The sequence below is a fragment of the Bubalus kerabau genome, chromosome 2 (assembly GCF_029407905.1).
Source record: "Bubalus kerabau isolate K-KA32 ecotype Philippines breed swamp buffalo chromosome 2, PCC_UOA_SB_1v2, whole genome shotgun sequence".
NCBI classification, from domain to species: domain Eukaryota; kingdom Metazoa; phylum Chordata; class Mammalia; order Artiodactyla; family Bovidae; genus Bubalus; species Bubalus kerabau.
This window is the reverse complement of record NC_073625.1, coordinates 139246467-140399899: the sequence shown is the minus strand read 5'-3', so window position 1 is coordinate 140399899 and position 1153433 is coordinate 139246467. Positions and strand designations below refer to the sequence as shown.

Sequence of the window (1153433 nt, the reverse complement as noted above, 5' to 3'; positions counted from 1 at the left end):
TGATCAGTCACGTCTGACTCTGTGATCCCATGGACTGCATTTCGTCAAACTTTGCTGTCCATCACCAACTCCTGGAGCCTGGTCAAACTCATGTCCATCAAGTTAACCATCTCATACTCTGTCGTCCCCTTCTCCTTGTCAACTTCCAGTGGCCGGACACTATGCTCCTCATCTTCAAGGCTCTTGCCTCCCTTGCAAAACTTCTTGAACCACCACTGCACTGTGTATTCATTAGCAGTTCCTAGATGGCACCCCACTCCAGTACTTTTGCCTAGAAAATCCCGTGGACGGAGGAGCCTGGTAGGCTGCAGTCCATGGGGTCGCGAAGAGTCGGACACGACTAAGCGACTTCACTTTCACTTTTCACTTTCATGCATTGGAGAAGGAAATGGCAACCCACTCCAGTGTTCTTGCCTGGAGAATCCTAGGGACGGGGAAGCCTGGTGGGCTGCCGTCTATGGGGTCGCACAGAGTCGGACACGAATGAAGTGACTTAGCAGTAGCAGTAGGCCAAATGCATTATTGATGTTTCAAGTTGTCTTTGCTGCTTTATAACTCATTTTGAACTCAAATAAGAAAATCACTCATTTGCTTTTTGTGTAACATCATTTCCTTAGTCTAAATAAATATAAAGATAAATAGGAAGTAATAAGTCACTAGCAGAAAAACATAAAGTGATAAATGTGCCTTAAAATGATCTATAACCACATTTATTAGAGCGTATTCCACTATCAAATGGCAAATTGCAACAATGCAAAAACTGCAATTACTTTTGCACCAACCTAATAATTATAGTATCTTTGTTACTTTCCTATTGTTGATAGTAACAAATTACCACAAATCTGGTGGCTTAAAAAATACAAATTTATTATCTTACACTTCTGAAGATCAAAAAACTGAAATGGGTCTTATGTGGGCCAAAATCAAGATGTCAGAATAGCTGCATTCCTTCTGCAGGCACTCAAGAAGAATCTTATCTTTTCCAGCTCCAAGAGGTGCCTGCATTCCTTGGCTCATGACTGCAACATTCAGACCTCTGTTCTCATTGTCACATCTGCTTCTCTGACTCCTGCTTGCTTCTTTCCTAAATAAGGACATTGGTAATTACACTGGACTCACCTGTATAATCCAGGATAATCTCTCCATTTCAAGATCCTTAACTTAGACACATCTACATAGTCTCACCTTCCATAGTCTCTCCACACCCACATAGTCTCTCCTCCTTCCTTGTTTCAAAAGTTGGGAATAAAGTGACCAATGATGAGGATACAAGTGACTTTACATACTAAATTAGTTTCTTCCCCCTGTCTTCCATGATTTTATTGCTCACCAGTGAATACTGCTTTACACCCATCATAGCCCAAAGGATATATACCATGATACGGGTCCAAATAACATGTCCTTATTACATGTGTCTCAGAAATTACTCTGGTATCACAGTCCGGTAATTGGCACTCTGCAAACATTGGACTGAAGTTTGATCTTGCTTTCTTCAAACTTTTAAAACCTAGTGAAATTTTGAGGAAGTCCATCTGTTCTTGAGCATGAACCTTCAATAGTAATTTGGGCCTCCTAAATGTCCATCTCAGAGGTTTGTATTGAAGCTGATGTTTACTGCAATTCTTGGAACTCTAGTTCCTGACCAGAGGTAACTTTGGTCCTTCACCAGATGGTGCATAAAAGAAGATTAATGGGCTCCATACCCTTGATAAATTCTGCATTTTGAAACAGAACTTGAGCTGGAAGATTTTGAGGGTAGGCGTTATCAGAGTCATAAAATCTATGGTGTGGAAAACTGTGCAACTTAAGAAATGAACTGTCCCCTCTTTCTAAGCTTCGTGCCTCTTCAAAAATGCACTTCTGTGCAGAAAATGTGAAACGAGGAGAGACTGCTTTGGGTTCCTTAGTGCTCCAGCATTTGTTTCACTTAAAGTTTTTACAGTGTCACTTCATTAATCCCTATTTTCATTTTGTTAGGGAATCATTAACATTAAAAAGCCATTTTATTATTATGGAAACAAGAGAAACAGTGAGAAATGTTTTATTCTTAAGAAAGATTACAGAAGTATATATTATTTCCAACTTTTTGGTTTTTAAAATGAAATAACAGACCTCTATGAATAATGTTTTTCATTTCCTTTAAAAAGAGATTAACCTAGATTCTTTCTGGGAGCTATTGTGCCAGTGAGCCCTTATCAACTGAGCACTATGGAACCCTGATACTTATACCTTGGAGTCTGTCTAGACTTATCATAAAAGAACCTCAACATTTTTAACATGTTCAATCAACAACCACTTAGTGCCTGCTGTCAGCTAGGCATTCCACTACAGACTAGCACTATAAATACAAGTAAGATACAGACCCTAACTGCAAGATGTTTATATTCCAGCATAGCTTTCAAATTCTATTCAAATAAAATAATAACACTCTTGCCCAATGGTGACACCAACTTAAATAAGTTTGATTTCTCTCTTGGGAAGCTCCAAGTCTAACATGGAAGGAAAATAAGAAAATGAAAAATACAGCACAGAGTGTGTGTGTATGTGTGTGTTCAGTGGAAAAGTCTTAGCAAGGACAGGGCCAGAAGGCAAGTAGCCTCATGGGATTGTATGGCTTGGAACAACTTAAATAGTTTAGAATGTGTTTGTCATCCTTGTAGGTCCATGACTAAACACTGAAGAAAGACGATTAATGCACTAAGGGAAGATGATTAACCTCTCAAACAAGGAAATAATAACTGAATTCTGGCCACTTGAGTAAATCAGTGAAGATGTTCTTTGCCGTGTTCAGAATGTTCCTAATCCCTTTTTATGTTACTCCCCTTTCCTGTTATGGGTAACAATTCCAGTGTACAAGCAATAAACACTGGAGAGGGTGTGGAGAAAAGGGAACCCTCCTACACTGTTGGTGAGAATGTAAATTTGCACAACCACTATGAAGAACAGTAGAGTAGTTCCTTAAAAAACTAAAAATAGAGCTACCATGTGATTTGCCAATCCCATTCCTGGGCATATATCCAGCGAAAACCATGATCCAGAAAGACACACGCACCCCAGTGGTCACTGCAGCACTATTTACAACAGTCAAGACAGGAAAGACTAAATGTCCATCAACAGAGGAAGGGATTAAGGTGTGTTACACATATACAATGGGTATTATTCACTCGTAAAAAAGAATTTAATAATAGCATTTGCAGCGACATGGATGGACCTAGAGATTGTCAAACTGAGTGAAGCCAGTCAGACAGAGAAAGACAAATATCATATGTTATCACTCAGGTGGAATCTGATTTAAAAATGATAAAATTAATGTATTTGTTAATACAAAACAGAAGAAGACTTACAGATATTGAAAACAAATTTATGGTTACCCAAAGGGAAACATGTGGGGGCTAGATAAATTAGGAGCTTGGGATGCACATGCACACATTACTATATGTAAGATTGATAACCAGCAAGGATGCACCGCATAGCACAGGGAGCTCTACTCAACCTTCTGTGAAAACCTGTAAGAGAAAAAAAAATCTAAGAAAGAATGAACACATGTATATGTGTGACCTAACCACTTCGCTGTACACCTGAAACTAATACATTGTAAATCAACTATAATCCAATAAAATTAAAATTAAAAAAGAACAATTCCCAGACATATAGAACTTACTATTGGTTACATATTTACTCATTTAACCTTCAGTACAAACTTTTGAGGCAGAAAATATTATGCCCACTTTATAGGTAGGGAAAATGAGACACAGGAAGGTTAAGTAAGTTGCTTAATTTAAGGCTAGGAAATGGAAAAACTAGAATTTGAACTCAGTTTGGTTCTAAAGTTGATGCTCATAACTTCTATGCTATGTTGCCAAGTCTTTGCAAGAAACTGATTAAAAAGTGCTTTCTTAGAATAGGTTATTATTGATTAAACTGCAACTAACTATTTCAGGAAGACATGTATCTTCAAATTACATGTTATTTAAATAGCATTAATTTTCAGAGGGGAACCTTATTTCCCTGTGTCTTATTTCTTGCATCTCTAGATATGCATTAAATAAGAAGTAGAATAATAGAACTCTGAACCAAGTGTTGTGGAAATAAAACAGAGATATGTAAGTGTGGTTTCAAAGCCTTATCAATAGACACATGAAAATTAATGCATATCTCATTTCTCTTACTCCAGTATGTGCTGTGCTGTGCTTAGTCACTCAACTGTGTCTGACTCTTTGCAACCCCGTGGACTGTAGCCCACCAGGCTCCTCTGTCCATGGGGATTCTCCAGGCAAGAATACTGGAGTGGGTACAGCTTGCAGTAAAATGCATCCAAGTGATGGAGGTGATAGCATATATTGATAAGAACATATTTAATTTTTCTCATCTCCTGATTTGTCTGAAAGATCTCTCAGCGCCATCCAGCTCAAAAAATGGTTATAATTCTTAAAAAACACTTGTATTTCCTTGTGTATATGAAGTTTTTGTCTTGATTGTAAAGTTAATGTTATTTCCCATTGTAGCTATTAGCATTAATATCTGTGTACAATTTGCTTATTATAGTAAAGCTTGCCTGTCTGGAGACCAGACATCCTAAAACCTCAGGCTTTGGTCCAGATCTGAAGACAACTGGAGAAAACATGCACACATGATATCACTTTGGCCCATTTCTTTTTTGTCATGGAGACCTATTTCCTGTAGACACTTGAAATACACAAATGAACAAGCCTGGATGAAATAAAAACCCAATTTTAAACCCCATGTTGTTAAGAACCCCATTAGTTCTTCAAGAGGAAAAAAAAAGGTAGACTAAATTCTAGATAAGATGACACTTTCTGTGTGTATATATGAGAAAGAGTAGCATGCAAAGGAAACAAAGAAGAAGCCAGGGAAGAGAGAAACAGAAATTAGTAGCATCTTTTGTCTTACTGATGCTGGGGAAAATGACTGTGAGGGGAGGAGGGGTCATTCATTGTTTCAGGGAATCTTAATTAAAAATAGCCTAATAAGGCCAGAGGGGCAAGATAACCCTAAAAAAATCTGTAGGAGAAATGATCTAGATACTGAAGATGAGTGGAAGATTAGAAAAAATTCTTTACCTTCAATTTAGAGATTAAGATCAAAATCCATATGAATATCAGTATTTTAACTAGAAAGCAAGGTGAAACAGAACTAAACCAAGATATAAGATAAAGGAAAGAGGAGTTCTGTGGGATAGTTTATAACTCAGCAGCATTTGGGGTTTGCTTTTAGGTCAGCAGGAAGTTTTTGCAATGGTGGATGAATGAATTTTAAAGAATCAGTAATGGGTTTACCGGCAGCCACAGTGGTGATTACATATTAATGAAGTGTAACGTTGGCAGATACTCAAACAGTGATGAGCAGAGCTACTATCAAAAGGCAACATGATGGAATACTTCCTAAATCTCAAATTTTCATTTCCTAACAGTATAGCCCCTTGGACTGCAAGGAGATCCAACCAGTCCATCCTAAAGGAGACCAGTCCTGGGTGTTCATTGGAAGGACTGATGCTGAGGCTGAAACTCCAATACTTTGGCCAACTCATATGAAGAGCTGACTCATTGGAAAAGATCCTGATGCTGGGAGGGATTGGGGGCAGGAGGAGAAGGGGACGACAGAGGATGAGATGGCTGGATGGCATCACAGACTCAATACACATGAGTTTGGGTGAACTCCGAGAGTTGGTGATGGACAGGGAGGCCTGGTGTTCTGTGATTCATGGGGTCGAAAAGAGTCGGACACGACTAAGTGACTGAACTGAACTGAACTGAACTGAACATTATAGCATATTTTCACTTCTTAACAAACAAACAAGCAAATCTGTTGCTTAGTCATGTCTGACTCTTGGCGACCCCATGGACTATAGCCTACCAGGCTCCTCCATCCATGGGATTTTCCAGGCAAGAGTACTGGAGTGCGTTGCTATTTCCTTCTCCAGGGGATCTTCCCCACTCAGGAATCGAACCCGGGTCTCCCACATTGCAGGCAGATGCTTTACCCTTTAAGCCACTTCCTAACAGTATAGTATATTTTCATTTTCTGTGCTTATTTGCTCAGTCATGTCCTACACTTTGTGACCCCATGGACTTCAGCCCGCCAGGCTCCTCTGTCCATGGGGATTCTCCAGGCAAGAATACTGGAGTGGGCTGCCATGCCCTCCTCTAGGATTTTCATTTCCTAACTATATATTTTGGCTACCTGATGCAAAGAGCTGATTCATTTGAAAAGACCCTGATGTTGGGAAAGATTGAAGGCAGGAGGAGAAGGGGATGACAGAGGATGAGGTGGTTAGATGGCATCACTGCCTCAATGGACATGAGTTTGGGTGAACTCTGGGAGTTGGTAATGGATGGGGAGCCCTGGTGTGCTGCGGTTCATGGGGTCGCAAAGAGTCAGACATGACTGAGCAACTGAACTGAACTGAACAGTATAGAATATTATTGTGTATTTGTGTGTGTCACTGTGTGTATTAATAACATCCATGCATCAAAATTGCAAACCTAAAGGTATCACTGACACTTCATTGCAAGTTGCCTTGAAAATGTTATTTTTTCATTAAAATGTTGAAACCACCTTTTGCATGTACCATCAACCCCACGAAGGGTGAGATCATATGTTCAGTAACTATTGCTTAAGATCACTGCCCTGTTAGGTGTGAAGGCCACAAGACCTTGTTTGACTTTTCACCAGCTGCTGCTGCTGCTGCTAAGTCGCTTCAGTCGTGTCCAACTCTGTGCGACCCCATAGATGGCACCCCGCCCAGCTCCCCCGTCCCTGGGATTCTCCAGGCAAGAACACTGGAGTGGGTTGCCATTTCCTTCTCCAATGCATGAAAGTGAAAAGTGAAAGTGAAGTCGCTCAGTCGTGTCCGACTCCTAGTGACCCTGTAGACTGCAGCCTACCAGGCTCCTCTGCCCGTGGGATTTTCCAGGCAAAAGTACTGGAGTGGGGTGCCATTGCCTTCCACCAGCTACTCCAGGCCAAATCATTGCCATATTAAATCCCATGGTCAATCACTATAATACTTCCTTGTGCTGCTAAGTCACTTCAGTCGTGTCCGACTCTGTGTGACCCCATAGACGGCAGCCACCAGGCTCCCCGTCCCTGGGATTTTCCAGGCAAGAACACTGGAGTGGGTTGCCATTTCCCTCTCCAATGAATGAAAGTGAAAAGTGAAAGTGAAGTCACTCAGTCGTGTCCGACTCTGTGTGACCCTATAGACGACAGCCACCAGGCTCCCCGTCCCTGGGATTTTCCAGGCAAGAACACTGGAGTGGGGTGCCATTTCCTTCTCCAATGCCTGAAAGTGAAAAGTGAAAGTGAAGTTGCTCAGTTGTGTCCGACTCTTCGCCACCCCATGGACTGCAGCCCACCAGGCTCCTCCTTCCAAGGTGAGAGCCATCTAAATCCTCACTTACTCAAAGCATGAACCATGCACCTGCAGCATCTTTAGCACCTGGAAGGACATTAGAAATGCAGAATCTCAGGCCTCCAGCAGGACTCGTTGAATCTGATTCTGCATTTTTATAAGATCTCCAGGTAACTCATATGTATATACATGAAAGTTTGAGAAGCTTTTATCTTCTGACCTCTCTCTTACTCACTCTAACTTCCCTGGCTTCCAACTATTCCTAAAATATAACCAGGGGCACAGGTATCCCACGTGGGCTAGCAGTAAAGAACCTGCAGGCCAGTGCAGGAGACATAAGAGACATGGGTTCAATCCCTGGATCAGAAAGATCCCCTGGAAAAGGGTATGACAACCCATTCCAGTATTCTTGCCTGGAGAATCCCATGAACTGAGGAGCCTGGTGGGCTACAGTCCACGGGGTCACAAAGAATCGAACACGACTGAAGCAACATAGCACGCGTGCACAATCAGGCACACTCCTGCTTTAGTGTCTTTGCACTAGCTATTCCCTCTGCTTGAAATCTTCTTCTCCTTAGGTATCCACATGGCTAATTCCATCATCTCCTTCAAGCTTTGTTCAAACATCAGTATCTCATTGAGTCCTAATCCAACCACCCTACATTATTTGAACTCATTCTTCTTGTCATGTGTAACTACCCGTTATATGCTCTACATTATTCATTTTGGTTGCACTCATCACTTTTTTTCTCTTTCTTTTTTAAATTATGAAAGTATAATAGCACATTTACAAGAGACTTGGAAAATACAGAACAAAATTACATATAGTTCCACTATTTAGTACAATTATTTCTTAAGTAGGTAAATTAGGATTTTTAGTTGGAGCTTCAATATCAAACACTCAAAAAATAATAGAATGAATATAAAGAAAAGTAGAAGGGTATAGTATACCTGAAAAACACCGTGAACCAATTCAACAAGATTAAGATTTATGCAATTTTTACACAAAAGTAGGATACAATACTATTCAAAGTTCCCATAGACTATAAACTAGGAGACACTCCAGGGACATAAAACAAGGTGCAAAAATTTCATGGTCTAAAGGTAATGAAATCATAGAGTCTGTTCTCTTATTAATGTTGAATTATGTTAGAAATCAATATCAAAAGATACTTGAAAATAACCCACATATTTTCAAGTACAATGTGACATTTACCAAGAGAGATCTTTGACTTAGCCATTGAAAGCTTCAATAAAATTAGAAGACTGAAAAAACACAGTGTGATTGCAGAGAAGAAACCATTTAAATGTGAAGCTAATATCAAATGAGAAATTAATATCAAAGGTACTTTAAAAACTCCATGTATTTGGAAATTAAATGTCTACTTTTAAATGATGGGTGTATCCAAGAAGCCATAACAAGGAAAATTAGAAAATATTTGTAACAGAATAAAAATGAATAGAGAATTTATCAGAATGTGTTGCATGCTGCTAAAGCTGCTCAATGCAACTAAATATAATGTGGAATCATGAATAAGGTCTGAAACCAAATAATTTACACTAGCATAAAATTTTGTGAAATTTGAACAAAATCTGTGCTTTAATTGATAATACTGTATCACATGTTAATTTCCTGTTTCTTTTTTTTAATGACATAGTATTTCTTTATATTCTCAGACTTGGATTAGAAGGTCATTCAAATTTTTTTAACCACTAAGATAATAAATTTTCTAGTCTTTTAGCAGTAATATTAGATGCCAAGATACATGGAACTGTATCAAAGTTTTGAGTGAACATAAATTAGAAATCTAGCATTCTATTCATACCAAGGGTTTTCCCAGGTGGTTCTAGTGGTAAAGAATCTACCTGCCAATGCAGGAAACATGAAAGACATAGGTTCAGTCCCTGGTTTGGGAAGATCCCCTGGAGGAGGGTATGGCAACTCACTCCAGTATTCTTGCCTGGAAAATCCCATGGACAGAGGAGCCTGGCAGGCTACAGTCCATAGGGTCTCAGAGAGTCTGACATGACTGAAGTGACTTTGCATGCACACATTCATAGGAAGTCAAACAAATGGAATCAAACATACTATGCTATGTTCTCATTTGTTGTGTAAATCTACTCATCACTTATTTTCTGTCTTATCTCTTGAACATAAAACAGCATAAGAACACAGTTCTTTGCCGGTTTAGTTCACCAACACATTCCGATCATTTAGATTGGAATAAATATTTGTTGAATAAGCAGAGGAAGACAATGTGAAAAGGAAATGCCTAGACCTAAGCCCCAATCTTTACGTCTTTGGTTGCGGCTATCCTTGAGTGTGGTTAGGTTGAAGTATCCTTAATTGTGGGCTTCCCTGTTGGCTCAGATGGTAAAGAATGTACCTGCAGGACAGACAACCAGGGTTCAGTCCCTGGATAGGGAAGAGAATGGTTACCCACTCCAATCTTCTTGCCTGGAGAATCCAGAGTCTGGCAAGATACAGTCCATAGGGTTGCAAAGAGTCAGACCTGACTGACCGACCACAATACACTCAATTGTACAAGGAACTAATAGAATTAAATCCCCATTCCCAATCTTTGCTGTTTTTACCTAGTCTGTTTCACCTACTTTTCTTCGTACAGGAAGCTACATTCTGACTTAATTTTTCTTTCGCTTCTCCTTTTCCTGAACCCGTAGGACTCTGTGATCAAAACATTCCATTATATTCTGAACCTTTTCAGAATATTCTCTCAACTTTCTTTTCTTACCTGAAAATTGGCTATCCCCTGAGAACACATATTCTGCAGAACTCTCACTTGGAAGAAGTTTCTACTTTCCTAACCTGCTAACCTCAGATGGTGTTGGTGTCTTCTTTGCTCCCATTAGTGGCTTTCAGACCATTGTTCCTTCTCCATACTGGCAACCTCCCTGCTTCTGTGCAGTCTCACCTTCTCTCCTCTGCCTTGTTGTTAACCTCCTGATCACTCCACCTCATGATTTAATGACTATGGCAAGGTTCACTGTGCAAGTCTAGATGCAGACTTCAGTACTCTGGTCTCCATGACCTCCACAGCCTAAGGGATATTCTCCATCTCTGCACCGCAGCCACCCGGCTTCTGTGGTCATAATCTTGATTTGTTATGTTCTCAAATTGCTCCATTTGTGACGTCATTAATCCAAATGTCTTACTCTTGGATGACAACTTCCTAAATTTAATCATCTGCTCATCTACTTCCATTACAAGCTTCCTAGCATTATCAGGATTTTCAGATAATAGTTCTCTCCATATTCTTCCTGATAGTCATTTTTTATTGCCAATTCCATCTGTATCTAGTGTAAAGTCCATGGCCCATAACCTTAATCACTCTTTTGTCAAGACCCTGCATCCATTTGCCAGCTACCCAGTCAATGCAAACCTGCATGAACTCAACTAAACAGCTTCTTCTTTTCTAATTTCTTGAATCCTGCTTGAAGAAACCATGCAATTAAGATTTTTTTTCTCATTCTGAATTCATATTCATTAAGAACTGATTCCTCAGTACTGCCTGGGAATTCTATTATGTTTTATAGTCAGATCACTTTCCATTCCTTGCAGCTATTATTTCTGACGCTCATTTGCTTGCAACTTGATGTTGCTGCCTAATTAATTAAGAAACAAAGAAGGAACAAGTTTGGTTTTCTCAGTTAGGCTTATGTGACTCTCTGAGCAGCATTCTCTTTCCCCCTGACCTGCTTCAGATGAGATTATCTACTGTTATTTTTTATTTTAATTGATTAACGACATTGTGTTAGTTTAGGTGTACAACAAGGTGATTCTGTTATGTATATACAAAAAGCCTCTTGATGAAAGTGAAAGTGGAGAGTGAAAAAGTTGGCTTGAAGCTCAACATTCAGAAAATGAAGATCATGGCATCCGGTCCCATCACTTCATGGGAAATAGATGGGGAAACAGTGGAAACAATGTCAGACTTTATTTTTCTGGGCTCCAAAATCACTGCAGATGGTGACTGAAGCCATGAAATTAAAAGACACTTATTCCTTGGAAGGAAAGTTATGACCAACCTAGATAGCATATTCAAAAACAGAGACATTACTTTGCCAACAAAGGTTCGTCTAGTCAAGGCTATGGTTTTTCCTGTGGTCATGTATGGATATGAGAGTTGGACTGTGAAGAAGGCTGAGCGCCGAAGAATTGATGCTTTTGAACTGTGGTGTTGGAGAAGGCTCTTGAGAGTCCCTTGGACTGCAAGGAGATCCAACCAGTCCATTCTGAAGGAGATCAGCCCTGGGATTTCTTTGGAAGGAATGATGCTAAAGCTGAAACTCCAGTCCTTTGGCCACCTCATGTGAAGAGTTGACTCATTGGAAAAGACTGATGCTGGGAGGGATTGGGGGCAGGAGGAGAAGGGGACGACAGAGGATGAGATGGCTGGATGGCATCACTGACTCGATGGACGTGAGTCTGAGTGAACTCCGGGAGTTGGTGATGGACAGGGAGGCCTGGCGTGCTGCGATTCATGGGATCGCAAAGAGTCGGACACGACTGAGCGACTGATCTGATCTGATCTGATTCTTTTTCAAGTTCTTTCCCCATTCAGGTTATTACAGAATATTCAGCAGAGTTCCCTGTGCTATACAGTAGGTCCTTGTTAGTTATCTATTTTAAATACAACAGTGTGTATATATCAGTCCTAACCTCCCAACCTATCCTTTTCCCCCCATCCTTCCCCCTGGTAACTGTATGTTTGTTCTCTAAGTCCATGTGACTGTTTCTGTTTTGAAAATAAGTTCATTTACATAATTTTTAAGATTCTGCATGTAAACAATATATGTCTTTTTATGTCTGGCTTCAGTATTTCATTTAACCTTTCTTTCTCTTTTTCCATACATAATTTTTTTAATTGTATAATTTTTCTTATATTGGTGTCCTATACTAAGTCCTATGAGCTCTAGAATCTAGAACAGTATTTGACACATAGGGTGGACACTCAGTAAGTAATGAGTGACCAGTCTACTGTTTCCTGTAATTACAATAATAGTCATTCTTTTGTGACTGTAACAGTCACAATGTAATAATGTGACTTAATGTGCCGTAATGTAACAACATGGTTTGTGTACATTACTTCTCTGCAAGCCTAACAGATACATTACTATCCCTGTTACAAAAGAGTCAGGTTCTGCAAAGTTAAGTTGCGTGTACACACATGCAGGGTGGAGGTATGGCGTAGGTGGTGCACAGAGCCATTTGCTTCTAAGACATTGTCTTGATGGTCTTCAGTCTGCCAGCCTTGGGCATATGGAAATAAGAGATGCCACATCCTTCCTTGAGAAGCCTATAGTCTGGTAGAACAGTCCCTGTATATATATCATTACAATAAAGTGGATCATTGGAAAGACACAGTTAATAAAAAGCTTACTAAGGTAGCACACGCATGACACACACTTCCCAATGTACTGAATAAGGAGTAATAATCAAGGAAAGATCCTATTGTGGGTGAAGACTCTATCTCTCTGGTAACATGCTAAGCCATGAGGCGTAGAAAGCCTCCCTCCCTCATTAAATCCTCTGTGCATTTGGAATATATGTTAGGTATCTCTGATAATTAAACCTACAGTAACAATTACAAAAACAAAAAGGGCAGAAACATAAAGATTGTAATAATTTTGAAATCCAAAAAGGAGAAAAACAAGTGAGGAAAAGCTGTACACACTTTTATTTGTTCTTAATTTAATTTCTTTTTCTTTTTTTTTTCTGGCCCTGTCATAAGGTATGCAGGATCTTAGTTCCTAGTTCCCCAGCCAGGGATTGAACCCACACCCCCTGCAGTGGAAGTGTGGAGTCTTAACCACTGAACCATCAGGGAAGTCGCTCTATGACAGGAAGGCAATGGCCATGTGTGACAGAGCAAATGAGCAGACTGGCGCTTAGAATCAAACAGGTTCTTGTCCCAGTCCTATAACTTCTTCATTGTGTGACTTCTTTAGGATTTCTAAGCTATCTGTTGAAAACTGGCAATGATAACAAATGCTTAATAATAGTACCAACCTCATAGGGTTGTTGGGGGGATGAAGTGATATGTTACCAGGTATGTTGCTTGGCAAACAGTTAATAATGGGAGCTGTTATTATTAATTGATAAAAATATATATCTGATTATGCAGACATATATTTTCATTAATATTTTCACTCTTAACTCTATCAGAGGCATTCAGAAAGCTTTAGCTCTGAAGATTCTAAGACAGTGTGGCTCTGGGGTGGGGCTGTGAATGAATGTGAAGATGTAACTCAGACTCACTGGGAGGGTAAACTATTTTTGTGAACACATATCAACTAAAGCATGTGAGTTTTGAAAGTTCACTTCACTGATTCATACAGACCCCACTCAGAAAATCAGATTTTGCTCTTCCCAATCATCTAGAAGAATAAGACTTGGAGGTCCCCTCAGCCCCCTGGATTTATTTTTGTCTATAACCTAGAGAAAGTGAATGCAAACAGCTAAGCAGTATCACCTGGCTAGGGCAGGCTGGAAGAAGTGTCAGATCCTGCAATCAAGTCATGTAGATCTCGTGTTTCAGTCCAGAGACGGAGCCTTTGTGAGGTAGGACTCAACTCGGAAGCTCCAATAAGCTTTTGTTGAACAGAAATGGATGGGACTGCCATCATCCTGACAAAACATTTAATATCCTGTCCTAGTACAGCTGCAGCACGGTTCAGAGGGGCCCAGAAATAGTCAGCAGGCACAAAGCAGGACGTACAGAGCGGAAAGGCCATTCTCAGGCAACAAATAGCTGTGGCCAGCACTTTTCAGAGCTTTTGGAAGAAGTGCAAATCTTAAATCCCAGAATGGTACAGACAATGACGTAGATACAGGTTATAGGAATACCACTGATAAAGGCTCCAAAGAGCCTGAGTGTAAGGCAGCTCCATGCAGGGAGCTTGATAATTTTCAGCTACACATTAAAATTAATAACATCTGTTCCCATCTAATGTGCGTGCATGCTCAGTTGCGCAGTCGTGTCTGACTCTGCGACCTTATGGACTATAGCCACCAGGTTCCTCTGTCCATGGGATTCTCCAGACAGGAATACTAGAGTGGGTTGCTACGCCCTCCTGCAGGGGATCTTCCCAACTCAGCGACTGAACTCTTGTTTCCTGCAGCTCCTGCTCTGGCAGACGGATTCTTTACCACTGAGGCACCTGGAAAGCCAGTTCTGATCTAACACAGGACATAAAAAGTGTGGGATACCAAAGAGGTCAGCAGGTGGCAGCACTAGATGATGAAGAGAATCCAAACGGCCTGAGAGAACTATGTCCCTTGGCCCTCCTGGCAAAGGTTTCAAGAAGAGTTGTATTCACAGTGTAATTATCTGTGGTTTTTAATAAATATTCATACAGTTTAAAAAAAATTGTAAGTAGAAAATGATAATTTTATTCCTTTGCTAGGAAAAGGGAGAAACAGTGGGCCCTTGCCCTTGAAAACTGTGAAAACAAACACTAATAGTTTTTTGAATACTAGGGCTCTTGCCCCTGCCTCCTTTTTTTAAATGCAAGGTTTTTGTTTTTTAATACAAAGTTTTTTGAATACAAGGGCTCTTGCCCTTGAAAACTATGAAAACAAACACTAATAGTTTTTTGAATAGTAGATATGGCTATTCTTTAGTTCATTTGTTCCATTATCCTATACTAATCCTTGTGTTTCTTCATGTTTCCATATAGATCATTACGTTAAAAAATCTTATTCCTTGCTAAGTGTGCTGAACTTTGCATAAACACAGTCCAACTGCTGAGCAGTTTCATGGGGGTTGCTGACTAAAGCAGACTTCTTGGATGTATTTGAAGAGAAAAAGGAAATTAACTATCTTTGTATAGAATAGTTGCTTCAAAAATTCATGCATATTATAATTGTTAGAAAATATCATTTTCCTAGAACCTTATGGCAAGCATTTTTAAGAATCTTGGAGGTTGTTCATGCAACAGTTGAAGTTCCCTATGATGATGGCAAGATGTGATGAAAGAGAAAATCATGAGTCATTTTATCTTAAGTTCAACAGAGGGACATGACCAGAAGGTCAATGAGTGACAACAGCAGAGTAGAGTGCTACCAAATATTACATATCAAATGAGGAAATATTTTTCACTCAAAAAAGAAAGTAATATATCTAGAGGCAACAATGGTGAGCTAAGAGATTGCCAAAGTCCCTCCTGCTCTCTGAGGTAACAGAACCAGGATGTATAAGATATGAACAGGTGGTACTTGAGAGATTTTCAAGGGAAGTTATTCCTTGACTTGGTTGTGGTTAGTGTAGGAGGTTTGAAAAAACATTGAGTGAGAAAGATGTAGATAAATATTTTTTACCACAGAACTAGGATTCTAGAGAGCACTAAGATGGATTCAAAATAAATCCATTTGGGGAAAAAAAAGGACTTAAAAGGAAGGAATCACAGAGTTGTATGTGGATAGCAGGATTGATAAAGGGTCTCGCATTTGCCCAGTGACCAAGCATAAACAAGGAACATAGTTAAACTGATAGTCTTATTGATAGGCTGCCATCTTGGAATGACAGTTAAAGCTATTAGATTCAACATACATACAGTGTGTGTGTGTGCATGCGTGCAAGCACAAATGCTCAGTTGTGTCTGGCTATTTGTGACCTTATGTACTGTGGCCTGCCAGGCTCCTCTATCCATGGAGTTTTACAGGGAAGAATACTGGAGTGGTTTGCCATTTCCTACTCTAGAGGATCTTCCTGACCCAGGGATTGAACCCATGTCCCCTGCGTCTCCTGCATTGGCAGGCAGATTTGTAACCACTGTGCCACCTGATGTATTGCTGAATTTTTCTGTTGTTTTGGTTTAGCGTGGTTTGGTTTGGGTTCAGAAGGTGTTTTTGTTTCTTTCTTTGTTTTTGTTTTTAGGGTGAATTTTCCCTGAGCAATAGAGGAAAATATTTAGCTCTTGAGGTTTTTACCTCCAGGTATAATCCCAGTTGCTCAGTACTCTGAACAAGCTATGAAAAGTGAAAGTGAAGTCGCTCAGTCGTGTCCGACTCTTTGCGACCCATGGACTGTAGCCCACCAAGCTCCTCTGTCCATGGGATTCTTCAGGCAAGAATACTGGAGTGGGTTGCCATTTCCTTCTCCAGGGGATCTTCCGGACCCAGGGATCGAACCCAGGTCTCCCACATTTCAGGCAGACGCTTTAACCTCTGCGCCACCAGGGAAGCCCCAACAAACTCTAGAGGACACTGAACTTGGATAAAAACAGTCTTTAATTACAGTTCTTTATGAATGGTTGTGAGGTATTAGTTTGATTTTGAATTCTTATCTCATTCAAATCCTAAACAATCTAGGAATTTCGATATCGTAACCTATTTGAATGATGAAACTATAGTGACAGTTTCAGCAAGAGAGACATGCAAGAATTTTGAACCTGTTCTTAAGACAAGGAAGGAAGTAGGGAGGTAATCATGCCTGGATTTCTGCTCAAAGTCAGATTTGGGGAGAGTCTGGTGAAAAGCGTGGCCTAGGGTCATGTCTGGAGAAGTCGATGGCACCCTACTCCAGTACTCCTGCCTGGAAAATCCCATTGATGGAGGAGCCTGGTAGGCTGCTGTCCATGGGGTCGCTAGGAGTCGGACACGACTGAGCAACTGCACTTTCAGTTTTCACTTTCATGCATTGGAGAAGGAAATGGCTACCCACTCCAGTGTTCTTGCTTGGAGACTCCCAGGGACAGGGGAGCCTGGTGGGCTGCCATCTATGGGGTCGCACAGAGTCGGACACAACTGAAACGACTCAGCAGCAGCAGCAGCAGCAGCAGCAGCAGCAGGGCCATGTCAGCAGTAATTCAGCATCCTCTTCAGAGAGTGATCAAGGCTTTGATGGCTCAAGAATACACTTTTCTCAAAACTTTCCAGCAAAATATTTGAAACAATGAAGAGTATTTTAGTTTCATATTCATCAAAGAGCACATAAACTTGGATAATATGTTGGCTGATAAAACTATTGATATATATTTTTAAATAATGGTGTTAAAAGTCCAAGGGATTATATAGCAACTGTGAAGAACATAGTTGAAGAATTAGAACAACATCACTTGCCAAAACCTGTAAGCTAAATTTAAGTTATACTGCCCAGGAAATCACTCAGCTTTATGCATTGTTGTATCTTTCTTTAAAAAAAAAAAAAAAAAAAAAAAAGAGCAAAAGGCCTCAGATATTTTAGAGGGGGAAAAAAGCCAGTATGCTATCAGACTTATATTTGGCATCATTCTATGCATCTCCCAGCTGCAGTGGGTCTTTTACAACTATGCCTGGGGAAGGGGTATGGGTGACAGTTTTCAGCACTTCCTCTAGTGAATGAAAGCTTTTGTTCCATAGGATCTAGGGTCTGGGTGGGGCTTCCTGGTTTTCCTGCAGAAAGGACGTTTTCCCCTCTCCAGCCTTGCACTGATGAGTTTTCCCCAGTCGCCAGTCCTTCTAGTAAGCTTTCATTAGCACCCATTGGAAGCCTTTAGAGAAGAGACTGTCAGTGGGTATGGGTTGCCCTTGTGTCTATGGCTCCCAGGAGTTCTATTATCTAAAAATTGCCTTTAGCAGTTTGTGAATATGTTTAGCTGAATTCTCCTTACCTGCTTGTGTGCACTTGACATCAATCTCTTCCTCTCCTCACTTGAGGCCACAGGTGAAGTGTGCTCAAGTCGTCTCTGCTTGTAGGACCTGTCATCTCTTGGACTTCAGGTTACTTAGTTGCCCTACAGACTTAGCTCTCTGATAGTTTCAAGAGAATTTAGGATTTTGCAGTTTATCAGGCTTTTGTCATTGTTGTTCTTAGTGCAGGAGCAACACTCTTTCCATATTTCTACATCCTAAACATAAACATAACATAAACACCAGGCTCTGTAACTTTTCTGAGTATTTAATATTTACTACCCTGTTCTTTTCCTGCTATGTTTGGGTGAGGGTCTAAATACTTGAACTGAATTTATACAGTCTGGTGTTTTTTATTTCTTAGTTATTTTTAGTAATTAAGTAGTAACAAAGAGTTACTAAGTCCTGGAAGTAACTAAGTAGTCTTAGAAGAAAGTTACAATTATTTACTATTACTAAATAGTAATAATTTACTAAATAGTAAATAATAGTAATATTTACTAAATATTATGTATAGCGATATATCTATATGTTTTTGAATTTTAGCTCTTATTTTTTGAGTGTCATGTCCTCCTCTGTCTCTTGACAATATTAAATATATTTATGTTAAAGTGATTTTTATTTATTTATTTAATTTATTTATCTGTTGGCTATGCAGCATGTAGGATCTTAGTTCCCCAGCCAGGGGTTGAACCTGTGCCCCTTGCATTAGAAGTGTGGAGTCTTAAGCACTAGACTATCAGGGAAGTCCCTAATGTGATTTCTAGATTGCTCTGTTATTTTCAATTCACCAGCACCAGCAGTGAAATTGCCTCTTGGATTTTAATTTTTGTTAACTACCTTTCTCAGGAATAATTTTTCACTTCGAGTACGAATTTGCAACCTTTTTTTGAGTAGTTCATTTCTCTCTGTGTGTGCCCATCAGCTGTCTCCAGAAACTGTATTGATGTCTCTATCCCTGGGTCCAGGATCCAGAACAAGATTTTATTTTTGTAACATGGAGGTCTTACTGCACATGTAGCGGCATTGCATATGGCATCTCCAAGCTGGTGGGTTGTCTGGTGCATGTCCAAGTTGCACAGTAGCTCTTACCCTACCCACTGGAGCAGACCTGGGTAGGGGTCACCACTTTTATCAGTCATTATCCCTTGATGTCTGATCATGTACAAATAGACACACACACATACTTATGCATGTATCCATTTGCTGTTTTAAATATTGATTGTTTCGTCATTTCAAACCTTAAGTACCCCTTTACATTACATACTTAAGCACACATTTTATAGATATCTTTGGATCTCATGTCACCAAACAAAAGAAACTATTAGGCAGAATCTCCTTCAACTTCCCATGTCTACCAGTAAAACTATACGGCACTTATCTCCCTGTTAGAAGGGCAATATCTTTTCTCTTAGCTTTAGTGTATAGGCGCTTTTACATTCTCAAGAACCTATCAATCTTCCTGCTCTTTGTTATCATTAATTTGACCTTTGCTACTATCTTCTTTCCATCAATATTTCAAAATTAATCTCTCCAATAATAAAAATTAAAAAAGAAAATAAAAAATACCTCCTCTGACAACAGTTTCTCTCTTCAGCCACAATCTCCATCTTCTCTCGGCAGTCAGACTCCTGAGTAATTTTCCATAGCTGCTGTTTGCATCAGCTCTCCTCTCCTCTCCCTACTGAATACACTTCTATCTGGCTTTTCTTCTGAACGCTCCACAGGAGCTGTTTTCACCGAGGCCACCCACCTCTCTGCTGGACACTTAAGTTCTCATCCTGATCTTTCTCACTAGTATTGGATACTTTTTACTCAGTCCCCACAAATTTCCTTTTTGCCTAAACCCTAAAATTCTGTTGTTCCTTTGATGCTAAGTCCTTTCTAGTCCTTGTTTACACCCTGTCCCTCATAATCTCTCCCAGTCACTCATATAGCTTCAATTACTACACATGTACCGACAGTTTCCCTATATATATATCCACACCACTCTCACTCGAGATTCATAATCAATCGCCGAGTTGTTGTTTTTTTTAACTTGGATCTCACAGGCACTTAAAATTCAGCATGTGCAAATAAAATGAATTATTTTTCTCCCCCAAGCTGCTATTTCTTCAGAATTCTCTATCTTCGTAAATGGTACAATCAGCTGCTCATTTCCTAAAGCCGGAAATCTGGAAATAATCTTGAATGCTCCCTCTTCCTCACTTTCTTTGCCATGCCTTGCTAATTCTATCTCCTGAATAGCTTTCATAATTTTCTTACTTCATTTCCACAGCTACCAGTCTAGTGAATATCACCATCATACTGGTATGAAGGTTAACATCACGGAGTGATTAATAACCTCTTAAATATTCTTCTTTCTAACGTATTTATCTTCACTCATTTATTCAGAAATGTTCTGTTTACATGTGCAAGATAACGCATGTGCCAGGCACTCTGACAAATATTAAAAAAAAAAAAAAGCTTTATAAACCATTTTTCAAATAGAGTAAGTGAGAAATGCATAAAAAGTCAATGAGTCAAATAGTGATGCCTGCATCAAGGGTACTACAGAAAAGTGCCAGACAAGTTGAGAAGAAAAAGTGCTACTCCCTTCTTGAGGGGAAGGGGTAGGAGGTTTCATAGAAAAGGGATATTTGAGCTGAACTCTGTTGCTTTGGTCTTAAGAGTACTGAGCTGAAAAAAGATATAAGGAAGGGAGTTGTGGAAAGGAAGGAAGGAAGGAAAAAATAAGGAGAATACAGTGAAGTAAGACCTGGAGAGTACAAGGATGCACTTACTGAATCTGGCAACTGGCGAGTGGCTGGAGGATATGCGGTATAAGTCAGCTGAGACATAACACTGAACATAATTCATGGGAATGCATTGTTTCCACGTTTCCTACCGCTCTATACATTGCATTTTGTTGCAAATGTATAGAGATAGAGAGGGCCATGTATGAAGTTCTTAACAGATTGAAAGAGGAAGGAGATCCCTCCGGCCTCTGGAAAAATTAGATATAGCCCAGAATGATGAAATGACCTTTCAGAGCACATTACTCATCACGTCTAACAACCTCAGAGTCACATTTTTTCTGGTTCCTTTCTCCACCTGTGATATTTACAAGAAAAAATTACTTTTAGAGAATCCTTGTTAGGATAGGAGGCTTCATTACCTCTCAGTACCTGTAGGAACAAATATCTACCACCTTCAAGTGATCAAAATGTTTTAGTTATAGCTCTAAGTGGTTGCTACATAAATTAAAAAAAAAATCTATAGCATCACCGACTCAATGGACATAAATCTGAGCAAACTCAGGGAGATAGTGAAGGACAGGGAAGCCTGGTGTGCTGCAGTCCATGGGGTCACAAAGAGTTGGATGTGACTTAGAGACTGAACAACTAAGTGACTGCTACATGAAAAAGAAAAAAAAAAACTTAGCATATAAGAATATGGGATTGAGGTAAAACCTCTTCCTCTGCATGATTACAGCCCAAATATCGAGTTATTCTAATACATCTTCCATTGTGAGAGCATTGGAATAAATATGAAACTGCTGCTTTAGGTTTGCAATCTGGTTCATGAATTTAAAATTTTTGATTATTATTTTAGGTATCAAATATAGTACATTTATTTCTATGAAACAAAGTAAACAAGAAAGAATTGTGAGAGGGCAATTATCTCTAACTTGAATCCTAAGATACTTAAATCATCTCTTGTTTCCTTTGCACTAAATATTGATTTCCTAATTCTGTAAGGGACACTTAACACCTCTATTTATATATTAATGACAGGAAGAAGAGTTTTATACTTTCAGCTGAAGATTATTAAGAAAAAGGCACTCGATATTGTATGAGGAAGTATTCTTTTACTTTAATGTAGTCCATAAATTATAATTGAGCATATCTAAAACAATTATAAACAGAGAAATCCACTCTGAACTAATCTTTGCTATTTATTTTTAAGTCAATTATTTAAAGAAAGGCATTTTCCCATAGAACTTTATGTTTCCCCCCTCCCCAAATCTATGTAAGTTTTTTCCTCAGAAGACTAGCTTTAACATACTCCATTTATTTTTTGAATTTATTCTCCTCATCTTTTTTGGACCTAAAATTTATATCTATCTAATTTTTTCTTAATGCTAAGATAATGTATCCTGTTTTGCATTTTTCTTCTTCAAACAGGCTCAGTTATCCAAATTAAAAAAAAGAAAACTTATCTTTTCCTGACTCTGCTACCTTTTAGAGTTAAAAACCTAATCTTTCTTCCTTTATGGAAGATCTAAATTTTATAAGCTTTTGTTTTTTCATTTACATCATTTCATTCATTTGTTCATCTATGCATTCAAAACAAATATGCACTGAATTTCAACTACTTTTAAGAGCCAAATCAACTACTTCCTTCTTAATAAACCTTTTTTGAAGTCCATTTTCCCCTCTCCTAAGACGCCCTTGATCCTTTTCTTCTGTGAATTCCCATTACTCTCTTTAATTTACTTGCACTGTTTTGTTTCATACTTTGGTTATTTGTATGTGTTTTTTCTAACTTTCTAATTAAAAGCTCTTTGAGGGTATAATCTTGTCTCCTGAATGTCTAATGAATTACTTAGACAATTCCCTTCAATGAAGTTCATTAAGTACTTAAAATATTCAATGCATTAGTTTCTAAAATTTATATTTCATCAGACAGGTTTAAAGAAGGAACTCAAAGTAGCATAAACAAATTGAACAAAGACTCAGAGATGGGAAAGCATGAAATGTGGTTTCACAACATCTAATCCACTTCTGGGCTTCCCAGACATCTTAGAGGTGAAGAACCCGCCTGCCAATGCAGAAGACAATATGCAAGAGAGGTGGGTTCGATCCCTGCATCACAAAGATCCCCTGGAGGAGGAAATGGCAACCCACTCCAGTACAATCCCATGGACAGAGGAGCCTGGTGGGCTGCATTCCATTGGGTTGCAGAGAGTTGAATGTGACTAAACATACATACACACACACACACAGCCAATCCACTTCTATTAGATAGAAGGACCTGGAAAGGAGCTAATGGGAGGAAATTGGGAGCAGCATATGGAAAACTATATTACTATGGCTACTCACCAGAAAGTCTTTTCACCTTTCTTCTGGTAACCATCCCAGGTCTTTCCTACATCAGCCTTCACTGTATGTGTAAGTCCCCTTAGCTGGTGTAGATGTATACCATGTGTCATGGGCTTGGTATAGCAAATTAACTCTATTTCTGGTTGCAGAAAAATGTCCTTCGTATGATTTGTTTTTTCCTAGAGTTAACAAGGTACTTTTCCCTAGGGATGTTGAGCTGAAAGGGCTTCTCTGGAGTTGCTAACAGGAATTCACTCCCCAGAGTCTGCCTGCTAATAAAGCTGAGGCAAGCCAAGGAATGAAAAAAAGGGAAAGAAAGATAGTGATTTCAGTCAAGTCTCTGAATAGTCATGTGAGAGTTCAATGCATCCTTAACATCCTTACATAACCCAACAAATTGTGGTTTCGTTTTATAGGAGTTTGCTTCTTGTACTTAATTGGACTTAAGGAGTTTCTGTCAGTTACATGATAAGGGGAGTGGATGATGTTGAAAGGTGGTTTGTGTTTTTACTCTAAAGATGGAAGATCACTGAGGACTTTTAGAATCAGGAAATCAGAATTATATTAGCTTTTTATTTATCCATTCTCTGATTATTCTTCTTAACACCAGTGGTCTTCACCTGTTTCTTCTACTCAAACTTTTCCACAGAATTGTTACTAGATTCAATCCAGTTTTACTGTATTTCAGTTGTATAACCTTAAATGATTCATTTTAACATGGGACTTCAGCTTCCTCATCTATAAAGTGGGGTTAGTAAATTTACCTTGTAGGGCTTCCTGGGTGGCTCAGTGGTAAAGTATCCATCTGCAGTGCAGGAGATGCCAGAGATGTGGGTTCAGTCCCTGGATGGGGAAGATCCATTGAAGGAGGAAATGGCAACCCAATCTAATAATCTTGCCCAGAAAATCCTATAGTCAGAGGAGTCTGGTGGGCTTCAGTCCATGGTTTCTTAGCAGAGTCAGACATGACTGAGTGACTAAACAACAAACAAGAAACCTACCTCAGAGTTTAGTTGTGAAGATTAGAATAATAATAATAATAAAGGGGGAGTGATTGAAATAGAGTAAAGGCTCAATGTGAAGTAGCTATATGGTATAGAAAGTAAAGTGTAAATTCTTCCTCTTTCCCAATGGGTAAACACTGATAAAGTATTTGCAGTGAATACTTTCATGTCTTATTTTTACATTTATGTGCAGTATTTTAAATTTTTATTAATGAATCTTGGAGTGCAAGGAGATCCAGCCAGTCAATCCTAAAGGAAATCAGTCCTGAATATTTATTGGAAGGACTGATGCTGAAGCTGAAACTCCAATACTTTGGCCACCTGATGCAAAGAACTGACTCATTTGAAAAGACCCTGATGCTGGGAAAGATTGAAGGTGGGAGAAGGGGACAACAGAGGATGAGATGGTTGAATGGCATCATTGATTCAATGGACATGTGTTTTAGTAAGCTCTGGGAGTTGGTGATGGACAGGAAAGCCTGGCATGCTGCAATTCATGGGGTTGCAAGGAGTCAGACATGACTGAGCAACTGATCTGAACTGAATTGATTAATGAATCATATACCTAATAAATAGGTTCTTCCTTTGAAATGTTTCATATGCACCATTTCCTTTCCATTCCAATTGCTATAATGAAATTTTTGACTTGAATATCTGGACAGATTCATTAGCCCATATTGCTTCTCTTTTAGCCTATCATGTATTCTGCTATTAGATTAATCTTTCGAAAGCATGGGGTTTTATTCATAAATAAGAACTTGCACTTTTTTTTTTACTGCCAACTACCAACTGCACTAGGTATAAGTTTCTTTGTTTCAACTGCAAAATGTTTCATAAAATTTAACATTAGCTACATACCATTTCTTTACTTTTATTCAGCTCTATTAGTGTATAATTTACATAAAATAAATTTCATTTAAGTATAGAGTTTGATGAATATTGGCTATTGTATATAGGCTTAGAAACATGACTATGATTAAGGTACAGAACACATTCATTAGTCTTAAAAGCTCCCTCATGACCCTTTGCCATTGAGAGACTCCCCAATAGATGATGCTATTATCACAGTTTTGCACTTTCTAGAATTTCATATCAATAAATCCATGAAGCAAACAGTATTTTTTTTTAAAATACTTTATTTTAATTGGAGGATAATTTCTTTATAATATTGTATTGTGGTGGTTTTTGCCATACATCAAGATGACTCATCCATGTGTGCACATGTGTCCCCCCATCCTGAACCCCCCTCTGACCTCTGTCCCTACCCCGTCCCTATGCATTGTCTCAGAGCACCGACTTTGAGTGTCCTGCTTCATGCACTGAACTTGCACTGGTCATCTATTTTACATATGATAATATATGTTTCAATGCTATTCTCTCAAGTCATCCTACCCTCGCCTTCTCCCACGTAGTCCAAAAGTCTGTTCTTTATGTCTGTGTCTGTTTTGCTGCCTTGCATTTGGGATCATCATTACCAACTTTCTAAATTCCATATATATACGTTAGTATACTGTATTGGTGTTTCTCTTTCTGACTTACTTCACTCTGTATAATAGCCTCCAGTTTTGTCCACCTTATTAGAACTGATTCAGATGTGTTCTTTTTTATAGCTGAGTAATATTCCATCGTGTATATGTACCACAACTTCCTTATCCATTCATCTGCCAATGGACATCAGGTTGCTTCCATGTCCTAGCTATTGTAAACAGTGCTGCAATGAACATTGGGGTACACATGTCTGTTTCAATTCTTGTTTCCTCAGTGTGTATGCCCAGCAGTGGGACTGATGGGTCATATGGCAGTTCTATTTCCAGTTTTTTAAGGAATCTCCTCATGTTCTCCATAGTGGCTTTACCAGTTGAATCAAACAGTGTTAGACTTCTTTCAGTTAGCATGATGTTTTTTGATTTGTTATGTTCTTTTTTTGTTGCTAACTAGTACCCCCTAAATATGCACATAATATAATTTGTTTATCCATTTACCAATTAATGAACGTTTAATAACATGTTTCCAGATTGGGCTATTATTTAAAAAAACAAACAACAAACTGTTACTATGAAAATTTGCCTACATACATTTGTGTAAACCTATATGTTCATTTCCTGTGGTAAATACTTATAAGTAAAACTATTGGTTCCTAAAACAGATCCTGGCATGTATAGTTTTATTGTCATAAAGTAGCACTAAACTATTTTCCAAAGTAGATGCACCATTTTGCATACTACCAGCAATATAGGAAAGTTCCAGCTAATATTTAGCCTTTAAATATGTTTACCCCCTTACTGTTCTTCTCTTTCTGAGACTACATTATATATGTTTGTTTTCTTTCTATTTTCTCTGTTCTTTACATAGGATAGTAGATCCCTGACTCTACTAGACAACAATTCTCTCTTTCCTCAGTCTCCTCCATCATTTCACCTTTAAGCTCATCTGGAGAATCTTTAATTTCATATATAGTATTTTTCAGTTCTTGAATATCCTTTGGTTCTTTTTATTATTTATATTTCTCTGTTTAAATAGTCCCTTTTTTTTATGTACAGCAAACAGATTCTTTTACTTCATTGAGGATTGTTATATCAGCAATTTTAAAATCCTAGTTGGCTTATTCCAACATACAAGATAATCTAGAGGTTGGTCTCAACTATTTTCTTTTTTCTTGACAATCTATTATATTTTCCTAAATTTTTATACATCAGATAATTTTGGATTCAATCTTGAACATTATGAATGTTAAGATATGGAGACTCTGAATTCTATTTTTTTTCCTCCAAAGAGTATTATTTCTTTTATTTTAGCAGGAAATTGTCTTGGTTAGATTCCAGCTACAAACTGGGCAATGGCTCCCAAATTAACTCTGACCTATTTTCTTTTAAGTGAACTGTTATGGACCTATTGCACCAAGTGTTGTTTGGGAGTCTACCAAAGACATAGGCAGACAGAATTTAAGCATTCCCTTTATGTCTATATTCTCTTCCTTCAGATTCCCCCTCTTTAACAGTTTCCCCTGGATTCAGACTTCTGATTCCCCAAGCCAAGAAATCACTGGTTTTCCTGCCACACTGACTGCTCCTGGCTCTAGGTTAACAGATGCAAAAATGAGAACTTATTCTGCAAAACTCTCTGTGTGAAGATTCCTTACAAGAATCTTCCTGGTTCTGTTTACTGTGAAGTTCCTTTACATGACTGCTTTTTTGTGTTATGTCCAAGAGTTTATGGCTGTTATATTCAGGAAGGTCAATCTAATAAGATCTTTCACAGCCATTACCAGAAGCCAGTACTTCATATTTCTTAAAAATAGTAGTGTCAATCTAGAAAATAAATTTATTCAGGCCATTAATTCTTTATCCTTCCATCCACATGTTTAACTCAAATTGATCTTATAAGATGCACTAGAAACAAAGTTCTCAATTGATCTTTTTCTAGCTGCAGCTTGGATTGCTTCTCTCTTAATCTTTCTTTTTCTTTCTCCTTCCCTTCCTTTCTTTCCTCCCTCCCATCCTTCCTTCTTTTTCTTTCTCTCTTTATTTCTCTTATTCTCTCTGTCTCTTCTATGTTTGTTGAAGTTTTGGACAATTCTTGACATCAAGCATACTAACTTATTTTAACTAACAACACAGAATATCTAAACTACATTTTCAGTGAACTCCAGCTCAAGTAGTTTTTTCCTGAACTCATACTTAATACAGACTTGACCAACTTGTATTTGAAAGCCATATTCTCATACCTGTTCATTCCTTTTCTGTTCAGGAGGGTGGTGTGATGGTGGTAGTTACCTGAACTTACAATCAGAGGATGTAGTACCAAATTAAAACTTTTATGCCTTGGATCTAGTATCTCCATCTATGAAATAGGTATATTATGTGAAATGCCAGGGTGGATGAATCACAGGGTGAAATCAAGATTGCTGGGAGAAATATCAACAACTTCAGATATGCAAATAACTGATAATGGCAGAAAGTGAAGAGGAAGAAAAGAGCCTCTTGATGGGGGTGAAAGAGTAGAGTGGAAAAGCTTGCTTAAAACAGCATTCAGAAAACTAAGATCCGGTCCCACCACTTCATGGTAAATAGAAGGGGAAAAAGTGGAAGCAGTGACAGATTTTATTTTCTCAGGCTCCATAATCACTGTGGATGATGACTGCAGCCATGAAAGTAAAAGATGCTTGCTCCTTGGAAGGAAAGCTATGACAAACCTAGGCAGTGTATTAAAAAGCAGAGACATCACTTTGCCAACAAAGGTCTGCATAGTCAGAACTATGGTTTTTCCAGTGGTCATGTAAGAGCTGGACCATAAAGAAGGCTGAGTGCTGAAGAACTTCTGCTTTCAAATTGTGGTGCTGGAAAAGACTCTTTAGAGTTCCTTGGACAGCAAGGAGATCAAACCAGTCAATCCTAAAGGAAATCAACCCTGAATATGCATTGGAAGGACTGATACTGAAGCTGAAGTTCTAATACTTTGGCCATCTGATGTGAAGAGCTGACTTATTGGAAAAGACCCTAATGCTGGGCAAGACTGAAGACAAAAGGAGAAGCGGGCAACAGAGGATGAGATGGATGGCATTACCGACTCAATGGACATGAATTTGAGTAAACTCTTAGAGATAGTGAAGGACAGGGAGGCCTAGCATGCTGCACTCCATGGGGTTACCGAGTCAGACATAACTTGGAGACTGAACAACACTCTTGAGTTGATTTAAGAATTAACTACACAGTGTATTATAAATGTGATTTTAGGTTTTTATAATTGCTTCTATATATTTCAAGTTCTTTAAGGATCAAACCCTGTGGGGTGGAAGTGTGGAGTCTTAACCACTAGACTGCCAGGGAAATCCCATATAAATTCAAGTTTTTAAGTAATAACAACAAAAGAATTTTAGAACTTAAGAAAAAGAACATTACCTAGATACCCTATTTAAATCGTAAAACTCAGGGAAACAAGCAAATGTGAAATTTATGTCATGTGTAATAAAATACCATTGACTTTTAAAGAAGCAGATTATCTTTGGAAGTAGGGTATCTCAGCTTTAGGAACACATTTGGAACACATAATAATGCCCATTCTAAATATTATCTCACAAAAATGGGGGCCTGTGTCCTTTTATTATGACTTTAATATATTTTAAGTAAGACATTTATTTTGAAAATATACCTTTCAAGAATATCTGAGCAAATTCCTATGCCTTTATATTCCCATACCTTTATATTTGATTGCTAGCTGAGATCATGATATTCTATAATAGTGCCCCCTAAACTGCTACAATATTAACAAATCAAATTGATTGCAACCATTCATTCATTCATCCAATGATTACAGACCACAAAGAGTCAGGCATACATCTTGGTGCTTATCATACAGTAATAAACAAACGGACAAATACCTGATTTTGTGGTGCTGCTGTGCTTAGTTGCTCAGTCATGTCTGACTCTGTGACCCCATGGACTGCAGCCCTCCAGGCTCCTCTGTCCATGGGGATTCTCCAGCAAAGAATACTGGAGTGGGTTGCTATGCCTTCCTCCAGGGGATCTTCCCAGTCCAGGGATCGAACCCAGGTCTCCTGCATTGCCAGCAGATTCTTTACTGTCTGAGCCACCAGGGAAGCCCAGTTTTGCGGTACTTACTTTCTGGTGCATGCGTGCTTAGTGGCTCAGTACTGTGTAACTCTTTGCAACCCCAGGGACTGTAGTCTGCCAGGGTCCTCCATCCATGGAATTTTCCAGGCAAGAATACTGGCCTGGGTTTCCATTCCCTACTCCAGGGGATCTTCCTGAATCAGTGGTTGAACCTGTCTCTTGCTTCTCCTGCATTGGTAGGTGGATTCTTTACCACTGTGTCACCTGAGAGGTCCTACCTTTTAGTAAGGAAAAACAAATATAGTCAGGTTATAATATGTATTCTGAAGCAAATGTAGGAAGTTGAGAAGACAGGATAAATGAAGAGGAAAATGCTCTTTTTATATAGTTGAGTTGGTGAAGATATCTTTTGAAAATGACACCTGAGGAAAGACCTCATACGAATGTGGGACGGAGTCATAGAGCCAATTAGGTTGGAAGAGGGGATAGTAAATGGAAAGGTCTTGGAGTAAGAGATGGTTTAGTATCCTATAAACAAGCTAAGAGAGATGAAAAATTCAGAAATAATGGTAACACAAGAGAGACTGTGCAATTGCATTATGGGAGGTGGACATTAGTTATACTCAGAGTAAATAAGGGAAAATAATTTTCGATGGAATGGATCTTTGAGGTAGTATTTTTGGAAGTGTTTAGTAGGTGGTGATGGTGATGGACAGCCCAAGAAAAGAAATCATTAGAATTTTCCTTGGAGACCAACAGATTTTATCTTTTGGGAGAAATGTAGAAATTAGGAAGAGAAGTAATGAGAGAAGCTGAATAAAGATGTATGGGATTGAGAGTATGTTAGATATGGATTTCAGGATAAGGAGCTTGCATTTCACATGATAGGAGATACAGTTTCATTAAGCATTTTCAAGAACTGTTTGATTTGGTAAAGTGAACGTGAAAGTTGCTCAGTCATATCCAACTCTTTGTGACCCCATGGAATACACAGTCCATGGAATTCTCCAGGCCAGAATACTGGAGTGGGTAGCCTTTCCCTTCTCCAGGGGATCCTCTGAACCCAGGGATCGAACCCAGGTCTCCCGCATTGCAGGTAGATTCTTTGCCAGCTGAACCACAAGGGAAGCCCAAGAATACTGGAGCGGGTAGCCTATCCCTTCTCCAGGGGATCTTCCTGACCCAGAAGTCGAACTGGGGTCTCCTACATCGCAGGCAGATTCTTTACTAACTGAGCTATCAGGGAAGCCTCTTGATTTGGTAAGGACTAGATAAAAAGATGAATTTGATCGTGCTATACAGACTGTATGGAATGGAGAAGGGGTTTGTGGATGCACTAGCTTTAGAGACCAGGTGGATTGTGGCCAAATGGATACTAAACACTATCAGACTATGCTGGTAATTCTAAAAGTTGGGATCTGTCTTTTCTGTATTAATAGCATTGATCTTTTGTCCAGGTTATAATAATTGCCAGGAAGCTGAGCAGGTGGTCTACCTTGCATTGCCACAGTTTGACAGATTATGAAAGTTTATTTTTTATTTCTTTCAGAGCTGAAATATTAATTCTCATTGCCCCTATGAACTCTTCCTCAGTATATTATTTATATTTAACCTATTTTAACTAAAATACATATGTTTATGAGAAATGTTGTAGTAAAATTTCATCTAAGCATAACATTTTATTAATACTTTTTCTTCTGAAGCCCCTTGAAAGAAATTAAAAAAATGCTAATCTCCTGCTGTGAGTCTTTGGTATTTTCAAAGAATGGAGTAATATTCTTGCTTTTTCTTTGCTTTAGGAGAACTTGTTGTTTAATTTTCTTTATATATATAATTACCGGGGAAAAAAAATCTTCCCACTTAATGACTTTCTAGACAGAAAGAAAACTGAGGCTACATACCACTGTATTGAACTATCTGAAAATATAATATAATATTCACCCTCAAGCCCACATTCCTTTTCTGATATTTTCATTTTTATTTCTGAGAAAGGAAATTTTACCATCACAACAATTAACTTGTATACATACATTTTCAAAGTCGGTTTCACTATTCCCCTGGTAATTATTTTCCCCCACTTCCACTCAATAGGTTGTCTCTTCTGAACCTTTTTTTCCCCAGAAAATGCTAATACTTTACATTTGTGTTATATTAACATCTTCTTTCACATCTATGGATCAACAGATAGGTTTGGGAAATTTTCACAAGGTTTTTATTTGTAATTGACTTTGTAGAGAGTTCCAGTATTTATTCCAAATAGTATGTAACATGGTACAAGACCATGAAATTCAGTGTGGTTAATGTCACAACCTGGAGGATCACATGATCTGCAATGTAAATTGAATCCAATTTCTTATATTTTATTGATGACTTCATCACCTATTCATATGTTTAGTGTTTCATTTTCTGTCTCATCTACATTTATTATGCTCCCTTACACTAAAATTAGCTAATAGAAGACAGATACAGCCCCATAAAGAAAAGAGAAAAGAGGGAGGGCCTAGGAATTCACTAACCATTAATTATTTTCATGTTATGGGTACCATAAATGCAACCAAATTTCATGATCAGCTTTTAACACTAAGCCCAAATGTCACTACATATATTGAAGTTTGAATCTGTGGAGGAAGCATATCACAGAGACACTAAAAATAGAATGAACCCTGAAAAAATTAATTAGTTACTCATGTGTCATGAGCTTTACATGTATTATTTTGGATAATCCTCACAACATTCCTACAAAGTAGATACTATTATTATCTGTATTTTGCAGCAGTGGAATATGAGTTTAGAGAGATATTGCACCAGGCAATAACATATTAAGTGTAGATCCAGGATTCAAACTAAGCAATCTGATCCCAGAGTCCCAGCTCTTAACTGCATATCCACAAATGAAGAGAAAAATAAAAAGCAAAATTTCTTGTTTTTTTAATTGCTTGTGGGATTCAGTGGTATGGTATGGGTTTATCTCCCTCAGGGGGTTTGACTGAGAAAGTGAAGAAAAAATAGGCAAGAGAATTTGGTTCATTTGCTTGTATTTACAGACAGTGATAAATGCTGTTTGTATGACAATTCTATTGTGTTAAAATTCTTGAGTTTTTGCTAGATTAAGATAAAAATGAGATAATAGTGCCCAGCTGATAAAGTATAGCTGTGAAAAGAATAATGAAAAAACACAATAGAACCTATTTAGAATTAATCTATACTATAAATACCAAATATTAAAAATGAAAAATGTTCAGTCATTACCTTTAGGATTCTGATATTAACTTCAACGGATGCACTTAGAATATGGTACCCATAGCCTTGGGAAAAAAGAAAGTATACAAAACTTTATATTCTTTAATTGGGTTGGCCAAAAGTTCACTGGGGTTTTTTCCCATAAGATGTTATGGACAATATATCAAATCATCCTTATTTCTATTTTAAAAAGAAAGAAATGAGGTTCTGCGGTTGTCATAATGATAACCTCTATCAGGTTACCTTAATTGTGTAATCCCATGAAAGATGAAAGTATTCAGTCAGGTACTTTCATTGATGTTGGAATAGATACTTATTTCTCATCTTTTTAAGGAAATTCTAGAGAACTCTCCATAGTCCAGAGACCTTTCATAGGATTTAGATAAACTGGGCAGGGTAGATCTGTCACTAAGAATCAGATATATGTTTTACTTGAATGAAATGGGGAGGGAGGAGGGAGGAGGGTTCAGGATGGGGAACACATGTATACCTGTGGCGGATTCATTTTGATATTTGGCAAATCTAATACAGTTATGTTAAGTTTAAAAATAAAATAAAATTTTAAAAAAAAAAAAAAAAGAAATTTCACTTTCCTGGGAGCAATGTCAAAATCTACTATTTGTCAACACATCACTTAAATGTTACTTCAAAAGAAAAGGGCAGGGGGAGGGCGGGGAGGAAAAGTTGACAAGATACACTGAATTCTAAAACTATGTCAGGAAAAATGTGGTACTAAATTCCTTTTAAGCAGGAGGAATATGTCACATTTAAGACTTCCTATATTCATTCGTGTGTGTGTGTGTGTTTAGTTGCTCAGTTGTGTGTCCGACTCTTCGCAACCCTATGGACTGTAGCCCGCCAGGCTCCTCTGTCCTGGGGATTTTTCAGGCAAGAATATAGTTGCTTTATAATGTTGTGTTAGCTTATTCTGTTCAGCAAAGTGAATCAACTATACATATACATAGTGAAGTGAAGTCGTTCAGTCGTGTCCGACTCTTTGTGACCCCATGGACACCAGGCTCCTCCGTCCATGGGATTTTCTAGGCAAGAGTACTGGACTGGGTTGCCATTTCCTTCTCCAGGGAACTTCCCGACCCAGGGATCGAACCCAGGTCTCCCACATTGTAGACAGATGCTTTAATCTCTGCGCCACCAGGGAAGTCTATACATATGCATATACATATACATATATCCCCTCTTTTTTGAATTTCCTTCCCATTTAGGTCACCACAGAGCATTGAGTTCCCTATACTACACAGTAGGTTCTCATTAGTTACCTATTTTATAAACAGTATCAGTAGGTATATGTATCAATTCCAATTTCCCAATCCTTCCTACCCCTCCTCCCTTCTTTCCCCTTAGTATTCATATGTTTGTTCTTTACATGTGTCTCTATTTCTGCTTTGCAAATAAGATCATCTATACCATTTTTTCTAGATTCCACATATATACATTAATATATGATATTGGTTTTTCTCTTTCTGACTTACTTCACTCTGTAGGACAGTCTCTAGGTCCATCTACATATATGCTGCGTCCTTAGTTGCTTCAGTTGTTCTGGACTCTTTGCCACCCTATCGACCATCCCCAGGCTACTCTGTTAATGGGATTATAAAGACAAGAATACTGGGGTAGGTTGCCAAGCCCTCCTCCAGGGGATCCTCCCAACCCAGGGACTGAACCTGAGTCCCTTATGTCTCTTGCATAGGCAGGGAGGTTCCTCACAACTAGCGCCACCTGGGAAGCCCTAGATCCATCCACATGTCTGCAAATAACCCAATTTTGTTCTTTTTTATGACTGAGTAATATGTCATATTTAAAGATTATTTTTCAAAATCAGATCACATATTCTGGTTATTTATTATTATTAATTAATGAGTAATACATTAGAGCAACTGCATTCTACATGTTGGTTAAAGTTCCTTTCTTTGACCTGAATTTTGCAGATTAAAGCATACATGCAAATGAGAAATATGAAGCAAGCACTTAAACAAGCAAAAACACTTTTCAAGACTATGTGTCAAGGATCTCTCCTAGGGATTTCCTACTTGTGAATTTCATTCTTATTAATATTATTACAAGTTGCAGTCAGTTAATTCAATGGTTCCCTTGGCAGGCCCCCGTCCCCCAACTCACTTGCATTTAAAATTCACACAGAGAAGCTGCTAGGAGGTGTGTAGGTGTAAACAATGTGGTATAGTGAGTCACACCCGTCACAAAAGCCAACACTGATTAGCTATGATGAATTCTTAAAAAATCACCAATCCAGGGGCAGAAGACGTGGGTGCAACCAGCAGGAAGAGGCCAGAGGCAGTGGCTTTGCATTTACACTACTCCCACAGACGAGACTACGACCAACACTTTAATTCGGAGCTTACTCTGCCTCTGGCTGGTGGAAACAGAAATCAGGGGCGAGTTCTGTGGCAAGGGATTTACCAAGGGGGAAGGGGAAAAAAAAAAGAAAAAAACTGAAGAAGCACAGTAGAAGGCTGTTGCCTCCAACTCCTCACTCGCAGTCACCAAGACGAAAACGCCTGGAAGGGAAGCATAATGACGCCTAGAACTGAGAAAGTCATCGCATCCGAGGCCTCGCAGCTTGCCTGCCGCGCGGTTCACTCGCACGCTCTGGCGAGGGGTTTGGTGAACGTCACACGTGACGCCGGGGGCCCTTAACCCCTCCTGCCGCCGCGGGCGCTGCGGGTGCTGAGGGCGGAGGATGCTCGGTCGCTGCTGGAGGAGGGAGGGAGAAGGGCGGAACTTGTAAAAGGGAAGGACCACAACCCACATCACGTCTGCCACCGCTGGACCCATGCCCCTGAAGCCCACCCCCAAGGCGATTGTGGCTCCGGCCCGGGGGAGGGGGCTTGCAGGGAAGGGACTGCTGTGCAAAAAACGGGGCGCAGAGAGAGTGGCGGGGGAGGCAATCGTGGCTCTGCGGGGGCGGGACGGGGTCGGGAGGATGGGTCTAGCTTGATTCAGACTCCTGCACCCAGCAACGCCACAGAGAGGGGGAGAGAGGGAGAGGAGGTTGTGCTGTGTGTGTGCCCGCGTGGGTGCGCGCGGGTGTGTGTGTGTGTGCGCGTGTCTACAGGTAGCAGCGGCGGCGGCGGTGGGGACCGGAGCAGGGGACGCGTCTGCAGCCACCTCCTCGACTGTGATTTTCGGAGGCGACTGCTCACTTAGCTGACGGATCTGTACCCTCGGGAGATCTTCTCATCCTCTCCATTTCCACGCGTCTTAGTCGTCTTCCAGTTTCAAGTGTGTGCTTGGGGTATTTTATTTTTAAATTTTTTTTTCCTTCTCCTTCTAAATCTTCTCGGGAATTCTGCATATTGAAGCAGGTGGCTCCTGGTACGAAATCTTTGGATACATTTGGCTTGCCAAGTTTTTCCTTTCCCCGTCCCCTCCCGCTTTCAGAGGCATCTGTGGTGCTTTTCTTTTTGGATTTATACGCAGAAAACGTATCTATGTTTATATACCGACCGCATAATATATAAATACATAAACGCGTGCCCAAACGCTGGGTTTTCGTCTCTCTTAGCGACAAAGCGGAATGTTTTGGAGCGGATGGATAACGAGAACAGTATTAACATTCTTTTGAGCCTGTTTTTTCAAAAGGGGAGGGAGAGTGAAGAATTGTTTAACATTCGGCCATCGTTTGGCTGCACTCTAAGCATCACGAAGTATTTATGGTTGCAGATCAGGTGCAAACGGGGCTTAGAGAGAAAGGTAAGGGAGCTTCCTGCGTCCACTGAGCTCCGGCGTTTTTCTTAATCTCGGGGATTGCCGAGAACTTCCTACTCCTCGCCTCTCCCTCTTTTACCCCACCTCCACCCACCCTGCCCTGCTCTCTCCGTACGCTTAACCCTTTTTCAATTCCGTCGGGTTGGGGCGGGGGCGGGAGAAGAGGGTTGCTGGAGGTGTTAACGTCTGTTAGAGTTTTTAAATGCTTCTCTTTCCCTGCACCGCCCCCCCCCCACCCCCCGCCTCTCTCTCCCCCTTCTTCCTCCCTCCCTTCTCCCAGCCGAGTAACTGAGTTTCCCAATCTCCTTTTTGGAAGTCATTTCATCGTTTTGGAAAAGAATGCTACCTAGCTAGCTGTTTTAAACGTTTCTTGGTGCCAACCCCTCACCTCTATCCTCTGACGAAAATAAAAGCAATAAAAAATGATGAACTTTAACGAACTGGGTGGTTTCTTTAGCACTGGGGGTCGTGGAACCTCCCAAATTGTTATTTTCCTGTAACGAACAGCCAGTACCTCTAGACGACTCCGCCGCGGAGGCAGCTTCCATTTCTTTCTGTCAGTTCATTTACTTGGAGGGTCATTTACCAGAGTTGAGCAAATGGAGCGGAGTCTAGTATAGGTAAAACTACACGACACTTAATTCCTTTTTAAATCCACCCTTCACAACACGATCAGTCCCTGTTTAACTCTGTTCAGTGGAAGCGTTTTCAGACTCGACCTTCTGGGGAGAGGTGGGAACTTGCCCTTATTTTCCCTTTCCTCCTTCCAGCCTCCTTCCTCCTCCGTGCACAGCTCGCGCCCCGGCACTTTGTAAATTGCCCCTTTTGCCCACACCTCCTGGTGGGTGTTCTCGGCTCTTCTCCGCTCCTGCCCGCTCCGTCCTCTCCTTACTGGCGTTTTCAAAGCAAAAGCATCTCCTCTTTTCCTGGGCTCCCTCTTCCCCCGCCCCGCGCCGCCCCCCGCGCTCCCCACCTGCCCCGGCTCGCCGCGCCCCTCCTCCCCACCTCCCGCGGCGCCCTGACCCTTCCAAGCCCGAGTCCGGGTCTGCGGGCTGGGGGGCGTCGTGTTGGCGCGCCGACGACTCGGCGGCGACGCGGAGCGCGAGGCGCGGTTGTGAGTACAGACCGCGGGGAAGGCGAGCCGGAGTCGGGCTAAGAGGCCGGGGGGGCCCGTCCGAGCCGGAGAGCCCTGAGAGAAGGCAGGAAGCGAGAGCGAGGCGCGCACGTCGCCCGAGCTCCGGCGGACGAGTGCAGTCGCCTCCGACGCCTTAGAGCGGCGCCCCAGTCGCTGCAGCCTTTCACCCTAGAGCGGTGTCCAGGGACCAGAGACCGGGAGCCGAAAAATCGGCAGAGAGGTACCGAAGCTTTAGGGAAAAGATTACCAGAGAGCGGGGAGGGTTTCCTGGCGAAACGCGGAGGCTGAGCAGATGGAGGAACAATGCCTCCTCCGCGAGAAAACCCTCGCTTGAGGCCGGGGCGGAGCGCGGAGGAGCTGCCTCCAGCCTCGGGCTCTCCCTCTCAGGCCCTCCGGCTCGTTTTGGGGCCGGTGCAGCCTCGTAGTTTGACAGGGCTAGGAAAGTTGCTCTTCCCCACATTTCCTGCGAAGTGGTTTTCAGTTCTGCGTGGTTCCAGTCAAGATGTCACTCCGTAGATCCCCTGCGATGAGCAGCTAATAGATTATGCATTGTGGGGCAGTCGAGTACCCTGGCAGAACAGAGAGGGAGTCCAAACATTTCCAACCTTCTCCTTCGGCTCCTGACCGGCAAGCCCAATGCTTTGTGAGTAGAAATGAAAAGCCACCTGCAATTATTTAGGTTGAGATTTTCTAGTGGGAATGATTTATTCCAGAAGAGGTTGTTAGGGTGTTATAAAGATGAGGAAAATTCTGTGTCTAATATTTGATTCATTTGTGATCATTCTGAATCATGAGTAGTTGCTCTCCACAAAGGTATTATACTATTTCTTTTTTCATTTCCAGGACCATAGTGATACATATAGGACTTAGGAGACATGAATTCGGATAACTAACCCCGTGTCTGTTACTCTGCCATTTTATAGATACTTCATATACTTTTTCCTTCTTTTCATACTGAAACTACAGTAGACTATTTTTGCTTAAATAAATAATCATGCCGTCCATGAAGATTCCAATCATAATATATTTCTCAAAAATTAATTGTGCTTAATTATAAATAGGATCGTAGATATAAAAATATCACTTGGGGAAGGTGGATGTACATGTGTAAAAGATATAACATGCCTCAGCATTTCAATCAGCCTAACAGAACACCAGCTTTCAGAAATGAGCTCAGAAGCAAGGGCCATGCACGTACTTAAAATATTAAATGTTAAGTGCAAAAACATTAGGTTTGCCGTGCCCTTGGCAGAGAATGAATATAAGTCTACCTGCTCTGCGGAGTGATTGAGTGATTCACAGAGCAAGTGGAAGTTAATCATTACTCAGGCCTTCCGATTACATGGTTTGATGAAAAGAAGTAACTGTTATCTGTAAGCCTGCTATTCTACAGTTAGTCTTTCCAATCCTCTTAACATAAGCAGAAATTGAGGGAGTCAGTCTTTCAGCCTACTGTAATAGACTTCCTGCAGTGTAGGTTTCAGAAAAGCCCTCTGAAGCAACTCTCCTTTCCATAGTCTCCCTCCTTCCAAAGTATTTTCTCTCAGTCTTTTACTCCCTTAGTGGGGCTTCATTTTGCGAAATTTCCCTTTATGTTTAGGTATAACATATTTTCAATTACAAATGTCTGAATTGTTTTGAAATTGAAGATGGAATATACATTCACAGAAGGTAGGCTGAGAACTCCATTTGCTACAGGTAGAGTATTTGAATGTTTGATGACTCTTTTCATGGTTGGCTGACTTCCCTGAGTCTGAAGTCTCTTCCAACCCTGAAATTCGTATATTTTATTCTATTTTTATTATTTCCACATGGTTATCCAGTGACAGGGTTTATATCATTCTTCACATTTCTTTAATTAGTTACAATTTTTTTAGGATAGTGAATTAGCTATAGCTAGAGAATACAGATATAAACACATGCCCCAATGTTATTGGCAACTTTCTGAGGGACAGTATTGATTAGTGGGTATAATTGATAAATACCTGTCTGGGTTTCCATGTGCTGAAACAAACCCTTCTAACATTCTTTAAAGCAAAGCATAATAATCATTTATTTCTAGAATTCCTTTTTAAAATTTTTATACAAAGGAATTTTATGAATTATCTAACAAATATTAATTTATAGTTTTTGAAAGCAAAACACAATTGGAATTAACAGTAACATCGGAAACTGCAACAGTTCAACAATACACTTTTGCCACATTTAAGTATTTTGAAGTGAAGTTTGGAATCTATCTTATTAGAATGTAGATAGAAAGTTATGATTCCTCAATTATATTTAATTATTTGTAAATGAAATCATCCGAGACCAGTTCACCTAAGTTACCTATTTTTCTAAAACACAGGTATGGTCTTACAGATCTTTTATCAGCTATGGCCAGTGGCTCTTTATATTTTGGATGCTAATATCCATAATTCTGAGGGCACTCAATTCTTTTCACAATTTACTCCCCAGTCTCCCTTTTTAGATTGAAATACCTTCAACCTGGAATTCCTCCCCAATTTGCTCTTCATTCCATTCACTTGACTCCTCCTTACCATTTTCCCCAATACTACTTGACATTTTAGGCTTCTGTGCTTTCCTTATACTAATCTTCTGTTATGGATTACTTTCTACTCTCCCCTACGCCCCCCTGCCTGATATATCCTAACTCTAGGATGGGAAAGCATTTGTTTCTTTAGAGTGCTCTTTTCTCTGTCACCCTGCTATCCTTACTCTGAGCTCCCACAACATGTTATCCATACTAGAAGTAGCCCACCTTTGACACTTGCTGATGGTTGGCTCCCTCACTGGAGAGTAAGTTCCCAGAGGTTAAAAAATATACCTAATTTATCATTTCATTCAGAATGCTTAGCTCCATGTCTGAACGTAAAGTAGACCATAAGTGAATGATAAATGTATTGCTTATAAATACATTTGGCTATGAGGCAACAGAAAATCTGGCTAATAATGGATTAAGTAAATAAGGATTTATTTATCTCTCCTAATGATAAAAGTCAGGAGAAGAGAGTTGATTAAACATTTGAACAAGGAGTCGGGCTTCGTCTTTCGTGTTGGTGGTTTCCTATGGTCCTAAGATCACTGCTGTACCCCAGGCATCATGTCTGCTTTCTAGGCCCAAAGCAGGAGTGGGTGGGGGAAGCTAACAGGGTTTTCTAGCTCAGGATTTCTCAACTTTGGCGCTGTTGTCATTTGGGGCTCATAAGTGTTTGTTGTGTGTGTGTGAGGTGTCTGGTACATTGTATTAGTAGGATGTTTAGCAGTATCCTTGGTCTCTACTCACCAGATGCCGGCAGCACACCCCACCCACTCACCCACCCAGTTATGACAACCAGGACTTTCTCCACAAGTTGCCAAATGTCCCTTAGAGGTAAAATCATCCTGAGTTGAGAACTTGAGAACGACTGGAGTCTGGAGGAAGGAAATTCCTCATTTCCTACTTCCCCCTTTTCTTTGCACTGCAGTGGTGGTAAGGATCTGTTTGATTTTTGGTTAATAAATGGCAGAGGGCTCTTGATGAGATTAAAAAAAGAAAAATGGGAGAGGAAGGACCAAACAGGCCTTCTCTTTGAGCATTTTGTCTTTCTTGTCATGTGGACATTCTCCCCATAGACTTCCATACCTACCAGAACTGTATCAAATGGCTACTTCCAGGTACCCAACAGGTTGGCAAATGTGTCTCTCCTTTGGCATACCACTACCTTGGAGAAAGTCAGAATCTATGAAAAAAGAAGGGGAAACAGATTTGGGGCTGGAAACTTAAAAGTTTTTGCCACTGTGAAAGAATAAATGAATATGTAAAAGTTCACCTAAATACTTTAGAATTTAGAAAGGAGAAAAAGTAAAGAAAAAAAGTAAATAGTCACAGAAGAGGATAGATGTCATTTTTTCACATGCTAAATATTCATAAAATAACTATGATAAAACTGTGATTTTATTTTTCTTCTGGATGATAGTTTAATTGGAAAAATAATGAGCAGAATGGAGGCATCTTACTCTTCCTAACTTTGTTTTTTCGGGGGTGTCAGAGAGCACCTTGTCTCCTTTGATCTGTTGAATAAAGCAGTAAAGTTTGATATTCATAATTATAAATTAGATAGTCGTCAATTATGTGAGAAATGTTGTCAAGGAAAGAAAATACGGATCTTTTGTTTTAATACTCCTTCCTAAGGCTTGTATAAAGAAAGCACATCCCAGTGATGGCATTTGATTAATAACGTTTTCTTGTACATGTGTATTAACATGGACTGTGGTAACTTTAAATTAGGTTGCTTAGTTATTTATCTCAGTGTAGGTTTGTGTTTTTTTTTTTTTTTTTTTTAAGTTCTATTGGATACAGTAAGTATGGCTTTCCTGGTAGCTCAGCTGTTAAAGACTCCACCTGCAAAGAGGAGACCTCAGTTCTATTCCTAGGGTGGGAAGATCCCCTGGAGAAGGGATAGGCTACCCACTCCAGTATTCTTGGGCTTCCTTGGTGGCTCAGTTGGTAAAGAATTCACCTGTAATGTGGGAGACCTGGATTCGATCCCTGGGTTGGGAAGATTCCCTGGAGAAGGGAATGGCTATCCACTCCAGTATTCTGGCCTGGAGAACTCCATGAACTATACAGTCCATAGAGTTGCAAAGAGTCGGACATGACTGAGCAACTTTTATTTTCATTGGATACACTTATAGGGAAGAATTACACCTTACAAAGATGTATCAGTATTGCTGTCATGACCCATGATCTTATCTGATTGATTACAATTTTTTTCCATGAATTTGTTGAATGCCAGGTTTTGCTTAGTTCTGTGTACAATATAGCAATATAAAATATGATGTTTATTATGAAACTTTTGCATGTAGGCAACAAAATACCCAATTAAAAGTCTAAACAGTAAAGACTTATCTCTCAGAACAAGAATTCTAGAGTATGCTGCTGCTGCTGCTAAGTTGCTTCAGTCGTGACTGATGCTGTGCGACCCCATAGATGGCAGCCCACCAGGCTCCTCTATCCCTGGACTCTCCAGGCAAGAAGACTGGAGTGGGTTGTCATTTCCTTCTCCAATGCATGAAAGTGAAAAGTGAAAGTGAAGTCGCTCAGTCGTGTCAGACTCTTAGTGACCCCATGGACTGTAGCCTACCAGGCTCCTCCATCCATGGGATTTTCCAGGCAAGAGTACTGGAATTCTAGAGTATACTGGTCCATGATTGGCTACCTCTGGCAGCCTTTGAACTGTCAGTGCTCTGGGACAGTTTTGCTATATTCTCTTGGCTCACAATTTTTGAAACAAACAATATGGCTACCACAGAGCCAAACATCACCTCTTCATACAGTCTTACCCAAAGTAAAAACAGAGGAAGTCTTCTCAGGGAAATCTCTCTTTTTATCAGAAAGGATTTTTTTTCCCCAGAAGCTATCAGCAGACTTCCTTTTATGTCTGATTGATTAAAACTATGACCCATCCAAAGAGATACATTGCATGACTAGTTTTGATTAACCATGGTCCTTTCCCAAGGCCTGGAGGAGAGGTCTGCTTTTCCCATGGACATGGCAGTGTTACCCTTAAACAAATCCAGAGCTCATGTTAACTGACAGGAAGGAAGCAATAGTTGTAACCTAGGGCACCTAATATGGTGTGCCATAAATATCACACCCTGGCCTCCTTGAAGTTCTTATATTAATAATATGGAATATCTACACTGGAATTAAGTCCTCACACACACACACAAGAATTAAGCAGTACTTGGATCTGTGGATACAAAGTGTATACATGTCAGGCTTCATGCTTCTGATACAGAATAATTTGCTTTCATGCTGTTCTAGAGATGTTTTTTTAATATTTTCTGAAGAATCAGAAAATGTAGGAATGGGCCTTATATAGAAGAATTACAAACACCAAATAATACTACATTCCATGTATAAATCCCAAACCCTACATTTCAACTTATACCTATATATCACATAACAGAAACCATAGTTAAACCAGAGCATGTTCTTCTTACATGATCTGTAAGTAGCATGTAAGATCTTATAATTTGTCATGTGTCTATCATATGATCTTATAATTGTAAATTAGAAGTAATATGAGAAATGACTGAAACTTTTTGCCAGTTATTCTCATGCAGAAGGACTTGATATCGGTTATGCCCAAATTGAAATCACTCCCTGCTTTTGGTACCTGTTCACTTGGAGAGTCTAGAAGAGGGAACTAATTTTTAGCTCACATGCCAGTATCTTGTTGAACATGATGAGTCTTTTAAAAAAAAAAAAAAAGCAAAAAACACAGAAAGCCTTATTTTCTTTTTTTTTTTTTTTGGTCTAACTCCATGGAATCTCAGAGCCAATTTTGTGTTCAGTTGAAAAAGGGGTCCTGAATTGTCTCCCTTTATCCTGTTTCATTATTTGAATCCATTCTTGAACTTAAACTTTGATTCAATCAAGATTTGATTGTATTTGGGCTTTTTATCATCAGTTCAGTTCAGTTGCTCAGTTGTGTCCAACTCTTTGCAACCCCATGAACTGCAGCACACCAGGCCTCTCTGTCCATCATCAGCTCCCGGAGTTTACTCAAACTCATGTCCATTGAGTCAGTGATGCCATCCAACCATCTCATCCTGTGTGGTCCCCTTCTCTTCCCGCCTTCAATCTTTCCCAGCATCAGGGTGTTTTCAAGAGTCAGTTGTTTGCATCAGGTGGCCAAAGTATTGGAGTTTCAGCTTCAGTATCAGTCCTTCCAATGAACATTCAGGACTGATTTCCTTTAGGATGGACTGGTTGGATCTCCTTGCAGATCTCCTTTTTATCATAAGCTGCTTCAAATTACTTTTGGAAGGAGAAAGTCTATATATGTACATGTATAAATACATGTACAAGAGTGAATGGTCATACATCACTCAATAAGTGTCTTTTTCCTGAATGAATATATGTTCAGAAACTAGACAATATTGTGTGCAATAAACTCTGAATTATACTCCCATCAATATGTGTAGTAGGGTTTCAGGGAAAGAAGATGCTGGTGATGTCTGAGTCATTTTGACAGAGATACATGTAGTAATTTGCAGACAGGTGGAAAACTAAGGCAGGGTAGATGGAGGGTGGATAGCTGAAGTCATTTTGCTAAAGTATTTTGCTTTGTGACCAGTATAAAGGGTCAATGAAGCTTTAACACCAAAGCCACACGGTAAAAGAGCTGTGAACTAAGAAAGAATGGATCTGATTTCTCTTTGTTTCAAAGCAAATTTTGTGATGGACATTGACAATCCTCTCCGTTACCTCTGGCGTTTTAGAAAGTGTGTTCAGAGTCATATCTTTGCATCGTGAGTGCTCTATTTTCAGGCTCCAGGCCTGAAGCAGTTTGCCCCACAGCGACCACCTCTGGCCTGGGCTCCTCGCCTCCAGGGAAACTGATTTTTGAATTAAACTTAAAATGATAATTAGCAGCTCCATCTGTGTTTGGGGTCAGAAACAGATGCTTCTACTTTTTGTTTTAAGAAGGCATATTTGAAAGTGAAAACAGTGATATTGAGTTTTGAATACAGTAGTTCACATTTTAGTGGGCACGTTTGTATCAAGTAAAGATCATAAGAGGAGTGGGTGTTCCAGGTATTTATCTGACCACCTTTCCACTGGACGTGGCAGTGTCTTGTACTTCACCATACTCCACTGTGACATAATTATGGTTCACAGTATTGGCCCCAAGGTACTGCAAGTTCTTGAAGCTTCTCTTAGGGGATAAAATGTTTAGTTACATTTAATACTTTACAAATATTTCATTTAAACAAAGGAACCACTGATTACAGAACACATCATTATTTTACGTATGCTCTAGAAAGAAGAAGCACCCCAATTAAATCGTTATACAGTATTTTTCTACCACTTAGAATATTATACTTTAATAAAGAGCAATTTAGACTTAAATGGATGTAGATTTTCCTAATATATTAATTTTGTGTATGTGTGAAAAGTATATTAATTAACACGGTTTAAGAATTCAAAAATTTTTGTTCTTTTCAGCTTCTCATTCTTTTGAAGAATTTTTTTGACTGAGTCATATCCATACCCATGTTCTTGTTGACAGCAGTCTCTGTGAATGTTACTGATGCACCCTTTCTTAAGAGTACTTCATGATGGTCTTCAGGATTTCATTCCAAGCAGCTGATAGCTTCTGAAAGGTTTGATGCTGGTGTTATGTTGATCTTGCCAGAATGTGACAGTGGAAGATTTTCAGACAATAACCAGCTCTCATATTTCTTCTTTCACTTGTCCTGAAATGTCAGGAGTGACGGTAGTCTGGTCATGGCAAGGGGAATGCAACCAATTTTTGCATACAAAGTCAATGGCCTCTGCTGCTGCTTGGCTGTACCGAATTATAAAATGCGTCCTGATTCTAGAGATGTTAAAGGTTAAAAAAATAGTGTGTCAGAGTCAATGAAATATGACAACTTTAATGATATATGCATCCTCACTTTTAAACAACCTAATGGAATAATGATAATTAAGCAAACTGATTAATTTCTAAGCTTTTGGATAAGAGAGACTACCATGTAATTCTTAGTGAGCATGATTAGAATCTTACTTAACCCTTTTTATTCTCTTCTTACCCTCCCAGTTTGCAGTGTAGAAAATGTAGCTAGTCTTCCAAATGGATAATGGTATGATAAAAAAGCATAAGACTAGGAATCAAGAGACCTGTGTTTATGGAGCAGACTCTTCTAATAACTATGTGTGTCACTTCCTGTAATTCACTTCCTCTCTCTGGGCCTTGGTTTCAATGTTTACCATATATTATCAAATTGAAATTAAATGTATCTTTTGGCCCTGAGAACTGTTTTGTGTAAAGATAATCAGTAATAAAGAATGTTCACAGTATTTTATATATATATATGTATATTTAAACTGGTGTTATATAAATATATAGTAATAGAAATATATTACTCTAAAGTGGTAAACTTAAGATATATAATATGTGTTATATAGCTTTAAGATTTTACAGCTTTTTTGGGAGGTTTACACGTGCATATCTTATTTAGAACAACTGTGCAGAAAGTTCAAAAGAACAGAGTTAGTATTGAGGAACCTTCTCCTCAAACATTCTGAAATGGAAAGATTACTGAATAAATCAAAGCCAAATAAAGGGTGTAAAAGTGGGAAGAGGCAAGGAGGTAATGCATTTTCTATTAAGAACAAAGAAAACTTCCACAAGAAATTAACTATCACTATATACAAATGTTCTGCTTAAAAAGACAGTCATCAGTAAAAAGCAGGAGGAAATTGGCAGGTAAAAATGAAGTTTCTTTTTTATTTTTTGTTTTATTGTTACTCAGCCACATACTACTGATTTTAAAAGATATGAATAAAAGGAAAAGGATTTTCAGCTTAGATCAGTCAGATGCTACTATTTGTGGACATATCTTGACAGTTCTTACTGTGCAATTCCATAGACAACAGTGTTTCTTCTCTGTATTGTATTTGAAAATTGCCACTGCTCTTAAGTGGTCAGAAAGCTGGGTACTTACTTTCTGATGAATAACAAGCTCTACAAAGGTGTCCCGCTCTCTTTTCTCTCATTGTAGCTGTAGTCATCACAAAGAAAACACGATATTGCCTTTTACCCACCTATTTTGCCATAAAAGTGAGTTGATTTATACAGTATGAAGAAACCCTTTCCTAGTTTTTTCAACTAGATATTCTTGAAACTTTTTTTTTAAAAAAAGTATGGATTATATAAGATAGAGATTCAGTATTGTTGCAAGTAAATTTTTATTGAATGATTAAATTGTTTTAATCCTAATTTAATGTAGATACATTTGTCCACAAGAAAAATATTCAAGATACGAGTATTTAAGATGGAGAATATTATTAATAGTAGAGTCTTAGACTGTAAAATAGGATGTTGAGATTATATTTGCATTGCAATCACTTTTTTATGGTTAAAAGGGAAAAATCACAGTTTTTCACCCCAGATGATCTGTAATGCATATTGTAAAAGAGAGTAATTTATTTTTAAAGCTTTCAGTAAATATTCAGTGGTATTTCCAGCTGAGAAACTGACTGGGCCATACTGGTTTTTTAGTCAGTTTTAGGGCATCATTCTTAAATTGCAGGTGGCAAAACTGAGGTTGAGATAAATGACTTGCTCAGTACATACAATGATAGAACTTGCTTAGGTACATGCGTTCATAAATCAATCTTTGTGTAATATCTTCTTGCATCAGTTTTATATACAGGACAGTAATACATATACCAGCATCATATATGACATATCTGTGATTATAGAGTTATTAGTTTAGAAATATAGGCAATAAGTGCCAGAAGATACAAAGAAAAGAGTTTTATTTTTAGGAAGATTTTGTGATGAAAGTGTTACTTGACGGAGATTGGGATATGAATAAATGGGTAAGAGGAAGCAAAGCATTGCTTAAAAAAAAACAATGAAAATTAAGAATAGGACATGTGACAGAAGCAACTGGTCATTATAGAGTTTTTCTAAGGGAAAAGCAAAAAAACCCACACCAAACATTGAGAAATGTTATTGTAGAAAAGAAAGAAGTGTCCTCATTGAGAAAATTCATCTCATTCTGACCTGTGTTCAGTAGTTTGGCTTAGGACCTCTGCAGATCAGAAATATCAATAATATATTTATCCTGAGATAAACAGGTTTTTGGAAAAACTAGTCCATATTGCTTATATAAGAAGAAACTCATTTCTGCCAGAAAATAAATTATATTATTTGAAATGGAAAATACAACTTTCTGAATGTGTGTTTATGCATGTAAGTGATTGATACCAAATCAACTTGAGATCATTTGATTGTTTGTCATCAAATTCTTATAAGGAGATTCTTATCATAGCCTGCCTAGATAGTGTTTTCTGACCTGAGTTCCCTCTCCCCAGGAAGCACTGGAAACATTCTGTGTCTCCAAACGTACCTTCTTTTCCCAAGCTCCCTTTCAATATAATGTTCCAGTCAGTCCTTTCAGATCTGCTGATTATAGCACACTTATTGAAATGTCCTATTTATTTAAGAGAGAGAGGGTCTAATTGGTGCTAATCTGCCTTTTAATACCCAGCAATCATCCTCATCACCACTTAAAAAATTGTACCATTTCTAAGATCTAAGAGGTGCAATTTCAAGTGAGATATATTCCTTAGTTTCTACTAAATTGCACATGAAATCAACATGTCCCTCCTGACTTTCCTTGAATCCACTCTCTGTAAAAACAGCAGCTCATTTTGGGAATCAGTGGGTAGAATAACCAGCACCCAGGGAACAAGGAAGGAATCAGTCAGAAGAGCATGAGCATGTTTTCTATAGAACTCCATAAACAAGGTCATAATTTCTCATGAATCGGTGCATTACAACTCTGCCAGTCAGAAGTACACTGGGAATAGCCTTGGTATTCAGCTTAGAATGTCATTCCCTCACTGGTGTTCTCTTAAACTCTAAAGGAGTATGAGGCTTCACAGAACCACCTCTCCTCCTGGGGCCCTGTCTGTACCATGCAAACCCATAAAGAACAAGAGAGTGAGGCCTGGAAGATCAGTTTAAATTAGGACCATTGCCATTGAGATGAAGTTTCTGTTCATGCCAGGTGCTTGCCAGAAGAATCCTTTAGGGCTCTAGAGAGAGGCCAAGAGGCAGTCCCTGGAAAGGATGGGGGATTGAGGAGCTGAGGCATGGGAAAGGGACTGAAAAATGAACAATATTGAGGAAAAGGAACTTATTCTGTCCCACTCTTTAGCCTCACTCATGGACAGAGGAGCCTGGTAGGCTACAGTTAATGGGGTCGCAAAGAGTCAGACACGACTGAGCGATTGAGCATGCATAAGCGCTTTAGCCTCAGAGGTGATCCTATTGCCAAGCAATACAAAATGCATGATTCTGTGTATTCTTCACTCTTTCATTGATTTAGTTTATGTATCTGTCCAAGTACATGTGAGAGTTGGACTATAAAGAAAGCTGAGCGCCGAAGAATTGATGCTTTTGGACTACGATGTTGGAGAAGACTCTTGAGAGTCCCTTGGATTGCAAGGAGATCCAACCAGTCCATCCTAAAGGAAATCACTCCTGAATATTCATTGGAAGGACTGATGTTGAAGCTGAAACTCCAGTACTTTGGCCACCTGATGCGAAGAGCTGAATCATTTGAAAAGACCCTGATGCTGGAAATGATTGAAGGCAGGAGCCGAATGGAACGACAGAGGATGAGATGGTTGGATGGCATCACGGACTCAATGGACATGAGTTTGAGTAAACTCCTGGAGTTGGTGATGGACAGGGAGGCCTGGCGTGCTGCAGCCCATGGAGTTGCAAAGAGTTGGACACGGCTCAGCGACTGAACTGAACTGATCTGTCCAAAAGGGTTGATATTGTCAACTACATATGGCTTTTGTAGAATTACATGAAATAATGTAATATAGCTTAAAATATGTCCAGAAGTGTTACTACCATGATAACATTCCGCAAATATGTAAAAACACAGTCTCTGCTTGCTCAGTAGTAGCCATTTAGTACACATTTTTTCCAAATAGGAAAAGGAATATGTCAAGGCTATATATTGTCACCCTGCTTATTTAACTTATATGCATCATGAGAAATGCTGGGCTGGAAGAAGCGCAACCTGGAATCAAGATTGCCAGGAGAAATATCAATAACCTCAGATATGCAGATGACACCACCCTTATGGCAGGAAGTGAAGAGGAACTCAAAAGCCTCTTGATGAAAGTGAAAGAGGAGAGTGAAAAAGTTGCCTTAAAGCTCAACATTCAGAAAACGAAGATCATGGCATCTGGTCCCATCACTTCATGGGAAATAGATGGGGAAACAGTGGAAACAGTGTCAGACTTTTTTTGGGGGGGCTCCAAAATCACCGCAGATGGTGATTGCAGCCATGAAATTAAAAGACGCATACTCCTTGGAAGGAGGATTATGACCAACCTAGAAGCATATTCAAAAGCAGAGACATTACTTTGCTAACAAAGGTCTGTCTAGTCAAGGCAATGGTTTTTCCAGTGGTCATGTATGGATGTGAGAGTTGGACTGTGAAGAAAGCTGAGCGCTGAAGAATTGATGCTTTTGAATTGTGGTGCTGGAGAAGACTCTTGAGAGTCTCTTGGACTGCAAGGAGATCCAACCGGTCCATTCTGAAGGAGATCAGCCCTGGGTGTTCTTTGGAAGGAATGATGCTAAAGCTGAAACTCCACTACTTTGGCCACCTCATGCGAAGAGTTGACTCATTGGAAAAGACTCTGATGCTGGGAGGGATTGGGGGCAGGAGGAAAAAGGGACGACAGAGGATGAGATGGCTGGATGGCATCACCGACTTGATGGACGTGAGTTTGAGTGAACTCCGGGAGATGGTGATGGACTGGTGTGCTGTGATTCATGGGGTCGCAAAGAGTCGGACATGACTGAGAGACTGAACTGACTGACTGACTGACACATTTTTTATATAACAGGTCAGACGCAGTGCTCAGCATAGTGGAGAAGGGAAAGATAAATCAGAGTCTGTCTCAAGACATTAAGGGGATCTTTCTTTGTGCCTCCTGAGCCTTTGAAATTAGACTGTAGAGTGTTCTACATCATTGTTTTGGCTAATGCAAGGAAGATAAAGCTGTTTTTATTTTCCAAGCACATGGAAGGAACGGAAAAGCATTTAGAAACGGTGAAATTGGCAGCTTCAAAAAAATTCAAGGACTCTATCAGCATTAGAATGTGAAAACATTTGAGTCATACACTTGCTAGGGAGTGAGTGTTTAATAGGCGCCTTTGTAAAATCTCCAAACTAAGCTGTATCATTTTCTATACATGCTTAAATCTCTTAATTACAAAGCAACTTTAATTATACATAAAGTATGCCTCTTCAATCATGTTTTAATCACACATGAAAAAAATGAAATTTATCCCAAAGTTATTTTCTGCATTTCAATTCTGATTTTTAAACTCTGGCATATTCTGTACCAAAAAAATTGCATTAAGCTAATGTTTATGCTTGCACATAATCCCACACTTTCAAGGCAACACTTAAAATATTCAGAAGAGCTTCACAAGAGGGAGTAGTTTAATTCTGTTGTTGACTCAGAGCCATTGTTCTTCACAGTTACAGCTCCGCTGGCATAGGCTACATATGGTCACTTGTTTCTCAGTGTACAGAGTGATAATGCATTAACATTCTGGCTGATGGTGGAAGCTATGCTGTGCTTTAGAGAAGTATATCAAGGAGGATGTACTGCCTCTTGGAAAGAAAGGAGGACAAGATCAACATTGGAGAGCCTGCAGATTGCAGAGGGGCTTTGACTAATCACCGTGGCTTTACAATGCGGAGACTGACCTAGGAGCCTAGACTTCAAACCTTGGCTGTCTGTGGGTAGAACTTATTTTGAAAGAGCAGTCATTGGAGACAACTGTGGACTACAGCCATGAAAGGAGATTTTGCCAGCTTCTTCCCCACTGCCATTCAGAGAGGCTGTTCTAGAGCCCTCAGTTGCCTCTTGCAAGACTATTTATGACCCCATGTTTGCTCTAATTACTACTATGTAGGTCACAAGTCAAAGTGGAGTCCAGGGCTGGAGACTTCATGGCTGCATGGAGGTCCATTACAAGTACTTAAATAGTTTCTTGGGGCATTAGCATTTTCAGCAACAACAGCAAGGATGGGGGACTCTGGCCAGGGTTCAGTGAACATGACTTTTCTTTTACCTTCTGTAGTTCTCTTTGGTATATATGAAGTAAAGGAAAAAAGGCCAAGGAAGAAATTGTGTCTCTTCCCATATCATAAAAGATGTCAACCTTTATCTAATTGTATTCCAAGTGGGATTGTGTCCCAGGAAACCTTTCAAGTGATGGAGGCCCTCAGGGCTTCTCCTTACCTTTTCCAGCAACTAATCTGGTTTCCGTCTTTGGCTGTGAATGAAAAGAAACAAAACAAAACTAATACTATTAGCAGCACCAGAGGGAGCCACTTGCACAGTTTAGTCTGAAGCATCAGCAAAGCTGACACTAAGGCTTGATATGCAGAAATATTAAGATTTTATTGTTTTTTTCTAAAAAGAATAGCAGAAAAGTTGATGATATGTAAAATCTGTTAGCAGCAATTCCAAATTATGGGACTAGTAGCAACCACTTCATTTCTCCCACTTGAAATATTTGCCAATGGTAATTGCCTGGCTGCTGTCCAGAAAGTAAATCATATTTCAAAATGTTAAATAATATTTGGAGCAAGAGGTATTCTCTCTGATCCTGCCATTGTCCCTTTGCAGAAAACTTTCAGCAAGTTTGTATGTTTGAAATTTATGCCAGTATACTGTTTTTGTAATGTAAATGATGCTACCAAAAATAAAAATGAAGAATAAAATTCTACATGCATATTCCAGTGCTCAAACACATACTCTCTATCTCACATACACACACACATACACACACACACACACTCATAAACATGCAAACAGACACACACAAACATATGCACACACATGTTTGCACTAGTGAATTTGTTGTAAAACAATAGAACCAGGTTTGCTTTAAGGACATCCAGTAAGCTTGTCTTTGAGTCCCATAGTGGGAAAGAGAAAAATCTTTACACCAAAAAGAAAATAGAAAGCACGTAACTTCATTAGCACACTGACCTTTTTTTATGAAGAAACAGTCAAATGCATACAGTTCTGAGGATAGTCTCTTAAATACCACGCTGACAAAATATTTCAGGAAAATGTATTGATTCCAACTGTCTCATCTTGGAGGGGAGGTTTCTAGGTCTTCTGCTGTTTTATCTTTGCCAGTTCTAATCCAGATCATAAAGACATTGGAAAGGGGAAATTGCTTTAGTTCTTTGAACAAAAAAGGCTTTATGCTTAACAGTCCCCGACACCCCCTAGCCTTGTCCATATCAGGTAAATCTCATTACACAGAATCACAAGAAAAAATGATTCTATAAAGTAAGATGATCTCTATTGGCTCAAGTAATGGCACTTTCTTGACCTGATTACAATAAAGTCTGCAGTCCATAATGCTGACAATGAATGCTTTCTTAGGTTCCTTTCCAGGTAATAGTCATCTTCTTCAAGACAGTACTTGATTATTTGTGGTTTGTGCTACAGATGGAAAGGAGAAAGTGAGAGTGAAGATTAGTTGCACTTGACTCTCTGGCAGTGCTTATTCTTCTTTCTTTACAACCACCTTTCATTCTCTTCCTGCATTGCCACCCCAGCCAAACTACTCCCTTGAGGAAGTACTCATATTTAATCAGTGAGGGAAGTGGCTGAGGGCTGGGGGCAGTTAATGTGATCTGATCTAATATCCTTCTGCCTGTGGGACTTTAGTCATGCAGATTTGCCTCCAAGTCAGAGAAACAGGTATTGCTTACTTTTTGGGTGTTTTTTCTTCCTGTCTATCTATCTGTCTATCAGTGCATCCCTGTCTATTCTATATTTCATTTTTAAAATAATACCTCCAAGTCCTGAAAGGAGGACCATACACAGGAAAGGATCCACAGGAATTTTGCCATCTTTCAGGGGTCTGTCTGGTGTCCAGTAGCATGTCCTCATGTCCTTGGCCCCCAGATGTCTAGAGAAGTTCTGTGTCAAGTGAGAAGGCCTGAATCTGAACATATCAGGTGACCTACCCACCCCATGGGCAAGAAGGGAGAAAGAGACCTCTTCTCCCTGGGAAGAGGATGGGGGGAAAGCAGCAGTGGTGGTAGGGTGGAAGGCAGTCATCAAAGGCAGAGGGTTGGTATGAGATTGGACAGAGAAGGTGCCTCAAACTACCTCAGTGGTGTCTCCATTCTTAGGTTTCATGGGGACGTTTGACATATCAGAGCAGGAAGCCCAGAGCAGGGGGTATGTAGGACCTGAAATGGTCTTTCTCACACCTTGTTGTCCCTGAGCTACGTCTTACAGCAGCATCTAGCTGTACCACTGGCTTAAGAGAATGAGAGAGGAATGCCTGAACATTGATTTGCATATGAGGAAGCAGGCACTTATTATATAGTACTTGTCTTATTCTATTTGGGCTGCTATAACAAAGATGCCATGGACTGGGTGGCTTAACAAACAAAACTTTTTTCTTATACTTCCTGGAGGCTGGGGAACCCCAAATCACGGCAGCAACAGATTCAGTGTTTGGTGAGGACTTACTTCCTGGTTCATAGACAGCTGTCTCCTAGGGTCCTTCTTATAAGGGCACTAATCTCATTTGTGAGGACTCCACCCTCATGATCTTCAGTTCAGTTCAGTTCAGTCACAGAGTCGTGTCTGACTCTTTGAGACCCCATGAATTGCAGCACGCCAGGCCTACCTGTCCATCATCAATTCCCAGAGTTCACTCAAACTCATATCCATTGAGTCGGTGATGCCATCCAGCCATCTCATCCTCTGTCGTCCCCTTCTCCTCCTGCCCCCAATCCCTCCCAGCATCAGAGTCTATTCCGATGAGTCAACTCTTTGCATGAGGTGGCCAAAGTACTGGAGTTTCAGCTTTAGCATCATTCCTTCCAAAGGACACCCAGGACTGATCTCCTTCAGAATGGACTGGTTGAATCTCCTTGCAGTCCAAGGGACTCTCAAGAGTCTTCTCCAACACCACAGTTCAAAAGCATCAATTCTTCAGTGCTCAGCTTTCTTCACAGTCCAACTCTCATATCCATACATGACTACTGGAAAAACCATTGCCTTGACTAGACGGACCTTTGTTGACAAAGTAATGTCTCTCCTTTTTAATATGTTATCTAGGTTGGTCATAACCCTCCTTCCAAGGAGTAAGCATCTTTTAATTTCATGGCTGCAGTCACCATCTGCAGTGATTTTGGAGCCCCCCCCCCCAAAAAAAAAGAGTCTGACACTGTTTCCACTGTTTCCCCATCTATTTGCCATGAAGTGATGGTACCGTATGCCATGATCTTAGTTTTCTGAATGTTGAGTTTTAAGCCAACTTTTTCACTCTCTTTCACTTTCTTTAAGAGGCTCTTTAGTTCTTCTTCACTTTCTGCCATAAGGGTGGTGTCATCTGCATATCTGAGGTTACTGATATTTCTCCTGGCAATCTTGATTCCAGCTTGTGCGTCCCCTAGCCCAGCGTTTCTCATGATGTACTCTGCATAGAAGTTAAATAAGCAGGGTGACGATATACAGCCTTGACGTACTCCTTTTCCTATTTGGAACCAGTCTGTTGTTCCATGTCCAGTTCTAACTGTTGCTTCCTGACCTGCATGTAGGTTTCTCAAGAGGCAGGTCAGGTGGTCTGGTATTCCCATCTCTTGCAGAATTTTCCAGTTTATTGTGATCCACACAGTCAAAGGCTTTGGCATAGTCAATAAAGCAGAAATAGATATTTTTCTGGAACTCTCTTGCTTTTTCCATGATCCACCGGATGTTGGCAATTTGATCTCTGGTTCCTCTGCCTTTTCTAAAACCATCTTGAACAACTGGAAGTTCACGGTCTTACCACCTCTCAAATCTTCTGCCTCCAAATATCATTACATTGGTGATTAGGTTTCAATCTGTGAATTTGGGAGGAACACAAACATTCAATCTATAATAGTATCTCCTGGAGAAGGGAATAACTACCAGTATTCTTGCCTGGAGAATCCCATGGACAGAGGGGTCTGGCGGGCTATAGTCCTTGGGGTCACAGAGTTGGACATGACTGGGTGACTTTCACTCTTAGTAGTAGTATGCAAAAATCTGGGTGAGGGCAGAAGGCAGAATGAGTAGAAGGCCCAGTCTCTGCTCAGGAAAGATTAGAAGGTTATATTTGACTTGGACTGGAGAGGGAAATGGAGAAGGCAATGGCACCCCACTCCAGTACTCTTGCCTGGAAAATCCCATGGATGGAGGAGCCTGGTGGGCTACAGTCCATGGGGTCGCTAAGAGTCAGATACGACTGAGCGACTTCACTTTCACTTTTCACTTTCATGCATTGGAGAAGGAAATGGCAACCCACTCCAGTGTTCTTGCCTGGAGAATCCCAGGGACGGGGGAGCCTGGTGGGCTGCCGTCTCTGGGGTCTCACAGAGTTGGACACGACTGAAGCGACTTAGCAGCAGCAGCAGCAGCAGGAGAAGGAATAATCCTCAGGCAGCTAGGATACCAATGGACTTCAGAGGGAAGTCAGGAGCTTTCAGTTCAGTTCAGTTCAGTTGCTCAGTCATGTCCGACTCTTTGCAACCCCATGGACTGCAGCATGCCAGGCTTCTCTGTCCATCACCAGCTTCCAGAGCTTACTCAAGCTCATGTCCATTGAGTCGGTGATGCCACCTAACCATCTCATCCTCTGTCATCCCCTTCTCTCACCTTCAATCTTTCCCAGCATCAGGGTCTTTTCAAATGAGTCCGCTCTTTGCATCAGGTGGCCAAAGTATTGGAGCTTCAGCTTCAGCATCATTTCTGCCAATGTATATTCAAGGCTGATTTCTTTTAGGATTGACTCGTTTGATCTCCTTGCAGTCCAAGGGACTCTCAAGAGTCTTCTCCAACACCACAGTTCAAAAGCATCAATTATTCTGCGCTCAGCTTTCTTTATAGTCCAACTCTCACATCCGTACATGATTACTGGAAAAACCATAGCCTTGACTAGACAGGCCTTTGCTGGCAAAGTAATGTCTCTGCTTTTTAATATACTGTCTAGGTTGGTCATAGCTTTTCTTCCAAGGAGTAAGCATCTTTTAATTTCATGGCTGCAGTCACCATCTGCAGTGATTTTGGAGCTCAAAAAAATTAAGCCTCTCACTGTTTCCCCATCTATTTGCCGTGAAGTGATGGTACCGTATGCCATGATCTTAGTTTTCTGAATGTTGAGTTTTAAGCCAACTTTTTCACTCTCTTTCACTTTCTTTAAGAGGCTCTTTAGTTCTTCTTCACTTTCTGCTGTAAGGGTGGTGTCAACTGTGTGTTTGAGGTTATTGATTTTTCTCCTGGAAATCGTGGTTCCAGCTAATGCTTCATCCAGCCCGACATTTCACATGATATACTCTGCACATAAGTTAAATAAGCAGAGTGATAGTATACAGCCTTGATGTACTCCTTTCCTGAATTTGAACCAGTCTGTTGTTCCGTGTCCAATTCTAAGTGTTTCTTCTTGACCTGCATAGAGATTTCTCAGGAGGCAGGTCAGGTGGTCTGGTATTTGCATCTCTTTTAAGAATTTTCCACAGTTGTGATCTACACAGTCAAAGGCTTTGGTGTAGTCAATAAAGCAGAAGTAGATGTTTTTCTGGAACTCTCTTGCTCTTTTGATGATCCAGTGGATGTTGTCAATTTGATCTCTGGTTCCTCTGCCTTTTCTAAATCCAGCTTGAACATCTGGAGGTTCATGGTTCATGTACTGTTGAAGCCTGGTTGGAGAATTTTGAGCATGACTTTACTAGCCTGTGAGATGAGTGCAATTGTGCAGTAGTTTGAACTGAGAGGGAAGTCAGGAGCTTTAGATAGGAAATTAGAATGACATTGTGTGTTGTGTTACTCTTTGTTTCCCTCTGTGATTAGCAGTAAAACCCTTGAAAGGAAAATGACCTGCATGTTTATATCTTTGGGGAGAGCAAGGAAGGAGGATTTGGGGAGCAACGTCTGAGTTTGAAGTCAGATTTGTTGGAACAGGACTGCAAGGGGTGGAGTGAGTAGTGTTGAGAAGGCTGAAGGTGTAGGACCTAAAAAGATAAACAGTATGAGATATGAAGTCTGACATGGGAAAGGATTCTGGGCATTAACAGGGGAGAGTCCCTAAGACATCTGCATATGAAAAGGTCCATCTTTGAAATCTAAACAAATAATATGAAATAAGAACTTACAATAAGATGCAGAAGGAAACAAGGGGCACTGAAGCAGGAAACTGCAAAATAAAACTTTTCTTTGGTTTTGGTTCAATATCGGTCAAGCTAAATCAGAGTACTTGAAGTATCTTGAAAACCACACTTGGTTTTCAAGCTAATTGTGATTAAAGGGTGATTTTAGATATTTAGATTTAACATTCCTTCAAATAATTATAGTAACTCAGTGGTTTATAGTGAAATTCTGGACCTTCAAGTGATGCTTTCAGCAAAACCCTCTTGTCAAGTATAAAATGGGCAAATTTACAGCTCCCCATTATATAGGCATTGCTATTTAAATCTAAGGAGATGGCAGGAGATTGGAGGGGGGCAATAATTTAAGGCAATTGACAGGCATTATATCTCTTTCTCTGATCCTTATTTATTTATTTTTTAGTCCTTGACAAGTAATTTTAACAGTATGAAGACAAACCTTGGCTGTTCCTAGAAGAAGTTAGATGGAAAAGAGCTTGATGCATTGGATAATGCCCTGAGCTTAAAGTTGAATGATGTACACATAAGTCCTAAGTTTTCCATGTAGTAATGATTGGTGGAAGCTGCTTAACCTGGTGCAGTTTTTACCCATAAGATGGAAAAGACAACATGTCCTTGTCTGTCTCATAAAGTATTTGTAAGGATCAAATGAGCCAGAGTCTGAAAAGGCAGTTTATACAGTATTAAGCTCTTTATGAATATAGGATACTCTTCAATATAGCAGAGCAGAAGGCAGCATCCTCAAATAGGGTCAGGAAGTGTAGTGATTGAGTGTATAGGCTTTATGATTAGAGGGGACCATTGGTGAATTCCAGCTTTTCCATCAATTTGTTTAGCCTCTCTATGCATCGATTTCTTTATTTATAATGAAAGATAAAGCTAATTCTACTTTTGGAGCATTCAGAAGTGTAAGAAATAATGTATATAAAGTGCTTGTCAAAGAGCCTGACACATAAGGGTAAGTAAATAAAATGAATATTAGCTATTACTACGTGTGATTATTGTGCTTAACTCTGTTGAGTTTATTTATCTTGGAAATAATAAGCCATTGAACCTCACAGAAAGAGACCTCAAAGTTCAAGCACTATATTTCTGTATAACACCCATGTCTGTTTATCTGGGTATGTAGCTTGGAAGAGCGAAGGGCTGAAATCTCTATATTTTACAACTAACAATGTATAGGAAGTACATTATTTTTTTCACTTGGGGAACTTGGTGACCTGAAATTTAACACTGTATTATTGGGGTCTGTCTATCTCTCTATCTAGTTTTATGGGTTGCTGCATCCTTCAGCATCCTGTGTGCCACATCATTATCAGAAGGCTGAATGAACACACTGATTGTGCAGACCCATTTGGCCACAATGAAGGAATTCTGAGAATTTCCCTTCCCCATTCTGTGGCCCCAACCACGTTTACTTAAGCTGTGAGGCAGCAAAACCCAGATGGTTTACAAAAGAGAAAGGCAGAGGTGTTTCCTTTTACTCTTTGTCCCTCTTTTCCTATTCTCTGCTATCACCCCCTTTTAATTCTTCTCCTATTCTTTTTTACCCTAGCCTTGGTCATGTCCACATTCTTCCCATCCTCTCTCCTTTTCTTCTTTATCATTAGCATATGTAATTTTCTTTCAAGAAACATTATGCATATTATTTGTATATTTTGAATATTTTACAATCTTTTGCCAAATAATTTTTTTTCTTGCAGTTGCTTATGACTTGGCAAGTTTGCAAACAGATACTTAGAAGTCAAATGAAAGCAAAAGTTATTTTTTACCCTTATCTCTGTTCACCTTTCCTAATTCCTAGCCTCTGCAGTTCTTTCCCAAAGCTAATCTCAGTGAAGCAATAGCTAGCACTCTTAACTGTGGTAAGATACCGCCTTACTGCCTGAGAGCACAATGACATAAACTAGGTTCTTGAAAGGCTCTGGAATTTGAGGATGTCACACATTAGTGATCATTGGCCTTCTGCTTGGCTCTGATGTCCCATTCTGATTTTGTTGTTTCTCAGTTGGGGAATGGATACCTGCCTTGTGAAGAGCTACTTTGACAGAGACGGGCCCTTGAGCCTTGCCTGAGGGACTGAAGTTCTGCTACCTGCTCTTAGCACCTGCTCAAGCCAACTCATCATCTGTGTTATGATACATGCTTCTCATTTCCCCATCATCTTGCCTGCCCTAACTTTGGGTATTTTATTGCCTCTGATTCCTGTTCTGCCCTGCTCCATGCCCAAGGCCACACTGTGCTGTTGCAACCCATTTCTGTCTGTCTCCTTCACTCTATCGAAACTCCTTGAAAGGGAGATGCTATGGTCTGAATGTTTGTGTCTTTCCAAAATTCCTATGCTGAAATCCCATTCCCCTTTGAGATAATATTAGGAAGTGGGGTATATGGGAGGTGATTGTCATGGAATTGGAGACCTCATGACTGCAATTAGTGCCTTTTAAAAAGACGTTTCAGAGAGTTTCCTTGACCCTTTTGCCTTGTGAGGCTAAAAGGAGAAATCTGTGACCTAGAAGAGGGCCCTCATAGAACAAATCTGGTGCTCTGATCTCAGATTTCCGGCTTCCAGACTGTGAGAAATTTCTTCTAATAAACCACCCACTCTATGATATTTTGTTATAGCAGCCAGAACGATTAAGACAGGAGGCCATGTGGCATTTAGCTCGATATTCCTAATATCAAGCAGATTGAGAGCTTAGTCTCGTGAGTTCTCAGTAAAAGTTTGGAAGACCGATGAACCACTCTGATACCTCCTCCCTCCCTCTATGGTTTGTTGCCATGCTACAGGAAGACTTCCTCTCCACCTCTGCTGGTAACATTTAGGGTTGTAAATGTTATCTGGTGATGATCGGTGATGCGTTAATAGAGAGGGCACCTGAATTCAGTCTCTAAAGGAGAGTAAGAGATTGCCAGTTATTGAGGTCTTTAATTAGGTAATTCAAACAAAGGCATGGTGCTTTTTGTACCTATGGATAGTATGGTATGACAATACTATTTAAAAAAAAAAATCCAGTTAAATTTGACTCCAAAAACTTTTGCTGAAACTTATAGTGGAATTCTAGAAGGTATTGCTTTCTGAATTGCATGAGTGAGCTTTAGAATAAGATAGACATGGTTTCTAATCCATTCTCTCTTTTCTGGTCATTTTATGGTCTCAGTTAAGTTAACTAACCTCTTTGAGCATCAGTTTGTTGCTAAGTGCCCAATATGTTGATGTAGGATGAACTCAATAAATGTTCATTCCCTTTCATTCTTAACTCAGCTTTTTCTGGACAGATATTGACCTTCTTTCTCAGAAAGTGTGTTATACTTTTCACTAGCAGTTTGATAGACTGAATATTTTTGGTGACTTCAACCCTTTATCTTTTATTCTCATTCCTTAAGCTTTTGTAGAGATTTTTTTTCATGATTCAGATCTTGATATTAATTTCCATGCATGGGCATGCATCTATCTTGATCATTTGTAAAAAATCTTTCTGGCATTTGTAATGCTAGGCTCAGTTTTAGGATCTTGGGCTACAACAGTGAACTATACCAAAGAGAATCCCTGAGCCCATGGAGCTAAATCCTACTTTTGGGGAGACAGACTGTAAATAAGACGAATAAATTATTTGTACAGTGTGTTTAGAGACAATAAGTACCATGGAGAGAAGGCGTGTGGGGAACTTTGAGGAGAGAAGGTATCATTTCAGTTCCAAATCAGATGATCAGAATACATCTCACTAAGAAGGTGATATTTGGACAAGACTTGACAGCAGATCTCTTTAGGTGGAGAGAACAGTAGTGCAAAATTCCTGCAGTTGACAGGAGTATGCCTGTGTGACAGGAGTGTGAACATGAAGGAAGCAACTAAGGCAGGAATTACTAAGGGAGAGGAAGAAAAAAGTGAGAGGTAAAGTCATAAAGTAAGGGAAGTGGTGCAGATCATGTAGGACCTAACAGGCCCTGGTAAGGACATTGCTTTTACTCTGATTAAGATGAGTTGGTTGAAAGATTGTGACTAGAAGAGTGATGTAATCTGACAATTTAAAAGGCTAATTCTGGGACTTCCCTGGTGGTCCAGTGGTCAAGAATCCTACTAACAATGCAGGGAACATGGATTTGATCCCTGGTCTGGGAAGATTTCATATACTGAGGGGCAACTAAGCCTGTGTGCCACAACTACTGAGCCCACGTGCCCTAGAGCCTGTGCTCCCTAACGAGCAAAGCCACCACGTGAGAAGCCTACACACGTCAACTAGAGAGTAGCCCCATGTGCAGCAACGAAGACCCAGTGCAGCCAAAATTAAATAAATAAATAATAAAAAAGGATAATTCTGTTTGTGGTGTCAGGAATAGAATATAGGGAAAACAAGTTTTTAAGTGGGGAGACCAGTTACAACACTATTTGCAACCATCTAGGTAAATAGTGTCTAGTAATATGGAAGTTTTTTTTTTTTTTAAAAGATTGAATTCTGAAAATACTTTGACAATAGAGCCTATAGGGTTTGTTTGTGGATTAAAAGTAGTTTCCAGAAGAAGAATTGAGTACAGGATAACTTTAGTAAGATTTTTGGCATTAGAAATTGGAAGGATGAAGTTGGCATCGCCTGTGATGGAGAAGACTTAGGGTGGAATGGATTTTGAGAGATGAATTTCAGGAGTTCAGTTTTGGATGTATTGAACTTAGTCTTTTAGGAATTCAAGTAGAGATGTCTTTTGGGCTGTGGTACAAAGAATCCAGAGTCCGGGAAGAGATCCAGGCTTGCTATATCTGTGTCTCTCTCTCTGTCTCTATATCAGTATATATTTGGGAGTTGTTGACATACAAATGGCACTTAAGCCATGAGACCTGAATTAGATCACTGAAAGAGTAGGCAAAGATGAAAGCCCAAGATACACATTACATTCCCCAGATATAAGAGCTATGTAATTTTAGGCAAGCCCCTTTTCCCTCTGGGTTTCATTCTTCATCTGTAAAGTAGAAGTAACAATCTTTTCCTCTTAACATAGGAGATTTAAGCAATAGTGTATAGAGAACACATGGTATAACACTGAATTGATTTTGTTCTGTTCTTTCAGTGATAACCCAACCTACAAAGATGACATTGAGGGTCAAATGAAAAACAGGGCTTAAACAGGGCATCAGAGAGCAGTATGACTTTTCCCCCCTTAAATCACATTTGCTTTTGCTTTCTCAATTTCTAAATGACTGATTCAGTTCAGAAAATATTGTCTGATTACAAAGCAGACCCCTGTCAAGTATAATCCTGAGACTTTGCCCAGTAAAGCCATGTAAAAATTTACATATTGAGTAATGTGTTTACTTCTTACTTGAATACCATTCCAAAACACGAAGGAATCAAAATTGGAAATAAGAGATAAAGACATAAATGCTTGAAAATAATAATTGAATTGTTTAGACTCTGTATGATCAAATTGATGCTGGCATCAAGCACAAAGATTATTATCACTTTAAAGTCTATAGTTGAAGTAAGTCTAATATACTTGGAAAAAGTAAAAGAAAACCCAGGTGTTCATTTTGAAATGTACAAATATGTTTTTAGAATTTTTTTAGAATAAGTAATTGTGTTTCCATGGATTGAACTGTAACATTTCACCAGTCTGTTTTAATTCAAAGCTTATGTCCAGTAATATCAATACATGCTCTTATAATTGTAAAATTAAAAATTTTTGTGAGTACAATGTAGTGACATTGGAAATCCATTATTTGAAATTAGTACTTTTTGTTATTTGTTAATGGAGAGTGAGCTGCATTTTGTATTCTGTATTGTATTTGGACATATTCTTTCATTTCACAGTGTATTCCCAGTGGCTGCACAAATTACTTCTGTATGTCATTTATGTCACTGAATTTAAAAATCCTATTTAAATTTTAAGTCTAAGAAAGTTTGTACCATAGAAAATAGATTAAAATAGTTTTTCTGATGATTTTTAGAAAAGTGGTACTTTTCTCCAATTTAAAACTATAGAATTAGACAATCATTTCAAAGTTTACTAATTAAAATTATTTAAAATAGTTCTTGATATGATCAGCTCAGTTTAGTCACTCAGTCATGTCCGACTCTTTGCAACCCCATGAACCGCAGAACGCCAGGCTTCCCTGTCCATCACCAACTCCCGGGGTTCACTCAAACTCATGTCCATTGAGTCGGTGATGCCATCCAGACATCTCATCCTCTGTCATCCCCTTCTCCTTCTGCCCCCAATCCCTCCCGGCATCAGGGTCTTTTCCAGTGAGTCAACTCTTCACATGAGGTGGCCCAAGTAGTGGAATTTCAACTTTAACATCAGTCCTTCCAATGAACACCCAGGACTGATCTCCTTTAGAATGTACTGGTTGGATCTCCTTGCAGTCCAAGGGACTCTCAAGAGTCTTCTCCAACACCACACTTCAAAAGCATCAATTCTTTGGTGCTCAGCTTTCTTCACAGTCCAACTCTCACATCCATACACGACTGGGAAAACCATAGCCTTGACTAGATGGACCTTTGTTGACAAAGTGATGTCTCTGCTTTTTAATATGCTAGCTAGATTGGTCATAACTTTCCTTCCAAGGAGTAAGCGTCTTTTAATTTCATGGCTGCAGTCACCATCTGCAGTGATTTTGGAGCCCCCCAAAATAAAGTCTGACACTGTTTCCACTGTTTCCCCATCTATTTCCCATGAAGTGATGGGACCAGATGCCATGATCTTCGTTTTCTGAATGTTGAGCTTTAAGCCAACTTTTTCACTCTCCTCTTTCACTTTCATCAAGAGGTTTTTGAGTTCCTCTTCACTTTCTGCCATAAGGGTGGTGTCATCTGCATATCTGAGGTTATTGATATTTCTCCTGGCAATCTTGATATGATAGTTCAACTCAATTCTCCAAATAGTCTATTTATATTTAAAAAGGATGTTTTCCTACTTTGCTTAATTATTTGAATCAAATATAAGCATTTCTAATTTCATGGAAACAGACATTCTCTTATAAAATTAGTAATTCATATTTTATCATTGTGCATGCTCAGTTGCTTCAGTCATGTCTGACTCTTTGCAACCCCATGGACCATAGCCTGCCAGTTTTTTTCTGTTAATGTGATTCTCCAGGCCAGAATACTGGAGTGGGTTGCCATGCCCTCCTCCAGGGGATCTTCCCTACCAGGGATTGAACCAGCGTCTCCTGCATCTCCTAAATTATCTCTTGGAAACTATGGTTCGAATACCAATGCTAAATCTTTTGGGTTGCTTAGTTTTATATCATACACAGCACAGAAATGTATAAATTTATAACACTGCTTATAACAATGACTTGCAAATTTATAGATATGATTTTGTATCCCTATCAGCTATACAATTCTTCTGTAAGAATAGCAGATATTTTAAATTTCATAACAGATAATGTCATACAAGGGGCTTCCCTAGTAACTCAGCTGGTAAAGAATCCACCTGCAAGGCAGGAAAACCTGGTTCGATTCCTGGGTCAGGAAGAACCTCTGGAGAAGGGAATGGCTATTCACTCCAGTATTCTGGCCTGGAGAATTTCCATGGACTATACAGTCCATGGGGTCACAAAGAGTCAGACACTACTGAGCAACTTTCACTTTCATTTTCAATGTCATACAAAATATGAAGAAAATGCACTTTTAACTACATTCTTTAGATATTTTGAACTTCCCACATGGCACAGTAGTAAAGAATCCACCTGCCAAGCAGGAGATGCAAGAGAATTGGATACAATCCCTGGGTCGGGAAGATCCTCTGGAGTGGAAAATAGCAACCCTCTTCAGTTTTCTTGCTGGAAGATTCGAGGGGGCAGAGGAGGACAGGAGAGAGGACAAAGAAGCCTGGCCGGCTGTAGTCCATGGGGTCATAAAGAGTTGGACATGACTAAGAGACTGGCACTGGCACTTAGATATTTTGTTTCTTTATTGACTAAAAATTTTGTACATTTTTTGTCTCCATATTAATTTTCAGATTGTTTTCCTCACAACTTTTTAAATAGCTTTTATTATTTTTACTAAATAAGAAACAAAAGCTAACTTTATAATCATTAGAAAAGAAATAGTGCAGATAGAAAAATCTTACACTCCTATCATCCTGAGATAACTTGTTTTATCCATTCAATTTGTTTCTGTGGCTTTCTTTTACTCTTTAACTCTCTTCTTCTAAGAAGTGTGTCACAGTTCAGTTCAGTTCAGTTCAGTTGCTCAGTCGTGTCCAACTCTTTGCCACCCCATGAATCGCAGCACGCCAGGCCTGCCTGTCCATCACCAACTCCCGGAGTTCACCCAGACTCACGTCCATCGAGTCAGTGATGCCATCCAGCCATCTCATCCTCTGTCGTCCCCTTCTCCTCCTGCCCCCAATCCCTCCCAGCATCAGAGTCTTTTCCAATGAGTCAACTCTTCGCATGAGGTGGCCAAAGTACTGGGGTTTCAGCTTTAGCATCATTCCTTCCAAAGAAATCCCAGGGCTGATCTTCTTCAGAATGTAATGGTTGGATCTCCTTGTAGTCCAAGGGACTCTCAAGAGTCTTCTCCAACACCACAGTTCAAAAGCATCAATTCTTCGGTGCTCAGCCTTCTTCACAGTCCAACTCTCACATCCATACATGACCACAGGAAAAACCATAGCCTTGACTACTTTGTTGGCAAAGTAATGTTTCTGCTTTTGAATATGCTATCTAGGTTGGTCATAACTTTCCTTCCAAGGAGTAAGCGTCTTAATTTCATGGCTGCAGTCACCATCTGCAGTGATTTTGGAGGCCAGAAAAATAAAGTCTGACACTGTTTCCACTGTTTCCCCATCTATTTCCCATGAAGTGATGGGACCGGATGCCATGATCTTCGTTTTCTGAATGTTGAGCTTTAAGCCAACTTTTTCACTCTCCACTTTCACTTTCATCAAGAGGCTTTTGAGTTCCTCTCACTTTCTGCCATAAGGGTGGTGTCATCTGCATATCTGAGGTTATTGATATTTCTCCCTGCAATCTTAATTCCAGCTTGTGTTTCTTCCAGTCCAGTGTTTCTCATGATGTACTCTGCATATAAGTTAAATAAGCAGGGTGACAATATACAGCCTTGACCTACTCCTTTTCCTATTTGGAACCAGTCTGTTGTTCCATGTCCAGTTCTAACTGTTGCTTCCTGACCGGCATACAAATTTCTCCAGAGGCAGATCAGGTGGTCTGGTATTCCCATCTCTTTCAGAATTTTCCACAGTTTCTTGTGATCCACACAGTCAAAGGCTTTGGCATAGTCAAAAAAGCAGAAATAGATGTTTTTCTGGAACTCTCTTGCTTTTTCCATGATTCAGCGGATGTTGGCAATTTGATCTCTGGTTCCTCTGCCTTTTCTAAAACCAGCTTGAATATCAGGAATTTCACGGTTCACGTATTGCTGAAGCCTGGCTTGGAGAATTTTAAGTATTACTTTACTAGCGTGTGAGATGAGTGCAATTGTGCAGTAGTTTGAGCATTCTTTGGCATTGCCTTTCTTTGGGATTGGAATGAAAACTGACCTTTTCCAGTCCTGTGGCCACTGCTGAATTTTCCAAATTTGCTGGCATATTGAGTCCAGCAGTTTCACCCACTTTTAAATACAAAAATGACCTGTTAAGCTCTGCCATGGGATTCCCAAATGGTGCAGTGTTAAAGAATCCGCCTGCCAATGCAGGAGACACAAGAGATGTAGGTTCAGTCTCTGGGTCAGGAAGATCCCTTGAAGGAGGAAATGTTAACCCACTCCAGTATTCTTGCTTGGGAAATCCCATAGACAGAGGAGCCTGGAGGGCCACAGTCCATGGAGTCACAGAGTCAGATACAACTGAGCATCCACACAAGCTCTTTGGTAAGTTTATTTCCCATATTTATATGTGAAATATTAGATGACATAATTATTAGCTCATGTTTTAATGACATAGTTTAACAATTACTTGATTTTTAAATTGTTTCTAGTGTTTTTTTTTTCTCCTTTTACCAACAGTATGCATTACATATAGTTACTTGTATAATTATTTGATTATTTCCCTAGGATAAATTCTTGATGGGAAACTATTTTGGTGAGGCCTATACACATTTCCAAAAGCATCAATTCTTCGGCGCTCAGCCTTCTTCACAGTCCAAGTCTCACATCCATACATGACCACAGGAAAAACCATAGCCTTGACTAGACAGACCTTTGTTGGCAAAGTAATGTCTCTGCTTTTGAATATGCTATTTATATTGGTCATAACTTTCCTTCCAAGGAGTAAGCGTCTTTTAATTTCATGGCTGCAGTCACCATCTGCAGTGATTTTGGAGCCCCCCAAAATAAAGTCTGACACTGTTTCCCCATCTATTTCCCATGAAATGATGGGACCGGATGCCATGACCTTCGTCCAACCAGCCCATTCTGAAGGAGATCAGCCCTGGGATTTCTTTGGAAGGAATGATGCTAAAGCGGAAACTCCAGTACTTTGGCCACCTCATGTGAAGAGTTGACTCATTGGAAAAGACTCTGATGCTGGGAGGGATTGGGGTCAGGAGGAAAAGGGGGACAACAGAGGATGAGATGCCTGGATGGCATCACTGACTCGATGGACGTGAGTCTGAACTCCAGGAGTTGGTGATGGACAGGGAGGCCTGGCGTGCTGCGATTCATGGGGTCGCAAAGAGTCGGAAAGGACTGAGCGACTGAACTGAACTGAACTGATGCACATTTCCAGTCCTTTTAATATATATTCCCAGTGTGTTCTCTCTCATGGTGGTGGCCATATGTAATCCCTCTGGCAAAGTTTTGATGTGTGTTCTTTAATACTGAACATTACATTCTTTGCAATATTTGTTAATTCTGGAAATGTGATCTTCTTTCTCATTGCCTAAATTGGAAAAACTTTGACTACTAATAATTTAAACACTTTAACATATATTTATTAGCTGAATTAGATTTACCTACTTTTTCTAATCTATTGTCCCTTTATTCTGTTTATGGGAATATAGATCTCCTTTATGGTTTCTTTCTTTGACTTCAAGTTTAACTTCTGTAACACCAAATTATATATATTAATACATATTAACCTATATTTTCTTTAGATACCTTTATGTTTTGAGTTTAGTTTTTTTTTTTAATTTTTACTTCACTATTTTGAAGTATGAGATAAGGATCTAAATAGCAGTATTGAAAGCCTATCTTTCCATACTAATTTGAGATGTGTTCTTTTTTATTTACAAAATACATGTGCATGCAACTTCTAGACATTTTCTTCAGTTTTGTTGATCTGTTTATTTGGAGAAATGCTACATTGTTTTATTTTGTTGTGTGTTTTTCATGATGTTTATAATGTCAAGTAATACAAGTCCTGTGTATTATACTTTTTAACATATTTTCTTACTATCTTGTCCAGTCTTCTGGATGCAGTGTAGCATATTTGTTAAGTTAAAAATAATGTTATTAGAATTTTTATTAACTAGCCAAATGAATTTTTATGCTGTCGAATTTTCAGAAACAGGAACCCAGTCTACCTATCACTTTTTTCAAATCATTATGCACTTTTTATTTTGAAACAAACTTATAGAAGATTTCAAGGAGAAAACAAATACCCATTTTTCTTCTAAGCCATTTGGAAGTAAGTTGCCCATCTCCTCTTTTAAATATGTTAGTGTGCATTTCCTAAGAATAAAAAACAAGAATAAAAAAAATGTTCTGCTTCCTAATCACAATTTAGCCATCAAAATCAGAAAGTTGACACTGATATATTACTGAATCTAGCTCTCAGACTAGTTGGTTTTTGTCAGTGTTTCAGTAATGCCATTTATAACAAAAGGATCCAGTTTAGAGTCATGTTTTGTGTTTAGCTGCCATGTCTTTTTAGCTTTATTCAATCTGATACAGTTTCTCAATTTTTTTTTTTATTTATTTCATGACCTTGACACTTTTAATGATTACAGGGCAGTATTTTGGTAGTCAGTCAGTTTGTTTGATGTTTCCTCATAATTAGCTTGGAGAAAGCGATGGCACCCCACTCCAGTACTCTTGCCTGGAGAATCCCATGGACGGAGGAGCCTGGTAGGCTGCAGTCCATGGGGTCGCTGAGAGTCGGACACGACTGAGCGACTTCACTTTCACTTTTCACTTTCATGTATTGGAGAAGGAAATGGCAACCCACTCCAGTGTTCTTGCCTGGAGAATCCCAGGGATGGGGGAGCCTGGTGGGCTGCTGTCTATGGGGTCATACAGAGCTGGACACGACTGAAGTGACTTAGCATAGCATAGCATAATTAGTTTGAGAGCATGAATCTTTGGGAGGAATATTGTAGAAGTGTGCTTCCTGGGACCTAACTGGGAACCACAGCCTTGGGAGGTCAGGAAGGGCCAGAGAATACCACAAGAGAGATCCTGGGCTCTTCTTCATTGCATCCTCTCAGGTAACACTTGATTAAGGTGATGTCTGCCAGTCTTCTTCTCTGTATAGTTACTCTTTTACCCTTTGTAATAAATAATTATTTTCTAGGAGATGCTTTAACATTACATAAATGTCTCATTCCTAGCTAACTTTTAATTATCGAACTGATTTTTATCAGGATTTTCCCATGATATTCAGCTTTATTTAATAGGGTACAAGTTACTGGCAGGTTTTTCTTTCTTATGCTCATATTTGACCAGTTGGAGCACTTCTGGGTAGATCTTGTGATCTTTTGACATGCTGTCATGCTTGGAGAAATAGTACCGTGCTTTCTGGCGCAATAAGATGTTCCAGGCTCATCTTATATTTTCCCTTTTCCAGCCTTGAAGCCAGGTATTTCTCCAAGGTACACTATTTCTTTTTTCCTCCTTTTTTGGTCATTTACACTTAAATATTTTCCTTCAGTCTGTAGCTCATTCTCTTTCACAAAATCTTTCAGAGAAGTTTTTAATTTTAATGAAGTCTAAGTTATTGCTTTCATCTTTGATGTTGTCTCTCAAAAGTCTTTGTTATACCCAAAGTCATTGAGATATTCTCTTATGTCATATTTTAGGAGTGACTATTTCCTTTCAGAGGAAAATAATATATAAAATGTTATATATTATACTAGTAATATGTAATAGTATAGTAGTAATACTTAGCACCCCAAATCTGGATACTATGTATTACTACTGGAGTGTTACTCCCACCAGGCTGTCTCTATAGACAGAGCTAGGGAATATATTCATACACATTTACATCAATATTACTGTATCTTTCTACCTATTTAAAACAATGAGTTTACATTAATACTTCAGATTCTAATGAAATACCACAAGATTAATTCTGATCTTGTTCCTTTCCATATTTGCAATTTTCTTATCTGTAAGTCAGGTATATGGCTTCCAATATTCTTAAGATATGTACACATTTGATCAATTTCCCTGTATGAAGAATATCCCATTGCTGCCACTTCTTCCTCTGCGTAGATATGCTCTCTTCACCCCACCAGTGCCCTGACATTCCTTACTGGGCTGTCCCCTCCTCCTCTCATTTGGGCTCCAATAGCCTGCATCTGGGCTTGCCCCTCTGTGTAAATTCTCCTCACATAATGCTCTGATTGTTCACACAGGGTTGCCTCCCTATGCAAAACCCCTCCTCAATCTGCCAGGGTCTGACACCTTGCTCTGGGCCATCATGGATCTGGCCCTACCTTACTCTGCTTTACCTAGTTACTTTTGTGAGGAAAAATAAGGGGGAGAGAAGATAGCCAGATTTTTTACATCCTTCAGTAAAATTTACACTTAGTTGTTATTTTCTTTGGTACATTCCTAGCTGTTGTATGGTTGTTTTTATTGTGGACACTTTTTTTTTTTTCTATTTTCGTATAATGGTTAGTATATAAGAAAGTTTTGTTTATATGTTGAGTTTAATCTATAACCAACCAAGTTCTTAAGCTCTTCCATTTAGATTTGATCACTTTCAATTTAGAAATCATAATTTCATCTTCAGATAGTGATCTTTTTGCTTCTTCTTCATATATATTTAATTGGGCTTTTTCTGGAACATGAGTTTTCTTATCATTTTATGCATGAAAGTTTTCTTAAATAGATAAAAGTTCTTTGCAGTTGGGAAGCTCTAGCTTAGCTTGTATAATTTGTGTTTTTTGGAAAAAAGTTGTTTAAAGATTTCTGTAAAATGTCCTGCTTAGTATTAAGATTTATTTCTGATTTATATTCTCATTAATATACTGTATTAACATATATAAATGTATTAAATTTAGAATAGTCAGGATTTTTAAAATATTATTTAAGAATCAGCTAACATCCTCTTGGATCATTAAGATTATATTTCCTTCCAGAATACAGAAGTAGATATCCATGATTACACAGAATTCTAGAATCTACTAAATTCACAATCCTTAGCCAGAAGGTGGAGGATCAGGAGGGATAAGAAATTTATGAAGTTAAAACTATTTATTATGATTGATTCATGTTAGACAATTTTGCTGCTGCTGCTGCTAAGTTGCTTCAGTTGTGTCCGACTCTGTGCGACCCCTGAGATGGCAGCCCACGAGGCTCCCCTGTCCCTGGGATTCTCCAGGCAAGAACACTGGAGTGGTTGCCATTTCCTTCTCCAATGCATGAAAGTGAAAAGTGAAAGTGAAGTTGCTCAGTCGTGACTGACTCTTCGCGACCCCATGGACTGCAGCCTACCAGGCTCTTCCATCCATGGGATTTTCCAGGCAAGAGTACTGGAGTGGGGTGCCATTGCCTTCTCTGTAGACAATTTTAGGCCTACTTAAATTACTCAAAATATCCTTTCATCAAGTTTCCATTCATTTCCTAAAATTTTCTAAAAGTATCAAAAGCATAGCAAAGTAGGTTCTAATTTTCATATTCTTAACTTCTGAACTAATACATGAGCTTTTTGTAGCAGTGGTTTTCAAATTTTAACAGGCTTATAAATTACCTGTGTATGGAGGTTGAGAATTGGCATTTTTCGTCAAACATTCCAGGGACTGTAGGGTCATGATCCTTACCTAAGAAACACTGATTTAGAGTGGGGCAATGTCTAAATAAATGTTTCAGTGAACATGCTTTTGTTCCAAGTGGAACAAATAGAAGTGTTTTTTTCCCAGTGAGGGTATTGGAATTCACAGAATTCACAGTAGTTGGAGTCAACTGCACTCTATATATTTTACTTCTTAAAATAGGCTTGATGGTTCTCTGGGACCAAGACCTAAGTTCTTTGAATGTTCTTGTCATTTTTCAGGTTTTTAGGAAAATGGCACTATATAAAATAGTCTAAAAGGAGTTGCAAAACTACTCTAGTCTTTAGTTATTTATCCAATTTTTAGTGTTTCAGAAGCTTTCTTCTAGACAAGAGTAAGTTCAAGATTATCTGTGAATAGCTACAAAATATTGGCAGTTGCTTGAACTTTCCTAAGTATAGCATATGTTTTGGAGGAAATTATTTGGTCATTTAGCTTGATGTAAAACTGAATAGGTAGCCTGAAGTTCGTCCAGCAAATTAAAATATGTTGGTGTTCAGTTCCGTGTAACTAATGCTCTACTTTCTCTGCTGGTCTTTTTGCTTTCTGTCACTTCTAAGAGCCAGAACTGTGAAGCTGGAGGCCACTCAGGTTCCAAATTTGTGACAAATTCCCCAGGGCTCATTGGAGTGGCAGTAAGTTCTCACAGTTTGATTTCCTTTCAACCATTGAAGTGTTAGAAAAGTAGCAACAAAGACTCCCACAGAAAACAGCAATTCCATTTCCTGACTGTCCGCCATAGTGATGACTTAACTCTTTTGTTCCATAGCTTTTTGTTGTTGTTGTTGAATAATTTTAATACTTTTCTCCATATAATGTATGGTATGGTTTTCACAAACTGGCATAATCCTTTAACTGTGCTTTGAGTGTAGCCAGTGTTTCTCACATTCTTCCTCTGTCTATCCCCATCATCTGCCACAGAAAGTTGATTTTATTTTTAAAGATTTCTTTACACTTTTCAGCTGTTACTTTCACTTTAAATATATGATGTTCTGCATGTTATAAAGTTAGATCCTCTTTTAATAGTATAGTTACGAATAAAAACCTCACGTTCACTGAAGCATTATTTTGTGATATTTTAGCATTGATTCAGTAAAAGAAAGACATTTTTAGAGAAAAATGCAGTATAGTCTATGTATTAGGGCAAGAAAGAAGGGTAACATTTTTAATGAAGGAGGGTATTTATGAGGGGGAAGTAATGACTTTTTGGTTAGGCAAAAACACCAGTACCAAGCTGCTCTGTTTTTTATAACTCTGTTCAGAAAACTACTTATCTACAATGACAAGGACTAAAGCAAACAACACATAATCTCTATTAGTAGCAATAATGTTTTTCTTTTGAACATGTCTAAAAGTCCCTTTTAAAGTAAACTTATCAAATACTAGGCACTTGATGAACAAAAAGGCAGAAATGATTATTATATACCCTTTGCTAAGAAATTAAGAAATCAGTTTTAAGGGACTAGCATTAAAAGCAAAACATTTTTTCATCACCATTAAAATATATTAATGAAGAAACATGTAGAATCTATTTCCCAATAATCAAATCATTTCTGAATCTTTAGAAGTAAACACAAACTGCTACTCATCATTCATTTTCTGTTTGCTCTGGTTACTGGCTCCCATTCTTTGGCAAATAATGCATGGCACACATAGGGGTTCTGAAACATAGTTTAATAACTCTGAATTTCCTACTACTCATGACCCATATCTCATAATTTGGGGACCCCTTGCTACAGATATTTCAAATGGATAAAACTCTGTACCTGTGCTCCAGAGAATTGATTTCTTGGCATGGTTTAACTGAATGTGAAAGTGAAAGTCTCTCAGTCATGTCCGACTCTATGCGACCCCATGGACTATACAGTCCATGAAATTCTACAGGCCACAGAACTGGAGTAGGTAGCCATTCCCTTCTCCCGGGGATCTTCCCAACCCAGGCATCAAACCGGGGTCTCCTGCATTGCAGGTGGATTATTACCAAGTGGGTAAGTCTATCAGGGACTATCAGGGAAGTCCCAATGCATGGTTTAACTATGCATTCCATTAATGCTATAATACAGGTACTGGTTGTTTTCTGTTTGTGACCCCACCCCACCCAGATCAATGTTCTGCCCTCTGTCTTCTTCTATGCCCTGAAAGGCTGGCTTTGACCTCTTTCAGCTACATTTTCTCAGGTTTCCTGGACAACTGGCTTCTTGTTTAAATCTAGCAGATGTCAGTCAATAGGAGGAGAATGGAGGGTAGTAGGAGAGAGAGTTTGGTTATATTTTCCCTGCTCTTTCTCTCTTTGGACCATGATTTCTAGCATCCTTCCATGACTATGCGACTTTTAACAGGTTTTTTCCCCACCCTCCTGCTCTAACTGTACTCCAGTAGCACTGTGTATTTGTCTTGTTCTAGGTCAGGAGATGACTTCCTTCTGTTTTTCTTCTCTATAGATGTTGCCACATTTCCTTTTTGATTCCTTTACCCTGTCCACACCTCTATATGTGTCCTCTATTAAATCTTCTGAGTTGGACTCTGATTCCTGCGTGACTGACACAGCATGAAACAGCAGTAAGAGGCACTACCCGATCCATTTGATTGTCAAAATTTCATTCTCAGATATAGAAAAAGAGTGGGAAACCTAAGGAAGAGTCTTGAGACCTAATCTACCTAGCAAATGCTTACATTTGATATAGCTTGACTATTGCTCCCTACTGCTCCTCAGCACCTGCTTTCTCAGTTACTGCAACCAGCTCCTCAGCTGCTGGCATTAACTACCACCCCTGAAGCTACTGTGCCTACCTTCACAGTAACTACTGCTTTCACCTTCTCTCCCACTGCTGGGACCACATTGGCTAGAGTGATCAGAAGCCTTTTAGGTGGGATGAAAGAAGATGAGACCTTTTCAGGAACAATAGTGAGAGGCAGGTGAGGCTGCAAGAAAGCATGGGTTGGAACTCGTCTAGCACTCTTGTGGGCAGCTGCTGTACCTTTTGCTTTTGAATCTTGATGGATGTGACTTTGCTTCTAATCTGAGTTGTGCTCCTGGTACTTGGCTGATAGTTGGTTTCCCTATTCTGACCTGACTCGTTATTGGACTTACTGGACTTATTCTCTTCTTGTTTGTGCATTATTTTAAAGATTTATTTATTTTTGGTTGTGCTAGGGCTTCGTTGCTGCACTTGGGCTTTCTCTAGTTGTGGTGACTGGGGGTTACTCTGTACTTGTAGCACATGGGTTTCTCATTTGCAGTGGTTTCTCTTGTTGCAGAGCACAGGCTCTAGAGCACAGACTCAGTGGTTTCGTGCATGGGCTTAGTTGCTCTGTGGCATGTGGGATCTTCTCAGACGAGGGATTGAACCCATGTCCCCTGCACTATCAGACCAGGCCTCCCTATCCATCACCAACTCCTGGAGCTTGCTCAAACTCAGGTCCATCAAGTCAGCGATGCCATCCAACCACTCAGCCTTTGTCATCCCCTTCTCCTCCTGCCTTCAATCTTTCCCAGCATCAGGGACTTTTCCAGGGAATCAATTCTTTTCATCTGGTTGCCAAAGTATTGGAGCTTCAGCTTCAACATCAGTCCTTCCAATGAATATTCAAGACTGATTTCCTTTAGGATGGACTGGTTGGCCTTCCTTGCAGTCCAAGGGACTCTCAAGAGTCTTCTCCAACACTACAGTTTAAAAGCATCAAATCTTTGGCACTCAACTTTCTTTATGGATGTGCTCACACCTATAAATGACTACTGGATAAAACATAGCTTTGATTAGAAGGACCTTTGTTGGCAAAGTATCTCCTCATGGCCACCCCTTATGACCTTGAACTGGAGTAGCTCCTCTTGGCCCTCCTGCGGCCATGCAGCCACCGCTGCTTGGACGTGGAGATACCTCTCATCCAAGGTAAGGAGCACTGGCTGCGCTTTGCTGGAGAAGCCATGAAGAGATACCCCACGTCCAAGGTAAGAGAGACCCAAGTAAGATGGTAGGTGTTCCGAGAGGCATCAGAGGGCAGACACATAAACCAATTACAGAAAACTAGTCAATCTAATCACATGGACCACAGCCTTGTCTAACTCAGTGAAACTAAGCCATGCTGTGTGGGGCCACCCAAGATGGCTGGGTCATGGTGGAGAGGTCTGACAGAATGTGGTCCACTGGAGAAGGGAATGGCAAACCACTTCAGTATTCTTGCCTTGAGAACCCCATGAACAGTATGGAAAGGCAAAATGATAGGATCCTAAAAGAGGAACTCCCCAGGTCGGTAGGTGCCCAATATGCTACTGGAGATCAGTGGAGAAATAACTCCAAAAAGAATGAAGGGATGGAGCCAAAGCAAAAACAATACCCAGTTGTGGATGTGACTGGTGATAGAAGCAAGGTCTAATGCTGCAAAGAGAGGTTATGCATAGGAACCTGGAATGTCAGGTCCATGAATCAAGGCAAATTGGTAGTGGTCAAACAGGAGATGGCAAGAGTGAATGTCAACATTCTAGGAATCAGTGAATTAAAATGGACTAAAATGGGTGAATTTAACTCAGATGACTGTTATATCTACTACAGGAATCCCTTAGAAGAAATGGAATAGCCATCATGGTCAACAAAGGAGTCCAAAATTCAGTACTTGGATGCAATCTCAAAAACGACAGAATGATCTCTGTTCGTTTCCAAGGCAAACCATTCAATATCACAGTAATCCAAGTCTATGCCCCAACCAGTAATGCTGAAGAAGCTGAAGTTGAATGGTCCTATGAAGACCTACAAGACCTCTTACACCTAACACCCAAAAAAGATGCCCTTTTCATTATAGGGGACTGGAATGCAAAAGGAGGAAGTCAAGAAACACCTGGAGTAACAGGCAATTTTGGCCTTGGAATACGGAATGAAGCAGGGCAAAGGCTAATAGAGTTTTGCCAAGAGAACGCACTGGTCATAGCAAACACCCTCTTCCAACAACACAAGAGACGACTCTACACATGGACATCACCAGATGGTCAACACTGATCAGATTGATTATATTCTTTGCAGCCAAAGATGGAGAAGCTCTATACAGTCAGCAAAAATAAGACCGGGAGCTGACTGTGGCTCAGACCATGAACTCCTTATTGCCAAATTCAGACTTAAATTGAAGAAAGTAGGGAAAACCACTAGTCCATTCAGGTATGACCTAAATCAAATTCCTTATGATTGTACAGTGGAAGTGAGAAATAGATTTATGGGACTAGACCTGATAGGTAGAGTGCCTGATGAACTATGGACAGATGTTCGTGACATTGTACAGGAGACAGGGATCAAGACCATCTCCATGGAAAAGAAATGCAAAAAAGCAAAATGGCTGTCTGGGGAGGCCTTACAAATAGCTGTGAAAAGAAGAGAAGCAAAAAGCAAAGGATAAAATGAAAGATATAAGCATCTGAATGCAGAGTTCCAAAGAAAAACAAGGAAGGATAAGAAAGCCTTCCTCAGTGATCAATGCAAAGATAGAGGAAAACAGAAGAATGGGAAAGACTAGAGAACTCTTCAAGAAAATTAGAGATACCAAGGGAACATTTCATGCAAAGATGGGCTCAATCAAGGAGAGAAATGGCATGGACCTAACAGAAGCAGAAGATATTAAGAAAAAGTGCAAGAATACACAGAAGAACTGTACAAAAAAGCTTCACGACCAAGAAAATCACGATGGTGTGATCACTCACCTAGAGCCAGACATCCTAGAATGTGAAGTCAAATGGGCCTTAGAAAGCATCACTACGAACAAAGCTACTAGAGGTGATGGAATTCCAGTTGAGCTATTTCAAATCCTGGAAGATGATGCTGTGAAAGTGCTTCACTCAATATGCCAGCAAATTTGGAAAACCCAGCAGTGGCCACAGGACTGGAAAAGGTCAGTTTTTATTCCAATCCCAAAGAAAGGCAGTGTGAAAGAATGCTCATACTACTGCACAATTGCACTCATCTCACATGCTAGTAAAGTAATGCTCAAAATTTCCAAGCCAGGCTTTAGCAGTATGTGAACCGTGAACTTCCAGATGTTCAAGCTGGTTTTAGAAAGGGCAGAGGAACCAGAGATCAAATTGCCAACATCTGCTGGATCATCAAAAAAGCAAAAGAGTTCCAGAAAAACATCTGTTTCTGCTTTATTGACTATGCCAAAGCCTTTGACTGTGTGGATCACAATAAACTGTGGAAAATTCTGAACGAGATGGGTAAACAAGACCACCTGACCTACTCTTGAGAAACTTATATGCAGGTTAGGAAGCAACAGTTAGAACTGGACATGGAACAACAGACTGGTTCCAAATAGGAAAAGGAATACATCAAGGCTGTATATCGTCATCCTGCTTATTTAACTTATATGCAGAGTACATCATGAGAAATGCTGGGCTGGAAGAAGCACAAGCTGGAATTAAGATTGCAGGGAGAAATATCAGTAACCTCAGATATGTATATGACACCACCCTTATGGCAGAAAGTGAAGAGGAACTAAAAAGCCTCTTGATCAAAGTGAAAGAGGAGAGTGAAAAAGTTGGCTTAAAGCTCAACATTCAGAAAACTAAGATCATGGCATCTGGTTCCATCACTTCTTGGGAAATAAATGGGGAAACAGTGGCAGTGTCAGACTTTATTTTTTTGGGGCTCCAAAATCACTGCAGATGGTGATAGCAGCCATGAAATTAAAAGACACTTACTCCTTGGAAGGAAAGTCCTCACCAACCTAGATGGCATATTCAAAAGCAGAGACATTACTTTGCCAATAAAGGTCTGTCTAGTCAAGGCTACCGTTTTTCCAGTGGTCATGTATGGATGTGAGAGTTGGACTGTGAAGAAAGCTGAGCGCTGAAGAATTGATGCTTTTGAACTGTGGTGTTGGAGAAGACTGTTGAGAGTCCCTTGGACTGCAAGGAAATCCAACCAGTCCATTCTAAAGATCAGTCCTGGATGTTTTTTAGAAGGACTGATGCTAAAGCTGAAACTCCAATACTTTGACCACCTGATGCGAAGAGGTGACTGATTGGAAAAGACTCTGATGCTGGGAGGGATTGGGGGCAGGAGGAGAAGGGGATGACAGAGGATGAGATGGCTGGATGGCATCACTGTCTCGATGGATGTGAGTCTGAGTGAACTCTGGGAGTTGGTGATGGACAGGGAGGCCTGGCGTGCTGCAATTCATGGGGTCAGAAAGAGTTGGACACGACTGAGCAACTGAACTGAACTGAACTCACAAAGTAATGTCTCTGATTTTTAATATGCAGTCTATGTTGGCCATAGTTTTTATTTCAAGGAGCAAGCGTCTTTTAATTTCATGGCTGCAGTCACCATCAGCATTGATTTTGGAGCCCAAGAAAATAAATTCTGTCGCTGTTTCCATTGTTTCCCCATCTATTTGCCATGAAGTGATGGGACCAGATACCATCATCTTTGTTTTTTGAATGGTGAGTATTAAGCCAGCTTTTTCACACTCCTGTTTTACTTTCTTCAAGAGGCTCTTCAGTTCATCTTTGCTTTCCGCCATAAGAGAGATAACATCTCCATATCTGCGGTTATTGTTGTTTCTCCTGGCATTCTTGATTCCAGCTTGTGCTTCATCCAGCCCAGCAAGAATACATACATTTTGTACATATTCAATACATACACCATAATACATTTTGTATGGTGTACTCTGCGTATAAGTTAAATAAGCAGGGTAACAGTATATAGCCATGATGTACTCCTTTCCCAATTTGGTACCAGTCTGTTGTTCCATGTCTGGTTCTAACTGCTGCTTCTTGACCTACATACAGACTTGTCAGGAGGCAGGTGAGGTGCCTTGGTATTCCCATCTCTTTAAGAATTTTCCACAGTTTGTTGTGATCTATACAGTCAAAGGCTTTGGCATAGTCAGTAAAGCAGAAGTAGTTGTTTTTCTGGAACTCTTCTTGCTTTTCCTATGATCCAGCAGATGTTGGCAATTTGATCTGGTTCCTCTGCCTTTTCTAAAACCAGCTTGAACATCTGAAGTTCTTGGTTTACATACTGTTGAAGCCTGGCTTGGAGAATTTTGAGCAATACTTCGCTCACATGTGAAATGAGTGCAGTTGTGTGGTAGTTTGAGCATTCTTTGTCATTGCTTTTCTTTGGGATTGGACTGAAAACTGACCTTTTCCAGTCCTGTGGCCACTGCTGAGTTTTCCAAATTTGTTGGCATATTGAGTGCAGCACTTTAACAGCATTATCTTTTAGGACTTGAAATAACTCAGCTGGAATTCCATCACCTCCACTAGCTTTGTCTATAGTGATGCTTCCTAATGCCAACCTGACTTCGGACTCCAGGATATCTGGCTCTAGGGGAGTGATCACACCATCGTGGTTATCTGCGTCATGAAGATCTTTTTTGTATATTTCCTTCTGTATATTTTTGCTACCTCTTCTTAATATCTTCTGCTTCTGTTAGGTCCATACCACTTCTGTCCTTTATTGTGCCCATCTTTGCATGAAATATTCTCTTGGTATCTCTAATTTTCTTGAAGTGATCTCTAGTCTTTCCCATTCTGTTGTTTTCCTCTATTTCTTTGTGTTGATCACTGAGGAAGGCTTTCTTATCCCTTCTTGCTGTTCTTTGGAACTCTGCATTCAGATGGGTATATCTTTCCATTTTTCCTTTGCCTTTCACTTCTCTTTCTTTCTCAACTATTTGTAAGCCCTCCTCAGACAACCAATTTGCCTTTTTGCATTTCCTTTTCTTGGGGATGGTCTTGATCACTGCTTCCTGTACAATGTCAAGAATCTCTGTCCATGCCCATAGTTCTTCAGACACTCTTCAGATCTATTCCCTTGAATCTGTTTGTTACTTCCACTGTATAATCTTAAGGGATTTGATTTAGGTCATACCTAAATGGTCTAGTGGATTTCTAGGACCTGCAACAGTATTTCTCAACCTGGGGATCCGGCAAAGGGACTGAGAACTCTCAGGGAATTTGACTTTTGGAGGCCAGTGGAAGACTGAGCCAGACTTGTCTGTGAGTGTCCAGGAGTGTCTGGTGAGGTGTGGGTCAACAGTTTGGCCTCATCCAAACAACAGGGCGCGAACTCAGCCCAGACCATCAACAGAAAATTGGATTAAAGAATTAATGAGCATGGCCCACCCATCAGAACAAGAGGCTGTTTCCCCCAGTCAGTCTCTCCCATCAGGAAGCTTCCATAAGCTACATAACCTTATTCATCAGAGGGCAGACAGAATGAAAACCACAATCACAGAAAGCTCGCCAAACTGATCACATGGACGACAGCCTTGTCTAACTGAATGAAACTATGAGCAATACTGTGTTGGTCCACCCAAGACGAACTGGTCATGGTAGAGAGTTCTGACAAAATGTGGTCCACTGGAGAAGGGAATGACAAGCCACTTCAGTATTCTTGCCTTGAGAACCCCATGAATAGTATGAAAAGGCAAAAAAGATATGACACTCATGCCTTAGCCTCTGCTAATGGCTTTTTTTCACCACAGCCATCCCCTACCCTTTCCACTCCCTTCCTCACTACATGCACATGGTCCTGCTGCTTCCTGGTTTGCCATCCTTGCCTTCCTTGACTCTGCCTTCCCTACGTCAGTCACCCATCAACGACTGCTACCATCATCTCTGCCACCAGCTCTGTATTTTGCACCAGCTATCAATTTAGCAGTCTGTTTCCTTCTGCAGTTCAGCCCTTAAACTGAACTCCCAAATACCTAGTCCCCATAGATTATAGAGTGTGGTATTTTAAAATTTGCTTTTAATACTGCAGACAATATCAAGAGAGGTTAGTTCTCAAGGATTCATTAGTTTGGGGTTTATAGCAGGTACACATTAATATCGTTTTCTCTTGAGGCAATAGGAATATACCTTTGATCACTTTGTTATTTTGAGGTAAATTTCCTTTTTATCTCTTTTCTTCCTTTGGACTCTGTTTTGAAATCCAAACTCTATTCATTTGACAGTGGAGAAAATCTTATGTCCTGGATACATAAATTGTGCAGTAAAGTTTCTCTAATGGAAATCCAATTGCCTGGTTAAGGCAAAGTGAAGTGAGTGAAGTTGCTCAGTTGTGTCCGACTCTTTGCGACTCCGTGGACTGTAGCCTACCAGGCTCCTCCTTCCATGGGATTCTCCAGGCAAGAGTACTGAAGTGGATTGCCATTTCCTTCTCCAGGAGATCTTCCTGACCCAGGGATTGAACCCGAGTCTCCTGCATTCCAGGCAGACACTTTAACCTCTGAGCCACCAGGGACAAAAGTACAGTTTAAATAAGGTATTGACAAGCTGAATCATATACATATTGTCTTTCCTATTAAAATAATATAATTAAAAATGACAGAAATGAAGGAGATGAGCAAATGAAAGAGACCTGCCTACTTTCTTCAGAAAAAATTCTCTAGATTCTGGGCTGTATCACTGGTGCTGGGATTATAGACAGACATAGTATGCAGCGTTTCCTAAGCAGTGTATAACACTTTAAAAAAAAAATAACATGATCCTACAAAATGAACATGATCCTGATATCTGTTGCTAATTAGGAATCATTGAGAAAAGCTTTTACTTATTTTTATAGTTTTATTTTCAAAGTTTAGGGTTACCATTTTTAAGAAAGTTATAGACAAACTGTAGAAGATTTAGGAAGTATTAAAAATGACTCAAGAGTTTTAAAATGGGAGCTCTGAAGAAACCTTAAAGGAATTAGAATTATTCAGTAGAGAGAAAGATGAAGGTACAATTTGCCTTCAGGGTATTAATGGGGACCAAATGTTCCTTTTTCTTCTTTGAATGTAAGAAGAGGGAACAGTGATGTATGTTAGTGAGAAAAGTTAAAAAAAAAAAAAGACTGTTTCCATGTGGACATTTTTAGAATTCTATTTTCTGAAGTTCTTCAAAAATAGACTTACCTGGAAACAATTTCCAGCATTTCCCAAATTACATTCAGCAGAGACATGGCTTGGGTTCATTTTTCTTAGATTTTCTTGATCAAAAATGCTCGAGAAATGTTACATACCCTTTCCTCTCCTTGAATGTAAGCAAGGATGTAGGCATCAGCGTACTGCAGGCTCTGAGAAGACCTGGAAAGATGAGCTTGCTGAGGTCTGCTTAATGCTTAGGGAACAATGTTTATTTGCAGAAAGGGAAAAAAAAATTTTCCCCCATAACACACAAATCAGACTCTAGTTTTCTCTTTAATAATTGTGTAGGAAGCACTAGTATAAAGCTTGGAGAACGAACTTCCAAACCTGTTGAGGCTCACTATTGACTTTGAAGATTATATTAAGACATGGTTATAAACTCATGGAATTTAATCCTAGCAATGAATGGGAATTAAATAAGAAATATGTAGGAAACTATACAGAAGAATTCGGAGAAGGCAATGGCAACCCACTCCAGTACTCTTGCCTGGAAAATCCCATGGATGGAGGAGCCTGGTAGGCTGCAGTCCATGGGGTTGCTGAGGGTGGGACACGACTGAGTGACTTCACTTTCACTTTTCACTTTCATGCATTGGAGAAGGAAATGGCAACCCACTCCAGTGTTCTTGCCTAGAGAATCCCAGGGATGGCAGAGCCTGGTGGGCTGCTGTCTACGGGGTCACACAGAGTCGGACATGACTGAACCGACTTAGCAGCAGCAGCAGCAGCACACAGAAGAATTACCTGGAGGTTGCATAATGTCTTATGCTTCTCTTCCTATGAAATATGTATACCAGGATGGATAATACAAGGGGAAATGTGCTGGTTCCATGCATTTGGAGAAGCTGAAGTTTATTTTATCCTATTAAAAGGGCTCTCTCTCCACCTGCAAGTATGTGAAGTGTATGTTAAATCTTTTAAGCCACCAGGCCCTGATTGTAAATACCTGGATGCTTTCTGCATTAATCTAATTTTAGTATTTTGAAATAAACCTGTTTTTATTATAGAAAGCAGAAGTGCATATTAGCCCTTTTAACTTCAAAATCATTACACTTGGATTCGCATTATGTAAAAGTATATATAAACAGCAATTAATTTAAAGTTGGAGGAATGAATGTGTCTTTGTAGGCTGGAAAAATGCCAACAGCATTGGAGAACTTAACTTTGTCACCCAGTATTCTTGCAATGACTTATGTTGAGTGCATTGTCACTTCACTCTTGATTTTAAAATCATTAAATATTTAAAATTGCAATGCTATAAAGAACTAGAAAGGATTTTCAATATATGAAGAGTATTGAGTTATTATAATTGTATTTAAAATGTATTGAGTGGTTATTTTTCCCCTTTGAAATTTAAACCTTTCTCATTATTTAACCTTTTAAACCTTTTTCCATTTAAACCTTTCTCATTATGTTTACCATTTAAACCTTTCTCATTATTTTCATTATAGGGTTAACTTGATTTAGTCTCTTCCTTTTAATAAAGTAGATCACATTTTCCTTGTATTCATCTAAAAATAATGTGTAACATGAAAAGTGTGCAGTGTTCTCCAAGGAAGGAGAGACTCCTACAGAAATCTACAGAAGGAGAGAATAATTTTTGTAACTTTACTTTATTGCCACATAAATAACTGTATACAGATGTCCTTGTTAAAGGGTTTAAATTTCACTTCAGTTTTCTTGTATATTTTAAGTAATTAATGAGTCTTAACATTAGATTTCGGAGAAGGCAATGGCAACCCACTCCAGTACTCTTGCCTGGAAAAATCCCATGGACAGAGGAGCCTGGTAGGCTGCAGTCCATGGGGTTGCTGAGGCTGGGACACGACTGAGCGACTTCACTTTCACTTTTCACTTTCATGCATTGGAGAAGGAAATGGCAACCCACTCCAATATTCTTGCCTGGAGAATCCCAGAGACAGGGGAGCCTGGTGGGCTGCTGTCTATGGGGTCGCACAGAGTTGGACACGACTGAAGCGACTTAGCAGCAGCAGCAGCAGCAACATTAGATTTGAAACAACTATAAAATATATTTTCATGGTTATATGAAAACAAAAAAATTTTATTCTTTTGAAAGGTGCCTGATTTATTCTATAAATTTTAACAAGATTTTATGATAAGGATTGAAGAGAAAATGAAACCTAGTGTTCCTGAATTGAAGAATATTAACATTTTATCTCTTTTTAGTAATAGTTATAAATCTTCTAAAATTTTTACTCTGCCTAATTAATTATAGTATGGCTTGATTGAAAAACTAGGATATACACACTGTGGTTCAATAGCTAAGTCTGACTCTTTGGGACTCTATGGGCTGCAGCATGCCAGGCTTCCCTGTCTTTCACTGTCTCCCAGAGTTTGCTCAAACCCATGTCCCTTGAGTCAGTGATGCCATCCAACCATCTCTTCTTCTGTTGCTCCCTTCTCCTCCTGCCCTCAATCTTTCCCAGCATCAGTGTCTTTTCTAATGAGTCAGCTCTTTGCATCAGGTGGCCAAAGTATTGGAAATTCAGCTTCAACATCAATCCTTCCATTGAATATTCAGGGTTGATTTGCTTTAGGATTGACTGGTTTGATCTCCCTGTTTTGGAAATTAGTTATTTTTCAAAAAGAACATGTTATTTATGCTACCGCATAAGGGTTCATTATTATTAATGTATGTTTTTAAAATTGGATGAGTTCAGTTCAGTTCAGTTTAATTACTCAGTCGTGTCTAACTCTTTGCTACCCCATGGCCTGCAGCACACCAGGCTTCCCTGTCCATCACCAACTCCTGGAGCTTACTCAAACTCATGTCCATTGAGTCGGTGATGCCATCCAACCATCTTGTCCTCTGTTGTCACCTTCTTCTGCCTTCAATCTTTCCCAGCATCAGGGTCTTTTCTAATGAGTTAGCTTTTCACATCAGGTGGCCAAAGTATTCGAGTTTCAGCTTCAGCATCAGTCCTTCCAATGAATATTCAGGGTTGATTGCCTTTAGGATTGACAGATCTGATCTCCTTGCAGTCCAAGAGACTCTCAAGAGTCTTCTCTAGCACCACAGTTAAAAAGCATCAGTTCTTTGGCACTCAGTCTTCTTTATGGTCCAGTTCTCTTATCCATACATGACTACTGGAAAAAACCTTAGTTTTAACTAGATGGACTTTTGTTGACAAAGTGATGTCTCTGCTTTTTAATACAGTGTCGAGGTTTGTCATAGCTTTTCTTCCAAGGAGCAAACATCTTTTAATCTCATGGCTTATTGCTTAGGGAAGAAGAAAGTATAAACATTACTGGTAAGCTGGAAATTTTTTCTAGAGAATAATTTTATTGTTTTTCAGTAGAAAGAATATTATGCAAGTTAAACTCATAACCATTTAATATTGAACATTGTAATGCTATAAAAAATTAGAAGGAATCAAATTCTTACAAGGTATTTCACTTTTGATGCTGATCATTTGAACCTACTCATAATTATTCATGGATAGCATGTCACTCTGTAAATAATGAGTTAAATGACCAGTGCACATACTTTCTTGGCTAATAAGCTATAAATGATTCTATTGACATTTTGGTATTTATCTGCTCATGATTATATAATTTTACCTTGAAAAAATCTTCAAAAAATACAGTTTGAAAAACATAACACTTATTGTTCACCTTTTAGCCTATCTTGGAGCTTTTATTGGAAAATAATATAAAAATTATTGAAATTCAAAATTACAGTCCTCTTCATAAAACTCTGATTTAAGACATCTTTTCAGAAAGTTCAGTATCCTCTTTTTTAAGTTGTTATAAAATTTATTTCATATTTGATATTATGTTATATGTCTAATAAAATGATTGATAGATTTCTGTGGCTACTTGTCTGTGTAGCAGAAGGAGAGCAAGCAGTGCTGCTCATCAGAATGGATAGACTCTAATAGCCATAAAATGGAAGATGAAACTTAGGCTTCTGCTTGAGTTAAATGAGCCACTGATGTAATTTCATGCAAGTCCAGGATACATTTATTCCACCTTTACTACTGCCATTCTCTTCTAATCTTGACAAGGTAACTTTTGCATAGTTCATTTATGATGCATGTTTTACAACTGTTACTTTAAGTACAAATGTATAGATTTTAGTCTTTAAAAACTTCCTGCCCCCGACTCTTACCATTTTGTAAAAATAAAATCAAAAGCCCCAAAGTCTATCTTGCTTATTTTACTTTCTTCAGTTTGGCTGCCCTGAAGTAAATGGGTAATGATCAAAATGGTTAATATTTGAAAATGCCCTTGTTCTATTATTTTATTTTTTTATTATTCTGCCTGGCTTCAAAAGCTATATATTCACAACTATAGGCTGTGGAATCAGTTCAGTTCAGTTCAGTCACTCAGTCGTGTCTGAAATCATACTAAGATGATTAATTCATATATATATTATTGTATAGCTTATTTATTTTATTTAAATTATTTAGCTTATTTAATTTAAATTAAACAGCTTACTTAAATTATTTAAAAATTTTTTCTTTAGTGTTTTGTTCTGCTTCAGATATGAAAACTATAAGGAAATACATGAAAAAAAAAATTCTGTGAAGAACCATCATGGTTTCCTGTCAGTGACTTTTCTTTCATCTGGTATTATAGTAGAAAGATCTGTTTTATATGTATGACATTCCTAGGTTAGTTAAAATTTAATTCCCAGGCTCAAAAGAACTCCTCAAAAAGGCATACATGTTTCAAATTATAGAAACAAAACCTGAGACTTGGAGAGATTAGTATTTTGCCAGTGATCACACAGCTAGTGTTAACAAATGGCGGAGCTGACTCCAGTTCCGAGCTTGTTGCCCTCCCCATGCAGTGAGTTCAGTTGTTACCCTCTGCAGTAACACACTAATTCTTTTAGATCCTGCTGAGGTATGTTGGACAGTTTGCTTCCATGCTAAATGGCTTCAGATCGCTAAGCCTTTGGAACCATTGTGCTTTTTATAGATCAGCAGCCTTCTTTTACATTCTTGGTTGATTCCACTAGGGTCTGTTTTCTTTGTGTTTGCACCAGGGCACCTGAACACTGTTGAAGGGAATCAGAAAACAGAGAAGTTTGGGAACACTTTAAATTCATACTGACCAACCTCAGCTGAGCTCTCAGCATGGCTTAAACAGTTCTCCTGCCTTTCTCTAGTGTCCTGCTCCATGCAAAAGATTTCAGAGCCCTCAAAAGATTTCTCCACTTTTAGCAGATATTTGGTCTGTCCATCCTCCCTATTACTGTCAACAGATGACCCCTCTTTCTGCTTTATGGAGAAAATAAATGCTATCAGATATAAATTCTGTCAGCTTTCTTGCCAACATTCACATTCAAATTTCTTAGTGTAGCATTAAAATGAAAGTCATATTTTGTTGAAAACTTAAAATATATAAACTGTATTTTATGCAATTGTGTGTGTAGATATGAATAAGGCAAACTAGTTTTCTGGTCTCATGGAGTTATCATTCTATAGTAGAGGCCAAGAATAAACTCCCATATAAATTAAATATAAAAAATGATAGTTCCTAGGAAAAGAATAAAACAGGTGTGGGAGAAGGCAGCACTGAATAGGGTGGAAAGGAATGATGCTTCTTGGGCAGTAATACAGCTTGTGATTAAGAATGTAGAGCGAGATCCAAATTCTACCGCTTATTGACTGGGAAGCCTTAAGAAAGTTAAACTCTGTTGCTGAGTTTCCTCAGCATTTGTAAAGTTGGAGCCTTAATAAAACCTTTATACTAAGGTTAATGTGAAGATTAAATATATGCAGTGTGTTTAGAGCAGTGCCTGGACTGTAGTAATTGTTCGATGGTCATAGCTATTATATCTGTCAGAGATCAATTAGCATACTCAAAAGAGTTCAACTGAAGAGAGTTTAATGAGCCGGGTGTTTGTAGAGGTGTGGACTCAGCTAAGGGAACTCTCAGGACATGGCAGATCACCCAGATAATAGCAACAATAGGAAGGCATTACTGCCTTTAAGCCTAAAGGGACAAAGAGAAGGAATGTTGTTACTTACCAGAGGCTATGGGAGGGAGCAGTAACTGTGGTTGAGGATCCCCCCTAACAAGAACTGAGGTGATAGAGAAACTCTGCCACTGTTTGAAGAGTGTCTTGAAAGGGAAGAAACTGGAGATGGGAGTGTGGACAATACCTTGACCTCTCTTGTCCCACCCTTCAGTCTCTTAGCACTGTTCATTATCAGGACACCCAGCCAGAATTCAGGGATAAGAGAGTTTAGGCGGGGCCATCATGGGAGGTCATCCTTCCAAAGCACAAAACAAGGAAGAGAAGAATAGAGAATAAAAAAAAAAAAAAAAAAAAGAATAGAGAATAATTTGGGGGAAGGCAGTAGATGATCAGCTATCATCATCATTTTACCATTTCTCATTAAATATTAGGGGTGGGATAGATTGGGAGTTTAGGATTGACATGTACTCACTGCTATATTCAAATTTTACTTTTTAAAGAAGTAATTCAGGCTTTACTTTTCAACTTTTTAAGTTAGAGAAGTTGCAAAAGTGATACAGAACATTTCTATATCCTTCATTCAGTTACCATTTTCTACCACTTTCTGCCATTTCAAAATTGTCATATTTCATCTTATTTAGTTTGCTTTTTATGATGTGATGTACATATATATTGGGACATTATTGTCATCATTACTAAGTATATTTGGGGCTGAGAAGTCGGGCCATTCAGAGATCAGGGGAAACAGTACCAGAAAGAGAGAAAAGTAAGGATCAAAGCTCTGAAGCAGACTGGCTGCAGTGGTTGTGCAGATTTTGTAGGGTCTGGTATTCACAGAATCTATATTCCCCAAAAGACCTGGGTTCTATCCCTGGGTTGGGAAAATCACCTAGAGATGAGGTTTTTTTAAATTTTTTTTTATTTTTTATTTTTTTAATTTTATTTTATTTTTAAATCTGAAACACTGTATTAGTTTTGCCAAACATCAAAACGAATCCGCCACAGGTATACATGTGCTCCCCATCCTGAACCCTCCTCCCTCCTCCCTCCCCACACCATCCCTCTGGGTTGTTAAATGAGGAAGTGACTTGAGCTTATCTGTACCGACAACTGTACAGAGACAACGTTGGATGCTACCTGGAGACTGAATTTTGGCCAGGGAAACAGAAGCAGAAAAATTGTCACAGTCCTCTTGTGAGAGATGATGGTGTCTTGGACTAGAGTGGAGATTATGGAGAGAGAAGTAGACTGAATCTGGGTATGTGTAAAGTAATGCCAATAAGGCTTTCTGATTGATTGATCGAATATGGGAGGAGTTGGGGATGGTGAAAAAGAGGAATCAGGGATCCTTCCAGGTCTTTGATTTAAACAAGCAGATAGATGAGATTGGTATTTACACAAGAGTGAAAGCCTGGAAATAGAAGAAATCCCTGAATTTTGCATGTGTATGGGGGAATGGGGGAGTGAAGGTAATTGGTAATTATGGATCAGGACAGATGTCTGTGAGGCAAAGAAGTAGACATATTTAGGAGATAGTGAAGCAGTCAGTGGTGAATTAAGACCTGAAACACACATTTAAATGTCATTGGTATATTGATGGTAATTAAAGACTGAAGTGACTTAGCAGCAGTAGCAGTAGCAAAGCTATGGAAACTATAAAGAAGAGGATTAAGGATTGAGCCCCCTTTGAGAGATCCTACAAAGACAACATAGGAGACAGCATATAGATAACTCTCTCATAGACAACATAGGAGAGTAAGAATAAGCTGATAGTGAAGTAGGAAGGAAACCAGGAGTGTTTGTGACATGAATGTTAAAAAAAAAAACAAATAAAAACAAACAGCAGAGAAATGAATAAAGAATATGTGGTACATTTATACAATGGAATATTACTTAGCTATTAAAAAGAAGGAAATAATTCCATTTGCAACAACTTGTATGGACCTAGAGAATATCATATTGAGTGAAGTCATACAGAGGAGAAATATTATATGACACCCCTTACATATGGAATCTAAAAGGAAATGATACAGATGAACTTACAAAACAGAAGCAGACTCACAGACTTGGAGAATAAGTTTATGGTTGCTGGGGGAAGGGATAGTTAGGGAGTTTGGGATGGACATGTACACTCTGCTATGTTTAAAATGGATAACCAACAAGGACCTACTGTGTAGCACATGGAACTCTGTCCAGTGTTATGTGACAGTCTGGATTGGAGAGGAGTTTGGGGGAGAAAGGATACATGTATATGTATGGCTCAGTCTCCTCCCTGTTTACCTGAAAGTATCATAGCATTGCTTGTTAATTGGCTATATCCTAATACAAAATTAAATGTTAAAAAAATTAAATATTTTCTGAAATATGATTCTTAAATTTAGCAAAGTGATTTTGTGTGTGTGTGTGTGGGGAAATACCCAGCAAAACCCAGAAAGAAAGTGATTTAAGGAAGAGGGAATGGTATCCTGTGTCCTGTGGGGCTGTACATACCCTCTCCTTTCAGTTTCATGAAGCTTATGCTAAAGTTGATTATTTTTTTCTCTGTATCATTTATCTTCTCTATATCGAGAAATTGTAAGGGAATTAAGATTTTGTTAGCCATATGTCCTTCCAGCCACAGAAGCAAGGACTTCCTACCCCAACAGGATGTCTTCTGGAATCTGAGACTGAGAAGCGTGAGCGAGTTTGTTTTTGCTGTTCTGGTTTCCAGAAGGCTGGGCTTGTCAGTTCCATTGCACTGGGTTTTATTCATGTTTAGCTTCCACTGCGGGAGCTTTCGCTGAGTTGGGCTTCTGCTGCGCTTGGCCTCCACCTTGAGGGGCCAAGCCGAGGTTATTTCAGCCAGGTTAAATCCGAGAAGTGGAACCATAGATGTTGGGGGAGTTTGTAATTTCCCTGGTCTGTCTCGCTGCAGCAAAAATTTGAAGCAATGGATGGACCAGTGTTATAGCTCAGTTTTATTTGGCAAGCAAAGGAAAATGCATCCTTGAAGTGTGAGGGTGGGCCGACTCAAAAGACTCGAAGAGAAGCCAGAGGCTCAATTTTTGCTCCTCTTTTTATGTGTTTTTTCTCCTCCTCCTGAGCCTGCCCTGTGTAAACTGAGCTAGCCAGGAGAGCTGTTTGTTTCACCTGAGGTTCTCACTCCCGTCCTCAGACCTTCCTTTGTTCTATTTTCGTGGGCTTTTCCCTTCTTTGTCTTTTAGCCACTGCCATTCTGGACTCCTTTTTCCTATTCTAACTTTTCTCTCTTAAAAGCAAAAATTAACCAACCAAACAAATAAAAAACACAAATCTCTCCCTAAACTCCAGATCCAGCAGCTTCCCCACTGTTCCATAATTCAGTCATTTTCAACAGCAGTCTAAACTCTCCATTTCCACTTATCACCCAGGCAGTTCTTCATCCGCTTAACTGAGACATGATTCTTTTGGTAGCAAGTTATTAAATGCCCAGCTATAAGTGACTTAAAAATGATAATTTATTTTTCTACATCAGTTGATTTCTTTGCATACTTAAATATTTGTGTGTGTGTGGGTGTGCACACATGCTCAGTCACTCAGTTGTGTCCAACTCTTTGCCAACCCATGGACTGTAGCCTGCCAGGCCCCTCTGTCTGTGAAATATTTCAAGCAAGAATACTGGAGTGGGTTACCATTTTCTACTCCAGGGGATCTTTCTGACCCAGGGATGGAACCTGCATCTTTGTGTATCATGAATTGGCAGGCGGATTCTTTACCACTGTACCACCTGGGAAGCCCCTTAAATATTTTTGAAATTGAAAGTGAAAGTTGCTCAGTCATGTTGGACTCTTTGTGACCCCATGGACTACACAAGTCCAAGGAATTCTCTAGGCCAGAATGCTGGAGTGAGTAATTCCCTTCTTCAGGGTATCTTCCTAATGCAGGGATCAAACCCAGGTCTCCTGTATTGCAGGTGGCTTCTTTACCAGCTGAACCACAATTTTTAAGCACGTTTAATTTAGCAACTCAGTCGTGTTGATATTCTGTGATCTTGGTTTTCCCCTCATGGTCACAAGGCAGCTGCAGTGGATCTAAGGATATATTCTCAAATAGGACCTGTTTTTATCTCTCAATGTTTCTTTCACATTTCTGTAAGGGATGAAAAACCTTTCAAAAAGCCACCAGCAGAGGTCACTTAGATTTCACTGGTCAATACTGGAAAACATTCCCTAGCTATGAGGAAGGCATCTTTAGCCTCAGTGGTGGGAGACAGGATCTATCAACAAGAAAGAAGAGGGCAATAGCCATTGGGTAGGCAACAGTATGCTCTTTGCAACCCACTCCAGTATGGCTCCCACCCGGTTCCTCCTCCGAAAGAGCTTAGATGTCAATTAGTGATAGCTGCTTCACTGTGGTTTTTAGTTTTTGTTTACTTGATTGCCTTCCTTTTTCAAAAAAAGCATCTTCCTTTGCCTTCAGCGACATCAAGCTGTTCTGGAATTTTTCCTCATGTGTCTACTTCTCAGTGGCTTCCCATTGTTCTTAGGATAAAACCAAAGGTATATACTAGCCTACTACCCAAGTTTCATCACTAGCTTACCTTGCCATTGCAACTCTGCCAAATAACTCATTACTCCTGATCTTTTCCCTTCAGCTACATGGATCTACGTTCAGACACTTGAACTGTGCTCCCCTGCCTAGGAGCTTTCCTACAGGCTATTCATTCATTTCCCTGGAGTTCTTCTATCCCTTTATCTGGTTTATGCCTATTTTCCAATTTCAGTTCAAGAGTCGCTTCATCATTCATTTCAGTTCAGTTGCTCAGTCATGTCCGACTCTTTGCAACCCCATGAATCGCAGCACGCTAGGCCTCCTTGCCCATCACCAACTCCCAGAGTTCACTCTGACTCATGTCCATCGAGTCAGTGATGCCATCCAGCCATCTCATCCTCTGTCATCCCCTTCTCCTCCTGCCCCCAATCCCTCCCAGCATCAGGGTCTTTTCCAATGAGTCAACTCTTTGCATGAGGTGGCCAAAGTACTGGAGTTTCAGCTTTAGCATCATTCCTTCCAAAGAAATCCCAGGGCTGATCTCCTTCAGAATGGATTGGTTGGATCTCCTTGCAGTCCAGGGGATCTCAAGAGTCTTATGAACACCACAGTTCAAAAGCATCAATTCTTCGGCGCTCAGCTTTCTTCACAGTCCAACTCTCACATCCATACATGACCACTGGAAAAACCATAGCCTTGACTAGACAGACCTTTGTTGGCAAAGTAATGTCTCTGCTTTTGAATATGCTATCTAGGTTGGTCATAACTTTTCTTCCAAGGAGTAAGCGTCTTTTAATTTCATGGCTGCAGTCACCATCTGCAGTGATTTTGGAGCCCCCAAAAATAAAGTCTGACACTGTTTCCACCTATTTTCCATGAAGTGATGGGACCATATGCCATGATCTTCATTTTCTGAATGTTGAGTTTTAAGCCAACTTTTTCACTCTCCTCTTTCACCTTCATCAAGAGGCTTTTAGTTCTTCTTCACTTTCTGTCATAAGGGTGGTGTCATCTGCATATCTGAGGTTCTTGATATTTTTCCCCGCAATCTTGATTCCAGCTTGTGCTTCTTCCAGCCCAGCGTTTCTCATGATGTACTCTGCATATAAGTTAAATAAGCAGGATGATGATATACAGCCTTGATGTACTCCTTTTCCTATTTGGAACCAGTCTGTTGTTCCATGTCCAGTTCTAACTGTTGCTTCCTGACCTGCATACAGGTTTCTCAAGAGGCAGGTCAGGTGGTCTGGTATGCCTATCTCTTGAAGAATTTTCTATAGTTTATTGTGATCCACACAGTCAAAGGCTTTGGCATAGTCAATAAAGCAGAAATAGATGTTTTTCTGGAACTCTCTTGCTTTTTCAATGATCCAGTGGGTGTTGGCACATTGGTCTCTGGTTCCTCTGCCTTTTCTAAAACCAGCTTGAACATCTGAAAGTTCACGGTTCAGGTATTGCTGAGTATTTCCTAGTTCTCTCCACCTGCCCTGCCCCATGCTGCCCTCTTCTTTCAATCTTGTAGTTTCCTGCACTTTTGCTTTGTTGTATCCATCAGTTTGTGTGTTTATTACATTACCAAAGAATGCTTACTAGACTAAACCACTTGATTTTTAGCAGTCTCTGTTTTGTTCACCATTTTATTCTTTGTGCTCAGCACATCGCTTAGCTCAGTTAAAATACAGTTGTTTAATGGGTTAATGAATCAATTTCAATGTGTCTTCAGTCAGCTATACTCAGTTTTAATTTTCTATTTCCACTTTGCTGAGGATTAACCAAATCCCCAAGTCCATTTGTGTGCGTGTGTGCACGCATGCGCATGCACACATGCATGAATGTGTTATGTGACTATCTTAGCAAATAAGCTTGACAAGAATGAGTGACAACTCTTAGTAACTAAGGCACAAACTCTGACATATGTTTGGTTACTCAGAAGCCTTATATGCTAATTTTCTGGTTCTTGAGTTTGTTAAGGTAAACAGAGATTAGCATCTAGACCGAAGAGAGGTCTAGGCTTCCCAGGTGGCACCAGTGGGAAAGAATCCTTCTGCCAATGCAGGAGATACAAGTATGATCCCTGGGTCAGGAAGATCCACTGGAGAAGGAAATGGCAACCCACCCAGTATTCTTGCCTGGAAAACTCCTTGAACAGAGGAGCCTGGCAGGAGTCCATGAGGTTGTGAATAGTCAAACACTGTTGAGTGCACACACGCACACACACACACACACACACAGACCAATGAGATATTACTTAATTTCTTGTTGAAAATAAGATTATGAGAGAGTATGACAAACTTCCCTATGTTCGTATTTTTCTCTAATAACTGAAATAATCTGAAGAAATTAATGTCTGATTACGCTTAAAGAAGAAAAGTAAAGCTTTTACCATAACTATATTTATGATATTTTTATGCTATAATCATAAGGCATAAACAAACCCATTTCAAGAGTCTTTATAATAGATTTGAGTAAGAGGCAAGTCTTAAATAATTTGGAGATAAACACTCTAATAACACTTTTGTAAGAGTGTCACATACACATTTGCATTTTATTTAAAATAAAATTATAATCAGGGGCCTAAAGCAGTTATTCTGGGTTACTGGGAATTTTTAAGCTTTTACTTAAAATTAAAATGTTTTATGAGATGCAATTATTTTTTTAGCCTATGTGGATGAAAATTGGCAATGCAGAATTATATTTGGCTATGAGAATTCTTATATACAAACCCTAAGTAGTATTTATAAAAATCAATATTTATTAATTAGCATTGCTGCTGCTGCTGTTGCTGCTAAATCGCTTCAGTCGTGTCCGACTCTGTGCGACCCCAGAAGCAGGCAGCCCACCAGGCTCCCCCGTCCCTGGGATTCTCCAGGCAAGAACACTGGAGTGGGTTGCCATTTCCTTCTCCAATGCATGAAAGTGAAAACTGAAAGTGAAGTTGCTCAGTCGTGTCCGACTCCTAGCGACCCCATGGACTGCAGCCTACAAGGCTCCGCCATCCATGGGATTTAACATACATTTAGAGAGCTACTGATGTAGCCTGGGCAGTGTGGTAATGAGTTGATTACAAATTTCTGAGTTGGAATATGTGTTTTTATAAGTCATATAGGGATTTTTATGTGCTGTAACTATCCTTTGGACTTAAACAGTGTAATATAGGTATTTTTAGTTATTTGTGAAATACTTCTAAGCTGGTTTTGTGTGTGTGTATGTGCACAGTCACTCAGTCATGTCCAAATCTTTGCAACCCCGTGGACTGTAGCCCACCAGTTTCCTCTGTCCATGGGATTTCCCAGGCAAGAGTACTGGAGTGAGCTGACATTTCCTTCTCGAGGGGATCTTTCTGACTCAGGGATCAAGCCTGCATCTCCTGCAAGGCAGGTGGATTCTTTACCACTGATGCACCAGAGAAGCAGGCCCAAAATAAGAAAGAGTAATACATTTAAAAAGCCCACATGTTTCGTAACTAAGACAACCAGCATGTTCTCCAGAAAATTCTAAACCTTGAGTATTTCATTTTTTACACTCTGATTTTTCTTCCTCCTGTAATGGTTCAATCAGCTAAGACTGAACTGTTAGAATGTTGGATGTTGTGACCCGAATATTACCTCAGAGTACAAGAACTCAAGGCATGTTTTATTGATCTTTCTTGGGAACCAGTAAAGATAGAAGTCCTAGTCAGTAGACTTCAGCAATTGATTTTGCATTGATCTTTGCATTGTACTGTTTGCCAAAAGTTAGATGTGGTCTGTATTGCAGAATTTCTGTTTTCTTGGCCCAGACCAGAGTTGGGTCTACAAAAGATAAAGAAGTGTTAATTTGGTTGTGATCTGTCTTCTTGGTGTCTACGTAACTATAAAAGAGAGATTTTCAGGGATAAATCATCTTTGGGGATAGGCATTGGTTACAGGCGACTCTGATGTTCCCACAGTGTAAGGATCTGTCTAGGAATTCTTTTTTCAGACCTAAAGCACAGTTCTGTCTATTCTGTAACTGTCTTACAGAGTTGAGTTTGAAAGGAACTTAGGCTGTTTCCCCAGGGTCATCTAGACAGCATCAAACGTGAGAATGAATCAGAGAGAAAGGAGTATGAAGAGACAGAAATTACTCTAGAAATTATTGAGTGCCAGAGAGGTCCATTACAGGCAAGTCAGGTACATCACCTCCAAGCAATTAACACCTATATAAGCTTTGATGTAAGAAAATCAATCAAACAGATTGAATTGTCGATGCATGGCTGAAATCCTTGATTCTGATTTAAAAGGATGGTAAAGTACCAAATTCAGTTAGAGCTTTTAGTAGCACTTGGGGAATTTCCCAGTCTAGCTAACCATATGGTTATCTAGTCCTCTTGGGAAAATATAAGGCTCCTGAGTTCACTTGTTCCTCCCACCTCATTTATTTCTGTTTTTATTTTTTGAGCCTTTGCATTAGTAAGACATTGCACTGAGTTTTACATGGACTGCATCATTTAATTCCAACTGGGGAAGATTCTGTTCCCATGACCATTACATAGATTTGGAAACTGAGGCTTAGAAAAATTATCAGCTTACTTTGCTCAATTAAAACATCTCCTGCTCCCAAGGCCCAGTTTTCAGCATAGCCCCATGTCATACATGTAGTAGGCATTCAATACATATTTGAGAAAGAGAATAATAACTCACAAGTCAACAGTGATACTTTTAATTTTCAAGTTGTTTTTATCATTGTTCTATACACATTCATGACTTAGCCCACAGATATCGAACCAACCATGTGCTTTGCACTCACAAAGGAGACTAGAAAGAGTCACTCCTTGTGTGATACTTTCTTTATACCTTGAAAGTGTGCTGTGGTATTCTATGAAGAATTTCTCTCCTTCTGCTACTGCTCAACCCTTCTCCTCATACATTGTTTTAAATGTTCTGAACCTATGTAGGGCTTCCCAGGTAGTGCTAGTGGTAAAGAATCTACCTGCCAAGGCAGGAGACTAAAAGATACGGGTTCGATCCATGAGTCAGGAAGATTCCCTGGAGGAGGGCATGGCAACCCACTCTACTATTCTTGCCTGGAGAATCCCATGGACAGAGGAGCCTAACAGGCTACAGTCCATAGGGTCTCAAAGACTGGACACGACTAAAGCGACTTAGCATGCACATGCCTGTGTAGGTTAAATTTCAAACTACTTCACAGTTTGTTCGGTGCCTAAATTCTCCACCTTTACAGTGGCCCTGAGAATAATACATCATGGCATAGCTTTGAGAAATAAATTAAATAAAGCTTGTGAAGTTGTACTTTTCAGACTGTGGTGAAGGACCATTTTTGAAAAGAATGTTTTCCTTAAGGAAAAATTAAATGAAAAATCAAAAGAAATTTTTATGATTAGATTCAGCAGATGAGGTTACTATGTCAAATGGCTATAACATTTTTGCAAAGGTTACTCTCATTTCTGTGCTTGTCTCACAGCAGACTGATAGGGGATAGATCCCTGAGAGTACCCCCGCACATGTTAAATGCTTGCAAAGTATTTGCATTTCCGTTGAAAACAAGAAAGGTACCAATGGCACTCCTAGTTTCTACCTTTCTTGCCCGTTTAACCCTCTCTCCAAACTACTTGTTTCTTTCCAGATTTTCTCTCTTAGATTTTTAACTACTTCTTTTCTTCCTCTGCACCATTATTGCTCTTGTCAAATCTTCCTTAAAATTTAACCCTTGGACTGGAGGCTCCCTCTTTGTGCATGCGTCTCCTTGGGTCTTCCATTTCATTAGAAGGTCACTTCTAAATCCCTACTACCTAGTCCCTCTTCCCTGCCTCTACCACTTCCACCTGGAGGAGTTTGTCTTCCCATTCAGTTCAGTTCAGTCGCTCAGTCATGTCTGACTCTTTGCGACCTCATGGACTGCAGCACACCAGGCCTCCCTGTACAATCACCAACTCCTGGAGCTTATTCAAACTCATGTCCATCATGTTGGTGATGCCATCCAGCCATCTCATCCTCTGTCATCCCCTTCTCCTCTCACTGTCAATCTTTACCAGCATCGGGGTCTTTTCCAATGAGTCAGCTCTTCGCATCAGGTGGCCAAAGTATTGGAGTTTCAGCTTCAGCATCAGTCCTTTGAATGAATATTCAGGACTGATTTCCTTTAGGATGGACTGGTTGGATCTCCTTGCAGTCCAAGGGACTCTCAAGAGTCTTCTCCAACACTGTAGTTCAAAAGCAATCAATTATTTGGTGCTCAGCTTTCTTTATAGTCCAACTCTCACATCCATACATGACTACTGGAAAATCCATAGCTTTGACTAGATGAACGTTTGTTGGTAAACTAATGTCTCTCCTTTTAGTATGCTGTCTAGGTTGGTATAACTTTACTTCTAAGGAGCAATCGTCTTTTATTTTATTTTTTTTTCTTTTAGGGTTAGCAGATGAATGGATAAGAAAGCTGTGGTACATATACACAATGGAGTATTACTCAGCAATCGTCCTTTAATTTCATGGCTTCAATCACCATCTACAGTGATTTTGGAGCCAAAGAAAATAAAGTCTCTCACTGTTTCCATTGTTTCCCCATCTATTTGCCAGAAATTAATGGGACTGGATGCCATGATCTTAGTTTTTTGAATGTTGAGTTTTAAGCCAGCTTTTTCACTCTCCTCTTTCACTTTCATCAAGAGGCTCTTTAGTTCTTCACTTTCTGCCATAAGGGTGGTGTCATCTGCGTATCTGAGGTTATTGATATTTCTCCCTGAAGTCTTGATTCCAGCTTGATTCCCTCCTTCATCCAGTCCAGCATTTCTCATGATGTACTCTGCAAATAAGTTAAATAAGCAGGGTGACAATATACAGCCTGATGTACTCTTTCCTTATTTGGAACCAGTCTGTTGTTCCATGTCCAGTTCTAACTGTTGCTTCTTGACCTGCATACAGATTTCTCAGGAGGCAGGTCAGGTGGTCTGGTATTCCCATCTCTTTAAGACTTTTCCAGTTTTTTGTGATCTACACCGTCAAAGGCTTTGATGTAGTCAATAAATTCAATTAATTCTGCCTTCACGGTGAATTTACCCTTTAGCTTTGTTACTGGACTCCCAGATTAAGGCAATAACCCCTTACTGGTCTCTCTACCATCATTTTCCTTCTGTTTCAAATTATTTCCTATGCAGTAGTTATTATTCACCATTTTCATATCTCCCTCTACTTCAAAATGATTGCCATTTATTTTTCCTTTTAAAATTTCTATTTAGGAGTTGATAACAATATTTCCAAGCAGATTCAAAAATACATGTTTATTTTCTCCTATGTTTTATTTTAACTCCAACAGTGTCTTCTACCAATTCTATTAAAAATCCAGAATCTCTTAGTTTCTTCCATTTATCTATCCACCATTCATCCCTCATCTCTTCTCCGAAGACTCTTTAAAAGTCTAGTAATGGAGAATTGTTTTATATAAGAAAGGTACAATTTACACCTTGTTCTGATGCCTCTGGGATGTTATCTTTGCTCAAATCTAGCTCTGTGAAGAAACCTATTGTTCTTAAACTATGGACTGAAGATCTTCGGGGAGTACTAAAATTTCTACTAGTGATCTGTGATTTTATTGGTACACCCAAGCATTGATATTATTAAATGTTCTGCATAATTAAAACTCCACTTACACTAGTAAGAATCATCTTGCTCATAAACATCAGTAGAGCATAATTCATTCAAAACTCTTTGAAAACAAGTTAATACAAGATATAAATACAAGTATGCTTTCTCTCAATTGCTTTTGGAAATTTTCACAACCCATGTTTCTTCCACACCTAAACCCCTCAATTTATCTAAATTTTTTTTCTTAGTTCTCTTCAGTACAGATGTATTACTCCTGCTGGCTTGATTCTGTAATGATACTTCACATTGGTCAAATATCTGATAATATTTCACATATTTTACATTCTATTCCTCAACTTTCACCACTGATGTTACCATTGCCTTGAATGTTTCTTTGTCATTTTTCTGCCATTTAGTATTTGTTTATTACTGCTTTTATCATTATTATTATCATTGTCATTGTCATCATCTCTGATTTGGCTTAATGACTCACTTCCTCCCTCCAAGAAATTGTCTTGACTAACTTTAGGCAATCTGTTTTCAAAATATGACCTAAGAATCCCTCAAAGTTCCTGATATCCTTTCAACTGCATATCTGTGTGTGGACAGATTTTCTTGTAATATATCAAGCAAAACAACATATCGCAACACACTGAGTGCCGAAGCAGATATGACAACCCAGCTGTCTTATAATAAGCCCAGCATTAAAGACACTTACAAAAGTGTTAACCGATGCTACTCTTCACTTCTCATTGAATCTTTTGGTTTGAAAAGTATTTTATTTTTATAAAATATATATTGTTGATGTATATTAGATTTATTATTTTTATTTAAAAATGAAGCAGTAAATACATATTTTAAGTGTTTCAAAATTTAATTTATATTATGATAATCCATAGGTGTACCCTAAATATATTAATAGAAAGAGTCTTTGCCATACTCCATAATTTTTCAGAGTCTAAAAAAGTCCAAAGACCAAAAATTTGAGAACTGTTGTTTTAGGCATACAAGGGGCATTTTGTTAACTATCTGCTCATATTCTCCAGCTGTATAAGTAATAATAAATATCATTTACTGAGAGTCTACCATAGAGATGCATGTTATTTTATCTCTAACCCACATAATAACTCTGTAAATTAGCTTTCTTATTCTAATTTTACAGATCGTAAACTGGAGTTTAGAGAAATTAAGAAATCCTCCAGGTTCTCCCAGAAATTAAATGGTAGTGTCAGACTACCACTTGACTCCAAATCTTTAGTATTTCTTACTATTTAATACTGTCTTTCATAAATGCACATTATTACTAAAACCACCTCCTGTGGCCTGAGTTAAAACTCTATACACAAGGAGTTAATGAACAAAATGATTATTGGATACATATGGACATTTTCCAGAAACCCTTAAAGGGAAGGTTAATCTTCAAATGACCTGTTTATCTTTAGAACTATTTTTCTTTTTTTGAAATTATTTTCAGTTCTGAATTGCCTTCTTTAGACAGTGGGATATTGGTTTCACAAATCAATATGTTTCAAAGAATGAACACAGTTCATTCAGCTTTTCCTAGGATGAGCTTTTGAAGCCTAATTCTATATTAATTCACCTGTAGTTGCTTAACTTGATCTGGAAACACTTCATAATTCCATTTCTTGATAATATGCTTAGTCATTTCACCACAGAGAAATTAGGATTTTTCAAAGTTATCAGTGCACAGTTAAGCTTTGCTCAATTAACTTGCCTACTGTCATGCTTGTAGGGTGCCGTGTCCTGCAACTCAGAGAACTAAAACAGCATCACAGAGGATACTGGCTTTTGTAGACTGAGCCCACATTTAAGATACAGTGCTCAGAAAAAAAAATAAATCATTGATTTTATTTGTTCCTGAGAATTTCGTGCAGGAAGGATCACTGCAGGACTGACTCATCTTGTAGGAACCTTACATAAATTTGTAATGGAAAGATCCTAGGAGATGAGACCTATCAGGAAAGCAGGGAAAAGAGAAACACCCCAGCTTAGTGTATAGAAACACAGTAGTTACCTGAGGAAGGGAATTGGTAAAACAAGGTAATGCATTAGTGTTAGTCAAATTTGATGTAAAGACCTGACTTTCAAATGGAAATGTCCAAGGAGGCAGTTGGAAATCTCTGACTGAGCTTAAGGAAAGAACAGGATGGAATTACTATAAGTGAACAGTTTGGATTAGAAGTGAGAGTTGAGGCCATATTTCTTTTGAATGGAAATCACAAAGAAATAAGCCTAAAGGAATGACTGCTAAGCATTGTACAAATCCTGTGTCAGACTGAAAGATGAAGAAAAGAACAAGATAAAAATGGCCAAAATAAAATATAGGAGACATGCAATTACAATACACAAGTTCAAGTGAGAAAGAATTTCAGGAAAGGATATTTCATCAACAGTATAAACTGTTTCAGAGGAGGTGGAATTAAAAGAGAAAAAGAACACTGCTTGTCAACCAGAAAGCCATCAATGATCTGTGAATTGTTGGTGTGAAGGCTAGATCCTCAAGAATGAGAATAGAAATAAGATGGTAGTTTAAGGAACTAATGGAAAGACAACAATTGTAAATAAAGAAATGAAAATAAACAGACAAGGTTTTAAAGTAGACTGATGGGTGCAGTTGGAATGATGCATGGTTGACTCGAGAAAAATTTCTGTATCCTCAGGTTGTCTGGTCAGCATGTGAAACATATACCCTCTGAGCACCTGTGCTATATGGCACTCTTCTCAGAGCTTGGAATACACCAGTATATTTTAACCCCGCATCCCAATACTGTGAAGCCTAATGTCTTTTTTAACTACTTAACGATCTCCTGGCCCTGGGCTAATTAAGCACCATTTGAAGAATCATATTGTTGTGTACGTGATATGGTGTTTTAGTAAACTGGCTCCCTGGGGGGAAAAAACCTTAAAAAATGAAAAGCCATAATGTACTATTGGATTATTTTCTTGGTATAAATATTATACAATGGCCAGTTTCTAGCTACAACATCATACCATGTACATGAGTTGGGCATGTGCAGAATGGCCTCCTGGGAGCCAGTACAGCCAGCCTTCAGCATGGTCCTGGCATGTCTTGTTTTGTGTTCTGAGTATATTGATATACTTCTAACCTGACTTCATTCATCTGTACAGTGGAGAAACTATTTTGCAGTTATTATAGAGATGGAGTTTATTGCTGAATAGTTTTGGTGGAATCAAAAACAGGAGGATGCAAGCTATTGAAAAGATCACCTTAATCATAGATCTTTATATGTGAAAATAATTTTAAATTTAGATGTGAAAAACAACAGACAATTAAAAAATAAACTCACAGATGGTATACAACTTTAGAAATACTGTAATAACACCTCATTTTCTAACACCATCAGGGGATGAGCTGTTTCACATAAGTGAATTTTCCTATTGAATAGAACTTACAGATTTAAGTACTAGCACTTTTTAATTTTAAACAAGTTTATGTGGAAACTTCAAAAATGGATTAGACAATTCCTTGCCTTTTTATATTTATAACATATGTTGTGAATTCAAAAATAATGTATGATCATTATATAACATTTTAAAATAGACATATAGAGGATAAAATAAAAATCTATTTTTAATCTCATCATGTAGAGATAATTAATATTATGATGTTGGTTTATTTCATTTTTATCTTATCTGCATTCATGTTTTTAAAGAGTTGAATTATTTTGTATCTAGCATATGCCACATAATATTATTTGTAAGCATTTTCCTGCATTATTAACTATTCTTGGAACACATGATTTTTAATGGGTGCATAATATTTCAGCAAATGGATATATTACAATTATTTTAAATATATGCATACTGTTTTCAGTTCAGTTCAGTTCAGTCCCTCAGTCATGTCTGACTATTTGAGACACCATGAACCGCAGCACGCCAGGCCTCCCTGTCCATCACCAACTCCCGGAGTCCACCCAAACCCATGTCCATCGAGTCGATGATGCCATCCAACCATCTCATCCTCTGTTGTCCCCTTCTCCTTCTGCCCTCAATCTTTCCCAGCATCAGGGTCTTTTCCAATGAGTCAACTCTTCGCATGAGGTGGCCAAAGTATTGGAGTTTCAGCTTCGACATCAGTCATTCCAATGAACATCCAGGACTAATCTCCTTTAGGATGGACTGGTTGGATCTCCTTGCAGTCCAAGGGACTCTCAAGAGTCTTCTCCAACACCACAGTTCAAAAGCATCAATTCCTCAGTGCTCAGCTTTCTTCACAGTCCAATTCTCACATCCATACATGACCACTGGAAAAACCATAGCATTGACTAGACAGACCTTTGTTGGCAAAGTAATGTCTCTGCTTTTTAATATGCTGTCTAGGTTGGTCATAACTTTCCTTCCTAGGAGTAAGTGTCTTTTAATTTCATTGCTGCAGTTGCCATCTACAGTGATTTTGGAGGCCACAAAAATAAAGTCAGCCACTGTTTCCGCTGTTTCCCCATCTATCTGCCATGAAGGGATGGGACCGGATGCCATGATCTTAGTTTTCTGAATGTTGAGCTTTAAGCCAACTTTTTCTCTCCTCTTTCACTTTCTTCAAGAGGCTCTTTAGTTCTTCTTCACTTTCTGCCATAAGGGTGGTGTCATCTGCATATCTGAGGTTATTGATATTTCTCCCGGCAATCTTGATTCCAGCTTGTGCTTCCTCCAGTCCAGCGTTTCTCATGATGTACTCTGCATATAAGTTAAATAAGCAGGGTGACAATATACAGCCTTGACATACTCCTTTTCCTATTTGGAACCAGTCTGTTGTTCCATGTCCAGTTCTAACTGTTGCTTCCTGACCTGCATACAGGTTTCTCAAGAGGCAGGTCAGGTGGTCTGGTATGCCCATCTCTTTCAGAATTTTCCACAGTTTATTGTGATCCACACAGTCAAAGGCTTTGGCATAGTCAATAAAGCAAAATAGATATTTTTCTGGAACTCTCTTGCTTTTTCCATGATCTAGTGTATGTTGGCAATTTGATCTCTGGTTCCTCTGCCTTTTCTAAAACCATCTTGAACATCTGGAAGTTCATGGTTCATGTATTGCTGAAGCCTGGCCTGGAGAATTTTGAGCATTACTTTACTAGTGTGTGAGATGAGTGCATTTGTGCAGTAGTTTGAGCATTCTTTAGCATTTCCTTTCTTTGGGATTGGAATGAAAACTGACCTTTTCCAGTCCTGTGGCCACTGCTGAGTTTTCCAAATTTGCTGGCATATTGAGTGCAACACTTTCACAGTGTCATCTTCCAGGATTTGAAATAGCTCACCTGGAATTCCATCACTTCCACTAGCTTTGTTTGTAGTGATGCTTTCTAAGGCCCACTTGCCTTCATGTTCCAGGATGTCTGGCTCTAGGTGAGTGATCACACCATCATGATTATCTTGGTCATGAAGATCTTTTTTGTACAGTTTTTCTGTGTATTCTTGCCACCTCTTCTTTATATCTTCTGCTTCTGTTAGGTCCCTACCATTTCTGTCCTTTATTGAGACCATCTTTGCATGAAATGTTCCCTTGGTATCTCTAATTTTCTTGAAGAGTTCTCTACTCTTTCCCATTCTATTGTTTTCCTCTATTTCTTTGCATTGATCACTGAGGAAGGCTTTCTTATCTCTGTTTGCTCTTCTTTGGAACCCTGCATCAAATGGGTATATCTTTTCTTTTCTCCTTTGCTTTTCATTTCCCTTCTTTTCACAGCTATTTGTAAGGCCTCCTCAGACAGCCATTTTGCTTTTTTGCATTTCTGTTTCTTGGGGATGGTCTTGATTCCTGTCTCCTGTACAATGTCATGAACTTCCATCCATGGTTCATCAGGCACTCTGTCTATCAGATCTAGTCCCTTAAATCTATTTCTCACTTCCACTGTATAGTCATAAGGGATTTGATTTAGGTCATGCCTGAATGTTCTAGTGGTTTTCCCCACTTTCTTCAGTTTCAGTCTGAATTTGGCAATAAAGAGTTCATGATCTGAGCCACAGTCAGCTCCTGGTGTTGTTTTTGCTGACTGTATAGAGCTTCTCCATCTTTGGCTGCAAAGAATATATTCAATCTGATTTCAGTGTTGACCATCTGGTGATGTCCATGTGTAGAGTCTTTTCTTGTGTTGTTGGAAGAGGGTGTTTGCTATGACCAGTGCGTTCTCTTGGCAGAACTCTATTAACCTTTGCCCTGCTTTATTCTGTACTCCAAGGCCAAATTTGCCTGTTACTCCAGGTGTTTCTTGACTTCCTACTTTTACATTCCAGTTCCCTTTAATGAAAGGGGCATCTTTTTTGGGTGTCCTGTTATTTAGGTTGTTTCAATTTTTTCTTAAATTTAGTGTGCTGTAATGGTACTTTATTTATCTTTATATACATCTTTGACATTCATGATAATAGAGTCTTGGTAGTGGAATTAGTTGGTCAAAAGATAAGGTGATTGTTTTAAAGTTTTAGTGGAACTGGTTAAATTATAGTACAAATTGGTTAAACTTTGATTTCAGAAAGATTATTAAAATTAATACTTCCATAAAAAATGTATAAGAGTAACCATCTATTTGTGTTTTCACCATGAACAAGTATAGGTATCTTTGCCACTGTTTCTAACCCATGTGCTGCATGTCGTAATGACAGTCATCATCATTCACATAAGTGGGATAAATGAGATAAGTGAAAGCATGTAGTCTGCTCCCTGGCACATAGTTATTGTTTAGTAATAGCTTCATAGGTCACAGTTATGGGTTCATTCAATAAAGATTTATTTCTCATTCACATTCATTGTGGGTCAGTGAGGGGCCTGCTCTATGCTCTCATACAGGCATCCAGGCTTCTTCCCTCTGTTGGCTCCACCATCACTTTGGGCCTCAGAATTTTCCTATTTCTTTTTCCCAGCTTTGTTGAAATATAATTGACATAGAAGAAAGTTTAAGATGTACAGCATGATGACTTGATATACATATGTTGCAGAGTGATTGTCATAATAAGGTTGGTTAACACCTTCTTCTTACATAATTGCATGTGTGGTGAGAAACTTTAAAATTTACTGTCTTAGCAACTTTCAGGAGTACAATACAGAATGTTAACTATAGTTACTGTGCTGTGTACTGCATCTGTAATAAGTGAGTTCAGTCAGTGCAGTTTCATATTGTGGTTGAAAAAATTGAAAATAAAACTTGTTCTAAATGTTATCCACTGTAGTTCAACTAAAAGTATATAAAGGGAAATTCACTATGAGTTCTGTAATTGAGGAACTGATCTGAATTGTTGTATGACTAGGTTATGATAGAGCTACTCTTGATTCCATAGCTACTAAATGTATGGTCTTCATCTGAAAGATGTTTTATAGTTTTTTAAATTTTATTTTATTTTTAAACTTTACATAATTGTATTAGTTTTGCCAAATATCAAAATGAATCCGCCACAGGTATACATGTGTTCCCCATCCTGAACCCTCCTCCCTCCTCCCTCCCCATTCCATCCCTCTGGGTCGTCCCAGTGCACCAGCCCCAAGCATCCAGTATCGTGCATCGAACCTGGACTGGCAACTCATTTCATACATGATATTTTACATGTTTCAATGCCATTCTCCCAAATCTTCCCACCCTCTCCCTCTCTCACAGAGTCCATAAGACTGTTCTATATATCAGTGTCTCTTTTGCTGTCTTGTACACAGGGTTATTGTTACCATCTTTCTAAATTCCATATATATGCGTTAGTGTACTGTATTGGTGTTTTTCTTTCTGGCTTACTTCACTCTGTATAATAGGCTCCAGTTTCATCCACCTCATTAGAACTGATTCAAATGTATTCTTTTTAATGGCTGAGTAATACTCCATTGTGTATATGTACCACAGCTTTCTTATCCATTCATCTGCTGATGGACATCTAGGTTGTTTCCATGTCCTGGCTATTATAAACAGTGCTGCGATGAACATTGGGGTACACGTGTCTCTTTCCCTTCTGGTTTCCTCAGTGTGTATGCCCAGGAGAGGAATTGCTGGGTCATAAGGCAGTTCTATTTCCATTTTTTAAGGAATCTCCACACTGTTCTCCATAGTGGCTGTACTAGTTTGCATTCCCACCAACAGTGTAAGAGGGTTCCCTTTTCTCCACACCCTCTCCAGCATTTATTGCTTGTAGACTTTTGGATCGCAGCCATTCTGACTGGTGTGAAATGGTACCTCATAGTGGTTTTGATTTGCATTTCTCTGATAATGAGTGATGTTGAGCATCTTTTCATGTGTTTGTTAGCCATCTGTATGTCTTCTTTGGAGAAATGTCTATTTAGTTCTTTGGCCCATTTTTTGATTGGGTCATTTATTTTTCTGGAGTTGAGCTGTAGGAGTTGCTTGTATATTCTCGAGGTTAGTTGTTTGTCAGTTGCTTCATTTGCTATTATCTTCTCCCATTCTGAAGGCTGTCTTTTCACCTTGCTAATAGTTTCCTTTGATGTGCAGAAGCTTTTAAGGTTAATTAGGTCCCATTTGTTTATTTTTGCTTTTATTTCCAATATTCTGGGAGGTGGGTCATAGAGGATCCTGCTGTGATGTATGTCAGAGAGTGTTTTGCCTATGTTCTCCTCTAGGAGTTTTATAGTTTCTGGTCTTACGTTGAGATCTTTAATCCATTTTGAGTTTATTTTTGTGTATGGTGTTAGAAAGTGTTCTAGTTTCATTCTTTTACAAGTGGTTGACCAGATTTCCCAGCACCACTTGTTAAAGAGATTGTCTTTAATCCATTGTATATTCTTGCCTCCTTTGTCAAAGATAAGGTGTCCATGTGTGCGTGGATTTATCTCTGGGCTTTCTATTTTGTTCCATTGATCTATATTTCTGTCTTTGTGCCAGTACCATACTGTCTTGATAACTGTGGCTTTGTAGTAGAGCCTGAAGTCAGGTAGGTTGATTCCTCCAGTTCCATTCTTCTTTCTCAAGATCGCTTTGGCTATTTGTTCTGTATCCATCATAAGGTTATTAGGCTTGGGTGAGATCAAGCATTCAAAAGAAATAAAGGTGGTATCAAAAAATACTACTATATTAAATAATATACTATTTATGTTTCAAAGCTTTAAATTTTAATCATCTGTATTGCTTTCTATGTGTTTCTGGTTTGGATATATTTTACACAAAACTTCAGTAATTTATCCTTGACATTACAATGGATAATGTACCTTTAAAATAGTTACTGAAACATATCTTTAAAGAGAGCAACTTTGTCAATTTCCAAGTGAGCATTTGGTCACTAAAACATAGCAGTATCCTTCTGTGTTGTTGAAAGTGAAGTTGCTCAGTCGTGTCCAACTCTTTGCGACCCCATGGCCTGTAACCTGTACCTGGCTCCTCTGTCCACGGCATTCTGGAGGCAAGAATACTGGAGTGAGTTGCCATTTCCTTCTCCAGGGGATCTTCCCGACCCAGGGATCGAACCCAGGTCTCCCACATTGCAGGCAGATAGATGCTTTACCCTCTGAGCCACCAGGGAAGCTGTGTGTTGTTAACTATTAGTAGTTCTCCTACTTCCACTTAACAGTGATGGTTGTCTCCTCTTCTCTAATGGTTCCTGGGAAAGCAGTTCTATTACATAGGCTGTGGTATGTTTGCATGGCTAATTAGTCTCTGTCACTTAAAAATGCTTCTTGACTTGTGACACTTGTACCCATAATTTTAAAAGATTCAAGAGAATATTCCTAGGGTAGTTGGATTGAAACTGGCATTTGGGGGATGTCTATAATGCAAAATTAAGTCCTCAAACTGTTGGTATTTATATATATTTGAAAACTTAAAAAGAATCAGTAGCATTTAGTACATCTACAATGTTGTGCAGCTACAGCCTCCATCTTATTCTAGATCGTCCTTATTACTCCAAAGTTAAACCCCTTAAGTGATTTCTCCCTATTCTCCCTACTCTCTGACCCTTCAATCCCCATTCTGAATTCTGTGTTTTTAAATGCTTTTTATTTAGAAATAATTTAAAACTTATGAAAAGTTACAAAATAAAAATAGTACAAAAGATACCTATATGCATTTTATCCAGATTCACCTACTGTAAATTTTTTAACCCTTTTGCCTCTTTCTTTAAATATGTAATTATTATAATTACATATTAATTATAGATATATATTCTTCTATAATTATACCCACGTATATAGATATATTATAAACCAGTTTGAGAGTAGTCGTTAGACACCTGTGTGGTTTGGACAGATTCCCCTTTAGAACTGACTTGTCCTGTTCTATAGGCCACCAGGACTGCATCTAAAGCATAGACTTGGCTATATCTCTCATACAATCAAAACCCAATAAAAACTCCTTTTTGCTTACAGAGTAATCTGTTTTGTACAGCATTCAGTCTGCTCCATACTCTGTCTTCGATCTCCTCTCCCACCTCTTCAGTTGCCCCTATTTCCTTGTCTGTCATTAGTTCTATCCATACTGAACTGCCTCTGATTGCCTATGTTTTGAATTATTTTTCTGGAAGTTTTTTCTCTTTGTCTCCTCGTTAGGTTCATCCATGGCTCAGCTTAAATGCTCTGTCAGATCGAAGATCCCTGACCTGTTCCCCCAACACATAGAACTTGCAGCATAGGGACTAAAATCATGGATTTGTTTGGCTGAATCTGGGTCTGTATTCTTTAGCCATGTGGTTTTCATAAATTTCCTTGTTTCTTCTGCTGCTTACCTGTAAGCTGTTAGTAATGATAGCACTCATCTCCTGAAGCTGTTCATAGTATTAAATAAGATAATGCCTCTAGCTTCTAAGAGCCTAAAACTGTATGTGTTGTGTGTTAGTTGCTCAGTCTTGTCCAACTGTTTGAGACCCCATGGACTGTAGCCCACCAGGCTCCTCTGTCCATGGGATTTTCCAGGCAGGAATACTGGAGTGGGTTGCCATTCCCTTCTCCAGGAGATCTTCCTGACTCAGGGGTAGAACCCAGGCCTCCTGCATTGCAGGCATATTCTGTACCCTCTGAGCCACCTGTAAGACTCTGAAGAAGTGAATTTGCTCAGTCGTGTCCCACTCTTTGCAATCCTATGGACTGTAGCCTACTAGGCTCCTCCATCCATGGAATTTTCAAGGTAAGAATACTGGAGTAGTTTGCCATTTCCTTTTCCCTAAAACAGTATAGAAAATAGTAAGGAGTCAGTAACATGTTAATTACAGATTTTTGCAGCACACAACTAAGTATATTCTGATTTGTTGTTGTTTAGTCATTAAGTCGTGTCTGACTCTTCTGCAACCCCATGGACTGTAGCGTGCCAGGCTCCTTTGTCCATGGGATTTCCCAGGCAAGGGTACTAGAGTGGGTTGCCATTTCCTTCTCCAGGAAATCTTCCCAATGCAAGGATAGAACCAGCATCTCCTGCATTGGGAGACAGATTCTTTACCACTGAGCCACCTGCGAAGCCGATATTCTGATTAGTTGTTTATGTATCTGTCAGTCTCCCATGGAAGATTATAAACTTCTTAATGGTTAAGACCTTTGTTTATTCATCTTTATACCTCCAGCCCAGGCTTCAGTAGAGTTCACTCTTGGATAATAAACACTGCTGATTCTATAGGTAAATGTGCTTCTGACAGAATAGGTTGTAAGAGGAATCTTTGACATAACATAAAGCAAAGGTGCAATCTGCATTGAATCTTTAGCTCATAATTGCTTTTGTAATCCCAGCAAAGAAGAATTCTGATGTTTTTCTAGGGAAAAAATCAAGTGAAAGAGTAAGTTGCTTTCCAGGAAAAAAAAATACAATAGAAGTCTTTGTCATTTTAGCAATTTACTGAAGGAAGACATTGCACTTTGGGATACTTCTGTTGGTTCAGATCATCCTCGAGGAAATAAAGGTAATTTCTAGGAAATGACTGTAGTGCGGTGCAGGTAACAGGAATTGTGAAGGAAACAGATGACAAAGAGACAAAAATTCACAATAAGCTAATAGTACTTCAGAATCAGTTACTAAGATTGAAATTTATCACAGATGTACTTGTTAGCTAGGGTGCCGTAACAAGTTATCACAAACTAAATGGCTTAAACAACAAAAGTTTATTGTTTCACCGTTCTGAAGTCCTAGATCAAGGTGTCAGCAGGGTTGAATCCCTCTGAGGGCTGGGAAAAAGAATCATGCCTCTTACCCAGCTTTCGGTGTTTTACTGGCAAACTTTGGTGTTCTTTGGCTTACAGGTACATCACCCTGGTCTCTGCCTTCATGTTCAAGGCATTCTCCTTGTATCTGTTTAAAATTCCCTTGTTTATGAGGACTTGCTGTGCTTGTGTTTAGTCACTCAGTCATGTCCAACTCTTTGCAACTCCATGGACTGTAACCCTGCCAGGCTCCTCTGTCCATGGGGATTCTCCAGGTAAAAATACTGGAGTGGATTGCCATGCCCTCCTACAGGGGATCTTCCCAACCCAGGGATCAAACCCAAGTCTCCCACATTGCAGGCAGATTCTTGACTGTCTGAGCCATAAGGATGCAAGTCCTTATATGGACACAAGTCATATTGGGTTAGGAGCCCAACCTACTATAGTATGACTTCGTCTTAATTACATCTGCAAATACCCTGTTGCTTTTGCTGTAGGTCCCATTCTGAGATATCAGGGGTTAGGATTTCAACATATAAATTTTGGAGAGAGATCATCAACCTTCAGCAAAGACGTTAGCGAATGTGTTTAACGTTTATTAAAGGCAGAATTTCAATGCGTATGATTTTGTCCTTCTACTTGGCTTGTTATGGCATTGTTTTATGCTGCTTTTTGGCACTTAGGTGTTGAGAACAAACACATTTAATGTTTCTCAACTTGTGTTTATGATACTTGCTATTCCTGTGCCCTAGAGAAATTTCCTGTCTAAATAGATAGGTTTATGATTGCTTAGAGATCATGAACCTGAACTTTGCTGAAGCAGGCAGGTTTGCAAATTTTAGCAGTATTGACATTCCAAGAAAGAAGATAATGAATTCCAGCTTTCAGAAATTCAGATCTGATTATTAATGCAGAAGTTAATGGGGTTAATATAAAACTCACCAGAAGTAAAATATTTAGAACAACTGCAGAGCTATCATAGAATTTAGGGACTTGGGGAACATGCTATCCTTCTCTTAAGAAAAGATAATTAGATCCAAAATAGAGAACCCTGTATTCTCAGTCCCTAAGCACAGACACAGGATGCTGGTTACATTACACTGTAAGATAAATTTGAAAATGCTTAGCTTCTTAGTGTGCCCAGTGGTAATGTATCTTAAAATCTGACCATAAGCTTTAGAGCTGTCTCTTTCTTTCTTCTTCCTTTTTTCCAACAAAGAAACAAATCTTCCCTATCTTCTCTGTTATTTCATCCTTTTCATTATGCCTTTATGAATGACTCCATTGTTTTACCTCCTTACATCTTGACCTATATAGAAAGTGTATAGGTGAGCCATGTAGGGAATTGTGTTCTTTATGCAGAAAGAATGTTTCAAGAGTAAAATTTGTAGTTAGGAATTATATTAAATAGTTAAATAGAAAATAGCTTCTTTTAGCAAATTGTATTTGAGTTAACCTTGAGGAACTGCCAGTATCTAGCATTGTGCCTTGGGTAGAAGGAGTTTATTAATATTTCCAACCTCCTTAAACTTATTAAAATTATCCTCTATTTAATATTTTTTACTGAAAATTAATATTTTTCTCTCTTACTATTATTAATAAAGAAATAGTCCTACCTAGAATGTGAACACAAAAAATGTCACAGGGACATAAGTTCTTAGAGAATTTAATTACTATGCCTGCAGTATCTTGTTCTCAGCATTTTTCAATTATCAACTTTTAAAAAATCTGTTATTTATGTTAAGTTACTTTTATTTAACTCTTGAGTTTTTGACCAAAATAAGATAGCAAGTTGGTTTTATCTGTCCTCTCAGGAATCTTTTGGGTTGATGTATCTCTCATCATGAATAATTAAACAGTGTTGGATTGTAAATTCCATAAAGAATGCAGTATTTCAGAGATCAGTATTTATTTCACAAAAGACAGATATATTGAGGAAGCAAATCTTCTAATTCTATATAAAGCTTACTTTCAAGTATACAGTATAAGAAATTATTCATGTAATGAGAAGCCCAAACCTCTGATAATCAAAGAATCAGTAAGCACACAATAGAAATCTATTTATGGTCCAGTATCCTTCCTAATATTAAGATCTATGAAAAATGTTAATGCTGTCTCTAAGTCTGTGAATTTAAACTATTACAAAGTAAAAGAAATACTGAAAAGCTGTATTTATAATTACTGAAAATTGAGAATCTTTATTATCCTGGAAAGCATAGCACACCTTCCTAGAATAATGACAGAAAACTTCAAAGAAGACATTGTTTTCTCTGTTCATTTTGAATGTTGGCCATTGGGTTAAAAGGAGGGATGGTTTCCCCACTGTGGAAAATGAGCTTTGAAGTTCTGTAATTTCTAATTTGCAGAAAAGATGTTTATAATGAATTCAACTTTCTCTGCTTTGACCTTCAAATGTACACCTTGAATACCAGAAAGAAAAGAAAAATTATAAACTTTAGTGAAATAATTGCCACTTAAGGAATTTGAATCTTGAGTATGACTCCTCTCAGATAGTGATCCAACAGGGTCTCTTCCAGAAAACTCTCTCTCACCCCTCCCCTTCAATTTGCCCACTGCCAATGGTCTGTTAATAGGAGTATTATATAATAAAATAATGGATTTCTCTTTGCACTGGGGAATAATTCCTCATCTACTTTAAATGTGTGCATTCACTTTACAGTCCCCAAAGAAATATCCTTAAGTCAGCTTCTCAGCATGTTCTTACTGGTCAGGAGGAGAAATCTGCTGTGCACGCTGCAGCCGCCAGGATGCCAGCAGGCTAATAACACAGGGCTGCCTTTAACAAGGTGGCGAATCTCCTACCTCTGAAAATTAAGAATGTTGGTCTCTGCAGTAATCTGGCAGAGGGCTGCCTTTCCTTATAAAATTTCTTCCAGGAGCAGCAGAAAGAGTGCCACTATTAGCCTCAAACCTAGAACGAAATAAAGGAAGTAAAAAATATATGGTTAACTAGGCCAGGTCTCTAGTGAAGTTTATAGTCCTGCGTATATTTTTTCTTCTCCTCCTCCTTCTCTCTCACTGTCCCTCCTCCTCCTTCATCATTTTTTCCTGTTCAAGTTTAGTTTGTTTTCTTTCAGAATTTTAGAACCACTGTTAGCTAGTATGAGATAGAATCTTTAGTACTTGACAAAAGAAATCATCTTTCTTTTACTTGAAAACAAATTAAATAAACCTGAATCAGGAACTGATTGAACAAATTGTTCTGGAAGTCTTGCATAGCAAACATGCCATGTACTCTGTGAAATGCTACATCATCCTAAAAAATTAATTCCAATTTATTTCTTAAAAATACCTATGCATTTATAGATATGTCCAGTTAGGCATACCCATAGATGATACAGATTCAGACACATGCACACACACATATATATAAACTACCTGCACATACAAATATGCAGCATTTAAATGAAATGTAAGAACAGAACAGAAAAACAAGAAATCATCTTGTTAATGTTTTAAAAGTCATTATGTGTAATTTGAGAGATATATATATATATATGTACACACACATATACACAATGATAACCACAATTTTCCCTGGTTATTTTAAACATAAAATATATGTATTTTTTATTATATGTTCTTATGAAATGGTAGAAGTTAAGTATAGCAAGTTAATATGGTTTCTGATATTTTGATATTATATGTAAACTAAAAATAGTTTTCAAATTATCTTAAGCGCAGAATGAAATTTACTGACATAGTTACACCCTGGCTAATCAGTTTTCCAAAAATGAACAAATAATAATGATACTTAATTTTTTATTAATTAACTTACAATTTCAGGTCACACCTCTATAATTACTAAAATTTATGAAAAATAGAATTTAGTTGCAAAGTAATGTTACTGCAACAACTTGTGTTAGTGTAGTCAATGTTATGTATATATGTAAAAAGTTACATATATAATGTTTTAAACATTTTCTTAAATCATTGCATTGTTTCCTGATTAATAAAAGCCTTATGAGATAACTATAATCTGTGTGTATGCAAGTATATATATATACATGCATGAAAACATACATACATATATATATTATTACTTAGCATCTGATTACTCAACTCTCTTACTGCCATTTATATGTAGAGTTATTATTATTTTTATTTCCAACTTTCCAACTTCTAATTCAACTTGTGTATGAATTAGAATCAGCTGATCAAAAGCAAAATATCTCATATGATTTACAAGTCTGACTCATTAGAGCAAACCTTTGGGGAGCAAGTACTATATCTTGTCCAGCACTGAATCCCCAGATCCTTACATGATGTTTGATGTAGTGGGAATCTAATAAATATTTGTAGCATGCATTAATGAATGATTGATTTACTTAGTGAACAATTATCATTAATCATTCTTCAAGTGTATGTTTTATCTTTTCTGACTAAGCCCATTACTCTTAGCAAGATTTATAAAATTTGAAGGTGATATAAATACTTTAATCTTTGTATCTGGATAAGTTTCTAAAAGAGATCAACTGGTAAATGTTGTTAGAAATCAGTTAATTGGATCCATTTATTAAGTAAACAAGCCTTGTGCTTTAAAAGAATTGGCGTCCATTCCAGCTAATGGGATGAAAGGAAGGAAGGGAGTCATTTTCTTCTCTGAGAAATTAGTGAAGTCGGCATGGTGTTATATTTTATGACTGTAGTTCTCTGCCTCCAGTGCCTCATAAATATTGATTACTTGAGAGGAGAGTGAGATAAGCTGGAGAATTACCTAAGGAGAAGGCCAAGAAGAGAACAAAACCCCATGTGGCAGGAAGACATAATTCAACTGAAAGCAAGTGGATGTCTCCCTTTGACCAGCAGAACAGGGACTTTGTCCTCTAGAGACAGTAGTAATGCTGTAAGTTGAAAATAGGTTTCCAGGCAGGTATTAGCAAAAAGTCCAAATTTTATAATCTACATAAAAATGATTTTTCTTCTATAACCTGTATATGAAAGGAAAGTTTGGATATTCTTTAGTGTAACTTTTAGAAGTTAAAACCATTAGGTAAGATAACCACATACATATTGTGAATCTGTTTATCAACTCTTTGAAAATTGCTCTAAAACTGATGAGTGTGTGTGTGTGTGTGTGTGTATTTTGGTGTTTGTGAGCTTTCTTGATACTGGAGTAGGAATTCCAGGAAGAATAAATAAATAGGATGGGTACAGCCCTAGAATAAATAAATAGGTTGCGAATATAGAGCATTTTATGAAACTCTATAATAAATAGATGTCATAGCTTGTGAAAATGGACTGAAGAAACAAGAAGGACCCTAAGATGAAGGGTCCGGTGTGCTAACATGAAGAATCTATACCTTATCCATCATTAAACTGGAGTGGAAAATTAAGTTGTATTTTGAAAGGTCATTCTGATATCTCTATAGAGTATGAGTGGATAGGGTTTTATCAATGAGAGAGAGACCAGTAATAGAATATTTCAGTATACTAGAAGAGATAGAAAATTTGTTTACTTGCATGTAGAAGGTAGCATTCATAAGTATTGATTATAGATTGATTATGAGTTGGAGAAAGAGAGAAGAATCTAAGCTGTTAACTTGAACCAAGGTCATTGTGGGGGCAATTGAATGGATGATAGTGATATTGACCAAGATAAGGAGGGGAGAAGGAAGAACAGAGGAGAGTGTGACTAATTCATGTTTTGATTTGTTGAGGTTGAGGTTGTCTGTAATATCTGAATGAAATGAGCATCGGCAACCATTTGTACATATTGCTCAGAATCCAGAAAGAAGATCTGGATTAGAAATATGGACATGTGTGTTATTTACATATAAGTGGTAGGTGAAGCTGTGAAAAGGGAGATGAAGCCAAGAATTAAAATAATAATATCCCTAAGAATACATTTAAGGGATAGGCATGGAAACAGATGCCCTGTAGGAATCTGAGATTGAATAATGAAAGAAGGAAAGCAAAGAGAATGGACCTTGAAGCCAAAGGAAGAGTAAGTTTCAAGGAGTAGTAATCTATAATGTCATTTGTTGGAGATAGACTACATAAAACAAAGACAGAAAAATGAAAATTGGATTTGGAAAAGAGTATATCAATTTTAACTCTTGCGTATTGCATTCAACAGAGTCAGTTCAGTTCAGTTCAGTTGCTCAGTCGTGTCCGACTCTTTGCGACCCCATGAATCGCAGCACGCCAGGCCTCCCTGTCCATCACCAACTCCCGGAGTTCAGAGAAATAGGGCTAAAACCTTTTGCTAAAGTGGATGAAACAAGTATAGACTATTCTTTCAAGAAGCTTAATTGTGAAAGAAAGTAGAAAGATGGAAGTTAATAGAGCAGGATATGCCATGGAATCTGTCTTTGTTATGTGAAAAAATAAAATGAAGGCTGTGACGGAATGAGTTGGTGAAGCAAAGTTTCTGAAATGATGAAAGGAAACCTTTGGTAAGAGTGAAGATGAAGGAGGTAAGAAAATATAGGAGGGAGGCAGAGAGGAAGTGGAAGAGGGAAGAGATAGAACTGATATATATTTAAAAATACCAACCCAAAATATCACAAGCAAAAAAGCAGTTGATGGATTCTCATCCTTGTGGGAATCAGGGCTGGAACTGACTTCCATAAAGTTAGATCCAGAGGATCAAAGTCATTGCAGCTGTGACAATCATGGTCCCTCATGGTGCTGGTTTAATTCTGCACACAGGCTTTTTTGTGTGTCATTAGTTTGGTGGTCTCTGATAGGTGCAGATTTCAGTCCTTCCATTTTAGCAACCTCTAGGGAAAAGATTCTTCTGCTCTCGGTGTTGAAATATCAATCCAGAGAAGTTCTCTGCTTGACTTTTCCTGGCCATGTGCCAGAAAAAAGGTGGGGCATTACAGACAAAGGTGGGGGTGGGGAACAGGCTTGACAGCCTAGTCAAGACCACAGGGGATGGAAATTTGATGGGGGAGGAACCATCAAAATTATCTGGGACAAGGAAGAAAAATCAGCTGTCCGCAAAAAGAAGAAGATTTGATATGATTTGAGAAAGGGCTTACGATTGAGGGTGTAAGCACACAATCATCTTAATTTTTGTCTTTTGGGGTGCATGTGTGTGAAGTAGAAAAAGACGTTATAAAAGTGAGAATTGGAGTCAAATAGGAGACTTGCAGACAGTGATAGAGATTTGCAACTGTCATTGAAGAAAACTGGAAAGAAATCTGACCTGAATATGTAAAGCAATGGACAATTTGTAGGGTGTTTCTTATATAAGACAGTTGAAAAGTTGCTAGATTTGCTTCAGAGGGATTGGAGTATATTCTAGTGCTGTCACATATTTGTGTGAGTTTAGGCAACTCCTCTTCTCTAACCCTCTATTATTTTCATTTTTTTTTCATTTGTGCAAATGAAATGTGCAAAGCACATGAATCCTGGGGCTGACCACAAACTGGATATTGCATTATGGATTTGCAGACTCAGAATCAGATGAATGACATTAAACTGATAGGAGACAATGCATGACTTGCTTCTTGGAAAATAAATGAATGATGGGTTTCTATTTGAAATTAATATTGAACTTTCACTGAACAGAAAATGTGAAAATAAAGTTCACTTTCCTTTCTCTAGTTTTGAAATATTTTTTAAATGAACATGTTATATTGGTGATGCTCTGCACATATGTGTTCAGATCTGAATAAACCAATGGAAAATATAAGAAGAATAGGTCCAAGATGTTGCCCGTGGGGTCTGGATAGATACTAAGACAGATTTATAGCAATTACTTTCAATGTCTGATTACATAATTACCCAGTCAAGGACATCAACAGGATTTAGTCTGATTAGATTGGTAGTAAATGTGGTAAATTTTCTAATTTATCAATAGGAAATCTCTGGATAATTTGGCTAGGTGATAGTTCTGGCTTTTTAATTATTCAACTTAATTAGTCAATCACTTATCTAGGTCTCTAAGCTCTTTCAGTAAATGTTACTTGAATTTAGTAACTGCAGAGTCTTTGAAACTAAGCTGCAACAAAATTCTAAAATGTTTAGTTAATTTGTTCATCACTATAAGTAAAATAAAATCAATCGGGTATTAAGTAGTTAGTATTTCATGAGCACAGTGAGTTTGTATATGTGCATGGGTACATGTGTAGGTGTGTGTGTACACAAACCCTTATACTCTATGTACTGTGACAGGTACTCTTATAAATACTTCACATGAATTAACTCATTGAAATCTTCACCAGCATGCCTGGAGGTAGATATTTGTGTTATTATTATTAGTCTGGTGGTAATATTCTGATTTCTTAGATGAGGAAATTAAGACAGAAAAAGCTGCTGTTCAAACCAAGGCAGCCCAGCTCCAGAATCCATGCTCCCAATGATAAAATGATTATGCTCCAAGTATTTGCTATTTTAGAGACATTTTGTACACAGAATTTTATTTTTTTCCAGAATTACTATTTTCCAGTGATGATTCATAACAGCTACTGAAATATTTGTAGTAAGTACCTACTATTTAAAATAGCATTTACTATTTTTCTGACTATAACATAATGTGAATCATCATGGAAATTTTAAAAAAAATATTACATATAAACTATCATGCAGAGCTATGAACTGTTATCAATTTAATCTATTTTCTTCTGACCTTCATAGTAAGACATTAATTTTTTGTTTTGCAAATTTCAAGTAAATTTCGCCTTTTTCATTTAACTTAAATATATGGGGACTGTGTATTTTCCTAAATTTCTACATATTCTTTAAATTAAGTAAGTTGTTGGATAAAACATTTTTATATAGGTATATCATGATATATTACTTGTCTTGTATTGGGTACTTTGTGACTAATCCAGTATTTTATTTACTTAAATATTAATGTGATGATAACTGTTACACATTTTAGAAAATTTGTAAAGGTATTCACTTAGATGTTGAATTGCTCACTTAAAGTATATGAAGGTTTTAAGGCTCTTTGAAAGACATTCCCAAATTTCTCTCGAGGAATATTATTATGTCAGTTTACATTCTCACCAGCAGAGTGTGAAAGTATCCATCTCATCACACCCTCATTAGCATGAATATTTTCATTTTAAAAAACTTTGGCAGTTTGATAAGTGACAAAATTGCATTTCAATGGTACTTTAATTTTCATTTCTATATTAATAATTAAAGCATTTTTATGTCTCATGAATTGCTGACATCTTTTATTATTAACTCTATCTTATCAATTTACACATAGTGACTTTGTTTTCCAGAACCTCTCCACTATTTCTAAATTGTAATTGGTCTTCCGCTTTTGTTTGTGGTAGTGTTTGTTGTATTTCACATGTGTGTAATCAAATAAAGTGGTCCTTTATGTGTTATTTTCAATTCTGATGGCACATATGGAAACATCTTCACTCATAGATTATACTAATCTGTATATATTATTAGTGCTTTTATATTTTCATTTTTTACAATTAAACTTTAATATGCCCCCATTTCTCTTTTATATAAAGTCTGAAGAGGAACTCATTTCTTTCAAAGTAATTTCAAAATACTTTTGAAATTACTAATTTGACATGCAATACAAATGTTTTAATATACTTGATTTTTTTTTCCCCCAGTGTAGATTTACCTCTGTCTTTTGGTTTTGGTAATCTAATCATTTGTATTCCTAACACTATCCCCTCCATCTGAAAGAAAGTGAAAGTGAAGTCGCTCAGTCCTGTCCGACTCTTTGCGACCCCATGGACTGTAGCCTACCAGGCTCCTCCCTCCATGGGATTCTCCAGGCAAGAGTACTGGAGTGGGTTGCCATTTCCTTCTCCAGGGGATCTTCCTGACCCAGGGATCGAACCCGGGTCTCCCACATTCTAGGCAGATGCTATACCTCTAATGCACTATCAAAATTTTCCTGGATATAGGTTTTTACTTTCTAAGTGAATTATAGGACTATTTTTCTGCTTCTTCACAATATCACGTAGGGATTTCAATTAAAAAAAATTGTAAATCCCTTGGTATTTTGAATCCCTAGATAGAGTGGTCACGGGATAGTCACTCTTCTCTTCTTCCTCTTTCTTTCTCCATTTCTTTTCCCTTGGGCATGCTGCCTACTCTCTCAGATAATCCTTATGGTGAAGGCTTAGGTGATAGCCCCTGTTAGCCCCAGGGAGCCGGGAATGAAGGGGAGTGGGTGAACCATAGGAAGTAGTGTCAGTCGCTAAGCAGTATCCAAGTCTTTGCCACCCCGTGGACTGTAGCCCGCCAGGCTCCTCTGTTCACAGAATTCTCCCGGCAAGCCTACTGGAGTGGGTTGCCATTTCCTGCTCCAGGGAACCTTCTCTACTCAGGGACTGAACCTGGGTCTCCCGCATGGTGGGCAGATTTCCTTACCCTCTGAGCCACCAGGAAAGAAGAGCCCCATAGGGAGTAGAGTGAGGTCCAAGGAACACAAAATCATAGAAAGTCTATCTTGTACAAGAAGATAAATTCTAGGATCAAAGCCTCTCTCTTTTATCCTGAGGTGAAGTGCATTAGGGGAAAGCATCAGAATATGTGAAACAAAATTTCATTTTTATTTTCAGTCTTAGCTAACTGAATTTTAACATTTCTTTAAATAATTAACATGTTAATAGATATTATCACAGTACATATCTCAGATGTTTTCAATGACTCTCACAAATGTTTTCATGACGCTAGTGTTAGAGATATATATCTCAAGTATTATTTCTGCTTACTATTATTTTGAAATTACAGTAAGTTCTAGTCTTGTTGCTATCACAGTTAAAGCTTATTTTTTCAAAAGCACACATAATGCTATACCATAAATACAAAAAAATATTTTGATGGTTGAATTTCAATTTAATTTCTTTGTAATGCTGTGTTAATGGATATTTTGAGATGAGGTTTATAGGTTCCAGCAGACTGTCAAAGGGACTCATGGCATACAAAAACTAAGAACTTTAGATTGTAATTATCAGTTGGGGATTTGGAGCGAAAGTTGTGGAGAAAAGACTTCATAAGTCTCTTTAGTACTCCTTCTGTTTTTTTATTCCTTCACATACACAGGTTCTGTATCACTTAAATGTACTTCTTAGATACTGAGGAAGAGCTGAGTCACTGCAGCTCTCAGAACAGGCATTATGTGGTTCAAGGCAATGGCAGGAAAGAAGCAAGAGTATAATGCTAATTGTTCTTTATTATTTTATCCTTCAGTGCTCATGAATGGCTGTCTCCTGCTTAAGATGCATACCTGGGCAATACAGTCCTCTTCAGTTTTGGAGTTTCTGTTTTCTCAGTTTCTTTTCACATAAATCAACTTTTGCCTGATTTATACCAGTATAACTCATTTGCATATTTCATTAATTTTTGTTCAAATAGAATTTCCTTCTTAATGATATCAAATTTTAATTTCTAATGTCTTAAGTTAGACTTTTACTTAGATTTAAAATCTTCCGTCCTTTTTAATTATTTCAAATTTTAATTTCCAGTGTCTTAAGTTAGACTTTTGCCTAGTTTTGTTAAATCTTTTTTCTTTTCCAATATATGCATTTCAGCTTATGAATATTCCTCTGAATACTCTTCTAGGTGTATCCTAGAAAACATGTAGTGTTCTTCCTACTATTTGAGATCTCTATATTACCTTTCTGGTTTTTTCTTTGACCCATGAATTATTTAAAAGTATATTTATAAATTTTTAGACTATGATATGGAAGAGTTCAGTTCAGTTCAGTTCAGTTGAGTCACTCAGTCGTGTCCGACTCTTTGCGACCCCATGAATCGCAGCATGCCAGGCCTCCCTGCCCATCACCATCTCCCGGAGTTCACTCAGACTCACGTCCATCGAGTCAGTGATGCCATCCAACCATCTCATCCTCTGTAGTCCCCTTCTCCTCCTGCCCCCAATCCCTCCCAGCATCAGAGTCTTTTCTAATGAGTCAACTCTTCGCATCAGGTTGCCAAAGTATTGGAGTTTCAGCTTTAGCATCAGAGCTTCCAAAGAACACCCAGGACTGATCTCCTTTAGAATGGACTGGTAGGATCTCCTTGCAGTCCAAGGGACTCAAGAGTCTTCTCCAACACCACAGTTCAAAAGCATCAATTCCTCAGCGCTCAGCTTTCTTCACAATCCAACTCTCGCATCCATACATGACCCCTGGAAAAACAGTAGCCTTGACTAGACGAACCTTTGCTGGCAAAGTAATGTCTCTGCTTTTGAATATGCTTCTAGGTTGGTCATAACTTTCCTTCCAAGGAGTAAGTGACTTTTAATTTCATGGCTGCAGTCACCATCTGCAGTGATTCTGGAGCCCAAATAAATAGTCTGACACTGTTTCCACTGTTTCCCCATCTATTTCCCATGAAGTGATGGGACCAGATGCCATGATCTTCGTTTCTGAATGTTGAGCTTTAAGCCAACTTTTTCACTCTCCTCTTTCACTTTCATCAAGAGGCTTTTGAGTTCCTCTTCACTTTCTGCCATAAGGGTGGTGTCATCTGCATATCTGAGCTTATTGATATTTCTCCTGGCAGTCTTGATTCCAGCTTGTGCTTCTTCCAGCCCAGTGTTGCTCATGATGTACTACTCTGCATATAAGTTAAATAAGCAGAGTGACAATATACAGCCTTGAGGTACTCCTTTTGCTATTTGGAACCAGTCAGTTGTTCCATGTCCAGTTCTAACTGTTGCTGCCTGACCTGCATACAAGTTTTTCACGAGGCAGGTCAGGTGGTCTGGTGTTCCCATCTCTTTCAGAATTTTCCAATTTATTGTGATCCACACAGTCAAAGGCTTTGGCACAGTCAATAAAGCAGAAATAGATGTTTTTCTGGAACTCTCCTGCTTTTTTGATGATCCTTCAGATGTTGTCAATTTGATCTCTGTTTCCTCTGCCTTTTCTAAAACCAGCTTGAACATCTGAATGTTTACGGTTCACATATTGCTGAAGCCTGGCTTGGAGAATTTTGAGCATTATTTTACTAGTGTGTGAGATGAGTGCAATTGTGCAGTAGTTTGAGCATTTTTTGGCATTGCCTTTCTTTGGGATTGGAATGAAAACTGACCTTTTCCAAGTCCTGTGGCCACTGCTGAGTTTTCCAAATTTGCTAGCATATTGAGTGCAGCACTTTCACACCATCATCTTTCAGGATTTGATAAGCTCAACTGGAATTTCATCACCTCCACTTACTTTGTTTGTAGTGATGCTTTCTAAGGCCCACTTGACTTCACATTCCAGGATGTCTGGCTCTAGGTGAGTGATCACACCGTCGTGATTATCTTGGTCATGAAGATCTTTTTTGTACAGTTCTTCTGTGTATTCTTGCCACCTTTTCTTAATATCTTCTGCTTCTGTTGGGTCCATACAATTTCTGTCCTTTATCGAGCCCATCTTTGCATGAAATGTTCGCTTGGTATGTCTAATTTTCTTGAAGAGATCTCTAGTCCTTCCCATTCTGTTGTTTTCCTCTATTTCTTTGCACTGATTGCTGAGGAAGGCTTTCTTATCTCTCCTTGCTACTCTTTGGAACTCTGCATTCAGATGCTTATAGCTTTCCTTTCTTCCTTTGCTTTTTGCTTCTCTTCTTTTCACAGTTATTTGTAAGGCCTCCCCAGACAGCCAGTTTGCTTTTTTTGCATTTCTTTTCCATGGGGATGGTCTTGATCCCTGTCTCCTGTACAATGTCATGAACCTCAGTCCCTAGTTCATCAGGCACTCTGTCTATCAGATCTGCTACTGCTACTGCTAAGTCACCTCAGTCGTGTCCGACTCTGTGTGACCCCATAGATGGCAGCCCATCAGGCTGCCCCATCCCTGGGATTCTCCAGGCAAGACCACTGGAGTTGGTTGCCATTTCCTTCTCCAATGCAGGAAGCTGAAAAGTGAAAGTGAAGTCGGTCAGTCGTGTCCAACTTAGCGGCCCCATGGACTGCAGCCTACCAGGCTCCTCCGTCCATGGGATTTTCCAGGCAAGAGTACTGGAGTGGGGTGCCATTGCCTTCTCTGGATCTAGTCCTTTAAATCTATTTCTCACTTCCACTGTATAATCATAAGGGATTTGATTTAGGTCCTACCTGAATCAGAGAAGGCAATGGCACCTCACTCCAGTATTCTTGCCTGGAAAATCCCATGGACGGAGGAGACTGGAAGGCTGCAGTCCATGGGGTCGCTGAGGGTGGGACACGACTGAGCGACTTCACTTTCACTTTTCACTTTCATCCATTGGAGAAGGAAATGGCAACCCACTCCAGTGTTCTTGCTTGGAGAATCCCAGGGAAGGGGGAGCCTGGTGGGCTGCCGCCTATGTGGTCGCACAGAGTCGGACACAAATGAAGTGACTTAGCAGCAGTAGCAGCAGCATACCTGAATGGTCTAGAGGTATTCCCTACTTTCTTCAATTTAAGTCTGAATTTGGCTATAAGGAGTTCATGATCTGAGCCACAGTCAGCTCCTGATCTTGTTTTTGCTGACTGTATAGAGCTTCTCCATCTTTGGCTGCAAAGAATATAATCAGTCTGATTTTGGTGTTGACCATCTGGTGATGTCTATGTGTAGAGTCTTCTCTTGTGTTGTTGGAAGACGGTGTTTGCTATGACCAGTGTGTCTCTTGGCAAAGCTCAATTAGCCTTTGCTAATAATAATAGCCGTATTCCAAGGCCAAATTTACCTGTTACTCCAGGTGTTTCTTGACTTCCTACTTTTGCATTCCAGTCCCCTATAATGAAAAGGGCATCTTTTTGGATGTTAGTTCTAAAAGGTCTTGTAGGTATTCATAGAACCATTCAACTTCAGCTTCTTCAGCATTTCTGGTTGGATCATAGGCTTGGATTACCATGATATTGAATGGTTTGCTTTGGAAACGAACAGAGATCATTCTGTCATTTTTTAGATTGCATCCAAGTACTGCATTTCGGACTCTTTCGTTGACCATGATGGCTACTCCATTTCTTCTATGGGATTCCTGCCCACAGTAGTAGATATAATGGTCATCTGAGTTAAATTCACCCATTCCAGTCCATTTTAGTTAGCTGATTCCTAGAATGTCAACGTTTACTCTTGCCATCTCCTGTTTGACCGCTTCCAATTTGCCTTGATTCATGGACCTAACATTCCAGGTTCCTATGCAATTTTGCTCTTTACAGCATCGGACCTTGCTTCTATCACCAGTCACATCCACAGCTGGGTATTGTTTTTGCTTTTGCTCCATGCCTTCATTCTTTCTGGAGTTATTTCTCCATTGATCTCCAGTAGCATATTGGACATCTACCAACATGGGGAGTTCCTCTTTCAGGATCCTATCATTTTGCCTTTTCATACTGTTCATTTTGCCTTTTCATACTCAAGGCAAGAATACTGAAATGGTTTCTTATTCCCTTCTCCAGTGGACCACATTCTGTCAGACCTCTCCACCATGACCCTCCCGTCTTGGGTGGCCCCACAGGGCATGGCTTAGTTTCATTGAGTTAGACAAGGCTGTGGTCCCTGTGATTAGATTGACTAGTTTTCTGTGATTCTGGTTTCAGCGTGTCTGCCCTCTGATGCCCTCTTGCAACACCGACCGTCTGACATGGGTTTGCCTTACCTTGGCGTGGGGTATCTCTTCACGGCTGCTCCAGCAAAGCGCATCAGTCATGGGTGTTTTTAGAAGGAATGATGCTAAACCTGAAACTCCAGTACTTGGCCACCTTATGCAAAGAGTTGACCTATTGGAAAAGACTCTGATGCTGGGAGGGATTGGGGACGGGAGAAGAAGGGGACGGCAGAGGATGAGATGGCTGGATGGCATCACCGACTCGATGGACATGAGTCTGAGTGAACTCCGGGAGTTGGTGATGGACAGGGAGGCCTGACGTGCTGTGGTTCATGGGGTCACAAAGAGTCGGACATAACTGAGCGACTGAATTGAACTGAACTGAGCAGGATAAAATCTCTGAATGCTGTTTACCTTTAATGATGATTAAAGGTGACATGAATGCTATGTCACTATTTTTTTATTATTGTTTTAACTTTTTTTCGATTTCAACCTCTTTTGACACATGTATACTTCAAGAGTGTCTGCAGAAAAGTTGGGCATGACTTAGCAACTAAACAACGATATATAAGTTTGTGAGTTACCAATGTTTAAATGCAGAAAGAATTGAAAGTTAAAATGATAGCATTTTGTTGCCTTAAGGATTTCCCGTAGATTTGGATGCTTTCCAGCTAAGGTTAAAATTGGTGTGCATATCTATGGTTCATGTTTCTATTAAAATTATTAAATTAAAAAGATATTAGAATATAGTAATTAAGCAATCAGAATTGCATAATAAATAAAGTAGGCTATCGTATTAAAAAGTAGGATATTTTATAAGCATTTAAAAATTATTTATTTATGGCTGAGCTGCATCTTTGTTGCTGTGTGCAGACTCTTTTTAGTTGCTGCTGTGGATGGGGGTGCTACTCTCTAGTTGTGGTATGTGGGCTTCTCCATGGGATCACTTCTCTTGCTGTGGAGCATAGGCTCTAGGGCCCGTGGGCTTCAGTAGTTGTGGTATACGGGATTAGTTGCCCCAGGCATGTGGGATCTTCAGAGACCAAGAATGGAACCCATGTCCCCTCCATTGGGAGGCAAATTCTTAACCACTGGAGCACCAGGGAAGTCCATGGGAAAATCTTTTTAAACATAGTGGTCTAGAATCTGTTACAAGTGCAATACAGTTGTCCCTTCATATCCATGAATTCTGCATTCTTGGATTCAAGCAACCTCAAATCAAAAATACATGGAAAAAATTCCATAAAGTTCCAAAAAGCAAGACTTGAATTTGCTGTGTGCTGGTAGTTACATAACATTTAAATTGTATTTACAACTATTTACATAGCATTTGTATTGTTTTCTGGGCTCCAAAATCACTGCAGATGGCGATTGCAGCCATGAAATTAAAAGATGCTTACACCTTGGAAGGAAAGTTTATGACAACCTAGATAGCATATTAAAAAGCAGAGACATTACTTTGCCAACAAAGGTCCATCTAGTCGAGGCTATGGTTTTTCCAGTGGTCATGTATGGATGTGAGAGTTGGACTGTGAAGAGAGCTGAACGCCAAAGAATTGATGCTTTTGAACTGTGGTGTTGGAGAAGACTCTTGAGAGTCCCTTGGACTTCGAGGAGATCCAGCCAGTCCATCCTAAGGGAGATCAGTTGTGGGTGTTCACTGGAAGGACTGATGTTGAAGCTGAAACTCCAATACTTTGGCCACCTGATGCGAAGAGTTGACTCATTGGAAAAGACCCTGATGCTGAGCAGGATTGGGGGGCAGGAGGAGAAGGGGACGACAGAGGATGAGATGGCTGGATGGCATCACTGACTCGATGGACATGAGTTTGGGTAAACTCTGGGAGTTGATGGTGGACAGGGAGGCCTGGTGTGCTGCAGTCCTTGGGGTCGCAAAGAGTCGGACACGACTGAGCGACTGAACTGAACTGTATTGTATTGGCCTCATAAGTAATCTAGAGATGATTTCAAGTATACCAGAGGTCATATGTGAGTTATATGCAAATATTGTGACTTTTTATATAAGGGACTTAAGCATCCTTGGGTCTTGGTATGTGGAGGGTACAAGGGATGATCCTGGAACCAATCCCTTGTGAGTACCAGGGATGATTGTAATTCATTGCATCAGAGTCTGGCCAATATAAAAGTAGAATAAGTGGAAGAATATAAAAGAATAAATGAATCAGTGATCTTTGATTCATTTGCACTGAATTATTAAAAAAATGATATGTGAATAAATTGGTTTTAAGGCATTGAGCAACTAGGCAACAAGAATAGTATCTCTTCAAATTTGCTATTGGTGGTAAAATGCAGTTTTTGTTTTTTTTAATACACTTATGCCTCTCATTTTTAAATTTTGGAGAGATAAATAAACTACCTGAGAAGGCGATATCAGCTCAAATGAAATATTCAAACAATATGAATGTAAACTATAGACTACTATGCATAATCCTTATTTCTTGAGACTTTTTTCAAACTTATTTCTCTCTGGCAGTTACATAGTCTTTTGGTTTATTTTATAAAAATAATGGAGTAAAATAAACATAATATTCTCCATATTTGGGAATTTAATTTTACTAGTGCAACTCTGTACCTTGGGTTTAAAATTTGAAATACTGATATTATAACATGACAATTACAAATATCTTCCTAAGAGTCCTGGTAGAAAGAACTTTCTGGATTTTTGAGCCTATCATACAGCTGCAGGTCATTGTTAGACATATTCTTATTTATCAATAAATATTTTTAGTAAAAAAAAAGTGAGCTCCACTTATTGAGTTTATATTATATGCCATATTCTGTACTAAAGTTTTACATATAGTGAATTTCATTTATTCCTCAATGTATGCCTGTAGAGTGTTATCAACCTCATTTTACAAATGAAGAAATTGAAGTTCAGCAACATTAAATATCATGCCCCAGGTTACACAGCTGTTGAGTCACTTGTCTGAGAATTCAATCCAGGCGTGTTTATGAGGTATGAACCACAGTCTTTGCCTTCTGGATATGTGCCATATTTTGCCTGTGTAGTGAAGGAATTCATTCTTACATGCTTCCTGGTTCAAAGAATATAAAATGGCTTCATTTCGGCATTTAATAACAGGTTGCAGTTTGTGCTTATTAGATGAACCTGCTAATAAAAATGGGGATCAGTTAATCAACAATTTCAGTGTGTACTCTTGTCTGTTGCAAATACATATGGACTGGATGATGTATTTGAGTTAATTTGTGTATGTCATATTATAGAGCTGACATTTTTAAGGATTTATATATATATATATATACACACAGTGTTTCCTTGGGCTTCATACTCTTATTTTTAAATTTTTTTGGGAAAGTTTCTAAATATTTATAAAACTTGAAAGAAAATTACAATAACGTTCTATATAGTCACTGCCTCATATTCAAAATTACTACATTTCACCCTAGCAAATGATTGTTCTGTAGAATGTTCTACAATGTAGACTTGTCTGTTTGGTTCTTTGTGTTTTTTTTTAACTTGTTTTTCCAATTTTTTTATGTCTTTGCCAATATTTAGCGTTGCTAGATGGGGATGTGTATGTTTTGGTATTTTGTTGTTTAGTTTTAACCATTCTAGTCAGTGTAGACTTACAGTGACACCTTATTTTGTTTTTCCTTTAAATTTAGCTCCTGACTGAAAGTGTTGAGCGGTTTTTCATGTGCTAATTGGCCATTTGTAAATCTTTAATGGAGTGTTTCTTTCAGGTGTTTTGCTCTTTTGTTTTATTGGTCGTCTTTTTATTATTGAGTGTAAATGTTCTGTAATATATCCTTGATTGTAGTCCCATGTCAGATTTATGTTTTATAGATAATTTTCTGAGTTTATTGCTTTCCTATTAATTTTCTCAATGTTCTTCTTTTTCTTTACTGAGTAGAACTTTTTGATTTAATGAAGTCTAATATGTGTATATATATATCCCTCTTCCTCTTTTGGTTTGTATTTTCTGTGGCCTACTTAAGAAATTTTGACTACCCTCAAATTATACAGACATTCTGTATGTTTTCCAACAGCTTTCTATTTGCATTTTATGTTTAAATGTATGATCTGAGTTATTTTAGTGTATGAAATGAGATAGAAGCTGAGAGTCTTTTTTTTTTTTCTTTTCCAGTTATGGATATCCAGTTATTCCAGCACATTTACTGAAAAGACTTTCCCACTATCATTTGATTGCTTTTGCATGTTTATCAAATATCAGATGACTAAATAAATGGGAATTTGTTTCTGAGCTTGTTATTCTGTATCAATGATCTATTAGCCATTTTTAATCCCTGTATTACTGATATTATTAGCCTTGATTACTGTAGAATTTTGCTAACTCTTGAAGTCAGATAGTAAGAATCCTCTGACATTGCTATTCCTTACTAAATTGCTTTCAATGTTTTAGACATTACCATGTGAGTTTTACGGGGCTTCCCTGGTGGCGCAGAGGTTAAAGCATGTGCCTGCAATGTGGGAGACCTGGGTTCGATCCCTGGGTCAGGAAGATCCCCTGGAGAAGGAAATGGCAACCCACTCCAGTATTCTTGCCTGGAGAATCCCATGGACGGAGGAGCCTTGTGGGCTACAGTCGTCCACGGGTCGCAAAGAGTCGGACAGGACTGAGCGACTTAACTTCATACTTCACTTCATGTGAGTTTGTAAGCAGCTTGACAGTTGTTCTGGCTGTTTAAATTCCTTTGTATATACATATAATTTTTATAGTCTGCTTGTCAATTTCTACAAAAAAGCTGTAGGGATTTTATGAATGATAATATTGAATCTATGGATTAATTTTGGAGAATAAATATTTTTTAATCCACAAAATGGAATATTGCTCCATCATTTAGAACTTCTTTAATTTATGTTGGCAGTGTTTTGTGATTTTCACTCTCTTGCATAGATCTTCTGCAACTTTTGTTAAATTTATCTCTTAATATTTCATATAGTGATGCTATCATAAATGGAATTGCTTTTAATTTTAATATCATGTTAGGTATTGGTCTATATAAATATAATATTTGACATTGGATATTTATCCTGCTACTTTTAAAGAATCACTTTCTAGTCTAATAGATTTTGGATCAGTTCTTTATGGTTTTTTATGCAGATGATCATGTTGTTCACAATTAATGTTTTTACTTTTTCCTTTCCATATGTCTCATTGCATTATTTTTTCTTAACTGTGATTCACTGAGTAATATTTCTAGCACAAACTTGCATAGAAATGGTAAAAGCAGATGTTCTTGATTTGTTTCCAATCTTAAGGAAAGTATTCAGATTTTCATAATTAAGCAGGTTATTTGCCACTGTCGTTGGTTTTTTAAGAGGCTTAATCAAGGAGGAGTTTATTATTATTGTTTAAACATAAGACTGAAGATATGCTTCTAATTGTATTTATTTGGCTAGTTGACTGTACCAGAGATTTCAGAAATATACATTCATTTTTGCACTTATTTCTCAGAAATCTAAGAGATGCCACAAAAGGATATCAGTACACATATTTTGTATTGTTTTATACTTTTAAATAAATGTGCTGTATCAGGTTTTGGAAATTCTGTTTGGTTACTAAGTTGTTGAGACTTTTTTCTTTTAACCAAAAAAGAGTATTGAATTTTGAGATTGTTCTTAAAAATGTCTATTGATAACATCATATTGGCCTCTTTTTTAGTCACCACAGTTAGTATGATTGATTACATGCTGAATTTCAATTATTAAACCAACCTTGCATTGCTCAGAAAAGTTCCATTTCATCAAGCTGTATCATCATTTTTATATATTGCTGATTTCAATTAGTTAATATTTTGCTAAGGATTTTTTTTTCCATGCAGGTTTATAGGTTTGTAGATTTATTTTCTTAGAATGCCCCTCCCCACTTACTTGTTTTGACATTCTATTAAAGTTGGCTTTATAAGTTGTGAAGTTTTTCCTTCTTTTTTGTTTCCTGAAAGTTCTTTTATGGGATTGGTATTATTTCTTCTGTAATTGTTTAGTAGAATTCTTGAGTGTTAACCATCTGGGACTGGACTTTTATTTATGGGAATATTTCCCTTTAATTCAATTTCAGTTTATTCTTGTATGGCCCTTAAAGACTGTGCCTTTCATGGAATCTGTCCATTTTATCTAAGTTGTCAATTGTATTGTTGTAAAGTTGTTTATATTAATCTCTATTACCCTTAATTTCTATTATAACTGAATGATATTCCTTCTGGCATTTCTTGTTATTGTTAATTTGTGTTTTCTTTCCATATTTCCTGATCATACTGATTTTATGTGTTTATTGATTGTTTTGAACTTTTCAAGGAAGAAGTTTTTTTCTTTCACTGATTTTCTGTATTGCTTTATAATCTTCTATTTCAGATTTCTGTTCTTTATGATTATTTTCCTTTTACTTACTTTCAGTTCAATTTGTTTTTTAAAATTTTCTATTTTTCTTAAAATGGACATTTAGATACTTGGTTTTAACTTTTTTTTTTTTTAATAATAAAGACATTTGAAACTAGATTTCCTCAAAGCACTGCTTTATGTTTTTTCCCCTATACATTTTGTATGTTGTATCTTTCTTATCATTTAGTTAAAAATATTTTCTACTATCCCCTGTTATTTTGTCTTTAACCTGTACACTTCAGTACTTTTTAAATTACTGTGATTTTGTTTTTAAAGGCCAATCACATGGTCTGCCTTTGTGAATGTACCATGTTCATCTGACGAATGTACTTTCAACAATTGTTGCATGCTCTCTTCTATAAATATCAATTAAAAATGAAAGGGTTAAACTGTCATTCAGCTCATCTATGAGCTTATATAATTTTGGTCTAGTTTTCTAAAAACATCTTGACAAATTCTTAAAGATACATGTTAAAATATCCAGTTGCTATTATGTAAATGTCTTTTTCTCCTCTTTTCTGTTCATTTTTGTTTCATATATTTTAAAGATTTCTTATAAGGCCCAAATATCTTTATGGAATGTTGGTATTCCTGGTGAATAAATTCATTTATTATTAGCAAGTGCATCCATGGTAATACTGTTTATCTTGAAGTCTATTTAGAATGCTCAAACTACAGCACAATTTCAGTCATCTCACATGCTAGTAATTTTCAAAATTCTCTAAGCCAGGCTTCAGCGATATATGAACCGGTAATTTCCAGACATTGAAGATGGTTTTAGAAAAGGCAGAGGAACCACATATCAATTGCCAGTATCCGCTGGATCATCGAAAAAGCAAGAGAGTTCCAGAAAAACATCTATTTCTGCTTTCTTGACTATGCCAAAGCCTTTGACTGTGTGGATCACAATAAACTGTGGAAAATTCTGAAAGAGATGGGAATACCAGACCACCTGACCTACCTCGTGAGAAACCTGTATGGTCAGGAAGCAACAGTTCAAACTGGACATGGAACAACAGACTGGTTCCAAATAGGAAAAGGAGTACGTCAAGGCTGTATATTGTCACCCTGCTTATTTAACTTATATGCAGAGTACATCATGAGAAACGCTGGACTGGAAGAAACACAAGCTGGAATCAAGATTGCCGGGAGAAATATCAATAACCTCAGATATGCAGATGACACTACCCTTATGGCAGAAAGTGAAGGAGAACTAAAGAGCCTCTTGAAAGTGAAAGTGGAGAGTGAAAAAGTTGGCTTAAAGCTCAACATTCAGAAAACTAAGATCACGGCATCTGGTCCCATCACTTCATGGCATATAGATGGGAAAACAGTGGAAACAGTGGCTGAATTTATTTATCTGGGCTCCAAAATCAGTGCAGATGGTGATTGCAGCCATGAAATTAAAAGACACTTACTCCTTGGAAGGAAAGTTATGACCAACCTAGACAGTATATTAAAAAACAGAGACATTACTTTGTCAACAAAGGTCCATCTGGCCAATGCTATGGTTTTTCCAGTAGTCATGTATGGATGTGCGAGTTTGACTATAAAGAGGGCTGAAGGGCAGAATTGATGCTTTTGAACTGTGGTGTTGGAGAAGACTCTTGAGAGTCCCTTGGACTGCAAGGAGATCCAACCAGTCCATCCTAAAGGAAACTGGTCCTGGCTATTCATTGGAAGGACTGATGTTGAAGCTGAAACTCCAGTATTTTGACTGCCTGATGAGAAGAGCTGACTCATTTGAAAAGACTCTGATGTTGGGAAAGAGTGACAGCAGGAGAAGAAGGGGATGACAGAGGATGACGTAGTTAGATTGCATCACCAACTAAATGGACATGAGTTTGGGTAAATTCCCGGAGTTGGTGATGGACAGGGAGGCCTGGCATGCTGCGGTTCATGGGGTCACAAAGAGTGGACACGACTGAGCAACTGAACTGAACTGAACTGAACCTGGGTATTAATTAAGAAAGTACTGTTTTCTCTGCATTCAAAGAGAAAACCTTCAAATAAAATCCATAATGGTGACTTCCATTAGTTCACATAAAAATCACATATTAAACATTACTTTTATTATGATTATTATTAAGATATCTCAAGATGAGTGAAGACTTGATGTCTCTGGTTACAATTTTAGAGTTCATATTTGCAAGAATGAGATGAAGATGGCTGGATATGGGTGTTATATATAGGATAGAAAGTCAAATAGGAGACAGTCTCCTATACATAGGGGAAAGTCAAATAAAACAGAAGTATACAAATCCTCCTTACTAAGAGAGATGGAAGTCTACTTCTAAATCCACATGGATTTCTTCCAATTTATAGCATAAAAACATTAAAAAAAGATATGTTAAACAACAAAAGTTGAAAGTTTAAAACAGTTTATTAGCAAAACCCCCAAGGGCAAAATAAGAGTTTTAAAACCTATTACAGAAAAGAAAAAAAGATAATTTTAAAAAGAAATAGTTAATATATAAAACCAATAATACAAATTAGAAAAATTTTAATGATTATCATAATATTAATAAAATGGCTAGTAATATAGTATTGAAGTCTTATGGAAAACACTATAAAATAAATAAACATTATAAAAATTAAGTACAAAAGAATTTAAAGTATTTTGAAATTTTAAAAGACACAAGTTTTTAAAAAGTAGAAACTTTAAGAAATACCCAGCAGAAGTTCTGTTATGTTTTCAACTCTAAGCTTGAAGCCCCTGGTTAAAAAAAAAAAAAAAAAACTAATAGCCCATCAAAGAAGAAAGAAAAAATAACACTGAAATTTGAGCTGGAGCCCAAAACAGTTTTAGTTCTATCCAAGCAAGTAAGTCAATAAAAACAAAAATAATAAACTTCATAGGATTATAATAAAGCTCAAAGACTCTACAATGTAATATTCACAACGTACAGTATATATCTAAAACAGCTCAGCCTACGAAAGACCAAGAAACACAAACTATTCTCAAGAAAATAATGAAGGTCAATGCTCCAATGATCTTGAGGCTGAAATCAGCTGGATTTAATGAAGTCCTTATCACCATGCACAAAGTAAAGAAAATATATTCAAATAAAATCAAAGAATTCTCAGAAAAAAGCAACTACTGAAGATAACTAATAAAATATGGAATTGAAAAGAAAATATTTGAAATAAATAATTCATTGCATAGTACACTGGAGACAATGGAGGAAAGAACAGGAAAATCGGAAGATAAAATAACAGAAGTTATACAATCTGAAAAACAGAAAGAAAAATATTTTTAAACAGAGAGCTTTAAGGACCTCAGGGATGATATCTAAAGGTCTAGTATACATATAAGAGTCTTGAAAGGACTGAAGGACAAACAAGGGGCACAAAATATAACAAGGATTGTTGGCCAAACACTGCACAATTTAGTAAAAGATATAAATTTACCTATTAAAGAAGTTTAGCAAACAATAAGTAGGATATATACACAAAAGAAAAACACAGCTAGGCACATAACAATACAAATTATAAACACAAACCTACAAAGATAAAGTCTTGAAAGCAGATAAAGAAAAAGGACATATTATGTTCAAGTCAGTTTTCATTCCAGTCCCAGAGAAAGGCAATGCCAAAGAATCTTCAAACTACCTTACAATTGCACTCATCTCACATTAGCAAAGTAATGCTCAAAATTCTTCAAGCTAGGCTTCAACAGTACATGAACCAAGAACCTCCAGATGTTCAAGCTGGATTTAGAAAAGGAAGAGGAACCAGAGATCAAACTGCCAACATCTGCTGAATCATAGAAAAAGGAAGAGAATTCCAGAAAAACATCTACTTCTGCTTCATTGATTATGCAAAAGCCTGACTGTGTGGATCACAACAAACTATGGAAAATTCTTAAAGAGATGGGAATACCAGACCACCTGACCTGCCTCCTGAGAAATCTGTATGCAGGTCAAGAAGCAACAGTTAGAACCAGACATGAAACAACAGATTGGTTCCAAATTGGCAAAGGAGTACATCAAAGCTTTATATTGCCACCCTGCTTATTTGACATATATGCAGAGTACATCATGAGAAATGCTAGACTGGATGAAGCACAAGCTGGGATCAAGACTGCAGGGAGAAATATCAATAACCTCGGATATGCATATAACACTATCCTTATGGCAGAAAGTGAAGAGGAACAAGAGCCCCTTGATGAAGAGGAGAGTGAAAGAGGAAAGTGAAAAAGCTGGCTTAAAGCTCAACATTCAAAAAAACTAAGATCATGGCATCCAATCCCATCATTTCATGGCAAATAGATGGGGAAACAATGGAAACAGTGACAGACTTTATTATCTTGGGCTCCAAAATCACTGCAGATGGTGACTGCAGCCTTGAAATTAAAAGATGCTTGCTCCTTGGAAGAAAAGTTATGACCAACCTAGATAGCATATTGAAAAGCAGAGACATTACTTTGCCAATGGCGGTCTGTCTAGTCAAAGATATGGTTTTTCCAGTAGTCATGTATGGTTGTGAGAGTTGGACTATAAAGAAAGCTGAGCACCAAAGAATTGATGCTTTTGAACTGTGGTGTTGGAGAAGACTCTTGAGAGTCCCTTGGAGTCCCAAGGAGGTCCAACCAGTTCATCCTAAAGGAAATCAGTCCTGAATATTCATCTGAAGGACTGATGAAGCTGATACTCCAATACTTTGGCCACTGATGTGAAGAACTGATTCACTGGAAAAGACCCTAATGCTGGGAGAGATTTAAGGTGGGAGGAGAAGGGGAAGACAGAGGATAAGATGGTTGGATGCCATCACTGACTCAATAGACATGAGTTTGAGTAAACTCCGGGAAATGGCGATGGGACAGGGAAGCCTGGCGTGCTGCAGTCCATGGGGTCGCAAAGAGTTGAATGTAACTGAGTGACTTAACTGAACTGATAACTAAATGATGGTGGGGGTAAGGATAGCTTGATCTATGGATTCCAGATTTCTTTTGTTCTTTTTTTTTGTGAAGTGATATAATATTAACTATAATTAGACTACAATATGGGTTGCCAGTCCAGGTTCAATGCACGATACTGGATGCTTGGGGCTAGTGCACTGGGATGACCCAGAGGGATGGTATAGGGAGGGAGGAGGGAGGAGGGTTCAGGGTGGGGAACACATGTATACATGTGGCGGATTCATTTTGATATTTGGCAAAACTAATACAATTATGTAAAGTTTAAAAATAAAAAAAAATAAAAAAAATAAAAAATTAAATGTCTTTCCTTGTCACAGTTTGGTGTTGGTTCAGCCCTACTTATTTTTACTCTTTCTCTTTTGCCCTTTGCTTTTTTTCTCCTCACCATACTTTCCCTCCTAATTTACAATGAATTCCAATAAAGTTTATTTTCATTACTTAATTAATTACCTTTCTGCCATTTTGTTATTTCTCCATGTTGCAGATTCTCCATGTTGTAAAATTAATTGTTTCCCTCCAATTTCAAAGTTCACAATTCTTGACTCTTTTTTTTTTTTTTTTTACTAGACAGCTCTCTCTATGCTTTTGTTTTCATCTCCTCTCAACTTCCATGGATTTTGTGCTACCAATTATACTTGGATTTTTATATTTTCATGCCTCTTCTTATGTTTCTTCCTAAAAGGATTCTGTACTCTCTCTTTGAGAATAGAGACCATATGTTTGTCACTCTGTGTTCATTAATCGGTCCTTTATTGATCGCCTATGGTGTGTCTGTATTGTTCTGAGTATCTAGATGCAAAGATGTAGATCCTGTCTTTGCTTGTGTAGGACACGTACTCTTTCATCCCTCATCTTTACCACTGTCCAGTCCTTAACTTAACACTTTGCAATAAAGAGCAAATTACTGAACTGAATTGCCATCAACTATTTAAGTAGTCTATAATTAGGTGTACCTTCACTTAAAATTTTTTGTCATGCTATGTAGTAAATTTTGATTTAACACAAAATTTGAGCTAAACTAAACTTCCTACTTTATTGAAATTGTAGTATTATTTTATTTTTTTAGCCCATAACTGTCACTGCTTGCAGTCCCTCAGTAGTTATCTTAACCTGGCAATTTAGACAGTTGTAAAGTGTCTTGGTAATTGCTCATCTGTAACAATACTCACAAAGTTCTTAGAACAGTTTTTCATACATTTTAATGTACATATAAATTACCTGAAAATTCTGTCACAGAAGGTTTTGGTTCAGAAAGTTTTGGGTGGGCCTGAGTTTCTGTATAATGGGCTTTAAAATAATGCCTGCTTGTTCAAGAAGTTTCAATAGCAGACTTCTAGAGTATTCTGGGATACTGGGCACAGATAAAGTTTAGAGCAATAAATACTTTCCCATTTGATACAAATAAAAATGTAATTTTATGTAAGTATACAAAGTATTGAAATTTATACTCATCAAGAAGGCAGCATATAGTGCAGGTGAACAGTACTAAATTGAAGATATATACACATGTACTAAATTTTATTTTTCTCTATTTTGCTGAAAATTGGAACCAATTAGGTGATAGATATCAAATAAATGAATACTTTTAACCAAACATTGAAAAATCTGTGATGCATTGAAATTGTGAGCAGTGGCGAGATTAGCTATGTGGATTCTTCAGTCAGGGACAGACTATTTAGCCATTCGGATGTTATCTCATCCCAATTAACAGAGATGTTTTTATTGTGAGTTTGAAATATGAACATAAATGTGGCTGGCAGAGGAAAGAATAAAAGATTTTTCTTTGTGAGAATAGGTAAAAATAGATTGATATAGCTATTAATATTATTCATGTTTAAACAGAATATATACTTAATTAGAGTAAGAGTTAAAGAAATACGATTTCTTGTTTTAACTAGATGTCTTTTAGTCTTTATTAATTACTAAATCCCTTCCTAATCCAACACTGAGATTTTGAAGTCCTGGGGCTTCTGTTACTCCACCAGCAGTTTTTTTTTTTCTTCTTTTTCTCATCTTTTCTTTTTTTGTTTTTTCATCTTTTTTAGTAAAGAGTACCAAGTACTTCCAAAATAGCAGAAAAAGAAAGTTATATAGTGCTGTGAGGGCACTGTTCTCTATTAAATACATTTTGTCTGGACAAAGGATTTTTGTTTTCTGACTTTGTTATTGTTCTCTTAGAAAGCCGTATTTATGTTTTCTCCTTGTCTCTATTTCTTGCTATACTGTGTGTCATGAAGCTTCTTATTTTCTTGCTGTACTGTGAGTTTCATGGAGGTTCTTGTTTATTCCAACATCAATTACAAAGCTTGATTTGGGGTGGACACCAAAGACAATATCTATTGCATTTCAGTGATAATCTAATAAGTATGTACCCACCTTCTCAGCTGATATCCTCCAGGTTTAACTCTTCCAATTAGATATTCCAGAGTTGCAAACAGGAAATAAGATGACTTCAGAAGTCTAGTAATAATTATTTTGTAAGAACCTAGAAAATATTAAAATAAGTAAGCAAATATAAACAAAACCCAAAATCCAAAATTGGAGGGGACTTTCCCCACCTACTTCTCTTGCTTAGAAGCTTTCCTTTATCATATGACAATAGTTTGGTTTACTATTTGCTATTTATTTTACCACTATAATTAGTGATTTTCAATGTTACATTTTTTCCAGCTTTGAGATATGTGAAAAAAATGTGAATGGAAGACAATTTTTAAAATATTAGTTTTTTTATGTTAAGTGCATAGAAAAAAATTCTCAAATTAGTGTAAAGAATAGATATAGTTATACAATTTTTATCAGAAGAAAGTTGGCTTCCCTCTGGTTCATTAATTAAATGCTGAACAATCCTTAAAGACTATTGATTGGAAGTGTTCCAAATGGCTAGCCTACCCCGGGCACCCTCGTGGCATAGGAGAGCCTGGCCTGCTGCAGTCCATGGGGTCGCAAAGAGTTGGATATGTCTTCGTGACTGAACAACAACAACTGCCCAGGGCACCCTTACGCCTTAGTAGAGTCATGGCCCTGTAATAATAAGACAGTGAGTCTGAGTACCCCCAGTTTGCAAGTCCATGACAGATGACACCATTGTATCCTTTCATTAATTCTTGATTTAATAATACCTGTCATGACCTAGACTTTGAGGTTGCCAGACACTTAATGACTTTATATTTTAACTCATACTGTAATAATTTTTCTACAAATATTTTTGCAAGTTGAAACTTTTCCAGTGATAAGTAGTTCATTTCAACAGGAATCAAACTCTATTATCAAGAGTGGATTTCTATTCTTCAGTGTTCAGAAGTGATTATTAATTTTTTAGCCATAAACATTAAGCCTGTCCTTGGCAATTTTCCTAGAGACTTGGGAGGAGAACATCTTATGTCTCAAAATCTCTTAAAGTATATAAATAAATCTCCAGGTCTAAAGTGGGTAATTTCAATGAGATGTGATACCTTTATTCGTGTGTGAACTCTTAAATGACACAAATTAAGTTGGTTTGAGGTTTGTGCCATGTCAAGTCATATATTTAATAAATGCTTCCAGGGAATATGAACTACTACTCTGATGTTACTACAATTCTTGGTTTTTCACAAGAGGGCTATAAGATTTTCTAGCTAATATTTTTTCATGTGCCCACATATGTTTCAAGTATAGTGTGTGTGTGTGTGTTGCCAAATATTTAAGTTTATTCTTTATACTGAAAAAATATGCTGTTTTTGTTTTTTCTATGAAATAAGTCACCTGCAGGAGGGATATTAATAATTTGGTACAGAGTATAAATACTAAGTGTAGAACAACTGGGAAAGAGAAATAGCAAATGCCACACATCACTGAATTTTAATCTACATCCTCTCCTCTGGCAGTACTTATAAGTTCTTACGTGACCTTCACAGAGAGGTTTCATGTTAAAACATTTAGAGGAAGCAGTGAGCAGGTTAGCAGCAGAAGCTAAAATGCACTTCAAGTCTTAGAGCCTACTTATATTTGAGTTGCTGTTTGTTGTAGTTATATAAACTAAAGCTGAATTATACATTAATTACATTATATTTGGTAATTATATATAATTTTATAGACCTTTTACAATTTATGAAGCTTGTGTATAGTATCTCCTTTTTTCCCACAATTAACATGCAAGAAGATATGGATGTTTGTATATATACATTATGTATATGTATAATTATATGTACATATTATATTTATAAAAATAGCCCTATTTACAATGAGAGAATTGACACTTAAGAAGTTCAAACGATTAGCCTGAAGCTTCATAGCTACTAAGGCCTTTACACAACAACTTGGGTACTTAAAATCTTGGTTAAAGCCTACTTAAGTAAATATAGAAGAATTAAGCAATGTGGCAATGAATAGAACAAATCTAATAGCAAATATTTTCTGAGTGCCTACTGTGTGCAAAGCAGTGAGCCTCACTTTCTCTTTGCTTAGTGGCACTTTTTAAACTCCTTGGCTATTTTATAGTTGCATTTTCCATCATTATAAAGGCATGACCCTCTCCTGGGCTTCAAGCCAAATACTGAACAGCATGAGATAATGTGCAAAGGCTTATTCTTATCATCTGATAATTTATAAAAGCAAAATTGCCCATGAGAAAGATTTCTATAAATATGCTTTACATAAAAATAATGTGTAAAATATTTTACTTTTTGAATTAAACCATTTGTTTTCACTTATATTTTAAGATTGTTCATCAATTTGGCCTACTTAGTTGTTACAGAAGCAGACATTCCTAGTGCATGCCGTTCTCCCTGGGAACGCTTGTCACTTTGTAGGAAGCACATTATCTTTTTGAGGCCACCTGGGGATAGTTTATTAATTTGTTGGTTTACCAGTCTCTAATTATCCTGAAATACTTAATGCCATTTCCAAAGGTGCTACATAGAACAGCACTGTAAATCTGATACTTGCTAATTTTCACTTTATGATATCTTTCCATGGGAAATTCTGAATGCGTATCTAGAAGGCAGTCTTGGCTGGGGTTCTTTCTCCTTCACTTATTATTCCCCATTGAAGACAATTTGTTTCCTTTGCTCACTGAAGAGAAGAAATAACACACAAGAGTTATTGGCAGCAAAACAGGAAAATAGCAACATCAGAAACGTGATAATTAGGAGGCCTATAATGGTGCGTATGTGTTGTAAACTGCCAATTAGTCTTGATTATAAGAAATGTAGTTGACTTCAGTTACTGATAATTCCTCTTCCAGAAGATACTGACAACCATCAGTGGTCAGTACAGTTTCTAATTTGGCTTTTCTTTCACTGGACCACTATGGACAAACCTTTTAAGTTCAGAATTATCATCTGGAGACTACAGGGAATGTATAATCCATATATTTGTTTATTCATACATAATATAGAACATATTTATACAGCACTTATTGAATTCATGAAGAAACAGGTGGAACCTATTCCAAGACTTTTAAACTGATAGTTCATAAGTGTGCTTCATGTCCAGAAATAGTGTTTTGATTTCATTTACATCAAATTTATTTCGAACTTTTTTTCCCATCAGCTTCAATAACTCAAAATATAGCCTAAAAAGAGAAAAAATGTAAAATGTAAAATGCATATCTTGTGGTTCAAATGTTCCGATAGTATGAGGACCCTTGAAATCTCTTGACCTCACGTTCATTCTCCACACTAGTCTGCTGCCATTCACAGCCGAAGGTTAAAAAAGACCTGTTTACATCCCAGTTCCCTTGTCTTCTTTTCTCACTCACTCTTCAAACCACTCCAGTCTGGCTTCACATCAACTCTGCACCAAAATACATTTTATCAAATAACATCTTTCAGTCCTCTTTATTGTTGATCTCTCAGCAGCATTTGACCTCACTGGCTACTTCCTTTTTTCCTTATCTTTTCTTCCTATCACTCTCATTTCTTCTTTCAGAATTCCCCGCAGGCTTGTCTCCTCAAATATGGCCATTTAATGTTAGAGTTTCTCAAGACCAATAACTCCTGGATGTAAACAGATGAGGCCCCAATTCTGAACAGCAGGCTCAGAGATTCAACAGCCAGCTTGATATTTCCAGATTGGAGACATCTCATACATGTTTCCAGATTAACATGTCTGTAACTAAATAAAGTATACCTTTCTTCTCCCCTCTCACATACACCACATACACACACACCCCACACATACTACACACACACAGTCCTTCATAGCCAGCCTTCCTCTTGTGTTCTGTCTCACTAAACGGTACACTTCTTCAACCATTGCTTGAGTCAGGAAATAGGAAAATATGCTGGGCATCTGTCTTTTTTCATCTTCTTAGTTATAAATTTTAATTTCCAAATCTTTCTTGATTTACCTATTTCCAGTTCTCATTGTAACAAGCTCAGTTCAAGTGACTTACATTTCTTGCCTGGGTTAAAATCTGCAGTGGTTGATGCTCACTGAACTCTGCATTAATCTAGCCACTGTATTGCAGCCAAAGTGAACTTTTGAAAACAGAGATCTATCATGTCACTGCCTTACTTAAAACTCTATGTTGTTTTAATTTAATGCAATTTAATTATATCTTACAGTTCTTAGGGTAATGATCAAGTGTTTAATATATCCCAAGATGCCCTACGGAACATAATCCCAGCTGCCTTTCCAGCTTTACCATTCGCCACTCCTCTCCTAAGTGTCTTTCAGTGTTCCAGGTTTCTTTCTGTCTCAGGACTTTGGGATACTCCACTCCTTCCATTCTGACAACCTTCTGCACCCACTGAACCCTGTCTCATCTTCCTTCACCCAGTGAATAATGACGTACTCTTTAAAGCTCAGTGAAAATGTTGGTTCCTCAGAAGCCTTCCTGACCATTCAGAATCCTCTTGTTTTAAAGTCTTTTTTGGCTCTCTAGTCTTCTCTGTTGTTGAATCTACCACAATTATTAAACAATGGCTTAACTGACTACTTGTTTTGGCCTTCCCAGGTGGCACCGGGTGGTAAAGAGCCTGCCTGCCCATGCAGGAGACATAAGAGATACGGGTTCAATCCCTGGGTTGGGAAAATCCCCTGGAGGAGGGCGTGACAACCCACTTCAGTATTCTTGCCTGGAGAATCCCCAAGGACAGAGGAGCCTGGCGAGCCAAGTCCACAGTCTCAAAGAGTTGGTCATGATTGAAGTGTCTAAGTATGCACACAACTACTTGTCTGAAGTTTTTCTCACCAGCTATAATATATGCTCCATGGGAGAACAAATTGTATTTATATTGCTCACTGCTGCATAATACTGAAATAGTACCTTGCCATGAAAGCAGTTTTAAGTGTATGTATGTAATGAATGATCAGATGAACAAGTAATAATTTAAAAGATAACTGGCACAAGTAATATTTTAAAAGATAAAACCACTGACGCATGGTAGGAACTTAATAAATGTTTATAAATAAATCAAAGTATATAATTTTTAAAAGGTACTATTTTTGCTTAAATAAAGAATGCTCCTGGAGGGCAGATAGACAACCAGAAGGACTGAGGGTGGGAGTGAGTAGTTCCTAAAAGATTGTTGGAGTGTCAGAAGAAAGAGGAAAGTATCTGAGCTGACCAAACAAAAAACCCAGAAATTTCCATTATGGGTTATGTGGCAGAAGTCAGAAACCTGACCCTGATTACCTCAGATGCTGCTGTTGCATTCAGCCCCAGGATATTGGCAACCTGCTGGAAAGGAGGTGTCAGAGTCAAATGTAAAAGGAGAACCAAATTAGGAGTGGAAAGGCACAAGAAGGAAGTAACAACTGCTACAAATTACTAAATGCCTGTTGCAGGCTGTAAAGATGATTAAGACTGATGCTGCCTCAAGAATACCAAAGTTTTGACTAAGTATTGCATTGTATTCAATTGCCCACCTGGGCTTGGTACTTAATACAAATGAGTGAAGTGGCCTAAGAGGCAAACTGGGGTGACCCCTCCTGAGTTCCAGCCTACTGGTTTATCTGGACCCAGTATTTCCAAGAGAAGCCAAAAAATTCATGATTTAAATGATCTTGCACACTGGGTTTAGCTCATAGGGTACCAGAGTGAGATCTCTGATTTCAACAAAAGACAAGTAGGGACAGTAGATGTGTGTGCTCACTCATATCTGACTCTTTGTGAATCCATGGACTGTGACCCACCAGGCTCCTTTGTCCAAGGGGTTCTCCAAGCAAGAATACTGGAGTGGGATGCCATTTCCTCCTCCAGGGGATCTTCCTGACCCAGGGATTAAACCTGCCTTTCCTGTATCTCCTGCATTGGCAGGCAGATTCTTTACCACTGAGTCACTAACTCCCTAGGACAATAGGAATTAGACTATAATTACCATATGAGGAGTACATATAAAGTATTTATTTAAACAAGTCAGAGATAATTTCCAGCTGAAGAATTAGAAAAGACTTTGTAGAGGAAATCACCTTTGAGTTTATTTTACCAAAATGCTTCAGTTTTGTAGCCTCTATGATAGGAAGGAATGCTGATTCAGTTGTAGGAAATAGTAGGTGCTAAGACATTCAGAATGTGGAGTAGCTCCTCTCAGCCCTCCTGCGCCCGCACAACCGCTGCTCCTTGGACATGGGGTTGCTCCACGTTCAAGGTCAGGAGGGGCGGCGGTGAGGAGATACACTTCATCCATGGTAAGGAGCAGCGGCTGCGCTTTGCTGGAACAGCTGTGAAGAGATACCCCACGTCCAAGGTAAGAGAAACCCAAGTAAGATGGTAGGTGTTGCGAGAGGGCATCAGAAGGCAGAAACACTGAAAACATAATCACAGAAAACTAGTAAATCTAATCACATAGACCACAGCCTTGTCTAACTCAATGAAACTAAGCCATGCCGTGTGGGGCCACCCAAGACGGCTGGGTCATAGTGGAGAGGTCTGACAGAATGTGGTCCACTGGAGAAGGGAATGGCAAACCACTTCAGTATCCTTGCCTTGAGAACCCCATGAACAGCATGAAAAGGCAAAATGATAGGACACTGAAAGAGGAATTCCCCAGGTCAGTAGGTGCCCAATATGCTACTGGAGATCAGTTGAGAAATAACTCCAGAAGAATGAAGGGATGGAGTGAAAGCAAAAACAATACCCAGTTGTGGATGTGACTGGTGATAGAAGCAAGGTCTGATGCTATAAAGAGCAATATTGCATAGGAACGTTAGGTCCATGAATCAAGGCAAATTGGAAGTGGTCAAACAAGAGATGGCAAGAGTGAATGTAGACATTCTAGGAATCAGCGAACTAAAATGAACTGGAATGGCTGAATTTAACTCAGATGACCATTAATCTACTACTATGGGCAGGAATCCCTCAGAAGAAATGGAGTAGCCATCAAAAACGACAAAATGATCTCTGTTCGTTTTCAAGGCAAACCACTCAATATCACAGTAATCCAAGTCTATGCCCCAACCAGTAATGCTGAAGAAGCTGAAGTTGAACGGTCCTATGAAGACCTACAAGACCTTTTAGAACTAACACCCAAAAAAGATGTCCTTTTCATTATAGGGGACTGGAATGCAAAAGTAGGAAGTCAAGAAACACCTGGAGTAACAGGCAAATTTGGTCATGGAATATGGAATGAAGCAGGGCGAAGGCTAATAGAGTTTTGCCAAGAGAACACACAGATCATAGCAAACACCCTTTTCCAACAACACAAGAGAAGACTCTACACATGGACATCACCAGATGGTCAACACCGAAATCAGATTGATTATATTCTTTGCAGCCAAAGATGGAGAAGCTCTATACAGTCAGCAAAAACAAGACCGGGAGCTGACTGTGGCTCTGATCATGAACTCCTTATTACCAAATTCAGACTTAAATTGAAGAAAGTAGGGACAACCACTAGACCATTCAGGTATGACCTAAATCAAATCCCTTATGATTATACAGTGGAAGTGAGAAATAGATTTAAGGGCCCAGATCTGATAGAGTGCCTGATGAACTATGGATGGAGGTTCGTGACATTGTACAGAAGACAGGGATCAAGACCATCCCCATGGAAAAGAAATGCAAAAAAGCAAAATGGCTGTCTGGGATGAAGCTGTGAAAAGAAGAGAAGTGAAAAGCAAAGGAGAAAAGGAAAGATATAAGCATCTGAATGCAGAGTTCCAAAGAACAGCAAGGAAAGATAAGAAAGCCTTCCTCACTGATCAGTGCAAGGAAATAAAGGAAAACAACAGAATGGGAAAGACTAGAGATCTCTTCAAGAAAATTAGAGATACCAAGGGAACATTTTATGCAAACATGGGCTCAATAAAGGACAGAGATGGTAGGGACCTAACAGAAGCAGAAGATATTAAGAAGAGATGGCAAGAATACACAGAACTGTACAAAAAAGATCTTCATGACCCAGATAATCACAATGGTGTGATCACTCACCTAGAGCCAGACATCCTGGAATGTGAAGTCAAGTGGGCCTTAGAAAGCATGACTACAAACAAAGCTAGTGGAGGTGATGAAATTCCAGTTGAGCTATTTCAAATTCTGAAAGATGATGCTGTGAAAGTGCTGCACTCAATATACCAGCAAATTTGGAAAACTCAGCAGTGGCCACAGGCCTGGAAAAGGTCAGTTTTCATTCCAGTCCCAAAGAAAGACAATGCCAAAAAATGCTCAAACTACTGCACAATTGCACTTATCTCACATGCTAGTAAAATAATGCTCAAAATTCTCCAAGCCAGGCTTCAGCAATATGTGAACCGTGAACTTCCAGATGTTCAAGATGGTTTTAGAAAAGGCAAAGGAACCAGAGATCAAATTGCCAACATCCACTGATCATAGAAAAAGCAAGAGAGTTCAAGAAAACATCTATGTCTGCTTTATGGACTATGCCAAAGCCTTTGACGGTGCGGATCACAATAAACTGTGGAAAATTCTGAAAGAGATGGGAATACCAGACCACCTGATCTTCCTCTTGAGAAATCTGTATGCAGGTCAGGAAGCAACAGTTAGAACTGGACATGGAACAACAGTCTGGTTCCAAATAGGAAAAGGAGTACGTCAAGGCTGTATATTGTCACCCTACTTATTTAACTTATATGCAGAGTACATCATGAGAAATGCTGGACTGGAAGAAGCACAAGCTGTAATCAAGATTGCCAAGAGAAATATCAATAAGCTCAGATATGCAGATGACACCACCCTTATAGCAGAAAGTGAAGAGGAACTAAGAAGCCTCATGATAAAAGTGAAAGAGAAGAATGAAAAGGTTGGCTTAAAGCTCAGCTTTCAGAAAACTAAGATCATGGCATCTGGTCCTATCACTTCATGGGAAATAGATGGGGAACAGTGGAAACAGTGTCAGACTTTATTTATTTGGGCTCCAGAATCACTGCAGATGGTGATTGGAGCCATGAAATTAAAAGATGCTTACTCCTTGGAAGGAAAGTTATGACCAACTAGATAGCATATTCAAAAGAGACATCACTTTGTCAACAAAGGTCCATCTAGTCAAGCCTGTGGTTTTTCCAGTAGTCATGTATCTATATGAGTGTTGGATTTGAAGAAAGCTGAGCGCTGAAGAATTGATGCTTTTGAACTGTGGTGTTGGAGAAAACTCTTGAGAGTCCCTTTGACTGCAAGGAGATTCAACCAGTCCATCCTAAAGGAGTTCAGTCCTGGGTGTTCTTTGAAAGGAATGATGCTAAAGCTGAAACTCCAGTACTTTGGCCACCTCTTGTGAAGAGTTGACTCACTGGAAAAGACTCTGATGCTGGGATAGATTGGTGGCGGGAGGAAAAGGGGACGACAGAGGATGAGATGGCTGAATGGCATCAACGACTCCATGGATGTGAGTCTGAGTGAACTCCGGGAGTTGGTGATGGACAGGGAGGCCTGTCATGCAGCAGTTCATGAGGTCGCAAAGAGTTGGACACATCTGAGTGACTGAACTGAACTGAACTGAACTGAAGACCTTCAGATGGGAAATCATAGGTCAAGGCCTGGGACCTCTGAGACCTCATGGGCTGTAGCCCACCAGTCTCCTCTATGCATGGGATTTTTCCAGCAAGAATACTGGAGTGGGTTCAGTTCAGTCACTCAGTTGGTCCGACTCTTTTCAACCCCATGCACTGCAGTGTGCCAGGCTTCCCTGTCCATCACCAACTCCTGGAGTTTACTCAAACGCATGTCCATTGAGTTGGTGATGCCATCCAACTATCTCATCCTCTGTTGTCCCCTTCTCCTCCTGCCCTCAATCTTTCCCAGCATTCAGGTCTTTTCAAATGAGTCAGCTCTTTGCATCAGGTGCTGGTCCCTTCTCCAGGGGATCTTCCCATCCCAGGAATTGAAGGACACCTGTCACATTGCAGGCAGAGTTTTTACTGTCTGAGCCACCAGAGAACCCCTGAGTTACACTTACTTTGGTTTTTTTGGTTGTTTGTTTTTTCTTTTTGGTTTGCTTTTTAGTTTCTTAACTAAAAGCAAATTTATTGTACCTATAGTCAGCAGGAAAAAAAAATTAAAAAAAGAATACTCCAGATAAATATTGAAACCTGGCCAGATTATTAAGTATACATTTTATTATTAAAATGATGTTTGTTATTTTTTGTTTTGGCAAATGAATTTTTCTGTGATTTTAAGACATGCAGTTCAAAGAAGAGAGCATGGAATGCTTGAATGTCAATGTACTAAAGCTGATAGTTACCATTTTATAGCTAGGAAGTTTTTTTGTTATTTTTTTTTTTCCTGTAAGAATCTATACATTTCAGATTTTAACAAAATGGGGTTGAATAAATTTTCTGCAACTCTTATATTTAATTCACTTTGTCAGCATATTATTCCAGATATTTAAAGTAAACTCTCAAGACTTTATTGACAAATTGAGTATCCTCTGCTAAATTATAGCATTTCCTTTAATTATGAATTTAAGCCATATAAACACTAGAAGTAGCTCTAATTGTAACATCATTACCTATAGAAATTAAAAACTTTTCCTGAGTTGCGGCAGGCATCTCAAATATCATTTTAAGTAATCTCTACTTTGAAATTATTAGTAGTTACATTTTGTTACTTAATGCTCTAATAGACACATAAAATGTTACCTTAGAAATTTGATTCATTTAAAATATTGATGACTATATATTGGCTCCTTTGAAATTTTTTAAATGAATTTTGAAACATTATTCTGGGAAGAGGAATTTATCTTTTACCAGATTTCCAAGGATTCCATATTATAAAATGCTAAATGACTACTGCATTATTCTATGTTTTAAGTTTTATCATTCATTACATTTGGAGTTCATTCAGAAAAAATAATTTTTTTCAGAAGGAAACTGCAGTCTTCAAGGGAAGGGTCAAAATTAAAAAAGAATGCAGCAGGTCCTACTTCACATTTAGTTGTTAAAATGTAGGTTTTTTTTCACTGTTTTGTAAATTCCTTGCTTTAACACGTAATATGTTCTTTTCCATCCCTATCTTGTTTTGTATCCAAATTCTAATCATTTCAGGTTGTAACTGAGATTTTGAAGTAGAGCTGAATTCCTGAACACTTGCTACTTCACACTTCTCTGCAGGGAAGTCATTCTTTTGGGCTAAAATTTTCTCTTCCACCATAGGGAATAAATACATGTTTGCTGATGATGAGAAAGAATTAACCTCAGGCTCAGTCTATTCTGGGCTGCTTAAGCCTATGGTTCTGAATGAAAGGAGGCTGCAAGAAGCATTCTTATTATTTTGTCCCACTGAAGGTGGAGGAGTTGGTTGAGGAATCTTTCATGGTTGATAAGGGACCATCAGATACATTCAATTAAAACTTTTAGAAAATGGGGGCACAGCGCCTTTCTGTTTTTAACTAGGATTTGTAGTTGTTTGAACTGAAATTTTCATTTCTTGTGGTCATTATTATCCCCTAATAAGAGATAATATATTTGAATCCTGTGATTGCTACTGAGAATATAGTCATACTCAGTATTTCCACCATGCAATAATGCCTTTAAACAAACTAGCAATAGACTGTTTTATTGAATTTTCTAGGTGATTGTTGATTTGTTTTTGTAAATGTAGACATTTTGTTTCATATTATTTTATTGATGAAATTACTTCTGAATGTATTACATCTTTCCTTACTTTCTTAAAGTGTGTTTGTTGATGTGGTATACACATACACATCCACAGACACACATCTTGCCTGCATTCTAAAAATTATTTTGTTGTGACCATAAGTATTGCATTCTGTTAATTATGATCTACTTCTCCTGAGATTTTCTGATTACCTATAATGAGAGTAAAGTGTTGGTATCTGGAAGGACACTGGCTTGAAGCAACACATCTGGGCTTGATTTCTAGCTCTTTTGTTCAACAGTTTTGTGACCACGGACAATTTATTTACCCACAGTTCAGCTTACTCAACTGTAAAAAGAGGGTATTAATACTACCTCAGTAATCAAATGAAATAGGAGATGTGCATTGAGGGGTGCATATCTGGTACCTAATAAATGGTAGTGACAGTAATAGTGTGTTGTAAAAATTCTGCCTTCAGGACGACTGAATCCTCTGTGCTTTTTTTTCTGTATGAAAGATCTGTTAGAGTGCTCTTCTGTCTACTTTTAGTGGACGTAAAGTATATCTCTAGCATATCTCTGCTGAAAGAGTAATTGTTGTACCTTGTAGTTCCTTCCTTATTATTGCCTTGTTTTTTTCCTTCCTTGCTTTGTAATTTTGGTTCATAATTTTTAGTGTTATGATTTGCAGTGCTTTCATTTCATAGACAGGCTTAGCCAGTGCACATACTTTTTCAGTTTGATCAATGAACTAATGAATTATTCTTGGAAGCATGCGATTATTTTTTTCTCACAAATCCTATTGTCTTTTTGGGTGATTTTATGTTGTTCAGAGACTTTTCTTCTTCTTTTCTGTTTTCTCTCTCTTGAGATGATGGGAACTACCATGGATAAACACATGTAGTTGGGGGCTGCTTTCCTGTGTGGTCCCCTCAGCTCTGCAAGTCATGCATCTGGGGGATGTCACTACTTCTCCTGTCCCTCTCTTGTATCATGCTAGAGCTTTGGGGCATTTGTCAGTCTCCTGTGTTGTGTAACCTCCTCTTCTTGTCCTGCTGATTAAGAGACAAGCCCACAGGTATATAGCTTGCTCCCCCAGGTATATAGCTTGCTCCCCCAGGTATATAGTTCTCCAATCATATGAAATTGTTTTCTCCAAGGCAGAGAGCAGCCATAGGGTGACATTGAGGGGGGCAGGTTGGGTCCTGGTGGGGCTGAGCACAACACATTCTGACACCCTGGTCTTGCTCCTCCACGTCAACAAGCCCATCTCCACTGGATGTTTTCTTACTCATTTTCTCACAATTTTCCTTGAGAGTCTTGCTATCTTCCTGGTATTCTGATGTCATAATTCCATCCTCCTAAGTCCATCAGAAAGATTGTGTTTCTGAAATACGTTCAAATTTCTTTTCTGCAGGGCCCATATTTAGGAATGTTGGAGACAGGAAGTTAATATTAGCTAATAAAAGGTCTTCTTCCCTTTCTTCCCCACCACCCCAAACAAAGTAAAACTCGAATTCAACCTTCAGCTCTAGCTCAGTTAAAACTTACTGTTACAAAAATAAGTTTGACAAATCTTGATGTTTTCAACATTTAGATATTTTAAAGAAAGATTTAAAAACTCATTTTCATCCCATGTGAAGCTTTCACTGCACATTTTTCCTATTACTCTGTCTTTATGAATTTGCATTTTTAAGTCAAATTTTTGCAGTCAAAAATGTGCTTAAATTATAAATAGTATTTCTATATTCATGAATTTTTCTTTTCAATAACAAGCAAAATTCAGGATATCATAGCAGTGTAATAGCAGTTCTAAACGTTTTAGGTAAATATATGCACTTGGGAATTGTACCTCGCGTGAAAGTGTAAGGTTTGTGTGGTAGTACTTTATTGAATTTAAAAAATACTATGAAAAAAATACTGTGGTGTAATTTATTTTTCTCTGAAGCATGAATTGATTGTATTGAGGTGTTTTTCATCTCAAGTTACTCTTAGAAGAATGGATTTGCTTTAAAAACACTACTGTAGTTTAAAAATAAAAATAAATTAAAAAAAAAAACACTACTGTAAATCTAACCTCAGTGTTCAAATGATCCATAATGTGAAGGAGATAAGCATATGGAAGATGTTTCAGTACACAGAACAGAGTTTAGTCATAGGGGAAGATTTGATAGGAATCACATTCAGCTGGAATAGGAATTTACATGTGGAGCAGCGTAGCAAGGTAAATTCTTCACTTAGGGGACCACAATGTAAAGCAGACATACATAGCTTCTGGGTTTGCCTCATTATAATTATGGTGGTGTTTCATCACCATCGACTCCTAGGTTCTATTCTGTGCCTCAGTGTGAAAGAGACCTTTTGTTTATTTGTTTTTTTGTGGGGGTTTTAACTGTTTTTTGTTGTAAGCTGTTTATTTCTTCAGTAATGTTTTATAATTTTGTTAAACAAGCATTTATTCCATGACAAAATCTGGCAAAAGCTGTGTTAGTTTATATGGAGCAACAGAAATGAATAAGGTATGAATCTGCACTATCTCCTAACCCCCTAGGGCAAAGAAACGTATAGACAACTAAATCACAGAGTGGAAGGAGATGAGAACTGTGACATGTGTGCAGAGGAACAGCGATAAATTGAGTGTGGAGAGAAATATATCTGTATTTCATGAAGAGATTCTTGAAAAGGATGTGGGATTTATGGTTGCTAGACCTAGCATTCAATTAATAGCTTATGAATAATATGAATTGTTATTAGATATTTATTTTTGTATTCAATCCTGCTAGATGAAAAATAATAAAAATTTTAAATCTAAAAATTGTGACAGGTATAAAATGTTTATAAGCATACATGTCATATTTGCATTTCTTTTGGGAGCAGTGTAAAGTCATGTCAGAGGAGAGTGACTACCTAAAGGGCTCTTTTAGGGATAACTAACATTTGAGTTAAATGTAGATAATTAGAGTCTGTCATACAGTATGAAGTAAGTCAGAAAGAGAAAAACAAATATCACATGTTAATGCATGTGTATAAACTTTTAAGAAATGATACAGATGAACCTATTTGCAGGGCAGGAATAAAATTGCAGATGTCCAGAACATACTTGTAGACACAGTTGGGGAAAGAGAGGGTGGGATGAAATGAGAGAATAACATTGAAATTTATATACTACTATAGGCTTGCCTGATAGCTCAGTTGGTAGAAAATCCACCTGCAATGCAAGAGACCTCGGTTCGATTCCTAGGTCGGGAAGATCTGCTGGAGAAGGAATAGGCTTTCCACTCCAGTATTCTTGGGCTTCCCTGGTGGCTCAGCTGGTAAAGAATCCCCCTGCAATGTGGGAGACCTGGATTTGATCCCTTGGTTGGGAAGATCCCATGGAGAAGGGAAAGACTATCCATTCCAGTACTCTGGCCTAGAGAATTCCATGGACTGGTATAGTCCATGGGGTTGCAAAGAGTCAGACACAACTGAGAGACTTTCACTTCACTTCACTTTATGTGTAAAATAGATCGCAGGGGGCTCAGATTGGTATTCTGTGATGTAACCTAAAGGAGTGGGATTGGGGGTGGGAGGGAAGCTTAAGAGGGAGGGGATGTATGTATATATATGGCAGATTCATGATGCTGTACAGCAGAAACTAACACAACATTTTACAGCCATTATACTCCAATTAAAAATTATTTTTAAAATTAAAAAATATATACCAGGTGCATAGAAGACTGCCTTTTATGTAGTAGGAACTATAAAAAAAAATAGATAATTACTTCAAAAGACTACAGTTTAAATATAGTTTTCACCAAAAGACTGTGTTTAAATTTTAGATAATCTGTCTGGTCAACAGAAGCATGAGGTTTCAAATTGTTAAACACAGATAAGCATTCCTCAGTTGCCCTTTCTTGCCTATGTTCGCAGTTTCAGACAAAACTGATTGATTAAATCTGATTTTTTTTTTTCTTTCAGAATAAGTCAAATGGATTTTGAATAGCTTAGGAAAGGATACTTATTTTTATTATAGTACTTACTCTTCTGTTAAAGTTCAGCATGTTTTATGGGCTTATCACAGGCATATTTAGAAATCAAACAGAGAAAAGATCTTAACAAAGCCATGTTTCACAGTGTTTGTCTAAAGCTCCCACATAGCTATGAACTCAGCCACTAAAGCTGCTGCCATTTTGTGATGGTGGAACTTTAATAAATTCCTGCCTCTTCTAATTGTTAGGTCTGAGAAGTGTAATAATTGTCTTCATACTAAAAATTGTTAATTGCTCAGTCATGTCCAACTCTTTACAACCCCATGGACTGTAGTCTGCGAAACTCCTTTGTCCATGGAATTCTCCAGGCAAGAATACTGGCATGGGTAGCCATTCCTTTCTCCAACTCAGGAATTGAACCTGGATCTCCTGCTTTGCATGCAGATTCTTTACCATCTGAGCCACCAGGGAAGCCATACTAAAATAAAATATGTACAACATGGTAAATCATGTGGCTAAATCCAGAAAATAAAGCAATGAAGAATATGAGACTAGAGTCATTCCTCAACATTCTCTCTTTAACTTTCCTCAGTACTGCACAATTTTAGCATATTGTACTTATTTCTGTACAGATTTTATAAATCTCTGTTATCTTTTGGAGACATAGCTATCTTTGTGTTCCTTGCAATAGATAACATAGTTCTTCCCTATAAAAGACACTTGGTAACTATTAGACTGAATCACATAAACTGCCCTTTGTCTAGAGTCAGAAATAGGCAGACACTAGTAATATCAAAGAGTTCAATCTAAACTTTTTGTATGAATGAAAAAATTATTCTTCCAACTCATAGTCTATAGACTTTTTATCACATAACCTAGAGCTTTCAGTAGATAATGCACCTTACTGAGCCTTGTCTAAAACATTGCTCTCCAAGCTCTTTTGATCACACAGCCTCATTACTAAAACTTGTTTGAGATGATAAATTCAAATATATATTCTTATGATAATCCATCTAGTTAGATTTTATTACCATACTAAAGTATTCTTGCAATTCTGTGCATCACCTATCAGTTCCCTAGTATATGCATACCCCTTTTTGTAAACACACTCACAGTTGAGCTTTCTGGTTCTCACGGAGAATTACAACTATATTGTAACTGATCTTCAAAGTAAAATTCTGAATAATTCCAACTAAAAATACAACTTCTATGTAATGATGACTTCTAATCAAAGTGGGGGAAGGGATATTTCTCACATACAGGCACATTAATTAAACAATAAAGGGAACCCTTATGCATCCTAGCAGATTCCCCTTTTTGGAATCTATTTTAATTCTATTAAATATGGCCATTTTAAAATTCCAGATCATGTTGTTTTAAATTTGTATCTATTCAGTCTGTCACAAATTGCAATATATTCTACCTAGGATTTATGATTTATAAAGTTGATACTGTCTCATAAAATACCTTGAATACTTTAGTACTCAAATACTTTGAATACTACATTTACTTCTTGAAGATTCTAATGGCATGCATTGTTTAATTCAAATACCTGCAGTCATAACCATATGCTGTTTTTGATGGGAAATCTAAGGAAGGGACAGAGGCTTGAACTGGATGATCTGCTAAATTTGGTGCTTCTGAGTTTCTGAGAAGGCTTTTAGGACTTGAAGGTCACCTTTCTCAATCTATGCAAGCAATAACCACATAAACAAAAGTATTTTTCTATTTGATTTATTTTTTAAAAAAAGCATGGAAAAGGGATGCTGGAGAAAAGTTAGAAAAATTGAGACTCTGATTCTGCCTTTAAACATGTTTCCTTTATTCAGTGTAAAGACTGATATCACTCACCTGTCATTTAACTTGATGCTCTACTCTTGGCAAGGTTTATTCTCCATTAGGCTCAGGGGGTGATATCATCACTGTCCATATGATTAAATGACACTTAGTAATATGGATTTCCCAAATTGTGTAATACCTTCCTACTGTGTCATCACTATCCCCACTTTATAGCCTTAACACAGGCAAATTTGGCTCTAGAATGAAGGGTTCAGATAGATAAATACGAGAAGGGGAGGTTTTAATTTGGCACTGGCATTGTTTAACATTCATAAAAAATTGTTTTACTGCCCAGATGTTGGAAATTTATTAATTATCATATTGGCTCTTGGGCCTGGTTCTTGTAAGAACTATACTAGATGCCAGAAGCTAAATAACCTTTTGTCATTCTGCTGAATAAAGGATTGTTTGTGCTCTCCAGTTGATGAATTATCTCTGTGCCTTGTCGTTATAAAAAGAAACTCATCTTGTTCACTGGCCTGGCAGGAGATGAGAAGGCCCTAGAGAGAGCACAGAGGATTTTTCCTTTCACAAATCGTATGTAGCATGTATGCTGTGGGTACTGTCTGGAAATGAATGTTAAAGAACCCAGGACAAAGCATAGAACTTTCACTGTTACTGATACTTGATACATGATAGATCATTCCAAACTTGCAGGATTAAACATCTGCTTTTGCCCTTACTAAATTATATTAAACTAGAAATCAATTGTAGCATAGACAAAAGCACTTTTGTGTGTGCTTTGGAAGTAGAGGGAAAACTTGAAATTCTACTGAAGCTAAGCTAATACCAATAATTTTATGTTATTGTATCCATTTATGACAGATTTATGGAAACATTTGATATCAAAGAATATCATTGTGTATTAAAGAGAAAAAGCTGTTATTCCTTAAAATCATTATGTTTCCAGTGAATAAAATGGGTGAAAACCTGCAACTGAATAAATTGCTTTGTTTTTTTTTTTTTTAAATTAGGGAATAAACTTTATTTTTTTAGAGCAGTTTTAGGTTCTCAGTAAGGAATGATGCTAAAGCTGAAACTCCAGTACTTTGGCCACCTCATGTGAAGAGTTAACTCATTGGAAAAGACCCTGATGCTGGGAGGGATTGGGGGCAGGAGGAGAAGGGGATGACAGAGGATGAGATGGCTGGATGGCATCACTGACTCGATGGACGTGAGTTTGGGTGAACTCCGGGAGTTGGTGATGGACAGGGAGGCCTGGCGTGCTGCAATTCATGGGGTCGCAAAGAGTTGGACACGACTGAGCGACTGAACTGAACTGAACTGAAAATTGATCACAAAGTGCAGACAGTTCTAATATAGGCTCTGTCTCCACACTGATAGTGAGTGATAGCCTCACCCACTGTCAATATCCCACACTACATGGTACATTTGCTATTATACATGAACCTACACTAACACACCATTATCACTCAAAGTCCATAGTTTATATTAGGATTCACTCATGGTGTTGTGCATCCTATGAGTTTGAACAAATGTGTAATAGACACTTATCTACCGTTACGGTATTATACAGAAGAAACTGAACTCTCTGTGCTCTGCCTTTTCATTCCTTCCTCTCCACTCCCAACCACTGGTTACCACTAATCTTTTTACTTTCCTCACAGTTTTGCCTTTTCCATGTTATTGAAACCTTACAATATGTAGCCTTTTCAGATTGGAATTTTTTCACTTAGTAATATGCATTTAAGTTTCCTGTGGAAGACTATTTTAAGGCTTTATAGCTCATTGCTCCTTGTCTAGGTGGTGGTGCTAGTAGTATTTTTCAGTTACCCAGTCAGGTCCAGCTCTTTGTGACCTCATGGACTGCAGCATGCCAGGCCTCTCTGTCCCTCACCATCTCTTGAAGTTTGCCCAAGTTCATCTCCATTGTATTGGTGATGTCATCCAGCCATCTCATCCTCTGATGCCCTTTTCTCCTTTTGCTCTCAATATTTCCCAGGATCAGGGACTCTTCTAATGAATCAGCTGTTTGCATCAGATGACCAAAATATTGGAGTTTCAACTCCAGCATCAGTCCTTCCAATGAAGGGTTGATTTCTCTTAAGATTGACTGGTTTGGTCTCCTTGCTCTCCGAGGGACTCTCAGGAGTCTCCTCTAGCACCATAGTTCCAAAGCATCAATTCTTCAGCACTCAGCCTTCTTTACTGTCCAGCTCTCACAACCGTATGTGACCACTGGGAAGACCATAGCCTTGACCGTATGGAACATTGTTGGCAGAGTAATGTTTCTGCTTTTCAATGCACTAGCTGGGTTTATCTGGATGTACATTGGTTTATTTTTCTATTCACCTACTGAAGGACATCTTGGTTGCTTCCAAGTTTTGGCAAGTATGAATAAAGCTGCTATAAGCATCCAAATATGGGTTTTTTGTGTGTGTGTGTGGAATAAGGGTTTAGTTCTGGAGGATAAATACTAAGGACCACAACTGTGGATCACACGGTAAGAGTATGTTTTTTTAATGAGAAACTGCCAACTGTATTGCAAACTGTTGGTACCATATTGCTGGCATTCTTACCAGAAATGAATGAGAGTTCCTGTTGTTCAGCATCCTCCCCAGCATTTGGTATTGTCAGTATTTTTAGTTAGACTGTCTAGAAGTTAATCAGTTTTTTATCTTTATAAATTGGATTTGTTGATTTTTCTCTCCTAAGTTTATGTTTACAACTTCTTTCATTCTTTTTCTCTAGTTTTTGTTCTTTTCTTCTACCTACTTGGACTTTATTTGCCTTTTTTTTTTTTTTCTAGTTTCTAAGGGGGAAGCTTAGATTATTGATTTTTAGATCTTTCTTGTTTTTAAATAAATGTGTTCAATGCTATAAATTTCCCTCTAAGTACTGCTTTTACTTCATCCCACAGATTTTGATAAATCATGTTTTTATTTTAGTTCAAATATTTTAAAATTTCTCAAGATTTTTTTCCTTTTGACCCATGTATTATCTACAAATGTATTGTTTAATCTCTGTTATTCAAGTATTTTAGATTTTTCAGCTTCTTTCTGTTTTTAGTTTTTACCTTAATTTCATGGTGGCCTGGGAGCAGACCTTGTACGATTTCTATTTTTCCAATATTGTAGTGTGTGTTTATGGGACAGAATGTTGTCTGCTTTGGTGATGGTGACAAGTAATGTAGGAAAAAAAAAGTTTAACCTGTTGTTAGATATATCAGTCATATATGTCAATTTTATCTAATTAAGTGATGATACTGTTGAGTACACTGTCCTTACTGATTATCTACCTTCTGGATATATTTTTAATAGAGGGATATTATAGTCTACAACTATAATAGTGCCTTTATTTCTCCTTGTAGTTCCATCAATTCTTGCCTTTACTAATTTTGACGCTCTGTTGTTAGGTACATACTCATTAAGAATTGTAAGTCTTCTTGAAGTATTGACCCTTTTATCATATTGCATGTCCCCTCTTTTTCCTTCATCATTTTTCTTGCTCTTCCACTGTTAGCTTGTGGACGTAAATGAAGTAACGAGGAGAGAACAGAGGAGTTATGGCTTAAGTTTCAACTTTTATAGTTACGACTCCTACATCTATACCTCTAGCTTGGGTCAAACTCCATAAGCTACAGACCAGCATATTCAAGTGCTTACTGGACAGCTCCACTGGGAAATATTACAGACATCCTGAACTCAATGTATAGCATACTGACTTCAAAGATTTTCTCTAGTTCTTTTTCTGTGTCCCTTAACCTAGTCAATGATATCGGTTCACTCTAGCCGAGAAATTTGGAATAATTCTTAACTCCTCTTTCTCATCTCCCATATTCAGTCATCAAATTTTGTGTATTTGAACTCCTTAGAATGTCTTGAGTATATTCAGTTTCCTCCATCTATTCAAATTTGTGTTATTTGAATGGAATTGCCATCCTTTTTTGGGCTTCCCTGGTGGCGTCAGTGGTAAAGAAACTGCCTCTCTGTGCAGGAGACATAAGAGACTCAGGTTTGATCCCTGGGTTGGGAAGATCCCCTGGAGGAGGGCGTGGCAACCCACTCTAGTATTCTTGCCTGAAGAATCCCATGGACAGAGGAGCCTGGCAGGTTGCAAAGAGTTGGGCATGACTGAAGCGACTTAACACACATGCATGTTCGCCACCATTATCTTCTAATTGGCTTTCCTCTCTCCAGTCTTTCTACTTTTCCATTCTTTATCAAACTCTTTGTAAATATGGTTGAAGTTTCAGCCACTTTAAACTTCTTTCATAAAGGGCAATTGATCCCTTGTTTGTGTACACTCAGATTGGTTTCCTTGAATGGAACTCACTCTCATGACCAATTCCTTTCTAGTTATCTTACTTATGTAGCTTAAATGTTGATTTCTCTGGAAATCATTTTATGGACATCCAAAGTGTGTGTCCTGGATGGTCTGTAAGTTCCCATATAGTTCTGTAGTGTAAAACTCACTGCAGTGTTTCATTTTAGCCTGATTGGTTGTCCTCCCTTAGACTGCAAGTTCCATAACACTCCTTGCCTTTTTCCCTGTTATGCCTCTGGAATCTAACAAGTGTTTGACATTTAATAGGTAGCTAAAAATATTTTCTTAATGAAGGAATAAAAACTAAGACAGCTGGCAGAAAGCATTATAAATAATAGCAGGGATTTTTGTTTATTTGTTTGCACTTTTGAAGTATTTACCCATGAATATTTCTGTTATTTAAATAGGGAAAGGGGACGCATTTGAAAATGCTTGAAAGGAAAGGAAGGGGGACGAACAGCAGGAGGATGATTCTTAGGAAAGAGGTGGGAAGAAGCATGTTGGAGAGAAGGGATATCTTTTACTGTAAATATTTAAAATAGTTATTTGTTTATCTTCAGGAGCTCATTTATACTTGCTATACAAAATTCAAAAGTACAACAGATTATATAGTGAAAAGATTAATTTCCTGTGTCACATGTCACACAGCCAATCCTTTTCCCCACCCTGGGGATAATCACTGTGATTAGTTTTCTTCTTTTCCTTCTACATACAGTCTGTGTAATCCCAAATATCTATATTTGTTTATATGTATGATTTTTAAATATATTTTAGAGTCAGTAGCATAATATACACTTTTCTGTGCTTTGTTTCTGCTCTTTATCTATCATGTGTTCATCAGCATAACCTTATTCTTTTTAAACTTTCATAGAATTCCATTATATGAAAGTGTCAGATTTTATTTAATGTGTTGCACACTGTGAACAATTAGACTGTGCTCTGTCTTCTATGATGACAAAGAACATTACAATGTATACCTTACATAAGCATCATTTTGCTGACATGACATATAAACACTTAACAGAAATATTTTTAATCTTAAAAAACCTTATAAGGTGCCTTCATTGGAAACTGCATTAGTTATACTCCCACCAACTACATCTTCATTTGCCTTTACAGGCACTGCCACCAAAGCAATTTGCTGCCAGACAATTTTATTTTTGCCAAACTAATGGGTTAAAAAATATCTCATTTTAGTTTAATTTAAATTGCCGCTAATATACCTAAAAATACAGTGTTCTTTTCTATGTTTAAAAGCCATATGTAGTTGATTTTTTTTTTTATGGTAAACAATCCATATGCTTTGCTCATTATTTTCATAGTGGGCTATGAGTCTTGTGATGATTTATTTCAAAGTCATATATCATTATAAATATATATAACATAATTATACTTGAATATTTATAACAGTAACTGTAATAATTATATATGTATGTATTCAGTTCAGTTGCTCAGTCGTGTCTGACTCTTTGTGACCCCATGAACCACAGCACGCCAGGCCTCCCTGTCCATCACCAACTCCCGGAGTTTACCCAAACTCATGTCCATTGAGTTGGTGATGCCATCTAACCATCTCATTCTCTGTCGTCCCCTTCTCCTCCTGCCTCACTCTTTCCCAACATCAGAGTCTTTTCAAATAAGTCAGCTCTTTGCATTTGGTAGGCAAAATATTGGAGTTTCAGCTTCAACATCAGTCCTTCCAATGAACACACAGTACTGATTTCCTTTAAGATGCACTGATTGGATCTCCTTGCAGTCCAAGGGACTCTCAAGAGTCTTCTCCAACACCACAGTTACAAAGCATCAATTCTTCGGCGGTCAGCTTTCTTTATAGTCCAACTCTCACATCCATACATGACTACTGGAAAAACCATAGCCTTGACTAGACGTACCTTTGTTGACAAAGTAATGTCTCTGCTTTTTAATATGCTATCTAGGTTAGTTGTCACAGTCTTTGTAGACTTGGACCTGGGGACTGGAGTCGACAAGAAGAGGCACGCAGGGGACCCAAGTCTGGAGTGAAACAAGGGTGCTTTATTTGTAGAAATGCATGTTTATATATCTTTATACAAGGCAGCTTTAGCCAGTAAAAAAAAATTGAGCAAAACAAAGCCAAGCAAATAACAATCTTCAAAGGGCCAGAAAGCATTCAATATCCTGAGTAAGAGGGGCATAACTGAAAAGGTCACTGAAGGGAGTCACTGAAAGGAATCCAAGCAGGTGCCCTTTTTCATGATCTCAGTCCTGAGAAGTGTGTGCAGCTCAGCTCATTCCTGTTTTCCAGGAACTGATAAGGAATAGAGAGTCCTTGAGAAACAGCCCACAAAGAAGAACATATTGGATCCCTTAAAGTTGAATGTCCCCTGACAGTTGGTCATAACTTTCCTTCCAAGGAGTAAACGTCTTTTAATTTCATGGCTGCAGTCACCATCTGCAGTGATTTTGGAGCCCAAAAAAATAAAGTCTGCCCCTGTTTCCACTGTTTCCCCATCTATGTGCCATGAAGTGATGGGACCAGATGCCTTGATCTTCGTTTTCTGAATGTTGAGCTTTAAGCCAACTTTTTCACTCTCTTCTTTCACTTTCATCAAGAGGCTCTTTAGTTCTTCACTTTCTGCCATAAGGGTGGTGTCATCTGCATATCTGAGGTTATTGATATTCCTCCCAGCAATCTTGATTCCAGCTTGTGCTTCATCCAGCCCAGTGATTCTCATGATGTACTCTGCATATAAGTTATCTTTTATCTTCTGACTTTGCTATGAAGTTGTTTTCCCTTTGGAGAATATTTTACCTGTGTATAGTCAGATTTATCAGTTTTTCTTCTATTGCTTCTGAGTTTTTTGGGATTTGGGAAGGCATTCCTCATTTTAAATTATGTTTTAAAATTTCTGTTTTCTTTGAGTAATTAACTGATTTAAATTTACATCTAAATTTTAAATATAACATAATTTCCTTTGGTTTTAAAATATGAGATTACATCCAGTTTTCTTCAGATAGTTTCCCAGATTTTCATGCTATTTAATGTATTAATATAACACATATTTTCTTCATTGACTTGAAGTCTTATTCTTTTTATGTATGTCAGTGATGATTTGCTCAGTTTTCATATGTGATTTATAGGGTTTTGATTTGATTCAATTTGACTCTTCTTTCTACTTCTCCACTAGATCAAATATTGTTTAATTATTAAAGCCTCATAATATATTTTGATATCTAGTAAAGATAGTTCTTTCTCATTAATCTTTTTTAAACTACCTAGACTTGATTGTTTATTATTCTATCTAGTCTTTAGAATAGTTTGTCTAGCTTTTACAAAACTTCTGTTGAATATTATTATTAAAATATATTAACTTACAGATACTAACAACTTAATAATTTTGTATTCCTTAGCAAGGGCATAGTTTTGTTTTAATCCGTTTTTGGTCCTCAGGGGATTAAAAATTATTTTCATATATAGAATTTAAACTTTTTCTTATATACTTTTCTTATTATTTCTAGATCTTTGACATTTATTGCTATCTGTGTGCGCTCAGTCACTCAGTCATGTCCGACTCTTTGAAGCCCCATGGACTGTAGCCCATCAGCTACAGCTCCTCTGTCCATGGAATTTTCCAGGCGAGAATACTGGAGTGGGTTTCTATTGCCTTCTCCTGGGGGTCTTCCTGACACAGGGATCAAACCCATGTCTACTGCTTTGACAGGCAGATTCTTTACCATGAGTGTCAGCTAGGAAGCCCCATTCTGTTTGATACTACAGTGATAAACATGTGTCATTATACATTTATCAAAAACCCATAGAATGTGTAGCGCCAAGATTCAACCCTAAAGTAAATGATGGCTTTTCAGGGACAATGATTTGTCAGTGAATGTTCATTAATTTTAACCATTATTGTTGCTATTTAAAGGGAATGTTTTCTTTTATTATTCAGCATGACTGGGTTTTGTATGCATGCATGAGAGCTATTGATTTCTACATGTTAATTTTTTACTTAATCATTGATATCTTTTAATTTCCAGATAAAATAATTATAATAATATGAAATGATGTATTTTCACCTCCCTTCCAATTTGTATTTCTTTTCCCTATTTAATTGTGTTGGATAGCACCTCTTTACTTCTGTCAAAAAAATATATGTAAGAGAAAACATCACTGTATTGCTTCTGACATTAATGAAGGTTTTTCTATGGTAAATTTATTAAACTCATATTATGAGTTTATGATTTCACATAAATATAGTTATATTTTAGCATAGTAATAAAATAATTCTTTACACCACTCTTCTTATTAACAATTATAGTCATTATCAACAATGAATTTTAATTTACATAAAATCTAATATACTATAAAGTGTAATATTGCTATATATAATAATGATTTTTTCACTTTAGATCTGTTATTATGGTGAATTATACTAATACATTTCTCAATATTTAGATTTCTTCACATTTCTTGGAAGAAAACATACTTGGTAGTTTAATATGCTGCTGAAATCCATTTGTACTTAGACTGATAGGATGGGAATAGATGGAAAATTATATTGAGATGGGAATGAGCAAATGTGTGTGCTTGATATTAATATCCTTGTTCATTTTACTGAAGTAAGAGGAGTGATACTCTATTTAATTACCAAACATTTAAATCACATGCTAGGAGCAAGGATTGTGCTTAACACTGGGATTAAAAAGATGGGTAGGAGATTATTCCTATCTTCAAAGACCGGAACATAGATGAGTGAGTCAGAAAAACATTCAGCAAATTACAATGCACTGTTAATGCTCTTGCAGTTGTAGCAGTCACGGAAATTCAGGGACCAGGACAGTCTGAAATGTTTGGGATTGTTGGGGAAGGCATCGCAGGTGGTGACACGTCTTCTGGTTTAGGACATGTTTAAAGTTTGTTATGGGAAGTGGAAAGAAAGAAACACGGGGTGGCATGTAGGATATCCTCATTTCATGGTGATGTGCTGGAGACCGAGGTTTGATGTGAGAGATACTTGCAGCAGCGACAGGGTATGGTTTGCTAGGAAACAAAACAAAGATGGCTTCAGGTAGCCTGTACCTAGAAGGAAGTGCCAACTTGAATTTAAAACATATGTTTTTATAGAACAAAGTTTAAAAGTAGAATTATTTTATAAGGGCTGAAAGGAAACTTGGGACTTATTTCATTTATATGGCTACCGTGGTTGATAGCATTCTTTTCTAACCTGAAAGATGGTACTTAAAGCAACCAGGTGTAACCAGGTGGTCAATATACATAAGAAATCAAAGTGTACAAGAGTCTAGTGAGGTTCTGGGCACAATGAACATTTCTCCCAAAACGGGATAAGAGTGATTCCACTATGTAAAGAGAGAGGCATTGGGAATCAACACATTCTGATACTGTGAGACAAAGGAAGAAATCAGATGAGACTGTGTAGCTAATACTTTACAAATACTTGCTGACTGTATGCCAGACATTCCATGTGTAATATCCCCTAATCTCCAAGCAATCCTGAGAGATAATTTCATAAGTGAAGGATCAGACACACTGGGCCTCCCAGGTGGCTCAGTGGTAAAGAATCCACCTGCCAATGCTGGGCATGTGGGTTAAATCCCTGAATTGGGAAGATCCCCTGGGGAAAGAAATGGCAACCCACTCCAATATTCTTGCCTGGGAAATCCCTTGTACAGAGGAGTCTGGCATGCTATAGTCCCTAGGATTGCAAAAGAGTTGGAGACAGCTTTGTTGCTAAACAATAGACACAGTACACAATGTGCTTAAGTAACAAGGTTAGTAAGTGACAGAGTCAGGATTAGAACCCATATCTGGCTGGTTTTGGAGTATAGTGAGACACCTCACAAACCTGAAGAGATGGATGCCTTGAGATATCACACAAGTCCTGGGCATGTCCATACCCTGTGGGGCTTATGTGAAGCATGAGATCAGCGTGGAGACATGAGTAAGACCTTCCTGTGGGGCTTATGTGAAGCATGAGATCAGCGTGGAGACATGAGTAAGACCTTCCTGTGGGGGGCTAACCTTCTGTCTCTACCAACTGCCTTTGTAAGATCCCAGTTCTCCTTGTGGCTACTATACACCTACAAGTATTGAACACCCACATGTAGCAGTGACTCTACACAAGGGTGATAAAGCCTAGATTTGGCACTGTGCTTGTAGTGTGATCTCTTGTTCTTCACTAATTTTTAAGATGAATTCTCTACCCCTTTTCTGATCTCTGAGTTATACCTGCTGTCATAGAAAGTTTGACCTCTATATATTACATACAAAATCCCATACATTGGAACTTATTTCCAGAGCTTCCCAGTTCACTTATTATGAGCCTAATAATAATAATAATAATAATAGTGCTTATATAGCACTTATCATTTACTTGACACTATTATAAGACCCTTACATATTTTAACTTATTTAATGCTCCCAGCAATGCTCTGAGGTAGGAACAGTAGCTTCTCAAGTGCATGCTACAGCCTCAAGACACAGCTCAGTCTTGTCCTTGAGATGGGGTAGTCTCTTTGGTTCTGGTGATAGGTTTCACTAGCCTTGTAGTCCACCAGTGTCACCTGTGGTGGATGTGTTTTAAATATAAAAACACTTTCAGAGCTGTAAAGGCCGTGTCAGTCTGTGCTGGTCTTACTTATTGACTTATGATTATCACAAATAAATATTTTCATGATAAAAAAAAGAATTAAGCTACAGAGCTTCTCATGGCAGCGCATGATTTGGGCTCAGATCTTAACAATTAAATTAATTTGTTAAACACTTTCTGTGTTCTGAGATGCAGTAGGTGCTTTGTTTGCATTGTTAGCTTTAATTCTCACAGTACTCTGTGAGATAGGTTATTATCCCCATTTGATAAATGAAGACTGTGCACATCATAGAGGATAAAGAAGTTGCTAGTAGGTAGTGAGTGAATCTGGAGTAATTTAAGCATAGGCCTGTTTTGCCTCTAAAGCCAAACTGTTGCCTTCCATCCATGTATGGAGTGTACCCATCATTCTGAACTAGCTCAATTCATCCACACTGGGTAGTGAAGGGGAAGGAATAATGGACACTGCTGGGTTTGATGTGCTGTCATACTGGATAATAAAGAGAGACAGTAGGGGGAATGAATGGAACAGAAGCTAAACTCACTTAAGGAAGAAATCTCTTTTGGGCGGTAGCAGATACGCAATATCTCATACACAAAATCTATTTGTGAAGGTAATTTCCAGAAGTGAGCTTAGTTGGACTTCTTTCAGATGTTAGAACAAACTCCGAATTTCATCATCGGTTCTTACTGTAGCACTTTTGACTGAGAGCTGCTGCTGTTGGTCTTTTATCAGCAGAGAAAACATTACTGAGTTAATTGTCACTTAAGATATTAATCTGCTGGTTCTTTAATTTCTCACCTTTCTACTTGTAAATCTGGTTTGATGCTAAGTAAATGCTGTTCTTTTGCTACATTTCTGAAGATAGAGTCTAAATAATTACTTCATAGACTATTTCTTTACACTTCATCACTTTTCTTTTGTCAGTTGCTTAGTATATAATTATATTTAAAATATTCTTTGATTTAGTTGAAATTCTTCTCACTGCTTGATGTTCTTTTTTAAAAATTAAGCTTCTTGAAATATTTTTGATTGTCTTGGGTTTTGCTTTAATTGACATAACCTTCCAGTTTTCCAGCTGTTTTGAACCTTTCAAAATCTTTTTTTCTTTTTTTCCTTCCCAAATCCTTGTTATTGTTTTGGTATTGTGACCTATATAGCTCTTCAGTTTTAACATATACTATTAGCCTATTCAAAAAATTATATGCTAATATATTGTGACACTTAATTTTCTAAAAACGACACGTATTTCATACATTTTGTGTTTAAGCATATAAACTAAAGAATTTTTGGATTTTGTCTTCGTCATTTTTATGTTGCTATTATTTTTCCAAACACCTTAGTGTCAGGACATGTGTGGGAAAATGGGTGAAAATATATAGAAATATAGTAGTGCTTGAAGACCTTGTTTTTTCAAGAATTTTGAAACTTGGGATAAACAGAAGAGGATATAGGCAAAATATCATGGTCATGGGTATTGCAAAATCTTTTCTGGAATTTCCTATTGTTGCTTATTCTATAGGATGGTTAATAGTGCAAGTATTTATAGTATTCAGTTTTATGAAAAAAATCAATTATCGTCTTTAAATTTTTCTTCATTCTTAAGTTATTCTAGTTTACATGATGGAGTTGGTTTGATTCTTTTTTATTTTTCCTAAAATTTTATTCATTTTTACCAGTATGAAAAAAATACATACACATTACTATAGAAATCATGTTATTAGCCAGTCAAGTTCTCATTTGCTTTATCCTAGCTAAATTTCAAGCTACCTATGAATCCCATGCCTTCTTTCATTCAGAATCAAGGTAACCAATTATTTAAACATGTAATTCTCAACAGATCAAAGATCTTACCTTTGATTGGCAGCCAGTCTAAGCTCTACCTTACATTTATTCCTCTAAGCCTCCAAATAGGATATTTGATCCTCATCTAAGTCCACTGCTCTTTTTTGCCCTCATGCCACTCATCTCCTTATAAAATCCTGCATTTTATTATTAGCTTCACACAGACCTGCAAATGGCTGTTTTCTCTTATTAAGTTTCCCTGGGCTCTTCAACTAAAATGGAGCTCTAGTTCATAGAAATGCTTTTCTCCTCTAACTATTACTATATCCTTTCACTTATTGCTTCAATTTCCTCCTCACTAGATTTCTTTTGAATTTCCTTTAATTTAGTCCCTTAACTCATGAATCCACTAAAGCTACACTTTCAGATGTCACTAATAATCATTTCTTGTTAAAAACCCGAAGCTTTCACTCTGTTGTTGGATTTCTTTCACTCTTGATTACGTTAGACACATTTAAAAACACTCTTTCTTGCTTATATATTTTTCTCAGCTCTAAAACCCTATGAGCTGTAGATGTTTGATCTTTCAGATATGTATTTCAAACTTTTTTTTTTTAAATGTCATTTGTATTATTTGGTCTCTTGAGGACCAACTGTGGATATTTCAAGGTATAACACTTCTATTTTCAGGAACTGGCCAAGTGAAGGATAACTGGAACTGCATTTACATTCCTAATTTTTTTTGCTTTTTTATTCAGTTTTCACACTGTTCAGAGGACATATCCACTGGGATAAACCATTGCAATCTTAAAGCAAACCAGAATTTACCAACTGTTTCCTATTTCTAACCCATTTGTCTTCCTGTGTTTCTTGAAGGAATTTTAGTGATTAATTAGATACTATATATTGTCTGTATCATCATAATAAGTGAAATCTGCTCTGAAATAGTAGTCACTAGCCATGATTGGCTATTGAGCACTGGAAATGTGACTGGTGATTAATTTCACCTGTTTCTTTTTCATTTTTAGATGCAAATGATATATTTTGTATTTGTAGGACTAAATATTAATGAAATCAAATTCACCTGTTTATTTTGGCATTTATATTACTTATTTTTAAAGATTTTATTTATTTCCTTGACTGCACTGAATCTTCATGTTGCCTGCAGGCTTTCTCTAGTTGTGGTGAATAGGGGCTACTCCTCACTGGGGCGTGTGGACTTCTTATTGTGGTGGCTTCACTTGTTGCACAGCGTGGGCTCTAGGCATATAGGCTTCAATAGTTGCAGCTCCTGGGATCTAGAGCATGACTCAATAGTTGTGGCACATGGGCTTAGTTGCTGCATGGCATGAGCCATCTTCCTGGTTTAGGGATTGAACCCATGTCCATTGCACTGGCCAGCAGATTCTTAACCACTAGACCATCAAAGAAGCCCTCTTTTGGCATTTTTAAATGTAGCTACTAGAAAACTTAAAATTACATATGTAGGTTATATTTTATTTTATTAGGTAGTTCTGAGATAGGTTATGTTATGGTTACAACCCCCAAATCTTAATGACTCACAGCTACAAAGGTTTAATTCTCACTCATGCTCCATGTCTATTGCAGTTTAACTTAAACTCATTTTCTAAACCCCTCATTTTATAATCTAAATTCATGGAACAGCTACTGTCTCAAATTTGGCCAGTCAGTGGGACAGAGGGAAAGAGAAGTCCATGGGTTTTGAATGAATAATGAAATGCTTTAGCCTGGAAGTGACTCACTTGACACCTCTATTCCTGATTCATTGATCAGCAAAGTTTGCATGGGCCAACACAGCTATAAGATCAGGAAGTACAGCACTACTATGTCCAGAAGATAGAGAACCAAAGTCATATGACAAATAGCATTAATATACTCTACAGTCTTTTGGAAAATCCTTTGTGATTACTTTTCTCCATTGATTATAATCTCTTTAATGTGAAAAAGGCCTCAGTTGTCTATTTTCCCTTAGTTGGCTATTTGCAAATGCTGTTTTGGCAATCATTGTTTTTTATAGAATAATGGAAATAGTTATATAATCTTTAGCAGTACTTTGAATTACTTTCAGTTTCTGATTAGAATTTACTCATTATTGGGCAAGTCACACACAACTGTTATAGTTCAAATTAAATATGTATTAGAAAATTTAGAAAAGAAAATATGGCGATTTTTACTTATCTTCTTTGTTTATAGATTATTGTACTCATGATTTTTTTCCATGTTAAAGGACTATACACACACACACACACACATATATTTTTCATAGTTCTGTGTTTCCAGAGATGTGTTTCCAGTTTAGCAGAGGCTTCATAGCAATTAACACATTTTCATGAGTTGTAATCATTAGAATAACAGAAAATATTGGATTATTTGTTACCCCATGAGCATGGGGACAACCATTTTTTCTATGAGACATTGCTGGTCTTGGCATTACCTGGTTCTTCTGGAAAATAAAGCCTGTAATTTTATTTATCTAAGTTCACCTTATGCTTTTTTTTTCAGAGAGTTGATGTGTTTGAAAGTTATAGATAAACTCAGATAAAGGTAAAAAAAATAAAAATAAAATCCTGTATGAGATGCTCACTCTCCATGAAAGTGATTAAACTGTATTTTTGGCACAATCACCAAAGAAAAATCCCATAATATGCAATTATGTAAAAAGGTATAGGATGATAGTTAGAATATCACAGGCTGTGGAACAGACTTTTAGCCAAGAAGCATCTCCATGTCATCATTTGCTAACTGACCTTAGTTAAAGTACTTAAGCTTATTAAGCCTCATCTGCTCTGGAAAATGGGGGTAGTTCTTACCTTGTAGGACTGTTATATGTCTAATCAACTTCTGGCATGTATTAATTCCCCAGTAAATGCTAGCTGTTATGATAAGATCTATAATGTAACGTCATATCCTAATTGGTGACAACATAAAGAGCATATTACTTTTCACAGATAGATTCCTTATATAGAAGTGTTCTCATTAATAGTTTCTTCTTGAGAGCTTTTTCATTTTATTTTGAAATTGTGTAATGTGTTCCAATTTGTCTTTTGACCCTGAGTCTTATTGTATCTTTACTATGTGTTCTCAAACACCTTAGGTAACCCTTCATTTAAACCACTGGAGGCATTTCTTCAAGTTGTCACCACAGCTGGGTCTCTGACTTTGATCATTTCTTTCCACATCTTCCCCTACTTTGCTTATGCCACTTTCTTGGCATTTATTACATATGCCCTTTTACTATAGTCTTATGTATAAGAGTTATTGCTCTATAAATTTTAGGCTTTTAAGGGAGGGAACTTTCACACTAGGAATCAATTAAAAGTAAATGGAAAATACGTTCTGTACTAAGATCTTCAATGCCTATATCTCAATTTAAATCTCTGAAGGATGCAAAAAGGCAGATACTATGTTATTCCTGTTTTATAGATAAGGGAAATTGAGGCTAAAACAGTTAGTTGTTGTTGTTGAGTCACTAGGTCATGTCTGCCTCTTTGCAACCCCACGGAGAGTAGCACACCAGGCTTCTCTGTCCTGCACTATCTCCTGGAGTTTGCTCAAATTCATGTCCATCGAGTCGATGATGCCATCCAACCATCTCATTCTCTGCTACTGTTTTCTTTGACTTCAATCTTTCCCAGCATCAGGATCTTTTCCAGTGACCTGACTCTTCCATTAGGTGGCCAAAGTATTGGAGCTTTAGCTTCAGCATCAGTTCTTTCTGTGAATATTCAGGATTGATTTCCTTTAGGATTGCCTAGTTTGATCTCCTTGCTGTCCAAGGGACTCTCAAGAATCTTCTCCAGCACCACAATTTGAAAGCATCAATTCTTTGTTGTTCAGCTTTCTTTATGTTCCAACTCTCACATCCATACATGACTACTGGAAAAACCATAGTTTTGACTACATGGACCTTTGTCGGTAAAGTGGTGTCTCTGCTCTTTAATATGCTGTCTAGGTTTGTCATAGCTTTTCTTTCAAGGACCAAGCATCTTTTAATTTCATGGCTGTAGTCATCATCTGCAGTGATTTTGGAGCCCAAGAAAATAAAATATGTTACTACTTCTACTTTTTCCCCTTCTGTTTGCCATGAATTGGTGGGACCAGATACCATGATCTTAGTATTTCAAACGTTGAGTTTCAAGCCAGCTTTTTCACTCTGCTCTTTCACCTCAATAGTAGTACCACAAGACAGTAAGTACCCATGGCAGTACCAATAGGAAGGATTCAAAGCCAAGTGGGCCTCTATCTACAAGTTCTAAACCACTACCCACATGTCCTGTCCCACCTCTGCTCAACTCCTGTGGACCTCTTCACCCCAGTAACACTCAGCATACTGTCTTGATTCATGCTTTTAATTGATTAATAATTAAATCAAAATGTTCTTAACCATTATTACTTTTAATAGTAGTCAACTCATGTTATTCATGAAAACTGAAGGGATCAAAAACATCAGTAACTTAAGAACCACAGAAAATAATACCTTTCTTTCCATTATGTTAGATAAAGAAGACCAATCATAGAACATGCTGAGAGGGCCTGTTTAAACTAGGTAGGAGCTAACTTCTAAGCTTCAGGGCCACAGTTTCAAGCTTCCTTCTTGGTGCATGGCCTGTCTACACTATAGATAACATTTCCTCTTCTGTCTCTTTATTATCTATATTATCTATATCTATATCTTTATTATTTATATGTGTTTATCCTATGTTTGAGGTAGCTCATAAAAGTACATACAATTTAATAGAATAACAATGAAAAGATGGAAAAAGAAAAATGGAATAAAGGAAACTAAGGGTAAAAAAACAGATGCCAGGAATATGGTTTGTTTCACAAGGACACATCAAAAGACCCTGGGCAGTTAGTGGGAAAAGACTGAAAATTTGTTGCTAATCTTCTTTGTACGAAGCCAAGTAGAAATGTAATCAAATGTGAGGTTTAGTGTTCCTAATATGGAAAAAGACTGCTTGCTCAGGGGGAATTTAACATATGCAGGCATGTTTTGGTGTTGTGTAAAGTATCGTTTATTAAATACAACATTACTTTTTCTATGGCAACTTGATAAGTTTTGCTTTGTGTCACAGCAGTGAAACATAACTCACTTATTAAATGTGTATTGTGTATTCTGTCTTTTCACTAAATGCCCATCTTACTCTCTGCTACATTTAGACATCAGGCGCTAAGTGACAGGACTGAGGAAAGAACCTGCAGTATTAAAATACTTTGTAAAATGCAGGGGTAAGATGTAAGTAAGATTGTACTTAGTCTACCAAAAAGATCAGACTCCAAAACTGGAGTGAGATGGTCGAACCAGACAAAACAGTGACCACAGATGTTGACTCCCTTTTGATGATGATGATAAGACCTGTTTTCAGGATGATTTTATACATTTTTCATACTTGCTCATACTTCAGTGTGGTTTCTTTAGCATCCATTGCTAGCTTTTGGTTTTCTGTTGTCAAAATAAGAAGGAAAAACAGAAGGTTAACTGAATATGGCACTTTTTATTCCCCAAAAAGGCATGAGATTTGAATATAGCCAAGGAAGTGGACAGATGAGTTTTGACACAACTGAGAATACATTCACAGTCATCAGGTCAGCTGTCCTGATCTGAAACTTATTTGATTTACAGAGTCATGTGGCAAAAGCAAAGCACTGTGACTAGGCAGCAGAAGGGGCTTGGAAAATACAAACCAAGCTGCCTCTTGGAGTGATCTTTTTGAGTGGTGTTGGGGCCTCTGGAAATTTTACTTGGCAAATCCCTTTCTCTCAGGTCCCCCTCTTCCTCTCCTGCATGCATCTGTGGGGATGGGAAGATGGCCATTGGTCCAGCTGATGTCTCAACCAGTCACTGAGCTCTTCTGAGAGGTGATCAAGAATGACTCTCTCATTCCCACTCTCTCTTAATCCCAGTCAATTTTTGAGACGGTTAGTCTTCCCTGATAATGAGGATTTAATAATATTTTACTTGTTGTTTTTGCTTCCTTCCAGTTTCCATTCCCATTACTTTTTTCACTGAAAGAGTTAATCACTCATCAACACCTAAAGATAAAGTAGACAATCTTTTGAACTTTAATATGTAAATAATAAAACATTAAGGCAGTATTCTCAAATTGTGTCTAAGGGCTACCAATATCAGAATTTCTTCATGTATTGGTTAAATGCAAATTTATGATCCCCACTCCAGACTCATTGAAGTTTAAAAAAACAGTACTTTATGTAAACTAACATAGCAAAAAAGTAGTTCGTTCTTACTTTTCATGGTTTAAATTATTTTAAAGTATAATAATGCTTAGCTTCCCAGGTGGTGCTAGTGGTAAAGAACCTGCTTGCCAATGTAGGAGACAAAAGAGATGTGGGTTTCCTCCCTGGATCAGGAAGATCCTCTAGAGGAGGGCATGACAGCCCACTCCAGTATTCTTGCCTGGAACTCCCAGCTGCTGTCCATAGCGTTGCAAAGAATTGAACACGGCTGAAGTGACTTAGCCTGCATGCATTCATAATAATGCTATCTATCTTTCCATTAGTTGTCATACTAACTCCTACAGGTACTGTGTTTGTTAACTGGTGTCCCACAAAGAATTAAACCCTAATGACTTAAGGCATCTACTATATGTAATGACCTTTTCTATTGTGCCTCTAGAATGATACTAGTTATGTACAAACTTCAGAGATGAAGAAAATTCCTTTTCCATATTTTGAGGCTCAGAGGAGGATCCTTATTGAGAAGTAGAATTAAAATCATTTTATTGAGTTTATAAATTTGGCATTCTTATCCATTAACACAGAGATGATGTTTAGGGCAAATTAAAAATTGAAACATAAAAATTGTCTTTTGATGTTTCAAAAGACAATTGATATTGATAATCGTCTGTTTCAAAAGACAATTGATATTGATAATTGTCTGTTTCAAAAGACAATTGATATTGATATTATTGATATGTATATTGATATATATCAATATATAATTATATTGATATTGATAATTGTTTCAAAAGACAATTGATATTGTTTAGGGCAAATTAAAAATTAGAAGATAAAAATTGTCTTTTGATGTTTCAAAATGTCTTATTATCAAAGTAGATCGTGCACACGTTGGGAAAAAATTTCAAGTAGCATTCTTCTGTTAATGTTTGCTGCAGTGAAAAGCAACTCCAAAATTACAGTGGCTCATAATAGCAAAGGCTTGCTTCTAGTCCATACTGTGCATCTATTGCAAATTGTCTGGGGGCTATCTCTGAAATGTGTATTCTCATTCTGGGACTCAGGCTGATGATTAGCCCCTGGAGTTTCTGACTAATGTTACAAAGAAAAAGGGAGAGGGTGGTGGATTATGCCCTGGTTCTTAAGGTTTCTACCTGGAAGTGACACATGTCACTTTCACTCAGCTCCATTGTCAGGAAGTTCAGTCCTGCCATATTCTCAGGGGGCAGAGACTGGGAATATTTGGTGAATAGCACTAGTGATTACAACTTTATTGAAAAGCAAGTTTATTTTTAAACTCTTCCTCCTCCCTGGTTCTGTCCCCAAGTGACAACCACTTCTGTTTCTGTGTTTACTTTTTCTGATGTGTATTGATATCTCTTTATTTTTTTAAATCCACCTATACATAGTGTATTGATTTCCTGCAATGAAAGGAGAGTTTAATTTATTTACCCCATCAGCCTTCCTTCTGCTCCCTGCCCTTGACCTGTCCCCCAGCTATCTAGTAAGAAGAGGGTATACAAAGAAAGATGAATATATGATGTCAAGGAAAGAGTGGGCTTAACTTAGAAGCACAATCAAATGCTGTCCTACTATGATATCCATACTGCTGGCTTAGAAAACAGTAGAACAGGTTTTGGTCGGAAGACTGGGGAATAGGGGGAGTCTATAAAATATAAAGAATGATCAACTACCTGTGCAAAAATAAGAATATGGTAAAGGGATTTGGTAGAGAAATGAAAAAGCATAATTCATTCTAAATGACACAAAAAAGCATTTTCCTTCTAGAAAAATAAGGGCGGCGGCTGCTGCTGCTGCTGCTAAGTCGCTTCAGTCGTGTCCGACTCTGTGCAACACCACAGACGGCAGCCCACCAGGCTCCTCCGTCCCTGGGATTCTCCAGGCAAGAACACTGGAGTGGGTTGCCATTTCCTTCTCCAATGCATGAAAGTGAAAAGTGAAAGAGAAGTCACTCAGTCGTGTCCGACTCTTAGCGACCCCATGGACTGCAGCCCACCAGGCTCCTCCGTCCATGGGATTTTCCAGGCAAGAGAACTGGAGTGGGTTGCCATTGCCTTCTCCGAATATAAGGGCTAGTGGGTTTATAAGAGATGAAATATAATCCTAGTATATGATTCAAGGTTGCAACCGACTACACTTGGCAGCAGCAACATCACAGTAATAATAATTACTAGGTATGAGAGTTTGGAACTAATCAAAGTACATAAATATAGAAGTAAATTTAAGGCTGTCAAAACTTGGGTAGAGCAAGGGAGAGGATGAGGTGTGGGTGGGAGCATTAATGTCCTTTCCCATTCTGCATAATTGGGAGTCAATGCGTTGTTTGTGATTCCTGACATTTGAAGTGAAGGTTTAGCTACACTGTTTGAAATTGCAAAAGTATTAATGAAGGGACTGAGGATAATGATTTAATTATATGTATATTGAAAGATTAACTTCCTGAGAAAGGAAGTAAGAGTGGTAAATTTTCTGATACTTTGCATCTCTAAAAATGGCTTTATTCTACCCTTATAGTCAACCACTAGTTTCATTTTATATAGAATCGTTTTTTGCATTGATAGTCCATTAAATGTTTTGCTCTATTTGTTTTCATACTTGCAGTATTACTAGAATCCACTCTTATTCTTTTTCCTGCATTGGTGACCTATTTTTTTTTTTTCTTCTTAAAATAATTTGACCCCATCCTTGAACTTGATGTTGTTAACTTTTACAAAGATGAATCTATACATGGATATCTTTTTCATTCTTTTACTCGTTACTTGATGAACCCTTTCAATTGACAAGTCATGTCCTTCAGCCTTGGGGAATTCTCTTCTACTATGTCTTTGATAGTTTTTCCCCTACATTTTTTCTTAATATCTCGTTCTTGAATTCTGGTTAATCAGATACTGGACTTGCTTTTTTTTACCTCCTGCAGTACATATTTTCTATTATTTATTTATCTTTTAAATATACTTTTACTCTTTGTAGATTATTTCCTTTAATGTGACTTTCATTCCTTGTATTCAACTTTTATTTTGGAAATTTTATTTGCCTTTTTTCCAAGAGCTCTTATTCTTTTATTGCTCCATTTTTATTTAATCCATTTCTTATTTTATACATTCAGTATGTTCCTATATCTTCTTTCCAGATACTAATGAAAGCATCTTTTAAAATCTTATTCTATTCTCTAATTTTTTTCTCTCTTTTTTGGAGTTTACTTTTCCATTTGAATAGCTTGGTGCCTTTTTTCTCACTTTTTTTTCCCCCTTAAATGTTCATTAGTGATTTGTTACCTTTAATGGTTAGAAATGAGTTTTATATAAGAGTTTCCTAGAAGCTCTGTAGATGTGGACAGGATTGATCATTAGTTTTATCTTTATGTTGAACAGGAAAGAAGCCAGCTCTTGTACTGGTCTTCTGTAAATGTTAGATACTGAGATCTCTTCTATTTTCTTTAGAGAGGAACTCTCTGATTTCTGTTTTATTTTTGGCCTGGGATAAGTGATGGCTTTTGGGTAGTTTGCTGGATCTGGAATTCTCTTTAGAGACTTTCATTTAATCTAGCCATTTTTCAGTCCCATCCCTCAACTCTAGTGTTGGTTATATAGAATTGTCATTTTTATCTAAACACGTTGTTGCTGAAGGTGTCAACTGTTACACTGCTGCTAAGTCGCTTCAGTCGTGTCCGACTCTGTGCGACCCCAGAGACGGCAGCCCACCAGGCTCCCCCGTCCCTGGGATTCTCCAGGCAAGAACACTGGAGTGGGTTGCCATTTCCTTCTCCAACTGTTACACTAAGAGTAATTAAAAATCCGTGCTACATGTCTGTTATCCTTCCATTCTGATAACTATAGAATACTTCTCTTCATCTAAATGGTTGTAGCTGGTGTGATTTGTCTCCACAGTTTTGAATATTTCTTTAACTTTTCTACCTCATCATACTCACATGGTCTGTCTTCTATTTTTCTTTTGCACCAAGTGGTCTAGTAGAATACATTAATGAAAACTCAGTATTTACCTGCATCATTTTATCTAGTTCTTTTGCTTCACTGGCTTTAAACAATTCAGATGAACATATTACCTAGCTTAATTTTGTCTGATTTCTTACTTCAGTTTGAAATATCTATTATTAATTTTCTTTTCTTTTTTTTTTTGCACTAAAATGTCAGAAACTATGTCACTGAAACAAAACTATTCATCTAGAAAAAAAAATTATTGCTTATACAGCTTCCAGCTAATTTCACAACATATGTTCAGATTTTCTACTTTGTCTATTAGCATAGCACTTAGCAATGTACTACAAAGATAGCAAAAATGGATACACTAATGAAATACATCACTTGGATGTGGGGCTTCTGTCACACGAGGACCTTCTTCAAGATAATTCTTTATTTTTAGCACTAGTGTCCCTTTTTAAAGCAGTTCGTAAACTCCTGGTGTATATACATAAGAGCATATCCATCAGGTAAATAAAGCCAGTTCTTGAACAGTACTGAAGTTTTTTGATTTTGACAGTGCCTAGTGAGTGGAAAGTTTATCAAAAGATAGCAAGCATATTCTGATATTATCTTGTGTTCTGAAACATGACTAAACGAGTTTAAAGTCACATAAGTTAATTTTTTATGAGTAGCCACAGAATCTTGAATTTCTGAGAATAAGACATCAGTAAGATTGATGATGATTCATTCATTTATATATGCAGTTAACTGTTTATTGAACTCAAAATCTGTGCTAGTCACTATGTTGAAAGCTAGAAATAAAATGCCACTGTCCATGGGATTTCCCAGGCAAGAATACTGGAGTGGGTTGTCATTTCCTTCTTTAGGGGATCTTCCCAACCCAGAGATCAAACCCAAATCTCCTGCACTGACAGGTGGATTCTTTACCTTAAGCCACCTGGGAAGCCCCATAGAATTTGTACATGCTAGTAATTTATTGGATATAAATAACGAGGAAAAAGGATTCAGGAAGCACCATATTTCTAGCTTGGGCAACTATATGGTTATTATACTATTCCCTGAAATAAAAGGAGTACATGGAAATAATTGGGTTTGGAGAAATCTTGAAACAAGTTTGAGATATATTGAGTTTGAAACACTGTGGAACATCCAAAAAGAGGCATGTAATAGTAAGAAAAATAGATTAAAAAATACGTTTGACCTAGATATATAGATTTGGAAATTTTCAGTATATTGGTGGCAAATTAAGTCATAGAGTTGATGATGCAATCCATAAAGAGACTACAGAATGAAAAGGGAAACAATCCATAATAGAAAACTGAGAAACCTTAACACTGAAGACACGGGAGACCAAGAAGTCCCTAAGGTTAGGAGAAAAAAGCAGGAAGGAGTATTACAGTAGAATCAGGGAAAGACAGTGCTGTAACACAGAGGGAGAAAGGAATCAAGAGTATGGCATGATACTGACAAGTCAATATATGGTGAAGAGTATGTTATCTGTTAGATTTAGCTATAAGATAATCATTGATGACTCTGCAAAAATTTTATTGTCAGAGATGAAGCCTCAGAGGTAAGGTAAAGGCAGAGAAAGAAACAAATGTGTACCTCAGAAAACTTATAACTCTAAGAAAGTATGTGAGGACTAGCTTTCTTTGAAGCCCTGTCATTTAAGAATAGAGAGATGTTAAGATAGGTAGATAAACAGATTAAATTTAAGTAAAATTTGAAACTTTCTCACAAGAGTAACCATAAAATAAAAATGCATATGAGTTAGATATCACTGAATCATCTCTCTGGACACATTAATATGATCAACCAGGACAGCTGGGTCATGTTATCAAATCTCAGCATTATTGTTCAACTGACAGTGAAGTTATAACAAATGTTCAATATCATCTGTTTGAAAATACCTGTACTTATAAGTTGAGTAGTACTCACAAATCTGCAAACAAAAAATTATTCTGCATCCTAAATGAAGAAGAAAATAAATATCTTACCAAATTCCTTAACAAAATGAGTAATGCTCTTTAAAATATTGTTTTAAATTAATACATTGATATGCTTCAAAAAAAGAGTGCACAACTCAAAAAGTATGAAATAAAAATATAACCCCTTACATTAAGTTTCTGGCTTACTTCCTGGAGGAAACCATCCTTTTTAGAGGAGGTTTATCCACTTTGGTGCACTTGCTAGTTGAATTTGGGGCTAGGCTTGTATTTAAATTGTTCTTGGGTACAATTACTATTTTCTCTTGTGACTTTTGCAGTACACACAAGTTTGCATCTGTCCAAATCTCAGTTTCATACCAGAAACCATCAGACGCTGTCATTTGAGTTCCCATGCATTCTTAACTATGATCTTGTAAATCTTTTATTCACACAACAGGGTTATAGCCCATACTTTGAAAAAAGTACTTCATTCTAATTAGTTCCACAGGTACCTTTCTTTTAAAAAGGAAATAGTTTCCACACTGTCTCCAAAAGAATGTTTTGGGTCATTATCCCTTTGATAAATGAACTCACCGCTGAGCTGGGGTTTCCCAGAAGGGTCTCTGTGATGTACAGAAATGCTGTGTTATACACTTTGATCCATGATTGCCCTAATTTTCTCCATTTATCTATTATTATATCCATATATGCAGTCCCAGACCTCCAATGAACCACACTGATACTTCCTTGTTAATTTTATGTACTTATTTTTTTCTCAGGTTGATACTGAATAACAAGTTCTTCCTTCATCCTAGTTGTATTATGTGACAGCTTTCACAGAATCAGGTTGTTTATGGCATTGGTATGAGAATAAAGTATTTATAGACAATGGATTAATGGTTTGAATTCTTCCCATGCTATCAGTAATCAAAAGTTGTTAGGACTCCCTTGGGGTCAGTATAAAATGAAGGTGGTCTGATTACAATTCTAGGCCATTAAGAAGGAGCATGATTTCTGTTACAGAGAGCAAGAACAGAAGACTTGGTAAAGAGACCAGATGTCTCCTTTGAATGGCCTGTTAAAACAAAACCTGAACATATTTGAATTTTCCCCCCAAAAGTTCTATCCCTGGAGTAGTGATAAAATGTTGCATTCTTACTTCCCAGCAATTTGCTCATACTATAGTAACTCACTCAGTTACTGCTTTCCAAATGTGAAAGCTCAAAAAGTTCTCTGATATTGTGTCTATTTCCCTTGTTCAAATTAATGCCTGCCATAAACAAACATCTTTGGCTCCTCACTTAACACCTGCAGTTACCTTGTTACTGATGTTTCTCTGGATCTCATAGCTTATCATCCCATCAAATGATACCTAGGAATCTATGCTGCTCTCTAAAATTAATTGCTGGTCAATATATCAAGGGAGATTTTTGTACATATGACCAAGTTGAACTAGGATACAAAAATATGTATTAGATGATTTTTAAATGCATTCTGTTGTATCAGCCAGGCTTTAAAGTTTGCATGCCTTAATATAATAAAAAGATGAAAGAGAAAGCATTGAGGAAATCAAATGGGGAACTGTGCTTGAAAAGTAGAGTTTTTATTTGAGATCAGCACTTGAACTTTTATTTTTAGATCATGTGATGCTTCTGAAGTGGTTACAGAAATAACATCATCTGTCTGGAGAGCAATGATGATCAGTGAGTTTTAAGACAATTTTCTGAAGGAAAGTATAGTATATGATTTTAGTTTGATAGTAAAGCCTGGACTTTGATATTATTTATTGGAGAATTTTTCAATTATTTTTTACTATGGCCCACAAAACATGTATTATCTTATATTAAGATCCAGTATGCACAAGGACACTGTCACATGTGAATATGTGTAAATATATATGTAAATATATTTAGACTCATATGTGTATGTATGGAAAATGAAATGGAAAGTGTAAATGAAATGATTTTATTAAATGATTCTACTTTACAATGTGCAATGCCCTCTGATATATTCTATTTTTTTCTGTTTTACTGTGACCATTAAAAATAACTAATCACATCCCATTAGATTTATTTCATGTCCAAGTATTTGGTTACATGTTGAATTTTGAAAAACACTACTCTTTGGGGGCTTTCCTTGTAGCTCAGTTGGTAAGGAATCTGCCTGCAGTGCAGGAGACCTGGGTTCAATCCCTGGGTTGGGAAGATACCCTGGAGAAAGAAATGGCAACCCACTCCAGTATCCTTGCCTGGAAAATCTCATGGACAGAGGAACCTGGTTGGGTGCAGCCCATGGGTCGCAAAGAGTCGGGCACGACTGAGCAACTAACACTTACTTACTTACACTTATTGTGATTCCTTGAGAATTATGAATATATATTTCTGTATTTTGTTCTTCCTACCACAGTTGCTTTAATTTCAGAAAAAGATTTGTCATAAGATATGTTTATGCATTGAGGATTTTTTTAACCACTAACTCTGAATTTCTGTTAGATTAAAGGTACCACATGTTCTGAGTTAAGACTACAAATGTGGTTACTATTACTGTGGGTTAAAATAGTCTTTAACTATCCCTTTTTCACACAACTAGATAATAAATCTGGATAAGCTATGTGTTTAAAAGGAGTATCAAGATTTTTCATTTTACTCATCCCTATTTGTTTCCTGAATAAATGAAAGATTACATCCAGCACACTTACAAGTGATAAATAGTCCTTAGCAAAAGACACACACACACACACAAACACAAAACTTAAAATTTTGGCTAAGCAGAGTGATTGCATAGTATCTTTCATGCTGTATATATTTTTAATATAGTTTCAATAAGCCATACAGGCTTTTTTCTTGTTTACTAATCTATATTCCTATGTCAATAAAAAAGTTGCCAATCATTTTATACTAAAATTTACTTTCTCCCTGAATGAAAACAAGGCTTCCTCTTCTTAAATTATTTACAGGAGGGATGCTAACTCATGCAATGAATGTTATAAAAGTTTTTGAACCACTTCTTTGTGATACTTACATTACTGGAGAAGATGACCATGCATATTTTTGAACCAGATTTAGCCAGCTGACTACATTAATCCTTAGGATTTGGAGGACAAAGCAATCCTTTACAAATTATGTTCGTATTCCCTTTGCCTGCAAGTAATCCAACATTGTTCACTCTATTACAGAAATCAATCCTATAGTCTCTCCTAAAAACTAACCCTTCCCAGTGGGCCATGATTGGTGACATAACCCTATCTTCTACCACAGTGATTAATTCCATAGGTCATTGGTAGGTGATAGTCTTCAAAATGCAGAAGGCGATGAGGAGGTTATGAGGATCTGCGTCACTTGAATTAGACTCTAAAAGTCTGAAAGGAGTCATGAATTCTGTTGGCTTAGTCAAGATTTGCCTTTTCATATCTCAATTGAACTGATTCTTTTTGCGTTTCCCATACAGTATTGTAGTTTGTTATAATTTTTTTTTAGCAACCTTCCAGAAGATTTTTACAAGTGACATGTGAATGGTAAGTATATTTAATCAATTAAGATGGGGAAAATTTTGTTTTTAATAAATACAAATGAGGTTTCCAGCAAATATCAGTGTAATTGGGTGTTGGATCCAATAGATATCATGTTTTGATAAATAGCGTGTTTAGGCACATGCGCCTGGTGTCATGGAAGAAACTTCTGCTTTTATTATGTCCTCCATCAGTCTTCATAAAGGACTGAAGTTTGGGGAGAGCAAGAAGAGTAAACTAAAGAACCTAAAGGAATTCATCAACAAGAATAATATTAGATATCTGTCTTATTATTTCCCTTCAACACATTCATCACACAAAATTTTCAAATGACCTGAGAGTCATCATAGTCATCATATGGCCCCTTGATGTTAAGTATATTTCCTAAAAGGACTGAAAAACTATAGAAAGTATTTGCTAAATTCTCAAAGTTCACAAACCACATTAGTAACTTGTAAAGTCTTTGTGTGAACATTATGTTACTACTTAGTAAAGTTAATTTTACTAACATAAACATTTCTGGTAGGCCAGTGACTAGAACAGTAGAATGTAAACCAGGATATTATTATCAAACATCTTAGACATTGAGAAGTTCTGACTTACTAAAATATATATTACAGTTTAGTCACTTATAGGTATATCCCATAAGAAATATTTTTTAATTTAAATTCCTGACATTCTTCCAAATTTTCTCTCTACACATATTGTCTTTTATCATTGCAAACATTTCTATAATCAGATTTCTTTACTGTACTATAACTTTATCTGAAAAAACTTTATTCTGGTTCTTTCATCTAATCACTTCCACTTTTGTCTTACCCTTATCTATAACTCACAGATTGAGTTTGGGCTGGGGTTGTGGACATGAAGTGAGGTGATGACTACAGAAAGTAAAGGAATATCTGTGATAGGAAGTGTCATTTTCAGGTTCTTAACAAAGTTTTTACAAATTAAAAAAAAAAAAAAGGAATTGAAGTGAAGGATCATTACATTTGGGAAAACAGCACTAAGTCAGCTCAGTGTTAACTTTAAAGCACATGTTAGTTCTGCTACTGTCTGTATTATGGATTCATTAAATTGACTACATTCTCTTTGCCACTTGGTTAATATGTGAGATTTAAAGAGCTTAAAGCCTGGAATAATTGTTTTGTGTTTTTAAAACTATTTTGCTTGACATAAGTTCTTTTTAATGATCTCTTGTCCTGAGGATCCACACTTAAAAAGATTCTTTTGTCTTTTGCATACAGTTTGGTTTGATATAATCCATCAATTTTAAGGATAGTTACAATTACTTTCTTCAGCAGAAAATCTCTTATGCATTGATATGAAATCCCTTCCAGAGACAGGCAAGGTTTGGATTCTGATCACTGAATCAAAGCCATCCAGCTTCAAACCCCAGCTTAACCATTTACTACTCAGGTGATCCAACCAAACTATTTCACATTTATAAACTTTTGTTTGTTCATTTATATAATGGTACCAATTGTACTCATTCAGATTTCTGTAAGCATGACCAGTGATAATACTTTGCAAGAAATAGGTACTCAATAAATGGTAGTAGTAGCTGTTTTATTATTGCTGTCATTAACAAAAGCTCTGTATATAGTTCCTAGGAACTACAGTAAGTTGGTAGTAATTACAATTTATATAGTTATATAGTTATTTATTATTTGCTGGATAATAAACTCGCTTTCATCTTTGTGAAAACACTGAGAAGTCTTTTTGATGGCAAAAGTGAGAGCTGGCCACCTGAGAGGAAAGAAAGTTGACCTATAGAAATCAGATTCTTGTCAACAGATACAGGGTCAGAAAATTTATGCTGATTTTAAATATACCATGATTTTTGAGCAATTATTGGCCTCTAAATAATCCAACATAATTTGAAAGAATATTAATTTCCTAGCTCAAAGTGTCCATACTTCATATAATAATTATCAGCGGAGAACTAATATGATAGTCTGTAATTTTTCATATAAATTTGAGGGGTTTGTATGAAATAGCATCATATTTATATATATATGCTATTAATATTTTGCCTTAATCATATGTTTATAAAATACAGTAGTGTAGAGAAGCACACTATATTTTTGCAACTTAATGATTTCTATATAAGAAACTCTATTTAGATCCTGTTATTCAAAGTATAATCTGTGGATTAGCAACAAGGAAGCTTATTAAAAATGCATACTCTTAGATTCTGCCTCAGAACTACTGAATCAGACATTGTGTTTTAGTAAGAATTCAGGTAATTCAGTGCGCATTAAAGTTCGAGAGGCCTTGGGTTAGATCCCAAAGTTATTCCTGACTTTGGAGGTCTTTATTATTTCAAAATTAAAAATAGTTGGAGACTTAGCCTTGCAAATCCAAGTTTCCAGAGTGATGGAGATTATCACAGTTAACTAGTTCATTAAGAAAGAAATCCTAAAAAAAAAAAAACAACTAAGTGCACATAGATATGTATGAAAAGGAAATTATATTATTTACCAAGGCTGATATCAAATCCAGAGCAATGACAAGAGTCTCTCTATATATGAAGGGCTGTCTGTTAGAAGAGGAATTGAAATTACTCCCTATAGATGCACAGAGAATTACTATGATCGGTGAATAGAATATATCAGGAAAAGAGATTTTGATGACAGATAATTGAACTGTGCATATGTGCATTGCATTCCTCCACAAGTAATATGTTTATGTCCCTTCCCCAAGCATAGGTTACTCAGTTATCTATCAGGAACATTGTTGAAGGAGTTTCTTGGATAGGAGATTTAAACTAAAAGACCTCAGAAGAATGACCTCAGAGGTGACTTTCAACTTGAAAATTCTAGGATTTGTCCACTGAGGTACTAAAAATGCCTGTGAATAATTGGATATATGTGACAAGTGAAAAGAGAACTGTTTGAAATGAACATAAGTAGTGGTTAGGTTTAACAACTAATAAGAATTATCAGCTACACTGCCTGTGCAGATTTAAGAGGCAAATTACATGTTTAACAAAGCCGGCTAACAGAGGTGCTTTTAACTATTTTATGAGGACTTGGAAATTCTCTCCCTGAGCCCTCTGCTGGCTGATATGCTGGGCACTAATGATTTTTTTTATCTGAAAGGAGACAGAACTTACTCTCTGGGTGTAATGTTAGTTGGTGTTTGTACATAAAGAGAGGTACAAAGAGTGGCCATCAGTTGATTAAGATGGCTCCTGAGAGTTGCAACTCGTTTTGCTCTTGGAAATTTCTTTTTGATTATCTTCTTAATAGCAGCTGATTCAATTGGTTCCATGTGGTGACATTTGCAAATGACCTATCTATTTTTAAATATTTAAACTGAATCTATTTTCAAAAACTTTGCCAAAATTTATAACTATATAAAGCTTTACAAAGTATAATTGATAACTGGCAGTTTCCTAAACTAAGAATAAAAGAGAATTCAAAATTACTTTAGAAGAGAAGCAAAACTATGTAAAGGTTCCCCTGCTTCAATATGTTTAAAGATAGTTTTGTTTAAGACTGAATCAACAATGATGGTTAATTTACTGTCATTTTTAGGATGCAGCAGTAATATTGAGGGAGAATCCAATGCATGGGGGGGGAAATACCCCATTGTAGAATGTTTCCATCATCCTCCAAAGTTCCTTTTGTGCTTTTTCTCAATCTCTAACACTTGCACACCCCAAGAAACTACTTTTCTGAATTGAATCACACTTTAATCAGCATGGTTAGTATTGCCCATCCTTCTTGAACTTTAGTATAAAGTGGCTTCTTTGAGTCTGAAAGAGTCAATCAGGTTGCTGACTTTATCAGTAGTTTGTTCCTTTTGTTTGTAAATAGTATTCCATAACTTATTAGTTCTCTTGATGGTGAACATTTAGCTTATTTAAAGTTTTTGGTTTCTATAAATTAAGCTGCTATGAATTCTTAAATTTCTCTTTTGTAAATAGGGAGTGGATTTCTAATTCAACAGTAATAGTATAAATATAAAAAACTTACAAACTGCTTTTCATAATAGTTGAATCTTCTACATTCCCATTTGCAATGTCTGAGATTCCAGTTGCTCCATATCTTGTCAACACTTAGTATTTTCAGTATTTTAAATTTAAACCCTTCTGGGAGGGTATGGAAATGAATTGCATCGATGTTTTAACTTGTCTTACTCGAATAATATCGAACACCTTTTTATGTGCTAATAAACCATTTATGTGTCTTCTTTAGTGAGTGGTTTGTTCAAACGTTTGGCTACTTTATATTGTGCTATTTATCTATATATTTTTGATTGCTTATATCTTTTCTAGATATAAGTCCATTATCAGATCAGGAAAAATCCCTTTATTGTTAGTTGGCTGACACATATATTTAAATCACAAATGAGTATAAAGTTTGATACTTTTTTTTTCTTCATCAATTGAGATGCTTATAAAATTTTTAACCTTTAATTGAAGAAATTATATTTAAAGGTTTTAAAACTTATTTTGTGCCTTAGTACATATTACATCTTGGCAAATGTCCCATGTACACTTGTAGTTTTTGTTTCAATTAAATAAATAAATAAATATCCATTAGTTCAAGATAGTTGATACCTAAATCAAGTTTTTTATAGACTTACTGACTTTTTAATATATGTGTTTATTGTTATTGAGAAAATAGGAATAAATTCCATAACCATAATTGTGAATACATTTACTTCTTCCTGAAATAAGTTTTGAAGCTCATTTATTAGGTGCATGCATATTCAGTTACTGTGTCTTCCCAATAAATTATTTTTTTATCATTATGAAAGGTTATTTTTATCTTTCTTAAAACTGTTTATCTTAAAGCCTAATTTTTATGGTATTATGATAGCCATGTTAGCTCTCTTGTAATAAGGGTTTGCATGGCACATGTGTTTCTGTTTTTTATTTTTAATTTATTTATGACTTTATAATTGAAGTGTGACTCTTGTGTAAAACATATAATCCACCTCACCTTTTAACCTAATTCTAGTCTGTCTTTGAATGATTTAGTCCTCTTAAATCCTCTTAAGTCCTCTTACATAATTATTATGAGATTGTGTTGAAGTCTCCTGTTTTCTTTTATTATTTTGTTTACCCTATCTAATCCTCTTATTTTGTTCCTGCTTCTCTATATTCTTCGAATTGAGTGTATTTCAGCATTCATTATACATTTTCTGTTAAAATTTTATTTTTTTTTATTTTTTTAAAATTTTATTTTATTTTTAAACTTTACATAATTGTATTAGTTTTGCCAAATATCAAAACGAATCCGCCACAGGTATACATGTGCTCCCCATCCCGAACCCTCCTCCCCCCTCTCTCCCCATTCCATCCCTCTGGGTCGTCCCAGTGCACCAGCCCCAAGCATCCAGTATCGTGCATCGAACCTGGACTGGCAACTCGTTTCATACATGATATTTTACATGTTTCAATGCCATTCTCCCAAATCTTCCCACCCTCTCCCTCTCTCACAGAGTCCATAAGACTGTTCTATACATCAGTGTCTCTTTTGCTGTCTCGTACACAGGGTTATTGTTACCATCTTTCTAAATTCCATATATATGCGTTAGTATACTGTATTGGTGTTTTTCTTTCTGGCTTACTTCATTCTGTATAATAGGCTCCAGTTTCATCCACCTCATTAGAACTGATTCAGATGTATTCTTTTTAATGGCTGAGTAATACTCCATTGTGTATATGTACCACAGCTTGCTTTCCATTCATCTGCTGATGGACATCTAGGTTGCTTCCATGTCCTGGCTATTATAAACAGTGCTGCGATGAACATTGGGGTACTCGTGTCTCTTTCCCTTCTGGTTTCCTCAGTGTGTATGCCCAGGAGAGGGATTGCTGGATCATAAGGCAGTTCTATTTCCAGTTTTTTAAGGAATCTCCACACTGTTCTCCATAGTGGCTGTACTAGCTTGCATTCCCACCAACAGTGTAAGAGGGTTCCCTTTTCTTCACACCCTCTCCAGCATTTATTGCTTGTAGACTTTTGGATCGCAGCCATTCTGACTGGTGTGAAATGGTACCTCATAGTGGTTTTGATTTGCATTTCTCTGATAATGAGTGATGTTGAGCATCTTTTCATGTGTTTGTTAGCCATCTGTATGTCTTCTTTGGAGAAATGTCTATTTAGTTCTTTGGCCCATTTTTTGATTGGGTCATTTATTTTTCTGGAGTTGAGCTGTAGAAGTTGCTTGTATATTCTCGAGATTAGTTGTTTGTCAGTTGCTTCATTTGCTATTATCTTCTCCCATTCTGAAGGCTGTCTTTTCACCTTGCTAATAGTTTCCTTTGATGTGCAGAAGCTTTTAAGGTTAATTAGGTCCCATTTGTTTATTTTTGCTTTTATTTCCAATGTTCTGGGAGGTGGGTCATAGAGGATCCTGCTGTGATGTATTTCAGAGAGTGTTTTGCCTATGTTCTCCTCTAGGAGTTTTATAGTTTCTGGTCTTACATTTAGATCTTTAATCCATTTTGAGTTTATTTTTGTGTATGGTGTTAGAAAGTGTTCTAGTTTCATTCTTTTACAAGTGGTTGACCAGATTTCCCAGCACCACTTGTTAAAGAGATTGTCTTTAATCCATTGTATATTCTTGCCTCCTTTGTCAAAGATAAGGTGTCCATATGTGCATGGATTTATCTCTGGGCTTTCTATTTTGTTCCATTGATCTATATTTCTGTCTTTGTGCCAGTACCATACTGTCTTGATAACTGTGGCTTTGTAGTAGAGCCTGAAGTCAGGTAGGTTGATTCCTCCAGTTCCATTCTTCTTTCTCAAGATCGCTTTGGCTATTCGAGGTTTTTTGTATTTCCATACAAATTGTGAAATTATTTGTTCTAGCTCTGTGAAGAATGCTGTTGGTAGCTTGATAGGGATTGCATTGAATCTATAGATTGCTTTGGGCAGTATACTCATTTTCACTATATTGATTCTTCCAATCTATGAACACGGTATATTTCTCCATCTGTTAGTGTCCTCTTTGATTTCTTTCACCAGTGTTTTATAGTTTTCTATATATAGGTCTTTAGTTTCTTTAGGTAGATATATTCCTAAGTATTTTATTCTTTCCGTTGCAATGGTGAATGGAATTGTTTCCTTAATTTCTCTTTCTGTTTTCTCATTATTAGTGTATAGGAATGCAAGGGATTTCTGTGTGTTGATTTTATATCCTGCAACTTTACTATAGTCATTGATTAGTTCTAGTAATTTTCTGGTGGAGTCTTTAGGGTTTTCTATGTAGAGGATCATGTCATCTGCAAACAGTGAGAGCTTTACTTCTTCTTTTCCAATTTGGATTCCTTTTATTTCTTTTTCTGCTCCGATTGCTGTGGCCAAAACTTCCAAAACTATGTTGAATAGTAATGGTGAAAGTGGGCACCCTTGTCTTGTTCCTGACTTTAGAGGAAATGCTTTCAATTTTTCACCATTGAGGATAATGTTTGCTGTGGGTTTGTCATATATAGCTTTGATTATGTTGAGGTATGTTCCTTCTATTCCTGCTTTCTGGAGAGTTTTTATCATAAATGGATGTTGAATTTTGTCAAAGGCTTTCTCTGCATCTATTGAGATAATCATATGGTTTTTATTTTTCAATTTGTTAATGTGGTGTATTACATTGATTGATTTGTGGATATTGAAGAATCCTTGCATCCCTGGGATAAAGCCCACTTGGTCATGGTGTATGATCTTTTTAATGTGTTGTTGGATTCTGATTGCTAGAATTTTGTTAAGGATTTTTGCATCTATGTTCATCAGTGATATTGGCCTGTAGTTTTCTTTTTTTGTGGCATCTTTGTCAGGTTTTGGGATTAGGGTGATGGTGGCCTCATAGAATGAGTTTGGAAGTTTACCATCCTCTGCAATTTTCTGGAAGAGTTTGAGCAGGATAGGTGTTAGCTCTTCTCTAAATTTTTGGTAGAATTCAGCTGTGAAGCCGTCTGGACCTGGGCTTTTGTTTGCTGGAAGATTTTTGATTACAGTTTCAATTTCCGTGCTTGTGATGGGTCTGTTAAGATTTTCTATTTCTTCCTGGTCGAGTTTTGGAAAGTTGTACTTTTCTAAGAATTTGTCCATTTCTTCCACGTTGTCCATTTTATTGGCATATAATTGTTGATAGTAGTCTCTTATGATCCTTTGTATTTCAGTGTTGTCTGTTGTGATCTCTCCATTTTCATTTCTAATTTTATGGATTTGATTTTTCTCCCTTTGTTTCTTGATGAGTCTGGCTAATGGTTTGTCAATTTTATTTATCCTTTCAAAAATCCAGCTTTTGGTTTTGTTGATTTTTGCTATGATCTCTTTTGTTTCTTTTGCATTTATTTCTGCTCTAAGTTTTAAGATTTCTTTCCTTCTACTAACCCTGGGGTTCTTCATTTCTTCCTTTTCTAGTTGCTTTAGGTGTAGAGTTAGGTTATTTATTTGACTTTTTTCTTGTTTCTTGAGGTGTGCCTGTATTGCTATGAACTTTCCCCTTAGGACTGCTTTTACCGTGTCCCACAGGTTTTGGGTTGTTGTGTTTTCATTTTCATTCGTTTCTATGCAAATTTTGATTTCTTCTGTGATTTGTTGGTTATTCAGCAGCGTGTTGTTCAGCCTCCACATGTTGGAATTTTTAATAGTTTTTCTCCTGTAATTGAGATCTAATCTTACTGCATTGTGGTCAGAAAAGATGCTTGAAATGATTTCTATTTTTTTGAATTTACCAAGGCTAGCTTTATGGCCCAGGATGTGATCTATCCTAGAGAAGGTTCCAAGTGCGCTTGAGAAAAAAGTGAAATTCATTGTTTTGGGATGAAATGTCCTATAGATATCAATTAGGTCTAACTGGTCTATTGTATTGTTTAAAGTTTGTGTTTCCTTGTTAATTTTCTGTTTAGTTGATCTATCCATAGGTGTGAGTGGGGTATTAAAGTCTCCCACTATTATTGGGTTATTGTTAATTTCTTCTTTCATACTTGTTAGCATTTGTCTTACATACTGCGGTGCTCCCGTGTTGGGTGCATATATATTTATAATTGTTATATCTTTTTCTTGGATTGATCCTTTGATCATTATGTAGTGACCATCTTTGTATCTTTGTCTTTGTTAAAATTTTAGTGAAACCTCTTTGTTTTGGTGATTACTTTAGAATTTGTAAATTATTAACTCATCAAAGTCTACTTTAAATTAAGTAATTATTACTTACCTCTTCACAGAGCCCTTTCCCTTGTATTTTATTCTATTGCTACATGTATTTCTATATTACTAAACCCATGACACTTCATTATCAGTTTGCTTTAATTGTCTTTAAGCAAATTGAGAAATATCTGAAACTGCAGTGCACCACCCTTCTGTTTCCAAAATTATAAGGTCAAAAAGTCAGAGTCAGCACTGATGGTAGTTGGTACACCTAATTGCAGATGACTTTAATCTAGTTAAATATGAGTGCCATTGCCAGATCAACTCAGTCTACTAGAATGCTGAAAGAGTAATCCCTCATATTAACTACTAAGGAGAGGAAAGAGCTTACACTTTGAGATATTTTGGATCAGTCCCTAACAAAACCTCCAAATCTAAGGTCATGGGAATACTATGTGATCTCTCAACTTTCAGCCACTCCTCTGCAGCTGCTTTCTTGGAAAAAAATCGGAAAATCCGATGGTCCAAACAGTTCTAACATTTGTATCTCTTTCAGATATAGTACAATTTACATGCCCTACACTATTATCTAAGGCATGGTTGATTTGACCTCCTTGAAGAGTCTATCTAAGACAGACTGTTCTATCTCTGCCCAGATAAAGTATTTAACTGAGTGTATAGAAGCTGCTGTACCCATGGTTCACCTATTGAGTGCTTGTTCTTATCTGGAATTTGGTTCATCAACGCTTCCTAGCATCTACTATGCTTCATTCATCACACAGAATATTATGAATTTTTATTTGTCTAATTTTTTTTTTTTAGTTTTTTAAAAAATATAATTGACATATAAATGATACTAGTTTCAGGTGTACAACATAATGGTTAGATATTTGATATACTGCAAAACAATCACCACAATAAGTTTAGTTAACATCCATCACCACACATAGTTATACATTTTTTTCTTGTGACAAGAACATTTAAGATCTACTTTTTTGGGACTCTTAAATATATAATACAATATTATGATGGTAGTGAAAGACCCACCAGCAGTAAATACTTTAAATCAATGCTTTCTTTCTCTGTAGGTATAACTAGATAGAGATATATAGAGAGATAGAGACTCAGATATAGTCTTAAAGAAATATTTTAGCTTAATATGTGTTTTATGTTCTATGAATGCTAGAAGGCTTTTTATATATATTTTATGGCTAGTTAAAGGAAAATTATATATTAGTAGATTTTAAAATAGTATATGAAACATTCTCTCTCATGAAGAGAATACATCCGATCACTAATAAAATACATTAAAGTATATTATCAGTTGATTTCAGTGATAACATTATTTTGTCTAGGTCAACTTTATAGTTAATATGAGCATTATGATTCTCCTTAGAGCCCTAGAAATGTAGAATTATATGGAGGAAAGAGAGAGGGGCAAGGGAAGAGGGAGAGAAGAGGAAGAAAGATAGGGGGGAAAACGGAGGACTGACTGGTTATTTACGGTTGTAAATTTAAGGCAATCAATAGAATGATTTTTTCCTTGTTCAGACACACCAGTTTTAGGTCAGTGCTAGCTTTTCTGTAGACCTGTACATTTTGGACTAGATTATAACACATTAAAATAGTAGACATTTATAAAACTTGCAGAAAATTTTAGTTAGTTGCATTTACCCACAGATAAAAAGGCAAACACACTAGAAATGGTGAAATGATTCAAAATTAACTGGAATGCCAAAATAACTTGCATATATATATATTCATGTATATATACATACATATGTATGTGTATATATGTATATATGTATGTATGAGAATATATGTTTTGCCAGTAGGTAATGCTGTAAGGGGGCTTAATTCAACCACTAAAAACTGCAGCAACTAAAATTTATTTAGCAATTTACAGTCTAAAAAGTGCACTTACATATGTCATCTTATTTAGTCTGCCCATTAGTGGTTCTTACTCGTCACCCCTTAGTCTCCTTGTTGGTTACTCCACTTCATCTAGACATTTTAACACTGGAGTGTTCTGAGGTTCAGTTCTTGGTTCTCATCCTCTGTGTTTCCATTCACTACCTTTGTTATTTCATTCAGGCTCATGGCTGAAAATAGCACCTATATGCTATGGTTTCTCAAAGCTACATCTCTATTTCAGAAAGTACCTTTGAATTTCAAATTTGTATATAAAGACACTCAGTACTGCCTACTGAACACTACACAAAGATGTCTCATAAACTTTACCTAACATATCCAGAGTTGCAATCCCTATCTTGTCACATCTTCCAAAAAAATTTGTGTGTTCCACCTGTAGCCTCATCTCCTGAGATAATGTTGATTCCACCATTCTAATCACTCAGGTTGTAGTGTGATATGTCACAATATTAGAGAAGCCTGTTGCCGGTATGGGTCATCTGAGGATGTGAGCTGGCCACAGTACAAGGCTGCAGCTTTGCAGTCATCAAACATTGTGTAATGAGAACTCAGTGTGCCTGCTCAGAGTGAATGGCTGTGCAATGAAAATTTGAAAACACCTTGGTATTATTGATAATGTACATGCATTTGCTAGTTGAAAAGCATCAATAGGGCCTTTTAGAGATGCTCCAACTTCACCTGAAAAAGTATTGGATGAGAAATTCAGAATAAACAGGTATATCTGTAGGAAAAGCTAAGGTAAGTTAAATACAGGGTAAATAGACACCAAAAGCCAGGAATTATTTATCTACTATCAGGAGACATTTATTTACATCTAGTGGTAAAATTATATTCCTGAAGAGAAGAAAAGCAACAACTTTATCTAATTAAGAGCCTCTAGCATTAGCAGGACTCCAGCTATTCTCCAATCTGCTTGTATATGTTTGCTCTCAGACAAATTTTTATTTTACTGAGATCTTTGAAAATGTGATGTTAGGCAACAAGGTCACAGACCTTAGAGTCATCCTTGAGTCTTTCTTTTTTTCATACCCTCATATATTCAGGAAAACTTCTTGGGTCTACCTTCAAAATATATGAAAATCCCACACATTTCTCACCACCTCTAGTACTCTCACTCCAGTTCAGGCTATCAGCATATTCCATTTGAATTTCTGCAATTGGCTTCCTCTCACTGGTCTTCCTATTTCCACCATTGTCCTTTTATGTCCATTTTCAGCACAGTAGTGGACTGATTTTCTTTTTTTTACAAAATAAAACTTATTCTTTCCCTCTTATGCTCAACATCCTGCCAGGGGTTCCCATTTCTCATAATAGTAGAAATCCCTACAATAGCAAATAAGATCCTGTCTGATCTGTCCCTTACTACTTGTTTGACCTCATCTTCAGTCTCTTTCCCCTTTCTCTCTGCTCCATCAGCACTGGCCTCACTGCTGCTCCCTGGACAGATAACAGGAACACCAGACACTTGCTCTTCCATTTGCGTAGAATTTCTTTCTCCCCAAAAGAAGTTTACCTTTTCAAACACCTCCCACCTGTTGTAGGCACAGGCTTCTCCTAAATACCTCTGCTTTTTCTCTGTACCCTTTATAAATCTGAGTGAAGGGACCACATAGGATATGGGATTAACAATGAAGAATGCAAATTTCTGTTTATCCACCTTGTTCAAGTAGAAAGACATTAAGTTTAATTATGCTGATCCTACTGAGAAATGAATGCTTAAGGATATCATCCTTTTTACTAATCGTGTAAAACATGACAAGTGCTTATCAACATTTTTGGTTCTTGTTTCCATCTGGGGCCATGGGAGGATTAAACTTCCATGCCTTCTTGGAGTTTGATTGTTACTATATAACTTATTTTGGTCATATGAGAAGATGCTAATGGTATGCTGTTTGTCTAAGAGCTTGTATACAGTTATCCATGCTTTCTTCTCCTTCATGAACTCTGAGTTCATGAAAAAATGGAAGTGTCACAAGATGGTTCAGCCTTTATTCTCTGATCACTTCAGTAACTCTGAGGACCTGAATCTCTACTGAAACCTGTTGAACATGGCATGCACAAGAAGTCAATCTTTATTGTTATAAATAATGGGGATTTTAAAGTTGTACTTATAGCCTAACCTAATCTTTTTTGAATAATATGCTATTGTTTTAATTCACTTATCATATTTACCAGGGTTATAATAAAGAGTTCAGAAAGGTAACAGGAATTAATGAGGAAAGTCTTTCATCCAGTTACTATGTATTATCTACCCCTATTGTCTGGATATTGGTAATATAGTGATAAGCAGGATTTCCTGTCTTCATAGAGCTTATAGTCTAGGAGAAAATGGAGTCAAGTGTTGGGTAGAGGGAATTATGGGGCAAGCATCCTGCCAAATGGGAAACCCAGCCCAGGGTGATGAGGATGAGGGACCTAGGAGTGTGGCACAAAATTGGGAGGAGATGTCCAGCAAGGTTACAACCAATGTTAGGTGAGGAACTCATAAAAGGACCATTACAACTTAGTCCTGAGAAATGGGGAATGTGAACACTATCTGGATGTGGAAAAGGGTAGACAGCCAGGTGAAGAATTCAAGAGAGCAGTCAACTCAAAGTCATCTGAGCTGCCTTACAGATGGAGGATGAGGTGGATGCAAAGATGAGAGCAGAATTGTGCAGAGGTGCATCATGGAATAAGAAAAGTAGCTGAGCAGCAAACTTATATTTTCCAAACTTCCAAATCCCAGGACCTGGGCTGCTGAATTCCCACTTGTTCTGATGCCCTGAAGCCAGGAAAAGAGTGAGAGTACATTAGAAAGCTGGGGCCTTCTTCTAACAATTTTAATGGACCTAGGGAAGGATGGGACTTCCCAGGTGGCACAGTGATAAAGAATCTGCCTGCTAATGCAGAAGATGCCAGAGACGTGGGTTTGATCCCTAAGTCAGGAAAATCCTCTAGAGAAGGAAATGGCAAGCCAGTGTAGTATTCTTGCCTGGAAAATTCCATGGACAGAGGAGCCTGATGGGCTACAGTCCATGGGGTCACAAAGAGTTGGACACAGCTGAGCACGCATGCAGGATAGGGAAGGAGAGCTACTAAAATGATGGTGGAATAAACATGGACAGTTCTTCAAGGAGATGACTTTCTTTTTTACATTGTGTGGGGAAAAAGAGGAAAGTTGTATGATATCTGTCACCACAAGAAAAGGAGGAACAGTTCCAGAAACATGATTTCAAGACATGGCTCTTCAGATTCCTAGTTGTATGTTCTGTCACAAAAGATAAACTGATTCACATCACCACCAAGGTGCCTTGACTGAAAGAAGTGCTCTGACAGACCTGACAGTTTCAAATTTCAGCAGAATTAATTGGAGTGAAGATGGAGCAGATGTTACAATGAGAATTTTGTTAAGAGTATAGGTGTATGTATTGAAGAGCATTTCCTTTGGATGAAAGAAAACAATGCCAATTAAGGCTATTTTAAGCATATTAGAATTCAGTGAATTAAACTGATTTTTTCCATTAATTGTGAATAGAGATTTAATCCATCACTTTGTTAATCCTCTTCAAACTCAAAGCAAATAGAATTATTCATAGAGAAAGAAGGGCTGAGAGTAGTGGGATAATGTAAAGAATGGACTATAAGGAGTGAGATATAATAGAGAGATGTAAGCCTATAATTAATGACACTCAGAGTGGCTGAGGTCAGGCAGCTATTACACAATAGTACTGTATTATTTCAAATTAGTCTAGAGAGAGCTTGAAAGCATCCATCACCATATCTTGTTAGTAAATGGGTTAACTGATCCACATATTTCATGCATCATGATTTCAATGGAACATAGCTTTAGGATGGAGATTGAAGCTACAGATTTTAGCTTTCCCCTCAGGCTTTTACTTGCTAGGCATTGTGCTTGACCTTCCCTCACCTCAACTTCAATAGCATTCAGACAAATTAGTTAATTATATGGGTTAGTAGGTCACCCAAACTTGTATAATTGAACAAACCTTATGCAAATCAAGACTAAATTATTTGAGAATTAAATAATGCTTGCAAAATTGGATTCTTTAGTGACACTCATTAGCAGAGTTCTGTGAAATCCTTAAATTCAGAAAAAGAATTTGCTTTCTAAAATAATCTCACCCTCTACCCTATTTTAATCTCAATAGCTGATTTTCTTCTTCCTTATTTAGCCTTTCTCAAGTATTTTCTCCAATATCCTCTATATCCTCATCACACAAGTGATTAAATAGTTTCTTGTCTGTGTGCTATTGATAGCTCTATTTCAGCAGTTATCACTTTTACTCCTACCTTTTAAAATTTATTTGTGTATCTTCATTTCTAGATTGCAGATCCTTTAAGGATGAACTGTGGCTTGGGCATCTCTTTACCTCCAGGACTTGGCAGACTGCCTGGTACATAGTGTGTCTTCAAATTTTTATTGCTTAAAAAAAGAATGAACAAAACTATAAAGAATTAAACTTTTTGCTGCTTTTTGAAGACCAAAAAGAAGTCACTTATCTCTGTAGGTAAATATATAATGAATTATTCTAATATCATATGCTATCATAAGATGATAATTATGTAGAAGGAAGGTTTATGGTGAGTTTCATTCTGTGCCCCATAGTACCTTAAGAAGTTAATTTAACCCTTTTATCTTTATCTGTTAAAAAAGCATGGTAATACCTATTCCTTTTATCTACTTTAATCTTTGAAGAGAATTGAGAATTGAATAACTGTGTGTGTATGTGTGTGTAAAAATTCTGAAAACCATAGTACATTAAACATGTAAGTTTTCCATTGTGACTTTAAAAGTAGTCACCCTCCATCAGTTCAGTTCAGTTCAGTCGCTCAGTCGTGTCCGACTCTTTGCGACCCCATGAGCTGCAGCACACCAGGCCTCCCTGTCCATCACCAACTCCTGGAGTTCACCCAAACTACTGTCCATCAAGTCGGTGATGCCATCCAGCCATCTCATCCTCTGTCGTCCCCTTCTCCTCCTGCCCCCATCCCTCGCAGCATCAGAGTCTTTTCCAATGAGTCAACTCTTCGCATGAGGTGGCCAAAGTAGTGGAGTTTGAGCTTCAGCATCAGTCCTTCCAAAGAACACCCAGGACAGATCACCATTAGAATGGACTGGTTGGATCTCCTTGCAGTCCAAGGGACTCTCCAGAGTCTTCTCCAACACCACAGTTCAAAAGCATCAATTCTTTGGCCCTCAGCTTTCTTCACAGTCCAACTCTCACATCCATACATGACCACTGGAAAAACCGTAGCCTTGACTAGACGGACCTTTGTTGGCAAAGTAATGTCTCTGCTTTTGAATATGCTGTCTAGGTTGGTCATAACTTTCCTCCCAAGAAGTAAGTGTCTTTTAATTTCATGGCTGCAATCACCATCTGCAGTGATTTTGGAGCCCCCCAAAAATAAAGTCTGACACTTTCCACTTTTCCCCATCTATTTGTCATGAAGTGATGGGACCAGATGCCATGATTTTCATTTTCTGAATGTTGAGCTTTAAGCCAACTTTTTCCACTCTCCTCTTCACTTGCATCAAGAGGCTTTTTAGTTCCTCTTCACTTTCTGCCATAAGGGTGGTGTGCTGCTGCTGCTGCTAAGATGCTTCAGTCATGTCCTACTCTGTGCGACCCCAGAGACAGCAGCCCACCAGGCTCCCCCATCGCTGGGATTCTTCAGGCAAGAACACTGGAGTGTGTTGCCATTTCCTTCTCCAAAGGGTGGTGTAGTCACCCTCTATAAAATAAGATAAATTAGAAAAGGCAGATTCATCAGTTTCAACAACCTCTATTTAATATCAAGGTTGAATGTTTGAACCTTGCATATATTTTACTATTAATTCTAAATGGAATCTTTTTTTCATTAGAGGTACACTTAATCTCAATAAGTTTGAGATATTGATGAGAAAGATGGATAATTCTGTTGTTTTCTCCCTTTAAAAAAATCTAGTACACAAGGTTTATTAAATAGAAATAAGAGAAATGAATCAAATATTTCATTTTTATGTTATCCTCCAAATTATCAAATGTTTGCATTTTTATATAATTGAAATCAGAGCAAAAATTTAATTTTGAATAATTTCCTTCACTTGCATTGCATGTTGAACATTTTTACATGTTGTTACATAATTCCCTAATAATATTTATCAAGAATATTACCTTATCTTACTTAGATCAGATCAGATCAGATCAGTCGCTCAGTCGTGTCCGACTCTTTGCGACCCCATGAATCGCAGCACGCCAGGCCTCCCTGTCCATCACCAACTCCCAGAGTTCACTCAGACTTATGTCCATTGAGTCAGTGATGCCATCCAGCCATCTCATCCTCTGTCGTCCCCTTCTCCTCTTGCCCCCAATCCCTCCCAGCATCAGAGTCTTTTCCAATGACTCAACTCTTCGCATGAGGTGGCCAAAGTACTGGAGTTTCAGCTTTAGCATCATTCCCTCCAAAGAAATCCCAGGGCTGATCTCCTTCAGAATGGACTGGTTGGATCTCCTTGCAGTCCAAGGGACTCTCCAGAGTCTTCTCCAATACCACAGTTCAAAAGCATCAATTCTTTGGCGCTTAGCCTTCTTCACAGTCCAACGCTCACATCCATACATGACCACAGGAAAAACCATAGTCTTGACTAGATGGACCTTTGTTGGCAAAGTAATGTCTCTGCTTTTGAATATGCTATCTAGATTGGTCATAACTTTCCTTCCAAGGAGTAAGCATCTTTTAATTTCATGGCTGCAGTCACCATCTGCAGTGATTTTGGAGCCCAGAAAAATAAAGTCTGACACTGTTTCCACTGTTTCCCCATCTATTTCCCATGAAGTGATGGGACCGAATGCCATGATTTTCATTTTCTGAATGTTGAGCTTTAAGCCAACTTTTTCACTCTCCTCTTTCACTTTCATCAAGAGGCTTTTGAGTTCCTCTTCACTTTCTGCCATAAGGGGGGTGTCATCTGCATATCTGAGGTTATTGATATTTCTCCCAGCAATCTTGATTCCAGCCTGTGTTTCTTCCAGTCCAGCGTTTCTCATGATGTACTCTGCATATAAGTTAAATAAACAGGGTGACAATATACAGCCTTGACGAACTCCTTTTCCTATTTGGAACCAGTCTGTTGTTCCATGTCCAGTTCTAACTGTTGCTTCCTGACCTGCATACAAATTTCTCAAGAGGCAGATCAGGTGGTCTGATATTCCCATCTCTTGAGGAATTTTCCACAGTTTCTTGTGATCCACACAGTCAAAGGCTTTGGCATAGTCAATAAAGCAGAAATAGATGTTTTTCTGGAACTCTCTTGCTTTTTCCATGATCCAGAGGATGTTGGCAATTTGATCTCTGGTTCCTCTGCCTTTTCTAAAACCAGCTTGAACATCAGAAAGTTCACGGTTCACATATTGCTGAAGCCTGGCTTGGAGAATTTTGAGCATTACTTTACTAGCATGTGAGATGAGTGCAATTGTGCAGTAGTTTGAGCATTCTTTGGCATTGCCTTTCTTTGGGATTGGAATGAAAACTGACCTTTTCCAGTCCTGTGGCTACTGCTGAGTTTTCCAAATTTGCTGGCGTATGGAGTGCAGCACTTTCACAGCATCATCTTTCAGGATTTGAAATAGCTCAACTGGAATTTTATCACCTCCACTAGCTTTGTTCATAGTGATGCTTTCTAAGGCCCACTTGACTTCACATTCCAGGATGTCTGGCTCTAGGTCAATGATCACACCATTGTGATTATCTGGGTCGTGAAGATCTTTTTTGTACAGTTCTTCTGTGTATTCTTGCCATCTCTTCTTAATATCTTCTGCTTCTGTTAGGTCCATACCATTTCTGTCCTTTATCGATCCTGTCTTTGCATGAAATGTTCCTTTGGTATCTCTGATTTTCTTGAAGAGATCTCTAGTCTTTCCCATTCTGTTGTTTTCCTCTATTTCTTTGCATTGATCCCTGAAGAAGGCTTTCTTATCTCTTCTTGCTATTCTTTGGAACTCTGCATTCAGATGCTTATATCTTTCCTTTCCTCCTTTGTTTTTTGCTTCTCTTCTTTTCACAGCTATTTGTAAGGCCTCCCCAAACAGCCATTTTGCTTTTTTGCATTTCTTTTCCATGGGGATGGTCTTGATCCCTGTCTCCTGTACAATGTCACGAACCTCTTTCCATAGCTCATCAGGCACTCTTATCTATCAGAACTAGGCCCTTAAATCTATTTCTCATTTCCACTGTATAATCATAAGGGATTTGATTTAGGTCATACCTGAATGGCCTAGTGGTTTTCTCTACTTTCTTCAATTTAAGTCTGAATTTGGCAATAAGGAGTTCATGGTCTGAGCCACAGTCAGCTCCTGGTCTTGTTTTTGCTGACTGTATAGAGCTTCTCCATCTTTGGCTGCAAAGAATATAATTAATCTGATTTTGGTGTTGACCATCTGGTGATGTCCATGTGTAGAGTGTTCTCTTGTGTTGTTGGAAGAGGGTGTTTGTTATGACCATTGCATTTTCTTGGCAGAACTCTGTTAGTCTTTGCCCTGCTTCATTCCGTATTCCAAGGCCAAATTTGCCTGTTACCCCAGGTGTTTCTTGACTTCCTACTTTTGCGTTCCAGTCCCCTATAATGAAAAGGACATCTTTTTTGGGTATTAGTTCTAAAAGGTCTTGTAGGTCATCTTACTTAAATATCCCACTGATTCTTGGTATTTTGATTGTTGCTGATTTTGCTATTATAAACTATATTGCAAAGGATAGCTTTCCAAACAAGTTTTCCTTCTTTGGGATTATTAATTTGAATTAAACTTCTAGAGAAGGGGAAATTAAATCACTGGCCTAAGTTTACCTCCATTAAACACATATAGAGGAAAGGGAAAATATTTTCTTTCTTAATAAATAAGTCTTCTGTTGAGCATCAACATCTTAAAGCAAAATTAAATGAATGACACATAACAATCTGAGATATGTCAAGAATAATCAAAACCATTAAGTAACATATAAAACTAAAAAAAAATAAATTTGGGAAATAAAGATAGCTTAGCTTCAGGAAAAAAAGATTCTAGGATTTATTTCTTCAACACTAGGTGTTCGTTTCCCAGTACTTTTGCCTGAGGTGAAAAATGTAAAAGTACAATGGAAATGTTATGATTCTTAAAAAGTGCAGTAAAATTGTTCTCCAAAAGGATTTCACACTACTAATGTACTAGTTTATCCTATCAGCTTTGTGAGTGTTGTGTATACTGAAAATATATTTTATTAGACATAATTTTAATTAAATCATTATATTGTTCACCTTAAAAGCAAAAGAAGTTAAAAAAACCAAGGGCAAACTCAGGATTTTGAGCCTTCATATAGGTGTTTCTTCACAATCTATTAAGTATTAGATTTTAAAACAGACATTTTCACTTCATTTTCAGTGTATGACTTTATCTGTATCCATGTGCATTTGGTTACTGAGGGCATCTATTAAATTGTTCGTTTCAGTGTTCAAATTTAAGAACTCTTCTTTCTTTTATAGGTATATTTTAAGAGATACCTGTTTTTGTTTTCTTAAAACAGTAGTCCCTTGAGTCTCATAAAGAGTAACAAATAAATGAAAAAAATAACAAACAACAGTTTCTTTTTCTTTTTTTCTTAAATATTTATTTCCCCACCATGGTTTTCTTTTTTTTCTTTCCCTATTTAGTTATCTGTTCTTTTCTTTTTAATGCTATGGGTTTTTCTCAAATGCTTGCTGGTTCTGGTTTTCTGTTCAAATTGATGAATAAAAGATTAGATTGTTTAATATAGGTATCTGGCAAGGTTTTCCTCTTACGGTAATGGAAAGTTTGAGAGCTGTGAATTAGGAGCTGCTGACACTCATGGCTGTCCTGTTTCCTGGCGGTAGGATACAGCATGTGCAGCAAGTTCCCACTTCCACTGAAATGTATACCATGTTCTCCCATGTTCATGCTTTTTGTAAAAACCACTTAGAAAATAGCATTCCTTCATTTTTGCATTTCTTCTTTCAACAATTTGTTGTTGTTTTTGTTGTGACACTGAATCGGTTCAAAGTGCTAGTGAAGGTGAAAGTCCCCCTCAGAAAGCAATTGGTAAAAGTGCAAGCATGATAAGAAAAGGAAAAGTAAAATTTGACTAAAATTCCTCCTTAACTTTGGGAACGGGACCCCTGAGAGTGGTGTCATGATCTCTAGAGTCAGTGCTAGGTAAACTTATATTTGGTGGATCTGTACAGGTAAGAAAGGTGAGAAAGAGGGCTTTCAAAGAGAACTTTCCAGACAAAAGGAAAGCCATGTGAAGAAGTCAGAGGCTTGGCATGGTGGATTTGAAAAACCACAAGTAGTTCAGCATGCTTAGAGAAGCAGTGTGTGGCAGGTACGATGGCTGGACATGAGAGCAGGAGACTGACTTAGAGGGGGTAACCAGGGCTGTCAACACCCACATGATCTAGAAGACATTTTAGAGGAAAGGGAAGCACATTTGATTACCAATCAGAAGATGTGAAGTCACTAATTGAGCTTCTTGGACAAATCACTTGGTTATTTTCTCATGTGTAAAAGGAGCAAGTGGTTTTCCAGTGGTGCTCTAAATTGCCCTCCTGTGGATGGAGGAGCACTGTGGCCAGGCCTCTTGGTCCCCTGTCTCCTTCACGTCTACTACATCAGTTCTGTTTTTACCTGAAATTGTTTGCCTTATAATTTCATGTATTTTTTGTTGTTGTTGTTTGTTTTTGAGAGCTTACCACTACCAAAAATATTCTGAGAACTAAAGGACTAAGTATCTTGGGTCTTTCTGCCAATTTAGGACAAATAGCAACAAGTACTATTAGAAAGACATCAGACTGGGAGTCCAGAATCTGATTTCTACACTTGAAAAACCCTTATGTGGCCATAAGGAATTTATTTTTCCTCCTAATCCTTCTTTTCAATCATGAAAACAAACAGATATTATCTGCTTTCTTGTCTCAAAACTTTTTTTTTTTTTACAATGGAAATAAAATCAGATAGGCTGAAGTACTTAATACTTAAAATACAACCATGCTTATTGGTATTCTTAAGGAAAATATCACCTATACTGAAAGGTGTTTCTGTGTATGAGTCTCATATCAAAGATGCTCTTGGCATGAAGGATTTGGTTATTTAATGGAATTATCAAACTTCTTATGTCATACCTTCCTTGGTTCAAGTTCCTTTACTTAAAAGTGATATAAAAGTCTCTATAGTGGACAATTTTCTCCACAGTTTTCAAGACATGCCAGAATGGGTTTTATTTATTTGAAATTTTTATTTTAATAAAAATTAATAAAAATAAGCATTATGTGGTTCATTGCCCAGTGATGGTAACCCTGTATTCCAGAATGTTTCCTTTTTTGTTGTTCTTTTTTCATTCTTTTTTTGACTGTAGTGTCCTGCTTGTGGTATCTTAGTTCCCTGACCTGGGATTGAACCTGAGCCACCAAGGTGAAAACACTGAGTCCTAGCCACTGGGTCACCAGGGAACTCCCTCCAGGATGTTTCCTTGAATTATTCATTCCCTCTCCAAGTATATATTAAGTTGAGATACTATATATGCAGCAAAATGTATCTGTTGTTTATAGTGCCTTCCTTACAAAGCTCTGGAGAGTCGGTTTAGATGTTTGGTTTTTTGATTTTGGGAGTTGTTTTAATAGAGCATTTATAAAACCAACAGACACTCCTCTTATTAATACTGATTATTCCTAACAGCAGAACTTAGGCATGGTTAGGAGATTTTTCTCTGTCGAGGGTGAATAGGGGAAAAGACTGAGGAAAATAGATAATTCTGACTTTCCACAAATAATATGGCCATTTTAATATTGCAGATGAGGGAGAGAAAATCTCAGAGGGAGTAAAGTGTCACTAGCACGTGGAGCACTTAGAAACAGAACCTGGATCCATCTGATAGCAAAGCCAGTGCACATCACTCTGTGCTAACAAAGTCCAGTTTAATTCAGTTAAATATATTTAATATAATATACACTTATCCCTGGTGGCAGAGCCGGTAAAGAATCCGCCTTCAATGCTCGAGACCTGGGTATGGTCCCTGGGTACAGTCCCTGGGTTGAAAAGAACCCCTGGAGAAGGGAATGGCTACCCACTTCAGTATTCTGGCCTGGAGAACTCCATGGACTGTACAGTCCATGGGGGTCGCAAAGAGTTGGACATGACTGAGTGACTTTCACTTGCACACTTATACATTATCTATTGTATTAAATGTATGTTAAAAACAACAGAGGTCGAAGGGTAGTGAGGATAAGGCAAGGACAGAGGCAGACCATATTGAGACTTTTCTGTCTTTTGTTATTATTGTTATTACTATTACTGTTAATATTTTGTCTTTTACATTGCTTCCTAGTCTATTCAGGGAGAGAGAGGAGAAAGATTTTTTTTTTAATTTTGCAATATTGAGTCAAAAAAATGAAACAACATTGACATTCTGTTGTGAAATTTCATTTGAAACATATGCAGCCAAAATTAAGATTGATATTGAGTTGTATTTTGATTAGCTTGTTTTAGATTTAGATTAATTTTGAAGCTTTTGTTAAAAGCACTTTATTTATAACCCAAAGATTTTTGGAAATCAATTAAACACTATCAATAAGAAATACTTTTTGATAAAAATATAGCTGATTAATGAAATAGAAATATTCATATGTATTGGTGAGGAAACCAGAAATAAGGAGACCTTATTGCTGCCTACCAATGCAGGAGACGTGAGTTTGATCCCTGGGTCCGGAAGATCCCCTGGAGAAGGAAATGACAACCCTCTCCAGTATTCTTACCTGGGAAATCCCATGGAGAGAGGAGTCTAGCGGATTACCATCCTTGGTTGCAAAAGTGTCAGTCTAACCAACAAATAGGTAAAGGAGTACATCAAGGCTGTATATTGTCACACCCTGCTTATTTAAATTGTATGCAGAGTACATCATGAGAAATGTTGGGCTGGAAGAAGCACAAAATGGAATCAAGATTGCCGAGAAAAATATCAATAACCTCAGATATGCAGATGACACCAACCTTACGGCAGAAAGTGAAGAAGAACTAAAGAGTCTCTTGATGAAAGTGAAAGAGGAGAGTGAAAAAGTTGGCTTAAAGCTCAACATTCAGAAAACGAAGATCATGGCATCCAGTCCCATCACTTCATGGCAAATAGATGGGGGAACAGTGGAAACAGTGTCAGACTTTATTTTGGGGGGCTCCAAAATCACTGCAGATGGTGACTGCAGCCATGAAATTAAAAGATGCTTACTCCTTGGAAGGAAAGTCATGACCAACCTAGATAGCATATTCAAAAGCAGAGACATTACTTTGCCAACAAAGGTCCGTCTAGTTAAGGCTATGGTTTTTCCAGTGGTCATGTATGTATGTGAGAGTTGGACTATAAAGAAAGCTGAGTGCCGAAGAATTGATGCTTTTGAACTGTGGTGTTGGAGAAGACTCTTGAGAGTCCCTTGGACTGAAAGGAGATCCAACCAGTCCATCCTAAGGGATATCAGTCGTGGGTGTTCATTGGAAGGACTGATGTTGAAGCTGAAACTCCAATACTTTGGCCACCTGATGCGAAGAGCTGACTCATTTGAAAAGACCTGATGCTGGGAAAGATTGAGGGCAGGAGGAGAAGGGGACGACAGAGGATGAGATGGTTGGATGGCATCACCGACTCAATGGACGTGAGTTTGAGTAAACTCCGGGAGTTGGTGATGGACAGGGAGGCTTGGTGTGCTGCATTTCATGGGATCACAAAGAGTCAGACACGACTGAGTGACTGAACTGAATTGAATTGAAACAACAACAAAATAATTGTACTAGAAGATAGAGCAATATACTCCATGTTAAATTTGATTAAGTAAACTTAAAATTTAATTTGAAATTTAATATTTAAATAATTTAAATCAGACTTTTGATAAATAAATTGTTTGAAAAAGCATTATTAAAAAGCATATTTCTAAAAACAGTTGATCATTTTAGATATTCTTTTTTTAAAAGTCTATGATCAAGGGCAGGTTCCTACCAGAGCTTCTCATTCATACCCATCATTAGACTAATTTGCTTAATGGACAGTCCTGATTACAAAACAAATCCCTTATGGAAACTTTAATCCTCAAAAAAAGAGAAAAGAGAATAAGACATCAGAGAACATTCACTGGATGCTACAGAAGAATGATTGTTCAACTTTCAAAGGATCTACTGAACTACTCCATCATTCAGCTCATACTTAATTTTGGGCAGCAAAAAATTATGAGTGGTTCTTATAAGTCTTTGGGTGGAGCCAAGATAAACAAATGAAGCCACATTTTGTATCTGTAATGCCAGTAGCTGTAATAGAAGTTTTATTGTGGTTTGACATACATGTAGTGAGCACATGTGAATGTGGGTTCTAGAATTTCAGTTAATGTAAAGAATAGTAAACTTCAGTTTCTGGAATTCTGTTGAAAAATAGGACAGTTAACAATTTTCCTGATGTTTTTCCATGGTGACTCAAAGATAATAGATACTAGTTCCACGAATACATCTTCAGGTATTTATTTTTAGTATCCTATTAGATAACCAATTTAGACTTAGAATCTTAAAACTAATTTAAATTACCTACAGGGTTTCTTATCATTTCCTCACCATCATATTCTTTTTCTAATTTGAACATCATTCTTCTCTGGAGAAACTGGAAGCTAGAGTTTAATGCTTTGCTTTTCTCTTGGTCATTTGTTCATATTACCTAGTTGGCCGTAACCAATGTCATTCTTTCCTATCCTTGGTTATCTTTTTGCTGTGAAAATATCAGAGAAATTTCTTTTCTGTTATCCTTAGCAGTTTTCAGAAACATCAGATGACTTAGTGTCATTAGGTAATCATATTTTTCTTTCACCTTATTTTGTTGTTCTTCCTTTCCTAGTTTTTCTTTTTAAATACACTTCTTAAGCACAAAATTATAAGAAAATAAGCCACATAAACTTCTTAAGACAAAATTATAAGAAAATAAGCCACATAATTATCCTGATTTCTTTAGATTCCATTTTGATTCTTAATCTAGATTCTTATATAAGAGAATATTAGAATCATCTATAAAATAATATATGAATTGTTTCTTTTGTTTCATGCAGTCTGATGCTGCACTATTCAATATGGCATGTATAGTTATTGAGCTCTTGAAATGAAATTGGACACCTCCATGTCCCAGATTAGATTTTGGATACTTTGTATGAAAAATTATAAAATATCTCAAGCATTTTTGGTAGTGTTACATGTTGAAATGATATTGTTTAAAATATATTGAGCTAAATAAAATAAATTGTTGAATTTAATTTCACCTGATTCTGCCTTTTTAAAAATACATGTTAGCAAGTGTAAAATAGCATATGTTGTACACATTATGTTTCTATTAGCATTGATTATTCTCAAAATACTTCTAATCTTTAAATTAATTGCATTATGTTTCTATTGCTGCCGTAACAAGTTACCTTAAAATTTGGTGACTTAAACAACAAAATGTATTAATTTTTAGTTCAGGAAATCATCTAAAGTGGCTTGACAAGGACTGTGCTCCTTGAGAGGCTCTAGGGAGGAATCCACTTCTTTGCCTTTTGTACTTCTAGAGGCCACCTGCATTCCTTGGCTTTTGGCCTTTTCCTCCATTTTTTAAGCCAACGGTGTAACATCTTCAACTCTCTCAGTTTATCTCCTTATGATCTCTGATTCTGTTATTACATCTCTGACTCTTCTGCCTCCTTCTTATAAGGACCCTTTGAATACATCAGGCCTATCTCAAGATCCTTAATCATACCTATACTCCCCTATGTCACATAAAGTTAACACATTCACAGTTTACAGAGTTTAGGATGTGGGCATCTTTGGAGGACCATTGTTTTACTTACTATGTTAACTACATTTAATGTCATGCTTCCTTGGTTTGTTTGTTGATTACAATTTTTACAGTTTGGTTTAGGAATGATGATACATTAATATAAGCTCCAAATGTAAACAGCAAGAAGTCTGAAGTGGCATGGTGCAATGGATTCTCATCTATCTATGCCATAGACTGCATGCAGTGTGACCTTAGTTATATCAGTCATTTGTCTTCTTGGGTTTTTTCTATTTAGCAAAAGGAGATTTTTGGAGTCTATGCAAGGACTATAAAATTGTAATTCTTTGGGTCACAGTTCAAATGTACTCTACTTCTTTTAATGATTGGTTTGAATCCTGGTAAAATTAATTTCAGCTATATGATGTTTTCTATGTCTTTATCAGACTTGTGAATCCTGAGGATATGAATTCTGTATTGGTTTAATGTATTAAAGATAGCCAAGAATAATACTTGCTTCATTATCCGATAGGTAAACTTTCTGGTTTCCAAAACTAACTGTCTTATAGTCTATTAACTTTGTGATTTATAAGAAATTTTGCTTTGAACGTTTTTGACGTTATCTTCTCTGCATAATCTACTTAAGCAACTACTTTTTAAAAGCTATTTTTTCTCTTTTCTTCTCTCCATCTCTTCTAGTAAACTTAGAAACAGTGGCCAAGATTTAATTTTTAAAATAACAAAACATTTATAAGCTTGCTAATTTCTAGGGAGGGTTGGGAAATTTTTAGTGAAAAAGCGAAGTGCTAAAGCTGAAGGTCGTGATTTTTATAATGGATGGTTAAATGGTTGAACAACTTCTCATACATTGGATGTAATGTGGTTTTATCATTCTATTTGATCGCATCATTTTATTGTTTGTTTCCAGGTATCAGAAATGATTTTATTCACATACTATCAAGAAACAAGCTCTAACTCTGAATACATGTGATTTTAGGAAAACTCATCTTTTTGAAACATTCATGACATAATTTCTAATTTGATGTAAGTAATCAAAAATTAACTAAAGAAACAGATTTATGTGCTCACGGATTTTGGGAGGGAGGGACAGATAGAGAGAGAGAGAGAAGGAGAGAAAGAGAGAGGGAGAGACACACACACAGAAGCACACAGACACACACACCAAGAGACAGAATATCCATTTCCGTTTAAGATGTAACTTAAAGGTCTCCTTTATTTAATGTTTTATTTAATGTTCCCTAAATATTTTGGGACACGTAGATGATGCTCATTAGATCACTAATTGAACAATGATGAAAATCCAGGCTTGTGTTTACTTTTAATTGTGTTATTAGCATAAAATCCTATTTAGAGAAGAAAGAGTAACCAACCCATGTCTTTGAAGTCAATGAGATGGTGATGCCATTGGGATAGAACTGAATTTTTTCTTTTCCAGCTTGAACTATAGAACATTAATTTTCATGTGACTTTTCCATAATTAGGTCAAATTTTACAATACATTTTACAAATACTGGAAACATAGACTCAAATAAGCTAGTATTATACAATAAACTTTAATGGATGATTTACAATAGGATGGTTTCCTGGTTTTATTTATTTGGTACTAAGGGTATGCTTAAGGAATACTTTTAATGCTTATTATAAGATACATTCTAGACTACATTGCAGTGTACTAAAATTAATCATGATATGATAGAGTCTAATGCAGCTAAACTACTGCTATGACGATTATGAGAAGATCAGCATAAATAATGTTCAATCTTACAAATATATAAAAATGTACAATTTTAAATAAATAAGATACTCCGTAAAATAATAATGTATTGAGCTAATGACAGCTGAAATCTTTGAACCTGAAAATGTATTGTTAAGTAAAGAATAATTGTACCAATTAAATGTAAATATCAATTGTTTGTTGTTGTTTAGTCACTCAGTCGTGTTCTACTTTTTTGCTACCGAGGCTGCCAGGCTCCGTCTATGGGATTTCCTAGGCAAGAATGCTGGAGGGGGTTGCCATTTCCTTTTCCAGGGGATCTTTCTGACCCAGGGATTGAACCCATGTCTCCTGCATTCCAGGTGGATGCTTTACCACTGAGCCACCAGGGAAGCCTAAATATCAATTATAAAGTTTTTTTTTTTTTTAAGAGCTCCTTCAAAAAGAAACAAATTCTTAATTATTAGCATTATAACACAAATGTTTGGAAATTTGTAGTAATTCAGATGATAAAAGTTTGTTTTGAAATTTTGGATGCATTTCTGACTTAAGCCCCTGAGCTTTGAACATGTGTTTCATTATGTCAAACCAGCTTTAATGAAGAAGCCCTATTTCTCTATGTAACAGTCTCATCCTAAAATATCTAGTCTTGATCATTCCTTCCTTGGTTTCCATTACAGGTCTTCCCACCAAGAAATATAAAGATGCATCTGGTAAATTTAGCATTGGAGCAGATGTGTTCTCCCAATACATACCTGAAATATTCAGTATCAGTCAAGTGTTTTAAGTAGTCTTTTCTAATTAAGCAGGATTGTGTGAACAGACTATTCCCTGTAGAAAGAACCTCTTCGTAAACAGCCACCTTTGCAGTAGTTAAGACTTGAAATATTGCAACACTTTTTATCTTTATGCCTTTCATAATTCCCAATTGCCATTCATTTAGATTCAAGACTTGAGCACTTAAAATGAAGTTACATCAGGGGAGTTCTAAAGATGGTGGAGGAGTATTTTTTCACCAAGACTTGCTTTTGAAATCTATTTTACAATATTTTATAAGATTTTTTTCAGACATAGACCAATCTTTCATGACATCCTAAAATGTTTATTATGACAGAACTTGATGGATTTGACCTCATCATAAAAGTGTGCTCTTATATCAATTATTGAAAAAAATCACAATTCTGTTTTCATAATGACTTGTATTAAAAGCAACAATACTTTCTCATCTGTTATTTAGTAGAACCATGTCATTTCCTTACATGATCCATTTGGTATTAATAATTTTTTGTTTATATTGCAGAAATTGAAATAGGATGTGTAATCATATCTACCCTTGGTTTTAGCACAGCTGAAATTTAGTGACATAATCAAATTGGAATCCCATATTCCAATTGGCACTCAAGTTTGCCATTCTTGGCTCTTCATTTCCCATTATTGTTTTTCATAGTAATTTTTTACTTTTCTATTTCATTCTCTGAAGAGAGAGCCCATCCAAGGTAGAGAATAAACTTGTTTTCTTCATGTACTAGTCGACTTGTTTCATTCTTTGGTCTATTAAGTCATTCATCCACTGACCATTTGTACTGTGAAGAATATAAGATTAAGTAATTTTCTATCATCTGTGTAAAGTAAATCATCAGGGAAAGAAGTGAGTTTTATTCATGTTTTATTCTCATCCTCCTACTTTTCCTTCTTTTACTTTGTTACCTACATGACTTTCAACCCATCAAAAAGTGTGCACTTAGATGGTTGAATGGTATCACGGACACAATGGACATGGGTTTGGGTGGACTCTGGGAGTTGGTGAAGGATAGGGAGGCCTGGCGTGCTGAGGTTCATGGGGTCACAAAGAGTCGAACACGACTGAGCGACTGAACTGAACTGACTGAAACACACTGAAAATGAAACTTCAGTTTTATATTAATATCTGTATCTCTTCAGTATGCATGATTAATTATCAATTCAGAATAATGGTTAACCATTTACAATCAACACATCAATCATCAGGAGCAAATTCAGGGACTGTGGTAGTTGTTTGTATTAAAGTCAACTCTTGTGTGATATGCTTTGTACTGTGCCCAGTATGCAAGAGGTATTCAATAAGTGGTTACTGAAAGAATATGTCAACCTCTCCAAATTTCAGAAATATAACTACTTCTTCTGCCCTGTGTATTTCATTCTCAAAGGAAATTAAATTGTCCTTTCACTCTTTCTTTATAACAAAGCTGCTTTGTTTATTGCTCAGGAAAACTGTTCTGAATGGTTGACAGTCTGTTGTTGATTTTTCCAGACTTTTTTTCTGAGTTCAGTATGAGTTGAGAATATTAACTACTGATGTAGCTTATTTTACTTCTAAGATTGGACTCTCCTTGGTATCCTCTCCTATTTTGCATGAATTATGAAAAATAATGACTTGGAAATGAGATTTCCATTTCTCATATATCTAATCAACAAAGCCTCCTTATTTGAATTCACATGTGGATTTTTTAAGTTCTGGAAGGATTTTCTTCTGTGCTGTGTTTTGACGTATGGCTGCTCCATATTTGGTGGTTTGCAGTTAACTGGTCAGAACTGAACATGATCAAATGATTGCCTGTTTCACAATTTCAGAGGCATTATTGCTATATGCAAGATCAAAGGAAAATACCACTCCCCACAAAAAAGGTAGTTGAACATTACTTTTTCCCCCTATTTCAACCACATTTTTTCTTATTTAGGTGATGATTTTTGCTTGCTAGATGGAAATTTGTATATCCCTTCTAGAAAGAAATAAGGATCTATACATTTCCAGTTCTTAGAAATATGAAGTACTATAGATTTTTTAAAAAATTCTACATATATTAAAAAAATCTGTATAGACTTCTGTGCAGACAGTAGATTCTTAAATTCTGAACTCCTATACTATTTTCTTCACTTCTACATATACTTTTCTAAATAGAAATTTTTCTAAAACTATAAGGGTTCATAGAAATCATCTAATTTAAATATTTCATTTTAAGGAAATGGTTCAGACATACAATCAATTTATAATGTAATTCTATAAACATTGTGTACTCCAGATTCAGTTTGAGAAAGAAAGCATGAACACTGGGTTGAAGCTCCCCATGATGTCTTTCCAATTTCATTAACTTTGGTTCTTTCCAAAGATAAAGTATCCTTTGAATTTCAAGCTTATCATTGTCTTGCATGTTTATATACTTTTGCTACATATGCATATGCTCAAAAATAAATATAATCATATACATAATAATGTTTTCAAACTTGATATATAAATGTATCAACCCACAGTTTTCTTTCTGCACCCTGCTTTTGTTGTTTCAGCCCCACATTGCATTTCTGAATGCAGTCATGCTAACTCAAGTAGCTACAGTGCATTCATTTTTCTTTTTTACTGCATGTAAATTACAATATGTGAATATTCTATAAATTCCTTGTTCACTTATATATCCAAAGTTTCTTTTCTGTTTTTTTCTTTTTCATGTAATTCTGTAATGGTTATTTTCTGTACATGCGTAGAGACACAGAAAAGAATGCAGGAGTGAAGAAACTGGAATTGGGGATGGAAGAATCTTTATTGCTAAACTTCTCTCTGAAGTTGTACTATTACCTGTCCTTCATGGTTTCTCCACATCCTCATAAGTTTTTCTTATTGCTGGACTTAGAAAATTTTGCCAATTTCATAGTTGTGAAATGATACTTCATCATTTTAACTGGCATTTCTGTAGTAACTAGGTAAATTCAATGCCTTTTTCAGATGTTTATTGAACATTGAGAATCCTCTTCTGTCAATTATTCATTTGTTGGGTCATTTTTTAAATAACATTTTTGTCTTTATAGATTTATGAGAATTCTTTAGGTACTTGGATACTAATCCTTCTTTGATTATGTAACCAAACATTGCATAGCAAATATATCCTCTCAGTCTATGCTTTGACTTTTGTGATGAACATACATTTTTTTTCATATGCCTAATTTACTGTCTGAATAATTCATCTTTCTGTACTGCCCATAATGCCACCTGGTATTTATCAAGTTTCCATAAATGTGGGGATATATTACTAAGTTCTGTATTCTATTTTCTTGGACTAACTTCTATCTCTGAACCAAAGTTACAATGCTTCAGTTACTGCCATTGTATATTAAATGTTAATAGTCAATACAGAAATTCCCCATACCTTGTTCTTCAAAATTGTGTTGACAAATTTTGACCCTTCCCTCTTGCAAACAAACTGTAGAATTAACTTTTCAAGTTCTATGAAAGACTACATGAGCTTTCAATAATAATTACTTTAATTTTATAGATTAAATTACAGTCAAGTCTTCCATCCAGGAACAAGTATACCTGTTAATTTATTTGAGTTTACTCTTTGATTTTTAATAGATAAATTAACCCTGGGTCAAAAGTGACTGCTCAAAGTCACATAGCCAATTAATAACAAAACCAGTGGTAGAAGTAAGATCTCTTGACTCCTTAGTAGCTCTTACACTAAAAAAGGTTTAATTATTTAGTCAATTAGGAAAGAAAATCTTGGAGTCCTTGCAGCTACTACACCCACCAGCAGGAAGGTGAATTAAGCTTCCTGAGTTTACTGGGCCCTTGATAAATCAGAAGACTTGCTGTGAAGGCAAATTTCATCCGTTGCCTGTTCCTATTAGATCAGAATCCTCATTTTAAAAAGATTGCTAGGTTATTGGTAGGCACAGTAAAGTTTAAGAGAGATTGCTTACCAAATGGAATCCTGAAATTCATTGCATTGTTTTTTTTTCCTCTAAAACCTGCCATAAATGCATGTATATACAAATATATGTGTGAGTATATGTATACATATATACAAATATATGTATATGCTCCTTAGGTTCCCCCACAAAAAACCCAGCATATCTCAGGCACACTGAGGCTTCTTTTGATATCTGTAGTTATTCATGAAGCAAATACATTTGCTTTGAAATCACTGGCTGCCCCAAATTGGCCTTTTAGCTACTCTATCCCACTGGGAAAAATTCTGTAGGAAAAAGATGGAATACTGAGGAGACAGAAGCATAGATTCAGTCTTTAAAGTAAAACAGAGAAGAAAGATCAGACGATTTTTTTCAAGTAGTCACATACTATTCATGGTAATCTACGGTCAGCCTTCTTCTTTCACTACTACAGCAGCCAGTTATCTATATGGGGGGGAGGGGAGGGGGGAAGGTGAAGAGAAGGGATTTCAAAAAAAAGAAAAAAAGAAAATGAGATCCCTGCAATATCACCTTAAGCCACTAGGGGTATCTTTGTACCATTTTTCATCCTGCACTGATTTGGAGTGGAAACCTATATTAGGGGAAAACCAGGGTCCTCGGCATTTTTTTGCTAGCTGTGCACCCAGAATCCAAAAACATTTTAGAAAGAAAGAATCCACAGTTCTTTTGGTCATCCGAACAGGGCTACGAAATCGCTCTACTGGACATCAGCACCAGGGATTCATTTTTGAGGTCAATTTCCAATCGAGATAAATCTATTGGATTAGTAGGATTATCTGATTGCAGCTGAAAGAAGTAACGTTGTTTGATCATTTGTATTTCTTGCCTGATGCTCGGATTTACATGGAGGTGGCTTGGGGTCCTAAGGATTCTGGATCGTGGTTGCAGCTGGAGAGAAAAAAGGATCAATCGACACGTTTTGGAAGTGTCCGTGGGTGAATAAAAAAAAAAAAAAAAGGAATGGTGGGAGGGGGGGCGCAAAACGGGTTGCGGCTGCTTAGAGAAGAAAAAAAACAAATAAAGGAAGCATCTTGACTTGTCAAACAAGAATTACCGAATGCTCAAGATTCCAGAATAAGCGTCTAGGAACTGGTAAATACTTGGAGCAATTCAGCTTGAATTTGACGGCGAAGTGTTGTAGAAACTGTCTTCTTGAATTATTGGAAGGGGATTGGGGAAAGATGAGGGGGCTCCCTCTGTGGATTTATCTTATTGAGGGTAAGTTTGGGGTCTTTTATTGGGAGGGGGCTACCTAGGTCTGTGTGCCGCTGCGCGGAAGGTGCTGCGGACGCGGTGCTTCTGAAATGGGGAGTGAAGTGGGGGGATGTGAACCACCTCGCACATCTCCGGTAGATCTCTAGGGAGCTACCTAGATCGAGCTTAAAAACCGTGTTTTGTGGCATCGGTGGGAAAGCCGAGCAATCCTCCAAGCTCTGAACTTTGCGTTGAAAATCTCTCAGTTGAGAGATCCCTCTTGGAGCTAGTGCTTTCTCCTACTGATACTTTAAAGAGAGGAGGCAGCGATGCCTTGGAAAACCTGCATGTGGAGGGGGAAAGCCCAAGTAGAAATCTCTGCTATCTCTGCCGTTGTTTTGGCAGCTGTCTTGGCTTCTAGGGGAATTTTGCAGGGGGGATTGGCCGTTTTCGTATTGTCTCTTTCTCCCTTCCCCTTCCATCCTTCCCCTTCCCGCCTCTCACTCCTCCCCGCCGAACACTAAAGGGTTACAGGTTCACTGCATCGGATAGATACTGTAAGAGTGGGTGACCGGCCACACGTGTTGTCTTGTAATTCACTTGTACGACTTTGCATAATACAGTCCGAGGTAACTTTTCTTCGAGTTGGACCAGTCCAGGAAGGCGTTGCAGCCTTTCTGCCGAGGGCCGAGACTGGCAAGTGCGCCAGGCAGCCGGCTGTATTTCCAATGCATGCCTACCCTGGCTGCCTCGCCACTTACTGGCTTTTCTTTCCAACTGAGCGGTGCGCGCGCGTTTCCAGACGTTTTCTTGCTGCTGAATTAAGAGCTTTTTTTTTTTTTTTTTCCTTTTAAAATATTATTTCATTGCTCTCAACAAAAGCTCATCTTTATTTACGGAAGGGAAATCAATTTCAGCAGATGTAATTAAAAATAATCACTTCAATGAGTGAATATTAATTGACCAAGGAAACTTAAAAGTTGCTTTGGAATCCAGAAAAGCATATAATTCTGAACCAGTTTTGGAGTCCGCATAGATTCAGAACAATTACATAGAACGGATTTAAAATATGTATGTAGATATGTTAAATAAGTTAAGGCACTCCCCTGCCTTCATAGGCTCCTTATACCTTCAGAATGTTAGTTGGCTTTTCCTATTTATGGCCATTTCGTTAAATTTTAAACCTCATTCAGCTGCACTAGACTAAAATGGAAATAGATAATTGTTAAAACATAAAATAATGTATTTTCTACGTTATTATTTTAAAGAAGAGCATCAAATATTTTTGCAGGGGTCTCTGTTTATAGACTATGAAATATATGTAGATACCATATACCTTTATGGTTTTAGCATTAAAACCTCTTCATCGTGAACTCACTGAAAGGCAGCTCTTCAATGTCATCTAAAGCACTCATCATCCAAGTACTTCAAGAATTCCAGATACATCAGACATTCTGGTACTAATAGAGGAGCCTCACCAAACTTTCTTCTTGGATTTGTATGTATATATGTGTTTCTTAAGGCTAAATTCTGAAACAAGATAAATGCCATTCCTTTTTCCTTTTTAAGATAAAATAGCAAAAAATGAAACTCTTGTCTCCCAAGGATTCTACAGTGGAAAAGTTACTACTTATTAGTGCAGACTTTAAGTTTTTCTAGAGATTAAAAAGATAGCAAGAAATCCTGCAGGCGTGTTAGTTTTAAGAAGGTATCTCAGAGGCTGGGTTTGCCTTTTTTTTTTTTTTTTAAACAATAAGTCATGTGGTTTATGTGCAGCATGAGCTAGAAAAATGGATATTCTGTGTTTTGGTACATTCTAGCCACTGATCATAGCTACACTGTCCACTAATATTAACATCTTTTTAAAAATTTAAGTTAAAACAGACAGCTAACAAATAACAAAATATAATAGTAAATATATCATGAAGGCAAATGGGAGATGGATTAGAATCCTTCTTTATAGGCTAGTAGAGAATATAATGTTGATACTATAAAAGTAGATGGAGAGTATGATACATGAAAAAGAAAGTCCTTGTAAAAGTTAATTTACATCTTTCACAACCATTGACCCAGTGGTAATGGCATGCACAATGGTGCGAAAGCCAGCAGAGTTAGCTTAAAGTGCCTTTGTCATGACTGAACAGTATTTTCCTCTGGCAAGAATAATCAATACTTTGTGGCCCCTTGTTCCATTTTCTTTTGGCAGTGAAAATGAAAAGGTGAAAACTTTAACCCACTCTGTGGTTTCTACAAGCAGTTCCTAACATAAAACTTTGGTAAACTTTGTAGGTGGTAGATCCACTTTGGAAAGTTAATAATAATAGGAATAAAAATAAATAAAACTATATACCCCCAAATAACCAGTAAACGAAGAGCAACTTACCCAGTTACATAAATGTTCTCTATTAATAGAGTGAATTATTTTGAGAACTATTAAAAAACCTGAAGAGTTCACTTAGTTACATTTGCTCTACTTTATTCAAATAACATTTTTGGTTTGTTTTTTTTTTTTTTGGTCATGACTGTTAAAAAGAACATGGTGGCCTATGATCATCTGTCCCAATTTTGCTACAGAATACACAAAATGTGGTAGTTTGGGGTAAAGAAGCAGAAACTCTCAATTAGCCCTGAAGATGACAAGCATGGTTTCTAATGTGTGTGATGAGAAATAGCTTTGGATTCCCCAAAGCTTATCACCATGGAATAACTCACGTTGCTTCACTGGAGCTTTGCTGCACCTATCCCTAGAACCCTTCCATGTGTTCTAGCTGGCCTAACATTCAGGGGGTGCTAATACATTTGCTACAGATTTGTTTCATGATTTTGAGATATTTAAATAGTTAAATGTTATTCTACACCAATCGATTTTTTTTTTAAAGGAAATTGCTCCACTCTTAATTGAAAGCAAAATGAAAAGGGCAATCCTATTTTAATGATTTGTTGGAATTTAACACATGGCATCTCAAAATGCAAATCTTCTGTTTCTTTTGCTTTGTCAAGAAATGCTAAAACAAAACTTAAAACTTAGAGTTAGTTTAAAACTTCAGTTTTTAATATTTCAAATTTGCAAAGCCCAGAAAATCTTTGAAAAATTAACATATAGAAGACTCATGATAAATCTAGGGTGTCCTTTTAAATGCCTTTTGAAAGATAATTTAAAACATTTTGAAGTAGGTAACCTCTTAATCTTGTGGGATAGCAACATTCTCAACTGTTCCTAAGAATAATTTCTTAATACTAACAGGTTTGATTACTTTTCCTTTGTTATTAATGACATCACATTGACAATGTCAACTGTCACTCTCCTACTATAGAAGGATATGAATTACTTCTGTCCCCCACCCCAACAAAAAACACCTATATGGTAGCAAACGTGTGAAAGAGAGAGAGACTGTCAACTCTAAGCTTAACTGAAGTTAAGGAAAACTAATAAATCACTCCAGGCATTTGAAATTATCAGACGTTAACCTTTTGGAGGATTTTATATGAATTCTTTTTATAACAGTCAATATAATCTCTTCTGTGCCTGTTTCCGTTGCATGTAAGAGAAATTCTAGTCAATGGCAAAATGCTTTACTGCTGCCATGACTGCAGACTTTATAGGTGAGACATGTGTCAGCATGCTAGCTTTAGCAGTAATGCCTCTTTTGTGTGAAACCTTATGGGCCTTGCAGGCACTCTTTCATCTTGACACTCATAAAACGTTCAATCCCCATATTTATTATTTAATTTTCTTCCTATATATAGCAGCTGAACACTTCAATATATGAATGTGTAGCCAAAAACTGACAAGCAAGCGTGAATAGGACTAATGAGTTTTAATAATACACATATTAGGGACTGCTAAAGAAAGTTTAATTAAGAAAAACAAGTTAAGCATGAAATTCATTTTGGAACAAATGCAACTTAAGTTATTACTGCAGATGTAAAATCAAAAACCACAGGGATACATGACAAGAAAGAAAGTTCCGGGTTGAAACTAGACCTACTAAACGCAGTTGACATTTTAGGACCTGCCTTGAAGTTGATGCACTTGGCTCTGCCTTATGAAATCAAAGAATATACCCTATTTCAGAGTTTTCACTTTTCTATAACAGTTTTGGTTTAATATGTTAACTGTATCCAGGCATGTTCTGTACCAGTTCCCTTCAGACATAGTAGCCTTTCAGTAGCCACACAGTAGCCTTTCACTTTTCTGTGGTCAATTTTCCTAATACTGTATATGCCTACCTAATCTACCAGTCAGAATCCATGCCATCCCTTTGGGTGTGCAGTAGGTGGTGTTTCAGTAAGAGGACTGCTCATGTATCAATTTACCTGCACCTATGGTTCTGTTTGATTTGGGGCATTTAGAAATAAATTTTAGAAATTGTTTATGTTTGCCCATTTATTTATTTGGTGGTGGCATTTTACATCTGGGCAGAAGTTGGAGAGGAGACGGAATACTGGGCAAATATTTCCTTAGAATTTCGTCTGTATTTAATGTATACTTCTTGAAAGAGGGAAGCAGTCAGGCAATAGCATGAAGGTCTTATACATGCTCTTCAACAACAGTCTTTTTGGCAACATCTCTTTGATAGGCTAACTTATTCTAATACACACCTTTGGCATCACCTATGTGTAACAGTAGGTGTTTCCTCTTTGAAATACCCAGTGAATATTGAGTCTTTGAGGAAAAAAAGAGGTTAGTTGTAACATTTCAAAGTGAATTGAAAATGTTCTTGTCTTTTTTTAGATAGTTATGGTGCATACTTTCATATGGAATACTCCACGCTTGGAAATTTAACAGGGTCACTCATTAAATCAATGAATACTGACTTGATAAAAACTAACTTGGAATTATTGTTAGTATAAGTTTTTCCCATAGGTCCACCATTTCCCTTATGACAGAACTAACCAGAAAAACAGTGATTACCACATATCACACTGACAAACAGTTGTCAGTATTAAGACCTGAAAAATCATACTCAGCCATCTAATAGTTAACCATAAGGCTACAAGGAGTAAAGGTTCACTTCAGTAACCATTATGTTTCAAGTTTCAAGTCAGTGTATCTGTCATTTTTAATTTAAATCTATATTACTTAGCTGTCCAAAACTTTACACACATGTGACATTGTTATCTATCCTTTTTCTTAGGGGTAAAAAAATAAAGTCACTTAGTATCTTTACCTCTTTAACTGTGCCAAGTATTCTAATGCATATGTTGCAATGAGATTGTTGCCAAAAGTTTCTGTTATTTAAAGCTGTGGTCCTTAGTAATAAACCTGAGGAATTATTTAGTATATGAGTAATACATTTTACATGCTGCAATAATACAGTGGTATAGCTTATATAACCTCTATAATGGCAGGGGGTATTGTCTGGCTTTTCAAAGCTACGTGTTTCCTCCCAACACTCAGAATAGTGCCTGACATATTACTAGCAACTGACAAATATTGCTGAATGATTAAAAAAATCTCATCCTGGTCTTGCATGTTAACAACTAAATATGTAACCTCTTGCTTAATACCTGATCTCTTCATTTTTGCTTTTAATTTTTCTTAACCTAAGTCAGTTGTTACTTTTAATTGATATATATTTTAAAACTATGTGCAAAATTCCAAAAGTAGAAATATATTGAAAAGATTGAATTTTAATTAAAGACAAATAAGAATTGAAACTTTTTAGTGAAATTTTTATGTAGTTTATTTATTGTGATAAATTATTTTATCAGGACTCACAAGTATAATAGGATTATTCGAGGTTATAATTTACCAAAATGAATATTAGAGTTATTTTCTGCTGTGTAGAAAATGTGATATCTCAAGGAACTTTGGAAGCACTAATGCAAACACTTAAAACATGGACAGTAAGACCTAAAATATAATCATGTTTGGCATTTTGGTCATTAATTCTTTCTTCAGTTTTTAAAAAATTTATAGTTACAAGTTTCCTATTGTTCAACTTTATTTAAATGGTGAATTCACTTAAACTTATGTGTATATTAAATTCTTGTGTATTCATTGATGTTTCGTTACACAAATGGCACATGGATAGAGTATTGCTTTGAATTTTGTTATTGTTAGTACTAATAGAACTGTAATATGAAAGGAAATAAAAGATGTGAATATCTGAAGAAGATTGCAAGTATAATCGTCTGTCACTTTGGGGCAAAGCTTGAGCTCTAAGCCAAATCAGGAGTGACAGAACCCTTATTGTTGTCTGGTACCTTACATGAAAGGAGTTGGTGGTCTCAGTCCAGCTCCTAGCAGACAGTTACTCGCTAAACAATAGTAACTATAGTATTTGCCAATTCCTGCAGAAACCTAGGACTGAATGGGTATAAATGTTTAACTACCCCCTCTCTGCTAATCATCCTGCAAGGGGTCAAGATTGACTCACCCTGGCGCAGGGCCACACTGAGAAACTTAGCACTGCCTCTGCCAACGTTGTAGCCATTGTCTGCAGCACAGGATTTTTAAAGAGGACTTCAGTTAAGCAGGGCACCAGGAGTGGCAGTTCTCCGCTCTTCCCAGGCACAACTCACCAGAAACAAGAATAGACTTAAACAGTGACTTGAGAAGGTAGCACTGCTCTTAGGTTGTACTGTCTTCACTATAAAGATACTGGCAGGCATGCTTAAGTTACTTAAGGCATACTTAAGATACTGGCAGGCATGCTTCTGGACACAATGACTTGCAACCCCAAAGTAGCCCTTTTCAGACAAAAGCTCCAGTTTAATATCAAGGGAAGTAATCCACTCTACCTGGCTGTCTCTCCTGAGCTCTTGAGTGATTATTCATTTTCTTCTAGGAGAGTCACAGCATCAGCAATTGGTTTTAAATATGTGTCCTGTGGTATTTGACGTATGCATTAAAACAGTTGCCTGTGCTTTTATTTTTAAATATTCTGTTTTACAGTTGCTGGCCTTCAAATCCTCTTAATGTCCTTCCACATTTGAAAGTTAACCCTCTTCTGTAGATTTTAAAACAGCAATTAATATGTAGAGATTCTGAGAGTAGGTTCAGAGTAAACAGAAAGTAAAACTTATTTTATATAGTCAAATGTTAAATGGATTGTTTTGCTTGATCCCCAAAATAAAGGAGAAACTCACTAACGTTTAGCCATTTGTTGTAATGATGGTCTTAGTAGAAATATTCAGTTGTAGAATGCAGAAGGAAATGCTATCACTTTGATCTCTTTTTCTTTCTGCTGTCAGAAAGCTGTTATGGCATCTTCAGATCTCACTTTTTTCCCAAATGGTAACAAAATTAGTCACCAGTCTATAAGAACATGCCTCCACACCTCTGCATGATGAGGAATTTTCATTGTCCTTCTATTATCTTCACCTCTTCTCTGTTTTATCTCCTTTTGCTACCAAGTGTAATTAAGATAATGCCTTCACAGTGGTCACGTATCACAGTTGAATAAATAAAATCTGAGGGTAGGGTTAATGAAAGAAAAATAATATATAGAATGAATGGGTTAGTCATTCAAGAGATATTTTCTAATGACTTACAATGTAATTAATTGTTCTGGGGATGGTTGCTTTCAAATCAACTGTTCAAAAGCCATAGCCTCTCTTCTCAAATATTAAGGCTAACCTGATTATTATTTTTGTGATTATAATTATTCTCATCATACTTGGGATAAGATCTCACATCCCAATTTTTTGGCTTGATGCCTCACCCTTCTCTGAAGTCACACTTAACTCTTTGTTCACAGAGACGCCCAGGCTTCACAGTGTTTGGGTCTTCTCTTGCCTCTGACAGGATTTGTCCCCTGTCAACTTCCACTCATCTTTCAGAACCCAGTTTACAGATTACTTCTTCAGGACAGTCATCCTTTTTACTCAAGACTCATTAACTCTCCCCTCCAAGAATTATCCTTCTTGGCAAAGCATTTATAACTAAATGGTGTGATTGATTTACATAAAGCTTGTCTTCCCCATTGAACTTTAGTCTCTGTGAGTGTCAGCACCATGACTATCTCCTTATTGTTGGCCTTCCCGGTGCTTGGCACTAAATGATGTAATAACGATGAATAGGGAATCTGAGTTTACAAATCACTGTGGTGAAAAGTACTAAAGGTTCCTGAAGGAAAAAGGCAACAAATGCTTTGAGAGTTGCAGAGAGGGAGTGTTTTTGTGGCTGGGAGGATCTGAACTGACATTTGAATCTTGTTAGTTCAAATGGCCTTGGGGGATCCTGGCTGGAGTCTTTCCAGGCAAAATCTAATGGGAAGAGTATTCCCCAGGAAGGAAGAATCTTGGTAAACAAATTGGATTGAATTCACTGACCAGGACTCTCAGTGATGTTCTTTGTTTGTTTTTATTAGAATTGTATTTTCACTAAGATAGTTTGTTCAGTTCAGTTCAGTTCAGTCCAGTCGCTCAGTCGTGTCCGACTCTTTGCGACCCCATGAATCGCAGCACGCCAGGCCTCCCTGTCCATCACCAACTCCCAGAGTTCACTCAGACTCATGTCCATCGAGTCAGTGATGCCATCTGGCCATCTCATCCTCTGTCGTCCCCTTCTCCTCCTGTTACCGGGTATAATATCTGGAATATACTTACAATTTTTTCCTTGCTATTCTTTAAAATATTTTGTTGGTAAATTTTTTTCTCTTTTTACTGTCAAATTTTAGTTTGCCTTTTCTCCTACCATTCTATTTTCTCTACTGTTTGCTTACATCATTGGAGAAGTTCATTCAGAGTGGAAGTAGCCCAAGGAGAGAGAGAACAAGTAGAACCCTGCTTACATGTTCTGTGAAGGGAAGGGAGAGTGGGCTGTAAACTGAGAACCCTCAGAGACCTGTCTGCCCTTCCTCCTGGAAGGGGGCTCTGGGCAAAATTGAGGAGGAGGCAGGGTTTATCTTTAAACCCTTTAAATTCTTCTGCCTTATCTCTTTCTATTTGTTGAAACTCCCTACATTCATCAAACTGTGTTCTTTTTTTTTTTAATTGAAAAATGTTTCAGAGGCTTTGTGTTTCTGATTTTCAGTTAATTATCTGTTCCACAGAGATGATAATTCTAACTCGTGGTAGTTGGTGCTGGCATTAATGAAGTTATTAATTAATTGGTGATCATTGCAGAATATACTTGTCAGGACATTAGTTCTCCATAGCTATATGTTGGTATGCCCACAACATGGGCTATGATAGCACTTGAACTTCCACATGACTAATCTTGAACTTTGATAGTCCCATCTATGTGACTTTTGGTTCTAATCCTGTCTTACTTTTTTCTCCTTGTGCCCTTCTGGTACTGCTTGCTTTCTTCCCTAGATTTAGTTATTCTGTTAAATACTAAAATGACCAATTCTTATAACCTTTGCTCCTTGAAATTCCATCATTCATTTACCTTGTTTATCCTCAGTCCTGACTTCTGTCATTTACTCTTTGCCTCATGTGATGGAACATTCCTGGGAAAACTTTCAATACCATGCCATCTGCTCCAAATTATGCCTGTTAACCTCATATTTCCCTCCTGTTGGTGTCCTGTGTGTTTTTCTTTCTAAAATCTCTCAAACTGAGCACGCGACTTTATTGAGTTAGTCTCATTCAGGAGCAAAATGTCATATATCATACACAGGGCATATTCTTTAAGAGGTAGGGAGTCTTGTCTCTCTCTCTCTCTCTCTCTTTTTTTAAGCTCTGTGGTCTTGAGAAAGTTATCTTGCCATATGAAGTCTCATTTTCCTCCTTTCAAATAAGAATAATTGGATTATAAGTTTGTTGTGAGGACTAATGTAAAGTGCTTGAGACAGCTTGGCAAGTAGCTGTTTAATAATCTCTTTTAATAATCTCTAATATTAGCTGGTTTTGATGTCATTTTCACATAAATTTAGATATATTTAACTAGACTTCAAACTGATGTATAAAATATGAAAATAAAACTGTTTCTGGTTTCTTCCCCACCAGTTCATTTACTGAGGTAATGGTTTCCACATGTTTGTGGTCATATACTACTCTGTTTTTGATAACAAAATCATAAAAATTATGAAATATATATTTATGGCTTCCCTGGTGGCTGAGATGGTGAAGAATCCGCCTGTGATACTGAAGACCTGGATTCAGTCCCTGGGTTTGGAAGATCCCCTGAAGGAGGAAATGGCAACCCATACTAGTATTCTTGCCTGGAGAATCCCCATGGACAGAGGAGTCTAGCGGTCTATAGCCAATGGGGTTGCAAAGAGTCAGACATGACTGAGCGACTAAGCATAGTACATATATTTATACTCCTTCATAAATATTTCTATTATCAGATTGCAACACAACACAAAAATAGACATTAAATAATGAGAAAAAGTCAGGTTTTTTTTTTAATATCTTATAAACTTGATAGCTTCTTTCCATTATTTATTAATATCTAAAGTTGTAGAGATTCTTAAGGCACAGGTCAGAGCTACTAAAATTTATCTGTATTTCCATTTCAAAGTTATCTTCTTCATGTTTTCAAATATTTTTTCTGCTTGTTATTATATATGACAAGGTAGTCATTATTTTCAGTCTTGCAGTATAGCTGAGGAAGAGCTTATGCTAGAACTAGGAGAGGTTTCATTTCTGCTCGTTTCACATCCATATTCTATTACTAGTACTTTCTTTTAATCTATATTTATCGTGGGGAAAACAATTTAGTAGTCAGTTTTGTGAGGTTTATATTAACTAAAACATGATGAAAAATGTGTAAATGTGCTTATCCAGTGGTATTAGCTCTAATACATCACCAAACATTGAAAAGGAGCAGTAACAACAACAAAATGCCACTCCTGGCAAATCCGCTACAGTATAGAACCATCACCTTCCCAAGAACATCTCAAGTGCTGTGTGCAACATACAACCATGTGAAGTCACTGGTATGAAACCATATATACATATTATCAAGCTTAGTTTTGTTCTCTTTGTGCTTTATAAAAAATTATAATACATAGAAGTTCAACTATTTACTTCCCTTCTCTCATCTGGTCCTCTTGTGGTGGGGTATAAGCCCATTACTTTGGGGATTTCTGCTCCACAGTGCCGCCAGTTTAATTTTCTTGTGAATATATTTGATAATACTTTTCTCCTCCTAAGTCTATTTAATGGCTTTTCATCATCCAGTGAATAACATATCCAAACTCTTTAGCCTTTTAATGGAGAGCTTGCTTGATTTGGCTGTAGCCTGCCTTTCCAGTCTCATCCAGTGCTCAGCCTCACTTACCCTGTGTTCTGGCCAAACCAAACTGTGCCCTTCTCAAATGTGGCTCCTTCTTTTTCCTTTCTTTCATAGGTCAGGTTTCTCAGGGAAAAAAATAAAAGAGACTCTGAGATGAAGATTTGCTTGTTAAAAGTTTATTTGGGCTTGCCATTGGGAAAAAGCACCTGGGTGGGGGGAACCAGGAAATCACCACCAACCTCTCCCTTGGCCTCTTTCCATAGGGAGCTTGGGGCCTGGAATGGCCCCTCTGAGTGGGTCTGCATTGAGAAAGGAAGAGCAGACCTTTCTGCATTGGTGTGGACTTCTGCCTTGGAGTGTGAGCTGCCCTCAGGGAGGTTGAGCGCCACACTATTTACTACATATATTTTCCATTGTTTCTAGAATGTGCCCTCTACCCAGAATTCCTTCTGTGACCATCAATGTTGGTCTGATTCTTTGAGGCCGAGCTCATATTCCTCTTGATTCATGAACTCTGTCCTTTTCTACTAACTCGAAGTAGACCTGTCTCTTCTTTTAAAGCCTAACATTTTTTTTTTCTGATTGCATACATTTGTTTATTCATTTCATTTTTAATTACTTCCTATGTGAATTAATTGCACGTTACTTACATTAAGTGGTCAGTTAATGAATGGACTCACAGGACTCAAATAGTTTATACTCATTGGGCAGCTTTATTACAGGCAAGTAGAGCAATAGCAGGAGAAGGGTATGCACTGAATGGGGCCTGGAAACTCAGACTCAGGCTTCTTTGTTCTCCCACTCCTGGGTCTCATGGGATACCCCTTGTTTCAAGGTCTTGAACCACCACCAGTGTGAATGTGAAGCATCTTGGTATAGGAAGCCCACAGTCTGCTGATGGTCAGGTTCTTTTACAGTGAGCTCTTCCCAAAAGCACATTTCAGTTGCATGGCCAGGCTTGGCCTTTGAAAACTGCTACACTCCACTGAAACCAGATGTTACTAAATGAAATTTTATGACATTATTATTATGAAATGCAACTCTTAAATCCCATTATTATTATTAAGTGCTGTTACAAGGCTAATATGTTCTGACCTCAAAAGAACTTATAGATTCATAGATACAAAACATTATTTTTCTTTAGTTAATACAGTCTTCATTATTCCTGAATCTGTATTACAGTTTTGCCTGTTTACTAAATTTTTTTTAACCCCAAAGTCAATACTCATAGTGCTTTTGCAGTCATTCACAGACATGAGCAAAGCAGCAAAAAATGTGAGTCACCACATGAGCACACTTCCTGCTGAGATTGAGCAAGGTGATGATCTGACTTCTTGCTTCAGCTCCCACACAGAGATGATCAGAGCATGAAGACGGTAGAAAGTGCACTGCAGTGCAAGAAGCTCCAGCTCTGGGGTCAGGTAGAGGGGATTTGAATCCCAGCTCTGACATCTGTTAATGAGGTGCGGGCATGCTCAGTTGCTTTAGTTGTGTCCGACTCTGTGCAACTCTATGGACTGTAGCCTGCCAGGCTCCTCTATCCCTGGGATTCTCAAGGCAAGGAGAGTTGCCATGCCCACCTCCAGGGGATCTTCCTGACCCAGGGATCAAACCCACATCTCCTGCATTATAGGGGGATTCTTTACCCACTCAGCCACGTAGGAAGCCCATTAGTGAAGTGGCTTCAGACAAGTCACTAAACACTTTTGAGTTTTGTTTTCTCTTTTGTAAAATAAAGAAAATAGAATCTACCGGGATGAATTCATTCACAACAATGTGAAATACGTATATAAGTATATACATGTGTGAAGTGTGAAGTGAAAGTCACTCAGTCGTGTCTGACTCTCTGTGACCCCATGGACTATTCTCCAGGCCAGAATACTGGAGTGGGTAGCCTTTCCCTTCTTCAGGGGATTTCCCAACTCAGGGATCAAACCCAGGTCTCCTGCATTGCAGGCAGATTCTTTACCAGCTGAGCCACAAGGGAAGCCCAAGAATACTGGAGTGGATAGCCTATCCTTTCTCCAGTGGATCTTCTCTACCCAGGAATCGAACTGGGGTCTCCTGTATCGCAGGCAGATTCTTTACCAACTGAGCTGTGAGGGAAGCCCATATATACACACATATATACATACACACACACACACACACACAGATCCATTTCTCTTTGAGCGATGGATCCATATTTCCCAATTCAGTGTTTGCAGTGACTTTATGGCATATAACTATGGTGAATAACAACTATCGGTTGTGTAGCATTGGTCAAACTTTAAGCAGCTTTGGTAATAAGTGTGTGGTCAGTCCAGATCATTTGCAACCTATGCCTACACTTGGTAAAGGATTTTCACATAGATTTTATGATGGATATAAAAATAACACAAAATTCTTGCCCCTGAATAAAAAATTCAGTAGGAGGGGTTGGATTGAACAAATGAAAACAATCAGTAAAAACAAAGTAAAATAGAAAATATATAGGTAATATTAAAAATACGACATAATAGGCTATGTAAAGTTAGAAGTTGCAGACACCTTCCTGGGTTCCAACTCCCTGTAATTATATATTTACTGAACACATGTCACATTCCAACCTGCAGTAGAGCCATTTTTAATGTGATGTTTCTTTTCAATATTGTAGCTACTTGGAAACAATTAGTAGGCTGTACTTATCATTAAATTCTTGTAAGATTTAGCACAACAGCATGCGTATCATAGATACCCAATAAATGTTTGTTGAGTAAAGAAAGAATTGGATGAATGTGTCCACCTAATGTGAATATTTAATGTTCTAGAAATTTCTCTATATTCTTTCTAGCATCATCTCTGATCTGGGTCACTCAGGAACAAACTAGTTAATGGACCAGGTGTTACGATAAATTAATGCAGGAGATAATATATTCCCATTTTTGATGTTCTGTTTAAATGTTATTTATTTTGTTTTGTTATTTTTGTTATTTGATTTTGTTTTATTTTTGCAGTCCCTTTGGAATTGCACATGCCTTAACCAAAGAAGAATAATGGAGGAATTTGTGAGCTAGTTATCTTCACCTACTAAAAAGTCAGAGGAAAGCTAATCCAGTGTGTTTTAGTAAATTCATCTACTTGCCTGGACTGCTGAATAAGGATTTTTTGACCTCATTATTTTAATGTATAATCAATATTTATTATGAAATACTTCAAACATTCAGAAAAATGTAGGGAATTCCTCAACAAAGGTGTGTGCGCACACGTGTGTATTCACATGTGTGTGTATACACATCACCCATCACGATCAAAATCTTAGATTTTTAGAACTTGCTGTAGTTAATTGTGGTCTTTTACGGTCCCATCACAGGTTATCATTCATAGTTCCAATTAATCAATTAATGGCATTAATTAATTGCTAGAACTAATTTCATATCCTTTTCTTCTTACCCATGGATAATAAATCATGTGTTATTACATATTCATCCATCTGTGAATAATGTGTAGTTTTGTTTCACATATTTTAAGGTTTATTTAAATAACATTTTACTGTATGTAATCTTTGTTCAAAAATTTTAAGATTTACTCATGTTGATATTTAGGTCTATGTTCCTTATTTTCACTGACGTGTAGAATTTTAATTTGTGAATATATCATAGTTCATCTGTCAATATCTGTTAATGGACATTTGTGCTCTTATAAAGTTGGGCTTTTTTTGGTTACTCGTCATTATTTTAAAATGATCTTGTGTAAATGCATATGAACACCCATTCAATGTAAAATTAAAAAAGGTGAAAAAAGGTAACAAAATCTTGCAAACTGATCCAGCCACTATGGAGAACAGTGTTGAGATTCCTTATAAAACTGGGAATAGAACTGCCATATGACCCAGTAGTCCCACTGCTGGGCATACATCCTGAGGAAACCAGAATTGAGAGAGACACATCTACCCCAATGTTCATTGCAGTGCTATTTACAATAGCTATTTACAATATTTACAATGGAAGCAACTTAGAGGTCCATCAGCAGATGAATGGGTAAGGAAATTGTGGTTCATATACACAATGGAATATTACTCAGTTATAAAAAGGAAAACATTTGAATCAATTCTAATGAGGTGGATGAAACTGGAGCATATTATACAGAGTGAAGTAAGTCAGAAAGAGAAAGAAAAATACAGTGTATTAGCTCATATATATGGAATTTAGAAAGACGGTAATAACGATACTACATGCAGAGCAGCCAAGGAGACAGATGTAAAGAACAGATTTTTGGACTCAGTGGGAGGAGGGTGGGATGATTTGAGAGACTAGCATTGAAACATATACATTACCATATGTAAAATAGATGGCCAGTACAAGTGAACGCATGAAGCAGGGCACCTACAGCCAGTGCTCTGGGACAACCCAGAGGGATGGGGTGAGGAGATAAGCGGGAGGGGGTTCAGAGTGGGAGGAACACATGTCTTCCTGTGACTGATTCGTGTTGATGAATGGCAAAAACCATCACAATACTGTAAAGTGATTATCCTCTGATTAAAATAATTTTTTTTAAAAGTCATAAAAAAAAGGTAACAAAATCCAAAGTTCCAATAAGAACAGGGTAAGCATTTAAATTTCTGTTTCTATGAAATTGTCAGAGAATTTACCTAGAGTCTATCTTCTGAAGGAACATAAAACACTTTTACAATTCAATTTTAAAGGCACTAGGATCAATTTTTTTAAAAGTGTTAATTGTGAAGTTAGAGACTGTATCTAGTCTAATGATCAAAAGGATGGCCTTTAAATTAGATGCCAGTGGGCTCCTGGAGCTGCTACTGATTAGCTGAGAACCAGGGCCAAGGCACTTAACCTCTTTAAGTCTCGATACCTTGTGAGTAAAAAGGGAATAACTGTTGAACCCAGTTTATAGGGTTGTTGTAAATGAGGTGTAAAGGTTTAAAAGTTAAGGGTTTGGCATATACCAAGGAAACACCAATACATAGGAAAAATTTCCTAACAACAAATTTGAGAGTCTATATTTTGGCGCGCGTGTGTACACACACACACACACACACACACACACACACACACACGGCTTCTCTGGTGGCTCAGGCAGTAAAGAATCTGCCTGCAATGCAGGAGACCTGGGTTCCATCCCTGGGTCAGGAAGATCCCCTGGAGAAGGGAATGGCTACCCACTCCAGTTTTCTTGCCTGGAGAATCCCATGGACAGAGGAGCCTGGTGGGCTACACAGTCCATGTGGTCGCAAAGAGTTGGACATGAGTGAGCAACTAATACACACACACACGTTTAAATTTTTGGTTATTTAAACTAGCCATATTTGTACATTGCACTTGGGCAACTGTTGTTATAACAGTGACCTCTGAAAACTATTTAGGGTCCATACTATAATTCCCTGTACAGGTCAGCCCATGTATAATGTGATGTTTTTATAACCTCGAAAGCTAAACATTAGAATTTGAAAACTTACCATGGCATGCAAAATTCTCATCCTGTACAATTTGTGTTAAAGTAGCACATTAGTGGGAAACAGCAGCCCTTTTATTTTTAACACAGTTAAGGATTTGTGAGCATGAAAATGAGAGTTATTTTGTTAGGAACCAAACAAGTACTTTTTTATTGATGAGCGTGTAAGTGTGTAATGAATATTTAGAAATAACTATTGAAGATTAGGCTGTATAAAATATGGTTTTGGAGACTTTTAAATCCTCACCACAGGTTCTCTACTTTACGTGTCAAAAATGCTGCATTTTAACACCAAAATGTGACCAGGAAAGACCTAGTTGTTTAAGACCAAAATGTGATCAGAAAAGACCTAATTGCGGCCCACCACAATTCTGTGCAAGAATGAGCATTACATACTCAACAGAAATGAGTTTGTGTAGCTAAATCTTCAACAGATGCTGGAGTTCTGGCACAGAAATGGGGTGGTCTAAGCCTGACTTTTGTATGTTAATATGCTTTCACAGCAAAGGTATGAGAATTAACACAGACTGAGATATTCTTGAAGAAAGACATTTATCTCCTTATTGCCATCTGTGATGAATTGTTCAGAGCTAAGGGAACACCAGGCTTGAATCAAATCTCCTGCTGCCCTATATAGTTTTAACACAAAGTTAGGGCAGCCTCACTGCCAGACCAGCACTTTTTCAGGAATCTTCCCATAAAATGACAGGATAGAACCATCTATAATACAAATCAACACTGTTGTTTTCAAACTAAGCACTCTAAAAAGTTACTTGAACAAGAGAAGACAAATATGCTGAGTTGTTTGGTATTTTGCAGTTAATGTAAGGTACGCTGTGAAATGCATGGCACTGAATGTTACATTTTATTCTGATGTGTCTTAAGTTGGACTGGGTAGACAGTGTTAGATGTTTGATTAGTGTCAATATGCAGGATGTTATGATTAGGTATGGTTGTTCTTTTAAACTACCACATTCTTTTTTGTATTGTTCCTTTGATTTCTGTCAGATAGTAAGAACATTTCTAATTTAAAATATATTGACTTTGACTCAAAAATTCATTTTCCTGTTGCAAATTTACTGATATCTAAAATACATAGTTTATGTCTCCTGCGTTGGCAGGTGGGTTCTTTACTACTGAGCCACCAGGGAAGGCGTAAGATATATAACTAGATGGTTAAAAAAAATCTGCAAAATAATGATGCCAACTTCTGTCTCTTTTCCAAGTTGTGTCTAATGGCAATTTGTCTTTTAAATTCTTGAATCTTAATTGAAGGTGAAGGAACCGTAGCCAATGACTTTGTGTATACTTTTGAGAAATAGCAAGGAGACTGACCTTATAAGGTTCAGTTCCGTTCAGTCGCTCAGTCATGTCCGACTCTTTGTGATCCCATGAACTGCAGCATGCCAGGCCTCCCTGTCCATCACCAGCTCCAGGAGTCTACCCAAATCCATGTCCATTGAGTCGGTGATGCCATCCAACCATCTCATCCTCTGTTGTCCCCTTCTCCTCCTGCCCTTAATGTTTCCCAGCATCAGGGTCTTTTCAAATGAGTCAGCTCTTCGCATGAGGTGGCCAAAGTATTGGAGTTTCAGCTTCAACATCAGTCCTTCCAATGAACACCCAGGACAGATCTCCTTTAGAATGGACTGGTTGGATCTCCTTGCAGTCCAAGGGACTCTCAAGAGTCTTCTCCAACACCACACTTCAAAAGCATCAATTCTTCGGCACTCAGCTTTCTTTATAGTCCAACTCTCACATCCATACATGGCCACTGGAAAAACCATAGCCTTGACTAGACGGACATTTGTTGGCAAAGTAATGTCTCTGCCTTTCAATATGCTATCTAGGTTGGTCATAACCCTCCTTCCAAGGAGTAAGCATCTTTTAATTTCATGGCTACAGTCACCATCTGCAGTGATTTTGGAGCCCAGAAAAATAAAGTCAGCCACTGTTTCCACTGTTTGCCCTGTTTCCCCGTCTATTTGCCATGAAGTGATGGGACTGGATTTCATGATCTTAGTTTTCTGAATGTCGCACTTTAAGCCAACTTTTTCACTCTCCTCTTTCACTTTCAGCAAGAGGCTCTTTAGTTCTTCTTCACTTTCTGCCATAAGGGTGGTGTCATCTGCATATCTGAAGACATTCATATTTCTCCCGGCAGTCTTGATTCCAGCTTGTGCTTCATCCAGCCCAGCGTTTCTCCTGATGTACTCTGCATATTAGTTAAATAAGCAGGCTGACAATATACAGCCTTGACGTACTCCTTTACCTATTTGGAACCAGTCTGTTGTTCCATGTCCAGTTCTAACTGTTGCTTCCTGACCTGCATACAGATTTGTCAGGATGCAGGTCAAGTGGTCTGGTATTCCCATCTCTTTCAGAATTAGTTGCACTTAAATAATTATAGTTGAGCTAGCATTGGTTTTCTTGTTCTAAAATTATTTTTGTCTTATCTGTATAACATGGAATTGGGCCCATACTTTGTTTGTTTAATAAACATAGTCATTCTTACAAAGTTTATTTCTATTCCACTAATTCCCTACCAATATTTTTTAAAAAAAGGTTTTCTGCTATTGAGATCTAATTTTTAGTATATTTGATGATTAATACTATGGTTCCATAAAATGATTGAAGATCTTCAATAAAGGAAAAATTTAACATAAGCCTTCAGTATTTTTAAAAAAACTGTGTTGTGAAATGCTCCTGACACTGTATATTTTGACAAGAACTGCTTTCTGTTAAATGTGTATAAAGTCAGGAGGCAAGTTTCTCAATATTCTAATACTCGGTTATTTTACCTGTCATCTTACATCAAACCTTAATTTTCCTGTGGTAGCATTTAACTCACCTGACTCCAGCCACTATTAATGTATTTCTGTAGCTTGTAAAACATCTAGTTATCACTCTGTCTATTTTAGTTCGTTTGTACTAATTATTTATTTTCATTTTCTCTAGGATATAGACCTGCAGCTAACTGGATTTGATTTGTAAGCGGGAAATGTACAGTCAGTGGCCACTCTCACCACATTGCTACGATGGAAAACAGAATAGTCAATAGGATATGGTCTGATAAATAGTGATGATTGAAGATGCTACTTCAATACACATGAAATCAGTGGAGATACTGGCTGCACGAAGAGCTTTCTGAGCTTTTCTTGACAAACTCGCCTTTAAGAAATCAGAGGTGTAGTCTACCAATATACGGTTTTTCTCAAGTGGATACAAATACCTTTGACTCACTGTAACCAGACAACTACACAACTAATGTGGGACCATGGCAGTGCCCAGATGCACGTGGCCAGATTATGTTTGGAGAGCAGTCATGGCCTGCTTGGTACACAGGGGGTTGGGTGCCTCATTGACTCTTTGTGTGTTAAGCTGTTTGCTTCACGCTGCCCATGTGCTCTCACAAAAACTGGATGATGCAGACCCACTGGTGACTACCAACTTTGGCAAAATAAGAGGGATCAAGAAAGAACTCAATAATGAAATTCTGGGTCCTGTTATTCAGTTTCTTGGTGTTCCATATGCAGCCCCGCCAACAGGGGAACATCGTTTTCAGCCTCCGGAACCACCGTCTCCTTGGTCCGACATCAGGAATGCTACTCAGTTTGCTCCTGTCTGCCCCCAGAATATCATTGATGGCAGATTGCCGGAAGTCATGCTTCCTGTGTGGTTTACTAATAACTTGGATGTGGTTTCATCGTATGTACAAGACCAGAGTGAAGATTGCCTGTATTTAAACATATACGTCCCAACTGAGGATGGTGAGTTTACTACAGGAAAAACAGGGAGATGTATTTATATTTCTCTTTTTTATTCTAACGATATTAATCTATATGTACTGATAGCGTGCATGGCTTTTCCTGTTGGCATGTAGACATATTTTACATGCGTGCATGCCGCTCTGTTTATGTGTGTTAGTGTATCTGTTCTTATTTTTCCCTGTGCCTACTCCTTTTCTTTCCTCTGCAGCACGTATATTTAGGTAGAAATGGGTTCCTAATTTCCATTTCCTACCGAATGACTTCTGAGAAGATGCATCAACATTTCTCCATTGCATGTGCAGACTCAGCCAAGTCGGGGATCTCTCGCACTCAGTAAATGCAGGAGCGTATTAAGTTAGATAGTGGTGTTGCATGTTCCGGCGGTCTGTGATGGAGCGCCATGTTATTTTCTAGTCTTCTATTCATTTTTCAGTAAAAAGAATATCCAAGGAATGTGCCAGAAAACCCGGCAAGAAAATATGTAGAAAAGGAGGTATGTATAAAAGTGGAAATAAAAAAATGGGGGAAACAGCTTGCAGAGGAGGAACAAGATATTCTCCCTAAGGATGATTTGCTGTTGGTGGAAGTGAATGGCTAGGTGACACCTGGAATTTAATGAAGCCCGTCAAAGAATAGAAAGATGGTTGAGGAGAGCTCTAGCTGACTAGACATTGACAAAGCTCCTTGGTGGAGCCTTGTGTTGGTGCTGGTAGCATGGGCAGGATTTGAATCTCTGCTTTGAGTTTGGGTATAGAGAAGATACTTAGGTAATTACATTGCCGGCAGGGTAACCAAAGATGTTGCCTTCCCAGCTGGTCAACTTTGATCTCTGAACTTTTTTTTTTTTTTTTTTTTTTTTAGTAGATAATAGATTCCTGTTTCTTTTATAGGAAACAGGTCACAAAAACCTAGTTTTTGTTTGTTTATCCTTAGTTCTCTCTGAAGACACTATGAACTTTCTCATATAAGGGTAAATTTGCTGTAACTATTGGGCAATCACCATTATTAAGTAATGGTATATTTTCCCAGACAGTTTTCCTATTTTCAGTCATTCCTCCAGAAAAAAAAAAGGGATTTGCAGCTTTTTATACGAAATATTTACAGTCTTAAAATTGCTTTAACATTTTTATATTTATGTTAAACAATTTAAAACATAGGGAAGAACATGATTCAGAAGCTACAATTAAATCAACCTTCAAATCATCCTCTAGCCAGATTGAGCAAATGTAGACACTGACAGCTGCAAGCTTGCATCTGAATGTAGCTTGTCCACACTCCATTTTTATATAACATCCAGTAAATCACTCATAGGAGAGTATGATTTTCTCTGGCAGTAAATTATCTAAGTGTTATTTTGACCTTATTATAACTTTGCTGAATTTTCAATCTTCATACAGAAGTCATATTAATATTCTAGTGCTGTACATTCTCTCTCTGTATGCACTTCTAATCTCCTGGCTGGACCAAGTCAGATTTCATTACAACATCTGTGTGGGGTGGGGAGTGTCTAAACTGTTCGTTTTTACTGCAGTTGCATTATCTGGAAGAAGCTTCATATAACCAAGTCCTCAACTGTATTTGCATTAATTGGAATTTTGTTTTTGTTCTTATTTCTTTGGTTAGACTCATAGAATTGGATTTAACCTTCATTTTATTATTAACGTCATGATTTGGGCTGAAAGAATAGTATACTTTAGAAGGTGGATATGGAGGCAACAAAGATGTTTTAAGTAACTAAAAAAAAGTCTCTTGTTTTTTCCCAAATGAGAATAACTGCAGTAATTTACATGCTTTCAACTAATGTACAATGCTGCAGTGGTTATTATTATGCAGCTTATCAAGCATGTGTAATTAGCTAAGTGACTTTCGCCTCCTATCTCAAAGATGTTGATTCACAAAGTCATAAATAAAGATGCTATTGAAGAATGCATAAATAGAGCATAATACATAAAAATGTGTACAATCAAAAAATGATAAGGACATCAAAAGGTAAGCTAGTGAGAAAGTGACCTTTCTTTTCATACAACTTCAGAAGAAAACGGATTTGTTAAAAAGATTATTTTTCATTGTCCTTTAGATTGTTGGTTCCATCTGCTTTTACGAGATAGTTGGCAAAGAAGTATGTAAGCTGTTCTATTTACTTTGGCAAACTTTGAACTAATTTATAATTAGTCTGAGGACAAGATCTATAGATACCTACATCAGTCTGTGTAGTTTATAGTCCATATCTATTGTGTTTTTATATTAAGAATTCTAAAAAGTGGTTTACTTTGGTATTTACTATATTATTAATAAATAATAAATAAGTAGCAAATAAGTAAGTTATACTTACTTATTTGCTACTTTTATATTATCCTAGAATCTAAATAACAAAAATTTTACTGTAATTTTTTATAGATAATAGTTTTTTTTAAAAAGAAAATAAATTTTAGAGCTAGTCTTTTACATAGAGTAGTTGAATTTTTTTCCCCAAACTTTCACCTTTTTTTTTCTTCTTTTTTTATCATGAAGTGTCTATTTTGGTCATTTCCAGAAATCATGTTTTCCTGGTTGAAAAATATTAATCATTTCATGTGTATGTATATACTAATATATATATTGCAAATAGACTGTGAGTTCCTCAACAAAATTCTGGAAGTTTATAAAGGATGATTTAGGAAGTATAGGAGTAGTTGTGTTGCATTTTATCTAGGTACCAATAAAATTCTGGCTTATTATTCATCTCTTTTTTTAAAATTGTGTATGGTCATCTGCAGAGGCAGATGGACTCCTACCCTTGTGTCAATCTGTTTATGCTATATTCATTCAAAAATATTCCTTAATTGCCTATTATAGGCACTGTCAGTACTGAATGAAACAAAGTTCTCTCTTCCTATAGAACTTACATTCAAGTAAGTTTACAAAGAACAAATATTTTCTACACTTTTAATCTGTATGAGACGAAGAAATCTTTCTCTAAGAGATGCCTTGCTGTGATTTTTAAATAAAGCCTTTATAAGATTTTTTTCCTGTGCAAGTGAAGAAAAAACCATATTTTTACCAATCGGCTTCCTCTCATTTACAACAGGTCCCAGTTGTACCCTTTAATCCATCTTTTTAAATTTCCCATGATAGTTTTAGCCATATGTTAATTACTCTCTAGATATTTCTTCAGGGTTTTTATCCTTGCAAAATTGAAAGAAAGGATTAATGCTTAAAATGAGATGACTGCCAACACTTGGCCACATGGGCAGACGATATGTGATATAAATTGGAATTTGGATATAGAGGACTGACAACTTATCACCAAAACTTTATGAAGAAAGTATATGACTGTCCTTACTTTAGAAATATGAAAGTAGGTTCTGTGAATACTTTTAAATAGTATACATGTTTTCTCTCTGTCCCAAGATTCTGGCATAGTCCTCTTGACTGCAATCAGGAGTAGCTTTAATTTGCTTATGTTTCATTTTTGCATTCTCTAGTTTGCTCTCTTGTGAGAGTTGCCAACAAACAGGAATGTGGTCAAATATTAGGCAGTAAACATGAGAAGGAAGAACAAGGGACCCAGAGAATCCACTGGAAATCAATTGGCTTACGGATACCCTAGAGATGTTTAGCTTTGTATTTCTCCAGTACCTTGACTGTTATTTGCACAACTCTTGTAAGGTGAATGCAGAATCAGTTTTCGTTTCTGCACAAGTTTTTTACCCCAGTTTTATTGTATAGAAAACTAGAATCTCTGTATATGGCTCTGGTACAGTTCTTGACTCCTTGAGAATTTTATTCCTGATTTTCATAAATATTTTACTGTTGCATACTCTGTTCAGTAGTCTTTACCTGAGATACTATTGAATTCATTCAAGAGTCTTTTCCATAAAGTTAGGGTTTATTTGGTGGTTTATTGAACATAGAAACTGGTATTTTCCTAATGATATATGTATAAAAGTGACTCTTATTGCTGTCAGTGTGTTTAGGATTTTAAAGGGGAATTATATTCAAGAATATTCTTTCTTCATGCTTATACAATTTTATCTAATTTCTTTATTCACTTAACAAATGTTTATTGAGTCCTTACTCTGTGCTAGTTAGATTACCACTCTAGGCCCCCAAAATACATCAGTAAAATATAAAAAGCAAAAACATCTTTACCCTCTTGGAGCTTATATCTTAGTGTATGGGACACACTCTAGATGATAAACACAATAAATGACTAAATTTAAAGGGTTTCAAAAGATGAGAAATTAACAGAGTATGGAGGCTTAAGTGTCTTGTGGAACATGAAAATAATAGTATTGTCCTCTTCGGGTAAAGGCCTGAAGGAAATGAAATAAGTATCTGAGGAAATAACACAGCAAAGAGCAAGTATAAAGGCATTAAGATTAATTCTGCCTCCTGTATTTAAGGAACAACTGGGAGTATGGTGAATCTGGAAAGAGCATAGAGCGAGAGCAGCAATGATCTTTATATTAAAGAGGTCTTTATATTGACTTTAAATTGACTTCAAATATTGACTAATATATGACTTTATATTAAAGAGGCATTCTGGCTGACATATTAAGAGTAGATTGTAGAAGAGTATGGAGAAACTGGGAGAGCAAATAAGAGGCTGTTGTAGTTTGGATCAGACATCAGCCTGATCCAGGCACAGACCAGACAAGTAACAATAGAAGTGGAAGTCGTAATACATTACAGATATATTTCTTAATCATTTGGTTATGGATTGTTAAAGAAAATGAACAGTCAGAGAAGATTCCTAGATTTTGATCTGAATACCTAGACGAATAGACCTTTGACTGTGTGGATCACAATAAACTGTGGAAAATTCTTCAAGAGATGGGAATACCAGACCACCTGACCTGCCTCCTGAGAAACCTATATGCAGGTCAGGAAGCAACAGTTAGAACTGGACATGGAACAACAGACTGGTTCCAAATAGGAAAAGAAGTACATCAAGGCTGTATATCGTCACCCTGCTTTTTTAACTTATATGCAGAGTACATCATGAGAAACGCTGGGCTGGAAGAAGCACAATCTGGAATCAAGATTGCTGGGAGAAAATCAATAAATTCAGATATGCAGATGACACCACCTTTATGGCAGAAAGTGAAGAGGAACTAAAAAGCCTCTTGATGAAAGTGGAGAGTGAAAAAGTTGGCTTAAAGCTCAACATTCAGAAAACGAAGATCATGGCATCTGGTCCCATCACTTCATGGCAAATAGATGGGGAAACAGGGGAAACAGTGTCAGACTTTATTTTGGGGGGCTCCAAAATCACTTCAGATGGTGATTTCAGCCATGAAATTAAAAGACGCTTACTCCTTGGAAGGAAAGTTATGACCGACCTAGATAGCATATTCAAAAGCAGAGACATTACTTTGCCAACAAAGGTCCGTCTGGTCAAGGCTATGGTTTTTCCAGTAGTCATGTATGGATGTGAGAGTTGGACTGTGAAGAAGGCTGAGCGCCAAAGAATTGATGCTTTTGAAGTGTGGTGTTGGAGAAGACTCTTGAGAGTCCCTTGGACTGCAAGGAGATCCAACAAGTCCATTCTGAAGGAGATCGGCCCTGGGATTTCTTTGGAAAGAATGATGCTGAAGCTGAAACTCCAGTACTTTGGCCACTTCATGCGAAGAGTTGACTCATTGGAAAAGACTCTGATCCTACAAGGGATTAGGGGCAGGAAGAGAAGGGGACGACAGAGGATGAGATGGCTGGATGGCATCACAGACTCGATGGACGTGAGTTTGAGTGAACTCTGGGAGTTTCTGATGGGCAGGGAGGCCTGGTGTGCTGCAATTCATGGGGTCGCAAAGAGTCAGACATGACTGAGCAACTGAACTGAACTGAACTGAAGATGGAAAAACAAACAACGCAGAATAGTTTTGGGGGGGCACAATAGAAGGATGATGTTTACTTTTGAACATGTTCAATTTGAGGTGACTCTATCCATGTATGGATTTCAAGGGAGCAATTTGACATTTGGCAGAGAGATATATATGGAGATACAAATTTGGAAGTCTTTTGGCCACCTGATGTGACGAACTGACTCATTGGGAAAGACCCTGATGCTGGGAAAGATTGAAGGCAGGAGGAGAAGGGGACAACAGAGGATGAGATGGTTGGATGGCATCACTGAATCAATGGACATGAGTTTGAGCAAGCTCCATGAGTTGGTGATGGACAGGGAAGCCTAGTGTGCTGCAGTCCATGGGGTCACAAATAGTCAGACATGACTGACTGCACTGAACTGAATTGTGATATAAAAGGTAAAAATTTAAAGTTGTGAGACTGAGAATAAAAGGAATTGAATGAAAATAGAGGAAAGAAAATGATACCAGAGATTCATCCATGGGCCATTCCAACATGAAGAGGTCTGGAAGAAGAGAAGGAAAGACTATGGAGACTAAGAAAGTATTACATGTGAGATGAGAAGTAAACCAAGATATTTTTGTTGTCCTAGAATCTAAGTAAGGAAAATGCATCAAAATAGATGAGTGATTAATGCTACCAAATCAACTTTTGTGAGGTTATGTGGATCTGACATACTGGAGTAGGTAAAAGAGAGAATGGCTGAAGATCAAAGTCACTAAGCATAAATAATAATTTTAAGAAGTTTTGCTATAAAAGCGCACAGAAAAATGGGTGTATTAGCTACCATAGAGGTTGTTTTGTTGCTGTAGGTTAAGATGGAAGAAATAGAGAAATATTTATGCATAGTTGGAAGGGAATAATTAAAAATATAGGAGAAGGATGATAGACTTCTAGAATAATATCTTTAGAAAAAGATGGGTTCCAGTACACAGTTGGAGGTTTTGGATTAAAAAAAGCATTCATAGGTAATTTAAATTAGCATGTAGCTGGGTGGAGTCCATGAGTATGAGTACATGGGCAGAAGTCATGGTATGATTCTGTTCTTATTGATCCTGTTTTAATTATTCAATGCATAACATTAAGGCAAGTGGAGATAGAATTAACGTTGAACTATTTATAAGTTCTAGACATGAGCCTTATTAGTTAATGTTACAACAATCCTATGAGATTCTTATTCCCACTTTATAAATGCAGAAATGGAGGACCAAGAAAGTTAAGTATCCTGCCCAATGATATATAATCTGTTTTCCGGCCAACTGTATTTTCTTTAAGGAGGAAACTTTAGAACAGAGGGAATAAAACAAAGCAGTACAACAGCAGCAACAGCAATCTCATTTATCTGGGATCCCAGATCAAATGGAAAATGAAATTAATGGCCAGTTTGGTAGTGGAAAAATCACTGCATATTGGAATAAGTACAGCATCTGGATTGTTGGGGACTTGAATGGGAAACAAGATTAAACCAGAGATATGGCTTCATATTTGAATTAGTACCTTGGACACTTCTGGTTAAGACTTCTGAAAGCTAAACACTTTAAGCCAAAACTCTGAAGTGAAGTAGATCTAAAAGGGCTGTAAAGTTTTAAATGAACAGCATCAGTTGTCCCATTGTTTACTGACAGGCAGAGAATCTACTGAAGCTGATGATTAAAAGACTATTATAGTTGACCAATTCAGTTTTTCTGGAGAATAAATACCTTTTTTTATTATAGAAAATTGGATTGAAATTGAAAACATATGATATGCCACCAGCAAAAAGAGCTATGCCAGGAAATAAACCCCCTGTAGAAAAGGCTTCCCTTTATCTTACCCAGTATAATAATACATGTTTTAATATATTGATTTCACAAATAGAACATACTACTAGCTTCATAATTATGATGTAGTCTTTGCTTTAATTTTACTTTCCATTACAGATTTTGTTGATAATCTTTTCACCTTTCATGTTTCTCCTCCTCTTCTTTTTCCTTCCATGGTGGTATTGGGTTGGTGAAAACGTTTGGGTTTTTCTGTACAATTTTATGGGTAAACCTGAATGAACTTTTTGGCCAACACAGTACATACATGCTAAATAGTTTAAGAAATGACCAGCTTCAGAAATCACACCAGTCATACATTTCTTAGTAACAATCACATAATCTCCTTCTGGATTTGATAATTTAAAATTCTGGACTGATGTGGAAGCATAATTTCCAGTCATAAGTCTTCACATAGTCTTTTGTAAGTGGACAGAATACTTTATGTAACACTCCCTATATTAGATTCCTAGGGCTGCTGTAACAAATTGCCATTAACTGTGTGGCTTTAAACAACTGAGATTATTCTCTCACTGTTATGGAGTTGAGAAGTCCAAAATCAAGGAGCTGGCAGATTTGGTTATTTCTGGAATCTCTGGAAATGAATCTTCCTGCTTCTCTCTTAGCTTCTGTTGGTGGCCAAAGTCATTGGTACTCTTTGGCTTGCAGTTGTATTGCTCCAGTCTCTACTTCTGTTGTTGTGTGGTCTTCTCTGGGTGTCTCCCAGTGTCTCTGTGTTTTCACATGGTCTTCTCATAAGGACACCGATCATAAGATTTATGACCCATCCCAATCCAGTGTGACTTCATCCTGATTACATTTTCTAAACCCTATTTTCAGATAAGATCATTTCTTTGCTAGGGTTGCTGTAACAAAACACCACACACTGCATGATTTACAGAGCAGAAAATTTTGGTCTCACAGTTTTAAAGCCTGGAAATCTGAGATCAGGACATTGGCATGGTTGGTTCTTTCTGAGGGCTGTGTGGAAGATGCTGTTCTGGGTCTCTTCCCCTGGCTTGTAGATGGCTATCTTATCCCTGTATCTTCACATGGCATTCTCCCTTTTTCTACTGAGGCATGGTTGACATGCAATATTATATTAGCTTCAGGTGCACACCATTATAATTTGATATTTGTATATACTTGAAAATAATCAACACAATAAGTCTAGTTAGCAGCCATCCCCATACATTGTTACAAACATTTTTTTTTTCTTATGATGAGGAGTTTTATGATTTACTCTTCAGTTCAGTTCAGTTCAATTCAGTCACTCAGTCGTGTCCAACTCTTTGCGACCCCATGAATCACAGCACGCCATGGCTCCCTGTCCATCACCAACTCCGGAGTTCACTCAGACTCAGGTCCATTGAGTCAGTGATGCCATCCAGCCATCTCATCCTCTGTCGTCCCCTTCTCCTCCTGCCCCCAATCCCTCCCAGCATCAGAGTCTTTCTAATGAGTCAACTCTTAGCAACTTTCAAACATATTATACAACATTATCATCTATAGTCACCTTGCCGTACCTCACATCCCAGTGACTTATTTCGTAACTGGAAGCTTGTACCTTTGACCCCCACCTTCACCTGTTTCACCAATGCCTCACCCCAGCCGCTGTTCTATCTGGAACCTTACTTTTTATTGTTTTGCTTGTTTGATTTTTTAATTCCACATTTATAAGTGAGTGTTTGTCTTCATTGACTTATTTCCCTTAGCATAATGCCCATCTGTGTTGTCTCGAATGGCAAGGTTTCATTTTCTATGGCTTAATAGTATTCTATTGTCGATTTAGCTATCAGTGGGTACTTAGGTTGTTTCCATATCTTGGCTGTTGTGGGTACATCTTTCTGAATGAATGTTTTTGTTTTCTTCAGATAAATGCCCAGAAGAAGAATTGCTAAATCATAGGGTAGTCCTATTTTTTTTTTGAGGATCCTCCACATTGTTTTTCATAGTGGCTGCACCAATTGACATTCTCACCAACAGAGGGCAAGGGCTCCCTTTTCCCAATATCCTTGCCAACAATTTCTATTAGTTGTCTTTTTGGTAATAGCCATTCTGATAGATATGAGATGATGTCTTATTGTAGTTTTAATTTGTATTTCCGTGGTAATTAGTGATGTTGAACATCTTCTTGTAGATGACTTTTTGGTCATCTGTATGTCTTCTTCAGAAAAATATCTATTCAGATCCTCTACCTGTTTTTTAACTGGATTTTGGGATGTATTTTGTTACTGAATTATTAAATTACCCTTTTTTATGAAGATACTAATCATATTGTGGTAGAGCCCATCCTAATGACTTCCTCTTAACTAATTATATCTGTAAGACCCTATTTCTAAATAAGGTTATGTTCTGAGGTATTTAGCATTAGGACTTCAGCACATGAATTTTGGGGTAACAGAGGTTCTAGTTGGACATAAATTCTTTAAGATACCATGAGCTTTTCCATTTTTTTCCATCCACACTGAATCCCAGAAAGATCTCAAAATGGTATGATAATTATACCCATTCTGTAGTTGAAAAATTATGGCTTGTTGGGGTTAAATAACTCACTCAAGGTCACATGGCTGCTAGTTAGGCATGCTGACACTCCTTTTCAAATAAAAACTCGAATTTAACTTGATATCCCATCTCTTCAGTCAAGTTTAATTTGTCATCCAGATTCTCTCTTCTCTACTTAGAAGTTTCTTTAATTTGTGTTTAAGTAGTTTTCTATCAAGATTTCATACTATGCATTAATTTCGATACTTTTAAGTGTTTAAGTGTTTGACTTTGTGTAGACAAAATGATTCAGATTTTCTTTTTAATTCCTTGAATTTTAAGCATCTTATCCAGATGGTTGCCTACATGCGAATACAGTTTTAGTTAAGATTAAGATCTTACAAATTAAAGCTCCGGTAGCATTGATTTTCAACACTGTTTCATTTATCATATTTAGGAAATTGGACCAAGTTCTTTTAAAAATAATTTTTAATTAAAGAGCTATTTCTTTGTTTACTTTAATCCAATGCATCTGATATCTATGTAATGATAGCGTTAGAGCAATTTAATTATAGCCCACAAGTTCCATTGACACATGAAATTTTTTATAAAAATCAGTTATAAACAATGACAAAAAGTGAGACAAAAGCATCTTTCCTCTCTTCTTTTTGGCTCACATTCTGTTTTTCCAAAAAACTTCTGGGCTCCTCTTCTAGAATCTTCCTTCCAGCTTCTCTAAGTGGAAGGAGAAAGAGAGGACAGAGGGATAAGTGTGTATAGCATAGTAATGACACAGGACAAATATAACCCTTTCTAGTTGATATGAAGCAAGTGTAAGTATTGCTGCTGCTAGGAAAGGAAGAGAGAGCCCTAGGTAAACTTATTAATAATATTTATACTCCTGATTTGGATTCCTAGGTCTCTCAGGTATAGATATGTCTCCAGTGAAGGGGGTCTGTGGACAGAGGAATGCCTCTAGCCAGTGATCACTGCATTCCTGCTAAGTTCCCACTCAGGATCCTCTTCAAGCTCACCATCCTTTCAGGTAGTCAACAGGTCAGGCCTCAGTTTGCAGCTCTAAGCTTTAACTAGAGAGAATTGATAGGTCCTTTTGGCGCAGTAATTTATAAGCCAGGCAGTTCCTGAGGATTCTGAGCTGCCTCTGAGCTAGGCAGCCACCTAACCTGCCAGCACCTCTCTTGACCCACACCCAAGTCCCCACCATCACATACTGCCATGCTCCTTCACATTCGTGGCACCAGCACAGCTTGACTTTCATTCCTTACACATATAGGGAGAGACTACCTACAGTTCCAAGATTTCTTTAAAAAGGAGGAAGGGATTCTGTTGCTTAAAAAATTCTGGAAGTCATTTATTTAGGTAATTAACTTTATTTCAATGAGAACTGAAATATTTACAAATTTGGATTCAGAAGAGGAATTTTCTCTGTAATGACCATTGAAAATATTTTGTATTCCAACTCACTCCAAAAGAGCAAGGATGAGATTTTTTTTTCACGTTTTTAATTTATGGAGATCTTTGGTCATCTGTGCTGTCTAGCAAAGGCTTTTTGAGGGAAATGCACATACACACATACGCATACATATGTACACACATGTCAAACCTTGTAGAATATTTCTTGAGGCCTCAGATTGTCATTAATGGAATCTTTGACTATTAAAACAGTGCTTTTCCCTATCTATCTATCTATATATCTCTTTATCTGTCTCTATATATTAATTTATTATCTCTTTGGTGTTGGTCTTGCTTTGCTCGGTTTTGTTGTACATCCAGAAGAGCCAGCATCAGATTTCGTACATGGCTGTCCCCTCTCTCTCTGTCTGAGCCCACCGTGGACAAAGCACTCATGTCCAGAACTCAGCTGGAGGCTCAGTATGGCAGGACACATCCTTTGCCCTCAGGGAGCTTAAATGGCCACAGCAGCTGGCAAGTAATAAGAAACACAGGACATTTTTGTTAGTGACCACGTCAGTATAACCAAGTAAATATAAGCCTGATCTTTACTTAAATCTCAAAACCAAATCAGGGAACGGTTATTCCTGTGGAAAAAAATAAAAAAGGTAATGATGCTGATATTTGGCACTATGTTCCCCATAATAAAACATTTAATTAAATCTTTAAATGTGTATGGAACACAAAATATGCACATCAGAATAAAACACATCAGGCATAACCAACACTATAATTATATCAGCCCAGTTGCCTGAGCCCACCTTTGTTGCCCTGCCAACAAGCAGTGGTTTAAAACTTTCTGTCCATCTGTTAAAATAAATAAATAAATAAACAGCCTATGCTGTACCTATACAAATCTCTAAAGCTTGGGAATGCTTTGGCTACTGATACAACAGCTGCTGAGTTTCTGGGCTGCAGGCTGTCTCTCCTAGAGGTAAATTAACAGCTGCTGCTCTGTGGTTCTTTCCTCAATTTCGTTGAGCGTCTACTCTCATAGGCCTAGGAGATAACAAAGGTGCATGCATGTGTGCTCAGTCATGTCTGACTCTTTGTGATCCCATGGACTGTAGCCCTCCAGGCTCCTCTGTCCATGGAATTTTCCAGGCAAGAGTACTGGAATGGGTTGCCATTTCCTACTCCAGGGGATCTTCCCAACCCAGGGATTAAACCTGTGTTTCCTACATCTCCTGCATTGGCAGGTAGATTCTTTACCTGCTAAGCCATCTGGGATGAAAGGGGCATTAAAGAGCTGTCCTCAAAGCATTCCCTATTTTGTGGGGGTAGCAAATACAGAAAGAGAAAACAAGGTAGTAAGCACTCTGAGGAAGGGAAGCAAGAAGCATTATGGGAACACGTGGGAGAGGTGTCCGTGGTTTAGAGATGTCTTGTGATAGAAAGTTGTCCTTGATGTGAGCACCCAGGTAAGACTATGGTTGTCCTGCATGCCTTCAAAGGTGACTGTGGCCTGTGGGACCATTTTGCTGAGTAATTCTGGATCAAAATATTTCTGCGTACTCATTTCAAATGTTTGTTTGCTTGTTTATTTGTGGATATGGATATGTAAGTATAAGTACCTGTGTCTCCACCTTGTTTGCCCTAATAGCAATTATCTTTTGTTATTTCTATCACTTTACCAGGCTTTAGAAACACTGCCTGCCAGCTTCCGGGGTACTGAATCTGATCTGTCATGGGTTGGGAAACGAAACAATCACAGTTAAGAAAAAGGAAAAATAAACTTGTTCATGAGATAAAAACAAATAGTCTTGAAATGACTGTCTCTATTACAAGTAATATATAACAATTTAAATAAATTTGCTCAAAGATTTTTTTTTAACAAATTTTATGTTATGAATAACTGAGGCTCTTGAAGATGTAGTCTTTAAGTAAGTGAGGTGTTTCCTAATTGTAAAGCTATAGGAGCCAACCCTGTCCTCATGAGGTGACCCCTCAGGAATGTGTGAACATATCACTTCCTCCTCCTACTCAGGACACTGCAGACATTATCCTTCCATGTCCGTATACTCTTTCCCTCCTTCCTTCTCCAAATCCCTCACCATAATCTAGAATCTCCATAATTTCTTGCCTGAACCACTACAATAGCCTTTTAATGGGTCTTTCTATTCCCATTTCTGCTCCTGCAATACATTCTACACAGAGGGGCCAATGTGATCATTAAAGTCTGAAATCAGTTGCTACGGCCCCTTTCTTGTTCCCTCAGGAGCTTCCTATTTCTTTTAGAATAAATGTAGGATCCCTGACCATAGTCTATGAGATCCTACATGATGATTCCTGCCCACCTCTGTCCATGTCTTCTTCCATATATTTCACCCTTGCTTTCTAGATTCCAGCCTTACTGATCTCTTTTTGGTTACTGGAATAGCCAGTGTATGTATATATATATATATATATTTGCTTTCTTTTTTAAAAATTAATTTATTTTTATTTGAAGGATAATTGCTTTACAATATTGTGTTGGTTTCTGCCATATATCAACATGAATCAGCCATAGGTATGCATATGTCCCCTCCCTTTTCAACCTCCCTCCCACATCCCACCCCATCACACCCCTCTAGGTTACAGAGCACCAGATTTGAGCTACCTCTTCCCTCATACAGCAAATTCCCACTGGCTATCTATTTTACATATGGTAATCTATATGTTTCAATGCTACGCTCTCAATTCGTCCCACCAATTTCTATCCTGCCTCAGGACCTTTGTACTTACTACTCCTGTTACCTTGAATGTACCATGACTACCTCTTTTTCAAAGTCTCGGCAAAATGCCACCTTATCAAAGTAGCCTTTGATGAACACTCTGTTAAGTTAACCTCACCTCACACCTTTCCTCTGGTTATTGTCTTACATCCCCTTGGTTATCTCCTGCATTACATTTTTATCTCTATATGAAATTAGCTTGTTCATTTATGAGCTTACATGTATACTGTCAGCCCCAGAAGAACATTTCTCTTCTTCACTGCTCTGTGCTCAGTACTCACAAGGGATTCAATAAACATTATTCTAAAACATAAACAGCCTTGAGAAACAATGTACTTTGTTGGAGAAAGTCTTTGTCTCCCACCATCTGCATTTCTTTGAGTAATGTTATCATTCTTCACCTGACAGAGCAAGTAAGAATTTATGCTGTTCCTCTCTGCTATGAAATCACTACGTGTTTATGGCTCCCAAAATGAAGAAAATTTCAAAGCCAACACCAGAGTCCTTAACTAAGAAATAACAGTATTCAGTGGCTCAGTCTGTGACAGATATAACCTGGATTCCATTGCAGGGGCCCTTGGGCCCTAGTGGCTGCCAACAGCCAAGGCTCTTGGCTTTCTGCCTGTGCACGTTTCTGCCAGCCTTATTGCCTCTGCACTGAATTTATATTTTAATACAGAATGCCAGCAACGCATTTGTGTAATAGGAGCACAGAGAATGATTTTCCTTTTCCAGGCCAGCAGCTTCATTTTCCCTTCCCACCTTCTAATTTAATTTCCTTTCCCTCTTACCCAACTCCAAGTTCCCTCCTGTGACAAATATATTTCCTTTTGTAATTATTTCACTTTCCATGTCCTTGTTCTACCGTCTACTTCTATGATAGGCCTTCTCACCACTATTTCTATTAAGACATTTCATTTGAGGTTCATTTCATTTGAGGTTATTCAAGAGGCAACGCCTGAGTGCTAGATGAGATAAGAGGTCTAACTGGATTTGCTTAAGGGATTTTATATATAGTATGAAATAACTCCTCCAGGGACCTGTTCTGGGGAGCTCTTTCCTTAGGATTTAGCCTTCCATTTGGTTAGGTCATGTCACCATTAACATGTTAATGAACCCAGAGGGTTATTTAGCCCTTTTCTTCTTTTATTAGGCATTCGCAACTACTGACTTTCCTACAAAAAAACAGATATCTCTTTATAAAATGAGGCAAACCAGAGAATGAGACCTTCCAATATGTACAGAATCATAGGCAGAGTTGTGGGGACAAAGTTTGTACCCTAAAAGGACTGATGGAGGCATATTTTGAGCCTGATGGATAAGGGGTGCTTAGATTACTGAGATATCTGGAGAGGTCAGTGACTTTTCTAGTGGATGGTGGAGGCTGGATCTTGGGCAGTTCAAGGTGAAGAGGCATAGTAAGTGCACGGTAGACCTAGAATGTCACAGTTTAGTTGAGAGTGAGAGAAATCTGGCAGTAACATAGACTAAATATGTATTTCAGAACACATTGTGGAGCTGATGAGAAGATGTTAGATTCCTGGTAGGGCTGGCTTCATAGGAGGGTAGTCTGTGCAGTCAAACTGATTCCTGTACTCAGAACAGCTTCACACGTAGTAAAATTCTCTACTGTAGCCATCTTGAAATTTCTAAGACTTTTTGAACAAGCGATTTAGCATTTTCATTTGGCATTGGGCCTCACAAATTATGCAGCTAGTCCTGCTCCCTGGCTTTGCTGGCATTTTCCCCATTCTGCATACCCATAGATGCTCTTGTAATTCTGAGATATGGTAGAACAGAAGCCCTCTGTGCAAGTTGGAAAGTTTGATTAAAACTGTCAACTATTAAAGCACTATGAACGTTTGTGTGTGTCGTCTTACAGTTGCCTTCACATCTAAGGAGAACAATGGAAAAGGGACATGTTGTAATTTGGGAAAACAAAGATCTGTTTTTCTCTTATTCCTATTTTTATGCATTTGTTCATTCTTTTATGAAATGGTTATTAAGTGTCTAATTTGTCCTAGGGGCTATACTAGAAACTGAGGATAAAAACTGGTATTTACTGTTTTTATTTTTATTTTTTTAAATTTTACTGGTATTTGCCTGTAAGGGACAGTCAAACAAGGAATAATAATGATAATAATTGTTATAATAGCTACTACTTGTGCAGTACCTATCATGAGCTAGTCATTGTTTTAAGGGTTTTGAATATTAATTTAATTCTCGCAAAAGCCCTACAAAGTTGTTACTGTTAGTTTCCCTGCTTTACTGATGAGAAATGTGAGACATGGGTAGGTTACATAAACTGTGTGAGATTCCACACAGCTAGAGAATGGTGGAGCCAGGATTCACAATTAAGCAGCTCAACTCCTTTAACTGTGCCCTTAGTTACTAGTATAACAGATGTCAGAGGTGCTTTGAGGGAAGTAAATATATAGGTTCTGTGTGGCCGGGTGCTGCCCCAAGGAGGGAAGGGCTAGTTTGATCTTGGATGGGAGCTGGAGAGAAAAGGGTTTATCATCATCGTCTTGCTTGAAATGAACTGTGAAGCATGAGGAAGCGGCCCATCTCCTGAGCAAAATGATCTACTGGGGCGACGAAGAGGGAGTTTTGCCAGGTAGAGAGCAACATGTAATCAGAGAGTGCATGAGAGAGAAACCTTGATAAGGCAGCTCCCAGATCTTCATGTCTAAGGACTTTGGAGGTTTTATCTAGGTGATGGCGGGTCATTAAATATTTTGAACAAAGGCTTCACCTGATTGGATGAGCACTTTAGAATATTCTCTCTGACAACAGTGTAAATTATAAAAACCCTGGTTGAAACACCCCAGCAGAGATGACCAGAGGGCTCTTGTAATGGGTGTTAGTGACCATGCAGGCCTTACCAAAAGCAATGCCTGGAGTATAGAAAGGGGGAAATGAAGATTAGGAGATACTTATTGACAACCTGATAGAATTAGCAGGTTGACTGGTATCGTGAGGGCTGAAGAAGGGATGGAGCACAGGATGTCTCTAGGATGTCTCACTGCCCAGTGCCTCCCTTTCTGATCCATTGCCCTTACTTCCCGTAACCAGCCACCTTGACCACGCTTTTTCACCAGGACTCAAGAGGGAAAGACAGGATCGAGAGTGAGTTAGAATAGAGAAGCAAAGTTTGATAAAAGGCAAAGTGTCAATGGCAGAGAGGAAAGATAAAGGAAAAAAAAAAGAGTTGCAGATAAAAAACAGAAGAACAGGATAGAACACTGAACAAATTTTTAATCTCCCATGTGCCAAATGTGAGGAAAACTGGAAAAAATGTCATATATATAGTGGTTGTTTAGTCACTAAGTCGTGTCCAACTCTTGTGACACCATGGACTGTAGCTTGCCAGGCTCCCCTGTCCATGGGATTCTCTAGGCAAGAGTACTGGAGTGGGTTGCCATTTCCTTCTGCAGGGGATCTTCCCGACCCAGGGATCAAACCCACGTCTCCTGCATTGCAGGCAGGTTCTTTACCAACTGAGCTACAAGGGAAGCCTGCCATATACATATACACACACACACACACACGCACACACACACACACACATACATACACAACTGAGTCATCTTTTAACAATGGAACTTGAGGGAGAGATAAGTATGTCAGACAGTACAGAAAGAGATGACAGGAAAATGTAATGAGACAGAAGAAAGAATCCTAAGTTTGTAACCTACCCTTAGTTGGAACAAGTGTGAAAATGATAAGAGAAACATACATAGACAGCAAATCACAAACTGTCAACTAGAAAGAGAGTAAAATCATTTATTTATATGTAATTTACTAAAAAGAACAGACAGGTGCATAATTTATGTAGCTTTGTATTAATGACTAGACAAATGAACTTAAAATTCATTCAGTAATAATTCAGAAAATACATGTTGATTGAATTCAACATATATTTTTGGAGCATTTATTATGTGGAATGCCTCATGGTAGATGTTGGAATACAAATCTAGACTGTACAAATAATAACACACACAGACATACACATTATACACACTACACATGGGTACTTAAAATCTAGTAAGAAGGTAAATTATAAATAATCAAGTATATGAACTATAAGACTAGAGAGGTCATTAGGGGAAAGACATGCTATTGGTCCTTATAAGAATGTAAGAAATCATCAAGTTGGATGTGAATCAGAAAAGTTCTATAGAAGAGGTAATATTTTAGATCAGCCTTGAATGATGGGTAGTCTGTCAACAGAAAAACATGTAGGACTTTTGTCCAGCAAAAAGAAAGGCATAGCAGTTAACAGAGACTGAGGACTGTAGTGTTCAGTTATTTATGTTCTAGGAAATATTGAATCGTAGTGAAAGATCAATACTAGTTTAAGTGAAATGTTAGAAGGCCTAAAGGGCTAAGAAGATGAGTGATTTTACTATTAACTTTGTTGTTCAGTTGCTCAGTCGTGTCTGACTCTTTGCGACCCCATGGACTGCACCACTCCAGGCTTCTCTGTCCTTCACCATCTCCCAGAGCTTGCTCAAATTCATGTCCATCGAGTCGGTGATGCCATCCAACCATCTCATCCTCTGTCATCCCCTTCTCCTGCCTCAACCTTTCCCAGCATCAGGGTCTTCTCTAATGAGTCAGCTCTTCACGTTAAGTGGCCAACGTATTAGAACTTCAGCTTCAGCATCAGTCCTTCCAATGAATATTCAGGGCTGGTTTCCTTCAGGATCGACTGGTTTGTTCTCCTTGCAGGCCAAGGGACTCTCAGGGGTCTTCTCCAACTCCACAGTTCAAAAGCATCAATTCTTCAGTGCTCAGCTTTCTTTATGGTCTAACTTTCATATCCATACATGATCACTGGGAAACCATAGCTTTGACTATATGGACCTTTGTTGGCAAAGTAGTATCTCTGCTTTTTAATACAGTGTCTAGGTTTGTCATAGCTTTTCTTCCAAGGAGTAAGCATCTTTTAATTTCATGGATTCAGTTACGATCTGCAGTGATTTTGGAGCCCAAGAAAATAAAGTCTGTCACTGTTTCCATTGTTTCCCCATCTATTTGAAGTGATGAGACTGAAGTGATGGGACTGGATGCTATGAAGTGGTGGGACTGGATACCATGATCTTAGTTCCCCATTAATGATTTTTTGGGCAAGGGATTATGATAAGAAGTGTGGTTTAAGAAGAAGTAAGCAAGGGACAGGAAGGTTGTATGATTGGTTAGATTACAGGAAAGAAGCCTATATAGGAAAAAATGGTCCTGTAGTTCATAGGAAAAATGGCTGGCAGTAGAAACAAAAAGGATGATGAATTTGAGAGACATTTCAAAGTAGAGTTAGCAGAATTGGAAATTGATTGCAAAAATATGGGGGTGGACAGTGAGCAAGGAAGCCTTGGCAAGGTTGACAGCAGATTGGTGACTGTATGGTCCTGAGGAAGATGAGGCTGTCAATAAATCATATTCCCAGATCTCCTCCATGAATAGATGAGCTTGTGAAATTTTCAGCAAAATTGATCATGGAAACGAATATGCCCTCCTTTTCTTTCTTTTTATCAAAATGAAGGTACTAAAAAAGCTATTTATGCCATTATAGTGTGTTCAAATAAATTATTAACCTCATCAAGGCAGAGAAAGCCTCTGAAAAAAATACTATTTTCTTTCTTTTTTTTTTTTTAACCAAAGAGGAGGCAAAAGATGATTAATATTCTGCAGTGAAATTCCTCTACTACTGTCATATCAGAGCTGGACATAGCTCTAGATTTCCAAAAGAGAAATGAATAGGGTACATAACACTTCACTCAGGAAAAGGCCACCCACTGCCACAGCCTGTGTGAGTATAATTCTCACTGACAAGCCAAGATTGAGAAAGTATACAAGGCCAATTACACAGACCCAGCCTGTTTTTCCAGCTATTTAACTGTTCACATCAAGTGCTGCGTTTATCTGCATGGAAGTGGAATGGACCCAAAGAACGTTGGAGCAGCATAGCCACTTGTCTTGCTGTGAGAAGTACAGATGGGATCGGGGAGGCTCTTCCCTCAGACTCATACACCTTGATCATTAAAATCACATAAACCTCAAAGAAAGACTGAGAATACAGGATGTGGGATCTAGAGCAGTGGCCAGAATATCTGGTAAGATGAGAACATGATAGAATGCCCCCAATTGCTTTTTGATGCTGACCTGCTAAAAGAGGAAGAAAAGTAGTCCTAGGAAAAGACAGAGAAAAAAATCAAATTCATTTTGAGATTTTAGGAAAATGAATGTTTGCATTTCTAAAGTGATCATGCTGCTCACTTTTAAGAATTTGAGTCAAATAGGGAAATTACTTCTTTGGGAGGATTTCTGAAAAATAGAAAGAGGGAACAAAGTAACTAGCCAATCCAATTAGTAAACACAGCAAGCTGCCATATATCCTGCCCAATAACAGATGCAGGCCTTGGGGGAGCTGCATGCCATCTTCCAGATCATTGAACAAATGACTTTCTTCAGTGCACTAATTATGCTGAAAGAGTTAAAAAGAAAAAAGCGTCTAAGTGTGTTCTATGCCATGAAATTAAAAAACACTTTCTCCTTGGAAGAAAAGCTATGACAGACCTAGACAGCATATTAAAAAGCAGAGATATCACTTTGCTGACAAAGGTCCATATTGTCAAAGCTATGGTTTTTCCAGTAGTCATGTATGGATGTGAGAGTTGAACCATAAAGAAGGCTGAGCACCGAAGAAATGATGCTTTTTAAATATGGTGCTGGAGAAGACTCTTGAGAGTCCCTTGGCCTGCAAGAAAATCAAACCAGTCAATCCTAAAGGAAACCAGCCCTGAATATTCAGTGGAAAGATTGATGCTGAAGCTGAAGTTCCAGTAGTTTAGCCACCTGATTCAAAGAGCCAACTCATTGGAAAAGCCTGATGCTGGGAAGGATTGCGGGCAGGAGAAGAAAGGAACAACAAAGAATGAGATGGTTGGATGGCATCACTGACTCAATGCACATGAGTTTGAGTAAGCTCCAGGAGACAGTAAAGAACAAGGAGGCCTGGTGTGCTACAGTCCATGGGGTCTCAAAGAGTTCAGACACAACTTAGTGACTGAACAGCAACAATGCCCAAGGGAATTTTGAGTCTCAGGGAAGCTCAGTTGTGTGAAGGACTAAACTTGATTATTCCTGAAACCCCAAGTGCTAGCATCCTGTCCCATCATCATTCTACAGCAAGATATGTTTATTCCTCTCTATCCATCTTGTTTACCATGTCCATGTTGTTGGCCTGTCTCTGACATGGACTTCAACATAAATCTCGGTGAAGGTTAAACTTAGTGAAGGTTAGCTCATTCTTATCTGTTTTGTCCTGAAAACACTTTGGCATGAAAGCCAATGATACTGATTGCATGTTGGAAGCAGGGGAACCTGTGACTCAGTTATAAAGGCACTCAGTTGGATGCGAAAGGAAATTAGGACAGGTCTGATACTCTGTAAATGTAAGGGAATGTGATCATCTTCACTGAAGAAGAAAAACTGGAGTCCTTGGAGGCTGGAAAGATAGGAGGGATGATATCTAATCGTGAATGTGTTTTAGATCAGGTTAGAGTGGACAGACAGAAAAATGATCATATTTAAGGTGTCCTGGGCTTTGTACAAGTAGATATGAAAAGAGAGCATCTGTGCCAAGAGGACAGAATAGCCTGAGTGAGGGGAGGCATGAGAGGTAGGAAAAGAATGACGATTGTTACTGTCTCCTGGTTGGAGGTGGACTGGGAAACAGGTAAAGAATACCAGGGAAAGAAAGATTGATTGGAATTTTGTGAAGGACTTTGAATGCCAGTGTGAGGATTTCACATTTAATTTGGTAGGCCAAGGGGAGCCACCGGATGTTTGTGCAGAAGAGAGTGACATGATTAAAACTGTTTTAGGAAGATTTAATTTGGCAGTTGTCTTTGGTGAGACTGATGTTACAAGAGGCTGGGCTTGGAAAAAAAAATTAATAGGCTTTTACAATTGTGTCATCTGACAAGAAATTGATCAGTAATTTAAAAAATCTTACCAAATATTTTAAAATTTCCTGTAGTCCTATTGATATCTATTTAAAAGGCTCTAAAAGAGCATGCTGCTGCTGCTGCTAAATCACTTCAGTCATGTCTGACTCTGTGCGACCCCATAGATGGCAGCCCAACAGGCTCCCCCATCCCTGGGATTCTCCAGGCAAGAACATTGGAGTGGGTTGCCATTTCCTTCTCCAGTGCATGAAAGTGAAAAGTGAAAGTGAAGTTGCTTAGTCGTGTCCAGCTCTTCACGACCCCATGGACTACAGCCTGCCAGGCCCCTCTGTCCATGGGAGTTTCCAGGCAAGAGTACTGGAGTGGGGTACCATTGCCTTCTCCACTAAAACAGCATAAAGGATATTATTAGTTTTATCTTTTCTTTTTTCAAACAAAGAAAGGTATGCTAGGAGAATCAGTAGATGAACTTGAAAGGCTGTTTTCTGGGGAAGGGACTGGCCCTCCAGCCTCTTGCCCACACATCAGCTGTGGAAAGAGCTCTGGCTGGATTCATGGCTTCCTAGTCTCATTCTGTAACTGTGTTGCTGTGTGACTTTGAACAAGTCATGTTACCTCTTTGGGCCTCAGTTTTCACCTCATCTATGAAATAAGGTTTGGGCTCCATGATCTCTAGAGACATTTTCATATTTCACTCTTTCAGAGTTTGTTTGTTTTATAGGAACAAAGGGAATTGCAATGGAGAAAGGGTTAATGTTTGCTGCATTTTCTTCTGCTTATTTCACTGACTCACCAAGAATTTTAGAGAGGAGGATGAGTGGAACACCTCACTTCATGTGTGGATTTAATGTAGTGTGAGCTTGTTTCATTTCTTGTAACAGTTTAAATGCCATCTTTAATGTTTTCTTGCCTGCTACTGTTGCTGTTTTTCCCTGTTTCCCAGAAACTAAACCATTGCAGATGTCTGTTCCCATGACTTACAATGAATTAAGGCTACAACAAGGATATTTTCTTCTTTATATTTAAAAAGACTAATAATACCGATTTAAATAGATTATCCGTGGTGTAATATTGATATATCTTAGTTTTATCTGCAAGGGAATAATTTAAATCAGCTAGCTCTGAAGTGTAATACTTTAAAGATGTGAATTCAAGATAGCCACCACATGTAGTAAGAACAAATAGAGGCTATTTCCATTAATTAGTTAAATCTTATACAGCCTAGAGGGCATTAGACAACCTGTGGTAGTATTTCTAAGACTAATTTATAGCTCATAGGTTGTCTAATTTTTCTTAACAGGGAAGTAATAAGGTTTATAATTCTCATGGTTTAAAAAAAATGAGAATTTTTTTTTCTAGAGACTTCCAGATAGTTTAATAAGCTTCTGAGGATAGCATTATTAATAGTATTTCAGTGAGAATCTTCTTGAATTGTATGTAATTGTCAGAGATTTCATCCATGTCAGTTTGGTCATACAGATGGGTGAATCAAATAGACTTTACTCATTTGTCACTTTTCTGATTATATTTAGAGAATCATCAACTATTTCTGGATATATTCTATTATGTTTAAAAACTATTCTGCAGACAGAGTTTGAGTCATTGAGGGGCTGGAGATACCACTGTTAGAAGTACCACTCCCTTTTTCTTTAATTTTGCAGAAAAATGGACAGATAAACTACAATGGTGAAGAATTAGAGTAAAGGAATATTACATGCATTAGGACAGTACCCTTGGACTGGCCAAATATTTTTGTTGAAAATGGAAAAACTATTTCTTTTTCCTACTCTCACCCTCTCTCATATCACCACTACTAACCACCCTAGTACTTTTGCTCAGATTGCAGTTGAGTAAACAAATTTGGATTTCCTTATTGGTTTTAGTATATTTGATTAAGTGGAAACATGTGAACATTTACTCATGCTTCTACATCTTCTCCCAAGTAGCATTTCCAAATGGGTCTTAGTCTTTCCCTTCTCTCTTTGAGAAGATATAAAATACATGTTTGTTTCAAGCTACAAATCATGAACCATTTACTAAATAATCTGTTATGCACTATTTATGAATTAACTAATACTTTAATATTTTAGCTTTGATTCAAAATTAAGAGCAGCTATTAACTAGTAAAATAATAAAGTATTTAAGAAGTATTCATTCTACTTGCCAGATTTAGTCAACTACATCTGCCTCAAAAATCTTGGCAAGTTTAATGTAAAAAGAAGTTTTTAAGGAGTCTACAGATATAAATCAATTGACATTTAACAGAGTTACCAGTTTGAAAACTCAGTACAAAAGTGAAAAAACCTTGTGTTAAGACTATAGACTTGGATTAATATAAAAGATGATAGAAACATCTTTGAAATTTAGTGAGATTATTTTTCTTGTAGCTAGAAATATAGCTTTAGTAATTGACTTTATATTGGCATCTATATCATAATACATTCAAATGCATGAAGCCTCTTCTCTGTTTATAGCCTATATATCGATGTTGTCTAACAGAACTTTCTGTAGTCATAGAAATGTTCTGTATCTGCTCTGATTGGTATGCCAGCCCCTAGTTACCTGTGGCTATTAAGAACTCCAAGATATAGTTAATATGACTGAGGAACTATTTAATTTCACTTAACTTTTATTAGTACAAATTAAAATTTAAATAGGCATCTATAATTAACTGCTACCATTTTGGACAGTGAAGCTGGAGGATGAATATTAGTATCACCAGAAGAAAGATAAAGTTTATCTTGGATTTTCATACGTGAGTAAAAAGTGTCTTTGTTTTCATAAATTTTGAATTTAGAAGATAATAGCTAGAAATTATTACAAAAAATGAACTTACTCAAATGGAATATGTCAAGTATGACTATTTTTAATTTCTGGCACTTTCAGAATAAGATTCTATAAAATTTATTTTAACCAGCTGTTTGCATGATTTTTTCCTTGAAATTGTATCATCAATGTTTCAAAATTGAAGTAAAAGATATTCAGAGCAATCTGTAGCATCAAAGTTTATTATTTTATACAGGGTACTCTTGATAATTTTTTTCCAGAAATATATATACTTAAGAGCATGTTTTTTGTCATTGAAACTAGTGTGTACCAAATTTTCTCTGAAGAGTATATATCGGGGCAGGGGGCACATTCTCCCAGGTATTCTAGAATTGTTCTGTAAAAAATGACTTAATTATTTCAAATTATTTTTATTAGTTTTTTTTTCATTGTTGTTGCTCTCAGCTTACAAATTGTCTTTTTGTTTTTAGAACAAAACAAAACAAAAACAAATTGTTTTTAGAGATTTTAAATTGACCATTATAACTGTTGACTTTTCAAATCATTTTCTAAGACTGTACTGATGATTCATAATCTTCATTTCAAAAACTAACTGTTGCCAAAATGACAGAACTATCCCAGTGGGAGACAAAAGTAGATTTCCCTTGGGACTCTCTTGAAACTCACTGCCTAGGGAACAAAAACATTTTCATAAAATTGGTTCATGAGTAAGCCAGTGTCATCAAAATTGATATCTTCTTTCTTGCCTTTCTTTCTGTACTTTGATCTGCTATGGTTTTAAGCTGAATGCATTATATAGAAGCATTTGCAATATGTGATTTTCTAGCATATTGAGAGCCAAAATCTTATTATTTGCCTTATTGTGTCATTTTACCTAGCATTATTTTTGTTGTTGTTGTTTGTTTGTAGGAAATGAGTTCATTGGAGCCTTTAGTACAAAACTTTTTGCTTTAAAGGCTGTTCTTTTACTCATGATTTTCTTAACAGCAGCTTGTTGTTTTTTTTTTTCCCCCTAATTTTTAAGATAATTATGTGTCACTTATTTTACATACTTTTTTTTTTCTCTCACAAGGACTCATACTTTAAGTTTTCAACCAGTTGGCTGTACATGTCATCCAGGTGAGACTTTTTGTCTGTTGCCTGTTCAGCAAAATAAATGGTTCCTAAAAATCTGTGCTCATTGTCTGAATTCTTCGGCTGTCTTCCTGTGAGGCTTTTGTTGATGTTGTACCTGAATCCAGTATTTGTCCTTTGAACTCCTCTTTTTTGTATCTCTGTACCTTTCTCTTCTATGTGAATGCTCTGTTCTCTTCTTGTCAGATACTGCTCTCATCTTCTGTCATTTACATAGCTGGGAGTTTAGGCAGTGAAAAGTAGTTCTTACTGACTTGAGTCTGGCTTGCCTGAATAAGTAAATTTCCTGAAGCCCCAGGATCATCTGAACAGGCTTGGATTCCTCACCTCTGAGATAATGTTTCCATATAACATACTCTTCTTAGTGAAGACTATCTTCTATTCTTGTTTACAGACGTGAGGATGTCATTTGGCATTAATCTTAGGGTGAGCTCACTCATCTTTCACGGGGGAATCCCACAAAATCTCTTTCTCATTCTTTCATTATTCCTGTTTTTGTGCCTACAATTCATATGAATTTCCATGCATTTCATGGAATGCATTGAAATATATTTCATTCCATGCATTTCATGCATTTACCCTTTAACAGTAGTTAATGTGAGCATCCAAGCTGTGCAGTGCCACCTGTTGACCTTGTGATTGGTTCCAATGAAGAAGTCCTTGTAAATATGCAGATAAAGAAAGGAATTAGAGGATATGCCAAATGAAAGTTTTAAATCTATATTTACTCAATATGTAAAACACTGTATAGGTACTGTCTAATAAAATTGAGGAGAATCTTAGAGATACTTTAAGCCATGCCTGCATTTTGTCAGGCAAGTAATTTGTTTAGGACCTGACATGCCTTTAGAATTTAGTCTTAAGAAGCTAAAAGTAATATTTTAGTTACTTAATGAGGTCAAGGCACTTTGTGGAACATTATATAATAATTATTACTACTTTGTAAGCAATTTTAGGATTCCTATAATCCTTTCTTTTTATCATTCATTTTAATCACAGTGGTAAGGGGCATATCTAAGTTGTAGAACTTAACTTATTGCTTTTGTTTTTTTAAAGTCTTTTAGACAGGAGGATCTAATTATTTCCTTGTACATGGGCCATATTCCCAGATTGGAGTTGATCCAATGTTAATTAAGTTGGCAAACACCATCTCTGAGTTCTTAAAAATTATACTTCAAGAATAGCAAAGTGATCAATAGGTAATTACCTTTTTAATTAACAAATACTTCTCAAATTAAAAAGAAATATTCCATATTCAGAGGCTTAACATCATTAAAAAATATGTATTTTTGGTTTAAAGGAAGAGTCATGTAATAATAGGCTGCAAAATACCCAATGCAAAGTTATTTGAAACTTGAGAATCTTTAGATGAAGAACTCTCAGCAAGTTGTATATATCAAGTCTCTATTAGGCAACTCCCTTTGAATCATATATGCATAACTAATCCATTTATTTCCAACCCCCTTGCATCTTTTTTAATATTGATGGTTTAAACATCTGTACCTTCATTAAAAAAAAAAAAAAGCTTTACTCTGTTAAGACATTGAAGAAATCAATCTTCATTTCAGACTGTATCAGATTTGTATAATTATAATTGAAAAAGCCTTCACAATCCAGTAAATTCTTCTTTTGACTTTTATAGAAAAATTTTTGTCTAATAATATATACCAAAAATTCAAGGGAACTTGAAAAATGCTGAAGGTTAAAGAAGGCAGGAGTTGTTTGAGAAGGATTTTCTTTTTTCCAGACAAAGGAAAAGAGAAAAAAATGCATGTCTTTAGAATAATCTATGTTTCTCAGTGGCTTATGAGACATGCCTGGGAAAATGAACAAAGCAGAGCCAGTCAAGCATAATTAGGAAGCTAAGATGTTTTGGAAGGAATTACCAAGTCTACACAGACAAGGAGAAAAGTATTTTCAGGAAGTGCTTAAATGGCTGACATTCTCTCCAAAGGATGAGGAAGATTTTCAAGGCACAGAGCTAATGTTTTCCCTTATTGGCATCATGGAGAGAGAACAGTAATGTTTTTAAAATAATGAATATGAAGTTCTAGAACCCCTAACTGTAATTATTCATACTCTTACCTGCTTTTCTTTATTTTTGGAGTGAGTATGCTATATTTAAGGAGATAGAACCAAAGACCATTTCAAAATAAAGTTGGTTATAATCTATAATAATAATAATAAGAAAACTGTCTTAAAATGTGTATGGATGAGAGTGTTCTGCATTTCCCCCCAAATGAAGTGGTTCAGCATATTCCTTTCAGGCGGTTCCTATTGACCTTTGATACTTAGACAATCTTCTCCTGCCACCAGTATTTTGTGCAGTAATCAATATAACAACATTCATATTTAATATTATCATCCTTCAAAATTTCTTCTTTTCCATAGGGAAAAGCTCATTCCTTTGTGAGGTTCATTTTTGCAATGATATATGTTAGGCACTGGTGCTGCTGCTGCTAAGTCCCTTCAGTTGTGTCCTGCTCTGCGACCCCATAGACGGCAGCCTACCAGGCTCCCCCATCCCTGGGATTCTCCAGGCAAGAACACTGGAGTGGGTTGCCATTTCCTTCTCCAATGCATGAAAGTGAAACGTGAAAGTGAAGTTGCTCAGTCGTGTCGGACTCTTAGCGACCCCATGGACTGCAGCCTGCCAGGCTCCTCCGTCCTTGGGATTTTCCAAGCAAGAGTACTGGAGTGGGGTGCCATTGCCTTCTCCAATGTTAGGCACTATTATTCTTTAAAATTCCTTTCTTACATGTTTCCCTATTGTCGAACAATATTCTTCTCTCGTTTTGTGCTCACTCAGTCGCAACCGACTCTCCGACTCTATGGACTGTAGCCCACCAGGTTTCTCTGTCTATGGGATTTTTCAGGCAAGAATACTGGAGTGGGTTGCAATTTTGCACTCCAGCCTTACTTAAATTTCCTTTCAAATGTCATAAATCTTTGACTTTGTTACCTCAGTTAACATTGTATGCAGATATTAGAGTTGTTAGAGGTTGCAGCGGAAGAAACTTAGGAGAGATGGGACTTAAGAGGTGTAGTAAGGAAATGAAAAAGAGAAGAGTTATGATTTGGTGGAAGTTGGTCCAGATGGGGAGCTTTGGAGACAATTCCAAGGTAAGAGCCAGTAGCTAAATTGCCCCTTCTTAGGAGTTGAAGTTGTGGTTTGACAACTTGGCCTTGTCAGTGATCTTTCCTACTGATAACCTTGTTTATGGTTTTAGATTTCAGTGATTGGAGAGAGACAGGTCCATTCTGAAAGCAGGTTTTTTTTTGTTTTTTTTTTAATTGAATGTATGGTTCAAATCATCATTATTAGCAGGTATCTGTTAAATAATCATTCAGTAAGGAGTATTCTATTAAGAAAGCAGGTAGAGGATACTTACATATGGAGAATACAGAGTCTTTGTTTTGCCAAAGATTGTTTATGATGCTATTTGTTCATCCTAAGTGTAGATTTAAATAAATAAATCTTTAGGGCATAAATTTTCTTTCCTTTTATTTTTTAAAATTAGTTTGGAACTTAATTTTCCTTTTACTCCTGAACAGCCAAGAACAGTAAAAGACTTTGTGCTTGGCTCCTGTGTTTGTATGTTTCTGTTTGTGGATGTTTGGTGATGAGTACATATTTGTGTGAAATATGTATAAATGAGTGAAAGTGATGATACCAGGAGTAAGGGCTTCATTTCTGTCTTTGTACTTTGCAAATGTTGTTTTTTGTCCCGGGGTTATTTTTGAAGTATAATATCATTTGACAACTCAGTGAGTATAGATATTTGTAGTTATGATAACCATGGTTACAAGAGTAAATCTAGTCCAACTAGGAGTAAAATCTACTCTGGAATGACAGTTATTTACTTGAGAAATTATTTTCCAGCATGCCTTCAGAATAAGTGAAAATGAGTTTCCATCTTATAAATTTCTGGTCATTATTTTTCTTGCATTGTATATTAAAATTATGTTGTGGCACAAAAGCCTGGAAAATTATGTTTTGGTAATTTATAATTGTAAGATGGAGTTTAAAAATGTTCCTCTTTCATAATGAACTTTAATGTTTTTCTAGTTTCTTAAGCCTACAAAACTTGATCCAGGAGCAGATTTTTTTTACAGCTGGGATATAAACTTTTAGAAAATGGTTTTTATAATAGAAATGCTACCATAACTTTAAATCTAGCAGAGCTAGGAGGCAGCCTTCAATCTTCATGATTTGCTGACAACACAGAAGTTTGTTTTCAGATGCATCTGCGATGTCTATCTTGAGCATTCCAGATTGTAGGAAATAAAGTATCTTCTTCTTAGAAAAAAAATTCATTTTGCTGAGGGCTGCATCAGTGGAAATGGGTTTAGTCTGCTGTGCATGTCACTTAGTGCTTCTTGAATTTTGCTGGATATTTTGGTTATAACGTGGGGCTTCCTGAATGGTGGTTTGTACAAACATTTGTTCTGCATTATTTTTCCCCCAGAGTGTCTGGAAACCATAGCCATGAAATTTCTAGGAATAGAGTGAAGAATTTCATCTTGCTTTCCTTTCAAAAATATTGGTGCATCCTAATCTTGTGGAAAATGCCTGAAGTTACTCTGAGATTATTTTATCTGAAGGGATGCTTTTGTTGATGGTCTATATATAAACACTCAAAAATGGCATAAACTAAGTGCGGCAGCAAAAAAAAAAAAAGAGAAAAAAAGACTGGTTTACTTTTTGTTTTGTCATTTTGTCCTTTATGATCAGATGAAGGCCAGAAAATTCAATCAGTCATTATAGATTTGAATACCAGCTGGCTGTTTGATTTTTTTAAAAACTTTATTGGGGTATAGTTGATTTACAGTGTTGTGTTAGTTTCAGTTGTACAGCAAAGTGAATCTTTCATGCCTAGAAAAGCTCCAGGAGGCAGAATTTTCTTACAGGTAACTAGGCTCTCCCCATCCATTCTTTCTCTCTTGAGATTAAGAGCCAAGGAAAACAGCTGCCAGATATTTGTGTTTCTCTAATGCTGTAGGTTCACTAGTTACACAGATGGGATTTTTGATAACTACAAAGGATTCACTTTGAAGGAAGGTTTTGTAGTTGATCTTCCAAAGAAGGGTTGGGATGAGATTAGTATCTACTTTCAGAGAACTGAGTCTAATTGGTAACTAAAGCCTTTCCAGTAGCCAAAAGTTTGTAGTTTGCTCTTAAAATATCCTTAACTTTTGATACCATGCAATATTTACCATATAAAAGAGATTTGTGAGGGCTAACATTTGACATATTGGGGGATGGGAGTCGGATCACAGAAAGCTGTGTTGGCTACATTACGGACTTGAGCTTTTACTCTGAGATGAGGAGTCTTTGAAGGATCTTGAGCCAAGTATTGTCAAGAGCTAACTTTTGTTGGCTCCTTTCAATCTTAATACTATATCTAGAATTAATATCTTCATAACATGACTGATTATTTTACTGTCCTTTCATAGACTCTAGTTAAAAACCCTTATTTGGTGTTCAATTTCTCTTCATATAGTATCTCTTGTGGTTTGACCTCTGCCAATTTTTTCTAGCCTTATTTCATTCTACACGCACCCTTGCTATCTGGATTGTGCAGCCACTTTGTCATTCCTTTAGCATTTCTAATATACTTTCACTAGGGCAGTTCTTCCCACTGTATGCTCTTAGCCACATATATATATACTGCTGCTGCTGCTGCTAACTCACTTCAGCTGTGTCTGACTCTGTGCAACCCCATAGATGGCATCCCACCAGGCACCCCCATCCCTGGGATTCTCCAGGCAAGAATGCTGGAGTGGGTTGCCATTTCCTTCTCCAATGCATGAAAGTGAAAAGTGAAAGTGAAGTCTCTCAGTTGTGTCTGACTCTTTGCGACCCCATGGACTGCAGCCTACCAGGCTCCTCCATCCATGGGATTTGCCAGGCAAGAGTACTAGAGTGGGATGCCATTGCCTTCTTCATATGTGTGTACTATTAAGTGACAAAATGGGTGTTTACAATTAATCTGATAGGAAATGGGAGATTTTGTAAGTTCCTAGCTTAAGAGTTCACACAAGAAGAAACTTTGGCAAAACTTCTAGCCCAGGAGTTCATGCATGGAAGAAACTTTGGGGATATCTGATTCAAATATTTTTGTATCATTCAGAAATGGCGATGTGGGTTCTATGTGGGCACCTCCAGTGACAGGCAAAGGAATTGCAACCTATGAAAGAAGTCCAGTCTTTTTGAGCTATTTGAAACAGCTTCTATGAGACACGAATTTCTGAGACATGAATTTCTGGTGAAATTTATCAGATAAAGAAAATTAGACTTTCTAGGGCCACAACAGAAAGAAACTTCCTGATTTTCCTTTTAGTTCTCATTTAGCAGTATCATATTATAGAAAAACAGAATATATTGGGCTGGATTTTTGTGTTTTTTTTTTTTTTACTCTTAACTCTTTCTCATCTCCCATAGCTTGTTAAGCTTCTTACATATAATTCACTTATATTAGCTTATGCTAAGACAACACTGCAGGGCATTTTTTCTGTTGCCCAATGTAATAAAATTCTGAGATGGTATGATAAATGACAACTTGTCTAAATAATTCCCCAGTAGAATAAAGACAATCTACTCAAGACTTTATATTGCAATAAATGTAATCTTGCCTAAATCAATATTTTTAATATAAAACATTATAGGCTTTAAAAATTTTCAAATTACTTATAAAATACATGTTTGTTGTTTTTTCTAAAGCTAAACAATATAGTTTTATGTAAACCAGTAGATAAATATTTCATTGACCTCTTCCATCTCACCAGATAATTTACAGATAGAATAAGTGAAAAATATGGTTAAAAACGAATATTAAAGTTACACAAAATGCCCATTATGTGCCCTACAAAATAAATAAATAAATAAGATCTCCCTCATGCTCTTCAATCCTATCCCACAAATATGATTACTATGAACAATATCACAATCCTCTGTATTTACATATATTTTTGTGCCTTATGTTCTTATATATTTATATTTCAAACATTTATCATGCAAATAAGTATATAATTAACTCTTACAAAATAGAATGACGTAATAGATGCTACTCAGCAATTTTCTATTTTTCAATTAGCAATAAATTATGAACATCCAGTGACATCTGTAATGTATACCTTACTTTTTTTACACTAATTTTTAATACATATGTAATAGGATTTACCATGATTCATTTAACCATTCCTGTCTTAAAAATACAATATATTTTAAGATACATACTATTATTTTATTTAGTGCATCTATAATTCAGCTTATTTACTGTTGTTAATGAAAACTGTGCTTTAGGAAGATTGTCCTGCCATGAGTGTGCAGGAGGAACTGGAATTGGGAAAGGAGGTGCCCACAAAGAGCAGTAAGGTATTTTTTCTCCCTATGATGATCCCAGTCTACGATGGAGAGAGACAGACCCGGATGGAGCGGAGGAAGGGTTGAAGCTAAGAGATGGAGAAAGAAGCAGTTAGGGAAGCGCCCTTGGGATGACAGTAGAACCTTTAAGTGGATGAAAGTGCTTTATTACACAGTGCAGGAAGGTTGCCATTGTGACATATATATAGATTTAAATTTTGGATCTCTCCTAAAATATAACTACTTAAAAAATAAAATTGTTAATAGTAAAAATCTGCTTTACTTTGTACAGAGTCCATGAACATTACTTTTGCCTAAAAACAGATAGTTATATAATACTATAAATAATAATGAAAATATATAGGTTATTGTATGTTACCATCTGCTATTTGCTTCTTATACACATGCCATCCACACTCCCCCTATGAAGCAGGCATTGTCATGCCTATTTTATTTTATTGATGTGTCTCAGAGATGTTAAGTAATTTAAGTTTATAAAGAGTTATTATCTTTGCTGATTCTGCAGTTAAGGATGAGGGAGCTTCTGTTTACTATATTAATTCTCATTAGTTCTCTAATAAATGGGAAATAGGCAAGATGGCTATAGAAATAGAGCCCTCTCTCTACTTTTGAAATAGAGGTATTGTTGTTCCATTTTTCTGCTTTTGAATGTTTTGAGTTTATTTTTTCTGTTTGTTAGAAAAGGAAAAACAAGCACAAAGATTTATAGTGTCCTGATTGTATTTCTAATAGGAATATAGAAGATTTTTCTGAGGAGAATGATTTCAGACACACTTTTCTGGAATGAATGCTCACCAGGCCATTTAAGGAACTGGTTACAATTCAATTTCTCTTCTTTTGTTTGGTACTTTCTGTACTCAGAAATAATTTTTCTTTATTATCTTAATTTCTCATTACTGTTATTAATTAGAAGACATTTTATATCAATGAAAAGCTTGAAATATCATTCATTATTTCCTCAAAATTATTAAGAGAATCTGTCCATGGTGAGTTAATTATATTAAACATTTTTGAAAGGACTTAGTTTTATGTTTAATAAAATGAGACCCACATTTCTATGGAGTTGTTTTACTATCGAGCTTGTTAATAAATAGGTATGGAAAAAGATAGTGATCAAGAATGTCAGGCTCCTGATATGCAATTCCAAGGAAAAGGAAAACTGTAGTTTATTTGTTGGCCATGCAAAGACATCAAGGGGACAGTGTTTTATTCCCAACTTCTAAATTATTTTAATTTGTTATTTAGAAAATTGCATACCCTAGTTCTATATTTCTACTAGAAAGTAAGAAGGGGCCTTAAGAATGGCATTTATCAATTGGTTGTTTAGTAGACTGTAATTAATCGGTGTAAGGGGGAAATGCCATGTGTAAATAATATCTGTGATTCCTCCTAACTCACCCCTCATTCCTCAGTTCCAGGAGAACTCACCCCTATTGATTTCCAGAACTCCACATTTGGTTATTCCCTTTAGAAGCCAAGAGAGTAAAGGAAAGGAAGAGGGGGAAAAAAAATCGCTTCTGTCAGCTGTCTTTTCATTATATAATTAATGGAATGGTGAAGTGATCCTAGTACACTTAGAGGTAACATAGATCCCCAAAGAAAAGTAAAACTTAAGGTACCAGAATTATGTGAGAGAGTTAAATCCCTAAAGGAAATTATAACCTGTGTAGATTATGAAACAGGTTCAGAAGTTGCTGACCTTCCATAAGATCATAATCTGTCCATGACATTTCTCTCTCCTTTTGCCTTCCTTCGTTTTATTGTATTGTTTTGTCAAGCAGAAAAACCCTCACTCCTCATCTTTAGTGTATCTTTTTTTTTTAACCTCAGACTGGAATATTTTGGGTATGTTATAACTAAAAATTTCTAAGCTGAATAGAACTGAGTTCATGGTCTGGAATTTCAGAACATCATTCTTTTAAACTTTTTATTCATTTTTGGACTAGCTCAAAAATAGTTCCAGGGACATTCATTGTTAACGTCATCAGATTTTAAGGATGGATAGGATATTTGTCTTTCAGATAACACAATGACTCTCATATTTCTCTTAGATTCATACACTATTTGAGTCCTTAATAAATATAATGGAAAAGATAATGATAACAAAAATAGAAATCTGAAATAAAGAATTAGGATGGAAATGACTTCCCATGAAAAGAAGTAAAAAAAAAAAGACATTTGGGTGTCTTCTGACAGTGCTATACCTAAACTAGTGTTAGAAATAAATTCTCAGTTGTTAACTTTATGATTTAAAGTAGAACAGAAGTAAGATAAATTCTGGGAAAATTTTTTGTCTCTTTGTATTAGTCTAAGAGTGAATAAAGTAGTACAGGTTACTTTAATACATTCATAAGAAATGTGTTACCTTGGCTGAAGGCACATACTGGTGATCTGAAACACTCTTTATTTCTCAAGAAAAGGACTTGGCTCATCCATCTCTAAAATCTATAGGTCAAGGAAAATAATTAAAGAGGCCTATGAGATGTCTTAGTATATTATACATGGAATGATTAGGTGTTGTATCTAGGAGACAGTTTAATATAAAATAGCTTTGGAAACATGCAGTGTAAAATATTAAGAACAATTTTAGTTTCTTCCTACTTTTTCATTGGTTCTGCTGTTATAATACATACAGGAAACAATGGCCACAGTGATCCATAGTTGGCTTCTGAATAACATTCACATTGAATGATTCATACTTGGTATGAGTCAAATGGAAGACAATTTTTTTTTTACCACTTTCCCCTTATATGTAAGTTTTCCTTTGGTCACTATAAAATGGTGAAAGTAACATTTAAAAAGCTAGTCAAGAAACAGTACTATATACCTATTTAAGGCTACTAATATAATCAGAATTTTATTTTTAATGACCCTTATTGCTTTTACAGGCATTATTTTATAGTTGAGGTATTGTGATAATGTGATGTTATGAGCCATGTCTGTGTAGGTCAGATGTTTGTTCTCTGGAGGCTAAGCTCAGGGAAATGTCTATTATGCTTTAAAATATAGAACTGAGTTGTAGGTGAGAAGGCCATGGGGAAATTATATCACGAATTGTACTATTGTGCAGAGACATTACACAAATGTATGTCTGTGCTCAGTCATGTGACTCTTTGCAACCCCATGTACTATAGTACACCAGGTTTCTCTGTCCATGGGATTTCCCAGGCAAGAATAGGGAGTGAGTTGCCATTTCCTTCACCAGGGGAGGGCTTCCCTGATAGCTCAGTTGGTAAAGAATCCACCTGCAATGCTGGAGACTGCGGTTGGATTCCTGGGTTGGGAAAATCCCCTGGAGAAGGGATAGGCTACCCATTCCATTTGGGGGGGCTTCCCTTGTGGCTCAGCTGGTAAAGAATCTGCCTGCAATGCAGGAGACCTGGGTTGGGAAGTTCCCTGGTGAAGGGAAAGGCTATCCACTCCAGTATTCTGGCCTAGAGAATTCCATGAATTGTATAGTCCATGAGGTCACAAAGAGTCAGACATGACTGAGTGGCTTCACTTTCACTTTCTCCAGGGGGTCTTCCCCAGCCAGGGCTCAAACCCTCATCTCCTGAGTCTCCTGTATTACAGGCAGATTCTTTACCATTGAGCCACCAGGGAAGCCTAAGGCAGAGACATAAAGATGGTTTCTTTTGTGCCTACATCTCTGTATTATGCACATAAGATATAAACTTTGCTGGGTGCTTGTGCTTCTCTCTATGATTTGTATTCAGTCCTCTGAGCCCAGATAAAAATTCACCAGAGATGCTGTTTCATTCCTTACCTTTCTGCATTTGGAAGTGAAAAGTTCCAAAAAGTTCCAAGTTGTGAAACCTTGATGGTAAACCATTCACTGCAGTTGAAGATGTATGCTGTTAGGTATACTGGTAGATTTTAGTATAGATGTTTTCTTTCCTGCATCCTCGAGGCATCTAAAACTTGAAATAAGACTTTTTTTTTTCCAGCTAGGATAAAACTCTGGTTTTATGCCACTTCATGTTCATCAGTACAGTTCCTTTAAAAAAAAAAAAACCCAATATATAGATGGGAAAATGTATATGTTAGAATTTTTCTTTTATGTAGCCATAAAGGTGAAAAACCCTGGGTGTGCTTCTGTTTTGATGTTCCAGGCTGAAGTCACTGTAGTTGTGAAATGAAATAAGTATAAAATAAGTTTGATGGTTCTGTCAGCTTCAGTAGGAAGATGTTGATTTCATTCTCTAATAGGAAAAGTAACACAAATTATTGTAAAAGTAAAGGACAGTAAGTTGCAGATTTGTGAGCATTGTTAAAAGAAATACATAGAGAGATTTTAAAAATAAAGTTTTAGGAGGTTATTATCTTATATTTTTGTTTTATTTTTTAATAGTTCCCTCCTATCACTCCCTCAGTATGTGACATCAGGTCTTTTAATTCCTTTGATATTTCTATTTCTCATTTGTAAAATGAGGCACACTTTACAGGAAGGTACATTATGGGCACTCAGTACAGGAAGGTATCACCACACACTAAAGGAAATGTTGCGTAAATTGAGGAAGTATAGTCATAACATTTAAAAGCCAAAGAAGTGGGAATTTAAGGAAGAGGCCAAACTTAGCTCTGGGTTTGATACCACCGGTATTTATAAATTATTGCATTTTCATATTTGCTGTTACCAAAGATGAATCATTCATGTAAAATATGGATTAAGTGATTTTATTTTTAACAAAAATAGAAAAAAAAAGAGGAATTGAAACTTTAAAGTGAGGGATTGTCATGTCTTTGTGTTATTTCCAGCCTGTTTTGTGTGCTAAACATGAATGCTGAGGCTTTGTGAGGACTGCAGGGATAGGGGAAGTAGTATTGTTGAGCTTGAATCTTTGATATAAGGTACTTCACCCAGTGAAAATGTGATTCCACTGTATTTGCTTTCTGACAGTAAATGTGAGTGAGACACACTATTAAGAATAAAATAGCTAAGCAATAAAATTTTTCCTAGCCAGCATGCTCTTTCTGACTCGGTTACATCTAGGGAAATACTACCGATCAACAATCTCTCACATACCTACCCAACAGAGTGAGATAATTGTTTGGGGTCTTATAGTCCTGAAAGTTCAACCAGGCAGTGGACTCATTTGAGTCAAAAACTGAAGTGAAGGTATAGAACTTGGTTTGACAGCAAGCGACAAAGCAGAGGTTAAGAGGACATAGCCAGCCTAAATGTTTATGCCCAGTAGTAGTTCTTCAAAATGTATGAATCAAAACTTGATCAAAATTCATAGAGAAATAGATGAATTAGAATAATCTCTCACTAATTGATCGAACCAGTAGGTAGAAAACCAATGAGAATACAGAAAAGTTGAACAATATTAACAACCAGTTTGAAATAGTTGACATACATATAGCATTCTGCTTAACCTAGAGTAGAATACACATTCTTTTTCAAGGTACACAGAATATTTACCAAGGGAAACCATATTTTGGGCCATGAATGTCTCAATAAATTGTAAAAGATTAAAATCATTCAAAGTATGTTTTTTGACCGACCTTAATGGAATTAAACTAGAAATCAGTAAGAGAAATTCTCTAGAAAATTTCCAAATGTTTAGAACCTAAATAATATACTTTTAAATAACATATGGGTCAAAACAAATCAAAATGAATGTTATAAGGTATTTTAAACTGAATGAAAAAATGCAATTATTAAAATTTATGAGCTTACCCTTAAAGCACAATATAGGGGAAGACAGCAATAAACTCCTGTATTAGAAGGTCTCAAATCCATAGCATCAGCTTCCACTTATGAATCTAGAAAAACAGAAGTAAATTTCAATCAAGTTTAACATAAACACACACAAAATACTTAGGGATAAATCTGCCAAAAGATATTCAAAACCTGAAAAATGTTGTTGAAAGTAAAAAAGACTGAATAAACAGATATAACTTGATCATTGATCCAAATAATCACTGTTGTTAAGGTTTCAGTTCTCTTCCTAATGGTTTGTGGATTCAGTATAATTCCAATAAACATATTAACAGGCTTTTTATTTTTTAAAAAGATTGATACCTGATTCTCAGGCTCATAGAGAAATGCAAAAAATCTGAAATATCTAAAACAATTTTCAAAAATAAGAAAAAAATAGGAGAATTAGTACTGCCTGATTTCAAGAAAAATAATAAATTGAACTTCACCAAAATTTAAAACTTCGGCTCATCAAAGGATCCTGTTAAGAGAATGTAAAGATGCTACACATTGGGAGAAAGTTTTTGAAAATCATATCTCTATAAAAGACATATTGAGAATATATAATGAAGCCTCAAAAAGCAATAATGAGAAACCAAAACACAGAAAAAAACTGGTCAAAATATATGACTAAATATTTTACCAAAGAAAATTTAGGGATAAGAAACAAGCACATGAAGAGATGCTCAACATAATTACTTACTGAAGAAATGAAAATTAAAACAACAATGGTATACCACTACATATGTATTAGAGTAGACCAGTTAAGAAGACTGACCATGCAATGTTAATGGAGGGTGTGGAGGAATGGACACATTGCTGGTGATAGGTAAAATGGTACAGGACTTTGGATAACCGTCTAACAGATACTTAAGAACCTTAACTAACAGCTACTATATATGATCCTATCATCTATTTGAGTTAGACAAGTCTGTGGTCCTAGTGTGATTAGACTGACTAGTTTTCTGTGAGCATGGTTTCAGTGTGTTTGCCCTCTGATGCCCTCTTGCAACACCTACCGTCTTACTTGGGTTTCTCTTACCTTGGGCGTGGGGTATCTCTTCACGGCTGTTCCAGCAAAGCGCAGCCATTGCTCCTTACCTTGGACGAGGGATATCTCCTCACCGCCGCCCTTCATGACCTTCAATGTGGGATAGCTCCTCTAGGCCCTCCTGCGCCCGCGCAGCCACGGCTCCTTGGAAGTGGGGTTGGTCCTCCTGGCCACCGCCCCTGGCCTCGGGCATGGGGTTGCTCCTCCTGGCCGCCGCCCCTGGCCTTGGGCTTGGGGCATGGCGTATCTCCTCCCCGCCGCTGCCCCTGACCTCGGACGCGGGATAACTCCTCTCGTCGCTGCCCCTGACCTCGGACGCGGGTAGCTCCTCTCGGCCATTCCTGTGCCGTCGCCGTCTGGTACTCTCGGCTGCTGCCCCTGACCTCAGATGTGGGGTAACTCCTCTTGGCCACCGCCCTTCGGGCAAGGGGTCCTCCCGGCTTCTGCCCCTGACCTCGGCCGTGGGGTGGCTCCTCTCGGCTGCGCTTGGTGCACCCATCATAGACGGGCGGGTCACGGTGGAGAGATTTGACAGAATGTGGTCCACTGGAGAAGGGAATGGCAAACCACTTCAGTATTCTTGCTTTGAGAACCCCACGAACACTATGAAAAGGCAAAATGATAGGATACTGAAAGAGAAACTCCCCAGGTCAGTAGGTGCCCAATATGCTACTGGAGATCAGTGGAGAAATAACTCCAGAAAGAATGAAGGGATGGACCCAAAGCAAAAACAATACCCAGCTGTGGATGTGACTGGTGATAGAAGCAAGGTCCGATGCTGTAAAGAGCAATATTGCATAGGAACCTGGAATGTCAGGTCCATGAATCAAGGCAAATTGGAAGTGGTCAAACAAGAGATGGCAAGAGTGAATGTCGACATTCTAGGAATCAGCGAACTGAAATGGACTGGAATGGATGAATTTAACTCAGATGACCATTATATCTACTACTGTGGGCAGGAGTCCCTCAGAAGAAATGGAGTGGCCATCATGGTCAATGAAAGAAATGCATTACTTGGATGCAATCTCAAAAACGACAAATGATCTCTGTTCATTTCCAAGGCAAACCATTCAATATCACAGTAATCCAAGTCTATGCCCCAACCAGTAATGCTGAAGAAGCTGAAGTTGAACGGTTCTATGAAGACCAACAAGACCTTTTAGAACTAACACCCAAAAAAGATGTCCTTTTCATTATAGGGGACTGGAATGCAAAAGTAGGAAGTCAAGAAACACCTGGAGTAACAGGCAAATTTGGCCTTGGAATACGGAATGAAGCAGGGCAAAGACTGATAGAGTTTTGCCAAGAAAATGCACTGGTCATAAACACCCTCTTCCAAGAACACAAGAGAAGACTCTATACATGGACTTCACCAGTTGGTCAACACTGAAATCAGATTGATTATATTCTTTGCAGCCAAAGATGGAGAAGCTCTATACAGTCAGCAAAAACAAGACCAGGAGCTGACTGTGGCTCAGACCATGAACTCCTTATTGCCAAATTCAGACTTAAATTGAAGAAAGTAGGGAAAACCACTAGACCATTCAGGTATGACCTAAATCAAATCCCTTATGATTATACAGTGGAAGTGAGAAATAGATTTAAGGGCCTAGATCTGATAGATAGAGTGCCTGATGAACTATGGAATGAGGTTCATGACATTGTACAGGAGACAAGGATCAAGACCATTCCCATAGAAAAGAAATGCAAAAAAGCAAAATGGCTGTCTGGGATGAAGCTGTGAAAAGAAGAGAAGCGAAAAGCAAAGGAGAAAAGGTAAGATATAAGCATCTGAATGAAGAGTTCCAAAGAACAGCAAGGAGAGATAAGAAAGCCTTCCTCAGCGATCAATGCAAAGAAATAGAGGAAAACAACAGAATGGGAAAGACTAGGGATCTCTTCAAGAAAATTAGAGATACCAAAGGAACATTTCATGCAAAGATGAGCTCGATAAAGGACAGAAATGGTATGGACCTAACAGAAGCAGAAGATATTAAGAAGAGATGGCAAGAATACACAGAAGAACTGTACAAAAAAGATCTTCATGACCCAGATAATCACAATGGTGTGATCACTGACCTAGAGCCAGACATCCCGGAATGTGAAGTCAAGTGGGCCTTAGAAAGCATCACTATGAACAAAGCTAGTGGAGGTGATGGAATTCCAGTTGAGCTATTCCAAATCCTGGAAGATAATGCTGTGAAAGTGCTGCACTCCATATGCCAGCAAATTGGGAAAACTCAGCAGTGGCCACAGGACTGGAAAAGCTCAGTTTTCATTCAATCCCAAAGAAAGGCAATGCCAAAGAATGCTCAAACTACAACACAATTGCACTCATCTCACACGCTAGTAATGTAATGCTCAAAATTCTCCAAGCCAGGCTTCAGCAATATGTGAACCGTGAACTTCCAGATATTCAATCTGGTTTTAGAAAAGGCAGAGGAACCAGAGATCAAATTGCCAACATCCGCTGGATCATGGAAAAAGCAAGAGAGTTCCAGAAAAACATTTATTTCTGCTTTATTGAATATGCCAAAGCCTTTGACTGTGTGGATCACAATAAACTGTGGAAAATTCTGAAAGAGGTGGGAATACCAGAACACCTGATCTTCCTGTTGAGAAATTTGTATGCAGGTCAGGAAGCAACAGTTAGAACTGGACATGGAACAACAGACTGGTTCCAAATAGGAAAAGGAGTTCGTCAAGGCTGTATATTGTCACCCTGTTTATTTAACTTATATGCAGCATGAGAAACGCTGGACTGGAAGAAACACAAGCTGGAATCAAGATTGCCGGGAGAAATATCAATAACCTCAGATATGCAGATGACACCACCCTTATGGCAGAAAGTGAAGAGGAACTCAAAAGCCTCTTGATGAAAGTGAAAGTGGAGAATGACAAAGTTGGCTTAAAGCTCAACATTCAGAAAACGAAGATCATGGCATCTGGTCCCACCACTTCATGGGAAATAGATGGGGAAACAGTGGACACAGTGTCAGACTTTATTTTTCTGGGCTCCAAAATCACTGCAGATGGTGACTGCAGCCATGAAATTAAAAGACACTTCCTCCTTGGAAGGAAAGTTATGACCAACCTAGATAGCATATTCAAAAGCAGAGACATTACTTTGCCAACAAAGGTTCGTCTAGTCAAGGCTATGGTTTTTGCTGTGGTCATGTATGGATGTGAGAGTTGGACTGTGAAGAAGGCTGAGTGCCGAAGAATTGATGCTTTTGAACTGTGGTGTTGGAGAAGACTCTTGAGAGTCCCTTGGACTGCAAGGAGATCCAACCAGTCCATTCTGAAGGAGATCAGCCCTGCGATTTCTTTGGAAGTAATGATGCTAAAGCTGAAACTGCAGTACTTTGGCCATCTCATGCGAAGAGTTGAGTCATTGGAAAAGACTGATGCTGGGAGGGATTGGGGGCAGGAGGAGAAGGGGACGACAGAGGATGAGATGGCTGGATGGCATCACTGACTCGATGGACGTGAGTCTGAGTGAACTCCGGGAGTTGGTGATGGACAGGGAGGCCTGGCATGTTGCAATTCATGGGGTCGCAAAGAGTCAGACACGACTGAGCGACTGATCTGATCTGATCTGATCATCTATTTGCTAAGGAATTAACCAAAAGAAAAGAAATCATATGTCAATTCAAAGATAAATATGTGATTTTCATAAAATCCTTTTTAGTATTAGCCAAAAATCTTAAACTACCATCATCTACTATCCATCAACAGCTGAACAGATAATCTAATTGAAGAATATTCATAAAATGAAATACCACTTCAGTTCAGTTCAGTTAAGTTGCTCAGTTGTGTCCAACTCTTTGTGACCCCATGAATCGCAGCACGCCAGGCCTCCCTGTCCATCACCAACTCCCGGAGTCCACCCAAACCCATGTCCATCGAGTCGGTGATGCCATCCAACCATCTCATCCTCTGTCGTCCCCTTCTCCTTCTGGCCTCAATCTTTCCCAGCATCAGGGTCTTTTCCAATGAGTCAGCTCTTCGCATCAGGTGGCCAAAGTATTGAATTTTCAGCTTCAACATCTATCCTTCTAATTAACACCCAGGATTGATCTCCTTTAGGATGGATTGGTTGGATCTCCTTGCAATCCAAGGGACTCTCAAGATTCTTCTCCAACACAACAGTTCAAAAGCACTGATTCTTTGGCACTCAGCTTTCTTTATAGTCCAACTCTCACATCCATACATGACCACTGGAAAAACCATAGCCTTGACTAGATGGACCTTTGTTGGCAAAGTAATGTCTCTGCTTTTGTATGCTGTCTAGGTTGGTCATAACTTTCCTTCCAACAAGTAAGCGTCTTTAATACCACTTAGTAATAAAAAATGAGCAAACTATTGATATAAGCAACATGAGTGAATCTCAAAATAATTATGCTAAATGGAAGGAGCCAGACTCTTTCCCGCTGAAACAGTATGTGTTGGATAATTCCACTTGTATAAAACTTTTAGAAAATGCAAACTAATCTATAGTTACAGAGAGAACATGAATATCTGCAGGGAAGGAAAACTGGGGAGAAAGGACAAAGCATAGGGACTACAAACGGATAGGATAAAACTGGGGAGTGATAAACTTGAATGCAGTCTTTATTATAGGGATAGTTATGTGTCCACACATCTGTCAAAACTTATCAAATTATGCATTTAGCATATGCAATTTATTATGTGTCAATTATACCTCAACAAAGAAATTTTAAAAAATCATTGAGTTCACATCTCTATCTCAAATTCAGATATGCGTTACCATAGGATTCTTTCTCAACTTCCCACATTCCATATTTGCATATTTCTTCTCTCATACTGAAAACTGGTTTCTAAGAAAATCAGAATATGTACTCATTATTCTGTCTTGCAACATACACACACACACGTGCGTGTGCACGCCATGCGCACACGCATACACACACACACACGCATACACACACACACACACACACACACACAGTGTTTAGATGACATCTTTCCCGCTATAACCAGAGAAAACCAAAGAAGTAATTTCCAATCCTTATATCTGTTGTGCTTGAGAAGAGAGGGGTGGTCAATAAATATTTACTAAATTGATTAATGAATGTTAATTATGGCAATCATAAACCTTCAGCAGTAGTCTTTGTGATTTTTCAAAATAAAACAAAATTTTACCTTAAATAGGTTAAAAAAAAAAAGGATTTCTCGCAGTTCTTTTCACTCTTTATACATTCAAGTACACTGAGAGTGTACAACTAGATAATTGTATTCACTTCACTTCAATTATTTCTTGTTATTTATGTGGGTCATGTTATGATTTGATATACAAGTGCAGTAAATTTGTTTCTGCTTGCATTGAATTTTATGATATACAGGTATGATTTATTTGTTTATGCCTGGGTTAAAATTTGTGATAGTCCTCTTTAATTTACATTTTGAATATGTAAAGTATTTATATAGTCCAAAAAATAAAACATATGCTCAAATCTTTCTCTCATAAAAACTTCCTTCAACCTCTACTTCTACTTAGTTAATGGAAAGAAAATAATTCTCTGAATTTCTTCTTGCAAAAAAAGCAAAACATTTTTTTTCTTATAAACGTATTTTTATTTCTCTTTTTCATTTAAATGAGGCATAAATTCACAGTGTCTCTTTTATCTACTCTCTTGCACTTTGCTTTTTTTACGTAATAATATGCCTTGGACGTAGCACTCTCTCTTGACATCTTCTTCCTTCATTTTTCACCTAGATAATTCTCTTTCATCATTCTTTAACCAAATCAGTTTCCTATGGATAGCATTTAAATGGTGTCCACTATTTTGCCATGACAAGTAATGACACAGTGAATAATGTTTTGGATATATTGGTTTTTACCTTTGGAAGATTATCTTAAGGATGTATTTCTGGAATTGGAATTTCTTTTATTGTGGAAGATACTGCCAACTTCCCCTCCATGTGTTTGTCCATTTACACTGCCACCAGTAATCTATAGACTTCATTTCCCTACAGCCTCGTCTTTGAGTGTGCTGTCAAACTTTTGAAGTCTTACTGATTTGACAGATTGGGAATGGTCTCCCCTTTTATGTTAAATTTGGTCTTATTTACTATTTAGGTTATAAAGATGTTGAGTACCCTTTAATATTTGTTTAGAAACAATTGGTATCTTTTTCTCTGTACTGTCTTTCCATCTTGGTCAGTCTATGTCTCTGTCTCTCTGTTCTTGATTTTTGGAATCTTTTTTATTTATTAGGGTGATTTTTCTGTGAGATAAACTGCAGATATTTTATTGCAATTTGTAATTTTTTTCTTTTGCTTCTGCTTATGGTATCTTTTAGAACACAGTTTTCTTTTAGTTGTAATTGAAGTTATCAAACTTTCATTGTTTTTGGATATTTAGTTATAATTAATAAATCTTTAGTTATAATTTAGAAACTCAGTTTATAAAGTAATTCATGCACTTATATATCCTTCTAGTGTCAATATAGTTTACTTTCTTTTCACTTAAATGTGTTTCATTTGGAATGTACTCTATATTGAGTAATGTTAAGTGCAGAGCCAGTTTGATTGTTTTAAAAATGACTGTCTACTTGTTTCAACATAATTTATAAACTCCATCTTTTTCTTATTGACTTAGAATACTACTTTTATGATACACTAAATGTTCATATTTTCTTGAATGTACTTTCAGTGTTATAATTTGTTCCATTAGAGTGGCATCATATAGCTTTAAGATTGTAAAGGCTGTAGAAGTGTGTTTTCATATGTGACAGGATACTCACTTATTATTCTTATCTAGAATATCTATTCGTATATATTCTAGCTATTCCTTCATGTTTATTTTCTTATGTAAACTTTAACATTATTTTTTTAGCTCAAAAATGCAGTTAACACTTTTATAGACATCATAAATTATATATTGATATGGTTGATTAAAAGATGCTTGCTCCTTGGAAGGAAAGTTATGACCAACCTAGATAGCATATTAAAAAGCAGAGACATTACTTTGCCAGCAAAGGTCCGTCTAGTCAAGGCTATGGTTTTTCCAGTGGTCATGTATAGATATGAGAGTTGGACTGTGAAGAAAGCTGAGCACCGAAGAATTGATGCTTTTGAACTGTGGTGTTGGAGAAGACTCTTGAGAGTCCCTTGGACTGCAAGGAGATCCAACCAGTCCATTCTAAAGGAACACATGTATACCTGTGGCGGATTCATTTTGATATTAGGCAAAACTAATACAATTATGTAAAGTTAAAAAATAAAATAAAATAAAAAAAATAAAGGAGATCAGTCCTGGGTATTCTTTGGAAGGACTGATGTTAAAGCTGAAACTCCAATACTTTGGCCACTTCATGCGAAGAGTTGACTCATTGGAAAAGTCTCTGATGCTGGGAGGGATTGGAGGCAGGAGGAGAAGGGGATAACAGAGGATGAGAAGGCTGGATGACATCATCGACTCGATGGACATGAGTTTGAGTGAACTCTGGGAGTTGGTGATGGACAGGGAGGCCCGGCGTACTGCAGTTCATGGGGTCGCAAAGAGTCAGACACGACTGAGTGACTGAACTGAACTGAACTGATGGTTGATTGAAGATGGTTACAAATTCTTGGTTACTCATACATGAACATGTGGAGTCTAATCTCCCTTCTTTTGAATCTGGGCTGGTCATAGTGACTTGCTTGTCTAGCAGAATGAAGCAGAAGTGTCATTCTGAGGTATAAAGGCCAGGGCAGAGAAAGTATCACAGAAAGGTTCCAGATATCAAGATGTCCCAGACACCATGCTGTGAGGAGGACCAGTCAGCTCCATGGAGAGTCCATATGGACAGGAATCAAAGATCCTGGCCAACACCCCTGACTGAGTCAACAGGCTCTGCCAACTAGCCAGTCATGTGAGTGAATTTTCTTAGACATAAGTCCTTTAGCCCAACTGAGTTATCCCATATTATACTTACAGAGTAGAGATGAATCTTTTCCACTGAACCCGACTCAAATTGCAGATTTTGAAGAAAGAAAATAATTGCTAAGGGTTGTTGCTATTTTAGGACTTCCCTGGTGGCTCAAATGGTAAAAGCATCTGCCTACAATGCGGGAGACCTGGGTTTGATCCCTGGGTTGGGAAGATTGGGATTAGGAAATGGCAGCCCACTCCAGTATTGTTGCCTGGAAAATCCTGGGTTTGATCCCTGGGTTGGGAAGGTTGGGAGAAGGAAATGGCAGCCCACTCCAGTATTGTTGCCTGGAAAATCCTATGGACAGAGGAGCCTGGCAGGCTGCAGTCCATGGTCGCAAAGAGTCGGACATGCCTGAGCGACTTCACTTTCACTTTCATTGCTATTTTAAGCCACTAATTCTGCTGTAGTTTATTACATAGTAATATATTGCCAGAGCAGTTACCTTAGAGAGAATTAAAAGCAGATAGCTAAATACTTTAACTTCCTATCTTGTGCTAAGATGCCTTTCATAAATCTTTAACTTTCATTTTCCTACATATTTTATTTAAAAAATGAATATTGAAAGAGTTGTAGTTTAGTGCATTTAAACACATGGACAGTACTAGGAACATTTATCAAATATTGATCCTGAATAGTATAACATAGGATTTGTCTTAATAGAATAATTTCTAACAATTGGAAGTAATCTGGTTATTACTTTTATCCTATCTAAGTAAGTATTCAAGGCAGTTTAAAAGCTATATATAGGTCAGGTCCTTGTTATAACAAAATATCAACAGAAGGAGGAAACCCATAAAAAGAAGGGATTAAATAATTGCATTCTTTTCTTGGTTCTAAGTTTCATCTTTTTACATTTTCACTGTTTCTCAAGTTGAATGCTCTTTGCGATTGGCATGTATGTTTGAAATAGTTGTTTTCCTTCCCCCTAAAGCTATCATTAAATAACAGAAATGTCTCACAATAGAGGAACCACATCATGAAAGATTTTTCTTTTTCTCTTCAAAATAAAGTAAGAATCTATAAATGTCTAATACCTGCAAGAAGATTCTTCTGGTATTTTGTTTGAAATGGCAAATGTAGGTAGACGTATGTCTCCATTCTCCCAAGAGGTGAGGAATTAGTGCATGGAACTATTTTTACTTTAAGACATTGCCTTTTCAGTCTCTATGTCTATATAGCATAGAGTCTGTAGAGTATTTAGTGGTCACAGATGCTGAAACCAGACTGCTTGTGTTCACATCCCAGCTCTTCCACAGGAGCTATGAGATTTGGGGAAATTTTGACTGTGTGGATCACAACAAACTGTGGAAAATTCTTAAAGAGATGGGAATACCATACCTGACCTGCCTCCTGAGAAATCTGTATGCAGGTCAAGAAGCAACAGGTAGACTGGGCATGGAACAACAGACTGGTTCCAAATCGGGAAAGGAGTATGTCAAGGCTGTATATTGTCACCCTGCTTATTTAACTTACATGCAGAGTACCTCATGGGAAATGCCGGGCTGGGTGAATCGTAAGCTGGAATCAAGATTTCTGGGAAAATATCAATAACCTCAGATATACAGATGACACCACACTTGTGGCAGAAAGTGAAGAAGAACTAAAGAGCCTCTTGAAAGTGAAAGAGGAGAGTGAAAAAGTTGGCTTAAAGCTCAACATTCAGAAAACTAAGATCATGGCATCCAGTCCCATCACTTCATGGCAAATAGATGGGGAAACAGTGGAAATAGTGACAGACTTTATTTCTTTGGGCTCCAAAATCACTGCAGATGGTGACTGAAGCCATGAAATTAAAAGATGCTTTCGCTTTGGAAGAAAAGTTATGACCAATCTAGACAGCTTATTAAAAAGCAGAGACATTACTTTGCCAACAAAGTTCCATCTAGTCAAGTCTATGTTTTTTCCAGTAGTCATGTATGGATGTGAGAGTTGGACTATAAAGAAAGCTGAGTGCCAAAAAATTAGTGCTTTTGAACTGTGGTGTTGAAGACTCTTGAAAGTCCCTTGGACTGCAAGAAGATCCAATCAGTCCATCCTAAAGGAAATCAGTCAGGAATATTCATTGGCAGGACTGATGCTGAAGCTGAAACTCCAATACTTTGGCCGCCTGATGCGAAGAGCTGACTCATTTGAAAAGACCCTCATGCTGGGAAAGATTGAAGGCAGGAGGAGAAGGGGACGACAGAGGATGAGATGTTTTGGTGACATGAGTTTGGGTAAACTCCGGGATTTGGTGATGGACAGAAAGGCCTAATGTGCTGAAGTCCATGGGGCTGCAAAGAGTCCGACACGACTGAGTGACTGAACTGAACTGCCCACGTCATAGTTTGCTATGAAAATTAAATCAACTAATATTTTTAATGCATGTAGGAAAATTACCTGCATGTATCAAGCATCATGCAAGTACTTGTTAATTCAGTAAAAGTCAAGGAGGACCTTAGAAGGGGCGAATTGGTGTTTTAAGGGGAAGATTGGTGTTTTAAGGGGAAAAAAGTGACAAACTGGGCTATGATATTAAAATAGGATTTATTTAAGCAGCTGCTATTCATTTACATCCACTCCTGTTCACTTATTCGTAACATCTCTGTAGCAAGTATGAGAGGTGCTTTTGGAAAGTTTCCAAGCCTTTAGAAAGTTCCAAGGTCTAAATATATGCGAACCTTTTTGTATTGCAGCAAGTTGTTCTGTTATGTACACATTTTAGTACAGATGGCTATTTTGAGAGAGTGTAAGCAAAACTGGTTATAACAAATGAATTTTGTATTCTCAAGATTTGTTTTTCTCTCAGTATGTTATCATTTTGAGCTACATTTTTGGAAGCATATATGACAGGTGTACTTACCAACTGTGCCTGAAAGAATTATGTTTAAAAAAATAAAAAAAGGACTACTGCTGCAAATCTCTAGCTCCCTGTCCTTGTTTCATGTTGAAATTATTCCTGCATGAATTTGTTTGCTTCCTATTTCTCAGGTATGTTTATTTATAATTTATACCCTGACTACTTCCCAAATGATTTTAAGATAGTTTTTTAAAATTCATGTATAATAAGACAATTAAAATAAAAATAACTCAAACTCTAAATACAACAAAATTCTGTAAAGCAATTATCCTTCAGTTAAAAAATAAAGAAATTAAAAGATAGGGTAAGGCTCTCAGTGGTAAAGTACATATGCCTAAAATCTTAATAATTTATACTACATTCAGGTTTGAACTTCCTGGTAAGCAAGATAAAAAGGAACCATGTGTAAAATAGATAGCTAGTGGGAACTTGCTGCATAGCACAGGGAGCTCATCTTGGTGCTCTGTGATGACCTAAAGAGATGGGATGGAGAGGGTGGGAGGGAGATCAAAGAGGGAGGGGTACATGTATAGGTATAGCTGATTCACTTTGTTGTACAGCAGGAACTAGCCCTGTAAATTTTTTTTTTTTTTTTAAGAGAGACTAAGCCAAGTTAATTAGAACTGACAATTTTCTTCTTCTTGTCCTGAATTTTGAAAAACATTTTTTTGTGTGTGCGTGTGTATGTGTGTGTATAGTTTCTACCAATCCAGGAAAAATATCCTTTATAGAACTTTTACAAAAACTGCAAAGATGTTCCTTATATCACAGACCACCCTCAATAATAGTCGAGGGTATATCTTGATAATGTCGTTTATTGAAAAGTTTAGTTGGCTTTGGGGTTATTTTATTTGTTTTTAGTGAGACCTGGCTGATGTGGCCCAGATATATTGCCTTCTGCTCTGGTAACAATGAAAATATTTAATGAAGTATTTCTCTAAGGATGGTCTCCCACTACTTGCGCAGGACCTCACCTCAGTCTTAATCAGAATCTTTAAAACTGTTATTTTAATCATGCTTCTGAAGGAATTGTTATGAACACCAATAATGGCAAATAGCTTTCTTGGAGAAGTAGACCTATGGGGGGAGATCAAAGGGTAATCTAAGCTACAAGAAATTTGAGATGGGAAGACTTTGTGCACCACTATTCAAGATTTCACAACTAGTAAGTTGATTAATTTTACCTCAGTTTCGTTCTGTAAAAACAGAGGAAATTATTTTGTTTTACATACAAGGAGGCCCTTATGATGATTGTGAGTTAAGTTGCTTCAGTCATCTCTGACTCTGCGACCCTATGGACTGTAGCTTGCCAGGCTCTTCTGTCCATGGGATTCTCCAGGCAGTAATACTGGAGTGGGTTGCCATGCCCTTTTCCAGGGGATCTTCCCGACCCAGGGACATTTATTGTCTAATGTACTGATGATTACATTAAACAATAAATGTCAAAATTCTTTGAAAACCATGAAATAAAATACAGCGAGAGTCTATTTTCATTATTATCATGGAAAACAAATGGTATCATGATCTAACTGTACTAAGGAATATGTATGCCTTTGCGATCTCATGGTATGTTTGACCCTTGAATTCCACTCACTCTGATATCTCAAGTTAGAGCCTTGAATTCTGGGGATGAGGGCATCTCGGGATCTTTCTGCTTCTTACATATACTTTCAGAGAATCCTGCTGTTTTTAGACTTGATTCACAACCCTTCCAGCTATTTGTTTGCCACTTCTTGGAACATTTGGAGTTCTACAGTGAAATTGGTTGGGTTTTGACCTTCTTACTGTCAGCTTAAGAATCAGCTTTTTTAGCGAAGTACTTTGTTTCTTGTTTTTCTAGATTCTGGCCTCAAAATAATACTGTTGTCTGCTTTTTCCTCTTTTATTATTTTGAGATTTTGCCTGTTTCAAAGGATCTAAATTGTCCTTTTAAGGAGTATCAGGAAGAAGTGAGGACTGCTAATAGAAGGTTTTTACTTTGAGTTTGGTATTTTTTTAAGTATAAGTACTTTATCTTTAAAATCATTAGTTGGAAACCTGATAAAACATTCTTGTTTTAGAATGTTTTACAATATGTGTGTATATTTTGCCATAAATAAATAAATAAATAAATAACAGGGCTTCCTGAGAGACAGAGCCACGCACCATGAATCATTTTGAGAAGTACTGGATGATGATTCTTGTTAGAAACATTCTTCCCAAAAGTTTCTTATTGCTTCATGTTTCTTTCTCATAAAAACTGATAAATGTGACAGCAGATGTATGCCCAGATCTGCTGTGGGAGTGATAAACCTAAGTTTGAAAGTGCATAGATACTTTCACCAAAATTTAGGAAAAGGGTTTGGGAGAAATTAGTCTGTAGCAACCCTACCAATAAAATGTAGATAAGATGACCCAGAGGGATGGTACAGGGAGGGAGGTGGGAGGGGGTTCAGGATTGGGAACATGTGTACACCCGTGGCAGATTCATGTTGATGTATGGCAAAACCAATACAATATTGTAAAGTAATTAGCCTCCAATTAAAATAAATACATTTAAAAAATAAAAATTAAAAATAAATAAATAAACACACACACACACACACACACACACAATAAAGTAACAGAAGAGACAAGATGATTGTGGATATATTAGTAGATGCTGTGACTATACATATTTATACCACAAGTCCAAAACACCACATCCCACAACCGTTAGTATTCAGGAGGGTCTTGGGTCTTCTCAGACAAGGTCCCACTCCTGTTGTTTTCCTTGGGAATAACTTAAGTATAATCTCAATTACTCTTTTATTAATTCTATTGGGTACAATTCTAGTAGTTGCTGTATAGAAAAGAGAAACAGCTTGGGACAGACAAGTTTGGATGAGAAATAAGAAAAGTAATCTAGGTTCTTAGTGTGGACTCCAGGATAGTGACCTACAAGAATGATCATTTTTTTTTTTTTAACATGCTAGTGTAATGCTACTTCTGATTTCTATGTTGAAGCATTTTAGCTACTTTAACCTTAATCTGGAAATGGCACAGAACTCTCCTGTACCTTCAGATAACTTCTCTTGTGTTCACTCTCATTTGTGCGTCATCTTGCAAAGCTGGCAAAAATCCATCAGGGTGAAGAAGGTATTACAGTCTTCTTGCCACTCTGCTTCGGTTCAGAGCTAAAGGTGCTGCTGTGCAATGCTGAGCTTTATTTCTCAATCTTGTCTGACTCTTTGCGACCCATGGACTGTAGCCCACCAGGGTCCTCTGTCCATGGGGATTCTCTAGGCAAGAATACTGGAGTGCGTTGCTATGCCCTCCTCCAGGGGATCTTCCCAACCCAGGGATTGAACCCCGGTCTCCTGCACTGCAGGTGGATTCTTTACTGTCTGAGCCACCAAGAAAGCCCAAAGGTGCTGCTAACCTAAGACTTTCTTTTGGATTAACCTTGCCTGTCTCTCCCCAGGGACCTATTTGAAGTATACGGAGGTATATTGTTGATTCCAGTTCTAATCATGGCCTTTAAGTGGAGGCCCCAAATTATATGCGGGGCATGATATCTGTGTGTTGTTTATAATTCTTACAGGACTGCATCTATATGATTTATACACATGCAGATAATGGAGGGCCATCCTTAAAACATTTGTAAAACTATCCTGTAAAATAATAAAATTATTCAAAGAGAATACATATCCCAGGTACCCTTATTTGACACTTGTGTGAAGGCAGGCACACAATTATTGCAGCCCTGTGTTTTCCAAGGGAGAAATGTAACACCAGGAACGTGAAGCTTAGGTTGTCTTATTAGGCAGATGAATCCCTTAACTTCTGTTGCTTCTATTTTTATATTTTAACCAAAGAGTCCTGGCTTACCATTAGTGTCACTGTGAGCAATAGCCAGTGCAACTGATAATGAAATGTTCAGTGAAAATAAAACACAAATATAGAAGAATTTTAGAGTTCAGAAGGGTGTTAAATTAAGATATATGTATTTTCATATTATATTTAATTGTGATGTATAAGATGTTAAAAACAAAGTGGATTAAAGAACAGACATTTGTATTGTAATTTTTTCGAATAAGCAAGCAGTGATTTCTAAGTCTATTCTATTTGCTGAGTTCTCTTTTTGCCATGTGTCAGCTTTTTGTGACACAGCTAAAATGACAATCACTGCGTGATATAGCCATCTACCTGGCGTATACAAGGGTATGTCAGAAATATTAACCATGTGGGAGTCATTTAAAAAGCAAGTAAATATGACCAGAATCATTTAGCACTTATAACCTTCCAGAGCAGCGGTTTGAAAAATAGCCTTGGGCCACAGAGTTGTCTTCACCAGCTAACATCCTTGGTTTATTATATCAAAGGGACACTGTGATTCTTTGATCCCTGATTCACACATTTTAGAGCAGAGCTAACTTCAGATCTTGAAGTGTGTATTGTTGCTGCTTATTTGTGACTCTCTGGGTTTCTTTTGTGTGTCTTTGTGTTTTCGTCACTGCTTGTTTCATTTGCACGCATGTGTTTGTTTTTAGCTAGGCGTTATCTGTGTGTGGTTCTATATTTTGCCAAAACTCCATATCATAATGGTCTCCCACCTCAATATGCATCTTGTAGACTAAGTGTGATTCCTGAAACTCATGTGTTTTGTTCTGAATTTACTTAACTTCTTATATTTAAACGATAGATAGACAGATTTTCTTCTTCTGTTCTCTGTTGGTGTATGTTCTCTGTTGGTCTCCTTTCCTAAGCAGGTAGCAAGAGAAAGTGTGATACATGTTGTAGCGAAATGAATGGTTGTTCTTGCCATTCTGTAGAAGCCTCCAACATAGAAAGAGCGGAGGCAGGTGAATTATGTTCCACTATGTCAGCCCCAAGCTAAATGGGGCTTTATCTTTCCCACACAGTGAAAGCATCTAGAGAGAATGCAAAGTAGTTTCCATTGTACAATGAATCACTCATTAAAGTCAGTTGACATCCGTGGAACACTTGTTTCCGATATCACAGCCATTGGGGTAAAAGCTTGTTATCAAAGAAAAGCAGAGTAGTCATACTGGACTTGTCATAATTTTATATTCTTTTCAAGTGAAAAACATGCTTGGGGTCACATTAAAGACATTTTCTGTATATGTGCATTGAAATTTATTTATTTAACAGAACTTTCAAATCTTCTCTTACAGGTTTCTGATCATATGTTCATTATTATAACCTCTAAAAAGTTATCAAAACTCTTAAGTTACCTGAATGATTAAGAATCAAAACCATTCTAGTTTGAATCTAGTCCATTCAAGATTAATATCAGAATTCCATTTCAGTGAAGATCTTTGGGATCTGATGCTTTATATATTAATTCATCTTTACTTTACCTGACATTAAAAACAATTTTGTGGGATAAAAACTGCTTTAATATATCCTATCTTATCTGATACCATGAAAATGCTGAATGTTACTACTGTTTTAAAACGAGAAATTAGAATCAAAGATACATGATGTGCTGTACAATAAAGTCCCTTTGGTGACAAACATTCTGGTTCACATTTTGTGAGTCTCCCCAGACGGTTCTCTCGTTACATTGCCTTTGGAGATATCATTATGAACTGGTAGGAAGTTTGGCTCAGTTTCAGACTCAGCCATTTACTCTTTGTGTGGCTTCAGGTTAATGAACTTCTCTGAGCTTTAGTTTCTTCAGCTATAAACCAGGAGACTGTAAGAATGCTTTTAAAACATACTTTGAAGAGTCTGGAGAGTAAGCATGAATGAGTAGTATCCAGTTAAAGATCCGTTATGTTAGTTCACTTGAGAATTACTGTGCCTCTCATAGTTGTTGTAGCAGCAGAATTGAAGATAAATGAACTAATTAATGAAATATTTAGATGAACAGGATCAAGAGAAGTAAACGTAGAATGGTAAGTTGAAAAATTTGTAGAGTTCCTCTAGAACTCCAAGACAAGAAATATGGTTGATGACTATGATGATTATAACACTTAATGTTTATTATAGGCTTCCTACAATGTGTCTTAATAAAAGTGAGTGATATTATCCACATTTTTCAGATGGAGAAATTGAAATCAGAGAAGGAATATACCTTCCCTAGCATTACATGGCTAAGTCAATGCATATGGGTTTGATCCTATCTATATCTGTCTGACTTCTAAGTTCAAGCTCCCATTATTAGGTACAGACCAAACTATGTGGTAAGGGTATATGGCTTACTATTATATTACACATTGGTAGTGATGGATTAGAGCACTAATAATTCCCCTTAGAATACTGAGTCTGCCTTCTACCACTTGAAAACATTTCTTTTTGGATTATATATTTAACATATGAGTTCCTAGAGCAATGTATCACCAGATATGAGTCTTTGTCATGATTAAAGAAATGTGTAGTGTTCTTTGTCTTTAGCTGACTCTTAAATGCAGCTGCCATTCATGATTATAAATTATCCAGCATTATTAAGTATTGTAATCCAGCATTTTTGGCCATTTAGTGAAGGTCATAAGAGTAACCATTTTATTGGTTAAAAAGAAATGTATACTGATATAGTTAATATAAAAAGTGATCTACTTATGTGATTTGCATGGTAATCAGAACAAGAAGCATGTGTGCAATAGCATTTGGGATCCTAGCTAATCAAACGACAGCAGCAGCTTTTTACTAACTAGGTTGCTGTGGGTTTATTGCTGAAGATACTGTTCTGTCCGAACTCAAATGACAAGACCAATGCCAGTGTTTGCACAAGGTAAATTCTTTAATCATTTCACTCTTCATTGTATAGTTTATAATTCTGTTACCCTCCCAATGAAGGAAAAACAAGCTATCTTTTCCTGGCTATTGAAGTCTCCTTTTAGCTCATGCACACTCATGACAAAGGACATTATGGGATCTTAAGAAGAAAATTATTAAGGCTGTTCTAGTTCATTGTCAAATAGGCCCATGCAGGACTAACTTCATAAAGAAGGAATGACAAACTTAAACTCAAATAATTGCCTTCTAAGCAGAGTTCTGCTACTTAAAAATTCAGCTTTGACAAAGTCCCTTTATCTCAGTTTCCTCAAATATGAAATGAGGAGGTTGTACAATTTAAGGTTTCTCTCATCTATGATATCCTAAAAGCTGGTCTTCTAAATATGTTTCATTTCATAAACTATATTAAAATTGTTAGAATAATCTATGCAGTTTAAGGCTGATTCAGAAATCCATTTGAAGTATCTTTCAAGATGGTGACAGTCTTATCTATTTTATTCTTTATAAATATTAGAAGTTTGTTTTTCTATGAAAAATCGGAGTTTTTTTAATTCATTGTAGTAGAATTTTATTAATCTAATTTAATTAGCAGTTCCCAACTGGAGACACATGCCAGTGTTTGCACAAGGTAAATTCTTTAATCATTTCACTCTTCACTGTATAGCCTGTAATTCTGTTACCCTTCCACTGAAAGAAAAATGTCTGGGAATGCCTGGAGACATTTTTGATGGTCAACCATTGAAGAATGCTACTAGCACCTATTGGTAGAGAACAAGTGGTTGCTTTATATCCTGTAATGTACAGTACCAAACCCTACTCCCAATAAAGAATTATCCTGCTCAAAATGTCAACAGTGCTTAGGTTGAGAAACCCTAAGCTAGATATGTACTTCAGATTAAAGAGAAACTAGTCTGGGGGTCTTGTACCATATTATACAGCATATTATAGGGAAAATATATAAATCAATTCATTAACTATTTTAATTGCACAAAGCAGCATTCCGTTGTAAATTTTTTTTTCAATTTCTATAAAGAAATATTTGAAAGACAGTGAGATAGATAGTAAGAGATATTCTAGAGTTGTCAGATATGAGTTCATATCCTGACTTAATAATTTGATAGATATGACTTTGAACAGCTTATTTATCTTTTTGGAGTCTCAGTTCTCTCATCTGCAAGGTATTTAATTATGCCTTCTTTTTATTATTGTAAGACTTAACATAGAGCATTTAAAGGCTTGTAACTAAAAGCTGTTTGAAACCGACACACCACAATGATTATGCTAGCAATGACTTAAATGAATAGTATGGCTTAGTTAATTGATTTTCTAAAAAAAAATTGTGAATCAAAAATTTCTTTGCACCAGTTGTTTGAATTATTAAGGTTTTATAGCAGAAAATGAATACTGATGTATGCTTATGTTTCTTACTGAACCTGGAGAACAAAATAGGACAAGAACAACTTTCAAAAAAGTTTCTTCCCCATTTTTAAATAATCTATGGAAAAAATAATTTTATATGCTGTAAAAAAGAAAGTACTTACATATATAGAAACTGGTGCCAGAAAAATAAATAGCATTGGAAAGATACTGTAAAGAACTGTGCTGAACAAGAGGAGCTCCTAGAGATATTAAAACCACCCACAAATGAATCAGAAAAAAACTGCACTTAAAAGATGACTAGCAATGTACTGGTAGTTGAGCTGGGAACCATTTTCAACATGCTTCTTTTCTAAAGATTCCATCTTTTATGCACTATTATATCCTGTCAGTAATCTTAGTCAGAAAATGGTCACGTGTAGAGCAATGAATTTACATGCTTGAAAGCCAACCTCCTTCAAAACAATCACTTTAAAAATCTGTAAATCAGTGCTATTCTTTTCCACTTTGAGCAGCCTTTTTCCCAAAGGAATCCTGGCTGATGAGTAGGAGTGCACTGTTTGAAAGGACGGCAGAAGTATTTCTTAGGTGTTTTTCCCCTTTAGCAAGCTGTTGGGAAGATGGAGGAGTATTCAGCGTGAGGTATACTGTCATTATATTTATTCTAGGGCTTTTTCAGCACTGTAATTTATTTTTGTGCCAGAACAATATGAATTGTTAAAAAATGTACTTCTTCACAAAATGAAACATTGGACTGGATCCATATTGAATTATGCACATATCATAGCTAAGAGGATGGTATTTTCTGAATAACAAAAATCACATCTTTTTGCAAAAACTAAATACTTAAAATCTTCATCATGACATGTTTAAGGACTACTCTTCTATTTGGATCTAAAATGAATTTCTGAAAAAAAATTAATGATGCCCTGAAAGTTCACCTTGTCTTTAATTTAGAACACATGACATTCACTATCTCTTGTCTTTCTATTAAGATGCTTTCTTCTGGAAATGAAAATTTTAGAATCAGTGTCTAATTTTTAGAAATGCAGAGTCAACTTCATTGTACATAGAAACTCTTCTGGAAGGAGTATGACCAAATCATCCCCTTAAGGAGCATAAAAAGTAATGGGCATCTTGGGCTTCCCTGCTGGCTCAGATGGTAGAGTCTGCCTGCAATGCTAGAGACCTGGGTTCCATCCCTGGGTTGGGAAGAACCCCAGACAAAGGAAATGGCTTCCCACTCCAGTATTCTTGCCTGGAGAATCCCATGGACAGAGGAGCCTGGAGGGCTACAGTCATAGAGCTAGTAATTCTCTCCTCTGTAATCCTAAGGCAAAGGATAAGGAGGTTTCCTGTCACTGAGCACCTACTGAGAGAAAAACACACTTCTGACGCTTTCACATATGTTCTCATGGACTCCTTCAAGCCACCATGTAGGGTGAATGGCACTGTAGTATGTATATTTCAGAGATGAGAATATTAAGGTGCAGAGAGGTTAATCTCATTCAACTAGTCAGTAAAGGTCTGAGTTTGAGTCCAAATGTGAAGATCTCTAAAGTTAATACTCTTTCTTCTAATCACACTGCTTACATTCTTTATTGTTCTTTTATATTTGTTTCTATTAAAAAAAACAAACTTTCTAAACCACCTTAAGTCTCCACTGTTGGATGAATTCTTGAGTCACCCAGGGTTTGCGCATCTTGCTGCTGCTGCTGCTGCTGCTGCTGCTGCTAAGTCACTTCAGTCGTGTCCGACTCTGTGCGACCCCATAGACAGCAGCCCACTAGGCTCCTCTGTCCCTGGGATTCTCCAGGCAAGAACAGTGGAGTGGGTTGCCATTTCCTTCTCCAATGCATGAAAGTGAAAAGTTAAAGTGAAGTCGCTTAGTCGTGCCCGACTCTTAGCGACCCCATGGACTGCAGCCCACCAGGCTCCTCTGCCCATGGGATTTTCCAGGCAAGAGTACTGGAGTGGGGTGCCATTGCCTCCTCCATTGCACATCTTAGTGCTCATCAAATACAGTCAGTATTCAGTATTACTGACTGCCATATGGTTGGTCTTTACAAATATTTGTTAAATCGATACCAAAATTGAAAACATCATCCTTCATTTGCTTAGCAGAGGTGGTAGAATGGCATACCTGTCAAAGCATTTAGATGTTCTGAAGGTCAGTAAGTAAGTAAGTAAGTAAGTACTGACCTCTGAAGGTCAGTAAGTAAATGTGTGATTCTAGTTCTGCTGAAATGACAAGGTTTATGTAAATGACACTGAAGACTTCAACATGTATAAATGCTGCTTAATTTCTGTCTACTTGAATCACTTTACCAAAAAACCCCAGTTCTTTTTTAAATATATATTACTTTAAAACCCCAGTTCTTCAGGTATGTGTTCAGACAGTTTGTCTAGAACATAGGAAAAATATTAATACAAAAATATGTATTTCAAAGGAAAGCATTTACATATACCTATGTGGTGTGTGCTTTTCCCAATGTGCAAATGGAATATATCAACTGTAATTAGAAGATCTAAAAGAGTAGTGATCAAATCCTTTAGGTAAATTATTTTTATGTTAGGAAATGTGTTATAATTATTCAAATTTTTAAAATTTTAATTGTTAGTTTCTAGCCCTGATTGATATTAAAATGGGCATTGCCAAAGCATTTTGCCTTATTATTATTATTTATTTTTGACTGTGATAGGTCTTCATTGCTGCCTGGGCTTTTCTTTAGTTTCAGCAAGTGAGGGCTACTTTCTATTTGCAGTGAGAGGGCTTCTCCTTGCAATGACTTCTCTTGTTTCAGAGCATGAACTCCAGAGCATGTGGGCTGAAGTTGTGGCTTGTGGGCTCAGTAGTTGTGGCTCCTGGGCTCTGGAGCACAGGCTCAGCAGTTGTGGCAGACAGGTTTAGTTGCTCCATTGCATGTGGGATCTTCCCGGATGAGGGATTGAACCCATGTCTCCTCATGGGCAGGTGGATTCTTAACACTGAGCCACAGGGAAGCCCCAAGCATTTTGTTTATGTGCTTGATCTCTTTTCATAAACTCCTGGTGGGCAGGAACTGGCTATTCATCATCATAGGCCTGCAGGTGGTTAATGAGTGAATTTCTATTTTACTATACCGTTGCATGGGAATAAGGATGCAAATTGTGATGTAATTGGAAAAAGCATCATGCCGGGACCGGAGACTCAGATCTTCTCCTAAATGTCTCTTGACTTTGAGTTCCTGATAAAATCATGGCATTTCAGAAGTTATGTAAAGTTTTTTTTTCCCCTTCTGACTGTTACATTCTATTGACATAGATAGACACAAGCCTAAGAATCATCTTCCCTATTAATAGAATACACTGCCGCAATTCTGGACCAAACCATAACCTCTGACCAAAATGTGCATCATTTGAAATGAACTATATTCAGTGAGAGTTAAAAATAATACTGTGAAGAAAGTTGAAAGCATGCCTGATATATTTATTTAAAAAAATGTATTGTTTTTGAAGGAAAATCGTATTGTTAGTTTCGTTGTAATCAGAAGATGTCAGAGTTTAAGGATCTTTACTCTTATATAGAGATATGACTAACAGACCAGTCATTCCCTAACAGGGACTCTCTTGATGATGCTGTCTCTCTTTGAAAATGATCCCAGTTTTTTCTGAATGTGTCATAGATGCATCACTATCCTGAGGGTAAAAGCTCTGCTCCCGTCACAAGTTAAAAAACGAAACTACTTTTGTGTGAATATTAATTAAAATGATGATAAAGATGAGCAGTTTATTTATAATATTACTTTTAAAAATTGTATTCTTTACCAAAACATCTTGAAATCCAAGAAGAACAGTTATTCTAAAATTATTAAGAATAGATATTAACAAACAGAACACCCATTTTCTTGACTCTCTTAAAAAGCAAATGTAAAATAAATACTGTATATTGCTTAAGATCAGTTCTTTTGAACATATTCAGAAATAGGAACATTTTGGACTTAAATACAAAAAGTAAAAATAAACAGATGAAATAATAATTAGTTTGTGTTTTATATGTATTTTATTCTACATTTTCACATGACAGTAGATTGCAGATGGGCTTCGCAGGTGCTCAGATGATAAAGAATCTGTCTGCAGTGCAAGAAATGGAGGCTCAATCACTGGGTCTGAAAGATCCCCTAGAGAAGGGAATGGCAACCCACTCTAGTATTGGTGCCTGGTAAATCCCATGGACAGAGGAGCCTGATGGGCTACAGTCCGTGGGGTTGTAAAGTTGGACACAATGAGCAAAGGCGCACACACATAGATTGCAAATATCTCTTTATGCCAATAAAGATCAAGAAATATCGTACTTTTAATGGCTACATATATCTTCGTGTAATAAACATAATTATTTCTTGGACATTTAAGGTTATTTCCATTTTAATTTTTAAAGCAATTCCATAATGGAATATGTATACACCTGTAAGCATTCATGCACACATACAACTTTGTGAGCTTTTCACATTATTTCCTTAGGATAAATTCCTACAGGTAAATCTGTGGGATTGATAGGTATGCAATGTGTTTTATATTTTAAAAAATAACTAACTTTAGACTTACAGAAATTTGGCAAAATAATACAGAGATTTCCCCAACACCCTCCAGCAAGCTTCTTTTAATGTAACATGTAGTGTAACCATAGTACAATGATCAAAACCAGGATTTTATATTAGTAGGACACTATTATCTAAACTACAGACCTTAATCGAACCTCCAATTTTCTGTCTTTTTTTTTTCCTTCTGTACCAGGATCTTATGTAGGTTCTCATTTGGATTCAGTTGCTTTTTCTCTTTAGTCTCTGATAGTTCCTCAGAGTTTTCTTTTCTTTCATGATCTTGACACTTTTGAAGAATACCAGTTAGTTTTTCTGGAGAATGTCCCACAATTTTTGATTCGAAAGAGGTTATGCATTCTGAGCAAGAACTGCATCCTTCACAATGCCTGGCACTTGGGACTTTGTGATGTGCACGTGTTCTATCACTGGCAGTATTACAACCGTGAACACATGGATAGGATGGCCTCTGCTGGGTTTCTCTACTGTGAAATCGATATGTTTCCCCTGGTAACAAATAAGTACCCTGGAGGAGATACTTTGAGACTATTCAAATATCCTGTTTCTCTTTACCATATCATCACTAATTTTTGAATCTGTGAGTGAATCTTGCCTGCAACAATCATTACTGTGGCATTTACCTAATGGTGATTTTTCTATTTCCTTGCCCTCTTCATTGATGCTATACTTTTTAAATGATTTGTTTTTAATTATGGAATATTTCAAAAATGAAATATTCAGAAAACAATAAGTCAGATACCCATGTACTTCCTCAACTTGATGTAATAGGATGGTAACATTTGGCACATTAACCTTAGATCTCTTACCTTTGCATATAAATTTTTTGTTTTGATATTTCTTTAGAAATAAAATATAATAGATATACTATAGCTAAATTCATTCAGACTATCCTTTCATTCTCCTTCCTCTCTAGGAAGTTGGCATTTATTAATCACAGTCATTTTAAATCATGTACATGCATATATATTTGACCATAAGTACTATAAATATTATACATTTCAATTTTATATCTAAACCCTGTTATACATATAAAACCAAATTTACTTTCCCTACTTTTTATCTTTCAACATTAACATTTTGTCTTTTAGATTTATCAGTGTTAATGCATATAGACCTAACCCATTCATGTTAACTGAGTCGATAATATTCCACATGTTTAAGGAAATACATTTAAGATTCATCATTAATTCAACACATTTATTGAGCAACTACTATGGGGACCAAGAAATGTTTTGTTCTCTGACTTTAAAGTGGATTCCTTAAAGAGAAGAGGATTTATATTTTAGTACAGATATTATAGCATTATTTGTAATAGCAAAAACATGGGACCATGAAAACAATATTATGCTATATTCTCATAAAAACATATAAAATGTAAGGTGATTGTTATGTTAAATTGATGGGGGAGTCCTTTCCCAGTGCAAATGTATATCAAATCATCACATTACACACTTTAAATAACTTACGATTTTTTGTTAATTCACCTCAGTAAAGCAGAAAAATAATGTTACATCTCATTCATTTATTTATGTAATCTGTAAATGTATGTTTATCATATGTTGTAGGTACTAGGGATGCAATGTGCTTTCCTTAAGTATAGAAGAAAGATATAGACCTGAATATAATTGAATGTAATTAAGTGAATAGTAATATAATTGTCTAAAAACTGTAATTGGATTTTTTCCAGATTATCTTGAATTCAGATAGTAGGCAGTGATCATCAAATTTTCCTTGTGGAGAACCTAACTAGATTTTATGCAAGTGATAGTTCTCAAATATAGGAAGACATTTGTCACTTTGGTTGAGATTTCAAAGAAGAAAAAAAAAAAAGATGTTAACAGAAATAATGAACAGGGAAACATCCAGCTAAATTCAAGGCACATAAAGACACACAGTCAAAGGCTTTTGCATAGTCAATGGAGCAAAAGTAGATGTTTTTTTCTGGAATTCCCTTGCTTTTTCTATGATCCAACTAATGTGACAATTTGATCTCTGGTTCATCTGCCTTTTCTAAGCCCAGCTTGTTCACATATGGGCATGTTGAATGGGAGGTAGGGTAGTGGGAAGGCTGGGATGAAGTGAAGAAATAATCTTGAATTGCAGCGCAAGTAGAAACGGTACCTGAAAGGGACTTTCAGTTATTCTAGTTTCCACATGTTCTGTAACTACGTGTCCTATCAAGACAGACAAGTCTGGGTGAAACCCTGACTTGGATTCTTTTTGTGGTATTCCTATGAACAATTCACTTTCTCACTTTTTTTTTTTTTAATCTTTAATATAGACTCCGGGAGTTAGTGATGGACAGGGAGGCCTGGTGTGCTGCCGTTCATGGGGTTGCAAAGAGTTGGACACGACTGAGCGACTGAACTGAACTGAACTGATAGACATATTAATGCTGTAGGAGCATATAGTAGTTGTGGCTAAACACATGCATGGCCTATAGTGTTGTTGTTTTTCAGTCACTAAGTAGTGTCTGACTCTGTGTTCCCATGGATTGCCACACAAAAGGCACCTGTCCTTTTCTACCTCCCATAGTTTGAACAAATTCATGTGCTTTGAGTCAGTGATTCCATCCTCTTCTGCCCACTTCTTTTGCCTTCAGTCTTTCCCAGAATCAGGGTCTTTTCTATGGCTCTTCACATCAGGTGGCCAAAGTATTGGAGCTTCAGCTTCAGCATCAGTCCTTCCAATGAATATTCAGGGTTGATTTTCCTTTAGGATTAACTGGTTTGATCTCCTTGCAGTCCAAGGGACTCTTAAGCGTATTCTCCAGCACCACAATTCAAAAGCATCAATTCTTTGGCATTCAGCCTTCTTTATGATCTAACTCTTACATCTGTACATTACAACAAATAAAACCATAGCTTTGACTATATGAACCATTGTCGTCTAAGTTATGTCTCTGTTTTTCAATATGCTGTTTAGGATCGTCATAAACAGCATGCTTTAGGATGCTTCTAAGGGGCAAGCATCTTTTAATTTCATGGCTGCAGTTGCCATCCACAGTGATTTTGGAGCCCAAGAAAATAAAATCTGTCACTGCTTCTACTTTTTCCCTTTCTACTTGCTGCCATGAAGTGATGAGACCAGATGCCATGATCTTAGTTTTTTGAATGTTGAATTTTTAACCAGCTTTTTCACTCTCCTCTTTTATCCTCATCAGGAGGCTCTTTAGTTCCTCTTCACTTTCTACTATTAGGGTGGTATCATCTGCATATCTAAGGTTGTTGATGTTTCTCCCAGCAATCTTGTTTCTAGCTTGTGATTCACCCAGCCTGATATTTCGCATGATGTACACTGCATATAAGTTACATAAGCAGGGTGATATACAGCCTTGTTGTGCTCCTTTCCCAACTTGGAACCAGTTCATTATTCCATGTAAGGTTCTAACTGTTGCTTCTTGACCTGCATGCAGGTTTCTCAGGAAACAGGTAAGGTGGTTGTATCCCTATCTCTGTAAGAATTTTCCAATTTCTTGAGATTCACACAGTCAAAGGCTTTTGCATAGTCAATGAAGCAGAAGTAGATGTTTTTCTGGAATTCCCTTGCTTTCTGTATGATCCAGTGAATGTTGACAGTTTGATCTCTGGTTCTCTGCCTTTTCTAAACCCAGCTTGTACATCTGGAAGTTCTCAGTTCACATACTGCTGAAGCCTAGGTTGAAGGATTTTGAACACAACCTTACTAGTGTGTGAAATGAGTGCAATGTTTGAACATTCTTTTCATTGAGTTTCTTTGGGATTGGAATGAACACTGATTTTTTTCAGTCCTGTGGCCACTGCTGAGTTTTTCAAATTTGCTGGTATATTGAGTGCAGCGCTCTATCAACATCATCTTCTAGGATTTTAAATAGCTCAGCTGGAATTCCTTCACTTCCACTAGCTTTGTTTGTAGTAATGCTTCTTAGGGCCCACTTTACTTCACACTCTAGGATATCAGGCTGTAGGTGGTTATGTGGGTCATTAAGAACTTTTTTCTATAATTCTTCTGTCTATTCTTGCCACTTCTTAATCTCTTCTGATTTTGTTAGGTCCTTACCAATTCTGTCCTTTATCCTCCCTCAGATCAGTCTTGTCATGGCAAAGGGGTTTGAGTAACTTATGAGGCCATGAGCCATCCCATACAGGGCCACCCAAGACAGATGGGTCATAGTGAAGAGTTCAAACAAAATGTGATCCACTTTAGGAGGAGATGGCAAACCACTCTATTCTTGCTACAAGAACCCCATGAACAATATGAAAAGGCAAAAAGAGTTGGCACTGAAAGATGAGTCCCCTAGATTGGCAGGGGTCCAGTATGCTACTGGGGAAGATCAGAGGGTGAAAACTAATAGCTCCAGAAAGAATGAAGAAGCTGGGCCAAAGCGGAAACAACACACAGTTATGGATGTGTCTGGTAGTGAAAGTAAGTTCAACACTGTAAAAAACAATATTGCATAGGAACCTGGAATATTAGGTCTATGAGTCAAATTGGACGTGGTCAAGCAGGAGATGAAAAGAATGAACATTGATATCTTAGGAATCAGTAAGCTAAAATGGACAGGAATAGGTGAATTTAGTTCAAGTAACCATTGTCTCTACTACTATGGGCAAGAATCCCTTAGAAGAAATGGAGTAGCCCTCATAGTCAACAAAAGAGTCCCAAATGCAGTGCTTGGATGCAGTCTCAAAAATGATAGAATGCTCTCACTTTTGTTCTAAGGCAAACTATTCAAGTCGCAATAATCCAAGTCTATGCCCCAACCACTAATGCTGAAAAAGCTGAAGTTGACAGATTTTTATGAAGACCTACAACACCTTCTAGAATTCATGCCAAAACAAGATGTCCTTTTCATCATACAGGGTTGGAATCCAAAAGTAGGAAGTCGATAGATACCCAGAATAACAGGCAAGTTTGGCCCTGGAGTACAAAGTGAAGCAGGGCAATGGCTAACAGAGTTCTGTTAAGAGAACACACTGGCCGTAGCAAACTCTCTTTTCCCAGCCACCCAAGAAATGTCTCTACACTTGGACATCACCAGATGGTCAATACCAAATCAGACTGATTATATTGCTTGCAGCCAAAGATAGAGAAGCTCTGTGCAGTCAGCAAAAGCAAGACCTGGAGCTGTCTATGGCTCAGATCATCAGCTCCTTGTTGCAAAATTCAGGCTTAAATCGAAGAAAGTAGGAAAAACCGCTAGGCCATTCAGGTATGACCTAAATAAAATCCTTTATGATTATACAGTGGAGATGACAAATAAATTCAAGGGATTAGATCTGATAGACAAGAATGCCTGAAGAAGTATGAATGGAGGTTTATAACATTGTGTAGGAGGCAGTGACCAAAACCATACAAAGAAAAAGAAATGCAAGACGTCAAGGTGGTTGTCTTATGAGGTTTTACTGATAGCTGAGGAAAAAAGATAAGCAAAAGGCAAGGAAGAAAGGGTAAAATACTCCCAACTCAATGCAGAGTTGCGGAGAATAGCAAGGAGCCATAAGAGGGCCTTCTTAAATGAACAAAACAATGAAATAGAGGAAAACAATAGATTTGGAAAGACTAGAGATCTCTTCAAGAAAATTGGAGATATGAAGAGAATGGCCTAGAGTAGTTTATCATAAATATTAAAGATATCACTGCTGTATTTTGTGCTATGTTTATTTTTTCCTTATAAACATTGTTGTTTCCTAGATGCTTCCTAGAAACACTGTTGTCATTGTAAGTAGTAGAGTGAATTATTACATGTCTTTATTAAAAATTGGGATGGGATAATTTTTTCTTCATTTTAGTTTAGTTAAGGAAAATGATTACATTCTCTTTTTTCTATTCATTAACTTGTGTATTTATCTTTTTTCTTATATAATACAGTGTTATCAACTCTAGTTACTGTGTTATTCCTTGAAGCTTTAGACCTCATTCATCTTATAGCTGCAAGTTTGTAAGCTTTAATCAACTTTTCACCTCCAACCCCAGGCAACTACTTTTCTACTTTTCTGTGAGTTTGACTAATTTTTTTAAGATTCCACTTATAAATGATATCATGCAGTATTTCTCTTTCTGTCTGGTTTATTTCACTTAGTATAATGTCCTCAGGACCCATCCATGTTGTCAAAAATACGAAAAATTCCTTCTTTCTTATGGCTGAATAATATCCTGTTATATCTATATATATTACATTTTCTTTAGCCTTTCATCTGTTGATAGACACAAGTTGTTTCCCTGTCTTGGCTACTATGAGTAATGCTGTAATGAACATTGGAATACAGATATCTCTTTCATATCCTGTTTTCATTTCTTTTAGATATATACCCTAAAGTAGGATTGCTGGATCATATGGTAGTTCTATTTTTATTTTTTGAGGAACCTCCTTTCTGATTTCTGTAGTGGCTGCACCAATTTGCATTCTCAAAATGATTGTGTTTTTAATTTAAGAAAGAACAGTGTGGTGGCAGTTTGAAGAGTGACTTGAAGGGTCTTAAGAGGCAGTAAGACTTCTTACAAGGTGTTACGTTTGTTGTTGTGTAGAGGGTAATATAGTACAATCTTTTAATATATTGTTTGTATTAGTTTCCTAGGGATGTTGTAACAAAGTACCATAAACTGAGTGGTTTAGAACAACAGAAATTAATTTTCTTACAGTTCTAGAGTTCAGAAATCTGAAATCAAGGTGTCAGGAAGGCCATACTCCCTCTGAAGGTGCAAGAATCCGGTAGTTTTCGGTTTGTGGCAGTTTCATTCCAGTCTTTTTACATCAGTCTCCCTGCATGAATGTCTATACTTCAAATGCCTCCTTTTTATAAAGACACCAGTCATATTGGATTGGGGCCCATCCTGCTCTAGTACGATTTCCTCTTAAATAAATACATCTGCAACTATCCTGTTTCCAGCTATGATTGCATTTTAAGATGCTGTAGATGAGAACTGGAACTTGCGAATTTAGGAGGGACACAATTCAACAGATAGTATGGTTCTTTCTGACTTCAGGGTCACATAGTTCCTTCTAGGTATTTCCCAGCATTGTGGTAAGGATTGAGAGAATTCAAAGCTACTTTATAGTTATAATGTCAGTTTTGTAATAGAGCCAGTTGCTATCAGTGCTAATCAAAAACAAACCTCACCATTCAAATACTGGGCAAATGTGGGTTGGTGCCTGTAATTATTTCTTAATTATGCTTGCATTCATGGATCAGGGAGTTTAAAATTATTGAGTGATAGTTTTCAACAAAGCAAAGTATAAAATGTTTACAATATAATTAAAACTATGTAAGAAATATTCATGTATGTGCATGTCTCAAATTTAACACACTAAGAATAAGTGTTAATTTTGTTATGATGGTAAAATTATGATATTTCCCCCAAATTGTTAAGTTGATTTCTCCTATAAAGAAATAGAAAGCAGATGAATCCAAAACATAAGCTGATTTATTAAAACTGATTGCTATTACTCTTAGATCTTGATTTCCATGCAATTTGAAAATGATCATCACTATTCTGAACACACAGAAGAAGCTTAGTAAATGCTTAGTGCCTTGATGTGATTATTAATACCACAGCTCAGACATGACAAGGAAAGTGACTAGAGGTGGTGAATTGTTTTACAGCAGACATTCTATTTTTATTTTAACTATTGACCCATTTCTTGAAGTTGAGAGAGATAATGTTTAACTCAGTCTCATTTTAACTTAGAGTAAGGAAGAAAAAGTGATGATCATCTTGTTTATTTACAGAAGGATTATAAAGTATTATGCTAGACTTTTCTTTTTAGAAAATGTAATTTTGGAAGCCATATAAAAGTGCACTGCTTTCAAGTGTGATGAAATGAGAAATAGAAGTGTGCCACTTTTTAATTATGAGTTAATGGTGGTATTTTCAGAAATTCGGTAAGTAGCTCAGTTTAAAAATGGACAAAGTGTAGGAAGTTATTTTGGGAACAAAATGTCATTACCAAAGGTGTACTTTTTCATATATTGAACTAATAAATAGTTCAGAAAGTCCCTTGCAAATTTATCAAAATGTCATCTTCAGGTACTGGGTTGGAAAATTAGTAACTGCTGGAGTGTGTGACTGCTGAAAGGTGTCATATAGGCAGGGGCCTATCAGTTTTTAGCTTGTGGCATAAAGCAAAGATGTTAATCATCACTGTTGAGATTTAAAATGTCAGAAGATCTTAGCATAAAAAATAAAGGTTAAAAGTTAAGCATCTATGGTAGTGTATATCCCAGTGTGCAAAAAGGAAACAGAATGCTAAAACAGTACTCAACTAATTATTTGAGTACTTAAAATAATACTCAAATTACAATGGCTAAGAATGACACAGATAGCAAATGCCTTTATAGTATATAATGGCATATTCCTTAATTTTGTTCTTATAAGATGATATGCCTTGGCTTTTAATTATATAAGCAGGCAGAGGGATGGTTAGTGCATCCTTCACACATATACCATTTATCCTGAGATACATATGTGGCTATTCATATGTTTGGGAAAATATAATTTTGCTTTCTTAACAAAATTCTTAGCAAATGGAAGAAGAAGTCTAAAATATTTAATGAAATGATATAGGATCAGACTACTTTACTTTAGCATGTTTATTCACTTGGAAGAGAGAAGACCTAGATAGGAAATGACTTCATGCTTTAATATACCTGCAACACTATTTCTCCTGACACTTTATATTAGGCTTTTTGTTCAACTTCCTAACACTTTCACACTGACTTTACTCATTCGGTTCTTCCCAGGATGCAGATGGAGTCAGTACCTCATCCCACTTGACAGATGAGGTAAAGAAACTGACCCTCTGGTATTTCTAGTGTCTGACCCAAGGGCAAACACATGCTAATGCTTGAAAGACCTAAGACAAGAACTTGGGTCTTCTAGAGGTCAGGGGTCCACTACAAAGTATTGTAGATAAGATGATTTATTTAAGTGCAGAATAAGGATTTAAGGCTGAGCAGAGTTAAAGCAGAAAGGAATAGCTTATTTGTAGTCATGAAGCTATAGTACTCTTTAAGGTTTGAGCGGAGTAACGCTTGGGGTTTATATGCTACCTTTCCTTCAAAGAGAATACAAGAATATTTCAAGTGCTGTTAATCTATACCTGTGAGATAGCAGATGGTAACTATTAGAGTAGATAAAGACTGGCCCAAATGCTTAAGAGACCTGTGTAAGATCACTGTTTACAGCACAGTCTGTTCTGACACCTAATGATTTAAAAACCCTTGGATAGTTAAAGATTAAATCCTGGTAGAATTCTCAATGGCTTTGGACATGTTTTTAATATTAAACCTCTGAGAGCCTCTGTGCTCCATCAGTACAGTGGGATGCTGGTAATATGTCTTGAAAAGAGTCGACATGAGGATTGAATGGAAGAGCACATGTAAATTGCCTAATAGAGGTCTGACCTGTTCAAGGGAGCTTGCTTCTTCCCTCTCTCCTCTACCACCTGAAACACTTCTTTATAATTTCATCCTAGTTTACTTTAATCAAAAGGGAAGTGAAGTGAAAGTCGCTCAGTTGTGTCCGACTCTTTGCAACCCCAAGAACTGTAGTCCATGGAATTCTTCAGGCCAGAATACTGGAGTGGGTATCCTTTTCCAAACCTCTTTATTATTGACCTTGATACCATATTTATAATACTTTGTAGTTTTATCCCAGTTCCCCCCCCCCATTTTGCTGTTTTTTAAAAATTTTTAATAGCTGCTTTTCAGTGACTGTTAAGTTTCTGCTGCACAGCAAAGTGAATCAGTTATATGTATACATGAAGTGAAGTGAAATGAAAGTTGCTCAGTTGTATTTAACTCTTTGCAGTTTCATAGACTGTAGCCTGCCAGGCTCCTATGTCTATGGAATTCTCCAGGCAAGAATACTGGATTGGGTAGCCATTCCTTTCTCCAGAGGATCTTCCTGACCCAGGGATCGAACCTGGTCTCCTGCATTACAGGCAGATTCTTTACCATCTGAGCCACCAGGAAAGCCATTATGTGTATACATATATCTCCCTTTTTTGGATTTCCTTCCCATGTAGGTCATCACAGAACATTGAGCAGATTATTATGTGCTATACAGTAGATTCCAATTAGTTATTTACTTTGCATATAGTACTGTGTATATATCAATCCCAATCTCCCAATTCATCCCACCCTCCCCTTTCCTCCCTTGTGTCCATATGTTTGTTCTTTAAGTTTGTCTCTCTGTTTCTGCTTTGCAAATAGGTTCATCTGTTTCCTCAAATTTCACTACTTATTATAGTGTGCCTCTTTAAGCTGAATTATTTTGTTATTCTCCTTCCTGAAAAAGAGAGGTCAGTGTCACTTTATAACAACATAAATGATTATGCTCATTATTTGGGGACATTTTGTTTATTTATTTATTTCTTATAAGTAAATGATTTCATTATTCATGGCACAGAAGGAAACGTGAGTTCCAATTTTGCATTGACTTTCTTCATTGGGGGATATTTTAGAAGGAAGTAGACTTTCAGGGACTCACTGGACATTTTTCTGGTTTAGGCCTTGTCAATAAGCAATTGACTGCTCAGAGTAAGGAAATTTGGAATGATTGTTTTATTTTTAAGAACTGTTATGGTATGATAGGGGAGCTGGTTTATGGTTCATAAAGGTTGTTTTTTTTAAGGACTAAATTGATATTTTGGGAACTTTTATGGATAATTCAGAGATTTCCATTATCAGTATCAAAATTTTTCCTCGTGAATAATATGGAAGAACTATGCAAGACAAATGGCATTTTCTGACCCTATGAAATATACCCCTGGGTAATTGAGAAAACTAAGTTGCCAAACAACATAGAGAGTCTAGTTGGGAAGAATGCCTCCAAATACAGTGATTTTGCTTGAGCATAATTCGTGCTAAGACATTTCTTTGGCAATAATTAGGTTCCAGTCCTAGTTAACCCCTGATGAAATCTTTAATATATGATGATGTGGTCATGTCATCCACATAGAGGAAGAGAACATCTTCCTATTTACTTCAGTAGAATCCTGTCCATTTACTCTGAAATACTATCCAAATTTTAGGATATATGTTAAGAGAGGAAGCTTTAAAATATGGCTACTTTTTGAAATACTGGTCTGGTTTGTCAAGTTAGATACTTACTGACCATGATTTTTGCAGTAATATTAAAATGTCAATTTTTAAGAAAAAGAAAGGAGTATCAAGCATGATACCAAGTATCTTACCTACGTTATTATATTTAGTTCTTAGAATAACCTTGTAAGCTCAGTGATATTATCTCATTTTACACATGAGAAAAACTGGGGCTTGGGAAGTATTATTAGTATGCAGTTAATATCACACAACTAGTTAGACATTACAGTGTGATCTCTGAATACAATATCCATTTTTGTTGTTTTTATTTTAATTATATCCAGTCACCCAATAATCATTAGTATCTAGAGATCCATATTAAGGTCATGAAGGTTTGTTTCATTTTCTGGAGTAATAAAAAGTAAATGAAAAGTGTACAATATTAAAATTTTCTTTTGGCAGATTTCTATAAAAGACAAAAGAAAACATAAGAACAATCAGTAGTAAAATGGTCTTTTCTGAAATTTACTTATTTCCCATATGAGTTGTTGGTCGTTTTATCAAGCATGTTTACCAAGACCTTATTGCATGCCAAACATTAAGCATTCACATTATTATCTCAGTTTTACAGATGAGGAAACTGAGGTTTAGAGAGTTTAGTTTAAATAACTTACCCAGGTCACCAGGCCTTAACTGGAAAAAACTTAACTACTTTGTTAAGTTCAATAACAAATGCATTTAATAGCTTTATCTTATGCTGAAAAGGAAACCTTGTAGGGAAGAAATGTGGTGTTTTGAACACATGATTCAAAGTTACAGAAGAATTTGTTGAAGATATAAGAGTTTATCCTTTCAAAAATGGTGTCTGCATAAGAAACCACTACTGGGGAGTTAATTGGGACAACAATAACTTAAGGACTGAAGCATATTAAATGTTAAGGTAGCTTAAACATTTTTCAGGACAAAGACCTTTCTAATAATAGTTTTTTTTTCCCCCTAAAATAAAGGTGAATAAGACATGTTAAAGAATTTAAATAGTCTCAGCTGACATAAGACATAAGCTCATAAACTTGGGAGAAATGATCCAAATTAGGCAAAAATTTCTACCTCCAGGAATCTGTAATGGTAGTGATAGGAATCTGAGATTTATTTTTATTTATTTAAATAAAAAAAATTTATTTTTGTTGTTAAAAAACCTAATTGTTTCCATGTTTGATGAGGTTATTCAAGTTTGCTGTATTTCATCATTTTTTACTCAAATCCATCAATCAGAATGGTTAACATTATTTTTCCCAAGCTGCCCAGAAGTTTTGATTGGCAGCTATATCCTTTTAATTTGTAAAATGCATTGATTATTAAAGATGGTATTTATTAATGTTTAAAAATATGAAGTTTTGGATTTAGTATAAAGGAGAGAAGCAATAAAAATGAAATCTTTGTTGATTAAATATTTGGAAATGATTGCACTGAAGTCTATGTGGATTTTTTTAATGAAATATTTTTATTCAGAAATGGATGAATATCAACATAATATCCTATTTTTGTTCTTTTTTGGTCTTCAAAATAGTTGATTTTCAAAATGTCAGAATCGCAGCCTCATTTCATTGCACATACATCTCTCAGTTGAGCAGCCAGCTCAGTTTCCAGACCTGATCATTTTAATAGGTTTAGGACTTGAAGTAGCAGAAGTAAACTGAGCAATTTATTAGAGCAAATAAACAAGGAAACGAAGAGAAAAGAACAAAAACAAACTCTGAGAAGTCCTTACATAGAAGAACTAATCTGAAAGTCAAACTACAGGTAAATGGGAAAAAAGTGGTGGTAGGTAGGGCAAGTATCACTTTACCCCATAGTTTTAACCAATTATTTTATTCTTGGCATCTGCTAGTACTTTATAGCTATCATTTATTGATGCCAGGAATCAAGCTAGATGCTTTGTAAATATCTAACATTTCATGTTCTAAAAAACATTTGAGGTTGGTTTGTACATGAAAAATAAGGTTAAGTAACTTGTATAATGTTGCATAGCTTGAGGTTGAAACCATGCTTGCTTGATGCAAAAATCCATGGTCTCTTCTATCATTTTAAAATGCAGTATAATAAAAGATGTAGCAATGTTTCCATGGTGTACTACTCAGCAATAAAAAATAATGAATTGTTAATATACTAAACAAGTTTGATGAACCTCAAGAGAATAAAATTGAGTGGAAAAAAAAAAAGCCAATCCTAAAAGAGTACATACTACGTGCTTCTCTTTATATAACACTCTTGAAATGGCAAAGCTATGGAAATGGGGAACAAATTAATAGTTGCTAGGGGTTAGGGAGGGAGTGCATGTGGCAAGGGCCAAGAAAAAAGTGGATATTGTTACAAAAGAATAATGCAAAGGATCTTTGTGGTGATAAAACTGTTCTGTTTCTTTTATTTATGCAATTATTAAATTATTCATTTAGTTAATTTATTTAAATTTTATTTTTCTTGGCCTCTGATTTATAATGGTGTGTTTGTGTCAGGTGTGCAGCAAAGTGATTCATGTATCAGTTCAGTTCAGTCCTTCAGTCGTGTCCGACTCTTTGCAACCCCATGGGCTGCTCCGTACATATATTCATTCTTTTTTAGATTCTTTTCTCTTACAGGTTATCACAGAATATTTAGTAGTTTCCTGTGCTATATGCTGTCTTTGTTGGTTGTCTATCTTGTATGTATTGTGGTGTATGTATGTTCATCCCAAGCACCTGATTTATGCTCCCCACATATTTCTCCTTTAGTAACCATAAGTTTGTTTTGGATATCTGTAAGACTCCTTCTTTTTGTAAATAAGTTCAGTTGTATTGTTTTTTAGAAGTTAGATTTCACGTATAAGGGATAACATGATATTGTCTTTGTCTGACTTAATTCACTTAGCATGACAATCTCTAGTCCATCCATGTTGTTGCAAATTGCATTGTTTCATTCTTTTCTATGGCTAATAGTCCATTGTATATATGTACCACATCTTTATCCATTCCTCTGTTGTTGGACATTTAGGTTGCTTCTGTGTCTTAGCTACGGTGAATAGCACTGCGATGAACATTGGGATACATGTATCTTCCTGTTTCTTGACTCTGGTGGTGAATACATGGAGCTGTACAAGTTATAAAAGTGCACAGAACTACACACTCACACTGTCAATCCTCACATATACACATGTACACACACATATGCACATATATATACACACAGAAGTACAAGTAAACTGGGGAAATCTAAATAAAGTCAGTGGGTTGCGTTGATGGTGATACCAGATTGTGATATTGTAATACAGTATTGTAAGATGTTACCTTACTGTGTAAGAGTACAGAGGATCTCTCTGCAATATTTCTTTCAACTGTATGTGAATAGACAATAATTTAAAATAAGAAGTTTAATTTTAAAAAGGTAGCAAAGGGAGCATAGAAAGGGAATCTTCAAAAAGCTTTAGAGCTTGCTGGTCTTTCCTGTTTTCTAAACAGCCAGGGAGCTGGGATAGACTTTGGTAGACTGTAAATCTGTAAAATTTCCCAAATGGAAATGGAAAAAAAGACAGCAAGGCCTGGTAATGGAACCAGAGCTCTGCTATATTTCAAATGAGTATAAACCTCATGTAAAGAATTTTAGCCAGTCCTTTCTTTCTGGACCCTGACAGTGGCCATTCAGCCCCCAATAACTGCTCAGATATAGAGAATGCACAGGCTATCTGTTTTAGATGAAATGTGCTTTTTTTTTTTTTTTTGCTAATAAAGATACTATGTTAAATGTATAACTGATTTTGTGTATGTAACTTGGGTATACTATTCATATACAGTTATTTATCAGAAAATACATTTAATACAAATGATATTTTTATTGTGAATATGTAGTTGCTGCATACTGGAAATGTTAAGTAAATATCCATCCTTAACTTAAGAATGCCTAAATTTTCACTTGTACATCTTAATATACTCCAACAAGGCAATTTTTGATACATTTTTCTCATTATTTATAAACTGTGGAAAATTCTGAAAGAGATGGGAATACCAGACCACCTGATCTGCCTCTTGAGAAATTTGTATGCGGGTCAGGAGCAACAGTTAGAACTGGACATAGAACAACAGACTGGTTCCAAATAGGAAAAGGAGTTCGTCAAGGCTGTATATTGTCACCCTGCTTATTTAACTTATATGCAGGGTACATCATGAGAAACGCTGGACTGGAAGAAACACAAGCTGGAATCAAGATTGCCGGGAGAAATATCAATAACCTCACATATGCAGATGACACCACCCTTATGGCAGAAAGTGAAGAGGAACTCAAAAGCCTCTTGATGAAAGTGAGAGTGGAGAGTGAAAAAGTTGGCTTAAAGCTCAACATTCAGAAAACGAAGATAATGGCATCTGGTCCCACCACTTCATGGGAAATAGATGGGGAAACGGTGGAAACAGTGTCAGACTTTATTTTTCTGGGCTCCAAAATCACTGCAGATGGTGACTGCAGCCATGAAATTAAAAGACGCTTACTCCTTGAAAGGAAAGTTATGACCGACCTAGATAGCATATTCAAAAGCAGAGACATTACTTTGCCAACAAAGGTTCGTCTAGTCAAGGCTATGGTTTTTGCTGTGGTCATGTATGGATGTGAGAGTTGGACTGTGAAGAAGGCTGAGTGCCGAAGAATTGATGCTTTTGAACTGTGGTGTTGGAGAAGACTCTTGAGAGTCCCTTGGACTGCAAGGAGATCCAACCAGTCCATTCTGAAGAAGATCAGCCCTGGGATTTCTTTGGAAGGAATGATGCTGAAGCTGAAACTCCAGTCCTTTGGCTACCTCATGCGAAGAGTTGACTCATTGGAAAAGACTCTGATGCTGGGAGGGACTGGGGGCAGGAGGAGAAGGGGACGACAGAGGATGAGATGGCTGGATGGCATCACTGACTCAATGGACGTGAGTCTGAGTGAACTCCGGGAGTTTGTGATGGACAGGGAGGTCTGGCGTGCTGTGATTCATGGGGTCGCAAAGAGTTGGACACGACTGAGCGACTGATCTGATCTGATCTCATTATTTGTTTTCATGTTTCTTGCCTGTCTAGATGTTGAGTCCTAGGATTGTGGAACAATTCTTCTCCATTTATTAAAATATCTTTAGTATTAAAGAATTAGTAGTGTTAGTATTGGGAGAAGGCAATGGCAACCCACTCCAGTACTCTTGCCTGGAAAATCCCATGGACCGAGGGGCCTGGTGGGCTGCAGTCCATGGAATGGCTAGGAGTTCGACACGACTGAGTGATTTCACTTTATTTTTTCACTTTAATGTGTTGGAGAAGGAAATGGCAACCCACTCCAGTGTTCTTGCCTGGAGAATCCCAGGGACAGGGGAGCCTGGTGGGTTGCCGTCTATGGGGTTGCACAGAGTCGGACACGACTGAAGCGACTTAGCAGCAGCAGCAGCAGCAGTGTTAGTATTGTCTTTTACCTTGGGCATAATACCATGCAAATAGTGATGCTTAATTAAGGTGTATTGAAATAATTTAAAAGTGATTGGTGAGGAGGAAGAAAAGGGTGAAATAGCATGTAGAACTACTCAGAGCATGTTATTTCCAGGAAAGGAGAGGCTACAGAATCAGAGCTATAGGACCCGAGACCCAGAGAGAATATTTCTGAAGCTCTTAGACAGTGCTTTGTTGAGGGACCAGGGCAGGATATACAGCTGTCCAAACAGTTACGGAGTGAAAGATAGCTATCATCTGGGCCAGAAGGGTGGTCTGGAGACCTGAGATTCATACCTAAGGATACAATAGGAAGCCAAACAGTTATAGGATTTTGTCTTTCTCCATACCTAAAAGTAGTTCCATCTTACATCTGCTTGGAGCTAGGTGCTAGAATAGATTTCTGTCATCCAGTCTAGTCCAGAAACATGTATGAAATTTAAGCTCTTCTTGCATATAATTCTATGTATTTCATATCTCTTTTGTCTGTCTTCATTGCTTCATCTTCATTTCCCAGAACTTATTAATAAATTTATCATTTAAAGTCTTCAAGTGGCCCTTAAATTATTTCGGAGAGAATTTGATTTTGAATTCCTTAGCAACGGTTGTTTTGTTTTGTTTTGTTTTTAACCAAGATGATTTCTTTACAGATAGAATTATTCTTGTCCAGAGACCACCATATAGACTGGATAGCTTTATAAGCAATATATGACACTTACACATTCTGAACATCTAGTCTTAAGAACGTGGATATAGATAGAAATAGAGATGTAAATATCTAAATACCTATATCCATGGGGAAATACACTACTATAAATGCACCATCTCACTACCAACCAGACACTGTGTGCTAACCACTCACATAACCTTCCTCACAATCATACCTTTGTTGTGTATTAATGTACACATTTGGTAGGTACAAAAACTAAACTTTGGAAACATTAAGTAGTTGATTGAAAGAGATACAAAAATACTTGAGGTGGGATTAAATATAATGGCTGACTAGAGCCCTGTTCATTCTGTGACATTAAGTGGCTGTTTTCAGAGAAAAAAAGGCCCAATATTATATAATTTAATTTTCAATTGTCTACAATTTCTGGTGTAATGTTTAAAACTTATGTTTGGTCCTGTGAGTGGAATATGTGTCATTTTCTCAGTTTTTCCCTTATCTTGCTATATGTATATGAAAACAGCTATGATATCAGCTGTTGAAACAGTTTCTAAATTGAAATGCCACACATGCAGTCAACCTGAGTGTCCATGGGCCTTTAATGTGACAAGAGTAGTTCATTCTCACGGCATCTCTGATATAGTCATAAAACAAACATATACGAAATGCCTACTATTTATCAGTACTTTCCCTACATACTGGGGACACTAAGATGAATATGACATGAATCCTCCTCTTGGAAGGGATATGTAAGACTTATATAAGAACTATGTAATTAGCATTAGAAGTAACAGAAAGGCCATGGGTTGTACAAAGAAGGGAGAGCTTATCTGTGCCTAGTTATTACCAAACCATGGGGAAACTAGGACAGGCTTCAAGAAAGTGATGATGCTTGACTGTGAATTAAAGGAGTAGTGGAAAAGCCCATGGGCGGAGGAGCCTGGTGGGCTGCAGTCCATGGGGTCGCTAGGAGTCGGACACGACTGAGCAACTTCACTTTCACTTTTCACTTTCATGCATTGGAGAAGGAAATGGCAACTCACTCCAGTGTTCTTGCCTAGAGAATCCCAGGGATGGGGGAGCCTGGTGGGCTGCCGTCTCTGGGGTCGTACAGAGTCGGACACGACTGAAGCGACTTAGCAGCAGCAGCAGCAGTAATTATCAGGTGGACATCCTTGAGCCATTCTAAACAGAAAGATTCATGTCCTGAGAGTTCAGAGGTGTCGCAATAGTTCATTGTTGTAATAGTCACTATGGATTGACTCAAAAAGTTGAGGAAGTGGCTGAAAAAGAGGCTTGGAGAAGTACACTGAGGCCAGATTTATCAGGAACTTATACAGTAGCCAAAGGATTTAGTCTTCATGATGGTGGCAATGAAAACCATTCATGAACAATTTTTTTTTAATCAGGAGAATGACATGGTCTGATATGAATTTCAAAATAATCGCTTTTAGCAACAGCATGTAAAAAAAGATTTTTAAAGCATCTGGAAGCAGAATACTAGTTGAGGGGCTTAGATGTAACCTTGGGGAAAAATATGGGGGCCTTCAAATAGTTGAGAAATATAGGAGCCAATTCAACAGGAATTGTGAAGAGGGGAAGATTTTAGAGATATTTAGAAGAACATGTTGCTTTGTGACATGTCAGAGTTGAATAGTCTCTAAAGGCTGGGTGGTTTCATGAATAGAGAGAATATAGTAAGTGGAGCAGGGTTTAGTTGGGAATTAAATAAATTTGATTTAGATATGTTGCTGAGTTTGAGAACGCTCTGGAGACCACCAGTTAGTACTGAGCCAGTCTGTCAATACAAAGAATTTCATTCTGCAATGTTATTCAGTCTAGATGTTAAAAATGTAGAATTAGATTTTAGAAGCAATCTAAGGTTGATAAAAGACAAGTGGATGAGTTAATTGGGATTTTTGGTAAGAGAAAAATGACTAGGGCCAGTAAAAATGACTAAGTATAGGAAGAAACTGATAGATCAGCAGAAAATACACAGATCAAGGACTCAGAGGTTTCAGGATCTCAGAAAGAATAAAGGAATGAAAGAGCTGAAAATAGTTTAAAGAGTTTACAGGTAGAACAATCCTGAGTCATATAGTACTCTGTAGATTAGGGTTAAATGAGTGGGTTGCTGAAACAATTTGGGGATAAATTTTTTTATAGAAAAAGAGATTTAAAAAACTGAGAAGCTGGGGAATAGAATACCTATGTTGAAACCACTCAAAATTATTACAGGAGTTAGATTGGACAGGGAGATTGTAAGCCAAGTTATTTTTTTCTGTGCGTGTAAGGGAATGATTTGAAGATCAGTAGAAGAAATGATTAGAGAGAAGAGAAAAAGATAGTGTAGTAAAATGCTTTTGGCCTCGAGGAGAATGGACTTTTTCAAGAATGAATTCCTGTTCTTAAAATTGAAGCCAGAAGCCAAGAAAATGCCTGAGTCTGATGAGAAACCAGTTGCATGAGTACCATGACCAGAGGCTGACCATGGATGACTGAGTCATGGAAACCAGCTCCATGTTTTAAAGTATATAGCATGTTCTGTGATAAAAGTTCTTTGGAAAATACATGCTGAAGGAACATTATGATTGCCAGTAGTCAGGGAACATTCTACTAAAGATATAATGTTGGACTAATACTTGGTAGGAGTATAGGATTTTGGGTGGAGGAAAATGAAGAAGATGGAGGGAAATACTTCAGAATAACAAATATTTTGAGGCTGCAGTGAAAAGAAGATGAGGATGGAAAGACTATCTTGTCTTTAAATTATATCTTTTTCTTTAGCAGGGGTATTAGTTTTGTGCTTATTTATGTGAATATACTGCAGGTTTCTTAGAAATTGTATTTGCATATTGCATGCTGATAGTCATTTGTAGAATAGTAACTTAGCATTTATTTGAAAAAGAAGATGCCATTTTAGCAATGCTCAGAAATATACTTTTAGTATAAATCACCACTCTCATAGTTCTAGAAATGCCTAAAAAAATTTTTTTTAAGTAAAGGTTGAAAGTTAATAGTGTAATCTTTTGATTAATTTTAAATATAATCATTAGTTTTTAGAACAGTGTTCTCTGAGTTATGAAGGTGGTGAATTTTAAAAATTCTAAATGAAATTCATTTTAAATTCTAATTCTGTGAATGTCAAGCAGCAAGATGGATCAAGGTCATAGTCCTTGTGTTTTCTCAGTAACACCATTTTATGACTGTGATGATATTCCAGCATGAATTTGAAACATGTTAAGGGAAAATGATTGAAGGAGAGGAAGCTGGTTGACAGCCTGTCTAGACCTCTGTCATGAGGGGATATGTAAGGAAACTGAAGTAACTTTGGGGGTTGAATTATGTGTGTGTCTGTGTGTATGTATGCATATATAGATATATATTATAATTTGATTCTTGGCCCTAAAATTTTTTGATCTGACTTCATATTTAAATGAATATATATATAATATATAATATATATAATACATATATGATATATAATACATATTAAATATATCTACTAAATAGAGATATTTTATATATATTTTGTATTATGTATACACTATATGTATATATAAATAAAATACAAGGCTAAAGACTATTCTAAACCAAGAACTGAAACAGATGCACTCTTTCTGACCCAAATTAATCAATCTGATACCTAGGAATGAGAATTTGAGGCATGGGAAACTGGGTCAGACTTTCTGTTTCAGGCTACATTAAAAAGAAAGCTAGAATAATTCATCTTAAAGATTGCCTATTTGCTTCATGTTAAAGCATATTTTTCAGGAAAATAATGTTTACCAGTAGGGATTTTAGCTACATTTTTTCATTTGTAATTTGTTAGGCTATCAAATACATGATGACAAGATTGACTGTTAACTTTGTATAATTTCAGACTACTCTCCAAAACATATGTAGCATTTTCCATCCTGTGAGATGAGATAAACAGAGGTTGTTTTATATGCGGAGCACTTTTTTTTAAACACAACACAGTAAGGAAATAAAAACATGAAATGTTTGTTTCAAGTCAAGTTGCAAAATGACTTTATGGTCAGTGTTTGGGTATGGAGGAGGAATAGAAGAAGATTGATGTTTTGATGGATAATAATTGACTCTTAGCTGTTCTCCCTCTTCTAAAGGCAAGGATGAATTTGCACTGATGCTTCCTTGCTGTCATTCTAAATAATATATTTCTGTGGCTCAAGCTGTTATCAGTAATTGTAAGTAGGTATTTCAGTGACAGTCAGCCCTCTGGAGCCTGCCTGATGAATCTGTCCTTGGCCCCTTCAGCCCTCCCTGGCTGCTGTACTGGAGGTACGTCTCTGCACCCTCTCCCTCTCAGGATGAGACCCACAGTCTTTTGGAATAATGAACTCCCTGAGTAAGAAGCATTTGAATGTTGATTAAGCACTTGTGCTCTGGACTCAAAACTGCCAATAACTACTTACTTGATGTGCGAGGGGGCAAGTTATTTCAGCTCTCTGCACCAGATTCCTGCACTGAGAATGGGAATGCTGACAGCAGCCTACCTCACAGGAATGTGGTCAAGCTGAACGAGCAGGCATGGGATACCCTTAGCACAGAGCCGGTATGAGCTCAATGCATGTTCAGTACTGTACTTACTGGGATATTGGGAATTCATTGAACTATTCCACTCAGCACCCTTATTTTTAAAAATATTTATAAAGGATTCTGAGGTTTGTAAAATGAACTAAGACTGACAGACGATGTAAGCCTTATTTAGTAGGAAACCAAGCTGTGAAGTTTGTGAGACCTGATTTGAACCTGACCTTTGCAACTCTCTTCTCTCCGTTTTTCATTTTCAAAATGGTGATAATGCACCTTATAGGGTTTTGAAAGAATTAGATGGAAAGTATAAACATACCACTTCACATGGCTGACATCATGAATTCAAGAAATGATAACTATTGTTATTATTAATACTATTTTGAAAATTTTTATTAATTCCTTTTATGAAGTCATCTCTGCTCATCTATAATAACAATAGCTGTTACTATATATGCCATGTTTTTCCAAAAGATATTTAAAAAATTGTTGCTTATACATCATTTATAAATACATGCCAGCTGCATATTAATACTAAATGGAAGAAAGCAACATTTAAATTTATTTTTGTAAAACTAACCACAAAAATGCATGCTGCCTGTATACCTTTTAAATTGCTGCCTGAGATGTCATTGAATTATGTACTAGAAAGTCATATGTATTGAAATCTGAGGGTTATATCAAATTTAGGTATCTCTTCAGTTGAAGAAATCCACCAAAGCTTTTGTAATTTAAGGAGGTTTCTCTAGTATGAGAGAATATTTAGAGATTTTTATTAAATTGTCATCTCTGTGGGAGTTGCTGTTCTTGGAACTAGTGACAGATGAAAGCTGTGCTTTTATTATAGGGCATTCTGTATACAGCATGCATTTTTGTGGTTAGTTTTACAAAAATAAATTTAAATGTTGCTTTCTTCCATTTAGTATTAATATGCAGCTGGCATGTATTTATAAATGATGTATAAGCAACTATTTTTTACTCCCTTTAAAATACAAAGATTTCACTTGATTCGCATTTCTTTCATTTTTATCCCCTTGTGTTCTCAATGGAAGAAATGATCTTTCCTGCATAGTTTAGGTTCTTCTTCCCTGCCCCTTCCTCTGTTCCCATGAATTTAATGCTGCTTCATGCATTGTGTGTTTGAAAAGACCACATTTAGTGAGTGTTGCTATTATCTTTCTGGAAAATAGGGTTGAAATTTTCTCAGATCCCACTAAGCTTTCCTCAGCCTGTCATAAATGAGTGTGTAGAATTGACTCCAAATGGAGGGATCTTCCAGGGACAGAATGATAACCAGTGCTGAGACATGTAAAAGGTAAAGAATTGAGAAAAGACTAGATTTGATAACCCAGGGGTGGTAACACAAAATATAGTTTCCTTGTCCTCTTTTTCTCACTCCCCATTTTCATAGTAATAGAGTAATCACTTAACTGAAAGTTAACCACTTCCTGTGAGCAAATCATTTATGCTTGACCTCAGATCCATACAATTAAGATGCAAGTCATTCCCTTCACTTGGTTGGAAGGATCAAATAAGATAATGTGTATGGTGGAGGCACAAGATAAACTGTGAAGTTGACAAGGGTATGTCAAGTATTATGCTTTGTACTTTGTGAATGTTTGCAAATCTAATCATCCTTTCAACCCTAAGAGGTGCATATTATCACCATTTGGCAGATGAAAAAACAGATACCAAGGATGTATGTTAGTAATGTCTATAATGTTTGATTTTAACCAAGGTCCAGCTGATTCCAAAGCTAGTGGTTACTGTTTTTGATCATGATATGCAAATATAGGATATTATTTTTAATACTTAATTATATGAGAACTTAATTTTATTCAGTGAGTTAAAATTCAAGCTGCTAAACCAGAAAATAATTCAGGGTGATTATTAACTTTTCAAAAGAATTTTTTGCTTTTGATGACACAAGAGTGTATTTTAAATAGAACTTTTTTTCCTGGTGCAATTAAGATACAATTTGATATTTAGAGACTTCATTTATATTCAAATTTCTAGAAACGTGGCTTGGTGAAACTGACGAGTCCCTTCAGTGCATTTTCACTTTGAGCTCAGAAAGTAGATGAAACATATTTGACAAGGATAAATTTGGAGGTTAAACATCAGAATCTGCATAGTGTACTTGCCATGTTTTCAGCACAGTGTAAGTCTGAAGTGTCCCTGAGTAATAAGATGTAAGTGATGTTTATTGCTCTCATTTACTTACAGGCCATTAGCTTTCCTCATATCTTGACTTTGAAGACCTAGGCCAAGGGAAAATATGCTTGTGATGTCCAAAGAACTCAGTTTTTAAAGTGTACTGAAGTGGTCCCATTTGATCTGTGAGCTCATGTGATACTCAATTTAAAACATTTTTAAAGTGATGGTCACTGAATCAGGTTATTGTTTGCTTCTTTGTTAGTTTTAAAATTATATATAGAGAATTTATATGAAAGAAGTTTTTCTGGAAAAGATATTTAAAATTTGAAAGTTGTATGTTGTTTAATGGACTATACATTGATCTCAATGTAGTATTTTCCTGGCCAAAACAGCTGAGACCATTGCTCAGCTATTTGAAAACTTAAAGAAATGAACAATGGAATGGTATTTCAAAACCTTTAAAGGTAAATAATCCTTGTCTTACATCTATCTAATGATTCATAAGTCATTGTTTTTATAAAACTGCAGATAATATATTATTTCATACTGATAGAACTTAATTCGTGTCACCATTTTAAGCCTCTATGCCTCAGTATGGTGTCAGATGAGTCTTACCATGATGTTAGCCTTCATTGTTAGACTATCTAAGGGCCTTTTTCTTTAATGATGGAAGCTAATTTAATAATGTATGGTTTGTGTTTCATAAAAAGATAATTACAGAATACCCAATAGTTGCTTCAGCTGAAAATCAATTTAAATAAGTTACTCCCAATATTGCAATAGACACAAAATGAAACTTATTGGTAATTACTAATTGTACGACAAAATCATTAGGAACCCTGTGGACAAGAAGAGAACAGATTTGAATCATATTTTATGTATGCTTAAGACATATCTTCAGGTTTTATGAGCTGTGTGGGCTGAGGTTACTAATATCTTAAGAAAATTAAGTGCTAAATGTGTTCTGAACGCACTGATAATTTGAAGTGTTCTAAACACTATGGTAAAATGCTCCTAGGATTCTTACCCAAACAATATTGCTGGGTGGTTTTTGAGGCCTTAAGTTAATAGGTATCACTGTTATTCCTTAGCCCCTGCATGGAACATGGGCTACCAGGCATGAAACAAGGAGGATATTAAGATCTATCTATAGAGATAGGTTGAGAGTCAGTGATTCAAGAAGGTGAGCTCTGTGTTGATAGAACAGGCTTCCCTGGTAGCTCAGTTTGTAAAGAATCCACCTGCAATTCAGGAGACCCCAGTTAGATTCCTTAGTCAGGAAGATCCCCTGGAGAAGGGATAGGCTACTCACTCCAGAATTCTTGGGCTCTTCTGGTGGCTCATCTGGTAAAGAATCCATCTGCAATGCCAGAGACCTGGGTTTGATCCCTGGGTTGGGAAGATCCCCTGGAGGAGGGAACAGCTATCCACTCTGGTATTCTGGCCTGGAGAATTCCTTGGACTGTATAGTCCATGGGGTCGCAAAGAGTCGGACATGACTGAGCAACTTTCCCTTTCTTTCACTATGTTGATAGGAAGGGAGATGAATGTCAGGTAAGAACTGATATCCAGGAAATTCAGTAGTTCAACCTAAATCAAGATGGGGTGATTCTGAGTGACTCTGAAGCAGGAACTGGAGTTCTCTGTATATTTTATATCAAAAAGGTAAGCATGATGACAGAGTTTAATGTGGGCATGAACAGATCATTTACTTCTCAGCATCAGATGTCATCACACAAATAAAATCAAAATAATAATCTTCTCACTTGGTTGAGAAGATCAGAATCCAAAACTCACGAGGGGGGTGTGTGTGTAGAGGAGGAAGGAAGTCGATTGTATCAAGCTACAAGAAGAGTAAAGGGAAGAAGGAGAAAAAGAGGCATAGCAGATTCCAATAATCACTGGACATGCTCACTTGTAGAGGTGGCTAATATTCATAAATTTTAAAACATTTTATAAGGAAATGCATTGAGTTAAAATCCAAGGACCTTGTCACTTTGGTCATACTACACATTGATTTTTCATAGCATAACTCTGGAGCAATATTGAGATAACTGAAGCTGGAGAAATTTTAGCTTATTCTTCAGTTGCTGAATTAATATTGTATTGTGGTGAAGAGACATGAAGTATTTGGTTAAAAATAATCAATACAAAATAACCCCAATGATTTAATCAGTGAAATTTTTTTTTAACTTCTCTTTTTTTTAATTTTCAAAAAGGAGATTTAAACTTATTTTATTTCACTTCTGTTAAAGTCAGAGTTACTGTATTCTTAAAGCTTTTGAATTCAAATTATGCTCTCTGGTGATTTCCAAAGGATGGTTAATTTTTGTTTTCATCATTGTGTAAAATTCTGCCAGCCTATAATCTTAGGTATGCTGTTGCTTACCTGTGCTTCTCCTAGTCATGTAGATAAACTAGACAACTGCACGTCAATGTCTTACATATAACAGACACTCAAGGACTTCATATTAAATTTCAGTGATGTATTTGGTATAGAGACATGTGTTCAGGAAGGGTATTTATCATGGTTGAGAAAGTGTGTGGCACTGGGATGTTCTTACTCTATGTATGTTGGGTTTTGCTGTGGTTGCCAGGAAACTCCAAATGGAATTGACAATTATGTTGTTTTACTCAGATTTGGGACTTAGCTGTGTATTTGTGGAAGCATGGTAGGTTCCTCTGAAACAGTGGTTCTCAAAATGAGCAAAACCAGTAATTCATTGGTATAAAATATCTTATAATGTACTTTTTAATTTTTCTAAAAACTTAATTGGAATATAATTATTTTACAGTATTGTATTGGTTTCTGTTGTACAACAACATGAATCAGCCATAAGTATACATGTCCTCTCCCTGTAGCGCCTCCCTCCCACCACCCTAGATTGTCACAGAGCACTGGGTTGAGCTCACTGTTTTATGCAGCAAATTCCTACAGGCTCTCTCTTTTATATATAGTAATGGAGATGGTTCCGTGCTACTCTCTCAAATTGTCCCACCCTCTCCTTCCACTGCTGTGTCCACAAGTCTGTTCTCTATGTCTGTGTCTCTATTCCTGCCCTACAAATAGGTTTATCAGTACCATTTTTCTAGATTCCCTATATATGTGCATTAATATACAGTATTTGCTTTTCTTTTTCTGACTTACTTTACTCTGTATAACAGGCTCTAGGTTCACCCACCTCACTGACTCAAATTTGTTCCTGTTTATGACTGAGTAACATTCCATTGTATATTTGTACCACAACTTTTGTATCCATTCATCTGTTGATGGACATCTAGGTTGCTTATGTGTCCCCTCTATTGTAAATAGTACTGCAATGAACATTGGGGTAAATGTGTCTTTTTGAATTATGCTTTTCTCAGAGTATATGCTCAGTAGTGGGATTGCTGGGTCATATGGTAGTTTTATTCCTAATTTTTGAGGGATCACCATACTGTTCTCCATAGGGGCTGTATCAATTTACATTCTCACCAACAGTGCAATAGGAGAAGAGGGTTCCCTCTTCTCCACATGCTCCCCAGCATTTATTGTTTGTAGATTTTTGATGTTGGCCATTCTGACCAGAGATACCTCATTGTAGTTTTGTTTTGCATCTCTCTAATAATAAGGGATGTTGAGCATCGTTTCATGTGTTTATTGGCCATCTATATGCCTTCTTTGGAGAAATGTCAGTTTAGGTCTTCTGCCCATTTTTTGATTGGGTTATTTATTTATTTTTTATATTGAGCTGCATGAGCTGCTTGTATATTTTGGATATTAATCCTTTGTCAGTTGCTGCATTTGAAATTATTTTCTCCCATTCTTAGGATTGTTTTTTCATCTTCTTTATAGTTTTATTTGCTGTGCAAACACTTTTAAGTTTAATTAGGGTTAAGAGTATACTACAAAACTACAATAATCAAGACAGTATGGTACTGACATAAATACAGAAATATAGATAAATGGAACGAGATAGAAAGCCCAAAGATAAACACACACACCCTTTGGCACCTTATGTTTGACAAAGGAGATGAAAATATACAATGGAGAAGAAACAGTCTCTTCAGTAAGTGTTGTTGGGAAAACCGGACAGCTACATGCAAAAGAATGAAATTAGAACATTTCCTAACACCATATACAAAAAATAAACTCAAAATGGATTAAAGACCTAAATGTAAGGCTACAGACTATAAAACTCTTGGAGGAAAGCATAGGCAGACCACTTTTTGACATAAATCACAAGATCCTCTTTGACCCACCTCCTAATGAAAATAAAAACAAAGATAAACTTAGTGTACTTGTAATTATACTGAAATGAAACTAATAGATGATATTCTCTACCTACATATACCTTTTTAAAAACTAATTTTAAAATGATAACATACTTTATTATGTAAATGCATGGGTATGGCTTCACTAAAAGATAGACAAAGTAGTCGGATGCATATGCCTATGCATAGAATTGCTAAAATGGCTAAAATGCAGACAAATACATGTGTGAGATGCAGGTGTTGGAGACACAAACACTATCAGCAGCTCTGCTGTCAGTCACCCCCTTCTCCAAAATGGTAAGTGACTCTTTATAATGTTCTGAAAAAGAAAATACAAATGTGTCTGGATTTTAAAAAAATAGTTGTATTTGGGAAGATTCATATTCCTATTCAACTGTGACAAAAATACAATTTTTAAATATTGATATGTAAAAAGGGGTTAAGTTATGGGCTCAGATAAGTACTTTTTTTTTTTACATATATATCTCCAGCAAGGTGTTTTAAAAGTGCATAAGCTGAGATTTCAGATAATTCTCCTGTACAACATCATTCTTAAAAACAGAGCATCTAGCAAGTAGTGCCAAACAATGAATAAGAGGCTCCCAAATGAGAAACAAACCAACACAAAACAGTCTAGAGGACACCACCACTCTAATTGCATACTAGTTTGAAAATCTGAGTTAAATTTCAAGAAATAGTTTTCTAAGAAAGGTCTAAAATCAACAGTAGGGTTTGCAATAGTGAGACAGTGTTTAGTTGCTCAGTCATGTCTAACTCTTTGCGACCCCATGAATTGTAGCCCTTTAGGCTCCTGTCTGTGGGATTTTATTGGAGTGGGTTGCCATTTCCTTCTCCAATAATAATACATTCTAGTATTTAAAATGCCTGATCTTATGGGCGTTCTGCGGTTCATACATAGAAATGTATTTGTTTGAGTTGTGGACCCAAACTGAGTCTGAGTGGGAGTGTGCTTGGACTTTTCAAGGCCCTTTTCTTCAAATATTAAATGACACTACATGCCATAGTATTTGTTGAACATGTTTTGCAAATCAATAAGTCAAATATGTGTGCTTAGTCACTCAGATGTGTCCAACTCTTTGAGATCCCATGGACTATAGCCTGCCAGGCTTCTCTTTCCATGGGTGTTCTCCAGGTAAGAATTCTGGAATAGATTGCCATGCCCTCCTCCTGGCGATCTTCCCAACCCAGGGATTGAACCCAGGTCTCCCACATTGCAGGTGGATTCTTTATCAGCTGAGCCACCAGGGAGACCCATAAATGCTTGAAATTTTGTTATGGAAATTTTTAAATACTGATGTAAAGATTTGTTAATGGCTTCTGAAAAGCCAATGGAATCTTCTTAATTTGTTTGTTGTCCTGAGGTAGTAAGTTTCAGTAAGCTTAGACCAAGTTAATGATTCACTGGGATTTGAATTTTGGCCTCGAAAAACGATATTGTTTTCTTAGGACTTTGGATTCCTCTGAGTGCCTCATGGCTGGGAAGCAGAGAACAACTAAAAGGCCATTTGTATTTTCTATTTAATCTTAGTAATACCGTGGAATTAAAGAATCATAGTTACTTAGAGAGCCATTTAATTGTTTAGTCATTAAAATAAGGGTGTTTATTGAATACTAAACATGTGCCAGACACTATGTTATTAAAGATAGTGTAGGCAAATCACATGGTCTAACTCATATTCTAACTGGCTGTGTAGGAAAATTATTCTTGCCTTCCTCTACTGGTTAAATGTAGCTGAACTTCCTATCTGTTTTATATAGTCTTATAGTCAGTAATCAAAATTAGGCTTCAAAATCTCATGGACAAATTGCTACTTTCTGAAATAAAATTTTATTACTGGCTTTTCCTCCCTAAAGTTGTGTCAGGGGTATTTGGAACGGTGTTCTATGTGAGACTATGGCAAACAGTGAGTTTCTCCATTTCAGTATCCTGTTGTCAGATTTAGTTCCTGCACCTTCCATGTGACTGTACCAATTATTTGTGATTAATATTTGCAGCTACTACAGTTTATGTCCCATCCTGATAGATCTTGATCTCCTCTGACCGACTGCACTGGCCCACTCGGCTCCAAGGAAGTTGGACCCTGGTTTCTGCTCCGATTCACTTCCACCCACTTTTCTGGATTCTTCTATATCGTCCTGGTGGATGCATTGCAGGCTTGCTGGTCCTTAACTCAATATCTTGACCATATGAGACAGTGCTTTGCGTGTGTGTGCTCAGTCATGTCCAACCCTTTGCAACTCCTTGGACTGTAGCCCTCCAGTCTCCTTTTATTCATGGAATTTTCCAGGCAAGAATACTGGAGTGGATTGCCATTTCCTACTCCAGGAGATCTTCCCCACCCAGGGATAGAACTCACATCTTCTGTATTGGCAAGCAAATTGTTTACCACTGGGCCACTTGGGAAGCCTTCAGATAGTGCTTGCAATCTGGCAAAACCAACCCAAGGGCCTTTGTGTGATTACTTCTACATCTAATGATATGAGATTAAGCTGTGTTCCAAGACCATGTGGGGTATCCCATGAGTCGCCTTCTTCCAAAGCTACAGAGACTAGATCGAGTAATGGTAGAGCTTTCAACTATTACAAGCTCCACTCTGCTCTTAAGGTTCCTCCCACTTACCTGATGCTCCTCCCTATCTTTTGGACAATCTGGAAAGTCAGGACACACATCTACTGGAATGGCTCTTCAACTTTAACTTTTTTCGAGTATTCTCTGGGGCCAGAAAGGGGAGAGTGGGATTTGGCTCCATAGCCTTTTCCTATTGACTCTGCCAAGTCTGATCCTCATTACCCTCAAGAGAAGCCAAATTAATTTTGACATATTTCTCAAGATAAAATAATGCAAAGTTTAGATGTACAGAAAAATCAGATTTTTGACTACCAAAAGCTTACTTTTATCTCCATTTCTTTTCCTTTTTTGTATTTCATCTTAAACAAATACTAGTCTTCCTATTCTACCTCGCCCCATTCAATTAGGTGTTTTGGGTGAACTAAAAATAAAAATCCTCTTCACATGATAAAAAAACACGGATAATTTTCAAACTATATCCCCAGTAGATTATGTATTTAGAATACAGTGGTGGAGAGGGTAGAAATGATCCCTACATTCATGGAGTCCACATTCTATTTGTGGAGAATGGACACAGATAAATAACTATAAATAAATAGAAATGAGTGTAACAAAAAAAGTAAATAGATTGTTAAAGCAGGGAATATTGGAAATTTGAAGATGTTGGGTGGTTCTAATTTTTTGTTTATATTTAAAGAAACTGAGACTTAGAACTTTTAAAATATTAATCAGTTAGTTACTGGCAGAGTCAGGAGTTAAGACAGAACTCCAGAATCCTTTCTGGTCAACCCATTTCACAGGTGACACTTAAAAATAATAATTATAGTGATTCTGAAGTGAGTGCAAGTTGGACTTGTTTGTATAAAATCTTATGCAATTAAATACACTCTGCCCCAATTAAACTAGGCTGCTCACCACCTCCATCATAGCTTAACTATTTCATACCTTTATGTTGGGTTTTTTTTTGTGTTACATTCCTAGATTGTCATCTCCTCTCATTTCTAGGCATTATAATTCTTGTCCAGCTCAGACACATCCTTATTCATGAGTCTAATTCTGAATACCACATCTAGAAATAAGCTCTCAACTCCTGAAATTACCTCATATAGCATTTTTCACATACTGCCTGAATTACTGTTTGGTTTCCCACTGAGTTGAAATCATTTGGTGGTCCAAATACCATATACTGTAAATGTATATGGTGCTTTGCTCACAGTTATCAGTAAATGTTTGGTGAATAAATGCATGAAGTATGTAATAAAAATCCATGATTCTAGATCTAATAGAAATTCCCTGGTACATAAATGGTTCAAGGGCCTCATAATCTAATCTAGTTAATGAAATATTTAGTTTCTGCTTTTGTTTACAACAACACTGAATGCATGGAAGAATAAAGCACAGTGAAGCACAAACACAAATTATGTTTTGTATATGAAGAGGAGCTTCCCTGGTGGCTCAGTGATTAAAAAAAACAAAAAACAAAAAACCAAAACCCTGCAATTCAGGAGATGCAGCAGGAGCTGCGGGTTCATTTCTTTGGTCAGGGAGATCCCTTAGAGAAAGAAATAGCAACCCAATCCAGTATTCTTGCTTGGAAAATCCCATGGACAGAGGAGTCTGGCAGGGTACAACCCCTGGGGTCGCAAAGAGTCGGACACGACTGAGCACATTTATACACTATCATGCACACTACATAGTTTGCTAAGACTAGTGTGTCTGTCCTCCAGCAGTGGTTAGTGAAGGGAACCAAAGACAGAAAGTCTTGAGTTTAAGTCATTTTTGAAGTTTTTGAGTTGAACAGGCTGTGGTGCCTTAGAGAAGTACCTTAGGAGAAGTTTTAGAGATTGCAGAAGTGATAACTCTGTAGAGTTAAATTCATAGACCTGAATGGAGTATTAGCTGTAGGATCTAGGTGATGGGGAGGTGGACCTTTTGAAATTGATGATTAGGAATTGTATATATTCAAAGGATAATTGGGAGCCATTGTTGGCTTCTGGGAAGGAGAACGTGCAGTAACATTTAGGGAATATTCCTACTCCTGTCCTTTGCTCACACTTTTTTCCCAACTGGAAGTTTCTTTTCCTTTCCTCCTACTTCTCTTTAGCCCATTTTCCTTCAAATACTAGTTCCAGCCTCTCCATCTCTGAAGCTTTTCTTTTCTGATTATTTTAGTCAATGTGCATTCTGCTTCTCTCTCTATCATTTTCTTTGTCTCACCTGCATCCCATTGCATTTACTATAAAATTAGCACCCTTCCTAATTCTTTATTCTTAATTGATAATTGACTCTTTAAATATTTTTTTTTGTTTTATTATATGGTCATATTCAGTAACCCAGAGTTTCTTTTGTATAGTGATGGAAAATAAGATCTCTGTAGGAAGGTATTGTATATTATATTCTAGAATAGATCTAAGTACATTGATGCTTAATACATATCTTTAAGCTATACTGGGAAAAATATGACCCAGGTATCAACTCAGAAATAAATAAATGTTAAAGTTTAGAAGAGACCTTGCATCCTCTCCAGAGCTTATGTTGAGATCAAATATGGAATCAGTACAAATGGTTTCTATCGCACTTTTGACCATTGGTGGTGTGTTCTAGATTGAGTGTATGCTAGATTCACCAAAGCTGTTCTGAACGATATTGATCTGTCTCAAAAATAAAACGAAATGAAGCAGCAAGAACAAATATTTCCTCTAGGTGAAATGTTTTCACTGTTGGAAATTTTTGAAGAGTTATTGGCTGCTGGGTGATAACGGACAAATTGGTTTTCTTCTTGCAGAAGGACTTTAGTCATGTGAAAGCCAAGATGGCCTAGCACAATGCATATCTTTATAATTGAAAACAAAATTAATTTCATTGCTCTTGGATGCATATATTTTGCATCCTGTGGATTTCATATATCAGAAATTAGTAGATTTATTTTTCTGGTAGCAATAATTAGTAAAATTCCATGTATAAATAAATTCAGTGTACTGATGATTATGTCAAAAATTGACATCTTTAAAAAATCTGGCATCATTATAATTTCCTTAATATTTAGTTCCTAGAGATGAGAAAGTCTGATTTAAAACTGACATTTTGTTAAGCCCATTTTCTTATATTAACCTTGTAGGCATCATTGCATCACTTACTTATGTAGTCCCTGTCTTTTCAGGTATAAAATAAGTAAGCTGTAAACCTTGTTTGGCAGTTACCACTGCTCTGTGCATGGCAGATGTGCATTTTTACTCAATTATTTTTTAAAAAGCTATGATATGTTCACATATGTGGCATATAAAGTAACTGATAATTATCTCTGAGACCCAATTACCATGTGACTGCTGTATAATATACCAAGTGATCTTTGAAAATACAGAATACCATGTAAATGTGAACTTTGACTTTTTTCAACCACATTTCTCTGAAGTGCAGATCAGACATCTGCAGTGGGTGTCAAAAATCCTTGGTAACCTACCAGTTTAACTTGTATATTATTTTAGAAATGTGTTTGATAGATGAGATTTACAGGTGCACAGAAAGCTACAGAACCCTGAAGGCAAAGATGAGCTACTTGAATTTAATATGAACTAAAATGATAATATAGTACTTTATACTTAAAAGCTAACTTTTTTTTTTTTTTTTTGGCAAGACACTCTCAACTCTTTAGTTGGATTGGCTCTAATCCTTAGAACACATCTGTGAAGATGGCCTCTATGAACCATCTACTGCTTAACAGCTACTGTATAGAGAGAAAAGTAGGTGCCTGATTTCAGAAACAGCTGATGACACAACTCTCTTTTCCACAGTGGGGGGCGGGGCAAGTCAATTGAATCAAATATCTTTACTGTTTCATGCAATACATATTTGTGGTCCTGGAGAGTTTGTTACATAATTTCCTCAAGAGGATACTGTGAGAGTGGTTAAGAATTAGAATCATGAGAAGGTAGTGTAGGTATCTTTGTAACATAATTTCATGGGAAAATAGTAGTGAGTAGTTTTGACATCTTGAAGCAGAATAAGATGAAATACTGAGGATCTTGCCATCTTGGAGGTAGTGTTTCTGGTGACCAGTGGATCATCTATAAGGTCAGTCTTCTTAAGGACTGGAAATAGGTTTTAACTATAAATTTCAAGGTGGAACTGAAATAAAATTTACCTATCATCTACAGGCAATGAGTGTTTTTTTCCCAAATTCCTACATACGTAGTAGCAAAAGTCTGTAACTCATCAGAGGTCAAAGCAAAGAATGATGGGGCACATAGGAAAATAAAGAGTAAATAACCCACCCATATGTATTCAAATCCAACTTACATTTTGTCTTTGGGCCAGAAAAGCAAACATCTGCAGGCCCACTTTCATTCAGGTTGCAGGATTTTAGATTGAGCTTTCTGATAAAGGTCAAAGGGTTTTCCAGATTTATTAAGACTAATTAGAAAATAGCATTTAGTCTGAGTTTAAACTTTACGAGTACTTCAAACACTACATAAAAAGTTGCTGAAATACTGATATGATATTTATAAGTTAAATGATCTGTTTATTGAAGAGGATTTCTCTAGGCATCACTTCAGCAACCTGCTTTTATTTGTGTTTTATTGGAACTTTTATTCTTATTAGCCTTGTTTCTCCTGAATTTAATAACATGAATTAAAATTTTTTTTTCTCTAATACTTGCTATAGGACAGAATCACAGATCAATATGTGGAGTTGAAAACATGGAAAATAATGAACAAAAGGAAAGTAGGAAATTGTGGTTAGGAAGATGAAAAAAATAAGCAAATTTACCAAGAAAAAAGATTTCTTTGGCTTTGTTTGGGGTCTCCAGAGCAAATATTTTCAGGGGATACTGTATATATTACATTGGAGAACAAGATAAAAGTGATTTGAAAATTCTTATTGTGGGGACCTTAATTCATGCATGCTGCAGAATGAAGATATAGGAAAATAGTAGGAAAAAACACTGACAGCAAAATGAAGATATAGGAAAATAGTAGGAAAAAACAATCCTAGAAAAGCATGAGGAAAATCCGGAGGAAACTGAATCCTAAAATATCAACAGGGAGTTGACTGACCCTGTTAGTGATTTTGTGAGACATATATTGGTTATTGCTGGTTAAAATTGTTATAAAACTGAAGGGTTTTTTCCTCTTGCTTTAAATTAAGTAAGATCAATGATCAATTATACCTATTTTTCTATATGTTTCAGTCAGATTCGTTGTTAGGGTAGGATAGGACAAAATTTGACCAGATGAATCACCAATTAAATTTTACATAATGTAGAGGTGCTAAGCAAACTGAAAATGATTTGGACACTTGAGGGGCAAGTGGCGTGCTGAAAGCTTGTGAATGATAATGGCAAAGTCCTACTTGGTGTCTCAGTGTGTTTGGTACATTGGAACAACCCACTCCAGTGTTCTTGCCTGGAGAATCCCAGGGACGAGGGAGCCTGGTGGGCTGCCATCTATGGGGTTGCACAGAGTTTGACATGACTGAAGCAGCTTAGAGCAGAAGCAGCAGCAGCAGAGACATTTAACCATATGTGTGGAGCCTTATATGGGCTCTCCAGCAGGCTCACTGGAAAAGAATCTGCCTGTCAGTGCAGGAGACATAAGAGATGGGGTTTCAATCCCTGGTCAGGGAGATCCCCTGGAAGAGAAAATGGCAACCCACTCCAGGATTCCTGCCTGGAGAATCCCATGGACAGAGGAGCTTGATGGGCTATAGTCCATAGGACTGAACATATGGAGCCTTATAGTCAAAGACTTCCAATTTTTTTTTATAAATTAGTCAATTTTAAAAATATTACATATTTTATGGCCAAATAAAGTTGTCAATAAATAATGTATTTCAAAATAAATTAATTTTTCAGAGGAAAAATAAGGAAGACTATTTACCTTCAGTATCTATAGTGCTTTGAAAATGTACTTCTGTGATTTTCAATATTCTATCAACGTGAGCAGTATTAATACAGTCAGACCCCAAGTTTCAAAGGAGTTGTGTCTTAACATTCACTTGTTAGTCAACAGTGTGGAAGTAAAAAAATACATATATATTTTTATGTAGAAAATGGTGATTAGGTTCCCAGACTGCCTCACAAAGTCTTTCTCATAAACAATGCCACTCATGGGATACATTCAAATATGGGTTTTATTACCACCCATTTATTGCTTTGAGTTATTGATAAAGTTTTAGTGGCAAAACTCACCCTCATATTTGAATCTTCTGATCCTGTTGTTTTCCAGTGCTGTTTACACTGGTGTGCTACCTCTGCATGTTTTTGTTTCTTTTGATCGGGTATCACTGAGTAGTCCATACACTTTCTGGTTTGGATATAGGAAGCATATCTGTGAGTCAGTTTTGTCTTTCTCACTCTTGCAGTACAATCTTGGGCAATTTAATCTCTGACTTGCACTCAGTTTCTCTCTCTACCTGTAAAACGCAGAGAATAATACCTTTATTAAAGGATGTCTGAAAGCATTAGAGAGAAAGTTTGTGAAGTGCCTGTCATTGTTGTTTCTCATTCGCAAAGTTGTGTCCGATTGTGACCCCATGCCAGGTTTCCCTGTTCTTCACTACCTCCAGGAGTTTGCTCAAACTCATGTCCATTGAGTCAGTAATGCCATCCAACTATTTTATTCTATGTTGTCCCCTGCTTCTCTTGCCTTCTGTCTTTCCTAGCATCAGAGGTTTTTTTTCCAATGAGTCGGTTTTTTGCATCAGGTGGCCAAAGTATTGGAGCTTCAGCTTCAGCATCAATACTTCCAATGAATATTCAGGATTGATTTCCTTTAGGATGGATTGATTTGATCTCCTTGCTGTCTAAGGGACTCTCAAGAGTCTTTTCCAGCACTGCAGTTCAAAAGCATCAATTCTTTATTGCTCAACCTTCATTATAGTCCAGCTCTCACATTTGTATGACTACTGGATAAACATAGCTTTGACTAGATGGACCTTTGTTGGCAAAGTGATGTCTCTGGTTTTTTAATATGCTGTTTATGACTTGTCATAGTGCCCAGAATGATACTTAATATATGGTAGCCATTTATTTGTGAGTTGTGCCTACATAGAAATTTAGTTCCAACTAACTTGATAAAAAACTGGAAATCTATTAGATTATATATTTCAATAAAATAGTGAACTATAAAACTGTGTAATGATATAGGGGCAACTGGCCCTCAGGAATAACAACCAAAGATTGAATGCTGACAACATTCTCTCCTGACGTTTTGTTTCTGTTTATCTTGGTATCTTGCCTTCAGTGCCTCCCTGAACACTTTAACTTCTCTGATGACATAGTGGAGGAATGACTGTGTTAGCTCCCAAGACTGAACTAATCATCTGTGGCCCAAGAATGGAGTCATTTTGAGTTAAAGTGAACATTCATATGAGGAGTATTTATGAGGAGAGAGTAGACTGAAGTTTCTAGAAGGTGGTAGACAAGTGCTGGACAAACAACCCTGATTGCTACTCTTCTGAGTTCTTTTCTATCCTTTCCTTTCTTTTTCTTTTCCTTTATCTAAGAATATGCCCCACTGACAATTGAAAGAACACTAATTAGACTTGTTTACTTGTTTCTTATGAGATTGAGCCACAGAGACATGTTGCCCCACATGAACAGAAAATTCTCAATTTCTGAAGACTACTCATATTTCCATGATTATGTTATGATCATTATTCTCCTACAAAGAGTCCTACAATATTATAGCATAAATACCTAACAGAGGAACATACTGTTTAGAAGTGTTTTGCCAGATAACAATAGGTTTGTTGTAAAGAAAAAGATGTAAAGATGTAACTGCCAACATTTGATAGTCTACCATAGTCATAGAGGAGGCCCAAGTGCATCATCCTTGTCTATACTTATCAATGCTACTCTTCTCAGATATCTCTAAAAATACCATCAAAAGTAATATTACCACATTGGTTTTGATCATGGGGAAACTTACATATTTCTCTCCAGTTTTTATGCTGTCTTCTATTGGCTAACATATAGATACATATTTTAATTACATATTGTAATTTTATAGCTGTCTATAGAGAATTCTGATGAGAGTCAACGTGGTGCTGTATGAGAAACATAGGTTTGGAAGTAGACCAGTGATTCTTTTCTTTTTCTTTATTTTTTTTGTGTGTGGAGTTTTTGGAGCTCTGAATTTCCTGTGAAATTCTATGTGACATCAAGAAAGTTACAATATTTTACCTTTTTAACCAAAATTGCTACACATGCAAGTGTTAGTCACTTAGTCTGACTCTTTGAGACCTCATAGACTGTAGCTTGCCAGGCTCCTCTATCCATGGAATTCTCCAGGCAAGAATACTGGAGTGGATTGACATTCCCTACTTCAGGGGATCTTCCCAACCCAGGTATTGAATCCGAGTCTCCTGCTTTGCAGGCAGATTCTTTACCATCTGAGTCACCAGAGAAGCCCTCAATTTCTACATCTGGTAAAAAAGTAAATGGAGTTATAAATAGTGCTTACCTCATAAGATCTTTTGTGAGAAATATAAATAATGCATGCAAAGTATCTTGTACACAGTGTTTAAATATAATTTAGTGATAATAAAGGTTATTATATATGAATTAGTAATGCTTTTTGACTCCTGTTATCTGATTTTATGGAATTTTTAAATAAGATTGAGAGCAATATTCAAGTATCTATGCTATTTGTTAGATAGGGAGAGGGAAAACAATTTTAAATCTAATTTTCATGTCTATTCTTCTGTATAGACTATAATCTCTCTGTGATTAGAGGGTAAATTACTCACCTTTTAGTGTTACATTTATATATTTTCAGATTACTGGGGCCGTTTTGTAAATTTGTGTTGCAGTGCAATGAATGGTAACTAGTGGACTAAAAGCGTTAAAATAAGGCTTAAGAAATGAGAATAGTCGCTTAAAGGATAGTCGCTTCTCAGATTCAATTGACCACCATATTAATTCAGTTCTTAATCTATACTTTGTTCTTTATCATACCCTGTGGTCCATACAAAATAAATACATCCTCAAAAAGTAGTAGTTTGCTTTATAATTTTTTCTGTATTATGAAAAAAAATACCTGAAATTCTTAACACCAAAAACTACAACCCTCTACCTCTTAATCTGGCCAAATTATTTCTTAGATTACTATTTGGTCATACTCATAAGCCATGGTTTGATCCTTACAATAGCCAGTCTTAGGGACATCTATTCATTGTGCCTAACTGTCCCAATTTTACACACTGTCTATTGTGTAAAAAATGAGAAAATTAAGGCAAATATCCATTCTAAATAACATTTTTAGATGAACTAATCATACAATAAGACTGACAAATATATACTTTGACTGGTAATGTAGAATTACCTTATTTGTTCTGCTGCTGCTGCTGCTGCTGCTAAGTCGCTTCAGTCGTGTCTGATTCTGTGCGACTCCACAGTTGGCACCAGGCTCCCCCGTCCCTGGGATTCTCCAGGCAAGAACACTGGAGTGGGTTGCCATTTCCTTCTACTATTTGTTCTAAATATAGTCAGAATGTTTCTTACAGCTAATTGAAGGAGGTTATTCTAAAATTAATCTAAATTTTCTTTTATTTAAATTACTATCATTACATTAATTGTGAAGCACATATGACCTCATGCCTGTAAGATAATTTTAAGATAACTTTATTTTAGCTGTTGTATGTACCTTTCTGGGCTTCCTAGGTGGCGCTACTTGCATTCATAGTTGTAATCAAATTGATAATAATATGGATAGTAAGACACATTTCCCTTCCAAAAACAGGACATGGCCTTAAAAGTATGGGATACCTCATTTAAAACACATCTTACAAAGCCTTACCTCAAAAACAAACTTATGTATGACAGATTTAAAACTTAATGGCTATTAGTCCATTATATAGCTGTGCATACATAGATATTTTCAGCAACTTGATTATTGATTTTTGTAATATGTCATATTTTTATTTTCTTGAATACAAATAAGCATTTTTCTATACTTAAAGAAAGGATATATTTAAAATGTAGGTACTGTCTCATCTTAATTGTATTCTGTGTTCTACCTACTTTATCTGTTTTTCCATTTCAGAACCCAGATTTCATGATGATTTACCAAGCATAAACATAAGATAAAAGAATCCAAACTAAATGTCATGAATACAGTTAAAAACATACATCTATATGTTTTAGGACCTATCTAAAATCAACCTGACATTAAATATGTCTGTCTGTTGTTGTGAAGCCTTTTTCTTCTTGGCTTGCTTTGACCTAAATTTTCAGCCTGATATTCTTATTCAAATGTGTCATGAGGGCAGCCAGATGGCCTGATTTTTCCAGACCAGAAGTAAAAACTGTTTTGCTTTCTCATGGATTATTTGAAATAAGTTGCCCTTGCAGTGAACATAAGTGTCTCAGTCAGCAATAAAATGGGAGGTTTAAAGTCAGAGGTCTGAGTCCTCCTCTCCAAAACTGAGTCATCATAACCTCTGTGACCTTGACTTGTTCTTCTGTCTTGAAAAATGGGAATTATAATATGACCAGAACATTGTATGCCCTAAGGCTTGTGGGAAAGATTAATGTAGAAAGGTATAAGAGTAGCAGCAAGTTATTTTTTGAGGACTGGCTAATAGAGACATTGTAAAATGCCTCACAAAGAATGAGCTTTCCTGTCCCCCTAGGGGGGAGAAAATTGCCCACTATTGGAAAGTTAGAGGATGATATGAAAGGAAAAAGGAAGAAGGATTTTGCTGGTCACAGAGGTACCATTTAGGGCACTGGAGCATCATGTATTAAGTGGACCTTCGTGGCTAAAAAGAGCTAATTCACCTACCAAACTGAGGAAATTTACATTCTTCCCATCCAAAGGATGAGACTCTGCATAGCTAGTTATTCATCTTTTGGGAAATAACTTGGTAAGATATGAGCAATGGAGTAAATCAGCAAAATGAAATGTATTCCCAAATGCCAAAAGCCACATGCTCCTGGGAAATATACTAAAATATTATTGTTAATTGTATATCTGCAAAAATTCTTGTAAATGCACTCATGTTAATCACTACTGCAAAAGTGCTCTATTTCCTTATGTTTTATAACGTTCCATTTCTTGGAAAAATACAAGATAATTTTAAAAGCAATCAAAAGAGCCAGATTAGTTCATTTTAATTAAATCTTACAGAAAACTGCCTTGTTATAGCTGTGAACTCTAGTTAGTGACTTTCTCAAGGTGAGATAAGATATATTCAGACCTTCATATTACTATAAAGTACTTTGTACTCTACAGGTAGAAACAAATAAATCCCACCATTATTAAGACTGTATGAAGGAAGCTGAACAGTAGTGGTTTATGTTTTCATAATAACTTTCTGGTGTTGAACTCAGAACTTCTATCATAGTTTCATGGAGTTTTCTTGGTGTATGCACGTAACGAAAGGTCTGTTTTTCCTCTCTAATGCATCAATTTTAGGCAGAAGCTTGTGTTTGTGTTTTTGGTGTTTAGCTACTACTTGACTCTAACCCAGTCTCCAAGGATTTCTGCCATTTCTGCCAAGAGATAAAAGGATTTATCTTTTTCATGCAAAAGACTTTTCTATAAGAGCTATGACTGATATCTGGCAGAGCAATCAATTATAAAGAAACCAGAATAGACTGCTAATGTGTGTATTTGGGAGTGAGTAATAGAAATCTAATAGAAAGCAAGAGAGTTCCAGAAAAACATCTATTCCTGCTTTATTGATTATGCCAAAGCCTTTGACTGTGTGGATCATAAGAAACTGGAAAATTCTGAAAGAGAAGGGAATACCAGACCTGCCTTTTGAGAAATCTTTATGCAGGTCAGGAAGCAACAGTTAGAACTGGGCATGGAACAACAGACTGGTTCCAAATAGGAAAAGGAGTATTTAGTTCAGTTCAGTTCAGTCACTCAGTCATGTCCGACTCTTTGCGACCCCATGAATCGCAGCACGCCAGGCCTCCCTGTCCATCACCAACTCCCGGAGTTCACTCAGACTCACGTCCATTGAGTCAGTGATGCCATCCAGCCATCTCATCCTCTGTGGTCCCCTTCTCCTCCTGCCCCCAATCCCTCCCAGCATCAGAGTCTTTTCCAATGAGTCAACTCTTCTCATGAGGTGGCCAAAGTACTGGGGTTTCAGCTTCAGCATCATTCCTTCCAAAGAAATCGCAGGGCTGATCTCCTTCAGAATGGACTGGTTGGATCTCCTTGCAGTGCAAGGGACTCTCAAGAGTCTTCTCCAACACCACAGTTCAAAAGCATCAATTCTTCGGCGCTCAGCCTTCTTCACAGTCCAACTCTCACATCCATACATGACTACTGGAAAAACCATAGCCTTGACTAGACGGACCTTTGTTGGCAAAGCAATGTCTCTGCTTTTGAATATGCTATCTAGGTTGGTCATAACTTTCCTTCCAAGGAGTAAGTGTCTTTTAATTTCATGGCTGCAATCACCATCTGCAGAGATTTTGGAGCCCCCAAAAATAAAGTCTGACACTGTTTCCACTGTTTCTCCATCTATTTCCCATGAAGTGGTGGGACCTGATGCCATGATCTTCGTTTTCTGAATGTTGAGCTTTAAGCCAACTTTTTCACTCTCGTCTTTCACTTTCATCAAGAGGCTTTTGAGTTCCTCTTCATTTTCTGCCATAAGGGTGGTGTCATCTGCATATCTGAGGTTATTGATATTTCTCCCGGCAATCTTGATTCCAGCTTGTGCTTCTTCCAGTTCAGCGTTTCTCATGATGTACTCTGCATATAAGTTAAATAAGCAGGGTGACAATATACAGCCTTGACGTACTCCTTTTCCTATTTGGAACCAGTCTGTTGTTCCATGTTCAGTTTGAACTGTTGCTTCTTGACCTGCATACAGATTTGTCAAGAGGCAGGTCAGGTGGTCTGGTATTCCCATCTCTTTCAGAATTTTCCACAGTTTCTTGTGATCCACACAGTCAAGGGCTTTGGCATAGTCAATAAAGCAGAAATAGATGTCAAGGCTGTATATTGTCACCCTGCTTATTTAACTTATAGACAGAGTACATCATGAGAAATGCTGGGCTGGAGGAAGCACAAGCTGGAATCAAGATTGCTGGGAGAAATATCAATAACCTCAGATTTGCAGATGACACCACCCTTATGGCAGAAAATGAAGAGGAACTAAAGAGCTTCTTGATGAAAATGAAAGAGGAGAGTGAAAAAGTTGGCTTAAAGCTCAACATTCAGAAAACAAAGATCATGGCATCCAGTCCCATCACTTCATGGTTAAATGATGGAGAAACAGTGAAAACAGTGGCAGACTTGATTTTTTGGGGCTCCAAAATCACTGCAGATGGTGATTGCAGCCATGAAATAAAAAGACACTTGCTCCTTTGAAGAAAAGTTATCACTAACCTAGACAGCATATTGAAAAGCAGAGACATTGCTTTGTCAACAAAGGTCCGTTTAGTCAAGGCTATGGTTTTTTCAGTGGTCATGTATGGATGTGAGAGTTGGACTATAAAGAAAGCTGATTGCTGAGGAATTGATGCTTTTGGACTGTGGTGTTGGAGAAGACTCTTGAGAGTCCTTTGGACTGCAAGGAGATCCAACCAGTCCATCCTAAAGGAGATCAGTCCTTAGTGTTCATTGGAAGGACTGATGTTGAAGCTAAAACTCAAATACTTTGGCCACCTGATGCGAAGAACTGACTCATTTGAAAAGACCCTAATGCTAGGAAAGACTGGGGGCAGGAGGAGAAGGGGACGACAGAGGATGAGATGGTTGGATGGCATCACTGACTCAATGGACATGATTTTGCGTAAACTCTGGGAGTTGGTGATAGACAGGGAGGCCTGGCATGCTGCAGTCCATGGGGTCACAAAGAATCGAACATGACTGAGCGACTGAACTGAACTGAATAGAAATCTTAAAATCTAGACCTCCTCAAAGGTGCCAGAAAATCCCATTAACGTTTATCTAAAGTTTTTCTAAAGTATAAAGTGAGACAAAGATATCCATGTTTTAATCTGAGTCTATGATTATGTTACCTTATATGGCAAAAGGAACTTTGTAGATATAATTATTATTTTTTATTGAAGTATAGTAGATAGAGATTGAGATGGTTAGATAGCAACACTGACTCAATGGACATTAATTTGAGCAAACTGCAGGAGATAGTAAAGGACGGGGAAGCCTGGCATGCTGTTCATGGGGTCACAAAGAGTTGTAGTCAACTTAGTGACTGAACAACAACAAAACATATACAATGTATGTTAAATACTGCTATACTGCAAAGTGATTCAGTTACACATATCTATCTATATATATACACGTTTTTTAATAATATTTTCCATTATGGTTTATATAGAGTATTGAATATAGTTCTTCCTGCTATACAGTTGGACCTTGTTGTTTATTCTATATATAAAAGTTTACATGTAGGTGTAATTAATTTGCATGCATAGAGGTGGGAAGATTATGCTGGATTGTCTGGGTGGACTGATGTTGGAGCTGAAACTCTAATATTTTGGCCACTTGATGCGAAGAGCTGACTCGTTTGAAAAGACCCTGATGATGGGAAAGATGAGGGCAGGAGGAGAAGGGGATGACAGAGGATGAGATGGTTAGATGGCATCACCAACTTGATGGATGTGGGTTTGGGTGGACTCCGGGAGCTGGTGATGGACAGGGAGGCCTGGCGTGCTGCGGTTCATGAGGTCACAAAGAGTCGGACATGGCTGAATGACTGAACTGAATTGACTGATCTGGGTGGACCCAGTGTAATTACAAGTGCCCTGATAAAAGGGAGGCAGGAGAATAAGGGTCAGAGGAGATGTGGGGAAGTAAACTGAAGGCAGACTGATGCAACCTTGAGCCAGTGACGAGGGCAGCCTCTCAAAGCTGGAGAGGGCAAAGAAGCAATTCGCCTAGATCCCCCAGAAATAGAGCAGCCCAGCCGACCCCTTAAAACTTAGGCTAGTGAATCTGATTTTGGACTTCTGACTTCAGAACTGTCAGATAATAAATTTATGGCATTTAAAAATCCCTAAAATTTGTGAAACTTTGTTAGCAAGAAACTAATAGTTGTGGGGTTTTTTTTTCGTTGTTGTTGTTTTTACTTTTTAACTTTAAAATATATAATTGAGGTTTCAATTAGAATACAGGGATTCATACAGGACCCAGAGCCATACTCTTGGTTCTTTTCAAATAACAGAGATAGCATATACCTAAGTGATATAAGCCTATTGCACTGGAGTAACTAAAGCCGAAGGAGATATATGATCTGTTCAAGGTACACAGCTAGTTACAATAAATGTAACTTATTGCACACAGCTAGTGCAAATAAGACTAACTTTGGGGTTAAGTAAAACAGACTACAGGTATGTAATTTCTGTTAAACTGCCTCTGTTTCATAATATGAAAATATTTGCCTACAAAAGGCCATTGCTTAAAAAATGTTTTTATATGTTATGATAAGGAATAGGGGTAGAAGTGGATGTGAGGGTAAGGGGATAGAGGTGAGGAGGGGATCACTTCAGAACAAGAATTTCTACATGTCCTGCTGAATTCAAGACAAGGCAAACAGTCATGAACTGATAAACCATGACCCCTGCCCTCTTGGTACCTGTTAGGAAGGCAGACATAAACACATATAATTATAGTTAATAAATAACTTGCAAGAGCAAGATTCTGCAGAGATGTCTTCAATCACAACATCTGAGCAATGTTTCTAATAAGCTATATGGTCTTTGAATAAGATGATGACCAAAAAGAATTTAGTTTCACCAAGAGACCATCATAATTTTGAGCTGTCGTTCTTGCTCTATAGAGATTTATATGCTTTCTCAATGTCTTTAGAAACATATTTGTGTATATTTTAGAAGCCCAGGTTTGTAGATGACTTGTTACTGCAATACCATCAGTTTCTATGGAGACACTAACTATTGTGCAGTTAAGGGGGAATAAAAAAGACTCTTCTGCTTCCCTGTGGCTTTAAAACTGTTTGTACTTGTTTTCCTATTGCACACATGCAGAAATAAAATTAAAATGATTTTCTTTTCAAACAATATTATTTGAATGCCAATGGGATTCGCATTTATTTCACAAAGATTATAAACATTTACAGATTAAATACAGTCCAATAAAAAATGAGATCATCCCTGACCATCCTATTCAAATGGCAAAGATAGCGTTTCCTCTGTCGCTTAATAAATCTAGAATTTTTTTTACATTATATTACTTAAGTTCCTTTTTTAATAACTCATCCATTAAACACTACCAATAACTTTACCTTTAGTCTCTTGCACAGCTGTGGTGTGTAGATAACTTCCATTTATATTAACCGAAGTTACATTTGCATGCTAGTAGCAAAGTACCCTTTATACAACCCAATTAGTATAAAACTATATGAAAGAATAAATAAGTCTTTTCTACTTAAAAAGAGGCATGATGGTTCTGTTTAATAAAAAAATATATCACACTGGATTTCTTCCTGGATTATGATGGATCCAATCTGTTTTTCTTTGTGTTTTTTTTTTTTTTTTTTTTTTTTTTGCATCATTCATTTAAAATAAGTTTTAAAATCGTATTTGGTAAATAGCAGATAGGATTCTCTGCTCTGAACTCTTTTTGCATTGGCTCTGTGTGGACCCTTTGATGAATTTTCATTACTCCTTAAAATAGGATTCTCTGCCTCCTTTTATTTTAAGTTCTATGAAATGATGAATTACATACATATCAGTAAATATTATAGTTGGTGAAGGCATAAAACCATTCCCAAAATGATTGTAAGAAAAAAATTACTCTTGAATTCATACATTCAAATATATTTTAATATCAAAGTTAAATGTTAACAGTGAATCCATGGAGATAGTGTCATACTTCTTGGTCTGAGTACTTTTAAGTAGCACAAGGTCTTTCAACATAATTAGCACAGAATATTGAACCCTGCCAGAAGTATGGGGTTCGCCATTAAATTTAGAGGGTTCTTTATCTCTCTGAGTCTAATCATGTGTGCAGAAGACTAATTGTTAATAGCACAGTCTTTATTGCTTCATAGCTTTCTTTTATTTTAAATGGAATGGTCTGCTTTGTGAGAAATAATTAGGTTTTATAGGCCTACCTGCATAGAGCCTTTTGTTGAATGTCTTACTGTTTTGCCAATTCAGATCCTGAGAGCAATTAGAGGCTTTGGCGGAGCTGTTCCTTAAATCACACACATATTGTGTTATTGCCTGCTTTTTTATTTTTTACCTGCAGTAACAGATGCAGAAGCTTCAGTTACTCGTGAGTACACCAAGTAGTTGTTGGCCAGTGCAAAAGCTTGGATTGGGGGGCATAAGCTAGAAACAGGAACATGTCATGGGGTCTGGCACGTGGCAATGTGTCCTGGGTATGACGTTGTCTCCACAATGCTAATGTTCTCAGTCATAGAAGAACAAAGTCTTCAACCATTCTCTAAAATGACAAGGTGGTTTCACTGTTTAAAATGATGGTCAGAGCTGGTCAGACTGTAGTCTTTGGGGATGTATGGATTTATTCAAACAAAATAATTTATTTGCTCCCATAGTCAGTTGGGGATTACGCATTGTTTAGTGAGGTAAATAATGGGGACACTTTTCAAAAGTGCTCGTAACAGTTGTCACAGTCAACATTTCATCTGTGAAATTTCAATTTGTATGATGAGTCAGAAACTCCCCTGTGAGATCTAATAGAAGCATTGGCAAAAATGGTGCAAAATTCAATAGTAGTTTGGAGGAGTTTATCATGCTATGGTGGAAAATTTTGCAGAAAAATTTTGGCCACTTGGCCTACTGAGTTTCTCCGTGACACAGAAGGATTCAATGAGATTACTGTTAATAATTTAATGATGATGAAAATCGCTGTTGTTTCTAAATTAAAATGCCTGTGTAAACTGCAGGTTATTGCACTTAGAGTTGTTAAATTAGTGATGAAGAGTTGGTATTTACTTTCCAAAACTCTTTCATCAAATGACAGAAAATTTTATGTGTGTACTGTTGCATTTGCCTTGGACTTAACAGTGCATTTTCTTTTCTGTGTTTTCAGTATGTTAGCCAGCTACCATTTGCTCAGGCAACTCTACTTCGGCTACCATATAATCAATAACAGTCAGAGTACTTTCAATCTTGACAATTTTCTTTAGTGGAAAATTACTTTACATAGGCTTTTTACCATCCCAGTTGACAAACCAGCTTCACTCAAATCTCCAGTGTCAGGCATTATCAACCCCAAAAAGGCACTGACAGCTTTAGACATATGCAAGTACAAATCAATATTATTTTTCAACTAATATCCTTTGGAAACATTTTTCTTTTAATGAAATAATAGAAACTAGATAAATTTGTGACCTAAATCTAGTGACAAACCCGGAGCTAACTTTGAAAAATGTCATATGAAGTTGCAGGATCCACAATTTTAACATATGAAGTTGCGGGATCCACAATTTCAACAGTGAAATATACCGGTCGGGGGTGGACCTGTCATTTTTGATGTAAAGAAATAGGTCGTTGTGAAAGTGTTTTAATAGCAACCAGTGATACCAATAACTTTCTTTCTTTGTTTCCTTCCTTCCTTTCTTCCTTTTCCCTCTCACCCTTCTTTCCACCTACCCACTGTCCCTCCCTTTCTTCCTTCCTTCTCTCCTTCTTTTTTCTCCACACTATGTAAAGAAAAGCATGGAAAAATACCTTCATATTACCTGGCAGATTTCATTTTATGTAATGGATTTTAGACAGGTATATATACATATTATTGCTTTGAAGCATACCTGAGATCTTTGAATTCCTAAGAGGGGTTTCAGTCAGTTCAGTTCAGTCGGTCAGCCGTGTCCAACTCTTTGCGACCCCATGAATCGCAGCACGCCAGGCCTCCCTGTCCATCACAAACTCCCGAAGTTCACTCAAACTCACGTCCGTCGAGTCGGTGATGCCATCCAGCCATCTCATCCTCTGTCGTCCCCTTCTCCTCCTGCCCCCAATCCCTCCCAGCATCAGAGTCTTTTACAGTGAGTCAGCTCTTCGCATGAGGTGGCCAAAGTACTGGAGTTTCAGCTTCAGCATCATTCCTTCCAAGGAACACCCAGGGCTGATCTCCTTCAGAATGGACTGGTTGGATCTCCTTGCAGTCCAAGGGACTCTCAAGAGTCTTCTCCAACACCACAGTTCAAAAGCATCAATTCTTCGGCGCTCAGCCTTCTTCACAGTCCAACTCTCACATCCATACATGACCACTGGAAAAACCATAGCCTTGACTAAACAGACCTTTGTTGGCAAAGTAATGTCTCTGCTTTTGAATATGCTATCTAGGTTGGTCATAACTTTTCTTCCAAGGAGTAAGCGTCTTTTAATTTCATGGCTGCAGTCACCATCTGCAGTGATTTTGGAGCCCCCAAAAATAAAGTCTGACACTGTTTCCACTGTTTCTCCATCTATTTCCTATGAAGTGATGGGACCGGATGCCATGATCTTTGTTTTCTGAAGAGGGGTTTAAAGTTGTATAAATAATCACCTAATTAAAATATTGAGGGAGTGTTTCTTTTTATGGAAAAGATATGAAGAAAATAGAAAATCTAAGAATAACTTTAGTGGGTACAAAGTTTTATTTGAAACAGTCTGACATTTTTTATTATAAATGCAAATGGAATAATTATTCTATTATCAAACAGAAAATCTAACCTATCTGTCCTTTTTTTTCCTCTTTGGACATTTTGACCACCCAAGAAAACCTTGTTTGTATTTATGAAAATTAGTTGTTGTAATGCTGCTTTGTGGTCTTCAGAAATCAAGCATAATTAAGAAAAAAATATTCTAAAAAGGTTGAGATTATTTGGGTACAGTAAGGTTGGGGAGAATTATGTGTTATGATAACTTATAATAATTAAATATACTTGTAAATACTCAAACAATGTTAGTGTTAAGTAGAACTTGAAAGTTCCTTTTAGTTCTACTTTTAGAGATAAACATTGTTTATGATTTGCTGAAGACCTTTCCATACTTGTTATGCATATGTACATATATTTTATATACTTAAATGTTGACATACTATATTTTCTGTTCCATCATTTACACCCTGCAATTAATATAGTGATGATTTGTTCATACATGTAGATCTACTAATTTTAGAAAAAGATATTCTGCAATTTATTTTAAAAATTCCATATGATTAAGATTTGGACTGTTCACATTTTTTCCATTATAAATAATATTTCTCCCAGAGGGATGGTACAGGGAGGGAGGATGGAGGAGGATTCAGGATGGGGAACACTTGTATGCCTGTGGCAGATTCATATTGATATATGGCAAAACCAATACAATATTGTAAAGTTAAAAAAAAATAATACTTCTCTACTATACTACTATGTTACTATTCTACTATAATAAATGTACTCATATCTTTGAATACATATTCAATTACTTTCTAACTATGCACCAGTTCAGTTCAGTTCAGTTGCTCAGTCGTGTCCGACTCTTTGCGACCCCATGATCCGCAGCATGCCAGGCCTCCCTGTCCATCACCAACCCCCGGAGTCCACCCAAACCCATGTCCATTGAGTCGGTGATGCCATCCAACCATCTCATCCTCTGTCATCCCCTTCTCCTCCTGCCCTCAATCTTTCCCAGTGTCAGGGTCTTTTCCAATGAGTCAGCTCTTCACATCAGGTGGCCAAAGTATTGGAGTTTCAGCTTCAACATCAGTTCTTCCAATGAACACCCAGGATTAATCTCCTTTAGGATGGACTGGTTGGATCTCCTTGCTGTCCAAGGTACTCTCAAGAGTCTTCTCTAATCAGGTCAGATCAGTCGCTCAGTCCTGTCCGACTCTTTGTGACTCCATGAATCACAGCACGCCAGGCCTCCCTGTCCATCACCAACTCCTGGAGTTCACTCAGACTCACGTCCATCGAGTCAGTGATGCCATCCAGCCATCTCATCCTCTGTTGTCCCCTTCTCCTCCTGCCCCCAATCCCTCCCAGCATCAGAGTCTTTTCCAATGAGTCAACTCTTTGCATGAGGTGGCCAAAGTACTGGAGTTTCAGCTTTAGCATCATTCCTTCCAAAGAAATCCCAGGGCTTCTCTAATACCAAAGTTCAAAAATATCAATTCTTCAGTGCTCAGCTGTCTTTATAGTCCGACTCTCATATCCATACATGACTACTGGAAAAACCATAGCCTTGACTAGATGGACCTTTGTTAATAAAGTAATGTCTCTGATTTTTAATATGCTGTCTAGACATGCATGCATGCTAATTCGCTTCAGTCGTGTCCGACTCTTTGCAACTCTATGGACTATAGCCTGCCTGGCTCCTCTGTCCTTTGGATTCACCAGTCAGGAATACTGGAGTGGGTTGCCATGTTCTCCTCATCTCCTATGTGTAGGTTCCTGAGGCTCAAATGTTTTCAGGCCGTTTACACCCCCACCATCAATTTAGGAAAATTAGGGTTTTCACAACCTTCATTTATTGTCCCTAAGTTTTTTTTGGCCTGAGTTGCTATGTTAGGTTAAAATATATTTAATTGGCTTTTAAATTTACTGCTCTTTTCAGATTTCAAGTTTAACAGGTATTGCCAAACCTATTGATATGAGTATCTGCCTATAGATACAGTGTTTATAGATGATATAGACATAGGTGGAGATATAGACATAGTTATATACTTTTAGATGTAACTATAAACACATAGCTATATGGCTATAAAGACATAGATATAGCACGTAGACATAGACAAAGGCCCACATACCCATGCACAAACTTTGATTTCTCCCTATATGCCTTGATTCATCATGGGAAGCTGAGTGCATATTCTGCTATCCCTATTAAATCATGAGTGATTTGATTGCTCTTGTCAGAAATCATATCTCCCTCCTTAAATATCCGTGGTGTCTTGGACTCCTATGGAACACTTAGACTTATCCTATCTTCTTAATTTGATGTAGGCATTTCTTAGCTTCAGTATTAGTAGGTATGCTCTCTGGTTGCAGGAACTACATCTTATCCATCTTTCATCCTCTATGGATAGCTTCCGTTCAGTTCAGTTCAGTCGCTCAGTCATGTCCGACTCTGCAACCCCATGGGCTGCAGCACACCAGGCCTCCCTGTCCATCACCAACTCTCAGAGTTTACTCAACCTCATGTCCATTGAGTCAGTGATGCCATCGAGCCATCTCATCATAATCAAATAGCTTATGATTTGGCAATATTTATTAATTTAGGGAAGGTAATGTCAGTTTTGTCTGCTTATGAATTCCAATTGTTTTCTGCCACAAAAGGTGTGATTTTTGATAAATACGGTGTTTTGGAAAAAAACAGGATGTGGAGTCAGAGAATTCATCACTTTCTTGCTGTGTGATTTTGAGGCTGTTCCACTTCTTCTGTGAATGTTAGCTTAATTCATCTATGAAATGAAGGTAATAACAATATTCTTCCCAAATAAATAATAAATGAAGAATAAATAATATTTTGACAAGTGCTTTGCTCATTTTTATATAATCATAAATATTAGAGTTAAGATGTAAATTTTTATGTCAGTAGGAAGTAAACAAGGAGACTGTGTCCCCTTCTCCCCATGTGTTCCCAGTGATGTGAATCTTAAGTACATAAATAGATAAGATTCCAGTTGTAAATGTTAAGACCATATGCATCCATCAGAGATTGTTTAGTAAAAGCTGAAAGAAAAATCAACTCACAAATAGGGTTATAGTCTCTTTCCTATATGATAGAATAGTTAAATTAATGGCTAAATCTAATTAAGAAACTGAAAAATTACAGCACTGCCTGCTGCCAATACTAAACCCAATGGACTGTGAGATAGGAACATGGCAACACTTGAAATTACCTCACCATTGTTGAATATTAAGGCAATTTTGCTACCTATCCTTAGAAATAAAACAGCCTTTGCAATTACACTTTGTAATTTGTTATTGGTTCCAAAATTAACGACTTTTACCATAATAAATGGATTATCACAGATGACAGAGTACAGTTTTAATTAACAGTGACAGGCAAAATCTCTTATAGTCAGATTAAATTTATATTAGCAATTATATAAGAAATTATATTTTGATCATGACAATTTTATACTGAGGTTAAGAGTATTAATCATATGTAGCCTTACCCCTAACTTTTTGTAGGAAATCGGCAAATTATTAAAGAATTGTAAAATAAGAAACTGTTAAATATGTACTTCTGGATAAATACACTTTCATAATGACTCAGAACCTCAGGTTTGAATTTAGAATTCTCTAACTTTTGGATTTCTGCCTCAGACCTTTACTGAAGAGGCCTCCCATTTGTTGCCCGAGGCATCACTTTCCCACCCTCCGCTCAGTGTTGCACCACAAGAAATCTTGTGCTGTAATTCTAATGAATTCTTGATGCAACTTCCCAGGCTCCAAAGCTCTGTCTTGGCCAACCTTCTGGTCTGGGGATACACATATTCTATCTTCAGGAGGATGGATCAGGAAAGAATCTTACAAGGTCCGAGGTCAAGCTTAGTATTAGGGCAGGAAATGTCAGAGTTTTATCTATTCTGGAAAAAGGTCTAGAAAAGTATCATAAACTGCAAGTGGGCAAATCCATTTGGTCCTGCAGATTCGTTGTCACTTAAGGAGTATAGAATCGTAGGGAGTCATAGATGCTGCTAAGTCACTTCAGTCGTGTCCGACTCTGTGCGACCCCATAGATGGCAGCCCACCAGGCTCCCCTGTCCCTGGAATTTTCTAGGCAAGAATACTGGAGTGGGTTGCCATTTCCTTCTCCAATGCATGAAAGTGAAAAGTGAAAGGGAAGAAGCTCAGTCGTGTCCGACTCTTTGCGACCCCATAGACTGCAGCCTACCAGGCTCCTCTGTCCATGGGATTTTCCACGCAAGAGTGGGGTGCCATTGCCTTCTCCAAGGGAGTCATAGATAGGCCTTGTAAAGGAGAGGGCCCAGGGGCCCACCTCACCTGGGTCAGGGGGTGGTAATGATGATATTTGACACTCTTGAATATATCCCATAGATACCAATGGATAATGCCACAAATATCTCAGTGATAATGATGAGTCTAATATACTAATTTTAAATTGTATACACTTTATATAATTAAAAAAGAAGATGTGTGTGCGTGCTCAGTTGTGCCCGACTCTTGCAACCCCATGGACTGTAGCCTGCCAGGCTCCTCTGTCCATGGAATTTTCCAGGCAAGTATACTGGAGTGTGTTGCTGTTTCTTCCTCTAAGGGAAATTCCTGACCCAGGGATCAAACCCATGTCTCCTGTGTCTATTGCATTGGCAGGCAGATGATTTACTACTGAGCCACCCTTTATATTTAAACCAGTGCATTATGTGGTATATTAATTTTGCTTTAGAAACAAGGATTTTCTATAATATGGTGGGGTGTGTTGAGTTGTGGCATTTCTTTTTTGTTTGTTTGTTTAAATTATCTTTAACTTTCTTTTTTTTATTTTTAATTTAATTTAATTTTTTAACTTTACAATATTGTATTGGTTTTGCCATATATCAAAATGAATCCGCCACAGGTATACACGTGTTCCCCATCCTGAACCCTCCTCCCTCCTCCCTCCCCATACCATCCCTCTTGGTCATCCCAGTGCACCAGCCAAAAGCATCCAGTATCTTGCATTGAACCTGGACTGGCGACTCGTTTCATATATGATATTATACATTTTCAATGCTATTCTGCTAAATCATCCCACCCTCTCCCTCTCCCACAGAGTCCAAAAGACTGTTCTATACATCAGTATCTCTTTTGCTGTCTTGTATACAGGGTTATTGTGGCATTTCTTTTAACACATTTATAGCAGATTCACAGAGTGTACCAAATAATTCATGTGACCATAGCTACAGCTTTGCATATATGTGCCTGTCAGGAAAGTCTTGGTATTTCTCTAACAGAACTAATAACCAATCCTGTACACAGTATACAAGTATGTATATAGAAGAACATAAACTATTCGAAGCATATGTATCAAATTGTTAACATTGGTTTACTTGGAGATGGAATCAATATTTTATTTTTTTATTATTTTTTTTTAATTTTATTTTATTTTTAGACTTTACATAACTGTATTAGTTTTGCCAAATATCAAAATGAATCCGCCACAGGTATACATGTGTTCCCCATCCTGAACCCTCCTCCCTCCTCCCTCCCCATTCCATCCCTCTGGGTGGTCCCAGTGCACCAGCCCCAAGCATCCAGTATCATCGAACCTGGACTGGCAACTCATTTCATGGAATCAATATTTTAAAAAGCTTTTGTCCTTTCAATACTTTTGTAGTATATTTAAAACATAAGACCATTTATAGACTTTAAAGGTATAAATATCTACTACAGTTCTTATATGTTGAAATTTAAGTATTCATCCACCCATTACTTTTGCTTCTATACCATGCCAAACTGGTGATGGACTTATCTTTAATTAAATTTGGCATTCAGTAGACACAACTGATCCATGGATTTTCAAATATTTAATGAATGAATATAGATTTAACATGTTATTATAAGAAAATTTAAATGAACATAACAAAAGATAACAATAGAAAATATTCACCTTACATCAAATAGAAAAGGACCAGTACGTACCTTGTTGACTTCTTTGGAATCCTATAGACTCAGGAATCTCATTATTGTCATGTTTAACATTTTGTTTAATACATTATTACAATATTCCTATTCATATTAATCAAGTCAAAACAAAACAAAACCCTCTGCACTGATTTCCCAGGATTCATTCTTTTCTTTCTTGTTTGACTGTCTTAACACAGTCTAACTTTTCAGTATTTAAGTACCAAAACCTAGTTTTAAATGCAGTGTTTCTGAATTACTTCCAGTTGTTATGTACAAAAAGTGAGTCATGTTGCTTAAAGACAATTTAATTTTCTAAAACTTGGTATATGCAGAATATTACGTCTATATCTGCAGGGATCACTGCACGCCTCACGGTGCACGAGTGCAGTGTGTCAGATGGCAGGGCGTTTGTTAAATTAATGAAAACTTAATAATTAAATTTTAATTGTAACTGTAAATTTTTTACTAACTGAGATTCTTTTCACAATGAAATCCTTTATACCTGAGAGACTTTGGAAGTAATACATAGTTTTAGAAGCATCTAATTCAGGCTTTGCAAACTCAAAAGCATATATAACTGTTGCTCTACATCTGAAAGTAACACAACATTGTAAATCCAATTATACTCCAACTGAAACTTTAAAAAATAAAATAAAAGTAAATAAATTAAAAAAAAAAACAATTAAATACTATGAGAGAATAGATCAGTACTATAAGAGAATAGTAGAGAAGGAAATGGCTACACACTCCAGTATTCTTGCCTGGAGAATCCCATGGACTGAGGAGCCTGGTGAGCTACAGTCCATGGGGTCACAAAGAGTCAGACACGACTGAAGTGACTTAGCACAGCATGTAAGAGAATAGATATTATCAGTCTAAAGAAGATAGGGACTCATGGTTCCTGAGGTGAGCTGGGAGTCCACACACCTCCTAAAGGCATCTGTTAGAACTCTTGTGAATAAAATACTGTGCCAGTGAAACTAAACACTGCTATGGGCTATAAGTTTGAAACTTCAGAACTCAGACTCTCACTTTTTATACATATTTAATATTCAGTGTTTACCTATGCAGATTAGAAGGTCCATAGACTGCCTAATTCTAAATTGAGAAAACAGAAAAAACATACAATCAAGTGATGCTAACATTTGTAGGAGAAATGATAATATTGATTTTATGGTGAGTATCTGGTATTGTTAAGCTCATTTGGGCCGTCTGTTTAGATTTAAATGATTCAGGATACTATTTCACAGATATCCCAATTTAAATGTTTTCTGGCTTAAAACAGTAGGGTTATTCATTTGTTTCTGGTGGTAGGAAAGAAAAATTACTGTGTAACTTGCTTTCCAAGTCAGGGACATAAAGGACAATCTCTCAAGTCAACACACAGAGCATAGGGCTTCCCTGGTGTCTCAGTGGTAAAGAATCCACCTGCCAGTGCAGGAGACCTGGGTTCAATCTTTGATCCAGGAAGATCTCACTTGTCATGGAACAACTTAGCACACCAAGAGAAGCCACCACAATGAGAAGCCTGCACATGACAACTTGAGAATATCCCCTGCTCTCCACAACTAGAGAAAACCCTGCTCAGCAACACTCAACACAGCCAAAAATAAATATATAAATAAAATTATTTTTAAAAATGGGGCATAAAGAAAAGAAGTTCCCCCAATGAAACAAGACAGTGAAAGCTACAACTTACTGCATGTCTCTTTGCTGACATACAAAGGCAGGCTCTTGAGAAACCTGTATGCAGGTCAGGAAGCAACAGTTAGAACCGGACATGAAACAACAGACTGGTTCCACATAGGAAAAGGAGTATGTCAAGGCTGTATATTGTCACCCTGCTTATTTAACTTATTTGCAGAGTACATCATGAGAAATGCTGGGCTGGATGAAACACAAGCTGGAATCAAGATTGCTGGGAAAAATATCAATAACCTCAGATATGCAGATGACACCACCCTTATGGCAGAAAGTGAAGAAGAGCTAAAGAGCCTCTTGATGAAAGTGAAAGAGAAGAGTGAAAAAGTTGGCTTAAAGCTCAACATTCAGAAAACTAAGATCATGGCATCCAGTCCCATCACTTCATGGCAAATAGATGGGGAAACAGTGGAAACAGTAGCTGACTTTATTTTTCTGAGCTCCAAAATCACTGCAGATGGTGATTGCAGCCATGAAATTAAAAGACGCTTACTCCTTGGATGGAAAGTTATGACCAAACTAGATAGCATATTCAAAAGCAGAGACATTACTTTGCCAACAAAGGTCTGTCTAGTCAAGGCTATGGTTTTTCCAGTAGTCATGTATGGATGTGAGAGTTGGACTAAAAAGAAAGCTGAACGCAGAAGAATTGATGCTTCTGAACTGTGATTTTGGAGAAGACTCTTAAGAGTCTCTTGGACTGCAAGGAGATCCAACCAGTCCATCCTAAAGGAGATCAGTCCTGGATGTTCATTGGAAGGACTGATGTTGAAGCTGAAACTCCAGTACTTTGGCCACCTGATGCGAAGAGCTGACTCATTGGAAAAGACCCTAATGCTGGGAAAGATTGAGGGCAGGAGGAGAAGGGGATGACAGAGGATGAGATGGCTGAATGGCATCACCGACTCAATGGACATGGGTTTGGGTGGACTCCGGGAGTTGGTGACGGACTGGGAGGCCTGCTGTGGTTCATGGGGTCACAAGGAGTTGGACACGACTGAGCGCCTGAACTGAACTGAAAGGCAAGAAGGCTCATAATGTTCATATTACTAGGTTCAGATCAACAAAGGGTTAAATTAAAAACTGGAGGCTGAAGGGACTTGTCCTTTTGCCAGGGGATGTGTGTCCATCATTCTATCTTTTACCTACTCTTATGGGTAACTGCTGGGCTTCCTGAGTAGCTGAGCTGGTAAAGAGTCTGCCTGCAATGCAGGAGACCCTGCTTTGACTCTTGGCTTGGTAAGTTCCCCTGGAGAAGGGATAGGCTACCCACTCCAGTATTCTTGGGATTCTCTGGGGGCTCAGATGGTAAAGAATCTTCCTGCAGTGCGAGAGACCTGGGTTCAATCTCTGGGTTGGGAAGCTTCCCGTGGAGGAGGGCATGGCAACCCACTCCAGTATTCTTGGCTGGAGAATCCCATGGACAGGAGCCTTGTGGGCTACAGTCCATAGGATCACAAAGAGTCAGACACAACTGAGCAACTAAGCACAATGTGGCATCATGAGTACCTGCTGAGTATGCTGAGTATGGCAGCTGCTTATGCTTGTTACAGGAACTGGCCCAACAAGGTGCTGCTGAGTCCCCATGAAATGGAGCCAAGCTACCTAAGGATAAGGTATGGTTAGAGCCAGAACTTAACTGGCAATGCGGCTGTCTGGATGCCACCCCAAAGACTAAGCAACAGCATTTCCCCAGAGCAGCGACAATACTTGTCCAGGTTTAGAGTGATTCTGAGACCACGGCTCACTGAGTGGGTCAGAGAGTGAGCAATAGAAAACTGTGAGGGCACAGAATAATACAGGTCATTTTACTTTTGAATCTGACGTTTGTCAAGAACCATGGTGTATTATTTGGTTCCTGCTTTTAAGCAGCTTTAGAAAGTGAATGGAATGTAGATCAGGAAGTAATGGACATTCTTCTGTGGCTTTGCCAAATAATAATTTATAAGACATGTGGTATATGATAGTGATTTTTTGGTTTTAGTTCACTTCATTTTTATAGTGAGGAAGGTATTATACTTGGATGTGCAAGTATACCTAAGGAAACTGAAATTTAGAGAAGGTGAATTGCTTGCCTAGGAACACATAGCTAGTAAGAAGAGGGAGTCACACTCCTGGTTGTTGAATTTCAAGCCTAAGCTACCTACTCTTTATTAGCTGTGATTAAGCTCACTACTCAAGATTCTGAATCAATAAGCTTGTCTAGTCTTTTAGCACAGTGGCTAAGCTGTCTGGGTTCAGAACCTAGCTCAACCACCACATGTGTGACCTCAAGAAAGTTGTTTTACTTTGTTGGACCTAGATTTCTCAGTATAAAATGAAGATAATAGAATTCAGTTCCTAGGGATCTCATTAATATTAAATGAATTAATATGTGGGATGTGCTTAGAACAAATCATGCCTAGCCCATTGTAGCTGATATTGCTATCATATCACGACGATTACTAATTATCAAATACCACCAACCCTACAAGTAAGAACTAAACAAAACCTTATAAATAAAATTTCTTTTAACTTGAAGTATTAAAATTCAAACTTTTAAGTTAAGATGAGCAAACTTAAGTGTTAGTTGCTCAGTGGTTTCTGACTCTTTGCAACCACATGGACTGTAGCCTGCCAGGCATCTCTGCCCAAGGGATTCTCCAGGCAAGAATACTGGAGTGGGTTGCTATTCCCTTCTCCAGGGGATCTTCCAGACCAGATACCGAACCTGGGTCCCCTGCATTATAGGCAGATTCTTTACCTGCTGAGCCACCAGCGATTTAAACACTTCAAAACAGATTGGCGTGGGTGGAGAGAACTGTAAAACAGCAAGAAAAAATGAAAAGGAGATAACACACAGACATGAAGAAAGAGACAGTCAGAGAACTATATAGCAGCTGCCAGGTTAGAGACAGTGATAAACCCGAAGACAAAGACAAAAGTACAATTTAAGAGACTGCTCATCAAGCAAGATAATTAACTTGTGATTTCAAGTGAACTGTTACTTTAAACAAGATTGCATTTTCATAATTCTAGGTAGACATCAAAATATTCTCTCTTTGTACGATTCGCATGGAGGCTGATATGAAACTTTACAAAAAACAGCTGTCGCCATATCCCTGGGAATCAGAATTTAAAAAAATGATAGGCCCTAAATGAACAAAACATAGGAAAATGTATACTTTATCAGTGTTTTCTTTACTCAATAAACTATTCCCATCTTGGGGTTTACAAATTACAGAGACACATGGTTTCATAACATAGTTCTCATTTATTTAAAAATAAACTTTATTTTTTCTTTATCTGTAAAGAGGAAAGTGCTAATGAGTTACTATGTGTAAGAGTAGAATATTTAAGGGAAGGAAAAGGATGACACAAATGTTAGCTTTATTTTCAGATTTGATGCTTAGGACACTGAAAATTGTCCTCCTTTTTGGGAAAATTATAAATTCTTTCCATTTTCAAAATTATAATAATCCTGCAATATATGGCCAGATTGCCTGGCTTTGAATCCCAACTTCACCACTTACTATATGGCTGACTTTGGACAATTTATTTGACCTTTCTGTAGTCTTTAATGCTCAAAATTCTCCAAGCCAGGCTTCAACAATACATGAACTATGAACTTCCATATGTTCAAGTTGGTTTTAGAAAAGGCAGAGGAACCAAAGGTCAAATTGCCAACATCTGCTGGATCATTGAAAAAGCAAAAGAGTTCCATAAAAACATCTATTTCTGCTTTATTGACTATGCCAAAGCCTTTGACTCTGTGGATCACAAGAAACTGTGGAAAATTCTGAAAGAGATGGGAATACCAGACCACCTGACCTGCCTCTTGAGAAATTTGTATGCAGGTTAGGAAGCAACAGTTAGAACCGGACATGGAACAACAGACTGGTTCCAAACAGAAAAAGGAGTACGTCAAGGCTGTATATTGCCACCCTGCTTATTTAACTTATATGCAAAGTACATCATGAAAAGCGCTCAACTGGAAGAAACACAAGCTGGAATCAAGATTTCTGGGAGAAATATCAATAACCTCAGATATGTAGATGACACCACCCTTATGGCAGAAAGTGAAGAAGAACTAAAGAGCCTCTTGATGAAAGTGAAAGAGGAGAGTGAAAAAGTTGGCTTAAAGCTCAACATTCAGAAAACTAAGATCATGGCATCCAGTCCCATCACTTCATGGCAAATAGATGGCGAAACAGTGAAAACAGTGGCAGACTTTATTTTTGGGGGCTCCAAAATCACTGCAGATGGTGACTGCAGCCATGAAATAAAAAGACGCTTGCTCCTTGGAAGGAAAGTTATGACCAACCTAGACAGCATATTCAAAAGCAGAGACATTACTTTGCCAACAAAGGTCTGGCTAGTCAAGGCTATTGTTTTTCCAGCAGTCATATATGGATGTGAAATTTAGACTATAAAGAAAGCTGAGTGCTGAAGAATTGATGCTTTTGAACTGTGGTGTTGGGGAATGCCTTTGAAAGTCCCTTGGACTGCAAGGAGATCCAACTAGTCCATTCTAAAGGAGATCAGTCCTGGGTGTTCTTTGGAAGGAAAGATGCTAAAGCTGAAACTCCAGTACTTTGGCCACCTCATGCAAAGAGTTGACTCATTGGAAAAGACTCTGATGCTTGGAGGCATTGGGGGCAGGAGGAGAAGGGTACGACAGAGGATGAGATGGCTGGATGGCATCACTGACTCGATGGACATGAGTTTGGGTTAACTCTGGGAGTTGGTGATGGACAGGGAGGCCTGGCGTGCTGCAATTCATAGGGTCACAAAGAGTCGGACATGAGTGAGTGACTGAACTGAACTGAAGGAGTATATAGGCTCTATAAAATAAGTCAGATTCATTTTATTTTGATATATGGCAAAACCAATACAATATTGTAAAGTTAAATAAAATAAAATTTTAAAAAATGAAATAAGTCAGAAAGAGAAAGACAAATATTGCTCATGTGTGGGAAAAAAAGATACAAAAGAAGTTATTTGCAAAACAGAAATGGACTCATCGACTCAGAAAACAATTTTATGGTTACTAGCGGGGAAGTATTGGAGAAGGCAATGGCACCCCCTCCAGTACTCTTGCCTGGAGAATCCCATGGATAGAGGAGCCTGGAGGGCTGCAGTCCATGGGGTCGCTGAGTGTTGGCCATGGCTGAACGACTTCACTTTCACTTTTCACTTTCATGCATTGGAGTGGGAAATGGCAACCCACTCCAGTGTTCTTGCCTGGAGAATTCCAGGGACGGGGGAGCCTGGTGGGCTGCGGTCTATGGGGTCACATAGAGTTGGACACAATTGAAGTGACTTAGTGGCAACAGCAGCAGCAAGAAAGTAGAGGGTGGAGGAATACATTTGAATTTGGGGATTGACGTGTACATACTGTTATATTTAAAATAAGTAACCATCAGGGACCTACTGTATAGCACAAGGAACAATGCTCAATACTCTGTAATAACCTACATGAGAAAATAATTTGAAAAAAATATATACCACGTATATGTCTAACTGAATCACTTTGCTGTATACCTGAAAGTGACACAAATCAATCAACTATGTGCCAATAGAAAATTAACATATATACACACACATTAAAGAGGAGAGTGAAAAAACTGGCTTAAAATTCAACATTCAGAAAACGAAGACCATGGCATCTGGTCCCATCACTTCACGGCAAATAGATGGGGAAACAAAGGAAACAGTAACAGACTATTTTGGGGGGCTCCACAATCACTGCAGATGTTGACTGTAGCCATGAAATTAAAAGACACTTTCACCTTGGAAGAAAAGCTATTGCAAACCTAGACAGCATATTAAGAAGCAGAGACATTGCTTTCCCAACAAGGGTCCATACTGTCAAAGCTATGGTTTTTCTAGTATTTATGTATGGATGTGAGGGTTGGACTAAAAAGAAAGCTGAGCACTGAAGAACTGATGCTTTTGAAGTGTGGTGTTGGAGAACACTCTTGAGAGTCCTTTGGACTGTAAGGAGGTCCAACCAGTCCATCCTAAAGAAAATCAGTCCTGAATATTCATTGGAAGGTCTGATGCTGAAGCTCGAATACTTTGGCCATCTGATGAGAAAAGCCAACTCAATAGAGAAGACCTAATGCTGGGAAGGATGGAAGGTGCTAGAAGCAGGGGATGACAGAGGACAAAATAATTGGATGGCATCACTGACTTAGTGGACATGAGTTTGCGCAAACTTCAGGAGATGAAGGACTGGAAGCCTGGCGCAGTCCATTGGGTCACAAGAGTCAGACGCAACTGAATGGCTGAATGAGAAATACATTAAATAGTATATAGGCTCTTGAGTAAACAGGCTCTCACTTCCTAGGTGGCTCAGTGGTAAATTACCTCCTGCCAAGCAGGAGATACATGTTCAATCACTGGGTTGGGAAGATCCCCTGGAGGAGAAAATGGCAACCCATTCCAGTAGTCTTGCCTGGGAAATCCCATGGACAGAGGAGCCTGGCAGACTACAGTCCATGGGGTCTTAAAAGAGCTGGACATGATTTCGCAACTAAACAGGCAGCAGCAAATAGGCTCTTGTCACATGCTGTGGTAATTGTTCTGCAGCACATAGAAGTGTGTATAGGTTGCTGCTCATAATGAGTAATGAGAACCCATTTACTCTGTGAATGAAAGATGCCTTTCTAGAGAATGGAATCTGTGAACTAGATCCTGAGAAAATGTGGTTTAACCTGAGAAGAGAGTGGGGAGGGTATCAAAATTTGAGGGTACAGCACGTTCCCAGGATGCATGGGTGCTAAGTCACTTCAGTCATGTCCAACTCTGTGACCCTATGGACCATAGCCTGCCAGGCTCCTCTGTCCAGGGGATTCTCCAGACAAGAATACTGGAGCAGATTGCCATTTCCTTCTCCAGGTAATCTTCCCCACCAAGGAATCGAACCTGTGTCGCTTATGTCTCCTATATTGGTGGACGGATTCTTTACCACTAGGGCCACCTGGGAAGCCCAGGATACTTTGAGAAAATTCAAATTGCATAATTTTGCTGGAGAAAAATGTGGGAGTTGGCTGAAGAGAGTGCAACTGTTGGTAGAAGATAAAGAGAAAAGTGAGCAGGGGTAAGATCAGAAATGTCTGTTATAGGTGTTAAGTAGGTTAGACTGCCAGGCATTTTCAGAATAACCACATGGTAAGAATGAAGCTGTGGAAGACTACTCTTTGCTTCCTTTTACAACATAGGGAAGAGATGGAAGGAAGGAAGTTTCTGGCAACCCCTTTGGAAGCACTTCCTAAAATCCAATCAGGAAGTCAGAGTAGCCACCAGAAAATGGCCCATCAGTGGGGAAAGAAAGAAGTGGATGCGTTCTACTCAGGTGGAATCTGAGTAGATATTTCCTCACTTCCGTAAATATGAATACAGGCCTTCCTCAAATGATTGTTTCATATCCTTTTTCAGTTTATTTCGTAAGTATAAATCTGGATGTTATAATTTGTTTTGCCCAATAAGAACTTAAAATATTCATGCTTGATGGCCTCCACATAAGCATTGTTCATGCCCAATTCCACAACTATTATATAGATTATTTCTGCTCAGAATTTATTGTTAAGTCCGTGGTTCTGGTACCAAGAGAAGAATAGCAAAATAAATATACCATTTCTTTTTACCCTGGTCCACAAGCAACAGACAGTTTTCTTCGTGTGATTCATCTCATTTAGTAAAGAGCTTCAACATTTGAGGGTCTGGTATTACACCATAACAGAATAAAGGTAGCAAGAGGTACTGTTTCTCTATAAAAGGAGAAAGGTTTTGCATTCTTTTTATTACAAACAACCTTGACTTCAGTTTACTCTTCATTTTCTATCCATTGACCATTATATAGGGTTCTTATTATACTTTCTGATACTGCATTGCTAAGAAAAATCAAATTACTTAAGTAGCATGCTTTGTTTTTATAGATGAAAAGTTTATTAGTCAAAAATATATAAACTTTTTCACACACTGCATTGGCTGATAGTTTAAATGAAAAAACAAAATCTTGTTCCGTTATGTTGTAACACTAGGAAGACAGGATTTCAGAGTTATTTTTTTCTTTATTTAGCGTTAACGAATTTTTTCAACTTTTGCCGAACAAAAACAATTTAAATAAGACAGCAGAGAGTTGTATTGTAAATTATCTGGAGACTTTTTAAAATGCCTAATAAATAAACATGTTTACAACAGATAGAGATATTCATAAAACAATTCTACCATTAATATAAAAAAGCTTTGAGTTATTTTAAAAAACAAAATAAAATTGAGTTTACAGCTTTTTATTGATTTCCTGTCAAAACTGACTACATACAAGAGCTAGTTGAGAGAATGAGTTTGAAGCTTTAGAAAAGGGATTTAAAGGAATTAATCTTTACTGACATTAAAATTCTGACTTTAAAATATTTCTCATTTACTGGAAAGATGTCACAAATTTTTTATATATATATTCATTTTACCTGAACACATGAGTGTCAATAGGGTTTTTTTATGTATAATATATACTATATATACAAAATATCTGCATTTCAATTAATATATCATCTATATAAGGCTTCCCAGGTGGTGCTAGTGGTAAACAATTTGCTGCCAATGCAGCCATAGATGTTGGTTCGATCCCTAGGTTGGGAAGATTCCCTGGGGTAGGGCATGGCAACCCACTCCAATATTCTTACCTAGAAAAACCCATGGACAGATGGGCCTGGTGGGCTATAGTCCATAGGGTTGCAGAATCAGACATGACTGAAGCCACTTAGACAGCACGCACATCATCTGTACAATCTATAAGAAAGTGACTCATTTAAACTCCTGTTTCTCTCTTAGAGCAGCCTAAGCACTAATGATATATAGGAAGAAAGAGGTAGCAGAATCTCTTTGCCTACAGAAAACCTCAGATGGCACCCCTTTGGAGCTTATCAGAGCCCATTCAGGTTTATCCTGAGGGGTTACTTGATGCACTGCCTAATTCTCCTTCTTTCTAGGGGCTGAATGCACAGCTTCAACAAGACACCCAACTCCTGCTGACTTAAGAAGAGTGTTATTTTAATGATGATTCTAATGAGCTTTAGTGTTGCTGGGAGCCAAATGTATCCTTAAGTCCAAGAGAAAATGCTGCAATCAGAGTGAAGTATAATGTGGCTTAGATTATTATTTGATAAGTTGGCCTTTTAATTTTTCCCTACTTCTGTACTCATTTATTGCCTACTGTTCCAAAGTGAATAATTGCCATGCATCTTTATGAAGATATCTTAGCAACGGAAGCAAGTGAATGCACTGAAAGGACAGGACTGCCTCAGAATGTTTATCCTGACACATTAATCAATGAAACTGTGCCTTTGATCTCAGGACCTGAATTCATTTCTAGTGTTTGATTTTGCCTCCAGCAGCCATTACAAGCTACTTTTTTATTAAGTGACTTCAGCCTCAGCAGATGGTTTGTAACCACTGCTAAGCCCATCTTTGCACTGCATTGTCATGAGAAGTTCATTAAGGGAACATCTAATAAAAGAAACTTCAGTTAGACAATTTGATATGATGATGCCATGACAATCCTTAGAGTTGGTGGACACTGTGAGTGAACTTTGGTTTTAATAGAATTTGATGTGATCTGGTCTGAAATGGTTATGTTTATCTTCTGCGAGACTTTATGGTTGAAAGATTTATGGAAAAGAATAAAGGTAAATAGTTTTCATTTTTAAGCTGTAAAAATCTCTTAAGGGAAGTACATTCACTTGATATTGCTCATCCATTTTCACACACAAGGAGGTTTTTCCTGCCAGGTAAGACGGGGTGAGGTAGAAAACTAGAGGTCTTGGTCCCCGATTTTGATGCAACAGCTCTTAACCAGTCACTCCCTAAGTGATTAGGGTATGCTCCATAGTAAGTAGCACATTTTCCATGGCACCACAGTATACAAAATATACTAACACAGTATGCACAGTATACTAACATACACAGGATGTTAAAAACTGAAAAAAAGTGTTTCACAGAATAATATCTTTTGTAACAGACAGTGGACTCTACTTTCTGCTTTATTTCATTGAAAAGAGATGCTAGTCACAAATCACTAAATTGATTTCACCATCCATGAATGGGTCACAGTTTGTAAAATTCTGCTCTAGACCACATATTACGCAACTTAGAATAGAGGGAGGCATAAAATATATTTCTCAAAGATCCTCCCAACTGTAAAAGTCTATGACTCCCACTAGAAAATGTATTAGATGTGATCCTCATGGGGTAGATTCAAATCAATGAATATCCTAAATAGGTCAATGGATGCATCACTTGCCTGGATGATCCCATTCAGTATGAGGCTCTATCTGATGAAGATTATTTCTAAAAGAAGTGTTAAAATATATGAATTAAAATAAAATAAAATAAATAAAATATATGAATTTTTAAAGAAAATAATTACCAAAATATGCTTATAAAAATATCTGAAACTTTACTGTTATGTATAATATGAATTATGATTAGTAAACTGAATGTGAAAAACTTTTCTTGAATCACTGATACAAAATAATTATCTAGTTGCAGAGCTAAGTTGAGGGTAATTTATATAATGAGATTTACTTTTCATACCGCTGTCATTTTCTGTGTCCCCAGGATAGACCAGGCTTGCATGGGAATTTCTGGAGAAGGCAATGGCACCCCACTCCAGTACTCTTGCCTGGAAAATCCCATGGACAAAGTAGCCTGGTAGGCTGCAGTCCATGCGGTGGTCACGAAGAGTCGGACACAACTGAGCGGCTTCACTTTCACTTTTCACTTTCATGCATTGGAGAAGGAAATGGCAACTCACTCCAGTGTTCTTGCCTGAAGAATCCCAGGGACAGAGAGCCTGGTGGGCTGCCGTCTATGGGGTCCCACAGAGTAGGACACGACTGAAGCGACTTAGCAGCAGCAGCAGCAGCATGGGAATTTCATTGGGACAGAGACCATCATGTCTTTTAGCCCTGTTGACCACTTTTTTCCCCAAACCAAGGCATACCCCATATTCCAGGCCCAGTTCCATGGCATTCATCAGGTATTTGTTGAGTGTATCAATGTAAATGAATAGGTGAATGGATGGATGGATAAGGCTTTTTTTTTAAGGCTTGCTCTAGGTAGTTTGGAAATAACAACATTGTCTTTTTATCTCTGGTTTTACTTTCTTTTAGTCCTTCATGGACTTAATTCCCTTAGAAAATGCACCCATTCTGATCTCCTGCTTCACCTAGACTACTTCGTTATGAGGGACTTCTTGCCTGACCAAGTTCCTAACTATCTTTTTGTATTTTCCTCACAAAACTAACCTGCCTGTTATCTTGTTCTTCAGATCATTTAGTTACACACTAACTAGTGCTCACTATTTGGTTCTTTAGTCCCTTTAGTTACACATTAATTAATTCACTTTAAAGAATGAACAAGTCTCACTAAAACCTTATAGTATAGCTTTCAGAAGAATTTACATCTCACTCGTCTCTCTTCTGGGAGAAGGCATCTTATTGGATGGTGTAATTAACACTGTCAGAAAGACATGGGAAAGTTAAGAGATCATATTTTGTCAGTATCTCACAAATAACCTCGTATAGTTTATTTTCAACTTTCCTCAGAAAATACTGACACTATGCTGGGGACAGAGATTAATGAGAAATCCTGAAACTATTGAACTGTTCATGTATATATATATATACACACACACACACATATATATATATACACACATACACATATACATACACACACACACACACACACACATATTCCTTTCTATGGTCCAGGGGAGTTTTGTCAAACTGTGGTTGTGGATTTTGGGGTGCTTCTAAAAAGTGTCAGTCTCTGAGTCATAGTCTAGACCTGTTAAATAAGAACTTCTGAATATAGTAACCAGAAATCTTTATTTTAAACTATCTCAAGTGGTACCCATGCATGTTAAATTGAAGACCCAAATTTGAAACTTTTATTTTTCATGTTTAAAAATATCTGTGATAACTTGTTTGAAGATAAGTTTCAATGTCCCCTTATCCAGATGATCCAAATGTCATTTATTTTTCTTCTTGCATTATAAATGGGCTTTGGGACCATGTGATATGAAAGCACAGTTTAGTTAATAGGAATGTATGGTGAATTCTAGATTACTTAATCAAGGCTTATCAAAAGTCTACCTACATAATAGGCAGAGCAAGCTTTTATTTTATCAAAATTATTTGCTTAGGAAAGGAAAAAGATATTAAATGAGAGGATAGAAGTAGGTGATCTTTTAATCTTGTTTCAGCTCTAGAAAAAAAGAATCTTTCATTATCCCACACATTATTTAAAAGTTAAATCCACTAAAGAATAAACACAACAGAACTAAATATTTTATTTTTATCTCTATGCAAATATATTATGGAAATTCTAGACCTTTAGATTTTCCATTTGAGTTTCTCTTCTAGCAAGGGTAAGGGAATTAAATTTATTCTTTTAAGTGAATAGTGTTGAATGCCTACTATATAGCAGGACAATGTTAAGATCTAGAGATGGAGAAGAAATAAAGACTTCATACCTGCTCTCATGGAGCTTTTGATAATTCTAGGATATAATTAGTTTTGAAGTTAATTTTGAATGATATTGAAGTACAGTTGCAATAAGTATGGGAGTGGTAGACCAGGCCACCCTTAGGGGTCAAGGAAGGCTGCCTTGAGGAACAACATTTCATCACAGTCCTGAAGAATGAACAAGAGGTAGATGACCAGGAAGAGGGTAAGGTAGAGTATTTCTGGCAGAAAGAGCATCAGTGAAGAGCCTATCCTTTCATTTGTAAATGACTTTTTTTTTTTTTTTTTTGAGGATTCCTATGAGGCACAACACATATTTTGTAAGTAAACTTTATAGTTTTAGTTGTACATAATCAATTCCTTACTTTCTACTTCCAAATTTGTCAGTTGACCAAACTCTTAAGGTTAAATACAAATATGTAAGAATTTATAATAATAATGATGTGTTTAGGGTGCTTGCTGTGTGCTAATTACTGCTCTTAGTATATTTATGAATTACTTTATTCCATCTTTACAACAAGTCAATGGGATTTTCAAAGGCAAAACACACTGTACATTTTATGTAATTATTTATAGAGATTATTAGAGAAGGCCTTGAGATAGTAGAGAATTTTAAAAGCAAGAAAATATGTTTATTACTGCTAGGAAAACTATAAAATAATTTTGTATCATCTCTGCAATATGGTAGTCACTCACCTTGACTTATTCTTCTCTCTGCATATCCATTTAATCATTTTAACAGAATGTTAAAGTGACCTCTATTTGGCCAGTATTAAGTACCAGGAAGGCATTGGCGCTGAGTAGGAGGCTACTATAACTCGATGGACATCATGAGTATATGCTGGGCAAAAATGAGCCCTTGTGGACCTGAATTAGGTATTTAATTATTAGAGTTTTAGAGTCTTTCATATTTTTCAGAAATCTGTTGTAAAATGTTACATTTCTTAGAATGAAGAAATACCTGAAGCCGTGGCACCTCTAAGGGATTAGTAAAATAACAGAATTGAAAAATTGCTCCAAAATTAGTATTTACAGACTGGATTGGTAGCCTTTTCGGTCTCAGTAGTAAGCTCTGTGATAGCTTTGTGAATGCCGTCACCCTGTACAAGCTTTACTTTTTTATCCTTGTAAGTGGCCTTAGACTCAATATTCACATATTGAGCCATGAGAAACAATACTAAGGAAAGTTTCCTTGTTTAGGCACGATGGCCACATCAAATCCAGGGTCTGACAAATCTAGCACCAATGCGACCTTCACAAGCTTCTCTGCACCTCCCTTTCTTCATCAGTACAATATTATAATATTATCACTATCATTGATAATATTAATACGTATCATAAGATTTTTGTGAAGATCCATTCATTCATTCATTTATTCATTCAACACATTTTTAAGAGCACCTACTATATGTCAGGGACTATGGCTCTTTTCAGTGGAGGAAAGAAAGACAGTAAATAAACAAACAAAAAAATAATAGAATATGGAGAAAATTAACTTGAGAGGGACAGGACTATTTTAAATAGTATACGTAGGGAAGATATCACTAATAAAATGGCATTTGGGCAGAGACCTAAAAGAAATTAGTGAATAAGTCTTACAGGGGTGGAGGGAGTGGGATCATAGTGGTGGAAGGAGGAGCAGAGGCAGAGTCCTTGACATGAGCATTTGTGACGTATTCATAGAACTGAAAGGAGGCCATCATGGCTAGAGCTGTGTGAGCAAGGGGGAGAATTTTACAGAGATAAGTTCAGAAAGATATCAGGATAAGAGCATTTAAGAGCCTTGTAGAACATATAAGGCTTTTATACCTGTCTTTTACCATATATTACCACATTTAAGACTGTGTTACTTTCATCATTATTACATATGTGCTGTGCTGTACTCGGTTCCATGCAACTCTTTGCAGCCCCGTGGACGGTAGCCCACCAGGCTCCTCTGTCCTTGGAATTCTCCAGGCAGGAATACTGGAGTGGGTTGCCAGGGGATCTTTCTGACCCAGGGATTGAACCCATGTCTCTTACATCTCTTTCATTACCAGGCAGATTCTTTACTACTGAGCCACCTGGGAAGCCATATATTATTCCATATATGACTAAGAAAAAAACAAACCTTCCATGTAAACAGTAGTATAGTTTTCCAATTAAATATTTTTATTTTCTATTTATTGAAAGAGTTCATTTAGCTTTATTTAGACAAAGATTCATCTTTTTGCCATTCTGGCCTGCCACTGGGTCTTGTTGCAAACACAATAGCTTCTAATTTCAACATTGAATCATAATAGAGACTTATTGAAGATGTAAACTCAAGATATGTAGTCCTAATGGTACCTATAATTCAATTGAAGTGATGAAGCTGTGAGCCGCTATGACCAGGTTTATTCATGAATAAGCTACAAGTGCTACATCACACGGAGAAGGCAATGGCACCCCATTCCAGTACTTTTGCCTGGAAAATCCCATGGACAGAGGAGCCTGGTAGGGCTGCAGTCTATGGGGTCGCAAAGAGTCTGAAAGGACTGAGCAACTTCACTGTCACTTTTCACTTTCATGCACTGGAGAAGGAAATGGCAACCCACTCCAGTGTTCTTGCCTGGAGAATCCCAGGGACGGGGGAGCCTCGTGGGCAGCCGTCTATGGGGTTGCACAGAGTCAGACACGACTGAAGCGACTTAGCAGCAGCAGCAGCTGCTGCATCACAACTGCCAGATGGTTGACAGCAAACATCATACAACTTTTGATTTCATAGATAAAACTGTGTTAGCTGCTCAGTCGTGTCCGACTTTTCGTGATTCCATGGACTGTAGCCCATCAGGCTCATCTGTCCATGGGATTCTCCAGGCAAGAAAACTGGAGTTTTCCATTTCCTTCTCCAGAAGATCTTCCCGACCCAGGGATCAAACCTGGGTCTCCCACATTGCAGACAGATTTTTTTTATTATCTGAGCCACAAGGAAAGCCCCTATATATTAAAAAGTAAGTTTTATTATTATCAGTTAAATATTGGTCTAAATGCAATAGAAGTTCAGAGGAAAGGTTATTGAGAAAAGGGGTAATAATTTGCTTCCAGAATCATTCTTGCACCCACAAAGAGAACAGACTGACTGAAATGAGCAAAGGTGGAGGCAGAGAGTGGGCAGAAGGTTTAATTACAGGGATTCAGAGAGATGGTAGTGATTTGACTTCACATGGGAGTTCAGAAATAGTATGACGTGGTTAGGTTCTCCTGTATTTTGAAGGTTGAATTGACAAAGTTGTTGATAATTGGATATGGGGGGAATGAGAAAGAGAAAGAATAACTCTTGGGTTTTGTCTTCCAATTGGGAATACTGTGGGCAGTCGGTTTAAGGTCCATAGAGAAGGTCAGGAGTCTGATTTTAGACATGATACATTTGAAAATTATTACTCACTCAAATAGAAATGTTGAGCAGGGAGTTAGAAAATGGGTCTGAATTTTGGAGAAGTATAGTCTAGAGATACAAAAATGACTCCATCCTAGAATAGATGCTGTTTAATACCATGAAACAGGGTAGCATCACCTAGGGCAGTGTTTTTCAATATTTTTGGTACTATCCACACTTAAAATAACATTTTATGTCAGGAAGGAACACAGACCTAAGCACTAGAAAAAGATGTATTGCTCCATGGTAACTATTTTACTATGTGTGATACATTTTGTTTTTCTTGTCTCCTTTTCTATTTTTGTTCAAAAACCACAAGTTGCTACATGCCTCTAACCTTGAAAAACAATGGCCTACAATGAGAATGAGAATAGACAACATGTGAGTTCCAGGGGCTGAACCTTGTAGTTCTTCAGCATTCAAAAGTCTAATTCATATAGTATATACAAAGATTTTCAACAATGCCTAACTCAAAATTTTAAGTTTTTAAACAAGTTTTATTATTAAAATTATTCCCTCCTCCAAACATTTTTTGATTTATTTATATCACTCTTACAGTTAGAGGGCTCAGGCTAAGTGTGTGTGTGTGTCAGTCACTCAGTCGTATCTGACTCTTTGCGACCATATGGATTCTAATCCACCAGGCTCCTCTGTCGATGGAATTCTCCAGGCTAGAGTACTGGAGTGGGTGTCATTCCCCTCTCCAGGGGATCTTCCAGACCCAGGGATGGAACTCAGGTCTCCTGCATTACAGGCAGATTCTTTATTGTCTGAGCCAGTAAGGAAGCCCTCAGGCTATAGTATATAGAAAAAGAAATAGGTCATATGTTCGTTTTCTATGGTGTATAAGGTCTAATCACAAATTTGGTAAGTTAAACAGCATACGTTTATTATTTCGGTTTTGATGACTTAGAAATCTGAGTACAGTTTAGCTGAGTTTTCTCTTTCAGGATCCCCAGCTAAATTCTAGGTGTTTGCCAGGACTGTAGTCTCATCAGAAGCTCATCTGGGGAAATATCCAATTCATAGATTCTCAAGGTGTGGGCAGTATTCATTTCTTTAGAATTGTAGGACTGAAATCCTCAGTTGTGGGCTATCTGATGGGGGTAGACCCTCAATCCAGTCTCCACTCCTGGATGCCACTCCTGTTTCTATTCCTTGACCCTCTCCACAGACAGTTCAGAGCATATGTCTTACTTGTTCAAGCATAGCAGGTAAATTTTTTAAGCTCGAGTCCACTAAGAGGACTTCCTTCGTGGCTCAGATGGTAAAGAATCTGCCCACAATGCAGGAGACCTGGGTTTGATCCCTGGATTGCGAAGATCCCCTGGAGGAGGGCATGGCAACCCACGCCAGTATTCTTGCCTGAAGAATCCCGTGGACAGAGAGCTGTGGTAGGCTGGGGTTGCAAAGAGCGACTAGGTACACAGTCTGCTAAGATGGACTCATATAATGTAGCACAGTCAGGAGAAGGACAACACACTACCTTTGCCAAACACCATAATATAATCAAGGAGTGGCTATCACTTTGTTCATACTCTGTTGGTGAAAAGCAAGTGATTTGTTATGCCCTTAAGGGGGAAGGATTATAAAAGGACCTTATTGGAGATCACCTTAAGTTGTGTCCTCCTGCCCTTGTCCTTTTCATTCAGGTATTCCTCGCAACCTGAAACTTGTAAAAAAGAGTGAAATCACTGGTTCTCACCTTGGTTACAAAATAGGAGAGCACAAACTAAGGGTCAGGAAGACATGAGCTCTACTGAGTACTTTCACTCTTCTCTGATGAATATGACAATATAATTACCCTATCAAAACCCTTGTTTTCCATCTTTAAGAGGATGATGGTAGTGCCTTTCCTGCATCTTTTCTCACAGGATTCTCATGAGTATGGTATGAAATAATTTATGTAAAATTGAATTTTGAGCTATGCAGTAGTGACAATATAAAAATGATAAGGTGACAGTATTCTATGTGGTGATGATTATACTTTAATTCTCTGAACTCTCATTAGGCACCTGAGCAGATACAGCAATATTATCAATGACCTGTGGCAGTTCACCTTGCTGTAAACCTTATCCATAGCAAGCTCTCAAATATTTATTGAGTGAATAAAGTATGTTTTTCTCTTTTTGGTTTATAACTAGTTTTGTCTATCCTGGGAGCCGTAGATAAGTTTTACCTTCTTTTATAAAGTGTGTTTGATTTTTAAAGCAAACCACAAGTGTTGCACAGTTTGTACTAAAGGACTACTTTATTGCTTTTTTTTATTACCTAAAAAATGCAACAAAAGTTTAAAATTAATAACAGTCAGTAACAGGGAATAGGGATAATAAAAGTTATGTTTCTTGCTTCAGAAGCAACTCACTTTCCATTTGCTTATTAAAATATGAGAAAACTTTCTGGTGGTTTATCAGGGGAGTAGAAAAAAGAGAGAATTTTTTAAACTTAAAGCTTAAATTTGCTACTCAGCATCTTTCAGTCGAGAACAAAATTGGGAATTTGCCTGATTTGGATGGTTCCTCAATCCAGAAGACCCACAGTCATTTTTGGGAGGAGAAAGCAACAATGAAACATTAGGGGAGAAACAGATTAGAGCAGAGCAAATCTAGATACCATGACTATTTCATGGGATCGTGTCAGTTGGTCAAAGTGGTAAGCTTAAATGACCATTCTACAAAATCTTATATAATATACAGAGCTGAGTCCCCAGGAGAGAAAGATATTTTTCTTTGCAAGACAGTATCCCTTTTGTATTTGTTTAAATTTTTAAAGTTTCATCAAATACATCTTCCACTGCTCATCACTTAATAGCATCTTGTCAATAATTCCCATTTATGCCTGTCACTGATCTATCTAGTGCTGAGTTTTATGCCCTTTTAGCGTCTCAATCAATCTCCTGAAAATGATATTAACACAATCCAGGCTCGCCTTTCACCATCCACTACTTCCAAATAAATAGTCTTCTTTCAATTGAAATTCATTTCAGTAAAAGCCAATTTCTAACCTTTCAAGCTAGCTCTTGCTCAGTCCACTTTCCCTTCTTTATCACCACAAGGACAAGAGCATCCACATGCAGCATGTGCTATGGGCCCACAGTGCACAAACATGTATCTGAACTATTTATCTTTCATTCAGGGAAGAATTCTGGTGCATTTATGAAACTTTTCTGCCTTGGAGCCTCCCCTGGTGGCTGAGTGGTAAAGATTCTGCCTGCCAATGCAGGAGATGCTGGAGATGCAGGTTCAAAACTGGGTCAAGAAGATCCCCTGGAGGAGGGCATGGCAACTACTCCAGTATTCTTGCCTGGAGAATCCCATGGACAGAGGAGCCTGGTAGGCTACAGTCCATAGGGTCGCAAAGAGTTGGATACCACTGAGCATGCACGCAGAGTCTGCCTTGGAACATTGATTTAAAGTGCTTTGTGAAGCCCTACTGAACTGTACACTTCAAAATGGGGAAGATTGTGAAATTTCTGTTTTGTATACTTTGCCACAATTTGAGAAAATGAAAACTATGAATACAAAAATAAATAAATAAATAAAAGTGCCTTGTGAGATGAAGGCAGGATTATTCTGATATAATGTATTTGGCACATTTTTTTGATATTGCTGAGAAAGGATTTTTGTAATTACTTCCTCTTGCAAGCAAGAAGTGAAAGAGGGCAACAGATACAATAAACTCGGGCTCAGTGGAGATGAGGTTTCCCATTTAGTGGTAAAAGAAAGTATTTTTGAGTAGGTAATTCAGGTCAAAACATTGAAACCTTTGCCACTGATCTGAGGAGCTTAGATTCTACCCCAAAGAAATGGAATCACTGATAGTTTAGGGATTATGAGGAACTGTGAAAAAAAAAATAAACAGATAATCTTTAGTGGTTTATCCTATGATTCAAATATCTTGAGACCAGTGTTGCTTTGAAGATAGTTATTCTCATGCTGGTGTGAGGGGCTAAGGTTGAGTAGAATTAGAAGTGAGAAAGACAATGGATGTGAGAGAGGAAGCAGAGAAAAATGACCAGAGTTAGTGATAGATGTGACAAATGTATAAGATGTGGCTAGACTGTGAGTCCTAAGAAAAACAAAAATACAAAAACTTTTGTAGAAACTGTCTTAAAGGCGAGTTTTGGGAAATGGAAAAATAATGTGTTTATACCACAGGTCAATGTAAACTTTGCATGTATGCATAAGAAGACAGTATATAACAGAGGTGACTCTTCTTTTTATACTCTGTGGTTTTTGACTTTTTATTTTGCTTAAAGCTATGTGAGACTTTGAATTAGTCCAATATCTAAAGTGGTTTGAATAGTGGTTTGAATAGCACCCTTTCAAAATTCATGTGAGAGTTGGACCATAAAGAAGGCTGAGTGCAGAAGAATTGATGCTTTTGAATTGTGGTGCTGGAGAAGACTCTTGAGAGTCCCTTGGACAGCAAGGAGATCAAATCAATCAATCCTAAAGGAAATTAACCTTGAATATTCATTGGAATAATATTTCTGAACTCAACATTCAGAAAACTAAGATCATGGTATTTGGTCTCCCACTTCATGGCAAATAGATGGGGAAACAATGGAAACAGTGAGAATATTTTTTGGCACTCTGAAATCACTGCAGATGGTGACTGTAGCCATGAAATTAAAAGATGCTTGCTCCTTGGAAGAAAAGCTATGACCAACCTAAACAGCATATTGAAAAGCAGAGACATTACTTTGCCAACAAAGGTCTGTCTAGTCAAGGCTATGGTTTTTCCAGTAGTCATGTATGGATGTGAGAATTGGACTATAAAGAAAGCTGAGCCTGAGGAATTGATGCCTTTGAACTGTGTTATTGGAGAAGACTCTTAAGAGTCCCTTGGACTGCGAGGCGATCCAACCAGTCAATCCTAAAATAAATCACTCCTGAATATTCATTGGAAGGACTGATGCTGAACCTGAAACTGCAATACTTTGGCTACCTGATACAAAGAGCCGACTCATTATTAGAAAAGACCTGATGCTGGGAAAGATTGAAAGCAGCAGGAGAAGGGGGTGACAGAGGATGAGATGGTTGGATGGCATCACTGACTAGATGGACATGAGTTTGAGTTAGCTCCGGAGTTGGTGATGGACAGAGAAGCCTGGTGTGCTGCAGTCCATGGGGTTGCAAAGAGTCTGACATGACTGAGCAACTGAACTGAGCTGAACTGATTCATTGGAAGGACTGATGCTGAAGATGGAACTCCAATTCTTTGGCCACCTGATATGAAGAGCTGACTCATTAGAAAAGACCCTGATGCTGGGAAAGATTGAAGGCAGAAGGAGAAGGGGGTGACAGAGGATGAGATGGTTGGATGATACCACCTACTCAATGGACATGAGTTTGAGCAAACTCTGAGAGATAGTGAAGGACAGGGAAGCCTGGCATGCTGCAGTCCATGAGATCACAAAGAGTTGGACACAACTGAGCTTCTGAACAACAACATCAAAATTCATGTCCACCTAAAACCTCAAAATATGACCTTATTTGGAACTAGGATCTCTGCAGATGTAATTAGTTAAGATGAGTCATGCTAGATGAGGGTGGGCTTTATATCCAAGGACTGGCGTCCTTACAGGACAAGGAGAGAATACAGAGATGCACATGTAGGGGACAATGCCATGTGAAGACAGAGGCAGGCTTTGGTGTGAGGCAGCTGCAAGTCTAGGAATACCATGTACTGCTGAGAACCACCAGAAGCTAGGAAGAGGCAAGGGAAAATTCTTCCCTAGACTTCAGAGGAAGAATGGTCCTGATGACAGCTTGGTTTCAGACTTCAAGCCTCCAAAAATTGTGGCAGAATACAGTTCTCTCCTTTCAAGCCACTAAGTCTGTGGTAATTTGTTATAAACATTGTACTTAGTGCTTTGTTTGGATGAGTTTACAGAAATCTGTCATGGAGGGCTTATCATTATATGTTTTTTAAATGAGGAAACCAAGGATTTGAAGAAGTTTTGCCCTATGAACACAGTGGTAGTAACTCATGGAGACGGGATTCTTGTAATTAGAGTTTAACTCAGATCCACCAAGCAAATGCCCTCTCCTCCATTCCTTCAGCTTCAGAGCAACTCCCAGGAAATAAATATATTTCAAGATTTAAGGGTCTCTGAAAAAAGCATTTTGTGTTGAGTGATCAGAATCAGGAATAGGTCCAGGGTTCCTGTCCCAGGAAAGACATCTTATTCCTGTGCTTCAACTTCTTAGGTTTCTCTGGGCCTCTGAGGCTTTGGGGATTACTTCATTTTGTTTTCACCTTTCCCAATTCTCCAGTCTTTAGTAACTAAAGATTTTTATAATCTCTAATTTTTTTTTTTACAAGGGACATAAGTTCTGTGGGTGTTTTAAAATACACACACTTCATAAACTTGGAGTCTCAGTGAAGCAATATGCAAAATATTTAAGCTTTTTTAATGATTTCTTCTTAATTTATCATAATGTCTTTGATGGAATGCAAATCCACACTTTGGATTTTCTCCTGTTTATACAAGATGTATGCTAGCAAGTGAACTTTTTTCCTTTGGAAGGAGAAATATCACCAAGATTGAATAGAAAGCTTTAAAAATGTTTTTCATAGCCATGCTTATAGTATATACTGAAGGTAAATTCAATTTTTAAATTGCCGAGTTTCCCCCATTATATTTAACATATACATTATTGGATTTATAAATGGGTGAATTGATAATCTGATCACTTAAATTTTTATTTATTGCCAGTCTCCATATTACTGTAAATGCTTTGGAAGTCTCATTTCTCATTTGCATGTCTCTTTTTTTCAAATACTTCATTTATGGGACTTAAAATTTCTGAGTGGGGCTGGAAGGCAAATTCTCTTCTATTTGTTGTCTACTCTGAATTGTTTTAATACTAGAAAAACACATTGGTTCAAAATACAATCAATGGTTACTGATTAAGGGCCTACTATTGGCCAGACACTATTCTAGGTATTGAAGATACATTGAACAGGAGAGTAAAATATGGTTGTATGCTTATGTATATGCATGCATTTGAGATTAATTTGATTAATTCTCTGGAAAATACTAAGATATAAAAGAACTAGTAAAACAAAGTTGTTTTAGGGAATATTTTGTACATAATATTAGTGACTTCTGTTTTAAACCGCCATAACTCATGCTTTGATTTTCTGACACAGTGGAATAGAATGTGAGCTACAAATTTCACCACGTGTAATTTAAAATTTTCTAGCAACCATGCTTGAAAAATGTATTAAAAAGAAATGAATATATTAAATATATTAAAACATATAGTAACTATATATTTTATTTAACCCAATATATCCAAATACTATCATTTCAGCAAGTAATTAACATAAAAATTATTCATGAGATCATACTTTTTGCACCAAGCATTGGAATTCAATGTATATTTCACAAATACAATATCTCTCAATTTGGACTAGCCACATTTAAGGTGCTCAAAGCCGCATGTGGCTAGCGGTGACTGTAGGACACAATACCTATCTAATGCCTTGGATTTTTCCTTGCCTTTTTCGTTTAAAATGGGGACATCCTATCTTTTCTCCCCCGTCTTGTTCAACAGTCTACAAATGGAGAAGATGGGGGAGAAAAGCAAGGATTTACACTGTTATTTTCTTTGGTATTCCAATACAAGCACAAATTATAGGATGTATTAAAAGGACATTTAAAAAATATAAAGCTAAAAACGTTCCTAACTTCCTTAGAAAAATATTGTTTGGATAGTAGAAGTAGTTAATAAAATCTCTTGATATATTATTTTCTGAGAATAACTAGGTGAATGATATTTTTAGGTTTAGAAATTTAAAGGAATTTGGAAAATGCGTCAAAGCCATGATATGAACCTTGACAGATTCTTGGCCAGCAACCAAGGGATTTTTCTCGTTGGAGCAGCTCTGAAGAGGAATTTTATCATATAACCTGTAACTGTTTTCTTTCCAATATCTACTGTGTTGAGTCTCAGATGATATATTTTTTCTTTTTCTCTGGCAGAATTCAGTACTATTTTATGTATAATTTAGATTATATTATTACTAGATGGCTTAAAGGGAAAACAGTTTTTTTGCAATTCTTAGTTTCATTTTATTCTTGGTTAGTTAATAGATTTGATGAGTGTTATACAGTTGTTAATATTACAATGAAACCTGGCACTGAAATCTGGAGAATGAAAAGAGAAATGGAGTTACTTTGTAATTCTGTCTCTAATACTTTATAAAATCATAATTAAGGATAGATTATTTTCAATCTTAAATTTTTACTTCAGAAGTGCTCAAATGGTATGAAACTGTATGGACTTTGCATCTTGGGTCCCACTAGGATTATGAGTTTCCTCATTGTGAAATGGGAACCATACTACCTTCATTGTAGAACTGTTCAGTGGATTAAATGAAATAAATATGTGATATATGGCATTTTGGGCTCCCCCATTGGCTCAACTCTAAAGTATCCGCCTTAAGTTCAGGAGACACAGAAGATGCAGCTTCGATCCCTGGTTGGGGAAGATCCCCTGGAAGAGGGCATGGCAACCTACTCCAGTGTTCTTGCCTGGGAATCCCATAGACAGAGGAGCCTGGCAGGCTGCAGTCCTTAGGGTTGCAGAGAGTCGGCTATGACTGAAGCTGCTGAACAGGCATGAACACATGCAGCATTTAAGATTATCAAAGCATTGTGTGAATATTAATAAAGGTTAATTACTACTTCTCCCTTACCATAACCACAGCTTATGTTTTCTGTTAAAAACAACAGGAAAACAAAAACCAAGTTCTTTCCTCAATCTGAACAACAGGAGATGAAACATTTTTTTTTTCCTTCTTAAGAAAACTGATTTTAAAAAAAGGACTTGGTTTTAAAGTACTCATCAAGAACAAAATCCTGTTCCTATGATTTATGTAGGCATATAAATTTTTAAGTGAAAAGTGCAAAATAACATGTATTTAGGTTCTTGGATCATGACTGATTACTTTAAGTAATCAAAACATCAAAAATGAAAATTTTAAAGATAAAAATACTGCTCTTTGTCAACATATTAATTAAAAGACAGCCACTGAGGAATTTACTCAATAAAAATCGTAAAAGAATAATCATTATAGTCAGAATAGCTGATGTATAATTTTTTCAAGAGAAATACAAACTGAATTATTGTTTGCATTTATTCTATTGCACACCTCCCATTTATCATTGGCGAGGACAGTATTTTAAACCAGTTAAGATAAAATATTGTCTGTCATTTAAATTGCTTTAAACCCTCTTCAGTAGGACCGTAAATGCCCCAGTAGGACATCTTAACATAACTAGATGTTTTCCATCTTTTAATTACTATGACTAATTTTTTACAGCTCAGTTACAAACCCTTGAAAATAATGAATATGGTGACACAATCTTAATTATAATGGTGCAAATAGCACCACTCTAATACAGTGTGAGACTTACATTCAAAGGGAATTTCCCCGGAATTGAAGCTCTTCTGTTTGCTTTCCACATCACGTTTTAAACGAACACTGTGGTGCTTTAGCCATTACTTGGTTGCCTAGGATACACAGTTAATGTAGCCCTAAGATACTGCTACCAGTTAGGCTTTGAGGCCATGCCTGGAAGTGCTGCACGTAGCTGCTGCTTTAATAGATAAATTTAACAGAGACACTTTGGGAGAGATGCGTTTTGATTAATGAAATAACCAACTGTTTTTGAGTAGTTACCTTGATAGTACTTATTTTTGTTTTGATTTAGTGTAATCTTCTGTGAGAAGCTAAAAGTGACTGTTTTTAAAACAAATGCAAAATTGATTCAGTGACGTAATTCTCAGGCCATTGTCCAAGAATATAATTATTTTTTTTGTTGTTACTGAAATACTGAAAAAGATAACTAGCTATTGACAGGGAGTCATTTCTATAAACTTTTTCTTTGGATAGTTTCTTTTATTGTTACATTTTTATTTAGTCTGTGTGACATATTACAGTTCATTAAGATATTAAAAGGTTCATATATTATCATAAAATTTTATTACAATAAAAATGAACATTAGCCAGATATTTGTAACCAAGGAATTAATGAGAGTATAGATGCAACCACTGAAATGTACATAAATTTTAACATTTGTTATATAGGTTACCATATCTTTCAGATTAACAAGTTATCTTTCAATTCCTCTAATAGTACATTTTAAATATTTCACCAAATGTGAATTTGGGATTAAATGTAAGATGGAAGTAGAAAGTTGTTTTAAATCAAGGAAAATTTTGGGTTATCTGATTTTTAAAATTGATAATGATCTTGCCTTATTCCTATGGAAAATTGAATTGTCTTCTTGGCTGATTTGAATGCAAATCAAATTGGAATTGTTGAGTGGGAAAATCTAGCCCTGAACCAGCAGGTGGTGCTTGAGTTATAAGTGCATTTAAGATAGTGATTTTTTTTTTTAAATAATGTTGCACAGCCTTCAGGAATGGTTGCTTCTGTTTTCATTTATTATATAGGAGTCATTACATTTTAGAGGGAAAGATATTAATATTTAGTGCTTCTAAATTATGTCTGGAATGGATAGGCTTAACTCCTTTCTATTCTTTGCTTCCCTCCCTCCCTCTTTTCTCTAATCATTGTTTCCTGCTCCACAGTTGTTTCAGCAGTTGTACTGTCTGGTAGGAAGCCTGAAGTCTTTCCTGCAAAGCAGAGCCCCTGGGTGGTGGGAATGTAATACATTGTTTCTACAGTCACCTGCGCAGGGAGGGAGTCAGGCATGTTTGCAGGTGCAGCCCTTTCTATATGGGAGGGCTTTGAGGAGGTCCCTGGCCCTTCATCTGGAAATCTTGGTGTACTTTATGGCTCCAGTTTCCAAGTTCAATCTGCTGTGGCTTTCAACTCTTTTTGCCTGTGGTTGTTAACACACAGAGTCCTTTATTGTGATTCCACTTTCTTAAATCCTCAAAACACATATGGTCTGAAAGGTAACAAAGTTATGTCTTTTCACATTTGTTATAAGTACTAGGGAGGGTGTTTATGTACTAAATTTTCCAGAAAAAAAAAATTAACCATTTGGCCAAATTGAATAAGAAATCGAAAAGCATTGCTTATTGGTAGATTGTGCATTTTTTAATTGCAATATAGTTAATTTACAATGTTGTGTTTCTTTCAAGTGTACAACAGAGCGATTCAGTTATATATATATATATATATATGCAAATATGGTGCATTTTAAAATTAGATCTACTAATTCTAGTGAATGACCATAGTTCCTAAATAAAAAAGGACATTATACTTCAGCTTACTGCTGCTAAGTCGCTTCAGTCGTGTCCAACTCTGTGCGACCCCATAGATGGCAGCCCACCAGGCTCGCCCATCCCTGGGATTCTCCAGGCAAGAACACTGGAGTGGGTTGCCATTTCCTTCTCCAATGCATGAAAGTGAAAAAATAAAGTGAAGTTGTTCAGTCGTGTCTGAATCCTAGCTACCCCACGGACTGCAGCCCACCAGGCCCTTCTGTCCATGGGATTTTCCAGGCAAGAGTACTGGAGTGGGGTGCCATTGCCTTCTCCTTACTTCAGCTTACTTAGTGTGATTTCTTTCCATGAGCAAATCAAGTATACTTTACTATTATATTTTAATTATTATATATTAAATCTAAAAAAGTTCCAGATGGTCCACTACTTCTACAAAAGTAATCAGAGACCAATTTATAATTGCATTAACTTTAGAGAATCCCTTTGTGGTTGTTTTTATTAAGCAATATATTTTTTTTATAGTATGGATGATTTTAAGGTCCTAGAAGCTTATATGTACCATCAGATTTCTGATGTTTTTGCTTAGGTGATAACTAAGTTATATTCCTAAAGTAATAAGAATGCTGTTTCTCTATCTATTATGAATTAGTTTAGATAATAAACTATGTGGATAGTTAATTCATTTTAATATAAGCAGTCTGAATAGATCACATTTTTTTTTCCTCTCAAGAAAAGCTCACTTTCTCCTGTTTTATTTTCTGCAGAAATTTTCACTCTTAGAGTTAATTCTTCAACCAATTATTGTAATGGTTTCTTCCTGAACTCTGACTTAAAGTGTCAGACCAGTTGTATAAGCAATGGCAAAGTAAAGCAAATAAAATAATAGACCTTCTTTCTGAATGATTAACATGGCATCACTTATCCATTTCTTCAATTTTCTTTTCCCTCTTAAAATTAAACTTAATACACTATCTGTCAGTTATAAATCAGGCTACACAAATAAGGGTCTACTAGGTCTGTGATGAAGGGAATGAAATTCATTTTGTTTTTGTGAGCTCCATTGGTGGTATGTCATTTTAATATTCTATTTTCCAGGTTCTTATGATTAGGAGTAGACATAGATGCAAAATGTATACATGTTTCACTCAAACTCCGACTGCTATTGAAAAACGTAATAACCGAAATCCTAAGTCCAAATAATTCTGGGTCCAGGGAGTGAATATTTTGTTGTTTTTATTCATGGGAGCTTATTTTCATATCCTTTCTCCCTTCAGATCTTGCATATCAGAATCAGTGAAACAAATTTTCTTCCCGGTTCATCTTTGGCTACTTGAATTTACTGCAGAGCTCAAGAAAAGGAATGTAAAATACTAATGAAACAATTCCAGCTTACATCCCAGAGTGCTGCAAATCAAAGGGTTAGGAAAAAGACCCCTCTCACGAATTGATGAGAAGGACTAAAATTTCTTACTAGTTCACAAATTATATTTAACTTTTTATTCTTCCACTGCATATAAAGCTTTTCGTCAGCTGGTTGATTCTTAGCACACCAGGCCAACTCTTCTGTCTCAAATCTGCATAGAGATAAGTTTTTAGAGGAGCAGAGTCCCTTTGGGGATGAAATTTGCTTTTGCTATTTTTGTTATTCCTTTTTCACCAGAGACTGTATAATAATTTTCTGCTCTAGGGTCTTGAAATAACATTAAAGATTGACAATTCAGTTAGGCTTGTCACTCTCAGGTCTAAAGTTGACTCATACTGCACTGGGGAATGGTGATGTCCACATGACTTTTTAAAGATACCTTTTATATATAAATATTATTTTTCCAATTACAGGTGGCATTTCAAAATGTTTTTCTTGTTGGTGTCATTCAAATACATTATTAAAATTTTATCTTTGTATACCCATACTCTCCCTTCAGGTGATTTTAGTTTTTGGAGGAGTTCTTAGAAACTTCTTCCTCAGGCAGAAACCAAGAAGATGCGAGCACAGAAAATCTGGAAGACCCCATGTTTGGAAGTTAGGCAAAGACAAAAGGAAATAGATGCCCTAGGTTAGAGATAGTTGTGGGACTAGAGTAAAAATGAACTCAGCTCAATTCATTTTTAAGCTTTATATTTCGTACTTCATGCAATATGTGAAAATGAGAACTCTTTCTACCTACCTTCAATTCTTTTGTACCTTTGTTTGTTCTCCAACCTTGTCATCCATAGAAGTGATATTATTCATTGATTTCTTAGTTGAAAAAAGAGGAACTTGGTTCTGTGCCCCATCCTCATTCCCTACAAAGCCCTGCAAATGTGAACACTGAGCTTAGACAAAGCAAATAGGTTCATTATGGACATTTTATGTGTAATGTGTTGGCAAACATAATGTCCAAGGAACATAATTCACAGACAGGTTTATAGAACCAGCATCAAAGGAGTGGAGAAGAAATGCAAACACAAAAAGGGATCAGAACAGAGTTATGAGATAAAATTAAGCCTTCTCTCTTTTGTTTTTATTTCTGAACAAAAACATTTCCCTTTTCACTTCTCATAAAGCCTTCTCCTATGTAGGAGGAAGGCTTGGGGGCTTTGGGAGGATTGCTGTGTGAGAAAGGAGTCATTAGAGTAATCAAAATGAGTTTCACTTGAAAATCCACATACCAATACAAGTTTCATTTTCCCATTGTGTGGTTGGTCTTGTCATCTTCTTTATGGTATGCTTTGCAAGTGAGTTTTTAATTTGGACGAAATCTAGTTTATAAATTTTGTCTTTTGCCATTGTGCTTTTGGTGTCATATATAAAAAGACTTTGCCTAACTCCACTCACAAAAGATTTGCTCCTATATATTTTCCCTAAGAGATTTATAGACCCTGTCCTTTAGGTCTATGGCCCATTTGGCTTAATTTTGCTAGTGCTATGATGAAAGGCCGAACTTCATTCTTTTATATGTGGATAGCCAGTTGACCTAGTACCATCTGTTGAAAAAACTGTTCTTTCCCCATTGAACTGACTTGGTATCCTTGTCAAAAATTGGTTACTGCAAACCTGAGGGTCTATTTCTGGACTCCTAATTCTATTCCATCAATCTATATGTCTATCCATTTGCTAGTACCACAGTCTCCCTTGGTAGTAAGTTTTGAAACTGGAAATTGTGAATCTTGTAACTTTGTTGCTTTTCAAGATTATTTTGGCATTTTAGAGTCCCTCAAACTGCCATTTAAATTTTAGAAACAGCTTACCAGTTTCTGCACACAGCTAAAAGTTTGATAGGATTTAGGTTAAGTCTATAGGTCAATTTGGAGAAGGCAATGGCACCCCACTCCAGTACTCTTGCCTGGAAAGTCCCATGGATGGAGGAGCCTGGTAGGCTGCAGTCCATGGGGTCGCTAAGAGTCGGACACAACTGAGTGACTTCACTTTCCCTTTTCACTTTCATGCACTGGAGAAGGAAATGGCAACCCACTCCAGTGTTCTTGCCTGGAGAATCCCAGGGACGGGGAAGCCTGGTAGGCTGCTGTCTATGGGGTCACACAGAGTTGGACACGACTGAAGCGACTTAGCAGCAGCAGCAGCATAGGTCAGTTTGGAAACTACTGCCATCTTAACAATAATAAGTATTTTGATTGAGGAACATAAACTGTTCTTCCTTTTATTTAGTTTTTAAAAAACTTCTTTCAATAATGTTTTATAGTTTTCAGAATAAAAGTTTTATACTTTTTATTAAATTTATTCCTAAATATTTTGATTATTTTTATGCTTTTGTAAAGGTGTTGGTTTCTAAGTTTATTCTTTGATTATAAATTCAAATGAAAATAGTATAGTATACAAAATGGAATTTAGCTTTTATATTGATCATGTATAAAATTGTTGAACTCGATTATAAGTTTTAATAGTTTTTTAATGGAGTCCTTATTTTATAGAACAAGTTATCTTTGAATAGATTTTTTTACTTCTTCTTTTCTAATATGGTGCCTTTTATTTCAATATCTTGCCTAATTACCATGGCAGAAACCTTTAGTCCAATGTTGAATAGAAGTATCAAGATCAGACATGCTTGTTTCTGATTTTATGGGAAAGCATTCAGTATTTAATCATTAAAATAGTAAAATTAGCTCTGGGTGTTTCATGGATGTCCTATATCAAATTGAAGGCACTCCTTTGTATTTCTAGTTTATTGAGTGCTTTTCTCATGAAGAGCTGTAGAGTTTTTTCAAATGAGTTTTTGTATATATTGAAGTAATCATGATTTTGTCCTTTATTTTGTTGCTATAGTATTTTACATTAATGAAATCTAAAACCAGCCTCAGATTCTTGGGATAAATTCTACTTGGTCATGGCAGATGATCTTTTTTAATGTGTTTCTGGATATAATAGGATACTCACTTTTATAATGCAAAACACTTGCAAAACCGGGCTGAAAGACAGATACAGACCGTGTTTCACTCTTGCCCTATTTTCTTTCAACATGTTTGACATCAGCAGCAAAAATGAGGAGGTACAAATTTAAAGTATTTGATATGAAATAAACATGTCCATTGAGCTTCCCTAGTGGGTCAGTGGTAAAGAATCTACCTCCCAGTGGAGGAGATGTGGGTTCAATCTCTGCATCAGTAAGATCCACAGGAAAAGGAAATGATAATTCACTCCAGTATTCTTGCCTGGGAAATCCCATGGACAGAAGAGCCTGGTGGGCTACAGTCCATGGGGATGCAAAAGAGTCGCACATGACTTACTAACTAAACAACAACAACATATGTGCACATTAGTGGCGTGGTCAAAGAAATCCATAAAATAACAATTATGCCAATCCTAACAATCAGTTTATAGCCAGAAAAAACATTTTGAATCTGAATCTAGATGTCCCAGAAAGATATCCCTGCCTCCACTGTGAGATAAGGAGAAAAAAAATAGTTGTAGATCTAGATCTATATATCATCTGCTGCTGCTGCTAAGTCACTTCAGTCGTGTCTGACTCTGTGTGACCCCATAGACGTCAGCCCACGAGGCTCCCCCGTCCCTGGGATTCTCCAGGCAAGAACACTGGAGTGGGTTGCCATTTCCTTCTCCAGTGCATGAAAGTGAAAAGTGAGAGTGAAGTCGCTCAGTCGTGTCCGACTCTTAGCAATCCCATGGACTGCAGCCCACCAGGCTCCTCCGTCCATGGGATTTTCCAGGCAAGAGTACTGGAGTGGTTTGCCATTGCCTTCTCCAATATATCATCTACCTTATCTATTTATCTGTTTTTCATATATATTTATCTATTTATCATCTGTCTTATCTATCAACTATCTTATCTATTTATATAATATCTATCTTTATCTATGTATGTAATCTTCTTCCCACAAAAATTAAAAGCATTTTTTGAGGAATATAATTTTCTATTGACTTAGCCTTTACTTGGTAGGCAATGCAGAAACATCTTTTGATTGAGGGTGTGCTATAAGAGATGTGCAAAATCTGGTTAGATGAAAAGCACACATATCTGTAAAGATTTTAACCTACACAAAAGGCTACATACTAAAGGTCCAGGCTCTGACAACCAACCTAGTAGATCTTCTGAAAAACAAAGGGAAACATTGTTTATCTTGTCAATGGAAAGGACTTGCTTATATTAATTCAGGATTTAATAGCAAGCTAAGCCATAGGGAGCTGCTATCATGATGATAAACACCACTGGAGTCCTCCGGAAAAGGTACTTCTGATGTAAGAGACCTCAGGGAAAGGTTTCTGGGGAATCCATAATTAAATGTCACATCATGGCAAGGGCAAAGGAAAAAAATGACTCTACTTGGAAAATGATAAAATATGAATGTTGGGTCAAAATATTTTTATGCCTTGTATAAAAGGCTGACTCTTTATCTAGTGGCTCTGGACTTCCAATCAAGCAGCTTCAGTGACTAGACTATTTGCTAACAAAACAAAGATAATGAATATACTTTAGCATTGCTAGTTGCTTGTCCCAATAACGCTGATAAAAATTCCTGGATTCTTAATGGGATATTTTTCCTTCTGGGTTGATGTCACGTGAAAATTTAATAGAATGATACAACAGTGATTTGTCTCCTAACAGATAGTTTATAACATATTAGGGATAAAAGAGTTGTACTTGCTATCCTCACTTTCCCTAATTTAGTTTATTAAAAAAAAAAAAGAAAGGAAAAAAGAAACCTACCTTAACTTTTGGATGTGTCTTCTAATAAGAGAATATTGTGATTCAAAACCAGTTCATTTCTCCAGATGGGTCCAACTCACTGTGATGAACCCATAAAATATGAAGGTCTATAAATTAACACAGAGTACTACCCCTGGGGGCTGCCATAGAAGCAAAAAATTAAAATTATTGGGCATCAACTAAACTAAGTAGTTGGAATGACTTCAGTGATTTTGAACAATACTAGTTTATTCCTACAGTAAGGGTAAGTGAAAATTTCTAATCTTTAAAAAAAGTGGATTCCCACTTTCATGACCTTCTTAGGTGAGTTTTGAACAGTTAAAGAATGGACCATCTTTTGCACAAGGTACAGAATGAAAAAAGCTCTTTAGATAAATTCATATAAAACCAGATATAAAACCAATGTATTTTGAATAAAACCAGTATCCTGGTCACAGATTCTCCCTAATCCCTTACCCAACCTACTTTTCCCAAGAAATGGTGACTGGAAAGAGAAGAATTAATACAGAAGAGGAAAGAACAATCTCAGGGACAGAAGTAAAATAACACAGTGAAGTTTAGGGACTAGAGAATACAGAAAATAGAAGTAATGATGACAGGCAACAATGTCTAAAGTAAAAATATGTATTTTTTTTTCCCCTTATACTGCAGTTTATAGGCAAGGAAGCACACATATGTTTAATTCTTGGATAATGACAGATTTTGGAATTGAAGGAGAAATTAAATGAACAAATTGTTCTCAACAGTAAAAAAAAGTGGTACGTAGGTGGGAGAGGTAAGGGCTGAGGACCAACACTGACAAAGAAGAACCAAATGAAAGTAGATGAGATGTAAAATCAAGAAGGAATCAGATTATCTTCTGTGACATTTTCAAGGACTAGAGAAAAAGTTTGACCTTATAAAACACACTGAATTATTAGCATCCAAAAAACAGTTAGTAGATTTCAGAATTAGTTATGAGAAAGACTACACAGAAATTTGACATAGTATTTTATAAATTAAAGTGAAAGTTTAGTGTCTCAGTCATGTCCAACTCTTTGCAACACCAAACCAGTAGAGTTTAATTAAGATAGTACTTAAGTATTACACCTTAAATATAATAATCAATGAAATAACAATCTTTTAACTTGCTTCTTTGTTTTCATTAAGTGGCACATATTGTATTCTTGTGCCTAGCACAATATATGGTATATAACTGGCAACTGAGAACTATTTCTTGAGTTAATATAGAAATATATTTTATCCAATGCCTTCACAAAGCAGGTGATATTGTTGGCCTTCACCAGATATTACTTATATACACATTATGTGGCAGATCAAAAAACACACTGATATTCTGAAGGGTTGATAATCTTTGAAATGGCATAAATGGGCTCATTGCCATTTATTCTATTTATTGTGGTCTTTTGTAACAATGCTCCAACTCGTGGAAACATAGTCTTGTTACAACTAAAAAAGTCTAAGATACAAAGTCTGAGAAAAGTGAGATAGCTTATATCCCTGAGAAAGTTGAGTATGTATCCATATACCCACCACATCTCTCTATTTCATGCTCCCTTTATGGAAGCTGGCATTCTTGTTCCCTCCAGGCCCTCTGGTGAGCAAGCAGAACTGGGCTCACTTCAATTCTTCTATCAACCAAATCGCAGAGATGCCTTAGTTTATCCTGTGATGCCCTCCATCCTTTCGTAATATAATTTGTTTTGTTCATCTCTCTTCTCTCCAGAACCCCATTTCACTTCCTTTTCTCCAAGGATGACTGTATCATCTTTTTAGAGATGACAGTATATCTGTTTTCCCTTTAAAGGACATTGACATTTTTAGTGAAACTAAAGACTCGAACAATCATCAACAGAGACATTGGAGAAGAAGAGGGAGGAACAAAAGAACTGAGTTTCTCTTTTAATATTTTGATGAATTGTCACTGTACCAGGTAGTAAATATAGAATTTTTCTATTTGTCCCAATTGATTAAATGTAGTTAATGCTATTTCAAAATGCTTTGGTTTTCTTAATGAAAGAAAGATAGTAAAATATTCTCAAGTTCCAACTACATGCTATACATGACTGGAACATGATATATTAATATATGCAATATCTTATTTAATCTTTACAGTGATATTTTTGAAAAAAAAAGTAGCTACTGCATTCCCATTGTACTGATGAGGATACTGTGCCAGAAATATTGAGATTTTTTTAAGGGCTCATAACTAGGTATATTATGGCTATAGCTCTAGACCATTATGTTTTCTTTCATAAAGCACTACTGACCATATCAGAAAATTAAGTTTTAATTTTTATATGATATGTTGATGCAACAAATTCTGCCTGAGTTTGGCATACATTTCTCTTTCACTTTTGATTTGTGCTAGATTCCTTTGCAAGAAGGAAAGTCTTGATTTTATTTTCATGAAAGTGGCTCACTGTTTTAGTGAGGTTTTAGGAGCCTGTTCCTATGGGTCCTGTTGTTGCTGTTATTTAGCCGCTAGGTCGTGTCTGGCTCTTTGTGACCCCATGGACAGTAGTCCACCAGGCTCCTCTGTCCATGGGATTTCCCAAACAAGAATACTGAGGTGGGTTGCCATTTTCTTCTTCAGAGGATCTTCCTATGGGTCTTATTTTGGATAAATTATTTGTTAGATTTGGGTGGTGGATTGTTTGTATTCTACTTGTAAAATTATTTGTACATATTTGAATTTAAATATACTTTCCCAAAAACTTATAGAGATTGCCTGGGTAGACCTATTATTAATAGCAACTTCACTACAGAAGATCAATTACCGGGCAGTGTTTGATTCCCTCAGAATGCTGTGTCTACCAAAACTTGTATTATTATTGAGACCTTTCTCTAGATGGAAGCTTTCTGCTGTTGACCCTTAAAGACTCATAATAAACTCACACTTTAGCAATATCTGCAACAGTTGAGTTCTGCAGTCTAAATTTAATTTATTTTATCATTAATATTTGATAGCACTTTTAATATTTAAAATCACGCAAATATCTAACAAGGAGTGGTAACATGTATAGAATCTTGAGGAGCTTGTCCTGGAGTGTAGTCTAAATCATGTGCTCTGGGAGAATGATTTTGTAGTGACTAAGTACTCATCAGCTCGAGGGACAAATACACCATTTACTCTACTGTGTTATATTTCCTTCCTTGAACAGCTGCTATTTATTATTCATATTACTTCATGTCAGAGCTTTGTGTTATCAAATATATCATAGCAAGTATCCATATCTTTGCCTCCTTCACATAGAATTTGGGAGGAAAAGCAGTTTTTTTTTTCTTTTAGAGTTTTCTCATCACTGTTTTTCAGCTTTGAAACAGTATTGCCAACATTCTGTTTTCTGTATCTTAGGGAAAAGTGTTTTATGGGGCTACAGGGATGAGATAACAGAATCAGCATGCTGCTGGCCTCTAATTGGGCTGTTTGATGGAGAGGGAGTGGGAAATGTTCAGGAATAGACTCTGAATTCTCTGGTTAAGTTCTCTGTTTTCTCCTTCAAAGTTAACTCCAGCCTGTGCAGTTTCGTTGACAACCTGCAGAGCCTGGTGCTGGCAGATAGACACTCAGATTTCTGTCATTTGTTTAATGTTTAGTATAGTAAAACCTGTCAGAGGAGGCAGTTGTCGACTATGTAAGATTTCTGAACACTAGCACATCACCATTTAAAAAAAAATTAAAATAAATCAGTTAAGAATTCTGATTTAAATTCAGACAAATTTATGTAAAGAGGCACCATGATATATTTAGTAAGGAGTGGTGAAAATGCGTGGATTTGGGGCCACACTGGTCAAGGTTTATGTCTGTGCTTCACATATTCTAGTTATGGAACCTAAGATCATTGACTTCATCCTCTGAGATTCAATGAAATGAAAATAATAGGACTCACCTTGAAGGGCTGACATGAGAAATATATGCCACATCAGGATAATAGATGCTATATGATATGTATACAAAAAATGTTTTTTTTTTTTTTTATTTCCTCCTTCCTTTTCTTCCTCTTCCTTTAAACATTTATTGAGCCCTCCGATGCTATGCTTTGGTCTAAGGACATGGCGATAAGCAAAAGTACGTGTACTATCTGCTCACAGTGGGTATATAATTGGGTGGAGAGAAGTACAACAAATAAGCAGTCATACAAATAGAAGCACACTCTCGCTGAGGCAGGTGCTGCAGAAAGGAGGGACAGGTGAAAGCATATTTCAGAAGAATTTGAGAGCTGTGAAGGTCTAGCAAGCCTCTGTAAAGTGGTAACAGTTGATCTAAGGTCTAAAAGAGAACTAGGAATTAACTAAGCGTAGTAGGAAGTGAAAAACCACCATCATCCCCATCATTATCATCATCACCACCACCATCATTATCCCTACCATCACCATTATAAAATACAAGGCTCTTTGAAATGTTTTTCCAGAGAAGGAAAGTCCATCTCAAATTTTGCAGTTCATTTAATTGTGCTGTGTATCAGATCCTTGTTTTTCCATCTGCCTTTCTGTATGCATATCCCTGCCTTCAGTCACTTTTGGAAGCTGCTGATCAGCAGTGGTACTGAGAGGCTGTTATTAATCTTTTGATCTCTTGATTACTCTGTTGGGGTGAGGCTGATACATCTCTATTCACTACTGCGTATACCTTCCAACCACTAAAATCTCTCTATTCTTCAGCACAGTCGTATCAGTCATTTTTGGCTCACATCATGAACTCCAGATGTTCCCAGCATTGTTAACAGGCCATCTGTGTATCCCAGCACTAAACTGAAACTGGGAGGTCCAGTTGAGTCACTGGTGTGCATTCCTAATAATTCATTCCTGACCCTGGTAGATGAGCCCTATGTACAGGCAAACCATGGCAGACATGTACAATGGCACTTGTTTTCTTCATTTACCATGAAATGTCTGCAGAAATAGTGACTTTATAATTCAACTCTTACCATGTTTTCTGAATTTAGAGATGCCTTGCTTGTGACTAATATCCCTATTACAGTTCGGATGAAGAAAAATGGAAAATGTGGGCAGAACAATAGCTTTCTTTGCCCTTTCTTATTTCCATGTACTCATCTAAATATGTTGCCAAAGATCACTATTTTAAGTGGTAAATCCTAGGAGATCCTACCTAGTTTATGCTTAATTGAATTAACATTTAGTAATTGGCTAATTTAGTTAAATAAATGGACAATGATGTTTTCTGCTTAAGTATATCAGAATTTTCTTTTTTTTTTCCAACAGGAAAGACTCAGTTATTTATGTATATATTTATTTATTTTATAAGTTCAGACAAACATAGAATTGCCTCCTGAGTTGCATCAGTGACTAGAATAGGGAGGAAAGTAATATGTGTTATTTGAGGACTAAAATGGAATTTTAAAGATCATAAAATCTGTACCTCTTATCTTATACATGAGATTGTGACTTGCCCAAGGTCACATGACAGGCATTTATGGGACTCTCCAAGTATCAGATGAGGCCTTTGGATGCAATGTGACATGGATATTGGATGGTTCAGTGCCAGGAAACAGCTCCTCCAGAAAAGGAGTCAGATTTCTATGTATTTATGTATGACAAAGGCATATTTGAGTCATAGTCTGTTCATTCAAAAGAGATTTCAGAGTAAGTATAATCAAATATATTCACATAGATAGGAAAACTGAGATAGTGTGGTTACTAATCTAAGGGTGTATAGCTGATTTGCAGTCAGGGCACTGGACTTAAAACTAACTCAACAGTCAATAAATGCCTTCTGTAAGTGAGGCATTGTACTGCTTCTGCTGCTAAGTCACTTCAGTCATGTCCGACTCTGTAAGACGCCATAGACGGCAGCCCACCAGGCTCCCCCATCCCTGGGATTCTCCAGGCAAGAACACTGGAGTGGGTTGCCATTTCCTTCTCCAATGCATGAAAGTGAAAAGTGAAAGTGAAGTCACTCAGTCATGTCTGACCCTCAGCGACCCCATGGACTGCAGCCTTCCAGGCTCCTCCATCCATGGGATTTTCCAGGCAAGAGTACTGGAGTGGGGTGCCATGGCCTTCCCCAGAGGCATTGTACTAGATGGTGGGTTGTGAAGATAATGATAGAATTGCTCCCTGAAGATTGATGTCTTATTTTTGTAATTCCTAGCCAGCAGAAAGAATGGAAGCTTCATGCCATCCTTTAAATGTTGATCTCAGGTTAAGGGGACCCTATTAAAAACCTTCAATTGTTCTCATTATTCTCAATATAAAGTTAAAAATCTTTAACCTAGAGCCTACCTGGTCTTCTATAGCTGGCCATTCCCTTTCTGGCAGTTCTAACTCATCTCTCAATACACTCACCTCCACTCACTGGGCTCCAGCCACAAAACCCACACCCCTCTCTAACTCCTATCAGGTCTTCTACATGCGATTCCCTCTATACTAGCTGTTTCTGACACTTTTCAAGTCTAAGTCTAATGCCCTTCAGGAAAACTGTTCCTATCTATCCAAACTGTATGAAATCTCATTTGTCATGTACTCTTATAGAACATTTCAGTGAGTCCTTTCGGTTCAGTTGCTCAGTCAAGTCCAATTCTTTGCAACCCCATAAATCGCAGCACACCAGGCCTCCCTGTCCATAACCAACTCCCAGAGTTTACTCAGACTCACGTCCATCGAGTCAGTGATGCCATCCAGCCATCTCATCCTCTGTCGTCCCCTTCTCTTCCTGCCCCCAATCCTTCCCAGCATCAGAGTCTTTTCCAATGAGTCAACTCTTCGCATAAGGTGGCCAAAGTATTGGAGTTTCAGCTTTAGCATCAGTCCTTCCAATGAACACACAGGACTGATCTCCTTCAGAATGGACTGGTTGGATCTTCTTGCAGCCCAAGGGACTCTCAAGAGTCTTCTCCAACACCACAGTTCAAAAGCATCAATGCTTCGGTGCTCAGCTTTCTTCACAGTCCAACTCTCATATCCATACATGACTACTGGAAAAACCATAGCCTTGACTAGACAGACCTTTGTTGGCACAGTAATGTCTCTGCTTTTCAATATGCTGTCTAGGTTGGTCATAACTTTCCTTCCAAGGAGTAAGCGTCTTTTAATTTCATGGCTGCAGTCACCATCTGCAGTGATTTTGGAGCCCAGAAAAATAAAGTCTGACACTGTTTCCACTGTTTCCCCATCTATTTCCCATGAAGTAATGGGACTGCATGCCATGATCTTACTTTTCTGAATGTTGAGCTTTAAGCCAACTTTTTCACTCAACTCTTTCACTTTCCTCAAGAGGCTCTTTAGTTCTTCTTCACTTTCCGCCATAAGGGTGGTGTCATGTGCATATCTGAGGTTATTGATATTTCTCCTGGCAATCTTGATTCCAGCTTGTGCTTCTTCCAGCCCAGCGTGTCTCATGATGTACTCTGCATATAAGTTAAATAAGCAGGGTGACAATATACAGCCTTGACGTACTCCTTTTCCTATTTGGAACCAGTCTGTTGTTCCATGTCCAGTTCTAACTGTTGCTTCCTGACCTGCATACAGATTTCTCAAGAGGCAGATCAGGTGGTCTGGTATTCCCATCTCTTGAAGAATTTTCCACAGTTTCTTGTGATCCACACAGTCAAAGGCTTTGGCATAGTCAATAAAGCAGAAATAGATGGTTTTCTGGAAATCTCTTGCTTTTTCCATGATCTAGTGGATGTTGGCAATTTGATGTCTGGTTCCTCTTTCTTTTCTAAAACCAGCTTGAACATCTGGAAGTTCACAGTTCACGTATTGCTGAAGCCTGGCTTGGAGAACTTTGAGTGTTACTTTACTAGTGTATGAGATGAGTGCAATTGTGCGGTAGTTTGAACATTCTTTGGCATTGCCTTTCTTTGGGATCGGAATGAAAACTGACCTTTTCCAGTCCTGTGGCCACTGCTGAGTTTTCCAAATTTGCTGGCATATTGAGTCCTTTAGAGTCATATATAATAATAGATATCTACACAATTATTTACTCAAGATCTGTGTTTATCACCAGAACATAAGTAATCCCCATAAAACATAGATCATGTTTCTTTTTGTTTAATACATCACTTCTAGCATATCAAATGGAGCCTGGTAAATAGTAGGCCATCAATAATTACCTGTTAAGTGTCTGAATAGATGAATGATTCTTAGAATGACTTGTTACTGCTTTGCTTGATTGGCAAGGGAGAGTCATATTCTAATCTCAACAGCATATTTTCTCATAATCTCTTTCAAATCCTGTAGGAGATATTTCTTCATGCACTCATTCATTCACTGAAACACATTTCCTTGTATCCAAAATCAAATACTACACTACATTCTAAAGCAATTCACAATCTTGTTTGTTTAGGGAATATTCTTAGGATATGTGCAAACATTGAGGTATGATGTGAAGTTTATAAAGCAAAATTTTCTTTCTCCTGAAAACATATATTTAAGAGCCTAACAGCATATTATTGGTTGATATGCTTACTGATCTGGAAATAACTGCATTGTTTTATTTTTGTTGTAAGAGTCAAGAAGCATTCTATCTGGAAAGGTGCAGGTGATAGGAAATTTTAAGCACTGGAGAAAGAAAACAGCTTATCCCTTAGATTTACTCTGGCAGCTAACTTCCCTGTTTTTACAGAAAGAGCATTATATCTGGGCACATCGGGAAAGTGGAAGTTATAATGGAGGAAATGGTATCCACCTAGTATGTGCAGAGCCATCTTTGATACCTGGTGACAGCTTCTGGGAAGAAAATGTAATGGTGGGATGGTTTCCCTCAGAGTTTACCTCCAATGTGTTAGCGGAAACTGGTTGGACTTTTCATCTCTGTACACATTGACTGGTGTCTTCCCATATCTAAATGAGGGAGAGAGAATAAGAAAAGGATGAATGTAAAGAATTAGCCTCGTGGTTACTGACTGTAAGTACATATTATCACTATATCCAGAAATATATATATGTTTTTTAAATCAACTTTCTCCATAAGTGTTGCATTATCAGTCACTCAGTCTGGTCTGACTCTGCCACCCTATGGATTGTAGCCTGCCAGGCTCCTCTGTCCAAGGCAAGAACTTGGGTATATTTGAATTACCTATTTGTAGGTTATTATATGTGAGTGTTTAGGGATGGAGAGTTAGCTGAGACATGTACTTCTTCCCCATAGGTGAAAAGAAATGTGGCAGTTTCATCATATATGTATGCGTGTGTTAGTCGGTCGGTGATGTCCAACTCTGTGACCCCATGGACTGTAGCCCACCAGGCTCATCTGTCCATGGAATTCTCCAGGCAAGAATACTGCTGCTGCTGCTGCTGCTGCTAAGCCACTTCAGTCGTGTCCGACTCTGTGCGATCCCGTAGACGGCAGCCCACCAGGCTCCCCCGTCCCTGGAATTCTCCAGACAAGAACACTGGAGGGGGTTGCCATTTCCTTCTCCAATGCATGAAAGTGAAAAGTGAAAGTGAAGTTGCTCAGTCGTACTCGACTCTTAGTGACCCCGTGGACTGCAGCCCACTAGGCTCCTCCTTCCATGGGATTTTCCAGGCAAGAGTACTGGAGTGGGGTGCCATTGCCTTGGGTAACCATTCCCTTCTCCAGGAGATCTTCCTGACACAGAGATCACACCCGGGTCTCCTGCATTGCAGGTAGATTCTTTATCATCTACAGCACCAGGGAAGCCCAGTTTCATCATAACTATCTTTAAAAAGCCTTTGTGGGATAATGTGGAGTATAAGAAAACAGAGATAGATAAAGAAAATCAGATGCATGCAGAGTAGAAGTGGCGTTGCAAAATTGTCAGAATTTCAGCCTATTTTGATGCTTCCATATTTTTACAGAGTTTATAGTACATTTACAATGTATCATCCTCTGAGAAAATGACATGGGCTCTGAAAAATGATGAACTTTGAACTCAAACCTGTCTCTGACACCCAGCTTCCCAGTCATCATATGTATGACCTTAAGGAGATTTTTACCACTTCTATAAAAGAAGAATGATTGATCTGGAAAGATGGGAGAGATGGAATGATTATGTACATATGCATGCAAACACTGCCCAGCACGGTTTCAGACCCACACCCAGGACTTAAAGCATGGGAAAGTACATTCCTTTATCTTCTATTCAAAGTCAAGGAACAAAGTAGCATTCTTACAGCAGCAGCAAATAGAACAATCTCTTCTCAGTATCGGATGTGAACTATAAAACTAAAAGATATAAAAGTTATAATTCAATTCCTCATATATTGGCTAGTTTATCCATCATATCTCATGTTACCTAGAAGTAAAGACTGATGGGGAAGATTCTTGTACAGGCAGTTATTGAGGGAATGCTCATGCAAGAAATGGCAGGATAGGGCAGGAGAAGAAGTTAGTAAGTAAGGTGGTCTTAGGGGGAACTGAACTTTAGCCTGATCACTCCAGGAGCCCTGGAGCATTAACTGCCCCACAGAGCTGTTCCCATCTTGCTCTATGGGGTTGGGGGGCCTTTTGTCCAATGTGTGAATCATTGCAATGTGTAATATACTGGACAGAGTGGCTCCTGTTTGCCCAAAGACAGTTCTCCAAATAAAGGGGAAACTGTGCCTATCAGTAGCTACAGAGGAGAGGTCACTTGCCTGATGATGAGGACTAGGCAAGGCCACCACATTGGTCACAACAGTATCTCTTTATTACACTGTATCACACATACTGACCAAAGGAAGACACACATAGGGTGAACTCTGGTCGAGTTCCAAATGGAAAGCTTCCATCATTTTCACAAATGTGTTACTCTCCTGATATTGATGGATGATGATCCTTATAGATTATTGTCAACCAAGAAGCTTACCTGAGCCCATTGTGTTCAGCATTTTGTTGCAGCTTTATCACCTGGTAAGTATTGATTTAATTACTATCAGCCATTTTATGGAAACAGTGACAGACTTTATTTTCTTGGGCTCCAAAATCACTGCAGATGGTGACTGCATCCATGAAATTAAAAGACACTTGCTACTTGGAAACCCACTCCAGTGTTCTTGCCTGGAGAATCCCAGGGACAGGGGAGCCTGGTGGGCTGCCATCTATGGGGTCACACAGAGTCGGGCACAACTGAAGTGACTTAGCAGCAGCTCCTTGGAAGGAAAGCTATGGCAAACCTAGACAGCGTATTAAAAAGCAGAGACATGACTTTGCCAACAAAGGTCCATATAGTCAAAGCTATGGTTTTTCCAGTAGTTTTGTATTGGTATGAGAGTTGGGCCATAAAGCAAGCTGAGCACTGAAGAATTGATGCTTTTGAACTGTGGTGTTGGATAAAGACTCTTTAGAGTCTCTTGGACTGCAAAGAGATCCAACCAGTCCATCCTAAAGGAAATCAGTCTTGAATATTCATTGAAGGACTGATGCTGAAGCTGAAGCTCCAATACTTTGGCCACCTGATACAAAGAACCGACTCATTAGAAAAGACCCTGATGTTGGGAAGGATTGAAGGCAGAAGGAGAAGGGGATGACAGAGGATGAGATGGTTGGATGGCATCACTGACTCGATGGATATGAGTGTGAGCAAGCTCTGGGAGATGTTGAAGATCAGGGAAACCTGGCATGTTGTAGTCCATATGGTTGCAAAGAGTCAGACATGACTGAGCAACTGAACAACTATCAGTAGAGTTAAGCTCAATTTTCAGCCCCCTTCTCCTCTTTAGAGATATGTGGCTCAAAACCATGTGGTGGTTTTTTTCAGTCTGACCAACCCCTGGACCCTAAATACATTGTTAGCATAAACTATCAGGTGTGGTCCATGGGGCCCTCCATGAGTCACTGAGTTAGGAATAATGACCAGGTAAGAGGAGAAGGGTACATAGATACATAGACACTCTTGCTGCTGCTGCTGCTAAGTCGCTTCAGTCGTGTCCAACTCTGTGCAACCCCATAGACGGCAGCCCACCATGATCTTCTCTCCCTGGGATTTTTTAGGCAAGAATACTGGAGTGGGTTGCCATTTCTCTCTCCAATGCATGGAAGTGAAAAGTGAAAGTGAAGTCGCTCAGTCGTGTCGGACTCTTAGAGACCCCATGGACTGTAGTCTACCAGGCTCTGCCATCCATGGGATTTTCCAGGCAAGAGTACTGGAGTGGGTTACCATTTCCTTCTCCAAAAGACACTCATCACACAGGATAAGGGTTTTGAAAGGAGCCAGGACAAAGACTAGACCTCTCTGTAGGTGAGATCAAATTCCTTACTACAAATATGTGATTGTTCTTTTTTTAAAAAAACAGTTTGCATTCTCATAAAGAAAAGATCATAAGAAACTTGTTGGTTCTGAAAAAGGAGAGGATGTTGGTAGCAGTACAGTTGAATGAGTGGGAGATTTGTGTCTTTGTAACCTCTGGAAACTACATTTGTAGATCAAGCCTACTGTTTAAGACTGATTATTTACTTGGGGAAGTTTTGAGTGCAGCTAGGAGAAGTTAATTGGCATAATAAGATAGCTGCTCCTTGGTCCTGCCTCTGGGTATAGAGAATTCAGGTTGTTTGTATCTCTGATTGCAAACATGTGAAGTCATGGTATGCATAATAGCATGATTAAGTTGTGAAATTGAATTCAAATGCATGCTTATGTTTTGTTTGCATATATGAGGCATCCTCTCTGTGTTTGATGCCATCATATATCGGTGAACAGAATACCTGGGTATCACTCAGATGTACTTAGAGGTTCTGGTACATGGATTAAACCCTTCTGACTGCATCCCGTTTTGATGACCACGAAAGAGTGTGGTCATCTTTTTCTGGTCATACCCTTAGGCATGCTTTCTTTACTTTTTCACCTTTTCTTTTATTCATCTACATTCTTTCTGTTTTATTTCTTTTTCTAGGAAGCCAAAAATGCCAGGGCAGAAAAAGAACTATGTATAGGTAGACTGTATTTTATTTTATGCCAAATTTACTCAAGTTAATCAAAGACTACAAAGTAAGGATGAAAATACATGGTGGAGAATACTACAATTGAATTAAATATACAACTTGTCTCCAAAATTGTTTGGCTCATTTTTTTTTTAACTTAAGCATCGTCTTGCTATAATTTAGAAAGCAAGCTTGGTATAAAGTCACAGTACAAAATAAGATAATTTATGGCCTGCTAGATTTACAGTCATTTTTCTGTATGATCTCATGGTTTAATAAAAACAAACAAACAAAAAAAAAAAAACAACGTCTATTGAATAGATGTGTTAGGAGCTGTGTTGGCCCTGAATAGATCAATTTGTCTTTCCTAGCCCTCTGTTTCTTCATCTGGAATATAAGGAGATTGTCCCAGCTGAATGGTCTCTAAGGATCCCATCTAATTGTAATATTATACATTTTACATTGGGTTGCACAGCTTGGGAATTTAGCATGTTACTGACATATTCAATTAATTTAGACAAATTTGATGTCAGTAAATCAAATCATAACTAATGATTTCCTTAACAAGAAAGACCTTCCGTCCAAAATAAAAGCTCAACTTCATAGTTTGAAACACCAATGATTCTTATTCCACATATAAGACACCATTTCCTAGCTAGTGTTTCTACTCTGGGAATTAATTTTGATAGTAACAGATATATTCCAAACATTTCTCTTGGTGCTGCTGCTGCTAAGTCGCTTCAGTCGTGTCCGACTCTGTGCGACCCCATAGACGGTAGCCAACCAGTCTCCCCCATCCATGGGATTTTCCAGGCAAGAACGCTGGAGTCGGGTGCCATTGCCTTCTCCGATTTCTCTTGCAACAAAAGGTAATTATGACCCATTAAACATTGCTGTCACTGGGCTATGATGACCAATGCATATTAACTAAAAACAGACTGAAATGTCCCTCCATTACTTGGTTTTCTGAGAGCAACTCCCTTTGTAACAGGGTAAAAATTTTATATTACAATAAAATCTTCTGAACTATATGAAGTTAATTGGAGAGTGGAAATGTTCCTGATAAATTTTGTATACCTTCTGTTTATTCATGCTCAGTGGAAGATAACAGTGCCTGAACTAAGTAAACTTAATAAAGTTTGTCTCCAGGCTTCTGCCGTGTTCTTTTCCTCTTCTCTGTCCAGCCTCATCTGAGTTGATTCTGATATCCCATTAAGAGGCTTCTTCCAGTATGTGGATACTGGCCTGCCCTGACTTAGCCTGTACTGAACCAATCTTCCTTATCCCCTGTCCTTTTTCTCTTCCTACCCCTTGTAACCCTGCTCATTATTTTGGATTTCCTGCTGAAGCCTATTTCATGTTGTTCAGTCCTTGTGACTTTATTTTGCTCCATATTTAATGAAATTTTATTACTACAACAACACTTTTCTCGTGTCTTAGACCATAACCTTGTGCTTCCTTTATTTGTTTTAAACTCGAGTAATGAAGTTTCTGGTAACTGTGTGTCCCTGGATTGCATCGCCTCTGCAAATTGGAGGTTACTGAACTAAGATAGAAAACTCATTTCCTTGAGTCAGGGTATTATATTTTGTACTTAACAAAACATCAGCTTACAGACTGAATGGGATTTGCCAATTTTCTAAGAACTAGAATGCAATACAGTACAAGTAGTAGTGGATCTTACCAAAATAATTTTATATCTATTGAGAATTCAGAATGCACTTCAGTGCCTCAAAGGAATCATTATGCACACTAATTATTGTTGTACACTGCAGAAATAGTAGTTAGTAGAGGTTTCTTTTGATAGAAAGGCAGATAAATCAACTTCCCTGTAGTTAATTCTTTAGATGGTACATAATCCCTTTATGCAAATGCCAGTCTTCCTGCAATTTACATTGAGGTTTAAGCTCCAACAGAGTTATGATGTGTGGTAGAAAATTCAAAAGCAAAAAAGCTCTTTGTAATGTACTTGACCCTGAGATCATTAGAACATTTCAACACAATTTAACTGCCTGAGCAAAGAACAGTTCTGTTGAGGAAGTACTTTAACCATGGTGGTTGGGGTAAGAAATTAAGCATAATAGTTCCAGAGAACATATTTCAAAAAACAATTGGAAGGCCAAGTGTTCAACCATGTAACAAATATATTCCTTGAAACTGAATTCTGGTTGCAAGAAGTATAGCTTTGAATTTTAAAATATAATTTTGGTATGACCAAAGTGGTGGTGGTGATTTAGTCACTAAGATGTGTCTGACTCTTTGTGAACCCGTGGACTGTAGACCACCAGGCTACTCTGTCTATGGGATTTTTCAGGTTAGAATATTGGAGTGGGTTGCCATTTCCTTCTCCAGGAGATCTTCCCCACCCAAGGGCTGAACTTGGATCTCCTGCATTGCGGGCAGATTCTTTACTAACTGAGCCGTGACCAACGTTGGGGACTACCTGTGATCGGACTATATTAGTTATAATTAGTTATAGTTAGATCTGTGTAAGGACAGATCACTTGCTTTTTGAAAACAAAAACAGAAATAAACCTGCCATGATCCAATTTCAAATGGCTTAAATATTCCGCATTTCTGCTCATTGTTTGCCAAGGAGGATTATAAAAATAACAGGTTTTAATATACATAATAAAGACATGATGATCATAATGAAACCACAGAAGTCAGATTGGGACTTGAACCCACTGTCTTTTAATTGAGATCACAGAGAGTCTCAGGACTTAGTCACATTTTTGTAAATGTAGACATGTTTTAGATATGTTACATCCATTTTTTCAGTTCATTCAAATAGGCCTTAACTAAGTTACCTCTGTGAGTGAGAGTCTGCTGTGCTAAGAATCAGACACTGATAAGATAGGCTTCAGTCAAGGCATCAAGAGTCTAGATAAACAAGCCAACACATTTTTTTGTACATAGGAAGGAACTGCATATTCTTAAAAGACAATAACAGAAACAAAGTCATGGAAATGTGAAAGTTTAAGAGGATTTAGCAATAAAATATAATAGTTACTAAGCACTGTTCTAAGTACTATGCTAAGAATTTCATTATCTAGTGTTACAATAATCTATTTATTCTTTAATAATATTAGCATTACCTTTTATGAGTCCCATGATCATCCTTGAAGTTTACTTCCCAATTTTACAGATAAGAAGCTAAGGGTTAACCTTTAGCTTAACCAAACTTTTAGCTGACCAAACTTTTACATGTAGTAAATCATGGAGCTGTGATTTGAATCTGGTTTTGACTCCAAGTCCTATGATGTTAAAACACTGTGTTTTAATGTGAGTGGTTTTTCACAGACAGAGAAAAGAATTCTGGGAAAAGTGGCTGAAACACGGTCTCTTTTCCAGACAGGTGAAGATCTTATGTTCCATGTGTACTGTAATTGGATTTTTCTGGTCTTCAGAATTCCATTCATGAATGTGAGTTATTTCCAGGATTATGATAACAAATATCCCTCTTGCCAGACTTCTGAGTTGCAAGTAACATATGTTTTCTGGTTTCTTAAAAATATAGATTTGTATTCTTGATTTTTTTTTTTTTAGCATGGAAAACTTCCCCAGTTTTTTCTGTGAAGACTGTAGACCTCCTGAACTCTCTCCTTCCTTCTTGCCCTCAGCCCTCTGTCAACCACTCACTCCCAAAGGCACATCCTGTATCTTGTCAGAAGTAGAAATTCCTCCATGATCTTGTTTTCAGGATACCTCTCTACAATACCAGCTACATTATTCCAAGCTTACCCTTGATACCCCCAGATCTTTAAATGCTCAATCCTATTCAGCAATGCACTTGTTGATTTAACTAACTCTTCCTTGTTCTCATGGTATTCATATCTTCTTCCTGGAGTTTAAACAGCTTACGGTCCATCTTTGTTATCTCTTATCTACAACCATGTTTAATTCTCTACCCTTCTCTTCCTAGACCTTGATTGTCTGCTTCTCTACTCATTCTGCTAAACAGGATAGGAAAGGCCACAACCACATTGTGTGGCTGGCCACTCTAAATATACTGCCGACTTCAAGTGGCTCCCAGGCTGCCCGATAATTATATTACAGTTCTGTTGTTTATTTTCCTTCCTTCTGTCATTGACCTTTCCTTCCCTCAAATTGTCAATAGTTCTTCAGTCTTTACTCTCAGCTTGTTATCTTGCCTCCTATTTCAGTGAAAAAATAAAAACGAGGAGAGAGTGTTCATGATCTCTCTTTACCTTATCTTAGCTTACCTTACCTCGCCTCACCTCACCTCCTGCCAGCCCCCATCTCCACCCTCATATTGCAAGAAAGGCCAAACCCTTGACTTATATACTAGACATCATCTCCTTTTGCCAACTCCTGGAGATTGTTCCATAACAACCCCTTATTTTACCACCTTTTGTTTTTTTTTTTCCTCTTTACCATCAGCCTGTGATGATCATTTCCATCAGCATGTGACTATGATAAAAAGGCTCAATCCTTGAACTCTTTTTCAAAGCTATGCTTACTGAAACTCCTGACTTTAAATACTATCTCTGAATTTATAATGGTAAAATTTTAATTTCTACTCCAGGCCTCTCCTTCAATTCAGATTTGGATATTTCACGGCCTGTTCTCTTAGAATTCCAATAGTCATCTCCAGCATGACATGTCCATATGTTTTTTCTTGGCTTCATGGTCTTCCTTAACTTAGCTAAAAGCAGCTTCAAACTTCTAGTGGCTCAGATCAGAAATATTAAAGTCATCCTTGACTTTCATCTTCCTCTCACACCCAACATCTAATATTCCCTCAAACTGTCTTGGCTGTATCTTCAAAATATGTCTAGAATCTGATCTCTTTTCATCCATTCTGGACCAAAACACCATCATCCCTCACCTTCATTATACTTTCTCTCCTTCTATCCTTGCCCTTGTAGGCCTGTTCTCAACAACCACAGTGATGATGTTCAAATGGATATCATATCATGGTATTCCTTGCCTCAGAACACTTCAGTGGCTCCTTTTCTATCCAGAGTAAAGACCAAAGTTCACACAGTGGCCTACAAAGTCTTACAAAGTCTAGGTCCTATTTGAGTATCTACTTCCTCTCTTATTTGCTTATCATGTTCAGCTACACTGGCTTCCTTGGTCTTCTGTAAAGTAGGCATGCTCTAGCCTTAGGACATTTGTTTACTTGATGTTCTGTCTGTAAAGAATATTTTCCCTCCAATATCTACACGGTGTGGTCTCTCTCTCTCTCTCTCTCTTTTTTTTTTTTTTTTTGTCTTCACTAAAGTGTCATAATATTTTAAGGCTTTTTCTAAACTCTGCTATTTGAAATTGCAATGCCCCTTTCTCTTAACAGGCCCTAGTTTTTCCTCTGTCACGCATTTTTCCAGAGGACTTTTCACCATCTAAAAGACTATTGTTTACTTATTTATATGGTTTATCATTAGTGTCTTTATTAATGATTTTGTGTAAAAATTTTTGAACATTTGTGCACTGATGTATTCCCTAGGCTTATTATAGTGGCCTTACAAGAAATATTGGGTGAATGAATAAATCTATAGGAAATTGTCAATAGTTCTGTCACAACTCTAACCTGTGGAGGAAAATAAAATATAAACATGTGGTCCTCCTCTTAGCCCAAGATGGTGCCAAGCTTTCTTAAACATTTAAATGTTGATGAGAAAAAAGTTAGTTAAAAAAAAGTATGTGTGTAAATTGTAGAAGACAGTATAGCTAAGGAAAGTCAACATTTTTGCCATACCCAGTGAAGTCAATGATTTAGGCAAAATCATTAATAGATCAAGCCATCAGATGAAAGGTTAATGGAGAATCAGATGTCATCATCTTGACCCACTGCTTAATCTTAGAATTATTAAAAGTAGGACAAAGCAACATCATGCGACATATTCACCCTGACATTTTGGGAAATAAAATATGCAGCATCACTTATAAAATATCTTTAAAAAATTAAAAGTTGTACCTGAATCTAAAAAAGTCTTTAGAGTTAACTAATATTTTGCAAGAAATGTAGATAATTTGAGGACACTTTAAATGACATCATGATAAGACATATACATTTAGAATATAGGACATTCTAACAAAAATTCTGACTCAGTTTTTAAATTAGACTAATGGTAACAAAAAAATGGGTGAGAGAAGATAGTTATAGTAAACTAAATTTAAGATATTTAACAACCAGTGGCAATGTGCAGACATTGTTTATATTCTGATTCAGACAAAACAACAGAAAAATGGTGTTTTGGAGACAGTGAAATTTGAAAATGGTGTGGTAGTTAAATTATACCAATTATCATTGATTTTATTAGGGGTGGAATGGCCAAGTGTTTATGTAAATAAAACCTTATAGATTTCAAAATTGCTTACTTCAGTGTATAGGTGTGAAATGATATATCTGAAACTTGCTTTAAGATACTTTGTAAGTTAAAAGAAGTAGGACATGATATAAGAGTGACAAATCTTTATCAAACTTGGATGATAGTTGCTGTGGACTGAATTGCTTCTGTCTCAGATTCACAAGTTGAAGCTCTAGCTACAATGTGGCTTTGGAGATAGGACTCACAGGAGATAATTATCTCCTACAGGAGATAATCAAGATAGAATGAAGTCATAATGGTGGGATTCTAATCTAATAGGATTGGTCACCTTATAAGGAGAGGCAGGCACAGAAATTTCTCTCTTTTTCTCCCCATGCATTCACATACCAAGGAAAGGTTGTGTGAGGCCACAGAAAGAAGGTAACTTTCTACAATCCAGGAAGAGAGCTCTTACTGAAAACTGAATTGGCTGGCACCTTGATCTTAGATTTACAAGCCTCCAGAGCTGTGAGAAATCAATTTCTGTTGTTTAAGCTACCCTGTCTATGGAATTTTGTCATGTCAGCCCAAGCTGACAAAGACAATGGATAGAGGGGAATTGATGATATCAAACTCTCTAATTTTATGTATTTAGAAAACAAAAAAATTCTTCTGCTGAAAGTTTCTGACTTATGACAGTAGAAATAAAATATTATTTAAAATTAAATTCTCATTTTGCTACTCTGTCCCCTAGCCTCCATCCAGTTGATCTTATAGATTTCCTGTTAATATGTTGTTAGCAACCTAGAGCCTACAAGAGCAAGTCCAAGCTGCTTAGCCAGCCAGTCTTTCCCATAATTAAGCTGTAAATGAATATTTCCAGAAATACCTCCCTCTGCTCTCTGTTAACACATCTTTATACTTTAGCAAAATAAACTAACTTTATATTACCAAAAATGCCCACTCTCCATTTATATTTGTAATGATTCTTCAAATTCAACTCAATTTTTAAATTAAAAAAAAAAAAGGTAACTAAACAGTTACTATTTCCAATTACATGCAGCTAAATAAATGAAGGCTGTGTAGGTTCCAACAGCAGCCCTTGATTTTTCCTTCCTGGGGAACCGGTAATAACCTTCAATCAGTGTGGCTATGAAATTACTTCTGGTAGAACTATAGATCCTCTCCTATGGTTCTCACTCTGGGAGCCCCATTGGTGCAGAGATGTCTCCAGTTTTCCGTACCTTTACTGATGAGTTAGTAGTTTTGTACTTACAGACATGCAGAATGTTCAGCCCATATTATTGAGTTGCTTTTATTCTACCTTATACATTTTCTTTCCCTTTCCCATCACATTTTTGTTTCACTTTCTGCCCCCAGGATCTTGATTTTTAACTTGCTACTTCCATATTCTATTAACTCATATAATTATACACACACACACCCCTTTCATATCTTTGTGTGAATTACAGCATAGAAAGATTTCATCTATACATCTTTGCATCTTGCTTTTTCTTACTTAACAGCTCATTACAGAAATCCCGCCTCATCAGCTGGTGAAGATTATAACTGGTGAAGACTATAACTTCGTAATAGTCTCAGCAGAGATCAACCACAATTCACTCAACCATTTCCCTAGTGATAAGCATTCAGGTTTCCTCTGCTAGTTTTGCCACTAAAACCCTGTGGGAGTGGAATCACTGGTATGTGGGTTTTAATTTGAACGCATGCTTTCAAATTACTTTCTGAAAAGTTTGTGAAAGTTAACATTTCTGTAAGCAATGTATAAGAGTTCCCTACAACATGGGGGAATGCTGGGCATTATTACGCTTTTGGTCATATTCCGTTTACTGGAAAAAATAGTCATATTGCAGAATTGCTTTCATTTGCATTTCTCTCACTTTCCATGGTGGTTCATCATACTTCCATCTATCTTTGGCCATTTTGATTTGCTCTGTAAATTTTCTATGATTATCTTTGGCTCATTTTTCTACTGGAATATCAGATTTTTGTTATCTATTTTTAAAACTTTTAATATATGAAAAATAAATTTTTAAAATTATGTGTATTACAAGTAATTGTTTTTGAATCTATCATTTATTAATTGCTGAAGATATATTTTGTTCATATATGAATTTTAAATGTGTATGTAGTAAATATGTTTATTGTCTATGTTTGTTATCTTGTTTATCAAACTCTCAAATATCTAGGTTGTTTTATATAATATAAATTGTCTTCTGAGATTTTTATTGTTTTATAATTACATCTTTAATCAGTGGGAATTGGGTAAGACAGGGAGGGCTCCAATGTATTTTCTTCTAACAGATAGCCAGTTATAACATCCATTTACTAACTATACCATCCTTTTGAATGAATTGAAAAACCTCCTTAGTGATCCATTATATTCCACAATATACTGTGGTCTATTTCTGAGCCACATGTGCTTCTTTGTCAGTGGCTTTAAAATTTTACATTCATATAAAATCTTCTCTCTTACTAGTTGGAAGTTCTGTCATCTTGCTTTGGGGTCCCATAACACTTTACTTTTACTTCTCTTAAGGCAATTACCACTTCCCACCTCAAATTATAGTTGCTTATATACATGTCTCCTCAACTTCTCTATAAAATCCTTTAAGAGAAAAATCCCCATTTATCTTTGCACCTTTCACAGTTTCTTGAGGAATTTAGAAACTTTGGACATAGTTATTGAATGAATACACTAATTATTAACTATGGGTTTCCCTGATGGCTCAGGGGGTAAAGAACCTGCCTGCAATACAGGAGACACAGAATACATGGTTGGGTTCAGTCCCTGGGTCGGGAAGATCCCCTGGAGTAGGAAATAGCAACCCACCTCAGTATTCTTGCCTGAAAATTTCCATGGACAGAGGAGCCTGGCAGGCTACAGTCCAAAGGGTTGCAAAGTCGGACACAACTGAGTGATTTAACACAAATTGTGAAAACTATGAGTTTTGTACAATTTTAGAAGCCTAAAATGATGATGATTCTAGTCAAGATGTGGCAGGATTTTGTTTTCATTTTACTTCAGAAGTTCTTGCTACAGCAAATAGAATTGAACCAAGGAATTTTATTTACGTAAATCTCTTAATGTTTTATTCGTTGGTACATAAAACCAGATTACCCTTCTTGCATAGTTCATTCTACTATATGCTCATTTAGTAAGTGGTTCAGTTTAGTTTTCCTTAGTATATTTTCCACTTATTAAAGCCATGCATGACACAAATGAGTTTTTATGTCTGCAAGATTCAGAAACCTTCGATAATATTAAAACAAGCCATGGAAAAAATTTGTGTATTTTTCTTAGTCACAGTTTTTGAAATGCCAATTTTGCTGTTACAATAACAAATGACAATCACAGCAACTAAAGTTTCTAATTCGTGAATATGTTGGCATTACACAAATCTTGATATTCAAGTCAGCAAAAAAAGAGTGATTAGCAAATGTTTTCCAGGAACTACCTAAAATCATGCTGCTTTGACTCTGGGCCGATAACAGTTGTTATAAGAACTATTTTTGGTAGCCTCTGGGTAGAATAAGATAGTAAATTCTGCTTCATTTCCAGCCATTTTGTGAAGTACCCTGGGAACTCCTGTGCCTGGAGCCAGCATATTGCATATTGAGTGAGGATCTGGAATAGCTCAACTGGAATTCTGTCACTGCCGGGGGCCAGCGTGAGGCACTCCGCCCATGGCAAAGGTCATGAGGAAGGAGGCTCGGCATACGCAAAGGCGGGATCGAGCCTCAGGAGTCCCCCTGGAAATTCTCGAGCATCTACCCCCAAAACCAGAGTCTGCCTACTTTCTGCTTTGTGCTTTCACCTACACCTCTGACTTTACGGGGAGCTGTCCCCCACTACCTCTCTCTGAAAAAAGAATTAGCTTACAGCTCCAGTTAATAATTCCTGGGTGTGACAGTGTTTCAACCTACAAACTCCTTTGGAAGTCCTCTAGCCTGCCTGAATAGGTTTTTCCGGCCACATGTGATTGTTCAGAGCCTCCCAACTGTGAGAGGCAGGAGATGTTCTAAACTGTCTAAACACAGATTCTTTTGAGTAGTTAAAAGATTGATTAGAAATTGTATTGGTGAAGGGTTTTTCACTTGTTGAGCCAATGTTTGCTGCTCAGTCTCCATACTCCTTACCTACTGTGTCCTTGGCAGTGTATTGATTGATATAATGGGTGTATAGAAATGTAAAATGCAGCTTTGTCCAATGCTTTTTTGGAGGCTGGTGCCTGACTTTGGAATAATCACCTTTAGAGAAAAATAAGTTTCTTAAAATGTTAACAGGCCTCCAGGCCAGAAGATGATGTCAATCACCTGAACTTTTGCATATGATAAGTTTGAAAGCCTGGCTTCAATTAGAACCAGGAACTGCTGTCCTTGCATGACTCCACCCCTTCCCCCATTATCCTCTATGCACAACTTAAGGTATAAAACTACTTTGGAAAATCAAGTACGCCCCTTTTTTTTGTTCACCGAAATTTGGTCTCCCCATGTCGTTCCTTCTTTCACCTTCTGGCTGAATTTTTCCTCTGAGGCGGGGAAGCTCCTCAAGCCTACTAATTTTGCCTGGGCTTCTAAGATCCGACCGGGGAGGCCTTAGTGTCTCCTCTCCTTCGGGAGAACGGGAGGACGCCTGTGGCCTTCGTAGGTGACGTTAATTCCCTGCTTTGGAATTTTATTCAGCTTCTTTTCTCCACTAAATTTCCTCACTGAGCTATCCTCATTCTATTACTCTTTATATCCTTAATTAACGTTTAATTAAGCAGTTGTTTCCCGACCCTCGCCTACGCCGTCTCTCCTTCGAATACCCTGGATCAGCTGGGGCTGGACCCCGGCACTGCTGAAGGCTGACTCAATTTTACCCATTTTTGACATAATGTTTTCTTTCTTTATATTCAGCATATAAACTGAATATAAGCCAATATGCAAATTTTTAAATACTCAGATTGGCCTGTAATGATAATACTGAGATGGACTCCTTGTGTTTAAAAAACATCCTAATTTGCTTGTTCTGGTGGGGTGCTCAAAGCCCACTAGAGAACCTATTATCTCTTCTATTGAAAAGAGAGATGATGTCTCCTTGGAGGCAGGCAGAGGTTCCAAACCAGGGAGACAGGTTGATCACTTAAGCTGTATTTATTGGCCCTGACAGCTAGGCAGAGTGTGATGGGGTAAGATATCAGGGAGACAATTTGAATAATTAAGTGTGAATCAGAAGTGCAGTTGCATTGGGGTAAAAGTTAAGGGGTCCTGATGAGGCACTCTGATGGTCAAGATTTATGAAACATTGCCACTGTTAAATATGGTTATTTAGCTCATTTTGGACAGCTCTTTCTGAGATTTTTTATTAAATAGATCATCATGTTTTTGAGATAGGGACCTTCCATTAATGTTTTAATAGACTTCCTCTTCTTTAATAACCTTCATTTCCTACAGAAATACTTCTAGCCTGGTAACTCCAAAATTAGTAAAAATGAGCAAATAAGGTCTTGGCCAACATTCTATGAGCTGAGTGAATGATTTTTTTTTTTTTTTTGTCCTTGTTACTTTTTTCCTCTGTTTTAAGCTCTCAATTGAAATAACGGACTTTTACCAGGAACAAATCAATGACAGAAGACCAACCTAATAGCAATGAGCCAAGAAATATCAGCTTAATATCAAAGTCTTTGATTAAATGCTTGGAATGAGCCAGCAAAGACATGTAGTTCTCAGAGTTCAAAGCAAAGAAATAATTCCAGAAAGCAATTGAAAGTTCAGAGAAAGTTTGAGGGACAATAATCTTATAATCTGCTAGTAATTTTTAAATTAAAAAAATTTTTTTTGATCTGCTAATAATGTTAGTAATATTGAGGCATTATTCTGATTTAATCCTGATTATTTTATTTATTTCTCCAGGACAGGAAATAAGCCAAGGGTGGCTGGGGGGGGGGGCGGGGTTCTGAGGTGGTTGAGAGGTGAGGAGTATCCCCCTTGAAAAGAAGGGAAATAACAAAAGAACAGTGTTAAATCAGACCTCAGAGAATGATATTCTCTGACAAGCAAACATGCTGTGTCTAAATTTGACTTTTCCTGGTAATGAAGCACATTTGTTTTATAATAAAATGAAAAGCAGTTACTGTAACAGTGGGTTGCTAAACATGGGATCAATCTTGTGATGGTGTAAACAAATATTTGTACCTTTTAAAAATATAATACAGAAAAGGTGAACAACAAAGCATTTGAGTGATTAAAATCTAAATGAGATAAAATATAACATGGCTACATAAAATATGCAAATGATGTGATCTTTTTCTTCATTTACTATGTCTTAATGGTGGGAGAAATAATGTACTTCCAATTGATACTAAAAAGCAACCATTTTATTATGTTTACTACACAATGAGCCTGCCTAAGGCATTCTCTAGTTATGTTATACATTATTAACTGTTATAAACCATTACTCTGAATAGCACCCAAGAGGCCTGTAAGTTAATGTATCTCTTTAAGTGCTTAGCTCACTGCAAGAGAGTAACTTAGACATTGAAAAGTGACTGCTTGTTCATTGACTCTAGTTCTGCCAAGATTAGGATCAAGTTTGGTGGGGGTCAGAACATGTTAGGAAACATAAAAGGAAGAAGAGGAAGAAAGAGTCAGTTCATTGAAATAGAAGTTCTAAATACTGATTTTATGACAGTCTAGGATATCTGTTTCAACAACTGTCACAGAATTCTCCAAACAGTCAGAGAATACGGATCTGATATACCCTCCTTTCCCTCCAAGAGGTATGTCTGTAGCCTTTTTCCTGCTGAAGTTAAAAGTTAAGTGTTAGTAGCTCAGTCGCATCTGACTCTTTATGAGCCCATGAATAGTAGCCCACCAGGTTCCTCTCCAGGTCAGAATACTACAGTGGATTGTCATTCCCTTCTCCAGGGGATCTTCCTGACCCAGGGATGGAACCCCGGTCTCCTGCATTGCAGGAAGATTCTTTACCAACTGAGCCACCAGGGAAGCCCTTTTCCCTGTTACAACTGCTAATAAGGATATGATTAGAGAGATAGACAGGGTTTGGAGAACTTACTTCCCTCTTTTTCTTCTTCCAATCTGTTAAACTTATTTGGTTAGAAAAAATTTCTGCACTTCCTATACTGCTAAGAACAGAGATAATTAACTGCTAATTATTTCATGAATGTTATCTTAGCACATGATGTAAGGGAAAAGAAAAGTGAAAGTGTTAGTCACTCAGTCGTGTGTGACTCTTTGTGACCCCATGGACCACAGCTGACCAGGTTCCTCTGTCCGTGGAATTCTCCAAGCAAGAATACTGGAGTGGGTAACCATTTCCTTCTCCAGGGGATCTTTACCACCTGGGATCGAACCCAGGTCTCCCACATTGCGGGCAAATTCTTTACTGTCTGAGCCATGAGGGAAGCCCTGATATAAGGCAGCCCCCCTCTGTTTTTGTTCTAGTATATTCAAAAGTACAAATATGTGTTCACTTGTCTGATTGAATTTTTTTCTTCATTCAGCAAACATTATTCACCTATCTACTATTTGCCAGGTCTTATGCAAGGGGTAGGAAGAAAGTATCTATATACAGATAGATATAGATATAGATGTATATATATATGTATGTTCTTTTGAATACAATTGGAAAATACAAGAGAAAATCATAATTTTGGTTTCTTTTATATAACAAGTTTAATTTTGTTTTGCTAGGATACTTGTGTTCTTTTTCTTTTTTTGGTTTACCTTACTTCATATCTCATTCATTGTGAATTTTTCCCAGACCTGTAAAGCATTTTTTTTTTAATAGCATGAAGTTTCTTATGATATACAGTGGAAAAAGATATACAGGAAAATGTGTTTTCATAGTCTAAAACAATGTGAAGCGAAAGTTCCATTGTTTTTGAAAATAAAAGATAATTTAATCAGATAGGCAAGAGCTGTTTCTACATTGTGGGTTAAGCAGATTGAGAGAAATCAGTGATAATGTCCCTAGAGAGGTGGTAAATAAAATGATATGCAAAGAAACAAAGAGAAAACTTACCAGTATGAGCAAAAGGTTGAAAAAGGAACTAGAATTTCTTATGTCCTGTTTTGAAATTGAAATCGTTTCCTGTAGCCTTCTCCTTTCTCTACAACCCAAGAGTCAGCAAGTGTTTAATAGGGATAGCATCCTGTTTTAGAGAATTTTATGTGCTTTCTTAAAACAAGGATTCCATTGGTCCAGTCCACTGTGTTTGTTTTCCTTCAATTCCAGGGTTTTGGGAATGACCACTGATTCCACAAAGAGACCTACTCTTATATAATGTGGTTGGTTACCAAGAAAAGTGATTTTACATACTTTTACTATCTGCTTCAATGAGAAAAGAAAAGTGAATTGATTTCCATTTCTTTTCAGCACATTTTTTCCCCAGCATATGATTATTTGGTCACAGATCCTTCATCATCTCTGTGTTACATCTGGTATGTCCTTTAGAGGTAGATCAGGGTTTTGGTGGCATAGTTCAACTTGGTGGAAGAGAATACCCTCTTTTATTACTATTTTTGTATTATTATATACATGTGTATATATATTTGTATATATATGTATATATGCACACACACGGACAAATGTGATTTCTTTATTGTGTTTTGTCTTTTCTTCCTCTTTTCCTTGTGCTTTTTATCATTCACCTTATTTTTCTTTCTCCTCCTCCTCCTACTTTTATTAGTATTAGCGCTTATTAGTAATAGTACTAGTCGCAGTAGCAACAGTATTATCTTCTATTTATTGAATAATGACTATATATTTGGTATGTGTTTGTCATCCTATTATACACATTATGTAGAATACCTAAAATGTTTTTGTTTCTCCATTTTGCAAGGGTAGAAACAGAGGGGGAAAAAAAGGTTAAGTCACAAAGTTAGTAGAGCATGATCCCTGCATTGAATTATTCTCATAGGAAACTGTTGAAACTAAAATTTCACAATTTGTAACATGAATTTGTTAGCTCACAATTTGTTAAGAGAGCTAGCCTCAGTGGATATTCAAAGAAACAAAGGGAAACTTATCTTACAGATGCAAAAATAATAAATATTTCCATTTGTATAATTTAGGGACAAGGTTATAAATTAATGCAGGGTGTGAACTTGAGTTATTTCTGGCTATCATTTTATCATAGAGTCATTTAAAAACTCCTGTGTTAAATGAAAATGATTACCAAAGTTTTATCTGGTTAAATAATAATTTTGAAATTTTAGTGAAAAGTTATCTGCTGCCTCTCTCCCTAAAATTATCTCCTTCACTGATGCTCCATTCTTCAGATCAGTAATGGTACAATAAATAGTAATTACAGTTTATCTTGAGAGGGCACTTTAAAACTTCAGCTATAAGTGGCTGTAAATGTTTAATGTGTAATTATAATGTGGAAATAAATTACTAACCTGGAAAAACAAAAGAAGGGGTTGGCATGTTTTCCTTATGTGCTTAACATTTGTCTTTAGACACTGTTTTAGAACTTTAGGTACTTAAAACAATACTGTAAACCTAAAGGAATTTTTTACACTTGATGACCAAGTTATATTTGGCACATAATATACTAAATATGTTGGTGAATGAATGAGTGATGGACAATATAGATTGAAGTTGGCTTGTACTTAACATAAAAATATTTTCTAATATATAGGAAATGATTGACAAAATCTTGGAGTATACAAAGATATTTTCAAGGCAACAGGCATTTTCACCTGAAAGAAACTAAAACTAATAGTACTGGATAATTTATTCAGATAGTCTCAGATACTGACTTTTCAAGATCTCTCCATGAGAAATTTATTATTTGCTTTAAACTATCCAGCTAATTCATTAAATCATTCCATATATGAATACATTGTTTACTAAGTAAAGAGAATGGACACAGTGACTCTCAATTTGGAGAAGTTAAAAACATCTTACTTGATATTCTGATTGTATATGTTTTAAAATTTCTCCTTTTCTTTCAAATTATGATAGTTTCAAAATCAAGAAACTAGCCTAGATAAATCATTCGTCAAAGTCCAGCCATTAAGAGGATCTTCATATTTGATACAATTCCATCCCTAATCATTTTACTTTTTGCTTTTGAATAATATTATTTTATAGTTTAAATTGTAAGTTTTAAGGTTCCTTTAAACATTTAAATTTTCCTTCTGTTTAAGTTTCTCAATTCACCTCAGTATTATCTAAGTACAGTTATTTTTCAGAAATAAATTCCTGCATTGACTTCTAGTTTTTTCCTACCTGAAGTTCTGTCTCAAATTCATATGTATTCATGAAACATTTAGGAAAAAAAAGAGATGGAAATTAGATAGCCCAATTTGATTTTCCAATACCTGAGTTTTACCAAAAACAAAAAAAAAGAGAGAGAAAGATTAGTGTTATCATTCAGAGTATAGTACTTCACTGATCCTTTAGAAAATATCTAGTTCCTGCTATGTGACAGCAAAGATGTTCTTTGTGAAGCTCTACTTATCTGATAAAGAATGAGTTTATTCATGAATTGTCAGTTACTCAAGATGGTTCAACAGGATGTGAGAGAAAAATGGCTGAGACAATTCATGCACCAAGCAGTTTTTTAATGAGTGAATAGCCCCCTCCCCCAATCCTAGTAAACAATCCTGTACAGATTTGCTTCTTAGGATCTTGAGAAGATCTTCCTCTCGAGCATAAGGTGTTCAAACTTATGTTTTTTCAAAGGTTTATGTTCTTATGTTCTTTCAAAGGTGTTCAAACTCTTGGAATGGTCGCTATTCATCAGCTTACACTTTACATATTACATATGTCAAGTATTTCTTCAAGGCTACCTTTTAATTATCTCTTCCTAGTACTATTAAAAATTCTTTCCATCAAAATACATTTATGTTTTAATTTTCATCCTTTTACTTATCAAATGAATGTAATAGCCAGTCACAAGTACTAAATTATATTTTCAGTCAAAAGCAAAACAACAAACTTAAATTTTAATTTACCTAGGTGGGTCTCTATTAATTTGAGACTCATCATGGCCCAAAGAGTCTGAATCAGGAGGCATAGTTTTGGTTATAATGATTAATAGTGATTTTTCAGCATGAATAATGATCTTTCCCCCATTGATCCATCTTTTTCACAGCTATCAGTTTAGTATTTACCATAAAACCCTGCCAATATCTTTCAGTGATATTAGCTATTTCTTCCAGAAGAAAAACCAAGCTAGTTAGCATGATTTACCAGGGGAGCTGTAACCTGACCCGTTCCTCATCTTCCACCTTTACTTCGGTTATAGTACACGTTCAAGTAACTTAACCACTGGGCTTCCTGATCTGTACTTCACTTCTCAACATTCTCTCCAAACATACATTACTAGTGTCTTGTATTCCCTGCCAGTCTAGCTCCTTCCCATAACCCAGCTTTCAGTGCAGAAAACTCTTCTGAACTTTTCAGCATGTGCTCCCTTGGCAACTCGTGTGTGTATGTGTGTTTGTGTGAGTGTGTGTGTGTGTGTGTAAGCTGTCTGCCTTTCTAGGTGCTTAGCGCTTTGAAAGGTGAGTCTGTGTCTGAAGAATCATTTGTGAAGATCTACCTGGTACTTGGCACACAAAATGCAGGTTTAGAGATAAGCATTAGGCTGGTAAAAGAGACCCTGAATGGAAAGAAGAGTAAAAGGTTGAGTTCATGTATTTAACTTCCTTTAGTCAACTGCCAGCGAATAAATGGACAAGAGCATCTCATTAGAGTTATGAATTGAACTACTCAGGAGTTCCGAGTTAGTTTGCTTCTGTTACATTCTTCCTCACACTTTCCCTGGTGACTCAGATGGTAAAGCATCTGTCTACAATGCAGGAGACCTGGGTTCGATCCCTGGGTCGGGAAGATCCCCTGGAGAAGGAAATGGCAAACCACTCCAGTACTATTGCCTGGAAAATCCCACGGACAGAGGAGCCTGGTGGGCTGTAGTCCATGGGGTCAAAAAGAGTCGGACACGACTGAGCGACTTCACTTTCACTTTCACACCACTCACCCCATTGATAAAAGGTGGTATTTCCCTTACAGGACACGAGAAAAATACCAGTATTCTTGCTGTTTATAGTTAATGCATGCAAAATCTGTAGTTTTCACAGCTCAAGGCAGTTAATGGAGGTCCCTAGTTTCTGCTATGTTACAAAAGTGCAGCAAAATTTTCAAGTTATGTTCTTTTTCCTGGACTTCAGAAAAAGGTCAGAACCTCAAGAGACCTAGAGCAAATTTTTATTTTGCAGATGAATAAACAGTTGCTTATATATCCATCATCCATTTATTAGCTTAAAATGCCAAGAAAATGCCTGATGCTGTGACAAAATTGAAAAAGCTTACTCTTATTCTGGGAGTTCACTGTTTATTTTGAAATAATGAAATTTAATAAGATAATTACACAGATAAAACATTTGCAAAATTAAAGCTTCGTGCATAGATGATTGGTGGTTGATCTAAAGTGTGGGGTACAGATGAATTGTCTTAACTTCTGTCCTTTGCTCTTTCTAAAATTAATAGTTTTTAAAAGTTTTTTAAACTATAGAGTGATATATAAATATTTTCATTACCTCATGCTACCCTCTGATATTTTACATTTCTGTTGGTTCAATATTAAACGAATGTTTACTACAGTATATCTAAAATTCTGATCTGGTGTTATTTCTCATGGACTCCTAATTCCCTTGAGAGAAGATAGGGTGTAATGATGAAGAAAACACCATTTAGAGTGAGAGACACTTGAATCACAATTCTAGTCCACCAATTATAAGAAATACAACCTAAGACAAATTAATTGCCCTTTCTAAGTTTCCTCAACTGCAAAATAGGAATGGAATTGTTCCTCCCATATACAACTTTTAGCATATTTAGTAAGACACTGAATGTGATGCAACAAACATGGTAAGCACTCCATAAAATTGGTGGAAAAGTTTGCTATTGTTGTTGTTTTGCCACTTATATACCATCTTTATAGATGTCTCTAAAGGCGAGTGAACTGGAAAACATGCTGCCAATAACAACATTTTGGAACTGAACTTGGAGTTCACTCAGGTTACAAAGTAAAAATCATTTCTTCATTCCTTTGCTCAAGCTGATTTCTCAGCTTGCAGTGGTCTTGCTTCTGTCTCTCAGCCCTCAAAAGCCCTCTGTTTCTTCAGTTTTCACCTCAAATGTCCTTCCACAAAGAAGACTTCACTAAGACTGCACAGAAAAATTGATTCTCTTTCCCCTTTTTCCCTACCCATAGTGGTTTGCTGTTATCATTCATTTCAAACATCCTGATTTTAAAATTCTCTACAAGTCTATCTTCCCATAATATGATGGGATCTGTAAGCATATGGGGAACGTTTAGCACAATTTTGTGCATAGTAGGTTCTTCTAAACTGAATAGGAAATGAGAAATTCATTATCCTTGTGACTCATCTTAATTTTGCAATCATATTCCATCATTTAAAAACAAATCTATAAGAGTGAATGCAGATGTGATGATTAGGGTATTTGAGCACATTGAGGAAATCATAATTCTAGAAAAGTGTAGAGGAAGTAATTTTCTGGACTGGAAAGCAATGGTAAACTTACTCATTTTTTTATTTTATTTGTTATTGAGCTATAATTGACATATAATATCATGTTAGTTCAGGTGTATGTACCACATTTTGATTTGATACTTTTACACATTAAAAAACGATGACTGTAAGGGTGGCTCAGATGGTAAAGAATCTGCCTGTAATGCAGGCGACCTGGGTTCTGTCCTTGGGTCAGGAAGATCCCATGGAGGAGGAGATGACAACCCATTCCAGTATTCTTGTCTGGAGAATCCTATGGACAGAGGATCCTGGCGGGCTACAGTCCATGGAGTTGCAAAAAGTTGGACACGACTGGGCAACTTTCACTTCACTTCAAATATAGTTACCATCTGTCACATACACAGTTGTTACAGTATTATTAACTATATCCCTTGTACTGAATGTTGTATTCTTGTGACTTATCACAGGAATTTTATACCTCTTAATCCCTTTCATCTATTTAACTTATCTCCCGACTCCTCTGCCTTCTGGAAACCACCAGTTTATTCTCTATCTATGAATCTGTTCTGGTTTTATTTGTTCATTTGGTTTGTTTTTTAGATTCAACATGTAAGTAAAATCCTATAGTATTTCTCTTTGTCTGACTTACTTCACTTAGCATAATACCCTCTAAGTCTTCTTTATCCAATCATCTATTGTTGGACACTTTGGTTGCATACCTGTCCTGGCTATTGTAAATAATGCTACAATGAGAATGGGGTGCTTTTATTGTTTGTTTGTTTGTTTGTTTTTTGATTTAGTATTTTCATTTTATTTGCATAAATACCCAGAAGTAGAATTGCTAGATCATATGGTGGTTCTATTTTTAATTTTTGAGGGACCTCCACACTGTTTTCCACAGTGAATACACAAGTTACATTCCTATCAATAGTATACCTGGGGTATGTTTTGTCTACAACTCACCAATCCTTTTTATTTTTGTTATTTTGGTAATAGCCATCCTAACAGGTATGACATGGTATCCAATTGTGCTTTTGATTAGCATTTCCTTGATAATTTGTGTTTGTTCTTCAGTCACTAAGTTGTGTCTGATTCTTTGTGACCCCATGGACTGCAGCACACCAGACTTCCCTGTCCTTCACTGTCTGCTGGAGTTTGCTCAAATTCATGTCCATTGAGTACATGATGCTGATAATTAGGATACTGAGCACTTTTTGCATATACCTGTTGGTCATCTGCATATTTTATTGGAAAAATGTCTGTCCAGGTCCTCTGGTCCATTTTTTTAATAGAGGGTATGCTTTCTTATACTGAGTTGTATGTGTTCTTTCTCTATTTTGGATATCAATCTCCTATTAACATATGATTTGCAAGTATCTTTTTCCATTAATGGTTGCCTTTTTGTTTTGTTGATGATTACCTTACTGTGGCTGATTGATGTATTCCTATTTATTTTTTCTGTGGTTGCATTTGCCTGAAAAGACATATCCAAAAATTATTGCTAAGATTTATGTTAAAAAGCATAAAAAGCATATTTACTTCTAGGAGTTTTATGGTTTCATGCCTCACATTTAAATATTTAATTCATTTTGAGCTTATTTTTTTATGGTGCAAGAAAGTGTTTCAGCTTCATTCTTTTGCATGTAGCTCTCCAGTTTTCCCAACACCATTTATTGAAAAAACTGTCCTTTCCCCACTGTATATTCTTGGCTTCCTTTGTTGTAGATTCAGTTCAGTTCAGTTCAGTTCAGTTACTCACTTGTGTCCTACTCTTTGCAACCCCATGAACCGCAGCACGCCAGGCCTCCCTGTCCATCACCAACTCCCGGAGTCCACCCAAACCCATGTCCATCGAGTCGGTGATGCCATCCAACCATCTCATCCTCTGTCGTCCCCTTATCCTCCTGCCCTCAATCTTTCCCAGCATCAGGGCCTTTTCCAATGAATCAGCTCTTTGCATCAGGTGGCCAAAGTATTGGAGTTTCAGCCTCAGCATCAGTCCTTCCAAGGAACACCCAAGACTGATCTCCTTTAGGATGGACTGGTTGGATCTCCTTGCAGTCCAAGGTACTCTCAAGAGTCTTCTCCAACACCACAGTTCAAAAAATATGTTGTAGATTAATTGACCATTAATGCCTGGATTTATTTTTGGTCTCTTTATTCCATTCCATTTATCAAGGTGTCTGTTTTGCTGTGAGTACCATACTGTTTGATTGCTATGACTTTGTAGTATAGTTTGAAACCAGGGAGCATGATACCTTTTACTTTGTTCTTTCTCAAGATTGCTTTAACTATATAGGGTCTTTTGTGGTTCCATAAAAATTTTAGAATTTTTTGTTCTATTTCTTTGAGAAGTGCCATTGGAATTTTGATAGGGATATCTTTGAATCTGTAGGTTGTTTCTATTTTAAAAATAGAAGCTAATAAATGGGTAATTTGTGTTTCACTCATGTATCCATTCATCTCTTTCAAATATTTATTGAACCTTTAATAAGACTCTAGAATTTGAAATAATCAGTACTAATTTATTCTCTAGAACTTAATATTGTTAACATATGGTAACATGTATACCTGTGGCGGATTCATTTTGATGTTTGGCAAAACTAATACAGTGTTTGAGGTTTAAAAATAAAATAAAATTAAAAAAAAACACATGGTAACATTAGGCTTTATAGTTAGAATGTTTACACCTTAAATTAAAAAAAAATTTTTTATACATATTTAACACTTATTTTACACATGCTGTATTGTAAGAATGGAAATCCTTTGAGGAAGAAGATGGGGAAACAAATTAATTCTAAATAAATATATACATTCAGGTATATTTATATACCCATCTTGAGGTAGCTATGCATTCAAAATTTAACATGCTATAATTAACTTGTAGTCATTTTAGTCCTGAATTTAACCAAAAAGTAGTAAAGTGTAAAAATTATATCAGATCATTACTATTGACCACATACAGAGCAAAATCCATTGTACATTTTTATTAGAAACATAAATATATGTTTCAGTTATTTAAAGGGAGAAGAGATTTAAAAGATTATTAATACATTTGTTTTCCATTTTGTAGATGTTAAAGTTTTGACTAATTTATTCTCACCTTAAATAGTGTACAGTAGAAAGGTTTCTTTTATTTAATTTGAATAAATTCTTTTTATTATAATGAAGGAAAACCCAAAATTTTTCTCACGCTTGAGTAGAAAAATTATAGAAGATATTCTTTTTAAAAAAGATTATGAAAAAATGAATATAGCAAAATTATAATCATTGTGCTTCTCAGATATACTTAAAATCAAGTTTTATCATATGTTTAATTTATTTCTTTACAAGTCAATACATTCAAAACTATATAATCTCTTTTTTTGTTTGATTTTAGGTTTTCAAAGTTATAATTAATAGAAAAAAACATAATTATACTGTGGTTGTTGGTGTTCAGTCTTTCAGTTGTGTCTGACTCTTTGTGACCCCATGGACTGCAGCACACCAGGCTTCCCTGTCCTTCACCATCTCCTGGAGTTTGTTCAAACTCATGTCCATTGAGTCGGTGATACCATCCAACCATCTCATCCTCTGTGGTCCCCTTCTCTTCCTCCCAGCATCAAGGTCTTTTCCAATAAGTCAGCTCTTCATATAAGGTGGCCAAAGTATTGGAGCTTCAGCTTCAGCATCAGCATTTCCAATGAATATTCAGGGTTGATTTCCGTTAGGATTGACTGGTTTTTATCTCCTTGCAGTCCATAGGACTCTCAAGAGTCTTCCCCAACACCACAGTTCGAAAGCCTCAATTCTAGCACTCAGCCTTCTTTACAGTCTAACTCTCACGTTCATACATGACTACTGGAAAAACCATAGCTTTGACTATAGAGACCTTTGTCAGCAAAGTAATGTGTCTGTTTTTTAACATGCTGTCTAGGTTTGTCATAGCTTTAAGGAGCAATCATTTTTTAATTTCAAGACTACAGTCAGCATCCAAAGTGATTTTGGAGCCCAAGAAAATAAAGTCTATCATTGTTTCCATTGTTCATTTGCCATGAAGTGATGGAACCAAATGCCATGATCTTAGTTTTTTGAATGTTGCATTTTAAGCCCGTTTTTTCACTCTTCTCTTTCAGCCTCATCAAGAGGTTCTCTAGTTTCTCTTTACTTTTTGCCATAAACGTGATGTCATTTGCATATCTGAGGTTATTGATATTTCTCCCATCAATCTTGATTCCAAGTTGTGCTTCATCCAGCCTGACTTTCTCATTATGTATTCTGTATATAAGTTAAATAAGTGGGCTGACAATATACAGCCTTGATGTGTTCCTTTCCCAATGTGGAACCAGTCCATTGTTCCATATCTGGTTCTAACTGTTGCTTCTTGACCTGCATACAGGTTTCTCAGGAGATGAGTCAGGTGATCTGGTATTCCCATCTCTTTAAGAATTTTCCAGTTTGTTGTGATCCACACAATCTTATCCAATCTCTTTTCCATTCTCAGAAACAACTGCTGTAATCAGGGTATCTGCCATCATTTCCTATATATTTACCTGCCTACTCAAAACTTTTGCAAGAATATTTTATGTGTATTTAATCAAAACATACGTATCATTCTACACCTTTTTTTTTCCCTTTTTTTGGTCTTTTGTACTCTTTAGTAAGTTAACAATCTATAATGCATTAAAATTTTTTTAATTTAACATATTTTTGGTTGCTATTATGAATGGACACTTTTCTCTATAATATTTTCTGATTGCTCATTATTTTTATATTTGAAAGCTTTTGATTTTTGTGTGTTAGACCCATTGGACTTGTTATAGTTTGACATTGATTCTTAAATCATCTATGTAAATGTTAGTATTTCTTATAGATGTTGTTTCTTTTCTTATATTTACATCTTTTTTCCCCTATTTTTGGCATAAAATTTCTGTGTTGAGTAGAATCAATGATGGAAATAATAACTCATTACATGACAATCATAAAGTAACTTCTTTTTTCCTATTTTGCCTTTTAATCCACATGGTGGACCATTTTCTTTCCCTCAGAGGAAATTTATGATAGGCCACACTCAGATTACCCCCCCCCCAAAAAAAAATCCCAGACCATTGTAATTGTGACAATCCCACATTTTTATTCAATGTTAAACTTCTCCCACAGCTTGAAACTGCATCATGTCAGAAGCCTGAAGCAGACACTGGCATGTTTTCCTCTTAAGCTCTTCCCATTCCTGTTCCTCTGTGACTGTGATCCTCCTCACTCACTAAGGGTGTTCTTTTGTTGTTTTGCAGGCTGCCTGACTCTTTCAGCCACTATTTCCTTCCTTCTGCCAGCAGGTTATAATTCCCCTTAATTTTGCATCCAAGGGCATCACTTTGACCTCCTCCTGAAAAAGCTGTTTTCTCTGGCAAAACTCTGGTTGGTTAAACTTTCTTTCTAATGATCCCAGGTCAGCATTTGTACCATGAATTCCATACTCACTTTCCTGGAAGTCTTCACCTTTGGACTTCTATCAGTACAAGGGCAGTTACAGATCCAACACAGTGTGTTTGTGTTTCCAATCATGTTAGTTTCCATGTCAGGCATGCATTGGCACATGCATGCATCCCTACAGGTGGTTGTGATTTTGTGAATTTTACTGTCTAGTGCTGCATAGAGTAGAGTAGTACAGTATCTTTATTTCAAGCCCAGGATGTCCAGAAGCAAGTATAAAAGCAGCCGTGATGTAGCTGGTACTGCTAGGAAGTGCCAAGTGATAACGATGGGAACAAAAGTGAATATATTTGAGGGAATGGAGTGACAAGAGGAAGAAGAAATAAGTGAAGAAGGGAAAATATTCCCAAAATATGAAAAGGCCAGAAGATTGTCTGTATTTGAGGAGGTACTGTTAGTTTTTGAGTCACAAAACCCTAATGTAGACCAGTACATGAAGGTTGCAACAGCTGTTCAGAATGCAATAGCGTGCTACCATGTCATCTATGATGAGAAATAAGATCTGCTACCCAGACATCACTAGATCTTTTCTTGAGGGTAGATGGAATTGAATCCAGCAAGGAACCAGAACCTGTGTCATCAGTATCAGGCGTGACTGAAATTGCAGCTTGCCCTCCATCTCCTACTGCTGACAACCCTTCAGCTCTACCTTCTCCCATCTCTTCTTCCTCCTCCAGTCAGTAACTCTTCTTGCCTGTTCACTGGATGCCAGCCGTGTGGCATTATATACTGCTGTACTTTTCAAGGTACTATACTGTAAGATTAAAATGTTTTCTTTTTTTGTGTTTGTTTTTTATGTATTTGTGTGAAAAGTATTATAAGTCTATTACAATATAATCTTATATAGCCGATTTTTTTAGTTGGATATCTAAGCTAACTTTGTTGCATTTGCAAAAAAAAATGGACTTATGAACACACTTTTGGAATGGAACTCACACATATATAGGGTACTTACTGTCCAACGTTCTGCTCCCCTGCCATGACTCATTTCAGTCAGTGTTTGCTTGCACCTTTTTTCCTACTGTGCAAGGTGAGTTCCAAGGCATGCCTACCAAGGTCTTCAAGTCTACTCTTTGAAGCTACTCATCCTGAATAAGAAGAGAGATAAAGCCTTCATCTTCCCTCCTCCATGGGGAGGGGAAGGAAAATGTGTACATATAAATCATTTTTCCATATAATCAGTATTGTGTTAAGAATCACAAGCCAGCTATTTTGTCATCTCCTTTCCAAGTTTTTCACTGATGCTCTAGAAGCTCACTTTGGAATAATTTTGTTCTTGATCTTGTCTAAGAAAGAAAATGTTCAAATGAACATCTTGGTTTTTTTTTTTTTTTTTTTTTTTTTTAAGTCCTGGCCATTCTTGATTTTTTACCCAGTCTGTTACCATGTTACCATTAAATGTGGTTTTTAGCACTTTAAATATATCATACCATTCCTTTATGGCTTGCAAAGTTTCTGGGAAAATTCAGCTGATAGCCTTAAGGGAGTTCCCTTGTATATTACTCTTTGTTTTTCTCTTGCTGACTCTAGAATTCTGTCTTCAACTGTAACTTTTGCCATCTTACTTATGAAATGTCTCAATGTGGGTGTGGTTGGATTCATCTTATTTTGGACCCTCTGTATTCCCTTTACCTGGATATTTGTTTTCTTCTTCAGATTTAGAGAATTATTAGCCGTAATTTCATCAAATTTATTTTTAACCCCCGCTTTCTCCTTCTATGATCCTATGATGTAAATGTTGGTGCACTTGAAGTTATTCAGAGATCTCTTAAACTATTTTCATTTTAAAAATTTGCTTTTCTTTTTTTGCTTTTCTAATTGGGTGATTTCCTTTATTCTATCTTCTAGATCGCCTGTGCATTCTTCTGTTTCATTTAGTCTACTGTTCATTCTTTCTACTGTGTCTTTCATTTCATTTATTGTATTCTTCAGTCTGACAGCTTCTTTTTTATATTTTCTAGTTCCATGTTAAAAATTCTCATTTTGTTTATCTATTCCTTTTTCTAATTTAGTTAGCATTTTTATCACTAATGCTTTATGTTCATTATATAGTAAAACATTTCTATAGTATTATGTTTTTGAGGGATTTTTCTCTTCCAGTAGAGACCAGTTCCTCTGTCATTTCATTTTGCTTAACTTTCTCTATAAATTTAGATAAAACAGTTGCCTATTGAGGTTTTTAAGGGGTGTCCTTATGTAGGAGTTTGTGCCCATGCCTATGGTGAGAGATCTGGATTTGATGTGAAGAGGCAGTGTTCCCCTCTGCTCAGTGGCCATCATCTGCATGTTGGGGATGGAGTCACACACCAAGCTGATGGAGAAGTTGTGAGGATCAGATCTATGTTGCCTCTCTTCCCTTTGCATCTGTGGTCTTTGCACCACCATCCTTGCCCTAAAGAGAAACAGTATTGGAGCAAAAGGAGCACCTCATGACGTGGGGTGGGCTGCAGTGGGCCGGCCACAGACAGAGGCAGTGCCTCCAGTGCTCTGCCTATGCAGGTGCTGGCATTGACAGTGGCTTCCATTGGATGAGTCTCCATTATTCTTTACAGCTGATCACTCCCTCTGGCCCCTGCTACCCTCACTCTTTTGTGCAGCAGGCAGGGCCCCCACTGGCTCTTAGTATGTATCAGAGTGCAGACTGTCACAGTCCAGCCACTCCAAACGATTAGGACCACCCATGATGCTACCTGTGTATGTGCCAACAGTGGCCATTCCTACTATGATCAGACACTTTCCAGGGTCCCAAATTGCCTCCATATCCCATGGCCAAGGGCTGACCTCTCTTGCCATTTGTGGTAATCCTCACTCCAACATGAAATTGTGAGGTGAAGTATACAGAGCTGGAACACTTACTTGGTTCAGGCTGGCGTCTCTGCTGTGCTCATTGTGGGAGATTGGTCAGCCACTGGAGCAGTCCTACCCTCTCTGCCGTGCCTTGGGAGCATACAAGCATTTACATACTCCTCACAAGTTGAGTACAGGCTTCCCTTTTGTTCTGGTGGCCCTCAAAACAGCCAAGGGGGCTTATCTTCCATGTTACATCCCAGGACTGGGCTGCCCAATTTATAGCTTGAACTGCTAACTCCCCAGGCTAGATCTCTGCCCATGTAATCTTCCTTTTCCTCTGAGCTTCCTCATGGGGCACAGGTCCCACCTGATTTTTTTTTTTTTCACTTGCTACCCTCTTCCATGGGGATCTTTCTTATTGCCTTGGTTGTACAGGAGTCTTTCTGTTAGTTTTCAATAAGGTTTTGTCCACACGTTGATGTATTTTTGATGTTTTCATGGATGGAGGTGAATACCACGTCCTCCTAATTTGCCATCTTGATCAAACTTCAGCACTTTAAATGTAAGAGAAGAAAACTAAATGATTAAAAGAAACTTCCTCATATTTGATCATACTCTGATGATAAATCAAATTCCTGTGGAAGCCATATGAATGAATGACTTGTTATATGCTTATTTTGTTCTATACACAAAAATAATATGTATGACCCTAAAGTGATTCTCCAGCAAGAGTACCTGTTTTTGCCAAGCTAAATGCTAATACCTCTACAACCTTTTCTTATGATTCAATGAAAAAGAACTCATGTAGGGTGGCTTGATACATGGATTTTGGTAGAAATGTGTTTCATAACACAACCAACTGAACACAAATCAAACCTGTGACCCTGACTTTATTTTTGTCATTATCTTTATATCAAAGCCAACAGCATAGACCATACAAAGAGGTGTTGATGAATTCAAATTTTTAAAAATAAAACTCAGTCAAAATAGAACATCTATATAATTAAGTAAGCAGTGTTGTTGTTGTTCAGTCACTCAGTCATGTCTGACTCTTTGTGATCCCATGGACTGCAGCACGCCAGGCTTCCCAGTCCTTCACTGTCTCAGGGAGTTTGCTCAAACTTATGTCCATTAAGTTGATGAGGCCATCCAACCATCTCATCCTCTGTCGCTCCCTTCTCCTCTTGCCCTCAGTCTTTCCCAGAATTAGGGTCTTTTCCAATGAGTTGGGCTCATCACATCAGGTAGCCAAAGTTTTTGTGCTTCAGCTTCAACAAAAGTCTTTTGAATGAGTATTCAGGGTTGATTTCTGTTATGATTGGCTGGTTTGATCTCCTTGCTGTCCAAGGGATTCCCAAGAGTTTTCTCCAGCATCACAGTTCAGAAGCATCAATTCTTTGGCACTCAGTCTTCTTTATGGTCCACTCTCACTTCTGTACTTGACTACTGAAAAAAACTATAGCTTTGACTATATGGACCTTTGTCAGCAAAGTGATGTCTCTTTAATACACTGTCTAGTTTTGTCATACCTTCTCTTCCAGGGAGCAAGTGTCTTAATTTCATGACTGCAGTCACATCTGCAGTGATTTTGGAGCCCAAGTGATTGAAACTGCAGGCTCTGTCACACAACTTAAATTCATGTTCTCCACTCATTGTTTTGGACAAGTTACATAATATTTCTAGAAATATCAGTTTATTCATTCATGAAATGGGGATAATAACAGTATCTACCTCATGGAGTTATTGAGTAGAACTAATAAGGTCATTCATGAAAGGGTGTTTTGCCAGTGCCCAGAATATAATAGATAATAAGGGGTAACTTTATTAGATTTTATTATAACCATAAAAAGTACTTTAAGTATCCAAAGTAGTGTGTTATGTATTCTGTGAGTTAATCTTCATAAATAAGTGGTAGAATCTACCTTTGAACATTCAAATGACTTGTTGAGAAGAGCATTTACCACTCTTTTCCAAATTTCATGCTGGTCTGAAAGAGTTCATGCAACTTTCCTAAGTGTCTATTTCATGAATGAAAAATTGAGCATATGTTTGTGACTAATAATGAGAATGATGATTTTGTTAAACAATCAATGCTCTAGTGGTTATAGTACATTCCTAAGGGGTATAATCCTATGAACATTAATCAAATTTATTTTTCAATTAAGTTTTAAAGTTGATCCTTGGTCCCTGAAAATCCATTCCTAATTATAGAAGCTGGGATTGTAAAAGTGTATTTCAAAATAGCATACAGTTTCTTTAGTGCCTGCTTTTTTAGGCACCTTTTTTCATGGCCTGTGATCATATATTTATATGTATAAATATGAATATTATTCATTTGGGTCCACTCTATTTTTTCCTAGTTTTATGAATCTCTTATTTATTTTGAAATTAGACTTTAAGTTACCCAAAAGAAGTACCTCAGTATCCCTCTGATTGTTGAAAAATAAGAAAAATGGAAAAGACTAGAGCCTTGGAAACTATGCCCCAGATTTTATTAGGCAATGATTTTAGGAAACAGAAGTGAATTTTTTTGTGTGCCAATGTTTCCATCTTTTTACAGATGGCTCTTGCTGGCAGAGATAAGGGCAGAGGGGAGCCAATAAACTTGCCATCTTTTCCCTAAGAAGATATGAATAATATAACATATTGCTCCTAAAAATAATTTTTCCTATCATTCTCTACTAATATATGTTTCCTCTTGTTTATCTGCCTTAAGGTTGTCATACAAAAACAATATTTAACCTCCATATTTCTTGTCAAAGATATTATATCCCTATTGACTGTATTTTGTCTCTCAGTCTTCTCTTTCTTAACAATGAAGTCAGTGCTCTAAAAATGGATGGCAAGAATAAATTTTAAGTGGCAGGTGATGTTTGTTCAATAAGCAACATCAATTACTTCATGTTCTTTAAGTAGAGGAATAAAGGTAGAATTTAAGATTATACATTATAAGAAGAATTTAGGATAATACAGACAAAAAGTAATAATGTGCTTGAAGATTTTGCTATATTACGGTTTAACTAATAATATTTATAATAATAAAATTATTCTTATATAGTAAAAATAATCATAAAATTATCCTATTTAATTTGTATACCTAATCTGTCCCTGGTATAACAAATAATTAAAATAAGTAGGCTAGCATCACATTTAACGTTTTATTTATAAAATATCAAATATTTTAAATAATAATATTCATAACTAAGAGTTTCTTGATGAATTTTACATCAGTGATCTGTGGCAATAAATAGGATTGTTGAAACAGTAAGATTTAGATAAGTTAGAAAATTTTGATCTCATTAATTAGACATTAGTTCAGAATTTCATTTTAACACTTTATTTGTTTCTAGAAAATATTTGATTGTTCTTAGTTGAGTACATTGTATTGAACACAGACTGAATTAAAAAAAATTTTTTCTTCTTGTATAAGGTGTCTGATAAGCCTCAGAATAAACATTGTGAATGCTATAGTTTAACTAATAGCATGTGGTACCTGTAACTATTTAGGTAGAAGAGATTTGTTTGATTCTTTTTTTAGAAGGCATCCAGTTTAGGTGAAATGCTACTTGGATTCAAGTAATTTACCTTAATATTAGTTATTCTTCTTTACTTAATAAACCTTTACTGAGTTCTAAAATGTGTCAAGATTTAGAGAGTGACTTAAGGTATAAAGATGAATTTGACATGACCCCCTTCCTTCAGATGCTCAAAATATATTGCAGAAACCAGAGAAGCATCAGGCCAACTGAAAGTAGTATGGCAGGAATGGTTAATGTGGTTTGAACTAATTATTGTAGAACCTAAGATGAATCTGCATATTACAGAAAAAATAAAATTAAACTGATTGCATTTTAGTTAAATAGATTTTGAGAAGAGTTATCAGCTACAAATCTAACTGTGTGGGTCCCAGGCAATGGGTAACAGACTTTAAGGAAGAGCAGCCAAATATGTTGGAGAAGGCAATGGCACCCCACTCCAGTACTCTTGCCTAGAAAATCCCATGGACAGAGGAGCCTGGTAGGCTGCAGTCCATGGGGTCGCTAAGTTGGGCAAGACTGAACGACTTCACTTTCATTTTTCACTTTCATGCATTGAAGAGAGAAATGGCAACCCACTCCAGTGTTCTTGCCTGGAGAGTCCCAGGGACAGAGGAGCCTGGTGGGCTGCCATCTATGGGGTCGCACAGAGTTGGACACGACTGAAGTGACTTAGCAGCAGCCAAATATGTAGTTAAACAGCGAAAAATATTTTACTAGCTTTCTCTCATCAACCACTATTTTTACAAGATTATGTGAAAGGTTCACAAACTGATGCTTCTGTTTACAAATTCTTTTAACATTCTTAAAAATCTTCTGTCAGCTATTTTTATTTATTTATTTGTTTGTTTGTTTGCCAAAAAGTGCTATCCATTAACCTGGATGGTCTGTGAGTCAGGGAATTAAAATACATGAACAGACTTTAAAAATAGCATGCATAAAAAGCTACACATTTTCTAGACAGCTGTCCATGGAATATATCATTTGTTCTTTGAAAAGTCCTTATTTAAACTTAAGGTTGACACTTTGTCCTTAATTCACGCTGCAATGCTTCTAACTTCCCTACATAATAATGTGAGTTAAGGAATGTATTAGTCTACAGTTGCTAGTGCTGTCACTTGGTTTAAATATTTAACAGTGTAAAAACAACTCTTAGATGTTTCTCTCTGTATGATATAGAAATACATGCATATGTGTATGTGTGCTTATTGGGATCATCAGTTCAGTTCAGTTCAGTTGCTCAGTTGTGTCTGACTCTTTGCGACCCCATGAATCACAGCACGCCAGGCCTCCCTGTCCATCACCATCTCCCAGAGTTCACTCAAACTCACGTCCATCGAGTTGGTGATACCATCCAGCCATCTCATCCTCTGTCGTCCCCTTCTCCTCCTGCCCCAATCCCTCCCAGCATCAGAGTCTTTTCCAATGAGTCAGCTCTTTGCATGAGGTGGCCAAAGTACTGGAATTTCAGCTTTAGCATCATTCCTTCCAAAGAACACCCAGCGCTGATCTCCTTCAGAATGGACTGGTTGGATCTCCTTGCAGTCCAAGGGACTCTCAAGAGTCTTCTCCAACACCACAGTTCAAAAGCATCACTTCTTCAGCGTTCAGCTTTCTTCACAGTCCAATTCTCACATCCATACATGACCACTGGAAAACCATAGCCTTGACTAGACAGACCTTTGTTGGCAAAGTAATGTCTCTGCTTTTCAATACGCTATCTAGGTTGGTCATAACTTTTCTTCCAAGGGGTAAGCATTTTTTAATTTCATGGCTGCAGTCACCATCTGCAGTGATTTTGGAGCCCCAAAAAATAAAGTCTGACACTATCATAAATGGGTTCAAATGTTATATTTATGTCCTAAATGTGAGTCTCAAATCAGACTCAGTAGTTTATCAGCTGAAATAATTGCTATTGTGAGTTCAAATAACTGGAAGACTTTAAAGGTTCAGAGAATGTTTCTTGAACATACTTTTAAGTTGCCCATCTGTACCTTCGATGTCATGTGCACTGGTAATCAAGATAATAGTGTGTGTCTTGTTCATCTAACCAGAATGTCATTCTGAGTGGCCGTTTTATTGATGACGTAAAAATTCAACACATTTATCTCTGTGTAGTTTAAACTCCTCACTAGCATTATAATTAATTGGAGAAATCAAACATTTATTCAGAGTCAATAGAGATTTTGGCACAAATAAAGTCAAAACATCATAGAGCAAGAAGTAATCTAAGAAAAGCAAACATTTCAGAGTATTTATTTGATTTGTCTCAAGTGTAACAGCAGTTGAAAATTATGACCATATGATATTTTGAATGATAAAAATATATATATTTATGATAAAAATGGAATATTGAGATGAGTGTAAGTGAAAAAGTAAACATTTAACCTGTTTCCCCATATCTCATAGTGTACTTACTCCCTGTTCTGTTGTTCTTAGTTGCTCAGTAATGTCCGATTCTTTGACACTCCATGGACTGTAGCACACCAGTCTCCTTTCTCCATGGGGATGCTCCAGGCAAGAATACTGAATTGGGTTGCCATCCCCTCCTCCAGGGGATTTTCCCAACCCAGGGATTGAACCTAGCTCTCCCATGTTGTAGGCAGATTTTTTATCCACTGAGCCCCCAGGGAAGCCCAAGAATACTGGAGTGGGTAGCCTATCTCTTCTCCAGGGGAACTTCCAGACCCAGGAATCGAACCAGGGTCTCCTGAAGGCAGGTTCTTTACCAGCTGAGCTACCAGGGAAGCCCAGTTTCTCCCTAGTGAAAACAATTTAAAACAGTTTCTAGTTATCCTTCGAGGGAATATATGTGTACATATAAACGTGTACGTTTAATTCTTTTTTGTACAAATGAGGTGATGCTTTTCATATTGTTCTGAAATGTACCTTTTCTTCTTAATCATGTGTGTTACATAATTTTAATGTCCAAACATATAGATCTATCTAATTCATTTTAACAAATGTCTAAGACTGAATTGGTTCACTGCTAATGGATGGATGGATCTAATGGATGTTTTAGTTGCCATTTTTTTTTTATCATTTCATTTTTGGAATGACTTAATGATTATATTGTTATCATGGGCAGTTGGTAATTTCTGAATCTGAAGATGGTTTAGATTGATCTCCATGAAAGGTATCAGATCAAACATGGGTAATATAGTTGCCATCACTAGTGATGGGATTTTTGGAAAGGTGGAGTTAACTTACAATGTTTCTGTGATTATATTTATAAGATGGATGTATTTTAAAACAAGAATATCAGCCCTTGATGTACAAGGTGATTAGGAGAACACAGTGAAGAGATGTATGTTTCACAAAAGATGAAGTCCCTTTTAAATGTAAAGTAGATTTAGCGTCCCATGCTCTTAATAGATGGAGAAGGCAATGGCACCCCACTCCAGTACTCTTGCCTAGAAAATCCCATGGACAGAGGAGCCTGGTAGGCTGCAGTCCACAGGGTCGCTAGGAGTCAGACACGACTGAGAGATTTCATTTTCCTTTTCACTTTCATGCATTGGAGAAGGAAATGGCAACCCACTCCAGTGTTCTTGCCTGGAGAATCCCAGGGACAGGGGAGCCTGGTGGGCTGCTGTCTATGGGGTCGCACAGAGTTGGACACAACTGAAGCGACTTAGCAGCAGCAGCAGCTCTTAATAGAGTTATATAGCTCAAACATGGGCTGTGTTATGTGCCTCAGTTGTGGAAAAATAACTTCTGACAATTTTATTTGATTATGCTTCACTTGATCTGAGATTTAAGGGATGTCTGAGATCTCACTGGGCAACACTCAAGACAGTGGATGAATCTGCTTCTACTTGCTCCTTTAGTTACTGTTATTACAACTGGTCCTGTGAGCCCCACAAAAGCAATCCTACTGTTGGAGAATATTCTGAGGCTTTTAGTCATATTTGTCTACTGTAAACTGTGGATGGATAGAGAACAGTAAGTCAAATCAGATATGTATTTAGTTGTGTAACTTTGTGACAATTAGGTCTTTGAAAGTGCTAAGTAGGATAAAGTACATACAACATCTAGCAAAGTTCCTGACAGGCTCATAGTCATTCAAAAGTTAATTCCCTCATAATACACAGATAACCAAATTAATTGTAATGTAGTAAAGGTAATGGATTTAAAGAAAAATCTCAGCAACTTTGTTTTACTATAAAATCATTAAAAATTTATTGTACAAAACTGAAAAAACTTTGTGTATGGTTTGGTAAACTGATAACTTAAACTATTGTATTTGTGAGTGCTGTATATTTTCAAAAAGTTCAGTTCCTTCTAACAGCTCCTATTTTATCAAAGTTCATATTTTATGGACTTTTGCTTTGGGTAATAAATAGTAAAATATCTGTAGGTATTTCTCCATGCCTCAGATGGAGAACAGGAAAGGGAGCAGGTATGGCTTGGCAACTTTTATCGTGTGCTCCAAGCTCAGCTCGTTCCTTTTATTTGTATTGTTCCTTACCACCATGAATAAAAATCATTACAGGAATTTCTCAAACTATAGCCTTATATCTTGTTACCACAGTTCAGTTTCCCCCTTTGATTTAAGTATTCACAATTAATTAAATTTCTTTTTTAAAAAAATGTGAAATCACTATCCAGTATTAAAAAAAAAAAAAGATGAGGAAGTTTTATATTTACAGATACGGAAAAAGCTCCCAGATATATCATTAAGTAAAAAAAGCAGGGAGCAAAACAGTTAATTTAAAATATTATCCTTTATGTAAAAAAGAGTAAAAATGCATATAGTTTATAATTGCTCATGGCTGTAGAAATAATTTTCTTGAATTTTCATGGAGAATACAGAAACAACACACACAAAACTGAAAAGTAGTTATCTACAGGATTGGACATAAAAGGAAGGAACAGGGAGTTAGGGGTAGATAAAATGGGACCATGACTTTTCAATGTACTTTGATATTTATTGGTTGATTTTTCAACTTTGTGAATGAATATCTATTTACAGGATACACCAAATGAAAAAAAAATTTGAAATTCATAGTAGATATAGAAAAATGCATTATAAATGGCATGGAGTATAAACCTGAAGGAAATCGGTCTTGGTAGCACATTTTTTTACTGTGGCCTGTAACTTAAGACACGTTACTGAGTCAGTCTTCCTGGCCTCAATGTCCTCACCTGCTCCACGGGAACAGGATGCAGTAGGTTATCTCATGCTGTAGATGTCATTTGGGTTGTATTTTAATTGAGCTAAGAAAGTGCATAATCTAGAGCTACTGGATTAATCCCATGGGTCACTGAAAGTATGGAAATCTGTTTTCTAATATATTTTCCATCCAAAAAGTTGTCATATTTCTTTGACAAGGTCCCTTTTATAATGTTCTTCTGTGTTTTTTAAAAAGTAGAGACATTGTGTGACATAATTTCTCTTTAAAGTATTTGATTATGTAGCAGTTTTCCTTAGAGGAATTTAACTTTTCAACAAAAATTTATGCCCTGAAGGTAGTGATAGAATTTATGGAGCACCAACTATGTGGCAGGTCATGTGCTGAGAAGTTTACATCTGTAATTTTCACACCAATCCTACAAAAAGTTACTTTTATACATGTATTTCTTCTTGAGGAAATAGGGCTTAAAGATATTTAGATGACAGAATAGAAATTCTAAGTATAAAACTTCAGTGTCAACAGATGTATTAGAAAAGGTAAGGAAGATGAATATTAACATCTCTCTATGGAATATGTTAGCTGTAGCGCTGTCTAGAGGCAGTAAAAGGCTAAATAATTTCCTTAAGTCTTTTCACTGACAGACTGGGTCTGATAGAGGATGTGTATCATGGGAGCTTCTCTTGTCTGCCTACTCTCCCACAGGCATGCTGAACAGAGAGACAGACAGAGGGTAGTGGACACAATGAGATAACCACTCAGTGATGCACACATAAATGGGAGCAAGAGAAAGACACACACACACTCACAAACAAACCATACCCACAGGCACAAAAAGAGAGATAAAGGGAGAAATGCAGAACGAGATATGCATGCCATCTAAAACAAACTCAGAGACAGCCACTATAGAGATACAGTGAGATGCAGGGGGAGGCTCACAGAGGAAAATACACACAAAAATACAAACAGAATGGGACACAGAGCGTCAAAGACATTCAGAAGCAGCAAGAGAGACTCATAAATGGAGACACAGAGAAATATATATGACAGAGAAAAAAAAGCAGGTGCCTGGTCAGATAGATACACAAGGCAGAGTGAAGCATGCAAATAAGCAGCAAGACATAACTGGGCAGAGTCTCATACATTCAGAGCCATTTAGACCAAAGCAAAGTGAGTGACATGTAACTCCACAAGAATGAAACACATGTTTAACTAGACAGAAAAACTCACAGATGCTCACACACAAAGAAATAACACAGACAGAAGCAGATGTAACATCCATGTACACAAAGATAGGCACACACATAAACAGGGAGAGAGATACAGATATCCACAGTCTGTAGACAAAGAGAATAAGACTTTAGTTCTTTATGTAATAATAGTCCCTTGCTTCCCTGGCTCCTGCGCTAGACAGAAGGTCAAGAATTCCTCATTTCCCAGGCCACAGATGGTGCCACCACCCTTGGATCACTGTACTCTGTTCCTATTGCATTTTTATACTTCTGTTTATTTCATTATGTTCTAGGGAGTAAATGTCTCTCACTTTTTTATCCCCTTTGGGTATTTCTTGACAATTTTCACATCTTCCTTATGTTACACTCCTTAATTATTCTAAAACAGAAAGTTCTGAACTGCTTCACACTGGGTTCATTGTCTAAAAATGACCTTTCCCAATTTAGGATTTCCTGCATAGCCTTTTTTCTTCCATTATGTGCCATAGTAAAGTAGATATCCCTGCTGATAGCCGAACCCCAAAGAATAAAAAATTTTGTTAGAATCAAATAAATTTTATTTATTCACATCAGTATAGTGTGAAGTACTTTGAGATAAAGATTATTTCTTTAGTAGATTTATAAATATGAAAGCAAAGGAATAGAGCTACTTAGTATGTTTAATGTCACATATATGTTTGCATTGATTTTATTTACATATATGATAGTTTTACCTTCTATCTATTTAAATATTCCCACAAAATACAACTTTATTTGGAGTGGGCAACTTTGTTTCTTCTGGGCATTGTCTTCTCAAAGAGAAGGCATCGTTAGCCTTGAGCTTGCAGTCACACAGACATTTACAGCTAATATGTGTCATAGCCAAGCATGTATGCAATGTGGTCAATTTTAATATATTTATGGACAACTTTTCATTTACTCCAGTTGAGAGTCAAAACAGAAAAAAAAGAGTCAAGATTCCCCAAATAGAAAAGAATCTAGAACACAAGTTTTCCTCAAATTTTAGCCCATGGACCTCAGTCATCATTAAATTGTTGGATTCTTGGCTGAACCGTGACCAGTCTCAGGAGAAAGGGTAGGTAAGAATTGTGATTTTTAATAAGCTCCTTAGGTGTTTTTCGGAGAAGACAATGGCACCCCACTCCAGTACTCTTGCCTGGAAAATCCCATGGACGGAGGAGCCTGGTGGGCTGCAGTCCATGGGGTCGCGAAGAGTCGGACACAACTGAGTGACTTCACTTTCACTTTTCACTTTCATGCATTGGAGAAGGAAATGGCAACCCACTCCAGTGTTCTTGCCTGGAGAATCCCAGGGATGGGGGAGCCTGGTGGGCTGCCGTCTATGGGGTCGCACAGAGTCGGACACGACTGAAACGACTTAGCAGCTAGGTGTTCTTATGCACACTGTTGGAGAAGCACTGTCTGGCGAACTAAACTGTATTGATTTTTTATAGGCATTATTCTGAAAAATAAGTTCAAATGCAGAAAAAGGGCAGTGTGAGAAAGCTTTCCAAGTGTGAGTTTTGTACATTGAAATTGCCCTGAATCTATCTATTCAGTTTCCTTTCTTCCTTTTTTAAGATGATGAACCATTTTAGTCTTTTTATGTTCTTGTTCTCTTGTGAGGTTTTTCATTGTCCATCTGCTTAATCAGAAATGTCTGGAACAATTTAGTTGCCTACAGATTTCTACTCCATTTCAACAAAATTATGTTGAAATTCATTTGCTCTCAATGAAAAGTAATCTTCAGATGAATCACAAAGGATAAATGAACTCTAATTCTATGCAATTTAAACATTAGCTAGTGTTTCTTAACATGGCCAAGAAAAGCTGGGTTTTAATACTAAATAAATACAGATGTGTGTGCTCAGTCACTTCAGTCGTGTCTGACTCTTTGAAACTCCATGGACTATAGCCCTCCAGGCTCCTCTGTCCATGGGATTCTCCATGCAAGAATACTGAAGTGGGTAGCCATGTCCTCCTCCAGGGAATCTTCCCAACCCAGGGATCAAACCTGCATCTCCTGTGTCTCCTACATTGCAGGCAAATTCTTTACCCACTGAGCCACCTGGGGAGCCCAAATACAGATGTAATCCTATTCAGAGGGGAAATACATAGGGATGGTAACTTAGAAAACACGCATTGGAGTGATTATTCTCTTGTAAATGGGATTTATTTATCCAAATAATTCACCACAGGGTTTCAACACTGCAACCTCTCTTAGTGTATCTAAAACTTACAAACATTGATTCATGTGCAAATTTTTGAAACACATCTCTTGCCTGAAGTCAAGTGCGTATTTTTTATTGCTTTAAATTTTAATACATTTGTATCCAGTTTTCTATAGTAAAAAAATTCTGTGATATTCATGACATGGCTGTTTATCTAAATATGAAATACTTCACAAAATCAAATGTGATTTCCATATTTGAAAAAATGTGCTTGCTGTTTTCATTGTAAAAATATTGGAGATTAAATATAAAAGCATTTATGTTTATATGGGTACATTTTTTTTTCTTCAAAGGCATTCTTGATTGCCAATAGCAAAATATAAGTATTAAATATGTCATCTTTGTTAAGTATTGTTATTTTGGACTATCTTGCAAAAAGTTGCCTGATTTGTGGCATTTTAATGGCTTAAAGGGTAGAATGAAAATATGTGGAAGGAGAAATCAATAAAGCATGGGGCTTCTTATCCCGCATTGATTCTTGTAATCCAGTAACTATTAAATACTTGAGAGATAAGCCTGTTTTAATATGGCATGTTTGTATTTTGAAGATCAAATGCCTTAATTTTGCTCATGGGTTTCCCCAAAACACAGTTCATGCACAAAATAGAATGCAAGCTTTCACTGGTCATGCTTCCTATTATAGATATTCTTAAACTGAGAGTCTTAAAGGCTCACTGTGAGTGGAGTTAACCCTCAAGCAACTGCTTATTATAGTGTGATTTCACCTTTTAAAACATGTTACACATTATAAAATAAAGCTAGAATGTCTGAGATGATAATAGAATGAACAAGAATATTTTAATGTTCAAATCATTTAAAAGCATAATCTCATCCTGAATATCATTCTTAACCTTTCTCCAAAAATTTTTTTGGCATCTTAACTGGGTAAAGTATGAGAAATGCTAGCTGTCTCAAACCTGTCAACTCTCTTCTTGATGATTATTATTACAATGGAAATAAAGAATTGTTATGACATTTTGCTTTTAAATTTTCTGTATTTTTTTATAATGCTACAAATTCAGACCTGACATTTTTGCCAAAAATGATTAAAAAAAGCAAGTTTTTTTTTTTTTTTAAATTTTCATTTGCTGGTAATCATTTTCAAATCTATAATGGCTAGATACCAAAAGGGTAATAGTTTTATTAAATACATTTGGAATGTTTACTTGTATAAAGACATCATAAAATACCTTTTATTTTATTGTACACTTGCCCTAGTATCAATTAATCTAGTTTTTTTAATGTTTCAATTACTATTTAATATTAATTTTTAATATTTAGTGTGTCCTTAAAAATGTACCAGAGACTGTCTTAAAAGTACCAGATATATTACCACTTTAAAAAAAAAATTATTTATCTATTTTTGGCCAATCAGGGTCTTTGTTGCTGTTCACAGGCTTTCTCTAGTTGCAGCGAGCGGAGGCCATTCTCCAGTTGTGCCCGGACTGCTCACTGTGGCGGCTTCTCTTACTGCAGAACATGGCTCTCGGGCACATTGAGCAGCCGTCAGTAGTTGTGGTCTGCTGGGATCAGTAGCTGCAGCCTGCGGTCTCTAGAGTGCAGGCTCATTGCTTGTGGCACATGGGCTCAGTTGGCCTGCAGCATGTGGGATCTTCCTGAACCAGGGATTGAACTGATGTTCCTTGCATTGCAAGGCAGATTTTGACCAGTGGACCACCAGAGAAGCCCTATTACCACGTTTAATATGAGCTTCGTAATATTTCTATTCCCAATTAACAGATGGATAAATCAAGGACCAGGGTTTTCAAGTAACTTGCTTAAAGTCTGACAATAGGTAGGACAGTGGAACCAGAATTCAGCAACAGGAAATCTGATTCCAAAACTTGTTCTTTATAGATATGTAAGGATACAAGTGGATTTTAATTTTAATAATTGTCTTAAGTATATATGGATTTTTTCTTTAAGATAATACAGATACTTTTCTTTTGAATATGTGAAGCAGCCAGTTCTTTGTGTCATAACTGTGACCTTTGTAACTGGTAGTCCCCATGATTTACACTTCACTTACTAATAATTACGTAATACAAGGTTCCTATGTTACATGAGAAAAGCCTTTTGAAATATGTTCATAAACATCATCTTATTTGATTCTACAATAATCTCCTGAGATGGATAGAATGCATTGTCTTTTCCTTTCTACAGCTAAAGCAAGGGAGGTTTAGAGATGTGAAGTAACTTGAGCAACGTCACACAGATTAAATAAATGGTGGAGTTCAACCTAAAACCTAGTTCTTTTGTTACTAATGTGGGCTCTTTCACTACAGATCCTGGCAGGTGTCATTTTGCGGTGAACCATCTCATGCCTGTAAGGCCTTTGGGTACTGTGAGAGCAATTGTTCATAGCTTCATCTAGGCTCTAATGTACCTGTGGGATCCATAGCCCTGGGTCAAAGTAACAGATTTGGTTCAAATGTGGTGTTCTCCATCTAAATAGATCATGCTTCCCGACTTCTTCCAGGCTGTCTTGCTTGTATAAAGCTAGTTTCCTGCATACTCAATGTCTCTGTTAGGGACAGGACATCTATGAGACTCCTTCCTTCTGCAGAGCACAGTACTCACACATGTCTTTATTTTTTTTTAATCCTGTGTATACAGTCTTGTTTCTCTTTCCTCCTACCATAGAAGAGTTACTCAGCACATCTTATGCTCTACTTTCCCTCATTTGTAATTGTTTCATTTACTGTTTTCTTCATCATTTCAATGCATCTATGCCCTGTAACAGATTAGAAGCAGAGTGAGTAAGGAGTCTCAGATTTCAGATATAGATATCCATCTCATTGAGATTCTCTTGGATTTTAACTGCTATTCTATTGATATCCCTGAATGCAATTTTTAAAACATTTTTGTGATATTCTGTGAGGGCACAGAATAGTCCTGATGGTATGAGTTTCAGAAATACAGATCTGGGTCCACATCCTGGCTCCCTGTTTACAGAAAAAGATACTGGACTAATTTGTTATTTTTCTATTCTGTAGACTCCCTCTCCAACTCACCTGTTAACAGAATAATAATAATCCTGGGATTTGAAATAGTTGTGAGGAGTCAGTGTGATCAACCATGTGGAGTAGTAATATAGTATCAGTTTTCTTGAACAAGTTCATTAGTTTCTATTTCTTAAACTATTAAGTAAGGATAATACCACCTACTTCACTGCAATAGCTAGTATTTTGGTTGCCTATTTACATTGTATCAGGTAAGCAATTTTATATTTTTGACTAGTTCTTATAACAACTTCATAGGTAGCTGTCCTTATTAATGTCCTTATTTTACAAACCAAGAAATGAGGAAATAGAGAAATTAAGATCACAGAACTTGTAATTAGCCAAGGCAGGATTTGAACTAGATAGCAGAGTTCTAGAACCTCTGCTTTAATCAGTATGCTGAACTTCTTGGCTTAGCCTAACTGTTAAAAATATATGAAAATCCATTATTTGTTAGACACAAGATCATCCAGAAAGCTATTTCTGGCATATTGTCATTATAGATAATAGGGAAATTGTTCTTAGGTGAAGAAGTACTTTAACAGACTTACTGGATTCTATTCTGTTCTGTTGGCATTTTCCAGCTTTATATTTAAAGATGCTTGAGTAGTACAGAGCATAAGAACATTGCAAAAGTCACATAGCTGGTAGATGACTGAGTGGGAATGACCTAATTCTAAGTCCTTTTTCTTTAGAACCTGTTATGAAAGGAAGTATATGTGTGAGTGTGTGTGTATGTGTGTGCATATTAAGAATTTGTTTTGAGTCAATGGATAGGAGGTGAAAGACAAGCAAAAATTTAACCAAACTTCTCTATGTTAAGCCCTTTCCTAGGTGCCTTAATTATTACAACAATATTTAAGGGGCATTGGCATTGGGCTGCTAAGAATCTATGAAGTTAAAAAACATGTCCAAAGTTACACAATTGGCACATGAAAGAGTCAGTATTTGAACCTATATATATATATATATATATATATATATACACATATATACCTGTCTCTAAACCTATATATACAGGCTTCTTGGTGGTTTATGGTAAAGAATCCGCCTGCCAATATAGGAGATGCTGGTTCGATCTCTGGTCCTGGAAGATCCCCTGGTGAAGGAAATAGCAACCCACTACACTATTCTTGTTTGTAGAACCCCATGGATAGAGGAGCCTGGTGGGCTACAGGCCATGGGATTGCAGAGTTGGACACGACTTAGCATCTGAACAACAGCAAACAACAAACAATGAAACACATACACACACCCACATATCTGTGTCTCAACACATTCACAATACCAAAAAGTATTACTGTATATTTTAGGAAATACATTTTAGAGTCATAGGCTTCTGGGTTTAGAAATGTCTTTCAGATTAGTCCAGAGGTAATATTTAAAATATAAATTGTCTAGTCAGAAAGACTGTCAGCCTATATAGTGACGTCTCTTGGTGCTGGGAGCCCCCTGCTGTGCCAGGCATCAATCCTTTAGTTTCTTAAATCTGCTACACTGAGGACATCTGGGGAAGGGGCTAGAGCTAAAGCATCTGAGGTGCTAGAGTAGAGGTTTCTGGACAACAAGTAATTTGCTGACCTGTACAGAGCATTTTCTGGACTACGAAAAAGGCAGAACGCCCAAGAATTGATGTCTTCCAACTGTGGTGCTAGAGAACACTCCTGAAAGTTCCTTGGACAGCAAGGAGATCAAACCAGTTGATCTTAAGGGAGATCAACCCTGAATATTCACTGGAAGGACTGATGCTAAAAGTGAAGCACCAGTATTTCGGTCATCTAATCTGCACGACAACTCATTGGAAAAGTCCCTGATCCTGGGAAAGATCAATGGCAGGAGAAGAGGGCTTCAGAAGATGAGATGGCTGGATGGCATCACCTATGCAATGCACATGAACTTGGGTAAACTCTGGGAGATGGTGAGGGACAGGGAGGCCTGGCATGCTGCAGTCCATGGGGTCGCAAAGAGTCAGACACGACTGGGTGACTGAACAACAGAACATCTCACTATTTCATTGCCCTATAAGGCTGTGCATTAGCCCTAGCTGCTCTTGCTCTTATTATTATTTTTTTAATTGTTTAGTTTTTATTTCATAATCATAAATTTAACTTTGCAATCCATCTAAACTTGGAGGGAGATAAGGAAAATATGGAACCCAAAGAACTGTAGCGAGAGCACAAAGATTATAGGATATTTCAAGCAGATGGGGGTGAAGGGGTGCTCTCCTGGGCTACAGAAGGAGTGATCTGGTGGTTAAGTAAACCACAATTCAAATTGATTAGATTTGTCCACAGTCAGCAATGGTGATCTTCTTGCTGGTCTTGCCATTCCTGGACCCAAAGAGCTCCATGGCTTCCACAATATTCATGCCTTCTTTCACCTTGCCAAAGACTACATGCTTACCATCCAACCAGTCAGTCTTGGCAGTGCAGATGAAAAACTGGGAACCATTTGTGTTGGGGCCAGCATTTGCCATGGACAATATTCCAGGACCTGTATGCTTCAGGATGAAATTCTCATCATCACATTTCTTGCCATAGACGGACTTGCCACCAGTACCATTATGGCATGTGAAGTCACCACCGTGCCGTCTTTGGAACTTGGTCTGCAAACAGCTTGAAAGAGACATGGCCCAAGGGCTCGCTGTTGACAGCCATGTCAAAGAACATGGTGGGATTGACCATGGCTAGACAGCACAGGAGGCTCTGGGGTGGCTGTGTCTGCAAGGCCTTTTGCTCCTCTTTTAAGTCAGGTTGACTACTTCATTTGTCTGCACTTAAATTATTCCATACCAATTTAGTTTACTAATAATATTCAATGTGAGGAAGTTGTCCCTCTTAAGTTACATTACTTATTTTGTTTAAATTCTGTGATCTTCGTCCTTCCTAGTCTATTGGCTTGTTTTTAATATTTTTTCTGGTTTTTCCATTTAAAGGTGTTTCTGTAAATATTTATTTTTATTTAAAGTTTAATTTCAATGACTTCTAAATAAAATACTGGTTAGGGAAGTCCTAAAGGCTTTTAGTTGTAATATAATTATGATAAGTCTATCAGTTTGTGGTTTATTTAAAAAAGATCTATATTATATCTGATATTCCACACTCAGTTTTTCCTTTTTCCTTCTTGTCCTTTATTGCCATGTGGCTTATTTTAAAGGAGCTAACTAGGTAAGAAACCTGAAATCTTGACCTAACTCTGTTTTTGACCAGCTCTGGGGCCAGGTAAAGTCATTTCACGCTCTACTTTCATTTTGTTGAGGACCTGTGAAGCAAGAGGATTTGATAGTCACTCAATAGGGTCCCTTTCCAGCTCTAGTGTCTGCCCTATGAATCTGGCCATTTGATCACTGGATTCAAAAGTGTCTTTACAGAATCCAGTGTAAACTTGACATTTATTGCATCAGGTGAGAAAGAGCACAAAACTGTGTCCCCAACAGATTCGAGATCACATGGTAAGAGAGAGTCAACCCATGTGGGCTTGAGTACATGGAGTAGAAAGTACATGCTTCATTGGGGATCACAGATGATTAACAAGGACAGGCATGCAGGAGACTGGAAACTCACGGAGTCATCTCAGGAACACATGTTCAGCCACGAGGCTTACCTAGGACTTCAGCATTAGAGGACTTGCTTCACTGGTTTCTTTCCCAGTGAGACCCACTTGGATAATAGGATCTTAATAATTACCGGCTCAATTTATTTATCTAACTCATGGACCTAAAATAGAGTGATGTCCATGAATCAAGGTATTTTCACAATCAGATCTTGCTGAGGCATATAGAACTACCTGTAGTTCATATCCCGAAGACAGCAGTTGAGGCAGAAAAATACAGTAGTACTCCTTTTTTCAGGGTAAAAACTTTTTACATATTATTGTTGAGGAGATTCCCTATGATTATCCATCTCATTTTGTCCTCTCTGAGTTTATTATAAATAGAACTTTAAAGAATTAATGCTATGGGATAAAACACACAAGATGTGAGTGCAAGAGTGCGCTTCTGTGAAATAGTGACAAGACTTACAATGGGAAGAAAAGCATTCTATTTTTATTATATGGTTTTTCCTCACATATGTTTGGTAAGAACATTTAACTTAGGCTCTCTTAGAAATTTCAGTTATGCAGTACACTGTTATCACCTATAGCTGTAGTTTTCATGTTGTGCATTAGATCTTCAGACCGTCTTCATTTTATAACTGAAAGTTTTTACCCTTCTCTATTTCTCCCACTCCCAGACCTTACAAACCCTACCACTTATTTTTTTATTTTTTCTATACATTTGACTTTTAAGCATTCCATGTGTTAATTGACACCATGTAATATTTGTCTCTCAAGAGTCTTCTCCAACACCACAGTTCAAAAGCATCAATTCTTTGGTGCTCAGCTTTCTTCACAGTCCAACTCTCACATCCATACATGACCACTGGAAAAACTATAGCCTTGGATAGACAGACCTTTGTTGGCAAAGTAATCCAGTACTTTGGCCACCTCATGTGAAAAGTTGACTCATTGGAAAAGACTCTGATGCTGGGAGGTATTGGGGGTAGGAGGAGAAGGGGATGACAGAGGATGAGATGGCTGGATGGCATCACTGACTCGATGGACGTGAGTTTGAGTGAACTCTGGGAGTTGGTGATGGACAGGGAGGCCTGGCGTGCTGCAATTCATGGGGTCGCAAAGAGTCAGACACGACTGAGCAACTGAACTGAACTGAATATTTGTCTATTTGTCTTTCTGGTTTGTTAACTTAGCATAATGCCCCCCAGGTTCATCCATTTTACTACAAAGCAGACTCTTTCTTTCTTTTCTGAAGCTGAGTAATATTCTATTGTGTGTATATATGGGCTTCCCTGGTGGCTCAGATGGTAAAGAATCTGCCTGCAGTGCAGGAGATCTGGGTTCCATCCTTGGGTCGGGAAGATCCCTTGGAGAAGGAAATGGCAACTCACTCCAGTATTTTTGCCTGGATAATTCCATGGACGGAGGAGCCTGGCAAGCTACAGTCCATGGGATCGCAAAGAGTCAGCTAACACACTAACTAAAGGGTGGGGTGGTAAATACATACACTCCATTTTCTTTATCCATTCATCTGCCGATGGGCACTTAGCTTGTTTCCATATCTTGTTATTTGTGGATAATGCTGCTATGAACATGGAAGTACAGACATCTCTTTGAGATAATGATTTCATTTCCTTTGGATGTATACTTGAAAGAGGGATTGCTAAATCATATAGTACTTCAACTTCTAACTTCTTCAGAAACCTCCCTACTCCTTCCATAATGGCTGTCCCTATTTACATTCCTGCTGACAGTGTATAGAGATTCATTGTTCTCTACATTCTCTCCAGCATTTGTTATCTCTTGTCTTTTTGATAAGAGACATCCTAAGAGATGTGAGGTGATATCTAATTGTGGTTTTGATTTACATTAACCTGATGATTATTGATGCTGAGAACTTTCTCATTTACCTGTTTATAATTTGTAGGTCTTCTTTGGAAAAATGTCTATTCACGTTCTAAATATTTTTATTGTTGTATGCTACAGAGTTAAATGAGTTCCTTGTACATTTTAAGACATTGACCTCTTATTGGATATGGGGTTTACAATTGTTTTTTCCCATTCCATAGGTTGCCTTTGGTTTTATTTATGGTTTCCTTTCTGTGCAGAGTTTTTCAGTTTAATGTAGTCCCACTTGTTTATTTTTGCTTTTGTTGTCTTCTGGTATCAGATTAAAAAAAAATCATTGTTAAGATCAATGACAAAGATGTTTTCTTCTACCAGTTTAATGTTTCATATTTTTTTTCAAGTCACAATGCATTGTGAGTTTTTATTAGTGTATTATTAATTTTTATTAATAAATGTATTATTAATGTATTTTTAATAATGTATTATTATGCTTTTGTGTATGATGTAAGATGGGGGTTTATTTCATTCTTTTGCATGTAGTTGTCCAGTTTTCCTAAAATTGTTTATTGAAGAAACTATCCTTTCTCTATAGTATATTCTAGGCTCCACTGTTGAAAATTAATTGACCATTTATGCATGTTTTTATTTCTGGAGTCTTTATTCTGTTCTACTGATCTGTGTATCTATTTTTTATATGAGTGCATACTGTTTTGATTACTATAGCTTTGTAATACAATTTGAAGTCAGTAAGTGTGACACCTCCAGCTTTGTTATTCTTTCTCAAAATTGTTTGGGTTATTTGGAACCTTGGAGGTTTCATACAAATTTTAGAATTTTTTTGTTCTATTTCTGTGAAAAATGTCACTAGAATTTTGATAGGTATTGCACTGAATCTGTAGATCCCTTCAAGTAGTATGGGCTTTTTAAAAATATTAATTCTTTCAGTTTATGAACATGGAATATCTTTCCATTTATTTGGGTCCTCTTCAATTTCTTCCATCAATGTCTTATAATTTTTACTGTATAAATATTTTGCCTTGGTTAAATGTATTACTAAGAATTTTAATTTTTTGATGGTGTTATATATCAGATTATTTTCATAAATTCTCTAATATGTCATTGCTATAGAAGCACAACTGATTTTTATATATTGATTTTATATTCTGAAACTTTACTGAAATAATTTATTTATGTTAACAATTTTTTGGCTGGCAACTTTAAAGGTTTCTATATATGATATCAGGTCATTTGCAAGTAGATAGTTTTTGCTTATTCTTATATGATGGATATATTTTATTTCTTTTTCTTGGCTAATTATTTTGGATAGAACTTCAAGTACTATGTTGAAAAAAGTGGTGAAAGTAAGCATCCTTTTCTGGTTTCTGATCTTAGAGGAAAGCTTTCAGTAATTCACTACTGAATATGATTTTACCTATACACTTGTCTGTTATACAGAACTCTTGTTAGGCTGAGATACCTACCTGCTTACAATTTGACAAAAGTTTTTTTTGGTTTCTTTTTTTTTTTATCATGAAAAGATACTTAATTTTTCCAAGTACTTTTTCTCTATCTATTTAGATGATCTTTGACTTATATCTTTTACTTTATTAATGTGATATCATCACATTAATTTGTGAATATTGAATCATCCTTGAATGGTTCAATAAATCCTTGAATAAATCCCATTCAATCATGGTACGTGATTCCTTTAATATATTGTTGAATTTGGTTTGCTAAAATTTTGTTGAGGAGTTTTGCATCCACATTTATCAGGGATATTCCTATACTTTTCTTTTCTGTATCTGTTTGTCTGATCTTGATATCAGAGTAATGCTGGCTTCGCATAATGAATCTTGAAGCATTCTCTTCTCTTTTTTTGGGAGAGTTTATAAAGAATTGGTGTTAGCTCCTCTTTAAATATTTATTAGAATTCAGATATGATTTATTTTGGAAAGCAGTAGAATGAAAAGATGAAATCTAGAAAGAATAGGAGTGTCTTATGGTTCACTCTTGGGCATTTAGTCTAAGATAATACAGAATAAGGAGATAGTAAACGTTTTTAAACAGAGTAGTGAAACAACGAAAGTAGTGTTTAATAAACACTAATCTGAACTGTATTTAAAAAACATATTTTACATGATTTGTTTCCATTTTGAATTTTAAAAAATCGTATTTTTGCTCATGAATTTCTAAAACATCAAAATGAGTGTTAAACTATATTTAGTTTTCATCTGTCTTTAAAACTATTTTAAAACTCACAGTACAAAATTGCTGTACATGCTTTCACATTCCCATTCCCTTGGAGTGCTTGCAATTTTAGTCTTAGAAAGAGTTGAATGTGTGTACATTTTAGTTGACGATAATTATTAAATCTTCTTTTTTGGTTCACAACTATTGTAATCTACTACTTTGAAGATTTAGGGACTACAGGATGACTTGGGAGACAGTCTAGAGTCTGGACAACAGTGGGAGCAACTATAAGACTACTAGAATAATTCAAGCATACGGCAACGGTGGCCACAGACCAGGCTAATAATAGTTTGGGGAAAAAGTGACAGGAACAAAATTTCTCTTGAAAAATTAATGAAGTCTGGTTAAGGCAAAAGGGAGGAAGAAGGAATGGTTCAAGATTATTTCTAGATTTATAGTTTAGAAACAAAGAAAAAGCAAAACCTATGATAGGAGTTAAAACTGACTTTGAGGTAGACATGCTGGACATCCCTGATATACTGAGATGGGAATGAAATCTCCAAGAAGGAATAGCTTGTGGGCTATGTTTTTCTATGAATATAAGAATAATTAGGATATATTAATTTTCCACATGTTAATTTTCAGGCAAAATAAATCCATGTATGGATTTAATAGAAAGCTTTAAAATATTTATAAAGTCTCAGATATGCTAGTATCTTAGATTTCATTTTTTGGTGACATATTTGCAAACAGAATTAGAATAAGATATTGTAGACTCCTTTTCCTGATCTAGTTTCTTCTAATATAGCTACTTTTGTCTGATAAAAAATGTAATCCAAAACCTATATAAAGTTTCCTCTGTCATATTTATTAGAATGACTTTGCCTCTTTCTGATTTTCTGTTTAAGATTCAAATAGAGCAGAGTTTATCAGTTTGTGCTTAAATCTTTTAAATGGCTTCATATTGATTTTAGGATTAAGAAAAAATTCCCCAGACTGAAAGAGCTGCATGCTCGGAATGATGCCTGTCTGTCTCTTCATCGTCATCACCCGCTACTCTGTTCTACACCATAGTTGGCAGCCACACTGACCTTCAGGTTCCTTCTCATTTTAAGACTTTGCATGTGCTGTATTTTTCTGTCGCACATCTTCCCACCCTACTTACCTATTTGCCACCTTTTTTCCTGCTTAGTACTCACTTATCCTTCAGTAATCAGGCTACACTGCACTTATTCAGTGAAAACTGCCTGGGCTCAACCAGATCCCTTTGTATAACATCTGGTAACATTAAGACTTAATATCCTTAACACAGTTTTTGAATATGCACTTATGTGTGTGATTATTTGTTCAGTGTTCCCTTGTCCACAAAAGGAATTTTCATAAGGGCAAATGTCTTCCTTTTTTGCCCACCGTATATCTAGAGGACATTTGTTGAATGACTGATTATTGGCAGCCATGAGAGGGAAGTTGCACTATTGATGCCATCCCAATCATCTAGCCAAGTTGAGATATCGCTGAGCATCTGATGGCACTTGTATCCTCATCATACTCCAAGTACATCTCTGGATAATATGTGGAAAGCTAGGGCAGTACAGAATGTATCCTCACAAAGTACTGAAGGGTTTATATAGCAGACAGCCACATTGTCCCAGATGGGAAAGGAACATTATTCTGACATTCTTCAAGCTATGCAATATTGCATCTGCATTTTTTTTTAAATCAAACAAATATAGTGTTAAAAAATAAAATGAGCATGTGTAAATTTGGTGATGCTCAGATTAGGGGTTAACCTAGTTTACTTTTTATCTAGTTAAAATTTTTCTCCCAGATCTTATCATTTTTATTTTAGACAGGATTGCTTTTGACTTTATTTTTTTTTTTTTTTTTTTGACTGGCAGAAGGGTTTTATTTTTTTTTTTTTTTTTTTTTTTTTTTTTGGAGATTTCTTTTTTTTTTTTTTTTTTTTTTAATTTTATTTTATTTTTAAACTTTACATAACTGTATTAGAAGTGTTATAGTCAAAGTAATTTTATGAAGAAAAAACTCACTTTTCATATAAATATAAATAAGTACTTCTTCAGTTCAGTGTTATTTAAAACACTAAGAACACTATTTAGAACACTCTGGGACCAAAATTGTTCTTCCTCTCTTTCTGGAGTGTAACAACAGTGTCTCTTTTTTTTCCCAAACATCATGTTTTCATCTGTATTCTTCCCTAAAGAACTGTCTGAGGGCATATGTTTTGTGTTCATATTGGCAATTTCTTCAAATACAAGGGTAAATATAGAGAATGCTGCTGCTTTCATAACCTTGGAAATCGATTTCCATAGCATGTGTACATATGAACTACTACCATAAATAGTCAGCTTATCTAAAGGATACTGAAACGTCATGAATGAGATATTAGTGCTATCAAAATTTGCACAATAGATGGATTCTTTGAAAACTATCAGTTGTTCCAAAGTTTGCTTCTAGTATCTCATTACAGCTGTTTGCATTACATTTTAATTTTATCATAATGTGGATTTATGGCATTATTCAAAAATATTTTTTAATTGAAAAATTTTCAGGAAAATATTTTTGATATAATATTTTGATACATGTTCATATAATCGATTGTTTAAGAAGAGTGATAACTTTCAGTAGTATAGTGTTAGTAAATTAATGAGTATTATTCCAAGTCAATTACTTTCACACATTTCTACATTCTTAAGAGATATATATTGCAGTTATATTAAATAGAATAAATTTCAGTGGGTAAAATTTAATACCTTTTCAATGACACCAATTGTTGTGATATTTGATTTTTAAAGTCATTGTACTTAAATGTTTATCAATTTGGAAAAAATCAGACATAATAATATACTTCTGTTTTTATTTAAAATGTATTGAAGTCTAGTGTCGTCCTCCATATATTCTTCAGACATAGTTAGATTTTTACATCCTTGATCTTAGTTTTGTAAATAAATTTGTCCTAACAACATCCCTGAAAAGATTTAGCCAGCTTCCAGTGGCTCCAAAACAACAATGACAACATTCTTAGATTTTCCCATTCTGTGGAAACTGCCTTAGTTAGGAATCTTTTACAGTCAGTGTACCTCAAAGGCTGTTGGGTAAAGAGGGTGGGGAAAGAGTACAGCAGTGTCTTTAGCCAGGATTCTCCATCTCCATTATGATGGGTCTCACTGGAGCCAGGAGCTCTCAATAATTCTAAAATTTCCACACGTATTCTCTTAAGAAGGACACATTTCTCATGGACAGCTTTCTGAATCAGAAGCTAGTGATACCCTCAACCTACTTGCCTTTTTTTGCAGATATGTGTGACACAAAGTATGAATAATTTCTGCTGAATTGAACCTGTAATGAAGGAATTTATAATCAGTTCTAATGTATTTGAGACTTAAAGTATATTAGACCTTCATCAAAGGGAATAATAAAAAGCAGCTTTAATGTGGGTGGATAGTAATTATTTCGGTGCTCATAATTATTCTACAGTTAACTACAGAGAAATGCTGATATTTTTATTCCTTTTTCAAAATATAAAAGGCACTGTGGTCAGATTCTGAAATGTAAGAATGCATCATGCATCTTTTGTAAAGGATGATACTTTGAATTATACTTATGTTAATGGAAAAGGAACTATTTTAGATTTAAATGAGTTCAAAGTTCATGGTTAGGAGTTCCTGTACCTTTCTTAGTCCTATTGTTTCACTGCTGAATCTATTTATTGGCTGTGGGAGATATAAAATATAGTAACTACTCTCACTTTATTTCTAAAAGACATGCGATCTGCTTTCTTATTAACTCTCATAAGAGTTATGAGTGAGTTCCTCAAGGAGGACAGACCCTATGGAGTTTGAATATAGAATAAATCACTTCCACACTCAGGTTTTAGAGAACTCATTTCCTTTATACTTTGGTGATTTAAGATGCCCATTTAAACTGCTGGTTTTGAAGATGCACTATTTGTAGTTTAAAAGAAACATAAGCTATGGTTGGAATGTTGATAATGATTGTTATTTATGATGAACAGTAAATGTTTTGCCCTTTGAGGAAATCATGGTGATCAACTTGCTGGAATGCACGCACGGTCTCTAAATAGTGGTTGCCTGTTGTTGTTAGAAAATGAATGACAATTACCCCTTAAAATATTTCTACTTAAAATTTTTAAGCATCAGTAATTACATCAACAGTAACAGATTGAAATAAAGGAAAAGTGAGACAGAGTTGCTAATATTCTAGAAAGAAGAGAGATCAAGGAAATGGTTTTCTTTCCAGCTTGGGAATGATGAATCTTGAGATCATGTAGAGATATTTCTATAATCCATAAACATATTTACTCTAGTTTCTCAGTTTGCAACCTAAAACCTCTCAGATATTTGTTCTCAGTGCCTTTAGGCACATAAGATAAAGGAAATCTGTTTTCTTTCTTTTTATAATCCTTTTTTTTTCCTTGCTGGAAAATTATCAGCCCTTCTTCCCAGGTACCCTTCAAAAAATCAGATGTGTAAAAAATTCTTGATGTTAAGAAAACCCAACTGTACTTGACCCACTAAAATCTAAAATGCTACTGAAACCCACAATGTGGAAACAATTTAATATCATCCAACAAGAAGATTTTAAATAAAACCTACTAAATAGTATTCACCAGGGTTTCCCTGGTGGCTCTGATGGTAAAGCATCTGCTTGCAATGCGGGAGACCCGGGTTTGATCCCTGGGCCAGACAGATACCCTGGAGAAGGAAATGGCAACCCACTCCAGTACTCTCGCCTGGGAAATTCCATGGACAGAGGAGCCTGGTAGGCTACAGTCCACGGGGTCACAAAGAGTCGGACACAACTGAGTGAGTTCACTTTCTTTTTTCTCAAATAGTATTTAATAAATGGAATTCTTTAGTTGAGAAAGTGGCTTAACACTTCCTTTGAGTAATGATGCCCTCATCTGTTCATGATGCTGAAGCAATATCTGTATGTTTCTAACCCTTCAGATTTGCCACAGTAAAAGATGTTCCATGTAGTGTATGTTTGTAATCATTATCTCACATCAGTTAAGATCATTGCAACTTTCTGAATATGAAAAGTGATTATAAATAATGTAGCACAAAGCTGGTTCAGCTATGCCCTGTGTGGAAAAGTTCTCCCACAGACATAGTATCATTTTCCTGGTTTATCTACTAATATAGACCCAGAGGCAGATAGCAACTGAGAACTATGTTTGCCATGCAGACAACTGGGGGATATTGTGTTAATAAAATTTTTTTGCTATCTTATTTCATGTAGAACAAGAGCTAACAATTTTGTGTGTGTGTAAAGTATGTAAAACTACTGACTCTTGGCTGTAGAACCTGAATGATTTCCCAAAGGAATCATGTAAATTGCCTTGGGCACCCTAAGAGGAGAAAGAAAGATATCTTCCAAGAGAGATATAGAGCCACACACTTAATGTAATTGTAATAGGGTTTATGTTTGTCTCCAAAAATTATTGAAATAACAATTTAGCAAAGAAAAATGTGAGCTCACATTGCTGTTACTGCTAAGTCGCTTCAGTTGTGTCCAACTCTGTGCGACCCCGTAGACGGCAGCCCACTAGGCTCCCCCGTCCCTGGGATTCTCCAGGCAAGAATACTGGAGTGGGTTGCCATTTCCTTCTCCAATGCATGAAAGTGAAAAGTGAAAGTGAAGTCGCTCAGTCGTTTCCAACTCTTAGTGACTCCATGGACTGGAGCCTACCAGGCTCCTCCGTCCGTGGGATTTTTCAGGCAAGAGTACTGGAGTGGGGTGCCATTGCCTTCTCAGTTACACTTGACTAGCTGGATTCAAAGGCTGCTTATGAAACCTGTCTTCCATGTAACAAAGTGCTGCTCTAGCACAACCTGAGAACTACCCTGGCCACATTCCACCTCAAAACAAACTTACATTAAGGGTTTCCTAATATAGCCAAGAGTTAAGCAAATTAAGTAATTTAGCTAGAATTGGAAAACAGATGTATTTTGGCATCAATAAGAAACTATCCTGTACTTTAATCTGTGTTGTTAACTGGTAAATAAAACCATAATTTTTATATGGTGCCCTTGAAAATAGAAATGCAAGAAAATATATTTGTTGAGGTTTATTAATTTATTCCTTTAGGTAATTAGAGAAGAGTTAAACATTTTTCTAAGTCTAATATTTTACATGGTGTAAGATATTCAATATTTCAAATATAGTTCTGATCCAGTAATTTTAAAATCGAAATTAATGTTTTTCTATTTTTCAGAAATGCAGCAACATTGTTGCATGAACATCATATAATACTGAGGACACTTTCTTCATTTAAACAGGGTTATATTCAAGAAATTTTGATTTCTGTGAACTTGCAAAGGAGTGCTAATTGTAAACTATTGCTTTCATCTAGTTTTTTCTTCTCAATGGAATGATTACTTGCAGGACTATGAAATTTACCAGTTAATTTACTGTGTAGAGCTCCTCTGTATTGGGAATGGCCTTGACACCATGACATTACAATTGAGTAATCAATGGGTCCCTTCTGTTACATCATCAATTTCTCTATTTCCAATTTTTGATCTTTGCCAGTTATTCCTATTTTTCAAGGCTGTCCCCCTGAGCTGATGATACTCATATATGTCTCATTTATTTCCTTCTGTTTTCTGGGATGGTGTTTTTTATTCTCTGAAGGCTGTGATATTAAATGTAGTTTTGAAATTACGAACAATACATGGTAATCGCTGAAAAGACTTAGAAATCTTTCTCAAAATGTTTAACAGTCCCTTCCTATCAAGTGTGCTTAGAATTAATGCCTGCTTCTTTACTATTTATATTATTAAAATCGACATATGGTGTTCAGTCCTCTTTTTTTCCTTCCTTTTTCTATAACTGTTACTTTATGCATGACAAAATTCTCTTGCTTATGGTTATGTGGTTGGCTGTCTTTTAACTTGAGTGTTATGTGTTTGTAATGATTGCTTTTTGCATGAGGATTATGAAATGCCATACAAATTAAATGGTTGCGGAAACAAAAAGAAATGTAGGGCTTCACATGCTTTTTTGTGTGCTGAATATGTCAATTATGTGATGCTTAAAATTACTTTCATATGGTCTTTGACTTCCCCTTTGGTGTCCTACTTTATTCTTAGCAAATTAATATTGTTAAGAATAATAAAACATTTATTAAACATTCACAGTATTTTAATACAATTATTATCCTAAAACATGACCCATTATAAATAACTACACTGGGCATGAAATTGCACTAGGGCATAATTCGTTATATTTCTAAACTGATTATGTAATATAAGCCCTGACTCTGTAACTACCTTAATTAGGAACACTGACTTCTACAGTGGTACCTTTGTTCTACCAAATGATGAGATTATTTATTCATACATTTGTGCAAGTTGCAAAGGTTTTAAATCCATGGCTACTTTTTAATCAAAACACATGGGGAAATATTTGTGTAATGACAAGTAATTTTAAAAAAAATCACAGTTTTGAAAAATGTGTGACATAAAAATGCGTAAAACCTAAGTGTTAATGCTTTTACAATAAAACAGAAGAAAAAAAAGAAAAGAAAAAACCCTAAAAATTTTTATATCTCTGTTTTCCCTAATGGTATTATATTGTCCCAAATTAATGAATGAGTTTGGCCTACTTTCTTTATTGTTGTCACCAATTCAAATTAGAAAAGACACTGAATAAATTAAGTTCTTTCAGCTAATAAAACTGTTTACTTTTTTTGTATGCAGTTGGTATTAAAAAAAAATCATTTCCTTTGCTTATGATGTGACTTTCAAACCATATGTATTTTTTATGCTGGATATATTCACAAGCCAAATCTGTGAGATATTTTGGGGAAAGGGAATTTTTTTTTTTTTTTTAACAAACTAGATAACCAACTTTGATATACTCACTCCCCATGCTTTTTGGAAATAATCCTTGAGAATTTTAGTATTTGCTCTTATTTTTTCCCCTCAGTCTTGTTTATTCTTGAATTGTCTTTTTTTTTTCCCCTCCATTTCTCCGTTCTCAATCCTAGGTCCCCTTACAAAGAAACAGACAGATGATTTAGGTGATAATGACGGTGCTGAAGATGAAGGTATTTTTCTCCACCCAATCTATTTGCATGACAAGGGCCTCAATCACTTTTTCCACCCTTTTCTATTTTTTTGCTTCTTGTCTTTTTTTGAAGAGTTGTTTTTAATTCCCGTTTTTGATGTGTTTTGTCTTTTTGCTTGTTGTTACATATGAATATACATTTTTAATTTTTTAAAAAATGAATGTTAAATTTTGATTTTGATGCCAACCATTACAACGTTTTAAAAAGAGGGGCATTTTTTGTTGTTGTTTTCTTGAACTGACTTTTGATATGTTTCATTCCACATTTTGACTGAAACTTGTCCATATTCTTTGAACTAACAATCTCTTCCCTGTAGTCTCTTTGTATGCATTTTGCATGTTTTCTAATCTATGTAAATATTTTACCCAATACAAAATGTTTCATTTTGACATTTTATATTTGTTTAAAAAAAACCACACCTAATAAAGTGAAGGACAAGCTAAAAGCTGATATAAAGTGTTTCTTGAGCAATATAATTTAGGTTAAAAAAATACTGTTTTGTGTTTATGTGCTTAAATATTACATCAATAATAAAATGATATGGATGTGAAAGGCATACACCTATTTAGATAATTGTAGTAAACCTTACTTAACCACTTAAGAACCCTGAGAAGATTAAATGAATATCTTTTAATATCAAAGGCACATAATTTGAAGATGGACAAGTAAAATATTCTGAATTTCAGATTGTTGCTAACTATAAGTAATAATGTCTTCATACTGTATTAATATCAAAATTCTTTTCTCTTTCCAATTTTCTTATGACTTACAATTCTGATATACTCTGTACATGTAAGTACTCACTAGATTGATTTGAGATCTCTCATTCCATTATGTACTTTTACCTGGTATTAAATGGAGTGTCTAGAGAGGCCCATTGAGTCTTTCAGTTCATTTGCCTCCAATTAGTTTTTTTATTTTAATGCCACCCTAGTTATGATTTTGCCTCCAATTAATTTTTTTTAATGCCACCCTAGTTATGATTCTTATAGAGATGACTAATATAATCCTAGGTTTAAAAATAATTCCCAGAACCTTGGAAATTAAATCTCATGAAAACAATAATGTGGTAAGAAAGATTTTCCAAAACAAGATAATCCACACACAGGCCAGCAGAAGTGCTAGTTCCATAAGGAACAACTATGAATGTGTTCTTACTAAACAATTGAGATTTTTTCATTAATATATATACATTTAATAAAGTACTTCAGAATAGAAAATTGTAGAAACAAATTATTAAATATTTAAAAAATTTATTAGATGTTAATATTTTTATAACATTTAAGAATTATTTTGATTAAATGAAATTTATGACATTTGATTAAATATTCATTTGCCATGAATACTACCAGTGGGTTAAATGTTAAATACAACACAGTCATTAATACTTGAAATAAGTCCTTATAGCTGCCCAAGATTGTCATTTTTAATGCTAAATAGCTAAAAATAAATTTATAATATCAAAATACAAATTGTGATTTTTTTAAACCCTGTTGGAAATCTGAAGAATTAAAACATCAAAGATATTTATTCACCTTGAGGACATGGGTTGTTGTTCCTAGTGCTCTATGAAAACAGCTTACACTTGGGGACCTTGATGTAACTTTGTAAAGTCCAAATTTTCCCAGAATACTCACAATGTTTGTTTATATCATATCCCATTTAAAAAAATATTTTGATGGCTGATTTTATGTGTTACTTTTTTTTGCTTTTGGTAAAACAGCATCAAGTAAGATATTTACATGTTTACAAGTGATACCTCTGAACAACCACAGTGAACTAAGCCCTGTAAATGTAAATATACCTCATAGACATAATTTGAAGCATACTTAACATTTTCAAATAGGCATTAAAATATCCTAAACCCCAACTTAAATTGGCAGGTAGTATTTAGGTTGAGTATTAAGCCAGTCATCCTAAGAGTTACCAAATCAGTAAATATTTTTAAAGAGTTACCAAATCAGTAAATATTTTTAAAGACTCATAAGTGTAGAGTCCAAGAAATGAATCCAAGTTCTTATTTCTCTGTGTTGTTTGGGTAATTGTTTAGAAGATAAGGATAAATTCAAATACCCTCCAGGATAAAAACCTTTGAATAATAATTGAGGTTCATCAAATGAGTAGAGGGCAAAACATTTCTTGAAATGTCTTTAAATGTATCAGGGAAAGATTTGATTCAGGCAATACCCCCAATTTTAAATTTGTTCAGTTCAGTTCAGTTCAGTCGCTCAGTCGTGTCCGACTCTTTGCGTTAGATGCCCCCAAATTCTAAATTATGGGCAATTAAAAACTTCATGAATCTTTAAGAAAAAAGAAACCAGTAAACATGTTCAAGTAGTTATGTGACTAATAATTATTCACCAGGACTGTTAAAGGGAATTATGACTTCAAATATTGGTTGTCAGGCAAGAATAAATCCCAACTGACTGCTCTAGAGCTATTGGCACTTGCTACATTGGCTTAAATTTTTGATGTATCAGAAAGATAAAATAGTTACTAAAATTTAAAATCAAGATACCTACTCAGTTACCAGTTTATTCATTTATAACTTGAAAAAAAAATTTTTTTACTGTAAAAATTTTAGAATAAAAATAATCAGCAGTGTATAGTATTTCTTATCACTTAGTTCAAAGATCTAGATGCTTAGCAAAACTTTAAGACATTGTAAATAACAAAAAATATAAGCATACTTTAGGAATATTTGTAGTTTTACTAAACCTGAGCTAGTGTTTTAGTCTCTGAGAGTATTCTTTTGATTTTAGTGAGGTCAGTAGCAGCTGTTCAGGCAAAGTCAGATATCTTAGGTGAAATGCAGTTAATTTCTAAGGGAACATATGAGATAAAGTAGAGGGACAATATGGCTCTAATAAATTCATTATAAATTATTACACCTAATATGTTTGCACTAAAGACCACGTGGCTATTCCAAATTTTATTATTAAAATGATGGCATTAGTTGATAGTATTCAATAGTAGGTTATCTGGTATATCAATTTCATTTATAGAGTCTAGTTCTTTATAAAATAAAAATTTATATATATATTAAACTATCTACCTTTATTGTTATGTTATTTTTATTATAGTTGAACAATTTACTATTTATATTTACATCAGAAAAGACCTGTAGACTATGAAGAAAAGTAAAATCTAAGACGGACCCTATGATAAAATGCTATCAAAAGTAAAGTTTTTAATGAGCCACTAAAGGTGAGCCACTCTGATAAAGCACTATCAAAAGTTAGCAATTGTTCTGTAGTATAAATATGGCATTTCCCAAACTTATTATTAGCAGTATTGAGTTTTTATGTACAAGAGTGTTGCCTATGTTGGTGATTAATATACTATCTAGCATTAACTTTAGGGTTACTTCAAGCAAAAATAAATATTGTTTAGAACACAGCATTAGAATTTTATAGAACTTTCTGGAAAAGAGCTGCTGGATGCATTCAAGTACTTAAGCAAAGTTGAAATCATTGAGAAGTTTGGAAAGACAAATTGGAAATTAGAATCAGCCCAATCAATCAGTAATCCTTTCAAGTCTAATTTTCAAAGAAAACTAGAGAGATGCCACTTAGAATCCCTCCTAGAATCTACTGTCATATTTTCAGTGTATTCTGGCACTGTCTACTCCATTCTGCTATATTAGGTGTATAAGATGTGGCAGGTCTTCTCAATGTGTGCCTGTATTGTTTTCCAGGTGAACAGAATGGTTCTACCAAGATTTCATTACTGTTCACAGTTGGTGCTTTGTAATTCTATGTAATTTTAATTAAAGAAGAATTCTGAAACAGCCTCCCTCTGTGCTACCTCCAAGCATACAATTAGCAAAGTACAGTGTCTGCTGTGAATAGTCAGTTAATGATTTTGATTTAATAATTTATTATTGCTTCTTCAGTGCCAGCCATACTAGAAAAATAAGCTAAAACTGTGTGCAGTGAACAGGCATTTAAGGAGGAGAGTTTGACAATTTCAGAATTGTTTCTTTCTATAAGCCTAACATCTCTATGAGTCCCCCAAGTCTTACAAATGAGTGAATATAATTTCCCTCTCACGGATTTAAGGAGAAAATACATTTAGGTTTTTTTCACTAAATGTAGGGTGTGTCTAGTAGATGGTTTTTATGTCAGAGTATCCTCCTCTCACCACTTAAAAATAAAGACACTTCTCAAGAACACATTTGTGGGGAGAAGAGAGTATGATAAACTCACACTGATATTAGATATTAAGTCAAATTTAAACTAGACATTTAAAAATGTCTCTAAATTCTGCAGTTAGCTATTTCTCCAACTTGAAAATCTGGACTGAGGTTGAGCTACAATTCCTGATTTTACAATGATTTTCATTGAAAAAAATTATTATTAGAGTAGAAAAATTGACACATTTCTACTTGTCACCTTTTTTTAAAAAACAATGTAAAGCAGCCTCTAAATTATCACTAGTTTTTTCAATGAGTTTGTATCATATTAGTCTACTCTGAAAGCTGAAACTTCAATTGTTATGATGTAGGGGATTTGTTTGATAAAATATGTCAAAAGCAAAGAAACAAAGCTATTAAATGATACTTTATTACTATTAACATTAAAAAAGAAAGATTACACACTTGGTGTAATTTGGTTTCAATTGTGGGTAGAAGAGATCATTAGATCATTAGATCACAATTTCAATTGTGGGTAGAAGAGATCAATAGAAGGGCTATTATATAATAGTGTTTCAAGTATGTGCTGCTGCTGCTGCTAAGTCACTTCAGTCATGTCCAACTCTGTGCGACACCATAGACGGCAGCCCACCAGGCTCCCTCGCCCCTGGGATTCTCCAGGCAAGAACTCTGGAGTGGGTTGCCATTTCTTCCTCCAATGCACGAAAGTGAAAAGTCAAAGTGAAGTCGCTCAGTCGTGTCCAACTCCTAGCGACCCCATGGACTGCAGCCTACCAGGCTCCTCCGTCCATGGGATTTTCCAGGCAAGAGTACTGGAGTGGGGTGCCATTGCCTTCTCCAGTTTCAAGTATGTATATATTCATAATCATACAGATATATGTACACATATAATATTTCAATTTATATAACAGTTAAACCTTGTTAACCAGTATGCGGTCCCTGGTTGCTCAGATGGTAAAGAGTCTGCCTACAATGCAGGAGACCCGAGTTTGATCCCTGGGTCAAGAAGATCTCCTGGAGAAGAAAATGGCAACCCACTCAAGTATTCTTGCCTGAAAAATCACATGGACGAAGGAGCTTGGTGGCCTACAGTCCATTGATCAGACACAGTTGAGTGACTTCACTTCCAATGTTAACCAATATACAGTTTAGCATTTTTTGTCTCTAGAAATTAGTACATTTTTTAACATTTAAAATTATCCAGTGTTTCCCTTATATATTATTTCTAGACCCTGTTGAAAGCTACATAATCATGGTTAAGTATCTTAGAAAAGCAAATACATTTGATTAAAATTTAGAACTGTAGAAATCACTTCAACATCACTCTAAACTTTAGAATTGTTCACTTGAACTTAGCTGTATTTTTTCTAATGTCTACATGACAAAATCATAGAGTCAAAGTGTCAGTCAGTTTTCTTCTTTTAGAGGATAAGGGTAATTTGAATGAACAGATGACCTGAATGGAACTGAAAAATATCATTTGAATGAAAGTCCCCTAAATGCAACAAAGATAAAAATATAGATTTTTGCACTCTATTGCCTACAATTCATCTGATAGTACTTGAATAGTTAAATGATACTTCTTTCAAATTCTGTAAAATAATGTTATAATTATGTTCTCAAATTGGAGCATAAGTTATTCAGTGTAATTATGATGCATTCAATATGAATCTTTACATTAATTAAGATGGGGAAAAGAGTGTTTTATTTATAATAGCAGTGATAGCATTGTCCTTAGTTTTTAGCTCATAAATTCCATAGGCGGTCTAAACAATTGTTAAAAGAAGTTTTAAGAATCATTATCATTCTATTATTTCAGTACTACTGTCACATCAAAAATCAATTAAAAATAGCACTGAAATTCACACCTACTTGCAGTTATTCCAAATTTTGCAGTTCAGTTTTATAATATTTAACAAAATTTTAGAAAGAAAACAACAAATATTTATTGCTTTTTTCAGCAATAGATCTTAATACAAGTTGCTTAAGAAACACTTTAACGAAGACAACAATTTAAAGAATTATTTTAAAATCATGCCCTCTTGTTTCTAAATTGGAAAATATATTCTCTGCTTCATTATGCATGTAGAGGATAAGAACAGTTGCCAATCATTTGTTTTTCAGATATTCGGGACAGTGGGGGTCCCAAACCAGTGATGGTATACATCCATGGTGGCTCATATATGGAAGGGACTGGAAATTTATACGATGGGAGTGTCTTGGCAAGTTATGGCAATGTGATCGTCATCACAGTCAACTATCGACTTGGGGTGCTCGGTAAGAAGTTTCTGGTTTTTTTTCAGCATCATTCCATGAAGATGTGATAATTTTATTTTGACTTGTTTTGTTTTGCTTTGCTTCCTTTCACTCATAGTTCTATGTTTGCAGATTTTGAAGCAAAATTTTTTATATTTTCAATTAATTCTATAAATATTCATAAATTACTTGACAAAAGACAGCCAGGGTTAGTTTTATATTTAATGATAAAAGGTAATGAAATTATTCACATTGTTGAAGAATGCTCTTCTTAGCTTGACTGTATAGAAATGTGAAAAGCAGCAATGACAGGGCCTTTCTTAACAAGAATTAGTCTCTGGGCAGATTTTTCTCTCTTCTGCATTTCTTTTTTACAATGCTATAAAATTGGCTGAGGTTTGCCAGGAACGTAGAAACTAGTTTATATTCTCTTCAAGAATATGTGTATGGACTAGCTTTGGGAAATGATTGCCTTTGCTGTGTTGGTTTGTTTTTAGCTTATCACGTGTAATTAGAAATATTTTGTTTAGATGTCATTTGTTGAATTATTTGATTTGCAAAACATACATTGATTTCACAAAGTGTCAGTGTGTTCAATAATGTATATGCATGTGAAACAAAATCAAACTGTAGATCTTTTGTTTTTTGAAGAAAAGTATAGAGCAGTGTTATTATTTAAAATAAATTATCAAGTACTCTGAAATAGGTATAAACTTGCTATTCTACTTGTATGTTTATTTTTTTTACAGTATTATCACAATTTAAGGAGTAAAAAAATCTGTATCATTTAATAAAACTCCTCTATCTGTGGTGTTTTAAAAATACTTGCTGAGAGTACAATTATTACAAGAAGTTGTTTTTTAAATCTTAATTGATCAAAGTCCTATCTCTTACTATGCACTTAGAAGTTATAATTTATGTTACTTGAGCACAAAGAGATACTACACTCATTCTTCACTCTGAAACATTTTGAAAACCAAGTTTGAATTATGTTCTCCTTCACAATAATTGTTAATATCATTTATTTTAGCCACATTGAGAATCAGTTTATTTTTCTCATCAGTGTTAGTTATTATTATTCTAATCCCTTCTATGTAATCCTAGTTCTGTGTTTATGCCAATCTTAAAATATAAAAAGGAATAATTTTGCCAATCAAGGTTGTGTGTTTGGGGGAAGGGGATGTGTTAGCAAAGCAAAGTGAGACTTGATCTTTTTCTAGTGTGCAGTTTTGAATGTGGAATATGGTGGATAATATAATAGATACACTCTAGCAATGTAGGTATAAAATATTTCTGTAGCATTGTTCAAATACACATCAGTTCAAGTACCCATCATGTGTAATCATGCATTGGTTCAGATGTTCTTATAATTTCACTACATAGGGGTGAATGACCTCACACCAATGAAAACTCTCCATGTTAGAAGATATATAAAGAAATGTTAATAATAATCTTCTCAAATTAATCTTAAATATCCTAGTGTTGTCATTGGTTTCTTAGACAAGATTTGAATGTGAGAATCTTCACTATCTTTAATGCATGTAACTTTAATTATGGCGCTGTTTATAGCTAAATTGTTTTTAATGTTTATTATTCTCATATTTTTCTAAATTTATTAAATTGAAAATCTTGATGCAGTGACTAGTTTTCCAATTGAAAATTCAAGATTAGATGCCAAATTATAGCAATAGTGTTTTCAGAACTTGAAGATCTGCATAGTTATATACAGTGATTTTATTTTAAAAAATCTTTTGGCCATAGATTATGTTGCCTATGATTGGTTATACTCACATAAAGATCTCATAGAGTAACTTGTGCTGCTATGCTAGTACAAGTTTCGCCCATTTTAAAAAATTTATTTGGAACTGATAAAGACGTGACGTTGATCTTTGTATCCTCTTTAAATGCGTATTCTAAATGACTGGATTTCAGGACAAAAGATTCACCAGTTAAAAAATGAAGAACTTGATCTGTATAACGGCAGGCAGTGTTGGGGTTGATAATGGATAATTTTTCCAGTGTTAAGTGTTTGCTCTGGCTCTGCTACATTTAGGATTTAAACTTTAGTGGGCTCCTTTGTTCCTCTAAGAGACATCATACCCTAATGTTTATCTGCCCTTACACCATAAAGTACTAAACTTTGTTAGGGAAACATTTTTAGGGGCGTTTTGGAACCTTACCTCTAGAGCCAATATTTTCTGGTCACTTCCTAAAATATGTGTTGGGCCTTAGAAAAAGTATTTAAGTGAATTCATGAAGAATAAATTATCAAAATATTTGTTTCAGCACACTTTGTGTGTGTTATACCACAATCAGATCAACAGCTGATCTACCAGGGGGACTGCAAGAGTAAAGACTGTAGGGTTTTAATTGTTGTTAATACTTTGTCTAACAGTAACAAGGTAAGCCAAGTTTTCTTGGGTGTAGGATCCAAAAGTATTGCTATTTAGTTGGCTCTTGGGAGAAGTTTGGACTTTAAGTAGAAAATGATTTGATCACATGTCAGAGTATATCCTGAGCTGTGTTTTGATTTGAATGTTTTGGTGTTATGGAAATGAATTTTGGGGTCCAATGTATAAATTGGCTAATTATAAGACTTGATCTCAGGTGATTGATAAAACATATCAAGTTGACTGAAACAGGTAATGTAATTAGTTTTGCTTTGAATTTGCCATCCCAGAGGAAAACTATTACAAGTTTGTTTTAGCAATAAGTAAAATGTGATAATGTTTCAGTCAAAAATTTCATACAGATATCTAGCAGCCAAGTTCACAGTTTAAAGTATTTTGTTAAAAATATATATATTTTGTTTGTTGCAAAGTAGAATTAGCATAAAAGGAAAAAAAATACCTCCAATGATAGCATTGTTTCCCAACCAAGAAACCAAGACCCTGTCCTGGTTTCCTTTGAAATGGTAACGCAGACTATCTCTATCATTGCATTGGAAATGCTATATTGGCGGTGATTAAAAAAAACTGTAATAAGGTTGAAGAAGAAAAAATGGCTAGATATAGAGGATTCTGCCTGCTAACCTACTTCCTCAGGTTCTCTTAAAGTTCTCCACAACTATATCTTATTCAGTGTCACATCCTTTTAGTAAAAATTTAGACTTTAGTTGTATACGTTCTTTGTCCTCATTTTAACTCTTTGTCCTCTGTTATCTAATACATATTATATAAATTACTCTTTAAAATGTTTTAAAAATAATTATTAATAGTTATTTTTAGTGTTCTATCAATAGTATATGGTTAAAAAATCAGAATAAAAATTATAATGTTGGAAACAGTGAGAAATGCTTTGGTTAAGTGGTCTTAAGAGAGGAAAGTAGTATTAAATAATTTTTTATTTTACATAGGATAAGTATATGTACTTATGGACAAGCATTGAAAGGGAATATGAAATAAATTCTTCTGTATTAACAGGAGATATGCAATAAACATTTTTGAAAATAGAAACCATCCAAATGTATTTTCAGATCTTAAAAATGGAAGCATACCTTAACTAATTTAGTGTTAAAAATATGTTTCAGCCCCTCTCTCTAAATTTAGAATAAATTTATTGTTTTTTAGAGAAAAATAATTTAAAAATTATCTCTGTGGAGATCTTAGATAAACATAAAATTTTTATTTGATGGAAATATAATAAGATAGTTTTATTTTGATATGGATATTTTAGAGGCAATTATGCATTCATAATTCAAACACATGTGATTTATTTTAGAAAAAAATTCTCTTAAATATTTCAGAGCTACTTATAATTCTGGACATTTGGCAACTTCTTAGTAAAGAGTCTAATTAAATATTTTGCTTAGTAATCTAATGTCTCTACTACCCATCTATGGAAAAAATAATCAAGTGCTAGTTCATTTACCAGTTATGTTTGAAGAATTATATTTAGCTAACTTTATAATGTCATGTGGAGAAGGCAATGGCACCCCACTCCAGTACTCTTGCCTGGAAAATCCCATGGATGGAGAAGTTAGGTGGGCTGCAGTCCATGGGGTCACTAAGAGTCGGATACGACTGAGCGACTTCCCTTTCACATTTCACTTTCATGCACTGGAGAAGGAAATGGCAACCCACTCCAGTGTTCTTGCCTGGAGAATCCCAGGGATGGGGGAGCCTGGTGGGCTGCTGTCTCTGGGGTCGCACAGAGTCGGACACGACTGAAGCGACTTAGCAGCAGCAGCAGCATAATGTCATGTAAGGCTAAGCCATCTAAAAAAAACTTTTATTAACATTACTGAATATAAATTTTAATGAACACCTAAATTGATATTTATTCTATTGTTGTGAGACCTGTTAATTCTTATAAGTATAATGTCTATGCAATAATAATGCTTCAAGTATTATGAGACAAATGAAAGAAATAAATATAAATTTGGAGTTGTCGGTCATCAAATATATAACACTTGTTTCTAGTATTGTATATCTTCTAAGACGTATAAATATAAGAATAGTACAATCCTTATCTTTAAAGAGTTTTCAGTCTAATTGAGGGAGGAAATAGGCAATCAATAAAGAATATTGATATTCTACTTCATATTTTATAATAATATGTATTTATTAATTGATTTGTATGTACATGGTCACTTGATATATAAAAAATCAGAACAACAAAGAAAGAAAACATAGAATATCAGATGGATCAACCTGATACAGTGATGAGATTCTTATTTGAATCTGAGAAGTTTAGCAGATTTGCTAAAGTTTAGGTAATGATCATGATTTAAAAAGAAAAATATATTCATTTAAGTGACTCAATGTTTTGTCATTATTTTTTGCATTTTTCAAATTTCTTTGGCTCTGAAGCCTGAAAGAAACAAACTCTAAATATGACCTTATATTTGAGATAAATATATATATATAATATAATCAAATATTATATATTATGATACAAATATCACGCTGTCATCCAAATGTGTTATTAGTAGGTGGAAGAGGGAATCAATCAGTCCTTGAAGAGTCAAAGATGTTTTCATGGACTTGGTAGTATTTGAGCAAAACCGTGAAGGATGGGATTAAATGAAGAGAGAAAGACATTCTTTTTATTTGTATTTGTTTATACTCTTTCTGCTTCAAAAAATTGGAAGTGATTTATGACACACACATGTACATAGGTTGATAAAACCATATTGAATATGAATGCATAGATTATAGAGAAAGATTCAGAAATTTAGGCTTTGAAAATATACTGGAATTGAACATAAATATGTATCCCAATTTCTTAGAGGCAAAGTAAAAAGGATAATGGATTGAATCTCATAATTGTTATTATGAGATAAAGGAAACGTGTATATCAGAAAAATACATAGACGTTTTTTTCACAGTATACTACAAAGAAATTTATCATGAGTTGTATGTATTTGGAATACTAAAAAAAAAATAGGAATCCTGTGATAGTCTTTATGCCATTAGAAGATACAGAAATATTCTCAGAATATGTTTATATCCTAACCCTCTGTAAAAGCCAAAGACATAGTGATAAATGTCCACAACTTTTATAGTGTCATTTTAGCAAAGAACTAACCAAATGCAGTTCAAGTAAGACATTTGGTGGTTTCACATTTAATAGACTAGAACTAAAAACCAATATAAAGCAATGATAGTTAACTTGGTCCATAGATTTCTTCTGTCAAATACCAGTTGTGTTAACTGAGTTTTAATAGGGGCTGGATGGTAATCAATTTTAGTTTGAGTGCTTAAACGATCTCCTGGAATAGAGATATTGTTTGTCCTTTGGAAAAAAAGAAACTGTAGATAGATAGGAGCTTTCCAGATTGTCAATTCCATTGGTCACTTCTCTGTTCTTACCTTATCTCATCTCTCCATAGCACAGGACACAGTTACTAGTCCCTTGCGTGTATGCTTGTTTGTTTGCTGATGCCAGGATTTCCTCCTGCCTAACTATCTGCTCCTTCTCAGCTCCTTTTGTTCTTTCTTACCCTGATACCTAAATATCGGAGTGCTGCTACACAGATGTGTTGGCTCCCTTCCTTACCATGTCTCCATAGGGAAATTTATTTATGGTTCTCAGTTCAGTTCAGTTCAGTTGCTCAGACGTGTCCAATTCTTTGTGACCCCATGAATCGCAGCACACCAGGCCTCCCTGTCCATTACCAACTCCCTGAGGCCTCCTCAGACAGCCATTTTGCTTTTTTGCATTTCTCTTTTTTGGGGATGGTCTTGATTCCTGTCTCCTGTACAATGTCACGAATCTCCATCCATAGTTCATCAGGCACTCTGTCTATCAGATCTAGTCCCTTAAATCTATTTCTCACTTCCACTGTATAGTCATAAGGTGATTTAAGTCATACCTGAATGGTCTAGTGGTTTTCTCCACTTTCTTCAATTTAAGTCTGAATTTGGCAATAACGTATTCATGATTTGAGCCACAGTCAGCTCCTGGTCTTGTTTTTGCTGACTGTATAGAGCTTCTCCATCTTTGGCTGCAAAGAATATAATCAATCTGATTTCAATGTTGACCATGTGGTGATGTCCATGTGTAGAGTCTTCTCTTGTGTTGTTGGAAGAGGGTATTTGCTATGACCAGTGCATTCTCTTGGCAAAATTCTATTAGCCTTTGCCCTGCTTCATTCCGTACTCCAAGGCCAAATTTTCCTGTTACTCCAGGTGTTTCTTATGGTTCTAAATACCATCTATAAATAGTGACTTCCAAACTGCATCTTTAGGACTGACTGTTCCTCAAAGCATCAGATTTATGTACTTCCACCTACTGACATCTCTAATGATTAATGAAAATCTCCAACTTAATAGCTGAAATATGTTGATTTTCTCAGGTCTGCATATTTGTCTTCTGCATCTAGGTTATAGTAATTATTGCAGCAACAGTAATAACAATCACAGTCACATTCATTGAGAAATTCCAAAAGCTATTTTGGGCAGTTTGCATAGATCACTTTTTTTTTTTTTTTTTTGGTTCCCCATTGGAGAATCCAAGGATTGGATTATTAAATTTCCATAATAACCTTATGAGGTAGGATTGTTATTTTCCTGATTTTATAAATGAAGAAAAAACTGAGTAGAGAGCTTAAGTAACTAGTTCATACTCATGCAGATCAAAGAGTGTTAAGTGGTAGAACCAGGATTCTAGCCCAGATGGTCTTCTCTTGAGCACAACCCCCACTGATGGCATTGGTACTGCCATCCATCTGGACAAGCAAAGAAAACCTCTGCAGACTTTTTCCGATTTGTCTTTTCTTTAGGCTGAACCTCCAATTCATCAGCTTCTCTCAGTGACTTGTTCCAACATACATCCTGGATCTGTCTCCTTTCCATTTCTCCCTTTGCCAAACTAAGCCAGTTCTCCTTGAGACTCTTATATTATTTATCTCTTTCACTTTTGCTCCCTACCTATAATCCATTCTCCACACAGCAAAATCATATTATCTTTTTAAGCCATAAATTATACCAGCTCACTTTTCTGCTTAATACCCTCCACTGACTTCCCCACTGCTCACTGAGAATAGAATCCAAACTCTGTCTCTGCTCTGTCTCACAGAACCCTGTGTGAAGAAGAATTTGTATCACTTAGTATCTGTACTTCTTGTACATGTATCCCTTAATTTGTCTCAAAATGCTCTTCCTCTCTATGCCAGCCACATTTTGTTCTTCCTACACACCAAACTCATTCCCATTTTAGGGATATTATACTTGCTGTTCCCCCTGCATCAGATCTTTATGGGGCCAGTTACTTATTCTTCTGATTTGGTTTAAAATGTCCTCTTCTTGGAGAGACTGTCCACGTTTATCCAGTCTACAAAGAGTCACCATGTTACAAGTCATGTACTTTAAAAAATTCTCTCTATTGCATTGATCAATCATACCCAACTGAGTGAATGAATGAAACAGTCACTAAGTCATGTCTGACTCTTGTGACCGCATGGGCTGTAGCCCACCAGGCTCCTCTGTCCGTGGGATTTTCTAGTCAAGAATACTAAAGTGGGTAGCCATTTCCCTCCCCAGGGGATCTTCCCGACCCAGGGGTCGAACCTGGATCTCCTGCACTGCAGACAGATTCTTTACTGACTGAACTAATAGGGAAGCCCATACCCAAGTACTTCCTATTTATATTTGAATTTAAAAATTTTATTACTGTCTGGCACTCTGAAATCTCTTTAGGCTACTTTTAGTCCCCATGTGCTGTGTACTCAGTTGTTTCAGTCATGTCCAACCCTTTGCTCCTCTGTCCTTGGGATTTTCCAGGCAAGAATACTGGAGTGGACTGCCATGACCTCCTTCAGGGGATCTTCCTGACCCATAGATCGAACCTATGTCTCCTGTGTCTCCTGCATTCCAGGTGGATTTTTTACTCAGTGAGCCACCTGGGGATCCTGTTTTAATCCCTGACACATGGTATTTTCTCAGAAAATATTTATTAAATAAATTTAAAGTGGATATGAAGAGTCAATAAGTGCTCATCTGATGTGGTCATGGAGTGGAGGAAGCCAAGTTTGAGGCTGAGAGAGAAGTCTGAGTGAAAGCCAGAGGAAGAGAGACTTGGCATATTAAAAGATATGAGCAAGGCTAGCAGGAATGCTTTGAGTAAGGGGTAAGCAGTGTCAAAAAAAGGGTAAAAACAGGCAGCAGGTCACACAGCATCTCATTAAAGATTTAGGACTTCCAATAACAATGAGAAACAATGATAGGGCTTTGAGCAGATAAGTGACATGATTAGATTTGCATTTAAAAAACTGTGTTGAGTAGGCCTAGACCCTGATCAAAGTTGACATTCTGTTATGGATACAAAAAAAAACAAAAAAAAAAAACATGGCTTGTGCCTCATTAAAGTGACATTCTTGGTAAATTCTGTGAATGAGACAGATATTTTGCTCATAAAGGATTGAAGCACAAACTGAGTGCTGCCTGACTCAGGTGAGCATGGGAATCTGTCTTTTATACGAAGAGCATCACAGGGGTTTTGCTGCTTTTGCCTCCGTTTTTTGATAATGGAAAGAATCAAACCATCATTATGGAGAACTCTATTGAATTCCTGCTTAGAGGAATATGAATTAATATGATCAATATTATTCCAGAGACTGGCCTGTACAAGAAACTGCAATAAATTATTGGGTTGGCCAAAACGTTTGTTCAGATTTTTCCTTAAGATGTTTATGGAAAAACCTGAAGGAATTTTTTTCCCAAGCCAATATTGTCCTATGATGTCTTATTTAAGTTTCTGTGTTGTTAATATGACCACATTGAAACTCTGGGTTGTCCTAAAAAAGAGATTAAAAAAAAAAAATTCTGTGACACGGTTGGAAGTATGTGGTTTATGATTTCATTAAGACCAGTGATTTGGAATAAGACCTCAGAACACAGAAGAAACATTTCCCTCATTTCTAGTTACAGTGATCTGCGACTAGAATTGGACTACTATTTTCAGGCACTCAAAAGGATTGCAACTCACTAGTCCATAAACAAAAAGATATTGAGTTTCCTTTTCAGAGCAGAGACCATCATCTTAACTCAGTCATTGACTTATTCCATGAACATTATTCCATGAACATGTTACGGGCCCACTATCAGTTCCTGGTAGTTGGGGGTCTGTGTCACATTGTTGGAAAAAGTCAGACCGAAACCTTCCTTTCTGAAGCTCCCAGTGAGTAAAAAGAATGCCATTAAACAAATAAACGGAGAAGGCAATGGCACCCCACTCCAGTACTCTTGCCTGGAAAAATCCCATGGACAGAGGAGCCTGGTGGGCTGCAGTCCATGAGGTCGCTAAGAGTCGGACATGACTGAGCGACTTCACTTTCACTTTTCACTTTCATGCATTGGAGAAGGCAATGGCAACCCACTCCAGTGTTCTTGCCTGGAGAATCCCAGGGACAGAGGAGCCTGGTAGGAGGCTGTCTATGGGATCGCACAGAGTCGGACACGACTGAATTGACTTAGCAGCAAACAAATAAAACTATTAGCACAAATTTTGTTAAGTTGTATTTCCAAAAAGAATAGACTATTAAAAAAAAGAATGCTTGTGGTAGAATGTAGACTGAAGGGTTCTGGAAAGGCCTCTATGCTAGTACAGTTGTAGCTTTGGTTTGTGTTTTTCTCCATGTATTTACAAAGTTAAATATTGGAAGGTAGATAAATATTTTTAAGTAATTTTAAAAGATGTAAGATAATTAGAAGCAAAATAAGTCCTTTGAACAAGCAGCTAGGTTAAAAATACAAAAATCCAAACAAACAAACAGACCACCCACAATTAACCAGGCAAAGTTCTCTATCAGAATTGAATGAGCAAAATTGGTTTGTGAAATGCAAATATACCAGGAAAGAATCCCACTGGAGGGACTAGCCCTTAGCTACTGAATCCTTAGAGAGCAGGACACCGTTCTTTTCAGAGACAATTCAAGTGTCCTCCTTCATCAGCCTTATATCCCTGAGATAGTCTATGCAAAGTAGTAAGGCAGTCCCATTATTGTTTTTTATTATATTATTAAATGGAATATGGTCTCTTTTTCATCCAGTATCAGTTTTTTTTTTTTTTTTTCTCTTTGTTCCAAGCAAATAATTTGGGCTAGGATTTTGCTTTGGGGTTTAGTTTGCTAAGGGATCAAAAATGATCCTTTCCTTGCTCTGATGAGTCCTCAATATGAGACCAAGTCAGGATTCCCTCACCTTCCCATGACCTAGTGCCAGGGTCCTCGAAATCCCATTCACTTTCACTACTTTGCCTTCAACACATACTGCAACTTCCTCTGCCAGAGCATCTCATGAGGTCTTCCTCCTTTTCTTTCTTTTTTCTTTCTAAAGTCTTTTCTTGAACTACTTCATAAACATTCTAATTTGCTCCTTTTCCTTTGTCTTCCTATTTTTAATTGGTACAATTTAATTTTTCTTTTAAATTCCTTACATTTGTTTATTTCTATTGCTACTGACTGTTCACCTTGGGTCCCAGGTCTTCTAGCCTCTAGATTCAAATTTATATGTAATTTCATTCCACACCACAGGCAGGCAAAATAGCTTATAAATATAAGTATCATTTTTTGCTTTTTTTTTCAGTTTTAATTTCTGTTTTTTAGTTTTCCTCTGATCATCGTCTCCAAATGGTTCTCATTAACTCTAGGATCCATTGTAGATATTTCCTGCCATTCAGGTCTGCTCAGGTCTGCTGTTGCTCTTCTCTTCAGCAAACTGTATCTTTTATTCATTTCTGGAAAGTCCTGTCCACACAATCCAGGCTAACTTCTTCACAGCCTACCAGGATCAGTTCCAATATCTTACTTGCCACATTTTGCCCAATCTCCCAGACTCAACTATCACCGTACCTTCTGCAGAGCTAACCCAGGCCAGATCTGTCTCTTCTTTGTGCTCCCATAGCTTTCACTTCGGCATGCAGAAAGCCAATCCTACTTTTTATTGTTGCATGTAATAACTTTAATATAGTAGCTGCCTTGCAACCCAAACTAGAAATACTTTGTGTTATTTGGTTTGCCAATATGCTTCAGACTAGTAAGTACTCAGTATATATAATTCAAAACTCACTAATAAACATGCAAATGGATTCACTGTCTCCTCTTCTTGGGATATACATGACTTAGGATACAGACGAGGTGGAAAGGATGGCTGATGGTGGATGTGGGTAGTGAAGAGTACTACTATGTGCATACATGAGCCTTGTGTCTAGTCCCATATAAATGAGTTTAGATCTTGTTAATGGTAGCAAAATGGTATTTTGCCCACAGGAGAAGTGGCGAGAAAAGTGTCCTCAAAGCTGTAATTTATTGTAAACTGGTAAATGATTTTTGCATTTGGTGGTTGTGGTTTAGTCACTAAGGCATGTCTGACTCTTGTGAACCTATTGACTATAGCTTGCCAGGCTTCTCTGCCCATGGGATTTCCCAAGTAAGAAAATTGGAGTGGGTTGCCATTTCCTTCTCCAGGGGATCTTACTACCCAGGGATTGAACCTGTGTGGTATTACAGGTAGATTCTTTACTGGTGAGCCATGATGGATTCTCATTTCTGCATTTAGCCTGCATTTAATATTTGCTTTATTCTGTTTCCTGCTTAGCTTAGGATAAGTAAAAAGATTTGTGCTCCTGAGCATTAAACATAAAAACAGTATTAAACACCAGTCTTTGAATTAAAATATATAAAAATGGCAGAAAGGGTAACTATGGACTCTATGTGTGTAGTGGGCTATGCACTCTATATAAATTTTTTGAACTCAGATTTGAGTTGCTCTTTTGTAAATGCAAGAGGAAACAAAAGGAAAATATTTTTTGTAATTTTTTTTAAACTTTGCCTTTTGATACTTTACCTATCTTGAATTGATTTACAGGTGCTCAACTATTGCCATGAGCAGACAGTGGTGGCTTGAGAGATCATAAACTAGCTATTGATTAACCTCATCCTGATCCATTTTTTTCTAAAAGTGCAATTAGGATCATAGATTTAGATATTATTCTTAGAAAAAATGTGCATATATGAGACAAGTTATATTTCTCAACTGATAATAAATTCACCATTTAGAAACTCTTTCTAAAGAGCTGAGGCATATCCCTGAGATGAGACAGATCCAAGAGAAATATTAATTTCTATACTGGTATGAGCTAGCTTCTTGTACTTGAACTTTGAAAAACATCATCTTTTCCAGAAAAGTTAGTTCTCGTAGAGAATATACAACACACTCAAACAAAAAGAAGTTTTGAAAAGGATTTTTGTGTTAATATCATCATAATTAGGAAGAATTTTTCTGATAGAAAATATGTAACTCTTCTTAAGTTATTTAATTGTGCTGGAATTAAGTTTTTTTTTTCATTTCATATTATAAGTGTTAAGAAATATTTATTATTCCTTTTAAACATAAATAAAAACATTGCTTCATTATATAATGTTTTCCCTTGAAAAATGCCATAACTTAAACATGTTGAAAGTCGTAAGAAACTTGTTTTTCAGAGTGTATGTTCAACTCTTCTGTTTTAGGGTCAATATATAATATTTATCAAAGCAGATTGTATAGTCTACAGTTTATATTTGGATTAATTTTCTAGAAAAACTTCTTTAGAGGGACCATCAGATCAGATCAAATCAGATCAGTCGCTCAGTTGTGTCCGACTCTTTGCAACCCCATGAATTGCAGCACACCAGGCCTCCCTGTCCATCACCAACTCCCGGAGTCCATCGAGTCAGTGATGCCATCCAGCCATCTCATCCTCTGTCGTCCCCTTCTCCTCCTGCCCCCAATCCCTCCCAGCATCAGAGTCTTTTCCAATGAGTCAACTCTTCCCATGAGGTGGCCAAAGTACTGGAGTTTCAGCTTTAGCATCATTCCTTCCAAAGAAATCCCAGGGCTGATCTCCTTCAGAATGGACTGGTTGGATCTCTTTGCAGTCTAAGGGATTCTCAAGAGTCTTCTCCAACACTACAGTTCAAAAGCATCAATTCTTCAGCGCTCAGCCTTGTTCACAGTCCAACTCTCACATCCATACATGACCACAGGAAAAACCATAGCCTTGACTAGACGGACCTTTGTTGGCAAAGTAATGCCTCTGCTTTTGAATATGCTATCCAGGTTGGTCATAACTTTCCTTCCAAGGAGTAAGCGTCTTTTAATTTCATGGCTGCAGTCACCATCTGCAGTGATTTTGGAGCGCAGGAAAATAAAGTCTGACACTGTTTCCCCATCTATTTCCCATGAAGTGATGGGACTGGATGCCATGATCTTCGTTTTCTGAATGTTGAGCTTTAAGCCAACTTTTTCACTCTCCTCTTTCACTTTCATCAAGAGGCTTTTTAGTTCCTCTTCACTTTCTGCCATAAGGGTGGTGTCATCTGCATATCTAAGGTTATTGATATTTCTCCTGGCAATCTTGATTCCAGCTTGTGTTTCTTCCAGTTGAGCGTTTCTCATGATGTACTCTGCATATAAGTTAAATAAACAGGGTGACAATATACAGCCTTGACGAACTCCTTTTCCTATTTGGAACCAGTCTGTTGTTCCATGTCCAGTTCTAACTGTTGCTTCCTGACCTGCATACAGATTTCTCAAGAGGCAGATCAGGTGGTCTGATATTCCCATCTCTTTCAGAATTTTCCACAGTTTATTGTGATCCACACAGTCAAAGGCTTTGGCATAGTCAATAAAGGAGAAATAGATGCTTTTCTGGAACTCTCTTGCTTTTTCCATGATCCAGCGGATGTTGGCAATTTGATCTCTGGTTCCTCTGCCTTTTATAAAACCAGATTGAACATCTGGAAGTTCACGGATCACGTATTGCTGAAGCCTGGCTTGGAGAATTTTGAGCATTACTTTCCTAGCATGTGAGATGAGTGCAATTGTGTGGTAGTTTGAGCATTCTTTGGCATTGCCTTTCTTTGGGATTGGAATAAAAACTGACTTTTTCCAGTCCTGTGGCCACTGCTGAGTTTTCCAAATTTGCTGGCATATTGAGTGTAGCACTTTCACAGCATCATCTTTCAGGATTTGGAATAGCTCAACTGGAATTCCATCACCTCCACTAGCTTTGTTCGTAGTGATGCTTTCCAAGGCCCACTTGACTTCACATTCCAGGATGTCTGGCTCTAGGTCAGTGATCACACCATTGTGATTATCTGGGTTGTGAAGATCTTTTTTGTACAGTTCTTCTGTGTATTCTTGCCATCTCTTCTTAATATCTTCTGCTTCTGTTAGGTCCATACCATTTCTGTCCTTTATTGAGCCCATCTTTGCATGAAATTGTTCCTTTGGTATCTCTGATTTTCTTGAAGAGATCCTTAGTCTTTCCCATTCTGTTGTTTTCCTCTATTTCTTTGCATTGATCGCTGAAGAAGGCTTTCTTATCTCTTCTTGCTATTCTTTGGAACTCTGCATTCATATGTTTATATCTTTCCTTTTCTCCTTTGCTTTTCACTTCTTTTCTTTCCACAGCTATTTGTAAGGCCTCCCCAGACAGCCATTTTGCTTTTTTGCATTTCTTTTCCATGGGGATGGTCTTGATCCTTGTCTCCTGTACAATGTCATGAACCTCCTTCCATAGTTCATCAGGCTCTCTATCTATCAGATCTAGGCCCTTAAATCTATTTCTCACTTCCACTGTATAGTCATAAGGGATTTGATTTAGGTCAGCAAATCTATATAACAGTTCCCTAATTCCAGGCTACTCCACATTGAAATGAATAGTAAGTGCATACTTCCATAGTAATATTTTACCATGACTTACATAATCTTGATATTTACAAAGGTAATTAACTACATATTAAATAAACACCTATTTTTACCCTTCCATTTTCTAGAAAGTATTTGTGACAGCTTATCCGAGCATATACAATAAAATATGGTTACATATAATATGTGAATTGAGTTTATAAAAAATAGAAGGCATGGAAAAGGGGAAAAGACATAGTCTCAAAACATTTTCAGAGTTGATAATTTGGGCTCTGAGCTGGGACTCTACCAAGTTTTCTTTATTTCTTAATAACAGAAGAGTGGTGAAACATGACTATTCCGAGAAACCAAAGACATTCTAGGCATTAAGTTTTTCAAAAAAATCTTTTCATGTGTTGTTTCATTTTCAGAGGACAATTATATAAATAGAATTCTATTGTAAAAAAAAGCATAAAAATAAACAGCCCAAACCCTGTAGTTTAGGCTTAATCATGTGCCTTGTTTTCGTGTGCTCTACTAACCTACAGTCATCTGCCCCATGGGTTACTTACCCTCTACCTGTTGCTAGAGCCAGCAAAAAAAGAACTTCCAAACACAGAACAGGTGAGGACAAGGGATGTTGAAAACAAAGATGGGTTATAGAAAGATGGGTTTTTAAGGTATGTACACATTATATAGGTAAATTTTCTAATGGATATTTGTTTTGTATGAGAAAATGACTATTTTCATTATAATATAATCAATATATTTAATTTTAAGTTTTATAGTGGCCACATTAAACTACAGAGAAACAGATAAAATTCATTTAATTTTTTTCATTCAACTTATTATTTTACTCAATCAAAATGTTATGATATCTAGGTGGAATAAACAAAATCTTAATGGACATTATGTATTTTTTCTGTTTTGCAATAAAGTGTATATTTTACACTTACAGAACATCTCAATTCATATGCTTATTTCTAACACATAAAGTAAAATGTATTCCTACCAGTTGACACTGATTTGTTTTTAAAATTAAATAAAATTTTAAAATGTAGTTCTGTGACACAAACCATATTTTAAGTGCTTATTGGTTACATGTGGTTAGTGGTACTAACCACATGTAATAGTACATGTAATAACCACATGTTGTAATAACCACATGTAATAGTAATAGTACATTAGGTACTATTACTCTGGACTGTTGTTTCTTTACGTTTTGAGTATACTCTCTGTTAGGATAAATTTTTGAAGCAAGAATCCTCAGCTCATGGTTATATTTGTAATCTATATGTATATACTATGGTCCTAATATATTACCTATATCATAAAAATACATAAAACTTTAAAACTTTTAAAGTTTTAAAGATGAAATGGCATTTTAAAATAATGGTTAAGTTACTCATTTTTAGACACATTTTAAAAGCCATGTGCATAAAAATCATTGTGATGTTTAAGATACTAGTTTCATACTTTTGTCATAGAGATATTTGGAAGACTGTAGGATTAGTCTAATGTTAAGTTTTAATGGCTGTTAGGGCTGAAGATGATTCATAAAGACACCAAAGTACTTTTAAGTAGCAGTTCATTACTAATCATAGTATATTTAAATCTATATAATAGTCTTGATAATTGTAAAGATTGAATTCTAGTTAATTAGATTTAAACTGTCATGGTTTCTGCCTTGGATGTGCTTGGCTACAGGCTCTCACTTAACAGAAAAAAAAAAGTGCCATTTTGTCACTTTTGTGGCTTATTTGTACTTGTAACACCTTAAGTCTGTGAATATTTATTGTAGGAACCCTTTGAAGCCACCTGCCCCCTGTGAGTGCGATTTGTTACAATTAGATAATGTAAACAATAAATCCATCTAACTGAGCTGATGTAATGTGCAGTATGCCCTAGAAAAACAAAATTAAAAAGGGCATAATAGACCGTTAAGCAATATCCTTCCTGCCCTCAGGAATCCTCATGCACTGTATATGACAGGTGTACGTGACATGTGCATTTACCTGGTGTGTTTGATCTACAAACCCAGGGAGAAGGCTTCAGTGTCATTCTGTATATCAGAAAAGTTAGATTTCTTTTCCTTTACGAAAGATAAACATAAACATATGTTTTGTTGTTTTCTTCCTCCAATCCTTTGGATTACACTGTGACTCCCTTAGGCAAGCACTTCCCATTATGAAGACTACTGATAGAAGTGTAAATGTTCCTTATCATAAGGAGTATGCTTTAGTGACATTATGTACTGATATTATAGTTTGAGTGTTTTTCTTTTATTGAGCATTTTTAGTAGTTTCAATATATCTAATATAAGTAACTAGAAATATCTTTCATTGTCTAACAGTGAGCACCATGGTATTCTTAAAGCACACTAGAAACTTTATATGGGTTCTTTCAGTTTTGTGAGTATATAAAAACCCCATCCAGCAATCTTGCAGCCTTAAAGTGGACCCAAGTAGCCACTTAAACCTCCTCAAACTGTGCCCAAGAGAAGAGTACAGAAAACTGTGCCAGCCAAAGAACAAATGCAAGAGTGGTGGAATTAGGATCTCTGTTTTAAAAATATTCCTTGTTTCACTCACTTTATAAAAATTCAAATTAGGCTTTATTGCACTTCAGATTATGATACTCTGCTGAAAGGGATTGAGAAAGCTTTTAGTCAAAAAAGAAAAAAAACTTTTTAAGTGATGTTTCAAAATGTTGGAAGTTTGAGTTTCATTTATTTTTAAAAATAAAGTCTACTTCTTTGCAAATGTCATTATGATAATGAACATTTAAAAAGATCTTTTTTTCGTATTTCATGGTGGGAAAAACATAATCATATGACATTTTAAAAAAATTTCAGCTTGATTGTGTTTTTTATATCCTTTGCTTGGCCATGTCATATTTATAGTGGCTAATATCGGTAAAATGTATTCTGTTATTTAATATTTTTCTTTTTATTCTATTTCTTCCTCAATGTAAGGCCTTTTGTCAGTCAAAAATAACTGGTGTTTACACCCTTCTCTCCAAATCTCAGGAACTTTGCAGCCACATTTATCTCAGATGCTCATCTCCATTTAGCATGATCTTTTTTTTATATGGTTTTTGATATGTTCTTTTCCACTAATGGGAAATAGATCTATGAAGATTAGATCAAAGAAATGATAAAATTGAAATCACCATTTGCTTCCTTTTGATTATTGAAATTATCAAATTATTTCATTGATCCTGTTATTTCAAGCTTCTAAAATACTTGAAGTTTCCCAGGTGAAAGGTTACTAACCTCCCACTCTAAGATAATTTCTCTGTAGGTAACTAAGTGAGAGCCTAATGCTAAACTGTGGTTTTCCTTCATTACACAGGTCATGTTGTTGAGCAAAATACAATGCTTTCTGAGTCAAGGCTCTGATGGAAGTAGGCAAAGTTAAGCCATCTCACTGAAAATGTACACTCATCTCCTAAATTTATTATATAATTGCACCCATGAGACATATTAATTCAAAAAGTTGACAAATTCATGCAGTTTAATTCCAGAGTATTTTTTTATTACAAAAAGTACATTGACTACTGACTATGTGTGTGTCTAAATAGAAGAGTGTTTCTCTATTCCTCCAAATAGGCCAAGTTTTGCTCCAGGAATTAAAACAAAGTATCACTTAATATGACATAATATATATTTTTTTCTTGTTCACTCAAATTCTTCTTGAGATACAGGCAACTCTCTTGATCATCTATCCTCCGTGTGACATTTTTATAACTCAGATTATCTCAATTTCGATCTGTGTCTCTGCCATCGCAATACATGGCCTTCTTTTATTCCGAGGCCAGAAAAGTATCATAGAATTGTACGTAGCCTTTTCATTGCCTCAGGTCAAAGTAACTGACGGTGTTGGCTACAACAAGTGCTTTGCCTCCGTTCAGCTGCAAGAGAGTTGGTGCACATCAGGAAGCAAAGAAATATGCCATTACTGTTTCAGTCATGATGCTTTTGTCATTTAAGGCAACACTTAAACTTTATGGGTCTGATTTCTCAGAGATTCATTCTAAAGTTCAGTCTGAGTATATTTCTTTAAAAAGCTATTTTGCAATGTTTTGAAAATAAGGGCTTCTGGAGAAAATACTGATGATGATTCATTCTTTTTGAAAAACAATAATTAGATAGTTAATTTATCCTAAGCTAGATATTGAGGATACAAAGAGGAGTGAAATATAATCTTTCTGCTCTTGAGAAGCTTGCTGATCTGTGAAAAAGATAGTTGAACTTGTAAATTATATTGGTAAAAAATTCCTCTTACCTATTCAACAAGTGTTTCAGTTCAGTTCAGTTCAGTCGCTCAGTCGTGGCTGACTCTTTGCGACCCCATGAATCACAGCATGCCAGGCCTCCCTGTCCATCACCAACTCCCGGAGTTCACTCAGACTCACGTCCATTGAGTCAGTGATGCCATCCAGCCGTCTCATCCTCTGTCATCCCCTTCTCCTCCTGCCCCCAATCTCTCCCAGCATCAGAGTCTTTTCCAATGAGTCAACTCTTCGCATGAAGTGGCCAAATTACTGGAGTTTCAGCTTTAGTATCATTCCTTCCAAAGAAAACCCAGGGCTGATCTCCTTCAGAATGGACTGGTTGGATCTCCTTGCAATTAGACACCAAGTCCTATAATAGGGATCAGGACAAAGTTTCTGGTTCATAGTGATTATATTCTACATGAGAATAAAGATAGTGTATAGAAAAATTTAAGAAGTTATATCAGAGAGCAATATGTACTGTGAGAAAGATAAAACATTATGATGCTCAGAAATGGAGTTTGACAAGCTACTTTAGATTAGGTGACCAGAAAAGACTGTGCAGATTGGGGCCACTCCTGCTGAGACCTGAGGTGCCATTCATTCCAAGATCCTGGGACACAGCATTGTGCAGAAAGACCAAGAAGGATCAAGTTCCTCAAAATGTGATTAGTTATCGTAAAGGAAATCACCCCTGGATATCCAATGGAAGGACTGATACTGAAGATGAAATTCCAGTATTTTGGCCGCCTGATGGGAAGAGCCAACTCATTGGGAAAGACCCTGATGCTGGGAAGGTCTGAGGGCAGGAGGAGAAGGGGTGACAGAGAATGAGATGGTTGGATGGCATCATCGACTCGATGGACTTGAGTTTGAGCAAACTGCAGCAGATAGTGAAGGACAGGGAAGCCTGGTGTGCTGCAGTCCATGGAAAGAAAGTGAAATTGCTCAGTCGTGTCAGGCTCTTTGTGACCCCGTGGATTGTAGCCTGTCAGGCTCCTCCACCTGTGGGATATTCCAGGCAAGAACACTGGAGTCAGTTGCCATTTCCTTCTCCAGAGGATCTTGCATGGAGTCTCAAAGAATCCGAAATGACTTAGGAACAAGACTATAGAAAACAGACCAGTGGCACTGGAGCACAGCATATCAGAGTAGAGTGATAGAAATAGAATTTGGAGATGGATGCAAAATGTAAGTTACATAGCGTCTGCAAGATTAGATGAGTATTCTAGTGAAGAGATGGAAATGAGCTTAGGCTATTTAGGGGCCCTCAGTTGGTTCTTATCTCATAGCTAGGCAGGGGATCAATGAGAAAAATTGGGGAGAAAGGGTTCCTGAGCTGGATTTTAAAGAATGAATATGAATCAGTTGGTCCAGAAGAGTTGAGGGTCAGCACATGCAGGGAACATTAAGCTGCTCATTATTATTAAAACTGAAAATGAGAGGAGGGGGATCATAAAAACTTATCTGACTGCTAAGAATATGGAGGTGTGGACAGCAAAAGGGCAGCAACTGAAGACTCCCAGTATTTCTTTATAGATCCTGAAAAAATATCAAACAAAATTGTACCATTTCTCACATTAACATTTTGGTTATCGAAAGAAAAGAAAATTAAAGGATGTTTTATAGTTTTTATAATCTTCAATTTGCTAAAATCATTCCTATGATTGAAGCTTCTTCATTATATGAATATATAATGGAATGATTTGAGTCGCTGTCATATTATGTAGACACTTATATAAATGCTTATTAATTTTGGCATTGCAGATTTTTTCTTGTGTGAATTCTGCCATGATTTTCAGGACTTAAACTATTTTGAAGGCTTTTCAGAAATTTATGAGATTTAAAAAACTAGGCTGAGAGTTTATGTCCAGAAATAAAAATCCCTTCTTTGTGATAAAGACAGGTGATTCTCAGGTAGGAGTCCTTCAACATTCATTCAGCTAATATTCACAGACGACTCTACCATGCTAGACACTGTTCTAGGTACTGAGGACACAGAAGCAAACAAGTAACAAAATTCTCTCCCTTGTTGTGCCTCCAATTCAAGTGAGAAGAGAAAAACAATAAACAAAATGAATAAGTAAAATATGGAGTATGTTAGATTGTGATAGTGCGGAGGAAAAAAAAAACACATCATAGAACAGATGGGAAATTTGAAAAAGGAGTAGTGAGTCTTAATAGAGTAGCCAGAGAAGGCTTTTAATAAAGATATGATTGAGAGTCTGTATCACTAAATATCTAGAGAAGAAGGTTTTAGGCAGAGAAGAAATCAAAAGTAAAGGAACTGAGCTGCAAGAGGGACAGAAGATCAGCCTCCAAATAAGTTAGATGAGCCCTGGGACTGGAATGGGGTGGATGATGCAGAGATGCCATTGGAGGAAATGTAGCTGCTCCCTGCCCACCCACCCCTGTCCCTACCCTTTGAGTAATATGGAAAGGCTTTGAAGAGTTTTGAGCCATGATGCCATGCCCTGAATTACTTTTTTAACTGTCGTACTTTGTCTTCTGTGTTGAGAATAGATTGAAGAGAGGCAAGAGTGTATGTAGGGTGAATGGGTGGGAGGCTACTGTGATTATCCAGGTAAAATATGATGCTGGCTCAGACCAAAATAGTAACCGTAGAAGTGGCTGGATTCTGAGTGTTTTGAAGGTAGAGCTAATAGGATTTGAAAGATGGTTTAAAGGAGACAAGAATGTTTCTAAGGTTTTTATTCCTTAGTCACTGAGACTGGGAGCTTCCATGTTCTGAGAAAAATAAGGTAACAGGAGGAACAGCTTGGTGGTGGTACAGCAGGTGCTCAGGGCTAGATAGCAAATTGGAAATGCCTGTGTGCACGCGCGCTAAGTCGCTTCCGTCGTGTCTGACTCAGTGTGATGGTATGCACCGTAGCCTGCCAGACTTTTCTGTCCATGGGATTCTCCCAGCAAGAACACTGGAGTGGGTTGCATGCCCTTCTCCAGGGGATCTTTCCGATCCAGGGATTGAACCCCCATGTCTTTTGTCTCCTGCATTGGCAGGCAGGTTATCACTAGCACCACCTGGAAAGCCCTGGAAATGCCTATTAGGTATCAAAGTGGAGGTCTCTACTTGGTAATTGGATATGCAACTCTGGAGTTTAGGGGAGAGGTCCAGCTAGAAAGAAATGTGGGTAAAATTAGTGGGTCTTCATAATCTAAATAATCATAATTTCAGGGTTTGAATTCCTCTATAAGGTTTTCCTGATTTGTTTTCTCTAATCCATTTCATTCATATTTTAATTTTTTTCTTCTGCCCTCTTGTATTCTAGCAGTTAACATGCAGCCCATCTTATTTAGTACTTGGCCTTGAGCATAATTATATATCTAATGGTTTTAAAAATCATCTGTGATGTTTCCTTCTTACCTACAGCAAATAGTTAATTGATCCTAAGCTGCCCCACTGAGTGGCCATAATATTATTTTCAAGATGACTTTTAGTAGGTTATAGAATTACTAGAGTTGGGGTGTGTGTGTGTATGTATAGATATATGTGAATGTGTGCATATGCATAATATATATATATTTGTATAATATATATGTGTGTACATATGAATATATATAGTCAATCAGTTTATCAATATGTTTCCATGTGATGTTTTTATTTTTACTTGGACTTATCTGAGCATGTTAAAGAGATACCTGTTTAATATAGTAACTGTGCATATAGTCCCACCTGTCTCCTCAAGGCTTATAATTCTCTAATTTCATAGGTCAGTTAATAGGGTTCCCATTCAGCTCCCAGGCTGTCATAACTTATGACATTCAAGTATATGTTTTGGGATGGTTTTAGCCAAGGGAAGTCATGTAGCCAGTGAAGCAGAGAAAGGAAAGAAGATTGCCATACTTGAATCTGTATCATCAAAATGACAAAATAGGTCTATACTAAACAATAGGTTAGTGCTTGATATGCCTACAGCGTCAACTCTAATGCACAACAGGCACGTTATTTATGAAATGAACCTCTTGAAAATATATAGCTCTTTTAATATGAATCTCATTTCTATGTTCCTTTCAACAAAACAGTGTGGCATTATCCATCTATTTAAAACACATGGTTGCTCTTTTTTTAATATGATGACACCATAGGAAGTGTCAAAGAAATTCAATCATGTCACAAATAGAACCCAACTATTTTTAAAAATATCTTTTGTGATATTTGCCTTTTTAAAATTTAGGAAAAAAATAAAATATGACTTTCTAGAACACAAAGCAGTCTATGTTAGTTTTAGGTATATATTATTTGTAAAAAGGAGAGAGACTTCTCAGTAAAAGATGTGTTTTGTTTGCAACTGATAGTCAATAGAATTTTTTTTGTTAAAATTCTCCTAGAATGATAATTTAAATTTGCAACAGTAAAATTTAGGCCCCAATTTTTTTCTTTGGGAACATATATCATTGTCAATAATCTAAGTCAACAGGTTATTTATTTTAATAGATGTATATTTTGAATAATACACATTATTAGTATATGTAATAATATAGATAGTAATGTATTCATGCAGTCCATGGAGTCACAAAGAGTCAAACACGACTGAATGATTAAACAACAACAAAACGTATTCAATATTACATGTACACACACAGATTCTTTCATCTATGCCTTCTCTATCTCCAAGAAGATTTAAAATAACATTTGGCTACCACAGATATATAGAAAGTTTTTAATCCTGAATTAAGGTCCTGAGACACAATCCAAATATACCAGATGCTTCCTTCCTGGTAGGAAAGAAAAAGTGGTCATCTGTCTTTCTCTCACTGAAAATGAAAAACTTAGAACAAAAGAATGAATATAGCTCAATAGACTAAAGGCAGTTAGAAAAATAATAGATATACATAGAACTTAGAAATTTATGAATTGTTTTTACAGTTCTTTTCTCATTTGATCTTCATAAGATCTTTGTAAATTCGGCAGGATATGTCTTGATAATTCCAGTTTGTATGTGGAATATATGGGGCTCAGAGATGTTAGCAGGGATGGCTGTACTGATAGGTTTACAAGCCAGGGCTGGAACTAGCTACCAGGTCCTCGTTTATGATTAAAACATAAATTCAAAATGGTTAAGATAAGTCTGTATCATAAATCTACACCATCATGACTATAGAGGCTATTAAAGACACTAGAATGTTTTGGAATATAGCTCTAACTTTATAATGCATAATATATCAAATCTCAACCATAATGACAATTCTATAATGACTTCAGAGTCTTATAATGTTATTATAAGTAAGAAATATATTGGAATTTTGAAATATTATTCATACTATGAAGTTAATTATTCTTGGAGATTAGCATCCTATTACTACAACTACTATTCTTATTATTACTACATCTAATACGATAGTAGTAATTATTTGAATACTAGCAACAATATTCAGTTCAGTTCAGTTCAGACACTCAGTCATGTCTGACTCTTTGCAACCCCATGAATCACAACATGCCAGGCCTCCCTGTCCGTCACCAACTCCTGGAGTTCACTCAAACTCATGTCCATTGAGTCAGTGATGCCATCCAGCCATCTCATCCTCTGTCGTCCCCTTCTCCTCCTGCCCCCAATCCCTCCCAGCATCAGGGTCTTTTCCGATGAGTCAACTATTCGCACGAGGAGGCCAAAGCTGCACAAGCTGGAATCAAGATTGCCGGGAGAAATATCAATAACCTCAGATATGCAGATGACACCACCCTTATGGCAGAAAATGAAGAGGAACTAAAAAGCCTCTTGATGAAAGTGAAACAGGAGAGTGAAAAAGTTGGCTGAAAGCTCAACATTCAGAAAATGAAGATCATGGCATCTGGTCCCATCACTTCATGGCAGATAGATGGGGAAACAGTGGAAACAATGTCAGACTTTATTTTTTTGGGCTCCAAAATCACTGCAGATGGTGATTGGAGCCATGAAATTAAAAGATGCTTACTTCTTGGAAGGAAAGTTATGACCAACCTAGATAGCATATTGAAAAGCAGAGACATTACTTTGCCAACAAAGGTCCGTTTAGTCAAGGCTATGGTTTTTCCTGTGGTCATGTATGGATGTGAGAGTTGGACTGTGAAGAAAGCTGAGCACCAAAGAATTGATGCTTTTGAAGTGTGGTGTTGGAGAAAACTCTTGAGAGTCCCTTGGACTGCAGGGAGATCCAACCAGTCCATCCTAAAGGCGATCAGTCCTGGGTGTTCATTGGAAGGACTGATGCTGAAGCTGAAACTCCAATACTTTGGCCACCTCATGCAAAGAGTTGACTCATTAGAAAAGACCCTGATGCTGGGAGGGATTGGGGGCAGGAGGAGAAGGGGACGACAGAGGATGAGATGGCTGGATAGCATCACCGATTCGATGGACGTGGGTTTGGGTGGACTCCGGGAGCTGGTGATGGACAGGGAGGCCTGGAGTGCTGTGATTCATGGGGTCGCAGAGTCGTACATGACTGAGCAACTGAACTGAACTGAACTGAGCATAGAATCTATAGAATAAAGGGAAATCTGCTTTAGGACAGTAGAAATAGACAAGTCTCCTTTCTTTATGACACAACCTGAATTTTATTTTATTTTTTTTTTAATTTTATTTTATTTTTAAACTTTACATAAGAAAGTCTGTTATAAAATTATCTGAAGATTTTGAAAAGCCTTTTGTTCCATAATGATATTCATTAATGTACAATATGTTGAGCAAAAGGAATAGCTGTTACCTGAGATAGAGTCCAGTTATCTGAGTCTTAGAACAGAAAGGCAAACTCAGTGACATGCTGAGCATTCAAATTCAAATGCACTCTAAAAAGTTCTCCTTTGTATCTGTATATTAAAGTGTTTCTCTATATTAAAATGCTAATATATTCTTTCTACTGCAGGGTATTTTCCTACCATATTTAATAATATACAATTATTTTTATTTTTAACTGTGGCAAATCAAAAATAAATAAGTAAACAATTGGTTGTTGTTCAGTCACTAAGTCATGTCCTACTTTTTACAACCCCATGAACTGCAACATGCCAAGTTTTCCTGTCCTTCACCTTCTCCTGGAGTTTTCTCATACTCATATCCGTTGAGTCGATGATGCCATCCAACCATCTCACCCTCTGTCACCCACTTCTTCTCCTGCCTTCAATCTTTCCCAGCATCAGGGTCATTTCCAATGAGTTGGTTCTTCATAACAGGTGGCCAAAGTATTGGAGCTTCAGCTTTAGCATCAGTCTTTCCAATGAATATTCAGGGTTGATTTCCTTTAGGACTGATTGGTTTGATCTCCTTGCTGTCCAAGGGGCTCTTAAGAGTCTTCTTCAGCACCACAGTTAGAAGCATCAATTCTTCGGCACTCAGCCTTTTTTATTGTCCAGCTCTCACATCCATACATGACTACTGGAAAAGCCATAATTTTGACTATATGGACCTTTGCACTCTCACATCCATACATGACTACTGGAAAAGTCATAGTTTTGACTATATGGATATTTGCAGGCAAAGTAATGTCTCTGCTTTTTAATAAGCTGTCTAGGTTTGTCATTGAGAAGACAAAGGCAACCCACTCCAGTACTCTTGCCTGGAGAATCCCATGGATGGAGGAGCCTGGTGGGCTGCAGTCCATGGGGTCGCTAGGAATCGGACACGACTGAGCGACTTCACTCTATTTTTTCACTTTCATGCATTGGAGAAGGTAATGGCAACCCACTCCAGTGTTCTTGCCTGGAGAATCCCAGGGACGGGGGAGTCTGGTGGGCTGCCGTCTATGGGGTCGCACAGAGTCAGACACGACTGAAGCGACTTAGCAGCAGCAGCAGCAGGTTTGTCATTGCTTTTGTTCTAAGGAGCAAGCATCTGTTAATTTCATGGCTACAGTCACCATCTTTGGTGATTTTGGAGCCCAAGAAAATAGTCTTTCACTGTTTCCACTGTTTCTCCATTTGACATGGAATGATGGGACAGGATGCCATGATCTTCGTTTTTTGAATGTTGAGTTTTAGGCCAGCTTTTTCACTCTCCTGTTTCACATTCATCAAGTCTCTTTGGTTCCTCTTTGCTTTCTGCCATAAGGGTGGTGTCATCTGTATATCTGAGGTTATTGATATTTCTTCCGGAAATCTTGATTCCAGCTTGTGCTCCATCCAGCCCGGCATTTTGCATGATGTATTTTGCATAGAAGTTAAGTAAGCAGAGTTACAATATACAGCCTTGACATACTTATTTCCCGATTTGGAACCAGTCTGTTGTTCCATGTTTGGTTCTAATTGTTGCTTCTTGACGTGCATACAGGTTTCTCAGGAGGCAGGTCAGGTGGTCTGGTATTCTCATCTCTTTAAGAATTTTCTACCATTTGTTTTGATCCAAACAGTCAAAAGCTTTAGTGTAGTCAATGAAGCAGAAGTAGATGTTTTTCTGGAATTCTCTTATTTTTCCTATGATCGAACGAATGTTGGCTATTTGATCTCTGGTTTCTCTGCTTTTTCTAACTCCCACTTGTACATCTGGAAGTTCTTGGTTCACATACCGTTGAAGCATAGCTTTTAGGATTTTGAGCATTACTTTGCTAGTATATGAAATGAGTGCAGTTGTGTATAGTTTGAACATTCTCTGGCATTGCCCTTCTTTGGGATTGGAATGAAAACTGACCTCTATAACTAGCCAAAGTGTGTATATATGATATGGTTAGGTTCTGTGCAGAGGAGGAAGGTAAGAACAGGTGGAGTCTATACACCTCTAGACAATAGGTATTCATGATCTGAAGTTTTTATATAATTTCAAGCCATAAAATAGCCAATTTGTATTTTTAAGCAGCTTTATTGAGGTATAATTGATATACTAAAACCTGGGCATATTTAATGGAGATAACGTGATGAGTTTTGGCATATGAATGTATCCAAAAACCGTCACAACAACCAAGGTATTAATGAAAGTATCAAGCCATCACCTCCAGAAGTCTCCTTGTGTCTTGTTGTTGTTTCTGGTAAAAACACTTAATATGAGACTGTCCTCTTAAAAAGCTTTGCAGTGTGTAATATACTATTGTTGACTATGGACACTATACTGTACCACAAATATTTAAAAATAATTCTTGAAAAACTGAAACTTTATACCAATGAAAACAACTCTCCTTCTTCTTTCCCCAGTCTCTGCTAATACCATAATGATCTCTGCTTTTATGAGTTTGTCTATTTTATGTACTTTATATAAAGGGAATCATGTAGTAGTTTGTGTTTGGTTTATTTAATTTGACATAATGTCCTCCAAGTTCATCTGTATTGTGATAAATGATAGGATTTCTTCTTTTTTAAGGTTGAATAATATTCCATTAGGTGCATATATCCCCCCTTTTTTTTAATCCATTTATGTGTTGGGGGACATTTAGGTGACTTACATAACTTGGCAGTTTGCAAATAGTGCTTCACTGAAAATTTGTATTTTTGAAATTTTATAAATGGCATGCTTGCAGTTGAAAAAAATAGTCTTTGATTGGACAGAATAGGAAACAGTGTTATGCAGGTAAGTGACAGAAAGTAATAAAACTGAGTCTAGAACCAGATTTATTTGTTGTCTGGGTCAAGACTTATTCTTTTACATTGTAATCTGGTTAACCTGAGAATTTTGTGTAGTGTGACTTTTTGAAATTACCTACCACCTGTTCAACTTGCTATTTTAAGAAAGAAAGATTGGAAGATATATGTTGGTAATTGCCTATATAAGAACAACATTTTATTTATATCTGTTTTAACTTCAGATTTAGCCAAATATACAGCCTTGCAAAATAAGTATAACCCCCAAGATTTGGATAATTTACATATATCATATTTTGGATAATTTAAATGTGTCATATTTTGTTTGACCAACTGCATATTTATGACATGTTTTATTTTGAAAGTTAACTTTTAGCTTTTACATTGCTCAGTTACTGAACAATGTTCAGTTACTGATATAAGTTATCACATTTATCAAGTAAGAACTTGCTTAGTAATTTTGTATTCCTTGAAAAGTTATTTTTTAATATGATAAATAACTTTACCAACCCTAGTCTTGAAGTCACCCCACTAGAATATATGTTTAATATGAACAGGATTTGTCTGCCTGTTTCCGTGCTGGATTCTCAGCCCTGAATCTCTGCCTGTCACAAAGAGACTTTTCAGAAATATTTGTTGAATGAATGTGTGATTCATTGCTGCTTTTCTACAGAACTTGTAAAAAAAAAAGTAGATAATGATGTTGGTGGAGTTTCAGAATATTTCCAAGAACTTCTGAATTGCTTAGAGAGAGAAAAAAAATGGGCTTATGATTGCTGAGGCAATGGATTCTATACTCATAGAGTGAAATTGTCTCTATGTTTGGAATCCTGAGAGTGTGAAGAAAAATATGATGTGCAAGCAGTCGAGGTTGACTGATGCTTCACATGAAAAGTCTCACTGATATTGAGCTATATTTTTCTTCTGTATATATTCAAGATGTTAGAATGTAGGAATTATATTTTATTCATGAAACTAGTTTTCTTGGTTTAATTTTATATTATCAACAATCAAATATTGAACAGAAAATGAGACCCTCACGTTACTCTTTTCTTAACTCTTTGAATTGCATGACTACTTTTTCTTTAGAGATTAAGACAGGCCAGAAACTTAGTTATTGTGAATATATGTGTGTATATATATATCCATCGACCTTTCTTAATTCATTAAGCTTAAATCATGTAACACAAAGTCATTGCCCTGTCTGTCATTTTGTTACTTTTCTTTTTTTTTAGTTTCAAGTAAAACTTGAATTTACCTGTTATATAAAATTATCATATTCTTAAACAGTGAGTTTTCACCTTGTGTTGATCTGGGTCAGGTCGTCAGCACAGTGAGACCCTGAAGATCCTCTGAGGGTCTCTAAAAACTATTGTATACTTTTTTTTTTTTTTAACTGTGACAAGACCATTTAACATATCTACGCTCTTAACAAATGCTTAAGACTAGGTGGATATTATTTAAATCATCCAAACAGTTGTGACAATCAGAAGGGAAATACGTTATTATGCATGTGCCTAACAGCCCTGTCATTAGTGTTCTCTCTTAAAAAAGCAAATGAGGCACAGAAAAATATAAGTAACTTTAAATATTTATTCTGCCAGTGACTGCTGTGCACATTGGAACCCAGAGACAACCTGAAGCAGGGATTCCAGCCTAACTTGTGTGGTATTTTACAAAGGAAAACTTGAGTGAAGGTATATTTTATACTTAGTTTGACAGACAAATTAAGATTGGAAATTTAGTGATAATTTTTGAAGTAAAAAGATATGCCTGGACTATGATAAAGAAAATAGTGGTAGATAATAAGTAGGTACATAGTGGTAGGAGAGTGTAAATAGAAGGCCATGTACCTACACAGCAAGGAAAATGTGAGGTGCAAATTTGTTCACCAAAAGTATGAGCATGAAAAGAAAGAGGATTTGTTATTGCTAGTGAGAGATATAGGAGAAGGCAATGGCACCCCACTCCAGTACTCTTGCCTGGAAAATCCCATGGACGGAGGAGCCTGGTGAGCTGCAGTAATGGGGTCGCTAAGAGTCGGATGCAACTGAGCAACTTCCCTTTCACTTTTCACTTGCATGCATTGGAGAAGGAAATGGCACCCCACTCCAGTGTTCTTGCCTGGAGAATCCCAGGGACGGGGGAGCCTGGTGGGCTGCCATCTATGGGGTCGCACAGAGTCGGACACGACTGAAGCGACTTAGCAGCAGCAGCAGCGGCAGTGAGAGATATTATAGGACACCTCGTGAATGGATGAAGGGAGGAAGAGTCAAAGATGAAGCTGTGTTTTTTGATATGCCCTGCCCAGTTTTTAATGTCTCACAAGCTGACTTCACCTAACCTGTGCAGCTCCCCTTCCTCCAGCATCTCTGTGAATATCACTGCTGTCACCCCACTCTGAGAATTAGATTGAGGATCATAAACATGCAGAATCCTAATAATTACAAACATGCAGACGATTTTGCACCGTAAGCATAGAAGCTACTAGCATTATCGTCATTATTTCCCACTTTTTTCTGTAGTGCCTAAGCAATTCTAAATTTTTTGGCAAAATTTGAATTCAATCAAGCTATCCTTTTATCTATATCTGCATCTATATATCCCAAATCAAATACCAAATGTGGCAAAATTGTTTGTTGTGGTATTATAAATGGATCATTATCTCCAGTGTAGAGTTTTCCTCAAATATAGTTCATCTGGTGTGACTTCATCCCATTCCACTGAAATGAGAGTATATTTACCCTTTAAGGCAGCTTTAGAAAAATTTTGAACACAGCACCTAAAATAGAGGATTGTCTATTTTAGGAGGATTGTCTTGGCATTCCAAGGGAATGAGGGAAAATTGTTCAGGGAATGGAGGATGTGTTCAGTTACTTACAATTTTGCTGATTTAAGTTTGTAGTGAGACAGCGAAGTGGAGATGCCGATGAGCAATGGCAAACACTGATTTGTAGTTCTGGAGACACCTGTTGTGTACATAGACATTTGGATGGTTTCCATAGAGGGCATAGCTGAAGTCTTGGGTGCAAATGAAATTGCTAAAGGAGAAATATTGGGGAGCAAAATGTGTTGAAAGTAAAAACTTCAGGAAATTTCTACATAGAAGAAATCACAACAAAGATGAATCAGCATAGGTAAGAAGAGACACTCACGTGAAAGGAGATCCAAAGAATAAAACATGATGAAAAATATTGCTTGATGCTCCAAGAAGGCAATGGAAAAATACTGGTAACTTTAGTGGTCATGCATTAGGGAACATGGTTTTTAAAGAATGAAAGAGTCATAGTTCAAATGGCAAAAGGCTAAGGAACACATACTTACCTGAGGCTGGGAAGGGGGAGAGATCACCCTTGTAGACTGCTGTATGAAGAACTCTCGTGATGAAGGCATTGTGAGGGGAAAGTAGACTGGAGGCAAGTGCTATATTTGTTTTGTTTTCATGTGTTGATGTAGTGCGTGGGTGTGGTTGCAAGTGGGTAGGTGTGTTTGGAGGGGTCGTCCTGCACATTTCTAAGGAAAATTAAATATGAAAACAAGAACAATGGAGAATGAGTTTTTGATAAAGGACTGAAGATTTGATGCAACAAGTTCTTGAAACATGAGAGACAGGCTGAGGTATTCAGGCTGGAATCAGAGTACCTTTTCTGCAAATTTAGCAGCAGAGTAAGAGAAGTTTCCAACTTGTGTCATCTGCTTTTACATTTAAATTTGTTGAATTTGGCTGTAAATACTGGAAGGGAGGAACAGTGAATAATAAAGTATTTCATTGTTTCATTCTAGATATTTCTTTAACAGAGTAAGCATAGTTCTAGACATATTTGGCATGATCATTCAACATTTGAACTCATTTGACAACTTTTATTGAGTGTATGCTGCTGCTGCTAAGTCGCTCAAGTCATGTCTGACTCTGTGTGACCCCATAGACGGCAGCCCACCAGGCTCCCCCGTCCCTGGGATTCTCCAGGCAAGAACGCTGGAGTGAGTTGCCATTTCCTTCTCCAATGCATGAAAGTGAAAAGTGAAAGTCAAGCTGCTCAGTCGTGCCGACTCTTAGCGACCCCATGGACTACAGCCTACCAGGCTCCTCCGTCCATGGGATTTTCCAGGAAAGAGTATTGGAGTGGGTTGTCATTGCCTTTTCCCTATTGAGTGTATAGTATGGATTATATACTATATCAGAAAAGACAAGAAACAAAGTTGCTGCCACTTTCAAGAAACTCACTAGTAGTTTAAAATGACCAAGAGTTATAAAGCAAAGAAGGTTATGACATAGGAATAAAAACATTATCTTATGATCTGTGGATATTCTTTGAATTGGCAAAATACCTTGCACTTTAATATGGCATCTCTAGGGAGGAAAAGGGTTTGAGGGGATAAAAAAATTGACATTGGACTATGTGAAAAGGAGTTTCTTGGTGATCATAAAAGATAGTGAATTTCCATAAAATGGTATCTCACTCTTTATTTTGTTTCATGCTCCCACCACACCTGCTGATATTAGTTGAACAAATTCTATTTTATTAACAGATGTATGGTTATTTATGTTCAGTTCAGTTCAGTTCAGTCACTCAGTCATATCCGACTCTTTGCGACCCCATGAATCGCAGCACGCCAGGCCTCCCTGTCCATCACCAACTCCTGGAGTTCACTCAGACTCACATCCATCGAGTCAGTGATGCCATCCAGCCATCTCATCCTCTGTCGTCCCCTTCTCCTCCTGACCCCAATCCCTCCCAGCATCAGAGTCTTTTCCAATGCGTCAACTCTTCGCATGAGGTGGCCAAAGTACTGGAGTTTCAGCTTTAGCATCATTCCTTCCAAAGAAATCCCAGGGCTGATCTCCTTCAGAATGGACTGGTTGGATCTCCTTGCAGTCCAAGGGACTCTCAAGAGGCTTCTCCAACACCACAGTTCAAAAGCATCAATTCTTTGGCACTCAGTTTTCTTCACAGTCCAACTCTCACATCCATACATGACCACTGGAAAAACCATAGCCTTGACTAGACGGACCTTTGTTGGCAAAGTAATGTCTGCTTTTGAATATGCTATCTAGGTTGGTCATAACTTTTCTTCCAAGGAGTAAGCATCTTTTAATTTCATGGCTGCAGTCACCATATAATTTTGATGTTGTTGTTTAGTCGCTAAATCGTATCCGACTCTTTTATAACCCCATGGACTGTAGCCTACCAGGCTTCTCTTTCCATGGGATTTCACAGGCAGGAATACCGGAGTGGGTTGCCATTTCCTTCTCCAGGGGATCTTCCCAACCCAGGGACTGAACCTGTGTCTCCTGCATCTCCTGCACTGGCAGGCGGATTCTTTACTACTGAGCTACCAGGGAAGCCCAAGTTTTGATGTAGCAATGTAAAATACGTCTGTGCGCTAATGATCAAACCCTATAATTTCTTTACAGCATCAGTACAAAAGAGGGCTTGCTTTATTGGAACTTAATATACAGCTTGTGTGCTGTGAGATATAAGGCCAAATCCTATTAATATCTGTGTTGCTGTTCAGTCGCTAAGTCATGTCTGGCTCTTTGCAATGCATGGACTATAGCATGCCAGGCTCTTCTGTCCTCCAACACTATCACCTGGAGTTTGCTCAGATTCATGTCCTTGAGTCCAGGATGCTATCTGACCATCTCATCCTCTTCTATTCCCTTCTCCTCTTGCCCTCAATCTTTCCTAGCACTGGGATCTTTCCCAATGAGTCAGCTGTTTGCATCACATGATCAAAGTATTGGCGCTTCAGCTTCAGCATCAGTCCTTCCAATGATTATTCAGGGTTGATTTCCTTTAGGACTGACTAGTTGGATCTCCTTGCAATCCAAGAGACTCTCAAGAATTTTCATCTATTTACTTTCTAGTATAGAAACTCTGGCTAATTATCTTCTATTAACAAAAGCAAAGAAACAAAATAAACCGAAACACACACATAAACTCTGAAGTATCTTAAGTTATTATGATGAGAAATTTATATTGTTATATAGAAAAATACTCTTCAAATATATCTTTAAGATCCAGTAATATTCCTGTTAGTTAGATAGTTGATTTAATCCAGGAGCAATTTAGTAGGATACAAAGAATCTTAGAACTGAAAGGGACTGAAATAGAAATTATCTAGTCCAACTCTTTATAGGTTAAAAATTGAGGTGAGATATTAGAGGGAAATATATTGCTGGAATCTAGTTCTCTGTACTCTCATTTTGAGTTTTAATTTAAAATGTTTTGATATCATAGTATTCAACACTTTGTCCTTTAACCATCTGTTTAGTCATCTGTTTATCACTCACCTCTAGGATAGTAATTTTCCTGATGGGCAAGAGCTATGTTTTGCTTGCTTGTGACCCAGGTACAAGTACCATGAACATAATTGGTGTTTTGAAAATATTAGGAGAAATGAATGAATGAGCCGTCTTATCTAAAATGGATATTTATAAATCCTCCACTCAGAGTTCCATCCAGTGTTGCCAAATGAAGTCTCACTGAACAGAAAAAACTTCCCCCACTCCATTAGATCCTCTGGCCTACAAGGGTACAGTCTCAGCAGGTAACAGGAGACCCGGGGCTCAGTGTTTTCATATAAGGTAATCTGGCCCTCATATTTCAGGGACATTTCCAAGCAGTTTAGAATGAAAGTTAGAAACATATCTGGAGATTACCTTGAGTGTCTGGAATCAGAGAAGATGGGAGGATGATAGGAAGGACCCAAGCTTGGGAATCCTTATTCAGATCCCATCAACATTGCACATTTAGTTCTCTGGATACCACAACCCTGACTCTGACCTGGAAAGACAGGAAATCTGATTTCCCTGTGTGTCATCCCCTCCCATTCCACAAATACACTGAATGGAGAGAACCCTGTTGGGGAGAGAATGATGATATTTACTGAGGAGGAAATTGAAACATGGGAAGATTAACTCATTTGCTCAAGGGTACCATGAATTATGTGTGCTCACAGTACTATACCAAACGGATACCCCCCTTTCCACACATTAGCATCAATGACCTCAAACTGGTCTCACTTACCTTTAGGATGGCAGTTTTCTTGATGGGCATGAGCTATGCCCTTTATGAGTATATGAGTTACTAAATTAAATGGAAGCTTTTCTTTTAATAACCATGTGAACAGTGGACATTGTCCTTGTGTCTAAATGAATCAAGGAACCCCTCTAGTAAATATCTCCCTGAAGTATTAATAGTTTAAAACATTTTAAAACCTTCCTTTGTAATTAATATTGTTCTTTTCTACTGCTCCGTGATGGCTCCATATGGGGTTTCCCTGGTGGCTCAGTCAGTAAAGAATCTGCAGGCAATAGAGGCAACCTCCTGCAATGCAGTAAACATGGGTTCTATCCTTGGGTCTGGAAGACCCATTGGAGAAGGAAATGGCAAACCACTCCAGTATTCTTGCCTGGGAAATCCCATGGAATGAGGAGCCTCCCGAGCTACAGGCCATATACAGTTCACGGTGTGGCACTTAGTGACTAAACTATGGCCATCACCACCACCTCTGCTTCATGAGCACACAAGAAAGGAGAGGAAAATGTTAAATTGCCCCTGACATTTACAAATATTTCAGAATAGTTATCTTAAAAATATATTAAAGGTGCCTCTCTTACAGGTCTTCCTTTATCTGATTCAGTGTTTAAAGAGCAACTGTTTGAAATGATGAACTTGCAAAAGACAGTTAAATGTGTTCCTATTTTAAAAAAGAAACACTCCAATGAGAAGGTTGTTTAAAAGATATCTTGTGATTGCATTCTGAGATGACAACTGATGAATAGCTTTGTTTTGCTCTTTTTATGCCAGAAAGATTTTTATACATTACTTAGATCTCTCAATGCATTTTTCTCACATGTTGAAGATGGTAGGGTTTTTATATTACTTACAAAATGCAAATTAAACACAAAGGGAAAGCAGATATTTTGATTGAGGCCTCAATTCTGCAAATAAATGTTTTCAACAATGACTGCTACCAGCTATATTAGAAATGTTAGTTTTAAAAACAGTGATTTATTCCAAAGGAAAGTTTTTAAAATACATTAGTGTATTACTTTAGGCACTCCAAAAAAGTATATTCATTATAAAATTAGATTTTAGGAATGTACAGAAAAAGATAAAACTTTTTTATATTATGAAATTCATCCACTTGCACCTTTTCCTACTTATATTTCTCTAAAATACAGCTTTGATTATATGGGAATGTTTTTGAAAAAATAGCAATAAAGTTAACCACACAAATTATTCCCCTTAAGAATAATATTTTTATTTAATCAGTAATAAAAGCTTACATTCAATGCTGTGCACTTGTATAATGTAAGAAACCATTTATTGAAGATTTGAAACAGGCTAGGTGAATATAATGTCAAAGAGATGAATAAAGTTATTCAGTAAACAAATGTTTTCTGTTCTCAGGAAGCTTACAGTCTAGATTTCCCTGTACTGAACATTTACTCTATGCCATATATCTTGTTAATGGCAAGGCATGGTTTTTAAAGCCTTAATATCTGGAATTAGATTATAGATTGTCCAATTACTATCTGTGAGACCTTGAGCATGATATTTAACCCCTCTATCCTTTTCTAGAAAATAGTGGTAATTGTAAGGTAGTTGTGATAATTTAATAAATTGATAAGGTAAAGATTCTGGAAAAGTGCTTGGTGCACAGTAAGCATGAAATCAGTGTTAGCTATTAGTAACCTCAATCATTATTCCACATTCTGAGGTAGGTATCATAATCTGACAGAGAACTTTGGTGACATCGAGTCTTTCCTGGGCTTCCCTGTTAGCTCAGCAGTAATGGGAACCCACCTGCAATGCAGGAGATGTGGGTTCGGTCCCTGGGTTGGGAAGATCCCCTGGTGAAGGAAATGACAACCCACTCCTGTATTCTTGCCTGGGAAATCCCATGGACAGAGGAGCCTGACAGGCTACACAGTCCATGGGGTCACAAAGAGTTGGATACAACTTAGCAACTAAACAAGAAAAAACAGCAACCTGAATCCTTATTGCACATTTACAAGGTAGGTATCATAATCTCTGACAGAGAATCTTAGTGACATCAAATCTTTTCCAAGTTTGTACCCTGGAGAGGACAAAGCCATGAATTAGTCCTATGTCAGATCACCAGACTCTCAATTCCACTGGTCTTCACACTGGTTTTCAAATTAATTTTAATGAAAAAATCTTCAAGTCATGTTTCTCACAAGATAGTAATAGTATGAAAGGGAAATGAAAGTTGCTCAGTTGTGTCTGACTCTTTGCCACCCCATGGAGTATATAGCCCACCAGGCTCCTCTGTCCGTGGAATTTTCCAGGCAAGAACTGGAGTGGGTTACCATTCTCTTCTTCAGGGTATCTTCCCGACCCAGGGATTGAACCCAGGTCTCCCTCGTTGGCAGGCAGATTCTTTACCATCTGAGCTACCTGGGAAGCCCCAATATATTTTATTTTTACTGCAAATGTCATCTTTGTGAATGGTATAGTGTCTTATTTCATTGTTTTTAACATTAAAAATATGTATGTATATGTTTTGTGTCTACTTGTATGTATCAGATCAGATCAGATCAGATCAGTTGCTCAGTCGTGTCTGACTTTTTGCGACCCCATGAATCGCAGCACACCAGGCCTCCCTGTCCATCACCAACTCCCAGAGTCCATCGAGTCAGTGATGCCATCCAGCCATCTCATCCTCTGTCGTCCCCTTCTCCTCCTGCCCCCAATCCCTCCCAGCATCAGAGTCTTTTCCAATGAGTCAACTCTTTGCATGAGGTGGCCAAAGTACTGGAGTTTCAGCTTTAGCATCATTCCTTCCAAAGAAACCCCAGGGCTGATCTCCTTTAGAATGGACTGGTTGGATCTCCTTGCAGTCCAAGGGATTTTCAAGAGTCTTCTCCAACACCACAATTCAAAAGCATCAATTCTTCGGCGCTAAGCCTTCTTCACAGTCCAACTCTCACATCCATACATGACCACAGGAAAAACCATAGCCTTGACTAGACGAATCTTGGTTGGCAAAGTAATGTCTCTGCTTTTGAATATGCTATCTAGGTTGGTCATAACTTTCCTTCCAAGGAGTAAGAGTCTTTTAATTTCATGGCTGCAGTCACCATCTGTAGTGATTTTGGAGCCCAGAAAAATAAAGTCTGACACTGTTTCCACTGTTTCCCCATCTATTTTCCATGAAGTGATGGGAAAATATACTTGTATGTATAAAGTATATGTATACATTTTATGTATATTTATAATATATATGATTTTTGTATATTTAATTTATATATATAAATGCCATTTTCCCCTGAACTGCTATGCTAAGAGAAGATTTGAGGTAAGCAATAGACCACCTAGAATGTTGGTCTGCATTTACTGAAGTGTAGATAATCACCTTCCAATTTGGAATACTTAGTCGATTTTCTCAGCTAATTTTTCTTCTATTTTTAATAGATATTTAATCTTTATGTGAATTGTTTTATCTCCTATTGGGTTTTAATGAGATGTGAAGTATTTTATTTTCTAGCTGTTATAGAATTAAACAGTATCTATTGACATTAACAATTAGTTATAATTACCTGCAATAGGTGTATTTTTAAACCAGTTATAAAGAATTGAAAAGCTGTTTTCTAGGCATAAAGAAAGTGTGTGTAGGGGGTGGGTGGGTGGCAAGTTGCACATGAAATGATAAATGAATTCATAACTTCTTAAAATGCAAGAAATACATAAGATATTTCTAATAATTTTTTTTATAGCTTATCACTAATTCTCCTTGGACTATAGATGATTTTTTATAAATATCATACAAACTTTACAATAACTAGCCTATAATTAAAAGATAATTTTTTCACTGGGAAAAGGGTTATATTTTTTCCTTCAACTTAATATTGTTTTGTTTAAATAGTCTATATGTGGTACCGGATAAATATGTACTTAATTTTAATTCCCATTGGTTAGTCACTTAGGTTTCTACTGATCTTTATAGATGATAAGACAGAAAATGACAAATTTGATCTAGTTGACTCCATGTGTTGTCACCCAGTCATCTAAAAAACCTTAAGACCAATTAGTCAAAGCAAGAGACTGCAGAGTGACAGTAGCTCCTTCATCTGAATATGATGAGATGTTCACATGTTATCCGGAGAAGGCAATGGCAGCCCACTCCAGTACTCTTGCCTGGAAAATCCCATGGACGGAGGAGCCTGGTGGGCTGCAGTCCATGGGATCGCTGAGGCTCAGACACAACTGAGCGACTTCACTTTCACTTTTCACTTTCATGCATTGGAGAAGGAAATGGCAACCCACTCCAGTGTTCTTGCCTGGAGAATCCCAGGGACGGGGGAGCCTGGTGGGCTCTCGTCTATGGGGTCACACAGAGTCGGACATGACTGAAGTGACTTAGCATAGCATAGCATCACACGTTATCAGAAGCTTGTTTGAAAATTCTACTTTAGTTTATTTATTTATTAATACTATTTTATTAATAAAAATCTGTAGTGTGCAAAATATTAAATACTTCTTAAGATTTTTAATTCAGCATAATTTAGGTATGAGTTTCATGCTGTCCTAAAATTGGCTTTAAAGCCTATGCTAATTATTTGTCCTTAGTCAAGCACTTTGGGGCAATGTTGGGAGCATAGAAAGAAAACAGTGTTATATGGTAGAAAGGGTGCTGATTAGGAAACCATCCCTACTTTGGCGATAGCCTCAAGTGTGAATTTTAACTCATTTCAACTATCTGAGGCTCCCTCTTCATATATAAAATTATGACTGGTGATTAAACCAGATGATTTCTATGTTCCTCTATGGTGATGTAATTCTCAGATCCCATGACTATGAAAAATTTCCATTCAATAAATAGATGTGTTCTTTTAGAAGTGTGACTCATAGTTCTTTAATATCACCAAGTATATCTGAGCTCAAATGTAAGAGAATCATATATAATAGAAATATATTAACGTGAGCATAATGCTTTGTCTATATTAATCCATTTGTTTTAATCACACACACACACACACACATACCAATACATATTTCTTCATATACGTGTACTACTTACTGTGGAAAACTCAAATGATACAAAAAATACAAAGGGTGTAAAAAGCCCTAAAGTTTTACTGCTCATGAGCAGTCAGTAAAAATAGTTTGATAATCATCTTTCCAAACATTAATCCTTGTTTTAAGGCATTAATCCTTGCATATTAAGGTAATACACAATTTTATATAAACTGTATTTTTTACACATATACTTATATATGTATGTGTATATTATTATTTAGTCACTAAGTTGTGTCTGACTCTTGTGACCCCATGGACTGTTACCCCCCCAGGCTCCTCTGTCCATGGGATTTCCCAGGCAAGATTACTGGAGTGAGTTGCCATTTCCTTCTCCCTGGGATCTTAGCTTTATACTACAATTTAATATCTGATGGGTCTAGACCACTTCACACACATTCACTACTTTTTGTTCATTTACTTTCCTAAGTATGTTCAGAAGTTTAATTTTTTTCTGACATATTTTAGAACATTTCATTGGATCTAACCTCCTGAAACACATTATAGAATTGTAATTAATTCTGTAGTGAATATATAAATTAATTTTAAAAAGATAAACACTTTTTACAATGTCAAGTTATTTTTTTCCCACCAATAAGGACTCTTCTATTTTCAAATCTTTGATGTTTATTTCAATAATACATATATCTAGGTTGCATACATTTGTAATTATATATAAATATTACTTGATATTTTAGGATTTTGTGAATGTACATTTGAGATTTTTTAAAAAATTATATTCTATAAATAATTACTTTTCTGAAGTGATTCCTAAACAGTCACCCTAAAGAATGATTTTATACTTTCTGACACGACTGAGCGGCTTCACTTTCACTTTTCACTTTCACGCATTGGAGAAGGAAATGGCAACCCATTCCAGCGTTCTTGCCTGGAGAATCCCAGGGATGGCGGAGCCTGGTGGGCTGCCGTCTATGCACAGAGTCGCACAGAGTCGGACACGACTGAAGCGACTTAGCAGCAGCAGCTTTTCATATAACTTAAATTTTCCAAGTGAACAATTAAGTATTTGAAAATATTAATAATGTTATCCATGTCTTTTCATACTTAGATTAACTGGATGAGGACTAGATCCAAGTTGTTTACTAACAATACTATCCTTTCATTAACAGTGCTAGGAACCTGGAAGATGCTCAAATAACTCTGAGTGGGTTAAAAGATTTTGATTACATGGTTCTAGCTTAGGATTTAAAGAAGAGAAGGAGTAGCTGTCACTTTGCTTAATTTCTGGAATACTTCAAAAATTCTACCATTAAACCAGACTTGGTCTTTTGGTCAGAGTCACAAGATACTCATGTTAAAATCTTAATTACTCATTCATTTCTTACATGCTAATAGTCTTATTAAAATAGAACCTAAATTGTATCAAATGCAGTTTAGTATCTGTTGGCATTTTTTTTCTTTTCACATATTAACGTGGTAAATTAGAGTGTTTCTAGTTGATATGGAGGCTAAAACTTACACAGTTTAAAGGACTCTCTTTAAGAAGGGGTACAAAATTGTGAATGCCTAGTTGACTGTGAAAGTGAATATTTATTTAGAATGAAAAAGGAAAAGCTGCCATAGAAGAGTTCTCTAGGAGTAAAAACTTCATCAAATTCATGTTGTTGTGAATTACAGCAAATTTCTAATGTTTAACTAACCTTTTGTTTCTGAGGTGAACCCTAATTGATCATGGCATAATTCATTAGATATCTTGTTTAATTCTATTTGGTATTAATTAAAATTATTAAGATTCATATGAAATTATCTTATAGCATTTTTTTCAGGATTTATTTATAAAGTTTTAAATCAGTGATATGTTTTGTGAAAACAAATGAAAAGTGTCCTTTCCTTTCTCTGTAGTTTTTATATTTCAGTGGGCTTAATGTTGTTGCTTAAACTTGTAAGTCTTTTGTATTGAAATGATCAGTAACAACTTGACGAGGTCTAAGAAGAAACATTTATAATAGGAACAATATCATTTTAGTCTGAAAAGAGGTCATATTTTTATTCCATCAAACTGATGTGGAGAGAGAAAAAAGGCCAAGATATTTACAGATAGTCTCAAGTAAGTTTATTTGTGATCCAGTCTGCCATTATTATTGCTATTTTAATATAATTGTTTATCAGAAATACAGCAAGTCCTCAACACCATTATACCCATGTTTTTTTCACTTTGTATACTGTTCTGCTTTTAAGACACATCCATAATCACATGTAACCTGCTTCACTAGTCAACTCCTTAGACAGCTTCCCAGATTTTAACTGTATGTTGTGAACATGTTGGTGCTGCCATAGGGTGTTAGTTGCTCAATCGCATCCAACTCTTTGCAACCCCGTGGACTGTAGCCCGCCAGGCTGCTCTGTCTATGGGATTTTCGAAGCAAGAATACTGGAGTGGGTTGCTATTTCCTTCTCCAGGGGATCTGGCTGAGCCAGGCATTGAAACTGGGTCTCCTCAATTGTAATCAGATTCTTTACTGTCTGAGCCACCAGGGAAGCCCCACAGAAAGGACAGCAACAGATGACACCTTTCCTTCATAAACTGGTCAGGTAGTAAATTATTTGTGAGATAGAGACATATTTCTCTCTCTCAATGTTCCCACTGCTGATGCATTTTGGGCTTAAAGAATTGAGTTCAAGTATAAATTTAGAGTTTCAGCACATCTAAAAAGCCAGGAAACAGTTTGAACTGAGTCTTAAACAATATTGGAAACTTTTTAAAAATAATATCCTTAATAACTTTTTCTTACCAATCCAGTCCCTTTTGCAAAATAAGTACTTTTGTATATAGTGCAATACATCTGACATTAGATCCCTAAGGAAAGTTATGCCCAACCTAGATAGCATGTCCATCTAGTCAAGGCTATGGTTTTTCCAGTGGTCATGTATGGATGTGAGATTTGGACTGTGAAGAAAGCTGAGCACCAAAGAATTGATGCTTTTGAAGTGTGGTGTTGGAGAAGACTCTTGAGAGTCCCTTGGACTGCAAAGTGATCCAACCAGTCCATTCTGAAGGAGATCAGCCCTGGGATTTCTTTGGAAGGAATGATGCTAAAGCTGAAACTCCAGTACTTTGGCCACCTTATGCGAAGAGTTGACTCATTGGAAAAGACTGTGATGCTGGGAGGGATTGGGGGCAGGAGGAGAAGGGGACGACAGAGGATAAGATGGCCAGATGGCATCACTGACTCAATGGACGTAAGTCTGAGTGAACTCCGGGAGTTAGTGATGGACAGGGAGGCCTGGCCTGCTGCAATTCAGGGGTTGCAAAGAGTCGGACGACTGAGTGACTGAACTGAACTGAACTGAACTGAAAAATAAATATAACAAATATGGAGTGTCCCCAAAATCTAACACAGGGAAAACTTCATATTTATACTGTAGTTTACTGATTGGCTGAATATCATAAATGAATTGAACTATAAACTGGTACATCAACTATTTCCTGTATGTGTCTACTGAGTGCATTTTGACTAAGAGTCTTTGACTTTGTACTGAATACATGTCTTTTGATAAACTGATACAATCTTAGAAACTTGCATTACTTCAGTTCAGTTCAGTTCAGTCGCTCAGTCGTGTCCGACTCTTTGCAACTCCTGAATTGCAGCAGGCCAGGCCTCCCTGTCCATCACCAACTCCCGGAGTTCACTCAGACTCACGTCCATTGAGTCAGTGATGCCATCCGGCCATCTTATCCTCTGTCGTCCCCTTCTCCTCCTGTCCCCAATCCCTCCCAGCATCAGAGTCTTTTCCAATGAGTCAACTCTTTGCATGAGGTGGCCAAAGTACAGGAGTTTCAGCTTCAGCATCATTCCCTCCAAAGAAATCCCAGGGCTGATCTCCTTCAGAATGGACTGGTTGGATCTCCTTGCAGTCCAAGGGACTCTCAAGAGTCTTCTCCAACACCATAGTTCAAAAGCATCAATTCTTCAGCGCTCAGCCTTCTTCATAGTCCAACTCTCACATCCATACATGACCACAGGAAAAACCATAGCCTTGACTAGACGGACTTTTGTTGGCAAAGTAATGTCTCTGCTTTTGAATATGCTATCTAGGTTGGACATAACTTTCCTTCCAAGGAGTAAGCGTCTTTTAATCTCATGGCTGCAGTCACCATCTGCAGTGATTTTGGGGCCCCCAAAAATAAAGTCTTACATTGTTTCCACTGTTTCTCTATCTATTTCCCATGAAGTGATGGGATCAGATGCCATGATCTTCATTTTCTGAATGTTGAGCTTTAAGCCAACTTTTTCTCTCTCCACTTTCAACAGACTGTATTCAGCTTCATATTTTCTTAAGATTTTTTTCTGTGCCAAATGTTATGATTTTAAAAATCAAAATAAATCAACCCAATAGTATGTTAGGAACTCATGGTCGGCAGTATTAGTGACAGTACCTTTTTTTGAGTTTTAAGTAAAATTACTGTGATAGTCATTTTGCAAATTAGTTATCAAAATGTATATACTTTGATGGTGATGTACCTTGTTTTATACAATTCATAGGTTACACCTCAAACATTTTTACTGATTATATGTAACATCTTTAATGTATTTATAAAGATTACTTGTAAAAACTGATCAAACACTTAAATGTGGAAAACAAAGTAGGTAACTTTTTACCATTCAGATACCTAAGTTCTCATTTTTCCAGTTTTTTTTGAAATCTCTCTGAAAATTAGTGTATTGACCCACCATTCACTTTTTTTAGTGTTTCTTTTCCTATTTTTTACTTCTTTTCTTTTTTAAAAAAAATTATTTTCATTTTACCATTTTTATGCTATAGATTTTTGTGCTAGATATTTTTTGAAAGCAAAATACACCTTTAATATAGGGGAAAAGCTCTGTTCATAATTCAAATGTCCATTTTCCTTAATAAAGTACATCAGTATAGCTTTAAAAAAAAACAATAGTGCCTTGGGAACTCATTTTAATTAAAGTAATCAAATTACATTTGCTACCTAATTTAAACACCCTATAAACAGTCTTCAATTTGAATATACAAAGAGAGAAGCAATGCAAGTAGGCCAAATGAAAGTTCTACTTCATTATGGCTTTGCACAGGAAGACCTTTGTCTCGAAGCATGTATGAAAGTAGTAAAAATTGTTAAAGAAAAAAAAAGTATAAGTTGTGTGAGTATGAATTTGTGCTAACTCTCTGTGTATATCTAATATTTACTCATATCATAACCAGGATTCGCTTATCTATAAGATAATGAATACCTATAACTCTTTTCAAATCAATATGTACATTCATTGTTTTATTATAATAACGACAAGCCAAAGAAGAAAGCTGTATGGGAAATTCAAAATTATATTGAGTGATAAAAAATATGAAAGTTGCAGGGAATGAAATGCCATTAAAATTTATATTCATTAGGGAAAATATTGTGGAGTAATTGAAACCCAACTGGAGCGCAAAGGACATATAGGCCTGAAATAGAGGGCGACGTGGAGAAAGATGTCACTGCTGTTTTTTCAAGATGAGGTTTTGCAAGATAGTTACCTCCCTGTTTATACTTGGGCTTTCCTGGAGGCTCAGATGCTAAAGAATCTGACTGCAATGCGGGAGATCTGGGTTTGATTCCTGGGTTGGGAAGATCCCAAGGAGGAGGGAACGGCTACCCACTCCAGTATTCTTGGCTGGAGAATTCGGCAGACAGAGGAGCCTGGTGGGCTACAGTCCGTGGGGTAGCAAAATGTCGAACACAACTGAGCAACTTTCACTTTACTTATACCTAGTGGCTCAGGTCTTTGCCAGGCTAGTTTGTTTGTTTCTTTAACAATACTATGAAACCAAAAAATCAGAACAGAAGAGACTAGATATTTTGTTCAGAGTCATGAAGATTTATGCTTCACAGACCAAAGTGTGTCAATCCTGGTATTTTGTATATTAATGCACACTATCACATTTTATCACTATTAGAAAGAAGGAGTAAAAAGAAAATACAACATAGGCTATCACTTTAAATTCTTGAATAAACAGTATTTGCTAAGATGTGGATTAATTCTTTTAGAATCATTATAATTAACAAGTGATGACCATGTTCATAAGAGAGGTAATATAAGAAATTTGTATTTTAAAATTAGTTCTATTTGTGTACCAAGTTACTGACTAAAGTTGTCTCTTTGGAAGAATAATTGTTCAGTTGCTAAGTCATGTCTGACTCTGTAACCTCATGTACTGCATGCAGCACATCCGGCTCCCTGTCCTTCACTATCTCCTAGAGTTTGCTCAAATTCATGTCCAAGGAAGAGGAATTATAGTACAATTAATTTGAAAACATTTTCTTTGCTAAGGTTGTTTCTTCTGGATGTTTGCTTGTTGTCATTCAAGTGTGTATATCTAAATAAAATAAACTTATCATTTAAAATTCTCATGAAAATATTTATAATTTTTAGGATTAACTGTACTCTAAACGCTGTCTAGTAAATGTCTACTTTGGTAAGTTAACAAGAAGCTAACTAATGACAAAATACTCTTGATTTTTAAAAATTGAGATGTGCATGTGCCTGGCAAAGGAGTTTTCTACACTAAGCCCTACATATTTGAAACATTAATTTCAGATGTGTCTATGGCAGTATAATGCATTCTTGTAGTCTTCCAAGATGTGCCAAATTTTGTAATCTTTCCTAAGAGCCATAGATCAAGAGACCTGCTATATATAAAGTAAAGAATGACCATGACTATTCAAAGAGAGTTGCCAGTACTAACAATTACCAAATTTCTGTTCATCAACATACATGGCTTGCATGTCAAGAAATCCTGTAACCACATTTAACATGGAATTCTAGATAATTCTGAGTATTGCCAGTCATCCTCAATATTGGCAAGGCAACATCCCAATTCAACTCTATAAATAAATATGCCAAACCTCTTATAATTTATATTATGGTCCCAGACTGAAGGATGGGGAGCGTGCACACTATGATCCTTAAAAAAGTTAATTTCATGTTTCCTAAATCATGTTTGTTACTTTTGATGAAATAGTGGTGCTGTCCAGATTCTTCTCTCTCCCTGAATCTTCATTACCAGATCTTATTTTTCCCACAAATAGCAAAAAGAAGGAAAGATGCTATTTCTCTTCTGTTACTCAACTGTGTCCAATATTGGGATCTTGAGGCATTCCTCTTGGGCACTTTGTCAAGTGTGCAACCTCTTATTTTAATGTGAATAGGGAAAAAAAAAGCTGCTCTCCTCATGTTGCAGAGACTTCTTCACTTCTATGTAATGTAGTCGCAACATGTTTATGCTGTTGCCGTAAGTAGTAATGGTAACATTACCACATATGGGTAGCATTTTTTAGCTCTTTCACTATACATTATCTACTTGCTAGCCTATCTCATTTAATCCTAAACCACCTGTGTCTTGGAGGTGTTAATCCTGTTTTCCAACTGAGCGTGACTGAATTTTAAAGAGTGCTGTCTTTGTCTAAGTCACGTAGTTGAAATGGAAATACAAAGCAGATCTCTCTTAGATGAAAACTATCTGAATACACATGTTTTAAAAACTCGGCATTTACCAGTTGTATTTGCCAGAGATTGAAAAAGAGAAAGTAGCATACATAACTCCTGTCACAGAAAATGTAGCTTGTAACCAGGAGCTATTGTCTATAGGTGTGACAGTTCCATCTAAATTAGATCCAAAACAAGCTGTGCAAAAACAAAGAGGTTGAAGATCCTTCCAGGAATCTATCCGCATAAATGCATATGCATGCAGACCCTTCCACAGGGAATCAAAAGAAAATGAGAGTTGTTTGTATGTGGAAGACCAGAGAGTAGTAAAAGACTAGAGTGTACGGCAAATGTGGCAAGAGGTCCAATATCACTGGAAAAGCCAGATGTTGGCATATGCAATTTCATGACGAGTTTTGTGAGACTCAGTGTCAGATGAACTTTAGAGCCCACATTCCCAGGGAAGTACAAAGTACATGGGGTGGAGTCACCATTCTTTAAATCCAACAATGCTGTGGCTTGGAGGACACTGGGAACTTGGGAATCTAGAAGAGATTCTTTTGGCATTTTCTCAGGGCATTAGTAAAAAACTAAGTAAAATAAGAAGAAACAAGATCATTCATGTGGCTCCTGTTTTTATTTAAGACTCACTCTTGATCACTAGAAGAAGTTCATATAAGAATCACTGACTAACATTCTAGAAACATGTAAGAATAACAGCTAAAGGCTTTGAAATAATCTCTCAAAGGGTGGCTTTGAGAGGTATTGCCTTAAGTCAAGCAGATGGAAGCAGAGTCATGGTAATTTGAGTTGATCCAAATTTTACTGTTGATCTAGCTTGAACCCACTAACTGCTTGATGCCTGGCACATTCGTGATCAAAATCCTAAAACATTACTCAGTATTTCCTCTGTGTTCTAAATATCCCCAGTATCAAGATTTGAAACACACCGTCTTCTAATCCTAGGACTCCCTCCCATGTCAGTCTTGCAGATCTTAACATTTGGTTTCCAAATCCAAGTTAACTTCCAACTTTCTTAACTAACTTGACTTATTTTCTTTCTCTCTCACCTCCGAATCTGACAAAGTGGACACGAAATGAATATTGTTGGAATTGGCAGTATTGAACAAGCTTTGAAAATTGACCTAAGATTAGCAAAAAAAAAAGGGCAAAAAATCATGTTACCACCTTGGAAGGAGAAAAATGGGATCAAATTCTTTAAAAACTGTAGCCTTGGAAATTTATTTCATTTATTGGGCTATATTGGGTATCTTTAGGACATTACTTTTTTCTTACTTTACTGCCCAAGAACTCCAGGATCCCCTTGCTTCCTATCTCAAGCATATTTTTTAAAAATTAAATCAATAACAACCAAGTGCTAATAATAGAAAGAATATTTTTTAAAAACTATTTAAGTCTCAGTATTACCCTAGGTACAAAAACATTTCTCTTTGTAAAGTGTATATATATATATATATATATATATATATATATACACACACACTACTGTTTCAATGACCTCATTTTGCAGTTACCTCTTTGTTATACTCTTCACTTACACAGTGAGCCTGAAAAGAGATTTCCAGCCTTTTCTTTTCCATTTTGAAATCTCAGAGGACAACATTGTGCTGGATTTAAAACATGCATGAGTGAAGAAAAATGAGCTCTGTCAAATTGCTCTGCTTTGGACTGACTCATATATTTTCCCTATATCCATACACCAGACAAAATAGAAGGATAGAATGATTTGTCATTTTCTGTTCTGGGATGTTTGATTTCAAACACCTTTTTCAATGTCTGAAAAAAGTGGTTACCTTCTGTTTTAAAGTTATAATCTAGTAGTCAAGCCTATGTAGGGCCTGGGTAAAATGGTAAAGTTTGATATATCTCAGGGAGCACTGCCATTTGGATAGGTTTCCAATTTCTGACTCTCTTGTTTATCCCAGTTGTTGATTAAAATGGGTCATGATTTCTGTCATTGGTTATCCCATTGTAAACATACAAGTTTAATATTGAAAGGAGTCGGTACAGATGGCTCCCATGATAATTCCTAACTTGTACATTATTTGATTTAATTTCATTTGGAATGTCAGTTTTAAGCACTGAGCACAAATGAAAATTTTATATGAGACTCCTTATTCATCATTAGGACTAAATTGCATGTATAGTTCATACAGGTAGCTCTGGATTTTTCATTACTACAACATTTCTGTGAAGTACTCATTCTAGCTCTGAAAGTGATTTTCAAATCATTTATTCATGTCTTCACAACTATAGAAGCCACACTAGTAATGTCAGTGGTTAATTGAAATCATGGATCATGTCTTAGTTTGAAAATGTCTCTACAGCTTTTGTCTATAATAAAACCGACTAAGGTTTTGGATTGGAGAAAATCATAATATAAATTAAAAGTGTTTCTCTCCTTAAAAATATATTTAAGATAGGGTTTCAGTATGGCTTAATTTTACTTTGTTGTTGTTGTCTCACTTTGCACGGCAATGAAGCCTGAAATACTTCAGGGAAAGAGAAAAATAAAAAAGAAAGAGAAAGAAAACAAGTGAATCTTTCTAATTCACGGGCTCTGGTAGCATCTTCCTAATAACTAACACCATGAAAATGATATTATGCTCTCAAAGAGCTTACAATAAAATTGTATTTAAAAACAAAACAAAACAAAACATTCTTTTCTTGTTTGTTTTGTCAAAAAATATGCATTTGAGCCTCTTTTTATTTTCTCCACCTCTGAGACACATGTAACTGTAACCTAGCAAAATTATTTTGGTTTTTTTGTTATGCTATTGCTTTGTATCAGTAGCAGGCCCAATTCAGTATATTCAGAGAGATCTCTATTCATGTAGGTGTCTCAGAAAATATTTGTAAGGGCTGTTATTTTAGTCCTTAGGAAACAATTCTGTCATATGATGTGAATGAGCAAGATAACAGTAAAAGAGACATTTGATAATATTCTTTGAATCCATGGATACACTAAATAAAATTGGGTAATTAAAATAGCTCTTTCCCTTCCCTCATTGAAAAACTAAATTTTCTTCTCTAGGCCTCAGTTTCTTATCTGTTTATTTAGGGACTTGCACTGGATAATGTACAAATGGGGTCTCATTTTACATATTTGAATTTCTGTTTAAGATGTATAGAGCACATACACTAACATTGTCCATTCGTCCCAATTTTAGAAAATTTGGCATAAAATTGTTTATGCTATTTTCCTGATATTCCTAAATCTCAAGAGTATCAGCAGTTATGTCACTCCTACTTCCTTTCAGTCTTAATTTTTAAAAATTTGTGCTTCTTTCTTATTTTCTCAATCAATCCTACCAGAGTTTTATTTATTTTATACATCTTTCAAAGGGTCAACTTTTGGTATTATTAACCTTCACTATTTTGTTTATTTTTCTTGTTATTAGTTGATTAGTTTTCTGCCTTATTATTTTTGAGGTTTACTTTGTTATATTTTATAATTTTATTAGAACCTTTAAATTTATTACTTTTAGTTTACTTTTTCTTTTACATTAGTAAATATTTTATTAATATTTAACATTAACTCTTAGATGTATCTGAAATATTTTTACAAATAATATTTAACTTCTGTTCTACATATTTAGAAATTTCCATTATGATATTCTTTGACCCATGCATTATTTATATACATTTTTTTTGAGTTTCTAAATTTCTGAGAATCATTGCCTACTTTTTGATTTCTAATTATACTGATTTTTCTGTGTGGTTTTTAGCTTATTGATTATTTTGTATTTTTCAAATTTTCCTTTGTGACCCATTGTTATTATAAAAATATTATCTGTTTCATTCTAGAGATTCAAAAGTATTTTCTCAAATTAGTAAATCAACAACCAGATACCTTGGAGGGAAAATGAGTGCCATCAATAGACTAAACTACATTTAAAAGAGTAAATAAACTGCCCTTGTGACAATGTGACCAGATTGATTCATTAAAAGATTCGAAAAGGCAAGGACATTTGCATTCGAGCTTCTATTCTTTTATAAAGAGAAATGCTCTCTAAAGAGTTGAAATGTAAATAAGTTCAATTCTTCATAAAAGTGTTCTTAAATAAGACTTCTCCACAGTGCGTGTCGCCTGCCCTGTTTCAGTAAAAGGGCACATTGAGGGACAGGCCTGTGGGACAGAGACTTAATGACTGTCAAAGAAATGCGGGCCAGTTGCCTGTTCTAGTCAACATGAACATAAATGGGCGACCAAAGGGTATTTGCCATCTTCTTTGAGTTATAATATAGGTTTGTATATACTTGTCTATAGTTCAGTTACAGTACACAATTTATACTCTTAATGCTATTATCTGTGTTAGGGTTTTCTTAATTAATGTATTGTAACATCAGGAAAGACTTTATTATATCTCAAAATTTGAAGTACGTGTTTTAAACCTTGGAAGCATACAAAGAATAACTATAAAATAGCATACACTGGATGGTGGGAAAGATATGATTTTGAAAGAACAGTAACTACTTCCTCTTTTATATGATGGACTCTATGGATGATGTGCAATTTTGGCAAATCAAAAGAAAGAAGTAAAAGTCTATATATCTTTTTTTTTTTTAGGTATACTGTTTTATTAACATTTAAACCAATGTTATGATCATTGAAATAAAATTATAATAGACAGAGCTTTTAATGTTGAAAGCAAATAATTGTTGAAATAAAATTATAATAGGCAGAGCTTTTAATGGAGCAACATATTGAACACAGCAGATTACATAGACAAAAGCCCTGGAATTGGAAGTAAAACCCACCATTGACTAAACAGAAGTCCTTGGTTGCTGACAGAATCTCTGACTTAAGACAAAGCTGAAGGAATCAGTAATGAAGTCTAGGATCCTTAAACGTGAGCAGATATCGCAGATTCCAAACCTTAGATGGTTTTCCGAAGCAGGGAAAGTCTCTATATCTTAAAGTCTATAAATCATGGTAACCACTAGAAGGTTTCTTAAATAATGATAAAATAAAAGAAATAGCATAATCCAGAATTGGGAGGTGGAGAGAAGAGAGGGATAGCATTTTTGTCTCCTAAATTTCTTATTTTTCATAATGGTAAGTTAATAGATATTGTTGAATTGGCAGTTCCAGTATTTGGCATGCATGTGTTTATATAATTGTTCATATACAGCTGTAATATTTGTAATATTTAAAAATAACAATAAAGTTAAAGTTACTGCCAACAGAAAAGTTAAAACTTTGGATAGTGCAGATTATGTGTATATGTGTGTGTGCTTCTGAACTTTTAATTTTATAGCCTTCTATATGGTTGAAAATATTTAATTATGGCCATGACTTAATAATTTTACTATCCCTGTTATACAGGCAAAGAAACCATCCTATATACAGGCAAAGAAACACTGTTCAGATAATTAACTTGCTACATCTGTATATACTGATATCTGTATATACTGATATGGAAAAAGGACGACAATATCTTTATAAGTAAAATAAAAACATACTACATATAACTGTGTATATTGTGTTCAGCTGTGTCTGACTCTTTGTGACCCCATGGACTGTAGCCCACCAGGCTCCTCTTTCCATGGGATTCTCCAGGCAAGAATACTGGAGGGGGTTGCCATGCCCTGCTCCAGGGGATCTTGCTAGCCCAGGTACTGAACCCAGGTCTCCCACACTGCAGGTGAATTCTTTACCATCTGAGCCACCAGGGAAGCCCAGTTGTGAATATTATGTATTCTAATTGTTTAAGAATAATGAAGATACATATATGTTTCTTTTAATCAATGCATGGGAAATACTCAGAGAGAAACACACCAAACTAATAACAGAGGCTATGTGGGCAATGCTGTTTTTTGTATTCCATCATATTTATTATTTAAATAAATTATTTTCACTGAAACAATTCATTGATTATACGGTAAAATTTTAAGAGTAAAGGAGATTCTAGATAACTTAGTTAACAGTATATCTAACTTAACTTAGTTTACTCTGTGCTTCCAATGTTTAGATTTTCAACTCTGTAGATACAGGAGTGTGCCTTGCTCACTGCTCAGCAGCCAGACCAAGTCAGTCACAAATAATAGAACTCTTTAAATATTTCTGGAATGAATTCATAAATTTAAACAGATTGCTTAATATAGTATGTGATATATAGTAGGCATACAATCTGGAATGAATTCATAAATGCGGATTGCTTAATATGTGGCATAGAATATGTATGCAGTAGATGAAACCTCTTGTTTTGTTAAATAGCCTATATGAACCAATAAAAATAATTAGTTTTCAGCAATTAAAAATCATTCAGATAGCAATGCGAATGATGGCTGATGGAAAACTTTGTTTTTTTCTATTATTTTCCTACGTGTATTTTTAAAATTATCTACTTGTACCCATATTTCATTTTTAAAATAATAGAGCTATTAAAAAGTTAACTTCTGAATCTTTTCACTCAAGATTAAAACAGAACATTCTCATTTGTACCTTTATATTTTTGTCAGTGGCATATACCTGCCTTTCTTTACAGATTATGTTTAATCCAGATTTCTCTAAAATGGATAATACATTGCCTAAAGCTTCTTTATTATCATTCTTCATATCAGCAACCAGCAGCAGAAATCTTTGCTTACTTTTAGGTTTTAGAATTCTGATAAGCAGCTTGGTGCTCCTTTCTTGTAAGTTCTATCTACAATAAAATCCCATTGAGTACAAGAGTATATAATGGCATTTACTTCCTCAATTAATTTCATTGTGACTGTGCTAGAACTTGTGTCAATAAAGTCATTCTGAATGTCTTTAATAGACAAGAAGCCTCAGTCATGATCATAGTGAGGAAAAGGGAGAATTGCACATGTGCTAATTTGATAGTTATGGCTTCCGATGAGTTTCCATTTCCCTCAGGCTTTGGACTAAAGCTGAAAGCAAAAGTAAAATGCGAGATGCCAGAGGTACTTTGCTGCTCTGATTTAGCTTAAATTAAATCAGTTACTGACAGGACTGGCACTGAACAGTATGATAGTAGCCATAACCCAGTAACCTAGAAGAGGAGGTCTGGAAGTCTTCAGGCAGATGAGAGCTTGGTCACTTGTCATGGTGTCTTCCTCTTATATTAATAAAGAGAAACTGATCAGTCTCTCTAAACAGGCAAAGTTATGTTTCTCTTCAAACTCAAAGTACAACCTGACATAGCTCTTTCTCATATTCTGATGTTGGTGAGAGGAAAATTGGAAATGTCTCAAATGGTAAAATTATGATCAGAAAGGAAAAATGTAACCATTTTGCTTTGGTATAAATAAAGTCGTCAATCCAGTAATAGACTGTTGAATGGCTTGTTTAAATGCAAGAATTTAGTATAGCATTCAAGAATTACGATATTATTCTCTTTATTTAACAAGCATAATATGATAGGAAAAATAGCCTCTTGTCTCCATTTTAGAAATGAGGTATAAGTAACATATTATAAATTTGTCCCAGTTCATCGATGTGACAGCTAATAGATGCACATATTGGGAATTTGCTTAGTAGATTATCATTTACTGTCACTTTTTTAATTAGAATGTGATCTTCCATTGTCTTTAATCTATTTGCATCATGATGACAAATTTCTTTCCCTTAAGCAAAATCTTTATTTATCATAAGGCAATTTCACCAAAACTGCTATATACAGGAGGAAACTATAATAGGAATCAATTAGTTTTTGAATTTTCAGACTACTTGGCATCTTGAAAAAACTAATGAAAAATATTTTATTTTTAGTAAAAATGTGACATTTACCTTCTCAAAAAAACTCATATTTTATCTTAAATATGTAATTATTTTGCCCTTAATTTTGTAAGTATGCCATGGAAAATTTGAGTAGACTAAGGCATTGTTGATATATATACAACTGAAACTTAAGTGCAAGTATAATTAAACACTTCCAGTCAGCTCTGATGGCAGGAGTCTTCTGTGTGGTTTTAACTCTGCACATGCACCTCTTTTGCACCTATAAAGAGGCTGTAAAAGTAAAGAGTTCTACTGGTGTAAAGGAGTTATTTTTAGAGGAACTCTGGGTAAATGGGTTATGGAGGAAGGAGATTGGAAAAAAATAGAGTAAAAAGTCGGAATTGCCTTTTGAGGGGAAAAAAAATCCCACAATTTTGACTGGATATGTGGTGACAATCCTTCAGCTTCTATTGGGAGTATAACAGTAAGTGCATATAGATGATGTTTAACTAATGACACTGTTTAAATTATTTCAGAGTGGGCTGTCCATAACATGGTATAATTAGCTAGTACCAACTCCAGAGTAAGAGAAAAGTAAATGCTACTCCATATTAAGAGACATCTTTACCTTTATTTTAGAGACTTGGTATGAAGTAACTATAATTCCAACTGTATTGATACTTAACTTTTATTCTTTGTATTTATTTCGGTTAATCCATACTTAAAAAAAAAAATCTCAGTTCTAAAACTCACTTTCATCCCTTTCATCTCCTAAAGTTTTAGCATCATAGTGTACTATATGAGCACTGCATACCATTGTCTCAATGTCTTTAGGAAAGACACACTGCCTTACCTCCAGAATGCTCCACCCTCAATGACTGTGTTGTTTTCATACATACATGATTATAGCCAAAATTTATTGGACGTATATTGTGCCAACAACCTTTCTAAGTGCTTTGACATACACTAAGTTTATTCCTGACTTCATCCTTAAGAGAGAATCCTATTGTATTTGCCAGCTTATACAGATGAAAGCCTGAGACACAGAGAAATGAAGAAACTTGATGAAAGTAACTTTTCTGGGAACTGGAAATTTTGAAGTTTAAATTCAGGTAGCCTGATTCCAGACTTTATCCTGAATCTTAAACATAGAATTTTGATATTTTGAAATACAAATGCCTCTTGCAAGGATGACCTTTAATGTGGCTTCTAGACATTATTTATGCTTCAGAATGAATGAAGGAAAGAAAATTTTGATGATTATAAATTTGACATTGGAAGAGAGATGGTTCTTGGGAATGAAATATGACGAAGAACTGAGATGCTAGAATCTGGGAAACACAAGACCCTTAGTTGACAATTTGATTAGAAAAATATGTGAAAGTTATCTTATGCTCTTTGTCTGAGAAGTAAGGGGTGGTAGACTCCCTCTTCAGGTGACTAGTTTAATAGCACTTGGCCTACACAGCTGAGAGAACCACCCCCCAAAAAACCCAGATACCTATGAATACATCTGCTTCTTTTCTTTAAGCCTGTTCTTTCATGAAGATAATTTTGTAGTTTGGAAAGATCTGGTTGTAAGAATATTTTTGTGAAAAACTCTGCAAGTAAATAATAAGGCAGCTTGTTACTTTGAGAATTTCTAATAGTGGGGGGCAGGTATTTGAAAACAGTAATGACAGTAATTAAATATAGAGTCGTTATTTTTCTATAGTATATAACTAATAGGAGCTAAGGTCTAGTTCTCTGTATATGAATGAGTGGAAGAATGAATGAATGAATAGATAATGAGAGAGAATGGGAGAACGATGATGGTTTTTTGGAAAAGCAGTCATGTTTGGTATTATCTATTATGAGTAAAACTATTTTAGAAATTGAATTTTTGAAAATTAACTTACATAGAGTTGATTTTATATTCTCAACTAAGTTTTAGTCAATATCAAATATGAAACCTCAGCAGCATTCAATTGATTTGCTGGGTTTAGACAAAAAAGAATCTCATGGAAAATGTTGTGCCTTTGTTAACTCATAGTCGCTGAAAGGATCACTTTTTCAATAAAGCCACATTTTCTTTAATAATATGTATTAGGTTGGCAGTGGAGATTTATATAGTAGAGATGTTAATTATCTAGCATCCTTTTGGGGCCAGTTTTTCTCCTGTATTTAGATATAATAAGGTTTAAATTATTTCAGAAGGATATGCAATGTTTATAATGTCTTTATGGGGAGAGGAGTAAAAATGAACAAGAGTTAAAACTTAGAAAATTCCATCATTCAGAACTGTAAGTTTCCAACTATAAATATGGAATGTTTATGTTATATGTGCAGTACTATCTTCCAACAATACAGCCTGTCTATACTGCTAGGAAGATCTGAGTAGCACATGAAAGATCACTTGGTAATCAATTAAAACTCTTAAAACTGATTTATATACAAGCTGTCAAATAATGCTTAAAATGCAATGCTCTCCTTATCAAAGGCTGCAGAAATGGTATCAGATACCAGGAAAACAGTCAGTTGTGCCTCCTAAATTTAGTTTCAACCTAGGAAAAACATGTTCACTCTATTGAACCAGAAAGTAGAAGCAATTTTGACAAGAAGCTTGAGTTCATACATCTAGTAAACAGGCTGTCTTAGATGAAAAGAAATATATGCTTTACAATATTTGCTAATTTATATGTTTTTGCACAAGATTACTGAAACTACCAATTTGTGTCATTTATATTGTGGTTTTGGCTTTTATCTATCTTTGATAGATAAACTGATTTTTATGGTAATTTTTTACCATAATTCTTTGTCCAATAAAAGTTATAAATGTGTCTTTCAGATGTTAAACCAAGTATACTAGTTTTCAAGGGAACATACATTCTACATGTATTCTCTTGCCTCATGGCTTGTTAGTAAACTATTAGTTCATATGAATTATCAGGCTGAATTATCAGGTAACTGCTGATAATGGACATTGTGACCAAAGGTGGTTTATTAGGTGATGGTGGTTGGGAGGATACTTCAGTTACTCTTTGAATTGTGATAATGTACACATATTTGATTCCTAGAAAATAGTCACCTGAAGAAGCAAGATAATGGGGACATATGATAGACTGAGAAGTTTCAAATTCAGTTACTAATAATATTTAGAGGTACATATATGTTTTCAAAGTGAAGGAACCATGATTCATTTGTTTGAAGTAAGAGTTAGACTTGCTTTAGCTATTCCAACTATGGCCCTGGAGAAGGTTCTTATGTGACTTACTGCCATTTTTAAAAAAGTAACTCACTGTCCAAAACCTTAATCCTACATGGATAAAAGTCCAGATTTTCTACATATCTTAGAACTTTAATATAATTTTAAAACTGTATCTTTCTAATATTTCCAGTTACGTTCATAAATTCCATGCAATTCATATCTATGTCCTTCTCTTCACATCAGTGATTGAGAAATGGTTGGTAAAACTGCAACAGTTGGACAGTCCTGACCTTTTTATCAGCAGTTACAGAATCCTATGGGTCGGATTAGTGAGAGGAGGGAGAAATAGTTGATGTGGGCGAGTATGGAAAAGGTGAATGTGAAAATCTACAGGTATTGGATACCCAGGAAGTTAAGGGAAGATATCAAAGACAGTAATACTTTAAATGTTTTATCCGTGTAAGTTCAATTAATACCTATGTCTATATTGATATCATTCAGAGGCTGAAAAGTATCATGTTTTTGCTGCCCAGAGATTCTGGTATATATGGCATCACATAAAGTTTACTTGGATTGTTGTTTTAAAATAATTAGGATACTGTAAATTACAAAGTTATTTATAAAGTTATATTGATCACTATTCACTGATTAGTGAATAAAACAGCATTTGTACATCTGTGTTCCTGTAAAGTGTGGTTTACACATCTTTGAGTGAAGCGTAACATGGTTTAGGTTGTGGCAAAAAGAAGGATTCACCCAGAAATCAGGCTGAATCTGACTGTTTAAAGCTTTACACAAAAGAAAGTCTAGAGCAGTGACTGTCAAGCCTCACCAGGCATATCAAACTTTGGTAAAAATGTGAACTTCCCAGGGTCCTATGGCCACGAAAACTGGTTCCTTAGTTCTGGTGGGAAAAGACCCCTGCATTTTACAAACACCTCAGGTGGTCTAAGGCAGGTTTCCATTGACCATATTCCATATTTTGAGGTAACCTGACTTCCCTGGTGGCTCAGATAGTAAAGCGTCTGCCTACAATGAGGGAGACCCAGGTTCGATCTCTGGGTCTGGAAGATCCTCTGGAGAAGGAAATGGCAACCCACTCCAGTACTCTTGCCTGGAAAACCCCATGGACGGAGGAGCGTGGTAGGCTATACAGTCCATCGGGTCGCAAAGAGTCGGACACGACTGAGCGACTTCACATTCACTTTTCACTTTCAGTCACTAGTTGGACCTAAAGCCGTAATATTTCATGAGGCATTTGAAAAGTGGAAAGAGGAAAAGAAGGAGTGAGGGAGGCAAGAAAGGATAGAGAATTAAGAAAACAGAAAGAAAAGAAAATCCTTGGAATAGTTGGACTAAAAGGCAAAGGTTATCAGTAGAATCTGAAAGAGCACAAGATACTGTCTCTTCTCGACTTAAAATGTCATTTTTCATATTTTTAAGTATATTTTTACTGAGTGGTGTTTCAGACTTTTAAGGAACATAGCAATAGATCAGAAAAAAGTTAATTCCAACTGCAGAGGATATCATTTGGCTATACCGTTATTTTTTTAAGTGCAGATAAATGGTGAGTAGCATTAAATCTGAACATTGTAGCTTAAATGACAGAATCATGTACTGCTATTGAAATTGCTCTCAGATTTAGAATGAAATAAAAGCAATTCCTTTCAATTAGTAATTCCTCATATTTGATAAAAATGAGTGATTTCCTCAACATAGAAATGACTATATGCCTTTAAAACCAGTTCCACATATCAAAATGCTACTAGAGTGTCCATAAATTTAATGAAAATGGTAAGTAATCTTGAACATTGCCAGATGATGGTATCTAAGATTGCAGATGTATGCTAATTAATTGCTTAAGGAAAATGTTTGGTTTTACTCCCTGGATACCAGAAACCTATAATCTTTTATTGTAAGGAAAAATGAAGGTTCTCTTTAAATCCCTTCCCAGAGCCTATCTTAAGAAGACACTTTCTGTTTTTGAATAGGAAATGGATGAAAAAAATCTGTCTGTAGGAAGCTACATTTATGGGTGGTCAATAACCTAACCTGACCACTTCAGTGGAAACACAGTCTCCTTCATGTGGGAAGAGACCCTCAAACCAGCATGAAAGAAGATGCATTTTTCCACTCATGCTTCCCATTTTTGTACTGGCCTCAGTGGAATTATACCTTCATATAATATTAGGCATTATATAATATATATATATATATGTCAAAAAAGCTCTAATTAATTGTCTCTTTGACTAGTGTTTTTGTTGCTGTTTGCATCAGATGCCTGACAGAGGAAAAATTACAATTTCACTCTGTATCGAGAATTCCAGCAGACAGAGGCATCTGATTCAGATAAATTAAGCACACATTTGAATGAAAGTCTTTTATTCTAGACATGGCTACTTCATTGCTAGCTGTGACGTTCAGCAGTAGATTCAGAGGCCGAGAGAGAGGAAGTGCTGACCAGTACAAATACATTTCAGTTTGTGAAGTATGTTGGATTATCGGAAAGTCTGTTCAGAATGCATTTCCTAAGTTTTAGCAGATATCCTTACTTTTCCATCAAAAATATCTGGTATTTACTATACACATTACCATGTGTCTCTTAAGGCCTCTTATTAAGTTATCTAAATGTATATTTGCCATTGTATTTATCTCATTTGAAATTCAAACTTTTAAATAAATTTATTTATGTATATCAAAACCCCCAAACTATAAATTCCATGAAATTAGGGACCACATCTTTGAAAAAAACCTAATAAAGTACATCTCACCTAGTTGTTGCCTGTTGAAATAATGAATACTTGATTAGGTTGAGACAGCTTGGGAAATTAAAAAGAACTAGAACAACATATAGGCCTAGAGGTTGGTTTTAGATAAAATTCCCTGATGGCATAGATGGCAAAGAATCTGCCTGCGATGTGGGAGAACTGGGTTCAATCCCTGGGTCAGGAAGATCCCCTGGCGAAGGGACTGGCAGCACACTCCAGTGTTCTTGCATGGAGAATCCCGTGGACAGAGGAGCCTGGCGGGCTACAGTGCATGGGATCGCAGAGTCAGAAATGACTGAGCGACTCATACTTTCACTTTAGTGCCTCATTTAGCTCAGTGTTTTCTTTTTAAGACTTTTGTATATATTTTATTGAAGTATAATTGATATACAACATTTTATTAGTCTCAGATATACATTGTTAATGGAGAAGGAAATGGCATCCCACTCTAGTATCCTTGCCTGGGAAATCCCATGCACAGAGGATCCTGGCGGGCTACAGTCTGTGGCATTGCAAAAAAGTTGGACACAACTTAGCGACTGAACAACAATAACAAGTACATCATTAAGAATTCAATATCTGTATATATTGCAAAATGTATATGACAATAAGTCTAGTAAACATCCCTAACCAGAGTTATGCTTTTTTTTTTTTATTGTGATGGAGGCTTGGAAGATGTATTCTCTTAGCAACTCAGATATCAATACAGTATTATTAACTAGAGTCGATATATTGTATCTTACATCCCCATGATGTATTTATTTTTTAACTGGAAGTCTGTGCCTTTTAACTTTTTTCACCCATTTGCCTTACCTCCTCAACTACTTTCCCCACAATGAGCATTTTTTTTTTAAATTAAAGTATAATTGCTTTACAAAGCTGTGTTGATTTCTGCTATACAACATAAATCAGCTGTAAGAATACATATGTCCCCTCCCTCTTGAACCTCTCTCCTACCCTCATCCATGCCTTCAAAGTTGTCACGGAGCACTGGGTTGAGCTCCGTTTTATGCAGCAACTTTTCACTAGCTATCTCTTTTACACATGGTAATGTGTATGTTTCAGTGCTACTCTCTCAATTGCCCTGATCCTCTCCTTCCAAGCTTGGAGTTTTTGTTAGCTTATTTGTTTTTAGACTCCACATATAAGTGAGGTCATTGGCTTTTGTCTTCCTTTGTCTTAGCTCAGAGTTTTCTGATAATTCCAGCAAAAAGGGTAACTGTTTAATTTTGCTCTAACAGTCCAATGAAAGGAGTACTCAGGATGAGAGATTTATCTGGTTCTGAATGTAAGAATGTGTCAAGCTGGAAGATAGTTGAAACTATATAGTTTTTTGAAAGGAACAGAAACCATTTTTATGTTTCTTCTTTCTTCTGTTGGCCCTCAGTGAAAATGGATAGTGTGAAATTAGATGTTTATGCGCTGAGGATATTACACTGAGGAGCCACCAGAGCCAGAAAGATATTGACCATTGTTTTCCTAGGATTTAACAAAATGCCTGGCATATAAGAAGATCTCAGTAAATGCTGCTCAAGTTGAAATACCTCAATCTCAATTAAAAAGCAAGCTGGAGATAGGTCACTGACTTTTGTTCTTCAAAGCCCTGCTGCTGCTAAGTCACTTCAGTCGTGTCCGACTCTGTGCGACCCCAGAGATGGCAGCCCACCAGGCTCCGCCGTCCCTGGGATTCTCCAGGCAAGAACACTGGAGTGGGTTGCCATTTCCTTCTCCAATGCATGAAAGTGAAAAGTGAAAGTGAAGTCGCTCAGTTGTGTCAGACTCTTCACGACCCCATGGACTGCAGCCCACCAGCCTCCTCCGCCCATGGAATTTTCCAGGCAAGAGTACTGGAGTGGGGTGCCATTGCTTTCTCCGTCTTCAGAGCCCTACTAGTAGCTAAACATGTATAAGATACCTGAATCCCAGATAACATGGTATGGTAGAGTCATGTCTGGACCACCATCTTGATAATATATTGATACAAGCTCTCAATTGTTTCAGACCTGCATGTTTGCTGTTAATACATTTCATTTGGTACAAGAATGGTCTTTATAGAGACCACAAGAGCATACATGTCCTGTTGCTTCAGGTGAGGTGTGAAATACCTAATCATTGTCTTGCTTTGGCTGGAAATTTGGGGGACATTAACTAGAAAATGAAATTTTGAAACTTGGGTGACATTAAAATAAAACATAAATGTTTATTATCCATAGAACTTTTTATTTTCAAACAGTCATGGCAGTTAACTGAAATCCATGAGAAATAAATTGCTGAACAGAACCTTTGGCTTATATTTTAATCAAATGAAGACTGTTTGGAAGATCCACCGGGTGAGGCAGCGCCAGCTGCAGCCAGCGGGGCTGGGTAAGGAAACAGGGGACTGTGATCCTGGGGGCAAGGGCATGGGAAGTTGCCTCCCTCTCATGGAAGGCATTCCTCAAGAAAGTCCCCTGGTCTGCATTAAACAGGATGACAGTTTGATTTGACTGACTGGCTAGCTCTTTAGTCTGAATTGAACACGTAGGCAATAGAAGGGTCTTTACTGTGTCTTCAGGGTGGGCCTGTGCTAACGATTGAGCAAATATGATTTAGAATGGAATATGCATGAGTGCTCAGTCACTCAGTCGTGTCCAATTCTTTGAGACCCCATGGACTGTAGCCTTCCAGGCTCATCTGTCCATGAAATTCTCTAGGTACGAATACTGGAGTGGGTTGCCATGTCCTTCTCCAGGTGATCTTCCTGACTCAGGGGTCCAATCTGCAAGTTCTACATTGATACATTGACAGATGGATTCTTTACCACTGACTCACTGCACTATAGTCTGAACTAAAATGAAGCAAAATTTCTAGAATTACAAATGACTTCTGTACTATCTTGGCTATGTTCTCTTTATCTCTGTAGGCAGGCAGGATTTCTGGGAAAATGCCTAAGTGATTACTGGATTTGTCCAATGATGTCTTGACTAAACAAAATTTTGTTTCTTTTTTAAGGGGAATTTATTTTTCTACTTTTGCTATAGAAAAATGTTTTCACTTGGAGATTGTGTGTGTGTGTGTTAGCATGCTGCAGCTTCTTAGTTCCCTGAGGCCAACCAGAGGGTCCAGCATAGGATTCTTCAGTGTTTGGGGTGAGCCCATATGGCTTCAGAGGTAGCAGAATGACTGCTCTTTTATTCCCCCACTGAGGCCCTGCAGCTTGCTTTAAGGATTTTATTGTTTGGCTTTTAGTTGGCTTCTCTAAAAGTAAAGTTTTGAAGTGGGTTTTAAAGCTTATAATCTCACTAAGTATCTAGTTTATTTCTTTGCACAAAGGGCTTTTGGCTGAATAATGTCTGGAAATTTCCTTTATCCTTTGGAAGCTTTGTCTTTGGTTCTTTATCACACAGGGAGACAGAGAGGATATAGGAAAGTAGGTGAAAGAGGAAGTGAACCAGATCGGAGTTTGAGGACATTATGTCAGTTACATCATATTACTATGAAATAACCCAAATCCCGAGGTCAACAGAGCCTGGCACATGAAGGAACTCAACTTGTTAACTGCAAAAATGTATACATTATGGATTTAAAATATTGTAAGCTAAGGAGATGCTTTAAAAAAATTTATCAACATAATGAAAATTAGCATAGTAAAAATAATATTCAAAGGTTTTATTATAAATTATTTAAATGATGGAGTCATGTGTAATTTTAGCTGTTTGTGTTCTCTATTTATATAGAACAAGACAGTATTTAACATCTGTGTTTTGTTTTATTGTGGAGTTTTTGTTCTTAGTAAAAGATAAATACTTACAAATATTGTAAATGTTTTTAAAGTAGTCTTTTATGCATATTAGGATGTCCTGGTCATCTGTGAAAGCCTAGTTTTCTTAAACAGTCATGACCTGGTTTCAGATATAATATTTTCTTACTTCAGCTACATATCCTGTCTCTTGGATTGCAGACTTTGGGCAGTGACTATCTTACGCTATTGGACAATCAAGAGAACCTCCACGGTGTATAGACTGTCAGCTTTTTCACTTTTAAAAGAAGATCCTTGACACGTTTTGGTCTGAGACTTGTTTGATAATGTGGTGGCTCTTTTCTCAGAACATTGTCTTTTGTTGTTGTTTAGTCACTAAGCCGTGACTGACTCTTGCAACCCCATGGACTGTAGCCTGCCAGTATCCTGTGTTCATGGTATTTTCCAGGCAAGAATACTAGAGTGGGTTGACATTTCCTCCTCCAGTGAAACTTCCTGACCCAGGGATTCAACCCATGTTTCCTGTATTGGCAGGCGGGTTCTTTACCACAGAGTCACCAGGAAAGCCAAAATGTCTTTAATGAATAAAATAAAATATTAAAAATTACAAGGAAAACCAATTATATGGAAATACAAAATATCAAAATATTTTTAAATGTAAAGCTTAAGATCATGTGGGCATTCTTATTAACACACTGAATAACAACATCTCAGTTCCGTTCAGTCGCTCAGTCGTGTCTGATTCTTTGCAACCCCATGTATCGCAGCATGCCAGGCCTCCCTGTCCATCATCAACTCCCGGAGTTCACCCAAACTCATGTGTGTCAAGTCGGTGATGCCATCCAGCCATCTCATCCTCTGTCGTCCCCTTCTCCTCCTGCCCCCAATACCTCCCAGCATCAGGGTCTTTTCCAATGAGTCAACTCTTCACATGAGGTGGCCAAAGAATTACAGTTTCAGCCTCAGCATCAGTCCTTCCAGTGAATATCCAGGACTGGTCTTCTTTAGGATGGACTGGTTGGATTTCCTTGCAGTCCAAGGGACTTGCAAGAGTCTTCAACACCACATTTCAAAAGCATCAATTCTTCAGTGCTCAGCTTTATTCACAGTCCAACTCTCACATCCATACATGACCACTGGAAAAACCATAGCCTTGACTAGATGGACTTTTGTTGGCAAAGTAATGTCTCTGCTTTTCAATATGCTATCTAGGTTGGTCATAACTTTTCCTTCCAAGGAGTAAGTGTCTTTTAATTTCATGGCTGCAATCACCATCTTCAGTGATTTTGGAGCCCCCCAAAATAAAGTCTGACACTGTTTCCACTGTTTCTCCATCTATTTCCCATGAAGTGATGGGACCGGATGCCATGATCTTTGTTTTCTGAATGTTGAACTTTAAGCCAACTTTTTTACTCTCCATTTTCACTTTCATCAAGAGGCTTTTTAGCTCCTCTTCACTTCCCGCCATAAGGGTGGTGTCATCTGCATATCTGAGGTTATTGCTATTTCTTCCGGCAATCTTGATTCCAGCTTGTGCTTCATCCAGCCCAGCATTTCTCATGATGTACTCTGCATATAAGTTAAATAAGCGGGGTAACAATATACAGCATTGAGGTACTCCTTTTCCTATTTGGAACCAGTCTGTTGTTCCATGTCCTGTTCTAACTGTTGCTTCCTGACCTGCATATAGGTTTCTCAAGAGGCAGGTCAGGTGGTCTGGTATTCCCATCTCTTTCAGAATTTTCCACAGTTTATTGTGATCCACACAGTCAAAGGCTTTGGCATAGTCAATAAAGCAGAAATAAATGTTTTTTTTTTACTCTCTTGCTTTTTCGATGATCCAGCGGATGTTGGCAATTTGATCTCTGGTTCCTCTGCCTTTTCTAAAACCAGCTTGAACATCTGGAAGTTCACAGTTCACGTATTGCTGAAGCCTGGCTTTCATCTACAAGTGGTCTAATAGCAATCATCATTTCAAAGTTCTGATGAGTATAAATATTAATAATATTTTGGCATATCTGTAATGATTATCATGTGATATGACATTACTGATGCTTTCTATTGATAATAGAATTACAGTACTTGTAATACTGCCGTGGTTTATTGCCTGCATTCAAAATGAAACACAATGCAAAATTGCAATTAGAGGATAGTGATGATAGACATATAATCTTTTTCCTTATTCAAGTTCACAGACTTAAGTTATAAACCCCTGTCATAGAGCAGCAGTAACAGCATGATCTCCACTGTGTAAAAAGGTAAAGTTTTATTACTCAAATGTTTCTAATAAGATGTATATTTTGAGTAATACATTTGCACAGATCTATCCCCATCTCTTGATTATTCCCTTTGTGACTAGTAGAGTGTTTTTGAAAGATAATGAAAGGAGGGAGCAATCTGATTATAAATAAAGAAAATCTAACCCAAGCCCTAAGACAGTGCCCTTTTTAACTAGTGGATTTTGAAGCATTTAAGGCATACGTGCTCTAAGGCAGTGCTCTACAGTCATGGTTAGTAAGTTTAGCAGATCATTGGGTTTTGGTTTTCAAAGACTAAGGAGTATTGGGGAATAAACCATGTCTTCTCAGGTATTCCTGTAGTAGAGCAAAGAGTTTTCACAAGCTTCCACAGTCCCTGTCAGACTTTGCCATCTAGGACATGAGTGCCATAAGAAAAGTGCAAAAGATGTTTGGATACTGCAGGAAAGTGTGATTTGGTTGAGCTGGGTTCTAAACTGAATGTGTGTCCCCCCAAAATTCATGTGTTGGAATCTTAACTCCTAAAGGTGGTGGTGTTAGTAGGTGGGACCTTTGGGAAGTGATTAGGTGAGATGGAGCCTTCATGAGTGGGATAAGTGCCGTTAGAAAAGAAACTCCACAGAGCTTCCCAGCTGCTTCTACCATATAAGGATGCAAAGTCTGTGACCTGGGAGAAAAGCCCTCACCAGCCCTATTGGGTCTGACTTCTGGCCTCAAGAACTATGAGAATGAAATTTCTGTCATTTTTTTATGATCCACAACCTGTGGCACTTTGTTAAAGCAGCCCTAACAATCTGAGACACACCAACAGAAATTCATGAATCCACAACTATTTGTTGCACATATGGCAGTGACTTTCAGCTCCCTCTCACCTCCATTCAAACTTGACTTTCCAGGCAAAATCTGTGTGTGAAATGTTCATTCATAAGATCTGTACTTAAGTCCTGACTCTGCAGTATATGCTGAATATCCTTCACCTTTGGACTATTCATTTATAAAATCTGGTCAGCCTTCTAAAAAGATTTGTTTAAAGCATCAGATGTAATAATGTACACAAAAGCCATTTATTGTAACTTGTGAAACACAATGCAAATATGGGTAATAAGATGATAATAAACATAAACATACTGAACATTGTATTTGCAAATGAAAGCTAATGTAGCAAGACTTTTTATTTATTCAAAACAATTTTAAACAAAAAACATGGCATCACTATTTTTTAATGAGAAAACACTTTGGTTTTAGCCTTTCATAGTCCAAAAATATTCCTAATAATATCCTACATTTTACAGCATTGTATTTTCCATTGGTTTTAAGATATTAAACAGGCTAGGAATACTAGATGTTAGGAAACTTCTTTCTAAAATTATGACAGGAAGTCCAGTATTTTAATTGAATGTTTTATCTAATGGAATGACAGACTTATTTTCATATGATTAGCAAGCAAAAACTCAGACGTGACTTTGTAAATCAAATCTTACTACTCAATATGAAATTAGAAGACACTTACAAAGAATTTAGTGCAGGTCTGTCTGGGATAGATAAGAGGTTTTAAAGTTTAACATGTGCCTGAAAAGCATCTCAAAAAATTCCTGAGAAAAATTTAAAAATGAAGATAGTGATTGATAAATGTGATAATATTCTAAGTATAGTAACAGTGCTGAGGAGCTGAAAAATCAAATTGATTCCCCTGGAAGGCAGGAACATATTAAGAAATGTCAAGTAGGTAGGGGTTCTTGGAGGAAACAAGATTTTTGAACAGTAGGTTATGATGCTTGTGGAAACGGGTAATTTTGACAGCACATTTGTGTTGGTTCTGTATCAGAGCAGGTTAAATCACTTTTACAAAATACCTTTTCCTCTTTGTAACTTAATCACTGACTATTTACATCTCACAGTTTAAATCGTTTGGGGAGCTTCATTTTATTTAAAAATTTAATTCTGATTCATTAAAATAATGTTCAGGTGTTTGCATGTATAAAATTGAAATAGTACCTTTCAATTTAGAACAACTAATGAAAGGACTAAAATTAGACAATAAGTGAAAATTTTTAGTGAGATAGTGTTGATTTAAATTGCCATGAAAGAAATATAGAGCATTGCTAAAAATAGTGTAATTTTAAAAGGTATTATATGATTCCAGAGCTAGGTCAAGAAAACATTAGATAAGCCTGGGGCATCTTGTGTTGCCAGAAAATAAAAAAGTTCTAAAAAAAATAGGGTTTATCCAAAAGACATAGAAGCTAACCTGAAATAGCTCCCAGTGGCTGAAAGTAGACCAACTTAACCACAAAATGAATAGCATAAATAAATATATAAAACAAATGAATAAAACAAAACCTTAAATAAATATCTATAAATCCATACTGACAAAAATACATAAGTAGGTAAATGCATGAATGGGGTTGAAGTGACACCTTTTTCTAGAGAAGAATTTCAGTGAATAAGTGTAGAAAGAATGAATAAGAAAATCACCATTAAACCCCAAATTAATAATTGCTTTATTCAAGATCCACCAGTGAATGCTAAAATTGGTGAGTAAAAGTTTAAACAGAAACTGGATATTTGTATAGTCTCAAAGTATCCTCTCACCAAATGTGAAATTACAAAGCGAAAAAAATAGCATTATGATAGAGAATCCTGCCAGATACTGTACTACGTTAACCAAGTGATCAAGGTTAACAGCATCAGCAGTACAGAATCATATGACATACCTCCACTCCACTCACTGAGAAGGGCATAAAACCTGTCTAATATATCTTTGCTAATAATACAGAAACTGAAACTAATCATGAGAAAACATTAGACAGACCAACTCATGAGTCAGTCATGAGTTTATGAAATAACTGACCATTACTCTTCAAAGGTGTGAAGATCATAAAAGATAAGGAAAGACTGAGAAACCGTCAGAGAAGGGAGGAGGCTAAAGAGACATGACAATTAAATGCAATGTAGGGTTTTGGACTGGATTCTGAAAAAGAAAAATTATGTTAGTGAAACAAATTGGAAAACTTGGATAAATTCTGTACTGTAGGTAATAGTACTCACCCAGATAAATTTTTTACTTTTGACAAATGTTCCATGGTTATATAAGATGTCAACATAAACAGAACTTGAGTGTAGGATATATGGGAACTGCTATTTTTGAAACTCTTCTATTAAGTCTAAAATTATCTCAATATAATTTTTTTAAAAAGCTGTTATAATAAAACTGGCATATACAAGTGTATATGATTAACAGTTATGCAGCAATATATGTCATGCACCATTTTAAATGCTTTACCTTTACTAGCTGGATAATGTTTAACATATTTTAACTGCTATTAACATACCCATTTTAAAAATGGGAAAACTGAGGCAAAGAGGGGATACATTTTTTCCCAGTCATCCGTTTTGATAATGGTGGACTTAGGACTTCAACTCAAGATTGTAACTCTAGAATCTGAACTCTTAAACCACTGTCCAGTGGCCAAGATAAATGACTTACCTATAAAAAAAATACAGCTACTTCAGTGGTGTCACTTTTGTTTTAAGCGCCTTGGGAATTTATTTTAGAGTTTATACCACTTTAAAAAGTTAACCTGTGTATGCTAGCTAATGTTTGTACTTTGAAAATGTCTTTGGTATTTAAAAATTATTTAGGGTCACTAAGCTAGGTAGTTTTAAATAAAAAGTAAGGTGTGGTTTCTTAGTAATGACCCCAGCCATCTTTTGTCTTTTTATGGGTATTATTTTTAAATTTTAAAGAGATTTAATTTTTATCACCTTTCTCTAATAAAATGCATGACATGGATACTGATTTGTAACCGGATTTTTCACTAAACTTATAGCATAAATATAATAGCAATAAATACTAATCTCCGTCACTTGCAATAAGAGAAGCATTTAAATCTATGAATGTTTTAAATTTCATACAATCAAGTATGTGGGTTTGGATATTTGGTGTTTTTTTAAGAAACAATACTGCTATGAAGACCCTTGTATACATACAGATGACCCTTGAATAATGAGGTTAGGGCTGCTGACACCCATACAGTCAAAAATCAAGTATAATATATAGTTAGCCTTCTGTATCGGAGAAGGTGATGGCACCCCTCTCCAGTACTCTTGCCTGGAAAATCCCATACACAGAAGAGCCTGGTGAGCTGCAGTCCATGGTGTCGCGAAGAGTCGGACATGACTGAGCGACTTCACTTTCACTTTTCACTTTCATGCATTGGAGAAGGAAATGGCAACCCACTCCAGTGTTCTTGCCTGGAGAATCCCAGGGACAGGGGAGCCTGGTGGACTGCTGTCTATGGGGTCGCACAGAGTCAGACACGATTGAAGCAACTTTGCAGCAGAAACAGCAGCAGCCCTATGTATATACAGTTTCTCTGGATTCAAAGTTCCAAACCTGTGGATCCAACCAAGCTTAGGTGGTAGAAATGGAAACAAATATGTTTATATGTAGACCATTACAAATTTGTGTTACTCAAGGATCAGCTGTAATTTCTTGGATCATTTTCCATTTATACATTTATTAATTCATCTTTTTTCTCATTCATTCTTTCAAGTATATTTATTTTTACCACTACACTAAAGTCTTTGACTGTGTAGATCATGACAAATTGTGGAAAACTCTTGGAGAGATGGGAATACCAGACTATCTAACCTGTCTCCTGAGAAACCTGTATGCGAGTCAAGGAGCAACAGTTAGAACCCTATATGGAACAACTGATTGGTTCAAGATCGAGAAAGGAGTATGACAGGGCTGTCTGCTGTCACGCTGTTTGTTTAACCTATATGCTGAGCACATCGTGAGAAAAGCCCGGCTGGATGAGTTACAAAACTGAATCAAGAAAGTTGAGTGAGACATCAACAACATTAGATATGTGGAAGATACCACTCTAATGGCAGAAAATGAAGAGGAACTAAAGAGTCTCTTGATGAGGGTGAAGGAGGAGAGTGAAAGAGCCAGGGTTAAGACTAAATATTAAAAAGGAAAACAAAACAAAACTAAGATCATGGCATCAGGCCCCATTCAGTTCAGTTCAATTCAGTTCAGTCGCTCAGTCATGTCCGACTCTGCGACCCCATGAATCGCAGCACGCCAGGCCTCCCTGTCCATCACCAACTCCCGGAGTTTACCCAAACTCACGTCCATCGAGTCAGGGATGCCATCCAGCCATCTCATCCTCTGTCGTCCCCTTCTCCTCCTGCCCCCAATCCCTCCCTGCATCAGGGTCTTTTCCAATGAGTCAACTCTTCGCGTGAGGTGGCCAAAGTATTGAAGTTTCAGCTTCAGCATCAGTCCTTCCAATGAACACCCAGGACTGGTCTCCTTTAGGATGGACTGGTTGGATCTCCTTGCAGTCCAAGGGACTCTCAAGAGTCTTCTCCAACACCACAGTTCAAAAGCATCAATTCTTCGGCGCTCAGCTTTCTTCACAGTCCAACTCTCACATCCATACATGACCACTGGAAAAACCATAGCCTTGACTAGATGGACCTTTGTTGACAAAGTAATATCTCTGCTTTTCAATATGCTATCTAGGTTGGTCACAACTTTCCTTCCAAAGAGTATCTTTTAACTTCATGGCTGCGATCACCATCTGCAGTGATTTTGGAGCCCAAAATAAAGTCTGACACTGTTTCCACTGTTATAGGCCCCATTACTGCATGGCAAATAGAAGGGGAAAAGGTGGAAGTAGTGACAGATTTCCTTTTCTTGGGCTCCAAAATCACTGTGGACGGTGACTGTAGCCATGAAATCAGAAGACAATTGCTTCTTGGCAGGAAAGCAATGACAAATCTAGACAGTGTGTTGAAGAGTGGAGGCATTACACTGTGGAAAAGGTCCATATAGTCAAAGCTATGGTCTTCCCAGTGGTCATGTACAGTTGTGATAGCTGGACCGTAAAGAAGGCAGAACCCCAAAGAATTGATGCCTTTGAACGGTGTTGCTGGAGAAGACTCCTGAATGTCACTTGGATGGCAAGGAGATCAAACCAGTCAATGTAAAGCAAGATCAACCCTAAATATTCACTGTAAGGACTGATGCTGAAGCTGAAGCTCAGTATTTTGATCATCTGATGCAAACAGACGACTCATTGGGAAAATCCCTGATGCAGTGACAGATAGAGGGCAGAAGGAGAAGAGTGTGTCAGAGGATGAGATGGCTGGACGGCATCCCTGATGCAATGAACATGAACTTCGGCAAACTCCAGGAGATGGTGAGGGACAGGGAGGCCTGGTGTGCTGCAGTCCATGGGGTCACAAAGAGTCAGACACAACTGAATGTCTGAACAATAACACTAGTGTCAGACACTATACTTTGTGCTAGAAGTATAGCAGACAAAAAAGAAGTTATCCTCTATACCCTAGCATGTGTGCTAAGTTACTTCCGTCATGCCTGACTGCAACACTATGGACTGTAACCCGCCAGGCTCCTCTGTCCATGGGATCCTCCAGGCAAGAACACTGGAGTCGGTCGCCATGTCCTCCTCCAGGGACATCTTCCTGACCCAGGGATCTAACCTTCATCTCCCTCAGCTCCTGTGTTGCAGGTAGGTTCTTCACAGCTGAGCCACCCAGGAAGCCTATCCTTTACCTTTAAGGATCTCATATTCTTTAGGATAAATGCCTGCAAGTAGAATTTTGAGTCAAAATTCTATGGATATTCCAAAAGTATATGGATATTAACATATTTTGACTGATTTGCCACATTATTGTCTAAAGAAGTTGTGGCAATTTAAAATCAGAAATATCTTAAACAGTCCTGGGAAATTGATTCTCCAATATTTTCTTCTCTGTTTTTTAGATTGAATGATTTCTGTTGATCAATTTTAAAATTCACTGAATTTTCATGATATAATAACTTAGAAATTTTATCTTAGATATTATATTTTTCAGTTCAAAAAGTTCATGTTTTGGACAGTGTCTATTTCCCAGCTGATTTACCTTATTATTCAATTAATACTGAGTATAGTGTCTTTAAATCCTTGAGCAGAGTTATAATAGCAGTTTAAAATCCTCATCTATTCAATTTTACCCTGCAGTACTTCCAAATCAGTCTTCATTAGTTGCCTCTTTATTGAGTATAGATCACATTTTCCTATTCTTTTAATATAATTTGGATTATATCAATGAACATCATGAATGGCATATTGTAGACTCCTGATTTTGTTATGTTCTTCCAAAGATATGCATACCTTTGCAGATGTTGTCCAGTGTCTTCAGATAGTTTTGTGTGGTTTTAATTGCCAGAATTTATAGTTGTCACATTTGAGATAGTTATTCCAATAAGAGCCACGTGGCCATGGCCAGAAGCATAATTTCCATGTAAACTGGTTCTTGAAAGCATTTTTCAGATGTATTTTAAAATGCTTTGAACTTTAGAATAGTATTTTGCAGACAGACCATCACTGCATAGATAGATTCTCTAGACTTTGTTTAAATTTAATTACTTTGTGCCCATAGTCTATAACTAAATATGATTTTTTCTTTCTAATTTTTAAACCTATTAATGTGTTTAATAATCCAAAGAGGTTTTCTTTCTCATGAAATTAGATCAATATTAAAAAATGATAACGTTTCATTGCCTTTACAAAGAATTCCTGCTCTGTAGTTGACAAGAATTTTCTAGGGGAGATAGAATTATAAATAGATTTTTTAAAAATTAAAAATAAGGCAGAAAAATCAGACAGAAGAAATCAACTTCGATTTATGACTTTTTTTTCCTTGAACCCAATTTCTATTTCTGGGCATGCTAAAACCACCTGTCCTAATCTTAAAGTTTTACCCTTATGTGCTATTTGTAATGCAGCATGTTAGAATATAGATTGTTTCAGATTTATGGCCTGCCCTACATCTGTTCATAGTGATCTTCAGGTAAAAAATAGAAATATAGTACTTTCTGTACTGTCTACTAATATATTGTTAACAGTGAACGATAGGAAGTCTGATTTAGGTTACTTAATAAGGAATGACTAACTTTGCCATGAGCTGAAATTTTTATACCCACATATACCCATAATACACAGAGGAAACTGAAAGGAAGTTTCCTGCATATATATGTACACACATACATACATACATAAGACCCTACATTCTATCTGTACACTTATTTTTATCTCATATAAATTAAAATCAGATCAACACATATATAATCTACCAATGCAATAAAAGTCAGCTGAACTGTCACAGTGTTCAAGGAATCTGAAGATCAGCCCTATGGAATCTAGCAAATATTAATGTTTTACTGTGAAATTATGTTATGCCTTTTCCGCTGACCTCAATTTTATTCTTAAAACTGGTTTTTAAAATCAACTCCCCACACAATGCAGAACAATATTCATATCCTGTATTCTGTTATTTTTTCATAAATATATTATATCTGTCCAGCTCATTTGAAGCACTTTATTTAAAGGAAAGTAAAAGTATTTGTATTAGGTATAGTATGTGATTGAGAAGTGAAAGAATGCATTTATTTTCACTGCTATATTATAGTTTGAAAGTAAAGGAAATATTTTAAGGTATATTGCAAAGCTAAAATATTTAACATGATAAATGCTATATGGTCAGCCTAGAAATAGATCCTGTTACATGTAAGAATCTGATATATGTGTCATATTAAATACATGATAAATAGGAATTTTAAATCATTAATAAAAGAAAGGTCATTCAATAAGTGATTAAGGGATAATTATCTAAAGGAAATAAAATGTATGTCACCCATTGTCAATTCACTAAATATTCAGTTAAACACTTGAATATTTTTAAAATGTTAAAAATCAAAACTCAGGAAACAGAGAAAACACAGGGAAGAAATAAACTGCAGAGAAAAATTTAATTTTTTGAGATATAACTTTTAGCAAATATTAAAAAATACATATCTTAATTACCAAAGCATTCAGATATTGAAATATATTAAATTTCAGAAGATAAATGGACAAAGACATTATATAATCACTACTAAAAATGTAATTAATTAATCTATAAGAAAAATTCAACCCTTCTATATTTAAAGACCTGTACATTGAAATAACATTAAAGATCTATTTCCAGTCCCCAAATCAGTAACTGTTACATAATAATAATAACATCATATAGTAAATGGTATACTGTGATTGGTAAAACATTTTTTAGAGAGTAATTGGAAATTTGTACCAGAAATCATATACATAATAACCTTACTTATTATTATTTCCTTTCAAAGAATGCATTAATAGGAAAGAATCCAAAATATGAAAAAAATATACTGTATGGATTTTTTTTTTCCAATGTTACTTAAGACAGAAGTATTTCATATCACCTAGAGGCCATAGCTCAGACAGTAAAGAATCTGCCAGCAATGTAGGAGACCCAGGTTGGATCCCTGGGTCTGGAAGGTCCTCTGGAGAAGGGAATGGCATCCACTCCAGTATTCTTGCCTAGAGAATTCCATGGACAGAGGAACCTTGCAGGGTACAGTTCATGAGGTCATAAAGAGTTGGACACGACTGAGTGACTAACGCTTTCACTTTCACTAGAAGCCATCAATAGTGAATTATTCAGGTTAAGTTATGGTACATCCACATAGGCTTCTATGCAGCCATTACAAATAGTGGTCACTAAACCCTGTAAGGTCATGGCCTCTTGTTTATTATATAATGCAAAATGAAATATCAGCATATAAAATGATAAAAACAGAATTATTATATCAATGTAAAAGAAGGACACTTAAAAATAAAATGAAAGTAAATACCTCCAAACTGTGAAATTATGTGCATTATGGAGACACCATGAGTAATTTTTTACTCCCTTCTTCTACTGCTCAAATTTACTCTTATTTGAATATTACTCTTTAACTACGAAAACAACAGCTAAGTATACAGTTTTAAAAATTTGCATCTTAGTACCAGATATACCCTAATGTGTATTCTACATTTTTAATAGTTTCATCAGTTTTACCAATTATTATTTGTCTTTCCTTATGAGGACAAAGGAGCGTCACTGATAGCTCAGTTGGTAAAGAATCTGTCTGCAGAATGGGAGCCTTGAGTTCAATCACTGGCTTGTGAAGATTTCCCTGGAGAAGGGCAAGGCTACCCACTCCAGTATCCTGGTTTGGGAAATTCCATGGACTGTATAGTCCACAGGGTCGCAAAGAGTCAGACACGATTGAGTGATCTTCACTTTCGTGTTTACCTTCACTTTCATGAGGACAAAGAGTATTCAACAGGAGGCAAGTGCAGACAACCCTCTGGTTCTCAAGATTTCCATAGCACATAAATTATAAACAGCCATTCCTTTCTCCAGGGGATCTTCCCAACCCAGGGATCAAACCTGAGTCTCCTGCTAAAGGCAGAGTCTTTACCATCTGAGCCACCAGGGAAGCCTCCTTAAACTGTACATAGAGCAAAAATATTTTAGAAGCAAAAATAATTTTAATAATTCATTTTACCAGTAAAATCTAAAATATGGATGAGTCTAAAGATCAAAATGACAGACAAAATTCTTCAGCTATATAAATATAGACTTGGTGTCTCAACTCAGGAAATTCCTGGATAAAAAGTCGCGTCCTGCCTTCACAGTAAGTGAAGTAATATGTGCGTGACCAGAGACAATTCAAACTAATAAAAATACCCGTCAACCCCCTGCATGCTTTTGCAATCATGCCATGTTTATGATTCTCCTCATACTGCAAAATAGACTAAACATAGAAGAATTCAAGGAAAAATGTATTTTTAAAAATAAGGCTCTCTTATCTGATTAGATTTCACAGTTTTTCAGAGACAAATGTTTTTATACTTCTTTGTCACCAGAATAAGTCTTGAGATATTAGCCATCCAGTGTGTATATCAAAAGTTGAATAGTCAAAATTCATCATTACCATTTATTTCTTAAGGTATAGATTCTTCATCTCATTTCGGGCAAAATGCATTTCTTCATAATCTTTAAACAATATTGTTTTGGAAAGATTGAAGACACCATCCAAGAGTGGGAATATATACTTTTCTGATTCTCAGGACTTGATCACATTTAAGAAACTTTAATTGGGGGGACTCTAGTTTCGTTTCTTAGATCACAGTAGCTTTGGAAGCCTAAAGAGTTCAAAATTCACATCTCATACATATTTTCTCAATTTTGTTTCCTTATCTTCTTTCACCACTGGAGCTAAATGCTGACTGTAAAGTCAGAATCCAGTCAAAATGTGGACTTAACATGTTTAGTAATCATGATAAAATTATTTGGTAAATTTTGTCTAAAATATCAAATATTGTATATTTAGAGCTGGAACAAGTCATGAAAATTGTCACCTAGTTAACATTCTCCACCTCACTAAAATTTTGAAAGCTTTAAGTGACTTACTGAAGGACCGTAGCTAATTAGAGGCAATGTTCTGACAGAAAACCCATATCGCTCAACTCCTGTTCAGTGCTCTATGCAATACTTTATGTTGCTACTGAGGACAATTTTAATTCTAATTTTCCATGGTTAGATTTAAAGCACAATCATTTTCAAAATATACTAGGGAAACATATATTTTTTTTTATTTCTAAAGATAACCAGCTCCAAAGTAGATTTTCCCATTTTATCTTATTTTAATAACTATTTTTAAATTATTAATCTGCTTTTATAAAAATGTCACTCTGAAGATTCAAAACAAAAATAACATTGCAGAAACACTTTGACCGCTACTGTCATCACCAAAATATGCATTCTTTTCAATGAAGTAATTTATAAACTTTAGTTAGAACTTTCTAAGTGATTTTTTAACTGATCTAAGTATATCTCACTCCTTAAGGTAATGCAGATATTTAGCATCAGTAGAAAATATTTACTGCCAGTGACAGTGGAACATGTTGGTGTATGTGATCGGCATACACGAGGCAGGGAATAAAATCTTTGTGATTCACAATACCCTCTTTATTCTATTCCCAGGACTCTCAATTATCAGCATATCTGAACCTCCCAGTCCGATAATAATTGATTTAATAATAGCTATCCTAAAGCAAAATAAGATACTGAAGTGCTTCTTAATATCACAGATAAACTAAATAGTGTTGAACATATTTTTGTGTTATGCTCATTTCAATATAGGCTAATCTTTTAAATATATAGTGAATGTATATTATACTATGCAATTTTATGAATATGATTCCTCAGAACTTCTAAAATAGTAGATAGCAGAAAGTTTTTATGAAGTGTGTTTTTCTCTACATTATATTACTACATGGTTTTTTTTTTTCAGGTATTGAAGAGGGCATTGTGATTTTGAGGAGTATTTCAACCCTGCAATGTCCCAATTAAAACCAAGACTCAGAAGTCAGCCCTCCTTTCAATACCTCATTTGTCATTTGTGCATGGATTATTGACAGCAAATCATTTACAAGACATGCACAAAGACAGGGTTGTCATGAGTTAGTTGTTAATCAACTGCTCTGGCTGGAAACTTCCTCTGATTAGGGCAGAATACTACATTTCACAACAGCTATAGAAATATTTTGTTTGTATTCACTATTTGCATGTAGAATCATTTTGAAACTAAAATTGAAGGCTTCTAATTTTGTGCAGAATGACAGCTATGTATTTCCATAAATGTCTGAGCATTTTGATATGAAACTGTTATTTCTCATCCGAAGTCATAATTGTTCAGTGTGAAAGTAGGACATGGGGATGAATAATAATAATAATTTGCTTTTCTGAGATCATGGCAATAATAAGCATAATTTTCAGAGCTGCATATAAGCAAAAGGAGCTTTGACTATAGGCAGTATGACAAGATGGTTATTGAGGGGAGGCTTGTGAATTGCTGACAGGTGAGTTACCCATCTTTGAGGCCATCTTGCTTCTCTGTCCTTTTTTCTATGTAACTGCAGTCTCTAGCCAGCTACCTGCCACTGCTTTACTGGAGACTGCGACAAAGCAAGCAAAATAGAGCCAGAGTAGGAATCCCAAAGGGGTAATATAATACGTTTTATTATAAAGCTTGATGGTATGACCATTTAGTTGTGACATGCCAATTTTTTAAGCAATCTGTTTCTATTTAGAAGGATCCATTTCTCTGGGTTGTCAAGGATCCATTTCTCTGGGTTGTCAAGAAGTAAAAAGATTCTTTTTTGTTGTTGTTAAATGATGTTTTAAATCCTGCCAATTTTATGTTTAAAAAAGGTAGCTAAGATGGTTGAGACTGAAAGACAGTGAAACATGAAAAGGAATAAAAGAACCCAGCAAACATAAGGTCTGGCAACAGCCATGATAGTTGTTTGGCTGCCAGTAGCAGTAATAAGGACTAGTTGTACTGGTTGAGAAAGCTGTTTAATTCAGAAGCATCCAACAAAATACACACCCTTTGAAAGAGATATGGTATATAAATTTACACTTTGAAAAGCACCATCACTAACTCCAATTCTGAATGACTCAAAAAAAAAAAATTTTGAATTCTTCAATCTCATAGAGATAAGAAAGAGCATGTCGAATTGCAGAAATCAGGAGAGATTTTGCCAAAAATAAAATGTTCATTGTTTTTGTGTATGTGTACATGAGCATGTGTCTGTATGGGTTTAAGTAAAATTGTATGAGTTTATTTGGGCTCGGTATCATTTTTCTGGTGACGAAGTAATCATTTTCAGTTACTCCACTTAGCTATAACGTCTATAGAGTAGAAATCTGCAACCAAGCTGTCCCCTTTAGCATTCTGTGTTAACCTGGACTGTGAGAGGAAATTCCCTTTTAAAAGTGATAGTATTACCATTCACACAGGAAACTGTCTTTCATGTGTTCAGACCCCAAAACTGACCCTCATTCCTGGGACCTAGCCTTTAGATTTTCAGAGAATGGTGAGAGGTTTGTTCAGAACCACCCACACATGCTTGTCTGTTTCTTGAGTGATCAACAGAATGCATTGTGAAAAGGCTGTCTGGATCAGAGATGGAGCCTGTGCCTTGGATACAGAGATGTGAGATGCTCCTCAGTGCAAAATCTCACTGACGTTTATGGATATTGCATTAGCATCGTGCACAAAATGTTCAACTGTCTTACTCTTGAACCCTTCTCCCTGACCCCAGACAAATGCTTTCTGGAGATATAAATGTGTGAAAGGTGGTCATCTATATAAACCTGAAGAAATACACAGAGATAGCATTGGAGGAAAATTGTTATTGCACTCTGATCTTGAAAGAAAATTGATTTATTATTATGAAATAACAAAGTACTCTTAAGGCTAAAACCTTTTTTGCCCTATTTCAACCTGACGAAAAGGTTTACTTTCAAGTTATAAACCCATCCAAAGTGTGGCCTCTAATGGAAAATCTGAGAGCTCCTTCACATGGCAGTAGGAACCCCTGCACAAATAAAAGACTTCATTAAAATATGGTCAGATTCTGTGTTCTGCAGCAATTTTCAGCTACAGATAGAAAAGGAATTGGTTGCACCTGTAATGAGAGTTAAATTAAATAACCTTGGGAAAAAATTATAAGGAAATTAAATATTGAATCCTTCATCATTGAGTATTTATTTTGAAGTGGATAATGTATAGACTGGAGAAGAGAAGAGTGGAGATAGGCAGGCATGGCCTCTTTTCTGTTTATTTTCTCCTGCTCAGGACCTATTCTCCTACCAGAGCTTCACCTCCAAGTCTAGTTCTGTGAAAAAACAGGGTGATAAAGGACCACTTGTTCCACATAACACATAGATGTTTGAAAAGTTGATAGGTGATGTCAATAAAGCACTGTAAGCTTTATGGACACAGTAGTAATATTGTACAGTCTTTGTTCTTTGAGCTGTTGATCAGATGCAATGGCCTAAATAACCAAAAGTAGCAAATGCATTTGTTGATCTCTCGTTTCCCAGCTTGGAGCATTGTAGGCTAATAATATCTCCCAGGATTCTCTTTAACCTGAAGTGGTATTTTGTTGGATGTTCAAGTTATCTGAATAATCTGAAAAATCATTTAAAATATTTATAGAGAAAAAGCCTTTCAAATCCCTGCAGAATATTGCATTTGGTCAAAGCACAGCCCTAAAATAATTTCTCTTTTTTCTGTACATGATATCTTTGCCTAGTACATCCCTCTTCCACTAATGCCTAGTTTGACTTTACCTTTTCCAACAAAATTCCCAAATCCAATTTTTTCTAGCTGAAAAATCCACAAATGTTTAACAGCAGGAGTGATTTACTCCTGGCCAACATTCATGGCCATTTTCCAATTCCCCAGCACAATCCCAAAATTTACCAGGACAGTGACTGTGAGTGGCCCCCACTGAGGGATCCTGGGGACTCTTCTGAAATCCAACATATTCAAATTTAGAAAGGTTGGTCCTTTCCAATACCCAGTGTTCCACTGAAATCTAATTATACTATCCCTAAATAAACCCTCCAGCTCTGTCCTAATCAAGTCACAATAATGCCCATCATGCAGAAAAGACCAAATTGCTTCTAGCACACTGCCTCACACCTAGCAGTGAGTAATAAATACTTGATGAATGAATATGCAGGAAAGTGCACTAAATAGCAGAATATTCTACAGCCAAGGTCATAGCAATTACGTTTTGGAAGCAGGCTTCATGGGGAAGTAAGTCACCTGCATCAGTGTTCTACTGAATCACATAGATGAAATGGTTTTGTTTATCACGGAAACTTGATACGTGAGAGATATTATTTATTTTCACTTTATCAGTATTTACTTATTTTAAATAGGGGTTTCCCTGGTGGCTCAGATGGTAAAGAATCTGCATGGAATGCAGGAGATTCGGGTATGATCCCTGGATTGGGAAGATCCCCGCGAGGAGGAAATGGCAACCCACTCCAGTATTCTTGCCTGGAAAAATCCCATGGACAGAGGAACCTAGCGAGCTACAGTCCAGGGGTTCACAAAGAGTCGGACATGACTGAGCGATTAACACTACTTTAAATATATTTTACAACAGAGTTTTATACACAAATTTAAATATATTTCTTTGCTTGCCTTATTTTTATGTATTTTCATTTTTAGTTACCATTGTTTCATTGCTTGGACCTGTGAATACAGGCTACTTTATAAGTTTCTATAACATGGTCTCCAACAGTTCCTGCCATCTCTGCTTTCATTTTATGCAGCTTCTGTTTTCAGATATGATGCATTCTTTCTAAATGTGGGTTGGCCAGATGAAGGTTGAGAGGAACAAAACAGTATTAAAATTTTCCTGTACATGTTTCGTACACATCGTTTTCTTTCTACCTTCCGAAGAGCACTGTTAAGTAACTAATTGTAGCCCCAGTTTACAGATGAGAAAAATGAGTTTCAAAAAGTGTATAACTTCCCACTGTCAGCACTGTATTCAGAACTTTGAAAAGACAAAGCAAAAAAAGAAAATGACAGTTAAGAAATGAGAAATCAGTAATAGCATCTATTGATTGGAACACTTCCTATGATTTCCACATTGCTATACTATTGTGGGGTTCCTGCCCAGGTCTGTATCCCAGTTATGGCTCAGGAACCACGGGGCAGGGAAATGTGAGGTGACTCAGTGGGTGACTGCAGCAGCTAGAGGGGGAGGGTAGTGAAGAGTGCCAAACACTCACTGCCATAGCAGGCAGGGAGGTCTTAGGCTGCCTCAGAAGAAATATTGTTCTTGACAGCCTTAACAGTAGGTGGCGATCTTGTACTGCCTTGTAAATTTGGGGAAGCCCCTCCCCCCGCCTTTTTTTAAATATCTGAACTGAATCTATATTAAGTCAGTTCAGTTTAGTTCAGTCACTCAGTCGTGTCCGACTCTTTGCAACCCCGTGAATCACAGCACACCAGGCCTCCCTGTCCATCACCAACTCCTGGAGTTCACTCAAACTCATGTCCATCAAGTTGATGATGCCATCCAGCCATCTCATCCTCTGTCGTCCCCTTCTCCTCCTGCCCCCAATCCCTCCCAGCATCAGGGTCTTTTCCAATGAGTCAACTCTTCGCATGAGGTGGCCAAAGTATTGGAGTTTCAGCTTCAGCATCAGTCCTCCCAATGAACACCCAGGACTGATCGCCTTTAGGATGGACTGGTTGGATCTCCTTGCAGTCCAAGGGACTCTCAAGAGTCTTCTCCAACACCACAGTTCAAAAGCATCAATTCTTCGGTGCTCAGCCTTCTTCACAGTCCAACTCTCACATCCATAGATGACCACTGGAAAAACCATAGCCTTGACTAGATGGACTTTAGTTGGCAAGGTAATATCTCTGCTTTTCAATATCCTATCTAGGTTGGTCATAACTTTCCTTTCAAGGAGTAAGTGTCTTTTAATTTCATGGCTGCCATCACCATCTGCAGTAATTTTGGTGCCCCCAAAAATAATGTCTGACACTGTTTCCACTGTTTCCCTATCTATTTGCCATGAAGTGATGGGACCAGATGCCATGATCTTCATTTTCTGAATGTTGAGCTTTAAGCCAACTTTTTCACTCTCCACTTTCACTTTCATCAAGAGGCTTTTTAGTTCCTCTTCACTTTCTGCCATAAGGGTGGTGTCATCTGCATATCTGAGGTTATTGATATTTCTCCCTGCAATCTTAATTCCAGCTTGTGCTTCTTCCAGCCCAGTGTTTCTCATGATGTACTCTGCATATAATTTAAATAAGCAGGGTGACAATATACAGCCTTGACGTACTCCTTTTCCTATTTGGAACCAGTCTGTTGTTCCATGTCCAGTTCTAACTGTTGCTTCCTGACCTGCATACAGGTTTCTCAAGAGGCAGATCAGGTGGTCTGGTATTCCCATGTCTTTCAGAATTTTCCACAGTTTATTGTGATCCACACAGTCAAAGGCTTTGGCATAGTCAAGAAAGCAGAAATAGATATTTTTCTGGAACTCTCTTGCTTTTTCGATGATCCAGCAGATGTTGGCAATTTGATCTCTGGTTCCTCTGCCTTTTCTAAAACCAGCTTGAATATCTGGAAGTTCATGGTTCACATACTACTGAACTCTGGCTTGGAGAATTTTGAGCATTACTTTACTAGCGTGTGAGATGAGTGCAGTTGTGTGGTAGTTTGAGCATTCTTTGGCATTGCCTTTCTTTGGGGTTGGAATGAAAACTGGCCTTACCAGTCCTGTGGCCACTGCTGAGTTTTCCCAATTTGCTGGCATATTGAGTGCCGCACTTACAGCATCATCTTTCAGGATTTGAAAGAGCTCAACTGGAATTCCATCACCTCCAGTAGCTTTCGAATCTATATTACAGCTGTGTAATTCCTTGTCCCCTGCCTCTTGTATACCTGCTAGTTACACTAATGCTTAACCCAGACTGAGATTCAGAACAACAGTTATCTCCCATCCACAACTCTCTGAGAAATCAGACCCTAAAATCCAAGTCCTTTGGTTCTTCACGTAGATGTCTCCCAGCACCTCAAAGTCACATGTCCTAAATGGAATGTATTTCCAACTCAAGCTGTTATCTATCTGTTCTGACTTTTCTCATTAGAGATACCCCCATCCACCTAGTCATCCAAGCCATTAACTTGGGTATAAGCATTATGGGCAATGACATGGTGGTTAACAGCTATAAAGCATATGGGTACTGAGGTCAATTGTCATGATTTGGAATTTGGCTCTCAAACTAACAGTGTGACTCTTTAAATCTCAGTTTTTCCATCTCCAATATGGATGTAACAGTCATACCATACTTAGTTTTATTGTGCTAGTCGCGCACAAGAGTCGGACATGACTAAAGCGACTTAGCAGCAGCAGCTTAACATAGAGAAAGACCTATATAAGCACCAGCAGAAATTAATTTTGATGGTGACCATGATGATTAATGATGATCTTTGACTCTTTTCTCACTCATCCTCATGAAAGGTTATTACCAAATCCTGAAAATTCTAAGTATTTTCAGATCTTCACCTTTTGTTTATTATTTTACCTTAGTCCTTGATCTTTTTTGGTGTAAGCATTATTGTATGGGCTCCTAACGTGTTTCTTTACTCTTGATTAAACCAGCTCTGTTTGTCCTTCATGTTGCCCCTGAAACATAAATATGAGTTTGTTTTCCTCTGCTTAAAATTCTGTAGTAGCTTGCCTATTGTTTATAAATCCCAAACTCCTTCTCATGTCATAGAAGGTCTTTCATGATATGAGCTCTGAATATTTATCCAACAACATCCTTGGCCTCCTGCCGCTTCCATGCTTTATCCTTGTTCATTCAGGGTTTTGAATGAAAAGGAACCAAAGTCATTTCCCCTTTTCACACCCTTACTTATACCCTTACTCCTGCGTGAAACATCTTGTCAATGTATCCAACTTTCAAATTCCTATTCACTGTTTAAAATCCCATGAAGCACCTCCATGTCCTCTTTCCTACCATTCCCAAACCAGTTGCTTTCTCTCTTATGACACAATGGATTTGGTATCGAGTTCCATTATATCACTATCACAGGGTTTGCAGTAATAATAATGCAACAGTAAGATGATTATCATTATATAGTTAGTCTGGTCCCACCGGATGCCTACATCCAGCGCACCATTCTACAGGAAACTGGTCAGAAGCCTGGGGAACTTGTGGAGCATGGTGGCTTACCAAGAGGTAAAAGGAAAGCATGCAAGTTCGTCGCTAGACACAATTCATCTCAGACGCTCAAGTTTATAAGAATGGAATAGTCCTTGATAGCTGGCAACTTTTCCAACCACCTGGGGTTAGGGAAGGAATCTCCAAGTCATTCATTGTCCTGAAAGATTTTTTAAATTGACTCTCATTCTTCTTTGATGTTCATTAAAGATACACTCTAATAGAAATTTCAGAGTCACACAATGTATTAGCTTTTCATTCAGTTCCGTTCAGTTGCTCAGTCGTGTCCGACTCTTTGCGACCCCATGAACCGCAGCACACCAGGCCTCCCTGTCATTGCTGCCATACAAATTGCCACAGACTCAGTGGCTTAAGACAGCATACACTTTTTATCTTATAATCAAGCAATTAGAAAGTCAGACACAAGTCTCCCTGGGCTAAAATCAGGTGTCAGCAGGACTGTGTTTGTAATTGCAGGATCTATGGTAAGATCTAATTCCTTGTTTTCTCAGGTTGTTGGCAGATTTCAATTTCTTGCAGTGGCAGGGCTGGATTCATTATGAACTACTGATTTTAGATTAGGTTTGTCTGTATATCACATCTGCAAAGTTCCTTTTGCCATGGAAGGCAGTATATTCACATGTTCTTAGGATTAGGGCATAGTCATCTTTGGGGAGCATTATTCTGCCCACATACACAGAACAGAACCCAATAATTACTGTCAGGCTGGTTTGTCTGAGAACTAGAAAATTTTATGGTGTGTAGCCTTAAAGTATCTTTGGTTCTGGAAAACAAGATATTTCCTTTAAATCAAGTCTTCTGTATACCCTGTTGTAAAGTATCTGAAAGGAATAGATAGGTTTGCGTCTCCAGTGTAACAAATTTTGGAGGTGGCTTTTGTGAATTCCCCATGCCCTTGGAAAGCATTTTATTTCACTAGTATTTAGGACCTTAGTTGGCGTGTGGATCAAAGCTGGAATATGCGCTATTGGTAATTCTCTGACATTACCTCTGCTTTCCATTCTTGTTTCCATTCCAACCTCAGAATGTAGTTCCCATTCACCAAATGGACATTGATGTATATCATTATAAGGTGCTTCTCAGCCCTGAAGTCTCCAGTTCTTTCAATCTAGTGTTCTTATCTAGCATCACTCCCACCTTTTCTCACTTAATCATAATCTTCCTCAGCTAGAGAACTTGACTTCAATTCTCATTTCACTCAAATAAATACTTCATTCCTTGTCACACACCTTTTTACCTTTCCTTGAACTGGACTGTCATCTGGTGTTCCCAACCTGCCTTGGTCCTACTAGGAAATACAGCCTGTCAAATTTTTGCCGTAAACTATTCCTATGTCTTACCGAATGTTGTTTCCAGAGTCCCTGAAGATCTTATTTGTTAGAAATAATGTTCTGTTACTCACAAGAAAGTACCTTACTTGCCTTTTCCATCTAGCTACTCTTTGAAAATCTCTATTCTATTGAACCCATGATTTTTCACTTTTCTGTTTTACATATTTTTAAACTCTTACGATCTTTCTGGACTTTTTTGTTTTGCCTCATAATAAGATTCCCCAAGATTCAGCCCCACTCTTTCCCCTTCTGGCAATCCGAATAGAGATCATCACTCATGTAGCACCTTGATGCCTTGTAGTAAAATCTTTAAGAACCTACTATTTTCCTAAATAACTACTGTGTTAAATTCAGAGTGTGAGATTTAGTATTTTCCCTCAAAGAGTACTTTTCCATATCATTGCTACTCTTTTCAATTCCTACTAATATAATCATTAAATAAACACACTAGCTGAGGCCCACTGTGGCTCTGTAGAACCTAGAAATTAAGATATAAATATGAAGATCCAAGATTGGATAAATTGTTAAGCTACTAAGTATTGTCTAAATATAGTCTCAGTCACCAATAGGCCTGGTTCATCCTTATAAAGAGATTTTACTTTTAGAGTGTGCCCCTTAAATCCAGTGAGAATTTACATTTTGATCTCATTATGTCTAGGTTATGTATACTGTCATACTGATAACCTTATTTGAATGTAAAACGAGTAGAATGTTTTTGTTCTAACTAGTGAAAGGCAAGATAAACAATAAATATCTTAACAAGAGTCTTGTTCACTGAACTGTAAAAAATTTAAGGATTCAGTTCTACAAGGAAGCCATAGATTTCTTCTCTCCATACCATGAACATCTATCACTCATGTTACAAATCAATATCAATAAAATAGTAGGGTGTTCTCACTCCTTTTAGGCTGCACGAGTCATTTCAATCAATCATATTGTAAATGCCATGGTGTACTGTAAAACGTTAATATTTGGGAAAAAAGAAGTTAAAAGTCACACATAAGAGAAATGCATATTGAGATTATACTGGAATTGCCATAATTTTAAAGAGAAAATATATCTAATGAAAGGTTTTGTCTTAAAAATTAGCTTCTACTGATATTTTGTTGTTATTGGTTAGTCACTAAGTCATGTCTAACTCTTTACAGCCCCATGGACTGCAGCCATCAAGCTCCTCGGTCCATGAGATTTCCCATGCAAGAATACTGGAGTGGGTTAACAGTTCCTTCTCGAAGGGATCTTCCTAATCCAGGGACTAAACTTGCATCTCCTGCATTGCAGGCAAATTCTTTACCACTGAGCCTGAGTAGGGAAGTCCTTTACTGACATAAATGATCATTTTTCTGCTAAATGTCCCCTTATTATATGTAACAATTTTAGATTTTACTAAAAGATATAAAGTATCAAGATCTTTATTTGTAAGTTAGCCTGTATTTTTTAAGTCCAATATTTTTCCATATTTTAATCATTTAGAGGATTTTATTTTTATAGCTGTGCATTTATGCATAAATTTATGCATACACTTATGCATTTTATACATTTATACATTTATGCATAAATTACATTTATGCAATTATATTTCTTTGTACATTTTTTACTTTACATTTTGCTTAAGTAAATATAGGAAGGAGTTATGCTTTACAGTTTCTCTTTTAGATATGGGGAGAAAATTACTATAGTTTCTTAGTACAGTAGCAGGCAGTGATGTGCTGAAGCTAGCTCTTACTGGTTTATAAAAGCCAATTGCATCCATCTCTCCCCAAATCTGGACTCAAATATGTTACACTGAGAACTCAAAATGGGCCATGGTGGGAATATTCACATCATAGAAATCATCAAAAGCTACAAATCAGGCCTCTTTTTCCAGACAACTGGTTCTTAAGTATTAACCAGCATACCACTGCTGTTAGGGTATATCGTTGTTGTTGTTCAGTCACTCAATCGTGTCCGACTCTTTGCAACTCCATGGAATGAAGCACATCAGGCTTCCCTGTCCTTCACTCTCGCAGAGTTTGCTTAAATTCATGTCCATTGAGCTGGTGATGCTATCTAACCATCTCATCCTCTGTTGCCTTCTTCTCCTGCCCTCAATCCCTCCCTAGGATATCCTCCCTTATATACTAGCTGGTAGATCTGAGGAGCCAGATAATGTGGTTAATTGGTTTATTTTGTTTTTGTTGTCATCTGTGCAGTGGTTGTGGTTTATTTTTTAGTTTCCTTTTTTTTTTAACGGTTAACTAGGGACTCATCCAATAATGAAGTAAAGCTGTCAGTATGAACTGTGAGTCATTTTTTAGTAGCAGGGATGTGCATTCCTTGACAAGGCACCAACCACAAATAGTTACTATCATAAACAGACTATCAGCCACAGCATCAATACATTTTCAAAGAGATCCAAAGATGTTGAGCAAGCCGAAGTTTAAAGGAAAAAATGAAATTGTTCTGTGGATGATTCAGGTAGAGCTTAAAGAGAACATAGAAAATGATAATAGCAATAAAAAAATCAAGTTTGATCAGGGGGTAAAAATTAGTTGTTTCTAAAGATAACAGAATTATTTGAAAATATTACATGTCAATTCAGTTTAGAGAAAGAACGATAAACATATACTTCTCTGAATCTTTTAGCAAAATAATATAAATAAGAAGCCAGTTCCATTCCTTCTACTTTCCCTCCATCACTCCCATTTCAATCTCCAAGAAACTGTGGGCTTTCTTTACTTTAGTAGAAGCAAAAAGCTTTGAGGTACTGGGGTACATAAGCTTCAAAACTTAAAGGATGATCTTAGAAAACAAAATTTTACCAAACTTGATGCAGAGTTGCATTAATGATTTTTGTGATTAAAATTAACACATTGACATTTTTCACGCTAATTGGTAAAAAATAATTGTGACTTGTGTGAGTAGACTGCATTTGTTAAAGTTTTTCTAAGAACATTTTGAACAAGGCTGAAAGATGTTACCTCTATGAAACTCTTCAGTTGGGAACATGAGTGACCCCAGGTCACTGCTGTCCAGCTCTTAGTTAAATTAGAACAGTGAGATTAAACCAGGCTTGGCAAACTCTGCCTGGTAGGCCAAATGTGGCCTACCACCTGATTTACATAGCCACTGAGCTCAGTATGATTTCTCCATTTTTAAACGATTGAGAAAAATCAAAGCAAGTATAACTTTATGACATAAAATTTATATGAAATTTAAATTTCCATAAGTAAAGTTTTATTGGAACATATCCATGCCCATTCTTTTATTATATAGTCTTATGGTCACTTTCAGGCCATAATGGCAGGGTTGAGTGATTGTGACAGAGATTATATGGCCTATAAAACCTAATATATTTATTGTCTGACCCTTTACCTATAGAAATCAGCAGAAGAAATTAACCAAAGACATTTGCTTAAGCTGAGACTAAATTATACTTATTTTTATTTGATGTTTTATTTCCATTTCTTTATGTGAATTAAATTAACAAAATCAACAATTTTCTTAAGAATTTCAAAGACTATATAAGCAACTATGAAATGTCTAAGCATGGAAATAAAATGATGCATATGCAATCAACTGAGTTCATAACAGATTATGTATTCAGATTTTTCTCTTCCCCTGAGTTGTCTCCAGCCAATGACTCTTGAGCAGCTGGCGGATCTTCCGCTCCTCATGTTCTCACCTCACCAAAACACAGAAGATAAAAGGGCAAAGCTTTTTGGAAATATTAAAAAGAGGTCAATAAAAATAATGGTCAAGACAGAGAAAATAAAGAAATCACCTCATAATTATATTGTATTCTTTTTTACTAAATGCTAAAAACATTGATTTCTCAAACATGTACTTTAAAATGTGCCCAAGCTTTGTTAACTCTATTTTGGCTTTACTTCATTTATTTAATAATGAAGAGCCCCCAAATGATGAGAATGGTCCTTCTCAGAGTCTGACCATAGTTCTGGGTGCATCTGTTACATTGTAGATGTGTATATACCTTAATGTCATTGTCCTGCTTATATGCAAATATAGGTAACCAACTAGGAAAAGAAGTCATTATCTCTGGATCAAGGCTGGCCAAATGAAGACAAAAATGGATTTTAAAAACTCATGGATTTCTCCCCATGAATCCCTTTTTATTACTTTTGTTATAATTAAATATGGTTTTGAATAGCCCTATCTTTATCTCTATGCTATGCAGGTTTTCATAACTATGTAGGGGTTGTGGTGAGCAAAAGAGGGAATCTAACTTCTCATTGTTAAGAGGCAGGGCTTACTTAGGATTACCTGTCCCAATCCCAAACCATCTTGAGGTCTTCTGAGTTTCAGAGAAAGGCAGATATGCACAGTACAAAGATTCAGAGACACAATTGACACTGAGACAGAGCAACATTTATTTTGACCAAGAAAGTCATCCTAGTAAATCAGTAAAACAATTTAAACTTAATTATTTTCTGCTCAGCATTTTATCCTGATAGTAGAGGTGTGATATTTTGTCTACACCGCATCACAGAAAACTAGCTAACTATGAAGTAATTGTTTTAAAGTCACAAACATAATAATTAACATAGTCATGTTTTAGAGCCAAGACTTCTGACTCCAACGTCTTCTCTTTTGCAATTGCTCTTCAAGGAAAAACAGCATAGAACTTAAGAAAAGCACATAAGAATCCTCTCTTAGGACATTTTGACCATCTAATTAAAAAATATTCCATTGCTATCATTTAGCCTAGCAAAAGCTAATACATATATATTTTTTTTCCCTCACCTTCCAGAAAATCTGTTTTCCCATTTTTAACATGGCATCATGAAATGCATTAGGAATTCACATGTGTATGTTCTCTGTAAGATGTTCCTGTATATTGTGTGGCCCACCATGATGTGGGGAGGGGAGAAGGAAGAAGCAGGATTAATTACATAGACTTGCTTCTGAAACCAATAACTAAAAAATAGAAATAGAAACAGAATATTTGGAAGCTGGCATGATTTGTTGTTGTTGTTGTTTGTGTGATTTTTTTTAAAAGAATGTGTTTTCTTTCAGCAGCTTGGCATTTTTCTCTACTGCATGTTAGAGTTGAATAATATAAAATTACAGTTAAATCTGTTTGCAATATCATTTTGGAGTTTATTCCATTTGTTAGCTGCCCCCTAAAGAATATTTCTTATTTTGCTTATTCAGTGTTTGCATATTTTGTATATAAAACTTAGGTAAATGAGATTCTTATTTCATAGATTCCCTGCAAAGTAATAAAATATTCTATTTTTTAGAACTCAAGTAGAAAATGGTGGTATCTCTCTTCATGGTACTCAAGACATTTTGATTTGATCATTTCATTTTGGAAACTATGTTGGGAAATGATCTGAATTTACACAGGGGGTTTAACTTCTTTTTCAAGAATAGGCCCTAAAATTGTGTGGAATTTTATTGATTTACTTTGAAAATCACTGCACTGCCCTTCAAGAACTCTGAACTGAATTGAAAGGACATATTGCAGTTGCTGTATCAGAGATGGAGCCATTTGTCTCACAACATTACACAGTATATATTGAAACTTCAGATACATTTTGCTTGTCTAAAATACAACTTTTATATTTAAGTCATTTTAATGACAAGCTAGTATAAAAACTAATGATCAGATCTTCTGGTGCAGGTTTTTTTCTGATAGGTTTGCACTTGGCTTGGCATCCAAAATCTGGCTGCTTATACAGATAGCCTTTGAATAAAATGTTAATAATTATCTTAATGAATGCTCAGACTGTTTCAAGAAACCCTCCAGTTTCTCCCCTTCTACCATTCCCCATATCCCAACTACTTTTAGCTTGTATAATTTTTCTTTAATTTATTCAAAATCCCACAATTTTCCTATTCTTTTGAGTAGGACCCATGAAACAGTCCACTTAGGGATTGGACACATGACTGGTCTATGTCTTCACCTTCCTCATTAGAAGATTCAGGATTAGAAATACCTGATTCTTGGGACTTCCACTTCTTCAGTGGTTAAGATGCCGTTCTTCCACTGTAGGGAGTGTGAGTTCCATCCCTGGTCAGGTAACTAAGATACCACATGGCTCATGATGTGGCCAAAAAAAAAAAAAAAGAATGCTAATTCATGACACTAATGATGTGATTTTAAGAGAGTTTCTATAAGAATAAAGAAAAATGTGATATCTCAGATTTATAGGTCAACTTGATTCATATAGCAATGTTTTCTAATGGTAACATAAACTTACTTTTTACAAAATGGAATAAGTTAAAATTGTGTTTATTCTTACATAACACCTTTAAGTAACCAGGGCTACACAAGCTGTTTTTAAACTGGCAAGCTTCTAGCAACTATATTCTATTATTTGATTTTTGGTTCTTTCAACAGGCTATATAGCCTTACTCTTTATTTTGGGCGGAGGTAGGGTGTGGTCATTAAGGAAGCTTGGAAGAGACATGGAATAATGAATTTTGACTTGTTTCTGGGCCAGCTGAGAACATAATTATAATTGTATTAGACTATAACTATTCTGTGAACTCACAGTATCTAGTCTAAATATAATATCAGGAGCATCTATTTACTAAGATTAATCTCCTAACTATTGTGTGCCAGAGAGTTTTCTGGTGTTGGAACCAAACCAATGGTGAGACTCATTACCTTATTAAAGAACTTCTGTGAACTGTGAACGTCCAGATGTTCAAGCTGGTTTTAGAAAAGGCAGAGGAACCAGAGATCAAATGGCCAACATCTGCTGGATCATGGAAAAAGCAAGAGTTCCAGAAAAACATCTATTTCTGCTTTCTTGACTATGCCAAAGCCTTTGACTGTGTGGATCACAATAAACTGTGGAAAATTCTGAAAGACATGGAAATACCAGACCACCTGACCTGCCTCTTGAGAAACCCATATGTGGGTCAGGAAGAACTGGACATGGAACAACAGACTGGCTCCAAATAGGAAAAGGAGTCCGTCAAGGCTGTATATTGTCACCTTGCTTATTTAACTTATATGCAGAGTACATCATGAGAAACGCTGGGCTGGAGGAAGCACAAGCTGGATTCAAGATTGCTGGGAGAAATATCAATAACCTCAGATATGCAGATGACACCACCCTTATGGCAGAAAGTGAAGAAGAACTAAAGAACCTCTTGATGAAAGTGAAAGAGGAGAGTGAAAAAGTTGGCTTAAAGCTCAACATTCAGAAAACTTAAGATAATGGCATCTAGTCCCATCACTTCATGGCAAATAGACGGGGAAACAGTGGAAACAGTGTCAGACTTTATTTTGGGAGGCTCCAAAATCACTGTAGATGGTGATTGCAGCCATGAAATTAAAATATGCTGACTCCTTGGGAGGAAAGTTATGACCAACCTAGATAGCATATTAAAAAGCAGAGATATTACTTTGCTAACAAAGGTCCATCTAGTCAAGGCTATGGTTTTTCCAGTGGTCGTGTATGGATGTGAGAGTTGGACTATGAAGAGGGCTGAGCACTGAAGAATTGATGCTTTTGAACTGTGGTGTTGAAGACTCTTGAAAGTCCCTTGGACTGCAAGAAGATCCAACCAGTCCATCCTAAAGGAAATCAGTCCTGGGTGTTCATTGGAAGGACTGATTTTGAAGTTGAAGCTGCAATACTTTCTCCACCTGATGCGAAGAGCTGACTCATTTGAAAAGACCCTGATGCTGGGAAAGATTGAGGGCAGGAGAAGGGGACAACAGAGGATGAGATGGCTGGATGGCATCACCGACTCTATAGACATGGGTTTGGGTGGACTCTGGGAGTTGGTGATGTACAGGGAGGTCTGGCGTGCTGCAATTCATGGGGTCTCAAATAGTCTGACACGACTGGGCGACTTCGCTTTCACTTTTCACTTTCATGCATTGGAGAAGGAAATGGCAACCCACTCCAGTATCCTTGCCTGGAGAATCCCAGGGACAGAGGAGCTTAGTGGGCTGCCGTCTGTGGGCTCGCACAGAGTCGGACACGACTGAAGCAACTTAGCAGCAGCTGTACCATGATGAAAAAACTGCAAGAACTCTTGGGTTTTCCACCTAACTTAGCTTTAGTGGATCAGGACATTCTACCCAAGATGAACAACACATGTAAATGTCTAGAAAAGTTTAGTGTGGAGGAGAGACTTCTGAAGTACACAATGACCAGGTCAGGAAGGGCATTGCCTCTTCTATTAAGTTTATCCTGGGAGAAAAGGACCCCACACTGATGGACTTTAAGGAAGACTATGGCCTTATCAGATCGAATCTGTAGCCATCCAGAAGAGTGATGATTAGATCTAAGGAAAAGGGATTTCTATGAAAAGGGTGATTTGGAGAAAGAATAGGCCAGGTTGACTTGGCTACCAATTGAATGAGGGAAGGAAATGGAGTAGCCAGGATTAATCATGGCCCGGACAGATGATGAAGCTTTTACCTTAGACGTATATGTGTGTGTTCAGTTACTCAGTCATGTCCGACTCATTGTGACCCCATGAACTGTAGCTCCCCAGGCTCCTCTGTCCGTGGAATTTTCCAGGTAAGAATATTGGAACAGGTTGCTGTTTCCTACTTCAGGGCATTTTCCTGGCCCAGGGATTGAACCCGCATCTCTTGTGTCTCCTGTTTTGGCAGACAGACTCTGCCACTGTGCTACCTGGGCTAGAGGTCTATATGTACTAATGTTAAAAAGCCCTTGTATGATAATGATGATTTAATTTTGTGCTTTGACTATTTAAAAAATGAAAAAAAAATATAAAACATAAAATTGTTTCTTTAAACTCTTTAACAAAGGTCTCTACCACTGCAGTTTCATATTTCCCTTCTAGAAGGGACGGATGGCAGCCGCAGACTGGGAAGAGGTGATTAAAACGTGGAAATTATCAATTGGCGAAGCCAGGGTTACCTCATCAAGGTAGTTGCCTTTGAGGTACGGGATATTGGAGAAAAGGTAGGAAACTATACCTGTGGGTATATACCTTCTGAAACAATGAAGCATTTGCTGAAAGCTGGGACAGTGTGTCTTCTATTTTAAAGTCTCAAATCAGAGTCAGTGTCTCTCTTAGCCAAATTCCTTGAAATACTGTCATATATTTCAGGCAGCTGTAAGGGGATCTTTTATTATATCCTTTCAAATCCTGATGTGCCCTCTAGAAGTTGGCTTTAAAATACCTGTAGTCTTTTTTTTCTCCCCAGCACAGACTCAGAAGGCTCTCTCTCTCTTTTTTTTCATTTTCAAGTAGCTACAAAGTTTACTTTTGAAGTAGAGATTTACCTTTTCAAGAAATTTTGAAGGTCTTCGATATGACAGTACAATTTGAACGTTAAGAACTTCATAATATATCCATTTATGTGACTTTCGGTTGTCAATTTTATTTTGTTTTTTGAAAAAATCAAATTTTCTCAGGTTGTTAGTCTGCATATAAATTCTTATTTATTACATGTTATTTCATTAGTGCATGGACTTTTAAAAATAAAACAGGTATTGATGTAAAAATCTTCGATTTTCATTCTTTTTTTTTCTGTCTCCCATCTCCCTTTTCTCTGTTCACTTTTGTTCCAACAAATATTTATTCTTGGACTAATACTTATGAAACTTTGTGGGAGCCCTGGAAACACAAAAAGAAGTTATTTCTACTGTCAGGTGGTTAGAATCCCTGTTTTTCTTGCTTTTCTCTTTTTAACTTTCACCCCCCCTTTTTTTTTTCAAATACATCTTGTCTATTTTTTCCTGCCCTGTTTTTCTAAATGGACTACACTTTTGTATGTATGTGAGTAGATAGCATTTTTGCCCCATTCAGTTTTCAAGTTGTTTAGTTGCTAAGTTGTGTCTGATTGTTTTGGGACACCATGGACTGTAGCCTGCCAGGATCCTCTGTCCATGGGATTCTCCAGGCAAGAATACTGGAGTGAGTTGCCATTTCCTTCTCCACGGGCTCTTCCTGATCCAGGGATTGAACCCCAATCTCCTGCCTTGGCAGGCAGATTCTTTACCACTGAACCAGCAGGGAAACCCCCGTTTTCAAGTGGGCAAGCACAAATACATGGCATATAGGTTCATGGAATGTTTCCATCCCCAGCATGGCAGCTGGAAAAAGACATGAATGGTACATCTTTTCATTTCTTCTTCTGGATTACTTCTCCTTCTGGGAGGGAATGCTTGGGACCAGATCCGACAGTACAAAAATGAATTTGTGTTTGTGGCCTGGCTTGGTAGGCAACAAAGTGATGGCAATAAGATTTGACAGAAAAATGCCAGCAGCTGTAGACTAGAATGAGCTCCACTCATTTAGATGAAGGATAGTCTTACCAATACAGACTGCACAAAGCTGGAGAACCTTCAGTGTTTCCAGTGAGGACAAGGTGCCCTGTCTTTCTTGGCCCCAGAAAAACCCTAGTACTGCTGCTTCTGCCATATTCTTGTGGTGAGGATCCTATAAGAACTTTGGAAATGGGGTTTTGCACCACCTTGGCACCTCCTGACAATAAAGGCAAGTTCAGGTTACCTGCCTGATGCAAGTAACTGGTAACAATTCCAGGATCTCTCTATATGCTTGCTTGAGCTCTCTTTCCCAAATGGACTATCTCCATAGCAGGATGAGGCCTCAGGCCTGCTGAGATCTATTCCTACAGGTTCCAGATTCTATTCATTTTCTACAGATGAATGGCACTGCAAATGCCTTGGTTATTTCTTTATTCTTATTTTGCACAGTTTGAATCTGGAACTTCAGCCTAATTGTAAAATGACTCTAGAGCAGGTAGAGCCAAAAATTTCATGTTAACTTCCAACCCCAATTTGTACTGCATGCTTAGAGCACCATGTTAAGGAGCATGCCAAGGTTTCGTGCTGGTTCAGTGAGAGAGAGTGCTGGTCTATAAGGGATATGTTCCATCAGCAAGGCAGGGCAATAATGGCATGTGTTCCTGACATTTCCCATTCCTGGCCTAGCACTATCCTAAATCTTTAGGAGAAAGGAAGACAGACCTCTTGAGTGGCCCGCCCTGGGGTGCACACTGGCCTGTTGGATGCTGTCTGTGAATTATATTATCAGATCTGCTAGTGACGATGGATGTGATAAGAAATACATCATTTGTGCATTTCAAGCGAATGCAGAAATGTTTGGTAAAAATAACAGAAGGTATGGATCCAAGACCACTTTCTCTAGCACATTTGCCTCTATAATTGCAAGGAAGTCTTACTACATATTCTTTTCCTGAAGCAAAATGGATGTCACTGACCCTGTAGGGCTTGTGAGGTTCTTAGAACTCTTGCCCTAACAGAAATAAAAATCTCTTCCATCAGTTTGTGGGTGCTTCTTGAAATTTAATCATAGAGAACATATCTCTATGATATACTATGTGAATGAATTGTAATAAATAAATCCTAAATTGTAATAGGATTAAAGAACTCTTGGAGTAAGAAGGAACACTGGGTCATTGATTCCGGTTCAACTATTTTCTCATCGAGGGAACTGAAACAACCTAACCAACTGGTTCTTATTCATTTCAAGGGGAAAGAAAACTGGTATTTATTCACTAGCTCCTACCAACTGTCTTATAGATCAGAAGACTTGAAAGCAGAGAGTTTATGTAATATGTTTAAGATTATGCAACTAGGTTAGTAGCACAGTTAGAATTCAAATCTCACTTTTTCTGGCCCATAAGCCCGCATGCTCTTTGCATGAGATCATATTGCTTTCTTATTATTCTTCCCATCTATTCTTGTCCTTATCCAATTTACTCACTCTATTATCTAATTCTACTGAAATCTGATCTCTGATACATTTGACTTAGTAAACACCTGATAAACTAATTTGTGACTTGTGTTGGGAAGACTTAATGTCTTATGACACTTATTGTATACCTATTTTGTGATAGTCTCTAGGAATAGAAAAGAGAATCCACCCTGCTCTGAAAAATCCCAGAGCGTTACTGCACTGCCATCTATCTGGGGCTTCCCAGGTGGTTCAATGGTAAAGATTCTGCCTGCCAATGCAGGAGACTCAGGAGATGCAAGTTCAATCCCTGAGTTGGGAAGATCCCCTAGAGGAGGAAACAGGAACCCACTCCACTATTCTTGCCTGGAAAAATCCCAAGGACAGAGGAGTCTGGAGTGCTACAGTTCTTGAGGTTGCAATGAGTTGGACACATCTGAGTGACTGAGCATGCATGCATGTACACATCTATCTGAACAATCTATTGCTTTTTGTAAACAAATTTGTGGTTAAGTTATTGATATAACTACATTTTCCATCATTCCCAACACAGAGCTAAAGCAGTGGCTGTTTCTTTTTCGTTGTTGTTGTTGTTCAGTGGCTAAGTCCTGTCCAACTCTTTGCGACACCATGGACTGCTGTACCCCAGGCTCCTCTGTCCTTCACTATCTCTTTGGTAGCCCTCCATGGCATGGCTCGTAGCTTCATTGGCTTATGCAAGCCCCTTTGCCATGACAGGGCTGTGATCCATGAATGAGGATGCTGCTTTGGACTATTTTAAATCTACTTCTTCTGTAACACTAGATTTCTTTCCCTTTTTTCCCTTCTTTTCATGAAATATTAAGAATGCCTACTTTACTAAGGCTCAATTCTCTTTGATTAATTAATAACTGCTTGGAAAGGTATTTGAAAACCTCAAATATGAAGCAAATTGTAAACTATTTTCTCCTATAGCTTTTGGCATTTTTCCCCTCTAGAAACAGTTGAAGGTCTTTCCCATCATCTGGACCTAGTCATCGTTAAAACCTAAAGAAGAAGAAATGGTGGCATGAAATATCTAATTATTGCCCCTGGCCAGGCTCAGCAGGCAGGAAAGATTCAAAACCCAGCAAGCCTATAGCTCTGCTTCATTATAAAGAAATGCCACCACCAGCATTTCTCACTTCACTTTCTGAAAGGATATTTAAGTGCAAGAGTTTTTCCCCAGCAAGCCCTTGTTATTCAGATTGAAGTGTTATGTCGGATGATACCCTCTGACTCTGAGGGACAATTTAAAGTGTGTTGCCCCTTTCATTGGTGTAGAGCAATGCATTCTTGGTATTTACAGAGTTGAATATTCCACAGAGGATTTCTTTGGAGTCAAGGACAAACACTCTCCTTCCCCATGTCCCTACATGTCTGTCCTCCAGCTAAGTCATTTTCTTTCATTATCCTGTATGAAAAGTCGAGACTACTAGGTTGAAATAAGTATCCTAAAGATGGTGTAACTTGCAATTGCTTCAGCTATCTTTCAACACACTATGGAGCTAAAAGAAGCAAACAGCGCACTCTATAGATTTAAATATATGTCAGTTAAAACTATAACAATAAGGGATTAAGGGACTATTTACAGCTACTAAATTTTTTTTAAAAATATTTAAATGTTAATACCATAGCTAGTTTGAGTGCAGTGAAAACATCACACTTACCTGGTCATTGCAGCTCAGAACTGTTCATGAGCATCCTGGGGAATTCTTGCAACGTTCCAGTGCCATCCTCCATCCCCACCCCAAACCTTTAGGGATGGAGCAAAAAAAAAAAAAAAAGGCTTTGTGAAAGTGATTTTCATTATATTTAAAGAGCAACAGAAATGTTTGCATTTCTAAGCCTCATAATCTCACTTATGGTAAATTATTCTAAAGAAATAATTCAATATAAGGGAAGAACTACATGAGAGGAATTTGTAGTTATTTATTATACATAAAAATTTAAAGAACTTGAATATTTAATGGAAATAATAATTTCTAGCCCCATCACCCCACACCCACCAGTATAACACCACCTGCCTATGTCGGGTTTAAAGCTTGTCTACTGCAGAGTTGGCTCTGAAACCAGGCAGAATGCAGCCTACTGGTGGCAGATATCTGATTCTAGTGGGGTTGGCAAAGCCAGGGGCAATTAGTATTGATGTCATTACTAAAATTATATTTTTTAAAAAAGAAACTGCTTGTAAAAGACCAGAAGGAAATAGAGAAAGATGAAAATGATTTGGCTTGTTGAAATAGTGGAACTGTACAATAATTGTTTTTCTTTCATTTGAATTCTCTTAACATAATTTTAATGCCCATACAAACCTTTTTAATGGAAACTATTGGCAGGCTAAAGATATATTTTAACTTTATTAATTTGTCTAAAGGTTACAAGTAATAACATCAATCGGCCAGACTCAAGTAGCTTAAACCCAGTGTCTTAAGAGTCACCATTTGTCTTAAGAGTCACCATGTGTAAAGCATCACATAGTGCCTCTTCCTATCAGTGGAACAGGAAAATGGATCATTCTTCCATTACAGGCACACATTTGGATTAGGACATTTTCTCTCAAAATGAATGTTATTCATTTTTAGGAAACGACTAGCATATGCATCTTATTATATTAGCTAGTTACTGAGTCAAGAAGTCCTTACGGAATGATTCAACGCAAGGAATATTTGACTGAAGGGAGTCAGGAAGGCTCAGTTAAGATACAGAAAAGGTCCAGACACTGGCATTTGGTATCTCAAAAAGTAACGCAAACTTCATTTTAACCCTGGGCTTGACTCATTATCAAGCCTAGGAAGCTGTTGATCTTGTGTTTCCTTCTGGATTCTTCTGTGGATAAATTGTCCCTAGGGGATCAAACTTTACCATAGGACTTCCCCAAACAAAAGCATTGCAGATTTTCTTTCCTGTAACAAATTTTTTTCAAAAGAGATTCTGCGTTTATGCGTGTGTGTGTGTGTGTGTGTGTGTGTGTGTGTGTGTGTTCTGTGCCAGGTATAGTCCCTGGCATCCTAGACCTTACAATCTCATTTTAAGACTCACCTTGTTTGGGCTCCACTACTGAACAATCAGTTCACCTGAAGATGCAGATTATTTCTGATGGATTATATCGTTTTTCATCTGTCAGGTCAATGGGTGAGCAGTTTATTAACCCAGAGGCCTCCTAGTGTTAAACCCTTAAGTCCCTGGAATATTAATCTAGGCACTTGAAACCACTGGGGTTGATACTCAGTTTCTTTCTTCTTTTCCCTGATTGTTGGTAACAGTTACAGTGAATATTAAAGGCCACACCAGTTCAGTTCAGTTGCTCAGTCGTGTCCGACTCTTTGCGACCCCATGAACCGCAGCACTCCAGGCCTCCCTGTCCATCACCAGCTCCTGGAGTCCACCCAAACCCATGTCCATTGATCACCACATAGATCACCACATAGTTCACTCAGGACTTTACTAAAACACAGATTCTGGTTGAGTGGAACTGAGATGGTGCCTTAGATTCTGCAGTTCCAACTCCCTCAGGTAGCGCAGGTTGTGTTGCTTATCCATGGGCTACCATTAAAAAAACATAGGCTCAAAAATGAGCCACACCCTGAAAGACAGAGGAGGAGAGAATGCAGTCTTCCTACAACAAACTGAGTGTTAGCCTTCATTCTCCCTTCCAGTAATCCATATGATCATTCTAAGTCTAAAATTTGAAATTTGCTATTATTTTATTGTGCTTTTTTGTGATTTTCCTTTTTCTTTCTTTTTTTTCCCAGCGCAGGAAAAAAATGGGAAAAAAATAATGTAGTTAATTCCTTAATATAGGTCATATTTCTTTGGTATCCTTTTATTATTTAAGTTCTGTGAATGGTATGCAGGGAGCTCCCAAGTGACTTAGTTGGTAAAGAACCTGCCTGCAATTAGGAGACACAGGAGAGATGGGTTCGATTCCTGGGTTGGGAATATCCCCTGGAGGAGGGCCCTTCAGCACCCTCCAGTATCTTGCCTGCAGAACCCCATGGACAGAAGAGCCTAGCAGGCTATAGTCCATAGATCACAAACAGTTGGACAGAACTGAAGTGACTGAGCATGAGTGTGGTATGCAGTTTTCATGCAACTTCAGCATATATGTGTTACTATATTTAAGATTTTAAAATTGCTAAATTTTTATAAATAATATATAAAGCTCTCAACTAATATGTGTGTTATGTAAATACTTAGGTGAAAAAACAATCATTTTGATAGTGATGCAGCTTAAAGAATCTATAATTGGTTCAGGTACTTGATTATAAATTAGGGCTGTATTCATTTCATTGAAACTGGCAGTTTTCTTACCTTCTGAAATTGTTCTTCATCATCTGTAGAATGGGTATCATTACATTATCAGGGAGTATTGAAAATTAAAAGAGAAAATTTACATGAAACACCTTGCAAACAAAATATTTTACATTGTTGCTAAATATTGATGATTCATTGTTTTCATATACCTTGTCTGAGATCACAGTATGTTTTATTGCATTTCACATGCCAATATCAATGAACTTCATTGAACTTAACTATAAGAGAGATAGTAAATTAAAAAAACAAGCTCTTTAAACTCACCCTAATTCACCTCTAGAAAGAAGCAAATTGTTATAATATACACACAGAATTTATTGAGAGTAATCCTCTAAACAATGAAAATGTGCTAATTTTTGAGAAATAATTATTTAAGCTATTACAAGCTCCAGTGCTTTTATACCTAACATTTTTTCCTCTAGCTTTCCTAGATCTAGTAGTTTATCTCAATTACTAAGTGATGCTAATATGTAAGTATTCAAGAGGTGAAATAAATTCATATTAACCTTGTGTAGAATGGCTTCTAAAACAATGATCAAACCGTGAAAATGCTCCTAAAATATGATAATCATTTAGAAACACTGACACATGTATCTAATGAGTCAAAAATATTAATTTCCTTTTGCTCTACCCCAATATATGTAAATGTTAGCACACCTGCGGAAAAGGTTGAATCAGAGATTAGCTCAAAACTGTCAAGGAGAATATCAAAACGGCACCTTCCAGGGCATGTAGGCAAACCAAGTACTTAGTGGAGACAGGCTAATTTATCATAGTGCAGTTGCGATGGCAACAACAGTTCTTGGTGCCATGTGACCCAAAGCAGTTTCTGTTGACTGGCTCTAATTGACTGTCAGTTTAGCAAAGGTTCCACTGTTTCCAGTGAAAGGGAAGAGAGAGCATTGATACTTGTTGAAAAGGCATAATAATAATAGTGTATCTCAAACCATGAAAGCAGCCCTTTGTCTCCTTGACGTTTATTTTTATTCTGGCTAAAGGGACCCCTCTAATTTTTGCTATACAAAGGTCCCTTAGTAATTCACAGATTAAATATGCCTACCTCTGTTTATGAAGCATTTTGTCTATGCCAATAGAGTTGCAAGCAAATATTTAAATCGTTTATGATATTAATGATATTTTACTTACAGTGTGCTAAATTTTGAGCATCATTTTCTAATATTTTCTATAAAATCAAAATAAATCTGGTTGTATGAAAAATGAGCTAATAATTAAATTTCCCTGCATGTCATTTTCTCAAATATAAAAAATGGAGCCTGGCAGTGTTCCTCTCTGACCAGAAATAGCATGACATCTTTAGGGAAGGTAGACAATAGGTTTGCACATAATTTTTCTTGTCTCCTTTTCACTGTGAATTTTCATTGATGTGTAAGTAACAAGGGCCATAGAGATAGTCACACTCTTTGATTCCACAGTTCCACTCTTGGGATTTTATCTTGAGGAAATTCCAATAAAGAAAGAGTTCTGTGACATAGGGGAGAAAGAATGAAGTTTGGAGTCAGATAGATATGAATTTCAAATCCTGGTTCTGCCACTTGCTCACTGAGTGCCCTTAGGGAAGTATTCTACCTCTGTGAGCCTCAGGTTTCCTCATTTGTAAAATAGGCTAGACAGTGTCCATCCTGAACAGTGATTGGGAGCCTTATAAATCATATGTGTTAAGTGTCTGGTCTATGCCTCATGTATCTATCTGAGCTCTCAGGATGCAATGCAGTCGTTCTCAGTGCAGCATCATCTGTAAAGCAAAAACTCAGAAACAATCCATATGCTCTGAATTAGAAATATGAGTCAGTAAATTCTATATGTGTATCAACAGAATTAAATACGATGTGATCATTTAACATTTTCATACTAAAATATGGACGTATGGGGGAATATTTATGACAATATAAAAACGTCAATATTACAAATAGCAGAAGTAAAATATGGGCCTTATAATACACTATCATATGAAACAGACATTTATGAAGAAGGTAGTTTGCCAAATGAAGATAGTATATAGGTCTTATGACTCTAAGTGATTACTGTATTAATGTAGAACACCTCCTTTAAGGTATTATAATCTCTTTTCAAATAAAATTGCATAATGAAAGAAAAAATGTAGAAGTTGGAGTGGCAGAGTGAGCGCCCTCAATGGCCAAAGAAACTGGGGAGCCCCCTACATATCCCTCTTTCTCTTTCACTTAAGATTCCTTCACCCAAACTCCAATATAGGCACTGAAATGTGGTTCTGCCAACACTTCTGAACATTGCCTTTATGTCCCCAGAGCACTGCTGCTTCAAGTGAGAAATAGAAAAGACTTCACAAGAAAGAATTCATGTGTGAAAGAATATTGCAGTGTATGCACCACGGAGATAGTCAGTAGATGTGAAAGCAATCTGCAAATTGATAAAAAGATGTGGTTCACGTTTGGAATGCATTTTCTTTTGAATTTAGGACTTTGACCTTAGATATCCTAGCATTTGGAAGGAACAGCTATAAGTCACGTTCTGGTGTTTTCCATAGAACTAAAAGTTCATTATAACCTCACACTAATGACCACAGGAACTGAGAGACATGATTTTCTAGCTGAGTTTAAAGTAGCAGCCGAGCAGGTCATAGAGAGCCAGGTTCTGTGCTGACAGCCTGGGCAGGAGTGAGGAAGACAGGTAAGAAGGCGTTGAAAGAGGCAGCTCAGCTGGGTGGGTCTCTCAGTGAATGCTGACATGCTTTCCTCTCTCTACATCCCAGCTAAGCTGGTGAGTATCCAGGTACTATTATTTACTCTGGCAAGGACATGCCACATTTCACCTCATGCAAAAAGTATGTCAAGCAGAAGAATGATGCCTTTTAACAGTATTCTTATCAAGACCGCTCTGATTTTAACCCATGAGGTGATTCCTGAAGAGTCTCTGTTGAATTTTCTGTTGCTGCTTTAAAACAGAATATGTATTGAAAAAGATGTAAAAATATGGACTGAAATTCTGTCCTGCTGGTATTGGTAACTTTTGTCTCATTCATTGTTAGGGTCTCCTCTGAAGGCCAGAATCACACCACACTCCAGTGGGCTTATATAGTAGACTCAAAACAAGGAAACTACACTCTTGTCAAGTACTGCGTCACTGTCATTCCCACTGACAAGCCCAAGTGGTCTTTCGAAATTTGGTGGCACTGTGATTCTCCCTCCCTAGTTCACCCGTCTCTCCCTCGTTCATCTGTCTCTCCCTCATTCATCCGTCTCTCTTTGTGATCTCACCTCTCTCTTGGATATGGCTGAGTTCCCATTGCTCTGTTAGCCACAGATTTCTCCCCTCACTCAAATCCCTGAAAAGATCACTTTTGAATGAGAGGCACCCCTGCTCCACTTCAGCCTGTACCTTCCCTTTGCCTCTTCAAAAGTTTTAGGTTTTTGGAAAGGAAAAGCCAGCAAGGTTTTTACAGACTCTGCCTAATTTGTGGTTGGCCTCATGCATCCCCAGAGGCCATGACACATATAGTCTACCGGGAAAAAAAAAAAGGTAAAGGATAACAGAGAGGAAAAACAGTATTCGCCACTAAAATACATACCTTCATAGTCTAGGACAAAGCATAAAGTCGTGTGTGTGTGGTTTTATTGCCATATGAAAGTGAAAGCATAGAGGCATGGAGACAGGGAATGCTAAAACAAACATGAATCAGTAATGGTAAGATCCCCAGGCTGAGTGGGGAAATGATTTGAGTTCTCTTACATAGGCCCTTCATGTTAATGTGAGGTCAGCTCCAGAGATCACTGTTTCAGAAATCAATATAACTCTTTCAAGTGTATTTGTTTTGACCTAAAGTCAAAAGCGTGCCATACTTTGTGTGGGGGGTTGTTCATTAGATGCTGTGCTTATATTTGAGCTGGTATTTGAATGTGGCATGAGATTTTATCTTGAATGACATATAATATTTTGAGTTTTTTTAATAATCAGTAAAGTTACTCATAGCATTAATTGTGACTTTTTTTTTTAATCATTTACACCTTAAGTGTGACTTTGGTCTTTTAGATTAGCTTGTTTGGGCAGCATATTAACAGGGTTGAGATTTCAGGCATGAATGTCTTGGGACCTGGCTAACCTGACTTCATTCCATGGTTATAGATTAGACCTCTAGTCTCAACCTGTCAGTTTTAAATGCATTCTTCTGATCTCAGGGGTGTTTTGTAAGACTATGTGGACAAATCAGTGGAAATTGATTTCCAATTGGAGAAAGACTCAAATTTTATGACCTACATCTTATGAGTAAACAGTATCTTAGCAAATGGAAGATATAATTAATTCATTTATTTTCAAATGTCTACATACATGTCAAGATAGAACAAATTTACATTGAAAACATTGTTTACTCTTGACAGATCAGTAGACCGAAGTCTGTGTCTGCAGGCATGAAATTTGTTGCTCTTGAATAATATCCATTTAAGCTTTTCAACATTTTGTGAGGAGCATGCAAAAAGGGGGAAAAATTATATATATATATATATATATATATATATATATATATACACTCTCCTGCTCATGATTCTTTATCTTACAACTAATCAGTAACTTCTAGAACTATTTTCACCATAGGTAATACAGTCATCTTAAATTAATAAAGACCTATTTCATCTGTTAAACCATGCAGATACATAGTAAATGTGTCAGAAATAGTTATGGTGAACTGCAGTTTTATAAGCTCAAGTCATGTAATGTCATTTGCTGCTCCCCTATTCAAGCCTGGACTAGCCTTTTAAATTTTTTTAAAGAGCCATAATGCTTATGTGTCTCCTTTTATTACCAATGTCCATGCAGCTTTTTTTCCCCTTTGTTTAATGCTCATATTTAATGCCTATCCTAATTTTTATTATTCCTTTCCCATTCCTTTTTTTTTTTAATTTTTTGGATTAAAGTATCATTTTAGGCTGAATCTAGATTGTGTGGCAACATAGAACATGAATGTTTTGAGCATGATTTTAACTTCTCTGAACCTGTTTTCAAATTTATAAAGTTTAAGTAATGATTCACTCTATCTTAGGATTCTTGGGAGAACAAGATCATTGTTATTGTTGATGTTCAGTTGTTAAGTCATGTCCAACTCTCTGTGATCCCATGGACAGCAACACGCCAGGCTTCCCTGTCCTTCACTATCTTCCGGAGTTTGCTCAAACTGACTTATGTCCACTGATTCAGTGATGCATCCAGCCATCTCATCCTCTGTCACTCCCTTCTCCTTTTGCCCTCAGTCTTTCCCAGTATCAGGGTCTTTTCCAATTAGTTGACTCTTTGCATCAAGTGGCCGAAATATTGGACCTTCAGCTTCAGCATCAGATAGGCACATTATTAAAACTGGTACAGTCCAAGCATATAGTACACAGTAAAAGTTAATTTGATGATCATCAGACACAGGGGATTTGGGGTCCAATTGCCTTTTAGCTACCTCACTATTGCTGAGGTTAATGAGTGAGCTGTGAAGAACTATGAAGATATCTAATAACTTAATCCTTTGCAACACATCTTGAAACAGTAACTAAAGTTAAGATCTTATATAAGATATATTTTAAAACTTGAAATTCCACACTTTGGAAGATATTAATATTGTACTGAAGACATAATATCTCTTGTATTACAAAGCTCCAAACACAATTGGTCAAACACACCTGTAGCATGCTAGAAATAATATATTCATTCACTGACTTATTGATATATTGATCACTATAAGTAGAGTGATATTAAAAACAAATAAATAATAAACTCCAGATTAAAGAAATATATAAGGGAGGCACGTAATTACAATGCAATGTAATTATAATATTTAGCATCAAATCACTGGACACATGTAAGAGTTCTTTTTAAATGTTGTCATAATAGTGACAATAAAGAATTGACCACTTTGATCACTGATGACCTTCAAGGTAGAAATTTTAATGGAACATCTCTTTATATGTAATTTTTAACTATTGTACAGCCCAATTTTGTAAAGCCCAACTTTCAGAAAACTAAGATCATGGCATCCAGTCCCATCAATTCATGGCAAATAGATGGGGAAACAATGGAAACAGTGAGACTTTATTTTCTTGGGCTCCAAAATCACTGCAGATGGTGACTGCAGCCATGAAATCAAAAGATGCTTGCTCCTTGGAAGAAAAGCTATGACCAACCTAGACAGCATATTACAAAGCAGAGACATTACTTTGCCAACAAATGTACGTCTAGTAAAAGCTATGGTTTTTCCAGTAGTTGTATGGATGTGAGAGTTGGACTATAAAGAAAGTTGAGCACTGAAAAAGTGATACTTTTGAACTGCGGTGTTGGGGAAGGCTCTTGAGAGTCCCTTGGATTGCAAAGAGAAAAAACCAGTCCATCCTAAAGGAAATCAGTCCTGAATATTCATTGGAAGGACTGATGCTGTAGCTGAAACTCCAATACTTTGGCCACCTGATGCGAAGAACTGACTCATTGTAAAAGACCTTGATGCTGGGAAAGATTGAAGGCAGGAGGAAAAGGGGACAACAGAGGATGACGTGATTAGATGGCATCACCAACTCAATGGACATGAGTTTGAGCAAGCTCCAGGAGTTGCTGATAGACAGGGAAGCCTGGCGTCCTGCAGTCCATGGGGTCTCAAAGAGCTGGACATGACTGAGCAACTGAACTGAACTGAACTGAAAGCCCAATTAGATGCATAGTTTTGTGAAGATTACATAAAATGTATGGATAACAGAGACAAGGCTACCTTTTCATAAAAGTGCATAAATTTGACCTGATTGTAATATAGAATCAATGTTCTAGTTTATCCCTAAAGGATATCCTAGTATTATGAGGCTAACAATTCACTGGCTCCTTGAGAATACTAAAAACAGATCTAATGCTTTGATTAGAGTAATGTTTGAAGAGCAAATAAATGTTTTGGATGGTTTCTGGTGATTGGACCAAATTGTCAAAAGAAGCAAAGACCAAAAAACAAAAAACAAACAAAAAAACAGACCTTGTTTTGTGTCAATTTGGGTGTTGTTTTTTTCTTTTCTCCACAGTTGCAGAATAAGCTGACTTCCAGCATCTACTTAATTGACTGAGAATGACTTAGAAATGGAAGGCGGTACACAGTGCTTAAAAACTAGTTCTAGCAAGAAAATCTGAATAAGTGCACTCCAAAGGGATTTGAAGAATTTACATAACAGAAACTAGGAATAAATTTAGAGATGAAGGCTCTGATTTGCAGAATCTGATATTGCTTTACTGGATGAGGAGGAATTTCTTGGATTTTACTATAAAGGAAAATTAAAGGAGATAATTATCCTTTGGATTATTTTGTATTTCTCTGTGTTAATATTTTATCATGAGTATTGGAATCAGTCATCCCTGGAATTGAATTGACTGTGTAATTTTAGACAAACTTTGTGAGGAATAGGTACCTCTTTTATAGAAATGCATGCATGCGTGAGAAGTCACTTTAGTCATGTCCAACTCTTTGGGGCCCTATGACTGTAGTTGGTCAGGCTCCTCTGTCTATGAGATTCTACAGGCAAGAATCCCGGAGTGGATTGCCATGCCCTCCTCCAGGGGACCTCCCTGACCCAGGGATCGATGCCTTGTCTCTGGCATCTCCCTGCATTGGCAGGAGAGTTTTTTACCACTAGCAGCACCGAATACTAGTATTTAGCAGCACCAAATACTAATATATATATTTATATATATAAAGTATAATATATATATATATATTAAGGTGACTAGTATAAGACCAGGTACAAAATCAGTATTCATTAAATATTAATTTTGCTTGGATTTCTTATATAGATATTAATGCTTCACCTCTTAAGACAATGGCAATGGCTTTTGAATACAAAAGCAGATTTTCTATGAAACAAAGTATGTAAACATGCCTTTCTTTTCTGCCCTTTAGATTTGTTTAAGTCATGACCTAAAATGGTCAGTCCTGAGTTCTCTAGTGATGGTCAGACTGTTACTTCCTGTTAGGGGAGATATTCAGACTAAAAGTAAGGCAGAAGCACTGGTCTCCCTGATAACTCCCACCTTGTTGGAGAGGCTTCACATATATGACAAGCTGAAATACTATCATCTGAAGTCAGGAGGAAGCTACTCACAAATGTTTCTCACAAAGCAACCTCACAGTCTTCAGCCTTTCATTTTTGGTCCCTATCTCAGTTTAGTTTTGGTGAATGGCATAGAATTTTAAATCAACAGACTGTAGTTCAGATTCATTCACTTTCTTTTTGTTTGTCCTTTTGCAAGTTAAGCATATCAATAGATTTATATAGTTTCTCATCTATAAAACTGATATATGAACACTTCTGTCATTGACACATAGTAAATAGTCACTCGAGTGTAGTAACTTTTAGCATTATTTATTAAGATAAATAATATTTTAATTATTACTTATTAATAGTGTTTGTAACATGCCTATCCCATTGACAGTAAATATTCACTTGTGTGGTATGTTTAGTATTATTTATTAAGATAAATAATATATTAGTTATTACTCATTAATATCTTCAAAATGTGTTACCTGTAATCTTTTTGTTGTATTTTTATGGGGTCTTTACTGTACTTATGCTTCATCATGTGTTACAACATCAAATAACCTGGTTACCGATATCATCATAGATCTCTGTAGCTTGCTACACATCTCTAGAGGGTATTAGAAAGCAGAATGTTAAAATGTATAGAGTGGCAGCCTCTTCTAAGTCATTTGTCATCTTCACTAATTGTTTAAGTTTTCCATTGCTGCTATAACTAAAAACCACCAATTTGGAGCCTTAAAACAACCTAAGTTTATTATCTTCAAAAAGTGAAGGTGTTAGTAGCTGTATCATGTCTGACTCTTTGCTACCCCATGGACTGTAGCCCACTAGGCTCCTCTGTCCATGGAATTCTCCAGGCAAGAACCCTGGAGTGTTGCCATGCCCTCCTCCAGGGGATCTTCCCAACTCAGGGATCAAACCCAGGTTCCCACATTGCAGACAGGCATTTTACCATCTGAGCCAGCAGGAAGCCCCAATTTTATCTTACAGTTACAGTTCTAGAAATCAGAAGTCTCAAAATCAAGATGTTGGTAGGATTGCATTTCTTTTGGAAGCTCTAGTGAAGAATATATTTACTTGTCTTCTCCATCTTCTAAAGCTTGCCTTCATTCCTTGGTTTGTAGCACCCTCTTCCATCTTCAAAACCAGTGACCCAATATATTTTAATTTCATTTTCTCTCTCTGACCTTTGCTTCCATCATCACATATTCTGTGATTCTCAGTCTCATGCCTCCTTCTTTCCACTGCAAAGACTTCTATTATTTTGTTGTATCCACCCTAATAATTCAGGATGATCTCATTTAAGTTTCCTAAATTTAGTCACATCTACAAGATCCCATTTCTTATATTAATATAAAATTTTTATATTCAATATTCTGGATATTAGGGCATGGATATCTTTGGGAAGTAGGAAGGCTACTTTGGGATCATACAGCGGATGTTAAGAGAAATGTTCAAGTTTAATCTTGTTCATTTTAAAATTTATAGTATATATCCAGGAGGATATAACAGAGGAAGCTATTATTGGGTTTTTACCATGTAACAGAATCTGTGCCTGTTAATTTACATAACTTAATTAAATTATCTAAGCCACATCCATTTTATTAGGTAGGTTGCTTTACCCTATTTCACAGAAGAGAAAACAGGACTTTTAGGGCAATTTATCCAAAATAGCCCAGCCAGTGGTAGAATCAAGAATTTGAAACAAGCCCTAATAGAAGCAGAAGATATTAAGAAGAGGTGGCAAGAATATACAGAAGAACTATGCAAAAAAGATCTTCATGACCCAGATAATCATGATGGTGTGATTACCAATTTAGAGCCAGACATTCTGGAATGTGAAGTTAGGTGGGTCTTAGGAAGCATCACTATGAACAAAGCTAGTGGAGGTGGTGGAATTCCAGTTGAGCTATTTAAAATCCTAAAAGATGATGCTGTGAAAGTGCTTCACTCAATATGCCAGGAAATTTGGAAAACTCAGCAGTGGTCACAGGACTGGAAAAGGTCAGTTTTCATTCCAATCCCAAAGAAAGGCAATGCCAAAGAATGCTCAAACTACCACACAATTGCACTCATCTCACATGCTAGTAAAATAATGCTCAAAATTCTCCAGACCAGGCTTCAACAATACATGAACCGTGAACTTGCAGATGTTCAAACTGGATTTAGAAAAGGCAGAGGAACCAGAGATCAAATTGCCAACATCTGCTGGATCATTGAGAGTTGAGAGCAAGAGAGTTCCAGAAAAATATCTACTTCTGCTTTATTGACTATGCCAAAGCCTTTGATTATGTGGACCACAACAAACTCTGGAAAATTCTGAAAGAGATGGGAATACCAGACCACCTGACCTGCCTCCTGAGAAATCTGTATGCAGGTCAGGAAGCAACAGTTATAACTGGATATGGAACAACAGACTGGTTCCAAATCAGTAAAGGAGTATGTCAAGGCTGTATGTTGTCACGCTGCTTGTTTAACTTATATGCAGAGGACATCATGAGAAATGCTTGGCTGGATGAAGCACAAGCTGGAATCAAGATTGCTGGGAGAATACCTCAGACATGCAGATGACACTACCCTTATGGCAGAAAGTGAAGAACTAAAGAGCCTCTTGATGAAAGTGAAGGAGGAGAGTGAAAAAGTTGGCTGAAAATTCAACTTTTAGAAAACTAAGATCATGGCATCTGGTCCCATCACTTCATGGCAAATAGATGGGGAAATAATGGAAACAGTGACAAACTTTAGTTTCTTGGGCTCCAAAATCACTGCAGATGGTGACTGCTGGCATAAATTAAAAGACGCTTGCTCCTTGGAAGAAAAGTTATGGCCAACCTAGACAGCATATGAAAAACCAGAGATATTATTTTGCCAACAAAAGTCTGTCTAATCAAAGCTATGGTTTTTCCAGTAGTCATGTATGGATGTAAGAGTTGGACTATAAAGAAAGCTGAGCATTGAAGAACTGATGCTTTTGAACTGTGGTGTTGGAGAAGGCTCTTGATAGTCCCTTGGACTGCAAAGAGATCAAACCAGTCCATCCTAAATGAAATCAGTCCTGAATATTCATTGGAAGGACTGATGCTGAAGCTGAAACTCCAATACTTTGGCCACCTGATACGAAGAACTAACTCATTTGAAAAGACTCTGATGCTAGGAAAGATTGATGGCAGGAGGAGAATGGGATGACAGAGGATGAGACGGCATCACTGACTCAATGGACATGATTTTGAGTGAACTCCGGGAGTTGGTAATGGACAGGGAGGCCTGGCAGGCTGCAGTCCATGAGGTTGCAAAGAATCAGACGTGACTGAGCGACCAAACTGAATTGAACTGACCATTTCCAAAGTTCACACTCTTTACTGAGTTATGCTCTGTCTATAAATTATTGTAATTTAACTAAAAGAGGTTAAAAGTATTCCTATAGTATAAACAAATTTTTTTAAGATTTGCATATTACTTTATACGGCTAATTGCTTATATATTTACTAGTAATTTTACCTTTTGTTGAACTAAAAATGGAAAACATTAAATAGAAAGTATCTTTCTATTACAAATGTAGTTATTAAATATGAATGGTTTTGCTAAAAAGATTAATTTTTCTTTCATAATGGATGATTTTTTTTTAAAGATTCACATAAATTTTAGAAGAAACAGTATCAAAAAAGTTAACATGGATGCTGAAGAGTTTTGTACTTTAATCAAATTAGTGTACTGAGATGCTATTTATCTTTTAAGTTTTATTGGAGGGGCCCTACATTGCAAAGTGCCCTGAGTGGTTAAGCTATTTCTCAGTGAGCCATTGAGGAAAACAGAGCAAATCTTATATTGTATGAATTCAGCAGTTCAAATATCAATCTTCCAGTCTTATAAGAAAGACTAAACACAATTACTTTAAGGCACTAAAGTGAAATGAAAATAAAATAAGATAATTACTTACAGTTATCATGTGTTCTATTCTACCTCTATAGTCATCTAGTCTACTGATATTTCCCCCCAAGTTAATACCAAATGAATGGCCTTTTGGATTGAATGATTCTTTAATTACTAAAGCAAGTTTGTTAGAAAGCTAGTAGAAATATAAATGTTATTTCCCCATTGAGAGTACACATATAATAAAGAGACTCCAAATTTGAGTTGAAAACTAACCTGTTTCCTTCAGATTTTGCCTAAATATTATATCTTATCATACAAAAAAGGCACAGTCTAGCAAAAAGATTAGCCAGTGTAACAATGAAAAATTGTTCCTGGTTGAAGCAGCCGTGTTACCATTATACCTGCCAACCCGTTTATTTAGCTGTTTTCATCTTCCCAGCCATTTTTGTTATAATTCTTTACCAAATTCAAAATAGGAACCATTAGCTCATCTCATTTTTTATAAAAATTTTGCCAATCCCTAGCCCAACCTATAGGTTTTAAACTGTTTCTCAGATTCATTTAGAAGCCACCTAAATGTAGATGAAAGGATTGCTGAGAAAAGGAAGACTTAAGTGCTCCAGACCTCTCAACCTATGCCACTCAGAGCTTTTCAGTTATTTGTTTTGACTGAAAGACAGAGATGAAACGAGGGAGAAGTGTTTGAAAATCACTGTTCCAGCACCTCATACCTGGTTAACAAATACATTAGCAAGTTTAAAATTAACAGTTTGTAGTTTCAAACTGTGAATATAAATTCAAGGACCGTAATATAAAAGTGAACTAGAAGTTAGCATATGTATTTCAGTTTCTGGATCTAATGACTTATTTTTCAACTAATATATTTAACTTCAATTTTGAGACTCAAAATGAATTAAATTGAAAAGCACCCTGCAAGCTTGGAACTTAACATGGAGTTCCCAGGAACTGATTTCACTACACTTGTTATTTAATGGATATACAGTAGAAACATTGCAGTTGACTTCAGTAATCTACGGTTTTGGTTGCAGTGATTTTTTTTTTCTGTGTTCAAATTCAGTTGATACTAGGAATGCATCTAGACATTCAAATGACTTGCTTTCATCCATCTAAAGATTTGATTTATTTTGTGTTGATTGTGATTAAATCTCATCTATTTTACCCTAAGAAAATAATCATTTCTCAGCAACTCAAACTTAATTGAACTTATAAAGATGAATTTTCACTTCACTTAAGAGATTATCAAGGCTTTTTCCCAACAGGATTATATTGTCCTCGTTGAAGGAAGCAATTAAAGTGTATATGAATTCTATGACTTGTCCCAATTATACAGTAATTAAGTATCAAAATGAGAAAAGAAACTAAAGGCTTACCAACTTGTATTTGTTCTCACCATGATGTTTCATCTCTTATATATAAAAACTTTGATGATACAAATAATTAAAAATTGACATTATGAAGAATTTGGTGCTGTTGATCTTTGATAATTGTAGTAGTTGGGATTATTTGAATTGCTTGATTGAATGAAACAGACCCCTAGGACATGATTGTTCTTGTCACTCATTTTCTGTCCTATGTAGAATATTTTCCTCTGTGCCATTCTGAATATGTTATACCGAAACCTATATCAAGGCCTTAGCAACCAGGGTGCTGCTAGACACTTCCTAAGTCTCATGTAATATTTTGGTGGTAGTGATGCTCTTTGATGATTGCTAAATATATCAATTACAAAATAAGGTCTTAAGGAAACAGCCTCATTGATCCAGGTGAATGCAACTAGAAGTGTTTAAGGATGACTATAGAAACAGATTTTCTTCCTGATTTGGAATAAAAACCAATTTGTATAAAAAACTAAATGTTGTTGTTGTTGCTTAGTCACTCAGTCATGTCTGACTCTTTGTGACCCTATAGACTGTAGCCCATTAGGCTTCTCTGTCCATGGAGTTCTCCAGGCAAGAATACTGGAGTGCATAGCCATTCCCTTCTCCAGGGAATCTTCCTGTCCTCCCCCAAAACACTTTAATATTCATGTTTAATATTTTGGATCAAGTTTTATTAATAAACCTTCCTTGAAGTTCAAATGGATAGGATCAGGCAAACATAAGTTGTTTCCAATCGTAATAGAAGAAAGAAAATATAAATATAGTTCAGGAAATCTTCATGTTTACTAAGGTAAATTCAAGGAGAATTATTTAATCATTTGTTTGCATAACACCTCAAATGAAGGGCTTCCCTGATAGCTCAGTTGGTAAAGAATCCACCTGCAATGCAGGAAACCCTGGTTCGATTCCTGGGTTGGAAAGATCTGCTGGAGAAGGGATAGACTACCCACTCCAGTATTCTTGGACTTTCCTTTTGGCTCAGCTGGTAAAGAATCCACCTGCAATGTGGGAGACCTGGGTTCGATCTCTGGATTGGGAAGATCCCCTAGAGAAGGGAAAGGCTACCCACTCCAGTATTCTGGCTGGAGAATTCCATGGACTGTATAATCCATAGGGGTTGCAAAGAGTCAGACACAACTGAGCGACTTTCACTTTCAAATTCATGATTTAAGGTACATAGCCTAAAGTTTTGGAGGAATTGTCTCCTGGAAGAATGCAATAGTTTTATATTTTAGGGGGGGATTTGGGTACTTGGGAGAGGATTTGATGGCTTATTAGACTTGTGTTTGTGAAAGGTGTCTAGAATGACTCAATAATAAGACAATCGTTGCAATTCAAGTTGTTGTCTTCAGATGGGAACAAAATCAAAAACATTGCATTGGCAGCATGTGCTAATCAAATGTACATAAACTGACGAACAAATTACAGCAAACTTTTCAAATAATTTAAATATTTGTTTTGTCTAATATTGGATTAAGTGATAAAACAGCTCAATATGAGAAAAAAGGACAATCTATTGTCTGAACTCTTCAAACAATGTAATCAAGATTATAAAATCATTTAAAATACCAAGATAAAATAATATGTTGATGAATATTTCTAGATATCCATCAACCTTGGTGGCTAATGCATGCCACAGGTAGTGGACCAAAGATTGTAGAGGCCCATGGGCACATGTTTGTATAGCCAACTTAGTGCCTATTCTGATTATCCACTGTCATACAAACCAACCCAAAATGTAGCGACTTAACAATATATTTTAGAGTTGTCTCGTGATATTGTTGTTCACTGAGCTCAACTGGGTGTTTCTCATTTGGGACTTAAGGGTTTTCAGTCAGACAGTTTCTTTGGTTTTAGTCATTTGAAGATTTGAATGGGCTGGACATCCAAAACAGTTTCTTCACTCACACATCAGATGCCTCTGTGTCCCTCTGTGAGGGCCACTCTTTGTAGCAGAGTAGCATGGACTTCTTAACAAGAGCCAGGAAGCAGAGATGACAAGTCCCGTTCAGGGCTTCACAGATTACATATAATTTGTGAAGCCCAGAGTCAGGTAAGAATTCAGGCTCCCATGTGAAGCACGGAGCCCTGTATGAGACTGGCCTTGGCTCTATTTAAAGGTATGTCTGCAGCTGACACAGTGTCACTTGAGCTGCTCCCTGTGGAGAAATGTCATGTGCATACAGGGCTTAAAGAATTGATAATGGCCATCTTAGAAGTAAGCTAACTGTAGTAGTTTAAAAAGAAGTGGAGTCAATGGCTGACTTTGAATAACTGGAAGATTCTACATTAAAAAAAAAAAATGCATGAGACTTCCCTGTAAGTCCAGTTGTTAAGACTCCAAGCTTCCAATGCAGGGGGAATGGATTCAGTTCCTGTTTGGGGAACTAAGATCCCATATGCCACACCATGTAGCCAAAAAAAATTTCTGTCTTCCACTGAGCACTGGCAACCATTTTCCAATGGCTTCCCTTTTAGACAGAACATGGAACTTCCGTTTCACACATTCTTTCCCTAGCCCAATGCGTATTTACATTACCTTCTTGTCCACTGCAGGCATTTGTATTTGAGAATTTTTTGTGCTATTAGCATAAAGTTCTGTTGTTGTTGTTTTTTTTAGTGATGTAACTGTTTTATAACTATTGTATAAAAAAATTATGTGTACTATTCTAAAGTTTTATATATTTTCAAATTTGATTTTATGTATTTCTTATATCCCTCTATGGTTTCTCATTGTTTTCCTTTTAAGATAAACTATGGATTTAATTTAACAAAAAATAGAATTCTTTACTTTGACAAAACATGAATAAAAAATAAAGCTTTGTATTTTCTAGCAAGGTCCCCTTCATACTTAATTTCACATAATATGTTTCATTATGGTGGCATAGATTTTTATCTAGTTATTTTAATCATGACTGACCCTTTTCATATTTATATAACAACTTAATAAAAGGAACAGATGAATGAGAAAAAAATTCTGACCAATAAATATCTTATAAACCTTAACATCTCCCACAGATTTTCAAACCTATTCATATAGAAACCAGGATTTGGATATATGAAAATAAATGTTACTATGTTAAATAATCTTTATTAGTACTAAAAGTGATTTACAAAGATTCTATATCATAATTACATAAGCAATTGTACTTACTTTATTTTTTATATACTTAATAGTACTTTTGAAATAAAAATTCTAGTTAAATGCTAAGGAGCTACATTTTTTGACCATTAAAAGACTATGAAATCACAGTGCTTTCCTTTTGTAACTTTCACCTAATTGTAATCCCCCCATGAATATTAAATGTGAAAATATAGAACAATTTTAAAATTAATAAGAAAATTGGATGTCTTACGAATACCACATCATTCACCTTAAAACCAATCAACTCAATTTAGTGGCTAATTATTTTTCAACAAATTTTCTTATATAATATTAACTTTACTAGGAAATATAGCTCAAATTTTTAAAAAGCGGTTTCTCTCCATAAATCCAAACACATTTGTACACATTCTGAAACTGAGAAGTTATTTCTAGAAAATAGCTAAATGCTTTAACATTATGTTTTATAAAAGCTATTATACTTTCATAGAATTACTAAATTTAGCCCAGTGGGTATTGGCTGAATTTTTCCAAGATAATTTTTTTTTAATTAATTGCACAGCCTTCTTCAAGAACTGCAGAGTTTCTTCTCAAAATAGGGAAAATGGCAGATTAGGGGTAAAGGGAATTGGAAAAAAGAAGTTGGAAGTTATTTTTTGAAAATAACTAAGCACTTTGCCCTTTTTACCTAATGCTATGTATCTTCCCTGGAAAATAATTCTATTGACTAAGAGTATGACCTTTTTCTGGGATAGCTGTAGGTGTGCACTCATAGCAGGCAGGCTGCTTGGGGGTTAAATATCATTAGCAAGTCATTTTACCTCTTTATTCTTCACTTTCCTTATCTGTAAAAGGGAAAGACCAATAGTGCCCATCTCCTATGGCTGTTCTGAGATTTAAATAAGTTCATGTATGAAAATCTTTTGTTACAGTGACTGGAAATGCTATACACTCCATGAAGATCTTCCCAACCCAGGGATCAAACCCAGGTCTCCCACACTGCAGGTGGATTCTTGACCAGCTGAGCCACAAGGAAAGCCCTGATAACTGTGATCTTCAAGCTAAAGTAACAAATCCTGGAACTTTTAAGATTTTCCAAAGGTTTCAGAATCAGTACTTCTAAAGGAATCATTGTCCATCCTGAATGATGATACACACTTCACTCTAAGATGGATCGTTCTGAGAATGTGACTGCTTTGGAGTTAACACGTGTTCTGTTTCTTCTCCTTTTGTAGAAAAGAAAGAAAGAAAGTCGCTCAGTCGTGTCTGACTCTTTGTGACCCCATGGACTGTAGCCTACCAGGCTCTGCCACCCATGGGATTTTCCAGGCAAGAATGCTGGAGTGGGTTGCCATTTCCTTCTTCTTTTATAAGTGCACTTCATAAAAACAATATCCATCTCTTGCTACCCAAAGTTTACTGATTTCTGTGGTTTAAAAGAATAGTATCCATCTCTTGCTACCCAAAGTTTACTGATTTCTGTGGTTTAAAAGCCGTCCATGGGATTTTCCAGGCAAGAATACTGGAGTGGGTTGCCATTTCCTTCTTTTATAAGTGCACTTCATAAAGAACAATATCCATCTCTTGCTACCCAAAGTTTACTGATATCTGTGATTTAAAAGTCTCAGGGATGGTTTAAACATCTTCCAAGATGAAGCAATCTTGAGGAAATATTTTTAAAATTTCTGATTGATCTATGATTATGGTATGATTTCCCTCTTCTAGCTCGTGGAATCTTCAGTATATATCTGATAAATGAATTCAAACATCTTCAGAGCCTTAAACAAAGAAAATTTAGAAAATTGTATTGAGAAAGAGAATAGCTGAGTAAAAAAATTCTTTAACAAGTCAGTTAATTTCCAGTTCTTCCTTTTCAACAAAATTGAAGGTGATGTTAATTGAATTGTCAGCTGAGATCATTAACAGTAATTTTTTATTACAGATTACTATGTGATTTCTGGCACATAATTTGGAAGGAGTTCAAAGAATTGAATGACACTTCTGTAACAAAACTCCGTTTATTCTCATTTTTTATTTATGGATATTAGTTTTCTCAGGTCTGACATATAAAAATAAAAACTAACAATAAAAATTATCTTGAATACCATCTTATTAGAGCAATAAAAATATTCATCCTTGAGCACAAGAACTGGTTGTATTAATAGAATCAAGAACCATCCATCTCATTAAGAAATGAATTTCCACTTTATTTTGATTTTGTTTAGTAATTATCAAAACTGATGTTTATTTGTCTTAATCAAGTAGATACTAAAAATAATTATACTAAAAGTTAAAGCTGAAAAGAAAATGTTAACACTTAGATTCTCCTGATCGCAGGAAATTTTTGCTTTTTTCTTTTTATATACGTAGTTTTGTGGCAGAAAATTTTAAGAGGATGCTCAGTAGAGGTCTTTCATATGTAAAAAATTTATTCTATTAAAATACATTTTTGAGGAAGATGTGAAATCAAATAAAAATTCAAGGATAAAAAACTATGTAAAATATTTTAACTGTTTCAGCAAAGCTTGTTAATTTAGTATATTTTGTAATACATCATGGTGCATATTAAACTGATGTGACATTTAGAATCAGTCAGATACAAATAAAAGTTACAAACATTATTTTAACCTGCCAATACTTCCAGTGTATTGGGAATTACATATTTTCGAGTGTTAAATTTATGAAAAAACATTTTAGAAGTGAAATATATGAAAGTACATAGTTTTAAAAATATTTCTTTAGAAGGCATATGAGCAGATATACCTAAAAACTACAAACTGATAATTCCTTAAGGGATTATATGGTTCTAAGATTATATGATTACTTTGAATAGAAAATATGTGCATTTAATAAAATTTTAATTGGAATCTTATCCAGAACTGTTTTAGAATATTTAATGTTACGATCTTTCAAAACCTATTTTCCATTTTTAATGTTTATTTTCATGTGGAAATTCTTTGGCAACTTGATAGTCTCCCTAAAATTTAAAAAAGGATTAAGACACAGGTAGAAACACAAGTAGAAACACACCATGGGCCAGGCCTTTGGGGTTAGTTTAGGGAGAAGAGTAGGAGGGAAGGGGAAGCCAGAAACATTCACTAAAGCACTGTTTATTGTGATAGAAAATGCCCTATAGAGATGTTAACAATATAATCCATTTTAAGTACTTAATTTAAAAAATGGCATTTTAGAGAGCTGTATGTAGAAAATGAAAGTAAACCATTGAGGTTCTTTGGGGGATGTTGGTATTTTGACAGGGGTTTTGGACTAACAACATTTTGAAGAAAAAATGGTGCATTTACAAAATTCAAACAGTAATAACTCTCTGACTGACAAACCAGCCCATTGCCTTCAGGAATGAGGAGAGAAACTTCTGAGGCAGATGGTTGTTACCAATTCAGAACAATTAAAAAACATCGACCTGGATAAAATGTAGAATTGTAACAGCTATTATTGTCCAGATGTTATCTTCAGCTGCCCACCTCACAGGACCACTGTGCTAACCTGGGAGCTGGAGAATTGCAGTCCCATTTCTAGATTCAGAGTAAAAGAAAGGGAGAACCTGCTGCCAAAGCATAGCCCATCTATAGAACAAGGAAGATAATGATGACTTTCCCCATAAAGAACAGATCATTTGACAAATATATGTTGGTAAATATATTCTAAAAAGACCAATTTGAAATATTTCTAACATAATTTTTAAATTATGTTAAATTTTAAAATACACCATAGATTTAAAGTTTGAAAAATATATATTCATAGTTTACATAATAATAAATCAGCACCCAGAGTAAGAAATAGAACATTACCGTTAAAAAAGTTTATTTTTTGAAGTAACATCTATGTCATTCCTCTGATTTCTCCCACTCCAATTAGGATGCAGAGATCTTCAAAAATTATGTGTCATTCAAAACTTCTCTAACTGTCACTCATTCCTATTTTAGTACTGTCATTTTCATTAGAATCATGGTGTGTTAAAAACTGAGATCTTACTATAATCTAGTTCTATTTAAAAATATTTTTAAAGTGATCATACAATGAAATACTTCTAAAAATCCAGGCCTAAAGATAAATTTTTAAAGTATAATTTCTTTCTTTAAATGGTGTGTTGTTGTTTTTTCTGTTTTCACCTTATCTATGAATAATTAGATCAAAAAAGACTACCTTTCTAACTACAAAAGAGTTATCTCTTATATTCTGGAAAAGATAATTTCGTTTCCCTAACTGTAACTGAATTATACCATGAAACCTCATAAAGATCTAGGTCCCCAACTCTAGTTTCCCTAGATAACACTATTGTCTTCTGTTATTTTCCCTTTCTAATCATGAAACTCAAAAATCAATTTCTAGCTTCCCACAGAGATTAAAATTCACCTGAGCCTGCTTTTGCGCTTCCCAGGTGGCGAGTGATAAAGTATCCGCCTGCAGTGCAGGAGATGTGAGTTTAATCCTGGATCGGGAAGATACCCTGGAAGAGGAAATGGCAACCCACTCCAATAGACTTGCCTGGGAAATACCATGGACAGAGGAGCCTGGTGGGCTACAGTCCAGGGGGTTGCAAAAGAGTCGGACATGACTTAGCAACTGAGCATGCACACATGAGTCTGCTTTGTAGGGATTCCTGTTGTCTGATCCCAACCTTCTTTCTCACTAAATTCTGAGAATAATCCACTACAAACAAATTCACTTGTTTTGTGTATTCACCATCATCCATCATCCTTTACCACCCATCCAAAATCTATCCATGTTAAAGCAATTCCTTCTCTAGAGTAGTACACAGAGAATTTCATTTCTTTGATCATATGAGGTTTTTGCTACTGGTTCCATCTTTACTATCCATCATATGTTCTTTTACATCCCATATGTATATGTGATTAGATGCTGCATGAAGGCAGGGAACCACACTCATGTTATAAATTTTAAAAAACCGAGTTTTGTGGAGCATGGATGAAGGCAGAACCCAATGCATTATCAACAAAGGTCAGTCTAGTCAAGGCTATGGTTTTTCCAGTGGTCATGTATGGATGTGAGAGTTGGACTATAAAGAAAGCTGAGTGCCGAAGAATTGATGCTTTTGAACTGTGGTGTTGGAGAAGACTCTTGAGAGTCCCTTGGACTGCAAGGAGATCCAACCAGTCCATCCTAAAGGAGATCAGTCCTGGGTGTTCATTGGAAGGACTGATATTGAAGCTACAATACTTTGGCCACCTGATGTGAAGAGCTGACTCGTTTGAAAAGACCCTGATGCTGGGAAAGATTGAGGGAAGGAGGAGAAGGGGATGACAGAGGATGAGATGGTTGGATGGCATCACCAACTCAATGAACATGGGTTTGGGTGGACTCCGGGGACAGGGAGGCCTGGCATGCTGTGGTTTGTGGGGTGGCAAAGTGTCGGACACGACTGAGCGACTGAACTGAACTGAGTGCATTAACAGTTCTGACTTTAGAATAAACCTTAACCAAGTGTTTCCAAACCTTAGGATAATCCAATAATACAGTGCCTACATCATTATAATTTTATTGTAGCTTTACTGTCTGTTGATTTTGGTAGACTATATGCAAAAAGCCAATTGAGTCTTTTCTTACCACTTCCCCTTTTAATAAGCTCTGGCAAATCATTTTTTCTCCTGATAATTAAAAATTTCCTTATAGCTTTTCTGGACACTGTGAATTATTTAATTTTTAAAATTTTGTATATTGAAAGTCTAGTATACTGACAAAGCTGAAATATTTCATTAGGTTTGAATTCTCCCCTCTCCCAGCTCAGGCCTAACTGAGGCTCAGAAACTTACAGGAAGAGGTGGAGACACTATCAGTCTTTTCTACAACTTTTTCACCTACTTCACCTCTCTCTCCCTTCACGGTACTGCCATTGACTCTTCCCAGGCTGGAGAAAGAGTATGAATAGAAGAGGGCATGAAATTAGAAAGGCCATTCTTGGAACTGTGAGTATGTGTGTATTTTCCAAGAGTGGGCTCATTTTTGGATTGGGGGAAAAAGTGAGGACCATTGAGGGGAACTTGGCCTTCCATTCTCATCTAGTCATTCTGTGTGCCACAGAGAATATTAAAGGTTTCTTTATCCTGAGCAAGGGAGCAGCTACTAAGGGGTCCTACCCCTTGAGTCCCTGTACCCTGCCTTTGCAGTGATAGGAAGAGGGACTCTGAGAGTCTCACACTTCTCTGAAGACCTGGTCGTGCCCAGCCCAATAGGAACTGTACAGCCCTTTTCTAAGTCATCGAAATTCCCCAACATTCAGAGTCACACACAAATTTCCTGGAATACACCTGTAGATAGATTTCTATTATTTGTTTTTATTGCCATGACTAAGGAGTTTTTCTAAACAACTTTAAATATAAAACTTCTTTATTTTACATGTGGAATTTTGAGTTATCTATCGTTAATCTTAGGGAGTGGTTAGTGTTCGTATTCTTTTATATGTGGAAACTGAGACTCAGGAATTTAATTTTTTGCCTGGGGTCACACACTTGTGACAGAGCCTTTTGATCCTCTGTTCTTCAGGGTCACCATATAACCTCCTTCAGGGAGCCAGTTAAACTGATGACATTCCAGTTAGCCTTGTGAAGACTGCTATGTATCCCAACTATGTGATATATTACCCTCTGTGATCGCAGACAAACTATTGAATCTCAATGATTTTATCTGTTAAAATAAAATGATATTAATTATTCCTATCTCAGACACTTATTGAAATAATTAAAATAGTTTGTGACACGTATAAGGCACTTAATAGTGTTCGAATTGAATGAAGTTTCACAGATAATAAGTTGGCTTTTGTCTTAATTTTCAACTTGAGATCTATTTTTCTCTTCCCCTGTCGTCAATGGAGTGGCAATTAGAAGTACTCTCACAATAGATAATGTATAGTTAACTTCTGAAAGGAATAAAGTTTTAAAAGAAAGGTCAGTTATTATTATAGATACCATTCTTATAGAATTCTGTATTACAGAATATCTGAATTTTCTTGTGAAGGTCAGTTTCTATAAACATACCCAATCCAGAGGTTTTATATCAACTTGGCATATGAGATACAATCCCTTCAATCCATGTTTCATGGACAAAAGTTAATGCAGTTCTTACTTTTCCCTGATATGAGAAGAGCAGAGTGCTCCTATGCATAATTCAATGCTTCACAATGGCTTCAGATGGAGGAAAAACTTGTAACAGTTGCAAGATGATCAGTTATCTTCTTGTCATCAGGGGTTTACAGTCTGAGTACCATATGGTTGGTGTCATTTATTTTGCATTCCTGCATAGTCTTTCTTTCTTGTAAATTACCAGCTAAATTGTACATTCACCTTAAAGGAATTTGAAGTATATGGCAGGTTGTCAGATTTGCCCACACAGTATCAGATGTCAGACCACCCACTGAGAGTTTTAATTGAAGTTACCTTTTCGCTGAGTGGATGGGAATTATGTGATTTTTGATTCTGTAGTTATAATGGAATATTTTATAGATAATCACTGTCACTTACAAAAAGAGAAGAAAAACAGAGCAACTTAATTTCCCCAAGTCTTTTCTGGGAGGATCAGATCTCTTTACTAAAGTGTGTGTGCGTGCGTGCTGTCACTCAGTCAGGTCCAACTCTTTGTCACCCCATGGACTCTAGCCCACCAGGCTCCTCTGTCCATGGAATTTCCCAGGCGAGAATACTGGAGTGAATTGCCATGCCCTCCTCCAGAGGATCTTCCTGACCCAGTGATCGAACCCACATCTCCTGCATCTCCTGTTTTGGCAGGCGGATTCTTGACCACTGAACCTCCTGGGAATTCCTTATTAAAGTATATGTCTATCCAATGAGCTCTTTCAAATTAACTCCTCCCTTTAAGTCCTCCTGATGACACCTGATAGCGAGTGAACTAGTTGATGCTCTTTCAGGTAAGAAGACAATATCTATGCCCCATCTGCACTTGATGCTTTTAGAAATGATGAATGTTTTAGCTAGGAAACTTTGTGCCTACTGGGAGACTTACTCTTTAATGTCATCTATCAAAAATATAAATTGCATATTACCCCAGGGTTGGGGCCAATTATTGTAATTATTGTTGTTTATTATTTTTTATCACCATCAATGTTGCACCTAGTGACTCTGGTAGAAATGTTACAGTTAGAAGAGGAACTGTTATTTTCATATTTCCTAAGCAACATCAATTTGTATGGCTAACATTTTAGCAATAAAAAGCAAAATGTAAAACTGCAGCCTGCTGTGAAGGGAAGTCTACACATTGAATGAACACTGCAGGGACATGCTCATAAATATTCATTAAATAGGGTTTCATTGAAAATGAAATGTAAGTACCGAAGGTAATGCAACACAAGTACGTAAAAGGCTATTCCACCTCAGTGAAGGAAACTGGGTAGAATGAGATAATCTAAGAAAATAGGATAGAGTTTTTGTTTTGTTTTTTAGGATAGAGTTTATAGAGCATGCGTTTTGTACTTCAAACTATGAACCAAGAAGACGGAGAGTTAATCTAATTGTCATATTTATCTTGGTGCTTCTGATGCCCAGTTTTCAAAATAAATGGGAGCAAGGTTTTTAAACATCCTATCCAACATAATCTGAATTTGGTACATGGTTTGAAAGTCTTTGAACTTCCCTGATGGCTCAGATGCGAAAACATCTGCCTACAATGTGGGAGACCCAGGTTTGATCCCTGGGTTGGGAAGATCCTCTGGAGAAGGAAATGGCAACCCACTCCAGTACTCTTGCCTGAAAAATCCCATGGACAGAGGAGCGTTGTAGGCTACAATCCATAGGGTCGCAAAGAGTTGGACACGACTGAGCGACTTCACTTCACTTTTGAAAGTTAGGGAATTCTCTTGGAAGAGGTAATGAAGCATAATTTTTTAGATGGACAGTGGCACCCCACTCCAGTATTCTTGCCTGGAAAATCCCATGGACGGAGGAGCCTGGTGGGCTGCAGTCCATGGGGTCGCTAGAGTCGGACACGACTGAACGACTTCACTTTCACTTTTCACTTTCATGCGTTGGAGAAGGAAATGGCAACCCACTCCAGTGTTCTTGCCTGGAGAATCCCAGGGACAGGAAGCCTGGGGCCTGCCGTCTATGGGGTCGCACAGAGTCAGACACGACTAAAGCAACGCAGCAGCAGCAGTATTGTTCAAGCACTAAATGTGGCCTGCTTCTTAAAATCTCTGTGGCCTCTAGTAAGTCACTAAGATCTGCAGCTGTTTGAAAGAAAGATAAGTGAAAGTGAAGTCGCTCAGTCATGTCCAACTTTGCGATCCATGGACTGTAGCCTACCAGGTTTTTTTCCAGTCAATGGGATTTTCCAGGCAAGAATACTGGAGTGGGTTGCCATTTCCTTCTCCAGGAGATCTTCCAGACCCAGGGATTGAAACCAGGTCTCCCACGTTGTAGCAGACGCTTTACCATATGAGCCACCAGGGAAGTCTTAGCTGTTTGCTACCTGTAAAATGCATAGCACTACTTCCTCACTCACATGGTTTTGTTGAGTATGTCTGTATGTAAAAGCGTTTTATAAATGATGAAGCAGCATAAATTCTTTATTGTTATAGTTTCCTGGTATTTATTTCAGTATACTTGTGGAGCCTAGTTCCAACCTCAGTGATGGCTTACTTTTACTGACCTTTTTATGTTTATTGCCTGTATTCTCTTTAATTGCAATAGATGAATTAATAAGTGAATTCAGATAATCAATAAATATTAAGTGAGACCCTGTTAAATTGCAAGCATCATCCTAGGAGCTCAGGGTAAATCAATAAACAAAACAAACAAAATATCCCACCTGCGTGGAGCCTATTTTTATTTAGGGAATATCAACAAAACTCTAACGTAACTACATAACAAATTAAGTTTGTTATAGATGAGAAGCACTTTGGAGGAAAATAAATAATGAAGGTGGAATAAGAAGTATGGAGGGTAGCAGGAGTGTAGAAGAGCTGGGTACAGTAATTTCAAAAGAGACTGGTCATGGAAGCCTTCAATATACAAATATTTAAAGCCAGACTTTGAAGTGCATGAGGAAGCAAGTTCTGTGGATATCTAAGAAAGAGCATTTCAGGCAAAGGAAGCAGAAAGTGCAGAGATCCTGAGGCAGAAGTATGTCCCTGGTATTCAAGGACCATCAATAACTCTTGAGCGACTAGGAAAAAAGTGACTCTAAGAAAAAATGGATAGAAATAGTCTCAGAGTTAGGAGGCCAGATATCATAGGGACTTTAAGGTCATTGAAGATTTGACCTTTTATTTGTGCATAAATAGAAAAAAAGGAAAGTTTTGACAGGACTTATGACAAGATTTGACCTATGTGTTAACTGGATTATTCTGACTTTTGCACGGATGAGTTAGGTGGCCAGTCAAGAGAACATTGTAATAATCCAAGTGAAACAAGATGGTAGATTAGGGAAGAACAGTAGCACTAAGAGGGGTGAGAAGTGTGAAGATTCTAGGTGTCTGAAAGCGAAGGGAAAAGTGCAGTTGCTCAGTGTGTCTGAAGTTGCTGCCTGCACAATCTGTTCATAGTTTGGATGAGAGGTGTGAGAGGAAAATCAGAGGCAGGATTACCTGAGCAAATGCAAAGGTTTACCCCTGAGCAAATGGAAGAATTGGGTTTCTGTTAACTGAGGGCGGTTTTTGTTTAGTTTTGTTTGTTTTTAGTATGTTTGTGTCTGAGTGAGCATATGAGTACTTAAGGTCAATATAAGGTAAGTTACTTGCTTATTTTTCAACCAGTTACCAGTATGAGTTTTCCTGTTCCTACAGTTATTAAACAAGAAATGCTACTGCTTCAAGTTGATTTATATTATTGTAGCAATAGGTTAGTTCTTAGTTTTGTTTTTTTAAAGGTTGATTTATAAGGAACAAATTAGGCTATAACTCCTTTTTCTGTGTCATTTATGTTGTTATAAGCTACAGAATTATAGAAGAAAAAATATGCTGATGTGTTATGATTAATTCCAGTGTGCTAAAGAGCAGTGAACTGTGTTCAGTCAGAAAGTGAATCCATCCTCAGGTCGGAAATCTGTGAGAAAAAGAGAAAGATTCATATAATTTTTAAAAAATATTGATAGGCTATTTCTAAAGTTAAATCTGGGAGAAAAATAGAAAGACAGAAATTGACTCCTATGTTATTGTTCAGGGGAACTGTTAAGATAGTGACGTCATCCATGGTTACTGAAGTTTGTGTGTGTGAACAGATTCTTTAGGTTTGTGGTGGCAGGCAGTGGAGAGGACTAAATGGCTGGAATTACTAGTTTTTATTTGTTAATCTTGATTTGAGTGATGGTTTCATCACATGTCTTATGAGCTAAAGAGAATGAATGAGTTAGCACTTTTAAAGACCAGCTGGTAGATAACTGACTGAAGATCAGGGAACAACTCATGTGCCTGCAGGACAAGTCAGGTAGCTGTGACTCATCCCAGACGCTGATTGCCTCGGGCAGCTACTGTGGTACAGCTCAGCTCATGTGTAAATGTGGGAGTATCTGCTAACGTTCTTTTGGTATAAGCCACCTGAAATCAAGAGAGATTAACATCAGCATAAAGGTGGCTGGTATGATGGGTAGTGGTGCCAGTTATTAGAAGGAAGCTCAAAGAATCACAGATGTCCTAAACAACCATATATTGAGAAGGACAGACAACAGGAAGCCTCAGGAATCTTGGGAATCTTAGAAACAAGTAGGGGAGATACTGGTGATGAGCAAAAATGGGTATCTTGGGAATTATGGAACAATTAGATGGGGAAAGAAGGAATCAATCATCAAAGAGATGAGATGGCAAACAAGTTAAATATTCAGAGAAACACTGGAGTTATCTAGTACAGTTTTAGAATCGGATTAGAGAGACCCATGAATCAGATGCCAAAGTCTGTAGTGACTGATGGTACCACAAGGGAGAAACTAGAAGTTCAGTGAATGGCAGGAGAAAAGAACATGGAAAGATAGTGGTTTGAAAGCATTGTGGTACAGAGAAAGGACATGCTTCCCATCACCTGACTTGCAAGTAGGTAAAAATGAGCCTCCATTAAGAATACTTCACAAAAGCCATCTTTCAGTTAAGGCCATGTTTTAGTGGTGGAAAAGTGGCTGTCTTGGGGGTTGAAAAAGACAGCAGGTGTTGGAGACAGCTTATTTAGTTTGCCACAAAATTACAGGTACCTCAGACCCACTGAAGCTTGGGAAGACCCCAAGCACTTTAGGAGGGGTCAGATCTGATGTAATTAGTTATTTTTCCTTCTGGCCTTTTCCATTTCGTCTTTCAGAAACATGTGATGAGATGATAATGACCATCAGACAAATCAGTGGCGCTTTCTTGTGATATTTTATTTACTTTCCCTTAATGTAGATGCAAATCCCATTAGGCAATGACCAGATTGTTTTTGTGTCTGAATAACATTAAGCAGACTCTGTGCATTCCAGAGATGCTAATCTCACCTATTTCGCCTAATCTCAAAATCTCAGCTGGTTTTCATAGATTTTTTTGGGGGGTGGGGGAGGTGGGGGGTGGGGAGGGGCAGAGCAGCATTATGCAGCTTGTGTGATCTTAGTTCCCTGAACAGGGATTGAACCAGGTCCCCACAGTGCAAGCACTGAGTCCTATCCACTGGATCTCCAGAGAATTCCCTGATAGATTTCGTTTTCTTAACATATTTTTCAGATCATAGTTCTTTCTTTAAATGTGTATTGTAATTGAATAAGGATCATTTACCAAATAACAATATGATAAGCAAATACTGCCCTCACTGAAGGAGAAATGTTAACACCTGAAGATACACAATGTTATATCAGTATTGAGGAAAGTGAATGTGTTTGTTGCTCAGCCGTGTTCGATTTTTTGTAACCCCATGGACTGTAAGTCAGCGAGATTGCTCTGTCTGTGAAATTCTCCAGGCAAGAATATTAGAGTGGGTTGCCATGCCCTCCTCCACAGGATCTTCCCGACCCAAGGTCTCCCGCATTGCAGGCAGATTCTTTACCATCTGAGCCATCAGGGAAGTCCCCAGTATTGAGGAGGGAGGTGCAAAAGACTTTGGATTGTTTTCTAAGACTAAAATATCATTAGATAAAAAAACATACGCACAAGTAAAACAGCTATGAATGAATGGTTTTAAGTGCATCTACAGTTTATCAGGATCACAAAAATTGAGGGATAGTTTACATTCTGTGCAATAAAAAATTATCAGAGCTATTCATTCTACTTTATCATTTTATGAAGAGGTTGCAAGAAAAAGTGAATAGTAAAGATTTGCACTTGAATTATAAGGATATATTGTGATGAAACTCAAATAGAGATAGTTTTTAAATGAAGGGTAAGAATTATTGTGAGTAACTATGCACTTATCATAGGGCTGCTTAGCTTTCTGGTCCTTTTCTGCAATGGAGATCACATTGTATACCTTATCTTTATTCCTAGCAAATAAGATTTTCCCCTTATCATATATATCCTGAAAAAGCAAGTTCTGTAAATAAATTACAATTTCCTTGTTTTTGATTAAAAACAAGGTTTGCATTCTCAAATTGTTTTCTCAGAAAACCTCTTGATGATTCAGTCTCAATCAGAAAATGAACCTTTATTTAGATAAAGACCAAATCACAGAGCAGGTTGAGTCCATAGTTTTTCCACCAGCATGTCCTTATTTAAATATCTGATGAGGTTGAATTTTAAAATCTCAGATTTTTTCTTTGGAGATATAAGAGGTTATGCATGCCTGTGGCATCTTCTCCAATAAAAGAGCCAGGATTTAGTGAAGACGTATGGCCAGCCCTTGTTGAAAGTATTTACTTTTCAGTTCATGAAGTGCTCACAGCAACTTTGTGAGGTAAATATTGTTATCTCTGTTGTAGGAAGGGAGGCCCCTTCCAGGGCCCAAAACTGGGCTCTTGTCTAACACTCAGAAATGAATTGTCCAAGGAGACACATGTGCTGACAAAACAAGAGATTTTATTGGAAAAGGGCACCCAAGTGGAGAGCAGTAGGGTAAGGGAACCCAGGAGAATAGCTCTGTCATATGGCTTGCAGTCTTGGGTTTTATGATGTTGAAATTAGTTTCCAGGTTGTCTTTAGCCAATCATTCTGACTCAGAGTTCTTCCTGGTGGTGTACGCCTTGTTTAGCCAAGATGGATGTGAGAGAGGATTCTGGGAAGTAGTCAGACATGTGGTGTCTCCTTTTGACCTTTCCCCAACTCTTGCAGTTGGTGGAGGCTTATTAGTTCTATGTTCCTTAGCAGGACCTCCTGTCTTAAAACAACTCAAGCAAATGGTTACTATGGTGTCTGGCTAGGGTGGGTGGTTTCAATCAGTGTGCTTTCCCTAACATCTCCATTATATAAATGAAGACAGTGAAGTTTAGTAGTTATGTGTTCTCTCCTAGACCTCAACATTATTCACAAATAAAGCTAGCTTTTCAGACTAGCCATTGCTCTTAAATTCTGTGCTAAGTTCCTTCTTTCTGAGAAATTTAGAATCTTTTCCTTTTTAATTTGACTGCCTTAGCTCAGGCCATCATTATTTTGCTGAAATCCAAACTAGTTCTTTAAATTGTGAAGCCTTTCTTGATCTTGCTTATATCAGATCATTTATAGTTAAACCATTTGAGGCTTATAAGAAGTTAAGAGACTTGTCGAACCTCATACAGCTAAAAAAAAATTTCAGAGATGAAGTTTAGCTGCAACTTAGTGAATGAGAGATACAATTCTTAGTTAAAATCTTGGGACAAAAATCAATAATAAAAATCTAACCTAAAACTTAATTTATGCAACATGAAAATATGGAATTTCCTATCTGCCCTGAAGGTCAATAGCTGCTAGTTTCATTGGACCCCAGGATAAATGAAAAATCCAGTAAAGCCACTCCACAAAGCCAACCAATTTCCAGCCTCTTGAAGTTCAAAGTGGCTGGTTCCATCTGTTATGAGAATATAAAATCTACATAGGGCATGAGCATACACACACACACACACACACACACAAACTTTCTATAAAAGTGATTCAGGAAAAAAATCCAGTAAAACCAGAAACTAGAATTTGAATACTCTAACTTGTTTGTCTGAGATTTTATTTAATTTTTGTATATGTATTTTTGAATGTTTTTAACCAATTGTTAGTGTTAAAAGCATTCTTTTTAGTAACTAGGGTGAAAAAATTATTAGAATTTATAAACTCTAATGAAATATTGAATTATACCATGAGGGAAGGTGGTAACTAATATGATTTTCAGTCTCCAAAGACATGTATCAGTCCCCATGGATGGTGTAAAGACTTCAGCAATGTTATTCTGAGCTTGTTAAGAATTCTTAAACATATTTTCAAGGGTAACACCTCATGGAAAATATTGAACTAGTTGCCAAAACTTGTCATAGACATAGATTATGTTGTTCAAAATTATCACTAATTTCCTGAAGATTATTGGATCACTACATTAATATTAACCCTTTAAAGGGAGTAGTTTCCTCTTTTATGTTATTTTTAGTTTTTTTCCAAGCATTTATTATTTTCACTTGCAACTGACACAAGAATTTCTACAAGCAGGGTCATCTAAGTAAGTGTCAGCAAACTGCAGCCCATATAGGTCAAATCCAGCATGCTGCTTATTTTTGTACAGCCCTTGAGCTAAGAATGCTTTTTAAATTTTTATGTGGTTGAACAAAATCAAATGAAAGATCCTTCAAGACATATAGAAACTATGAAATTCAAATTTCAGTGTCCATAATTGAACTTCTATTGGAACACAGACCTGTTGATTCATCTAATTACTGCTTACGACTGTTATCATGCTACAGTGGCAGCATTGATTAGTGGAAACAGAGACCCTGTGGCCCTCAAAACTGAAGCATTTAATATCTGGACCACTGCAGTTAAAAAATGTGCCAAATCCTGATCTAAAGCAATAATTTTTAAGTCTTCCAAAATTATTTTTAATGTGGGAGACATCTGTTTCCTTTTTTCCCCAAAATGTGAGCCTCCTTTAATTTATTTTTATCAGGTCTCTCTCAAGGCCTAGCATATTCATTGTATCAGTAAAATTGGTAATGTCAACCATCAAGATGATTAAAGACTTAATTACAAGAAATATTTTCTTGAGAGAATATTTTATGAACACAGGCCTGTGTTGAAAGGATGGTCCTGGATATCTCAATTTTTAAAGAAAAAAATTGTACTTCTTCAGACTATGTTATAACTGAAAGAGTTTGAATTGACCCAAATTCCTAGGTAGGGCATTCAATCAGTCTTAATACAGTGAATGGGGGTCATTATATCAATCTCATAAGTTTGTTGTGAAGTGCAAATGTAGTAAGTTTTATAAACAAATAAAGTTTTCAGGGTACTATTTATTCTGATTTGTAATAGATTGTCAATGTATTTTAATCTTTTTCTGTGTCTACTCAAATACTAGCTGGGCTTTCTGTTGTCTGAAGGCAAAAATCAGATCTAGAATTCTATGTAACAGCTCTAACAAAATAGCCTAAGAGTGTTGCATTTTTTAATCTTTCAAATACTTATTCTGGTTTTGTAGTTTATAAATCCAGTTTCTGCATCTGCTTTCTCCTTAAGGGCACCATGTTTCATCCTAAGCATGGCCATATAGGTGTCTACCTCCTACACTTCCTTATAAGTACCGTGCATTTCATGTTTATTACAGTGTGTTTAATTTGCATTATTTCAGGTTCCTACACTATGGGTTTATACATTTCAGGTTAATAAGGCTTATAGAAGTACTTCTCTCATTTATTCTAGCATTATAAGGGTAATGACATCTAAGAAGTGTGACCCATGGTGAGTCTGTTTGGATGACTGGAATTACAATGGCAGATTGGCAGCCTGTGGACATTATTATTGAAGTTTTACTGTTGCATTTTCACATATTTTAAATTAAAATTCTCAGCTGAAAGGGTGCCTAAGATTAAAGAAACTACTTTTAAAATGAAGCAACTTGCGTAACTTTTCATGAATCAGTATATGGATTTTATCATTCTTTGAGGTTTACAAGATATATGCCTTGTTTTGCTGTACCACCATTGTTTTAGCATTATAACATGGAAAGGAAATTATTGCCTTAGTTTTTACCCTAACATTGGTGCTTTTGCTTCAGCATTCACTGTCATATGTTAGGCGGTTTGTATATTAACAAATTGAAGGACTTTGAAGTGATTCTAATTGTACTCTTTCTTGAATTAGTACATTTCTTTTCATTGTTTAGAAATGTTACAGAAATAAGATTCCCCCCCCTCCCCAGAGTAGTATGTAAAACCGTGTAAAATAAAACTCAGGTGAACACAGAGACATGCATAGAAATATAAGGCAAGTATTCTGAATTAACTTGTACCACAAACTTTAAAATTGTGGAATTAATAATTTTATTCCTTTACCATCTTCTCTTGGAGAAGGCATTGGCCACCCACTCTAGTACTCTTGCCTGGAAAATCCCATGGACAGAGGAGCCTGGTGGGCTGCAGTCCATGGGGTCGCAAAGAGTCAGACACGACTGAGCAACTTCACTTTCACTTTTCACTTTCATGCATTGGAGAAGGAAATGGCAACCCACTCTAGTGTTCTTGCCTGGAGAATCCCAGGGACAGGGAAGCCTGGTGGGCTGCCATCTATGGGGTCGCACAGAGTCGGACACAACTGAAGTGACTTAGCATCAGCGACCATCTTCTCTATTTCCATGCTGCAGCTCTCAGACCATTTAATGGGCAAGAAGACCATCAGGACTGTTAGAAAAATGACCAGATTTAAGATACATTGGTTCAAAGTAAGGGCATGAGCTGTTAATTATGGATACATAACTAACAGATAATGTTAGTTGAATTAATGCCTTTTGTGACTATATTAGCTTCTCAGGTGCTTTTTTGTTTCTTTCTTAATGATAAACTCAGTCTCATAAGTTTATGAAATAATTCACCTATCAGTGAGAGGCATTCGGGTATTTACAAATGAAACTTGTTTGTCTTGTTAAACCACTGGAACTTTGGAATTCTTTGAGACTGTGGTCCATCTTGTCTATCTTCATCTGTCTTGACCGATACTGCTAGTGTATATAAAATATCAAGGAGGCACAAATTAGAAACTGTATATTGTTCTAGGCTATGAGAGTTGAGAACAAATGATTATTTAATCATTAGCTTGGTTTTTGCAGTGCTATAGCTTGATAGGAGGGCCAGAACACTTTGCAGATTGAGGGAGGCCCTTACCCCTTTTTCTGTACTCTGAATCCCATTCAATCAAATCCTACAGAGAGGTACTGAGAAAAGACGTCACCTCAGGAGCTGTTAGCATCAGTAATTGATGACAGATATCCTTGATGGAGGCTTGCCATGCTCTCCTCCCATGGACAGAGGAGGCTGGTGGGATACGGTCCTTAGGGTTGCAAAGAGCTGGACACAACTGAAACAATTTAGCACACACGTATCCTTGATCATAAAAGCGGAGTTTAGGGATGTACCCCACACAACTTTCTATCTCTCAGCTGATTCAGGGATGATGTTTTGGGGGTGAAATGAGTAAATCAGTATTTCCTGAATTTAGCTGATCCACACAAAGACGTGATGAACCTATTAAAAGTTGAATTTTTTTTAAGCAATGAAAGTTGAACACAAAACAAAACACAACCAAAAGGTTATAAAACAATGAACCTAAATCTCTTCCCTTATCTAGACTGTATATCTTATTTCAAGAAGGTATTAGTGTAATTAGTTTTGTATGCCTCCAGAAATTTGCAGTATATGTATATATTTATGTAGCATATGGAAAAATATGTATACAGTAAACACTTTTAATCTTTTTGCTAAAATAGATTTATTTATGAGACCATTTATACATGTCTTTTTCTTCTTAATATATTCCCATCTGAGGACCTTTTAAAAATTCAAATATCCAGGCCTCCATAGGTTCTGCTTGAGTGTACCTGGACAAAAAAATTCAGGAATGTTTATATTTAAAAAGCTGACCAGGTAATTCTAATGGTCAGTTATATTGAAAACTTTGTAATAGGTATTTGATAAGGTTCCTTTTTCAAGAGTTTTAAATTCCATGATATGTCCACATAAACGATAAAACTGTGATAGTTTCATTGGTTCTTCATATAAGCACAGTCTGTTTAGTCTTGACAATTAAATAACTTTGAACTTAGATCTGCTGTGTGCCTTATACTTCACATTTCTGTAGAGAAGCATTGTGTGGGTTATGCAAAATGGGCTTACAGAAATGAGTCATTAGCAGAATATTTTGTAAAAGCATACCACAAAATGCCAAATGTGCAAATACTAGAAAAATTACAGTTCGTAATGTAGCTTAAAATTTCAACTGGAAATGTTCATCTAACTGTTCTCATGGGCAGAAGAGCTCAACTGTGTTGAACTCAACCAGCAACATTGATTTTCCATGTTCTTCTCCCTTCTGCTGAAAAGAATCAAGTTAAATCCCTAGGGAATGAAAACTAAACAGCTCTTAACATGAAGGTCCTTGTCCTATTACATTTATCTTGTAGGTTAAAATCACTCATTGATCGCTAATCACCTGTGGTTGTTTACACACAACAGTTTCCCTGGATAGCACAGAGCCACAAAGAGGATTATACATACTGCAGGAAGCAATCAATAAAAAAGGCTCATAATGATCTTGCTGAGAGGAAACTGAAAGATTTTCCCTTTGTGACAGTCTGTATAAGTGTGATGGGATTGTCAAAACAGACATAAGGGTTTCCAGCTGACAGAAACATTTTTTTTTTAAACATTTGGCTATCATATCCACTTTTCTTGTCTCACTACAATATTACAAATGAAAAAAATCATTTAAAATTTATCTTAATAGATGATTAAATTCTTACTTTACATTTTTGCCCAAATAATTATGAAACATGCCATTTGTCACCTTTAGAGTGTTACTGGGTTATTTTTGGTTTTGGTTTTGGTTTTGGTTTTGGTTTTGGCTTTTGCTGAAGCATCCACTCGAGTCTGCTTTTATCTTTTGAGAAGCTGGATGGTATTTATCTCAGTGTTCTTAGAAAATGGTTCAGTGCCTCTTCAAGTCAAAAGTGATTATTTGGTCTTAAACAAAAAACACATTGTGTATAATCAACTAAAATATATTGCAATTTATGCTTCAAGCACTAATCTGTGAACAGTAGATAAAGTCATGGTTAAATTAAAACTCACCTTTAAAAATTTCTTCTATCTTGTAGATTCTGGTCTACAGTATAGATTATACCTCATTCCCATTGGAGGAAATAATGGAACCTATTAACTCAATCAGCCTGAGTTTCTTTCCTGAGCTTTATCCTGAAACATCTATAGGAAACTACAGATTTAATATGCTCCATTCTGAAAAGCCAATATGAACAAATTAAATTTCAAAATGAATCTTTTACTCTTATCTCCCAACAGTATGATGAAGGAGACTGACCGTTCTGAGAACACTTGTAAATAGGGAGACAATATCTCATCTAAAATTCTTTGAGATCTTCTCATAACCATATCCCTCCTGATTTCATAAAGTATCCTTATAATTTCTCCCCAGATGATATTTGATAGTGACATAATTCTCATAAACAGGTTAAGATTATTGAATTTCTGTGTGCTCTTGAAACCAGCCAGCTGCTTATTATTATACATTTATAATAATCAATATTGACTTATACTGTATTATATGAATACTGACTATAGATGTTTTAATGATCATCATTTACCACCATTTATTTTCACTGCTTCTGAAACTTCACAATTCTTACCCCATTTTCTGTAATTATAGAATATTTTATTTAAAAGTTTTAAACATTTCACTTGGTACAGCTTAATAAAAGGGCTTTTGAGGCGCTTTCAGGGGTTAATTACAGGGAGAAAATAGTGGAAGTTGTCTAGCCTATAAATGTGTATAGACTTTGATAGTGAATGTCAATATCCACACACCAGATAGTTTTGCTTGCTGCTTCAATTATATGAAGATCACAGTATGGAATCATAATTTGCTTCCCAAACTACCCAGGCCTTTCAGAACATTGCCTGAAATTAAATCTTCTGCTTGTGCATGGCTTATGAAAAATTGAATGGCAGTTCATTTTCACAACACATGACAAACATAAAAGAAATTATGAATTAATTTTAAGCCCTGCTTAGTGAAGTCTTATCAAACTGATGGCACCCTTTGTCTCACTGAAGTCAGGCGTCAGTTGATATGCTAAATTAGAATCAGGCATCACTAAATGTTTCAGAGTGACAGCTTGGATCATCCTATTGGATCCCCTGTGCCCCATGGTTTGAAGCTTAAAACAAACAGTTGACTTAAAAGGTTGACTAGAGATGCCTTTTTACTTCATGAACTACATTAAACACATCAGAATGTGTTATTATGCTGGATGTTCCAATCAACAAAACCCAAAGGCTTTTGAGGGCTTGTTTAGACAGATGAAAGGATAGAGAGAAAGATTTTTTTAAAAATTTATATTGGCTTATGTGTCGTTGACTCTTCAACAGTTTTTCTTCAGTTTCTTTCAAGGGAAAACAAGACGTTAGAATTCACTGTCCTTCTGCCATCGTCTTTGGATTATTCAGAAATCAACTATGCATTTGATTAATTGTTTAGATTTTTTCTCTTCCATCTTAGCCAATTCGGCACTCATTAGACACAATGATCGGCTTCTACTTGACACTATACCATGAATACACACATATTATCATTTTTCACTGTGAAAGTATTCTACTTATGAATAATGTCCACTGATGCTATGGGACACCAGCTCTTTGTTGTTAATCAGATGCCAACACTGATAGAAAAGGCTGCCCAGTCCTCCATGTTTGTAGAACTTTGATGATCCTTCTTTACCCACTAATAAGTGTGTTCTTAGGTTTGGAGTATATTTTTCCAGGGAAATACCATGGTCAAGAATATTGAGGAAAATATATATGTACATTTATATAAATACACATTATATATATGTATGTATTTATATAAAACATATATTATACATAGACATAGGTGTGTATATATATATATATATATATATATATATATATATATATATAAAGCACTGTCTGTATTTTGGCCAGCCTGTAATGATTGTATACTGTTTTAGAGCTAAAAACTATATGGTCAGTCAAGTTTCAGTTCAGTTCAGTCGCTCAGTCGTGTCCAACACTGCGACCCCATGAATTGCAGCACGCCAGGCCTCCCTGCCTATCACCAACTCCCAGAGTTCACCCAAACTCATGTCCATCAAATCGGTGATGCCATCCAGCCATCTCATCCTCTGTTGTCCTCTTCTCCTCCTGCCCCCAATCCCTCCCAGCATCAGGGTCTTTTCCAATGAGTCAACTCTTTGCATGTGGTAGCCAAAGTACTGGAGTTTCAGCCTCAGCATCAGTCCTTCCAATGAACACCCAGGACTGGTCTCCTTTGGGATGGACTGGTTGGATCTCTTTGAGTCCAAGGGACTCTCAAGAGTCTTCTCCAGCACCACAGTCAAGTTTACATCTGTTTAATTAACTCAAAAGTAACCCTGGAAAGAGTTTGTGGTATTGGTTTGAAACAATAAAAAATGTAGAACTGTCCTCTATCATTCACTGAAGACTAGCCTAATAGCCATTATAGGATTAAGGTAAGACATCTCAGGTTCAGATGATTATGATATGGTTCAGATTTTACTCTATTTCCAGCCTATCTCAGTCTCATAATAGCACCAGCAATTACTGACATGTCACATGTTCAGTTCAGCATTATACAGTTCCAGGAATATTTTTTTTTTCCAATTTGGAGGGGAAAAAAGTCTCCATCTATTAAGAGCAAAATGCAGTCACAAGAGGTGTGAAACTTTTGTGCCCACAGGAATAGACTTGTATTTGTTTCCCTTTCTTTCATGGTTTATTACAGCTTCAAGTATTTCCTTGCATGATTGATACTTTATTAAAATAGTGATAGTCATGATAAGGATGAAAGGTACAGATCTGGGAAATAGTGTTAGGACTAAATTTTCATATATTAATTTAATTAAAAGTACAGTTTATTACTCTTAATTCTCTTTGTGGACTGACAGTGTAGCATATTATTAGCCCTGAAAGTAAAAAAGGGCATAACATTTTCTAAAACATTCTTTTCTTTGTAAGTGCTTCCACATTAATTACTTTCATCTCTTTACTCTCTTTACTCACTGTAACCCCAGCAAGATCCTTGCTGAGCCATCCATCCTTTGTTTGCATTTCAGAATCAGTTCTTCATGTTTCATTGAGGCACCCATCACTCCTACCAGGATACAAGCCAGATCAGGAAAGCATGGAAGGCTTGAAGTTAACTTCAGTGAAAGGTCATTCACAATCAGTTGCATTTCAGCTTTTTTCTTGCTTAGGTACTTGGAGTCTCTGCTCCTCCTTCAGTTGGGTAATATTTTGTGTTATCTGCTTTGTCAGAGAACTCTTAAGAATTGAAAATGAGCCAATAATTGAAGCTTTTGGAGGAATTAAACTTCTTAAATTTGAAGGGTCTTTGATTTTGTTGTACTTTACAAACAAATTTCTTTCCCAGCCATCTGATTTTCACATCTCCTACTATTATTGCCTATAAAAGTAAGAACAGCATTTAGGGAGCCCAACAAAGCTTCCCAAGTGTGAAGCTGTGACATTTTGTTATTCCAGAACCACTTCAGGAAGCAACGTTGTATTTCTACTTAACATTTAATGTTTTGCAGCTGCTAAAGAATTATTCATTGAGTAGTAAAACAGAGGAAAATCAATCTCTTCCTAACATCATTAGTAATAAATATGTTTGCTTATATTTTCCAAGAGAAGTGACAAGAAACACAGATAATGAGCAACTATTTGACAGACAAATGTGCCAGCCAATATTAGACAAAGCAAAATGTAAAATAAGAAACTGAAACATTTTATCATTTCTTATAATAAAACCTCATTTTAAATGTCCAGTTAATATTACCAAAAATTTTGGTCCCTGTGGAAGGAGAATTATAAACATGGCAGGAAGAAAGCATTGTACTCCCTTAAGAACAATCATTTCTTACAAGAAAATGTATTTTTGTATTCTATTTTATGTTAATTTCCAAATTGAGCTCAATTAAAATGAATCATGAATGATCATAAAGGAAAAAATCCTGCATTAAATAAAGACAAAAATAGAATTTCTGTCTAAAGCTTTGTTTACACACAAGTCAGTAGAAATGTTCCCCAGCATTCTGTGGCACTCTATGCTAGTCTGTAGGGAGAGACTGGGAGGAGCAGCTTCTGGTCCTGGAGAAAGTGATTGGATGGAATGCTATTAGATCTCTCTCAGAAACCAAGGGTATTCATTGCCAAGTGTGGAGTTTAACTAGCAAGTCTAGCTAGGAGGAAAGAGAGATGTGACCTCATTGATCTCTCCTATTATCAGTTTTGATAAAGCTGGAAAATTGTGAGAACTCACTTGTAAGGCCATCTTTCACCTTCTCTGTCATCCCCAGAATAGTTGACTATTCCTTTGTTCCTTCCCTGTGTTTTCTAGTCTGATGATTGGATGCAATGTATTTTAATTATCTGTTTTGTATTTTTGCTTCCCCTCCTAGATTATTAGCAGATGATAGCTCCTTGAAGGAAGTGACCAAGCCAGATTCACATTGATTTATTATATAAATAAATATATAATAAAGAAAAGAATTTGTTCTGTCTAAGAATTCTATGGGTGACTTTATATTTGACAAACTTTGATGTGAAGATAAAGTGAGACAGAGGCCACTTGTGAATAATTTAGATCCTTAAGCCCGCTTTACCTGGCCTTAGATGGAAATTTGATTGGATTGCTTTCATCCAATCTGGGCTTCATTTGACCTGATTTGAAAGTCAATAATGTGATCTGATAGCAGGATTCTAATATATGCCTCTTCTGCTTGATTTCAGGAGTTTTTTGAAAAATTCTGAAATAGATGGTGTTTTTCATCACATCTTGGCTTCCTTCAGAGAGGGTGGTGGGACCAGGAACCAGAAATCTCTCCCTGGTGACGTTGGTTGCATCTGTGCAGCTATCAGCATTTCCTCCTACACCTCTATCCTAACAAATACAGTTTTTGATGTGGGTGTAAACCTAATTTCCGTGTGCATAATGTTAGTGCCTCTGGAGTGTGCAGAGCTGGCTGGAATCTGTACTAAGTGGTTTGGGAATCAGGCTTTCCTTGTCATTATTTGCACAGTCTGTAGTATTCAGCTGCCAACCCATGCCACATTATTTGTGTGATGCTTGGTGACAGTCTGTGTTGACTTTTAGCTATGATTCTTGACATAATTTAATGAGCTAGAATGCCATTTTCCCCTGGAAGAAATATGCACATATTTTCAATGCCAATGAAAAGTTGTTTATTTTACACATATATTATTTTTCTGCATCCAGAATTTTGACTCTTGAAATGTATTAACATGATACATTCAGTATGTAAAAATGTACTATTTCCCACTTGCATTTAAAAGAGGTTTGGTCTTCAGCATAATTGAGGGAGGAAAATGTACCCCCTTGCTTGTACTAGGCTTGCTTCTTTTCTCCCTTTCCTAATTAGCTTTTAACAAGCTGTCAATCTTCCACTCTATATGTTGCATTTGTAGGGAAGGGACAGGGATGTGTTGCAAGCTCCTGTGAAAGTAGACTGCATTCCTTAAGGGAGGCAGCTCCAGGCTGTCAGGGTGGGTCTTAACGCCACAACTTTGAGTCAAATACAGTCTGACTTTTCCTGGTGCCATAAACCAGTGCTGAGCGCTTATATTTATGTGTCTGTGTCATCTGTCTTCTTCCTTAGAGATGGCATCGGCTTCTTCTGCACAGACCCACTTCCATATAACAGGAAAAATCTCACTCAGTGTTTTATTTCCTTCATTAAATTATTTAAAATAACATCTACTGTTTTAGTGGTAGAAAGGTTAGTTGCTCAGTCTTGTCTGCTTCTTTGTGACTCCATGGAATGTAGCCCACCAGGATCCTCTGTCCATGGGATTTCCCACACAAGAATACTGGAGTGTGTTGCCATTTCATTCTTTAGGGGATAGCCCCAGCGCAAGGATTGAACCCATGGAAGGGTTGTACTCCTGGAAGATTCTTTACCATCTGAGCCACCAGGGAAGCCATAGAACATTTAATAGTAGAAGTAATATGCATTCAGTCTGAAGAAAAGTAAACACTCACAACTTATGTTGTCTAAACCAAAATAGCCTGTTATTCCACCACACTGATAATTAATTTAATATTTTGATGCATTTCTTTTGGGGTTCATGTAGGATTTGTGTGTTCGTATCTATATACAGATGTTTAATTTTTTGTTATTCACAGAAAAGGTCACATTTTATATTATTTTGTAACATACATTTTTATTAGCAATAGTTTATGAACATTTCTCATGTCAGTAACTGTTGCAGTATGATTTTTAATACACTGTCATATGGCAGTATAGGAATTTACTTAACCTACTGCCCCATTAATGGATATTTAACTCATTTTTAAGTTTTTGCTATGCATAAATTCTTTCTTTGCATTTCCTGGATCTTTTGGACAGATTTCTAGACATGGAACTACCAAATCAAAGGCTACCCTGGTGACTCAGTGGTTAAAAAAAAAAAAAAAAAAAATCTGCCTGCAATGCAGGAGACCCAGGTTGGATCCCTGAATTGGAAAGATCCCCTGGAGAAGGAAATGGCTACCCACTCCAGTATTCTTGCCTGGAAATGCCATGGACAGAGGAGCCTGGTGGTCTACAGTGCATGGGGTCACAAAGAGTTGGACATGACTTATTGACTTAACAGTAACAACCAAATCACAGGCTAGGTCCATGTTGGATCTTTTATATCTATTGCAAATTACCCTACAGAAAGATGAGATCTTCTCATACTTCCACTGTTAAGAATGAGACTTTCGCTGAACTGACCTCTACTCAATGGGACATCTTGTCTTTAATCATTGCCAATATGCCAACTGGAATATAGAACCTTTTTAAAAATATTCACATTGGTGAATTTAAACAGTTCTCATATGTTTAATACTCATTTCATTTAGAAGGAAAAACCAACTTAAATAGTAGCTTACTGTCATTTTTGAAAGAGGGGTTCCTTGAATCACATTGCTTGGTTCTCCACAATGTTTCACCCATGTCATATGGCCTGGGTGAAATTAGCTTATGTTTATAATGCAACAGTGGTAAATACTAATTAGCCATTAGGATTAATATATTCCTACATATAATAATAATAAGGAAAATAATAATATTATATACATCTCTATGGTACTTTCTACATGATAGGCACTGTCTTTAGTGCTTTACATATGTTAACTCTTGTACTATATTATAAAATTATATATAAGGCATTTAGCATATGCTTGGTACCCTCAATAAACATTAACTTGTTTTTGGTAAATATTATACTTTTCTTACAACATGTGCTCCACATGGGCTCTTAGGGATGAAAAATGATTTTACTAAAACATTTTCAAATTGTCCACATAAAATTGCTTTAAAATATCCAATGCAGAAGTTTATTGTGAGCAATAATTTAAAATTCATTTTTTGTTTAATGTATGACAAGATTATGAGAAGGATGGATGTTTGAAAAAGTAGGTTACTAAGTAATATCACTATTATTGACATATCAAGTGCCAGTATTCGGTGTTCTTACTCATTGTTAGAATTGTAATATACAGATTACATGAAGTAGAATCAAATAGGCATTTAGTGAATTGGAACAGTGGAGGCAATTTATTTGGATAGTAAAAAAAAAAAATTATTTCTCCATTTTATTGAATTGTAGTATCTGCTGCTATCAGAGTTCAAAAACTGAAAGATAAAACAGTTAACTACTTGTTCATTTATTCTTCAAAATCCTGATATTTGGCTTCTGGTGGATATAAGTGTGGAGAAGGCAATGGCAACCCACTCCAGTACTCTTGCCTGGAAAATCCCATGGGCGGAGGAGCCTGGTAGGCTGCAGTCCATGGGGTCACTAAGAGTCGGGCACGACTGAGTGACTTCACTTTCACTTTTCACTTTCATGCATTGGAGAAGGAAATGGAAACCCACTCCAGTGCTCTTGCCTGGAAAATCCCAGGGATGGGGGAGCCTGGTGGGCTGCCGTCTATGGGGTCGCACGGAGTTGGACACGACTGAAGTGACTTAGCAGCAGCAGCAGGATATAAGTGTGTGTTTTATTTATTTATTATTATATTTGTTTTTAGGATAATATTTATTTAATAAGTATCCAGTGGAAAACTCTGATATAGATATTTTTTAATGTAAAAATATAATTTGTTCAATGTTATCTTCTGAAGAAGCAATCAACACTACTTGCCTTCACTTCCATTTGAAAAAAACATAACCTTTAAAATCATTGGTTAGTTCTCTGCTGAAATTCTTTTTGTTTTAAATTTATTTTATTTTATTTTATTTTTGAGTTAAAATAGCATTTTTTTCTGTAGAAATTTTTCTTTTTTTTAAATTTTATTTTATTTTTAAACTTTACATAATTGTATTAGTTTTGCCAAATATCAAAATGAATCTGCTATAGGTATACATGTGTTCCCCATTCTGAGCCCTCCTCCCTCCTCGCTCCCCATACCATCCCTCTGGGTCATCCCAGTGCACTAGCCCCAAGCATCCAGTATCGCGCATCGAACCTGGACTGGCAACTCGTTTCATACATGATATTTTACATGTTTCAATGCCATTCTCCCAAATCTTCCCACCCTCTCCCTCTCCCACAGAGTCCATAAGACTGTTCTATACATCAGTGTCTCTTTTGCTGTCTCGTACACAGGGTTATTGTTACTAAGTAGAATTGATTTACAGTATTGTGTTAGTTTCAGGTGTACAGCAAAGTGAATAAATTCTATATATACAAATATCCACTCTTTTTTTAGATTGTTTTCCCATATAGACCATTGTAGAGTATTGAGGAGAGCTCCCTGTGCTATACAGTAGGTCCTTATTAGTTATCTATTTTATGTATAGTAGTGTGTATATGTCAAATCCAATCTCCCAGTTTATCCCTCCCTCCCCTTCCTCCTTTGGTAACCATAGGTTTATTTCTTACATCTGTAACTCTATTTCTGCTTTGTAATTAAGTTCATTTGTACCATTTTTTAAAATTCCACATATAACATACACGTGATTTTATATGATATTTGTCTTTTCTCTAACTTGACTCCATGTGACAACCTCTGCAGTGGTGTTATTTCATTCTTTTTTTTTTTACTGCTGAGTAGTGTTTCATTGTAGGTAGGTAGCATATCTTCTTTATCCATTGCTCTGCCAATATACATTTAGATTGCTTCTATGACTGTGTGTTTTAAAATTAGTATCAACATTTAAAGCTCTATGAGGCAATGCGGGAGGAAGCGTAGAGACATGGCTATGAGCACACATTTTGGTGATGGAAAAACCTGTCTTCAAATCTCAAGTCTGCCACTTCAAGCTGGCTGGCACTAGAAATGTTACTTAAGTTCTCCAGGTTCTAATTTCTTTATTTATAAAATGAAGATATTTACCTCAGAAGAGAAATTGATGTGAGAAATAAATGAGATAAGGAATGTTAAGTGTATAGCACAGGGCCTGGAACATGAAGCACATTACTAAAGTAAATGTTAGTTGTTGATTTTATAATTATTACTATGTGGACAATGCTGAATTATCTAACATGTATTCTGTTGATGTGTCAAGATTTGATTTTGAGTTATCTGCAGAACATAAATGTGAAGATGATCAGCAGACAAGTAGGTATAGTTGCCTTAAACTCAATGAGAAATGCATTTGTTTGTCATTAGTGAATATATAGACAGAGATAAACAGTTTCAGGAGAAAGATGGTACCTGAAAAACCGGGTTTAAGCAGGCCCCAGGACACAGGAAGAGAATATTTTATACAGAGAGGAAGAGGGAAGTCTATGCCGTAGCAACAGGAGGGAGGTGAAAGATGAGTGTGGGTGAATTCATGAATATTTATCTATTTGTCACTCCAGTACTTGTGCTTATGAATCTTAAAAGGTAATGTGTTTTGTCTTGATTCTTACTAAAGTTTTATTTTAAAGTGATTATGTGTCTGGAAGCTTTAGTTGATTACAAAAAAACTCAAATTTACTAGCTATCCAGAAAAACCCTAGCCAGAATAAAAGAGTTTGGAGAAATTGATAAATGATGCATTTTAAAAGTTTTTGTTTTTTTTTTAAGAAAATATAAGACAGTTTGTTAAATTTTTAAGAATAATAATTTTGTACCCCGGAAAAGGTTTGCCCAATGGGAAAAGAAAGACATCTTTCTTCACTCTGTTTTTTTAACTATAGTCCTAACCCATGTAAGAAATGGCACTTACATATAGAGAGAAACAGCTAAACAATTAGATAATCAATATAAAAGAGTATTTGGAAAAATAACTCCTCATACATTCTCTCTAGACTTATAGTTCCCTTTATGTAAGGATAGCATGTTTTCAGTTCAGTTCGGTTCAGTTCTGTCACTCAGTCATGTCCGACTCTTTGCAACCCCATAGTTGCAAATTCTTAAGGTATAAATATACTTTCTGAATATATTCTTAATTATTTCAATAATTGACTGCCAAAAGGAGAGCTTTATATATGATCCTGCCTTTAGTCATTTTTCTTTCCTAGCAGAAATGATACATTTAAGAAATATAAGACTTCTTAATCTGCAGGGTGGAAAAGAGCAAAACTGTAAATAAAACATAATTAGAAAGATTTATTTTCCTATATGACTTGGGGCATTTTACAAGTTCTACTTCTTCTTATTTTATTTTCAGAATAACTCCTCTAATAGCCAGTGCTATAAATGTCAATTTATGAACTCTGAGGTAAAAGAAGCATCTGAATTGTGCTTTTGAAATCCTGTCTTTGCTACTTTGAAACTAAATATGATGAACTGTTAAATAATCTTCCATTGGTAAAACCAAGTCCTAAAACTGAAGTCATCCATAAATGTTCAGCTTAAAAAATACTAAAGAATATCTGTATAATATTGTGTCCGAAAGTGAAGTATGACATTGCAATACACCTAAAAAAGAAAATTAAATAAAGCTAGAATTTATACAAATTTATTACCATAGATTTACCAAAGTGTTGCTAGACTTTAAGATGTCAGAAGGAAATCATTATGTCTTGCATTGCTAGATCAATTACCTTTGCAGAATCTAATAAATTTTGCCTTCTGATTTTGATGGATGTTTAGCCATCTGCTTCTGGAAAGATTTCCGTTTATAGACCTGGAAAATGTTTCAACAGAGTGCTTATTAAAAGTGTTAGCAATTGAAAGATACAAATAGGTTTTGTGTGGTTACTGTGGCTTAAACAAATGTTGGGATCACATTTTATAACTAAGAAAATGAAGGAAATTTAATGAATTATTGTTTTTCTTCATTTGTTAAAATGGTCCAAAGAATATTTCATGCAGTAATCTATGTTAAACTTTTAAACTGCATTAACTCAGTGGAAAAAAATGGTAAATACTTTGAAAATTGGTCTCTGTAAATATTAAGATTTTCATTCAGCCAAGTCTGTTTAGCCTCATTTATAATAAGTATTAGTTAAGTATTTGATGACATAAAAAATTAATTACTGAAAAATATAAAATATTTTTTCATAGTTACAAAAGCATTTGGAACTGGAATGTTTAACATGTAATAAATTTAATCATTAAATAAATGTTTATATGAAAAGGAGCATTTAAATATATGTATTCATATTCCAACTTATTCTTAATAAGTCTTAAAAAGTAAAAACAAAAGATGTTTATAAAACTAGATTTATAAAGACCTATTTCTCCATCTAACTAGAGAAAATAAATATTAAAAAATTTTCCTTGGAAATTTTGTGATAGCTTTTCAATTTATTAAAATTAGTCTGATAAATTCACATAATCTGATAAAATCATAAAATGGCTAAGACTTTTGCTTGGCATTTTTAACAGTATTGATTAGCATATTAATAATAACCAAAGCTACAACATAGTTGATCTGGTCTCTTCCTACTAGATAGAACCTCTTTAAGAACAGGTATCATTCTGATCTTTGTATTTTATATCTTATAACCTTTTTGTGAATTTTAATATATGTCTTTACATATTCACATAATTTCACCACGGTTTAATGTTGCATCATCTTATATAATTCTTTCACAGGATAACTGATGCACATGCAATAGAAAGTATATGTGTCTGTGACCTAGGGTATTCTTTAGTGGACACAGTACCATACTCAATGCCATACCCGGTGTGATTTCCTTTTCTTTTTTGTAAAATAACATTGTAGCAGGAGTAGAATATGAGAAGTGAGCATTCTCAGGGAAAAATACTTCTTTCTCACTATTTAAGTCTATACCCTTTAGGCATGAGAACCTCCTTCCTACACAAACGTAGATAAGCATGTGAGCTGGGACAGGCCAATCAATCTATTGTTGTTCAGTCGCTCAGTCATGTCCAACTCTTTGTGACCCTATGGACTGCAGCACATCAGGCTTCCCTGTCCTTCACCATCTCCCAGAGTTTGCTCAAACTCATGTCCATGGAGTGGTGATGCCATCCAACCATCTCATCTTCTGTTGTCCCGTTCTCATCTTGCCTTCTGTCTTTCCCGGGATCAAGGTCTTTTCCAATGAGTCTGCTTTTCACATCAGGTGGCCAAAGTTTATTGGAGCTTTAGCTTCAAGCATCAGTCCTTCCAATGAATATTCAGGGTTGATTTCCTTTAGGATTGACTGTTTTGATATCCCTGCAGTCCAAGGGACTCTCAAGAGTCTTCTCCAACACCATAGTTCAAAAGCATCAGTTCTTTGGTGCTCAGCCTTCTTTATGGTCCAACTCACACATCCATACCTGACTACTGAAAAAAAACCATAGCTTTGACTGTATGGACCTTTGTAGGCAAAGTAATGTCTCTGCTTTTTAATACACTGTTTAGGTTTGTCACAGTTTTTCTTCCAAGGAACAAGTGTCTTTTAATTTCATGGCTGCAGTGACTGTCCACAGTGATTTTGGAGCCCGAAAAAATAAAGCCTATCACTGTTTCCATTTTTTCCCCACATATTTGCCATGAACTGTTGGGACAGGATGCCATGATTTTAGTTTTCTGAATGTTGATTTTTAAGCCAGCTTTTTACTTTCATCTTCATCAAAAGGCTCCTTAGTTACTCTTCACTTTCTGCCATAAGGGTGGTGTCATCTGCATATCTGAAGTTATTGATATTTCTCCCGGCAGTCTTGATTCCAGCTTCTGCTTCATTCAGCCCAGCATTTTGCATGATGTACTCTGCATATAAGTTAAATAAGCAGGGTGACAATATACAGCTTTGACATACTCCTTTTCCAATTTTGAAGCAGACTGTTGTTCCATATCTGGCTCTGTTTCTTCTTGACCTATGTACACGCCAATCAGTCTATTCCTCCTTCAAGACATAGTTTTAGGGAGCTCCTGCCCCAGTGAGATCAATAGTCTCAAGTCCCACACTTTCCTTCAGCTTTTATGCTGAGCCATAAAAATGGAAAATATAAGCCTCAAGCTTTTGGCAGCCGTATTGTCCACAAAAGGAGATATCCTACAAAGAGTCCTTGTAACATCCTTTGATTCTAGGATCCTGTCCAGTTTTAACCTAATACTACCATGGATTTTTTAACTAATAAAGTTGGCTCAGTGGTAAAGGATCTGCCTGCCAATGCAAGAGGCTGAAGAGCCATGGGTTTGATGCCTAGGTCAGGAAGATCCCCTGGAAGAGGGCATGGCAAGCCACTCCAGTATTCTTGCCTGGTGAATCCCATGGACAGAGGAGCCTGGTGGGTTACAGTCCATAGGGTCGCAAAAAGTCAGATGCAATTAAGCACATAAACACACCCTTATTTTTGCTTAAGCCTTTTTAAGTCGGACTTATATTACTTGCAACTGAAATATGTTTGATACAGTCATCTGTATTATGGTTGGGAGTTCCCAGTGGCTCAGCAGGTAAAGAACCCGCACAGTGCAAGAGATGCAGGAGACTTGGGTTTGATCCCTGAGTCAGGAAGATCCCCTGGAGGAGATCATGGCAACCCACTCCAGTATTCTTGCCTGGAGAATCCTATGGACAGAGGAGCCTTATGGGCTACAGTCCATTGGGTCACAGAGTTGGACATGACTGAAGCGACTGATTCTAGAAATCAGTGTACTAAAATGGACTGGAATTTAATTCAGAGGACCATTATATCTATTACTGTGGGCAGGAATACCTTAGAAGAAATGGAGTAACCATGAAGTCAACAAAAGAGTCCGAAGTATATACTTGGATGCAATCTCAAAAACGACAGAATGATCTCTGTTCGTTTCCAAGGCAAACCATTCAATATCATGGTAATCCAAATTTATGCCCCAACCAGTAATGCTGAAGAAGCTGAAGTTGAATGGCTCTATGAAGACCTAGAAGACCTTTTAGAACTAACACCCAAGAAAGATGTCCTTTTCATTATAGGGGACTGGAATGCAAAAGTAGGAAGTCAAGAAACACCTGGAGTAACAGGCAAATTTGGCCTTGGAGTACAGAATGAAGCAGGGCAAAGGCTAATAGAGTTTTGCCAAGAGAACACACTGGTAATAGCAAACACCCTCTTCCAAGAACACAAAAGAAGACTCTACACATGGACATCACCAAATGGCCAACACTGATATCAGATTAATTATATTCTTTGCAGCCAAAGATGGAGAAGCTTTATACAGCAGCAAAAGCAAGACTGGGAGCTGACTGTAGGTCAGATCATGAACTCCTTATTGCCAAATTCAGTCTTAAATTGAATAAAGTAGGGAAAACCACTAAACCATTCTGGTATGACCTAAATCAAATCTCTTATGATTATACAGTGGAAGTGAGAAATAGATTTAAGGGACTAGATCTGGTAGACAGAGTGCCTGATGAACTAGGGATGGAGGTTTGTGACATTGTACAGGAGACAGGGATCAAGACCATCCCCCCAAAAAGAAATACAAAACAGCAAAATGGCTGTCTGAGGAGGCCTTACGAATAGCTGTAAAAAGAGAAGTGAAAAGCAAAGGAGAAAAGGAAAGATATATCCATTTGAATTCAGAGTTGCAAAGAATAGCAAGGAGAGATAAAAAAGCCTTCCTTAGTGATCAATGCAAAGAAAGAGAGGAAAACAATAGAATGGGAAAGACTAGAGATCACTTCAAGAAAATGAGAGATATCAAGGGAAAATTTCATGAAAAGATGCTCACAATGAAAAACAGAAATGGTATGGACCTAACAGAAGCAGAGAGGTGGCAAGAATACACAGAAGAGCTATATAAAAAACATCTTCATGACCCAGATAATCACGATGGTGTGATCACTCACCTGGAGCCAGACATCCTGGGATGGGATGTCAAGTGCGCCTTAGGAAGCATCACTACAAACAAAGCTAGTGGAGGTGATGGAATTCCTGTTGAGCTACTTCATATCCTGAAAGATGATGCTGTGAAAGTGTTGCACTCAATATGCCAGCAAATTAGGAAAACTCAGCAGTGGCCACAGGACTGGAAAAGGTCAGTTTTCATTCCAATCCCAAAGAAAGGCAATGCCAAAGAATGCTCAAACTACTGCAGAATTGCACTCAACTCACACGCTAGTAAAGTAATGCTTAAAATTCTCCAAGCCATACTTCAGCAGTATGTGAACCATGAACTTCCAGATGTTCAAACTGGTTTTAGAAAAGGCAGAGGAATCAGAAATCAAATTGCCAACATCCGATGGATCATCGATAAAGCAAGAGAGTTCCAGAAAAGCATCTATTTCTGCTCTATTGACTACGCAAAATCCTTTGACTGTGGATCAAACTGTGGAATATTCTGAAAGACATAGGCATACCAGACCACCTGACCTGCCTCTTGAGAAACTTGTATGCAGGTCAGGAAGCAACAGTTAGAACTGGACATGGAACAACAGACTGGTTCCAAATAGGAAAAGAAGTACATCAAAGCTGTATATTGTCACCCTGCCTATTTAACTTATATGCAGAGTACATCATGAGAAATGCTGGGCTGGATGAAACACAAGCTGGAATCAATATTTCCAGGAGAAATATCAATATCCTCAGATATGCAGATGACACCACCCTTATGGCAGAAAGAGAAGAAGAACTAAGGTGCCTCTTGATGAAAGTGAAAGTGGAGAGTAAAAAAGTTGACTTAAAGCTCAACATACAGAAAATGAAGATCATGGCATCCAGTCCCATCACTTCATGGGAAATAGATGGGGAAACAGTGTAAACAGTGGCTGACTTTATTTTGGGGGGCTCCAATATCACTGCAGATGGTGATTGCAGCCATGAAATTAACAGATACTTACTCCTTGGAAGAAAAGTTATGATCAACCTAGACAGCATATTAAAAGGCAGAGACATTACATTGCCAACAAAGGTTGATCTAGTCAAGGCTATGGTTTTCCCAGTAGTCATGTATGGGTGTGAGAGTTGTACTATAAAGAAAACTGAGCACTGAAGAATTGATGCTTTCGAACTGTGGTGTTGGAGAAGACTCTTGAGAGTCACTTTGACTGCAAGGAGATCCAACCAGTCTATCCTAAAGGAGATCAGTCCTGGGTGTTCATTGGAAGGACTGATGTTGAAGCTGAAACTTCAGTATTTTGGCCACTTGATGTGAAGAGCTGAATCTTTTGAAAAGACCCTGAGGGTGGGAAAGATTAAAGGCAGGAGGGGAAGGGGACGACAGAGGATGAGATGGTTGGATGGCATTATCAACTCAATGGACATGAGTTTGGGTAAACTCCGGGAGTTGGTGATCGACAGGGAGGCCTGGCATGCTGCAGTTCATGGGGTCACAAAGAGTTGGACACGACTGAGCGACTGAACTGAACTCTACTGAACTATTCCATTGTGTATATGTACATGGCTCTCTTATCCATTCATCTGCCAATGGGCATCTAGGTTGCTTCCATGTCCTAGCTATTGTAAACAGTGCTGTGATGCACATTGGGGTACACATGTCTTTTTCAATTCTGGTTTCCTCGATGTGTATGCCCAGCAGTGGGATTGCTGGGTCATATGGCAGTTCTATTTCCAGTTTTTTGAGGGATCTCCACACTATTCTCCATAGTGGGTTTACTGCTTTGCATTCCCACCAACACTGTAAAAGGTTTCCCTTTTTTCCACACCCTCGCCAGCATTTATTGCTTGTAGACTTTTGGATAGCAGCCATTCTAACTGGCGTGAAATGGTACCTCATTGTGGTTTTGATTTGCGTTTCTCTGATAATGAGTGATGTTGAGCATCTTTTCATGTGCTTGTTAGCCATCTATATATCTTCTTTGGAGAAATGTCTGTTTAGTTCTTTGGCCTATTTTTTAATTGGGTCATTTATTTTTCTGGAGTTGAGCTGTAGGAGCTGCTTGTATATTTTTCAGATTAATTCTTTGTCAGAAACTAATCACTTTTAAAAATTATTGTTAAAGATAAACATAAAAGGAAGGAAAACTCTAGATATGGTATATTCTGATACAAAATATATATGTGCTCTCTGTTACCAAGTTTATGTAGTCATAAAAATAAACTTTGATTTAAGAAGGGGACATCATGGAACATCCTCTCCAGTCTTTTGTTTTATAGACAAAATAACCATAGTATGTGCATGCTAAGACCCTTCAGCTTGGTTCGGTTTCTCAGTTGTGTCCGACTGTTTGCGATCCCATGAATTGTAGCACACCAGGCTTCCCTGTCCATCACCAACTCCTGGAGCCTACCCAAACTCAAGTACATTGAATCAGTGATGCAATCCAACCATCTCATCCTCTGTCGTCCTCTTCTCCTCCTGCCCTCAATCTTTACCAGCCTCACAGTCTTTTCAAATGAGTCAGCTATTCACATCAGGTTGCCAAAGTACTGAAGTTTGAAGTTTCAGCTTCAACATCAGTCCTTCCAGTGAACACCCATTGAGTAATGGAATATTACTCAGCCATTAAAAAGAATGTTTTTGAATAAATTCTAATGAGGTGGATGAAACTGGAGCATATTATACAGAGTGAAGGAAGTCAGAAAAAAACCACCAATACGGTAACAGTTCAGTTCAGTTCAGTTGCTCAGTCGTGTCCGACTCTTTGCTACCCCATGAATCGCAGCACGCCAGGCCTCCCTGTCCATCACAAACTCCCGGAGTTCACTCAGACTCAAGTCCATCGAGTCAGTGATGCCATCCAGCCATCTCATCCTCTGGCGTATACTAACGCATATATATGGAAATTAGAAAAATGGTAATGTTGACCCTATATGCAAGACAGCAAAGAGACACAGATGTAAAGAGCAGACTTTTGGACTCTGTGGGATAAGGCAAGGGTGGGGTGATTTGAGAGAATATCATTGAAACATGTATATTATCATATGTGAAACAGATCACCAGTCCAGGCAATGCATGAGACAGGGTACTCAGGGCTGATGCCTTGGGATGACCCTGAGGGATGGGATGGGGAAGGAGGTGGCAGGGGGATTCAGGATGGGGAACACATGTACACCTATGGCTGTTTCATGTCAGTGTATGGCAAAAACCACTGCAATATTGTAAAGTAATTAGCCTCCGATTAAAATAAATAAATAAAATTTTTAAAGTGCTTAGTTTCTTTTTAACCTCTATATCTTTTAATGATTAATTATCTGTTCTGCTATTTATAAAATTCATAGTAGATTTGAGTTGTTAATTTTTAAAAATATTAATAAAAGCAATTAATTGTATTTAACCACATAAATGACAGTGAAAGAAAAAAATTCACATTTATAAATCAGTTTATTGACTGGATTGTCTTAACTAACACCCAAATCATATTATCTTTACCTAAAGTGATTTACCACAAGACACACTTTGTTTAAACTCCCCTAAAACATTATTAATTGTCCTATAGAAGAAGTTTCATTTAAAAAAAAAGGCACTGTCACTTTTTGAATAAAATTATGTTAACTCTTAAAATTGATTGTTATCCAAATGAGTACAGATATCAAGGTGAGATCCTGGTTAATGGTGGACAGTCCTGGATTGCCTTGATCTGTTTCAGGTGGCATCTGTTTTCCTGTTGTAATTATTAATGGGGTCTCATTTTAATATTGTAAGTATCCCAGTTTGGAGAAAAATTATATAGTCACACAGATACAGCCATCAGAGATACTTTATAGCCAAATGGTAAAAGAAAAGGCTGATAAATGAAGTATGAGGGGATATAACTACAAATGGTATATATGGAAACAATATATAAAATCTAAAATATTATCATCATTATATTCTATAATTTGTGGAAGAAAAGCATGAAAGAAATGTAGATGCTTCTTAATGAACTTTGCTATACTCACTAACTTTCAATAAACTATTCCTGAAAAACAGGAATTGAATGTCACCGCCAGCTACTTGTTTTGTCTACATCAGTGCATTGTATAGGAAAACTCGGTGCTAAATGAAGCATTCTTTACTAATCATCTACATCAGTAGTCACACGAAGAAGGTCTTTCTAAACTAAATCTTGAGATAAATGCAAAATGTTATTATTGTTATAAGCATTATCATTAAAGTGCATAGCAGTATAACCCTTTTCATTGGGAACCTTGCATTTAAAATTTATAGAAAATTTGTTTTGCGAGATGAATTTCATTTTGAACTTCCTGGATAAACTGTTAGGTTAAAGTGGAATCAGCATTAATGTCACTTTTGTGTCCTACTTTCTTCATGTATATTCTTTCAGTATAAATATAATACTTCTGAAGGAATAAAAGAAATTAATCGCTAATTAATTAGAATTATTTTTAATTTATTGTTAACCATATTAAACCACAATAAACTAGGTTCAGACACAGTGGGAAAACTAAAACCAAAGCAGCTTTTCCTGGACTTTCTTTTTAAATACACTTCCATCATTTTATTTAGATTACCTTATTCAGCCACATACACATATGCACACAAATATAGGAATGGTGGGCTGGCTCACAAATATGACAACCATCCATTGAATATGGATATAATACTGTGTATTTCAGGATCCATGAAAAACTCTTTAAGGTATCAACAGACCATAGGAAAAGATTGACAAACTTTGTTAGTAAAGGGGCAGATATTAAAGGTTTTAGGTTTCATGAACCATATATATGATCTTAGCTGCAATTGTTTCATTCTGCCATTGTAGCAAATAGATAGCCACAGATAATGTTAAAAATAAATGTGACTGTGTTCCAATAAAACATATTGACACTGGAATTTGATTTTCATGTAAATGCCACATCATGAAATAAAATTCTTCTTCTGAATTGTTCCAACCATTTAAAATATAAAAGCCATTCTTAAATCACAGGCCATAGAAAAACAGTCAAGAGGTGACATTGAGCCTGTGATTCATAGTTTGCTGAGCCCTGTCAGAGAATATTAACACTGTGCCCTGTCAGAACCAAAAAAATAATAAAGAATTGTGTGTGGCATACAACAAACTTCTCAAGTGTGCTTTAAGATACATATAATGCTTTGAAAAACAGGAGTTGAATTTTTTTCTTTCCTTAGAAAATACAGAATGTTGTAACAGTGGAAAAATTCTATCACAACAGCTTCTAATTGGTGTTTACATAAAAAGTCCATGACAAATACCCTGTCAAAAGAATGCTTTATTATGTGGAGATATAATGTCAGTTTCATGTATAACCAGCTTCCTTGCAAATCAAATAATGCTATAGATAGGTGTGACATCATGTCTAGGCATAATCATAGTTTGACTGATAGGTTGGAATATGGTATATAAACAGGAAACTAGAAAATAATTGCTTAACTTAAACTTTAGTTAAAAATAATTGAAGAAGGACAACATTACTAACATGTGAATGTATTAGGAATATCCTAAAATTGTTGCTTCTATAACTGTCAAGATATAATCTAATGATGAAGAACCTTGAAAGTGGTTGATATCATTTAATTTATTGGTTAATGAAATTGCTTATTTTGAATACATTTCTATTATATAGATCAGTATTAATAATATAATTATAGACCACTCTAAATACTCAAGAATAAATATAGCTTATCATATGAAAGTATAGTTTCAGTTCAGTTCAGCCGCTCAGTTGTGTCCGACTCTTTGCGACCCCATGAATCGCGGCACGCCAGGCCTCCCTGTCCATCACCATCTCCCGGAATTCACTCAAACTCACGTCCATCGAGTCGGTGATGCCATCCAGCCATCTCATCCTCTGTCGTCCCCTTCTCCTCCTGACCCCAATCCCTCCCAGCATCAGAGTCTTTTCCAATGAGTCAACTCTTTGCATGAGGTGGCCAAAGTACTGGAGTTTCAGCTTTAGCGTCATTCCTTCCAAAGAACACCTAGGGTTGATCTCCTTTAGAATGGACTGGTTGGATCTCCTTGCAGTCCAAGGGACTCTCAAGAGGCTTCTCCAACACCACAGTTCAAAAGCATCAATTCTTTGGCGCTCAGCTTTCTTCACAGTCTAACTCTCACATCCATACATGACCACTGGAAAAACCATAGCCTTGACTAGACGGACCTTTGTTGGCGAAGTTATGTCTCTGCTTTTCAATATGCTATCTTGGTTGGTCATAGTTTAGTGCTAATTATTAGCAAAATAGGGAATTAATGTTATATTTTTACTAAATTGACATAAATTCTTTTTTAACATGCTGCCGCTGCTGCTGCTAAGTCGCTTCAGTCATGTCCGACTCTGTGCGACCCCATAGACGGCAGCCCACCAGGCTCCCCCGTCCCTGGGATTCTCCAGGCAAGAACACTGGAGTGGGTTGCCATTTCCTTCTCCAATGCATGAAAGTGAAAAGTGAAAGTGAAGTCACTCAGTCGTGTCTGACTCTTCATGACCCCATGGACTGCAGCCTACCAGGCTTCTCTGTCCATGGGATTTTCCAGGCAAGAGTGTACTGGAGTGGGATGCCATTGCCTTCTCTGTATAGAGATCTTAAATGACATTAAAATAAAAACACCTATATATGATGAGACAAGTTTTTTTTTCCAACATTGTTATAATATTGTTAATCTACAGATTTTATCAGATTTCATCAATTGTATCATGATATATATTTAAATTTTATTTTTTTTAATTATTATCTAATATTTCATATTTAAGCATGCTTGAAAATTATGAAGCATGATGGTAAAATAATCATCTGTCAACCAGTCACTCAACTGAAGATCTAGAACAGGGTCCATAAACTATGTGCTGTATTTATATAGTAGGCAAAATCCAGCCTGCTGGCCTGTTTTGGTGAATAAGAATTTATCAGAACACAGTTGGTGAGGCAGAGATTAAATACTTGGGTGATGTGGTCTGGCCAAGTCCTTCATTTTAGAAACAAGGATATTAAGCAGAGAAATATAAAGAGACTTACCTGAGGTTATACAGCATGTTACTGGTAAATTAAGATAAGGACCCAGTTTTGTTTTGTTTTATTTTTTCCTCTTAATATTCTGCAATTGAAGGAAACAAGCAAAAGCCAGCTTGTGAGAAAAGAAAATGACAGCATTTTAAATTGGCCACATGATCTTTCATTGTCATCATCTTCTCCTCTCCCATCCTCTTTCCCCATTCTCTTCCTCATTCCTTAAAAGCTAGTGGTAAGCTTAATGTTGTGATTTTAAAAGAAATTTAATTTAACGTAATGTAATTTAATTTTATTTGTAGGTATTTCTATCCTAAAATGTATTTTATGTGTTCTCAATTAAAATGTACTTTATGAAACATTAATTCCTCCATGGTGGTCCTGATTGTGTATTTGAATGTTTCTTAACATTTCCAACATCCTAAATACACTTGATGTATTTAACATTGTTATGTGATAACACAATGTTACACTTAATGTATTTAACATTAAAAAATGTTTCTTAATATTTCCAACATACTAAATACACTTCCTGTAACATACTAAATACACTTCCTTGGTGGTTCAGATGGTAAAGAATCTACCTGGAATGTGGGAGACCTGGGTTTGAACCCTGGGTGGGGGAGATCCCCTGGAGAAAGAAATGGCAACACACTCCAGTATTCTTGCTAGGAGAATTCCATGGACAGAGGAGCCTGGTGGGCTACAGTCTATGGGGTCACAAAGAGTCAGACACAAATGAACGTGACTAACACACACACACAAATACACTTAAAGAGTGGTATTCAATTGTATTTGTTCTATTCAAAATAAAGCATGATGATACTGTTCATGATTGAAACTTATTGATAAATAACATTAATATAATCTTCTCATCCATGAATCCGAAAGAAGATTTGCAAAACCCTGCATATTAAATAGCCCACGGATTTCTATGGGGATTAGAAAAATTATTTTCTCCACTAATTTAAGCATATGAAGGACTTTCTTAATAGAACTCACTGATTCCTACCAAGCTGGATCCTTTTTAGGGAGTTAATAATATGCTGAGCATGATGAAATGGTGATTTCAGGCATCCATGTGAAGGCTATCAAAACAAAAAAATATTAGTGATACAGCTGCAGGACTATGACTCATGCTATAAAATTACAGAAAAAATAACAAATTTGAAGAATACTGTAAATGACAAATTTTAAACATCTTAGCATTAAATGTGTATGTCTTTCTGAGAAAAATATGGTATTTATCTGTATGGATAAGTTGTTTGGGTTAAACCAACCCTAATTAATCACAGCCTGCATTAAGTCAAAAAGGGCAATATCAGAAAAATTTTTGCCTCCAAACCGATGCTTAATCCTACAGATCGTAATGCATATATAAACATCAAAGCTTATTATATTTTAGATAGCTATAGTCTATGGAGAACTTCTGAAATATTATTTTTTGCTTTATTTTATTTTAGATAGATATTCTAAAATTGGATTTTCTTTTATTCTTCAGTGATATTTCTTGTTTTTTTCCCCTCTGTTTCTCAGTATTACATAAGGCAGAAATTTGTCTATTTGATTGCCTTAGCCAAATAGCTTTCACTGTTTTTTTTCTGCTTTATAACTCATTAAATTTTTCACTGCAAAACTGAATAAATTGATTTGTCAATTTGCTTTTAGTTTTCATCTCTTAATATTAAAAGCATTTGTAGATAAAATTTTAATTTCTGATTAAACCTTTGCCTATGCCCTCAAAATTTAGATATGCAGTATTCTTACTGTCATTTTTATAACTAATACCTGAGTGGAATTTTTCCCTCTGTTTGGCCCCAACAGTTGTTATGTAAAGTCCTTTTCATTTAAATTTCAGGGAATTTTGGAATGTTTGCAATTTTATTTCTAACTTTATTTTTTTATAGTACAGTCATCCCTCTGTATCCATGGGTAATGATTCCAGGACCCTCTTCCTCCTCTGCAGATATCAAAATCTGCAGATGTTCAAGTTCCTTATATAAAATGGTGTGGTATTTGCACACAACCTATGCACATCCCCCCACATACTTACATTTTCTCTAGAGTACTTATAATGCCTGCTGCTACTGCAATGCAAAAAAGTGAAAGTGAAAGTCACTCAATCGTATCTGACTCTTTGCGACCCCATGGACTATACAGTCCATGGAATTCACCAGGCCAGAATACTGGAGTGGGTAGCCATTCCCTTCTCCAGGGGATCTTCCCAACCTGGGATCAAACCCAGGTCTCCCACACTGCAGGTGGATTCTTTACCAGCTGAGTCACCAGGGAAAATAGTTGTAAATACAATGTAAAATACTATGTAAGTAGTTTCTGATGCTCAACAAATTTAACTTTTGCTTGCTGGAACTTTCTGAAATGTTTTTTCCAAATATTTTCTATCTGCTGTTGGTTAAATTCATGGTTGGTTGAATTCATGGCTGCAAAACCTGAGAACATAAAGGGCTGATTTTATTTGGCTCAGATGGCCTAAGAGCTGTCTACTCTTGGAATTTATTCAGGTTTTTTGGTATTTATATATGATAATTTTAAAATACTTTTGTGGAGTTTTAAAGCAAAGATATAGGATATTGTGCATATGCATGCTCGGTTGTGACTCTTTGGATCCCTGTAGCCCACCAGTCTCCTCTGTCCATGGGATTTCCCAGGCAAGAATACAGGAGTGGGTTGTGATTTCCTCCTCCAAGGAAAATTCCTGACCCCAGGACTTTAATTATAAATATATAAAGAGAAATACATTACTTCTATTGTATTAATTTTATTTTTAAGATCTTTGTATATACTTGTCAGTTAAATATTTAAGTAAAAATAGAAGCAAGTTATTTTTTTCTCCTGTGTCTAAAGTTTCTGCCCACTATAAACATTTTTTTTCTTTCGGTTTAAATACAATATTACTCACTTTGTAAAGGCTTATGCCTGATCTATATGTTGTATAGATTATCAATGTTACACCATCAATGTCCAAAATATCACTTAGGTTTATACTGTTGTGATTCCTGTTTTCACATCAAATTTAGATGTCATTTCCTAATCTGTCCATTTATTTTTAATTGTCCGATAGTGCGTTCTTTAGGTGTGTTATCATGAGTATCATTTGAACTTGATACTGTAAAACAATTTAATGATATATTTTCTGTTTTTGTGATTCCTTGCCGTTTACTCTGTATACTTTACATCCCTTAGCTATATGAACTAGAATATAAATAGTGAGTACCTATCTCTATATTTTTTTTCCTGCTCATCTCCTGTCCTCTTCTTTCTTTCTTTCCCCTTCCTTCCTTCCTTTCTTTTCTTCTGAGTACTGTTGGCTGTGTGTGAAAACAGAAATACACTACTGTGGAAATAATTGAAAGGAAGCTCAAAAAATTATTACCTTGAATGTATACCACAGACTTGTAGCAGTTCTTGGGTTTGGGATGTCTTTATCTATTCCCAACTTTACTAATCAAAGCTGATTATAAATTGATTTCTCTTCCATTGCAGGGCCAATTTAGGAGTTCTATAAAATAGTGTCTATACATATAGACTATTTTAAAAATGTTATAAAGTAGACAAGTCATTTGTAGTAGTTGAGATACATGCATACCTAGTTCCCTTGCATATACTGCTTAAGTTGAAGACAGACTGGCATTAAATACAGATGTTGAATATAAGGTGGATGTAGGTTTTTATAAACCTAAAGAAAAACCATATGGCAAGACAGAGGACTCAATACCATGGAGATAATGATGGTGCCTCCTCTGCAGGTGAGGAAGGGTAGACTCCATGCTGAATGGAGGATCTAAATTAGAAGAATTTCATTAGAGACGATTCATTAGTATTGACCTTAAAGCTTAATAATGGCAGTTCTTACTGTCTACTATCTTGAGCCCCAAAGTGACTTATAGTTGATCTGTCATTTATGAAAGTCTTCATCCTGAAGTCATCCTTCTGTCTTCAGCTCCTTAACTATCTGCTGGTCTGAGTAATGTGTGACAGGGAGACAGAAAAGTAGTAAGCTGTTTTTAAAAGTCTTGAGTCTTTGTACTCAGTTCATGAACAGTTTCTACTGAGAAGATGATTTTTAAAAATGAAGTTGGACTTTGAAATTCAAGCACAAGACAGTGAGTTTGCAACAAAATGAAGTTCACAGTACAGAATTCTGACCTATATATATATATATATATATATATATATATATATATATATAGTTTTATATATATATATATAGTTTTTTATATATATATATAGTTTTATTTTCTGTGTCTTTGAAGGCATTTCGGAGGTCACTATAAGGAGTCAAATAAGAAGCTTCTTATTCAAGTGCCATCTTAAATTGAAGGCCTGGTGAAGACAGTATTTCATCCTCTCTTTATAATACAATGTATTAAGTCAAACATCCTTTTCAGGCTGAGCTTACTCATCCAAGTCTATTCTTGGTGAACGTTCTACCATGAACTGTCACAGTTTAGTTAAAACTTTCAACATGGATGTTTTATTTCTCCCTTTATTTGAACATTATTGAAACTACTTTTCAATTCTAAAACAGATGCTAGAAAGTCTCAAATATTTCCTAAATAATCATTTCTTTTTTTTAAGTGGGAAATTTAGTCCCAAAGTTTAAAGTTCTGAAAGGATAAAGAATTTACTATTTACTAAACTAGGAAATTCTCTATTAATGCAAAAGCATGTGTTAGTTCCATTAACTAACAAATACATTCTTGGATGTGTCTCAGTAACTACGAAGTTATCCTTCTGGTACAGAATAGCCTAAGGGTACTTTCTAATTAAAATTTTGAAAGCTGATGCTCAGTATACCGTATCTGTCTGCAATTCTAAATTAAGTTGGGATCTCTTATATTATATTAGTCTATAATCTTTCACTGCTGTGTAACAGTTGAAAAAATGCTAATTTAGTAAATCAGATCAAGTTCAACCCTGAACTCTTATTGCTATACCGAATAAAGTTTGTGGTAGTTATGATCGAGTTGCAATTTATGGAACCTCATAATCCTACTAGTAATAAAAATAATAATTCCAACAATAATAATATTCTCTCATTTATTTCACTCCTGCTGTGTTCCAGGCCTTTTAAATATATCATATCATCTGACTCATGCCACAACTATGTGAGTTATTCCAATTCTATGATTAAAACAGCTGAGGTGAGAAAAGAGGATGGTTTTAATTAAGACAGAGATGGAAGCCATGAAGTTAAGTGGGGGAGAGGGGGTAAAGGGGGCAGTTAGAAAAGGGGTTCATTAAAGAACTTTAAAATCTTACAAGTAACTTTTTTGTAGTTTTATAAATTGCTTTTCTAATGTCTGTGAACCTTAGATAATGTGGAAAGATAAAGGAAAACACAGAGAAAATAAAAATGGCCAATTCTGTCTCACATGTGTTGCACTCCACGTGCTTAACAGATTTCAGGAGAGATTGTAGATTAGTTAGATGGCATCTGCAGTTCAGGAAAAGAGTCTGAGTTACAGTTTTGAAAGTCATCAGTGTTAATAGAAGTTGAAGTTTCAGGTATGGAGTTTTTTTGGGGGATGTGCTGTATTGGGTCTTTGTTGCTGTGCGAGGGCTTTCTCAAGTTGGCAGGGGCTAGTCTTCATTGCAGTGAGTGGGCCTCTCATTGTGGTGGCTTCTCTGGTAGCTTCTCTGGTTGTGGAGCATAGGCTTGGTAGCTTTGGCACACAGGGTTTGTTGCCCTGCGTCATGTGAAATCTTCTCAGACCAGGGATTGAACCTGTGTCCCCTACATTGGCAGGCTGATTCTTACCACTGGACCACCAGGGAAGTCCTGGAGAAGCTAATTTAAAATAACTGTGTAGACTGAGGGAAGAAAAAAAAGAGGACAAAGGCTAAAGCATGGGGAAACATTGGTATTCAGAAAGCAATAAAATTAGAGATATTAGGAGAATTAATCATTCAAACAGGGAGTTAATACCAAAGCTAACAAAAAAGAGATTTTATGATATAGAAATAGTGAAAATGTTGAATTCTGGGACCAAGTAAGATAAAACTTGAAGGTATCTAGTGGGTCTGTCAGTTGGTTAGCAAGTGAGCAAGAGGATGTGGACAGGCTTGAGAGCTCTGTGCTCTATTCAGGAGCGTGTGGTAGGAGACTAGTGGGGAAATTAGTGGAAACTTTATAGAAGCCAGCGTGTGCACAAAAGTAGAGACAAGGTCAGTAGCTAGAAATTCACAAAAGAGTTTTATTAGAGGGACTTAAATACGTGTATTTGTGGAAAGAGAATATATGGAGACAGAGAGAGAGGATACCAAAGGAAATCTTGAAGGAGGATCTTGAAGGAAGATCCATACCTCTCAACAGGATGTCCCAAGGGGCCTGCTTCAGATACTGACATAGGGCCCTGAGTGAAAGGAAGACTAGATGCTGAAACCCAGCCCATCCCTGCTTGCCCAGCCATGTCAGCTGGAACAAAGGGTGCTTTTTTTTGTTAATAGTCCAAATGGGGCTGCTTTTTCGATTTAGTCTTCTCAGAAAGGACACCTTTTATAATTCATCCTCCCAGAAATGATGACTTCTTTTTTTGACTTTTAATTTGACTTCTAACTTGCACAAGTATTTGCTAGTAGCAGCCCAAAATTTAGCATGAAGCTGGTAGTTTTGTTTTTATTTCAATTCTCCATGTCATGTTATAAAAAAATCTTTCAAGATTCAAGCACAATTTTAACGGTTACTGTCAAATATCTTATCGAGGCAAGAATTTAGCACACATTTTGAACATCTTTGAACAGCTATATAAAGAAACAAATGATTAGCAACATCATATAGACCTACCGTATAGGTCTTCCCTCGTAGTTCAGTCGGTAAAAAATCTGCCTGCAACACAGGAGACGTGGATTCGTTTCCTGGGTCAGGAAGATCCCCTGGAGAAGGAAATGGCAACCCACTCCAGTGTTCTTGCCTGGAGAATCCTATGGTCAGAGGAGCCTGGCAGGCTACAGTCCACAGGGTTGCAAGAGTTGGACACGACTCAGTGACTAAACCACAACCACCACCATATACTTTTGTATCTAGATGAAATGTATTTGCTTTTTTAAAAGCACAGTAGCAAAGCAGAATCTATTTGTCATGATTATAAAATTTGGTTGGGGTTCCTTGCCTCTTGCAAAGAATTAGTAAATCTGTGTGTTTTCATACATCTTACACACAAAATTTTATTTCCTTTTTTTTGTTTTCTTGTTTTTTAGAAGTTTTATTTGGAGTATAATTGATTTACAATGTGTTCATTTCAGTTGTACAGTTAGGAGATTTAGTTATACATATGCAGGTATACTTCTTTTATGTACTTCTGATTAGTGAGGGACAACATAGAGTCCTATAGTTTAGGGATCCCCAGCTCCCAGGCCATGGAACAGTACTGGCCTGAGGCCTGTTTAGAACCAGGCCGCACGTCAGGAAGTGAGTGGTGAGTGAATGAGCAAGCAAAACTTCATCTGTATTTACAGCTGCTCCCCATCACTGGTATTACCACCTGAGCTCTGCCTCCTGTCAGATCAGCAGCAGCAAAATAAATGTAATTCACTTGTATCATCCTGAAACCATCTCCTCCCACCACCCACCTGGTCCACGAAAAAACTGTCTTCCAAGAAACCAGTCCCAAGTGACAAAAACTTTGGGGACTGCTGCTGTAATCCTGTTACCAAACTGAAATGACAGAATGTCAGCATTGGAAAGTACCTCCAAGTCTTCTACAGCAGCCTTGGACATGTTACATTTGACCACATTCAGAGGGTGTGGGACTTGCCTGTGGTCACATAGCTGACCAGTAGCAGGGCCATACGACTTCTGATTCCCCAAGAAGTGTTCTTTCCACTAGATCAGAAACAAAGACTTAAACTTATACTTTTTGTGGCAGAACATGAAAGGACTTCTTCACAGAGCATCATGTGTATCATATTCACCTTATATGAGGTAGAAGCTTGAAATACAATCAATCCTCTTGCTTTCTAAACTTGCCCTACTTGTAAAAGTTGGAGGAATCAGCTGTAATTCTGACTTTTTTCTTTAAATTTTTAATAATGGTTCTTCCTAAATGGATAGAAAGGGGCATGGTTAAATGTGGCAGCTTGATTTTTCATGATAGTCTTCTACATTTATGTCCTTGTGTTCAAATAACATTTTTTTGAAATTTTATGCCAATTTTTTTTAAAGTAAGAATATTGTTTGAGTTATATTTAACATTTTGAAATAGTGCATGAGGATGGGATTGGCAATCACATAGATCAAATTTAAAGAAGACCTTGGATTTTGTGGTAGCTGTCTAGATATCATGGTCTGAATAAGAACACACACAGTCATAAAGAACTCTGTTGGATAGTTGTGAAGAGCAGTGTATCTTGGTTTATATTTTTGGTCATTGTTTTCCAAATTGTGTTTCTTGAATTATTTACAGGTATTATTTGAATTAAGAAGTCTGTGGTCTATAAATGATGCTATACTTTATTATAACTTCTTGCTACCCTTATGTGAAAATGTATATAGAAATATTCCACAGGTGGGAAATATTTTTCTTAGAGTTTTTTTTTTTCCTTTTCCTTTAGGATCTTTCATTAAGTAGCCAAGTTTTAACACATCTTTGGACACAAATGATATCTTTACCTGAAGTAAAAGTCCTCTTGCTGCTCTAAAGAAATTGCTAAACTAGCTGAAAAGAAAACATAACACACTTCATTACAGTAAATGCAAATGTTATTGATAATACTGTTTAAAAACTTTAAATATATATATATAAGTATACATATTTTTATAGTATACATATTTTTATAGTATGCATGTGTTTGTTGTGTGTTAGGTTTGGGGAAAGGGGCTATCAATACAACTATCTATTTTGAGCCAAGCTTATTCATGTCTTAAGGATATTTCAATTTTATACAATTCAGTAGTATTTAGCTTATACTCTTTCTGAGAATTGAAGATTTTTAACTTTGAGTAGTGTAAACTAATACTTGAGATACATATTATTTTCATCACAATTTGGTTTCTTGTCTCTCTCTGTAACAATAGAGCCAGTGATTTAAAATCCCTCATTCCTATGCTCAATATCTTTCTGTTGTTGTTCAGTCACTCAGCCATGTCCAACTCTTTGCGATCCCATGGACTGTAGCACGCCAGGCTTCCCTGTCCTTCACTGTCTCCTAGAACTTGCTCAAACTCATGTCCATTGAATCTATGATGCCATCCAACCATCTCATCCGCTGTCGTCCCCTTCTCCTCCTGCCTTCAATCTTTCCTAGCAGCAGGGTATTTTCTGAGTAAGCTCTTCACATCAGGTGGCCAAAGTATTGTAGCTTCATCTTCAGCTTCAGTCCTTCCAATGAATATTCAGGAAATACTGATTTCCTTTAGGATTGACTGGTTTTATCTCCTTGCGGTCCAAGGGAATCTCAAGAGTCTTCTCCAACACCATGGTTCAAAATCATCAATTCTTTGGCACTCAGTCTTCTTTATGGTTCAACACTCACATCCATACATGACTGCTGGAAAAACCATAGCCTTGACTAGATGGATCTTTGTTGACAAGGTAATGTCTCTGCTTTGTAATATTATGTCTAGGTTGGTCATAACTTTTCTCCCAAGGAGCAAGCAACTTTTAATTTATGGCTGCAGTCACCATCTGTAGTGATTTTGGATCCCAAGAAAATAAAGTCTGTCACTATTTCCATTGTTTCCCCATCTATTTGCTATGAAGTGATGGGACCAGATGCCGTGATCTTTGTTTTTTGAATATTGAGTTTTAAGCCAGCTTTTTCACTCTCCTCTCTAACTTTCATCAAGAGACTCTTCGGTTCCAGTCAAAAGTCTACAACTCTGCCTTTCAAAGCACACTGTCATGCATTCTCCTTATAGGAGTTAACTTGTTTTCCTAAATCTCAAAGTGTATGACATGAAGTAATCTGAAGATGCCATGAGATATATATTTTTTGTTTGTTTTGATTTGAAATACTAATATGAAGTAAAACATCAGTCTTGAAGGAACTGTCATCAGAAGCAAATATTATTGTGTTACCAAACAAATAATATAAAGATAATTAAACAATAAACTAAGAAAGTATGTGAATTATTTGTACCACCCATTTTTTACATTACTTAAAAAATAGGGAAACTTATAGATATAATTTAAGAACGTTCAGATGACCCAGGTGGGTGCTGAACGTATATATACATTCCATACACTAACTCTAGCTGCCTGTATTACCACACTCATTGATAAGCAGACTTTATGAATTGTTATTTGCTTGTTCAGCAGAATCAACAATGACAATCTGGTAGATTTTAAAAGACAAAAATTGAACAGAATACTATAGAAATAGATGAAATATTCCCTTAAAATAGTGTCAATGTTATACATAGACCTTACTAAACCCCCAAATTGAGAGTAGTTTCATTAAGTAGGATACATTTTGCAAGGTAAGTGTACAGACTTGATCTTCCCTGTAGCTCAGATGGTAAAGAATCTGCCTGCAATGCAGGAAACCCGGGTTCAGTCTCTGGGTCGGGAAGACCCTCTGGAGAAGGGAATGGCAATCCACTCCAGTATTTTTGCCTGGAGAATCCCATGGACAGAGGAGCCTGGTGCTCCACAGTCCATGGGGTCACAAAGAGTCGGGACAACTGAGCAACTAATGCTACTACTATACAGAAATATGACATGAACCAAGCCTTTATGTGCATGCATGCTAAGTCACTTCAGTTGTGTCTGACTGTGACGCTATGGACCGTAACCCACCAGGCTCCTCTATCCATGGCATTCTCCAGGCAAGAATACTGGAGTGGGTTGCCATGCCTTCCTGCAGGGTATCTTCCCAGCGCAGGGATCGAACCCACATCTCTTATGACTCCCGCATTGGCAGGCAGGTTCTTTACCACTACTGCCACCTGGGAAGCTGGAACCAAGCTTTACATTTATTCAAAGAGAAAAGTCTAGGACTAAATAATGCCAATGCCAAAACTTCTTTAGGAGATGAATTGGAAATGAATATCTGAAAATTGGAAATGAATATCTGAAGCAAATAATCCCACAGTTTCTGGAACAGTTTTATAAACTTTGCCTGCAAGTCACACTTAACATCTAATAGCAAGACAAGGTCAACAACAGCAGGGTCCTGGGACATCAGCGTGGAAGGGAAGCTCACTGAGATTCAGATTTACTGGACTGGACATATGTAGAAGATGGATAACAGCAGGGTGGCAAAGCAGCTGATAGACTAGCTTAAATGAAGTGATTGTAAGCACAGTAGGCGAAAGAAGTACTCTAAGGCCTTCAAGCAATGTGGCAGAACTCCTGACTGCTGGACAGTGATCGCAGCAAACAGACCATACTGGCCTCCAGCAGACAGAACCTGAGAGCCTCACTTCCTGTAACCCTACCCGGCACACTCTAGGACTCTTGCCTGAACTGGAAGAAGGTGACTCTGATGAGATGTTTTAATAGTATGTTTTCTCTTAAATACTTTAAATACTTTATTGTACTAATTTTAACAACTAATATTTCCACTAAAAAGGAGTTCTTGTCAAAATTTATCCTTTGGCATTTTCATAAGGGCCTTTTTTTTCTCTTTTAAGTCACCATAGAAGGCAATGGCACCCCATTCCAGTACTCTTGCCTGGAAAATCCCATGGATGGAGGAGCCTGGTGGGCTGCAGACCATGGGGTCGCTAAGAGTCGGGCACAACTGAGCGACTTCACTTTCACTTTTCACTTTCATGCATTGGAGAAGGAAATGGCAACCCACTGCAGTGTTCTTGCCTGGAGAATCCCAGGGATGGGGGAGCATGGTGGGCTGCCGTCTATGGGGTCGCACAGAGTCAGACACGACTGAAGCGACTTAGCAGCAGCAGCAAACTTCCCCTATTACCTCTGGTTAAGTTTTTACTTTTTTGACATAAACCTGCTTGGAAGTTTTTAATAAAGTGTGTCAAACAGAAAATAAATACTTTATAGTCAAAAGATATTCAATAAATGCTTTACTGAATCCTAGGCTTTCTGGAAAGTTATTACAGAGTGAACTTTGATGTTTTCACTTTCTCAAACACTCTATAATTATTGAGAAATCATCTTTAACTAGACCTAATTGAACCATCCATGGGATTTTCCAGGCAAGAGTACTGGAGTGGGTTGTCATTGCCTTCTCCGAATTGAATAAGAAAAGAATATATAAGGAGGCTTAAAAAACAAAATTTGCTTGTTACTGTCAATGTGTATATAGGTTTATATGTATTTTTCACTTTGTTTATTTTTATTTCCTACTTATTGTGTAAATGAAAATGACTTGAGTATGATTTCAGCATCAAAATGTGACCAAACATAGGGAATAAAAATTAAATTATAAGCAGTTTTATTTTTTTGTAATCAAAATCGCAGGGACAATATGCCATGTGCTGTGATTTTAATTATTTGATAAAGGAATGCAGACCAGTTCATCTGGAAAAACAAATTATTTCCTAGTATTGAATTTTATATGTACTTTATTAAATGAATCCTTACAGAGAGTTTTAAAGTAACATAATTGCAATGTAATTTTGAAGAATAATGGGAAAATTTCTTCAATATTTTTATCACCCATTTATAAAAGCCGAGAACTAAATGCCATTAGTAAATATTTTAGGACTTCCCTGGTAGCTCAGACAGTAAAGAATCTGCCTGCAATGCATGAGACCCAGGTTGGATCCCTGGGTTGGGAAGATCCCTTGGAGAAGGGAATGACAACCCACTCCAGTATTCTTGCCTGGAGAATTCCAGGGACAAAGGAGCCTGGTGGGCTACATTCCATGGGGTCACAAAGAGTCAGACGTGACTGGAGCAACATAGCAAGCAAGCAAGTAAATATTTTAGAGATTTTCTAAACCTTTGATAATTTATGCTCTAAATTAGCCCATGGACAGAATATAAAAAACTAAAGCATGAGTTAGCCTGTTCCTTGAACAGTCTGTCCCAGATACTATAGATTAACATGAGTTTGTTTTAGAATTAAACTATAGTCAGTACAGGACTAGATTCTGTGATGAGTCTGAAGTGCCAGTGTTCTATGCTGTTGATTCAATAGTCATGCATATTGTTTAAACATGATGTAAGTCTATATTAGAGCTAACATTTGTTATGAAAATCTGGGAACTCGATTTGTCTTCTCACCACTTTTGCACAGAGGGGTGCCTCAAGTAGAATGTAAATTGTTACCGAAAAGGAGTTTTGACTCATCCCAAGTAATTGCACAATAATTTATTTCAAATCTCAGAGTTCTGCTTCATGAAGCATGGAGAGGATGGATATTTGTGCTTAAAAAATTTCACTATAAAATAGAACCTTTTATGGCCTATTTTTATTATATCACTATAATATTTTTAAAATGAACTATATACAGTTATTTTGGAGAAGGCAATGGCAACCCACTCCAGTATTCTTGCCTGGAATATCCCATAGATGAAGAAGCCTGGTAGGCTGCAGTCCATGGGGTTGCGAAGAGTCGGACACGACTGAAGCGACTTAGCAGCAGCAGCAGCATATACAGTTATTTTAATGCATTCAGTAGGTACAAAATCATGTATTGAATTTCTGACAGAGTTTCTCTTTTTAACTCTTTTCATAGATTCTGATACCTAAAATAATAGGAGTAATTTAGATTAGTATTTTGTAAATACATATCAATTAGAAAATATACTCTAGTTTATTAAGCTCCTAAGATAAAGTAAGCCCAGTCCTTTTTGCTAAAGACCAATAGAGTACTTGTGTTTAGTGGTGGGTGATTCAAGTAAACGTTAAGAAAGGCTTGTAATAGTCTATGGTAAGTATTATGAGAGAAGATATCCAGGATGCTTTGTGAAAACAGAGGAAAGTCACCTCAGCAGCCTGAGTCCTGAAGGTTATTTCATTGTTAGTCATTCTAGCTAGAAGGGACAGCATTTCACTGAAATTTGAATCCAAATGCAAGAAGTTGTATGCTTGCAGTCCAGCTGTTTTATGGGTAGGTAGGAAGAGATTAAGGAGGAAGGACATAGAAGCCAGATAATTAGGTCTTCGCTTGCAATGGAAATAAAGTTGGATTTTATTCAAAATTATAAGTGAACATTAAATCTGGGACATAGGAGGAGTGGCTCAGATGGTAAATAATCTGCCTTCACCGCAGGAGACCCAGGTTCAGTCCCTGAGTCAGGAAGATCCTCTGGAGAAGCAACTGGCAACCCACTCCAGTATTCTTGCCTGGAGAATTCCATGGACAGAGGAACCTGATGGTCTACAGTCCACTGGGTCGCAAAGAGTCAGACATGACTGAGCTTTTCATGACCAAACTTTCACTTCACTTTCAGACTCCGGAGCTACTGGAAGAACACAGCATGGAAGACCCGCCTAGATCTGGATTTAAATCCTGGCCTTGTCAGCTAAGAGTTAAATGACTTGGGCAAGTTATTTAACTTCTAAACAGGTGTCCTTATCTATAAAATACTTGTGTAGTGTATAGTTACTGTGCAGTAGGTGGTAGTTGCTACTGGTGATGCTGGCTGCTACTTCTTAAAAAGTAGAATTGAAGACCAAATTCTAGAGGTAATAGAAGGATTGAGTGCTACTGAAGAGCTGACTGGAAATAAAGGTAGAAGAGTAGATTTGGAGTTCGGTGTTTCAGACGTTAAATTTGAGACAGAGAGTGCAAATCTAGTGAAAATCAGTTTGTGAGTTATTGGTAGCGGTGTGTTAAATGGTAAAGCTGTGTGAATGGTGATTCACCACTCGTTCTATTGCCTAGAAAGGATAATAGATAGGATATAGATAGCAAGATCTTAATGGTGAAAACCTGAATACACTCTCTACTATTTAAGGGATAGTGTGTAAAAAAATAAAAACAATGAAGACTCTGAATGATAGAGGGGACCATAAAGAAAGAAGGGGAAAGCGGTGTCAATAAAGAAAGACTCCAGGAAGGGAGCTGTTCATACTAAGAATTGCCAATGAGAAGTCAAATGTGATAAGAGCTGAAAAATATCCACAGAAAAGAGCAACTAGGAAATCACTGGCAACTTTCAGAGAGTGAAAAGGGCTAAAATCAAATTTCCATGTAATGGGAAGTAATTGAAACTTGAAGAAATGGAGAAAGAATATATAGACTTGGCTGAAAATAGAGAGAGAGAGAAGAGGTTAAGAATATGTTTTTCTAATTTGAGCATATTATCACACCCCATGGAAAGAAAGAGCTGTTTGAGGATAATTATACAAAGTGGTGAATAATTTGGTAATAGAAATTTTATTTGGAAATTTCCCCTGGATCGCAGAGGAACAATAGATGTGAAATCCTAAAGTGAGGTACCACGTCCCTCATAAAGATATCAGCTTAGATTTCCTAGGCTTCTCTGAGGCCATGGCATGGGTTCCCTTTAGTCACAGGGGCTTCCCTGATAGCTTAGTTGGTAAAAAAAAAAAAAAAAAAATCCACCTGCAATGCAGGAGACCCCGGTTAGATTCCCAGGTTGGGAAGATCTGCTGGAGAAGGTATAGGCTACCCACTCCGGTATTCTTGGACTTCCCTTGTGGCTCAGCTGGTAAAGAATTCTCCTGCAGTGTGGGAGACCTGGGTTCAATCCCTGGGTTGGGAAGATCCCCTGGAGAAGGGAGAGGCTACGCTCTCCAGTATTCTGGCCTGGAGAGTTCCATGGACTGTGTAGTCCATGGAGTCACAAAGAGTTGGACACGACTGAGTGACTTTCACTTTAGTCCCAGGGCACAGGGAACTAGTGGTGCCCAGCGCACACTAAGTGCAAACCTCCCTATGCATATCCAGTAAGAAAGTCCCTTCTCAGAATTCACCAGGGCTAAGGATGTGTTAGCATTACCTCTGAACCCGTATGGTTTACAACCAAGAACCGGCATGTAGGCATTGGCTCTTACCGAGGGGATTACCTGAAGTACAAATGAGTAGAGGGGTCTATGGAGAGTGAGTGTCCAGGAAATCAGGAGCCATGAGAGGAGCGATTCATGGCCACATGTGACAGCTACAGTGGAAAGCGCCCCCCTGGGGAGCTTCTGAAGAACACACAGCAAACCAGTGAAGATACAACAGGCTAGAAAACATAAAACACCTTACAACAGCATTAACCAAGTAAGAATATTCCACTTGCCCTTTCCTAGTGGGAGAGGAGAGAGTTAAAAAACACAGTCTAGGTATTTCCCTGGTGGTCTAGTGGTTAAGACTTCACCTTCCAATGCAGTGGGTGCATCTTCAATCCTTGCTCAGGGAGCTGAGATCCCACATGCCTCGCAGCCAAAAAAAGAAAACATAAACGAGTCGATATTGTAACAAATTCAATAAAGACTTTAAAAATGGTCCATATTTAAAAGAAAGAAAGAAACACAGTCTGCCACATTCCTTTCCTTGGTGGCCTGCCTGCCTGCAATAGAAGTAGCTTCAGCTTAGATAAAAGTTCAGAGTTTTGACTATTATTTAGGACTGAACTAGTATTGAGTAGATATAGGATTTGTGATTTAAAGTGATTAGTTTTCTACAAGTAACTGGAAAAGTTATGGATTGTTTGGATTTTTATCACGGTAGTGGTGGAGGAGAGGGACTTTTCCATTCAATAAATGTAGAGATGGGAGACAAAAATAAGTTGTGTCGTAACTGGACGCACAAGTCGTGCTTATTCAGCTTACTGGTACATGTTATTAAATAAGATCCCAAGAGCGTGACAGTAATGAAGTCCGCATTTAGGAAAACTGAGCTTGAGCAGAAAGCTTTCACATATGTGGAACAGGAGATAATGAGGGACAATAACAGTTAGATGTAGTTGAAGGAGGAGATGAGAGATGAGAAATAAGTTGGAAGAAATGTCCTATTTTCTTTGGGAATTGAAGAGCCTTCCTGCTGAGAGTTAAGACAGTGGGAAAGTGGTGGGTAGACTAAAAAAGACTGAGGCAAATGATAGAGGTTTGGAGTTTAATACAATACTGCAGTGGTTCTCAAAGTGTAGTCTCTAGACTTGGAGCATAGCGTCTCCTGGTAACTTAAAAAATGCAAATTATCAGGCCCCAGTGACACCTACTCAGTCTGAAACTCTAGGCACAGAACCCAACAATCTGTGTTCTAACAAACCCAGCTGGTGATTCTCACACAGGCTATCGAGTTTGAGAACCACCCTGGTAATATAGAGTGCTTTAAAAAACAAGGTTCTGTGTTTACAGTAGAGCAAAGCAAGGAGATCCAACCAGTCCATTCTAAAGGAGATCAGTCCTGGGTGTTCCTTGGAAGGAATGATGCTAAAGCTGAAACTCCAGTACTTTGGCCACCTCATGTGAAGAGTTGACTCATTGGAAAAGACTCTGATGCTGGGAGGGATTGGGGGCAGGAGGAGAAGGGGACAACAGAGGATGAGATGGCTGGATGGCATCACCGACTCAATGGACATTGAGTTTGGGTGAACTCCGGGAGTTGGTGATGGACAGGAAGGCCTGGCTTGCTGCAATTCATGGGGTCTCAGAGTTGGACACGACTGAGTGACTGAACTGAACTGAAAGTCATTTGTTAATTCAGTGCCTTTTGCAAATTATTCAGCCTGTCTGTGCCTTAGGTCAGAAAAGGCAATGGCAACCCACTCCAGTACTCTTGCCTGGAAAATCCCATGGGCAGAGGAGCCTGGTAGGCTGCCGTCTATGGGGTCGCTAAGAGTGGGACACGACTGAGCGACTTCACTTTCACTTTTCACTTTCATGCATTGGAGAAAGAAATGGCAACCCACTCCAGTGTTCTTGCCTGAAGAATCCCAGGGACGGGGGAGCCTGGTGGGCTGCCGTCTATGGGGTCGCACAGAGTCAGACACGACTGAAGTGACTTAGCAGCAGCAATAGCAGCCAACTCATAGTATTCTTATAAGATCTATATGACTCAATGCATCTTCAGTCTTTAAAACAGTCTCTGGTATATTGAAAGCAAATTCTTATTATTGTGGAAAATAAAATGCTCAGTATTCTTGAAACACCTGGTAGTTCTGATTAATCTAATGTGCTATGCTTTGAGATATTTGCTCCCTTAGGGCATGGATTCATTGTTTTTATCCCCAGCCAAAAGACTGTGAGCCCAGGAGCTGTGTCATTTTTTCCTTTTTTGTGTAATGTCTTTAGCAGCATGAGGCAATGACTCAGGAAATGGGGGAAGAGTGAAATAAAATGTGCAGAGCAATGCATATAGAATTAGTCAAATTCTGCAAGAGTTTTGAACAAAAACATGATAACTAATTATTGAGGAATAAGATTATGTTTTTGAATTTTTTAAAAAACACTTTAAGTATTTCTTTGAAGAAATATTGCTAGTAGACCATATCTAATGTAGTGACCTGGTGAAGGACAATTTCTGTGTTAACTAGAGAAGCCTAGTTTCTGGTGCATTTGAAAGAAAATATCAATTTGTGTTGATTATTTTTCCATTTACGTAGATCTACAGAGCTTCACTCTTCAAGTCTTTTTCAAGTTTTCCAAGACCCTTATCCTTTGATCATAATGTTAGCCACATAGATGATTCCCCAGGAGCTCTGTATTTATTATCAGTGGTAAAACTACATTTAAAAATCTCCTATTTGTCTTTTTCGGGCTATACTCTAATAGTTTGGAAATGTGTGATAAAATACCCTAATGACTACACCTTGAGAACTGAATCCCATTCTAATTGTTTTGATGCATGAGCTAGCAGGATAATTGATTGACACTAAGACCACTCAGTAAACAGCCAGCTAACAGAAATAGATTAATCAAAACATATGGTAACTACAACTGTGCAGAACAACTTGGAATCTGCAATGTAGCCTGAGGGTAAATAATCAGAAGTCTGCTCAAAGAGCAATTAGACTTAATAAGTCTTATTATGCGATTAGGATTAAGAGAGGCTAAAAGATAAAATTGTAAAGTTTTAGGAAGGTATTTGATGAAAGATTTACTTCATTCCTAAGAAAACAGTTCTAGTATTTAGAGTAAACATTGAATTTTTAGAGATGTGATTATATGTATGTTTTTATAACTTTGCTATAAACTTAAGACTTTTCATAGTGCTTTGTGTTTTTTATAAAATACATGTACTTTTGAGACCTCAGATTTTGACTCATTCATTCACCTAACAATAATTCTTAAGCACTTACTATATACAAGGCTCTAGATAAACACTGTTGAGAAGAGGTAATACAAGCCACAAATCCTGACCTTTGAAATTAGATTTTGGTGGAGAATTAAAATTTTTATAATTCCAGATGAGCTATTTCAAAGACTAAAAGATGATGCTCTTAAAGTGCTTCGCTCAATAAGACAGCAAATTTGGAAAACTCAGCAGTGGCTACAGGACTGGAAAAGGTCAGTTTTCATTCCGATCCCAAAGAAAGGCAATGCCAAAGAATGTTCAAACTATCACACAATTGTACTCATTTCATGTGCTAGCAAAGTAATGCTCAAAATTCTTCAAGCTAGGCTTCAACAGTTGGAGAAGGCAATGGCAACCCACTCCAGTACTCTTGCCTGGAATATCCCATGGATGGAGGAGCCTGGTAGGCTGCAGTCCATGGGGTTGCAAAGAGTTGGACAGGACTGAGCAACTTCACTTTCACTTTTCACTTTCATGCATTGGAGAAGGAAATGGCAACCCACTCCAGTGTTCTTGCCTGGAGAATCCCAGGGACAGAGGAGCCTGGTGGGCTCATCTATGGGGTCGCACAGAGTCAGACACAACTGAAGCGACTTAGCAGCAGCAGCAGCAGCAGCAGCAACAGCAGCAGGCTTCAACAGTATGTGAATCAATAATTTCCAGATGTTCAAGCTGGATTTAGAAAAGGCAGAGGAACCAGACATCAAATTGCCAACATCTGTTGGATCATAGATAAAGCAAAAAAGTTCTAGAAAAACATCTACTTCTGCTTCATTGACTATGCCAAAGCCTTTGACTGTGTGGATCACAACAAGCTGTGGAAAATTCTTAAAGAGATGGGAATACCAGACCACCTGAACTGCCCCCTGAGAAACCTGTATGCATGTCAAGAAGCAAAAGTTAAAACCAGACTTGGAACAATGGACAGGTTCCAAATTGGGAAGGGAGTACATCAAAGTTTTATATTCTCATCCTGCTTATTAAACTTATATGCAGAGTACATCTTGCAAAATGCCAGGCTGGATGAAGCGCAAGCTGGAATCAAGATTGCAGGGAGAAATATCAATAACCTCAGAAATGCAGATGACAGCACCCTTATGGCAGAAAGTGAAGAGGAACTAAAGAGCCTCTTGATAAAAGTGAAAGAGGAGAGTGATAAAGTTGTCTTAAAGCTCAACATTCAGAAAACGAAGATCATGGCATCTAGTCCCATCACTTCATGGCAAATAGATGGGGGAACAATGGAAACAGTAAGAGACTTTATTTTCTTGGTCTCCAAAGTCACTGCAGATGGTGACTGCAGCCATGAAATTAAAAGATGCTTGCTCCTTGGAAGAAAAGCTATGACAAACCTAGACAGCATATTAAAAAGCAGAGACATCACTTTGCCAACAAAGGTCCATATAGTCAAAGCTATGATTTTTCCAGTATTCATGTGGATATGAGAGTTGGACCATAAAAAAGGTACAGCATCGAAGAATTGATGCTTTTGAACCATGGTATTGGAGAAGACTCTTGAGAGTCCCTTGGACTGCAAGGAGATCAAACCAGTCCATCCTAAAAAAAATCAATCCTGAATATTTGTTGGAAGGACTGTTCTGAAGCTCCAGTACTCTGCCACCTGACGCAGAGAGCCAACTCATTAGAAAAGACCCTGATTCTGGGAAAGATTGAAGGCAGGAGGAGAAGGGGACGACAGAGGATGAGATGATTGGATGGCATCACCAACTCAATGGACATGACGTTGAGCAAGCTCCAGGAGATGGTGATGGGAAGCCTGGTGTGCTGCAGTCTGTAGGCTTCCAAAGAATTGGACATGACTCAATGATTGGATGAAAACAAAGTTCAAGGTGAGGAAAAATAGAAAATCCTTAGGGAAAGGTATAGATAAAATACTAGCGAAGATAAAAAGAAGTGAAAACTTTTGTGGGGACTTCAGAGAAAGCTTTAGAATTGAGTCCCAATTCTTAAAAGTTTAAACAATCTGTAACACATATTGATAAAAAGAGAAATGTCTTATTTTACACTATTGTCTAAGATGGCCCTATTTTATGTTTTTCCCTTCCATAATAATTGAAATTATATATTTGATTTTGTAGTCTCATTGTCATTTCCTAGATACATGAAACTAGAAGTAAAGCCATGAGTCATAAATCATAAATGATCAGTTTTCCACTCTTATTTTGATTCAAGACTCAATAATGTTCTTCTCTCGTGCCACCCTAAATATTTATTATTAGGTTCAATGAGCTCAAACATGGAGGTGACCTATGGTCATATCTTTCTAGAAACAGAACACTGGCTAATGGGATTTATATATTTCCAAGCCTGGGATCTGAAATGGTATCAGCATCATAGAAATGGATTGTACATTTTTCTGAAGATGAGTCTATTTGCACCTTCAACTGTCTTCAGATACATCATTGTTTTTTTTTTTGCTAGATACCTTGGTCTGAAAATAATCTAGTTTTTATCTCACCAATTTGAGGATTCAGGGAAAGTAGACAATGAGTTCACATGGAGATTTAATGGAGGAGGCTCAACAATGGGGATCTCCTCCAAACCTCTCCCTTTGATCCCCTCTACTACTATCCACCACTGTCCTTTCCGATCAGTGAGGAATACTTGACTGGAAAATCGACTATGAGACAGAGAGAATGCCAAGACAAGAATTATTGTGTGATAAGAAGGTGACAATCTGGTGTTATGTAGACCATGGAATAATATTGGTTCCAGAATGAAAATGTAATCGATTTTCAAGGAGGGAAAATGTACTAATACTTAGAAGTGTAAAATAATTCTTCTAAGCATGACAAATATGTGCAGGATATCTCTGAAAATATGAGAAAATGGAGATTCAGACAGGGTGTTTGACTTCCCCAATGTTGCACAGGCTAGTATGAGCTTTTTTTGGAGACAGTATCTTTTGATTCCTCTTCCAGTGCCCTTTTCTCATGTAACCTGAATGTCCAGGGCTTCTCTAACCATCTTGTCAACTCCTTCCCACTCTAGTCATCATCTATCATATTACCCTTCATCTTTTTTTGTGGCATTTTTGTGTTCATGTCATTTTGATTGATTTTCTCATGTTTATCTTTATTCCACTATAGACTAAGTCTCCTGAGAACAATAATATATCCTGTTCACTACTGTTTCTGCATCTGGTTATCACTACTGTATCCCAAGCACCTGATACACTATTGGTAAACCCACAAGAAATATTTATCAACTGACTATTTACTATAACAAAGTGGTTGCATGCATGCTTAGTCACTCAGTCATGCCTGACTCTTTGCAACCCCATGAACTGGAGCCTGCCAGTCTCCTCTGTCCATGGGATTAAGTTTTGACAAATCAGGGTAATCACAGCTGAGTGATATATTGATACATTGAGTGCAACAAGAGTTATGGAACTAACATAAATATTGCCAAATTCCCACATTTGGGTTTTTATTTTTCTCTCTTATTTCAGGGCTGCCCAGGTGGCTCAGTGGTAAAGAATCCACCTGCCAAGCAGGAGACATGGGTTTGACAAGTTATTCTTTTACTGATTCTCTATCATGGATAAATATGCCTTACTACAAGCTAGTCTCTCTAATTTTTTTATTTTCAGTTAGTTTTTCCAAGCTACACTGAAGAGCACAATTCTGCAAGCCATGATTCTTTCCATGACATGGGTCCTTAAGGAATCTATGACTTTTCATGTTTCACTATCATTTTCTCAAGTAAGCATTGGCATTTCTTTTCATCTTCCCTCATAAATACTGTTTAACTTTTTAATAATTTGATTTTTGACCACTTGCCAATTTGTTAAGTTTATATGTTGTCACTTTACAGATTTGTATCCAGGTTCTATACTCAATATCTGAGCAGAGAAATTCACTCACACATTCATTCCTTCTTGTGTTCTTTCATTTAACAAGTATGCATTGAGTATTTACCATGTGCTAGGTACTATAGATATAATGTGATCAAATACAGTCAAGGTCCTTTCTTCCTCGAGTTTCCAAACACACACACACACTCACACGGATATGTCTACGACTACAATTGTGACAAATGCTATGAAAGTGAAAAGTGAAAGTCACTCAGTCGTGTCCAACTCTTTGCGACCCCATGGACGATACATTGGAGAAGGCAATGGCACCCGACTCCAGTACTCTCGCCTGGAAAATCCCATGGACGGAGGAGCCTGGTAGGCTGCAGTCCATGGGGTCACAAAGAGTTCGACACGACTGAGCGACTTCACTTTCACTTTTCACTTTCATGCATTGGAGAAGGAAATGGCAACCCACTCCAGTGTTCTTGTCTGGAGAATCCCAGGGACGGGGGAGCCTGGTGGCCTGCCGTCTATGGGGTTGCACAGAGTCGGACATGACTGAAGTGACTTAGCAGCAGCAGCAGGACTATATATTCCATGTAATTCTCCAAGTCAGAGTACTGGAGTTGGTAGCAACACCCTTCTCCAGGGGATCTTCCCTACCAAGTGATCGAACCCAGGTCTTCTGTGTTGCAGGTGGATTCTTTACCAGCTGAGCCACCAGGGAAGACAAATGCTCTAATAGATAGATATCCATGCTATGTGAACCTATAATAGGGCTATTGGACATCACCAAGTAGATAAGAGAATGCTTCACAGAGAAAATAACACAAACTAAAATTTGAACCATGACCATTTAGTAATTAGGCAAACAGGGGAAGAAAACATAATTCAAACGGGGATGCAGGTGGGGGGAATTGCCTTGATTTAGTGATGAGAGGGTTTATGGTAAAGGATAGGCAAACTAGAAATTTACTAGTGTAACCAAAATTCAAAGGATAAAGGGGAGCTTTATCTAAGTTTGATAAGGTTGGTAAAGATTGAAGCATGTAAGATCATCTGCAGCATATTAAGGAGTTTCTTAACCCTAAAAGAACTAGGAAACAACTAAAGATTTTTAAGCAGGAATTTAAACATTTCATATGAGAAGTTAAAGGTGCCAAAGTTGATTTTTAGTGATCAGATTTTACTGAGACTGAGAATAATGGACAGAGTCCAGACTCTAGAAGCATGAGGGAAGGAAATTCATGCATTCAATTTTGGCCATGTTGAGTTTGAGATGTCTTTGAAATACCCAGGAGTAGATGTAAAGTAGGCAGTTGGTTATACAGATTTGGAACTCAGAGAGTGTTATGGCCTAGAGATATAATTGTATGAATTGATTTTGACTAGCTGATAACTGAATCTGTGAGCATGGATGAGATCACATAGGGAGAAAATATCAAGTTAGAAAAGGAAAGAGAATTAAGGAGCAGTTTTAGAAGATTGTCAACATCTTGTGGCTTGAAGGAAGATGAACATGCCAAGAAAGTTAGAAAGAAGAAGGAAAGAAATAGGAAGAAGACCAGGAGACAACTGTCTTGAAGCCAAGGGAAAAGAAAGTACCAACAATGTCAATGTTAGGGGATAAAAGGTCATGACTCTTGTGTTTACAAGTAACAAATAAATGGTGTTTATTGACCCATAATGATCATGTCCAGCATTGATCTGGCTTCGTATAAGCCTCAGTCAGATACAATGTCACCAAGAATCATATACCTCCTCCTGCTTTCTGTGACATTGACTCTGTCTTCATCCATGATTGACTGGATGGAAGAATGATTGATAAGGAAATATTAAAGATGGCTTCCAGGAACTTCAGCTGAGCTTTTGGTTAGCATGCAATACTTATAAAGATGGATCCCAAATTCTAGCTTGTGTATGTGATGACATATTGGCATTTTTCACTAAGATTAATAAAACAGTTTTGGCAGGAAATTTTTAATTTAGTTGAGTTTAAGAGATATGTGAGCCATCCAATAGGCAGTTAAAAGTAAAAGTAAGTGGTAAGTAAAGTTATGAAAGTGCATGGAATTATTTATAAAGACATAGAGAAACTGAAGAAGGCCGCATTGAGAGACCCCAGCATTTAAGGATTAGGTACAAATGAAACAACCAATGAATAAGAACAAAAAGTAGTCAGGAAGAAAGAAAATCAAAAGTATGGGATATCACTGAAGCCAAAGAAAAACAGAGTGATCAGCTTTGTCAAATTATCCTGAGAATCAAGTAAAAATGAGTAAAATAAGGACCAAAAACATTCATTTTAATTAATTGGTGACATTAGGAGTTGTTTCACTAATAAACTAATGGCAAAGGCAGGTGACAATTAAGTCAGATTGGAGTGAATTAAGGAGTGAGTGGGAAAATAAAGAATGAAGAAGGGATGGCAGACTAAATATATATATATATATATATATATATATATAACCCTTCCAGAAGAGTGAATTGTAAAGAGGAAGAGGTGAAGCAGTAACTAAAGGAGAAAGTGGGATCAGAGAGGTGATTTTATTTGTTTGATGAGAGACACTTGGGAATGTTAAATATAGAATGGAATAATCTAAGAGAAAGGAAGAAATCAGAAATACATAACAGGGAAATCAACAGATGGGCAGGGATGAGATTCCGAGTGTGAAATAAAGATTTTATAAGGCAGGTACAAGGTCACAAGATTATTAAACATTAAAATTTGTTTTAAAAATGACTCAAAGAATCTAGGTTGAATAGGAAAGATGTGAAGATATGACAGAGTTAATAGGTAAGAAAGGTCTTATATAAAGACTCCAGTGAGACAAAGGCTTTGTTTAGTGTAATTGAGCACCAATATTTAAAGAATGTTCTGTTGTAACAAACTTTGGGCTAATCCTGGTACACAATGCAAAATTTTTCAAGATAACCATGAGACTGGAAGTCTTACCAAGGTTACTATAGGGACATTATCTTCCTATATAACCATGGGACTATTTTTGCCTTCCTGTTCTAGTCTTTTCATTATATCCTTTTATTGATTGCATATGTATCTTTACAGATAAGTCTAGATTATGAACTCCTAGAATTCTTTCTTTCCTCTTCTTAAGGATACCAAAGATTTTTTGCTTTTTTTTTTTTTATAAAAGAATACTCTATAAATGTGTTCAAAGTATTGAGCTGAGATTCCTCATTTACCATCTTAATCATGACTGTATTGATACTTTTGAGGTTAATGTTAAGCTCCCAGGTAGTAGCAATGGCATAAATTTACTTCCATCTCATCTTCTATATTGAAGCATGGTGTCTTAAAGGTAAAAATGTGTAGAAGTAATGTGTTATTGCTCCCGATCCAAACCCACCTACTCAGTAAAAATACAGTGGGTTATACCAGCCATTTGTGCCTCTTGGCCAAATTTAAATCACTGGAAAGTGAATTGGAAAATTGAAAAATTACTTTATAGAATTAACATATAAAAACCTCATTTAAAACATTAACTATTAAGTAAGAAATAATGTATACAAAACTACATTGATTAAAAATACATATTATCCTAAAATATAGGTCCTTTTAAGTTTCCTTCATGTTATTTTCAACTTTCATTTTTATTTATATTATTTAGTTTATGTTTATCATTTTTAATGACTGCAAAAAATGCCACTGGGTTGATGCATTATAATTTACTAAGATATTCCTATTTTGTTTGACATTTGGTTATTTCTATTTTTTTCCTTATTATAATACTTTAATGAATATCTTTGGAAATATAGTTCTTCTTTCTTGTTGGATTTTTCCCTTGGATATATACCTATGAGTATAGATTGCTATATCAAAACATAAAGACATTCATATGATTGTTGATATGCTTTCAAAAAAAGATTGTATAATGACACACTCTTCCAGACTCATCAGGTATAAAAGTTCTTGCTTTAATATATATAAAATAGCTTCTCTGTTTAATTTGGTTGGATGGTAGTGGATGTTATTTCAAGTTACTGTAAATATTCCTCTAATATTTGAGTACTGTAATTGGTCTATTTATATTTTGTAGAATATAAATTATTATCAATTTTATTTGAGGAGAAATGACTTTTTTATCATTTAATCCATACATTCTTCTCAGTCCAGACTTCCACAACTATTAATTTCAGTTATGTCTATTATACATAGTTTTACATAAATTATTTTATTAAATTATATCAAATCTTTACTTGCAGCCTATATTTAAGACTATATTAGTGTCTGACTCTGGATCTCATAGTCACATGAAACTTGATTTGAAGCCCAGATATGAATCTCTAGTTGCCTTGCTGATGACTTAAACTTCCAGTTTTCTCATCTGGGAATAATAATAACTACAGTATAACAATTGTGGGAGGACTAAATATAAAATACTGAAGTATTGTGTTCAACAAAGTTCAGCTATTCACTGATTTAGATTATCAGCCAAGCAAGTCAGGATAACTGATTTTATTTTAGATCATTGTTTTTTATCACTCACTTGTAGATTCACCAGGCATTTGAGTTGATAGTATTTGAATGGTTTCATACCATGAATTGAGCTTCCCTCCTGGTGGCTCAGAGATTAAAGCATCTGCCTGCAATGCAGGAGACCTGGGTTCAATCCGTGGATTGGGAAGATCCCTGGAGAAAGAAATGGCAACCCACTCCAGTATTCTTGCCTGGAGAATCCCATGGACGGAGGAGCCTGGTGGGCTACAGTCCACAGGGTCGCAAAGAGTCAGACACGACTGAGTGACTTCACTTCACTTCACTTCAGTGGCTCAAACAGTAAAGAGTCCACCTGCAATGCAAAAGACCTGGGTTCAATTCCTGGATCCTAACGATCCCCTGGAGAAGGGAATGGCAACTCACTCCAGTATTCTTGCCTAGTGAATTCCATGCACAGAGGAGCCTGACAGGCTATAGTAGTCCATGGGGTCATGTCGAGTCAGATACAACTGAGTGACTAACATACACATACACACACACACCAGGAATAAAAGTATAGAATGTTGAATCTTTTTAGTGGGAATATTGACCCAACACATTTCCATATAAAGTTGTTTTAGCTCAAAGTGCTAGAGAATTTTGGTCATTGCTTATAGGCATCACTGACACACTGTATAATTCCAGCTATTTCTATGTTATATTAAAGCTGAGATCTTATTTCATTTGATTCATTATATCTGTTGTTCAATGACATTGGCCAGATATGTCTTCTGTTTTTTATACTGCTAGGTATGTTTTGATGTGCTGTTTATTTTAATGTTATTACATATGTCCTTTTTTAAGATAGTTAACTTATATCTGTGTTATAGTGCCTGCTCTTTGCATTGTGTACCATGGTACCAGGCATATTTTCTTATATATAATCATATTCTAGCAATAATGCACATATTTATATAGCACTTTATAAATTTTGAAGCATTTTGCAAGCTTTGATTTTTCTCTTTGATATAAATGTTGACAAGTCATACACATATGAATATCATAAATACATAAATCACCTGCCATGATGTTTTCTTTTTATTTCAAGTAAAATGATTTTAATGACACTTTTGTGCCACATTTATGACTTTCAAAACACTCTCACTCTCAGGTTTTTTAAATCTCTTTTGATATTCACCTCAAACATGTCAGGAACAGAGAATATGTATTAGTGTCAATTTACACATGAGAAAGTTAAGACTCCAAGGCATTAAATAACATATCGCATGGTCATGTGTATAAAAAGTGAAATAAATAGGTCTAGAATCCAGGTATCTGACCATTAGCTCTATTCTAACTATTCATGTATGCCATTCTTTAGTTTGGTATAAATGTAAATGCCAAGAATAAGGCACTCTAGTTTCTAAGGACTAAAAGAAAATAGACAATTTCGCTGAGAAACATACTAAGAAGGTTTATCTAAAGCAATAAAAAAATAGAAACTACACAATTTATATTTAAATATTTAATTATTCTATGCATTTTTTTTTCTTGAGAAAGAATAGGACTAATGGGAGTAAAAAGAAAATACTTTTAGGAGAGAAAAGTAGAATTCCAATAGCCTTCTATTCTAACTCTACCACATATCTTTGAATGCTTGGTTCATAGAATTTAAGAACCCACATATAAGAAGCCAGAGGATGTCATGGATTGTAAATTTAGAGTAAGGGCCGTTAACTCTATAAGATGAAGAATGATCATTCTAGAGAATAAAAAAAAATAGGAATGAAAAGTAGTAAATGACTGATTAATGGTCATCGTCAGACATGCCTTGTATCAGTTTTGAGTCAAAATGCTTCCTGTCATATTGGTGAGGGTGATCCCTATTGGTAAGAGATTGATTTCATCTCTGTCGTAACTGTGAGTTTCTGTGAGGGTAGTACTGATAGGTACCTGGAACATACAAATAACTTGTAAGTATTATTTTCTCTTTTTTAAGTTAAGTTTTGATTGCAGTTTACTTTGAAAAATACATTCCAAATTCTGGCTCACACATTACATTCTTTTGTCACCACCAGACACTTCTCTGTTGCTTGGCAACATGATACAACTCCATTCCTAGAATGAATCTTGAAGAGGTATTGGTCACTAGTGAGTAGTATGTGGATAGTTGTCTAAAGATAGTGAATAGAGTTAGAATAACAGAGACACTACTGAAATTCTACTTGTTTCTTCATAAAATCATTTTTATTTTACCTATTAGTTTTATTTTTTCTCCCTGAAGGGAACAAAAAAGGAACAAAATATGAAATAATTAAATTTAAAACTACAAGTTATTGATTTCTTCTTTTTTTCCTTTGTTATTTTGGATAAGCTCCCTAGCATATTTCTCATAGACATTGTCAATTTTTTTTTAATTTTATCTTCATATTTGAAGAGGAATGCATTACTTGATTTTACATGTACTTATCAAAATGTATATCAATTGGAATATAATAAAAAATAGTAAGTTACTTTACTTAAATCATGACTACAGGGCACCTTAAAATTTCCCTTTGGCCTTAAATTTCCCCAGATAACTGTCCCCAATTTGCCCTGGATGTATGAACTGTGAGTGGAGAGCACTGGTTCCACTCTGCTCAGGAAATGCTACGGATTTCAGTTTTGAGTTCAGTGTGTGCCCAAAGGATTACTGTATAAATTCCTTACGCGTTTTTCATGAACTTCCTGAATCCGAAACACCTGGATCTTTGTTTGAAAGGCAGGATCTTTGTTTGATCTATCCCAGGTTAGAATCATTGGCGCTGAATTCTAGGAATTTGACCTCAATGTCCATCTCTCTACCTTCCTCTTGGCTCCTGTGCTTCAATCTCTTTTGGTCTCTGACTCACGCCAAACCTGTCTCCACTAGATCTTGGTGGCTCAAACAGTAGAGAATCTGCCTGCAGTGCAAGAGACCTGAGTTCAATTCCTGGATTGGGAAGATCCTCTGGAGGAGGAAATGATAATCCACCCCAGTATTCTTGCCTGGGAAATCCAGTGGACAGAGGAACCTTGCGGGCTATGGTCCATAGGGTTGCAAAGAGTCGGACATGAATGAATGATTAACACTTTACTTTCAGAGTCCACACACAACTCTTCCTCTGCCTGGATCTCTCATTTCCCAACTTTCCCATGAAGGATTCCTTCTCCCCATTCAAGTCTCAGTTCAACTGTTACCTCTAGACAACAGAGTTCGCTGATACCCCAAAGTAACCCCTACTGTCGCCCAGGAGTTCCTGTCTCATTAACATGTTTTATTTGTATCAAAGTAGTTAGCAATGCCAGATTTTATTTATTTCTTTATTTTTGACATTTAATATCTGTCTCTTTTTTGCTCAAGTTGAAACTCTACTAGCACAGGAACTTTTCTATGCTTTGTTCACGGCTATATTTGTAGAAGGTGCTCCAACAAGAACAGGTAGAATAAATGACTGAATCTTTTTAATAAGCTCCTTAGGTTACTGTCACATATCCTCAAAATTGACACCTTGGGGCTAGAGGATGTCTCAGGAATAGCGTATATTTCTCAATTAAAACCAAGCAACATGATGGCTGAGGTGATTTCCAATTCTTTGGCATAAGCAGATCTTCTCAGAGGCAAATCAAATCTAACTGAACCCCCTAGGAGTGCTCAGTACATCCAGGAGCCCAGTGGCTGTGAGAAAGTTTACTGGCTGTGACTGAAGATCCTGGCTTTGGGTTCTGGCTCTCTGGTTTATTATATACCTTCATTAAAGGCAAATAACCAAAGATTGTAGACTTTAGGGACCTCATCATGATGCCATATCTCTCATAGTCAAAATTTCTGCATATATCAAATGAGAGAATGAGACCAGATTAGTAATCCATACTAGCTTCTACAAAATGCCAGTTCATTAAAACCTAAATATTGGCTTACTCAAAATAATGCAAGAAATTGCAAAAGCTTGTATGGTACAAAAATGTAGGAAACTACAGTTCTCTCTCTTGGAGATTCAAAATACACATTTGTAATTTTAAAATAATAAAAAAATCCTTTGGAAATAAATTTCTTAATATTATTTAACTGAGCATTCATCAAACTTATCTGATCATAGCACCTTTTCTTATCCTGCAACAGCTTGAACTAATATTCCACAAAATTCAGTTTGAGAAATGCTGGATTAGATTATCTTAAAGCTATCTTCTGGTACATGTGGTCCAGAATTGTCTGGTGCCACGTTATAAGCACGCTTGCCATCCACTCTAGAAATTCTGTAATCCCCCTGGGAATGACTATACATCTACAGTAAGAAAGAGCTATGGTGATTTGAAACTTTCTGCTTTATTTGCTGAAATCACTCGTTAGTATCCACAAGGTTTGGAGTGATCCCGGATAAGATTAGCCCCCTTCTATGAGAGCATGTGCAGGCAACCTTCCCACTCCATCCCAATAAATTCTAAATCTCAGAAAGCTGTGCAAAATTAAAAGATTTCAGGCCAAGGAAACCTTTATCCATGTAGCAGAAATTCATTCTTGTGCCAATTGACAGGTTAAGAGAGAAACTCTTGTCTATTTTTATAGAAAATATACATTGAAAAATTAAAACAAGGAGTTTTAAAAGTTTTCCTTTAACTGTCACTAACACAATGTTTCCATACTTCAGATGCCTCAAATGAATTTGCTCTTTCATTTGTATGAAAGAGCATACAAATGAAAAGTATGCCTACATATGCCTGAAGTCATGCATTTGGTAATAAGGTGATTTTTTAAAACAAATACCATATATTACTTCATGTATGTGGAATCTAGAAAAAAATGTTTCAGATGAACATATTTGCAGGGCAGGAATAGCGACACAAACATCGGGAACTGATGTGTAGAAACAGTGGGGTAGGATCAACTGGGATATTGGAATTGATGTATATGTGCTACCATGAGTAAAACAGACAGCTAGTAGGAACCTGCTTCATAGCACAGGGAGCTCATCTCGGTGCTCTGTGATGAACTAGAGGAATGGGATGGGGGACGGGGGTGGGAACAAGGTTCAAGAGGGAAGGGGCAATATGTATATGTCTAGCTGATTCACTTCATTGTACAGTAGAAACTAACACAACACTAAAGCAGCTATATCCCAATAAAAAAGAAAAAGAAGCTATTACATTATGGATTGAATTGAGTCCCCCAAAATTCATACGTTGAATTCCTAACACCTGGTACCTTAAAGGGTGATCTTCTTCAGGAACGAAGTCATCACAGATATAATTAGTTTAAATTAATAACATTAGGATGAGGTCATATGTGGAATAGAGAGGGCTTCTAATCCAGTATGAATGGTGTCCTTATATAAAGGAGACATTAGGACAGCAAGACAAACATGTACAGAGGGAATGTGATGTGAAGAGATACAGGAATAAGATGCCATTTACACTTTAAGGAGAGAATCCTGGTATAGATCCTTCTCTCACAGCCCTTGGAAGTAACTTACCTTGCCAACATTTTGATTTCAGACTTCTGGCCTCCACAAACATGGGATGGTAAATTTCTGTTCTTTAGGCAATCCAAATCTTGGATTTAGTTTCAGCAGACCTAACACACTGGTACATAGGATCTAAATGTTGGGATCAAGTCTCTTAGTCCTGTAGGTACATTTGTCCAATTCTCAGATGAATTCCTCCCTTCAGAATATCAAATGCATGAGTGGGCCTAAGATGTTTCAGAGCAAGTCAGTGAGTGGTCCTCCCCAGACCGCTTTCTTTGGTTCTTGTCCCCATGGAATAGCTGGTTTAACTCAAGTCTTAGAGTAGAGCCCTTAATGACATTTCAATGAACTTTCCTTTAGTCTTCTAGAGAATTTTGCTTCAGCTGAAGTAAAGATTGGAAGAAATTACAAATATTTGGAAAGATAAAAGGCAATGAAATTGCTTTGAAACTACACTTTATCCGGTCTCATAAGGTTGACCAAACAACATTTTGGGCAAAACTGCCTAGATTTTTGAAGTGGATGTTAGAAGTGGCTAATATAGAAAATTGAAACAAATCTTCCCTGAAATTACCACTACCATTTCTAGTGTTCTTTGAGGACTGGCATAATGCAGTTCCTTCCTCTTAGCCTACAGCAAAGAGGTCAGAGCTTTAAATGGTACTTGTAACAAAGGGAAGAGTCAAATTGCTCTTGTCATTAATTAGTTCAGATGTTACTTCAAATTGACTTTGGCCCTATTATTGAATTAAGAAATTCAAATCTGAGGGAATCAACTGTGGGAGTGCTACTAGCTCAGAAAATTTGAGCTCCATTTTTTTTTGCAATTAGAAAAGGAAAAAGTGCCCATGTTTAAATTCAGTTTAGCACTAATCTTGATATAAGAGGGTTGACAAAATATGGAAATAATTATAATATGAAAAATATTATATCAAGGCTTGAATCCAAAAGCTTATAAACATTTCCATGACAGTTTCTATGTTTTGTTTCTCTGTTTGCAGCTCCTTTCTACATCCATTACCTAGTTTGCCTTAGTGGAGTAGTATCATCTGCAACACCATAATTGTCACCATTAACTTCATTTTCACCAATAAAACAGTCATTCAGGGCCTCATCCTCTGAACCTGTGCAAAGAGTAATGTGCAGACCCAGCTCTGCCCTGTGGTTACTTATAACTGTATCATTGTATTGAGTATATGCCATACTGTGATTCAGTTGGACTTAGCAAATGACTTAATAATTCTTTTCACTTTTATCAGGAAAGGAGCTCTTACTGTCGAATACTCTCTTGCTTTGAGAATTAATGAGTTTGTCTATTAGTTGTGGCTTCACTGTCAAATGTTCCAAATGCCTTTCTTTATCAATACTGCTATTTTACAGTGTATTTTCACTTTTACTAAAGCGCATAGTCTCTACTTGGATACTGTGCCTAGAGCAATAGGAAGGATGCTCAGATACATTTTGGGAAAGCTCACCATTTTGCTATCACCGAAAGAAAAATTAGATACCTGATTACTGAATATGCCCACTTTTGAAATGTAGTTTCATATGTTCATTTCTTATTTTGTTTCCAAACATATGAGAGATCTGGGGACACAAACACTGGAGTAAACAGGAACAAGTATATAAAATAAGATCTGTCTAGTCTGATAACCCCTATCAGGAGGCTGGTACCGAAAGTCGTCACAGTTTGCTTCTCTCTGTGGGAAAAGAGTTGCAACAAATGGCAGATCCTATTTGAAATGTTCTTTCCTTGTGGGGAATAAAGTTTCTGTGTGACTAAGGGGCAAGCTCATTCTTAAAAAGAAAAGATGAGATGCTCTTTTATATTCTCTCTTCTACCATGCTTCTGTCAGGCCTTTATAAAAACCTGCTGTTTTCTTAGGGCTTTCCTTAGCCAATTCTAGAATGAATGAAGAAAAATTAAAAGTTGCTTTGACTTTAACTGGAAGAATGAGGGTGAGAAGGCTTTACCTTCTTCACACAAGCTTACCTATCATGACTTCCAAAGGGTACAACTATTTCTTCCAATAATTATTAATAATTCTTCCTGGAAACAGTTGTGCACAGAGAAATTAACATTCTTTCCTGTATTTTCTTTGTTCCATGTACAACTTTCCTGAATTCCACATGCCAATAGTTCTGTTTTTAAAATGTATTTATTGCCAAATATGTTTTATGTACTGCTTTCTTCAACTGAACTGATTGATTCTACTTTAATTTTCCTATTAGATGCACATCTCTCTTTTTCTTTTCCTTCAGTACCACTGCTCTCTGCTCAGCATCTTCATACCCTCCCTGCCATTTCTACCTACCATCTCTGTCATCTCAATCCATCACCTCTCTCGCTCGCTCGCTCTCTCTCTCTCTCTCTCTCCATCTCTCTTGTGCAATCCACTTTTGTTTTTCCCACTTAGAATGTGGAAGGAAAGATAAGGCAGGAAAGACCAGTCAGCTGATCGGCAAGAATGTTCACGAGGTGGCACCTAATTTGGTGAATGCATCAGGCTTTGGCTCAGCTAACTGCCTTCCGTCACATCTCTCACAGGTTGTTACTCATTAACTAAGCCTACAAAGCCCGAGGTATAAGGCAGCTATTATCATAGAATGAGAAAACCCAACACTCAAATCAACTGCTATAACAGCACCAGCAAGACTTACACATTCCTTACCTTTAGGCAAGTCTGCACCTGAAATCACAGGCTGTACTCAAAACAATCTGAGTCAGTTTTTCTTAAGAAATGACCCCTACCTAAGAGAGCTTGAAGAACTCTTTTCCACCGCACAGATAACTCGGACAGCGGTGTCATCATGCTTCAAGTCTGTTGCCAAAACCCCCTCTCCCATGGGCAGGTTTGAATAGACATTCAGGGATGATATTTTTTTTCCTCTGATGTTTTGTTTTCTCCTTACCTCCATATCTGAGCAAACTCTTTTGGACTGACACTTCTTTTTCAATTATGATGACAGATGAGTTGAGTCATAGTCCAACCTAGTAGTCTTCCCCTTTAACTTTAAGAAGACTTTGTGTTGCTTCAACCTTTCCCACTATAAATGTTAGAATGTGTCCAGCCAAAAGTAACCAAAAATCCCATTCACAGTGGATAAAACTATAAAGACATTTAAAAAGAAGTCTGAGAGTTTGTAGTCTCAGGGCAAGTATAGAAAGCAGCTCAATTATGTCATGGAAGATTCTTCTCCCACCCATCCTTTCTCCCATTCTCAGGAATTTGGTTTTGCCTCTCATGATCCTCACAGCTTCAAGTTGTCATAAAACAACCAACAGATCAAGAAGGGAGGGACGGGGGCTCTCTGCTCTCTCTTATAGGACCTTCACCCCACCTCATCCAAGCTCTGCCTCCCTCCTTACTTTTCTTTGGGCAGACCTGGATCACCAACTCAGCTCTAGACAAATTACTGGCAGAGAAGAACAGAATTGGCATAACCAGTTTGGAATAATCATGATCCATGCTCAGCAGCTGGGCATATCGCCCAGGATGAGAATGAGGGATGGCTTCTCTTAACTAGCAAGAAGTAGAAATGGCTGTTACATAGGCTAAAATGAATGACTGCCATACCACACCCCACTGGGTGATTATATAGTTATTCTCTTAGGAAAAAGTGACTTCATTTATTTTTAAGTCTTTGGGTGCTAGGCAACCTCACAATTTTCCCCATGTACTGCTTACCTGTCCTTTCTCATTCAGACTCTGCCTGTTAGCTATTTTTCCCTCTCCCTATCTTGGGTGAAGACACTTTATAAAGAGAGTCAATAGTCCCTTTATAAAAATACATTTTGTTTTTTTACAAACACACTTAAGATTGCAATTGTTTGAAATTTTTTACAAACAGCTTGCAAATTTTTATGTGACTTATATAACAATTCCAGTTAACAATGTTGCATTGCCTTAAAGATTTATTTTTCAGAGAGTCTTAATCTATTTTGAATATTATTTGATGCAGCCAGTATCATGAAAATTGTTTACTCTATTGGAAACTTGATGATAATGGTAGTTCAAGCAGTATGTGTCTTCTTGAGATAATGTCATTATAATTTAAAGGGGAAATTAGTAAACAACTCACAGCTGTTTGGTATGAAATGTGTGTGTATAGTTTTAAATATTCATAAATATTTTATCCTAATAAAATATATTAATTTTATTTTTTCTAAAGAAAAATAGCAAAGGATATTAGAATATAAAATATGTTTTTGAGTGTGTTTTCTTACTTAAAATATTTTTTTAAGTATACATTCATTTTTAACAAACTTTATTTTTTAGAGCAATTTTAAGTTTACAGCAAAACTGAGGAGAAAGTACAAAGATTTTCCACAAACTCCCAGAAGCCACACATATATAGCCTCCCCTAAATGGCAACCCACTCCGGTACTCTTGCCTGGAAAATTCCATGGACTGAGGAGCCTGGTAGGCTACAGTCCATGGAGTTGCAAAGAGTCAGACACGACTGAGCGACTTCACTTCACTTATTATCTACATGCTCCTCCAGAGTGGTACATTTGTGACAATTGATGAACCTATATTGACACATCATTATCACTCAAGTCCAGAGTTTACATTATGGTTCATTCTTGGGTTGTATGTTCTATGGGCTTGAACAAATGTATAATGGCATGTAACTACCTTTTAGAAGGGCTTACCAGGTGGCACTAGTGGTAAAACACCTGCCTGGTAATGCTGGGGACATAACAGATGTGGGTTCGACTCCTGGGTCAGGAAGATCCCCTGGAGGAGGACATGGCAACCCACTCCAGTAGTCTTGCCTGGAGAATCCCATGGACAGAGGAGCCTGGTGGGCTACAGTCCATAGAGTCTCAAAGAGTCAAGCACAACTGAAGCGACTTAGCATATGTGCATGCACCAGGCTCCTTTGTCCATAGGAATTCTCCAGGCAAGACTGCTGGAGTGGGTTGCCATGCCCTTCTCCAGGGAATCTTTCCAACCCAGGGATCAAACCCAGGTCTCCTACAGTGTAGGCAGATTCTTTACCGTGTGAGCCAACAGGGAAGCCCAAGAATACTGGAGTGAGTAGCCTGTCCCTTCTCCAGAGGAACTTCCCAACCCAGGAGTCAAGCCAGGGTTTCCTGCATTGCAGGCAGATTCTTTACCAGCTGAGCCACCAGAAATAAAAAATACTTTTAAAATCCAAAAAATATATATATTGTCTGTATGACTTGTGTGCATTTGGTAAGTTGTATGTGGTTCAATATTGTAAATCTATGACTGTATTCAGTCTGAAAATATTGTGCCAAATTCATAATTCATTAAAAACCTCTAGAGCAGAGAGCTGTCCAAATGAACTTCTGCGATGACAGAAATGCTCTATATCTGCACTATCCAACACAATAGTTACTAGCTTACATGTCTCTTGAACACTTGATATGTAGTTAATGTTACTGGGAAATTGATTTCATAATTTTATTAAATTTTAATTAAATTTAAATAGCCACCTGTGGCTAGTAGTTACTGTGTTGGATATCATAGGTAGAAGGAAATGTCAGGTACAAGGGAGAATATTTCTGTCATATATTATTGAAGGTTCTAGACACCCCTTCTCAGAGTGTGGAAATGGTCTCTAGTGCAATGGACCCCCCACATATCAGAACACACAAGAATTACCTGGAGAACCAGTTTTATGTAAGCTCCTCAACATCAGAGATGCTTGATTCAGTAGGTTTTGAATGGGGTTTAGGTTCAGGTCATTCTGATACAATTGTCCTAAGAACCAGATTTGAAACATACCAGTATCATTTCCCCTGCCTGTCCATAGAAGCCAGCACCAGAAGCTGCTCTCCATTGCAAAGTGCCTTTCAAACATTCTGTCTTTTTCCTACAATTCATAGTAAGCAATAAATTATCATTCTCCACAACAAACATACACACCCATATATATTTATGAATGTATGTTTGTATAATATATATGTATATTAAATATGTATGTATACACACCAAAGGGCTTCCCTGGCAGCTCAGCAGTAGAGAATCCACTTGGAATTCAGGAGCCACAGGAGACGTAGGTTCGATCCCTGGGTTGGCGGTGGACTACTTCAGGGTTGGGGTCACTGAGTGTAGCAGTGCCTGCATGGGACCTTTTGAAGGAGGTCTCCATAATCTTCATTACCTCCACCATAGTTTGGCCCCAGGTAAATAACAGGGAGGGAACACAACCCCACCCATCAACAGAAAATTGGATTAGAGAGTTACTGACCTAGGCTCACCCATCAAACAAGACCCAGTTTCCCCCTCAGTCTCTCCCATCGGAAAACTTCCATAAGCCTCTTATCCTTCTCCATCAGAGGGCAGGCAGAATGAAAATCAGAACCACAGAAAACTAACCAATCTGATCCCATGGACCACAGCCTTGTCTGACTCAATGAAACTATGAGTCATACCTTGTAGGGCTACCTAAGACAGATGAGTCATGGTGGAGAGTTCTGACAAAATGTGGTCCACTGGAGAAGGGAATGGCAAACCACTTCAGTATTCTTGCCTTGAGAATCCCATGAACAGTATGAAAAGGCAAAAAGATAGGACACTGAAAGATGAACTCCCCAGGTCAGTAGGTGCCCAATATGATACTGAAGATCAGTGGAGAAATAGCTCCAAAAAGAATGAAGAGATGGAGCCGAAGCAAAAACAACACCCATTTGTGGATATGACTGGTGATGAACATAAAGTCTGATGTTATAAAAAGCAATATTACATAGGAACCTGCAATGTTAACTCCATGAATCAAAGCAAATTGGAAGTGATCAAACAGGTGATGGCAAGAGTGAACATTGACGTATTAGGAATCAGCAAACTAAAATGGACTAGAATGGGTGAATTTAACTCAGATGACCATTATATCTACTACTGTGGGCAAGAATACCTTAGAAGAAATGGAGTAGCCATCATAGTCAACAAAAGAGTCCGAAATGCAGTACTTGGATGCAATCTCAAAAACGACAGAATGATCTCTTTTTTTCCCAAGGCAAACCGTTCAATATCACAATAATCCAAGTCTGTGCCCCAACCAGTAATGCTGAAGAAGCTGAAGTTGAATGGACTATGAAGACCTACAAGACCTTCTAGAACTAATACCCCCAAAAGATATCCTTTTCATTATAGGGGACTGGAATCCAAAAGTAGGAAGTCAAGAAACACCTGGAGTAACAGGCAAATTTGGCCTTGGAGTACAGAATGAAGCAGGGCAAAGGCTAAAACAGTTTTGCCAAGAAAACGCACTGGTCATAGCAAACACCATCTTCCAACAACACAAGAGAAGACTCTACACATGAACATCACCAGATGGTCAATCCTGAAATCAGATTAATTATATTCTTTCCAGCAAAATTTGGAGAAGCTTTATACAGTCAGCAAAAACAAGACCCAGAGCTGACTGTGGCTCAGATCACGAACTCCTTATTGCCAAATTCAGTCTTAAATTGAAGAAAGTAGGGAAAGCCACTAGACCATTCAGATTTGACCTAAATCAAATCATTACAATTATATAGTGGAAGTGACAAATAGACTCAAGGGATTAGATCTGATAGACAGTGTGCCTGAAGAACTATGAACAGAGGTTTGTGACATTGTACAGGAGACAGGGATCAAGACCATGCCCAAGAGAAAGAAATGCAAAAAGGCAAAATGGTTGTCTGAGAAGGATTTACAAATTGCTGTGAAAAGAAGAGAAGTGAAAGGCAAAGGAGAAAAGGAAAGTTATACCCATTTGAATGCAGAGTTCCAAAGAATAGCAAGGAGAGATAGGAAAGCCTTCCTCAGTAATCAGTGCAAAGAAATAGAGGAAAACAATAGAATGGGAAAGACTAGAGGTCTCTTCAAGAAAATGAGAGATAGCAAGGGAACATTTCATGCAAAAATGGACTCAATAAAGGACAGAAATGGTATGGAAATAACAGAAGCAAAAGATATTAAGAAGAGGTGACAAGAATACACAAAAGAACTGTACAGAAAAGATTTTCATGACCCAGATAATCATAATGGTGTGATCACTCACCTAGAGCCAGACATCCGGAATCTGAAGTCAAGTGGGACTTAGGAAGCATCACTACAAACAAAGCTAGTGGAGGTGATGGAATTCCAGTTGAGCTCTTTCAAATCCTAAAAGATGATGCTGTGAAAGTGCTGCACTCAATATGCCAGCAAATTTGGAAAACTCAGCAGTGGCCACAGGACTGGAAAGGATCAGTTTTCATTCCAATCCCAAAGAAAGACAATGCCAAAAAATGCTCAAACTAGCGCCCAGTTGCACTCATCTCACACGCTAGTAAAGTAATGCTCAAAATTCTCCAAGCCAGGCTTCAACAATACATGAACCGTGAACTTCCAGATGTTCCTGCTGGATTTAGAAAAGGCAGAGAAACCAGAGATCAAATTGCCAACATCTGCTGGATCATCGAAAAAGCAAGAGAGTTCCAGAAAAACATCTACTTCTGCTTTATTGACTACACCAAACCCTTTGACTGTGTGGATCAGAACAAACTGTGAAAAACTGGTATACCAAATATGGAAAATGGGAATACCAGACCACCTGACCTGCCTCCTGAGAAATCTGTATGCAGTTCAGGAAGCAACAGTTAGAACTGGCCATGGAACAGCAGACTGGTTCCAAATAGAAAAAGGCATATGTCAAGGCTGTATAGTGTTACTGTGCTTATTTAATTTATATGCAGAGTACATCATGAGAAATGCTGGGCTGGATGAATCACAGGTTGGAATCAAGATTCCCGGGAGAAATATCAGTAACCTCAGATTTGCAGATGACACCACCCTATGACAGAAAGTGAAGAACTAAAGAGCCTCTTGATGAAAGTGAAAGAGAAGAGTGAAAAAGTTGGCTTAAAACTAAACAGTCAGAAAACTAAGGTCATGGCATCCAGTCCCATCCCTTCATGGCAAATAGATGGGGAAACAATGGAAACCGTGAGAAGCTTTATTTTTTATCTGGGCTCCAAAATCACTGCAGATGGTGATTGCAGCAATGAAATTATAAGACTCTTGCTCCTCGAAGGAAAGTTATGACCAACCTAGACAGCACATTATAAAATAGAGACATTACTTTGCCAACAAAGGTCTGTCTAGTCAAGGCTATGGTTTTTCCAGTAGTCATGTATGGATGTAAGAGTTGAACTATAAAGAAAGCTGAGCACTGAAGGATTGATTCTTTTGAACTGTGGTGTTGGAGAAGACTCTTGAGAGTCCCTTGGACAGCAAGGAAATCCAACCAGTCCATCCTAAAGGAAATCAGTCCTGAATAGTCATTGGAAGGACTGTTGCTGAAGCTGAAACTCCAATATTTTGGCCACCTGATGCGAAGAACTGACTCATTTCAAAAGACCCTGATGTTAGGAAAGACTGAAGGTGGGAGGAGAAGGGAACAACAGAGGATGAGATGGTTGGATGGCATCACCAACTCAAAGGACATGAGTTTGAGTAAACTCTGGGAGTTGGTGATGGACAGGGAGGCCTGGTGTGTTGCAGTCCATGGGGTCGCAAAGAGTTGGACACAACTGAGCGACTGAAGTAAACTGATATTTACCTTTATTAGTAAAATGAATTTTGACCTTTTAAATTACATTCTGCTTTTTGCAGGTTTTAAGAATCTAGTGGTGACCCATTAAAATGATTTATGCCTCAACAATGTGTTAGGACTCAAGTCTAAAATAAATCATTATCTGGATAGTCGTGATTCAATTCCTGAATGTTTTACATAGGACCTCAGGGTAGAGACACAGAGACAGCAAATGGAGAAAGATATTTTGTTCCACTCTACATTAACCCATGGGCACCCCCGCATAGCTATAAATCTGATTCAATAAATGAACCAGTAGCTTTTTGTCTTTTTTAAGTGAATCAGGAATAAACCACATAGTTATGGTCTGATTGCCATAAAAATGAAACATAAATGTCTCATTTAAGAATTATTTTATATGTAAAATACTTATCTTAAAATATGATGATGAAAATCAGTATAATAGTAACTTTTTATGCTGAATGTTAAATGAGTAGTTTTAACACACTCTCAGGTACATTATGTTAGTTTTAATATATATTTTTCATTTTATATAGATCCAGAAAAGGCAAGAATTTATGAATAGCATACATATAGTCTAAAGTTCTGTTTATTGTAAAAATCCAGATATTTATCATAGATGCTTAGTCCAAATAATGCAGCAATGTTTGTGCTTATTTGTTAAAAAAGAAATCTTGGAAGAGATTTCTGTTTACAGCAATCTTAGTCTGTTTTTCTCATGTCGGAATGGCTTTTAATTTTATCCATGTGGGTTACAAATCTGAAGCAATTAAAATTAATGATGGTCTGGTAAAATATGACAAGAGGCTATTTAATCCCTGGGGGATAAATGGTTCTTCATTATCATTTATTATTCCTCCTGTTTCTTGTTACAATATGTAAACAAATAGAAGAGGGACACCTTATAGGCATTTTCATTATTTTGATGTCACTGAGACACAGTTAAATACTGGCATAATGAGTGGTCTCCGCACAGTTGGATCCCATATTCAGTGATATAACATCTTCATCGAGATGACTTGAATATGCCGTGGGAACATTAAACCATCTTACAGATCAATTCCTCATGAGTTCACTTGTATGTGGCCAAGAAAATTCACCCATTTAGTTATTCATGCTGCTACTTGTGGTTTGTAAAAGATATACTACATGTGCACTAAATGGTCTGTTCTGTGCTAACTGTATTTGTAACATCACATCAGATGGAATTTGGACATAAGATTCATTCTTCTTGTTGCATAGTAGATCAAGTATATATACACAAACACATATATATACACACACAAATCAAATTAAAGTAAATGCTTTTTTTGTTTCATGCTATTATATCTAAATATTACACATAAGTCAATAGAAGTGAATTACATAAAGGATTTTACATGTTTAACTCTTATTGAAAAACTAAAATAAAATAGGAAAAATATATATGTATTTCATATTTTACTTTAAAATTGTGAAACATTTAGACAATATATTGGTAGATACTAGCTTTGTAAGATTTTCTTTTGTGTGAATATTTCCATATTTAATCTTGATAAAAAGCAAAAAAGCCTTAATTAGTAATGCATTAACTCTATTTTAAAACCCATTAGAATTTAGCTTTCTATCTTACATCTGATGGCAAAATTTTAAGCTCTTGCGTGATTCATTCCTTTTTTACACTGAAACATCTTGTGTAGCAAAGGATCTGGGCAAAATTAGGTGACAGCATTAATCCTTTCTTTCTCTCTACCAGCATCTAATTCCTTTACTTTAAGTTGGAATTAAGGATATGTGCTTTGCCTGAAGAAGATGAAATTTTTTTGTTTTTAAAATTCTTAACAATTTTTGGAATTCCATGAGCACTTTACCAATGTCAAATAATTGTAAAAATACAAAGCAGAAGGCTAGACCAACATCAACAGCTTTACAGAGAAAATGTCTGAAGCTTTAATCCTACAAAGAGGAAACAGAAGGAGAAGGATGGAAGCTGGTAGAGTTGGGCAACAAATCTTCAAAAACCATTAGATATAAAAAATATTGAATTGACATGTAAATGTCTAATGTTTTTTATCTTTCATTTTTTAAACATGCTCATTTCTGTGGATTTTCTTGGACCAAAGAATTCATTTTTTTCTACTCTTAGTTTCCTAAAGATTATCTAGCCTACCAGCCTATGATTTGCAATATTTGGTTGCTTATGAGAGAAACTAACTAGGACTGGCTTAAGCTAAAAGGAGATATTGTTTGAAGATTATTTGGGTGTCGTGAAACCCAAAGGCCAGAATGCCACAGCTCCCAAGGAAGGTACTGCAGCCAGGGACTTGGAGTCTGATAGAACTCTCTGCTTCTCTCTATGTGCTCACCCCATTCTTTCTGTAGACCAGCATTCTCTCTTTCAAAGGCTTATGGAAGAAAACATGCCACCCCTCACCCCTCACCTCCTTGAATTGTGTGTTTCAAATCCAGCTGCAGAAGGGAAAAGGAATGAATGAATCTCTATGAATCCCAGTCCTAAATTCCTTAAAGGGAGACTCTGAGCTAGAATTGGTCATGTGCTTACCCTGGACCAATCATCTGTGTCCGCACGTCATCCTATTGTACAAATGCTGCAGGGGACTTTCTGCCATGAATGAAGTGAGAAATAAGGAAAAATTGTCATTAGTTGGTCCGACACTCCAAAATGCCCCTGTTTAATGGCAGACTATTTTGTGGGTTTTTTTTTTTAATTGTAGGAATGACTTCAATTAGTTTCAAAATATCAACAAATATATATCAAATTCTCAAGGGGAATATATCAGTCTAAGCATTGGGGTATCTATGTTGTCATTTTTTTTTTTTAACTGAAAGTAAAGTTTGGAGTAGCAAATGGTGTCAAATAGAAAAATAATTCTTACTTCTGTTCAATGGTTGTGGCTCAGCATCTACAATTTACGTGGTACTTTGTTGCCATTCCACATATATAAAATTATCTCTGTCTCTATTTTAAGATACTTACTGTATATATAACAACAAAGAAATGATGGGTGTTTTGACTTGGCTCTTCTCAAACTTTAAAGTGCATCGGAATCACCTGGAGGTTTATTAAAACAGTTTACTTAGTCTCACAGCCAGAGTTTCTGATTCAGTAAATCTCGAGTGCATCCCAAGAACTTCCTTCAGGAATTTTGTCAGCAAAACTACCCTAAAAATGTAAAATATAAGCTCCAAATCCGTGTGTGTGTGTGTGTGTGTGTGTGTGTGTGTGTGTGTTAGTCACTTATTCATGTCCGACTGTTTGCAACCATGGACTGTAGCCCACAGGCTTCTCTGTCCATGAAATTCTCCAGGCAAGAATACATACGAAGTTTTTCAAATAGTGGGTTGTGATGTGTTCGTGTATGATTAAATCAAATTAGTGGATTCTTTTTTCCCAGATGAAACAGGATGCATTATATGAAGGCATATTATACTTAAGGTAATTATTATACTATGAATAATAGCATAATATAGTTTCACAATACAGGTCATTGTCATAAAAATTTACAGTAAACTGCATCAAATCATTTTTAGAAGTGGATGAGATATATAAATGATAAAATCTTGGAATGGGGCTACAGCGTACTTTTGTACAAAATGATGATGGGAATAGGAATATTCCTATTCAATATTCTGTTCTATAGAGATCAGTTATCCATCAAAGATGGCATGAGAGACTCATATTAATTTATTAGAATTCTGCCTCTACTGATGTTTCCAAATTCATGCACTTCTGATCTGGATAAAATACCCAAAATCACCCATTAAAAGTGAATTTTAAACTGTGTTTCAGAATCCTAAGACTGTATTAAGTTTGCTAAGAATTGCGAAATTGAGGCCTATGTGAGTAGGGCTTTTTGTTCATAATTCTACTTTAATTAAAGCCCTTTATCAAATGGATTCTAAGGTTAACAGTGGTTCTTGAGTTCTTACTATGTTCATAGCACTATTCTAAGCAACTGTTCTTCTTCATAATTATCCTGTGAGGATTGTAATATTATCATCACCTCCATTTTCAATTAGGGAAACTGAGGCATGGTGAGTTTAAGTAATTTGCCCAAGTTTTCAGATTGTGTTCTTAACTATTATGCTATAGCTACATCTCATAGCACGACTATACCCAAGCACAAAACAAATAAATCTATTTTTTAAAGTTCCTGATCTAACCACATAATGTAAGAAAGAGACTTTCAAAGCTCAATGAAGTAAAATAATGGAACCAAGCTTCATAGTAGCAGGAGACCCAGGGCTAGAATTGAGGTTCACAGTTGGTTTAGTACTGGTCCCATTAAACCAAGAGTCATCCAAGATATTGCCCACTGTCAATAAACTTTGACCACTAATGTCCCATGGGCAAATAATACCATCAGTGCAAATGTCTCTATGGATTGAGCCACACTTGAGGTTGGCTGAAGGGATGGGTATGGCTAGCTTTCATGATCTGCAGAACCTCCTGACAATTATATTCATTTTACAGAGGAGGAAAGTGAGGCCCATCACAGATACATAGCTTTTCCTGTGTTATATTTTAATAAGGAGCATAGGTAGGCTTTACACTTTGGACAGCTAGCCTCTAAAGCATTCATTGCTTTCACCTCATTCACTGATATTTCACTTGCCAGGTCCTCCATTGTCAAATTAATTTTGAATTTGGAATATGCTTACTTTAGAGTCAGCTTTCCAACTCATGTGTCATTTATCCAAGCTTAAGGCACACTGTTACACCTTTAGAAGAAAACGTCCATGTGCCTTGCATGTCTCAGTAGAGGAGGTAATTAATAATGTTATGATGTTTTCAGCAGGTGGCTAAAATATTGATATATTAAGAAGAAATGGTAAAGTATAATCTCAAAGTCAAACTTCACTTGATTATGTGTATCAAAAAATATCATTTCTGTTAAAACCCATTTATGGCAATTTCATCCCTTCCATTCCCAACTAGGTACTCATCACCTATAGTCCATTTATCTGAGTCCTCAGAGCATATGTGGATGTATGTTCAGGATTAGATCTATTTACACTTTTATTCTCACCAGGAGTTACTGCCTATCCTACCTCTGCTCCCACAGAGAAACCCAATGGTCCTGCTGATTTCAGTTCTCTCAAAGCTGCCAACCCCTGAAATATTGGTATATTCTAGACTCTAGACAGAGATGAAGGGAATATCTTTTACGTTTTGCACACTCCAATGCCATACCAGACATTATCCCCTGGTTCTGAAAGCATTGTTACCCATAACAAAGTCTATGAAAGGTTCCATACAAACAATTTTTTCTGCTGCTGGTCTTCAGCTCCTAACTCCAATCAGAAGCTTTACACACCAACAGAGAAAGCATGCTTACTTCTATGATGGCCAGTAACAGTCTTCAGACATAGACCATGGTTTCTTCTATGGAGATAACAGTCTCTCTAGGAGCCAGTATCTCCAGACATGTGGTGCAACTCTGAATGTCCCATAAAATCAACTTGGTTACTTGATAGAACAGTTGAACTCTTAGAGACACAGTTGATTAGTCATATCCATTGCAGAAAAGTCTGACTCCTTAATTTTCTCATAATAGAACTCTGGTTAGTATTTTTCCCAGTACACAAGAACAATTTGCCCCAAAAGGGGATTTCAAGGAGTTTTAAAGAAAGCTTTTAAATGACATTTTTTTTCCCCATATTCTACCCAGCAAAATTTTAAAAATTCTGAGTGGATTTTATTTGAAGTACTTGGTCATAGATGACATTCGAGAAGTTCTAGGAAATTATTTTAACTTTGATATCTCTGAATCTATGTCATAAATAACCAGGAATATAATTTCAGCTGTATACTTATAATAATGGAGAAAAATTACTAAGAATAAGATGATGCAAATAATGAACATTTCAAGAAGGTATGTGTGAAAAATTGGTAAAAATCACTGGTTGAAAGAATTAATATAATTTTTTCAAGAATTATAGCTAAAAGGGTAACTTTATTCTCCTGCTGACACTTTGTATTTTTAAATCCTAATAACGTTTTGGGAACTTACCTCTTAATTTTCTTTCAGAGCCAATTTATAAGACAAAGAGATTAATTTTCTTTCTAGTTACACTTCGTTTTTGCCCAAAGCTGGTATTAACCAGCATGATCACTATTATATTCACAAATGGAGCTTCAATTGACATTTAACTAATTCCAAAGAACTGAATCCACCCTTGAATAATGAAAGCATATTACTAATAAGTACAAAGGGTAAAGCATTTCAAAGTAGAGTGGCATCTTCAAAAGAATAGTGAAAACTTATTTTAAACAATGTGGTAATTGCATGTTTTTCTAAAGTTATCAATTTAAAAAAATAACAATTTTTCTTTTCTAATATAACTAGATTTTTTAAAGTCCATTAAAACAAGGACTTATAATAAAGAGTTGTATGAATACCTTAAACATTTGTCATCCCTAAACATATAAATATACATTACCCACGTTACTGTGCCAGTCTTTTGATGTAAGACCAACAACTTTACTTTGCATCCTATTTCATTAATGGGAATCCTTCACATTCTTTCTTATCTATAATACCCTGACTACAGACTTCCAGTTTCTAATTATTTGGAGTAAAAATCTAAAGAAAATTGCTCACAAATATGAGAAAAAGATATTCTATATGTTTTCTATCTTAATTATTATACATATGTACCTAATGTGGCCACTCTTCCCAGGTGGCTCAGTAGTAAAGAATCCACCTGCCAAGCAGGAGACACCAGTTTGATCCCTGGGTCAGGAAGATCCCTTGCAGAAGGAAATAGCAACCCACTTCAGTATTCTTACCTGGAAAATCCCATGGGCACAGGAGCTTGGAAGGCTACAGTCCATGGGATCACCAAAAAAATCAGACATGGCTTGTAAACAAAAATACCTAATTTACAGCAACATATTAGTTTTCATAATAGTTACTCTATTCACATTCATCTTCACTGTCAAAATAAATGTTTATCCAGCATAAACAATGTTGGAATACCTTTGCCAAGCAGACAGTTCCACTTGCAGAAGCAAAAGTGAGTGGATGAATCAGAGAAAATCCTACCACCTCCCAGATTCTGTAGGTTTTGGAAAGCTGTCAATAGGATTTACAGAGTTCAGAGAGATTGATGAATCCACAGAATTAAGTCAAGCTTGTATAAGAAAATTCTAGTACATTGATTGAGAAATTATCTGTGTGTATTATGGTAAAATATGTTAAACATATAGTGTGAGAGTCATATAATGAGGACAAGCATGCAAAGAACTCATTGGGTAGAGATGAATAGAGAAGAAACCATGACTTCAGTGAAACTTAAATGATAGGTAAATTTAAATACTTAAGATGAAGGAGGGAAGGATAAAATTGACCTGAAAGGGGCAGTGTGGTAAAGTGTGCAAGTGCAGAATGTGTCAGATGTGTTCAGTGGTAGCCAGAGCTAAATTATTAATACTTGAGTTAGGGGGATGGGATGGTACATGGTCTTCTTTTGGGCTCTTCCAAATCCCAGAAGATCTAACAAGCCCAGTCAGGGACTGCCTCTGTAGTGTTTGTTATGTACTATTTCAGCCTAACACACTCTAATCCCAATTCCAGACCAACCCAGCCCATCCCTTCTTAGTTCACTCCTGCTTCATCAGGCTTAAAAGCAAGATTTAATTCTACCAAGAATTCATCAGCAAAAGACCTTTGAAAAGCATGCTAATCTAAGTTTCCATGGAAGATAAAGTAGAAAAAACAGATAAGGAAAAATTAAATTGGGCTTTCCAACTGCCCTAAAAGTTTTAATTTTATCCTTCAAGATGATGAGAATGATTTGAACTGGTTATTTAATGAATTTAAAAAGGCTTATTTTTTTTAAAGTTGTACCAGTTTATACTGGCACCATTAAAAAGTGCAAATACTGTACCCAATTTTGGAACACTTCTACTTTTTACATTATTTTAGTTATTTTGAAATTCCATTTATTTAAACAAAAAGCCACAAAAGAATAATTCATCTATTTGTCCCACCCCTAAACCCTTGCCCCTGGGTAAGCACCAATCTCTTCTTTGTATCTATTAGCTTGGTTTATTATGAGTGTGTGTGTGTGCACATATTATGTAAGATTCCATATGTTAAGAGAGATGATACAGCATCAGTCTTCTCTGACTTATTTCACCTAGCATATGCCCTTTAAGTCCATCTATGTTATCTCAAGTGAGTGATAGCTTATGGTGATCAGGTATCTTTTCAAATTAGTACCTTTATTTTCTTTAGCAAAATGCCTAGTAGTAGAATTGCTGGATCATATGGTAGTTCCATATTAATTTTTTGAGGAACCTTATACTATTTTTCATATTGACTGCACCAAATTACTCTCCCTCTGACAGTGCAATAAGGTTCCATTTCTCCACAGCCTTGCTAACACCTGTCATTTCTAGTCTTTTTGATAATAATCATTATAACAGTTGTGAGATGATATCTAATTGTTTTTTTTTTAAATTGGAGTCAAGGCTATGGTTTTTCCAGTGGTCATGTATGGATGTGAGAGTTGGACTGTGAAGAAAGCTGAGCACCGAAGAATTGATGCTTTTGAACTGTGGTGTTGGAGAAGACTCTTGAGAGTCCCTTGGACTGCAAGGAGATCCAAGCAGTCCATTCTGAAGGAGATCAGTCCTGGGTGTTCTTTGGAAGGACTGATGCTGAAGCTGAAACTCCAGTACTTTGGCCACCTCATGCGAAGAGTTGATTCATTAGAAAAGACTCTGATGCTAGGAGGGATTGGGGGCAGGAGGAAAAGGGGACAACAGAGGATGAGATGGCTGGATGGCATCACCGACTCGATGGATGTGAGTTTGAGTGAACTCCAGGAGTTGGTGATGGACAGGGAGGCCTGGCATGCTGCGATTCATGGGGTCGCAAGGAGTCAGACACGACTGAGCGACTGAACTGAACAGTTTCTTTACAATATTTTGTTAGTTTCTGCTGTACAACAAAGTTAATCACCTCTCTCTCTCTTTCTTTCTCTCTCTCTTTAAACACACACACACACACACATGTCCCCTCCCATTTGGGCCTCACTCTAACCATCTCCATCCCACAAATTTTTAGAGAAATACAAATCAAAACTATAATGAGATGTCACTGCACATCAGTCAAAATGACCATCATCAAAAATCTACAAATAATAAATGCTGGAGAGGGTGTGGAGAAAAGGGAACTATCCTACACTGTAGGTGATAATGTAAGTTGATCTAGCCACTATGGAGAACAGTATGGTTCCTTAAAAAAACCAAAAGTGGGACTGCCATATGACCTAATTCCACTACTGGGCATATACTCAGAGAAGACCACATTGTGGTTTTTATTTGCATCCAGACATGGAACAACGAACTGGTTCCAAATTGGGAAAGGAGTACATCAAGGCTGTATATTGTCACCCTGCTTATTTAAATTATATGCAGAGTACATGATGAGAAATGCTGGGCTGGATGAAGCACAAGCTGGAATCAAGATTGCAGGGAGAAATATCAATAACCTCAGATATGCAGATGACACCACCCTTATGGCAGAAAGTGAAGAGGAACTAAAGAGCCTCTTGATGAGAGTGAAAGAGGAGAGTGAAAAAGTTGACTTAAAACTCAACATTCAAAAAAAGAAGATCATGGCATCCGGTCTCATCACTTCATGGCAAATAGATGGGGAAACAATGGAAACAGTGACAGACTTTATTTTCTTGGAATCCAAAATCACTACAGATGGTGACTGCAGCTGTTATTAATGAAATAATTAATTTCATTAGTTTAATGAAATTAAAAGATGCTTCCTTCTGGAAGAAAAGCTATGGCAAACCTAAACAGCATATTAAAAAGCAAAGTCATTACTTTGCCAACAAAGGTCTGTCTAGTCAAAGCTATGGTCTTTCTAGTAGTCATGTATGGATGTGAGAGTTGGACCATAAAGAAAGCTGAGCACCAAAGAATTGATGCTTTTGAACTGTGGTTTTGGAGAAGACTCTTGAGAATCCCTTGGACTACAAGGAGATCCAACCAGTCAATCCTAAAAAAAATCAGTCCTGAATATTCATTGGAAGAACTGATGCTGAAGCTGAAGCCTCAGTACTTTGGCCACCTGATGCAAAGAACTGATCATTGGGAAGGAGCCTGATACTGGGAAAGAGTGAAGGCAGGAGGACAAGGGGACAACAAAATATAAGATGGTTGGATGTCATCATGACTAAATGGACATGAGTTTGAGCAAGCTCCGGGAGTTGGGATGGACAGGGAAGCCTGGCATGCTGCATTCCATGGGGTTGCAAAGAGTTGAATGGATAATTAATGATGCAAAGCATCTTTTTATGTACCTGTTGGCCTTCTGTATGTCTTCTTTGGAAAAATGCCTATTCATATCTTCTGCTCATTTTTAATTGGATTGTTTTTGCTATTGATTTGTATGAGTTCTTTAATATTTTGTTGTTTAACCACTTATCACATATATGATTTGCAAGTATTTTCTCCCATTCAGTAGGCTGCTTAATTCTTTCTGCTGATGTTTTCCTTTGTTGTGTAGAAGCTTTTTTTAGTTTGTTGTAATCCCACCTTTAAATTTTGCTTTTGTTGCTTTTGCAAAAAGCTTTATCTTTACTCAAAATAGAGGGTATGTTTAAAAAGAAAAGTATGGGAATCAGAAAACATTTTGAAAAAGTTATTTGTTATTGGTAGCTTTGTAGTATGCTCTGAAGTCAGGAAGCCTAATTTATCCATCTGTTTTTCTTTCTCAGTATTGCTTTGGCTATTCAGAGTCTTTTCTGTTTCCATATAAATTGTAAATTTTTTTTGTTCTAGTTCTATGAAAAATGTAATTTGATAGGGATTGCATAGAATCTGTAGATTGCTTTGGGCAATATAGTCATTTCACATTAGTGATTCTTCCAATCCAAGAACATGGTATATCTCTCCATCTGTGTGTGTGTATGTGTGTGTTATTTCTTTAATCAATGTCTTATAGTTTTATGCATACAGGTCTTTTGTCTCCTTAGGTGGATTTATTCCTAGATATTTTATTCATTGTTACAAAGATAAATGGGATTGTTTCCTTAATTTCATATTGAGGGATACGGTTTCAGCATATGAATCTGGAGAGGATACCAATATTCATTCCATAACAACCTGAAAAGCCTGTGAAAAGGGGTACAGCATAAAACCAAAAGGAAGTAACAAGGAATTGAGGAATGGTGAGGCTGAGGTGGCAAGAGACAATTCTGTGAGCCCTTTTGAGGTGAGGAAGATGGGAAGAAGGATTTAGTGTTTCACAAGAGTAATAGGGACATTAATCAGATGAACAGCATCATAAATGTTAAGGACTTATAGGAAAGAGAAAATTGCGAAGGTTCTTTTCCTCTTTTGAAAATAATTTATTTTATTTTACGTTATATATTAAATGAGAATTATTTTAGAATAATCAATAACACTAGTGAAGTAGAGTTCATTAAATCTTTGCTAGTCAGTGAGTGGTCCATATGGACCAGAAGCATTGATATCACCAGGGAGCTTGCTAGAAATGCATAATTGAGGTTCCTCTTCAAATCTGCAGGTGTATTGTATGCACATTGAAATTTCAGAAGCACTACTCTAAATTAGAAAGTCAAGCTTTTGGTGAGTAGATACATATTAAAATAAGATGACTTTAAGAAACCCTTAGTCTCACGTCCTAAATCGTGCTTAGCCTAAAAACAAATTTAAAAGATTTTTTATCTAATAGATATTTTATCTGCAGGAATACAAAAAGGGATATTTTTAAATTCTAGCATATCTCTTTATGTAAATTTCAGTGTAAAATATGGTTTGTTAAAAGATGGACGGGGAATAAGATTTTCAAAGAAAAAACATATTTGCCTATCTTACCTGTAAAGCCTACACAATTAGATACTTTTCCTTGAGTTAATAGGATATGAACTGGCATTGTTTCACAATTGAACTTATCAAGATAATAATAATTTTGATGCAAACTAATATTTATAAGTATTTGTAGTATATAATCAAAGATTATATGTACAGTATTTAATGGGATTTATTTGATATTAGCATGCTCTGTAGTGGTTTATGGAGAAGGCAATGGCACCCCACTCCAGTACTCTTGCCTGGAAAATCCCATGGATGGAGGAGCCTGGTAGGCTCCAGTCCATGGGGTTGCTAGGAGTCGGGCACGACTGAGCGACTTCACTTTCACTTTTCACTTTCATGCATTGGAGAAGGAAATGGCAACCCACTCCAGTGTTCTTGCCTGGAGAATCCCAGGGACAGAGGAGCCTAGAGGGCTGCTGTCTATGGGGTCGCACAGAGTCGGACACGACTGAAGCGACTTAGCAGCAGCAGCAGCAGTAGTGGTTTATACTTTCCATAGAACCAAAGAATTTTAATGTTTGAATAGACCTTGTAAATGACCTAAAATAATTCACATTCAGTTTTGCAATCCTTTCCTCATTGTCTATGTATGAAGTTTTGAGTATCTGTATCACTTAAAATATGTTTCTCAGAATTTAACCAAGCACCAGATCCACAACAATGATCACTTCTGACGAACTGAAACTTGTAATTCAATTTGTGTAGCTTGAAGCTTCCTGTTAGCTTTATTACAAAGACCGTTTGTAATTGTTAAAATTATGTTTAACCAAAATTATCAGAACCCTCCCATGACTTCTTGCCAGTGTTCTCTACCAGACTAGGCTTGTGCAGTTGAATTTATGAAAGTAAAATATAGCTGCTGCATTATCAGGTGTTTGGGCATAGGACTGACTTGTTAGTATTTGTCAAGATAAATTTGAATCTTGACTCTCAAGCCTCTATGTTTTTTGCTATCTGCAAATTTTAATACATTTTATATCATTCTTTAAATAATAGACAAAAATGTTCAAACCTAAGGGAGTACACTGCTAAAATCAAGATATTCTTTATTAAAAATTAAATTAGTTTGGAAGAAGGTCCAATGTGAATTTATATTGGCTCTTTCTGTTGGTTAACTTTCTGAATGCAAAGATGCTAATTTTTAAGCAATAAAAAATATTTCTCCTTTGTATTTAAAATGGAATGATAGTCATCAAGATTTCAAAATGCAGAAATACTTTCATGTATGTCATCAAAGAACAACTCAGTCCAAATATTAGCATCTGTTGTTTAAACAGAGTAAAAGACCATATCGAGACAGGGTGTAATATGGCCAGATATGGTTACCATGGGAGTCATAACTGTGTCTTAAATTATGTCCGTGTTAAATCTCAATCATAACATCATTTTACTGTAAGACTTTTTAAATTTAATTAACTTCAGATTTTACAAATTATGTCTTTATTACTTCTGGAGAAAATGATAAAAGCCTCTAAAGATTATTCAGTGTATTTAAAATAACAAGTCTACCTGGGTCAAATCTAATAATTAATATTTCCCTAATGAAAATAAAATGAAGATTTCTTCTTATTAGATAGTATTATATACTATTTTCATTTATTAATATTACTTCACCTCTCCAATGTGCCTTTTATTCAAGGATATAATCATCTGTTGTAATTTCATCTCTATTTCATTGATGGACAAACTGGGATATCAGAGGTGTAATGACTTTCCTTGAGTTGTATGTCCCATTAAGGATGAAGGCAGCTTTATTGTAATCTATGACCTCTGATATAAAATAGCACCTCCATTCTTCATCAAATTGCTAGTGATCCCTTTAAGTATCACTATTTGGAAAATCCATAAGTTCTTGATTTTTCTTCATCCTGTCTTTAGATTCTAGTGTAAGTGCCAGAAATATAGTAGATGTTCAGTAAATATTGAATATATTTTGAATATAAATATTCAATAATATTGAATATACTGACAAACTAGAATATATATGACTCTTTCATTTAGAAAATGATTCCAATTGCAAAGAGCAAATAAATCAACTTTACTTATTCCCTCAACTTGCTCCTGTTTTATCCCTTATGAGCACACAGCATAAGCCCATAGTTGCATTTGCCTTATCTCACAATCCCCCATCCCCCACCCACACAAACACATGCTTGTTCATTCTTGCCCATATGAAATTGTTCATGCTCTTCTTGCCACCTTCAGTGATTTTCTTTTTTACCATCAAACTAAATTTATATATAGAGAAAAAAGAATGACAATTAAATGTATGTGTACTGGAGTGAGATGCCCAAGTCAAATATTTAGCTCTTTGATTAACCAGCTGCTCCTGCTAAGTCGCTTCAGTCATGTCTGGCTCTGTGCAACCCCATAGATGGCAGCCTACCAGGCTCCCCCATCCCTGGGATTCTCCAGGCAAGAACACTGGTTGGGTTGCCATTTCCTTCTCCAATGCATGAAAGTGAAAAGTGAAAGTGAAGTCGCTCAGTCATGTCCAACTCTTAGCTACCCCATGGACTGCAGCCTACCAGGCTCCTCCGTCCATGGGATTTTCCAGGCAAGAGTACTGGAGTGGGGTGCCATTGCCTCTTCCGGATTAACCAGCTATGTAACATTAAATACTATACTTCACCTGTGTCTCATTTTCCCTATCATATAACAAGGATGATGGTAATTTCTGGCTCCTAGGCTGTTATGAAACTCAAATCATCAAATAGCTAGCAAGGTTGACTGCATCATACTTTCAGCTGTAAGATCTTGTTCTCATACTCCTTTGTGCCATATAATCAAGCTACCTTCTCCAACTTCCATTTTCATCTCCTCCATAACCTACCCTTGTCTATTATAGACCATTTGATAAGATTATCAATACTGCCCTGGTTGCCAAATCTAATGACCTTTCTCAGAATTGGTTCTTTTTTTCCCCCATAAACAGTTTTAAACACCCCAATGACTTTGTAAATGCTTCCTCTTCTAACTTCACAACTCTTTTGAGGATCTTTTTCTACCTCTTTAGATTATATTTCTAGTTTCAAGACTTCTATTTCTATTCTAATCAAGAGTTTTACCTTTGTAACCATCAGCATATAGTCATCAGGTCACAAAATTAAATTCAGTTATATTTTCATTTTCATTATTCATTCTGTCTCTCATTTTCTCTCACGAGTATCTCCTCTGCTCCATCCTCACTGACATTCTCTTTTTTATTATTTTTAATTGGAGGATAATTGCTTTACAGTGTTATGTTGGCTTTCTTTAATCAGATCCTTAGTTGCCTGTATTTGAAAAAATCTGTCCAATCTGTCTCCTTGTCTTATTTACCTCGTGCACAAACATGATCTATGTAAATCACAGATCTAATTGTGTGTCCCTCTCTTGATTACACATTTTCAGTTCTTTCCAGTTTCCAACCAAACCATACCTTATTTTGTCTGTTCACCTGGTTGTGGACTGAATTGTATCTCCTCCAAATTCATATGTTGAGACGGTCACTCTCAGTATCTCAGAATGTGACTGTATTTGGATATAGGGCTTTAAAGGAGGTAATTAAGTTAAAATGAGGCCAGTAGGGTGGGCCTATATCTGATAGAACCAGACGCTTTATAAGAAAAGGAAATTAAGACACACAGAGATACCCTGGGTGCCTTTGCACAGAAAAAAGATCACGTGACGACACAGTGAGAAGGTGGCCGTGTAAGTCCAGGGGAAAGGCATCAGGAGAAACCCAACCTGCTGACACCTTGTTCTTGAGCTTGCAGCCCCTAGACTGTGAGAAAATACATTTCTGTTGTTTAAGACACCTTGTCTCTTGTATTTTGTTTTGGCAGCTGTAGCAAACTAATACACACCTCTTACATCCTTCACAGTTTCATGCTTTAATCAAATGAGTTGTTATTTTCAATTTCTGTACTTTAGATGATGCCATTCTTTGATTTTCAAATGTTTCTATTCTCTTCCCATCAATCAACAATCTTCTCAAAAACTGTTTTGTGAAACATCCCCTGAATCTTTCCTGACTGTGACCTCCTGGAGCGCTTTGTTTCACCTTCCCTTATGGCACATATTACTTTATATCTTAGGACACATTATAGCTTATCATGTGCATGTTTAAGTCTCTAACAAGCAGTCATTTTCTTGATAAGAGAAACTGTGTCTCCTAAGATATGTTTGCATCATCCTCTGTTTTCGGCACACTACATGGGACAAAGCAGTGCTGAATGTCATGAAACAAGAACCAGTTTTTCATGTTCTGAGGATTTCATATGTGGAATCTCATAAATATTGTAAACTGTAGAAAGCAGGAGTCAGGTCTTCTTATTGTACATATACCTGGAGATGCAGGTAGATTCAAAGATAGATAAATCTCTGTATGTACACACACATACACTTGTTAATATGAACATGCACGAACAAAATGATGCTGAAGGTGTGCAGTTTTTAGAATTGAGTTCTCCAGAGTGATCAGAGTGAGTATTGTGGTTTTGCTGGCCCAAATTAGTCCTGACTGATTTGGGGTGTGTGTGTGTTTGTGTGTTTGTGTGTGTAGTAGGAGTATGGGGGATGCCACTGCGGGGTTTTGTAAGAGAATCTTACTTGATGAATGAACCCCAAAAGGGTTCTGTATTAATGTGGTTTTTGCTGGGTTACGTTGTGATTTTTGTTGTTCAGTCTCCCAATTGTGTCCAACTCTTTAAACCCCATGTACAGCAGCACAACAGGCTTCCCTCTCCTTCACCATCTCCTGAAGTTTGCCCATCTCCATTCTTGCAGCAATAAACATTTTGGTCTAGTTGTGTCCCCATTCTATCCCCTCTTCATTTCTGCCAGGCACATGTCACTGGAAGGGAAAAGGTTAATGAAAGGACCACAGAATATCCCCTAGTGCTGCTCAGATGTAGCATATGTCTCTACTGCTCACATTCATTGGCCAAAGCATGTCACATGTTAAAGCTTGATGTTAGTGGTAAGGGAATTATACACCTCCCCCAACAGAGAGGGACCCTTTATGAATAGGACTATATCATTGTTTGACTTTGAAGAAAATATGTGAATGTAAATGCAGATACATAAAAATCCTAAATTCCCCTTGCTTCTCATCCCAACATTTTTCTCCACATGTTCTTTTCTGTTTCCTCCTCACCTTTACCCTTGCCCTAACTCCATAGACTCATTCTTGGCTCTTCTGGCAGACATTCAGGTTTGCTTGTACAGGTATGCCCATCCCTAGAGGAGGAGAACATATCCTGAGTGTGTTCAAAATACTGATCCTCACTCTACTGTACAAATCGGGCTCTGTACAGTTAGGAAGAAACACAGATTAATGTAAGACAACAGGACTAGGGCCATATCTTCCCTGTATAAACACCTACCCAATAAAGAAGCAAATTTCTTTATGAAACTTAGGGTTCTTTCATGTTCTTGGATATATATATATATAGACAGTGATTCTTGGGAAAAATTGAAAACCCCCTTTCAAATTAGAGGCTTTTCTTTTTTTTATTGATTTAATTTCATTCATTTATTCAGTCCCTCATCTAATGGTATTGAACATCTATTCTGTGTTACATTCTGTGTTCCACTATGAAAGATACTGAATAACTATTAATTATAATATATAACAGCTTGCCTTCTCCGACAGAGTGTTTAGTATATGTCAAATACCATGATAAGTGTCTTTAAAAATGCATTATTTCTTGAAATTTTTTCAAAATCTCTATCTAACTCTAAGAGATAGATACTATAGGGTTATAGTAGAAGAAACAAGACTTAGAAAGGTTGCATAACATTGCTACATTTGCTCGCTAGAAATTGGTGGAGTTAGAGCATGAATTAACCAAGGTTTCTTTGACTTCTGAGTCAACACTCTTAAACACTAAGTGTACAATAGTTTGATTCTTCGGGAACCTTATTATCTAGCTGGTGGTGAGGGAAAGTAAATATCTAGGTTAAATTAAAAATAGAAAATACAATATAGAATTTGTAAGGTGTGTTTCATGGGAGAATAGAGAAAAGTAGGGGTGATTAATTTCTAACAGGCAACAGAAGGGGGACATGGGAATCCTTTATCACAAGGGCAATGAGTTATCTGAGCATAAAGGATGGTTAAGACTTCCATAGGCAGAAGGCATGTATAGGTTGAGCCAGATCAGAGAGGTGTGGCCATGTGGAGAGGACAAGGCACAGAACTGGGTGATGTTACATGAATAGGACACTTAGGTTAGAGAAGGTGAGGATCCCAAAGGACCTTAGTGACTACCATAGTGGAATTTGGAAACTTTTATGGATGTCAATAGGAAGGTGCTTCTCCTCTAAATCAGTATCAACTTTTTATAAGTATTTTAGGGAATGTGAAATGACAACTTTAAAGATGGCTTACAAACAGGACTTCCAAAAAATTTTTAATTCAAACATAATACCTCTGAAGATTAACTCTGTGATGTTTAAGGACAATTTAGTCTCTGAAGTTCAAATGAGCATGAATGTAATTAGCCATGTGCTCCCTCAAAATGAGGATAGATCTGTCTAATGTAGCTTGTAATTTGCCAATTGCATGTAAATCATGTTCTCCTGAAAATCACTGAAGTTATATAAAGGAGCAGTCCTTTTAACAATATTAAACCAAAATACTAACACTTTTCAATTATTATTTGATTTTTTAAATTTACAACATAATAATGCAAAGGGATAAAACTCTTTTCAATTGAACTAAATATTATTTAAATACTTCAGGAATAATTCTGTTAAGACATCTGTATGTGTAATAGTATCGTCTATTCTATACACTGTGTTTCTTCTGATTTGATTGTTCTTTTCTACAGATAGTCACGATTCTTTTGACAGATTTTACATAATGGCCAAATTGCTTATTAGTTAATATCTTATAGCAGGTAAAAAATTGAATGAGAAACCTGAATTAATGAATTAAAGTTGGGCTTCATCAAAATTTCTTGTTTCCTTATGAAAATTGATGAGTTTGTTGATGATTTATTGCATTTTCCATTTGGAAGCATTTTATTTAGTGCCATTAAGTTATCATATAAAATATAAAAGGCTAGAAAAATTGATACCATGTTTCTCTTAAATCTGATGATAGGATGAGAAGGTAAAATCTAAATCTCAGTCTTCAAGGTCAAAGAGGAATTTCTTGCCTGATTCAATTACTATTCAATTTGATAGCAGTAAAGGAGTTAAGAGCATCTCTCTTATAATTTGGCTAGACTTTCATTATAAAAATAGAACACATTAACAGGAAACCATTAAACACAATTTACGTGTGAATAGCACCCTTGGTAGAAGCTTTGCTTCTGCCATTTACAGGATAAAGTAAAGGTACCGGTTTCACATCAATTACCAGTCACTGCGGACAACATACTTTTATTAACTCTGTGGTCAAAAGCATTCATATTTATATTTTAAGAATGACACAAATCCATTCTTTTCAGTATTAATCTGCGTCTCACACAATTACTGCCCTGACATTTATTGGAGTAATAAATTGGCTTTAGTGTTTGTTGGCTTTTCCCTTCCTTTTGGCCATCCTGCTTTGCTGTATTGTGTAATGTGCCTTCATTTTTTTAACTGACTGGAGGGAAAATGGTTCCAATTTCACATTAGTGAATGTGGCCCATTTATTTTAATTCCTTGGTACCCCTAAGAGGAAAAAAAAAAGTATAATCAGAGTTTCAATTCAGAACAGTAGCTATAAACACAAAATGCAAACTAGCTTGGGGGTTTAAAGATTCTATTTATTATCAAAGTTTTAGTTTATGTTTCTTGGATCCATAACTGTGCCGAGTGGTTGTAGCTGTCTAATGGTAACGAAGAGATCCAGGTTCAAGTCTAGGCTGTGCTTCTCTCTTAGTAACTCTGGGACCCTGGTAGTTCTGTTAATTCGAGTTTTATTCTCTCATCTGTAAACTGGGGATACTAATAGCTCCTTTCAGAGTTATTGTAAAGATATATTTAAATAACAAGTATTCAACAATACTCCTTGAAGCTCGCAATGTACTGAAACACTGAGCTAAGAAAGTTTACATGAGCAAACAAAACCCAGAAAATGCTCTTCTCCTTTGGAACTTTTCTTTTGTCACAGGAGAAAACAAATGGCAATTTTATGGTACAGTGAAAGTGAAAGTCGCTCAGTCCTGTCTGACTCATTGCGACCCCCAGGACTATGCAGTCTGTGGCATTCTCCAGGCCAGAATACTGGAGTAGGTAGCTCTTTCCTTCTCCAGGGGATCTTCCCAACCTAGGGATCAAACCCAGATCTCCTGTATTACAGGCAGATTGTTTACCAGCTGAGCCATAAGGGAAGCTCAAGAATACTGGAGTGGGTTGCCATGCCCTCCTCCAGCGGATCTTCCTGACCCAGGAATTGAACTGGGGCCTCCTGCATTGCAGGTGAATTCTTTACCAACTGAACTATGAGGGAAGCCTTATGGTATAGAGTAAATGCTTAATATTTCCAGAACTTTCTATAGCCTGTAACTATAAAATGAGATGGCATATTTTAAATGCCAAACTGATACCAATATTTCCAGAACTTTCTGTAGCCTATAGCTATAAAATGAGATGGCTTTTTTTTTTTTTTTTTTTTTTTTAGTGCCGAATTGATAGATGTAGGGCCAGAGCTTCTGAAAACATCCTTCAGTGCTTCTCAGAGCCCCCAAGGAGCCTCTCTGGAGCTCAGAGAACTTGCTAAAGTTCTCACAATTCTCTGCCCAGCGTGACAGCAAGTCTGTGCTTCTGACCTCGTAGTTGATGTAGCCCAGTGCTCCCATGGTGGCCCTGTCCACCTCCCTTAGTACCTATACTCCAGCCTCAGGGAATTCCATGTCCACTTTACCTCCTGCCTGATAGACAAAATAAGAATTTACAACTTCTTTCTTGATGAAATCTATTTTTCTGGTTGTTATTTTTCTATCCTTTGCATGCTAAGTTGCTTCAGTTGTGTCTGACTCTTTGTGACCCCATCGACTATAGCTTGCCAGGCTCCTCTGTCCATGGGATTTTCCAGGCAAGAATATTCCATTGGGTTGCCATGCCCTCCTTCAGGGGATCTTCCTGACCAGGGATCGAACCTGTGTCTCCTGCAGTTCCTACCCCGCAGGAGAATTCTTTACCGCTGAACCACCAGGGAGCCCCTTAATCTGATCTTTTTTTCAGTATGAATGACTAGGAAATCTCACTGGTTTCAAAGGAAATACCATTTCCCACTGAAAGGGCACATGTCCTGACACTCAGCTTCCCACAGAACAATTAACAGAACAGATCGGTCTTGACTAACACTGTGGGTACATATTGTCTGGTTCATGTCATCTTTATCATTTCGCCTTCAATTGGAGGAGTTCTAGTGTTCCTTCTACAGTCCTTGAATAAGTTTCATAGTTTTTAAGTCAGCAACTTGAAAATTTGCAGTTCTGTTCTCACTGTCATTGTTTCAGAGAAACCAGGGTCAAATTTTGGTCATTACTCAGTCCTACAGTGAGAGTTGGGGATGGTCTGTTCCCTTTTACTCATCTGGAATTAACTCCTGGAATTAACTCCTGGAATACTCATCTGGAATTAACTCCTGGAATTAAGACTACATTCTGTTTGTCATGTTGTGTGCAGTATGGTTGAGACTGTGGGTACCACTTTCAAGGGATGTATTAATAGTAGAGATGCTAGATTTGAATATAACAATTAATCAAGAGCTCCTCTTCTTTCCTCTGAGGATTTTCAATATGATATTGTAAGAGAAAAAAATAATTGCCCCCTTAATCCTTTTGAATTCTTAGCTGAGGTTGCTATAATAAGAGACATATTAACAAGAGAAAAACAAAGAAGTTGATTAACAAGTATATATGTATACCTGGGAGAACCCAGGAAAAAGTGAGTGACTTCCTAAGGTGGCTTAGAATTTTAGTTTATATAGTATCATCAGCAAATAATGATAAATTTTTGAAGAAATGACAAAGAAAAGCAGTTTTAGGCTTCTAAGAGCTAGTAAGTAGAATATGTTGTATAGATTCCTTTGGTAACTTCTCCAGACTATTAAAGTCTAAAATTGCCTCTGGGAATTAAACTTTGTCCTTTCTGGTAGAGCAAGGAGGAGAAACACCTTTGTAAATTTGTGTCCTCCTTTTAGGAGGGCAGAGAACTTTCTTTTTATCTATTTCTTCTCACCTGCTTTCAACTCAAAATAATCAGTATGCCAAAGTGCCATGTTTGGGGATAGCACAATCTGCTATACTTCAACATGAAGTTACCAAAGCAGGGCACAAAGTTTAGAGCAATAAAAGTGAATCAGATAGTAAGGAGGAAACACAGGTGCTTTATTGATATTTATACATGGCAATAAATGAATCATAATTGTCATCTTTAAATATAAAGAGCAGTTTCTGCAAAAATGTGAGGGGATAGTAAATTCAGAAACGAGAATAACTTTAAATTGTGATGCACATGACAGATGAAGTCTTTAAGATTTTGCACAAAGTAGTGCCTCTTGATGAGTCCATTTCTTGGTTAAAGGGTATTTTCTTGGAATGATAATAGACACTTGGGATTTTGAGTGTCCTTGAATGAATTCTTTATTTCTAACAGTCTTCACACTGTTAATACTTTATTATAAAGCATTTGAAAGGCTTTAATGCTGGCATGATTTGCAAATAACTGTTTTTGCCTTCCAAATAACAATATAATTGAGTTTAAGACCAATATGCTCACAGTTGGATGAAATAATTTTTTAGAATGCTGAAATAACAGTATCTTACTAACTCAGAGGCAATTATGTCAGTCAGTGAGTTTATCTTCAGGAAGATCAAACCCAATACAAAGGTGTCAACTTCTAATTAGCTACAAGGTCATCTAGCAGTTATTGAAAATTATTAGCGATTGAATAGACCTTAAAATTTCAGACTAAAGACAGAACCTAAGCATATGTGATGCTTCAAAATACATTCTTTAAGCCAGAGAAAACATCAGATAAATCTCCATTTTGCTATTCTCATTTAAAAGCGGTATTTTCTAAAGGTTATGTTTAATACTGCTATGTGTTTTAAGTAAATTGAAACTTTGTCAAAGACTGTGCAAGTGTTGAAAAGTTAACAAGATAGTTAACAGAGGATCTCAAAATTGAAAACAAACCAAGACCCATGGAAACTATAAAAAAATTAAAAATCACCAAATAGCTTCTAAATATCTTAGGATAACCACATTTTTCTATATAAATGAGTGTTACATTTATCCTTTTATTTGTCCTGAATAATAAAGAACAAACTTATTAACATATCATCTTAAACATTTTGCTATATCATCACAAACTTGTCAGATTCACCCATATTTTGCTTAAGTTTAAACCACTCAATTCCTTCCCCGTCTATATTGTTCTCTTTTTTGCCATCTGTGGACATTCTACTTGTGCTTCAAGGCCCTATTTAAATATTATCACTGTTGGAAGAAATAGTCACCTCCCCCTCACCTGTTACACTTGATGCACTCTTCTATTAAAGCTTATTACTGTCTCCCCATACAATTGCATTTCATTCTTTACTTGTATTTCACCATTAACTTGTATCCAGAGGAAAGAGATCGCACTTTATCTGTCCCTTAATCTCTAATAGCATGTCATAAAAGATAGAGGGTTTAGAGCCAGGTAAACAAGGTAGGATTTTGAATCTTAGATCACAACTACTATGTCTCAGAGAAAATCATTCAATCTCTCCAACTCTCTGTTTGCTCATCTATAAAATCAGGGTAATAACCTACCTCTCAAACTTGTTGTGGGAATCAAGTGAGTTACCATATAAAAGCACCTAGCTCAGTACCTAACCCTGAGTAGAGACTTAATAAATGAAGATTACTATTCTCGAGGGAAGAGTAATAGAAAGGAGAGTATTTCCAAGTCTGAGTAGCAGTGAAAGTGGAAATGGTCATTAGAAGAAGGACCAGCAAACAAACTGAGTACCTGGAGAAAATTTCCAGCAACTCACATATTTGAGTGATTTTCCTATGGACAAAAACAAGTCTTTTTCACTCTGTGTCTCAAAGTGGTCCATTTATACACCATATTTTTGCTCTATTTATTTAAAGTTTGCCCTACCTATAGTTATAAAGATAAAATTATGTCAAATTACTTTAATTTTATGGCCATCAGTCAAGAAACAGCACATTATATTCTTACAGAACCTGATTTCAAATTTTATGCTATATATAAAAATACTTGAATATTTAACCATAGACTCAATATAACTCTAGATTTTTAAAGAGACTTAGTTTTTATTTATCCAGGCCCCTCATTATGCAGAAGTCTATGGTTGCTTCACAAACATTTTAATAAAATTTAGGTCTTTGATGCATACCTGTGTACCTTAATCTCTGGGTTGTATAGATATAAAAAATCATTTCTTTGGCAACTTGTCAAATACCCTATTTAGCTGAATTCAATTCACATGACTGTCTCTTTAGAGGAATCAGAGATTGGTACAGTCTGTGGCCATTTCATAATGGATTTACTGAGAAGGCCCTACCTGATTTCTCAGGTGGGAAAGATTGAAGGCAGGAGGAGAAGGGGACAACAAAGGATGAGATGGTTGGATGGTATCACTGATTCATGAACATGAGTTTGAGTAAACTCCGGGAGTTTGTGATGAGCAGGGAAGCCTGGTGTGCTGCAATCCGTGGGGTCACAGAGTCAGACACGACTGAGCTACTGAACTGAACTGAACTACCTGAGTTCTCAAGCAGTGAGATTCCACAGATTCATTTGGAAACACCCTTAAGACAAAATTTAAATTGCCTTTAGAGGACATTAAACACAAGGTTCTCCTTTCAAGACTATGAACCACTCAAGTATGTTAATTGGTTTCCCTACTTTTCCTTTACCTCTGCAAACTCATTTGTAGGTTAGAAAGTACAGGAGTGAGTATTGCCTTTGATTAAAGTAGCCAAATATGCCTGTGTATAAATCTGATCCCATACAAAGTGGATTGTGTTGTATAACTTTAGTGTGATTGTGTGTATAATAATACCATATTTTTTAAAAATAGGACCAAACCTATAACTATACATATGTATTTATTTTAAAATATAAGAAAGACAAATAACCCTAAATGTAAACAAATATTATTTAAGAGGATATCACCACAACAATGTTTTTGTATCAAAAATGGAAACTTCCCAATGTCACAAGAATGGGATAATATTTAAATCACTTATTTAATAACACCAAATACTAGCAGTAATAATAAATATATATATGTAGTTGAATTTAAGCAAGGAAATGTGTTCCCAAATATATCTATATATTATGCAAGTAGATTATAAAATTATATGAACATTATGATGCTATTTTGTTGCAAGTAAACACTTTCAAGAATGCAAATAGAACTAGAGATAGGTACATAGAAAGGCACCAATATCTTCATAGTGAATATCTCTGGATGATAGACTTATTGGTGATTTTTGTTTTTCTTCTTGCTCATTCAGGTTTTCTGTTCTGAATATGAATCGTTTCATACTAGGAGAAAGGGAGAAGTTAGTTTTCACAAAGGAAATAATGCTCCAAAGTTTTAAGCATTTAACTCCAAACATTTAGTATTTGGTTTAAACACTTTAAAATGTTTGCATAGGTATATACTAGAATGAATGATTGACTTTACCAGAAAACTAGCAGTATACCTTGACTCTTACTGTAACTCAGTCCTCAAGGTCTCAAGTCACAAGATTATATGATGAGTTTAACAATGTTCAATGACCTGCTTGTAAAACTTGAATTAATAGTTTCTAAGTTGGAGATGTCCTGTTACTGAATTCTGTGCTCTAATACATCATGTTATGGTAGCTTCTGTTGCTCTTACGTTTTAACTCACAGGTCATTTTGAAATTTTTGTTAAAAAGACAAATATCTTATATAACATAAATTTGTAGGTCACACATCCATCTGAACCTGTCATTTACTCAAATCGCAAAGCCATCATGTGTAATTTGTCTCAATTAACAATTTTATGGTTAGTAATTAACTTTACTGTTAATTGATTCTCTCTGCAATAAATGCTTGAGGAAGTGAAATGAATATGATGTGATTTTTTTTGTCAAAGAGAAAAATTTTAACTTGAGATTTGTGCAAAAGCTGCATTGCCTTGGAAGGACAAATTTTTTTTCTTGCCAAAATTGACACCACAAGATTGATGGGATTTCTATCAGCTCTTTTTGAAAATTGAAAATTATGTCGATAATTTTGGTATTATTTTAATTTTTACTTTTTAATTTTTTTCTCATTAGAAATGTAATTTTACCTAATTTTTTAAACATTGATATCTAGGTCTTGATGTAATACTCTCCCTAAAAGGTGTGATTAAATGTGCTTTCATAAGGAAATCTATTACACTAACAGTTTGAGGAAGCCTGTATAAATTTGTAAAGGATTAATTTTATATTATATCTGAGTCATTCACTCATGCAAATGCTAATTTGAAAGCTTGGTTTGTTGTTGAATGACTGAATATATTCCAGTGTAGCAGTTTGAGTTTTGCTCTTAAACACTGCAGAAAAATTTTCCATTTAAAGACCTCATTATGCTTATGAAGGTATGGGAGGGACACATACAATGCAGTTAGAAAACAATACCAGCAAATTAGGCTTCATATTCTTACATGAATATTTGGAATTTGGAAGTAATCTTGTGTCCTTTAGTTGGTGCTAAGGGAAAGATCTAGGGTTGTGGTCTGTGTTTTTATATTGTGTAGCAGATTCAAAGAGAGGAAAGGATTTAAAAGTACATACTCCGGAAAGTGATGAGATGCGTTTAAGAGGAGGAAACCCTTTTACTCTTAAGGTCTCTGACTGGGCCTCAAAATTAGACTTAGGAAGGCAGATTAACAGGAGAAAAGCAGGCGCAGTTATTTAACGTAAGTTTTATGAGACATGCGAGCCCTCTGAAGGAAATGACAACCCAAAGAAATGGCTAAGCCTGAGCATTTTTACTCTAGGTTTGATGAAGAGTGGAGAATCATGGAAACCCATGGTAAGACAAAGGGTGTGCAGGAAGGGAGGTAAACTGAGGGGAAGAGCAAGGCCTGCCTGTTTGGAGTCCTCTGAGTATACCTCAATCTTCGCAAATAGGATGCTCCTCCCGTGAGGGTCTTCTGACCCACTCCAGGGGAAATGAGGGAGGTCAGAGAGTCCTTCCAGCTCCTGCTGTTTCTGTGACCTGCTTCAAGGGAGGGGATTTATGACAACTGAGTTCTTTGGGGAGGCCCTGCTTTTAGGCAGTTGATTATTTCAGGAACTCACATGCCTTTAGCTCAAAATAAATCTGATGTCAAAGTGGCTTATTTCCGAGTGTCATATCCTAATTCCCTTCAAGCTTCACATCTTTTCCATGAATGATTTAACCACTGAGTATATCTCTTTATCCTTTTTTTTTTTTTTTTCTCTTGCTGGCTTTTTCTCCTTGGTTTCTTCCTTTTAATAAACCTGTCCTGACACTGGTTTCTAGTAAATGAGTGGATGGAGAAGGGTGGGCAGTGGTGAAGACAAAACAAGATTGTGTGGAGAGAGAAATACACCCATACTGCTTGCAGGTCCCCACAGCACCTTTCTCGTATCTCTTGGTGTCACTGAATGATGATTTACGAAGACTGTCGCTGGTCAGTTATGATGCATTCATGGGTGAAATGGAAAAAAAATAAAGTAATAACATTTCCTAAAGCTAAATATATTCAATTTAAAGAACTGCCCTTTATTTTGAGATTATAAAAAAATTCTCTCAAGTTAAAACTATCCCTTTGTTTAATGAAATGGTAGTATTTGTAGAAGAAAGGTTGTTTGTTTTGTTTTTTATATCTCCTTTGGGGAAAGCAATTAGATGGAAATTCTGTTTTGGTTTCCCAGATACATTTTTTATTCTAATTTAACTATTTTATGAAACACAACCATATCGGAAGCCAGCTAATAGAAAGTAAAAGAAATAAAAGTAAGGCAGTTTCTCTCAACATTCAAGTTAAGATGCACACCTGGGAACTGCCAGACGCTGTGGTTCTAAGTGTGTAGAGAAACCAGATTTAAGACTATAAATCTTTATGCAGAAAGCCTGAAAAAAGTGATGAGAGAGACATGGGGAGAAAAAGAAAGCGATCCAGAGGTCATCACATTTCTGATTTGTTGTCTGTAAGTCTAGCTCTTCTCTTGATTTTCCTTACATGAAATAATGCATTCCTTTTTTATTTCAATGAGATAGTTTGTGGTGGCTTCAGTCACTTGCAAGCAAGAGTGTTTCCAGGTAAAGGAGTTTCTGGAAAGGGCAATCTCCAGTTTCTTTGAAGGGCCCTTGAACATTTTCTTTCAAGAGCAATGCCCAAGAGCTTGACTTGGTTATGGTGGTGCAAGTCTCAGGAGGCTTCCATGATGCTGCCTCTCCAGCTCTGGGCTCTGTTGCTTGCTGTTCTAAAGATGGCCAGTAGGTGGCAGAGATCTCTACCTCCTTTGTCATATTTCTGGTGTCTATCGGTTTCTTCGGAGGATGCAATGGCACCTCACTCGGGTACTTTTGCCTGGAAAATCCTATGGACGGAGGAGCCTGGTAGGCTGCACTCTATGGGGTCGCTGGGAGTCGGACACGACTGAGCGACTTCACTTTCACTTTTCACTTTCAGGCATTGGAGAAGAAAATGGCAGCCCACTCCAGTGTTCTTGCCTGGAGAATCCCAGGGACAGGGGAGCCTGGTGGGCTGCCGTCCATGGGGTAGCACAGAGTCGGACACGACTGAAGCGACTTAGCAGCAGCAGCTTGGTTTCTTGGTGCAGGTTTCTTATTAGGATAAACCTTTTATGTCTAGCACTCCCCCAGTCAGACGGGCAGCACTGAGGTCTCTTTCAGCCCCAATGAAGCAGCTTCCTCTGTTTATTCTGTTTGCTTTACACAGCCTTCTGCTGTGGGGCTGGGTTAAAATTTAACGTGTGTTTGTTACTGTGATATAAAACAATTTAGGAAATCCTAGAACTGCAAAGTGAAAGGGAATGTATGAGCATTTAATTTTCAAAAGCTGTAGGTACAGAAACAAGGTGGTTGGGGGCTTGTATGACTATATTTTCAACACATTATTTTCATATACTTCGTATCTTGGGAACTCTTTATTAAAATATGCATAGTATTTATTTCTATTTTTTTGCCTTGCCTTTCTCTTCTACTGATGTATAATTTTCATATTTCTATTGTTTTAAAGGCAATTAAATAATAAGTCTTCCTTAAGTCAGATTAGGAAATTTATTGTACATTTATGTATCTTTATCTTCATAAAGAGAACAATGTTTTTTTTGCAGAGAAAATTAATAATATTAGTATGGTTATTATCCACAGTTTAATAACTAATTTTTAAAGCACTTTAAATCTGTATATACATGCAGATAATTGATATGCTAATTTTAGAACAATTCAAACTTATCTTCTGAAGTAGTCACTTGACAATAAACTGGTAATTATGTATGCACTGTAGTAATAATTAAAATTCAAAATTTTCAGTTACTCTCATTGACTATACCTCACGTTGAATAATTAGAGTTGTACCAATATGAGTTTACACAACATAAAAATCTTAGAGTTTTTTCACAAATAAATCCTAATTATTAGAGATTTTTTTCTGAATTATTTAACAATGTCACAACAGAATCCATGCCCAATGAATACCATCAAGCCAACAGTTATGGCTAGTGGTGAGTTATCTTGTCTTTGGAAAGATGAATTCTCCATTGCCAAGACACCATTTAAGACTAGCTTGCAGGAAGATGCAGCAGAGAATGTAATCTTTAAACACAGCCTAGAATATTAGCTCTGAAAAGTCAGGAAAGAAATCTTTCAAATGAAAGTCCTGGGGTGAACTGCTGAAACACCACTGTCCCTGAATACTGAGGCAGAACTAGATGCAAGTTGGGGAAATCATAGTTCTAGCTTCCTCTTCCAGAAGAACATTCATTTGATATACAATATAATTTTTGACCCTGATGCAAAGTTTCTTGAGATTCTTTGAATCTTTTGAGTACATTCCAGCTTACTATTATCTTTCACAACTTTACAGGACCTTGAAGGAGACAAATGGAGACTATGGAAAGTGCTTGTAATGATCTCTTTTATAATAGATCAAAGTGTTGGTTACAGGATTGTTCACTTTGCAAAAGTTCATTAGGCTATAAACTTAGGATTGGAATGCTTATCTCTGCATACAGTGGGCTTCCCAGGTGGAACAGTAGTAAAGAATCTCCATGCCAGTGCAGGGGACGCAAGAGACATGGATTTGATCCCTGGGTCAGGAAGATCCCCTGGAAAAGGAAATGGCAACCTATTCTAATATTCTTGCCTGGAAAAATTCCATGAACAGAGGAGCCTGGTGGGCTACTGTCAGTCCATAAGGTTGCAAAGAGTTGGACATGATGGAGCACACATCCACACTCTGCATACTGTATGTTTAAATATACTTTTACTTAAAAATGAAAAAAAAAATCTAAAAGGATACATTTAATTTACTCCCATAAATTACTAGAAGGGGGAGTAATTGAGAGATAAAAAGGAAAAGGCAAAAATAAAAAATAAAAACCAGGAAGTAAGAGAGGCACTATTATGCCAAATTACCACATGGCATATGACTACCTGCAACAGTTCGTATTCTTCCAACAGCTATGGCGTGCCAGGAAGATGTTCTGTGTTCCGCATACAGCACCTCATTTAGTTCTCCCCAAAACTTGATGAGTTAAGCATTATCATCTCCGTCTTACTGATGAAAAAAATGTAAAGTTCAGCAAAGATATATGATTCTAGGGTCCCAAACCTGGTCACTGCAGGAGGTAGGATTCTGTTTGGCGATAGGCTCCTTCTCCCTACATACATACATACATTTGGTAATCATAGGAGGTCCCTCTTCTCAGGCATCAGAAATGCTGGCATCTGCCTGCTGTTTGCAAGGGTCAGGAATGAGGTATGGGTAGAAAGGCATAGAATGAATATCATGAAATCTCAAGGGGATTAATGCCCATTACTTCCTTTGAGGTGGAAATCCATCATCTCAGTGTGGAGAGGCACTGCTGTTAAATTCTCTGCAAACAGCCATCTGTCTGAGATCTCCCTGGAGTGGCTGCCATCCAGGATGACTGTGTTGCTGCAGTCTTTGAGTGGTTGGAGCGCTGTAATGTCTATGTTAATATCTGGGAAATAGCAGCAGCAGCCAGACCACTCCAATGGAACAATTCAAATTGGGGTAAGTTTGATTGAGCAAAAACAGTCGTGCTGACTGTGTGATGAAGAGGCAGAATTGGTAGCAGTGACAAGCCCTGCAGTCAGCAGCTGCAGATTTTATGTGAAGGGCAGACTGATCTGGAAAATGGGAAGGGTTGACTGCCAACAACAGTTTGGGGAGTTTTGTTCTGTACACCCCACCCCTCCTTTTATACCACTCATCATATGTAGACACTTAGGAAATAAAACATACTTACCATATCACAAATTGCAGATGAGCATATGTAGATACTAGTGCTGAGAGAAGATAGAAGATAGAACTAGTGTTCATTGCAAAAATCTAAACAGGGCTTTGTCTACTACATCCAGAAGGTCATAACTCCCTGGTGTTCCTAGTAGTGAAGTCGCTCAGTTGTGTCCGACTCTTTGCGTCCCCATGGACTGTAGCCTACCAGGCTTCTCCATCCATGGGATTTTCTAAACAAGGGTACTGGAGTGGGTTGCTATTTCCTTTTCTAGGGGATCTTCCCACCCAGGAATCGAACTCGGGTTTCCCACATTGCAGGCAGATGCTTTACTCTCTGAGCTACCAGGGAAGCCCTGGTGTTCTTAGTAGCCCTTTAAGAATAACATGGACTTGACCACAGTTAGACTTCCATAGTAGAACATGTTGTAGTTGTTGTTTATTTGCTAAGTCATGTGTGACTCTTTTGCGAACTGTAGCCTGCCAGGCTCCTCTCACCATGGGATTTCCCAAGCAAGACTAGTGAAGTGGGTTGTCAGTTCCTTTTCTGGGGAATCTTCCCAACCTAGGGATCAAACCCATGTCTCCTCTTGGCAGGTGGATTATTTATCACTGAGTCACCTGGAAAGCCCCATGGTAAAACATAAATCATCTGTTAAGTCAGAAAATACTTGAGTATCTGTTGGGTATAAAGCTTGGAGTGATAGGTATTTAGGGGAATAGAAAGAGAGAGGTCCTAAGACTTGTGCCAGTAAATGAGTACTACATGAAATGAGGCCCACAGGAGTACATGGTCTCTCTTCTGGAGAACTGTTTATCTTCTGGGTAGGATCAACTATATTTTCAAGAATGTGAAAGAGGCTAAGATTGGGAATACTTTAGGTTTATGACCCTTATATAACTTCTCAGAGTTACACTTTCTGTATCCCACTGAGAAAAATTTTCTCCTTGTATACAAGATAGTCATTTGTAGGTGGTCCTCTGTAGATCTCCCCAGGGCATTCTGGCAAAAATAGAATGAATTTTTTTTTTTTAAGTCATCATTCAGAGCCATGAGAGATTCTGATGTCCTCTATCAGAAGCACAGGAAAGGCTGGTAAAAGTCAGATTTCCCACGAAAGGGCACTATGAATCAAGTCTTTCATAAACACCGATGACTCCTTGAATCATTTGTCTGCTGATTTGCAATAAGAAATCATCACCATCCTGTCAATCTAGCTGTAGTTAAACACTTGGCTCTGCAGGAGTGCCATTTGGAGTTTGTGGCATCTTTCATATAAAACTCTTTAGAAGAGAAAATAAACACATTCCATTTTATTAGCATTTAATTGCACAAGATAAACAAATAAAAATTAAATGCCTACCTCTAAATCACACCTGTCATTTTTCATGAACACACAAGGTTCTTTCTTTAGCTCTTTTTGGCTAATAATCTCTTCTTATAGTAATAATAATAACTACTATTTAGTACATGCTTCCTGTGTGCCAAGAATTAGAGATACTTTATTACATGTTATTTAACTACATTCTCAGTTCCTATTAATCATAGTATTATGAAGATTTTTCTAGAAATCCATTTTCTATGGATTTTTGTGGATTTTTCTAGAAAAATATTTTGAAAAAATGGTTAATGAATACATAGGCCAAACTTAGATTTCCAAATGAGGGTATCAGTTGCTAAGAATCATTGAGTAACTAGCCTGTAATCTTTCTGATTTACAGTTACAGAGTATGACTTAAACATGATTCAAAAAGCACAGACAAGAAATACAAAGCATAAAGAAGAAAATTATGATAGTCTGTTCTTTGGAAAATGTTATACACAAAACTGAAAGGAAGGTCACAGCTTAAAAGGAGATATATTCAGCATTTAAAATTGATAACAGGGATTGTTATCTAGAATACACTAGGAATTCCTTTAAATCAGTGACAATGCCACAGATTCCAAGAGAAGTCATAGAAGTATGACTTAGTTGGCAAAATATTTAGGAAAGGAAAGGTGCAGAAAGGGAAGCCCAATGGATGATAAACATATAAAATGATGTTTAAACTTATTAGTGAGGGAAACGCAAATTAAAACAATGAGATGCCATTTTGTATCAATCCGATTGGCAAAAACTTGAAAGGAATAACTAACTATCAGGGTTGCTGAGGATGCGGCAACACGGGTGCACTGTTGATAGGAGTGTAAACTGGGTTAGTTTTTCTGAAAAAGTTATTGCTGCAGAGAAGCAGTTATAAGACTGCTCTGTGACTTTGGTTACACAGCAGAACTTAACTATGTGAAACTCCTTTATTTAAAAAGTCACAGAGAGACAGCTACTTGTATTTTGTGGGAAATATTTTCTTACAAGAGGGAAATAGGGTATTTTATCAGTAGCTTTAAACCTTTTACTAGAAATTTAAGTTAGTAAAAAAATTGAAAAAAATTTCAGATATCCTCATTTATTCAGTCTTCTATTCCCAGAAGCCAAACACTAATGTCCACTATTGTGCCTTGAGTGTATGTGATACTAACAGTTTTGGATGAATAGAAAAATTAAGAAAAATGTTTTTTAAAAAGTCCTAATTAAAGTGTACATATAGCTATATGGCTAATTTTAAAAATCATAAGTGAAAAAAAAAACACACCTAAAATGTAGACTATATCACAAACCTTACTCATTTAAAGAACAGATAAACCTAAAACCCTACTACATATTTTACACGTCAACTATCAAGCATAACAGAGTCTGAGGCAGGAGCAGTTTGAGTAAAGGAATTAGTAACAAAATATAGTCAAAGCTATGATTTTTTCAGTAGTCAAGTACAGATGTGGGAGTTGGACCATAAAAAAGGTTGAGTGCTGAAGAATTGATGGTTTTGAACTGTGGTGCTGGAGAAGACTCTTGAGAATCCCCTGGACAGCAAGGAGATCAAACCAGTCCATCCTAAAGGAAATCAACCTGAGTATTTACTGGAAGGACTGATGCTGAAGCTGAAGCTCCAATAATTTGGCCACCTGATGCGAAGAGCTGACTCATTGGAAAAGACCCTGATGCTGGGAAAGACTGAAGGCAGTAGGAGAAAGAGGTGATAGAGGATGAAGTGTTTGGATGGCATCATTGACTCAAGGGACATGAGTTTGTGCAAACTCCAGGAGAGAGTGAAGGACGGGGAAGACTGGTGTGCTGCTGTTTATGGGGTTACAAAGAATCAGACACAACTGAATGACTGAACAACAACGACAACAAAAGGGGAGATAAATAGCTTTATAATACTTGTCCTGACCATGTGCCACAAAATGTTAAGAATGATTAACCCAGTTCTTTGCACTTGAGATCCAATAAGCAAATAAAACCCCCTCGATTTATAGCCTATTAATAACAAAGGCAGAACTTGGAGCTAAGTTGCAAGACTTTCAGCTCCTAATCTTACCCTCTTTCTATATTGTGTATTTGTATACTAAATATTTCCAAAATTCATTCATGCTATAAAGATCATTATAACTCAATTTGAAAATGTTTACTATGTAGCAGTTGTGTAGGAAAAATGGATTGTCCTAGGTTTTCATAAAGAATATAGCTAGAAGGGTAAGCCAAATAAAACTTGGTTAAATTAGGTGTAGTTCCATTTGAAAAAATAAATGCTAAAACAATAATGAAGTTTCACCAAGTCTTTGATGCAATGTAAACTTATACTAATATTGTTGAATAGTATAGCACTCAGCAGAATTTCTGAAAAAATATAATTTACCTAGCTGTCTACTCAAAGTCCTGGCAACTACTCCCTCCAAAATGTATCTTCTTGAACTATCTAAACACTCCAGTCCTTTTCCCTCATACCATCTTCTTTAACTTTGTGTTTGTTTAGTTTTCTTCTTCATAATATAGTTACTTCTGTTCTCATTTTGATCTCTGCAGCTCTCAGTTCACTTCAGTTCAGTCACTCAGTCATGTCCAACTCTGCAACCCCATGAACCGCAGCGTGCCAGGCCTCCCTGTCCATCACCAACTCCCGGAGTCCACCCAAACCCATGTCCATTGAGTCGGTGATGCCATCCAACCATCTCATCCTCTGTCGTCCCCTTCTCCTGCTCTCAGTCTTTCCCAGCATCAGGGTCTTTTCCAATGAGTCAGCTCTTCACATCAGGTGGCCAAAGTTTTGGAGTTTCAGCTTCAACATCAGTTCTTCCAGTGAATGTTCAGGACTGATTGCCTTTAGGATGGACTGGTTGGATCTCTTTGAGTCCAAGGGACTCTCAAGAGTCTTCTCCAACACCATAGTTCAAAAGCATCAATTCTTCTGCACTCAGCTTTCTTTATAGTCCAACTCTCACATCTGTACATGACCACTGGACCATAGTCATGACTATGACTATGTCATAGCCTTGGCTAGACGGACCTTTGTTGGCAAAGTTGTGTCTCTGCTTTTTAATATGCTGTCTAGGTTGGTCATAACTTTTCTTTCAAGGAGTAAGTGTCTTTTAATTTCATGGCTGCAGTCACCATCGGCAGTGATTTTGGAGCCCCAAAAAATAAAGTCTCCACTGTTTCCACGGTTTCCCCATCTATTGGCCATGAAGTGATGGGACCGGATGCCATGACCTTAGTTTTCTGAATGTTGAGCTTTAAGCCAAATTTTTCACTCTCCTCTCTCACTTTCCTCAAGAGGCTCTTTAGTTCTTCTTCACTTTCTGCCATAAGGTTGGTGTCATCTGCATATCTGAGGTTATTGAGATTTCTCCCAGCAATCTTGATTCCAGCTTGTGCTTCATCCAGCTCAGCATTTCTCATGATGTACTCTACATATAAGTTAAAGAAGCAAGGTGACAATATACAGCCTTGACGTCCTCCTTTTCCTATTTGGAACTAATCTGTTGTTCTATGTCCAGTTCTAACTGTTGCTTCCTGACCTGTATACAGGTTTCTCAAGAGGCAGGTCAGGTGGTCTGGTATTCAGTCTCCTTCAGAATTTTCCACAGTTTGTGGTGATCCACACAGTCAAAGGCTTTGGCATAGTCAATAAAGCAGAAATACATGTTTTTCTGGAACTACTTGCTTTTCCGATGATCCGGCGGATGTTGGCAATTTGATCTCTGGTTCCTCTGCCTTTTTTATATCCAGCTTGAACATCTGGAAGTTCACAGTTCATGTATTGTTGAAGCCTGGCTTGGAGAACTTTGAGCATCACTTTATTAGCATGTGAGATGAGTGCAATTGTACAGTACTTTGAGCATTCTTTGGCATTGCCTTTCTTTGGGACTGGAATGAAAACTGACTTTTTCCAGTCTTGAAGCCACTGCTGAGTTTTCCCAATTTGTTGGCATATTGAGTGCAGCACTTTCACAGTATCATCTTTTAGGATTTGAAATAACTCAACTGGAATTCCATCACCTCCACTAGCTTTGTTTGTAGTGATGCTTCCTAAGGCCCGCTTGACTTCCTATTCCAGGATGTCTGGTTCTAGGTGAGTGATCACACCATCATGATTATCTGGGTCATGAAGATCTTTTTTGTACAGTTCTTCTGTGTATTCTTGCCACCTCTCTTAATTCCATCTGCTTCTGTTATTTCCATACCATTTCTGTCCTTTATTGAACCCATCTTTTTGTGAAATGTTCCCTTGGTATCTCTCATTTTCTTGAAGAGATCTCTAGTTTTTCCCATTCTGTTGTTTTCCTCCTACACTGTTGGTGGGAATGTAAATTTGTGTATCACAATGGAAAAAAATATGAAGGTTCCCTAAAAAACTAAAAACAGTGTTGCCATATGATCAAGCAATCTCACTTCTGTGCATATATCCAAAGAAAACTAAAAAAAAATTCATTAAAAAATGCTTGCACCCCAGTGTTCACAGCAGCACTATTTACAATAGGTAAGACACGAAGGACTCTAAATATCTACTGACAGAGGAATGGATGAAGAAGGTGTGGTGCATATGTACAATGTAATATTACTCATCTATAGTAAAGAATGAAATAGTGTCATTTGCAGTAACATGGATGGACCTAGAGATTGTCATGCTAGGTAAAGTAAACCAGAAGAAGAAAGATAAATACCGTGTGATATCACTTATATGTGGACACTAAAATGTGATACAAATAAATGTATTTACAAAACAGAAAGAGACTCACAGACATAGACAACAAACTTCTGGTTACCAAAGTGACAATGGGGGACAAAAAGAATGCTGGAGTAGCAATGTTAACTTCTCTGAAGTAGATGATTTCAGAACAATAGAGATTATCAAGAATTAAGGGTATTACAGTTGAAGCACCTGCTGTGTGCCTAAAATCATGACAGTTTTTTTCATTCACAGTATCCCATTTATTCCTCACAAAAATATAATGGTCAGGAAGCATATACTCTTTGACTATAAGGAAATTAATAAAGTGCAAAAATGCATTGCATTGGTTTCATTTTATTAAATTAATTTCATTAAACAGGTAACAAAGAACTATCACTTGAAAACTGTAAACAGGAACTCACTGCATCATTATGGACTTTGCTCATCTTATATCATACTGGTTATTGTCATATAAGCCTATTTAAAACTGCTGCTCTCAGTTAGGCAAGACACCAAGGAAGACGTGTGGTCAGCAGAACCTTTCAGGTCAGCCTGTTGGTTTGTGTGGTCTGTGGTTGGTTATCTTGTCTCATAGGTGCCTGATGATCTTGTGTCTGTGTCACGTGTAATCTTGGTGGCAATTTTGACTGCTTCCCAGTGTCTCACAGCTCTGCCACATGGCTTGATGTTGTGTTTGGTATGTGCTTAGCACATTTCATCTGCCTGCCAAGTTTGCATTTGCTCCACTTAATGCAGCTCCTGCCTCGATATCCTGCTACCATTTATCATTCACAAACATCTCACCCTGCAGAGTAGAGCTGGAGCGAGCGTGGCTTCCGTGTTGCTGGGCTGGCTGGAATCCAGGGTCTTGTTGCCAGTGTTATGCGATTCCATTTAATAATAGAAAGGGCTGATGGTGTGGCTGGTGAGACTGCCTGAGAAATCCACATGCTAGCAAATCTACATCCCATTATCACTGCCCTGAACTTCAGTGTTTCAGGCCACTGACTTCATTCTTCGTTGCATGGTCCTTTGGAGAGCCAACTGTATACATTCTCCATTTAAAAAGTAGACAATGTGTTATTTGGTCTGATGTGAGAAATGGCATGATTTTTTTAAAATATCATTAAAGTCAAGATAGTCAGTGTAATTCATTTTTAAGTAAGTATCAATTCATTAACATAAGCAAGAAATTAAAATATTACTTTTATAGTATAAATATTATTCTTTAACAAATTGTCAATCAACTAAAGAAACTTAAAGCCCAGATTGTACTTAAAAACAAAATAAAAGAAGCATGCAGGTAATTTAGCCAGGATATTCATGCCACAGGCCTCCTCTACACTTCCTGGCTTTGCAGATTTATTTTATGCATATTAGTTGTATTTAACACACTCTTAGGTAGTGATTTTTGTATGTCAGATAGTCTTTTAAGCACTTTACAAATATGACAAGATTTAATGCTCATAACATCTGTGTGAATTAGATACTATTATTATCCTCATTTTATTGATTAATAAACTGAGACACAAGAAGCTTAAGTTGCAGAAAGTGGAAGGACTGAGAATCCACTGAGGCAGAGCTACTGCATTATCTCAGTAGATAACCTTGTCTGTGTTTTATCATCTCACCCACAAGAGTATATCCCCAGTGCTAAATTTCAATATTACTTCTAGCCAAACTCCTCATTCTATGGAAATGTATTTTATTTTCTCTAACAAAACATGGAAGGACACTGTGGATGTTTACTGATTGCAGAGAAACTTGACATGATACAAACAGTTCAGTTTTGACTCCAAACTAACAAGTAAATGGGGTGGTGAAGTTTAGCCCATTGTTCACAGAAACTAGGCAGCCTAGTGTGGGCAAAAGATGACAGACTGGAGGCACTAGGCGGAAGTTCTCGTCTCTCTGATGTTCTGGAATAATTGAGTTATTTTAAGTATTAGAAGAATACGACTCCTCAGAGTCCCTTCAACAGCAAGGAGATCAAACTAGTCAATCCCAAAGGAAATCAACCCTGAATATTCATTGGAAAGACTGATGCTGAAACTGAATCTCCAATACTTTGGTCACTTGATGAGAAGAGCTGACTCACTGGAAAAGACCCGGATCCTGGGAAGGATTGAAGGGAGGAGGAGAAGGGGGTGACAGAGGATGAGATGGTTGGATGGCATCACTAATGGACATGAGTTTGAGCAAACTCCGGTAGACAGTGAAGGACAGGGAAATGTGGTGTGCTGCAGTCCACAGGGTCTCAAAGAGTCAGACATGACTGAAAGACTGAGCAACAACAACTAAAAGGTGTTAGAATATAAGCGTGTAGTTTCTGGAGTCAAAGCAAGTCATCAAACCAGCTTCCCCCATTCCTCCCCTTTGAGAAATAGGCGCACAGCTTGTCACTTTATGTGATTGTTTTCACCATCGGCATTGTTCAAGGGTCAACCATGCATCTAGACAGTGCCATCGCACAAAATCCTATTTATAAACAAGCACAGATGAGGAAATAGGAAACAGAACTACTTAGATATTAGCTAAGGTTGATAATGAAGGGTGAACTTCATTTTGTAGTGTGTTTACTTAGAATAATTAAGTTTCTCAAGGCCAGTATGTCACTAATGCTATTTTGCATGTTTTAGCACCTTTTGCTTCCTCTGAAGTAAACATGTGAAAAGAGTAATTAAATAGCCATAGAGGAAGTCTAAAGCAGTGGTTTTGGGCATATTAATTGGGTAGTGATTTCAGCAATAAACAAGTACCCTTGACAGTGTGATGAAACATTACCGAAGAACAGTGCTATGAGGACTGGGATTGTAATAGGTTGAAAGAGAAAGTATTAGTGCAAAAAAGTCAGGGCAGAGATGATACCTAATGTTAATGCCTCCGGTAGTAATAAAAATATATTGAATGAATTTTATGACATAAATACATTTGCAAATATGGAAAATTATGTTTCTTTTCAAAGAATGTTATGAGGCATGAACCTCCTAAAGAATAATAACTAAAATAAGATAATAAAGAGAGAGTGTGGCAGTCAGTGTGAATCTGAAGAATATAATCCTCACTGGGTTTTAACTCTTATTTAATTTCTGTGAACAAGTCATGGAGCTTTATTGCCCCACTGAATTGTCAGGTTTTGGTCAAAACTGATTTTTTTTAAATCTATTGTCTAGTTGTCCTGTGGCCAGTTGGGCGCATCTTATGCATTGTACCAAGCTGATTCATTGAAGGTCAGCCATTATAACTTCGCTTGATTCTCAACTCATTCACCATATTGAGAAGGAATTTACCTATATACTTTGCCCTTCTTGTGATGTGGGACATGTACTTTACCTCAAATATATTCCCATTAGAAGATTCCCAGTAGTAAACCACTTCTACAACTTATTATAGGAATAGTCTTCTAATCATGTAAGCACATATTAAAAATAAAGTTTAATGCCAACATCTACCATCTTTCTTATAGAAGTTCTATTCAGAGTGCTCCTGCATGTGCTATATAACTATATATAGGGAATATTCTAAGTTTGCCCACTGGTTTATTTAAAAAATTTTTTTCTTCCAAAAACAGCTACTACAAAGAATTAAATTATTTTGCTTTGGAAAAAAAATTTACTGTTCTGAGTCTAGAGCTGTCTAGAAATTTCTTTTGTTTCCTGAGAGTTCAGGTGACCTTTCATAACCCCTACATATTCTTAAAGTGGTCTCCTTTCTCATTGTTTAGAAATCTTGAAGAATTAAAGAAACATACTCCAGCTCTCTTAATCCCTTCTGTACCCACAATAGCCAATGATGCTTAATTATTTTGTGTTTTAAATGGTTCTTTAGTTATTTGTTGTGTGTAACCCTTGAGGCAAAGATCATGTGGTATTTTCCTTGTATGTGCTCCACACAATCTATCACAGTCTTGAGCATTGAAAATTGCTCATTGGATGTAAACATAATTCACTTAGCGAGCTCTAGTTTCCTTTGAAGTTGTTTCACATAGTATAGGATTGCTAGGGCATGAGAAAACAAGTAGACTCTCTGAAAAGCCAGTCATTTGGGAAGGAGGTACCCAGTCTCCAATGCCAGTAACCTCATAATTTTACCTTCAGTTCCAGGATATAATTTTTTTTTTTAAACCTCAAAAGGGGTTATCTTATGGAAAGGGCTGTCCAAGATTCCTCAGTTACTTTCTGTAATTCCAAAAGCCTTTCATTGGCTCCAAGTGATTTTCCCCCCGTGAGAATGAAGCATTCAAAGGTATCGAGTAAGAAAGATAACATTCAGTAGGTTAGTGCAGCTATTGGAGCTCACTCCTTGCAAAGGACAAAATATGCATACCTGGACAAATGAGAAGAGCAATGGGGTGAGTCTCAGGACCGGCAAGCACAGCCAGGGTTTCCAGCCATGAGCTGCAGTGTGTTTGGAATCATTTGTGTTCACAGAGGCTTTGTAACAGGCCTGTGACTGCCTGTGCTTAGGAAGATAAGGAACATTAAGAGGTAACCATTTTCTGCTTAAGAATGTGAGAAACTCCAGTAAAATAGGCAGGACCTTCATGTCGCCATAACGGTAGCCGAAAAGTTTGTTGAAGTTGAGCTACTGATAAGCCGAGAATAGAAATAAGGCCAATCCTCGGATGTTCCAACCACTTTCCTGAAAATGATCTTTCTGAGGTCAGTATTCACAGTTCTCACAAGTCAAAGGCATTTTTCTCTGTCCTAATTCTCCTTGACTTTCCATAGCAGTTGACTCCGGCTCCCCACTATTCGTGATAGGCTCTAATTTGACATCCAGCCTGCTACATTCCTCTGTCCTCTTTCTTTTTTGCCTACTCTTTTCTTTTCAGAGAAAAGATGCAGGAGGCTAAAAAGGCTGAATGTCCACTGTGGATCTACTTCTAATTAGGTCTGTGTATGGGAAGGGGAAAGATGGGGAGGGAGGTCTATTATTCCTTGGAGAGGTCAAGGACACCCTTCAAAAGAAACCCTGAGCAAGTGACAGCCAACTCTGTACAGGAGGAGTGAGGAATGAAAGTTAGGTGGGAAAACATGAGCAGATTCTAGCCTCCTCTGAAAGGGGCCTCCTGTGACCCTGAAAGAGGATGTTGGTGAAGTAAAGGATAAGAGAACCAACACACATGACACACAGTAGGTCAGCTTTTGCTGGGCAACACATTCATGCATTATAAAAAGAATAATTGATCAGCTGCATTAAAATGGAAAACTTCTGCTCCTTGAAGGACACCTCTGAGGAAAATGAATAGGTAATCCACACTGCAGCCTTCCCTGGTGACTCAGTGGGAATTCTCCGCCTGCCAATGTAAGAGAAATGGGTTTGATCCATGAGTCTGGATGATCCCCTGGAGCAGGAAATGGGAACCCACTGCAGTATTCTTGCCTGGGAAATCCCATAAACAGAGGAACCTGGTAGGCTATAGTCCATGGGGTCCCAAAGAGTCAGACGTGATTTAGTGACTAAACAAAAACAGAGAATCCACATTGTGGGAAAACAGATTTGCAAAATATGTACCTGAGATGTCACTGTCTCCTTTTATCTCAGAAAAATTCTTTAGGAAGAAATTATGATTTCCCCTTTACCAGAAGATGAAAAAACATCAGAAAATTTCAACTTTTTGATAAATTTTATAAAAAATTTCAAACATCAATGAAGTTGAAAGAACTTTACAGCAAGCACTCCTAAATCTACCATTAAATTCAGTCATTAACATTTGTATACTTACTTTACTCCATATTTATCCATCTATTTATCCCTCTATCCATAAATCTATCTTAGTTTTTGATGTAATTCAAAGTAAATTTCAGGTATCAGTACATTTCTGATACTTCAGATGCTTTAATATGCATATATAACCAGAATTCAATATTTTCCTCATAGCTTTTTTTTTTCCTGTTGATACACAGCACAGACACAGATGCACAAATCTTAAATGTTTTTTTAACAAAGTTTTGACAAATGCAAACAGACTGTGTAACACTGACAGCATGCTTCATCACAGTCATTGCCCAATCCAAAGTACAATCACTGATTTTTTTTTTTTTTCAGAATAATTTTGCTTGTTTAGAAATTCTTGTGAAAAAAAAGTGAAAGTGAAGTCGTGTCCGACTCTTTGAGACCCCTTGGACTTGTAGCCCACCAAGCTCCTCCATCCATGGGATTTTCCAGGCAAGAATACTGGAGTGGGTTGCCATTTCCTTCTCCAGGAGATCTTCCCGACCCAGGGATTGAACCCGGGTCTCCTGCATTGTAGGCAGACAGATGCTTTACTGTCTGAGCCACTAGGGAAGTCACCAAGAAATTCTTGTAGATGGAGTCAAAGAGGATGCGTTTTGCCTATAAGGCTTCTTTTATTCAGCATAATTATATTGAGAACTGTCCGTGTTGTTGGCATATTAGTATTTTTCTTGTGTTGAATAGTATTTCATTCTATTATTATTATACTGTATTCTGTTTACTTATTCTTCTGTTAATGGACACTTTAGGTTACTTGCAGTTTGAGGTCATTATCAATAAAGCTTCCATGAATATTGTTGTACAAATCTTTTTATGAATATAAATTCTTATCTTTTTTGTATAAATACTAAGGAATAGAATTTCTGTGAGTTATTTCTCCAAGTGACTACCATTTTCTGTAAAATAATACATGTCAGTTACAACTGTTCCACAATCTTACCAATACTGGTGTGCTCAGACTTTAATATTATTCATTTTTGTAGTGTTTGTAGTAATTTTAATGATTATTTCCTGGATAATAATGATCTTGACTGCTTTTTGTGTGCTTTTTTTTTCCCCTCAGCTTTGTATGTGCTTATTGGCTGTTTATCTTTTTTAGTGAGAAGTCTGTTCAAATATTTTTCCCACTTATAAATTGTGTTGTTGGACTTTTTATCATTAGAATGTAGAATTATGTATATTTTGCATAGTTTTTCTTTATCAGGTATACATTTCAAAGATATTTTCTCCCACTTTGCCTATTCATTTTCTTAAAGGTATCTTTTGATGAGCAGAAATTTTAAATTTTTGATGTATTTCAATTTATCAGTTTTTAAATACTCATTTCTATCTTCTAAGAAACTTTTGTTTAGCTCCAAGTCCTATAGATATTTTGGATTTTTCTTTTTGTATTTTCTATTTTTCTTTAAAAGCATTAATGTTTGGATGTCACAATTGGGCAAATGTTCAAATTAATTTTTGTATATGATGTGAAGTAGTTTTTGAATTTTATTTTTTTCCATGTGGGTATCTAACTTTCTAGTACCCTTTGCTGAAAAGACTTTTCTTTCTCTATTGTATTGCTTTGGTTCTTCTCAAAGACTTTTACATAAATTACTCAAGATTTCTCAGGCCAAGGAACAAAAGCCAAAAATCACATTTGACTGAATAAATCAATTTATGTTCTTTCCCAAAACATATATGCCTAATGAAAAATAACTAATAAAAATAATAAAAAGTTAATAGTCACTGTGCTATTTCTTAGCATAGGTTGTTCCACTTAATTTTCAAATCCACTCTGTTAAATAAGGAGAAGGAAATGGCAACCCACTCCAGTACTCTTGCCTGGAAAATTCCATGGATGTGGGAGCCTGGTAGGCTACAGTCCATGGGGTTGCGAAGAGTTGGACACGACTGAGCGACTTCACTTTCTTTCTGTAGTTCCTTTTGGAGAAGGAAATGGCAACCCACTCCAGTGTTCTTGCCTGGAGAAGCCCATGGACAGAGGGGCCTGGTGGGCTACAGTCTATGGGGTTGCAAAGAGTCAGATGAGACTAAGCAACACTAACTAACATACACACTATTAAATAAACATTTTTTATGATGCTTGCTTAGAAGTAAGGAAGCAAACTTAGAGTGGTAGAATAATTTGTTAAAGTCACACAACTCCTAAGTAACAAAACCAAAGCTTAATCCAGGTCCAGTTGAATCTCTAAACTGCATTCCTAAGCAGTGTGCTGTATCATCCTGAAATGAAGATCAATATTGCTAATCATACATTTCATATGTAAGAATTGGCTTAACGTTAGGTAGGACTGCTTCTGCTACCTAGCAAAAAGTCATCTGTGAACCTGCACAATACCTGGAAAAAAGCTGGAATTTCAAACCAGCATTTTTAAAAATCGTATCATGATGGCTTTAATGACTTACATTTTCATGATTTATATTTTACTTATAGTGTTTAAATAAATCTACTTGCAAATATGATTTTAAAATAGTGTCAGTTCAGTTCAGTCACTCAGTCGTGTCCAACTCTTTGCAACCCCATGAATCGCAGCATGCCAGGCCTCCCTGTTCATCACCAACTCCCGGATTTCACTTAAACTCACGTCCATCGAGTCGGTGATGCCATCCAGCCATCTTATCCTCTGTCTTCCCCTTCTCCTCCTGCCCCCAATCCCTCCCAGTATCAGAGTCTTTTCCAATGAGTCAACTCTTCGCATGAGGCCAAAGTATTGGAGTTTCAGCTTCAGCATTGGTCCTTCCAATGAACACCCAGGACTGATCTCCTTTAGAATGGATCCTTTAGGTTGGATCTCCTTGCAGTCCAACTAAAATAGTGTAACGGAGGGTAAAAATGGAATGTTGAGATTTTTTTTTCCTTTGTTGAAACAAAGCAAGCCATTCAGTGCTCTGAAATAATTTCTGTAACCAGAGTTCTGATCTCAAATCAGACTTTCTTAGTTTCAGGAACTCTGAAGAAAGGCACTATGATTTAGAGTACTGCTAGGGTAAAAACTATTTGTTTGGAGACTATTTGGTGATTATAGTCTTAGTGTTTCAACAATGACCTAAAGAAAAAGGTATTATCTCAATATGTGTGAGATTTATTGCAAGCATATTACTAAGAACTGTACCTACTGTTTTGCAAAACATGAAAAATTGAGGCTGTAAACAATATTTTCTTAAATATAATTCAACAGTGACTTGAAATTGCTTTTATACATATAAAGATGACAATAGTATTTCCTCAGATGGACTCGAATACAGCAGTTTCATTCTTTAAATAATAATGGAAAACTGAACATTGGCAGAATAACATATTTACCCCTGTTTCATTAAGAGCAGGCACCAATGCCTCTAACAGAAGCAAATAGATTAAAAAAAAAAAACAAACAAACTCTTTTCCTTTGTTTGTGTGAATGTTTTTGCATCTTTAGTGCATAGGAAATGGGGCTGTGCAGTATTTCTGGGCTCTGCTAATGATCTAGCTGCAATCTCCCCAGTGTAACACTTGTTAGACTCTAGTTACCTCCTGTTTCTGTGTTTGAGCCCATAATTTGGGTTCAACAGGCTCATGCTTTTCTATGTTTACATGGGAAAAAGAAAACAATCTCAGTGCAAACTTCTAAGTATCTCTTTCTTCAAAACTGTATCTTAGAAAATACAGATTTATATCTCTCATATCTCCCATGCTGCCTACATTTTAAAATCAAGGTGAGAATTTTTAAAAATTGCTAAATGATTGTATATTTATAATGTATCAGAGGGTGGATTCCACTGCTAAGCCAAAAAATTGCTTTCTTATTCCTTAGTTTTATTTAGTGTTGTGTCACCTATCCAACAAAGTTTACAAGAGCTAATAGTGAATATCTATGAAAATTGTATAGTATACTTAAAATAGTTTTTGAAAGATTTGGGGGACTTCCCTGGCAATCCAGTGATTAAAATTCCATGCTTCCAATGCAGGGGTTGCAGGTTTGATCCCTGGTCAGGAAACTAAGATCCCACATTATGAGCCACGTGGCCAAAAAACAAACAACAATCCACTTTGAGTGTAAACAAAAATTGTTAAGGCAAGTTATTAATGAAAAATAGGTGGAATTTATAGAGTTTTAAATATTTCTATCTTCATGCTGAAAGAAATATTAGATAAAATAGAAATGTTAAAAAAACTATAAAATAAATGTCATTAGATGAGAAATTCTTGTATTTTTCTCTGCCTTTACTTACTATATTTCTTATATTTAACTTATAAGCACAAAATAAGATTACTATATTCTGAATATATATATTAAGTGCATTCAGTACATATATTCAGTGCATTCAGTGCATATATTCAGTGTATTCAGTGAATAGAATATATATATTTTAAGTGCATTAGAATGTAATCAAGTTGCCCTAATGTGAAATATTGGCTCTATTAGAAATACAAGGATACTTCATTTAATTGCACTTAACAGATATTGCATTTTTTACAAAGTGAAGTTTTGTGCAACCCTGTGTTGAGCAGGTCTATTGGTGCCATTTTTCCAATAACATTTGATTGTATCCTGTTTCAAATGTTGGTAATTTAGTAATATTTTTTAATATTTCAGACTTTTTGTATTATTATATTGGATATGGTGATATGTCATCAGCGATCTCTGTTTGACATTACTTCTGTAATTATTTTGGGGGTGTTGCAAACCATGCCTATATATACAATTGACCAAAAATGTATATGGCCAAACAAATAAGATGGCAAGTGATAGATATTGCTGTCTGATCTGACTGCTCCACTAACCTGCCATCCCCCCAATCTCTCTCCCTCGCCTTTGGCCTCCCTAATCCCTGAGACACAACAGTACTGAATTTAGGCCAATTTATAACTCTAAAATGGCCTTTAATATTCAGGTGAAAGGAAGAGTCACGCATCTCTCACTTGAAATCAAAAGCTAGAAATAATCAAGCTTAGCGAGGAAGGCATGTTCAAAAACTGAGGTGGGAAGAAACCCGAGGCCTCTGGAATCAGAGTTAGTTATGTTGTGAATTCTAAGGAAAAGTTCTTGAAGAAAATTAAAAGTGCTATTCCAATGAGCACAAAAATGATAAGGAAAAAAAAATGATAAGGAAGAGATATATATAGCCTTATTGCTCATGTAGAGAAAGTTTTAAGGGTCTGGATAGAAGATCAAAACAGCCACAGCACTCCTTTAAGCCAAAGCCTAATCCAAAGCAAGGCCTTAACTCTCTTCAGTGCGGTGAAGACTGAGAGAGGTGAGGAAGCTTCAGAAGAAAAGTTTGAAGCTATCAGAACGTTGATTCATGAGGCTTAAGGAAAGAAGTCATCTCCGTAACGCTAAAGTGCAGGTGAAACAACAAATGCTAATATAGAAGCGATGGGAAGTTATCCAGAAAAATCTACCTAAGATATTTAATGAAGAGTTTCAGCATAGATAAAATAGACTTACATTGAAAGAAGATGCTATGTAGATTTTCATAACTAGAGAGGAAAAGTCAATGCCCAGCTTCAAAGCTTCAAAGGGCAGGCTGACTCTCTAGTTAGGGGCTAATGTAGCTGGTGACTTTAAGTTGAAGCCAATGCTCACTTATCACTGGCTATACCTAGGGCCGTTAAGAATTACGCTAAATGGATTCTGTCTGTGCTCTATAAATGGAACAGAGCCTGGATGACAGTACATCTGTTTACAGCACATTTCTCTGAATATTTTAAGCCCACTGTTGAGACCTACTGCTCAAAAAAAAGAAAAAAAGATTTCTTTCAAAATATCAGTGCTCACTGACAATGTACTTGGTCACTCATGAGCTCTGATAGTGAGATTAGTGTTTCATGCCTGCTAGCACTAAATCCATCCTGCAGCCCATGGATCAAGGAGTACTTTCAAATTTCAAGTCGTATTACTTAAGAAATAAATTTCATAAGACTACTGCTGCCATAGATAGTGATTCTGCTGATGGATCTAGAGAAAGGAAGTTGAAAACCCTCCAGAAAGTATTCACCATTATAGATGCCTTTAAAAACATTCACAATTCATGGCAAAAGGTCAAAATAAGAACATTAACAGGAGTTTGCAAGAAGCTGATTCCAACTTTCATTAATGACTTTGAAGGGTTCAAGTCCTCAGTGGAGGAAGTACCTGTATATGTGGTGGAAATAGAAAGAAAACTAAAATTAGAAGTGGAGCCTGAAGGTGTGACTGAGTTGTTCCAATCTCATGATAAAACTTGAATGGATAAGGAGTTACTTCTTATGGATGAGCAAAGAAAAGTGGTTTCTTGAGATGGAATCTACTTCTAATGAAGATGTTGTGAAGATGGTTAAAATGACAACAAAGGCTTTAGAATATTACTACATAAACTTAATTGATAAAGCAGTGGCAGAGTTTAAAAGGATTGACTCCAGTTTTGAAAGAAGTTTTACTGTGGATAATAAAATGCTATCAAACAGCATTACATGATACAGAGACATTGTTTGTGAAAGGAAAATTCAATCAACACAGCAAACTTCATTGTTGTCTTATTTTAAGAAATTGCCATAGCCACCCCAGCCTCCAGCAATCACCACCTGATCAGTCAGCAGTTATAAACATCCAGGCAAGACCTTCCATGAGCAAAAGGATTATAGCTTGTTGAAGGCTCAGATGATGGTTAGACATTTTAGCAATAAAATATGTATTAATTAAAGCATATATATATATTTAGACATAATACTATTTCATCCTTAATAGACTACAATGAAGCATAAACATAATTTTTATATGCAGTGAAAAACAAAAAAAAATTCATATAGCTTACTTATTTTGATATTGACTTTATTACAGTGGCCTGGAACTGAACCCACAATATCTATGTGGTACACTTGTATATTTTTATGAAGTGCAAATTTTTTTCATTTCCCTCAAGTTAGTGAGAAGTCAGGATTCCATTAACAGAAATTCATTTTACAGTAAACCCCAAGATTACATATCTATTCTATCAAGTAAAGGATTACAGTTTTAGCCAAGGTCAGATAGACAGTTCTATATATAAGTGAGATGGTAACTGAGAATTGAGATATGAGTTAGGATTTAGTGATAGATTGAGAATTGTCCAAATTCAGTTATTGTGTTGATACCATATGCACATACTATTATATTTGCTTGAGAAGATTGTAAAAAAAAAATTATAGACAATTCCCATCCTTTGGGATTTTACAATCTGATAGGAGGGATAAGAAATGAATAAATCTTAAGCATACACATATACCTACACACACAAGTACACAGTATGTATCAAGTAAATATAAAGAACAGCCAGAGAAGACAGAGTGTGCCACTGAGAGTCTGGAGACCTTGTGCCAGGTTCTATCCCTATCACTGTGTTGTTTGTACAGCTAAATATTTTTATTGAAAAATGTTAATTTTTTCAGTTTTATTCTTCCAAAATATTCAAGATAGTCAAAAATAGATATAATTTACAAGTTATTTCCTTCAGACAAAGATAGTTGATGAAATTTATGTGAAGGAAAAATTTTGGAAGGAAAAATAATTTGAAACCATGCAGCACCCTGGGGTTCTAAACGGGCACTCTGAAGTCTGAAATGTTTGCTAGGTGTAGGCAAAAATTGGAGCATGAGCTTTCTAGAAGGCAATAAAAAGAAGATTTGATCAAGTTTACCATTTGAAAGATCTAAATAAAGCAGTTGCACAAGAAGAAACTCATCTATTCTCAGAACTGGGCAAGAGGAGATGTGTTAAACCTACCCTCAGGAAGAGACGTTGTAGGACGGAGTCAGCAGGCATCCTCAACTCATCATTGTGACCATACAGCAGACTCCCTGGGATTGATGCCATGACACCCTTCTAGATGGGCTGCTGGTTTAATATTAATTGATCTAAAAATCAGTTATGTGGTTTTGGGCTGGCCCCTCACCCTTTCCAAGCTTTAGTTTCCTTAGGTGCACAGTGAGAGAATTAGATTGATTTAGAGGATAAATTTCAGCTTAATGTGCCAAAGAGAGGTGAAGTCATTGGTGTCAATGATGGTCAAAGAGTCTCTGGGGAAGAGGTGTGAATTTGGTCACACAGAAGTTAATATCCTCCCAGAAACATTAAAGAGACTATTGGAAGTGGGGTAACAGAGAATGATCAGGGCTGGAGAAAAACTTGTAGGTAGTGTCGTGTGTCACACATTAGAGCTGTGAGTAAAAGAACTCCTCCTGGAGACAGTATATAGGTAAGAGACAAGAACCAATCTATAAAGGAGTATCTGAGAGTCCACATGGAATGCCAGGATTAAGAGATGAAAGAGGAACCAACAAAAATAATAGAGAAAAACAGAGGTCAAGAATTTTAAAAGAATGTTAAATGATGATCTTGTGAATGATAATGAAAAATAACACGTGAGGATAAGATACATTACTAAGTATGATGCAATACAATTAATGAAATCAAATTAAATACATAAAGAATTTTGTTAGATAAATACTTATAGATGCTAGTTACTACAAAAAGCTTTTAAAAGTACTAGGGAAAGAGTTATTGCTACAATAAATGCATATGTTGTATGAATCTGATAAGTAAAAAAAGAGAAAGAAAGAATACATTAGACTATAATAAACACCAAAAGACAAGCAAAATTTTCTGCACCTTTGAAAGAGATAGATTCCAGCTGACTCACAAATCCAGAATGACCTTCATATAAGTAGAAGCATTGGAAATGATCCCCAAAGAGCAAAAGTGACAGGACTAGTACATGGGGGGAGAAATGTGATTTTGAGCATCAGAAACAGTGTGGACAAAGACTTGTGAGTGGAAACGTTTGAGACTTTCAGGAAACAGCTAGTAACTATATTGGTCACATAGAAAATTCTTATATTGATACAAGGCAGCAGTTATTGATATATTTGAAATGTTAGATTGACAAATGCTGGTGTGAGAAAAGTCAATTCATTGGATGATAGGAAGCTATTGAAGTTTTTGAGCCAGTAAATGGCATGATCAGAGAAGTTCTTCAGAAGACACATCCTGGCCATAATAGGATAAAACAGAGCAGATTAGAGTCAAAAGAATGGGAAGTCTCAGAGGAAGTCCAGTTGTGGCAATAGTGTATGTAGATGGCCTAGGCTAGGGGGAGTCACAGCAGGAATGGAAAGAAGGGGATTGAAAGGGCTAGCTAGCACACTTGGCCAGGGATTGAATGTCAATTTGTAACTACTAGAAAATGACTGTGTGAACGAAGGCTAAGTCCCTATCTCCACTGCCATCTTTCTTACTTAGTAAAAATGGATTTCAGTGTTTTGCTTCTACCTGTCTCAGAAATGCTGTCAGAACTGATTACACATATTTTCCCAAAGTAATCTAAAGTGCTTTAATGCCTTGGAACTGGACACTATGTAAATACGATTATTCATTATGTGTAAAAGAGGAATACAGGATGATGGATGTGCCAAGCCTACACAAGGGGACTGTGTAAGAATATTGAGAGGGAAAGAAGCTGGATAATCAATATGCTGCTTAATGTGGAGGGCTAAAGATATTGATAGAAGGATACTGAGTGAAAGGGAAATAAAAGAGGGTAATGTATTGGGGAGTTAAGACGGATGAAAGACGGGTATGTTACCTTAAATAACAGAGAAAATGTCAGTTTTATGGATTCTCTGCTAAATATTAAGCAATAAGGAAAAAGTTTAAAAGTCATTTCGTTTAGATCATTGGTATGGTTTATGAAAAGAGATGAAAAGAAATTAGAACAGTTTTACATATAGGTGTCTACTGCTGCTGCTAAGTCACTTCAGTCGTGTCCGACTCTGTGCGACCCCATAGATGGCAGCCCACCAGGCCCCCCCATCCCTGGGATTCTCCAGGCAAGAACACTGGAGTGGGTTGCCATTTCCTTCTCCAATGCAGGAAAGTGAAAAGTGAAAGTGAAGTTGCTCAGTCGTGTCCGACTCTTCGCGACCCCATGGACTGCAGCCTACCAGGCTCCTCCGTCCATGGGATTTTCCAGGCACGAGTACTGGAGTGGGGTGCCATTGCCTTCTCCGGATATAGGTGTACATTCTAAATTTTATACCAAAGGTAGTCAGCACTTCTATGTACAGTCACATTAGAGAATAACTCTTGTGATTAGAAACCAACCACTAGAGTTCAAAAGAATGGGCACGGATATAGGCTACCGGCATTGACATTAAGGAGGCAAATGTAAAGTACTCAGAAAAATCACTTTAGTATCAGGTTTTTAGCTGATACTTGTATCAATGACCATGAAAAGAAAGGAATTCAATTCCATGAAACTTGGACTGTGAAATGTCTATTTTTTCAAATTTTCCTAGCATGATTGTGGATCGCATTGACCTAATATTTATCACATGTTAAAAGTCTACAATCAGCTGTTGGAACTTCTCAGGTGACGCTGGTGGTAAAGAACCTGCCTGCCAATGCAGGGCACGTCAGAGACGCAGGTCTGATGCTTGGGTCAGGAAGATCCACTAAGGAAGGCATGGCAAATCACTCCAATATTCATGCCTGGAGAATCCCCTAGCCAGGCTACAGCTGATAGGGTCACAAAGAGTCAGACACGGCAAAAGAGACTTAGCACACACACACAATCAACTGTCAGGCAATAATGCATCATTTAGCATCAAATAAGCAAAGTCACTATTAGACAACTAATGTTGTGGCTGCTTACAGAGAAGAGGCTCTGCTTGGGATTAAAAAGGTGAAGTTAATTACGTCGGTCTTTTGGGACTTCTGTCTCTCTAAACGTTACAACCGCAGCCTCTTGGGATCTTTTTCAGCAAGAGTTTCTTTAAAGCTTTTCTTCTCTCAGCTGAAGGTGTCTTTTTTAAGTTAATTTTTATTAGAGTATAGTTGCTTTACAATGTAGTGTTAGTTTCTGCAAAATGAATCAGCTATGAATATACATATAGCCACTTCTTTAGATTCTTTTCCCATAAAGGCCGTTACAGAGTATTGAGAATAGTTTCCTGTGCTAATAAGTGGGTTCTTATTAGTTATCTATTTTATATATAGTAATTTGTATGTGTCAATCCCAATCTTCCAATTTATCCCTTTCCCTTCTTACTCCCTGGTAACCATAAGATTGTTTTCTATATCTGTAACACTATTTCTGTTTCATAGATAAGTTCATTTATACCCTTTTTCCTTTAAAGTGTACTCAGGAATGTTGAAGAACATTCTAGAATCACAAGAGGGAAGCTATAATGGTGAAATGGGGACTAGAGTTATTGCTCTGAGGGTGAAAAGTGTCACTTCTGTCTGTTTCTCTGACCAGTTGAGCATGATAAGTCTCATTAGAGAAAGAAGAGAGTGCTAGGCTGACAGGTTAGATATTGGGAAAAGGCTTGGCCAACTCTGGCATCCAACAGTCAGAAGCATTGTGAAGATACACCCTTCCCAGTGCTTCTCAGGACATTGTTAGTATAATTATCAGAAACTGCAGGTTTTTCACAGGGGTTTAAATGTGTGTGTGTGTGACATCACACACTGATCCCACAGTTTCCAGAAGAGTCCTATGAGATGCTAATGTTCCTTATATTTCCCTCACAGCCAAATGCAGGAGGTAAGGAACCCAGGGAGCCCTGTGATTCCCTTCTTCTGGTTCTGCTGCACCAACTCTGTTTTACATGTTTTGCTTGATGTGGTTCCAGGTATTATTACACTAGGAAATAAGATTCTATTCTTAAGATGAAGTAACTAGGAGCCGAGAAATAGAAGTGACTCATACAAGTTCCCACTGGTTTCCCATTTCGGAGCACAACCTGCAATATTAGACCGATTTGTAAAGGGACCCATGTGGACAGAATTTCATAGCCCCAGTGTAAGAGACAGAGTAAATGAAGAGTTGGTATGTCCCTCCGAAGAGGTGCCAAGCCTGGGGTTTTACTGTTGAGATCGTTCCATTCTCACCTTCGTTAGCTGGTCAGCCGACATGTAGACCAAGGAGAGCTCCCTTTTGTTTTTTGTGAATTGGCTTTTGCTGTAGTAGAACTAACTGGCTGCAAGGTAGATTTCTTACAATCAATTTGGAATGGCTCTGACTTTCTCTTACCCTTATATGTGGCAATCAACTCTACATGGATGCCTGGAAGATGCTTCAGGGATTGGAGGATGTGAATGGGACAGAATAGCTTATAAACCAGGGCATGTCACAAAATCTAAAAGAAGAAAGTAATTAAAAAGAAGAAAGTAATTATAGTACCCAGGGCTATGGGGAGAACTAATGGGATCAGACTAATAGAAGGAGATGTTGCTTGAGAGTAAGTGGCATTAGCCTGTGTGAGAAGCTCAAAAAGAATATGGAATTATGCTTTTTTGTGTCATTAAAATATTGATCCCCCCTACTTAGAAGTCAAAAGTATATCCCTGGTAGACAGATGAACTTTGTATGTTTTTTTTTTCTTTAATTGAGGTGTAATTGCTTTACATTATTGTGTTAGTTTTTGTTTTACAATGAAGTGAATCAGCTATATGCATACATACATTACCCTCCCTGCTGGATATCCCGCCCACCCCACCGCCATCCTACCCCTTTCGGTCATCACAGAGCACCGAGTTGAGGTCCCTGTGCTATACTCAGGAAGCATATGAGCTTCCCTCATATGCTTTTACTCTATCTAACTTTCTGTTTGTCTGGATAAAGATGCAGGGAAATACTATTGAAAAGAGATGTAGATTTATGTGCTTGACAGTAATAGCTCTAGACATGGATTCTCTGCCTTTCTGATGCCAGTAAAGACCCTCTTCTCCTCTGTGGAGAAATTTAGTTATTCATATAGCACAAACTGTTTTAACACTTAAGGCTCACAAACTCCAAGCAAATCTTCAGCTAGATGTTAATTTCTTTTTTTACTTGCAGCCTCAAACTCATAATAAGATGTCACTGGACTCGTTTCCCTATGAACTGCTTTCTGAATGTGCTGGGTTGGAGATGTAAAATGAAGTGTCATTACAATCTGGGGCAAAGAGAACACACGTGTAGGAGAAAAATACTCAGTGCATGAGGCTGTAATCGATGTGTAAGAGAGACTCTGACACAATTCTGGCCTCTTTTGATAGCATGTTCTACTTTTCCTTTTCCTTCGTAAGTACACAAATTATTTTCTCTGGAGACCTCAGAGTTAACAAGAAAATTGATGATTTTTTTTTTTTTAATTAAGCAAGGAATATACTTGAGAACAGGACTTCCCAGATGGCACTAGGAATAAAGAACCCACCTGCAATGCATGGGATGTAAGAGATGCGGGTTCAGTCCCTGGGCTGGGAAGATCCTTTGTAGAAGGAAATGGCCACCCACTCCAGTATCTTTGCCTGGAAAATCCCATGGACAGAGTTACAGGCAGGCTACAGCCTATGGGGGTTGCAAAGAGTCAGACACGATTAAGCAACTTAGCAGGTTCATACTTGAGAGTGGACTTCCTTGGTGGTTCAGACGGTAAAAAATGTGCCTGCAATGCAGGAGACCTGGGTTCGATCCTGGGTTGGGAAGATCCCCTGGAGAAGGGAATGGTATTCCTTTTCACTTCAGTATACCTGCTTGGGAAATCCCATGGACAGAGGAGCCTGGCAGGGTACAGTCTATGGGGTTGCAAAAGAGTCAAACACAACTGAATGACTAACTTCTACTTTTCATGCTTGAGAATACATAATTTGTAATAAATATCAATACTAAAAAACCCATGATGCAAAGTTCACTGAAACCTGTTCATTTTTTAACTTGAAGTGAATAGCCATATTTCTTATTATAACATATAATTTAATGCATTAAATAGGGTGTTATACAGATATTTTTTAATATGGTAATAAAAATCAAATGGAACCAACCAAATTTATATTATGGTGAACCTTGAGGCTAATATTTTACCATATCATTTATTTAACCTCTCATGTTACTAGTCATTAATAAGAGAATGGTGAGATAATTAGGTGCTTCTAGTAGAGGGTTTACAGCTTAAGCATCTGTGTCACTGACACTAATGACTGATATCTGTGAGATTTTCAGTAATGCAAATCTGACAACAAAATTCACAACCAATAGACTTCTAGAGGATTCCCAATTTGGCTTAACCACCAGAGATTATTACATTACAGTACCAACTGCTTTGTGAAAATAGCAGCAATACTCTATCAAAAATGCTTCTAACAAAATAGATGTCACAATAATGTTTTATACCTAGCTAATCACTACCTTATCCAGGGAGAAATATTACAGAATGAGGTTATTTGTACTCCATGCCTCAGATAAGATCAGATCACATCCGTCGCTCAGTCGTGTCCTACTCTTTGTGACCCCGTAAATCGCAGCATGCCAGGCCTCCCTGTCCATCACAAACTCCTGGAGTTCACCCAGACTCACGTCCATCGAGTCAGTGATGCCATCCAGCCATCTCATCCTCTGTCATCCCCTTCTCCTCCTGCCCCCAATCCCTCCCAGCATCAGAGTCTTTTCCAATGAGTCAACTCTTCACACGAGGTGGCCAAAGTACTGGAGTGTCAGCTTTAGCATCATTCCTTCCAAAGAAATCCCAGGGCTGATCTCCTTCAGAATGGACTGGTTGGATCTCCTTGAAGTCCAAGGGACTCTCAAGAGTCTTCTCCAACACCACAGTTCAAAAGCATCAATTCTTCGGCACTCAGCCTTCTTCACAGTCCAACTCTCACATCCATACATGACCACAGGAAAAACCATAGCCTTGACTAGACGAATCTTTGTTGGCAAAGTAATGTCTCTGCTTTTGAATATGCTATCTAGGTTGGTCATAACTTTCCTTCCAAGGAGTAAGCGTCTTTTAATTTCATGGCTGCAGTCACCATCTGTAGTGATTTTGCAGCCCAGAAAAATTAAGTCTGACACTGTTTCCACTGTTTCCCCATCTATTTCCCATGAAGTGGTGGGACCGGATGCCATGATCTTCGCTTTCTGAATGTTGAGCTTTAAGCCAACTTTTTCACTCTCCACTTTCACTTTCATCAAGAGGCTTTTGAGTTCCTCTTCACTTTCTGCCATAACGGTGGTGTCATCTGCATACCTGAGGTTATTGAGATTTCTCCCAGCAATCTTGATTCCAGCTTGTGTTTCTTCCAGTCCAGCGTTTCTCATGATGTACTCTGCATATAAGTTAAATAAGCAGGGTGACAATATACAGCCTTGAGGTACTCCTTTTCCTATTTGGAACCAGTCTGTTGTTCCATGTCCAGTTCTAACTGTTGCTTACTGACCTGCATACAGATTTCTCAAGAGGCAGATCAGGTGGTCTGGTATTCCCATCTCTTTCAGAATTTTCCACAGTTTATTGTGATCCATACAGTCAAAGGCTTTGGCATAGCCAATAAAGCAGAAATAGATGCTTTTCTGGAACTCTCTTGCTTTTTCCATGATCCAGCGGATGTTGGCAATTTGATCTCTGGTTCCTCTGCCTTTTCTAAAACCAGATTGAACATCAGGAAGTTCACGGTTCACATATTGCTGAAGCCTGGCTTGGAGAATTTTGAGCATTACTTTACTAGCATGTGAGATGAGTGCAATTGTGCGGCAGTTTGAGCCTTCTTTGGCATTGCCTTTCTTTGGGATTGGAATGAAAACTGACCTTTTCCAGTCCTGTGGCCACTGCTGGCATATTGAGTGCAGCACTTTCACAGCATCATCTTTCAGGATTTGGAATAGCTCAACTGGAATTCCATCACCTCCACTAGCTTTGTTCATAGTGATGCTTTCTAAGGCCCACTTGACTTCACATTCCAGGATGTCTGGCTCTAGGTCAGTGATCACACCATTGTGATTATCTGGGTCGTGAAGATTTTTTCTGTACAGTTCTGTGTATTCTTGCCATCTCTTCTTAATATCTGCTGCTTCTGTTAGGTCCATACCATTTCTGTCCTTTATCGAGCCCATCTTTGCATGAAATGTTCCTTTGGTATCTCTGATTTTCTTGAAGGGATCCCTAGTCTTGCCCATTCTGTTGTTTTCCTCTATTTCTTTGCATTGATGGCTGAAGAAGGCTTTCTTATCTCTTCTTGCTATTCTTTGGAACTCTGCATTCAGATGTTTATATCTTTCCTTTTCTCCTTTGCTTTTCACTTCTCTTCTTTTCACAGCTATTTGTAAGGCCTCCCCAGACAGCCATTTTGCTTTTTTGCATTTCTTTTCCATGGGGATGGTCTTGATCCCTGTCTCCTGTACAATGTCATGAACCTCATTCCATAGTTCATCAGGCACTCTATCTATCAGATCTAGGCCCTTAAATCTATTTCTCACTTCCACTGTATAATCATAAGGGATTTGATTATGATACCATAATCAGATTTGATTATGATACCATACCTGAATGGTCTAGTGATTTTCCCTACTTTCTTCAATTTAAGTCTGAATTTGGCAATAAGGAGTTCATGGTCTGAGCCACAGTCAGCTCCTGGTCTTGTTTTTGCTGACTGTATAGAGCTTCTCCATCTTTGACTGCAAAGAATATAATCAATCTGATTTCGGTGTTGACCGTCTGGTGATGTCCATGTATAGAGTCTTCTCTTGTGTTGTTGGAAGAGGGTGTTTGTTATGACCAGTGCATTTTCTTAGCAAAACTCTATTAGTCTTTGTCCCGCTTCATTCTGTATTCCAAGGCCAAATTTGCCTGTTAATCCAGGTGTTACTTGACTTCCTACTTTTGCATTCCAGTCCCCTATAATGAAAAGGACATCTTTTTTGAGTGTTAGTTCTAAAAGGTCTTGTAGGTCTTCATAGAACCGTTCAACTTCAGCTTCTTCAGTGTTACTGGTTGGGGCATAGACTTGGATTACTGTGATATTGAATGGTTTGCCTTGGAAACGAACAGAGATCATTCTGTCGTTTTTGAGATTGCATCCAAGTACTGCATTTTGGACTCTTTTGTTGACCATGATGGCCACTCCATTTCTTCTGAGGGATTCCTGCCTGCAGTAGTAAATATAATGGTCATCTGAGTTAAATTCACCCATTCCAGACCATTTCAGTTCGCTGATTCCTAGAATGTTGACATTCACTCTTGCCATATCTTGTTTGATCACTTCCAATTTGCCTTGATTCATGGACCTGACATTCCAGGTTCCTATGCAATATTGCTCTTTACAGCATCAGACCTTGCTTTTATCACCATGGAGCCAAAGCAAAAAAAAAAAAAAAAAAAAAAGAATACTCCATGCCTACTCCTATACTATTCCCAAAGCACACATGTAAGAATTTTTATAGTTATAGCATTCTGTCAGAGTAATATTATTTTTAGGGGGATAGTGTAATGTGGAAGAAAGTACCTTGAAATCAACATTAAAAGCCAAAAAAAAAAAAGCTTAGGTGTGTCTCCTGCCTTCAAGACTTAATATCATGCAGTGAGGGACAAATTTCTCACTATCCCTGAGTCTCAGTCTGCTCATCAAAAACCGGATTGGAGTTCCTTGTTCCACTCAGTTTCAGGGTCATTATGATGATTAAATATGGTGATGAAATTGAAAGAATTTTATAAACTGTGAAGCAAAATTATTGTTTTAATTTTTAAAATTTATGCCCTTAGTGGGCTTACAAACACAATTTCACTAATTGCCGTACTAATTATAAGTGCATCTTTTGACACTGGCTATATAGTTTTGACTTCATATTTATAGTACTTTTTCCTGTTGCTTTTTTTTTTTTTATTTTATTTTTAAACTTTACATAACTGTATTAGTTTTGCCAAATATCAAAATGAATCCGCCACAGGTATACATGTGTTCCCCATCCTAAACCCTCCTCCCTCCTCCCTCCCCATTCCATCCCTCTGGGTCGTCCCAGTGCACCAGCCCCAAGCATCCAATATCGTGCATCGAACCTGGACTGGCAACTCATTTCATACATGATATTTTACATGTTTCAATGCCATTCTCCCAAATCTTCCCACCCTCTCCCTGTCTCACAGAGTCCATAAGACTGTTCTATACATCAGTGTCTCTTTTGCTGTCTCGTACACAGGGTTATTGTTACCATCTTTCTAAATTCCATATATATGCGTTAGTATACTGTATTGGTGCTTTTACTGGACTTTTATTAGTTTGAAATCATTCTAAGTAAACCAGTGATGCAGATGCTTAAACTGTACACCCTCACACTCTATGAGAAAGACTCTATGATTATCCCTTCTTTAAAGATGCAGAATTTAAAGCTTAACAAGGTTAAATAATTTGCCCAAGGAAATCTGAGCAAAGACCTATCCCTAGAAATCAGGCTCTTAACCATGATAACTTACAGCCTGTTTTCCCAGAAATACATTTAGATAATTTACACTGATGTAATTGGTGTCTTGGGTGGTTCCTTATGTCTGCTCTTTCCCCTCTTCATGCTACATTCTCTTTCAAATGTATTTTCTTACTAAGAGCAGAATAGTTTTTCTTGCTCTCTTTTATAGATTCAGGTTTTGGAGGTTCTGAAAGCAAGTCATATGGATGGGAACAAAGATAGACTGGAAGATCTTTTTTAATCTTTCCCATCTGAGAATATTTTTTTCCTTTTATTGAATTATATGTAATACAGAATTATCATTCATATGTCATTTAAACAGTCTACTTGGGCTTTTTCCTACTAATTCAGCGTTATAATTTTCTTAAAAGTTAAGTAAACCATAAATCTTTCATTGGAGCAGGTTTTACTTTCAATACAAAGGGGAATTCAAAGTTCTCACCTTAGAAGTTCTCTGAGACTAGTATATATAATGGGATTTTTATGGTTATTCCTTGAAGATAAATGGCCATTTCTGTTTCTATTTTTCTGTAATGAACCATTTAATAAAACATTAAATTCCTCTATGTCATTTGCTAATAAGCTCAAGTGCTATATTTTAGACTTAAGAAAACCATTCTCCTTTCAGGCATTTTAATAAATTGAGAAACCTTGTCATTTATTATGGTAAACATGAACTTCATCAAATTAATAATAAGGGACTTCTAATTTATCTTTGGTTGCTTTCATTTTCTTGGGGATGCAGTTTTTATAATATGACTTTTAAGCCATGTATATATATTTTTTTCATTTTTCTACATTAAGATTAATTATTTGCTGATTGACAGTTTGAGTTGAGTCCTATTTTCCTCCCGCCTAATTACATCTAATCGTTTTGTTATCCTTCTGTAATTTCATGACAATTCTACTGAAAGTATTGTGACTGTAGATTGATGTTACACAGCCTCTTATATTCTTGTGATTTAGGGCCTATTAATGGCAGACTGGGGAAAAAATAACAAGAACTTAATTGGTTTTAAATTGGCCTTAAATTGTAATTAGAGGAGAAGAGAAGTAAGTCATAACTTAGGTGTTTTTTATCACAACAAAATTTAGAGGCATTGATGTGTCAGGGCACTGTTTTTGTGGGGGGAAGGGACACTTCCTAGTAATTAAACATGTGTTAATGCTGCAGTGCTTAGCAGAAAAAGAAGCCAGCACGTGTGAGATGCTGATGAACCTTAATTTGCAGGGACTCTGAACATCTCATACTAAGAGTCCAGCTCTAGGTCTGGCGATAGCCAGGCAGAAAGGTGAACATATAATTATATATATATATATATATATATACACACACAAAATCTTTCACCAAGACACAGGACATAAAATTGAGTTGCTTGGCAACTGGATTTGAGGAATGCCCCTCCATGTAGTTTTCTAATCCTTAAATATTTTTGTTATATAATTATATATATATATATATATATATATATATATATGCCTCCTTATATATTATTATTACCACTGATAGCCAGCTCTGGCTCAAAGTAACCTTGATCCTGCAATGGTCTTGGTTTGGATGTCCATGGGAGGGCAGTCTGGTTGCCACATCTGTCATCTGTTGATTCTCCAGAGTTGTTTCTGGTCATCTAACTTGCTAAGTGAGGATCCATTTTTTGTTCCCTTCAACTGTCCATCTAAATCTGTTGCAAGCCTCAATAAAAAAAAAAAAATGACCTTCTAATATAGAGATGAGTCATCTTCAGTCAAGGGAATTATTGTTATTACATTTGCTGGATATAGTTATAAAATTAGATCCTCTGGGGGTGGTGGTGGTAAATTATTTCCTTTAATTTGCTAAAACCTCTTACCTCTTTTACAATAGAAAGGAGATAGACTTAGATGATGAAAAGAAGTCCTTGTGGAATCAAAAATAGAAGAAAGAGTAAAATATTTGGATTAGTATTGGTTGCGAGTATTGGATTAGCATTAGAAGGAGAGGAACAGACTAATCAAGTAAGAGGCAGAGGTGAGAACAGGATCCAAGCCTTTAGCTTATTTATATTCTCAAGCTTATCTTGGAAATGACACTTTATAGCTAAGAAAAGATTGCTTCCGAGAGTGAGATCAGGGTAAAATGGCTAAGTGGACAGTTAGGAAGAGAAGAGCTCATCATTATAAAGTTGACCTGAAGTCATCAGTTTCTTCCCTTTGAGGGGGTTCTCCAGGGAGCAGAATACTGGCAGGGGTGGCAGCAGCTTTTCTCTCACGTGAACCTCCCGATGTTTAATGAGCACAAAACTCTTGCTGAAATGTCTGCCACACTGGATGCACCTGTAGGGCTTCTCCCCAGTGTGTACTCGCCGGTCCTCGCGAAATCTCGTACAGTTATTGAAACTTTTCTCACAGTCCACACACTTGTAGGGATTCTTGCTAGTGTGGACTCTAGTGGGCGCTTAAGTGCGAACTGTTGGTGACGCTCCTCCTGCACTCACCGCACTGGTAGGGCTTCTCTCCAGTGTGGGTTCTCTGGTGTATAATGAGACTGGAGCTCTGGCTGCAGCATTTCCCACACTCTCCACATGTGTAGTTTTTCTCTCCTGTATGAATTCTCTGGTGGGCACCAAAGTTGGAGGAGTCGTTAAAGCTTTTCCCACAGTTGAGATATTTAAAAGGTTTTTCTCCCGTGTGGATCCTTTGGTGTTGGACTAGACTCCTGCTTCTGCCGAAGCACTTCCCACAGACACTGCACTTAGAAGGGTTTTCCTTCTGGTGGGTCATGCAGCACATGAGACGCTCACTCCTTCTAAAGCTTTCTCCGTATCTGAGGAGCCGGAAGGGCCTCTTCCCCACAAGAGGCCTCTGATGCACTATGGCTTTCCCCAAATCTCGAGGCTGATGCACCAGTTTTCCCTGTCCAATTCCATGAAGGTTTTCCCACTGTCTTCCTGAGATGTAATCCCTTTTACGATATTTACCTGAATCAACATTCTGAAAAACGACCCTTTTAGACTTTTCTATGAATGCCCTATGCTGCTCCATGTCCTTACAGATTACCTGTGTTGTATCCTCTTTGATACTACTTTCAATTTCAAAATCACTCTGGTTTTGCAGTAAACCTGGAGGTCCCTGGAATTCTGGTTCTTGAATGATTTCCTCCTCACTCATTCTCTCCCTGCCAGAATCTTCAACAAGTGCCTCCTGGGAGTCCTCCTAAGGTTCCCAGCCTGTAGGTTCCTGAGGTTCAATTTCCATGTCGTCTCTTTCTTGAACTGAAGATTATTGGGCTTCTTCTGGGGAGCTGGTGGGAGAAGCAGATACCCGAGAGTTAATCAGGGCATCCATCTCCTTGTAGGATCTGCAGGAGTCTAGCACATGACCATTTTTCACTTTGCGGTGACTCTTCTGAAGGCTTTTGAACTTGGTCTGGCACTGTTCCAGAGTTTGGAGGAAGCCACACTCTCGCAGCTGCTCAGCCACGGTCCCATACCACTTGCTCTTCCGATGACAGGCTTGCAGCACTTCATAAGACCAAGTCTCATGGAGGATGTCAAGGAAAGTCTTGGTTTCCTCGTAACCCCCGTGCACACCACTCAGGTTTTGAAATATGACAGGGCCACCATGAAGCTCAGGCTTCCAGATAAACTCAATGCCCATTTCATCACCATCAGACTCCTCTGCAGCTTCTTCTTCCTCCAACAAATTGATCTGTTCTTTAGCACTGATGCCAGTTCTCTTCAGTCTGGGGAGAGACAGATCTCCCTTGGCTTATCTGTGGATGAAACATGTGCTGCAGGATTCAACAAAGCACCCATATCCTCAAAGAAGGCACAGGGTTCTAGCACATGGCCATTTCTCACTTTTCGGTAACTCTTCCGCAGATTTTTGAACTTGGTCCGACACTGTTCTGGTGTTCGAAGGAAGCCACATTCTCTCAACCGTTACTAATCCAATACCATGACACTGACTGTGATTTTGAGGGAAGAGAGTTGTAGCTAAGATTTCTTTGCATCTGTAGTGAAGTGACTGTAGAATTCAGTAACAATACAGATGGCAAATGGTAACAAAGCAGATAAGAATATATTTACCAGTATTTTTTATGCCGCCTTTGTCAGGTGAATGAACTCAGAATCTTTTATATCATTATTCATGTAAAAGCAGGATGTGCATAGGGAATTAGGCAGAGAAGCAGTTTTTATTTTCACAGTTGAGTTTTTAGAATTATGAAAACTTCACTTCTTTAACTCCATTTGCTTGTACATCGTTTTGACACATTCTGTAATGAAATTTTATGGCAAGGTAAAGCATTTATACTGGAAAGTACCTATTTCAGTTAAATTAGATAAAAGCACATGAATTGGACATCATTCCCATTCCACTGCAGATGAATCTCACTTTTACAGAATTTGGAAAAGAGCATTAAGAGTGCTATGTTATAGCACTAATAAAGAGATTTATGTATTTCATCTTGCTTCTTTCATGCCATTTCCCAGAGCCCATGAAATTGCATGAAACACAATAGGTAAATACTCATAAATATTTGTTGAAGAATTCCTAAATAAGTAGATGAATACTAATCAAAAAAGACCTGACTATATGGCTTGCACATATAGTCTTGCACATATATATTTTAAACATTAATAAAATATTATTCTCCCATCACTAATTTTAACTGACCTACTTCTGCCAGAAGGTGTGAGGATAGTTTGGAAATAAATATGTGTATTGCATGATTACTGTGGAAAAAATTTATTCCTTACAGTAATCTATGCCATTTTTTGAAGAATTTTAAGCAGCAAATTTCTATGCAGGAATATCTAAAGCACTGAATTTGTCGATACTTCCTTGTCTATAGATAATTTCTGGTACCAAAGGTTCAGCATATCCTCGGGCAAGATATTGAGAACTTTTAAAGCAAATGCCAGGTCTTTCACATTCAACCCTGCAGGCTTGAGGATGAAATGTGAGTAATCTGATCTACAAATATATTCACATATGTGTATAACAGCTGTATGTAGAGAGAATATGAGCAGTTTCCCGTTGCTGTTTAATACTTTTCTGAGCTTCCACAATGTGCCTGGTGCTAACTGGGGCACCTCAATTATTCTCCATCTGTGCTCACTACCAAAGCTGCCAGCCATCATACTGCTCGGGCCCTGACGCCTATGGCAGAGAGCCTGGCAGGGTAAACGGTGCGATCTAGTATTTCTTCCTGGGTAGCCTTGCTAGTTAATCTAGTAAAGGGATCTCTTTGTGCCCAGTATTGACTTAGACCATGAAATAAAGCCATAGGTTAGCATGGACTCAAAGGCAACTTGCATAGAAGAGATACTATGTTGGAATTCCACATAAGAGTATTTTCAGTGCCAATGGAACAGGATGGCTTAAGAGCAAAATTGCTATAAATGAAGGTGTTCTAGGGGAGTGAGGGGGAAGTTTAGTAATCAAACTTGTGAATAGATTATAAAATGCATCAGCCTCTACTCCCAGTTTTGTTGTTGTTGTTTAGTCACTATGTCATGTCAGACTCTGTGACCCCATGTACTGTAGCCTGCCAGGCTCCTCTGTCCATGGGATTTACCAGACAAGCATACTGGAGTGGGTTGCCATTTCCTTCTCCAGGAGATCGTTCCTACCTAGGGATCAAGCCTGCATCTCCTGCTTGGAAGGTAGATTCTTTACCACTGAAGCTCCTGGGAAGCCATTCCCAATGTTCAGTTCAATGCAGTTCGGTTGTTCAGTCGTGTCTGACTCACTTCCTATTAAATAGTGTGCTATATCAAATCAAATAGACTTTTCTGCAAAAACCCTGGGAAAACCATATTTTTTCTTTAACCTAATAGCCATGCTGCAATCTTGAGACTACAGTTGGTGAAAATTAAAACCTATGACTTCTGGCAATATTTGAATCAAGTCATATGCCTTGTGACTTATGATGACCCCAAGTTGTTTCATGAGAATCCATAAAGTGGCAAGCTCTGTGCAGTAAGCTCTACATGGATTATTATTCCTAATTCTTTCAATAACTATGCAAATTAGTTGTTATTACTAACTGACAGGAAGAAACTAAGGCACAGAGGAATTAAGTAATTGTGCTGAGTTTGCATGGCTATAAGCATCTAAGCTGGAGATTTGAACCTGGCTGTATATGACAGTATAACTCATATTCTTGTACACACTGTGTCTAAGGACTCAAAGCTCTCATGGATTTATAACTGATTTCTGTGACTTCTGAATTCTCATCTCTGTCCTCTTTAAAACTGCTGATGAGTGTGTGAGTTGGAGAAAAAATTACTTAGCTCTCCTAAGGACATAGAAAGTAGTAATCATGGTACCACCAATGTTGGACTAGAGGCCTTCAATTCAGAGTCATTTTTATTTTTCATTTCTCTTTCCACATGGTACTCAGTATATACTCTGTAATAAAAACTTGAGTTGGGGGACTATGGTAGGGGGAGCAGTGAATTGGAATGTTTTCCCTTTTCCAGCTAAACCTGAACAAGCCATTTTATCTCATATGTTAGCAGATCACATAACTTCGACTATGTATAAATTGGACTTTTTGAGCTGATGTGAAAATAGAGAAAAAGGAAAAAAAAGAGGAAGGGCAGGAAAAGAGAAAATGGGAAACAAACCCTGGAAATGATTCAAAAGTACAAAAAGAAGAATCAGAACATGTGTTCTCCTCTACTTTTCTTGAGCAGTAAGATTTAAAGCAAGTAGAAATAAACATTTCCTTGAGGCTTTTTCCCTTTACTCTCGGTCCCCAAGCAAATGTTCATTTTTCTTGAAGGAGATTGCTGATCAGAATCAAATTCTCCCTTCCTCTTTCTTGCCACATCCCATCCTGCCCTACAATTCAACTTGCTTACTCCTACACCTTCAAGATTCCTCCACTTTCAGTCAATCAATCATGAGGAGAGCCATGCTGTAATTTTGCGCTTTTCACAATCTTAACTTACTTTACAATGGGATTTTGAGGTGCTTTTTGCTGGCTTGAGCTGATAAGAAAAAAAATATATATATAAGAGTGTTGGCTTCTTGAGCTTACATCAATGTTGTGAATTATATAATGAAACCTGTCTGGGTTGGAATTCTAAAACTATTATCCTCCTAGCACTGAGATAGAACACCAAAAGAACTGCTTAGGATCTCTTAGCCATTTATAGCTTGATAAGTCAGTTTCCTTTCCTCTTAAAAAAAGGTTTGTTGAGAGTTAGTTATTCAACTTACCACATTGTCAATATTTTGCATTACCAGCCCTTGGGGAACACACTAAATCCTAAGGTATGATTTCTCCATAAGGTTATTCTGCCTCTTAAATGAGGTCTCAATATCTATTCTAGTGGTGTTTGAAAAGTTTTCACTTGGGATCTTCTGTGACCTTGGTGTTGTGTGCCATTTGTGCATCATTAAAAGGTTGTAATGAAGTTCTGCCGCACACAGATTGTAAAAGGTCAAGCAGAAAGTTAGGAGCCAATGAGGTTGGGAAGAAAAATTGTGCTTGCTGCAGAAGTTGAGGGATTCATTATATTGATGCTATGGGGTTTTCAGCAGAGTAATAACTGGGTTAGCAATAGAATGTAAATCTTCTCAGCCACTTAGTCTGAATCTGCTTCTTCTTGATTTGTGGGGATATATTTTTAACAGAGTACAAGGAAAGTCATTACACTCAGAGGAAAGCCAGTAGAATTGGTAAATGCACTATAGATGTTTCAGCCATAAAGAAGAGTAGAACCGGAGGAATAACAGCATATCAGCCTTCCTAGTTGCCACTCAAAGAATTATTGTCAACCCCTATGAAATAATTGTCTCAGAAGAACTTTGCATAAGTGATTACTTTTATTCTTAAAAGGATATACATTGTTGTTTTTAGCTTCAGTAGTCCAGAAGTACAAATAAAGCTAATTAAACTGTTTAAAATAATCAACAAAATTAATTAAATGGATTTGAGATAAAACATATACAAATAGTACCAACTTCAAGCCAATTTATTAAGGACCAGTAAGACAAGCTAATGAGGTCCTGACTACTGTAAAAGGAAAAGAAACTTTAAAGTTACTGGTTCTCTACTAAATATTCTCTGGATGCATTTTCTTAAAATGAAATTCTAGAAATTATGTGCAAAAGTGCAGCAGTTGATTGCATGTCTCACAAGCTTACATATGGAGTGAAATAATTTCTTCTTTAAACAAGCCCCAAACCATCTGTTGACTTAAGTCAATTCTCCGAATTTTACTTGGAAATAATTGGAAGTCTAGATATTCTATAAGACTGGCTCAATGTGTTTATTTAATTTATTCATGAGGTTTTATGTATGTGTGTATGAGGGGAGAGGGATCAGTTCGGTTCAGTTCAGTCGCTCAGTCATGTCTGACTCTTTGCGACCCCATGAATCCCAGCACGCCAGGCCTCCCTGTCCATCACAAACTCCCGGAGATCACTCAGACTCATGTCCATCGAGTCAGTGATGCCATCCAGCCATCTCGTCCTCTGTCGTCCCCTTCTCCTCCTGCCCCCAATCCCTCCCAGCATCAGAGTCTTTTCCAATGAGTCAGCTCTTCGCATGAGGTGGCCAAAGTATTGGAGTTTCAGCTTCAGCATCATTCCCTCCAAAGAAATCCCAGGGCTGATCTCCTTCAAAATGGACTGCTAGGATCTCCTTGCAGTCCAAGGGACTCTCAAGAGTCTTCTCCAACATCAAAGTTCAAAAGCATCAGTTCTTCGGTGCTCAGCCTTCTTCACAGTCCAACTCTCACATCCATACATGACCACAGGAAAAACCATAGCCTTGACTAGACGGACCTTTGTTGGCAATGTAATGTCTCTGCTTTTCAGTATGCTATCTAGGTTGGTCATAACTTTCCTTCCAAGGAGTAAGCGTCTTTTCACTTCATGGCTGCATTCACCATATGCAGTGATTTTGGAGCCCAAAAAATAAAGTCTAACACTGTTTCCCCATCTATTTCCCATGAAGTGATGGGACCGGATGCCATGATCTTCATTTTCTGAATGTTGAGCTTTAAGCCAACTTTTTCACTCTCCACTTTCACTTTCATCAAGAGGCTTTTGAGTTCCTCTTCACTTTCTGCCATAAGCGTGGTGTCATCTGCATATCTGAGGTTATTGAGATTTCTCCCAGCAATCTTGATTCCAGCTTGTGTTTCTTCCAGTCCAGCGTTTCTCATGATGTATTCTGCATATAAGTTAAATAAGCAGGGCGACAATATACAACCTTGACGTACTCCTTTTCCTATTTGGAACCAGTCTGTTGTTCCATGTCCAATTCTAACTGTTGCTTCCTGACCTGCATAGAGATTTCTCAAGAGGCAGATCAGGTGGTCTGGTATTCCTATCTCTTTCAGAATTTTCCACAGTTTATTGTGATCCATACAGTCAAAGGCTTTGGCATAGTCAATAAAGCAGAACTAGATGTTTTTCTGGAACTCTCTTGCTTTTTCCATGATCCAGTGGATGTTGGCAATTTGATCTCTGGTTTCTCTGCCTTTTCTAAAACCAGCTTGAACATCAGGAAGTTCACGGTTCACATATTGCTGAAGCCTGGCTTGGAGAATTTGAGCATTACTTTACTAGCGTGTGAGATGAATGCAATTGTGCGGTAGTTTGAGCATTCTTTGGCATTGCCTTTCTTTGGGATTGGAATGAAAACTGACATTTTCCAGTCCCGTGGCCACTGCTGAGTTTTCCAAATTTGCTGGCATATTGAGTGCAGCACTTTCACAGCATCGTCTTTCAGGATTTGGAATAGCTCAACTGGAATTCCATCACCTCCACTAGCTTTGTTCTTAGTGATGCTTTCTAAGGCCCACTTGACTTCACATTCCAGGATGTCTGGCTCTAGGTCAGTGATCACACCATCGTGATTATCTTGGTCTTGAAGCTCTTTTTTGTATAGTTCTTCTGTGTATTCTTGCCACCTCTTCTTAATATCTTCTGCTTCTGTTAGGTCCATACCATTTCTGTCCTTTATCGAGCCCATCTTTGCATGAAATGTTCCCTTGGTATCTCTAATTTTCTTGAAGAGATCTCTAGTCTTTCCCATTCTGTTGTTTTCCTCTCTTTGCATTGATCACTGAGGAAGGCTTTCTTATCTCTTGTTGCTATTCTTTGGCACTCTGCGCTCAGATGCTTATATCTTTCCTTTTCTCCTTTGCTTTTCACTTCTCTTCTTTTCACAGCTATTTGTAAGGCCTCCCCAGACAGCCATTTTACTTTTCTGCATTTCTTTTCCATGGGGATGGTCTTGATCCCTGTCTCCTGTACAATGTCACGAACCTCATTCCATAGTTCATCAGGCACTCTATCTATCAGATCTAGGCCCTTAAATCTATTTCTCACTTCCACTGTATAATCATAAGGGATTTGATTTAGGTTATACCTGAATGGTCTAGTGATTTTCCCTACTTTCTTCAATTTAAGTCTGAATTTGGTAATAAGGAGTTCATGATCTGAGCCACAGTCAGCTCCCAGTCTTGTTTTTGTTGACTGTATAGAGCTTCTCCATCTTTGGCTGCAAGGAACATAATCAATCTGATTTTGGTGTTGACCATCTGGTGATGTCCATGTGTAGAGCCTTCTCTTGTGTTGTTGGAAGAGGGTGTTTGCTATGACCAGTGCATTTTCTTGGCAAAACTCTATTAGTCTTTGCCCTGCTTCATTCTGTATTCCAAGGCCAAATTTGCCTGTTACTCCAGGTGTTTCTTGACTTCCTACTTTTGCATTCCACTCCCCTGTAATGAAAAGGACATCTTTTTTGGGTGTTAGTTCTAAAAGGTCTTGTAGGTCTTCATAGAACCATTCAACTTCAGCTTCTTCAGCGTTACTGGTTGGGGCGTAGACTTGGATTACTGTGATATTGAATGGTTTGCCTTGGAAACGAACAGAGATCATTCTGTCGTTTTTGAGATCGCATCCAAGTACTGCATTTCGGACTCTTTTGTCCGAAATGATGGCTACTCCATTTCTTCTAAGGGATTCCTGTCCTCAATAGTAGATATAATGGTCATCTGAGTTAAATTCACCCATTCCAGTCCATTTCAGTTCACTGATTCCTAGAATGTCGACATTCACTCTTGCGGTCTCTTGTTTGACCACTTCCAATTTGCCTTGATTCATGGACCTGACATTCCAGGTTCCTATGCAATATTGCTCTTTACAGCATCGGACCTTGCTTCTATCACGTCACATCCACAACTGGGTATTGTTTTTACTTTGGCTCCATCCCTTCATTTTTTCTGGAGTTATTTCTCCACTGATCTCCAGTAGCATATTGGGCATCTACTGACCTGGGGAGTTCCTTTTTCAGTATCCTATCATTTTGCCTTTTCATACTGTTCATGGGGTTCTCAAGGCAAGAATACTGAAGTGGTTTGCCATTCCCTTCTCCAGTGGACCACATTCTGTCAGATCTCTTCACCATGACCCTCCCGTCTTGGGTTGCCCCACGGGCATGGCTTAGTTTCATTGAGTTAGACAAAGCAGTGGTCCTAGTGTGATTAGATTGACTAGTTTTCTGTGAGTATGGTTTCAGTGTGTCTGCCCTCTGATGCCGTCTTGCAACACCTACCATCTTACTTGGGTTTCTCTTACCTTGGACATTGGATATCTCTTCACGGCTGCTCCAGCAAAGTGCAGCCACTGCTCCTTACCTTGGATGAGGGGTATCTCCTCACCGCCGCGCTTCCTGACCTTCAACGTGGGATAGCTCCTCTAGGCCCTCCTGCACCCGTGCAGCCACCGCTCCTTGGACGTGGGGTTGATCCTCCCAGCCGCCGCCCCTGGCCTCGGACTTGGGTAGCTCTTCTCTAAGAAACCTTTTTTTTCAGAAGGATAAAGAGTCGGTAAGATATGTCATAATATTAAGACTATTATTAGGCATTTTAACTTGACTCAAATCCATTGATTTAAGTTGAATGATTTAAAAGTTTTAGAAAAATAAAAATGACTTTTTGGAAAGCTTTGAAATTTGGGAATGAAGGACAATGGGAGTTACAGAAATTTTTTTCAAAAACTTGTTTTGTTGTAATTATCAAGGGATAAAGTATTAGACTAAAACTTATGGTAGAAAAGCACCTGTAATTTGATTTGCAATAGGTGGCATTCTGTTTTTATAAAAATTGATTTATTTTCTTTATCAAAACTTTATAAATGGCTTCCTCAGGCCAGGTAGAGTTTGAGTATCTCTCCAGTTCAGTTCAGTTCAGTTCAGTCACTCAGTTGTGTCCGACTCTTTGCGACCCCATGAATCGCAGCACGCCAGGCCTCCCTGTCCATCACCAGCTCCCAGAGTTCACTCAAACTCATGTCCATCGAATTGGTGATGCCATCCAGCCATCTCATCCTCTGTCGTCCCCTTCTCCTCCTGCCCCCAACCCCTCCCAGCATCAGAGTCTTTTCCAATGGGTCAACTCTTCGCATGAAGTGGCCAGAGTACTGGAGTTTCAGCTTCAGCAGCAGTCCTTCCAAAGAACACCCAGGACTGATCTCCTTCAGAATGGACTGGTTGGATCTCCTTGCAGTCCAAGGGACTCTCAAGAGTCTTCTCCAACACCACAGTTCAAAACCATCAATTCTTTGGGGCTCAGCTTTCTTCACAGTCCAACTCTCACATCCATACATGACCACTGGGAAAACCATAGCCTTATCTCTTGCCATCATTCAAATATAGTAATGCCAATATTTAAAAAAAAATTTATCCAAAAATTCTAACTGATTAAATATCAACTAAGAATTCAATGATTTGAAAGTGTTCCTTGAGAGGAAAGCAATAATTGGATGAATGGGAATGTTATATCACAGTCCTTTAGAAGTAGAAATTCTATGCTTCATTCATTAATATAGTCTCATTGTTCAGGGGAGATAGATATCTTTTCTATCTAGATTTTTTTCTCCAAAATATAAATACTATTGAAATCATTGTCTTTGTGATAAGGAAACATAGTCATTTATTGATATGTTATTTATTACTTTAAAACTGCTTTTTCTATTAAAATTTGTGTAAGCAAAATACTTTGGTTACTAATTTAACACTGATTTAGTATTATAATTATGTATAATAAATATTGTATTTATTATGTTTGCATCTAAGTATTACATTATTTTAAATACTAATAATAACATCCAGAGTTTTTTCTTGGCAGTGGTACCTATCTCATTTGTTTATTCATTTATTCTCTCATCCAACAGTTTCTTAGTAATTTCTCTCTATCAAGCTGTAGTAAGATAAAGTGGAGAAATAAGCAGCAACTTAGATAGATGAATGGGAGTTTGCTGGACAAATAAAGTTATTCCAAGGGGCAAGAATAAAAAATATACCAATAAGATGGTCTGAAAAAGTATGGCAAGGGTGCCTAATATTAAAGTATGAATTTCAGGGAAATGTCCCACAATGAGTTAAAGAGATAGATAAGGTTCATCACACTGTGAAATTTCTCAACATATGAGCATGCAAATTCTTCTGAAAGGCATAGATCTTTCTTTTTGATTTATAACGCTGTAGTTTTAAAATGGCATAGCAAAATAAAATTTCAATATAGTTGTCCCTTGAACAGCATGGTCTTGAAATGCAGGAGTCCACTTGTATGCTAGATTTTCTTCAATAGTAAACACTAGAGTACCGCACAATCCATACTTGGTCGAGTCTGTGAATACAGAGGAACCATGAGTATGGAAGAAACTCAGGTACCCTGGACCCAGGGCTACAGAGAGTAGATTTTCAACTGTGCAAAGGGTTGGCACCCCTAACCCTCCTGTTGTTCAAAGTTGAACTGTATATCAATTTTACTCTAAGATATGAGAAAATTAAATACAGTTAAGTCCCCTATATATGAAAGAGTTCCATTTTGAGAGCATGTTCATAGTCCAATTTGTTCATAAGTCCAACAAACTTAGCCTGGTACCCAATAAACACAGTCAGCTGTATGATAAGTTTATAATTACTGTACTCTAATAGGTTTATATAGTTTTCATGCAAATAACACATTCAAAAACAAGCACAAAAAATAAAATATCTTTAATCTTATGGTATAGTATCATGAAAGGTACAGTACAACAGCTGGCATATAGGTACTGGCATCAAGTGAACAGGCAAGAAGAGTTATTGATTGGAGGAGGGAGAGGAGGTAGGAGATGGTAGAGTTGAAGGATCATCAGCAATAGGAGCAATAGGAGACAGAGGGCGAGCTGCAATTTCACTCATGCCTGACATTGGTGGACTACACGTTTGCATCTTTGAAAGTTTGCAACTTGAAGATATGTATGTAGGGGATTTACTGTAGATGCAGAAGAACTAAATAACATAATTAGTAAGGTTCAGTTCAGTTCAGCTCAGTCGCTTCATGTCTGACTCTGCGACCTGATGAATTGCAGCACGCCAGGCCTCCCTGTCCATCACCAACTAACTCCCCTAAGGTAGATACTATAAATGTATATTGAAATATACATCATGAAAATAGAAAATATACATTTTTCTCAGGTACTCTTGAAACATTCATAAAAGTTGACCATTATACTAAGTTATAAAGAATATCTTAGTATGTTATAAAGTTTTAATAATACTAACATTTTTGTATCAATACATAACAAAGTGAAAGTCAAAGTGAAGTCGCTCAGTCCTGTCTGACTCTTTGCGACCTCGTGGACTGTAGCCCACCAGGCTCCTCCGTCCATGGGATTCTCCAGGCAAGAATACTGGAGCGGGTTGCCATTTCCTTCTCCAGGGGATCTTCCCGACCCAGGGATTGAACCCGGGTCTCCCGCATCGCAAGCAGACACTTTAACCTCTGAGCCATCAGGGAAGTCCCAAAAGACTTTCAACCTGGAAATATCAGAATTATCTATTAACCAAATCCTGAGGAAAAAGGAACATACAAATCCTGATTTCAGAATTTCCAAAAATTAATATAAAACTCCATATATTCAAATCTGTGTGATACAAATAAATCGATAACATAAAATATTTTAATCTTAAATATTTATATCAAGAAACATGAAAGAATAATATAAATGAGTTAATTTCTCAACCCAAAAACACAGCAAATAAAAATAAAAGCACTACAAAGAAGTAAATAATGAAAAAAGAGACTGAAGTTCAGATCAGATCAGTCACTCACTCGTGTCCGACTCTTTGCGACCCCATAAACTGCAGCACACCAGGCCTCCCTGTCCATCACCAACTCCTGGAGTTCACCCAGACTCACATCCATTGAGTCAGTGATGCCATCCAGCCATCTCATCCTCTGTCGTCCGCTTCTCCTACTGCCCCCAGTCCCTCCCATCATCAGAGTCTTTTCCAATGAGTCAACTCTTTGCATGAGGTGGCCAAAGTACTGCAGTTTCAGCTTTAGCATCATTCCTTCCAAAGAAATCCCAGGGCTGATCTCCTTCAGAATGGACTGGTTGGATGTCCTTGCAGTCCAAGGGACTCTCAAGAGTTTTCTCCAACACCACAGTTCAAAAGCATCAATTCTTCGGCACTCAGCCTTCTTCACAGTCCAACTCTCACATCCATACACGACCACAGGAAAAACCATAGCCTTGACTAGACAAACCTTTATTGGAAAAGTAATGTCTCTGCTTTTGAATATGCGATCTAGGTTGGTCATAACTTTCCTTCCAAGGAGTAAGCGTCTTTTAATTTCATGGCTGCAGTCACCATCTGTAGTGATTTTGCAGCCCAGAAAAATAAAGTCTGACACTGTTTCCACTGTTTCCCCATCTATTTCCCATGAAGTGGTGGGACTGGATGCCATGATCTTCGTTTTCTGAATGTTGAGGTTTAAGCCAACTTTTTCACTCTCCACTTTCACTTTCATCAAGAGGCTTTTGAGTTCCTCTTCACTTTCTGCCATAAGCGTGGTGTCATCTGCATATCTGAGGTTATTGAGATTTCTCCCAGCAATCTTGATTCCAGCTTGTGTTTCTTCCAGTCCAGCGTTTCTCATGATGTATTCTGCATATAAGTTAAATAAGCAGGGTGACAATATACAGCCTTGACGAACTCCTTTTCCTATTTGGAACCAGTCTGTTGTTCCATGTCCAGTTCTAACTGTTGCTTCCTGACCTGCATAGAGATTTCTCAAGAGGCAGATCAGGTGGTCTGGTATTCCCATCTCTTTCAGAATTTTCCACAGTTTATTGTGATCCATACAGTCAAAGGCTTTGGCATAGTCAATAAAGCAGAAATAGATGTTTTTCTGGAACTCTCTTGCTTTTTCAATGATCCAGTGGATGTTGGCAATTTGATCTCTGGTTCCTCTGCCTTTTCTAAAACCAGCTAGAACATCAGGAAGTTCACGGTTCACATATTGCTGAAGCCTGGCTTGGAGAACTTTGAGCATTACTTTACTAGCGTGTGAGATGAATGCAATTGTGCGGTAGTTTGAGCATTCTTTGGCATTGCCTTTCTTTGGGATTGGAATGAAAACTGACCTTTTCCAGTCCTGTGGCCACTGCTGAGTTTTCCAAGTTTGCTGGCATATTGAGTGCAGCACTTTCACAGCATCATCTTTCAGGATTTGGAATAGCTCAACTGGAATTCCATCACCTCCACTAGCTTTGTTCGTAGTGATGCTTTCTAAGGCCCACTTGACTTCACATTCCAGGATGTCTGGCTCTAGGTCAGTGATCACACCGTCGTGATTATCTTGGTCATGAATATCTTTTTTGTATAGTTCTTCTGTGTATTCTTGCCATCTCTTCTTAATATCTTCTGCTTCTGTTAGGTCCATACCATTTCTGTCCTTTATCGAGCCCATCTTTGCATGAAATGTTCCTTTGGTATCTCTGATTTTCTTGAAGAGATCTTTAGTCTTTCCCATTCTATTGTTTTCCTCTATTTCTTTGCATCGATCGCTGAAGAAGGCTTTCTTATCTCTTCTTGCTATTCTTTGGAACTCTGCATTCAGATGTTTATATCTCCTTTTCTCCTTTGCTTTTCGCTTTTCTTCTTTTCACAGCTATTTGTAAGGCCTCCCCAGACAGCCATTTTGCTTTTTTGCATTTCTTTTCTATGGGAGTGGTCTTGATCCCTGTCTCCTGTACAATGTCACGAACCTCATTCCATAGTTCATCAGGCACTCTATCTATCAGATCTAGGGCCTTGAAAGAGACTGAAGTTAATTAAGTATAAACCAGAAAAAAGGAAGAGATAGTAGGCACATCCCATGTTGACTTTTTGACACATTAATAAACTAAACAAGCCACTGGCTATCCAGATCAAGAAAAAAAGAGGGAAATAAAAAATAAAAATAATTAAAATATATATTACCATATATATATGTATTTATGTACATAAACATAAATACTGTGAATCAAAGAAAGCAAAGTTCAAAAATTTTTATGTTGACAAATATAATTTAAACTCCCAGCAACATCATCTCTAATGTTTAATATTAAATATTTAAAATATGTTTGACATGTGAGGAATCAGAAAAGTATGACTCATAATTAAAAAAATGACAGTTTACAGAAACAGACCTTGAGAGATTCATATTTTGGAACCAGTAGAAAAGGACTTTAAAGCCATTATTATAAATATATTCAGTGATTTAAAAGAAAGGGTGTTTACAATAAATAAATATGTGGAGAAATATCAGCAGAGAAGCAGAAACTATAAAAGTGCACCAAATGAAAATTTTAGAGCTAACAATTAGAATGTCTTAAATTTTAAAAATCAACCATGGGCTTAAAATGAAACTGTAGAATGCAAAAGAAAAGATTACTGAACTTGAGGATGGACCAATAGAAAGTACCTGATCCAAAGAAAACAGGGCAAGTTTGAAAAAAAAGTGAAGAATATCAATATTTTGAGAGACAATGTCAAGTAATCTATGTTACATGTGATATGAGTCCCCAAAAGAGTAGAAAGACAAAATGGAGAAAAAATTTTGAAGAAATAATAGTTGAATGCTTACCAAATTTGTTTTAAAATATCATTATGGATTAAAGAATTTTCATCAATATTAGAGTAAATAGAGAACCTCATTCAGGTAGATCCTAGTCAAACTGCTAAAATTCAGTGCTAAAGAGAAAACCCTGAAACCAGCCAAAGGAGATAAAATATCATTACAAACATGGAAAAAAAAATATAATGAACCATAGCCAGGTATGAATGAGGTTGGAATGGCATCTCAAACATGTTGAAAGGAAGGAAAAGTTGAACCCTGGATTTTATATCCCATGAAAACATCTCTGAAACAAAGGATTAAATACATGTATTTTTGGATGAATGACAACTGATAGAATTGTTCATTGGCAGACTTGTACTACAAGAAATGCTAAAAGAAAAAAAAAGTTATGGTGCTAAAGGAAATGACACCAATGGAAACTTTGACCTACAGGAAAGAACAGAGGTCTCTGGAGAATGATACATTGGTGGGAGGAAGAATAGAAGAGACAATCAGCTTTTTAAAAATTTCTTTTTAAAAATTCTGTCTGTTTAAAATAATAATATAGTTTTATTCCATATGTAAGTGTGAAATATATGACAATGGCACAAAGGATGGGAAAATAAATAAAATTAAGTTCTTTTGAGGTTTGCGTATTTTAAAAGTACTAAAATTTATTATCAAATAGCATATAAAAATGATGATTTGTGTGTGCACAAGCACATATGTGTGTGTATGTGAGAAAGAGGGAGAGAAAGAAGGAAACAGAGAGGAAGAAAGAGATGAAGACAGAGGATGTGGTAAAAATATTAATAGATAATTTAATAAAAGGGCTTATAAGTAGTTATTAGTCTTTCAACTTTTTTATAATTTGAAATCTTTAATAATAAAAAGAGAGGAAAGGTAATAGCAAATATAAAGTATCAATAACTGGATATTTTAGGGATAAAGAAGAAACAAACAAGGAAAGAGTCTATGAAAAAGATATTGAAAGCTGCATTAAGACAATGCTTTATTCTTAATATAGTGCTGGAATTTAGTAGGTGTAAAATATTTTGGATTAATTCATTGATGAACAGGAACTCGAGACATGGGAGATTAGAAAGAAGAAAAGGAAAGGAATTCTGAGTATTAATCCACCATCCTAATTTAGCAAACATGTGTGCATACTGTGCGTGCTGTCACTTCAGTTGTGTCTGACTCTTTGAGACCCTGTGGACTGTAGCCTGCCAGGCTCCTCTCTTCATGGGATACTCCAGGCAAGAATATTGGAGTGGGTTGCCATGCCCTCCTCCAGAGGATCTTCCTCACTCAGGGATCAAACCCCCATCTCTTACATACCTTACATTGGCAGGCGGGTTTTACCACTAGCGCCAACTGGGAAGCCCTTCACATACAGTGTATGTAATTAAGAACATGAACTGTGATGCCAGATTCATAGTTTGAGTCTGAATCTTGATGCAGTTACTTACAAGCTATGTTGTTGTTGTTTGGTCACTAAGTTGTGTCCCACTCTTTGGGACCCCATGGACTGCAGCACTCCACGTTTTCCCTTCCTTCACCGTCTCCTGGAGTTTACTCAAATTCATGTCCCTTGAGTCCAGTGATGCTATCTAACCATCTCATCCTCTGCTGCCCCCCTTCTCCCTTTGCCTTCAATCTTTCCCAGCATCAGAATGTTTTCCAGTGAGTCAGCTCTTCACATCAGGTGGCCAAAGTACTGGAGCTTCAGCTTTAGCATCAGTCCTTCCAATGAATATTCAGGGCTGGTTTCCTTTAGGATTGACTGGTTTGATCTCCTTACGGTCAAAGGGACTCTCAAGTCTTCTCCAGCACCAAAATTTGAAGGCATCAGTTCTTTGGCCCTCAGCCTTCTTTATGGTCCAACTCTTAGATCTACACATAACTACTAGAAAAACCAAGCGGAAAGCAGAAACACTTTAAGACATTATTTTAACTCCATCTGGGTAATGTGGTACACTACTTCTTCAATGACCGGCAGTGATCCCGTGTCCTCATAATCATGCTTTTTTATAATGCCCTCTCCCTGGATTTCCTGATGGCTCAGACAATCTGCCTGCAATGTTGGAGACTGGGGTTTGATCCCTGGATTGGGAAGATCCCCTGGATGAGGGCAACCCACTCCAGCATTCTTGCCTGGAAAATCCCCGTGGACAAGGGAGCCCGGTTGGGATACAGTCAGTAGGGTCTCAAAGAGTCGGACACAACTGAGTGACTCAGCACAACACAGCATGACTCTGTGTGTGAGCACAGTCCCTGGTGAATATCTTCTAGTGAAGAGAATATGGCTAATGTGATGAGGTTATAAAAGAAAGTGACTTCTGTCTTATCCTTGTTCCCCTCCCCACCCCAACCAGCTCTCCTGACTTACTTGATCTGAAGAAGTCAGTGGCCATGTTGTGATCTTCTCTTTGGAGAGGTTCATGAGATGAGGAACTAGGGTAACCTTTGATCAAGCCCCTTGAGGAACTGAATCCTACCAACAACTACATAAATGAGCTTGGAAGCAGGTCCACCCCCTAGTTGAGCATTAAGATAACTGCAGCCCTACTGCGTACATTGAAGGCAGTCCTGATAAGACTGAGTCAAAAGATCCAGCTAAGCAATGCCAAAGAGATAATAAATATCATTGTTTGAAGCCATGAAGTTTGGGATTATTTTGTTGCATATCATAAAATAACTAATACACTTGGCTTTGTAAATGTGTATTTTTACAACAAATTTGAATAGTTGGAAAGTTTAATGATATTTTTGAAACCTTAAAAGGGTTATTGCTGCTGCTGCTGCTAAGTCACTTCAGTCGTGTCTGACTCTGTGCGACCCCATAGACAGCAGCCCACCAGGCTCCGCTGTCCCTGGGATTCTCCAGGCAAGAACACTGGAGTGGGTTGCCATTTCCTTCTCCAATGCATGAAAGTGAAAAGTGAAAATGAAGTCGCTCAGTCGTGTCCCACTCTTAGCGACCCCATGGACTGCAGCCTTCCAGGCTCCTCTGTCCATGGGATTTTCCAGGCAAGAGTACTGGACTGGGGTGCCATTGCCTTCTCCAAAAAGGGTTATTACAATAGGCTTAATGCCAACTTCACCACTATACAAATGATTGTTAGAGTCTAATTATTCATGGTCTCACTAATGTAAATTTGCAGAAGCAGTTTATTCTTTATCTTTTTTTTCTTCTGTTCCCCTCATTTATAACAGATGATCTAGTAACTAAAGTAACTTGAAAATGATGGACTTTTAAAAATTAAAATATTCTAGAAGAAACTGCCACAAATAAAAAAAAGAAGTTATTTTAAGACACTGTATTTGACAGGGTATTTGATACTTCAAATCTGTGTAAGTTACGTGTCAACTTATTCCAAGGTTGAATATACTTTTAAAAAGTTTGTTTTCTTATTTAGTTTTTTCACTGTTGACCATGATGTCAATTCTATCTAAATATAGTTTTTAGATGGATTATGGAGCAAATCTTTGTGTATCTGCATGTGTATCTCTTAATTTTAGTTGTCTTTAGGTTTTCTACTGTGTAAGGTTAAAATCATGTCTCTATGACACCTTCTTTCTTTAAGTGCTAACTTTAAGTTGGTTCTTGCTGTGGGCAAAGTGTGTTTTGGCAGGACTTCATATGTGAATGACTTGTTTGTATTGAAAATTATGATCTATATTCAAAAAATCAGGACCAACAGTCTTTCAAATGATTTAGTCTGGTATTTGATAGAAGAAAAAGTTGATAGCAAGTAAGTTCTTCAAATATACTCACTGAAGCTAATGTGTTTTTCTCAGATTGTGATGCTCTTGGTGATAAAAATAATAACATAAAGAATATTTGATACAATCTAAAAATCTTTTTCCTTCCCTATATTCCTGAGTTCTCTGCTTAATAAACATTATAAATATTTCGCTGTTGCCCTGAAAGTATGGATAGTTGCCAAACATAACTCCTTCAGATAAGGGAAAAAAATTCAAAACCATAATCTCAAAGGAAAATAGGTAAATAATGATACTATGTTTAAAGTCATCAGAGTTGGCAAATCTTGACCTTTTTTATTCTGTTGCTGAGAGAAATGAATTTGATAAATTTACCTTTCTACCTTCCAAGCCTCATTAAATTAATCTTATTACAAGTGGGAATTTAGTAAAACTAGAAGGCAATGGCACCCCACTCCAGTACTTTTGCTTGGAAAATCCCATGGATGGAGGAGCCTGGTAGGCTGCAGTCCATGGGGTCGCTAGAAGTTGGACACGACTGAGCGACTTCACTTTCACTTTTCACTTTCATGCACTGGAGAAGGAAATGGCAACCCACTCCAGTGTTCTTGCCTGGAGAATCCCAGGGATGGGGGAGCCTCGTGGGCTGCTGTCTATGGGGTCGCACAGAGTCGGCCACAACTGAAGCGACTTAGCAGCAGCAGAATATAGCTAGGGGGCATATTTTTACTGACTATAGAGACAGTCTGAACTATACTTTTATTTCCTCTGAGTATTCAGAAAGAGTAGATCAATAATTACAAATTCAATATCCAGAAGTGATTTTCTTCCATTTTAAATCATTGAAGAGATTTTTAACACTGTTTGTTTAGAAAATGTGGTTTAAAAGTCCACATGGAAAGTTAGTGTCACTTTTCTTCTCAGTGACATTACAGAGTTAGATGAAGTCTTCATTGGGTTAAAATAGGCAGATCTGAGTAGACTTCTATGAAAACAATTATTCTCAGGTCTCCCGTGCTCTGATGGGCATGCACTGTCCTACCAGAGGAATTTCATTTGGCAAATTTGTGATGTATCTGTGCAGACCAGCTCTGTTCCCTAGTTTAAGTCATCTATTACACTCTGTGCCAGGGTCTCCAGATATCTAAACTTAGACACCCTTTAAGAAATGGGATAATCAAAGTCATCATTTGAAGAAAATAGTTTGGGGCATTTGAAAAAAAGCTCAAAAGGACATAAATATTAAAGAAAGTAAATGTAGACTGTTCAAGTACAGAGAATTGTCTTGAGAATCAGAACAAAAAGCCCTGGAAAAGCTCACCCTAGTTCTTTACTTTGAAGCTCTACAGGATTTCCTCTCAGCAGGCTGGCCTGAGGCAGAACTGGGAAGTAGGTGAAGTTGGAGTACATTTTTTCCCCCTTGAGTCTTGTCTTCTAGCACTACATGTGAATTTGCATCTTAACTTGGCTTCCTTGTTTTCCCTACTGGAAATTGACATTTTAGGTGCTATGAAAATAGCTGAGAGGGAAAAGAGTTTCTGAGTATGATGACCATTCAGTGCTTCTCCAGATTTGCTAGATAACAGCTCCCTGCTCTGCCTAAGCACCTAGGGCCCTCTCTTGAGGATAAGCTAGTGATTACAGTGAAAATGAAAACATATGAAATACATAAACATCTATTGAAAAGCTTCAAGTTTGTCCCAGCCACTAACATGAGTCCAGTCTGCTAGATATCCTAATCTCTATGGACCCCCCTTGCTAAACCGTGTATGTTCTTGATTTGAACCTGATATGTCTCTTTTGCACTTAGAATTAGCAAAACATTATGCACTTATCAGAAATGTTCACCTTGGACTGACTTTATTTGCAGGCTTTTAAAGTTTGCTTTAAAATATTAATTTAGAAAATGTTAGTGAACCTGAAGAAGTTATATTTGATAAAGAAATGATCCTAGCCACAAGGTCCCTTTTTAAGAGTGTTTTCTCTTTTTTTAATTGCTTTTGTTGGAATATAGTTGCTTGCCAGATGGTGCGAGTAGTAAAGAACCCACCTCCCAATGCAGGAGACATAAGAGATGCAGGTCCGATCCCTGAGTGGGGAAGATCCTCTGGAGGAGGGCATTGCAACCCACTCCAGTATTCTTGCCTGGAGAATCCCGTGCACAGAGGAGCCCTGTGGGCTCCAATCCATAGGGTCACAAAGAGTTAACACAACTGAAGCGACTTAGCATATTAGTACACATAGGTGCTTTACAATGTTGTGTTAGTTTCCACTGTACAGCAAAATGAGTCACCCATACATATACATATATCGCCTCCCTTTTGGACTTCCTTCCTATTTGGATCACCACAGGGCATTCCGTAGAATTATCTTTAAAAAACCTTATTTCCTCTTCATTTTAAACTCTTAACATGATGTTTATCTAAAATAATAGGGTAGAAATGCAATTTTTATTTTTAATGTAAAAAAATCAAACAAAGCATTTTGTTGAATAGCAGGTACACACCACATTAAGGTGTGTGGAGATGGAGTGATACCTGTAGTATGCCAGGTACTGAGAGAAAAGAGTTGGTGAGATGAAAAGAGTTACTGCTGTACATATGTGTGTATGTATGTGTCTGATTCTGTGCTAAACTGTGGGGTAGAGATGAAGAGGATAACTTAGTTTCACAGAAGGGAATCCTCATTCGCAGACAATGAACGTGCACAGGCTTTGGAAATGGATAAAAAATGGGATTTAATCTTTCTGTAAATCCAGAAGAAGCTGTATGATATTGAAGTCCGAATAAGTGTAATCTGGCATAAGGCATGGAATAAGTCATATGTTACCTGTAGCAGTACCTCACAGGGCAGTGAGGTTAAATACTTAGGAATAACTTGATTACCTTGGATACAGGTGTGTCCTGCAGTTTTTAACCAGAGTGTAATGTGATCAAAATGGCCTTTTGGTAATGTAACTGATAACTGGGCACAGGTTAGAATAGAGACGAAGAGACAGAATGAGGGAAACAAGTTAAAAAACTATTGCAGTGACCAGATAACTGATGATAGTGGGAATGAAGAGAAGGGGAATACCCTGGGAGATATTTTGAAGATGTAATTAATGAGACTTTCTGTTTATATAAATACAGTGCATGAAGGAGGCTATGAGGCTCCTAAGATGCTCAACTGCATGTTTCATACACTTTTTTCCTGTATAAAATAAAAATAAAATTTATATTATCTAAACATATATTTTCTGTAGCAAATGAGTATTTTAAGGTTAGATGAAGGAGGAATACAACCGAGTTGATAGTGGACTTCCCAAGTGGTGCAGTGGTAAAGAATCTGCCTGCCAATGCCAGACTGCAAAAGATTTGATTTTGCAGGAATCAAAAGGGTTTGATTCCTGGGTCAGGAAGATCCCCTGGAGTAGGAAATGGCAACGCATTCCAGTATTCTTACCTGGGAAATTAGATGGGCAGAGGAGCCTGGCGGGCTACAGTCCATGGGGTTGGACACGATGGAGGAACTCAGCACACATGCAGGAGTTGATAGAGCTCGTGAAGATGTGAAACTGAACCACATGGGGGACAGTGTGGGCAGCTCATTGCTTATACAACTGTCTAGATAGCTTTTGGTCTAGAAGTCAAGAGATAATAAAGAAACCACCTTGGGTGTGTCAGAAGAGTGACAAGAAAGTAGTATGAACCTCATTTTTGTTATTCCTGAAAAAGTTGTATACTAGTGTGGTTGGCTATTAACACATGTAGCAAAGGAAAACCTTTCCCTTCTTTCTTTTGAGAGAGAGTTAGAGGCAATGTGGAAGGTTGATAATTTCTGCAACTCTAAAGGGGAAACTAAGACAATAATTAAATTGATATAAGACATATTAACCAAGGAAAAACAAATTTAATTTTTTATGTACAGTATCCCCCAAAATATGAGATTCAGAGAAGTAACCAAAGCAGGTAGCTTTTATACCTTTTAGGCAAAGAAGCAATAAATTAGTGTTGGATTGACAAGGGTTTTGAGCTTAGGGTAGCTAATTAGTGAAGAAGTAACAAGGTTAATTTATATAGGCTTTTTGCCCTTGAATTCTCTGTCTCTGGAGATAGAATGTCTTTTTACCTCCTGGTACAGGGAGAGCCTCCCCTAAACATGGAAGATTCATTTCCTGTTTTTAGGAAAACAAAGGAGGATCAGAGTGTCCTTTTGGTAACTGCTGTTTCTTAAGTAACTTTAATTCAATATAATCAATATTTTGGATGGCATATTTTGCTCCTTTTACCACAGGATCTGGAGACAGAAAGAATAGGTTTTGAGTTCCAACTCTTAAACTTACTTCTTATATGACCTAATATAACTAAATCTCAGTATCCTCATTTGTAAAATGGAAACAACAAAGGTTCGCTATAGGGTGATTTTGAGGATTAAATGAGACAGCTAATATGCAATACCAAGTGTTCAGTTCAGTTCAGTTGCTCAGTTGTGTCCGACTCTTTGCGACCCCATGGACTGCAACACACCAAGCTTCCCTGTCCATCACCAACTCCCGGAGTTTACTCAAACTCATGTCTACCTAGTCAGTGATGCTATCCAACCATCTCATCCTCTGTTGTCTCCTTCTCTTCCCTCCTTCAATCTTACCCAACATCAGGATCTTTTCAATGAGATGGTTTTTCGCATCAGGTGGCCAAAGTATTGGAGTTTCAGCTTCAGCATCAGTCCTTCCAATGAATATTCAGGACTGATTTCCTTTAGGATTGACTGGTTGGATCTCCTTGCAGTCCAATGGACTCTCAAGAGTCTTCTCCAACACCATAATTCAAAAGCATCAATTTGTCGGCACTTAACCTTCTTTATAGTCCAACTCTCACATCCATACGTGACTACTGGAAAAGCCATAGCTTGGACTAGATGGTCCAAGCTATGGCTTTTCCATTTGTCTTTTTAATATGCTGTCTAGGGTGGCATTAATATGCTGTATTTAGTATGCTGGCATACTAAATGTGGCATTCAGTAATTGATCAGTCCATAAATAATAGTTGCTCTTGTTATTACCATGTTATAATATGGACAAATGAACATAGAATAATGATTTGGGACATGGTTAGAGGCAATATGGAAAGCTGATCTTTTCTGAAACTCTAAAGGGTAAACTAAGATTATGAAAGGTGGAATTAAAAAGAACTTAGATAGAAGATTTCTGCCTAAGATTTTTCTATTAACTTGAAAATAAAAGCCTTATAGCTATGCATTATAGTTGGTTATTATTTGCTAAATAATTTATCACATGCACTTCATAATCACTGACATTTTAATATAAAATCTGTATATTAAATAATAAAAAGTTTATTATATTAAAATGTCTGAAATAGCTAAATATTTAAACTGATAAATTACTATGAAGTTGGTGTACTCATTAAGAGTAAGGGGCATGGCTAAGATATGATTTTTAAAAAGAGAAATTCTAAACAGGAAAACTTCTGAAATTTTTGGTGACTATGTGAAAGAATAAAAGGAATTTGAGGCAGCTTCCAGTTTTCTGTTATTGTATCATTTGATATGAATTTTTAAAAAGATGACTGATGATTTGATCCTGAAAGAGAAGTGTTGGCAGAATACTGAAGGACATAGGTTTGTATAGAAATAGAGTTAATTTAAAAGGTGGTGTTGAATGCTTAGTTATGTTGTGTGGAATTTGAGGCAAAATTGCCTATCCCACCCTAGATGATGTCAAATGGGCAACTAAAAATATGAAGCTGGTGAGAAGGTTAAGAAATAGTCTCAAGTCATTCTGTTCTTTATTAATACAGGCTTTCTGTGAGAATCCATACTAAGAATTTCTTTTAAGCCATTTATATACCGGTTAGATCTAGTTGCAGGATCAAGAAAGCCAATGCCTTCTAGAAAAATTTAGACAAGCACAGATTAGAAGGCATTCCATATAGAAGAGATCTGAATGAATAAATGAGTGGAAGAGGTGCATGGTTGCTAAGAAATGAATACAGTTGTGTTTCTTGGCTACAGAAAAGGACAAAGATAGCTGAGAATCTTTGGAAAGTAAGTCTGATGTAGGAAAAAACTTTTGTATTTATTGTATTTAATACAGTTGCACTAAGTAGTAGTTGCTTGCTTTTTTATTCCACAAATGAGAAATTTGAGAGTCAGAGAATTCATTGGCTTGTCTAACATGTTTAACCAGAAAGTATGATATGAGGACTCCGATTCCCAAGGAGAGATTTTATGTCTTTGGGGAAAGGGACAGAAGGAGGTTTTGCTCTTCCATGAGCTGAAAGATGGTGTTGTTATATAGGATCTAAAAACAGCAGAAAGCTAACTTTGGCGTGATGATGAACAGTTTGTTCTAAGATTGCCAGGTAACAGGTCATCCAAATCAAGATTGGAAAATGTAGGCTCAGGAGTTAAAGGTTGACAAGTTATAATAATAAAACTATGAAAGTGATGGGCATATTAAGGGCACTGATGATAAAAGGATGTGGTTCAGTGATGAGGTCTAAGTTATAACTTGGCAATACAAAATTTGAGACCTGATAGATTGGTAAAGCTATTTAATCGCTTCCCACCATGTTTTCAGTCCACGACAGGAACAGACAGAACAGAAACTCAGACGCTGTGGATAACAGAGACAAGTATTGGTGTGGTTGCCGTAGCATAAGGTAATAGGTTACTAACAATTGTGTGGGAAGACCCACTGAAGGAATTGACCATAAGAGTCCAAAATAAGTTCATGGCCAGACCAGCTAAGAAGAAGCTAATGGTTTATGAGTGATTGGGGAATAGATGAGTGAATCATTACCACTGTTAAGTGTTCATACCTGTACAGGGTATTTGACATAAATGACTCAGATTGAAGACATTAAGTCTGCTGCTCCCATGTAAAAAGTGTAATATTCCCTTCTTAATAAAGTGAGTGACTCTCAATAAAACATACCTTCTTATGTGGAATTTCATCTGTATCAAAGGGTTCCATTACCTAAATAATTCCTTAAGTTCTGTTAGTATGGTATTACTATGAACAACATGTAGCTCAACTATTTAATCAGTCTCAAAAGAAAACAAATCAATAAAAAATAATATTTTAGATTTAATGAGTTCAAGGAACATAGACTGTCAGAGATGGAACTAGAAAATATTTAAGTCATGCTTTGTGTTTTTTCTTTTCCTGAATGAAAAACCACATAGAATTATATTAGGGATACAGGGAGGCATTCCTTTAATACCATTTGAATAACAATGTAATCAATCATGAAGTTTATATGCAAAGTTTACATATTTTAGTATTTTATTTCACTAAGATTAAGCATTTATGCTGCATATATTTTAGTAACTCTTAAGAGATAGAATTCAGAGTTCTTAGGGAGTGGTCATTTTAGAATATCTGAATAGTATTGGGATGAGTGTTTAATAAGAGGATAGCTATTTGAGCCCAGAACTGACAAGATTTACCTAAAATCATTTCCTTCATTGGTAGAAAATGCTAAACCTTGAAATCACTGCTTTGGACCAAGACACTGATTCTCTGCTTCAGTTCTCTTCCTTCTAGAAGTCCACATGGGTAGCAAGCAGTAGAGCCTGAAAGATTTTTTTCCAACATTTTGGAAATCCTCATGAAAACCCTAATTTACGTCTTCACATTTGGCTAAACATATAGCAATCCTAATTTCATGCTAATCAGAAACTCAGATTAATTGTTAGTGGCATCACTGAAACTTTTGACATGTGAAGGATGAAGCAGACTCACTTACTGAATCACATGTCTGGTCATCACAGTGCCCATTTCAATCACTTATTACCACAAAAAAAAAAAAAATGCAAAATGGGAGTTAAAGTCTTCAAAAACATAAGATCTACAGGGAAAACAATAAAATGGTCCTTTATGGGTTAAAAAAAGGCAAAAAAAAATGAGAACCACCATTTAAAAGTACTCATAATATCCCAATTTAAAATGTAAATATTGCCAGGAATGACACAATAATCTGTTGGCTCCCATCTAATACAAAAGCAAAGACCAATTATCAGTTGGGGGCTTTCCAGGTGGCATAGTGGTGAAGAATCTACCTATCAATGCAGGAGATGTAAGAGGCGTGGCTTCGATCCCTAGGTTGAGAGGATCTCCTGGAGTAGGAAATTGCAACCCACTCCAGTATTCTTGCCTGGAAAATTCCATGGACACAGGAGACTGGCAGGCTCCAGTCCATGGGATTACTAAAAGTTGGACACGAATGAGCAACTAAACACACACACAAACAACAGAGCAAAAAGCAGAGACCAATACAATATACAGAAAGAATGTCAATCAAATTGAAGGCAGTGAAAAGGTCAGGAACAGGACTCTTCTGGGAATGTTTGTAACATAAGGTTATTTGTACTTTAGTGTAGAGAGTGTCTTGAAATAAAAGACTTGATTCCAAAAGGAGGATGGAAGTAAGTGATAACTGCCTCAGACAAGCTCTGTTTAAATCCTGGGGGGCAGGGAAGAGAAAGAGAATCAAACAGACTTGCTAAATCACAATTATTACCCATTTTCTATTGACAAAGATGATGACGTGCTAGTACTTATTGTTAAGCTTCTGTGGTTTAGGTGTTGCTTATGATTAATGATTTCACACTAATTTAATTATGTTTATTTTAATAGAAACATAGACATGAAAAAGAAAATATTTAATTCAAAACTATTTTTCATAGTTATAACCAATTAAAATGTGAAATGAGTGAACTTACTTTCAGAGGTATTACTTATTTTCTTGCTGAAAACATATTGAAAGTCTCGAACAAAATGCAAGTCACAGTATTCAGGATCAGATATGAATTTAACTTTAACAAATTACACCGGATTTACTTTTCTAAAGAGTAGAAAGCTCAGTCATTGCAGTCCATGTTGACAGCAGAGAAATCACCCACATTATCCATAACAAATGAGGTGTAAGCTGCTGGGCTTCCTCATTGAGGCCTCACTAGTGGATATAGTCATGGATGATCTTAGTGAGTAAGGACCACAGCGGATCTTCTGAAAGCACAACTTCTCCCTTCAACTCAGCCTTAAAAACAAGGTTTAAGGAGGCTGAGACACAGCCTTGTCCAGAAATATGCTGATGGCCATCATACTTGAGCCAGGAGCTTCTGATCAATCTTAGGGTTATACAATGCACAATTCAAAAGCTAATTAAAATTAAAAGCTTCTTCACAACAAAGGAAACTATAAGCAAGGTGAGAAGACAGCCTTCAGAATGGGAGAAAATAGTAACAAATGAAGCAACTGACAAATAATTAATCTCAAAAATATAGAAGCAACTCCTGCCGCTCAAATCTAGAAAAATAAACAACCCAATAAAAATGGGCCAAAGAACTAAACAGACATTTCTCCAAAGTAGACATACAGATGGCTAACAAACACATGAAAAGATGTTCAACATCACTCATTATCAAAGAAATGCAAATCAAAACCACAATGAGGCACCATTTCACGCCAGTCAGAATGGCTGCGATCCAAAAGTCTACAAGCAATAATTGCTGGAGAGGGTGTGGAGAAAAGGGAACCCTCTTACACTGTTGATGGGAATGCAAACTAATACAGCCACTATGGAGAATGGTGTGGAGATTCCTTAAAAAACTGAAAATAGAACTGCCATATGACCCAGCAATCCCACTGCTGGGCATACACACTGAGGAAACCAGAATGGAAAGAGACACATGTACCCCAGTGTTCATTGCAGCACTGTTTATAATAGCCAGGACATGGAAGCAACCTCGGAGAAGGCAATAGCAGCCCACTCCAGTACTCTTACCTGGAAAATCCCATGGACAGAGAAGCCTGGTAGGTTGCAGTCCATGGGGTCGCAAAGAGTCGGACACGACTGAGCGACTTCACTTTCACTTTTCACTTTCATGCATTGGAGAAGGAAATGGCAACCCGCTCCAGTGTTCTTGCCTGGAGAATCCCAGGGACAGAGGAGCCTGGTGGGCTGCCGTCTGTGGGGTCACACAGAGTTGGACACGACTGAAGCGACTTAATAATAGGAAGCAACCTAGATGTCCATAAGCAGATGAAGGGATAAGAAAGCTGTGGTACATATACACAATGGAGTATTACTCAGCCATTAAAAAGAATACATTTGAATCAGTTCTAATGAGGTGGATGAAACTGGAGCCTATTATACAGAGTAAGTAAGCCAGAAAGAAAAACACCAATACAGTATACTAACACATACATATAGAATTTAGAAAGATGGTAATGATAACCCTGTATGCGAGACAGCAAAAGAGACACAGATGTATAGAACAGTCTTTTGGACTCTGTGGGAGAGGGTGAGGGTGGGATGACTTGGGAGAATGGCATTGAAACATGTATAATATCCTATGTGAAACGAATCGCCAGTCCAGGTTCAATGCATGATACAGGATTCTTGGGGCTGGTGCACTGGATGACCCAGAGGGATGGTATGGGGAGGGAGGTGGGAGGGCGGTTCAGGATGGGGAACAAGTGTATACCTGTGGCAGATTCATGTTGATGTATGGCAAAACCAATACAATATTGTAAAGTAATTAGCCTCCAATTAAAATAAATAAATTTATATTAAAAAAAAAAGCTAGTGTATACTAGGAACCTTGTTCAGTTCTAAACAAACTTCTCATCCATCACTCTTGCCATTTCTACAATTACCCCCACTTGAAACAAGTACATTCTTGAATTTAATGCTATGGAACCAGAGCAAGATTTATTTACCTTGATGTCTCCCGGAGTGATGCTAACGACCCATAGATGAGCTGTAGGAGCTATTTGACAGAAGAGTATAGGATCTGCCATAAAATTTCATCCCAAATATGAGTGATATTCAAAGAGTGTCTTTATAATAGTTTAACTTAATTTTCAATATTTCTGAGAAAAAAAGCAATTCCATCAATATTTGAAAAATGCATATTTCCATTTTTTAGTTGTTTAGGGACCCTCCATACTTTTCTCCACAGTGGCCGTATAAATTTACATTCCCACCATCAGTGCTGGAGGGCTCCCTTTTCTTTACATCCTCTCCAGCACTTATTGTTTATAGATTTTTTGATGATGGCCATTCTGATCAGTGTAAGATGATACCTCATTGTAGTTAAATCCAGAAAGAAGGGATTATATGTATACATATAGCTGATTCATTTTGCTGTATAGCAGAAACTAACACAACATTGTAAATCAACTATAGTCCAATAAAAATTAATTTAAAATGTGTATTTTCATGTCCTAAGATCTGGAGAAATTTAGGAAATAATCAATAATTTATTTTACTGAAGCATACTATTAAGTTATTATATGAAGATAATGATTTTAAACAACATAAAATTGGTTGATTGTGTTTCTTAATCAATAAATAGCAAATCAATTAAAATGATAATTGGAGTCTCTAGATTAGAAACAATTTTGATTAAGTGCTCCTTTAAAATAAATGCCAGACATGATTGAAAATGTCACAAAATGAATCAAAATTCTTTTCTGATATTCATTTTGGCAGTGTAACCTGCCCAGGAATTACACATTCTAATTAAGGACAGAATGGAGCCACATAAGAGTAGACATTTCTGCAAATTAATATGACTCTTCCTTAAGTTTTTACTAGTAAACCTCATAAGCGTTTGTGTGTTAAAATATCATAAAATTTACTTTAAGATATTTATATTTTGCAATTAGAACTAAAAAGAAAAAGAGGACACAGAAGTAATCCATATGTAGATTATTGATTCTTATGTGTATCAGTATTTAGATATGTCTCCATGCAACTGAAAATAAGCCAATAATATCTTAATTTCATTGCTTTAATTAACTTTATCAGTATCAAATCATGCATGGAAATAGCTAATTTAATACTAAGTATATACACTTTACACTGTTCTATGAAGAATCACTGTGGGTGTAATAACATCTGAGATAGTAATTAAACTAAGCAACAGCATTTTATTCTACATATCTCTGCCCATACTCCATCATTCAATTAGCTTGTAATTACTAACCCAATTAAATTATAATTTATATTATATTATATAACGTTATTTGTCCAGTATATATCATCCCTTGTCTCCAAAACTGAATCAGTGAAACATACCAAAATGTTTTAAATTTTGAAAACAAATTTTTTCCAAATAAATTTTGTTCTTCTTAGAAGTGATACAGGCATATTGTAATTCTAGATTTTAGAATATTTTAAGATCAGTTCTTTAACCGTTAGACCCAATTTTCCTTTATTGGTTTAGCTGCTTTGTAGGCATACAGAGAGAGAACTTCAGTTTCTTCTCATCACTCTGTTCAAACTTCAGTGAGGTTTCCTGAACACTCACAGTGGGTCTGGATTCCCATCTGATTCCAAGGATTCAGGATGGGTCAGAGAAGATCCAGACAGTGTTCCACTGTGTTCAACCAAAGCTTTTATCTCAATTAGAAAAGCTTCTCTATGTTCTCTCTGCCTAACAAACTACTATACATCTTTCTCAATACAATTAAATTGTCTTATCTCCTATGAAACTTTTCTTGATGCTGCCAGGGAGAGTTAAGTATGAGTTCCTCCCTTCTCTGGGACAATAAAATGAGAGTGCTTGTATATGTGTGTATGTATATGTGTGTGTGCCCATGTGTCTGTTTATGTTCCATGTACATGTATGTGTGCATGTTTCTAAAAGTACTGTGGATTTAAGGCGGATAGCCTAAAGTTTCATTACAAGGATTAACTTGTAATATTACTGAAATACATTTGAATCATCCATACTCACTGTAATTTACATGATGCTAACGAAAGTTAATATTCAGGACCTCTTATCTGCATAGGCCCTGTGAGCACTCCCTGGAGTAGGATACAGCAACCCATTCCAGTATTCTTGCCTGGAAATTCCATGGACAGAGGGGCCTGAGAGGGGCTACACAGTCCATGGGATCGCATAGTCGAATGCAACTGAGCAGACACACAATGTAAATACTGATAGTTACTGGAAGGTATATAACGTTACATATTGAAACATTTGCTTGTATTTCTGGTGAAGAGATCCCAAAAGAAGGCATTTGAATCCCTAATGTTTCAATATTTGGTATGTTTTACTTTCTAGTTCTAAATAAATATTTACTTTGTGCCTAAAAGGAAATGGCAACCCACTCCAGTGTTCTTGCCTGGAGAATCCTAGGGAAGGGGGAGCCTGGTGGGCTGTGGTCTATGGGGTCGCACAGAGTTGGACACGACTGAAGTGACTTAGCAGTAGCAGTAGCAGTAAATTAGTGTTTGGATTTTTTTTTCTTTTTCTTAAAGAAGTTACCCCAGATTGTATAATCCTTAGGCACCACAAAATCTAAATCATCCTCTTTGGAAACAGCAAAGTAGATGCAGGAGAACTATTCACTGAACTCGTGAGTAAGCTTAACATTTGTTCTGCACTCATCACTGCATTCAGTAGGGTCTTGCCAAGGTTCCATATTAGAACTATAAAATTCTTTGCTTTTTTTGCCCTTGTTTCCTCTTCATATGTAATTTTTGCAAGGCAAGTTTCTGGAGACTCAAAAATAAAGACGCTGTAGTAGAGAAAAAAGAAACAAACAGTGAAATCAGAGAGATCAAAATTCAAGGTTCAAGTCCCACACCTACCTTTTATCCACCTAGCCTTTAATCATAACTAATCAGTTTAAAATTTCTGATTCCTTATTTCTACATGTATGTAATGCAAACAGTAGTCCCTTCCTGGCAAGGTTTGGGATGATTAGAGATGACATATTTAAAATTTTTCATAGATCACAGCTAATCAAAAACTGATGTAACTGCCATTAGAATTATTTCCTCTGAGTGAAAACTGTTTTGGGAAATGGTTTCTGCCCATTTCTCTTTCATAATTCTAAGGGTAACCATGAAAGAGTCTCAGTTTGGTGCTAATGTACCTTTAACAGCTCTCTTTTACAGTGGGTAGTTCTGAGCTTACCCAACAAGGAAAGACCTCTGAGTGCCATTTTTATGAGAGAGACATGGCATTTCTTAGCTCAAGCTATTTACCTTACCCACTAAAAAAATACCACAGAGAAGGCTGACAGAGAGCACAGAATATTTTAAATCAAAACAATCAAACATGTAAGACTAAAAGATCTCCTCTTCAGGTGAAAAGACAGCCTTCAGAATGGGAGAAAATAATAGCAAATGAAGTAACTGACAAAGAACTAATCTCAAAAATATACAAGCAACTCCTGCAGCTCAATTCCAGAAAAATAAACGACCCAATCAAAAAATGGGCCAAAGAACTAAACAGACATTTCTCCAAAGAAGACATACAGATGGCTAACAAACACATGAAAAGATGCTCAACATCACTCATTATCAGAGAAATGCAAATCAAAACCACAATGAGGCACCATTTCACGCCAGTCAGAATGGCTGCGATCCAAAAGTCTACAAGCAATAATTGCTGGAGAGGGTGTGGAGAAAAGGGAACCCTCTTACACTGTTGGTGGGAATGCAAACTAGTACAGCCACTATGGAGAACAGTGTGGAGATTCCTTAAAAAACTGGAAATAGAACTGCCTTATGATCCAGCAATCCCACTGCTGGGCATACACACTGAGGAAACCAGAATGGAAAGAGACACGTGTACCCCATGTTCATCGCAGCACTGTTTATAATAGCCAGGACATGGAAGCAACCTAGATGTCCATCAGCAGATGAATGAATAAGAAAGCTGTGGTACATATACACAATGGAGTATTACTCAGCCATTAAAAAGAATACATTTGAGTCAATTCTAATGAGGTGGATGAAACTGGAGCCTATTATACAGAGTAAGTAAGCCAGAAAGAAAAACACCAATACAGTATACTAACGCATATATATGGAATTTAGAAAGATGGTAATGATAACCCTGTATGTGAGACAGCAAAAGAGACACAGATGTATAGAACAGTCTTTTGGACTCTGTGGGAGAGGGCGAGGGTGGGATGATTTGGGAGAATGGCACTGAAACATGTATAATATCATAATTGGAACGAATCACCAGTCCAGGTTCTATGCATGATATAGGATGCTCAGGGCTGGTGCACTGGGATGACCCAGAGGGATGGTACGGGGAAGGAGGTAGGAGGGGGGTTCAGGATGGGGAACACGTGTACACCCGTGGTGGATTCATGTTGATGTATGGCAAAACCAATACAATATTGTAAAGTAAATAGCCTCCAATTAAAATAAATAAATTTATATTAAAAAAAAAAAGAAAATTTCTTCTTCAATAACATTTCCTCTATCTGGATGACTGTACATTTTGGATACAGGAGAAAGCTAATGTATTCTATCTGTATACCCTCCATTCCTTTTCTCTTTTTTTCTTTTTAATTGGAGGATCGTCGCTTTACAATGTTGTGTTGGTTTCTGTTGTACAGCAATGTGAATCAGCCAAAAGTATACATATATACCCTCCTTCTTGAGCCTCCCTCCCACTGGTCCCCTATCCCACACATCCCCATCCCACACCTCTAGTTCATCACAGAGCACCAAGCTGATTTCCCTGTGTTCTACAGCTGCTTCACGAGCATACCATCACTTGGTCCAGGAGGCTGAGATGATTTGGAACTCTTGGAAATCACTGACAGTGGTAACAAGATAATTCAAATTTCTCCTGTCCAGAGCAACTCTGGGCAGTCCATCTTCTGAATAATTAACCTACAGAATATTCTGCAGCTGTTCAGTTCAGTTCAGTTCAGTTCAGTCGCTCAGTTGTGTCCAACTCTTTGGAACCCCATGAATTGCAGCACACCAGGCCTCCCTGTCCATCACCAACTCCTGGAGTTCACTCAGACTCACGTCCATCGAGTCAGTGATGCCATCCAGCCTTCTCATCCTCTGTCATCCCTTCTCCTCTTGCCCCCAATCCCTCCCAGCATCAGAGTCTTTTCAAATGAGTCAACTCTTCGCATGAGGTGGCCAAAGTACTGGAGTTTCAGCTTTAGCATCATTCCTTCCAAAGAAATCCCAGGGCTGATCTCCTTCAGAATGGACTGGTTGGATCTCCTTGCAGTCCAAGGGACTCTCAAGAGTCTTCTCCAACACCACAATTCAAAAGCATCAATTCTTCGGCGCTCAGCTTTCTTCACAGTCCAACTCTCACATCCATACATAACTACTGGAAAAACCATAGCCTTGACTAGACGAACCTTTGTTGGCAAAGTAATGTCTCTGCTTTTGAATATGCTATCTTGGTTGGACATAACTTTCCTGCAGCTGTTAACAGAAGCTAATTTGTTCAAACAACTGCATATTTTAAACAGATTCCCCCAAAATGTACTTTTTATATATCTTATGTGTATATTTGACTGTTAAACCAGCTCTCTGATGGACACATCAAGTGACAAATTACAGTGAAAAATACATTATTTTCTAAGAAAAATTCCCATTTTAAAAATGAAATTATGGAGAATATATTGTGGGGAGGAAATGGAGCATTGCTCTACTTTGAAAGTCTTGCTCGATTACGATCGAAATGCATCAACTTAGATACCCTAATTTTACAGGAGTTCAATGCATTACTACATCATTGAAATCTGTGAAGTAGCTTTACTAACTTGGCTTTTAAGTGAAACTTGTTTTGTTTAAGGGAAGCAGTTTACTTTCTAAAGTTGTGATGCTAGAGTAAGTGATATAAAATAACTTTATAGACAGTAGCAAATGCTCAGAAAATAATCGAATAACATGAACAAAGTTGGCATATTTAGACCTTTAGGTTCAATCCTCAAATTTTTGGTTCACAATAATCAGGCAAGGAAGGCACATTTTAATGTAGCTCAAAATATCAAAAATTTGGTCTCTAGTGGGAACAAAAGGCAAAACCATCTCACAGATGTGCAGTTATTCTCTAATGAATTACAAAGTTAATTCTAAAGTGGATCCATGAGGAGCTCGTGATGGAGGAACAAAATCAAACACACATCTACATATGTTGTATAGCCTTTTGCCTACAGATGAAAAATACTCAGTACTGCTAAAACCTTAAGTAGAATATTTTAAAAATCTAATTTATATGATGGATTCATTGCATTGATAGAAAAAAGTTACTACTTAGTAAGCTTTCCAAGGAGAGCAGCAAATGGAAGACTTCGTTTTGCTAATTTATTTATAACGTAATGTTGCAAGAGGGTGACAAGCATACATGTTAGAGTCTCCTTTTTGGAGAAAAGTTTTCAAATACTCCGTTGTGTTATGTTCTGGAGTCAGCAGAGTCTACTCATTGAAGAAAACAGAGGTGTCCAATAGCATATGTTTACAAGCATTAATAGTAAATTGTTGTCCTTCCGAAGGGTTCTGGGCAGAAATTTAGACTATATTATTTCTGAAGGCTCTTACAACACTAAAATTCTATGTGGTTTCAATTTTGTAATCCTAGTCATGTATTAACATATATAGGATTCTTCCTCACAAAAAGCGTATAGACATTTCAAAAACAAAAACAAACAAAAAAATGGTAATCGGCTAATGGAAAGAGCTTACTCTGTAAAGTCAGAAGAAAGATCAAAACTTAAATCCTGCCTGCCACTTCCTACCTATGTAACATTAAAGTTATTATCCAATCTTCGAGATCCTGGTTCTTTTTTCATAATTTAATATTAAGGATGGAAATTACTTTCCCTATTTTGCTTTATAGTCACTGAAAAGGAGGCTTCCCAGGTAGCACAGTGGTAAAGAGGCCACCTGCCAATGCAGGAGACACATGAAATGCAGGTTTGGCCCTTAGGTCAGGAAGATTCCCTCGAGAAAGAAATGGCAACCCACTCCAATCTTCTTGCCTGGGAAATTCCATGGACAGAGGAGCCTGTCAGACTACAATCCATGGGGTTGCAAAGAGTCAGACATGACTGAGTCACTGAGCACCAACTGAAAAAGAAATGGACTGGCAATTTATTTACTGCTGTTTTTCATTAGAAGCAACATTGGATATGTTATTTTAAGAGAAATTTTATTTCAGTCATACTTTGCAACTTCCTACTCTGAGAGTATCTTGCATAATCCTTCCCCACCTCCAAATCTAAGGAACACTTGTTTTAATATTAACTGTATTTCTGTAAATGCAGATTACTTTTCTTTATTATTTTAGTGAAGCAAAACCCATGATATAATTATGTGTGTGCATGTGTAACAGTATAAATGTAAATGTATTTTTCTCCTCTTTCTTATCTGTCAGATTGCAGTACTAATGCACTTGGCTAAAGACTGTGCATGATCTCTGTATATTACATCTGATTCTTTCTACTCTGCTATCATAATTTCTGTTCAAACAACCATTGCACCAATGCCTACATTCAAAACATAGCCAATGGGATGGAGATGCTCAGTCATAAGAGACAGAATGAATTAGCCCTTTTCTATCATTCTGGTAGAGAATATATGTCAGAAATCTGGTTGCTGTCTTGGGTGGTTGGCTGAGTTTGAAGACTGTTTCATCAGTGAGTGGGCTGCACCTCTCTGCTGTGTATTCAACCATGAGTTTTCAACTGGACAAGAAAAAGTCTGCATTGCTCCACATTGGTGGTATCAGAGAAAGGCATGCATTGTATATTTATTTATAACTGGGGAAAAGAGAGATACTTAAATTATAGAAGCCTACCTTGAATTATTTAATCAAATTTAAGGACATTTCTGCCACCCAATTTGTTCATATCAGAGAACAATGGAGGGTTCTAATATGAGGTATTTAGGCTATAAGACTGATACTGAATGTACATTGTAAATGTACAATAGCTACAGAGTTATTATTATTTGGTTATGGGTGTTAAAATGAGAGCCTAAGAAATCGATTTCATTATTCAAGTTATACTTTTGTACTTGCCTCTCTATGTAAAGTGAGAACATCAAACAAGTTTAAAAAGAATGTTCAATTAGGAGGTTTTCCAATGAGGCAAAATACACTTTGATATAAGATGTATACATGTATTCTCCATACTTTCTTGATATGACTGCCCATTCTTCCTTTTTTATACACATCCTAATGTTCTTTTACTAAAACTTTATTTAGATCATTGAGCCAAGAGGAAGTTCATTCAAAAGAAAGTAGCAATTAAAAGAGGTAGATTGTAGATACTCTATCACGCTTATTCATTCTAGCTTTAGCTATCATTCTTTATTACTTTTGGTTGAAAATAAGACCAGTATATAAGCAGTTGATGGCATGTTATTCAATCATTGAAAAATATTACTCAGAAGAACTGCATAATAGATTGGAAATGATTTTAAGATGTAATAGTAAATTGAATAAAGGATATATAATAAATCTCAAACATGGTTAAAGCTTTGTTTATAAAACTTTTTAAAATAAGGAAATATACCAAAAGTAGTTTCTTTTCCTGTGTATGGTAAAACTCTGACCCTATTTTATGCTTTTTCTATTTATTTATAGTTTTTTTGTTTTTTTTTTTTACTAAACATAGATTTTGTTCTTAAGGGAACATATATTAGATGAACATACATATGCATGATATAGTGGAGTGGTTAAGCATGTAGATTCTGGATCCAGACTGACAGAGCTTAAGTGGAGAGTCTTCTTCAGCAAGTTGTCTCATCTCTCCTGACCTTCATTTCTTCATCTATGAAATGTGCACACTCATTGGTCTGTTGTGAAAAAACATGTTAATGTATATAAAGCAATTAATATAGTGCCTGGCCCTTTGGAGGTAATCAATATGTATTAAGTATGATGGTTAAATTTATAATTTAAAACACATTGCAAATTGAGGACAATCTGACATTCAGTGTACTTTGAAAACACATATTTAAAATCTATAATTGTATTTATAATATTCAGTAACATCCGGATTTTGAGGTAGCTTACTTAAAATTTGGAACATATTAGCTATTTGGAACATAGTTAAAATATGGATTTCTTAAGTCTTTGAATATTTAAAAAATAGATTCGGAAAGTTCATATGCTAGTCCTAGTGCCTGTGTAATTCATTCTTTAAAAACTCTCAAACCCTTGGAGTACTTTTTCTTATTTTGCAACCAGCTCATACCCTGATCTCAATTTTTTTCCTTTATAACCACAGCAAATAAAATGAAAAGATACTGGTAACAGGGTTTCTGACAAGAAGAAAGAAAGAGAGTTGGTAGACAGATTCTTAGGACAGGGACATAACAACAACTATGTATTGTGGAAAACAACAACAAAAAGCTCAAGAACCATTCATTCTGCAGAGGAACAAACAGTTTCTGGGAGAAAAAAAAATACTATTTTTTATTTTGCAGTACAGTGAATACAAAAAGATGATACTTCTGCTAAATTTTTAGTAAGTTACCATTCAATGCACTATTTCATAAAGCAGAAACATTTTTCACACATTTTAGAAGATTTTTTTTTTAATTTAGTACTTTTGTGTGGGAAAAGATATGGGAAGAAATAATTACATGAAAAGGCTGATTACTTAATTTCAAACAACTGAGTAGTAAAACAAATTCCAAATCACAGTTTTTTAAAGTTCTCTCCTTTTGCATTTTTCATATATTTTTCTAAGATTGTACAGGCACTTACTTTACAGCTATAGTCAATTTATTTAATAATAGTCGTTCCTAAAGAAGAGTTGTTAATAAATAGGTTACAGGAAAATTCCATCTATCTTTTCATAGTCCATTCTCTCTAGGTTTTACTTAAAACAAAAACAACATACTCTTTCTACTCTTGAAGATGATATGGAGTAAAAAAAAAAAACAAAGGATAAGGGAGGAAGACTCAAAAGAGACTGACCACATAAATTATATTCTTATATTCTTTGTTCTCTAAGAATTCGGAATACAGATGAACACAGATAACTGAAGTAAGGATGAGATGATGGTTGGGTTCATCAATATTCAAAGGAAAAAGTGATTGGAAAGGATTATCTGATCTAAATTAAGAGAGAGTGATGTCAGCCTCTTAATAACTTCTCAGAAAATACTGTTCCTGACATTTAATGCTTCAAATTTTTCCTGTAATCTTTTTTCCACTCATGATATGCCATAAAAGTCTATCTTCTATAATTCAATCATGATTCATGTTTTTATACTAGAATGATGAGCTTCAGTCTTGATATCTTACTCAAAGTCGACTTCAAATATTTAAATAATGTGAACTATCTCTTTTTAAAAAACTTAATAGGGAGACTGAATTGTAATTCATCTTTTTGTCAAAACTATGACTATATTTTCTCAACTATAAAATATCTTTTTGATTGTAGGAGTTATCACCAAGTTAGAAACAATCCTTGAAGGAAAAACAGCACTATCATATTTAAGATATATGTTGGTAGCTGGTTGTGAAATGTGGTCCAATCTCATAAAAACTGCAATTATAAAAATACAAAAATTATTTCTTAAAATTTGCACCTTAGAAGTGGATAGATGGCACATATGTGATCAAGCAAATGTAATAAATAATAGGTTGGGTGAAGAAGGCTGAGCGCTAAAGAATTGATGCTTTTGAACTGTGGTGTTGGAAAAGACTCTTGAGAGTCCCTTGGACTGCAAGGAGATCCAACCAGTCCATTCTGAAGGAGATCAGCCCTGGGATTTCTTTGGAAAGAATGATGCTAAAACTGAAACTCCAGTACTTTGGCCCCCTCATGCAAAGAGTTGACTCATTGGAAAAGACTCTGATGCTGGGACGGACTGGGGGCAGGAGGAGAAGGGGACGACAGAGGATGAGATGGCTGGATGGCATCACTGACTCGATGGACGTGAGTCTGAGTGAACTCCGGGAGTTGGTGATGGGCAGGGAGGCCTGGCGTGCTGCGATTCATGGGGTTGCAAAGAGTCAGACACGACTGAGCGACTGAACTGAACTGAACTGATAGTTGTTATATGCATGCTTACTGTATTCTTTTTACTTTGCTGTATATTGAAATTCTTCCAAATGAAATGTTAGGGAAATTATGCATCTTAGGATGGAATAATTAAAACCTCCTAATTCAAATTAAGAAAAATAGCATTTATTAGACCTTCAATTACTTTACTGAATTATCTTTCTATTATCACTCAGCTTCCCTGGTGGCATGTGGGAAACTCAGTTTCCATATCTACTTTTGGAAAATCCCGTGGAAAGGAAATGGCAACCCACTCCAGTATTCTTGTCTGGAGAATTCCATGGACTGAAGGGCATGGCGGGCTACAGTATGTGGGGTTGCAGAGTCGGACACAATTGAGCAGTTACACAGCAACAACAAATCACTCACTCATGAGTATGTCTTCATGAAGTTGTATTCTCATAAATCAAGTGTGAATCAAATAATTTCTTTGGCAGTGTATGTCCTGTCAGTAATTTCACTCTTATCCACTGGGTCTTGTTCAAATCCTTCCTTGTTATTTAAAACTTCATGCTGAGGAATTTTCATAACACACAGCTCTTCCTCTTAAGCGATCTCCCACCTTCTAGTTGTATTGTAGTCACTGTGTCTGATTCTTAACATTTTGAGCAAAGATCCTTTGTATTTTGTCCTTCAAAGCAGAGGATTACAAAGTGGAAAAGGAGAGCTTGAGGAAGAGAGGGAAGAAGACATTTTTTAATCTTTGAATTAAAAATCCAATTTTTATCTATTTTTTCTATATTTTTACCTATTGTTACCTAGCTTATTGGAAGTAAAATAGATAGTATACTCAGTTTATTGGCAGCAAACAGATTTTAATATATCAGAATCTAAGTTCAACTTTTTAAAATGAATTTATCTATTCTATAGTTTTTAACAAACAGTATTTGAGCTCCTACCATAGTCAAGTGTTTGAATAAAAGTCTCCTAATTACCATTACAGAAAATACTGTCAGTTGATTTTCAAGCATATGAATGTATTTTTGGATTAAATCATTAATATCCATCTGTGTGTGAATTTTTAAAAGTTAAATAGTATATATGTATATATATATGTATGTGTTCAGTTCAGTTCAGTTCAATCACTCAGTCGTATCCGACTCTTTGCGACTCCATGAATCGCAGCACGCCAGGCCTCCCTGTCCATCACCAACTCCCAGAGTCTACTCAAACTCATGTCCATCAAGTTGGTGATGCCATCCAGCCATCTCATCCTCTGTCGTCCCCTTCTCCTCCTGCCCCCAATCCCTCCCAGCATCAGAGTCTTTTCCAATGAGTCAACTCTTCGCATGAGGTGGCCAAAGTACTGGAGTTTCAGCTTTAGCATCATTCCTTCCAAACACCCAGGACTGATCTCCTTTAGGATCGACTGGTTGGATCTCCTTGCTATACATATATATATATAGTGTAAGGTAATTCTCTGACCAAATGTACCAAATACCTCACCAACTTCTTACCTCAACCACAATCACTTGGTCTTTTCATAAATATTTAATGAAGCATGTGTGTGTGTGTGTGTGTGTGTATGTGTGTGTGTGTATAGTGAATATATATACAATTTTGGATTATAGTGACTGTTAAACAAGTGATCTTAGATAGTTTTTTCTGATTTTGAGACGTTAATTCAGTTATTAATTGCTTTAAAGTGCTGTGCTTAGTCACTCGGTTGAACCCTGCAATCCAATGGACTGTATCCTGCCGGGCTCTTCTGTACATAGGGATTCTCTAAGCAAGAATACTGGAGTGGATTGCCATTTCCTTCTCCAGAGGATCTTCCCAACCCAGGGATCAAACCCAGGTCTCCAGCACTGTAGGAGGATTCTTTACTGTCTAAGCCACCAGGGAAGCTGAATAACTTTAATATGTACCCTTAATGAAAACAGTCATATAATAAAATATTCATTATGACCTTTGAAATGATAGGATAAAGAACTCCAGTAGAAATTTAGAGAAGTGAATATATCATAATGTTAAGTCTAGAAAACAGTACAAATTTTATAACTCAATATAAGCAACTATATATATAATATACTTGCTTAACATTTTTGGAATTGGAAAACTCAAAAATTTAAATAGCCTTTGTATCTTTGTGGTAAAATTCATGAAAGTTTTTCCTCCTATTTCCTAAAACAATCTCAAACTTTTCAAAATATTCAAAGTATTATTTTATTTGAAATAAATATTTGAAAAAGAGCCTTAAATAATATATAATACCTGGATCCACTTTTTTTATAAATCAAAAGCTTATAGCAGAATCTCTATAAAATATATTTTATATTGTAGTCTTTAATTTTTTCTAGTTATATACTTTCAAAGATAAAATTCAGAATCTCTTTTAGCATCCAAAATGCAATTAATCTGGTGATGTGATATAAAATCATTTTTTTTCATAGACTATTACTTTTTTTCAAACAATAAGGTAGGAGTTTGTTGAAGCACTCATCCTCTTAAAGCCATTTTGTTTTATATTTAGCACAGTAAGAACAAGCTGATCCACCTTTCTATAACAGTTAGAATTACAAAGCTTGCCAGTGCATACATGGATTGCAAAAGGTATAAAATGCCTTTATTTTCTTAAGCTACATAGTGTGAAAGACAACAGAAAATGTGTACTGATGCCAAGTTTTAAGTGATTTAACTAACAAGTACACCCCGCTCTTTCACTCTCACTGCAAGTCCAAGTACGGAGTTTAGATCTTTGCATAGACTCATTCTCTGGGATTTTTTGTGACTCTATATCCTGGCCTTTAAATGTAGTATAAAATTCTGTGCCACAGTTAGACCTGTGGGCACTATAAAATTAATTTTAGCATGTTTATGTTTGCCCAAGTTCCTGTAATACTCTCCCCAAGTGATTGTAAGGATCCATTTCCCCATGCTTTTCTCATTTGAATAGTTATGAGAGAAAATTATAGTGATGTATGGAATTCTCTTAATCCCAAGCTACAAAACAGAAAAAGAAAGCAAATGAGTTCTCCATCTCAGGAAGGATTTTTTACTGTCATCTTTTGCTTTGTATTCCTGTAGTGTGGTACCATTTGCTACTCAAGGCAGAGACTTTTAAATCATTATGAATGCAAACAAAGTTTTAATAGGTTTTACTAAATGATATATATTTACCATTCATTACATTTTGTGTTTTTCCCTATAATGCCATGATGTAAAATAAAGTAATATCATAGACTGATGGGGGAAAATCCATTTTGTTTCAAGATTGACTTTGTATTGACCTTAATACCCTAATTTAATAGTTAACTTGAAAAAGCTTAAACAGTTCAATCTAGGGGCCAGCAGAGGTTCAGATGCCTTCCTCCAGGAGAGAAAGCAGTAAGATTCAAAGACAAGTGAAAATTTAAAAGTGACTAGAAAGGAAAATAGACTACTTAGGAGGAGGCCTCCAGAGAATAAAAAATAAAAACCTTCTGAAAAGTGTCCATTTTGCAACCTTAATTGTCGCAATTGAAGGCCTTGCTTATCAAACTGTCCAAAGAAAGAGAGTGGGGAAAGAAAGATCATCAGTCAAAGCAAAATGATTTTTTATTGTTTAAAATTAAATAAGTATCCAAATTTTTCAAAACAGAGTAAAGAAGTTACCTAAAATGCATCAGCAAGTGCTGGACCATCTGTAATGAAGACCCGTTTATGACAGATTTGAAATAGAAGTTGAGGATACCACAGAACAGAACTACAGTCTCTTTTTAAAACATCAATGGCTTTTAAAATCTCAGATGCTTTCATGGCTGAGATTAATAAAGACCAAGAATCTATCCCGAACACACACAATGACTTCTATTACAAAAGGAAAAATGAAAACGCTGCTATTGCTGACACAGTCAATAGATCCCACCTCAGTGTATACTGTACTTTTCTATATTTTTAATTTAAATGCACATAGTTCCAGGGACTGAAGCATGATCAGCATTCTTTCACTTCAGAGCATAATGGAAGATGTAGAAGTTTGTCCCATAAATAAACATATAACCTGTCTTGGGTACCATTTGCTTAAAATATTTCCCCTGGAAGCTTATCTAGCCATTCTCAGTATGTGGTTCTTCTTCTAACCTGCTCTTTATTTCTGCTTTCCTTCTTTCAAATAGAACTTGAGCAGAATATCACAAAATTGTGCCTTCTGCCTCAGACTTGTGGATGTATAGTCCAGAGTCCACAAAAACAGCAGCTTTGTTAAAAAAAAAATAAGAGAATATATCAAAATATTTACATTCAGAGTTTCATAAGCTTAAAGAAATGCACAATTTATAAGCACATAGTCTTTCCCAGGGACCTGAAAATATTTCTTATTCTTTGTGTTTGTAAGCCCTGGGGGCAAAAGGAACCTATACTTAAAAAATTAAAAAGTAGTTAATAAATACTAATTTAACAGATCTTTCAGCAGCATTTTTATTCTTATTGTAAAGGGTGAGGGTACCAATAAATCATTTAAGAGAGCTCTGCAGTATTCATGTGGAGTGTATCACAGATATGTTTTATTTAATCCAGTTATGTTCAAGATGTAATTCTCTTACTGATAGACATCCAGAATTTCTATGACAAATTCACAAAGGCATACAGAAAGCTAAATATGCTGCACAAAATTTACCTTAGAGACTGTATGAACAGACCATTCCTTCTTTCAAGATAGCATATAGAAGACCCAGGTTCTTGTGATGGTATGCTTACTATATCCAATCATTTTGCTTTAACTCATTAACTCTTTGTCAGCCAAAAAGCAGTTCAATAGACAAAAACTTGGTTTTCATTAAGGATCTACCATTTGTCTCATAGCATAGGCATCCACTCAATCATTAACTTTTAAAATGAGGAATAAAGTAAAAACTTTCCATGCATAAAAGACAGACAAGCACCATACAAGTAGAGAGAAATCAGCCTGCCTGTTGTAAAGAACATGTATCTTTAATTGTAGTCATTTCGTTTCTGTGTCAGAATCAACAAAATGTTCTATTTATATAATGCAAATTATTTTGACTTAGAATTTTAAATAGGAAAAAGAAATAAAATAGAGAGTGCCTTAAGAAAGATTTTTTTTTTTTTTTTTTTTGCTCTAGAAACCCTTACAAAGATATTTCAATGGGAAAGAACATTTGGATCAATTTGTGACTTGGCTATTTGAGAACCAATTAAAAGCAACTTTTTGTAACCAAACCAATAGAAATCAAGTTGCATATAAGGGCTCATAAGGATTAAAAACCTTAGAGGACTGGCAATATTTGTACATGATCCACAGCAAAATTTAAGAAAATAAAAATTTCTTGCAGGAAATCAGAGCAATTTTCCAGAAAGCCCAGGGATTTCTAACCACTTTCCATTTAAAATGTGGTCCTCAGAACAGCAGTGTAGACATCATTGGGAATTTGGATAGAAATGTCAATCCTTGGCCCTTGTCTGACCCATCCAGGTGATCTGTACTACTTTAAAGTAATAATGTCTCACCTTCAAAGTTATTTGCCACCTCCTCCAGATTTTCACAATTGTAAATAATGTTGCAGCCTTGATGCATTGCTAGGCCTTAATCTGTGTAGCCTGAGGAAGCATAGTGCTGAAACTATGAGGCAGAATTTCTCTTTTCCAGACAGCTCTGACCTACCCAGAGCAATGATTGATCTGAGATGAACTGGTAACGGAAAGAAATTAACCTGGAGCTATGAAACCAAGATAAAATTTGCGGTGGTCTCTAATCAATCTGGCAAATGGATTATTTAAGGGCTTAAGTGCTGGGCTTCTCTAGTTAAACTTTTTAAAACAGCTATTTATTTTCATAGGAATCTATTTTTATTACCAGTGCTTCATGTGAGTTGTGCATTTATTCAACTATTATAGAATGTATTTCCACTCTGAATTTTCAAAAATTTCTTAAGGTGATTTATAAATTAGACCTACTGATAGGAAACACTTTCCACTTTTTTAAAGGAAAACTCAAATTAATATTAAGTTCGCCTTTAACCTTGGCCTGTTGCAGAAATATTTGCTTTAGCTAGTATAGTATTTAGCCTATATCCAAAACTAATCTTTCACAGTGTTTTCTTCTTTAAACTAACAAAGAGATGAATATTATCACTACTATTGTATTATCACTACTGTTGATATTATCACTACTATTATAGGCTCCTCATGCTGTAGTCACTATCATTTTTAATACAGAAATATAATTCTCTTTTATTATTTTTATTTTTTTCTATGTGCATGGCCTGCAGAATCTTAATTCCCCAATCAGGGATTGAACCTGTGCCCCCTGAAGTGAAAACACAGAATCTTACCATCTGGACTGCCAGGGAAGTCTCTAGAAATATTATTCTTTAACATACTTTGATAAATTATTTATTTTTCCTTTCCTTAGATACTGGAAAACATATTTGTAACAGTGTTAAACTTTGGTTTTCGAAAAGTAGTAAAATTTGTTTTGGGAGATTTTCCTTGAATTTTAGATATATTATGAAACTTTATAAAGTCCACCTAATTTATAATGTCAGTTAAATTTATGAATATGTTTAAAAGGTAATTTATAATTCATTAATTACTAACCAATGATTCCCCTGCCTCTATAAATTATCTAAACTCTAATATCATCACTACTATTATAAGGCTCCTCAAATATGGCCAGGTTCCAAAGTAAAGAGCAAAGTAGTTGAATCTACTCCGCAAATACTGTGCCAAAGAAATCCTGAAGTAAGTGAGTTGAAAATAAATCTTTGACTATCTCTGAGGTTTTGGACCTCTCGATTTATGAAAGAACAGACAAATATATTTAAATTATAAATAAAAATACAATGAATTTTGAAAAGCATGAAGAGAGAAAAATAAAATGGATATGTTGTGTTCAATGCAGTCCTCAAGTACCTAATAGCCCCTTGACTATAGCTAAAAAGTGGAATTATTCAGAGAAAAGACCAAAAACAGGTGACTCTTTAGAGCTTTTGAGACAGTAGTGGACGGGCAAATGCAAGGAGGCAGCTATGAGCTGAGAAAGACACATAAGGAAAAGCAGAGGGAAGGGTGTATGCGAAGGATTATGTATGAGTGTAATAGGAAAAAGAGAGAATAATCTCATTTTCAAAATGGAGGGCAATTGCCATTGCTATGACAGATAAGATTTGTTTTATTTTTAGTGATTATAAGGCAAAATTTTTCAGATGGGAACATGAGAATTTTGGTTATCAGAAGGTATAATTTATCCATAGGTACTCTGAGCTGTACTTCTAATTAAAAGCTGTTATCAAAATAAGTTGCCATTTGGTAATTTAGGAAAATTAAATGGAAATGATAATTTCAGGATCCTGTGTTTCACATTTTTGAGACAAACCAAAAAGTTATATTATTCATAAAATTTTTCTGTCTCTCTTTTTCACTTCAGGAGGAAAGGGATCTCTGGAGCACTTTGGCACATGTTGGTACATGACAGTTCTGGTCATTTCATAAAGATATAAAGTTAGTCCATAAATTTGACTTTATAAAAAATTGTTCAAACCTACAATATAATTTTTTCTGTCAGTTTATGTAACTTTAATATTTAGAAAATCCTTTTAGTCAATGTCAGAATAATTTAGTTAATATATATTTATTACTATACATATTTATTAAAGTATAAAGATTGAACCTCCTGCCTGCTTCCTCTCATCCCCAACAAATACCTATTCTAATGTGTTTCATAAATTTCCTTTGTTTCTCTCAGATGGTCTTCGCTGTGCTCTCATATATCTAAAGAAGAAAATATAATAAAATTTAGTATTATGGTTTTGGAATATAAGTAAGGAAATTCTATTTTCCATGGAAATTGAGTTAAGGAAATTTGTCTTTATCATATGGATGTACAAATCTGAACATTATCCAAGAAAGTAGTATGAACACTATGTCCTAGTGTTCTATATGTTGTTTTTGTTGTTTAGTTGCTAAGTCTTGTCCAACTCCTTTGTGACCCCATGAACTGTAACCTGCCATGGGGATTTCCCAGGCAAGACTACTGGAGTGGGTTGGCATTTAGTGTTCTGTGTAGTATTGGTCTCCTACATTGCAGGCAGGTTCTTTACCATCCAAGCCACCAGGGAAGCCCCATATTCTGGTATACTGCATGCTTGCATGTGTGCTAAGTCACTTTACTCATGTCGGATTCATGACCCTGTGGACTGCCAGGCTCTTCTATTCATGGGATTCTCCAGGCAAGAATACTGGAGTGGATTGTCATGCCCTCCTCCATGTAGTATAGTAACTCTAATACAAACCTAGGGGAAACAAGATGATTTTGCATAATTTTTTATTTAATTTTTTAAAATTTTATTTTATATTGGAGTATAGTTGATTTACTGGAGAAGGCAATGGCACCCCACTCCAGTACTCTTGCCTGGAAAATCCCATGGACAGAGGAGCCTGGTAGGCTGCAGTCCATGGGGTCGCGAAGAGTCGGACACAACTGAGCGACTTCACTTTCACTTTTCACTTTCCTGCATTGGAGAAGGAAATGGCAACCCATTCCAGTGTTCTTGCCTGGAGAATCCCAGGGATGGCGGAGTCTGGTGGGCTGCCGTCTATGGGGTCGCACAGAGTCGGACACGACTGAAGTGACTTAGCAGCAGCAGCATAGTTGATTTACAATGTAGTGTTAGTTTCAAGTGTGCAGCAGACTGATTCAGTTACACACACATATATATATGCATCTGTTATTTTTCAGACTTCTTTTCTCATTTAGGTTATTACAGAATACTTACATATTTTCTTAAACTTTTTAGTAACTTTATATTTAATTAATACTCTAGAAAGCAATTTAGTTTGAAACATAAATGAAAAGATGGTTACTACCTTTTGTTTTCCATCTAATATGTTTAAACAATTGTATTTTAAGGACTCAATACCTTTTACAGGAACTGGTAGCTACAGGGTAAAGTCATCATCTTGCAGTTTGATCAAAGCTTATGTGGCTTGTAGCTCAAGTCCTTCCATGTCACTTTGCCTTAGTGTCCCTATATGCAAACTGAGACTGTTTATTACACCATATGCTATTCAGATTTAATAGGCATCCATTGGGTTTCATTTTGGTTGGACTCATATTTGAAGGTTATGGTTTCTCTTAATCTACACTAAATCCTCTGAAAAATTTTACTTGAAACTTTCATTGTGAACATAATTATCTTATGGAGTAAATGTGGGATTTTAGGAAGGTCTAGGCTTTACTCCTTGGAAGAAAAGTTATGACCAACCTAGATAGCATATTTAAAAGCAGAGACATGACTTTGCCAACAAAGGTCCGTCTAGTCAAAGCTATGGTTTTTCCAGTGGTCATGTATGGATGTGAGAGTTGGACTGTGAAGAAAGCTGAGCGCTGAAGAATTGATGCTTTTGAACTGTGGTGTTGGAGAAGACTCTTGAGAGTCCCTTGGACTGCAAGGAGATCCAACCAGTCCATTCTAAAGGAGATCAGTCCTGAGTGTTCTTTGGAAGGAATGATGCTAAAGCTGAAACTCCAGTACTTTGGCCACCTCATGTGAAGAGTTGACTCATTGGAAAAGAGTCTGATGCTGGGAGGGATTGGGGGCAGGAGGAAAAGGGGACGACAGAGGATGAGATGGCTGGATGGCATCAGCGACTCGATGGATGTGAGTGTGAGTGAACTCCAGGAGTTGGTGATGGACAGGGAGGCCTGGCATGCCGCAATTCATGGGGTTGCAAAGTCAGACACAACTGAGCAACTGAACTGAACTGAACTGAGGCTTTACCTCGGAGAAGGCAATGGCAACCCACTCCAGTACTCTTACCTGGAAAATCCTATGGACAATGGAGCCTGGTAGGCTGCAGTCCATGGTGTTGCTGAGTCGAACACAACTGAACAACTTCACTTTCACTTTTCACTGTCATGCATTGGAGAAGGCAATTGCAACCCACTCCAGTGTTCTTGCCAGGAGAATCCCAGGGACAGGAGAGCCTGTTGGGCTGCCGTCTATGGAGCCTCACAGAGTCGGACACGACTGAAGCGACTTAGCAGCAGCAGCAGCAGGCTTTACCTATCTACTAGTGTAATGCCCTAGGCAATTTTCTTCTCATTGAGCTTCAGATTCTTCTTTAATAAAAACAAAATAATAATAATATCTATCTCACTAGATAATTCTAAGAAATAAGTGTATATATAAAAAACTGTAGTAAATTTTGAAGTTGTACTACATATTGATATTAATGCCAATCAGTAATATCACTCTGAAAGCTGCCATTATGAGGTTTATTTTGTTCGTGGCTCAGTCCATAAAGGATCTGCCTGCAATGCAGGGATCCGCCTGCAATGCAGTAGACCCAGGGTTGAATTCCTGGGTCTGGAAGATCCCCTGGAGAAAGAAATGGCACTCCAGTATTCTTGCCTGGAAAATCCCGTGGACAGAGGAGCCTGGAGGGATACAGTCCATGGGATTGCAAGAGTCAGACACGACTTAGCGACTAAACCACCAAAAAGCAAACAAAATTTCACATTTACATTTGAAATAGCAGGATTTAAAAATACGCAGTGTGTTAGATAATATTTCTAAACATATGGCTTTCCTTTTCTTAACCACACAAAATTCACAAGGACTTCACCTTCCCTGTCTCATAGCACAGACCCACACTGGTGAGTGGTCACTGCTGCATTTTCTTCACTGAACTCCTGGTCTACTTAATGAGATGCTTCCAAATGGGGGAAGGCGTGATGTCAATTAAATGGAAATCAGGAAAATGTTTATCTTTTCAAAAGAATCCTTTGTTCTTAGTAAATCCCCTTCCTCTTTCTGGTTACTGGCAAAACTGGCTTTATATTTGATACATACTTTACATCTCCACTTAGAAGTCTCTGTAATTGCAAATTTCCTAAAATTGACAAGTTCTTATGGGCCTCAGGATGAATATACATGCTGTTCTTTTTGCCTAAAATAATCTTCGAATGCCCAGCTTCTTAATTTTTGAGTCTCAGGTTATATGTCATCTCATTCAAGAGTATGTCCTTGACTACCAAATTCAAAACACATCCCATCTATAGCACTCTTTTCTTCTCCCTTGTAGGACTGATCTCACTGTGTAGTTATGTGCCTGTTTATTTACTTATTTGTTGTTTGCCTGCTCCAGTTTACTTTGAACTCCATAAGAAAGGGTTACCATGTCTGTTTTCTTCTGCTACATATATCTAATGTAGTACCTGGTACATAGAAGGCATTCAGCAAATGCTTACTGACTAAATGAATAAAAGGAATGGAGAAAACATAATTTTTAGTGCTTTGTGAAATTAGAATTAGTCCAGAAAAACTGTCTCAGAAGACTGGATTCATTTCACTTCAGTTGCACAGTCGTGTCTGACTCTTTGCAACCCCAAGGACTGCAGCACACCAGGCCTCCCTCAGTTCAGTTCAGTTCAGTCACTCAGTCATGTATGACTCTTTGCAACCCCATGGGCTACAGCATGCCAGGCTTCCCTGTCCATCACCGACTCCCAGAGCTTACGGAAAGTCATGTCCATTGAGTCGGTGATGCCATCCAACCATCTCATCCTCTGTCGTCCCCTTCTTTTCCTGCCTTCAGTCTTTCCCAGCATCAGGGTCTTTTCAAATGAGTCAGTTCTTCGCATCAGGTGGCCAAAGTATTGGAGTTTCAGCTTCAGCATCAGTCCCTCCAATGAACACCCAGACTGATTTCCTTTAGAATGGATTGGTTAGATCTCCTTGGTGTCCAAAGGATTCTCAAGAGTCTTCTCCAACACCACAGTTCAAAAGCATCAATTCTTCAGTGCTCAGCTTTCTTTATAGTCCATCTCTCACATCCATACATGACTACTGGAAACCCCATAGCTTTGACTAAGTGAACATTTGTTGGCAAATAATGCCTCTGCTTTTTAATATGCTTTCTTGGTTGGTCATAGGTTTTCTTCCAAGGAGCAAGCATCTTTTAATTTCATGGCTGCAGTCATCATCTGCAGTGATTTTCTATTCCAAGAAAATAATCTCTCACTGTTTCCACTGTTTCCCCATCTATTTGCCATGAAGTGGTAAGACAGATGCCGTGATCTTAGTTTTTTAAATGTTGAGTTTTAAGCCAGCTTTTTCACTTTCATCAAGAGGCTCTTTAGTTCCTGTTTGCTTTCTGCCATAACGTTCGTGTCATCTGCATATCTGAGGTTATTGATATTTCACCCTATATTCTTGATTCCAGCTTGTGCTTCATCCAGTCTGGCATTTCACATGATTTATTCTGCATATAAGTTAAATAAGCAAGATGACAATATACAGCCTTGAAATACACCTTTCCCAATATGGAACCAGTCCATTGTTCCATGTCTGGTTCTAACTGTTGCTTTCTGACCTGCATACAGATTTCTCAGGAGGTGGTAAGGTTGTCTGGTATTCCCATCTCTTTAAGAATTTTTCACTGTTTGTTGTGATCCACACAGTCAAAGACTTTAGCATAGTCAATGAAGCAGAAGTAGTTATTTTTCTGAAATTCTCTTGCTTTTTCTATGATTCAACGGATGTTGGCAATTGGGTAGTTGCAATTGTTGGGTAAATATTTCCTTGTGAATCGTTTGCTAACATTTCAGCTCAATATACCTTAAGCTTAAATCACTATTATTTCTTTTATGCCTGTACCCTCCATCACAGGTGCTCATACTTATACACTTACTGACTCTTGTAATGGCTCCATCTACCTTTATAGTAAATTTGGTCTGAAAGTCCCTTCTTCATTCTTATGTATATTTGTCTCTTATCTGAAAATTTTCATTAACTAGTGACTAGATTCCATGACTCCAGTTTCTCCATTTTTATATCCATGGACAACAAGGAGTTCAAACCAGTCAATCCTAAAGGCAATCAACCCTGAATATTCATTGAAAGGACTGATGCTGACGCTGAAGCTCTAATACTTTGGCCACCTGATGTGAAGAGCTAACTCATTGGAAAAGACCCTGATCCTGGATAAGATTGAGGGCAGGAGGAGAAAGGGGTGACAGTGGATGAGATGGTTGGATGGCATTACCAACTCAATGGATATGAGTTTGAGCAAACTCCAGGAGCTAGTGAAGGACAGGGAAGCCTGGTGTGCTGCAGTCCATGGAGTCACAAAGAGTCAGACATGGCTTAGCGACTGAAAACAACAGCAACAACAATTTACATGCTGGTTTGTTGTTGTTGTTTAGTCACTAAGCTGTGTCGGACTCTTTTACAACCCCATGGGCTGTAGCCCGCCAAGCCCCTCTTTCCATTGTATTTCCCAGGCAGGAATCCTGGAGTGGGTTGCCATTTCCTTTTCCAGGAACTCTTGCCAACCCAAGGATGGAACCTGTGTCTCCTGAATTGGCAGGCAGATTCTTTACCACTGAGCCACCTAGGAAGCTCTTATATGCTGATATCACCCATTTATTTATTTTTTAATTTAATTTTATTTTTTAAACTTTACATAATTGTATTAGTTTTGCCAAATATCACCCATTTAATTATTAAAACCTTAAGGACAGGGATTCTCTTCATTATCACAGTTCCTAACATAATGACATATTCATAATCAGTTCCTGCTTAGTGCTTATTTACTTACCTATGACCTAAATCAAATCCTTTTGATTATACAGTGGAAGTGAGAAATAGATTTAAGGGACTAGATCTGATAGATAGAGTGCCTGATGAACTATGGACTGAGCTTTGTGACATTGTACAGGAGACAGGGATCAAGACCATCCCCATGGAAAAGAAATGCAAAAAAGCAAAATGGCTGTCTGGGGAGGCCTTTGTAAGGCTGTGAAAAGAAGAGAAGCGAAAAGCAAAGGAGCAAAGGAAAGATATAAGCATCTGAAAGCACAATTCCAAAGAATAGCAAGAAGAGATAAGAAAGCCTTCCTCAGTGATCAATGCAAAGAACTAGAGGAAAACAACAGAATGGGAAAGACTAAGGATCTTTTCAAGAAAGTTAGAGATACCAAGGGAACATTTCATGCAAAGATGGGCTCGATAAAGGACAGAAATGGTATGGACCTAACAGAAGCAGAAGATATTAAGAAGAGGTGGCAAGAATACACAGAAGAACTATACAAAAAAGAGCTTCACAACCAAGATAATCATGATGGTGTGATCACTGACCAAAACCCAGACATCCTGGAATGTGAAGTCAAGTGGGCCTTAGAAAGCATCACTATGATCAAAGCTAGTGGAGGTGATGGAATTCCAGTTGAGCTATTTCAAATCCTGAAAGATGATGCTGTGAAAGTGCTACACTCAATATGTCAGCAAATGTGGAAAACTCAGCAGTGGCCACAGGACTGGAAAAGGTCAGTTTTCATTCCAATCCCAAAGAAAGGCAATGCCAAAGAATGCTCAAACTACTGCACAATTGCACATGTCTCACACGCTAATAAAGTTATGCTCAAAATTCTCCAAGCCAGGCTTCAGCAATATGTGAACCGTGAACTTCCTGATGTTCAAGCTGGTTTTAGAAAAGGCAGAGGAACCAGAGATCAGATTGCCAACATCCACTGGATCATGGAAAAAGCAAGAGATTTCCAGAAAAACATCTAGTTCTGCTTTATTGACTATGCCAAAGCCTTTGACTGTGGATCACAATAAAAGGTGGAAAATTCTGAAAGAGATGGGAATACCAGACCACCTGACCTGCCTCTTGAGAAACCTATATGCAGGCCAGGAAGCAACAGTTAGAACTGGACATGGAAAAACAGACTGGTTCCAAATAGGAAAAGGAGGACGTCAAGTCTGTATATTGTCACCCTGCTTATATAACTTCTATGCAGAGTACATCATGAGAAACGCTGGGCTGGAAGAAGCACAAGCTGGAATCAAGATTGCTGGGAGAAATATCAATAACCTCAGATATGCAGATGACACCACTCTTATGGCAGAAAGTGCAGAGGAGCTAAAAACCCTCTGATGAAAGTGAAAGAGGAGAGTGAAAAAGTTGGCTTAAAGCTCAACATTCAGAAAACAAAGATCATGGCATCCGGTCCCATCACTTCATGGGAAATAGATGGGGAAACAGTAGAAACAATGTCAGACTTTATTGTTTGGGGCTCCAAAATCACTGCAGATGGTGACTGCAGCCATGAAATTAAAAGACGCTTACTCCTTGGAAAGAAAGTTATGACCAACCTAGATAGCCTGTTGAAAAGCAGAGACATTACTTTGCCAACAAAGGTCCGTCTAGTCAAGGCTATGGTTTTTCCAGTGGTCATGTATGGATGTGAGAGTTGGACTGTGAAGAAAGCTAAGCGCCGAAGAATTGATGCTTTTGAATTGTGGTGTTGGAGAAGACTCTTGAGAGTCCCTTGGACTGCAAGGAGATCCAACCAGTCCATTCTAAAGGCGATCAGCCCTGGGATTTCTTTGGAAGGAATGATGCAAAAGCTGAAATTCCAGTACTTTGGCCACGTCATGAGAAGAGTTGACTCATTGGATAAGACTCTGATGCTGGGGGTATTGGGTGTAGGAGGAAGAGGGGATGACAGAGGATGAGATGGCAGATGGCTGGATGGCATCACCTATTCGACTGACGTGAGTTTGAGTGTACTCCAGGAGTTGGTGATGGACAGGGAGGCCTGGCGTGCTGCGATTCATGGGGTCACAAAGAGTCAGACAGGACTGAGCGACTGAACTGAACTGAAGGGACTTCCTTGGTGGCTCATCTGGTAAAGACTCAATCTGCAGAATTGTTAAACAACAAAAAAAAAAAGACTCAATCTGCAATGCAGAAGATCCTAGTTGGATTCCCGGGTCGGGAAGATCCCCTGGAGAAGGGATAGGCTACCCACTGCAGTATTCTTGGGATCCCTTGGTGGCCCAGAGGGTAAAGAATACATCTGCAATGCAGGAGACCTGGGTTCAAATCCTGGGCTGGGGAGATCCCCTGGAGGATGGCATGGCAACCCACTCTAGTATTATTGCTTGGAGAATCCCCATGGACAGAGGAGCCTATCAGGCTACAGTGCATGGGGTCACAAAGAGTCAGACACGACTGAGAGATTAAGCATACACACACACACGTACCCTAAGATCCTGCAGTTGTTATACTCCTTTGTAGAGTCAAACTATAATGTGTAATAATGATGAATTATATTTGTAGAGTTGTTTTCAACATGTCTTCAAATCCTTTGTCTCATAACTTAGCTCTAGTTGGTAATCATTCAAACATCATTTAAAACCTACTGTGCTGATTCTTCTATCTCTTTCAGGCAGTCTGCCCTGAGGATATAAGCAATAGTATCTATTATTTATTTTTTTTAAGATTCCTTGTTATACCCTATTAAACCTTGATAAATATCTTCCCTGTGTGTTTCCAGGGAAAATAAATTGTGTTTCTGCTCAGCATTCCTTGGCCCTACACACACACAAAGAGTAGAGTATGTGTTTTTAAGTAGAAAAGGGAAACAGCAAGCCATTCCCAACGAGTAACATTTTTCATCTCAGCAGCTTTGTGACTTGGTCAGCAGTGGTCCCACCTTTTGCAAAGCAATAGCCTAATCAGAGTGAAAAGAGGCAGAGGGATCAGGCTGATCAGAGGAGACTTGTCTGTAGCATCTAACCATTTCTCTTTTGCCCCAGCAAGGAGCAAAGAGAGTTCATCAGGCATGCAGCCTCATATCAAATGTTCTGGACACTTTCTTTGGGGCATTTTTGGATGTTTGACTAGACAAGCCTTTTTCTGCCTCAACACCCTTGTCATGTTATTTCTTCATGGTCAACATGACTGAGATAAGATAATGTTTGAGGGTGACTTGACAGGATCTGAAAAATAGACAAATAGACCTTGAATCTGCTGAGCTTCAAAAGTTAGTTATAAAGTTGCTTTGTGAGGGGAAAAAAAAAGGAACACAGTTATGGAGCTGGATTTAGTTCAAGAAGAAAAATCCAATTTTAGTAGCCAACAGGTAGCCAATGAAAATTAAGTTAAGGGCATTTGTTATATACATCTTGCAGATTACCTGAAAAGTCACTAACAATTGCTGAGATATATGCTAAATTAGATTGCAAAAACGCAACAGGGGAGTCACTGTCTTGTTTAAGAGCCCCTATATACATACATAGGAGAAGGCAATGGCAGCCCACTCCAGTACTCTTGCCTGGAAAACGCCATGGATGGAGGAGCCTGGTAGGCTGCAGTCCATGGGGTCGCTAAGAGTCGGACATGATGGAGCGACTTCACTTTCACTTTTCACTTTCATGCATTGGAGAAGGAAATGGCAACCCACTCCAGTGTTCTTGCCTGGAGAATCCCAGGGATGGGGGAGCCTGGTGGGCTGCCATCTATGGGGTCGCACAGAGTCGAACATGACTGAAGTGACTTAGCAGCATATACATGCATATTATATATGTAACATTTTACAGATACTACTTATAAGCACCACATTCAGGGAGTAAATTTTCAAACTATTTTGGCAGTAGAATATTTTTATATGACACTTTTAATGGTTATTGAATGTATGATATAAATTAAAATGGAACTACTGAGATTAAAACAATTATGGGAAAGAATTAGAAACTCCATACACTTAGCCTTCACACCTGTCTCCCATGGTAACCCCTGAAAAGTCCTCTACACAACATGGGTTTATTTAATCAAGTACCAATAAAATCTATATATTAATACTTAATAGTGTAAAACTTTCTAAAGTCTAGTAAACAATATAATCATGGAAGTGTTATTTAATAGAGCACTAATTAACCTGTGTAAGTTATATGTCTTACCTTATTTTTATAGCAACAAATCAGAAAGTCAATAAATATTTCACAAATGTTACTGAATGCAGAAAGACTTTGAGACAAATTTGACAAATGATTTTTAAGAAAATGAGGCTCATAGTGGCTTTCTTCTCATAAATTTTCAAGGAGGAAAATTTGGAAGTTAAAGAACATATGGGCAGTTAAAGAACAAATGGTTTCTCTGCATTTGTCATAACAATTCCATTTCCTGGAACTTGCATAGAAAACATATTCTTCCATGTGTTAATCATCATAAGGGTCGTGAAGAATATCAGATGTGATAACAGAGATCAGTATACTCACAATGACCTCAGATCAAAGTAATCTGAAATTAAGAGATCAAAGACCAAATCATACAACTAGACAATGCTCTTTTTTTCAAGCTGCTCATATATTTAACTGTGTTAAAGCAATTTGCAAATACCCAGTGTACAGTTATTTGAAAAAATCTTAACAAAGTAAACTTCTGTTAACATTTAAATGCCTGAATGGCAAAGCTGATCATCCACTTTGGACTTTAGAGGGAGGTCAGAAATCGTCCTCATCATTTCCACTCCCAAAGAGAAAGAGTGAAATAGACTCCTTCTTTTCTTCATGCCTCAGGCATAGAAGGAATTCCTGGCCTCAGAAATCAACATGGTACAAGGCAAGAGAAGTCACACACTGAATACTCCAGTCAATCTCCAGTCCAGACTAGTTTTCTACTTAAAGATTTCCAGGAATCATGCTTACTTGGTTTTGGTACAGAGTCAGGATCGATTATATTTAAATTTAAAAAGGAAGTAGGTAACAAATAGAGATTTTCAAGCATTGATTTAATACTAATCTATGAGAGAGGCATTCAGGGTATAAGTGGACTAGAGTATCGCCCCAGAAACCTGGGAGAAGTAGGTGGGTCGTTTAAGGTTTGAGCCTCATTTTTTTCTCAGTCAGTACTATCAGTAGACTCTTTCAGGTTCCCAATAACACAACTGCTGTATGAAATCCATGTACATTTTTGTAGGCATCATGAAAATAAGTAAATCCTAAAATAAGACTGTGACAGAGTAATTATTAGTATTATCATAATCCTTAATAAAAATAATAAATGTGAGTTTTCAAAATCAATATCAAAGAGGACATGAACATTGATGATTATTTTTTGTTGAGGTAGAGTTGATTTATAATATTAGTTTCAGGTATACAACATAATGATATAATATTTTTATAGATTGTACTCCATTTAAAGTTATTACAATATAATGGTTATATTTCCCTATGCTGTACAACGTATCCTAGTGACTTATTTATTTTATACATGGTAGTTTATGTTTCTTAGTCCTAAACACCTATCTCACCCCTTTCCCTTTCTTTTCTTCACTGGTAAACACTAGCTTATTTTCTTTATCTGTGAGTCTGTTTCTGTTTTATTATATATATTTGTTTGTTTTATCTTTTAGGTTCCTCGTATAAGTGATGACATAGAATAGCTGTCTTTGATTTATTTCACTAAGCATAAAACTTTCTAGGTCCATCCACATTGTTGCAAATGGCAAATTCTCATTCTTTTGAAGGGTGAATAATATTCCACTGCACTTTTTTTTTAATCTCTTTATCTGCTGATGATCACTTAGATGGCTTCCCTATCTTGGCTATTATAAATAATTCCACTATGAACATTGAGGTGCATGTATCTTTTCAAATTAGTTTCCTGCCCCCCTTTGGCTATATACTCAGGAGTCAAATTCTTAGATGATATAGTAGTCCTATTTTTGATTTTTTGAGGAATCTCAATACTGTTTTCCACAGTGGCTGCACCAATTTACATCCCTACCAACAGATTATGAGGGTTCTGTTTTCTCCACATTCTCACCAACATTTGCTGCTTCTGGTCTTTTTGATGATAGCTATTTTGATAGGCGTGATGTGACATCTCACTGTAATTTTGATTTGCATTTCTCTGATGATTAATGATGTTGAGCATCTTTCCATGTACCTGTTAGCCATCTGTATGTCTTCTTTGGAAAAATTTCTGTTCAGTTCTTCTGTCCATTTTTTAAGTGGGTTGTTTGTTTTTTCTGATATTGAGTTCTATGAGCTGTTTATATATTATGGATATTAATGCCTTATCAGTAACATCATTTGAAAATATTTTCTCCCATTCAGTAGATTGTATTTTTGGTTTCGTGGATAGATTCCTTTGCTGTGCAAAAGTTTTTAAGTTTAATTAGGTCCCATTTGTTTATTTTTGCTTTTGCTTTCTTTGCCTTAGGCAGCAGATCCAAAAAATATATTGCTATGATTTATGTCATATAAATATTCTGCCTGTGTTCTACCTATGTTCTTCTCTGAAAGTGTGATACTTCAACTTAATTCTTTTTTCTCAAGATTACTTTGACAATTCACGGATTTTTGTGGTTCTATATACATTTATTCTATTTTTTCTAATTCTGTGAAAAGTATCATGGTTATTTGATAAGGATTGCATTGAATCTCTAGATTGCTTTGTGTAATATAGTCATTTTACAGTATTAATTCTTCCAGTCCACAAACACAGTATACGTTTTCATTTGTTTGTGTTATCTTCAGTTTCTTTCATCAGTGCCTTATACATTGCCTCTGTCCTTTTCCAAGTACAGAACTTTTACCTCCTTTTTGAGATTTATTTTTAGGTATTTTATTGCTTTTGATGTGAAAGTAAATGGGATTGTTTCCTTAATTTTTCTTGTTCCTGATCTTACAGGAAATGTTTTTAGGCTTTCACTGTTGAGTATGATGTTAGCTATGGGCTTATTATATATGCCGTTTTTAATACTGAGATATGTATAACCACTCTGTGGAGAGTTTTTAATCATAAATGGATGTTGAATTTTGTCAAAAGGTTTTTCCTCATTTATTGAGTTGATAGTATGGTTTTTATTCCTCAGTTTGTTAATGTGGTATATCACATTGATTGATTATGTATATTAAGCCATCTTTTCTTCCTTAGGATAAATCTCACTAGATCATGGTGTATGATCCTTTTACTGTATTGTTGAATTCTGTTTGCTAATATCTTTTTGAAGATTTTTGCACCTATGTTCATCAGTGATCCTGGCCTGGCATTTTCTTTTTTTTCTGTGATATTTTTATCTTGTTTTGTTATCAGGGTAATGCTAGCCCCATAGAATACATTCAGAAGCTAAACACTGATGATTCTTTTTGCTTCATAGCACTTGCAGCATTGTATTTGAGTTTGTATTATGTGGAAACTATTCATTTTGGGAAACACAGTTGAAGTAATTTTTTTTAATAGTGAAAATAAGCCTCTTCTCAAATTGATAAGCATTTGCTCTATTTTCTCTTGACATATTAATACCTGCTGGCATGGTTCCAGTGAGTGGCTGGTTTCAGCTTCATTAGGTTGACTGAAATTCTTGTAACCTGTTCACAGGAGCTTGTCAACAGTCAGTTAGTGTCAATGTTGCCTTCTTCCTTTTTCTGCGTAGATGAGAATTAACTAAAATTAGGACAGCTGACATAGAACATTAAAGAAGCATCTGAAATTTAGGAACTCTTGGTTTCATATCCTTTCTCTTGCTTTGCTGAGCAATGACAAAGAAGTTGAAATCTTATCTGAACACACTTATACAAGGTGCCCTTCCCACGATCTCCCTCTTTCAACTGAGTTTAACTCTCTAACTCACCCAGGCTGGGCAGGCTACTTATCTTTTCTATTTATTTATCCTCTAATACTTCACCATAATGCTTTTCACATGGTTCAGGAGCTATGTGAGTGAAAACGGAGATCATGTAACTTTGTCATTATAACCTCAGAATCTATCCTTGCCTCTTGTCCATTGGAGGCTTTCGATTTTATATTAATATAGCAACATTAATTTTATGAGTGGTAAAATCAAACCATGCCAACAGATAGCACTCTTGATAAATAAGAATGTAAATAAATTATTTTTGGAATGAGGTAGCTCCACTTCTTCATGCTTCTGCTTTCAATTAGATAACACCATCAAATATAGATAGGAAATTAGGAACAGATGGCATAGTTCCCCTACTCTGTCCCTGAAAACCACTCTTAAGAAATCCAGTTCTCCTATCATTGATACTTCCTATCATCACATTCAATTATACATATTCATTTTTTCTTTTACGATCCAGATTTCTGTATGAGAATCAGCTCATCTAGTAAATTACTTCACAGTTAACTTATGATTAATAAGCATGTGTTAATGTCAACCGAATAGCTTGGACTTTTTTACTCTTACAGAGAATACATGCATTTAAAATGACGGAAAGAATAAAATACTTAGGAATATATCTACCTAAAGAAACTAAAGACCTATATATAGAAAACTATAAAACACTGGTGAAAGAAATCAAAGAGGACACTAACAGATGGAGAAATATACCATGTTCATGGATTGGAAGAATCAATAGAGTGAAAATGAGAATACTACCCAAAGCAATCTATAGATTCAATGCAATCCCTATCAAGCTACCAACAGCATTCTTCACAGAGCTAGAACAAATAATTTCACAATTTGTATGGAAATACAAAAAACCTCGAATAGCCAAAGCGATCTTGAGAAAGAAGACTGGAACTGGAGGAATCAACCTACCTGACTTCAGGCTCTACTACAAAGCCACAGTTATCAAGACAGTATGGTACTGGCACAAAGACAGAAATATAGATCAATGGAACAAAATAGAAAGCCCAGAGATAAATCCACGCACATATGGACACCTTATCTTTGACAAAGGAGGCAAGAATATACAATGGATTAAAGACAATCTCTTTAACAAGTGGTGCTGGGAAATCTGGTCAACCACTTGTAAAAGAATGAAACTAGAACACTTTCTAACACCATACACAAAAATAAACTCAAAATGGATTAAAGATCTAAACGTAAGACCAGAAACTATAAAACTCCTAGAGGAGAACATAGGCAAAACACTCTCTGACATACATCACAGCAGGATCCTCTATGACCCACCTCCCAGAATATTGGAAATAAAAGCAAAAATAAACAAATGGGACCTAATTAACCTTAAAAGCTTCTGCACATCAAAGGAAACTATTAGCAAGGTGAAAAGACAGCCTTCAGAATGGGAGAAGATAATAGCAAATGAAGCAACTGACAAACAACTCATCTCGAGAATATACAAGCAACTCCTACAGCTCAACTCCAGAAAAATAAATGACCCAATCAAAAAATGGGCCAAAGAACTAAATAGACATTTCTCCAAAGAAGACATACAGATGGCTAACAAACACATGAAAAGATGCTCAACATCACTCATTATCAGAGAAATGCAAATCAAAACCACTATGAGGTACCATTTCACACCAGTCAGAATGGCTGTGATCCAAAAGTCTACAAGTAATAAATGCTGGAGAGGGTATGGAGAAAAGGGAACCCTCTTACACTGTTGGTGGGAATGCAAACTAGTATAGCCACTATGGAGAACAGTGTGGAGATTCCTTAAAAAACTGGAAATAGACCTGCCTTATGATCCAGCAATCCCACTGCTGGGCATACACACTGAGGAAACCAGAAGGGAAGGAGACACGTGTACCCCAATGTTCATCGCAGCACTGTTTATAATAGCCAGGACATGGAAGCAACCTAGATGTCCATCAGCAGATGAATGGATAAGAAAGCTGTGGTACATATACACAATGGAGTATTATTCAGCCATTAAAAAGAATACATTTGAATCAGTTCTAATGAGGTGGATGAAACTGGAGCCTATTATACAGAGTGAAGTAAGCCAGAAAGAAAAACACCGATACAGTATACTAACCCATATATATGGAATTTAGAAAGATGGTAACAATAACCCTGTGTACGAGACAGCAAAAGAGACACTGATGTATAGAACAGTCTTATGGACTCTGTGAGAGAGGGAGAGGGTGGGAAGATTTGGGAGAATGGCATTGAAACATGTAAAATATCATGTAGGAAATGAGTTGCCAGTCCAGGTTCGATGCACGATACTGGATGCTTGGGGCTGGTGCACTGGGATGACCCAGAGGGATGGAATGGGGAGGGAGGAGGGAGGAGGGTTCAGGATGGGGAACACATGTATACCTGTGGTGGATTCATTTTGATATTTGGCAAAACTAATACAGTTATGTAAAGTTTAAAAATAAAATAAAATAAAATAAAAAAATAAAATGACCTGTAAGGTTTAATCAGAGGGCATAATCCTGACTGGAGTGTTAGGGACGCAATGGCAAGAGGTTATGACTATATGTCTACTGCTCCATTACAAAAGTAGATAGGAGTTAAGTTTGAAAATGGATAAAATTTAAATGTGAAAACCCCCAAATAAATATGAAAATCATTATGTTTGACTGAGATGGGATTTCTACTAAATATTTTGTGATTTTTTTGAATAACATAGCTGATAACCATGGAAACCACTAGTCTGTTTTATTAGTATGTTTTTAGGTTTTTGTTAGGGGTGATAATTTTTGAGAAAACTTGGTGAATTGTTATTTTAGTGGAAATTCTCAACATTCTTCTTCTTAATTAAGAATATTTGTTAGAATATTTTTAAATATAATTGAATTTGTAGAACCTATACTAGTGGCATTTAGAAGCTCTCTGACACTTTCATAGGGGACCTTAAAAGACAAGGCAACATCTTTCTGAGAATATACTGGCGTGAATTAAGTAATTAAGTAAACATACAAGCAGACAAGTGTTGTGTGTCTGTGTGTATATGTAATTTTTTAACTGATAACTTGTGGCTTTCACCACCACCAAATATTCGAAGGGTTTCAATTTTCCCACTCTGAGAATGATTCGATGGTTAATGAGACAACTGGTCCATGAGTACCACTGCAGAAAGATGCTAGCTACACATAAATGATTATAATTATCCAATTTTATGAATGTTTTCTTAATAAGCAGATGGGAAATTTCTGTCCATGGCAAGGAATTTCAAAGGCTTAATCATTTCATTTTTGTAACTATTCAAAATTTCAAGTATAGCTCCGCTTAGAACTCAAATCACTTTTAGAAATCATTCATATTTATTCTTCAGGGCAAAAATTAGTGAATGAATGTGAATAAGTTTGGACGGTCTACACACCAGACAGAAAAGTAAAATCTTGGCAGTTTTTTGATCCGTGTAGATTGACAAATAAAATATTAATAGCCAAAAGGAAGCCTTTAAAATAATTTGGATTTAGATCTGCAAGGAATTGTTTTTCTGTATTAATATAATGTACGTGAGTCTTTTCTATCAAGCTTCTGTTAAAAACAGATAATTGCTCTAGTCACTCACTCAACCTTTTGAATAGTCAATCATTAAATCCAAAATGATTTCAATTGATATGAGTATAGGGCACAATTATGTAGTGTTTTGGAGTCAGTGTATCCAGCTGTGAATAAAAACACAGTGTATAATGGAAAATCTCTGCTCTAGGTTTACAAAGAAAGCAGTTAAAAGGGTAACTGAAGTAGCTCCTGGGGTTTCATAGAGAGATCAAGTCCTGATGGAAGTGGTCAGAGGTGTGGCACAGCCTCTAATTAGGAACAAGGATACCCTCTCATTATCACCCCACAGCAGCTCCCCCTAATAGGGCAGTGATTCATTGTCAGTGGATGAGCGGTACATACGTACAAGCATAACTGCCCACAGTTCAGTTAGTGTAGCTCTAAGCTTATGTCTGGATTAGCTGTTTTATCTGTCTTTCCTCCAAGTATTTTCTCTGCAGCATATCACTGAAGTGGTATTAACATTCATCTGATTAAAATCAAAGCATTTCCCTATAAATGTTGGACCAAAGCAAATGCATTCACAGGAAAAGTAAAAAGGAAATTTAAATACAAATCGCATGCATAATACTGCTAATTTGTTACTACTTGCAGTAAAGCTCTTAATGAGATTATCCAGGATTGGGTCTGTTTCCACTGAGAGTTTCATTAACCCCCCTGAATATTTTTCCTTTGTTTATACAATGTACTGAATATATTTGATTATCTGCATTTCACATCTTGTAATTCAGTGTTTGCAAGTTTGTAAAATTTGTGTTTATCATAAAAGAAGAAATTCAGATGTGCATGATATAATTGTTCTTTGTATAAAATTTATATACATGTCTATGTCTATTTGCCGGTATACGTACTTACAAAATTATTCGGTGAAGGTAAAAGGTGGAGGATATTTTTCAAATTCAGGGAATTCGGTGCTTCACATGCTGTTTCAAGTGGGGAGGACAATAAGAAAATATATAGGAAGTTGGATGTCTGGTAGTCTCAGTTTTCTGCAGTCCTGTTCAGACGAGACACACTAAATAGAGTCTAGAGTACTTCTCAGACTTTCATGTGCCTCTTAGTTCCTTAGGCTTCTTGTTAAAATTCAGATTTTTGATCAATCAGTTCACTGTGAGGCCTGAGTCTCTGCATTTCTAGCCAAATCTCACAAAGGCTGCTGCTCCATAAATTGATAGCATTTTGAGTTGCAAAAGGATTGTCTGTTAAACTACTAATAGGTAGAATCATTTCCAGTTTAATGAACAGAGCATAAGGCAAATGAGTGGTATAACCAAAATCCAAAAAGTGAATAATGTCTTAAAATACCTACGCCATTCGAAAATGTATTACATAGAAGCCTGGCTATGCATTTATCAGGAATCTTAGCTTTGATAACTTGAATAAGATCTCATTAAATAAATGAAAATGCCACAAAATGAAGTTGGGCTCCCTGCTGGGAAATTCTGATAGTTACTCATATTAAAGATAAACTGCTTTATTAAAACTGGACATTTCTATTAAAACCAAAAGCAGTCCTTAAAAACAACTGTATAAATCAAAAGGGAAAATCAAGGGAAAACAGTGGGAGTTATGAAGCAGACATTTTAGTTCCAGTTCTGCCATGGAACCAGCTTTCATTATCTATAAATTGAAAATGATAATTATCTGATCCAAATCTCATAAATGTGTGATGAAATCTGAATATGATAATCCACATGTATGCATTTTGAAATCATTTATAACATATAAGTAAAACATTTTTAGAATTGCAAATGTTATTTGCTGCTGCAGATACCAGGCCCTGATATATGCCTTGTGGTATATGTGCTAATTTGCAGTGTTTAATTTTGTTTATGATCTCCAGATTTTAACACACATGAGGGAGAAACTGGTCAATTTTATTTGGTATTACATTTTCAAAAATGCCCTGGTTTCATCCGAAAATGTGCTTAGAGATTCTCTTGGCACAGATTCCATTTAAACGGTGTTAATGTTATTCATTCTCATTGAAGTCTGTCCCTAGGGTTCTGGGATTAAAGGAGAGAATGTAGTTCCATATCTGGGTAAACAGCTACAGGAAGTGATTAAAACTTATTAGTCTTATCAGTAATTATGTTGACTTGCAATATATGTGCCATCATTTTAACCATTTAGTTAAACATGGTAAGGAAATTGAGAAGGACGCTTTAATTAATCTCAGAAGTAAAAAGTTCAAAAGAATTTGCTAGCATGACATAGGCACCTTGCAGAAAAAAAAAAAAAACTTACTGTTTAGTCAAAGAGAGCTAAAATGTGAAAAAAAAAAATCTGTGAAATTAATTCTCTCAGGCAATGAACTTGTGTTCCAAAAGTTGCAGTGTTTCTCAGTGTTCACTTCTGGATGCGATGTAGTGCCAATGTGTTTTGCTGAGTTAGGGATTTCTCATGGCAGCTGTCAAGGTTGATGTATCATCTTTAAAGATGTTCCTTAAAACTTTGCTCTGACCCCTGGCTACTCTTAGACCTTTCTGTGGATCACAGAAGGCATACTTTAGTTTATTCAGGTTTTGCATTAATTGAGTATGGAGTTTGTGTTTCTTGTTGAGAAAAAAAAAATGATAAGACAAATCTCCCTTGAGTTTTCCAGGATTTCACTTAAAATGAAAACTCGCAGCGTAATCTTGTGCTCTCATTGCTGCTCCCATTTTGCTGTGCCAGACTCTAGACAACTCTGGAATCTTTCAACATGGGCTAAATTTTGCATAAATCAACAAATCCCTATGTTAAAAGTGTTCAGTTGTATGTACCACATTATAGATTTGTAGTCAATGTTTATCAAATGGATACATGACTAGAAGAATGACCAACTGACTGAGTGAATGAATGAATGAATAAAGACATGTTATTACCTGTCCTCAAGGGAAGAAAGGTGCTTTTACTATAAGCCATGCTGTATGTCAGAAGTGCCCTAATAAATAAAAGACAATAGGACCAGTGAAGAAATTGCATTTGCTTTTACGGGGATATCAGGAAGTACTCACAGAGAAAAGGGTACTTGAATAGAGTTTCAACATGTAGAAAGTTGTGAGAAGAAATGGCATTTCAGACAAAGGGCATGATCACTGTATTTTCATTGTACAATGAATATCTTAGTAAATAATATGTTCTGTAATTTTAAAAAATGATGAATATTTCTAAAATTGAAGGCAGACGTTCAGACTTTTTACTCTCTGAAGAGGCCTTTGTGGTTGCCATTTTTTTCAATGACACAGGTATTGCTGACTGTAATTTCTCCTGTGTTGATCCACACTTAAACAAAATCACAGTCAGGCTTTCTTTTCCCTTTTGGTTTAGCTGTTGAACATTCATATGTGTGTGCAGTGGGGGAGTGAGATGTTCATTTTTTTCCCCTTTGCTTCTTAATATAATCATCTCGTAAAACTACAGTTAAAATTAATAAAGATCTTTTTTCTAAAATTAGAAGGATCTATTTGCTTTGACAAGTTCTAACTGTTTATAGTGTCAGATTATTTTCAAAATATTACAGATGTGGAAAAGGGGTAGAATTAGTTTTGAGTAAAATTATGGCTTGTCGGCAGATAACACAATCAACCTTTCAAAAGCAAACACCTCTTTCCAAGTATAGTTGTTAGGAAATGAAAGCCTTATTCAAATGCTAAATAAGAAAAATGAGGATGGGAATATAAACTCCTCTGGAAAAAAAATAACAAAGAACAGTATTTTAGGCATGGTTTTCAGAGATTTCCAACTCCAGGTGCTGCCTAGTTGCTGATTGGTTCATTGGATGGCCTTGATGGTTTTGATATCTCATCAAAGTGGGAAATTCAAGTTAATCACAGCTAATAACATGATTGAATGGTGTCTGATCTATTTGAGGATGGAAAATCGATAGTCTATTAGATTCGTCAGGAGAAGATGGGGAAGGGAAAGCAAGCTGTATTTGCCTTCATCACCACGGCTACACTAATTAAGCACCGCCTTCAGATGGAGAGGAGCCTGGAGAATTGAACTGGTAATGAGATTCAGGCTTGAAGTAAATGAAGCAACTTCACCATAAGGCACGCAGACAGACAATTAAACCTCTTTATCAATGCAGCTTTCATCCAGAAAGATAATCTCATATGGCAGCTATAAAATAAGTGGGGGACCAGGAGGAACTGTAAATCTTTTTCTCAGCTTGCAGTTCTTACAATTTCCACACTGTTTTGACATTTGGGTTTCTTTGCATTAGAAGTTAGTCATAGTTAGTAACATTTCATTTGTTACATGGAGGTTCCTGGTGTGGCACGTTTGTTGAAACCTTTCAAGAAAGGTTTTGATTAAGTATAAAACTGATTAGAAATAAAAAGCAATTTCCTCCAAAAATTTTATACTGGAAAGGGAATACTATAAACAGTGCCAATAATCGTTAGCATTTCAAAAATCCTTTAAAAAATATTTCAAAGTAGTTAATTTTATAGATAAAGGCTCATTTTTGCTTATCCAAATATCACCTTTTCCTCCAGTTAAAAATTCTCTGTTGGGAAAGACCATCTCAAATAGTCAGAGAATCTTCTCATCTAAATTTCTGGAACTGGAGTAGATTTTATTTTAAACACAATGGGTTTAAAATGGGGTTTTATTGGCCAATAAGTGTTCAGGAGAATGGGCACATATAAAATATACTATTTAATATTATAAAAATAAAATAATATCAATCCATCCGCATTTTGCAAAAGAGATATGCCTTTTAATCCGAGGTCTTTTGTTATGTTCTGGTGTGTTAGTGTTATGGTGAACTGCTGCATATAACATAAAAATATTATCACCTATGAGAATCACACCGAAATACCTCACCAGCTATATTCTTAGTGTAGTTTGTACTGTGTGACTTAGCTGTGCATTTACGTATGAAGTTTCTAGACATATGTTTTAAGATTTGCAGGGAAATAGCTAGAGACGTGACTTAGCAGCAACAGCTAGAGCATAACAATATCTTTCCTTTTTCTTCTTTCATTTCTCCGATACTTAACATTATGAACTTCACAAAACATATTTATCATTTCCTTTTTCTATATATTGGTTATTGGTAATATTTTCTAGCTTAGTTTTGGTGTAAAGGCAGAAAAATAAAAACACCTGGCTGTTTCATCTCATAAATTATGATACTTCACTTTATTTTTTGTTTACTTATATATTTAATACAATTTCCCATTTCTCAGCCTTTCACAATGGCTTCTTATTTCGTCTTTCAGCATTATGAACCATCCTTCCTTAAGCTTTTGTTATTTCCTTATTTCCTCTTCAGTTGTTCATTTGTCCTTCTATCCATGTTGTATGGCTTGGCTGTTTGAGCTTCAGAAATATTATAGTAATGCTTCACTTAAATTGAACGTGTGAGCTTTAGAAATATTATAATAATATTTCACCAGAACTATTTGACTCAAAAGCTTTTACTGAGTACTTGTAGAATATATTGTGCTGGGGTATATTCATCCAGGGATATGGATATGTGCAGTTGTTCGTTCATTTACTCAGAAAACATCTGTTGAACTCAGTGTTTTACATGTGGTGAATACCAAGGAGCATAGCACACTGGGTATTCAAAGATAGTCTTACTAGGCATAGATTCAGTCTTTGCATATATATATAGCATTTATTTTTGCTGTAAAATACATGGATGTTTGCATGGCATCATCGACTCAGTGGACATGAGTTTGAGCAGTCTCCAGGAGATGGTGAAGGACAGGGATGCCTGGCATGCTGCAGTCCATGGGGTTGCAAGGAGTCAGACATGACTGAGCAACAACAAAAAATGTATTTTAAAAATTCAAAATACAATATCACATAATCAAAGTTAGATATATTAAAATTAAATATAGTTTAAGTAAAAATGAAAAATATATATAGAAAAATATTACTATATAATATAGTAAATATATATTTACTAAATAATATAGTAAATATATATTTACTAAATAATATAGTAAATATATATTTGATGAGATGTAGTGGTACAGAAAAAGTTGAGGTTTTTTGGTTTGTTTGTTTGTTTACTTTGTTCTTGCTCAGGAGTTAAAAGTTTCAGGGAGGAAGTAGGATTTGAGTTCAGTCTTGCAGATGAGTAGGCTTCCCTGGTGGTACAGTGGTAAAGAATCCACCTGTCAACACAGAAGATGCAAGAAACCTGGGTTTGATCCCTGGGTCAGAAAGATTCCCTGGAGTAGGAAATGACAACTCACTCCAGTATTCTTGCTAGCCCGGAGGGCTATAGTCTATGGGGTCACAAAGAGTTGAATGAACTGAGCACATATACACTTGCAGAGGTTGTTGTTGTTCAGCCCCTCAGTTGTGTCCAGCTCTTTGCCATCCCAGGGACTGCAGCACGCCAGGCTTCAGATAGTAGGAGTTTTGTAAGTGACGGAGAAGTGGAGAGACGCCCATATTCATGAAGTCCTGCAAGTCAGCAGGGTTAGTGTTGGTTTCTTTTGGCAGGGTCATAGATTTTGTTGAGATGGTTGGCATGAAATTGGGGTCAGATTACAGAGGATATAAAGTACCATGACTGAGGAGTTCAAACATTATGCTGCAGCCAAAGATTTCTTCTGATCAGGAAATTATATGACATTATGAGTTTTCAGGATATGGCTAGTGGTAATTGTTGGAAAGAATGTGTGTGTGTGTGTTCAGTCACTCAGTCGTGTCCAACTCTGCAACCCCATGGACTGTAGCTGGCCAGTCTCTTCTGTCCATAGCATTTTCCAGGCAAGAATACTGGAGTGGGTTGCCATTTCCTCCTCCAGGGGATCTTCCTGACTCAGGGATTGAACCCGCCTCTCCTGAACGGGCAGGTGGATTCTTTATCACTGAGCCACCTGGGAAGACCGTTAGTAAGAATATGCAGCATAACTGTGTTCTCCGATTATACCTAGCAGCAAAAAAGTGAGGATTCATTGAGGAGGCTATTGCATAGATACTTGTTCAATTGCTCAGTCGTGTCCAACTCTGTGATGCCATGAACTGCAGCATGCCAGGCTTCCCTGTCCTTCACCATTTCCTGGAGTTTGCTCAAACTCATGTCCATTGAGTCGGTTATGCCATCCAACCATCTCATCCTCTGTCATTCCCTTCTCCTCCTGTCCTCAATCTTTCCCAGGATCTGGGTCTTTTCCAATGAGGTGACTCTTCTCATCAAGTGTCCAAAGTATTGGAGCTTCAGCTTCAGCATCAATCTTTCCAATGAATATTCAGGGTTGATATCCTTTAGGATTGACTGGTTTGATCCCTTATAGATATAGGTGAAAAATAATATATACTTGTGTCTTGGCAAGTAAAGTGGAGTAAAAGAAGAAGAATCACCAAGAGGGAAATTGGAAAGTTTAATTCATAAGAGTTAACATGTCACTGGATGTGGAAGGTGCTAGAGGGAAAGGAATTGAAACTGACTGAGTTTCCAGACTGACTAGATCAAAGGGTTTTATTGTCAACTTAACTGTGTTGCCATATTGTTTTCATTCTGGGCTAGTATCTTCATATTGAGAGAATTATTTTCTTTATTGGATATGTACAACTCTTAAAAGTATATTTCCACCTTTTAAATTTTAGCTAGCGAATTCCTGCCATTTCTCCATTAGAAAATAATAGTACAGAGGACACTTAGGGACCCTTGGAAATGTATGTCATCAGTGACATTGGTTTTGGAGCTATTGTATGAATGGCTACAATACTCCACAGCCATAAAGTGTGTGCTGGGTCACATGGGTAAACTGCTCAAGAAAGTGCAGGCTCAGTCTTTGCCTCAGATTCTTGAACCCCTGAAAACAGTGCAATAACTACCATTGATTGGATATCCATACTGCACCTGAGCAACTGATAAGATCTTTACAAAAGATATCTTACTCAATCCTTGGAAGGAATCATTAGTCCTCTTTCACAGATGAATAAAATGAAGTTCAACAGATTAAATCACATAACCAAAATCTCACTACCAGAGTCATGGAGAAAGGATTTTAACTGATGTTAGAATCTAGTCCTAATTTAAAGTTTGTAAGACATTGTTTACTTTTTGAACTTAAGGAGTTCTTTGATATATGCCTACTTCTTTGAGAATTTAGCATTATTCTATATATATAATATTTTCTCAAAAATTCAAGTGGTTACATTTTTCTATTATACACTGAGGCTACAATTTTTCTATCAGATTTCTTCCCTCAATATTCCTGGGTCTAGAAGTAAATTATAAAATTTATCATACATCCATACTCAGGATTCCTCAAAAAATATTCTCTTCTTGTCTTTTATCATCCTTTTTGGAATTATTTTACTTCATTTCACTTATTCAAAGCAACTAATAGCCATGAATTTCTGTAACATTATACTTTTTAACAGAACATTTTATTTGAGATAATTGTAGATATAGTTGTAAGAAATAATGCAGAGGCTCCATGTTACCTTTACCCAGTTTCCCACAATGATAATATTTTACAGAACTATAGTAGAGTATCTCAAGCAAGATATTGATATTGGTTCAGGCAAGATAAACAATAACTGCATCACCACGAGGACCTCTCCTGCTTCTTTTTAGAGCCACACCTACTTTCCTCCAGCTTCACCCCATCTCTAATCCTTGGCAACCACTAATCTGTTTTTCATTTCTATAATTCTGTCTTTTCCAGAACACTGTATAAGTGTAATTTTGTAAGTAAGATTGGGGATTGGCATTTTCACTCAGTCTAAATCTCTGGAAATTAATACAAGTGATATCATATATATTTATATTTCTGCATACTAAAGTGTGAGCCATATCTTTAATATTGAGGGAATCTATGTATTTTATAAATGTAATGGTATGTTTATAGCAAAAAAGTCTCTGTAAATTTTTAATAGACATGTGTGTACAGTTGCATACTGAGTATTTTAAGTAACCTCTACACTGACATGTCTTATTCTTCCTAAGCATTTAGAATTAATTGACTTATTTGGAAAAAGAAATGAAAAACAATTAAAATGTAAAACAGGTGTCTTCTAATAATTTAAGCTAACATTATTGTACTTTAGGGGTGATTTGTCCTTCTGGGGGAACTTGTAAATGATAAGCTCCTTTATCTAAAGTTTTAAAAGTATTTTTCCCCATGTCTATTTGCAGTCCCCTTTTGAGTAGGCATTATTTCTTGTTCATCACTTTCTAATTTGGATTTAACTAGCTTAGAAGTCATTGTTATGTTCTGTTGAATAGACATATGGCTTTTTTGGAGTTGCTCCTCAATTTTTCTTCTCTATGCCTAACTTACAAGGACTCCTCCCTCTTGTTTGACCATGCATGTTTTAATAAGCCACTTAATTTTCATAAACATTTTATTTGACCCATACTATCAAAAGTTCTCTTTCTTTTCCTTTGAGAGAGTATTTTTCTTTATTGCTGACCTTTGAAAGAAACTAACATAGTAAAAAATGTTTCTTTATCCCTCTTTATTTGGGCTCAGTTGAATTTTTATCCAGCTTGGAAAAGAGTATTAGCCATTAACGTGTTGTACCTTATTGGAATATTTATGATAAGCAAAGACGTGAAGATATATTAAGCATCTAAAGATTCCTTTCAGGGTTACATTCAATGTTACTCTCTAGGAAAAAATGCTTTGAAATTTAAATGTGGAATCCTGTCTGCTGATGCTGTAGCATTCGTGTCTGAAGTAAAAATCATAAGCTGGCCATAAGTTCCTGAACCATTTCTCACTTGGCCGACTGAAAAGGCAAAGGCCTTTTTGTGAATTAAAGACATGCTAAATAACTTCAAAAACAACTGAAACATTGCCTTCACAGAATTATGTGAAGGGTTCCACATTTTTCAGTTTTCAGAGTGGTATACACTTGGTTTGTCATTTTTAGAAGCATGCATTCCTCCAGTGCATGCTTCCCCAGACTTGTTAAAGCCTGAAACTACCGATGTTCACTTAGATGGCTTCTTTTTGGCGAACATTTCCCTGATTGGTAGTTATTTAATTCTCTTTTCCATCAGGTACTGTGCTACATTTCCCTATAGATTTGTACATTCTTTTCCATATCTCTACCTTCCTAATGAACTAATCATAGCATTCAGTTTGGCTGTTTGCATTATTACTATAGATGAGTTTTATTTCTGTCTAGATATTTTAAAGGGATATTTGTTTCCTTGTAATTATTTTTTTCAGGTAAGGTTAGATATAATTCTTCTTGTTTGGATCTAACATCCATAAGAAAAGTATAAAAACCTGAAATCAATAGAAAACAAATGTTTTTAATTTTTTACTAATTGACTTTTCAAGTATTTTTTTGAGTTTAAATACATTGTAGCAATGAATGAATATTATCAAAAGAGAGCTGTTATGACATTAACTTCAAGGACAATGCCTAGCACATAGTAAGTTCTCAAAGAATAGTCCAGTGTATGAACAAATGAATAAGAGAGAATGTTTGCTTGATGTAGACTGCCAAAACATGTCAGTTTGACCAAGGATCCTGCTGCTGCTACTGCTGCTAAGTCACTTCAGTCGTGTCCAACTCTGTGCGACCCCATGGACTGCAGCCTTCCAGGCTTCTGTGTCCCTGGGATTCTCCAGGCAAGAACACTGGAGTGGATTGCCATTTCCTTCTCCAATGCATGAAAGTGGAAAGTGAAAGTGAAGTCTCTCAGTCATGTCTGACTCTTAGCGACCCCATGGACTGCAGCCTACCAGGCTCCTCCATCCATGGGATTTTCTGGGTAACAGTACTGGAGTGGTGTGCCATTGCCTTCTCCTCAAGGATCCTAGTCAACGATATTATTTTCCTAATATCATGGCTCTTTGCTTAAATTATCTGGATGAATGCCTCAATTTGTCAATGCATCTTGACTATATAAACATAGAACCTTAGAACATTTTCTTTTACTCTCAGGAGATCTAGGGTAAAATGTTGATGGGGTAAACAAATTTAAAGCACTAATCAAAAAAATGTATTATTCCAGAGAATAATCCTTTTCTGACTTATGGTAAATTGTTACTGCTGCTTCTTAAAGGTCACATTCAGAAAGACTCAAGACAAGTGCTGAGAAATATTTATTGTCAGTCCTTCTTATACATGCTTAGGTACCACCTGACACTGAGCAGCAATAACTATGTCCTCATGAATCAGCTGGAGTAGATCATTTTTTAAATTATCATCTTTTTTAAAAAAAGCATTTTAAAAATCTAAGATTCTGTGATTTTCTTAACTATCAACTATTACTTCTGTTAATTACTAAAGGCCAGTCTAAGAGGGGAGGTACAAACTCATATTCCACAATGTGGCCAGGTAAGGTAGTAAAGTGGGCAGGGCTATGTCAGTCCCCAGGGAAAGCAGCAGCTGCTTCTAAGCTCTGATAAGTCACATATAAAAATGCAGAACAAGTATCTCCAGCTCATACGATAGCTTCAGAGAAGCTGAAGCTTTGAGTTTTTATGGAAACTCTCACCTCCCAATTCTTAAATATAGGAATTTAGTTCATGTGTTTTTAAACCCACTATGATTAAAGCAAATGAACTACAGGAAGATGCATAATATAGATGAAGCTTAGCAATATATTAAATATAAAATAAAATTCCAAAATATTTTATATTGCCTTTTTAACTTTTTGTGGAGTTAAAGTTATAAAAATATACTTTTAATGGATATATACATGTGCAATAAAACTCTAGAAAAAGGAGAATGATGAATATAAGTGATACAGAATGATAATTATATTTGCTGGAGAAAGGAAAAGAATACATTATTAGATACATGTAATTAAAATCTTGTCTTATGGATTGAATGGAGGGTTCCTGAGTGCTATTACATTATTAAAAATAAAATATGAATGAATGAACACATGAACTTACTCATAAACTTATAAGGAAAGTATGTCACAAAGTTCAAATTCTTTTCATATTTAGTCTAATTAAAAAATGTATTAGACTAAGCTAAATACATGTATTGTTGGATATACCAGTGAACCTAGTCCTGAAACTACCAATTTTCAACCTAAGAGAAAAACCAAGCTAGCAAGATGATTATTATGTAGGTGAGAAGTTAATATGTAAGATCAACAGTGGTTTAATAGAATGACTAAAGAAGGGTCACAAAGTAATATCTGAATATTTGCCAAATTAACAGATAGGCAGTCGGCACTAGATAATGAATTAGAATAATTTCTAACTATTTGGAAAGATGTATGTATGAGGTATAAGAACTGAGTCTTAATGTATAGGTAGGTGGTTTATATGTAGGAACTTAACAAGATCAAACTGTCCAGTTGAAAAATAAAGCCACCTGGATATTGAAATATATATATAGACAGATATTAATTTAAACTTTCTCTTACTCCATTGCCATATGTATAATTTTTTTAACTCCCTAATACTCCAGAAAGCTGTTATGAATATAAGAGCTAATTCCCAAAATAAGAGTTTGAACTTCATGGATACAGTCATTAAAGTAAATATAGGAATAGTCAGTGTCAATATTGTTATTATATTGAAGTGATCAGTGAAATTCTTATTTGTCTCTTCTGTTTTAACCCAGTGCTATTGCTGGCTCAGGTGGTAAAGAATCCACCTGCAATGCAGGAGACCTGGGTTCGATCTCTGGGTTGGGAAGATTTCCTGGAGGAGGGCATGACAACCCACTCCAGTATTCTTGCCTGGACAGAGGAGCCTGGCAGTTCCCCCAGTCCATGGAGCCACAAGGAGTCAGACACAACTGAGTGACTAGGCCCAAATTTCAATATTTGCTAATATCACTCTGTTCTGCTCACTGTTCGATAGATTTGGGACACAGATTAACTGTCCAGGTTGGACAGAGAATGTACAGTATACCTCCAGTTGTATTGAAAAGTCATTCTAAAATGTCACTTATTACTCCTGCTTCTCTATTAAAGGGCTTCCCTGGTGGCTCAGAGGTTAAAGCTTCTGCCTGCAATGCAGGAGACCTGGGTTCGATCCCTGGGTTGGGAAGATCCCCTGGAGAAGGAAATGGCAACCCACTCAAGTATTCTTGCCTGGAGAATCCCATGGACGGAGGAGCATGGTGGGCTACACAGTCCATGGGGTCGCAGAGTCAGACACGACTGAGCGACTTCACTTTCAGACAGTAACCAAATAAATTAATGGCTTGGCTTTTTTCTTTGTTAGTTGATCCTCAAAACAACTTGATACAAACCACAAATATTTATGGATAAATATAAGCAAATATGCTGTTCCTATAGAATATGTATATATAAAACTATATGTGTACATGCACAGAATATTCTCTATAGCTTTTGATTTTTCACTTTCAAGGGATATTAACATTATCATAGAACAGATACATTAGTAAGGAAAGGAAGATGAGAAAAATAAAAATAGAAATTATTCTACCCCTCATACCAGATAACAGTTGCTTTTTTATGTTCTATACCATGTGCAAGTGCTTTGAAATTTTTTTCACTTGAAGGCAGTAATCTTAAGAGCATCTGCTTATCAACACTCTATAAAACTCCAAAAGACACATTTTCACATGCAAGTAAAATATGGTATTAATTTCATACACTTTTAAAAAATTGATCTTCAAAAAAATCAAATGATAATGTACAGAGATTTTGACTTCCTAAGGTTTCTGAAGAAAAATGGTAAAGTGGAAGCAGTGCACAAAAGATATGCTTTATTTCCAGATAACAAAGTTTTATGAGACATATTCTTTATTATTTAATTCAGATATATTCTTGTCTAGTATTTATTAGGGTAAAGTGTCAGTAAAAAGTTATTTAAAACTTTGTGGGACTATTACTTTCTTATAATTTGCACATCCCCTACTTTGAAAAGTTGAAAGTGATAGTTGCTCAGTTGAGTCCGACCAGGCCAGAATACTGGAGTGGGTGGCTGTTCCCTTCTCCAGGGAATCTTTCCAACCCAGGGATTGAGCCCAGGTCTCCCACATTGCAAGCGGATTCTTTACCAGCTGAGCTACCAGGAAAGCCCTCAGTTCAATTCAGCCGCTCAGTCATGTCCAACTCTTTGAGACCCCATGACTGTAGCACTCCAGACCTCCCTGTCCATTACCAACTCCCAGAGCTTACTCAAACTCATGTCCATTGAGTCAGTGATGCCATCCAACCATCTCATCCTCTGTCATCCCCTTCTCCTCCCACCTTCAATCTTTCCCAGCATCAGGGTCTTTTCAAATGAGTCAGTTCTTCACATCAGGTGGCCCAAGTATTGGAGTTTCAGCTTCAGCATCAGTCCTTCCAATGAACATTCAAGACTGATTTCATTTAGGATGGACTGGTTGGATCTCCTTGGTGTCCAAGGGACTCTCAAGAGTCTTCTCCAACACCACAGTTCAAAAGCATGAGTTCTTCAGTGCTCAGCTTTCTTTATAGTCCATCTCTCACATCCATACATGACTGCTGGAAACCCCATAGCTTTGACTAGATGGACATTTATCAGCAAATAATGTCTCTGCTTTTTAATATGTTGTCCCTATTCCCTAGATAAATGAATTTAATTTTTTTTTGTCCTGAGAACTTTGCAACAATTATTTCTATAAAAACAACTGAAGATGCTCTGTGTTTTAGATATGGTGATAGGAACTAATGAGCTTAACTTCTACACAATTAAACAATTGGAGCTCAGAATTAACCTCTCTAGGTTTGCATCCTGGCTTTGCCATTTATTAGTTGTGTGACTTTGGAATAATCACTGAACTACTCTGAGACTCAATTTAAATATTGGATGTGGATTTGGATCCAAATAGAAATTATGTCATAGAGCTGTCATATAGATTTATATGGTGCCTAATATTTAGAAATATATTGATACTTTAAAATACTTCTGATATTTGATAAGCCCACTGTTAAATTTTTATATATCAGTCACCGTACATCGATGAATCAACTTAAATCTTAAGGGCTGGACATTTGAAGGGTCTATATCAGCCCTTTTTTTAATCACACTATAAATCTTTGGAAATCAGGATTTACAACACCAGTTCAGACAAAACTTAGCTACAATACAGCTGAAGTAGGTGCCACTCTAATAAAGGTAATTTTTCATTTTGCCAGACGCTCTCTTCTCTAACTTTATCTCCCATTCTTTCTCTATTTTTAGGTTGAATGGTGCAAAGACTAGCTAGAAATTTTCCAATATATTTAAAGAAACTACTCTGTGGAACATAAATTTATTTCTACATCATATTTATTTAGACTGGGGTACCAGTTTTAATTCTTCAGTGTTGTACATGCACAAGCTTTGTTTTTTATGCCAGCTGATCCAGACTGCTTGCATTTCTTTTCTTTTCTACCTTTGTGGCTTTTAGAGTATTAGAAGTGTTTAGGCATTTAAGTTCCCAGAAATGCAGCTTACAGGAACAAACATATGTCATAAACATTAAGGGAGAGACTTCATGTAACTCATTAAAATACCAATCTATGAATATCAAGTTAAAGCCCCCCATAATATGAGTGAAGTTGTAAAAGTGATCTCTTCTCTCATTTTGCATAATCCTCTGTTTTAAAATGGTATATAAACAGTTTCAAAACTCCCAGGAGTGCTCTAAATATTGTAAAGTGATTGCTTCATACCAGTTTATCTGATACCTCACTCAATGAGGCTTTTAGTTTCAACTCCATCAAGTCACAAAAATAATTACTGTGTCAAAAACAAGCCACAAAATATAAATAAGTTTTCTTTCCTTCAAAATCTGTTTCCTCTTAAATTACAAACTTGGTAAACATGATTTTACTCACTTTCTAGTTACGTTTGTCACATTTATATTGTGCTTCATAGTTTACAGGCATTTCTAAATTATCCATAAAGTGCTGTTATCATTGTCTACCTCAGAGGTGTACCCAGCAAGCAAATCTTTTTGTCTAATACTCATTTTTACCTTGGCTGGAAGGTTCTAACAATGCTTGTAGGTCTCCTCTCTCAGTGAGTAGGGTCTTCCAATTCACAGTCATCTCTGACTCTCCAGATCTTAATCTCAGAACTATACTACAAATTAGTATGCATCAGTTTTCATCTGTTAAAGGCCAAGAAACTGCAATTCAGAGTGATTTGCTTAAGATTTTGAAGCCAATAAAGAGTAAAAGTTGGAGAGGAACCTAGGTTTTCCAGACCTTAATAGAGACATCTATGCTGCCTAGTTACAAAAGACTGTTGATTTCATTGATATCAAAAGTGGTTTTGTGACTGTAGACTGTCTCTGTCAAAATTTATTATGATTTTTGTTTTTTTTTCTATTTGCAAATTAAAAATCAAAGTCAGCAGAGTATGGTCAATGGAGCAGTACACTGAAGTTAGATTTGGGTTCAAATCCTGGATAGCTGCTTGTTAACACTGTGACCTTGGAAATGATATAATTATCCTGAATTTATTTATTTGCCAATGAGAAGATTAAATGACATACCTAACGGACTTAGATAAGACAATTATTGGCACTTAAACTCAAAGTAATAGCCCTTATTCTGTAAAATAATAAATAAAAATGTGGGAAAAGGGGATTAGCTATCAGAGAGTATCCTGGCCTGGTTCTTCATACCACTAACTGCTGTGTGACCTTGAACAAATCTTACTGTCTGGATATTGTTTTCCTCATTGGTTAAACAGATATAAAACCATATTACAGAATCCATATAAAGATAAATGATTCATGGAGAGGTCCTTTCAGCAGAGAGCCTGGAGGTCATGGAGATAACTTTTGAATTCCTGAACCAAGAAATTAAAGGTATAAAAAAGTCTAAGAATAGGTGATAAGTGAAAGTGTGGCAAGGTTAACTTAGATACTGGACAAAGATATAGGAAGCCTGGGGCTAGTCTTCCATCTTAGAAGATGTAATAAAAAGAAAGACCCTAGGGTTTGAAAGCTTGGACTATAATTTCTCTTCTACCTCTAATTTGGTATGGAGCCCTAAAATTGTCAAGTAACTTCTCTGATCTTCAAAGCCCTATCTGCTTAATGAAGATATGGAACTGGATGACATGTAACTGTGGTCACCTCCAGCACTATGGTTCTATGTGTCCATAAATCAGTTGACAGCATCATAAAATCTATTCCCCTAGACACTTAATATTTTTAATATTCTACTTTTAGAATTTTAGGGTAAGGGATGTTTTAGGGTAAGGGATGTTTTAGGGTAAGGGAATGAAATATTCCCATATGAAATTCTGTATATGTCATCTACCTCCTTCAGTTCAGTTGAGTTCAGTCGCTCAGTCATGTCCGACTTTTTGCGACCCCATGAATTGCAGCACACCAGGCCTCCCTGTCCATCACCGACTCCCGGAGTTCATTCACATTCATGTCCATCGAGTCAGTGATGCCATCCAGCCATCTCATCCTCTGTCATCCCCTTCTCCTCCTGCCCCCAATCCCTCCCAGCATCAAAGTCTTTTCCAATGAGTCAATTCTTCGCATGAGGTGGCCAAAGTACTGGAGTTTCAGCTTTAGCATCATTCCTTCCAAAGAAATCCCAGGGCTGATCTCCTTCAGAATGGACTGGTTGGATCTCCTTGCAGTCCAAGGGATTCTCAAGAGTCTTCTCCAATACCACAGTTCAAAAGCATCAATTCTTCGACGCTCAACTTTCTTCACAGTCCAACTCTCACATCCATACATGACCACTGGAAAACCATAGCCTGGAATAGACGGACCTTTGTTGGCAAAGTAATGTCTCTGCTTTTCAATATGCTATCTAGGTTGGTCATAACTTTCCTTCCAAGGAGTAAGCGTCTTTTAATTTCATGGCTGCAATCACCATATGTAGTGATTTTGCAGCCCAGAAAAATAAAGTCTGACACTGTTTCCACTGTTTCCCCATCTATTTCCCATGAAGTGATGGGACCAGATGCCATGATCTTCGTTTTCTGAATGTTGAGTTTTAAGCCAACTTTTTCACTCTCCTCTTTCACCTTCATCAAGAGGCTTTTTAGTTCCTCTTCACTTTCTTCCATAAGGGTGGTGTCATCTGCATATCTGAGGTTATTGATATTTCTCCCAGCAATCTTGATTCCAGCTTGTGCTTCTTCCAGCCCAGCGTTTCTCGTGATGTACTCTGCATATAAGTTAAATAAGCAGGGTCACAATATGCAGCCTTAACGTACTCCTTTTCCTATTTGGAACCAGTCTGTTCCATGTCCAGTTCTAACTGTTGCTTCCTGACCTGCATACAAATTTCTCAAGAGGCAGGTCAGGTGGTCTGATATTCCCATCTCTTTCAGAATTTTCCACAGTTTATTGTGATCCACAATAAAAGTTTACAAAAGAAGAGTTTCTTGGAATATTAAACATCTAGAAAATACAGCCCAGAAGAGAAACTACTAACCCCTCAATTCCCAAATTTAGTAGCCTCCATGGAACTTGTATCGGAGAAAGCAATGGCAACTCACTCCAGTACTCTTGCCTGGAAAATCCCATCGATGGAGGAGGCTGGTAGGCTGCAGTCCATGGGGTTGCTAAGAGTTGGACATGACTGAGCGGCTTCACTTTCACTTTTCACTTTCATGCATTGGAGAAGGAAATGGCAACCCACTCCAGTGTTCTTGCCTGGAGAATCCCAGGGATAGGGGAGCCTGGTGGGCTGCCATCTATGGGGTCACACAGAGTCGGACACGACTGAAGCAACTTAGCAGCAGCAGCAGCATGCAACTTGTATAATCACTTTTATAAGTGTTGCACTGGACAGTATAAGAGCTTTGGAAAATAGTCAAATGTAAGAGATTTTTATCATTATCATCTTTGTCACCAACATCACTCCCACCACCACAACCATCATTATCAGCTACATCAACATTCATACTGTCTTGCATTTATGAACACCACTTCTATCTATATACTGCAAAATGTATTGTTGTTGTTGTTGTTTAGTGGCTAAGTTGTATATGATTATTTTGTGATTCCATGGACTGTATTCTGCCAGGCTCCCCTGTCCATGGGATTTCCCAAGCAAGAATATTGGAGAGGGTTACCATTTTCCTTCTCCATGAGCTCTTCCCAACCCAGGGATCGAACTCACATCTCCTACATTGACAGGCAGAGTCTTTACCACTGAGCCACCAGGAAAGCCCTCAAAATGGATTGTAACATGTAAAATTTTGGGCACTCACAGGCTAAAATAGCATTTGGAAAATATGTCCCCTACATCCCAGAAAGCTGACTGTTGATTTTGGACTTTTATTCACTTGGTTCAAGTGTAGAATTCAAATGTTCTTCAGTTCAGTTTCTCAGTTGTGTCCAACTCTCTGCAACCCCATGAATTGCAGCACACCAGGCCTCCCTGTCCATCACCAGCTCCCGGAGTTCACTCTGACTCATGTCCATCGAGTCAGTGATGCCATCCAGCCATCTCATCCTCTGTCGTCTCCTTCTCCTCCTGCCCCGAATCCCTCCCAGCATCAGAGTCTTTTCCAATGAGTCAATTCTTCGCATGAGGTGGCCAAAGTACTGGAGTTTCAGCTTTAGCATCATTCCTTCCAAAGAAATCCCAGGGCTGATCTCCTTCAGAATGGACTGGTTGGATCTCCTTGCAGTCCAAGGGATTCTCAAGAGTCTTCTCCAACACCACAGTTCAAAAGCATCAATTCTTCAGCCCTCAGCTTTCTTCACAGTCCAACTCTCACATCCATACATGACCACTGGAAAAACCATAGCCTTGACTAGATGGACCTTTGTTGGCAAAGGAATGTCTCTGCTTTTCAGTATGCTACCTAGGTTGGTCATAATTAGGTAATGACAATTGCACTCATCTCAGATACTGGTAAAGTAATGCTCAAAATTATCCAAGCCAGGCTTCAACAATACATGAACTGTGAACTTCAGATGTTTAACCTGGTTTTAGAAAAGGCAGAGGAACCAGAGATCAAATTGCCAGTCATTATTTGACCTGCAGTATATCTGAATCTCTAGGGCAATAGGCCTTGCTGTTAGCCATTCACTTCAGTGACTTAATAGCCTGCAGCTTTCAAGACCCTGTAACTTATACACTAGGAAGTGCCATAGAGCCAGGGAAATTCAAGTTCAACTTGAATGATACTTTTAGAGTCAACTGGGTAGCCTTGCATGTGATCTATAGTTAGTAAAACATGGAGGGTTCAGGCCAAGTACATATGCTCATTATTTCTGCTGTTCTGGAGCAGTGACTCTGACACCATTTGAAAGAACAAAAGCAGTGAGTTCTGTCTGAGAGCCACTTGACCTTTTCAACTCTACTTGACCTCCACTCTGTTCACAGGGCCTAAGTGGGAAAAGTGTGCCTGAAAGTGCTGTTGTCTACAGCAGCATTTTGTTTTGAGGTCACTGACCCGTCACATTTCCACCTAATAGGGTGATGTCTACTTTATGTGAGAAGATTGTCAGTAGGGCACAGGGCAACATTGCCACATCGGTTCCCATCTGTATTCTAGACAAGTTCGCAAGTGTATGAAATTAGCTAATACAATCAGTGATTGGGGCTTGAGTTTCAAATAGCCCTAGAAACTAGTTCTAAAGTAGGCTTTCAGCACAGGGGAAAAAAAATTAAAGCTTTTGCTTCATAGCTATGGGAATAAAATTTAGTCTTGAATAGATCTTGAATAGATTCATTTCTGGATCTTCAAATCTTCTCAGTCTTCACCACTGAATATATTCATCAAATATAAACAACTAGTTTTCACTTTCAAATTTCAACATCTCTAGGATCTTACAGAATGAGAACTATATGCCCAACTATTAAACACTCATCATTTAAGGTACATGGAATTTTATGGAGACAAAAATCATAGCTTAGGATGTACTACTAGAACAGATGTTTCTAATTCCTTTACTTTGCAGAACTAAACCTACATGCGCATAAAAAATGAGAACCTGAACTCACTTTTCTTGCACTTGTCATTTTCTTTTTTAAATTAAACAGACTTTTCTGCTTCTAGTTTACACCCACACTCTGCCCCATCTATTCTTTTACCCTATTTCATATATGTGGAAAATGTTCCCATCTTTCACAACTAAAGACTATTCTTTCCTCTCTTGGAAATCCCTTTACCTCTAGACTGGCTCTTGATCATGCTGCCTTGAAATGTCCCATGGAATAAAGGGAATAGATAAAAAGAAAAATGAGTAAACGTTTTCCCCAAGCCCAGTCATACTGACCATTTGCAGTCTCCATAGTGAAAGTCACTCAGTCATGTACAATTCTTTGTGACCCCATGGACTATACAGTCCATGGAATTCTCCAGGCCAGAATACTGGAGTGAGCAGGCGTTCCCTTCTCCAGGGGATCTTCCCGACCCAGGAATCGAACAGGGCTCTCCCACATTGCAGGCAGATTCTTTACCAGCTGAGCCACCAGGGAAGCCCTCAATCTCCATAAAAACATCGCAAAGTGTGTAATGCTGCCTGTGTCTAATTGGTTTTTCTCTTTTCAGAGGTAACCTTATTGAGAGAAGAATTTTTTCTCCTAAGATTTTAACCCATTTTGAAAACTTGTTTTTTTCGCATGTTCTGTAAGAGCTTGAGCATGAAAGAAAGGCTTAATAACCATAAAATAAAAATAGCAGGTTCCTACAAAAGAAATATAACCTTGCTGCATTTTTTCTTGCTTTATCTGAAAGCAAGGTTGTGCCCTCTGTTAGCTGAAAATCCACCAGGATCCCTTAGTCTTTTATTATCTTCTACCTAGAGGGGGAGATTATTTTTTTCCACATCTCTGATGACATTTTCAAAATAATCCTTGTTCTATAATAACCTCTTTGGGGAGAAGGAAAGAATGCAATTTATGACATCCCCATGATTATCATGTGGCAAATTTGCCCTTCAGATTCAACAATGACATTGTTTTTAAGCCAAAACCTAGAGCTAGATCTTCTAAAGCGAAGATTGCCTCTGGTTTCTCCCTCACGTGGAAAATCATGCCTAGCCTTGCTTAGTTGATGGTTTCTAAATAACAGAGTGGAGAGAGATTTCTCTTCTTTTTCCTTTATAGCTGGATCTGCCATACTTACACAATGCTGATAGATTCTGTATTCACATATGTACCAAATTTTTTTGTTTCAGCATCAAGTTATTTAAAAATAAAAATGATAAATAAATACATATCCTAGCTTTCAAATATATAAGCAGAAAGTTTTTAAAAGGGTTAAGGATACATTCAAATATCCACTAGTATTTGAGCATAATTTGGAGCTCAAGGATGGGATGCAAAATGCTACCAGTTATGCATTTACATAGTTGAGAAATATAACCGTAGATGTTTAATCTGAGATAAATTAACCGAACATGAGGCTCTCTGGTATTGACTCCACCTGTAAGGGAAAACTATATCTTTCTTCCCTTTTCTCAAGACTTCTGAGACCAGATGAGTGGGGATTTTCCTACATCAAGCAATTCTTTAGTTCTCAGCAGACAACAACTGGGTGTCCTACAAAGTTAATTCTGATACTGTCTACCTGCAGATAGCTTCAAATCCCTCAGATTAAGGGCTCAGTTCTGCAAGAGTGCCCCCACTGCACATGTCAATTTCAAATTCAGGTTGTCATGGATACTGCAGACCAAACAGCTATAAATTCAAGTTTGCACAATCCCCTCCTCAGGTTTAATAATGTACTAGAATGACTCACAGAACTCAGGGAAACATTTACTTACATGACCTGATTTATAATAAAAGTGAACTACCTAGGAGCAGCCAGATGGAAGATGTGCATAGGGCAAAGCATGGCAGGGATGGGAGGTGTGAAGTTTCCTTGGTGTGTCTGGGTATGAAGTGAAAAATGTTAATTGCTCAGTCCTGTCTAGACTGTAGCCTTCCTGGGTCCTCTGTCCATAGAATTCTACAAGCAAAGATGCTGGAGTGGGTAGCCATTCCCTGTTCTATGGGATCTTCCTGACCCAGAGTTCAAGCCCAGGTCTCCTGCATTGCAGGCAGATTCTTTACTGTCTGAGCCACCAAGGATGTCTGCAAGCACATCCTTCCAGAACCTCCACATATTCCCTAACCCAGAAACTCATCAAATCTACTTGCTTTAGAGTTTTTCTAGAGCTCAATCTTCAGCCTGCTCTGCCCTCCTACTTTCCTTGAGACAGTGGGTGGGACTGAGAACCCCTCCAGTCACTTGGTCTTTCCAGTGACCAGCCCATCCTGGGGCTATCCAGGGACCCCAACTAGTCACCTCATTAGCATGTGCTCCAAAGCTCCTTATGAATTACAGAAGACGCTCCTATCACTAAGGAAGTTTTGAAGGTTTCAGATGCTCTGAGAAATCAGAAACAAAAACCAAATATGTTTCTTAATATACCACACCAGCTCACCAGGATTCATAATTTGGGATTCCAAGGCAAAGAGAGAGCCATTTGTACATAGGTTTTGAAGATGAAAACCAGTGGCAAAGGCAGAAAAAAATGATGGCCACCTGAACACTGGAATTCATTGATGGTGAGTTACCAGAGATTAGAGAGCTCCCGCAGGTGTTGCGGTGGTCAAAGATTTCTGCCCCTGGGCAAGCAGTGATGAATTTGTTGTCAAGTGGCTGTTTTGTTTGCCGTTCTACCTCGAGATCACTACCATATTTAAAAAATTTTTCCTTTGCCATCTCCTCATTCTTATAGTGCTTTTTTAAACCTTCTTGCCTCATAGTCATAAATATATGTATTTTTCCCTTCCAAGCTATTGTACATTTGTTTCCTTTTTACAGAAAATTTTCTCTGAAAATTTCTATTTCCATTGTTATTAGTGAAGCTCTTGCTTCCAGTCCTCATGTATGGGTGAATATCATAGCTGGAACCCACATGACCCATTCTGCCTATAGCTGATGTCTCGAGAATCTGCAGTTACTTCCTAACGACTCCTGCACTAATCAGCACTTCCCCTTAACTTTTAAAATCTGTGAATATATACTATGTACTTCAATGGCCTTCTCCTCCCACATACTTGAGGGGCTTTCCTGGTTGCTCAGTGGTAAAGAATCTGCCTGCCAATGTAGGAAATGTGAGTTCAATCCCTGGGTAGGAAAGATCCCCTGGAAAAGAAAATGGCAACCCACTCCACATAAATACTTTGGCCCATCTCAAGTCTTATCTCATTTATGAAACATTGTGTTATGAACTGAGTTTTCACCTAAAATTAGTATGTTGAAGTTCTAACCCTCAGTTTGTTGTATCTGAAGATAAAGCCTTTGAAAGGTGAAAAAAAGAAAGTGCAAATGAAGTTGCTCGGTTGTGTTGGACTCTTTGCAACCCCATGGACTGTAGCCTACCAGGTTCCTCCACCCATGGGATTTTCCAGGCAAGAGTACTGGAGTGGGTTGCCATTTCCCTGTCCAGGGGAATCTTCCCAACCCAGGAATCAAACTTGGGTCTCCTGCATTGTAGGCAGACACTTTTACCGTCTGAGCCACCAGGGAAGTCAAGATTAAGTAATCAAGATTAAATGAGGACGTAAGAGTGGGCCGTAATCCAATAGGATTGGGACTTTGTAAAGAGAGGAAGAGATCTCTCGTATATATACATATAATGAATGCTGTAAGTTCTAGGAAGGAGAAACACATTATTCTATAATAGCATGTAGCAAAAGAACCAAGTTTAATCTGCATAGCCTGGAGTTCCTGGAGGTTTCTCTGAAAAATTTAAGCTGTAACTTGAAATTTCACAAAGAATTTACCAGGCAAAGAGATAGACAGTAGGTGCAAAACATCTGACTCAGGAAGGAGCTTGGGTATTTGAAGATCTTAACAAAGGATAGTCTATCTGAAGATTATTGAATGTGATGGAGAATGGCATGAAATGAAGCTGGAGAAATCCAAGGCAAATTACAATGTGGCTATGCAGGAAAAGGCAAGATTTTTATTCTAAGAGCAATGAAAATCACTGAAGTATTTAGAAGTATGATATGAGTAGGTTTATCAGTTGCTTGGGAAAGTTGGTATGATATAGGACATTCGGGTATGGACATAGTCCTTTTGGGAACTGGTCAAGTAGATAGTCAGTGGAGGTTTTGAATAGGGTATTATATAATCCAGTTTGGGACTCAAAAGACAGTTTGAAGTCTGAAATACCTTTGAAGTTGTCAGAATATACACGTGTATATCCATGAGAGTCTATATGAAGAAGGTACAGTGATCAAAGAAGCAGGCTAAGATCCAGCACTGGGTCTGGAAAAGAAATCAAGAAGTATCCAGAGAGATAGGAGGAAAAATGTAAGACTGAAATCTCAGGTCACAAGAAATGAGGATGTTTCAAGAGAGCTGGCACCAGTATTACTGTCAAAAATTGTGAGGGTTGTTTAACATGAGGCAGAAAATGCCCATTGAATTGAATAACACAGAGGTTCTACTCTGGGGAAAACATTATGCAAGGTGTTTTACATGTAGCTTTAATTCTCAAGTGCAGTAGATGTTAATGTCATGAGGCAGATGAAGAAACTGAGCATCAGCGTTCAAGGTCACACAGTAAGAAAGGGTGAAGGCAAATCTGGCCTTCATGATGCTGAAGACATGGAGACTTATACTTCTGTTCTGCCACTTAGCCCAAACCAGTTGTGTTATTTTTGTTGTTGATGCTTGTTTGTTTGTTTTGGTATTAAAATCAAGGCCACAGAACTAAATTCTATTTATTCTCTTACTGCTTTATGTGTATGTAGTAGCCTTGTCTCTCCCACTGGATTTATAACTTTGCTAAGGGCAAGCACCAGAGCGTAGTGTAGAGGAAAGAAAATAGACTTTGCAACCTGACAGACCTGGGTCACAGTTTAAAAATTATAATGTCCATGAAGTGTCTTGTGGAGTGACAGATACAGATGAGCCAAGTGTCGGATGCGACTTTCATTATTTCTTTGTATCCCTTTCAGCCCACTGTGCTGTACAGAGTAAGGTTAAATAAATATCAGATTTAATTCTTAAGGTACTTTAAGTGATAATAAATTCTTTATCAGTTAATTGTACCCATCATAATTGCTAATTTAGTTTAGCAGTCAATCCACTCCCAATAATGAAAACTCGCCTTACCATGGGACCAAGAAGAGAATAGAAAATGAGATTCTCAGCCTTTCCTTAAACCTGTGCAAATGCCACAGTAGAAAACTAGACCCCTGAAAATCATGAACTCCTTGATAACAAGTTCTGTGATTTCTCTAAGATGCCATTTCCACTGTACCTAATCTAGCACTAGGCACATGGTATTTACACAGCACTTACTAAAATAAAATAAACAAATTGCATGTTGATGAAGAGGAGATTTCTTGGCCCCTAAAGACATCAAAAGTTTTCTTCTTTGAACTACAAAATGTCAGGTGCTAGAATGGCATTCTAACTTCCTAACTACTATCCTCACTTCTCTTTGTAATACGTTTATATATAGTTTATATGCATGTACAATTGGGCATCTTATCATCCTTTCCAAAAATGTCATGAAAATAATATGATTTCAAAAGTTATTTTTGACACATGAACAAGTTAAAAATATTTCTTAGACTGGAGCCAAGGCTTAATAAGTACTTTTATCATCATGACTCATCAAACAATATATTAGAATACTCTGTGAGTATTATCTGAAGTTATCTGAATGGTTCAATCATGCCCAAGGATGTGGAAACTTATGTGGGACCAAATGTAGATGCTTAAAAACTCCTCAATTGCCTGTTTTCCACCCTTTCAAAGCTTTACAAATACAGTAACAAACAGATGATCCAAGTCTGTGCTCATTTTCTTTTTTTTTTTAATTTTTAAATTTAATTTTATTTTTTAACTTTACAATATTGTATTGGTTTTGCCATATATCAACATGAATCTGCCACAGGTATACACATGTTCCCCATCCTGAACCCTCTTCCCTCCTCCCTCCCTGTACCATCCCTCTGGGTCGTCCCAGTGCACCAGCCCCAAGCATCCAGTAATGTGCATCAAAACTGGACTGGCGATTCGTTTCGTATATGATATTATACATGTTTCAATGCCATTCTCCCAAATCATCCCACCCTCTCCCTCTCCCACAGAGTCCAAAAGACTGTTCTATACATCAGTGTCTGTTTTGCTGAACATAATATTTTATTTTTAAATTTTACATAATTGTAATATTTTAAAACCACTTGATTCTTTGTTATCCTTCAATATTTTCTGGAAGATTTGTTGACCTGTGATTGCTAATTTTCTGGACAGAGTGACAATAATATGCTTTGGATCATGTGAAGAGCTGTGAAACTGTGCTGTTGCCTCCCTTATCCCATGCTTCTGCTAAACTGGTCTCGTCAACATCTTCAAACATGCCAGTTCTGCTATCTTCCCCTGAAATGACACATGCCTCCTTTGCATCCTACTGCAGAAATCCCCTCCTTCCAAAGCTCAATTCCCAGACTTCCCTCTCTAAGAATGTACATGTATCAAAGATGCAATAGAGGCTTGAGTTGAATTTAATAACAGACAGCAATTTTCTTCCTAACTTAGTTCCTCATGTACTATTAAGAATGAATAAATTGGGTTCATTAGTATCTCTTTCTAGAACTTGAAGAAGATATGCAAACTGCAGGTGTATTGCAGGCATCTCAAACACATTAAATGTTTACAGGGACCAGGCAGTTACAAGAAATGAATATGGTGTTCCTGATGGTCAGAATGTAAAGTGGGGGTGGTAGAGGCTGTGATAAAACTAAAGAGCATATGCTTGTATTAAGTAGCAGCACCTGCTATTTTTAGCTGATTTTTGCCATTCTTTGTTCCGTCATTTACTTAATGCCTAGAAATATGCCTGACATGTAGTAGAACCTCTATACATATTTGTTGAATGAATGCATGAATGAGAAACCCTTGCTTCCAAATCTCCCACTTTCTCATAAAGAAGAGAAATCCAAAATTTGTATTGGGACATTAAGTTTTTAATTTTGATGAAAGTCCATTAAAATGAAAGGTCTGCTCTGACCAAATCCATCTACCAACCACAGTTGGTCAGCAGTTCACTAGCCATCCTATATTTGATTTTAAAGGGGGAATTCTTTTTTAACAATTTTGTAAAAGGTAATAATTCAGGTAATATTTATAGCTTCTCTCTGGCTGGAATCATCAAAAATAGTTAAATAATAATAGAAAAAGAATGGATAGAATAGATAGGAATTACACTTAACATTTTCTGAAACATTTTCATCTGGATTCTCGCTTGATCCTTACAAGAGCTCAGTTAAATGGAAGGAAAGTTACTTTCACCTCCATTTAACTGTTTTCGAATACATCCAGTCTCTTCACTGCTGTTCTGATTGAATGGTGATTATTTATTGACCCATTTTAAAAGCAGCCCCAAAGTCAGTGTAGTTCTCGTCTTTGTACATTTAGTCAAACTGACTGACCTTAGAGAACCCCAAGTACAGTGCTTTTATCTGCTCAGTTGGTAGCTTGTCACTTGTCCATTTTGGGACGAGCTATTTCAGTGGCTTCATAAAGGAGCCACCTGCCTGGACATTCAGGAAGGCTGGGTTCTTTAGATATGGTGCTGCATAAAGCAACCTGAAAAGAACATTATAAAGCATGTCCTGATTCCTGCCTTCCTCACTGCCTCATCTAGAAAATGTGTCTACCTGCCAAAGACAGCAGGATCAGAAAATCAAAATAGAAACAAGAAACAAAGGAAATTAGAGAGAAATTTATTTTCAGAGTGTGTCCTTTCCCAGGTACATGAAGAGCAAAAGAACAACTGTATCTGTTTGAGTCTATTACCTAGACATTATAGGAAACAATCCTCAGTGCAGACAAGTTCAAACACGTATGGTTAGCCTGTTGTCAGACCTGGAAATGAGAGACTTAATACAAGCAGATGAGTATCACTTAAAAGTAGATGAGTTTCCACTCTGATTACATCTTCATTTGGTTTCAGAAGTCCTGGTCTGCCCAGGAAATTTTATATTCTGTACCTTCATGACTTAGAAACGGTGAGGGCCAAACAATCAATGTTTTCTTTCAGAACTGAAAAAGGTAAGGTATCCCAGACAGCTGGTATGGAATGGATGAATCAATGAGTTTTAACATACCACCTGTTCCCCAACCAGGTACATAAAACACACACACACATTCATTCCATTGTAAAGAGGAGATAAAAACACCCACAGGCCACAATGTAAATAAATTCTTAGGAAACGCTAAGAATTTTCTTAAGTTCACAAAGATGAATTTAGCAGCCAAAGTGCATATAACACTTGAGTTAAAATAGACATGTTAGGCTCCTTGAGGACTTCAGCATTTTTTCTTTAATTTTTTTTTGGAGGCTAGTTGCTTTACAATGTTGTGTTACTTTCTGCTGTACATCAAAGTGAACATCAGATATATATATATATAGTTTTTGGATTTCCTTCCCATTGAGGTCACCACAAATGACAGATGTATAAAATGTGTTGCCTAGAAAGGTAGTAAGGACTTCACTGTCCTTTCCTAAACAAGCCATTGGGATATATGGAAATCAACAGGTCAAAACCTGCTGAAATGTGTTCCATATCTGGACACCCATTTGTACCCATTTCTGAAGTACCTTGTTGCCCAACCATCACAAAAATTAGCTGTCTTTGCCTTTGCTGCATTCTGCCTATGATGTTAAAAAAAAAAAAGAATTTCCATTTATAGTCTTTTCCAGAGTTTGTCAGGACAGAGAGTATAAGCTTCCTTGAATTTATAATAAAATGATGTATGATAACATTTATGTCTACTTTCCAATCAACCTTTGTAAAGGATTTGGTATAAGACTTGCTTTTGTTGTAATATAGCATCCAGTAGCCTGAGGTCTGTAGAAAAGTCCTGTGCCTCTGATTACTAGAAGAGATATTTACTAAACAAACAGACCATTGAAGGTGATATCATAGCTAGCTTTCTAGTAAGTTTGTATATGTAAAGAGTTCTAAAAACTAAACTTAGGCAAAATAAAATTAAATAGTCAGATTTAGACAAAACAGAATTAGATAGCTAAGCATGTGGCAATAAGTAGAATAAACATGTATTTCAAATAGTTATTTTAAAGTATGTGTTTTCACTTAGCAATTCTACATCTTGGAATTTTGTGTGAAGAAATTACAGGACAGTGCACAAAAACTGAAATATAAGAAAAATCACTTCTCTACAGCTCACAACAGTAAAAACTGGTAGTGCCCTGTGCCTTTCAAAAGATTATTATTTAATAAATTATTGTACATCTATATAATGTAATCATTTCCATCATTAATGATAACATAACACAGAAAGAGGACACAGAAACGATGTCCATCATACACATTAACTGAAAAAGCAGATTATAAAAACAGTATAATTAATTGCATTTTTTCTTAAACTATACATGTAAAGAAAAATATCTTGAATGATAAACACCAAAGTATTAGAAAAGATTATGTCTGGAGGGTGTAATTAGGCGTTATCCTTGTTTTTCTTTGTATAATTTCTGCTAATGGTATACCCAATTTTTATATTCAGACAAAGGAAAGGAAAATAAAAGAAAGCATCGTATTTCTATCTTAAATCATAAAACTAGAAAACCAGCTTGCAAAAGTCACAGACTGACTATAAACCAGTTGGTAACTCTCAAATTCACAAACTCAGGTTTTCAGATAAGCTGTGCTTCACATCTCAAAGACTCCCATCCCTCTGAATTCATTCAGTCCTTGATTTTGGTAGTGTTAAAATGGTCTGAGCTAGAGGAAATTAAGGAATTCTTTCCATTCTAGAAGATGTTCTTTGTCTTCCTAAATTATTAAGTTACTTTTCAGTTCAGTTCAGTTCAGTCGCTCACTCATGTCCGACTCTGTGACCCCATGAATCTCAGCACGCCAGGCCTCCCTGTCCATCACCAACAGTATTTCCGACTTCAAAGATATTTGCTGTGTTTACTCTCCCCTCCTGTATTCCTTGTTTCTCGTAGGCAATTCTAATATGCTTGCTATCTAGTTATTCCAGGTTCCCACAGAATAAGTAACCAACAATTGATGAAGACCACCAGAATGGTCATAATGACAAACTGGAAAGCTATCCTCTTCAAACTTCCCTGAATCTTTGAACAGTTTTTCAAATGTCTGTCCCACAGAAGCAAGTATGTTCCTCTATGTGGTTCTTCTATATGCTTTCTGTTTGTGTGTGTGTGTTTTGTTTTTTGGTGTTTTTAAAATTGAATTATAGCTGATTTACAATATTGTGCCAAGCCCTGGTGTACAGCAAAGTGACTCAGTTTTACACACACACACGTTCTTTGTTTAATATTCTTTTCCATATGGTTTATCCAGGAGATTGGATATAGTTCCCTGTGCTATAGATATAGAGTAGAACCATATTGTTTATCCATTCTATACTGTTCCAGAGGAACAACTCTCAAAATGAGTTCAAGACAAAAACATTTTTATTAATGGTCTGGCTTCCTCTTTACACTTCCTCTAGGATATCACTTGTATCTCTAGTTGCAGTAAAAAGTGCTGAGTAATCCCCAGTGAAACAGTTGATTCAAAGATAGATCACTAGTGAATGCTAAAGCCCTTATGTGAAAGTTGAGGGTAGGGAAGTACTAACAGAATAATTGTAAGGTTTCAAGGTATTATTCTACAGACTGCTTGTTAAGTGCAAGTGGGAAAACTTACTTTTACTATGGAGAAATCCTGTGGGAATCACCTTAACCAAGAGATCAAATTTAACTTTATTACTAGTGGGATTAGCTGATATTATATGCCTTCTAATTTGAAGTAATAAGAAGTAACAGTATTGCTTACAGAGTATGCTTGCTTAAGATTGTTCAATTTAAAAATAACCAAAGCTTTAGATATAACTTCTAGTTCACTGGAATTGCAGAGGACAAATGCACAGATTAACTCAAACCAGGAGGAAACAATCAGAGAAATCCAGACTGTAAGCCATTCTACAAAGCAATTGGCCTGGTCTTTTCTAAAAATCAGTATAATGGAAGAAAAAAATGGTGGGACATAACAAACAAAGGCAATAGGGAACCCTTTATTGGGTATTGGTTTTTAAAAAAGAGTTATAACAGACACTTTAATGACAATTGGGAAAATTTGAATTTGAATTGGATATTGGGTGATATTACAGAATTATATTTTTAAGTGTGATATTTTAAGTATTTTAAGTGTGATAGTGAAATTTATAGCTACATAAGAAAATATGCTTATTCTTAGAAGGTGAGAACTGAATTATTTGAGGGAAAGACTTATGTATGAAATTTACTTTCAGATAATTCCTCCCAGAATGAAAGAAAAAGTAAAAGAGCAAGAGAGAGGACAAACAAATATGGCAAAATATTAATAACTGTTGACTTTAGATGATGGGCATATGAACATTCATTTTATTATTCTCTCAACTTTCTGTTGTTTGAAATTTTTCATAACAAAGAGGGGCAAAAGGGAAGGTTAAACCAAAAAAACAAGCTTTTTATAGTAATGCTTGGCATTCTGATTGTATTTGTAAATCTGTATCATAAAGATAGGATATTTAGAATTTTTCTTTCATGGTTCTTTTAAAACTGCTTCAGAGAAAATAGTTTGAATATTCTTGTAAGATTGTCTCTCTCTTGAGGGATTCATGGATTTTTATTTTCCCAGTCTGTTTGTAACCTCCTATAAAGCTTCTGGAACATTTTGGATTAATTATCAGTAAACATTTACTAAGCACTTCCTAGAGTTCAAGCACTCAACTAGTTATCATAGACTTCACAGTGTTCAGAGTAGATTCTGTCACAGCCTCAGGTGTCAGGAAAAGGATTCTGTTCTTTATCCAGTAATGAGATTATTTTAAGTGATCTCAACAAGGAAATTCAATCTCATAAATGATTGATATGTTCTAGGTATAATATTCAGTACTCCTTGCCAAGACTGAGAGAACTGTAGGGAATGTTTACCCAGCACAGAATCCAAGAATCTGCTAGGGTCACTCTGTCCTTTGGCCATAGATAAGTTAGGTTCAAGCTGTAGTCCATGATTTGTGGAAAGTCCAGCACCTCACAAAGTTTGCTGTGAATTCCTGGGTACCATAGATTCTCACTGTCACCTCAGACTCTACTCACCTTCTGTCAGTGAATTCATTCAGTTTTTATTCCGTCCATGTCAGCTCAGACTCACTCCTTGATTTTTTTATATGAAAACAAGGATTTGATGATTTATGGAAATTTTCTGAGATGTCATGTGGTCCATACCTTTTATTGTCTATTGGAAGGGGAGAAATGTAAAGCTGAAGGGAAAGCAGCCAAGGAATTAAAACCTTCACAGATCATTAAAGAGTCCAGATCTTATCCTGCTTCCTTATCTTTAGGTTGAGCCTTTATGGAAAAATGTCTTTCTATCCTTTGACATCTAGATTCCAACTGCTTTTTAGGAAACTCCATCATTTTAATTTCTCTTTCAGGAACTATCTCTGCTTTCCCAACAATACAAGTCCCATACCTAAGAAATTCAGGGTGAATTAGTCCCTGGATCACCCGCCAGTTAATTCTTAGAGAATTTTGCCTTTGGAATCAAGCATAATTTTGACTTTTGTTGGGAGGTGGGTAGAAGGTTCGGTGCTGAGGAGATGGAGGATGTGGGGAGAGGCTTTGGCACTCCCAGCCAGGCAAAATAGTTTATGATGGACAAGACCTCCCTCACAGTCATATCTCCAGTAGAAACCTTACAAATTACTCCTCCAACTGTATGAACAAATTCACACACTTCTCAAAGATGAACAATAACTTTCTGGAAACAAGTTGTCAATCCCATGAGATAAAACTTTTTCTTACCTGCCTTTTTAATTATCAAGGCATTCTTTCTCACAATGGAATGAATATTTCTTATTACAAAAATAGTGATTTTTAAAATCCTTCCCCTACCAACTGCCCCAAACAATACATGCCCCCTCCAATACCATGAGCATACACAACCTCACACCACAAGCACATACACACCCCCGCTTTCCACCCCACCCACCTACCACACACTGTTTTTATTTGAGCCTTTTTAAGAATTGGAAATAGACCTGGGTAGCTCTTTTGGTTATTCCAATACCCAGACAAAACTTTGCAGCCATGACCAATAAGAACTTAAACTGTTAATAATTTCTTAGACAAGGCTTTCCTCAGTTTCGATCTTGAAGGTGAAGGAAGAGGACAAATTATTTTATTGAAGCTATAGGAAGGCATGGCTGTGATTCAAGAACAGAAATAGGAGAATAACCTGAAAAGTGGTCAACAGACTGAGAATCAAAAAGACCATATTAGAAAGTAGTGAACGAGAAGGTCAGTTTGCAGCACCCTGAAGAATGAATAGATTATGAGGGACGGGTGAAGTAAAAATGAACAGAGTTTTTACACAGTCTATAAGAGAAACAGAGAGAAATAGGAAAGCAACATGGCCCATATTGTTTGGTTATCACCTCAATACTTCCATGTACATGAAGCCATATACTTAGCCAAAAATTATTAAATAAATAATTTTGGGCATCTTTATAATTTAAATTACAAATCAGACCTTGAGCACAGAAAAGCTATATTCCTTTTTGAACCTGAATGAGATGTCCTGTCCCCTTCCTGACTTTGTACTGAGAGGCTGAGAAACCGACTCCGTGGTGGGTGCCCAGTATGACACTACATAAAGAGACTGAGGTGTGAGAAGTAGTAAGAGAAACCTGATTTATCCTCACTTTTCTGGACAGCCCCAAAGGAGCCTGTAGCTTCTGAGTAAATGACTTGAAGCTAGATAGTGTGGGCCCTGGCAATTCTGAAGAAACTCTTAAGCAGTCCGGGAAGTGAAGATTGGATCAATTTATCAAACACAGTGAAATGCTACCTGACCAGTGAAGGAGAAGCTGGGTGCCCAGGCACAAGCAGAGGCCAGGGTTTAATCCTGCCTTCCTAGATATCAAGCACATTCTCCAAAGGGTTTGAGGGAGATTCAGGGCTATACCTTTTTGTCTGCCTGGAAGGGTTGGTGCTCTCCCCGCAAGAGCTTGCTATTTATACTTTCTTTTCAGAAATAATCATAGCTACTTCTGATATAAAGGCAATTTAATGTTCTGCTAAAGTTCTGAGATTATTAAAACCATTTTCCTAATGTCTTTATTATAATAGCTATCATTCTGATCATCCCACTTGTAACATTATTGTTTCTTAAGATTTCTAATGCATCTTAATCAGACATATGGTTTCCTAAGTTAACCACTTTTGAGGCAATTTCATGAAGATTATATTACTCAGAACCCTTATTTTAAATCATATATTAGGTAAATGTCTGAAAATACTGAGTAAGTAAACAGGGTTACAACTTTTATTTTGTATTTTCTTTTACAAATAGAATTGTGAGTAGTTAGCTAGAACATGCTGGAGAAGGCAATGGCACCCCACTCCAGTACTCTTGCCTGGAAAATCCCATGGACGGAGGAGCCTGGTAGGCTGCAGTCCATGGGGTCACGAAGAGTCGGACACAACTGAGCGACTTCACTTTCATGCATTGGAGAAGGAAATGGCAACCCACTCCAGTGTTCTTGCCTGGAGAATCCCAGGGATGGTAGAGCCTGGTGGGCTGCCGTCTATGGGGTCGCACAGAGTCGGACACGACTGAAGTGACTTAGCAGCAGCAGCAGCAGCTAGAACATGCAGTAGGTTTGTTTTCTGTTATATCCTAATGGCAAGCAGGTGACAGGAAGGTGTAATATTTTTTAAAGGTAAATAGCATTGAATATGCTTGGAGAGGGGGTTAGTTGCTTAGAGAGTACATAGTTGAAATCAAGTATTTTTCTAACCTTCTGAAGGTTTCAGTGATTCCTATTAATAATCCAAATATATTTTTGAAATAGCAAGGTCTATTATTGTTTACTCTCGTTCTAGGTAAATGGGCTTAAAGTTTTAACAGTTTTGACTTTTAAAAGTATATTCTGTCATCTCCAGATCTTTCACAGAAAAAAATGTACACACCTATGGGGTTCAAAATATAGCCTATTAGTTGCAAGGGTGTGCAGGGTCCAGTGCTGAAATAATCACTGAGATCATTGATGCTTTAGCTGAACTTAAACTTAAAATTGAAGTTTATCTGTTGCTAAGTATATAGCATAAAATTTACAGATTAACAAGTATCTTGACTAAGTAATCCTTATTTTTAAACTAGTAGCTTTTGGAAAACCAAGTTTTAAGATTCAGACCTAGATCAAATATGGTGACATAAATAGAACTTACTATTAGTGTTTCATTAGAAATCAAAATTCAATAAAGTGAAAAGTGACTGTTATTTGCGGACTACTTTTACATTTTATAATTCTACCTTCCTTTTGTTTTCTCAACAAACATGGCTTATTTCTAGTCTAATATGTTTAAAACTATGCACATATGTAGGGTGCTTTGATCTTTGCTCAATCTGAAAATAACTCCAAAATTGCAAGATTGAAGTAGTCCAAAATTGCAAGATTGAAGCAGTCCTCAATTACTGAATATTTTGCAACTCACAGGATATGGCATATATCTGTAAATGTGAAAATATGTGTCTAATGTTATCGATGGAGTGTTTACATTAATATCCAGAACAGGAAAATAGAGCCACACTGCAATACCTACCATGTTATTGGTGTTTGTTACCTCCATTTTTCAGATGCTAGCAAAAGGAACCAAGTCCAATGAATACGCAAGACTGTTTTCATGAACCCTAGTGCTAAACTTATGTGTCTCAGTAGTATCAAATTTGGACTTAAGTCATTGAATTCTGAGGCTACAGAGCCAGGTAAAATATAGGAAAAACTTTATACTTACAGGGTAGACAGAGCAACATTGTTCTGAACGGTGGAAATTATTCAATTACAACTTTTTTAGGAAAAGCATACCTGGTATAGACTGCCTGATTATTACTAGAAGAAAGGGAAAAATACTATTTTCTTGACATTTTTCACTAGGTTCAGGAGAAACAACTCAGTTCACCATGAATAAACTAGCTGTCTTCCATTTGAAAATATGTCTTCTCTAGGCAGGTCAGCTTTTCGTAAGATTTTAGGACAAGAAGTTGGATTCCTGTATTGGGCAGAACACTCTGGGCTTCTTAAATATCTCTAGGGTCAGATAGTATGATAAATGGGCTATCACTCAGAAGTGTAATAGGACCTCAAGGCCATTTTGGCCCCAGCCCAGACTGACCATTAGCAGAGTCTGCAATAATCTAACCCTGAAGTTATCCTACTGGACAGCTCTATGCCTGGGGATTTAACCAGATACATATTACTATGTATGAAGGCACTGTTTTTCATCTCTTGGTTAGAGAGAATTTTAATGAAAAATTATTTAGTAAAAACAAACTTTGAAAAGAAAATAGTAAGAGTTTTCAACTGAAGATACTCTTAGCTCAGTGAGAAAACTTCTCAAAAGATACTGAAAAGAGCAGGATTGATGATATGCTCATTCATACATCTGTTCATTCAACAAATAACTACCAGTGTGTCAGCTCTCAGCCAAGTTTCAGGTGCTGTGGTGAAGGAAATGCAGTCACTGCCCTTATGAGAGTCAAGGTTTTAGTCCTAACATTCTGCTAAAGATGTTAAAGTGTTACACTCAATGTTTGAAGATGCATACACTATCTTGAAAGTGTTAGGTCAATGCATTGCCTCCCCCATTGCCCCTCCATCACCAACGCTATGCTGTATTACTTTATCTTAAAACAATGTGTGTGAGTGTGTATAATTATAGTTTATCTTGTCAGTAATGGAACCAGTTTTCCCCTGTTCAAGTGAAGATTTTGCAGGAGAAATGTGATTTCTGCCTTTTCCTTTGGTCTCTAGCAGAGTAGGATGCATTTTCTCATCAGAAATGCATTCTCATTTCTCATCAGAAAAGAGGAGAAAGAGCTCAGGGTTAGAGCTCTCATCTTTTTTTTCTTGTCACTTATTGCCTCAATTCAAGGAAATTTGTTACAAATAGGTTAAATTTGTTTTTACTTTTAGTGCAGTAGCATACTCATAGTAGGAGAAGGCAATGGCACCCCACTCCAGTACTCTTGCCTGGAAAATCCTATGGACGGAAGAGCTTGGTGGGCTGCAGTCCATGGGGTCGCGAAGAGTCAGACACGACTGAATGACTTCACTTTCACTTTTCACTTTCATGCACTGGAGAAGTAAATGGCAACCCACTCCAGTGTTCTTGCCTGGAGAATCCCAGGGATGGGGGAGCCTGGTGGGCTGCCGTCTATGGGGTCGCACAGAGTTGGACACGACTGAAATGACTTAGCAGCAGTAGCAGCAGCAGCATATGATGATTATATTCATATAAAACTTACCATTGTGTGGGCAGCAATTCTTAGTAGGAAAGAAGAGGATAAGCCACATCTAGTGCTTGCCCTCTAAGTGCTTAAAACGATGAAAATTTAATCATTGTAACTAGAGAAGAATCAAGGCCTTTTTACTAGAAAAAAAAATAAAGAAAAACTACAAATACTTATTCAAGATATTTTCTGTAAAGAAGTATTTCACACTGTTCTAAAGTCAATTATGCTCTAATTCAATGCATAAGAAATCAATTTAAGTTATATCATTGGTATACAAAGATATGTAACAAAGTTAAACAGGTAGCTTTACTTAAGGATTCAGTATATTAATTGTTCAAAGGATACTAATATGCTAGATTTCCCAAACTAATTTGACTGTAGGATATATTTTTTCTGAATACTTATTAACTTCAGCCTCACAGAACACATGTTCCACTGAATAGTTTGAGAAATGCTGCTATAAATTTTTACTTTGAATAGTTGTTCCTAGAGTATTATTCTACACGATCTAAAAGAAAATGAAATATATCAGCAAGCACACCACAAAAATTACAAACAAATATGAATTACACAGTTCTTTAAGGCTCTTTAAATATTATACTGCTGCTGCTAAGTCACTTCAGTCGTGTCCAACTCTGTGTGACCCCATAGATGGCAGCCCACCAGGCTCCCCCGTCCCTGGGATTCTCCAGGCAAGAACACTGGAGTGGGTTGCCATTTCCTTCTCCAATGCATGAAAGTGAAAAGTGAAAGGGAAGTCATTCAGTCATGTCCGACTCTTCGCGACCCCATGGACTGCAGCCCACCAGGCTCCTCCATCCATGGGATTTTCCCGGCAAGAGTACTGGAGTGGGGTGCCATTGCCTTCTCCAAATATTATCCTAAGAATGTAAAAAACATCATTTTGCAGCAAAGAGGAATTCTTTAGGAGTCATTTACCTAGGTTTTGATCAGGACTCTACCTAATTTACTTCAGGAGTCACTTACCTAGGCTTTGATATAAACCAAATGACTGTGGTAGAGAATTTGGGCTTCTCTCATAGCTCAGTTGGTAAAGAATCTGCCTGCAGTGCAGGAGACCCAGGTTCGATTCCTGGGTCGGGGAGATCCCCTAGAGAAGGAAATGGCAACCCACTCCAGTATTCTCACCAGGAGAATCCCATGGACAGAGGAGCCTGGCAGGCTACAGTCCATGGGGTCACAAGAGTCAGACACGACTTAGTGAGTAAACCACCACCACCAAATGACTGTGGGAAAGCACGCTAGTTCTCTAAACCTTAGTTTTTTCATCTGTTCTATGGGGATATTAATATCTATTTTGACAACCTTGCTGAATGATTGAAAATCTCAAACAAGTTCATGGATGTGAAATAACTTTCAAAATTCTCACATAGAAGGACTATTATGTTCCACCAATACTATGTGTCACTGAATGTCCTGGGATAACAAAAGACTAAATGTGCATAATAAATCAGTACAGACATATTAATTTTGACATTTCTTTGGGTAAAACAAGAGAATAGTCTGTACTATTTCGGCTATTTTACATGTAGGGAAAGTTAAATACTGAAAAGTAAAGTTATTTTCTCTGATCTTATTGGGCAGAATGGGGCAATAACATCTATTTCAGCTCCTGATTTCAAGAAAGAAACAAAAACAGGTTTACTTGCACATATGGTACCCAAACTGTTCTGGAAATCATTCATCTGGTAGTATTTGGTCAAGTGTCATTCTGCTTGTTAGCACCATTAGCACAGAAGAAATTGATTACTCCAGTTGGACTGTTAATCCATTTGACTCAAAGTTAGAATTGACATTGTTTTCCAACCATTCTGTTAATCTATAGGCATCATTCCTAACACTAGGAAATCTCAGGTCCCCTAAAATTTAACATAATGCTTATAAAACACAAATAACTTGACATTGGGGTAAATAAAATAGTGTAATAGATAGCAAGTTTTGTCTCAGTAGAATATGCCTGTTTGCATGTGTGCATGGTAAGTGGTTTCCCTCATGTCCAACTCTTTGGGCTATAGCCCACCAGGCTCCTCTGTCCATGGGATTCTCCAGGCAAGAATACTGGAGTGGGTTGCCATGCCCTCCTCCAGGAGATCTTCCTGACACAGGGATCCAATCTGTGTCTCCTGTGACTTCTGTATTGCAGGTGGATTCTTTACCACTGAACCATAGGGGAAACCATGCCTGTGTGGGAAGCCCAGCCCATGAGTGTGTATACATACATACATACATACATATATATATATATATATATATAAAATATTTGTATTTTACCTGTATATATACAGATAAATATAGTAAATATATATATATGTAACAGTTTAAAAATATATATATTTAAAGTGCTTGAAATTTGGTATAAAAATTTAGTCACCAATGAATATGATCTCCTGTTAATTCAAGTTGCTTGAAATTTTTTTTACCAAACTTATGCAAATTATTTTTAATAAGGTTAATTTTTAATTCCTCGAGGCTTAACTCTAAGTTGCAATTCAGAATGATATCATTATTATTTTAATAGAAGTATAGTTGGTTTACAAATTCTATTAGTTCCAGATATACAGCATAGTGATTCATTTTGTTCAGACTATATTCCATTATAGGTTGTTGATATCATTATTAAGTTACAATTTATTCTATAGTCACTATTTTTTCTCCCCCTTCCTCCTCACATTCACTCTTATTACTAACTTATAGAACTCTTGGCTTAATATTTAGTTTATTCTGCATAATGGTACAAATCTAAATGTTTTTATGAGTTTATCAATTCAACTTTCAATCTCTATTTCTTCAACTTTTGGTGTTCACTAAAATATAAAAAAGGAAGGCCAAGTGCTATGTAAAAAAATTAAATCACCTAGTTGATTAATTTCAACAGTAGACTTGAAACATTTTTGTTTATTTGAACTTAGTTTTCTAGTTGTTTTATAATCATGGCTAAAGCGTGTATAAGCCAAACATATTTTCAATACCCAGTCTCAAATTCTTGTGCTAAAAAATTAGATTCTATATTCTACTAACATTATTATATTATTGCTTAGTCGATATCTACAAGCCAGATACATTTTTTTAATGAATTGACTTTATTTTTTTCAGAACAACTTTAGGTTCACAATAAAATTTAAAGGAAAGTACAGAGTTCCCATGAACCCCTGTTGACAGATATATACGGCCTCCTCCGCTATGGCCATTCCCCACCAGAGTGGTACAACTGACTTGTTACAACGAATGAACCTACACTGACACATCCCAATCTCCCCGAGTCCATAGATTACATTAGGTTCACTCTTGGTGCTATCCATTCCATGAGCTTGGACAAACATAGGACATGTATCTACCATTGTAGTATTACACAGAATAGGTTCACTGCCCCCAGAATTCTGTGCTCTGCCCGCCCCCTAAGCCCTGGTGACCACTAAACTCTTTATTGTGATCATCATTTTCTTTTTCAGACTGTCACATAGCTGGAATCATCCAGTATGTAGCTTTTCCAGATTGGATTCTTTCACTTAGTAATATGCATTAAAGTTTCTTCCATGTCTTTTCGTGACTTTGATAGTTCATTTATTTTTAACAGTGGATAATGTTTCTTTGTCTGGATGTACCAGAGTTTATCCATTTCCTCTGGAAGGACATGGTGGTTGCCACCAAGTTTTGGCAATTAAGAATAAAGCTGCTATAAACCTTTGTGTGGAAATTTTTGTGTGGATGTAAGTTTTCAGTTTATTCTGGTAATTATCAAGAAGCATAATTATTCTGTTGTATGATATGAATGTTTTAGTTTCATAAGAAACAGCCAAACTGTGTTCCAAAGTGGGTATCATTATTCATCAGCAGTGACCAAAAGTTTCTTTTGCTTTAAGTCACTGTTAGCACTTGAGGCTTTGGCCACCCTAATAGGCATGTAATGCTATCTCATTGTTTTAATGTGCCATTCCCTAATTTTTTTCATAAACTTTCATAATCTTTTCATAAGCTTTCTTGTCATCTATACACCTTTCTTAGTGAAGTGACTGTAAAAAGATTTTTGCCTATTTTTAATAGTGTTATTTCCTCATTGTAATGTTTTAAGAATTCTTTTTAATGTTTTGAATAACAGTCTTTATCCATTGTGTCCCTTGCAAATAATTTCTCTTTGTTCATGGCTTGTCTTCTCCTTCTATTGACCAGATACTTTTCTTCTGTGGAAATATTAGCTATATTTTTCATGTGATTTGTGATATATTATTTCACCCACCTTAAAGACATCCAGTATTTTAGACAAGCAAAAAGTATTTATAAGATTTTAAACATAGAGTTGATCCATTGTTTCTTGCCAGATAATCACTTTATATGCTAACTTGACTATCTCTAATCTATTTTCTTAGTTTATTTTAGATATGTTCATTGTCACAAGTTAGGTTTCAAGAGATATTTTGTAAGATATACATAATTTCTTTCACATAGAACTTGAGTCAAATAAATAAATCTTTATGTTTAAAGTTTTATATTTCAGATAACCAGTGGTAAAATAAGTATTCCAAGTATTTTATATGTATTATTTCATTCAGCCTTCATAGACAAAACTCTATGAGACAAGAACTGTTATTATTATCCACATTTTATGGATGAGGATATAAGACAGAAAGAAAGTAACTTTCGGAAGGTCATATGACAGTTCCTGGGCTGCAAAAGTATTGTTCATACTCCAGCAGTATAGTCCAGAAACTTGGGGCTGAACTATTCCATCCCATTAACAGTGGGTCATATTTCTCCTCTCTGCAACATTAAAATTTGTGATTGTTCTTGGTTAGTAGTATCTCCTTTAGTTTTCTGTCTGGTAGGTGATTATCGGTTTTTAATCAGTAATTTTTTTTTACAGAGATTAAATTTTAAAGAAAGAGCTGAGGAGGAAGAACAGGTTACTTCATAAATTGTACAGGCAAAAGTTGAAAGTTTTTTTTGTGTGTGTGTGTGACATCTTTTTTTTTTTTAATTTTATTTTATTTTTAAACTTTACATAACTGTATTAGTTTTGCCAAATATCAAAATGAATCCGCCACAGGTATACATGTGTTCCCCATCCTGAACCCTCCTCCCTCCTCCCTCCCCATTCCATCCCTCTGGGTCGTCCCAGTGCACTAGCCCCAAGCATCCAGTATCGTGCATCGAACCTGGACTGGCAACTCGTTTCATACATGATATTTTACATGTTTCAATGCCATTCTCCCAAATCTTCCCACCCTCTCCCTCTCCCACAGAGTCCATAAGAAAGTTTTTTTTTATTAACTCATTTAGAAAAAATATATATATATTAGTTAATGACTCAGTTCTTGGGGATAACAAATTTATTTTTAATCTCTACATTAAAGAATTATCATTTATTATTTCTGAAATAATTAAATAGCCAAAGAATACAATTTGAGTAAAAGCAAAATCTTAAAATACATATGGTAAATGTTGCTTAATGGCTTCTTAGCTCATTTTATAATTGTTGTTACACTTCACTTAACATTTTTCTGGTCTTTCTTTGGTAATTAAGTTCTTCTGGCTTCTCCATACCATTTAAGTCATAGTTTTTTTTTACTGTTTTTCATTAAATTAACAAGAAAAAGACGTTTCTTTAATACAAGCAAATTATTTTTCGCGGGGTTAACGGGAATAGGATTACATCCTTCAGGAAATTTACGAGTAATTTTCCTATCCAGTGATAGAACAGATGAGAGGAGCATTGCTCAAGTGTCTCCTGATATTTCATCTTGTCACGTTAGTATTCATTAGATGCCAAAATTCAAAAGGCCTCCCATGAAGAAAATAAAATCACGTGTGTGGATGGTCAGCTATTCAAGGAGGAGCAATGGGTACAGGAGCAGGAAACTCAGTTTGATGAGAAAATGGTTTGAGTCACTGAAGATATAAATAAATCTGAGTACAATCTAAGGCCCTTATGGGAATGAAACATAGATGCCTAAAAATGTCTCCCTCACAATATTCTGTAGTTAGTACATCTGAGACACATATCAGCTAGTGATTCATTAAATGAACAGATCACTATGTTTAGCACCTAGTAAGTGTAAGATACTATCTTATTTTTAGCACTGAACTATATAGACCAGGTACCAGTTTAATGAAGCCTGCAGTCTGGTGGGGAAAGGGAGAGACACATAATAAACAGATTATCAATAAATGAATAAGGTGATTTCAGATGGTGATAAGTATAAAAAAATAAAACAACATGAATACATAGTGACTGATGGCCAATTTAATACATAAAATGTCATTATTTATATTATTTATTCTGTGTTTATACCACATATATAGAACTAAAATTCACAAATGCTTAAAATCTAGCTTTAGAAATAAAACACACATGTATACCTGTGGCGGATTCATTTTGATGTTTGGCAAAACTAATACAATTATGTAAAGTTTAAAAATAAAATAAAATTAAAAAAAAAAGAAATAAAACATTGAATCCTCTATGTACGCTGCTGATCTCAGCTTCTCCCTTACCACCGCATCGAGAATTTGCCACCATTTTTAAGTCTGTGTTTGTCATTTGCTTGATTTTCCTAGTGATTTTACCACACACATATATACCTGACAACAGAGTGTCTAGTTTTACATACTTACAATGCTACAAAAATGAAATCATAGCTTTTCCCATTTGTTTGCAACTAGATTTTTTTAGGTCTACATTTTGTTTCTGATATTCCTCCATGCTGATGCATATTCACACATTTTCAATACAATGTATAATATTCCTGTGTGTGAATTCATCACAGCGTATTTATCCATCCTGCTCTCTATTGACATTTGGATTGTTTTCAAGTTGTTTGTTTTCTTCTTGTTTCTATTACAGCTACGATAGTGCTGATTATTTTAAAAATCAGACTTTTAATGTGATGCATATGTGTTTCTCTATGGGTATGTCCCTATATGTGGAATTTCTGCATCATAGGGTATGTGTATTCAAATTTTCTAGAAACATTTTTGTTCTTTCAGGTAGTACCTATGCACACTAGAAATGTGACTGTTTGAACACAGAATGTTCCACAAAAAGAGAATACAGGCAAAGGCCATACAGTAGGATGAGCTTGGTTGTTCTAAGAAGAGAAAGAAAGGCTAAAAAGCTAAAACATAGCAAGAAGTCTAAAAGCTGGGACAGGGCTAGATCTAATAAAATCTTTGGAACATTTGAAATAGTGATCAGGATGAGAAGCACATGATTGTACTATACCTAATTGTCAGTAACCTTCAAATATATATACATTAATTTATATCAATAATATATGTTGATAATATTAATGTATTATAATATAAATGTGTGTATTATATAATGTATAATATATGTCATTATATAGTACAAAGATATAAAATAATTTATAATTTATAAAATAATAATTATATACATTTTACACTGCCACAGACAGTTGAAGCCACAGTTCAGTTCAGTTCAGTCACTCAGTCATGTCCAGCTTTTTGCGACCCCATGAATCACAGCACGCCAGGCCTCCCTGTCCATCACCAACTCCGGAGTTCACCCAGACTCACGTCCATCGAGTCAGGGATGCCATCCAGACATCTCATCCTCTGTCATCCCCTTCTCCTCCTGCCCCCAACCCCTCCCAGCATCAGAGTCTTTTCCAATGAGTCAACTCTTCACATGAGGTAGCCAAAGTACTGGAGTTTCAGCTTTAGCATCATTCCTTCCAAAGAAATCCCAGGGCTGATCTCCTTCAGAATGGACAGGTTGGATCTCCTTGCAGTCCAAGGGACTCTCAAGAGTCTTCTCCAACACCACAGTTCAAAAGAAGCCACAGTTAGCCACTGGGAAATTTGTATTTTATGAAAACTCCAAGTTATGACACCAGAGTAAGGAAAGCCACAGAGGCAAGAGTGGTGATGTTTGGCCATAACTTAGCAATTATTATTCCTGCAATATAAGATGCAATTGCTGTCTCCAAAGATGTCACCTCTAATCATCTCTCTGCTCTAAGTGGCTTGGTGGTTGTGTACCCTGGTTAAGAATGAACAAGCAGAGATTTGTTTCAGAATAGAATTTTGCTTTATTTATTCAGATGAGATGCTGATGGAGATGACTGGGGTTGAAAGCCTCTCCCCACAACACAGCCCTTGGCACATCCTAGAGAAATAGTATGAATTTATGGTCAGCTATTGGTTCCCAATCTGGCCCCCTTACACAGAGGGTGGGGAGAAAACTGAAGAAAAAGGCAGACCACTTCAGATTGGTAGGTGGCAGATTTAATTAGCAAGGAAACCTCCTCAGGAGGCTGGTCATGGGCGGCCACAGGAGGAGTAGATTGTTGCACCTGCCTATTAGAATCTTGAAAGGGTACATAGAGACCTTACCTGGGTTTGGTCACAAATACCATCCAGATGGTCTCAACAGCATGTTGCTCTCAAGTCTGTGTCCTTGAAAATGGCTCCCACTGTGGGCACAGTGGGCAGGATGTATATTCCAAGGACAGTAAGTGGGTGAGGAGCCTCTGATAGCTCAGGTCCAGTTCTCAGAACAAGGTGGTCATGTCCTCTCAATTACCTCTTCCAACAGTTATTTAAACCTCCAATGTGTTTATTTTTCTCCATCAGATATGAGTTTAGGATGTTTTAACAAACTCTTCATAGTGAAAATTAATTACTGATTAAATAACATCTACAGACTGAATACAGCAATATTGCTTGATTAATTAATGTGTCTACCTTGTATTCATAGAAGAAATAAGGCATTTAAGATAAAATAGAAAAAATAGGTAAACAAAGAAACACATTGCACTTTAAAGAAAAAATAAATCATCAATCTTAAATCTCTGACATTGCTGCTTGCACTTTGCAGCACATTGATTGCACCATAACATCTTATGGAAAAACCCAGATAATAACATTCTCTGTTTTGAAGGACTAGAAAATACCCTGAAATTTAAGACACTAGCATTATTCTTAGTTTGTAAAATTATAATATATTTTAGTACTTTTTTGCACCATAATGCTAAAGTACATAGTTACATTATTTAAAAAGATATTAAAATCTAAACTCCATATCTACCTAAAATATTAACACTATATCATTCAGTACAGTTCAGTCGCTCAATTACGTCTCACTCTTTGTGACCCCTTGGACTGCAGCATGCCAGGCTTCCCTGTCTGTCACCATTTCCTGGAGTTTGCTCAAACTTATGTCCATTGAATCAGTGATTCCATCCAGCTATCTCATCCTCTGTCGCCCTCTTCACCTCCAGCCTTCAATCTTTCCCAGCATCAAGGTCTTTTCCAATGAGTCAGCTCTTCTCATTTGGTGGCCAAAATATTAGAGCTTTAGCTTCAGCCTCAGTCCTTCCAATGAATATTCAGGGATGATTTCCTTTAGGATTGACTGATTTGATCTCCTTGCAGTCCAAGCGGCCCTAAAGAGTCTTCTCCAACACAGCGATTCAAAAGCATCAGTTCTTAAGCACTCAGCCTTCTTTATGGTCCAAATCGCACATCCGGACGTGACTACTAGAAAAACCGTAGGTTTGACCATAGGGACCTTTGTTGGCAAAGTAATGTCTCTGATTTTTAATAGTATGCTATCTAGGTTTGTCATAGCTTTTTTTCCAAGGAAGATGTGTCTTTTGATTTCATGGCTCCATAATCTATAGCGTACTCCTTTTCTTTAGTAGGGTTTACATAAAACAAGTTTAAGAAAGAAAGAAAATTCAGTTCATGGAAACTGAGCTTTAACAACGATGAAAAACACCTTTTTAAGAGACTTGAAAACTTGATTCTTGAAGAAGCAGACATGATTCTTCAAGATGTTTTATAGATGTAGCTTCCCAGTGACCCCCCTGATAATTGAAATTGCTTTACCATTCATCCCCAGTTACAGAAATAGCATTCCAGAAGTAGCCAGTATTTTTCATTCATGCCAAACTACAGCTAATGCTATAGACTATTAAATTGAACCAGGCTGTGTGTAAGGATGTGATGAGTAGCATCTACATATTCCCAGTACCTGAAGAAGCCCTCTTTAGACTGAGGGAAGACAAATCATGCATGATGGGGCCTGCATGAAATCAGAGCATGAGGGTGTCCCCTACAGGCCTACTGAGGTACAGAAAATTGTTGCCACGAAGAAGTGTAGGCTCCCTTTTCCCAGCTCTTTTGATTTTAACAAAAGGGACTGAAAATCTGGATTTGTGTGTAATAGCTTCCTTTTTCTAGATTCTTGCAAATGATCTTTAAGACATTGCACACTATGTGGGCAAAACACATCACTAGCTGGATCTGACCCATGAAGTGCCAGTTTAGAGGCTGTGATGTAATTCAGCCTGAAGATTTACACCTGCTGAAATCAGAGAAAGGGAGGATATGGGAATTAATTAGATTATTGTGAATAAGAGTTTCTTAATATATTTGGAAAGACCTCCACTTCAAACACTGCATATGAATAATGCATGATAATGAGATGAATATTATTGTACTTTAAACATAAATGTACTACCACATTAAAATAGCTTCTAAATCCTCCTCTTGTTCTTAGTTGCAGAACAAATTTGCATGCCCCAATTACCAACATTCTGGTGTGCATTTAGCAGAAGAACACTTCTACAGAAGAATGTGTGTCATTCAGTGAAGAACGTGACATAACAGGCTTTCAAGCTACTAAACTGAACAATGAATTTTTAATTTTGTCAGTGACAAACATCAGCTATTCTCCAATTTGTTTAAGGAGTATGGGTGTCTTCCCACGTTTGCACTGTTTTTCTAATTTTTTTAAAAAAAAAAGACCTTAGGAAAATGCATCATTTATGAATGCACTGTTTTTCTATTCAGTTTCAGTCATATAGATTCCAATCAAAAGTGACATAATATATCCTGGACAATCTTACAGAAGCCATACATTGCCTATAGAAGTTGCAGGGTGAGAGTAATTATTCCTAAATGGTAGGTACTTCCCCATTACTTACAGATGCATAAATAAATAAATAAATACAATCTTACAACACTGTCCCCAGCTAATTTGGAAATATATAACAAATTGCCATGATCCAATCGCTACATTTACATTCTTTCCTACTTCCTACTCTTTTGCCTATATTCCTTTAAATTTATTTTCAGCAACATATAATTAATACTCAGCAGCATAACTGGATTTACTAGCAGTTAATTGTGTCCTCCCACTTAAATACATAGATCTTGATTCAGACACCATCTACACATATACATGTATTCTGAGAAATTTTATGTTATAAATCCAAGTAGGATTATTAAAAAGGGGTCAAAGATATTAAGAATTATTGATAATGACTCTTTGTGTGATTTCAACCCTTCATTTATTCATCAAATATTTACTTAGCACCTGCTGTGTGCCTGACTGGAGTACAGGTGTGTACAACACAAACAGTAAACCTTTTATTATGTATACTACACATTTCCACAATTATATTATTCTGCTATTATAGACCTACCAAACGAAGTACAAGTTGCCATATTATACCATTTGAAACCTGGTGCAACAGTACATGAGCCCATTGTGACATTTTCCCCTCCTCTTCTTCTATGTGTACGAATAGAATATTTACATTTGCAAGGACCTAGTGAATAAGGAAGTTCTTAAGGTTTGACTTAATCCAATAGTCATGACCTCATCTAGCTCTCATACGTTTGTATTTAATAAAGAGTAAAATCTTTCAGAGTAATGGTAAACCCATCCCTGATTTCTACCAGGGTTCCGTTGGCCAGAATTGGATCACAGATATGTCCTGGCCAGAAATACTGAGCAAGCATCAGTAGCATCTGGCACACTTACTTAGCATCCTTTAACACTCTAATTTAACATCCTCTCTTAAATGTTCATCTTTCCTCATACTACTCCTTTGAAATATCTTCTTTTTCTGACATCTCCACCTGTTAAAATCCTACATTTCAGTAGTGAACTGAAACTTGTCTTGAAGTCTACATATGCCTCTCCTTCCCAAGAGGAGAACTTCTGCATTTTAAACATTCAGTCTGTCACTACCTTCTTTTCTCATTTTTAGGCTTTGTTTAATAGTTATTAGCATGCATCTTTTCTTTTGGTATCAAATTATAGACATCTTTGAATGTAAGAACAGTTGTGTTGTCGTTGTGCTTTTTTTAATGGTTTTAAAACCTTTTATCACCTTCCTAAATGATATAGGCACTGAACAAATATTTCTGAATAAAAATTTAACCCAGAGAATTCTAAAAATATGTTACAAACCTGAACATCATATGATAGATAAAAGGTCATTTGTTTTTAATGACATTTTCCACATTGCAGGTGCTCTCCTCTGCCTTTAAATTCCCTGGGCCATACACATGTTTTTCCCAGGTCTGGAAAGATCTCTACTGCCCATGTAATTGCCTCTTTCTTTTCTAAGTGTATGTTTAATACAGCGAGATTGTAATATCATGTATTGACAATAGCAGCCTTTACACTTCCCTGGTAGCTCAGCTGGTAAAGAATCTGCCTGCAATGCAGGAGACCCCAGTTCAATTCCTGGACTGGGAAGATCTCCTGGAGAAGGAATGGCTACCCACTCCAGTATTCTGGCCTGGAGAATTCCATGGACTATTACATGGGGTCAGGAAGAGTCAGATGACTGAGCGACTTTTTTTGTTGTTGTTTATTTTTTATTTATTTATTTTTAAATTTAAATTTATTTATTTTCATTGGAGGCTAATTGCTTTACAATATTGTACTGGTTTTGCCATACATCAACATGAATCCGCCATGGGTGTACACGTGTTCCCCATCCTGAACCCCCCTCCCACCTCCCTTCCCGTACCATCCCTCTGGGTCACCCCAGCGCACCAGCCCCAAAACTGAGAAACTTTTACTTTCACTTTCAGAAGCCTTTACACATAGAAATCAACAAAAGTAATCGTCGTTTTGAAATAGTGAGTTATATAAAAGAAGTTCATTCCTCACTTTCACTTACACAATCTTAGAAATATATATATTATATATAATATAAAAGCAGTTATATATACATATATAAAACTTAAACTTATATATATATATATATATATATATAAACTTAAAGTTTTAAAGTAGTTATCAGCTTCCCTGGTAGCTCAGCTGGTAAAGAATCTGCCTGCAGTGCAGGAGACCCCCATTCGATTCCTGGGTTGAGAAGAGCCACTGGAGAAGGGATAGGCTGCCCCCTCCAATATTCTTGGGCTTCCCTGGTGGCTCAGATGGTAAAGAATCTGCCTGCAATGCAGGAAACCTGGGTTTGATCCCTGGATTGGGAAGATCCCCTGGAGGAAAGCATGGCAACCCATTCCAGTATTCTTGCCTGGAATCCCCATTGACAGAGGAGCCTGGCGGGCTACAGTCCATGGGGTCCCAAAGAGTTGGACATGACTGAGTGACTAAGCCCAGCACATATAAACTGATCAATTAGTCTCTACTTGTTAATATTTCAAAATTTTACTTTCTACCTTAATTACCTCCTGACAACGTCTACATGCATTTGAAATAGTTGCTCATATTGAACATGCTGATCATGTGCACTATTTTTCAAATATTCTGATATCTTGGCCATTGTATGTGTGTGTTTGCATTTCTCTGGAATGTTGAATTGTCCTCAGGCCTCTAAGTTAGAACATATTTATGTTCCCAAATAAATTTCTCATAAGAATTTATCTCAAACAGATTAAGTTTCCTTGAATCTCTATAATTTATTCTTTGTAAACCTTTACATAGTCTTCAGAAAACAAGCACAGCTTGGTTCAGACTTATTCAGATCATTGCTATGTTGATGGGTTTTTTTGTGAAATCTAGTTTTTAAAAGTATTTTTGCATCAAGGACTGAGTGACTGATTTAAATGAAGTATGCTTCCTGAGCCATTGGTATATTAAATGAAATCCAGATATTCCTAAACTCTTTGGACAGAGTTCCTCTTCTTCTCTTTAATGGATTCCCACACTTGGTTATTGTTGTTCAGTCACTAAATCCTACACTACATATGGACAAAAGATTTGTTTCAAAAACCCATTTCCTAGTTAAAAGTTAGCTGAGGAAAAAAAAAAGTCTCAAACATTCATTAGAATTTTTGAACCTCACAATGTGAGTAGAAAAGAAAATGATTATGAAGGAAAGAATACACATACAAAAACACCTCTGTATATCAGCTCTCCCATCAAAAATTTAAGAAAAGAAAGAAATTTATTATTTATCATACATCAGATGCAAATCAACCGACCAAAATAGGTCTAATTTTTGTATTTTTCTGAATTGCAAAATGTACAATGGTGGAAATAAAATTATTAGCTAAAACTCTAAACTATTTAAAGAAAAGTAGAGCTAAACTTTTCATCTCAGTTCAGTTCAGTTCAGTTCAGTCGCTCAGTCGTGTCCAACTCTTTGCGACCCCATGAATCGCAGCACGCCAGGCCTCCCTGTCCATCACCATCTCCCAGAGTTCACTCAGACTCACGTCCATCGAGTCGGTGATGCCATCCAGCCATCTCATCCTCTGTCATCTCCTTTTCATCTAGGCTACCCCAAATGCATCATATACTAATCACTTAGCAAAATATAATATCTACCTACCTACCTATCTGTCTATATACAAATACATAAATATATCATCTGAACCATATTTAGCATACTTAGGATTCTTCACCAGAGGGAAAGAAAAGCTGTTCTCAATTTCAATTAAACAACAAGATAAAGATGAATAGTACTTTGTTTACTAAATATATTATTTTTAAAGGACATATCATTCAGGCCTGGATACATGGTATTCACTGAGAATCCAGAGAGCTCTTTCATATTATGAGACCACTTTTAAAAATTTCATGTTCAACTAAGAAATCCAGATAATTAATGTAATGATCCTAAACCATCTACTTCTGTATACCACCTGCTATGACTACTGTCTGTTAAATATACAAAAGCCAGTATGGTCATTTTTAAAAGTTTATCAAATCATTTTACTTATATGCGTATAAGTTTGCAATAGATTTTCATGCATATAGAATAAAATATGAATTCTTTGCCAGTCTCTACTAGATTCTGTATCATCTAGCCCTAGCTTACATTTCCAACTTTACCTCATTCCTTTCATCCCCCTGTCTGACTACACTCCAGCCAGCCTTAAAACACCAGCTCATGTCTTTGTCTTCCACAGGGCAACTAGGTTCTTCTAGTTGGTGACTTCTCCATCTATCTTCAAGTCTTAGTTTAAGTGGTTCCACTTTGAAGAGGTTTATTTCTGATGCATCACTCTCTTATGTGTTCCCCAACATGTCATAGGACTTACAACAATTGGTAATTTTGACAAATTATGAAGGCTGCATTTTATGGACAATGGTCATGTACTTAGTATAAGCAAGATAACATTACAAGGACAATTTTAAACTCAGTTTCCCTCAGATTTAAAAAAAAAAAGTAGGAAGACATGGTGATATTCATTCTCCCACACATATTTAAAATACCTATAGGTATAGATATATGTCGGAGAAGGTAATGGCACCCCACTCCAGTACTCTTGCTTGGAAAATCCCATGGACAGAGGAGCCTGTTAGGCTGCAATCCATGGGGTCGCTAAGAGTCGGACACGACTGAGCGACTTCGCTTTCACTTTTCACTTTCATGCATTGGAGAAGGAAATGGCAACCCACTCCAGTGTTCTTGCTTGGAGAATCCCAGGGATGGGGGAGCCTGTTGGGCTGCCGTCTATGGGTTCACACAGAGTCAGACACGACTGAAGTGACTTAGCATAGCACAGCATAGATATATGTAGTGTTTTGCTTACAGAGAAAATTACACTGAAGACAACACATAGTCTGGCTGGAGAGCTTATCTTTTTTCTTTATTTCTAATGTCAGTTCTACAACTTAATAATTATATTCACCCATCCATCCATGCTTATGCTGAGTCATGTTCAACTCTTTGTGACCCTTTGGACTGTAGCCTGCCAGGCTCCTCTGTCTTTGGGATTTTCTAGGCAAGAATACTTGAGTGGATTGCCATTTCCTCTTCCAGGGGATCTTCCCCACCCAGGGAGGGAACCCATGGTCCTGTATTGCAGGTGGATTATTTACCCCTGAGCCATTAGGGAAGCCTAATTACATTCATATTTATGCTTAATTTTTCATGATTTAACAATAGTAAACATCTTGAAATGCTTACAATTTCATTAAATATAAATTGAGTTGAAGATGGTATATCACATTTACAAAATAAAACTACAATATGTTGTAGAATATATGTTTTTTAAAAAATAAACTGAACTTTGAAACTTAAGGATTTAAATTTTTTGAGTGCTATTTATATTTTTATGTTTATATGTTTTTGTGGAGTAGCATTTTCAATTACCAAATTTCAGTTGCCAAATGGTTATTTTTAAGTTTTTTATTCCTTTAGCAATACTAGATTATAGTAGCTTTAAGTATTTGGACACAGTCAAATTATCAGTATAATTTGGATAAGAAATAATGGATGAATATAAATTTAATCACTTCAATTAAAAATGCAGATAACATGAGTGAATTCATCTAAATTTATTCCCATAAAAGCGTCACTATTTTTCCAAATGCCATCTAATTCAACATGGTTATCTTTTGTCATTTACAGAAAAGTGAACTACAACATAGCCAAAATAAAATATAACTGTGATTCATTTCCATATGTGGTTAGTGGCTAATGGCAACATTTTGAAGGTAACTCATCTTCAATGAATTATATTAGGTTATTAGAAAATTAAGAAGGATCTAAAACTATCATTATTCTTTAAGATGGCATATTTTTCTTCTCAAAGCAGAAATTAGCAGAAAGATCCCAGGCAAAACATGGTTCATAAAAGAGAGAGTTTATGCTTCTGAGAAAGTCAATATTAAACTGATTTTAAATAAATTTCTTTAAAGAGTGGTAGTATAATATACTTTAGGATTCTACAATGGAAAAATGAGATTGCATTTCTGTGGAATAAGTGGTGATTTTTCCAACTTAATTTAGGGCTCTCTGTCCTCAAATAAATTGTTCCATGGATGACATAAAGTAAGTCATTTGGGACTTTCTACACAGGGTTTTTCAAATCAAGCTTTTGTGAAAGAATATTACTACAAGGAATTTTACTGAACCAGAAAGTGTAAATGAAGGATCATTGATGAAATGTGTTGAGAGGGGGGAAAAATGTGAAATGCTGCCGAACTAAAATGAACTTTGTTTTGTCTCCAGGGCAGTCCTGACTTAATGAAATGCAGCTATGAGTAGAATAAATCAGCCTTTGCATAGAAAGTTGACAGAGAAAGCACTTAAAAAGAAACCACAATGTCCCCAAGATAGAATCTGTGTGTGTATATGTTTGTGTATATGTGTTTGTGTGTGTATATAAAAGATTTTCATTTTCCTTCCTAAATACATCTGATATATTTGAAACATTTTTGTTCCTCAATTATTGAGAGATCAAAAGCCCATCATTTTAACATCAACTGGCATAACTTGAATTTCTTTTTTTATTAAAAACTTGCCCTTACTATGTCTTTTTTCAAAGACAAGACTTTGGTACTCTAGGTGGAAGCTGTTTATGTTTCTTTCTTTCAAGAGATGCTTGACAGCTGCTCCCTGGAGAGGAGCTCGGACTCTTTAAATTTTTATTAGGCTTCGGTATTTGAAATTTGGAGAGTAGACATTAGCCTTTGAGGTGCAGTGTTTGATGGTATGAATCTTTTAAGCTGGAGTACTGTGAGAGAAAATTTTAGAGATTTGCTACAGACCATTTGTCAGGGGACAATGAGGCATTTGTGAACAGTATACAGTGAAAATACGCTTGCAAACTTTTCATTAGACAATATAGGAAAATCTTACTGGTATGTTTTTCAGGTTTCAGTGATATGTCAAATAGCATAGCTACTGAGGATGTAATGGATTTTTTTTTTTTTTTTACCATTTAGTTCTCATTTTCACACAAGTCTCCTTGGCTAGAGTTGTTTTATATTGTAGAAGTAGAATATAGCACAAATTTTAATGAAAATAAGCAGAACATGCAAAGTGAATAACGGTATATCAAAATGAATAAAAAAATAAGGGTGACAAGAGCTAGAGTGCGTGTGTGTGTTCATATCTGTGTGTGTGTGTGTGTGTGTGTGTGTGTGTGTGTAATACAAAAGAAGCCTTGTGTGATTTCCAAAAAGCAAAATAGACCTTAGTGAAATCCATTTTATGCACATACAGAAAGGAATGTTATTCCTTTAATTTTTTTTTGTTTACAATGTTTCTGTCTTCATTTGTAATCTAGTATTTCCATGATAACATAAACTGGCAGGAGGCCAAATTCAAGGCACATGTTGATCATTTCAAATAGCAGGGTACATAGGCTGTGAGAGGAAAATTCACCAGCTTTAACCAGCCAAGGCATAAAGAGCAATGGTAAAGAATTAGATGAGAAAAGGTTTTTCTTTAAAAAATAGCATCATGCTCTGCTTCTCTTCTTCTCGAAAGCCTGTATGGGGTAAAAGCAGCTAAAACATGCTGTATGCTGGATAGTGGCTTTGGGTATGCCATTTAAGGCAGTCAACTGCTGTAATACTATAGTAAGCCTTTTAAACTAACAGCTGTTCCCCAAATAGTTCATTTCTCTGGGAAATATATCCAGGAGATATCACAATTAGGGTCTGCTGGGCTCCAGGAAGTGTGTTCACCCTGTTGCGTGGAGTCTTAGCTCAGATTGCCATAATCATATACCACGGACTGGGTGGGTTAAACAGAGGACATTTATTTCTCACAGTTCTGGAGGTTGGGAAGTTCAAGTTGCCAGCTGATTTGGTTCCCTGATGAGGGTGCTCTTGCTGGCTAGCAGCCCAGTCTCCTTCTCACTGTGTCACATTGTGGGGATGGGGCTGGGGCAAAGGGGAAGGGAGATAGAGACAAAAGAGAAAAAGAAGAGACAGAGGCAGAGAGAAAGACTGAGAGAAAGAGAGGAGCTATCCTGTTATCTTCCTTAAAAGATACTACTTCCATTATGAGTGTCCCATCTTCAGGACCTCATCTTAACATAATTATCTCCCAAAGGCTTCCACATCCAAATATCATCACATTGCGGGTGGTTATGCCTTCAACACGTGATTCGGGGGAGATACACAATTTAATCCATAGCACCTGGTTTTCTTTTTGACCTATTTTGTTCTCTTTTTAAAATTTTTTATTTATGTATTTATTTTTGCTGCACTGGCTCTTCATTGCTGCTCAGGCTTTTCTCGAGTTGCGGCAAGTGGGGGCTATTCTCTAGTTGTGATGTGTGGGCTTCTCACTGCAGTGGCATCTCTTGTTGTGGAGCAAGGGTTCTAGGTATGAGAGCTTCAGTAGTTTCGATTCCAGGCTCTAGAGCCCAGGCTTAGTAGTTGTAGCCCATGGGCTTAGTTGCTCAATCTCATATGGAATCTTTCCAATTTAGGATCAAACCCATGTCTCCTGCATTGTCAGGCATACTCTTCACCAAAAGCCCCCTTGTTTTGTTCTTTTAATGCTCCTAGTTTTCTGAATAAAAATAATATGATCAAATTTGAATGGAATATTTAGAAATCCTTTTCATTCAGTGACTTTATATAATTAGTCATCCGTCAATGAGAAAAGTTAGATTTTCTTATAAAATTATGTTATAGGCTAGAGAATAAGGTTCAATTTACAGAACCTGATTGTATACATTGAAGGTAATAGTTTTGAGAATGACGTTAAGACATAGTCTAACATAAAACATAAGGGGGGCATCTCACTTAAGGAAGTCCTTGTACTTCAGAGGGAAATTTAATCTGTAATGTGCAAGTTTGACAAAGTATGAAACTTATAATTTTAACAAAGTCTGATTTTTGCACAAAATTTACAATTAATGCCAAAATTTAAAACAAGTTAATGTTTGAGAAACACTTACGGAGAGCAGTATTTTTTATATGGGTGTATATGTATCTCATAAGGTGAGAGGCTGGGGAGGTGGGAGGGGGTGAGGGAAGCTAGGACAGAGTATATGTCCTATAGTTTGATAAAGCCATTAATCAAACTATCAAGACTTACTTAGTACAGACGTCAGGCTCACTATGTCTGAGCTCCTTGAAAGTGGAAGTGAAGTCGTTCAGTCGTGTCCGACTCTTAGCGACCCCATGGACTTCAGCCTACCAGGCTCCTCCATCCATGGGATTTTCCAGGCAAGAGTACTGGAGTGGGGTGCCATTGCCTTCTCCGACGCTCCTTAACCCACCTTAAAAACCTACCTCCTTCATTCTTCAGGCCTTTCTGGCAACCTTCTGTGTTAATCTAGACTGTGGTAACAGCTGCTCACAATTACAGGATGCCTTCACCTTTTTTTTAGTCTTCCTTTCTAAAAGCTTATTTCTGAAATCTCCACAATGTACATGAAAGACATAAAAATTTCCTTTCTGCAGGGTAGAGAAGAATTCCCTCCTGAGTAACCACTGAGTCAATTCAGGAACAGCCAGGTTGATACTCATCCAGTATGCAGCGGACATCATTGTATTGGTTGTAAAAATAGCTTGAGTAGCTCCCTAGGGAACGGCTGCTACCGCAGAAGTAAGACTTCCTATTCTTTATCCGCAGTTCTCCGGATTTATGGCACTCTGAAAACCAAGTGTGAAGTAAGATACTTGAGAGATTTTCACCCTTGCTGTCTGTACCTGCCTGACTACAGTTAAGTTTTGATCCATATTTAGAATTGATAAGAGTCACTCAACTACCAGCCAACCAACCAACAAACAAACCAATGAAGGGCCAAATCCAAGGAAATAGTAATTTTTTTTTTTTTTAAACCTGAAACACTGTATTAGTTTTGCCAAACATCAAAACGAATCCGCCACAGGTATACATGTGCTCCCCATCCTGAACTCTCCTCCCTCCTCCCTCCCCACACCATCCCTCTGGGTCGTCCCAGTGCACCAGCCCCAAGCATCCAGTATCGTGCATCGAACCTGGACTGGCAACTCGTTTCATACATGATATTTTACATGTTTCAATGCCATTCTCCCAAATCTTCCCACCCTCTCCCTCTCTCACAGAGTCCATAAGACTGTTCTATACATCAGTGTCTCTTTTGCTGTCTCGTACACAGGGTTATTGTTATCATCTTTCTAAATTCCATATATATGCGTTAGTATACTGTATTGGTGTTTTTCTTTCTGGCTTACTTCACTCTGTATAATAGGCTCCAGTTTCATCCACCTCATTAGAACTGATTCAAATGTGTTCTTTTTAATGGCTGAGTAGTACTCCATTGTGTATATGTACCACAGCTTGCTTATCCATTCATCTGCTGATGGACATCTAGGTTGCTTCCATGTCCTGGCTATTATAAACAGTGCTGCGATGAACATTGGGATACACGTGTCTCTTTCCCTTCTGGTTTCCTCAGTGTGTATGCCCAGCAGTGGGATTGCTGGATCATAAGGTGGTTCTATTTTCAGTTTTTAAAGGAATCTCCACACTGTTCTCCATAGTGGCTGTACTAGTTTGCATTCCCAGCAACAGTGGAAGAGGGTTCCTTTTTCTCCGCACCCTCTCCAGCATTTATTGCTTGTAGACTTTTGGATCGCAGCCATTCTGACTGGTGTGAAATGGTACCTCATAGTGGTTTTGATTTGCATTTCTCTGATAATGAGTGATGTTGAACATCTTTTCATGTGTTTGTGAGCCATCTGTATGTCTTCTTTGGAGAAATGTCTATTTAGTTCTTTGGCCCATTTTTTGATTGGGTCATTTATTTTTCTGGAGTTGAGCTGTAGGAGTTGCTTGTATATTTTTGAGATTAGTTGTTTGTCAGTTGCTTCATTTGCTATTATTTTCTCCCATTCTGAAGGCTGCCTTTTCACCTTGCTAATGGTTTCCTTTGATGTGCAGAAGCTTTTAAGTTTAATTAGGTCCCATTTGTTTATTTTTGCTTTTATTTCCAATATTCTGGGAGGTGGGTCATAGAGGATCCTGCTGTGATGTATGTCAGAGAGTGTTTTGCCTATGTTCTCCTCTAGGAGTTTTATAGTTTCTGGTCTTACGTTGAGATCTTTAATCCATTTTGAGTTTATTTTTGTGTATGGTGTTAGAAAGTGTTCTAGTTTCATTCTTTTACAAGTGGTTGACCAGATTTCCCAGCACCACTTGTTAAAGAGATTGTCTTTAATCCATTGTATATTCTTGCCTCCTTTGTCAAAGATAAGGTGTCCATATGTGCGTGGATTTATCTCTGGGCTTTCTATTTTGTTCCATTGATCTATATTTCTGTCTTTGTGCCAGTACCATACTGTCTTGATAACTGTGGCTTTGTAGTAGAGCCTGAAGTCAGGTAGGTTGATTCCTCCAGTTCCATTCTTCTTTCTCAAGATCGCTTTGGCTATCTGAGGTTTTTTGTATTTCCATACAAATTGGGAAATTATTTGTTCTAGCTCTGTGAAGAATACTGTTGGTAGCTTGATAGGGATTGCATTGAATCTATAAATTGCTTTGGGTAGTATACTCATTTTCACTATATTGATTCTTCCAATCCATGAACATGGTATATTTCTCCATCTGTTAGTGTCCTCTTTGATTTCTTTCACCAGTGTTTTATAGTTTTCTATATATAGGTCTTTAGTTTCTTTAGATAGATATATTCCTAAGTATTTTATTCTTTCCGTTACAATGGTGAATGGAATTGTTTCCTTAATTTCTCTTTCTGTTTTCTCATTATTAGCGTATAAGAATGCAAGGGATTTCTGTGTGTTGATTTTATATCCTGCAACTTTACTATAGTCATTGATTAGTTCTAGTAATTTTCTGGTGGAGTCTTTAGGGTTTTCTATGTAGAGGATCATGTCATCTGCAAATAGTGAGCGTTTTACTTCTTCTTTTCCAATTTGGATTCCTTTTATTTCTTTTTCTGTTCTGATTGCTGTGGCCAAAACTTCAAAAACTATGTTGAATAGTAATGGTGAAAGTGGGCACCCTTGTCTTGTTCCTGACTTTAGAGGAAATGCTTTCAATTTTTCACCATTGAGGATAATGTTTGCTGTGGGTTTGTCATATATAGCTTTGATTATGTTGAGGTATGTTCCTTCTATTCCTGCTTTCTGGAGAGTTTTTATCATAAATGGATGTTGAATTTTGTCAAAGGCTTTCTCTGCATCTATTGAGATAATCATATGGTTTTTATTTTTCAATTTGTTAATGTGGTGTATTACATGGATTGATTTGCGGATATTGAAGAATCCTTGCATCCCTGGGATAAAGCCCACTTGGTCATGGTGTATGATCTTTTTAATGTGTTGTTGGATTCTGATTGCTAGAATTTTGTTAAGGATTTTTGCATCTATGTTCATCAGTGATATTGGCCTGTAGTTTTCTTTTTTTGTGGCATCTTTGTCAGGTTTTGGGATTAGGGTGATGGTGGCCTCATAGAATGAGTTTGGAAGTTTACCTTCCTCTGCAATTTTCTGGAAGAGTTTGAGCAGGATAGGTGTTAGCTCCTCTCTAAATTTTTGGTAGAATTCAGCTGTGAAGCCGTCTGGACCTGGGCTTTTGTTTGCTGGAAGATTTTTGATTATAGTTTCAATTTCCATGCTTGTGATGGGTCTGTTAAGATTTTCTATTTCTTCCTGGTCGAGTTTTGGAAAGTTGTACTTTTCTAAGAATTTGTCCATTTCTTCCACATTGTCCATCTTATTGGCATATAATTGTTGATAGTACTCTCTTATGATCCTTTGTATTTCTGTGTTGTCTGTTGTGATCTCTCCATTTTCATTTCTAATTTTATTGATTTGATTTTTCTCCCTTTGTTTCTTGATGAGTCTGGCTAATGGTTTGTCAATTTTATTTGTCCTTTCAAAGAACCAGCTTTTGGTTTTGTTGATTTTTGCTATGGTCTCTTTTGTTTCTTTTGCATTTATTTCTGCTCTAATTTTTAAGATTTCTTTCCTTCTACTAACCCTGGGGTTCGTCATTTCTTCCTTTTCTAGTTGCTTTAGGTGTAGAGTTAGGTTATTTATTTGACTTTTTTCTTGTTTCTTGAGGTATGCCTGTATTGCTATGAACTTTCCCCTTAGGACTGCTTTTACAGTGTCCCACAGGTTTTGGGTTGTTGTGTTTTCATTTTCATTCATTTCTATGCAAATTTTGATTTCTTTTTTGATTTCTTCTGTGATTTGCTGGTTATTCAGCAGTGTGTTGTTCAGCCTCCATATGTTGGAATTTTTAATAGTTTTTCTCTTGTAATTGAGATCTAATCTTACTGCATTGTGGTCAGAAAAGATGCTTGGAATGATTTCTATTTTTTTTAATTTACCAAGGCTAGATTTATGGCCCAGGATGTGATCTATCCTGGAGAAGGTTCAATGTGCGCTTGAGAAAAAGGTGAAATTCATTGTTTTGGGATGAAATGTCCAATAGATATCAATTAGGTCTAACTGGTCTATTGTATCGGTTAAAGTTTGTGTTCCCTTGTTAATTTTCTGTTTAGTTGATCTATCCATAGGTGTGAGTGGGGTATTAAAGTCTCCCACTATTATTGTGTTATTGTTAATTTCTCCGTTCATAGTTGTTAGCATTTGTCTTACATATTGTGGTGCTCCCGTGTTGGGTGCATATATATTTATAATTGTTATATCTTCTTCTTGGATTGATCCTTTGATCATTATGTTGTGACCATCTTTGTCTCTTTTCACAGCCTTTGTTTTAAAGTCTATTTTATCTGATATGAGTATTGCTACTCCTGCTTTCTTTTGGTCCCTATTTGCATGGAAGATCTTTTTCCAGCCCTTCACTTTCAATCTGTTTGTGTCCCCTGTTTTGAGGTGGGTTTCTTGTAGACAACATATGTAGGGGTCTTGTTTTTGTATCCATTCAGCCAGTCTTTGTCTTTTGGTCGGGGCATTCAACCCATTTACATTTAAGGTAATTACTGATAAGTATGATCCCGTTGCCATTTACTTTATTTTTTGGGGTTCGAATTTATACACTGATTTTGTGTTTCCTGTCTAGAGAATATCCTTTAGTATTTGTTGGAGAGCTGGTAATTTTAAGGGCAGTTTTTAATTGAGAGAAACATTTTTTTAAAAAATTCAGCTCTAAATCTGATAAGACTCACATGTGTATTCACTAAATACACAACTCAATTTTATAAAGCCCAATTTATCTGATTATGCAGACATGAAAGATAAAAAAAGAGAAACAGGATCTAGTGAAATCTGGGAGTGGAAAAGAGAAAGAAAGCTCAATAGGGAAAATTATTTTGGTGGAGAGAAATATTTATAAAGAGAAGATCACACAGAAGAGCTAAAATTTAGAGAGGCAGGAAGAGACAAATTCTCTAAGCTATGAGGCTGATGTGTTAATCGAGTTAGGCTGCTGGTCTGACTCCAGTTCATTTGTACTATAACCGTCAAAGGAAGTGATCACCTGTTATCCTTCTCCTTTGAAATTGCAATGAGCTTCTCAGCAATTATACACTAGCCATTGCTCTTCAACTATTCCTATTACATTTAGTTTAACCTTGGGTAGGCATTTAACAAGATGCCATGACAGCCTCCATAGGGGATTGATTTCATTCTCTTAGATGCATTGTTAACATCCATAGCAATATCATTTCATAGATACTTTGGATGGACCAGATGAAATCAATTTCTTATGGAATCTTCTTTTTCATGCAAAGAAAAGTATTCAGTTTGTTCCCTGATTTTAGCATGGATTCTTTTCCTTTTACCCAACTCCAGAGCCTTCACATAGGCACACATGCACATAAGCACAGGCTTTACGAACAGAATCCAATACTTGTTTTTTCTTTTTCAGCTTCTATTTGTAAATAACAACAAACTTACAGAAGATTTATGAAAATTACACGAAAAACTTCAAGATTTTTCAAATGTTAATATTTTACCACACTGGCATTCTCTCTCATTATTTTTTACCTCAGTCATTTGTGAGAACACTGTAGACCTGTAGATCCTAATCATCTCTTTCTCCAAATGCTTCAGTATTTCCACCTCTCCAAAAAACTAAAGAAGAAAGAGAGAAAAAGAATTTTTTTTACACTTAACTATAGTAATCAGTTATTTAAATACTGTTTCTATTAGTAAAATTGTTTGGCATCCTTCACCACCAAAATACTTTATTTACAATAAAATTGAAGTTAAACACCTGTTTTTTTTTAAATCTAGCATTTTTTTTCCCACAAGACATTTACTTAAGTTGCTGACATCTCATTTTTTCCTATTCATTCTTATACTTTTGTGAAGTATTTTGGAAGAGATGACTGCAAAGCATAATACCTTAACTGAACATTTTTGTTTTTAATCTCTAAATTCCCATATTCTTCCTAAACTTCATGCTTGACCCTGCAAATAGTGTGATGCTATCTCACTTCCAAACAGATCAATATAAAATACACTTTTAACAATGGCATCTGAAGAACTGAAAATGATTTATTTTGGTCAGTCAGTGTCAAATTCCAGAACAAGTTTTGTGCTTCTAACATCATTGAAATCATGTCAGCTTGACTGTCTATACATAAAGTTGTTGAATATTAAGTTTGTTAATAAATATAAAGCACTTGAGAAAAATATTTGGCAGGTTTAAATTTTATATGAGAGCTGCTATTATATTTTAATATAAAATAATTCTTCAAATCCATCTTTCCTTCCCATTATTTTCCTACTACTCTCTGTGGTTATGTCATATTCTTAGCCACATAGGTTCAATGTCAGAGTGATCATCAACTTTCTCTCTTGTTTCCCTGCCACTTTATTGCTACTTCTACCTCTAGGCAAACACATCTGATTATTTCTACTTTTGTAATTGCATTTGTTCCCAATGTTACTGCCATCCTTCTGGGCTAGACCTCACCACATCATGTGTCTGGTAACATTAGTTTCACAGTTTCAGTTCTTCTTTCCACCCAGTTTTTCTATACAGCATTATGAGATTCCCTTCCCCAGGTGATCTTCTTCCAAGGTATTGGAAACACAGCATCCTGCCTCAGCCTCTTCACACCAAATACTCCTGCTCACTGGAACATATTTCTTTTTTTATCTGTCCATTAAATGAGAGTATTTGTGAATACACTTTGTGGAGTATAAAGTCCTCTGTGAGATTTTATTGTTAGGCTACATTGTAACTTAAGCTGTGGGTTTTAATCAGTTGTTAGGAGAAAATCCTATTAGTGTTATATACAGTCCGATTCTTGAATAAATGAGACAACACCAGAAAAAAACTCATAAAAATCCCTGAAGATTAGTGTGTCTTTAAAGGGTTAACTTAACTAAATGTCAATTTTATTACTTCCTTTAAATATAAATTTTTTCATTTTCATTTTTATGTAGAAAATAGTGACCAATTTTAAGAAAACTTGATACTATAGATTTGTGTTTTCTTTATCTTTCCGTTTTTCGACTCAGTTGAGTAAAGCATTGTGAAAGCAATTCCAAATCTGTGATGGAAAATCATATGAATAATATTCAGGCTCATGGATCATAGCTTAGAAATGCAATAACAATTAAAACAATTCACCTGAAAACTGTTACTCACTGTCAAATTTTCATACGTAGAAGTAAAATATTTACTTAGCAAAGAAAATATTATGTTTGACTTCCACATAGTTTTGAAAGTTATGACCAACCTAGATAGCATATTCAAAAGCAGAGACATTACTTTGCCAACAAAAGTTCATCTAGTCAAGGCTATGGTTTTTCCTGTAGTCATGTATGGATGTGAGAGTTGGACTGTGAAGAAGGCTGAGCGCTGAAGAATTGATGCTTTTGAACTGTGGTGTTGGAGAAGACTCTTGAGAGTCCCTTGGACTGCAAGGAGATCCAACCAGTGCATTCTAGAGGAGATCAGTCCTGGGTGTTCTTTGAAAGGAATGATGCTAAAGCTGAAACTCCAATATTTTGGCCACCTGATGCGAAGAGCTGACTCATTTCAAAAGATCCTGATGTTGGGAAAGATTGAGGGCAGGAGGAGAAGGGGACGACAGAGGATGAGATGGTTGCATGGCATCACCAACTCAATGGACATGACTTTGGGTAAACTCTGGGCATTGGTGATGGACAGGGAGGCCTGGTGTGCTGCAGTTCATGGGATCCCAGTGAGTTGGACATGACTGAGTGACTGAACTGAACTGATTCACAGATGATATGATATTATATACAGAAAACACTGAAACCCCCATTAAAAACTGTTAGAACTAACAAAGGAATTCATCATGTTGCAGAATACAAAAGCAAAACCAAAAAAATCTGTTGTGTTTCTATATGCTGAAATAAAATGAAATATCAGAAAGAGAAATTAAGAAAATAGTCTCATTTAAACTCATTTAAAAATGCTTACAAAGTAATAAAAAAATTCGGAATAAATTTTATCAAGAGGTGAAAGACCTATATATTAAAAACTAATATACATTAATGAAATAAATGGAAGAAAACAAAAATAAATGAAAAGATACTCCATATTCATGGGTTAGGAAATTTTATACTACTAAAATATTCATACTACTCATAGCAATCTACAGATTCCATGCAATTCCTATCAAAATTTAAGTGGCATTTTTCATGGCAAAGATAAAAATAATCCTAAAATTTGTAGAAAATCATTAAAGATCTTGAAAAACCAAAGCAATCTTGAGAGGAAAAATAAGCCTGAAAGCATTACCCTCCCTGATTTCAAACTATATTGCAAAACTATTATAAAGCAGTACTGTCTTAGTGTAAAACCAAACACATAGGTTTTGTTTTGTAAAACCAAAAACATATGACAGATAATAGGGACCCCAGAAATAAACCCACACATATAAAGTCAGTTAATATATGATAAAGGAGGCAAGAATATACAACAGGGAAAGACAGTCTCAAGTAATGGTGTCCGGAAAACTGAACAACCACTTGCAAAGAATGAAACTTGACCATTACACAAAAACTAACTCAATATAGATTAGAGACTTGTAAAGAAATCCAAAACCATGAAACTCCTAGAAGAAAATATAAGTAATAATCTCTTTGATATAGGTCTTGGCAACAATTTTTTAAATAGGACACCAAAAGCAGAAGCCACAAAAGCAAAGCTGTTAGCCAAGTGGACTAAAGCAAACTAAAAAGCTTCTACAAAACAAAGGAAACCGTTAACAGAAAAACAAACAACCTACTGAATGAGAGATATATCTACACAATATATACAATATCAGATATCCAAATAGTTGCAGAGTTAGACACTAATGAAGTGGATTAGCATGCCCAAAATATTATTAAGTCAGTTTTTGTTATTTAATTGACATTATTCAGAATCTAGCAAACTTGTGGAAAAAGAGCTTAGTATCTACTGAAGATACTTTTTCTACCTAGGAAGTTTTGTGGAAAAAAGCTATAGAGCTAAGTAATAAAATAATAGAATACTAATTTCAACACTGTGCATGCTGCTTAGAAATTTCAGCTATCTTGATGGTAGTAAGATCTTAAATAAATAGGCCTAGTTTTCTGATGAATAAATTTATAAATTGAGGAAGAGACTGTGCTTCCCAGGTGGTGCTAGTACTCAAGAACCTGCCTGCCAATGCAGGAGATTTAAGAGACACAGGTTTGATCCCTGGGTTGGGAAGATCCCCTGGAGGAGGGCATGGCAATCTATTCCAATATCCTTGCCTGGAGAACCTCATGGACAAAGGAGCCTGGTGGGTTACAGTCCATAGGGTCGCACACAGTCAGACACGACTGAAGAGACTTAGCAAGCATGAGGAAGAGAAAACCATTTTGAATTTTTTAAAAGTAAGCTTTTAAAGTTTAATTGTGTTTATCTGTTTATTATAGCATATTTTTCTTTACATTGATTAAGTACATGGCTTTAAAATAACAATCTATTAAGAAAAGCTGATTAACATCAAATGTTTGTATCTTTACATAAAATACTTTTGAGACACATGAGGAATACTTTATGCCAGGCTCAATTTCTCTCCATATGTCATATTTCGTCAATTCAAAGACACTTTTTCCCCTCTATTTTGACTCAGATACCTTACAGTTGATGGCATCGTACAATCACTATGAGCTAGACAGCAGTTGTGATGTGATTATCACTGACTCTGCTGTGACTTGGCCATGACTGTTTAGTCTGTTGTCATTTAGGTTGAGTCATGTGTGTTATAGGAGATGCACAAGTGGACTTTCATTATTATTTAAAGAGTCTTCCACAATAAAACATATATATATATATATATATATATATATATATCATTCAGTATTTAAAAATAAATGAAGAAACACCAGAGGCATTAAAAATGGTGAATTCTTATTAAGCTATAATGAAAAACAGTGATAGCTTACAATACCCAAATGTATTCTTAAGGGAAATTAAGGGATGACTGATTTATTGCTTCCCATCTTGAGTATATCCACAGGATGCCAGGTATTCCCCCTACTGTTGAGAAGTTCAAGATGTTAATAGCCACTGACCAAGATTCATTATGTGTTAAGGAGGACTTTGAGCGCTAAATATTTCCAAATTTTCCTCATTGCTTTTCTCTGTAAAATCTCTTGAGCCTGTTGATGAATATTTGCACAAATACAAGCCTGAGACATTTTCACTTCTATGAGCTGTCTCTTTTGTGTTATTGTTTCAAATAAAAGAAAGCAATGCTATAGCACACCAATTTTTAAAAGCACTAGAGTTCTAATTGTCATCTTTAATTTTCCTTAAGCCCAATAAACAAGGTGTACAGATTAGATCAGAAATTCTCAATTTTTTTCTGCCACAACATAAACCATGGTAAACACTCCCAGACTTTGACAAAACACCAAAACTATTTTGTTAAAAAAGGCTGTTTCAATGTGATCCAAGATTTTCATCATTGTGAGGGTCAGCTTCCATCTGCTTCCAAAAAATCAAGAATTCTAGGGATAGAAGGGCTTAGAGGACTAATTCAAATCTGCATCCAATCCAGGAATCTTCTGGCATGTAGTTCCACAGTAACTTCAGCAGTCATATAAAAAAGCAGTTAAACCTAAGAACAATACAGTACCTAAACCGAGGAATAAGCTGGCCCTCCAGTATCTTGTCGTGTGTGTCCCAGCTATGACTCTCTGAGAAATATAAACATGATTGCCTTGTACCCCTCACCCACAAATAGAAGCAGGTCTCATATTCTTTTTAGGACTTTTTTTTTTCCCTTCCCCTGTGTCTATTTCCTCAATTTTTCTGTGCCTTACTAACATGAGATGGCTTCCAGATTCTGACCTCATTCTTTAGTTTGTCAAAATGAAACATCTAGATCCACATCAAGTAACCCATGTATGGACTGGGTTTGATGGGACTATAAACTCTAATCATAAATCATTCTCACCAGAGCAGTTGCCTCATTCACTAAGAAAGTCATCTATAAAACCATATTTTTGTTCTGCTTTATAAGATCAACTGCTAACAACTGAATGATATCCCATTCTGTATCATGAAATTGGTTTATTGAATTTATTCAAGATTTTGTATTTATTCTTTTAAATTTTGCTTCATTATTTTCCAAAGAAACTATCAGATTGTCCTCAACAATAAAATGCCTATGGAACCTGATTAAGGATTTGCGGTAAGAAATGTGACAAGTTTAAAGCATTCTTAGGGCTCTTCTGCCATCTTGTGAATATGCAAACTCTCCATGGCTTAACATATAGGATGTTATAATAGCCTGTAATTCAGGGCAGAAGCATCTGATTAAATAAGGATGAGGGAAAGCAAAGAAAAAAAAATCACTTTAATTCTTCCACTGTTCTCTTGTCAAGCATAGGATTAGGTAAATGATTTATCACTTTTTATTGACACCCAATCCTAAGAGGAAGATATATACAGATCTGTTCTCTTTGTACTCTACCATACTGGATTTAAAATCTGGGAGCTTAGGCTTGCATCTTTTTCCCTGCATTTGCTAGCCATGTGTTATAAGCAAGTTCCTTGAATCTTCATTTTAAAGTGGACAACAAATGAGACTAAACCTTACAAAGAGAAGTCTCATTAAGTGCTATTTGTATTAAGATTATTACTAACTACAGGACACCACTATCTACTGCACTAGAATATTTTCTATTAATGGGTAGGAATGGGGAAAACACCAACCTTCTTCTGAAACTTAAGTTAATTATTTTCTTTTCTTCTCCTTTCATGAGATCATCATTCATTACCCAAGGTTATTTCTAATCTCTCTAATAAAATATACGTTTTTTTCTCTAATATATAAGGAGCTTCCCTGGTGGTTCAGTTGGTAAAGAATCTGCCTGCTATGCAGGAGACCAGGGTTCAATCCCTGGGTGGGAAAGATCCCCTGTAGAAGGGAATGGCTACCCACTCCAGTATATCAAGTACATCTCCATATGAATCAGAACCTAGGAAGCTTTATTTTCTTTTTTGTATATCTTTTAAGTTTTTATTCACTTTTCCATCAACATTTCTCACCTCCTACAACCTTTAATAAGATCTTTTGAGACTGAAAAATAAAATCTAAACAGTGCTTTCCTTGGAATTTTTACTTCTTTCAAAACTACTTTGCTTTTGTGCTCTGGTAAAGGCGTGCTACAGTGCAGAGCAGCACATGGATGATCCACTGTTGTAATCTATCAGCAGGGCTCCCTGGCTCCAAGATGGATTGTTGTATTACATCATCAGCCCAGAGGCTGACAGGAAAGAAAGTGCTTCAAACAGACTTCTTTCATAAATTGTTTTAGTTCTAATGAAAGAAAAAATGATTCGAAAGGGTATAGATGAGTAGGAAAACTTACTATACCTTCAGCTCTGTATTGAATTATATGTACATGAGAGCAGCCACCTAATATTTTCAGTTCTCAAGATAGAATTTTGTTTTTGTTTTAACACAGTGAAACCAGCTAATGTGTGTAAGTGACCACTGTATTGGGAAGAATCTTGAAGAAATTTGATCATCTTAATTAAAGAACTTTGGTTTTTCATTAACATTTTATACATATAAGTTAGTTGCTCAGTCATGTCCGACTCTTTGCAACCCACAGACTGTAGCCAACCAGGCTCCTCTGTCCACGGAATTCTCCAGGTTAGAATACTGGGACAGGTTGCCGTTCCTTCCTCAAGGGGATCTTCCCAACGAAGGGATCGAACCCAGGGCTCCTGCATTGCAGGAGGATTCTTTACTGTCTGAGCCACCAGAGAAGCCCTTCCCACCAGGAAAGCCACCAGGGAAGCACAGGCATGTATACTGTTGCTCTATTAACCCAAATGTTTAATTCACAACTTTCAGCATTCTGTATCCTTACCAGGTAACAGATTTATCACTGAACTTAAATATACCTGTTTTATATTTATACATGAAAAATGTGAAACAAAAATTTGCATTCTTATTAAGGAAAAGAAGTCATGAGCCATGTTATCTGTGTACTTGATATTTAGTAGGGTTTTCATAAGTTTGTTGAAAGAATTGGTAGACTGCTATATAATTAAATCTCTCATTTCTTTCTTTTTCTAAAGAAATTAGTTTGAAATATATAGTAACATCACATATTTTAGAATAGTGAGTCAAATGTTTTTGCAAACAAATCAAAAAATACAAAACTTTATGAAAAATAATTAAAAATTAGGTGTCTATTATCATCAGAGAGTTGTATGAAAAATATGAATTTTGCAAGATTTAATGTGTATTTTAATTTGCCTACTCTGTTATTTTTTATCCTAAATTAAATAGCATCATGAACAAAATGAGTTTTAGGACAAAGTCTGTTATATCGATTATCCTGAATATGCTCCCTCTGCATCATTTTTCAATTGTAGAATTTGCTCATTGAAAATAAATAGCTGCACATTATGCTATGGTCAAAGAGAACTCTGATCTAGAATGTGCCATGTGTGCTCATTCATGTATGACTCTTTGCAACCCCATGGACTGTAGCCCTCCAGGCTCCTCTGTCCATGGAAAGTTACATGCAAGAATACTGGAGTGGGTTGTCATAATATGTGCTTGTAAACTAGTTTCTACCCTTTTCTATTTAATAACTCATTTAGTGTTTTTTTAAGAGATCTTTTATGTGGAAAAATTAAATATTAAAGTATTTAATTTCCTTCTAAGGCCACTAATAAAATAGGCTGAAATGAATTCATAAGCATTTTTCAGAACTCTTACAATGCCAGCACCTCAAATCATATTATACTTTAATTTGAATTTTCAGGTATTACATTATTCCCAAATTTGAAACATTTAGTTACATCAATAGACTTCTTTCATAGTCCCAGGACTCTCCTTGCCACCAATTTTCTCACCTTTCACTCCAAGTTTTGTGGCCTTGAGAAGCTCACATTCCTCATGTCAGGGTCTCCAGCTTGGGTGACAAGGTTTCAATTCTGTGATTCTTCTCCCAAATGTTTATTTCTATGCCCAATGAATCATTCTGGTCAATATAATAATGTCTTCCTAATTTACTTGCTGAACCCCACATTTTAATGCAATCTTTATATAGGGTTTATATTCAGATATTTGGATCTTTCGATGCCAAGAGTTTTCCCAAGGCTTTCTATCACTTTGGAATCTCTTCTAATTTTTAAAATATCCACTCACTACTTAAGTGGCATGGATATTGCACAGAAGATTATCATTAAAGTTCCATTCCCAGAATCCTGTGGCATCTATTAACCCCTTCACCTCTCATGTGCAGTAGGCATTAGTATTTATAAAGTGCCTCAGTATTTAATTATTTTAAATTATTTGTGAGGTATCACAATCTTTTTCACCATTTTCAGAGTGAGGAAAATGAGACTCGGAGGTTAAAAGACTTGCCCAAAGTAATATAATCCTAGTATGGTCCATGCTATGCTAGAAATATTTATAATGCCTTCTTAACACCTCTGCCATGCTTGCCATTGGCAAAATTGCCAATAAGAAAATCTTTGAAATATTTCTTTTCTCCCACCTGTGGTGAAAATATTAGTCTTTCCCATTTGCTGCACTCAGTGTATGTTTCCTATATTAAATCCACATCCACAGCCACAAACAAGTCAGGGAATACATTATTATGAGGGTTTGTACTTAACACATCCATGAGTTCTGTTTTGGGTTCAGATTTCTGGATGTAAAATCAGTTTTGTTGAATATTGTATTTTACTGTGTAATTTAGAAGTCATGTGGGGAAATAGGAAAATGCAACTGTATATTTTTAAGTGGAAAATACCCTTCACCTTTTACCTTACAGTACCCAAGTAAAGCTTCATTAAATATATTTATATCAATTAAATATAAGAAGCAGTCAACCTCATTAGAACTGATTCAAATGTATTCTTTTTAATGGCTGAGTAATACTCCGTTGTGTATATGTACCACAGCTTTCTTATCCATTCATCTGCTGATGGGCATCTAGGTTGCTTCCATGTCCTGGCTATTATAAACAGTGCTGCGATGAACAATGAGGTGGATGAAACTGGAACCTATTATACAGAGTGAAGTAAGCCAGAAAGAAAAACACCAATACAGTATACTAACGCATATATATGGAATTTAGAAAGATGGTAACAATAACCCTGTGTACGAGACAGCAAAAGAGACACTGATGTATAGATCAGTCTTATGGACTCTGTGGGAGAGGGAGAGGGTGGGGAGATTTGGGAGAATGGCATTGAAACATGTAAAATATCATGTATGAATCAAGTTGCCAGTCCAGGTTCGATGCACGATATTGGATGCTTTGGGCTGGTGCACTGGGATGACCCAGAGGGATGGTATGGGGAGGGAGGAGGGAGGAGGGTTCAGGATGGGGAGCACGTGTATACCTGTGGCGGAGTCATTTCGATGTTTGGCAAAACTAATACAACATTGTAAAGTTTAAAAATAAAATAAAATTTAAAAAATAAGAAGCAGTCAAATAAGAATTTCCTTGAATCTGTTACTTACAGAAACATTTAGAATTTTTAGAATAAAATTCTTCGTACAATATTTAAAACTGTCTTAAGTTAACTATAGTTGTACACAGATATAAAGAAGATAAATCACTAATAGCATTTTAAAAGTTCTAGCCATCCAGGGACTGCCATGGTGGTCCAATGATTAAGACTCTGTGCTCCCAATGCAAGGGGCACAGGTTCAATCCCTGATTGGGGAACGAAGATCCCACATGCCATACAGCATGGCCAAAATAAAAATAAAATTCAAATCGTGATGTATGGAAAAACAGAATTCTGCATTTATACTGAGAAGCTTTTCTGCAGGCCATCAGCTGTTAAAAGTCCCTTTCTCTAATGAGCAGACTGCCTGCCTCCTTGGGAAGGAGAAAGCCATTATAGCTTAGTATTCTGAATTTTTTTTTTTTAAGGAATGTTGTAAATTGTTTTGTCTGCTCAAGTGCAGAATAGTGAAAGAATGGTGAATGATGACTTTGTGATATAGATTGCTGTCCAAAGGGAACAGAACAGAGGCCAGGTACATCATTTTAATTGGACCTAAAAATCAAAAGCATACACTTGAAATGCAAGTTGTATGTACAATCATACAGACACTCATGCACACTCACAGTTAATACTGATATCACTTGGCCGTAATTTATATGCATAACATAGGGACAGGAAAGAGTTCCTAGTGATGTGTATGACTTACCTCAACTGAAAGATGACTCAGGTTTGATGACTCAAAACTAATCCATGCATGCTTTTAACTGTTCAGTGCTAAATTTTATGGAAAACATCAAATAGAGTTACTTAGTCAGGCCTGAATAGGAGATTTTTATAATCTGACAAGCTATAAATATTTAATTTGAAATGATGCTATTGTACAACATAGAAATAATTTAGAAAAATATACTGATTTAACTGTGCACTATACTGAACATTTGAAAAGTATTTCAGAATTTGAGGCTAATATAGACCCTCTACTTCAACCACAAAAATATTTATGGAAAATATTTGGAAGGAAATATATCAAGTGATTATTTTTCTCTGACAGAAGGTATTTGGAGTAATGTTTCTGCTACCTTTTGCATTTCATTTCTCCCCAGTTACATATTTTATAGCTTTTGATTTTATAAAACTACTTTAAAAATAGCTAACTAGAATACTAAACAACAAGTAGAGTACTAAATTTTAAAATCTACTGAGAAACATTGATCTGTATTATGATTAGAAGGAGTGGCCATACTTGGTGATAAATTCTCTTTGATTCCTTCATTCATAAGCTCCATTACTGGTTTTAGAGATATATCATATGTCATAACTATGAAAAAATAACTAAGTACAAGGCACTGTCTTCAGCAAGGGAGAACACACTACTGAAATTTATGGAACACAATTATTTTCAGTTTTATAGATAAGGAATAATTATTTGGATACCAAGTAAGAAGTGGTTCATATATTAATAAGTCTAAACATTTTTTAAAATGCAAGATTTTTGATTCAATATACTTCCATACAGTCAAAATATCATTTACTTATGACCTTTCATTGTGCTAAATTCTTAAGAAATATGAGTAGTATTGACTATAGAAATAAAAGCATCATTTCAGTTCAGTTCAGTCACTCAGTCATGTCCGACTCTTTGTGAACCCATGAATTGCAGCACGCCAGGCCTCCCTGTCCATCACCAACTCCCAGAGTTCACTCAAATTCACGCCCATCGAGTCGGTGATACCATCCAGCCATCTCATCCTTCTCCTCCTGCCCCCAATCCCTCCCAGCATCAGAGTCTTTTCCAGTCCTGTGGCTACTGCTGAGTTTTCCAAATTTGCTGGCATATTGAGTGCAGCACTTTCACAGCATCATCTTTCAGGATTTAAAATAGCTCCACTGGAATTCCATCACCTCCACTAGCTTTGTTTGTAGTGATGCTTTCTAAGGCCCACTTGACTTCACATTCCAGGATGTCTGGCTCTAGGTCAGTGATCACACCATCGTGATTATCTGGGTCGTGAAGATCTTTTTTGTACAGTTCTTCTGTGTATTCTTGCCACCTCTTCTTAATATCTTCTGCTTCTGTTAGGTCCATACCATTTCTGTCCTTTATCAAGCCCATCTTTGCATGAAATGTTTCCTTGGTATCTCTAATAAAAGCGTAGTCACAATTAATAAACTTTTGCTTTATTCTACATGTTGGAATCAGTGTTTAACCATGATGTAGTGACATTTCAGGTAAAAATACTGCTTTGTCATGCATTTGACACATCCTGGGAAAGTAGAAGAGTGAAGTGAGGAGAACACAGGCTCCAGAATCACGCCCAAGATAGATTCTCAACTCTGCCACTCACTAGTTTCATGAATTGGGGCAAGTTTTTTAATCTCCCTTTGCTTCAGTTTTCTCATCTGTAAAATAGGTACAAAAAAGATAAAGGGCTTAATATTTCCTGACACAGTAGGAAACTTATGATGAAAACAAACAATTTTTATAATCACTAGTGATTTCTACAAATTATGGTTGTTGATAAAGGAAGTTCATGTATACTATGCAAAGTATTGCAAATTATTTATAAAGTAGGCAGTGTATTATTTATTTTATATCTTCCACTTAAAATGCTATCTCTGTATTCACAAGAATAAGCAGGAAGAAAAGCAAAGTATTAAGCTAATCTAGGGGAAAAGTTTTTTCCCTTAATCTATTCAGATAACTGACCCACAAAGCATGCCTTCTTTTTTTACTTGATTTATAGTTATAATTTCCTCCATTCTCCACACAGCGTGTGTAGTCAGTTTAGGTGTTATTCAATAGACCTGTTTCAACATCTACTGTGATTGATTTATTTAGAAATACCTGCAGGCCAAAATGAGAATGAAAATAAATGGAACAGATGAAAGTGCCCTGCTGCAAGCAAGAGCTACAAATTGAGGTTAAGAGTAATTGCTTTGGCATAATTGTTATTTGTAATCTTAGAACAAATGCAAATCTCCTATTAGGAGCAGTAAATCCGGTGCTTAAAGAAGAAGATGAGTATTTCACTGCCTGGCAATGGGAAGCCATAGCTGAATGCTAACTGCAAGGACATTAAAATTTCCTCAGGTCCTTCACTTGAACTAATAATGCAGGGGATACAGTGGATCCAGGAGTTTACCTCAGAAAATGAGTATCGAGGTATGATTTATTCCTTTTGTGTATTTTTTTTCCAAAACGCGTTATAAAAACTTTGTGTTTGCAAACTCTTCATGTGCTCTTTATCAGAAATACTTTATACTGACACTGAGTCTGGCTTTCATAAAGCCTGATGTGCTTTTTATGATTATGAGTCTTTACACCTTCATCACTGAAGTAGATGATAAGGTGAAGTTATTATCTTTATTTTAAAGAGATCAGAATAGAAATATTGAGAGGTTCAGTGACTTTCCCAAGGTTATAAAATCATTCTGATAAATCTGGGGAAAAGCATAAAGTATATGTAATTCAAGCTCATTTCATCTACCATATCATTGTTTTTCAGATCATTTTTTAAAGTCGGTAGGTAATTATTAGTAGTGAAATTATGATAATCACAGCGATAAACTAAAGGTTGTCATTAGATTCCTCAAATATTCAACAATTGCAGGGCCAGGATTATGATATAAGAAAGGCTGTATTTATTTTTAAATGAATTGCTTGCCTCACAGGAGAATAGTATTTTAAACTATTCAATTAAAGCTTAGATAGGATTAAATTGAGTTCTTGGCTACATAATAGGTTATGAAGAATAAGTGAGATTTCAAGGTCATGTGTATCTACAAGATTATTTAGAAACAAAGAAGTTGCAGAAAAGACTTGAGTAGATAAAACCAGATGTGTGTATTTGAGAAAGTAATGAGTACAGTGGAATAGAAAATATATTGTAGTGTTGCAATTGAGTAATGAAAAACGTCAGTATTCAGACAGTTTCTGGTATACACATAGTCAGGGTCAAATGTCAAGTGGATTTTTTTAGTCTCCCTAACTGATCACACCATCTTAATACTATTTGCTAGATGTTGGCAAGAAGAAAGGTTAGTGTGATATAATTGTATTTTAAACTTAAAACACTTACTTTGTTGATTTTTAAATCATGCCTTGTCAACCCTTGAGAGGAAGGAGGGCAATGCAGAGTCCATGGCAAATCCAGAGTAGTTGCTTTAGGCAAATGGGTGTGTTTCAACTCTAGAGAAATGGAACATGTCTGGGAGTTATCTCCCTAAGAGTGCTACCCAAAGGTGATCTCAGCTTTCCCACAAGATCCTTACTGGTTTAAGAATAGAATTTTAATTTGAAATCCATTTTTAAGGGGCAACATTCACAAAGCCACCCTCTGACACCTTCTTTTAACATATGACCTCCTCCCTCCAATAGAACCTACATAGGAAAGCTTTTGCTCTGCCCTCACAGTTAATCATTTATGACACCCTGGATGGGGAGGGACATTTTTGCCAAAACAGTGATAGAATTATAGCAATATAGTCTCAAGCTGATTCAGTGAGACCATCTATTTTTCTTTAATAAAATAAAAGAGCTGTCAAGCACTATTTATACCCCCTGCTGCCATTTCTATATGGAAAGAATGCAGCCCCTTCTTTCAATCTAGTAAGAAGGCAAAAAAGTCACAGAAGAGTTAGAGACGAAAGAAAAATTAAACCCAATGCAGAAGTGAGAGAGCCTTTTAGCATGCATTCGGGAGATGAGAGTAAAATGTCAAGGACACCGATATCACGGGACTCATTCCCTCCAAAAAGAAACCACCAGTGACTGAGGAAGGTTTGCAGCTTTATCACCTTTTCTTTCTCTTTCTTGTAGTCTACAATGTGTTGTCCAATTTTTGTGTGAATCTGACCTAGCTGAATGGTTGCATTTAGCTAACAAAGAAAATTAACAAGTGCAAATTTATTTTTGAACAGTTTGTAGAGAAATGTCATGCAATTATAGCCAAAACAGATGTGGCATTCAGAAATATTTTACAGGATACAAATAGCTTTAATGAAGGGGCAAAGGTGCTAATCTTTATCCTCTTAAAGCCTAATATTAATCTACTAATGATTTATACATATAAAGCCAATGTGGGAAAATCCTCACTTATAATTTTATTCCTATGAAGATGGTAAATCTCACCTTCATCATCATTTATATGCCTCACCCCATAATTAAGAATCCAGTTAACTTAAGATAGTACATATATTCTCTGAGTGCCTACTCTGTACCAAACATGATGTCAATGACCAAGATGTTTATAAAAATAGATAGTATTCCTTACTGCTTAGAGATCATAAGCAAGTAGAAAACTCAGACTATAAGAAAGAAAAAGGGCAGCCCATGAATTATAAGGTACAAAAACCTTGGGAACTGTGGAAAAAGAATATGTGTTTGCTACTTAAAAAAAAGAGAGACCGAGATATTTAAGTGGGTTTTGAAAGATCAGCAAGAGTCTAACAAGTGATTGGAGTGCAGAGAAAACAGATTTACATTTGATTTATTTCTTTGCAGACAAGGAGCAAGATTTCACTAAGTTTTCCTGTTTTCCATGTGAGAGACATGGTTTATAAGAAATTACTGTGTACCTTGATCTGCAATAACTCGATGAGTGACACTTCATAATGTTATTCACCTGTATTTTTCAGTATAGCAAACCTCCTCCTGACACAGCATTCTGCTGCCACATGGAATGACATAAATTTACTGAATAAACCCTCTGTGCTCACTCTGCAAGGCATTCTTTGTAAGATTTCCTTTGTATTCTGGAATTCCACTTCCAGCCTCCGATCTTATCCACTGCACGTATGCACATATTCCTGGCTATTTATTAGGTCTTGAGAGCTCTTTGCGGGAGTTCCCTCATCTGAGAAGTATTTTCTGAAATCATCCATTCCAAATCTAGATTCAATATTTCTCCTTAGGGCCACCAGCCCATGGCTGTTACCTTTATCATATCACTTACTTCATTCTATTTCAGTTGCCGGTTTGTTTTTCTGTGTCTTCTGTTAGGCTGTAAATTCCTTGAGGGCAAAGACCAAATAATATCTGATAAGCTTTTTTATCTACAGCATCTGGAAAAGAGCCTACCCTCTGGAAGGTACCAACTCAATTAATATTTGTTGGCTGGGAAAAAGAAAAGTAGAAAAATGTAGAAAAAATGACTCTGAATAAACTTGGGATCTCATCTGATCTTTAGTTGGCCAGAAAATCATAGGTGATTACATTCACCTCACCCATAGGTCATGTCTTTCTCTCACCTTCACTTGTCATATCTGTAATGAGCATAACATACCAATCTTTCCTTCTAGATATTTCTTTTCCTTTGCCTCTTCTTCTTCTTCTTTTTCAAATCTCTACTAACATTGCCTTAATGCAGTACATCATTTTTCACCTGGACAATATTGCAATAAACTCTTAACTGGTCTCCCAGTTGCAATAAATGTCTATTAAATTGAAATGGTTGAATTGCTTAAAGTCACACTCTTATTTTGAAAATAAATCAGCTAGAAAGTACCTGCTACCCACCAACAATAAGCACTATTATGTGCTTTGGGGGAGTCAGAAGAAACAGAGCATAGAAACTACCATTCTACTCCCAAACCACTATAATGTGGGCATGGAGAACCATGAGAAAGTGCTTCTTAAAGTGCACCATGCATACAAATCACCTGGGGATCCTACTGAAATACAGATTCAGTAGGTCTTGGTTGACACCTGAGATTTTGGATTTCTGATAAGTTCCTGGGTGATGCTGGTGTCACTGGCCTATGCACCATTCTTTCAGTAGAAAAACATTAAAACCCATTAAGTGACTTAGAGTGGCCTTATATGAAGATTCTAAGGGCAAGTAGAGTTCAGAGGCAGTAGGAGATAAAATGAGAAAGTCTCCAAGTTGAGGTAAGTATATATGCTAAGAATCTAATACAGTTATGTAAAGTTTAAAAATAAAATAAAATTAAAAAAAAAAAAAGAAGAAAATAGAAGTTCATGCCCTTTTCCAAGTCATTTGTTAAGACTTGGCTCATTTCTCCTATCCTTTCTAAAACCTTCCTGAATCACCCCTCTATAATCTCACTGCTGTTCTTTTTCCCAGTTCCTTATCTGTCCTCTGAACTGCACTCAGAAAGATCATTCTAAAATACAAATCTAATTTTGCCACTTGTATATCTTTCAGTCACCTGCTATATAAATTTCATACTTGAAAATCCATCCCACAACCATGCCCAACTCTCTAGCCACACTTTCCACCACTGCCACCACATGGAAACTGTGTTGCCAGACTTTACTTTGAGCTGTCTTATCCTTGCTTTTCACAGGCTGCACCCTTTGTTGGAAAGCCCTGTTCCCATTGTCTGTCCTGTTTTTCTTGTCTTGCAAGGCAGAGTTAGATATCTCAATGCCTCTCTTAGTTCCATAGTACATAATATAATATCACATTCATATGTTTTATTTCCACTGATGCCATCACCCCCATATGAGCCTCTATTTGGAACGATCTGAAATTCATCTGTCTTTGCAGTTCCTACCTAGAAAACTTTGTTCAAAATATAGACAGTGCTTCAGTAACTATTGGCTAAGAGAATGAATGAATGAATAAATTCCAACTATTCAACCAGTCCATCCTAAGGGAGATCAGTCCTGGGTGTTCTTTGGAAGGACTTATGCTGAAGCTGACACTCCAATACTTTGGCCACCTCATGCGAAGAGTTGACTCATTGGAAAAGACCCTGATGCTGGGAGGGATTTGGGGCAGGAGGAGAAGGGGACGACAGAGGATGAGATGGCTGGATGGCATCACAGACTCGATGGACGTGAGTCTGAGTGAACTCCGGGAGTTGGTGATGGACAGGGAGGCCTGGTGTGCTGTGATTCATGGAGTCGCAAAGAGTCGGACAAGACTGAGCGACTGAACGGAACTGAACTGAACTGAGTTACTACTAAAAGATAATTTATAACAGCACTAATAAACAAAATCAGTGCCTATTGTGATGAGATTTCAATATGCTGAAGATGTAAATGTTGGGGTGAAAAGGGAGGAGAAAAAGAAGGTAAAGGAGGGAAGTGCTAGGAAACACTACAACAGGAGCAGGAAGACAAATATTTATCACTTCTGCATTGCCTCTGTTCCCTTGTACATGCCCACATATGCACATGCCATTCATAATTTAAGCTGCCCTAAAAATGCTACCAAATTAAAGCTCATCTCCAGAAATCAGTAGAAAAGGCAGGAAAGTGTATGATTACTCCTTTTCCAGGTCACTTAATATTTGCCTAAGTCCTGAAAGTTATGCCTCAGATATTGGATTGAACTGAACTGAAAGGTCTCATGGTGAGAACAATCAATGTTCCTCTTATTTACAGAAGGCATGGCTAGGCTTATGGACAACATATGTGAATTATTATTTTTCAGTTGAAAGTGAAGCTCAACCTTGAATGTCAGGGAACAATTCAAAGATGGTTCCAAATAAAAATAAAGCATACCTCATACCAAGTCCTGAGAAAGGCCACATAAATGATCACATTGGTAAGAGAAAATGTATTTAGCATCTTTTCTGGACCACCACTCAATAGAAAAATACAAAATCCAAAAATATTAGACATAATGATAAGCAATCAGACCGATGGAAAGATTACTTGCCATTTACAATCAATAAATTATATTATCAAAATTATTCTTACTCAGAACTTACATCGTTAATAGGAACCTGACAATGAGTAAAAGAACTTAAAAGTATTCAGTCTATCTCACCCCAAACAAAAAGCACTAAACCAAAAATTACAGTAGCAAAATCAATAGAACTTTCCCTAGTGGCTCAGCAGTAAAGAATCCACCTGCAATAAAGGAAACATGGGTTCAGTCCCTGGGTCAGGAAGACCCTCTGGAGGAGGAAATGGCAACCCACTCCGGTATTCTTGCCTGGTCAATCCTACCCACAGAAGAACCTGACGAGCTACAGTTCAGGGAGTCACAAGAGTCAGACATGACTTAGCACTAAAACACTACCACCAGAAACATCAATGGGAAGTTATATGGTAAAGTATTGTCACATTACATAAGGATTAACCTCAGGGTTACTTCATATTATTCTTCTATAGCAATTAAATATATGTAATTTTTCCCCACCCCCCAAATTATAACATTGCTTTTCTATATCATCCTTCATTTTAATCATTTTTATCCCCAGTACTTTAGAGTGCTTAGCAGGTTGTAAGTTCAATATGGATTGAAGTTGAACAAAAATGATTTGTACTAAGTTACCATATCAACTCTGGGAGTTGGTGATGGACAGGGAGGCCTGACATGCTGCGAATCATGGGGTCACAAAGAGTCGGACACGACTGAGTGACTGAACTGAACCATATCAGTCAATCAGAGCATCTACCTATATTCCAAGTGCTGCAGTGAAGGACATAAAAGAAATAGGGAACTTGGACACTGCCTTCCTTCCTGGGCATTAAAATGTAGACAAAAGACAATACTAACAGTTGAAATAGTGAGGAACTCTGGAAGCTAGTAAATACACTCTATCGTGTAGCTCAGAAGACAAGTGCCAGTAGGATTCAGTGTTCAGAAGTTCTACAATTCAGGCTTGGTTTTATAGGATGGGGATAGAAAGATGAAAAAAGACTTTAGGAGGAGCTAGATATAAAGTGCGGAGAAGGCAATGGCACCCACTCCAGTACTCTTGCCTGGAAAATCCATGGACAGAGGAGCCTGGTAGGCTGCAGTCCACGGGGTCGCTAAGAGTCGGACACGACTGAACGACTTTACTTTCACTTTTCACTTTCATGCACTGGAGAAGGAACTGGCAACCCACTCCAGTGTTCTGGAGAATCCCAGGGACGGGGGAGCCTGGTGGGCTGCCGTCTATGGGGTCGCACAGAGTCGGACATGGCTGAAGAGACTTAGCAGCAGCAGCAGCAGCAGCAGCAGCAGCAGATATAAAGTGAAGCCCAGAATGAAGAAACGTAGGGAGGCCTGTAGGAGTAAGGTGCCTGTAACACAACTAAGACTTAAGGAGGGCCCTTTTTGAATTGTGACATGTACAACCTGCCCAACTGTATTCAGAGGCCCTGCTGTAAAGCTCCTTGAATACACTGTGCTGTTTTAAGTCTCCCTGAACTCACTTGATTCTGTCCTTTGAGACCCAATGTCTCTGCCTCTGTGAAGCCTTTCCAGATCCTCAACCTTCTATCACACTCTGTACATCTATTAACAATTCTCTGCATAGGCCATGACTGTATATATTCAAGCCTACCAACTTCTCCACTCCCTTCTCCACATAATCTAAAACAGCATTGCTTAGTACAACTTTCTATGATGATGAGAATATTTCTGTACTTTCCAATGCAAGAGCCTCTAGCCACCTTGGCTATGGAGCACTTGAAAGGTGGCTGTTACAGAGAACGTGAACTTTTTATTTCATTTTATTTTAATAGATTAAAATAAAAATTTAACCAGCCACATGTGGCTAGTGGCTACTGTATCACACAGTGAAATTCTAAACTATGTGCTTCTTGTGGGAAAGAATTGTTTATTATCATCCATAGGTCTCAGTGTGCTCAATTGTGGTATTTATTCAAGAAAGTTTTGCTGAATGAATGCTCAAATCTGGGTGATCTCAGTGTGTTTTTGACAATGTAATGAACACAAATATTAGATACATGAAAAATTTACAAATCTTAATGACACAATTAGCATTGAAACATGAGAATGGAAAGTAATGAGGGATGGAGGTATATTTTTAAATAATTATTGGCAGTAGTGGCCTAGAATAGAAATTAACAACAAAAAAAAATCAGCTGAAATATTGGTACTCCATATAATTTATATGTGTAGGACAGTAAAGACTATGCCTCCAATGCAAGACACCCAGGTTCCATTCCTGGGTTGGGATGATCCCTCAGGGAACGGAGTGGCAACCCACTCCAGTATTCTTGCCTGGAGAATTCCATGGACAGAAGAGCCTGGTGGGCTACTGTCCATGGGGTCGCAAAGAGTCAGACGTGACTGAGCAACTACCACACACACATCCTCTTATTTCGTACTTTTCTTCATTATATCTAAGTCTTCATATACTAAGCTTAACCTCCTTGAGAACAGGGCTTTTTAATCTCACTGTATCTTCAGATCCTAACATAAAGTCTAGAACATAGTAGGTGTTCAACAAATGTTTATTGGATAAATGAAATTAGTGATCAAATGGGAATTAGTAAAACTAGTAGAGCTGATGCTCAGAAAGGAAAGATAGCTATTGCAAAACTCCTAAGTGACTCTCATCAATAAATCATCCTGTGGCATCTATTGTACGTGAGCATTTACACCTTGTGCTTGAGAAACCTGTAAGTTATTTCAAGTAACTTTTCCTAAAACAAAATCACAATTATCTTTTTCTCCCTGTCCCCCATCCATTGTTCTATACAGTCCCATTGATTTTAGTTTTACGTTTGGTGTTAGCCTCTTTGGCTCTTTCACTATTTTAGTATTTTTGTCATCTTAAAAGAATAAAGTTGAGTTTCTTTTACTTTCTCGTGGTGGGTGGTTAACCTATGCAAGGAGAAAAATGTCACCATAGACTAATCAGAACAAATTGAAGGAATTTTGCCTAATGCTTGTGCATCAAGCTTGACGTGTTAACTAGCATATCCAATTTATCATTTCTGATAGATTAGAGTCTGCTTTATATTTGCCAGCCAATGCAGCTTCTCAGAGCATAAATTTTTACCATGTTGTCATGTCAGAAGGTATTGTTTTCGCTTTTCTCTCAAGAAGTGCCATCGTTACCTTTTTTCTATCATCTAAGAAGCTCAGAAATCAATATGAAAGCAAGTCTTTAATTGTCATTGCTTAAATAAGACATAGTAATTCCAAAGATATTTACTGAGCACTTACTACCCAAGACCATGTTCTAAGTGCTTTGAGGGATATAGAGGTAAATAGTGCATGAATCTGCACTCAAAGAATATATGGTCTCTTCTGAAACTTAAGATATCTATCTATTTATATACTTTATATATTATATATATATATATATATATATATTAGTTACAAAGCAGAAATGAATAAATTTAGTACAGTTGTTTAGAACAGAGCCTTGGATTTGTATCTTGTCTCCTGTATTAGAGGATGTGTGACATCAGACAAGATGCATTAACTTTGAGTTTTATTTTCCTCATCTGTGACATGGAAAAGACAGATTTTTGTCTCTGGATTCTTGAGCTATAATCTGAATAAAGCCAAACCCTCTGGTGGAGGATGATCAAGGCCAACCATGTGCATACCTTAACGTAGTTCTGACCCTGGCACATGGATGAAACACTTAGTATCTGGCACAAAACAAGTGCTTTCCAAGTTTAGACAGATGTTTTCACTGTATGGGTTACCTGAATTTTATCTGAGACAGAAAGACTGATAGAATTGGAATGTAGAAAATGCAAAGGCGAGGTGGAAGGAGAAGGACGTTGACTGTACGTAATCATTCCAAAGGCCAGGAGATTGGCATATTATTAATTTTCTTAATAATTATATTTATCTAAACATTAATGCCTTCAGAGTATGAAGCACCATGCTAGGTGCCTGGGGGAGGGAGGGATGGCACAAATTTAAACGCTCTCTACTGTTACAAGGCTAATTAACTAGAAGAGGAAAATGTGTACAAACATAATGGTGGGGTATAAAAAAGAAAGGGGCCATAGAACAAGGACACAGAGAGGGCTAAGTGTGAAAGTAGCCAGTTTTTTAAAAAGTTTTATTTGAGCATGGTTGCTTTACAATGTATTAATTTATGCTGTATAGCAAAGTGAATCAGCTATATGTATACATGTATCCACTCTTTTTCAGATTTCTTCCCATTAAGGTCACCACAGAACATTGAGTGGAGTTCCCTTTGCTATGCAGTAGGTTCTCATTAGTTATCTATTTTATACATAGTAGTGTATATATGCAGAGAAGGCAATGGCACCCCACTCCAGTACTCTTGCCTGGAAAATCCCATGGACGGAGGAGCCTGGTAGGCTGCAGTCCTTGGGATCGCTAAAAGTCAGACACGACTGAGCGACTTCACTTTCACTTTTCACTTTCATGCATTGGAGAAGGAAATGGCAACCCACTCCAGTGTTCTGGCCTGGAGAATCCCAGGGACGGGGGAGCCTGGTGGGCTGCCGTCTATGGGGTCACACAGAGTTGGACAGGACTGAAGCGACTTCGCAGCAGCAGCAGCAGCAGCGGTGTATAAATGTCAATCCCAATTTCCCAATTCATCCAACTCCTTCTTTCCCCCTTTGCCATCCATATGTTTGTTCTATACATCTATGTCTCTACGTCTGCTTTGCAAATAAATTCATCTGTAGCATTTTTCTAGATTTCACATTCTTTATATCTCAAATCAGCACAGTCTTAAACACAGATCCAGTCCTGTGGAAATAATGGTTGATTATTTTATCCTCATCTAGTAGGTAGATCAAGGGCCAGAGAGAAGAACAAATTCAAATCCCATCCTAGTGATATGCTTAAAAGCTCATATCCCAAGGCTGGAGATTTGTAAACACAGAGCAACTTAGTGGAAATTTGGCAACCATGACAGAGAGTCAACCAAATCCAACAGAGTTCCAAAAACACCTGCATACTTTAGGAGGTGGGACCTCTATCTGGAGAGCTTCTTAGAAGTCATGAAATGATGGCAGTAACTATTCCTAGTTCCACCTTGGCTTGATGGACTCCTGGGAGAAATTTTCCCTAATCCCTAACCTCTACTCATGGTTCTCTCATTGGTAAAACTGTTATTGTGGGTTTACCAGGACAGTGGGCTCCTAGATGCCAAGGATAGTGCTTCAAATACCCTTGTATCCTCCACACTAAGCTCAGCTCTTAGAGCATAGTAGATACTCATTACATATGTATGAATGAGTGAATCAACACACATATTATTGAATGAATGTATTCTAGTGTTTACTCCATAGTAAAATTAAAAGACTTGTAAAATAATTTTAAAAATAACTCTTTGAGTTTAAGGATATAAATACTTAAATGATATTTATCAAAGAGAACAAGGTTTTGAAGGTAGAACTAACAGCTGCCGAATGATTTTAATAACAAAAATGGTATTTGTGATAACATCATGGCATATTTGTATTGTGCTTCATGCTTTTCCAAAGTTCTTTTGGTTTACAGCTTTGTATTTTTATGAAATATGGTCATTTGAATTTGTATAAATATCTTTCACCAAGAAATGTTTCAAGAAAAGGAAAAGGCACAAAATAATAGCCAATAATAGTAAACATAAAAACAGTAATAACGTCAAAAACACAAGCTATCTTTCATTGAGTAGTTGATATGTTCCAGCTAGTGTAATAAATACCTTTCATGGGCCATCTTCAGAGAAGGCAATGGCACCCCACTCCAGTGTTCTTGCCTGGAGAATCCCAGGGATGGGGGAGCCTGGTGGGCTGCCGTCTATGGGGTCGCACAGAGTCAGACACGACTGAAGCGACTTAGCAGCATGGGCCATCTTACTTAATCCTCACAACAATCCTATGAAATAGGAACTGTTGCAAGCTCCCTGCTACCATGGAGGGAACTCAGAGTTAGAAATCAGAAAGAATGTCAAAGATCATACAGCAGGAAGTTAGTAAGACCAGGATTGGAATCCACGTGTGTTTATCCCAAAGTCCTTGCTATTAACCAACCCACTAAACTACCTGCATGTGTGCTAAGTCGCTTCAGTCCTGTCTGACTCTCTGTGAGCCTTTGGACTGCAGCCCACCAGGCTCCTCTGTCCATGGGATTCACCAGGCAAGAATACTGGAGTGGGTTGCCATTTCCTTCTCCAGGCGATCTTCCCCACCAAGGGATCAAACCCACATCTCTTATGTCTCCTGCATTGGCAGGCAAGTTCTTTACCACTAGTTCCACCTTCCCACTCCTAAATAGCAATAACAACAACAACAACAAATACTATTTGTAAACCCATCCATCATGTGTTCTGTGTATAGGGTCTTCATTGTATTATTTATCCTCAAAACAATAGGAAGCTGTAGGTTTGATTATTCTGTATTCCAGGTGAGAGAACCAAGGCTTAAGGAATCTTGGCTCCTTGCCTGTGTTTACAAATCTAGTCAGTGGTAGAGAATAGACTCAAGTTCACTTCAGAGAGTCAGCAGGGTTCTTATTCACCAATTGATGTTAATGGAATTTAAGTATCCTGGTAAGCAGGAAATTATTATATTTAGAGTATGTGAATTTTTACTATAGCTAGAATAATATACATACTCTTGACATTAAACTCAGATCAAATACAATTTGCTCTTTACACAATGATTAGAAAGGCACTTCAGAATCTTGAAGTACCTCATCACCATGCCCATAATTAGCATATAATAATATTTTTTAAGTGCTGGCGTTTGAACCTTTGGGCCATTCAGCCTCTGAGTATGTGGGAGTTTGCTTGAAATATTTTCCTTTACTGAAATAGTGCCTGAGTAAATAGTTTTGAAATCAAGTAGTAATGGAAGACACAGAGCAAAGAGTACTTGTAATCCAAGCCCTACACCCTCACATGAGAGAAAAAATATCACCCTTCCCTAGTGGAAGGGGTCTTTCACAATGAATCAGTTGTTCACATCAGATGGCCAAAGTATTGGAGTTTCAGCTTTAGCATCAGTCCTTCCAATGAATATTCAGGACTGATTTCCTTTAAGATGAACTGGTTGCATAGCCTTACAGTCCAAGCGACTCTCAAGTCTTCTCCAACACCACAGTTCAAAAGCATCAATTCTTCAGCATGCAGCTGTCTTTATAATTCAACTCTCATATCCATACATGACTACTGGAAAAACTATGGCTTTGACTAGATGGACCTTTGTTGGCAAAGTAATGTTTCTGCTTTGTAATATTCTGTCTAGGTTGGTCATAACTTTTCTTCCAAGGAGCAAGCATCTTTTATTTTCATGGTTGCAGTCACCATTGTAGTGATTTTGGAGCCCCCCAAAATAAAGTCTCTCACGGTTTCCATTGTTTCCCCATCTATTTCCCATGAAGTGATGGGACCAGATGCCATGATCTTAGTTTTCTGAATGTTGAGCTTTAAGCGAGCTTTTTCACTCTCCTCTTTCACTTTTATCAAGAGGCTTTTTAGTTCTTCACTTTCTGCCATAAGGGTGATGTCATCTGCATATCTGAGGTTATTGATATTTCTCCCAGCAATCTTTATTGCAGCTTGTGCTTCATCCAGCCCTGCATTTCTCATGATGTACTCTGCTTATAAGTTAAATAAGCAGGGTGACAATATACAACCTTGACGTATTCCTTTCCCCATTTGGAAAATCGGAAAAGAAAAACTGTTCTATGTACAGTTCTAACTGTTGCTTCCTGACCTGCATACAGATTTCTCAGGAGGCAAGTCACGTGGTCTGGTATTCCCATCTCTTGAAGAATATTCCACAGTTTGTTGTGACACCCAACGGATGTTGGCATTTGGATCTCTGGTTCCTCTGCCTTTCTAAATCCAGCTTGAACATCTGGAAGTTCACAGTTCATGTATTGTCAAAGCCTGGCTTGGAAAATTTTGAGTATTACTTTACTAGCATGTGAGATGAGTGCAACTGTGTGGTAGTTTGAGCATTGTTTTGCATTGCCTTTCTTTGGGATTGGAATGAAAACTGACCTTTTCCAGGCCTGTGGCCACTGCTGAGTTTTCCCAATTTGCTGACATATTGAGTGCAGCACTTTCACAGCATCATCTTTTGGGACTGGAAATAGGTCAACTGGACTTTCCTAGCTCAACTGGACTTGGAAATAGCTCAATAGTTGGAATAGCTCAACTGGACTCACCTCCACTAGCTTTGTTCATAGTGATGCTTCCTAAGGCCCAGTTCCCTTCACATTCCAGGATGTCTGGCTATAGGTGAGTGATCACACCATCATGATTATCTGGGTCATGAAGTTTTTTTCATATAGTTCTGTGTATTCTTGCCACCTATTCTTAATATCTTCTGCTTCTGTTAGGTCCATACCATTTCTTTCCTTTATTGTGCCCATCTTTGCATGAAATGTTCTCTTGGTATCTCTAATTTTCCTGAAGAAATCTCTAGTCTTTCCCATTCTATTGCTTTCCTCTATTTCTTTGCACTGATCACTGAGGAAGGCTTTCTTATTTCTCCTTGCTATTCTTTGGAACTGTGCATTCAAATGGATGTATCTTTTTTTCCTTTGCCTTTTACTTCTCTTCTTCTCACAGCTATTTGTAAGGGCTTCTCAGACATTTTTGCATTTATTTTTCTTGGGGATGGTCTTGATTCCTGTCTCCTGTAAAATATCACAAACCTCTGTCCATATTTCTTCAGGCACTCTTTCTATCAGAGCTAATCCCTTGAATCTGTTTCTCACTTCCACTGTATAATCCTAAGGGATTTGATTTAGGTCTTACCTGAATGGTCTAGTGGTTTTCCGTACTTTCTTCCATTTAAGTCTCAATTTGGCAATAAAGAGTTCATGATCTACACTACAGTCAGCTTCTGGTCTTGTTTTTGCTGACTGTATAGAACTTCTCCATCTTTATCTTTGGCTGCAAAGAATATAATCAATCTGATTTTGGTATTGACCATCTGGTGATGTCCATGTGTAGAGTCTTCTCTTGTGGTGTTGGAAGAGGGTGTTTGCTATGACCAGAGCATTCTCTTGGCAAAACTCTATTATCCTTTGCCCTGATTCATTCTGTACTCCAAGGCCAAATTTGCCTGTTACTCCAGGTATTTCTTGACTTCCTACTTTTACATTCCAATCCCTTATAATGGAAAGGACATCTTTTTGGGGGTGTTAGTACTAGAAGGTCTTGTAGGTCCTCATAGAACCATTCAACTTCAGCTTCTTCAGCATTACTGGTTGGGACACAGACTTGTATTACCGTGATATTGAATGGTTTGTCTTGGAAACAAATAGAGATCATTCAGTCATTTTTGAGGTTGCATCCAAGTACTGCATTTCAGACTCTTTCATTGACTATGATGGCTGCTCCATTTCTTCTAAGGGATTCCTGCCCACAGTAGTAGATATAATGGTCATCTAAGTTAAATTCACCCATTCCAGTCCATTTTAGTTCACTGATTCCTAAAATGTCGACATTAACTCGTGCCATCTCCTGTTTGACCACTTCCAATTTGCCTTGATTCATGGACCTAATATTCCAGGTTGCTGTGCAATATTGCTCTTTACAGCATCAGACTTTAGTTCCATTGCCAGTCACATCCACAGCTGGGTGTGGTTTTTGCTTTGACTCTGTCTCTCATTCTTTCTGAAGTTATTTCTCCACTGGTCTCCAGTAGCATATTTGGTACCTACCAACCTGGGGAGTTCATCTTTCAGTGTCCTATCTTTTTGCCTTTTCATACTGTTCATGGGTTCTCAGGCAAGAATACAGAAGTGGTTTGCCATTCCCTTCTCCAGTGGACCACATTTTGTCAGAACTCTCTACCATGGACCAACCGTCTTCGGTGGCCCTACAAGGTATGGCTCATGGTTTCATTGAGTTAGACAAGACTGTGGTCCATTTGATCGATTGGTTAGTTTTCCGTGATTGTTGTTTTCATTCTGTCTGCCCTCTGATGGAGAAGGATAAGAGGCTTATAGAAGCTTCCTGATGGGAGAAACTGACTGAGGGGGGAACTGGGTCTCCTGATGGGCAGGGCCATGCTCAGTAAACCTTTAATCCAATTTTCTGTTGATGGGTGGGGCTGTATTCCTTCCCTGTTATTTACCTGGGGCCAAACTATGGTGGTGATGTCCATGTGTAGAGTCTTCTCTTCTGTTGTTGGAAGAGGGTGTTTGCTATGACCAGTGCATTCTCTTGGCAAAACTCTATTAACTTTGCCCTGCTTCATTCTGTACTCCAAGGCCAAATTTGCCTGTTATTCCAGGTGTTTCTTGACTTCCTACTTTTTAATTCCAGTCCCCTATAATGAAAAGGACATATTTTGGGGATGTTAGTTCTAGAAGGTCTTGTAGGTCTTCGTAGAACTGTTCAACTTCAGCTTCTTCCACATTAGTGATTGGGGCATAGACTTGGATTACCATGATAGCAAATGGTTTGCCTTGGAAATGATCAGAGATCATTCTGTTGTTTTTGAGATTGCATCCAAGTACTGCATTTCAGACTCTTTCGTTGACTATGATGGCTACTCCATTTCTTCTAAGGAATTCCTGCCCACAGTAGTATATATAATGGTCATCTAAGTTAAATTCACCCATTCCGGTCTATCTTAGTTCACTGATTCCTAGAATGTAAATGTTCACTCTTGCCATCTCCTGTTTGACCACTTTCAATTTGCCTTGATTTATGGACCTAACATTCCAGGTGCAGCCATGAAATTAAAAGACGCTTACTCCTTGGAAAGAAAGTTATGGCCAACCTAGATAGTATATTCAAATAAGCAGAGACATTACTTTGCCAACAAAGGTCCGTCTTGTCAAGGCTATGGTTTTTCCTGTGGTCATGTACGGATGTGAGAGTTGGACTGTGAAGAAGACTGAGCACTGAAGAATTGATGCTTTTGAACTGTGGTGTTGGAGAATACTCTTGAGAGTTCCTTGGACTGCAAGGAGATCCAACCTGTCCATTCTGAAGGAGATCAGCCCTGGGGTTTCTTTGGAAGGAATGATGCTAAAGCTGAAACTCCAGTACTTTGGCCACCTCATGCGAAGAGTTGACTCATTGGAAAAGACTCTCATGCTGGGAGGGATAGGGGGCAGGAGGAGAAGGGGACGACAGAGGATGAGATGGCTGGATGGCATCACTGACTCGATGGACATGAGTCTCAGTGAACTCCGGGAGTTGGTGATGGACAGGGAGGCCTGGCGTGCTGCGATTCATGGGGTCGCTAAGAGTCGGACACGACTGAGTGACTGATCTGATCTGATCTGATCTGATGCAATATTGCTCTTTATAGCATTGAACCCTGCTTCCATCACCAGTCCCATTCACAACTGGGTGTTGTTTTTGCTTTGGCTCCATCCCTTCATTCCTTCTGGAGTTATTTCTCCACTGATCTCCAGTAGCATATTGGGCAACTACAGACCTGGGGAGTTCATCTTTTAGTGTCCTATCTTTTTGCCTTTTCATACTGTTCATGGGGTTCTCAAGGCAAGAATACTGAAGTGGTTTGACATTCCCTCCTCCAGCAGACTACATTCTGTCAGCAACACAAGAGAAGACTCTACACATGGACATCACCAGATGGTCAACACCGAAATCAGGTTGATTATATTCTTTGCAGCCAAAGATGGAGAAGCTCTATACAGTCAGCAAAAACAAGACCAGGAGCTGACTGTGGCTCAGATCATGAACTCCTTATTGCCAAATTCAGGCTGAAATTGAAGAAAGTGGAGAAAACGACTAGACCATTCAGGTATGACCTGAATCAAATCCTTTATGACTATACAGTGGAAGTGAGAAATAGATTTAAGGGACTAGATCTGATACACAGAATGTCTGATGAACTATGGATGGAGGTTTGTGACATTGTACAGAAGACAGGAATCAAGACCATCCCCAAAAAAAGAAATGCAATAAAGCAAAATGGCTGTCTGAGGAGGCCTTACAAATAGCTGTGAAAAGAAGGGAAGTGAAAAGCAAAGGATAAAAGAAAAGATATACCATTTGAATGCAGAGTTCCAAAGAATAGCCAGGAGTGATAAGAAAGCCTTCCTCAGTGATCAATGCAAAGAAATAGAGGAAAACAACAGAATGGGAAAGACTAGAGATCTCTTCAAGAAAATTAGATATACCAAGGGAACATTTCATGCAAAGATGGGCACAATAAAGTCATAAATGGTATGGACATAACAGAAGCAGAAGGTATTAAGAATAGGTGGCAAGAATACACAGAAGAACTAAACAAAAAAGATCTTCATGACCCAGATAATCACGATGGTGTGATCACTCACCTAGAGCCAGACATCCTGGAATGTGAAGTCAAGTGGGCCTTAGAAAACATCACTATGAACAAAGCTAGTGGAGGTGATATAATACCGGTTGAGCTATTTCAAATCCTGAAAGATGACTCTGTGAAAGTGCTGTGCACAATATGCCAGCAAAGAAAGGCAATGCCAAAAATGCTCAAACTACCACACAATTGCACTTATCTCACAAGCTAGTAAAGTAATGCTTAAAATTCTCCAAGCCTAGCTTCAGCAATACATGAACCGTGAATTTCCAGATGTTCAAGCTGGTTTTAGAAAAGGCAGAGGAACCAGAGATCCAATTGCCAACATCTGTTGGATCATCAAAAAAGCAAGAGAGTTCCAGAAAAACATCTATTTCTGCTTATTGACTATGCCAAAGCCTTTGACTGTGTGGATCACAATAAACTGTGGAATATTCTGAAAGAGATGTGAATACCAGACCACCTGACCTGCCTCTTGAGAAACCTATATGCAGGTCAGGAAGCAATAGTTAGAACTGGACATGAAACAACAGACTGGTTCCAAATAGGAAAAGGAGTATGTCAAGGCTGTATATTGTCACCCTGCTTATTTAACTTCTATGCAGAGTATATCATGAGAAACATTGGGCTGGAAGAAGCACAAGCTGGAATCAAGATTGCCAGGAGAAATATCAGTAACCTCAGCTATGCAGATGACACCACTCTTATGGCAGAAAGTGAAGAGGAACTCAAAAGCCTCTTGATGAAAGTGAAAATGGAGAGTGAAGAAGTTGGCTTAAAGCTCAACATTCAGAAAACGAAGATCATGGCATCCAGTCCCATCACTTCATGGCAAATATATAGGGAAACAGTGGAAACAGTGGCTGACTTTATTTTTCTGGGCTACAAAATCACTGCAGATGGTGACTGCAGCCATGAAATTAAAAGACACTTACTCCTTGGAAGGAAAATTATGACCAACCTAAACAGCATATTAAAAAGCATAGACATTACTTTGCCAACAAAGGTCTGTCTAGTCAAGGCTATGGTTTTTCCTGTGGTCATGTATGGATGTGAGAGTTGGACTATAAAGAAAACTGAACACCGAAGAATTGATGCTTTTGAACTGTGGTGTTGGAGAAGACTCTTGAGAGTCTCTTAGACTACAAGGAGACCCAACCAGTCCATCCTAAAGGAGATCAGTCTGGGTGTTCATTGGAAGGACTGATGTTGAAGCTGAAACTCCAATCTTTTGGCCACCTGATGGGAAGAGCTGACTCATTTGAAAAGACCCTGATGCTGGGAAAGATTGAGGGCAGGAGGAGAAGGGGATAACAGAGGATGAGATGGTTGGATGGCATCACCAACTCGACGGTCATGGGTTGGGTGAACTCCGGGAGCTGGTGATGGACAGGGAGGCCTGGAGTGCTGCAGTTCATGGGGTCACAAAGAGTCAGACACGACTGAGTGACTGAATTGAACTGAAACTATGGTGGAGGTAATGAAGATAATGATGACCTCCTTAGAAAGGTCCTATGCGGGCACTGCTACACTCCATACCCCCAACCCTGCAGTAGGCCACTGCCAACCCATTCTTGTGTCAGAGAGTCCTGGACACTCATGGGCAAGTCTGGGTCAATCTCTTATGGGGTCACTGTTCCTTTCTCTTGGGTCCTGGTGTGCACAGGTTCTGTTTGTGCCCTCCAAGGGTCTATTTTCCCAATCCTGTGTAAGTTCTAGCAGCTCTCTAGTGGGGTTAATGGCGACCTCCTCCAAGAGGGCTAGAAAAAGCTTCTCCATCCTTCAGATCTGTTTCATGAAAGTAAAATTTTTCTAGCTCCCTAGCAAAGGAAAGAAATTCAAGTTATGTGAAAGTACTTACCATTTCCTTTAAGGTACTGGGATTTAAAGTATGCATTTGTCCATCATTCTTCAGCAGGTTTCAAAATCTGCTGTGTATTATCTTTTTTACAACTAATAGAACTCATTACACTAATAGTCTAGTTTATGTAAATGTGTTTTATCCAAATATCTAGTATCCATAAGTTGTTTATTCTCTATATCCCTAATGTAATGTATCAAACAATAACTCATTTGTCAAAAGGAGACAGTTCATTAAAATTCAACAACCATTTGGCCGGGATAAAACAGCAATAGTATAAAAATTGATGTTGCGAAACTTAACAAATGAGGAATAAGGAAAGTACAAATTAGGAAATTGCAGGCCTGCCCTCTAGGACCATTTTTGGGTCACTTGTCTGAATTTTAATATTACAATTGTTTTACAAGAGTTGTCTAAGTTATTAGGCTAGGAGGGAAGCCAATTTACAGCTAGGTGACTTGACTATCAGGGGCATTCAATAAATGAGAACATGATGCCACTTGGGACTTAATAGTAAAAAAGATGCAACACTTGAGCACTGTGTTACAATTCAGTTTTAAAAAGTGAATTATCATGTGACTTAGAACGCATGTTTTCTACTTTGCTGAGTCATATTTAAGTAGCATGATGAATAAGAGTTCTAGACTTTTTTGTTTATGATTTCAAATGCAATTTTTACTCCATATTTTTAAAAAGAAAGAAAGTATCAAGTGAAAAAATAGCATCTACTAGAATTTTGGTCTGTTTAAAAAGCAAAAAAAGAAAAACCCTTATCCTATTGTGAAGCTTACAGTATTATAAAAGGTGGCAAATTTTAGGGGAAAAAAAATGGAAGCATGCAACTTTTTAAGGCACTCAGAGAAGTACAGTTTTAATTAACAATAAAAGTTCATAATTATATATAGTATATACATAATGATAATTATATAATTATACATAAACAATAAAAGATTATAAAAACATCAAACATTTTTAACACAGGTTATGTTTACCAAGGGGCTTCACTGGTAGTTCAGCTGGTGAAGAATCCTCCTGCAATGCAGGAGATACCAGTTCGATTCCTGGGTTAGGAAGTTCCCCTGGAGACAGGATAGACTACCCACTCCAGTATTCTTGGGCTTTTCTGGTGGCTCAGACAGTAAAGAATCTGCCTGCAATGGGAAAGACCTGGGTTTGATCCTTGGGTTGGGAAGATCCCCTGGAGGAGGGCATGGACCCACTCCAGTAATCTTGCCTGGAAAAGCCCCATGGACAGAGGAGCCTGGCCAGCTACAGTCAACAGGGTCACAAAGAGTCGGACACGACTGAGTTGTTGCCTAAGTGCAGCACAGCACATGTTTACCAAGATTATGTTTTTCTCATCATTAGTATATTCATTTGTGCATGTGTACACATTTAAGAAGAAATTTTATGTTTATGTACAGGTACTGGTTTATGATTTATTAGTTGACTCTATGTTCTTGATACCTAAATACCTTAAGCTCTCATCACTTTAAAGGTGTCTGTACATTTCCAAAGTCCTTTCCCTTGTGCCCGAACAGGCTCTGATCTACATACAGTCATCAGGGAATGTCACTTTTGACTCTTCACATGGACAAAGGAACTGATTTTCCAGAAATCTCTTTCCAAGGACAAATATTAAGGGTTTCATTGGAGCAGAGATAATCTGATACTTGAGATGATTTTATTCTGTTCTCTTTCTGTTGACAGTAATATATATTATAATAATATATAATAACTTATTTAGATAATAGTTATATACAGCCAACTAATAAATCATATTATAAAACTTTATATAACTGTACATACTTATATGTTATTTATGTATATCATGTATTATATATATAGTGTGTTCTTAGTCGTGTCTGACTGTTTGCAACCCCATGGACTTTAGCCCACAAGGCTCCTCTGTCCATGGGATTTTTCAGCAAGAATGTTACAATGGGTTGCCATTTCCTACTCCAGTGGATCTTTCCAACCCAGGGACAGAACCCAGGTCTCTTGCATCACCTGCGTTAGCATTTGGATTCTTTACCACTGAGCCACCTAGGAATAGTAAATAACACATATTTATATATAAAATTTATACTTTTTTATATAAATTGATTTGCATGTTTATAGTTATATATCTTATATAAATCCATATTTATATTTAAACAACAGATAAACTTACATAAATATTTATGTATATTTATAAAACTTTTATTTTCTACATACACCCAATACGTTACACTTGTTTTTTCAGTTAATAGAAGCCTTTTCATGGGTAAAAATGGCATGCATTGTGAAAGGAAGCCAAAGTAATCAGACTTGTTTGGTCCTTCATGGATCAAGTTTTTCTTAGAAATCTGCTTTTTGTTCTCTATATGTTAATTATAAGGAGCTTTTCTTATGCAAATAAACAGATCTATACAGTGATCTATACACTAACACTATAGTGTATACATCCATACACTAACCTATTTTTGCCCTGTCAGAGTTCCACCTGCTGTTAGGAGACTGCTGTATTATGCATGTGAGAAAAAGTAATCAAAGTACAGAGTGTAGTTGTTTATTAGTATTATACATAATGAGTTGTACATATATGCTTCCTTTTAAGCTGTTAGTCAAATTATGCAACTAGTAAGCAAAAGATAAATGAGCAAAGCCATTTTTGCTTCCCAGTTTTGTTCTTGACAGAGATCAAAAAGGGAGGCTGACTTGCAATTCTATGACATGCCATTATGTGAAAGTGTGTCCCTAGACAAAAATGAAGCTACAAATCACATGTTGTTTGGTAGTGTTCATGTACTTTTTTGCATGACACCTCACTGAAACTATGAATAAATTGCTGACAGGTATTGCCTGCTTAGCAAAATGCCATATCAAGAAGTGGAATCATTAAGAATACTGAAATGCTGTATCCCAGGCTTTGGAGCTCAAACCTACACTTTCAGATTTTGGAGTTTTGGAGTTTTTTTTTTTAATCAATTTCAAAGGTTTATCTTCAAATAAAATAACCTGAGTGTCTGAGCATCTATAAAATTTCCTTCAAGTGGGGTCCTTAATTAATACTGCAAATAAGGTCTACTAGAACTACTTGTTTATACAATATAAAGAGGTTTATTAAAACAAACAAATGTGATTGTGGCTTATTATACTTATACTTTTATACTTATTATGCTGCTGCTGCTAAGTCACTTCAGTCGTGTCCGACTCTGTGCGACCCCGTGGACTGCAGCCTACCAGGCTTCTCCACCCATGGGATTCTCCAGGCAAGAACACTGGAGTGGGTTGCCATTTCCTTCTCCAATGCATGAAAGTGGAAAGTGAAAATGAAGTAGCTTAGTTGTGTCCAACTCTTAGCAACCCCAGGGACTGCAGCCTACCAGGCTCCCCCATCCATGGGATTTTCCAGGCAACAGTACTGGAGTGGGGTGCCATTGCCTTCTCCCTATACTTATTATACTTATATTTTAATTTTTCTATTGTGCCTAAACCTCTGAAATTTAACTTTGTGTTGACCATATAACAGGATATCCAGAGAAGATATATGTTTTACTTTTGACAGTGTCAGATGATGAAAAAAACAGACACATTGTTTTATTTGAAGAGATCATAAAAGATTTGCTGTAATAGGATTTTTGAAAGACATTAGAGAAATTTTATCTCGAAAAATTTAAAGTCTTGAACAGAACCACTGTTTACTCTCTTAAATTTTTGAAAAATAATTGAGTTCAATCAAATGACCAAAGTTTTTTTTTTAATTAATTAATTTATTTTAATTGGAGGCTAATTACTTTACAATACTGCAGTGGTTTTTGCCATACATTGACATGAATCAGCTATGGCATGTGTCCCCCATCCTAAACCCCCCTCCTACTTCCCTCCCCATCCCATCCCTCAGGGTTGTCCCAGTGCACCAGCTTGAATGCCCTGTTTCATGCATCCAACTTGGACTGGTGATCTATTTCACATATGATAATATACATGTTTCAATGCTGTTCTCTCAAATCATCCCACCCTTGCCTTTTCCCACAGAGTCCAAAGATCTGTTCTTTATATCTGTGTCTCCTTTGCTGTCTCACATACAGGGTCATCATTACCATCTTTCTAAATTCCATATATATGTGTTAATATACTGTTTTGTTATTTTTCTTTCTGACTTACTTCACTCTGCATAATAGGTTCCAGTTTCATCCACCTCATTAGAACTGATTCAAATGTGTTTTTTTTAATAGCTGAGTGATATTCCATTGTGTATATGTATCACAGCCTTCTTATCCATTTGTCTGCCGATAGACATCTAGGTTGCTTCCGTGTCCTAGCTATTGTAAACAGTGCTACAATGAACACTAGGGTACACGTGTCTCTTTCAATTCTGGTTTCCTCAGTGTTTATGCCCAGCAGTGGAATTGCTGGCATATGGAATTGCTGGGTCGTATGGCAGTTCTATTTCCAGTTTTTTAAGGAATCTCCACCCCGTTCTCCATAGTGGCTGTACTAGTTTGCATTCCCACGAACAGTGTAAGAGGGTTCCCTTTCCTCCATATCCTCTCCAGCATTTATTGTTTGTAGACTTTTTGATGGCAGCCATTCCGACCAGATGAGATGGCACCTCATTGTGGTTTTGATTTGTATTTCTCTGATAATGAATGATGTTGAGTGTCTTTTCATGTGTTTGTTAGCCATCTGTATGTCTTCTTTGGAGAAATGTCTGTTTAGTTCTTTGGCCCATTTTTTGATTGGGTTGTTTACTTTTCTGGAATTGAGCTACAGGAGTTGCTTGTATATTTTTGAGATTAATTCTTTGTCCATTGCTTCGTTTGCTATTATTTTCTCCCATTCTGAAGGCTATCTTTGCATCTTGCTTATAGTTTTCTTTGTTGTGCAAAAGCTTTTAAGTTTAATTAGGTCCCATTTGTTTATTTTTGCTTCTATTTCCATTACTCTGGGAGGTCGGTCATAGAGGATCCTACTGTGATTTATGTCGGAGAGTGTTTTGCCTATGTTCTCCTCTAGGAGTTTTATAGTTTCTGGTCTTATGTTTAGATCTTTAATCCATTTTGAGTTTATTTTTGTGTATGGTGTTAGAAAGTGTTCTAGTTTCATTCTTTTACAGGTGGTTGACCAGTTTTCCTAGCACCACTTGTTAAAGAGATTGTCTTTTCTCCATTGTGTATTCTTGCCTCCTTTGTCAAAGATAAGGTGTCCATAGGTGTGTGGATTTATCTCTGGGCTTTCTATTTTGTTCCACTGATCTATATTTCTGTCTTTGTGCCAGTACCATACTGTCTTGATGACTGTAGCTTTGTAGTGTAGTCTGAAGTCAAGTGGGTTGATTCCTCCCATTCCATTCTTCTTTCTCAAGGTTGCTTTGGCTATTTGAGGTTTTTTGTATTTCCATACAAATTGTGAAATTATTTGTTCTAGTTCTGTGAAAAATACCATTGGTAGCTTGATAGGCATTGCATTGAATCTATAGATTGCGTTAGGTGGTATACTCATTTTCATCATATTGATTCTTCCAATCTATGAATGTAGTATATTTCTTCATCTATTTGTGTCATCTTTGATTTCATTCATCAGTGTTTTATAGTTTTTTATATATAGATCTTTTGTTTCTTTAGGTAGATTTATTCCTAAGTATTTTATTCTTTTCATTGCAATGGTGAATGAAATTGTTTCCTTAATTTCTTTCTGTTTTCTCATTGTTAGTGTATAGGAATGCAAGGGATTTCTGTGTATTAATTTTATATCCTGCAACTTTGCTATATTCATTGATTAGCTCTAGTAATTTTCTGGTGGTGTATTTATGGTTTTCTATGTAGAGGATCATGTCATCTGCAAACAGTGAGAGTTTTACTTCTTCTTTTCCGATCCGAATTCCTTTTATTTCTTTTTATTCTTTTATTATTGTGGCTAAAACTTCCAAAACTATGTTGAATACTAGTGGTGAGAGTGGGCACCCTTGTCTTGTTCCTGACTTTTGGGGAAAGTCTTTCAATTTTTCACCATTGAGGATAATGTATGCTGTGGGTTTATCATATATGTCTTTTATTATGTTGAGGTATGTTCCTTCTATGCCTGCTTTCTGGAGGGTTTTTATCACAAATGGATGTTGAATTTTGAATAACCACAATTTTTTTTGCCTGCCTGATGACTAGTCATTTCTTTGGGGAACATTACTTTTTCAACTAGTTGCTGAAATGCTGCTTCTATTCCCTGGATCATGATTCTCCTCTACTTCTATTGTTTTATTTACTCAGAGTAAAGGAACATGATATTTCTTAATCTAATGTCAGATCACTGTCTAAAAGTTCCCCCAATATCAAACATGTAAAACCTTAATTTGAGAAACAATTTCTATTGTTCTCTTTCATACATATTCTACCTATCCGTTTTCAGTGCTTCCAACTAAATCAATTTATTTAGGTTATATCCAGAACTAAAGCTAACTGGGCTGTAAAAAAGCTATTTGTAGAGAAAAAACTATTTTTTTGAAAAGAAATTAGATCAATAGGTATAAACAGATGACATATACATAGATATAAACATCAATAGATTTAGCACTACCTTTTAAAACTGAAAAGAATCTTGTAGATAATAAAGTATAACCTCTTCACTCTAAAAATACAGGAAAAAGGGCCCAGAAAGTTTCAGTGACCTCCTCAAGGTTTTTTTTTTTTTTATTCCAGTCAGAGCTGAATGCAAACACAGAAGTACTGACATTTAGACTACTTACTTTCCATCATGTATGATAATTCTTGGAATTTTATGTTCGAAACAGAGTAAACAAGCAAGTTTATTATCTTGCTTATCTGGAAAACGGAGCTTTAAAAGATATTGATGGCATTTCAGAGACATCCTTCTTAACATCAATTATTATTTTATCATTAAAATACAAGTTAAAAAGCTGCAGTAAGTATACAAATGAATAATTGAGAGTTTATTATATGAACACTCAAAGAGATAATTAATAAACCAGGGAAAGACACTACAGATATTAGGGGGCCAATTAATCTATGAGTTTGTACATCCAGCCAATACAGGGTTTGAATTTAGACTTGAACTTAGTGGGGCCTTAGAAATCTCCAGGAGTCAGGTTTGTTGATTATACAAGACAGGTCAAGCATCTGTGTACAACCAGTATCCCTCTCCGATGGACCACATCCTCTTGATTCCACATGATTCATCTAGGTTAGAACAGATGTCATTAAAGAACAGTGAGTACAGAAAACACGACCCAACTCTTGGAAACCATCAGTGAAGCAGGCTACAGTTTAGAAAATAATTCCCTGTATCAGGGGAGATGACATATAATCAGAGGTCAAAATGGAAATCTACTAATGTAGAATGGCCAAACATTCACATGGTTTGGGGATCAGCTGCTCGTTCAGTGAGCTCATTTCAAGTTTACTAAGTGCCAGACCTGGAGAGTAAACCTAAATCCTAGGCCCCAAATATAGAGGTTCACTGGTTTTCTCATCCTCTGCCAAGATGGATGAGGATTCACTAGAAAAGAAGCTTGAAACCTGTGTAAGTTGAATCTTCAGCAGTATATAGATAGACTATTCTAGAAAGCATAGATTGACAATAATAAACTTAAAAACCAGTTCTTAAAATGATTTTCATTAATATAATGTTTTCATTTAAGTAGCATCATTTCCTTCACAAATGCCTATTGTGTACCTAGCAGTAGTTTATAAACTTTTTTAACCTAGGATTTTGTCATAGTCAGTTTTTATCTCTAGAACCTAAGTTTATAGCTATTGATAAATCAGAGGATGATACTATGTATAAAATTTTCTCTTATTTTTCACTTTATGGGTAATCTGAAGCTCTTCCAGTAGTTATCCAAAATTATACTTAGGTTTTCATGAATATTCATTTGTTAATTAGAGTTGAAATTCATTTTCAAAAGTTCTCAATTTGAATTTATCATTTTGGATACACCTCGTATGCAATATTATCAATTAAAATGTATATATGTTTTAAAAATTATTATAACCATCTACTGTAACTAATGATCTTAACTTTTCATGCGCAGAAGTTGCTATTTCATTAAAGTTTTGGTATATTTTTATAGAATTGACTCTTTTCTACACATTTTCATTGATCATAGGTCAAAATGTACCCAGACATCTTTTGGGTTTATTTTCTATAAAAAATACTCATTTGACACTTGAATTATAATTTGAAGAATAAATCAGCTAGATTTTAAATAGTGGCAAATAATCACTATTGTCAAGAACTACAGTGTATAAAAAATTGTTAACACATGTAGAACTTCATATATGTCAAGCTCTATCCTAATGATTTAAATATGTTGACTTTATTAATCTTTATATCAGCTATATGAATAGGAACTGTTGTTATCTCAGTTTTACCGATGAAGAAAACTGAAGGTTAAGTAGCTTTTCCCAAGGTCTTTTAGCTTGCAAGTGGAAAAGAAGGAATTAATTAGACCACTTAGATGGTCAAGTCCCTGAGTTCATGCTCTTAATGAATGTTTTATTTGGTGTCTCTGGAATAAAATCTTTTATAACATTTTCTTGTTACTGGGAATGCATGAATTACAGAAAAGTCATTATCCTTTTCTGCCATCAATTTTGCTGATATGTTGGGCAGGCCGTGACCACAGAAAGTGAGAAAATTTTATGTAAATAGTTTTGACAAATAGAGCATAGGACTGAAAAAAAGGATACTTTTCAAAAATGTAGTGCATGTGTTGTGTTCTAATGATGAGCCAAAATTCTTGTCTGTCTTGAGGCCACCACTAATAAGCTAATGAGTTTTTCTTTAGCCATTTCCTCAAGACTATAGATTAAATACAGGAGACGGGATCTCTGGTTGCAAGCAACAGAAGACAACTCTGACTACCGTAAACAAAAGGAAATGTACTGAAACAATAGTAAAAAGCCACGGAATGACAGGAAGACTGAAAAACCAACCTTGGAAATGCAAGAACCAAGTCATATTGGTGGAGAAATAAGGCAGAACTATAGGTCCAGTTTATATCAGGTACAGAGTGTTTAGGAGAGCCATACCACGATGAATGAATTCCAAATATCTTCAATCTGTGTGCTGCTCTACTCAGATTCTAGATTCAAATTATAATAAAGGAGGACTGAATTAGTTTCACTTCAAAAACATGACTCTTCCTTGGCTAGGAGAGGGAAGGGACTAGAATACAATCCTGCTAGACTGTTTAATGAAGATAACATACTTTTCCTAATGACCAGTGAGCTTGCTATTAGACAATGGAAATGGATATGGGCAGTCAAAATCCCACAAAAATTCATGGTTGCAATTTTGAAAATGATTACTATCATCTTGTGTGTGTGTATTAATCTTTTGTGAAAACTGTTTTAAAATCATATTTTGTTAAAATATTTTTCTAGCTATAACAGTAACACATATTCTCTATAGAAAACTTGGAAAATACAGTTACCTGTCATCTCAAGAATTCTCTAGTATTAACATGCTAATGTTTTCTTTTTTTCCTTCCTACAACCAGTTACACATACACACATATATCTATGCTGCTGCTGCTGCTGCTGCTAAGTCACTTCAGTCATGTCCGACTCTGTGTGACCCCATAGACGGCAGCCACCAGGCTCCCCCGTCCCTGGGATTCTCCAGGCAAGAACACTGGAGTGGGTTGCCATTTCCTTATCCAATGCATGAAAGTGAAAAGAGAAAGTGAAGTCGCTCAGTCGTCTCCGACTGTTAGCGACCCCATGGACTGCAGCCCAGCAGGCTCCTCCATCCATGGGACTTTCCAGGCAAAGTATTACATATATATATAAAAGAGCTTCCCTGGTGGCTCAGATGGTAAAGCGTCTGCCTGCAATGTGGAACCCGGGTTCAATCCCTGGGTCAGGAAGATCTCCTGAAGAAGGAAATGGCAACCCACTCCAGTATTCTTGCCTGGAAAATTCCATGGACTGAGGAGCCTGTGGGCTACAGTCCATGGGGTTGCAAGAATCGGACACGACTGAGTGACTTCACTTTCTTTTTACTTTCATATAATAAGAAATTGTGATGATTTCTGTAATTTTGCACTGTGTATTTGTCATTTGCTTAATTATCATTTCTATACATCATTTGGAGAAGGCAATGGCACCCCACTCCAGTGCTCTTGCCTGGAAAATCCCATGGATGGAGGAGCCTGGTAGGCTGCAGTCCATGGGGTCACTAAGAGTCGGACACGACTGAGCGACTTCACTTTCACTTTTCACTTTCATGCATCGGAGAAGGAAATGGCAACCCACTCCAGTGTTCTTGCCTGGAGAATCCCAGGGATGGCGGAGCCTGGTGGGCTGCCGTCTATGGGCTGCACAGAGTCAGACACGACTGAAGCGACTTAGCAGCAGCAGCAGCATACATCATTAATCTTCAATAACATTATTCCATTAAATAGATGGTTATAAGTAATACAACCATTCCACACTGCTGTACGTTTAGATTAACAAGTAATAATGATAATAGAATAATGAAAATGAGACAACTAATATTTGTTGAGCACATACTGTGTGTCAGGCATTCTGCAGAGTGCTCTACACCAAACCCCATTTACAGTTGTAGAAACAGACTTAGTGAGATAAAATTCCTAAAGCTTAAAGAGCTAGTGACTATAGGGTTAAGATTTGAACCCAGATGCTTTTTTGAGCCTGGGTCTTGGGTTTCTACCTGTGGTTTATTAAATAGAATATGATATAATCCTCATATATAAATATTTTGTACAGCTTATTTACTTGAAATAAATTCCTAGATGGGGAAATTATTGATTCAAAGATTATGAAAATTTGCAAAGCCCTTGATATATTTTTCCTCCACAAATAGACTAATTATCACTCTTCCTGGCAGAATATGAAAATGTTCATTTCATAACACTATTCCCAAAACTGGACATTATTGCTTAACTTTCCAAATTTGACAATTTTAAAAAAATGGGATCTTATTTTTATTTGCATTTTAAATAATAACAATATTGGCTATATTTCCATTAATTATTTTTATCTTTATTGTAATTAAGTGATATTCACTGCACCATATTTATCTAATGCCCACACTTCCCTCCTCTGAGGTATTATTTAATAACAAAGATAATATGGTTGGATTTTTTTTCTGATTTGGTCTTATGATGAGTTGTGCACCCTCAACACGTGGAGCAGCTTTGCGGGAGTCCATTTACCCTTGCTATCCCTAGAGTACATAATGCTGTGACCGTGGATGTACACTACGTGTTCCTCATCTTGAAAATGACAACAAGAATAGTACGTATGTCATAGGTTTGTTGTGAGGATTAAGTAAGACATAAAGGACTTAGGACAATATGTGACTCATCCCAAGTGTTTGTTGTTGTTCAGTCACTCAGTCATGTCTGACTCTTTGTGACCCCATGGACTGCAGCACGCTACGCTTCCCTGTCCCTCACTATTTCCGGAATTTGCTCAAATTCATGTCCATTTTGTCGATGATGCAATCCAGCCATCTCATCTTCTCTCACACCCTTCGCCTCCTGCCTTTCAATCTTTCCCAGCATCAGGGTCTTTTCCAATGAGTTGGCTCTTCCCATCAGGTGACCAAAGTATTGGAGCTAAATGTTTATAAATGTTAGCGACTATCCGGTCCCACCACTTCATGGGAAATAGATGGGGAAACAGTGGAAACAGTGTCAGACTTTATTATTCTGGGCTCCAAAATCACTACAGATGGTGACTGCAGCCATGAAATTAAAAAACACTCCTTGGAAGGAAAGTTATGACCAACCTAGATAGCATATTCAAAAGCAGAGACATTACTTTGCCAACAAAGGTTCATCTAGTCAAGGCTATGGTTTTTCCTGTGGTCATTATGGATGTGAGAGTTGGACTGTAAACAAGGCTGAGCACCAAAGAATTGATGCTTTTAAACTGTGGTGTTGGAGAAGACTCTTGAGAGTCCCTTGGACTGCAAGGAGATCCAACCAGTCCATTCTGAAGGAGATCAGCCCTGGGATTTCTTTGGAAGGAATGATGCTAAAGCTGAAACTCCAGTACTTTGGCCACCTCATGTGAAGAGTTGACTCATTGGAAAAGACTCTGATGCTGGGAGGGATTGGGGGCAGGAGGAGAAGGGGACGACAGAGGATGAGATGGCTGGATGGCATCACCAACTCAATGGATGTGAGTCTGAGTGAACTCCGGGAGTTGGTGATGGAAAGGGAGGCCTGGTGTGCTGTGATTCATGGGGTCACAAAGAGTTGGACACGACTGAGCGACTGATCTGATCTGATCAGTAGTAATAGTACCAAGAATGAGTGTGGATGTATGGTCAGGGCACTATTTTCTAATTCTGGGAGATCTGAACTAACTAGCAGAGGGAAGCAATCCACAGTGTGGAACGGTTGTCCTAGAGTTCAGAGTCTAGGAGAGTCCCTCTCAGAGCGGTCTTTTCACTGCACAGACAACTGTGTCAATGAATGAATACAATACTTGAGATTTGCCATGAACTTATGGCCAGAGATGGAGGGGCTGTCAAATATATGCCCTGAATGGCTCGTGTAAAGGAAGTGTCCACATTTTTCAAATTCTACCATTTCACTTCTTCAGAAATTCAGATTCAAGTGGCATTCACTGAGGTGACTACTGTGAACCAACACACGTTTCTAGTTTTCCAAGCATCCCAGTTCAACTTAACAAAAATATACCTAACAACTGTGAGGGAGGTCCTGTTATTTACAGAATAGTGTTACTGACAGAGGAGGAAGCAAATGACATAGTTTAATATCTGCCCAAAGCCCACATTACAGTCAAGTTAGTCTGGCATTTTTTCCCCTGCCAGTGACCTGTTTCAGGACTTTTAGGCACAGAGACCTCTCTCTGGAGACCAAATTTAATAAAGGAAGTCTTATAGTTCCTAATCTGCCTTGGGTTCCAATACTAATGCACCAGCAGCCCTGAGTTTGAGCCTTCCTGCCTCTGCCCTTTACTCATTAAGTCCCCTTGGACGAATTACTTAATTACCTGTTTCCTCATCTGTAAAATGGAGATAATAACATTTACCTCGTAGTGTCAATGCTGAGAGGAAAGGTAACTTTTCAAGCTCCTAGCACATAATAGTAATTTATAGTTATATTCAAGACACTAGCCACTCAGCTTCTAAGGCTTGAATCCTATGCTCCCAACTCAGCTGGCTCAAAATAAGCACAGAACTTAAGTCTTCATATCCTGGCCCAGAAACAGACTTCCTCCACTGCTTCTGTCATTTCTACATCACCTATAAGGCAAGTGCTTACTGTACACAGGCTCAACTTACATGCCATGGAAGGCATTAAGATTAATCCAACACAGATTCAGCCTTGAATGTCCTCACAGTCTATCGGTTGCAATGAGGTATGAATTGGTACACATAGCAGAAAGTGATCGATGCTTCAGTAGAATAAGATTTCAGAGCAAGTGCTATAAATGTTGAGGAAAGATTAATTTCAACTAATAAAGGTCACAAGGTAATAATATTAACAACTCTTTCCTTTTATATGGGCTTTTATCTGGGACCAAAATCTCACTCCAGCCTCCCTCTCAGCCATTAAATTGGGCAACTTTGTCTTACTCAACCTTAAAAAGACCAATTAGCCTTCCTCTCTCTAGCTATTCTTCTCAGCCATCAGGAGAAACATTCCAATTGCATGGGGTCCAAAGTACTGATAACCCTTTTTTATCTCACCTAGAGAAGGAGTATCCTCAGAATCTGTAAGTGTTTAGTTCCCCAGGGTAGAAATTGCTTCATTTGTTCTTGCATCTCCTAAGGTCTCTTTTCCTTAGTGGCCCTGCTGAGATTGAGTCCAGGTCTCTTGCATCTTCACTGTTCTCCTTACTACACAGCATCATCTCTCCTCAGCAATGGAGGACTACTGACAGCTTTCTCACCCCATGGACAGTCAGGTTAAAATTGCAGTCTGGAGATTCAGGGATTGATCATTTGGATGGATAAGGTCTAAGGAGTAGGAATCAAGAGGTCAGAAAATCCTCAAGTTCTTCTCAGAGTTTAAATGCAAAAGGAGAGGACAACCTTGAAAGAGATTTCTCACACATAGATAGCTCCCACCAGGGCTTCCATCCACTCTCAGCTAAAGTTTGTGCCTATGACTGAACCAAATAGGGTCTTCTTGCCTACTCGCAGTAAGGCCAATCTACTGACACCAGATTGTGAAGGAAAGTACACCATTCAGTGTAAGGTGCCAGAAAAGGAGTCCAGGACAGCTAATGCTCAAAAAACCCAAATTCCTCAATGGGTTTCAGGAAAGCACTTTTAAAGGCCAAGTAGGGAGGCTAGTCATAGGGTTTGTGATCAGCTCCTGCACAATATTCTGATTGGTTGATGGCAAGGTAACAGGCCAGTGTCAGAGGGATTAACATCAATTCTCTGGCTTTAGTAACTGGTCTGGGGGCTATAAGTCATGATCATCACGTAGTTAATGTCTTCCATTTGGTAGCTGTCTTAACATCTATAATATAATACAAGAAATGTGCTTCACATATTGTTACCAGTCCTCACGGCCCAACTACTAACTGTGTCACTACATGTTCACATACTTTCAATCATTCATTCTTGACTCAGGCTTTTGTGACTCAGGGGAGGCCTAGGAGATCATAGTTTTTCTACAAACAAGAGGTAGGCAGAGGACATGGGGGCAGGGGTCTGTCCCAGGAAGACCCCATAGTGTCCTGCTAGGTTACATGTCTAGGATGTGAGGGACAGAAACCTCAATAGATGGACAAGATCATGAGACTAATATGATGGTAACATGCCACTGCACTTTCCGTGGTTCTCCTTTACCTAATTTTCCAAGACCTGTTAAGTGAAGTTTTTTGTTGAAGGCAGATTTTTTTTCCCCTTTGTGTTCTCTTTTTCCTTCATATTTCTTCCTACTTATCTTCTCTCTCTGCATATTATTCTTTGATCATCCCTTCTTTTCTCTTATGCTTCTTTCTTTTCCCATTTCTATTTCTTCATTTCACTTCTTACACTCTCAATTCACTTCTTTTTCTCATTTTACCGTCTTGACATGTCCTATCTCTTGCTGTCTCTCTACCTTTTTTCTTATCTCTCTCCCTTGACACATATCTTGTGCACACAATACCTATGGTACCTGAAGAATTTGGGATCAAATGACCTGGGTCCAACACAAATCTTCTTGCTCCATTAAGCTAAATACAAAGGCTGGTTCCCAGCTCCTGTTAATCATGTCTATTTTCAACATGAAAGACTGCTAATGATCTAGCAGGTCCACTGTGTAGACGGAATCCAATAATCTGCTGTGCGCTGCACAGTGGTCTTGTGCCTGCCAACCATGCACAGGTGGTGAAAATAGTGTGCCTACTTTATTCCTAAGCATAAGAATGTTTTTCCACTTTAAAAAAAATGGAAAAAAAACCCCACAAAACCTGAAAAAATAGTTTTGAAACTCAAAGTACTTTATCCAAAAGGTCAGAGATCCAATGAAATTCTGTTCTTTTTTCCTTGTTATTCAAGCTGCCATTTTTCTGTAATATTAACTGTGGTGTGTTTATGTTTTCAACCTGAGTTCTTTCTGTTCCTTACTATTAGACTTTGCCTTCGACTCATAATCCTTCCTGCTTTTCAGAATGTTCATTTTTCCATGGCAACAGAGATGCAGATGAAATATTCTGGTGTTACTGCAGGGAAGAAGTAGAAGAAAACCTGGATATGATTCATTTAAAAAATCTGTTATTTGAGAATAAATATCTGCAGCAGTAATAATAGAGGCTGGCCCTCGTGGAAGTCAATGAGTTGCACATAGGTGGCGGAGGGCAGGATTCTAACCCTCAGTGAGTGGTGATACATGCCAGTCCAGTAAATTGCCCTTATTTTTCTGTTAGAACTCCTGGGTGTTTTGTTTTTTTTTTTTTTTTTCTTTTAAGAGAAGGAACACTCCCTTAACAATTTTTTTTGCAGACAGATTTGAATGTGTCACTGAACAGGTATGTGCATGAAGGGCTTACTTACTGAAGCACACAGTTAAGATCTCCTCCCCTATGTTTATTAGTTCTTAGCATGGGGACCACCTTCTCACATCCCCACTAGCAGAAATTGCCTGATGCTGCAGTGACCTAGACAAGAGAAGTAATTTTCTGGCCCTGTGCAGTCTGGCAAAGGTTATTATTCCAATTGCTGCTGAGGATTTCCTTCACTGAAGGATGTCTAGGATTCTTGTTGGAGGGTCGTGAAGTGGGCAGAGAGTGACTGGAGGATGCAGGCATTCACCCCGCAGGTTAGTTGGTTGCACATTTGGTTTTGGACAGCTCAAGGCGGATGTTTCCTGTGGTGCTTTGTCTCAGGACTTTCTTCTGTTTCCCAGGGCACTGTTATTCCATCAACAGCCATGCTGTTTCAGCTGCAGAAGGCAGATACAGATCTGATTCATCCAGAGTAGCCAGATATATGAAGAAAATGGATGAAAGACCACAGAATACCCGTTCCGTACCCTCTCCTCCAGCATTACCAACATAGGAAGCCAGGTTACATGAATACAGACTAAGAGTTACAGAATGCTCATGAAGCAAGGTCTTGAAAGAGGCAGAATTTTTTTTTATTAAGTCTTTCTCTACGGAATTTCTAGAACTGAATGATAAAGCTGTGTGGCTATTCTGTTATTAGAGAAAATCCAATCATTATTATTATTATTTTTTTTTGGTTAATCATTCTTTATTAAAAAAAAAAAAAAAAACTTCCATAGCAACACAGACACAAAACAGATTTTATGGGCAGATATTATAATTTAATTCAGATAATACAGAACTTCTTATGGAGTCATTATTTTAAAATTATAATGATTGTACAGGTATTTTCCTTAAAGCAATAATATTAAGATTTTTAGGGAAAGGAAGTAAAGTATATCTTGCCCAAAATATACTTTTATATTTTTCTATTAAACTTGAGACAACAGAGTTATAGCTACATAAGTTAAATTAAATCAGATACTAATCATTTATTGAATACTTTTTATTTATTCAAATCTCTAATTTTTTATAGCAGTGAGAGGTTTGTTTTTTTAAAAAAAAACTTTTATAAAATTAGCATATTATTAGCTCAAGTCTTTAATGACTTCTAATACCAGAGCAGCTTTGTTGTTGTTGTTGTTCTTTAAGGACAATGATTCAGAGTATATTTTAGGATTTTGCAGCACTCCAGACTTGTTCCCAGAGAGAGAAATAGTCTCTGCATGTCAAAAATATTTTAACTTAAAATATAATGAAGCAAAAGCATGGATTAATTGTGTTTTCACTGATACAGAGAAATCCTTATTGAAAGTTTCAGCTGATCAGTCACTGGATTAGTTCATAAGATAAACTCATTCATGAATGGTAACAAGTTCTTGTGGTTTCATTGGAGTGTGTCAGATTCTGTTGCTATTTTCTCCACTAAATATATAAATATTTTTTCCTAAATATCAAAATTTGAAGTGAAAGTTCTGAGATAGTAAAAGTTCATGAGGAAGCAAAAACATGTAATCTGATTCACCAGATTTGTATCTATGCATGGTAAATTATAGAAGATTATGGCATTTCTATGACTAACACCCAAGAAAAGCTTCACAGATGAAGACTTTTTTAATGTGGATACTCTTTCATGTCTACAACAGTTTAGGGTATCATCTAACCACAATTTCCCAACTTTTGAATTTCTAGGCAGGCAAAACATTAAAATACATATTAACTAAACTTTAAACAGGTTTTTTTTTTTTAGATGCCACCTGTAAATCCTTCTGGATTATCTACCTCCAGATAGCATATCTTAAATCTGAAGAGGTTTATTAAAGAAGGAATTAAATGTGATTACTGGTAATGAATTGGCAGAAATGGAACTTAGAAACTAGTCACATGATCATGTGGCCGCAAAACCTCTTGATCCAGAAATTATGTAATTGTGCTTAACACAAATAGTTAACAAATTGTTGTGGCACTTTTATTAATTTCAGTATGATTCAAAATAAGAAACCATTTTTATATGTTCAACAAAGATTTCAAGTGACATGAAAATATAATTGTGGTAATTTTACCCTTGCTGCTGCTGCTTCTAAGTCACTTCAGTCGTGTCCGACTCAGTGTGACCCCATGGACGGCAGCCCACCAGGCTCCCCCGCCCCTGGGATTCTTCAGGCAAGAACACTGGAGTGGGTTGCCATTTCCTTCTTCAATGCATGAAAGTGAAAAGTGAAAGTGAAGTCGCTCAGTCATGTCCAACCCTCAGCGACCCCATGGACTGCAGCCTTCCAGGCTCCTCCGTCCATGGGATTTTCCAGGCAGGGGTACTGGAGTAGGGTGCCATTGCCTTCTCCAAAGCCACTGAATTTCTCTCTTAAAAAAACTAAGTTATTGAAAATAAAGCCCTTGAAGATTTAACATTGATTCTGTCATATTCTCCTTTCAGAATACAATTAGCCTGAGGTTAAAGCTAAATATTATATCTTTACAATTTTCAAAAAGAAAATGGAGGTGAATTCTATTTAGATTCTAATTTTATTTAGAATTCTATTGCTCCTACTTCAGCACTTCCTTTATAATTAGTCAGTTGTTGTTGTTGTTCAGTCAACCAGTGGCGTCCAACTCTGCGACCCCATGGACTGCAGCGTGCCAGGCCTCCCTGTCCCTAACCATCCCCTGGAGTTTGCCCAAGTTCATGTTCATTATTGTACATGTGCACCATGTACAATTAGTCTGCACAGCTCTCCAAATATAATAATAAATTAAAATTTTAACTTTCAGTTCAGTTCAGTCGCTCAGTCATGTCTGACTCTTTGCGACCCCATGAATCGCAGCACGCCAGGCCTTTAGTTAACATTAAAAAAGCCAAGTAACTGTATTTTTGTTACTGCAAATAATATTGTAATGTTTATATTATAGTTGCCATTTTTTTCCTCTTCCATTATGGTTTATTTATAGGATACTGAAGATAGTTCCCTGTGCTATGCAGTAGGACCTTGTTGTCTGTTCATCCTATATATCATAGTCTCATCTGCTGATCCTGAACTCCCACTCCATCCCTCCTCCCCAACCCTTGAAACTACACATCTGTTCTCTATGTCTGTGAGTCTGTTTCTGTTTCATAGATAAATTCATTTATGTCACGTTTTAGAGTCCACATATAAGTGATATCATATGAGATTTGTCTTTCTTTCTGATTTACTTCACTTAGTATAGTAATCTCTAGGTCCATCCATGTAGCCTCAAGTGGCATTATTTCATTCTTTTCTTTATTATAGCAGCCATTTTTAAAGTTTTCCACTCTTCAAGAGTTTTATATATTATTTCAGTCATAGTATCTATATATGTGCAGATCTCTTGCCTTTTTTTAAGTTATATTACCATAGGCATTTGGAAGGTAAATTTTATAAGAGTTAAATAATGAATTAAACCACCTGAAGGTATGTCCCTCTTTTTAATTTCTATGATTTTCCATTTAAAAAGAAAATACTGAGACAGATGACTATATATTGTATACATAAGTGAAGTCTCTCAGTCGTGACCCCATGGACTGCAGCCTACCAGGCTCCTCTGTCCATGGGATTTTCCAGGCAAGAGTACTGGAGTGGGGTGCCATTGTCTTCTCCAAAATAATAAATTTAGTAGCATTTAAATTCTGATTGTAAAATACTTACTCTTTTAATTTTAACATTCTTCCACAATATATTGTAGAGAAGAAATCTGTTTGAAGAACTATGTGGCTTTAAAAGTCTTCTTAAACTTAAGTCCAACCTTAGAAGGTTCATGTGAAGGTAACTGAGGTTACTACATGTAACGAACTTCAATGTAGTGCCTGGTATCTACTGCTCAATAGGCAGTGGCCATGATTATTTTTATTAACTATTTTAATCAACATAGATGAAGTAAATATGGAAATCATGTGATTAATTCAGTGTATCTAGAGCATCGGAAAACAAATGGAGCAACCAAACAAACACCTCTGTTGTGAAAGTCCAAGTGAGTCTACCAGAACTCTCTAGTGAAGATGATCATATTTGTTTCAGGTCAAAAATAAGAAAGTAAAAGTGTTAGTTGCTCAGCTGTGTCTGACTCTTTGCAATCCATGGACTGCAGCCCTCCAGGCTCCTCTGTCCATGAAATTCTCCAGGCAAGAATACTAGCACAGGTAGCCATTCCCATCTGCAGGGGATCTTCCTGGTCCAGGGATCAAAACCAGGTCTCCTGCACTGCAGGCAGACTCTTTACCATCTGAGCCACAAATCTGATTTCAGATCAAGAAATGCAGAGAATTCCCTGCAGTCCAGTGTTCAGGACTCTGCGTTTTCACTGACAAGGGCACAGGTTCAATCCTTGGTCAGGGATCTGAGATCCTGTAAGCAGCCAAAAATAAAAACATAACAATTCAAAAAAAAAATTTAAGGAAAATGCACCATGCATTCTACAAATAATCACAGGTCATCTCCTGAGCAGATACCTCCAAAGGCCTTGAAGAGGCATCGTGATTCTTTTCTCATTGGTCTCCTGTTTGTCTGTGATGAGAGGAAATAACTCAGACAGTGTGGTCCAGGCTCACGTCAGCTTTCAGCCACCAAGGTCAAGGAGGCAGATCCAGATCAAGGAGGCACTATCAGGCATCATGGAAGCAGGGCCAATAACTGGCAAAAGTATGAATTGTGTTTTAGTTAGAACACCCTTTCATCTTTCCAGAGAGAACCCTTCTTTTACCTCACACCACTTCCCCTGACTCACAGACTTCCTGTCAAATCCTATATTTCCTCAAACTTCTCATCACTGCTCTCCACTGAGGTCACCCACTCTGCAAGGAAGATAGGAAGGGAGGGACTTGTGTTCTAGCCTCATCCCCTCACTGCTGTTCATTCTGAACTGCTTTGGACATCTGTCAATCTTCTAGAGAACTTGCCTCCTGCAGTTTCCCAGGCCTTCTTTTCAGCTCCTGGTGAGATAAATGCAGGCTAAGATCTCTGCTGAAAACTGCTTTCTGGACTTTTCATCTTAACTGGCATTCTAAAGTCCTGTGTAGAAAGGGAGAAAGAGCATTAGAACACAGGCAGCACCAAATGTTCCTATTCTTGTGAAACAATAGGCTTTAGAGGGAAAAGGTAAGCCTTTATTTACCCAGCAAGACCTAGTACAGGGCTGGAAACAATATGATACTCAGTTGGCCTGAGCCTCCTAGATTATTCCAGAGAACCTATTTATGGTTGGGAGTGTGAAACATGATTTGTGTGTATTTGCCTTATCCTCCCTTTCCCTGGGGGCTTCCCCAGTGCTGCTAGTGGTAAAGAACCCACCTGCCAATGCAGGAGACATCAGAGATTCGGGTTCAATGCCTGGGTCAGGAAGATCCCCTGGAGGAGGGCATGGCAACCCATTCCAGTATTCTTGCCTGGAGAATCACATGGACAGAGGAGCTTGGCGGGCTACAGTCAATGGGGTTGCAGAAAGTCGAACATGACTGAGGGACTTAGCATGCACACACTCTTTTCCTAGACCCTGGACTGCTTTCCAAGTTACAGTGGAAACACACATCAAAGACTTACAGTAGACTCCTGATTTAGGCTTTTGTGGGAAATGTGAAAGGATATTAAAAATTCTTTTTTCTCTTTCCTCTTCTTCTAGCCTGATGATATTTGAAAAATGAATGGTGCTTGTTTTGAGTGTTTATACCTCTGGAGAACCAAGTGGGTCTGAAAAAAGTGAACAGAACAGTGAATAAAAACAACCTGGGTGCTTGGGCCTAGTGGGCTGGCATTTAGACTTGTAGGGATTGCATGAGGACTCTGCATTATTTTGTATAGTTCATCCATGATGAAGAGGGCAAGACTGGGAAACAAAGCATGCTCATAATTAACAAAGACAACATACTTGGCCAGTGTAACCTTTAATTCTATCTCCCAGCATAAAGGTCGTGCCCAGATCCTACAGAGAATGAGACTCCAAAGGATTCTTACTCTCAGGCGCTGGGCCTGGCGTGTAGTAGGCGTGCAGTAGTGTAGTGTACTGCCTGTGTGTGTGTGTTTGTGGTTGTGATAGTTGCTCAGTTGTGTCTGATTCTCTGCGATCCCATGGACTATAGCCCACCAAGCTCCTCTGTCCATGGAACTTCCCGAGCGAAAATACTGGAGTGGGTTGCCATTACCTTTTCCAGGGGATCTTCTCAACCCAGGGATCAAACCTGGGTCCCCTGCATTACAGGCAGATTCTTTACCATCTCAGCCACCAACTACTATATAAATGATCCAGTACAAGGATACAGACAGAATACATACAATTCTGTTTTCAACTCAATGAGAAATAAAATGAGCATTTTTATTACAAAGAAATTGATTCATATTATCTTGCCAAGCTTAGTGTGTGAACTGAATGGCTATTATAATCCACATGCATATGGCCCCTATACATGGGTAGCACAAGCTATGAGAAAATTCTACTAGAGAGATATTTTGTACACCAGGATAATTCTCTTATCCTATTTTCCAAGTAAGACAGTCAAATAACTGTCCTCAAAGACATTTGCTTATACCTTCTCAAAACTATTCATTCTTTGTGTGTATTGCTGCCTGACCAAACTATAATCTCTTTTTCCTCTTTGAACCCCTCATGGTGCCAGGCATAGAAATTTACACATTCTATGCCTTCAGTAAAAGTTGAATTAATATTCTTGTTAGAGATGTATAAATGAATTTCTCTTAATTCAAATATATGCAAACTAGAAGTGCGTGCCAATTTCTAATTGGTAAATAATGTAAGCACTGCTTGTGTTTGCTTTGCTTTCTTTGAATACTGCCTATATTTTTCAAACCCCTTGACACATAAAACAAAGCTTTAGCAAAAGGCAAATCAATTTATTTTAAAGAGACTTCTTAAGAATGCCTTTTGGGGACATGAATGGATGATATAAAAAGGGCATCCACTTGCCATTATTTCCAGATCATGAAAATATCGTACATTTCCAATTCTACGCTTCCGGCCTGACCACCCAAAGGAAAGGAGCAGTGTGACTTTGTATTCTCATTTCAAATTGAGGGTAGTCTGTGGGAAGTGGAAGACATGGTTGAATTTTATCAAGTCAAACTTTATTTCTCTTCACCAAATTTGCAGTAAATCTACGAAGCAAAGAGCAGGGTGAGGGTGATCCAGTTTGCTTCCACAGCATAACAGTGAGTTTATTCAGACCAGAAAAGGAAATAAATGGTAGATCAAGGCAGATGATTCCCCATTACTGTAGCTGACATGACTTCCATTCCAAACGCCTAATTTAAATCTGATCACAAGGACTTCAGAGCTAAGTCTGGGATCAGATATAGTCTAAGCTCTCATGGAAAGTTTGCCAGTCCTCTGTAGTATTGCTGACAGAGAGCTTGCCTTAGGTAGCTTGCATTTATAAATCTGATGGCCTATCCATATGTTGTCATCTAATGTGTACTATTATTACAAGATAATGCCCTTAAGGGTGAAAAGGAAATGAAAATTTATCCATGTCGAGAGTCAAGAAAATAAGCACAGTGCCTAAAACCTCAATTCAATCAGCAAAATCCCAAAGGAAATCATCAACTGCCCTAAAAGAACTTAATACTCTTTTTTCTTGTCTGTGTTCGTGAAGGTCTTTAGTACATTTGCAACAGGAAGCAACGTGTGCCTTAGCCTAGTGATATAGCAAGTGTGAAAAGTGATGAAGGTGTTAGTCATCACTCAGTCGTGTCCAACTCTTTGCGACCCCGGGGCTGTAGCCCAGCAGGCTCCTTTGTCTATGGAATTTTCCAGGCAAGAATACTGGAGTGGGTTGCCATTTCCTTCTCTGGGGCATCTTCCCGACCCAGGGATTGATCCCAAATCTCCTGCTTGGCAGGCAGATTCTTTACCACTGTACCGCCTGGGGAGCCCTATATCACTTAGGGATATAGGCAGGTAGTAATTCTATGTTTTTAACTGAGGTGCTGCTGCTTTTGTTTTTGTATTTTGTTAAAGTCTTCCTCCATCTTTTCCTTTGACAGCACCATTACTCTGCTTCTCTTGTATTACAATGTTTAACCCTGTGCATTATAACACATACTTCAAACCATGGTATGGAAGAACATCACAAAGTTTGTTGTTACTACATTCTTCACATTAAAATAGTATCCACTGTATTTTCCAGTAGATCTCTGCATCACACAGGGGTAGATGTATTCCTACAGGTAAATGCTTAAAGAACTGGTTAGATCAGATGAGATACGGGTTGATTTGAGGAGGCATCTTGTCACTCTGGAGCAAGATGATGTTCATGACACTGGTACATCCTCACTAGGTACTCTGGTGCCTGTCCAGCTTTCTACCCTTCATCTCCTCCTCTGCTCACCCAGACTGCGATGCATTGAATTGGGAACCCTGGCATTATATCTTTTTCTAGACCACCAAGGTCATTCCCACCTTTAGGGACTTTGTTCCCTCTTCCTGAAATGGTCTTCCTGCAGATCATCACATGGCAGGCTCCTCCTTAACATTCCCACCTGAACTTATATATCATTTCCATAAATTGTATTGCCTAATAGTCCCCGACCCCTTTCTTATATGCTAACACCAGTTTTTATCTGTCACATTCCCTTCTTTGACATTCTTCCTTTTACTTTTCACTATCTGAACTTACATTTATGTCTTTATGTGTTCCCTGTGTATTTCTCTCTTCCCCATTGTAAAAGATCTTCCCCATTGTAAAAACAGCCCTGTCTCTCTTGCCTGCTGTTGTATCTCCAGCTCCTTGAAATACCTGGTTGGTGTTGTTCAGTCACTCAGTCATGTCTGACTCTTTGCAACCCCCATCAGTCGACTGCAGCACGCCAGTCTTCCCTGTCCTTCACCATCTCCCAGAGGTTGTTCAAACTCTTGTCCATTGAGTCAGTGATGCCATCTAAACATCTCATCCTCTGTCAGTACAGAACAGGTACAAAACAAATATTTCTGGAATAAATTAATGTGCCCTTCAAAGAGTACTATAGACAGGTTTAACAAGGTGACTGATGTTAGCAAAGGTGGGAGGGGCTTTGCCTATTTTCCCCTGATGACTAAATTTTCTGTTTCCTGAAATGTCATAGAATTAAGAAGCTGGAAAGAGCTTAAGGTGCAAAGAAAATGAGATTCATAGTCTCTTGACTAAAAATTGACAAAGCTGAGACTAAGTTCAAAGTCTTTGTACTGTTTTCCTCTCCCTACCAGTCCCTACCTTAAGAACTGAATTATAAAACTAGCTTTACTACAAATGACATATTTCATTATAGAGAAGATTGTTTTCCATACCTGCTATAACAGATTACCTAAAATTTAGTGGATTAAAATAGAACAAAGTTATTAACTTACAGCTGTATATGTCAGCTGTATATGTCTGACACAGGTCTTCCTGGGCTAAAAGTAAAGTGTTGGCAGGACAACATTCTCTTCTCAAGGCTTTTGTGAGGAATCCATTTCTTTGACTTTTTTGGCTTCTAGAAGCCAACCCTGTTCCTTGATTCTAACTTCAAGGCAGCAACAACTGGTCAAGTCCTCACATCAAATCATTCTGACCTTTTCTTTCTGCCTCACTCTTCTACATTTAAGGACCCTTGTGATTACCCTGGACCACCCTGCATAATCTAAGATAATGTCCTAATTTTAAGACCAGCAAATTATTCATCTTAATTATATCTGCAACATTCCCCTGTGTAACATATTCACACATTCTGCGGAATAGACTGAAAATTTTGAGGGAGGGCACATTATGTGCATCATTCATCCTACAAGAATCAATATGAAAAAAAATTTTGATAAGTCACACTTTTTCAAAATCACTATGGTTTACCTTTTGCAGTATGTGATACCATTTGAATTGTAGGCAATTTTTGATATTAATAAAATTCTGCTGAAATAGTTGCCTACATACATAGTTAATTTTTCTGTTAAAGTATACTTTTTCAAAAGGTAAAAATAGGAGTCCCATATAAGTTTAAGATAAATATTTTTCTGTTTCTTTTTTTAAATTAATTTATTTTAATTCGAGGGTACAATATTGGAGGGTACTTCACAAAATTGTGATGGTTTTTGCCATACATTGACATGAATCAGTCACAGGTGGACATGTGTCCCCATCTTGAATGCCCCTCCCATCTCCCTCCCCACCGCATCCCTCCGGGTTGTCCCAGAGCACCAGCTTTGAGTGCCTTGCTTCATGCACTGAACCTGCACTGTTTATCAGTTTTACATATGGTAATATACCTGTTTCAATGCTATTCTCTCAAATCATCCCACCCTTGCCTTCTCCCACAGAGTCTAAGAGTCTGTTCTTTACATCTTTGTCTCTTTTGCAGCTTTTGCTGCCTTGCATATAGGATCATTGTTACCATCCTCCTTGATTCAATATATATATGCATTAATATACAGTATTTGTGTTTCTCTTTCTGATTTACTTGGATTTACATGAGCTATTCTGAAATGTTTAGTAAATTGTTGTGAAACTAGCTTATAAAAACAGATAATTATTAGTGAATTCTTAATCTCCTTTGCTGTGTGACAATGGTGGTCCCTAATAAAAGTGTTAGTAAGTGTATAACACGTTTATGGGACATACTGTAGTGTTCTCTCTTGAAATAAGGCTTAGTTCTTTAAGACTGGGCCCATACTCAAGTCCCTTTGGTGCCTTTTTGGTTATCTGAGATGGCAGATTCCAAAACATTCAGTTACTGAGAAAGCTTTCAGATTTTTTTTTCAATTGCAGAATAACCTAGTGAGTATTTAGAAATAGTCTTGAATATATATATATATATATATATATATATATATATATAGTATAGAAAAAACAAAATATAGTGGCTCATTAAAAAGGTGATTATCCATTTCTCAAGTAAAAGAAATTCAGAGATAATCTGTAGGGTAGATCTATGGTTATCAGTAACCCAGGATTCTATAATCTTAGTCTCAGTTCCTTCTAGAAGATCATTTTACAAACCAAGATGCCAGCTTCTTAGAAATTACACAAAATCCTTACACTTAAATGTCATTGTCTAACATTTCCTGGGAAATATATTGTTTTGATTGGATGCATGGATGCCCAAAATCAAATCAGAACAAGAAGGGAAAAATTAACATTCATTGGCAATGAGGAGTTTCTGCCATGTTTAATTAATTGTTAAAACTGTTAGAATCTGATGGAATTGACAGGGAGCTCAAATCAAAGCTGCTGCTGCTAAGTCGCTTCAGTTGTGTCTGACTCAGCAACCCTATGGACTGCAGCCTACCAGGCTCTTCTGTCCATAGGATTTTCCAGGCAAGAGTACTGGAGTGGGGTGCCATTGCCTTCTCCGATTTCAGGTCCAGCTATTATTAATTAGAAGTTTTCCCTGGCTAAATGACCTGAACCTTGAATCTCAAATCATCATTTGACTTAACAGTGAACATATCTTGGATTTCTTCTAGGTAAAAATTCACTGATTTTATACTATCATGTATTTATTTATAATAAAACATAAAATTTATATTTTCCTATTTAAAGAATCTGCCTGCAATTCAGGAGACTGGGATTTGATCGTTGGGTTGGGAAGATCTCCTGGAGGAGGGAATACCAACCCATTCCACTATTCTTGCCTGGAGAATCCCATGAAAAAAAGAGCCTGGCAGGCCACAGTCCATGGGGTCACAAAGAGTCAGACATGACTGAGCAACTAAACAGATTCTTATAATGTTTCTTTCTTGCCCTAAGAAACAAATTATGGTTGGATTTAACTATTATCATGTAAGGTTCTGGAATGCTCAAGACATAAACTAAAAGGGTTTTTTTTTTTTTTTGAGATATAGTTAAGTATATGAGCACCCCTTGTCCCACTAATAAAAGTGCGATACTTTCAGAAGCCTGTGCATAAGTCTCAAAGCAAAAACTCCTATTTTAAATGATATCTCCTGCCTATGACTGAACCAACATACTGAATACTTTCTTTACTCTGAAACTTTGAGGACTGTTTGCATATCAGGAGTATAAATTTTAGCTAACCTAGCAGGAGGGAAAGTATTTATTTTGCACTGAGAAAATTTTGTTTCAGGAGGAGTGAAGCTATTTGACTGATGATTGTCATCTTTTATATGCCTTATAACTGTGATAGATGGCGTGAGCTTCGGTGATTCATAATGGCATTTGGAGGCCTGTAAAAAAGCAGCTAATTCAAATGAAGGAGTCAGTAAAACATCACAGCAAATGTAGGTCACAGAAAACCATGGAAATCTAACAGAAGGGCAGTGTGTTGCCAATGAATATACTCGAGGACAGTAAAAGAAAAGTATTTCTACGCTCATCACTGGCTCCAAATAAAATGGTGCTTTTATCTTTCCTACTCCAGCTTCCCACTGTGACAACCCTTCTCCTTCCATTCCTTTCACTCTTGCAGACCTTTACCCGACAGAACCTAGTGGTTTTATGCCTTCCTCTTAAATATTCAAATCTTCTTAATATTCAGAGGAGAAAACTGTGACACAGAGGAGATTCATGAAAATCCCACAGGTGAAGTTTTGGCAGTACAGAGATTAGAAATCCAATTTTACTGGATTTTCAATTCCCTTTCAATTGCATTGCAGTGTTCTTTAGTAATTCCCGTTAAATTGTGCCTTGTCCACGTTTGGGGATCTGGTTAGTAGTTGAGCTGAGGGCAGACTCTAGACTCCTCCCTTTGATTCCCTGTACCTCCCTCTACACATCCTGTCATCAGCAAATGGATTTGCATTCTGAGTTTAAAGAGGCTCCATGGAACCAGTGAGAGAGATAGACCAATTGAAGGACATAGGGCTCCCCCAGTGGTGACAGGTGATAAGCCAGCCCAGGTCTTTCAAACAAGTTTTGAACTCATGCTCTGTAGCATGCACTATGCAAGGTGCTGAGAATTTAACGGGGGTAAAAAAATCTCTTTTTCCATCTGCCAATCATGTTGGCCTTGAACAAATGGTAGATGGAAATGAAGAAGACTGTGTAAGGAGGAAAATTGCAGAAGAAGAGCAAAGATCTACAAGAGCACCTAATACTTTAGGCTCTCAACCAGTGATAACTACCGCCATGCCATGTACTCATCTGTATATGCAATATTTAGGAACATCAATATTGAGGATAGTTTAGATCTCAGATTGTGATACTGGGTCAGCTCAAAAAACCCTGATACAGGATTAAGTAGAGTGGGTGGATACCACACATCCCTTTCCATCTCAAAATACCTTTCCTATTGACCTGTCAGGTACCTGAGTCACATCCTTAGTAGTATTGCTTCTGCAATATCATTTTCTACTGAAGGTCTCATTGTAACAGACATATGTAAGTTATTCAGATACAACATTTTAACAAATTAGGCTCTAAATTGCTGTCCTAGGCCTGCCACAGCAAAGCATCATAAACTTAGTGGTGGTTTTTTGTTACTGCTTTAAGTACTTTATTTTTTAATTTTTATACTATTTTTAAAGGTTACTTTACTTTTCATTTACAGTTATTATAAATTATTGGCTGTATTCATTGTGCTGTAAAATACAATCCTAAGCCAATCTTATACCCTGTAATTTGTGCCTCCCCGACACTGGTAACCACTAGTTTGTTCCCTATACCTGTGAGTCTTCTTCCTTTCTGTTTTATTCACTAGTTTGTTGTATGTTTTATATCCCATATATAAGTGATATCATAAAGTATTCTTTATGTATAAAAGTATTCTCTTTTTTCTATCTGACTTATTTCACTTAGCATAATGCCTTCCAAGTCCATCTATGTTGCTACAGATGGCAAAAATTTGTTCTTTTTCATGACGTAGTAGTATTCCACTGTGGGTGTTTTTTTTTAATAACAGAAATTCATTCTCTCACAGTTCTGTAGGTTAGAACTCTGAAATCATGTTTGACAAGATGTAATTAGTTAATATGAGGTCATATTCTATTAGGATGGGCTATAAATTCAGTATGACTGGGGTCCTATAAGAAGCAGACACAGGAAAAGAAAACTTCATGAGGCATCAGTGGTAGAGATTGGAATTATGCTGCCACAGCTGAGGGATACCTAAGGCCACCAGAAATTGGAAAAGGCAAGCAAAGACCTCATGTTAACTAACTACACTTGTTATAACCCTATTTCTATATTCTGAGGTAATAAGAGTTAGGACTTCAACATATCTTTTGTGGAGGAGACACAATTCAAACTGTAACAGTTTTCCATTAACACATAAAGTTGTTCATCATGTTAGTGGACCTTACCCACAAGAAGCAAGAACTCTGGAAGAATGAAAAAGAAAGCCAGTAAGTTTTTCTGAAGTGAAGGGGAGGGTGAGAAGACAGGGAGGATATGTGAAGAATGGAATGAAGCCAGTATGGCAGTCCCAAGTGAGGTGCAATCACAGACAATGGGTCAACCAGAAGACTCCAGAACCATGCTGCTGCTGCTAAGTCACTTCAGTCATGTCTGACTCTGTGTGACCCCATAGACAGCAGCCCACCAGGCTCCCCTGTCCCTGGGATTCTTCAGGCAAGAACACTGGACTGGGTTGCCATTTCTTCTCCAATGCATGAGAGTGAAAAGTGAAAGGGAAGTCACTCAGTCACGTCTGACTCTTAGTGACCCCATGGACTGCAGCCCACCAGGCTCCTCCATCCATGGGATTTTCCAGGCAAGAGTACTGGAGCCATAGCAGGCATCAAAGGGGAAAGGGGCACCACAAGATTTGCCAGCAAAAGAGTGAGGGGGCTGAGGAAGACGAGCCTTACCTACTTCATAAGTTTGCCTGCACCAGAAAATAAATGAACTTTAGATGCAGAGTTTTGCAATTTAAAGTAAATTAAGTCGATGAATAATTTCCTCAGAAAATTGTCTTTGGCCCTCTCACGGTTCTTTTATGGCTTACTCTATTTTTTTCATGGGAAAAATTAAAGCTTTAGACAAGCTGAATCCATACCACTTAAGTTCCCTTTAAATAATCAAGCAAGGTTAAAATGAGAATATTCATGATAATAGAATCTGCCACCAGGGGAATATCACTTACCAAGAAAACTATGACTAATATCATTCTTTGACCACTCCTTACCTTCCTGAGAGTAATAAGGTAAAATTGCAGTAGGGAGGGTTTAAGACAGATAATAAAAATGCTCCCAGTACAGTTTTTTTTTTTTTTTTCAGTATTGCTTCATAATTTTTCCTTGAGGGAGATTAAGGAATAGGAAGGAGATTATCAGAGGTGGTTTAAGTGTGATGCTGCCTTACCCCACTCACTCTTATAAATTCTTTTTAGTATAGCCAAAATATTTCCTAGCACAAATACTCTTTTTCTTTGCCCCTCAGCACAGAGAATTGCTTTTTCAATAAACAGCAGTTATGTCCTTAAGAATCTCACCTCATGTAGTTTTGCAGCCAAGGTCCATGTTGTGGTTCATGCGTGCATACTAGGTCACTTCAGTCATGTCCAACTCTTTGCAACCCAATGGACTGTAACCCTCCAGGTTCCTCTGTCCATGAGATTTCCCAGGCAAGAATACTACAGTGAGTTTCCATTTCCTCCTCCAGGGGGTCTTCCCAACCCAGGGATCCAACCCACGTCTCCTGCATTAAGAGGCGGGTTCTTTACCACTAGCACCACCTAGGAAGTCCCCCATTCTCATGTTGTGGACCTCCTTCAAAAAAGTCAACCTTGGGACTTCCCTGGTGGTCCAGGGGTTAGGACTTTGCCTTCCAATGGAGAAGATGTGGATTCAGTCCCTAGTTGGGGATCTGAGATCCCACATGCCTCATGGCCAAAAATATAAAACTGAAGCAATATTGTTAATAAATTCAGTAAACACCTTAAAAAAAATAGGCATCCTTGTCTTTGGAAAACTCTTAGATGGGAGCTAATGTGTCACTTCAAAATTAAGACCACTCTGAAGAGAAGTGGGTCAGAACAGTGTAATTAAGACATTGCTCATTAAGCCTTGTGCTAGATAAGTTACCAACATTTCCCAAGTTTTATTCCCCCCCCCCCATAGAATTCATTGTAACTGTAGTTTCTTGGTTCTGTTATTCTCTAAGTTTCCCACTCTGTGCAGGGATCCAGCTGACAGTAGCCCTTTTTCTATTGTTTGGAAGCATTTCATCAGTTCCCTAAAGTGGGAGGCTTGCCTCTGGCTGTTATTGCCATTTATTGAGATTGGGATGATGCTTGAGTCCTGACAGAATAATTTTGGTTTATGTTCAGCTGGTGACTCATTCTGACCTAGATCATTTTCTGCCATATTTGTTCATACTCAGTCTTCCCTCTTTCAAGTAAGTATGAAATATCCTACTTTATTTCAGGTAATTCGTCATGATACCAAAAAATGATTCCCTATTTTATAAAATGCTGGCAAATACTTTTGTATTAGTCAGAGTTCCACAGAAGAACAGAACCTATAAAAGAATTTATATTTTTATATATATATATAATTGGTTCATGCAATTATGGAGGCTGAGAAATCCCAAGATCTGCAGTCTATCTGCTGGAGACCCAGGAAAGCTGACAAAGTTCTAGTCCACAAGCCAAGAGGCACAAGACCCAAGAAGGACCAGTATTTCAGTCCGAGTCCAAAGACCAAAAAAGACCACCTGCCCAGCTCAACAGTCAATCTTTCTTACTTAGCACTTTTGTTCTACTCAGGTCTTCCATTGATTAGATGAGGCCCACCCACATTAGGAAGGGAGTTTCCTAGGTGGCTCAGTGGTAAAGAATCTGCCTGCCAATACAGGAGACAAGGGTTTGATCCCTGGAGAAGGAAATGGCAATCCACCCCTGTATTCTTGCCTGGAGAATCCCATGGCCAGAGGGGCCTGGTGGGCTACAGTCCATGGGGTTGCAAAGAGTCAGATATGACTGAGCGACTATGCACAGGCATATTATGGAAGGTAATATGCTTTACTCAGTGTACTGATTCAAATGTTAATCTCATCTAGAAAGTATTAATTTAAACAATACATCCAGAATAATATTTGGCCAAAATGTCTGGGCACACCATGGCCCAGTCAAACTGACACATAAAAGTAACCATTGCTGCTGTTACTAGGGTCAGCTAGTGCCATAATTAAATTGTTTAGTAGACCACTCTGGAATAGGAACCAGGACCCATGAAAGACACAGATAAGAGACTATGAAGGAGCAGAGTGAAAATGCCAAGGGTTTTAAAACTATATAGATTGGGTTTGCACCCTGCCTCTTCAGTTGGGAACGTTATGCAACTCTGTACTCCTCTGTGTCTCTATCTGTAAACTGGGGATTATTAAAGCTGTTCCATAGACTTGTACTGAGACTCGCACTTGAGTAGTTCTCAAGATAGGGTTCTTAGATCATCTCTTATACAATCACATAATTATAGGGGTTACTTGCTTAGGCAGATTCCTAGACCCCATCCCTGAAGATTCTGATTGAATAAATCTGGAATGCAGCCCGTATTGCTGACTTTTTTGTTTTTTGGCTGCACTGGGTCTTTGTTGCTGAAATGTGTGCTTCGTTGCACTGCAGCATACAGGATCTTAGTTTCCCAACCAGAGATGAAACCCACATCTCCTGCACTGGAAGGTGGATTCTTAACAATTAGAGCACCATTGAAAACCCTAGATCTCTGACATTTTAGCAAACATCTCAGATCCTGCCAAGGCTAGAAAACCACAGCTGTGAGATTTAAGGGTAAACCACCTGGTGCGTGGAAGGAGTATAACAAAACAGATCCTGGACAAACCATTAGCTCCTTGAAAACAGGAATGATGTCTGTTTACTCTTGTATTCCCATTACCCCAATGTCCTGGCACATGAGAGATGCTCAGTAAATGTTTGTTAATATGGTTGGTTAGAAATCACTAGTCAGAGGTGGAAGCAGAGACTGGGAGGGTCAGAGAATCTTTGATGCAAGTGAAACAGCATAAAAGCAAAACATCCCATCAGAAAATAAGCAGGATGGCTGAGTGCAGCTCAGTGTTCCAGATGTCAACACTAGTGGGAAAAACAGCCATCTGGTATCAGGTAGAAGCCATTAGGAAGACAGTGGAAAGAAGTTAGACATCTAGTAGATAACTATAGCAGGAAGGAACCAGGCAGAGAGAGGATGAAAAACTCATTGGCAATCAGGATTAAGATGTCTACAAAATCTGAAGGGCAAGACACCCTAAGCTGGAGAGCAGAGAGTGTGTTCTGAGAGTTTGAAGCAGAAAATTTGATCACCTAGCAGAGAGTGGGAATTTGAGGGTAGATTCTGGTAAGCAAATCACCAGAGGTAGGTGGTTTCATGGATGGTACTAGCCTAAATCAAAATTTAAAACACACTGAAGGAAAATAGAAGCATCAGATGTATGATAAAAGACAAATTGAACAGCCCTATTTAACTCAATCAAAAATTTAGTTGTAAATTTGTATGGTGATCCCCTGAACAAATGCACCTATTGGGACCCTATTTCACACACTCTCCACCTCTGATCTAGACCTAGGAATATATATGATTAATGTTTTATAGCTGGAGCTATCATGGTTGTTATTGGAATCATAACCAAGCAGTGATTTGATCCTTAAGAGCAGAATATCCTGACAAAGCTATTCTTTTCCTGCACTCATACACTTGAAGACAAATTTAGAGGAATATAGCATTATTTCAAAAATAATAGTGAATTGACCATGTAAAAATGATCTTACGGATTTAAGAAATATACCTGAAATATGTGTACATAAGCTTTATTCCTCTTTCATTTTACATTTGATTACCTCAGACATTATCCATAATGCTGTATGGATCTATTTTCCTAGTCTTATCATAATACAGTTTTCCAGGGCATCACTTTACACATGATTGTGCTTTCCCAGTACTTGAGTTATAGTCTTATATCTTATTATGCATATGAAATATTTAGACAGCAATTAGCCCAACGATTCAGTGTATTAATTACTTGATTTTTAGGAAGTAACATGCCAGCAATCTACAAAGAAAACTACAAAATAATTCTATGTCAATATAAGCACTTGTGTGTTTTTACAGATAAATCCATTACAGGGAGTCATTCATGGGGAATAAACAGCAAGCAAAAATAGGATTTACCAGGGTAAAGCCCTAAGGGTTGTAGAAAACACAGGAAAATCCAATTAGAACTGCAGGGAGTTGGTTCAATCTCTTAATCGGCACTACAGCACAGCAGATTAATATTATTGCCTACTATTTAAACTTTATTACTCCATTTTTCTGTCTGTGGTCCTCTGCTTTGCCAGCCCACCTTGAAAAGATGGCAGGCAGAGCCGTATAATACTTTTTATGGCCTTGGCATCAGCACTGTTTTGTGACTTGAAAGATAAGTACCATTCCAGAAATGATGAGGTGAGGAAGCAGTGGACACTTTAGCTTGTTTTATAAGCCAGAGTGTGGGGCTTTTGCACTGCATTCTAATCACGAAAGCCATCAACAGGAGCACTTTTCCAGCTCCTACTGACTGACAGTAGAGTTTACAGGAGTCATTTTTCTATAGCATTATCCTCATAAAGTCAGAGGCAGCAAGAGACAGTATCTACAGCAAAGACTCCAAATGTGTGAGGGTCCTGGGTTCCAATTTTAACAGTTACACAGATTTACCAAATGACCTTGGGCAAGTCATTCAACTTTTTGGTGTCATGAACAATCCTTGAAGTTTATTTAGAACCAGTTTCCTGGATAAGAAGTACCTACATAAACATACGGGCTTCCCAGGTGGCTCAGTGGTAAAGAATCTGCCTGGATGCAGGAGGTGCAGGAGATGTGGGTTCGATCCCAGGGTTGAGAAGATCCCCTGGAGGAGGAATTCTTGCTTGGGAAATCCCATGGACAGAGGAGCCTGGCGGGCTACAGTCCATGGTGTTGCAAAGAGTCGGACATGACTGTGCATGCATGCACAAAAACATACATAAACGTTTCTTTTCTGAAAATGTCAAGCTGTCTGTCTGAATTTCATCATCCTCTCTTATCTTTTATAAAGACACTAGTCATTGGATTTAGGGCCTACCCTAATCCAGTATAACTTTATCTTACTATACCTGCAAAGACTACATTTATAAATAAAATCACATTCTGAGTTTCCTGGTGGACATAAGTTTTGGGGAAACACTATTCAACCCTCTTCAGTAGAATTAAATATATAGCCCTAAACCTTTTAATATTTTGATGTGAGTAGACATAAATATTCAAATAATTTAAATCATATGTTTTTTCATTAATGGGTTACTCCATATACATGTTAAATACAAATGCAGTTTGCTTGACTTTATGGTATGTTAACTCATGCAGCAAGTGTTAATTTTGTTTGAAACCTTTTAGCTATAACAAGAAGGTTGTGTAATTCCTTCTTGTGCTTTATTTTGCAAGTACTTCAACTAACAAAAGACTTCCGTACTTAAGAGTACATTCTTCTGCTCTATATAGAAACGGTAGCAAATGTCAATCTGATTCAAAGTTTAAAAAACTGATAAATTAAAGCCTTCTCCATGCCTCAAGTCAATGCATGCATTATTTCACACAGTAAACAGATGTAGTATGTGGCTTGCAAAGTAAATAATTTATTTCAAAATCAGCATGGTTCTGTCTCACTTAATCACTTTTTTTGAATAAAAGGTTACTAGGTTATAGTTGGGGTCCATGTTGCATTGGCACAAAAACTCATTAGATTCAGCTCAGTCAATATAGCTGGCCAAATAAGATTCCTGTTTGGGCAAGCGAAGTTTTCTTTTCTCTGAATTTTCAGTTCTCTTCCATTTTTCAGGTTCACAAGACACATGTAAATGTAATCTCCTTTCTGCACACCACTGATTCATTTCTTTCTTCCATTTCTTCCCAGGTGTTGATTAGACCATCCCAGTTGCTGTTTGTATCTATTTTACTGTATGGAGTTGTTGAATTGATATAAATGGAAATGTTTATTTGAAAATATCACTTTTTTCCCCTTATCCTTTTTCTATTCTAAGGTCGTACTTTTTAAAGTATACCACTAATATTTTTTTCACCTTTCCAAAATCAATTCTCACATTTCATGGAACTTATTTGCCAAGATTCTTACATGGCTTGTGCCACCAGAGAGAAGAGTAGCCAATCTTGAATCCTTCAGGGGTTTTATATCTTCTCCATAAATTACTGAGAATATTTTACCTTCTCCTAACAGGGTTCTCACACGGATCAAAGAGAGTTGACAACTTCACCTTGTTCCCACTGACAAAATCTCTCACATCTCCTTCCCTTCCTAACTAAATGTGTGCTTTCTCTCCCTTTGTGCCAAATTGGTGTGCCGCTTCTGCTTTTTGTATTTATCATTAATCTGATCAATGCCTCTTTTGGTCCTTGATGATAAGTTCCAATGGGGAAAGTTCAAATCTGTGTAGTTTTTTGGCATTAAACCTAGAAAAGTATCACAGTAAAGTTCTTAACAAGTCCCTTCACTTTCAGTTTCTTTTCCTACCTTCTTTCCTTCTGTCAGTCTGTTAATGCCTCCTTCTCACTTTGCCTGTTCCTAATCTCACCCACTCACCTGCCTCCAACCAACCTGTCCACTGGCATCTCTCAAATCAGTGTGTGCAGTCAGATGTCTTTGGCCAATTTCTAAATATGTATCCTAGATCCAGAACAAGTGCTTGGTTGACAACTGAATAGCTCAGGAATACCTTTCCAAGATGTTTTTCGAACTTTGTTGACTTCTTTCCACAGAAATAAATGCATTTTGCATCTCAAGTCACAAAAGTATACTCAGAGACACAAAAGGACTGCATGAGTTGGTGTTCCCGTTAACATGACCATAATTAAACAAATCATTACCACTTTCCAAATTGTCTTACTTCTATTTTCTCTTGGTTTGGGGGAACCTAATATAGAAATGCAAAAGTTATTTTGGGCTTTTCTCTTCTACATTTCTTACCAAATTGGCCACAAAGTCATTAGCATAAAATTCTTAAATATCTCTCGAGTTTAACCCCCACTCTATCCCACTCCAATACTTTGGCCACCTGATGCAAAGAACTGGCTCATTGGAAAAGACCCTGATGCTGGGAAAGATTGAAGGCAGGAGGAGAAGCAGATGACAGAGTATGAGATGGTTGGATGGCATCACCAACTCGATGGACGTGAGTTTGAGCAAGCTACGGGAGTTGGTGATGGACAGGGAAGCCTGGCGTGCTGCAGTCCATGGGGTCTCAAAAAGTCGGACATGACTGAGCGACTGAACTGACTGACTACCCCACCACATAGATCTATTATTGCATGATAATCTCAAAAGTTCTGCTTGTCTTTTATCTGTCTCATGAAATTCTAACCCATCTTTCATATTGCTGCATACATTATTTTTCTTCACTTTTGTTTGCTTATCTTTCTCCTTCCATGTTTCAATCACTTTCTAGGTTCTATAGATAAGCAAGAAATAATGCCTCTCCTGAGATACTTACAATGCAGAGGAGGAAACAGAATTGTAAACTAATAGTTTCCATGCTTGTGTGCTCAGTCATGTCTGACTCTTTGAGAACCCAGGGACTGTAGCCCTCCTGACTTCTCTGTCCATGCAAGTTTCCAGGCAAGAGTACTGGAATGGGTTGCCATTCCCTTTTCCAGGGGTTCTACCTGACCCAGGAATCAAGACTGTGTCTCCTGCATTGGCAGGTGAATTCTATACCACTGAGCCACCTGGGAAGCCCAATAATGATCACACATGCATGTGTGCTAAGTCACCTCCATCATGTCCAACTCTCCAACCCTATGGACTATAGCCCACCAGGCTCCTCTGTCCATGGGATTCTTTAGGCAAGAATACTGGAGTGGGTTTCCATGACCTCCTCCAAGGAATTGTCCCAATCCAGGGATTGAAACCAAATCTATTATGTCTCCTGCATTGGCAGGTAGATTCTTTACCACTAGTCCACCTGGGAGACCCAATAATTACCATACCAGATATAAACTATTCTAGAAATTTGAACAGTTTCAACATCTCAAAAAAGGAATGACATGTAAATCCTAAGGAACTATCTTACACAACTTAAAGTCATTGTCTTGAGGAAGTAGATGTAGACACATACACTCACTTGGCATCTACCACATGTGCCTTTCCCTTTAGGAGGTGTGTGAAGCTAACAACATTTTTGCACTAGTCTTTCATCTTTGGAAAGTCACTCAATTATTTTTCCAAAATCCCCAGGATTTTTCACAGAACAGGCTTTGAACGTCACTGATGTTCAGATGTATAGATAGGGAATCTGAGGCCAAGAGCCAACAATTAATGTGTCTAAATTCAGAGAGCTCAGAGGTTGAATCAAAAGGAAAAACCAAACCTTCCAAGTAATAGCCCATGATTTCATTTTAGGTTTGGGGCAGGTTCTTTACTTGTCTCTGCTGCCCTTTTCCCCTCTCCCAGAACAGAAAATGACAACTATCTTAAGTATCTTCCTAATACTATACCTGACTTGGGAAGGGCTGTCTATGCAGTTTGAGATGTTAATTACCATATAATAGTCTCAAAAACATCTTAATACAGATGTTTTGGATCTTGCTTGAAATATTAATGGAAAATATAGTCTTTTTCTACAAACAAAAATATGCCTGGGACTTTAAAGGGTTTTTCAGATGCCACTAAATGCTTCCAGGGATCCCACAGACATTCAGTTTGTGTAATGGAAAAGGGGAGAAGAAATTCAACAACCAGCATCTGGTCAACCAGTTTGCAACATAAATAACCAAAGTGATGCATCATTCCTTGTACTGTTGGTCTGTGTGTATGTGCTTAGTCGCTTTAGACATGTCTGACTCTTTGCAATCCACTGGACTACAGCCTGCCAGGCTCCTCTATCCATGCAGTTCTCCAGGCAAGAATAATGGAATGGGTTGCCATGCCCTCCTCCAGGGAATCCTCCCAACCCAGGGATCCAACCCATGTCTCCTGTGTCTCCTGCATTACAGGCAGATTCTTTACCACTGAGCCACTGAGGAAGACCATTGGTCTATCCCTGTATTATTAGATTATTCTTGCAAGTCAGAAATATAAGCCTGCAGAAAAACAAGTCTTATCGTTTGGACCATGAATTATCTTCATTTTTGGAAGTATTTTTTTTTAATGTTTTGGGGTTTTTTTGTATCACTATAATTAAACTCTAGAGTAACAAGATATATTATGCATATCAAAGAAGAGATTTCTGGAGCAGAAATACCAATATGAAATATAGCAAAAGAGCATAACGATCTTATTTTATTAGAAGTTGTATAGACATGATCACAAAATTCCATATAATTTTCTCCTTTATGCTGAATGTCATGTTTCCTATATGAAATAAAATTGAAATTCACTAACAATCGCCAAGACTTAATTATCTCCTGGATCATCAAAATCTGTTCAAAGAGATGATTAAGAGACAGATGGCTGGAATTGTCTCTGTTATGAAGAAAGCATGGAAGTTTTTTATGAGCACAGCTAGGAAATGATCATGGATGCCAAGAAAGTATATGGTTTCTAATTAAAGGTATATACTGTATCTGCAGGAAAGGGATGGAGTATTAAGCTATTCCTCCCTAGTTATCTAGGTGTATATGTGACCATCCATTTCTCATACAATGTAGGACCCAGGCCTAGCTGAGTAGGAAGTTAAGCAGGTCATACTGTGAGAGGGATTTTCTCCAGAGTTGTGTTTTGTTTTGTTTTGTTTTTTCCAGGTTCAATTAGCATGACACAGAAGTGGTAATTTTAAATTCTAGTCTGTATGTGACTTTGCAATTGCTGTAACACTGGGATACTATTAAAGAATATATAAGATGCTTTTAGGCTAGTTTTTGTTGAGCTCAGCTTTTACTAAACTCACGATGCATAGAATTTTATTGTTACTTCCTCTACTTTTTAAGTATCTACAACATAAGAACCAGGTGCTATATGTCTGTTACTCAATTAAAAAGAGCTATATACCATCCACTAAAATTTAAAACAACACTAAAATGAAGAAGTGACTTGCTGAAATGTTCCTTTGTGAATATTCCCCCATATCTTGGGCAGCCTGATGGTGGTCATTCTATCCAAATTGGCAGTTCAGGGAATTATTCACGTCTGGGGTAGTATCTTTTTCCATTTATCCCTGATGCAAAGGAGCACGTGTGTTTTAATGAAGTTACGTCTTAAATATCTGGTTATTTATTACTGGTATACAGGAAATGAAAGCAAGTAGAGCTAGGATCTTTGACTTTAAGTGATTCAAATATTAAAAATAATTCTAGAGTAGGTCTAGTAATAATAGGCAAGTTAAGCATAATAAGGACTACTTGCATAGGCTTTATTAAAATTTATAAGTGGGAACAAACAATTGTTACACTCACCTCCCAGGTTCACATAGATGTTCTGTGAAAAACATAAAGCAATGTTTATTACCAGTACAATTAACTAATTGAACACAATGGTAATTTTAAACACAATGGATTCATTACATCAACCAAATTCCTGTGCAATTGTAAGGCTAAAGCATGGCCACCCAAGGGAATACTCATTCTTCCTATTTACCGGGGAAAAAATATATATATATAATAATAATAATAATAATATTTCTACTATCAGCTCCATTTTAAAGAATATAAAGATTAGGAAAATAAATAGAAGTTCACAAAACTCATTTGAATGATGGCAGAGATGCAAACACAATTATTTTCAATTCTATAATCTCTATTTTTTTTACAAGATTTTTATTTTGTAATGATTTTCAGCAGTTCAGGAGAGCAGATACTGATTTCCATCTGTAGAGATATTATAAAACTCAATGGCATGTAGAACAACTACATAATCTGTAATCTTCTCTTGATTTATCTACAGTACATAGTAGTCATACCACTTAATACATTGGGTTGGCCAAAAAGTTCGTTTGAGTTTTCTGTAAAATGTTACCCAAAGTCCCAATGAACTTTTTGGCCAACCCAATAATTATTTTATTTTTACTGCCAATTATTTTATAATTTACCAATTAGCTAATTGATATCAGTCCTATTTTGTTTTGGAAGATTTTCAAAAATATTTTAAATTATAATTTATTTATTTTTAATTGGAGGATAATTGCTTTACAATATTGTGTTGACTTTATTTTTTAAGAGAGTGTAATTTTTATAACAGGAAAAGAGCTTCACAATTCATCTAGCTCAATCTGTTTTTTTTTTCTTTTTTTTTTAATTTAATTTTATTTTTTAACTTTACAATATTGTATTGGTTTTGCCATATATCGAAATGAATCCGCCACAGGCATACATGCGTTCCCCATCCAGAACCCTCCTCCCTCCCCACTCCCCATACCATCCCTCTGGGTCGTCCCAGTGCACCAGCCCCAAGCATCCAGTATCGTGCGACGAACCTGGACTGGCGGCTCGTTTCATATATGATATTATACATATTTCAGTGCCATTCTCCCAAATCATCCCACCCTCGCCCTCTCCCACAGAGTCCAAAAGACTGTTCTATACATCAGTGTCTCTTTTTCTGTCTCGCATACAGGGTTTATTGTTACCATCTTTTCTAAATTCCATATATATGCGTTAGTATACTGTATTGGTGTTTTTCTTTCTGGCTTGCTTCACTCTGTATAATAGGCTCCAGTTTCATCTACCTCATTAGAACTGATTCAAATGTATTCTTTTTAATAGCTGAGTAATACTCCATTGTGTATATGTACCACAGCTTGCTTATCCATTCATCTGCTGATGGACACCTAGGTTGCTTCCATGTCCTGGCTATTATAAACAGTGCTGCGATGAACATTGGGGTACACGTGTCTCTTTCCCTTCTGGTTTCCTCAGTGTGTATGCCCAGCAGTGGGATTGCTGGGTCATAAGGCAGTTCTATTTCCAGTTTTTTAAGGAATCTCCACACTGTTCTCCATAGTGGCTGTACTAGTTTGCATTCCCACCAACAGTGTAAGAGGGTTCCCTTTTCTCCACACCCTCTCCAGCATTTATTGCTTGTAGATTTTTGGATCGCAGCCATTCTGACTGGCATGAAATGGTACCTCATAGTGGTTTTGATTTGCATTTCTCTGATAAAGAGTGATGATGAGCATCTTTTCATGTGTTTGTTAGCCATCTGTATGTCTTCTTTGGAGAAATGTCTGTTTAGTTCTTTGGCCCATTTTTTGTCAATCTGTTTATTTTATAGATGAGAAAACTATGACCAAAAAAAGGCAATGAAAATTTCTTAAAGACTAATAGATGTCTGGTGATAAATATGTCAAATGCTGGAACCTGGATTTCCAACCATCTTTCAAAAATATTTATTAGTGTTATTTAATTAATGCAAATGAAATAATCTTCAATGTACAGAGATGGAGAAAGAAATTAATGTTATCATTATCTAATATTTATTTGCTATATATACATACCTGGTGTATTAAAAATACAATTCTCCTGGTTGCCATTAAATTTGGTCATTGTGTGAGCACAAATAACAATCAGATCTGACATTATTTGTGCCTTATATATACTTAAGTGGTTTGTAATATATATTTGTATATATATTTATGAAAGTTTGTACATCACATTTGATAATGGTAAGAAAGTTTTATATTACCTCAGAATTGTTGTTTTTTCCCTCTATTTCCTTATATTGAAATCATTACTCAATTGGCTTTTCCAAAGGGAATTCCTCAGTTAATTATGTAGGTATTTATTAAGATAATTGATTCATGAAATTAAGATTACCTTTGTTCATTTGATTTTGGAGGAGCACTAATGTAACAAATAAACAACCTTGTCATTTGCTACATTTTTCCAGTGAATGCTCAGGAAAGAAATTAAAATGCATCATCAGTGTGTCTTCCTGTAAAGTCAGATGGAACAACTTTTGCAAATCAAATGTGATGCAGTTCCACATAACAGAGATTTGGCTCAATTATGAGTTTAATCATGGTTCTATTAGCACAGATCACTTACCTTTATCCCCAGAGTGGATCACTCAGTCATGTCCAGCTCTTTGCAACCCCATTGACTGCAGTACTCCAGGCTTCCCTGTCCATCACCAACTCCCAGAGCTTTCTCATGTCCAAGTCGCTGATACTATCCAACCATCTCATACTCTGTCATCTGCTTCTCTTCCTGCCTTCAATATTTCCCAGCATCAGGATCTTTTCTAATGAATCAGTTCTTCACATCAGGTGGCCAAAGCTTTCCAATGAATATTTAGGACTGACTTCCTTTAGGGTTGACTAGTTTGATCTCCTTCCAGTCCAAGGGACTCAAGAGTTTTCTCCAACACTACAGTTCAAAAGCATCAATTTTTTGGCCCTCAGCTTTGTTTATGGTCCAACTCTCACATCCATACATGATTACTGGGAAAACCATAGCTTTGACTATATGGACCTTTGTAGGCAAAGTAATGTTTCTGCTTTTTAATATCTCTGCTGTCTTGGTTTGTCATAGCTTTTCTTCCAAAGAGCAAACATCTTTTAATTTCATGGTTTCAGTCACCATCTTCAGTGATTTTGGAGCCCAAGAAAAGAAAACCTGTCACTGTTTCCATTGTTTCCCCATCTATTTGCCATGAAGTGATGGGACTGGATGCCATGATCTTTGTTTTTTGAATGCTTGAGTTTTAAGCCAGCTTTTTCACTCTCCTCTTTCACTTTCATCCAGAGGCTCCTTAGTTCCTCTTTGCTTTCTGTCATAAGGATGGTGTCATCTGAATAGCTGAGGTTATTGATATTTCTCCTGGCAATCTTGGTTCCAGCTTGTGCTTTTATCTCCAGAGGAACATATTTGCAGGATACTTACTATGTGGTAGGGGCTAAGGAAACAAAACTAAAAACATCAGTGTATTTTCTTTACCATGTATATATAAGGGGATATAAAATATCTTTTAGAAAATAAGTGTGACATAGATGCTACTCAGCATGGGGTAACTACATGGTTGCCATTTTTGATTCCTCAGTGATATGCTCCTGCAAATAAAATTCCATTTGCCCTTTATCTACATCAGGTGAAAAAAAATTCATTTCAAACTACAGCATGAAATGTGCCCTTCCTTTTCACAGCTCTTCTTCAGAGTATGCCCTGCCCCCAGTAAGCATTTTTTTGCACACCTGTTGATGAGATAATAGTATGATTTTCCTCATCTGTCAGATTTCTGTGGGAACCAAGAAATAGCACAAATATTCATTATGTAAGTAGACTATTGTATTATATAGATTGTAAAGCAGACACTGATAATTTCCTGGAGGGTGTTACTGTGTAGAAATTAGGCTGTAGGTTCTGCTCCCACTGAAGATCAGTAATTCCATGTTTCCATAGCACAACAAGTAATGCAGTGATGTGGTTCAGGGGACAGGTGCCAACCTCAAACTGGATTTTGATTCCTAGCTCTACCACTTACCAGCTATGTGACCTAGGGTAAATTCTTTACCTCTCTCCATTTAGCTTCACCACAGTAAAGTAGGATTAATTATAGTTCCCACAATATAGAATTACTAAGAAAATTAAATGAGCTACTATTTCTAAAGGACTCATAACAGACTTTGGAGATAGAAAGTGAAGCAGAAGGAAAGTGTGCTTTGGTGCCAGACAGAAGTAGGTTTTAATTATGAGTCTTCCATGCATTAACTGTATGACCTTAGGCAAGTTTCCTAAAAGTTATGTTTCAAATGGAACTAACATGGGACTGAGATCTCCATCAAGCCTAGCTCATAATATATTATCTCTGTGTTCAGCTGTTCAGTCATGTCCAATTATTTGTGACCCCATGGACTGTAGCCCACCAGGCACCTCTGTCCATGAGATTTCCCAGCCAAGAATAATGGAGTGGGTTGCCATGTCCTATTTTAGGGGATCTTCCCGATCCAGAGATTGAACCCATGTCTGCTCATGATATATACCCACCTAATCCCTTGCCCCTTCTTTTCAAAACTCTCAGTTTATAAATTTGCAACAATATCAAATTATATAATTCCCACACTAATAAAATTGAAATGAGATTTGTTTCAGTAGCTTGATTTGAGGCATAATAAACTTTCCTTCATATCTTTGTCTTAGGCAAAGATCTCCTGCCAATGAATACTAAAAAAATGAAAAACAACTAGTAGATATACATATTTGTACGATTTGCTAATTCATTCAAAGAAGTTATCAATAAGAATGAAGCAAAAGATTACAGTAAATTTTCATTTTATTATAATTGTGATTATGTGATAATGACTTTTAGAAGGATTTCTTTTGGTAGGAAGGAGACTACTGATTCTTAGGCCTGGTTTCCCTAAGGCTGTTTCTGTTGTTTCTGTGGCCTGCATATGGGAAGCTATCTCTCCACTCTTGTCTGAGCAGAATATCCTTGAGCCTGCAGTTCTTGTGTGATATTTATTTGACAGGAAACACTCTCTTCCTAAATGGATGAATTAAAAGAAGTTCAGTGACGTCCTTAAATTACTTCTCATTAACAATTCCTCCCATTTCGCTACAGTCTTCAGATACATTTTTCCAGAAGCTTTTCCTACACTTGAAGGCCTCCCTTGTTCATAGGTGGCAATGTAGCCAGGTGCAAATGAGACACCCTGATGTGTCTTGAACACCCACCATGTACACAGCACCTTCCTCTGCACCTTTTGAGCCTTTTGTCATTGGAGAAGTGTAAGATAGAAAAAACTGCATGCAACCTCAAAAGCTGACTGAGAATTGAAATGACTATTTTCCTGGAAAATTTCAATCAAGAAAGCTTAAATGTATTTGTGAACAGCATGAGAAAATTTGCATTCTCACTAAAAAATCAAAGAAATACAAATTAAAAGAAAATGAGATGCCGTTTCACCTCATGAAGTTATCAAAGATGATTACAGAAATTATAATACCTGGTGCTAAGAGTAGGAGAGTGATATGGATCTAACATTCACAATTACCGGTGTGTAAAATGATATGAACTTTTTTGAAAGAAATGCCATAATATATTGTCGTTGTTGTAGTTGTTGCTGTTCAGTTGCTAAATCATGTCCAACTCTCTGTGACCCCATGAACTGCAGCATGCATATATCTACCTTAAAATATGAATAGAGCTCTTCCCAGGGTTTTCACTGTTAAAAATCTAAAGGTGATCAGAATATAGGAAAAAATGATTCTTGTGCAAAGGTGTTTATTTCAGCATTATTTGTTTTGGTGAAATATTGGCATCAATCTAAACATTTAAGTACAGTGATATGACTATGAGGTTATAGTATACTTATAAGACAAAATATTACCCTGTTTACATATTATACTTTGAAATGACTTTAATTAGTAGAGGGAAATATTTTTGATACAATTTTAAATGAAAAAGCCAAATGAAAGTTGTACATGTTGTGTATATAGATGTAAGAAATTCTCTTATCATTTAACAGCTGGTACTCAAGTGAAGAAATGTTGAATAATTATTTTCATGATCATAGTTTTCTTTTTCTTGATTCTCCAACAATGGCATGTACTGCTAATACTGTCACTTAAATACCTTTTAAAACTACAGAAATATGATTACAAATGACATTATGAAGCCCAGCAAAGTATTTTAAAATATTAGCATGTGATTGACTTATGGGAATTATTTTAATCCCTATTCCACATGGCAGGAAGTGGAAAAGAAAATTCTATCCATTGGTGCATAATGTTTTCTGATACTTTCCCCTTTCATATCAGTGTCATATCAGTAAAGCTTCAATACTTTGGCCACCTGATGCCAAGAGCTAACTTTTGAAAAAGACTCTGATTCTAGGAAAGATTGAGGGCAGGAGGAGAAGAGGGTGACAGAGGAAGAGATGGTTGGATGCCATCACTGACTCAATGGACATGAGTTTGAACAAGCTCTGCAAGATGGTGAAGGACAGGGAAGCCTGGTGCATAGCAATCCATGGGGTTGCAAAGAGTTAGACACCACTGAGCAACTGAACAATAATGATAATAGTGTCAACTTGCTGTCCAGCAGTAGCTCAAAAGCACATCTGACCTGTTGCTAAAGTTGATGCTGCTCCAGCTCTAAGGAGAGCTTTGTGAAAGCTTCTGCTGTATCAGTCACAGCACAGCTGGGTTAATGGAATATTCTGCCCCTTAGCAGAATATTCGCACTTCTTAGGAGCTCAGAGAGAATTGGGGATTACTCCAAGGAAGAGCCAACTAGAGCCACAGGGTAGTGCATGGTATTGAGAAATCACCCCAGTGAGAAGTTACTTGTTACAATGTCTGGAAGCTTCTAAATGTTGAGTAGCTTTATATATGACAGTTATAGCTGAAAAAGTATGCAAATCTGCCCTCTGCTTTCCAAAAACACACATTGAATTAGGTGTCAGCAGGGCAGTCCTTCAGAGCTGACCACTTATATCTCGGGCATTCTGAGATGTCTCTTTCCTTTCCACCCCTAAGGGACCTCTTTGCCAGTTTACCACTAGTTTACTTAAATCAAATTTTAACAGGTTACCTGGAATAGTCTTTTTGTTTATACCTCCTCTCTAGATATAATTATTATTAGTGTCCCGTTTCACTATGAAAAATGTCCTAGTTTAGTGAAGGTGTAACCCCTGAAACTATGCAAACATACCTCGAAGAGTAGCAGATTAAATGTTTACTTGAAACAAACCATCTACTATTTTCCCTCCTCATTAGTATGATTTTTGTTTTAGGTGACATCATTCCACACTGAGAGTAATCGAATAGCCTTCTAAATAAATGCTCTCTCTCTGGCCTTACATTTCTCCAATATACTTTACATGTTGATGCCAAGTTGATAGAAAATTCATGCAATCTCCTTTTCCCCCTGCTTGTTAAAACCTTGCCTCAAATCCTCGTGGTGTAAGGTTAGGAGATAAGAAGACCATACATATGATCCTTCATAATACAGCTTCAACCAACAAAATACTCAATGAATATTGGCTTTTGTTTTTATTATCCTGTAAAATCCAGCTTTTCATTTTCTCCAGGAAGCCTTCCCAAGATTTCTTATGCTGCCTCACTGTTTTCTACACCTTGTATTGTTATACTTTTCATACTATATTTTACTATAGGTTTGGGTTCCTCATTGACTGGCAAAGACTGGATCTTATTTGTCTCTGTATTGCCAGTGGTGGTGGTGGTTTAGTTGCTAAGTCGTGTCTACCTCTTTGTGACCCCATGGACTGTAGCACACCAAGCCCCTCTGTCCATGGGATTTCCCAGGCAAGAATACTGGAGTAGATTACCATTTGCTTCTCCAGGTAATCTTCCCAATTCAGGGATCCAACCCGGGTCTCCTGAATTGCAGGCAGATTCTTTACCAACTTTGCCACAAGGGAAGCCCAAGTATTCCCAGAGTACCTAGGAATAGGTACGTAAGAGTGAATTTTGAGTCAAATGAAATTTAATTTTTGATTGATGTTCATCAGTCTTTCCAATGAGTCCGCTTGCTAAGGGTAGATTTTCAAAAAGGAATGGAGAAAATTAGGGCCTTAGGAGTCTAAATGTGGATGGCTAACTCGTGACAAAAAAGACATACTGATGGTAGAAATGGGGAGAGGGGAGGAGAGGGTGAGATGTATGGAAAGTAACATGGAAACTTACATTACCATATGTAAAATAGATAGCCAATGGGAATTTGCTCTATGTCTCAAGAAACTAAAACAGGGGGCTTTGTATCAACCTAGAGGGGTGGGATGGGGAAGGAGCTTGGAGGGAGGTTCAAAAAGGAGGGGATATATGTATACCTATGGCTGATTCATGTTGAGGTTTGACAGAAAACAACAAAACTGTAAACCAATTATCCTACAGTAAAAAAAATATATTAATTAATTAAAAAGAAAAAAAAAGAAATACTGATGGTAGAAGTGATGAGAGATAAGTAGTCTGGACAATAGACTCTTCCACAATTTCCCAAAGAAATGTGTGGCGGATTCATTTCAATATTTGGCAAAACCAATACAATATTGTAAAGTTTAAAAATAAAATTAAATTAAAAACAAAAAAAAGAAATGTGCCTTCAGTGTTTAAGATTGCAGGCTGCCAGCAAGACAGCATAGAGGAATGGCATTGTAGGAGAATTCTGGTGGCTCCCTTCTCCTCTGCACAGTATCACTTGTCCCTAAATAAAGTGTCCCTAGACTCATGATTCCTGGTCTGCAGGGCTCTCATGCCTTTCTGTCATTCCAGAACCCCAAACTGGGATGCTGCTGCTAACTGAAGCTGGCTCTGCCAGTCTGGCATGCTTCCACATTTGCCTATTTTCTCACCCTGGCTCCACCCCTAAGGTTCTTTTTCCTGGTGATTATATAGAGAAAAGAGTCCCCCTTTCTAAGACCGGGTTAATCTTTAAACTATGGAGTTGTACATTCCCTGGCTTTATAGCATAGTGATAGCTGAATATGTAGATGCATATCCTCTTGAGCCAAAGAAACGATTTGCAAGTGTGGGAATTTCAGCCGAGACGAGTCCTGCACTGAAGGTGACATTTAGTGAATACAAATCTCTGAAGAGTGGCCACCTGGACCACCCCAGCCACGTACTTCTTTAGCGATAATGCAGTTTCAGTATTTATTACATCTGTATTATATATTAATTTCTAGCTTATTTTTTGTTTTGCCTATGACATATTGACATATAGTTTCTCTTTCCTTTTATTCTTTATTTGGGCATTTAAACTTTAATTCTCTATATTTCTTTTCAGTAACCTACTTTCAATTTAATGTGAATAAAAGAATATGAAAATTAGTTTTGCCCCACTAAATCACTCAGTTATGCTTTTAGCACCAAATTAATGTAAAATAAAATTGTGCAGTTTATAACTGCAATTTTTAAATATGTAAGATAATCTCTTCCCTAAAATTTTCTTATATTTTGCATTTTTAAATAATTTCCCTTCACATTTCTTCCTTTGATACATGTTTTATATCCCATCCTTCTCGACTTTGGTAAAAAAAAAATAAGCAATTGTTCTTATCATTCTAATGAAGCTAGTTTGTTTTTAGTTAACACATCTACAAACCAACATGTAAGAGCATTTGATCTGAATTTTCTCAACCTTGTCACTGACTTGGGCTGGAAACTCAGTATTCATATGCCCTAAAGTTTGATATATCCCCTAAATTCATTTAGAAATCTACTATTGAGAACATTTAACCCAATGAAATTGGGAACTAAACAAGGATTGCATGGATGTGTCCATGTTCATGCTCAGTTGTGTCCAACTCTTTGTCACCTATGGGCTGTAGCCAACCAGAATTCTCAGTCTATAGGATTTTCCAGGCAAGAATACTGGAGTGGGTTGCCATTTCCTCCTCCAGGAGATCTTCCCTACCCAGGGATCGAACCTGAGTCTCCTATGTCTCCTGCACTGACAGGCAGATTCTTGGTTGCTGAGTCACCTGCTGCTGCTGCTGTGTCGATTCAGTCGTGTCCGACTCTGTGCGACCCCATAGACGGCAGCCCACCAGGCCTCCCGTCCCTGGGATTCTCCAGGCAAGAACACTGGAGTGGGTTGCCATTTCCTTCTCCAATGCATGAAAGTGAAAAGTGAAAGTGAAGTCGCTCAGTCGTGTCCGACTCTAGCGACCCCATGGACTGCAGCCTACCAGGCTCCTCCATCCATGGGATTTTCTAGGCAAAAGTACTGGAGTGGGGTGCCATTGCCTTCTCCTACTGAGTCACCTAGGAAGCCCCTAAACAAGGATTATCCACCTCTTTAACCCTCCTTGTTATATGTAAAGTCTATAACTCCAACTCTTTCCATTCCCATCCCCTGAACATTTCTTCTTGGCTGAGACTTCAGTTCTAGGGACTGCCATATGACCCAGCAATCCCACTGCTGGGCATACACACCAAGGAAACTGGAACTGAAAGAGACACATGTACCCCAGTGTTAATCACAGCACTGTTTATAATAGCCAGGACATGGAAGCAACCTAGATGTCCATAGGCAGATGAATGGATAAGAAAGCTGTGGTACATATACACAATGGAATATTACTCAACCATTAAAAAGAATGCATTTGGATCAGTTCTAACAAGGTGGATAAAACTGGAGTCTATTATATACAGAGTGAAGTAAGTCCAAAAGAAAAGCACCAATACAGTATATTAATGCATGTATATGGAATTTTAAAAGATGGTAATGATGACCCTATATGCAAGACAGCAAAAGAGACACAGATATAAAGAACAGATTTTTGGACTCTGTGGGAGAAGGCAAGGGTGGAATGATTTGAGGGAATAGCATTTAAACATGTATATTACCATATATGAAGTAGACCACCAGTCCAAGTTCAATGTATGAAATAGGGCACTCAAAGCTGGTGCACTGGGACAACCCAGAAGGATGGGATGGGGAGGGAGGTGGGAGGGGGATTCGGGATGGGGGACACATGTACACCAATGGCTGATTCATGTCAATGTATGGCAAAAACCACCACAATAATGTAAAGTAATTAGACTCCAATTAAAATAAATAAATGAATTTTTAAAAATAGGGAATCTGTTTTAATTAAATTGGGAAGTCCTCCTTAATAGACATGATATTTTATTGATGTATGTGTCCTTTGTGATTAAAAATGAGATTTATGATTGCTACTTGAATTTTGAAAGTTTGGATTTGTTAACTTATCCTTTGAATGATAGTAAGATAGAATATGTAAAATTATAAAAAGCTTTATTCCAGATGGAATAGTGTTTTCTTACAGGGCAGAACTAATAGTAAAGTAGTTAGTACTTGGTCATGTTCAATGCTTTGTGGACCCATGGACCATAGCCCACCAGGCTCCTCTGCCCATGGAATTTTCCAGACAAGAATACTAGGGAGGGTTGCCATTTCCTACTTCAAGGGATCCTCCCAACCCAGAGATAGAATCCATGTCTCTTGCATCTCCTGCATTGGCAGGGGGATTCTTTACCATTAGCATCATCTGGGAAACCCAGCTATGATATAGGCGTGTGAAAAGAACTTGTGTTCTCTGCAAGGTGCTTATGGTTCACTACAAGCAAATTAATTCAAACTGTAATCCATAATTCAAATCATATAATTCAAATTATCTGTGTCTATATATATTTCCTGCTTAGTCTCTCAAATACTCAGTTACATAAACGTCTTTTAAGCAATTGTTCTTTTATCAGTGCATTAATTTTTTAAATATTATTTTTCTAGGAGGCTTATTTTTATATGTTTTAATGTTATTCTCTTTGTCATGTAAATATTCATGACAACTATTTTCATTGTAAGTTATAACTCTGGTCCAACTGTGGATTTTTTTTTTAAGAAAAAATGTAAATATATGTTATTTAATATTTTTTGACTTTCCCTTTATCTAAATTTACTACTGCCCTCAAGGCTTGCTTTTAGTTTCTTTACCTTTTAATGCTTTTATATCCAATGACTTTTATATTTTTTTACATATTGCTTGTAATCAGCATGTATTTGCATTTTGTTTCTTAATCAAACAGAAATTCATTTTTTTAAAGTAGAATTTATTCTACTTAGATGTATTATCATTGCCACTCTGCTTGGCCTTATGTAGCTTAGTTTTAGGGGCTTTTTTATTATTATTATTCTTTATCTTGGTTAAAATTCCTAAACAGTTATCTTTATGTTCTTAGTTTTTGTTGTATGGGTTCTGTGAGTTTATTTTTAATTTTCCAATGAGGACAATTATTTCTAAATCTATAGAAGTAAATGCACATACACATGCTTTAAAGAGTGAGTTCATTAATTAATTCATTCAACTAATATTTATTGTACACTTACTGTATGCTAGGAAATGTTCTAGGCAGCTGAGATACATCAATAATTAAAAGTCAAGAAAACATGGAACTTGAATCCTAGTGAGTTGTTTTCAAGGAGTTTGTTATATTATAGTTAATTCATGGGTAAACTCCAAAATTAAAGTCTTTTCTGCTTTCCTTTAGTGTGAATAATTTTAAATATTATATCTTCACTTTTATTTGCTTTCCTCCCAATTTAAAGCTCTGAAGGAGGAAATGGAAACCCACTCCAGTATTCTTGCCTGGAAAATCCCGTGGATGGAGGAACCCAGCGAACTACATTCCATGGGGTCACAAAAGAGTCAAACATGACTGAGCAACTGAGCACACACACAATTTAAAGGCCTTATTAATATAAGCTACTTGTTTAAATCTAAAAATTTACATTATTTTTATTTATAGCTTAAAAAGCTTCTATTCCAAAAATGTTTTACGTTTTGTTCGTCTATCTAAAACTATAGTTACTAAGAGTATTAACTATGTTTAACAATTTTACATCATATCCAGTCATTTAACTGGGCTTCCCTAGTGGCTCAAATGGTTAAGAATTTGCCTGCAATACAAGAGACCTGGGTTTGATCCCTGGGTCAGGAAGATCCCCTGGAGGAGGGCATGGCAACACACTCCAGTATTCTTGCCTGGAGAACCCCATGGACAGAGGAGTCTGGTGGGCTAAGTCCATGCGGTCATAAAGAGTTGGACATGACTGATGTCCTTTAATCATACATTATTCCAGTTTTTAAATTCTGAGTTTTAATTTGCCATTCAGTCAGTTGGAATGCATCTTTAAATATCTGCAGAATGGACATAATTTCTGAGCCAAGCATATCTGACATTATCATTCTATTGCTTTCATGTGTGAATAAATTATTTATTTAGGAAAAAAATTTAAGTCATAGGTTGATATACTGCCCTGAAAACTCGGTAGCACCTTTTCTGTTTTCTAGTTCATGTCTCAAAGTAGTCAGTTGCTTGTCAGGCTTTTATTTCTTTGTGGGCAACTTTTTATCTATACAGTTGATGAAAGGATGCATTAATTATCCTTGTGATTCAAACATTTTGTTCTAGTAGGTGTTTATTTATTTGTATCTTTTTATTCTAAGCTATTATAATATTCATTTTTAAACTCAAGGATATACCATCCTTGTACTTGAAATTTTGCCTTGTTAATTTGTACTTGATAATTGCCTTCTTTGCAGTAACCTTGATGATGTTTTCCTCTAAAATGTGTATCTACAACTCTAAGGTTACATAGCCATTGTCTTAAACTCTAATTTCTTTTCTTTCTTTTTCTATCTTTGTCCTTTATTCTCTATTATAGGGGAGTTTAAATTTTTCTTCCTCCTTCAAGATTGCATTTTCAGTACACACTTATTTTATCTTTATAACTTTCTAATCTAGCTTCACATACTATACATTTTTGTACCCTACAGAGAGTGTAAAATAATATTGTCCATATTTGTTTTCCAATCCCCTTAGTAAATAATTTATGGAGATAAGCACTTTTTCTCAGCCATGCTGATATTATTCCCTATCTCTTTCTCAACGTCTCTTTAATTTTTTATTTTATTTTCAAATGGGATGTCGTCTACACTGACTGTATGCTTACTACTCACTAGGGCGAATGAAATGCTTTGGCTCTGATCATCGATAACCTACCTAGGAACTGATTACATTCCGATTTCATACTTATGGCTAAAAAGCAGAGTGAAGTGCTGCCCAAATCTGAGAACTTACATCTTTGCATCTAGTATGTTTGTACTGTGCTAATCTTCTCTTGGCCCCTTGTATCTAGAACTTTTGCAAGAGAGGGTCATGACAGTAGAGGTTAAATCTTTGGATGCACCCAGGCATGATGTCAATGACTTTTTAGCTATTAATATTTTATTATATGACCCAATAAATTCCCTTTATTGTTGCTTTTTTTTGCTTGATTCCTTTAAACATTTTTCCTTTTATAAATTAAAAGAATCCTAGCTAATATGATAGTTATTATATCTTTATGTGTTTTAGCATGTTGGAGACAGAGGCAGTCCATAAAATTGTAACTGCTGAAAACTATGTCAAGGACAGTGTCCATAAAACAGGTATTTAGTCTTAGATCTAAGAAGAGAATTTTGTCAGTTGAAAAGTTAACTGAGTAGGACTAAGAACAAGTCATAACTGGTAATTTGACAAATTCTGAGTCTGGATATTATGCTCAAGAAAAAATAAAAGAGAAAACATCAAAACTAAAAATATTTTCCCATTTAAAAATACTATCAACCAAAAGAAAGTTATTACCATGATGAAAATAAAAAAAGCAGACCTCTGAAAATGATACAGAAGCCAGAATATAATTATAGAAATTTGACATACTTCCTAGAATGTATAATGTATTACCTCTGAAACAGAGGTATAAATCAACTTGGAGAGACTAGATTGAAATAAAAAACATCAGGCTGATATTTAAAAATGGATGGTGAGATAAGGGAGGATATCAAGAGAACTAAATAATAGTGACAGATTTTAAATCCACAATGATTGATGTTAGCAAAGAGTAGAATCAATACAGTAGAAAACTGATTCATTGGTACAGACTTAGCCATGCCACGCATGGGTGCTCAGTCGTGGCTGATTCTTTGTGACACTGTACTATAGTCCTCCAGGCTCCTCTGTCCATGTGATTCTCCAGGCAAGAGTGCCTGAATGGGTTGTCATGCCCTGCTCCAGGGCATCTTCCTGATCCAGGGACTGAACCCATGTCTCCTGCATTTCTTGCATTGGCAGGTGGATTCTTTACCACTGGGAACAACCTGGGAAGCCCCTCTGATACAGAGGTTATACTTTAAAAGCCCACTTATAATATAGGGGAAAAGGAGAATAGAGTTGCAGTGCAGAGGGAGAAAATAACAGATATGATATTAAAAATACAGAAAACTAACTTTAAAATAGTAGAGTTTTCTAAGAAAGTTATAAAAATTGGAACAGAAGCATAATGAAATGTATTATGGAACAGTTTTCTTGAGCTGAAAAAATGAATATCCCAAATAAAAGAGCTTTCCCTTATTATAAGCAAAGACTAAAAATAGATACCCACATTCAGACAAGTCCTAAACTTTTTTTTAATTACAAAGACTGAAAAAATTCATACTCTCATCTTGTGTCTTCCCCAAATATATATATAAAGCCAACAATAAAAATCCAACATAAAATAGAATACCTAGAAAGAAACCAAAAAATCACACTGGCCCTAGCCCTGTATCCAACTTCTTTCCGGAAGACAACACAAGTTTTAGGCAAAAACATCATGGCGCAAGGATAATATACACAACAAAATTCCTATTCTCAGACATTCAAGGGCTCAGAATTAATACCACACCTGCATCATCTTGAAACAAAGTAAGAATTCCAGTACATGAAATATGTAAGAAGGTTTATGGTTCCTTCCCTACTTTGTTTGGTCCCAACTCAGGAATGCAGGTAGAAATGTCTTTTCAAAAGGGCGATTCTGCAAACTGGGGGAGACACTAGGTTCTCCCTTTTTCCTCAGCTGTTTCTCTTCTCTTTCCACACTTCACCAATTTCCAAAATGTGTTCTTTGTGTGAAATCTTCTACTTTACAACTGAAATCTTCTACTTTACAAGCCTTGCATGACTTATCTGGTATCTACTTAAAATAACAGGTGCTATCCTGGACTAACAGTTGCTAAAAATGACAAAACCTAGTCTTGAGAGTCACACAATGCTTTGAACACTGCATCCTTTTTTCTCCTTTATTTTTCTCCTAAAAAAGCAAAGGTGAATAACATCCTATTATAATCATTTTAATTACTAGAAACTGTAATCATAACCCTCCTTTTCTTTGGAAAATTCTCATTTTATAATGTAAGTCATAGTTTTTCTGTCTTTTTAGTAAGAATTTTTTTTCCATTTTATGTCTTTATTTTCTTCTTCTTCAGCTTTCAAGTTTTCTTTAGTGTATTGCTTTTTTTCATTAAAAAAAGACAAATTTTAAATGTAGTTCTCATGCAGTAGAGATGAGATCGGGAGTGTTCAGGATGGCATGGCCTTAGACTCTCATGCAATAGAGAGATGAATGCCTAACCAGGTGTTGACCTTGGACTTCTCAGCCAGGAGACCTAGGAAACAGTTTTCTAACCAACATTCAGGGATACATTTATCTGCCAATTAAAAAAAAAAAAAAAAGAACATCTTCCTGGTATTTAATGTACATAAGAGAACAAACACAGCATGGCTTTTGTCCTGAAGGATCTTACAGTCTTTGGGGAAATAGGTTCTAAACCAGTAAGCCCACCTACACCCACATCCTTGCCAATTTGACTGTGTGCTCAGCACAGCAGCTCAGCTCCATGAAGTCATCTTTAGTCTAGTTTTCACAGCAGAGTATGTTGGGGTTGAACATGGACTTTGGAGTCAGAGCATCTAAGTTCAAATCCAGACTCTACTACTTATCAACTGTGTGATTTTTGAGCTGAGGTTAGTAATAAGGTTAATCAAGATTCAATAAATCAGCATTTGTAAGTTGCTTACACTGCTTGCTGCTGCTGCTGCTGCTGCTAAGTCACTTCAGTCGTGTCCAACTCTGTGCGACCCCATAAACGGCAGCCCACCAGGTTCCTCTGTCCCTGGGATTCTCCAGGCAAGAACACTGGAGTGGGTTGCCATTTCCTTCTCCAATGCATGAAAGTGAAAAGAGAAAGTGAAGTTGCTCAGTCGTGTCACCCTCAGCAACCCCATGGACTGCAGCCCACCAGGCTCCTCCATCCATGGGATTTTCCAGGCAAGATTACTGGAGTGGGTTGCCATTGCCTTCTCTGGCTTACACTGCTTAGCCTATTGTAAATGATCTGTAAGTATGAAATGAATAAAATCCAGTTTGATCAATTTTATGATCAGTTCAAGTTCTCTAAGAGGTTTGTCATAGTCTAACTTCCAGACTTGATTTTTATTGTCATTTAAAACATTAAAGCATTTTGTTTATCCGCATCTTTTTCATTATTTGAGGGAAAGTTGAGAGAGGGTATGTTGGATTTGTTTAATCACCTACCATTTTTAATCACGTATCTTGCAAAGCTGAATAGAATGTTTAAACAGGCCCAAGCCATGGGGGTATTTAAATATTCACTTACAGACATTCCTAATTTCTAAAACAAGTATGTCCTTTGCATACTGCTTTAATAACCTTTTGCTTCAAGGAAGAGGAAGATTATATTTAAATTTCTCCTTTTAAACATGTTCATCTTCTCGGATCTAATGACTTTACTGGCTTTTTAGGCTTTTGGGTGGGCAGGCTGGAGATATAGTTACTTTGGCAATGACAGGTTCAAATAAACAGAGTCAGAAATATAAATAAGCTGCTGCCACGAAGCAAGATTTCCAAACCAAAGAAAAATGACATTTTCATGACTGAAGTTCAGAAGTTATTGCCTAACATTAAATTAGCCAGGTCCCTACCCTTGGGCTTCCCAGGTGGCACTTGTGGTAAAGAACCACCTGCCAAAGCAGAAGACATAAGAAACACAGGTTTGATCCCTGGGTTGGGATGATCCCCTGGAGGAGGACATGGCATCCCACACCAGTATTCTTGCCTGGAGAATCTCATGGTCAGAGGAGCCTGGTGAGATATAGACCACAGAGTTGCAAAGAATCGGACATGACTAACGCACCTCAGCACACACACACTTCCCCTGGGCCTTTTCCTTCATGAAATCTTCAAATCCCCCTCTGTATCACTTTTTATATCCCAACCACTTTTTAAACTTTTCTAATATGTTCTCTTTTCATACTCTTTTTGGGGTTCTTGTGGCAAGAACACTGGAGTGTTTTGCTATTCTTGCCTCCAATGGACCACATTTTGTCAGAACTCTCCACTATGACCTGTCTTTGGTGGCCCTGCCCAACATGGCTTATAGCTTCATTGAGTTATGCAAGCCCCTTTGCCATGACAAGGCTGTGATTCATGAAGGGGAACTTCCAGATGTACAAGCTGGATTTAGAAAAGGATCTCTGGCAGAGGAACCAGAGATCAAATTGCCAACGTTCACTGGATCATAGAGAAAGAAAGAGAATTTCAGAAAAACATCTACTCCTGCTTCATCGACTACATGAAAGCCTCTGACAGTGCATCACAACAAACTGGAAAATTCCTAAAGAGATGGAAATATCAGACCACCTTACCTGTCTCCTGAGAAACCTGTGTGTAGGTCAAGAAGCAACAATTAGAAACGGACATGGAACAATGGACTAGTTCAAAATTGGGAAAGGAATAGTCAAGGCTGTATATTGTCACCTAGCTTATTTAATTTCTATGCAGAGTACATCATACAAAATGCTGGGCTGGATGAATCACAAAGTGGAATCAAGATTGCCAGAAGAAATATCAACAAGTTCAGATATGCAGATGATACCATTCTAAGGTATGGAAGAGGAACCAAAGCACCTCTTGATGAAGATGAAAGAGGAGAATGAAAAAGCTGACTAAAAACTCAACATTCAAAAAACTAAGATCATGGCATCTGGTCCCATCACTTCATGGCAAATAGACAGGGGAAAAGTGCAGATGGTGACAGATTTTATTTTCTTGGGTACCAAAATCACTACAGATGTTGACTACAGCCATGAAATTAAAAGATACTTGCTCCTTGGGAAGAAAGCTATGACAAACTAGGTAGCATATTAAAAAGCAAAGACATCACTTTGCTGATAAAGGTCCATCTTGTCAAAGCTATAGTTTTTTCAGTAGTCATGTATGGATGTGAGAGTTGGACCATAAAGATGGCTGAACACCAAAGAATTGATGCCTTTGAACTGTGGTGCTAGAGAAGAGAAGACTCTTGAGAGTCCCTTGGACGGCAGGGAGATCAAACCAGTCAATCCTAAAGGAAATCAACCCTGAATATTCATTGGAAGAACTGTTGATGAAGCTGAAGCTCCAGTACTTTGGCCACCTGATGTGAAAAGCCAACTCACTGGAAAGGATCCTGATGCAGGAAAAGACTGAAGGCAAAAGGAGAAGGGGGTGGTGATCAGATGTTAGATAGCATCACCCACTGAATGGACATGAATTTGAGCAAACTCTGGGAAGATAGGGAAGGACAGAGAAGCCTGGTGCTGCAGTGCATGGGGTCACAGAGAGTCATACATGACTTAGCAAGTGAAGAACAACAAATATGTCCTCTGACTCCCCAGGTGGCTGGAGCTAGTACTAAAGAACCCACCTGCTAAATGCAGGAGACTCAGGAGACCCAGATTCAATCCCTGGGTTGGGAAAATCCCCTGGAAGAGGAAATGACAACCCACTCCAGTATTTTTGCCTGGAAAATCTCAGGGACAGAGAAACTTGGCAGGCTACATTCCATGGGGTCACAAAGAGTTGGAGACAACAGAGCACCACACACATGCACACAAACACTATGTTCTCTGAAAGTCATATGAGGTTGGTAATGTTGCAGGCTCTCATTAATTACAGTGTAGCCAATTCCTTATTCTTAGAAAGAGGACCACAAAATACTTGTTACAGATAGAAATAAACATTTAAAAGTTATTCTGGGATCCTATATGAAAAGTGACCTACAAAAATGACAACTGCCCTTAGCTCACAGGGTCAACCCTTGTTAATGCAATTAGTCAGCCAGGCAAGGTAGTTTCATTGTTCCCGTGTTTGGCCTTCAGAAAACAATGTTACACAAAAGTTAATATGTTCAGTTCATTGAAATTCACGCCCCTAATAAGTGGGACAATTCACCTTAGTACCCAAATTGTCTTTCATGTTAGGCCAAGCTCTCTGACACTTCCATAGTCACAGAGAAAGGGGGAAGTCAACTTGCTTCACTTGTGTTTAATTGTGGTTTTTCATCTTTTAGAATAAATTACTAACAACTGAAAGTAGACCGTTTTCTTTCTTAATAAAATAAGTGCAGGTTTTCTTTATGTTTTGCTTTGTTGTTGGTGGGTTTTTTTTTTTTTTTTTTCAGATAATAACTGAAGAAGGGAAAGAGAGTAATGGTTTCAGTTAAGCTATTTTTAGTTTTTTGTCTTCACTTGATGTTTTTTAGCTGTGTCTTAAGACACTTCAAGATGATAGTACTGATTTGAGAACAAATAATCAAGTGATAATCCTCCTGCTTAATTTGTGGAGAGTTTAAAAAGGTCAAATATTATGCACAAAATTTTCTACATGATAATCATCATTGACTAAGACATAAAATTTTAGTTTAGAGAAAACAGTAATTAAGAATCGAGTTCCTCTTTACAAGAAATATCACATTTTCTCATTATTGAAAGTTAGTTATGTGTACTCATTTAGGTGAAAAAAACAATACAGAACGTTTGAATAACAATATTATCCCCCTCAAAATGTCTTTTTATTGTTACCTTATTGAAGAAAATGCCTTTTAATGCTGAGTAATACTGGAAGAGTTGAAATAAAAGAAAAAAAGTATGAAGAAAATAAAACAATAAGCGGTGATTAAAATTGATTATTACTGCAAAACAGTTATGGTTTAGAGAATTTTTAAGAGGGGAAGTCATAGATGTGCAAAACAGGTATATTGAATCTTCTAAAAGGCAGATTTAGAGTGTTGCTAGTTTCTGACCAGATACCAGGACAAGAGGTGACAGAGAGATCCCCATTAAAATGCTTGGTGAGCACTCCAGAGGCTGCCTTTGAGTTAATCGGTAATTTTTCACAGACGACATCTAATCTATGAGTATAAATTACTTTGCACTCTTATTATTCCTTAATTGAAGTGCACCAATGTGAAATTGCCATAGATGTCGCAGGAATGATTCTAGCCCCAATTAACTTGGGTGGAATTGAAGTCCTTTTTTCCCTGAACTGGGACTATTGTCTGACATCTTGTATTTATTTAAATTGTTGCTAGAAAATTGGATGGAGGATGTGTGTGACTAGGTGTTTTATAAGGATGTTCTGGAGCCAAAAGAGCATCTACACAATCTATTTCTATTTTAATCCATACCCTCTGATGCAGCTGTTTTGTGTAACAGATGTACAGCCAGTAGTAGCTTAATCTCCCTAGATTCCATTTGGGAAGTGTAGATTCATAGCAATCTTTCCCTAGATTCCATTTGGGAAGTGTAGATTCATAGCAGTCTTTCCCTAGATTCCATTTGGGAAGTGTAGATTCATAGCAATCTTTCCCTAGATTCCATTTGGGAAGTGTAGATTCATAGCAGTCTTTCCCTAGATTCCATTTGGGAAGTGTAGATTCATAGCAATCTTTCCCTAGACCCAGAGGGATGGAATGGGGAGGGAGGAGGGAGGAGGGCTCAGGATGGGGAACACATGTATACCTGTGGCAGATTCATTTTGATATTTGGCAAATCTAATACAGTTATGTAAAGTTTAAAAATAAAATAAAATTAAAAAAAAAAAAAAAGAAACAATGGAGATACATAGCAACCAGAAAACAAAAGATAAATGGCAGAACTAAATCTTCATTTATCAACAATCAGTCGAAATGTAAATGGATGGAGCTCACCAATGAAAAGACACACAGTGGTGAGGTAGATTAAAAAACAAGATACAAGTCTATGCTGCCCCCAGGAGACTCATCTCTGCCCTAAAGATGGACACAGGCTCAAAGTGAAGGAATGGAAGATAATACTCCAAATGACAGCCCAAAGAGGGTGGGTGTAACCATACTTTGTCGGACATAATAGTCTTCAAGCTAAATAGACTGCACTGCACAGTGATGGAGGGAAACTAGATTCCTGGTGATGAGCATGGAATTGTGTATGTAGAAGTCAAACTATAATGTTGTGCACATGAAACTTACACACTGTTATAAAACAGTGTTACCTCAATAAAAATAGAAATCAAGTAAATTTAAAACTTAAGAAAATAATACAGTCGAATACATATTTTGTTTGACCAAATACTAAAGGAAAACTACAATGGAATATGATTTAGCCATAAAAATGAATAAAGTTGTGATACATTCTGTAAAAAAAAAAAAAAAAAAAAAAAAGATTCCATTTGGGAAGTGTAGATTCATAGCAGTCTTTCCCTAGATTCCATTTGGGAAGTGTAGATTCATAGCAGTCTTTCCCTAGATTCCATTTGGGAAGTGTAGATTCATAGCAGTCTTTTTCTTTTTTTTTTCAAAGTGGCATTTAGAGTTTCTGTGATTTTTTAATTCAAAAGACAACCACCCTTATTTTTAACTAATTATCATACATAGCTGCTGTTGTTTAATATATAAAACATGACTCAAGTTTTCTGTTGAGATTGTGGGGAAGGGCAATAAGAGTTAACTGAATATTAGGCATTCCATTCTATCAATTTTGAAAACTCTTGGAAGAACATATTGCCACTAACTGACAAATAATAATAGGCAACTGATTTAAAACTATACTCTCCTATTTCCCTAGCCAGTATTATTTAGGAAAATATTCTTGGTTGAATAGCTTTTCCCTGGAATTAAAAAACATGAGGAAAATAAATCTGATCTCTAAACACAGATAACTGAATAGATAAGAGATCCAATTTACCATGCAAAGGTTATAAATAATGATGACATTGTTTCCCAATTCTTGATATTACTAGTAAATATTATTGACATCAAGTATTATACCTCTAGGTGTTTTCTAAGTTTCAAAAGCTCTCTATATGAAAATAGTGATCAGTTTATGTTTGATTCAAATAATCTGCTCAATTTCTTTTCACATTTTTAAGACATAACCAACTCTGAATGTTGTCTCCAAAAGTCCCCTACTACATGAAAAATGTTACCTAATATGGTAATGGAACCTAACTGGCATTACTTGGAGATTAATATCAAAGGTGGTTCTCACATTAACAAAATTGTGCCCATTCTTAATTCAATTCAATATATATATTTATTGAATACCTATTATATGACAAACCTCTAGGGATACACATCAGGTGACTCCTAGACATTCAATAGTCATTCATGAGATTATTTAGTTAGTCCCAAAGCAAGTATTTTAGAATGAGAATAGTGCTAATCCTGGTTCGGGCTGAGATTAGAAGACATCTAAAAAAATCTAAAAGAAATGAGGAAATAGCAAGATTCCCACCACACACTTACTTATCTATTTAGCCTAAGCCAACTTTAATGAAAATAAAATCATTGCTCTTTCAATTGTATTGGTTGCTCTATATGTGATTTTGTCTAAATCCAACTAGTTATAATTGTAAAACCAGCTTTCCACACACAAACAAAATTTTGTGGGAATTGGTGAGGCTATGCTTCAGTAAAAGTCTCCCTGGGATGACCCTATTTTTTCATTTTTAATAAAATCTTTTCCTTGATTCTAGAGGAATTACACTCATGAATGAATGGGTGGATAAGTTCCTTGCAATAGAGAAAAATGGTTCTTGATAATCAGCAGATGGCCACAGTGATGAATGGTTCAGTAGGAACCAGAGAGAGCATGGTTAGTCTACCTTAAGAAGGTGATGAGTAAATTGAACTAATTCAACTTAAATGCCCATTGATCCTTAACAGTGTTATGTCATGTTGCAGGTAGGCATTCAGAATAGAATAATCCTCAAGAACCAATACCTCAAGAGCCTATTTAATTGGAGAATTTCCAAGTCTGAAAATTGATACATCTTAAGTATTCTCTACATTGCTGGGAGTCAGTCATGCATTAAGGAAGATTGTATATGCTTCTTTATAATGCCACTAAAATTTATGAGTCATCCATGTATTTAGGCCAGTTTAGAGACCAGCATTACAGGTGATTCTCTAGTCTTGACAGTACTGTGTCCATTTTCAGTTCAAGTCCATGGACATTTATTAAGAGCCTATTATACAGTAAGCCATGTGAATACACAATTCCTAAAAATTGTAAAAATAACCTTGACCTCAACAGCCTCACTACTCACTGAGTTTCTTTTTAACATGAGTTCTTCAACTTTATCTGGTATGTTCAATGCCTTTGAGAGAAAAGCCTCCCTCCATTTCTCTCTTAAAAGTCTGTTTCTCAAAACTTATACAAAGGACCTTGTGACAGGTCTCTCTCACAACTTTACCTCTTATTCAGACTTCTCATCTAAATGACTTTATCAATGCAGCTGAGAAGTCTCTCCAATCTTTTAACTTTACTCACAGTTTTCCGTAGTTCCTGGGTAGTAGACAGCTGTCAGCGAGACCAACTTGCATTCATCATTCACCAATCAAGCGGCCCAGCTAGGAAAATGAGATAGCGAGCTAATGCCAAGGGTCCATCACAGCTATGGCAGGAAGTCACAAACAGCCGTCTCAGCCAGAAACCTTCCAGCTGTTACAGGATAGAATTTCAGGCTCCACAGCAGTGGCTTCTGCTCTGCTTTGTTCCAGTGTCTGACCTCCTCTGAATGAGTCCTGAGAGTGTCTATAAATGTGCCTGAAAATTTACAGATGTGTGGTGTACGTAAATGTACATATTCTTGAAAAATAATCATCCACAGGACGTTTTTAGCCTGTGTCTGTACACAAGAAATTAGCAGACCAGGAGTGCCTCAGTCATTCACACTGGCTGCATTAGTGAGTGAGGTGGCTCACCACATAGTCAGTTCTACTTCGGATCTGGTAGGGGCCAGGCTTCCAGCTCTATCTTCAGATTTGCAAGTGGGACTTAGCCAGGTCATTAGCAAGTGAGGGGAGGTGAAGAGAGAATGGCAGAGCCAAGACCCCAACTTCATTTATACATTGTGTCATCCTATAAATTTATGACCTATTGTATGCTAGAAGCTGGCAGAGGATACAAAGATGAATTTTTTTCACTCCCCTCCATCTCATTCAAATGTTTATAGTCTAATATGAAAAAAGAGTCTTGTACATAATTTTTTATAAATATTATCCACAATAAGGGGCTTCCCTGGTGGCTCCTTGGTAAATAATCCACTTGCCAATGCAGGAGACACAGGGTCGATCCCTGATCCGGGAAGATCCTGCATGCCTTGGAGCAACTAAGCCCATGTGCCACAACTGTTGAGTCTGTGCTCTGGAGCCTGGGAGCTGCAGCTGCTGAGCCCATGTGCCACAACTACTGAAGCCTGCCTGCCCAAGAACCTGTGTTCTGCAATAAGAGAGGCCAACGCAATGAGAAGCCTGTGCCCAGCAACTAGAGAGCAGCCCCCCACTCACTACAACTAGAGAAAGCCTGCACACAGCAGTGAAGACCTAACACAATCAAAAATAAATGAAACTTTAAAAACAGATTATCCACAATAAATATGTATGGTCACCAATTTAGCAAACACTTAGTGAGTACTAATGGTTTGTTAGGAAGTGTGCTGCTGCTGCTGCTAAGTCGCTTCAGTCGTGTCCGACTCTATACGACCCCATAGATGGCAGCCCACTAGGCTCCTCTGTCCCTGGGATTCTCCAGGCAAGAACACTGGAGTGGGTTGCCATTTCCTTCTCCAATACATGAAAGTAAAAAGTGAAAGTGAAATCGCTCAGTCGTGCCCAGCTCTTAGCGACCCCATGGACTGCAGTCTACCAGGCTCCTCCGTACTGGGAGATAAATACAGCAAAATAAAGAATTCTAATATAAAGGTTATATCTCAGTATAGAATATGGGAAGTTAGAGCCAAAAATGGACCCTATAATCCCATATACAGCCTTGATTTAGAGCTCTTTATATTACTTTAATACTATCAAATTCCCCACCCTTGTTTCTCTGCCCTTTACTCTGTGACTTTTCCATGCCCAGAAGATTTGTGATGGCCCTCCATACAATGGAAAGTTTCAGATGAAAGTTGAAAGGAGCCCTCAAGGGAATATAACAATTGTATTAGTGCCCGTACATTTGTCTCTCAATGATACAGCCTTAGACTCTGAATAAGATGCTGCACATCTAAAGTCCTATTTTCTAGGTGTTATAAATATACCTGTTGTAGGTAATACCCTACTGTACTCTAGCCTTTAATATTATGTACTACTTCATTTAAGAACATCAGTAAGTTGAGACAAGCATTTCTTCCTTCATTTTTATTTCACTGTGATTGTTCTAATTATGTGTGTTCCTTATTCCCATGCCTCTCTACACTCAGTGCCTGATGCTGTGCCTGCCACTTGCTCCAATACATTTTTCCCTTGAGCTGAACTGTATGTTCAGAACATAATTAAGGGAGCCTCCTCCCACCAGAACCATATGGTCCTGTATAGAAGATATGAAGAATGATGCACTCAAGGCAAAGATCCAATGCCAGTCTATTTAAGGGAACATAGCCCTTCCTTGAAATAAGACTAGCCAGTTCTGACCCCGGAGCTCTGACTGACAGCGGTTTTCTTTGAGATGACTGCTGATATCAAGTGAAGCTAGTTCACATTCCCTTTAAAATTAATGTAGTAATGAAGGAGTACTTTATCCACTTACCTGCTTTATGAAAAAGGAGTCCTGTTCTACTTGTGTGAAATCTGAAGAAACCACAAGTCATTATCCTGGAAATACTTTTGATGAAAGACAAATTTTCTATTGAGTTATGTTTAAAACCAGAGGAGTTCCCCTCACTTTCCTTTTTTGCTTAGTTATTTTTCTCTTCTCTGATTGTGCCTTTGTATTATAAGAAGGAGACTGCTGTGTTTCATTGTCACAAATGGATCATGCATTGGTTCCAATGTGTGACCTGTAGAAAGGAGAAGATTATATTATCAAGGAAGAAATGGGGGTTATGTCGGTTGGATGATTTGTTAAGGTGAAAAAAGTTAAGTGTTGAAAAGAGGGATGCTTAGAAGCCCAGGAAAAGTCACCCTTTAGGTTGCTGCAGAAGATGAATATTTGGTTTAAAGAAAGATCATACACACAGGCAAACTTCTTTATCAAAATATTAAGTGCATTTTTTTTCAAGACAAAACCTTTAAGTCTTACTTTTTCATTAACTCACTAGGTGACCTCACACTCTTATCTACTATTCAGAGTCATTATCTAGTTAAATGAAATGTGATATGTAAAGTACCAACCAAGAGCCTAGTGTAGTGTAATGTTCTCACCAAATTCTAGTTGTGGCATATAAGACAAGAATTATTATTGATTGCTTTGAATAGAATGGGCTTCCCTGGTGGCTCAGACAGTAAAGAATCTGCCTGCAATGAGGGAGACTTGGGTTCGATTCTAGGAAGATCTCCAGTATTCTTGCCTGGAGAATCTCCCCATGGACAGAGAAGCCTGGTGGGCTATACAGTCCATAGGGTCACAAAGATTCAGATGTGCCTGAGCGACTAATCTCATATAATAGAATGGTGTCATTGTTTTAGTTGCTCACTCGTGTTCGACTCTTTTGCGACCCCATGGACTGTAGCCCATTAAGGGTCCTCTGTCCATGGGATTTTCCAGGCAAGGATACTGGACTGGGTCGCCATTTCCTTCTCCAGGAGATATACCTGACCCAGGGATTGAACCGGTGTCTCCTGCATTGCAGGTGGATTTTTAACCACTAAGATACCTGGGAAGCATATAGAATAGGTATTACTAAAATCCATGTAATTAGTCCATATTCTGGAAAGATTGTATGTACGTAATTTATTATAATATATATTAAAATATTTTAATTTTATTTGGTGTAAATTAAGGTGTTTATTCATGTGCACGGTAAAGAGTTGTAAAAGAAAAAATGGCACCTTGAGGAGTGAGAATCTAATGCAGAGAAATTTTCAGATGGTAAAGAAAACACAAGTAGAAGGACACTGACATAACTGAAAGCCTGGAGGAAGAGTCTGGGAACCTGGCTGAAACAGAGGCTGAATAAAAGACGAGAAGGAGGTCATACTAGTGGAGCAGACTAGGTGCTGGGTCTGAAAGCTGAGTTTGAGAAATTAACATTCTTTACTTCTGATCGCAAGTAATTTAAGAGGAGCTGTGGAGAAGGCGATGGCACCCCACTCCAGTACTCTTGCCTGGAGAATCCCATGGACGGAGGAGCCTGGTGGGCTGCAGTCCATGGGGTCACTAAGAGTCGGACACGACTGAGCAACTTCACTTTCACTTTCATGCATTGGAGAAGGAAATGGCAACCCACTCCAGTGTTCTTGCCTGGAGAATCCCAGGGACGGTGGAGCCTAGTGGGCTGCTGTCTATGGGATCGCACAGAGTGGGACACAACTGAAGCGACTTAGCAGCAGCAGCAGCAGTGGCCCAGCTCAGGAAAGGAGCAGCTGTGACCTAGGATCTATATAATCAAATGTCAATCACTCCTTCTTACCCTCCGAGCCCTACTTGTTCCTCTGAGTGAAGTTTCCCTGGGCAGAATCTGACATGCTGTTTTTAATAAGGAAAGAGATTTTTTTGTTTTACCACTGGGTACAGTATGACCATACCAGCTCAGCTTAGTAGGAAATCCAGGTTTGCTCCGTTGGCAAACTTGTACCTATAACTGGGGCTGACTGCTTTTGTTGAGTCAGCCCCTCATGTGCACTTTGGTGGAATTTTTCCTCTTCGGTGCTAGCAATATTCCAATTTCAATGTTAAGAAACAAAAGGCAACCAAGTATAAAATACAAAACTGCTATTTTTATAATTCTAAGATATTTACAGAAATGATTAAGAACTAATGAAAGCTTTACAAATAATGTGTATTTAATTGCAGCATATCATTTATTATTTATTTTCTTTGTAAGAATGGTGAGATGGGGAAAGAGTCTAAGCCTGTTTACACACAAATATAATCCTAAACGATTGGAGGAAGCGTGTTGGTTACCCCTTGGGCCAGCTACCCTGAATTCTGCGAAACACAGAATGCACCGCTGTGTAAATTAGAAAAAGGCTCCCTCTACAGGCCGACTCCTTTGTGCTGCAGCAATTTCCTCACTCAGGTGGCTCTGTTAATGAGCATCTTTACCTCATGGAGGTAGAGCTGGTCAAATGCAATACGCAAGCTGCCTTTCCTCTTAGAGAAGATCAAAAAAATTCTTAGCATGCTGCATAATGATTTTTCTCTTGGCATGGATAATAGGTGAAAAGCCTAAAGAGCACGTTATTTTCTGTAAAATAACATTGCTTTTGCTATGATTAACTTTATTCAAATAAATTGCAAATTGAACTACTATAACTTGGCTCTGATCCACAAATATTCATCTATATTACGTATTTATCCATTTATATAAGAGATGGGAAATAGATTCATACAATGGAGGGGGGAAAAAAAACTGGATTGTTTTGCCTGAGAGTATAAAGATTTTTCTTGAATATCTTGCCAGAAGCTGCCAGAGGTTTTCTATCTTCTCTGAGTACAGAACAAAAGGAAACTAGCTTGCACTATATAGGTATTTCGACTCTGAAAAGAATTTCCTACCAAAAAGAATAATAAAAAATTAGTTGACAAGAGAATTTTCTTTCCAAGGTAGCTAGAACTTTACAAGTAAGATTAAAGATTTTATTTCCCTGCATTTTAAATTCAGTTTTCCCTTTCCTTTGGAAATATAAGGATAATTTATAGATAATAATCAGCATTTTTCACTGCAAGAAAAGTTAATAAAGGTACATAGAATAGACTTCATATATTCATTTTTTGTTGTGGGAGAATTGATTTTTACATGAGTAAATACCCCTGTTTTTCTAGAAGAGTTAAGGGCAAATATAAGGTAGTCTGGAAAAGAAATCAACAGGGTAAATAATTTCATATAGCTAATTTTTGCCATCATAATCCTATAACCCAAAACACTATTACATGGGAATAGTTGGTTAGTAGAGCAAAAAGAAGAGTGAATGTGGACAACGTAGCTACCTTTTTCAAGCATAGGGCTTAGAAGATAGGAAAACTGGACTCCTAAACAGCCGTGTGACATCAGGCAATTTATGTTCAGTCTCTGATACTAGTTTCTCATCCATACAATTACATGATGACATTAGTTACTAAAGTTACTTCCAGCCCTAATATTTTGGGTAGGAAATTCTTGCACTCTTTACCTTTAAGACATCAGAATTCTCAAGTTTTAGTGCACATGGAACTCGTCTGGGAACTTGCTGAATGTGCATATTCCACCCACAGGCATTCTGGACCCCTTGTCCAGACATTCTGATTCAGTAGGTAGATTCCTAAACAGTAGGTAGATTCCTAAGAATCTTTTTCATATACTTTCTCCGTGGTAAGACTGCAGGAAGACCAAGAAATACGTTCAGGAAACATTTGGATAAAATTAACTTTCTGAATAACAGGAGACATGTCTGACTAGACTTTGTACATTGCATAACTAGCAGTGCATAATGCTAAGTTGCTTCAGTCATGTCCAGTTCTTTGTGACACTATGGACTGTAGCCCACCAGGCTCCTCTGTCCATGGGATTCTCCAGGCAAGAATACTGGAGAGGGTTGCCATTTCCTTCTCCAGGGGATCTTGCAGAGTGCCTGGCAAAAAAGTAGGCGCCCAATGAATGCTGATTCAATGAACTAATTTTCATGAAAAGATTCATATTTGTGATATTAATTCATCTCCACGATTATCTAATTCTCTAAGAAAAAGAAGGTGTTTCTACTGGAAGATAAACGATATATATACGTTCCTCAGAAAACTCCAAATTGATGCAGAAATGCTTTGTAAGTTAGCAACTTTTTTTAAGTCATACATCTCTTCAATATAGCTCCCTTCCCATCCTCAAAGCAAAAGAAAAAAAGATTGAGTTCTCCACTTGCATGCCTTTCGCTAAGTGGCATAATAACAGAATGCTCTTTTTACTCTGAAAAAGGACTAACTCTTTACATTAAAGAGCAAGAAAATCAAGTTGTCACTTCAACTCGCAGCAACTGTCTCTTCCAGCACCTCTGCCAAATGTCACCCTTCCTCTCTGGGATTTGGTTCTCCTACCAGGTCTGGGGGAGTCTGCCTCGCTGCACAGCTTGTAACATCAGCCTCTGTGCCTCCAAGTCTCTGATCCTTTCTCATTTCACTTCATGTATATTAATACAGAGATTAGTTTCACTTTTTTCCTTAATAGCTAATCACTTGGCAGCCTACAGCCTACTGTGGCATGGCAGGTCAAAATCAGCTGCAAAGGACAGTGACTTCAAGTTGGAAAATATAATGCTTCGTGAAAACTGCACCCAGGACAGGACCTCGGACTTGTCACCCAGACATGAAAGATTTATTTTCAATTACAAATCCAAGCTTAATGCGAGGCCACACTGGGGGAGATTCAGATCATTGCTTCTTCTAAATTGACCTTCTACTTGTTTCAGTATTTCCTTCGTTATTGAACAGCATCCCATGACCCTCTGAGCTGAAGATCCATATTAGCTACTATAGGAATTGCTGGGCTAGGAAAACTTTTGAAGAATTTCTTTAACTGAAGGCCAAGTTACATATAGAATTTCCTCCACGATGAGCCTTCACTGGTTAACACAGCAATAGATGTGAGGCTTCAGGCAATATTTCTGATGGGTTGCAAGAACCAATATCACCATGTCACTTAGGCTTCAGTGGAATCCAAAAGCAAAGAATTATTCCAGTTTTCAGTATTAGGTGGATTTATTGTTAACATCTAATCAAGGCTTATCACATGTCCTTTTGGCATCAATAAATAAGATCACCTGAGGCTAGTTGCTGGTGATGCTACTTTGGACTCTGGAATTAGTGATTTGCCTCAGGATATTCTGGGCCCCTGTTTTAGTGCCTTTATATATACTTAACAGCCGCTCTAAAAAGCATGCCATATGACCCTAATCTAGAGTTCACAAGCTTCTTTTAAGAACCACTAATTGAAACTAAGAAGAGTTAGGTTTAAAAAATATAAAATTGAAAATTTGGGAGAGTGGGAAATTTGGATTATCACTCAAGCTTAATCAGAGGCTTCATTATTGGGAAGTAATTTAGTGTGGTTTTCTTTGTATTGTAGCTTTCACTACTTTTAACCTGAGACGTTTCTCTTTCAACATATTTCTAGATCATTTGCTGTAGAATAGTTACCCATGCTTGGTTTCTGCCTTTGAATCTAACTATAATGTCTATGCTGCTGCTACTGCTGCTAAGTCGCTTCAGTCGTGTCCGACTCTGTGCGACCCCATAGACGGCAGCCCACCAGGCTCCCCCATTCCTGGGATTCTCCAGGCAAGAACACTGGAGTGCGTTGCCATTTCCTTCTCCAATGCATGAAAGTGAAAAGTGAAAGTGAAGTCTTTCAGTCGTGTCCGACTCTTAGCGACCCCATGGACTGCAGCCTACCAGGCTTCTCTGTCCATGGGATTTTCCAGGCAAGAGTACTGGAGTGGGTTGCCATTGCCTGGCTAATTGTGTCAGAGGAAAGTTAACATATTACCTTCACAAGGTTTATCTCATGGATGTTTAGTTTTTCCTCAGTGACTGTGTTTACATAGCATCAATAATGTTGCTAGATTTTTCTGGTATTTGTAAACCAGGATACTCCAGCTACATACCTATTTAGATTTGCATTAAAAAAATCATTAATTCTCTCTTCCCATATATATTTTAACTGTTTTTTTTTTCTGGAATTAGAAGTACTCAGAAATAGGCATCTTTAACTTCATAAGCATTTCTTGTATATCTGCTGTATGTAGGGCACTGTGCCCTGTCTGGGGATAGGATCAAACAAATGATTACAGTCCAGTGTTGGGACATACCTACAAAGGAATGTTCAGAGTAAACTGGGCATTTAAAGGAAGATGGGCTAACTGGGTTTGAAGTTCTGGCAACAACAATATTTGAGCTGAGGCTTGGAGATTGAGTACAAGTTGACCATTTAAACAAGCCAAAAAACAGTGGTCCTCTGCAGAGAAGAATCAGTGGATGAGAGTGATGGAATCAGAGCCAGGATCCCACTAACTACAATGACTGTAATATTTTGGTGAATTTGGAAATTTAAAGGGAATATTCAAGATTATTACAGTTCTTAGGATTTTTCTTTTTTAAAAAATTTATTTTTAATTAGAGGATAATTACCTTACAATGTTGTATTGGTTTCTACTATGCAACATGAATCAACTGCATATATACATATATCTTCTCCCTCTTGAGCCTCCCTCCCACCCCCCTACTCCTATCCCGCCCCTGTAGGTCATCACAGAGCACCAAGCGGAGCTCCCTGTGCTATACATCAGCTTCCCACTAGCTATATCTTTTACACATGGTAGTGTATATGTGTCAGTGCTGCTCTCCCAATCCATCTCACCCTATAGGCTTTTTCTTAAAAGAAAATTTTTATTCAAAAATGAAAAAGGCGGTTCTAAATGTATTAAACATAGTGTAGAGATGCAGGTTCGATCGCTGGGTTGGAAGGATGCCCTGGAGAAGGAAATGGCAACCCACTCCAATGTTCTTGCCTAGAAAATCCCATGGACAAATAAGCATGGTGGACTGTAGTCCTGGGGGGCATCACAAAAACCTTGAACATAACTTAGTGACTGAACTGTTCAACAATATTAATATTATCTGATTCCTGGGATATTTTGACAATCAACTGAGAGGTACTATACACATTAGCTACATACTCCATCCGGCAAGAGAGCAGAGTGGTAAAAGTTCTACTACAAAGTTCATTCATTATTTATGGATTAATTATTTCATGGAATGTTTATTCAATGGTAATTAAGTGTTAGGAACACAAAGATGGCCTCTGTTTAATCAGGGAGATAGGCTGATACACCAGTGATAATATACTTTGGCAAGAGCTCAGATAGAGGTAAGCCAGAGATTGGTTGCTAAACCATCTTGTCTACATGTTTCCTATCTTACACAGTTTTCAAAGTGCATTTGAAGTGTTCAAAAAAGGAGTTGTTTCTCTGCCCTGCCCATTGCCTTTATTTTGTTCTGTTCGCATCATCTAGGTAATTCCAAGTTGAAAGTGAAAATTTGGTGACAGTGAAAGTCGCTCAGTCATGTCTGACTCTTTGCGACCCCGTAGACTATACAGTCCAGGGAATTCTCTAGGCCAGAATACTGGAGTGGGTAGCCCTTCCCTTCTCCAAACTACCATGCAATTTACATAATCCTCAAACTTTGTCATTAAAATTATTTTTAGCTAAGGAGAATTATGGGCTTCCCTGGTGACTCAGCTGGGAAAGAATCCACCTGCAGTGCAGGAGACCCCGGTTCGATTCCTGGCTCTGGAAGTTGCCTCGGTGAAGGGATAGGCTACCCACTCCAGTATTCTTGGGTTTCCCTGATAGCTCAGATGTTAAGAATCTCCCTGCAATGCGGGAGACCTGGGTTTGATCCCTGGGTTGGGAAGATGCTCTGGAGGAGGGCATGGCAACCCATTCCAGTATTCTTGCCTGGAGAATCCCCATAGACAGAGGTGCCTGGTGGGCTACAGTCCATGGAGTCACAAAGAGTCGGACATGACTGAGTGACTGAGCACACACAAGGAGACTTATAGATTTATTTTTGCTCCCTGTTTTGTTTGATGTGTGCATGTGTGTTTGTGTGTGTATATGTTGGTACTTTGGGATGTTGGTACTTCTATATGTGATATTAGTGAGATTATTTAGTGTTGTTCCATATTAGCAGTTTTATTGTATTCCACTTTTTTACACAGTGAGATATTCCTGTATTCCAAAATTCAGGATGCTTCAGTTTCTATCTTTTGAAAGTGCTAAAGCTTTTTGTAATCTCTGTAATTATTTTATGTAACTTTAATCAACATACTTTACCAAATTTCTTTGTAAATTTACTTAGTTTTGTAATTACTAAAATTTTTTCATTTCTTTATATATGAAAAGACTAATCAAAAATTTTAACTAAAGGGAAGTCAAAGAACTCAACTATTAGTTAGAGATTTTTTGCAAAAAAATGACAATTTATTGTACCAAAGAGAAATAAGAATGTGCTCAAAAATTATGGGAACATGTCAAAATGACATTGGAAACAATATAAAGAGGCTTCCATTGGCCAAATGTGGGACCATCTAAGCATCAAAATAAATAATAGTAGTAAAAGATTATAATCCCCAGGATATAATAAGAAGCCATGAGACTATACTGCTAAGAATGAAGGGATGAATGAATCCAAATTGGGGAGAAAGAAAAGCTTGTATACCTGTGGCGGACTCATTTTGATATTTGGCAAAACTAATACAATTATGTAAAATTTAAAAATAAAATAAAATTAAAAAAAAAAAGAAAAGCTTTTTCTTACAGCAGCCAATTCCATCTAATAATAAAATGTGATGAATTTAATATTTGTTTCAAATCAACCAGTGCCCCCCATTATGCTACATTGAGATAAAAAAAAACATTATATCTATGATTTTTCTGCCCAAAATTCATAACCTGAGGAAGTATAATCATGAGGAAACACAGCATATAAACCTTAGTTGAGGGACATTTTACACCATAACTGACCTATATTTCTCAAAAAATAACGAAGTCAAGGAAAGTAAGTTCAGTTCAGTTCAGTTCAGTTGCTCAGTCATGTCTGACTCTTCGTGACCCCATGGACCACAGACGCCAGGCCTCCCTGTCCATCACCAACTCCCAGAGCTTACTCAAACTCATCTCCATGTTGTTGGTGATGCCATCCAACCATCTCATCCTCTGTCATCCCCTTCTCCTCCTGCACTCAATCTTTCCCAGCATCAGAGTCTTTTCGAATGAGTCAGCTCTTCACATCAGGTGGCCAAAGTATTGGAGTTTCAGCTTCAACATCAGCCCTTCCAATGAACACCCAGGACTGATCTCCTTTAGGATGGACTGGTTGGATCTCCTTGCAGTCCAAGGGACTCTCAAGAGTCTTCTCCAACACCACAGTTCAAAAGCATCAATTCTTTGGCGCTCAGGTTTCTTTATAGTCCAACTCTCACATCCATACATGACTACTGGAAAAACCGTAGCCTTGATGAGATGGACCTTTGTTGGTAAAGTAATGTGTCTGCTTCTTAATATGCTGTCTAGGTTGGTTATAACTTTTCTTCGAAGGAGCAAGGGTCTTTTAATTTCATGGCTGCAGCCACCATCTGCAGTGATTTTGAAGCCCAAAAAAATAAAGCCTCTCACTATTTCCATTGTTTCCCCATCTATTTGCCATGAAGTGACTGGACCGGATGCCATGACCTTAGTTTTCTGAATGTTTAGTTTTAAGCCAACTTTTTCACTCTCCTCTTTCAGTGTCATCAAGAGGCTCTTTAGTTCTTCTTCACTTTCTGTCCTAAGGTAGTGTCTGCATATCTGAGGTTATTGATATTTCTCCTGGCAATCTTGATTCCAGCTTGTGCTTCGTCCAGCCCAGCATTTCTCATGATGTACTCTGCACATATGTTAAATATGCAAAAATAAGAAAAGCAAAGACAGACCAACAAACTGTTTGAAATTGAGGAGATTAAGTGGAAAACTAAATTCCATTTGTGATTCCAGATTTGATGGGAAAGAGATTGAGAGGGAGGGAAGGAAAGATGGAAGAAGAGAAGGAAGGAAGGAAGAAGAGAGAAAAGAGGGAAGAAGGGAAGCATTGGCTTTTAGGAAATTTGGGTGAAGAAATACACGGTAATTTTTAATTCTGGTTTTTGAAAAGTTTTTGTAATACTGAAAGTATTCAAAAATAAAAAATATAAATCATTAAATCAGTCAGATTACCTTTTAATAAGGAGCAATATAGTAAAAGCAGCACTTAGTAAAGACCAGGTTTTGCTAATCATACCTTAGAATGATGTGTATCTTCTCAAATATTCTATGATTATAGAAAAATTAAGCTGTATTATCAGATTTCTTCATTGCCCAGACTTTATTTCCTATCCTTCTCTTTTTGTTATTTGTGTCCTCAGGGATCAGCTAGTGTGGGATTGAGGAACACAGCCTGCCTCCTTCCTCCTCAGATTGCAGCTCTGTGCAGTTGACTACTGCTGCTTGTTTTATAATGGTCAAAGTGACTCAAGTATCACTTGTTTTAAATTGGGTTTTGTTTTGTTTTGTGTTTTGCTATTTCATCCCACAGTCCAAAGTAAATATGTGCAACTAATATGTGTTAGCAGTTTTGGTAACTATGCTAAAATAGTATTTTTCTTTTTTCACATAGGCTTTGCCCAGGATGGTCCTATTTTAATTCCTTTAAAATTACTGCCACCCACTTTACGTCTAAAAGCATTTTCCCCAGAGGTTGTCTGCTGAGAGGGTTTGCTCCTAAATTTTTACTCTTCTGTTGCCATCAAAGAAAGACAGTTTCATTTGGAAAGTTTAGTTGTTGGTCTCCATGTGGTAACAGAATTGTAATATATTAATTCCTGTTCAGCAAACAGGTATAGCATGGCCATTGGGGGTGGATGTAGTGAAACATTCAGTTCAGAAAAAAATTAAGAAGATGAGAAAATTGTAAATATAAATTATAATTATGAAGTACATACACACACACACACACACACTATATGAGAGACCAAAATATATGTTAGACAGTTATTTATAAAAATTTGTATAGTCCTTACTGTTCCTGAAGCAATATAGTATAGTTCTAAACTGTGTAGTAATTCCTAAAAACTTTTCTTTATATAGCAACCGTTGTGGGTCCCTCATTGTAAAGTATGCATTTAAATCACTAGCCACATTCCTGCATAATCAAAACAATTAGAAACGAACAGTGTGATTTCTTGTCTATTGGGCCTTTTAGAAAGGAGATTTCTCTTTTTACACTGCTTTTTGAGAAAGATTATCCAGAAAACACAGAAATTTTGTCAGTTTTGGTAGCAGGTTTCTTTTCCAGATTGAAGTAGATAAGCACACAATAGCCTAATTCAGGGAATGTTGGATAAGCTTTTCTTGACACAGAGACCAAGAAGTGTGAACATTAACAATCTTAGGTTGGGGTGGAGAATGGAGACCATGGCACTGAACCTGGGGCTGAGGATGATGTTTTCCCCAGCATCTTGAACCCTTCTTTAAAAAAAAAAAAAAAATATATATATATATATATATATATATATTTATTTGTTTGTTTGGCTGTACCAGGTCTTAGTTGAGGCATGCAAGATCTTTTGTTGTGGCACATAAGATCTTTAAGTTGTGGCATGTGGGATCTAGTTCCCTGATGAGGGATTGAACCTGGATCCCCTCAATTGGGAGCACAGAGTCTTAGCCACTCAACCTCCAGGGAAGTCCCTTGAGCCATTCTTAATAATGGGAATAGTATACATAATTCAGGGCTAAGCAAATTGTAGTCTTTTCCTCTCCATTACTATCTATATTCAGAAGGAATTGATTAAAATAAATATTTTAGTCCTGTTTGGCCAAAGGAGTCACAAAATGTTAAAATTAGATTATAATATAGAAGGATCAGTTTCATCTATTGACCTTGGGCATGTTGAAAATATTGGGAATTTGGGGACAAAAAAATCAAATAACAACAGCTGTTTTCTTTCCATACATCTTTTAGCATTCACCTGCTTTCCCATTGTATTCCTTCATGTTCAGCTTCCAGGAACAAGAGCCTTGGTCAGTAACACAGTTTCCTTTTCCCAAACATGGGACATTAAAAAGCAAATTATCTCACAAGAAATAAATAAGACAATGTATCGAAATATAAAAGTTTAGAAATACCACTGAGTAATATGATATTAAGATACGAGCATCATTTCAGAGCAATTTGTTTCTGGAGGATATATACAAAAAAAAACTATTTTGACTTTATCCTTTGTTATTTTCCAAGAAGAATTTGGACAGTAGCTCTCAAGAGAACACAAAAACAAGGAAGCTAGCTAAAGATGATGTATAATTAAATATACCATGTGTGTTCTTTTTCCCTACTCAGACCCCAAATTATCCAATTTGAAGAATTTTTAAGTCATCATATTTTAAACAATCCTGACTCAAAAAATAAAGAGAAACTAACCAATTATATCTTAACATAAGGGTTTTATTTTGCTATTACTGTCTCCCCTCAAAACAGAGTATTTCTCAAAAGTGAGTTTGGTGACAGAATATAAGGAAAACTTGTTTGCTCCAAGGCTGAGCAACTAGTCAGAAAGATTGTATGAATCTAAAAAGAAAAGAGTATCTAGAATAAGTCAGTGACATGAGTAGAATACAGAGACAGAGTGTAAGGGAAGAATTGACCGGACTTAGCAACTAAGAAGATCAGGAGAGTTAGCATCTGGGATTTCTGATTGGATTTTTAGCCAGAGAGTTTGAGGTATTAGTCACACAGTTTTAAATATCTTTATGTTTAAGGTGCCTAGGACACAGTCTTTTCCCCAGTGATTTGTTCCATTTTTTATGCTATGACTTAGTGCAATTTGGGAGAATTGATTTTGTTTTTTTTAAGATGCTATAAGATTTCTTTTAATTGTATATAGAGGTGGTTCTATTTATAAGGAGATAATTGACATGCTTTACAGTATTATACAAACAAAACTATTTGACCAATCTTCCAGAGTGATTTAAATGATGTAACTAAAACTGGAATTATAGAGGAGACATATTTAGTTATTGTAGAGATAATTTATTACTACTTTTTTTTTACATGTTATGTATTGAATGATCATTATCAGTAAGTCAGTTTTTGTGTGAATGTAGAGATTTATTTGACTGTAACTGGACTCATTCAATATTATTTCAAGAGGAATTAAATACAAATCCTGGGTTTTGCACCAAGTGTCATAAGTTATATTTAGATATCAAATTTTGATCTGAATATATTTGATCTATATCTATATTTTGATATAGAATTATAAGCAATAAACTACCTAGAATGTATTCTTATTCTCTCAATCAACTTCTCTTTGTCTCACACACACACAAACACAGACACTCTCATATCTCCTTTATCCTTCAAGAGTCCTTTCTATCTAATGCACAGTAATCCTTCCATGATGTTGTTTTCAGGGTTCATGCCATCAACCTATTTTTATAGATCTAAACATTTGTAACAAATTCCTCCAGGAATTTAAACTAATGGTTCTGTATTATACCAAAATTCACTTAATAGCAAGTAAAGTAAAAGAATTCCTTGTCACTTTGTTTTATATTTTAATATGCTTTCATATATATGAATATTACATATTTGCAATATTCTTTTACGTAAGAAATTTTCCTTAAATTATTATGTAGCTTCAATAAAAGATGAGTTAACTAGAAAGATATGTGTCTTTGGAACCTATTTTTAAAAACTTCCATCTCAAGAATGATTTAATATTTCCAGGAATGTACACACACACACTCACTCACCTGATAGACTAGGGGTTGTCCTTTTGTTTCTTAGCATGTTGGGTCTCATAGGAAAAAAAAAGACTAATCATGTATTTCTTAGTGTTTTTCAAAATTATCCAGGAAGATTTGACTTCATCTATTGTTTCCCCCAATGACCCGAAAGAATTTCTGGTTCATATATCCATTCTGAGAATGGATTGAGTTATTCAGTCGATAGAGATTATTATCACAGTCTGGTTTTCACAAATGTAATTGACTTCCTGTTTTTTAAAAAAGTAAATTAAAAGTATATTTTAAATTGAATAAAATAATTTTTATCACAAACATGGAACTATTATGTTGTTTCTATAATGGGTCTTCAATAAGAGTAAATCTACTTTTTAAAATTAATTAGTTCCATAAACTTGCAGAGATTGGAAAATACATCCCTTAATACACTTAATCAATCTCTGCTGCTGCTGCTAAGTCACTTCAGTCATGTCCGACTCTATGTGACCCCATAGACGGCAGCCCACCAGGCTCCCCCATCCCTGGGATTCTCCAGGCAGGAGTACTGGAGTGGGGTGCCATTTCCATCTCCAATGCATGAAAGTGAAAAGTGAAAGTGAAATTGCTCAGTCGTATCCGACCCTCAGCGACCCCATGGACTGCAGCCTACCAGGCTCCTTTATATATCTCTAAATATTTTCTATGTAATAAATTAATAATCTATAAAACAGAACATTTTATAAAATACTTTTTCATTTATATTTCAGGGAAGTAAAATTTGCCACCCCAAAATGTGTCTTTGGAATGAGGATTATTTTAGGCTGTTTATTTTTAAGAAACAGAAGACTCAATAAGTCTTTCTTTTACCTCCCCCTTGAGCTGCCTAAAGAGTTAGATAAAAGGGCCCTTAACAGGAAGTGAAGTGTCCCCAGGGATAGCTTTGAAGCATATGGGCTCAATGTGGTAGGGAGAGTTTAGCAATTCATATAAATTAAAGTCAGCTCTGTGTCCCATGTCTCTGCCTGGTCTATCTTTTAAAAATTTAATTTAATTTTTTAATTTTTTGTTTTTTAGTTTTTACAATGTTGTGCTGTTTTCTGCCACACAACAATACAAATCAGCCATAATTTTACATACATCCTCTTCCTCCTTCCCTCCCTCCCAAGCCTCCCAATCCACCCCCCATCCCATCCCTCTAGGTCATCAGAGAGTGCCACACTGGGCTCCATGTGCTATACAGCAACTTCTCACCAGCTATCCGTCTTATGCCTGATGGTGTAAATATGCTGATGCTACTTTCTCCCTTCATTCCACTCTCTCTCTCCCCCACTGTGTCCACAAGTCCATTTTCTACATCTGCATCTCCATTCTGCCTGGCCCATCTTCACGTGAATCTCCTTCATTCCCTTTGAATTCCCAAACCAGCATCCTCTTTTGTCTTTAGCTGAAATGGCATTTAAGGTGAAGGCTTCAACCATTTTGGCAAAGTTTTCCTGAGTCTTTCTTATGTATACATGTTATTAAATTTGTTTATTGGTTCCTTTAGAGGTAGCATTTCTTTGTGGAAAGGTCAGCAAGGTGATTTCCCTTAGCTTCAAGAGAGTCAAATTTATAATGCCCCAGGATCTTAATACTAAAACAGCAGATAAAAATATTGTATTCAATAGTTCCTGAACATAGGGTTCACTTTTATTTATGCTAAAAGTAAGGAAACCACACTGCTTTCACAACATTCCAAAATTGTGAGGTGCTCTGAAACCATGTCTCCTATTAGTATAAATATTAGCAGTTTTGCCCTTGGCTGAAGTACAAGCCACTGTAAGAGAGTATAATTCAGCATGTTGGGCTGAAGTAGCCATAAGTAAAGGTGCTGTCTCAACACTAACAAAAGGAGTTGAAGTAGCAAACCCAGCCCAGTATTTCCCATTGTTACCTTTTAAATATGAACCATCAGTGAACCGTGAGAAGTAAATGTTACCCAAAAGAATTTTCTGTAAATCATCAGGAGAGTCAGGAGGTGGTACATCAGCATTAAGCAGTTGTGAGGGACCTCATCAGAGACAGAGGGGAGAAGAGTAGCAGGGTTAAGGTTGTTACAACATAGAAGACTTATGTGAGGAGCAGTTAACAACAGAACTTCATAAGACATTAAGTGGCTGACAAAGAAATGTTGAGTGTGATGAGAGTTTAGGAGGGCTTCTACTCTGTGGTATACAAAAATAGTTAAAGGGGATAGCAATTTTCTCAGTGGCCTTAATCAAAAGGTCAGTAGTCATAATGGCTCTAAGCCAAGGGGGATATCCCTGTGCCAGGGGGTCCATTTGCCGGCTATTGCATGCATGGGTCAGTGGTGGTCCCCATGTTTATGAGCGAGTACATACAAGGCATTCATTTCCTTTTTATATATTAAAAAAAAAAAGAAAAAGAGAATCTGGTCATTAGGATATCCAAGGGTCAGGTAAGTTCATCAAACTGTTCTTTAAGGCTTCAAAGGCTATGTCATCATCCAGTTCTTCCCATAAAATTGGGTCAAGGTTGTTACTGTTGAGTAAAACATATAGACATTTGGCCATAAGAGAGAAATTTTGGAATCCAGTTTTGGCAGTAACTGACTAGCTTAACTCCAGGAGTTGGTGATGGACAGGGAGGCCTGGCATGCTGCAGTCCATGGGGCTGCAAAGAATGGGACACGACTGAGTGACTGAACTTAAAACCTCAGAGTCAGTGCTTAGTTTTGGGTTTAAGGAAATTTAAGACACCATGAAATCTATCTGGATCTAGGTAAAGCCCTTGTTCTATTAATAACATCAGATGCCCTTATTATCGAGCCCAGGTTTGAACAAACTGCAATTTTCCCTTGGAGACCTCATGTCCCTTTAAGGCTGAAAGTCTTAGCAAGTGGTGGATGCCTTCTTGTAAAAAGGCTTGAAGAAAGCAAGGAAGCAAATCTCCACATATTGCACCAAAGTAGAACCTCTGAGGAACTTTGTGTCATCCAGGTTATCCTTCAGGATTGATAATAATAAACACTCTCAGCAAAACCATCAGACATTATTTTACTGGCTAGGTGAATTGTTTTTCCTCCTAAGTGAAAGTAAAAAGTTGTTGGCTACCTTCAACAACTGGAATACTAAAGAATGTGCCACATAATCAATTACTGTAAAGGATTCCCTTCCAGCAGGAATGGATATCAGTAGAGCATAAAGGTTAAGAATAACAGGGTGTCAAGGGATAACAATTTGTTTATTGCTCAGAGGTCCTGGACAGACTTTCTCCTTTGGCTTTTAGGTTTTCTCATCAGTAAAATGGTAGTGTTACAGGGACTAGTACAAGGGACAATTAGCCCTTGAGCCTTGTAACCTTCTATTATGGGCTTCATGCCTTCTTTACTGTAGGGTATTGATTAATTCTGGGAAAAGATTTTGAGGGATCTATTTGAACTTAATTTTTTTTTTTAATTTATTTTTGGCTGTGCTGGGTCTTGCTACATGCTGCCTTTCTCTAGTTGTGGATCGCTGGAGCTTCTCTTGCTGCAGAGCCTGGGCTCTAGAACACCTGGCTCAGTTAGTTATGGCACATGTGCTTAGTTGCTCCACGGCATGTTGGATCTTTCTGGTCCAGGAATGGATCCAACCCATATCCCCTGCATTGGCAGGCAGATTCTTAACCACTGGACCAGCAGGGAAGTTCCCGTCTGAATCTTGATAAGAGATGTGATGGGGAATTACCAACATCAGTTGATGATTTACCCAGAAGGAAGGTGGTAACTGATGTAATCGGGCCAAAGATCAGTGTTTCCAGGATCAGCCCTAGTGTCATCAGAGACAGAATGAATAAAACATGTCAAAGGGTAATTTAATTCCACTGGTAGGTTACTTTGATGATTGCTGTAAAGTTCTAGAATTGTCTTCCCCTTTTGGGAGAGAGCAATTCTGGCATGATACTTCTCTAAGAAGTCTTGGCCTCATAGGATGTGTATCTTTCAAAGGGCCTAAACAAAGACAGTAGATTCAGAGACAGGAACCTCTTTAGGTTCAACTCCACTAGTGGAACTTTTCAGTATTCCAAAGCAGAGCTGCTTTACAGGAGTGTGTTTGAACATGGAGAGTGTGACTTTAGTGTTATTTAGGACTGGAAGAGATTCATCCCCAATCTGGAGTAATATTTCTCCAAGCCGATCAAGAGGGAGGGTTGGGAAGAGCCCCTGTGGTCCTTTGGAGCCCCGTCATTGAGAAGTGAAAGGAACATAGAAAGGCAGGTTGGAAAACTGAAGGTGCCTATAGCACTTAAATTTGTAACAATCTCTTTTTCAATTTCCTGGCTCTTTTCAATAATAGAAGAAACCAGGGTAGTTTGGGTTTTGTTTGTTGTTGTAAGTCGTATCCAACTCTTTTGCGACCCCATGGACTGTAGTAGCCCTCCAGGCTCCACTGTCCATGGGCCTTCCCAGGCAAGAATATTGGAGTGGTTTGCCATTTCCTTCTCCAGAGGATCTTTCTGATCCAGGAATCAAATCCATGTCTTCTGCATTGCAGGCTGGTTCTTTACTCTGAGCCATCAGGAAAGACTTAGGTTTTGTTTAGTGATCTTCATTTGCTGGAGCTGAAGATTAAGAAGGTTGATGTTTTTCCTTTTAGGTGACTCATTTAGAGTGAGAGAGAGCTGGATTGTCAGATTAACTAAATCAGGAGTGGATGTGGTTTCCCGTTCCATCCTGATTCTTTTTACTGGAAGTAAAGGTCTCAGTTAAGCCCATTCATAAATATAGAGTTTAAAGTTACCAGGATAGAAGCAACATTTGAAAGAAGAAAAGAATTTTCTCTAAAAATAATCTGAAGTTAATTTTAATAGTTATGACCAGTTTCATCAGATTTTTGTGTGCAAGCCTGACTTTTGTCCAATCAACAGACTTAGGTAAATCCCTAGGAATTGCCTGATGAGTCACCGATGATTGCTTGAGCCTGATCAGGTAGTAAAGTAGCAGGCTGCTCTTTCAGTTGTGATTCTAGAGACCTTTCAGGATATTCTCAATTAGCAGTTTTCATCCAGTAGTGGGTCTGTCTTCACCAACAAACTTATGAACTAGCTGATATAGGTCAGACAAACCAGGTAGATAAGTCTGAATAACTACATTAAATTCCTTAGTAATTCTGTGAGGATTTTTTGTTACTTTGGGAAAATATTTGACTATGGTTTCAAGGAAAAGGGAAGTTTGGCAAGAGAATTAGTGTGGAGGAATTTAGCATATAATGAAGGAGTAGGTGATGTAAGATCTTCCCTGGAGGCTCAGCGGTAAAGAATTTGGCTGCAATGCAGGAGACCCAGGTTCAATCTCTGGGTCAGGAAGATACCCTGGAGGAGGAAATGGCAACACCCTCTAGTATTCTTGCCTGGGAAATCCCACGGATAGAGGATCCTGTCAGGCTACAGTTCATGGGATTGCAAGAGTTGGACACAACTTAGTGCAACTAAACCACCACCACCACCAGGTGATATAGAGGGAAGAGGAAGATGGCACCAGAGGCAGGTCCTGAGACAAAGAAGGCAGGGAAGGAGCATGAGTTTTTAGAAGCATTGGAAGGGCTGATGCTGAAGCTGAAACTCCAATACTTTGGCCACCTGATGCGAAGAGCTGACTCATTTGAAAAGACCATGATGCTGGGAAAGATTGAGGGCAGGAGGAGAAGGGGACGACAGAGGATGAGATGGTTGGATGGCATCATGGACTCGATGGACATGGGTTTGGGTGGACTCTGGGAGTTGGTGATGGACAGGGAGGCCTGGCATGCTGTGGTTCATGGGGTCGCAAAGAGTTGGACACGACTGAGCGACTGAACTGAACTGAATCTTTCTTTGTTGTTTTCTTTTTTTTGCCTCAACTCATCTTAAACATCTTATTTTGCAGAGAAGCAATTTTAGGCTCCTGATAACATTTGGAAACCTCAGAATACCAATTAAAATAAGTACTGCATTAAGTTTCTGGAAATGTTGGATCCTTGTCCAATTTGGCTTTAAGAAAAATGAGTTTGGGGATTTTAAAAATCCCCCATAATGGCCACTGATATTCTAAATCACCTTTAGTTAGGTTGGTCCATTTGGTTAGAAATATGCCTGAGGAAGGACTATAGTTTTTAAACATAAAATTGGCCAGAGTCCCTGTAAATGGGCATGCTCAAAACTCTAGATAGTAGGGATCCCATTTCTCAAAGATTTCTACCTAGAGTAAAAGGATAATTTTCAAATAGCATAAACATCTCAAGCAACGCAAACAGCTCAAACAGCCTGCAGGTCTAATACCAGCCAGTTCAGAAGGAACACTCTAGTTCTGAAGGTCTGCTCAGTACAGCTCTAATGTAACAGCCCAATTCAAAGGGAATCAGGCCAAAGGCTTAATAGCACAGTGCCAATAAAATAGCCCCTCTTCCAAAAGGAATTGAGTCAAAGGCTGAACCCACACAGTTATAATGAAGCAGCCCCTGATCCCAGTGGAATGAACCAAAGGCTAGCCAATTCCAGGAGGAACAGACCCCACCCCCCCACCCCCCCCACCCCCCGCCCCGTTCCAGAAGGAATCCTGCCGAAGATGAGCACAGTTCCAATTCAAAAAGGCCAATTGCATAAATCAGGCAGATGCCAAATAAGTACTCACACACATACAGAACAAAGTCTTAGCCAGAAAAGAAGTGAAGTGAAGTGAAGTCGTTCAGTCGTGTCCAACTCTTTGTGACCCCATGGACTGTAGCCTACCAGGCTCCTTTGTCCAAGGTATTTTCCAGGCAATAGTACTGGAGTGGATTGTCATTTCCTTCTCCAGGTAGTCAGAAAAGACATAGTCTTAAAACAGATCCCCAGTAAAGCCTGGAGGGCTTCAAAATGCAAATAGGGCAGAAGCTTAGGTCCAGAGGAAAGACTACCTCTTAAATCCCAGGGCTGACAAGAAAAGCAGTGAGCAGCAATGGGTTCAATGTGAGCATCACACTTCTCTACCATCACTAGCCTGGAAATCATCAGGGGTCTTCTCTGGATCTCCATGCAGGCCACCAAAATGTTGACTTAAATAGATTGCCAGCAATTTCCCCAGTAGAAATGGGTTTGCTTGGGATCAACGAAGAATTGCAGTTTGGGGTCTACAACTGTGGCGAGCCACATGCCAGTCCCCCCACAGCAAGGAAAGAAGGACTTTTTTTAAAAAGGGAAAAGGAAGGTGGGAGCATATAGTAAACAAAGAGTCTGTTGGAGGACTTTGAAGAGTTTGAAGTATAGTGGCTTTTCAGGGACCGAGTTGTGAGAGTCTCTCATTGGCTGAGCTCTTGCCAGGCAAGGAAAGCTTTTCTTCCTATTGGGCTCTGCTACTGTCACAGTGCATGAGAGCTCCCCTTTCTGACTTCCCAACTCTATTTTAATTGAGGTTTCTCTATCAGTTTTGCACTATCCATCTCCTTTTTTTAAATTGCCTTTTCTACTCTGTCAGTTTAGATCTTTGTAACCTCTCCCCACCCTCATTCTCTATTAATCAACATATATTCCTCTTCATTATTAAATTCACTATGAAATTGAGCTTTGAATATTGGAGAAATATGAATCTCAACTTTTCAAGCATCTTCAAATGTTCTATATTGTTTTCTAACTTCTTATATTATCTCAGTTTAGCATCTTGGGCATTCTAAAATATAATCTCAAATTATATCAGCTACAGTGATTCTTAACCATGGTGCATCATCAATAAATATGTGCATATACCTATACATGTAAAAAGTTGCATATAATTTTATGCACAAGTCTTAGAAAAATACCCCTGTTCTGTGTCCTCATATCCTGCCAGTCTGCCACACATACATTAAATTCCAACCATATAAGACCACGAGCAACTTGAGGACTGACAGTTTTTATGCAAAAACACACCCTCATACACCCCATGATGCTATCTCAAATATCTCCACCAAGTAAGTCAGCCCCTAGAATGTCTCTCCTGAGGTCTTTCACAATGTTTTCATTCTCTCTTTACCTGCTACCTGTTACCTGTTACCTGGATAGCTTTGGAAACATTTGGGGAAGATAAATATCATTTTCCAGATTTTAGTCTCTGCTATTCTTCCTAAAGTAAATTGGTTTATTCTGGTGGAAAATAATTTTTTCCTAAAGAACTTGGGTTTTACTCATCTTGATGAAAACAGGTTTCAATTTTATTTAAATTTTATATCTGTTTGACTCATGTCAACTCAAAATGGTGTTCTTTGATGTCTTTGGATTTCTATTTTCCAGGTTTCTTGAGCACAGGGGATCAGGCTGCAAAAGGAAACTATGGACTCCTTGATCTCATACAGGCTTTAAGATGGACTAGTGAGAATATTGGATTCTTTGGTGGTGACCCCTTAAGAATCACTGTTTTTGGCTCTGGCGCTGGGGGTTCATGTGTCAATCTGCTGACTTTATCCCATTATTCTGAAGGTAACCGTTGGAGCAATTCAACCAAAGGTATTACGCAGGTTGCGAATTCTGACAATTTTGGTGTCTGCATGCCACCACTATCAGTAGTATGTGATGCTCTGTATATATTTCTGTTTAAACTAAATGTTAGAATGAACTCAATAACTGTTTCAAACTTTGTTTCTTCAGCTTCTCTATGCATGTTTAAATTTTTGTCAAACTCTTTTCTTTGTTTCCTGTGGAGCTTGGTTTGGATGCCCTTACAAGCACACTTCAGAATAATTAACATTACAGTAACTTTTCTCTCCTCCAAAGGGTGATTTGGGGGAAGATCAAAGATGTTCACATTTCTGTTATGTTGATTCAGTAATCAAAACCAAAGACATGGGTTTTTAAAAAAATATTGTTTAATGCAAGGCTTGTATATAATCTATTTTCTAGATGGCAAACTTTTAAACCCTTTACTAGTACGAAGATAATAAGGAAGTGGTTGTTAGCTAGTTCGTCTGCAAACGTCATTTTCACTTGTCTGGGTAGAGGACAGACGTTTGATTATTTTGCATGCATGATCCAAAATTGTCAAAGCATTAAGGTCACTAGTAGAGCTTTTGATTAAAAAGAAAAATATGTTTGATTTTGTGCTTTTTCTATTTTCAACTCAAAAATGTTATTTTTTCCCCCTGAAGCCTGGCAAAGCAGCCTGGAACACTGAGGCTGGTTAAATCCATGAGATATTGTTTTTGTCTCCATTTTCTGGCCTTGACATCTTTTTTTCCAAAATGCCTGTGCAAGGCTTATCATGCTGGTCTTTATGAACTCCCATTTTACCATGAGTTTACTCACCCATTCTTATAGCATTATTAACTTGAAATATCCACAAGAACAGAGGTGTTTTGTTAGAGAAGTCTGTAAAGTGAATACTTTCTCTCCATTATACATACAGAATAGATAGGAAAAGAGAGAATACGTATCAACCATCTTATATTTTCTGCTTTTCCATTGTCAGTTTATAGATATTAAGAAAGTATACACTGTCAGTTTTAAATCATGAGGCTTATGAGTTTGTAAGACTAAGTTTTAGTATATGAGCATCAGACACAGAATATTTGTTTTTGGCATCAAAGACACATTAATGTCAAATTTCAGAATAACAGTCATTAAATGAGTTTATATATTTGGAGGATCATATATTATTACTGACTTAATTTGTAGACATAGTTTATGTAATATCTCACTTTATCAGTAGAGTTCTGATTCAAGATAACAAAATGACACCTGTATGAGAACTCTCCCAAAGTATAGAGATTTTGGTCTTCAGTGAAATGACTTATTTTGAAATAATAAAGTTTGTTGTTTTTTTCTGTACTTGAACAGATTAGAATGTTCTAGCTTGAAGACTAAACTAATGCCAGTACTTATCTAGGATAATGTTAGCCAATCTCTTCAGATTCTTAGGGTCATTTGGTCTCAAAGCCCATTTGCACTGATTTTTTTCTAAATTTTTTTTCTAAATGTAAAGTGAACATGGGTATCAAAGCCATTTTCAGCCAATATAAAACTAGCATTTTATAAAGAGATGAATCAATTAGTCCATCAGCTAGTGTTGCTATTCATCAATCAATGAGGTAAACAGTGGCAAATGGCTGTGCAAAGAGGTGAAAACATAACATTCCATCACACACACTCTTCAAGGAAATCTATCCATACCTGGCTAGATAAATGTACTTATGTGTGATCTAGTTCTAAGCTTATTTCTAGTAACAAAGCTGCCTAAATTGACCAGGAGATGCTCAGAAGGGGTCTTGGAATCATCAGGCTAATTTTATCTCTGTTACAGACTTTAAAGTTTGGGAACTTCCCAGAGCTGCAACAATTCTCAGGCCTGTAACAATCATGCATACGAGCACTCTCACTAATGATAGAATATGTGGATTTTCCCAGTACCATTTAGATGGCATATTTCAGACTATATTAAATATGATATGTATTTTTTGGGTGTATTTAGTTAATGTCATTAAGTCCCTAAAATGGGAAAGAATCTTATAGAAGTCTTATTTTAGCTATAAAGTTTTTAAGCAGTAAAATATTTCTTTGAGCCAATGTTGACAAACACAGTTTTAAAACGTTATTCGTTACTATAGGTATTCTCTTTGCTGTAGCAAACTGAAAATATTTTCATAAAGATGTCAGAAATCAAAACAAATATTTATTAGTATTGTTTGACTTTTTGCATATTTTATAATTATCTGGAAACATTATTACAGGCATTTTGAATACATATATGTGTTTGGAGAAAAAAAATGAAAGCTTTGCTTCTAATTTAGTCATTAATTTAGCACCTTTGTGAAAAAGAATTCTTATATATTAACACATATGAATGATTGAGCATGTGTTTGAATAACTGAAATACAAAGCTGTATTTGGAAATTGACAATAAAGGTAATTTTTAAAATAGAATAGATAAATTATATTTTTAAAATGAGAATTTTATTAGAAAATACCTTAATAAGTAAAGTTCATTTATAAATTTGAATGGTATGCAGCTCTTATCAAGCTGCATATGGTACCATGATTTATAATTTTTAAATGTAATTAAGTGAAAAGCAATGGACCATGTACTTTTCATCTTTTTGATAAAATATAGCAGTGCACATTCAACAGTGGAAAAAGTTAAATCACCCCCTGCCCGCACTAAATCCTTCTGCTGATGGTTTTCTCTTTAACCTAGCGAATACACTGCAAATGTTTTATCTTCCTCAGGAAGATGAGTATTCAACATACTGTGTCTGATATAAAGAGCTGGAAAGAGTATGTCTGAAGTGATATTCTGTTTTGTGTGCCTTTAAGGCCATCCCCAGGGTATGAGCAGATTCCCAGCCCCAGTAATTATGTAAACATATCAACAATTGTTTTCAAATAAATTCTGATTAAAACAAACACAGAGCCATTTTGAGGAAAGATACATGCAGCCAAATTGGAGGAAGTATCCTCAAAAGACAAGACAAAGTCTGATGTAAAGCTAAAGGGGAGAGAGCCCCATCTGGTTGGCTGTGACAGTAACATAGGTGTTTACATGCTGAGCAAATGAATACTTGAGACTTCTTTTACCACTACTATTTACACATTCTCCGTTTCTCCTTGTTTACTGCCTTTTTGAGACAGTGCACAATTTAGATCTCTGTCTTCTCAAAGTAGTTGCTACTGAAAGCAGAAGACTCTAATCCATCTTTCCAATTCATTGTACCCTGGGGATGAATTTGTGTACCTTCTCTTAAGCAAAAATGTCTCTATCTTCCTGTTTCTTGAGTCATATCTGGGTTTTTATATACACATCTCAAATATCAGATTTGATTGTTTTACCACAACATTATTCAAAGGTCATCTGAAACGTTTTGTTATTTTTTTTTCCCCCATAGGACTCTTTCAACGAGCAATAGCTCAAAGTGGAACAGCCCTTTCCAGCTGGGCTGTTAGTTTCCAACCTGCAAAATATGCTAGAATGTTGGCCACAAAAGTTGGTTGCAATGTTTCAGATACAGTAGAGTTAGTGGAATGCCTGCAGAAGAAGCCTTACAAAGAACTTGTTGACCAAGATATTCAACCAGCACGATACCACATAGCCTTTGGACCTGTGATTGATGGTGATGTGATACCGGATGACCCTCAGATACTGATGGAGCAAGGAGAGTTTCTCAACTATGATATAATGTTAGGAGTAAACCAAGGGGAAGGATTAAAATTTGTTGAAAATATAGTAGATAGTGATGATGGTATATCTGCTAGTGATTTTGACTTTGCTGTTTCCAATTTTGTTGATAACTTATATGGATATCCTGAAGGCAAAGATGTTTTGAGAGAAACCATTAAATTCATGTATACTGACTGGGCTGACCGTCATAACCCTGAAACCAGAAGGAAGACATTATTAGCTTTGTTTACGGACCATCAGTGGGTGGCACCAGCTGTAGCTACAGCAGATCTTCACTCAAATTTTGGTTCACCCACCTATTTCTATGCCTTTTACCATCATTGCCAAACAGATCAGGTTCCAGCTTGGGCTGATGCAGCTCATGGAGATGAGGTTCCCTATGTACTAGGAATACCCATGATTGGACCTACAGAGTTATTTCCTTGCAATTTCTCCAAAAATGATGTGATGCTGAGTGCAGTTGTAATGACATACTGGACAAATTTTGCTAAAACTGGGTAGGTACCTAAGAATGAAATTTGCGATACTTTAGTAAAAATATCCTCTTAAGCACTTAAAATATACATGTTTTGTGTCCAAATGATTTAATTTAATAGGTTAATGCCAATGATATTTAAGTTCCTTTATTCAAAATTTATATTTGTGGTGTTTCAGAAATCACTGCTTTATCCTTACTTTGTAAAGCTTATTAATAAAGTCTATCTTTATTGCATTACTCAATAATTTAATTTATTTTGCTTCTTTTTTAATTACACAGGATTTATTATTATTATTCAATAATGACAAGTTTTATTTTATAGAGATTTTCAGTTTAGTTTAGTTTCAGTACTGTATGTCTTTTGATCCTCCCAAGTACCTTGTGAGGAGAGCAGGTCAAATACCATAATCCCATTTTACAGAAAAAGGGCCTTAGTCTATGAAAGCTTCACATAGATATATTCAAATGTCCAGTATATAGCAGCATTAGGACTCCAATCCTCACCTGCCAATTCCAAATCCCAACTTTTTCCCACTGCTGTCTCTGCTTAGCTTGCCTATGAGAAAACTCACTTGTACTTGAATTTTTTTATCTTTGGATGTGTAGCAGTCCATGGGTAGAGAGAACAAGAAAGTGAGATTTACTCAAATTATGTTATCAAACATTTAACAACCTGCCTGAAATGGAATTGCTATTTCTAAATTAACCCAAGTTATATTAAAACAGTCTAAAGCCTTGCTGAGTTACCTCTTCAATTAAATGTTAAACTAGTGCCGTTGTGATTTTTAAAAGAATAAAGCCAATTTCTTTCTCATAATTTCTCTTTTCTAGTGACCCAAATCAACCAGTCCCTCAAGACACAAAATTCATCCATACCAAACCCAACCGCTTTGAAGAAGTAGCATGGACCAGATATTCCCAGAAAGACCAACTTTATCTCCATATTGGATTAAAACCAAGAGTTAAAGAACATTACAGAGCCAATAAGGTAAACCTCTGGTTGGAGCTGGTACCTCATCTGCATAATCTCAATGACATTTCTCAGTATACCTCGACAACAACTAAAGTGCCATCAACTGACATCACTTTCAGACCTACAAGAAAAAATTCCGTACCTGTCACATCAGCCTTTCCCACTGCCAAGCAGGATGATCCCAAACAACAGCCAAGTCCATTTTCAGTGGATCAAAGGGACTACTCAACAGAGCTGAGCGTCACTATTGCCGTTGGAGCATCACTACTATTTCTGAACATCTTGGCCTTTGCAGCCCTGTACTACAAAAAGGATAAGAGGAGACATGATGTTCACAGGAGATGCAGCCCCCAGCGCACGACTACCAATGATCTGACCCACGCACAAGAAGAGGAGATCATGTCCCTCCAAATGAAGCACACTGATTTGGATCATGAATGTGAGTCCATCCATCCACATGAGGTGGTTCTTCGGACCGCCTGCCCCCCAGATTACACACTAGCTATGAGGAGGTCACCTGATGATGTTCCCTTAATGACACCCAACACCATCACAATGATTCCCAACACTATACCAGGGATTCAACCCTTACACACATTCAATACATTTACTGGAGGACAGAACAATACTCTGCCCCATCCCCACCCCCACCCCCATTCACATTCAACAACCAGGGTATAGCCAGATAAGAGAAACAAACTATTTTTTTGATGGATTGCAGTAAAAGATTACTGAAGATTCCTTGGCTTTCAACCTACAAGACTCTTACTATTTAAATAAGGAGGAATATTATGTGAATATACATATCAAGAACTTCGGGGGTTTTGGAAAAAAAAAGAATTGTACATATATACACAAATCAACTTTAAAAGCGAATTTCAATTGCTTGAAGCAATTGTTCTGAATGATACTTTTTCATTCACATTCAAGAATTAATTTTTTGAAGATTTATGTTACATAATGGAATTAGGCATGTGGAACACCAAACAGGAAAGAACTATGTCTGAAATATAAAATATAAAAATTTTAAAAATAACCATGAATATGCACAAGGGACACACCAATGGAATGTCAGATAATTTTCACCAGTTTTTATTTGGAGCTGTTTTATTGTGTAGACCATATTTACATATTTGGATAAGTACACAAAGCACCAATGCTGTTAATGGCCTTAGCGGAGGCTCATGCTGAAATTTGCCAGTAAAACAAAGAAGTTTAAAGACTGGCAGGTACAACATTATCACATAAGTGCTGTCAGTATAAAGTTGTGGGGATAAAGGAAACTGGATATTTTTAGCACGATGTGCATGATAATTTATATGCTTGGTGGCTGTGCTGCTGATTAAGCCGTAATTAAAATTCTCCTCATCCCATTGAAGTTTTTAATAGAAGCTTCCTCCATCAATTGGCAGAACCTAAAGAAGAATTCAGGGGGCAAAAGTAATTACAATAAAATAATTCACAGCAGTTTTGATAATAGAAGGAATTAGTTACTAAATGTATCTGAAGAAACTATAGGTATAGTGGTGAATACTCGCTGACATGAATCCCAGAAAAAAAAAAATTTCCTGTGTTTTTAATGTTCTTTTCATTCCCATCTAAATATTTTCTAGAAATATAACCCTAATCGGACATGTGTTACAGGATCTATAATTTGCTGTGGTTTTTGTTATTCTGTATTTTGTTCCTTAGGGTAAGGTGAAGTGTGTCCAAAGAGTAACTTGCAAGTCTTTATGATCTGAGAATGCCCCAAATTACCACTCTGATTACAGTTCTCAGTTCATTGATTTACTCATGTTGCATGACAAAATGTTTACTACTAATAATTCAATATGAAGTTATGTCCCTCCTCACGTCACTTATCTTTCTCACTGAGGTTCATTCACTGGAATTTACTCACACAGTCTCAATAGAGTGCAACGTAGATAAAGAACCTAGAAGGAGCGTCAACACCTGGAGGATTGTAGTCTTACACGTATGTGTGATTTTAAATGAATATTCTAAGACCACAGAAAACTCTTCATCCCCTTGTTGTTTACCAGTAACAGTATATCACAGACCTTTCCAAATGTTTGTATATGTAATCAGATGTACATTTATATTAAAAAAAATCGAGATGGACTTAAAGAGCACATCCTGATAAATACTTTCTCTCTTACCTGTACTATATTTCTATTAGACTAAAGTTATGTGATTTTTTTTTACATTTTTTCAGATGACTAGCAATTTTGATAGTTTGTAAGATAATGCAAAGAACTTTCTCTGACAAACTAACTGCAGTAACAGAAACCTTTCTTTTCAGTTACTCTTTTTCAAGAATGAAAGCTTATTATACAAAAAAAAATTGTATACTACTTGATGGAAACAACTTTGTACATCTTGGCCATGTCACTGGTCATTGCGTGAAATAAAGATAATAATGACTATTAGTCCAATGCTAAGAGACATGATCTTTGCTCATTAAAGAGCTAAAATGTTTATTGCTGTTTTGTCTTTTTTTAAAAACAAAAAAAGAAGAAAAAAAATGAAACATGACCATCTCAGAGAGTCATTTCTCTAGACCAGTCGGGTTTTTGAAGACATGCAGTTAACTTCTACAGAAGACACACTGTGTACTTAAAGTCAAGTCTCATCTAAAATGAAACTGATGAAACTATTATGAATTTATAAGCCCAGGAACTCATGGAAAGTATTAGCATTGTATTTTTTAATACCTCTTCTTATGAAAGTGGCGTGGAAATAAAATGTGCCAATTGTTTTCAGTTAGAAACACACGTTCCAATTCTGATCATCAAGAAACAGGTCTATTGGAAATAAATGTGCAACATTTATGAAATACAATATCTAGGTTCCCAATATCAAGGTGATTCAATTCCCATAAAGTAATGGATAGAAAGTTATCATTCTAAGAAAATTTTAAAGTGCTGAGCAAGACTTTAAGCTAACAATAAAGATAAAAATCTTCTATTTTGAGGAATTTATTTACTTATAATTCCCCCTCCCAATTATTAACTATCAGTAAAATGTAGATGTTGCTCCATAGCTTCAAATAAAAATCTGTTGGGAGAAAAAAAAAGTCTTCAAAATCCAGAGCGGTCTATGTTCAGTTTTTGCCTGATGTGATTATGCTTTTAGGCTGTGAACTGCCAATGTAAACATAAAGAATTGTTTTGCATCTTAAATATTGTTTAATCAGAAAACTGTCTTTTACTATATTGATTAAACAAAAGATAAAGACAAAAATAGAAATGACAACAAAATAAGATATAAACGAAATCTTTCATATGCATTACTTCAGTTAGCAAAACCATTCTATTTTAATGATGGCCTTATTTATATCTATCTACTTATCTGTTGCTCTAAACTTATCTGTTACTCAATCTACCTAGCTATCATAACAGACATTTATTTTATACTAATCTACCTAGCTGTCATAACAGACATTTATTTTATACTAATTTAGGGAATTAGTATAAAATAAATGTCTGTTATGATAGCTAGGTAGATTGAGTAACAGATAAGTTAGGGAAATGACCTAGAAAACAAAGCATAGCCCTATTTTGTTTTAATTAATATAGCAAAAACTTTGTGGAAGATAAAGCAGCTCTAAGTTTTATTACTGTTTGAGGTCATGATGATGTCATTGTGAGCGTTAGTTGCTAGTTTATATTACAGCAGCTAGTTTTCTGAATGTAAAATGATGTCCCACAATAAATAGAATATGAAGAGCTGTTTTTAAAGCTGAAACGAATTTTAAATGCAATAAGTATTTTGAATAATGTTATTAGATTTTACCCAAATGTTTTAAATATATTTATTTATGATGATTTTCTTTAGAAAACAAATCACAAAATTAAAAGAGTATTTTTGTCATCACATATTAATTCAGATTTCCCTGCCTCTGCTGAAACTGCAAATAGCCAAGGCTGCTTACAATTTATACAAACATTAAGCCAAAATTAACTTTATTTCATTGTCTTCAGCTCAGTTCAGTTCAGTCGCTCAGTCATGTCCAACTCTTTGCGACCCCATGGACTACTGCACTCCAGGCTCCCCTGTCCATCACCAACTCCCGGAACTTGCTCAAACTCATGTCCATCAAGTGGGTGATGCCATCCAACCATCTCATCCTCTGTCATCCCCTTCTCCTCCCACTTTCAATCTTTCTCAGCATCAGGGTCTTTTTCAGTGAGTCAGTTCTTCACATCAGGTAGCCAAAGTGTTGGAGTTTCATCTTCAGCATCAGTCCTTCCAATGAATATTCAGGACTGATTTCCTTTAGGATGGACTCGTTGGATCTCCATGCTTTCAAAGGGACTCTCAAGAGTTTTCTCCAACACCACAGTTCAAAAACATCTGTTCTTTGGCACTCAGCTTTATTTATAGTCCAACTCTTACATCCATACATGACTACTGGAAAAATCATAGCTTTGACTATATGGACCTTTGTTAGCAAAGTGATGTCTCAGCTTTTGAATATGCTGTCTAGGTTGGTCATAGATTTTCTTCCAAGGAGCAAGTGTCTTTTATTTCATGGCTGCAGTCACCATCTGCAGTGATTTTGGAGCCCAAATAATAAAGTCTCACTGTTTCAACTGTTTCCCCATCTATTTGCCAAGAATTGATGGGACTGGATGCCATGATCTTAGTTTTCTGAATGTTGAGTTTCAAGCCAACTTTTTCACTCTCCTCTTTCACTTTCATCAAGAGACGCTAGTTCTTTGCTTTCTGCCATAAAGGTGGTGTCATCTGCATATCTGAGTTTATGGATATTTCTCCCAGCAATCTTGATTCCAGCTTGTGCTTTATCCAGCCTGGCATATTGCATGATGTACTCTGCATATAGGTTAAATAAGCAGGTTGACAATATACAGCCTTGATGTACTCCTTTCCCTATTTGGAACCAGTCTGTTGTTCTATGTCCACGTCTAACTGTTGTTTCTTGACCTGCATACAGATTTCTCCGGAGGCAGGTAAGGTGGTCTGGCATTCCCATCTCTTTAAGAATTTTCCACAGTTTGTTGTGATCCACACAGTCAAATGCTTTGGCATAGTCAATAAAGCAGAAGTATATGTTTTTCTGGAATTCTCTTGCTTTTTCGGTGATCCAATGGATGTTGGCAATTTGATCTCTGATTTCTCTGCCTTTTCTAAACCCAGCTTGAACATCTGGAAGTTCATAGTTCACATACTGTTGAAGCCTGGCTTAAAGAATTTTGAGCATTACTTTGCTAGTGTGTGAGATGAGTGCAATTGTGCAGTAGTTTGAGCATTCTTTGTCATTGCCCTTCTTTTGAATTGGAATGAAAACTGACTTTTTCCAGACCTGTGACCACTGCTGAATTTTCCAAATTTGCTGGCATATTGAGTGCAGCACTTTTGTAGCATCATCTTATAGGATTTGAAATAGCTCAACTGGAATTCCATCACCTCCACTAGCTTTGTTTGTAAAATTGACTTTGCATTCCAGGATGTCTGGCTCTAGGTGAGTGATCACACCATTGTGGTTATCTGTGTCATGAAGATCTTTTTTGTACAGTTCTTCTGTGTATTCTTGTTACCTCTTCTTAATATCTTCTGCTTCTGTTAGGTCTCTACCATTTCTGTCCTATATTGTGCCCATCTTTGCATGAAATGTTTCCCTTGGTATCTCTAATTTTCTTGAAGAGAACTCTGGTCCTTTCTGTTCTATTATTTTCCTCTATTTCTTTGCATTGATCACTGAGGAAGGCTTTCTTATCTCTCCTTGCTATTCTTTGGAACTCTGCATTCAAATGAGTATATCTTTCCTTTTCTCCTTTTCCTTTCACTTCTCTTCTTTTCATAGCTATTTGTAATGCCTCCTCAGACAGCCATTTTGCCTTTCTGCATTTCTTTTTCTTGGGGATGGTCTTGATCACTGCCTCTTGTACAATGTCATGAACCTCCATCCATAGTTCTTCAGGAATTCTGTCTCTCAGATCTAATTCCTTGAATTATTTGTCTCTTCCACTGTATAATCATAAGGGATATGATTTAGGTCATACATGGTGGTCTAGTGGTTTACCCTACTTTATTCAACTTCTAAATTTGGCAATAAAAAGTTCATGATCTGATTTCATTGTCTTGCTATTACACAAATTATTGTCAAAAGTTTATCAATGGTTTAATGTTGTTTTAGATAATGGGATTAGCAATATAAAAGTGACAGTTCTTGTAGTTTAAATTTTTTTTTGAATATGTTGACTGTGAACAAAATCTACTTGACTACTACAGATTTCTCGTGAGTTCCATTATTAACTGTAAGAAATTGGAAAATAATTTGCTATAGCATGAAAAATACCCAGCTTGAATCTGGAGAGATCATGCTAATAGCTCAAAGCAGAAAATTTGAGTAACATATAGATTATTTTATTCTTCATTTCAAATTTGAAAGTTGACCAAATAATGCTTTATTTCTAATTGTTTTGATCTGTACCACATGAAAGCAACAGCGAAAAATTTCAAAACAATCAACCATACATAATACTAAAGAATATAGCAAGGATGACATTAATCTTCTTACAGAAAAGAAATGCCAAAACTCAGTTGTTTTATCTATAACATATTCTCATTTATTTCACCTCTTGACATATTTATAATGACACATGTTAATGTAATGAAAAGATCCAAAGAATGTGGTTTTGTGTTCCAGTTTTAAAGACACTGCTACGTAGAACTTACTGGGATTCTTTTCTTTGGCGAGTTTCACAGAAATACTTTCACAGGGTAAAATGATGAATGGAGTTCTTAGGAAGCTGTCAAATATCCTGGCAATCCTTTGAAGTTTGTTTTCTTCTGTGTTATTGGTTCAAGGTACTGGCCTTCCCCTTCATTTCTAGTAATTAGTTGTTATAGACTATCACTTTTTAATGTGAGTGAAAATTAGATAATTTGGTTATACTTGTGAAAACATGCTCCCAAATAAATTCAATTAATGGGTACTTCCCTGCTGAGATTTTGTTATCATTCATTTAATTATCTTGTCAAGCTTTATTGTTACGACAGTTGTTTTGGTTTTTTAGTCAATAAACTAAGGGAATTTCTCCAACAGACTTATACCTCTCCTGCACTTGATATAGCATCATGCACTACAAATTTCCATCAGAAGTCGCTAAAGAAATTTCCTACTGAGGTGAAGTATTTAGTAACCAGCTTGATTATTTTTCATAAGCATTCTGATTTGGTTTTATTCTGACACTTTGCTGTATTTGTATGCAAGCCAGAAACCAGCTCAATTTGAAAAAGGTTGTAGCATATACAAACTAGAATAACCATGTGCAGGGCATAAGTGCCTTTCTTCTAGGATTTTATTTATGAACATTATTGTCTTTTTTTAATTTGCAGCTCCTAATAATTCAATTTAAAAGGTATAGTTGGATGACCATGTTATAAGTTTTAAATAAGAAAATTGTATTTAGAAAAGTCTTTTCTTACATTTAGTTTGATTTTTGTATGTTACCAAATGGGTCCAAATGACTTCTGGACAGAGCAAGGTGAGTTTCTGGATAACAATAATTATTTAGCATTTTATTTAATGGTACATGCAGAAATTTAAATCGATAGCAAACTTTTTTTTTCCAAATAAGTAATTTTAATGTAAAAGAAGTCTGAGTTGTCAGCAACAATAATAAATCAAACAGTTATGTAATTTTTTCTAGTCAATCATTATATATACCATATGGTATATATAGCTTAGGAACCATATGGTTTATAGAATATTTATGATGGCCCTTTCAGACTCATATATTTACAAATGACAAATGACATTGTATTAATGTATCTATCTATATATGTATCGATGTGACAGAATTTAGTTCTCTGAAAAGTCAAGCCAAAGTGCTAGCAGTTTTGTGTTGAAATGAATGATAATAATTAGAGCTTTAAAGAAACCTGTACAAATACAGTTACAAAAACTCAGCAGATGAAATTAAAGCAGAAAAACTATTTTTGAATGCCATATCCAGAATTGATATTTGTATTAGATGGTGTGTTTAGAAGGATTTTAGTGTTTTTGATTCATCCCTCTCTGCACTTATCATTTAGCATATTAATGGGACATATGTCATATTTTATGTAATAAAAGGCCATTGGGTTGTCATGTTTCAGTTTGTGTTTTGACACCCATGGCTTTCATTAAAACAAATTCATCATCACAAATAAATATTACCATGTTTTCCAAGTTGTGTTGACCATTTTTAAACTCAGAAATGATTTTCTTTCTTTGCTTGACCCACACAAAGACATTTCCAAAATAAATGTTCCCTTGCAACTTCTTTCTATTGCCCACATATGCTGACAGTTCTGATTTGATGGAAACTGATATTTTATGATCTGTTCACCTCTTGGTGAAGGCAGGGAAAGAATTTGGAGAGTAAAGTTTGGGAACTTGGATACAGTTGTTACACAGCTTGTCAAAAGAGAGAGAGATGAGAAAAAGAAAAAGAGGAGAGAGGAACTGAAGGAGAAATAAAGGAAGAAAAGCTTCTCAATTTTTAATTAATGACTTCTTGCCTTCAAATAGTTGCTTTTAAAAGCAGAGTTGTATGGTAGTTACTTTAAAAGAGAAGACAGGGATTTGAACAAAACCCATTAAACCATAATTTATTTTCCTTAGAGAACAAGATTAATCATAATTAGAAAGAGGCACCAAGTTTAATCCTTGATCCAAGTCTTGGTTAAATTGTGTCAGTAGATAAAAATCACAAAATTTTATTTTGTGTCACAAAAATAAAATCTAGAGAGAGATATTTCTAGCCTTGTACAATCTAATCAGTAATGATCTTAGTAGGGAAGACTAAAGGAAGTGTGGTATGTCTCATCTGAATATTGCCCAAGATGGAAGTACAGTCAACAAATAGGACATCATAGAATTTCCCTATGCATGGTCTAAAGACCAGTATTTTCAGACTGCTAAAAATGGTTGTCATTGCTTTCTTTGCTGGTCTCTGTGGCCACATATGTATCAGTACCAAATAAACAGTTCAAAAACACATTTTCAGAGTTTTACTTTCCACAAAAGGATTTTGATGTTTAGTGGGATTTCATGTTGGTATGATTTCATTTTCTCACTATATTTTTAAATTTCCTTACAGGTGACAATGTTATTTTTAAGTTCAAAAAAAAAAAGTCCCAAATATATTCTGTAAATGTTCATATGAAAGCAATATTTTCTAATGGAGTATCATAATCTGAAGACTTTTGTACTGCTCCCATCCTGGAAAGTTGCTTTATATCTCCCTTCAGACATTTCTATTTCTCTCCTGAAAACACTCGGCTTCCCTCTCAGAGTGGAATTTCTCTGTACTACAGGAAATCGCACCCCCACCCAGTTCCTGCAGCTTCCATTCCCATGCCTTCTCCCATTTTTATTTATGCCTTCTTCTTCAAGGATGTGGAATTTGTGGGGAAAGTCTTCAGTTCAGTTCAGTCGCTCAGTCATCTCCGACTCTTTGTGACCCCATGAACTGCAGCACGCCAGGCCTCCCTGTCCATCACCAACTCCTGGAGTTCACTCAAACTCACATCCATCAAGTCGGTGATGCCATCCAGCCATCTCATCCTCTGTCATCCCCTTCTCCTCCTGCCCCCAATCCCTCCCAGCATCAGGGTCTTTTCCAATGAGTCAACTCTTTGCATGAGGTGGCCAAAGTATTGGCATCAGTCCTTCCAAAGAACACCCAGGACTGATCTCCTTTAGAATGGACTGGTTGGATCTCCTTGCAGTCCAAGGGACTCTAAAGAGTCTTCTCCAACGCCACAATTCAAAAGCATCCGTTATTTGGTGCTCAGCTTTCTTCACAGTCCAACTCTTATATCCATACATGACCACTAGAAAAACCATAGCTTTGACTAGATGAACCTTTGTTAGCAAAGTAATGTCTCTACTTTTGAATATGCTGTCTAGGGTGGTCAATAAGCAATGCTTCAGGCAGGTTGGAAGCTAGTGACCACCAATCAAGCAATGAGAGAAATTAGACATCGATTCACTCACCAAATGGTATGCAAGGTGTGCCAGAGAATGTGCTGAGTGTTAAACACATGAGCCAACTCTGTGATTTACCCAATAACAAATAATAATTGCCACACAAGGAATAGGTTAAACCCTTAAACTACTCAGATTACCATCTATGCTACCAACTAGGCCACATTATTATGTAACATCTTGTTTTATCTATCTGATAGGTCTCAAAATAGTAAACATAAAACATTTGTTGAGTTCCCAGAAATATTATATGAGTTCTGTTGAGCAAGTCCATCAACAGAGGCAAATGTATAACAATTATTCCTAATAATAAATATGGCCATACCTAAAGTCACCTTTTATTAGGCCAAAATAGATCATGGAATACAAAATATTCAACTTAAAGCTCATCTGATCCAACCACTTAACTGATTTCTTAATACTCTTCTACAGTCCTAACATGTGGTTGTCAACCCTATCTAATACTATGAGTCTGGAATTCTAAAGCAGCCTACTACATATGGGACTGTTTGGAATTTGTTCCTTATTATGATCTACTGTTCTTTTTTTTTTTTTTTTTGGCCTGAGTCATAAAGTTTCCAACATCTCACTTCCTTTTAAATATTTTAAGTGAGTTATTATATCTTCCATGAATCATTTTCTTCTCCAAGGAAAATTTTCTCTTTTCAATACATCATTCTGAACACTATTTTTTGAATATACTACCAAACTTTTCAGAAAGTTTGATGTCAAGAGTTGAACATAGCAAACCCTTCAAGTACAGGTTGATCTCTACTTCATAGAACACCACTATAAATATCCTCATTGTAGAAACTATTTTTAAATATAATTTATGATTGTATTACCTTCTTTAATGGTCATAGCACACTAGCAATTCAGACTGAGACATTCTCCCTATTAAGCCTCTTTAAAATCTTACACACATACAGCCATTAAGAAAATTCTACCTTTATCTTGTCCTTGATAATTTGTTTTACCTCATCTTTAGGATATTGAACCCTATTAAATGCCGCCTGAAAATCTTTCCATCCAAGAGGAATGAAATCCTTCAAAATGGTAAACTTCCTTCTTTATTGACCCAGACCATTAACAAATGTACTGTCCAGACTCAGGATGAGAATAAAGCTTTGGAGTAATAAGTATAGAAGTAGTATGTATAGTACTGAGAACAGCAGTAGCTACATTTGCTGAGCACCTATTATATTCTAGGTTTTGTAATTATACCTCACAGCAAACTGCCACACACCACCCTCCAAGCACCCATCGGTTGTTTTCCATGCACTTATTCATTAAATAATTCTTTAAAAAATATTAAAGATCTATTACATGTAGGTCATTGAGCTATTTATGATAGAAAAGTGAATAAAATATAGCATGTGTACACCCTATGATGAAGAATGATTTAATTCTTCATTTTGTCTACACATGTAGTCAGAGACATTATCAGGTAAATTTCAAGAACTGATTTTCTTTCATTTAAAATATTTGAATGGCATCATAATCATCTTTAGTAGGAAAATTAGGGTAATTACTCTAGAACTTCTATTTAAAGATTTCTGAGTGGTTAGAGCTTTTATAATGGCAACCCACTCCAGTGTTCGTGCCTGGAGAATCCAGGGACGGGGGAGCCTGGTGGGCTGCCGTCTATGGGGTCGCACAGAGTCGGACACGACTGAAGCGACTTAGCAGCAGCAGCAGCAGCAGTGCTTTTACGGTAAATGATATCATAGAAAAAGAATGTGGTTCTGCCACTTTAATACTCTGCCCAATTCTTACACTAAAAATCTTTCATAGTTTAGATGCTGATTTAGGCCAGGCGTGGGATTGTTTCATAGAAAAAACAATGGGATTGTTTCATAGAAAAAAATGTTTCATAGAAAAAACAAATGGGATTGTTTCATAGAAAAAAATGACTCATGAACAAGCTAAAAGAATCCAAATAGCATAACATATTTTAAAGTAATCATCTCTCTCACTTCAAATCCCAATTCCTTCCCAGAAACACTGACAGTTACTAATTTATGTATATATTTCTACAAATATTACATTCATATATGGATAATGTGCAAATGTGTATTGCCTATGTGTGGACATAGAGGAGAAAATGTATATATTCTTTTTTAAGTTATCTGGAAATGCTCCACAGGAGCATGTAATATGTCTGATTTATGAGATAAATTAAGTAAATAAAACTGTTTCAAATTTATCCATGAATCCAAACTAATCAAAATTGCATCAGAGTATGTTTGTTTGTTTCCAAACCTTAGATGGGTTAAGATCAAAAATGACCAAGATTATTTTGAAGCAAAAGAATAAGGAGCAACAAATTCACCTACCATAATTCAAGAGTTACTATTAAGCTGTTTTAATTAAAATAATGTAGTATCGATTCAGAGGTACAAATGGAGAATAAAAGTGAACTCATAAACAGATCAATGAAAAAGGAAGAATTTGGTGTATGCCAGAGCAAAATTACAAATCAAGAGGAAAGGAAAACTCTTCAGCTAAAAATGGTTATCTGCATGACAGAAAATTATCTCAATGTCACACTACACTCAAAAAGTAATCCCACATAAATTAAAGATATAAATGTGAAAAGCAAACTTCAAATGTTTCAGAAGAACATATAAGAAAATATTGTCATGCCTTGAAATAGGGAAGAATTTATTAAACAAGAAATAAAAATAGTATAAATCATAAAGGAAAGGATAAGAAATTGGAATTTAAATCTCAGTACATCAAATAAGATTTTTTAAACAATTTCAAGCACATACTGAAAGTAAATATTTAGAGCATGTATAAGTAATGAAAGATTAACACATTGAATATAAAGCTCCTGTAAATTAATAGGAAAATAACAACTCACAAGTAAAAAGTGGCTGATGAAATACTGTGGATTGAAAGTATGTCTATTTCTTCCCTCTCCCTAATCCTCACAAAAACAAGAGATGAAAAATACATACCTCTATCAGAACAAGAATAGAAGAGACTAGGATTTCTATAAAGCTTTTGGAAGATAAAAATTAGATAAATGATATTAAGAAAATAATAAAACCTATAAAAATAACATAAATCAGCATTAGAAAAGTTAAAAAGTGCTTTAATAGAACTCAAGAAATAATTATAAATAAAAGAAACAATCAAGGTTAAATTAAACACAAGAGCAAAGACTGCTTTAATAAACTTTTAAAAATTCTTAAAGGGAAATAGAGGGTAAAAAGGGGAAAAGTCCATAAATAAAGATGAAAATAAGGAAAAAGGAAAAGGATTCAAGTATAAATGACAAATAGACAAATGAGACTCAACATATGTGTATATGGAATCTTCATAAAAGGAAACCAAAACACAGAACAAAATTTATACAATAAAAGTGTAATTTCAGAAAATGTTCTCAATGTAGTAGAAAAAGATTTGAAATTACATTTTGAAAGAATGCACTGAATACTGGAGAAAACTGACAAAAATGATATTAAGACATATTCTATTCTAGTGAGATTATTGGAAATAAAAGAAACAATTCTTTGGGTATTTATATCCAGGTAATAAGGTCAAATTTTTTATGATGGAGACTCTCATAATGAGGTTATCATCAGACTTTTCCAAAGCAATGTTTTATGCCAGAAGAAAATTGATTATCATATGTAAGATGCTCAAGGAAACAGAATGTGAGCCAATAATTTTTATATTCAGCCATAAACTAACTTTACTTAAGATACAGCTGTGAAGGCCATAGACAAACCATTAACAACATTCAGGAACTCTGGGAATATTGTTTCCATGAACATTTCCTGAGAAATTTATCAGAAAATGATCCCAGACAAACAGAAAGAAGACACTGATGTAAAGACTGATGTTGAACACTAAATGCATATGCACTGATATAACCATGACTAAATGAGGGTTATAAAGTAGAGAGTACATTAGACAGTAGCTACATGCTTTGACAATGTAGACATAATACAACTATAAAAAATGTGAGGAGAAAGGAAAATCATATGCAAAATTTTCATTACTTTCAGCAATCATGTTGGGTTTGCTAATAGTGCTATTGCTACACAAATTTTTACCTGTATAGTGAGGGTTACAGCAAATGAATAATATTGTGATATGCTAATTCAATCATCTCCACTGTTTTGAGAACCAGTAATCTTAATGTGGAAGGAACGATATGCTGATGCAAGATAGAATAAGTTAAATAAAAGTGCTGTGGTTTGGATTTTAAAATGGAAGTGTCAGAATAAACATTAAAAAAAAAAAAGTTATGCAAGGAATGACCAAGTCAGTAGCAATGAGCAGCTCCAGAGTTTGAATTGTGGTCTTCAAATAATGTTCACTACTTTAAAAGCACACAGAGAGAGAAAGGAGAAAGAGAGACCTGGGGAACAAACTGTATGAGATGAATCTGGAACATCTTGCCAAAGACTTCTATAAATATACCTGAAGGACTCAGGAGTCAACTTGAAGATCTCACTATCTAAAGATGGGACAATGTGAATATTGATAAGGATAATTTCAGTTGATCAAAATTCATAAGTCAATAATAGATTTAAAATAAAAGCTCTTCTGTCACTTATGGATGATGACTGGAGTTCAGTTCATTGTTTTGAAAACTGATAAATAAAAAGAAGCATTAAAGAATGTGTCTTATCACTCCTCTATGAATTATATTACTAGGTAGCCAAATTGTAGATGCAAAGAATTTATTCTTTATAGAATTATTTCAGCCAATAAAAGAAGGATGATTGTATTAGAATTTCACATTTTCTCACTTCCGATAAATTAATAGATCTAACTATTGTGCATTAGCATCATTATAAAAATAGAAACAACCAGTCATGATGTGCCTCTGGATGGAAGTCCACCAGCTCTGAAGAAGTTTTGCACCCAAAAGTGAACCTGGATCTGATTAGATCTCTAGGTCCAACTACTGAGAAGTATAAAGGTCAAAAGAGCAGTTAAAATAAACCATATAGAAAATTTTCTCAATTAAAATTTCTGCCTTCTTCAACAAAAAATTGCAGGAAAAACTATGGTGAGATAATATGTAGATTAAAAGAAAACTTACAGAAACTAGAAAAATGCTTAAGAAAGTACCCTTAGGTGAAAAAATAATAAAGAAAAGCAAGATGGATCACAAACACCCAAGATGGTGTTAATTTAAAGGAGAGAAAAGAAGTTAGGATTAGGATGGGGTATGTGAAGGACTTTTGAGGAGGTGTGCAAAGTTCTATTTCTCAATCTGGGTGGTTTTTTCCAGAGTATTTTTCTTATAATGACATATTATTAAACACTTATTTCATGAGGTTTTTCTGTACCTGTATCATAATTTGCAATGAAATAAAAAGAATTGCAATAAAAGCAGTAATATATGAACATGTTTCAGCCTTAAAGGATATGACTTTATTAAATGAATAAGTCTACCATTGCCTAGTGTAGTGGATGGACAGGGCACTCCATCAAGGCATATAGTCATGAAATGTCAGGGCATCAGAAGAAAAGTTTCTAAAACTTCTAGAGACAAAGAAAAGGGGGTCTCAACATCAGCACTGGAAAGTGGAAGACATTGAACAAATTAATGATCTACTTAGAATTTTATATATAAATAAAATATTGATCCAGGTGTATCAGTTCAAGAAGTCATGGGTTCAAGAGACAGAAGAGAGAACAGACAGAACAACTGCTCAGGAGACCAGAGAACAACCAGTCCAGCTCAGATGTGCCACTGGAAACCATGATAGAGAGGTCTTGAATATAAAATGGAGTATTTGATATGTTTCAGCAAGTGAAAAAAAAATGTCATTTGTATGTATTTAAATTTTTTTTTCTGAATTTGAGAAGGATGTAGAAAACTAAGCAACAAACAGAATGATCATTGTTATTCCAGAAAAAAGCAAAAAGTATTATACAAAATGTAATCCTGGAACATTTATTTGTTCACATGAATGGAAATACACACTTAAGGGATAATTCTTACAAGTAGGTTGTAAGAACAAGGTTGTATCAAAGGATATTTTTTATTTGACTATTTCCTGATTGATTTTCAAAGATGTTATACAAACATACACTCCCACCAACAGTGTATTAGAGTACCCATCTCCCTCCACTATGGCCAAAAATGCAATTATTACTTTTTTATCTTTTCCATTTTAATATGAGTGAAAAGTCATTATTGTATTAATTTGTTTTTTTTTTAATTGAGGTAAAACATCTTTTCTTATGCATATAAACCATTGTATTTCTTTTTATATTAAATGACTTCCTTTCCTTTGTATATTTTTCTATTTATTAATCTCTTCTTATGGAATTATAAGAGCTCTCTACAGATAAATAAAATCAGTACTTTTTGTCATGTGTGTTGTAGATAATTTTGCTCAATTTTTCTTTGAATTTTATGTTATTTTGTGCTGGGAAGAAATGATTGTGTTTTGTTATTTAAGTGTGTTAGTGTTTCCTTTGTGTTTTCTGGATTTTGTGTCTTACTTAGAAAGACATTTCCCATTCCAAGATTTTTTGTTAATTTGCTCATATTTTCTTCTGTATTTACAGCCTGGTTATTTAAAGTTCAATTTTTTTGATCCATCTAAAAGTTATATTGACTTAACAGGTAAGGAGGAATTTAGCTTTATTTTTTTTTCCCAGCTAAGTTAAGATTTCAGGCCTGAGTAAAATGGATGGTGTTGTAAAACTGAGAACTTTTTAGCTTTAGTTTCTGAAATCTACAAGACTGTAGAAGAGTATGACGCTAGATGAACCTCATGTGGATTGTTACTACCTCTATCTTGTGTGCTTATGACTGAAACCTGCTTGTTGCCTTAGTATGTGACATATTATATCCAGATGGGAAATTCCCAAGGAGTTTAAAATCATCTAGTGAAAGGGACCTCCCTTTCACTGGCTTATGATCCCAGTCCACACAAAGGCATCATGGGGCTTTGTGTTATTAAGTATATATGGTTTATATATACTTCACATCTACAGACCATATTTTCTAACTACCACTTACTATTAAACTAGCTTAAAAACAACAAGTTTGCAGAGTCCTATAATCAGAAGAAAATCAATAGTAAGAAAACAATCTGTTATGGGTAAGTAGTTTGATCTAGATTGGAGTCAGGAAAGACCAACAACAAAAGTATACCTTCACCTGCCCCTGGTTTTACAAACCTAAACCAGTGCCTGATAGATGCTACCACAGAATTGCAAGGAATTTCTACCAAGTAGGGTATCTTAAAGACAAAGGTGTTTGTCTTAACAACTTTAAGATACACTATATGTACTATCATGTGTAAGATAGCTAGCTAGCGGGACCCCGCTGTATAGTGCAGGGAGCTCAGCTTGGTGCTCTGTGGTGACCCAGAGGGGTTGACTGGATATGGGTGGGAGGAAGGTGCAATAGGAAGGGGATATATGCATGCATACATATATATATACACTGCTGCTGCTACTGCTGCTAAGTCGCTTCAGTCGTGTCCGACTCTGTGCGACCCCATAGACGGCAGCCCACCAGGCTTGTCTGTCCCTGGGATTCTCCAGGCAAGAATACTGGAGTGGGTTGCCATTTCCTTCTCCAATATACACAAACACACACATATAACTGATTCACTTCATTGTATAGCAGAAACTAACACAACATTGTACAGCAACTATACGCCAATAAATACGCTAGGTGATGGTCTTGAGTTTCTTCCCAAATTATACAGCAACAGACAGTTCTATAATCACTTTTTCCCCTGCTACTGATAAAGATCTTATTTAATTGTTTGCTTTATTTCTTTTTCCATTGCCCAAGATGTCTATGTCATCTCTAATTCTCTGGCCGGCTTTATTTGAGGTTGAGTCTTGGAACACACACTATTGCTGTATGACTTATTAGTATTTTTTTTTTTTTTTTACGTCCTAAAGAGCCTAGGAACAGCAATTGGTTATTTTACAAAAAAGAAGAAAAAACTAAACGGAAGTGATAAAGGAAAGGTTCCACATTAGAGCTGGAGAATATCTAATGGAAACTATTTTTGTTCAGATTTTCACAAGGCTTTTAGCAACATGAGTGAGTCCATGCAATGGAGCTGTGCATGTTTTTAAAAGTGATGAAAGGATAATTGGGTACTGTGTGAGTAAGACTGTATATAGAAGGAACTCTTTAGTTGATGATCTAAGTACACTTAACATTCATTATATCTTATGTCTACATCAGGTTGCCATTCTACACTGAGCCTATATCATGTTCCAGGAGACAAAATGAAAGAGCTTAGGGATATATGCACAGTTTAGAATAAAACATTTTGGAGCGTTAGGCAAGGAAGAGAAAGGGAAAAAAACTGCGATGCCCAGCAGATGTGAAAAGATGTGTTAAGGAGGGAGGGAGAAGTTTAAGTAATATTTTCCTCTGGCAACCAACAGTTTCTTTGAACATAAGAACACATGTCTGTTTCAAGGGCTGTAAACCATGGGGAAAGATTGAAGTCCTGAATAATTATAGCTGAAGCTGATGAATCATCATCTGCAGAAAAAAAAAATCTTAAGAGGGAGGAAAGAGTCATCAAGATGATATTCAACAATTAGGATTCAAGCTCTTCTATCTCCTCCTTGAATTCCCCACCGTTCAAATTCTATGTTAAGCTACATTTTCTTTCCATGTCCTAAATCAGAAAGTTATTTTTACCAGAAACTAAGAAATATAAAACTATAGCTTTATATACATTTGACATGGAGATAATTATGCTCATCTATCAGAAAACACTTTATCCTTTCTTTGCTATGCTATTGTTCTTGTTAAGTCACTGTCATGTCTGACCCTTTATGACCCCATGGACTACAGCCCACCAGGCTCCTCTGTCTATGGGATTTCCCGGGTAAGAATACTCGAGTGGGTTGCCATTTCCTTCTCCAGGGATCTTCTTAACTAGGGATAGAACCTGAGTCTCCTGCATTAGATTAGGTAGGTAAATTCTTTACCACTAAGCCACCAGGGAAGTCTTTGTTTGCTGTGTAGACCAGCAAAAACAGAAAATGGAGAGGTGAATTAAGACTCTAGATTAGTTTTCTCTTGTGAGGACTCAGCCTTGAATATATTGGTCAATCATTAAACTACTTACTCTTCTGAATGAAAATGTCTTGACAACTCTACCTCCATGATTTTTCACCTGTGATTCTTTTGCCAAAATTTTATCCCTACCAGTTTAACCTTTGTCCAGTGACCATGCCTTAATCTATTGTAACCCTGCTTATTCTTCTAGGTCAGACTTGGTTGTTCTCTCTCTCATGAGCATTCCCAAATCAGACCCACTAGAATTGATCCAATTTATATCCTAGCCACGTAACATGAAATATAGAGTTTTATCATGTACTCAATCTCTGTTTTTTCCTTCCCAAATAGATGAATTAAAAATAAGGACTATGTCTTAAAATATTTGTATTCCCCAAATCATCTCTCACAGTGTTTTGCAGAGTCAGTGCTTAATATATACCAAATGAATTATTGTAAAATAATTTCCCAAAGCTATAAATATTCCTGTTTTACCTCTAGAAAATGTTCAGTAATTGTACTTTTCCCCCTTGTAAATTTCTTAATCTGTCCCTTTCTAACAAAGTATGTGATTTATTTCTCTATATTTCCCTTATCAAACTGCAGCAGAAAGATCCCTCTGAAGATCTGGTGGGAGCAGTAGAAGTGCATAAATAATTTTGTTCAGTGCAGGTGAAATTGTAATTAGAATTCTCATCTCCAAAGATGCAAAGATCCCCACAGAAACTTTGCTCTCTTCTTCTAAGAGCAATGTGGAGCACATGGCCTTTTCATAAAATAACTTTAAAAATTAATTTATTTTTAATTAATTAAGTAAACTCTTCAGGGCAAGGGCTTAGTTGCTCCCCAGCATGTGGGATCTTAGTTCCCCCCCAGGGATCAAACTTGCATCCCCTGCACTACAAGGCAGATTCTTAACCATTGGACCCCCAGGGGAGTACCACACATGGCCTTTTAAATGCTTTTTTTCTCATCACCAAAGTGAAAAAGTTCAACTGCCCATATTTCAATACTCCAACTCAAATCAGGCATGATTTGTAAAGTCTTCCCTGGTTTCTCCTTTTTATCATTTATTTTATTCTATTTATTTGGCTATGTCAGGTCTTAGTTGCAGCACACAAGATCCTTGGTTGCAGTGTGTGGGATCTAGTTCCCTGACCAGGGATTGAACCTGGGGCCCCTGCATTGCAAGGCAGATTCTTAATCACTGGATCACCAGGCAAGTCGCTTCCTTGGTTTCTTTAAGTTGGAAGTATTCGCCTTCCAGCTCTATATACACAATGCTGTATCTGTATCTTTCCTATGACAGTCAGTTCTTTCTGCTTCATATTTTTGTAAATATGTATGCCCATGTCCTGTATCCCTTCTGAAGTGTGAGTTCCTAGACAGAAGAATTTTGCCTGATTTGCTATTCCACTCTGCCCATAGAAAAGTGCCTTGCATTTATGTGTTGGTTCTATAGCTGATGTTATCTGTTAAATGGTATATTGTATATATATAAAGATTATGTGTATAAATATAGTACATACTTACAGTACCCTTATTTGTATCTTTGCAGTAGAACTAATGTCTATATTAAGCCAGTCTGGTGACCACAGAAAAAGTGAGAGAATCATATTGATATCATTAATATCTTAATTGCTGTACCAAACTTATTTTGGTGCCATTATTCTCCCTCCTAAAATGTAACAAAAACCTCAAAGAGAGTTTTAATCATATGTCTTAGATATGACTTCATTCCAAAGCCTTCCCTGATTCCCAAAGAAATACTAGCATTTTTATTATAATTACACAGCAATAATTACAGAATATATATAAAATAGCTACCCACTCATTTCACTGCTTTGACTCCTTGAGGACAGGGATTATATCATCATATTGACTCTTGTGTTCACACTGCTTAGGATGGGCAGAATAATGTTCACCTATCCACCTCTGTCTCCACCAAAGACCTCCACATCCTATTCATATGTTACCTAATATGGCAGTAGTTACTTTGTAGATGTTACTGTGCTATGAATTTTGAAATGGAGAGACTTCAGGAGAAACATAGTTCTGCCCACACCTTAATTTTAGCCCAGTGAGATCCATATCAGACTTTTAACTTCCAAAAGTAAAATAATGTTTCAATACACCAAGTTTGCAGTAATATATTATAGCAACAATGTAAAACTTATGCAACAATAAACACATGGCAGGTGATTCATCAATATTTGTTCACTAAAAGAACTACAGGATATTATCTCTGAAAAAATGTCTGGTAGAGTTAATGGATGTGGGCAATCAAGAGGGTTTGCCTGTGAGAGAAGGGCAGGTAAAGCAAAAGTTCCCATTACTCATTGACAATGGGCTTGTGAGACAGGTGCAGGCAAAAACCAAAAACCCAAACTCCCCATTGTATGGTTTAGGCAACCAAATGGATAATGGAAAATACATAAGGAAGGGTTATGATCTTAGTTTGGGACACGTTTGGAATTAGGGCCACTATGGGACAACCAGATGGAAATGTCCAGGAGACAATGGAAAATTTGGTCCAGGAACTCAGAGGATATCTGACATGATCCCGTAGCATTGGAATATAAGGTTAGAATAGCAAAATAACTGGAAGACTAGAAAGGCAGCATGATGCTTCTTAAAGGCCAAGGGAAGCCAAAACCAATTCATCGGGAGGACATTGGAATGGGCAGTTGAAGGCACTTGGACTGGGAAATTAAGTCATCAAACTGATGCTTTAAGAAGGTTCGTGTGGTTATCTTATGTAAAACAGACTGGTAGTAAAGGCAGAGATGCCATTTAGACTTTACAGATCACTTTCAAAGACACTTTCCTATTTTTCCTCACAGCAGCCTTGTGAGGCAGATAAGACAAAGCATAATCAAAGGCCAACTTTTTGTTTTATCATCATAATACCATTTGCATCATATTGATGATATTTCAACTTACTTTTAGAGCTTGACATCTAACTTGCAATGTGCTCAACTTCTTACTCCTCTAATCAATGTATTAGGGTTCTTGGTCAAATTCCTAGCCTCTAACATTCAGGATCCATTAATCAATAGAAAATCAGCTTAAATAAATGATTATCATCCATATAAAATATTTTAATCCTTACACAAACCAAGTTGTCCTGAGAAGGAGTGGGGAGAACATTATATTATCATTAAAGGGTATAACAAAATATTTCTGTAAAATAAATCAAATCAGATGCTTTTATCACAAATAACTATTTCCAGAAAAGTCACATTAGGCCAACTTTGTTAACCAAGTGAAAGCATTGGGATGAACCAACTGCAGACCTTCTCTAGAAGGTCTCTGATATGGCACTTCAAGATTTCAATTTTAACTCTAACAAGGCTTTAAAATCACAGAGCTTAAAGATCACAGACTGCAATGAAAGAGTCTCTGGGGCTATATTTAGGTGCTGTTAAATCACCAGGAATGATTGGGTCAGAACAGGAGAAAGATAACTGAGAGAATGCCCAGGTAAATCAGGTTAGGAGCTCAAAATTTCTCACCATTACAATTCCCAGTTCAGTTCTCACCGTTTGATTTATAGAAGGCTGCTCTGAAGCATTCATATGAATAATTCAGCACTTACAGACACAAGAAACAATGTAGGCTTATCTTCATATGGATTAAAACAAATTCTAAAGCTGATGTCACTATGACTCAAGCTCAACCTGAAGTTCAGTTTTGACTCATGACTTGGTTTTACATCATCATTAATCCAGATAAACCACTATTTTCAAAATGCAAATATTAGCAACTATTTAGAGGATCTCAGTGTTTCAGTAACCTATAAATGGTCAATATGGTCTAAAGCCATGTTGTTCAAAGTGAGGTCTGAGGGCCAGCAACATCAGCACACATGGGAGCTTGTTAGAGAAGGGAAAACTAGTGACTTCCTGGGAATCTACAGAATCAGGATCTTCATTTTCAAACAGTATCCCCAGGCAATTCATATCCACCTTAGAAATTTCAGAAGCTCTGATCTAAAGCACGGATATTTCAGAAATTGCTTTGAATTTTATCTCCTGAAATCCATTTCTGTGACATCACAGGAGTTCCAAGCCCTTAAGTTTCCTATTTCTTTACTTCTTCTGACAGTTTCCATGATATCATCAGTAGTCAATTATCCAAATGGATTCCAGGCTCCTTGTACTGGAGGATAGTTGTTGAATGCATATGAGGGTTAATTTTTTTAAACTAAACACACTTCTTGCTTAACTATACACATGCCACATTTCTTTTTTTTCCAACTTAATTTGTACAAATCTTAGCAAGGGAGGAAGAGAGAATGCAGTTGGCAGAAAAAAACGTGTTGGGATGAAGTGGAATGCATTACAGGTCAGTGTCTTTTTCTCCCTGGTTCCACTTCATGGGTAATAATTTCAATTACTGAATGTATGATTTTAACCAATTTATGTTAGCTAGATACTCACTCATCAGCCACAGATCCATCTCTGAAATTTAATAAATTACCCACAATTTTATTATTTGCATTTCCTTACTTGGAGATGGCTTGAGTGTGACATTTCCTCACCTATAGGCCAGGTGAGCAGAAGTCTTTCTTGCTGTGTTTTGGGGGGTTTTTAATTGTATTTTTTTAACTGCTTATTTGGGTATTGTTTTTGTTTGTTTTGATCAAGCTGTACAACATGTGGGATGTTAGTTTCCCAGGCAGGGATTGAACCCATGCTTCCTGTGTTGAAAGCCCGGAGCCTTAACCCGTGAACTTCTAGAGAAGTTCCCTGTGTTCTGTTTTTCTTTTTCCTATACAACCATCAGCTGGTTCTGCAGCATGTATAGAGCAGATTGGCTGGTGTGGAACCTTCCTGGGGCTACCCTGCTCTGTCTACCACGGTCATCCACTGGTCCTAAGTCTTTCTGTTGCTTTCTGTGTCCATCTCAATGATTCTCCATCATCAGGCTACTCATTGTAATCATTCATCTCATCCATGTCCTCACTGTCCTCTGGGTCTCCTCTCTCCTGGCCATCCTAATCCTCCTTCTCCTTCTTATCATAGTGGTCTGAGTCTAGCTTGCCAAAGAAATACTAAGTTTCTGTTTTTCTGTGTGATGCTCTGGAGCCAGGCTTCATGCTGCTGTCCTGCAGCTGTGCCTGTCTCCTCCATCCAGGATCCATCCAGACTCAACCAGTGTCTCATCACATGAGACAAGAGTGATGACAGCAAGGTGGACATGGCCCCCAAGGAGCCATATGGCCTTGGTCAAGGCAGTTACCCTCTGTGAGCCTCAGTTTCCTCATTATACCAGGAAGCAGAAGTTCTGCAATGGTATCTTAGGTTATGGAGTTTGCGTGGTAGCAGAATGATAGCAAGTGAGTAGTTTCTGGCTTCCTGCAGGAATGTGCAGTCTCAGCCCAGATTTTAAGCACAAAGGAACAGGTATGTGCATACACCTAGATTCAGGAGGCCTTGATTCCACTCCTAGTTTTGTTACTATTTTTAATCCTTTGCCAGCTGTGTGGTTTTGGACAATCCTTTAGCCTATCTAAGGCTCTGTTTCCTAGGGAGCATGATGGGAAGGGAAATCTTCACTTATATTCAGTGTCAAATATGTATCATATGTCTTTACATCCATATATCCAAATATATGGATGTATATTTCCTCCCAACAATTCTGTAAAATTAATTGTTAGCCTTAATATGAGAAAAATGCAGCTTTTAGAGAAGTTAAAGAATTTTTCCAAGATCTCATAGCCTGTAGATAGTGGAGAAGGAATTCAAACTCAGGTCTGGCTGACTCTAAGACCATGGAAAAGACCATGCACTTTTTTTTTCTTTAGACCATTATAGCCTGCTGATATAGGATGTTGTGACATCCAAACGAGTTTTTGTAAATTAAAGAGTTTTTTAAAAGTGAAACCTACAGGAAGATGAGATTGCAATATTTTAACTGACTTCATTTTTATTGTATTACAAAAGCAAAAAGTCTCAGCCTCTGCCCCAAAGATGTTGATAGTCTGGCTTTGAAAAAGCCTCATAAAACAGATAATGGATGTACTCTGTCATATATATTCAGTTCATTGACTTCAGTATATAGTAAGAGTGGAATTTTGATTTTGCAAGCAGTACAAAGATGAATAAAATAGGCACCTTCCCTCAAGGAAGGAATATCATACTATAGTGAAGTTCATAAGAGTAGAAGAGTTTGTTGAAAAACAGGACAGAATGAAATGAGCATTAAACAGCGGTCTAAGAAGCATATCCAGGGAGTACAAAGAAGAAAGAAGTGATCAAGCACACCAAGGAAGACTCTAGAGTGTATCACTTTCAAGAGTCTTGAAAGATGGGCAAAGAAGTGAGAACACATTCCAGGCTGAGAAAAAAACAACTGAAAAGGCACAGAAGCTTGAAGGCATACACGTGAAAAGTTGAGTTGAGGTAGTTACATCTGAGAAAGAAACGGTCCTAGAAAGGAAAAAATAGAAAGACTTAACCACCTCAACCTATAACTATTTAGTATTGAGTTCTTGACAACATGCCTGCTCTCTTTGTTTTTCTTTTCAATTTAAGTGATGTCATATCTGAAAGAAAATAATCTGTTACATGGTACAATGGAAAAAAACTATGGAATAAAATTTTCTACCACATAATGTGCTAACTACAGGTACCAACAGTAAAAGCAAATAGGTTAGGAAAAAGCAGGGGGCTCCCAAAGAAGAAAATTTGTACAAAAGAAGCAGGGTTTGCAGTGGCCTTAAATAATAGGTTAGGGATGACTAGCTAGAGAGGAGGAAGAATTGAAAGAGAACACAGATGATTTGTCATTTCAATCATGCCTCCTTGCCTGACCCAGTTTGCCTGAGTGGAATTGTGCAAACAATTGTGGAATGTCTCTGCCACCGTGAGTACATATTGCTGTGGTTAAGTTTAAAAACCCATGAAATGAAGCATGCTACAATGAAATAGAGTGTTTTTCAGTTTGTCTTTAAAGTTCCTCCTTAGCAATTTATGTCTTCTCTCCAAAAGCTTAGAACAAATTTAAGTTCATGGCATTTAAGTTCATTTTTTTCTTTTCTTTTTCTCTCACATTTCAGTGTGAATGGTGAACATATAAGTAGAAAATCAGGGAACCTATATTTAAGATTTTTAAGGATATTATGGCGGCATTTGGTTCTTTACCAACGCATATATACAATTAAAGAAAAATAATAGTAAATTATATTAGAAGAGTTGAATGGAAATATAATGAGCCCAATTAAAGTAGTTCATAAGTGGCTGCTAAAGGAGTGTACTGGAACACTAACTGGATGATCCCGCAAATAAATAAACATTAGTGAAGTCTATATTAATTGCTCTAGGTAGAGCCTAGTGCATTTTCATGTTCAATCACTAATTAAGTTGATAGAAAAACTTTTCTTGTATTCATGTGTGCATGCTCACTCATGTCCAACTCTTTGCAACCTCATGGACTGTAGCCCACCATGCTCCTCTGTCCATGGAATTTTCCAGGCAAGAATACTGGAGTAGGTTGCCATTTCCTTCTTCAGATGATCTTCCCAACCCAGGGATCAAACCCATGTCTCTGTGTCTCCTGTATTGGCAGGTGGATTCTTTACCTCTAGCGCCACCTGGAAAGCCATTGTATTCATAGGTAGTGTTCTGGGAAGAAAAAAGTGAAAAATGTATTGGTTTAATTATTTTTGTCTCCATTTTTCACTTCAGTAATTACCTTTGTGAACCTGAATCCAAGTTCTTTGAGCATTGGCATGATAAGAAGTGGATCAGAGTCTGCATATGGGCCTTATAACCTACCAAAGGCAAACCAACTAGATGCAAGAGAAAACTGACCTGAGAAAACCAGCTTAGATATTCCAAAGACAACTTTGTTTCACCAAGGTCTACATCTTGCCCTGGATACCAGGAGCAACAGGAAGTCTTCTTGTTCATTTGGAAGGAAACTCAGATTCAGGTCTTACTAATGAGCTAGTCGGAGAAGGCAATGGCAACCCACTCCAGTACTCTTGCCTGGAAAATCCCATGGATGGAGGAGCCTGGTAGTCTGCAGTCCATGGGGTCGCTAAGAGTCGGACATGACTGAGCGATATCACTTTCACTTTTCACTTTCATGCATTGGAGGAGGAAATGGCAACCCACTCCAGTGTTCTTTCCTGGAGAATCCCATGGATGGCGGGGCCTGGTGGGCTTCCAGAGTTGCACACGGGTTGCACCGAGTTGGACACGACTGAAGTGACTTAACAGCAATGAGCTAGTAAACCGTTTGCAAAATAAGTACTCTAAGGGTTTCCCAAGTACACCTACTTGAAATTGAGACCAAAACTTGGTTAATAGGGTGCAGAAAATGCACACTCCTCACCTAACCACTCAAATGTGAGTATCCCATAGAGGACATCCTCCTTCCTTGGTGTCCGTTTCTTCCAAGAATCTTTTCCGAATCCTCTATACATCCAATGGCATCACCCTCTGTCTTTCTCCCTACGTTTAGAGGTCCATTTCCATGACTTATCCAAACCTGGTTCCTAGAACCTCAGCAAGGTCTAAAGTCCAAGTCAGCTAGGTTCGATCAGCAAGACAGAGACCCTGACATGTAGTTTCCCTGTCACAATCACAAAATGTGAAGTATCTTTTTACATTTGTTCACCCACGAATTATCTCTGACCTCTCAAACAAGAGCTAGTAGTTAGTAAGTTAATTTTCTAGGGTACCTATGACCTGTCCATGAAGTTGAGTTATAGAGGATGATTTTAAGATGTTAATAAATGCATATATTGATTCCAAGGTTTTAGGAAATGTCCTTGCTCAGGTAATCCTTCATGAATAAATAATCCTGTATTGTCTCTGGAGATAGATTGGGACTTCCCTGGTGGTCCACTGGTTAAGGATCCACCTGCCAACACACGAAACACAGGTCTGATCGCTGATCTGGAAGATCCTACATGCTGTGGGATAAGCCCAAGGGCCACGACTACTGAGCCTGCATGCCTAGAGCCCATGCTCCACAACAGAAGGGAAACCCGTACTCACCAAAACTAGAGAAAGCCCACTCACAGCAATAAAGACCAGCGCAGCAAAACAAAAAAAAACAAAAAAAATTAATTAAAAAAAGAAGAAAAACTGAATTGATTGACCATAGGGAATGTTGTCCCCTCTCCTGACACTTGGACTCCCTGTATTTCATCTTTGACTTGCTCCCTGATGTGGCTATCATTCTCTTTTCTCTAGTGATTCTGTTCATTTAGATGGTACACATTTGTCCTCATGCACATAGATAAAACTGTTCTAGCATATTTATCAATCAGTTTTCTGATTCTATGAAGCACCTGGCAATCTGATCTCCCAGTTTGCCAATCTGGATTTTTATTTTAAGCCAGTGTTTAGTTTTTGTGGAAGAATTGCCTTCATAAGATGTAAAGACGCAAACAGTACCAAAAATCATATAATGAAAAACAGCAAACACTCATTATTACCTGGTTTTTCTCTCCAGAGAAAATAAATTTCAAGTCTTTTGACTATTTTATATGGTATTTTCCTTTATATTTATAAACATACTTGTACTATTTCTTTTACTCTCCAACTTTTATTTTCAAAATTTTCAAAGCCACAGAAACACTGAACAAATGGTAGTTTTCATTGAGATCTACCAGTTGATAACATTTTGCCACATCTGCTTTATGCTCCTATCTCTTTTGATTGAAATATTTGACTGTACATAACACATATTATGACACTTTACAACCAAATACTTAGGCACATGTATTCTAAAATAAGGGTATTTTTATGCCAAATGTCTCTGGCTTTTTCATTTGTTTTGGCTGTGCAGGGTCTTCATTGCTGTGCATGGGTTTTCTCTAGTTGTGGCAAACAGGGGCTGCTCCCTAGTTGTGATGCACGGGCTTCTCATTACAGTGGCTTCTCTTGTTGCAGAGCACGGGCTCTATGGCATGCAGGCTTCAATAACTACTAGTTGCATGGGCTGTAAAGCAACAGGCTCAGTAGTTGTGGCACACGGGCTTAGTTGCTCCTCAGCATGTGGAATCTTTCCAGACCAGGGATCAAACCCATATCCCCTACATTGGCTGGCAGATTATTAACCACTGGATCACCAGAGAAGTCCTCCTCTGGCTTTTAATCATACTGTTTAAGGAACTCACAAGCTACATTAACACATCCCCAACCCAGAAATAAAAGGTGGCCTAGTGAAGCATATCCGTTAATCATTAGAGAAGTTTTATTTCTATACTGCCTATTAGCACCTACCTGGTTCATCTACTTGACACCACAGAATTTGAATATAATTCCCTGCATTCTTCTACCTATAATACTTTTTTCCAGAGAAATTATGAGTTCTATTTTCATTGTTTCGCTTCAAATTTAAGTGCCACATCTGCTTTTTTCATCTGCTAATAATGTGCAGCTGATTTGTACAACTGGGGACCAAGGTGGACCTCAAACATACTTGTAACTACATAAGAATGACATTAAGCAGCCCCAGGCTCTGATATGAGGTGTTCTTTAGGCCTTCTTGCAAATTCTAGACTTACCTTCATCTTAAAAGTAGGATGATTTTCATTTCCCTTTTGTAATTTTTGGTGACCACATCTCTTCTGGTCAGACTTTCCTTTGGGGCCAGTAGAGATCCAAATTCTTTATAATGATGCTTGCTGAGAGTGTTTGTCAATGTCTCTCTGCCTTTCTTGATCAGGGAAAGCATTTGTTTGTCTCTCTAGTAAGAGTCCCTGCTTTCTTGTAACTTATAAAAGAGCAATCATTAGCTTTTCCTCACAATAACCCTTCTACTCCGAGAATTTTGGCCCAAGTTTTTTAGCTTGGCTTTTAAGTCTGCCCACTCATGTTTTGTTTGTCTGCCTCTCTTTCTGGGCAGAATCAGAAAGACAAAGATCATCCCAAGCATTTCTCTACCAGATGAATGGTTTTCTAATTTTACTTTAAGTGATAGGAGGAATGCCTTTTTATATTGAAAGTGAAAGTGAAAGTCGCTCAGTCGTGTCCAACTCTTTGTGACCCCATGGACTATACAGTTTATTTTCTCTAAGAGAAAACCAAATCTATCTCTTCCTTCCTGATGAGAACTTCAGCTATCCAATTTATAAAGTAAATATTTAATAAGTCCCACAGCAAATATTGTAGACAGGATCAGAAACAACTGCTTTCTAAAACAGACACCTCCATGGGCCTTCCCTAGAGGGGAAGTTAAAACTCAGGCTTCCACTGCAGAGGCACAGGTTAGATCCCTGGTTGAGGGAACTATGGTCCAACATGCTGTGCAGAGTGGCAATAATAATAATAATTAAAACCAAACATTTCATAAAAGAAGTGATAAAACTTCAATTTATTTAAGGATATAACACACAGACCTCACTTACATGAAACTTGAAAATCACTTAAACAGAGAACAAATGTAAAATTATCATAAGAGGAAGTGGCAAATAGTGGTACATTGATGAGTTCTAAATACTAATGATGGACATAGAGAAAAAACTTTAAAATTAGACTTCACATGAAATGCTTTAGTTTTAACCTCACAGGATTACCTCGAAACTCTAATATGAATTTCCATAGTCCTGTTTTTCAAAGTGTTCCACAGATCAACAGTATGAAAATTTCCAGTATGTGTGTTTAAAATGCACACTCTCGATCTCCATCCTATATGCTTTCCTGGTGATTCTCACCCACATTAATGTCGGAGAACTAATATGTGAGAGAAGAAATAGTAGAGTAATCATTTGAGAGAAAGGATTTTACAAACAGAAAACATTGATTATAACTATGAAAATGACAATACATATCCATGTGTTTGGAGATGAATGCTAAAATAATATTTAATAATGAAATGATGCAGTGTCCAGGTTGAGAATCATTAATCCTGACTGATCATTATTGAAGCTAGGTGATGGAAATATGGCATCATTATTATTTTATTTCTGTATGCATTTTAAATTTCCCATACTACAAAGTCTGTTAACATGTTGCTACATGTTGTTCCCAAAATAAGAAAGAGACATTGGCCACAGGGTGACTTATCTTTCTTTTCACATGGTGAACTAAAAAAGATTAATCCCACATGCCCTGAAATCACTTAGTATACCTCTGGTTGTTTAATTTCAACTGAGCTATATCTGATTAAACATACACAGATTTGTATTTCAAAGAATTTTTTCTTTTGAAAACAATATTCTAGATTACAGTAGTCATTTAAAATTATGTTTTTTAGTTTCTTGACATTTCTCATCTTGTTTCCAGCAGCACTTATTAATTATAACTACTCTGATGTGACATCACCTTTTATTTTCTGATCTTTTTCTCTCCCACATGACCCTGTTTCTCTTGAAAAATAAAACTCTTACTTTGGAAAAGCAACTTTAATATCTGGGATCAGTGGAAAAGGTCATGTCTCATTTATTAATGTGTTGGAGTCTTTGTCCCTTTAGTCTTTTCTGATCTGAAGAAAAATAACTTCATTTTTTTTTCTACTAGCCCCAAATACTCTGAGGCATTGAACTCTTAGCCTCTCTATGCCCAGCAGCTGCTTTTTAAAGGGCTAAACTCTTCTTAGATTGGTTTCTACAAGTAAAACAATTTGAAGTACATCTATAAGTTTTATGAGATCAATAGACTAGTCTACACAGGAGATGGCAGAATGGTACTGAGAGTTGTCCAAGTCACAACTTTCTTTCAAACAGCTCAACAGTCTTTACAGACATCAGCAAGTATGAACTGATTGATATCTCCCAGCTTCTGCAAATCACATTGCTGTGTAAAGAAATGGAAATTGATTAACTTAATCAAAGTCAAGGTTGGAACAGTCTACAGCCATGAATGACTTCCCTGGGGGCTCAGACGGTAAAGCATCTGTCTACAATGTGAGAGACCCGGGTTAGATCCCTGGGTTGGGAAGATTCCCTGGAGAAGGAAATGGCAACCCATTCCAGTACTTTTGCCTTGAAAATCCCATGGATGGAGGAGCTTGGTGCAGGTTACTATCCATGGGGTTGCAAAGAGTTGGGCACGACTGAGTGACTTCACTTTTCATTTTCACAGCCATGAATATAGAAATAATGATTAAAAAAAAAAGCATTACTATGAAACTATGTTCAAACTTTACATCCAGGTACATTTTTAAAGGAGCTGGGAAATTAAAAAGAAGGAACTAAGAGGAAAAGAGCTTAAGTAATAGAAAATATTGTTTGAAAATCAACTAACTTCTTGTCAACAAAGACATAGCTAAGTTGTTTGGGGGACACACTTTGCCTCTCATGGCATCAGTGGAGCGTGTTGGCTGTGCTTAATCAGTGCTGAATGGTGATAATCTGGGCTTATGCAAATGCTAAATCATTTCTATCCAAAAATATATTGTCTTCATAAACAAGCTAAACTAAATTCTATTGTTTAGGAGTGTAATCTTTGGTGTGAAACTTATCAAACAAAGCAAAGAAGATATTACCCTAGAAGCTGGATCAGTGGATGCTTCTAAGGGGAGACCAAGAGTTGTCTTTGGGAAGGGGGATGAGGGCTTCAGGGTACTGACAAACATTCTCTTACTTAAACTGAGAGATCACCACACAGGTACTGGTGTATACAAAATTCATCAGTCTATATATTTATGTTTTATACCTTTTTCAATGTATATTGTATTATACAATTTTTTCTTAAATGTTTCAATAAAACAACTACCCAAGAGGATGTGATTTATACATCTGGTTTGTTCATCATGGTTCTGACTGATCTGGAACAGGAACCAAACCAGAAGTTTCAAGAGCAATTTCCACTGTTTAAGAATACTATATACAAGGAGTTCCCTGGTTGCTTAGTGGTGAGGATTTCAGGCTTTTACTGCTATGCATGACCCAGGCTCCATCCTTAGTCAGAGAACTGAAATCATGCAAGCTGCAAGATGAAGCCAAAGGAAAAAAAAGATTATGTATAGGGAAAGATTATGTATGTATGTATGTATGTAAGCACACATATTCATGTACATGGTTTTCTTTCTTCAGTAAAGATGTATCTACACCAACATTTCTGGCATCTAGTTAAACCTATAGGAGCCCACTTTTGTTTAATATTTCCAATTGAACTTTTCTTGGTTTGAGTACCAATAGTCTTAGAATCATGCTTCCTTGGTGGCACAGACAGTAAAGAATCTGCCTGCAATGCAGGGAACTCAGGTTTGATCCCTGGGTTGGGAAGATCCCCTGGAGAAGGGAATGGCTAACCACTCCAGTAGTCTTGCCAGAAGAACTGCATGGACAGAGGAGCCAGGTGGACTACAGTCCCTGAAGTTGCCAAGAGTCAGACAGGACTGAGCAACTTTGAGAGAGAGAGAAAGCCTTGGGATCTCTTTATATTCTTTCATAATATGATGTCACATTTCCTAATCTGCTCTTCTAGACTGTCTTCAGTAAGTTCTCCCAGCTAAGTACCCAAGGATACTGGGTGCTCACTCCCAAACATGAGGTGATACTACTTCTAGAAGTCTCCTCAGGTGCTCCCCAGCCCAGGCTACAGAGCTTAAAGTTCAGGTACCATGAGTGACTTATCCATGACTACAAAGCTGGAAACAGATTGTTTGAGCCCAAGAGTAGTACTCTTATCATATCTCAACCTAAAATAAATCCTATTTGACTATGCATATAATGCGTTTAATTCTAAGTTTTAAAATTTTCTAATTACTATCCATAAATTAAGTTCAATAGAATTTATAAGAACTGAAACTTGAGCACAGACAGACCCAACGAAGTCTTATCCCACCAATATCACACCAAATACAGAAAGATGAAAGCAGAAGAGAAAAAAAAAATCAATGTTTTCTAAAGAATGCTTCATTTGCAGTTGCAGTGGGAGGATGCTAAAATGAAACAGAAGAAGATATGCTTCTTTAGCACAGAGATGGATTAAACTCAGTCACCTAAACAATCACTTAGTTACTTTTTACCACCTTACCATCTCCCAAGCATCAAACCCAGTCACCGTTCTCAACTCCTTTCCAAGCATCCCACAACTCTTCAGTCTAACCTCTTTTTATCCTGCCCCCTCTCATTTAATCAACTTTTCTCAATGTTTCCCAATTCTACGCCCAGGACGTTTTTATTCTCCAGCTCCCAATGCTATACAGTGTTCTTTCATTCAGAGCTACTTCTGAAATAAAAAAGAAGACCCTTCTGGAGCCTAAAATCAGTGCACCCAAGCAAACAGTGAAAATGCAGGAATTTTAGGGTATTGAGTGTGTCCAGACAGAGTAAATTGCTACCATTTCAGTCACTTTATGGAGGTGCTGCCTGCTCCATGCACATGAACTATGTGGGCTGTCAAGGACCCAAAGTTTGGCACAAAAGAGTCTAGAATTCTTGGAACCCAGACATCCATGAGGCAACCACAGGAACCCTAAATTAAATATTTGAAAAGTCCTGAGATAAAAATTGTATTTTCCCAATGTAAGACCATGGTAAATTATTATAAACAATTTACTTGGAAGACAAAATATTTGTCTGAACCATCAGTGGAAAGACGAATTACAAAAAGAGCTCTTGGTGGTGTAAGGTTGGTAACTACTACTCCAGGGAACAAAGATTTAGGCTGTTTGTATTCTGCACAGAGGCTAACATACATGAGAATGCTATAAATATTAAACAACTACCTTTCAGAAGTGACATTGTGGTGAGTAGCTGGTACTTTGAAAGCAATTAACAAGGATTTCGAAAAGAAATTGTTGATCTTCTATTACAGAATGCTACTGCAAGTAGACTCCATACAGCATCAATTGAAGCATTATAATATTACCATTACAAGCCCTACAAGATTTGGAGGAAACTGATGTATCAATTACTTTAGTGCTGGCAATGAAATTGGTTTATGCATGGATGTACCTGTTTATTGTTGTTAGGGATTGGTGGGTTTACTCTAGGAAACAGGCTACATTTGCTTTTTCTTAAGGTTGAATGAGATGCTTCATAAACATACTCTAAGCAGGTGTGTTCCTAACAGTTTGTCTGTTAAATATACCCTTGGATGGCATGAGTTCAACTGGTATCTCTGCCACATCTTTGAAATGAGAAATGTTGGGGTCATTGTTTAACTCGTCTGACCCTCTGATCCATGAGGTAATAATAAGGAGTTGAATATCACAATACATATGAAAAAACTGTATTCTTTCATAGTATAACCTCACATTTCCTTTCGTAAGCTTTCCCAACCAAGTTACCAAGGACACTGGTGGTCTTGTTTTAATACTCTGTGAAGCCGTTGTTCTTCCCCATGAACTTCTGTTACATTATTAGGTATGCTTTTATTCTGCTCAGGATCAAGAGAGTATTATCAACATGGTTGCCACCAAAAAGCATGTATCAATTACATCAATTACAAGCAAATTTGATGTAAAATCCTGGTGGCTCAGATAGTAAAGAATCTGCCTGCAATACAGGAGATGCAGGTTCAATCCCTGGGTTAGGAAAATCTCCTGGAGACAGCAACCCACTCCAGTATTCTTGCCTAGAGACTTCCATGGACAAAAAGAGCCTTGGCAGGCTACAGTTAATGGGGTCGCAAAGAGTCAGACACAACTGAGTGACTAATAATTTCATTTACAAACAAACATAAATTCCAAATTTAAACAAATTTAAATATAGCTGGAAATGTCTATTTGTGATTAGTAAGCATAAAAGGCTTGCCAGATCTAGACATGTAAAAATTAAAAAGGCAAAGAATATGTAAGTATAGACAAAAGCCTTTTCTGATAACAGATAAACCCTTTCATTTAAATTATTGTATTAGTATAAAATATTAGATGATAAATGCAAAAAATGAAAATTAACAATAAAGCAAATTATCTTTGAAATCTGCAGCAAATTGAAAAACAATTTCACATATTGGTTTTACAAGTTTAAACCTGCTTTGATTGCTGTAGGCTAAGTGATATACTGTGAATGATGAATATATGTATGAATTTTACAGATTTCTTCCTTTTATCTTTTCCTCTGGCTCACTGTCTGCTCCTAAACTTTTTCTAAAAATTTCCCAGTCTTTAACTCACTGAGAGAAACAACAAAATAACAATATAACATTCAGAGAATTATAAGGTCAGCTATCTGCTTTATTTGAACAGAGGTTTATGCACAAATGTGTTGCTTCTCTAGAGCACTAAAATTACCAAAATCCATATTGCCCTCAAAGAGGAAAATAAAATAAAGCAGTTGCAAATAGGTTGAAAACCGACAGTTCCTGTGTTAGCCGCTCCAGGGATATGGTAGGAAATTGACTTTTGTAATGAAGTGTTATTCATGTCTTCAAACACGGATTACTTGTTGTGCCTCCTGGGGTGACACGGATGTCACTCTCCTTTCAAAACCCTGTGCTTTGTGCTGGCTTTCTGAATTCAACACTTATAGCATGCAGTTATTCCTGGTGCATATGCTTATTGGTCGGCGATGTTACAACACATCTGACACCACTAATATTTCAATCCATCAATTTATTTACTGATTTGGAAAGCATTTATTTGTACCCATAAGCCACCAAGAAACTGAACTAGGCACTGTGAAGACTATTTGTACCTTCAATGTACTCCCAAACCAGGGTGCTGTGTGCAACTGGATAAGCAACTACGGAAATGGAGAGGGACCCGATGAGCCCTATGGTCTTTGCTCCCCATCCATGACCTCAGCCTGCCTTTGTCTGTGGAAAAACTTTAGCCAAAGAATAAGTTTAATCAGAGAAACGATAACATGCAGAAACAAAGGAGACCAAGTAATAGTAGTTTAGTCAATAAGCATAGTCAAGGACCTTTAGTTCCTTCTCAAAGGCTATAGATACTATTCTGAGCTATATCCTGTGAGCTATCTTATAGATATGGAAACCCCCACCATGTGAAGTTAACAACATGGTGACCAGGCTGAAGCCATGACATAAGCTGCTACAATTCCAAGAACTGGCTTCAAGAAATGGAATTAAAAAAAAAAAAAACACCAACCCTAGGTCTGAAGATTTGTTGTTGTTCAGTCGCTAAGTTGTGACCTGCTGCTGCTGCTAAGTCGCTTCAGTCATGTCTGACTCTGTGTGACCCCATAGACAGCAGCCCACCAGGCTCCCGTCCTTGGGATTCTCCAGGCAATAATACTGGAATGGGCTGCCATTTCCTTCTCCAATGCATGAAAGTGAAAAGTGAAAGTGAAGTTGCTCAGTCCTGTCCGACTCTTCGTGACCCCATGGACTGTAGCCTACCAGGCTCCTCTGTCCATGCAATCCCCCAAGCAAGAATACTGGAGTGGTTTGCCATTCCCTTCTCCAGGATATCTTCCTGACCCAGGAATCAATCCTGGGTCTCCCATATTGCAGGCAAATTCTTTACCATCTGAGCCACCAGGGAAGAGCACACCCTAATGTAAACCATAGACTTTAGTTATTAATAATAATACATCAATATTTGTTCATCAGAGTGACAAGTGTACCACACTAATGCAAGGTCTTGGTGGTGGGGAAACTGGGAGACCAGGAGTAATGAGAAACTGTAATTTCTGGGGAATTTTTTTGTAACCTTAAAACTACTACACAATAAAGTCTATTTTTAAAAGAAATAAAAATGAGTAAAGTTAATTTTAATAATATACTCAATTTTACAGTTCCAAAGTATTATTTCAATGGTAAATCAATATTTTTAAAGTATTAAGAAAAAAATTATACTTTTGTCCATACTACATATTTGTAATTCTTTAGCTACATTTCAAGTCCTTAATAGCCACATCTGACTAATATCTACCATATTTACAGTGCAGGTGTAGCTAGATTAATCTTAACTGTTAGAACAGAGATATTTATAGATATATATAAAAAAAAAATAAAGGAGGGAAAGGGGTATTTAAGGCAGCCTGTGGGCTTTCCAGGTGGCTCAGTGGTAAAAAAAAAAAAAAACCTGACAGCCAATGCAGGAGATGTGGGTTTGATGCTTGGGTCAGGAAGATTTCCCTGGAGAAGAAAATAGTAGGGAAATCCCATGGACAGAGGAGCCTGGTGGGCTACAGTCTGTAGGGTCACAAAGACTCAGACACGACTGAATGACTGAGCACGACACGTGAGACAAGAATGGCAGACTGAGGAGAGGGCTGAGTTGGAAATGGAAGGAATTGGGCGTTATTTGTTAAGCACAAACCACCAGGCAGAACCAAGGCAAGGTTCAAGGCTAAGTTCTGACTGACTCAGTAAAGATATAATGAGCTACACTTAGATATAGGAAAGTTATTACTTATATTGACAGTGAAAGAAAGAATAGCTAAAAATGCCAATTCCCTCTTTGTCCTACATACCAAAAAGGGTGATAGGAAAACAAAAAGGTGCTGGTTGACTGCTATATGAGCTGTGGGATACCCCATTGCTTAAGACTCAATTCTAGGACTGTTGTTAAGTGGTTTTATGCAGCTGTGCTCTGAAGGAGATAGGACAGAAAGCCTCATACTTCATCACAGGTGATGAGAAACTATCTCCCAACAGCCTCTCAGGGAAATAGAGAGGCAAGTGAGAGATGACCTCACCACAGCTCCCCATCCTTTCAAGTCCTGGAAAGAGCAAAAGGCACTCTGCCAAGACTCAGATTAGCTGTGGCTAAAGATTTTGCCTGCATGATCTATGTGGGTGTGTGCAAGGTTGCCAGGGCGCCATGGCAGAACTACATTATTGAGAAAGAGAAAGAAGAGAGGACACCTAAGAAAATAAAACAGCATCCAGAAAGGCGAAAGGGTGCAGTGTCTGCTTAGAATACAGTAGCAAGTGGCAGAAGTGTGATACAGGAACCTTGAAACTTAGGCACAGACTAGCCTTGATGGGTCTTGTAAATCTTAATGAGAGTTTTCTACCCAAAGGAGTTTTAAGAAAGAAGGATTGGATCACTTTTAGATATTAGAAAGGTGATGCAACTTCTAGAGTCTGCTCACCTAAAGACTGTACTCCACAACAAGAGAGGCGACCACAATGAGAAGCCCACACACCACGATGAAAAGTAGCCCTGGCTCGCCACAACTAGAGAAATCCAGTGTGCAGATATGAAGATCCAGTGCAGCCAAAAATTAATTAATTAATTAAAATTAAAAATTAAAAAAAAGAAGGACCCTCTGACATCAGTGTAACATAGGAGCTGAAATGGACTGGAGATGAACCAGGGGCTGCTGGAAGAGAGACATTTTGGGGGCCAGCAAAAGCAAAGCATCATCAGTATGTACAGCCTCCTCTTATGGTTGGAAAGAAACACTCACCAATCCATAGAACATGGCCCCTGTAAGCAGGGAGGGAATGCAAAGGGCTCAATGTCACAAGCACCGTGTTCCATCTGTCAATAATCCAATTCTGCTGTCTTCCTTTTCATGTTGTAGATTTTGACCTTTTCAGGATTGCTTCCTCCTCACTTTGTGCTAATTAATGGAATTCCATCACTTGGTCTTGAAAAATGAAAGTCTGAACAGACTGGTGGAAAAGTTCTCAGGAAGACTGGAAGGAAACACTGTTGCATGTTCCCTTAAAAGTACAGAAAAGCTGGTACTATTATGTGTTTTAAAAACACTAGAAAAAATTGTGTTTAAAAAAACTTGAAAATGTTTTTTATAAGAGTAGTCTGGCAAATATCCAGACTCCAAATCTTGGTCTGCCTGCCTATCCTCACCCAGGCCTTTGCCGAAATGTTTTCCTATCATTGCATTCTTTGACTACTTGATTTAAAATTGTGGTCTGCCTGGGCCCCCTGCAAAATACTCTATCTTCCTGCAATTCTTTTCAATGGCAATTATCATCATCTAACATATATTTTACCTATTTTATTTTGTGTTTATTTCACTAAAATACAAGCACCATGAGTTCCTGAGTGTTGTATTCCCCGTGTGTTTAGAGAAGTACCAACCACATTGTTACCAAATTAAAAAAAAAAAATTAAAAAAGAATATAGATGGAGGACTTCATGGTGGCCGAGTGGTTAAGAATCTGCCTGCTAATGTAGGGGACAACAGGTTCAATCTTTGGTCTGTGAGACTAAGATGTCACATTGTTGTCCTTGTTTAGTCGTTAAGTTGTGTCTCCAGGGCAACTAAAATTCCCATGCACCACAGCTACTGAGCCTGCGCACCTAGAGCCTGTGTTCTGCAACAAGAAAAGACATTGCAATGAAAAGCCCATGCACCACAACTAGAGAGTAGCCCCCGCTTGAATGAATGAATGAATATACATACATCAGTTCAGTTCAGTTCAGTCGCTCAGGCATGTCCGACTCTTTTTGACCACATGAATCACAAAACGCCAGGCTTCCCTGTCCATCACCAACTCCCGGAGTTCACCCAAACTCATGTCCATTGAGTCGGTGATGCCATCCAGCCATCTCATTCTCTGCCGTCCCCTTCTCCTCCTGCCCCCAATCCCTCCCAGCAACAGGGTTTTTCCAATGAGTCAGCTCTTCGCATGAGGTGGCCTAAGTATTGGAGTTTCAGCCTCTGAATCAGTCCTTCCAATGAACACCCAGGACAGGTCTCCATTAGGATGAATGGTTGGATCTCCTTGCAGTCCAAGGGACTCTCAAGAGTCTCACAGGTCAAAAGCATCAATTCTTTGGGGCTCAGCTTTCTTCACAGTCCAACTCTCACATCCATACATGACCACTGGAAAAACCATAGCTTTGACTAGACAGACCTTTGTTGGCAATGTAATGTCTCTGCTTTTTAATATGCTATCTAGGTTGGTCATAACTTTCCTTCCAAGGAGTAAGCATCTTTTAATTTCATGGCTGCAATCACCATCTGCAGTGATTTACTAGAAGTGCATTGTTGAGGAGTCAACTTATCTCTATACAAGGAAAAGAAATTTGAGAACAATGTTCTTAATAGTGAGCATTTGTAATGTAAAAGGAAGATATCAGAACCCAAAATACTTTGAATCACACATCATTAACCCCACATTTGAAGTGCATGTGTTGTACCCCAAGCTACTTCATGCTTGTTACTTCCAACTAGTTCTTTGGTATCTGCATCAGGTCTCCTCTGATCAAGAGATCTGAACCAGGTGTGAGCATCCATGTCTTATGCACAAGGCTTAAAGACAGGCAAGTGTGACCCTTACTACTCCCTTCTCTGAACACACCCACACTCTTGCATGACATCTTGTATTCTCCCAGGCCTATTCTACCATATGCCATAAATGAACAAATATTGTACAGCACAGGAAACACAGCCAGCACCTTATAATAACTGTAAGCAGAGTATAATCTTTAAAAATTGTGACTCACTATACTACAACTTTCCCTGGTGGCTCAGTGGTAAGAAATCCATCTGTCAATGTGGAGACACAGGAGACAGGGGTTTGATCCCTGGGTTGGGAAGCTCCCCTGAAGAAAGAAATGGCAACCCACTCCAGTATTCTTGCTTAGGAAATACTGGAAAGAGGAGCCTGCTAGGTTACAGTCCATGGTGTTGCAAAGAGTCAGACACGTCTGACCACATATGCATGCATGCTGCACCCCTTAAATTTATGTACTATTGTACATCAATTATACCTCTATTTTTTTAATAGAGAGGGATATTTTTTTAACATTTAAAAAATGGATGGATGAAGTCAGAGATAACCAAAGTCCTCCCAAGAAAATAGAACAGTTCTAGGGTCAGCAGCACTAAAGTCTAAAACCTTAAAGATTTTATCCATCAGAAGAGGATGTAATCATGCATAGCGAAAAGACATAGTACACAACATCAACACAAATGATGTCCAGGATGTGCTAGGCACACCCAGCAGTTGTTCTGTTAAGTAGGTGGCAATAAAAGGAAACACCATGTAGTATAGAGGGGAAGCAGACTGACTTTGCATCTATCAAACCTAGGTTCAAATTCTGTCTCAGTAATTGCTGCTTGTGATACTTAGAGCAGGTTATTCTGGGACATTCCATTTTCTTATCTTTAAAATAAGGCTATTGATACCTACTTCATAGGGTTTTGTGAAAGGAAATCCTGAAATAAGGCACATCAAATGCCTATCGTAATGCCTGACTCAAAGTATACACTCAAATATTATGAGCGCAGTAGACTAAATTAAAAGATGGCCTCAAAGATTCCCTCCTCTCAGGTAACCACCTCCCCTTGAATGTGCCCCAAAACATGATGGAGTTATCACTTGTATTGTAAGGTTCCTAATCATGGACATCCACAGTAGTCTAGTGGTAAAGAATCTGCCAGCCAATGTAGGGGACACAGGTTTGAATCCTGGTCTCAGAAGGTTCTACGAGCTGTGGGCAACTGAGGCCCTGCACCACAACTAGTGAAAGCTGCACGGTCTACAGCCTGCAAGCCACAGCAAGAAAAGCCACTGCAGTGAGAAGCCTGAGCACTGCACCTAAAGAGTAGCCCCACTCACTGCAACTGGAGAGAGCACAAGTGCAGCGATGATGACCAGCACAGCAAAAAAAATAAAAAATAAAAAAAATAAAAAACCAGTTCCTAATCCAGTTGACTGTAAGTTAACCAAAGAGAGAGAGATTATCCTTAGTAGGCCAGGCACAATCAGGTGAATCCTTTAAAGTTAGGAGGATTCTCCTGCTGGCTTCAAAGACTAAGCAAACTGCTGTTTTATGAGGGGAGGTGACCATGTTCAAGAACCTGAGGGCAAGATCTAATCTGAGGTTGGTCCTCAGCTGAAAACCAGCCAGAAAATGGGGACCTCTCAGAACTTCAGGGACATAAATTCTACCAATAACCGGTGAGACTAGACGAGGACCTCAAACCTCAGGTGAGACTATAGCCCTGGCTGTTATCTTGATTTCTTAATGATGAGATCTTGACCAGATGACCCAGTAAACCATAATCAGATTCCTGACTCATGGAAATAGTAAGATAATAGATCTGTGTTGTTTTGAGCCACTAAATTTATGTCAATTTGTTATGCAACTATAGAAAAAAAGTTGTTGTTGTGATATCATTATGATTAATATAGTTAAAATCGTTTAACTATATTCCTGTTTCTGAATCTAGGCTCACCTCAACATTCTGATAATGTTGGCATCTGCTATGGCTTATTTATGAGCAGAGAGTGCTGATCAAGCTAACAACTACAGAATATATTTGATATTTACATTTCAAGTTAATTTATTAGTAACACCTGGGATGTCACACTTGTAGTAAGAAATAATTGAACTGATAATCACTCCACTTTTTACACTTTTTTACATCCAGTCAGTGTAATCCCACTTATATACTGGTTAAAGTCTGAGGGTCACCAAGGAGGACTGGTTTTAATCTTTGTGGTAGATGCTCAACAAATATCCCACTTATTATTTTAAAGGATTGTTCTAAAGGATCATATTTTCTATTCAATTAAGTGTGATTGAAATGACACTAATCACTTTCTGACTGAGGCAGTAAAAAGCCTAAGCTTCCCAAGTGGTGTTCATGGTAAAGAACCCACCTGCCAATGCAGGAGACATAAGAAATACAGGTTTGATCTCTAGGTTGGGAAAATGAGCTGGAGAACATCATGGCAACCTACTCCAGTATTCTTGCCAGGAGAATCCCATGGAGAGAGGAGCCTGGTGGGCTACAGTCCATAGTGTTGCAAAGAGTTGGACACAATTGAAGAGACTTAGCATGCACGCAACAAAAACCCCATGAGCAACCTCCATAGGAGGAGACCACGTGTGCCAGATGATACAGGTACAAGATGGTGAAGCCACTATCAGCCTATGTCCCTGATAACTAAGTGGAACAAAGCTCCATATCAATCCTCACTGAACAGGCAGCACTAAAGAGAAACGAATTTTTGTTACTTGAGTATCTAAGTTCTCATACTTTGTCACAATAGCAAAACCTAGACTATACTAACAGATTAATAAGAAGAAATCAATTAGGAAGGGTCACTCATTTTAAGTTTTCTTTCTTTCTCTGCCCTGTATATCTCTCTTCTCTTCTTTATCTAATGTGGATGGTTTAATAATATTAAGACACATAGGACTTCCTGTTTGACTGACTCTTTTTGCACTAATAGGTAAATGGCAAACCACTCCAGTGTTCTTGCCTGGAGAATCCCAGAGACAGAGGAGCCTGGTAGGAGTCCGTCTATGAGGTCGCATAGAGTCAGACACGGCTGAATCGACTTAGCAGCAGCAGCAGGTAAATAACAGGCTAAGTTTGATCCTTCAGAATCATGCATCTCCCATGATAATATGGTTAAAGCCATAACAAACAAAAAACTATCAGTTTGACTATCATATTTCATGTGTAAAAACTAAGGTTTGGCAGCAGCAACTATATTAGCAAACGATGATTGGAAAAGATTAGAAGATTTAGGGATCCTGGCTGTCTTTTCTTTAGAAATGACAACCAGAAGCTATCCTTATTTTGTTCATGATTTTTAAAGGCAGTCTTCTAAATGTTTCACCATTAAGTACGACATGAGCTATTGGTCAAAGTAGATATTGTTTATGATTTTAAGTAAGCATTTTTCTCTCTGAGTTTCCTTAGAGATATTCTCAGGAAATAACTTTTTTGGATTTGATGGAGATGACCATAAGACTTCTCTCACTTGACAGTTTGAAGTGATAAATTTATTAGTAGATTTTCTAAGTTTAAATCATCCATATTCCTAAAATAAATTCTACTAGGCCATGATAGATTATACTTTTTAATGTAGAGTTGAATTCTATATGCTAATATTTTGTTTATAATTCATACATATATATTTCTCAATGATATTGACCTAGAGCTTGTGTTATTATTTGTCAAGTTTGGGTATCAAGGTTTTACAATTTCAAAAATAAATTTAAATAGTTTTCTCCTTTTTTAAAACATCCGTAACATATTATATGGTATAAGCATCATATGTCTTTTGAAGTTTTAAATAACTGACCAATAAGCCATTTTACTCCGAATCTATGCTAAAATAATTATTTTATATTATAAATTTCCCTGTATTTTTCTAATTACATTTTTATAATACTCCTGATTCAAACTGGCAATGTATATTTTTCCAGAAAATTATCCTTTCATTATGATTTTCAAATGTATTAAATCTTTTATTCTTTTACTGTCTTTCTTAATTTTAATTTTATTGATTTTTTTCTTAACTTGAATTGTTAACTCACCTTAGTAGTTACTTAATCTATCAAGTCAAATTTAAAACATAAAAACTATTGCATCTGTGGTAATACAGGAAATGCCTCATATTGTATGAGCTTGATTTGTAAAAGTATCTGTTGATAACATTTCTAAACTTTCTGCCCAAGACTCCTGGTAATGGCAAGATGATACCTTAAACTATTAAATACCATTAAGTGATAATAACACATTATAATTTCACATAATTTACACGGAAATTATCTCTGGATTATTTCCTAACAAGTGGAACACCAAAAACCATGCAAATTATAATCAAAATATGAAGGAGAGTTCAAGGAACATATTCTGCTTATTGCCAAAGGAATATTATCCTGAGAATGAAATGGAACAGATGTACAGACAGTGGTCCCCAACCTTTTAGGCACCAGGGACTGATTTCTTGGAAGACAATTTTCCCCCAGATGAGTTGTGGGGGAATGATTTGGGGATGATTCAAGTGCGTTACATTTATTGTGCACTTTATTTTTAATCTAATGCCATTGCTGATCTGACAAAAGATTAAAAAGAAACATGGCTTTAAATCAAAGTGTTCATTTTATAACTTATTTTTCAAAACACATCTAGAGCATAAAGCAAGATCAACATGCACCATATAGTTATAAAGCCAATGAAAATACAATGCTTTATAGTAATACAATGCAAAGAGTAAAATGAGAAACTCTTGCTAATCTAATTAATGTTTAACATAAATGGACTGGCAATTCAGATGCATAAAATAAATAATCTATTTTTCTCAGGACAGATATTCATAAGACTTCAGTCTTCTAAAATGTCTGGCAGTGTCATTTATGGAATATTACCCTTGGAATATATTAAATTAATAATTTGTAACTTGATTAAAAATGAACTTCTTGATCTCATTCCATTCTTTTCAGTATCAGAAAGAGAGAGAGAGACCTGTGGGCATCCAATTTGTTTTCATGGAACCAAAGGATTATGAAAACTCAAATAGATCATGCAAGCTATTTTTTGATATTAGGTACAGTTCAGTTCAGTTCAGTTCAGTTGCTCAGTCGTGTCCGACTCTTTGCGACCCCATGAATCGTAGCATGCCAGGCCTCCCTGTCCATCACCAACTCCCGGAGTTCACCCAGACTCACATCCATCAAGTCAGTGATGCCATCCAGCCATCTCATTCTCTGTCGTCCCCTTCTCCGCCTGTCCCCAATCCCTCCCAGCATCAGAGTCTTTTCCAATGAGTCAACACTTCGCATAAGTTGGCCAAAGTACTAGAGTTTCAGCTTTAGCATCATTCCTTCCAAAGAAATCCCAGGGCTGATCTCCTTCAGAATAGACTGCTTTGATCTCCTTGCAGTCCAAGGGACTCTCAAGAGTCTTCTCCAACACCACAGTTCAAAAGCATCAATTCTTCGGCACTCAGCCTTCTTCACTGTCCAACTCTCACATCCATACATGACCCCAGGAAAAACCATAGCCTTGACTAGACGGACCTTTGTTGGCAAAGTAATGTCTCTGCTTCTCAATATGCTGTCTAGGTTGGTCATAACTTTCCTTCCAAGGAGTAAGCGTCTTTTAATTTCATGGCTGCAATCACCATCTGCAGTGATTTTGGAGACCCAAAAAATAAAGTCTGACACTGTTTCCAACTGTTTCCCCATCTATTTGCCATGAAGTTATGAGAACAGATGCCATGATCTTTGTTTTCTGAATGTTGAGCTTTAAGCCAGCTTTTTCACTCTCCTCCCTCACTTTCATCAAGAGGCTTTTGAGTTCCTCTTCACTTTCTGCCATACGGGTGGTGTCATCTGCATATCTAAGGTTATTGATATTTCTCCTGGCAATCTTTATTCCAGCTTGTGCTTCTTCCAGCCCAGCGTTTCTCATGATGTACTCTGCATATAAGTTAAATAACCAGGGTGACAATATAGAGCCTTGACGTATCCCTTTTCCTATTTGGAACCAGTCTGTTGTTCCATGTCCAGTTCTAACTGTTGCTTCCTGACCTGCATATAAATTTCTGGTAACTTCTAAGAATACATTGGACAAACTAAAATATACAGAGAAAGAAAAGTGAAGTTGCTCAGTCATGTCCGACTCTTTGCGATCCCATGGACTGTAGCCTATCAGGCTCCTCCATCCATGGGATTTTCCAGGCAAGAGTGCTGGAGTGGATTGCCATTTCCTTCTCCAGGGGATCTTCCTGACCCAGGAATTGAACCCGGGTCTCTGGTATTGCAGGCAGACGCTTTACCGTCTGAGCCAACAGGGAAGCTAAATATACAGAGATACCTCAGCAAAGGCCTAGACTGTACACTTTCAAGTTAAAATATATTCAAGAGTTACTGGAAGATTGACACAGTAAAGTAGAAATTATGATATTTGATGTAAAAGTCATGTCAGTTCAGTTCTGTTCAGTCACTCAGTCATGTCCAACTCTTTGTGACCCTATGGACTTCAGCAGGCCGGGCTTCCCTGTCCATCACCAATTCCTGGAGATTGCTCAAACTCATGTCCATTGAGACAGTGATGCCATCCGACCATCTCATCCTGTGTCGCCCCCTTCTCCTCCTGCCTACAATATGTCCCAGCATCAGGGTCTTTTCCAATGAGTCAGTTCTTCACATCAGGTGGCCAAAATATTGGAGTTTCAGCTTCAACATCAGTCCTTCCAATGAATGTTCAGGACTGATCTCCTTTAGGATGGACTGGTTGGATCTCCTTGCTGTCCAAGGGACTCTCAAGAGTCTTCTCTAAAACCACAGTTCAAAAGCATCAACTTTTTGGTGCTCAGCTTTCTTAATAGTCCAGCTCTCATATCCATACATGACTACGGGAAAAACCATAGCTTTGACTAGATAGATTTTTGTTGGCAAAGTAATGTCTCTGCTTTTTAATATGCTGTATAGGTTGGTCATAGTTTTTCTTTGAAGGAGCAAGCATCTTTTAATTTCACGGCTGCAGTCACCATCTGCAGTGATTTTGGAGTCCAAGAAAATAAAATAAAGTCTCTCACTGTTTCCATTGTTTGCCCATCTATTTGCCATGAAGTGATGCGACCGGATGCAATGATCTTAGTTTTCTGAATGTTGAGTTTTAAGCCAACTTTTTCACTCTCCTTTTTCATTTTCATCAAGAGGCTTTTTAGTTCTTCCTTGCTTTCTGCCATAAGGGTGGTGTCATCTGTATATCTGAGGTTATTGATATTTCTCCCAGCAAACTTGATTCCAGTTTGTGCTTCATCCAGCCCAGCATTTCATATGATGTACTCTGTATACAAGTTAAAAAAGCAGGGTGACAGCTCATACAGCCTTGACGTACTCCTTTTCCAATTTGGAACCAGTCTGTTGTTCCATGTCCAGTTCTAAGTGTTGCTTCTTGACCTGCATACAGATTTCTCAGGAGGCATACATAGATACAGATGTACTCTCAGTGAAGAAAGAATTTGAAATGGAAAAGAAAAGTGTGTTTTGTGCACCTACAGCTTGAACAGATGTTTGGGAATAATCAGAAGTTTGGTCACTGATCACTATGAGGCTGGATAAAAAGTGGCATACATTTTAAATAAATGAGAATTTGTATACCAAGATAGAGGAGTAGAAATTTGTAAGTGACTCTGACGTGCACGATGAATTAGGGAAATGACTGGGTACAGAGAATCCAGATAGAAATCTATTGTAATAGTCTTGGAAAAAAGAGAGAGAGAGAGCCCTTGTCAATCCATCTCATCAAATATCTATTGAACAATGTACCAAGCACTCTTATAGCTGTTCAGGTTAAAACTGTGAACAAAATAGTCTAATGTTCTTACCCTCTTGTGAATCAATTCAGGGCAAAAGCAATGGGAAAGAAGACAATGACAGCAAGAGATATTGGAAAGACTGAGTTGACAGGATCTTCTTAATATTGATGGTCAAGAAAGGAAGAATTCCAAGAAAATTCTATGCTTAAAACTCAACATTCAGAAAACTAAGATCATGGTATCTGGTCCCATCACTTCATGGCAAATAGATGGGGAAGCAATGGAAACAGTGACAGACTTTATTTTTTTGGGCTCCAAAATCACTGCAGATGGTGACTTCAGCCATGAAATTAAAAGATGTTTGCTCCTTGGAAGAAGAGCTATGACCAACCTAGACAGCATATTAAAAAGCAGAGGCATTACTTTGCCAACAAGTAGGTCTGTCTAGTCAAAGCTATGGTTTTTCCAGTAGTCATGTATGGATGTGAGAGCTGGACCATAAAGAAAGCTGAGTGCCAAATAATTGATGCTTTTGAACTGTGGTGTTGGAGAAGACTCTGGGAAGTTCCTTGGACTTCAAGGAGATCCAACCAGTCAATCCTAAAGGAAATCAGTTCTGAATATTCATTGGAAGGACTGATGCTGAAACTCTAATACTTTGGCCACCTGATGTGAAGAAGTGACTCATTTGAAAAGCCCCTGATGCTGGGAAAGGTTGAGGGCAGGAGGAGAAGGGGACGACAGAGGATGAGATTGCTGGATGGCATCACAGACTTGATAGACATGAGTTTGAGTGAACTCCAGGAGTTGGTGATGGACAGGGAAGCCTGGCATGCTGTAGTCCATGGAGTCGCAAAGAGTCGGACATGACTGAGCGACTGAACTGAACTGAAACCTAAATAACAAATTAAATAGAAAGACCATTGATAAAGAGTCAGAAACCTATTCAGCATATGTTGAATCCTTCCCAGTGCCAAGCACAAGGGACATAAAGATGAACAGGAAGGAGCACCATTCTGGATATGTGACTGCTATGATGAGACTGGCAGTTCTGGACAAGCTAAAGTTCTGATTCAGGAAAGATATCCTTGTGAAATATTCACCAAAACTTTTGAAGAGTTGGTTTTAAAATTCAAGGGAGCAGTTAAGCAAAATCTGATTAGGAAGTGATTTTTCTAGTTATCATAAATGAAATCACTGAGAGAAAAATAATAGAAGAAGAGGCAATAGCCAGAGACAAAAACTAGAACACTGATATTTATATGTATACATTAAGAGGAAACAAAGAAGACTAAGTTAGAATGGTGATAGAGATGAATATAAAATCATAGTGAAGGAAAAATGCTGGAATATTATGAAAGTGATATTAATCTATATGAAAGAATCCAAAAGTAATCGATAACAAAATGGGCAGAGACTGAATAGAAAGAGACTAGAAGATAAATAAATGTTTCCATTCATGAGAGGAAAAGCCAGAATACAAGGGATTGTTTGTTAAAGATCAGAAATGGAGAAATTTCATGTAAACTACTCTTTTAAGAAAACTTGGGGGACTTCCCTGGTGATCCAGAGGTTAAGACATTGCATTCCAGCGAAGAGAGTGCAGGTTCAATCCCTGTTTGAGGAGCCAAGATCCCACATATCTCATGGCCAAAAAATCCAAATATAAAACAGAAGCAATATTGTAACAAATTTTCAATAAAGGCTTTAAGAATGGTCCATATTAAAAAAAAAAGAGAAAAACTTGGTTGTAGATGAGTAGTCTACAGATGTGGTGCTAGTCTTCTGAGGGAAAATTTATTAACAGAGACTTGAGTATGTTTATAAGCTGAAGGCAGAATGTGCCACCCCAAAATATGTCCTTTTGGCTTATGGATTATTTTGAACTGATTATTTTGAAAAAGTGCAGACACAAAAGAAGTTCTGAAAATAGTAATCTTTTCTCTTTTGTAAGGGAAATTTACATTAGAAAAGGGGCCTTACTGCTGCTACTGCTAAGTCGCTTCAGTCATGTCCAACTCTGTGCCATCCCATAGACGGCAGCCCATTAGGCTCCTCCATCCCTGGGATTCTCCAGGCAAGAGCACTGGAGTGGGTTGCCATTTCCTTCTCCAATGCATGAAAGTGAAAAGTGAAAGTGAAGTCGCTCAGTCATGTCTGACTCTTAGCGACCCCATGGACTGCAGCCTACCAGGCTCCTCAGTCCATGGGATTTTCCAGGCAAGAGTACTGGAGTGGGGTGCCATTGCCTTCTCCAGAAAAGGGGCTTTACTAGGGTTTAAAATTGTGCTTATCTTCCTGTTAATCTGTTTTTTTTATTATATGGGGGTTTCAGCCAATAATCTAGAAGAGTAGAGGGAAAATTATTTTCTCTCCACTACAAAACTAAACAGAAAAAAGTAGTAGACAAATTGAAGAACCAAAAGCAAGAGAGTGATGAGACATGGTCATTTGGAATCTGGACCATACTGAAAGGTATTAGCATTAATATGATAAGGCATTTCTTTTGTCAAGCAACAGGGGATGCTGTATGAATATATTAATACTTTGAGTTGCAGAGAAGAAAGCACAGGGAGTTTATGTATGAGAGCTTAGGTTTTACTCCATAAAGGAGGTGGAAGATTGTATGCCATTTCTTTAGGTGATAAGGGTAATGAGAAAGGTGATGAAGGTTATGGAAATTTTTAAAATTACCACCTTTACCTTCCAACAATTTAGCAAAATTCAAGACCCTAGAATTTAAACCAAGAAGGAAAAGAAGAAGCTGTATAGAAAAGAAAGGACATGTGCCTAAGGAGATACTGAAGAAAGATCAGAACTTGAAGAAAAAAATCTGCCTTTCAAATTCATTGAGGGGTGACTCGGAAAAAATGTGAATTAGAAAAGAAAGAAGGAAAGAAAAAGAAAATTATTTCCTGGGAAAAAAGTCATTTGGAAATGCAATGGTTAAGAAAAAAAATACCCTGATTTATGCTTCATTCTCTATGTACAACCATATCTATGTATGGTTTCTGTCTATATATGGTTTCTATCTATAACCATACTAGCCAAATCATGCTCTAGAATTCTCTTTGATAATAATCATGTATTATCATCACATATATTTGAAATTAATAGATTTTAGTAACTATACTTGGTTTAGATATCAAATGGAACTCTGCTATTAAAAAGGTAAGGTTTTGGTTTTTTTTAACTTTACAATATTGTATTGGTTTTGCCATATATCAAAATGAATCCACCACAGGTATACATGTGTTCCCCATCCTGAACCCTCCTCCCTCCCCATACCATCCCTCTGGGTCGTCCCAGTGCACCAGCCCCAAGCATCCAGTATCGTGCATCGAACCTGGACTGGCGACTCGTTTCATATATGATATTATACATGTTTCAATGCCATTCTCCCAAATCATCCCACCCTCTCCCTCTCCCACAGAGTCCAAAAGACTGTTCTATACATCACTGTCTCTTTTGCTGTCTCGTACACAGGGTTATTGTTACCATCTTTCTAAATTCCATATATATGCATTAGTATACTGTATTGGTGTTTTTCTTTCTGGCTTACTTCACTCTGTATAATAGGCTCCAGGTTTTTAATCTAATAGTAGAATTAGCAGGCATGAAAATTTGATAAATTAATCTTATACTGGTTTCTGTGAATGGGTAAGTAAAAGTGAAGTTGGATATTCATATTCATTTATTACCACAATTATTGTTACTAATGGCAATTAAAAAGATTTATTTGCATTTTACCAGGTCCTAAAAAGAGTATCTGAAGTTGTATCTACTACCTTGTTTTATTAAAAAGTGGCATAAGGGCTTCCTTGGTGTCAGTGTTAAAGAATCTGCCTGCCGGTACAGGAGACATGGGTTCGATCTTTGATCCAGGAAGATCCCACTTGCTGCAGAGCAACGAAGCCCAATGCCACAGCAATTGAGCCTATGCTCTAGAGCCCAGGAATTGCAACTACTGAGCCCACGTGCCAAAACTACTGAAACCTGAGTGCCCTAGAGCCCATGTTCTGAAACCAGAGAAGCCACTGCAATGAGAAGCCTGCACACCACAGCTAGAGAGTAGCCCTGGCTCACCGCAACAAAAGCAAGCCCAGGAGCAGCAACAAACACCAATACAGCCTAAATAAATAAAATTATTTTAAAGGAAATGGCAACCCACTCCAGTGTTCTTGCCTGAAGAATTCCACGCACAGAGGAACCTGGCAGGCTGTAGTCAATGGAGTCCAAAGAGTTGGGATCGACTGAGCAACTAACACTCTCACTTTCAAAAAAGTGGCATATTCTTCAGGAAAATTTACTTCATTCCTGATTGCAAATGTCTTAGTTGCAATGTACACATTTCTTGTTTAAAATGTTTAATACTTTGCAGAACAAACAGGGTTTAATTTAATTATGGAGTGAAAGCCCTTGAAAATAAATATGAATAAAATTTAAATCACTAGAGTTAAATTTTAAAAGACAAAACAATCCTATATTCAGAGTAGCTCTAAAAAATTGTCCTAAAAAACAGCATTCTTTTTTAATGTGTCTCTCATTATGATGCTATTTTTTATATTTTATTTCTCATTTCTATTCATAAATCAAGATTTTGGCTCTGTATTCAGGCTTTAACTGATGATCCCAAAATACAAGCTCTATTTCAGCATGAGTGTGGAGTCTGCAGGGTTCCCTGGTGGTTCAGATGGTAAAGAATCCACGTACTATCAGGAGACCTGGGTTCAGTCCCTGTGTTGGGAAGATCCCTTGCAGATGTGAATGGCAACCCACTCCAATATTCTTGCCTGGAGAATTGCATGGACAGAGGAGACTGGTGGACTTGAATCAATGGGGTCACAAAGAGTTGGACATTACTGAGTAACTAACATACACACATGGAGTCTGCAACACTTTTTTCATGCTTTGTTCCATGATCATTATTATGTATGAATAAAAGGAAAATGCAGTCAATATTCTTGATTTTGTTGTTCAGTAGTTCATGTCTGACTCTTTTTGACCCCACGGACTGCAGCACACCAGGATTCCCTGTCCTTCACTACCTCCCAGAGTTTGCTCAAACTGAACCCAGGGATCGAGCCCATGGCTTCTGGGGCTCCTACATTGGCAGACAGGTTCTTTACCGTTAGCACCACCTGGGAAGCTAAATATTCATGATACTTAATCTCAATAAAGAATGCCTTAAATTTCCTAGTGCAAACCTAACAAACTACAGCACAGATAAAAAAGATAAAACTTTTTTGTTTTGTTTTGTTTGATAAAATTTTTAATAATGACACAGGATATCACTAAAATTCTTTAAGAAAAGTGATTTCTCTATCACATGTGTAGATATATATACATCCTAAGTCGCTTCAGTCGTGTCCGACTCTGTGCGACCCCATAGATGGCAGCCCACCAGGCTTCCCCGTCCTGGGATTCTCCAGGCAAGAACACTGGAGTGGGTTGCCATTTCCTTCTTCAATGCATGAAAGTGAAAAGTGAAAGTGAAGTCACTCAGTCGTATCCGACTCTTAGCGACCCCATGGACTGCAGCCCACCAGGCTCCTCCATCCATGGGATATTCCAGGCAAGAGTACTGGAGTTGGGTGCCATTGCCTACTCCTATATATACATATATATATGTATATATATATACACAAAACAAAATCTATATCTATCTATATATATATGTAGATTTTGTTTTGTGTTTCTCATCTGAAGTAGCTTTACATTAATTTGTCATTGTCTCAGATTTAGTCCTCAAATACTTTCAGAAATTCCAGTTATCAAGTCTGAACAATGCTAGATATGCCAGGCTATAAGGAGTACATGTGGCCAGACTGCCAGGATCAATATACAGATGCTGAAGTCATAGTGTTTCTTGAACTTTTTTCTATTGATTGGATACATCAGAATCACTATTAAAATGTGTATTATTGGGCTCTCTCTGAGACCTATTGTGCCAGAATTTCTTAGGATTGGCAGACAGCAATCAGAAAATTTAATATTTTCCCCAGGAGATTCATACATACTTAAATTTGGAAACTACCACCTAATGTTGTGTCATAGTTTGTCAATTTTCACAATAGTGGGGAGATCAGATCAGTTCAGTTCAGTCACTCAGTCATGTCCGACTCTTTACAACCCCATGGACTGCAGCACACCAGGCTTCCCTGTCCATCACCAACTCCCAGAGCTTGCTCAAACTCATGTCCATCAAATCGGTGACTCCATCCAACCATCTCATCCTCTGTCATCCCCTTCTCCTCCCACCTTCAATCTTTCCCAGCACCAGGGTCTTTTCTAATGAGTTAGTTCTTCACATCAGGTGGCCAAAGTATTGAAGCTTCAACTTCAGCAGCAGTCCTTCCAATGAATATTCAGGAGTTATTCCCTTTAGGATTGACTGGTTGGATCTCCTTGCAGTCCAAGGGATGCTCCAGAGTCTTCTCCAACACCACAGTTCAAAAGCATCAATTATTTGGCGCTCAGCTTTCTTAACAGTCCAGCTCTCACATCCATACATGACTACTGGAAAAACCATAGCTTTGACTAGACAGACCTACTTTGTTGGCAAAGTAATGCCTCTGCTTTTTAATATGCTGTCTAGGTTGGTCATAGCTCTTTTTCCAAGGAGCAAGTGTCTTTTATTTTTTTATTTTTATTTTTTTTAATGGTTGAAGGTGAGATTTTATTTATTTTTTTATAGTTTTTCTTAATACATAATTATGATTTTAATAGGTTTCCTCTAGTTTTTTTTTCTTTTTTTAAATTTTATTTTTAAATTTTACATAATTGTATTAGTTTTGCCAAATAACAAAATGAATCCGCCACAGGTATACATGTGTTCCCCATCCTGAACCCTCCTCCCTCCTCCCTCCCCATGCAGTCACCATCTGCAGTGATTTTGGAGCCCCCACAAAAAATAAAATCTGTCACTGTTTCCATTGTTTCCCCATTTATTTGCCATGAAGTGATGGGACCAGATACTATGATCTTAGTTTTTTAAATGCTGAGTTTTAAGCCAGTTTTTTCACTCTTGTTTTTCACTTTAATCCAGAGGCTCGTCAGTTCCTCTTTGCTTTCTGCCATAAGGTTGGTGTCATCTGCATATCTGAGGTTATTGATATTTCTCCCAGCAATCTTTATTCCAGTTTGTGCTTCATCTAGCCCAGCATTTCCCTTGATGTACTCTGCATATAAGTTAAATAAGTAGGGTGACATATACATCCTTGACATACTCCTTTCCCAATTTGGAACCAGCCTGTGGTTCTATGTCCAGTTCTAACTGTTGCTTCTTGACCTGCATACAGATTTCTCAGGAGTCAGGTAAGGTGGTCTGGTATTCCCATCATTTAGAATTTTCCATAGTTTGTTGTGAGCCACACAGTCAAAGGCTTTGGCATAGTCAATAAAGCAGAAATAGATGTTTTTTTCTGGGACTCTCTTGCTTTTTCTATGATCCAATGGATGTTAGCAATTTGATCTCTGGTTCGTCTGCTTTTCTAAATCCAGCTTGTGCATCTGGAAGTTCTTGATTCGTGTTGTGTTGAAGCCTGGCTTGGAGAATTTTGAGCATTACTTTGGTAGCGTGTGAGATGAGTGCAATTGTGCAGTAGTTTGAACATTCTCTAGCATTGCCTTTCTTTGGTACTGGAATGAAAAGTGACCTTTTCCAGTATGTGGCCACTGCTGAGTTTTCCAAATTTGCTGGCATATTGAGTGTAGCACTTTAACAGCATCATCTTTTAGGATTTAAAATAGCTCAACTGGAATTGCATCACCTCCACTAACTCTGTTTGTAGTGTTTGCTTCCTAAGGCCCACTTGGCTTTGCACCCCGTTGGGAGACAGGACAGTGATAAGAAGAAACAGGTTGAAAACTGGACTGAAAATACTTGACCGGAAACATAGACCATTATAGACTTAGCCACCTACATTTGGGTCAAAAAAAATATATTCTGGTAGACAGAATTCTGAGATGACTTCCAAGATGCCCCCTCCCTGGGGTACATAGCCTGTGTAATCCCTGATAATGTGACTATGATGGATTTTACTCTCATTATTGGGTTACATTAGATGGGACAGTTGATTTTGAGAAAAAGAAATTATCCTGGGTTAGCCTGACCTAATCAGGTGAGCCTTTGAAAGAGAATGGGCTCTTCCTAAAGTTTGTGATTCAATATATGAGTCACAATTGCTAGATTTGCAGATTAACAGAGCCATGTGGCAGTCTCTAGGAGCAAAGAGAAGCCCCCACATGATAGCCAGCAAGGAAACAGGGTCTGTGGTCTTATAACCACAAGGAGTGGAATTTAGCCAACAAGCTTAATGAACATGGAAACAAATTTTCTCCCAGTCTCCAAATGAAAACAGAGCTGGCCATCAGTTTCAATTCTCTAAGACCCAGAACAGAGAATTCTGTCATTCCACATCCGAACTTCTAACCTAAAATAAACTGTGGAGTAACAAATGGATGTTATTTTAAGCTGTTACATGTATGAGATTTGTTTCACAGCAATAAAAAACAAATTGATACCCAATTGCACTAAGGTGACCTGACCTGTGGTGACAGGTGTCTATCTGAACCCAGACACTGCTATGCACACATTGATTTCTTTGAATCTCATCCATAAAAAGAGATTGGTGTAATGAACCAGTAGATTTTACATATCAAATTAGGTTTGTAAAATCACTAAGATCTGTTGTGTCTAAGTTTAAAAAATTCATTAAGAAATTTTTGATAGGAAGAACAGAATCCCAGATATAGTAGTTCAAAACTTCCCTATCAGAAGTGATTTTTAAAACCTCTGTTCAAGTTTATATGTTACAATCAACATTATAAGGTAGATTAATATTTTAATCACCATTACCAAATGGGCATAAGAACTTAATTGGAGTTGATGGTCCAAGATTGTGCACTAAAGCTGCCAGCTTAAGACCTCATTCTCAGAACAATTATTTTTCTTCACCAAAGAAAATCTCATGAATCCATCTATTTAGCCAAGGTAAATCAATTTTTTTCTCTTAATGTGTCCATGAACAACATCTACTTTCCGTTATTTCTTGTGGTCATACAAGCATTTCATTGAATAGTTCTATAAATATTTCCCACATGCCATACCTCCTATGATGACTTTGCAATTCTAATAAAGTGATTAGAACTCCTTATCCTTGCTGTGGCCTCTGCTAAACGATGTGAAAATGCCCCTCCTGCTGGGGTTATCCCACCAGCAAAATTCAAATGGCCCACCAACAAGTGCATCTGTTGCTATTTGACTTTCCTTGCCCTTGTTACTTTTTCCTACTATTCTATGAGATCTTTAATTTCCCCCTTGAGGCTCTAAATTCCTTTTTAATTATTTATTTGTGGAGAATATCTTCTACAGATAAAATCGGGTTGATTGGTCTTCTGGTTTTCCTCTAATTTTTGGAGTTTTAACGTGTCACTCGCTCTCGGAAACCTCACAGCTTCCTAATTAGTAGGTGTTCGAACATAACAGGGTCATCAGATTTGGCCTACATATTCATTGTATTTGATCATGAGTCCCAAATATCCTGATTAACATGTGTACAGTTGTGATCTTAATGGGGATAAAACATGGCAGTGAGTCTGAAAAACAGAGTCAATAAGATTTTGACAAGTAGTTTCATTAAACACAGAAGGTAATTTAGAGTGCCAGAACATTTAGGCACTAACTGTTAAATGTTTCATCAATCTTCAAGAAATGTTAAAAACAAAACTGGGTTCGGTGGAAGTTTTTTTTTTTTTAAGCTTTCTGATTCATATGTTTCACACTGATGAAAGAAAACCTGGGACTTCCCTGTTGGTCTAGTGGTTAAGAATCCGCCTGCCACTGCAGGGTACACAGGTTTGATCTCTGGTCACGGAAGACTCCGCATGCCTGGGGCAAAGCCTGTGTGCCACAATTACTGAGTCAGTGCTCGGCAATAAGAGAAGCCCGTGCAGTGAAGCCTGTGCACCTCAATGAGGAGCAGCTCCACTCGCTGCAGCACCAAAGACCCAGCACAGCCAAAAATAAATAAATGACTAAAATTTTTTAAAACGAAAAGAAAAGTTGGTCCTTTGCTGATTTTGCCTTTAGTCTCATCCACTGGTAGCAGCACCTACTTTTCTTTTGGACAGAGAGCACTTTCCCATTCAGACTAGGGATCAGACAAGGCTGAAACTACCGACTCCTGGATCCACTCACTGGTGGCCCAGTCCTGGCTAACAGAGGTCACTTCATACTGACCACAGTGGGGAATGCCTGTGGACCAACAATATTCTGGGGACTTGCATAAAACTGTTGGGAAAGATAAGCTGCTGTTTTCTCTGGGTTTCCACTTGGGTTGAAAAGCCTGTGAAACTGCTGTTGACCCAATTCGCTCTTATGTAGCACAGCTTGCCTGACAATGGTGATCACCTGAGGAGAAAGCAAGACTGAGAAGAGACTGAAGAGTGTAGCCGTTTCATTGCTCCATCCTCTGCTACCCAGCCAAGCTTGAAGGTATACCACCCCCAGCCTTTTCAATTACTTGAGTTAATCAATTCCCTATAATGGTTAAGCCCCTTTGGGCTGCATTTTCAAACTTGCCACTGGCAGAATCTTGCTTTACAGAAAAGGTCTCTCTCACAAAAGTTAAATTAATCCCATACTCTACCCTTTGAATTTAGTAAAAAATGACATTATAAAGCTAATTTATTGACTTAATAATTTTTGAATGAAATACAATCAAATTCCTGATATATACCTTTGGTGATTATTTTAAGTCATAGCTATTACATCGTTCGAATTTTTCCAGTATTTAAAAGTACTTCAGTGATATAATCTCATTAATTCTTACAATGTCCTTTTGAACTAGCCAAGGGACAGGTATGCTTATCTAATAATATAATAGTCCTGTTCTCTCTTGCACTTCATGACACATTTCAGTGAAGGTTGAATAACAAAGCACGAGGTCACCTTTATAAGAACCTAGAGAAAACAGCAATTACCTCCCTAATGATGTAGGTAGAATATCACTGTGGAAATCAGAATAAAGATTCCAGCACAAATTCATCACCTGTGAGGAACTGTGTGGCCAATAGAACTTTTAATAATGTAGGTACATGAATATAAAATTTACATGATGCATATTATATGCACTATATAGATATTTAATCAACAAATTTTAATGAAAATCCTTCTATTTTTACTTTATTACATGTATATTATATGTAAGAAAAGTAAATAATTTATACATAACTAATATATTTATTAAATGGTTACTGTGCATATGTTCTTATAAAATGTGTTTTTAAAGTATAGAAAATATACCTTATTTAAAATATGCTGAAAGTAAATTTAAGTTTTCCCCATTATATTTTTCCTCACCATACAAAAAGTGTACTTTTTTCCCTCTCAATAAATAGCGGCTATTTAGACTCCTAAGTAAAGCAAGTTTGGGGTGGAAGATATTCCCACATTGCTAAATATTTTTCTTATTAAGATTCAAATTATATTTTAATTTTTTAATAAAAATTTTCCTAAAATATAGTACATTATCCTGACAATTTAATCTGCTCTTGATGACTGAGTGGCCTCCTCATGAGCATCCTTCTGGGTTATAAAATTTTAAGTGCTTCTGGATCTATTAAAATATGTAGAGTGGTTTAAACACAAATGCTGTGCTTTATGAATTCATATGTCTGCTTTTGGTAATTTTCCATTTTTTTTTAATTTGGTGGAATTTGTGTAGCTTGCAATAAAATCCTTTTTACTTGAGTAAATTTGAGTTTCTATTACTTATTAGGTATTTTAGGAGTGTTTACATGAGACATTTTAATACATAGCCTTAAAAAAAAACAACTATATAACCCAGCAATTCTACTACTGGATATAATCCAACCTAAGACACATAGGACAATGTTCAGAGAAGCACTATTCACAGCAGCCGAAGCCTGGCGATAAAGGTAATGTCTATCGAAAGTAGGACTGATTCCTAAATTTTAGTATATTGGTTGCAGGAAAACCCGGTGCCAGAGGATGGTCATGTCCCACATCTTAGCAAGCTCCTGGAATGACCCACCAAGTAAGATTTGTCGGCTTCTTGTAGGAAAGAATTCCAGGAGAAGGCGCCCTTTTCACTTTCATGCATTGAAGAAGGAAATGGCAACCCACTCCAGTGTTCTTGCCTGGAGAATCCCAGGGATGGCAGAGCCTGGTGGGCTGCCGTCTATGGGGTCGCAGAGCCGGACAGGACTGAAGCGACTTGGCAGCAGCAGCAGCAGGAAAGAATTCAAGAGCCAGCAGTGGTGAAGTGAAAACAGGTTTATTGAGAGAGATGCATCAATAGGCAGAATGCAATCTGCTGCCTCAGGTGAGAGCAGTCGAGGCGCTCTTTGGCCTTTTATGGTCTGCCGCTGAACTGTCATGGCGCCTGTGGGCGTATCACTTAGCATATGGTAATATATTACAATAAGTGCATAACGAGGCCCAAGGTCTACAGGGAGTTGAGCTTTCCACCATCTTCGATCTAATCGGTTCTAACCAGTTTCTGTCCTAAGTTTTTCTCAACTGGCTGTGTCATTCTTTAAGGGTTGTGCCTTATCCCTTTCCCTTCCTGCCACATATCCTACAATGGAATATTGTGTATCCATAAGAATGGGTTAATGTCACAGAACAATACGGGTTAAAATTGCCAAGCAAAATGTTGCATCAGGAAAACTGGATACAGGAGAGCTTCCTGTGAGGAAGCTTGTAGGGACCGGAAGGGAACAAGGTGGGGAATGCTGGGGTGCCTGGTGTCGCTAATATTCTGGTTCTTGACCTTGGTCCTGGCTCTGCATTGTGAGTACTTTATAAAAGTACTTTATAAAAGGTCATTGAGCTGTGCTATGGTGTGTGCATGTTTCTGCTTGTGCATTATAGTTCATCAAAGTTTACTCAAAAATGAATTAGGATATATGCTTTTATATTTATATCTTACACCACTTTCAAAGCACATGTATTATTTTGTTTTATGTATCCATTTCATAATTGTTCATTGGTCAGTTTATTTTCTGTCATTATCCAGGTAACAGGCAAGGTCTTGGAGATGCAGCACAGATTAAGGTAGATGTAATCGCTGCTTGCATGGAGTTTACACCCAAGTCGGTTTCATGCTCCCCATAACATTCCTGTAAAGCAGGTACAGAAGTTATGATCTTTTGAGTTTTGTTTGTTTATGTGTTTGTTTGTTTAAATAAGAGACAGTTAAGCATTGTTTCATGCTTTAGAGAAAACACCGTTTGAGGGGCAGCAGATGCAGAATGTGAGAAGGAAGGAAAAAAATTTAAGTCCCTTGAGGAGGATGTGAGAAAGGAACTCAGAAGCAAGAGACAGGGAAGAAAACTCCAAACTGGGAATTATCATTGGTCATGTGCAGTTCATTAGCAGAGCATGGACTACAGCCCCAAAACCTGACATCTCAACCACATCAAATCAAATTTCTCTTCCTCCTGGGCACTTCTAGGATGACAATAAATACTGTTTTATATACATGTGCTTGCATGCATGCACATACACATACATTCTAAATAATAAGCCTCATTTCTGTGCACATAGTTCACCATTATCTGCAGGTGATGTGTTCTATTCCCCTCAAATAAAGAGGCCTGCACATAACTGTCATGCCTTAAAACCGGTGGAGGTCTTTACTTTCTCTGACAGTGGAGAGAACCAGAATGGAAGAGAGGGAACTATGAGAAGGGTCAGAAAATAGAATAATGACAATAACAGAAAATAGGGAGGAAATTCCTCCTTGTAAGCCATTAATTTAAGAACAGTTTTCTAAATATCTTGGGATTTGTCATCAAAATGCTTTCTAGGAAAGAAAAGGACTTGTGCAAGAAGGCAAAGCTGTGTGCCTTGGGCCCCTGGGAGAAGGTTCCTTTATGTGTTAATCCATGTCCAGCAAACAGCAGACAGGGAAATGGATTTAATTCTTTGAGAAGATTGACAAGGAGGAGTGCCTATGAGGGAAGGTGAGGAGGAATCAGGGGAAGAGCCATTTCCAAGGGGCAAGAGGAGGGAGCGTTTATCAGAAGGCTGGGAGAGAACCATTGCTATGGAAGAGTACCACCAGACAGAAGCTGTGGATAATTTAACCATGCTAACCCATGACCCCTGAAGGGATGAAGGCAGGGCAATAAATACCTTGATCTCACTTTTGGACACTGCTTCTGTTTTTGCTGGTATCTCCCACTGAGCAAACTCACCAGCAGTCAGAGTGCACCAGAGCCCGCCAGTGTGATTCATCCATGTTGACTTCCTAATAGAACAGCTGGAGCAGGGTGCTGAGTGGATCAGTAGGCACATCAGCAATTGATCACTACAGATATGCACAGTATCTATCTTAAAAAAAAATTATCTTTGCTCCCTAAGTGCGATAAGCCTCTATTATCCTGTTGCTCTCATCTCCTTCCAAGAGAGGCTTCTTGAATCTACTCACTGGCATTGTCTTTTGTTTTTTTTGTTTTTTTAATTTTATTTTATTTTTAAACCTGAAACACTGTATTAGTTTTGCCAAACATCAAAACGAATCCGCCACAGGTATACATGTGTCTTTTGAATTCACATTCATTCCTTTGCCCACTTCCCTCTGGTTTCCACTCACTCCCATCACTCGCTTGAAAGGGCTCCTCCCAGGCTCATCACTAAACTCTTACTTGTCATTTGCACCATCTCAGTCCTTAGTTTATTTGACCACTTTGCAGCATTTGATCATAATAATGATGCTCTTTTCCTTGAACCAGCTTTTCTGTTGTTTTTCTCTTTTCTTCATCTTATCCTTATAAAACCTGCTGCTATAACAGGGCTGCTATAATAAAGTACCACAAAATATGTGGCTTAAACAAAAAGAAACTTTTCCTTTCAAATTTCTGGAGGCTAGAGTTCCAAAATTAAGGATGGGAGGGCCATACCCTCTCTAAGGGAGGATTCTTCCTTGCCTCTGCCTAACTTCTGGTTGCTGCTGGCAGTCCTTGATGCTCCTTGGCTTGTAGACGCATCATTCCAGTTTCTGCCTCTGTTGCCACATAGTGTTCTGTGTGTGTGCCCTCTTACATGGATTTGAGTTATATTGAATCTAGGGTCCACTCTAATTCAGAATTACCTCATCTTAACTTGCTTACATCTGCAAACAACCTATTTCCAAATATGGTCACGTTCCTGGGTTCCCAGTGAACATGAATTTTGATGGAAAACTATTCAACTCAGCACAAGATCCTCTCTTTCACCTTTTTTCAAAGCACCTGCCCTTTAATATCCCCTACTGTCCTATTCTGCACAGGTTTTGATCACAAATGCCTACAAGGAAGCAAACACATAACAAAAATGAATGATGTGCTTCTGTTATAAGAACAACTAAAAATCGCCTGCATTGTGAATAGCAATTCACCCTTGATCTAAAAGGCAGATGGTTTGGTATGTGGTCAGCTGAAGAAAGCATGTCATATTCTACAAGTGACAGGCTGTTCAGGCCCACCTGAGTGTTACCATTCAAAAATGCAGGGTTAGTGTTAAGTTGATTTTGTTTTTAAGAAAAAATAAAAATCTTGATTTTCATATAAAATCACTTAGGAAATGATTCAAAAATAAATAAAACAAACAACAAAAGGTACCAAAACATGGGGAAGCACTATGCAGATCAAACAAAAGTCATTTATGTGAATGGCCACACGTCTGGTTTGTAATCTGTTCTATACACATCTGATGATTTTGAGAGTTACTTAGGATCAGTGGTAACTTGGTTTTTAGACTGTCTGTCTTTCTAGTTGTGGAGATGTAGAAAGAACATCATGATGAACAGTCATACTTGTCTATTCACAAGAATATCAAACTTCATATGTCAAATATTAAATTCAATGTTTCCCACCACTAAACCTGCCTCTCTCTCATAGTCTCTTCCTTGATGAATGTCAAAGTCATCTCAGATTTCACACTATCTCTTAGCATATTTAAGCATATATTATACCCATCCAATATCTTTTAAATCTCTCAGATGAATTCCCCAAATCTCTCAAATGAATCCCCTTCTCTCCAGCCATTTAAATACTGCTTGTTTTATGTCATGTTCTAATAGCAGCCTTTATATACAAAGCACTAATTCTCTTTTAAATAAACATGTTATCTCATTTAATCTTCATAGTAAGAGTGTGATAGTGTCCTAGTTTAGGTTCTAAACTAGAGCATGAGAAAGGTCTTAGGTAAGAAAAGCAGAAGTAAGGAAGGGAGGAAAAGCCAATATAAGATGAATTGCTATGACTGCCGCTGTTGGCAACAGGAGCAGGAATATCTGAGAAACGGACAGGAGGCCTCCAGGAAATGGCCATCCAAATGGTGAGAGTTTGAGGCATTTACTACAGCTGCTGTCCCCCTTTGGCCATGGCCCCCCTGGGCCATGTTTGTTTTGATTGAGAGCTTCCTACAGCCCAGGGAGATACACAGCCTACACCAGAGTTGATCTACCACCAGGGCAAAGTGAGTCTGAGCTCACATGAACTATTAAGCACAGCTTCAGCTAAACCCAAGGTAAGCCAAGGGAGATGATACAGAGCACCAAAGCATCTGCTTCTGATGAAGGAAGTAAAACTTTGAGAGGTAACACAGATTGAAAAGCAACCAAACTAGGATTTATATTCAAGTCTGACTTCAAAGCCTCTACTTTTAACTCCTATGTGTAAGAAGTGGGACTTCCTTGGTAGTTCAGATGGTAAAGAATCTGCTTTAACAATGTGGGAGACCCAGGTTCAATCCCTGGGTTGGGAAGATCCCCTGGAGAAGGGAACAGCTACGCACGCCAGTGTTCTTGCTTGGAGAATTCCATGGTCAGTGGAGCCTGGAGGGCTGCAGTTCATGGGGTCATAAAGGGTTGGATACTACTGAGTGACCAACACTAACTAATGTAAGAGGTTTCAGGCAACCTTAAAATTAGAAGGCACAGTCCCCAAAACTGGCCTCAATTTTTATACCAACTGTAAGTTTGGCAGTGTGTGGTAGTGTGGGGAGAGCGGTGTCCCAAAGTCATCATCGGTTTCAATAACTCACTGAAACAACTCATAAAACTTACTGTCGAGGAGGTTCTAAATGTGAGCTTCCTTGGTCTGCTCCCCATGGGGTCGGGATGCATTACTTTCCCAGCATCAACCTGTGGCAGTACTCAGGGAGCATTGCCACCAAGAAGACTTACCCAAGCATCAGAATTCATCATTTTTATTGGTGTTCCATTACATAAAAGATTGACTTTTTTTTTTTTGGCCACATCTTGCTGCATGTGGGATCTTAGTTCCCCAAACAGGGATTGAACCCTTGCAGCCTGAGGTGGAAGTACACACTGGACTGTCAGAATTTCCTACATAATATTGATTTATTCCCCATGTCATTGATCTCAGCCTCCAGTTTGACTGATACCACATGACTAAATCACATGACTGGTCTCCCTGTCATAACTAATCTTGACCTTAAGATTATAAAATATGACTGGCCTTATCCTAAAATCTGGTATGGCCATCCCCTACTCTGAACAGAGATACTCCTATCAGTTTTGATGTGGATTGGTGGCTCAGACTGTAAAAGCGTCTGCCTACAATGCAGGAGACACAGGTTCGATCCCTGGGTTGGGAAGATCCCCTGGAGAAGGAAATGGCAACCCACTCCAGTACTCTTGCCTGGAAAATCCCATGGACCAAGGAGCCTGGTAGACTATAGTCCATGGGGTCGCAAAGAGTCAGACATAACTGAATGACTTCACTTCACTTCACCACCAAGAAGCTCAGGGCAAAAACCAGACCTCTTATGGCCATGCCAAATTCTTGACTATATACTATGAAATACGATTCATGATTCAGAGTAAATCATGGCCAGCAAAATATAGATCTGGTTTTGTCTTTCCTTCCTTGAATACCTTCAGTGGCTCTCATCACCTTCTGAATAAGATTCATTCTCTTCAGAGTGGCATTAGGTACGTGGAGATATGACCTCTGTCCACCTTTGCAACCTCATACTCGGCACTCTTTTCTTTGTACCCTATAGCTCTTCCAAACCATTGGAACTTACCCTAATGACTCTGTCCTGTTCTTAGCAGCAGCCTGACTAGTAAAAATGGATAATAGCACATAGACACTCTACAACAACAAGAAAGTTACTTTTTTTTTCTGAGTAGTGCAAATAGATTAAGACAAGGTCCTGTGACATGTGTGTGTGTGTGTGTGTGTGTGTGTGTAGGAGATGTTCCTTGATGAAATTTCAATTGAAGAGAAGATGTGAGAGAATAGGAGAGAAGAATGGATATACTCTAGTTTAGCAGGTAAGTGGCAGAAGTAGGGTTAAGGTTCTACTTCTCTTCCGCCATTTGGAACAGAAACAAAATGTTCAGACTTCGATCAAACTCTCCTACTTGTGACCCTTTCTTGCCTCAGAACTTCTGAAGATGCAATAGTATCTCCCCTTAAAACATATGCACAAATGCACACATGGCTACACTTCAAGACTCCTTTCAAAATGTCTCCCCTCACCATCATCCATGCCTTCTTTCCTCTTTAGATGTATCACTCCTCTTTCTCTTTATTGCACAATACTATCTGAACAGTTATCAAGCTGAATTACGACTGTTTGTATGTTCTTCCTGTATGAGCTTTACAAGAAAAAAGACCATACTTTTTATCCCTACACCTTTATCATCTAGCACAGGGCCCAGCAACAGTGGGATAAAAATTTACAGACTACATGAGCAAGTAAAGAAGGAAAAGAGAGAGAATGGCAGGAAAGAAGAGAGGGAAGAAAAGAGGAAGGGAAGGAGTCCTGAGCAATCATTTGGTTTGCAGATAAGCAGAGGAGGAGTTAATGTCAAGTTTAATAGAATACTATCCCTTGAAACCCCCAATCCTCAGCCCCCAAGCAGCAACACTGCTTCTGATGGCAGAGTTTAGTTAGCTCAAGGATAACACAAGGCATAAGCTGAATGACATTAAACTGCTCATGGGTTCATGCCCAAACCAATTCCCTCTGCAGGGAGGTAACATTTCTGTAGTCTTCTATGGTACTTTGAGAATCTCTCCAGGCTACAGTGGCAACAGATTTAGTAGACATGAGGGAACTAGCAGCACATCACATGAACTGAACTGGAAAATGTCCTGGCCAATTAACAGCAAATGTCTGTGGCAATTAACAAACAGCCTGGGAACAAAGACTATCTACATTGTTATAGTCAGTCCTGGAATGTTTATTGTCTCTTCTTGTCTTTGGTTTTATAGTTTCAACATTTGAAAGATGTATATTCCACTCTTTCACTAGTTTGTAAGCTCCCTCGAGGACCTAAACCCATCTAATACATCTTTTTATTCACACAACACCTAGCACAGTGTTTGACTCAAAGTAGGATGCCATAAATATTTTTGAAATAAACAAAAAATTCTACCCCATACTTGAAGCTATAGTTTGTCTCTTGCTGCCAGGTGTCCACAGCACAGCATGGGTATATAAATTAGTGTGGCTTAAACATTTCTCCATACTTTTTAGTTGCCTTCATCAAAATCAAAACAAATAAAGCTAGGTTTCTATGAGGAAGGAAATTTAGAGGTTATTTAGTTCAATCTCTCCTTTCAGATGAGAAACCTCTTATATTGTCTCCTCTAACAAAATGGAGCTAAACGATGGCCAGACCATAATCAGAAGCCCATCTCCAGACCCTCAGTCTAGTGTTCCTTTTTTTTTTAACAGCAATTTTTTTCTCACTCCTTCGTTTTAGTAATCAAGACAACAGGGTATTTTTATAACAATGCTTAAGAAAACAGAAATCACTTGGGTCCATTTTAGCAATTTTCTCACTAACATACATCGACTAACTTTGAATCTTTGTTAGTTTGCACTCAAGATCCCCTTTTAATGGTTTATCATCAGGCTTCCCCCCCATTTCTCTGAAAGAATAGAGAACAGCACCCAAGGTCACTTTTTCCTTCTGATTCCTCCTGATCTATTTCTGATTACTTCAGATCTACAAATTGATTTCCTCTCAGTTAACCTTAGAGAAAGAAGTGTTCTTTCTCTTTCTCAAGGCTAAACTTACCATCCTGGCACTTGATCTCATTCTTGTCAATATCCAAGATATTTGTTCTATAGTCTAGCCACACTCTCTCCTGAAACCTAGACCTCTCTCTGGCTCCTGACACCACAGAAAGGCTGAAGTTTTGTCCATGTTAAAGCTTCCTGATCCCACCTACTTGAATAACTACTGTGAATCCTACTCTCACCTTCTCATTCAAATATTTTGAAAGGATGCACTCAATCTCACTTTGTTAACTTCATTCATTTTTCATCTCACTACAATCTGTCTTCCACCCCCCTCACCCCAGAATACCACTAAAATGGTTGTGTCCAAGACCTAATAAAATGGTTGTGTTCAAGACCTGCTTTCTAATAATCAAACACAGGGGAAATTTCCAGTCTTAGGTTCCTACCTCATTTTCTTCTTCTCAAAACATCTCCCTATTCTTTTAGTTCGCGTGATCCTGCATTCATTTGATGCCCTGAACTGTTTTTGATCGTGATTACTTTTTCCCCTACTCGTAAAATGTCACTTTCCCACAACAAATATAACCATGATTTCAACTACAAATATATACTGATGGCAACCAAGTCTGTATTTCCATCTCAAACAGTTTTGATATTCAAATGTAGGTTCATATACCTATTTAATGGGTTTCATGTTCATGCATGGTAGGCACCACAAAAACTCAGTTCATCTCTGATGCTATCCTGCACTTATACACAGTGTAGAACACCACCAAAATGTTATATGTGGGGTCCAAGGATCGTGTTGGTTATAATTCAAGGTCACATTATTGTAAGGTTAATGTAAAAGTCATGTTATAAAATTGTAATAGGCACAAAGGTAAAGATAGTGAAACATATATTGAATACAGATGGCCATACACTGACTGAAAAAAGGCTCAAATAATTAAAAGGAACACATTTCCCAACTCTTCCTTGCTTTGTATTCCTCCTTCCTGTTTTGTTTCCTCATGTTCCTCTTTCCCTGGGGCCAGGAGGAGGACTGGAACCAATCATAAATCCCATTATATCCAAATTCACATTATGGAGCAACTTTGCTAAATTTTCTATCTTACAGTAGTATCACCATCAACTTAAGTGGTTCACTTAGAATAAAAACTTGGGGCTGATTCTTATACCCTCTTTTATTCCTCTCTGCATCCAGTTAATTAACAATTCTTGAAACGTGTACTTCTTTAGAAGTCCTTGAATTTGCATACCGTTTCTGTGTTCACTAATCCATACCATAATCCTTTTCTGGGCTACCCAAACAGCCTTCTATCAGGTCACTCTGCCTCCAGGTTTGTCCCTCTCAAACCTCAGAACTGAAATTCTAGAGAAAATTTGAAGTACTAAGGCCCTCTCCCTGATATTCATCTCCCAGTCCCATTTAGGATTTCAAAACAAAACATATCCAGATTTTTTCAGGAGTTTGTAACTTCTCTGCCTAGAATCCTGTACCACCTCATTGTTCTACTAAGACTCACCTCTAATTTAATCTATGAAGTCATCCCTGTCCTTCTTCTTGCCAAGGAATACAACTGACCACACCCTATTTTGGGCATCCACTTTTTATATGCAGACATCTATTAAAATATTTATAACATTTCATTATATTCAGTCACTTACTTTTTTCTTTTACCCACTAAAATTGCAAATGTATTGAGGAATGGGGCTAGATATGGTTCAGCACTGGGTATAGTTGGCGGATATAGATTATAATTACTTTTTAGACTAAATTATTTTTTATGCACTGTATAATAAACCTCAAATTAAAAAAAAGGGAAAATAAAAGCGACTACTAAGGTCATCTGAAAGGCAGAAGTCAAATTAAAAACAAACGATAGGTTCCAGTTTCATCCACCTCTGTATAATAGGCTTACTTCACTCTGTATCAGTTCTAATGAGGTGGATGAAACTGGAGCCTATTATACAGAGTGAAGTAAGCCAGAAAGAAAAACACCAATACAGTATACTAAGGCATATATATGGAATTTAGAAAGATGGTAATGATAACCCTGTATGCAAGACAGCAAAAGAGACACAGATGTATAGAACAGTCTTTTGGACTCTATGGGAGAGGAAGAAGGTGGGATGATTTGGGAGAATGGCATTGAAACTTGTATAATATCATATATGAAATGAATCGCCAGTCCAGGTTTGATGCATGATACAGGATGGGGCTGGTGTACTGGGATGGTTCGGGGAGGGAGGAGGAAGGGGGGTTCAGAATGGGGAACACGTGTACACCCGTGGCGGATTCATGTTGATGTATGGCAAAACCAACACAATATTGTAAAGTAATTAACCTCCAATTAAAATAAATAAATTTATATTTAAAAAAAAACCCAAAAAATAAAAATAAAAACAAACGATAGGAAAAGGGAAATATGATGAACAGTCCTCAATAAGGAAAGGAGTCTGTGTTTGCTATCACTGTCCAAATTGTGACCCCCTCAAGAGTTTCCCCTCAAAATAAATTTATAAAACCCTCCAAAATTATTTCAAGTGATTATTATATATTAATGACCTTACTCATCCTTTCATTCTTTCAATAGTTTTTATCCCAGACCTGTTAGGGAATAGAATTCTGACTTTACCCTTCTATTATAATTTAAATCATAAATTAGCATAGATAATAAGTATCCAGATATTATTTTTTTCATACTTTGCAAATATGTATTTGAAGAAGTGGGAAATTTTTATGGGAGCTAAGTGTGCTAATGAAAATTAGGTAAATGGTGGCAACTTGAAATTTTCTCTATAGAAAGGGCTTGTGAGCAGTAATTTGGCTGGAATCGGACACTCAGAGACTCATCAAAGAGATTTGTTGGCCACACATGCTCTCTGTTTTATTGGCACGTCTGTTTGTTTTGGGGAAAGCTTAAGGAGAGGAGTGTGGCTGATAAAAACTGCGAACAGGATAAATCTTCTCAAGCCATCCATGTGTGCCAACACTAAACACCACGTGTACATGGATTGTTGAGATTTTGGTTTTGTTTTTCACTTTATGAACATACCCAAAATCACAAAGCAAGAGATTTAGGATTAAAATATCCAAAAATAAATGAGTGATCATCATTTTCACAATTTCTGAACTTAAAAAATTAAAAACATAAAACAACCATGGAGAAATTAGTGTAAAAATTTTTTCATGCTATTTTTAAAGGCATAGAAAAATTAGTAAAAGAGCCTGAGAGCCTACCTCTACCTCCATCTCTGTTTGATTATTGAGCAGTATCTCTCATTCCATATCACTTGATTTGAGTGAAGGATGCATTGCCTGAGGAAACATTTTGAAATTATGGGATACAATGTCCTAAAGTGAAAGGCACAAGAGAATGGATAGGATCTCTCACTTGTCTTGGCTTTTATTTGAACAGAACTTGACGTGTGTGCCATGAGAAAACCACACATTTTCCCTAAACAATAATTTTTATCCCCTAAACTCTTTTTTGTTGTAGGGTAGCATAATGTGACATTAAGTGTCTCCAAGTACTAGTGGAACCAAATTACACTCTTGAGACTACGCGTGCTCTGACTGTTGATGGCAATGTCCCTGTTCTGTCGTTCTTCCTCATCAGCTGTCCCGCTAAAGTGTGCAATGAGTAATGATTACAGGGTGATGTTTAATGAAAACTCTACCCATGATTCTGAGCCAAATGTGACCCCTACTATCCTTCTACTATTAAGGAAAAATTACCCATTCCCCATGCAATTGCGGGTGCCAGAGACCTCAAGTTGCCAAAATATGTCAGTAAACTATTCAACTTTTTAAAATTTCTCAACATATAATGTGCTAATATTGATATAGAAATGCATAGGAAGTAAGAGGTCTGACTCTTGGGAAAATTAAATATAAATAACTTTGCTTACACTAATTTGGATGAGAGTTACAACACCCTTTATAACTAGCTTTTATATATGGCATGAAATGAAGATGCCAAAGATTAATGCTGTCCATTTCAATGGCCAGCATGTATCCAAAAGACAAATATATAAATCTAAAGCAAATAGAAATGCATTGCTTAATTTCTGCTTATCATTCATTATACAATTGCCAGGAAGTTAGCTGTTACATTTTGCAAATCCATCACATCTTAAATTCAACTTGGAAAAGTTCCTTCTTCCATTACTATATTGGACTTTTATGGACCTTTGATGTCTCTCACGGTAATCAGTGCTGGAAGATCTACTGAGAGAAAGAAGATGAATGTATTCTACATTATTCTCTAGTTTTTTTCAGTGCCTCAAAACTGACTATGGGCTTTTATTAATGTAAGGTAAGACACTGTACTTACAATGACCATAATTCTAGCAAAGAAAAAATAAGTTTAGGGTTTCTAGTCACCTGTTCCTTGATATAGACAAAGTAGTAAGAAACTTGTAATTTTCCATGATGCCCAAAGCCTAATGTTCTTAACTTTGGAGAAATGTTTTAATATCACTTTGGAAAACAAATCTGATTTGTAGTAAATGAATCTTCTGGTATTCATAAGCTTCACATATACTCTCATATGTCTTATTTAATACATATAATCATACAGGTAGTAATAGCAGCACATATAAGTAGAGGTACAATGGAGCAAATGATTAATGTGAAAAAGGGAAAGGAATAAAGTAGGATGTGAACATGGTCCAAAGGCATCATAGTGGAGATAACCACCTTGAAAAGTAACAGGTGTTTGCTATGTATGTATATGATGGTCTGAAAGTATGTCCCCACATTCCCTGACACTCCTCATATCTCTCCTCATGAACATGGTCTGTCCTTAATGACACATCTAATAAATAGAATGCAATAGAAATTATACTGTGCAACTACTGTAAGGCTGGTCCTAAAAGATGATGTAGCTTCTACCTGACTCTCTTGTTCATTTGATACATGTATAGTTGAAGGCTCAAGAAACCACGTAAGAAGTCTGACTCTCCTGAAGCTACCATTCTGGAGAGATCAATTCAAAAGGCCACATGGAGAAATGCCCAAGAAGCCAATTGTTCCAGATCTCTGCTGCTTGACTCCTTTGAGCCCAGGAACCAGACATGTGAATTAACAAGTCTCAGACAGTTCTAGTTCCAGCCATCATCTGGTTGCATCCACAGGACAGACCTCACTGAGAAAGCGCCACCTAGCTAAGCACCACCACCTCTCAGGACCACCACAAGTGTTGGCATGATTTATTACCCAGCAGTAGATAGCTAGGAGAAGGCAATGGCACCCACTCCAGTACTCTTGCCTGGAAAATCCCATGGATGGGGGGAACTGGTGGGCTGCAGTCTATGGGGTCGCGAAGAGTCGGACACGACTGAGCGACTTCACTTGCACTTTTCACTTTCACGCATTGGAGAAAGAAATGGCAACCCACTCCAGTGTTCTTGCCTGGAGAATCCCAGGGATGGGGGAGCCTGGTGGGCTGCCGTCTATGGGGTTGCACAGAGTCGGACACGACTGAAGCGACTTAGCAGCAGCAGCAGTAGATAGCTAGAATGGTAGACAATGGGAATACCCTGTGAAAAACTATGGAGGCTTAAATCATCTGGGTTTTTTCAAGCAGAAACAAGTAGCTGAGTATGGCCAAAAGACAGAGTATGAGTCAGGGCAAGGTGAAACACAAGACTGAAGAGATTAGCAGAAAGCCAAATCATGGAGGTCCTTGTAATTTATGCCATGGAGTTTTATTTTGGAACCAGTGGATATTCATCCATAGTTTAAACACATCTGTTTATAAAGAATAATCTATGACTTGTGAAAATGTTTCAGAAATATTATTAATATTCTGTGAATATGAATACTAGCAAACACAGACCAGATTGTCAGTTTAAGAAATTACATGCTCTGTAAGTGTGTTTGTTTTGCTGGTATGCATCCTTTTTAGTCTCTGGAAAGTCTGAAGAACTAACTGCTTAGATTAGCACTTCACTTTACTGAAATCAAAGCAACCCATCCTGGATAATGGCTCGTCTTGACATATTATCAGTCAGGGGTTACTTTCTAGTCAGCAGCTTCAATGGCTCTAGCTTTATTTAGAAAGATTTCAGTGTTTCCCTGAAATGCTTCATCTGAGCACTCTGTGCATGGTTAACCTTTTGTGCTTATAAAGATTACTTAGAGTCTTTAATTATAAGAACCCCGAGTGGAAGATAAGTTAACACATTTGCCAAACTCACACAGCTATGTAGTACTAAAACCAAAAAAAAAAAAAAGATCTACACATTTTTTCAATTAGTGATTGTTTTCATAACATTTTTGACAGGCCAACTACTGGCCACGTTGGAAAGAAACTAGAATAAGGTGGTATAGTGCTTAACGCTTGAATACGACTATTTCCGTAGAAATACTTCTAGATTTGGCAAATCCTGACATTTTGATGATCTATAGTTGTAATTCAATATTATATTTGTTACAGAAAATATGTATCTCATGTTTATAAAACACAACAGAGGTAGAAAAGAGCTTCACAATGTAAGGTTTATTCATGTTATATATTATATATATGTGTGTGTACACACACACACACACACACACTTATTTTCATATTGAACTCCTACATTAAAGGGCATTTGAAAAATGAGAGTAGAATGGGATTAGATTTGACTTTTTCTTTTTTGTCACTGAAAATTGTTTATTAAAACACAAACCAGACTTCCCTGGTGGCGCAGTGGGTAAGAATCCACCAGCCAATTCAGGGGACACGGGTTCAATCCCTGGTCCAGGAAAATTCCATATACCACAGAGCAACTAAGCCTGTGCACAACAACTACTGAGCCCACGTACCTAGAGCCTGTGCTCCGCAGAAAGAGAAGCTACTGCAATGAGAAGCCCACACACCACAACAAAGAGTAGCCCCTACCCACCATAACTAGAGAAAGCCTGTGCGAGGCGGTGAAGACCCAGCACAGCCAAAAATAAGTAAATACATTTTTAAAAACACACAAAGCAATGGACAGTGAAAACATCCTTCTCTTTTTTAACTTCCTGGTAGGAATAAGGTGAGGCCTAGAAGGGTTAGGGGCAGATGGAAACAGCGCAGAAGGAAAGAAACTCTACCTGCTCCTCCTGCTTTCCTGGAGTCAGACATGTTCAGTGCCTCTCAAATTTTGGGAAACGGCATGTTATAGTGATAAGACTATTAACTCTAAAAACACTATCACAGAATGTTAAATGGGGCTTGTCCTATTGCCTCTAAATTTCAGCTGAAGCCCCAAGGCCAAGAAAAATGGATAATAGATACTTCCTACATTCTAAAGAAAGGGGTTAGACATATCCATGTGGTACTAACTTAAGAGGGCAAAATCAATGCAGCAATGGACCCCTACTTCCTAGCTATATAAGAGAGCACTAGTACATCAGAGAGGGTAACCAAGGTGGTCATCAGCCTTGTCGCAGTATGCCCCCTTCCACATCATGATAAGTAGAAGAAATATTAAGTGTCTTAAAGGGGCACAGTGGGGATCTCACTCCCCAGCTGGCTATGTAGAGAACCTGACATATGTTCCCAGGACCTATACAAACATTGAAACTGGTCACTGCCTCTCAAATGAAGAGTGCAGAAAGTGGAAGGATGGGGGAACTGGGAGAATGGGAGGATGCGGGAAGCAAACTGCACTTAGACGGTTTTGTGAAACAAGAAGATTTTAGTTCCTTCATGAAAAATGGCTTCCTTTGAAGGTAGGGTTCAAAACATACTTCCTGTGGGATGGTGGGCATCCCACAGGAAGAAGCTGAAAAGTACCTTGCTGTAGGAGAATTGAGGTTTCAAGAAGTCAGCCAGAACATGAATCCCCTGTGTCAGACAGCATTTAGAAATTTGCCATCAAAGAGGACATCAAGAGATGAACTACAGAGCCTACTGTAAGAGAGATGTGCCTTTTCCTCCTACCCCATCGCCCTCCTACCCCATCTCCCTCCAGCCCCAACTAAGCCAATCCACCCCTACCCTGGTCAAGAGACACCACACAGAGATACATTGGAACAACCAAGTGCTGAGGAAATGGAGAGGAGTAAAAAGTCTCCAATCAGCAGCTCATTCCAGTCTCTGATGCCCAGCTCCTACCTCAGCTATGGCAGGGAAGAACTTTGAATAAGATGGATGTTTGAAGGTTTGTTTTAAGAAGTATCTGACTTGGTAATATCTGGAAATAAAAAGTAGTCTTGAGCTGCAGGTGACTCAAAAGGTGTACAATCTCCTGATCAAGTGATGGGGATAAGCAAAGGACCTTTCTAGAATGCAAACCTAGAAGAAAAATGTTGTGTTCTGATTATAACGTATCCGAATATCACTCATGCAATAAAGTGGTTACATACAGAGAAGTCTGAATACCAATATTGTCACTTCAGATTTGTTTGAACCCATCTTCCTTTATGGTAAAGATTGAACACAGGAGAAGAGGGCAAGAGATGATTAGATGGCTGGATGGCATCACCAGTGCAATGGACATGAACTTGGGCAAACTCTAGGAGATGGTAAGGGACAAGGAAGCCTGGCATGCTGCAGTCCATGTGGTCACAAAGACTCAGACATGACAGGGCGACTGAACAACAACAATCTTCATTTATAAAAATGGAGTAATGAGATCTATACCGTAGGCTGAGAGATAGCTAGGTAATGCATCTATAACATGTAGCACATAATTTGCAATAATATTGTTTCTTCTGACTTCTTCTGTTAGTTGCAATACTTAAAAAAAAAAAGAGTTAAGGCAGCTTATACTTAGGTTGCTTACTTAGAAGCTGAAAATCAAAATAATAAAAAGGAATGAGTGGCATACAAGCCAACAACATATTAAGAACCAGATTTATTAATATGATTAATCCTCGAACTTGAATTTATTAAAGACTAGAACAAACAGCAGCAGCAGAACAAAATAGTTACAAAATTCTTATTATCTGCTTAAAGGAAATTTTCCCATTCTTCAAGAGAGAGACACGCTTTTGGGGTGCTAAACCTGAAAAATAATTTTATTATATAAAATATCCAGGAGACTCCCCTTTAATTTATTCTGGCTAGAGATTCCAAAACTGTATAATCCAATTATATTGCAAAAGTTCTTTTTCGGGGGGGTGGGGGGGGGTCTATATTTGAAATTCAGAAAGATATTAAAGATCAGTCCATAAAAACTGTTTTAAGTACAATATGGCTTTTTATGGTGCTATTTTTATTCCCTGAGTTCTATTTCCTGGTAGAGCAGGGATCTTGAATATAATACCCTCTGTGGAGGGGGCAGGGCACGGGCACCCATGCAAACTCCTGCACAGGAACAGGATTTTTTTTTAATCTCTTTTTCTTGTGATTGATTAAATCTATCTTCAGTTCTCTTTCTGTCCCACAGTATTGCCCACCCAGGCCTAGCCCACAACAAAGTGTTCCATGTTTTCAAATTATTTGCTTTTTTTCCTCCAAACAAAAATTCACATTGCCAAGGCCCGGCTGAGTTTAGGAGAAAAGCAATATTACAGATGAATTCATGAAATGAAAGTATTAGTCACTCAGTCATGTCCAGCTCTTTGACCCCATGGACCTGTAGCCTGCCAGGCTTCTCTGTCCATGGAATTCTCCAGGCAAGAATACTGGAGTGGGTAGCCATTTCCTTCTCCAGGGGATTTTCCTAACCCAGGGATCAAGCCCTGGTCTGCCACATTGCAGGCAGATTCTTTACCATCTGTGCCACCAGGGAAGCCCCAATAAAACCCATTTACCATTTCCATAAATGTTTGTGATCTTACCAGAGTGTTCATTTTTGAGCCCATATATTCTAATTGTAAGAATTTCACAAAAATGAAATGAAAAACAATACCTAAGCTCAATCAGCATGGCCTATCCATTAAAGTTCTAAGTCTTTGTATAGCACCCATGCAGTGATTTCCTAAGCTGAAAGGACGGAGAGGCAGGGAGAGCAGTCATTTTATTTTCCATGTAGTGTGGCTTGTGGGATCTTAGTTCCTAGACCAGTGACCCTCAGCAGTGAAAGTGTAGATCCTAACCACTGAAACACCAGTGGATTCCCAAGAAGAGTCCATTTATGAGAGGGCAGTGTATGGAAGTGGGCCTTTGTCCTTTGAAGATTGACTTCTTTTATAACAAAATCTCATTCAATATATACCTCTCATCTATATTGTATTTTTAATTAAGTTGGATCATTTGCATTTCTGAGCATACCTAAATTACTAATAATTAAGCTAAATGAGAAAGGAAAGTTTGCGAAACAATAATCTCACTGAAAAAAACCTATCTGTCAACTGAGAATGTGCTATGAATTATCTAGGACCAAGTATCATCTTAAAAATGGAGATGCCCACAAAGCAAAGGTAGTACATTCTTTAAGGGAGGTTTATATTCCTGTTTTTCCCAAAATTTTCAGTGTTTTGGAACAGACAATCAGTCTGTTTACTTACGTGTGATTAATGATTTTATGAGCATCTAAGCTCTAAATTTAGAGAATTTTAAAAGGACTGAATTGTTCCTGCAGCCAGCAATGCTGACAGACTCCAGGGAGTTGAACAATAGAAGGAGCAATGAAATATTTGTTAGCTACCCTTGATAACTTAGCATTTCCCCTGTGAATTCAGGCATTATTTAATAAAAGTTGATGTTTATTTGGTTGGGGCAAACCATTGTTGAAGTGGTTTTGAAACAGAAAGAACTTCCTAAAATTACTCTAATTCCTCCTCATTTTTTAGAGGCTGCCTGGTATGGTGGCCCCACAAGATCAAAGTTTGGATTCTAATACTGTCTGTTAGTAAACCTTTGTGTGTGCGTGTGTGCTCAGTCACCTTAGTCCTGTCATATTCTTTGTGATCTATGGACCAAAGCTCTCCAGGCTGCTCTGTCCATGGGATTCTCCAGGCAAGAATACTGGAGTGGGTTCCCACTTCCTCCTCGAGGGAATCTTCCTGACTTAGGGATTGAAACTTTGTCACCTGTGTCTCCTGCATTGGAATGTGGATTCTTTACCACTGAGCCACTGGGGAAGCCTGGTAAACCCTTACTAAGAATTTATTTGATCAGTGAAGTTCTCAAGTCTCTTTATTTTCTAAACATAAAGAGTTACACTGTACTCTGTATGGCCCCCATCATGTAAGCCTGGCTGTCTCTGAAGGCAGCAATTCCATTATCTTCTCTATCTTCTGAATTCAGTGCTTTGGGTCAATTTTCTTTCTTTTTTAATAACTAAAGCCTATAAATCTACTTTGTAATCAAATGTATTGAGTGTTCTTTCATAGTTTGTCTAAAATTATCCTTCCACCTTTGTTACCTAGATTATCTACTTTTCCTTCTTAAAGTGGGCCAACTGACTTTTGTCTCATCTGTTTAGATTTTGAATTCACCATAATGAGAGCTGCAGCCCAGGTAACGGATGAGCCCACTCAGTATGAGCACAGATTGAGAAGAAGGTTGGGGAGAGCAAACCAATACTTTGGACCAGGCAGTAGGGCACATTAAAAAAAGAGAGAGAGAAAGAGAGAAAGTTTTAAAAACATAACAGTTAAAAAAAAAATAGTCATGAAAAAATATAGTGTCAATCCAGGAAGCCAAGAGAAAGAAGACATTTCATATACAAAGTATGGGTGGGGTGCATCCAGGCAACAGAGTTCATATCAAACAATAACAAAGAGATCTGATAATGCTGCTGCTGCTGTTGCTGCTAAGTCCCTTCAGTAGTGTCCGACTCTGTGCAACCCCATAGGCGGCAGCCCACCAGGCTCCCCCATCCCTGGGATTCTCCAGGCAAGAATACTGGAGTGGGTTGCCATTGCCTTCTCTGGATCTGACAATACAAAGATAATAATAACAAACCAAATATAGTTGAAAATGGTAGTATGCAAAGGATTGAAACATGCTTGGTAGATAAGTTTCACAATGTTTACAAGTGAATCAGAGTTATAATGCCATAGACAGAAGGGAACAGGATCAAAGGAAGTTGTTTTCTGACCTAAGATTATTTTAGAATGTTTATAAAAGAAGCTACTAGAAAAGAAGAGAAAGAAGATGAGGCAGGCAAACTGGCTCAAAGTGACAAGAGAGAATGAAATCTGGAATCTGATAATTTAAGCAAAGGTGAGTCTCCTCAGTAGAGAAGACTGTTTTTTTCCTAATTATTTTTTAAATTATTTTTAAAAATTATTTACTTTTCCTAACTAACTGTTCAAAAAGTTATGCAACAATTGTTTTCTTTCCACTCGAGGAGCTCATTGGCTCCTTTTTCATTTGAAGTTCTATTCTACCTAATCTGTACCTACGTGCTAGGCCTCTACTATTCTAGTGTCTCATAATGTTTACTATTAACCATCAACAAAGACTTTAAAAGAGCCTGCTTTAAATGCAAATATTTAGGTTTTACAAAAGTAGTCTGCTAATTAAGTTGGTATTTTTATCTTGTTCTTTTCGGTTTCCTAGGTAAAAAATTAGAAAATATATCCCCAAATGGTAATGCACTTAAAAAGCACAATTATATTAGAAGACATGTATTCCCATGAAAATAAAATGCACCATAATAGAGGTTTGATGTAGGGAAGGACATACTTTGACAAATTCATTTCTCAGTTAAAATATCTGCTCAAGCTTTGAAAGAGGAATCGCTAAATCCATCTTAAATTAAATAATACCCTACTGACAAACTCCAAGAGGGTAATATTCAGTTCAACTGGAGTTTATTTGATACCTGACGAAATGATTGGATCTAAGACAATCACAGACTACTAAATTACCCAGTGAAGAGTGTATAGGTCTTGGTCTTTTAACACAAGGAAAGAGAGTTTCAGTCAATTTGTCAATCACTTCCTTAGATAGAGCCTCCCATTTTGGATAAAATGTTACAAGTAATGGAAGTGTCGCAAGTTAAGGAGCAGCTCTGCTTAGAGAAACAATATTTGAAAGACTAAACCATAATGTAATTTAAATGTGATATCTGATGGAAACAGTTACACGGAGCACCATCACAAGCATTTGTCTTTGTAGTCTCATTCCGAAACAATTCCAGGTCAGTGTCTGTGGGACACCCCATGATGAGGTAAATGATAAGAACCCACACAGCCTAGAGCAGGGAGTCTGTAGTTCTTCTTCCCCACTTGGAACAAATGAGCCCTCCCAGTTTCAGTCCTCAATGGGGGTAAATATAAATTGGTTTTCTACTTGGACCTAATGTTGTGTGAGCCACCCCACCAGAGCTCCTAGCTCTTCCTCTGAAAGTGAGCCCTGTGGGACACCAATTGACCATTTCCAGTGAGGTTTCATGGCCTTACTTTACAACTCCAGTAGATTAGAAAGTCAGTACAATCTTACTTAGAAAGTTCAGAATAATGCTGCCAGTTGATGAAAACACCTGCTTTCAATAGGTAAACAACCTATTCTAAATAATTCTGGAAACAGTTTGGCTTGTAGATAAAGCTATGCAAGCAAATGAAGATAGGCAGAGGTTTATAACCAGAATTGGATGCAAGAGTACTAAACGGAGGGATTATGTCAGTAGCTGGATGTTAACCATTCCTTAAATGCACATATATGAAACTCAGGATTGAATTGGAAATATGTATTGAATTGGAAATATGTAAACAGTCAGGATTATTAAATTAACTGAAATTTCAAGTAATATTTAAATAGTTTAATATTTGCAAGTTTCTATGATTTCAAGAATTCAACTAAATCAAAACCTCTTTCAGAATGTAATGATTTTAGATTTTAGGTAAGTAGAGATTATATAGTCCCTATAAACATTATCTTGCACATATGCTATAAGGAATAAACAAATTTATTATTAATTAGTTTATGGTAAAAGGGCTTATTAAATCTCATTATTATATTTATTGCAAGGATGTTGTGAGAACCCAAGAAAGAAATGTCTCTTGAATCTAGCTTTCAAGAGAACCGGGCCTTCTCCAGAACAAGTAATTTGCTATTTTACATATGCTTGTATTTTCTAGGAGTCTTGTAGCTTTGACTGCTTAGAAACCCAGAAGAAATATGCAGACCATCTATGAGATCATTAGAGCATAGGATGGAATTTTCGTACTAACCTTACCCTGGACTTAATCTTATTTATTCTTCCACTTCAAATTCTTCATCTACTTACTTTTTGAAACCTTATATCAGTGTGATCTTATGGATATTTATTTTATAGTTTGGGTTATATTCCAGCATTACTTTGTGTATTTTGATGTTCTGTTTTTTTGCAGTTTTGGCCATTGAGAGCTATTTTAGTTGGTTCCATGGACATACCCTACTATTGTAGATTTTATTGTTGTTTCTAAACACTTCCTTACTTTCTGGCACTCATAGATTCTCAAGGATCATCCTGTGTGTTTCCTCTCTAGTTCTAGAATCAACAATTTCTCTAAGCAGCCCTGGATACTTTTATGGGAAAATGGTATTAGAAACCAAGATCTGAGCCCTAAATGTTCCACTGTTTCTAGTTCTGCTTACCTGACAGAACAAGAAAATATATGTGTGCACACCAGCACATATATGAACACATAGCTATAAATATTTCTACATGTAACCATATAAATTGCTAAGTGTTTGGCATATTATACCTTTAACTCTTACAGCGACTTCATGATATAAGTTCCATTTGTATCCCCATTTTATAAATGAGGAAACAGATGTAGAAGCCATAAGAAACTTACCCTAGGCCACACAACTTATGAAAGTAAAAAATGTAGTTGTTTTTGTTCTATGTATAAATTAAAAACCAAGTTATAAAGTAAACAGTGTGGAAGTTTCATAAAAAGTTAAACATGTTTACCATATAGACTGATAATTCCACTTTTAAGATCCTACCCAAGGAAAATGAAATTATTTATTTACACAAATACATACATGTGAATGTTTATAGCAGAACTATTCTTAATAGACAAAATGCAGAAATAACTCGTGTTCATGCATAAATGGATAAATGAAATGTGGTTTATCCATATAATTAAATGTCATTAAAAAAAATAAGGAATGAAACACTGATACCTGGTACAAAAGGGATAAACCTCAAAAATATTATACAAAGTGAAAGAAGCCAAAATAAAAGATTACTTATTGTGTGATTCCATATATGTGAAATGTCCAGAAAAGGCAAATCCAAGAAGACAGAAAAGTTGATTAGTATTTGCCTGGAGCTGGAAGTGAGAATGGGAGTAAAATCTAAATAGACACAAAATCTTACTAGGTGATATAAATGGACTAAAACTGGATTATGGTTTTGTCTGTACAATTCTACACTTAGAAAACTTGTTGAATTGTGCATTTCAGAGGAATTTTATATCTTGCAAGTTATACCTCAATATAGAAGTTTTTATTTATTCATTTATTCATTTTTAAGTATCACTTTTATATCATAGAGCATATATCCGTTTTTTAAATTGATTTTTTATTTTTGGCTGTGCAGGGTCTTCGTTGCTACATGGGCTTTCTCTAGTTGTGGTGCAGGGGCTGCTCTCCAGCTGCAGTGCATGGGCTTCTCATTGCACTGGCTTCTCTTGTTGCAGAACATGGGCTCTAGGGTGCTCGGGCTTCAGTAGTTGTGGTGCATAGGTTTAGTTGCCCTGCGGCATGTGGGATCTTCCTGGATCAGGGATTGGATCCATGTCCCTGGATTGGCAGGCAGATTCTTAACCACTGAATAATCAGGGAAAGTTATGGACAGAAGTCATAGTTGCACAACATTGGAAGGTACTGAATACCACTGATTTGTATATTGTATGTTATGGGAATTTCACCTAAAAAACCTAAATAAATATAAAGTTTGGACACTGCCAAAATGTGTGGTTTTTGTATGTATTTTAAGTTTTTTTTTAAAATGATGTTCTTTAATCATATCATTACTTCTACATATGCAACTCATATTCTTTGTATAAAAAGTAGGAAATAAAAAAGGACAATAACCTATTATTAATTTCTCATTATCTTACTGCCTAGTAATAACTTCATTTAATTTGTGGGAATATATCCTTCCCTTCTTTTTTCTATGTGTTTTTATCAAAAATGTAATCCTACTATATACATAGTCCTATAACATGCTTTTGCAGCTTAACAATAAACATAAATATCATCCTATTCTAATGATATGTCATGGTTTTGAAATTCAAAAGCCAAATGCCCACCTCACTTAATGGTAAAATCCACTCTGTGGGAGACAAAATGGCCATTCCGCCAAATATAACCTGAATCAACATTCTCTGTATGCCATGTGCTATGGACTCAATGATGTGCCCCCAAAATATATATGTTGAAATACTGACTGACCTCCCGTTTGACTATCTGTGAAGATAGAACCTATAAGGAGATACTTAAGATTTAATAAGATCTTAAGGGTAGGCCCTAATCCAATATGATTAGTATAGTGTCCTTAGAAGAAAAGACAACAAAGCACTCTCTCCTGCCCTCTCTCATCCCACCACATGAGTACGCTTCTATAAAGTGGTCATTTGCAAGCCAGGAACAAAGCCTTTGTGAGAAACAAGATTGGCTAGCATCTTGATTGGGTCTTCCCCAGTGGTGCTAGTGGTAGAGAACCGGCCTGCTAATGCAGGAGACATAAGAAATACAGGTTTGATTCTGGGTGGAGAAGATCTCCTGGCAGAGGGCATGGCAACCCACTCCAGTATTCTTGCCAGGAAAATCCCATGGACAGAGGACCCTGATGGGCTACAGTCTGTGGGGTCTCAAAGAGTCAGACATGAATGAAGTGACTTAGCACAGAATCTCAATAGGCATCTCAACCTTCAGAACTGTGAGAAAATAAATTTCTATTGTGTAAGCCACCCAACCTGTGCTGTTTTGCTATTTCATTGCAAGCTGACAAATATGCCATGTTTTCCAGTCAATCGTAGCTCCTGGACGAATTAAATTATGCAACAGCCTTTCCTGAGTGTGAACTATTATGTTTCAGATACTGTACTAGGTACTTTAAATATGTTACCTCTTTTTGTTCATAGAACCGCTTGAAGTCATTTTACAAATAAGGAAACCAGGATTCAGAAAAGAAAACTAACTTAGTCAAAGTCACACAGCTAATAAATGCCAAAGTTTGAACTTGAACCCAGGTTTGTTTGATAGCAGAGGCTTTGCACATGCCCTGAGGCTGCTGAAGCTAAGAGATTGAGCTAAGTATTAAAAGTGTAGGATGTATTTCCAGCATAAAATTTTACATAGATTATACTTGTATTGATCACCCACTGTGTGCTAACTACCATTTATGAAAGGACGTAAATGCCAGATTGTAGTGTTTTTATTTTATCCTGTAGTCCAGAGGTTAGCTAAACTTTTTTTTCAAATTTCTATAAAGGGCAAGAGAGTGGAAATTTTAGGCTTTGTGGGGGATTCAGTCTCTGTGGCAACTACTCAACTGCTACAATACAAAAACAGCCATTGGCAATGAGAAAATAAGTAAGCATGTTTGTATTCTAATAAATTCCATATATGAAAACAGACAGTAGGTTGAATTTGGTTATCAGGCCATAGTTTACCAACCCTGTTGTAGCCAATAGTAAGTGATTGAATGTGCTTGAAAGGGATTTTATCAAAGCTGTATTATTTTAAAGGATAGGTTTGGAAGTAATGTACACTGTGATTTGGGGGAGGGCAAAAATAGAGGCAGAGAAAGCTTGAGAAGACTAGGACTCAACAGACTTGATATAAGGCATAAAGAGAAAGAAGAAATGTCCATCAAATGAGTCTGTCAGGTTTTTAGATCAAATATTAATCCCTTTTAGAACTCAAATTTAGATCTTTCCCTTTTGAAAACTCACAGTAGATTATATGCCAGTTTAAGTCAATAGTTAATTTATTTCTTTCTTGGTAAAAACCAAAACTCCAATTTCAAAGGAGTTTGAATATATTTAAAACCAAATACCTTTGTGTGTGTGTGTGTATCTGTCTACCTGTCTTTCTGTCTGTCTTTATAGCCCAAGGAGTCACAGGAACCAAAGAACCCCAGAATATCCATCAGACGTTTTTATTTGTAATCACTTTACTTAGTAAATGAACCAAAGAGTAAGGGTGTGAAAATAAGGATGATGCTGAGGAGCCATACTTCACAAATTGCCAAACTCTAATACACAAAGCTGGGTTGATGAATTAGAATAAAACCATTCATTTGCACAGTCTTCCCTGGAAAGAGATAGGAACTGGGCCTCTTGGCCCCTTATTTCTCTCCATAAAATCCTCTTTTATAAAATGTTGGCACAGCAATTTCCTTGTGAGGCAATGACTGGGCAGAGTGGGCTACACTGTTTAGTAGACAGAAAGGAGAAGACTAGGGATTTTATTTGGTCAAGATCACCCAATTAAACATTATTTTATCTGGAAAAAATATATAAAACACTATGAGTTTCTGTCTACATGATCTCACAGCCACAGACTAGAAAGTGAACAATCCAGTTAATGAGCCAATTTTTGTGTATGGGATGCAAAACATTGGTTTGATTCATATTACTTTTAAATTAACCAGCTGTTTAGGTAACGTGGTGCAAAACAACTGGCATCCCAAACCATCCATTACTTCTTCCAATTAAATTGTATTGCCTTATAACTGTTAGCAAAAGATCATTCACTCATTTGTTTATGCTTTGTTTACTGGTTAAACACTTAGTGAGCACCAGTTGTTTCTCAGAGCAGGGTACTGCACTTAGTAATAAAGGAAATACAGAGATGAGAGAGACTCTACCTCTGCCTATGAAGAGCTTCCGATCTCAGAGGGGACATAATACAACAAAACAAATATTGATAAATAAAAGACAGAATGTGATGTTTTGTGCACTAATTTAAAAAATTATTGGGTGCTTTCAACCCACAGGGATTCTCTTTTTGAGGAAAGAGCTCTTGATACAACCCTGATGTAGCAGATTCAGGTCTGAGCTCTGTCACTAACTGGCTTTTGGCATTTGCTTAGTCACAGCTTTTCTGGAACATAATATCCCCATCTAGGAAAGGACCTGTTGTGTTCAATGTTTGTTAGTGCTTTTTCCCATGAATACTATTCTAAGTTTCAATATTTTAAGTTGGAAAAGAACATGAATCAGGGTACATTTCAAAGTGTAGAGGAAACTTTGATTAAAAATGTAGAAATATGGATATTCTTGAAAACACAAGAATGGATCTTAATTGATGCAGATGAGTTAGGCATACTCTCTTAAAAAAAAAAAAAGATTTATTTATTTTTGGCTACACTGGGCTTCCTCTAGTTGTGGTGACTGGGGGCTACTCTTTGTGAAGGGTCTTGGGCTTCATTAACTACAGCACATGGGCTCAGTAGTTGTGGTTTGAGGGCTTTAGTGCCCTGGATCAGTAGTTGTGGGCTTAGCTGCTCCGCACCATGTGTGGCATCTTCCTGGACCAGGGATCAAACCTGTGTCCCCTGAATTGGCAGGTGGGTTCTTTAACCACTAGGAAGCTCAGGAATACTCTCTAAATAAAGATCAGCTACATATATAAGAAAACATAGTGATAACAATACTTATATTTATAGGTTAAATATCTGGATATAGAATCTGTTCAGAAAACTGGAAGGAGGCATGAGGCTGAAAGCAGATAGAAATATCAGTGACTAGTATTTGGTGGACAAAAAAATGAATTCTTTGGGTCACCCACTTTTCTACATAGAGTACTGCATGGGGAAAGGGAAAGTATGCGTGTGAAAGGCTCTCCAGTGCAGGAGGTGGCCTCCTGGCAGGTCAGCCCTGAGTACTGAGAAGCTACAACAGTATCAATGACAGAACAAAGCATCCTTGCTCCCACAGCACAGGGCTACTGGGAGAAGGCACAGGTAATTCTCAGGTTCAGTCTTCATACTTGATGTGTTACATGCAGCTAGGACAACCTTATGGAAATCTCTGGGTTAATCGAGTGAGTGAAAATTATAAGGGTGATGGGAAGCTGGAAGTTTAATTTATAGCAATATCATGAGTGAGGAAAAATATCTTCAGTTCAACACTTGTGCACAAGTTGTTAAGGATTCGTTTGTTTTAGCCACCCAGAACAGCTTGTGGGATCTTAGTTCCCTAATCAGGGACTGAAACCCCACCCTTGTGGAGTCCTAATCAGTTTTCTGAGTTAAAATTAGCAAATCAGTCTCATTTACAGCAGCAAAAACAGGAGTTTTCCAATTAACACAAGCTTTGGAAACTTTGGAAGTTTAATAGTATGTGAGACACTTGAACAATTGACCCTTTTTCCTGAATTTCTCACTAATAATGAATTTTTTCCCAAAGGAGAAGGCAAATGCAACAACTTCAGAAGCTTATGGGACTAAGTGTAAAACTAGTAGCTGTGGCCTAACCTAGGCTTTGCTGGTGCATACTGCTGCAGATATAGGTCTGTGTCCTCGGGATCAAGTCTGTGGCATGAAGGTTTCTGTAAGCATGAGTGGCCAGATGTTCTTTCCCCAAAACCCTTGCAACTCCTTGTTCCCACCTCCTTGGCCTTGTCTTAGAAGGACGCATAGCCTGAGCCCAGTCTTCTTGTGCTCTGAGGTATCCTCAGCATCTGAGCAGGAGAGGTTGAGGTGAAAATTGAAGTCAATCCCTACAGGCCTGGATCGTGGGATGTGCCCAAGGGGAGCAGCACAGCATCTTGTTAAATGACTCAAGGGCATTTTGGGAACAATCTAGGAGGACTGCTTTGAGGGAGATTAATGACCTGAGGGATCATTTAAAAGAGCTGTTGGTTAACATGATCATTACTGCTTCAGAGCCCATATGCCTCTCCAGTCATGGTAGTGAAAAAGGAGTCTGGAAAAATGGTGAGACTGTGAATTCTCATACTGTTAACTGTTGAACCAAGAATGATCAATAGACTGCTTGTAAAGAAAGTGTAGAGTTCACCTAGTCAGATTTGTGGAATGGATATTACCAGATAGGCGTGCGTGCAAAGTCACTTCGGTTGTGTCTGACTCTTTGCAACCCCGTGTCTGACTGCAGCCCGCCAGGCTCCTCTGTCCGTGGGATTCTCCAGGCAAGAATACTGAAGTGGGTTGCCATGCCCTCCTCCAGGGGATCTTCCCGACTCAGGGATCAGAACCGTGTCTTTCATGTCTCCTGCACCGGTAGGCAGGTTCTTTACTACTAGTGCCACCTGGGAAGCCCAGATAGTTAGGTGACTGAGGATAAAGAAAAGAGAGCTTTTATCTGAATAGCAAGGTCTCACCATTTTAAATGATGCCTCAGGGTCTCTCAGGAGGCCCTGCTTTGAACTCTCAATGGAAAGAGTTATTGGTGACAGGAGATAGCCTCAGGTGGTTTCTTCCCTTGATCAGAAACATCTACTATTTCTTAGTAATAGATTAAGTACCTCTCACCTGTGCATAAGTGAAGGGCCCCAGCTGATCAGGAAGCAGTGGTTGTCGAATCCCATCCACAGCTTCTCAGTGCTCACCTCTAAGTTGAAGGCTGCATGCTGTGAATGTGTTGCTTCTTAATGGAGATTTGATCCCCACCCCCACCCACTCCAGGCTTGATAACCCAATAGGCTTGCTATTAAGGCTAGACAAAAGTGATAGGAGTTAAATCCTCTAGAAGCAAGCTTCAACCAAGGAAGAATACTCAACCTTCTCTTCAGGTAATTCTAAGGTAAGGTCGGCACAGACTCCCAGATTTCCTTAATGGAATTACCTTCCAGCAGCTCACAGTTGTAACTTGCTTGATAACTTACTCTCTATTGCCTTCCTTCTTTTTCCTGTCTACTTCCCTACTGGTGTTTCTTGGGACCACCTCTCCACTGACTCTCAGCCTTTGTCTCAGTGTTTGTTTCTAGGAGAATCCAAATAAAGATATTCAGGTAACACACCTTGTTATACATCAATCTCAAATTTTTTTTTGTTTTTGGTGTTTGTGCCTAAAGAATAGGAATACAGATATATATGTTCTGATAATTTAAATACAAAGCCTTCCATATTTTTCTACCCCTTGGCCCAAAATAGGAAGAAAGGGCAGGAAAATTGTGTCATTTCAGGACACAACTTACATCTTACCCATCTGATGCTCATCTGAGCATCCTCATTAAGAGAAGGAGAGGAATAGGAGTCTCTAGCTCCTTTAAAAACTTGCTGATCAAAGTTTAGTATCACTCTGGAACTTGTTAAAATGCAGAATGTCAGATCCCTTCCAGACCTACTGAATACGAACCTGCAATTTTTTAAAACAAGATCTCCAGGCAACTCATATGCACATTATAGTTTCCTTGTCACTGTCCTCAGATACATGGCTGTGGTCTTTTGGAGGAAGAAAATGCAGTATTTCTATCAGCAGATCTTAGCAGCTGCAGCTCTCTCCTTAGATGTATAGCATATCACTGCTGTGGCAAGTAACCCAAGAGGAGTCCTTGAGTTTCTGTTATATGGGGTTACCTGGGTATCGATGAGATTTTACCACTTGCCACCAGGTGTAACAAGCTGTCAGGTGTAACAATGTCCTCCAGCCAAAGACTCAAGATCACAGGTAATTGAACAAGTTTAGTTTATTACCAGTTGCCTGAAGAGAGAACACACATCATGGGGAATCCTGGGGTGTCTCAGTAAGGGAGTGTCAGAAAGAACTTATTAAAAGATTTGGATTTTGGTTGAGTGATTTTGGAGAGGGTCCAAGGAAGAAGGGCTTTGCTGTGAATTGGGTGCTGTCAGAAAACAAGGATAATTCTATAATTGAGTGTCTTATAAAATCTTATCTTGGGGAGGACAAACCAGAGTGAGGCTAAAGTTATCATGATAAAAAACCACAGAATAAAAGTGAAACAGGAGATATGAACCTGTTTTTTTGTTTGTAGGTTTCAAATCCCTTTCACCACATTTTAACACCTTTAATTTGCACCTAGGGAATAAAGATGCATGCTATTTGTAGACTGAAGAAAATTGCACTTGTGTGTGCATGCTCAGTTGTGTCTGACTCTTTGCTACCCTGTGGACAGCAGCCCCCCAGACTCCTCTGTCCATGGGATTTCCCACACAAGAGTACTGGAGTGGGTTGCCATTTTCTCCTCCAGGGGATCTTCCCAAACCAGGGATTGAACCCTCATCTCTTGCATCTCCTACATTGGCAGGCAGATTCTTTATCACTGTGCCACCTGGGAAGCCACTATTTGTACAACATGACAAACAAGCCAACTACTTTCTTTAATGCTCAACGCAAGAAACAGTGAAATGTTCTACAGTTTAAAAAAAATTGGTTGTGTTGGACTCACTGAAGAATAGTACCATTCAATAGTTTATAGAAAGAAAATTGATACTATGCAGTTCTGTGTACCACACAGTATTATCTTGTTGCCTAAATATACATGGGAAAGAAAACAATGTCTCTAATACAGAATAGCAGAAAGGGACAGACCATAACAGGTAAATAAGGTAAACATTCAAATAGTGAAAGTGTTATAAATAAAATAAAACATGGTGGCATGTTGAAAAAGAGGGAAGGGGGCTGCTTGAGTTAGTTTAGTGGGGAGATTAGGACTGAGACATGAGTGAGGTGAAGAAGTGGGCCGTGTGTAAACCTGAGGGAACAGTCTCTGGACAGAGAGAACATGCTTACTAACAATTGGGGTTACTGCTTTTAAAGTTTACTAATATGATGGAATGATGCTGAAGCTGAAACTCCAGTACTTTGGCCACCTCATGTGAAGAGTTGACTCATTGGAAAAGACCCTGATGCTGGGAGGGATTGGGGGCAGGAGGAGAAGGGGACGACAGAGGATGAGATGGCTGGGTGGCATCAATGACTCGATGGATATGAGTTTGAGTGAACTCTGGGAGTTGGTGATGGACAGGGAGGCCTGGCATGCTGCAATTCATGGGGTCGCAAAGAATCGGACACGACTGAGCGACTGAACTGAACTGATGATGTATGATGTATGATGATGATGTATGATGTATGATGGATGTAATGATGTATGGTGTATGCTGGATGTAAAAATCATACAGCTCATTTTTTTTAAATTTGCATTTTCCTTACTACTAGGGATGTTTACACATGTTTAGTGTTTAATTGTCATTTAAGCATGTCAATTTATATGGATTCTTTGTGTAGTAGACATTAATTTTTTACCTATCATATGTTTGTTTTAAATGTGTTTTATTATCTATAATTAGACTATCAACTTTGTTTATGGTATTTTTTTCCATGCAACATGTCTCAATGTACCTTAATATATTTATATAAGGGCTTCTCACATGGCACTAGCAGTAAAGACTCTTGTCTGTCAATGCAGGAAATGTAGAGACATAGGTTTGATCCCTGGGTCAGGAAAATCCCCTGGAGGAGGGCATGGCAACTTACTCCAGTATTTTTGTCTGGAGAATCCCATGGACAGCGGAGGTTGGTGGGCTACAGACCAGAGGGTTACAAAGAGTCAGACACAATTGAAGAGACTTGGCAAGCATGTTAATACAGCTAAATATGTCCATCTTGTACCCTTGCTTGTTTTCAGGATTTATTTGCCTGATACCTCTTCAACAACTCTTTATTCATCACATTATACCTTCTGTGTTACATTATTTCTTTTTATTTGTTTTTGGTTGTGCTGGGTCTTCGTTGCTGCTGCATGGGCTTTTACACTAGTTGTAGGGAGCAGGGGTACTCTCTAGTTGTGGTGTGTGGGCTTCTCACCGCGGCAGCTCCTCGTTACAGGGCACAGGCTCTAGGGCCTGTGGGGCCTCAGTAGTTGCTGTGTGTGGTGGCGTAGTTGTGATTCCCAGGCTCTAAAGCACAGGCTCAACCGTTGTGGTACATGGGCTTAATTGTTCTTTGGCCTGTGGGATTTTCCTGGATCAGATATTGAACTTGTGTCTCCTGGATTGGCAGGTGGATTCTTTACCATTGAGCCACTAGGGAAGCCCATAAACAACATATACCTTTTTTTTTTTTTTTTTAATGGCAATTTCTGTGTTTTAGTGTCATTTCTATCTTTAAATGAGAAATTTCAGTACATTCATGTTTAGGTAATAACTGATATAATTGATTTTACTCCTTTCATATTACTTTGTTTGCTACTTACTTCACTATTTTTTTTTCTTATTTTTCTACTTTTTTTTTCTGATTTTTAAGTTACTGTTCTTTCTTTACTTGCTTCCTAATAACTTAGTTTTATTTCATTTTTCTATATTTCCTTACCAACCATTGCCATATTTTAAGACATTCATAACAAAACATATATCAATTCCAAAATATAAAAACAAGATGCCAATTACTCCTCTCAACATAGATGTCATAATCCCCAGCTACTTCTTCCTCCAATCCCCTAAAATGAGAATTTAGTGTGCTTTTACTTCCCACCACACTTCCCTAACCAACAAATCCCTACTTTTTACTGAGATGGTTTAGTACTATTGGTGTCAGAGTGTTATGAAATTTTCTCTAGAAATATATTTTCTAAATTTAGAAAAATCTAATTATCCATCTATGTTTCTATTTACCTATCCATCCATCCACCCATCCATCTATTCATCCACTTATGTTTCCTTTTCAACCTCTTCTTTTGTAGGAGATCTCTTCAGATTCATTGCTGACGAGATGTATCTTCTCTCATCCATCGTCTTCACACAAAATAAATGGAGAGAATTCTCAATTCCTGCACCTTTGCAGAAATCCTTCCTTCTTTGTAGCCGGTGATGTCTAGGCTGGATTATCATATACTTTCAGGTGTCTATGCTGGTAATTCCACTATCTTCCTGTTGATAAATTCAATGTCAATCTGATTTATTTTATTTGGTAAACAACTGTTTCTTCCCACCTGCAGTATGTAAAATGTTCTCTTTATTTTAGAATCCAGGGATTTTATCATGCTGTGTCTGATTTGTCTTTCTTCCTTAATCCTGCATGTAATTTGATAAACCATTTCAATCTTGCAAACTCCAGTCTGACTTCAAAATAAGATACTTTCTCCCATTGTTTTGAAATTAATTTCTCTTTCTCTAGCTATTCCTTTTTTCTTTCTCTAGAATCCATATTATTTGAATTTTGGGATTCCTGACTCTATTGTTTCTTGATTTCCATTTCTTTGTGTTTTTGTTTTGAGACTTTTTAAACTTAATCTTCATGATCACTCATTCAAGTCTTAACAGTGACCATTTTCCCTTTAAACATATCTATTAACTTTTTAGTTCAAATACTAGATTTCTCAATATTTAAAAAATTACCTTATTTACCTCTTGAAAGATTCATTAGACCCCTTTACCAGTTCTTGGTTAAGAATCAGAACCACCAGTGGGGGATTTTTTATTTTTTCAGTGGGCTATGAATCCAGCTGCTAATACAAGGGTGATAATACCACCAGCAAAGGGAGAGGCAGCTGTTTCTGCATCTATGGGCTTCTCAAACTTTAATATACCTGTATTTTCACCTGGGAATCTTGTTGAAATCCTAGTTCTGATCCAGGAGATCTGGGTTGGAGCCTGAGATTCTGCATCTCTATTATCAACCAGGTGATAACACTGCTGCTAGGGTCACAGACCACACTATCCATAACAAGGGACTAGCGGGGACCAGCCAACAGTCTGTCAGTTCCAAGTGTGCAAGCATCACAAAAACTTCTAACTGCAGCCTCCTCTTATGCAAACATTAGCATTTTCCAGGCCTAGCTGTTACAGAGACCCATACCACCTGTTTGGCTTTTCTGCTGGATGGTGGAGACCAGTTGGTTTTCCCAGGAACATTCATCTTTCCTCCTGAGATATGTGGCAAACTCTCTCCAGAATTCACAGCATTTTGATAAGCACTTTGTGAACTCCGGGAGTTGGTGATGGACAGGGAGGCCTGGCATGCTGCGATTCATGGGGTCGCAAAGAGTCGGACATGACTGAGTGACTGATCTGATCTGATCTCTTCATTTCTGGTCTCCAGAGGCATCCTAAGGCCAGAAGAACAAAAGATGTTCCATTTCCTTCCATCTGCTCTTGGAAGAGCCAAGGCCTGTCTTCTACCCTCCAGGCCCCCAGTCAGTTGGTCCAACATCTGCTTTTCTCAGGAGAGGTAGTTTGCTATTGATATGGACTTGGGGGATATGTTCAAATACCATCTTCACATGCACACATGCAAAAGCATGTACTACATATTTTAAGCCAGAAAGTATTTTTTTGTGGTAATAAGGAATATATCCATATTTTAAAAGTTTAATATCTGTAAGTCTGATCTTGGCTTCTAGAAAGAGTTCAGATTTTAAGCAGAAAAAAGAAGAGAAAGATCAGATAAAATTACATTACTGAGCTGTAAGGGCAAAGAGTTAGCTAGCACTCTGTTAGAGGAGACTCCCTTTGACATTCCACTAAAGAAAGTCAAATGATGTTTTATACCTTGAGGTCCTGAACAGTAGAAAGAGAAAAAAAAGAAAAAAAGTAACTATAAATTGAAGAGAATTCAGAACGACTATATTCTCTAACCTTCTTTCTTCTGTGAGAGGATCTGGACATAGTTGGGCATATGGATAAGTCAGATAAATGAGAATGAAGTTTGTCCATCAAGTTTTTCCCTTCATGTCCTCCAGAGAGTATGGCTTCATCTTTGTACCTTTCCCCTGCACTGCAAAAGAGGAAGTCAAACATGCGTGCTGTGCAACGAACGTTAGCAGTCTTCCTTTATTTTATGTCTCTTAATTCCTGGAGATGTCTAGGCACAACTTCTAAGATACTTGATCTTTTTCCCCAAAATGGAAACTATATTTTTTGTATTCATTATAACTGGTTAAACCAACAGTGATGCCCTTTCCATAGAAATCATTTGTACCCTGTTTTAATAAGTTTTGTCTGCATGGTGTACAAGGGAGCCAAGCAGCTACAGGCAGAATGAACGGGATTGCTATGAAGTGGGGAAAGGTCTCCCTTAGGAAAGAGCTATGCCTTTAACAGTATGACCTAATGGAAGCACTCCAGAAATAAAAATGCAGACTTCCCAAGGCATGAAGCTTTCATTCTTCTGTAACTGCCATGGTGAGAAAAACTCCCAGAGACTGTAAAAGAGCAGTGGTGTTGTCATTATCATTCCTGTGTAAAGGAGAAAGCATTTATGTCTAAAAATCTTTTTTTTTTCTATTTCATAAGATATCTCTGTTTGAAAACTTTTAAATATGATTTTAGGACTCTGCTTCCAACCAATAGAGTAGCTCTAATACAGTAAATACTCAATTTCAGCTGCTCAATGAAGGTCTACTTAAATTATTTTCTTATAAAAGCTCTAAAGATCATCTATTTACAGCCTTGATATCACTTCTGGAATGCTATGGCACATGTGTGAACAAACAGCAGTACAGTAAAATGTCATGAACCTATGGATAATAAACTCTTCATTGATGAGAGCTCGTGTGTTAAGCTATATTTCATCTACTACATTGAGGACATAATCTTGAGATGATAGATCTAGAACAAACCTCTGGAGGCTATCAGATTTATACATTTCTTTTCAAACATCTCAAGGTTATTCAAGACTGATGGCTGTTTTCTTCGTAAACATATTCCAAGACAGAGACCCAACAATTTTTAAGTTTTTGAAAAATCATCCACCTTACAAGAAGCGCTTCTATTTCTCCATCTAAAATGACATTTTAATAACTTTTTTTCCCAAAAACTGTAGCATTTTTATTTTCTAGGGGAACCAGGGACATAAAATGAGGAAGCCAAATCTTGGAAAGAGTGAGCAGACAAAGCAGAACTTTGTTTTCTGACTGCTAGTACTACACTGCCTCTAAAATGAATGAAAACATAATGCATATAATATTATTTTTAAATACCATTATTCCTTACTATGCACAGTGAATTCATCTTTTAATTTTCATACCTTTCATTCTGTCACCTTATCAGCACAATGTAAGAAAGGATGAAAAAGGAGTATGTAAATGCAACACAGATTTTTTCAAGGTATTCTGCAATTGGTTAACACATTCTCACAAGAGAAAATTGTTTAATTCAGACTGTTTTACTCATAGGCAAAGTGAAGAGCTGGAACTAGATAATTTGTGAGATGCCTTCTATTTTAACACTATTTTAAACAATTCAGTTTTGCTTTATGAAAGTTTTCTTAATACTTGCAATACCATGAAAATATCCAAGGCTTCATGATATCTACCTTTACCAAAGAAGACTGACAGAGCTTTACAGTCTAGTGAAATGGTATGCATAGAAAAGATCCCTTTGAACCTGGACTGTGTTTCTTTAATGTTATGGATACCAGATTTACAGTTATGATTTTATACTTTGTTTTCCAGTCCCTTTTTGATATCCTAAAAGTCTATGAAAAATCAAGGTCAGTCAATCCATCAGAGATCAGTACAATAATCATCTGCAAATTACAACTCTTTTTATACTTCAAAGTTCCTCTCCCACCCTCGGGAGTACATATAATTTCAATGACATATTCTTCATAAACAGAACACAGAAATGAATGGGACTTGGGGACTGGATAAGAATTTGCCTTTGAAAAATAAGAGGCTCTCAAGTTGCACATTCTTATGATAATATGCGCAGAATGAAGAGTATTATGGGTCTCTTGCATCTTGCAGCGGGATTTCTTAATGTAACTGAGAATGGCATGCTGTCTCATCCCTATGGTACAAGGACAAAGACTAGAACAAACAATGTCAAAATCCTTACTACCTCCTCCAATTTTTCCCTCTCTTCAAGGCTTCAGTTTCACTTCAGCCATCAAATCCCCATGCTGTCAACAGATGGCCCAGTTTTAGAATGCTCTTATAGTAGAGTCTCCTGACCATTCTTTTCTCAACTTCCTTTCCCACATGCAACTCTCTATCATCACTCATTCTAAGTTCTGCATCACACAGAGGAAGTCATCAGGGCTTAACCATCAGACGGATCTGCCCAGGTCCACCACTTATTCAAGTTATTTAGTGTTTCCTTAAACTGGGACTAACACTTCCTCCAGAATATATCATAAGGATTTGAGATTAAAGTATTCCTCTCTATACAAGGATGCTTAGTAGATTGGCTCTAGTTGACGCATAATATATGCTAACTAAATGGTTGTTGTTCTTCTGATCGCCAAGGAAAGTGTCTTTCCTCTATAGCAAGGCTGCTGCTGCTGCTGCTGCTAAGTCACTTCAGTCATGTCCGACTCTGTGTGACCCCATAGACAGCAGCCCACCAGGCTCCCCTGTCCCTGGGATTCTCCAGGCAAGAACACTGGAGTGCCATTTCCTTCTCCAATGCATGAAAGTGAAAAGTGAAAGTGAAGTCTAATTTCTCTCATTTTCTTTAGGATTATCATACATACTCCACTGCTTCTCAGCTTTATAATTATTAAAACAAACTGCCTCCTGGGCTCTCAAACATGTTTAAGTATACCATTTTTAGTGTACAACTCTGTGAGTTTTAACAAATGTGTACTGTCATGTAACTCCCACCATGTTAAAAAATGAGGAAAGTTGAAATAACTCCCCAAATTCCTATGTGTCTTCTCCTCATCCCTGCTGCTGCTGCTAAGTCGCTTCAGTTGTGTCCGACTCTGTGCAACCCCATAGACGGCAGCCCACCAGGCTCCGCCGTCCCTGGGATTCTCCAGGCAAGAACACTGGAGTGGGTTGCCATTTCCTTCTCCAATGCATGAAAGTAAAAAGTGAAAGGGAAGTCGCTCAGTCGCGACCCCATGGACTGCAGCCCACCAGGCTCCTCTGTCCATGGGATTTTCCAGACAAGAGTACTGGAGTGGGGTACCATTGCCTTCTCCGTCTCCTCATCCCTAGATACTGGCAATCTTTGGCTCATTTTCTGTTTCTTCTGCTTTGCCTTTGCAAATATGTTACATAAGTGGAATCATGTAATATGTAACCTTTTGAGCCTAACTTCTTGCATTTAGTATAATGGTTTGAGATTCATCCATTTAGTTACATATATTAGTCATTTGTTCCTTCTAAACAGTGTTCTACAGAATGGACACATCATAATGTGTTTTCCAGTGGTGTGTATTCTCCATTCTCCAGTGGAAGGGCATTTGAGTTATTTCCAGTTTTTTACAATTGTAAATAAACCAAAGCTGAGTTTTAAACTGCTTTTGTTTTTCAAATTTGTTTTCATTTTTACATTTAAGATTGAGAAGCATTTGTCTCTTCCATTCCTGCAAATTCATAAATTTATAGATTCATCATGGAATCTATATGAATCTAAATGAATCTATGATTCATTTCTGCTTGCAAAGTGACAATTTCCATCTGAGCTCACCTTCTTGTAATATTTTGCCAGACTCAGGCAATGTCAGTCAAAGCTTGCTGCTATCATTCTGTTTTCCATTCATTCTAGATTCATAATCAGTTACCACATCATTGTGAGCAATAGTTTTATGAAAAGTTTTGCTACTGCAGAGTGTGGAAAAATATTCCAACTTCCCGTAGCAATTTTCCTTATACCTGCTTCTCAGCCTCCATGATGATGCAATACATTGGGGGCAGGGGAGAGGTATTACAATATCTTCAAAATTCTAGATAATCAATTTTTACATTAATCAGTTTAGGCTGTGTTGTCAAACCCACCAAATATCTAGTGACTTAACAAAAATTTACTTTTTCCTTGCACTTCCTGTCTAACCAGGCAGGTGGGAGCGCTCATGGTGTCACTCAAAGAGCTAGTCTGATAGAGATGCTATCTCCACATGCACTTCATCACTCATCATTGCAGCTTCAGGAAAGGAAATGGCAAATTGTACATTGACTGCCTAGGACAGAAACACATTTCTACCTGGGAGTGATATGTGCTACTTATACTTACATCTCATTGCCAAAGCAGGTCACAAAGCCACACCTAACTTCAAAGATGGTGAAGAAATACAGCCGTACTAGCTGCCTTAACACCTCCATTTAATGAAGATGACACACTTTGCCCAGCAATTTTAATGCCCCCCTTTATTATCTACTAAAATCTCATGTGTAATAAGTCTGTTACTGGACTCTATTCTGTTAACTTTTGCTACTACCTATATGTCACTGTACTCCAGTATCATGGCCATATAAAATCTTTTGATAATGGTAGGGCAGATCCTTCTTCACTTTTCTGTATGGGCTATCCTCACATATTTATTCTTTATAAGACTTACTTTATCAATCCTAAATATACAAGTGATGCATCAGTAAAAAGAATCCAACAATAAGGAAATACATATAAATAGAACATGAACATGCCTCTTCAATTCCCCTTTTCCATTCTCATTCTCTGATGAAGAAGTAATTTTGATCTATATTTTGGCTTTTTTTTATACATGTACATGCATATTTCTTGAGATGTACAATATATTGACTTGCTGGGTTAACATTGTTTAGTATAAATAGAATCATACTACACATATTGTTTAGCCATTTTTTTCTAATTTAGTTTGGTATGGACAGGGAATGTGATTTCAAAACTGAAATTTGTTAATATTTGTTTTACAGTTCAGCAAATAATTTATCTCAGTGCATGTTTCATGTGCTCTTGAAAGAATTATATGTTCTGCAGTTGTTGGATATAGTGTTTTATAAATGTCACTTAGATCATGTTGATTGATAGTGTTATTCAAATTCTCTATGATGATCTGTACTGACATATTGTCTACTTTTTCCACCAATTGCTGAGAGAAGTATTAAAATCTTCTACTTCAGGGATTTATCTATTACTCCTGTTAATTCTGGTCATTTTTGCTTTATGTATTTTGAAATATTATTACTAAGTATATTCACCTTAGGATTGTGATATCTTCTTGATGAATTTATCCTTTTGTGATTATAAGATGATCCTCTTTCAGTCTCACAATGCTTCTTGTCTTGAAGTCAATATTGTCTGACATTATTATAGCATACCAGCTTTCATATGCTTAGTATTTGGTGTGTTACCACCTTTTGTGTTCAATCTGGCTTTGTTATTATGATTTTTCTTTATTATTATACTGCAGATCTCTTGTAGGCAGCAAATAATTGGGATTTGCTTTTTTTTTTAATGTATTCTATAAACTCTGAATCTGAATTACCAATACAATTGAGATGAAATTTACTATCAGCTATTTGCTTTATATGTGTTGTTTCTTTGTTCTTCCCTTTATTTTTATTTTTTAGTTAATAAAATTTTTAATATCTCATACTATCTCTTCTAGGGCTTCCCAGGTGGCTCAGTGGTAAAGAATCTGCCTGTCAATACAGGAGACACAAGAGCCGCAGGTTCCACCCCTTGGTAGGGAAATTACTTTGGAGAAGGAAATGGCAACCCACTCCAGTATTCTTGCCTGGAAAATCCCATGGACAAAGGAGCCTGGCGAGCTACAGTCCATGAGGTTGCAAAAGAGTCAGACACAACTGAGCAACTGAGCACTGAGCACTAGCTCTCCTATGGGCTGTTTAGCTAATACAGCTCTGTGGATTTTTTTGTTTGTTTATTTGTTGGTTTTGGCATGTTTCCTCTAGGGGTTATAGTATGCATCCTTAATTAATCAGTCTTCTTGAATTAATGTCATGTCACTTCACTTATTATGTAAGAAACAGTTGTAAAATTTTATTTGCACCCTTCTGTTGCATCCTTTCTGTTGTTTATTTGCTAAGTTGGGTCTGCAAATAAACTCTGCAACCCTATGGACTATAACCCACCAGGCTCCATGGAATTTCCCAGGCAAGAATACTGGAGTGGGTTGACGTTTCTTCCCGATCCAGGGATTGAACTCATATCTCTTGTGTCTCCTGCGTTGGCAGGTGGATTCTTTATCACTGAGCCACCTGGGAAGCCCAATCCTTTATGATACTGTTCCACATTTTTGTTATTGTTTAATTACTAAGTTGTTTCTGACTATTTGCATCACACATTTACCTCTAAGTGTATTACAAATCTCAAAATATACTGTTCTTACTTTTCTTTTATGTATTGTATGACTTGAAAAATTTAAGAAAACAAATGTTAGTATTTTATAATTACGAATACATATAATATTTCTTGTATTCTCCACTCCTTCCCATCTATCTGAATTCCCATGTGGTATCAATTTCTTCAATCTGAAGATATTTCGTCAGCATATCTTGTACTGTGGTAAATTCTGCTGGTAACAAGTTCTCTCAACCCCCATTTATCTAAAATGTATTATTTTTCTTTCATTTTTGAAAGATATTTAGCTGGATATGCAATTCTAGGTGAGACTTAAGCCATGGTGTAAGATGGTCTAGAATTACCTCTTGCTATAACTAGAAATTGAAATAATTGTGGAACACAATTATTGTCAGATAGTGGGGCAATAGGTAATAAAGGGCTGTGATCCCTAAGAAGGAAAATCATATGAGGTGAGACTTAACATGGCACAAGGAAGGCAAACTTAAAAAGAGTCCAACAGTCTCACTGAACTGAGGAGACAGACTGGAGACCAGCATAGCTAGAATTTTCAGAATTTAGAATAAGGAGATACACAAAGAATCAGTCATTCAGTCAGTTCAGTCACTCAGTCATGTCCAACTCTTTCTGACCCCATGGGCTGCAGCACACCAGGCTTCCCTGTCCATCACCAACTCCCAGAGCTTACTCAAACTCATGTCCATTGAGTTGGGATGCCATCCAACCATCTCATTCTGTGTTGTCCCCTTCTCCTCCTGCCTTCAATCTTTCCCAGCATCAGGGTCTTTTCCAATGAGTCAGTTCTTCGCATCACATGGCCAAAGTATTGGAGTTTCAGCTTCGGTATCAGTCCTTCCAATGAATATTCAGGACTGATTTCCTCTCGGATGGATTGGTTGGAACTCCTTGCAGTCCAAGGGACTCTCAAGAGTCTTCTCCAACACCACAGTTCAAAAGCATCAATTCTTCAGTGCCCAGCTTTCTTTATAGTCCAACTCTCACATGCATACATGACTACTGGAAAAACCATAGCTTTTACTATATGGACCTTTGTTGACAAAGTGATGTCTCTGTTTTTTTTTAATATGCTGTCTAGGTTTGTCATAGCTTTCTTCCAAGTACCACGCATCTTTTAATTTCATGGCTGCAGTCACCATCTGTAGTACTTTTGGAACCCAAGAAAATAAAATCTGTCACTCTTTCCATTGTTTCCCCATTGATTTGCCATGAAATGATGGGACTGGATATCACCTTAGTTTCTTTAGTCTTGAGTTTTAAGCCAGCTTTTTCACTCTCTTTTTTCACCCTCATCAAGAGGCTCTTTAGTTCCTCTTCACTTTCTCCCATTAGAGTGATATCATCTGCATATCTGAGGTGGCTGATATTTCTCCCAGCAATCTTGATTCCAGCTTGGGAGTCATCCAAGCCAGCACTTCCCATGATGCTCTCTGTATAGAAGTTAAATAAGCATGGTGACAGTATATAGCCTTGATGTACTCCTTTTGAACCAGTCTGTTGTTCCAAGTCTGGTTCCAACTATTGCTTCTTGACCTGCATATAGATTTCTCAGGAGACAGGTAAGGTGGTCTGGTATTCCCATCTCTTTAAGAATATTCCAGTTTCTTGTAATCAACATAGTCAAAGGCTGTAGCACAGCCAATGAAGCAGAAAACATGTGCTTTTCTGGAATTCCCTTGCCTTTTCTGTAATCCAACAGATATTGGCAGTTTGAATTCTGGTTCCTCTTCCTTTTCTAAATCCAGCTTGTACATCTGGAATTTCCCAGTTCATGTACAGTTGGAACCTAGCTTGAAGAATTTTGAATGTAATCTTGCTAGCACGTGAAATGAGTACAATTGTACAGTGGTTTGAGCTTTCTTTGGCATTCCCTGTCTTTGAGATTAGAGTGAAAACTGCCCTTTTCCAGTCCTGTGGCCACTGCTGACTTTTCCAAATTTGCTGGCCTATTGAATGCAGCTGGAGAAGGCAATGGCACCTCACTCCAGTACTCTTGCCTGGAAAATCCCATGGACGGAGGAGCCTAGTGGGCTGCCATCTATGGGGTTGCACAGAGTTGGACACGACTGAAGCGACTTAGCAACAGCATTGAATGCAGCACTTTCACAGTATCATCTTTTAGGATTTGAAATAGCTCAATTGGAATTCCATCACCTCCACTAGCTTTGTTCACAGTAATGCTTCCTAAGGCCCACTTGACTTCACACTAGGTGGCTATCCAGGTCATTAAGACCATTTTTGATTTTTTAAAATAGGTCTTCTGTGTATTCTTGTCACCTCTTCTTAATCTTTTCTGCTTCTGTTAGGTCCTTGTCATTTCTGTCTTTTATCGTGCCCATCTTTGCAAGAAATGTTCCCTTGGTATCTCCAATTTTTTTGATGAGATCTCTAGTCTTTCCCATTCTATTGTCTTCCTCTATTTCTTTGCACAGTTCACTTAAACAAGGGCTTCTTACCTCTCCTTGCTACTCTCTGGAATTCTGTACTCAGTTGGGTATATCTTGTCCTTTCTCCCTTGCTTTTCACTTTTCATCTTTCTTCAGCTATTTGTAAGGCCTCTTCAGACAACCACTTTGCCTTCTTTTATTTCATTTTCTTTGGGATAGTTTTGGTCACCACCTCCTGTACAATGTTCTAAACCTCTCTCCATAGTTCTTCAGGCACTCTGTTTACCAGATCTAATCCCTTGAATCTATTTATCACCTCCACTGTATAATCATAAGGGATTTGATTTAGATCATACCTGAATGGCCTAATGGTTTTCCCTACTTTCTTGAATTTAAGAATGAATTTTTCAATAAGGAGATGATGATCTGAGCCACAGTTAGCTCCAGATCTTGTTTTGGCTGACTGTAGAGAGCTTCTTCATATTTGGCTGCAAAGAATATAATCAATCTTATTTCAGTATTGACTACTTAATGATATCCATGAGTAGAGTTGTCTCTTGAGCTTTTGGAAGAGGATGTGTGTTTAAATGGTCTATATTTATTTTAATTTTCTTTTATATTTTTAGTCCATTCAAATTTTTGTTGGTGGTAGTGTTGTCAGTGGTTTGCTCTACACTGTTATTAAATTCAGTTTTATATTTCCAGTAAAAATTGATATAGTACTAATTAGAGAAACTTTGAAAAACACAAAAGAATATATTTTTAAGTAAGGAAAAAAGCATTAGTTTTCTTTCTTCTTAGGATACCTTGTTCCAGTCATTTATTAATGCATAGGTTTTGGTTTTAAATAATTTGATCATATTGTATATAAAACATTGTAAGATATTTTCCAACTTAACATTATATGAGAAGCATTTCCTTTTGTTAGCTAATCAGATTCTTTTCCATTTTGATTATTTTAAGCAACACTCCAGTGATCCCTTTATAATAGTTTCCCAGGAGTGGAATTAACTGGTCAACATTTGTTGATACATATTTAATAACATTGCTAAATTAAGTTCCAAAATGTTCCAGTAGTTTATACTCATAGTTATTAAAGTATATGTTTTATTACATTCTTGAGAAGGATTCTTTAAAATTCTGATAATTTCATAGATAAAATATAAGGTTTTTCATCTTTTTCTATTTACAGTCATTTTATTACTTGTAGATGCTTTACCGTCTGAGCCATGGTATTTAAGATAGTAAAGCGTCTACAAGTAATAAAATGACTGTAAATTACTTGTAAGGGCTTCCCTGATGGCTTAGATGATAAAGAATCTGTCTGTAATGCAAGAGACCCGGATTTGATCCCTGGGTTGGGAAGATCCCCTGGAGAAGGAAATGGCAACCCATTCCTGTATTCTTGCCTGGATATAATCCCATGGACAGAAGAGCCTGGCAGGCTACAGTCCATGGGATTGCAAAGAGTCAGACAAAACTGAGTGACTAACACTTTCACTTTACTTTAACTTACTTGTAAGATTAGACATTGTTTTATAGGCTTATCAATCAGTTATTTATCTTCTGTTGACATTTATTAATTTTTTCAATTCTTTACTTTTAGTCCTCACCAATACTATTTTCATCTACTAATATCCTGATCACCATCCCTCATTTATTAAGAGCTTTGCTAAATCACTCAGACACTTAAGTTCCGCAATTATCCTGATTATCTACCAATGTCCACCTAATATCTTTGCCTCTTATTTTATCAGCTTCCTTATTTCCAACAACTTCCATTTCCACTTCACATTTGCCACACTCTTCTGTCTCACTCAGCCCTGCAAATGCTTCATAGAGTCATAAATTCACAATTTCCTCTGCCTTTAACCTTGTTCGTCCTTCCAGCTCTCCTACTTCATTATTACCATAATACTTTAACTTCATCTAATTTCCAAGTACTTAAGAATCATCAGCATTCTCTCTTGCCATCAAATCTATCTGTAATCTATCTGTAATACACCCTTTACCTTCAGGTCCCACATCAACTCCATGAAATATTTTCATAGTTATCCTTTAGGCCCTTATCTCTCTGACTCATTTATCTTCTATTATATATTTTCTTAAAAAATCTAACCCAGCTTAGTTTACCTGTCCTCCTCCTCTCTGACCAAACTTTGCTTGATGAGCTCTCCTGATAATTAGCACTGTTAAAAAATTCAAAATCTTTTCCCTCAACTGGGCCTTCAGTGCTTCTCAGGAATCCTGTGTATTTCCTCTAGTTGTTCTTTCTCCAGCTGTGAACAATTAATACCATAAACTTTCTTCACTTTCTCAAACTACCAAGATAACTCCACTAGCTAATATGCTTGGCAGATAAAAGATTACAATAAATGTTTGTGGAATAAATGCTGAAGAGCATTACATTTCAGTGTGATAAACCCTGATACCTGAGCATCCTCAAGTCAAGGGAAAATCCTGTACCATTCTTCTAGAACTATAGGCATAACCAAACAATGCCTTAAAGAACATACATGAGCCATCCATCTATTTTGTGATAACAAAGATAACACACAAACATAAGAATAAAGTAGTATGCACTTGCACGTTTCTTAATTTTATAATGTGTTATTTTGTGAGTTTAGCTTTCTCAGCAGGCCCAGAAATGTTTATAAAGGGACAGAGAACTCCCCTAATTATTCTAAAGAATTCCAATATATAAATTAGTTTTCCATTTAAATTACTTTATAAGCCTAGTATCTGTGTATATTTATATTTTGCTTTATTCAAGTTTCTTTAGTTGAGGTTAGAAAAAAACCTGCGTATTTCACAAACTTTAAAAGCCTTTCACTTTGTGGCACATTAAGGGTAGTGATTTGCATTTTAATAAAACATTGTCATTAGTACACATAAAATAGTATTTCTTCCATAAAACTGTTATTCCTACCTAATTACTTGATTATTCATGAGTCTAAAAATTTTATTCTTAAATTATTTGAGTTCAAAGTGAGTATATTTTATATTAATTTTAATACTAGATACAAGAACTATAAGTGCATTGTCTGTATGGATTCTTATAACTTCATATCACCTGTAAGAATAGATTCTCTAAAAAATATCAAATATGTACTAAAACCTGAAATTCATTGTTTTATGCACCAGATGTCACTGTTTCTCCATGCTAGTAAAATGGATCAACAAATTTTGGCAGTTAAAAAACCCAACTTACCCTATATTTCTATTCTTAAGTCTATACCCAATGAAAATATGTAAGTATGTAAACCAAGATAAGACCAAAAATGTTCACAGTGATACTATGCATAACATTAAAACTAGAAATTACCCAAATAAATGACATTCAAAAGTAGAATGGATAAATACATCAGTGGTGTATATTCACAATGGAATACTATACAGCAATGAGAATTAAAAAGTCTGCAACCACACAGAACAAATCTCAAAAACATGTTGAGTGGAAAAAGTCGGATAAAAGAGTATATTGTAAAATTCCATATATTTTATAAAGTTCAAAAATACACAACACTAATCTATGATTTAGAAGTCAGATTAGCGATTAACCTTGAGGAGAGATTGTCACTGGAAGAAGCCAAGAGGGAACGTCTGAGAATGCAAGTAATGTTCTCTCTTTTGACCTGGCTGGTGATTACGTTATAGGGGTTTATTCAATTCACTGAGCTGTAAGTTTATGATGTAGACATTCTATTTATGTATGTTATACCTTAAAAGTTCAATTAAAAAAAAAAACAAGATTAATTGAAACTAGGTTAATAAACCCTTCAAAGATTTACTCAAAATATAATCCAAATGTAATGATTAAATATGTTGACTAACATGCAAGAATTCCTGAGATTTTTCCTTCAGTTGATTCCAAATCCCCAAATATTTCACTTTGATTCCCATAGTTGCTCCCTGCAAAAAGAGAAATCCCTTTACCACAACTCCTGGTTTATCTTGCTGTGTGTACTCTTCACTGCTCAGCTCCATTCTTGGTTATCTCAATGATTTCCTCTCTCCTTACACTGTCTTCACAGCAAATAAACCTGTTTTTTCCATCTTCAAAAACAAAAATATCCTTTTTGCTTCTCTCCTCCCTCTAGTTAGTATGCTATTGTCAGGGTAGAACAATACTTTTTCCCTACCCTCTTATATTTAGTGCTTCAGTTCAGTACAGTCACTCAGTCGTGTCCAGCTCTTTGCGACTCCATGAATTGTAGCATGCCAGGCCTGCCTGTCCATCACCAACTCCTGGAGTTCACCCACACTCATGTCCATCAAGTTGGTGATGCCATCCAGCCATCTCATCCTCTGTTGTCCCATTCTCCTCCTGCCCCTAATCCCTCCCAGCATCAGAGTCTTTTCCAATGAGTCAACTCTTCGCATGAGGTGGCCAAAGTATTGGAGTTTCAGCTTTAGCATCATTCCTTCCAAAGAAATCCCAGGAATGATCTCCTTTACAATGGACTGGTTGGATCTCCTTGCAGTTCAAGGGACTCTCAAGAGTCTTCTCCAACACCACAGTTCAAAAGCATCAATTCTTCGGTGCTCAGCTTTCTTCACAGTCCAACTCTCACATCCACACATGACCAGTGGAAAAACCATAGCCTTGACTAGACAGATCTTTGTTGGCAAAGTAATGTCTCTGCTTTTCAATATGATATCTAGGTTGGTCATAACTTTTCTTCCAAGGGGTAAGCGTCTTTTAATTTCATGGCTGCAAGCACCATCTGCAGTGATTTTGGAGACCCAAAAAATAAAGTCTGACACTGTTTCCACTATTTCCCCATCTATTTCCCATGAAGTGATGGAACCAGATGCCATGATCTTTGTTTTCTGAATTGTTGAGCTTTAAGCCAACTTTCTCACTCTCTTCTTTCATTTTCATCAAAGGGCTCTTTAGTTTGTCTTCACTTTCTGCCATAAGGGTGGTGTCATCTGCATATCTGAGGTTATTGATATTTCTCCCGGCAATCTTGATTCCAGCTTGTGTTTCTTCCAGCCCAGTGTTTCTCATGATGTACTCTGCATATAAGTCAAATAAGCAGGGTGACAATATACAGCCTTGACGTACTAGTGCTTGGGGGTCTTCAAATTACATTGACAAAAAGTAGATTAGTAAGAAAAAGATTTTTCTTACTAAAAAATTAGTAAGATTTTTTAACAGCCAGGCATCTTTTTTCCATATCCTTGTCTCCCAAGAATATCTCCTATGGCAACATAAAAGTTCATGAAAAGTGTTCTACCTAAGGTCACAAGTAGCCTCCATATTGCAATTAGATTTCGTGTTACTCCCTGAAGCATTTTATACTATCGACGACTATTTCTTGGGTATAGCTAAGCTATCGGAAACAATGATAAATCATCACCTAATGTGCAATGGGGGAAAATTTTAGTTCTATGTAATAATTTAAGCAACATCATTAGATCTTATTTTATTAAGGCAAAAATCCCTAATTTCTCAGATGTCTGTTGCCATCTGAAAAACCTCTCCAAGATGACATTTAGGTACAGAGTAGCATGTTGTTTATTGCATCTTTTTAGCAATGAAAAAAAAAAAAGAGATTCTTTAATCCATGTAATGTTCTTGTGCTGTTTTGGCACTTTTCTTTCCTCTTAAGAGTATTTCTTTCTGATTACTCTTCCCTTTAATGGCATTTGTGGCTGAAATCTGAAGAATATAAATCAGAGGTTTTCCATGAGGGCAGGACTACTCTCCAGGGGAAGTTTTGGAAATATTGGAGGGAGGAGAAAATAATGTTTTCTGTCACAATCATTAGGAGATAATACTGGTATTTATTTTAGTGGAAGCAGGGCTGTTAGATGTTCCACACAATCAAGAATTGCTCAACATCCCATAAGACCTTAAAATGTACCACCCAATGTTCCCATAGATTAAAAACTTTTTATAATAATTGGACTCTGACCTAACTTCATTGTATATATATATATTAAAAAGCTATAATTCTTGCAAGTTTAATGTATGTTGAATTTTCCAGTAAAGCTGTTACTTTGTAAACTGAGAGAAGATTTAGCTAAGAGCATTTACCACTGCTGAAATTCACAGTGACAGTACTACTTATAATTGATTTGTCATTAAAACATGCCTTATCTGTCCAGATTTGAATTCATAGCATTCACAATTATTTACATATGGTGCAAATGGTTGCATTCCTTACTTCAGTGGATCTTCCCAACTCAGGGATTGAACCTGCGTCTCTTGTGTCATCAGGCAGTTCTTAACCATTGTATCATCTGGGAAGCCCAATATGTAATGAGTCTACCTAAGCTATGGTTCAGTATCAGATGTAGTTGAGTCTATTGTCTCATGAACTAGGGAGATAAAATATAACTGGCAACATCAAATCTTGTTTCTGTTTTTGCTTATTGATATTTTTCTTTGCAGAATTTTTGTTGAACAATAAGGATAAGAGGACATCATTTATGTATCTATATCTATATATGTATATATTTATATATATAATTTCCAGAAGTAAAAACGTAAGCAAAACTGTTTCAGTGTTTTAGTGGTCCTTGGAAATGCTTTAGAAAGTGTCTTTTTTCTCTTTTGCCTCCAGATAGGAATCCAAAAGATATGTTATTAGAAAACTATATCCTTAACCATACACAGTGACTTTTCAGTCAACTATTTATATTATTAAGATCCTTGAAAAGTTATACCACCTTTCAGATTACTACTTTTTCTCAGTATTACAATTTTTTTTAACCCAAAAATGTCTTAAACAAAATGTTTTATATTTGTCTTCAGGCAAAGACAAGTTGATTTATTTATCATAAGATTTTTTAGAGAGAGAATATCATGTGAAACACTTGAATTATGCATTATATTTAGATATACTCAAAAGGTATAAAGAGGTGGCATCTTTGATTTTTTGGTCTATTGTGTTCTTGGACTATGTCCACATGTTTTGTAGCACTCACATTTTGAGCCTATTTTTTCCTAAACATTTTCATCCTAAAGATGTTTTCCTGAGCGATAACTTAAGTATAGTCTTATGCAAAATAGCCATGAACTTCAGAAGGACTAAAAAAATGATTTAAAAAATGATGTGAAAAGAATGCACCTGCCAGAGAATGATTCCCTTGCACTTCTCTTCTCTTCTACTAATCACTGTCTTTTACCAAGTCCTATGTCTTTCTATCAGCAGATACAATAAAGTGTAGCTACATTACATTTTAGGTACAAGCTATGTTTACTTTCAAATTTTTAAATATTATCTATTTTTGTTGTTTGATTGAATAATGTTTTTCTATCTGTGAACCTTCTTTGATTATCTTGGATTAAGATAGAACACATCATACATTTTTCCTTTTAAACTACTGGACAAATATTTTAAGAACTTTCATGTTAAACAGTTTTCAGGGAAAAACTGAAGCTGTTCGGCAAAGGAGAAACATAATTTTCCTTGACTTTTAAACATGAGCTCAGATAGTTACTCTCCTACTTCCCCAGGATTATGTCTGCAGAGCTCCCACTGTACAATATAAATCTTAAGAGGTGCTGTTAGTGTGACCAGCGATTTCAATAACCACGTCAGTCCCTTGTTCTTACCTAGAGAACACAAAGTGAAAAGAATCTTCCCTGTAAGTATGATACTTTAGTTCAAATATTCTCTCTTGCTATCTAACAATCACAGTCAGGAATTCCTGGTAATATCTTGTATGTTACGCCTTAATTACCAGAAAATTGATAAATTAAGGAAAGGATAAATTAGGAAATTAAAGTACAAATTAATATCGCCACTGATAAATCTTGCTTGCATTTGCTAATAAAAGTGGAGAATAGAATGAGAACAAAAATTACTAATTTCCTATCTGTGGTTTAATTTTTTCTTTTATTTCTATCTAGCACTTGCCTCCCCATTCCCATTTTGAAATAAAAATCTTAAAAGAAAATTAATGATTAACATCATACCAATGTGTATGTGCATAAAAATGTAGTCATTTAATGAAAACATTGTTAAACATTGTTAGGCTTAGCATTCTATTAGTTACCCCAGGTTATACAATGTAAAATTGTACTTGCTTAAAAATTACTTTTGCACAATTATATTACATTTTCTAACAAATATTGTTTTATTACAACTTTATTTTCCTTTAAATTTAGGCAATGATTTTATATTGGAATCTAAACAGTTATATTTTATGGGCAAAAACACTATCCCTTATATCTGTTCAGCTACAGTTTAACAATGAGCTTCCCAAGCCTTTTCTGTCACCCTGTTCCATTCTCTTAACTTTGATGATCATGTATGAGATTAAGTTGCAAAAGTAGTCTTTCTTCCCCATAATCTGAGAAAAATGAAAAGCTATAAGATGAATTCATGTGAATGCAATGTGCTAGAACAACTTGTTTCTTATTTCACAACCACTGACAATGTTATTGCGTATTTGCAGAACACCTGGTACTGTGCTGAGCATTGAGCATTGAAAAGAAATAAAGACAGACAGAATATCTGCCTTTTTGGATATCAAATCTAGTGTGGAAAATAGATAATAACCAAGTAAACTACTAACTACACAAGTCCAATTGGTGGTAAGTGGTATGAATCAGACATGTATAGAAAGAGAGGATGATGGTGAGAGTGACTCTAAAACCTGAAAGTTGAGAAGTAATCTGCCATTTTATTAATTGGAACAGAAGAACACCATTGCAATGAGACAGAACAACATACATCCAAAGACCCTAAGATAGAAGAAAGCTGAGTATTGTTGCAGAACTAATTAGGGACTGGATCAGAATAATTAACATTATTTAAAATGTCCCTATTACCCAAAGGCATATTTAAAATCAATGCAATTTCTAGAAAAATTCCAATATCATTTTTCAAAGAAATGTTAAAAAAAAATGCTAAAATTCCTTTAGAACTGTAAAAGGCTTCAAATAGTCAAAGCAGCTCTTAAGGAAGAACAAAGCTGTAGACAGTACAGTTCCTGAGTTCAAACTATAGCACAAAGCTATAGTAATCAAAAAAGTATAGTACTGGCATAAACAGACACGTAGACAAATGGGACAGAATCAGAAGGCAGAAGTAAGCCCTCATAAATACAGTCAACCTGGTGGCTCAGTTGGTAAAGAATCTGCCTGCAGTACAGGAGACCTGGGCTCTATCCCTGGTTCAGGAAGATTCCCTGGAGAAGGAAATGGCAAAACCACTCCAGTATTCTTGCCTGGAAAATCCCATGGACAGAGGAGCCTGGTGGGATACAGTCCATGGGGTCACAAGAGTTGAACATGATTTAGCGACTAAACCACCACCACAAGGGAGCCAAGAATACTCAACAGGGACAGGATTGTCACTTCAATATGTAGTGGTGGGAAAACTGGATAATCACACACTGAAGAATGAAACCAAGGTTGTCTGCCTCTGGGAGTAGGTAGCCTTTAACTGCTGGGTTAAAACACAGAAGGGTAGGGAGAAATTCCAAGGTGTCCTTGAATTATATGTTTACACAAATGTAAACTAAAGTGTCATCATTCCACCTTAATCATGCCACTTGACTTCCTCAGATAAAATTATACACTTTCCTCTTTCTCTGGCTTCAAGTGCTTGGAAACATAAGGCAGACAATCCCTTATGGTGTCTTGCCCAGGAAGCAGATATTACCTATACTCAATCTCTTCTCTTTCCTTTCCTTCTTCAGCCAGGAATTATCCTCTAGTTAGAAAGCAGCACTGGCAAAAAATTTACTCTCCACTTTCTGGTGTTCTCAGCATTTCATAAGGCTTATGTATTCCAGTTTACAGATAAGGAAAGTGAGGTTTTTAAAAGATTAACTCACTGTATCCATTCAAATTTACATATTAGTGGTAGAAATGGAATTTAAACACAAAGTCCATAACCAGGGTTGGTTGACATATGCCTTACAGTTCTTCTGTATAGATGGTTAAACTGTTCTTCCAAGATAAACACTGGAGAGAATGAGGATAAAAATACATCAGTGAAGACCAGGAATACTTAACACTGATTGCCTCCTTTCTTACTCTTATAATTTGTTTTAAAGGTGAAAGTGTCTTGGTGGAGCCCCATTAAAAAGAAGAAATTTAAAACTGGAAGAAAAATAAAAGCATTGTAGAGAGAGAGGGACGAAGTTGGCTTCCAGCAATAGGACCCACTAGTGGTAACCCAACAGGGCAAGATACATTTCTAAACAGAGACTGGTTATAGAACCAGCAGAGGCAACCCTAAGACCTGCAGAGAAGTCACCATATGAGAGCTAACCTTACTGGCCTGTCAAGTTCTGCAGTGTAATATGCAGTGGCCAATGTAGGATGCCACACACACGGCAGATTTGTATTTTAGTTTAGGCGTCCCAAGCTTAGGAAATCTCAAACTTTTAAAAGGAAGTGCTAAAAAACCTGCCAACCCTTAATCCAGGGGGAGAAATTATCCATATTATCCTGAGGAGCAAACAAATCTGTCACCTACCCCAAGATAGACACTATGGCTGTAACTTCAGTGTCTAGAAGAGAAATTGATACAGAACAGACACTCCATAAATGTTTCTTAGATGTCTGATTGGCTGAATAAATGGCAGACAAGTATTTCAAGGAATTGTCCTGAAAATTTTGGGGAAGGGACAGTCAAGCAGAGGTGTTAGGAAAGAGAGAAGAATAGTAATTTTCCAAGCCTGCAAAGGAGGAAAGGCAACTTCACCCTTGTCATGGTGTTAGAATGGAGATGGTTGTAATATTTTTATTTTTTTGAAAACAATCTTCACATGGACCAGTCATAGTGCAGAGACATAGGCTGGTTCACTAGAGTGAGGGGAGAATGACTGTCTTGAGACTGAAGCACAAAGGTAGCTTAGTGCAACACTCATTGATAGCCTCAGCCACTTTAGCAGAGAGAAGCTGTATTAGAGGAAAAGAAAGCAGCTAGGTCTGTGATGATCAGAGAAAGGATATTATCTGAGTCACTTATTCAGAGAGAAGTTCATACTGAAACCACAGCAAGGGCCAAACCGGTGCATTGTTAGTAATGGAAGTGATTTGGACAATATTATGATTCCTGAAATTATTTATTGAGGACTTTCAGATCAGATCAGTCACTCAGTCGTGTCTGACTTTTTGCGACCCCATGAATCGCAGCACGCCAGGCCTCCCTGTCCCTCACCAACTCCCGGAGTTCACTCAGAGACAATTGTGCATTCCTATCATTTTTCTTTTTAATGTATTATAAATATTCATTGATTTTTAAAACCCCCTCAAGCTGGTAGACTGTGGGGCATACCTATTAAATTGTTTGTTTCCTGAAGAGAATGTAATCTGGGTCACTGATTCGAATCATTGATGACTTGAAAGATAATTTTATTTAATGTGATGAATTTTCTTCATTTTATTCTTCTTCTCCTCATTTAAGATTATGTGTAAAATAGCACTGTAGGATATGCAAAACCAGAAACTTGAGGCTTTTGTGGTAAATACCTAACATACTTTAAGAAAAAATGTATGTATTTATTTGATTGCACTGGGCCTTAGTTGTGGCATGTGGGATCTTTTAGTTGCAGCAAATGAAATCTTTAATTGCAGGATGCAAGATCTAGTTCCCTGAGCTGGGACTGAACCCATGGACCCCTGTATTGAGAGCTCAGAGTCTCGGACAGTGGATCACCAGGGAAATCCCACTACCTGATATACTGACTCACTTTCAAGGAAGGTAAAAACCTTCTTCTCTCAGTTTCAAAATTAGGTGCACATGTTATGGAGTAAAGCAGGGGTTTGTTGATAACTTAGGAGAAAATATGAAGTAGCCTCCAGCTCTGAAACCATACAGGAATTTTAGCTGTCAATCTGAGATTGGTACGTAGCTCAAGATTCAGTTATAATCCAGAGTCAATGTCCTGGTACCACTGGGCCATGAAGGCATTTCTCACCCTCCTCTAAGGACGCAATACCTATAGGGCCCATAGAACGTTCTAGACCTACCAGTGTTTAGCCAAAGATAAATGTTTACAAGATCAGATAACTTCATTCATGCTTCTCATCTTTAGTACTAGAGCAGCATCTAAAATGCAGACTCTTCTGGCATATTACTCTGTTCTCTCATTTGAAGATCTAATCTATCCACCCCAACCTCTCACTTTCATATTGTTGACTGCCTTCAAAAATCTTTCACTTTGCTCTCAGGAGTCTTATTCCATTATCAACAAATTTATTTTCCTGCATATTCAGTCTCCTCAGAGAAAATTCTCTTTATCTCTTTGCTGTAAAGTAGTATCTCAAAGATGATTTCAGAATGCTCATTGGATAAGCATTTACATTTTAATAGTTATATTTTATTTTAATTAGAAAATAATTATATTTTATTTTTTTAGAAAAATATATATTGGAGCCATCTCTGCATGTGTACTATCAAGTTAAAATTAAAGGAAGAATTAAAGAAAAAAATGAAGGAGCTGGTGAATTGATTTAAAGATGACTATTGAGAAAAGAATATGCATAGAAAGTAGAAATGGCAAAAATCATAAATGACTGCAGTTTAAGAAGTTCTACCTAACGTAAACCTAATTTTCCATTGAAAATTCTACTTTCACCTTCACTTTCTCCAGTGTGTGCTAGACTTTCTCTTTTATCCTGGTCACCATAAGGTCAGATAACGTCAGTTACAGTCTCTTAATATCTTTTCCGGATCTTGACTTTGTCTGCCTTCATTTGGAAACAGTTCTTATTGAAGCCACATCTTCAAATTATAGTACTCTATCAGATCTGATCACATCAGATCAGTCGCTCAGTCATGTGCGACTCTTTGCGACCCCATGAATCGCAGCATGCCAGACCTCCCTGCCCATCACCAACTCCTGGAGTTCACCCAGACTCATGTCCATCGAGTCAGTGATGCCATCCAGCCATCTCATCCTCTGGCGTCCCCTTCTCCTCTTGCCCCTAATCCCTCCCAGCATCAGAGTCTTTTCCAACGAGTCAACTCTTCGCATGAGATGGCCAAAGTACTGGAGTTTCAGCTTCAGCATCATTCCTTCCAAAGAAATCCCAGGGCTGATCTCCTTCAGAATGGACTGGTTGGATCTCCTTGCAGTCCAAGGGACTCTCAAGAGTCTTCTCCAACACCACAGTTCAAAAGCATCAATTCTTTGGTGCTCAGCCTTCTTCACAGTCCAACTCTCACATCCATACACGACCATAGGAAAAACCATAGCCTTGACTAGATGGACCTTTGTTGGCAAAGTAATGTCTCTGCTTTTGAATATGCTATCTAGGTTGGTCCTAACTTTCCTTCCAAGGAGTAAGCATCTTTTCATTTCATGGCTGCAGTCACCATCAGCAGTCATTTTGGAGCCCAGAAAAATAAAGTCTGACACTGTTTCCACTGTTTCCCCATCTATTTCCCATGAAGTGATGGGATCGGATGCCATGATCTTCGTTTTCTGAATGTTGAGTTTTAAGCCAACTTTTTCACTCTCCACTTTCACTTTCATCAAGAGGCTTTTGAGTTCCTCTTCACTTTCTGCCATAAGGGTGGTGTCATCTGCATATCTGAGGTTATTGATATTTCTCCTGGCAATCTTGATTCCAGCTTGGGCTTCATCCAGCCCAGCATTTCTCATGATGTACTCTGCATCAGTTAAATAAGCAGGGTGACAATATACAGCCTTGACGTACTCCTTTTTCTATTTGGAACCAGCCCCACTTTTCTCTGTAGACTATTGTCCTTCAGATCCATCTCTTATAGACCTATAAAGCTTGAGCATCCAGTTCAGATTGGTTAGTGTGCGAGTGTCTGTGTGTGTGTATTATTAATAAAAATAATATATCTTCATTTGTGAGAATTTGGAAAATTACAGAAATTAATCCTGTTTATCATTATTAACAGTTTTTAAGCATTGTTGAAATTTTAACAGATTTTCTTCAAATTATTACTGATATTACTTTTTTATACTTTATCACTAACAGTACATCTTAATAGTTTTTATATTATTACAATGTCTGCCTTTACAGAATAATACAAATACCATCATTTAATCATTCCCCTTTTCATAGTGTTCATGGGGTTCTTTGCTGACAAAGATCCATCTAGTCAAAGCAAGGGTTTTTCCAGTAGTCATGTATGGAAGTGAGAGTTGGATTATACAGAAAACGAGTGCAGAAGACTTGATGATTTTGAACTGTGGTGTTGGAGAAGACTCTTGAGAGTCCCTTGGACTGCAAGGAGATCAAGTTAGTCAATCCTAAAGGAAATCAGCCCTAAATATTCACTGGAAGGACTATTGCTGAAGCTGAAGCTCCAGTCCTTTGGCCACCTGATACAAAGAACTGACTCACTGACAAAGACCCTGATGGTGGGGGAGACTGAAGGCAGGAGGAGAAGGGGGCGACAGAGGATGAGACAGTTGGATGGTATCATCGGATCCACAGACCTGAGTTTGAGTAAGCTCTGGGAGTTGGTGATGGACAGGGAAGCCTGGTGTGCTGCAGTCCATGGGGTCGCAAAGAGTTGGACATGACTAAGCAACTGAACTGAACTGAATCATTCCCCTATTGTAGGACACTTGGGTAGTAATAAACTTTTATTATTATATAATATTTACAGTAAACATCTTTGTGGATAATTTAGTCTACCAGTTTAACTTAGCCCATAGGGCCAGGTTCCCAGAAGAGGAGTTTCAAGTTTCAAGAGTCAAGAAAAAATTTAAAGTGTAATTGGATAAACTGAGGACTCCCCAGGGCCATTCATAAAGAACAGTAGGTGACTAGAAAATGGCTAAGGAGGCTGCCTTTGGTGCTTTTGTTGTCTGAAGCTCTTCCACCCACTAGCAGCCTTTTATTATGCTGAGCAGGATTTGTAAACTAAATGGACTTTCTGAGAAGACAGGAGTAAAGCAGAATTAAGAGCTGAGAGAGACGTGATAGTAACCTAGGGTAGTGAAACTGTGAGAATGAACAGGGATGGTTAGAGATATAATGTGATTTAAGAAAAATCTTTTATATGGAGCCTACATAGTCTTTCATAAAAAGCTTGTAATGTTTGTTCACACTCTGTCTTCAAGAAGTTCAGACAGGTCACATGGAAATTTACAGAGGCTGATACACAAAGGCTTATAAATGCAAACTTCAAAAGAATATCTGCAAAGCTTGCATGCTATGAATCTTTAAAGTAGGTATCTGGGTTAAGGCTGTAAGCTTTTGGAACAACACAAAAAGCCTTAAAAGAGGCTTTTAGCTGTTGCCTGGTAGTTTTGAATTAGGGAAATGCAGGTAGGGAGTGGAACTTATGGAGAGCCCTAGAATGATATTTTCAAAGTTTACATCTTAAGAACTAGGTATGTGTTCATGCTCAGAAACTTCAGTTATGTCCGACTCTGTGTGACCTTATGGACTGTAGCCTGCCAGACTCATCTGCACATGGGATCCTCTAAAGCTAGAATACTGGAGTGGGTTGCCATGCCCTCCTCTAGGGGATCTTCCCAACCCAGTGATTCTTTACCACTGAGCCAACAGGGAAGCCCCTACGAGGTATAAATATATGCAATTTTCAACTGCACACCTCCCAATAAAAAAAGATTTTGTAGTTTTTAATGGGGCCATTTCAATATAGCATTTTGTTTAAGAATATGGAAGCAGACTATCTGAGTTCAAACCTAAAATCATGGAAGGTCAAAAATGAATAACAATGGTTTACCTGTACAAGAAAAGAGAGAAAAGGAGAGAGAGTCCAGAATGGAACCTAGGTTTGAATTCATAATCATGTAAATGTCATACATATTTTTTGAGAAAATAGTAAATCAAGATGACAGAACAAACCATGCCTCAAATTTGAAAACAAATTGAAACAAGTCAACATCAGTGTATATCTGGGTGGTACCCAGATAAGAATTATTCCAGATAAGTTTAAAACACAAAATTTGACTGTACATCCCTAGTGGAGATATCCTAAGGGAAACAAAGAAACAAAACCAAAAGCACGCGGAAACTGTCTTTTGTGCTCTTATGAATAGTGATGTTGATATCATTATTTTGAAGTTTTGTATATTGATATTATTATTTTGAAACTAATATATGTGTTATATACATATAGATAAAGCAAATTAATAATTATATTTTATATCATCAAGAAACAAGGTTTTTCAAAGTAACAGAAGTCCTACAAATGCAAAATCAAATACATAAGTAAAATAAATAATGAACTTATGCTTTATTTATTTCTAAAAAATACTTATTTTCACAGTACCATTTGCAAAAGGTGCCACAAACTGCAACGAAAAGACAATGACTGCAATCACTATCAAAATAAGTCATATATATATATATAAATCCTTAGATTCATAATTAAAAAAGAAACTCAATGGTCAGTTTTGATGGTTGTTAACTTGGAAACTCACTATTACAATAATAGAAGAAAAAAAAAACAACCATTCATTTATTCTGCTTTTCTTATTCAAACTGCATTTCAGAGTATTCTATCCAAAAGTTAGAAGTTCTTCTTTACAGAATAATAAATTCAGAAGGAATATTAGAATTGGAACATCACCATTTTGCAAGCTATAATGAAATAATAAATGCTAAAGATACCAAAGGAACATTTCATGCAAAGATGGGCTTGATAAAGGACAGAAATGGTATGAACCTAACAGAAGCAGAAGATATTAAGAAGAGATGGCAAGAATACACAGAAGAACTGTACAAAAAAGATCTTCACGATCCAGATAATCATGATGGTGTGATCACTCACACTCACCTAGAGCCAGATATCCTGGAATGTGAAGTCAAGTGGGCCTTAGAAAGCATCACTATGAACAAAACTAGTGGAGGTGATGGAATTCCAGTGGAGCTATTCCAAATCCTGAAAGATGATGCTGTGAAAGTGTTGCACTCAATATGCCAACAAATTTGGAAAACTCAGCAGTGGCCACAGGACTGGAAAAGGTCAGTTTTCATTTCAATCCCAAAGAAAGGCAATGCCAAAGAGTGCTCAAACTACTGCACAATTGCACTCATCTCACACACTAGTAAAGTAATGCTCAAAATTCTCCAAGCCAGGCTTCAGCAATACGTGAACCGTGAACTTCCTGATGTGCAAGCTGGTTTTAGAAAAGGCAGAGGAACCAGAGATCAAGTTGCCAACATCCGCTGGATCATGGAAAAAGCAAGAGAGTTCCAGAAAAACATCTATTTCTGCTTTATTGACTATGCCAAAGCCTTTGACTGTGTGGATCACAATAAACTGGGGGAAATTCTGAAAGAGATGGGAATACCAGACCACCTGATCTGCCTCTTGAGAAATTTGTATGCAGGTCAGGAAGCAACAGTTCAAACTGGACATGGAACAACAGACTGGTTCCAAATAGGAAAAGGAGTTCGTCAAGGCTGTATATTGTCACCCTGCTTATTTAACTTCTATGCAGAGTACATCATGAGAAACGCTGGACTGGAAGAAACACAAGCTGGAATCAAGATTGCCAGGAGAAATATCAATAAGCTCAGATATACAGATGATACCACCCTTATGGCAGAAAGTGAAGAGGAACTCAAAAGCCTCTTGATGAAAGTGAAAGTGGAGAGTGAAAAAGTTGGCTTAAAACTCAACATTCAGAAAACGAAGATCATGGCATCCGGTCCCATCACTTCATGGGAAATAGATGGAGAAACAGTGGAAACAGTGTCAGACTTTATTTTTCTGGGCTCCAAAATGACTGCTGATGGTGACTGCAGCCATGAAATGAAAAGATGCTTACTCCTTGGAAGGAAAGTTAGGACCAACCTAGATAGCATATTCAAAAGCAGAGACATTACTTTGCCAACAAAGGTCCATCTAGTCAAGGCTATGGTTTTTCCTATGGTCGTGTATGGATGTGAGAGTTGGACTGTGAAGAAGGCTGAGCACCAAAGAATTGATGCTTTTGAACTGTGGTGTTGGAGAAGACTCTTGAGAGTCCCTTGGACTGCAAGGAGATCCAACCAGTCCATTCTGAAGGAGATCAGCCCTGGGATTTCTTTGGAAGGAATGATGCTGAAGCTGAAACTCTAGTACTTTGGCCACCTCATGCGAAGAGTTGACTCGTTGGAAAAGACTCTGATGCTGGGAGGGATTGGGGGCAGGAGGAGAAGGGGATGCCAGAGGATGAGATGGCTGGATGGCATCACTGACTCAATGGACATGAGTCTGGGTGAACTCCGGGAGTTGGTGAGGGACAGGGAGGCCTGGCGTGCTGCAATTCATGGGGTCACAAAGAGTCGGACACGACTGAGTGACTGATCTGATCTGATTAGTCAAAAGATTTATGGGGGAAACTTGTAATGGGTGTATGCCAACATTTGAACCATCTTAGCCTAAATAAGGGAGAAAGCAATGGCACGCCACTCCAGTACTCTTGCCTGGAAAATCCCATGGATGGAGGAGCCTGGTAGGCTGCAGTCCATGGGGTCACTAAGAGTCGGACACAACTGAGCGACTTCACTTTCACTTTCCACTTTCATGCATTGGAGAAGGAAATGGCAACCCACTCCAGTGTTCTTGCCCGGAGAATCCCATGTACGGAGAAGCCTGGTAGGCTGCAGTCCATGGGGTGGCACAGAGTCGGACACGACTGAAGTGACTTAGCAGCAGCAGCAGCCTAAATAAAAGTAGGATAATGATATGTTTTTCTTGATTAGATGCAATAGGAAGTATAAATCATATTGTCTCACTGTGGTTTATTATCCACAGGAGAAAGAGAGAAAGCAAAGCTGAGCTAACCAAGTCTGGATCTACTGCCAGATTATTGTAAAAACATGGGTGTGGAGGAACATGTTAATTAATACCACACTGATGTAATTAATCCACTGAAAATGTGAGAAATGATACAGTGCAAATTATCTGGTGCTTTTATGAGAAATGGCATAAAAAGGTGGATGGAGGTGGTGAGTTGTTAGCACTCAGTACAAAGATGCTCACACTGTATGCCCACAGGTCTAAAAGTCTTTCAACTGTGCTCCTTTCAGACTCCTGATCAAACAGCTAACCCAGTTACTACTGCCTAAGAGTCCAGCATACCCTTACTTTGGACCACTTCTCTCTCTACACAAAGTTAATGGCCAGTTTAGTTGGCTGAAGCTCTGCCCTTTGAGAGGGTTTCCCTTTACTACTGTCTTTCAGAACCATTCCTGAGATGCAGTTTAAAAACAGTTTATTTTCACTTGCACTCAGATGCCCAGACAATCCATTCATGGATCAAGCTCAAACTTCCTTCTTCAATCAGTTAGTAATGGAGAATCCCTCCCAAGAAGCTGAAGAAGAGCTGTTAATGCAACGGTTGCAGCTGACATGAGAGTCTAGGCCATTTGTTCTTATAGGTTACTTATGCTGTCTGAACCTATGTGAGCCCAAACATTGATAGACCACTTCTATTATAATAGATTGCTTCTGGGCTTTCCCAATTTTATGACTTGATGGGTCAAGATAGATCATTTTTACTACTCAGTCATTTGATGTTCTCAGGTCAGAAGCTTGATTTCTACCTGAGTCCAGTTGTATGCCATGAATGGATTTTGAATTCTGCATAGCTTTCTCATGGAGATGGCATATCTGTCTTAGCCCTACTGAAAGAGAGAAATGACACAGTAATTTGAACGGGAAAAGCTTAATAAAAAAAAAAAATCAACTATAGATCCCACAACTAGTGAGAAATGAACAAGGATTCTAATGAAGATATTTATAATTCTAATACCTACTCTGTCTCCACTAGATTGTCCAATGTTTGACAACTTCTATGTGCAGAGCAGTTCAGGCAAATATTTCTGGAAACCTCAATACTAGCAATATAAAACAATGGCTCAAACTTTACCCAAACCAGGTGAATTGTTTCCCCTTGTGCAACCTTTTGAGGTAAATGTGTGTCCAGGATTCATCCAGCAAATATGCCTGCAGTTAAAATTTCATTCTGCAGAATGTTGGGGAAACTTGCCTGCACCTCTAAATTAGACATTAGTGTTAGAAATATCTTAACGAGTGAGTTTCTCTTTGCATTTCATTATCTACTAGATGGATATTTTATTTTTAATATTTATTTATTTATTTGGCTGCACTGAGTCATAATTGCAGCATGCAAGATCTTCGTCCCATCAGGTGGAATCTTTCATTGGAATGCCAGGACTCTCTAGCTGTGACGCTTGGGCTCTGGAGCATGTGGGTTCAGTAGTGGTAGCACGCCATCTTAGTTTCTCCATGGCATATGAGACCTTAGTTCCTGAACCAGGGATTGAACCCGTGTCCCCTGCATTGCAAGGTGGATTCTTAACCACTGGACCACCATCCCTGGATGGATATTTTAGAATGGGTCAAAAGCAAACATTTTTGTCTGATCTTGACAATCCACATTCATGTCTTCTGACTATACTTAGACCTGAACTGATGAAAGTGAGGTTTCCCCTCATAGAATCCATCAGTGTGCTATTACTATTAAACAGATCTCCTATTCAAATTGAGTGAACCATGGTGGGACTCTGGATTCAGCATGCATGCTTCTGGGTTTAGCAAAATTTCATGCTATGTGCATTTCTCTTTCCCCAGTATATGTTTATCTAAGTAACTAGCTATAGATCTCTTTAAATAATGATGGAGGAAACATGACTGTATACATTAACTGTGATATTGTTAAATTATTCTTCATTTTGTTGTTCAGGTGCTCAGGTATGTCTGAACTTTGTGACCCAATGGACAGCAGCACGCCGAGCTTCCCTGTCCTTCACCATCTCCCAGAGTTTGCTCAAACTCATGTCCGTTGAGTCAATGATGCCATCCAACCATCTCATCCTCTGTCATCCTTTTTTCCTCTGGCCTTCAATCTTTTCCAGCATCAGTGTCTTTTCCAGTGAATTGGTTCTTTGCATCAGGTGGCCAAAGTATTGGAACTTCAGCTTCAGCATCTGTCCTTCCAATGAATATTCAGGGTTGATATCATTTAGAATTGACTGGTTTGATCTTTTTGCTCTCCAAGGGACTCTCAAGAGTCTTTTCCAACACCACAGTTCAAAAGCATCAATTCTTTGGCACTCATCATTTTTTATTGTTCAACTCACATCTATATGTGACTATTGGAAAAACCATATATTTGACTAGACAGACCTTTATAAGCAGAATAATGTCTTTGCTTTTTAATATACAGTCTAGGTTTGTAATAACTTTTTCTTCCAAGGAGCAAGTGTCTTTTAATTTCATGGCTGCAGTCACCATCTGCAGTGATTTGGGGTCTGAAGAAAATAAAGTCTCTCACTGTTTCCATTGTTTCCCCATCTATTTGCCCTAAAGTGATGGGACCAGATGCCATGATCTTAGTTTTTATATTTTTAAGCCAGCTTTTTCACTCTCCTCTTTCACTTTGATCAAGAGGCTCTTTAGTTCCTCTTCACTTTCTGCAGTAAGCGTGGTGTCATCTGCATATCTGAGGTTATTGACATTTCTCCTGGTAGTCTTGATTCCAGCTTGTGCTTCATCCAGCCCAGCATTTCACATGATGTACTCTGCATAGAAGTTAAAGCAGGGTAACAATATACATCCTTGATGTACTCCTTTCCCAATTTTGAACCATTCCATTGTTCCACATCTGGTTCCAACTGTTGCTTCTTGACCTGTATGCAGGAGGCAGGTCAGGTGGTCTGGTATTCCCATATCTAAGACTTATCCAGTTCGTTGTGATCTACACAGTCAAAGGCTTTAGCATAGTCAATGAAGCAGAAATAGATGTTTTTCTGAAATTCTCTAGCTTTTTCTATGATCCAGTGGATGTTGGCAATTTGGTCTCTGGTTCCTCTGTCTTTTCTAAATCCAGCTTGTACATCTGGAAGTTCTCAGTTCACATACTGTTGAAGCCTAGCTTGGCAGATTTTGAACATTACTTTACTAGCGTGTGAGATGAGTGCAATTATGTGGTGGTTTGAGCATTCTTTGTCATTGCCTTGGCCACTGCTGAGCTTTCCGAATTCTCTGACATATTGAGTGCAGCACCCTCACAGCATCATCTTTCAGGATTTGAATTAGCTCAACTGGAATTCCATCACCTCTACTAGCTTAGTTTATAATGATGCTTTCTAAGGCCCACTTGGCTTCATACTTCAGGATGTCTGGCTCTAGGTGAGTGGACACACCATCGTGGTTATCCGGGTCATTAAGACATTTTAAAAATAGTCCTTCTGTGTATTCTTGCCACCTCCTCTTAGTCTCTTCTGCTTCTGTTAGGTCCCTACCATTTCTGTCCTTTATTGAACCCATCTTTGCATGAAATGTTCCCTTGGTATGTTTAATTTTCTTGAAGAGATCTCTAGTCTTTTCCATTCTGTTCTTTCCTTTATTTCTCTGCATTGTTCACTTTAAAAGGCTTTTTTATCTCTCCTTCCTAGTCTCGGAAACTCTGCATTCAGATGGGTATATCTTTCCTTTTGTGTCTCTTCTTTTCTCAGCTATTTGTAAGGCCTCCTCAAACAACCATTTTTCCTTTTTGCATTTCTTTTTTTGGGAGGTGATTTTGATCACTGCCTCCTATACAATGTTACAAACTTCTGTCCATCCTTCTTCAGGTATTCTGTCTATAAGATCTAATTCTTCATGAGATGCCTCTTATTCAGCCAATGAGTTGTGTGTTTGAGAACTAGCTAAGGTCTGAAAATTGAGAATGAGATGGTAATTGTGGCAATTGTAGGGATGGAAAATTTTCTTACGAAGATGAGGAAATGAATGTGTGCATGCGTGAATGCTCAGTTGCTTCAGTCATGTCTGACTCCTTGCAACCCCCATGGACTGTAGCCTGCCAGGCTCCTCTTGTCCAGGGGATCTGGGCAAGAATACTGGCATGGGTTGTCATGTCCTCCTCAAGGGGATCTTTCCAACCCAGGGATTGAACCCCAGTCTAGGTGTGTCTCCTGCCTTGTAGGTGGAATCTTTACTGCTGAGCCACGGGGGAAGCCTGAGGAAATGAAAACCTAGGGGTAATAACTCAGTACTTCACATCAACCTATAATGCTAATATTAACATTAAAAATAGTTATAATAACATTCCCACTCTGGAAATCTTTAGGATACTTTTCATCTTATACTTACAAAAGAGATAAAAACACAATATAAGAAATATAATGACCTAACTGCCATTTTCTTCCCCTTCATACTATAAGTCTAAAGTAATTGATACAAATAAAATAATGTCAGGCTTGACTCTGTTGAGATTTGTAGTAGAGTCTTTGCCATCTCTTATTTTCATTCTCTTCCTTCCATGTAATAAAGCTTTAAGTGGCCACATATTTGCCAAACTAAAGATTATAGTTTCCATGTATTTTGTATTTAAAGGTGACCATATGATGGAGTTTTGACTAGAGAGATGTAAAAAACAAAACAAGTATTGTGTATCACTCTGCATCTTACACTAAACATAATTGGGGATTGTCTCCTCTTTCCATTGTTGGGAGATGGTAAGCATTGAAGCATCTTCCTTGAGTTGTATGTATGGGTGTAAACTATGATTTTAGTGGACAGAGATGACTACAAGGCCAAGACTGTCTTCTTACCTTTGGACACAAACATGAACAAGGAATGAATGTCTATCTTATTAGAGCTTTTGGTTCCTTTGTTATGATAGCCTAGTTTGCAATATAAATAATATAGGGCCTAGAGAAGAATGAACTTCCCTGGTGGCCCAGTTGCTAAAGAATCTGCCTGCAATGCATAAGACCCAGATTTGATCCCTAGGTCAGGAAGATCCTCTGGAGAAGGGGGCATGGCAACCCACTCCAGTATTCTTAGGCTTCTTGGGTGGCATTAGTGGTAAAGAACCTGCCTGCGAATGCAGGAGATATGAGAAGTGGGTTCAATCCCTGGGTCAGGAAGATCCCCTGGAGGAGGGCATGGCAACCCACTCCAGTACTCTTGCCTGGAGAATCCCATGGACAAAGGAGCCTGGCAGGCTATTGTCCATAGGGTTGCAAAAAGTTGGACATGACTGAATCAACTTAGCACAGAGAAGAATGTGAATGTAGAGTATTTCCCCTTCCTGTATTCCTTCTCATTCTGTTGATAGGCATTTCTTAAACAGATCCTGGAGTGAGGACTAGAAATCTCTGAATCCTATCAGGAGACTGCCATTCAGAAATGAGTGGACCCATGAGGGAATGGTCATTGACACGCATGAGTATGTAAGGTCTTTAAATTAGTCAGGCTCCTACTTCTCCTTATTCTACCTTTATTTTTTATTAATCTTTTGCATGAATTTATAAAGTAAGGGACACTTGTATTAATCCAGGCATGGGATTAGTTTTTAGAAGGCTTTAGAAATGTTTAAAAATCAACAGAAGTATAATTTGTAAGAAAAAGACATCTGACCATAAATGAGACCCATTTAATCTTGGAAGAAAAATGGATGACATAGCTTTCCTTTTTAATTAGTTGCTTTAGACCTCAGTGCTTATATTATCAGGAAGCCCAGGCTCTCTTTCATAAGACTTTTTTCCCTCATGTATTGTACAAAATTTGAGGCAGAGTGAGAGAAATGGAAAATGTGACCTGTCCCCTGAGGGGACCTTGTTAGGTTTTCTAGTGTTCCCACTGCCACTTAAACTGGTTCTCTAAACCAGACAGAAGCATCCTTGGCCCCTTAGTGATGTAGTTCCCAGAATAGGCTTTGGTAGAACACTCTTGAGCCTTGATCAGGCCCCCAAAGTGAGATTTCCAGGCTCAGCTACTGGGACCAATATGCATAAGCAAATGGGGCCATTCAATGTTGAGGCAAGGGTCACAAGCCTCTACTCTAAAGATATTTTCTTCATTTTCTCAGGCCCAGGGGACATTGAAAGTGCCTTCGGATTCTGCATAAATGAATTATTGTTTTAAAAAACTCGAAAAATCTCCTGTAAGGATAGATGTCAAAATATATCACTTGCAGTGTTTGCATGTTGAAATTGTGCTTGATTTTTACTTAGTTTTTGTATTTTCTAAAGATCTTCAATGAAAAAATTACTTTTTAAATAAGGTGTTTAATGCCATGAGTTTATTTTTTTTTTTCATAGAATAATAAGAAATGACAACTTTAACAAATGACCCGGTGATTTGGACTCATGAGAGACTGAAGAACACTGGCAAGCACCCACTGTAAACTGTAAAGTCAGGTACGTCCAAAGGATAAAGCCACTAAGGTTTGTTTCTCTGAAACTTAAGCCACTGGACTCCATAATGTGGTAAGAACATTTAAACAATACTTTTGACAAATTACTGGAGGCTTATTGTGTACTAGCATGGGAGTGAACAGCTTTCACAGTCGTGGGGTGGGGGTGGGGGCCCTACACACTTGTAAGCTTTTTCTCAGGAGCCCTGCCAGGTTCTCACAGGAGGAATCCAAGAAAGCTTACACATGAAATCGCCAAGAAGAGAGAAAGTGTAGCGATTGTGAAAACCTCCCACAGTTTTCTTCCTAACAAGGGACTATTCTGAAATTTTGTCCCATCTGGAGAAAGGAGACCCTGCCCTAATCCGGCTCTATCCAGCCTTCCTGTCTCATCTAAACTGTGAGAGGAGAAGCCATAATCAAGATGAGAGAAAGCTTAGAGGAAACAGCCAGGGGGTGTTGTACCTAGAGAAGGTACATAGTGGGAAGGAACAGAGAGAAGGGCAGGAAAGCTAGAATGAGTCATGAGACAGATCACACTGGATTAGAATCAGAGCTCTCTATGCTGCAGGGCCGAGAGCTGATGATGCCCCAGTAGCAAGGAACACACCCAATGTCAGTTTCTCATACTTGATGATAATTTGACCCCATCCTTCCTCATTCTGGGATTCATGAAAATACTCTATATTCTAGGTCTTTTGAGAATGTCCATTTTCTATTTCTAATTGCTACATTTATTTTTGTGTTACTTGCTTTGCATCTTTAAATATTCTAAAATATAAGTTATAAGGCATGATGAAATAAGCAGTGTGGTAAGTGAAAGCTTTGATTTTTGGACTCTTGGTTGCAAATGATAGAAATCCAACTGAAACCAGTTTAAAATACAGTGTACATGACTCATGTGTTTGGGAGGCTTAAGGGATTGGGCATAGATTAGAACGAATATAGTGTTCTTAGACTTTCAATCTTGATTCTGCTTTCCTCCAGAGATTCTCCATGAGGTGAGAGAGCTGGCTCCCAGCTGCTCTATAACCAGAGCCTGTATAACTTTACAGATAATCACAACTCTCTGTCCCTTAAGAATTACAATTCCAATTGTATTTTGAATTAAGAATTGCCTCTGGAGTCAGGGCCCTTTTCTATTTAATAAACAAAAAATAGTTTTATCAAATTCATTGGAAGTAGATAAAACCATTTTACAACAGACAAGGGGACATCGAAGAGGGAAAAAAGGTTAACAGATGTCCATTGCATAAACTGGAATGCTAGTATGGAAGATATAAAAGTTACATCTGGAGTTATATTGTATACTTAATGTAAAAATCATGAAAGTGAGGAAATCTCAAAATATACACTATATTAAGAAAGTTGGAGAGAAAGTGTTATGTAGTGTTTGGAATAGGTTATTTTGTCCTTACCTATGCAAGACTTATTAAGTTATTAAAATCATTCTGTATTCTAGTAGTCTTCTTTTTTCTGAATCATTAGGTAATCCTGTTATTTCTATTTCAAAGACGATTCTAAATTATATTTAGGACTGTTTTGTATAGCTATTTAAGACATGCTCTAGTATGGAAAAGTCTCCCAGATATTCATGCTAAGCCATTCATTCAATAAACATAGCCTGGGTTGCACATACCATTTAATTTTTTTTTGACCATTTTGTATATTGATAGAGAAGGAAATGAGAAATACTCAAGTTGCTTTTCCACCATACAATCTACCCATTTATCAATATTTTGGTATAAAATGGATTTTCCAGGTGTGAACATATTGTAAAGAGTTTATTACAATATAATGAAAAAGAAAACTGGCAATTATTCAGTTATTCTTTCAGTTAATAAAAAACTCCTGAATACCAAAAATATAATAAGGAACAAAACAAAGTTTACTTTGCATTAGAGGAAAAGAGGAAGAGGTAGAAAAAAACTTGAATTTAATTTTTGAGTAATTAAAATTTTGATTTCATACAAAGTTTTTTGGATTCTTTAATGAAACATATCTTTTAGACTGATAGAAAGAAATCCTTTGAACTATTTGAAATATTGATATTTTGGAAAAAATCAATCAATATTATAATAATAATAAACAGTAGTAATAATAATAAATAGTAATAAAATTTTAAAAACTATCCTCATTATTTCAGATATGGAAAATCATTACTGAATAAGGATAGAAAACTTAATTCATAGATTAAATATAGAAAAATGCTTCTTAATGTTGTATGTTAAAAGGAAAGAATAAAGCTTTGTGTATAACTACCTTAGTTCTTTCATGGATCTTTAGAATTCATCTTTTTCTTATATAAGGGAAATTTTGTTGCTAGAATTAGTCAAAATAGACTGAAAGCTATTATAAACAATACCAAAATGTCAGTGACTTAATGCAATAAAATTTTATTTCTCACACACAAAGTCCAAAGCAGATTTTCTAGATTCAGAGTCTCTCTGGTAGCTCTACTCCAAGTAGAAAGTCAAGATCCCAGGCTCTTTTCATCTCATGACTCCTCCATGGAAGAGACAGAGACTGGACACCACAGGAAGGCACATTTATTCTGGGTATGGCTTTGCTTTACCTGCCAGCAATGCTTGGCCGCTGTACCACTCATGGACTTACAAAATACCTACATTCACCAGCTTGAAATTCTACACAACATTGTTTCACAGCTAGATAAATGAGGCAGCATGATATTCACTAGTCTTTCTACCTATGTCACTGACTGGAATACAGAATACAGTATATGTTTTGAATACATATGGTGTTGTTTCTCTCAGAGTTGGAATGTGTTGCTCCAAGAATCTAGAGGGAGAAATATGAGTAGCTTGTCTCATGATTATGCCTACTTATCCACTTGCGAAAGTCTGTTTCTTATCTCTGGAGAAGGCAATGGCACCCCACTCCAGTCCTCTTGCCTGGAAAATCCCATGGATGGAGGAGCCTGGAAGGCTGCAGTCCATGGGGTCGCTGAGAGTCGGACACGACTGAGCAACTTCACTTTCACTTTTCACTTTCATGCATTGGAGAAGGAAATGGCAACCCACTCCAGTGCTCTTGCCTGGAGAATCCCAGGGACGGGGGAGCCTGGTGGGCTGCCATCTATGGGGTCGCACAGAGTCGGACATGACTGAAGTGACTTAGCAGCAGCTTCTTATGTCTAAAACTTTGGATGCTTCTGATTTAGTGATCTCAGTTTCCAGGGAACTAAGGAATATTATTACCAGGAGACAGGACCACTGTTCCACTGAACTGAAGACTGCCATTTGGCCATTTCAAGATTTTCATATCACTGAATTAACTGTCAAGGGGGAGTACCTAATTGACTGAAGTGATTGATCCTGATTATCAAAGAGAAATTAGGCTGCTGCTATATAATGGCCAGAGAGGACTAGATCTGGAACCCAGCAGATTATCTGTGTTACCACCTAACATATGCATATTTAATATTAAAATTAATGGAAAACTACAGAAACACAGAAAAGACAGAATTACTGAGGCATTAAATTCTTTGGGAATAAAGATCTGAATCATTTTGTCAGCTTAATAACCATAACCAGCAGAGATACCAGCTGAGGTGCAATGGATAATGAAAGTTATAATTATCAACTTTCTTCTGACTGGTTACAGAAATAAGGACTCCAGCATTTTGTATATAATACTTTCCCCCTTATGTTTTTATTGTTTTTAATAAAGTTTGGTGGTGATAGTGCTTTTACTTTCATCCTCAGTTACAGAGTATCCAAGGCAGGCTTATGATTGAACCAACAGAGGAACTAACTTAACTTAATAGATCAAAAGGGTGATGTTGCTGTTCTTCTCTGTGTCTCCCCTTTTGGGGGAGAGGGTGAGAGTACTGTTGTTTGAATAAATGCAGAAGCATGAAGTTGTTGCTATAGAAGTTAAAATATATGAGGAGAGAATGGGCACAGATGCTGAGATGACAAAGGTGAGGAGTGTGCTGGGTATTAGCCTGTGTGTGGGTTTTGCTCCAATCCACCCTTTCATAGTGCCTTCCATGAAGCTGGAGCTAGGATAGGTTACATTTCTGAGACACTGATGAATTTCTGCTAACAGGCAGCACTAAAGAGATTTTGGAAAGTGAAAGAGGAGAGAAGGCACTTTCTTTTTCCCTGTCAACATGGTTGGAGCAGCAGCAGTCAGATATGGCCTCAATTGTCTCCTGCGGCTCCCAGAACTGATCTTGTTCCCTTTCAGAGGTATCAACTGAAGCTAAAAGTGCCCCTTGTTAAGAGGTCAGAGTACGATCTTCTAGGCACCCTTCTCTGAGCTCCTCAGGTACAAGTCATAGCTGAAAGACACCCTGTAACAAAGAGTCTGACTTTACTTTTTGACGTTTAGTTTCTGATTTTTGTTTAAGCCTCACCCTCCCTTTCTCAGTTGGCCTTATCTTTGAACAGGCTGATAAGGAAGTGCAACTATGCCTCTTCCTTTGGCACTGGTGGGCAGTTTAAACCTTGAAACTCTCCAGCCCATGCATAGGAATTTCTTCCCTAGCCCCACACCCCTAGAGTGGATATGAGCCACTACAGAGACCCAACCACCCCCTCTGCCTCCCTCAAGTCAGTATGAATATACTTGTGCCTACTCTTACCTCAGGAATCACTTCTATGTGTAATTTCAAATTCTTTTGGTGTGTGGAGTGCTATTAGCTTCTATATCCTACCCATAATTGGGAGGGAGTCCATTCCACCTTTATGAGATAGGAGGTAACCATAAAATATGGTTTCTCCTTAGAGGACTGAGAGACCACTCATACATGGTTACTCTCTGAGCTCTGAGGTTCTGGTAACCCATCTCTTTCCTTTTGTTTTCTTAGTATATTTGTTATTACCACTGCATAACACATTACCAAAGACTAGTGTCTTGTACAACCATTTATTATTTCCCAGCTTCTACAGGTCAGGAATGGGGACACAGATTAACTTGGCACCTCCGTAATCACAGTTTTTCACGAGGTTGTATTCAAACTGTTGGCAGGCACTGTGGTCTCATCTAAAGGCTTGATGGGTAGAAAAATCAACTTCCACACTGTCTCCCACAGTTATTGGCAGGCCTCACATCCTTGACACAAGAGATTCTCTTCCCATTGGACTGTCTCATGATGTGTCGCCTGGCTTTCATCAGATGAGTAACTCAGGAGAGAGTGAAAGAAAGTATGCTAAGAAGGCAGCTACAGTTTTTTGTATCCTAATCTTGGAAGTGACATCTCTTTGGTGGTGATTTTCTGGGCTTCCCTGGTGGCTCAGCAGTAAAGAATCTGCCTGCAATGCAGGAGATGCAGGTTTGATCCCTGGGTTGGGAAGATCTCTTAGAGAAGGAAATGGCAACCCACTCCAGTATTCTTGCCTGGGAAATTCCATGGATGGAGGAGCCTGGCAGGCTACAGTCCATGGGGGCATCTCATTCTGCTTTACTCTATTCATTAGGAGTATCGCCTGATCTAGCCCATATTCAAAGGGAAGTTATTATACAGAGCACGAATACCAGGAGGTAAGGGTTATGGAGACCATTTTACAGGTTCTCTACGACACCCAGTCCCAGGGGTGGTAGCTGTTTCCCGCAATTGCCTCTGAATTACTTTCTATTTCTTCAGCTACAGATTACAACCTGTGTAATCATTGCCCTGATATTAAATCCCCTCTCTTTGAAAAGTGTGGTTTATTTTTCCTCACTTAATATGGAGAGATAGAGTACTTAGAGAAATTCTGCTAGAGTTTCTCCAACCATCCAGCTCACAAATAGACAGCATAGCATACTGTCATCCATTTTCCATTGGTCAGAATCCAGTTACATGACTAATACAACTGCATGGGAGGCTGAGAAATGTATGAAGGAAAGCGACATTAGTGAAATTAACATCTTCTGCCACACTGTTTAATATTCAAGAAGTAATATACACATTTTCAATACTTCCTGGATGCCACTTTTTCAGCAAAGTAACTTTCTTTACACAAATTTCGGCAAAATCTCAATATTCTCTATAAACAGTGTGATTTGAATTTATTTGTTTTTCACTGACTTACTCATATTAAGGCCATTAATTTCTCAAAAAGCACTGGAAATAAATAGCAGGAACTTTATATAGTTAACAATTACAGAAAGTCTCCAGGTCAAAGGACTTTAATATAAGAATTATTATCTTTTAGTCATTATAGAATTAAAATATTAGTACTTGATTCCAAACAGTATTTTCAGCAAAACAATAGGAAATTGGACAGTCTATTAGCATAAAATACACTGCACTTTATGAATTAATTTCTCTATTACTGGGAACTTTAAAATCCTTAGAGAGAAATAAATATGAATTTTATTTGTGTGTGAAGGTTTATCTGAACTTTTCAAGTGGTACAGTTCTTTATAGTCAAAATAGATGTAAATAAAATTCATAGTTAGCAGGAATTCTTAATTGTAAATTTCAGTACTTTGTAACTATGACAGGAGGATTATTCAATTTCAAAATAAATTTTCCAACTTCATCTTTTTATACATTATGGAATTATGGATACAATTAGGCATTTGTTTTGTTTCTTTAAAATTTTATTTATTATTTTTGGCTGTGCTGGGTCTTTGTTGCTGCAGCAGGCTTTCTGTAGTTGCAGTGAGTTGGGGCTTCTCTCTAGTTGTCCTGTGTGGGCTTCTTCTCATCGCAGTGGATTTTCTTGTTGAGGAGCTAGGGTTCAGTAGTTGCTGTACTTGGGCTTAGTTGCTCTGCGGCAAGTGGAATCTTCCCGGACCAGAGATCAAACCCATGGTCCCTGCATTGGTAGACAGATTATTTTATTTTATTAAAAAAAAACATTTAATTTGGTATTAGAGTTTAGCTGATTGACAAACAATGTTGTGATAGTTTCTGGTGAACAGAGAAGGGACTTAGCCATACATATAGATGTATCATTTCTACCCCAAACTCCCCTCCCATGCAAGTTTGGCAGGCAGATTCTTAACCACTGGACCAACAGGGAAGTCTCTTTTTTTTTTTTTTTTAATTATGCAAGCAGATAATATATTTACATATTCCCTCAAAAGAAAACAAAAATGTATGCAATGAAAAGGCTCTTTTCACCCCCTTCTCAGACCAATCAGCACATTAAATTTCACCTTTATATGAGTAAATATTGCTGATTTCATACATTCCCTTTCAGAATTTTCTTCAGTTGAGTTCAGTAACTCAGTCAAGCCTGACTCTTTGTGACCCCATGGACTGCAGCACACCTGGCTTTCCTGTCCATCACCAACTCCTGGAGCTTGCTCAAACTCATGTCCATTTAGTTGTTGATGCCATCCAACCATCTCATCCTCTGTTATCCCCTTCTCTTCCTGCCTTCAATCTTTCCCAGAATCAAGGTGTTTTCCAGTGAGTCAGTTATTCGCAACAGGTGGCCAAAGTATTGGAGCTTCAGCTTCATCATCAGTCCTTCCAATGAATAGTCAGGGTTGATTTCATTTAGGATTGACTAGCTTGATCTTCTTGCAGTCCAAGGGACTTTCAAGAGTCTTCTCCAGCACCACAGTTCAAAAGCATCAATTCTTCAGCCCGCAGCTTTCTTTATGGTCCAACTCTCACATCCATACATGACCACTGGAAAAGCCATGGCCTAGACTAGAAGGACCTTTGTCAGTAGAGTAATGTCTTTGCTTTTTACTATGCTGTCTAGGTTTGTTATAGCTTTTCTTCCAAGGAGCAAGCATCTTTTAATTTCATGGCTGCAGTCACCATCTGCAGTGATTCTGGAGCCCAAGAAAATAAAGTCTGTCACTGTTTCCATTGTTTCCCCATCTATTTGCTATGAAGTGATGGGACTGGATTGCATGATCTTTGTTTTTGGAAAGTTGAGTTTTAAGCCAGCCTTTTCACTCTCCTCTTTCATCAAGAGGCTCTTTCATTCTTCTTTGCTTTCTGCTGTAAGAATGGTGTCATCTGCATATCTGAGGTTGTTAATACTGAGTGCAGCACTTTCACAGCATTATCTTTTAGGATTTGAAAAAGCTCAGCTGGAATTCCATCACCTCCACTGGCTTTGTTCGTATTGGTGCACCTGAGGCCTACTTGACTTTGCACTCCAGGATATCTGGCTCTGCATGAGGGATCACACCATCGTGGTCATCTGGGTCATTTTTTGGACCCAGATTAAGATCTTTTTTTTTTCTGTATAGTTCTTCTGTTCTTTTCTGTATAGTTTTTCTGTATAGTTCTTCTTGCTACATCTTCTTAATATCTTCTTCTTTTGTTAGGTCCATACTGTTTCTGTCCTTTATTGTGCCCATCTTTGCATGAAATATTCCCTTGGTATGTCTAATTTTCTTGAAGAGATCTCTAGTCATTCCCATTCTATTGTTTTCCTCTATTTCTTTGCATGGATCCTTGAGGAAGGCTTTCATATCTTTCCTTGCTATTCTTTGGAACTCTTCACTCAGATGGACATATCTTTCCTTTTTCCCTTGCCCTTTGCTTCTCTTCTTTTCTCAGCTATTTTTAAGGCCTTCTCAGACAACCATTTTTCCTTTTTGCATTTCTTTTTCTTGGGGATGATTTTGATTACTGCCTCTTGTATAGTGTTATGAACCTCCATGCATAGTTCTTCAGGTGTTCTGTCTATCAGATCTAGTCCCTTGAATCTATTTCTCACTTCCACTGTAAAATCATAAGGGATTTAGGTCATACCTGAATGGTCTAGTGGTTTTCTCCTTTCTTCAATTAAGTCTGAATTTGGCAATAAGGAGTTCATGATATAAGCCACAGTCAGCTCCCAGCCTTGTTTTTGCTGACTGTATAGAGCTTCACCATCTTCGGCTACAAAGAATATAATCAATCTGATTTTGTTTTTTTTTTTTTTTTTTTTTCAATCTGATTTTGGTATTGACCATTTGGTGATGTCCATGTGTAGAGTCTTCTCTTGTGTTGTTGGAAGATGGTGTTTGCTATGACCAGTGCTGTCTCTTGGCAAAACTCTGTTAGCCTTTGCCTTGGTTCATTCTGTACTCCAAGGCCAAACTTGACTGGTACTCCAGGTATCTCTTGGCTTCCTACTTTTGCATTCCAGTCCCCTATGATGAAAAGGACATCTTTTTAGTTAGTTTAGAAGGTCTTGTTAGTGTTAGCTTAGAAGGTCTTGTAGGTCTTCATAGAACTGCTCAACTTCAGCTTTCTGCATCAGTGGTTGGGGCATAGACTTGGATTACTGTGATATTGAATGATTTGCCTTGGAAACGAACAGAGATCATTCTGTTTTTCTTTTTTTTGAGATTGCACCCAAGTACTGCATTTTGGACTCTTCTGTTGACTGTGAGGGAAACTCCATTTCTTCTAAGGGATTCTTGCCCACGATAGTAAATATAATGGTCATCTGAATTAAATTTGTCCATTCTGGTCCATTTTAGTTCACTGGTTCCTAAAATCTCAGTGTTCATTCTTCCCATCACATGCATGTACAAGTATAACCATATCTCCTCTTTATAAAAAGTACTACATTTTAAATACTGTTCTGTACTTTTTTTTTCTGTATTGTTGTACTTTCCAAAACTGTTTACAGAAAAGTTCTTGATTCTGTTTATTTTCCCTCCAACAACTGTATAGTACATTCTATTATATAAATATGTTAAAATTACTTTTACCACTGTCCTATAAATGGACTTTTAGGTTATTTTTAACTTTTGTTATTATAATGAATAATGTGCATTATTTCTATAGAAGCAACTCTTAAAAGCAATTTGCTGATTCTGGAATATAATTTTGGTATTTGTAATTCTGACGATTACTAAACAGTTCTCCGTACGCTGCTAAGTTGCTTCAGTCATGTCCAACTCTTTGCAACCCCACGGACTAGAGCCCACCAGGCTCCTCTGTCCATGGGATTCTCCAGGTAAGAATACTGGAGTGGGTTGCCATTTCCTATTCCAGAGAATCTTCCAGGGATCGAACCTGTGTCTCTTATGTCTCCTGCATTGGCAGGTGGGTTCTTTACCACTAGCGCCACCTGGAAAAGAGCCAAACAGTTCTCTGTAGGGAGTGTGTAATAATTTATACTCCATTCAGAAATGTATGAGAATGCCTGTTTCCTACAGTTATTTTTCCAATGACAATTTTAATTACTTGAGAATTCCTAGTTGTGACATTGTCCATAAACTAAACCCATAAAGTGACCACTCTTCAACCTAACTAGATTGTCTAAAAAGAGCAGAGTGTTGATTTTCAGATTTGAATAGTTTCAAGAAGACCTCTGCTAAAATATGTACAATATATCGTTGTAAATAAGTATCTATATTGTTGACAGAGCAAAACAAGGATATATATCTTGAAGACTGTCCTCCCCTATTGAACTGGATTAACTCTCAATCTGGAAATAGTGCTCTCAGCTAAAGTTCAAATTTGGCTGGAGAATCTGACTTCAACTTTGATATAGTCTTTAGTATTCTTGAAATTAGTTTTGAAAACTCTGAATTTGTTAAGGCTTTTTAACCTGTGCTTCTGTTATGTGGTGATTTAGCAACAGATAATGTTGTAACAGTGCTTGGAATGTGACATGAAAGCCTCCCTACCCTGAAGCTGTAAGTTAGAACAATATGGTCTTTTGCAGTCAAAACAATCAATCCTTCCCAAAATAATCTTATATGAAATCTTAAATAAAAATCATATTAGCACTCTAAGGTTAAAGTCAGTTGTGTAAAAGAGACTTGTTACCAAATTGATATAAATTAATATAACTGCTGTATATATAAAATGTCTTGAAAAGTGGATCACTATACTTTACATCATTAATATCAACGAATGATGAATTTAAAAGCTTTAAAAGCAAACACTTGTGAGTGTTTTAAAAGCAAACACTTTTGAATAAATTCACAAAATGCCCACAAGCCCATGAGGTTTAGTCTACGATGCCGTAAGTCCAACTGAAAAAACACATTCATGTCATTCTGGTGACTGAGGTGTTAATGGGCACACAAAGTCAGGTGGTAGATTTTTGTCTTTACCTAAAATAAATGGATCTACCTTAGACCAAAACCTTTGAGGCAATGAAGGCTTTTTTTAATTTGAATTGACCAGATATTCCAGGTTCCCAGCTTTAGTTTGCCTCTTTGTCTAAAGCAAGTTACAGGCCTTTATATTACAGCCGAAAGTTCAAAGGTTCCCTTAGAAAAGCTTCCTAATCTCTTTATTTTCTGGGCTTTGGTTTTGTTTTCTTGCTCATTCTAGTTCAAGGGCTTCACACCATTTAAGATTTTATCTCTTTGTTTCACTTTAATAAAGGTTTAATGATGTTTGCTTCAGCCTAAAGGCTTAGCAAAACTGAAACAAAGAGAGTGGGATTCTTATCTTACTTGGGTTTTTCCCAATTCTGCAAAAATTAATCCCCTCAAATATTTTGCTTATGTTTCTATACTGAAAAAGGCACCTACAAGCCTTTTACCCTGCAGGAGATCCCCTAGGAATATACAATTCTGTAGAAATTCTTCTAGGAGAAGCTGATAGAGGGTTTTTTGTTGTTGTTGTTTTGTTTTTCTTTGTTTTCTTTTTTCTCCTCTTTTTTCTTTTATTTCTATTTGAAAGCCTGGGTGATAGAGCAAGGTACCCATTTTCCTTTATCTGATAGAGAAAACTTTCATGCATTGGAGGAGGAAATGGCAACCCACTCCAGTGTTCTTGCCTGGAGAATCCCAGGGACGGCGGGGCCTGGTGGGCTGCTGTCTATGGGGTCACACAGAGTCAGACACGATTGAAGTGACTTAGCAGCAGCAGCAGCAGCCTTTGGTGCCTACAGTAATTAGGGAGTAGAACTGCTTCTGATTTCTATTTGATTCTTTCACAACAGTTCTACTACTGTTTTCTTGTTTGTGTAAAACAACATCTGATTTCACATCTGTTAATTTACCCTTGCTCTCATAAAAACTTCAACCCAAAAATCTTCTTCAAAAGTTTGACCCTACTTACAGAGGCCTAGCTAAAATGCCTTCCATTCCCTAGTATTAATTAAAACCACTTTTCCTCTAGGCAGTTCCACTGCACAAAAATAATACAACAAAAGTAGATAGAAACACAGTGAAAGCAGAAACAAAGAGAAGGGAGAATGAAAGTGTGAGAAATGGTTACTTGTTTTGGAATCTAACTGTATGCTCATCAGTGGGTGGATACTCATACATTAAGTTACTAGTTTGGCTCTTATTTTCAAGTTCCCTCCTCAAATTTTTATTCACATTCCTTTCTTCCAAAATTGACAGTACAGAGGAAACATCACAGAGTTATTAAAACTAAGCAGAATGCATCCATCTGGCATGCCTTTCAGGAATCCAGCCCACTATTTTTTGCTATGGTTTGATGACTCAACCCCCTAAGATGCAGCACGGGAAGAATTTCCTCATTTTGCAGAGCTGCCAAATCTCATTCATTGGAGCAAAGCCTCCCCATTTGGGGCTCATTTTAAACAGTTGTTTATCTCTTTAAATATTTTAAAATCTCCCTCAGTAGAGAGGGAGTTTATCATGATTTTCTAAATAGCGATAAACATGCTCCTCCTCCTATGAAGCTTCAGCTTTCTGGTCACCAAGCCTAGTTTCTTTTTTCTTCCCTCTTTCCACTTTTTCCTCTCCCATCTCAGCTACCCCTGTTGGTCTCATCTGTTTCTTAGAGGTTCCAGTTTCTTTTCTTCCATTGAGACATTTGTCTCATTTATACTTCTTGAAAAAAAATTTTTGTCTTTCTTTCAAAGCTGTTCATCTAAGATCTCTTTTCACTTGTCCCCCCTTTTATTTTTAAAGCATAATAATTAAGCTTTAGCAAGTGGAAACTTCAAGCTCAACGTCAAGTACCCTCCCAGTATTCTCTCTTGAGGGAGGTGCTCTCATTATCCTGCTCAACAGATGAAAGAAACAAAGGCGCGGACTGGAGGAACTTGCAGAATAAAGCCCTAAAGCTGGAAAGGACAAGGCTCAGCGCTCAACCCAGCTAGCTACTTGGCTCTGGAGGCAATGCACTTAAAAGTATAACCTTTAAAAAGCCTTATTAGATACATATTTGTAAAGGATGTGCAAATTATAACAGAATCTCATCTCTTTCCCACCATGGAACAAGTTTTCCAGTTCAGCCCATTAAAAAGAAACAAACAAAAAAAGCTTTCTCTTTGAGCCTGTCGCCATTTAACACCGCTACTCGAGGCCCCTTTCCCACCTCGCTCGGCAAACGTGTCTTTTATTATGACTCAGCCCAGCTCGCTCCTTGCCAAGCGGCTGACGCTCGCGGCGGAGGCGCCGGGGCCACCGCTCGGGGGCGAGGGCTCGAGCGCTCCTCCCGCTTTACGGCTGCTGAAAACCCGGCCCGCGCCCGGCAGCCGTACCGCAGACGAGCCCGCGCCCGCGCCGCTCAGGTAATCCGAGTCCTTCTGTTTCCAAAGTTTTGCCCCAAGCAGCTCGGCGCTCTGAGGCGGCGCGGCCTCGGCCCAGCCGTCCGGACCTTGCCCCTACTCCCCTCCCGCCCGGAGCGACGCAGCTGAGGCACGGGCCGCACTGCTGCGTGGGTCCCAGCTCGCCGATGGGGCGTCAAGTCCCGGGCCAGAGGGGCGCTCGGGCGGCGGCTGGGTGAGAGCGACTTGGAGGGGCGCCCGGCGGGGCACCTCGCTTTGGCTGCCCTCGAGCACACGCCTCGGAGCAGCCCCGGGCCCCGCCTCGAGGCCCCCGCCCACCTCCCGGAGTCCCGCGGCTCCGGATCACCCATTTCCGACACGTTCACACACGCACGCACGCCCGGCCCCCCGGGGCATCCTAGCGGGACGCAGGTAGAGACGGCGGCGCTGCGTAGCTTGCTTTAGGGAAGGCTTTTTGGAGGGGTATTGTTGAATGCCGCTCCGGAGGACGCGCACCAGGGCTTGCTGGAGGAAGTTGAAGAGAGAATGTTGAAGCTTGAGCAGGTTTCTACCCTAGTGTCTGGTTCTTACACCACAGTACCCCCATAGTCTCATTCTTCTATCCTCTTCATCCCCTAGTCCTTCTCCTGTCTTTTCTTCTTCTGCATACTTACTACTACTATTATTATTTTCTTCTTTATTGGGTATCTCATCCTGTGGTGTCTTCTTTTGCCCCGCACTGTTAGAATAACAAGTACACATACAGTATCCTTTTCTTTTCCATTGTTCTTAGCAAGGCTTTGCTTACCATGGCTTGTGCATTTGAAGAGCAGACTATTGGATCCTGGCTGGACTTGTAAGTGTGATTAAGTTATTGGGCTGTGTCCTATTGCCTCAGTTGGCCATGCAGAACAAAGGAGATGAGTTTGTTAGAAACTGACCCTTAGTAATCTGGATGGTGGTGTTGCTTCTTTTTGGTGGGCTGCTGCTGCTGCTGCTGCTGCTAAGTCGCTTCAGTCGTGCCAGACTCCGTGCGACCCCATAGAAGGCAGCCCACCAGGCTCCCCCGTCCCTGGGATTCTTCAGGCAAGAGCACTGGAGTGGGTTGCCATTTCCTTCTCCAATGCATGAAAGTGAAAGTGAAGTCGCTCAGTCGTGTCCGACTCTTGGCGACCCCATGGACTGCAACCTACCAGGCTCCTCCATCCATGGGATTTTCCAGGCAAGAGTACTGGAGTTGACGGGCTACACCTTGACAAATAAGCAGTTGTATCAGGAGTTCCTGTAGTATTCACTCCATTCAGTTCAACCCAGCAATCTTTGAATGTCAATTATGGATAGTTGGTGACTGGTTAGGAGATAAAGATCCAGTTCCTGTCCCCCAGAGATTACACAGCCAGGAGAAGGGGCCATGGTGAGCACTACTATAGGTTAGTGACAAAGTGAATGGGGAAGGGAGGGATTAATGAAAGGGTTGGGTTTTAAACTAGGCTTTGATGTTTGAGTTGGATTTCCCCCATTTTATTTATTTTTTCCCTCTAAGAATTCTTAATAGAAAGACGGGATCTTTCAACAATATTTTCACCTCAAACTACTCAGACTTTTCTTCTTTGCAATTGGCAGTAACTCTGATCTCAGGACTTCTGGGGAATATAGAAGTAATTCCTCTTCACAAGGGTGATCTAAAGAATTCCTGGTACCATACAAAGAGTTTTATAGACTACTATAGGAGCAACACAGAGAAGGCAATGGCACCCCATTCCAGTACTCTTGCCTGGAAAATCCCATGGATGGAGGAGCCTGGTAGGCTGCAGTCCATGTGGTCGCTAAGAGTCGGACACGACTGAGCAACTTCACTTTCACTTTCATGCATTGGAGAAGGAAATGGCAACCCACTCCAGTGCTCTTGCCTGGAGAATCCCAGGGACGGGGGAGCCTGGTGGGCTGCCGTCTATGGGGTCGCACAGAGTTGGACACGACTGAAGTGACTTAGCAGTTGCATAGGACCAACAAGAGTGAAATGATAAAATTATAGCTTACAAAAAGCAGCATCAGATTCATATAGAGAGCACAATATTTGTTTATTCATTTAATCAACAAATGTTTATTATATGCCCAGCATTGTTATTGGCACTGGAATAAAGTACTGTTTTCTTGGAATATACATTCTTGTGGAGGGACACATTATGTATAATACATAAAAAAATATGATACTGTATAGGAGTTCCTTGGAGATACTGCAGGTTTAATTCCAGACCATCACAATGAAGAGAATATTACAATGAAGGAAATCACAGAAATTTTTTTGTTTTCCAGTGCATATAAAAGTTATGTAATGCTATACAGTAGTCTAGTAAGTGTACAGTAGCATTACATCTTTAAAAACTATGTGCTTTAATTAAAAAATGCCCTATTGCTAAAAAGTGCTAAACATCATCTGACAATGCAGGGTTGCTGCAAACCTTCAATTTTTAAACAATGCACTCCCTGTGAAGTATAATAAGGGAAGGACAATAAAACGAGGTATACCTGTACAAAGTGCTATGGAAAACCTAAAGCAAGGAAAGGTGTGTGTGCATGTCTTTAGCAGTTTAAAATAGTGTTTAAAATAGCCCAAGGGAAAGCCCCTGGAGTAAGTGACATTTCAGTGGAACTTGAAGCAGATGAGGGAGTGAGCCATGTGATATTTGGGGCATGAGTTTTTCAGGCATAAAGAGTGAAAAATGCAGAGGTCCAGCATCTTTGTGTGTTCAGGACTTGGCAAAGAAGCCAGCATGGTGGAGTGGCATAGAGAAAGGAGGACAGTAGGATATGTGGTCTTAAAGTTAGAGGATGGGTAGTACTAATCAGCTATTATAATGACTTTGTCTTTTCCTTTAAGTGATGTGGGAAGCCTTTGGAGTGTTTTGATCAGTACTAAGAGAACTCTTTAATTTCATTACTCTTGATATTGTTTTGAGAGCAGATTAAAGGAAAGCAAGGGCAGAAGTCAGGATACCAGTTGGGCAATTATGATAATCCATGTGATGAAGATGGTGGCTTAGACTTAGGTGGTATGAAAAGTGATGGTGAAAAGTTCATATTCTAGATGCACTTTGATAGTATATTACACAGGATTTGCTGACAGGTTAGATATGGAGTGTGCCAGCAAAAGAAATTAGGGAGAACTTAATCACCTAAGTAACCAAAAATGTAGAACTTCCATTTACTGACATGGGGAAGATGGCAGGAGAAAGACATGATGGTGAAGATTAATAATTTGAAATTGGACTTGTTAAGGGTAGGATGCATTTTAAATATCCAAGTGGGGTATGTCAGGCATGCAGTCTGAAGAATACTGGAGTGTGTAGCCATTTCCTTCTCCAGGATATCTTTCCAACCCAGGAATTGAACTTAGGTGTCCCGCATTGTGGGCAGATTCCTTACTGTCTGAACCACCAGGGAAGCCCTAAGAACAGGCTAACAATATGCATTTAGGATTCTTTAGCATCCTACATCCAATCCTAAATCCTAAACCCAACAATTTAGGATTGTTCATTATTCAACTGATTTTAAAAGCAAAGAGATAGAGTAACTTCATTAAAAATATATGAGATTAGAAAACTGGAAAGGACCAGGGACTGAGTCTTGGGGGCCTCCAACATTAGGAGATGAGGAGCTACCAGCAGAAGAGTCTGAAAAAGAGCTCCATGCTAGGTAAGAGGAAGAGCAAGAGAGTATCGGATCATGGAGAGTATTTGGAAGCCAAATGAAGGAAGTGTTTGAAGAAGTAGGGGGATTGTCAAAGATGAGGATTGAGAATTGATTTAGCAAAGGAAATCATTGATGACCTTAATGATATCATTTTCCATGGAGTGATAGGTGGTGAGGCTTGTTTGGAATGTTTGACAAAGGAGTAGAAGAAGAGAAGTTAAGTAAAGAGAGTGATGGTATATATCCCTTGAAGATTTTTATTGAAAAGGAAGGAAGAGAAATGGATCATTAGTTGGAGGGCTATGCGATATAAAGAGTTTTAAAGATGTGCAGAACAATAGTATTTATATATTGTTATGCTTAAGAGAAGTAACCAATAAAGATGGAAAATTGTTGATGCAGGAGAGAGAGGGGAGCAGTATTCTAAAGTATGTTTGAGAGGCTGGAACAGGAGAGGTTATCTGTTTCTAGGATTATGGGCTATTTACCTGTAGTGATAAGAGAGAAGGAAGGGACTTCCCAGGTGGCACAGTAGTAAAGAATCGGCCTGCCAGTGAAGGAAGCGCAAGAGACATGAGTTTGATCCCTGGGTCAGGAAGATCCCCTGGAGTAGGAAATGGCATCCTGCGCCAGTATTCTTGCCTGGAAAATTCCATGGACAGAAGAACCTGGTGGGGTACAGTCCATGGGGTTGCAGAGAGTTGGACACCACTGAGTACACACACAAAGAGAGAAGGAAAACTGTGTGGACACAGATGCAGGTGTGTGTGTGTGTGTGTGTGTGTGTGTGTGTGTGTGTTGGGGGGTAGATTTTCTTGTTGGATTCCTTTTCTTCTTATTGTGATGAGTGGCAGACAGTGCATAAGAAATTTGTAGGAAACATTATCTATTTTTCTGCATTTGGTCAGGGAAATGACCAAATTTTTGATGAGAAAATGCTTTGAGATTCTAAGAATTTCTCAAAGCAAAGAACTTTGT

The 1153433-nt window shown here is 37.2% G+C and overlaps 1 protein-coding gene, 6 long non-coding RNA genes and 1 pseudogene across 10 annotated transcripts; 4 read left to right on the top strand and 4 right to left on the bottom strand.

The window, feature by feature from the left end:
• Positions 1-3371: 3371 nt before the first annotated feature.
• LOC129644924 (uncharacterized) lies at positions 3372-34462 on the bottom strand. The gene is made up of 3 exons (XR_008711062.1): positions 34394-34462; positions 23854-23932; positions 3372-3506 (listed from the first exon to the last, which is right to left on the bottom strand). It is a non-coding gene; the product is annotated as an uncharacterized LOC129644924 (long non-coding RNA).
• A 3313-nt stretch (positions 34463-37775) lies between these two features.
• LOC129644922 (uncharacterized) lies at positions 37776-134345 on the top strand. 3 transcript variants are annotated; one of them, XR_008711060.1, is made up of 4 exons: positions 37776-38002; positions 38299-38425; positions 41072-41254; positions 49681-50190. It is a non-coding gene; the product is annotated as an uncharacterized LOC129644922 (long non-coding RNA). The 3 variants fall into 3 exon arrangements; XR_008711059.1 differs by lacking the exon at positions 49681-50190 and adding an exon at positions 134111-134345 and having other exon boundaries at positions 37776-38425; XR_008711058.1 differs by having other exon boundaries at positions 37776-38425.
• On the bottom strand, positions 116682-143745 carry LOC129644923 (uncharacterized). Its single transcript, XR_008711061.1, has 3 exons — positions 143663-143745; positions 117339-117447; positions 116682-116935 (listed from the first exon to the last, which is right to left on the bottom strand). It is a non-coding gene; the product is annotated as an uncharacterized LOC129644923 (long non-coding RNA).
• Positions 143746-223760: 80015 nt separating this feature from the next.
• NLGN1 (neuroligin 1) lies at positions 223761-1005950 on the top strand. 2 transcript variants are annotated; one of them, XM_055569020.1, is made up of 8 exons: positions 223761-223871; positions 243373-244184; positions 244618-244677; positions 470928-470987; positions 477289-477441; positions 999945-1000130; positions 1003526-1004315; positions 1005128-1005950. In XM_055569020.1, exons 2-8 carry the CDS (start codon positions 243692-243694, stop codon positions 1005948-1005950), a joined length of 2565 nt encoding a protein of 854 aa, XP_055424995.1. In that variant the 5' UTR covers positions 223761-223871; positions 243373-243691. The 2 variants fall into 2 exon arrangements, with proteins under 2 accessions (XP_055424995.1, XP_055424996.1); XM_055569021.1 differs by lacking the exons at positions 223761-223871; positions 244618-244677 and having other exon boundaries at positions 244064-244184.
• LOC129643874 (uncharacterized) lies at positions 419429-423115 on the top strand. Its single transcript, XR_008710565.1, has 3 exons — positions 419429-419624; positions 419895-420071; positions 421952-423115. It is a non-coding gene; the product is annotated as an uncharacterized LOC129643874 (long non-coding RNA).
• On the bottom strand, positions 457389-457986 carry LOC129643873 (peptidyl-prolyl cis-trans isomerase A-like; annotated as a pseudogene).
• A 41911-nt stretch (positions 1005951-1047861) lies between the features above and the next one.
• LOC129644921 (uncharacterized) lies at positions 1047862-1058462 on the top strand. Its single transcript, XR_008711057.1, has 3 exons — positions 1047862-1048035; positions 1049287-1049411; positions 1057870-1058462. It is a non-coding gene; the product is annotated as an uncharacterized LOC129644921 (long non-coding RNA).
• Positions 1058463-1067139: 8677 nt separating this feature from the next.
• On the bottom strand, positions 1067140-1095577 carry LOC129643871 (uncharacterized). The gene is made up of 3 exons (XR_008710564.1): positions 1095455-1095577; positions 1068284-1068423; positions 1067140-1067265 (listed from the first exon to the last, which is right to left on the bottom strand). It is a non-coding gene; the product is annotated as an uncharacterized LOC129643871 (long non-coding RNA).
• Positions 1095578-1153433: the final 57856 nt, after the last annotated feature.

Excerpts from the sequence above, each read along its gene's own strand:
- NLGN1 (XM_055569020.1), top strand. The coding sequence starts at position 243,692 with ATGGCAGTGCCCAGATGCACGTGGCCAGATTATGTTTGGAGAGCAGTC. Across the intron at positions 244,678-470,927 it reads GAAAATATGTAGAAAAGGAG|GTCCCCTTACAAAGAAACAG; the intron begins GTATGTATAAAA and ends TCTCAATCCTAG. Across the intron at positions 470,988-477,288 it reads TGACGGTGCTGAAGATGAAG|ATATTCGGGACAGTGGGGGT; the intron begins GTATTTTTCTCC and ends TTTGTTTTTCAG.